At 46.8% G+C, this 1,072,524-nt stretch overlaps 1 protein-coding gene and 1 long non-coding RNA gene across 2 annotated transcripts; one reads left to right on the forward strand and one right to left on the reverse strand.

Annotated features, from left to right (window-relative positions):
• Positions 1-149,169: 149,169 nt before the first annotated feature.
• LOC138528305 (5-hydroxytryptamine receptor 3E-like) lies at positions 149,170-631,206 on the reverse strand. The gene is made up of 11 exons (XM_069639783.1): positions 631,106-631,206; positions 495,333-495,487; positions 451,533-451,577; positions 399,289-399,398; positions 369,477-369,646; positions 186,939-187,099; positions 166,153-166,360; positions 160,880-161,050; positions 159,672-159,833; positions 156,706-156,785; positions 149,170-151,775 (listed from the first exon to the last, which is right to left on the reverse strand). Exons 1-11 carry the CDS (start codon positions 631,149-631,151, stop codon positions 151,719-151,721), a joined length of 1,365 nt encoding a protein of 454 aa, XP_069495884.1. The 5' UTR covers positions 631,152-631,206; the 3' UTR covers positions 149,170-151,718.
• Positions 497,445-560,262, forward strand: LOC138528310 (uncharacterized). Its single transcript, XR_011284117.1, has 3 exons — positions 497,445-497,629; positions 558,934-558,993; positions 559,405-560,262. It is a non-coding gene; the product is annotated as an uncharacterized lncRNA (long non-coding RNA).
• Positions 631,207-1,072,524: the final 441,318 nt, after the last annotated feature.

Here is a 1,072,524-nt window from a genome sequence, read left to right on the forward strand (position 1 = left end):
GGGGCTGATTCATGGAATTATTTGTGCTGAAAAACAGTGATTTTTGTGCCATTCTGCCCGCAAATCCCCATTTGTTAAACACGGATTTGCAGGCAGAATGGCGCACAAATCCCCATTTTTCGGCGCAAATAATTCCATAAATCAGCCCCATAGTGTCATTAACTAATGTATGTACATCGCATCAACCAATCAAAACCAAGTACTTAAGTGCAATTAAACCTGTGGAATAATCAAGTCATCATTATACCAGATGGTACGATTAGTCCCCCCCACTCTAATCTGTCATTAAGTCCGATCTCTGAACTTTTAGTAAGGAATATTAGGCGTTGTTCCTTCTGTAAGAGCTTTATCTTATCTCGGTTTCTATCACCGGATGGGCTAATTATCCCTATAACGATCCAGGTTAGATCCTCAATTTTGTGTATGAATTCAACCCAATGGTCAACCAAAGGGGTGTTCTGTGTTCTATTGCGAATGCAGCACTTATGTTCTCCAATTCGTACTTTCACCCTGCGTTCAGTTTTACCGATATATATAACCGGTTACACGGGCACCAAATTCCATAGACCAACATGTTGGAATTACAATTACTAAATTGTTGTTGCCGCCACATCGTATTTAGGCCCAGTTTTAATTCAGTGCTTCTGGATGTCGAACTACAGCACAAACAATGTCCACACGCAGATTGACCTATCAATTTGGGAAAACCCAATTTTTCAGAAATGGTACTTTGTTTGGTAGGTCTCAGACTCGCGTCATTGCATCTAATGAGTTCTTTCAAATTGCAATTTCTTTTAAATGCCACAATGGGTTTAACAAGTGGTTTGTCGCATTGTTCTAGGATATTCCAATTCTTGAGCATGATCTTTTTAATTTTATTAGAAATGTTGCTGAACGTATTGACAAACACCAACTTTTTCATCATCATTGGTCTTGGAGTCGGAGTGGGGTTTATACTCCAAAAGGGCCTGCCTGTTGTTTTTAAAGGCACGTTTCTTAGCCACGTGTGTTAATTTCTCCTGGTAGCCTCGCGCAAGCAACCTTTTGCTTAAGCCATCTGCTTCTTCTTTGAAATCTGTTGTAAAGGTGCTATTCCTTTTCAAACGCAAAAACTGACCCAATGGCAAGTTATCTCTTACGTGCCTGGGATGAAAACTCTGATAATGTAAAAGTGAGTTTTTATCAGTCTTTTTATGAAAGGGTTTCACACTTGGCACTTTACTGGTTGGGTTCGACAGAATCGTGATATCTAAGAAGTATAATTCTTGACAGCTCGGGATGTACGTAATCTTCAGGTAACGATCTTGCAAATTAAGCCAGCTGAAAAACCCATTCAATTCTTCTAGATTACCTTGCCATATGACGAAAATATCGTCTATATACCTTTTCCAGGTTCTGATGTTCTGTTTGTAAGGGTTGGACTCGGATAGAATTGTATTCTCTTCAAACTGCTCCATATAGAGATTGGCCACACTTGGTGCTAAAGTGGCCCCATCGCTGTACATTGTATCTGTTTGAAATAATCGCTGTTGAAATGAAAATAGCTCTTGCTGAGAGCCATTTCGGCACACCAGAGTACAAACGACATTGGTGTCGTAGAGCATAGATATTCATGAAGTAGTCGCTCTTCTAGCATATCTAGAGAAGCCCTTTGCGGTATGCTAGTATATAAGGAGACCACATCTAAGCCCACTAACAATTTGCAGCCTGGGTCAAAGTCCAGACCTTCCGCATCATTGATCATCTGGATCGTATCTTTTACGTATGATTTCATTTTACGTACCAGTGGTTGGAGGAAAAAAATCAGTGAACCTGGAAAGGGGTTCCAAGATTGAATTCACACCCGATACAATCGGTCTTCCTGGGGGTTGTACTGTACTTTTATGTATCTTGGGAAGGGTGTAGAACTGTGGGATTTGGGGTTTGGTAGGACAAAGGAAATATGCTTCTTTTTATTGAAATCCACCCTCGTTCTTTAGCCTTGATGACTTTGGCACAGATATGCTGTTGTAATACTGTGGTGGGGTCAGCTAGTAATGGTGTGTAGCACTCAAGGTCAAGAAGTTCCCTATTATATTCTAAAATGTAGGAATCGCGATTTTGAAGAACTATTGCGCCACCCTTATCGGCCTTGCGCTGATAATAGCTTTATTCTCAAGTAGTGGCTACTTTCTCACGATTGCTGGTATTGTGGAAAACGGTTTGTTTTTACTTTGAATCTCTAGTTTCTTCAAATCTTGGAGCACTCTTCTTTCAAATACTTGTGCCTCAGCTGTCCTCTCAGTAATCGGTACGCAGAAGGTGGACTTGTTATGTATTCCTGTGTCCACATTATCAATTTCCAATTCCTTGTCTTGAAAAAACAGTTTCAAATGAACCTTCCGCATAAAACTCTTGTCGGGATGGGAATTCATTGTGCTGGTTGGTAGAAACATACCCCATCCCCTTCTCCAAGACTGACGTCTCATCATCAGTAAGACTATGGGAAGAGAGATTCACCACAAGGCTTGCATGCTCCTTGTCACGCGTGCCTCGGATTCCCAATCCATTTGGTCCGGGTCTAAAAAAGGTTGCAGGGTATTGCCACCTCTATTACCATGGTTCCCCGATTACGAGAGTGTCATGATGCCTACCCCCGGGGACCCAGACCAAGTCCATCAACCCCGGAAGCAGGCATCAAGTTATTCTAAGCAAGCCCAACAACCCCTGCTAGGGGCTATTTGGGTGCAGTCCTGGCGCCTATGGCGCCAGGATCATATGGGGAGTCAGTCCTGGTGCCATAGACGCCAGGCTCATAGATTAAAACTTATCTGATGCAGACCATGCCCAAAAGAGGCTTGGAAGGGACTACTTTACCTAGGGACTATTTTTTTACTCGGGTGGGGCTGGGGAGGAATACTTACCTGGGACCACTTTGGAGGCTATTTAAACCACGCCCGAAGAGCAGCACACGCTTTGCGTTATTCTGCATCCAGCAGCGTAACGCTCACCGTGCCTGCAAGTCTGCATCCAGTCTTCTGCCACGCCCGCCTCGAGTCTGGAGCTCCTAGAAAAAGGGAGAAAGAAGGAGAAAAGGTTAGAACAAGAGCAATACCTTTGATCCTTACCTGAATTCCCGATCCATCGCGCCTTCGAGCTGGAAGAAAGAAGTTATTTTATGCGCGTCACCTCGCCTGCTGCAGCGCCGCGCTGAACTCACCGGCCTTCGCAGCATTTTCACATTCCACCGCATCCTTCTGCATGTTAACGCCACACTCCGGCACCTAAAGGGAAGACAATAACAGCAAGGTGAGCCAAGGGAATACACAGAGGCAATATTAGTTACCCCCCATAGACTTACCTGATTTTACCACCGGGGGTACTATTCCTCTTCACGGGTCGGCACAGCTTCCAATGCATCCTCGCCGAACCCCGGCCCCTAAGGGGAAACAAAAGGACAGCAAGGTGAAACAAAGGGACAAACAAGGGGAAACCTCCTCACCACAATAGACTTACCTGATTTTACCGCCGGAGGCATTATTCTCCGAGACTTCATACTTTCTCTCAGCGCCTGAATAAGGGAGAAAGCAACAGGTTACATATGGACATTATTTTATCGCACTGTGTTGGATAATACAAATCCTTACCTGAATATTACCGGTTGCCACAAGGAACTTTTCGCTAGGGTCAAGCTGCAACCTGCAAGGAATCGGACAGAGTGAAAGTCAGACATTTGAACTCTTAAGAACTACATACTTACGGCGTCTTGCCGTTACTCTCAGAGTCAATATTGTTCTGGAACTCACCAATTCCTTCGAGCCAGTGAGACAACTGGTTATCTACGCGCCCCTGCGCTCAATGCAGGATGGAGAGCTCATCTTTCCAAACCATCAGGTGAGACTCTAAGAGGGGACATCAAAGGTGATCAGTGGGGAGATCAGCGGAAGTGGGGGGGTTAACGCTCAACTCCACGGGTGGTTAATTCCCTTTCTCCATTTGCAGAAGAATATTCCTACGGGCCAAGCAAACCAAGCTAGGTGGGCCAGTCCAGTCCGTCATCTCGGCACTATGCGTCACATTGGTGGAGACTGCAGCTGTCCAGTTCAGATCGACACCCCTGTGGGAGCCAGGTGAGCGTAACAGAATGCGAAGCCTACCCACAAATTCCCACCCGGGCGTTATGGATACCTCAGAAACTGACCAATTGGCCCAATTACTAGGGGAACTGAGGGCCTGTAACTCATTCCACCGCAGAGATGACACTATTGGGTCAGGATGGGCATCGAGAGACTATTGTGTTTGATCTAATCAAAGCCCCACAGTTCCAAATAATACTGGCGATACCTTGGTTGGAAACACATAATCCTTGTATTGATTGGCGAGAGAAGAGAATAACCTTCCCGGATTGTGCACAAACCAGTTACCCAAAGAAAAATCTGAACGTAGGCCTGGCCACAGGAACCACAGCAGTCGTGCAACTACCTCCAGAATACCAAGAATTCCAGGATGTCTTCCAGAAAGAACAGGCAAACACCTTACCACCTCACAGATCGTACGATTGTCAGATCGATCGCATACCCGGTTCACAACCCCCTTGTAGCAGGATCTACGCCCTTACTGAACCTGAGAACCTTCACCTACGACAATACTTAGACCAGTACCTTGCTAATGGCTTCATTCGCCCATCCAAGTGCCCTGCATCTTCAGCTTTGTTCTTCGTGCCCAAAAAGGAAGGTGACCTCAGAACGTGCATAGAACCAGATAACTATTAAGAACTGATACCCATTGCCTCTGATCCCTGAACTACTAGACCAAGTGAAGGACGCTTGCATATACACTAAGTTGGATATCCGGGGGGCATACCATCTGGTATGTGTAAAAGAGGGCGACGAATGGAAGACTGCTTTTCGCACTAAATATGGGTTATTCGAATACCAGGTGATGCCTTTCGGGTTGTGCAATCCACCAGCAGCCTTCCAATACTTGCTGAACGACGTCCTTCGTGAACTCATTGACGTTTGTGTTGTTGTATATATCGATGATATTCTAGTATACTCCTTTTAAGAATCGACCATGTGAAGCACGTCTGAGCAGTCCTTGAGATATTGCGCCAGCACAAACTATATGCAAAACTGGAAAAATGTGTTTTTCATGCCACAGAAGTTGAATTCCTTGGGTTTATCCTGACCCCAAGAGGAGTCCGAATGGACTCACGAAAGGTAGACACAATTCTTAAGTGGCCATCACCAAGTTCAGTTAAAGGAGTACAAAGCATGCTCGGCTTTGCCAATTTCTACCGCAGATTCATCCCGGATTTTTCACATGTTGTACATCCCATCACAGCACTCTTGCGAAAAAATAAACGCTTTATGTGGACTGAAGAAGCTGAAAATGCCTTCCAAGAGCTGAAAGCGAAATTCACGTCTGTATTAAAGCACCCGCGCCTTGAACTTCCATACATAGTGGAAACTGATGCATCCAGTCTAGCCATGGGAGCTGTCCTGTCTCAAAAGGACCCTGAAACTGGCCAGCTTCACCCAGTAGCATTTTGGTCCAGAAAGTTCTCGGCACCTGCGTTAAACTATGCGGTTACCGACAAGGAGTTATTAGCCATTAAATCCGCCTTCAAGGCTTGGCGGCACTATCTTCTCGGTGCCAGGCATACCATTACTGTGATCACCGATCACCGGAACTTACAGTATTTAAAGACCGCCAAGGCCCAATCGTCATGCCAACTCCGATGGGCATTGTTCTTTGCCGAGTTCGATTTCGTGATAACCTATCGACCAGGTTGTAAGAATGGTAAAGCAGACGCCTTATCCCGAATAGGGATGGGAGAGGCAGAAGTAAACCCAGAACCAGCACCTATAATTTCCGAACAAAGGATTCTTGGCATGACTACTCTACAGACTCTAGAGGACATTCAAGTAAAGGTCCAGCAACTCTTTGATCCTACAGCCCTGCAGGACTGGGTAAAGAAAGGCCCAGACTACTCTGTCACCAATGACCTGCCTTATTACCAAGGGCAGCTATTTCTGCCACACAAGGAACTACAAGAGCTAGTCATTTCCCGTTATCATGATACCCTAATGGAGGGGCACCCAGGTATTGCAAACACTGAAGCTAAAATTAAGAGACAATTCTGGTGGCCCACCTGGCGAAAGGATATTAAATCATTTGTGATGTCTTGTGGCATTTGCGCCCAAATCAAAGGTCAAAAGAAAAAACCAGCTGGACTCTTACAACCTTTAGACATTCTGCCTACACCATGGCACACCTTATTGTTAGACTTTATTACTGATCTACCCCCATGCAATGGATTTAACACCATTCTAGTTATTGTGGATCTTTTTTCCAAAATGGCCCACTTTATTCCTTTAAAGGGATTACCTTCAGCTTCAATCCTGGCCAAGGAGTTCCTCGAAAACATTGTTTGCATACACAGATTTCCGTCCGTATTGGTCTCTGACCGGGGCAGTCAATTCATTTCACATTTTTGGAAAAAATGTTGGCAATTGGCGCAAATCGATGTGAGGTTATGGACCAGTCACCACCCCCAAACCAGCGGTCAAACGGAGAGGACCAACCAGACTCTAGAACAATACCTGCGTTGTATGTTACATCAGACTGAGAGTAATTGGAAAGACATTCTTTGGATCGCCGAATATGCATACAATAATTCAGTACATGCTGGAACTGGACAAAGCCCCTTTTATACCTTATATGGGCACCATCCTCGAACCTCAGACCTTGACTCACCCCAACACTTAGAAATGCCCGCTGTGGACCATCTGCACGCTACGATTACACAAGCCTTTAAGGAAGCAACTGCACATTTAAAACAGGCGAAAGAAAAATACAAGAAAGATGCTGATCGACATAGAAGTGATGCTCCACAATACCAGATAGGTGACCAAGTATGGTTAGCCACAAAATGTATACCTCTAAATGGAACACGGACCTTTAACCCCAGATATTTGGGACCTTACTCTATTAAGGCCATTATCAACCTGGTGGCTGTCAAGTTGGATTTACCTGCTAATATGCGAATTCACCCTGTCTTTCATGTGTCACTTTTGAAACCAGCGCAACCAGGGACAAGACTAACCAAGCCACCAGACCCCATCCTTGTAGACGGGGAACTCGAATTTGAAGTGAAGAACATCCTGGACTCCAAACTGATAAAGTCAAAACTTTTTTATTTAATCGACTGGAAAGGTTACGGACCACAGGAAAGGTCATGGGAACCTAGTGACCACGTTCATGCACCCCGATTGGTGAAAAAATTCCACCGAAATTTCCCAGACAAACCGAAATCACAGGGAAGAACGACTTTAGGAGGGGCCTTGGGAGGGAGTGCTGTCATGATGCCTACCCCCGGGGACCCAGACCAAGTCCAGCAACCCCGGAAGCAGGAATCAAGTTATTCTAAGCAAGCCCAACAACCCCTTCTAGGGGCTATTTGGGGGCCGTCCTGGCGCCTATGGCGCCAGGCTCATATGGACAGTCAGTCCTGGTGCTATAGGCGCCAGGCTCATAGATTAAAACTTACCTGATGCAGACCATGCTGCAAACTCACCTGATGCAGACCATGGTGCAAGAGCTCCAAGCCAAAAGAGGCTTGGAAGGGACTACTTTACCTAGGGACTATTTTTTTACTCGGGTGGGGCTGGGGAGGAATACTTACCTGGGACTACTTTGGAGGCTATTTAAACCACGCCCGAAGAGCAGCACACGCTTTGCGTTATTCTGCATCCAGCAGCGTAACGCTCACCGTGCCTGCAAGTCTGCATCCAGTCTTCTGCCACGCCCACCTCGAGTCTGGAGCTACTAGAAAAAGGGAGAAAGAAGGAGAAAAGGTTAGAACAAGAGCAATACCTTTGATCCTTACCTGAATTCCCAATCCATCGCGCCTTCGAGCTGGAAGAAAGAAGTTATTTTATGCACGTCGCCTCGCCTGGTGCAGCGCCGCGCTGAACTCACCGGCCTTCGCAGCAACTTCACATTCCACCGCATCCTTCTGCATGCTCACGCCGCACTCCGGCACCTAAGGGGAAGACAAGAACAGCAAGGTGAGCCAAGGGAATACACAGAGGCAATATTAGTTACCCCCCATAGACTTACCTGATTTTACCACCGGGCGTACTATTCCTCTTCACGGGTCGGCGCAGCTTCCACTGCATCCTCGCCGAAACCCGGCCCCTAAGGGGAAACAAAAGGACGGCAAGGTGAAACAAAGGGACAAACGAGGGGAAACCTCTTCACCACAATAGACTTACCTGATTTTACTGCCAGAGGCATTATTCCCCGAGACTTCATACTTTCTCTCAGCACCTGAATAAGGGAGAAAGCAACAGGTTACATATGGACATTATTTTATCGAACTGTGTTGGATAATACATATCCTTACCTGAATATTACCGGTTGCCACGAGGAACTCTTCGCTAGGGTCAAGCTGCAACCTGCAAGGAATCTGACAGAGTGAAAGTCAGACATTTGAACTCTTACGAACTACATACTTACGGCATCTTGCCGGGACTCTCAGAGTCCATATTGTTCTGGAACTCACCAATTGCTTCGAGCCAGTGAAGCAACTGGTTATCTACGCGCATCTGCGCTCAATGCAGGATGGAGAGCTCATCTTTCCAAACCATCAGGTGAGACTCTAAGAAGGGACATCAAAGGTGATCAGTGGGGAGATCAGTGGGAGTGGGGGAGGGGGGGTTAACGCTCAACTCCACGGGTGGTTAATTCCCTTTCTCCATTTGCAGAAGAATATTCCTACGGGCCAAGCAAACAAAGCTAGGTGGGCCAGTCCAGTCCGTCATCTCGGCACTACGCGTCACATTGGTGTAGACCTCAGCTGTCCAGTTCAGATCGACGCCCCTGTGGGAGCCAGATGAGCGTAACAGAGAGTTTCTCCCGCGATAGTTATGTCAGTTGCCTTGGCCTAGTTTCTGGCCACCTCTCTTCGTACTAGCGTCAACATAGTTGCTACCATCGCTTGAACTGAACGATGTGTCATGAAAGTTGATGCGGTTTTTGTTGCTAGATGCGGTCGGATTAGAGGGATCATCTGGTTTATAATAATCCCGCGTATAACAAAACGCCTTTTGATAGGTAAAATTCTGAATGTCCTTATTCAGTCTTCTAACTCGATCTTTGAGGGTATCTTCTTTAAAAGCGTTTATCTCCGCAACTAGATACTCAGCTTGTTTTTTGTACAGATCGAGAGGGATAGCCTTTTTCATTTCTTCTTCCAAAACTGAAAGCTCTATCAAGATTTTCTCGGACATTTCATTGGCGGTATTCTAGCATAATGGACCTGTGTAACTCGGTACGGATTAGTCTCTTTTTAATCTGGGATAGCTCATCCCACTTGGTGATATTAGCTGTGACTTCAGCTGTGCCTCCTAATAAGGAGGCTTTATTCAGTATTTCGGTGACATAATCGTCATCATAACTTCTACAACGTTCCAAAGCCATTGTGATTCCAAAGAGGCCCGTGAAGATCAAGCCGTGAAGCCCTCCCAGCACAAGCTGGGAGTCAAACAAACCTTTCCAAATATCAAACACACCCTTTGTGGTGTAGAACTAAGCCTCACAGCCACCGGGCTGTACTAGAACAATCCAACTAACAAGGAGGAAAAGGGGAACATACCTACTGCAATAATGTCATTTTTCTAATGTATAACTGTCTGTCCTATGTAACTGTTTAACTGTGTAACCAAGTGAACCACCTGTAACAGCGCCACGATGCCTCTGGGCCGCTGCATGCTTTACAAATTCAAATAAATAAAAATAAATAAATACAAATGAGCACCAATACAGCATTTTTGTGGACCGCTGAAGTAAGACATTAATGAGATGAGTGCCTGTAAAATGTAAAGGTGGGCTGCATGAATCAACACAAATAGATATGATTAAAAACTCTCAAATTTATTTTTCAGTGCAAGGATCTGTGCAGCTGCGTACAGTGTGTCTTGCATGGGGCAGTGTCTCGTATATATTGTGCTTGAGACATCATTTGCTGTTTAAGAAGTTCCGAAGTTTTATGAATTCAAAACAAAAATGTGAGAGGAAAGGTCATAGCCTAAGAATAAGGATGTAGTATGGTGTTGCAGCAGGGATGGTAATTGTCAGCTTCAAGGAGGACAAAATGTCTCTCATTGATATCAACTGTTTTCGTTATAGCGTTAAATAGCACTTTCTATGGAGGGCAGGGCATTTAACGCCCCTCAATCCCAAGCCAGACAAGCCCAAGTGCAGCATTCCAGCCCTGCATGGACATGAAAGCGGTATTTATTGCTTTGAGCACTTGGAGCCACCATCTGTGGTGCAGATAATTTTCTTGTTTGTTTTAAGGGAACCAGCATTTGCGAAATTCATGTTTCCCTTAAAAAGAAATTACACATATGTTTGCAATTGGAAATAACTATTTCCATGAACTGAAGGTGAGCTAGGAGGTGCACGGAGAGTGGGCAGGGAGAGTGGAGGTGGGGCACTCCATTGGAGATTTGGTCTGGTGCACTGCCTCCAGGGACAGGGTGAAGGCTGGGGAGAGGCCCAGCAGTCCGGCATTAAAGAAGGGCGGCTACTTGCAGATTCTGGATTGGCCAACGCTCTCCCGCAAGTGCTAATATGTAATGCAATCAATCGTAAAGCAAAGCAAGCTCTCGAGGCTAACTACAGTGTATGATATTGCAGTAGATCTATAGATGTACAGACTGATGAAAGTATTGATCACTACTCTGCGTAAACATCTAGTTATCTTTGTGTATTCATTATGCAAGATGAATGAAGAGACTAAGAGAGATAGCATAGCAGGCAGAGAACTGGCCAAACCAGATGGAATATTGTAATTTGCAGCCATCTCACTTTCAGGGTAGAATGTATAAAGCAAAAGGGTGATGAGATAAAATGTCCAGGAGTTTGGGTTCAGCTCCTGGGTTGAGCACCAGTTGTACAGATGCATGGAACCAGCAGGTCACAGAATTGGTTGCCATCAAAAGCATCTTGCAGTTCGGTCATGTACATTTTCAAAAGTGTTCACTCATCAATATGATGCATTTACTCCAACAAAATGAACTCTAGTTGACACCGAGATTTAGATGCACTAACCTAACTTTTACTGAAAAACATGGAGAAAATGCAGTGTTTTACATGAGAAGTAGTTTATTCATGCTTTTTGCAACAACTTGCATCGTTAAGAATGGAATTGCAGTACTGTATTTAAAAAAAAAAAAAAAGAAAGTTAACCCACACTGGTCTTTGCCAAAAAGGATATAGTTTGCTTAATAAAAGTATCATCCCAATTGCTTCTAGTTTGCAATTAGATGGTGAAAAAATAATAGACATCAAAGTCTTGCAAATAATAAGCCCAATCCGGGCTCGTCTATTTTGGGGCAGCAGATATTACACGCATAGGGCAGATAGTTTACTTTGGACCCACATACTCAAACCTCAGAGCTCCAGACTCGCCACAGTGGCCAGTATGCTAATCTCTTCAGTGAGCAGACCACACCAACCTGTCTTCCCCTGACGCCTTCAGCCTGCCTTCTCGCTCCCCCTAACCCCCCACGCGTAGCCCCCTCATTGCCCTCAGAAGCAAATACACTTAATGCATGGACCTCCAGAAGGGATCATGTTAGGGTGGCTAACCGTCCTGTTTTTGTGGCACTGTCCCGAAATGACAGCTCAGGTCCCGCGTTCTGCCACCCCCCTCTGCCGGACTGCAAAAATACCACTTTTGCTTCAGTGGACTGTGCCGTCTGCAGGAAGTGTAAACCCTCCTCCCCCATTTGTTTCGGATTTTCGTGTGACCGGTTGAACTCCAGCAGCAGCGCGGTTCTCCTAGGGACCTGAGCCGTCACTGAGCCTCAACAGAGACTTTCAATGGGAGCCCTTAGGCACTGCTGGCAGGGATGGGAACTATTAGCAGGGACATTTGTCCCTCAAGAAATGTGAATGGGAGGGAGTGATCAGAAGTCCGAAGGGTGCATAATGCTGCATGTTTCATGAAAAAATTATTATGGTTTTAAAACTCAAGGGCGGTTTGTTTAGGCTCACATTACTTTGCATGGTGCAACTGTGACATTCCGTGCAGTATGGGGAAAACAAACCTAAGCGATATTATTATTGTTCAATACCTTTCTATGACGAATTATATAGTGTTAGTTTCGTTTTTACGAAAGGCTAGTTTATTATATAATGTGAGTTAATTTCAAGGCCTTGCTAACAAAAAAGTATTCTTTAAGCACATGAAATCCAAAGCAAAACCTTAATAAATATTCATATCAGCTCAACCTAGGGAGATGTATGTTGAGTTGCTTGAAGTGTACGCATCTCGTGTTCACTGTTTCACCAAAGTGTGTCATTGTGACCAAATCATTCCCTCTAACTGTGTCTTATCTGAGGCCTCTAAGTGATTAGGTTAATAGCTTATGTTAATGGTATCATGCTATACTAAAAAGAAGCATAAAGAGCTTAGAGTTGCTTCACATTGAATAATAGTGCCATTCATGGGGTTTCACATCACCACTCGCCTTACTTGTGGCAACTTCTTGTAATGTAATTTCGTATGTTGCCTTGAAGTATTAATCCGTCTGCTCCATCCAATTTCCCTTTCTGTGAAGTCACTTATGTTCGTGCCACGGCATATGCAATTTAGGAGATGTGCATGTATTTTGACCGCACGGCCTGGACAGAGTACTAATTTGTACGTTTTCTGCAACTGTAGCGGTCCTATAGTTGTATTATTTATTTTGTTATGTGGATGTGTTAAAATGCTATATGCCACTAATGTTACCAAAGAAGCTAATTTGCACGAATGATACTATATATAAGCAGATGCCTGGTGATGGTAGTCCTGGGCAATCCCGAGCCAAACCATTCCCCTTCTCTGATGCTGTTTCCTTCTCCTGGACGCCAGCTCCGTCGGCCGCCATCTTGGACGTGGATCGCGAGACACTGCAGGAGCTGCACTGTGGTGCTGCATGCCGTCACTCCAGGCAGAGCGTGCATTGCGTTTCAGAGGGATACGGCCTGGGAGAGTATAAAACTCATTTAACCATTTTTTTCCTGAGAAAGTAACCTGCATGTGTTTCCCCTTGTTGCTGCTTCTTGCTGGCCTACATACATTGTGACTCTACAATTAAACAAGCAGCATTTACTCCCAGCCAATAAGACAATGGGCAGTGTGTGGGCACATGCAGACTCCAGGGTTTTCTATTTGGAATTTCGCCTCGCCCCTTAACCAGGAGACGAAGATGTGTTCCACATGATAAATGTAGCCCCACAGACAAAACCAATTGCGTAGGCTGCTATTTCTGGGATATGCTGTTGCCAATGACCAGCAAATCTCCAGACCTCTCCCTATGCCTTCCATGTGTGACCATTGAGAAACTCCAGTTATTGTTGGTTTTGTCATGGACGACTATTTTCCCTTGGCAGGCTCTTAAAGCCTGAGAAGTTCCCCCAATAACCGGCACTACCCGTGGCCGAGATCACCAGGGTTTTGTGGCGATCTTTAATGTGGTCTCGGAAATATAGCAAAATACGGTAAAGCTATTCGTCAATTTGTGCCTAATTCATAACAGCTTTGCATATTTTCAGAACCCTTAGAGGACAGCATGACGCACTAAATATATCTCCAAGGAACAAGGCCATCTTTATGGATTGGACTGGCGACTTTGGTCCCCCCCCATCGAACCACAGAAATGCAGAGACCCAAGACGTCCTGGTCACTCCCTCCACCCCCTCTGTCATGATTGCAATTCATAGCTTGATAGGTTTCCCTAAAAGCGATTAAAATAAGCATGGGACCTCCTTTAAAGCCCCATGGCCCTTCATCTGTACTGGAATGAGAATAATGCGTTTCATATGCTGTCTAATGAAGGTACTTGGGTCCTAGCATCGCCACAGAGCACATTCTAACAATATCAGATGCAATTAAATTATATTATATATGAAGGTCACAGATCAGCAGCCGGATGAGGAAGGTACACATTCCACAGGGTAGACACGGAGCGCAGATTACCAGCCTCGGAGAAGGTACACATGCTCAAGCATGGCTCAAGAGGACAGATATGAAGCAACTGGGAAGATGCACGTGCTGTAGCATGGACAGGCAACACCATTTAGAAATTACGAACAGGGTGTATATATCTGAACATAGACTGATATAAGAAGAGGACCATAGTTTTCAAGTGGTGTTGCCATGAGTAGGCCAAGAAATACCTGAGAGTGTGATGTGCAATATACCAGTGGACACTATAACTATATATCAGGAAACTCTGTGGCCAGTGAAACCAGGATTAATGATTTTTCGAAGAGAGAAGTAAATTCCATTTAGGGGCTGACCATTTAGAAATATTTAGGGCCTGGGAATTTAGACAGTTGGCACTATGAGATTTGATGTGTTCCCCAGGTTAAAATACTTTGGGGGTCATTACAACTTTGCCGGTATCCTGGCGATAAATTCGCCAGGATACCGGCAAATGGTAATCATTACCGCCACTCAGTCTGGCGGAATTACCGCTGGATTATGAGTGCTGGCAAGGGTGGTAAATCCCCATTCCATGGAGTCAACTAGTACTCCATGGGGGATTTGCTGGTATTACCGGCACTGGTTATACCGGTGCTGTTAAAACTAACTTTTTTTGCTGCTGGTACGGTGTGTCTGAATTACATCCAGCTATCAGCTGGAGGTAATTTCTTCACCCCACCAGCAAACTTGTACTTTGTCAGTGTGGAAACGTGCCGGTATACGATAATACCGGCACGTTAATTCTGCACCGGCAAATTTGTAATGACCCCCTTTATGTGTCGAAGCTGGAATTTGAACACAATCTGCACTTGAACGCATTGTTTCTGGGTTCTTGCCTTACAGCAGGGTGCAATTATTTGTGAATGACTCACTTTCGTGAACCAACATGAATTATCTGTTTTGTAGATCCTATTTAGAAAGTACACAAATCACATGATAAACCAATATGTCAGTATTAAAAAAGATCAGTATAAATAATGGTATGTAAAAGCAGAATACTTAAAAACTATTTTCAACATCGTAATTGGAGGTCTCCAAGTACCAGAGTACTAATTTACATGAGCTTAAAACATCCCATCTGGGTATTACTACTGTTCTTAATTAAACCCAATAAAATAAATTGAATGATGAGTTCACCTGTTTAGTTAGTTTTTGACACACGGTTCTAGATTATTATTGATAATGCGAAGACTTTGAAATTGTAGAAAGATGCCATCCTGTTTTGTGTCAAATAGGCAGAGCTGAAAATGAGTTTACCATGGTGTGTGTGCTACTTTTTAAGATAGCAAGGTGTCCTATCTCTGTGTGTGCTTGCACTGGGAACCAGCCCAAAACAAGCACACCACTTAGCAGGTTCGATTTTGCCGAAGCAATGAACTTACTCAGGACGAAAAGAAATGCTTGACACTTTGCATTTTATTCAGCAATAAGTAGATAACATAGCCAATAAGCACTACAAACTGCACAGAACACTATGTTAGCAAAATGGCAAAAATGCAAGTTACAAATGAGCACAGTGCTAACGTTTCTTCGGTATTTGACTACGCCAGGGACCCCCTTGATTTGGGCACTAGACTGGACTGGACTTTCTGCCACGTCCTCTGGTCCGCACCCCACGAGACGCAGCAAGACAGGAACAGCCGCAAGAGGTCTGTTTTCCAGGACACCCGCGTGCACGCCACGCTAGTTTGCTGGATGAATCCCCCTCCTCTGTGTAGGTGTACACCTTTCATCATGTGGGCCTGTCAATCAAACGTGGCACAACCCCTTCTAGAAACCTCAGCAACTTGTTGCGCTGGAAAAGTACTATCTTGCATCCTATGCCAACGCGCTCCTACCCCTCCCTTCTCCATTCTCGGAGCCAGGCCAGAGCTGCTGGGAAACACATCTGGTCGGTAGGCATCCTTATCAGTGGCCGAGGTCAAAGCTGCCCTGTCGATGCAACCTCGTAGGGGAAAGGGGGTGCTGCTATTAACCCTTAGCAGCAGTCAGGCAGGCTGCAGGCCTATGCACTGGCGGGTCATTCCATGACATACGATTCTAACTGTGAAGCAAACGAGTGATGTACAGGGGGATACAGTAAGAGGTACAATTATATAGATACACTTATAACGGGGCTCTGCAACCTGTTGCCCTCCAACTCCAATGACTGTTATCATGGACTATGCTGTCTAGGGATGAAGGGGATTGAAGTGTGAGAAATCTGGGGAGGCAGAAGATGCAGACCCCTGACTTAGAAGAATAGACTATTAAGGGTGCACTTGGTAGGACATTAAGAGTGAAGATACAGAAGGTGACAGGCTGAGGATACAGGTTAGGGGGGCAATGCCTGTGAAATTTAGCCGGCTGTCACCTGTCCCTTACATTCAAGTGGCCTACATGGAAAGCAAGGGCAAGCAATGGGCTAACAAGGCCACCATAATGCGAGGAAACCTTTTCGCTTAAGACAGCTTGGCACTATAGAGTGAATAAGGTGATCTGTCCAGGATCACAGTATTGTCTGTTGGCAAAGTCTTGACTCCTTGGCGCCACTGTCTTGAATTTGGCTTCCTAATCACCTCATCCTGCGAACACATTGTGTTATTCATTTTGAGGGTGTCTTCTTGGTTTTTACAACCTTTGTTTGGAGGGGCCGAGCTTTGGAGCTGCACCATGCTGATGCCATCTTAGGTTTTAGAGATTCCTGGGGCAAATATGTTGTTCTGTAGCACAGTACGCGTTACTATCACTAGTACACTCAAGTTTATTAACCACAGAGACACTACAGGTGAAATTTGCATTACCAAGATTTGGAACTGTGATCTGGCATATGAACACATATCTCTGCAACATGTACATAACACACTAAGCTATCTTCTGGATCATTGCGACACTCAAGCTTAGACATTTGAATTTCAAATTAGGTTACTGCACATGATCAATACATTCCCGAAAGAAATTTAAAACTGCTACACATGTTGTACTATAGTAAACCCACAAACTATAAGTGATGCTGTGAACACATAGTGCATTAAAGGGTTAATTGGTTAAATCAGACCTTAGATGTCTCAGCCAGGCAGCAGACTCCCATACCAGAAGCGCATTATAGAATATCAAGACGTGCTATTTATATTGTGTACAATATGTGCACTGCCTTCGTCGCATCCGTCAGCCAGGTGGGCCTTCCCATAAAGACGTCTCTGCCAGGGAATGGAGATTAAATGGGTCGTGACTTGCACAGGATGGCAGTGATCTCAGTAGAGTGGGTGCAGGTATTGGCATGTGAAGTGGCAGGCTGTTTTCATTTTGAACCTAGATGGGCTAGCATGCTTTTCGTACATTTGGTTACCAGAGTGTTGCTTGCTCATGCTCTGTTTCTGCTGTGATAATGTGCCCATTGCATTGCCCGGCATTACTTTGTTACCTCGCCTTCTCTTGCTGCTGTGATCTCTTGCTGCTCTGATAATGTGCCCATTGCCCGGCATTACTTTGTTACCTCGTCTTCTCTTGCTGCTGTGATAATGTGCCCATTGCCCTGCATTACTTTGTTACCTCGCCTTCTCTTGCTGCTGTGAGAATGTGCCCATTGCCCGGCATTACTTTGTTACCTCGCCTTCTCTTGCTGCTGTGATAATGTGCCCATTGCCCGGCATTACTTTGTTACCTCGCCTTCACTTGCTGCTGTGAGAATGTGCCCATTGCCCAGCATTACTTTGTTACCTCGCCTTCTCTTGCTGCTGTGAGAATGTGCCCATTGCCCGTCATTACTTTGTTACCACACCTTCTCTTCCTCACCTTCTCTTGCTGCTGTGGTAATGTGCCCATTTCCCGGCATTACTTTGTTACCTCGCCTTCTCTTGCTGCTGTGATAATGTGCCCATTGCCCGGCATTAATTTGTTACCTCGCCTTCTCTTGCTGCTGTGATAATGTGCCCATTACCCGGCATTACTTTGTTACCTCGCCTTCTCTTGCTGCTGTGAGAATGTGCCCATTGCCCGTCATTACTTTGTTACCTCACCTTCTCTTCCTCGCCTTCTCTTGCTGCTGTGGTAATGTGCCCATTGCCCGGCATTACTTTGTTACCTCACCTTCTCTTGCTGCTGTGAGAATGTGCCCATTGCCCATCATTACTTTGTTACCACACCTTCTCTTCCTCGCCTTCTCTTGCTGCTGTGGTAATGTGCCCATTGCCCGGCATTACTTTGTTACCTCACCTTCTCTTGCTGCTGTGAGAATGTGCCCATTGCCCATCATTACTTTGTTACCACACCTTCTCTTCCTCACCTTCTCTTGCTGCTGTGGTAATGTGCCCATTTCCCGGCATTACTTTGTTACCTCGCCTTCTCTTGCTGCTGTGATAATGTGCCCATTGCCCGGCATTAATTTGTTACCTCGCCTTCTCTTGCTGCTGTGGTAATGTGCCCATTACCCGGCATTACTTTGTTACCTCCCCTTCTCTTGCTGCCCTGCAGCTTGTGGGAGGCACCTCAAGATTATCTGTGTGTGTTCTTGCACAAAACAGCCCGTGTCCAGTCCTAGTACAAGATCAGTGTTTATGTATTCTTTCCGCAGGCGATCTAGGATTCAGACCTTTTGAGCCCTGGCAGACATTTCCATGCCTTGAATAGTCCAGTTAGTTGTGGAGGTTGACGTCCTACGGGCAATGATAATGCCCGCTTCTTTCTTAAAACCCAAACCTGCCTCTGCGTGAGACCTTGGAGAAGAGCCCCACTCATCTTTGTTAGAGTGAACTAACATTGCCCGGGTAGTGTGGAACCTGCATTGAGACATAGATGTTGATTAATTAGATCTCTACACTGGGCTGCTTTTGTCACAGAAATGACCTGTTGTAAGACACACTCTGGAGCTGTATTCTTATCAATTATTGTTTTCCCTTAACTGAGCTGGGGCTTTCCTCTATTGCCACAATGCACCAGTGCTTATTAAAGCATTACAGGAAGGGGGCCTCACGTGGTGGTGGGTTATTATCCCAAGTGATAATGACCCCTCCCAAGGTCTATTGTCACATTGTGGTGGTAGTAATATATGTGTTCAAGTTTTGGGGTGTAGTAAGTAATGTTAGATTGATAGTGAGTAAAGTAAAGAGAAAGAACCTAAGTTAGTAAATACATGTGCTTATATTTTCTAATATTTAAATAGCAAAATTGTCTTCACAATTTAAGCAATTTCATTACAAACGTGGTAAAACTGGAATGGGTTTAACATGGCCATTCATTAGTCATGGAAAAGTAAACCATTTCTCTAAAATAAAGTGAAAGCATGTTCCCATAGTTTAGCTTTCGCTTTGGTGTGTTGACGAATAAAAAGACTATTGACCAAGGATGTGTCCTGTCAAAGAAATATTTCCTGGAAAGGGCATTTTATTTGCCTGTCTGCTTTTGAAGACAGAATGTGCAGAATGCAGCCAACACCAATAGTTATTGACTGCTTTCTCAACATTCTGATTGGCTGAGACTGGGTCAGTTACGAGTTCCGTGTGCCAATACAAATTATTATTTTAAAAAAGACGAGAGCCTGGATGATTAGTGCACTCGGGCAATGAGGCCTTGCAGGGCTTTGTTGACAACGTTTTGACAGGAAGGTGTGCACATCTAATACCGGGTCCGAAGGATGAACCAATGGGAGTAAAGTTCCAGTGGCCATAGCATTGTCCGTTTATTGTTACGAGGGGATTAACCATGAAAACTAAAAAAACACATGTTCTGTTTAATTCGCAGCCCGCCCCACCTTGGAAATCACTTGTAACTTATACAATTGACTTTCAGCGGGCTGCCTGTGGGGGAAGAGAAATGTGGGATAGATTAGAAGAGCACTGTTGGAAGGCTTCCTGTGCCCCACAAGCTTGCCTGTTTTGCAGCCACTAAGTGGATACATTGTTTCATTATAACAAGCTGGTAGCCTATAAGACGCCAAGCCTGGAGTGTTCGAGAAGTGGGGTCTGGTTACGCAGCCCAGGTGAGGTGCATGCAAATGAGGGCCATTTTTAGTTCTGCGAGGGAGGTAAGAGAGAGAGAGAGAGACAAACACATATTTGATGGGTCCTAAGGTTCTCAAGTATGAGACAGAGCACAATCCCTGACACAAGGACTCTCTGACTTTGGGAGCATCCCTGCCCCCCCTTTCTTCTTGATGAAGAGGGAACCTCTCATTATGCTTTCTCAGCCAGCCATGGAGAACACAGGCCTGTCTTTTCAGTGGAGCCACCAGTTAGAATGAATTGCTACACTCTGGCCTGGTGGACAGTTATTTTGGAGGCCACCCTTATTGGATGAACAGGGAACAACTTCCGGGAGTATAGTTAGACCAATTCAAGGTAGCATGTAGAGCAGGCAATACTAAGTCTCTGGAGGGGTGAGAGTGGCCAAGGGTCATCAGTGAGTCTAATTTATTACAGGCCCAAAACAACACATTATGGAAAATGACTACAAGCAGATAATATTATCACAAACATATAACACCATATTATATATACAGTCACTTAATGCACATGAACAAATAACTTTCCCAATTTCTGTAGGAGAAAAGGTGAGTAAAGATGGGTAGCACTAACATTCCTCAGAAATTACAACCCTAATTTGGTAAGTCCAGCCCTAAAATGAATGGGGCCTTTTGCCCAATGTTCACAAAGTTCACAACTTTCCAATAGTTTTTAGAAGCAGGAAAAAGTTAAAATAAGGTTCTGAGGATGTGACAATGGGTCCAAAAGATAGGTTAGGATGTGCTCTAGTAAACAAAACTGTCCCCAGAATTCGGAAGACTAGGCGGCAAGTGCTACCCAAGCAACAATTACAAAATGTATCAAAACGTTAGCAAACTTTTTAAGCAGAGAAGGAGGTAGCGGTAAGTATCTTCAGTACTCGCACCCTTGCTCCGGTTTTGGTCCAGACTGGGCAAGTCTAGAAAGGATCACTAAAGGAACATGTTCCTGCTGTTTCTTCAGGTTACAGATGTTGCAGGACCCGGGTGCAGAGACCGGTCTGGTTTGTCACGGGAGCTGGTGCAATTGGTTGCGGAAGAAGAATGCAAGAAGCACCAATGCAGCCCTCTTCAAGGCAATGGACACGACGCAGAAAAACAGGTTTCAGTGATTGCCACTACTGCACAGCGAGACAAAGGGACACAACTGTCACGGTCACAAGCCACCTCCTACCTCGCGACCCATAGATGCTGGGAAGACGAAATGCAGCAAGAGGGCCTCTTGTTGGACTGTTGATCCCCGGAGTCCCAGCCTTTAACGCGACTCCTAGCACGTTAGCCCAAACTCGAGCTGGTCAGCCCACTGGATGGCCCAGGGATACTTCTGAGGAGACTCACTTGCCAGGCTACCAGGAGACATCGGGAATGGTTGGTCTCACCACTCCAAAAGGTAGAAAAAACAACAAGAGTCTTCTGGGATCAGTCGCCAATTAGGGCTTCTTCAAGTCATCAGCAGGATTCGGTTGCCCAGCCTCTTCACAGCTCTTCTTTGGATCTTCCTTCGTCTGCTTGGCTTCTCAGGATTCTTGGCTCCTTCTTCTGATCTATTGGAATGGCTGCAGGATCCCTCCTCTTATCCAAAGTCTGGTGAGTGCTCATACTCCGCTCTCCAATGGCAAGATCTGCCCCACTCATGCACACCAGCAGTGGTCCAATTGGGGACCACTGGGGTACTCATGCACGCATGCACACCAGCCATATAGGCACCAGTATGTGGATTGGCACCCGACTGTCCTAACCCACTTGCTCGAAGCCACCACACATGACATGCACTAGGCCACAAAAAAGGTAGCTTTCCCGGGGAAGTGCATGCCCTTAAAAGGAGTTTCCTGACTTGGAAGGGCAGGAAGAAAGCCAAACTACAAGAGGGCCAAAGGACAGACAAAAGACCTTGTGGCAGGGCCATGTTTGGACACTAGCCACAGTCTGTAGCCAAACGCGGTTAACACAAAATACTTTCTAAAATAGAGAATAAGCAACTGCTGAAACCAATCTGTTCCTTAGCGCATCTAAAATTTACCAAAAATTCCCTGGGGGTATGTCTAGGGCAAAACAAAAAGAGACCCCATTGCACTGCATTGGAAGATGCATTGTGCAATGATAAAACGTTACGAAAAGTGGCAACAAAGTAAAAAGACTGAGGTAAACTAAGTTTCCCCAGTACTGACAGCCTGAAGGACTAGTCCGTTTCCCCATAACAGGTGAGCAAAAGCCCAGCGGAGTGAAGCTGAAAGCTTCAATTCACTGTAAGACGTCAGGACAGGAGGAACAACCATAACAAAAGGTTTGGGGGTCCACAGAAAATGGAGGGAAAGTTTCTAAAAGAGAAAACATTCCTAGCAGCACCCGAGGCAGAAATGTACAGAAGCTTAGCCATGACAGGAGCCTTTGCAGGGAACTTGCTGCCTATGACCCAAGGGTAGTTGTAAGAATAATAGTGGCCTGCTATGCCCTGAATCAGGGGAGAAAGTTGAGAAGGGAGTGAAGGGACCCCTTAATACGTTTTGCTTAGGCCAGTGAGTTATCGATCGCCAACCATGATCTGAATGCAGCTGAGCCTGCTCCTTTCCCAAATAAACCAATGCTAGCTCGCTTTGGCCTTCCCCAGAGGTTTGTGTGGAGCTGGTTTTCATACCCTGACCAGAGGGTGTACCTCCCACAGAGTTTCAAAGAATCATTCAGGTTGGATGCAAGAATTACCACTGTGTGATGCATCCACATTGGTTTCCCCAGAGACCCTGGCCAGTCTAGTAAAGAGGGAAGAGTTGAGACGGGTAGTGGAAGACAATCTATGCTTCTAATGGATACGAGCTCCTCTGCAGATTCCTTGTATGTGTTTCCTTATCTTTGAAATCCCTACCCTGCATGTTTGAACGACAGAAATATCGACTCACTCTCAAATAGCGGCAGGTGTTGCCGCCAGGGCTTTAAGTGGGCTGGGGCTAGCTCGGCAGAGCGATGGCAGGCTCAGAAATGTGTTATAGAGACAGGGCCCCGCCAGGGCCCCCAATTGTCCCCTGGCAGCCCCGATTGCAAGAGGAGAAAAGGCTTTTTTTCTAAAGCCTGAAGCTCTCGCTCATGTGCTAGAGCTTCAGGCTTTAGGAAACAAAGGCCTTTTCTTCATAATGGTGGTGCCGGCACCTGCCAGGCCTCCCTTTAACCAAGAGATGCCTGTGGTCCGGTGCCACCATTATTGAAGAAAGGGTGAGGCTGCAGGCAACGCAGACCTTTTTATCTAAAGCCTGAAGCTCCCGCTCATTCGCAGGAGCTTCAGGCTTTAGGAAAAAATGCCTTGGCTTACCCCAGACTCACCTTTTCAGCCTTAATGGTGCTGCAGCCCCTCACCAGGCATCCCTTTAGCTCGGGCGATCGCTGCATCTCTTAGCTAAAGGAATGCCTGGCAAGGGGCAGTGCCACCATTAAGGCTGAAAACATGTGGCGCTTTCCCCCACCAGGCCTCCCTTTAGTTAATAGATACAGAGATCAGCACCCTCTCCCCTTTTGGGGAGAGGGTGCTGATCTCTGCAAAGGGCTACCTGGCGGGGTTCCTGTAGCACATGAATCCGGAACTCGTCAACGGAGCGAGGTTTAATGAGCCGTCGGGCAACCACCCTCTATTAGGCCACAGCCCCTTGATGAGCCCTGGCTCGTTTCCCTTGCCACTTAAGGCACTGGTTGCCGCCTTTACACTGGAAGTAATGGTTTCCAGCCTATACGTGGCCCGCACGTTTCCCATGGCTATGCAGAGAATGCCATCCAGTCCTGATTTTCCCTTGAATTCTAGGGCTTAAGGTTTTCCTAAATTTTAATACAGGTCGCAGATTCCAAATGGAAAAAAAACCAGGAACTTCATGGCCCTCTCACACGTGTCCCTGAGAAACGTCAGAGCTCAGATAGTTTACCCAAAACTCATATTATAACAGCAGTACAATAAATTAATATTTAGCGAGAGAAGCACAAGAACATAGTTGTTGCTTTATGTTCCACATCCTGAATGGAAAACTAGAAGGCCCACAATACAAAATATTACAACACGGAAATCCCCACCCCCTTTTTTTTTGTTGGTCCCCTACTTGCAAAAAGGTTACTTTTGCCACAAACTTCCGGCAGACTGTTGCGCAAAACGTTAAGAACATTTGCCTATCCATATAAAGCAACCTTTTCTTACATGTCAGACATCATGAAAACCTTTAAAAGGGAGCTTTATGTGAACACCTTCTTGCTATGGCATTGAGCCCATGAGAGACAAATAAAGAGAGATCTGGTGATAAGAGAAAGGGGCAACTGCAGGTCATTAAAAGACTGTGGACAGCCCAGCCCAGGAAGCTGTGTGTGGCCTTGCTTAAGAATGGCAATCAGAGAATTCCAAGATGGCCGCGTTCGAGTGAGGATGTCGCGTCCCGGCTCCCGACCTGCTAGCTTCGGCCATACTGCCCGCTTCAGCTATAGCCCTCACCGGCACCCTATTCAGGTGAAGTGAGGCCATCGAAGCGGGGAGCGACATCCGGGCCCCAGTGGCGGCGCAGCCGGTGACGTAGGGGCTGAGACGGCTTGGCCGCGCGCTGCTGAGGCCTCGTCCGGGCTTCCCTGAGGCTGGGCTTGGTGGGCGCTTCCTGGGATCGGCACGCAACAGCGAGGATCTCCTGTGCCGTGAACACACTCGGCTGGCCCCAGACTTCGGAATATTGCTTTGTCTGCGGGCCCCCCGCAGCCCAAAAAGGAGGGTGTGCGGTTCCGTCCCCGCCCACCATCGGATCCAATCCCAGCGGAGTGCGAGAGGAGAAGGTATGGAGGAGGCCCAAGTGGGGGCACAGGGGGAGGTGTGTCGCACCAGAATTTTCCCCAGCTCGCCCCGGGGAGGAGGGGTCCCTCAAGCCCCGGAACCACTTTGCCAGCTCCCCGGAGGCCGGTGGCGGGGGGCGGGCAGCGTGCCCGGCTTGGCCTGGGGAGTGCGTGCCGCTCCCGAGTGATTGGGCGTCCGCGCCGTAGCGGGACTTTGGACAGCCGGGGCGGACCCTCACTCTAGCATCGAGCTCCGGGGACCACCTAGTCAAGGAAGTGGTGCCAGTGATCACAAGGCTCTTGGGGGAGCACACGGTGCGCTTCTTGGGGGCCGGGAAGGAGGAGGTGCCTCGGAGACCGTTGTAAAGCAGATCTTGGGCCACAGCGAATTAGGGGGCCCACGCAACCAAGCGCACCCACGTGAGGGCTGCAGTCCGACCCATGCACCAGAACCGCCAGAGTGGTACGTGGCGACCAACAAAACAGTGAGAGAGAGCCTGGGTGCCCAGATTGGTACGCTGCTGACGCCCCGGGTCCCCGGGCCCCCCTGCGGCGGTGAGTTGGCTCCCTTTCTTCACTGGAAATCGCCTCACCAGTTAACTCGCCACACTACAACCCAGCTGGCACCACTCCTACGCTTCAGTGCAGGGATGTCCAGAAATAAAGGAAAAGATATGTTAGCTCCAGGGAAAGGCTCCAGAAAAGGGACAGACGGCCCCCTCACGAAATTTTGGCCAAAAGACTTTGACACCTCAGAGGCCCAAGGGATGTCCCAATGCTCGCAGGAAAATATGTATCTGTCTCCCAGGATAAACAGGACAGGCCGGTCTCCCAGGCTATGCTATCGCAGTTCATGGGCGAACTGGTGGAGAAGATCACGGCTGCAGGGCAGAAGCAGATGGAGAAGTTGCAAGTAGATCTGGCGGAAGGCATAAGGGAAATCAAAAGGGACATCAACAAAGTGGAAGAGAGAGTGGACATTAATGAGCACGCCATCCAAGAATTGATTGAAGATGCAAGGACGGTCGACAATTTGCTGGAAACCCTGGCTGTGGCTACACAAAACCTGGAGTTACAGGCTGAAGACTTGGAGAACAGATTGAGAAGGGCGAATATTAGAGTTAAATCCTTGGCTGAGGACATTCCAGATCAGGAGCTGTCCCAAACACTAAAGGCGATTTTTGCAGATCTACTAAACTCAGAGTTGGACCCAGAGATGCAATTTGATAGAGTCCACAGGGTGGGTCCGCGAAGGCCGGAACCGGGATCAAGGCTGCGGGATGTGTTGGTGGCCTTCCACAGTTACGCAGTAAAGGAGAACGTTCTGGAAAAGGCTAGAAGGGCCACACACATTACCTACAATGGCCACAAAATGTTCTTATTGTTATTGGACCTGGCGCAGATAACGCTCATCAAGAGGCAGCGGATGGGTCCAGTACTGTCCGCAAATCCGCTACAGAAGGTCCCACCCGTTCAGTCTGACCTTTGTCTGGCAGGGCTCCCGCCACAAGATCACAACCTGCGACCAGGGGATGGCCCTACTGGGTCTGGAGGAGCAGACCTCTAGCTCAGCCTGTTGGGCGCAAACCATGGGAATGGTCCACGATCAGGCCCAAGCGAGTGAGGAAGGGTGTTTTGGGTCCCGCCCCTAGGAAATCTACCAACAATGCAGACGTGGAATGCCCGGTGGAAGCGGGCAGACCCCCCAACGGATTTTGAGGAATTGAGCAGATGCATGTGGCCCATAACTGAGCCCGGTGAGGGCGCCAGCCACTGTTGAAGTGTAATTGGTCGCGGATGGTTCCTTAGAGGTTGTTACGGGCAGCAGGCAGGGGGGGAGGGCTGGGGTCTTGGAATGGGATTGGGAAATCCTGCGTGGGGTATCTCTGGGTCAGTTAGTGAGTCCGGCTCTCGTATAGGTATCACAAGGTGGGCTTGGTGCCAGCCGGATTCGCCTGGAAGTGGGGTGTGAGGGGGTTGGAGGGGAAGAGGGAGGCAAGACTTGGGGACCCAGCCAGCGGGCCACAGTTTGAGAGCCCACTTCATGGGGCAGAAGATGTGGGGGCTGGGGCATCCTGTTGGGCCAAAAGGACGTCTCACAATCTCTTCCTATGGCTAGTATAGAAGCTTTGAAGTTGCTTTCATTAAATGTGAACAGGCTCAACTCGCAGGTTAAGAGGAAGAAGGTGGAGTGGTTTCTCAGGAGGGAACAACCCAATGTGGTAACTCTGCAGGAGACCCATGTGCATACTAGGGACATGCATAGGATAACATTCTGGGGGTACTTGGGAGTACTTCAGGCCACACAAGCAAGCAAAAAGGGGGGAGTTTTGGTTGCGCTGCAGGATGGGCTCGACCTGGCCATTAAGGGCATGCAGAAAGAAACCAGGGAAGGTACCTGGCGGTGATCCTCGAGGGGAAGGCTGAGTCCTTCACAGTAGCAACCCTGTATGCACCCAATCAGACCTAGGACTCCTTTATACAAAACATTCTCACCTGTCTAGGGAAATTTGCTATGGCTAATATCCTGCTAATGGGAGACTTTAACTTAGCCTGGGACCCCTCGAAGGATAGGAGTTCTACCACATGGGGTGCGCAGGGGGGACCATCCGGGGATCTGGTGAAGAAGATGCAGGGTTTGGCCTTGGATGACGCATGGCGGAACTCCACGTCTATGTGGAGGGTTACACCTTCTATTCACATGCACACAGGTCACACTCACGTATCGATTAAGTCTGGCTTTCAAAACCAACCACTGGTGGGAAGAGCCATAGCCTTGGAGGTAGGGGCAATTACCCTTGCAGACCACGCTCCACTTATCCTTTCGATAGCTAGACCAAAGGGACCCCGTGGGGTATGGAAATGGAGATACCCGGCCTCGCTATTCAAAGATCCAACCCTGGTTAACGAGATGGAGGGGGAAGTAGTTGAGTTCACTAACCACAACAACTGGGAGGACACGGCCCCACAAATCTGGTGGGACGCCCTCAAGGTCACAATTAGAGGGAGGATCATAGCGATCAAGGCCAGAAGAGAACAGGAGTTGAGACTGGAGGAGCAACAACTAGAACTAGACTCAAAGACATCATGGCTCGCATGGGCAGCAAACTGTCAGCAGCCACTAAAAGGGAATATAGGGCAGTGAGAGGGCAGTTGAACCTTATTCAAACAAGGGCGGCCGAGCGTAATCTCCTCTGGCTGCGTCAAAGGTACTATATTAAAGCTAATAAAGCGGACCACCTTCTGGCCAGAAAGCTAAGGAAGGAGGCAGGCGACAAGACAATCTTAAAAATAAAGGGTGAGGGAGGGGTTCTCTACACCAAGAATCCGGATATAGAGGGAGAATTTTGCAAGTTTTACACGAACCTCTATAGGTCAGACGACCCCACTCTCGCGGAACAGGAGGCCTATCTAGATGAAACAGTCTGTCAACAGATCTCGCAGGACGAAAGGGAGGCGCTGGAAGTCGAGGTAACTACCGACGAACTTAGAAGGGTAATTAACAACCTACCGCCAGCAAAGCCCTATGCCCGGATGGGTTTGTATCCAAATTTTACAAGATACATAAAGACGTTTTAATCCCCATTCTTACCAAATTGTTTAATTGTATAGGGTCCACTAGGGTTCTCCATAACTATGAGCGAAGCCAAAGTGATCCTGATTCACAAGATGGGCAAAGACCCGACTGAGTGTGGGTCCTAGCGACCAATAGCTTTGCCAATCGTCTTGAAGCAATCCTTCCTAAATTAATACATCACGACCAGTCGGGCTTTATCAGAGGTAGGCAAACATCGGACAATGTTAGAAGACTGGCCCACCTGGTCAAAAAGACCCAGAAAAGGAATATCCCGGCCCTCCTGTTGGCGATCAATGCCGAGAAGGCCTTCGATCGGGTCGAGTGGGGGTACCTGTTTGCCGCTATGGGCAAGATGGGTTTTGGCCCGGGATTCATCACCCGAGTAAGGGCTAATTACCAAAATCCAGTAATTCGACTAGCAATAAATGGTCAAATTTCAGCCCCTGTTCAGGTAGGAAGAGGCACAAAACAGGGATGCCAATGTCACCATTCCTCTATGCTCTTCACCTAGAACCATTCCTGGCGGCAGTAAGAGCCATCGAAGATATAGAGGGAGTCCCGTTCTAAGGCAATGTCCACAAGGTAGCTGCCTTCGCAGACGACATGATTTTGTCATTGACTCAACCGGTCACCTACTTGCGAGCAGTAGCTAGGGAATTGGATAGGTTTGGCCAGGTTGCAGGGCTAAAAATCAATATTCACAAATCAGAAGTGCTCCCTCTTTCCTTGGCATCCAGCGCTGTGCACGACCTCAGGAGGGCTTATAAGTATAGATGGGTTGACACTTCGTTAAAGTATTTGGGGATTCATCTGACCAAGACCGTAGGGGATCTCTACAAGGCAAATTACCCTCCTCTCCTCCAGAAGGTTAAATCAAAATTGGTGGATTGGGGGCCCCTGGAGATTTTGTGGCTAGGTAGAATTAACGCCTTAAAGATGGCGATCCTGCCCCTGCTCCTGTATCATTTTTCAGCCCTCCCTGTCCCAGTCCCGGCGACCTTCTTCAGAGCCATCCAGAGAATAACCAATAATTTTGTCTGGAATCGAAAACGCCCCAGGGTAGCGGCCTCCCTCATGAAAGCTCTCCCAGACTGGGGAGGAGTGGGGGAACCGGACTTTAGGGTTTACTATCTGGTGGCTCAGATTTGTGTTATTAGAGATTGGCAAAGAAATGGCAGAGGGAAAGTGTGGGGGCCGATGGATAGGGCGGTGGTGGGAGGGAACCTAGAGGGAATTCTGTGGTTGCCGGGGCCCGATAGACCTTCCCAAATGTACTGCAGTGATATAACAGCGACTACGGGCGAGGCTTGGGACCAAGCCGTTAAAAGGGCACACATTACCTCTTTCCCATCTCCGTACACTCGCATATATGGTAATCCACAATTTACTACAGCAACTACCAATGCATTGGCTTTCGACCCCTGGTTCCATGGAGGCTGCCGGATGGTGCAGGGTATGTTTGTGGGTGTTGAGGTTAAACATTTTGAGCAATGTAAGAAAGACTTTGGCTTAGGGGAGAAGCAAAGGTTTTCCTATCTCCAAATTAGGCATTGGGTTTCCCAGCCATTGGTTAGGCAGGCGGGGTCTCGTTCCCTCACCCCCTTCGAAAAGTATTTAAGCACGGATGCGGGGGATAGGGGAGTTGTGGCATCCATCTATACATTTATTAAACTGGGAGAAACTCTGCAGTCCAGAAAATATATGGTCAAATGGGAGCAGGACCTGGGGTCGGGCATAGAGGAACCGGCATGGGCGAGTCTGTGGTCCGAGATCCCGAAACTTACAAGATCCATACAGATTCGGGAGATCTGGCTGAAACTGATGCTATGGTGGCACCTAACTCCAGTCAGGCAAAATAAAATATACCACAATGCCTCAGGGTTGAGCTGGAGGGAGTTCGGCACAGAGGGCTCTTGAGCTCATATCTGGTGGGAGTGTCCATAAATTGATCAGTTCTGGTCCCAGGTTCAGAGGGCGGTGGCCCAGGTGTTGGGAGTCAGAGTAGGCCAAAATAGAGGACTTGACATACTAGGCCTCAATGGGATTCTGGCAACCCTTGCTACTAAGGCTGATCGCAAGCTTTACGTGATGATGATGTTGTCGGCAGCCCTGGTCCTGGCCCGAAAATGGAAATCGAAGGTCCCCCCACAGGAACATGAATGGGTTGCTAACTCTGGTCGCTGGTGGCCTTGGAATGGCTCACCTAGTCTATCCAAGGGGACCACTTGCGGTTCACTTCAGATTGGTACTACTTACTAACATACTGTGACTATATTTGAGTATCACTTGCTGTGCCAACTCCTCTTTCTTCAACCCCAGCACTGCTCTTCAGGAGATAGTCCTGAAGATTGAACTTTTAAAATTGGAGCTACAACGGTAACAGTTAGCCTTTCAATACAAAAAGTTGGCAACAGAAGCTGAGTTGAAGAAAAAGGAGTTGGCACAGCAAGTGATACTCAAAAATAGGGACACTGAGCACCAAAGAATCCAGCTAGAGAAGCTAGAGTGGAGGCTTCAGCTAAACCAGTTGAGAGTGGCAGGTCCCCAGCCACCAAGTTTATGAAAGATTTGGTTGCTGTGTTTGTGGAGGGTTCTGATATCCTCCAATGGATTGAAGCGTTTGAAATGGCTTGTGCAATTCATGATGTTGACAAAAGCGATTGGGCTAAGTGTTTGTTAAGCAGAGTGCCTCAGACTGGGTATGACTGTATTCTGAAGCTGAGTGTGGAAGACAGGGGTCAGTATGAGTGTATGAAATCTGCTTTAATTGCCAAGTTTGGCAAGACACCTAACCAATACCTTAAAAGGTTCAGGGAATTTAAGAAAAGAGAGAATGTGTCTTGAGTTGACTGGGTGAGTGCTGCGCACATGAACATGATGGGGTGGATTGATGGTTACAAGGTGAAAACATTTGTTGAATTGTCCCACCTGTTGTTTTTTGAGCATTTTTCTGAAGTCTGTTCACCAGAGCTGCGTCAGTATGTTGCTGACCAGAACATTTTGGATCCCTTTAAGCTGGCTAGGCTGGCTGACAAGTGGGTCTCCCACCGGGTGTCCCCTATGGACTCCAGTGGGAAGGACAAGGACAAAGAAAAGGGGGCCTCTCAGAAAGCTGAGGAGTCCCAAAAGCAGTCACAGTCGGGTAAACCTAAACCCTCCTCTTCTAAGACCCAAAAATCTAGTGGGGATAAGTCATCTGTTGGTGGGAATAAGAGTAGTGGTCCACCTGCTGCAAAGCAGGCTCCCAGTGGTTCCAATACCATACCCCGCACTCCTGGCACTTGTTGGGATTGTGGGGCTCTGGATCACAAGAGGGGTGACTCCAAGTGTAAAGGTAAGGTACTTGGAGTACAGGCTGTCAGCCTGACCTACCCTTACCCCATGTCTGAGGTGGAGGCCACTGTCCTCCCCTCTTCTACAGGGATCACATTTGGTGCTCCTGTAGAGATTTCCTTAGTGTCCCTTGGGGCCTGGGACCAGTACGCAGAAGTACTGGCGACTATCCCACAGAACACCTGTAGATTTTTGAGAAGTGTCCTCTTGAATAGCCAGCCTTCTACTGGCTTGGGAGACACTGGGGCAAGCATGACAGTGGTGGACAGGACCCTGCTCAAGCCAGAGGACTATGTAGGTGCTCCTCTGCGAACCACCAGGTTAGCAGGTGGGCCTCCCAAATTATCGCATGTAGCCTTAGTCACACTCATAATTGGAGACAAGACAGCAAAGCTTCCTGTCTTGGTTCAGGACAATGTCCCTGCTAACATTCTGTTAGGTAATGATCCAGTAGAGTTGGGGTTGATCTCGGATGGTCTTCCCATGACTGCTGCTGCGGTCACTAGGTCACAGGTGACACCAGGTCTGGCTGTGAGTCAGGTACCCGAGCCAAAGGCGCGGCCTAAGGCAAGAAGAAGGAAGACCAAGAAGGCCACCTCTGTGGAGGGAGCTCCTTCTCTTCCTGCTGTTCGTACAGCACCCATTGGGATCCATGCTCTGGATAGGCTGGGTCCAGTGGTAAACCCCGTCTCAACTCCTGTGGGAGAAGAGCCAGAAGACTCTCCTGTGGGAGAGGTTCTCAACCCAGAGGATCATCCCGATCTTCAGTGCTTGTTATCTGAAGGGGGACCCTCCCGGGCAGACTTCTGTAAGGGACAGAGAGAGTGCAACTCTCTCGAGGGTCTGAGGAAACAGGCCCTGTCCCAGGCACAAGGAGAAGTGCCTAGGACCTTCCGGATTTATTTGGAGGGTGAGCTCCTTGTTAGTGAGCCCACTAAGCCTGAACCTGGTGCCCTCAAGAGGTTGGTGGTACCCCAGGTTTACTGGCCCTTCCTACTGCAGTTGGCGCATGAGGTGCCCTTGGCTGGTCATATCGGTACCAAGAAGACTAAGCAGATGCTCTTTGCCCATTTCTACTGGCCTCAGATGGGAGTAGAAGTGGAGTCCCACTGCAGGACCTGCCCAACTTGTCAGTTGTCTGGCAAGACTGGAGGCAGTGTCATTGCCCTACTGCAGCCATTGCCAGTGGTTGGCACACCATTTGAGAGGGTGAGCATCGACATTGTCGGTCCCCTGGACCCTCCCACTTCAAGTGGACATCGGTTCATCCTGGTTTTGGTAGATCATGCCACAAGGTACCCTGAGGCTATACCCCTTCGGACTGTAACTACCAAGGAGGTTGCTAAGGCTCTCCTGGGCATTTTCAGCCGTGTTGGATTCCCTAAGGAGGTTGTCTCTGACAGGGGATCCAACTTCATGTCAAGTTACATGAAGACCATGTGGAAAGAATGCGGAGTAACCTACAAGTTCTCCACCTCTTACCATCCCCAGACCAATGGTCTGGTTGAGAGATTTAATAAAACTCTCAAGGGCATGATAGGTGCTTTGGAAGAGCCCCTAAGGAGGAAATGGGATCTCCTCCTGCCATGCCTGCTGTTTGCTTACAGAGAGTTACCTCAAGAGGGTGTTGGTTTTGACCCCTTTGAGTTACTCTTTGGACATCCCGTGAGAGGGCCCCTTGCCTTGATCAGAGAAGGCTTGGAAGACTCCCCTCCAGGTCCCTCCAAGCAAGAGGGGAACTATGTGTTAGGCCTCAGACGGAGGATGACACAGATGATGGGTCAGGCAACAGCGAATATCAAGGCCAGCCAGGAAATTAATAAGTACTGGCATGACCTTAAAGCATCGCAAGTGGATTGGACTCCGGGACAGGAGGTCCTCGTGATGGAGCCCACCAAGCCTCGGGCATTGGCAGATAAATGGACTGGACCCTTCAGGATAATCTCCAAGATGGGCGAGGTCAATTATCTGGTTGACATGGGAATCCCAGGGGTAGCCCCTCAGGTATTCCATGTTAACAGGCTCAAGCCTTTCCATAGGCAAGCAGAAGTCTCATGTCTCTTGCTAGCTTCAGAGCAAGAAGAGGATGAGAATGAGCCCCTTCCTGATTTGCTATATAGCAACCCTCAGGATGGCTCAGTGGAGGGAGTACATCTCTCTCCAGATTTGACAACAGAGCAGCAGAGGGCCTGCAGGGCTTTGCTCCAGCAGTATGCCTCTCTATTTTCACTGACGCCAGGCCTTACACCGTGGTGTAAGCACGAGATTGACACTGGTGACAGTGTGCCTGTCAGAAGCAGGAGCTACCGTATTTCAGATACAGTTAAGAACCACATCCAGGCTGAGGTCGCCAAGATGTTGGATCTGGGTGTTATTGAACCCTCAACCAGTCCCTGGTCCAGTCCCGTGGTCCTTGTCCCCAAGGCAAGTTCCCAGGCAGGTACCAAGGATTGGAGGTTCTGTGTGGACTACAGAGGAGTCAATGCCGTCACCAAAACTGACGCGCACCCATTGCCCAGGGCTGATGAGCTCGTGGACACCATAGGTGCTGCCAAATTTGTGGGGACCTTTGACCTTACCTCAGGCTATTGGCAAATAGCTCTGACGGATCATGCCAAGGAAAAGACGGCGTTCTCAACACCAGAGGGACTCTACCAGTTTAGGGTCATGCCTTTTGGGTTGAAGAATGCCCCTGCCACCTTCCAGAGTTTGGTCAACCATGCGCTCAGTGGGCTGAAAGCCTTTTGTGTGGCTTATTTAGCCGACATTGCCATCTACAGTTCCACCTGGGAAGAAGTTCCACCTGGGAAGAGCATTTAACACATCTGGATAAGGTGTTGCAGGCCTTGAAAAGGGCTAACCTCACTATCAAGGCCACCAAGTGCCAGATAGCTCAGGGGAAAGTCACATATCTTGGTCATGAGGTAGGAGGGGGTCAAATCCAACCTCTCCCCAGTAAGGTACAGGATGTACAGGACTGGGAAACTCCCACTACTCAAACCCAGTTGAGAGCCTTTTTGGGCCTCACTGGGTATTATCACAATTTCATGGCGGACTATGGAACCATAGCTGCACCCCTGACAACTCTGACTTCACCCAAACAACCTAGGAAGGTTAATTGGACTGAAGACTGTCAGAGGGCCTTTGATGGCTTGAAAGAAAGTCTGTGTAGGGCACCTGTGTTGTGTGCGCCTGACTACAGCCGACCCTTTATCGTCCAGACGGATGCCTGCGACAAGGGAATTGGAGCTGTCTTGTCCCAATTAGATGACAAAGGGAGGGAACATCATATCATCTTCATCAGTAGACAACTCAAGGGTAGAGAACTTAGGTGGGCTACTGTTGAGAAGGAATGTTTCAGTATAGTTTGGAGCCTTAGGCGTTTTAGGCCCTACCTTATGGGGGTCTACCTTCAAGGTCCAAACAGATCATAAGCCCCTGAAGTGGCTTATGCAGATGAAGGGTGAAAACCCAAAACTGCTCAGGTGGTCCATTAGCCTGCAAGGGCTAGACTTCACCATAGAGCACAGACCAGGGAAGAGTCATGATAATGCAGATGGCCTTTCCAGAAGGTATGTTGACCGTCTGGATGAGAGTGTCTACCCCGTGTGAGATTAGGCACCCTCCACCTCAGTCTGGGGGGGGGCGACTGTGATGCTGGAAATGCATCAGAGGGACAGGGCCTCCATATCCTTGTCCTTTACTGCCTTTTTATTGTGTGTTCTGTTGTGTTTTCTGCGCAGGAGTTCATGTGGGACTCCTGGCGGTGCAGCTCTTTCTCTTTTGGTTTGGTGAACAGACCCATGGGATACCCTTATGGCACCCATGGGTGGGGGTACAACCCTGTGCCCCTAGTGTATGTTTTTGGGCGCCTGAGGGTGGCCCGCAGAGCAGGGTATGGGATGGTGGCAGCTCCATGCTGAATTTGAGAGGTGTGCTGAGTATCCTCCATTTTGGGATACCCAGGCCCTGCCATTGGAATCAGTTGATTCCTGATGGAAAACAAGATGGCCCCTGTGGCCTCTTGCTTTCTATTGCCTGTTACCTTGTTTTCCCAAAGTCCTGGGAAGCCCTGACTCTGTCCCTTCCCCCTGACTGGCTGTTGGGTGGAAGTTCCATATATGGTGTTGTTGTGAAGTCCAGTCCAGACTGGCTGGAGCCTTCCCAGTGACTGTATGTTGTGGGTACGCCCTGTGGGTGGGACCTGGGTGAATGGAGTGTGTGACCAATATGCACTTCTTGTTGTGGCTGTCTGGTTTCTGGTATGAAAGACAAACACTGAGACAGCCCTGCCCGAAACTGGCCTGAATGCAGTGTGTAGTGCTGAATGGCTGGGTACTTGTCCCAATCCACATTCCTTGTTGTGAGTGTCTGAGAGGGAGAAGGATGGCCTGAATGCACTGTGTGCCTGATTGGCTGACTGACTGCATGAATGCCCTTCTGTATGATTGGCTGCTGAGTGTGACCCAGCAGTGTGGATGAGAGGCAGAATAGTATATCTGGGGACCTCTCACCACTGGAAATTGTTCAGAAGTTGTGTCTACACTTGAAGAGTAACTGGAACTGCTGATCCTCGACGCCCAGCTGGAAGAAGACGACTTGCTTTTTCATTTGCTTCAACCTGATCTGAAAGCTGCCGAATTCGTCGAAGACTGATCCGAGAAAGGACCTGCTAAGGCACCCTCTTCCCGTGCTCCGAGGGACCATGCAGCACTGCTAACCTTCGTCGAAGCTCCCTGAAAGTCAGACCCTCGAAAGGCTGCCGACCGGAGATGGGGACTGCTGAGGAGAATGAAGTGAAGCACCAGGACTTCGCCGCTGTCGAAGTCCATTGCCGTCGACCAGGGTTTGCAGTTTGTGTAACCGCTGGAGGCCTGTCGAGGTCGTGTTGCCCCAGAAGAGGAGACCGCTTGACCCTGTGCCGCTGACGAGCGGAGCCGCCCGCTCCTTTGCCTAAGAACATTTGAATCAAAGGACTCCCTTGTCCGAAACGTCAACCGATTTGTCCCGCCGGAGAAAGTCAAGGCCGCCGACGCACCGAGGAGAATCCGCCGGTGGGTTCCCCGCCACCGAGAGACCACAAAGACTTCGACGACTCGACACCCTTGCTGGGCCACAGTCCTTCAGAAACTCTTTGCAGTCCTGAACAATCAATCGCCGAGGTGCCCCGCACACCTCATCCACGCAGGACGTCGCCGACGAGCACCGCCTGGATCGACGCCGTGGTCTTGGCACCCTCGAACTTCTCATTGACGCCGTCGACGCCAAGTTCACCTTCTTCGACGCCTCTCGACGATCCGTGACTCCTGCTTGAAAGGGGGTCACTCAAGAAGGATCTGTCAACGCTTCTTCGAAGAACTGGTACATTGGGGGGGTAAAAACATTATAGGAGAGAATAAGACTATTGATCAATATATGGACTGGGCTTGTGCTATATCTTTATTTTACAGGTTGCCCAGGTGGGGGGGATCTCCACCCAGAACTGTGCTTAACGGTAGAGGCCAGTATTCTGCCTGTTGTGTCAACCATCTTGCTTTCCTTCCTATCTCTATTGCTGGTTTCCTTGTTATTGATCTGTGTGACATTCTAACAGTATAGTTGATGCACTTTAATGAGATCTGATAATATTGGTGGTACCACTTTAGAATTGTATATATTTATCATTGTTGATTTCTGAGTACAAAGTGTGTTATTTTGATAGTGTACATACCTTTGAATATTAATTATATAAAGACTGTGTTTTCAGTAATACAGCGTGTGGACATTCCTTTGTGGGGGTTCGGGGACTACACTGTACTTAAGATCCAGCCTGCATCACCTCCTGAGTAGCTAGGCCTTGATTGCTCGACACGTTACCAATAATAGATAATCTTGGCTGGGGTCCTCTGTGCCTCTCCTCTACCATATAGAGAGCAGAAGTGCAGACACCCTCCTCCAGTCTTTACACATACCTAAGAGCGGGCGCCCGTCGAGCCTGGTGCCCCAAGGCTATGGAACTATTGGACATAATTCGCCCCTAGGATGAGTCGGATTTGTGAGAACTATCGCAACGAGTCTACCGACGGACCGGTTTGATAAACTGGCCCAACGGATTACCCTAGCTCCCTGGCCGGTCATACAGGCATTGGGTCGTTATTGCTTTTTTTTTTATCTTATCAAGGGTCCTCTTGGATCTGGGGGGGTGGGCAGGGAGGGGGGCGTTGGGAGGGTTGTTGGGGAAGGGGCATTGTATGTTTGTTTTACTGAAAAACTGTTAATAAAAACTTATTGGAAAAAAAAAGAAGGGCAATCAGCCTGAGCTTTGAAACTGCAATGGCTTAGATTGCTACACTTCTCCGCCCACCCTAGCTTCATTCACAATGGAATAACACATGAGAACGAAAGTCCTGCCCTCTTTTGATTTGTGTTTTCATCATGAAAGAAGCCAGGCCTGGCCGTTAAGGGTCCCTACTGCTCCCTCCAAGCCGTCCCTCTCCCAGGCACCAGGGGTGCCTGTGAACGCCTGCCATGATCTGCGCGTCGCCTTAACATCAGAGGTTACATCATTGCATAGGCCTTTAAACCCACCCAATACAGTGAGTCATTTTGGAGTTTGGATCGTAACCAGCGGCGTTAATGGGGGGGTGGGGCGTCCGAGGGGGCTATAGTCCCGGGTCTTTTGATTGTAGCCCCGGATAGAAGCTCAGGGGATACAACCAAAAGGCTAGCTGGCCCAGAGTCCTGACAGTCCCAACATTAACCTAGCCCCCGATCCTTTCCAGAGCTAGCAACACCCCGGATTGTAATGTGTGTTATTCGTAGTGCTAAGACATTGTGGCAGAAAACACTGTATAGTTAATCAGATAGCACTATGGAGAGAAGTGGGAGGCTGCAACAGCCGAGCTGAAGGAGGTGGATAACTCATTGTGGAGAATGACTCGTCACCTGACTGGGAAGAAGGAGCCAAGCCCACCAATCCAGGGAAGTACCCACCTTGCATGCAGCCACAAGGACAAGGCAGAGGTCTTCACTGACACACTGGCTGATTTGAACACCCTGAGCAAGGCAAGCAGGCTTTCAGACAGAGTGGAGGAAGAAGTGGACAAGCATCTCGCAGAAGACCAAACCAGCTTGGGAGCAGAAGATATTGAGGAGTGCACAAGCTCTGAGGAGGTAGGACTTGCAGAGAAGCTGGTGAATGGCAAGGGCCCCGGGAGTGACGGAATACCCAAAATGGCAATCAATCTTCCACCAGCATCAATGGAACACCTCACAGAGATCTTCAATGCATCCATGAGACTTCAGCACTTCCCGAGGTCATGGAAGGAAGCAAAGTTCATTGTATTCCCAAAGGACGGCAAACCCCTGAGGGATCCTAGGAACTACAGCCGCATCAGCCTGCTGTCTGGATTATTGAAGATCCTGGAAAAGGTTCTCCTCGCCCACATCAGCAACTTCGCATCCAAAAGAAATCTACTAGCAAAGGAACAGTTTGGATTTAAAAAGGAGCATGCAACACCCCACAGCTGCTAAGAGTGGTGGACACCATCAGCCATGAATTCAAAATCAAAAAGTCCACGGGAATGGTCTTCTTGGATGTCGTCAAAGCGTTCAACCGAGTCTGGCACAAGGGACTGCTGCACAAGATGATCAGCCTGGCATTTCTGAATTACCTGGTGAAGATGATTGCACGCTACCTGGGTGACCACACCTTCCATTTTGCCATGCGGTCTGAGATGTCCTCATCACATCCCATCCTAGCAGGCGTGCCATATGGATCACACTTCGGACCCTTCTTGTTCAACATCTTCACCAAAGAAATCCTGCCAGATCTCTACAAGACCGACCCTGCACTGTATGTGGACGCTGTTGCAGTCATCTCCCAGTCGTTCAGAGAAAAGCAAGTGGCGAAGAACCTGCAAGCTTCATTGGATGCCCTCTGGATGTGGTACAGCGATTGGCGGATACAACTCAACACCAGCAAGACAACTGCCACACTGTTCACCAGAAAGAAGATCAAGGAGCACCCACACATCAGCCTCAATGGGGAGACCAAGTGAGAGAGCATCAGCCGCTACCTGGGTGTGACCCTGGACAGCAAACTCAACTGGCGAAGCCATATCGAGAGCACTCAGCAGAAGGCATCAGGAAAGCTGGTGGTGCTGGATCCCACCCCTGAAGACCAAGTCCATTCCCCTCTGGACAAAGATCAACATCTATAAGGGGATCATCAGACATACCCTGACTTATCCCTCCCCAGGATGAATGTCCTGCCAGGAGCAACACTGGATGAGTCTGCAGATAGTGCAGAACAAGGCCCTGCGGTTAGCGGTCGGAGCTACACTATTCACAAGGACAGCTGCCCTTAACAGAGAACTGGACATTGAGATGTTGGACGAGCATCTAGCGAAGCTGAGCAAGAACGTTTGTCAAGGACTGGATCAGAACGTGAACCCTCTGATCAGGAGAATCACTGCCACCACTGCAAACCCTTTAAACCGCTACCCGTGGCCCATAACGGCGAAGACCCTGTGAAACCGACCTTACTGTGATAAGTCCACACAGAGCAAGAAGAAGTCCAACCCAGGACTAAACACTCAACCCGAGAGGATGGAGTAATGAAGCTCAAGCCTCGGTATCCAATAATCAATTTTGATGGATACAATCTCTCAGCAAGAAGAAGAAAGAACCCACCATGTAGGTATTAATAATAGTGATGCGAAGTCACCCTAATGAGAATCGTGCACTTATTCAACACCTTTTTGACATTGGCATTGACTATGCCACATGTTGGATATCTCGCCTTCCGCCACTTCTATTGCAAAGCTGACACCATGTCATTAATATAAAATTGCTACATTAACGCTAACACAACACAGAAGAGGCGACGCACCACCCTATGCGTTTCACCTCCCTTCGCTGCCCAGGCACATGCCCCAGGCGGTCCTGCTATTCTCTGTTTAGCTTCATGAGCTGCAGAGAGGCTTTTCATATATCAGGTTAAACTGGCACTTATTTAGAGAGTGGACCCACGTGTTCATGCAGGGCCGGCTTAAGGGGCAATGCGGTGCGCCCCTTATTTTGTGCGCCCCCGTGCGGAGGCACCTCTCAATCGTGCCTTAAGCTGGCCCTGCCGCCTGCCCTGCCCGAGTCAAACTGTTTCTTTTCCAACACCACAGGTTATGGGATTTGGGTGCACTCTTGGAGCCACTGGCTCCAACGGTCCCGCAAGTTAAATTTGTTGTTCTTTTTTTCACTTATTTGGACATTTGCAAGTTCCTTTACTAAAAAATGAGTGATAAACCCTCAGGGTTTAAGGCCTGCAGACACCCATGACCCGGCCGGTGCCTCTACATCTATCACGACAGCAAGCAGCGTGAGGCGTGCCGGGGCTATCACGACAGCAAGCAGCGTGAGGCGTGCCGGGGCATGACATCTATTCCAGATGGTCCAGGGAGCGTCATTTTCTGATGTCCCTGGAAAGAACCAAGGAATAGAGTTTGCTTCATTGGTGTGAGGTAGTGACCAGGCCTACTTCCGCCAGGTCGCTCCCTGCTAAATCATGCACGCGGTTAGAGGTGCATGCTGCACTGACCCCGTGTTTTGGGGCTCGTCAGAGGCATAGCCAGGATTGTCTAACAAGTGGAGCCTGAAGCTAATGTAGTTGGGCCACCGCAGGGGCATTAACATCTTAAATGCCCACACAGCGCTGCTGAGTGGGTTTTACAGATTTTGGGTGGATCGTGCCGTTCAGGCCCTACCTGGCCTGACTACGCCTCTGGGGCTCGTGCATTTTTATTCATAACACACGGCTCCTCTCCTCGCGTCATCCCTACGTCCTGCTAGCAGTCCCTTTCTCTGCACCACCCTTGGACCAGGCGCAATTGCACTCAGAGCACTTGTGATTGCGAGCCTCCAGCCGGAGTTTGTCCAAGGGTTCCAGAATGCGACATAAGAGGTTGCATTCGAGGAGAGTCTCTCATTCTTCCAAACATAAGCCCTCGGATAGAAGCGGGAATATTTACAGAAAGGCGGTTGGGTGCACTTACATGCGATGCCAATTAATCATTGAATAAGTACTATCGTGAACAAGTGAATTGTTCACAAAACAGAAAATGCCTTTCCCTCCGTTTCACTATCTATCTACAGCCCACCAGAAGCTGCTTATTCGTTCTGTTTTACCCAGACACAGTCAACTGTGATTTTATAAATCACCAAATGGAAGATGTCTTACATTATACTAATCAGAGTGAAGGTATTGAAGGGGTGACATTGTGTGTCAATGTATTATAATAAACAAAGTCCCCCAACCGTATGTAAAAGAGATTGCAAGTCACTGCCTCAGAGTTCAGTGGTCTTATAATATATATGTAATTGGTTATAATTGGTTATTTATAATGCGCTTGATACCAAGAGGTTTCTAAGCGCGGACCCGGGGATCGAACCTGTTGCTCTGCGTCGCCTTGCTTCTAATGCGAGCATGTTGCCCCTAAGCTATCCTCCTTATAAAGGAACTCGGCTCTATCTGGTCATGTGTCAGGTTGCCCACATCGTTGTGTGGGCGGACCCCTGTTGGGTCCTCAGGACATGACGTCCCAGACGTGACGTCAGGGGAAGGGGGAGGGACGGGGGAGGTTTCGGCAGTTCCGCCGGACCAGTTAATAAAGAAGGTTGTGCAGCAGATTTGGCTCCTGCGTATTATTCCGGCGTGCGCCGGATCAGCTGTTTGGGCCCGCGTCAGCGCGAAGCAGTGAGCGCGACCCCGGCTCCCGCGTAACATCACTTGCAAGCCGGGACACAGGCGCTCTGGCACCGCCGAACACTCGCCACGAGCGGCCCCGCCCCCGAGGCTAAGAGCGCCGTGTGAGCGCGGCCCCGGCCCCGCGTGACACTGCAAACACCCGCGCAGAGACGCCCACGGGACACGGGCGCTCTGAACCCGTGGAGGCACTTGCCACAGGCGGCCCCGCCCCCCACACGTGGGCGTCCAAGAAAAGACGTGCTAGTATCCAGCACCCAGCAGGAGCACAGGCCAAAGGCCACAGCACAGGCCAAAGGTCACACCACGAGGAAGCACCAACGTAGGTGCCCACAGTGCATCTCACATAGCACTAAAGTCAGCGCCGCCACACCTTCACGGCGGCGCAGTCATGTTGGACACCGCGACCACCCCGGCGTCCTCCTCAGGAGGAGCAGGACAGGCATCTGGAAGCGCCAACACTGCGCAGGACAACCACCTGCATGCACACCAGGAAGGTGCAGCCCAAGTCAGGCATATGCCCAACCCTTTTGAAATCAGAGACACCTCCAAACTAGGGCCCAGATGGAACATATGGTTACGAGACTTCAAGTTCTACGCAGGGGCCATAGGATTGACGGACGACACGAGGCTGAAAAACACACTGTTCATGGCAGTGGGACCGGCGGTAAGAGACATTGCGGGGGAGTTGCTGGATGTAGACACCGTCACATACGGGGAACTACATGCCAAACTGTCCGAATACTTCGCACCGCATACAAACGTGGACTATGAGCGCCACATGTTCCACACAACAAGACAGGAAAAAGGGGAGTCCATAGACAGTTTTGTGATGCGACTACGCATCAAACTGAAACATTGCGAATTCCACCGAAGAGGCGCTCAGGTCCCAAGTGATAGCTGGATGCCTCTCACAACCTTTCCGCAAACAACTGTTACAGAAACAACGGTCACTAGAAGAAATCCTGGCATTGGCCCGCATGGAAGCAGCGGTGGACTCGCAACTGGACAACCTCGGCAAGGTGTCCATTCACCAACCCAGCGACAACGCAGAAGTAATCAACAAGATATACACCCACCCAAGTCAGACCACCAAACACCCCGATGCCACGTGCTTCAAATGCGGCTACGAATATCCACACTCTGGCACATGCCCGGCCATTGGGCAGAAGTGCGCCGCGTGCGGGGGAATGGACCATTACAGGGCCATGTGCAAGAACGCCCCGACCCACTCAACGTCCAAACACCGATACCAGGAAAGGCGCAGGCCCACACCACAAAGCCCGCCCAGGCCACCAGCGGACAGCGAAAGGCAGCGTACCAGGAAAGAAGAAGGAGACCGCAGAAGTCGCTACACACGCGAAAACAAACGGTCATCCGAGGACACTAGAAGATCACACAGGCGGCGTTTCGTAAGGTACGTGGAGACCCGATCCCCCACCAGCACGGATACCCTCTCGTCAGAGGAGGATCAGAGAAGAAAAGGGTACGTGTGGGCCTTACAGGACAACACGACGGCCACCCAACACAGCCCCATCTTGACACTCCAAGTGAACGACACACTGCTGAAGTTTCTCGTGGACACCGGAGCGACGGTCAACATCATCAGCGAAAGCGCATATCAGTCCTTGACCGTCCCACCAAAGATCCGAAAAGCCACAGTGGACATATACCCCTACGGGTCCAGGACACCCCTGCCATGCAAAGGCATGATCACAGCCACATGCACACACAAAGGACACGCGGCGAAGATCCCGCTGTACATTCTAGACACAGAAGCAAACAGCGGGTGCATACTGAGTTTCCGGACAGCAGTCGACATGGGACTGGTACACATCTTATACCAGTTGATGGCCCACAAGTACTTCGCCAAACCGGACTCAATTGAACAATCATACCCCAGACTCTTCACAGGTCTAGGCAAACTACGCAACCGAAAAGTGCACCTCCACATCAACCCTCAGGTCAAACCGGTAGCCCAACACTACCGAGGCATCCCGTTCAACATCCAGAGACAAGTAGAAGAGGAATTGGACAAGCTCATCAAAATGAACGTTATAGAACCCGTTTCAGGCCCGACACCATGGGTTTCACCCATCGTCCCCGTCCCAAAAAAATCACCAGAAGGATCCATACGGCTATGCGTTGACATGCGCAGAGCCAACACAGCCATCGAAAGGGAGCGACATCAAGCGCCGAGAATCACGGACATGATACACCTCCTCCACGGGGCGAGGATATTCTCCAAATTAGACCTCACAAAAGGTTACCACCAGATCGAAATAGCACCGGAATCCCGTTACATCACCACGTTTGTCACTCATCTCGGCCTGTTTCAATACAAAAGGCTCAGTTTTGGCATATCCTCGGCCGCTGAGATCTTTCAGGAGGAGATCCACAAGGTGATTAGGCACGTTCCCAACTGTCTAAACTATTCGGACGACGTCCTGGTATACGGCAAATCACAGGAAGAACATGACCTGGCACTACATAGAGTATGTCAGGCGCTAGACGACGCAGGGCTCACCCTAAACAAAGCCAAGTGCGAATTGTCCAAAGGATCGCTGAGGTTTTTCGGGCACATCTTCTCAGATAAAGGCATGAGGCCAGACCCAGAGAAAGTGGAGGCCCTCAACTCAGCCCTGCCCCCCGCCAACACTACTGACCTCAGATCGTTCCTGGGACTGGCCAGCTACTGCTCCAGATACCTGAAAGACTATGCCACCGTCAGCAATCCCCTACGACTTCTCACCAGGAAGGACACGCCGTTCACGTGGTCAAAGGAGTGCCAAGCAGCATTCGAAGTGATACGGAAGGCCATCACACAGGCAGAGGACATGGCATATTTTGACGCCAGCCGTGATACCGAACTGATAGTGGACGCCAGCCCTGTGGGACTGGGCGCCATATTGACGCAAAAAGACCTCATGGAGCCACGGTCCACGCACGTGGTAGCATACGCCAGTAGGAGCCTGACGACCACAGAACAGGCATACTCTCAGGCGGAAAAAGAAAGCCTCGCGGTTGTCTGGGCCTGCAAGTACTTTCATCTATTCCTCTTTGGCAAGGAGTTCACTATCGTCACGGACCACCAGGCACTACTCACCATTTACGGCAGCCCGAAGGCCAGGATGCCACCAAGAATTGCCAGGTGGGGACTCCGCTTGCAGGACTACAAGTTTACCATACAACACCGGCCAGGAAAAGAGGAAAACCCTGCGGACTATCTCTCCCGACATCCTATGCCCACGACGGCGTCCCAACCGTCCATAGCGGACGCGTACATCAACTACATTATCCACCACCTACAACCATTTCTGGTAGGATGGCTGGAGCTGTCCGTCCAATCAGAAGCAGACCCAGCACTGCGAATCGCCCGACACTGCCTTCAGGTAGACAAGACGGCCCTCATGAGACAGCAGGCCAGAGATGAAGCGGAAACCACGAAAGAAGACATCAAGTGGCTAGATCAAGTCCGCGACGAGTTGACCGTGGTGGAGGACAACGTCATACTAAAAGGCTGCAAGGTCATCGTCCCGAGAACCCTCCGGGAAAGGATAATACACCTAGCCCATGAAGGACACAGGGGCGTAGTCGCCACAAAGCGCCTCCTGCGCCAGAAAGTCTGGTTCCCCCAACTCGATCGCCTGGTGGAAAACATAGTGGGCAACTGCCATGTCTGTGCACAAGTGGCACCCCCGCCACACCCGAACCCCCTACAATCCTCACCGCTGCCCAGCAAAGTGTGGGAAGAGCTGGCAATAGACCTATTCGGACCACTGAACAACGGGACACACGTGGTTGTACTCATGGACGAGCATTCAAGATACCCGGACGCCCAGATAGTAGAGAGCAGCGCCACGACGTGTGTCATCCCGGTTATAGACAGGATGCTCTCTGCCTATGGTATCCCCAAGATCATAAAGTCCGACAACGGTCCCACTTTCATCAGTCAAGACTTTCAACAATTTGCAAAATACATGGGGTTTCAACATCGACGCATAACCCCCCGGTGGCCACAGGCCAACGGCATGGTCGAGAGATTTATGGCCAACATAAAGAGGACCCTACAAATAGCACATGTGCAGAACAAGCCATTCGAACAGGCCCTCAATCAACTCCTACGAGAATACAGGCACACCCCCCACAGCACCACGGGTGTATGCCCGGCAGACCTAATGTTCCAAAGAGCGATCACCACACGACTACCCGAGGACCCGAGACCACAAAACCCAACACCGCTGGAACAAGAAGCGCAAGCAAACGACACCGCGAACAAAGCGAAAACAAAGGAGATCACGGACAGGAAAAGGAGGGCCCGGGAGAACACAATGCAACCAGGAGACGAAGTATGGCTAAGACAACCCAAGAACAGGAAAGAGGAAGCCACCTTCGCACCCACACTGCTGGTCGTGACACATAAGAAGGGCTCTATGGTCACCGCACAACGGAGTGATCACTCAACAATAACCCGGAACAGCTCGCACTTCAAACGAGTCAGACTGACTCCAGCAGGACAATGGACGTGGGACCGAGACAGTGATGAGGACAGACCACGCGAAGAAGCATATCAGGGAGACGGAGAAGAGTCAGAAGGCGAAGCGCCCCGCTCCCCACCCGCCAGGGAGGAACCGACCCCGAGCAAGACAACCCGACCGCAGAGGAGTCGCATGGAACCGATGCGACTCATCGAGGAGATGGGGTAAGAGAGGTGCCCGTCAACTAATGTGTTAAAAAGGGGGGAGATGTCAGGTTGCCCACATCGTTGTGTGGGCGGACCCCTGTTGGGTCCTCAGGACATGACGTCCCGGACGTGACGTCAGGGGAAGGGGGAGGGACGGGGGAGGTTTCGGCAGTTCCGCCGGACCAGTTAATAAAGAAGGTTGTGCAGCAGATTTGGCTCCTGCGTATTATTCCGGCGTGCGCCGGATCAGCTGTTTGGGCCCGCGTCAGCGCGATGCAGGGACCCAACATCATGGAACTCCTCTTTGGCTTCCAATATCCTGATAACAACTGGTGCAGGGTATTTTATACACAAATCACAGACCTCGTTATGTCCTGTTCCCGGGGCACCAGAGCAGGACATTTGGTTGCCGGGATCACTCGGATTACAAGGCATGCTGCGATCACGCAGCTGAGTGGACCATAGAGGACACCCTATGGTTTCCGGATTACTGGAATGACAGTAATGCTGGGAGCACCCAACAAGCAACGTCGGAGTTGCCCAGCAGGGGCATCGGCGCCATCCAGCCGAGTTGCCCAGCAGGGGCTCTGTTAATCCAGTTCCTCATGATGGCATCACCCAGCAGGGGCGCCGTCTCTTGGTGTGGCCTGACATGGGAGGTCATGCTGCGAAGGATGATACAACAGGCAGGAGTCTGTTACCTCGCCAGACTGGCAGGCGGGAGGCCGCTCGTTCTTTTTATTTAACACTGTCACGTGGTTACTGCCACAAGTCCCTGTGCGATACCACGCTCCCAGGAGGGGTGACCCATTACACTTGTGTATCTAGATAGAAACTGAACAAAATATTCAAGCCCTAACGGCTGCATAATGCCAGACGGCATGTCACGATATAAGGCATCCCAAAAGAGCACAGCGATACAATGACATCCTGCGTTACTATATAGAGCATATAAAACAAGCCCAATTGAATATATGCTAAGAAATATGTATTTTTTAACGAGCTCAGCTTTAGCAATACTTGTACTTTTACAAATAAAGTATTCGTGTATTGTGTTGTATTTTTTATCAAACGTTTGGAATATTCTTTATCCCACAGTGCCATCTTGTGGGTTAAATTGGCGCTGCTCCATTGAGCGAGTGCACTTTTCCTGGATCGCGTTCTTGTTAATTGGCACTTCCACTGAGGATTACTTAACAGAAACACATTCTTTAAAATCAGAGATAGGCTTTTAATTGCACTTTTAAGGTTTCTTGTGCATCAGGATACATCATGCGCTGGAGGAGGGATCATCTGCGACAAAACAGGGTCGCAACAAAACCTAAACTCGGGATCGAAACCTCAGTGCCAGTCAGAGTTCAATGACTCGATGAGGTTCCAATGTCAGCAACCTGTAAAGTTTGAGAGTCCCTCTATTTAGAACGAACAAGGTCCAAATAACCTGTTCTATCGGATGTATCCGACTCATGAGGGTCTACAGGTAGGGGCGTCGCCAGGAATCAAATTTGGGAGGGGCACAGAGGGGGCCATAGACACAAGTAGGGGGGCGGCGGAAGTACTCCTGTAAAGAATCTTTTGCGCACACCAACTACCACACATCTTTTGTGCACCTCCCATGCCATCAGAATGTAGGCACTAAACCATTGAGTCACCAATGACCCATAATTAGCTCTTTAGTGCGCTAGATTCTGATTGGAGGGGCTGCTCCTGGCTGCAGGGGCAACTTAACTGCTCTTCATTGTTCGGCAGCATGTTTTTTTTAATGCTGTTCCCCCCATCCCTCTCTAACCCACACCAACCACCCCCTCACCCCAAACACAGAACACATATTTATTTTAAACAAAAATGCTACAAAAACACGAGGGGGGAAATTACAATGTTTAAAAGCGCTGTATGCGTTGGAGACAAAGAATTGGGGCCCAGGATTTCAGAGGGGGGGCATGGCCCTCCAAAGCCCCCCTAGCGACACCACTGTCTACAGGCAAGGGCAATCCAGACGTGCACCCCTTGCCCACTGTGCCTTAGAAAGGCTCAGCTACATCTCACCGATGAGCTGGGCCAGCCTTAGCGCCCTGGTTGGCAAAATAATGTTTTAATAGATGCTGATCAGCTCCTCATTGTTATTAAATGCACTCCGCTCTATAGAGCGGAGTACATTTAATTTCAATACGGCGCCTGTCGTGCCTTCTCCCACCACCCCAGCTCGGGGGAGATCTTGTAAGACTCCCCCAAGCTGGCGTGGCCCCGCAAGGCTGAAACGCATGTCTGTGGTTGCTGTTGGTACTCATATTCAGAAAATTGCTTACAATTTCAGTGCTGAACTGCGTAGGTGGGTGGGACCAGACTGATATGGAAATGGATATGGATGTTTCTCCCCTGTGAAAAATACAGTGAGCTAAAACGTGGTTGTAGACACTCCCCCACCAGCCTACCCAAACAACAGATTACTTGGCCGTGTGCCTGTGCCGCATCTGGACAGATTCGTGAATGTTAGCATGTGCTGGTCTATGGTCTTTCCATCGATGGAAATGCATCGAAATTCAAATCCATCGATGGAAATCCATCCATCCATCCAAGGGGTCCAGAATAGAAAAGATGGCGAGACGTTAATTTTGGCGGTGAGTGGTTTCTGGATCGTATCTGTCACGGGAGAAGAGGGTAATCAAGACGGTAACTATGAATTCCTGGACGTCGATATTATGTGTTTGGAGGTCTGCAAGTTATCCCTCCTTAAATAGAATGTGAAAAAGGAAAAAGGAGCAACCTACTTAATTATACTAGGATCATCTCCTCATCAGATCCCTCACATAATCCAGTGCTCCAGACAGAACCTTAACCACAGCACACCACTTTAGCTGCAGCCCCTAACTCCATCTAGCCTTTCCGAAACAAAGCATGCAGAAGAACTTAATTTGGGTCTATGGAATAAGTGGAAACAATGTAGCCACATGACTGCAACACAGCAGCATGCCCATGCAACAAACAAGACGTGAGAGTGACAACATTAATTCTCAAGACAACAATTCTGGAGCACATTACATGCTTGGGAAACAGGGAACAAAATTCCCCTGTGATCCGAAACGTTATAATGGATGCTCTTACAGAACTGTGTATACAATCAACTCTACATTGTGATAAAGTCGCAATGTCTGGACTGTTGACTCACCACATCGTCACCTGTGCTACCAGAAATAGAGACTGACCGATAAGATCCAAGTGCTTTTTTACAACTGTGCCAGCAACCATACAATGTCAAGATATTAAGGCTGGGCAAACGTAAAGTATCCATTTCTAAAGTGAGGGTCAGTGCTAATTAGATCTGCCAAGGGCATCGACAGTAAAAGGGATGAAGTTCCAAAGTTAAATGCAAACCAAAATCTGTGATAACAAAAGACCAAAGTTCAAAAATGCTCACAACCAGTCTTTTCTCCAGAAGAAGGGCATGTTTCCTTCACCCAGTATCTCTTCGAGGAGCAGAATCTGACCTATCTGCTCTCTTGGCATTCTCGTGATGCCCTCTGCCACAGACCCACAGCTCCTGGGCAGATAGAAGATCTGTCAGAGCACCCAAAATATCTAAGGCTCTTGCTGGTGGTTTTCTTGGGGTGGCTGGTCTGGCATGTGCTTGTCGTTGAATGGTTAGGGTCTTGCTTGCCCGGGAGCATGACTGACCCTTTTAGGGTTGTCTTGAGAAGTGTAGCCTTACTCTCGTTCATGCCTTCTTCCCCTCTTGATAATCTTGATAATCTTTCCTGTGCTCTTCTCTCCCCTCCCCTATTCTTAGTTTAAAGGGATAGTGGGCTCAAAAATATTATTGGCTTAAAAGATGGGCAATAATCAAAAACATAGATTAAACATCTTTTTAAAGAAAGTTCCTATGTAAACTTTTCAGCAAACGAGGCTCAAAGCGTTTACATGGTGGCATCCATTTGTTGATTTGAAGCAGCCTCCTCTGCATGTTAAGCTCTGCTCTTGCAGCACTAATCAAGCAGAAAAAGTCCCCTACTGGGAGCTTTTGCTTACTGCAGCCAGAGCATAGCTGAACATGGAGAAGAGGCTGCCTTCACTTTCATTTTACGTTTTTGGTGCTCCCCATGCCAAGGGAAGCACAGAAAACGTAAAATGAAAGTCAGAGCAGTTATAAATACTTCACTGGCTTCCAGCTGAGTTTTCATAGTTGCTGCCACTTCCTTTTCTAGTTTCCTGTGCGTGGGAAACTAGAAAAGAAAGTTGCAGCAATTATGAAAACTCTGCCGGATGCCAGCAAAGTATTAATAATTGCCTGGACTTGCCTACAAGCAAAGGTGCAGCAATAATAAATTGCTGTGGTTAGAAAACCACAGAAATCATAAATACAACAACGTTGTTTTTATGATTGCGGTGGCTTCACCTTCACCGGGGGAGCCCGGGAGACTCAAAGCATTGTATTTATAAATTCTGTGGTTTTCTTTCTAAGTTTCCCAGGCTCCTCCGAGCTGGGGGAGCCCAGCAAACATAGAAAGAAAACCCTGGCATTTATAAATACAACAAAGTTGTATTTATGATTGTGGTGGCTTCAGGTTTGAGTCCCCTGGACTCCCCGGGCCAGGGGAGCCCAGGAGACTCAAAGCGAAAGCTGCTGCAGTCATAAATACAACCCAGTTGTATTATAATAGCCATGGTTTTCTTTTTAAGTTTCCCAGACGCCTCCGGCCCGGGGGAGCCCGGAAAACTTAGAAAGAAAACCACAGCAATCATAAATACAACCCAGCTGTATTTATAATTGCAGTGATTTGTTAAGAAAAAGAAAAATAAGCACTTACCCGCATGCAGCCTTCGTGCCTGCATTCTCTGCTCTCTGGCAATAATGAAGCAAAAGCCACCTAGTGGTAGCTTTTGTTTATTACAGCTGGCTGGCTTTTGTTTCATTAGTGTCACGAGGGCAGAGCTTAACAAGCTTAACAGAAGTACAGGAGGCTCATCCATTAGACAAAATGGTTGTCTCCTAGTGCTTGACATTTTCGAGTTTGAGCCTCATTTGCTCAAAACTTTACATAGGAACTTTGTTTAAAAATATTTTTATAAATATTTTTTATTATGGGCCATCTTTTTAGGCAATAATATTTTTGGGTGAACTATCCCTTTAAGCTGTCCCAAGTCTTCCCTTCTCTCTCACTTTTAATATCTTCCTTCTTTCTCCCGATGGTCCTTCCCGTGTCTACAGTGCTCCACCTTTAGATGGCCTCTCTTATTACATGTCTCCTCCTTGGTCTCTTTCTCTTCTCTCACACAATCCTTCCCCTTGTTATGGCCTCTTCCTATTCAAGTAATCCATCTCCATTCCTTTGTCTCTTCCTTCATCTTGACACTGCCCTCGTCTCTCACCTTCCCACTATTACTCCCCTTGAGAATAATCTCACTCTGTCGTACTGTCTTTTCCCAACAAAACACAATCCCACAACAACGGCTTCCTCCCACTCAGGCTATGAGTTTGTCTGTAGCATCTTCCCGCTATACACACAAGCTGCCCATTCAATATATAAGCAGACAGACAAGGCCTTTCAAAAAATAACACATATTTTAATGTCTATCACAATCATAAAAAGAGTAAAAAACACCAGTGATACATCTAAAACGAACCCTACAGGTTCACAGAAAAATACACCAATACATTAAGTGTGTATCTGAACAACAGCCATTAGATTTGTACAATCAAACATATGTGGACACACTTTTGTTGTATATTCTTATTACAATATTCTCCTCTTCTTTGGGAAAAAAACAACGTGCCAACACTAGACATGTGTTTCTAGAATCTGTACATTTCACAAGAATACAATCAAGTACATTTCCTTTGTATTTCTTCACAGATTCTGTCATCAGGACACTGTTTCTTTGTCACGTAGTCACATTTGAAACGTGTTGCATACCAGGGCTACCTTTGTACTCCCAAAAATAGATCTAAAAAAGATTTAAAACAAGACAGACATCTATATCAGATATCATGTGTGGTATCATGTAATGTGTAAGAAGGCAGAGCTACTACATACATAATCTCTTTTTACTTATTAGCCGGTGGGACAATTTTCACTCAAGCCCTGATCATCCCTAGATCTGGACAGTAACCAACCACGAAACATGAGTTGTGTGCTTCATCTGTAATCATATAAACATGCACATATCTATGTTACATACAATTTCTATATAATGATCCTACTTCTAATGTGTCACAAAAGAACATGGTCATGTATCTTCTATGGTGGTCATTATTATTTGCTCATCACAATTTCACTCACTTGTAAATGTGCTTCGATCTTATGCATGGATTATTCACTTCATTTCCTTGGTAATTTCATTCAAACACTTCTGTTACACGAAACACATGTTGCTGATTATCCGCGGTCTACCTAGTAATCAATCACAGTGAACAATTCTCTATGACTACACCGAATATCAACCTGTATCAAAACTACAGAACCACGTGCTACTATTTTACTGTGGTCTGCCCAGCAATTAATCACAAGGAACTGCACCGAGTGTGAACCCGTTAAACAACAATATCGTAGCTTCTTCTAATGCTTACCGCTAAATGGGAAAGCCAAACGCAACTTCCTTATTTCTTTCCCGTTGCTTGCAAGTTGTCTACTCGTAATCTTCAACGGTCCATATCAACCCGTCTATAAACACAGTAAAACACCATTAGCATTGCTCTTACTATCAATAGAGTCGTGCTCTATTCAATCAAATTCTCCCCTCGCATTACGTTAAAGAAGGAGTTTCACGCATCTGTCGTTCGTCCTCTTCCAAAGTTTCTCTACGGTGACGCACGGTCACGTGTGTTAATATACCACCTGACTGCCGGGAGGGAGGTTATGCACGATCACGTCACCACGTATTTTCGTCTTGTGACCGTAGGGCGTGATGACAGAGGGCTACTGTCAGCCCAAGTGTATATGGGCTGTGTAGTCTTTACCTCAAATCATGGTTTTATCCCTGACGTGACCGGCTGTAATGAATACTGTGTACGGCATAAGGGAAAACAAAGTGTGTCGAGTACACGAAAAACACATGTACCATATGTTCAATACGTGACAGATCTAAAGGCACCCAATTTTTGAGCATAGAAGAGTGTCAATGTATAAACAAACCCCATTCAATGGCCACATTTAAACCATCCTTGACCGTATTGAGGTCAAAAATCCACTTTTGTTCAATTTTTCTTAGCTTCAGGTCTCTATCCCCTCCTCTCGGATGGGGGCTAATTATCTGAATGATGGTCCAATGAATGTCATTGTGGGTGTATTTTGCTGCAATAAAGTGTGCTACTAACGGTTTGTCAGGGACCTTATTCTTGACACAGGATCTGTGTTCACAGATCCTTTGTCGTACGGGTCTCTTAGTCTTCCCGATGTATAGCAAACCACATGGGCAGCTGATAACATAAATTGCCCATTTCGTGTTACAGTTGGAGAAGTGTTTTAACATCCACTTTCTACCTTTTAATTCAATCTCTTTGATGTTCGAGGTGAGATTGCACACTGAACATTTACCACACTTGTAATGGCCCATCACTGGTTTTGTATTCCACAGAGTTGACTGTGTGGCAATTGTTGTTGGATCTTTGGCTTTGTATGTATGGACCAATTTGTCCCGTAGGTTCGTCATGCGTCTAAACGCAAAACGGGGTTTTCCTAATGAAAAATCTTCTGTGTTGATCATCCCCAAATTTTTCAATATACTGCGTCGCAGTGCATTGCTAAACAGTGAAAAAGTTGACACACAGGTGATTTTATCTTCTTTGGGCCGCACCTGTTTTTTCAAGCACTCCTGTCTGTTTGTGTTCCTGGCTCTCTTAAAGGACCTGCGTATTACATGCGGAGGATAACCTCTTGCTTTCAACCTTGGTTTTGTGGACATACGATAGAATCCAGACATGTTGAAAGGATGATGATGATAGTACACTTATACAGCACGCGCTCACCCAGAGGCATCTTGGCGCTAAAGCAGGAGCATTCAAAAAGCTGAGAAGAATGGGAGGAGCCTCAGTTTATAAAAAGAGATGTGTCTTTTGTAACTGGCAAAACGACAGGTGATCTGCTGTTAACCAAAGATGAAAAGGGGGTGAAATCCAACATTTGACAGCCATCACTGAAAAGGCGCAACCCCACCACATGGGAGAGCAGCACCCGAGGGAGAGAGAGTGCACAGCAAACGGGAACGAAGTGGCCGATTAGGGTCCTAGGAGCAAATTTTGCACTGCAGATATTTTTCCCCCTTGCAATAGAAGGCCCGGTGTACGATACACAAGGATTTGAACTGTACTCTCTGGGCTACAGGGAGCCAATGAAGCTGCCGTCGAACAGGGGAAAAGGACGCACATGGGAGATGTGATTCACCAACCTGGCGGCAGAATTCTGGAGCACTTGCAGATGACGAATCAAATAAAGGGGTTGTGCCAAATAAATAGAATTACAGTAATCAAGAGCACTCAAAACCAGTGCAGCAACAACCCGTGCATGAAGCTGGGAAGGACGAAAATCCAAAACCCTACGCAAGTCCCTCATTTTCTAATAGCCTGAGTGACAGACTGATGCCAGGAGGTACTGGCGTGGATCAGGGTCCTGGAGGGAATCTCCAGGGAAAAGGATTCTGCACTGATCCTTTTTGGTTTACAGAGGGGAGATGAAAATTAGAGAGGATTACCACATATGATCCCCCCTATTACTTCCTGCTAGAGCTTGCCTAGTGTTAAGACGGATTTCTGAACTCTGTCCTGGTGGCGCAGAAGTTCAGAAGGCCAACCTAATTACTTGGAACAGGGTAACCTCTGGACGAGCCAGACCAATCAAGGTACCAATCAAGGTAGCGATCGCGGCGGTCAAGACTAGGTCTCAAGAGGGGTGAGGGTGACTGAAAGCCCGCAATGAGCACACAAAGCAAGAGCGCTTACAAACTACTCCAAACAGTTGTTATATCAAAAATATATACACATTTATTTTAAGGCCTTTAAAACAATGACCGTAGCGAGAAAATCACAATATCACAATACTAAGCCAACACATACCATATCAACACAATATATATACAAATACAACAGTCGCTAGCGTTATAAGCACGAAATGTGTAGTCCACCTGAAAGGGAAGGAAAACAGGCAGTGCGATAACGCTTTAGACTCAGTTCGCCTTCAGAGGCACCTAACTAGATGGAAGTCCGAGCCCTGCGAAGAGTGGAGCCTTGTGCTCAAAGTACCTGCCACGCCGGTGCCAACGGGCAAAAGGGGAAGCTCTTCGGAGGAAGTCAGGCAGTTCGGGTTAGTGCCCAGCAGAAGGAGAACAGGTTCCGCAACTCAAGCGCAGCCTCCACAGCGAGCAGAAGCAGAGCGCGAGTACGGCCAAAAGGGTGCTGTTTTTACACAGCGGGGAAAAGCAATGGGCTACTGCAGGAGGGCGACCAGATCCTAGCTAAACTACTCACCGGTCCCCGAAGCAAGCAGACCCAGGCTTCTCCACGTTAGTTTTAGCAGCTGGCAGGTTCGGAAGAGCAGGGAACGCCTTGTAGTCGTGTAGAGCAAAAAGACGTCCCAATCGACGAATCCAGCACAGTTTGTTGCCGCAGCAGGACAACGGAGCGGCCGTGTGTATTCGAGCCAAATGTACACTCCTCCCTTCAGACTTGAGAACGCCAAGTGTACGAAGCGTGGGAGAGTGACAAGGACTCGAAATACAACACAACCTGGCGGCGGTTACAGAGCAGGACTCCCTTGTAAGCTGGTCAGTCAACTGGATGGCCCAGAGACACTTCCGAAGGCTTACTTGGCAGGAGATGATGAAGTCGCCGGGAATAGCTGTTCCTGCTATTCCAAAGGTCGAAGCACCAGTACAGGCCTTCTGGTTCGATCAAAGGAGGAAAGGGTTTCACAGGACGACAGCAGTGCAAAGGAGGATTCCTTCAGCGGGTCACCAGCGATTCCTCGGTCCAGCCTCGTGGTTGCAGGATACTTGGCTCCTGTATTCCTTCGTTCGTGAGAACTCAGGAGATCGACATGGTAGTGGTGTTTCCAGCCCCCTCTTATCCACGGTTCCCTTCGCGCCAAAACGGAGGGGAGCCAATGGGAGATCCGCTCATCAACACACATACCATACGTGGACCAATCACGGACCACGGTGGTCCCAGGCATTCACACCACCCTAGACTCTCTGGCACCCAGGATGTGTATTGGGACCAGACATCCCAGCCCACACCCTGGAGGCACACAAATGACATGTAGAAGCCCGCGAAAGCAACCACGTTTCGCGGGAAAGTACATGCCCAAATAAGGAAGGCCCCGGGTCGCCCGACCTGGGGAAGGTGAAGGGAGCAAGACGGTCAGTGGACAAGACAAAGGAGCCTCGTGGTCTGGCCATTTTGGGAGCCAGGCCACCATTTTGGGTTCAGTGCGAAAAACGTGCTCAGAACGCCAAAAGGAGCTCAAAATAAACAAAACGATCGCTGCCACCATTCCAGTCCCTGAATGACTTGCACCGATCAAAATACCATCCTAAAAGAGTATCTAGGGCCTGTAGAAGGCTAGAGACCCAAGAGAGCTGTAACTTAGCTTACAGTGCCCTCTTGTGTCATGTTGCACTAAAGCCGCAACATGATAAAAGAAACTACGGGAAACAGCGTTCCCCGGTACTGACTGTCTTAAGGGCATGTCAGTTTCCCCGTAAGAAAAGGAGCAAAAGCCCAGAGGAGTGCGGCAGAAGGCTGCACTTCTCTGGCAAAGTCAAGAACAAGGTGCAAAACAACAGCAAAAAGTTTAGGGGTTGCCACATGGAAGGAAAATTACCTACAATTATGAAATCTTTCCTAACACTCGCCCCTCCCAGACTATGGACAGGGGGAACTAATCCACCCCTGGATGAGTCTCTTGTTCAGGTCAGTTAAACATTCTGGACAACCCATCAGCATTGCTATGTTGGACACCTGGCCTATGCTCAATAGTGAAGTCGAAGCCTTGTAGACTTATGGACCACCTAAGCAACTTTGGATTCTCCCCCTTCATGTTCATTAGCCACTTTAACGGCTTATGGTCAGTCTGCACAGTGAAGTGGGTCCCATAGAGGTAGGGCCTCAGCTTCCTTAGGGCCCACACAACAGAGAAACATTCTTTCTCTACCGTGGACCATCTGAGCTCTCTGTCCTTAAGCTGGCGACTAATAAAACTGATAGGGTGTTCCTTACCCTTCTCATCTACTTGTGATAGTACAGCTCCTATCCCAGTGTCAGAGGCATCCGTCTGCACGATAAAAGGTCTTTGATAATCAGGGGCCCTAAGCACAGGGGCCTGGCACAAGGAGTCTTTTAAGCCATTGAAGGCCTTCTCACACTCGTCGGTCCAAGTTACCTTCTTGGGTTTCTTCGGAGTTGTGAGGGCAGTCAGAGGAGCAGCTATGGTGCCATAGTCTGCCACAAAATTGCGATAATACCCCGTGAGTCCTAAGAAGGCTCTCACTTGGGTTTGCGTAGTGGGGGTAGGCCAGTCTTGTACTGCTTGTACTTTACTGGGTAGAGGCTGTATCCTCCCTCCACCTACTTCATGTCCAAGGTAAACCACTGAGCCTTGTCCAATCTGGCATTTACTAGCCTTTATGGTCAAGTGGGCTTTCTGAAGAGCCTGGAGCACAATCCTGAGGTGTTTCACATGGTCTTCCCAGGTGGCACTGCTATATCGTCCAGATATGCAAGACAGAATTCGTCCAACCCATTCAACACATGATTCACAAGCCTCTGGAAAGTGGCAGGTGCATTCTTCAACCCGAACGGCATTACCCGGAATTGGTAAAGGCCGTCTGGAGTAGAAAATGCTGTCTTCTCCTTGGCATGTTCTGCTAAAGCTATTTGCCAATAGCCAGCAGTGAGGTCAAACGTGCTGAGGTACTTGGAGGCACCCAAAGTATCCACCAGCTCATCTGTTCGAGGCAAGGGGTGTGCATCTGTCTTGGTGACAGCATTCAGAGCCCTGTAATCCACGCAGAACCTCAATTCAGAAGTGCCTGCTTTTGGAACCAACACCACAGGGCTGGACCAAGGACTACTAGAGGGTTCAATCACCCCAAGGTCTAACATCTTGTTGACCACGGTCTTAATATAAGACCGTACTTTGTCTGACATCCTGTATCCCCTACTTTTGGTAGGTACACTGTCTCCTGTGTCAATGTTATGTTTGCATCAAGGTGTCAAACCAGGGGACTGTGAAAACAGGGGGGAAAACTGCCTAAGCAAACTTTTCACCTCAGCCTGCTGATCAGAAGTCAGGTGAGGGGCCACTCGGACACCCTCAAAGGAGCTATCTGAAGGACCGCTCTGGAACAGGTCGGGGAGAGGTTCAGACTCCTCTTCCTCAACATCTGAAGCCAGTAGCAGTGCTGCGATTTCGACTCTTGGGACGAAAGCCTTCAGCCTATTCACGTGAAACACTTTTGGAGCCTGTCCAGGCCTTCCAAGGTCCACTAAATAGTTCACCTCACCCAGGGGCTCCACCACTGTGTAAGGGCCTGACCATTTGTCCTGTAAAGCTCGAGGCCTTATTGGATTCATGATCAGGACTTGCTGACCAGGTGTAAAGTTGATGAGGGAAGCTTTCTGGTCGTACCAATGTTTCACCAGCGCTTGCCCTGCCTTCAATTTATCACTAGCCAAGCCCATCAGAAGTACCATCCGTTTTCTGAGCCCTAGCACATAATCAACTACATTGGTAGTAACAGGGGGAGTGGGCATCTCCCATCCCTCTTTGACGATGGCTAAGGGTCCCCGTACGGGATGACCGAACAGAAGTTCGAAGGGGCTGAAGCCAACACCCTCCTGTGGTACCTCTCTGTAGGCAAACAGTAAGCATGGTAAAAGAAGATCCCATTTTCTTCTCTGAGGCTCCTCCAGAGCCCCAATCATGCTCTTTAACGTTCTGTTGAAACGTTCCACCAGACCATTGGTCTGGGGGTGGTATGCAGAAGAGAACTTGTAGGTAACCCCACATTCTTTCCACATAGCCTGCATATACTTCGACATAAAGTTGCTGCCACGATCTGACACAACCTCTTTAGGGAAGCCAACCCTAGTAAATATGCCGAGTAAAGCTTTTGCAACTGACTTGGCAGTTACAGTTTTCAATGGGATGGCCTCAGGATACCTGGTTGCATGGTCGACCAGCACCAGGATAAACCTATTGCCCGAGGATGTTTGCGGGTCAAGGGGACCAACGATGTCGATCCCTACCCTTTCAAATGGTACCCCCACAACTGGGAGCGGTACCAACGGAGCTTGGATTGTCGCGCCAACCTTACCAGACAACTGGCAGGAGGCACAACTCCTGCAGTGACTTTCTACTTGCACCCCCATCTTGGGCCAGTAGAAGTGCATGGATAACCTTTGCTTGGTCCTCTTCATACCAAGGTGACCAGCAAGGGGAACTTCATGCGCCAACTGCAGGAGGAAGGGCCTAACAGCAAGGGGAACCACCAACCTCCTATGGTCTCCTTCTGTAGACTCTGTGGGCTCACTATACAGGAGTCCACCTTCCCAATAAATCCTATGCTTCCCAGGAGGTTCACCCTCAAGCTGGGAGCAGGCCTGTCTCCTTAGGCCTTCCAGAGATGGGCACTCACGTTGGCCTTTACTGAATTCGTCCCTATCAGGACCTCCTTCAACTAACAAGTCTTTTAGTTCAGGATGATCGTTGGGGTCGAATACTTCAGGCATCGCCACCTCCTCGTCAGGCCCGGGCGATTGACCAACTTCCTCCACTGCAGTGGTAGGCGAGCTCGGGGGAATATTCTCTTTCCCTCGTTTTGACTTGTAGACTCCTTTCGCCTTGGGTTTCCCCTTCGGCTGGGGCGGCGTATTGGACTTGGCCAATGCTGCCCATGCTTGAGACCGTGTGTAGGGTCTTTCGGCAGTGTCTCCTACGAGCCCTAAAGCTCTGAGATCATTACCCAACAAGACCTTTCCCGGGACGTTTCTCTGAATGCTCACTGGAATCCCACCGCTGCCACCAATTTGTTAAGACGGATTTCTGAACTCTGTCCTGGTGGCGCAGAAGTTCAGAAGGCCAACCTAATTACTTGGAACAGGGTAACCTCTGGACGAGCCAGACCAATCAAGGTAGCGATCGCGGCGGTCAAGACTAGGTCTCAAGAGGGGTGAGGGTGAATGAAAGCCCGCAATGAGCACACAAAGCAAGAGCGCTTACAAACTACTCCAAACAGTTGTTATATCAAAAATATATACACATTTATTTTAAGGCCTTTAAAACAATGACCGTAGCGAGAAAATCACAATATCACAATACTAAGCCAACACATACCATATCAACACAATATATATACAAATACAACAGTCGCTAGCGTTATAAGCACGAAATGTGTAGTCCACCTGAAAGGGAAGGAAAACAGGCAGTGCGATAACGCTTTAGACTCAGTTCGCCTTCAGAGGCACCTAACTAGATGGAAGTCCGAGCCCTGCGAAGAGTGGAGCCTTGTGCTCAAAGTACCTGCCACGCCGGTGCCAACGGGCAAAAGGGGAAGCTCTTCGGAGGAAGTCAGGCAGTTCGGGTTAGTGCCCAGCAGAAGGAGAACAGGTTCCGCAACTCAAGCGCAGCCTCCACAGCGAGCAGAAGCAGAGCGCGAGTACGGCCAAAAGGGTGCTGTTTTTACACAGCGGGGAAAAGCAATGGGCTACTGCAGGAGGGCGACCAGATCCTAGCTAAACTACTCACCGGTCCCCGAAGCAAGCAGACCCAGGCTTCTCCACGTTAGTTTTAGCAGCTGGCAGGTTCGGAAGAGCAGGGAACGCCTCGTAGTCGTGTAGAGCAAAAAGACGTCCCAATCGACGAATCCAGCACAGTTTGTTGCCGCAGCAGGACAACGGAGCGGCCGTGTGTATTCGAGCCAAATGTACACTCCTCCCTTCAGACTTGGGAACGCCAAGTGTACGAAGCGTGGGAGAGTGACAAGGACTCGAAATACAACACAACCTGGCGGCGGTTACAGAGCAGGACTCCCTTGTAAGCTGGTCAGTCAACTGGATGGCCCAGAGACACTTCTGAAGGCTTACTTGGCAGGAGATGATGAAGTCGCCGGGAATAGCTGTTCCTGCTATTCCAAAGGTCGAAGCACCAGTACAGGCCTTCTGGTTCGATCAAAGGAGGAAAGGGTTTCACAGGACGACAGTAGTGCAAAGGAGGATTCCTTCAGCGGGTCACCAGCGATTCCTCGGTCCAGCCTCGTGGTTGCAGGATACTTGGCTCCTGTATTCCTTCGTTCGTGAGAACTCAGGAGATCGACATGGTAGTGGTGTTTCCAGCCCCCTCTTATCCACGGTTCCCTTCGCGCCAAAACGGAGGGGAGCCAATGGGAGATCCGCTCATCAACACACATACCATACGTGGACCAATCACGGACCACGGTGGTCCCAGGCATTCACACCACCCTAGACTCTCTGGCACCCAGGATGTGTATTGGGACCAGACATCCCAGCCCACACCCTGGAGGCACACAAACGACATGTAGAAGCCCGCGAAAGCAACCACGTTTCGCGGGAAAGTACATGCCCAAATAAGGAAGGCCCCGGGTCGCCCGACCTGGGGAAGGTGAAGGGAGCAAGACGGTCAGTGGACAAGACAAAGGAGCCTCGTGGTCTGGCCATTTTGGGAGCCAGGCCACCATTTTGGGTTCAGTGCGAAAAACGTGCTCAGAACGCCAAAAGGAGCTCAAAATAAACAAAACGATCGCTGCCACCTTTCCAGTCCCTGAATGACTTGCACCGATCAAAATACCATCCTAAAAGAGTATCTAGGGCCTGTAGAAGGCTAGAGACCCAAGAGAGCTGTAACTTAGCTTACAGTGCCCTCTTGTGTCATGTTGCACTAAAGCCGCAACATGATAAAAGAAACTACGGGAAACAGCGTTCCCCGGTACTGACTGTCTTAAGGGCATGTCAGTTTCCCCGTAAGAAAAGGAGCGAAAGCCCAGAGGAGTGCGGCAGAAGGCTGCACTTCTCTGGCAAAGTCAAGAACAAGGTGCAAAACAACAGCAAAAAGTTTAGGGGTTGCCACATGGAAGGAAAATTACCTACAATTACGAAATCTTTCCTAACACCTAGTATTAAATTGGAAAGTAGAAAACCCTCCCACAGAGAAAGAGTGGGTCCTTAAAGCGTGGGAACTTTATGAAATGGAAAAACTGACGACCATGCTTTAGGTTTCACAAACTAACATTGAGATGGAATGGTGACCCTTTGTACAAGAAGATCGGGCGCCATGAAACTAATGTCTCCTACGCTGACATTAGTATGATCGATACATGGGGAAAATAGACGGATTCGGGAAATATATAGGAATGGGCCGCTTCTTCCCCCTGTCGGTGAAAGTCCTGTAAAATGTATGTGGATGTGAGAAGGTGGGAGCACACTGTGACACACTCGTGAGCGCCCCTGCGAGTGGTGGTTCGAGTACGCGTTTGGGGGAATTTTAAGACTAAGGTTTTGTGGTATGATTATGTGATGAATGTCATATATTTCTGTTTCTTAAAAAACACAATGAATACATATTGTGAAAACATAAATGCTATGCTCTACCTTATCCATCATTGATCCCTGTCCCTGAGACTGAGCATGAAAGACATTGGGCCTCATTATGAGTTCGGCGATAACCGAGGCGGTAAAACCACCTGGTTACCACCGGACTCGTATTACCATTCCGCCTCCGTGACTCCCGGAAATACCAGGGCATTACGACCCTGGTGTCCCGGGAATTCCGGAGGCGGAATTCGGTAAATCCCCATTCCCATGGAGTCCCATAGGACTCCATGGGAATGGGGAAGTGGAAACACCGGCACCATCTCGTGATGGCGCTGGTGTTCCATGTCTGCCTGCAGGTGGGAGGTGTTCAACCCGCCAGGTCAGACCTGCCGGGACCATCACCTCCCGCCTGCAGGAGTCGGGATCGGGCGGTCCGGAATTAACAGTGGCTGCGGGTTTACCACCACTGTTAATTCCGGACCGCCCGTGTTCCTATTAATTTCCTCTAGTGAATATGCTCCCCTGCTACTGAAATAACAAGAGTCTCTATAGAAATCCTGTGCATTATCTCCAGTCACTGTAGAACTTCGCCACTTGCAGATGCTCGTTTGAGGGGATAAATCAACTAAATGTCGCGACATTGCTCCGATCTGTTATTCCTTCCAAGCAGATATAGCACACTCTTTGCATCATTTAGAGGTCAGCATAATGCAGTGAAAATAAAAACAGGGAAACATTACAATTATACTCCATACCTCTTTCAGTAAATGAAGGGTGGGAAGGTGCTTTATTTTTGTTAATTCTGTGTCTGCATTTTTTAGCAGATTCTTATGATCTCGAAGTAGTTTAAACACTGTTGCATGTGGCCGGAGCCGCAACCCTCACCACCGCGTGCACGAGATGGCGGCCGCCTGCATGGACACTGCTGGCTCCGTGGCATGAAAACCAGGGAAACAATGCCTCTGTGTTTCTCACCGCCTGCACCCAGGTCCACTTCCTCCCGTGACCCGTCGCCACTGTTGCATGTGGCCAAGTATCCCTTCTGGCCCCTGTGAGCCCCCCTGTCATGGAGCACACACTGAGTCGGGCTTACAGTCCGGGCTCCACGGTCGCTCTGACGGTGCCCCGTTTTATTAAAGCACACGCCGCAGGGTTACGTCATTCCGCCGCATGTGTGTGCCTTTAAAGGGGCAGTCACCACAAACAGGATCTCTCTTTATTACATCATTTCTCTATGAACTCTTTGTCTTAGTTGCACATTTCTTGAGTTGCACTGCCTCATCAGGGGACTGTCCAGAGCAGCACCTCTCTGCGTAGTTGTGCACATCAGCTCAATCACCCAAAATGAAAAGGAGGAATACAATTCTCATCCCATAAATATAATTGGATTTATTGTAAAGCTAAAATTGAGAAGTAAATTCATCCTCTTTTACGGTTTTCAATGTGTAGGTCTGGCTAGAAAAAGCTTTAGCTACCTGCCAACGTGCTCGCAACAGTAGGTAGAGGGTGCCCTGGAGTCTGGAGCCAATCAGCTGCTCCATTATACATGCCGGAGTGCATCCTGGTGAAGGCTCTTTTATACTATCAGCCTTTTTGTAGACGCCATGCTACTATGTAAATTGTAAAGGAAGGGATGTAGAATGTTTCCTCTAAGAACATCAAAGGTGCAGATCAGACACAGTGAACTTGGCATCTATGATACATTAGGAAGTGAAAGCATTGGGCATTCTCTTTGTTTGGAAACCTAATTATCGAGCACTGTCAAGCCCAATAGGTATGGCATAGAAAATGCAGAGGATTAGCATCACTTGTTCTTGTGGGCTTTGCAAAAAAACTCACCCTCTACATTTACAAAGCCAGATCTATTGGCTCTGCCAATGCCTGTTTTGTGTAGTGGTGCCCATGTCTCCTACGCTATTTGACAGTATCATTCATGGATTCTGCGGACTGGGAATATTGAGGCAGTAAACTGTTCCTTGGAAGAGAGCAGGCCGCCATGACGTAGAAAACCCACATTTCCAAACAAATAAGAAGGGGGGCAGCACGGAGCGGAGAAATTCAGCCTAGAAAGAGGGCCTGGTGCAAACTTTTATAAGTAATCGGAAGGCAAACATAAAAATTAAAATCACTCAAAATGTGAAGTGCCACTGTTATTTTCCAAATTGGTGTCCACACAACAGAGGAGAAATGTAGAACTTAGCTCTCGAATCTGCCTCTAGACAGTACTTCAGAAGGAACAGAAGACTGTGCTCTTCCAGGAACACCTTCTCAGCATTGACCTCCTCCCTCTCTCTGTCCTTCTCCCAAGGACATCATTTGGGGTTTGCCGCGACCCCTGAGGTCTCCCTTGCTACCCCTGTGGTCACCCGTGCTACCTCTAAAAAAGAAGCAAAAAGAACACAACATTTTTTAAAATTTAATTGGAACATCTGGGCTGTGGCCAGCGTCATGTGGCTCTTTGTTTCTGGAGTGGCTGGTTTACTTGTTCAGGACTCTTTAATAAAAAAAGAACAGGGGTTCCACAAGTGTAAGACGTTGAGCAGTGACCCTAAATAAGGAAAATGGAAATAACAAATCATTTTGTCTTTCTAGAATTCTATGTAATAATTGCTAGACTCATTAAAGGTTTATTTCAGGCACACTTCAGGGGGTTGGTCACTGATTTAGTCTGTTCTTAAACACCTCAAATTCACAATGCAGACAAAAACTTCCAAAAAAGCACTTAGAGTAGAACAGGCATCCATTTCGGACTATGTATTTTGCTTTTCGTAAGTTGCAGTTATAGCATGATTTCTTTCGGCCGTCGTCTCTGTTACTATCATCACAAGCCATTCCATGTCGTTGTCCTCGTTCACTTGACAACATCCTTGTGCCTATAAGCTTGTGAACAGTGTAGAAAATGCTTGACCATAGCACATAAAGTGGCCCTTGATTTCATTGTGCCATAATAATGCTTTGTTGCAATGTGTCTATCTTACCTATCTGTATGGCATGCTGTTCAGGATGTTTGTTGGCAAGTATAAGGTAATGAGTGCCCAGAGCACGGGATGCTGTATGAGTGCGCTGCTCTCCCAGCGCTACTCTAAATTCTTTAATACACAGTTATGAACCCTCCCAAAGGTATGCCTTTTGCCAAACTCTGAAGCTTGAAAAGTAGATCCACGCAGGCTTGACATGTGGCCAACTTTGCACCAGACCTGCACATGACCTGGCCTGCTGTTAAATCACAGTTACCATGTTAATGGTATCCACTACAGAGTATAATTTGCTTTCTGACTTTGAGTTCTCTTACCGGCTATAGCTATCTCAACAGTTATATTAAAATGAGCAATTACATATCTGAATTTTCTCAGTCAGTTCAGTGTTAGCTCCTGCTGTGTGTGTGTGATCTGCACGTTCGCATCCCGGCAAGACCAACTCATCCTTCTGTGGTTGATAAATGAGCACCAACACATGCTGGGTGATATTGTATGCATATTCGTTCTATATAAAGCGCTTAAGCGTAAGTGCTATATAATAAAACATCATTATCATTTGGCCTTGGACGTCTGCTTGCGTTGATTGATTGTTTATTTATTATGCGCTTATACACATGTGTTTCAAAGCGCAACCATGCATGGGAGGGGAAGACATAAGGAAGACAAGACAAGCGATCTTGCTAGGTATGGTACATTCAGATTGTGCGGGCGCACAGAAAAGGAAGTGCGTGGGTGGGGGCAATAGGGACCAAGTGCGCCCAGTCCTACCAGAACATGGGTTAAGTGCAGAGAGATACCACTCTCATGGGTAGTAACCTAAGTGCAGTAGTGCTGCGGCAAGTGCAAGGCCCGGGGGGCAAGTGCAGGAGACTGGCGAGGAGATCTTGGTACCTGTGAGGCTCTGAAGGCACACCAGGCAGCCAGTCAGCAAAACTGAGCAGAAGTACAGGAGAGAGAGTGACAGAGCAGAAAGAGGTGGTTAGCAGGGAAAAGGGAGAGGCGAGGAGGAGGCAAAGAGGAAAGTCTTGAGGAGTTTTTGAAACTTAAGGAGATCCGGGTCAAGATGGAGAGAGGCTGTTCCAGAGGGAGGCACCTGCAGTGGATAAAGATCTCCCCCAAGTCTCTGCTTGGAGAAGCGACTCGCCCACATAGAGTTGGAGGAAGACAAGTGGAGGGCTCGGGAGGGAGAGTATTTAGGAAGAGAGTACTGCAGATAGAGTGGGCCTAGGCCCCAGAAAGCCTTGTGGACAATGCAAAGGCTCTTGAACTTAATCCTTGCAGCCACGGGGAGCCAGTGAAGGGATTTCAGCGCCAGAGAGCTACAGTCAACGGGGGTTGAGGCCAAGGATAAGTCTTGCGGGTCTAATAAACAAGCAAACAGACAGAAGAGGGAAGGTTTAGAAAGGGGTTGTTGCAGTAGTGTAGCCTAGAGAGGACCGGGGCTCTTGAGACGGTGAGCCTCTGCGGGAAAGTGAGAAAAGGAAGAATATCTCTTACAAAGTGCAGTGGTAGTGGGACTTTTTTGAGATGTCCCGATGTGAGACAAGAAGGAGAGAGTGGAGTCGAAGATGACCCCCAGATTTTTTGCCTGGTTGATAGGTGGAGGCACTGGACCAAGGGAGGGCGGCCTGAGAGAAAGAGGGAAGGTGGGAGCAGGGATCCCGATGAGGAAAATCTCTGTCTTACTGGCATTCACGCAGAGGTTGTTTGCAGCACACCACGACTGAATTGGGGACAGTCAGGTATGAGTGAGGAAGAGGAAGAGGCCGAGGGTAGACTGAAGGAGAGCTGCGTGTCATCCGCCTAACAATGAAAGTTGGAGGTGGCTATGATCTGAGCCATGGGCCATGTAGCAATGGAAAAACCAGGGGGATAGGTTAGATCCCTGGGGACACCGCACATAGAGAGAGTTAGAGAGAGTGATAGGGTAGAGAAAGGCCCCCAATTCCCCCTGAGATGGGCGGTAAGAGAGAAAGGAGGTTAGACACGCCAGGGCCTGATCAGTGATGCCCAGTGTATCATGGAGATGTGCGATCAGGGTGTTGTGATTCACTGTATCGAAGGCAGAGGAGAGGTCGAGTAGAATGAGGACAGAGGGAGAGTTAGAATCAAGATTTGAGAGCAGATCTTCACGGGTTTTCAGAAGAGCAGTTTCCATGCCTCTGGATGCTCTAATGCCAGACTGGTGGTCATTGAAGCAACCAACACATTCAGTTTTGAGGGTAAACTGAGAAATAGACAACTTTACCATGAGTTTGCCCAGGAAAGGAGTGATAGATTGGGCGATAGTTTGCCAGAATGGAAGGCTCAGCAGAAGGTTTTTTGAGGAGAGGGTGCACAAGGGAGTGATTAAGAGCAGTGGAGAAAACTCCAGTGGTGAAGGAGAAGTTGCAGTGGTTGACCAAGACTGGGGCGGGTGAGTCAATGTTGTCCTTGATGGTTTTGGAAGGACAGGGGTCCACCTGTTTGAACGAGGCTTTAATGGATGGGACCTGTCTAGTGACCTTCTCAGGTGAGACAGGGGAGAGAGAAGAGAGAAGAAGGGGAAGTGTGGGGGTGGCCATGGGCAGTACAGGAGATGTTGGTGCATGAGGTGGTAAGGAAGACAGTGTCACAAGTCTAGGCGGAGAGCACAGGGCAGAGGCTATCTCTCGCTGTATGCAAGTAGATTAAGGGAGATTCCAGAGACAATGCTAGCATATAACAGATTAAAGGTACATACCAAGCTGTTAGTTGAAACAGGTATTCAAGGAACTGCAGGAGCAGGCTGTAAACAAAGAGACAGAGAAAAGGCAAAGACAAGCAAGTACACTGGGCAACTTGGATTGATCAGAAATAAGGGTTTACTGGAATATGATAAGGGGTCTCCAGGGATTAAGGAAAACCCTTGGATAGGTACCCGCAGATTACTCTTAACAACAGTCATACAGCAACGTCATGACTTAGGCGTGCCGAGGAAACTGTTGTACTCAGTGCAAGGGTAAAACTGAAAGACCATATACTGAGGCAGGTACGACTTCAATGGACTAGGTGAAGGCAACAAAGTCTTCCCCTATCTGATCTGAACGGAGACCAACCCAGGGTCACACTGTAAAACGGATTCAAGTGGAGACACCACAGTGGACCAGGATGTATACAAGTAGAAAGCAGCGTTGAAAGAAATAACTAGGTACAGGACAGGATAGGATATCAGAAGCTAGAACAGGCAGGTTGCAAGGCAAGGAGCCCAGAGGAACAGGGCAGAAGGCAGAGGAGTGTGGCAAGGCTGCCAGGCAGGGAAGCCCAGAGGAGAAGGGCAGAAGGCAGCGGAGTGTGGCAAAGCCGTCAGGCGGGAGCCCAGAGGAGCAGGGCGGCAGCCAGCGGAGTGTGGCAGAGCCGCCAGGTGGGAGCCCAGAGGAGCAGGGTGGAAAGCAGCAGAGTGTGGCAGAGCCGCCAGGGCAGAAGGCTGCAGCAGACTGGAGAGGGATCTGCAAGCAACTACATCAACAGGAATTAAAGGGCAAAAGAGGATTTCCAGGAAAGGTCAAAAACTGGTAACAGGAGCACCAGCACGAACTCCAATGGAAGCAGTTGACTGACAAATGCTTCTGGTCAAAGTGAGCTTATAAAGGTCCTCCCAGCCAGCAGGCCAGCAGGGTGGTGGCAGCAAGGAAGCCGAGACGAGGGAAGAAGGGTGGTTAGAAGGTGGCAAGGGAGCCGGTGGGCACAGCTGATAAGGGAGCCAAGCATGCCAAAGGAGCTGGTGCGGAAGGAGAGGGAAGTTTGATAAGGCCTGGGAGGATCCTATCAAAGAGTAGAAAGTTGGGTTGAGGACCCTGTACCATGATGGTACCTGGCGGTAGACATTGATGATGACCCTGGAGGTGGAGAAGAGGGCACCATTAATGGGTGAGGAAGAGAAAGGAGAGAGAAGAGCGATCATATGGAGGGTCCATAGGTCGGGTGGGGGAACGACAAAGAGGATGTCGGTGAGAGTCTCTCTGGCAGAGGCAGTGATGTAGGTGTCTGCAATAGGAAGAGTGGGGGGGAGGTGATGTGCACAGACAACAGTGAACACACAGATGAAAGGGGGGGTAGCGGATGTAGTGTTGAAGGGACTAACAACACAGAGAGACAATGGGACATGAGGTGGGGGTGAGGGAGCAGGTTACAACCAGAGCAGAGGGCAGAGCGGGTAACCAAACACAGTATCTCAACAATGAACAATGTGAGCACAATGGGAGGTGACAAGGGTGAGGGGACAGATAGCAGACTAGAAAGAGAACAGAAGGGTTGACTTGTCAACACATTCTAATGAAAAACTGGTGTGCACACAGCTAAAAACGATTTTTAAACAGGAGCAAGAATAAGGATGTGCACACAGCCAAAAACGATTTTTAAACAGCAGCAAGAATCCGGACGTGCACACAGCTAAAACTGATTTTTTTTAAACAGCAGCAAGAAACAGGTTATGCACACAGCTAACAACGATTTCTAAACAGCATCAAGAATCAGGATGTGCACACAGCCAAGAACGATTTTTAAACAGCAGCAATAATCCAGATGTGCACACAGCTAAAACCGATTTTATTTCTATTTTTTCAAAGCCAAAAACTGGTAAAGCGCAGAACAGTACGAGGGTGTGGATGTGGAGGTGAAAGTCCAGGAAGTAAAGCTTGTTAAGGTTTGGCGATTGGAGACAAAAAAGAGAACAGTCAATGCATTCTGAGAATAGTTTAGAAATTGTCAGGAGAGGCAGAGACTCCAGAGGATGACGTGGGGAGCAAGATATAGGCCACACTAACTTGATGTCAAAGACTGCCTGGATAGGAGAATCGGCGCTCAGGTGCTTATTGAGGGTTTGTAAAGTGTTGGGGCCTGCAACGCCCAGTCAGGACTGGAAAGGGGCCTTATTGTGGGCCTTTGGTGGATGGACTGGCTGAAGCCTGCCGGCTTACGGATTGGCTCAGATCAGGAGCCACAAGCCAATCACTGCTGGAACTGCCAGCACATTGATGAGCACACCAGCCATATCATATCATATCATATCCCTGGGGCGGCCATGCTGGAAAGCCTATGAAAAGGTAGGAAGCGGATGCACACAAAGCAAAAAGCACACACTCCAGTACACTTTAACAATTACAAGGCTTGGATTAAATTTCAAACACCATGAGGCAGGATTGCAGGGATTATGATGCACCCAAGCACCCTCAGTTGGTGAAAGCCTGAAATGCCTACCTGTGCCTTTGCAATGTCGTGCTGCTCCCATGGAGCACACAGAGGCCTCATGGTGGTGAGATGCTTCCTCCCGTGTTGATGAAGATGTCGAGCGAAGTGCCAGCCTCAGTGACAGCCCTTCACAGTAATTTGAGCCTATACACACTGATATAAACTGGGAGATTGATCAGGGGCAACACGTTTGTCTTGGAAGCAAGACACCACATAGCAACACAGGTTTGAATCCTGGGCTTGCGCTTAGAAACTGGTCTCTGGTATTAAGCGGGTTCTAAAAGAATAATTATATTTATATTAACAATGCATATGGTGATCCAGTCTTGTATGAAATATCTATCACATTACACTGATATATCATAACCATATTTTTCGTAGTGTACTTAGGAACAATGCTATGTGATACCACTCCCTATTTTGTCATGGGGTGAAAGGTCGTGTTCCATCGCTTCCTGTGATGTCACTTCAGGGTCGGGCAATTTACATCCCTTTTGGTGATGTCAGAGGTCAAGGGTCATGCTATGTCACTTCCGCTACCCCTGGCATTTTGGTGAAATGACGTCCCTGCCTCCTGCCTCTGTATTCTCCCGTTTATTCGAACAACACTCCCTTGTTCGCTAGCTCAATTCAAAACATATATATACAATACATACATAGACCCTGACTGCCAAATCCCAAGCAAAAAAAATGAATCCCTGCAAAGACACATCAGTGGCCTGTGCTCCTAGCCTGATGGATGACTGGAAATCCCTCCGCATACTTCCCTGTCCCACTCCCAAAGTCAATAATAAAAATGAAGTAGAAGGTAACTCCATAGGCAGTTCATTATTTCTTAAAGGGCCCTCCTCATCCGAGGGGCTGCTTTTATTTCCTTGCCTAAACTAAAAGATCATAAGAAGGGGATCCACTGTTGGAGCTAAAAAGAAACATCTTATGTCCTTGATTTTTTTTCAATTTGTTTTATTTTTCTCAATATTAGATTTTTTTTTAATTCACTTTTTGAAGACATGACCCTATAGAGTTCTGTAGCACTTGAAGGCATTCCACAGAATTGGTCTCAGGCACTTGGACATCTTTAATTTCTATGATAACCATAGAGTTCTGACTTAAAGAGTCTGGGTGGACTGTTAAAGGCATAGGTTATTTTATCATTACAGAAGACTTTGCCAGTGTAGTAGGATCTTAAGAAGCTCTGATGATGTGTCTTAAAAATGTACGTGATCCAGTTCGACTCGTGGTAAAACAATTCTTCATCATTAAATGAGTGACAGGTTTCTAAGATTGTACATAATGAAACTTTAATTTCAGATTGTTCATGTGAATGGGACTTCACTTCATCACCAATAATGTTGTATAATCGTACAAGACCCTGTAATACCAAATTCAAGGCCGCCAACGAATGACCTCCCAAAGAAGAAGAATCCAGAATATGGGAGTCACCCCCTTTCTCATATTGAGAATGTTGATGTTTTTAGAGCGAAAGTCAATAGGGGAGGAACACCCTTGAGAGTTATTAAGTTGTTGGGGTGTGGGTTGCGTGGACCTAAATAAGCATGGTGAGATACTGAAGTTCATAATTGGGACATGCAAATCCTTATCTCCTCTTCTAGGCTGACAAAAGCATTGAATAGCGTGGTATTCAATTTATTGAGGTCAATGGGCCTCATTACGAGGTAGGAGGTAAGGGAAAAACGATGCTGGTAAAGGATTACCGGCATCGTTTACTTCTCGGGCCTATTACGACCCGCCAACCCGCTATTAGCGGCACCGTAAATAACAGTGACTCTAATAGCGGCATGGGCGCGGGCACGCGACCCTACATGCAGGAAATAGCGGCATGGCGTAAACAGGAGAACATCACAAGTCAGGCGGACATGCAAATAGCAGCATGAAGAAGGCGCTAAAAGTGGATACCGTCATGGTGGAAATACCGGCATCGCGAACCACCCGTAAATGGCCATGTGCAGTGTTCTCAACTGCCACAGGTGCACACAATCAGCACAGGTGGAGGCAATGTACACTGGGCCAGCACAAAAGGAGCACACCACACCCCTTCCCACACCCATTCACACACCAAAATGATTCCAATACTAGTAGCATTACTGGGGCTGGAGGACATGCTTGCATTGCTACACCAGCAACAACAACAACAACAACAACAACAACAGGCAGCACAGCGGAGACGCAGGAGGAGAAGGAGGGTGAGACAGGCACAGCATGCCCCACCAGTGCAGGCAGTTGTACCACTGAGGCAGTCCCCAATCCCTCGAATCAGAGCCAGTCCATTCAACCTAACCCCTGAGCAGATCCACACCCTGTACCGTCTGGACCGGGACACCATCACCACCATTGTGGACATGATACACAATGACATTGTCAGCCTCATAGACATCTGTACCGCCGTCCCCCCTCTACTTAAGGTGGTGTCTGTGCTCCACTTCCTGGCCACAGGCACCTACCAACACACGGTAGGGCAGATGCATGGCATATCACAACCATTATTCTCACGCACGCTGAACCAAGTGCTCGATGCCCCCCTGAAGCACATAAGCGACCACATATCCCTACCACAGACTGCCCAGGAGATCTCCAACACCAAAGTTGGCTTCCATTCACTGGCAGGCATCCCAAGTTGCATCAGTGCCCTCGACTGCACCCATGTGGAATTGGTGTTCCCACATGCCATGGAGGTAGTGGACCATTACCGCAAGCTATACCACTCCATCAACGTGCAAATGGTATGTGACTCAAACAAGATCATCACACATTGTGCCAGATTTCCCGGATCAACCCATGATTCAATGGTTCTACGATACCACGCTACATGGAGCGACATGCAGGACAACGTTCCTAGCTACTCGGTGAGTTGCATGGCAAGCACATGGCAGTGTGATGAGGGGAGATGATTGGGGGAGAGATGCATACTTCACCTGGGTGAGATGGGGGGGGAGAGATGCATACTTCACCTGGCCGAGATGGGAGGGGGAGAGATGAATACTTCATCTGGCTTAGATGGGGGTTAGGGGGAGAGATGCATACTTCACCTGGCTGAGATTAGGTGAGAGAACGAACAATGCACATACTCCAATACACTGTGCCCCAAAGCAGGCCAGACTGGACCCGACACCTGAAACCAAAATGCAAGACGTAAGCTGCACAACAATGACAACAAGCCAGTATTGCAACCATTCCATAGCCATCCACATGTACACTGCACATAATCAGACCGTAGCCTCTGCAACACAATGCAGCGACATGCTGTTAGTATGGCCAATGCAAATGACCGATGAACAGCATCACAACGGACATGCGTCCATTAGTGCGTACAAAGGAATCACATTAAGCCAATATACAGAATTTCACTCGTACACTACCACAGAAGTGCAGCATGCCAGCATGGGGACATCCCGCGTTGAATGGCATATCATCAAGAGTGTGGCTTCAACGGTGACAGGATCAAAGCATACGATTAACTACACATCACCTAGATCATGGCAACAACTGCCGTGGGCAACCACAGTGCATGAACACTCACAAGGAATAGGACATCCCTGCATCCACTAGACAATGCTACGCACACCTGTTGATCATGTGACTTCACACGTTGCAGTTACTTTGATTAGCTCAATTCATGCAGGGATATGTGGATGAGAACAGGAAATCAATGCATGCTTTTGTGTCATAAGTACAGGTTCCATTTGATGAAATCACTTACACATAACCATTGTTGCACCCATGCAGGTGATGCTGGCTATCCCTTGAAGAGGTTGCTCCTTACCCCTGTCCGGAACCCGCAGAACAGGCACGAAGAGGACTACAATCGTGCACATACCCGTATCCTTGTGGTGATCAAGCAGCCATTTGGCATTTTGAAGGCACGGTTTCGCTGCCTCAGCAGGTCAGGTGGGGCACTCCTGTACGGGCATGAGAAGGTGTCCAAGATCATCATTGCATGTGTCATGCTGCACAATATGTGCATCAGACGGAATGTGCCTCTGCCCCCTGACGTTGAACTGCAACCGCCTGATGAGGAGGATGAGGAGGGAGGAGATGGGGCTGCACGTCAGGCAGGTGGCGATGCACAGGAGGGACGTGCTGTGCGCCAGCATCTGCTAGACCAATATTTCTAATACACATGGATGAGGAAGGTGCAATGGATGTGGGACTCAGGGCACTGGGTGTTGGGGGGACATGAACTCTGTGCACTGTTCACCAATAAAGTACACATACACAATAACCAATGTCCAGTCATGTGATTGTACTTGACACAACGGGTGTATTAACCATTAAGTGATTAGGAAGTACATGACCCCTCCACCCCAAACACCCTCTCCCACCTCCCCCAACAACTCCCCCAAACATCCTCTCCCACCTCCCCCCGCAACTCCCCCAAACAACCTCTCCCACCTCCCCCCCTAACTCCCCCAAACATGGCGTGCACGTCAGTGCAGCATTAGTGTGCAAGAGTCACCAATAACAGGCTACCCCTACTTCCCACGTCCTCTGCCACCATTGGGTGGTTGCAAGTCTGGCCGATGCAAAGTCCGCGCGGACCTGCGCAGGGGGCTGGTCTGCTTGGAGCTGGCAGAGGAGGAGGTGCTTGGTTGCTGCAGTCCTTGTGCGGGACGCTGGCTCTCCATTGCATCCGCGATGCGGCTCAGGACCTGCCTCACAGCTGCCAACTCATCGCAAATGTGTGTTGTACTTGTTTCAATAGCGATTATTATGCCCTTAGCATATTCCTGACACTCCTCCCTCGCCAGGGCACCCTCGCTCACGTGCTGTCCAACCAGCGCAGTGAGCTCCTCCTGGCGCTGTTGAATGAGGCTGATTCCCTGGTCTCTGTCCCTACCTTTGGTTGGTCTTGGCACAGCTTGCGGCATGTGTCCGCCATCAGGTGAGCTGTCCATGGGACTTCCTCTCCCTGCCAATGATCCACCATCAGACAGCTCATGGCTGCTGGCATTGGATGTGGGGCATGGGCTGTGGTGGGCTGACAGCTGCGGGCTGGGTGTGAGCTGTCCTGCGGGTGTATGGCATGGTTCCTCTACATTCGACTGGGGTGCTGTGACAGCTGCTTCTCCAACTGAGCTGTTGGCAGCGGACAGTGAGCCTTCTGCCACTGGCTCCTGTGTGGTGGGACTGGCTGGTGTGGGTGCCATTACATTGTAGGTCGCCCTTTCACACCTTGGTGACTTATCAACATGAGTGGCTTTGGGCCTCTGCGACGGTCCAGGTTTGCCAGTGCCCCTTGATGTGATCGGCCTGGTGCCTCCTTCCATTCCCCTGGCCTTTTTCATCGGTGTTGGGGCCTGCGCTGCGGAGTCATGGTCCTCACTGTCAGATTGTGAGCCTGTGGGGGACCAAGAGAGGGACAGCATTGGTGATGGTTCAACACGCATCATGCATATGTTGTAATCGCTGCAGTTCTGTGCATTTGGACTTTGAGTTGTGACATACAGATTGCTTGCCATATGGGTCGGTCACGCAGGCATACGTCTGGGTGGCACATGTATGAGGGGATGCATGCATGGGGATGTGATGGGGATGTGCACAGCATATGGGCAGGGTTGTGTTCATGTGTGTGTGATGCCCCATGCATTGGCTGATTTCAGTGTCACATTTGGGGGACAACGTCATGCTTTTGTGTGGACACTCACCTCCATCTGCCGATGACGGCACACCACGCTCCATTTCCCCCACTCCCTCGATTGCCTCTATGCCAATGGTGCTGGCACATGTCTCCTCCCAGTGTGTCATCTTGATCGGGGAGCCTCCTCCGCCGCATGTCCCCATGCCCCTGCTCCTATTGGCTGCAAGTATGCTCTGGACACGCAGGCACAAGTCATCCCAGCGCTTGCGCACGTCCTTTACAGTGCGGGGGTGGAGCCCACTGCACTGACTCTGCGTGCCACCTCCTCCCAGATCTCCTTTTTTATCTGGGCGGGACACTGCATGTCTTGCGCAAACACAACCTCTGCATTTGCTGCTAGTGTGTCAGCAAGCATAGTTAGTTCCTCATTTGAGAAACATTCCTTGCGCTGGCACGCAGCACCTTGCTTCAGGGCCTTGGGCATTCTGATGTGGTGTTGGATGAAGTTGGGGTTGCTGTAGTGGTGATGCAAGTCCTGGGGGCTGAGGATGGCATTGGATTGTGTTTTTAAAGATGGCTGCCGTGCTCTTTCCCATTCCTGTGCGATGACGCTACTTCCAGTTCTGCTTATTTACGGTCACCGCTAATAGCGGTCACCGCTATTAACGGTAGTCGCTTTTAACGGTGACCGCTAATGCCAGATCCATGGATGCGGTAGTGCTATTAGTGCTTTCTTTGCTGCCGGTTAGGGCGCTTTTGGGGTCTTTAGCGGCATGGCGGTAATGTCCTTACCGGCATGGCGCAAAGCTTGTGCCGGTGTACTCGTAATGGCACGCAATTGGCGGGCTGGTTACTACACAGACATGTTAATTGCTCCATGCTGGTAAGGGCCGTTACTTACAGCCTACCGCGTAATGATGCCCAATGTCTTTCACCATTCCCATCGCTGAGAATCCCTTGGTGTACCAGGAGGAATAATGGGATGTGTAGTTAAGACAGAGGTTGCTCCCTGGGGAGTCATCATCTGCTCTGGATCAGCAATTGTTGAGAGTTGCTGAACAATATGGCTGTATGTGTTGGATGCAAAATGGACGGAAAAAGTGGTTATTTTTTCCATGGAGACACAGGCATGGGAACCAAAGTTGTCACAGCCTCCAAGACTCTGACAACCTCTTTGTCTAAGGGAGTAGGTTAGGCACTCCTAATGTTGTACCGCTTTCCCTTGCCAATCATGATTACAATTTTGGCACTACAAGATTAGTGCATTAAAATTAAGCAGAGTCAGTCTTGAGCCTCCTTGTGATGAGCGTAGTAAGAGCCCACAAGTCAAGCAGTCGCACATCCTTACACGGTCGTCTTTCCCTCTGACACACACAATTTCACTTTTACCTCTCCAATTAAAAATCACACCCCACGTAGTACAGAGTGTTTCCTACCTTCCTCACACTGTGGGAGAAGCTTTTGGAGACTGGATGGCAAGGACTAGTTGGAACTGGAACTTCACACTAGCAAAACACCCAGCAGAGTCAACTACAGGGCTAACTGCACTTGCGTCTGAACTTGCACTCCGGTGCTTTGCGCCTGGCTTCTCCTTTTAACTGTTCCCACTTGTGGTAGGAAATCTGCACCAACAACCAATTAGTAAGCAGCTCTGATTAGCACTGAACACACCAGCCCTCAGCTGGGCTAACTGCACATGTGTCTGCCCTTCTGTGCCGGCGCATCATGCCTGGTTGCTCCTTTTGGCTGCCCCCTCATGGTAGGAAATGGTAGGAAATCGCCAGCTTGCACCAACAACCAAAAAAGTAAGCTGCACTGATTAGCACTGATTAGCACTGATCACACCAGACCTCTGCAGGGCAAACTGCACTTGTGTCTGCACTTCCGCACCTAGTTGTTCTTTTTAACTGCTCCGCCTTGTGGTAGGAAATTGCAAGCCTGCACCAACAAAGAAGAAGTAAGCATCTCTGATTAGCACTGATCACACCAGACCTCAGCAGGGCTAACTGCACTTGTGTCCGTACTTCCGCGCCTGATTGCTTTTTTTAACTGCTCCCCATTGTGGTATGAAATCGCCAGCCTGCACCAACAACCAATAAGTAAGCAGCTCCGATTAGCACTGAACACACCACACCTCAGCAGGGCTAACTGCACTTGCATTCGCACTTCGGCCCATTTTCAGTATTGGAAACAAATCAAATGCTTTCTGCAAAGTTGTTATTCAAGGGCTAAATGAGTATACCGTTCATTACATCTGGGTTTCAAAACACTAATGTATATACAAGGGGGAAGCTTATTAATCGTCAGAATCCTGAGTCAAATACATCTGAGAAACAGACTAAGATGATCATTATAATGAAAACTTACTATAATTATAATCTTAGTCTGTACAATTGTGTGTACTTTCAAATCACCAAGTCACACACTAAAGCAACATGAAACAATATAAGAGAAGTAGTAATGCTGTGGACCGGGCTGCTGAAGTCCCAGATGTTTTTAATTGTCCCCGGGAAGCAGCTTTGTTGAAGTAAAAATAAAATAAAAAAATGAAGAGGGAAGTCCGAAACCTAAACATTGAGCTAGTGCTCCCGAATCTGTGTAGACTCTGCAGCACAAACAGATGATCTTCCTGTCTCTGTACTGACTGTGAATATATCCATCTTCTTAATTCCTGATTCTGTCCTACCTGCGGTACCTATACAGCAGTCAGAAGTCTCCTCTGGTACTGGATCCAACAGAAGTGTTGATCTGATAAATGATGCCTCTCCATCATCAGTGATTGCAGAAGAAGTGCCTTCTGTGAGTGTTGGGCCAGCTCCGGTAACCAACGATGGTGCATCTCTTCCCTTTGTGATTTCCAAAATTTGGTTAGAATCCAAAGGTACCAAACAGCCCAGGCAGGCTCTGAATAGGAGTTCCATCTTGGCTATCAAAAAAAAAACACGCTCTGTCTACTCTCTATGTATGACCTTGATTATGTGTGTTTTCCATATGACTCAAGAACTTATTTGGTGGAACTGGGTTTGAAATCCCGATTGGGGGTCAAAGCACTTTGGGCAGCAGCGGCTGATCTGGAAAAGCATGGCCTTGTCTTCAACTCTTTACCCTTAAACATCAAGACCACCATTGCAGCAACATATCTGGAGCAGTCGGGGACGGGGTGCAGAGAGGGTGGTTTTCCCGTTTCTAACAAGGAAGATATTTTGGCCTCTCTTCCAACTACTCTGGCCAAATTGTTTCACCGATTTGGGCTGACTGAGGAGCGGCTCTAGTTAAGAATCGAATGAAGATCTTGAGTTGGAATACGCAGTGTTCCAGTAGCTTTAAGAATTTTACTATGTTAAAATACATATTTGGAGGTTTTGACCTGATATTGTTTCAGGAGACCTGGCTACTGAATTCTATTAATCTTGATGGCTTCACCGTAGAACAGAAAGCAATCCATCGGAACTTGGGCCGCCCATTTGGTGGTCTGCTGATAGCCATTAGGAACTCAGTAGCATTGAGTGTAGAGGAAATCCAGGTCAAAAATATGTGTATCTGCGCTGCTTCTGCTAATATTAGGGTGAGCGGGCAGACGCTTTCTGTAATTGTGATCTACATCTACTGGAACCCCACAGTCTCAACTCTGTCTGACTTTTTTGCTGATCTTTCTTCTCTGTTTTCCTTGGTATGGAATGAAGGCCAGCCCACTGAAATAATACTGGGGGGACTTGAATTCATTTTGCCTCTCAGGTCAGATGAACGGAAATGTAAACAAGAACTCGATGCTGAATGGTGAGAGATGGGTGGAATGTGTGCCTGGCTGGAATCTGTACATAGTGAATGGAAGTATTGTGGAAGAGAAATCACTGAGGGCAATATGGTCGAATGTTCGTAATAGCTCTGCGATTGACTACCTCTTTTTGTCCAAATTTCAGTGGGATAGTTGTGATTAATTTTAAATTGTTGATTCATGTAGAAGTGATCACAATATACTGAAAAGTTGCCTTAGCCTGGGAACTAGTCTGGCCTGGGATAGGTATGAGACACCCCTGGAAGTTAATCAGAACGGAAATAGGGTGGTTAAATTCCAAAGAGGTGGAGAGTCCCTACATGTCAATCTAAATTGCTACTTAAATCAAACGGACTCACCTGATCTATTCAGGGCCTGTAACCCGTTTGACTATACTGACATCATTTGGGGGCTGCATGCTCCCAGATTGATGACCACAGAGGCTGGTGTTTGTCATCAGTACGATTTTGATGAAATGTCTCATCAGAAAAAAAAAAGAACTCAGAAGAAAAATTCAAGCACTAAAATATTACAGAGGAAATCTGGAGGCCATAGCTCTGAAACGTAAATCCATGCGGAATGATTATAAAAACGGGTCCAAATGCCAACAGGTTTTGAGACTACAGAGGGATGAGGAGTCTATGCTAAGTGCCCTGACTAAAAATAACTTGAGAAATGTCTGGGAGATAGTGAATTAAGGCAAGAAATCGCAGTTGAGTCTCCAGGGTAATGGGGTCTTGGAGGAGGTGTGGCGATCTCCTTTTGAGAAGTTATGTGGTTCTCTTCCAGAGGAAAGTACGTCAAGCCCAATAGCGTCCACGAGGAATGTGTCCTTCTCGAAGGAATGTATCAAAGACTTGATAGTGAGGGCTTTGTCCTCGAGAGCCTCTGGGCCAAATGGCCTTTCTAATTCGATTTTGAAATCCAATGCGCCAGCCTGGTCAGTTATATTGTATAACCTCTTTGAAAACCTCATAAAGTATTAGGAAACTCCCCCCTTGTGGAGCTCAGCGATCATCATTCTGAATTTTAAGGGGGGCCACTGGGCGCTAGCAGTTAACTAGCGCCCGATCCCGATAGCAAGATCTTTGCTTCATTGATCCTGGCGGAATTGGAAGCTTGGGCGGAGGGTTGTGGAATCCTACAGAAACAAAAAATGGGGTTCAGAAGAGGCCTGTCTACCTCAGTAAACAGGGTATTGGTTCACACTCTGATAGGCAACTCTTGTTCCAGGGGCAGGCTGGTCCTCTATGGATTTTGGATCGTCCTGGCCCTGGCTTTCGATACAATTAACAGAAACAGGTTGTGGGTCAAATTGGATGCATGGGGCATTCCTCCAGGGCTCTTGGCTATTATTAGGCACCTTCATGTTGCCACAAAGATTCAGGTGAGATTGGATGCCAATGGTAATCTTTCCGTTCCTATCGTCACCAGTAGAGGAGTTAGGCAGGGATGCATTTTGGCTCCCTACCTCTTTAACGTGTATATTTCAGATCTGGGTAAAGGTCTAATTCTCTGTGCCCTTGTATTCCCTAAGATCGGGAACACACCTTTGAATTGGCTGGCATATGCCGATGACGTGGTGCTTGTAGATCATTCAATAGGTCTGCAATAATAGAGGGGTTTGAGCGTTATGCAGCGATTCATGATTTAACATTCAGTCCCTCAGAGACTGGTGTCGTGTGCTTCTCAAATGCCGGAAAAAAAATTCCCAAGTACAAATGTATTTTAAACGGCCTTGTCATTACAGTAAAGATTGAGATTAAATATCTGGGTTTGATTCCCTTTGCTAACCCCTCAGTCTTGAAAGTAAGAGCATGCCTGGAATTAATGATTGAACAGCTGTTTTGTCGGATTAGAATACTCCTATCGAAATATTGTAAATTCTCTTTGATTCCCCTAATACGATACTGTAGGGGGAAGTGATCCCCAAACTGCTGTGTGGATTGGACTCGAATTTCCAGACATGGGAGGTTAACTGGGAAGAGACTGGAGGGGGGAATATGGAAGAAGGTGTTAAACTTACCACAGTCCCTCCCAGTTTCCAGTATAAGATATGAATTAGGCCTGTCATCCTTGGCGGCCCTCTTGGAGCAGAGTATTCTCTCACTCTTTCGCTCTATCATGGCACCCAAGAGAGGCTGGCTCTATGAAGACGTGGCAGTCCACATTAGGCAGGGAAAGTCTCTTGAATTGATGAAAATGAAAGAGATTGCTATGACCTGCTTGCATTAGCTGGGATAAACCCCTGAGGATCTGGTGGGAAACCTGGAGAATGTCAAAAGAGCACTCCTTGATTGGGATTGTATTAAAACAATTGATAAGGACCGAGACTTGAAATTGGCCAAGCCATTCTCGTTCCTTGATAAATTGCCAGGGTTCCACGGTCCATGGTTAGGTTTCCTCATTACAGTACTCACCTTAAAGACTCATTCAGGTTTCCACACTGCAGTATTTTATTTAAACATTATTACTGGAGGTGTAGGAGTTATAGGCAGTAGTTCTCTTGAGTCAGTGTTGGGGAATAAGTTGTAGTTTCTGATGTACAATGATTTAGTTTATGAGATTATATTCCTTAATGTGGGGGGTCAGGAAGCCTTTGTTTCCCCAGAGCGAGATAGAGGTCAGGCACAAAAGCAGTGATTGGCTGTGTCTTATTGTGAGGTAGTTTGGAATTCTTCAGGGAATTCTAAACTGCCTTTTATTCTAGTTTCCTTTGGATCAGGTTGCAGTATTGTTCGCTCTGTATATAAGTATATAAAAATGTCCTTTGAAAACTCAGTAATTTGGAAGAAGAGTCAGAGAGGAACCACAGAAAACCACAGTGAAGCATAAACAGCAAAAAGAAGTAAAGCTGAGACCACAGAAGAAGAAAGCTAAGTTTTATTTGGAACTAAACTAATTCTAAGAAAATTGCATTGAAGTTCTGAGTTTAAGTTTTCTTGAACTGTTTAATAGTAAAGTAATAAGTTTTAATGCGTGCATACTTGAAAGAACTGTATAGTTAAATGTTCAAGCAAGGATTATCAGCTGGAGTAACTGGAGTTACGTGCGCGTGCCGTGTGCGAGCATCTTTGAGTGTGAAGGGAGATTCAGTTCTTGTTCGCACTTCACACAGCGCTTAATACAATTAATCATAGCACGGTGAGAGACTTTTGCAACATAGCGGAACAAATTCTAGTTACTAATCCCTAACAATAATAATAGCTTGTTTGTTAAGAATCTCGTATGATTAACTCGTACGTGTATCTCTTCGGGCTACGTTAAAGGAAAAGACCTTAGAACGTGATGTACGTGCCGTACGAGCTGCGCAAGTCGTGTTGTTTCGTTTTCTGAGTGAAATTCCAATCTGAATCAGCCGTGTTTCTAGTGTTGCGGTGGATCAGCTGTTTGTAAAATTGAAGGTAGTCAAGTCAAAAAGGACTACAGTTTTCCGGAAGAGGCAAGAAAAGAGACACAGAAAAAGTGATAAGGTAGACGAGTCAATTTCAGAGAAGTAGTCAGAAGTTATTCATAAGAAGAAAAGTCATAGTGCAAGTAAAACTCAAATGAAAAGCCTAAGACGTTATAGTTTCCACAGCAGCCATTCTCAAGAAGCAGTGGGAACTTGAACTTTCAGTTAAGCAACCTAAGGAGTGTTTAAGAAGCAAGCAAAATTCAAAGAAGGAAATTCTAAAAAAAACTCAAGAAGAAGAAAAGTTCTTAAGGCAAAAGTCCTTCAAGTCAGCTATAGCAGATTAACAAAAGCCTATCAGCTCTAAGACATAGGCAGCAGGTATATTTATGTGAATAAGAGGAATTGTGTCAGTGCAGGTTAGTAACCAGTTATCATTATCTTTTAGATTCTCAGACACCGTCTTCCAGTCCTGTGCTTGAGGGGGTCAAGGGTGCCAAGAAGATCTGCATTTTTTTATTTTCTCCATGTTCCCCTTGGGTTTGCCAGTTAGGTAGTTTTATGAGTTCTGGGACTGTTTGGCAGGCAGACTTTGGGGGTCTGGTGGGCCAGCTTCACTCCTGCAGGAAGACTCAACTGGACCTGACAGAATGAAAGGCCCACAAATTTAATCCTGCCTGAGTGGGGATCGACCCATAGTCAGAGTTGAATTTGGGAGCTTTAGGAAAGGTGTTGATGGAGATAAAGGAGGAGTTAAAGGTGGCAAGGAAGGAGAACATTTCGTTGGGAGTTAGGATAGAGGAGTTAAGTAATTTTGTGCACAAGTCTGAGGTCTCAGGACCTTTTAAGTTGAGTAAGGAGTTGGAAAGTGATCTTGTTCCACCGGTATTGTATCCTGAGGGAGGTGTAGGATGGCAGAGGCAGACAACTGGACCTGACATAAATTCAGGGGATCTCTTCCAGGGTATTTGATAAAATTCCCAGATCCAAGGGACCGATCCAATTTTCTAAGGTTCTGCCTTAACGCCATCCAGACGGGCAAGGTGAAGGCTGCCAGAGATAATCCAGGCACAGAGGATGGTCTGTGTCCAAAGTGACGAGCTGGGAAGGTTCAAATTCTCAGGCATATCGTAATTGATTGCTCAGCACTGAAAGAACTGAGAGTTAGATTTCTCTCTGATTTTGTCTGTGGCGAACAATGGTTTCCGACTTCTGCTTTTTGGGAACGGGCCTCCTCTGGTCATAATAATACATTAACCATGGGGGTACTAAACCTGCTGGAATGTGCTTGCCTGCTTTAGTGGATGTGCATGGTAGAAGGACACCTGTTGCATCTTGGGGGCTTTTGTTCCTTTTTGTTTTCTGTTTTCCTTTTCCTTCATTTTTTATCTTCTGATTATGGAATATTGTGAGTTGTAATTTAATTCGTATGTAATGATGATTTTTTGTTTTAATTTGATATGTTTTTATTTTTGTAAAAAGCTAATAACTTTGCTAAATAAAATAAATAAGAGAAGTAGTAATTGAAACATATGTTCATAAAGCAAGTATGCATCAGTCAGAAAAAAAGAAAGGGGGTTAAGTCAGTCCCACGATCGAGTGCAGTGGGATGCAGGTCAAAAATAGATCTCAGTAACAGTCAACCCGCTGAACTACTGTTCCAGATGTGCACCTCCTTCTCATTTAGCCTATTTTTGTTACCCATTATCCTCTGGTGTCCTTCCCTTGCACCACATTGTCAATACCCCCTTGATTCTTACAATTAACTTTCAGACCTCATTTCCCCCTTTGCTCCATCCTTTAACTATTACCCCAATCCCCTTACCTTTCATGCCCCTCCTGTCCTTGCCCTCATTGCTCAGTCACCAATTCCTTGTCACTCATGCCCTTTACTACTGGTAATTATGGCTTTGGGTGGACAACGCAGAGCGAAAGACAGCGAGGGGACGTAGCTTTTTTTATGCTTCCAAGTTTCACTTTCTTGTAAAGTCGGCTGTATATTTCAACTCACAGAAGCAGGGAGAACCTCTAGGAGAATAAGCCTTGGACCGGGTGATGGGGATGGAGGAAAAGCGGCATATTATCATTGTGCGTGTTTTCAAATAAGGTGCAGTGTGTGTTTCAGTGTATTTGTGACAGTGTAAAGTATAGGTGGAAGGATGTATCTTTGTTAATGTAACTTTGTATCAACATATCTGAATCCAGTGTTGCTTTGTATGTGTGTCTTGTGTTGGTCCCATAAGCGAAGAGTGTTCTGGACAATGGAAAACGATTACAGACTTAGGGGGTCATTCAGAGTTGGGTGTTAACAGTAAAATAGTCAGTACTTGGCCAATACGGTTGATTTTACCGTCTGCCCGATTCAGGGTTTGATCAAATACCGTTGTGGTATACAATGGGTTTATTAGCAGTGGTATTTTAGGTAGATGTTTTGCAGAAAATCCACCTATTTTTACCTCCACCTTCAAGGTGGAGATAAAAAAATCCAAACTGGCACCAAATGTTTTCAATGTTTACTTTTACTATACAGAACGGAAGCAAAGGTTCTTCTCTTCAAAATGTTTTTTTTTTTTTTTTACAAAGGGCCATGTTGAGGGGTAAAACGGTGAACATCTCCGATTGCCTCCTCTGGCCACCTTACCTACTTACCCACATAATGCATAAAAGGCCCAGAATTGACAATTGTGCATAAAGAACATCGGCAGTAGTGATATGAGCCACTACTGTACAAAATCAATTTCTCCCTTCACATTGATGCTGAAAATGGCAGAAACAAATGTTACAAAACCTTTTTACATTACTGCCTTTAAGGTGGTATTTCCGAAATAGCACTGGAGGTATTCTAGAAATACAACCTCTGCTGGTGGCAAACTTTGGGTATGGCGGATTTTCAGAATACCAAAAGCGGAGCAGTGTTAAACGAATCTTCACGAGATCGTGAGTTACCTCTGCTTCCTGTAGACCGTGGAGTTGAGGTTGCCAGTATGTCGATGTATGATGGCCGATGAATGGGTAACGCGAGAAATTAGTCCAATCCCCTCCTGGTGAGTTAACACAGGACGGCACTGAACCAACTCCCAACGCCACGGGTGGCACTTCTCAGAATTTGCGTGACTTCGGGACAGTGTTTCCACTGGCTGAGAAGGCTTGATGAAATCACCGATGATAACAGGACTGAACTCAGGAACTCCCAAAAGGCAGTAAGGCACAGGTACCGGCAGGACACAAGACAGGCAAAGGGAGGCAAACTGTAAGAAGGCAGAACTGACAGGAGATTCCCCACTACAACTAGGAACCCAGAGATAACCTACTCTACCATAAACCAGGGAAGGACAAGGTATCAGAATGAAGGAGCAGAAAGAGTAGGAGGACCAGGAAGCAAGACTGGAATAAGGAAATGAGGTAGAATTGGGCAGAAAAGGATAGAACAGGAAACTGGAGGACTGGACAACAAGTGCCAGGACTCCAGCAGCGCATACACAGTAACAACCGCGTTGAGACGCGTCGTCCCTGTGTATGCGGTGCCCTTTTATGGCTCAGGGTCAAAGCGAGACTTGGAACGCATGTTCCGACACTGCGCATGCGCGGGATGTCGAAACACTGACGATCCGCGCATGCGCAGATCCTCGCAAGATGGCGGCGTCCACGGCGCCCATCCGAACCGCGGGTCGGCGTGAGGAGAGACGCCACCGCGGGTATAGTCTCCATGAAGGAGGAGACCGCTGCGGCCGTGGACCAGGGACCCCAGGACAAGTAAGTGGCGCACCCGAGCGAGCGTGCGGCGTGACACCATACCCCCTCCCGGACAACCCCCGAGCACCGGGTTTCCAAGGGTAGCGGAGATAGAAGTCCCGAACCAGGCGCGGTGCATGCACGAAGGAGCGCGGTTCCCAAGTACGGTCACAAGCAGGATAACCCTTCTAGCTGACCAGAAGCTGCAGAGCACCTCGCCAAATCCGTGAATCACATATCTCTTGCACCTCGAATTCAGGGACCCCCCGAACCAAGACCGGGGCAGGACGGGAACAGGTACGACCCATAACATCGGGCACGTAGGGCTTCAAAAGGGAAACATGAAAGACAGGATGGATCCTCCAAGAGCGGGGCAAAGATAAACGAAAGGCAACAGGTGAAATACGCCCTGTGATGCGAAAGGGACCAAAAAAGCGGGGGGCTAGTTTCACAGGTAAGTTGCGTACTGGTAGATTCTTGGAGGACAGCCAAACCATGTCCCCAACATGAAGGACAGGCTCAGGGCTCCGTCTCCTGTCAGCCTGCTCCTTCATATGTGCTTGTGCCGCTGCCAAGGTACCGGCCGCCAGACGATGTTGATCGCGAATCAGGGACACCAGGGCATCTGCAGATTGAACGGCGCTGGAAGATGTTGGATGAATAGGCAGCAGTCGAGGATGAAGACCGGTAGAGCAATAAAAAGGGCTGAGTCCGGTAGCGGAATGAACAGCGTTGTTGTAAGCTGCTTCCGCGGTGTCCAACCACTCCGACCAGTTGTCTTGGGTAGCATTGGCATAACAACGTAGGTATTGCTCAAGGGTCTGATTGGTACGTTCCGTCTGTCCATTAGTCTGCGGATGATAGCCGGAACTCAGGGCTCGCTGGATGTCCAAATGCCGACACAGTTGGCCCCAAAAGGAAGAGATGTATTGAGAGCCTCGGTCAGACAATATCTTCTCCGGAAGACCATGAAGGCGATACACCTCGTGTAGAAAACATCGTGCCATCTGGGATGCAGTGGGCAGCTTAGGAAAGGGCACGAAATGAGCTGTCTTGGTGAAACAATCCACCACCACCATTATACACGTGAAGCCACCAGACAGGGGCAGGTCAACGATGAAATCCGTGGCGATGGTATGCCAAGGGTACGGAGGCGTTGGCGTGGGTTTTAGAAGACCAATGGGTCTCTTGCGAGGAATCTTGGTCTGGGCACATACCGGGCAAGAGTCCACGTATTGCTTTACCATTGTAGCCCATCCAGGCCACCAGTACTGTCGTGCAACCAGTTCTTGTGTTGTACGGACTCCACGGTGACCGCAAACGACGGAATCATGACAATTCTGTAAAACGATTTTCTGGAGTTCCAATGTGGGAACGTACAGACGATCCTTGAAGAACAATAAGCCATCACGTTCCCTGATGTCAGCACGTTGTAGTATCTGTGTTCTTGAGGGATCCGTTCGTGTGGCCTCAGTCAACTGTTGGAGCTGGGGAGTCACCATCGATAGGAAATGTTTGGACGCTATCAAAGGTTCCGGTTCCTTGACACCTTCAACGTTGTTTTCCAGAGACCGAGACAAGGCATCAGCCTTAGTGTTCTGGGAACAAAGAATGTACGTGACGGTGAAATCGAACTGTGAAAAGAAGAAGGCCCAACGAGCATGACGGGAGGTTCTGCATTGTAAAGAGCGCAAGAACTGTAGATTACGGTGATCCGTGCGAACCACCACCGGGTACCTCCCACCCAGCAAGTGATGTCGCCATTCCTCGAAGGCAGCCTTTATCGCCAGTAATTCCTTTTCTATCACTGCGTAGTTTCTCTCACTCACTGACAACTTCCTCGAGTAATACGCCACCGGGTGCTCTATTCCCGTGACTGTATCTTGCTGTAGTAGGACCGCCCCAATTGCGTAGTCCGAGGCGTCTGTTTCAACCACAAACGGTTTTACATCATCTGGATGTCTAAGAACAGGAGCCGACATGAATGATCTTTTTAATTCCTGGAATGCCTCCTCGGCCTGCGTGTCCCAGAGAAACGGCACCTTGGTACTGGTCAGGTGGGTTAGACTGTTGGCCATTTGAGAGAAGCGTGGAATGAAACGCCGATAAAAGTTGGCAAAGCCCAAGAACCTTTGAAGTGACTTCACGCCATGTGGCGATTTCCATTCTTGAATAGCTTGCAGTTTTGCGGGATCCATCTGTACTCCTGTGTTGCTGATCACGTAACCCAGAAACTCCATGCTCTCCCTATGAAATTGGCACTTCTCGATTTTGGCATACAGACCGTTGTGTATCAATCTACGGAGGACTTCCTGTACATGCGCCACGTGTGCAGTATGAGTGTCAGAAAAAACCAGAATATCGTCAAGGTAAACCCAGACAGATATTCCGATAAGGTCAGAAAAGACATCGTCCATGAACCGTTGGAAGACTGCCGGGGCGTTGCAGAGGCCAAACGGCATCACCCTGTATTTGAAGTGACCAATAGGTGTTTTGAAGGCCGTCTTCCACTCATCTCCCTTCTTAATTCGCACCAAGTGATAGGCCCCTCTTAGATCCAGCTTGGTGAAGATCTGTGCTGATTTCAGGGATTCGATGATGTCCCGGATGAGTGGTAACGGGTACCTGTCCTTCCTCGTGATCTCGTTTAGTTGACGGTAGTCGATACAAGGACGCAAAGTGCCCTCTTTCTTCTTGACGAAGAACAACGGGAATCCTGCAGGGGATTTGGACGGCACTATATAGCCCTTGTTGAGGCAATCCGTAATATACTCCTGTAGTATGCCCTTCTCGAAGTGAGTCAACGAATAGATCTTGCCGTGGGGAATGATCGCACCAGGCAGGACGTCAATGGAACAATCAAAGTGCCGATGGGGTGGTAGTGGTATGTCCTCAGGCTTGGAGAACGCCTTGTGGTATCCGGCATATTCATGAGGAACCGATTGAGTGGCACATAAACGAGCAGATACATCAGCAGGATTGAGGGACTCCAAAATTGCAGGAAAGGTTTCGTGAATTACACAGTCACTAGGACAACGTGTCGAAGAGAACACCAAGGAGCGAGCGGTCCAGTCAACCTGGGGATTGTGATACAACAGCCATGGTAAACCCAACACCACCGGAAATGAAGGAGACTTGATGACGTCCAATGAGATACGTTCGAGATGCCCTTCCACAGAGAGCCACAAGGGATCGGAGTGTTGGCAAACCGGACCAGAAGACAAAGTAGAGCCATCGATTACCTCAACCACCGTTGGTCGTTCCTTGTTGTGTAAACGGATTCCATTGGTAGTTGCGAACGAAGCATCGATGTAGTTGCCAGATGCTCCGCAGTCCAAAAGGGCCCAGGTCTTCACACACTTTCCAAGCCAAGCAACACCGACTTTCAGGATCAACAAGGGTACTGAGTTCATGGGGGGAAGGACGGATTCAGAAGGGCGGCCCGCTGCTGCCTTCGCCTGAAACAACGGGCCTGTTAGTTTTCCTGTTTCTTCAGAGGACGTAACGGACAGGTACCTAGAAAATGGCCAGAACCACCGCAATACATGCACAAGTTCTTCTGTCGTCTTCTTTTCTTTTCAGTCTCGGATAACGGACCTCTGACGGCACCCAACTGCATGGGTTCTGGAGCTACATCGATAGAAAGAGCCGGTCCAGGGTTCTGTGCTGGAAGAATTGGTTGATACCTGTCAGATCTGCGGCGTTCACTCCGTCATTTGGTTAACCTGTGGTCAATGCGTAAGACTTGTTCCACCAATGCTGGCAGCGTTTCTGGCTCCGGAATGTGCAGCAATTCGTCTTTGTACTCCTCTCGTAGTCCCCGACGAAACAAGGTTTTTTGAGTGATTTCGGGCCATTGTGAATCAGTTGCTAGTTGTCGAAACCGACTGATGTAGTGGATTATGTCACCTGACCCTTGCTTGATCTCCATTAATTGATTCTGGGCCATGGCTGCCAAATTGGGCGGTTTGAAGACATCCAAAAAGGCTTTCTCGAAGGCAGCGAAATCGGCCAACAGAGGACTGTTGGTAGAGACCAAAGGTGCGGCCCAGGCGAGTGCATTGCCAGTTAGATTTCCAAGGATATACCCGATCTTAGCTTTGTCTTGAGAAAAATGTGTAGACCTGAATTGGAAATGGATCCGACAGTGAGTACAGAACTCAGCCACTCGACGCGGATCACCATCATACTTCATCGGAGTGGTGTAAGCCATGGAGTTCTCAGGCGGTGTGACAGGTTGTGCGGGATTAGCCAAACACCGATCCAATGCTTGTCTGAGAGTGTTGTTTTCCTGGCGAAGAGTGGTCATTTCCAGGCGCATGGCACGCATTTCTTCACGTAGTTCCTGCATGTCGTCCATGTCGGGACTGAGGGATAGGCGTCTCAATCTGTTAAACGAATCTTCACGAGATCGTGAGTTACCTCTGCTTCCTGTAGACCGTGGAGTTGAGGTTGCCAGTATGTCGATGTATGATGGCCGATGAATGGGTAACGCGAGAAATTAGTCCAATCCCCTCCTGGTGAGTTAACACAGGACGGCACTGAACCAACTCCCAATGCCACGGGTGACACTTCTCAGAATTTGCGTGACGTCGGGACAGTGTTTCCACTGGCTGAGAAGGCTTGATGAAATCACCGATGATAACAGGACTGAACTCAGGAACTCCCAAAAGGCAGTAAGGCACAGGTACCGGCAGGACACAAGACAGGCAAAGGGAGGCAAACTGTAAGAAGGCAGAACTGACAGGAGATTCCCCACTACAACTAGGAACCCAGAGATAACCTACTCTACCATAAACCAGGGAAGGACAAGGTATCAGAATGAAGGAGCAGAAAGAGTAGGAGGACCAGGAAGCAAGACTGGAATAAGGAAATGAGGCAGAATTGGGCAGAAAAGGATAGAACAGGAAACTGGAGGACTGGACAACAAGTGCCAGGACTCCAGCAGCGCATACACAGTAACAGCCGCGTTGAGACGCGCCGTCCCTGTGTATGCGGTGCCCTTTTATGGCTCAGGGTCAAAGCGAGGCTTGGAACGCATGTTCCGACACTGCGCATGCGCGGGACGTCGAAACACTGACGATCCGCGCATGCGCAGATCCTCGCAAGATGGCGGCGTCCACGGCGCCCATCCGAACCGCGGGTCGGCGTGAGGAGAGACGCCACCGCGGGTATAGTCTCCATGAAGGAGGAGACCGCTGCGGCCGTGGACCAGGGACCCCAGGACAAGTAAGTGGCGCCCGCGAGCGAGCGCGCGGCGTGACAAGCAGGTAACTTTATTCAGCGGTATTAAAAAATCCATCCCACTCTGAATGACCCCCTAAATTTGTAGTCTTTTAATACTGAACACCTAAATATCATATCTTTCTATGGGCCTCATTACACGTTGTGCGGTAAGGGAATACCGGTACCGGTAATGAATTACCGGTACCAGTAATTTCCCAAGCCAATCACGACCTGGACCCACCGCTATTAGCACACCCGTTAATTACGGTGCCACTAACAGCGGCAAGGCCGCGGGCGCGCGACCCCCATGCCGGAATTAGCGCCATGGCGCTAATACCAGGGCATCACGAGCCATGCGGACATGGCATTAGCGGCATGGAAAAACACCTAAAAACCCCTTACCGGCATGGCGCAAATAACGGCATTGAAAAGCACCCGTTAAGTGACCTAAGCAGTGTACCCATCTGCCACAGGTGGACACAATCAGCACAGGTGTATGCAATGGAGACAGGCAGCACAAAAGAGCACACCACACCCCTTCCCACACCAAGATGGTCCCACTAGCAGCAGCATGACATGATGGGCTGGAGTACATGATAGCAGTGCAGCACCAACAACAACAGCCAGCACCAGAGGTGAGCCGTAACAGGTACCCATTCCTCACACCATACAGGCAATGCCAGCTATCCACTGAGGAGGTGGCTCCTAACCCCTGTACGGAACCCACAGAACCATCAGGAAGAGGACAACAATATTGCACATCCTTCCAATGACAGTGCTACGCTGCCTAAGCGGCCTGGGTGTGGCACTCCTGTACGGCCGTGTCAAAGTGGCAAAGACAACCATGGCATGTGTAGAGCATCACAAAATGTGCATATGATGGAATGTGCCTATGCCACTTGAAATTGACATGCAACCACCAGAAGAGTATGATGTGGCTGGGGATGAGTGCGGGTGGAATGCCGTGGCAGGACATGAAAGAGGCAGTGCCAAGGAGGCACACGATGTGCATCAGCATCTGATTCTGGAATCTCATCAGGCACCAAGGTGAAATAGCATGGACGTAGACGGGTATTGTTGCCCTGGTGCATGTTTCGAGGCCCACAAAGGACCCTGTCCACAATGAATGACGCATACGCAATAATGGAGACCACGCTTGGGTTTCAAACTCAGAACAGTGTATATTGAACATAATGTAATAAAAAGTGCATTACCCCAACTCCACAAATACACCCTTACCCCCCTCCCCCCTCAACACACCCAAATACACCCTTACCCCCTCTCCCCCCTCAACACACCCAAATACACCCTTACCCCCCTCCCCCCTCAACACACCCAAATACACCCTTACCCCCTCCCCCTCAACACACCCAAATGCACCCTTACCCTCCTCCCCTCCACACACCCAAATACACCCTTACCCCCCTCCCCCCTCAACACACCCAAATACACCCTTACCCCCCTCCCCCCTCATCACTCCCATGTGAGTCTCATGGCGTGAATGTGTCCATCGCCACATGTGGCACCCGAATCTTGGTGGCCCTATTTGCCAGTGCCTGCATCGTCATCTGGTGGTTGTGAAGCGGTGCGCCGCAGGTTCCGCATAGACCGGCGTAGGGGACTAGTATGACGTGAACTCCCAGATGAGGAGGGGCCTGGTTCTTCCTGGGCCGTGAGTGGGCACTGACACTCAATTGCGTCTGCTATGCGGTTCATGGCCTGCCGCAGTTGGGCCATTTCATTGCAGATTCGGTTGGTGCATGCCTCCATGCCCTCCCTCGTCTGCTGTGCAAGTGTAGCAATGTCCTTCCTCAGGCGGGCTGTCCCAGCCACATATTGCCCTACTAGGCCAGTCATCTCGGTCTGCCTGTGAAAGATGGACGAGAGGTCATGTCGCATGGTGGGTGCTGGTGGGATGGCTGATGCACCTGGATCCATTGCACTTGCATCAGGAGAGAATACCTGGGGGCTCCATGGCCCTTCAGGGGTGGGTGATTCTCCATGACTACCGGATCTGAAGAGAACCTCGGGCTTGCCAGTAAGGGGCTTGTTGGTCTGGGGCTCTGGCTTTCATCATCAATGGCAGGTGTTTCCTCCTCATCTGAAGGTGGGGCAGTGGCTGCTGCCTCACCCGTTGAGCTGGTGGCAGCAGAGTGCATTCCCTCGATGCTGCCTTCACCTTCTGGGAGACACACTTCCGTGGGTGCCACGACGGGAGCAGGCATGGCCTGTGGATGCGTGCAACTGGTGTTCTGGCTGCCTTTGTCCCTCTGGTCATGGTCACTCGTCCTGGCTGCCCTTGCGGATGTGGCGGTGTCCCCTGTGGCATCCCTCCTGGCTTTTTTGCTGGATGTGGGAGCAGGTGTGGAAGTGCGTCCCTCCTCAGTGTCAGTGTGTGATCCTGTACGGGTGAGAAACGTGGTAAACCATCCGTCATGGGTCGACCTGCCTTGAGCTAAATGAATACGTCATGGCGTTCTATGCATTTAGGGCTCTTTAGTGTGGATGCAGGTAATGGGGATGTTGGGTGGGTCATGCATGAGTGGCTCTGTGTTGTACGGCTATGTGGTGATGCATGCATGTTTGTTTGTGGCTGAATCCACGGCATTCATATGGACACATGATTGGGGGGAACATCACACTTCACTGTGCATTGTTTGATGCATACACTCGCCTCCATCGGACGAAATGGCCAAGCCATGCTCCATTTGTCCAACTCCCTCGGTGGATTCCACCCCAATAGTTGATGCACACGTCTCCTCCCACTCAGTGAGCTTGATTGGCGATTCACTGCCTCTTCCTGTGTCCGTAGCCAGGTTGCGGTTAACGGATAGAATGTTCCGCACACGGAGCCGGAGGTCATCCCAACTCTTTCGGCAGTCTTTAACTGTGCGGGTTGTGGTGCCTACCGCGCTGACCTTGTGGGCTACCTCTTCCCAGATGGCCTTCTTCTTCACAATGGTCTCCCGACGCATGTCGTTATTGAAGTCCACCTGTGCATTTTCTGCTAGTGTCTGCGTGAGCATAAGGAGCTCCTCCTTGCTAAATTTCTCCATGCGTTGCCGCTCAGACGATTTTTTAACGGCCTAGGCCATCTTTACGGTGTCCTTGGTGTATTTTCCAACGTGGTTCCTGGAAAGGTGTCCTGGATAAAGAGGATGGCAATGGATTGTGTTTTTAAAGATGGCCGTCGTGCTCTTTCCCATTCCGGTGTGATGACGCTATTTCCGGTTCCGCAAAATTACGGTAACCGCTATTAGCGGTGACCGCTAATGGCGGTCATCGCTATTTGCGAAGGCCGCTATTTGCATGTGGCGGCAGGTCGGAAGTGCTAACAGCGCTTTCGACGATGCCGTTAAGGGACTTTTTGGGGACTTTTGGGGCATGGCAGTAGGCTCATTACCGGCATGGCGGTAGGCTCGTGCCCGCGATCTCGTAATAGCACGCAATTTGTGGCCTCTTGCGAGGGCAGACATGCTAATTACGCCATGCCGGTAATTGGCGATTTTTACCGCCTACCGTGTAATGAGGCCCTATGTGTGTTTTTAAACTGTGTCCAAAAGTAAGTACCAAAAACCGTCCAACAGCCATTTCTATAACCACTATAAAAGTAACATCCATGGATGCTATTCTGCATGATATTAAACTCTCTTTGTATGAACACATTGGTTATCAAGAAATTTGAGCGAACATTGGTACAGAATCAAACCAAGGACAAACTCTAATGAGATATGGACTCTTACTTCCTTGGCAAGTAGGCCTTTTCATAGGCTGCTATGGATTGTAGCAGACCAACTGTGTAAGGGGTGCAGCGGTGCAAACATTACCAGTGTCACAGAATTGCATGCATTGCCACTGGGCGGTATAAACATGACCCTGTAGCCTATCCTCCTCTCACTCTCACTGTGGAGGTGCATATGTGGAGGCCTCCCAGGCACATCTACAACATTGCTGAAATCAAGGTGTAAGCCTCGCCCCATTCACACAAATTCAGAGCAGGTTTGCAGCACTTAGGCCCTTTGTGGCAGAGTCTAGATTCTGGAGAATGTTGTCTTTTTCAAGTTTCCTTTTTTTTATTTTACATGTTGGAGCTCTGGCCCTTGGGGCAACAGCCCAGCCAGCCTTGGGGCAGTTGCACCTTTGCCCCTTAGCAGTCCGCCCCTGCATGTAGGCTTAGATTTGTTTTAATTAACCTTTTGAAAATCGTTGATAAGTTAAGGGCAAGCTGTGTTAAAAAATGTAAATATGTAACAAATCGAGGGAATCTGTCCCTTCTCTCCAAGGGGGAAACCCCACCCCCACCCGTGATGCTAGGGAGGTGAGCCCGCTCTGCAATACCCTCTATAGGGGTAGAGGCATGTGGGACATCACCGGGAGAGAAGCACCCTTTGGGGACAAGGACTCCCGTTCCCGTGAGGAACTCCCTCAAGCAATACATACCATGGCCCACATGGGGTGTTTTGATATGCCAGAAACTACTAAGTATCACAAATGGGATGAAGAAACTACTAATGGATATTGTGACTTTATACCAAAGGATCATGTTCCTTTAATTCAGAATGCCCCAGTCAATGGGACCCGGACATTAAAGAGTGTGCATCCAGGGGAAGGAGAACGAGAAGAGAACAAAGAGAGAGACGGCTGCAGATGTAAACTGGAGGATGCCCCAACATAAGTAATACCTGGAGACAAACGGTACCCGGAAGGGCGTGAACTTCAAACTTGCTGGTAACTGCAGAACGGGACGGCAGACTTGCGGCGAACCTGCAGCATGAGAACCTGATGAGGCAGAAGCCCAGGAAGAGGGGGTGGCAAGACTACGTGGGTAAGTACGCAGTGGACAGCGGATCTGCACAATGTTGTTGATACCATCAGCAAGAGAAGGTCACGTGTGTGCTGGCGAGCAACAAAGCACCTTCACACTGTAGCAAGACGGAAGAACAAGAAAAGATGGATGCCAGAGAAGAGAAGGCGCAGGCAGCAAAAGAACAGACAGAGATCTCACGTTCCCCTGCAGAATGGAAGGTAACAGGGAGAACGGGAAGCCCGGCAGGATTCAAGGGAATCATTATAACACAGAGTTAACTCGTCTACGTAGAGGGTATGAAACAAAGTTAATTTTGAAACAAAGTAACTACAAAGGTTACGAATCAAGAGAAAGGATTGTTGAAAAGTTGAAGAATGTGAAAGAAAACCAATGCATAAAAATACCACGGGAGAAGGGAAAAATAACTTTTCATCCTTTACAAGATCATTATTACACAGAGTTAACTCATCACAGTAGAAGCTATGAAACACAGTTAACTTTGGAACAAAGCAACTATAGCAGTTGTGAATCAATAGAAAGGACTGTTGAAAGACTGAACAAAGTGAGAGAAACCAATGCATACCCTGGGAAATGGAGGAAGTAACTTGTCATTGTGTACAAGAAAAACAATATTAATAAAGTGAATGGAAGAGATGAACCAGAGTTCAGAGGAACTAGGCAATTGTCAAGTTGACCAAGATAATTGGAACTGTTATTACCCAGGAGAGAAAGGATATCAAAGTAAGATTACTTGTCAAGAAGACACTGAGGGGGTCATCACCAGTTTGGTGGTAACCCTTAAATGCAGCGGTAACATTGTTACATATGCATTCAAGGGTCCGCCAAATCAAGGGTTTGGCAGGATTTACCCCCAGCTCTGAGCTGGGGGCAAATCCGCTGCGATTTTGCCGATTTTCTGGGCTATTACTGCACGCTAATACCGGTCAGTTCCTGAATGGGCTCAATGAGGAATGGGGGCTTACCGTTCCGCCAAACCCGTAATCCGGCGCTAATAGCGCCGGGGTGTTTGGCAGTAACGCTAATAGCCCCTGCTGTAATACCACCGGGGATACCGCCCAACTCGTGATGAGGCCCTGAGGTCCAGGCCCAAGAGCTAAAAAGGATACCCCAAAAGGGAATTCTCAATAACATAATTGAGGAACTTAAAAGACTAATAAAAGACGTCACAAGAGACTATTTGTGGATTGAATATTAAACACTGGTACTAGCAGTACCCTCAGGAGAAGGGAGTCATTCTCATGACCTAAGTTAATTTTCATAAGTGGTATGGTCAGTAGGACAGCAGACCTATTTCTTTGGGTCACTCACGACTGACAAACAAGCACCTTTGTTAGTAACCTAGATATGTACCACCCATAGAGATAGGGAAAGTTAGGCCTTCTAATATTACTTTAATACAATATTGTATATAATGCCATCTAAGAGTCCATCTCCTTCTGACTCGCCGCACATAATGTAGATTAAATACACGTGGTTGAAATGTGCTTTATGTAGCAGTGAAACACATTTAGGGGCCGATTCATGGAACAAACGTGCGCCGAAAATCTACGCGCAAGCAGGCGCAAGCAGGCGCAAGCGGAAAAAAACAGGCGCACGCGCGCGCGTGCGATACATGGAAGTCCCTGCGCGTGTCTTCCTCGGGATGTGCGCCAAACCCGTGCATGGCGCACACGTCACTGCAACATCCCGAAAGACGTGCGCGACGCGCACAGTGAAAGCGCACAACCTCGGCGCATACACTAGAAAGTGGGCGGAACACAGGGCGTAACGCGCGGAATGGGGAACAACTCGCGAAAATAAGGGCGTAACTGGGGATGTACTGCAGGGAAGCAGACGGAACGCCCACACGCACCCGAACCACACGTATTCATGGAATCGAATAGGGCAAAGCCATGCACAGCGAAAGACACGCACAAGCTGAAACACGTCCGCCACACGAAGGCAGGCGGTAGCGTCCCTGCGCATTACAAAAGTGGCAACATACAGCAATAGTGCCTGTGCGAGCGGGGCACGTGTATTTCGGGGTTGCGCGGGAAGTTACACACGAGATTGAGCGGGGTACGTGTATTCCAGGGGTGCGCGTGAACTTTCTCACGCTATCGGGCCTGGGGGAGCGGGCTACGTGTATTTCAGGGGTTCGCGTGAACATTCTCACGCGATCGGGCTTGGAGGAGCGGGCTACGTGTATCTCAGGGGTTCGCGTGAACTTTTTCACGCGATCGGGCCTGGGGGAGCGGGCTACGTGTATTTCAGGGGTTTGCGTGAACTTTTTCACGCGATCGGGCCTGGGGGAGCGGGCTACGTGTATCTCAGGGGTTCGCGTGAACTTTTTCACGCGATCGGGCCTGGGGGAGCGGGCTACGTGTATTTCAGGGGTTCGCATGAACTTTCTCATGCGATCGGGCCTGGGGGGCGGCACGCGATCGGGCCTGGGGAAGCGGGCTACGTGTATCTCAGGGGTTTGCGTGAACTTTTTCACGCGATCGGGCCTGGGGGAGCGGGCTACGTGTGATTCGGGGGCACGCGGGAAGTTACACACGCGACTGAGCGAGGTACGTGTATTTCGGGGGTGCGCGGGAAGTTACACACGCGATAGAGCGGGGTACGTGTATTTCGGGGGTGCGTGGGAAGTCAAATACGCGATTGAGCGGGGTACGTGTATTCCAGTGGTGCGCGGGAAGTCACACACGCGATTCCATCAGGGTACGTGTATTTCGGGGTGCGCGTGAAGTTCCACACGCGATATCAGCAGGGTACGTGTATTTCAGGGTGCAGGGGAAGTTACACATGCGATTTCCGCAGGGTACGTGTAGTTCAGGGGTGCGCGTGAAGTTCCACACGCGATATCAGCAGGGTATGTGTATTTCAGGGTGCAGGGGAAGTTACACACGCGGTTTCCGCAGGGTACGTGTATTTCAGGGTTGCGCGTGAAGTTCCACACGCGATATCAGCAGGGTACGTGTATTTCAGGGTGCAGGGGAAGTTACACACACGATTTCCGCAGGGTACGTGTATTTCAGGGGTGCGCGTGAAGATCCACACGCGATATCAGCAGGGTACGTGTATTTCAGGGTGCAGGGGAAGTTACACACGCGATTCCATAAGGGTACGTGTATTTCCGGGTGCTGGGGAAGTTCCACACGCGATTTCAGCAGGGTACGTGTATTTCAGGGGTGTGCGGGAATTTCCACACGCGATTGGGCCCGTGCGAGCAGGGTACGTGTATTCCAGGGGTGCGCGGGAAGTTCCACACGCGATTCCATCAGGGTACGTGTATTTCGGGGTGTGATTCCATCAGGGTACGTGTATTACAGGGGTGCGCGGGGAGCACCACACGTGAATTGCACGTGTGGGCCCTCCCAGGTGTTCCCTCTACACCCTCCACGGCCCCTGCAGGTGGCTCACACCACAGGGGCCTACCCTGCACATGTCCTGCAGGCACCCCATCCACCATGGCCATGCCCCCCAGCCAACCCACATGTCAACTTGCACTACTGCCCACCAACGCATGTCCCCCTGCACCCCCAGCCACCAGGGGCACCCTCCACAGGCCCCCACCCATGTCTCCCACCACCCCCACCCCCCAGCCACCAGGGCCAGCCTCCACCAGGCCCCCACGCATGTCTCCCAGCACCCCCACCCCCCAGCACTGTGGGGCACCTGCCAGCAGGCCCCCACCCATATCCAACTCATGTTCCCCACCACCCCCACCCCCCAGCACTGTGGGGCACCTGCCAGCAGGCCCCCACCCATGTCCAACTCATGTTCCCCACCACCCCCACCCCCCAGCACTGTGGGGCACCTGCCAGCAGGCCCCCACCCATGTCCAACTCATGTTCCCCACCGCCCCCACCCCCCAGCACTGTGGGGCACCATCCACCAGGCCCCCACCCATGTCTCCCACCACCCCCTCCCCCCAGCCACCATGGCCAGCCCCCACCAGGCCCCCACTCATGTCCCCTATCACCCCCACCCCCCAGCCACCTTGGGCAGCCTCCACCAGGTCCTCACAATCCCCAATCATGTGCGTTATGGTCAGCCTCCACAGCCAAAAAGCCCTACCAAGTAACCCATTCACCCACATGGAAATGGAAATTACATGTTACACCCCCAATGTTCATAAAGCAAATGAACCCATGTCCGTCACACACAATGGTTGCAATTCAATGGGAAAACACCCAACATGACATGCATGAAACCAATGAGATGATACCACACAGTGAAGTATGAAAACAAAATTGTATTAAAAAAAATTGAATGCAAATGAAATGAAACAAACTACAATGGCAATGAAAAAAAGATAAGCTGCATGTCTGTCTAAAAAAATCAAAACTACAAATCCAAATCCAAAAAAATGTTGTCCAAAGTCACATTAAAAATAAAATCAATCCAATGAAGAACTATGTACAAAACATCCAAGGTTCCATGAGCCCAACTGAACAAAGGAAACCTACAAAAAACCCTAACTAAAATGCAACTATATACAAAAAGTGGAGCAGTGTCCGTCGACTCCAAATCATAAGAAGAAACAAAGGAAACCTAAAACTAAAGAACTATATACAAAGGCGGCGGGCAAGTCCAGCGGCTCACTCCCTGGTGTCCGGGCCAGGGCATCATCGAACTCCTGTTCGATGTCCCGGAGGCGGTCCTATTCCATGGCCCCGAGGGTCCGCAGGGACGACGCCGTCTCCTCCTCCAACCCCCTGCGGATTGCCTCGAGGCACTCGACCCGCCTCAGGGCCCTCCGCATGGAGTTCTCCGCCCTGACCATTGTGAGCCGCGCCTCTTCCGCCCGCCGCCGCTCCGCACCTATCTGCTGGCCCAACCGCTGCCACACAGAAGACACACCCCGTCCTGGGTCAACCTGCCCTCCGGCCGATGCCTGCCCCTCCGATGTTGAAGGCCCCGAGCCTTCATGGCTCCCACCACGTTGCTGCTGCTGCTGTGCCTCTGCCCGTGCACTGCCTCCTGCTGCCTGCACATCCTCCGCCGGCTGGGGTGCAGTTGTTGATGTGGCCACCCCTGCTGGACGTCCGACTCCCGACTGTGGCAGGGATGCCTCCTCCACCAGCCTGGCCGCACCATCAGAGGCAGCTCCACAGGGCACCCAGGTGACAGATGGGTGGGAAGATGGCACAGAGGAGGACTGGCGCGTAGGGGGCCCAGTTGAGGAGGGGGTCAGAGCAAGCCCCATCAGACGGAGGAATCCGGCCTGGGTGACCTGTCCCAGCAGGCTGACGTGGTCAACGAGCCATTCGAGATGACGTGCAGTCTCTCCATGAAAAGACTGCAGGTCACCTCGCATGGCCCGTTGACGCAACGCCACACCAGCCAGGACAGGCTCAACCCGGACCTGGATAGCCACGTCCGCAGGCAGAGGAAGGCCAGTTGACATGAGCTCATCCCCTGCCTGAAAACGGGTCTGGACGTAGGCATCCCTGCTGGTGCAAGATGATGCAGGGACAGGATCGGGGACAGGATTTCACACAGGCACCTCCGCGGCGGCCTGTGCTGCCTCCTGTCCCTGGTCCTGCACTGCACCACTAGCACCAGTGGGATCCCCACCTCCAGACCCCGTCTCTGGTGCTTGCATGGCCTCCTCCTCCACCAAACCTCCCACCAACCTGGATGACTCCGTGCCATCTTCCCCCGTTGGGCCCTGTGGGGTCCCAGCTGCCCGTTCTGCTGCCGAGGAGTCAAACTCCAACCTCCGCCTCTTGGACCTCCCCCCGGCAGCTGCGGCCTGGGACGCGGCACCGGACTCCTCACTCCCCGACGAGATGACAACCTGGGAGGGGAGCCGGGCCTTGCGTCTCCGGCTGGCGGTGGGATCCCCGCCGCTGTGCTCCACAGCACCTTCTCCGCCCTCTTCATCAGTTGACGCTGCAGACAGGGAGAAACAAAACACAGGCATCAGGGCACTGTACAATGGACACATACACACATGACAGTTGTACATGAGTGGCATTGGCAAACCTCAGACATGTCATCACAATCCCCAACACACATGTCATTACAACTCGCACACATGAGCCATACCACAGCCATATCGCAACTGCCACCACCATCCATACACATACAACAGCATGAGCAGCCAAAGGTGAGCCAGACATCACATGCAACACATGAAGTGCACCACACATGTACACACACCACCACACTTGCATGCATGTGTACACCTCTGCCAAGTGTCGCACTGTTCAGACGGGCATCCATGTCACATCTGCCAATCAGGCTTCCACATACCGCTGTCACATGCATCCATGTTGCATCACTGTTGCACCCTTGTCAAATACACACACATGCACATGTACACAGTGCTGATACATGCAGCCGAAAACAACATACATGCGTGACATCACGGACATGTCTACTTACATACACATTCATCCAAACATGTGTGCCCACACAACTGCATTTGGCATGCAAGCCTACACACACAAGCACCATCCATGTCTCACACATTACAGCCCTCGCATGTGTCAGCCCCATGGCTCTGTACACCCCCACCCATACTCGACCCCATACAAACAGATGTGCAACCTGCACACTACTGAATAATCACCACACGCACTGCTCACAATCAGGATGCATGTACACTCACCGCTCGACTCCAGACGGGTCTGCTTCTCTAGGACCTGGACGTGGAGCGCTGGGGATATGCGTTCCAGGACCCTCATCTGTTCTTCCGACAAGTGGCCCCGGCGCCCCTTGGCATCCACTGCCTTCAAGAGGCGCCGGGCCTTGTTTAGGGTCCTGGACCTGAAGTCCTCCCAGCGCTTCCTGACATGTTGTAAGTCGCGGACTGCCACCCCCTTCGCGTTGATGGCAGTCACGATGTCAGTCCAGATCCGAGTCCGTCCTTCCTTGTCGGCGCGGGAACTTCCGAAGAGGGCATCAAACTGCCCCAGAACTTGCTTCACCAGGACACCAACTTCAGTGGCACTGAAGCTGGTGCCCCTCTGCCTCTCTGGCCGGGGGTTGTCAGTGGTCACAGATGGTGTTTGCCCCGACATGGAGTGGGTGGGTAACTGGGTCCTGGGGCTGGGCTGTGGAGCGATGGAATCCCAGTCGGGAGTCTTCGGTTCCAGCAGGGGTGGTCACAGCAACAGCACCCCTGGCTGATGTGCAGGCAGCAAATGGCAGGGCACGTGGGCAGCAGGCAGTCAGGCAGCAGCAGATGGCAGGTGGGAGCCTGCTCGGGGCTCTGGGGGGCAGTAGTTCGGCCTTCTGGGCAGGAGCGTGGTCTTCCGTGTGCTTCCGCGTGGCCAGCTTGATACGGAGTGATTTGGCACGTGAAAAATCTGCACGTCAGCGTGTAATTTGAGGAAAGGCCCTTACCGCGTAAGCGCGTCTGCACGCATACGCATTTTCATTGGACAGAAGGCCCCTCAAGCGCAAGCGCCCCTGTGACGTGACGCGTACAGACGTGCATGGCCATTTCAGCGCGCGTGAAAAACTGCACGTCCGCGTGTAATACGAGGAAACGGCCCATGCGCGTAAGTGCGCGTGGAAAACTGCACGTCCGCGTGTAATACGAGGAAAGGCCCTTAGCGCATATGCACGGCAGCACGCATATGCGATTTCATTGGACCAAAGGCCCTTAGCGCGTGAGCGCGTCTGTGACGTGACGCGCGCAGGTGTTTCCCTCATTGCACGTGATGACAGAACACACGTGGATTTCCACCAATCGCGTGTGAAAGTTCCCGGCACCCCGGAACACACGTACCCAGGCTAATCGCGTGTGGAACTTCCCGCGCACCCCGAAACACACGTACCCTGATGGAATTGCGTGTGGAACATCCCGCGCACCCCTGAGATACGCATACCCTGCTCGCACGGGCCCAATCGCGTGTGGAAATTCCCACGCACCCCTGAAAATACACGTACCCTGCTGTAATCGCGTGTGGAACTTCCCCCGCACCCTGAAATACACGTACCCTGATGGAATCGCTTGTGTTACTTCACGCGCACCCCTGAAATACACGTACCCTGCGGAAATCGCGTGTGTAACTTCCCCTGCACCCTGAAATACACGTACCCTGCTGATATTGCGTGTGGAACTTCACGCGTACCCCGAAATACACGTACCGTGATGGAATCGCGTATGGAACTTCCCGCGCACCCCTGAGATACGCGTACCCTGCTCGCACGGGCCCAATCGCGTGTTGAAATTCCCGCGCACCCCTGAAATACACGTACCATGATGAAATCGCGTGTGGAACTTCCCGCGCACCCCTGAAATATGCGTACCCTGCTCGCACGGGGCCAATCGCGTGATGTACTTCCCGCGCACTCCATTGATACACGTAGCCTGCTTGCTGTGCTGGTACAGGGTTAGCGCAGCCCTTTGCGCTGGATTGGGTATATTGATGGCTTTTCCCTGCGCAAGAGGCGTTCTTGGGGGCGTAACTGGCGCTGCTGCAGGGTCGCTGCGCCACTGTGCGCCACGGCTGGTTTTGGTGGCTGGAATCCATGAATACGCTGTGCGCGGAAATGGATTTTAGCGCACGCGGCTGGTGCAGGGATTCGCACGCGCACACTGTGCGCCAGCCGCGTGCGCCACTTGTGCGCTGAATTCTATGAATTACCCCCTTAGATTATTTGTCAAGCCTTTACTGCTCCCTTTCGCTGACGTTTTTCATATGATTTATACTTTTTTCTCCAAACTTAATGGCGCACATTAAGGGACCTGTGACTTGATGCTTTTCTTTTCTATTTTGATGAATGGCTTCATATTAAAATTAAAACCACAAATAGAAAATTTGGGATTAAACAAGTGAGCACGTGTGATTAAAAGCAAAACACAATGAAGGCCTTGCTTTGTTAGGGAATGCACAGCTATGCATCTATGATAAGACATGACATTTTAGAGAAAGGGGACGTTAGATAAGCCACAAGAAACAGTTGAAAGAAGGAGCTACACATGGCAAGCCAAACTTCAGCTGGAGAGTGAAAGCTGACTGCTTTTGAGGTGCTCAGCAAAACACACAGTTTAGCGGGCAGAATGGAACAGACGTGCGTGCAACAGGACATTCATTGAGTGAGTTCAATCTTTACTCACCTTGTTTGACATAGGCAAGTGGGTGCATTGTCACCGTTCTATTCTATAATCTGGTGCTGGCATTTGCATATTGATAACAATAATGATATTGATGCTTTTTAGGTTCATTAATTTAAATTAGTATATTAAATGGATATTTGAGTGTATGTAGAAGAAAATAGATCTTTAGTCAGACCACAAATAAAGTGTTGTTTTTGAGGTTAATGCTGAAAGGGGCTGGGCAGGATAGCTCGGTGGGTTGATGCCCCTGAGAAGATACACTAGTAATCTCTTTTTTACAAAGCCTTCCACACCCCCTAGATGGGGTAGCAGATGATCATCTGGGGTCGAAGGATGTTTTGGCGGGAGATGAAGATATTAACCTGTAATAATACAATCGCAAACATCGATCATGATGAAAATAGGCAAACCACAGCAGAAACATTTACAATAGCCAACTCAACGCGCAAAAGTAAACCTAAAGATGTAAACCTTCATGGACTGATGAGCACTCAATGATGTACCTACCACCTCCTATGAACAAGCCTTAAATACATCCTTTGATTATTTTACTCTCTCATGTCTGTTTTCAGACACCTGAGGATTAGTGACATCAGGGACTTCAGTACCCCATCGACCAGCTATTGCACAAATGCTGATAGATCAACACTTTTCTTTTTCAGGGTCATTGATTAAAAGCTTAATTTGAACAGGACAATTGAATAAGGTTTGCTATTCCATAGCTATAGGCACCTACGCAGGAGAGAACAGGTAAGACCCTACAGCAGATGTAGATTGGCATAGACGCGTGAGCGCGTCTGTGACGTGACGCGCGCAGGTGTTTCCCTCATTGCACGTGATGACAGAACACACGTGGATTTCCACCAATCGCGTGTGAAAGTTCCCGGCACCCCGGAACACACGTACCCAGGCTAATCGCGTGTGGAACTTCCCGCGCACCCCGAAACATACGTACCCTGATGGAATTGCGTGTGGAACATCCCGCGCACCCCTGAGATACGCATACCCTGCTCGCACGGGCCCAATCGCGTGTGGAAATTCCCACGCACCCCTGAAAATACACGTACCCTGCTGTAATCGCGTGTGGAACTTCCCCCGCACCCTGAAATACACGTACCCTGATGGAATCGCTTGATCGCAGGAGAGAACAGGTAAGACCCTACAGCAGATGTAGATTGGCATATACCAACAGCATTTGACAACTGGGCACTAGCCCTGTTGATAGCCTTTCAGAAAAGATCAGTGAATGTACTTCATCATCATCATAATGTTTATTTCAGAAATGTACAAAACATTCTATAAAAACAATGACTGTACTTATAAAACAGCCTGCTAAGTCACCAATGACACAGGCCCCATTTCCGATAAGAGACTAAGGGCCTCATCACGAGTGCGGGGGTAAGTCCTAAAAGTGGCGGTAACAGATTTAGCGCCACCAATACTGCTCGGCCAGATCATGAGCCGGTGCAAATACCGCCAACTGTAAAATCAGCTGGCGCTATTACAGCCGGTGCTATCACAGCTGGCAGTATATGTGCCGTCAACACGAAGCGCAATCACAGCTGCAACACAAGTCCATGTACGGCAGTATTAGCACTGATAACCGACGCCAATACCTCTGAAAACATGGCACAATTACCTCCTGCCACAAGCTGGAGGTAAATGAACACAGGTGTCAGAAATGAAGCCACAGGTGATCCCAATACACTCCACAGAGCTACATAAGGCACACCCCTACCTCGAACACTTTCAACATCATGCTGCCACTAACCACTATGAGCTGGGACAGGCAGATGCTCATGCTGTACCTGCAAGTAGAGCTGCAGGACAACCAGGCCAGGGCACATGGAGTACATGGGCGTGAGAGGGGGAGAAGGATGAGGAGTAGGAGAGCCCAAGCAAGGCATTCACCGATCCCCAGGGTCAGGCCCCTCACCTTGTGCCCTTACTGAAAGGCAGTTTGTCACCCTGTACCGCCTCAGCAGGGAGGCCATAACTGAACTGCTCACCACAATACAGGACAACATAGGGAGCAGGATCAACATCCAGAAGCTGTGCCCCCACTGCTGAAGCTAGTGTCTGTCCTACAATTTTTCAGAACTGGCATCTTACAGCACTCCGTGGCCATGATGCACGGCATTGCACAGCCCAAAATCTTTGCAGTGTTGGCCCAGGTGCTTGAAGCCCTTCTGCGGCAAGTGCAATGCCACATCTCACTGCCTACCACCCCAGGTCAATGGCATGAAGGAACAGTTCTATGCTGTTGCCCAAATGCCAAATGTGATTGCAGCCCTGGACTGTACACATGTTGCGTTGGTGGCTCCCCAGGCCCGTGAAACAGTGTACTGTAACCGGAAGCACTACCACTCCCTGAATGTGCAGGTGACCTGCAACCCTAACCTGTATGTCATCCACTGCTGTGCCTGCTACCCTGGTTTCACCCACAATTCCATGGTCCTATGGAACAGCACGCATATGAACACATACAGTAGCAACTCCCAACACAAACATGACTGCAGGAACCACAATGCAACATGCAAAATCCAAAGAAATGCTGACAAATGGCTACATCGCATCACACAGCAGCTAGCCTGCCAGTACCACAACCATGCACCCATGTGCGTCCAGCCAACAATGCTGACCCGGTAGCCCCAGAAGCCTAGTGAAGGCTAATGACAAACTCAGCATGCCACATTCAAGGGAGAAATACACTGCCACAAGACAACCACCATGTCAGCTGCACATGCCACCAACAGCCACCTTACTTAACAACTGTTGCAAGGCAATAGGGTGCATGTGAAGTCAAAACAATGCATGATACCCGTGATACAGCATGCACAGACATTGTACAGACACATGCCATGAAATGAAGCCCCATATGCGTGCACATGATGTCCATTGTTCTGATACTGTGTAAGGCCACACCCACACATTGCACTGAGACTGATGTCTGTGCCTCCCCATAATCAGGTGACTCCGGATACACACAGCTGCCCTAGCTAATGACGCCTGTGCATGATCCACAAACCACCTCACTGCAGAACCTGTGTGTGCATTGAGCGTACCTTCGGCCTCCTCAATGCACGGTTCTGCTGCCTCGACCGTACCGGTGGAGCCGATGTACGATCCAGAAAAAGTGGGTTCAACTGTGCTCGAGTGTGCCATGCTGCACAATATATGCCTGAAGAGAAATGTTCCGCTACCACCTGACGTGAAAATGTGCCCCCCCGCCTCCCCCCCCCCCCGAGAATGAGGATGCAGTGCCTGTGGCAGAGGCAAATAAACGCATTGCTAGAGATTACTAGAGTGATGGGAGACTGGCTCGCCAGGGACCGATAGACAGTTTCTTCTGACACATTCACATGCACAAGCCATGCACGACTGTGCGACACTCACTTCTATTGATAAACACCACAATGGCACAATCAGCAATGTCCTCGCATTGATGAAGTTCAAGAGTTTTAATTGAATGATGTACATCAACTATCCCCCTCCTACCAGCAACTCCCCAGCACACTATCCCTCCTCCCCTCCCACCACCAACTGCCCAGCTCACTATCTCCATCCCTCCTCGCACCACTAGCTCCCCAGCACACTATCCCTTCTTCCCCCTCCCACCACCAACTCACAGCACACTATCTCCCTTGCCCCCTTCCACCATCAACTTCCCAGCACGGCCACTCAGGCCAAGAAGTGTCACAATGTTATTTCCGTTGCCTCTTTCCCCCATGCCAGCCCCATGGGATCTGGGGCCCAATTGGTGCTGGGACCTGTACCTGGGTGTACTCTGCTGTGACTCTTCAGTGGGTGTCATAGAACTGGAGGCCGTTGAACCTGGCCCCCAGATGTGCTGGAGCATGTGACCTCTGTGCTCTGGCGAATGGCCTCTCGAAGGGCAGAGACCCCCTTCCGTCATCTCCCTGAACCTCTGCCCATACAGTCAGGGTGGCAGTACTAGCAGCTCCCTCAGCCCGTTTCCTTGACATGGCCTGCACAATCCTGTGGGTGGCTGGCTCCTTGCAGGCAGTTACGGATCGTCTGGAGGTGTTCCAAATGATTGTGCGCTATTGCTCCATCTACGTCTGTAGCGTCTTCATCTCCTACAGCCTCTGCAGCAGTGTTGCTTGGTGGTGTGTGCTGTATGGGAGGGGGGCTGTGCAGTGGCTCTGGGCTGTGTGCTGGGGAGCCATAGGATGGAGTGTCGATGTCCGGCTCAGGTGTCTGGGCACGCTGGCGGTGGTGAGGGCTCTCAGGGGTTTGTGGCCCTTCTGCAGGTGGTGACACTGGGCTGATGTCCCTCTGTGTCTCAACAGTTGCCCTGCCAGGAGGTGTGCCCTCTAGGTCAGTCACTGCAGCTGCGGGAGTGGGAGCAGTGGGCTTTAGGTGCTCCTGGGGGCTTGGGGTGATGCCGTAGGCTTGGCCTTGCTAGGTCATGGCGTTTCACGGCAGTCCATCTGTCTAGGTGCGCCTTTGTGGGGTGGTTGTGGTGGCTGACCTTGAGGGCCTGGAGGCGTCACTTCCAGATGGGCCTGCCCCCTCATCATTCTCCATTGCGTCTGGTGATGCAAGAGTGCCTGTAGGGGACATATGAATTTATTTCAGGCATGGTTCTTCCACATGTGTTGGCATGCAAGACACATTTGATATGGTACAGAGTGGTACCCCACACATTTGGGCATGGTTGGTCAGGGGATATTGCATGTGGGCACAGCATTGTGGGAATGGTTGCAGCAATGTGTGTGCGACACATGGGCAGTTGGCCTTTGGCCTGTGTGTGGGGAGCCCCCACGTCCCCTCCCCGGGTGGCATACACCTTGTGGGTGTGGTGGCTTCCTCTATGACACTGCCATGGCTCTATGAGGCGCTGCTGTGCATCCAGCAGTGTTGCACTGTGGTATACAGTGATTGGCCAGCTGCACCTATATCAGTGTAGGCGGTCATGTACTTTCATGTGGCTAGTCAACCATGCCAAAATAGGGAAGGCCAACTGGGCCCACAATATGTTGGGTTGACTGCTGCACAGTATCTTGGTTGCGCATGCACCACAATCCCGCTGGCTGAGGGTGCACCGCCAGGGGTGTGGCGTGGATGGCACTTGGATAGGTCACTTGCCACCCCTTCCCACTGCTGTTACGCTTAGGGGTGCCCTTGGTGCCCTGCCCCATGGCTGCTGAGGAGGGAGGCTGATGTGGCACCCCCATCACTACAGCCTGATTGGCCTGCCCAGCTTCTGGGCCTGCTGACATGTGTCCCTGTCCACTGGGGCATCTTTTGCTCGGCTGACATTTGTGCATGGACTTGTGCTGGGAGGATGGGGGGAGGTTTGACTCGCCTACTGGCTCCTGCAGGGGTGGACTGAAAACTAAAAGAGGCCCTGGAAATAATTTTCAAAGTGGCCTCATATGACACATTTTGATCAAGCCCAACACATTTCCTATGAGAAAATGTGGAAATACCACACAAAAGAGGCCCAGAGTGCAGAGGCCCACCAGGAAATCTCCAGATTTCCCATTAGGCCAGTCCACCCCTGGGCTCCTGGCACACGGGTCTGCACCTCCAACTCCTTCAATGCCCTCCATGTCCAGGACTGTGCTGCACTTCTCCCAGGCAGTGAGGACCAGTGGTTCTACGGTACCACCTTCAGTTGCCAGGAACTCCTGGTGATGTTGGGACAAGAGTCCATGCACCCTGACCCCGAGGTAATTCCATCGCTTTCTACAGTGCTCCCTGTCACGGGGTATGCTGGCCACGGAATTCACCTTCTGCCGGTTGGCATGCCAGATGGCAATCCTGCGCTGGCCTGAGGTTTTCCGGTGCCTACTGCCATACAGCTCCTCGCAGTGGGCCCCAACCTCATCAGAGAGGAACACCAGTTCTCCCTCACTGAACTTTGGTTTCCTTAAGCGATTTTCAGGCACCTTGCCTCAGTTCCTCTCCTATGACATTTTGGCTTGTTTCCAGGTCCTGATGGCTGCAGGAAGTGGGAGATTCTGGATGGATTGAGTTTTTCAAGATGGCTGCTGCCATGCTTCCCATTCCGGAAATTGCGCTGATAGTGGTATTAGTGCTGATGTTTCGCCGATAACTCTTATTTTGGAATAGTTTCCACCAGTTAATGCCAGAGTAGGTAGTGATGCAGCACTAAAACCACTACAACCACTACACGATCTGGCGGTAACGCTATTTACGCTCGATGGAAACTGCACAAAAATACTGCTGGACTCGTGAATAGGCCTTAAGGCATTGCAACCTAAGGAACGTAATAGGCACGTTTGATTTCACAATGTTTTGATGCTGTTTTTTGTCCGGAACAGCAACAATTCCAGTCATTTATTAACCACATTGAAACAAATTGAGTCATATGGCACCAGAGTCAAAAGAGAATAAACGGACAGCCTTTAATCTGTTGGAAAATATCAAAAGATAATGATTATTGAAGGTCATAGGTGCGGAGCAAGATTTTACATCTGAGCTTGAAATGGGTATGCCAGAGTAAGCACTGATCAAGGTACTTACCCTGGGTATGACCAGTAAGCAAAACAGAGGGCAAGAATAAAAGAGCAATGCTCTTCTTGTTTAATTTTGGGACAGGAACATAGAATATGGCAAAGCTTTCATGAGGGGTTTTGTGGTTAAATTGGGAAGTTCCTTCAAGCAAACATTTGCATCAGTACAGTCGTTGGTATGACGTTCCTTGATAAAGGCTGCAAGCATGTATGCAAAATAATCAGTGAGAAACATTTATTTGTATTCATACTCTGCAATGGGCAGTGTTTCTTCTTTTTACTTCACATTTACACCTTGAAAATGTACAAGGGCGTGGGGGTGTTTGGGGAGGAGCAGCAAACATAAATAACTGGTGCAAAGCATACGATAGAGGTGATGAAGGAGTCTCTGTTCACAACTAGACCAATGGCTGCATTCCTGCAGCCATGGAACATTTTCACAAGCATTCATAATTGTTTACATTCAACCAGAGCCACAAATGACCTAAGAGAACTATTATCTACAACTTGTATGGTTTATTCAGAGGGAAGGGACAGGAATCACAGCTCATTCAAGCATGTTACTAGATGGGGGAGGGAGGATTTAGGGTTTATAGAACCTAGATATTCCAAGCTGAAAACCTTATTGTGTAAATGCCTCACTGAATAGGAAAGTATTGAGCACTTTCCTGAAGCAGATGAGGTCTTCTGGGACTCTTAGATTCTCATGGAGGGTGATCCAAATCTTAGTCTCTACCTGGGCCACTACTCTTCCCCCAGATCACACCCTTTTAAATGTGACCCAGCAGAGCTGGCCTGATCTGAATGAGATATGGAAACCTGGTCGAAGTGCATCTAAGCCACGAAGTTGAAAGTTAACATAGGGCAGGAGCCCGATATTGCCCTTCTACTGACCACAAGATTTGTGACATTCCTCTATGTTCATTGGGGAGCCCGGAGAGGGATTTGATAGCAGGAGTATTGCAGTATTGTTTATTGAGGCTAAGCACCACATGTGCAGCCCGATTCTGGACCAGAAGAAGGTCTTTAGAAAACAACCATGGAACCTATTGCAGTAATTCACAAGAGACACAACTAACTCCCCTACTATTTTCACTATGGGGGGAAATCAAGAAAGGGAGAAGATCTTTTTTTAAAAGTGAAGTTGAAAATGGGTGGTTTTTGATACTGAAGTTACTTGATGGCAGAATGAGATGTTGGTATAAAAAAAGGGCACAGGTTAGTGGGGTGAAAGGTGGATTCTGTTAAACACGCCGGATAGTAAGATCTCGGATTTGTTGGGATATTAAGAACACAGATAAAACTGCAAGGATCTCAGATACATATATTATGATAATAAGGAACAAGGCGAGTTAATAGTGGCATATTGTACACAGAGAATGCAATTTAAGAACTGGTTAAGGAACCACTCAAAAATTTAAATTGAATGCTTAATAGGCTAAGATATGCTTTATACTTGCAAATCACAATTCACAAACCGTTTGAAAGCTGATGTGTAGAGCTGACCTATGAGTGTGCCCAAAATAATTGCCTGAGCACAGTCTACTGTGAGTGTGTATGGAAAGGTATTGCACCTTAGTAATATGAAAGAACTGACCAAGAATGCTATGGGGCGGTATAACGCTATCTATATGGACATGCATGCTTAAATCATCAAGGGCTGCTGGCCTAGATGGTATATGAAATTCTCTTCTCCAATTAGCGGCACACAACTGGGCAAAAGTACTGCATGCATTGTAATCTGCTCCTACTGATATAAGGGTACTCCTGATCACATGGACACACAGCATACTGGTCCCTGTTTATAAATAGGGAGTGCGGGCTGACTGTTAGGGAGAATTCTCCAGAACGGCTAATTTCCCTTACCTATTGAGTCCCTCAGCAGCTTTACTGGATTTCTAGGAGTTATTTTTTCACCTGTTAAGAGTGTGAGCCTTGTTTCCCACTCTTACATGTGTTTTGCTGTGTGTGTTTAACATTTTCTTGTGTTCATAGACTGTGGAGCCTCACCTACTCCATAGGCATCATCTTTTTATTGTGTGTTACACAGCACCTTCAGTGCAGTGACACAGGATTGTCTTTTTCAGACTTCCCAACTCAGACTCCATTTTCTGGGACTGACTACTGTCTCCCAGAAAATGTAAAGTTTCCATTGACTTTATTAGTCTTTTTAAACTCACAGACCCAGTACAAACTATCTTACATAGAGTTCTGGAAAGGGTTGATATGTATCCCCTTTTGTCTGTTTCTCATGGAACATTGTTTTGTTTCCTTTTCATTAAGATTTGGCTGGTGGCAGTGGTAACTACCCTATTTGTCGTACCGCGGTTATTTTATATAGCCCTGGTATTGTTTTAGGATATCTTGGTAGCCTCAAACTTAAACCCCGCTGTACCATATACATTTTTATATGGTTCCGGCTGGGTTTATTCGCCATTTCTTTTTGTAAAAGTCTTTCTCGTGTTTCACTCTGCGCGCCAAACCAGGTTTGGTTCCTTTGTTCGCCGTCCTTTCGCAGGCTTCTGCACAGAAGCCCTTCTTAGGCGCCTGAATGTCTGAGGGGGACAGGATGTGAGGGAGGGGTTTGAGACTCCCTGCACAGGGTCTCCTTGGAGACCCATGTCGCACTCTGGTATGATTGGCTGTGGTGACTGTCCCGGCGGGACAGCCATCCTCCTCTGTGATTGACAGCCTGGCTGCGTGAATGGGGGAAACTGCATAAAAAGCAGGTCTCTGGGACTGAGAAGGCAGAGTCGCCACTCGATCGAGAGAACCGAAGAGAAGCTGACAGAAGAGGACCTCTACCACGACTGAACCTGCCGGTGAAGCCCTGCTGTGGGTCCTAATCTCCAAACTTCAACAACAGAGAAGATCTGCAAGGAATCTTCTCCTCTTGAGCTGGTGGGAACAACCAGTTCGCCAAAACGCAAGCCAGGCCTCCCTCCTCTGGTCGAATTTGCTGTACAGAGCTACAGTGAACCGGATAGGTAGGAGGAATGGACCCTGCTTGGGTTTTAAGGAGCGCACCTTTTATTAGTCGCTTTGCTCCGCTGCTGGTTTCTTCCCTGGGCAGTGCAGGACCCTCCAGTCTTCCTCCTTCTTGTCAGTCCGACAGTCGCTTCAGGACCGTGAGCCTACAGGACCTGCCAGGAACATCTACCTCAGCTACAGCATTCTTCTGCTTTAAAGGTACTGTGCTAAACCGGTTGTTCGTTTCGTCCAGCCACAGTGAAAGTGTGTGAAATCTTTTGCCAATCCGAGGGCTTGTCCTTCTCTATTCTTTTAAGTAACTTTTCGCCCAACTGACTTTGTTCTGAACTCTTGGCAAAGACTTAACCGCAAACTACCCTTAACTGTGTGATCCTCTGCAAAGACAGTGGTCTATTGACTTTGGCCCCAGCCTCTTCATTTAATGTCCTCACTGTAGTTCCTTTTTCTAGATTGCCCTGCTTACTTACTTGTTGGTGCTGCTCAACTTTTATCTAACTTTGTCTTTCCCTATCTTTTAAATTGCTGGAGTGCCATTTTGCTCACACTTCATTTTGAGCCTAACTTGTCCACAATCTATTGGGTGCGGTGTAGTGTATTAGTAACGTGATTTTTCAACTGCTTGATAATAGTGAAATGTTTAATAACTGATGTGTAAATAAATGTATATTCTTTTACTCAGAAACCTTGAATGAGTGTTTGTTTGAACCATAGTAATTGCTGTCCTTTGTTTAACTATTGGTACTGCTCACTTTACTCTTGAGATAAGTCTGGCTGCTCAGCCATCGCTACCACTTTATTGTGTAGTACATGCTTGTACCAAATGTGAATTTGTACGGTCACTTGTATACCTAATTGAGTATGGTGTTCCCAAAGGGTACTGCATATAATTCTGCCTAACACTGGTGTACAGCGGTGAGGATCAAGTATAGTGATTACACTTAGAGTGCTGCTATTACCTTGGATCAACTAACCACAAGGCTAAACATCACAAAAAAGCAATATTAATCATGTCTGATATGGACAGCTACTTAGTTACACTGTGGATTATCTGACAAATCTGTGTAGAGAAAGGAATCTCTCTGTTAAAGGCAAAAAGTCTGAATTGATTGAAAGGTTGTTAGAGAAACAAATTCTGGAGGGTGGGTCTGAAATACCTACCCCCTCAGCAAATGTGGAAAATGAGGAGGATGATAATGCATCTATTATTGATGAGTTAGAAGAAACAGGTGTGTCCCACAATGTAGGCCTCACTGCTCCTTTACCTTCTAAGCAACCTCAACCTTTATCCACTGGGACCCCTACAGGTCCTACACTCAGTCCTGAATTCATTGCTCTAGAAAAGATGAGGCTTGAATTGGAATTTAAATGTTTAAATGCTCAAACTGAACAAAAGCATCAAGAACTTAAGCTCAGAGAAATGGAGATGAACCGTACCTTAGAAACGAAAAAGTTGTCTATTGAAAATGCTTCTCTCCCAGAGTCTTCTAGGTCTTCCAGTCCTAAGAGACCCTGTATGCCTAAAGAAATTGTGGGTATGTGTGAGGTTAAGCTTGATATTTTGGATTGGTTGCAATGTTTAACTATAACCATGGGATTCAAGACATTACAGGGAATCAGTTGCATCATTGGCTCTTCTCTGTAGGCTACCCACTGTTGCATCTGATGTTGTGATGGAGTTGGGGGAGTGGATAGGATGGATTATGAGTGTGTGAAGCGAGCTTTAATTGCTAGATTTGGGAAGACCCCTTCCCAGTACCTTAAGAGGTTTAGGACCCTCAAAAAGCATGAGGGTACCCCTTGGGCTACCTGGGTGTGTGACGGTTTGAAAAACGTAGATGGTTGGGTTAAGGGTTACAGAGTGAACACTTACGAAGGTATGAGAAATCTTGTTATGTTGGAGTCAATTTATGATGCCTGCTCTACAGAGCTCAGACAGCACTCGGCAAATTCTAAGGAGATAGATCCGAAGAAATTAGCTAAGGCTGCTGACTTGTGGGTTGCCAACAAGGCTACTACTCGCAAGAATTCTGGGGCAACTCAGAAAAAGGATGAGGGAAAGCAGACAAAGAAAGATAACAAGGAGAATTCAAATAACTCCAATCCAAAAGAGGGCCACAAACAGCAACATTAGGGTAAACCACAACGGAAACCGAATCAGGCTAGTGCACCATCTGGACCCAAACCAGATGGAGGTCAGAACAAACCCCCATTCATCAAAACATTTGGGAAATGTTATGTTTGTGGGTCAACTGACCATGTGAAAGGGGATCTCAGATGTAAGGGTAAACCTTCAGGGGTCCACACTGGCTCCTTAGCCTTCTCCCCAGAGGAAGAAGTACCTATGGCAAGTGGAAACTTTCACCTACTGGCTGATGAACCCATGAGAGTCTCAGCCAGTGTTTCATTAGTGTCCCTGGGCTTGTGGGAACAACATAATTTAGATGTCTATAATTCCATCCCAGATAATACTAAAGAGTATTATAAAGATAGTGTTCTTGTGAATGGCCAGGAGACCCCTGCCATCAGAGACACTGGAGCCAGCATTACTGTGGTGGATGAATACTTTTTCAAGGTGGAGGATGTTGCTAAGGCACCCAAACGCCTCACCAAGTTAGCTGGTGGCCCCCTGCAAATGCTTCCCCAGTTATCAGCTCTCATCCAGTGTAATGATATGACTGTCAAAATACCTGTTAGTGTGCAGAGTGAAGTGCCTGGGAGAGTCCTGTTGGGTAATGACCTGAAAACTCTTGGAGTTGTGTCTAGTACACCCAAGCCTCCCAGTAAAAGAAAACAGGAGCTCACTAGGTCTGCAAGGGAGAGGACCTTGAGAGGCTCTCCAGAGGAGTTGATGGAGCAAACTATCATTCCCACTCCACAGGAGTTGCTCACTTCTATTTCTGGAAAGAAAGAGGCAAAAGGGAAACCCAAGACCTCCAAGAAGACAGATGGCACCCCTGTGCTACCAGCAAGGACATCCCCAAGATTGTCCAAGGTCACACCTGTGACCCCTCCACCTGCTGATGCAGAGTGTGAGGTACAACCCTGTGTGGTTGATCCAGTTTCTGAAGAGTCACATCTGGAGGAAGACCCTGTTTTGGTTGGAGATCTTGACTCTGTTGACCATCCTGAGCTGCAATCTTTACTGGCAGAAGGTGGACCAAACAGGGCAGACTTCCGCAGAGGACAAAGAGAGTGTCCTACTCTCGAATGTCTTCGACAACAGGCTGCTTCTCAACTTGATGGGCAAGAAGTTGGAAAGCATAAGTTGAGCTGGGAAGATGGCCTCTTCTACAGTGAACCGACTGAGTCTATCCCTGGGGACTGCAAAAGAATAGTAGTGTCCCTAGCAAACAGACTCCAGTTCCTACAGTTGGCCCATGGGATACCTTTGGCTGGTCATTTGAGTTTCAAAAAGACCAAGAAAAGGCTCTCCTTATACTTCTACTGGCCTAAGATGGGTTCAGAAGTTGGCAAACTCTGTAGGAGCTGTCACACTTGCCAAACCTCTGGAGCCAAGAATGTGGCACCCCTGGTGCCTCTCCCAGTGGTGGGAGTTCCTTTTGAGAGGGTGGTCACCGACATTGTTGGTCCCCTTGACCCTCCCACATCTTCAGGAAACAGGGTTATCCTGGTTGTAGTAGATCATGCTACTAGGTATCCTAAAGCAATACCTATGAGGACTGTTACGGCTCAGGCTGTGGCTAAGGCTCTACTTGGTATTTTTACCAGAGTAGGGTTTCCTAAGGAAGTGATATCCGACAGGGGATGCAATTTTATGTCCCACTACATGCAAGCCATGTGGAAAAACTGTGGTGTCACTTACAAGTTCTCTACAGCCTACCATCCACAGACGAATGGACTGGTAGATAGGTCTAATTATACTATGAAGAGCATGATAGGTGCTTTAGAGGAAGCCCTTAAAAGAAAGTGAGACCTTCTATTGCCATGCCTTCTCTTTGCTTATAGAGAAGTCCCTCAGGAGGGAGTTGGTTACAGTCCCTTTGAACTTCTCTGTGGTCATCCAGTCAGAGGCCCTTTGGCCCCGATTAAGGAGGGGTTGGAGAGTGCTCCTTCCCCCAAGCCAGTCAGAGTGACTGACTATGTGATAGGTCTCTGGAGGAGAATGTCACACATGATGGCAGAAGCTAGTGATAACTTAAAAGCAGGTCAGGCTCTGGTCAAACATTGGCATGACCAGAAGGCCAACATGGTTGAGTTTCTCAAGACCAGCTGGTATTAGTTATGGTGACATGGCAGAGGGCCTTGCAGGACAAATGGATAGGACCCTTCAAGGTTGTGGGCAAACCTGGAGAGGTGAACTATTTGGTGGATTTAGGCAGACCTAAGGAGGCTCCCAGAGTCTTTCACACCAACCGTTTGAAGGCATATGTCACGAGACCAGAAGTGGGAGCTTTGCTTCTAGCTTCAGCTAAAGAGGAGGAGGAGAGTGAACCTCTACCTGACCTTCTCAGAGGCCAACCTTTGGATGAGAACATAGAAGGAGTCAATCCCTCTTCTCAACTGACATCTGAACAACAGGAGGAGTTCTATTAAATCAGTTTGGCTCCCTGTTTTCACTTTCACCAGGCTTAACCCCTTGGGGCCAGCATGATATTCTCACTGGTGACTGTTTACCTGTGAAAAGCAGAGGTTACAGAATGTCAGAACATGTAAGATCCCACATCAAAGGAGAGGTCAACAAGATTCTTAATCTCTGGGTTATAGAGCCCTCTATAAGTCCATGGTCTAGTCCAGTTGTTCTAGTACCAAAGGCAGGATCCAAGGAGTGGAGATTCTGTGTGGACTATAGAGCTCTAAATGCAATCATTAAGACTGATGCCCATCCTTTCCCAAGGACAGGTGAACTGGTGGATAGACTTGGTTCAGCCAAGTACCTCAGTACATTTGATCTGACGTCAGGCTATTGGCAAATAGCACTGACAGACCATGCCAAGGAGAAAACTGCATTCTCAACCCCAGCAGGCCACTACCAGTTTAAGGTTATGCCTTTTGGATTAAAGAATGCACCTGCTACATTCCAAAGGATGGTCAATCAAGTTCTGAATGGGATGGAGGACGTCAGCATGGCATACTTGGATGACATTGCAGTGTTTAGCCCTACTTGGAAAGAACATGCTGATCACTTAGGATATGTTTTGCAGGCTCTTGAGCAGGCCCATCTGACCATAAAGGCAAGCAAATGTCAAATTGGTCAGAGCATGGTACAAGCTGTACAAAACTGGGCCACCCCTACTACCCAAACCCAAGTAAGAGCCTTCTTAGGTCTCACTGAGTACTACAGGAATTTCATAGATAACTATGGAACCATAGCTTCTCCCTTGAATGTGATCTCCTCTCCAACAATCCCTAAAAAGGTTAAATGAAATGAGGAGTGCACTCAAGCCTTTGAAAGCCTGAAGAAAGCCCTTTGTCAAGCTCCAGTCCTAAGAGCTCCTGATTATCACCAGCCCTTCACTGTGCGGACAGATGCATCCAATACAGGTATAGGTGCAGTCCTTAGTCAACTGGATGAGAAAAGTAGGGAGCACCCCATTTGCTTCATCAGTAAGAAACTGAAGGAACCAGAAACAAGGTGGGCAACCATAGAGCGTGAGTGTTTTGCCATTGTGTGGTCTTTGCATAAGTTTCGACCATACTTGTATGAATCTACTTTTGAATCTACTTTTGTGATTCAAACTGACCACCAACCCTTGAGATGGTTAATGCAAATGAAAGGGGGAACCCAAAACTTCTAAGATGGTCAATCTGCCTGCAAGGGTTTGATTTCACCATTGAGCACAGAGCAGGATGTCACCACAAAATGCTGATGGTCTCTCTAGGATGTTTTAACCGACTAGAGTGAAGATATTCATCCAGGAGTGGATTCAATCCTCCTGTCCCTTAGTCTGTTAGGGAGAATTCTCCAGAATGGCTGCTGTGTGATTGGCAGCCAGGCAGTGTGAATGGGGGAAAACTGCATAAAAAGCAGGTCTCTGGGACTGAGAAGGCAGAGTCGCCACTGGATCGAGAGAACTGAAGAGAAACTGACGGAAGAGGACCTCTACCACGACTGAACCTCCCGGTGAAGCCCTGCTGCGGGTCCGAATCTCCAAACTTCGACGACAAGGAAGATCTGCAAGGAATCTTCTCCCCTTGAACTGGTGGGAACAACCAGTTCGCCAAACTGCAAGCTAGGCCTCCCGCCCCTGGTTGATTTTGCTGTACAGAGCTACAGTGAACCGGATAGGCAGGAGTAATGGACCCTGCTTGGGTTTTAAGGAGTGCACCTTTTATTTTCTGCTTTGCTCCGCTGCTGGTTTCTTCCCTGGGCAGTGCAGACCCTCCAGTCTTCCTCCTTCTTGTCAGTCCGACAGTCGCTCCAGGAACCGTGAGCCTGCAGGACCTGCCAGGAACGTCTGCCTCAGCTACAGCATTCTTCTGCTTTAAAGGTACTGTGCTAACCCAGTTGTTCTTTTCGTCCAGCCGCGGTGAAAGTTTGTGAAATCTTTCGTCAATCCAAGGGCTTGTCCTTTTCTATTCTTTAAAGTAACTTTTCGCCTGACCAACTTCGTTCTGAACTCTTAGCAAAGATTTAACCGCAAACTACCCTGGACTGTGTGATCCTCTGCAAAGACTTTTGTCCACTGACTTTGGCCCTGGCCTCTTGATTTGATTTCCTCACTGTAGTTCCTTTTTCTAGATTGCCCTGCTTACTTACTTGTTGGTGCTGCTCAACTTTTGTCTAACTTTGTCTTTCCCTCCCTTTTAAATTACTTTGTCTTTCCCTCCCTTTTAAATTGCTGGAGTGCCATTTTGCTCACACTTCATTTTGAGCCTAACTTGTCCACAATCTATTGGGTGCGGTGTAGTGTATTAGTATTGTGATTTTTCAACTGCTTGATGATATAAAAATGTTTAATAACGGATGTGTAAATAAATGTATATTCTTTTACTCAGAAACCTTGAGTCAGTGTTTGTTTGAATCATAGTAATTGCTGTCCTTTGTTTAACTATTGGTACTGCTCACTTTACTCTTGAGAGAAGTCTGGCTGCTCAGCCATTGCTACCACTTTAATGTGTAGTACAGGCTTGTACCAAAGGTGAATTTGTACTGTCACTTGTAGTCCTAATTGTGTGTGGTGTTCCCAAAGGGTACTGCATATAATTCTGCCTAACACTGACAAACAATGATTGTCTTTTTGCAATGCTGGACGCCCCTGCAAAACTTTATGCACACCTATTACTAATAGAGATCACTGAATGCATGACCTCACATAACCTCCTGTCTATCAATCAATTCAAACTGGGTTCAGAAAAGGCAATTGCACCAGTGTCAACTAATAGCATTGACCTTAATGATTGTATGTTGATTTTGCTTGTTCAATCAACCAGTTTACCCTGCTTTTATCGACTACGCTGCAGCATTTGATACCATGAAACGGCATCTCCTCTGGCAGAAGCTATATTACTGGGGCACCACCAACATGACTGGTGTGTAGGGTATGCAGATGATTTAGTGTATCTAGATTCCACCCCGACCAGACAACAATCAGTACTCAATGCCCTCTATGAATGTATAAATATGAATGGATTAAAGATAAATTTGGCAAAAACTACGATCATAGCATTTAATCTAAAAAAAGGTACTTTATATGCCGCACAATATCCGTATCTTGGAATTATTGACCTGGAATCAGTATTTTCAGTCACTAAATAGCAAATGCATGCAACTGTTGACAATTCGGAAACATCAATTATGGCAATATGGAGGGTATGCCATGAATAGAAATATACAAAGTTAAATTGACTGCTGTTATCCTATATGACTGCAAGATCTGGTCAATCAAACATTTGAAGTATTTAGATGGAATAGAGGGCAAATGCTTAAAATGACTCCTTGACATACTTTTGTGTTTGCCAGTGGAATACATAAGAGCTGAATTAGGATTGAAATCTATAAAATCAAGGAAGGGCAATGTAGCAAATACACTTGATTTACATAGCACATAACCTGGCACCTACTGGCTCACTTGGATTTTACAATAACAAATTATTGTCATCAATGTTTTATGAAAACATTTCTTACTGTGGATAAATACTGTACAATTAATTCCAAACTACTGTCAACACATCAGTTGAATATATCTGAAGATTCTACATTGTCAATCAAAACACTACTGAGGTCAAACCTACTAGTCCTTCACCATGAAATAAATATGATTGACCTAAGTGCTAGATTGTATGGTTGGAGCTATTTACCATTTGCGCCACAATTGGGGGTGATATCTCAATATTTATCAGAATTTCCTTGCCGTGATTGTAAGGCACAATGATTATTGAAATTCAGAGCTTAATCCACATTTAAAATGAGGGTACAGTCAAAACTAAGAAACATTTCATATTTTATTGCACAGGATTGATTTGTTTGAGGCATTGTTTTATGAGCATATATGACCACAAAAATTATGATGTAAGGAGTAATGGAATAATTTAATAAGGGGGAATATCAACTGATTATTTTCACAGTAATCAAAGTCTGGTATTTCATATTGGAAATACTGTAACTTTGAATGATAATCATATGTGATTTTTTTTTTTTACAAAAGATTTAAGGTTAAACCGACAAAACCTTAAAGTCTGCAAACATTAGAACTAATGTTAAGGTAACAACATAATACACTTCATCAATAAATGATAAATTATATTATATTACAATCATATACCATGGTAACTTAAGCTCACCCTGTCTTTTGTCTACAATATTTTGTTTTTGCTATGGAATGGTTTATAGTGAAAGTGTTGTAATGTGTTTTGTGAAAATCTGTATTTAATACAAATTTTAAACTGTTTATATTTATGTTTTGAATGTCTATTACATTCATGTTGCTGTCATTAGCATTTACATTTTGCCTTATTTACTCAATTTAATTTACAGCACTTATTATGTGTTTGCATATTTTTGTATGCGTAGTATCATTACTAATATAATTTAACTGTTACTAATATTGGAAATTATAAATGTGCATGTGTTTGTTAAAGTCAATCTTATTAGGTTTTTACTCTATATGGTATTTTAATAATTTTTTAGTTGTCTGGTGTATGCTTTTTTATTTTTATGTTTACTAAATTATATATTTGCAAGGATTGCATGTAGTTTGATATTAATCGATATTATTTTATATGTAAAGTATGATATTGAAATGTTCATTTTTTGTTATTGTACATTTTTGGATAATGTACTTCTATTTGTGTACAAATGTTCTGTATAGGTTTGTTATAATATAGTTATTTTGTATTATAAACCTGTTTATACTTTGTTTTAACATTTATTATGTGTGTACATTTAATGTAATTTTCAATAGTTTTACATTGTATTCAATTACTTGTTTGGATTCATTTCATTTGTATTAATTTATGAAATATTCTATGCTTTTAAGTTTGTGGATGAGTTAAGGTTACCATGAAACTTGATTTTAATACAATACATTTTGTAATTTATTGACCACGTGTATTATGTTGTTACCTTAATGTTACATTTTCTATTGTTCGTAGACTTTACGTTGTTATTGGTTTAACCTTAATTCGTTTGTAAAAGAAAATGGTTTCAAATAATGTCAATGTTTTCCTGGTTTCATGGTTGTTTTTGTTTTGTAGTGGTATGGAGAAAGTGTTTATACTCGTAGCTGTGTAATGTATATACTCTACATGTCATGTACATGTGGTAAATAAGCTATACATTCATTCTGAGCATGCATTATTTGCCTGAGTACATTTAATAAAGAGACTGTACATTTATTTTGATCATGGGTAATGTACATACTCTACATGTGGTAGGCTCAGGACACAAAGGTGGCATGTTTGTTGGTATACCTTTATGAAACAGAAAATAAGGAAAACCCCTACCTATCCCTATGACTAAAAGGGGTTTCCTTACCTCAAACAAAACTGAGGATAATGTCAAATGTGCATCAAAAGTATAAAGTCCACTGTCCTATGTCCTAAACATATTTCCATCCCTTACACTTCAACAGAAAACCTGCAACAAAACTACACCCTGCTAATAACAGGAATCCCCCTTCTTCTGCATGCTTCAAGCAGTTCAAAGTTCCAAGATCCAAAACAATATTGGGAAGGCGTCTTCCTTCCCCAAGTGTTCCTCAGGTTCTCTTTGTCAATAGTCTTGTTTATCACAGTTCTATCTTCTGCCAAAGGACATGACTCCCTTCCTCTGGTCTTCTCGTGATTTGTGACACAAGAATCTCCCCCGGCCCCCTTGGGCTTCTCGTGATTTGTGCCAAAGGGTCTCTTCCCTTGGACTTCTCACAAATTGTGCCAAAGGTTTTCTTCCCCTGGTTTTCTTGTGCTCGGTGCCAACGGTTCCCTTCACCTTGGACTTCTTGTCTCACTCTGTGGGTCGGTCCCAGACTCCTTGTTAAATTCTATAATGTTTTTTAGCTAGGCCGAATTCACTCTCTTTGCAGGCCTCTCTTTCACCCCCTTCACTCTCAACTGGTCTCTCTCGATGTTTGGGTCGTAGACCCTTCTTTCAGCTGTGAAATGTCTTAACTTTGGGGTGCTCTTTCACCCCCTGCATTCTCAAATTGTCTCCCTCTTTGGTCCCACTGGGACGAGGAAGATGGCTCTGCACTTCCTTTCGACCGCTGCCTCTGGGGTCTCTGTGTGCCTACCTGGCCCCCCTCTGCATACCTTTGTACTTGGTCTGCAAGGGATCCGGTCATCAGCAAGGTCTTGCAAGCGTGATGAATCCTGTGGCGTACTCACAAAAACCCTTCCTAAAGTCTTCTCCAAGGTGGCCAGTGGAAGGTAGCTGCTACCTAATCCCGACTCTGGGGGTGGTGTTAGCCGGGAGGATCACCTGGGAGAGAAGGTCCCTAAGGGAAAGGGAGGACTCCACTGGGAGGGATGCTGCATTTGTCTTCCTTCCTCAGAGGAGGAAGTGTCAGTGATACCGAAATCTGTAATGGCTTGTTCACAGAAGGAGCTTTTTTTCCCAAAGACAATTATCTTGCTAATGTTGAAAAATATTACAGGTCCTATGTTGGAAACAAAGAGTCCCCTTCTAAAACTATGCCCATTTATAAAAGGTAAAAACTCCTATGATCAACAGGAGAAGGATACAAGTGAATCTCTGTCTTGACGTTTTAAATTATTAAACTTATAAATTCCATTTCAAACAAAACCCTTCATTAGATCCTTATAGCAATCCTTTAGAAAAGTTAATTAAGGATAAAAGGGAATTTTGCAACCCTGTTTCTATTTATAAAAGTAAGTTGAACATTGGGGACTTCAAGTGCCCCAATGCCCAAAGTACTGGGATGAAGAAGAGGGAAGCAGAGACAGTTATCTGCAAGTTGCAGGTTAATGAGGTTAATGACGCACACCTGAGGGAAGCTGGGAGGCATTAAAGGGGCCCCCTCAGGTGCAGGCCACGAAGAATAGCAGAAGGAGCACCAGAGAGAGCTGTAACAGGACGTGCAGTGTATTTTGTAACTCCACACTGCAGATGAAGGAACCGGTTCTGAGAGGGTCTCTTCCTTCAGAGACATTGGTTGCAGAGATTGTGCAGCGGGAAGCTTTATCTGTGAGAGACTTCCCACTGAAGATCGCTGTTGCAGAGGTAGAACAGCGGGAAGTGTAAAAATGAAAAGCTTTCCCCACGTTAAGGCAGGCTCTGGTGGCAGGCAAGCACCAGAGAGCCTTTGGAGCAAGAAATGCTCCTTACCTGACCAGCGCAGGCCGGCGAAGACAGAGCGACGCAGTTTTCCATATTGTCTGGAGCAGGAGAAGCAGACAACCTGAAGGCAGCAGAGCGAGTGGACGTGCAAGCCTAACCTGGTTTACTAGCCCTACTGTGACCCCGGCACACTCCGTAACTGCCTGTTAGTTAAGCCCAGGAATATTTAATATCAAACAAATGAAAGCAGAGTAAAGTGGCAGACTTACAAGTGTTATGTAAATCGAAATTAAGTGAAGCAGAAAGACCATTATTCTGAATACCAAGCTGATACAAAGTGGAAAAAGTGACAATCTAAGAACGTAGTGAATAGGCTGACCAAGTGGCATTGTAATTTTGAAGGTCAGAATAACTACCAACAAAACAAGAGGACAATATTGTTAGAAGCCAATATAAACAACTGATGCTCAAGCCAAAAGAGTGAAATAATAACCAGCTTTGCCAAAGCCAAGAGGGGGAAATTAAGAAACCAGTTATTTATAGACCATATTGTCAGAGGGAGAAAGAAGCAGTATCGGGAACTGACCAAAATAAGCACTGCTTGAACCAAAGAAGAACAGAAGTGTGAAGAGACGGTTATCAGCATTTGATTAATGTGAGAGTGGGGAAACAAGAGTGGTAGGGAAGCTGCCCTTCTGATAGAAGGTATTCAGAAGGAGAGGAGTATAACCTGCATTCTATGTGGCAATCAAAAGCATAGAACAAACAGCATCAATGTGTCTCATATTTTCCCAAAGAAGTAGTCAAACCTGTTGATCAAATCAAAGTCTTTCTGAGTTGGGTGAAGAAAAATCTAAACCACAGAAGTACTTGCAGAAGTAGTAGTAGTTTCACTAATCCTGGCAGGAGAGTACACCATAATAAGGGACTTTGTGGTATAGAAAGAAAAGAAGTCCTTCCACTCTAACTCCTGGTTCCCAGAAGATCTGCAAACCCTACACAATAACAAGTGCCAGGCGCTCCAAAATTGGCAGGCAAACCCCTGTGACACCACTAAAGACAATTTTAAAGTTATGGCCAAAAAATACAAAGACACCATATTCAATGCCAAATCTGAAGCATATAATCACCGAATATCCGAAGCCTACTCTCAATACAAAGAACTCTTTTCCATCTTTAATGAACTTACGTATCCACCCATCTCCACTAACGAGATTGTTAAAGATGAAGCCTGCTGCAATAGCATTCAAGCTGCCATTCTCAATAAAATCTACCTCCTACAAAACAAAATCCGGGACCATTACAACGCCTTACTGAACCAAGACCAGCCTATACAGATCCGGCATATCGACAAAAATATCAACAGCCCCAAGTTCACCTTTAAAGACATCTCTGAATCAGAAGTCATAGACATCCTCAGACATCTGAAACATCGCAATGCAAGTGCGATATATGCCGCCCTAAGGTCATCAAGTAGTGTGCCGAGCCACTTGCTCCACTACTGACTGGCTTCATCAACTCTCCCTTTAAAACAGGCATTGTCCCAGTCAGCCTTAAAGAGGCCTGGGTGCGTCAGCTCCTAAAAAAGCCGACCCTAGACCCCTCCCAGCTAAACAACTACCGGCCCATAACAACCGTCCCGTTTCTTCTCAAATTACTGGACAAGGCTGCTCACTGCCAGATCCAACTCTACCTAGAAACCAACTCCATCCTAGGCAAAAGACAATTGAGATTCCGCAAAGGGCACAGAACTGAAACCGCTCTGCTCGATCTAAAAAAACAAATCACCAAAATCCTTGACAATGGCAAGTCTGCCCTCCTACTCCTCTAAGACCTCTCAGCGGCATTCGATCTTGTGGATCACAAAACTCTCACCATACACCTCACGCATGCAGTACACTTTTCCGACCAAGCAGCTTCCTGGATCACTTCCTTCCTTGAAGGAAGAGCAATGAAAGTCTTTTCTAATAACAGCCGACTCAGCTCCACCGTCATCCACTGTGGTGTCCCACAGGGATCCTGCACGGCTCCCATGCTATACAATCTCTTCACAAAGCCCCTATTTGATCAACTTGACGCACTTGGATACACAAATTATGCGGATGATACCCAAGTGCTCCTTCCTTTAACCGGTGAATATCAACAAGACGCTACAGCCTTAAGGCAAATTTACTCCACTATCCAAGCGCGGATGGCCACTAACGTCCTATGCCTTAATGGGGACAAGACAGAGATTCTCATTCTTGGTCAAAAGGCCACTCTACAATGCGCTCCTAGCCGGCACCTCCATGAAAAACTTGAACCGACTCCAAATCACCCACAATAACTCTCAAAGAGCTGCCTTAAGTATTCCCAAGAGAGACCATATATTCACAAGCTAGAACGTCGGTTCACTGGCTCCCAGTCAAAGACCGCATCACATTCAAAATCCTCACTACCACTCATAAATGCATTAATTACACAGCACCGCCCTAGCTCTTAAGACATGCTATCCAGATCTATCTCAAGCAGGCCTACTAGATCAAACTACACCAACCTACTTACTGTACCGTGCATTAACAGGGCAATAGCAGGAGGGATAGGCTTCCCATACAAAGCCCCAAAGCTCTGGAATGCACTACCCACTGCCCTCAGAGCAGAAACCTCCCTTCCTGCCTTTCGAAGAAACCTTAAGACTGTTCTTTTTAATTAACCTGCCTCTTCTTCCCACCCCTCACCCCTCTGCCCTTTCTACCTGCTCTCTTAAACTGTTCCATGCAAAGTTTGCATCAACTATGCCTGTTTGTTTTCTGATATGTAACTAAGTGATGTTCATGCTCTGTAACAAGCGCCACGATGCCTCTGGGCTGTTGTGCACTCTACAAATATGAATAAATAAATAAATAGGCCTGGCAGGTGAGTGGCCAGGCAGAAGTACAGTGGTGTGGTTAAGAGTGCTGAAGAAGAAGTGGCAAGACCACCAAAATACATTGTGAATAGTGGTGGAATCATCCTGACAAATCAATATTGCTGATGCAAGTATTTTGTGAACTATTACAGAATTATCCTAGAAGAAACCTTTTTGTTGCTCTTAATTGAACTGTGGAAGAATACTTATTTTCGCAAGAATGTTTGAGTAGAACTCTCTGCTCCAAGTCGAGATACCAAAGCATTGTTGAACATTTTTGAACTGTTGGTTAAATCCAATTGAGATACTTCCAATTGAGACACTTATTGGAACTATAATGGAACTTTGTTGCAAGAAAAGATTTCCTTATACTTTTGAACTGTTGATTGAAATCCTGACTGAATCTGGGGGACGGGAGACTCACCCAGGCTACAAGGAGAAACAAACAGTGACTTGGTCTTGAATATAATTGCTGATTTTGCTGTATCTGAATTGCCATATGTTATCTTATTGAGTGTATTGTATGTACAAGTGTGAGGGCCAGAATCTTTTTATTAGAGTGTTTATTTATTTTATTTTAGGCAGGAAAATTCTCATCACGATAGGGATAGTGAGGTGTTTATCAATGCTTTTTGGAGGTTAATATAATGGCATCTTTTAAAAAACCTTCCCAAAGTTGTCCACCTCACATTTCTGACCCTTCACACAAGGTTTTGTGGCTTCCCCTGGACCCTCGCAGTCTTTCTTCAGTTCTTGGTGGGTCCACAAGGCTGGTTTCTCTCAGCATGTCAGGTCTCGCCTGGACCGCACGAGTCACTTGGGTTCTGTCATTGGACGCTGGGTTCTCCCACAAGTAGGTAAGTCACGGTTCTGCCCGCCTTGTCGTCCTGCGCCTCTCTGCTCCAGGCATTCGGGTCTGTCACAGGACCTCTCCCTGGCGCTCCGCTCCCAGACGTGAAGCTGCTCTGGGGCAGGACAGACTCTGAGGAGAGTCCCTTGTCAGTTTATATTTCCTGGTTTCTTCCTAACTTCCAATAGGTTGCATCTGTTTACCTGTTTTATGGTAGGGCTCTGCATTGCCCTGCTCCTACTCGTGGCAGTGCTGTTGGAGTCCTCTATATTCACTCTTCCTCGTCATTGTCTCATCTGCCTGATATACATAATTACTAGTTATCAGGAAATTAGTAGAAGCAAGAGGAGTAAGGGAGGATGGGGCTATCTGAATCCTATATTTAGGGATGGATGACTCATTTCTGACAGCATGATGGTGTGTATACCACCTTCTCCCTCGACAGTCCTCACTTCTCCCATGGAGGGGGTCCCCACCCATAGGATCCTCCCACTGAGTACCACACCCAGGGGAACTATCGGGTAGCGGCTTCACCTCACTGGCCTGTGGGAAGGGTGTTCCTCCCAGGGAGAAGTGACGGCATTGAAGGGTTCATCACATACCCTTCCCCTAAAGTCGCTGGCTTCCTCTAAGGAAAATCAGGATAGGAAAATAGCATTTCCTTGATCCTTTCCCTTTCTGTGTTGAACAGAGAAATAAAAGGGTTGAAGATTGAGGAACCATTGCATCGTACAGGGGTTTCTGTCTTTTCGGATGCTCCACCAAGTGAGAGTGGCGTGATCATTGATAAATCTAAATCACCTTTCTGTGAGATAGTATTTTAGATATCCTACTGCCCACTTGATTGCCAAAGCCTCTAACACAATGGCAGTATAATTATGTTCCTGAGGGAACAGTTTTTGGGAGATATAAAGTTCATGATGCTCAATGAGAGAAAAGAGCACTAGGAGCTGGTGGTTGCCACGCCTTACTCAATATATTTCCGTCAGGTCTTGTTGCACCTGCAGCCGGTTGGTAGAAACCATAGAGCCCGCGCTCTTGGTGCCCAAAGTGTAGGTTAATGCAGTTTGGTTGGTGTTTCTACTCATATGGCGCTGGTGTATTGGATTGTATGCATTCACTTTGTTAAGCTTAATAAATATGGTCCACACAATTTTGCTTTATGTCTTATTTGTAATTTATTGAGGTTATGTTAATCTTCAGAGGGTGCCAACACGTGTTTGGATCATAAACAGGTCTGTGGGGTCCGGACGACATGTGTCAGCACCCTCTGAAGATTAACATAACCTCAATAAATCACAAATAAGCCATAAAGCAAAATTGTGTGGACTATATCTACTACGCTCAACAGAGTGAATAAATGAATGCATACAATCCAATGCACCAGCGCCATATGAGTAGAAACACCAACCAAACTACATGATGCTCAATGCCTTCATATTCCTGTGATAGTACTGCCCCAGTCCAACTTTCGAAGCATGGTCTGTAGAAATAACTCTTTTCCGAAATTAGGACCTTTATTATTGGTTCTTTACATAAAATGGCTTTTAGGGTGTTAAAACAGGCCTGATATTCCACTTGCCATTTTAGCTTTTGGGGTTCAGTGTTCTTTAACTTATCCATTAAAGGGGTCATAATGGTAGAATAGTTGGGGATTAATCTTCTGTATTACCCCACTCATCCTAAAAAGGCCCTTAAATCTCTTTGTTTTTGGTACTGGAATTTCTTGGATCGCCTATACCTTTTTTGTTTGCAGTTGGACTAAAGACTGCAGACTGTGCGAAATGGCACTTTTGGGGTTTTCTGTGAGGCCTGCTTGTCTCAATGCTTTGCATGAATTAATTCGTATAGATGGACGATATGCTCTCCCCAAGTTTTACTATGGATGACAATGTCGTCGAGGTAGGCACTGCAAAATTCAGAGAAAGAATAAAGGATTTGGTCCATAAGCCTCTAAAAGGTAGCCGGGGCTCTATGGAGTCCAAAAGGGAGGACTTTGAAATGAAAAACCACTAGAGGTGGGAAAAAGGATCTTCTCTTGGTCAGCTGGATGTAATGGCACCTGTCAACAGCCCTTAGTGAGATCAAACATGGACAAATAAACTGCATTTCCCAGCCAATCGATTAACTCATCTATCCTCGTCATGGGATGGTTGTCGATTGTGTTGAGCACTCTAGAGTCAATGCAGAATCTCCACGATTTATCAGGTTTAGCCACCAGGACTATTAGCGATGACCAGAGACTGTGAGAGGGTTCGATGATATCTGAAGACAACATCTTTAACACCTCCTGAAGGACTTCTTCTTTCTGGATTTCAGGAATCCTGTAGGGGTGTAAGATAATAACCGTACCGGGAGGAGTGTGTATTCTTCCTTTTCTCACATTCCCCCAGAAGCTCACTGTCTCCAAAGCCCTGGTTCTCTCTTGGCTGGACTACAGCAACAGCCTCTTTCTCATTCGTCCTTACTCTACTCTCTGCCCCATGCAACTAATCCAGGACAGGACCGCAAGAGTTGTCCTTGGCCTCAAGCCCAGGGACCGAATCGCTCCGGCCCTGAAATCTCTCCACTGGCTCCCGGTGGCTGCAAGGATCAAGTTCAAAACCCCCTGCATTGTCCACACGGATTTCTGGGGCTAGGGCCTGCACTACATCCAACTCTCTCTTCCAAAACACCTTCCTTCTCCAGCCCTTTGCTCAGCCACCTCCAAGGGTCAGACGCTCTCCAGGCAGAGAGTGGGGGCAGATCTGTCTCCTCTGTAGGTGCCTCCCTCTAGAATGGCCTCCCTGCCCCTCCCAAACTTGAACTGGACCACCTGAATTTCGGGAAGCAGTGGAAGACCTTTCTTTTCACCTCTGCTTTCTCTCTCTCGTTCCCCTGCTAACCTATCTATCTGCTGCACTGACTGGTGGCCTGGCTACACTCTGAATCTCCTGGGTAACAGGCTCCTCCATGACCCGTCACCCCTGCACTGCCTCTGGGCCTACCACGAACATAGGGGTGCTAACTGTAACCCTACAGTCACCAACCTCCTTGCACTTACCCAGAGCCGTGTTGCCCTGGCTGCACTTAGTCAGAGCAATGCTGCGCTGATTGCCCTTCCCCTCTCCCTGCACTTTGTGTACACAGTTGCACAATCTGAATGACACGAGGCCTAGTAAGATCATTTGTTTTGTCCTCCCTCTGTCTTCCCTCCCTTGTCGTGCCTAGAAACACTTGTGTAGAAGCACGTTATAAATGACTTATCATATCATATCATGAACGTTTATTTTCCTCTCTTCCTGGTCCCTCACTAAAGACATCAGGGAAACTTTTTATCAGATCCTGCATGGCTTTTTGTTGAAAAAAGGGAAGCTCTATTGGAGTAAGGCTGTAGTTCTCTGGTTCTTCAAATAGAAGGCTGGTCATTACAACAGAGGTTTGTTCCATGGGGTCCTTTCTCCACTGTTCCAACTGTACGTAATATATCTGGGTCTTATTTGTACGGTCAGGTGTGGCAATGCGGTAATTACATGGTCCCGTTTGTTCTACCACTTAATAGGGCCCATGTGAGCGAGATAGAATTGTATTATCTGAGGTGAAAAGCAATACAAGGACCTCTGTCCAACAGAAAAGGAGCAAGCTACCGCTTTTTATATCATAGTGAGTTTTTTGTTGTTCTTGTGCTGTAGACAAATGGGAATGGACAATCCCCCTCACTAGGGTCATATATTCTTTGATCCTGTGTGCTGTTTGGGACAATGGTACAATAGCGTCCACTCTCTTATTTATTTATCTATTTATTTATTGGGTATGTTAGAAACCTCAAGGTGTCTCCCTGTCTAAACCTTGAGGATCTGTCATCCAGGTGGCCAGGGCACGGCCATCGCTATTGGATCCAGTTCCTGTGGGTGGACCAGTGAGGGAGGATCACCTGGATGGGGGGTCCATGAGGAGTGGGAGTGGACACTGAAGGGTGAGACACAGTATCCCCCTTCCTTTAACACCTTTTCTCCACCCTCTTCTTCTGTGGGACATTCAAAAACACTGCCCCCCCCCTCCTTCCTGACACAAACTTTTTCGTATGACACACAAGAGAACGGACTAACACCAGAACCGTTTACCTGACATGTCCCAATACAAGGGTCATGAAAATTCAGACAATTGGGAGGAATCGCAAACACCCAACGGGCCTTTCCCTTCCCCACAGGGATAAAAGGTGGAGCCAGAGAGCACAGTACAAGCTAGGCAGACAGCACGACAAGAAGGCTAATCAGGTGCTGCAGTTCAATAGAAGGAGAAAGGCGTCAGGAATCGAGAGGGTAGCAAGGAGAGAAGTGACCTTGCTCTTTTCGTCCCAGACCTGAAGAACATTCATGGAAGAGAGCCTAAGACTGTGAACAATAGCACAAGTGTCTTGCAGCAGATTTCAACGGTACATGGGGCAAGCCTCCGCTGATAAGGAGGTCCGAGGTGAGCTCCCACGACCGTTGTACCGGCCTTGACTCCAATGAAGAAGAAAAGCCAAGTGGTTCATCACAGCCAGTGAGTCAAAAGGGAAAATGATGAGAACCGGGCAGTGTTGAGTGAGAATCGCAAAGTGGCAAGTTTTAGCGAAGTTCTATGAGCTGTGAAAGAACTGTAACAAAACAAGTTGCAGAGGGAAACCGGCACCACGTGTGTGCTAATGTCATGATGCCTGCCCCCGGGAAACCAGATCAGGCCCAGCAACCCCGGAAGCAGGCATCATGCCATTTTGAGCGCGCCCAAAGACCCCAGCTAGGGGCTGTTTGGGTGCAGTCCTGGCGCCTATGGCGCCAGGCTCATAAACATAGAGTCAGTCCTGGCGCCATGGGCGCCAGGCTCATAGTAGAAAACCCACCTGATGCAGACCATGCTGCATACTTACCTGATGCAGACCATGCGGCATACTTACCTGATGCAGACCATGCTGCATACTTACCTGATGCAGACCATGCTGCAAAAGGCCTCAAGCCAAATGAGGCTTAGGAGGGACTATTTTACCTGAGGGACTACTTTTTACTCGGGTGGGGCTATGGAAGGATACTTACCTGGGACTTCTTCCAAGGCTATTTAAACCACGCCCGAACAGCAGCACACGCTTCGCGTTATTCTGCATCCAGCAGCGTAACGCTCACTGTGCCTGCAGGCGCTTCCAGTCTTCTGCCACGTCCGCTTCAAGCCCCGAGCTCCTAGAAATAAGAAGAAAGAAGGAGAAGAGGTTAGAACAGGAGCATCACAGTAATCCTTACCTGAATCCTTGATCCATCACGCACTCGAGCTGGAAGCAAGAAGTCACACGTGCGTCGCCTCGCATCTCTCGGCGCCACGCTGAACTCACCGGCCTTCGCTGCATCTCCGCATTCCATCGCGATCATCAGCACCTCCTGGACGCTCGCCGACACCTATGGAGACAAGAACAACAAGGTGAGCTAAGGGAAAACAAAAGGACAAGTAAGCAAGCTACCCCCCAAAGACTTACCTGATTACCACAGGGGGTACTTAGCTCATCTAGGGTCGGAGCAGCTTATACAGCATCTTCGCCGTACCCCGGCCCCTAAGGGGAAACAAAAGGACAATAAGGCAAGCTACTCCCCCAAGACTTACCTGATTTACCACAGGGGGTAATTAGCTCATCTCGGGTCGGCGCAGCTTACACTGCATCTTCGCCGTACCCAGGCCCCTAAGGGGAAAACAAAGGACCATAGGGGAAAACCTATCTCCACAATAGACTTACCTAAATCTTACCGGTTGCCACGTGGAACTCTTCGTGACGGCAAACCGGCAACCTGCAAGGAATCGGACAGAGTGAAGATCAGACATTTTGAACTCTTTCTACCTACCGCCTCACGGCGCCTTGCCTGGATTCTTAGAGTCAATACCGTTCTGGAACTCGCCAATTCCTCCACACCAGTGAAGTAACTGGTCATCTACGCGCCCCTGCGTTCGATGCAGGATGGAGAGCTCATCCTTCCAAACCATCAGGTGAGACTAAAGAGGGGACACCAAGAGTGATCTGTGGGAAGACAACGGGGGTGGGGAAGGTGGGTTAACGCTCAATTCCACGGGTGGTTAATTCCCCTTCTCCATTGCAGAAGGATATTCCTGCGAGCCAGACAAACTAGGCTGAGTGGGCCAGTCCAGTCAGTTATCTCGGCGCTACGCGTCACGCTGGTGGAAACAACAGCGGCCCAGTTCCGATCGATGCCCCCGTGGGAGCCAGGTGAGCGTACCAGCTAACTCAGGAGACTCTGGTCAAGCCACATTTGAGAGAAACTACAGATACCAGAAGGCCGTAGGAGGGCCAGCGGAATAGGTCAAAGTGGTCATACTGAGGGTCAACTAAAATCCCCTTACAATCGAAAAACTTTGATCTGCAAACTAAGAGAAAATAAGGGTAGAGAAATCATGCTACAGAGAAGAGAGGGGTCCGAGCCAGACCGAAAGAGAGCCAGGTGTGACGCCTCATCCAAAAGTTAGTTGAGAAAAGAACTGTCATATAATTTGTGAAACGAGATATGCGAGAAGGGTCAGCACCCAGAAGAGGGGGACCCAGGGGTGAAGCCATCACCCTATGTGAACAGTGGCTGAAACTTGAGAAGGATCAGCACCCACAAGAGGGGGACCCAGGGGTGAACCATTAGCACCCTAATGCACTTTCATTTGTTAAAGGAACGTTTGTTTTGTTAGTTGAAGACATCAGGTCCTCGAAGGCAAGAGACTTTCAAGTGAAACGAGACTTGGCCATCGACGGTCCTGAAAGCCGCCATTAGAACTGTCGTCTCATGCTGGAGAAGCCCGAGACTGTGCTGTGCTCCAAGATCCCACCTTACCCCATGATCAAAATGTGGGGAAGGGAGACCCAGGCTACCACATCCTGACATATTATCTGAGAATACTTCTTTCTTTTCTTGAAAACTATCCCACACCCTTTTTTGTATTAGTTGTAAGGTTTGGCAATAGGTTTTTTAGTATAGGCCCTTAATTTGACACAATGCCACTAGGACTGCCTTATTTTTCATTTGATGATCGACGCTTGCTCCCATCTTAGATATAGGTTCAGAATAGGCATTTTTGCTACCTGCATACAGAATTGATTGTTCAAAATACACACTTGAAATGCGATCACTTGTGTCTGTCTTACTTGTTGCCACCATGAGTTCCTCACAGGTATTTATAATGCGCCTGTACACAATGTGCTTCAAGGTCAAACAAGACAAGGGGGGGAGGACAAGGATGACAAATCGAAAACAATCCTACTATACCATGTAACATTCTTATTGAGCAAGTGCAGTAACAAGATGTGCGAGGGAGAGGTGAGGGAGAAGTGCTGGTCGGGGCCGAAGGACCCATGTGTTAAGCGAGTGCCAGGAAAGGCCAGGGGGATAGTGCCAGGGGATGCCAAGAGTGCAGGGGAAGATGGTTCACATGCAAAGTGCAGGAATCAGGGCTGGAAGGGCTCACAGGTGCATGCCCAGCCAGGCAGGTGCAGGGGGGAGGAAGCCTGGAAGGGCTAGTGCAATTTGGGGTTGCATGTGACACCAGGTGCAGGGGGAGCCTGGTCGAGAAGTGCCTGGTGAACTGTTAGAATCTGAAGGACACAGGCAGCCAGTGAGGAGGCAGAGGGGACATTAGCAGGAGAGGTAGAGAGGGAAGGAGGAAGAGAAAAGGAGGGTATTGAAAATCTTCCAGAACTTAAGGAGATCCGGCTGAAGTCTGAGAGGGGCAGGGAGGCCATTCCAGAGGGAGGCTTCTGTGAAGGAGAGGGATCTACCCCCCCATGGTCTGCTTGGAAAAGCATCTGGTCTGCAGAGAGTTTGCAGCTAGAAGATTGAAGGGCTCTAGCAGGTAGGTATATAGGGAGAAAGAGTTGGGTGTAGTGGGGTCCAAGGCCCCAGAAAGCCTTGTGGATGATGCAGGGGGTCTTGAACTTGATCCTCACAACAACCGGGAGCCAGTGGAGAGATTTTAGGGCTGGAGAGATGCGGCCCCTTGGCTTGAGGACAAGGATAAGCCTTGCAATCCTATTCTGGATTAGATGAAGGGGGCGAGTTAGGCAGACTGAGGAAGAGGCTGTTGTAGTCGTCCAGCCTGGAGAGTACCAGAGCTCTGGAGACATTGAGTTTCCGAGGGAAGGTGAGGAAAGGGAGAATGCCTCTGAGGAGGTGCAGCTGAAAGTGGGCCTTTTTGGCAAGGTCTGTGATGTGAGGAGAGAAGGAGATCTCTCATGTTTCTCTTAACATGCCAAGTGTGTCCCATGGATCCCACCCATACAGAAGAACCCCAGGGATGTCTGTGGGGCCTTTCTTATTGCAGATTGTATCATCATGTCCCAATCCTTACCATGTGCCTCTATGGGTTTTCTCAGAACGCTCTTAAGGGTCTGATTAAAGCATTCTACTAAGCTATCCATCTGTGGATGATACACGGATGTTCATAGGGTTTGTTTTTGCAGACTTTGATTTACTTCGCCCATGATCTTGCTCATAAAGTAGAACTTTGATCTGTTAAAACTTCCTTGGGGAAACCTACTTGGGATAGGAAATGGAGGGATGAGATGTTTTAATATTTGTTGGAATGTGTTGTTGAGCATGGGGAAAACCTCAGGGTATCAGGTGACATAATCAAGGATGACTAGAATCTATTTATTCCCCAATCTAGAGGGTTCTAGTGGCCCTATGAGATCCATTTCTATCCTAGAGAAGGGCAATAGGTAGGTAATAGTTGTAAGGGAGACGGGGAAGGACGGTGTGGGGCAGTTTTTCTGACAGATGGCACAAGATGCAATAAACCCACCTGCATAAACCCCAGGCAAATAAAACATATTCACCACTTAACTGTGTCTTAGCGGTTTCCAGATGTCCAGAGGTGAGATGAGTGGGCAACCCCTAATACAACTCTTCAGTGATTTCTGGGAACAACAATTTGTGACTGAGGGACTCCTGAGTTGTTAGCTCCCCATTATAATATTCCTTGTTTAATGAAGATGGGACCTCCTTTTTCTCTAGCCTCATCTTCAAGGATCACCTATAGGAATGCCTCAGATAAAATTGGGTCATTCCTCTGTGCGAATGCTAGGTCTGGCATGACTTCGATATCTTCCAAGTTGGGTATTCTGGAAGTTTCAGGGTCTTGGTCAGCCTCTCCAAATCTCTTTCTTCCCAGTTCAGTGTGGTCTTCTTCCTCAACGTTAAAGAGTTTGGGAAAGAGGGCTTTCTCCAGGACCCCTTGGGCAATTTTCTCTCCTGCCTTTATGTGATGTGTGTTTGCTGTTCTTATGAATGATCACCTTTACATCCCCCCTATAATCCAAATCTACCACTCCAGCCATTACGTCTAACCCAAGCCTCCAGACCAATCCTGACTTGGCAACTAATGAAATGTATGTTCCTGAAGGGGCAATAAGTATTAGGTCGGTAGGGACAAGCTCTCTTTGTCCAGGATCTACCTTTACATCTCGGCTACTATAGATATCAAACCTTATAGACTCGGGAATAGCAATGTTGGGGATAGAGGCTCAGTCACAAAGTCTAGTGAACTTAAAGGTCCCCCAGTTTTTTTTTTTTATCAACGGGGCTGGATCCCATTTGTGACACCGTATGTAAGGGTGCAGAAGTATACACAGGGCACAAAGGTGGAATGCTTGTTGGTATAGACTTTTATTGAACTGAAAATAAGGAAGAACCCTACTTGTTGCTATGACGAAGAGGGGTTTCCCTACCTCAAACTAAACTAGGGATGTTGGAATGTCTGTCAAAAGTATAAAGTCCACTATCCTAAACCTATTTCCGTCCCCTACACTTCAACCTAAAACCTATAACTAAACTACACCCAGGATGATTCCCTTCTTCGGGGATGCTTAAAGCAGTTCAGAGTTCCAAGATCCAAAACAATATTGGGAAGGTGTCACTCTTCCCCAAGTGTTTACTAGGTTCTCTTTATCAATAGTCTTATTTATCACAGTTCTATCTCCTGCATAAGGATAGGATTCCCTTCTTCTGGTCTTCTTGTGATTTGTGCCAAAAGGATATTGGGAAGATGCCTCCCTTCCCCAATCCCTCCTCAGGTTCTCTTTGTCAATAGTCTTATTTATCACAGTTCTATCTTCTACCATAGGCTATGACTCCCTTCCTCTGTTCTTCTCGTGATTTGTGCCGATAAAGATCTTTCTCCCCCCTTGAGCTTCTCGTGATTTGTGCCAAAGGGTCTCTTTCCTTGGACTTCTTATGTTTGGTACCAATGGGTCTGTTCTCCGTGACCTCTCGTCTCATTATGTGGGTCACAGACCCCTTGTTCAACTCTACTATGTTTCTTAGCTAGGTTCATTCTCCTGCCAGGCCTCTCTTTGAGTCTCTTTGGACGCTCTTCCACCCCCTTCATTCTTAACTGGTCTCAACTGGTCTCTATTGATGTTTGGGTCCTTGGCCTCTCTTACAGCTGTGAAATATCTTTTATCTAGGCCGGTTCATTTTCCTTCCAGGCCTCTTTGAGTCTCTTTGGGGCACTCTTGCACCCTTCGGTTCTCAACTTGTCTCTCCACCACGCTGGTTTGTCTCTGTGGGCTGAGTCTCACCTGGATAACACATGTGGCTTGAGTTCTGCCACTGTATGCTGATTTCTTCCACACCCAAGTAAGTCAGGGTTCTTCCCGGCCTTTTCGTTGTCCCCCTCTGTGCTGCTCCAGGCATTCTGGTCAGCCGTGGGTCCTCTCCACGGCGATCTGCTCCCCTGCGTGAATTGTAATTGTAATTGGTTATTTATAACATGCTTAATACCCAGAGGTTTCTAAGCGTGGACCCGGGGATCAAAACTGTGTTGCTCCGCATTGTCTTGCTTTCAAGGTGAGTGCGTTGCCCCTGAGTTATCCTCCCGAGACAGGAAGCAACTCTGGGGCAGGTCAGACTCTGAGGAGAGTGACTTGTCAGTTTTTATGTCCCGGTTTCTTCCTAGCTTCCAATGGCTAGCATGTTTGGATCGGTTCCGCCTAGGGCTCTGCCTCGCCCGGCTCTTCCTTGTGCCATTGCTTTTGGAGTCATCCATATTCACACTTCCCTCATTATTCCTCGTCATAGTCTCATCTGCCTGATAGACATATTTACTATGTATGAGGACATTAGTAGAAGCAAGAGTAGAAAGGGAGGATGTGTCCTATATGTAGGGCTGGCTGATTCATGTCTGACAGCATAATGATGTGCATAAAGCGTTCTCCCTTGACAGTCCTCACTTCCCCCATATTATTATTATTGTTATAATTGGTTATTTATAACACGCTTAATACCGAAGAGGTTTCTAAGTGTGGACACAGGATTCGAACCTGTGTTGCTCTGCATGATCTTGCTTCCAAGACGAGCACGTTGCCACTGAGCTATACTACCTGTGTTCACCGAAGAGGTTTCTAAGCACGGCCATAGAGTGGGTCCCCACCTATGGGATCCTCCTACTGAGTACCACCCAGAGGGGGACTATCAGGTATCTGCCTCACCTCCCTGGCCCCATGGGAAGGTTCCCCCTCCCTGGGAGAAGTGACGACATCAAGGGATTTGTCACAATGTCCATGTGCATTTTGGATAGAAACAGTACATTCCTTCTGAACGTGAGTAATGTACATACTCTAGATGTCCATGTACATTTTGTATAGGAGTATTTTAAATCTGAGCATGCTTAATGTACACATTCTACATATCTGTATATGTTTGTACACAAGCTGTACATTTTAAAAAGAAGCTGTACATTAATTCTGAGCTTCTAGAATGTAGAAACTCTGCATCTATGTGCAGTGTGATGATTTGAGGGAATTCGTCCCTTCTGCCCAAGGTGGAGGCGCCCCCGTCCCCCTGTGAGGCTAGGGAGGTGAGCCTGATCCGCAATACCCTCTCTATGGGTAGAGGCAATTGGGACCTCACTGGGAGATACTCTCCCTTAGGGGACGAGCACTTCCGTTCCTGTGAGAAACTTTCTAGACCATGTCACATGATGGCATATATGTGTCTATTTAATATGCCAAATGGTTTCAAGTCCCGAGACTTGGCTAAAGAGAAAACTAGCTTACACCATGATAAGGAAGAAAAGGAAATTGCCTCTTTAAATGAGGACCGCCAATCAACTGGGACAAGTACGTTGAAGGAGTACACGCCGCACAAATGCGAGAGAGCGGAATGCATACGCAGTCAAGGGAGTCCACCTGGACGCTTAATGCCTGACAGAGCCGGAGCAAAAGAGAGACGCAGAGCCAGCAACGAGCAGACCGGCTCCGAATGGCAGAAGGAGACGCTGGAAGCCCAGCGTGTGCGAGAAAGGAAAAACAGGGGCGATGGAAGCCCAAACTTCAGTGGTGGTGTGGCCATGTGGAGTTCGTGGTGGGTAAACTGCCCCTCCAAATATGTCAAAACCACCAAGCACAAACTGCATCAAATGGTCCGGTTACCCATGGAGGTGCAGAGACCCTGTGAAGGCGAAAGAGAGCCGCATGAAGAGTACGGCATAGAAACCAAACCGACCGTGCATAGGAACAAAAGAGAAGGTCTAAAGCCAAGACAGGTCCTGGAGGCATTCCCCTGTAGCAGTGAAGGTAACGGGGGGAACAGGAAGACTTGGAGGCCAAAAGGGACTCGTTATGTAATCAGAGATACTCATCCCAGTATGAATGACGAACACTTGAAACAATAGCTAATGAACTAGAACCGTATTTTTGTGAGAAAGTGAATCACAGATGACCGTGCAATGGAATCCAATAGTGTTTGGGGATCACTACCCTGGGAAGAAGGGAAACGATCCCATTATTCCACAAAGAAAGAGTGGAGTATAAGTGAGAGAAAACGTTGTGAAATGAAAGACAGAGAAATCCCTAAGATAAATAAAAGACAAAAGAGAGCAGGCTGGAAAGAGCTGAACAATAATTGACCAGAGAGCAAGACCCACACAGGGATATATACATTCCAAGGTTACTCAAAGCCCATTAACCCAGATCCAAAGGTTTGACAAAGGTTAAAGAAATATATCTCTAAAGAGGAGACAAAAGCCAAAAATATCCTGAGAGAAGTACGTGTATTGATAAGGAAAGTAATGAGAGACTATACAAAAATGTCATATTAACAAGCGAAAGAAAGCAGATAACTGCAAGAAGCAATCATCGGGAGAAAGGAGTCATTCTCCTGACCTTAATTTGTTTAGAATAGTGCTGGGGCGAGTTAGGGCTGGTTTTGGACAGCAGACTCATTACTTTTGGACATTCACTGATGACTGATGAGCACTGCAGTAATATAGGTAGGAAACACCCCGTAGTCATAGAGAAAGATAGGCCTTATTCTTATTCTTTAATAAACACATGCTGGAAATTTCCTCAGAGTGTCTGCGTCCCTCTTTTGGCCTTCCACGGTACATTTTATATAGAAACAGGATTTTTATACTGACTGTCTGTAATGTACATACTCTAAATGATTGTACATTTTGTATAGAAGCTGTACACTCGTTCCTAATGTGCTTACTGTACATACTCGGTGTGTAATGTACATGCTCACGTGTTTGTGCACATTTTATATAGAAGATGTTAATTAATTATGTGCGTGCAGAATGTACATACTCTACATCTCCATGTACATTTTGTATAGAAACAGTATATTCAGTCTCAGTGTGTGTAATGTACATACTGTAAATAGAAGGGGGTTGGGCACCAGTTTTGACTCAACTTGTGCAGCACTGAGATAATTCTGTTGTGCTTTTATAGTTTTGCTGCAAGGTCACGGGAGGAGGAGGTGTTGCCCACACCTTGTGTGTTGACTTGAAGATAGTTTAGCTTGGATACCTTGCGCTCAAAGAAACGCTATTCAAATTCTGGCTTCCAGCGGGTTTTGTGTTCTTTATTTAGGTGGTCAGTCGACACGTTTTTCGACTTCTCTGTGTCTTTATCAAGGCTGATTGGTGGGTTTTCTTGGCCAGGTTGCAAATCTTTATAGGTTAGCATCCACCTGTTTAGGGTCTGGCCGGCGGGTTTGCTTCTGTTTCTACTGTTTTACTTGGATAATGGCCCGGGTGGGCAGTGGCTATGTGGCAGAGCCAACATGCCTGTTGAACCCTGAGGACACCAGCTACAGGCCAACAGGCTGACCACCTAAATAAAGAACACCAAACCCACTGGAAACCAGAATTGGAATAGCATTTCTTTGAGCACAAGGTATATAGGCTAAACTACATTTACATACTGCAAATGTCTGTGTACATTTTGGAAAGAAACAGTATATTGATTTTGAGTGTAAGAAATGTACATACTCTACAAGTCCATGTACATTTTGGATAGAAGCTGTACATTTATTCTGCATGCCTAATGTACATACTCTACCTGCCTGTGTACATTCTTTACAGAGGATGCACATTCATTAGAAGCATGCATAATGTACAAACTTTGCCTCTTCAGCTACATTTTGAATAGAAACCCTACATTCATTTTGAATGTGTATAATGTACATTTATTCTGACCACACAACACAGGATGTTTAATGGCGTAATATATGAACATTCATATGCCTCATAGTTGCGCATGTTGTACATGCAGGTGTTGTAGGTGCATGTGCCATAGCAGCATGTACCATAGAAGCTTGCGCAGTAACAGTGTGTGTTGTTGGAGCATGTGTCTAAGGAGGGTGTGTTGTAACAGTGTGTGCCTTAAGAGGGTGTCATAGGTGTACGTGTTATAGGTGAAAGTGTTGTAGGAGCACATGTCTTATGAGCGTGTGTCATGGGAGAGGGTGTCATGGGAGAGCATGTCATTGGAGAGCAAGTCGTTGGACAGCCAAGAGCTGGAGGTAAGTCAAGCACCCCACGGGCAAAAAACAGCCGGCACCTGGCAATACCGGCACTCCCTCCATTGGAGCGGAATGGGGATTAACATACTGTTTCCGGCACCAATTATAGCGGCATATTGGGTGCCAGTAACGGTATCCCTCCGGATTTACCAGCCGAAGTCCGGACAATTTATAATGACCTCCTTTGTCTTAACCTTGCCATATGCTAGCACAATGGCATGATATATATTCTGCATAAAGAACATGTTGATCATATCTACAAATAATTTCAAGAAAAGAAAAACATGAAAGTATTACTGCGAAATGGAAATGATTGATTTTCGCTCAGCACACAAAGCTATTCAGTTTTTTTAGAATCTCATCATTTAATTGACATTTTTCAAATACTTTAAAATTGTGGAAATCCTTCCGACAAGCGTCATTCCACATCACTCCACTATAACCTTACAACCATATAGCTTGGGGGTTACCAGTGTAGTTCCTATACTTCACCCAACAAGGTCCATGCTGGTAACCATTAGGGAAAAATCTACCCAGAATTGTAGAGTGACCAAGTCATGTGTCCTGTACATTGAAGTTGTGCTGAAAGCTACAGCAGGGCGTGCAAATGGTTTTAAAAGCGTAGAAAATGTACTTCAAAATTGTCAGAACAACTGTATGTAATGTTTTTTCTAAATAACGTGATCTTTGGTAACGCCTTTGTGCTGCTGAGATTATGCAATGATTTCAGTATTTTGCAAGCCTTTCATGTTTAGGTTGCCCTGAATCGTGAAACAATTCATAATATGTCATTGCTTTGCATTGAACATTAAAAAACATTTGAGGTCGTGCCACTGTATGAATGATTTCCTTACTTTATCCTGCTTGTCACCACAAACAGTCAGTAGACATGAAAGGCATTATTCATCCAGACACCAGACTTATCTCACTCAGAGCTTTCAGAAAAGGAAAAAGTGCTGCAAAATCATACCATTGCCAGCTAAGCGCTATACCAAGCACACATTGACACTGACAAGTGAAGTTTATTATTTAAACAATAATCTATGCAAATCCTCCTGTACATTTCAATCGTTCTCTTCTCGAGTTCCGTTTTCCGGTACTGATCTTGTCACTTGTTTTAAGGTAGGTGGTATGACCTCTGTGAGGATTTGGATCTGGTGCTATTGGTCACCTCTAGATCAGAAGGATTAAACACTTATTAACCAGTTGACATAAGCAATGCAGCATGTGGACACTTCTGTAGCGACATGTTCCGTTCCAGGATGTGCATCTTCTTTAGTATCATATTTGAAGCACATATTCAAACAAGCATTGCCAAAGGTTTTGGCTTTTTATATTGGCATGGATAGGCATTTTGCGAGGCATTGCCAAAATGGTACCTCTGGGCCATATCCTGGCAACAGCTGGCAAATAGTGTGTGCATCTGGCTTATGGTGGCAATGCCTGGCAAAAGCCTATGTAATCCCAATCCAAGAGCCAACATTGTTGGATGTTCAAATGCTTCTTACCAGGCGTACATTGCAAGGGACAGATGCAAGGTCACGCAAATGGTTTATGCATCGAGTGGCTTAAGCTACACTTGATTAAGAGATGTTTATTACACCTGGAACTGATTTACAGCTGCAGATGAGCCATTACCTTTCAGAACACTGCATAGAAATAACATGGAAGCCCTGATGCATATAGTTTAATGTTACTGTGCAGTAGAACTAGCTCAAAGAGATCCCAGGTGGGTGCGTTTTGGCCAGGGAAAGGCGGGTAGTGAAGTGCAATGGCCAGAGGTATTAGCATAGTGATAGGTGGTTAATGGGTGAATAAAAGCCTAACAACACCGTCAGGCTATTTGTACTTCCTCACATCCCATTATCATCCTATCTATACTCCTATGCCAATAGTTTTTGATAGCACCACCTAATAAGTAAAACTAAAGAGTGACACAACCAAAACTTTATTACAATATACTAATCAAGAAACACACTGAAAAAATTAGTGGATTTCATATCTTTATTCCAGTTTAAAATGTTATCAAATGTAGCATATGTATCGCATGCTAATATAAACATAAACATATAAACATGGCCAGACCTTTTTCCTCTGCAGATTCCATATCTGTTGAAATGCACTGCCCCAAAGCTGAGACCTCAGAACCGTATCCAGTGCCACATCACTGGGGAGTGAAGTGCATGTCCCATGGCATTACATGGGAGCTATATGGTGCTGTCTGGAAATGGTTGCAAACTAGGATATATGCAGCGGCACTGGGGATATGCCCTTACGTTCTTTTTTCCTCACCTGGAGTTTCACAGTTCCAGTGGTCATACAAGTAGTCTAATTTTAATTGCCACTTGCTTGTCTCAAATGTAACACAAAATGCTTTGGGTTTTAGGAAGTGTGCAACCATTTAATTTCTCAAACAGAGCCCCAAGACATCTCTTTGTGATGTTCGGGGTTCTGTCTACCCACCAGGCGGGGTGGCAGACCACATTGGGTGAAGAACACCTTATTCATTCCATTTGAGAGAAGCACGGATCAGAGTCCCTCAGCGAAGGAATAACTTTATAAGTTCTTTCCATCTAGTAATGAGTCATTGTCCCCAAGTGCAGCCATTCAAAAAAACATGAGGGCTACACTGCCTCCAGATTCTGTGTTCGCTCAAGAGTCAGTTCTGAAAAATTTCTCCCAAAAAGATCCAACAGGGAGAACAGGTAACCATAAGGGGGATCAAGTTAAAGACACAGCGTGACGCTTTGCCAGCATCAGAGCTGGATGATTTCAAGGAAGGAATGCTCTACCTACTTAGATAAGTAGTCTAATTTTAATTGCCACTTGCTTGTCTCAAAAGTAACCCAAAATGCTTTGGGTTTTAGGAAGTGCAGGATGTGCAACCAGTTCATTTCTAAAAACAGACCCCCCAAGACATCTATTTGTGATGTTTGGGGTTCTGTCTACCCACCAGGCTGGGTGACAGACCACATTGGGGGAGGAACGCCTTGTTCACTCCATTTCAGAGAAGCGCCCATTGGAGTCCCTCGGCGATTGAATAACTTTATAAGTTCTTTCCATCTAGTAATGAGTCATTGTCCCCAAGTGTAGCCATTCCAAAAAACACGAGGGCTACATTTATTTATTTATTTGCATTTATAAAGCGCACAGAACTGCTCTGAGGCATCGTGGCACTGTTACAGCAGGCTTAAGCGTAAACATAACATAGGTACAGAGTAACAGTGTAAACAGTTGGTTGTAATTGAACATTGAAATTAGAGGGTTATGCTTTGCTGTGGTTACAATGCAAGCATAACTGTGCATGTGGTACAGAGTAACAGAGCAAGCAGTTAGTTGCAATAGAACACTGCAATTAGAGGGTTATGCTTTGCTGTGGTTACAGTTCAGGCATAACTGTGCATGTGGATAAACTTTAACGGAATAGAAGGGTTTTTAGGTTTTTGCGGAAGGTGGAGTACAAGTTTTCATTCCTTAGTGAGGTTGGTAAGGAATTCCAGTTTTTGGGTGCGAGGTGTTGGAAGTGGGATCCTCCAGCCCTGGATCTTTGGAACGTCAGAACATGGATCATGTTGGTGCGGTGGGCTCTAGTGGGTCTGATGGAGGCCTTGGGGGTGATTCATTCTGCGAGATAGGGTGGAGCATCCAGTGTGAGGCATCTATGTTTGATGGCCATGGCTTTAAAGAGTATACGCTCCTTTACCGGTAGCCAGTGGGCATCTTTCCTTGCTTGAGAGATGTGTTTTCTTTTGGGAATGGTCAGCGCTGCCTCCAGATTCATTGCCTCCAGATTCTGTGTTCACTCAAGAGTCAGTTCTGAAAAAGTTCTCCCAAAAGATCCAACAGGGAGAACAGGTAACCATAAGGGGGATCAAGTTAGACACAGAGCGTGACGCTTCGCCAGCATCAGAGCTGGATGATTTCAAGGAAGGAATGCTCTACATACTTAGATATTTCACACAACAAATGGTTGCTTGCAATGGCAGTGCACCTGTGAAGGGCACATCCAGACTCAATGAAATGCTGTTCTTTCCATTGGTGTTGATGATGCCATCACAGGACGACCACCTATCTTTGGCAGAACTGATGGTATAATTGGCAGATTCCCCTTTGGTGATGGCACTGGGTTGGCACAAGGCTGCATACATTAGCCACACCTTAGATGTCACTGGGCACAGTGTCACCCTTTGTGCCACCTTTGCTTATTATGGAGGAGGCAGACATGGCAAGAGGAGTAATAGAAAGAGGTTTCTAATGTGCTAGAGACCAGGCAAAGTGAAAAGTCAACTACCTCAGCCCAATACTTGATCCACGGTCTGCTGTAACAAAGATCAAATGCAAATTATGAGGCCTTTGACACTATGCTGCTGCCTTCTTCCAGATGTAAATTCTCCCGTTGCATCTGACATGAAACCCTTGCATGCACAACATTTATTTGTGCCAAATTGCATACGCATCCAGCTCCCCTGATTAAAATAGGTCCTCCCTTGGCTGGTAGAAGGAGTAAAGGGCATACAGAGTGTTGTGATTGCCATGTAGTTAATGTTCTGCACCCGCACCACTGTAGCCATATCCTATCGTACAATCTTGGTACTGCTGTGTGAGAAAGAAAACTGTTATAAGGCTCAGTCCAGGCTGCTTTATGGTTACTTCTTAAGTTTACTTCAGTTCTTATGTTACAGTTACAGTTCCAAGATTAAGACATCAGCAATAAGGATAGGGAGACAGAGACACAAAGACACCGGCACCCATCACCCAGGGAGGGAGGGCTCAACTGACACAATATAGAACTCTCATCACAGCATTCTCCCACTCATGCCTCAGCATTCCACAGGCACTCTGGTGACATCATAAACCACATGACAAACCACATCAGACTAACCAAGCACATCACAACACATCTTCCCCCTTACAAAACACACTTGCAACACAAGCTTCACAACACATCTCCCTCCTATCAGACATTTTCACAAAGGCAACGCACATCTCATCCAACCCAAGAGCAATGGAGGTTTCACTAGAAAAACCCACAACTATGCAATTTCAGAACTACGCCTATCATCCTTAAACACCATCAATAACAGCACTAATCACCTCCCATCCACCCCTGCCACGAGCAGACTCTAGTCTCCCACACTAGACACAAACCAGCCCAGATCCAAGGCTATACCTAACCCACAATACCATAACCAACGCAAAACAACTTTGGTCCTCCCGCTCGCCCCTGCCACAGGCGAGCCTTCAGGCTGCCACCCTGAAGCACCTACTTGCCACCCCGACGCAATACTAGTCATCAGGATGACAACGAAATCACCATAGACAGATAAGAGGTTCAGTAAAATTCTACAGCTCACTGACACACAACCAGCAACAGGCATGCCTCAGAAACACACAAGCATATATATATATATATATATATATATATATATATATATATATATATATATATATATATATATATATATAGGTGGACCAAGCCCATCAAGCGAACCTGACCATACCATGATGTAAAGCTCCTCAAACAGCTTGGAGATGCTGGCCAGTCAACTCCAACCACCTACATAAACATATGGTTGACTCTAACACTCTTCTCAATGGCAGTACAATCCAGTCCCATAATCAAACCCTGACCAGGCAAAATAGCCAGGATCATCACATAACACACAAATATAAATAAATCACCCAGGGATTCTTCACCTCGAACAGCATCTTCAACTTTATCATAGCATTTGCTAGAGGGCGTCCCCTACCAGCCACCCGCTTCATCTGACTTCTACTAGCTGTCCCTTAGGATAAGAATCATATTCTCCAAAGAGTGCACTTCCGCCATAACATCAAGACACTAGACTACCGCTATAGCCAAGACACAGCAGAACCCTTCCTATTAGTGCAACTCTAACTAACCACTCATTAAAATTCCTGAAAAGGCGCTACCCCCAGGATTCACCTTACTCACACATAAAACCTACAGAGGCGCTACCTTACCTTAATCGCATCACATACGCAATCTCCATGACCTAAACAGTGCAACCAAAAGCACTAAAAGAGAGCACTGTCAAGTGGCGCTACCACCTGACCAAACTCATCTAAACAGCGAAAACACCTACTGTTAATACCAACGGAGGCGCTACTTCCCTAACATCTAAAACAAAAAATGAATGTTGCACTAGTGACATACTTCCATTCTTCTCAAGCGCATGGATATACATGACATTCTTACACTTTCATTTAACATTTTCTTTTTAAACTACTAAATTATATCTAGCATATGCATTTTTCCTTCACTTTTAGATTTGATTGTTACAATATGCCTAAAAGTCCATGTTGTTGTGTAACAACTTACTCCTAAAAATCCTCAAAAAGTTAAATAGGTAAATCCACTTATGCTTCACCTCACCTCACCATCTTCCTTTGCATTCAGATATGCAGACTTTAACTAACCAAAAGTCCAAATTCCTGCAAATCCTTGAAATATGTTAGGTCCCTAACATAATTGCTAATTTACTAACCACTCACACCGAAATGAGTTCCACAACTTACTTCTGCATTCACCTACGCATTTTCTCATGTGAGCATCAGTCCCTATTACTTCATACTTTTGCCAATGACCTATTAGCTCAACCATATCCAGCAAATACAGAGACCTCACGGAATAAAATACTGTCATACTAACATGCATTACAAGATTATTAAATACACAAAAATGGCAATGCATTACCAAACCTGGCGACTTTAGACTTCTAACATGTAGCAACAATGTTCATCCTTCTTTCACGACCTCTATCAGTCACCTTAAACGTTGGCCACGACCACGCCTCACTATTTGAAACGGAGCGGCATCAAATGGGCCATAGTTAATTCACCATCATTCCCATTTATGCTTTACTACTTCTCCATAATGGGTCATATTCCATGACGGAGCTTCATTTCAGCGACGAGGTGACATTTCTGTGCTTCGTTATACATCTTTGTGTGGGCCCCACTGCCTAAAAAAAACAAGAAAACGACGGTGTATTCTGTTTCCATGACAAACGTGGCAGACACTCTTTTGAGCACCCCCGCGAGGTCCTTTAGTTACTCTCATCTTCACGATCGCAACGTTGCAGCTAACCGGCTGGCTTCGCTGTGCCACGTGATTGATCACGTGGGGCATCGCACAAGGTCCTTTACATTGACTTTCATGAAATGAAAACTTTACTTCCCTTCCGCCTTACGTCGCACGCAGCCAGAGACATAACAGGTTCGTTTTCAAAACGTAATATGATGCACACGCTCAGCACAATGAAGTTCGTTCTTCGTCCAGATGAATCTAAGCGGTGGTAAGCTAGAGATTTACACGTCGGCATTCCAACCAATCGCCAATACTCTGCATCTATCTGTGACGTCACCATTCCTTGTTCCGGATCAGAGCACAACACATCTCTGCCTTCAACCGTCATCCAGGCGAGGGGAGGCTCACCTTACAGTGGCAAGACGGTTTGATTAAGCAATTTCGTGCAGAAAGCTCCACATTTGAAAGTCAGACAGTGGCAGTCGGACCGTAATCTGCTACCCTTGCAGACCTCTTCCCCTTCGCATGCCGTGCCGCATAAAATTACAAAGCCCTCGACCCAGCACTCCCCAGTGGATAGGGGCTGCTGAAAAGCTGCTTTTTACTGCTTTCCACTTCTCTCTCTCACCAAGAGGCTCTCCCTTTTTACATTGTCTTCCCTTAATTTAGCCTTCTAGAAAAAGTCTTTGAACCCCATAATATCACTCAGGGGTGCTTCTATTTCCATCAGCTGATGGGGCACTTCCCAGTCTGGGAGCCCTGACACATTTTTAGGGAACCTCTCTTCCACATTTAAGGCCTTAGTTAGCACTTTAACCCCCGGTCCCAGCACTCCCATCCGCTTGAGGGTTGCTATCTGCTATCTCAGTCCAAGCGGGGCTTTCTGATGTGGGCCTCCGACCCCCTCCCTTGTCCTGCCCTGGGTGATGGGTTAGCTTACTTGGTTGTTAGGGGCGGTGTCGTCTATGCTTCTATTTTCTGTTTCTTCCTGCACCCCCCGCAGCAGGCTACTTCAATCCTCAGCTTCTTCCTTAGTCCTTGGTTTCATCAGCTTCCTTTGCATATAGGTTCTTGATTTTAAGGAAATCCTTGTCGCCATTGTTATAAAGCTCAGTCCAGGCTGCTTTATGGTTACTTCTTAAGTTTACTTCAGTTCTTATGTTACAGTTACAGTTCCAAGATTAAGACATCAGCAATAAGGATAGGGAGACAGAGACACAAAGACACCGGCACCCATCACCCAGGGAGGGAGGGCTCAACTGACACAATATAGAACTCTCATCACAGCATTCTCCCACTCATGCCTCAGCATTCCACAGGCACTCTGGTGACATCATAAACCACATGACAAACCACATCAGACTAACCAAGCACATCACAACAAAAACATTGTACTAAAACTTCCCAGCAATGATCTGCTTTTCCCATGAGCCACCGGGATCCTGTTTCTTCCCAAAAAGAGTTGGACAAGAGTTCTTTGTACAAAATGATAGCCTGGTTAGCATGGAGCGGGCACTGTCTGCCAGGTGGCTTGCAATATTTTTGATCAATCTGAAGCCCTTCCACAGCTCTGGCCTGATGCTGTGGAGTATCACTTCTAGACACCACTGTAGTACAGGGGTAGGGCATGGTGTCCTACTCCTAAGCTGAAATCTGTGACCCCAAGTCACTGCCACCACTGAAACAGCCTCACAACCTGAAACCTATGACCCCAAGTCCCTCCACCAGTGAATTAACCAGTACACACTGCGCAGCAACACACCACACCCAAACCAAAAATCACCCCAACCGTGACTAAAGGTCGCCACACCACAACATGACCCGGCCAGTATCCCGCAGCGGACTACACAAAATGTGGTAGAGCTGCCAACCACTAAGTTGAACTACTGCCATTAAACACAAAACATTGACTGAACAGAACAACTAAACACAGACCTGTCAGGTCATCTGTGAACCCCTAACGTACCTGAAAGGCACTACCACAACACCAGAACACCAAGGCTAACGCACCACCTTGGACCAATAAATGTAACCTCGCCCTGACTGAACCCGCCCGGCATTCAGTACAGCGTAGCTTAAATCTCACAATTCACAACCATACATCTACACACACCACGCACTAGCCCTGACTGAACCCGCCCGGAATCCAGTACAGCGTAATTTAAACATCTCATAATAATAATCTCATAATACACAACCACACACCCACACGCACACATTCTACCCAACCGTAACCACAGGTCTAGTACCAGCGAAAAGAACACTAGCAACATACACCCACACACAAATACAATTTTACATTTCAGATTTGACTTGCAGGTTTACATGAGCATCACTTGAACTGCAATCCCAACGTGATCAAATACCTCAAAAAGTCCAACCCTGTCATAATCTGTAAACCCATGCCCCACACCTCCAAGTCCATTCGCACATGTAAAGGAAAGCACATTAAGAAATGAGAAACAAATCACACACCATTCCATCACCAAATGGGGAAACACCATAAGATCTTGGTGGCAACTGAAAGATCCCAAACCCACGAGTCCAAACCCCACCTGGAAAGGAAAAACAGGTTACAGTATAACATTAATCAATACTTGGAAAACTGAAAAAACAGGGCCACAACATGAACAGTCACAAAGAACAGGCCCAAACAACTACATCAACCCCAAACTCCACCGAAACGAGAAACTAACCCAGAGGCCACACATTGAAGCACATGACAACACACACACCGGCCTCACCCCACACCTACTGAGTTAGTCTTCTAAGCATGTGAGAGCAGTTATCCTCACGTAGAAATCCCAAATATCAGGATCCAATTCCCACAGTCTCTGGACCAAAACACCACAGCTGTCTCACCACTCCTATTGGGAACACCCATCCGGGGCGCAGATGAAACATGTATTCTGGCATGCCCTCTTTCCAAGTTCCTGCCGAAAGTCCGTACATGCACACTTCCTCTTTATTCCAGCTGCCATTTCATGTGCCTTGCAGAGGACACCTCCTCCTCTGCTGATGCCGCTTTGCGCTATTCCAGTAACCCTCGATTCTCGTGCTGGAACGAGAACGCACCTCTGCTCTCCCTCTTTGGAACTTGCGCTGCGTTCCATTGCAATGCTGCGTTCCAGCATACATTGCTGGAACGCACCCTCCGGAGCTGGCGACATCACCATTCCTGTCGCCGGCTCCACGGAGGAAACTGCTCCGTCATCACAACCACACTGACAGTCTCCCCCGTGCCTTGGGAACTGCTTGATCACTCCACCGGCACCATCCATAACCCTGAGGGCACAGTTACAAAACTTCAAACTGGTACCGCACAGCACCCGGACCTGTCACCAACCAGTCCGTGACCACTGTTCCCACTGTGTCCTCAAAGGTCGCCTTCACACCAGTGCCGCCCAGCCACTGGCCAAATGCCTTGCCTCCACACTGGGCTCACTGCCAAGACTGCCCGGTCACTGACACCAGATCCTGCACGCCTGATGTGACAAACGGGTCCACCACAAGTCTCCTGCTGGGAGCGCCACCACACTGCAGCTCCTTACTACCTGATGGCCTGCTGTACGAAACTTGGTCCTCTGGGTCCCATCAGGCCTGCTCTCTGTCCCGGTTCTTGCGGCTCCTCAGCAATGAGACCCCAGCTCCAGACGCGACTCCCGCACTTACCCCAAGCGCTCACCCTCAGCACCCGGCTTCAGTAACTTGGGCCCACTGTACTTCAGCATCGCCCGGCCTGCTGAAGTGCCCTGGACTCGCAACGTCTTGTCCAGGGTAGGCTTGCACTCCAGGATGAGATGTGAAGTACGGAGGGCAGTGTCCAGACACGTTTCTGCCGCCCCCTCGCAGCAGCTGCCAAATCCTCGTAGCCAGTGTAATAATGGTAGATAGATTGATCCCCACCTGAGCCAGCAGGTTAGAGTCCATTAATACTGCAGCACCTGCATCTGTGGTGTCATTCTCACCCTGCTCCTCCTCAGCATCGCTGCTTTCCAGCAGCAACACACATTCCCATCTGGACTCTTATGCATCACAATCTTTGGTCATCATCCATCTCATCATCATTATTGGGCCTCTCAGGCAAAGCACCACCTCAGAGTTCAAAAATGTCTCTCAGGTCAAGTGTCATTTCAGGATTCAAAGTGCCTTTCATTTTCAAAAGGCACACCAGGGTCCGAAGTGCCTACCAGTTTGAAGCACTACTTCCGGATTCAAAGCACCTCTGAAGCCAAGCACTACTTCACTGTACAAAAGTGCCTCACTGGGCAAGTGCCATTTCAAGGTTAAAAGTGCCTCTCATTTTCAAGAGCTACTTCAGTTTTCAAAGTGCTGCTCAGTTTTAAGCACCACTACAGCGTTCAAAGCGACTCTGAAGCCAAGCATTACTTCACGGTTCAAAAGTATCTTTCAGGTCAAGTGCCATTTCAGGGTTCAAAGTGCCTCTGATGGTTGAGCAATACTTCAGGGTTCAAAGAGCTTCATAGTTCCAAGTGCAACTTCAGAGTTTAAAGCAGCTCCCATGTCAAGTACTTCTTCAGGGTTCAAAGCATGTCTTTTTTTAAAGCACCGATTCCTGGTTCAAAGCACCTCTCAGATTCGTGGGTCACTTTAATGTTCGAACCCCATCTCAGGACAGGCACCACTTCAGGACTTTAAGTGTTGCTAAGAACAAGCGCCATTACAGGGATCAAAAGGAAGTGGAGGACACAGTGTCACCAGTGTGTCGTCAAAACAGCTTCCTGAGCACCTACATGATGTCTTGGGAGACATGGTGCACCCCAGTGGCGTGGGAATGGGAAAAGACATTCAGTCGCCTGCTACGTGTTCCTCTCCACAGCAATAAACGCGTCACTTGTGAGGACCCGAAACAGACATCTACAGTGTTCACTCCCTGTAGGGTTTGAAGCATGCCTTTGGGGGGATTAGGCATGACCCCGCAGAAAATACAAGCACACTAGTGATGTGGCGGTGTTGTGTTGGGTGGAGCCGCATAATGCTCTCTTGAATGAGTTGCCTAGGACAGCAGGTGCTGAAAGATATATACGCAAGGCAAGGAACCTGTGGGAAGAAGCAATCCATTGGAATTAATCTGCAGAGGAAAATCTGTACCCATGAAATGCATAAATACAGCAGGTCAGTAATAATTCGAGGTTCGTGCATTTGAGGTTCATTATAATGTGGGCTGCACTTGTACTTGTGGAAGGGCACAATTGCACTTCCCTGGAGGCATGACGCATTTTGAGCCCCGTTGTATTATGGATCCTTTTGCTGTTTTGCAGTTACACTTTGTTCCTTACTTTCATAAATTCATCATCTTCAACTAGTGCCCTTTTATGCTGACCAAACAAGCAGAACCACACAGAACATAGTCACCACTGTGATCAGGTACACAACAGAGAAGAACCTGTCCAGAACAAAAGCCACCATGTGCCATTCACTTTCGGTGTGATGGCCCTTGCTTGAGTTCACCAGTTGTCGTAGTTTTATCATTTCCAGCAGAACCCTCCTGAGTAGCTCTGCTTCAGTGCTGTCTCCTTCCTTGGGTGTGAATGTTGGGGCCTGCAACCCTGTCTCCTTCGTCAAGGTCATATCTTCGTCCTCTGCACAAACAATGGAGAGATAAATAAACGTGAAAAAGGGCTTTTTGGGTCAAGTGATTGGATTTTTTGATGTAGACTCTATTACACTAAAGTATGCATGGAAGGAGCTTGCGGGCCAAAGCCAAAATACTGCATTCAGTGCTAAACTGAAGCCTAGCTGTTAGGACACTGGCCTGCTGGAAGCCATGTGGTAAGTTGAGGCATTTTTCATATCCAAATGTTTGTTTCACACAGACTTGTTTTAGGGGGCACTGGGCTCAGTCCTACAACTATGCATGGAGCACCACTCCAGTGAATGCGTACAATATGCAGTGGAAGTTTAATTTTAAACGTCTTTAGTGAATGGTCCCGGGGAAAGGGGGAAGGTGTAACTCCCCCATTTAGCCACTACCCAGTTCTATCCCGCCTAGGGCTACCAATGATGGATGTTCAACTGGCAAAGTCCAGTAAAATACTCTCTCCACCTATCAAAATGCCCTGTTTCACCCTATATCCCCCCATAATGAATAATCATTACCACGTTCAGGGTCAAGTAAGGAGCTCCTTTGTGGCAGCCCCCATCGTTGTTGTCCATAAGGGACCCCAAAGGGACAACAAATATATGAGTCCAATGCTCAGTGAGATCTAGACTGAAGTCCCTGGGGTGGGCAGTGGTGGGGTCAGGGGGGGTAATGCCTGGGCATCACAAAGGCAAAGCAAGAAGTGAAGAAGACTTACAAAAGGGAGCAAAGGGGGACTTTCTTCCTTACACTCCTTAATCCTCGCTCCAGCATGCACGACTTGTGTATGAAAAAGCAAATGAGGGATTGCCCGTGTTATCCAATCTGCTTAGTACGAGCAACTGAACCATCATTTATCATGAATGATCTATATGCGTGTGTGGTAGGTTTCTTCAAATGCAGTATTTTGTAAGACGGCAAATAAATACATCAATAAATGATACGTTAACGTTAAAGTGGAAGCACACATTAGCAATAATAAGAAATGCCATTTATCATGCAAACCAAAGATGAGAAAATAAGCAAGTGCAGAGATAGTCCACTTACTGTCTTCTGTCTTTTGGTTGACGAAGAGCGCTCTTGCCATATGTTTCAAGACGAAGCTCCTCACCCACAGGGGAACAGGTCGCCTCTCTGACTGATGTAACAGGTACGAAATGAATATGGCAAGCAAGATGCTGTCTGTCATGACCATCAGGCATACCATGCAGAAAACATCTGGAGAAAAAAAAACATCTTTACCTCTTCTGAACCCAAATCAGACCACAGCAACAATCTTTCCATGCCCAATGTGAAGGGTAGTAGCACGCACAGTAGACAATGGAAGGTCATCATTGTGAGGCCAACTCTTGCATCACATACAATCATTGCATTAATTCCGGATTAGGGCACTTTGCTGGACTCCTTGAATCATGTAACACACAGGGCCCAATTCTGGTTTCCCGCTTTTGAAGAAGATACATTTATAACTAGTTTACAATTGTTGTCAAATGCATCATTAAAACGTGGAGCTTTCTGCTTCTGCCTTGCTCCTAACCAACACGCCACAGGGTTCTTTGGCCCTGACGGGCGCGGCTGCTCTGCCAGATTTATGCGTTATTTTAGAATTATTCTCACCAGCAGCAACACAAATCTGCCGCTATTCCAGCATTTTGGCACCTCGTCAAGGGCAGGGTTTGGTGAGGCACATTTGCTATTTTTTGCACTGTGCCAGCAGCACCGCGAATAGGACACCTAAACATTCTCCCTTTAACTTTCTGTGTGGAGGGTGTAAAGACTGGAGAGGGGTATCTGTACTCCTGCTCTCTATATGGCTGGGTAGAAGCACAGAGCACCCCAGCCAAGATTCTCTATTTGGTAACGTTGGACGAGCAATAAAGGCTTAAGCTCTCAGGAGGTGGTGCAGGCTGGTTCTCAAGTACAGTGTAGTCCCCAAGCACCCACAAAGGAATGTCCACACACTATGTTAGTGATAACACAGTCTTTGTATAAATAAGGTTCAAAGTTATATACACAATCACAATAACACACTTTGTACTCTGGCAATACTATAATGGCAAATATGAACAGGTCTACATGGTACCTCTCTTAACTATCGATTCCTTTGAAATGCATCAACTGCTAACAGCTCAAATGACATACAAATCAGATTGTAAGATGAATCAATGATAGACCACAGAAAGAAGGCAAGTTAAATCAAGCAGTGGCAGAACAGCCTCCCGTCTACCTAGAGACAATTCTGTGTGAGGATTTCCCCATCTGGGCAACCTGTAAATAAAGCGTATTGACAAGCCCAGTACAGAAATTCTTAATATAGTCTTGATTCCCTCTAAAGGTTCTACGACCCCGATGTACCTGGTTTCGTAGAGTTCTTTGGCGAGTCATCGACAGGCCCTTCTTGAGTGAACTCCCTTTAAGGCAGGAGACACGGGTCGTCGAGATTCCTTGGTGAAGAAAAGGTGAACGCTGTTGTCGAGGGAGCAGCTTCGATCTTCGCGGTGCTTGTTGACGAAGACTGGTGAACGTCCTGTGAAGATGAGGCATGCGGTGCACCTCGATGGCAAGAGATTTTTGCCACAAAGAGTCAATGAAGAACTTTGGCCCAGCAAGGCGTTGGCGATTGGGACGTGACCATGGCTGGCTCTCTGCACTTCGTTAGCGTCTTTGAGGTCTTCGGGTGGCAGGAAACCCACCAGCGGATTCTCCTCGGTAGTCGACGACCTTGACTTTCTCCAGCCGGACAAAGTGGTCGACGATGATGAGCAAGGGAGTCCTTGATTCAAATGTCTTAGGCAATGGAGCTGTGCGGCTCTGGTCATTCAGCAGCATGATGTAAAGTTGTCCCGGCGCCTGGGCATCACACTTCGACGGGCTTCCAGCGGTTATAACAAACCTGTGAACTCTGGTCAACGACGATGGACGGATGTCCGGGTGCTTCACTTCCGATTCCGCGACAGACCCCTTCGCCGGACAGCAGCCTTTGAGGGTCTGACTTCCAGGGAGCTTTGGCAAAGATCAGCTGGTGCACGATGGTACCTCGTAGCTCGGGAAGAGGTCTCCTAGCCAGGTCCTCTCTTGGAGCAGTGTCTTGAAGGCACAGCAGGTTTCAGATTGCGTTGAAGGGAAACAGCAGTTAACCTTCTTCTTCCGGCTCGGCTTCGAGAGTAAGCATCATGTTTCGACTTCAGCTTCTGAACGATTTCCATCAGTGAGAGGTCCCCAGATATACTGTTTGGTCTTTCTTTCATTTTGCTGGGTCACACTCAGGCAACCAATCATCCAGAAGGGCATTCATGGAGGCAGGCAGGCAGCCAATCGGGCTCACAGTGTATTCAGGCCATTCACTTCCCTCCAGATGCTCACAACAAGGAATGTGTATTGGGACACGTACCCAGCCATTCAGCACTTCACACTGCATTCATACCAGTTTCGGACAGGGCTGTCTCATTCATTGTGTTACATACCAGAAACCCGACACCCATAACATGAAGTGCATATTGGCCCCACACTCCGTTCACCCAGGTCCCACCCCAAGGGTGTACCCACAACATACAGTCATTGGGAAGGCTCCAGCCAATCTGGCCTGGACATCCCCACAATACCATATATGGAACTTCCACCCAACAGCCAGTCAGGGGGAAGGGACAGAGTCAGGGCTTCCCAGGACTTTGGGAGGTAACAGGCAAGAGGCCACGGGGGCTATCTTGTCTCCTATCAGGAATCAACTGATTCCAATGGTAAGGCCTTGGTATCCCAAAATGGAGGATACTCAGAGCACCTGTCAAATTCAGCATGGAGCTGCCACCAGCCCATTCCCTGCTCCGTGGGCCACGCACCGGTGCCCAAAAACATACACTAGGAGTACAGGGTTGTACCCCCACCCATGGGTGCCATAAGAGTATCCCAAGGGTCCGTTCTCCAAACCAAAAAGAGGAAGAGCTGCACTGCCAGGAGTCTCGCATGTACTCCTGTGCAGAAAATAACAGAACACATGATAAAAGGACTATAGGACAAGGAGACCCCGTCCCTCCAATGCATTTCCAAGGCATGGATATGTTGATGAGGCCCTCTAGATGCAGCTGGGCTAAACTAAAATGAATCTTGTTGGGTAAATCTGGAGACTGAACACAATGAAAATCTCACAAAGATCATGTCATGGTCACCCAGCCTATGCCAACTTCCACCAGTATAAAGAGTCATGAACCATGAGCCTATCTTGTACACTCTAGTCAAATGAAATGTGTGCACATAGCTGCTAATGTGAGCTAAAGTATGACACATCCTTCACAATACCACCTGCCAGAAGCCTTCCTTATTTCACGTGTGTTTTCACGTTTGTTTTGGCATTCTCTAATCTGCTATATTCGCAAAGGTACATCTGGAGAGTAACGGTTGTCTACATAGGCCAGGCAGACTGGATGCCCTGACTTAGAGTTTCTTATATAGAGTCAACTTGATTATTTTATTTTTCTGAGGCCCAGTGGCAGCTGGTGATTTTTTTATTTGGAGGGGTGTAAATGTTTCCCCTGAACAGCGGCTGAGTGCAGCGACAGAGCTGTAACCAAGTAAGTGGGGTTTGAGGGGCTTCTCATTGAGAACATGTTTAAAATATGACATTAAAAGTGTGCATTTCCAGCACATTTTCTGTACAAAATTGGGTAAAAAGCAACCGTTTGCAATGGTTGTGTAGGATAACACATGAACAAATCCAGTAGATGCAAGACATTAACATTGCACAGGAACATTTCCAGCTCATTTTCATGATGCCTTTGAACACCCTATAGGCATGTATAAAGAACATTTTTATGTTGTCTGTTCCCATACATGTCCATGGTGGAAACAGCAATATATGCTAGTATTACCATATAAGAACATACCCCTGCTGCCTTTACCTGTACCAAATGCCATGCCACAGCAAGAAAATATGTCCAAACTGGACCCATCAATGTGCGCTAGTACCATGAAGGACTTCATCCTTGATGCCGAGAAAAAATGCCACTCAATAGGGCCACACCTTACTGATGGTTTTTCACTGGTTAGTTGCTAAAGGGGATATTCCTAGAATTCAATGCCCAAAGGGAGAATTTCAATTGATGCCCTTTAGATATTCACTTCTTACATCAGCGTGCTTTCCTTCCACCTAGTGGAGGGATTATGTATTCAATTTGGTATCTCATAGCTTATCAAAGCCAGTGTTTGAATCTCCGGGGAATGCCGGGGAATGCATCTCCTCTGAAAACTCCTCTCACAATTTTTCCTGCCTGCTAGCCCACAGGAGAGGCAGAAAGAGATGGAGGAGGGACTCGTATTTGCATTTCCTGGAAACATGAAGGTGAATTTATGTAGCTTATGGGGGAATGGTGCCTGTGTAATTCAACCCTTTTCTGTTATCTGAATCTGCTGCCTAGCATTCAAGCTGCCACCCAAGGCTCGGTTCCCCACCTCCTCCTCCTCCCCATTTTTTCTCAGTGCTTCTGTTCCAAGCACAGAGACTTTTATGGCAGTCTCAGCATTGTTCTGGTTCGCAGCCAATCTGCTTCCCAGATTCTCCCTCTCTCCGCCCACTGCCCCTCATTCTTGGCCTGCCACCACAGCAAGAAATGAGGCGCCTTATCTGCGGTCCTAATAGCATTATTCTTCAACATTCTAAGGCCAGTTTTACAACTTGTATCCCATTGCTGCTACCTCACTCATCTTGTATTCCATTGTGACCCCCCACACCTCCTTGCCCACCACACCAGGGTCAGTGTGAAGGAGTGCAGATCAGTTCCTTTCCAAAGGATTTTGAAGCACTTAGTGGTTTCGGCTGGACCATTAGGCCTGGCAACCATTTTACACTGAGCCACGCCTTCTTCTCTAACAATCTTTGAAAGTTTTTTTTCTTTTAGCGTTATCTTTTAAAGTTGTATCAATTGTTTTTTTAAATACTCAAGCTAATGTCATTGTAGCTAAATTAACAGCGTCAATCCATTTAGTTCAGATCGTTTTACTTAGATTGTTAATTTGGGAACTATTCCCAACAGTTATAGAGAGTAGTGGCCTTTTTTAGAATGGGACATAGGTTTTGCATTTTAAATGGGTTTTGTGATAAATCATGCAGCCCCGGAACATTTGAAATGTATTTAGTGAAAATGATTCATTTTAAAGAAGCATTTCAGTGAAATGTTTAACTTGTTCATCCCTGCTATAGATTGTCTAGATATTTAAATGCCAAATATTTCCTTTTGTCCTTGATAATTACCCAGAAGCCAGCAGCTGACAACATGCAATCTTTGTAAATAAATAATAAACGAGGCAAAGGGTGCATTCCAAATATTTACCCAATATCGGCGTGCCTTGGGAACTTGGGAGTAAATCATTTAATATCAGCAGAAGAACAGAAAAGCCAAGGACGATAGTGATCTTGAAGCTGAGCCTCTCCCCGTCGTCCATGGAGATGAACATGCTGGCCAGATCGAGCAGCACCAGGAAGCAGGCAGGGATGATCAGGTTCACCACGTAATGGCTGGGGGTCCTCTGGATCACAATCTAGAACACAGATGCAAGGAGGTCTTCAGAGGAATGACCCCTTAACATTCAATCGGATTTCATTTGTGGCAACTCGGACCAGATTAAATAAAAACAATCAAGACATTGAGGGTAGCTTTAAACACACAGTAGCCGAGAAGGGATATTTCAAGTGAGGGGGCTGTGTCAAGGGATACAGTTATCATTCAGCATGGTGTGTCTTTTCTCTCTCTGCTCTAGTGTGGATGTGTCAGGTCAAACGAGATAGGATAAAGCAGGGACAGATGCATCATCAAAACGAGTTTAGGGTGTGGAAAAAGAATATCTCGGTGTTTAGTGGTAGAATCCCCCTGCAAATCCTTGCCCGTACTGCAGGGTGCTACCCCTGCGCCAACCCCGTCTTCGCTTATAGGTATGAATAGGGTATATCGTCGTGTGCATGTCATTGGCGGTGTCTATGCAAGCTGAAGCCCTGTGCAATGAAGCATCCTGTGGCTGGAACCTTTTAGTTAATTGCTCATGATGCAAGTTAAAGCCAGCTGGAACACCCCCCTGCCCACACTGCAGTCTGTGCTAGGCACTGACAAAAAGAAGCCACAGAACATACGAGGAAACACGGAGTTACAACACTTCTATTTTCTCACAACAAAAGGGGCTGGGCTGCATTCATACATCAATAGGGAATAGCATCCCAACTATAAATCATGAGGCATAACTATCTGAATGGTCAGGAAAGTAATATAGGATGTGGTGCATGGCCATTCTGAAGGACTACCTGAAGCTTCCATTAGGGCAGTTCCATAGTGGCAGCGGCATGGTGGTAACTGCCCCCATGGGCCCCTCCTTATTGCCTGGTGTGCCCCCCTCGCCAAAGCATTTTTATTGATTGTTTTAATTGGTTATTGATTTAGGGAGGAGCAGTTTCTCTGTGTACTGTTGATGGATCGGAGCCCTGACATGCATAGTGTCTGTATACTCGTGGGGAGGGGGCTTTGAAACGTGATTTCCAGGTTCTGGGTTGTGGCGTGTTTACCATAGCAGGAATCAGATGTATAGGCCATTGCCCCATTTTTACACAAAAGGTGTGCTGTAAATTGCATTATTTCAACTCCCATTACTTTAAATACATTCCTGGGAGGAGAGTATTTGGCGGGTGGGGGGCGGGGGAGAGGGTTGGGGGGGATTGGAACCACTTTATTGCAAGATCCATCACTCTGATATTGAATTGTTGGGTTGTTTCCTGTGACCCTAATCAGAGAAATCTAAATTTCTGGCTGTAGGTTTCCTGGTCTCTCCCAATTTGCTTCAGCATACATTTTTCAGGTCAGGATTGGTGGTACCGCTGGATGGATTTTCTGCTTGATATGCTTACTGTATGCATCCATTTAACAACAGTGTTGTATAATAGGTCCAACGCTCTTTGGGCCAGTTGGCATTGTGTGATGATCTCTCGGAATTTGAGAGCAAAATTAATGTGGCTCCTTCCCCTTGCTGGTATGTTTGTAACACAGAAGCAAGCACATTTGGACGTGCACGAGCTGAGGCTGTTAATTTTCATAATTGTGAATGGGCTTTTGATGTTTAGTTTCACAGGTTAACTTCCTCTCTCTTTGTGTCTCCATTGCTTCTTTAAAGGTTTGCAATCCTTTGGTCTGAAGGAGTCGGTTAGATTCACCTTGTTGGCTCTGAGTTACCTTAATTTAGAGTTGTCCGACAGCTTGCGTTTGAATAAGGGCTGAGGCTATTAATTCTCATAATTGTTAAAAGGCTTCTTGATGTTTAGTTTCCCAGGTTAACTGCCCCTCTACTTGTTTCTCTATTGCTTCTTTAAAGGCCTACATACCTTTGGTCTGTGTGAGTCGGTTAACTTCAGCCTGTTCACTTAGAGTCATCTGCAGTTAGATTTATTCGGCAGCTCGCATATATATTACATGCCTGCATAATTGATTCTTGAGAGGCCTAATCTTCTTGGGTTTAGAGGTTTCATGGAGCTGCAAAGAACTGGACCTCTTAGAACCGATCCCGTCACCCTGGAAGAATGTATAACTCCTTGTGATTCTGGGACACCTTAAATAAGGTTTGATGGAACCTCAGGTGCATCATTTCCTCACACCCTGTTCATCAGAGCAATCTACGTGGGTAAAGCTGCAAGCAGAGGTTGAGTTTCCTATTGGTTTGTAGGTCTTCTTCATGAATCTTCTCTTGGCCTGATCATATTGTTGACTCTATTTCATCCCACCTAGCCTTCCGCAAGGCGATAAAAATCATGCTCTTCGTATGAACTTGCCATCACCCGCGGTTACCGGGTGATCATTGTCCGCTCAATGTTTCCATAAATAACCCTTGTAACCAAAAGAAAATATTTTACTGTATGCTCTTAACGGCTATGCCTATTGTAACCCATAGCTTTTTATATACCATGTAACTACTACATTTCCTTGGACCAGCGCCTCGATGACCCTGGGCTGCTAATGCGCTTTATAAATAAATAAAAAAATAATAATAATTATATTATTGTGGGTATTTATTAGAACATCCTGCCTTGTTGTTGATGGACCAGAACTTCACGTTAAGTTCAGCTGATACCACCTCTGACAGCACGTGGCATATTCACCCAAATGACGACTAGGCCAGAGATCGGTTTCAATGTTTCATTAAATAAAACTAGACCAGGTCGTAGCTTAATCATAAATGAAAAGTCATTGCCTTGGTCCAAAAGGAAAATGCATTCAGAATTATGGCGAACAAAAATGTCTTTCTATTAGGTTAAATTAAACTTTAACGTTTATCACCAGAATCCAAGAGATAGACACAAACTCCTGTAGTCTCCGCTTCCATAGATTCTAATTTTGGTTTCTGTTCTACCTCTATTTCGGGGATCACCTCTGTTTCAGGGAGCACTCCAGTTTTTGGGTTCAAAACACTTCTTTGATGTTCAACTTTGTTTAGAGTTTACTTCTCCTTTCGGGATTTTGGGGTTTACCCCCCTCTCTGTCTTTACTTTTAATTTAGGATTTACTCTCCTTTTGGGCTTAACTCCGATTTTGGTGGTCACTACTCTCTCAGCCACACTTCATTTTCAGGGTTCACACCCTTTTCAGGCTTCACTTCAAATGTGGTCTTCTCCTCACTTGCAAGTGTCTTTTCAAGGTTAATGGGTTCAGAGGCTTCTTGTTCAGTCTTTTACTAAACAGTGATGAGGTCCACAGCTGATATCCGGTTGTTCAGCGGTGTTAGATTCCATATTCTTGCTGCTGGAAACTTACTGAACATTTGTTGGGCTTTGCCTTTACGTCCAACATGTGCCCCCTTCACCAAGACCTGTCAATTGTATGCACACTGCTGATGTTTCTGACTCACATCGACCTGCCTCCTGGAAGTCTCTGCTCCTGAAACAGTGACATTGGTCTTCTTGTGACAGATAGGCTTGTGGTCGGGCTCAAGAGAGGTCTAACACTCCTGACATCCTTGTCCAGTTAAGGTTGAAGTTGTGGCTCTTTCTCTCCATGTACTGAAAAAAGCGATTCTCTTCACCTACAGAATGCTCCATGGGTATGGAAATTGGACTATGATGGGAACTTCATCACAGAGGATAACAGGAGTTTTTGAAACCCTCTACATATTTGTAGCAGGATTGGAGTTTTTGCATTTTTACTTTTCATTGTTTAATTTACATGGGTGCGTTCAAAGCCAATATAGCATTAAAAAGAACATTTAATTGCTCGCAACTGACCGCAACACTCACGTTTTTTTGACTATTGTCAAGTTATGCAGAACTCAAATACTCAAATAGCAGTGACAAGTCAGCTGTCAATTTCTGAGCAAAACTTTTGAAAGAGACCTGAGGCAACTGTGGTGAACCAGAAGGAGGATGCAGACTCATATTCAGGCTGTTTTTAACTAAAAGAAAAATGCCTATCTGTCCCTATTGCTAAGAGGGATTTTCCTATCTCTGAACTAAAACTAAGGGTACTTGTCTACTGTCAAAATAAGAAAAGATAGTCCTCAGTCCAAAACCTATCCAATATCTGGCCCTACCACTTTAACAAAACAACAGAAAATTAGGACAGACTCATGGCCTCTCATGTCAAGCTTTATCCAGCCAATGTTGTTGGGATCACTCCCAGGGCAGTGTGCACAGTTCATCAAAGAAATATTCTTCACCATTCATCAAAACAAACTCCTTAGGTCTTTTTTTAGACTCCTCATTAACAGTTGCAAGTCCCTACATAAACCGCATGTCTCTTGTCATTTTAGAGAAGAGAGGATTCCCTTCCTGATTGTCCACTTAAGTGGCCCTTTTCTTTCCTCCCCTATGTCACAGTCTTGACCAGACTCATTGAACCCTCCAGGTTCTCTTCTCTTTATCAGTTGTATAAGATTGCTGGTTTACGCAGGCCTCTCCAGCCCCCTCTGGGTTTTTGGCTCTGTTAGTTTTTGTGGTACGATGTTTGCCCCTGTCAATATTCATAAATCCGGTTTCTCAGGCTCCCGTAACCCTCCTCATTAGGCTTCTACTTCGTGCTGCATCCCGATCGCCTCCCTCCTCCCTGGATAACCCTGGTACCTTCTTTGTTGTCGCGAGTTCTCCAGTGGGATGGTGATGCGACGTGGACGTTACTGTACAGTTTTTTATTTATTTCCATTCCAATTTTACAATAAGAAAAGGCACCAAAGAAAAGATATAGATATAAAATGAATGCATTAGCGCCATGCAGAGTACATGAGACATCTAATCATACATTATCATACATAACAGATTACAAATCAATCTCCAGAAAACGTGACCAGATTTCTTCAAACAATTTTATCTTCTTTCTACCGCCCCAAAATACTCTTTCAATTAGTGAGCTCCTCCGCATCTCTTGTACCCACTCTGTTTCAGTGGGAGGTTTAGTCGACTTCCAACCACGCTGTATTAACGTCTTGGCTGTCATTCTAGAGTGCCAGTAGACAGAGCAGCAGCCTGAGCTGTGAGCTCCTGCTGTCCTGGATATTAGAATGTCCAATGATATGATGAGCACCTCTACTAGAAAGAAGAAGATCGACCTAGCAGAAAATCCCATACCTAAAAAAGCAAAGAACATCAAGCCTCAGATGGATGACAGTGGTGAGATTTTGGTGATCCACATTTTTCTTCCCTAGTCAACGGTAACAGCAGGATTGGCTGCATGCGTATAGCAGATGAAAAGGCAGTTATTTCTTTCTACTTGTAATCCTTCTCTAGGTTTCGCAGTTTCTAAGAAAATCCTATGTCAGTGGATTGTTAGATATGGCTTGTTACAGTGGCAAACACCTTATCTACTCTCAGGGGCTTGTTGCTCATTCTGCTCCTGAAAGAGCGGCATCACTAGCATTTATTAGAGGTATTCTCATTTGAAAAAGGTGTAGGGAAGCCACCTGTATGAGAATCACCTAGACAATCACCCTAGATGCTGTGTACTCAACCAATAGGCCACAAAGACCTTCCAAATACATTTACAAATGAATGCTTACATAAGCATAGAATGCACTGTGTACAAGACACATACAGTGATCATATTACCAACATAGATGACATTAAAGAATTGTAATATACATAAATGAAGAAGCAACGTGAACAGATAACATAAAAGATACAATGGGCCTCATCACGGCCTCCCTGGTATCCTGGCGGTAAATCCACCACGATACTGGCAAATGCTAGTACCGTTTGCAGCACTCGGGCTAGCGCCATTACCCCCAGATTACGAGTGCCGGAGTGACAGTGTAAATCCCCATCCATGGAGACCTATAGGACTCCTTGGGGGGGATTTGCCATCATTACTGGCACCGGGAATACCAGTGCCAGTGATCATTGTTTTTTGCCGGTATGGCACCTGCCATACCTCCAGCTTTTTGCATTGTTTTCGTTTCTTTCATTATTTTTTTCATCTCATTTCTTTTTCCGTTTAGTCGTACAACTCTTCGGGCATCTTTCATTAGGGTGGAGTTCCCCTGCAGGCTATTTTCACCACCATTCCTATTATCTTATTTATCTTCCTTCCCTTTTTTGCACTTGCAAAAGCGCCATAATGCTGTGCATCACTCACTCTGCGACATCATGGCGGTCTGCAATATCATCACACCACGTGGGATGCCCATGGTTTTCAAGCTTTTTCAGCGAGCTTTTGCAGCTGGTTATAAGGTTGCGTTGCAGCAGATGTTATCTTTGCTGCTGGAGGAAAGCACTTACCTTTCCTTTCTGGAGGGACAGGAACTCAGGTACATAATCCCAATACTGTTGTTAACAGTTTCCTTTTTAAGGTTTACAGCCCCACATGGTAACTTTCCTCTGATTTTGTTGATTTTCAAGCTCCCAAAAACATTTGGGTTGCTCTGCAGTTTCTCTAATTATACAGGACCTGTACCACATGTATACCGTTTCAGGTATTTTGCTTTGCCAATATTTCGATTTTCATTTGTTTTATACATTTATGTGCTTGAACATGCATGTCTACATAATTTTTAGTTATTTTATCTGTACCTGCTTTCATCCTTTTATAGGATACAGAGTATATGGTTGTTATTTTGATGGCTCAACATACATACTATGTTGGTAATGGTTATAGGTCATAGTTTCAAATCCTTTTGGTCGAATGCCAAAAGCATCGAGTCAATAGGACTGAAAAAAAGGGTCGAAATTCTTTTTTTGGGGGGGGGTTCCCCCCAAAACCCCTGTTTTTCTTATTAAAAACAACCTTTTCTATGTATACGAAAGCCCAAAAAAATATATACTTGTAAAAAATTAAAAAAAATGTCAACCCTTTTGTTTTCGGGCCTATTGATTCGATCCTTTTGGCATTCGACCAAAAGGATTCGAAACTTTAACTGGACACCGTTGGTAATATGATCATTGAATGTGTCTTGTACACAGTACAGTCTATACTTATGTGGGCATTCATGTTTAAATGCATTTGTAAGGTCTTTGTGACCTATTGGTTGAGTACACAGCACCTACTGTGGTTCTTAGGCGATTCTCATACATATTTTCGGTGTCCTTTGACCACCAGGGACACATGCTCTGCAGTACTCCATATTGTTCTAAAAACCTTTTCTTAAAGTTTATATATTTGTTTAAATATTCATTCAGCAATTAGGGCCCATCCTAGCATTCACATTAGCCAGCCACCTGACCGTTTAGTCAAAATCTGAAAATATGAATGCCTTTTTTTATGATACTCAAGCAGAGGTATTTTTCTGCAGATAGCAGATCAGCACTTTCACATTATTTTGTAATAAAATATGAGAGGAATTCCCTTCCAAATTGTCTTGGCATTAATGGGGAAATATGTAACGCTTACCTGGGCTCTGCGAAAGCATCTGGACCCTCTGGCGAAATTTCCCCACCACTTACCACCCCAAGCGGGAGTTTAAAGGAGTACTAACACCTCACCGAGCTTAGGGAGGAAGAGATGGGGTTCATGCTGGCTTGGTACCCTTGTGGTTGGGTGCGCTGTGTTTGTCGACATGGCGTGTGCAGAGTTGTGGTGTCAGTATGGTTCTGCACCTGCAAGCGATACATAGGGTCAGGAGCTGCTTCACCTTTCCCTCGCCCCCTTGGATCCCCGATACTCCCAACCCAGGGAAGGCTGGACTCACCTGAGGGTATGAACAGTGGTAAGGCTCTTGTGAAACTGAAGCCGATAGCACCTTCTTGCCAGTTGCTTTTCTGGGGGTTGCAAGTCCAGGCCTGCTGTGACTGCCGGGTGCAATGGATTCCGCAATGTCTTACACCAAAAAGGTGTTTTACGAGCTCTTGGTGTTTTATAACTGTTCTCTATTCTTTTGCTTAACTCTGTGGCTGCTTTCCTTTTCTCCTTGCTTGCTGCAGTAGCTAGCATGCAAATGTTCCTTGGCTTCTTTGCCTTTCAGCTTGCTGCTACTTCCTTCCCTCTGATTTGCCTATACGGACTGCTTTGCTGCTATTGCTTTTCAGGGGTTAATGTAAACTGATATGGTGGAGGAGCAGCTTGCGTGCTTTATTCTGGCAGTTTGTTAAGCTGCAAGCTGACTTGCCTGGGTGGCCTTGTGACGCTCTCTTTCTCGTTCTTTTTGCAGCGCCAAACTCACCTGGCCATGGGCTCTGTTAGGAGGACCCGCTATGGATATCCAGTGGGCCCCCTGAGTGTCACATCCAATAACACTCTACAGGCCCAGTGCCTGTGGGTGTTTGGGCCTGCCCTGGGCATCCAGCAGGCCCCCTAGTGCTATGGGGCATCAGCACTGTCGGGAGTGGGGGCACAGCCTGCCAGGCCCCTGACCATGCAGACCTCTGCCACCGTCCTGGCACGAGGGTACCATTCCATCAGGGCGTGCAGGCCTGTACCTCCACGTGTAGGCCTGCAGCCTACATGATAATGAGACACAGACTCAGGAGTTCCTCTTATGGAGTCTGCAGCCGTTCTAATGCACTGCTTGCAGGGCTCCCTTTTATTAGCCTGGGCCATGACAAAGTAATGGCCCCTTCTTAAATGGGCAATACACGGGGGAGGGACACATCCCCTTAAAAGGGCAACACACACACACACAGAGGGTCCACTACACCACATCCCTCCTTTTTCATAATTAACAAAACAACTAATAATACAACAGAACTAATTTTCCTCTACCCGTTGCAGAATGACATTACTTCAGATTCGGGGGAACCAACTTCACACAGGATATGCTGTTGGCACACATATGGTCACACATTCTTATCTACATATCACCTATCAACCCATCACCCTCAGGTGACGGTCACAGGGGTACATACCACCGGTGGATGGTTAGCAGTTGTACTACACATTACAAACCCTTTATTAACCTGGGGTATGGAATTTCAACCATTGCATGATGCTTGTGGATGACCCCTGGTACCATATAGAGCACCCCTACCACTTGCCGGAACACAGTTTCACATCACTGTCCTTTACTGAGACCACTTTAAGCATATAAATCCTATGCAGGTTCACAGCTTCAAAACACATATTTACTGAGTCCTCTTAAAGCAAAGTGAGGACTGCAGGAAACCAGCTCGTTCTCCATGAGCGTCCATTCAAGAGCTACTTCCTGGGTCCAGGTCCATTGATGGTACAGTTCGCAGCCGGCAAAGCCGCACCTGGCAGGTGGTGCAAGGGGCCACATCGGCATAGGTCCTTGATGTGTGCAATCCGTGCAGGAGTCACTTCCCCCAAGGTTCACGTGCCTTGATGGTACAGTCCACAGCCGGCAAAGCCGCACCTGGCGGATGCCAGGGGCCACCTCGGCATAGTCCACTGCTGTTCAGAGCAGGGCAGGGCAGCGAGACGCAGGTCTCTGGGCGTCCAACTGCTCCATCGGCTGTGGGTATGGCACAGGGTGACAGGATATCACTCACCCTCTCTTCGCGGTGCTTCCCCAGTCAGGATTATCTCTTCCTCCAGGGCATAGGAGGGCGCACAAGCACTCATGGTGAGCTGCAACCCATACCTGCCCGCTGCACTTCTTCTAGGGGTCAGGTGGCAGGGTTGTATGGTTTGGTCCGCTACAAGGTATTGGCTGAACTCCGGGGGGTCGGTAGGTACCTCCCCCAGGTCCACGTTGGCATGGTCCTTTGATGGAATGGCATACAAAGTGGTCAAAGTGTACGAAAAGAAGTAGTGGAACTATGTACCCTGCTGGCCTGCACCCACTCCCCACAATCCCCATCACCACGTCCCCTCCCACACACAATACACACCCCAAAAACACTTGCACCGGCTGTTTAAGGGAACGTTTAGTACAGTGCACTCAAAGGGCAAGTTTCAACTTCTTCCTACACTTTTATTTTAAAACAAAACCATTCCAAAACGGTTTCTTTTTAAAATAAAAGTACAGGAGCTGTAAAAGGTAATTCAAAAAAGTAGAGGAGCACCGCTCCCGACCGCTTCTGCTCACTTCGACCACTGGGCATAACGGGTGTCATTAGTAGCAGGCAGTCAGGGCCACTTGTAGGGCAAACAGGTAGGGTGACTGCAGTTACTCGGTGTTGGGGCCACCTACATTAAGGCAGGGTAACATTACTGGCAGGCAGTCCAGGAACCTTTGTGGTTCAATGCTAGGCCCATTTCTGCCTAGTACCCTCCGTGGCAATTATCCTCGTCAGGTCCTTTTCGCGGAGCATGCCAGGTATGTTAGTGACAGGCCATCAGGGCCACGAGCTCCCTGGTCCTCCGACGATATGGTAGGGGATCTTCATGGCATGGTGGCGGGGCCACTCATAGTGGCTCGGTGTCGGTGCCACCCTCCAGACAGGCAGGGTGACACCGGTGTCACAGGGTGCACATAGGGCCGACAAGTTGTCTTTCATGGCAGGGTGTTCCTGATTTCTCCATGGCACTGTGCCGGGAGATGCCTGGCAGACAGTGCAGAAATTGATTGGTGTCCCTGGTGCATCATGGGTGCTACTGTCAAACTCTGCTACGTTGACACATGGCTACTTTGGTGTGCAGATCACTTATTCCACATGGAATACTTTACTGTTCACACTGGAGGGCTGCCGTTGGAATGACCACAGTTGCCCCCTCTGCTTTGCAAACACTCTGGGACTGCAGGGGGAGCTGCTCACCGCTGTGTGGGTACACGGCCCCAGGCACACACAGTTGCCCTACACCGCAACGCACTTCCACTCTGATGCTGGAGCAGTCCATACACTTTTCACCGCCTCCTGGCCTGGGTGCCCACTGGGGCTGTCCTTGTTATTGCTCTAGCCCGGAGCCTTCATCCTCATTGTCACCGCCGGGCCCGGGATCTCAATAAGTCTCTGGTGTGGGCGTGGCATTCCTCTGGCAGATGCTGCCGCCTATGGGGGTTCTGGCACACTGATGTTGGTGGGGATGCCGCCTTCCTACCTCTTCGTTGTGCTCCGACCGGAGTATCTCCATTCCCTTGCCGCGGGCCCCGGGCTCATTCCAGGGAGCTCTGGCAGCACCAAAACATGGGACAGCGCTCCTGCGTGCAGGGTGGCGACCCACCTCCCCACTTTGTTCCGCAGGTTTAGTGGGGTGTCCCAGTGGTTCTTCCTTCTGCCGGGGTGGGTGCCGGTGGGCGCTGAAGGCTGGATCCTGTGGATGGGCCGGGCTGCTGCTGTAGAATCCAAGGTCGAATGACTTTCCTCTGGATAGCTCCAGCAAGGAGCATACAGAACTCCAGCGCCAGCTGGCCCAGGATCACACTGCTGGTTGTTGCCATTTTGTTCTCACATGAGCCCACTCTGCTGACTGACCCTGGATCTTCATTGCAGCATGGGGGCTTTCTTTGCTTTTCTTTTCTTTCTTGCTCCTGTGGTGTGAGCACAGACCCAGCTCTGCCAGAGGGCTAGGTTCTGCCAGGGCCACTCCTATTTTCTTATGCACGTTCTGATGTGGAGCATGTTTCTCTTCAGCCTCCAACACCCCGGGATCACTATGGGGCTGGCTGGCACTACTGTGCAAGGATGTGCTCAATGCTCGCCATCATCGCCAGGCCCGGGAACTACAATGGGGCCCTTTTCGTTGCCCAGCGCTCCGACGGGGAACCTGCCTTTTCCTTTCCACTGCTCCCACCAGAGCACAGTGTCTTTCCTCATCTGCCGCTCATGACCTTCTTTGGGGTTTGTTCTGCGGCGCAGCACTCCATGTGTGCTACCTTTGTCGTTTTGGCTGCTGCTGCAGCAGGGGATGCCTGCTATTGTACTCCCCTGATTGCCGCAGCGGCTGTTCCATCTACACACGGGGCGGGAGGGGGATGGGGCAGCGCAGCTTTCTCTTCGCGGCGGATGCTGCTCATGACCTCTTTGCTAGGTGGGACGCACAATTCTTTATTTCGTGTAGGGCAGTGCCGCCGGGGATGACAGCATGACTTACCCCTGGCGGGGGGTGGGAGGTTGTGAGGGCCGCACCGCCGCCGCCTCCTCTTCTTGTTTGCTCCTGATTGGAGCAGTCTATCCTATCGTCGGGACTGGGACAACCATGGGGGCCCCAGCATGTCCCCTCTCCGCAGCCGCAGACGTGACGGGGCCGCCGGCACGACAAGGCGGCTCCACAGGGGATCGCTGTCTCCCTCTCTTCTATCACCGTGGATGCTACAGGGGGCAGGATGGCTATCTCCCCGGCCGCATGAGCACCCTCCTCGAGGGCCGCGGCCGGGAAGGACCTATCTGCAGGTCTCCGCCATCAGGCTCCTCCCAGTGGGCTGGAGAGCAGCGCAGTATACTGTCTCTCACGGCGACAGCTGTTTATCTTCTTCTTTGCGGCTGGGTGCCGCAGCACACACCTCACCGCAGGACGGCCCAGGCCTCTACCACGATGCAGGCGGCGGGATGCCGGCCACTCCTGGCTTGCAGTGGGGTCTGGTGCTCTTTTATCGTCTTCCTCTCTCAACACACACGAGAGATGGGCAGGGTTCTTCGACGTCTTCTCTTCCCTTTTTCCCCCGAAGAGGAGAGTCTGACTTCCTAGTCGCCATTGTTAGGAGGACCCGCTATGTACCACAACCAATAACACTCTACAGGCCCAGTGCCTGTGGGGGTTGGGGCCTGCCCTGGGCATCCGGCAGGCCCCCTATTGCTATGGGGCATCAGCACTGTCAGGGGTGGGGGCACAGCCTGCCAGGCCACCACCCTGGCATGAGGGTACCATGGCATCAGGGCCTGCAGGCCTGTACTTCCACGTGTAGGCCTGCAGCCTACATGATAATGAGACACAGACTCAGGAGTTCCTGTTATGGAGTCTGCAGCCGTTCTAATGCACGTGCCTGCAGGGCTCCCTTTTATTAGCTTGGGCCCATCTTAAAAGGGCAATACATGGGGGAGGGACACATACCCTTAAAGGGGCAACACACACACAGAGGGTCCACTACACCACAGGCTCGAGGATCCAGAGTCGGGAGCGGTCTGGATGATCCAGGTGAGGAGTGTGTCAGTGTGCTGGTGCTCTGTGTTGGCTTCGGGGAGTGATTAAGGTGCCCGGAGCTTGCAGTAAGCGTTATGCTGTGAATACAGTAAAGCGCAAAGTGAAGAAAAGCTCCCAGGGCGTTTTTTAAATAGGGAGGCTTCCTGCGAGACTATCGCGAGATGCCTGTTCAATGCCAATGGAGTATCCTGTGGCCATCTTGGGTAAGTAGGTGGTTTCGAATAGCGTGGCCATCTTGGAAGGGATTGCTGATAGGAAAGCATTCCTTAAATCACTGGATGCATGCTAGATGACAGCACCAACAGCGCATTAGGGCAGTCCAGCCTCCCCTTTCCTGCAAGGTAAATGAGGCCCCTATTCTAGCATGGCCCCTAGTATGGCCTGTAATCATGACAAAATATTTCACAGGATGAAGACTGAAGTCGAACAGTACCTTTTTAGAGCAGTATATATGTTGTCTGTGGTAATAATAGGGTTTAGGGAATCAGGGAAACTGTCTTTGCTGCGAATATTGTTCATCATCAGTCAGGTGTCTCGGTTAGCCCCAAAGGTTTCTGTTTTCATTGTAGTTTTTAGTGACCAGAGGCTGCACAGGGAGGTTGCCCTATAGAGCCTCCTTTGCTGTAACTGAGAATGAGCAGAAAGAACCATTGTCTATAATGTTCACAAAATGAGAAACTTATAGAGGAAACACAGTATCTACCCGTATGATCTTTACGGTATGCAGTGATTCTATGTCAAGACGGAGGCGAGCATTAAGCTTTCTCTTCTCTTTAATTCACGCTCCAGCAGTTTCAACAAATACATCATATTTCGTGAAAATATTAAAACTTTTTTCAAAACTTCCAAGTCCCATCATTCTCTGTAGTTCTAGTCTCTAGTCTCTGTGCCTTAGCCCTTCCTGTTCCTGTGTTCCTCCTCTTCTTTTCCTGCTCTCCAGATAAGTAACACGTTATTGTAGAGCTCCGTGAATTTGTTTATTTTATATGCATGAGTTTGTGTGTTAATGTTTATAATGAAGACAATGCTAGGGGATTAATTGTGAGACTCAGCGAAGCATAGCGCAGCGTAACAGTTTATATTTGCTGAGGAGATTCGGCGGCCCTGTGCCGCATTACCCGACACATTAGGGGCCTGCCGATCTCCTCAGTTAAGCCCGCAGCGCTCCATAGCGCGATCGAGGGCTAGCAGCCCCCACCCTTGGGTGGGCGGAGCAAGCGGCGCGAGCGGGAAGCTTTCCCTTCCCGCTCGCGCTAAGGAGTGAGTTTAGCCCCCACCCTCGTGGGGGCGGAGCAGGAGTACCCGGAAGCTCGCACTCTAAGAGAGGGAGAGCCCCCCTCCTTGTGAGAGTGAAGCGTGGCTCACAATCACGTGGGGCAATGAGAGCGAGAGCGCTCGGCTCCTGAGGGCCCCCACCCTTGGGGAGGAAGAGAAATATACACAACACAGAGAGATTCAGGATTTTGAAGGGATTTCACCGCGTTAAGTGTTTCGGAGCATTAATAAGCTCAGGAATTTAATGTGAAGTGATAATACTGGAAGATAGCTGCAAAGCATATACTTTCTTTCATAAATCAGAGAACCCATATCTGAAGAACCCTGCACAGCAGGAAAAAGGGCAGACAGGTGCAGCCTCAGAGTGGAGCAGTGGACGTGCACCTACACCTGGAAAGGTATTGGGAAGGCACCTAAACAGCACAATAATGTCTAACTTTGAGTGGAGTGATGAGGAGCAAGAGGCTACCTACCCAGAGGATTTAGCCTAAAGCTTTAAAGAAGTGCTGGGAGACTCACTCACAGAGGCAGTAGCACAGGGTGTGAAACCCCTGCAAGACAGGCTACATACCATAGAATTATACCTGAATACTCAAGGTAAATGAACCGTAGACAGCACGTCCACCAGGGTCACTGCAGAGGACCCCAAGGGGTGTATCAAGGCCCGGAAGAGCAAGGACTCTTCTGACCCCCGGGCCAAACTGAGGGGGCAAATACTGAGGCCCCGGAGGCTGTAGACGCTTTTAGTAAGCTAAGAGAAGCGTTCATAAAGGGAACACAGGTGCCGAGCCTCGAGACCCCCTACCTTGGGGATGATAATATGGGCAACATAGAGGGAAGTTTCCTCGAAGAGGAAATCCCAGAATCCCCTACCTCATCGCAAGAAGAGGCGGACAACGAGGGGGACGAGAGCAGCCAACCTCCGCCGAGGAAGAGGCTCAGAAAGCTCAACAATTTAGAGGAGGATGAGACCTCCGATATGTTTAACCCCGAGGATATCAGAAACCCAAGATCATCAGAATGGGTACTGTCGCCAAGAGTGGCGAAATACATGACGCAGAGATTGCGAAAGGCCTTAGAAAAAGAAGTCAGGCAAAGGATGAGGGCAGAGTGCCTGAAACCAGAGTTACCGGGGAAGGTAGCAGAGGCTCCGGAGCTGGACCCGAAAATGTTGTCATTTGTCTCAAAAGCAAACAAGGACCCAAGAAAAGGCATTGATCGCTCTTGGAAAAGCTGTCAGGAGAAGCTTCTTGACATAGCGGGACCATTAGCGAAGATCATGGATCTAGCCGAACGTGCGAAGGAAACGGGGGAAGAAGTGGACCCAGGAGTTCTGGCAAACTGGGCCTAGAGAGCAGTATGCCTGCTAGGCAATGAGAACTGCGCAATTTCTTCTGAGCGCAGGAAAGGGCTCCTGCTAAAAATTGATCAGACGTTAGGAGACCTGTCATCCTATGAAGCGGGCAAAGCCGCACAAGGCCTTCTATTCGGGGAAACCTTCGGAAAAGAAATGGGGAGGTTTGTTGGAACATACACATCCCTAGAAAAGGCCCAGGCGTCTATGAAAAAGATTTTCCTGACACAAATTTTTGGAGGGACCGGTCGGTCTAGAGGCCGAGCGGCCGGGCGCTACCAAGCATTCAGGAGGCCTCAAGGAAACAGAAGTAATTACTGGGAAAACAGACAGCCAGACATCTTCTTCCCACCAAGGGGTTGCTTCCCGAGAGGAAGACGTAGCAGAGGACAAGGGAGAGGACACAATTTTCCCACAGGTGAGAGTCCCAAATTATCCACCAGTTGGGGGGAGAACAGCAATACTCTGGGAGAACTGGCAAGCGCTTTCCAGCAATGCATGGGTGTTGCATACAGCAAAAGGCATGCTCATAGATTTTATAGAGACTCCCAATCAAAGTCAGGCGCCACGCCCTCTGGCGAAAACACGAAAAGAGATAGATCTTCTGCACGCAGAACTGCTGCAGTTAGCGAAAAAACAGGCGATAGAACCGTGCGTGACCCCTCCCAAAATTGTGAGCAACATGTTCTTAGTTCATCGAAAGGACAAAGTGAGACCCGTAATAAATCTAAAAGACATGAACAGATGGGTAACTTACAACCATTTCAAAATGGAAGGAACTCATCATCTCAGAGACACACTCCGACAAGACAATTGGTTAGTGAGGATAGACCTCAAAGATGCTTATTTGAAAATACCAGTTCGAAAACATTTCCGCCCATTCCTAGCATTCTACTGGGGCGAGCAATTATGGCAGTTTGCTACCATGCTGTTTGGCCTGGCATCAGCGCCTTGGGCCTTCACAAAAATTATGAAACCAGTTGCAGCAGCGATCAGGGAGAAGGGGATTCGTATGAGTATATACCTGGACGATATCCTACTGATGGCCAGCTGCAGGGAGACACTCCACTATCAGACCAACTGGGTAGTGAATCTCCTGAAGTCACTGGGATTCCTAGTGAACTGAGAAAAATCAGAAATTAAACCAGTCAAGAGAATAGAATTTCTAGATTTCGTTGTAGATACCAGATCAGCGACACAAGAACTTCCAAACAAAAAAATAAGAGACATAAAAAGAGAGCTAAAGACATGTCTCAGCAGAGCAGTTATATCACTACGCACAATAGCTCGACTGGTGGGCCTCCCAGCAGCCTCCATACAACAATATTCCCGGGGCCCCTACACTATCGAGCCCTTCAGAGACGAAAGATAAGACACCTGCAGCAGGGTCTGCAATATCATCAGCTGGTCCACATCGACCAGGATGCCAGAACAGAACTGGAGTGGTGGCTAAGAAATATGGACGCATGGAACGGGAGAGCCATTTTCGGCGATCGTCCAGACCTGATCATAGAGTCGGACGCCAGCAAAGCAGGCTGGGGAGCCCGTTGCGGAGACCTTCAGACAGGAGGGAAGTGGAGCTCGGAAGAACTCAAACTTCACATCAACTGTCTAGAATTACTAGCAGGTTCATTTGCGATCAAGGCGTTTACGAAAGGGAAAGTGAACTCCTGTATTCTGTTGAAAATGGACAACATTTCAGCAGTGAAATATATAAATCATCTAGGAGGAACGAGATCCAAACTTCTGGCGGAGATAGCCAAGGATTTCTGGCACTCCTGCCTGGAATCAGGGATTTTGGTTGTAGCAGAATACCTGCCAGGATCACAGAATGTGATAGCAGACTGGAACTCCAGGTACCTCTCGGACTCCAGCGACTGGAAGCTGGACCGAGTAGTCTTTCGACAGCTGGAAGAACATTGGGTGACGGGCCATACAGATCTGTTTGCGTCCAGACTGAACGCACAGACGAAGAGGTTCTTCAGTTGGAGATTAGACCCAGCAGCAGCTGGAGTAGATGCCTTCCTGCAAGACTGGAGGGAACAGATTCTATACGCCTTCTCACCGTTCTTAATGTTGAGCAGAGTGCTAGCGAAAGCTTGCAGAGAAGCGGCGAATCTGATACTGATAGCTCCAATATGGAAATCACAAGTTTGTTTCCCAGCACTCATAGAAATGCTAATAGACTATCCGAGGATGTTACCACAAGGAGTGAACCTGCTCACGGACCCAGTTGGGTCATTTCACCCTCTGAGAGTGAGGGGGACGCTGCCATTGATGGCGTGCAGGATAGCAGGAGACGCTGGAACCTCCCAGGCATTTCGGCACAGGCTGCAAGTCTCATCGCCGAATCTTGGGCACCCTCAACCAGAAGGAGCTACGACGCAGCTTGGAATAAGTGGTCGTCATGGTGCAGAAGGAGAGATCTTCATCCCGTTTCTGCACCTTTAGTCGAAATACTGAACTTTCTGGCAGAACTTCTGCAGGATGGCAAAGCATATAGAACCATAGGAGTCTACAGATCTGCAATTTCAGCAGGTCATATCCCACTTGATTGTACACCAGTAGGAGAGAACTTAGCAGTGATTAGACTCCTGAAGATTTAGATAGCCACCTCAAAGTATTATGGGATGTATCAGTGGTGCTGAAACTGCTATCAGACTGGCCTAGCAACAGATACCTATTGCTAGAACAACCATCAGGGAAACTAGCCATGTTACGGTGTATGGTATCGTGCAGGAGAGTGGCAGACGTGAGGGCACTAGAAATAGATAGGAAAACATAAGGACCGGAAGGAGTAACCTTTTATCTGGCGAAGAGAACTAAAACAGACTCATCTACAATCACATATCCATACATGCAGGACTATCCGAAACAGACTCATCTACAATTACATATCCATACATGCAGGACTATCCGAAATGGTGCGTGGCCTCATGTATTAAGGAATACGAGAGTAGGACAGCGGAAATGAGACCAGTAGGAACAACCCAACTACTTATAGCGCGCAGAAAACCACACAAAGGCGTAGCAGCAGCCACAATAGCGAGATGGGTCAGAGATATCATGAGCCTAGCGGGCATTGATGTATCTGCATTTGGAGCACACTCTGTCAGGGGAGCAATGGCATCTAAAGCATTAGGGCAAGGCGCAACCTTACAAGATATCATGAAGACAGCAGATTGGGCTACTGATAAAACATTTAGGACGTTTTATTTTAGACCAATCAACACGATAGCAGAAGCAGTAGCAAGAAGCTTTGAACAAGCTTAATGCTCGCCTCCGTCTTGACATAGAATGAAGATTCCCCCTGCTAATAGCGCAGGGAGCTCTTGATTCTATTAAAGACAAGGAGGCGAGCATTAAATTCCCGACCCAGATACACAGAAAACGGGAAGAGTATTTTAATGAAGGAAATGTGAATTGTGAATAACCATGATGACCGTTTTCCCCTCAAAATAGGGTGTGTATTCCCAGCCCTAACATATCTCTATTGTTTACTTTCTGACACTAGGAGTTGACCAAAAGAACGGGTGAATTCTATTCGAGGAGGTTGGACTGTTCTGATCAGATTGCAAGTTCCGAGGCAAGAGATCGAAATCTGCTGAAGCAGGAAAAGTGAATTTGTTGGGCCCGTTGGCAAGTTAATGTTACAGAGGATTACAGTTAAGCAGTCAAAGAAGAGGAGGAACACAGGAACAGGAAGGGCTAAGGCACAGAGACTAGAACTACAGAGAATGATGGGACTTGAAGTTTTGAAAAAAAAAAAGTTTTAATATTTTCACGAAATATGATGTATTTGTTGAAACTGCTGGAGAGTGAATTAAAGAGAAGAGAAAGCTTAATGCTCGCCTCCTTGTCTTTAATAGAATCAAGAGCTCCCTGCGCTATTAGCAGGAGGAATCTTCATTATATCGAATAGAAAATAACAAATGCAATTTTACTGAAGAAAATACTGAATGCTAAATATACAGGGCCTGGGTTAAGAGGTTAAAAGGTGTGGGGGTGGCTCGGGGGGGTTAGAAGCATCGGTAAACAGGGTGTTGGGGGGGACCCCAATTAAAACAAAAAGAAATGAGTATTTCTTTTCTCAGTAAAATTGCATTTGTTTTTTCTCAATTCGTTATAATCACATTACCTATGGCAAACAATCGATTCTTCTTCTTTCTTGCCCACCACCTTCATGTATAGATATTGTTCACATTATGATACAGATTTTTCTGTCTGCTTCTTGACGGGGTAACGTGGCACTTTTCAAAGCAGGGTTACTGTTCTGAGCCCTTTTAACCCCATATTAATCTCTCCAAAGGTAATGAGCTCATTGTTGGTTCAGGCCCTTACTGTCTTGTGGCAGAGGACAGATTAATGGATGAAGTTGAAGCTAGTGCCAGCACCACTCATTGAAAGCAAGGACTTTTTAGATTTTAGACTTTTCTGTTGGCAATACACAGCCTTCGCCCATCTACCTGATTGACCCTTCCCTATCAGCATCATTACACTCCCAGAACCCCCACGATCCTGTCACTTTCACTTTTGAGCAGTTAGGTAGAGCGGGGGAGCATGAGTGATGGGTCAGTGGGAGTGCTAATCAGCCTGCTTAAACCACGGAATGAATGTTCTTATGATGTGCAGTTGGCAGTTTTGAAGAACGTTGCACCCCTTTTTTAATAGTACACTACATTTTCCAAATAAGGGTTTTTTTTCTGTATAATTCCGTGCCTCAAAAGGATTGACTGTCACCTATGAGGGTACCTAGCTGAGAGCCATTCATGTCTGCAGAAGGCCATGCCAAGGAGAATGACCTGTCAAGCTCTCATTTCTCCTGCTCAATCCTAGTATCTCAAGGAGAAAGCCACATCAGGCACTGCTTGCCCCTATGAGGTTCTCGCGCTGGCCGAATCAATGTAATATTTCTAATTTGCATCAGAACATTCAAACTCAAAGATGTATTCTTCCTCACAACAGCACTGCGTTTCATTCTGTGAGAAAATGCATCATGTCTACACAATGACAATTCTTATTTTTGTTAAATGAGTTGCATATTAAACTTAACTTCTCCTACCTTATACACAATTAGGCTCCAAACAGATCCTGCATGACTGTAGTTGTTACTTTCAACATCTATTCGAAGGAGGCTCCAGTCACCTTTGCTTTGAAACACATCCTTGGAGCTTTCTGTTACTTCACTTGAGTTTGATATTGCGTGTATGACTATCTCATCGGCTGCGAGTGCAAAATATAAGTGAGAGATGTCAATTTAAGTTCCTTTAGTTGGCACCAAAAATCATCAGCCAGCATGTGACCATTACATTTTAGCAAAATACAACATAGAGTAAATTTAACATGAAAACAGAATAGAACTTTATATCAGCTATGATAGAAAATGAAAACCTTTTATTTAAAAAAATATCATTGTATTTTCCATTAAAGAATTCTTCCAAACAAACAATGGGTGATTGCAAACAACACCCGTTACATTCAACGGTAACCCAGAGAAAACACTGCACCTTTGTACAGTTCAGAGACTGTGCTTTTTTAAATGTGTTTCCATATACACCAGTTTAAAGTGTCAAGTTGTACAAGGTTGAAAGAAAGTGTAACTAGGATCGACATTTGGATGATACGACCACATTCTGGGGGGGGATTGCCTTTCTTTCCACCAAATATTTCATACATTTTCACAAATGGAAATTACAATCTGTAGCGCAGTTATGAACACACAGTGACAAATCAGAAGGGATGCTACTTGAAAACTGTTGAAGCTAAAAGTAACTTGTTGGTAAGGTCAAGATTATGGTAGAGAAAGTAACAGTAAGAAAACATTCACACTTGTTAAATTAAAAAGGCCTTAAAAAGGGGTGCAGATTATGGTATTTGGGCCAGATATTATTTGTATCGAGATAATGTCCAAGTCTGCCTATCTTCTACACAGAGAGCCAAGAAGAAGTTGGGCTTCTGTTAGAAACCTGCTTTGCTTCCTTGATTTCAGTCCAGGAGGAGAAACACTACTCACAGTTGCAATGCTTCAATTGCCTCAATGTGGACGTGAAAGATAGCATTCTGCAATGTTCAGGTTTTGGCTCATAGATGTTGCTTTGGCCATGTCCCCACCAGTGGGCATGGGCTATTAGGGAAGAGAGGTGGTCCCTCACTTGCTTTCAGCTGTCACTAAGGAAAAGAGACAACATCCATGAGTGACAGGAGGACGTACTAACACAGCATTTGCACTTGTGGACACTGCCTTTCTGTACTGTGGATGTGTGCTGGGGATGGCTGGATGATCCAACACAAGCACTGTACAGATTCACACGCTTGTGGAGAAACACTCTTAAACCCAGGGACAAATGATAGCTTGGGGTGCAACTACGAAACCACCCCCATTGTCAATTGAAGATCTTTCCTGACCCCAATTGGTTGTGAATGTATCTAAGTCTATTGATTGTGCATGTTTGTGAACACCTGCATACATTTGAGAGTGTGAGTGTATGAGTTTGTAACAGTGGGTGTTTGTATTTTAGAGTAGTAGCATGTGTTTGAAAATGAGCGTGTGCGTATGACAGTGTGTATATGCATAAGAACGGTTGTATGTGAGAGTGGTTGCATGTGTCTCTGGGTAGGTGTGTTGATGTATGTAAGGTTGTGCAAGGGGATGTTGAGGTCAGCCAGTGCCACAGGTACTGGGGGCCTGTGTTGCGCGATACCACTGACATATTTGGGCATTTTTGAGCATGTAAACGTATTTTACAGGGCAATGCTGCCATATATTATTGGCAAAGACATCATGATAGTGTGTTTTACAGCTGCAATTCTTGCATATACTGTGAGTAGAGGTAAAACGAATGTGTGTTTTACAGTGGCAATGATGGCATGTATTGTGCGAACAGGCAACATTAAAATATGGAGTGCAGTGGCAATGCTGCCATATGTTACAGGCACAGGCCTCATGAAAATGCTCCTGTGGACTGTTGCCAACTTCACATTTACTGGATTTTTTCATGTGTGACTCTACAGAACTGCTTATAAATTGTATTGCTTTTTAGTCAGTTTGTCAAAACTTTGTCCTGCAATATGCAGCATTTCGTTCATTGAAAAATGGGCTGGAGAAGGGATCGGCCACTCACACAAGCACCACTTGCTACTACTCTCTCATGTATGCTGTGCAGGCTGTATGCTGTTACACCGACTTCTTTTGAAAGGTTTAAATTTTGGTCGCCTCAACTTCATCGAGGCAACCAAATGCACATTCCACACTTTCAAACAAATATATAAGTGTGTGTGTACGTGGTAGGAGAGCAATGGGGTGGAGGGTGATTAGGTTAGAGAGGGGCAGGGTGGGGAGGGGAAGCATGGGGGTAGGACCCCATATTGAAAAAAGGTAAAGAAATAGGTCAACCAAATTGAGTCGACCAAATTGTAAACTTTAAAAAAGTGGTCCCTGTATCAATGTAAATCCATGCAGCCACTGGTGTCCCACTTCACAACAGCACAAGACATTGATCCATTCATGTGGTAATTCAAATTTAGAAAGTACGAGGTAGGAATACAAGAGAAGTTGAATTCCGGCTGTTATAACAACTTGCATTATAGCTTGATAATAGGTTATTGTTACAATTTGTTTTACTTACTAAAATAATCTACCTTTGTATTGCTTTTATGTAGAGGTTTACCTCTTTTGCCCTTTAAAATGTTCTTTAATGATAAAAAAAACATGCATACTGAGATAAATAGCATCTTTGCAACATGGGAGCAAGAAACCATGTTGCAGTGGCTTTTTGATGGTTGTCATGGCTGATGAATCGACAGACAACTCAAACTTGAAAGTAAGCAATTAGACTTAAAGGGCTTTATCACGAGATTGGTGGTATCCCAGTGGTAATTGCACCGGGATACTGCCAATGCAAATAGCGTTACTGCTACTCGGTCCGGCGCCATTAGCACCGGATCATGAGTAGCAGTAAGGTGGTAAATTCCAATTTCCCATTGGTTTCATCCGGCCCAATCGATATGTGGTGGCACTATTAGCATCAGCACAATTATCACTGCGCTAATAGTGCCAAAAACAGGCAGAAAGGGGCCTTTTTTACCTCCAGCAAAAAGCTGGAGGTAAAAGTCCCACTTTCCGCACAACTCATGATTGGGCCAACCCTTAAACCGGCGCTAATAGCCCGACATCCGCATTTAAGGGCTACCGCCCAACTTGTGATGAGGCCCACTCTGGCAGATAATCGGGTGTTAAATCTGCTAATTGACAGCCAAAATCGATTACAGTTAACCACCACTTATAATCCTGTGAATTTACCACACAATTACAAGTGGTGGCACAGTGGTTTTTAGACGCAATGGTGATTTCGGGTGGATTCCCCATGAGCAGTATGAATGGGTGATAAATCTGCCAATTTGTGGAGGAAAGGTGGATGATTTACTTCCAGCTTTTTGTTGCAGATGTGTAGCAGTGTGCTAATGCGGCAGTAAAGTGTGTAAGTATGTAAGGGTGCAGATGGAGGAGACTGACACGCAGGTGTCATGCTTGTTGACATAAACCTTTATTAATAATGAAAAGAAAAAGAAAACCTAACTTTCCCTAACTCTAAGAGGGGTTCCCTACCTCAACTAAAAGTGCAAATGGATCTGTCAGGAGGTCATTGTAACTAAAAAGAGTCCACCTCCTGTGTCAAAACCCTACTTTTGTCCCTCACATTTATAACTAAACTAAAGAGATAGTGGATCTTCTTGGACCAGAAGAATGGCTCCTTTATTCTGGACAGTGGATCACAGTTCCAGTTGTTAGGTGGGATCTTTACCTGAAGGAATGACTCCCTTCCCCATGTCTCAAACCCTTTCCAAGGCACAAAACAAAGTTCCAGTTTGTAATGCCAAAAAGCAGTAAAGTTCTCAATTCAAACTCAGAAGGTTCTAGTTTAAACGACAGGGTTGTTTGTATTACACCAATAGGAAATAGGCCATTAGTAGTGTGGCATATGAATCAGAGTGTGAGTTGTACACACATTGTAAGATCTTTAAACAACTGCAAACATTACTCACTTATGGTGTTTCTACTTGTGTGGTTTTAAGCATAATGTATATGTTTTATGTACTATGATCATTTTTATGATTGTTTTATGAAATCTAGAATCTTAATAAAATATTGTGATAATTGATACCACTTTTGTTGTGGGAAGAGTGTTTAAGTGACACCTATGTAAATTTCGGACTGTCTTTTTGTATAGAAAAGTGTATACTCACAGAGCAAGAGGTCTGTTTTATCCCTACCTGTGACTCAGAACCGTTTTGAGAATAGAGTCTAGTTTAAACGACAACATTCCTTATTGCCCATAGTTGCTTCTTCATTATTGGGTTCCTGGAGAATGGCTCCCTTCCCCAGGTATCTTGACGCAAAGCCACATGGCACGACTCCCTTCCCCAGGACTCTCTTTTCACTTGGTTCCACTCACAATGCCAGGGGCTTTGTTCTCACACTCTCTTGGCTTTTACTTTTCACAGTTCACAACACCAGGTATAATGACTCCCTTCCCCTGGAATTTCTTGCCTTTAGTTTCACAGTTCACAACACCAAGGGGAATGATTCCCTTCCCCAGGACTTTCCTGACTTTTCTTTCGCAATTCATAGCACCAAGGTGAATATCCCCATTCCCCTGGCCTTTCTCAGGCTTTTTATCACTGTTCACAATGCCATGGGCAATGTCTGTTGCCCTGGCCTTCTCAGGTTTTTATCACAGTTACAATGCCACTGGAATGTCTCCCTTCCCTTCTCATCTACTCTGGTCGATGTGGGTCCCAGACCTGTATCAGTTCCTTTAGTGATTAGTTTTGGCAGACTTGGTTCACTCCCCTACCAGGTACTGCCACAAAGAACATGACTAGTGATGGTCTCATCTACGGTTGTGGGTCCCAGACCCTGCTCTCTTCTTTGTATTTTACTCCTAATAGAACTGGTTCACTCTCCTGTCAGCTATGGTTTAACGTATTCCTCTGTTATATATGTGTGCCAGACCCTTGGTTTTGAGGTTTCGCTTGTCCCCTTTTCCAACCCTGACAGCCCATGTACCTTGTGGGTCTCTGCAAGTTCCTCATTCAGCGGTCTCGAGCACTTTTGACATCCTTGTTAGCTTCTCTCGCTCTCCTGCTGCTTCCACAGCACTTGTGGCAACGTTGCAGTGTTTTGTTCTGGGCAGGCTGCACGTCTCTCCAGGACTGCATGTTCAGCTGCTTCCGGCATCAGGACTCCCGTTTCCCCAGCTCTCCAGTCGGCCTGCGCACAGCGAACCGGGTAGGCATGCCTTGGTTGCCCTTTTAGCATCCCAGACAGCAACCTCGCCTTCTCTCCACACTGGATGTCCTCCAGCTTGCGGTTCCTCCTCGGAGGGTCTGACGACAAGGTAAGTCCTTCCGCAGCCTTTATTAAGAATGGGTGATGGCACGTAAACCGCTCATTCAGGTTCCAATGGGAATTTGTTATGGCAGCTCCGTCTTGACTCAGTACCTCTTAATGAAGGCATAGTTAAGTCATTCCTACTCTTCCTCGTCTAAGTGACTGCTGCCTCATCAACCTCGCAGACATGCATGGACAGTGTAAAATGGAGGTGTGTGGCATGGGACGAGGGTGTGTGAAGGACTTGGGTGAGGGGTGTTGTACCACTTTCTTCTGAGATCCCCAGAGGGGGAGTCTCTCCCCATGAGATCCTCACCCGAGTACCACCCCGAGGGGGACTGTTGGGTAGTGGCCTTACATCCCAGGCCTCGTGGGAAGGGGCTCCCCGTGGGGGGAGAAGTGACAACATCTCGGGATGTGTCACTAGTGGAAGTAACTGAATTATCACCACTTTACCAGCACTTTCCCCACACCCCCATACCTGCAATGAGGCCCTATGAGACCAACAAATATCTCTCTGTTCACAAAAATGCTCTCATTTTCAGACTCCTTAGTCCAATGATTCCTTTCCAGGATATCTGTTTTGTCTTTAAATGTAATTGTGTTTTTGGTATACATCATAGCATTCCCAAATAAAACATGTTTTCAACAGCACCAATTTCATTATTATATAAAACCAATTAATTAATAAACACTACATGCATAAATATTTATAACGCAAACATTATTGTACAGTACAATTCATCTTCATTATAAAAAGGACCCTACATACTTTTCCTACACACTTAAACCTCATTCAAATAACTTCATCCACTAATTTAAAAATCGCCATTAAAAACCTTATTAAAGCTATTATTAAGGATACATGTGCACCATTCGTAAGCTTTTCCCATAACAATTGTGATATGACATTTGAGGTAGAGGATACAAATGAACCAAGATACTTTATGCCCAATAAAATAAATACGGAGCATTCAATGATTACATGATACAAACCTTCAATGCACGGATTTTGACCTGCTCTACAAGATCTTAGTTCTCTCTGAATTTTGTATTTGGGTCCAATCACTTCTAAAGTAGGCAAACAGTTCAGACACAATTTCATATACCAAAATCTAAACACAGACGAGGGGAATCTCTGTAACATTTTCAGTTAGATACCAGACAGACTTTCCTATATACAATTTTAGTCTTTGTAAATAATCCGAGTCTGTTATTCTGTCCCAGTTTTACAACATTTGCTTTATTACACTATAAGAATCACAGCTGTTAAGACTCAACAAGTGTATAAACTTAACACATCTTCTAAAATGTAATAGATGTTTATTAAAGTCACCTTTAGGAGTCTCTCCCAATATACTAGCTATGCTCAAAGCCTCAGCGTTAGTAATTTTCTTATACAGATAGATGCACTTATTTACATACAACACCCACCAAGATTGCAAATTCATCTCTAAACGTATCACACTTATTTGAACTGATCTAGAAATTCTCTCCAAATACATCCTTCTAAAATGTAGAAAAAGTTCCTATTTGGGAAGTTAACTAATTCACTTTCAAATAGTATAATTGGGGTTACTTTCATGCAGTAGAATTCAATTAGCGACTTTAGTCAAAAGGAACATAGTCGAGATTTAATAGTTTTCATTTATGAAATACTCGCTCCAATTTTGTTTTGCATCTTATCTTTCTGCATATTTAGAGCTTTTTTGTTGGAAAAGATAAAGCCTAAATAACAAAATGAATCTACTTCTTTTATCAGGATTTCATTGATAGACCATAGCAAGTGCTTTTTCCGCTTTCTACTGGTTACTGTCATTATTACCTGGATTTATAACCAGTTTGTGTTTACTAAGAAAATCTGCTACCCCATTGAGTGAATGTTGCAAGCCAACTGGTGTAAGATCTAATAAAAGTAAGTTGTCTGCATATACTATACAATGGATGCCATTGCCAATTTGGGTGGATAGGTTCCCCATTTTCAAGTAAGTTCCTATCAATCCTCCATTTTCAGTCAAACCCTCACCTCATTTTTAGAATACAACAGTTCCAACATGTGAAGTAGGCCAGGATTTATGCCCTACTCCGCAACTTGGTCCACAAAATTGATCTATCAATGTTGTCGAAGGCAGAGGACAGATGCAGGTATGCCACATATAATATATGACCTGTCGCTCTCTCTGCCAGGGCCATGCATGAATGTAAAACCATCCCATTCATCACCGTTCCAATCCCTTTTCTATATCCAAGATTATATATGTTTACTCTCTCAGCCCACTTGCTAAGATCCTTCAAGATTATGTTGGCCAGGATCTTTGCGGTGCAATCTATGATGGCAATGGGACGGTAACCCATAGGAGAGTTTTGTCTTCCTTTTTTGAAGATAGCTACTATGATTGCATGGTGCCAAGACTCGGGGATCATCATTGTCTCTGTTATTTGTGTGAAGAGATTAAAGAGAATATCGGCCCAAAATCTACGTTATTCTTAAGTAGATTCATTGATGTTTCATCACGGCCACATGAACGTGAATTCTTAGATCTTTCAATGGTCAATTTAATGTCCTCGCGGTCAAATTCATACTTGCATGTCTCCCTCCTTGTTATACTTGAATGATCTACATCCACTTCCAGCCATTCATCTTGAAAATAGCGGGGAAATGATTGACCCACTCTACTTCAGTAACACATGTCAATTGCATTTTGGGTGAAATTTTACCTCTATTATTGAATTTCCACCAAATCACACGTGCATCTTTCTGGGCTACAATTATAAGGAACTCTTGATTTTCTTTGATATAATTTGTTATTTTATAATTCTCCACCCAGTTTTCATACTTCTGTTTTAATAATCATATTTTACTTTTCTTTTCATCCCACTCCATATGCAAAGCCTTCCTTACTTTTTTTAGATCCTTTCTTAATTTTTTCTATTGCAGTATTATGCGAGCATTAAAATGCTTCCCCTTACTCTCTACAAACATAGTTATTTATTTCCAATAAATTGCCGTTTTTAAGCTCTCTTTAAGGAAGGTCATAGTGCTAGTAAACTATTTAGGGGAGCAACAATGATCTTTCTCCTGTTGTGTTAAAGCATTCCAACATGCTCCTAAGTCTCGGTTGACTTTGGCCACATTCTTACTAAATTGAATTAGCCTATTTCCTGAGACATTCATAATTACATTTGTACATGCAGAATTGACACAGTATGTCAGAACCCTGGCAAGTGTTGGATTGGTGGCAGGGAAAAGAGCCCCTATGTTGGGTTATGGAGGGAGGAGGGGGCCTTTGCAGCGCCCAACGGGCTTCTCAAGACGTGTTCTCCACCCCTTTAGCAGGTCGTGTGGCCAGGGGTGGAGAACAGCCAAGAGACTACATTTCCCAGCGGCCCCGGTGGCAGGACACATGAGAACCGCGCCCACGCGAGGGCGCATGCGCGAGCCGTGCCCCACGAGCGCTGCTCGCAATCCTGCCCGGCAACCTCAGCTGACGTGCATCCGACGAGCTCCAGTCGGCAAGCATCTGCGGGGCACCAGCCCGCGTGAAAGCATACCCCAGGCCCCGCGTCACACACCTAAGATAAGTAGCGCAAGGTTCCACGCGCAGCGGCTAAATTGCATGGAAGAGATTTCTGATAAAACTAACCAGAAAACCACGAAAACCAAGTTGCGTGCAAAACGAAACTAACTCTTGGGGCACAAACTATTAACCCTGCATGGGTAGTGCTTGCATAACTACTGCATGCACCGTGGGGGGCATTGCATGGTCCAGACTACTAAGACCCGTATGGGGAAAACGAAAGACACAGGCCGCTCGATCTCAGAACAATTAACCCATTAAGGGTAGAACAAGCGCACACATCCGTTCTGACTTTCCTTGTTTGCTTTTAGAGAAAGACGACTCCGCGGAACGGTGCTGAGACAGGAAAGACGGCAGTCGCCGCCAGCAAAAACAAAGCTAAGTCCGAGTTTATGTTTCTTGTAGCTTTTAATGACGGAGTGGGCTTAGCACAGAATTGCCCCTCACATGAAGCAATGTGGGGAATGCTTATTTCTACATGATGTAATGTAGGGATTTTGCATGCAGTAACCTGGGATATGCTTAGTAGGTGTTTGTGAATAACATAGGCAATCACACAGGCTCTGCAGAAGCAGTTGGCCAAACTGGTTGGAGCTCCAGCACAAAGGCTCCCGAGTTTACCAGATGAGGTAAAGCGCATTGGAGTGACAAGTCACAACTCCACTGAAAGGAAACAGGAGCCAAGGAGCATGTTATCCTAATTCCCCCTTCCCTGTCCACAACTCTTTCCTCTACCTCTTTCCAGTGATCCTAAAACCCTCAGCCTATCCAATCCATGGACCCTAACCCTCTTTCCCCGAAGGGTCGCAGAAGCCTGCGATGGTGTAATCTCCAGGCCCCAAGACCTAACGGGAAGGGAGGCGTTTGTGCTGCCTCTGCGCCAGAAGAAGAAGACTGAAGGCTCTGACAGAATTGCGAGCCCACGTGTAAATCAGGCACCCAGGCAGTACAACCATGGCGGATGTGGTTACACTCCTTCAGGAATTGAAAGCGGAATTGTCCGCAACCAGACAGGATTACCAGAATCTGGCGGGTCAGGTCCATACTTTAACAATCCAAAGCCAAGCCCAAGCAACGCCACTTCCAACCCCTAGAGTGTCATCCCCAATTCCAGTACAGGTGCAGGTGTCCACAGAACCGCCAATAGCACTAGCGGCCCCAGAAAGGTACCATGGAGATCCTCAGACCTTCAACCAGTTTATAATGCAATGTCAACTGCATTTCTTAACCAAATCAGTGGTTTTTCGGACAGCCCAAGCGCGCACCGCATTTGTGATTTCCTACCTTACGGGCGATGCGGCCTCATGGGCCACCCCCTTGGTCCGAAAGGACGACGGATTGCTCTACGATTGGGATTTGTTCCTCGAGGAATTTGGCAAAATCTTCAATCGTAGGGCAGCAACGCTAGTGAAGGATCGTGAACTATTGACACTAAAACAAGGCAACAGAGAACTGGTTACTTATGTCACGGCCTTTAATCGACTGGCTATGGAAACCGATTGGCCTCAGGAAAAAAGGATGGCTTTGTTCTATCAGGGGCTAAGGGAAGATTTAAAAGACTTAGAAGCACAGGTTGACCCACAACCAGAGACCTGTTCTACAATGATCGATCTTGCTCTTAGATTGGACCAAAGACAAAATGAGCGGCGACAAGACCGGCGCAGGTGGGAGAACAAGCCTCTAGTTAGGCTAGATCAACAAAAGACCCCAAAGACATCGGAAAGAGGAACAGACGAACCAATGCAGATCGGAACTGTGCGTGGGCCCCTGTCTAAAGAGGAGAAAGAGAAGAGGCGAAGAGAGAAACTGTGTCTATATTGTGGCAAGGCCGGCCATTTTGTGCGGGAATGTACAAACAAGCCTGTGAAGGGAGGTCCTTCGGGAAACAAGACCGCTCGTCCATGAGGGTGGCAAGGACGAGCAAAGTTGAAGACTCCCCCGAAATTCTAGCGAACGTGCAACATAGCCAGGCAGGTCATGTTTTGATAGCAGGTCACCTCAGATGGGAAGAAAAGCGGACACCAGTGTCATTGATGGTGGATTCGGGGGCCACAGGGAATTTCGTGGATTGCCAGGTGGCCTTGAAAATGGGTATTCCATTGTGTGATAAATCCCGTCCAGAAGAAGTCAAATCGGTGGATGGTTCGCAGTTGGTTTCAGGACCAATTACACAGCAAACACTACCTTTACACTTGAGTTGTGGAGTAAAACATCAGGAAACAATCCGCTTTGACGTAATAGCAGCTCCTCAGTTCGGGTTAATTTTGGGGTTGACTTGGCTGCGGCAGCACAACCCAACCATAGATTGGAGTACCGGGATACTGACATTTAATTCCACTCACTGTCACGCGAACTGTGGAGCATCAGAGAAGGTAACTCATTGTGTTGGAGGAAGTTCTGAAACCGACCTGCCTATGGAGTATGAAGCATATCGGGACGTCTTTAGCAAAGCCGCGGCCGAGACCCTACCCCCACACCGGCCTTTTGACTGCCGAATCGATCTAGTGGAAGGAGCAGTATTGCCCGGTAGTCGAATATATGCGCTTACGGAAGCAGAAGAAAAACATCTGAAAGAATACATCGAAAAGAACTTGGCTAATGGGTTTATTAGACATTCCAAATCTCCGGTTTCCTCACCCCTGTTTTTCGTGCCAAAGAAAACAGGGGATCTAAGAACATGCATTGACTACAGGGCAATTAATAAGATAACCATAAAAAATCGTTACCCCCTGCCTTTGATACCAGTGTTACTAGATCAGGTACACGGATCCACAATTTACACCAAGCTAGATCTCCGTGGGGCATATCATCTGGTACGGGTAAAACAAGGCGACGAGTGGAAGACAGCATTCCGCACGAAGTTTGGCCTGTACGAATATCAGGTAATGCCCTTCGGGCTCTGCAATGCGCCAGCAGTGTTTCAACATTTTCTAGATGAGGTTTTGCATGATTACATCGATGTATTTGCAGTAGTGTACATCGACGATATACTAATCTACTCACGAGACCCAAAAGAACACCAGAGTCATGTCAAGGCCGTTCTGCAAAGGCTACGGGAATATCATTTGTACGCCAAACTAGAAAAATGTGAATTCCATCAAACAACAGTAGAATTCTTGGGGTTTATTCTGTCTCCTCACGGGGTCACTATGGACGAAAAGAAGGTGCAATCTATTCTAAACTGGCCCTCTCCTGGTTCAGTGAAAGACATTCAAACAGTCTTAGGATTTGCCAACTTCTATCGCCGTTTTATCGATGGTTTTGCTAAGAAGGTGCAAACGATGACACGACTATTACGGAAAGGAGTTCTGTTCCAGTGGGATAAGAAGGCAGAGGAAGGTTTCCAAGCTTGTGTTGCGGGATACCACTGACATATTTGGGCATTTTTGAGCATGTAAACGTATTTTACAGGACAATGCTGCCATATATTATTGGCAAAGACATCATGATAGTGTGTTTTACAGCTGCAATTCTTGCATATACTGCGAGTAGAGGTAAAACGAATGTGTGTTTTACAGTGGCAATGATGGCATGTATTGTGAGAACAGGCAACATTAAAATATGGAGTGCAGTGGCAATGCTGCCATATGTTACAGGCACAGGCCTCATGAAAATGCTCCTGTGGACTGTTGCCAACTTCACATTTACTGGATTTTTTCATGTGTGACTCTACAGAACTGCTTATAAATTGTATTGCTTTTTAGTCAGTTTGTCCAAACTTTGTCCTGCAATATGCAGCATTTCATTCATTGAAAAATGGGCTGGAGAAGGGATCGGCCACTCACACAAGCACCACTCGCTACTTCTCTCTCATGTATGCTGTGCAGGCTGTATGCTGTTACACCGACTTCTTTTAAAGGTTTAAATTTTGGTCGCCTCAACTTCATCGAGGCAACCAAATGCACATTCCACACTTTCATACAAATATATAAGTGCGTGTGTACGAGGTAGGAGAGTAATGGGGTGGAGGGTGATTAGGTTAGAGAGGGGCAGGGTGGGGAGGGGAAGCATGGGGGTAGGACCCCATATTGAAAAAAGGTAAAGAAATAGGTCAACCAAATTGAGTCGACCAAATTGTAAACTTTAAAAAAGTGGTCCCTGTATCAATGTAAATCCATGCAGCCACTGGTGTCCCACTTCACAAAAGCACAAGACATTGATCCATTCATGTGGTAATTCACATTTAGAAAGTACGAGGTAGGAATACAAGAGAAGTTGAATTCCGGCTGTTATAACAACTTGCATTATAGCTTGATAATAGGTTATTGTTACAATTTGTTTTACTTACTGAAATAATCTACCTTTGTATTGCTTTTATGTAGAGGTTTACCTCTTTTGCCCTTTAAAATGTTCTTTAATGATAAAAAAAAAACATGCATACTGAGATAAATAGCATCTTTGCAACATGGGAGCAAGAAACCATGTTGCAGTGGCTTTTTGATGGTTGTCATGGCTGATGAATCGACAGACAACTCAAACTTGAAAGTAAGCAATTAGACTTAAAGGGCTTTATCACGAGATTGGTGGTATCCCAGTGGTAATTGCACCGGGATACTGCCAATGCAAATATCGTTACTGCTACTCGGTCCGGCACCATTAGCACCGGATCATGAGTAGCAGTAAGGTGGTAAATTCCAATTTCCCATTGGGTTCATCCGACCCAATCGATATGTGGTGGCACTATTAGCGTCAGCACAATTATCACTGCGCTAATAGTGCCAAAAACAGGCAGAAAGGGGACTTTTTTACCTCCAGCAAAAAGCTGGAGGTAAAAGTCCCACTTTCCGCACAACTCATGATTGGGCCAACCCTTAAACCGGCGCTAATAGCCCGACATCCGCATTTAAGGGCTACCGCCCAACTTGTGATGAGGCCCACTCTGGCAGATAATCGGGTGTTAAATCTGCTAATTGACAGCCAAAATCGATTACAGTTAACCACCACTTATAATCCTGTGAATTTACCACACAATTACAAGTGGTGGCACAGTGGTTTTTAGACGCAATGGTGATTTCGGGTGGATTCCCCATGAGCGGTATGAATGGGTGATAAATCTGCCAATTTGTGGAGGAAAGGTGGATCATTTACTTCCAGCTTTTTGTTGCAGATGTGTAGCAGTGTGCTAATGCGGCAGTAAAGTGTGTAAGTATGTAAGGGTGCAGATGGAGGAGACTGACACGCAGGTGGCATGCTTGTTGGCATAAACCTTTATTAATAATGAAAAGAAAAAGAAAACCTAACTATCCCTAACTCTAAGAGGGGTTCCCTACCTCAACTAAAAGTGCAAATGGATCTGTCAGGAGGTCATTGTAACTAAAAAGAGTCCACCTCCTGTGTCAAAACCCTAATTTTGTCCCTCACATTTATAACTAAACTAAAGAGATAGTGGATCTTCTTGGACCAGAAGAATGGCTCCTTTATTCTGGACAGTGGATCACAGTTCCAGTTGTTAGGTGGGATCTTTACCTGAAGGATTGACTCCCTTCCCCAGGTCTCAAACCCTTTCCAAGGCACAAAACAAAGTTCCAGTTTGTAATGCCAAAAAGCAGTAAAGTTCTCAATTCAAACTCAGAAGGTTCTAGCTTAAACGACAGGGTTGTTTGTATTACACCAATAGGAAATAGGCCATTAGTAGTGTGGCATATGAATCAGAGTGTGAGTTGTACACACATTGTAAGATCTTTAAACAACAACTGCAAACATTACTCACTTATGGTGTTTCTACTTGTGTGGTTTTAAGCATAATGTATATGTTGTATGTACTATGATCATTTTTATGATTGTTTTATGAAATTTAGAATCTTAATAAAATATTGTGATAATTGATACCACTTTTGTTGTGGGAAGAGTGTTTAAGTGACACCTATGTAAATTTCGGACTGTCTTTTTGTATAGAAAAGTATATACTCACAGAGCAAGAGGTCTGTTTTATCCCTACCTGTGACTCAGAACCGTTTTGAGAATAGAGTCTAGTTTAAACGACAACATTCCTTATTGCCCATAGTTGCTTCTTCATTATTGGGTTCCTGGAGAACGGCTCCCTTCCCCAGGTATCTTGACGCAAAGCCACAGGGCACGACTCCCTTCCCCAGGACTCTCTTTTCACTTGGTTCCACTCACAATGCCAGGGGCTTTGTTCTCACACTCTCTTGGCTTTTACTTTTCACAGTTCACAACACCAGGTATAATGACTCCCTTCCCCTGGAATTTCTTGCCTTTAGTTTCACAGTTCACAACACCAAGGGGAATGATTCCCTTCCCCAGGCCTTTCCTGACTTTTCATTCGCAATTCATAGAACCAGGGTGAATATCCCCATTCCCCTGGCCTTTCTCAGGCTTTTTATCACTGTTCACAATGCCATGGGCAATGTCTGTTGCCCTGGCCTTCTCAGGTTTTTATCAGTTACAATGCCACTGGAATGTCTCCCTTCCCTTCTCATCTACTCTGGTCGATGTGGGTCCCAGACCTGTATCAGTTCCTTTAGTGATTAGTTTTGGCAGACCTGGTTCACTCCCCTACCAGGTACTGCCACAAAGAACATGACTAGTGATGGTCTCCCTCTACGGTTGTGGGTCCCAGACCCTGCTCCCTTCTTTGTATTTTACTCATAATAGAACTGGTTCACTCTCCTGTCAGCTATGGTTTAATGTATTCCTCTGTTATATATGTGTGCCAGACCCTTGCTTTTGAGGTTTCACTTGTCCCCTTTTCCAACCCTGACAGCCCATGTACCTTGTGGGTCTCTGCCGTTCCTCATTCAGCGGTCTCGAGCACTTTTGACATCCTCGTTAGCTTCTCTCGCTCTCCTGCTGCTTCCACAGCACTTGTGGCAACGTTGCAGTGTTTTGTTCTGGGCAGGCTGCACGTCTCTCCAGGACTGCATGTTCAGCTGCTTCCGGCATCAGGACTCCCGTTTCCCCAGCTCTCCAGTCGGCCTGCTCACAGCGAACCGGGTAGGCATGCCTTGGTTGCCCTTTTAGCATCCCAGACAGCAACCTCGCCTTCTCTCCACACTGGATGTCCTCCAGCTTGCGGTTCCTCCTCGGAGGGTCTGACGACAAGGTAAGTCCTTCCGCAGCCTTTATTAAGAATGGGTGATGGCACGTAAACCGCTCATTCAGGTTCCAATGGGAATTTGTTATGGCAGCTCCTTCTTGACTCAGTACCTCTTAATGAAGGCATAGTTAAGTCATTCCTACTCTTCCTCGTCTAAGTGACTGCTGCCTCATCAACCTCGCAGACATGCATGGAGAGTGTAAAATGGAGGTGTGTGGCATGGGACGAGGGTGTGTGAAGGACTTGGGTGAGGGGTGTTGTACCACTTTCTTCTGAGATCCCCAGAGGGGGAGCCTCTCCCCATGAGATCCTCACCCGAGTACCACCCCGAGGGGGACTGTTGGGTAGTGGCCTTACATCCCAGGCCTCGTGGGAAGTGGCTCCCCGGGGGGGGAGAAGTGACAACATCTCGGGATGTGTCACTAGTGGAAGTAACTGAATTATCACCACTTTACCAGCACTTTCCCCACACCCCCATACCTGCAATGAGGCCCTATGAGACCAACAAATATCTCTTGGTTTACAAAAATGCTCTCATTTTCAGACTCCTTAGTCCAATGATTCCTTTCCAGGATATCTGTTTTGTCTTTAAATGTAATTGTGTTTTTGGTATACATCATAACATTCCCAAATAAAACATGTTTTCAACAGCACCAATTTCATTATTATATAAAACCAATTAATTAATAAACACTACATGCATAAATATTTATAACGCAAACATTATTGTACAGTAAAATTCATCTTCATTATAAAAAGGACCCTACATACTTTGCCTACACACTTAAACCTCATTCAAATAACTTCATCCACTAATTTAAAAATCGCCATTAAAAACCTTACTAAAGCTATTATTAAGGATACATGTGCACCATTCATAAGCTTTTCCCATAACAATTGTGATATGACATTTGAGGTAGAGGATACAAATGAACCAAGATACTTTATGCCCAATAACATAAATACGGAGCATTCAATGATTACATGATACAAACCTTCAATGCACGGATTTTGACCTGCTCTACAAGATCTTAGTTCTCTCTGAATTTTGTATTTGGGTCCAATCACTTCTAAAGTAGGCAAACAGTTCAGACACAATTTCATATACCAAAATCTAAACACAGACGAGGGGAATCTCTGTAACATTTTCAGTTAGATACCAGACAGACTTTCCTATATACAATTTTAGTCTTTGTAAATAATCCGAGTCTGTTATTCTGTCCCAGTTTTACAACATTTGCTTTATTACACTATAAGAATCACAGCTGTTAAGACTCAACAAGTGTATAAACGTAACACATCTTCTAAAATGTAATAGATGTTTATTAAAGTCACCTTTAGGAGTCTCTCCCAATATACTAGCTATGCTCAAAGCCTCAGCGTTAGTAATTTTCTTATACAGATAGATGCACTTATTTACGTACAACACCCACCAAGATTGCAAATTCATCTCTAAACGTATCACACTTATTTGAACTGATCTAGAAATTCTCTCCAAATACATCCTTCTAAAATGTAGAAAAAGTTCCTATTTGGGAAGTTAACTAATTCACTTTCAAATAGTATAATTGGGGTTACTTTCATGCAGTAGAATTCAATTAGCGACTTTAGTCAAAAGGAACATAGTCGAGATTTAATAGTTTTCATTTATGAAATACTCGCTCCAATTTTGTTTTGCATCTTATCTTTCTGCATATTTAGAGCTTTTTTGTTGGTAAAGATAAAGCCTAAATAACAAAATTAATCTACTTCTTTTATCGGGATTTCATTGATAGACCATAGCAAGTGCTTTTTCCGCTTTCTACTGGTTACTGTCATTATTACCTGGATTTATAACCAGTTTCTGTTTACTATGAAAATCTGCTACCCCATTGAGTGAATGTTGCAAGCCAACTGGTGTAAGATCTAATAAAAGTAAGTTGTCTGCATATAGTATACAATGGATGCCATTGCCAATTTGGGTGGATAGGTTCCCCATTTTCAAGTAAGTTCCTATCAATCAGAAATGGATAAGTTGAACAACGATGATGGTATAACATAGCCCTGGTGGACTCCTCTACCAAATGTTATATTACACAACAGATTATCCTCCATTTTCAGTCAAACCCTCACCTCATTTTTAGAATACAACAGTTCCAACATGTGAAGTAGGCCAGGATTTATGCCCTACTCCGCAACTTGGTCCACAAAATTGATCTATCAATGTTGTCGAAGGCAGAGGACAGATGCAGGTATGCCACATATAATATATGACCTGTCGCTCTCTCTGCCAGGGCCATGCATGAATGTAAAACCATCCCATTCATCACCGTTCCAATCCCTTTTCTATATCCAGGATCAGGATCTTTGCGGTGCAATCTATGATGGCAATGGGACGGTAACCCATAGGAGAGTTTTGTCTTCCTTTTTTGAAGATAGCTACTATGATTGCATGGTGCCAAGACTCGGGGATCATCATTGTCTCTGTTATTTGTGTGAAGAGATTAAAGAGAATATCGGCCCAAAATCTACGTTATTCTTAAGTAGATTCATTGATGTTTCATCATGGCCACATGAACGTGAATTCTTAGATCTTTCAATGGTCAATTTAATGTCCTCGCGGTCAAATTCATACTTGCATGTCTCCCTCCTTGTTATACTTGAATGATCTACATCCACTTCCAGCCATTCATCTTGAAAATAGCGGGGAAATGATTGACCCACTCTACTTCAGTAACACATGTCAATTGCATTTTGGGTGAAATTTTACCTCTATTATTGAATTTCCACCAAATCACACGTGCATCTTTCTGGGCTACAATTATAAGGAACTCTTGATTTTCTTTGATATAATTTGTTATTTTATAATTCTCCACCCAGTTTTCATACTTCTGTTTTAATAATCATATTTTACTTTTCTTTTCATCCCACTCCATATGCAAAGCCTTCCTTACTTTTTTTAGATCCTTTCTTAAGTTTTTCTATTGCAGTATTATGCGAGCATTAAAATGCTTCCCCTTACTCTCTACAACATAGTTATTTATTTCCAATTAATTGCCGTTTTTAAGCACTCTTTAAGGAAGGTCATAGTGCTAGTAAACTATTTAGGGGAGCAACAATGATCTTTCTCCTGTTGTGTTAAAGCATTCCAACATGCTCCTAAGTCTCGGTTGACTTTGGCCACATTCTTACTAAATTGAATTAGCCTATTTTCTGCTGAGACATTCATAATTACATTTGTACATGCAGAAGTGACACAGTGTGTCAGAACCGTGGCAAGTGTTGGGGTGGTGGCAGGGAAAAGAGCCCCTATGTTGGGTTATGGAGGGAGGAGGGGGCCTTTGCAGCGCCCAACGTGCTTCTCAAGACGTGTTCTCCACCCTTTTAGCAGGTCGTGTGGCCACGGGTGGAGAACAGGCAAGAGACTACATTTCCCAGCGGCCCCGGCGGCAGGACACATGAGAACCGCGCCCACGCGAGCCGTGCCCCACGAGCGCTGCTCGCAATCCTGCCCGGCAACCTGAGCTGACGTGCATCCGACGAGCTCCGGTCGGCAAGCATCTGCGGGGCACCAGCCCGCCTGAAAGCATACCCCAGGTCCGCGTCACACTTAAGATAAGTAGCGCAAGGTTCCACGCGCAGCGGCTAAATTGCATGGAAGAGATTTCTGATAAAACTAACCAGAAAACCACGAAAACCAAGTCGCGTGCAAAACGAAACTAACTCTTGGGGCACAAATTATTAACCCTGCATGGTTAGTGCTTGCATAACTACCACATGCACCGTGGGGGGCATTGCATGGTCCAGACTACTAAGACCCGTATGGGGAAAACGAAAGACACGGGCCGCTCGATCTCAGAACAATTAACCCATTAAAGGTAGAACAAGCGCACACATCCGTTCTGACTTTCCTTGTTTGCTTTTAGAGAAAGACGACTCCGCGGAACTGTGCTGAGACAGGAAAGACGGCAGTCGCCGCCAGCAAAAACGAAGCTAAGTCCGAGTTTATGTTTCTTGTAGCTTTTAATGACGGAGTGGGCTTAGCACAGAAATGCCCCTCACATGAAGCAATGTGGGGAATGCTTATTTCTACATGATGTAATGTGGGGATTTTGCATGCAGTAACCTGGGATATGTTTAGTAGATGTTTGTGAATAACATAGGCAATCACACAGGCTCTGCAGAAGCAGTTGGCCAAACTGGTTAGAGCTCCAGCACAAAGGCTCCCGAGTTTACCAGATGAGGTAAAGCACATTGGAGTGACAAGTCACAACTCCACTGAAAGGAAGCAGGAGCCAAGGAGCATGTTATCCTAATTCCCCCTTCCCTGTCCACAACTCCTTCCTCTACCTCTTTCCGGTGATCCTAAAACCCTCAGCCTATCCAATCCACGGACCCTAACCCTCTTTCCCCGAAGGGTCGCGGAAGCCTGCGATGGTGTAATCTCCAGGCCCCAAGACCTAACGGGAAGGGAGGCGTTTGTGCTGCCTCTGCGCCAGAAGAAGAAGACTGAAGGCTCTGACACAGTGAGTAACATCTCCCGGTCTTGTGAAACTCGCTGTCAACACTGCGTGGTCGCTCAACAGGTTTGTTTTATCCCAAAAGAGGTGATGTCTTTTGTCTCAACATTTGTTAAAAAAATATAGTCAATTACTAACGACAAGGACATTCCAAACCAAGTGGCTTCCAGTGTTTGGCCTGGACGAGAGAGGGAGTTTAACTGAGTAAACTCCCATCTAGCCAGAAAACATGCCCATATACCTCCATCGAACATCCTTCTTCCTAACTGACCTAGATCAGAATTACTAACTTTCCATTCAGTTCATCAAAAGGTTTATCTACTCTCAGACAAATAATTAAAATCACCTGCAATTAATACAGGACCATTAGTATGGTTAGTAGCACAATCTATGAATACATTTTCTAGATCATTAATAACATCATCAATTTAATCTGTGGATTAAAATAAACATAAATTATGTATTTCCTCAGTAAATTCCCCCCAGTCTGTGTGAGAACACTTGTTACCAAAATAGCTTCAGATTTGGATATAATATGTTCAATAACTGTCCCTTGAGCATTCTTTAGCGCTGTTAGCATCCCTCCAAATGGTCGTCCTTTACTTTGCTTTCTTGCTAACTTTATGTCTGATCGCAACCCGTCAATGGTTGGAACAACATTCACCCAAGTTTCCTTTTTGAACACTATATCAAACTCATGGGCATTTTTTCTCATTTCAGTGTTCAAGAAGCTATTGTGGCCACAAGAGTTCCGACTAATTATGTTGACCTCATGTTTAACTGAACCCGCAACGACTTCCAATGTTGGTGGTGAGGGAGGAGGTGAGCCAGGCCCAATTAGCAGGTTCTTGATTGAGTGTGACCTGCCTCCGTCCTTGCCCATCAACATTACACCTTATATTCATTTTGGTTCGTCAAGTGTACTCAGATTGTCAGACTTGTCCCTTCCACCATCTTGCTCAGGTTTCAATATGTAAGAACTGTACCTTTGCCTAGCCAATAATCATCAAACAAATCTACCAATTTTAAGTGTGTTTTCAAAATCGTTTCTAGTTCGGAAATCGAGCTGAAGAGGGACAATATTCCGGATCTGTTTATAGGTATATCATAATCTTCTTCAAATACAGATTCAAATACTAGTGTCAAGGAATTAATATATGGCGTAATGAACTTAGTTTGGACTTTAGGTCTCTTGCGATTACTACTTTTGCAGTCTGTGAAACTCTTTCTTTATCAGCCACTTCTCCTGTTTCTGTCAATCTCTTTATTTGAGGTAGCACAAGGGAATCGGTTACCTCTTGTTCTTCTACATTAGGATCAATGGAAGAGCCAATGTCATTGTGTTCAGACTCGCCTTCTCTAGACACAGAAGAGACTGCTGTATCTATTGTTGAGAAGAATTTTCTAGTTTCTTTTTCCTTTTAGTAACTGATTTTTTATCTATTTTTGGTCGATCCTCAAGTTGTACTACTATATTTTTGTTTGACCCATTTGCCTGGGACAGCTCCCCCTCATTCTCTGGGACCGATCTCTCCAATGATTGTTGAGTTTCCTTGATTATTAACATTTCAGAATCTTGCATATATGTGTTTAACCGTTCTGATATTATTTGTTCACGAGAATGTGTTGCCCTCAAGATTGATCCTTTGTTACTGTATTTTGCAGTTCCTTTAATGCTTTTCGATTTTTTTTAGGTGGACACAGGTATTGGATTTCTTTTTTCGTTCAAGTTAATTTTTAACTGTGTAAGGGGGCTCATCTTCTATCTCATGTATGCTGTTATTAGATAAAATAGTCTCTTTAGATGATTGATCGTGCCTTATTTTAGTGGATTCAGAGTGAGTGTTGATTTTAACGTACTCTCGTAATTCCATCAAAATAGAGGTATTTGACCTGACTTCTGCAACCAAAGTATTGTATAGTCTTATAAAAGATTGCAAGACCACATTCAGTGCTACCAAAAAACTACCTCCCATTTGTGAGGACTCATAAGAAGGAGTCTCATCACCATGAAACGGTAGAGAAGAGCGATCTTCCATATGTATTTGATCCTGTATAGCTGATCCATTTCTCGTATATTGGGATGTTATTTCCCTACTCAACAGGGAATCAGACAACTTAGACATGTTGATGGAATATCTAAAGCGTGGATTTCATCTTTCAGGCTTAAGCATGCATTCATCAGTGATGTGTTAGCTCTCCTTTCCACATCACACAAAACAGGACCTGAGATATCAATGTCTTCTACCGTGTCATTTGCCATTTCCAGTATCTGGAAGCAATTGTGCAACTTGTCTGTAGATTTTGTATGTTACTGGTGGTACTAGTCAGTCTGTTTTCTTTTGGTGAAACGCTGCTCACTTCTTAACGTGGTCCTAGAGTTCTCCTGATGTAGCAAAAACAACTTCTTAGAGCGGCGCACCCTAACCAACAACTTACTACAACTGTAAATGATTCTTTCTTTAAACAGACTGCTTTCTTATTGTGAACACAAATCGGCTCCTAGGGATAACCCCACAGTCACTGATGATCATCAATAACAGCTGTGTGCACGTACCAACAACTTATAGCTAAAGTAGTAGTCTTTCTTGACCGCAGAATACTTAGTTAATTCACTCACAGTCCTCAGTCAGCTTAAAGGGATCAACCCTGCTGTCATCAACACTCTATTATGACAGCGTGCACACCTTAAGGAAACAGGGGGCCTGATTCAGAGGTCCGTGTAAAAATAGAAATGTGTTGTTCCAAGCCAGCACAACACATTTCTTAAATGCACCATATTCTGACAGGGAAGGAATGTGGTGCAGGGATATGAAAGCCTCAGCCTTTGCATGGACCTGATGTACGGCTTGACAAGGGCCTTTGCAACCATGAGGAATGCAAGGCAGCCACATGGAGGGGGGGATTCTCCTACCAGCAACACTGGTTTAGCATGTCAATAAAAGGAGTTAAAATACAACACCTCTGAGGTGCTGTTAAACTCCAATGCAGACTTTTCCACTTTATAAACATAACATTTCTTACACTGCAGCACCACTTTTCTAGTTTAATGAAAGTTTAAGAACATTTTCTTAAATTAGAAAGTGGCAGTCTTTAAAGAAATGTACGCAATATCACAAGAGCACATGTTTTCCCCCACAAAGAGAGATTTTAGCAGCTTTTGCTGCTGCAAATTACGACATCTCCCCTACAATACCTCCACTCACTTTAGAATGGTAATGCTGGAAACTGGGAGGGGAGAGTGTCGTATTTCCACATTCTTTTTATCTTGAGTTCAGAATTGTCCCAAGGGTGTGTTTGCCAGAGTGTTCGTAATCGCTAAATCAGCTGGCACTTAGCGTTATCCACATAATGCTTGCAGTCGCATTTTAAGTTCTTGCCAGTGCTGGCTTTCAACAAATAAATACACATGTCGTTTGAAAAGACAGATGCTTAGTCTTACTGCCACAGTGCGGTTTCCAGATTGCCGCTGATCTCCCAAACAACGGCAATAGATCTAAGGCACATTTCATTATGCTCAACACGCCTATTCACCTACAGTGTCATTTAGACAGTGCCATCGTATCTCAACAGTGTTAGTTTTGCTGCTGCACCACTTCGTTCCTCATTTGGGCTGGCGATTGTTATGCTGCAACTGTGTCAGTGAGCGAAGAGGACCAGTGCCAAAGCCCTCGCACTGAGCACCAAACACTCTGCAACATGCCACGCGCTCTTGGCTTGCTGCAGTAGTTAAATGTTAGAAGTGAATGACACGCTGCCAATTTTTTTTTTTAATTGTAAAAAATGACAGTTCAATAAATCAATATCAAACTTTTGTTACAATTATACATCGTCCACATAAACAGCACCTGAATCCATGTTCACAGTCATAGTTTATAGAATGTTAATGGTTCTTATGTGTCCTTACTGATTAAACTATTCATTTTATTCAGGTGACATTCATCAGGCATGAACTTTGTTGCAAAGAATCATGTCTAGGTAATCAATTAACCTGCATGATAACTTGATGTTTTGACCAGCACTTACATATGCCCACCATTCATTCATGTCATTGTTCTGAGGTTTGAAACTATTCAAGTGCAGAGTCCGCTGGCTGGTTGCGCCTGTACAGGCAATTATCAAGTGTTTTAAAGAATCTGTTTCTCCCGTTCCACAGAATCTGCATTTGTTATCCGTGATGTCTTTGTTCCGTCTTATCCAGAGCATTTCCTGATTGTTTAGAGCATTTAGCCTGAATTTTAGGAACCTGTTCCTGTGGTAATGTGAAGGGTAGTCTAATAGGTATTTCGGTGGCTTATGCAGTTTGATTTCTCCTGGGCCTAGTAGAAGAGCAGTTTTGAGTTCTGTGCTTTTTTCGATGTTTTGAATCCAATCCCATTTTTCTAGTTTTTTTTTTTAGCATGTTGGGGACGATTGATTAACTCTCATCGGCTTATGTTAGCGGCTTCCATAATGGCGTCAAGTTTTTGCTTCCAGATTTGAATTAATTTGGATAGCATATCGTCATTTTCGATCTTGAATATTTTATATACTGGTATCTTTTGGCCACAGTACATTTTCCTCAAGGTCATGAGAGATTTCCAAATGACTATCATATGGAGTGAATTGAGTGCCAATTCATATCTCAACGCCGATAAAGAAATATAGTGAGGAAGCCTCAGTGCGCGTTTCCAAAAGATGCCTTCCAGTCTTTGCCATAGACGATGATCAAGATTCCTGCCCGCTTCAGCACCAAACACAATGGTCGGAATGACCTTCTGGGGATAGAATGTCATTGTTGGCGCGATAGTAAATTTCCCATAGTCGTGATTGATCTTTGCTCCTTGTAGGCTGAGTTTGATTGTTCTATTGATCAAATCATTAGTCCATGCCGCTTCGCAGACAGAGTTGTTAAACGTCACGCCCAAGTATCTTATAGATGTTACAATGCTGAGTTTGTCATTTGCAATTTGCCATTTGAATATTTTATCTGCCCTACTGAGCATATGGCTAATACTCATAATTTTAGTTTTTTCGGTGTTTATCACAGCTCATTTGTTTCCATATACTCATTCAATCGTGTCAAAAGGCACTGTAAGCCAATCTGGGTGTAGTCAGTTAGTACTACATCACCTGCGTAGACAAGACATTTGATTGGGGTGTCATTGATCTTGGGCGAGAAACATGGTACCGAGTCTAGCCATTCCGGCAGGTCAGCTATGAAAATTTTGAATAATTCTGCTGCCAACGGGCATCGTTGCTTGACACCTTTATGGGTTATTACCGGTAAGCTCAACTCGCTTTGTTGATTAAGCCTGATCTGTATCGTAGTGTTAGAATGGAGTGCTTTTAATGGTTCCAAGATCGATGAAGGACATCCCCACTTTTTTAGCTTTGACCAGTTTCTCACGATTTATCGTATCGAAGACTTGCCTCAAATCTATGAATGCAAAGAAGATTTTCCTCTTTGCTCGAAGAGCCTGCAGTTTTAAGATGTTCAGTAGTCGATGTTCAGGTTCACATCGACTCCAACACACTCGGTTAAGCCTGTTTGTCGACTGTCATGTATCCCCGACGTGGAGGCCCATGAGGCAAGTCTCTTTCGGAGAAAGGAGCCGAAGATTTTCCCGATTGTATCGAGAAGGGCGATGGGACGATAATTCGCCGGATCGTTTCTATCGCCCTTCTTATAAATTGGGACCACAATAGTTTTTAACCATGACTCAGGAATTCTCTTACTTTCCGATACTCTTCCAAACAGAGATTCCATGAACTTGGCCCAATGTTCTTTATTTTCCTTCAGCATAATGTCTGAAATTTGGTCGGGACCTGCTGCTCTTGAATTTTTTAAATTCTGTATTGCTAGTTCTATTTCGTCACTTCGTGGTGTTACATCCCACACTGGTGTTGAGACGCTTGCTTGAGCTTGAATGTCTTCCTTGGGTTGTTTATACATTTTCTCAAAGTACTCTACCCATTTCGTACCATCAATTGGATTGAAGATTGTCGGCGCAGCTTTTGTGTTTCCTTTATTTAGGATCGCCCACATATCACGTGTGTTTTTTGTGATCAACAATTGAAGCATCAACTCTGCGCAATTTTGTTCTATCATCACTGAATGCGCCTTTAGCCAGTGTCGGTATACTTGACGTCTTGCTTTTACTTTGATAGCCATATTATCTGTTGGTATCTTCATTTTCTTGATCTGACGCAAATCTTTCCTTAGTTCCCTTTTAGCGTGTGCGATGACATTGCTGAACAGATGTTTATTTGAGTGGCTGATTACTCTAGAATCAACCGTTTCCAGCTTGAGGTCTAACAACAGGGGGACATAGTCCACATTGTTCTCTCTGGTTAGGTCAATGCGAAGTTTTCCAACTTGCGACCGATTGATCCTCAGACGATTTCCTGCTGCATTTGATGTGACTTGTACGTCATGTTTTTTGTCAGGAGATTCCACCCAGTCAGTCTCCCAAACTAGGCAAAGCAGGTCATGATCGCTGTTGGACATTGGGATTACATTTAGGGAAGCCACTCTGTCGAAAAGGTGTGAGGAAACCCAGATGTAATCCAGTGTATTTCGACTATATGGACCTTGCCATGTTGGATTACAAGGCTGATCACCTTTAGTTTCCCCATTGACCATGATGCAGTTTCTTATTGCTAGAGCATCAAACCAAAGATGTCCTCTATTCTCTACCGTGTCAGCCGGCTTCAGCGTGTTCGTCTTTGTTACATTTTCATAGTTGTACCAACTACAATTTAAGTCTCCACATACCATTATGGATAGATTGTTATATTTCAGTGATGTGTCATCAATTAGAGTTGTCACAGCACTGATGAAACTATTTGTGGAAATCATTCCGGGATGCCAATATCCATTTATTAAGAGTAGATGTTGTTTCACCGACGTTATTGTAGATGTTATTTGGACCAAAGTACCCTGGACTCGGATTTAGCAATTCCAGCGGCGTGATCCAATTGTGGATCTTCAATAGGGTAACCAGACCAGAGAATGGACGACCAGTAGGATTTTTCTCAGCAGGATTTAGGAATGTGGTGAAGCCGTCTCGGGTTGGTGACTCAAGTAGCCATGTTTCCTGTAGGCATACAGCGAAGATATTGTCCATTGGCACCTCAACGTTATTAAATAGGTGAATGAATCCTTGTGTGTTCCAAGATAGCACAGTTTGGGCAGAGTTGCTCTTCTTCAATCATTGTTATTGATGTTTGTCATTTGAAGGCAGGGTTCCTGTCCGTATTCGAGGGGGTAATCTTCGGGTCTGGCTCTCGTATTTTGCAGGAGAGTAAGCTAATGATTTCCGCAGTGTAGCTCGTTGACTGTCCATTCCTTCCGCATTTACACGGGCATCGCGCTCCCAGGTATCTTGTTGAGACTCATACTCATGTTCCAGAGTTAAGTCAAAACCAAATATGAGTAGGTCTTCTGTTGCTTGTAATAGCATGTTTTTCACCGCGGAGGAGCCAATGCGTAGTAATACTTGGTCAGAAAGTTAACTCAGTTGGGTATTCGACGATCTTTATGTCATCCGAAGATATTGTCCGCAGCACTGGAATACATGCGAATAGTTTCATGACATTTGCTCTGTTTAAGTTGACCTAATTGTCGTCAGTTTTGATGTTTTGAAGTCGTAGTTTCCAGAGCCGAATATTGGTTGTTTGATTTTTGTTTGGATGTGCCCTAGATGAATATTGGGTTTTGGTGTACCTCTGATTAGACGTCAATTTTGGGTTTAGCTTAGATGCTAGTATTGACGATGCTCTCAAGATTAATTTTGCCTTCTCTTTTTGAGGGCAAATCCCGATTGATTTTTTGCCAGGAAGTATCTTTAGTTGTTTCCAGTTTTCTGCAGATGATAACTTTTGGGAGCTCGAACTCTCAATCGGACGGCCATTATTTGTTGGCTCGTCTTGGTCGTCAACTTCTGCTGAATATGTTGAAAGATCACATAAATCTATTGCTGAGGTGCCAGCAGGACTGCCATTGCTCACTTCGTCTGATTCAAGACGGCAACGTTTTGCTGACTGTTTGTTGGTTTGATGATCGTTTCCTTTGTCTGGATCTCGGTCAAGCACAGCGTTTGTCGTCCACTTGCTTGTTCCTGTTGTACGATCAAACAAGCCAGATTTTGTTGGCGTAGTAAGATTCCTTATACATTTTTTCACATTTGGATGTTTGAGCTTTAATTGCTTTTTTTTGTTGTCTTGAATTGGGGGGTTATTTTCTTTCCTTGCCGTTCTGGAGGGCTTTTCGATCGCCAAAATGGTTTTGCCAGAACCGTTAAATATATCAAATGAACTTTTTGAGTTGTTGAAATGCACTATTGATGCCAAATTCTCCAAGTTATTCATTGAGGCCGGGTACATATGTGCCTGGGGTGGTGGCAGTGACTCTCCAGCATCGCTTTGCAAGATGTTATTTGCATTTGTAGTGTCCTCAATAGGTTGTTGGCTGTTTATTTCAATACTCCTGACATCAATTTTATCTGTATCAAGAGGTTGAGATTTTGCCTGAGACTCAGAATCATCCACAGTCGTCGTCAGGGGTTGGGTGTCGTAAGTTGGAATAACAAGAGGCTTTATGCCTTGGACTGTTTCTGGCGTGGTTGCCGGGCAATACCCCTGGTCCTTTGAAATCTTGTTTTCACTTTGTAGAGATGTCAGTTTTGGCAAATTAATTCGCGTCAGAGAGGAATCGCACATCTGGGTTTTCTTTTCTGCCTCTCTGGACTGGTGGCGCATCCATCTCACTGCTTCTAGCAAACTTTCGATTAGATTATCATTTTGACAGTGATGTCGTGCAGCTAAATCACTTAGACGTTCCTGCCATCGAACAGACAGATCTGCCTGTTGTTCTATTTGTTTCTGTAAGAAACCTGTAAAAAGATTGAGTTTTTCCATTTTATTTGTGAGATTTGAGAGCATTGCCCCTTGGTCACTAATTACCCCATTCAAGGATTCGTATAGTTTAGTAAATGGTAGTAGGACAATTGAAGAGGCAGCTACAACATTATTATGAAGCTGAGTTAGAGTGTCAGCAGATAGGCTCAGGTGTTGTGCGGCTTGCACGGATGAGTTGTTTCCATTCAATGATACCTGCGAATGTCCTATGTCAAACTGATCATCTGGGAGTGGAGAATTTTGTACTTTTTTTGCATACTCCTGACTGGAGCTGCTGTAATTTTTAGGACAGGGAGTACTCACGTTTGTTGCTAAAGGTGCAGGCTCATCAAGTGCCGACTGATTTAATTTTAATTTCAAGTCAATAATTCGCTGGAGACGTCGAGCTCTTGCCATGGAGCGTGAGTCCATGCTAGCCATTCTGGATGTTAAGCAAGATAATCCTTGGTCTGGGGCCAGAGCATCTGCTTTCGCTGAGTCCATGCCTAGTACAGGCCATATATTTCTTCCTAAGTCATCTGGTGCTTAGCATGCATAAGCACTATGGTTTGCACTTTCCTTTGCCTGATTGATTTTTCGTTTCTCCATGTTGTCATAGGTTGAGCTTACAGCAAAATTGATTATAGGTGCAGATGAATCGCTCCTATTATTTGGTAATTGGGCATCTTTAAATGCTTTGTCAACTTGTTCGTTGTGCACAGCCAGCACTTTGTTCATTTTGTTGTTAATGGTACCGTTTTTTCCTGCCGTGACTTTGAATTTATTAGTGGAGTCTCCGTAGGGACTCCATGACAAGAAGGCAGACACGGTTGTATTGGTGAGACAGCGGCATCATTAGTTAATATTCGTGCTGGCTGTTTCCCATTTTCATTAAGTGTGCTTTTTGGAAGAGCACCTTCCGCTAGATCTTGAATATCGTTGATAGCTAATTACTGGCCGACATTCAGAACGATTGCAACACTAATTAGCTCAGCGTCGGTGACCTCACTAGAGGACAATGGCGAATAAAGGTTGTCAGACAAATCGCCAAGGCTGCTAGTCATGATCATGGTCATCTTTGTATGTGATTGAGGCAAGTTTGACGCTACAGTCTGTGTAGTAGGTGTAAAGAATGAATTCAGTGACGGCGCCTGCGTGATCGCAGTTCCATTTATATTTACTGTAAATTCCTTCTGTATTGCACTAGCTTCGCCGGACAATTGTTGTCGAGCATGAAAAGCATGGATGCCGATGCTATGGGACTAATCGGCAATGTAAATAGATTGATCGTGGGTCTGAATGTCCATGCATTCGTCTATTACAGAATTTACGAAGTGATGCAACAAGTTTTGTGTGTTATTAGTAATATTAACACAATCATCACAGGCAATGGACAAGTTCGTTAACAAGTGTGTATTTGTCGTTGATGTGACGGGCGATACCGGAAGGGGTGGGGCAGAGGGTAGAGATGCGGGCCAAGGAGCACTCTTGCTTACCTTGCCGCCCCCGTCCGAGGTGGCTTTTAATGCAGTCCACGGATTTACCATTCTTCGATTGTGAAGCGTCTTCCTCCTGGTCTGAGGACCTTCGGCGGACCGCGTCATGAGACGTGTTTTGCAGTTTTTTAAACTCGAGTAGCCGTTAAGCGGCACTGACGAGTCCTCCAATCGGGCAACAAAGCAGCAAACAGCCAAACAGTCGCTGTAGAACGACGCTCGCCCTTCTCACGCTCGGGCTTTACCAGTACATTTGTAGGCCATAGGTGACACTATTTCTGTTTCAAATCAACAGGTAGACTATGGGCACTACGGCAGAACTGTGGCTAAGGCTGCGAGGCATGGGCGGGGCAACCAGGCAGCAATTTGCTTTTTCGAGCGCTCACCTTCCTTCACCAAACACTCTGCAATTTTAATTTTAATTACGAGTCACTGAGTCTGAGGTTTTGAATGTCCCTGCACTTCTTTCTTGGCACTTTGGTTTTCTCTTTGGTTTGTAGATCCAGGACATCTGCTTCTCATCCTTAACTCCAGAGATTCCACTTCATCTAAGTATCAGGTCCTGCGAGCACCTTGTGGTAAGGACTGGCTGTGGCGAAACCTAGGGATGGGCAATGTAAAAGTGAGTCCCTCAGCTTCCACCAAGATGTTTGCCACTTGAGCTTCTCTACAGATTGGGCCACATTACCTTCTTCACCTCCCCGCAATGAGATCCTGGTCTGTGTCCCTAACACCTCATCCTTATCTACCTCCTTGGTTAGGTACAATGCTCTCCTACCTAAGGTATCTTTCTTTCTCCTCCTGACTTATCCCCTCTTTTGCCTCCCTCGTTTGCCTCTCTCTTTCTCTACCTCGTCCTTGATGTCTTGCCACATACTTGTACCTCCAACCCAACTCCAAGCACACCTCCCAATGTTAGATGGCGTCACCTCCTCTTTCTCAATATTCTTCTGCACCACTTCTTGAATATACTCCTTTTTTCCTTACTTGGTGTTTCCAACAACCTGAATCTGTCTCTTCAACTTCTCACATGCTAATATTCCTCCTTGCTACATCCTTGTTCACCTTCACCTTCTCTTCACTCCTCCTGTTATTCCCCCCACTTCCTTGTTCACATACACCCCCTCCTTACTTATGATATTCCTCATCTCCTTTTACTTACTCTTCACTACCTTAAACCTTCTCTCCTGTCCTATGGCTACTTCGCTCCAGCCTCTTTCCACCTGCTCTGCCACAGCCTCCTTCCGCATGCCACCAACCTCCTCCAAGAATCCTTCATTGCCTCCAGCACCCTCACACTGCATATCTCCCCAACTACATTACTGAACTCCCTTCCACTGATGTTCTGGGAGCTAGTCCTTCAATATAGCTTGAGTTGAATGTACAGCGAAAAATAAGAAAATTTAGACATGACACCCTTGATTACGCCCGTGACATCGTCTACTCCTGGCAGGAATTTTATAGCAACAAACAAACTAACTTCGCATCAAGACAACCAAAACCACGACCAACTAATAATAACACAGACAGTAGCGAAGTTACCAGCGGTGAGCTCGAGCACCATCCGTCTACTAGTGGTACCACATTACCAACAGTAGGCGTCACTCCAAGTGGAGTCAATACTCCAGCAACTGGGACTGTACCAACACCAACACCTGAGATTTGTTTAGGAGGAGAAAAGCCAGACGAGGGAAAAAGAAAACCCTGCCAAAAGAACAAACACTGAAGGAAGATATAATAGTGAACATCTCTTCTAAATCACTCTCTCGGTCCCAAATAGATACTTTGAATTTAGGTATCTCATTCATACCGACCAACAATACAAGCTTATTCGAAGAAGAGGTCAACCTTTTTAAATTGATCCGGAAAATGGAGCTAAAGGTCTTTTTTGATAACCTTACGATGGAGACAAGTACAAAAGAAAAATGTCCATATCTTGAAATGAAAGACAAAAGTCATTTCCATCCGCAAATCGGCCATCCTTTGATAAATCTGTTTAAAACCAAGACTACTAGAGCACTGAAATGCTTAAAATATACCACCTCAAGCAAACAAAATATCAAAAAACACCATCTTAAAATTATTAAAGATCTCGCTGAGGACATTAGCATTACCATCAAAAAAGCGGACAAAGGGGGTGCTCTGGTTATTATGGATACTTCATTTTTATAATGAAGGTTGCCTCAAACTACCATCGGATCAAGATACCTATCTCAAATTGAACAGTGACCCTATTGACAAAATCAAAACCACCATCAAAAAATCCATTGAGAAAGCTGAGAACGCAGACTAGTCTTTACACCCCGATTCCACACAATCAGGGCATTGATGCTCTAGAGTGGTTTCTACTAAAACATGATGAAGCCAAAATTCACAAAGTTTTTGCCATAGAACTTATAAACATCATCCTTTTCAACGATTACTTCAGATTTAATGGACAATTCTATCTGCAAACCTCAGGCACATCAATGGGGTCTTCGGTGGCACCCTCATATGCTAATATATTTATGTATTTTTTTTAACATACTTATGTCCTTGACAATGTTATTTGGAAAGACAAGATTAAGAGTTGGTTTAGATACATTGATGATGTCTTTGGCATTTAGAAAGGAACGGAAGAAGAACTCCTTATATTTTGGGAATATCTCAACAAATGTAACGACAGAATCAAGCTGACGATTGATGTAGGCAAACCATCAGTGAATTTTTTAGATGTCACCATTGAAATTAACAATGAGGGTCTTAAGACACAAATCTACAGGAAACCGACAGATGTCAATAGCAGTCTCCATTTTCAAAGTTTCCATCCTAAAAATCTCAAGGAAAACTTATCTTACAGCCAACTCCTGAGGGTTAAAAGAATTACTTCAGAAGCAGACAAACTAGAGGAGGAATATACCATCATGAAATCAAGATTTAGAGACAGATGTTTCCCAGGGGATTTGATTGACAAAGCTATACTTAGAACAGAACTGCAAAGCCGTGAGGACCTCCTGGATCCAAGAGCAAAAGCTGAAAAAACAAACTTAATCCACTCTTTGAAATCTAGTCAAAGTTTTCAAATTAAGAGGATTATACACAAGAATTGGGAGAGCATCAAAACAGACCCACAATTGAACCAACTTTTTCCAGAACCTCCAATACTGGCCTATAAGAGGGGCAGAAATGTTTGCGATAAATTGATTAAAGCTGAAAAAAATAAAACTCTCAATCAAACTGTCCTATGCAAAACTAAGAATGGGACCTTTGCATGCCTTAATTGTACACACTGTTCAAATGTGATTAAAGGCGATCACATCCACACAGGAACACTGGGAAGAAGATACCATTGAAACAATATGCTACGTGTGATTCTAAAAATGTTGTCTATGCTCTACGCTGTCCATGTGGTAAATACGATGTTGGTAAATCCACCAGAAAAGCAAAAGAAAGATGGACAGAACATAAATCCAACATCCGCACCAAAAATATCAAGTCACCAGTATACAGACACTTTGAAGATCATCAGCACACAGTCGCACAAATGTGATTTGTAATACTCGAGGTTATACATCCACTCCCTAGAGGAAGTAACCTACAGAAATTACTTTCCCAGAGAGAACTTTTTTGGATTCACTGCCTTGACTCCCTCTCTCCCCTTGGGATGAACGAAGGCTATTACTTGGGTCCTTTTTTATAAAACACTCCCGATTACATTCTCATTCAAGGTGTTGGGATATTTATAATACTCCCCATTACATTCTCATCCAAGGTGTAGGGATGTTTAAATCTTTGTGAACTAACTACGTTTCTGATTACTTGGTTGTTTATTGTCTGGTCCTGTGTTTCAATTGTTCATGCCTACATATAAGACTGTACGTCCCTTGGTGGGCAGGAAATTATAAGTACTATTGTTATAAAGACACTTGTGATTTATATACCCTAGGACTTATACACCCTAGGGCTTCTAATTATTTCTCTCTACTTTCCTCGAGTATCTCATCTCTTGAGATACTCTACATGCTTCTACCTAACTATCCGACCTCCTTTTGCCTATAGGAGCCGAATATCAAGCTCACCGTTTTTCTTTATTTCACTTCAAATGTACACTTGGGAAATTAATATTACACAGGTTTACACTCACTCTTAGGGCTCAAGAGGCGGTTTTTTCATTATTTTCATTTATTTCTCACGCCAATTTGCTGTTACGCATATGGCATCATAACGATGACGATTCAGTCTTCACAATACATTTCTCTTTTCTATGCAAGCGCAGAAGCCGTTTTCAGCTCCGACGACACTGCGTAGTTGTTTGTTTAGTTCTTTTCTGATGACGCCGCGCATGCTTGCGTATTGCGTCAGACCTATGACGGTACTTTTTCCTCGGGCGCACGCGCACACTATCCCTTGCTGTTGCGCATGCACCCTATCACGCCTTAGGGTATTTAAGAGAGACTGCCATAGGAGCAACACATCCTCCTCTGGCAGGATGCACTCCTTAGGGTATTTAAGAGAGACTGCCATAGGAGCAACACATCCTCCTCTGGCAGGATGCACTCCTCCATGGCTCCTGTATGAACTGGTCTCTTGACAATTTGTAAGTACTCAATGATCCCTTTTCATGATTTTTGGCCGTAGAACGGAGTTTCGCTATAGAAACTCATACTCTGTTTTATACTCTGTTTCCACAGCTAGACGCTGATAGGAGATCCTTTTTGCAAACTTTTTTACTTTCCGGTGGACCCCATCTTTTGGTGGATGTAAATTGGGAACTTCTTACTTTTAATTACTTTTAATTATTTACTCACCTTGTAGCACTTCCCTCTGACTTCAATTATTATTGCTTGTTACGAATTAGGTATTGGTCCACTACCAGAAATTTTGGCCTATTGTGGAACTTCTTAGTCTCCATCTTTATCTTGACATCCACACATTGTGGTAAGTGATGTTCTTTTTCCTCTTACTGACTAAACTGATAGCGATCTTTTGACAATAATCTCTCTCTCTCATGCCTTGTTGGGTTACGGTGAATGTGATGACTTACTGACTAAACTGATAGCGATCTTTTGACAATAATCTCTCTCTCCCAGACCTTGTTGGGTTACAGTGAATGTGATGATTGCCTTAAATAGCTACTATGCTCCTTTGAGTTACGAGCTCAATGTTGCTCCCTTGTTCTAATGTTGAAATTAGACCACTAGGAGTGGTGAAAATTGAATGATTACTATGTGCATCCTGGTTGATTTCCTTAAGTAGGGTAGACTCCCACTCATTAGGAGAGTTTATAAACTTATTCTTCTCCTCTCAAAAAGTGACTGTATTTGTTATGAAATGTTATGCTTGCCCTCTTGAAAAGTGGTTGCATCTGTTATGAAATATCTTCATGATTATCAAATTGTAGCTATAAATTACATAGTAAGATGTGTTTCTTTCTATTTTTATTCTTTAGAAATTTGAAGAATTGTTGTATTGCCCCTGAAGAAGAGTTTTACTCGAAACGCGTTGGGCTTTTATGTATAATAAAATACTATGTTTTTCCAAAAAAAGAAAAGATTGCTTTGTTTATAGTGATCTCACTCATTGAACTGTTTCTTATTGATGAAACTATACTAAATGAATTATATGAACTTTGTTCTATACTACTAAATGTTTGTTCTGATTATTCAGATACTAGATAGTGTGCAGGGGACGGGAGTTCCTAATTTTCTTGTTGGGAACAACCATTTCTTGTTCGTGTATATCCAACCTAGATGCCAAGGTTAAGTCTTTACCCCCGCACCTCAAAAATTCCACATTTCATCCTCTAAAATGCTAAAAATACCTCTCTAGGTACTTACCAGAAAAGCAGTAATATAGGTGTGCCCTGGTGTTTTTCTGTTTTGTTAGGTGCTCAGGTCCTCCCCATAGTCTTTGTGCCCCCAAATTGGTAAGAGCATTTCCCTAGTCCAGTCTAGTTTTTCTCTACATAGACGAGTGGAATTGAGGGAGATGTAGTTGGTGTCTAGATGGTTTATTAGCTGGGCCTGGTAGTCTGGGCTTGAATCATGTACTCCCGTGTCCCTCCTAGCCTCAGGGACGTGACATATTCCTATTCATTCCAAACTCGGAATTGTCTCCCCTGTGTCCTTATCACATGTTCCCTCTGACACAAGGTGAATTCTTGGAGGGGTAGTCCCTAAATTATGGGTTTTTCAAAATAGCTGAGATGATGTAGCGGTTCTCTGAAGTATTGCTAACAATTTTTCGCAGACCCACACATTGGCTGAATTTGTTTTTGCTGACCTCTCTGCTATTTTCTATAGCAAAAATGCAGGGGGTGATTCCCCACCCCTTACTACCAACACCCCACCTCATATATACATTACCCCCACTTATCATCTGTATTTTGGCAGCAATAAACGTGGAGAAAATGAGCAAACAAATATGCAGTGAAAATTTAGGTTGTCAAGGTTGGCTAGATTGATTTAGCCTTGCGATTTGGCTCTATGGGCTATAGCTGGCTTCAAGAATATGGGGATATCATTCCAAGAGTCACGTGGTGAAGATTGCGAGGTCACTTCATCACAGATACTAAGGAAAACTAATGATGTTGGATCTTTAAAGAAATCAGTTTGTATCTAGATCTAGCTCCGAGACTGCATACCAAAAGACACAACACAAAAATCAATATAATAAAAGGTATGCATTTTGATATAAAGAAACATCTTTTAATCAGACTCAATATCGAGTCTCTTCATATAAGGATACCACAGGAAGCAGCTATCTGTTTTACATGGCATCATCTGGAAGACAATCACAGAGAAATGGATAATGGAACAAAAGATTTTCATTGAGTGGTATTACACCCAAGGAATAAAAAATCAAATGTATTATCAAGTGGCGGCCATGCAATGGGGGCTTTCAGAGCCCCTATGAAGCAAATGTACATTTAAATGACACAACACATATACCCCATAGACAATACATAACATAAAAATCAAAAAGTGTGGAAACTTTTTACAGATGATATACTGGATGTTGTGAAAAACCAGAGGGCGTTTCACAGGTTCCATGTCATTTCATCGCGGGATGTTTTATCGCAGGCTTTGTTACTGTAGTTTTTTTAATGAAAAAATTCATTGAATTTTTTTTTGGGGGGGGTTCCCCCAATCCCCCCATCCCCCATCCCCTTTCATTCAACACACCCAATATATATATATTTTTCCAACCCCCCCCCAAAAAATTTGCTGAGTTTTTTCGGCAAAAAAATCTCTGTAAAAAACCCAGCGATAAAACATCCTGCGATGAAAGGACGTTGTACAGTTTCACAGCATAGTCCCTGGGGGTCCTGTACTTAGGTGGCTAGGAAAAGTCCATCACTTTAGTATCTCGAACCTGGTGGCGGACAAGCGATGGAGGATCACCTGGTTAGGGGGTCCTCTGGGAGTGGGGGGGAAGCACCTGACGATGAGACATGATATCCCCCTTTTCCCACTGTCCATCTAACCTCTATCCCCACTTATTTTATGGGAAACTACAGCTCCCATAATTCCTCCCCACGTCACATTGACAACACTACTGAGCCAAGGAAGATGAGGAATGAGGCCAGGAAGATTACCTCTCATGACTTGCAATGGCTCTGTCCCTTTAATGAGATCAGGCAGAGTCAGGCATGTAATCCTAACTACAGACACCTGCCACTTATTAACACTTCCTGTCAGGATAAAAGGTGACACGCACAGGCACACTCTGAGCGAGGCAGCGTACGAGAAGGAGCAGTTCTTCGAGTACTGATGCAAACCAGGCTATCGAAGATGGACATGCAAGGGGCTGATCAGCATTTGCGGAGAATGTGAGAGTGCCAGGCGCGGATTCCATACTGTCGGAGTGCCGTAACCGCTCCAAGACTGGAAACGAGTGAATCGGAAGGAAAAATATTTAACATGCTTCAAGGCGGCCCGCTCCCTTCCGGGTGAATGACGAAGTTGGTGAGAAGCAAAGAAGGCCTTGGTGTCACCCTTCACTGCTACATGAAAGGCGGCGAAAAAAAATAATCCTAATAAACACAACCAATGAGTTATCGGAGGCAACAAAAGTAAAAAATAAGTGAAAATGTAGCAAAGTGACGACTGCACGTGTGCCGATAAAATGCATAATGGAAAGGACAATTGCTGAACTGTGGTGAGAGTATACAAAGTTACAGAATGGTCCTGCGAGGTGGAATCGCACATTCTAAAGTCTCTGTAAAGTGTTTTGAAGTTGTGATAAAGAAGGAAGCGAAGGCAAGAAATTAAATGCGAACCTGAATGGAAGTTGATTGAAAGGAAAAGGAAGCATAGGAACTTTAAATTGGTACGCCAAGAGGGCGAAGGAAGGAAAAGATGACGATTGTTAGAACTGCAAGTATCAAGGAGCATTGGTGTTAAGAGTTGATGAAATTGTTGAACTGTTTTGTTACCAGAGAGGTCGAAGTGGTTATGCAGAGGTCTATGCAAATTTCTTTCAGTTTCAAAAGTCTTCAACAGTGAAAGTGAAATAAGGTCAAAGTCGTATAGAACTGTCTTGGGGAAGAGAACCCCCACAAAGAGAAAGACTGTGTTGAACTAAGAGAAAGGAGGGTCTGATCCCGGGAGAGGGAAACACATGTGAGAAGAAAAAAAGGAAAGTGGGAAAAGAAAAACAGGCTTGAGCCCGGTGGACTGAAGCCTGTGTTGAACTGTGAGGGACAGGCTCGAGCCCAGCAGACGGAACCCTGTGGGGAACTGTGGTAAAGTACAAGTTAAAAGTAGAACTGTGCATTGGTGGCAAGGCGGGCAAAGCCTAAAGGATTTGTTGAATTGTCAAAAGCTTGAAGCCTAAGCCTGAACTGTTGAATTGTACCAGAAAGCCATAGTGTGCCAGATTGATGGAACTGTGCTATCCACCTATCCTTTTAAGAAACTCTTGAGACCCTGTGCTTTTGAACGTGGGGAAGGGAGTTGCTACCTAAGCCATTCTGACATTTTGTTTGAGACCCTAGTTTTCCTTTATACATTCCCTTTACACATTTGTTATTTAAGAAGGAGGGCAAGGTTAGTTTTTTTTAGTATAGGCCTTTTTTTATTTTGACCAGACTGACTTGGACGTGTTTGCTATTTGTTTAATGGTCGAGACTACGCTCATTCTCGAGTAAGGGCCAGTTAGGAATTCCTCCAACCTTATTAAAATAAAAAATAAAGGTTTTGAAACTTGCATCTATTGTGTCTGTGTCTGCTATTCATACCATGCCTTCCTTACATAGTATAGGAATGTACAGTTGATGAGGCAGAACAGTTTGTGAAATAGCTCATTACCAGCAACCTACAACTCTGTTTAACTCACACTATAAGCAACCATTAAATACACTTTTTAGACACCACAATACAGGAAGAAGGTTGACTGAAGGTTTAACAGTGCCCCTCCAAAATCTATCAGAGAGAACCTTCCATTTGGCCAATTCCTTTGACAGTAGGTCTTGGTCCTGATTTGAAACTGAAGCAGACAAACTGTCAGAAAAACTGAAACAGAAGGGTTATCCTAAGAGGGCTTTCAACAGCGCACAGAACAGAGCAAGGAAAAACCTTAGGGTCCTTATAGAAAGTAGACAAAGGTTCACAACAGAGGACAGATCTGATTGCATCTCAACCTTTTCTGATGTAGCCTTCCGATAAGAAAAAGAGATTAAGAAAAAGGGGCACCTTCTGGAAAATGGACCCAGTAATCACCAAATACTGTTGTTCACACGCAAGCAGAGTAACAGTATTAGAATTAGAAACAATATGTTCAGCACAGATTCACGCACAAAACCGATTGAGACACAACCCATTATCACAGAGATATGGGATTTTAAAGTACAGTTGCACCATCCATGCAGAGGGTATGCAGTTTTTTAATTCCCTCCACCCAAGTAGACATGGGGCTGACCACGCTGTGAAACAAAAACAATTTACCAATTGGAATGCATACATGTTTTTATATGTCCCTTCAAAAAACACTACATAGGTGAAACCCCTCGCCCGATCAGTACACGCATCATCGAACAAAGGAGCTGCGTATGAACAGGCTCCTCTGGTGTTCCATTTAGATAAGAAAGGACATGATGACAATGGCTTTCTGTGGGCTGTTCTAATGAGTTTAAAAAAGAAAATAATTCTCTAAGCAAACTCCAACTCATTTTCACAAAGGACATCAGTTAAAGAAAAGTGTTAATTACACATTGGGGACCACCAACCTTGCAAATGGCACTTCTGTGTAACCAGGTCTCCTCCTTGAAATGTTCAATATTTCCACCATGTAATGGGAAATGAAGTGCTGCAACAAACTAACTCCCCTTTTCTGCTACTTTTTGGGAAAAGTGTAAATGCCTCGATTACTATAGAATCCCCCTGCGTTCAACCAGTACTGAAAACGGAGGATTTCTTAAGAATCAGTGGTTTCATTTTTTTTTAAATAATAACAATTTGGCTGCAGAGACACGTTACGTTTACGCTTTAACGTAAGCAGGTCCCGACTGACACATTTTCATCATTTGCGCGAGGGGTGCAACTGTAAAGGGCAACATGCAGCATACAAACGTGAACGCCGTCTTTTGCGCTTGACATTTACATTCTGCAGTGCAAAGTGAGTACACACTGCCTGGCATGCTGGTAGTGTTTACTTTTGTTTGCGAGCGGGAAGGGGTTCATTGTAATTGTGCACGACTGTCCCTATGGGGTTCCGCCAGCTTTCGGTTTGTGCATAAAGCAGCCAGACCCCATAGCTACCACCAGCATTTGCCCCCGCATGAAAATCCATTCCGGCGCAGATGTATTGCAGAGAAATAGGGAGTGGTGGAAACGGAAGCTGTGTTCCACTCCTCTTCTCTGCCATAAAAATGCATAAAAATGTGGTGTGACGTGAATGAAAGGCGTTAAAGCCTTACTCAAAGCTTTTACGCCTTTCATTCATGTTACGCCCCCAACGAACATGAGCTCTTCAAAGTGTTAAAAAGGTGTTAAGAAAGGCGAAACATATGTATGCCCGTATGTTGCACCTCTAATTAAGCCCAAAGTTATTTAGTAGATCTAAATGAGGAAATAGAAGGGTCTAGGAAATACACAGATAGGGCGACATATTTGATCACTATTTTGTTGACTCCCCTTCCACTACACACCAACCGCCCCTTTTACAGTAATTGCCCCACTGTTTGGGCACAGACAGCGTCCACAGTTGTGATGTCAGCATTCCTTCTGGCATATGATGACTTGTTGCTTCAGGATGATTTTGATGGGTGACCAGATTTGACGTTTTTGAAAATTATTTCTTTTACTTTTCAATCTTTGTTATCGTCCGTCTGATAGCAACAACAGGCATGGACAGCTAGACAAATTGGAAAGTATAATTATGTCAAGAAAACTAAAAAGCGTTAAAAATATAGATGCTTTAATAATATTAAATGGTGATTTCAATGTTCAGTTGATGCCTCTGGAGGAGAGACTGAAGATATAACTTGAAACATCCCAGCACTAGCGGCTTAATTTCATTGCCCCTACACTCAGATGGCCTTCGAATGGCCTATGCCTTGTATAGGGAAGGTCTTAGAGCAGGGGTCTGCAACCTTTGTCTCTCCCGCTGTTTTGGACTACAACTTCCATAATACCTCTCTATTGACTAAGCTGGACAGTACCAAAAGGTGCAGACCCGAGCTTAGAGTCAATAACTGTTGCCTTACGAAAGAGGTCCAGGCCCCACCCAGATTTCGCTGAAGGAGCACTGGTTCCCATGTTATTTATGGAATGACAGCAGTCGCAGATTGGCAGAGAGAATAAAAGATGGAGGTTGAGCTGCATCCTGAAAGTAATCAAATGATCCGTTAATTTTGACTTTGAGATTACAGGTTTTGGAATCTGTATGATCTAGCCATCCAGCTGTGAATACTGAGGTCCAGTGACTAAAACGCCACAGGTTGAAGTGGGGTCGAGTAGACTTTTTAAGTAGCTTCTCCACGATATATCAACAAGTGGTACCCCTCTTTGAGACTTATTTCATTGACATTGAGGGAACTTAATAGAACCTGGCTAACATCATTGCACACTTTGTTACTCAACACTGTAAGTTAATTCTATGTCAAGACCGGAGGCTCACATTATGCTTCTCTTTATTAACACAGTAAAGAAAGGCTCAGCAGCAAGGTATTTTTGTGCACCAGGCATCATATGAGGAAAGCATAAAGACGAGGTGCACTAAACATACAACATAACAAGTATTACATAACACAATAATATGTCCATGGGTTTCTGAAAGAAGATAGACTCCATTTCCCAGAGTTCCTCAGAGTTCATTAATAAGTCACTAACATGTGACCCAGTCTTCCAATAGGTATCCAGATCCCTTCATAAACAGTCCTGAACATGATGTAACTTCCTCTTTCTCTGCTGCTCACAGCAAGAGATAAGTACATTTATGTTTAGAACTGTTTATGAAGTGTTTCTTCTAATTACCATAACACATGATTATATTTACTTAATTGCTTTAACAGGATTGGAATATCATTTTCCTTGACCACATGCTTTCGTGATTATATTTATATTTATTGTGTTTTGTTGTTGTTCGGTAGTATGCGCCTTGCACCGTGTTGCTTCCGACGCCACCTGCTTTTGCTGGCGTCGGACATAACACTGGAGGCGCAGCATGCGTTCGTTCTCATACGCGAGTGATCAGCCTCATAACAGCTGATTTGAAGCTCGCAGTAGCGGGCCCCTCTGCGGCTCACGCCCGCTTACCTGGTTCCAGATTTTATCTTGGTAAACCGTGTGAAGCCAGCGCGGCCTTGCAGAGGCCTTTCCGGGCCGCCGCTCACCGCCAGGGGAGCTTCTGCCTCCCGCAGTCCTTTTCTCAAAATTTTGGCGCTCGAGTGCGCATGACCGTTAGTATTATAACGGTTTATGCGAACTCGAGCGCCGGAATCTCTTCAGGCGGCAAAGCGGATTATTTATTTTCAAGAATACACTCGCAAAGACAAACTCTTACGGAAGGGATCCCTCATCAATATTTATACCTAATTTGCATTAAAAAAAAAGAAAAAGAGGGGAAAAAGGGGAGGAAGAAATCCTCCAGCTTCAGCTGATTTTTAGGATACAAATTGGCAGCTGAACTATTACTACTGGGCTAGAGAGAATGTGTCCAAGAGCCCAGAAGAAGCATATAAAAAAAAAATAATAAAAAGAAGTAAGGTGCCTTTTAATTCTATCATGGCAGCACAGTACTCACCTCAATCAGATCAGGCTTGGTCTGAGAATGAGGGAGATCACTGCTACATAGATGAGGTGGCAATGGCTAACAGCTTACAAAAGGTACTGGGATCTTCCGTGGAGACCAGTATTAAAAAAGCAGTAACAGATATGCTCATTTCCATTCAACAACGCCTAGACACTATGCAAGAGCATTTAAGAGGGACCTCCCCTCCTGGGAGGAAGAGAACAAAAAAAAAGAAAGCACCTTACCGAAGGGTGATGTATACCGGCTCGCAAGAGCAAGACCTCTCCGACCCCCCCCCCCCCCCCGAACCAGCCAAATAACGCCACAGCTGCTGTATCGGACGCCTTCTCCAGGCTAAAGCAGAAGACGATCAGAACAGGGGTGTCTACGACGCCGATCATTCCCACTCTTCATCTGAAGAGGAATTTCAAATAGAGGGTTCAAAACCCTCAAGTAGAGGGATTGTGGCAGACCCCATCCCCAAGAACACAACTGGGAACAAGTCTCCTGCAGAGGGGATGTTCACTCCGGAAGATCTTATGCACGCCAGATCCACTGACTGGGAACCGTCTTCAAAGACAGCAAAATATATTCACTTCAGACTGCGCAAGCCACTCGATAAGGAGGTCAGGGCCGGACTTCGAGCCGAATGTCCACGTCCAGATATTGCGGACAAGGTAGCTCTAACACCGGAGCTAGATTCGAAGATGATCACCTGAAAGACCCGAGGAAAGGCATAGACTGTGTCCTGTCAGAACAAAGTACTGGACGTGGCGGGTCCACTAGCCAAGAATTCAGATCTAGCGGAAACAGCCATCAGCTCATCTGACCCCATTGACCAGTGATCCTCTCTGGTTGGGTTCAGCGGGCTATTTGCCTGTTAGGAAACGGCAGTTTTGCTATTTCAACGGAACGTCGGAATGGCATTCTATATAAAATAGACGCCAAACTGAGCAAATTGGCAGACACAGAATCAGGTCCAATGGCACAAGGTCTGTTTTTCAGAGATCCTTTTATGAAGGAGATGGCTAAATTTGTCGGGACATTTACAGCATTGGATAAAGCGCACGCCTCCATCAAAAGAGTCTTCCATGGTTTTCTCCAGGGTTGGAAGAGGTAGAGGTCGCTCTTCCGGCCGTTACTTCTTCGACAAGAGACCTCAACACTCCAGAGGCCAGCATAACACTTGGCAAGAATGCTCCAACACATTCTTCCCCTCAAGAGGTCGTGGAAGAGGGCGTCCCTGGAGAAGAGCGGCTAGATACCCAGCCCAACAACAATCTACAGGTCAGTGTATTTTTAGCAGCGCCAGAGCCATTAACACCTATAGGAGGGAGGATAATGATGTTTGCAAATGCTTGGGATACCTTATCGGGAGACGCCTGGGTCAGGGACACAGCTCGGTGTCTGCGCCTAGAGTTTTTCAAGCAACCCATCCAGACATGTCGTTCTACTCCTACAGTAATGTCTCAGACAGATCAAATCGCCTTAGACAGCGAAATACACAGTCTTCATCAGAAGCAAGCGATTCACCCCTGCTCAAGTCAGGGAGGTTTCTTCAGTCCCATATTCCTGGTATGCAGGAAACAAAGTATGCCCAGTCATAAACCTCAGAACTCTCAACTTATTTATCATTTACCGCCATTTCAAAATGGAAGGTATACACATGCTCAGAGACCTCCTGAGACCGAACGATTGGCTCATGCGCCTAGACTTAAAAGGCGCCTACCTCGCAGTGCCGATTCATCAGGCACACATAAGTTACCTGAGATTTTCTTGGAAAAATCGAGATTGGGAGTTCACAAGCCTAACTTTCAGCTCTCTTCAACGCCTTGGGTTTTCACCAAGCTTCTAAGGCCTGTAGTAGCTCATCTAAGAGAACAAGGTGTCCGTCTTATAATTTACCTAGACAACATCATCTTCATGGCCCAGTCGCAAGAACTAGTTCAGAAACAGACCAAACTAGCCATAAACTTACTACATAGCCTCGGTTATCTTATAAACTGGGAAAAGTCAGTTCTTCTTCCATCCAAGAACATGGAATTTCTGGGGTTTGTAATGGACACTCAGAATTCTCAACTTTGAATCCCATCAGCCAAGATCCATTCTACCAAAAGGGAGATACGCAGGATCTTGCAGAAGGACCTGTTCTCTCTTCGAGAACTAGCAAGAGTGATAGGGTTACTATCCTCCTCCATTCAGGCAATATTTCCCGCCCCCCCCACACTATCGAGAATTACAAAGATTGAAGGGCCAGCACTTAAGACACAGTCTTTCTTACTCTCAACTCCTGAGATTATCTCCTCAAGCGAGGACAGAACTCAACTGGTGGCTCACTCACATGGAGGCCTGGAACGGCAGAGCCATTTTCGGATCTCCAGATATCATCATCGAGTCAGATGCCAGTCGCTCCGGATGGGGAGCGAGATGCGGCTCCATAGCCACAGGAGGAACTTGGTTTCATCAAGAGCTGGACCTACCAATCAACTGCCTAGAACTTCTGGCAGGCTCATTTGCAGTCCGCTCCTTTGCCAGAGGCAGAGCGAGTTGCTGTATCTTACTAAAAATTGACAACATTTCCGCAGTAAGGTACATCAACCATCTGGGTGGCACCAAATCGAGGCCTCTTGCAGAATTAGCCAAGGATTTCTGGCACTTCTGTCTAGAACATCGGATCTCAGTTACAGCGGAATATCTTCCCGGCCTCACAAACGTGGTAGCGGACTGGTACTCCCGTCACTCCACAGATTACAGCGACTGGAGGCTCGACAGAGGAGTCTTCCTCCGCCTCCAGGAGACTTGGGGCCCGATGTCTATAGATCTCTTTGCCTCCAGACTCGATACCCAGCTACCAATGTTTTACAGCTGGAGACCGGATCCAGCAGCAGCGGCAACAGACGCTTTTCTGCAACAATGGTCCCAGGGGATACTCTATGCCTTTCCCCCATTCACCATGATAGCGAGGACCCTGGCGAAGGCCCATCTGGAACATTCGGATTTAGTCCTCATAACACTGGTCTGGACCTCTCAGTTCTGGTATCAGTTCTTCTGGAACTTTCCTCGGATTCTCCAATCCTACTACCCCGATTTCCAGAATCCCTCGGGGCAGAGGCATCCCCTTCTTCTCAGCAGTTCTCTGACCCTAGCAGCATGGAGGATTTCAGGTCAAGATGGAGAACTCCAGGCATGTCCCGCAGGGCGATCAGTCTCATCGAGAAAAGCTGGGCTCCTACCACCCTTAAGGGCTATTCCAACTCTTGGGGCGCCTGAAGCTCTTGGGGCCGAAGAAAAGGATTACATCCAGTTTCAGCACCAGTAGAGGAGATCTTGAATTTCTTACCGTCTCTAGTAGAAAGAGGGCTTGCCTACAGGACAGTGAACACATATCGTTCAGCGATCTCTGCTGGCCACAACCTTGTTGAAGGAGTACTGGCAGGAGAACACCACCTCGTCTGCAGATTACTAAAGGGCGTCAGACTTACAGTCCCGCCCCATCCCGCTATGACAAACTTTGGGACGTTAACAAAGTATTGAATCTTTTCCCGTCATGGCCACATAATGAGGAGCTATCACGTACAGCCCTAGCTGGCAAACTTACTACCCTACTCTGCTTGGTCTCCTGCAGGAGAGTCTCCAACGTCACAGCCCTTAACCTAGCGGTTAGAATTTTTTTCTCCTGACGGCATCGTATTCCACATACGCAGAAGGACAAAATGTAACTCTAGGGTGATCTCTTACCCTGCCTTCAAGGACCAAACCAAGCTTTGCCTGGTTAAATGCCTGAAGGTTTACGAAGAAAAGACGGCCCCTCTTAGAGCCTCTCCCAACAGGCAACTACTGATAGCTCTGCGTAAACAGCACAAACCGGTTTCCGCACCAACTTTAGCACGCTGGGTGCGCTGGACTCTAACTCAAGCTGGGATAGATACCCAGCACTTCGGAGCTCACTCTGAGAGAGGAGCCATGGCCTTCAAAGCCTTTCAGGCCGGAGTTCGACTAGAAGACATCATGAGGATGGGAGACTGGGCAAGCGAATCAGTATTTAAACAATTCTACTTGAAACCAGTAGATCAGCCGGCATCTATTGTGATGAGTAAGCTTTAAACAAGCATAATGTGAGCCTCTGTTCTTGAAGATTTTCCATAATGACTTACTAGAAAGTCTTAATTTTATTAAAGACAAGGAGGCGAGCATTATCCCACCCAAAGAGAAAATAATTCTATGTATCACGCTGAATTGTGACTAAATGTATTAACATAAATTGTTGAAAACTTAAAGTATAGTTGTATTCTGCCAGAATAACTCAAACATTTTCTCCCACCCCGATAAGGGAACAAGGGTTGTAATACGCATGAAGTAATTTTTACTCTCTATCTTTTTTCGACATTGCCCGCTGACAAGTCTGCCTGATCAGCAGTTTGACAATTTCTACCGACTACAAGTTACTACCTTACCATGGACAGCCAAGTTTGCAGCCTCAAAAGAGGACGTTACATCATGTTCAGGACTGTTTATGAAGGGATCAGGATACCTATTGGAGGACTGGGTCACATGTTAGTGACTCATTAATGAACTCTGGGGAACTCTGGGAAATGGAGTCTGTCTTCTTTCAGAAACCCACAGACATATTATTGTGTTATGTTATACTTGTTATGTTGTATGTTTAGTGCACCTCTTTTTTATGCTTTACTCATATGATCCCTGGTGCACAAAAAGACCTTACTGCTGAGTCTTTCTTTACTGTGTTAATAAAGAAAGAGAAGCATAATGCTTGCCTACGTGTCTTTAATAGAATTAAGACTTTCTAGTAAGTTATTATGGAAAATCTTTATTAACGAGCGTAGCTGAACATGCTGTGTAAAGTTTGACATGGAGTGCAGACACACAAATAACTAATTGAAGTTATTAACTTTCATAAATCAACTAATCTAGAGGAAATGGAAAAAACACATTGCTATCCACTAGGCTATGCTTAATCAGAAACAGGCGGCCATATCCCACAACTAGGGTGCTTTAGTGTCAGCAGTTCAACAAAAAAAACAACAATCTTTTTCGAAAATCGTTGGTTAATGCAACCCCAATAGAAGGAGTTTGGAGGTGGAATTTTGTATAACGGAATAAGTTTAGGTAGATCATTTTAAATGTGTGTTTAAAAGAATTGCATTATGGGAAGAATCTACATATACTGGAGGCAATGGAGATACCAACATTTTAGATTGCTCTTATAAGAATGTGGATATGGCATGAGACAACATTGAGTAGGCTGCTGGTCACCAGGCCATGACACTCAGCTGCTCTGCCCACCACCAGTTCGTGCCTTTCAGGCCTCCATTTAGGGACACTTGGCCAGCTCCAGACAGACGGCTTTTAGTAGGCTACTACGCATATGACCAGGCCCTGCCAGCATTGAGTAAGCTGCCTGTCAAGTGACCAGTTCCTGACAGTCAGCTACTCTGCCCAACACCAGTGTTCGCACCTTCCAGGCCTCTACTTATGGACTTTAGACCAGCTCCAGGAGACAGTATTGAGTAGGCTGCTGGTCACGTGACCAGGCCCGGCCACTCAGCTGCTCCTCTCAACACCAGATTTCACACCTTCCAGACCTTCACTCAAGGACTCCATGCCAGCTTCAGGCAGACAGCATTGAGTATGCTGCTGGTCATGTCACCAGGACCTGCCACTCAGATGCTGTGCCTACCACCAGTTTTCACAACTTCTAGGCCTCTACTTCATGACTCTCAGGCAGCTCCAGGCAGACAGCATTGAGAAGGCTACTGGTCATGTGACCAGGCACTGCCACTCAGTTGCTCCACCCACTATCAGTTTTCCTGCCTTCCAGGACTCTACTTAAGGACTGCAGGATAGCTCCAAGCAGAGATCATTGAGTAGGCTGCTGGTCACATGACCAGACTCTGTCACTTAGCTGCTCTGCCCACCACCAGTATTCATGCCTTCCAGGCCACTTTTTAAGGACTCTTGGCCAGGACGAGGCAGACAACTTTGAGGAGGCCGTTGATCACATGACCATAACCTGCTACTCACCTGCTCCACCCACCACCAATATGTGTCCCCTTCAGGTAAGGACTGTAGGCTAGCACCCGGCAAACAGCTTTGAGTATACTGCTGGTCACCTGACCAGGTCATGCGACTCAGCTGCCCCTCCCACCACCAGTTTTCAAGACTTCCAGGCCTCTACTTAAGGACTCTAGGCCAGCTCTGGGCAGTCAGCATTGAGTAGATTGCTGGTAATGTGACCAGGCCTTGGCACTGACCTTGTCCGCCCACCACCAGTATTCATGCCTCTGAGGCCTCTACATAAGGACTCTAGGCCACCTCCAGCCAGATAGGTTTGTTTATGCTGCTGGTCAAATGAACAAGCCCTGCCACTCAGCTGCTCAGCCCACCATCAGTTTTCATGCCTCCCAGCCCTCTATATAAGGACTCTAAACTAGCACGAGGTAGACAGCTTTGAGTAGGCTGTTGGTCATGTGTCCATGCCCTGCCACTCAGCTGCTCCACCCACCACCAATATTTTCCCCCTGCCGGCCTTTACTTAAGGACTCTAGGTTAGCACCAGACAGATAGCATTGAGTAGGCTGCTGGTCACATGACCAGTCACTGCCAGCTTGGAGTAGATGGCTGGTCACGTTACCAGGTCCTACCACTCAGCTGTTCCACCCACCGCCATTATTTGCGCCTTCAAGACCTCTTCTTAAGGATTCTAGGCCATCTCCATTCAGACAGCATTGAGTATAGGCTGCTGGTAACGTGACCAGACCTGTCACTCAACTGCCCCTCCCACCACCAGTTTTGGTGCCTTCCAGACCTCTACTTAAGGACTCTAGGCCATCTCCAGGCAGACAGCATTGAGTAGGTTGCTGGTAACGTGACCAAGCCCTGCCACTCAGCTGCTCTGCCCACCACCAGTATTCGTGTCTCCCAGGCCTATACTTAAGGACTCTAGGCCAGCTCCAGGTAGACAGCATCGAGTAGGCTGCTGGCCATGTCACCAGGCCATGGCGCTCACCTTCTCCAACCACCACCAGGATTTGCGGTTTCCAAGATTCTACTTGAGGACTCTAGGTCAGCTCCAGGTAGACAGCATTGTGTAGGCTGCTGGTCATGGGACCAGGCCTACCTCTCAGCTACTGTGCCCACCACCTCTTTCACCAGTCCTCCTTAGGCATCCTCTTCGCTAGCGTCCTCAGCAAAGGACAGATGAAGACAAGGATCTCACCTGTTTGTATGTGTTCCGGCCTGATAGGGCCATGAGCAAGACCTGCTATACTGCATTTCACCTACAAAGAAGTTGCTGTGACTACTACTCACCAAAAACACAGCACCATGTCTCTCCTCCCTCCATAACATAACCTCACTCTCGATAGCGTTCGAATTGCCAAGCGCCCTGGGCAGCCCCAGCAAGCTATCCTAGTGAACCTCATGAAATTCTCCCTTGCCCCCATACAACACCCATGAAACACAGGCATGCGCTCTGTCCTGGTGATCAATGCTCACTCAGCAGTCACTCATGCTGCAGAGATCACAGACCTCATCTAGTACAACAACCTGTATTCCCTGTTCATCACTGAAAACATGGTTTACCCCATCCTCACCACATGTTTTCAACATCCTCCTACCACAAGGCTACTGCATCAAACATGGTGAATGGCCAGGAAGGGCAGGTGGAGGAGTGTCAATCATCAACAGGAGTGATTGGCCACGCTCTATCATCCCCTCTCCCATAACCAGCTTGTCTGTATTACTTGCCTGACGGTTCACTTTATCGCATAAGAATTCCATCACCTTCGACCTCATCTACAGATCACCTCACAGGAGTGACTCTTTCATTGCCGACATCTCCAATTTACTCTGCCCTGCTAATTTAACACACTCTAATAATGTCTTTCTCAAAGATTGTAATGTCCCCGAGTCACAAGCCGACAATCCCACGGGAAGCATGCTTTTCGCAATGACCAGTTCCATGGACCATATGTATATTGTATTCTCCTCCCACGCACAAAAAAGGCAATACCCTAGATGTAGTTTTCACATCCCCCCTCATTACCTGCACAGACCAAATCCCATTCGACTGGTCTGACCAAGCTGCCACTCTGCCATCGGTCACCCAGCCGAGTATGGAACACAAAGGTCAGACTAAATGCCCAGTCTCTCAACGCTGCTCATTCCGAGCCTACCTAGTCAATGAGCTAGAAGCAAACCTTGCAGACTAACCCACCAAAGGGAATGCCTCTGGTCTCCTAGAGTTATTTAGCAACTGTTATGAAACTGATGGACACTCCTGTCCCCCTATAAACCAGCCGCTCTGAGACCAAACCATCCGCCCCCTGGTACACCGCTGAGCCCGACTTCAACAAACGCTCAATCAGAGACCTAGAGAAACTGGTGCAAAAATTGAAACCCTGGAGTCCTCACCAAACTCAAATCTTTCGGTGCCAACCAAAAGATTCCGATTACCGAGGCCACAGATGCCTACTAATCCACAATAATTGCAAACAAAAACAATAGGTACTTCTGAGCACACCTATTTTATAATGAGATAATGAGGAGTAAAGGAACTTAGGGGTCTATACGTTTTTATATAATTTTGGGTGCTGGGGAGATAATGCAACCCTGGCACAAAGTTTGTGTGACAATTGTAAAAATAAAATAAGAATCCCACATTTAAGGGTACTCCCATCCCCTGAACTGCATTAAGCTGAAATAAGTCAAAAGTTAAAGAACTCAATGATTATATGAGTTGTATGTAATGTTAGTATTGAATACAAGGTACACAAGTAAATCAAAGATCATCTTGTAAGAAAAATGCTTTTCATGTAAGTATAAGTGAAAGTTGTTTTTTTTCTCCATTTTTGAGCGCCCCTGGTTCCTGCTTTGGGAACCAGGGGTGCTAATGGCCTTTATCCCACATCGCAGGGCCTCAAATGGAGGATAATGGTCCAGAGCCCTCGTTATATATTATTTATTCATTTATAACGCGCCGAAGCCCGCAGGCATCAAGGCGCACACAGACACACTTCGCTTCGGCCGATAACTTGGGCTGCCGGGCCGTTATCTCCCATTCCAGTACCTGGAACGGGGGATGAACGCCACATTATTCCCATTAGCGTAAGACAAAACGCTAATGAAAATGTTGGAAAATCGTATTGAGTCTATGTAGTTTACTGAGAAACGTAAAGTAGATGGAGTCTATAAGATTTCTTTTTAGTTCAATTTTTTAACTGTGAAAGGTGGTTCCTAAAGGAACCTTTCATTTGTTTTAAAAAAATAAACCTTTGCAGGAGAGGTTAGAATGTAAGGTGGGAAGGGAAATGAGGGAAATGAGGGAAAGGCACCCAGCACTAATATGGAGGGGCAGGTGGAAAGGGGAAGTTGTTGCGTGTGTTTTACTTCCAAGGTAATGGGCAGTCTCTCATGCTTCTTGATTACAGCTTCAAAAGCACTTCGAAATTGCTTCCCCCTGCAGAGTGGTGTGTTGCAGTATATACAGAGGACTGTTGTCTTCGAAAGATATGAATCAACAGCCTCTTTTATTGCTTGCAAGGTAGCTGGTGGGATTTTGTGTTTCACAGAAGTAGGCTGTGTGGTTACAGTATTGGTTGAGGAAGATGATGTGGAGGAAGACAGCCTACTACTTGCTAAGAAAGGAACAGTCTTTCTGAGAGCATTGCGGTGGTTGGATTTGGTGTGGCAGCGCATGGAGGTGGTCCCGTAGGAGTATTGTCCAGGTAGTTCACGACTGAGTACTCAGTGCATTTCATTTTTGTAGCTTTAGCCTTTGGTACATTCCGAACAGTGGTAGAGAACGGCCACACCCATGATTCTCTCTGGGTGCTAGAGGTAGGCACTTCCTTTACCTCATCTTCTTGGTTCTCTCCATTGTCTTTGGAAATACTGCACTTTTTTTGTTGCGTGGATCCTCAAGCTGGTGGTGGTCGTGGCTCTTGGGGAGGAGAGATGGCAATAGGTGGTGCCATTTTTAAGATAAATAACAGTTTTGCAACTATTCTTCCATGTTTGTGCTCTGTACTAGACTGTTAATGGATAATGAGTAAGAATAGGTGTAGGAGCTGTGCAAGAGTACATTTGAGCTTGAAAGTTGCTAGATCAGTAAAAATGCAGTTCCGAACTGTCCTCGAAGCAAGGGCCGGAACGTGAAGTGCAAACGCGTTCATGGACACATCATCATGCCACGTGCACGCGCATGGTCATGTGGCACTCTCCGGAAGGTCCACGATGATGTCAGATGTTCGCGGACGTCAACAGATGCAAAAACTGTGGAAAAAGTAGCAAAAAGTGTATAGAAGCGTTAAAAATTATGCTAGAAGGTGGCAAATGGCAGAGTTTTAAGGTGAAACTTTGTAAAGAGGACATAAATGTTGCTATATTGGGGTAAGTATGGTATTAGTAAGGAAAATAGCATGCACTGGTAAAAATCCATGAAATTCTCGGAAAAAACTTTGTTCAAGGGATGTTTTGGTTAAGTTGCACCAATAAAAACCTATAAAATTCACTGAAAAAACGTTCTTAAAGGGACGTTATGGTTACAAGTAAAACCGAAAAACCTCAGCAATTTACCAGTTATGGTAAGCTAAGCAACCATAACTCGCGCCACCACTTTGCACTGCTAAGACTAGCACCCAGCACATCAAAGATGAAATCACAAATGTCATTGATAACATCACTGATGGCATCACATATGAAATACATTTTGATGAAAAGTCCCTATGAGGGGTTGTATTTATAATGTTGGTAACAAGATGTCAGGGGTGATCGGGAGACTTATCATGAACTGCTTAATCTATTAAAGAATGCACTCATCTAAACAAAACATTATATTGGAGTGTTGTTGTTAATGCAGGAACCTAATCATATATAAACATAGGCAATGGCTGCAGCATGCACCATACAAGTACAATATTTATAATCGTGTAATTTTGGATAGTATAATAATGAATGCTACCTTATCAGAGGTTTGTGTAATGTTAAACATGTAATAACTAGCTAACCATTCAAGACTTACTACACACTTGTGCTAGTACAAACAATACATATGAAGACCCACAATGCATACAAATCAGAGGCACATACAGGGAAATTAATGTAAGGAAGAAAGAAACAGCATCATCAGAAAATAGCATTAAAGTTTATCTTCATGTATACAAATGAATTGTGTGTTTGAGGCCTGCCTATTGCCCCATGTATGTGCACCATGAGCTGAGACCAAACCCTAAAGAAAGTACTTTAAGAACATATGAAATGGTTAACGTCTAGATATACAGTACCTTATGAATTTTAACATTCTGACTATCAGTGAACAAAACCACCTGGCCTAGATATGTCAGTGAACAAAAACAAGTGGGCCAGATATGTGATGTCATCAGTGATGTCATCATGACATTTGTGATGTCATCTTTGATGTCCTGGGTGTTAGTTTTAGCAGTGCATGGTGGTGGCGCGAGATATGGTTGCTTAGTTTACCATAACTGGAGAATTTCTGAGGTTTTTCGGTTTTACTTGTGACCATAATGTCCCTTTAACAATGTTTTTTCATTGAATTTCATAGGTTTTTATTAGTGCAACTTAACCATAACGTCCCTTTAACAAAGATTTTTATTTGTTATGTATATGTATGTATATATATATATAACACACACGTATAAACGTTTAAACTTTCCCAAAAAATTAAGGGAACTAGAATCAGTGAAAATACTAGACACAGTAGAAATTGATATTGATATCTTATTTGTATCGCGCTCGTACACAAGTGTTTCAGAGCGCGACAAGGCAAGGGAAGGGAAGGGAACAAGGGAGAACAAAAACAACGATCTTACTAGGCCCAGTGACATTGAGAACGCACAAGTGCAAGGGAGAGTTAGAAGGGGAAAAGTGCATGAGAGGGGGAAGAGGAAAAGTGCTGAGCATGGAAAAAATAAATAAAACAATAAATAAATAAGAGCAACAAACAGCGGTAGTGCAGCCACCAAGTGGCAAGTGCTAGGTACACAAGGCAGCAGACAGGAATGTGCCAGATAAGTGCAGAAAAACAGGTGTGGAGGACTGTAGGGTTACAGGTACAGACCCCAGTGCAAGGGATTGCCAGGAGGCACTGCAGGTTGGTGGCAGGGTGAGCAGGTACCTGGGCCTGAAAGTCAGAGGGTGACCAAGTGCACAATGCCAAGACAGAAACAGATCAGCAGGGGAGAGGAAGAGAGAAGGCAGAAGCAAAGAGGAAGGTCTTGTGCTTCCGGAACCGGAGATGGTTCTCCTCAAGTTTAAGGGTGGCAGGGAGGCTGTTCCAGAGGGAGGCCCCAGCTGAAGATAGAGATCTACCGCCAGCTCGTTTCCTAGAAAAACAACTAACCCTGAGGGAGTTAGAGGTGGAGGAGCGAAGAGCTCGGGAGGGAAGGTATTTACAGGGGAAGAGCTGAAGGTATTTTGGGCCCAGGCCCCAGAAAGCCTTGCGGACAATGCAAAGGTTCTTTTTTAAAAAAAAACTTTATTTGTCTTGACAACCCACCAGAAACCAACAAGGTGCCACATGGCACCAGCAATGAGCCAAAGAAACCAACAACATACATAATTAGCAACACACCATGCGTCAATTACAGTATACAGAGAATGAGGCAGCAGACTGGACATTAACAACTGTATTAGGGGAAGACATCATTTATGGGGAGCCCTCAGGGGAGGACACGACAGAGTTTGGGGTGAGGCCATGGCAGCCATATAGTCCCGAAACTTCTGCCAGATGTCTCTTGGCCTCGAGTGTGAGTGTTGCATTGCATTCCAGGATTCCTCAGTATCATGAACCCATGTAATTGACCTGAGCCACTGTGCATAGGTAGGGGCCCTGGGACGGAGCCAACACAACAGTATACAGCGTACTGCCAACAGCATGCCTAGACCTGCAAGTTTCTTAGAGTCGCGGGGCAGCTGTGGGAGATCATGAAACAGGCAGTGTAATGGGGTGGGGGCTATAGTGTGTTCCAAGATTACTGATAGTGTGGAGCAGACGTCTAACCAGAATTGGGTGAGACGGGGGCAGTGTCATAACATATGAATGTAGGAAGCTCGATCCATGCCACACCTGGGGCAGCTGGGAGGAACGCTGCTGAACATGCGATGTAGCCTTACTGGTGTATGATGGTATCTGTGTAGCACCTTGAATTGTATTAATTTAAATTTAGTGTTATAGGATATATTTTGGGTGCGGGCACACATTCGGGACCATCTCTCATCAGTGAGCTCAACTCCAAGATCCTCCTCCCATGCGCGTCTCAGCCCTGTAAAGGAGAGGGCCGCCCCATTCTGCAGTAAAGAGTACAGTCTCAACATCTTGCCCCTAAAGGAGAGGTAGGAGCAAGGTTCTGCCACTATAGGCTTGTCAGGGGGTAAGGCGGGGAAATCAGGGAATTTGGATTTCAGATTCTTCCGTAGTGAGGAGTATTGTAGCCATACTGAAGGCCGGCGTCTAAGGGGTCAGGGAAGATCTAGCCACTCAATAAAGTTCTCCTGTGCGCTGGCATCTCGGAGTGCCAGGAAGCCAGCATCTGCCCAGTGAGATACGACTGATTGTGGGATATGCGGGAAGAAAATTCCATAATGGCAGGTCTCCGTGGAACGGGTGAAGTGTGCCGACCATTGTCCAAAGTTTGGACAATGCGAAGGACGTGGCAGCAACCGGGTCTGCGGAGTCTGGGGGTGCCGGTTTGAGGATCAGGGAACCTATCACGATGTCCGAGACTGCCAGTTTTTCCAGCCGAACGTGTGGGGGGGCATCAGTGGTATTAAACCAATATGACGCAAACTGCGATTGGGCTACTACCCAGTATCTAATGAAATCTGGAGCGTTAAACCCACCCAGTTCCTTGGGAGCGGTCAATGTGGACAGTTTAAGGCGGACAGCCCCCAAATGCCACAGAAAGGTGTTGCTTATCTGGCGCAGTGTTCTGAAAAAAACATCCCCAGGCCACACAGGGAGGTTAGTGAATCGGTACAGGAGTTGGGGTAATACCACCATTTTAAGTATTCCAATCCTGCCTGCTAGTGAAATGGGGAGTCTGCACCAGCTGGAAGCCCTCACCGCGAGGCTAGTTAAGTAAGTCTGATAATTATCCTCGCGCAGCTTGGCCACGTGGCGGGAAACCACCACCCGCAGGTAGGTGATGCTGGACCGCGACCAGTTGAATCCACATAAATCTGAGGGGGGGTGCGTGGAGTCCGTAAGTGGGAATAAGGTGGACTTAGAGCAATTTATTTTAAGGCCAGATATGTCCCCAAAGCGAGCCACATCCGCTAGTATGGGGGCGAGGTTAGAGTCGGGAGACCGGATGTACAGAAGAGCGACGTCTGCATATAGGGAAACTACATCGGATTGGTCGACTGTGCGCAGGCCCCTATGTGAATGTGATTGGTGTACCATGTCCGCAAAGGGTTCCATAGCAATAGCGAATATAAGGGGGGAGAAGGGGCAACCCTGTCGTGTGCCTCTGGATATCTGGAAGGGAGTGGAACATCTGTCCTCGGTACGAACTATGGCCGACGGGGCAGTGTAAAGCAGCCTAACCCAGGCACAGAAGTTGGGGCCGAACCCACACCTCTTGAGGACTCGCCATAGGTACCTCCACGAGACCGAGTCAAATGCCTTCTGCATGTCTAGGGTGCCTGCAACCGCCTGTGTGGTCGGACTGATTCTGCTGATTACATTGAAGAGCCTCCTCAAATACAGGGATGTAGACCTGCCCGGGACAAATCCCGCCTGGTCGAGGTGGATGATGTGCGGCATGTATGGGGCTAGGCGGTTGGCCAGCAGTTTAGCGTATATTTTAACATCGCTGTTAATCAATGACAGCGGTTGGTATGAGCCGCACTGAGTAGGGGGCTTACCCGGTTTGAGGAGCACTGTTATCAGTGCCTCCCGGAGAGATGGAGGGAGTATACCCTTTTCACACAACACCTCCCACAAGGCCAACAGTTGCATAATCAGGATTGACTTATATCGTTTATAGAAATCCATGGGGAGCCCGTCGGGGCCAGGAGCCTTACCTGATGCCAACGACGTAATGGCCTTGTCAAGTTCCTCGGAAGTAAACGGTCTCTCCAGGAGAAGGCTGGTTTCAGTGGACAGTACTGATAGGGGAAGGCCCTCTAAGTAGGAATCAATTTCCGGAACCTGGGGACCATCGGCAGCAGAGTACAAGGAGGTGTAGAACAGCTGAAACTGGGAGTTGATGTCCTGCGGGGAGGTGGCGAGTGAGCCATCAGGTCTCACTATCGCAGGGATATTGGGGGCACCAAACTCCCAGGCGCAATAGCCTAGCGAGCATACGACCTGGGCGTTCACCCTCTCCGTATTTCCTCACCGCCTGAGGGGAATCTAGGAATTTAAGCTCTCGCTGGGCAAGGTCACAAAACCTGTCCAGCTCGGAACCCAGTGCAGCCAGAGTGGTTGGGGAGTGGTCTTGGGCATATTGGGACTCAAGGATAGCCAGGGCCGATTCGCTAGCAGCAATGTCAGAAAGGATTCCTTTAAGGATGCCGCAGCACTTGGATATGGCCATCCCCCTCATATATGCTTTAAACGATTCCCACAGGACAGCGTGCGATGTTACTGAGTCTGTATTGATCTCAAAGAATTCCTCGATGGAGGATTCGAGTTCGGCTGCGAAGGCCTGGTCGAGAAGCGCATATGGTCCCAGCCTCCACTGCCTAGCCTTTCCGGCATCCTGACCCCTGTTTAGGGACATGAGTAACGGTGAATGGTCTGAAAGCGTCCTAGGGAGGATAGCCAAGTGAGACAAGGATCTAACCAGTGTGTCCGTTATAAGCCATCTGTCTATCCTGGAATGGGAATCGTGAACCGAAGAGTAGAAGGAGAATGTGCGGGAATCAGGGTTCATTAGGCGCCATACATCCATAAGTGCCAGACGGGGAAGGGATGTAAGGATAGTGTAGGCTGCTTGGAAAGTTGGCGAGGTCTGGTGCCTGACCTATCTAGGGTGACATCTAGTATGGTATTGAAATCGCCCCCCCATAATATTGGGAGCAGGGGGTAACTTTCAAGGAGGGCAGCTAAGTGTAGGTAGAATTCAGGGTTGTCGATATTAGGACCATATATATTCAGGATGGCTCTCTCTTGGTGGAGCAGTTAGCCTGTGATCAATACGTATCTGCCCAGAGGGTCGATATGCGAGTGGTGGCATGTGAATTTCAGGCTCTTGTGTATCAGAGTAAGGGTGCCACGGCTTTGCACAGAATAGTTAGTATAGTACCTCTGGGGCCCCCATTGCCTCACAAACCGCTCACACTGCTCCGATCGAGCATGGGTTTCCTGTAAACATAGGATTTTCACCCCATGACGTTCAGCATGTAGCTGTACCTGTCTCATCTTTCTGTGATTGCCTAAACCCCGGATATTCCAGCTCATGAAAGTCAGGTCAGTGTTAGCCATACTCGCGTGGGTACTGCTTGTATTCCTGCCACGGGGCCACAGGGAGCTAGTGGATCCGGCGGTGTGTGGAGCCCAGTCTGTGTACTCAAAATGCATTGCCTCGGCGCATGGGGCGCCTCTAGTGGCCGTCAAGACTTTAACCATAATGTCCCCTCCCACTCCTCCACCCACATCCCTCCCCCAATCGGAGGGACGAGACCCAAACTAACCCATATCAACCAGGAACTTCTAGGCATCAACGCCTGGGGGACTGTTAGCTGCCGGGCAGTGGTGCGCCGGACTGGGGAGAGCGTGAGGAGAGTATGCAATCTAATAGTTTTTACCATAGTGTTCGAGGCATGTACAGGTAATAGAGGGGCCATGGCCAATAGGAAGTGAAACCAGTAAAGCCGGAGGAAAGCAGCCATGGGTCTCGATATACCATCTGGGGAGCAAAATGTGGAGTCCGAGTGGTAAGGGCGGGACAGGGGTCCAAGGGCCCACCCTTGGGGGTCTGGTAGTAGTCATAGAATAGTCACCCGAGATGGGGTCTTGTCAGGGACTAATGCCTCTGGAAACAATGAGTCAGCGTGGCACACAAGGCCACTATTGCATAGGATAAAAGGAGCAACGTGAACAAACCAGCAACCAATAAACTTCAACAATAAGGCGCCATCATAGGGGGAGACGCCAACAGGGGTCTCCCGCGAGTCCTATGCACAGCAGTATGCAGAGTAGGTACACATCCCATCTAGACAGTAAGTGGCTCAGCCCGGGATGTGTTCGTCTATAAATTTGGAGGCCTCCTCTGGGATAGTGAAAAAGAACGTTTGGTTGGAGTGTTCGATTCTCAGCTTTGCAGGAAAAAGCATTCAGACATTCATTGATTGCATTCAGGCATCCATTGCTGGCATTCAGGCAGAGATCATTGGTGGCACACCAATCCTGAATGGCAGATAGGCAATCAGAGATGAGAGAAGGAGAAGGTGTGGCAGATGGAAGCCTGAAAATGAGTTGAGTGTCATCCGCATAGCACTTGAAATTGGAGCAGAAAATGGCATTGCGGTGGGCAAGAGTTGCCAGGTATTGGTTGAAAAGCCAGGGTGAGAGGTTAGACCCCTAGGGAACACTACAGGTAGAAAGAAAGACAGATGAAAGGAAGGACCCCAGTTGGACCTTGCAGGGTCGATCAGAGAGGAAAGTGGTCAGCCAGGCCACCCAGGTTGTCACAGAGACAGTTGAGCAGGATGGTATGGTTGACCATGTCAAAGGTAGAGGAGAGATCAAGTAGGATGAGGACAGAGGGGATGTTAGAGCCAAGGTTAAGGTCAAAGTCAAGGTTGGAGAGCAGATCTTCACGGATGCTCAGGAGAGCAGTTTCCGTGCTTCTGGCCGCTCTAAAGCCAGACCGATGGTCATGGAGAAAACCAACAGAGTCAGAGTGAAGGTTAAGCTGCGAGATGGCCAGCTGTTCTAGAAGTTGTCCCAGAAATGGAGTAATGGATATAGGGCGATAGTTAGCCAGGCAAGAAGAGGGTGCACACGAGAGTGCTTCAGAGGGGAGGGGAAGGCACCTGAGGCAAAGGAGTGGTTGCAGAAATCTGCCAGGGTAGGAGCAAGGGTGTCAATGTGGTCCTTGATGGTTTTGGAGGAACAGGGAAGAACCTGTTTTGACAAGACATTCTTAGATCGGACTTGTCTAGAGACCTTGTCAGGAGAAAAGAGAGGAAAGGATGAAAAAGTGGGAGGGTGGTGGCTGTAGGAGGGCCAGAGTTTACAGAAGGCGAGGGGATGAGAGAGGGAGGGGAAGAGAGTGTGGGCAGGATATCCTGGGTTTTTTAGACAAAGTGAGAGGCAAGGGCCGTGCAGAGGGCCTGGGAGGCGACAGGAGAGGTAGAGACTGCAGCAGGATTGGGCAGCTCCTTGCAGATTTTAAAGAGTTCGGCCAAGTTGTTAGATGCCGCAGAGACACGGGCTTGGGGAGGGGAAGAGAGTGTGGGCAGGATATCCTGGGTTTTTTTAGATGAAGTGAGAGGCAAGGGCCGTGCAGAAGGCCTGGGAGGCGACAGGAGAGGTAGAGACTGCAGCAGGATTGGGCAGCTCCTTGCAGATTTTAAAGAGTTCGGCCAAGTTGTTAGATGATGCAAAGACACAGGCTTGGATGTCGGCGCTCTTCTTAGTGTTGACGGGTTGTCAGTAATGCCTTTGGAGTAGGCGACAGGCCGGTTTGTCAGAGGATGAACATGAAGCCGTCCATTTCCTCTCAGCCACCCTACACTTACGTTTAAGTGTAGCTAGGTCAGAATCATGCCAAGAATATCACTTGGCTTTGGGTTTCAAGTGGATCCTCATGACAGGGGCAAAAACATCAAGAGTATCAGAAATGGAAGAGTAGAGCATAGACAGGGCTGTGTCAGGATGTGAGTCAGCCAGTGGTGATGGGATGGAGACAAGGTGGCGGCGAAAGCCTCAACTGACACACACTTCATGGGTCGGATGTCTGAAAAGGTAGGTGGCAGTGTTGGAGTCGGCTTGGCTGAGGCGGTAGAAAGGGAGAGATGGAAGGAGAGGAGGGAGTGATCCCTCCAGGAGAGAGGAGTGGCCAGAGGGATGGAGAGGGGGAGGTTAGAGGAGATCAAAACATCGAGAGTATGCCCTGCAGAGTGAGTCGGGCCAGAGGGGAGGGTAGAAAGGGAGAGGGAATCACAGAGGTCACGGCAGAGTACAGAGGAGGAACAAGGAGAGTCTAGATGGATATTGAGGTCACCAAGAAAGGTGAGTTGAGTGGTGGAGGCCAGAAAGGAGGAGGACAGGTCCGCCCATTCAGAGAGAAATGAGGTGATCTGACCAGGGGGCCGGTAGAGAAAAGGCACGGTAAGAGTGGCTAGGAGAGAGAAAGCCTGCAGACAAGGCATTCGAAAGAGGAGTAAGTCTGCATGGGAAAGTTAGAGACAGGAATCCATTCAGCAAAGATCAAGGCTAAACCCCCTCCAGACCAGGTGGATATGGGTACGGAGAGGATCTTGCAACCATCAGGGAGTAGAGTATCAAAGCTTGTGACAGAGCTGGCCGTGGACCATGTCTCCGTAAAACCAAGGACATCAAGGTCAAGTTCTTCCAGGAGGTGGCAGATGTCAGAGGAGTGTTTGACAGCAGAGCGAGAGTTGAGAGTGGAAAGATGAATAAGGAAACCAGCCTTACAGGCCTTCCGGGGAAGGGATGAGGTACAAATCAGAGGTACGCCCTGTGGAGGTGAGGAAGGAGCCCGAGGTGGGGAAAGAAATGAAGGAGGAGAGAGCAAAGTAGCCAAGTGAGGAGAGGAGGGGACAGCAGGAGAAGAAAGGAAATTGATGAGGCGAGGGAAACGCCTATGAAAGAGGAGGAGATTGGCCTGAGGGCCTTGGACCAGGACGGTACCATTTAGATAGACATTAATTATGACCTTAGAGGAGTCGAAGTGGGCCATAAGGGCTTCCCAACAGGTGCCACCATTAATGGGAGAGGAGGAGAGAGCACAGAGATCACATGAAGAGTCCATCGATATGGCGAAGGAACAACAAAGAGGATCTCAGTGAGGGTCTGTCTGGAGGAAGCGCTGGAATAGGTATCCGCAATGGGGAGACCAGAGTTGGCGGCCAAGATATCCTTTTTAAACTTCTTCCTACCAGACTTAGAAGGGAAGGATAGTTGATGGAGAAGCAGTTGGAGTAGATATGAGAAATAGAAAGCCCCATGGGTGCGTAGAGAGGGCAGGAAAGAATCGAACAGTCACAGTGGTATGGAACAGTCATTGGGCCAGCAGGTTACAGAGAAGCATGTAATTCAAGCATAAAAGGGCACAGCAAGTCTACACCAGAACACTGCTAGTTTCAAAAGCACAAGTACAGATATGATACGTTTTACTTTCAAATAGAATGCACACGCACAGCTAAGAAATGATGTTAAACTACAAACTCTCTATCACTACAAAATCCAATCTGAACGCTCACTTGTACTGTGGTATTGATGTAGTGAAGTTTGTATTGGCTAAGCGTATGGGTGTATTAATGTATGTGCGTATACCCTATGTGTATGTTGCATGAATGTATCACATGCGGGTGTATGACATATGAGTGTATGGTGTACGACTGAATTGCATAGGGCATATGAGTTTATGGCTTACCTCATCTGCTTGTATGTATTTATGTTGTATGTGTTTGGCATATGAGTGTATGCTGTATGCATGTATAGCATAGGACTGCATGCATACCTCTCCACATTATGTGTCCCCTGGGCAGGCGAAATCAGCAGATTTGATTTTGGATGGGTGAAAAACCACTGAAGTGTATGGGCGTGCAGTGGGCTTGGTGTGCGAGTTACCTAATTATTGTGGTGGTTGACACCCACCAAAAGTGTGTGAGTTAAGAGCTATGATGTATGGTATATGAATCTATGGTGTATGAGGAGAGAGAGAGAGAGAGAGCGAGAGAGAGAGAGAGAGAGGGAGAGCGAGAGAGCGAGCGAGAGAGAGAGAGAGAGAGAGAGAGAGAGAGAGAGAGAGAGAGAGAGAGAAAGAAAACAAAAACTGGGCCTTGTCCTTTAGAGAGAAGCCTAACCCAGAGGGAAAACATAAAGCTCCTCAAGCAATCCAACCTTTGGTACAGAAGCCAAAATATGCTAAATAGGCCTCAAACTTATAACCAATAGAGAAGTGTGGCTAGAAGAGTTTGTTTCCTGGAAAGCTACTGGAAAACCTATTATTGTTTTTTTTTCACCCTTGTTTATTACATCTCATGATACGAGCCTGTGTAATACTGAAATACAAGGACCCCCTGAGACTCAAGTGGAGAGGCAACAGACCTTTCTTGAAACTTGAAGAGAGCGTACTCCCGGATGGTTGGGCATGCACCCGAGAGTAAGAGAATCCTAAACCCTGAGAGAGAACCTTAAAGAAACCAGCCCACGGCCTAGGAGCTGAAAGCAAGGCAACAAAGCACCAGAGGGAGTTAAGCAGGAAGACTGGGAGATCCTGTGAAAGGCACCCAGACATTTGACGTTTGTTGGCAAACTTTGGAACTTTGTTTTGAGTCTAGCTTAGGGTCAGCCTGGGGGCAAAAATTATTTCAAGAGTAGCTTTCATGACTCTGTCTTTGGAACTTTGGTTTCTTAGCTAGGGTGTCCCAAAGGACATGGTCTTGGAAGTTAAGGCTAGCAGGAGCATTGGAGAAACTGTTCCATCTAGACCCCATCTTTTATGTTTTCAAATCCTTTTCTTCACTTTTATATTCAGCTGTTCCATTTTTATTTCTACTTTCATCCATAGTCACTGTAGGTGTGACCTAATCTTGCCGGAATACAACTCAATAAAGGTTTTCAAACGTACTCTTATTGAGGTCTATTGTGTCAAGTTTGAGTATCCCAACACTTGGACCATCACAGTACATGTACATGCACAATTCAAAATCTCTATCCGTCTCGTATCTATAGAAAAGCTCACAATCCTGTATGTTTTCATAGGTAGAGTAGTGTACATGTGCAAAGAACAAAGTTACTTCTTACCTTGTAACGTTTTTTCGATGGTATGTTTCTCCGACGTATTCCTTATCTTAGATATCTCTTTCCAGCTTTGCTGGCCTCGGAAATGTTTTCTCTCTAGAGGGCGCTGCGCGTCGACGTCCGCCGAGTCGATGTCCCTCGACAGCCGCCGTATCGACGGCAACGTCATCCTGCCTATAAAGGCTGCGCGCAGCGTCCGTTGCCCAGTTCCGTTTTGTAGCCCACAATAATTTTTTCTGGACTAGACTAATCACCCTGAAGGAGCGTAAGATGCAACAACAAGGGAAGTAGTACTGCAGGGATGGATGGGAGGGTCGATAAGGAATACGTTGGAGGAACATCCCATCGAAAGAACGTTACAAGGTAAGAAGTAACTTGTTCTTCGAAGGGATTGTGTCCTCCAACGTATTCCTTATCTTAGATAGGCGCCCATAGCAGTATTCTGTTATTGGAGGTGGGAGTACTGACTTCATGCTTCCTCTTATTGATGAATAGAGTGCAATACTGCCCTTCCAAACCTAGTTTCCTGACTGGAGGAGGAATCCAAGTTGTAAAACCGTGTAAAGGTATGGACGGACGACCATGTGGCAGCCGCACATATGTCTCGAAGCGGCACTCCTCTTTTGAGGGCCGATGAAGCTGCGATACCTCTGGTCGAATGAGCCCTAAGATTTTGAGGGGGCTCTTTTCCTGCCAGTTTATAACATTCCAAAATGGCTAAAATAATCCATCTGGAAATGGTCTGCTTAGTTATCGGTAGCCCCAGCTTGTGACCTGCGTAGCCTACAAACAGCTGGTCTGTGTCACGTCCCCGGTCCTGCCCTCCTCCCGTCACTCACCAGGCACCATTCGTTCCCATACCCACCACCCACACCAACGGGGAAGACACGGCAGGCGGGATGTCCGAGGGGGCAGAACCACCTCTTTCCGCCCATTTCCGTGCTGGCGCTTGCCATGGCGTCTCATACATGCCCGACGGCTCCGGCGTCGGCGGCTCCAGCTACCACGCACGGGGGAACCTGATCGCGTCTCGCTCAGACGATCACGTGACTGGTCACGGGATCGCCTGTAGCCGACGCTGGCGTCCACATCGGACGAACACCAATCACTGATGGCGTCCGTCCATCACGTGACGCTTCTGTGCGGTCACGTGCCCTGTCACGTGATCTACCTTTCCTTCAAAAAGAGCTGAGAGGAAACACTCAGTGCTTCACAGCTGTTTCCACCAGAGACCTGTTCGGCATTACCCTCGTTCTTCTTGTAACACTTTGGAACTCGACCACGGACCGCTACTTGGACTTGTCTTGGATTGCCCTTTTTGTTTCGACGCATCTTCTGGACCCTTGGAACTCTTGACCACCCTTTTTCTGGCCCTGGAATTGCTCTGGATTACCCTTCTGTTTTGGCGAACTTCTACCCACGCTCCTGGCGATCACGTTTTGTCTCCCGAGTCATTTGGGGTTCACCACCTGGACCTTGGATGGACTTGCTATCTGGTCACGCTCTGGCTATCGGTGTGAGTTGGAGGAAGTGCTGTACATCCCAGCCTGCTGTCGGTCTTCCCTCGTTGTCTATTCAGGCTTACTACCTGTCCTGTCATCCCCAGGGTAAGCTTTGCCATTTTTTCCTTGTTTGCTTGCACTGCCATTATTGTTCATAGTATACCTGATCCTAACCTTTGCCTTACAGCACTCAGGGGTCCTTCCGGTGTTCCGGGTATCCGATTGACGACGCCACTCATCACCTGTGGCCTCAAAGATTGCTAGGGCAGTATTCTTTACCTGCTCGAGCGGTACTTGGGGACGGAGGTAGTTTATAGCTGCACGACCATCAAGGCGGATCACCAAGATCAGAACAGACTGTGAAGCCTATTGGTCGTCCAGCTATGGACACCTCATCCGGGGACCCCGTGACGGCTCTAATGCAGGCAGTGACTGCACTCAGGGTCGACATGGCTACCGCTACTGCAACCCTACGCGCTGATATGACCGCCGCCACCACCGCATTACACCACCGCCTCGACACGGTACTAAGTACACGCCATCCCTTACCCGCAGAATCCAAATTTGACGAAACTATTCCTCCCCAAAACCCACCTCCTATCATACCCCCTTCCTTCCCGGCCGCTCCTGTGGTGATCCAAAACCCTTTCCCCTTGGCTACTCCCGAGCGATACCAGGGCGACCCAAAGAAATACTGTACTTTCATCAATCACTGTAAGCTCCATTTCATGTGTCGCCCTCAGGCTTTCCCCGATTCCGTATCAAAAGCAGCCTTTCTTCTCTCCCATCTATCAGGGGTAGCCGCCACGTGGGCCAATCCATTGCTGGAAAACAACCACCCTGCGTTGTACGATTTCGAATTGCTGACCCAAGAGATGGCAAAAGTATTTGACACCAGGCACAAAGCGCAGTCTAGGGACATGGAATTCCTAGATCTCACACAGGGTCGCTCAACCCTCATAGAGTACATCACCAGGTTCAATCAGCTGTCTGCGGAGACCTCCTGGCCAGAAAATAAAAAGGCTGTGGTGTATTACCGGGGTTTATCTGGGGCCATGAAAGATGCCTTGTCCGTGGTGCCTACGCTTCCCACAGTATATGCTGATTTGGTGGACTTAACATTGCAAGTCGATGCCAGACGATCGGAGCGACGCGGAGAAGGTTCATCCTCGTTTCCACTCCCATCCACGGCCGTTGCCACCCCCGAACCCATGCAGATAGGCGGGATCCGCAGCCCTATCTCTCACGTTGAACGAGAGCGCAGGAGAACGGACAATGCCTGTTTTTACTGCGGTCTTAACGGCCATTTCATAAAAGAGTGCCCTCGCCGTCCAAAAAACAGAAACCCGGGTTTTCAGAAGGCTCGCCCCTAAGATCAGAGGTGGGAGCGAGTACTATCCGGAATACCTCTGAACCTACCTTTGGTCCTGTGCGACCCATTATAGTACAGGCCTTTCTGAACCATGCTACTGGTTCTCACGCCGTGTCAATAGTGATAGACTCAGGTGCTACAGGCTGCTTCATCGACATAGCCTTGGCCGGTTCATTGAACCTGCCTTTGGTCACAAAGGATTGTCCCGAACCAGTCCAGGCGGTGGATGGTACGTCTCTTGCCTCTGGCCCGATCCGGCAACAGACCGCTCCCTTAGAGCTGGTTGTTCAGGAAAACCACAAAGAGACAATATCATTCGATCTCATCTCTACCCCTCAGTTCGGATAATATTAGGCATTCCTTGGCTAAGACTGCACAATCCCCTCATTAACTGGGGGACGGGTCAGATTTCATTCGAATCCGAAACATGCCAACACTACTGCCTCCTGGCAACACCTCAGTTCTCTAGTCCAGCAGGCATCCTGGGAAGCGTCACGTCCATGGCTATAGGGGACAATACAGACCACCATGATACGCACACGGTAGGGGCTGTCACGGGTGGGATACCTGCTGTTTACCGCGATTTCCAGGCGGTATTCGATAAGGGTTCAGCAGAAGGCCTACCCCCGCATCGACCTTACGACTGTCCTATCGACCTGATACCTGGCGCATCTATCCCGAAGGGTCGTATCTACTCCCTTACTCAGGTGGAAGAGCGGACCTTGCAGGAGTATGTCCAACAGGCTTTACGGCTGGGACATATTCGTCCATCGGCTTCTCCGGCTGCAAGCCCTATATTCTTCGTTCCAAAGAAGGAAGGGGACCTCCGTCCCTGTGTCGATTATAGCCGCTTGAACGCCGTCACAGTAAAGAACCGCTACCCCATTCCTCTGATCACTCCCTTGCTGGACAAACTCACCCATGCCACAATATACACCAAACTAGACCTCCGCGGGGCATACAATCTTATACGCATGCGTGACTGTGATGAATGGAAAACGGCCTTCTGCTCACGACAAGGCCTATTTGAGTATACTGTAATGCCTTTTGGCCTATGTAACGCCCCGGCTACCTTCCAACACTTTATGGACGATGTTTTTAACGACATCTTGAATACGTATGTGATTGTTTACCTAGATGACATTCTGGTGTTCTCCACTTCCCTTGATGAACACATAAAACATGTCAGAGAAGTACTGTCACGACTACAAAGCAACGCCCTTTACGCCAAACCCGAGAAATGTACGTTCCATGCAAATCAAATCGAATTCCTGGGGTTCCATATCACGCCCAAGGGACTCTCTGTGAATCAATCCAAGGTACGGGCGATCGACAAATGGCCCACTCCGACCAATCTCAAGCAGCTGCAGTCGTTCCTAGGATTCGCGAACTTCTATCGGAGATTCATATCAGGGTTTTCTTCGGTTGCGGCTCCGCTTACGGCACTCACTAGCCCTTCTGTCCCCTATGTATGGTCCACTGCGCAGCAATCTGCTTTCGACACACTGAAAACCCTGTTCACCTCCGCTCCGGTATTACAACACCCTGATCCCGACCTTCCATATATTCTGGAAGCAGATGCCTCGTCCTATGCATTAGGTGCGGTGTTATCCCAGACCTGTCCTACCACCAACCGTTTGCATCCGGTAGCAATCCACTCCCGCAAGTTCACGACTACCGAACTACACTACACGGTTACAGAAAAGGAACTACTGGCTATTAAGGATGCACTACAGGTCTGGAGACACCACCTTCTAGGTGCCAAACATCAAACCACGGTGTTCTCCGATCATAAAAATCTCCAGGACCTTGCTTCCTTGAAGTGCACCAACAGTCGCCAGGTTAGGTGGCATCTGTTCTTTGCCGCTTATGATTTTGTGGTCAAACACAGGCCCAGTGTTGGGCACGGTAAAGCCGATGCCCTGTCCCGTTCACCTGGGGGGGAGACCCTTCCCTCTTTCCCGGACACTCTGTTAGGAAAGAATCACGTTATCTGTCTATGCACACCAACACCCTCCTTGTTGTCCACTATCCGCCAATGGGCCTCTCGGTATCCGCAATCATTGGCGGAATGGGACCCAGTCATGCAAGATGGGTTGCCTTTCGTTCAGGGGGGTAAACTCCTTCTACCCACAAGTGAAACCCGGAACCAAGCGCTGACCTGGTCCCACGACGCTGCCGTCAACGGTCACCCCGGACAGCTTCGCACCTCAGATCTCCTTAAGCTTTGGTGCTGGTGGCCTACGATGAAGCGTGACGTACGGGACTATGTCAACACCTGTGCGGTGTGTGCCCAGGGCAAATCGCGCAGGGGTCGGCCTTTGGGTCTGCTCCTTCCTCTCCCAATCCCTCCACGACCTTGGCATACGATCTCCATGGATCTGGTCACTGATCTCCCCCGCACTCATGGGTTTGACACTATTTGGGTCATAGTCGACTCGTATACCAAGTTTGCCCGTTTTATACCCTGTAAGGGAATTCCCTCAGCCCCTGTCTTGGCCAAACATTTCTTCAAACATGTATTCTGCCTTTTCGGATTGCCCCATGTGTTGGTCTCTGACCGTGGTTCCCAGTTCACCTCCCGCTTTTGGCGGGCCCTAACCGCTCTGTTGGGCATAGATGCCCGGTTTTCCTCTTCGTATCACCCGGAGAGTGACGGTCAGACCGAAAGGGTCAACCAAACGATGGAACAGTATCTACGCTGCCTAACACTTCAATACCAGGACACATGGCTCAATCTGCTACAAACTGCGGAGTTTGCCTACAACAATGCTCTGCACTCGGCTACCGGTTACTCACCTTTCTTTTCACTCTACGGTCAGCATCCTCGTGCCCTCCCCATTCCAGACTATTCCTCTTCCGACACCCCAGCCGCATCGGCTTGTGCCCGAGACATTGTATCTGTACACGCTCAGACCTTGGTCCACTTCCGTGAGGCACAGGCTTCTATGAAGGCGGCTGCTGACAAAAAGAGGGTTGTTCCGCCCGTTTACGGGGTGGGGGATAGGGTTTGGCTGTCCACTCGTCATCTACATATCCCTGGCTGCCGCAAGCTGTTGCCTCGTTTTGTGGGTCCTTATGAAGTAGTCAAGGTTCTGAACCCGGTGGTGTTGCGGCTGGCGGTTTCCCCCGCCTGGCGGATCCACCCGGTATTCCACGTTTCTCTCCTTAAGCCTTGCCCTGGCCCTACCCGCTTGGTTTCTCCTCCTGCTCCCGTCTCTGTCTCTTCTCCCGATGTGTTTGAGGTCCGGGCTGTTTTGGGTTCTCGCGTTCATCGGGGTGTCCTGCAGTACTTGGTGGACTGGTTGGGTTATGGCCCGGAGGATCTTTCGTGGGTGGCTTCCCGGGATGTTCATGCCCCCCGTTTGTTGGCCCGTTTTCATCTTGATAATCCCACGAGCCCACGCGGTCGTGGGCCTTTGGGGGGGGGGCTCTGTCACGTCCCCGGTCCTGCCCTCCTCCCGTCACTCACCAGGCACCATTCGTTCCCATACCCACCACCCACACCAACGGGGAAGACACGGCAGGCGGGATGTCCGAGGGGGCAGAACCACCTCTTTCCGCCCATTTCCGTGCTGGCGCTTGCCATGGCGTCTCATACATGCCCGACGGCTCCGGCGTCGGCGGCTCCAGCTTCCACGCACGGGGGAACCTGATCGCGTCTCGCTCAGACGATCACGTGACTGGTCACGGGATCGCCTGTAGCCGACGCTGGCGTCCACATCGGACGAACACCAATCACTGATGGCGTCCGTCCATCACGTGACGCTTCTGTGCGGTCACGTGCCCTGTCACGTGATCTACCTTTCCTTCAAAAAGAGCTGAGAGGAAACACTCAGTGCTTCACAGCTGTTTCCACCAGAGACCTGTTCGGCATTACCCTCGTTCTTCTTGTAACACTTTGGAACTCGACCACGGACCGCTACTTGGACTTGTCTTGGATTGCCCTTTTTGTTTCGACGCATCTTCTGGACCCTTGGAACTCTTGACCACCCTTTTTCTGGCTCTGGAATTGCTCTGGATTACCCTTCTGTTTTGGCGAACTTCTACCCACGCTCCTGGCGATCACGTTTTGTCTCCTGAGTCATTTGGGGTTCACCACCTGGACCTTGGATGGACTTGCTATCTGGTCACGCTCTGGCTATCGGTGTGAGTTGGAGGAAGTGCTGTACATCCCAGCCTGCTGTCGGTCTTCCCTCGTTGTCTATTCAGGCTTACTACCTGTCCTGTCATCCCCAGGGTAAGCTTTGCCATTTTTTCCTTGTTTGCTTGCACTGCTATTATTGTTCATAGTATACCTGATCCCAACCTTTGCCTTACAGCACTCAGGGGTCCTTCCGGTGTTCCGGGTATCCGATTGACGACGCCACTCATCACCTGTGGCCTCAAAGATTTCTAGGGCAGTATTCTTTACCTGCTCGAGCGGTACTTGGGGACGGAGGTAGTTTATAGCTGCACGACCATCAAGGCGGATCACCAAGATCAGAACAGTCTGCTTGTCTTATCCTAGCCAGTCTACTAATGTAAAAACATAAAGCCCTTCTTGGGTCCAGCCTGTGTAACCTCTCTTCCTCTTTCCCCGAATGGGGAGGAGGATAGAAAGATGGAAGGGTAATCTTCTGTGTGATATGAAATTCAGAAACCACCTTTGGGAGGAAATTAGGCTTCACTTGCAGAACAACTTTGTCTTTGTGAAAGATTGTATGAGGGGGTTTACAAGAAAGAGCTTGTAACTCGCTCACCCTTCTAGCAGATGTAAGTGCTACTAATAAAACAGTCTTAAGGGTAAGAAACCTTAACGAACAAGAGTGGAGTGTTTCGAAAGGTGTGCCCATCAGGAAAGTTAGGACTAAATTTAAATCCCATAGGGGAACCTGGAATGGTCTTGGTGGATAAACGTTAGTTAACCCCTTTAGAAACTGTATTACCAAGGGTAACTTGAAATAGGATGGTTCTTCCGCCGTGCGCTTAAAGATGGATAGCGCTGCGAGATAGCCCTTGATAGTGCCAACTTGAAGGCCGGAATTTCCCAAGAAGAGTAGAAAGGATAACCCCGTTGGTGTACCACATGAAAAGGGGTCTATATTCTCTTCTCTACACCAGCTGCAAAATCTGTTCCAACGGCAGCGGTATAAAGATTTTGTTGCTGGCATTCTTGCCGAAAGCAACACCTCCATAACGTCATCAGGGAGGTCCCAGTCCTTGTACCTCAGCCTTTCAGAAGCCAAGCGTGAAGTTTGAGGGTTTTGATGTCTGGATGGAGAACCTGACCTCCCTTCTGTGAGAACAGATTCTCTCTGAGTGGAAGTCGAATTGGAGGGCAGATGGACAAGTCTAGAAGGTCCGGGTACCACGTTCTCCTGGCCCAATCTGGGGCAATTAGGATCATGGTTTTCCGGAATCTTCTCAACCTCCTGATCATTTGAGGAATGACAGGGACTGGTGGAAACGCGTACAGGAGTGGAAACTCCCAGTCCACTATGAACGCGTCTCCCAGAGCTCCTCTCGGGGGAAATTCCCTTTAACAGAAAAGATTGCACTTCCTGTTGACACTGGTGGCGAACAGATCCACCTGAGGGGTTCCCCAAAGGGCGAAGATCTCTTGAAGGACTTCTGAGCTAGTTCCCACTCGTGGGAGACTGTGCTCTGCCTGCTCAGAGCGTCCTCTGTCAAGTTCTTCTCTCCCCGGCTAGGTGAACTGCCGATAGAGAGATTCCTTCTTGGATTGCCCAAAGCCAGAGCTGCATCGCCTCTCTGCACAGTGGTAGTGATCCTACGCCTCCTCTTTTGTTGAGGTAATGCATGGCCACTGTGTTGTCCGTCATTATCAGGACATTCTTTCCTTGTACAGATGGCAGAAAAGCCTTCAGCGCCAGTCTGATGGCCCTCAGCTCTAACCGGTTGATATGTAGTCTGGACTCTGATGGAGACCAATGACCGCTGATCGTCAAGTCGTTGGCGTGGGCTCCCCACCCCGTAAGTGAGGCATCCGTGACTACTGTTATCTCCGGCCAAGGTTGCCAAAACTGCTCTCCTTTCAGAATGTTCTCCTGACAGGCCCACCACTGAAGGTCTCGAGCCACCCTGCTGGGAACCTGAAGAAGATCTGTCATTCTCCCTGAGAATTGTGACCACTGAGTTCTCAGTGCCCACTGGAGAGATCTCATTCTCAGGCGAGCCTCTGGCACTAGGAAAATGCAGGATGCCATGAGGCCTAGCAACCTCAAAAAGTCGAAGGCTGGGAGACGTTGGGCATTTTGAAACTTGGTGACCATCTGTAGAATATCTTGAGCCCTCACCTCTGGCGGCGAGGCTTTTCCCAGGGAAGTGTCCAGGATCGCTCCGATGAACTGGAGTCTCTGCCAAGGTATCATTTGTGACTTCTTTAAATTGAGGGAGAAGCCCAGTCTGTGAAGGGAGTGGCAAACATAATCTAGCTGGATCTGAGCTTGTTCCGAAGATACAGCTCTGATCAACCAATCGTCCAGGTAGGGGTAGACGTGAATCCCTTCCCTCCTTAGACTTGCAGCCACTACCGACATTAACTTGGTGAAGACCCTCGGGCGGAGGTCAGCCCAAATGGCAGAACTCGAAATTGATAATGAGAGTTGCTAATTGCGAACCTCAGGTATTTCCTGTGTTTGAGATGGATTGGCACATGGAAATAAGCGTCCTGAAGGTCCAGCGATACCAACCAGTCCTGGAACTGAAGGGCCTGAAGGATCTGAGAGAGAGTTACCATCTTGTATTTGTCTTTCCTGAGGAATTTGTTCAATTCCCGCAAGTCCAAGATGGGTCTCAGTCCTCCGTCTTTCTTTGGTATGAGAAAGTAAGGGGAGTACCAGCCCTTGTTCCTCTCCGCTACAGGTACTGGTTCTATGGCACCTTTCTCTAGCAGGTCTAAAATTTCCTGCAAGAGGAGCGGATCTGGAGCTTTTTGAGAGCTGATCCCCGGTGGATGACTCTGAGGTATGGGTAGGAGAGGCAGGCAGTAACCTTGTGCAACTGTCTCCAATGCCCAAGCATCTGACGTGATAGCCTGCCATTCCGCCAGATGTTGAGTTAGCCTGCCTCCTACAGGTGTCTTGTGAGGGAAGTCCTCAGAGTGGTTTAGGGGCGGCTGATGCAGATGCTGATGGTAAAGAGGCACCTGCTGTTGCTGCAGCTTTTGAATATCTACCCCGTCCACCTCGGGTAGTTCTTCTTTGTCCCCTTTGAGCCGGTCGTCCTCTACCTCTTCCGAATGCGGAGTAGAAGCGAAAAGACTTGCCTCTCGCAGAGGTTCCTGTGGGACGAAAAGGTGTCTGACGAATTGCAGCGCCTAGGGATTTTGCTGCTGCCTTTGATGTTTGCAGTTTTTCTAAACTGTCATCCGCCTTTTTCCCAAACAAAGAAGAGCCATCAAATGGCATGTTCAAGAGCCTGGCTTGCACATCTGGGGCAAAACCAGACTTTCTCAACCAAGCAAATCTCCTGGTTGTTGTACTTGCCGCCACTGCTCTGCTGATACTGTCAGCCGAGTCAATGCCCGTCTGGAGGGATTCGCACATAGCGTCTTTACCGTTCCTTATGATATTTAGGAACGCCTCCCTTTCTTCTCCTTCCGGGATGCAGTCAGCCGCTGTAGAAGCATACTCCCAAAGTGTATGGGTAAATCTAGCAAGGGTGCAAGTAGCATTAATAGATGCTACATGCTACATGTCGAAAAGACTTTCTTAGCCATAGCATCGTATTCCTTATGGTCCCTGTCCTGTGGGACGGTAGGGTAAGCAGTCTTGATGTCAGTAGAAGATGCTGCCTGTACCACCAGACTTTCTGGGGATGGGTGTTTGGACAAAAACTCTGGGTCTGCAGAAGATACCCTGTATTTAGCAGACAGTTTTTTTATTTACTGCCGGGACGACATCTGGGGTTTCCCAGTTCGTCATTATTTTTCTTTGAAGAGCTTTATGAAAAGGTACTACAGGATCCTCCTGTGGACCTTTATCAAGAATATCCGTGAGGTCATCCTGTTGGAAAGCCGGTGAAGGTGTTGACCACCCCATAAATTCTGTAATCCTGGCCATTAAGGCTCTATAAGGGGTTTCAGCATGCTCCCCCGGGTCTGGCCTAGCGAACTCCACCTCTGGGGAAGTGTCTAAACCACTTGCCTCATGTAAGGAATCATGGAGTTCCTTTAATCTGCGTTCCTCTGAGGATAACTCCTCTTGAACTGGGGTTGCAGATCCCTGCAACTCAAATGGCTCTTCTTGATCAGACAGTTCTCCCTCTTCCATAATTGAAGACATTGTTCTCAATTGGTCTGAGCTCACAAAGGGTGTGAAACCCATCTCCAAGGCAGAGGGTGCCAAACTTGTCGTAATCGGCCTTGAAAACGTCAATGTCATCAGGCTTCGAAAGTGGCGTCGAAAACAAAGGTGGAGGCCTCGAGGTCTTCGATAGAATCGGAATTCTGCTCGAGGATATCGACAATCTCGACGACATCGACATCGAAGACCTGGGAATAGCCACTGGGTGCGTCGCAACCGTGACATTCCTTGGCGTCGACGCCGGTGTTGAGGATGGGTCGAGTCGACAGACCCGTGTGTCGAAGGTCCCTTCGACAACGGCGTCGAAGACACCAACCTCAGCGTCAACGGAACCTTCGTCGACGGCGTCGGCGGAACCTTCGAAGAAGGATTCGAGGTCTTTGCTTTACTCGAGGGTTTGTGACGCGCTCGAGAAGCTTCCTTCGCCGGGTGCTGCGACTCGCTGCGTTTTGGACCTTCGGGTCTTTCGACCAGAGCATCGCTCTCGGCAGTCTTCGAGGGGGTCGAGGCCGCTTTCTCGAAGACGCTCATCATATTTTTTCGGAATTCCTCCCATTCAGCCCGGGAACTAAGCTTCGTGGGGCAAGGGATTCTCTTAGGTGAAACAGAGGAAGAGGAGGACGAAGAAGGGGATCTTCGGCGTCTCCTTTTCGAGTGCTACGATCTCGAAGAGTGATGGGACCCGCTTCGAGACCTGGAGCGCGAATGGTGACGAGGAGACGAATGTCTCGACTTTGTCGAGGAAGAAGAAGCTTTAGAAGTCTTACCTTTTTCCAGCTTCCCCCTATGCTCCTTCAGGGCTTTAGCTGTCATGGACATACAGTCCTCACATTCCGAACAATGGTGTTCATCTCCCAAACACCACAGACAGACCCTGTGAAGGTCCGTTAGCGACATCTTTTTTCCACAGTCTCTGCATTTTTTAAAGCCGGACCGAGAGGTTGTCGGTTCAGACGAGGAAGCCATTGAGTATGGATCGAATATCTCGAGGAAAATGGAATAATATATCTACGAAACTGAGCAACGATATTCCGAGGCACTGAGTAAGCGTGGAAAAACGGAACTGAGCAACGGACGCTGCGCGCGGCCTTTATAGGCAGGATGATGTCGATGTCGATACGGCGGCTGTCGAGGGACATCGACTCGGCGGACGTCGACGCGCAGCGCCCTCTAGAGAAAAAAATTCCAAGGCCAGCAAAGCTGGAAAGAGATATCTAAGATAAGGAATACGTCGGAGGGCACAATCCCTTCGAAATGTTAATCTGCTACACTTATGTTTACAGTTTGCATATAAGATGGACATTCCTTCTATACAGGCATGATACACCGATACATTTTAAAACTTGAACATCTCAGAATTTCATTTTTGTAATGTAGGTGCATGCTAAAATATATTGAAAATTGAAGTGGCCAATTCTGAGAATGTGGGCTGATTGTGTTTTCCCTATGTGAATACCCCCTGTTAAAAGCTGTTCAAACAGCAATGAAAACATGTGTATTCAGATATGAAATCGTTCTTTAAAAATCCTACAATTATCCATGTTCAGAAGGATAACTACAAAATGTATGGTGGCAATTTATCCGAATTTTTCATGGAAAGGTTCACAAGTTAATAGGAAATGTTATTTTCTGAAACTCCGTAGACAATTAGTCTTAACCTTAACTATACAATATGCTAGCACAATAGTATAATACATGGCACAATAGCTAATATATATTAGGCTTGGGGGTTGCTAACAAAGTCACAGTAGTAGCAACTTCCTCAACAACACCAGGACTCAAGGTCGCTAAAGGCATGTCCTGCACTACGGGACATTTTTGTCCGAGGAAGCACGATGAAGGTCGATGAGGAAGGTGGAGGTCCTGAAGCGATAAAGAATGTAGAAAGACACCCAAGTACTGCAGATGCAGAGAGGAGAATACGGGGGAAGAATCAGAACCAAAAAGGAAACCCACTCCTTGTAGCAGGCGGGATAGGTAGAAACGCTTCCTAGCCCTGTTCAGCCAAGAAATATTTTGACTTGGGAACGGCCTACTTAAGGCAGTAAAACCTAAATAAATAGAGTAACATTTACAGAAACTAAACAAGGTTTAGTTACAGACTTTGGTGAGATGACAACTCAGGCAAAGGCTACGGAAGATAAAGAGAGGGACATTAAAACAGGCATACACAATATCCTTGCTGAAATAAAAGCCCTGAGTTTAGATTTTCAGGCATTAATGTGGACATTTGGGTCAATATAGACAAATTTGAGGACAGGCTGGATTCCTTGGAAAGTAATCACTTATCAGCAGATGTCCTAGATGTGAAGTTGGAATGAAAAGGATCTACTGATTAAGGTAGATTAATTTGAAAATGGGAGCACTTAAACAACCTATGCATTTGAGGGGTCCCATAGCGAGGAGAATCGCTGATCCAACTGGAAAGAAAAGTGGGGGCATTGTGAGTTCCATTCTCGGAGCGAACATTGAGAACAAAATACCCTTCGATCAAATACAGAGAGGAGGAGGCCCACCAAACAGTCTGAGGACACTAGTGGCTAAGGAACAAGTTACTTACATGTAACTGTTTTTCTCCAGCATGGGTCTGGCATGGATTCACATGCTCATGAATATTCCCCGTCGTCAGGCTGGGAATACTCGGTAAAGAAAAATTCTGTTTCAGTTTCGTTTCTGAACTGTCTTTCTACTAATAACCAATTACTGGTCTCTGGGTCATACTGCCCCCAGCCAATGACTTCCCTCTACCTAAGCCCCTCCTCTGGCAGCCATCTTCAGATTTCGTAGCATGTAAAGTGGCAGTAGGACCAAGAGAAGAGCCGCAGAGGGGTTGGAGGGAGGGTTCCCATGTGAATCCATGCCAGACACATGCTGGAGAACAACAGTTACAGGTAAGTAACTTGTTCCTTCTCCAGCATGGGGTCTGGCATGGATTCACATGCTCATGAATAAATGAATACATAGCAGTACACACATGCACAACCACGGGAGGTGGCAAGACTCACCATTAAGCATTTCAACAACTGAACATCAAGCATCTCTTACCTCCTCACCAGGCACACCTTCAAGCAAACAGGTTGCGCAGCACTGCCTGGCCTACTCTGGACTCCTCCCTGGAATCCCGGTCGACGCAGTAGAATCTTGTGAAGGTGTGCGTCGACCTCCACGTTGCAGCCCTGCAGATGTCCAGCAAGGGCACACCAGATAGGAACGCCGTAGTAGCAGCAATCTCTCTGGTTGAATGGGCTCTCGGATGGCCGTGCAACGGTCAGTTTGCCAACCGGTGACAGTGCATGATGCAGCCGGAGAGCCATCTGCAAATGGAAGCCTTCGAGAGGGCCTTCCCTTGGTTCACAGGGCCAAAGTTCACAAACAGCTGGGATGTCTTCCGAAAACTCTTTGTGCGGTCCACGTAGAACTTCAGTGCTTTTGCCACATCCAGCGAGTGCAAAGTCCTCTCAGCCGGCGACGAAGGCAACGGGAAGAAAACAGGCAACACCAAGGGCTCGTTGAGATGGAAGTCCGACGGCACCTTGGGCATGAAGGAGGGGTGCGTCCTCAGCACTACCCTCGTCTCGTGGAATGTCAGATATGGAGGTTTAAAGGTTGTTCCCGTCGAAGGGCATGTCCAGTACCCTGGTCTGCACGTCCTGACGGAAATCAGTGGTCCTGAGGCAACCATGCCGGCGAAGACAAACGCTGTTGGCCATCTGGCAAAAACCAGTGTCTGCGATGTCCATGGCCACCGTGATAGCGTGGTCCGACGCCACCTCAACTTCCTGCCCTCTTGTCATCTGGGAGGAAGTCCAGGATGGGAGCTATCTTGAACCACAGCTCCCTGTCATAGCGTGCCACGATCGCAAGGGCATTGGCCGCCTTGATGGTTGTCACTGCCAACGAGATGACCCGTCGTCCCATGGCATCCAGCTTTTTCCCTTCAGCGTCCAGTAGGGAAGTGGAAGTTGATGCCGTCGCCCCTGCCGATTTCTTCTTGGCTGACGCAGAGACCACCGAATCCGGGAACGGCTGTGCCATGAGGCACATAGGAGTGGAGTCCAGGACCCGGTACTTCTTCTCATGCCAGTCCCTCTTCGCAGGGGCCGTGGACGGGTTCTTCAGAAGGGACAGTCCTTCATCCCAGGTGTCGTCGAGTATAGGGACTCAGAGGACGGCATTCCTCTTGGCCTCTCGTTGTTGGTAGAGGAACCCTTCCTTCTTCTGCTCTTCGGGGCATAGCTGAAAAAGCTCAGATGCCCTGGCGATCATGGCGTGAAAGAGCCAATTTCGTCAGGTGGGGAGGCCCTGGCAGGGGGTGATGGGAGATCTGTCCCGTCGTCACCACCGTCGTCCCCGTCTCATCCCTCGGAGGAGGGGATGGGGATGAAGGCTGAAAGAGAGGTGGAGGATGGACTCGCCTCCGCTTGTTCGGTGGGCATCTGACGGTCCAGGCGCCGCTGGATCATCTGCTGGTGGTTAAGGGCAACCTTGTCCTTATCGCCGTACAAAGGGCCTGCAAAGCCATCAAGATTGCTCCTGAATTGTCTTGTGGCATCGGTTGCGACGGGAGCGAAGGCTGTGGCGCGGGGTCCGCCACTTCCTCCACGGTCCGTGGTTCCTTGTCGGCCCCACCGTTGCTCTCTACGTCTGCCTCGTCGCGATCCCTCCCGTAGGCCCTGGCCTCCTCGAACTTCTTGTCCAGGATCTTTTTGAAGCCAGCCAGCTCATCCTCGGAGGTGGTATCTGTGTCAGTTAGGGCTACCGTGCCCACCCTCTTTCTCATCCCAGGGTTTCACAGGGGACTTCTCGACAGGCTGGAAAGATGTTTCCCTCCTGCGTGGCAGGGAAACTCTAGGCCCGTAGGTCATCTCCACTGAGGTAGGTTCCGCAGGCTTTGCCAGTGCTGCCACGACTCATTCAATCGAGGCCTTCGCCGGGTGAATCAGGGCCTTCACGACCTTGGGCGCGTCTGAGGCCTTCACCTTAGGGTGAGGGTCACCACCTCGCCCCCCCCCTCGGCTTTCTCTGTCGGGATCGACCGGGGCTTCTCCCGAAACTTACCCGGGTTCTCCGACTTCCTTTCCACTGAGCCAGAGCCTTGGCTCGTGGATGATGGTGTCGGTGACATGGCGCCCTGCCTGGCAGCCGAGGAGCCCGAACCAACGGCACTCCCGGTGCCCGCGGACTCGCGGTGCTTAGCCTTTTGTTGGGCCCCTGTCGCCAGAGCGCCCTCAAAGCTCTTAGAAGACCGTTTGGACTTCTTCTCACCTGCTGCTGGGCTCTTCCCCTCCAGCCAGTTAGTGAGCTGAGTACGACGGTCCTTGTTCTTACAGAGCGCACAATCCTTCTCCACGTGCGATTTGTCGTCGTGAAGGCAGTAGAGGCACTGGGAGTGCTCATCTTCCTTAAAGACATTCTGTAATCCACATTCAGGGCAGATCCTAAACAGCTTGGATCCAACAGGCGTTGTGTCTCCTTTGTCCTGGGCCATGACCACGCGGGGTAGGCCTCAAAGATCTTCCGGAATCCTCCAAGAAGTGAAAACTCAACGGAAATTCACCCTTGAAGGGTGTAGAAAATTCCGAAACTGGTCCCCGTTAATCAGAAGAAGAATTGGTGGAGCTTGAGGCCCGAACTAACCGAAACAATAAGAGTAAACTCTTAGGAAAAACACAAAATGCAGTAAAAGCTCGAGAGCTAAGCACGAGGACTCTCAACGCTTCAACGTGCGGTAAATATCTGAAGATGGCTGCCAGAGGAGGGGCTTAGGTAGAGGGCAGTCATTGCCTGGGGGCAGTAGGACCCAGAGACCAGTGATTGGTTATTACTACGAAAGACAGTTCAGAAACGAAACTGAAACCAATTTTTTCTTTACTGAGGATTCCCAGCCTTACGACAGGGAATATTCATGAGCATGTGAATACATGCCAGAGCCCATGCTGGAGAAATGCCATTACTTTTGGGATATAATGGACATCCTAGCAAAGGCATGGAGACAAAGCAACATACTGACATACAAATATTTCTAGATCTACCAGCGGTCATTGTGTAAATGCAAAGATTACATGGACTCCTGACTGGGTGGCTGATGGCAGAAGGAACCCAATACAAGTGGGGATACCCCTTTTTGTTGACTTTTGAATTTAAAGGGGAGCAGATTTTGTGAAAGATACTGATTTGATTACTCATATGATCAAAATGCTGTGAGAAAAATGTGATCTGACAAGCTTGAAGGACCAGCAAATAGCAGATGAAAAATTCCAAGGAGCCTTTTCAGAAGCCAGAGTGGAATGGGAACAATCTGAAAGATGAAGTCCTGATTTCCAAAGAGATGGCAAAAACTAGAAAGTTTAGATGAATAAAAAAGCAGAAATTGGGAGCGCCAGAAAGGAAGGGGTGGGGGAAGAAAACTAATAGAAAATGTTGAGAGTTGAATGGAGAAAAGGGCTAAGCAGAAGATGGGGAATCTGGTCACGGGGATAATTTTAAAGAGCGCTAGAAAAATATTTTAATTTAATTATAGACCCGGTCTTAGACTGGAAGAAATGTATATCCACTGTCCATAAAATGCAAGAAAATGAGAGTGTGGAATTTGATGAATGCTAAGAACGTTACTTTTGGTGTGGTGTGTGGTGGGAATTGCACCAAGAGGCTGGGGGCTACTCTTTTTTCACCCCACAGCATCAATTATATGCAAAGATCTAGTACCTTTTCTTGGAAAGAGGTAGCTAACACCAGGTATTTGTATCTAAAGTGGAGGTCATGGCATGGTCAGGCCACAACATGATAGTAATGGAATTGGAGATTGGTAATTCCTGTACAGATGGATCTAGATGGTATTGTAATGATACCTTATTAAAGAATAACATTTGTGGGGACTTTTTAAAAGAGATTTCCCACTGTGTGAAAACAAATGATGCTGGGGAACCCCCTATTAGCTATGTATGGGAGGTGGCTAAAGCTACTATTAGAGAGTGTTGCTCATAGCAGAAAACATGAGGAAGAGAAGAGTACAGGGCACATAGAAAAGAAATCGAAAGCAGAAAGTTGCATTATACCATAGGTGAGGCAGACCAATCAGTGATGCTGTCCATATGAGAGAAAAGACAACCATTTCCAGAATTATTATTAGAAGAAGTATACAAGATGATATTTATAATGCTGAGGTATTATGAAAAAGGGGGCAAAGTTGACACAATGCTAGCACATAGGTTGACGGAGTAGACAGTAAAAAGTACAGGTATTGGAGTTCAAGACAACAAAGGAAAGATGCAAACCAGTCCGGAAGAGAGCGCAGTGTAGAGAGGCAGCTGAATGTCTCTACAGGAAGTCCCACCCCTATTCCGCCTATATGGTGGAAACCGGAAATTGAGAAATGTGCAACGCCAGTAATGGAACCTATACCACGAAGAATCTTTGAGACAAGGTATCCGTTGAGAAGACCCTATGAGAAGTACCCCCGAAAGACTGATCGTCTCCTAAAAAGAGCACCAGAAGAAGTGCAAAGATGTGAAAAGGAGAAGCTGGTGAAGTCACGAGAAGTGAGTGATACGCACTGAAAAGGATGACTAAAGAAGAGAATGCATAGATGATATCGAATCTGATGGCGAAGTAAAGAATTGAGTAGACTTTCATGCATGGAACGAAGACTGCACAAGTGTGAAGAAGACTGAAGAAAATGCAGGCCGTTCAATAACTGTACCAATGCTGTAACGCAGGTAGACTAAGCATTCATAAGGTTGGCTATACGTAGTATATAGACTGCAGGCGGTGCCGCCAATATATATATATCTTCAAGGTGCTGATGAACATCAGGCAAGGCGAGTAGCACTCGCCACATCCAAAAATGACGAAATCCGGAGACCAGAAGATCGTTATTGTAAAGATTTACCGTCTTTATTGGTACCTTACAACTTGGCAAAAAAGTAAAAAGCCATCAAAATCTGGCACTCCCAAAGTGCATAGTAAATGTGCGCATTGAGGACGTTAACGTGTTTCGCGGCTCAGCTGGCCGCTTGATCACAACCATGCGTCCCCATTCAAACAGTGAATTTGTAACGTGGATTTGGAACTGTTGGTGGATGTTACCACCTAAATAGAAGGACTCCTGTGGTTAACACACTCTCTGTGCGGCACAAGCATGGTGGCCATCGTTACATGTTTAAATAACAATTATTGATGTGTGAGTTAAATGTTGCTGTTCAAAATATAATTCACGAACAGTCCCTTTCAGCGACCATAATTAGCAATCTAATTTGTTGTTAACCAATCTTTAGCCACTGCATCTATATGTATAACACAAATTAACCTCATTGGCCTCTGCTGCTGCCGAGTGTGTCGCCACTAGAGCCCTTGAAAACCATTTATGTACTTGGGAGCAATTTAAAGGTTTAAAATCACTGCATTTCCTTTCCCTATATTGTGGCAAATGCAACATCAATTGGCAATCCCACAGTACATGATTCGTAACGTGGGCCTAGTCACAAATGCTGCTTCCCTTTCTTTCATCGGGATTACAGCTTCCTATGCAATACAAGGGAAAGCAGTAAGCAGCATAGTGCTTTAAACTGCTACTTCATGTAAATTCCTATCCCAAAGATATCAAAGTGCTTCACGTGCATTGTGTAGGCCAATGAGCATAATCAGAAACATGCAGAATTGACAGCATAATAAGTATGTGCAAAATCGCAAATAGATCCTAAAGTGCATAGCTGTTGATGAAAGTGCATAGTGCAATAGCTGCGCTGCCGAATCAATTGCATGTCTATTAATGAGGGCATATGTTCTTGGTTGCCTAGTGCAATAGACCTATCAGACAAGATGCTGTTGCGTATAGAGTGCAATAAAGTGCATTGGTCGCCATAAAGTGCAAAGTGCAAGAATCATAAATGCAAAGCAATCATATGTTGGTTTAAGTACCGGCATATGTTTAAGATGCATAATGCATTTTGCCTCCCGTTCTTAGTGCACTTATCTGCCATAATGCGTCGCCATTTGTTTTTTACACCAAGTTGCTTTTAAAAAAACCTTGTAATTCAACTACTTCCAAGAATAATACACACCAAATGTTAAGAGTCAAATCACATATCACATGTATAAAAATCCTAAAAGCAAAAAGCAACCAACTGCTAAGTTAAAATTCGTACAAAAAGATTAAAAATTACTAAAATGAGAGATTAAACTGCTGTGCTCCTTTTGACCGGTTTCAAGTGAAAGAACGTGTACCAATGATTTCAAACTGGACATATAAAGATAAAGATGTGTCTTGCTGTATATGCTTATTTGAAACCTAAGAGGGGAAGGGGAAACAAGGGAAAACTGAAAGAAAGGAAAGTGACTAATCATCAATCATTGGCCTAAAAATGTATAGAGTTCTTTGTCTGTGTTGTGTCCATTTGGAAATTTGCTTTCGAAGTCCAATATGCAACAAGTCTCTTTTTGCCGCAAAATGTTCTCTTTGTCACTGTCTCGATTTTATGGATTCCAAAAAACTCAAAGCTCCCCATATTTTTCTCGTGGCAGTCTGCAAAGTGTTTGGCCATCGGGTAATTTACGTCATTGTTAATTATCGCCCGTGCATGCTGTTGAATGCATGTCTTTAATTTGCATTTAGTGCTGCCTATGTACCACTTATCACACGCACAAGTAAGCACATAGACAACAATTTCAGATTCACAGGTGATCTTGCCTGATATGAGGACCGTTTGGCCAGTAATGGGATGCTTGAAAGATCCCCGGTTCTTTGCATATTTACAGATACTGCAATGAGTACATTTGAAAAAACCCTCTTTTTTGTTAGATAATCAGTTTGTCTTGTTGCATCTTCCTCTTGAGTCATATAGCTTTGGACCAAGACATCCCTTATGGATCGGTTTCTTCTGAAGGTTATCTGAGGGCTGGTGTGGAGGTTTCTGCGGAGATCCTGGTCCACCATTAGGATTTTCCAATGATTGTTTAAAATGCGCCTCATGGAGGGTGCCCGAGTATCAAAAGTTAAAATCAGGAGAGTACTATAGTTTTCAATTTTCCTCTTGTCCTTGTGCTCGATTCCTGCTATTAGACTGGATCGTTCTTTGGTTCTGGCTTTGAGGTATGCTCTCTCAATGACTCTCTTTGGATATTCTTGTCTGGCGAAACCGTGGGCTGTGATTTTGCTCTCTTTATCATAGGTTTCCAGTGTACTGTTGTTCCTTCTCAACCATATAAATTCTCTGTACGGGACGCTCCATATTTGATTTTTGGGATGTCCACTATGTGCATGTAGTGGTGTGTTTGACACCGTAGCTTTCCTATGCTGCACGCATGTTAGCTTATTGTTCACAATTCTCACGTTGACATCGAGAAAAATAATCAAAGTGCGGCTGTGCATTTCCATAAATCGGAGATTACGGTTGACAAACTCCACCCATCCCTGCTTGGTTCCTTTGCAGATAATAAAGAGATTGTCTATGTATCTCAGCCATAGGATGACATTATATGTGGGGCCGATTCATGGAACAAATGTGTGCTGAAAATCCCAGCGCAAGCTGGCGCAAGCGTCAGAATGCAAGCGCATGCGCACGCGTGCGATTCAAGGAAGGCGCTGAGCGTGTTTTCCACTGGTTGTGCGCCAAATCCGTGCATGGCGCACGCGGGCGCACACGTCATCAAACGGCACGCGCTACACGAACAGGGAAAGCACACATAGTGCAGCGCACACAACAAAAGTGGGCGGAACAGAGGGCGGAACACGCGGAATGGGGAATAAGTGAAAAAGAAGGCGTAACTGGGGAAGTACTGCAGGGAACTACACGGAACGCCCACATGCATGCGGACAACCGGTATTCATGGATTTGAATACGGGAAACCCGCGCACGTCAAAAGACGCGCACTGGCGTCAATGCGTCTGCCACACGAAGGCAGGCGGAAGCATCCCGGGCACAGTATAAAAGTGCACGCAAACAACAAACACGTATATACAGCTACGATGAATGCCCCATTTGTCGCAGCACTGATTGTGGGACACCGCAGGAGGAGGAGAATAGCCAGGGCCCGCATTTTTTCACCCCGGACAAGCCTTTTTGGGATGCCTGACGACCAGGTCTACGGCAGGTATAGGTTTCCACCTCGTATCATCCTAGACCTGGTCAGGGTGTGGGAAGATGACCTTACATCCCCCACCCTCTGCTCCCAAGCATTGAGCCCCTTGGAGAAGGTGCTCAATGTCCTGCATTTTTTGGCCACTGGGTCATTTCAGCGGCCTACTGCCATAGTGGGGGGGGGTCTCACAGGCCACGCAATCACGCTGCCTACACCAGGTGTTGGCAATCATCACTGCACGCCCCTCAGTCCGCAGGCACATATACATGCCCAGAACACCCACAGAAAGGCAGGCCGTTGTCCAGGACTTTTACAGGGTGGTCCACTTCCCCAAAGTGCTTGGTGCCATCGATTGCACCCATGTGGCCCTACGTCCACCTCGGGCCACTGAGCAAATCTACCAAAACCGCAAGTACTGGCATTCCATCAACGTGCAGTAGGTATGCGATGCAAAGGGAATCATCACCTCTGTCTATGCAAACTAGCCTGGCTCCACCCTTTACAGTTTCATATACAGAATATCCGCCCTGAGCCGGGCCCTGGAAGCTGGGCAGCATGGTGACACATGGCTCCTAGGTGAGTACAAATGCCCGTGCATCATCACCATCATCACCTATCCAGGGGACAGTGCCTACCCTTTGAGCAACCACATGATGACGCCAATCCAGAACCCCACCACACCACCCCAGGTAAGATACAATGCGGCTCAAATTGCAACCAGAGCCATAGTGGAGCGCACATTCGGAGTGCTCAAGTCACGCTTTGGCTCCCTTGACCGCTCTGGCGGGCAACTACTCTATGCACCCCCAGTACTGTGCAGGATCATTGGGCAGCATGTGTCCTGCACAATGTTGCAACACGGCAGGATGTACTGGTGGACATGGTGGTGCCCCCACATCCCCAACCACAGGCACAGGCTGCACATGGGAGGGGATAGGGCACGTGGCGAGGAAGCCCGGACCCAGCCTGTGGCCACATTTTTCACCTAAACTCCCACCCCTGCGGAGTGCACACAGGCCTGGCACATACCATGTGACAATCGATGATGACAAAGAGACTGTCAAAGAGACTGTCAACTGTCACAACCTTACCATCCTGAGAATGTTGCAATGGAAGTGCCACACTGTGTGCATCTCTAGCTACTGAAACATAAGCAATCCTGTGTGACCACAAGGCACACATGCAAGTTGTGAATCACACAGACCTGCAAAACAGGCCATGACTATCACTGTTATGTCACCCAAACCCTCCCAAACCACAACAGGACATGGCAAGCCATAGCAATACACCAACACAGTACCAATAAGGTACTAATTGACATGTGAAAAATGTAAAGTGGCATCAGACAATGATGCCTGACAAGGAATCAGATGAAATGACGGACCAACAACCTCCCACACAAAAGAAGTCATACGCAAATGCATTCCAACAGTTCTAGTTGTAACATAATAATGAATGCCTGCCTACATGCACATTGTGCATAGCAAAATCAACACTGCACCTTCTGTGTGCCGTGTCCACCTCATGCAACACACTGCTCAGCGCACAGCATAGTGAACAGCCATTGTGTGCGACGCACACACTAAGCATCACATCTAAGCGACAAACTACATCAAAAAGCAAAATACGCATGTACAGGATCCACAATTGGTCATGGATCATGTGCTGCAGGGACACAGTGGGCACCAGAAGGCAAACAGAGTGTACATGTGGACATGGAAGGGTGGTTGTACATGTAGTGGATCATAGTACGAATGTGTGGGTCAGTAGGGACATGCACTCAATATATGCATGTGCAATCAAGTGACCATCAGTGTCCTCTACACATCACATGTGAACATTCACCATGTGTACACCCCAGCATGTCAAGCCACGACTTTTCCCTCACACCTGAAAGCTAAACACAACACATGAACATGCATTGATCAGCAGAATACATCATGTACATAGGATACCATAATTACAATGTCAGGGTGCGCATTACACTGTAGGGCAAGGCAACTGTCAACAACAAAACACCCCCCACGCCCACCAATCACCATGACCCACTGAACAACAGCACCTGGGTTATGTAGTCTTCATCCTTGAAGTTCACCTGGCCACAGGATCACCCTTCCCCTTTGTCAACATCTCCCACCTTGTGTGCAAAAAGTGTCCAGCACCCTCAGAGGCCACCTTGACTTGCAAAAACACCAAATCAAAGAGAACTGAAAGCAGGCCAACACAGAAGCCAAGCAAAAAGCCTGCAGGCAGCAAAACAAACCAGAAGAGCCTCCAGTAGAAGACTTGAAGTAGCAGTACGTCACAAAGCCCAAGTACTACCACAATGACGTAACAACCAAGGTAGCACAGCAAAACAATGTCACAACAGGATGTGTACCAGGTGTGGTACATAACACAGAATAAAGCACCACAAACTGATGTGTACTGTCACAGCTCCCGTGTACAGGTGCAGGAGTGGCACAACCAACCACCCACACCGTGGTCGGGGTGCCTGCAAGAGCAAACTCACACAGGCCTCTGAGACCCTGGTGGGGAAGGAGGGTCAGGGATATGCAGTCGGGACAGGAATTGCTATGCTGGATAACCGGAATGAGGGGCAGGAGAGGGGAGTAGGATTCACACGGAAAAGTAGGAAATGCACAGGAATGTACTCCTCACATTTACACATACACAAGTACACCAAACCTGATCATCATGCACATAGTAACAAATTACTCAAATGGAAGACAAAGAGAAACTTATCTCTAGGGTGAGTGCTGGCCTCCTGCCGGCGCACTCTCAGGTCCAGTAACAGAAGCAGTTTAATGCTGCAAAGAGAGCCACAGTTACTAATCTGTGCGTGCCCATAACACACAAACACACCACCATATATGCCCCAAAGTAACAAACTACTCTACAAACAAACAATCTGGTGTGGATTCTTCGTACCCATAAGTAACATTACCCCTGTGATGGTTCATACACAGTCAATGCAGTAAGTCATGCGCCGCTGGGTGCGTTGCAAATGGAAGACCAATGTGTCACGAATCACACAACATGCAATGTTCCCTGGTTAAGCAGCCAGACGCAAATAGCAAGGTATGACTTCAGAACAAGTCGTGTTCCACCATGACCCAAATAAAGTAGGTAGTGCATGTGTTAAATTGTACATGGTAATGAAATGCACTGCAAGTCTGTTCCTTGCTGTCTGTCCCTGTGAGCTGCTTCTTTCCATGTCTTGCAATGCTACATGGCTAATACAAGTGCCTCAATGGACCATGGTGGACCGGAAGGTATGTGCCACTGGCCCTGCAGGTGCCCCAGACAACTTTCCCATCAACTAGCCATTAGTCCACCAACGCATCTCAGCTGTATTGTGCGCTTAAACACCAATATTTGTCCAAGCCCACCGTCAGTGCTACTACTAAGCATGCATGTGCAACGGGCCAGGTGGGAGGTCGGCTGCGTTGTGGCCCCCCTGTGCTGCTCACCTTGCCTGGAGTTCCTTGAAACACGTCAGCTGTTTTCGGATGCATGAGCGCAATCCCTGTGCCTCTGCTTGCGCACACATGCGCATGTCGGCACCACCAAATGTGTCCAGCTTCCAGACGTCCAATGGCCCATGTCTTCTGGCAAAGGTGGTCTGGAGGCTCATCCCCCTGCAGAAAGTGCATGAAACACATGATTAATGCTTTAAAATCATCTGTGTGTGTCTCTTCATGACTGGACCATTTCAGAGACGTACATCACAAATCACACCATCAGTCCGTCTTTCACAGGCAAACTGTTGAACACACCATCTACGCCATGAATTGCAACAAGCACATGTACAGTATAGATAATAAACATACTACACAATGAATGGCAATGAATGTACACATCAATCATGAAAACCCCCATCTAGCGAATGAAGAACAGTGGTCAATAACACCCCTATCATCCCCACTAGGGGTGTTAACACACGTTTAACAGCAGCAGACATGCCACAGATATGACAGTCCAGAGCCCTTGTGTAATAGGCTGTTACACCGAACCATCCTTGCGAGCCCATGGATAAGGGAAGCAGGAGTGGCATATGTGAGTCAAGGAACCCAAGCTGCAAACACATACACAAGACAAGCTTGAAGGGCCCAGCTGGAACAGACAGTGGATGCTCTGAAAAGCCACAAAGCACCACACCGTCACATGAAAGCACAATTGACAAACAATTTTAAACTATATTAACTAATTACACTATGAAATACCTACATTACCTATTTAAGCTAACTATCAAATTGAAAGTAAACTAACTAAACTAAAAGAAAAATCTAAAATGTCCACATAAGACCCAGGGGGGTGGGGGGGCACCCAGGAGGGGGGAGGTACAGGGTGCTGCTCAACACCCACATGCGATGATGTTGAGGAAAAAAAAACCTCCATAGGCTCAACGCCTGCACAGCCCGACCTATGTGGGAGATAGACTGTCGTCCGAGTCTGGCTCTTCCTGGAAAGGAGGACGTGTCACAGGAGCCTGACCACGCCTAGCCGCCGCTTGCCCCTCATCGGCAGCAAATCTGCCAGACGGTGAGCCTGGTTCTGTACGGCGATCACATGTAGGTCTGCATGCAGAACCTCCCGTGATACACGTGCTTCCTCTTGCAAGGTAGCACGTTTAACACGGAGTTCCTCCTGCAAGCCCTGGCACGACAACTGCTACACCTCCAGGGAAGCATGTAGCTCAGCCGAGATGGTAGGCTCAAGCTGCGCAAACCTCTCCTCTGCCCGCTCATAAGAACACCCAGAGTGGATCTGAGGGAAGCATACTCTTGCCTCAGGGCCTCCATGTGTGCCTCTGCGTGAGCAGCAATTGCTTTACGCAGAGATGACATTTTAGCCTGGCGTGCGCTGTCTGAGGCCGCCATACTCAGCCTGAGCGAGCGTGCCGTGGACCGTGCCGCCTACTGTTGGAGAAGCACCTGCCTAGCAGGGGGGAGCACGGATTGGGCCACACGCTCCATGCTCTCAGCGATGTTCTCCATTGCGGTCTTGCTCCCACTCAGTATACTGCGGTTGCGTGCGGCGACCGCTTTGCTGGGCTTGACCCCTGCGGGACCAAGGACTGGGTGTCCTCGTTGTGTTGGCACCGCCCGTGGCTGCACGACTACATACCCCCGTCGACGTGATGGCCCAGGCACATCAGTGACTGGTGTGGAGGGTGACCCTGCGTCCCGATCCACCACAGGCGGAAGTTCCAAGACTGTCTGACCACTCAGTGCAGGTGTCGCAGACAGAGGAGTGTCCACATCAGAATCACTCACCCCTGACATATGGACCTGATGCTCATCCAACTCGACATGGACGTCAGAGTGGTCAACGGGGCTGGACTCATTGCCAGCCAGAAACAAGATGGACTGTAGCACATGTGGGTTTTCGTGGCCTACCACCCCACTACCCCCATTTGTGCCGGGTTGCTGTAGTGATAACAACCCTGTGCCTGGCATGACAACACCATACTCTGGCTCCATTGCGTCATCATCTGAAAAGTAGAGAGAAATAAGGTCACTACACATGTTAGAAGCACACAACACACACACACACACACAGACACCAAACAGGCATGTCACACACAAAATAGAACCTGCCATGCATGCTGGGTCAACTTGAAATTGCTTCTGTGATTAGGCATGTCAAAAGGTGTCAGTTTGCACTGAAGTGGGTCAATGCAGTGCAGCAAATATGTACGTTACTCACTATCTACATGTACAAGAACTTCATGATGTGTGTTATAAAATGTGAAGGCAGTGCAAGGTCAACTTCAGGCATCACGTGCAATGTGCATTCAATGGGTAGCATGTCTACAAGCAAAACACCCCCCCCCCCCAAGTGCAAATGCAGGGATGCCTAGCATGGTATCAAAAGGCCGAACATAGAACTGTGTATTGACAGACAGTGTTGACTAGCATCAACAGCATCACGTGAATCAAGTGACAACACAGCAACTGATGATGGGACAGTAAGCAGGACACATGATGAAACCTCTGGAGTACACCCACGTGTGAAGAAGACACTACACCAGTTGGACAGAGTCATTGGCCATTAAACAGGCTGAGGCCTGTGACACACACAGACTGTCAGGCCCTAAACATGTGTGCAACGCAGTACTGAGCCACAGTGGACATAGGAAGGCTGATGAAAATCCAAGCAATGTATGTCACCCAGGACTTGTATTACAGTGATCATCCAGTCAAGGACACATAGGGGCATGCGTGGAATGCACATGGAGCATGAATGGGCACTCATGTCCCTGCGGGGCATCTGACCTCTGCACAGTACAAGTGAGATACCCTGCATTAAGTACTAAGGATGTACCACACAGCATATGTCTGGCAGATTGGCTGCTGGAAGTTAGCATGTACACAGGACGCATGAACAGGGAAGTACCCAACGGCAATATTGAAGCAGACCAGTGCAAAGGTGGAATTGGGGTGCAGAGAGGGGGGGTGGAGGGGCAAGGGAGCATGCCTACATGGAGTACCCGCATGCAGGCAGAGGACACATGCACGTCACTCATGCTATGACAGTGTCCCTGGGCTGAGAGGAAGGTCACCCCACACTACATGCAGAAGGGCAAGTGAGAAGGAACATGGACCGGAGGGGCATACTGGTAACCAGCATGTGAGTAGGGTGCAATAGTGGTGATGCGGACAGTCCCCGTCTGCTCCACATGTCCACCATCTAGCAGAGCCGACATGCATCAGGGAAGCATTGCATTACTTGCACATCCGAACCATGTACACGTGACATGTAGTGGCAGTCATGCACAACACATCACACAAGTAAAACACACACGTCCTCAACCAACACGCATCAACACTCACTGGACTGGGCATCAAAGTCCTCCCACTCCTCCTGCCGATTCAGATGGTATGAACTCTGCAATGAGTGACTCATGCGGAGTGAGGTCTTCCTCCTCTGGTGCAGGCCCACTGCCAGTCACCAGAGTCAAGTTGTAATGTGAGGCACGCTTAGCCTTAGCACTGCGTTTGAGGTCATTCCAATGGTTTTTGCACTCTTGCGCCGTGCGCACCTCATGGCCGAATGCAGTCACATGTTCCGCAACTTGCTTCCAGTCGGTATCACGGTGGGCTGCCGTAGTCTGACAATTAGCACCCACTAGCATGTCACGGCTGTGGTCCCACACGTAGTCCACGAGGAAGTCCAGTTCCTGGTTGCAGAAAGGCTTCTTCCTCGACGTGCAGGAGGTTGTGGCTGTGTGTGGGGTCCCAGCCTGTGCTGCAGATGCAACCCTTCCTCCTCTTGGATTGTGGCGCAGACCCTGGCTGGCTAATGCCGCCCTGATCAGCATGGCCAGTGGGTTCGGTGGATTGAGCCAAGGGAGTGGCAGGTGGCGGGACGACCAAAGGCCTGACTTGTGTCAGTGGCAGCTGGGTGCCCTCTAATGCACCCTGCGCAGCAACATCCGCTGTGGCAGGGTCATTGACCACAACTGTCCTGGTTGGCAGACTCACAACCGGGGTGTTGTTGGGTGCATCTGCCCCTGCACTTGCCAACACCCGGCTGTTCGGGGCAGCAGATGACATAACTGCCCCAGGGACACGTGTCTTGGTCAGGGCAGCCCTGCGTGCCCCTACGGTTTCCCTCCTGGCCTGTTGGAAATCTTCCAAGGGCTCTTCAAGTGCCAACGCAGCCTGCACTGGCAGACCCTGAGCCTGGGTGGTGGTGTCCACAGATGCACCTGCAGCTACCACTACCCCTGGACCCGTGACAGTCGATGAAACGGACTGCCGGGTCACATGGGCGCCTGTGCCAGATGCAGAAGCTGCATCTCCAGGAACCACAGGGGGTGGTGGCATGACTGCACCGACACATGGCACAACATCATGCTCAAGTGGCGCACCCCTGCCACTTCCCCCTCTGTGGCCACCCTAGACACCCTGGAGTCCCCCTACTCCCTGGTCATCCCGGCCACATCCCTGACCATGCCCACCACGAGGAGGACGCCCTGCTGAGGCGCCCCTCACCTTTGGTGCCCTCCCAACCATGGCACAGATGTAGTGCCGGCACAGATGGAGTAGTGCCAATGGGAGGTGTACACCACAATTGACCTGGGCAATTGGGGTGAAGCGGGTGGGATGCAAGATGTTAACAGCCCCCCTGCACCTGCAAGGCTCTATGTGACCCCGGTGATGTAGTGACGGGTCACGCAATGCTCAGGCACCCCAAAACTGCAGTAAAACCATGCACGCAACCCTGCAGCCTACATGCGTGGAATCAACCTCCCGCAGTACGCAGTGGCACCCAGTAACACGAAATACGCGTATGCGTAGGACACGCAGGCTACTATGACCTCGTAAACAGGTGCGATACACAGGGGCACCCGCAGTGGGAAAAATAGCATGTGTGATTCACCGTCTGACTAGTGTGATGCAGAAAAACACGCGTAGCCAATACCCCCGCCAAAAGAAGAGATTCGTCCTTGATAGCTGTGAAGTTGAGATGGCATGCGAAAACACACGAAGCAGCAACACACGTCGGTCTCCACGAAAGGCACGTACAGTGAACTGCTGGCACCGCTCACCTTTAACCCGTGCTGAGGGAAACGCCTGCGCGCGTCACGTCACTTACACGAGTAGGCCCTTGCCTCGGATTACACGCATTCACACGCGGATGTGCAGTTTTTTCACGCGCGCTGAACCACTATGCCCACGTCACGAGGGAAACGCCTCCGGGTGTAATGTTGCAGACGCGCTTACGCGCTAAGGGCCTTTCCTCGAATTACACGCTGATGTGCAATTTTTTCACGTGCCAAATCACTCCGTATCAAGCTGGCCACGCGAAAACACACGGAAGACCACGCTCCTGCCAAGAAGGCCGAATTACTGAGCCCGAGAGCCCCGAGCACGCTCCAACCTGCCACCTGCTGCTGCCTGACTGCCTGCTGCCCACGTGCCCTGTTATTTGCTGCCTGCATGTCAGCCAGGGGTGCAGTTGCTGTGACCACCCCTGCTGGAACCGAAGACTCCCTACTGGAATACCATTGCTCAACAGCCCAGCTCCAGGACCCAGTTGCCCACCCACTCCTGCCTCTGGGGTTGCCATGTCAGGCACAACACCATCTGGCACCACTGGCAACCCCCCAGCCAGAGAGGCAGAGGGCCACCAGTTTCAGTGCCAGGGAAGTTGGTGTCCTGGTGGAGCAAGTCCTGAGGCAGTATGATGCCCTCTTTGGAAGTTTGCACGCCGACTATGAAGGACGGACCAGGATCTGGACGCACATTGTGACTGCCATCAACGCGGAGGGGGTGGCAGTCCGCGACTTACAACATGTCAAGAAGCGCTGGGAGGACTTCAGGTCCAGGACCCTCAACAAGGCCCGGCGCCTCTCGAAGGCAGTGGATGCCAAGGGGCGCCGGGGCCACCTGTCCGACCACCAAATGAGGGTCCTGGAACGCATATGCCCATCGCTCCACATCCAGGTCCTTGAGAGGCAGACCCGTCTGGAGTCGAGCGGTAAGTGTACATGCATACTGATTGGACGCTGTGCATGTCGTGGTGTGCCAGTAGTGTGCAGGTTGCACATGTGTTTTTGTAGGGCCATGTAGGGATGTGTATGAACATGGACATGAGGCTGCCACATGTGAGTCCTCTCAGGTGTGAGACACATCGATGGTGTATGTATTGGTAAGCATGCTTGGCAAATGCAGGTGTGGGAGCACACATGTTTGAATTTCTGTGTATGTACGTTGGCATGTACTGTGTACATGTGCATGTGTGTGTATTTGACAAGTGTGCAACTGTGATGCAACTTGGATGCATGTGACACTGACATGTAGAAGGCTGAATGCCAGATGTGACATGGATGGCGATCTCATCACTGTGACAGTTGGTGGACATGTTCACATGCATGTAATTGTCGTGGCGTGTGTGCACTCCCCGTGTTTCATGTGACGTCAGGCTCACCTTCGGATTCTCATGCTGTTGTATGTGTATGGATGGTTCTGGCTGGTGCAATATTGGTGTGGAATTGATCATGTGTGTGAGTACAAATGACATGTGTGTTGGGGAGTGTGATGCCATGTCTGAAGTATGACACTGCCACTCATGTACAACTGTCATGTGTGTATCAGTCCGTTGTACAGTGCTCTGATGCCTGTGTTTTATCTCTCCCTGTCTGCAGCGTCAACTGATGAAGAGGGCAGAGTGGGTGCTGTGGAGCACAGCAGCAGGGATCGCACCACCAGCCGGAGACGCAAGGCCCGGCTCCCCTCCCAGATTGTCATCTCGTCGGGGAGTGAGGAGTCTGGTGCCGTGTCCCAGGCCGCAGCTGCCGAGGGTAGGTCCAAGAGGCGACGGTCGGAGGTGGACTCCTCGGCAGCAGAAGGGGCAGCTGAGACCCCACAGGGTCCGACGGAGGAAGATGGCACGGAGTCATCCAGGTTGGTGGGGGGTTTGGTGGAGGAGGAGGCAGTGGAAGGGACACACACGGGGTCTGGAGGTGGGGATTCCACTGGTGCAGTGCAGGGGCAGGGACAGGAGGCAGCACAGGCAGCCGCGGAGGTGCCTGTGTGTAATCCTGTCCCTGATCCTGTCACTGCATCATCTGGCACCAGCAGGGATGCCTACGTCCATACCCGTTTTCAGGGAGGGGATGAGCGCACAACAACTGGCCTTCCTCTCCCTGCAGACGTGGCTATCCGGGACCGTGTTGAGCCTGTCCTGGCTAGGATAGCGTTGCATCAACGGGGCATGCGAGGTGACCTGCAGTATTTTCGTGGAGAGACTGCACGTCGTCCCGCATGCCTCTTTGACCACGTTGACCTACTGGGACACATCCCTGCCACAGTCGGGAGTCGGACGTCCAGCAGGAGTGGCCACCATGACAACTGCACCCCAGCCAGTGGAGGACGTGCAGGCAGCAAGAGCCAGGGCGTAGGCACAGGCAGAGCAGCAGCAACATGGTGGGAACAATGATGGCTCGGGGCCTTCAACATCGGAGGGGCAGGCATCGGCCATAGGGCAGGAGGACCCAGGATTTCAAGTGTCTTCCGTGTGGCAGCGGTTGGGCCACGCCATAGATGCAGAGCGGCAGCGGGCGGAAGAGGCACGGCTCACAATGGTCAGTGCGGAGAACTCCATGCGTAGGGCCCTGAGGCAGGCTGAGTGCCTCGAGGCAATTCACAAGCAGTTGGAGGTGAACATGTCATCGTCCCTGCAAACCCTCGGGGCCATGGAAGAGGACCGCCTCCAGGACATTGAGCGGGAGGTCGATGATGCCCTGGCCCGGGACATCCAAAAGTGAGCCGTTGGACTAGCCCGCTGCCATTGTAAATAGTTTTTAGAGTTAGGTTTCCTTTTCCTTTGATTTGTGGTGAATGGACTATGCCACACACATTTGTATATAGTTTTTTTATTAGGTAGTTTCTTAGGTAGGTTTAATTTCTTTCATTGGGCTCATAGACCCTTGACAATGGATTGTACATAGTTGGACAATGGATTTATTTGAACTTTTTCTTTTGATTTCACCATGGATCAATGGATTTTTCTTTTTACGTTTCCATTGGATTTGCGTTGGTGGAGGGAGAGTTTTGGCTATTTTTCTTTAGGATTACTTTGGATTGGTTATACTTTTCATTTACTCATCTTTTGCACATGGTTTATATTTCATGTTTGCTATTTTGTTATGCTTTCATTTTATTGCTTTATTTTTGTACAGAATACATTTTCATATTTTAGTTCCATGTGTGGGATTCGCTCATTGGGTTAATGCATGTGAAAATGTGGGTTTAAACAATCAATGACAACCAGTGTGTGTGTGATAGACATGTGTTGATGTACATAGTTGACTTTTGGTTTGTGTCTTGAGATAGGCATGTCAGTGTGGGGTGGATTGGGAAATCATTGCGTCTCAAGAATGGGGTGGCGTGCTATGGTATTTTGGTGTAGAAGTGGGCCATGATTGTGCATCTGTACTTCGTGTGGGGGGGCATGAGTGGGGGCCTGCTGGCAGGTGCCCCTCACTGCTGGGGGCTGGGGGTGCTGGGGGACATGGGTGGGGGCCTGCTGGCAGGTGCCCCTCACTGGTGGGGGTTGGGGGTGCTGGGGGACATGAGTGGGCGCCTGCTGGCAGGTGCCCCTCACTGCTGGGGGTTGGGGGGCTAGGGGACATGAGTCGGGGCCTGCTGGCAGGTGCCCCTCACTGCTGGGGGGTGGGGGTGCTGGGGGACTTGAGTGTGGGCCTGCTGGCAGGTGCCCCTCACTGCTGGGGGGTGGGGGTGCTGGGGGACATGAGTGGGGGCCTGCTGGCAGGTGCCCCTCACTGCTGGGGGGTGGGGTTGCTGAGGGACATGAGTGGGACATGAGTGGGGGCCTGCTGGCAGGTGCCCCTCACTGCTGGGGGTGGGGGTGCTGGGGGACGAGTGGGACATGAGTGGGCGCCTTCCGGCAGGTGCCCCTCACTACTGGTGGGTGGGGGTCCTGGGGGACATGAGTGGGGGCCTGCTGGTAGGTGCCCCTCACTGCTGGGGGTTGGGGGTGCTGGGGGACATGAGTGGGGGCCTGCTGGCAGGTGCCCCTCACTGCTGGGGGGTGGGGGTGCAGGGGGACATGAGTGGGGGCCTGCTGGCAGGTGCCCCTCACTGCTGGGGTTGGGGGTGCTGGGGGACATGAGTGGGGGCCTGCTGGCAGATGCCCCTCACTGCTGGGGTGTGGGGGTGCTGGGGGACATGAGTGGGGGCCTGCTGGCAGGTGCCCGTCAATGGTGGGTGGGTGGGGGTGCTGTACGACATGAGTTGGTGATCACTAGTGCAAGGTGACATGTGGCGTGGCTGGGGGGCATGCCCATGGTGGATGGGCTGCCTGCAGGACATGACCAGGGGTGCAGGGTAGTCCCCTGTGGTGTGGGCTGCCTGCAGGGGCCATGGAGGGGGTAGAGGGCACACCTGGGAGGACCCCACTGCCAATTCACGTGTAGGACTCCCCGCGCATCCCCGAATTACACGTACCCCGCTCTGACAGCAAAATCGCGTGTGAAACTTCCCGCGAACCCCCGAAATACACGTACCCTGCTCCAATCGCGTGTGAAACTTCCCGCGAACCCCAGTTATACACGTACCCCACTCGCACAGGGCCAAACGGTATGTGAAACTTCCCGCGAACCCCAGTTATACACGTACCCCACTCGCACAGGGCCAATCGCGTGTGAAACTTCCCGCAAACCCCAGTAATACACATACCCCACTCGCACAGGGCCTGCCACGTGTGAAACTCCCCGTGAACCCCAGAATTACACGTGCCCCACTTGCACAGGGCCTACCGCGTGTGAAAGTCCCCACGAACCCCAGAAATACACGTACCCCGCTCGCACAGGTCCTACCACGTGTGAAACTCCCCGCGAACACCAGAAATACATGTACCCCGCTTGCACAGGGCCTACCGCGTGTGAAAGTCCCCGCGAACCCCAGAAATACACGTACCCCGCTCGCACAGGTCCTACTGCGTGTGAAACTCCCCGCGAACCCCAGAAATACACGTACCCCGCCCGCACAGGTCCTACCACGTGTGAAACTCCCCGCGAACCCCATAAATACACGTACCCCGCTTGCACAGGGCCTACCGCGTGTGAAAGTCCCCGCGAACCCCAGAAATACATGTACCCCGCTCGCACAGGGCCTACCGCGTGTGAAACTTCCCGCGAATGAGCGGGGTACGTGTATTTTGAGGGGTGCACGGGGAGTTTTACACGCGATTGGCCTAGCGCAAGCGGGGTACGTGTATTCCGAGGGGTGCGCGGGGAGTTTTACACGCGTTTGTGGTTGGGGGGCTGTATGCTGGTCCACTGGCCTCTGCGCCATGTACTGGATTTGTGCGCTGTTCATGGAGCACGGGCGGGGTTGGGGGCGTAACTGGCGCTGCTGCAGAGTCGCTGCGCCACTCTGCACCACGGCTGCTTAGGGATGTTAAAATCCATAAATACACTGTGCGCCGAAATGGGTTTTGGCGCACACGGCTGGCGCAGACTGCCGCACGCGCACACTGTGCGCCAGCCGTGTGCACCACTTGTGTGCTGAATTCTATGAATTACCCCCTGCGTATTTACAGTTCGCATCTGTCCAGACTTCAAGGTCTTCCCATGCGCCCATTGTTAGATTTGCATAGGGCGGCGCAAACGTAGTGCCCATGGCAGTTCCCTGCAGTTGTTTAAAATACTCACTGTTGAAAAGAAAAATGATATATATATATACATTACTCACCGTAATCGTATTTCTGATGCTTTTATCTGCTTAGATTCACATGCGCCCACCCTTCCTCCCCTCTGAGAGAAGGCGCATGAATGCTTATGAGCTTGTCTGATACGTATCTGCTTGGATACAACTGTACTCACGGTACACTTCAAGCTACCTCATGTCAGAAAGATAACAATCTGAGGTGAGTAATGTATCCCTTCTGAGGCTTGTGGAATCTGCTTAGATCACATGCTGAGCATAGATTAGCGAGCAGTGTTAGGTGAAGGTGGTGGGATGTGAGAAGGTTCATGGGTGAACAGATGTCTTAGAACCACTTGTCCCACCTGTGTATCTGTCTTGGAATGAGTGCCAATGCAGTAATGCTGAGTGAAAGTGTGTATTGAGCTCCATGTAGATGCTTTGCAAATGCTGTCAAGAAGGAGATTTGCAATGAAAGCAAGAGTGGCTCCAGTGCTCCTTGTGGAGTGAGCTCTAGGCGTGAAAGGCAGTGTTTTGTTTGAAAATGAATAGCTCAATTGTATACATCTGACTATCCATCTGGAGATGGCATTTTTGGAAATGCGGTCCCCTTCTCTGCCTGCTGCTATGTAGACAAGAAGTTAGTCTGTTTTTATTAGTGGTCTGGTCTTGTTTACATAGTAAAGGACCACCCTCCTCACATCAAGTGTGTGGAGTTTTACCTCAGCTGAGCTGGTGGGGTTCTGAAAGAAAGCAGGTAGCTCAATAGATTGGTTTACGTGAAATTTAGAGATGAATTTAGGTGAGAACCTAGGGTGAGTATGTAAAACCAGCTTGTCTTTATGTATGATAAAGAAAGGATCCTGCACTGACAAAGCTTGAATTTCACTAACTCTTCTTATGGAAGTAATAGCCACTAAGAAGGCAGTCTTGTAAGTCAGGTATTTAAGACTTGTGCATCGGCTCGAAAGGGGGTCCCATGAGCTTAGCGAGTACAACATTGAGATCCCATCCTGGCCGCGGGTTTGAAATGCTGTCCTTATGAGAGAAAAGACAACCATTTCCAGAATTATTATTAGAAGAAGTATACAAGATGATATTTATAAGGCAGAGGTATTTTGAAAAAGGGGACAAAGTTGACACAATGCTAGCATATAGGTTGACGGAGTAGACAGTAAAACGTACAGTTATTGGAGTTCAAGACAACGAAGGAAAGATGCAAACCAGTCCGGAAGAGAGTGAATGCCTCTACAGGAAGTCCCACCCCTATTCTGCCTATATGTGGAAACAGGAAATTGCGACGTGTGCAACGCAAGAAACGGTACCTATACCACGAAGAATGTTTGAGACAAGGTATCCGTTGAGAAGACCCTATGAGAAGTACTTTGAAAGACAGATGGTCTCCTAAAAAGAGTGCCAGAAGAAGTGTGAAGATGTGAAAAGGAGAATCTGGTGTTGTCACGAGAAGTGAGTGTGATGCACTGAAAAGGATGACTAAAGAAGAGCATGCACAGATGATATAGAATCTGATGGCGAAGTAAAGAATTGAGAAGACTTTCATGCATAGAATTAAGACTGCACAAGTGTGAAGAAAACTAAAGAAAATTATGGCGTTCAATTAGTGTACAGACAGTGTAACGCAAGTAGACTTAGCATTCATAAGGTTGGCTATATATATATATTCAGTGACAAAACGTTGTTAAAAGGCACGTTATGCTTCAGTTGCCCTAAGAGAAACCTAGCACAATCAGTGCAAAAACTTTGGTAAAGGGATGGTATACTTACTTTGCACTAACAACAACCTATCCATATTATAGGTACACGTAAAACCGAAAACCCCACAAATTCGCCAGATATGGTAAGCTAAGCAACCATAACCCGCGCCACCACTGTGCTCTGCTAAGGACTAACAACCATGACATCAAAGATGACATCAAAAATGTACACTGAAGTTTCTCTGATAATTGGACAGCTTGTGCAGTGTAGAACAGTGGAAAACCATGATAGTTTTTTTGTACGCAGCAATGTGAAGCACCCCAGAATGGCTGGAAGAGAATTTCCCTCTTGAGGAAATGAGTAATGATAGTAACTCTACTGGTACGCATCACAGTGTAAAAAGTAAGATAGTTAATATGTATTGCTTCATATACACAACAGATATTTTTATCTTTAACAGGACAGACTGGAAATGAAAGGAATGCATCACAAGCGGGACCTCTTCTACAGCAGCATATGGCCACAGGAAATGAAGGAAACGCTGTAAAAAGCAACCTACACAGCCTGGACGTCAAAATGGAACAATTGCTAAAGAATTTAGCCCCCTTAAAAGATTTTGTAGAAGGACATATTATTGGAAACATGAAACACCACTGGGTCACCTTCACGTGTACCCCTTGCCCATTTCGCAGCCCACCATCCCCAACAAAATCCCTGTGAGCACAGTCGTTACGATGAGACCTCAATCCTTGGCTCCCCTCACAACGAACTTGTTGAAATCCCCAAATCCCCTGAGTATCTATCCATTTGTGCTACCCCTTCCCTTTCCTAATAGTGTCTATGTTTCTTAGAAATTAAAGGTGTACATGAAAAGTTGTGGTGAGTGTGTGAGTGGCTTTTCCTTTTGTGTTAAAATGGCATGATGAGTCTGTGACGCACAGTACTGTCCGAGATGGCTGCAGGTAAGCAAAATTGAGGTATCCTAGGAAGACTGCACCGGCGTATGTGCAATCCCAATGCAGGTATCCATAGGACTCGAGTACTGGCTGCATGGCTGCATCTTGTAATGCACTTTTAATTAGTAGTGGGAGCGCACGTCTCTCCGTTCCACAGCTATGCGCATGCAGATGTCATCCTCTGTGTCCTGGTAACACCGCCCCTGTCGCCAACCCTACCGATTCATGGGGTAGGTTACCGCATTTCAAGGAGTCCTACCGCCTACGGATTTTGGTGTCCAAACCTACTGATTTATGGCTGCAGCAGGCCTGGCTGCCTGAAGCCCAGTGGGAGCAAGGAACAGCATCATCCAGTGTACGATGGGCGTGTTAAATAGCCCATTAATTTGATTGATGTGCTGCTTGACCTTGTATGACACGTGAAACAGACATACGGTCTCTGCAATGAGCACCGTTTGTAGAGTTGGAAAAAGGATTTCAGTGCAAGTATGACAGTCTCTAGTCAGTCTGGAAAGTGGCATTGCTGTTGCTGCTTCGTTACTCCCATACAACTAAGTCTAAGGACAACTAAGTAAATAGCAGAATCTTCGGATCTCAAAGAATATCAATGGTGGTTTTAAAGGTACTAAGGCTGCGTGCAGCTGCCTGAATAATTATATTCTTGCTCCATGTAATGAAGCTGCGTTTCTCCTTGTTGAAAGCATTCTTGTATTTCAGAATTTACTAATCTCCGTGAATGCTAGTGCTACGGCTAATGCGGTGCCATCAAATGACCATACTTTGCCTTCGATCCACATATTGCTATATTTGAAGCCTTACAATTACCAGTTTTTTGGTGTGACAGATGTCATTAATTATGCAGCAGTTCAATATCTGCGAGAACCCGTTGCCCGTGTTGACAGATTCAGAGATATGGCAGCACCACTGCAAAACGTGTTTGTGATTAGGGCATCAGATGTTGGATATATACATTGGATTTACTATTGTACTGGTAAAAGCAACCTGTTTTCGGTCATTTTGTTGACAGGCAAGAAGGAGGCAACAGAGAGGGTATTGGGGGTGAGTGAAACTCATGGGCTTTCATTCCCAATGCGTGTTCAAATCTCTGCCCAAGCTTTGTAATAGCTATTGTAATTACCTGCAAGCAAGAATATATACACTGCTATAATGTTGGATTTTTGACAAAGTTTACATTCACAGTGGAATTTTTCAGAGCCGCCCAATAATGGAAAAGTGAATTAGCAATGCTTATGTTTTGGGACAGATTTGTTAACATGACATAGCTGTCTAAAATGCACTTGAAAAGTAGATTTGGCTTCAGATGTGGAAAGCGATAGAATGCTTGTACCACAAACTAATTTTTTAACAAGTCTAATAATATTCCAGATACCTGGTTACGTAATCTCAGACAGTATTTTTCTTTCAACTCCTGTTACTTTTTAATCAGAACTTGGAGCCCAATTCATTTATATTTTGCACGGTTCAAAGTGACTTTGCAGTGCTTAAAAATGACTTTGCACTGCCGACACAAACCCCGATTCATGGAACTGTGCAAAGTTTATTTTTGCTGTGTTAAGTCAGTGCAATCTCATTTAGTACTGCAAAAATAACCACGTACACTGACTTTCAACTGTGCAAATATTCCATGAATCGGGCCATTGGTGTGTTGTGTTGTGTTTTTTGTGCATTGTCACTCTCACTATTGTGAAGCTTTCTCTTACACTTTTCCCATGCTCTCTCCTTTTCAGTAGTTCAGCAGGTAAGGGTTTGTACATGAGGTGGACATGACAGGGCACATGTGTTTTTTTTCCCTTTAAAAAAACATAGACCAGAAAAGTTAAATGACATTGACAAACCAGAAAAGCACACCTTACTATTTGTTTTTAAACAATTTTCTAATGCAATGGCTCCCAGCTCCAGGGCACAGTAACAAAGATTCAGGTCTTTTAAAACGATTTTACGAAATTGGTTCATATATAAAACAATAACGTAGAAGTCTGCAACTTTTGGCGCTCCAAATGTTTTGGACTACACCTCCCTAGCTATCATTGTCAATGCATAGGGATATTGGGATTTGAAGTCCAAAACATCTGGAGATTCAAAAGTTGAAGCCTCATGTAGTAGCTCCGGCCACAAACATCATGTGCATCTCAGAGTTGCCTGTCTGCGCTCTTCCGTGCATACTCTTTGTCCAGTGCTCTGTCTCATTACAGCATCAGGGCCTTTCCACAGTTTTCAGTCGAAAGGAGGCCTGAGCCTGAGGGGGTCTGGAGGGCAGCAACTGTCCCATGTTCTCAGCCAGCAGTCTCAGAACACAGCATTATATTTCTCTCTATATTACTTTTGTTGTGGGGCTTTAAGTGTACGCTTTGCAGCACTCGTCTTACAAGATGCATTTGCTGAAGCCTTCACGGCTGTCACTTCCCTTTCGGTATAAAGAAGTTTTATCAGTTCTTTGCCGTTTCACACTGCCATACTTTCAAAAAAGTATTTGGCAATTCATGTGTCAAAAGTAGGGACAGCATCAGGGCCTTTCCACTATTTTAGTGGAAAGTGGCCATGAGGCGCAGGGAGGCCCTTAGCAACTACCTCATGTTGCAAGTCAGCAGTCTAAAAAAACCCTATATATTTCTCTCTATATTATTTTTGTTCTGGGGCTTTAACTGTGCGCTTTGCAGCGCTCACTGTACAATCTGCATTTGCCCATGTGGTCGTCACTTAACTTGGGGTACACAGATTTGTTATCACCTCATTGTCTTAATGAGGAAGAAGCAGGTCACAGTGCTCACAGATCAAACAGTTGGTGCATTTCTTTCTCATGTTGGGTCAGATGACAGGCAGTCCTTTCCGGCAATCTCTTCAAGGCCACATGTCAAGTGAAGTAATTTCCTTTGATGTTGTAAGTTCAAAGTTCTTGTGACATAATGTCCTGTCATGTCATCTCCTGTCATTTCATTGGGTCAAGCTGATGTGACATCATTTCCTGGGATCTTATCATTCTGCTAATTACTATTTTTGAAACGTTAAGATTCATACACATTTCTGGTCACAGAATGCTGGCATGCATGTGTCCAGCATGGTAAGAGAAAGTTGTAATGTACTTTCAGTAGGTCGAGGCGTCCACCCACATCCTACCGACAACTGTGCACACGACCATTGCACTTGCTGTAGCCTACAAACACCCAGCTTGTGTGATAATGATCGCTGCACATGTGTTACACTTTTAATGAGTCCGGGGAGGGCAACCCTGTTCGTAGCACACATATGCACAAGTGCACAAAGTATTCCGCCCAATATGCGTCCTGCGGACAGCCGTCCCATTTGAGAGCATTCGCAACATCACTAAGTGACCGCATCCACGCTGCGAGTGGGCCCCTATTTCCTGGACACGATCCTGACCCTCGGACATTGGGAAAGTACTGTGTTCTGCAATGTACAGAGTGTTATTGTGAAAGTACACGCTTACAAACATCCCATAGTGTGCCATTGCACATGTAACTATTTGTTTGAATGATTTAGGCCTCTTTTCCGGTTGCAAGGGCTCCACAGCATCCCTACAAAAGGACACACCCCAGAGCTGCTCCGCATTCTGTTTTTGGCTTTGCAGAGCAGAGTAGCGGGTGACATTGCTTTGTGCTGGAATTGCTTTTGGAGCAATTCTGCTGAGTTATATTATCTTTGCAACTAATGGCAACCATGACTGCTGCCTCTATGCCTCACCCTCACCACCAAAACCTCCTTCCAAAGGGCCTGTACAAGGGAACAGGCGTGCTGATGTAGATAGGGATCAAGAGGAGAACGAGGATGAAGTTGAGCAAATCCCCAATGTCTGCAGCCAGCGTGACTGCTGGGTGTGGAAACTGTTTACCAGAGTAGGAGACGTGCCAAATGTCATGCTAAGCAGGTGAGATGCACTTACTCTGGGGCAGAAAACCTGGCTTGTACAGCTACGGCATCACCTCCATGCGACAACACCTCAAATCTAAACACAAGGCAGCAGTGCGCAGGGTACTGCCTTTCCAACAATTCAGTAAGTTACTTTCCTCTACAGCATTCTCTGCATCTGCTCCTGCCTACACCAGGGACACTCCTGTAGGGCAGCGGATCCGTAAAGCATTCTTGCACACCATATGCTGCGCAGCAGACACTTACATGTCAAAGGTCATTGTATTGTGCATGTACTGTGACACAGTACTCTGCAGGGTGAGCAACTTCGAAGTGCTCGCAAAGGTTCGGTCCGGGAGTCTGACAATGGCTGCTGCCTTCTTAAATGAGGGCCACCCAACATCTTCCCCTCTGTGCACTTGCCCTATCTTATCCCTGTGGGGGTGCCCCTTCCGTTCCCTTCCTTGCCTTCTGTGTCGTGTGTTACAAGACCAAGAAAGACACAAAACAATGGAAAAAGGAAAAAAGGAAAAACAGACTAATTTCAGAGGTCAAAAATGGAATTGGCAATGAAAGGATGCAGGCCGCCGTTCAGCCTATGCGCTCCACATATTGTGTGGTAAATAATGGGAGGTGTGGCTCGGTGAAAAACATTTAAGTCGGTTCGGGTAGAAAGGGCTGGCTGTAAAAGGAGGCTTTTTTTCGTGTTTCTTTGCGTTTCGAAGGGTTGAAGTACACAACACCAACTAGAAAAATGCTTGCTGTATGCCAAAAAGGGCAGCAATGCATTTTGGATAGGTTGCAGAAAAGCCTGTGTTGCCAGGATCAGTAAGATGAACGCCATTTGTGGGAAAAATCTTTGTGATATTAAACGTAATATATCCATTGTGGAAGTAGGACATGACCACATGTCGGAAAAAAGCACAAATAGCCTTCTTGACAATGTGCCTCGCTTTCTCCATTTGCGGACCAAATCAAGAAGAATGCAGCCACATCTGTGTCTGCATAATGCGACAAAAAATTATGCAGGAGTTCGGAAACATATGCATGACCTGGCCAAGTGCCTCCTTCATCACAAACTGCAGACTAATTCCGGTAACATGTCCTAAACGTTTCCCTCCACAATGAAGAATAAGATTGTCTGGATGATCGTGCTTCACCAAAGCGGCACAAAGAGGAACCAAAATCAGCCACTTCATTGCACATAGTCCATACCAGTGCACATCCACATGATAGAATCCAAAATGACCAGCCACTGAACAGTGTTTGGCATTCACTTTCAACCAATGTAACTAGGACTCCCCCAAAATCCATACACTCTGCCTCCTGAAACAGACAGCCATAACAAAAGGATTCTGCATTCCTCTCTACAAATAGTCGTTCCACCACAGGCTCTGCGTACACACCACACACAGAAACCTTATTGAGCAATCCCTTAGCCTGCACAGTCCAATTTTTGTGCCCGCCATCCTCAAAAGGGCCGGATGTGGCACGTGTAATTCTGAAACTACCGCAGAGTCCGCTGACTTTTCGTGCGGTGTGGGCAGAAGTGGGGGAATACATTTCAACCAGGGTAGGGGATTTTGTCTTTAGTGGGGGCTCTGAAAAGAGCCTTTAAAAAAAAAAGTATTTTGGTAGGTGCTTGTAAACAAAGAGCTTTTTTCTGTTTTTTAAATGGGTTTTTGTTTTCTTCTCCTCCTCACATTCTTACAATAACCTCCTCAACGCATCCTGTAAATGGTAAAACAAAATACCATTTCCAATAGTGGACAAAAAAATGCCATTTGCATGGAAAAGGTACACATTTACAGAATCAATGATGTCAATGTTACAGAAGAACATCCCACCAGCACACAAAAAAAAATCACACATTCTTCTGTTGATAAGACACCTTCCGACCTCTGGCTGGGGACAAAGTACATTGGGATAGTCCCATACTCTTCTTGGTGGTATAGATAAGAAAACCGCCTTGGCAGTGGTAAAAATCTGCTTCACTGCTTTCATCAACTACTTTAGTTTAAATATCAAACATGAAAAAGGCATGTAACCCAAATGCAGGGCTCCATAATCCACCACAACAACATGAACAGTAGCGAAAGTGGCCACTTCTCTGCAAAGTGCAAGCACAACGCCAAAACTGCACACATCGACACTGCACCACAAAGCCTCCACTCCTTCCAAATCGCAATTGCCAGCAAAGTGTCTTTCTAGGGCATACCTGTGCAAATCTAGCACACTGTGCGTCTCTGCATCTCTGCCAGCCTCACTACACAGAGTAATGAAAAAAGTATTGCCAGCCCTTTCTGTGAAGCACACCCTGATTGGATAATCCACCCAGTCCCACTCCCATGCCCAGCATGCTGAGAAGGGCAGCATGTGGCACGTGCGCTTCCCCAATTACCGCGAGGGCCATCCGCCAATAAAACAGGAGCAGTTCTTCTTCCCTTTCCACTATTTATTTTCCAGCACTCCCTCATTGGATACTGTTAAATAGTCACAAACGCGTCCACCAATCACATTCAAGACCTCTGCATGTAACACTATCAGTTCTGTAAAACACTCCATATGTACCGTTAAACATTCAGAGTGCAAGTGTCGTGTGATTCGAAAGCACCTCCATTAGAAAGTTCTGTGAAACTATCCAAGATTTCTGCATCCAGATTCATCCACATCGGCACCCATCACCACAAAATACAGGTATAAATATTTTTTCTACAGTATTTTTACAACTCTGTCATAAGTGCCTCTGAGTAGGGTATCTGCCACTGATCCTCCATAACGTACTCAAAAAGCATACTGTAATTTCCCCCATCACCTACCATCAAGTGCCACTTCAATGGTATGTGCTTTGAATGTTTTCATTTATCCATATCAGCCATTGCAATATCCAAACAGGAACTCTTCTTTCCTTCCGACATGGTACTAATTTGTTTCCGCACTAACGCATCTCCTACAAAGTTCGTAAAATTATCGCACAAAAGCAGCACTGAATGTATGCTACCAACCTAAACCAAGTGCATACATTGCATGCATTAAAACAGGGTGCCTGCCACTTACCTTGCACACTTCACAGATTGTAACATTAGTTAGAAAGGCAGAAAAATGTATGTGTGCATTGACAACAGTACCAATCGTAAATGTGGACACATAAATCCAAGAAGTGTAATAATTGCTGTAGTCATGTAGGAAGCATATATGTGCAGAAAAGTTAATGGAATTTCACACACGAACACATGTTCCTTGCCAAGCTGTACACCTTTCCCAACCTTTTTCCCCATTCTTCCACTACTAGGACTAATCCATTTCCAAAGTAACTAGTCCTACTCCAATGCACACACTTGCGAAACTGCACTTCATACGGTACACGTACAAATCAGCCACGTACCTACCCCCTTACCAACAATGCTGATGCTCCCAAATCCCCAATCATACACAAAATCATCCAATTAAAAGACACACACTAAGTCTTCCTGCCAACACATCCCCCTACCCTTTTATGTAATGCATTCTCCAAATGCGTCTGTAACCATACAAATACATTTTCATATGGTCTTCTTCAACAGTTGCAGTAACCACCTAGCTCCTCAAAACCAATGGCTTGTCAACTTCAAAATGCAACCCAGAGGATGCCTACTCTCGACAGCCAACAAAGTGCAATGGTATCGTGGAGGTGCACCTCTTACTAACACAGTGCAGTGTTCTTGTATATTAAGATACACAATTGCATCAACCCACAGGTATTTGCTTCATGCTTACTACGTGCACCTCAGCAGTTGCTCACTTTCTGTTACCAGGTCGCAGACATTATAGTAACTCCCAAACAGCAATATAGTGTTCTCACTGTACACTAACACACCATTACACAATCACACACCTCTATCTGTATTCCTAAACTCATATTCATCCATTCATTCGCAAATGCACAAATATACATCACAAAATGTGCAGACCTACACTTTTATTTTTTTCTCCAGCAGCTGCTACAGAATGCCTATCAAAAAGAAACTACGTACAAAACAACGCAGAAATAGCCCAGCTGTACCTAAAAGAAGAAAGTAGCCATGCACCTCTAGCAGATTTTGTACATAAAGTTGAAAGAGAACACCTAATACAGGCACAAAGGAAAAACAAAAGCACCTACCAGTAGGAGAATGTAATACCTCTATCAAAATGTAAAAATGAAAATAAAGGTACTGAAAAGAGTGCAACTAGTCACTACTGGTAATGGAGTGTGTGCAAATGCTAATGACACCACAAGGAAGCATTCCAAAAAAGTATCTTTACAAAATATTTTCCACCACAGAGTCCTTCAGAACCTTATAAGTAGAGGGGAGAAATCACGCTCAACCCTTAAACCTTACCGCACAAAAGTAATCCTGGAAACTGTTGTACACAGTGCAATGCTCTTAAAATGAAAATTATTTCAATAAAATTTAATGAGAATGTAGCCACTAACAAAATTACTCTGTAAACTACCACCGCTAATTAGAAGCAAACGCAATATCAGCATAGATACCATTACAATATCAATACAGTTCAGTGGAGGCACACCACCAGCACGGAGGCATACCTGAATGACAAATCATACCAACAACAGCAAAGAAACCAATTTGCCATACCAAGCAATGTACGAGGGTATGAAAAGGTACACAATAGCATAATGGAATAAGAAACACTCCTTTCAGAAAAATCTGCAACAAACTTAAATGCCACTGTCTATGGTACCGAACCAATGTGGCACACCTATAAATCACCTTGCACATCAATCTGTAACGGTCGCCACAACTCTATGAAGTCGTTGGAGCAGTTCCTAAAAATCAGCAACAACGGAAAAAGTAAAATACTACAAACTGTGAACTCCCGTCCAGTGTGCAAATGCACAGGACAATGAGGACATTTGTTAGTCTCCATTTCTGGATCTGCTTGCAAAAGCACCTTCCACCATGTCCAAATGTTAGCAACACACCACTGTACTGTAAAAAATCTTGTTTACCAAGTGTAGTAAGCGAAAAGTACTCAGACACTAAACTGCCTGGTCAATTCAAATGTTCCCACACAAGTGGTGTAAATTAGTATGCAAATGTAGCAAGCAATGGTGTACTGCAAATGGCACGAATTGTTTAAAACATTTATTAAAACGGCTCACACCAGTTGTGTTTAGAAATAATAGGCCTGCACAGAAATGCTGCACACAATCCTGGAAACAGTTACAGGGGCTCAGGAATAAGGCACTAATTGCACTACTGTGCTTGAATGTAAATGCACGTTAAATAGACAAGTAAACCCACAGGAAGTGGTAATGTACTTACTGCACGTATTGGAAAGCAAAAACATACCCACAAATGAAATCTTTCAGATTTCCTACATGTGGAAACATGCACTCTCTGCAATCATGTAATTCAGGAAGAAGTCCCCAAACAAACACTTTTTCTATGTATGTATACCTAACTGTGATTGCATTCCATTTCAGCAGGTGGTACAAAATGCAAACCATAGCATATTGTGTATGCCTTCCAATTTCGATAATCCTTCCACCTTACATATACAATCCCATAGGCAATACATAATATGAATGCTTTCAATGTAAAATGAAGAGGGGAAAAAAAGTACCTTCACACACAGACAGGTGTCATTAGGCAACAAAACGTTCACACCAATAAGTGTAATGTACCACACAGGCTACACAAACCAGGTCAGATAGCTATGTTTCGTACATTAGAAAGCACATACAATCTTTAAAGAAGTTGTTAAGGAATTTGCTTCCTTTCATGAAGGAGAGGCCCAAAAATCTCCTTCCCCAATGGCCCTGCCACCCACGTATACGCAGCCATTGCACACAGTTTCTTCCAACATACACCGTTGATTCGTAACTCACTGCACATAAAAATAGTACATAGGGGCCGTAAATGTACATGTATATATTGTGTTAGCTGTTCATTCATTACACCCTGTATAAGGTACAAACATGTCTCCATGTACGTAAAAGGAAGTTCTAGGTAACCCGAGTACTTAGCATCTAAAATGGACGATGAAATGGTGGCCGGAAATGGAAACCTATCATACCTCTCTATCAACAGGGGAAAACCTCATTGTAAAATAGGCTTCACTGGTACGCATTAATTGCGCCAAATGTAGAGGTTCTATGCAATTGAAAAAGAAAATCCAATACCACTATCACAGTGTTGGCATGCATGGCTGCATAACGTTGCGGTGGGTGTGGCCAAGGCCTACCCTCTTCGGTCCATGGCCTACGGCCTATCCACAGGTCTTGGCCACACCCACCACAACGTCATGCAGGCATGCATGCGAACATGTGGCCAGGTACCAGAACCCACAAAAGTAATACAGCCACCGGCACTACTGCCCAACCCCTGCACCCATGCATGCAAACATGTAGGTAAGGAGCAAAATCCAAAAACATAACAACCTCCGGCACCTCTACCCACTTTCACTCACATAGTATTTTTGTACTGCCAACCAAACCACAACATCTTCAGAACATTGCCCCTGCTCCCAGCAGTCTATTAAGTACACAGAACCAATACATCATAGTATAGTACAGTAGTCAGTAATCTGTGCAATTGCGACAATCTTAAGAACATTGCCCCTGCTCCCAGCAGTCTATTAAGTACACAGACCCAATACATCATGCTACAGTGCAGTATGCTGTAATCTGCGCAGTGGCCACAACCCTACCACATCAAACATCCACTGGAACCCTATGCACTTCTATAAACACAGTATTTCGACACATCACCCAGTGCACACACTGCAGGACTGTTGACTCCATCATGTCCAGCCATGGACCCAAAACTGTAGGATGGAACAACAATCACCCTACCCATTCAACCAATAACATGTACAATGCTGACACACCGCACACACAAGCCAACAATGTGAAACCTACTTGCAAATAGTGGACATACTTTTTGATGCAAGGCCTCCAGCCATACCTCCAAGGCGCTAGGGGCTTACCACACACAACACAGCCTAGTACACCGTATGCGAAAATGCTCATGTCATGTGCAATCCACTCCCGATCTGCAATTCAGCCTGCCAGCACTCACCACAGAAAGAGGTCGCCTCAGGACCCATCGTGGCGTAACCAAGGCTGCCTGCAGTCACCATGCAACCTAGTCGCCTGAGGAGGTACCCGCAAATTGGTGAAGTACGCACGGATACACTCCCCCACCTTTTCCATCCCCTCTTCCCACCACCATATGCTGGAACGCATGTTTTCCAGCCCCTTTCCGGAATGCACTATCCTCAGCTACAGCATGCCGGCGTTATCCAAACTTATGACGTGCATCACGCTTCTGCTTCCCTCCAACCAACCACCTGGCACGTCCAATGTCCGCCGACATCACGCCACACTCCAGCCCCCATCACATACATTTTACCTGCTTATAAAAAAAGTACAGGACTAATGATTACAAAATTTACAAAAGCACGCTTTCGGGACCAAGCCGCCGTCCCTGCTGCAAATTTCATGAAAATCCGTCCAATGGGTTGGGCTGTACGCGTGCGCAAAGTTTTTGTCCATTCAGTCCTTGGAAACAAGTGTGGGACCCCCCTATATCTTTGGCCCCCCTGGAGGAAACCTCACCAAACTTCCCAGGAAAATTCAGAGCGGGCCATATACTTTTTCTGCAGAGATTGGTGAGGATTTGTCCACAGGGAGCAAAGTTATAAGATGTCCAAAAAGTGCTCTTCCTATGAGTTGAGCAACTTAACCATAACTACACGCCTGCTACCGCGAGCCGTGTAATATATATATATATGATACATTACTCACCATAATCGTATTTCTGATGCTTGTATCTGCTTACATTCAAATGCTGTGCATAGGCCAACATCTAGTGGAAGCTGCAGAGTATTACAGTTTGTTTTTCGAAACTCAAAAAGGGGCGTCGAACTAGGCCGTGCCAGTAATACTATCCCTAGTGTGACGTCCACTGTACCCATGATCCCTCACGCGTGAGGGAGAGGCTTTTCTTTGCCCCTATACTCCCTAGGAAGAAAAGTGGCATCCACTTCAGCTTACCAAGCTTGAATTGCTAACATCACCACTCTGCTGGCAAGCTACGACTGCCATCAATGGGAACAGGTAGCTTCCCTCATTGCCTCCGCACCAGAAGCTCTAAAGAGCCAGTTGGCCCAGATTGCGTCAGAAGAAAGATCAGTTTCTGGATGCATTCTCAAGGCTAACTTCGATGCAGCAGACAATGCAGGGAGGCTTATTGCAGAAAGCACAGTAATCAAGAGACACGCTTGGCTGAGGCAGACAGGGTTTAAACCCGAGACCCAAGCCACCCTCATTGATATGCCGGTGGAACCAAACGTCCGGTTTGGTTCCACAAGCCTCAGATATATATATATATATATATATATATATATATATATATATGCATATATATATATACACATATATATATATGATACATTACTCACCGTAATCGTATTTCTGATGCTTGTATCTGCTTAGATTCACATGCAGTGCATAGGCCGACATCTAGTGGAAGCTGCAGACTATTACAGTTGTTGTTTTTGAAACTCGAAAAAAAGGGACATCGACAGGGCGTGCCAGTAATACTATCCCGAGTGTGACGTCCACTGTACCCATCGTCCTTCACGCGTCGAGGTCCCTTAGATTGTTATTTTTCTTGCATGAGGGAGCATGAAGTGTAGCGTGAGTACAATGTATCCAAGCAGATACATATCAGACAAGCTCATAAGCATCAATGCGCCTTCTCTCCGAGGGGAGGAAGGGTGGACGTATGTGAATCTAAGCAGATACAAGTATCAGAAATACGATTACGGTGAGTAATGTATCCCTTCTGAGGCTTGTGGAATCTGTTTAGATCATATGCTGTGCATAGATTAGCGAGCAGTGTTAGGAGAAGGTGGTGGGATGTGAGAAGGTTCATGGGCGAACATATGTCTTAGAACCGCTTGTCCCACCTGTGTATCTGTCTTGGAATGAGTGTCAATGCAGTAATGCTGAGTGCCGGTGGAACCAAACGTCCGGTTTGGTTCCACAAGCCTCAGATATATATAAATATATATATATATATATATATATATATACATATATATATATGATACATTACTCACCGTAATCGTATTTGATGCTTGTATCTGCTTAGATTCACATGCAGTGCATAGGCCGACATCTAGTGGAAGCTGCAGACTATTACAGTTGTTGTTTTTGAAACTCGAAAAAAAGGGACATCGACAGGGCGTGCCAGTAATACTATCCCGAGTGTGACGTCCACTGTACCCATCGTCCTTCACGCGTCGAGGTCCCTTAGATTGTTATTTTTCTTGCATGAGGGAGCATGAAGTGTAGCGTGAGTACAATGTATCCAAGCAGATACATATCAGACAAGCTCATAAGCATCCATGCGCCTTCTCTCCGAGGGGAGGAAGGGTGGACGTATGTGAATCTAAGCAGATACAAGTATCAGAAATACGATTACGGTGAGTAATGTATCCCTTCTGAGGCTTGTGGAATCTGTTTAGATCATATGCTGTGCATAGATTAGCGAGCAGTGTTAGGAGAAGGTGGTGGGATGTGAGAAGGTTCATGGGCGAACATATGTCTTAGAACCGCTTGTCCCACCTGTGTATCTGTCTTGGAATGAGTGTCAATGCAGTAATGCTGAGTGAAAGTGTGCATTGAGCTCCATGTAGCTGCTTTGCAAATGCTGTCTAGAGGGACATTTGCAATGAAAACCAAAGTGGCTTCAGTGCTCCTTGTGAAGTGAGCTATAGGCGTGAAAGGCAGTGTTTTCTTTGATAATGAATAGCACAATCGTATGCATCTGCTATCCATCTGGAGATGGCATTTTTGGAAATGCAGTCTCCTCTGCCTGCTGCTACAGAGACAGTTTATCTGTTTTTCTTAGCGATATGGTCTTGTTTACATAGTAAAGGACCGCCCTCCTCACATCAAGTGTGTGGAGTGTTACCTCAGGTGAGCTGGTGGGGTTCTGAAAGAAAGCCGGTAGCTCAATAGATTGGTTTACGTGAAATTTAGAGATCAACTTAGGTGAGAACCTAGGGCGAGTATGTAAAACCAGTTTGTCTTTAAGTATGATAAAGAAAGGATCCTGCACTGACAAAGCTTGCATTTCACTAACTCTTCTTATGGAAGTAATAGCCCCTAAGAAGGCAGTCTTGTAAGTCAGGTGTTTAAGACTTGAATTGTGCATCGGCTCAAAAGAGGGTCCCATGAGTTTAGCGAGTATAACATTGAGATCCCATCCTGGCGGCGGGTTTCAAATGGGAGGGTGGAGTCTCTTTACTCCTGTGAAAAGTGCAAAAATTGGACCTAGGTGAATGAGGCTAGAGAGTTCACTTATATGTTCAATAAACAATTTTATATTCATATTGAAAAAGTTATTTTGTTATTTCTTCACAAAACAATTAGAGTACTGTTTGCTCATAAAGTACCTTAATTCACAACAGTTCAACATCTACTCATTCATCTCACCATCCATAAACATACTCATTCTGCACACTCAATGGTCACCATTTATACAAAACAGCAGGTTACATCTAAAGCAGTAGTTCGTATGTTCTTCATAGAATAGCAATGTAGCTTATTCCGAAGAGCTACATATGTTTCGGTCGTATTCTCATGGCCTATTTCTAATTGGCCCAGTGTTCTTCGACCTTCTTCAGGATCAAGGAGGACCTGCGTTGTGGTCTACCCTAATAACAATAGGTGAAAGATGTCTTCTGGAGCAAATCTACAAATGCAAACAAACAGTAACAAACCATTACTATCTAGCCTCTCATTTAATCACGACACAGATTACTTGTGTGTATACATCAACAATGATGATACTAATTGGCACTCACCTCCAACCTTCAGTGATGGGGGTAGTGTCAATGGAGGAACTTATCCTTCAGGCTTCTAGTGTAATCAGTCAAAGGAGCCTGAAACACTAGTGACAAACCATGGTCACCTAAAGTGCTCATCTCCCTAATTGTGAATGAGGTTCATCAGTAAAACACCACTGTTCAATGGCGCAAAGGATGTATAGTGCACTTACTCGTTGGATATGGTGTGGTCACCCAACAGAACATGGTTCCTTAATATTTAGATTGGATCCTATTGGAATCTCCCAGGACTTGTCATGGGCAACTGGTATGGAGCAGCACTTATGCAGAAAGCTTTGGAGATCGCTGATGGTATTGATATTGGGGAGGTGCCATCATATGAACTTGTACCTGGCACTACAGCCAGTAAAAGAACTAGCACTGCTGTTCCTGGTGAGCATTTAGGTTTGTCACAACTTTTAGTTGTAAAAAATGTAATTTAGTTATTCTAGTTCAAGTATAGCAAATTTCTGATCTCTATCTCACACACTGGTGTTGGATATCATGGTTTGCATGTTGGCTTATATGTCCTTGGCGTCATGGGGAATGGCAAAATTCAACCATAACTTTGTTTCTCTTAGACCACGGGCAAAGTATGACAAACCTGGTCCTAGTCTTAATCGGACTTCCCTATGTCAGCCACAATTGGGATTATAACTGGGCGCCTGGAAGTGGTGTATTTATGTGTGACCAACAGCAACATATTGCATTGTGGGGTGCTATTTTCCGCTTGCTTTTTTTGTTTGTTTTACTTTGCGATTTAACATGCTTTGTAAAATACAAATGTGTGATATTTTTCCCTATCTGTCTTCTATTTCAGTACCTTTTATGAAAATAGCATGCGACAGTTGTTGGCCAAATGTCTATGTATGTGGAGATAAAACTGCAATCTCAGGAGGAGGATGCAGTGTCTGTCTCGAGCTGAATGTGTGTATGCGGATGAGATGTAGTGACCAGTGGTTGCTGAGTGTGGATGATTAGCTCACTGAAATATATCCGTTTCTATTCAAGTGCTAGAGTCAGAGCCCACAGAGGTCGGATGTTGCAGCCGTTATGGGCCCGGAGTGTGACTTAATGGTCCAGAGCAAAGACCGGGCTATTATGAAGGGCTCAGAGGACCTAGTTTTCACAGTTGCCTGTTGCTGGTGGTGCAAATTCTTCAGCGTTCCTCAAGGTGCCAGGTGCTGCTCCAAAATAGAGCATGCAGGGTGGGTGTAGGAGGGGGTGGCGGCAAGGACAGCTCTTTCCCTGGTGTGCGCGAATATGGGCAAACGGTGGCAATGCAAGTAGTCCCTCTGACATGATTGAGCGAGGTAGGAACGGGCAGGGCATAGGAGGCAGCGGGGAGTGCAGGGAATACAAAGTAAGTTGAGGGTAGATGGCCCATTGTGATTGACTCATTTGCAGGGATAAGCAATTCTGGCTAATACTAGAGGTTAGTGCATGGAATTCTGCATCCTGATTGGTTGAGCTGTCAAATTCTGAAAGGGTGCTAGTAGTATGGCTGTCTTTTCACATCTTTGGATGGACACATGATCGCAGCTATACAATCATACCAACTACCCTTTCATTGGAAACTGAGGTTAGGGATGTTACTTGTAGTAGTGGGGACCCAAATTCGACTGGATATGCTAATGCTTAATCTGCATTGTTTTGTATCATTTGTATATCGCCTTTCACCACTGGTATGGTACCAATTTGAACGCCCTCAGGGGGCTGAAGTCCAGTGGGAACATTCGAGAAGTGCTAGTGTGCGTAATGGCCAGTACAAAGATATGAAGAGGTGGCCAAGTACCTGCTAACCATCCATGTCGAGCCGGCATGTCGATGGGCGTTGAGAGGCAGTCTAGAGGGCGTATGTGAGTGCAAGATAGTGGTGTGTGCAGCTACATATTGAATTTTTGTCATGAACAATAGCTGTATTTTTATGGCAGAGGTGTTGTGCGAAATGTTTTTGAGGGGTGTATGAGGGCAGCTGCATGCAGGTCTGCGGCTGTGCCTTCTGTTAAAGCTCCGTAAACATGAGTGTAGCCTTTTTAAAAAGCTTTGGATGTGACTTAATGAGTGCCCTAATGCTCTAGATACATTCAACGTTCACCTAGAATATTTTCAGTATCAACGTTCTACCCTCTCCTAGATACCATGCAGTGGATAGATTGTATATGCATCAAAATACATTTAAGTGCAGCACGTTGCCCACTTCCAAAATAAATCATAGGCTAGCCTTCACGTTTGTTCTAAATGCAATACAGCTGCAAATACAAAAGAATAGTGCAGGACAACATAATGTCAGGAGTAGGTGGTAGTAATGTAGAAGTGGTACGGTTTTACCAGAGCACAGTAATGGCTGTACGCCCCGCCTATACCACCTTAACTGGGCGTAGCTGTTGGCTGCCCCGTCAGGCATCCATGGGCAAAGAAGAGATGGGACCTGCCCACATATGAGCTGCCCTTTGCCTCTGGCCCTTTGCTGGCTGCTGAAATGCAGCTGTTCTGGTCACAATAGCACAGACCAATGAGAACTGAATGGGCGGGCAGTGGGGTGGGAGGGTCAAGAAGTGGACGAGGTGTGTTGGAGAGGACACAGTATACCAGAGGTCTGGGGGATACCACAAGCTCACTCGGCGAGTTCCCAAGGGCCCAACAACCTTTCTTCCCAGAATAAACTGAGGACTCAGCCAAGGGCAAGTTAGAACTGTCGTGTATTGCAAAAACCGACAGGGATCATACAGGACATTGGCAAATCTCCAAAGTCACAATTCCACCAAACGTGTTAGCCCTTTTTGATGCAGAATTGTTGCATCTGCCTGCGCAGGAGAACACACAAGAACCATCATAAAGGACTCCCTTTCCCGATGCATTCAAAACGGTTCATGTCAAACCTCTAATAAGAAAAACCTTCCCTCGACCCTCTCGAGCTCAAAAACTACCGCCCCATCTCAAACACCAGGTTCCTTGCCAAACTCCTCGACCGAACCACCTACTCCCAACTAAATGCCTTTGTCGAAGCCAACAATCGCCTAGACCCCGCTCAATCAGGTTTCAGAGCCTGACACAGAACCAAAACCACCATAACCTCAATCTGGGATGACATTTAAAACACGGCAGACTCTGCAGGATGCGCCGCATTAATCCTACTTGACCTATCCGCTGCCTTCGACACAATCAACCACTCAATCCTCCTTGACCGCCTCCACTCCCTAGAAATTCGTGGAACTGCTCTCAAATGGATAGCATCCTTCCTCAAAAATAGGAACCAAATAACCCTACTCTCTACCTATTCCTCCCAAGCCCGACCAGTCGACACGGGAGTTCCACAAGGAGCATGCCTATCAGCCCTCCTGTTCAATCTCTACATGGCCACCCTCCCACGAATAATTCATTCACACAACATCCTGTGCTACAACTACGTTGATGACACTCATTCTAAAACTCCTGAACTCAAAACCCAACTGCCGACCTGACCTCGCTTCCTGCCTCCTCGACATAGAGCTCTGGATGACCACAAACCACCTCTTGCTAAACCCCTCCAAAACTGAAATCATGGTATGTGGCAACACCGAACTTCTTCCACACCCACTACCCTGGCCATCTGCCATGGGCAACCCATCGACTCACTCTAATTCAGTAAAGAAAACTTGGATGCAACCTAGACTCAGACCTAACACTCTCGCGCCAAGTCAACAACGTCTCAAAGTCCTGCCACTACAACCTTAAAACCCTTAGGCGCATTTTTCCATACCTCTCCTTTCCCAACAGACTCTCAGCGGTCCAATCAATTGTTATAACAAGACTGAACTACGCTAAACCCCTCTACCTCAGAGTCCACACATACCAACTGACTAAACAACAAAGAGCACAAAACGTTGCAGCCAAACTGCTACTAGCGCTTGGCCCTAGAGACCACATCTCCCCAGCCCTCAAAACTCTGCACTGGCTCCCGGTTGCCCGAAGGGTGACCTTCAAAACCTTATGCATTTCTCACCGAGCACTGCATAAAACCGGACCTCAATATCTTCAAGGCAAAATAAAACCCTATCTCCCTGCACATCCTCTAAGATCAAGCTCAGCCGGCCACCTAGTCCTACCAAAAACAAACTCAGTCAGGTTAGGCAGATCATCATTCTCAGCCTTGGCCCCCACGCTGTGGAACGCACTCCCACCCCACATCGACTCACCAAAGACCTCATGTCTTTCTGCAAATTACGGAAAACTTCCCCTAAAACCGACCCCAAACTCAAACTAACTCAAACTGGATAACAGCATTTCACTGACTTTTGCTCAAAATGCTAGACATTAATAGCAATGCAGCATCATGATCCGAGCGACAAATCGAAAACTAATAACCTCTATTGGTTAGCTAAAAAGAACAAACAAAATAGAATGAGTAAAAAGGATCAAACCTGTAAAGTAAGAATAAGCTGTACGAGAGCAGTAAAGTGGCTGAAATTAATGAAATGGACGAAATAAATGTAATGGACAAAAGGATCAATGTGGACGTGAGGATTAAAGAGGATAACAATTCAACTAACCCAAACTACTAGATCATAAATAACAATAAAACAAATAACAATACAACCCCAAGATCCATGCGAGAAATCGAAAACTAATAACCTCCAATGTAAACTAAAAAGGACAAACAGAATAGAATGAGTAAAGAAGATTAAAGCAGTGAAGTGGATAAAAGAATAAATTGTACGAAAGCAGTAAAGCGGTCGAAATTAATGAAATGGATGAAATAATTGAAATGGACGAAAGGAACAAAATGGACGAAAGGAATAAAGTGAAGAGGATAGAAAGATGAATACAGGAGACGGATGAGTGCACAGACAGATGGCATGGAATGTAAGAGTACATGGTATAAATGGAAAGTACAGAATAGACGATTCGAGTACATGAGATGGGTGTAGTGCATAGGACAGATGGAGAGCACGGAACGGATTGAGTGCGTGCGACAAGTGACATGGGCTGAACCGATAATGCAGGATGAATGAACTAAGTGAGTGGAGCAGGTGAAGTCGGTGGAGTGGATGAAGCGCGTAGAGTGGGTGAGTGCGTAGAGGGGGTGAGTGAGTAGAATGAATCAGGGCATGAAGCGGATGAGAGCGTGGAGCAGATAAGAGCTTGTTTTGCGGATGTAGGTTGTGGTGCGGACGTAGGGTGTGAGTAGATAGTAGAGTGGAGCGAATGTAGGGTGTTGAGCAGATGTAGGGCGTGATGGTGTTGAGCAGAGGTAGGGTGCAGTGGTGTTGAGCCGATGTAGGGTGTTGAGCGGATGTAGGGTATGGTGTGGGTGCGGAGCAGGTTAAGAGTGCGGAGCGGGTATGGAATGCAGAGCGCGAAGCGGGTGTGGAACGCGGAGTGCGTAGTGGGTGTAGAACGCGGAGTGTGACGCGGGTGTAGAGTGCAGAGCGGGTGCTTAGCGGGTATCGAGTGTGGAGCAAACAGAAGATGTATGTGGACGGAACGGGTGAAATGGTTGGAAGGAACGGGTGAGGTGGTTGGAAGGAACGGGTGTAGTAGGGGGAAGAAACGGGTGAAGTGGGTAGCAGGAACGGAGGATGGATCTGAAGAACGGGTGATGTATAAGGACGAGACGGGTATAAGGAAGGAACGGGTGAAGTATGTGGACAAAATGGGTCAATATATTAAATAGAACGGGTGAAGTATGTGGATGGAACGGGTGAAGTAGATGGATCAAGTGAAAAATGTGGTTGGAAAGGAAGAAGTATGGGGTTGGAACCGATGAAGTATGTGAGTAGAACGGATGAACTGGGTGGAACAGATGAACTGGGTGGAACGGGTGAACTGGGTGGAACGGGTGAACTGGGTGGAACGGGTGAAATATGTGGACGGAAAGGGTGAAGTATGTAGATGGAACGGATGAAATTGTGTAGAATGGATGAAGTAGGTGGATGAACAGTTGATGTGTCTGGAACTGGTGAAGTGGGTGGAAGTGGGTGGAACTGGTGAAGTGGGTGGAACCGGTGAAGTGGATGGAACGTGTAAAATGGCTGGAACCAGTGAAGTGGATGGAACGTGTGAAGATGACGTACGTAGAAGGATGATGCGTGGAGAAAGGTAACGTGGGTAGAACGAATGGAAGAGCATTGCATAAAATGGTTGCGTGCATAAAATGGCTTGGAGTGCATAAGATGGCTTGGAGTGCATGGAACGGATTGGAATGCATGGAACGTTTGAAAGAGCATTGAAAGGAACGGTTCTGAGTGCTTGAAATGGTCGTAATACATGGAACAGTTCGGAGTACATGGAATGGATGGAGTACATGGAACGGATGGAGTGAGCTCGATCTCAAGCACCTAAGGTAAACCACCATATCACATCTCCACGCTTACTCCCTTCTTAACACCACCACTCAACTTGAACACATCGATACTATGACACCATTCAGTATAGCTGTTCTCATACCATCATTTGCCTCATACTCCCCATCACCTTAACTAAACACTGCTGGTTACACACCCTCCAGCCTAGGCGTTCTCCTCAGACCTAACGCAGCCAGAATCGGTCTGGATAACAACCTGCCAGAACGAACACATACTCCTGATCTCTCAACCACCACACCTACCGCTAAGAAGCAGCGGTCACACGAATGCCACACCAGCTGCACACATATCCGGTGCTCACACGCACCTTATGACTCTCTCTATTCTCTCTACTGACTTGAACTTCGGTTCCCGAGGGCGTTCAACCTACCAGCGCCTTGAGACCATACCAATGGTACATAAGGCGCTATATAAATGCAAAGTAACATAACATAACACAGTTGATCAATACCAGACGGAAGCCAACTGGGGGGGGAAGAAGAAAAGCAACAGTCGGCATACACAGGGTCAAACCTCCTACAGCAATTGGCTGACAACACAGTATAAAGTCCTCACGAATGCAGAAGCATGACGCCATGGACTGACCAAACAGGTTGGTCCGTATGTGTACCGGTCGGATCCTAATCAGGATACTGTGGCATATATCAGTCATCCAAAGTGTTGATTTCCATTGGATTCTGATCAGAAAAAAGGTAATATGCTAGTTAAAGCCTACCCAGGCAGTATTGCAAATCTAGTGCGCACAGTAAAACTATTCAGTGCATATCCGAATGCCTCAATGCAGAATTTACACGAAGAATGGAAAACAACCTCTCCATTCTCACAGACGCCGCAAATGACGTACTTCATACTGCTATTGCTCGTGGATGCGTGTATTTGCTATATCTTTAAAAATAATATACATGATGCCGCCATTGAGTCACTAGTACCATGCTATATGTGGATCAGTTCTAAACATAGCCTACATATCCATTCCTCTTCGCTGCCGGCAAACAAAAAACTGTCTCTCGGCAAGGAAATGCATCACATGCATCAAAACCTTCCGTCCGTCTACCTCAACTCATGCTGACATCCATTCATCTTCGCCGCCAATAGGCAGAACTTTCTCAAGGCACGGGCGTGCATCTCATAGCACTGTTAACCTTGCTGAGGCATTCGTCTCAGTAGCCACTTGCAGACGGATGCCACTAGTGAAAATGACAACACCTGTGCAGAGGTCAGGGCGATCCAATGGTCCCAGATCGCAACGCTCAGCTGATTATGCACAAGAGCTTCAACGTAGCTACTGCACAGTGCGGCGCCGAACTACACAACGCCCTCGATTCCGGCACATAAAAAAATGGGCATGGCCGTCATACTGTCTAAAAAGGCTCACTGAGGCTAGAAAGAGGACTCGTTTTTCATAACGAAAAACTCACAAGGTTCACTGGCACACCTAACACCTGAAATGGGTGTTTCTTGCATAGTGTTGAATCTTGATTCCCAGGCGGAAACATTGATCACAGCCACAATTTATGAAAAAATAGTCAAAGAATAGATTAGAACAAATACCCGGGTTACACTCAATGGCAACTGCCCATCCCATGGCGGGTGAATACTCCCGCACAATAGGTGGTTGCCAATGTCACCATTAGGTAGTCGTGAAGGGGTAGGGGAAGGTGTTACACATTGCTCCCTAGTGGATGCGGCTGAGTGGCTGGTTATATACTAACCTCAATCAGCACTTATGATTCACGACACTACCAATTTGTTCCATTCTATTGAAATAGAACAGATAGGTTGTTTTCCATTATGCGTGTAAATTCTGCATTGAGGCATTCGGATCTACACGGAATAGTTTTACTGTGTGCACTAGATTTGCAATACTGCCAGGGTAGGCTTTAACTAGCGTATTACCTTTTTTCTGATAAAAATTAAATGGAAATCAACACTTTGGAAGACTTATATATGCCACAGTATCCTGATTAGGAACCGACCGGTACACGTACGGACCAACCTGTTTGCTGAGTCAATGACGTCATGCTTCTGCATTCATGAGGACTTTATACTGTGTTGTCAGCCAATTAATCTGTGTCGTGATTAAATGAGAGGCTAGATAGTAATGGTTTGTTACTGTTTATTTTATTTTGTAGATTTGCTCCAGAAGACATCTTTCACCTTTTCTTATTAGGGTAGACCACAACGCAGGTTCTCCTTGATCCTGAAGAAGGTCGAAGAACACTCAGCCAATTCGAAATAGGCCATGAGAATACAACCGAAACATATGTAGATCTTGGGAATAAGCTACATTGCTATTCTATGAAGAACATACAAACTATTGCTTTAGGTGTAACAAAAATGCACATTGAGGTGCTAGTTTTATGTGCAAGTGCAATCAATCACCTGTTGTTTTGTATAAATAGTGACCATTGAGTGTGCAAAATGAATATGTGTATGGATGGTGAGATGAATGAGTAGATGTTGAAGTGTTGTGAATTAAGGTACTTTATGAGAAAACAGTACTGTCATTGTTTTGTGAAGAAATAACAAAATAACATTTTCAATATAAATACAAAATTGTTTATTGAACATATAAGTGATCTCTCTAGCCTCATTCGCCTTTGTCCGATTTTTGCACTTTTCACATATAACTTACCTGGAGGACCTACGGTGTGTTTAGGTACCCTTAAACTTAAACCCGTCTCTTTACTCCCTCCATAAAAGCCTTGATGACGGGCACCTTCCACCACAAGACCTTATTGTGGGAGGTGGTGTATGCTGACATGGGCTCCAGGTGGACCTTTAAAGAGTTAAATACTAACCCCGAGTCTAGCAAGTGGAGCAAATAATTTGGAATGTGGAATGGAGAACATTCTATGGGGTTAATTTGTTTAGACTGGTACCAAATTACAAATCTTCTCCACTTGACGAAATAACAGTGTCTCGTGTTAGGCTTTCGTGCTTCCTTCAGGATATCCATACACCTCTGTGGTAAGTTAAGATGTCCGAACTCTATGACTTCAGGAGCCATGCTGCCAAGTTCATTGAGTAAGGTTAAGGGTGCACTGTTAATCCACCGTGCTGAGTGAGCAGATCGGTCAGGCACGGGAGCTTGATAGGATCGCACATGTGGATACCAAGGTTATCTTGCCCACATAGGAGCAACTAGGATGAGCGTCATCCGTTCCTTGTGGATCTTGTTCACCACCTTCTTCATGAGAGGCATCGGGGGAAGAGCATAAGCAAATTTCCCTGACCAGTTCATCATAGGGCGTTCCCCTTGGAGCCTGGCTGGGGGAACCTGGGCGCGAAGTCTGGGCATTGACTGTTTTCGCTTGTAGCAAACAAGTCTATTGTGGGGAAACCCCATTGAGAGAAGAGGTGCTCTACGACCCCTGCGTGTAGTCGCCATTCGTTTCCTCTGGTAGGAGATCTCTGCTCAGTGTGTTTGCCAGAGAGTTTAGTTCCCCTGGAACGTACTGTGACGATAGGAATATTTTCCGTTTGAGTGCCCATCTCCAAATTTCTTACTCAATTCTGGACAGATTTGGAGAACATGTGCCCCCCTGTTTGTTGATGTAAAACATTGCCGTAGTGCTGTCTGTCAGGACTTGCACAGATTGGTGAAACTCGAATGCCTGTGTTAGGGAGAATTCTCATTCTATGGCTAATTCCGTTACCTATAGAGTCCCCCAGCAGCTTTGCTGGATTTGAAGGGTTTGTTTTTTTCTCCTGCTAAGAGTGAGACTTTCCCACTCTTAGGCATATTTGCTATGTGTGCTCTAGGCTATTTTTTCTGTTTAATGTCTATGGGGTTTATCTCACCCTCATAGGAACCATCTTTATACACATGTGTTACACAGCACCCTCCGTGCAGTAACACAGGGGTGCCATAGTGACCCCCAAACATAGACTCCATACCCTGGGGCTGACTACTGTCTCCCAGGGCATGTAAAGCCCCCATTGACTTTACTAGTCAATATTTATTAAGTAAACCAGTACAAACCATCTTACTATGGAGGTACTGGCAAGGGTTTATAGTTTTTCCCTTATGTTCATTTTCGAGAGGGTAACGTACAGTCCCTCACTCAAAAGTTTCTGGCTGGTGGCAGTGGTTACTACCAAAAATATTCGACTGCGAATATTTCCCTATGGGATTTTCCCATTGTTCAAGGCTACAACATTTACTGACAGCCTCTTACATACCGCTGGTTTATTTTGATATTAACTTTACTCCAGTAGGTTTTATTTGCCAGAATTCTTATATAAATTCTTTCTCGTGTCTTACTCTAAGATCCTAACACAGGTCAGGGATCCTTTGTTCGTCCTTTTGGCGGGCTTCTGCCAAGAAGCCCTCCTTTTGGCGCCACTGAGTCTGGGGTGGACCCATTGTGAGGGAGGGGGAGTAGGCCCCCTGGACAGGGTTGCCTCAGCAACCCTAGTCGCACTCTGCCCTGATAGGCTGGAGGGTCTCCCGCCAGGATGACCACTCCACTGTGTGAGTGACAGCTAGGCTGTATGAATGGGGGTCTTTCTGCATAAAAGCAGGGTCCTGAGGACTGGAAGAGCAAGACGTTGCCACTGGAACTAAGAAGCAGAAGAGGAGAGAAGCCAAAGACATCTGCAACAACTGCAGCAGCGTCTCACCACTTTTCTCCACATGACGAGAGAAGATCTTCATCTGCAAGAGCCTTCTTCCCTTGAGCTGGTCGGGCCAACCAGTTTGCCAATCGCCTTCTGGAACCTGCCTTGGTCGAATCGCCAGTGCCCTGCACTCGGAGTCCGGATAGCCAGGCACCCGTCCACTATGACCGTGATTTAAAGGAGCGTACCTTTTAATCCGTTTCGACATCACCGCGGCTGGCTTCTTCTCTGGGCAGTGCAGTAACTCGAACCTTCCTCTACGACGAGAGCCTCTCTTCCTCTGCTGGACAACACGAACTGTAGGAACCGCCAGGAACCACCGCCACCGCAGGAGCCGCTTCCACTTTTCAGGTACATTGTTCCGCCAGGCCTCCCATTTCGCGGGGTATTGCTAAAGGTGCTTGAAATCCTTTACCTACCTCCTGGGTTGTCCACCCCTATCGACTAAACTTGTCTTTCAATTTCTGCAACCGCCTTTTCGATTGTTTAACAAAGACACGACTGCAGCTACAAGAACATTTTGCTCCTAGGCACTTTGCCCTGTACCACTGACTCTGGCCCAAGCCTATTGACTCTGGCTAAATCTGTTAAAACTGCCTTCTCTAGATTGCTTCTCACCTAGAACTGTGTCGGTGCACCTAACTCTTATAACCACCTTTTCCTTCCCTCTTTTTAAACTTGTGAAGTGCCATTTTGCTCGGTTTTCACCTCAGTACTATACATGCTAAGGTACTGCCTTGCCTTACTTGTTCACAATCTTATAGGGAAGTGTTGCTAGGGTGTCTAAGAGTATATTCCTGTATAACTTGATCTTTCCCTCCCTTGTGAGAAATTGTTAGAGTGTTTGGTTTTCACTGTGCCATTTTGCTCAGTTTTCACTCTTGCTCAAACTTGTCTACAATTTAACCAGGGAGTTGTGTATACTTTTCTTGACTGATTTTAACTTGCTTTAATAACTGTGATTGATGTGTTGAGCTAGAAGTGTGTAAAATAAATATATATATTATTTTTAATACAAAGCTTTGGTCAGTGTTTCCTTGTACCATAGTATTGTAGTCCTATTGTGTAAACCCTGAATACTGCTCATCTCCCTCTTGAGATAAGTCTGACTGCTTAGCCACAGCTACCAACTAAATCTTTGTTGTACAGACTGATACCAAAGGGGATTTATTGCTCATACCTGTAGTCTTAATCTTCTGTAGTGCTCCCTAAGGGAACTGTCCAGGATTCTGCCTAACACTGGTGTACAGCAGTGAGGATAAAAGTATTGGACTTACATTTTAGAGTGCTGCTAGTACCTTGGTTCAATTAACCACAAGGCTAACAATCAAAAAGTTTATTTTAAACAAAGTCAAAGTCTGGAAAGTTACAGCCAGGAGACCCACCTTACTAATACTGCTGATTATTTAAGGGATCTGTGTAGACAGAAAGGTCTTTCTGTCAAAGGCAAGAAATCAGAAATGATTGATAGACTGTTAGAAAAACAAAGTCTGGATAGTGGGGCTGTAGTGCCTACTCCTCCAGAAAATGCAGCAAACTTTGAGGATGATAATGTTGATGATGTTATTGTTGAAGCAGATGAGGAAGAGGAGCATAACCATGTCACCCCCTCTGTCCATCTGCCTGCTCAAAGGCCTCAACCTGTGGCTACTGGACCTTTGTCAGGTCCCACATTAAGTCCTGAATTTATCACTCTAGAAAACATTTGACTTGAGCTAGAATTCAAAAGAATTAGTACCCACACTGAACAGAGACACCAAGAACTAAGGCTCATAGAATTGGAGCTCCATCATGAGCTAGAGATGAAGAAACTGTCTTTGGAAAATGCTTCTCTTCCCAAATCCTCTAGATCTTCCAGCCCAAAAAGACCCCGGATGCCTAAAGAGATTGTTGGTATGTATGAACCTACGTTGGATGTATTAGATTGGTTAGCTATGTTTGAATACAATCATGGGCTACAGGATATCACAGGGAATCAGTTGATACCCTGGTTATTCTCTAGGCTCCCCCCTGTTGCATCTGATGTGGTAATGGAGTTGGGGGAGGTGGATAGGATGGATTATGAATGTGTGAAGCTATCTTTAATTGCTAGATTTGGGAAGACTCCTTCCCAGTACCTTAAGAGGTTTAGGACCCTCAAAAAGCATGATAGTACCCCTTGGACTACTTGGGTGAATGTTTGTTTGAATAACTTAGAGGGATGGATTAAGGGTTACAGAGTGAACACTTATGAAGAAATGAGAAATCTTGTAATGATGGAGTCTATCTATGATGCCTGCTCTCCTGAGCTCAGACAGCACTTGGCTGATTCAAAACAACTAGATTCTAAGAAACTAGCTAAGGCTGCTTACTTGTGGTTTGCTGTGCTTTGCTACTCACAAGGATTCAGGGGTCACTCAGAAAAAGGATGAGGGAAAGCAGCCTAAGAAAGACAACAAAGAGAATTCAAATAATTCCAATTCCAAAGAGGGCCCCAAACAAAATTCTAAGGGTAAGCCACAAGGGAAACCTAATCAGGCTAGTGTGCCTTCTGGTCCCAGAGCAGAAGGAGGTCAGAAGAAGCCACCATTCATAAAGACATTTGGGAAATGTGGCTTTACTGATGATGTGAAAGGGGACCCCGGGTGTTAGGGTAAACCTTCAGGGGTCGACACTGTCTCCTTAGCCTTCGCTCCAGAGGAGGAAGTACATATGGGCAGTGGAAACTTCAAACTACTAGCTGAAGACCCCATCAGAGTCTCAGCTAGTGTATCTTTAGTATCCCTAGGGTTGTGGGAACAACAGAATTTAGAAGTGTATAATTCTATCCCTCCTAATACTAAAAGTATTATAAAGACAGTGTCCTAGTAAATGGTCAGGAGACCCCTGCGATTAGAGACACTGGGGCCAGCATAACTGTGGTGGATGAATCTTTTTTCAAGGTGGAGGATAATGCTAGGGCACCCACACGCCTCACCAAGTTAGCTGGAGGGCCTGTGCAGAAGCTTCCCCAATTACCAGCTCTCATCCAGTGCAAAGAAATGACTGTGAGGATACCTGTTAGTGTGCAATCTGAAGTGCCTGGAAGGGTTCTTCTAGGGAATGATCTTAAAGAGCTGGGAGTAGTGTCAAGTACTCCTAGACCTCCCAGAAAAAGATTGCAGGGGCTCACCAGACCTGCAAGGGAGAGGGCCTTGAGGGGCTCTCCTGAGGAGATGATGGACAAGGAAATCACTCATACTCCACTGGAGTTACTAACTACTATTTCAAAGCAACCAGAAGCAAAGGGGAAACCCAAGACTTCTAAGAAGAAACCTGCAGAAAGCAATCCAGTGCTTCCAACCAGCAAATCTCCTAGGTTGTCCAAAATGACACCTGTGATTACTCCTCCAGCTGAGGCTGAGAGTGAGGTACAGCCCTGTGTGGTTGAGCTAGAGCCTGAGGACTCAGATATAGTAGAAGGCCAGGAACGTATTGGAGATCTGGACCCTGTGGACCATCCTGAGCTGCAGTCTTTACTGGCAGAAGGTGGCCCCAACAGGGCAGACTTCAGTAGGGGACAAAGAGAATGTCCAACTCTGGAAGGTCTTCGCCACCAGGCAGCTTCTCAGCTTGAAGGGCAAGAACCTGGAAAGTATAGCTTACACTGGGAAGATGGCCTCTTCTATAGTGAACCGACAGAGACAATCCCTGGAGACTACAAGAGACTTGTAGTGCCCCAACAGAACAGACTACAATTCTTGCAACTCGCCCATGAGATACCTTTGGCTGGTCACTTGAGTTTCAAGAAGACCAAGGAAAGGCCTGCCTTCTCTCTACTTTTATTGGCCTAAAATGGGGGCTGAGGTAGATAAGTATTGCAAGAGTTGCCACACCTGCCATACTTCTGGTAAGAGTGGCTCCAAGAACATGGCACCTTTAGGGCCTCTCCCTGTGGTGGGAATACCATTTGAGAGGGTAGGGATCAACATTGTTGGTCCTCTTGACCCTCCAACCTCTTCAGGCAACATGTTTATACATGTTGTAGTAGACCATGCTACTAGGTACCCTGAAGCAATTCCTATGAGGACTGTTACAGCTCAGACTGTAGCTAAGCCCCTCCTTGGTATTTTTACCAGGGTTGGGTTTCCTAAGGCGGTTATATCCGACAGGGGGTCACATTTTATGTCCCACTGCATGAAGGCCATGTGGAAAAACTGTGAAGTTACCTACACGTTCTCAACAGCATACCACCCTCAGACAAATGGATTGGTAGAAAGGTTTAACAGAACCATGAAATGGATTGGTAGAAAGGTTTAACAGAACCATGAAGAGCATGATAGGAGCTTTAAAGGACCCCTTAAGGGAAAGTGGGATCTTCTACTGCCATGCCTTCTCTTTCAATATAGAGAAGTCCCTCAGGAGGGAGTGAGTTACAGTCCCTTCGAACTTCTCTATGGCCACCCGGTCAGAGGTCCATTGGCCCTGATCAAGGAGGGGTTGGAGAGTGCTCCTTCCCCCACACCAGTCAGAGTCACTGACTATGTGATAGGACTCCAGAGGAGAATGTCACACATGTTGGCTGAAGCAAGTGATAACTTGAAAGCAGGTCAGGCTCTGGTTAAGCATTGGCATGACCAGAAGGCCAACATGGTTGAGTTCGCTCAAGACCAGCTAGTTCTTGTTATGGTGCCAACAAGGCAGAGGGCCTTGCAGGACAAGTGGATGGGACCCTTCAAGATTGTGGGAAAACCTGGAGAGGTGAACTATCTTGTGGACTTAGGCAATTTTAAGGAGGCTCCTAGAGTCTTTCACACCAACCGTTTAAAGGCTTATGTCTCAAGACCAGAACTGGGAGCTTTACTTCTAGCTTCAGCTCAAGAGGAGGAGGAGAGTGAACCTGACCTTCTCAGAGGCAAACCTTTAGATGAGAAAGTAGAAGGAGTTAATCTTTCTTCTAATCTGGCATCTGAACAACAGGAGGAGTGCAAAGCTTTGTTAAATACATTTCCCCCTCTGTTTTCTCTAGCACCAGGCTTGACCCCTTGGGGCCAGCATGATATCAATACTGGTGACTGTTGTTTACCTGTCAAAAGCAGGGGTTACAGAATGTCAGAAAATGTAAGAACCCACATCAAAGGAGAGGTCAACAAGATGCTTGTTCTCGGGGTAATATAGCCCTCTACTAGTCTATGGTCTAGCCCAGTTGTGTTGGTACCAAAGGTAGGATCCTAGGCGTTGAGATTCTCTGTGGACTATAGAGCCCTAAATGCAGTCACTAAGACTGATGCCCATCCTATGCCAAGGACAGATGAGCTGGTGGATAGACTTGGTTCAGCCAAGTTCCTCAGCACTTTTGATCTCACGTCAGACTATTGGCAAATATCCCTGACTGACCATGCCAAGGAGAAAACTGCATTCTCCACCCCAGTTGGCTTATACCAGTTTAAGGTTTTTTTTTTTTTTTAACTTCTTTTTATTGTTTTACAACATCAGAAAAAAGGGATAGAAAAAAAAAAAAAAAAAAATGCATTCCCCAACTCCCCCTTCCCTCTCCCTCCCCCCTCCCTCCCTCAAAGGCCGCCGCGGTATGTTCATATTCCGTCGCCTCCTCGGGCGTGGCTCTAACAGTTGTCGCATTTATGGCAGAGGGACCAGTCCCTCTGCAACCTCCCTCCTCTCACTGGGAGTGTCCCCTACTCTCGTCTATGCATATATATGTTGGCCTTCCCAAGTAGGATTTGCACTGTTCATTGTCTGCGCAGGCCTCGGTCTGGCCTTCCTCTCCTCAGTCCTTCCTTTCTCTGAATTATGTGGTGCCTTCCGGCGTGGGCGGGCCAACGTCTTCGTTACCGGAGTTGCCCGGGTCGCTCGTGTCATCCCCGCTTCTGTTGCCGAGCAGGTCTTGTACTAAAGAGTTCCATGCGAATAATCTGGCCCCATTGTTACTTTCCCCCCTTTGAGTGGTTCTCGTCCAGACTGCCGTCTCTGCTATTGTCCATTTTTGTAGGTCGGCCCACCAGCCCTCCTTCGAGGGTCCTTCGCTCTTGTTCCATGCCATCGCTATGCGGCGCTTCGCCAATATTGTCATTAAGTCTTTCATTTTTGCTACATGTGACATCTGCCGGTGCCCCCTTGGGAACAGGCCCAATAAGTATGATGCTGGCGATCCCGCTGGCATGTGTATGTCTGCTGTCAACGCCTTCTCTTTCACCATGTTCCAGAAGTCTGTTATCTGCGGGCACGACCAGAACATGTGCACCATGTCGGCCTGTTAAACTCCGCAACACGGGCAGCACCGGGCCTGTCTATCTCCCATCCTCGACATTCTCTTGGGAGTTAAGTATGCTCTATGCACTATGTGCAGTTGCAGCTGCCTGAACCTGGCGTTCCTGGAGACCCTTTTCGTGTACCAGAGGACTTTGTTCCATTCCTCTTCCTCAAAGGGTTGTTGAAGTTCTTCTTCCCATTTCGTTTGTGCTTTTAGTGTCTTTTTGTTAGTGAATCCCAGCAATTGCTCGTAGAGTCTGGATATGGTGTGTCCCCCTTCGGAAACATCATACCATGCGTCCAATGCTCCGTCCGCGTCCTCGGGCTCTGGCATGGTGTTCCACCTTTTCTGTATTTGTATTGCGCAGACTAGGCTATTATGCAGGATAAATTGGCCCTTGTGCATATCCTGTTCGTCTACCAGAGTTTGGAATTCGACCCATTGTCCATCTCGCCACAGGTCCCCTATTTGGGCTACTCCTTTGTCTTCCCATTGTGTTTTGTACGTGGCCAGACTGGCCACTCGGGTGTCTACTAGCCCGGCTAGTGGAATATGCCTTGAGCAGGGGTCTTGTACGTCTTGTGATTTCCAGGCTCTTTTCCATAGTGTGAGGCCCAGCTGGATTATGTTGGGAAGGTCTTTGGCTTGGGCAGCCTTTATCCATAAGAGTTCTCTCAGGTGGTATCTCCGGAGTGTTGGCCCAAAAAGTATTGCGTTCATGGAGATCTCTTCCCCCAGCCATCGCACTACAAATTGGAGTTGTGCTGCCAAGTAGTAATACTCAAACTCTGGGAGTTTGATGCCCCCCCACTCGTAGCTCCTTTGTAGTGTGTTTAGTGCCACCCTGTTTCTCCCCTCTCCCCACAGGAAGGTTCTCGCCATGGTGTGTAGGTGTCTAAAGAAGGACTTTGGTATGTTGTATGGGATGTTTGTGAAGTAATATAGAAGTTGGGGTAGGACCGTCATTTTTAGCAGTGCCGCCCGGCCTATCATGCCCAACGGTAAGGTCTGCCAGAATTTCATGGCGTTTTCGTTTTTGTTTAGGGCTGCTTGCGTGTTACCTGCATGTGTTTCCGTGGTGTCGTGGTAAATGTCTACTCCCAGGTATTTAAAGGTGTTCGGGGTCCATGTAATACCTAGGTGCGGCAATTGATCTGTCGGTATTGCGCGTAGGCCTGCTAGGGGAAATAGTGAGGATTTTTCTCTGTTGACCACTATTCCGGATAACCTACCAAATGCGCTCAGCGCCTCCAGCAAGTCCTGCAGGTGGGTGCGTGGGTTCTGTATGTAGAGGAGTATATCGTCCGCATATATGGATATCTGGTGTGTTTCCCCGTCTATCTCTATGCCCGTGTCCTTGTAATCCGTTCTTAGGAATGCTGCGAACGGCTCCAGAGCCAGAATATATAACATTGGAGACAGGGGGCATCCCTGTTTTGTGCCTCGCTCTATGCCCGATTCCTTGGAAACTTGCCTACCCGTCTTGACCCTCGCTCTCGGGTCTTTATATAGTAGTTCTATCCATCGTACGAACCCCTGTCCTATCCCATAGTGAGCGAGCGTTCCCAGGAGCCAGTCCCATCCTACCGAATCGAATGCTTTGATTGCATCCAGTGAGGCTACAGCGCTCTCCCCTCCCTCTTGGTTTGTCCTTTCTATGACATAATAGAGTCTGCGTAGATTCCAGGACGAGTTTCGTCCCGGTACATACCCTGTCTGATCTGTATGGATCAGGGTGGGTAGCACTCTTTTAAGGCGGTTAGCTAATGTCGCCGTCAGGATCTTGGAGTCCTGATTTATCAGCGAGATCGGTCTATAGGAGCCGCATTCGAGAGGTGGCTTTCCTGGTTTAAGGATCGGGACTATTATAGATTCTGACATGCTACCCGGGAGTCTTCCTTTCTCGTATGCCTCCTCTAGTGTTTCCAGCAGTCTCGGGGCTAGGTCGTTTTTGTATTGTTTATAAAATTCGCCCGGCAACCTGTCTGGCCCCGGAGATTTCCCTGTCGGCAGCTGGGTGATCACATCCGTTAGTTCCTCTACAGTGAGAGGGGCGTCTAACATTCGGGCCTGTTCCTCCGTCAATTGTGGGAGGCTGATTTCCGCAAGGGCTTCCTCTAGGTCCCCCTCTTCCGCTTCCTGGACCCTGGAGTATAAGTCCTCGTAAAATTGCGAGAACACCTCATTTATGCCTTCCTGGGATCTTATTTCCTCTCCCTGTCTATTTTGGATTACATTGATCGGTTCCCGCTTAGTTTCTTGTTTGGTTAGCCAGGCCAGGAGTCTGCTGGGCTTGTCCCCTTCGGCGTGTAGTTTCTGTATATATTTCCCATAGTCTAGACGCCCTAGTCTCTCCCAGGTCTCCACGCACTGCTGTCGCAGGGTGGTGAGGTTCCCCCGTTCCGCTCCCTTCACCCCCGCCTGCCCTTCGGCCATCTCGATTTCCCTTTCCAGCTCATCTAGTTGCGCTAGGGTTTCTCGCCTAAGACCTCCCGTCTTCCCCATCGCCTCACCCCTGACCACCACCTTAAAGGCCTCCCATACCGTACTCGTGCTTCCCACACTACCCGCATTATGCTTGACATAATCGTCTATTACGTTCTGGATGTATTCTTGGAAACCTCCATCTAATAATGCCTCTGCCCTTAATCTCCACGTGGGTATAGGGGCTCTCCTGTGTGTGTGCTCCCATGTGATTCGCAGGGGGGCGTGGTCAGATAGGGTTTGCGCGTGTATATGTGCCTCAGTAACTTCCCCCAGTGTCTCCTTGCCCGTGAAAAGGTAATCTATCCGTGTAAATGTCTTATGTGGGGCACTATAGTGCGTGTATCCCCTCTATTCCCCATATACCTTCCTCCAGATGTCTTCAAGCTCGAGTTGGTCTAGCATCTGTCGTAGTGCTCTCGCTGGTGGCGCCGCTCTCTTGTGCTCATTGTCTGACCTGTCTAGCCGGGGGTCCAGTGTGCAGTTGTGATCGCCCGCCCAGATCATCGTTGCATTCCTGTACGGGGCCAGCCGGGGCGGGAGTGTCTTGAAGAAGGGCGTCGCGTCATGGTTGGGGGCATAGGTATTCACCAGGCATATTTCCCGATTCTCCAGCATCCCATGGACCAGCAGAACCCTGCCATCCGCGTCTTTTTCTTGGTTGATGAGCTGGAGTGGGATTCCAGGAGCGACCCAGGTCATTACTCCCCTTGCGTAATTGGAGTATGTTGCGCTATACATCTGGCCCCCCCATTTTTTCTCTATCTTAGCTTGTTTTGCGGCCGTCAGGTGTGTCTCCTGCAACATTGCAATGTGGTTCCTGGTTTTGTTCAACCAGGCGTATATCCTCAGCCTCTTGACATATGCGTTCATCCCTCTGACGTTCCACGTGACAATCCTCAGGTCATCCCGGTCCTTGTGAAGACTTGCGCTAGCGGCCTGTTTCTTCCCATGGGCCTGCTCAGTGTCTTACCCTCTCGGTTTGCTCCTGCCAGGGATTTGTTCCCCTTCTTCTGCCTGTTGAATTTTAAATAGTCCATTCGTCTGCCTTCGCGGGTCGGTTCTCCTGCTGTTCGCTGTATTTCGTTGTTGACAGTCTTACATCGTACTTCCCACCAGCTCTTTGCTCGTGGGTACTGCTCCCTGTGTCTGTCATCCATACTGATTCTTTGTGTGCGACAACTGTTATTTCTCCTTCTGATTTTCTTTTTTCCTTGCGGGCTTAGCCTTATCCCTCCAACTGCTATAACTATTAACCAAAAAAACAACAACAAACGCCCAGCCTCCCTCCCCCTGCTCGGGCCCCACCGCTCTCCAGGTGCCGCCCTCCTCTCCTCGGGCCAGCCTGTCGCGGCGTAGCGTCTCAAAACTGACACTATAAACATTGTCTTAACTGGGGTTCCTCTATGGGTCTTGGCGGTTCCACTTCCCTGAGTTTTGTGCTCCACTTGCAATTCTCTGTACCTTGGGCTTTTCAACTTGGAGGCTGTCGGTCGCCCTATTTCGATATTTCAATGTTTCGCGGCAGGGTGTCTCAACTGTCTTGTTGCCGTGGCGTTGGGTACGCACCTCGTGCCCAGCTTCACTCTCTGTTTCGCTGGGGGGGGTTTCTGTTTCGCTCGCCTCCCTCTGCCAACTGCGGAATCCCCTGTTGGTCCATCCACTCCTGGGCGTCCGCTGTTGTCTCGAAGATCTGCGTCCTCCCGTTATTTAGTACTTTAAGTTTGGCTGGGTACAGCAGCATGAATTTCACCCCTGCCGCTCGAAGGCGCTCTTTGGTCTGCCAGAACTGGGCTCTCTGTCTTTGCACGAGAACCGTATAGTCTGGATACATCGTTATCTTGGCCCCATTTCTTAGTATGTTCCCTCCTTCCCTCGAGAAAGTCAGGGTTTTTTCCCTATCCTTGAAGTTCATAATCTTTGCAATCATTGGTCTCGGTGGTGCTCCTGGGCGCGGTTTCCTGGCTAGCGCCCGATGTGCCCTCTCCACTGCGAAGCCCTGGGACAGGGTCTCAGCTCCTACTTCTTGGATCAGGAGGTTCTCTATGTAATTCGTGGGGTCTCTGCCCTCTTCCCCCTCCGGCAGCCCTACTATGCGTACGTTGTTGCGCCGGGCCCTGCTTTCTGCGTCTTCCGCTCTGCGTTCTAGTACATTGATTCTCTCTATTGCTTCTGACATTTGTGTTCGTGAGGTGGTTACGTCCGCTGAGTTACTGTGCACTTGTTGTTCTACTGTCGTCATCCTCTCCACCAGGTTCCTCGTGTCTTGTCTGAGGAGTCCCACATCCACCATCACCGCATCCAGCTTGCCTTCTATCGACGTCTTTAGCGCTCCTATGGCTTCCAATATGCTGCTTTCCACTTGCCTGATCTCTCCTTGCGTGACATATGGCTCTGGCGTGCCTTTCTCATCCGCCTCGGGCTGCTGGTCATCGCTCTTGCGGGCAAATGTCTCCATGACCGTCTGTCTCCCCTTGCCGCTCTTTGGCTTGTCTGGCATGTTGACGCCTGTTCGGCTCGGCCGGCCGTTGGGTCCCGCTTGGTCGGGGTCTGCGTTGCACCTCAGTGGTTTCGGCTCAATCCTCGCGCTCACTCCCGCACTTCCTGCGTGTGTTGACCTTTGAGGAGCCTCTTTCCCCTTTATTCGCACACCCACCGTGTCTCTTTGCGGTATCGTCCTCCCGCACACCCGTGGGTGCATGCAGTCTATATTACCGCGGGGCGGCTCTTTCGTGGGGCGGCTCTACCCCTAGTCACTGTCCTGGTGTCATGGCGGGTGGTCAGTTGTGCCAGCTGAATTTGTGGCTCGTAGCTTCTATCGAGGTGCCGCCGCTCCACTGAATGTCTCGAGGCGGCCGGCTGGGCTGGGGACTGCGTCTGTGTGTATCTCCTCTGGTTCGCTTCCTCGTCGCTATGCTGATGGCCGCCTCTCGTCCCTGTGCCGTCCCGGTGCCGTCCTGGTTCGGCCGCAGTTCCCCTCGCGGGCTCCGCAGTCTATCACTTAGTCCCCGATCTGGGTTTTGATGTCCCGGTCGCTGCCACACCTCTCTCCCCTGCCGTTGCTGTTGCTCACCTCCGCGTTAGCGGGGAAGGGCCCTACTTCGGTCCGGCCTGTGGGCCGCCTCTCTCTTCTCACGGCGTCTCTGCCCGCTCCAGCGCCTGCTGTGGATGGCTCTTCGCACCTATGCCGCTCGGGAGGTACTCCGGTTCTGCCTGAGCTGGGTGTTGGTCGGCTGTATCTCCGGGCACCGCCCTTCACCTCCGGTCCTTCCCCGTGTCGCAGGGCGCGGGTCGCGGTCTCAGTGTTGCGCGCCCGCCATTTTGTTGGTGGTGCCGTGCAGCTCTCCCTCTCCGTTTACACTCTTCCAACCTCCGATTTTTCTCGGGTCTTCTCCCGTATGTGCTCTGAGCCTTCCGATGCCTTTTCCTGGCGTTTGTTCGGTCTTCCGGTGTTTATTTTCGCCTTTTTTCAGGATCATTGGCCGGATCGTGTGGGAGCCTGTCAGAGTTAGCTCACGCTTGCATGGCCCCCAAGCCACGCCCCCCCTACCAGTTTAAGGTTATGCCTTTTGGACTAAAGAATGCACCTGCTACATTCCAAAGGATGGTTAATCAGGTTCTGAATGGGATGGATGACTTCTGCATGGCATACTTGGATGACATTGCAGTGTTCAACCCTTCTTGGAAAGAACATGTTGACCACCTAGGATATGTTTTGCAGGCTCTTGAACAGGCCCCTCTGACCATAAAGGCAAGCAAATGTCAAACTAGTCAGAGTAAAGTGGTCTACATTGGGCATGAGGTAGGAGGTGGTGAAATAAGGCCTTTGTTCAGCAAGATTGAAGCTGTGCAAAATTGGACAACCCCTTCTACACAAACCCAGGTGAGAGCCTTCTTACGCCTCACTGGGTATTACAGGAATTTCATTAAGAACTATGGGTCCATAGTGTCTCCACTGAATGTAATCTCCTCTCCAAAATTCCCTAAAAAGGTCAAATGGAATAAAGAGGGCAATCAGGCCTTTGAAAGCCTGAAGAAAGCCCTTTGTCAAGCTCCAGTTCACAGAGCTCCTGACTACCACCAACCCTTCATTGTGCAAACAGATGCTTCCAATATAGGTATAGGTGCAGTCCTCAGTCAACTGGATGAGAAAGGTAGGAGCACCCCATTTGCTTCATCAGTAGGAAACTGAAGGAACCTGAAACAAGGTGGGCAACTATTGAGAGAGAATGTTTTGCCATTGTGTGGTCTTTGAAGAAGTTTAGACCATACTTGTATGGATCTACTTTCATTATTCAAACAGACCACCAGCCCTTGAGATGGTTGATGCAAATGAAAGGGGAAAACCCAAAACTGCTAAAATGGTCAATCTGCCTCCAAGGGTTTGATTTCACCATTGAGCACAGGGAGGATGAAACCACCAACATGCTGATGGTCTCTCTAGAATGTTTATAACCGACTAGAGGTAAGAGACTCATCCAGGAGTGGATTAGATCCTCCTGTCCCTTAGTCTGGGGGAGGGGGTATCATGCTCACCTGAAAACTCAGCGGGAGTGATGGATTCTCTCGACCTCTGCTCTGCTATTCCCTGAATTCAACTTATCTCCCTCTCCTGGGGTTCTTCCTGTAAGGATAGGTAAGGGACGGGTTAGAACTGTGCCAGGCCCTGGTAAAACCCCCTCCCAAACACCCTGAGTTAAGCACTGTGTTTAGGGGCTCACCAACGGCCGGATGGAAGTTGTGCTGTAGGGAAGCTATCCCCACTTGTTTGTTGCGGCGGAGAGAAAACAAGGCCGCCTCTTAAATTTCAGAAAGTTCAGGAGATCCAAAATAAGTCCAGGGACAGTTACTTCACTGAACCCCTATGGTGTGGATCGAAGAGTTCAATGTCCAAGAGTTCTCGGTGGCCCAGTTACTTCATAGGCACAGGTAAGAGAAAACGTATGTCCTTAGGGTATTTGGACCCAGAACTGTCTTTAGCAATTAATCCCTCTTTCTCTTGTCTTTCTCCTAACAGGTCTAGTCAAGAAATACCTCTTCGAAAAAGAAAATCCAACGGACTGCAAAGGCCAGATGGTCCGCGAGGTGAAGATGAAGCTGAAGAGACGATTGGGTCCGCCGGAAGAAAACAGGTGAGTTGAAAAAATGAAGTTCGCTAATGCTTTCAGTTGTTCCCTTGCAGATGCAGTGCTCGAAGAAGCGAGGATGCCGTCCTGCCGGGGATCAGGTCTGCAGAAAACCATGGAAGAGCTCCGGAGACTGAACCAGGTAAGCGCATGCTCACTGCTACAGAAAACACACGAAGCAAGTCTTGTTCTTTTGAGCCTGGCTTTTATAGAGGGCCTCGCCCGAAAGACTAGAGCGTTGCATAAAGTCCAGATTGGAACAAAATGGGATCCATCTTAGTGGAACAGGAAGTCTATTGTTATCCTATGAAGGATAGGTGATTCCAAATGGAGACATGGATATTTACCCTGACCTTGCCCTCCAAGCTCTTACCCATAATGCTCCTGACTGATTTCTCCTACTGCTATCATGAACTGGGTATGTAATTGACTGAATAGTGCCACCTAACCTAGTACTTATGACAGGAGGGGCGAGTGTTAGGGAGAATTCTCATTGTATGGCTAATTTCTATTATTATCTATAGAGTCCCACAGCAGCTTTGCAGGATTTGGAGGGTTTGTTTTTTTCTCCTGCTAAGAGTGAGACTCTTTTCCCACTCTTAGGCATATTTGCTATGTGTGTTCTAGGCTATTTTTTGTGTTTAATGTCTATGGGTTTATCTCACCCTCATAGGAACCATCTTCATACACGTGTTGCACAGCATCCTCTGTGCAGTAACACAGGGGTGTCATAGTGACTCCCAAACATAGATTCCATACCCTGGGACTGACTACTGTCTCCCAGGGCATGTAAAGTCCCCATTGACTTTACTAGTCATCTTTATGAACTAAACCAGTACAAACCATCCTACTATGGAGGTACTGGCAAGGGTTAATAGTTTTTCCCTTATGTTAATTTTCGAGAGGGTACCGTACAGTCCCTCTCTCAATGGTTTCCAGCTGGTGGCAGTGGTTACTTCCAAAAATATTCGACCGCAAATATTTCCCTATTGGATTTTCCCATTGTTTGAGGCTACCACATTTACTGACAGCCTCTAACATACAGCCGGTTTATTTTTATATTAACTTTACTCCGGTAGGTTTTATTTGCCAGTACTTTTATATAAATTCTTTCTCGTGTCTTTCTCTAAGATCCTAACCCAGGTCGAGGATCCTTTGTTCGTCGTTTTAGCGGGCTTCTGCCAAGAAGCCACCCTTTCCGCGCCCCTGAGTCTGGTGTGGACCCATTGTGTGGGAGGGGGAGTAGGCAACCCAAGTCGCACTCTGCCCTGATAGGATGCAGGGTCTCCCGCCAGGATGACCACTCCACTGTGTGAGTGACAGCTAGGCTGTATGAATGGGGGTCTTTCTGCATAAAAGCAGGGTCCCGAGGACTGGAAGAGCAAGACGTCACCACTGGAACTAAGAAGCCGAAGAGGAGAGAAGAGGAGAGAAGCCAAAGACATCTGCAACAACTGAACCACCGGTGAAGCCCTGCTGCAGCGTCTCACCACTTTTCTCCACACAACGAGAGAAGATCTTCATCTGCAAGAGCCTTCTTCCCTTGAGCTGGTGGGGCCAACCAGTTTGCCAATCGCCTTCTAGGACCTGCCTTGGTCGAATCGCCAGTGCCCTGCACTCGGAGACCGGATAGGCAGGCACCCGTCCACCATCACCACGATTTAAATGAGCATTCCTTTTAAACCGTTTCTGACTCACCGCGGCTGGCTTCTTCGCTGGGCAGTGCAGTAGGTCGAACCTTCCTCCACGACGAGAGCCTCTCTTCCTCTGCTGGACAACACAAACTGCAGGAACTGCCAGGAACCACCGCCACCGCAGGAGCCGCTTCCACTTTTCAGGTACATTATTCCGCCAGGCCTCCCGTTTCGCGGGGTATTGCTAAAGGTGTTTGAAATCCTTTACCTAGCTCATGGGTTGGCCACCCCTATCGACTAAACTTGTCTTTCACTTTCTGCAACCGTCTTTTCGAATCGTTTAACAAAGACTTGACTGCAGCTACAAGAATATTTTGCTCCTAGGCACTTTGCCCTGTACCACTGACTGTGGCCCAGGCCTATGGACTCTGGCTAAATCTGTTATATCTGCCTTCTCTAGACTGCTTCTCACCTAGAACTGTGTCGGTGCACCTAACTCTTATAACCACCTTTTCCTTCCCTCTTTTTAAACTTGTGAAGTGCCATTTTGCTCTGTTTTCACCTCAGTATTATACATGCTAAAGTACCGTCTTGCCTAACCTGTTCACAATCTTATAGGGTAGAGTATATTCCTGTGTAACTTGATCTTTCCCTCCATTGTGAGAAATTGTTAGAGTGCCATTTGTGTTTGGTTTTCACTGTGCTATTTTGCTCAGTTTTCACTCTTGCTCAAACTTCCGGATCGCGAAAGGGTTTCCCCTTCAATAGATGTTCTCTTGTCCACCAGCGAAGGTTTTGTATTCGTGCTGGCGAAACGACCACTAGATCGTCCCACTGACCACTTGCCTGAGACCACTGTTTCGCCAAACACTCCTGCATGGGTTGCTTGCACAGGTGTGCGTGAGGTACCAGGTAAATGCAAAATGCCATCATGCCTATTACACGCATCGCTTTGTGTACGCTTATCTGGCGGTCGGCTTGATAATGCAGTATTTGCAGTAACATGTTTTGGACTCTTTCCTCTGACGGAACGACCAACCCCTCTTCTGTGTTTATAACAGCCCCTAGGAACTGTTTGGTTGTGCTTGGTAATAGGCTTGATTTTTTCTCGATGCAGAAGCCCAATTGAAAGAAAAGGTTGATAGTTCTTTGAATGTTTTGCCTGCAAATTAGGGGAGACTCCCCTGTAATAAGCCAGTCATCCAGGTAAGGGTACACTGGGATTGCCTCCCTGTGCAGATGTGCTGCCACCACCGCCAGTACCTTTGTGAATACCCTTGGAGCAGATGCTATTCCAAAGGGCAGCACCTTGAATTGGTAGTGCTGGTTCGCTATCTTAAAACGCAATAATCTTCGGTGCGCTGGAAACATGGACATATGAAAATAGGCATCTTTCATATTCAGTGTTGCCATGCAATCCCCCTTTTTTAGTAGAGGGATTATCTTGTGTAGCGTAGTCATGCAGAACTTTTGTGGCTTGACATATTTATTTTCAGGGCGTAAATCTAATACTGAGCGCATTGTTAGATCGTTCTTTGACACAAGGAAGTAAGTTGAATAAATACCCCTGTTTGCCTGGTTGGCCGGGCCGATTTCTATGGCGTCCTTTTGTAACAGCGCAGCGATTTCCTCGAGGAGGAGGTGTTGGTCTTCTTTGGAGTGGTTTTTCTGGCATGGGGGTGATTCCGGGGATGCTCGCGGAGCTCTATACAATATCCGCCCGCTACAGTGGACAGCACCCATCTGTCTGAGGTGATTCACTCCCATGTTTGGGTGAAGTTGGAAATGCGTCCTCCTACTGGAGCGGCATGGGAGGGCACCTGAAGTGGGATGTCACTGTTTCTGAGGTGGGGTAACATCTCTGGAGGAGGAACCCCTACCCCGACCGCATGATCTCGTGGTCCTCTCTGGTAATTCTGAGAGGCTTTACCTTCATTGTTCCACAAGGCTGTTCCCTGATTTTGATTATAGCTCGATCCCCTCTGGGAAAAGTGTCCGTGTGAGCGACAAAAATTGACCCAATGATTTTAGTGTATCATATTCTTCCTTGGCTGTTTTCAATGTGTCGACGGTCTTGCCAAAGAGTGCATTGGGCTCTGTGGGCATGTTAATGAGAGTGGCCTGCGTCTCTGGCTTGAACCCGGATTGGCGTAACAAAGCGTGATGCTTAATAATGGTTCCCTCAGCTATGATTCTGCCGGCGTTGTCTGCGGCGTCAAGACTGCTCTTTAGCAAGCAGCTTGAAACTGCCCTTCCTTCTGTAGCCACCAGTGCTAATTGAGTCTTGAGGGGCTCCGGGGCTGAGGAGTGTAAAGCCGAGACCTCATCCCATTTATGGCAGTTGTAACTAGCTAATAAAGTAGAGTTATTAGCTATCCTGGTCTGGAATGCAGCAGAAGAGGCCGCCTTCCTGCCCATTGTGTACTGCCTCTTACTTTCTTTGTCTGGAGGAGCCTCAGAGGAGGCTTTGGGAGTACATGCTCTTGTCCTTGTTTTAATAACAAAGAGCGAATCAAGCTTTAGCTGCCCCCTGATGCACAGCGGATCTGATGGTGAAGGTCTGAAAAGTTTTTCTATGCGGGGGTTCTCCGCCTGCGTCTGATTGGGTGTTTCCAGCGAGGGTTGTACCTTTCGCTGGACAGACTTTAGTGGGGAATAAATAGAGATACAGACTTTTTATCTCCCAAGATTTCGTCAACAAAACTTGTCCTGTGGATCCTCTTGGGTAGATATTTGGAAATACTCAGCCGCTTTGATGAGTACTTCATTCAAAAGAGGCCGATTATCTATGAGGGAGTCTACAACAGGGGGTCCTGATTAACTGGGGAGTCCATGTTGTACATATCTGTATCTGGATCACCATCATCATCCTCATTATCCCCATAATAAGGGTCTGCGGCTTCTTGGACATAGAGGTCTTTGTGATCAGTGTCCGGGTCATATAGGTCAATGATAGTGGGATGGTGCACTAGCTCACCGGGGCGAGACCTCTTAGCAGGGGGTTGAACAGGTTTCTGAGACCCAGAGGCCGCTGTTGTGGGGGGAGTGGAGTGAAAACTTGTGAAGTAGTCAGGGTCTTTCTCATCAAAATTTGCCTATCTATATCTTCAGCTGACCATTGGGCAGAGCAAGGAATGACCACTGGTTGAGGTGGGAGACCTAAATCCTCTGGAGTGGGTGGGACTACAGTAGAAGGCGTGGCCTTTTTCTTTAAGGCTGAAGACAGGGAATCCTGTACCTGAGGTTCCTTACTCTTGTGAGGGGACCTATCCTTCTGTGATTTATCTCTATGAGGGGTCTTAGAAGAGCTCTTCTTAGACTCTCTTGAGGCCTTCTGGGATGTGCTTCTTAACTAAATGGGCTAGTCCCGCCTGTATGTTTTTTTTACTGGTATCGAGGCAGAACGTCGAATCTCGGCTACGGGCAGTTCCGAAGTCTCGTCAGTTGACTCACGACCTTCAGTAATGTTTTTACCCACGACGTCTGTTCTGTCTTTCGACAGCCGGGGCCTGTCATGGGGCGATCTCGATCTGGAGTGCCCAGAGGACAGCGATTCAACTGATCTCTTCCTAAACCTTGGCATTTCCATTTGCTCGACATGTGTGTCGAGTCTCGGTTGTGGGTTGTGTGTTTGGTGGAGGGGGTTGTGAGAGCGCTTCCGCCACCGGGTGTCATCCCAGTAACAAGGCCGCCGGCCTGTCTGTTGGGGTCGGGTACTTGCGATTGGGAAACCGGAGTAACCCCGTCGCATTTGCCGTCGGATAGCGCAGTGTTGCTGCCATCGATGAAGATTCCCTCCACTTTCACTGTGGCCTCGACCTGCCTGGCGTGGTGGGCCCAGCGTTTAGTTAAGCAGTCCTTCAACGTCTTGGGTTTGAAGAGTCTACACGCTCGACAGATACCTCTGACGTGGTCCCGAGGGAGATAAAGGTTACACACAAGGTATTTGTCGACCCACAGGAACTTTTTGTTGCACTTAGGGCACAATTTTAAAGGGGGTCCTATCCATAACGGAATGACATGGCAGCTAGGCGAATGTACTGTACGAAAAGAGGTATGTACATTCTAAAATGTCCTCCCCCCTCTCTCCCTACTGTGTGGGCCGAAGACCGAAGTTGGCTTCCAAGGCCGGAATGGATCTGTCGACGGGAGTCTTCAACGGTCGTTTCTCTTCTTCACTGCTGTCGGATGGTCTCGATAGTCGGTGAATATAAAGGATAGTAAGAACAACTGTTGGTAATTGGTAATAATAAATGGTGATGAGCCGAAAGGAGAACTCTGCGAAATAGCGTCCGTCTACGATGGCGCAAAAAAACCATCTGAGGGACCTCGACGCATGAAGGACCATGGGTACAGTGGACGTCACACTAGCGATAGTATTACTGGTACGCCCTGTCGATGTCCCTTTTTGAGTTTCGAAAACAACAACTTTAATAAGATAGATTTGAAGCTAGGTGTGTCGCAGCAAAGAATAGGCTTGAATTCGAAGCAAGATCAGAGAGGCTGTCTGGCTTGATGTCAAAGACTGGAAGCAGCCAAGAACAGTACACTTGAGAAGCCAAGGCATCCCTTGTTAAAGTTGCAAAGAAGGAACACCAAGGCTGCCACGTTTCTTCATTAAAGACAAATAAATGCTATAATATAAGCAGATTCACGATCTCTGATTACGTGAGCTGAGAATGAAAATAGATGAAGATCATGGTGCACCGGACTGAAGATAGCAAGTGCTCATACTCCCATATATTCCCAGCGATGAGGAGCTACTGCAAGGCCAAGTTCAAAGACAATGTGAATGGCAGATGGCATGAGTGATGAGAGATGGCAGGCTAATTGGGTGGGAAGATAAGGGCAAGTCCACCCACCAGCACCTGGGGTACCAGCTTACGTGCTGCTAGAGCATCGAATGTTCCAGAAGGGTACAAGCATGCCAAGCAATTATAGAGGGCTGTATAACGAAGAGCCTTATAGTTTAACAGCCAATGAGGTGTTGTGTTTCTAATTATTGTTGAAGATGTCTTGCATGAAGGTAGGGCATGAATGGCCCACCTGACTATAGAGACCCAATCACAGCCCAGCCCCTATAGAAGTATACTTAGATGTTCCCCTTGAGCCAACCACAATCCCATGTAGGTTTTCTTAATTTGCCATGTAGTATAACGTTACGAACGACAAGTTTTTGCTATAATGGTTTGAGTTTTTGTAAGAATCGATGAGATCATGCTTTGCGACGTCCGTTGATGTCCGTTGTACTCCCCGTTTTAGATAATTGTTAATAAAAACAGTGTTATTTGCCAACTCCCAGAGTTGGTCTTTTTGCATAGTTTGCGAAGTTATTCTCTGTCCCATCAATAGTACAACATGTTACCTTGAGTAAAAGGGCCTAAGGGTTTGCGTGGTAGCATGTCGGATGGTTCCGAAGACCCATCGACCTAGTAAAATCCAGTTTTTTGGATGATTGAGTGCCCTTTGCCATCTAGCCGGAAGATCGCAAGATTTCCTGTGGAGAGCGGCCGATATAGAAAATCTTGCAAGAGACCTGCCAGGTTATTTACAAAATAGTCTTGTCATCGGCATAAAGAAGTGTCCTATATAATGTACCCTTCAGTGAGGGTGGATCTAAGAGAAGTACTAGGGTCAAAGTCTGAAAACAATAAATTGGGGCCAAGGGATATTCCTGCTTTTCACCTTTATTGGTGGGGACAAACAATGTATAATTCCCCGATCTTGTATATTGGACAGACGCTGAGGTGTCTGTATATCACAGTTGGACAAGGTTTAATAAACTATTTGGAACCTCAATAAAATGTAACTTATGCCACAAGATGTTTCTATCAATAAATTCAAATGCTTTCTACAAATCTGAAAAAAGCCAAAGATAATCTCCTTCCCTTAACCTTACCATATTTCGCCATGATGGTGCTCAGAGTAAAGCAGTGCTCCACTGTACTAAGCCCTGCCCTGAAAGATGCTTAACAGGGCATCAAGTTATTGTTACTTTGAGCGCACTCTTCCAGTCTGAGCAACAAACATTTGGAGAATTTCTTACTGGCAATGTCCAGTAAGGAAATTGGCCTATAACCAAGGGAAGCTTGGGCGTTTGGTGTTCCAAAGACTACTTGTCCAAGGAGATGGCATAATGCCTGTCTCGACAATTGCATTGAACATAAAACAATCGGTCTTTCCAAAAACGCAGCCCCTCTAAAAGCTCCCATTATTTCTCAAAACATTCTTTTTTTTATTTTAATCAATTTCTATATGCCCTTTTGAAACTATAAATCTGTCCAGCCGTGCTCACACCTCTCATTAAATCATGGTTCAATTTTTCATTTGAAATTCTACATTCTGCATCGAACCATGGGGCATCCATTTTTATAACCTGGACCTCCTAAACTGCGGGGTGCCATTTTCCAATAGCTGTATACTGGGTAGTTTCAACCAAAGACTCAAACTGACACTTTTCGTTGTGGCCTCTGAAATGTTTAACAGTTTTAAAAGAATAGCTTTTATTTATAGTTTTAAAAGGGCATATAAAACTTGCTAAAAGACAAAAAGAAATTGACCAACAATAGGAGCTTTTAGAGAGGGCCGCATTTTTTGATTTACACCAAATTGTTTCATGCATCTACTCTCTCAAACCTCATCCCGATGTCGGCTTGGAATGCTCCCACAATTCTCCAATTTTGCAAATCTCTCAAAACATGACTTTTTCAACAACACTTGACCAAGGGCTAATTCCAATGAAGGCACATACCGGTGCAGAGACCTCAACTCACAGTACTGCGCTACTGTTGAAAGGTGCCAGCCCAAATGCTGGCTACCCACACTCTGTACAGAGCTCCGCTGCTCTCAAGCTAGGTTTGTGCTTTAAACAGTACAATGCAAATACAAATCTTTCAATTTCCTGTGAATTAGTCATTCTTTCCAATGCCTCCCTGTCAAGCTGAGGCATTGCCAACAAGCCCCTTTCGCTGTCAGAAATCATCTTAGTGGTGCCGACCCCATGCCATTGGAAAATTAACTCAAGAGGATAGTGATCACTCTCTGTTTAATCAAAAATGCAAACATTCATAAAATTACAGAAAAAAACAGTGCACAATACAGTAATAAATGATTGAGGAACAGTATTACTAGTTTTGTATGCTTAGGAATGCATCATTTGCCACTAAATATCCCAGAAATTCCTCCGGCGGAACTCCAAAGTGCACCTAAAAACCAGTGCTCATTTGTCACAAATGTTAATGTCCAAACATTTGCACAAAATAAAAATGTCCTACTGACCACTCAATTTCCTCAACATTTCGTAAAACAACCACTTAATTTCAAATGAAGTTAAAGGCCATTGCACATTTCCTTTACTTTAGCATTGCACTGTGTCTAGATAACGATTAAGTACTGCAAATTAAAATGTTCAGTTAGAATTTTAAATTTATTACATTTATATTTTGTGTTGCAATAATGTTTCCACCAACTGAGCGCTGATATGTTCGTCCGAAGAATGGATGTTGCTCCCCATTTTATTTGATATGCAAATTCTGCTCATTGCTCACAGAAGGTTGGGAACCCCTGACTTAGAGGTTTTTGAGCAGCGAATTGTTGGAGCGTGCTCATTTGTTGTTTTATAACCGTATTTGTTATAAAGCACCGCTAAGTATTGACAGTCAATTGAGACTTGTCACAGTGGAAGATGTTACTCCCTTGATGCATCTGTGCAAAACCTTGCCAAAACACATGCCCAAGCTCAAACAGTGTAGTGCGGAATGGGTGAAAGGCACAGCACATAAGATGTTCATGCCATGGCCACAAGGGGATCTTTGGAAAAGGCTGTATTGCAACACATGACCACATACTTGCACACTGTGTACACAGGAAAAAAATTAGAAAAGAGTTTAGCTATTTTAGAGCTCTGGAAAATCTACCAGGAAGAGAAAGAGGATCCGTCACCTGATGATTGGATGCTTAATCAGTGTAAGGAGGAAGGTGTTGAGCCTTCTGCTCCCCTTGCCTCAACTGAGATAAAAGGCGTCAGTACAGAAAGCAAAGGATTGTATCCATTGAAAGAATTGAAATCAGCGACGGAGTATAGTATTCCGATATACGAACCGCCTGCTTATAGCAGTGACGATAATTCAGAGGACACTAGGAGGAAAGAAGAGACCTTCAAGGTCTTAAAAAACAGGGACGGGAAAAGTGAGCAACCGAATATATCAACAGAAATAGAAGGAGAAATTAAGAGATGGAAGGGAGAAAAGGATAAAGCTGACGAGGTAACGCTTGATATTGCTTAAACTAGATGGGAATAACATTGAGGAAGTTAGGCAAAGGGAAGATGAAGATGAGCAAGATAGGAAAGGCAAGGAACGAGAAAAGAGATTACAAGAAGATGAGGGAAAAAAGGAAAATCCAACAGCGGCGAGGACAGATCAGGAAGAGCAGCCAAGGAAAGAAGAAAGGGACGAAGAACAAAGGAAGTATGATAACAGACAGAGAGAAATAGAAGTACGGGATGGACAGGACAGAAAGAAGGAAGAAGAGGAAGTGCAGAAATTAAGAGATAAAAGGATAACGAGAAAAAAAGAAGAGGAAGAGAGAAGAGCGGAGGAAAGGAGAGAAGATATGAGAAAGAAAGAGGAAAGAGTTAGATGGGAAGCAAGGAGGCAGAGATAGGAATGCGAAGAATTAGGACAAAAAAGTAGACATTGAGAATGCAAGATTAATCACATCCAGAATGAATTAATGCAGCCAAGACCAGTGATACAATGGAGCGATATATAAGAGTTCCTCCATCTACAGCGAGCAACGCCAAGACCATCTAAATTTATATTAGATTCAATGAAGAAATGTTGTTAAAGGGATGTTGCGGTTACAAGTAAAACCGAAAAACCTCTGAAATTCACCAGTTATGGTAAGCTAAGCAACCTTAGCAAAAACGAGACATTGGCTGTGAAGCCAGCGGTGTGGCTGCACTCCCAAAACCACTGTCAGTGGTGTATTCTGTTCAATTCAGTAATCATTCAGATACCAATTGTAGTTTTCTTAATGAAATCTCAATGTAAGTGCAGCACCATCAAGCCTTTTTCTCACAACCAAACTTCTAATTTAAGTCACATATTACAAGTATGTTATATTTTCCACTAGATTCTCTTTGGAAGTAAGAGCTTCAAGTCAGTTTTCATATATGATGCACGGTACCAATTACAATAATGTTGCAGTAATTGACAGAAGTGGTGTTCTTTACTTTTTTCTTTCTTTTTGATTCTTTTTGGTTTATTTCATCAAAACACGTATGTATTAACTGTCATGTATCTCACATATATATATATACATATTTTCATTAATGAACTCGGCTGACATTTTAAACACTCATGGTAATACCCATGATGATTTAATGTTGACTGTACATTACTGCGAAATCTATGATGTGATATCTTGATTGGTCCACATGATTGTTCATTACTGATATGGGAATTACGTTGGCAAAACGAACCATGACTGCAATGTGGTATATTAATTTGGTGACACTATGTGATATCTAACTAAATGGCCACTTCCTGTAATTTGAACTGATCTGATATGTGAATTGTGTTGGTACGACAGCAAGTAGAGATACTGGCCAGATGAAGGACTGTTCAGTCCCAAATGCTTAGGCCATATTCTGAAGCATCTGCAACTATTATTTACTGAATATTGAAAAAACATTCTCAGAAAAAAATGAGATTTCATTAAGAAAACTACAATTGGTATCTGAATGATTACTGAATTGAACAGAATACACCACTGACAGTGGTTTTGGGAGTGCAACCCACACCGCTGGCTTCACAGCCAAGGTCTCTTTTTTGCTAAATTTGTAGTGCCAATTCACAGAGGCACCTCATCAGTGGGTTTGCACCCCAAGCAGTTTAACTAACAAAATAGAATTTCTAAAGTGAATTGAAATTTGTTTGTGCACGCTCAACTTCTTCTCAAGCTAAGCAACCTTGGCATCGTGCACCTAGTCACCCCCTGACCTTCGGGCCCTGCCACCAACCTGCACTGCTGCCCGGCAATCCCTTGCACTGGGGTCTGTACCTGTAACCCTACATTCCCCCCACCTGTTGTTCTGAACTTATCTAGCATATTCCTGTCTGCTGCCTTGTACCTAGCACTTGTCACTTACTGGCCGCACTACCTTGGTCAGCACTTTTCCTCCTCCACCTCTCATGCACTTTTCCCCTTCTACCTCTCCCTTGAACTTGCATGTTCTTAATGTCACTGGGCCTAGTAAGATCGTTGTTTGTGTTCTCTCTTGTTCCCTTCCCTTGCCTTGTTGCGCTCTGAAACACTTGTGTACGAGCGCAATACAAATAAAATAGTTTATCTTCATGTATACAAATGAATTGTGTGTTTGAGGCCTGTCTATTGCCCCATGAGCCGAGACCAGACCCTAAGGAAAGTACTTTAAGAACATATGAAATGGTTAACGTCTAGTTATACAGCACCTTTTGAATGTCAACATTCTGACTGTCAGTGAACAAAACCACCTGACCTAGATATGTCAGTGAACAAAAACAAGTGTGCCAGATATGTGATGTCATCACTGATGTCATCATTGACATTTGTGATGTCATCTTTGATGTCCTGGGTGTTAGTCTTAGCAGTGCACAGTGGTGGCACGAGTTATGGTTGCTTAGCTTACCATACTGGCGAATTTCGGTTTTACTTCTAACCATAACGTCCCTTTAACAATGTTTTTTCATGCAGTTTCATTGAGTAGCGCCAAAGTTATAAGCCATCCAAGTACTGCTTTTCACCAACCTTGTAATGCAGAAATAGGAGGCACTGATGCCCCCGAACATCTTAAGTGTTCGCGAACATCACACGACTGACCCCGAACATCCAAAGCGTTTGCGGACTTCGGGGATGAAAAACACCTGTTCTTTGGCAGAAGCCATATCCCATCCCATCCTCATCACCCCTCACATCTCCAGCAATTGTTTGATAAGTTTGACAAGTGCAATGTTGTGTTTTTTAATATGTTGTTACCGCAATGTCTGAAAATGCAACATGGTGGACGTTTCCAAAAATCTGACGCACTTCACGCTTTTCACCATCCAGCCAGTGGGCATACTGGACAGGGAAATGGGTCAACGGACCAAACCCAGATATCACACATTTTTTGGGACCTACTTTTTGGTATTTTTTTTAACAAACAACTGGATTCACACCAAATTTACAGAAGCAGGACCAAGCCACAGCTCCTGGTACAGATTTGGTTAAAATCCAGCCAGCGGTTTGGGCTGTAGGCGCGAGCAAAATTTGTTTCCATTATTTCTATGGAAAACAAAATAAATGTGGCACCCCCTATAACTTTGCACCCCCTTGACGAAACCTCACCAAACATGCCAGAAATTCAGACCGTGCTGTATACTTTTTGTGCAAAGTTTGGTAAGGATTCGTCCAGGGGGAGCAAAGTTATAAGCCGCCCAAAAAGTTTGCTTCCTATGAGTTGAGCAACTTAACCATAAACTACACAGCCGCTACGGCAGGCTGTGTTATGAGGATTTTGATATAAGGAGCATTGGAGATAGGATCGATAAAGCCTATCAGGATTTAAGAGAAAGAGGCGAATCAGGAAGCCGAGGAAAGGGAGATCGATCTATAATCTCCCAATCACGAGGTGAAGAGGGAAGCTCACTCAGTTTTGAGCATAGAGCCCTGTCTTTAAGCGGGCTAACTTTAGACAAGGGTGGAGGAGAAGAAAGCCATGCTAGTTGGGGACTAGACATGTCAGACGAAGTGAGAGACTCCTTCAGTGGGGAGGGAAGGAGTATGTGTGCCCCCGGAGGAGGCTTACAGGCAGATAAGGGAGTAAAATGGTCTGATTTAGAACAACCGAAGGATAAAACAACAAATCCTATCGCATGCTCAGAGCACCCTAAAGAATGATCGTATAGCGAAAGGGGAGAATCGCCACCTTATGTAAATCGGTTAAGGTCTCTGCCAGGAAGAAGGCGGTCAGGAACTATTGTTCCTACCATGGATAGACCGAGGATGGGAGCGGATTGCGAAATAGGATTTATGCAATTCCCCCTGTTAGAAATAGGAAGGGCGAGACCACAGTATATTCCATGGCCACAGATGGACAAGGATAATTTAAGGTGTAAACTTCCCAGCTTAATGGCGGGTGCAGGAAAATGGATTTACCAGTTAGAGAAAATAACCGGAGGAAACACCTTAGCAATAGGTGATATCAAGGATCTCCTAGCAGCTATTCCTGGGGAAAAAGCAAATGACATTTGGACAAGAGCAGGTTATAAAAGTGTTGCGGAACGAAACACGGCGCAAGATGGAGCACCATTTAATAACTGTAGGGCAGATGTCTGGAGACCCCTTAGAGTACAATATCATGATGTATTAGATATGGATGCGATTATGAAATGAAAGATGAAAGAAGATGAAGATCTGCTTGCTTACAGTCAAGAACACTGGTCACTTGAAACGCGCGAGCTGTGGAGTAAAACAGTGGCAGTATTTGACCACATTTTGTGTCAGGGACTGCCTGAGCCAGTACAAAGGCAGCTCAAGAAGTTAGTGGGAATGGAGGTAAAACCATGATCTGAAATACAATTGATTATAGTGCATCACAGTCGACTGTTACAAGAGAAGAATAAAAAGAAGGACGATGCTAGAAAAATTGAGGAAGCCAAGTTAGTCCAGAAAAAATTGTCAAAATACGTCATAGAAGGACTGACAAGCAGAAAAGAGCTAGAAGTACAGCAATCAGTGAATATGGTGCAGATGAAGAACCAGCGCTCGATGAATCAAGGAGGAAGTGGGTTTATACCACGATGTACAGGTATAGGTTACAGAGGAAGGGGTGGATTACAAAATACACAAGGTGGGTTTCAAAATGGGTAGAAGGAGAGTCAGAATATGCAAGGGGGATTTAACCAGGAAGGGCTAGTTAGATGAAACTCTCCTGTTATTTCGATGTGAAGTTTGACATGGCACATTGCACGCACATGTGGGAGCCAAGGGTATACACAAAATGGTCAGTACTCAAGAGGGGGGACAGCTTATCCTGCAGCATATAGCTCACAGGCTAGGGATGGGTTTGCCCAAGATCAGACAGTGTATCTGGCACAAGCACCACAAGTACAACAGATACAGCAGCCACAGCAATCACAGCAGGCACCATTGAATTTACGCAAGGGCAGTCGCAGCACGCCCCCATGCAAATGCAACAGAATATGAACACAGGACAGGTATTGACACCTAGAATGGGGGGTGTCGCCATAGTGGCAGGAAATCCTTTCACAGGAACAGGGGTATGTATGTTTCCACAATAGGACAGCTCACAGGGCGACTTGATGTTTTCAGTACTATCCGTGACACCAGACCCTCAAGAGGAACCAAGGGTTGATGTGACTATAGGAGGCAAATCCTTCTACTACAAAGGCCTATGACGAGGCCTCTTTCATTCATTTTCCTGCTTTTCTACAACTCCTGGGAAGGAGCTACGCCGCGTGTGCTGCAGGAACCCATCCCTGCCTGAAACTCCATCTCGAGGAGCGCACACTCTGAAAGGGTGAGGCCCTTCATATTGTTGTGTGCACAGCGCTCGTTGCGTGAACGTCTTATTCCCACGCAGACCTACTCCTCTTTCGAATGCCTTGTCTGCAGGCTCTCTCTCTCTCCTAGCCACTCTCTTACCGTGGCTACTATTTACTAGCCTCCTGTTCTGATCACCTCATTGCTCTCTTGAGATGGCAGACCTCTCCTCCTCCCTCCTGGCCCTAACCACTCAACTCCTCCTTCTTGGTGACCTCAATATCCATCTTGACTCTCCTTGTTCCTCCCCGGTACTCTCCTGTGACTTCTGTGATTCCATCTTCCTTTCTAGCCTCTCCTCTGGCCCGACTCACTCTGCAGGGTGCACACTTGATGTCTTGATCTCCTCTGACTTCCCCCTCTCCATCCCTCTGACCAGTCCTCTCTCCTGAGTGATCACTCCCTCCTCTCATCTCTCCCTTTCTTCCCCTCAAGCCAAGTCCACCCCAACAGGGCCACCTACCTTCTCGGACATTTGGCCCGTGGAGCGTGTGTCAGTACAGGCTTTTGCCGCCACCTTCTCTTCCTCCCTCCACCTCTGGCTGACGATCCGGAGTGCCGGCGAAAGTCACACTGAGTTGCAATCTTGGCTTTGTATGAAAGTATGAACTCATGCTCAATCCGTTCGAACAGAGCAAAGGAAGGATGCTACAGTGCCCCCAGGCACACACATTGATTTGCCCTAACAAACGGGACCTTAGGCAGCCATACAATGAAGAAATGGGCCAATTCATATAGAACCAATATCCGTCCTGAAAACAATACACACGATCATGTGCACATCGTGAGGTCGCCCTCAACATGAGGGTGGTGTGACAGTAAACTCATAGGGCATATTAGTTTAAAACAAAAACGGATGCTTAATCGGACACTTGGGCAGACCCTAGATGGGCATATTTGGAGACTAAAATACTCTTTTTCTCCACAGGAGTGGACCGTGAAAGAGGAAATTTGCCGCCTTAATCCACCCAGGCACACCTGCCCCTCCAAACCAAGATTCCGGCATAACTACATAATTGAATTATGGCACATAGAGAATAAGAGGTATTGGGCTAAATTTCATGTGATACTATGTCTATGGTGGACATTATTAAATAATTGATTGGGTAACAGAGGCATCAATTATGCCTTCATACACATTTAAATATATCATTGCCATGTGATTTAATCCACAAAAAGAAAATCAGCCTGATTTAGCGTCTCTGCAATAAGAAATCTGTCCCTGTTCTTTTGTCTACTTAACAAGGTCAATGGAATAGACCTATCAGCTAATAGAGGCTTATTAAATAAGAAAAGGAAAGACTGACTAAAAACAAGTTTCCCCCTGTTCTTCCAAAACCATCAAGGACCCCATTGACACCCTCGCTCCTGACCTGGCTGATTTCTGCAACCTCTCCTTCGCCTCAGGAAACTTTCCCTCCCTTCTGAAGTACCCTCTTCTCAAAAAACCCACAGCCGACTCTTCTTGCCCAGCTAACTATCACCCAATCTCCATCACTCCTTTTCTGGACCAAGTCCTGGAAAAGCTGGCCATCTTGCAGCTTAACCTTCACTCTGATTCTGTTGGTTGTCTCCATGACCATCAATCTGGCTCTATAGCTGCCAGAAGCACGGAAACTGCTCTCCTGAATATCCATGAAGATCTGCTCTCCAACCTTGACTCTAACATCCCGTCTGGATTGGTGTGCCGCCAACGATCTCTACCTGAATGCCAGCAAGATAGAGATCATCTTCATCGGCACACCTTCACCCTCCTTTCCTCTCACTCTCTGGCCGGCCTCCCTTGGCCCTCCTCCTACCCCCAACTGCAAGGCTAAGAACCGGGGCTACTTGTTCATGTATACGAGAGGGAAAATATCCAATGTCGGAAATGCTATGAATGCTCAGGGATTCTCTGGAGCTACAAGCTGAATTCCCTTTACTGAAGAATTGCCAGTCTCCATAGGAGAATGCAATATGTCTGTTCCATTATTGTATTCATGCAGAAACCAGTTAATATTCTGGAAAGAAACTTAATGAAAAAACTTAATATGACGATTTCTTTTACTGATGAAGGTGTAGTGTGCTCCACTCCTGGCATACACTATATGAATGTGGGTGAATTTATATTGGCATTTACAGGCTAAACGGCTCTGTGAGGTGTGCCAATAGAACCAGAGATTTTCCTTTATGGGGTGAGCATTCTGGTAACGTGGCTACCTGGTTTAGTGGGAAAAACTATGAGGATACCTGATGAATTTCTGTTTAGACCACAGGTACCTATGGATGAAGAGGGGGGACAGACAATCACCTTAGAATTAAATGCAGCCATAGTATGAGGGGAAATAGCAATGCTTGAAGGCACAGATGACGAGGGGAGACCAGGGAGAACTATCATTGCTATTGGGGAAGGGTGCAGATTGACTGACGTCACTGACGATGACATATTTAGAGATGATCCATTAGATGATGAAGTGGTGTTGTTCATGAGCATTACGTATTGGATCAGAATAGAGAAAAGGGAGATTCCACAGTGCATGGTAATAATGCGACAATGTCCAGCATTTTTTTATGAAGACTTGGAGAAAGTGGCAAGTGTTTTATCGACTACAGGCCCCTATGATTTAGACCTGTTAAAAGGAATAGGAGAGGACAAAATAAAAGCTGAAACCAGGAGCAATTTTACCTCAAGTGAGGCAATAACCAATGTAACCAATAACCAATAACCAATGTCTCGAGAGTCAGATGAGGGCATTTTTGAAACAGCATTGATGAAGCAAGGTATTTTGGTACCGTCAGAGTCATCATGTAATACTGCGGTGTGCCCTGTTAAGAAATTAAAGGGAGGGTCGTGGAGATTCATACAAGATATGAGACCGATTAACCAGATTGCAGAGACCGAGTTTCCTTTAATTCCAAACCTGGCCACGATACTACGCAGTATCCCAGTCATAGCCTATGTTATGGATAAACATGAACTTTCATTTCTAAAGAAACTCCGGAATATGATGATGTCTCGATCATCTTGCAGCATGCATGGCAAGAGGCCAATTTCAAGGAAGCTGTGCCACCTTGCGATGGAGGTCAAAATGGTAATTTCTGTTTCAGGATGTTTATATCAAGACTACATAGATGGAAAAGGAACCTGCGTGGAAAAGCAAGATGCTTACATATTCTGAGAAGAAGCATGAAAAGGTGGTATTTGCGGAAGTCAAGAGACTTAACTGCCATGATAAACCAGAAGTAGAGGGATGGCCTGGATGTTGGGAATAAACACAAGTTTTAGTTTATGGGCAAGTGAAATCTACAAAAGGATGGGAAGGAGGCCTAATGTCCTGCACAGCTCATCTATTGAAGTAAGAATATTTGCCAAAGTACAGAGAGTGAATGATGCTTGTTTAAAGTCCTGGGCCAATCACGGCAGACTGTTGACATGGTTTGTAGATGAATCAGGCCCGATAACAGTGGTTCGATTGATAAATGCGACATAGTGCTTCCAATAAATGCGACATAATGCTTCCAAAGAAAGGGGAAGAATTATGTGGGAAGAAATAAAGGCGGTTAGACTATAATCGACATTATGAGAATGGGAGCAGGACCAGCCGTCCTGATGGACTGATATTGGGCTTGTGGATCCAGAGCTTACATGAAGCTGCCCAAGGATTGGGGAGGGACGTGCTGCCTGGTACTTATTCACGTTTCAGCATTAGCGATTCCGAAAAGTGACCTGAATATTGGTGAATTTCCAAAGGCAGGTGCCCACTTGAGGAGAAGGCGATCACTCAAGATCCTCAATTGAACAAGGAGAGAGAATTACTTTTCAGCAAAATTGATAGACGCTTTTAATGCTATTCCTTATGAGCACAGGCTGTTTAGCAAGACTGCCTCGATATTCACGACTATATTTATGCCTGGGATCCCGACGATGGCCGACGCTAAATGGCTACAGATTACCAGATTGGAGCTCCTGCAGACAATCAACACCAATATAAAGGGGTACAATGCGATCAAGGAGGAATTTAGAGCCATAAGAATGATTACTCTCCAGAACAGATATGTCTTTATATGATCACAGCAATGGATGGAGGTGTTTGCACCAAAATCGGGCCATCATGTTGAAAGTTCATACCTTTTCATGATGACGAGAATGGGACCTTGACGGAGGCCATAACGCTGCTGACGAAGTTACCGAACAAAATGGATGATGATGAGACAGAAGATATTGCAGATGATAGCTGGTTTGTGTCTATCTTCTCATGGGTTCCACAATGGATGGCCAATATTTTCAAGCTCCTGGAAGCTACACTCGTGATTATAATGTTTGGATTCTGTGTAATCAGGATGATAATTACACAGTGCAAGAAGACAGCAAAGAAAGCAGTAGGAATAAAGGTCATAACATAAGGTCATAAATGCAAATAAAAATAAATAAATAACTGAGGTTGAATCATGGTTCGAATCCAAGGAATTAGCAGATGAAGAAATCAGCGACTACATAAAGGCCAGTATCTTAGCACCAGAGGGAACGAAGTTCCTGCATCCAAGAAACCACAATAAGTATGTGGCACAATGGATTTTTTGCAACCCAAATGGGTGATGCAGCCATATGACCTGGAGTGTTGATGAACACATAAAATCAGTGGGATCCTTGAAAGGAGTAATGAAAATGTGGACTCCGAAGAAGCACTTTTTCAAGAAAGGATATTGAGATGTGAAAGCTGATAAAGGAGTGGTCGATGAATCGACCAGAGGGGGGAGTGTAGAGGAGCAGCTGAAGGCCTCTACAGGAAGTCCAGCCCCTATTCTGCCTATATCTTAGAAACCAGAAATTGCGACATGTGAAACGCCAGTAATGGTACCTATACCACGAAGAATCTTATCTGTTGAGAAGACCCTATGAGAAGTACCCCAGAAAGACTGATGGTCTGCTGAAAAGAGTGCCAGAAGAAGTGTGAAGATGTGAAAAGGAGTAGCTGGTTGTGATGCTGGAAATGCATCGGAGGGACAGGGCCTCCGTCTCCTTGTCCTTTACTGCTTTTTATTGTGTGTTCTGTCATGTTTTCCGCACAGGAGTTCATGTGGGAATCCTGGCGGTGCAGCTCTCTCTCTTTTGGTTTGGTGAACAGACCCATGGGATACCCTTATGGCACCCATGGGTAGGGGTGCAACCCTGTGCCCCTAGTGTATGTTTTTGGGCACCTGTGTGTGGCCGACAGAGCAGGATACAGGCTGGTGGCAGCTCCGTGCTGAAATGACTGGTGCCCTGAGCGTCCTCCATTTTGGGATGCCCAGGCCCTCTCATTGGAATCGGTAGATTCCTGATGGAGACAAAATGGCCCCCAAGGCCTCTTGCCTTCCATCACCTGTTACCTTGATCTTCCCGAAGTCCGGGGAATCCCTGCCTCTGTCCCTTCCCCCTGACTGGCTGTTGGGTGGAAGTTCCATCTATGGTAGTGTGGGGAAGTGCCGACCAGACTGGCTGGAGCCTTCTCAACGACCGTATGTTGTGGGTACGCCTGTGGGTGGGACCTGGGTGAATGGAGTGTGTGACGAATACGCATTCTATGTTGTGGGTGTCTAGTATCTGGTGTTTGACACAAGGACTGAGACAGCCCTGCCCGAAACCGGTATGAATGCAGTATGGAGTGTTGAATGGCTCGGTACTTTTCCCAATACGCATAACTTGTTGTGAGTGTCTGGAGAGAAGTGATTGGCCTGAATGCACTGTGTGCCTGATTGGCTGCCTGCCTGCATGAATGCCCTTACTCGTGATTGGATGCTTGAGTGTGACCCAGTAGAATGAATGGGAGATCAATTGTATATCTGGGGACCTCCCACTGCTAGGAATTGTGTTCAGAAGCTGAAGTCCACTACGATGAGTAACTGGAGTAACTGAAGCTTGATCTTGAAGGCCTGCTGGACGAGAAGAATTGCTGTTGCTCTCCTTCACAATCTGAAAGCTGTTGGGCCTCCAGGAACTGATCCAGAGAGGACCTGGTAAGGCGCCCTCTTCCCGAGCTATAAGGGACCATCGTGCACCAGCTGATCATTGCCTAAGCTCCCAGGTAGACAGACATTCGACAGGCTGCCGACCCGATACAGGGACTGCTGTGGAACTCCAAGGAGAAGCGCCCGGACTGTTGTCCGCCACTGTCGACGACCGCTGTCGCCGACCGGAGCCGCCATGCTCCCATTTTCCTAAGAACTTGATTTGATCCAAGGACGCTCTCATCCGCATCGTCGCCGCTGTATCCTGCTGGGGAACGCCTGACTGTCGACGGGCCGAGGGGCATCTACCGGTGGGTTTCCCGCCACCCAAAGACCACAGAGACGCCGACAACTCGACGCCCTTGCTGTGCCACAGTTCTTCAAACTCTTTGCGGTCCAGAACTATCGACACCGAGGTGCCCCGCACGCCTCTTCCTTGCAGGACGTTTACGCTTCCCCATCAACGAGCACCGCTAGGAACGACGTGGCCACTTCACGGTCGTAGCTCCACCTGTTCTCCGTCGGACATTCGATGACCCGTGACTCCTGCCTGAAAGGGAGGACACTCAAGAAGGGCCGTCGATTCCCCGATGAGGAACGCTACAACGCCAGGTACTTTGGGGTTGCAGAACTATTGGGAAGTCTAGTGTGAACAATATATGGACTGGGCTTGTATCTTTCTTCTACAGGTTGCCCAGGTGGGGGACCTCCACACAGAACTGTGTTTAACAGTAGTTACCAGTATTCTGCTGATTGTTCAACCATCTTGCTTTCCTTCCTCTCTCTACTGCTGGTTTCCTCTTTATTTTGATCTGTGTGTCATTCTGACCATATGCACTTTAATGAGATCTGATAAAGTTAGTGGTACCACTTTAGAACTGTATATATTTACCATTATTGATTTCTGAGTACAAAGTGAGTTATCGTGATAGTGTACATCACTTCAAATATTAATTATATAAAGACTGTGTTTTAACCAAGCCAGTGTGCGGACATTCCTTTGTGGGGGCTTGGGGACTACACTGTACTTAAGAACCAGCCCGCATCACCTCCCGAGAAGCTAGGCCTTGATTGCTCGTCCATTGCTACCGTAATAGAGAATCTTGGCAGGGGTCCTCTGTGCCTCTCCTCTACCAAATAGAGAGTGGAAGTACAGACCCCCCCTCCGGTCTTTACACTGGTGACGTCACGAGAAGTGAGTGTGACACACTGAAAGGATGACTAAAGAAGAGGATGCATAGGTGATATAGAATCTGATGGCGATGTAAAGAATTCAGAAGACTTTCATGCTGGACATTCGATGACATATCTTAGTAAGCAAGTCTCCATGAAGGAAGATGGATTTGAAGCTACGTGTGTCGCAGCAAAAAATAGGCTTGAATTCAGAGCAAGATCAGAGAGGCTGTCGGGCTTGATGTCAAAGACTGGAAGCAGCCAAGAATTGGTTATCAGCGTGCAAAAGAACAGTACACGTGAGAAGCCAATCCCTTGTTAAAGTTGCAAAGAAGGAACACCGTGGGTTCCAAGTTCCTTCATTAAAGACGAATAAATGCTATAATATGAGCAGATTCACGGTCTCTGATCACATGAGCTGAGGATGAAAATAGATGAAGAGCATGGTGCACCGGACTGAAGATAGATGGTGCTCATACTCCCATATATTCCCAGAGTTAAGGAGCTACTTCAAGACCAAGTTCAAAGACAATGTGAATGGCAGACAGCATGAGTGATGAGAGATGGCAGGCTAATTGGGTGGGAAGATAAGGGCAAGTCCACCCACTGGCACCTGGGGTTCCAGCCGACGTGCTGCTAGAGCATCGAATGTTCTAGAAGGGTACAAGCGTGCCAACCACTTATAGAGGGCCATATAACGAAGAGCCTTATAGTTTAAGAGCCAATGAGGTGTTGTGTTTCTAATTATTTTTGCAAGACTTGCATGAATGGAGGGCATGAGTGGCCCACCTGACTATAGAGACCCAATTACAGTCCCAGCCTCTATAGAAGTAAACTTAGATGTTCCCCTTGAGCCAACCACAATCCCATGTAGGTTTTCTTAATTTGTTGCGCAGTATGACGTCAGGAATGACAAGTTTTTGCTATGAAGGTGTGTGATTTTTTGTAAGAATCGCTGAGATCATGCTTTGCGATGTCCGTTGATGTCCGTTGTACTCCCTGTTTTATATAATTATTAATAAAACAGTGTTATTTGCCAACTTTCGGAGTCAATCTTTTTGCATAGTTTGAGAAGTTATTCTGTCCCATCCATAGTATGACATGTTACCTTGAGTAAAAGGGCCTACGGGTTCAGCAGTATTATAGAACATTGTACCAGAAAGAGGATGGAGCAGGTACAGAGCATACGGATAACTATTTGAGAAACATAGACCCCACCATACTACCAGGTGTGGAGTTATTGAACCTAGAGGTTACAATTATGGCACGAGAAGTACAGGTAGCCATTCAGCAGTTAAAACTAGGGAAGTTTCCCATGGGAGGATGGATATAGAGCAGCTTTTTCTAAATGTTTTTCTGTGGTATTGTCACCCTTCTTGGCCAAAGTATACAATGGAATCCTGGTGGGGATCTCAGTCCCCTTTCTTAAAGCTCTAATAATGGTACTGCCGCAGGAGGAAAGGGATCTGAATCTGCATGCACATGTCTTTATGCTGGGAAGAGGAGACTACATGAGCTGTTACAGCTAGCATTCTACAAACCTAGACCCAGTTTACACAGTAGCCCAGGAATCTACAAAATATCTGATCCTATCCATGCCGATGCTGATTTGCTCAATTGATTGGGAGTTACATGCTTCTTCTTTGTCTTGTTGGCGTCTGCTTATTTGAATTCTGGAAGTTACTGCACTAACTCTGCATCTGATCGCACATTTCTCACTTGCATGAAGTTGTCATTGTGAAAGAATGATTTTCCCCAAGCATGAGAGAAACCATGGATGGTACCTTTCAACCGGTAGCATCACATTTCTTTCCTTCTTTATCAGATGAGATTTTAAGCTGCTGTGTTGCACATATGAATATCCTCTGTTACAAGCAAAGTGGAGATAAGTCGTGCTGCGTTAGGTGGGGGTGAGAGGGGTTAGGCATTTGCCTGTCTCCAAAAAATGTTTAAATCAAAATTCCACGAGTGACCCCTAAGTTTCTCCTGTGTTTGGTAAAAGACAGCCTTCTTTTCCTTTGTAGTGACTTTAGGTCAAAACAATCGACTGGCTTGCTATCATATTTCGAGGACCCGCTCTATCATCTGGTGGGTACAAACCATGAAATGTAATGGTCTTGTCCTGCTTCTCGATGGCATGATCTTCCCACTCATCACCTCCTCCTGTAGGAGTTCTCCCTGTTCAGGTGCAAATGGATCATCTTGATTATCGGGTCCTCATCATCCCCTGTCTGTATCTGTGTCTCATTGTCCTCCTTTTCTTTGACCTCTCACTCCTGGAGTATAAATCCTAATAGTCTTTGTAACCCACTTCTGTATTGAAGTTGTCAAGTCTTGTTTCAATCAGACCAAAAGATGGGCTCTACCCTTCCTTGGCTCTGTTGGAACTGTTCTGATATTTTGAGCACTCTTATCTCGGAAGAGAACTCTTCAACCAGATTCTGTGGAGTGGGTCTTGCCCACTTTCGTTGAATAGTACTCTATGTTACCTTTTTACCTTGATGTTGTGAATGGGTGACTTGGGCAACAGTTCTCTAAATAGATTCTAATAACTGTAAGACTGGTGGTTCTTCATTGTCTTCTTGTGATAAAGTATCCTGAATCTCTTTGAGCATACATGCTACCTCCACATCACATTCAAAGGTCTCATCATCCATAAATACCTCTGGCATTTCCTTGATAGAACTGATATGAGCCATTGCAGTTGGGTATGACATTATTGTTGTGTTAATCAGGGATTCTGTGACCTCAGAATGGCCTGCATTAAGGTTTATTGATGGAGCATATGACCTAGTTGGCGCAGAAACTGATTTTCTTTGTTCTTGATTGCCCTTTGATGAGACCATCAAAGAGCTCCTTGATGGGATCACCTCTGACAGTGATCTAACAGGGGATAGGGATCCTGTTGTTGATGTTTTGCTAGCTGATGAGAGCTTGCTGGGCAGAGCAAAGACTGTTTGCACTGACGGATCAGCCGTTGATGGTGCACCCTCCATGGATGTGCATCTGATTTGATTTAGATTTGTAAGGTGCCAAAGCCATAACCGTCCGCAGACTTGCCAGGAGACATTGCCATTAACTATGGTTGCTTGATGTGTGTGCCCCGCGAAGAGTCCTTCGATGACAAGCACTGTCCATCATGTTTTGCAATTGACAGCTTGACAGTGGAAATTGTGGCAGCGGGCCCTGTGTGTGGGGTGTCATTAGCGTTAGCCATGGACAGCTTAATTGCATTGGTTACCTTAAATGACTGTCTGTCTGAGTCTTATAAAGGGCGTCCGTTCTGGACCTTTTCTATTCATGTACAGTGCTTTGAGAAAAGCACTACATAAATAACAATAATTATCAATAGAAAATAGAAAAATAATTACAAGACGGGTGCAAATTTAAACTGAATGTAAAATGTAAAAATGTTCGCAAACCGAGTTAAAAATTATGAAAAATGTACAACCACAAGAGATGTTGTAGAGGATTTACTCCTTTAAATCTTCTAGAAATAAAATACAAAGATGTCCCTTTGGAGGAGGAGCTTAAGTTAGCCACCTCATTGGTGGGGCTCAAACTGACTAGGCAAGTGTACAGCCCAAACATTTTATATTCATGGCAATTTTCATGGCAACCGAAGATTCTCAGCCTGAACACAGGGAATTACTCTGAGCATGACAGTCTATTAAAGGGCTACAGCTGAAGAAGTGAAATCATTACTGCATAGCTGTGAGCTGGATCATTGCTTAGGACATCGGCCTCAGAAGGGGATGTACAAAAAGTAAAATTGAAGACATATTATAATGTTTTCCTCATTTTAGGAGCTAAAATCAGCAACACTATACCCAGAAAGAATACTGGCATTGATAATAAGCCCTACATTAAAAATAATAATGGTTTCAGCAACATGTTTTAATAGGCATTGAGCCCATTGTTTTTAATGGTCGGAGCCCAGCCGCTAACGTCAGCAGGGGAAGATATCCTGGAAAATCACTGTTGTAACTGGAGTCACAGGGCCCACAATGGCTAAAAGAGACCACAAGCTGCTTTCCACAACTAAGCTTTCTGCTCAGTGCAAGCCCAACACCCAATGCCCACATTGATATATATGACTCGTATTTTGCAGACATATTACTATTAGGGTGAGCATTGTGACAAATGAAAACAAAGCCCACTGCGCACTGTGTGCTCAATATATGCGCATGCTTACATCATTAACACATACATTTTAAACATAAAAATCTAGATCCATTTTTAGGTTCCCAGAATGCTCTTTGATTTTATGCAAAGCAGCCAGGACTGTTGTGTCATTTATCCCCATACCATTTCTCATACGAAATGTATTTAAGGAATAAGGGAGATTTACTCACTTATTGCATTGCTTACATACTGAGTGAGAGAATATTTTATTTACAAACAGTGATTTATTTGCAAACTGAGCCAGAGAAATGTATTTACAGTATACAGACTGAATGCAAACAAGAGCACCCAAGCTCATGCCGAGTGACCCAAAATACATGTTTGCTGTGCTTCATCCTTTTTATTTGTATAATTACCATTATTATTATATTCATTGAGCATGGACCTAGATTCAGGAAGCAGTGGAGCCCTTTACAAGTCATAGAGAGGTAGCAGGTCATAAGGGATAAATAGAAGGGAGCAGGGAGCTAACAACGGGTGGGGAGTGGGCATTTGGCACCAGGAGGGATCTACAAGTAACCAGGGAAGGAAACAGATGGGTGCAGATCACCCAATCTCCAGTTAGGTGGAAAATGGAGGGTATGTGGACATAGGTGTTTTGGAGAATCCATTCCTTGAAGGGAGGGAATGCTCTTAACCTCTGTCCTGAAATGTAAAAGCAACAGGGATGTCAGCTGCTGACAGACAGGAGGTTCCAGAGAATGGGGCCACAAACAGAGAAGGCCTGTCTTCTGGTATTGTATTTCCTGTGCCAGTACTATGGACTCAGTTTAATTAAATGATTTACACTGGCAAAGCTGGGATATTGTGGGTACAGCTGTATAAAAACTACTGACAATGGCAATGCTGGCATATGTTGTCAACTCCGGCATCATGAACATTTTATCAAATGCTGCTGTGTACTGTTGGTGACATGGCGTCTAGTAGATTTTTTCATGCATCATTACCATAGAGAACCAATTTTGAATTGTATAATTTTTTAACACATTTTTCGCAAACAATATGCTGTAAAATGCACAATTTGAACAGAATATATAAGAACTTTTCTCAGAAGACAACACGATTCCCCCTACATTACTGAGGGCTCTCTTGTTATGCATGCACGCTTGCGCTAATTTGTGAAAGATGTTAAGGCCCCTGCACTAAATATACGTGCCTGCTGGCATTAACCTTGAAATATTTATAATGCGACAGCCCCCTCATGAGGTGTCTGACCCTCCCTCCTCCCAACCCCGACTGGCCTCAAAAGCTGCCTCTGCTACTGCCATGTGCATAGCAATGTTACTGGCTCCGTACAAAGGTGACTGGAACATTTGGTTACGAAGGGCCAAGCACCACTCCCCTGTTTCTATGTAAGGTGTAAGATCCGTAATTTGCGCAAATTTACCCCGCCTGCTATGCTCCCGTTCTTTGAACCAATTCTTACTGATCTTGTTAGATTTGACTCATCTACTAAGCTGGCCTTAGCTTACGATGAAGCAATGTTGCGGGCTGTTAATACCCTTGCCACGCTTAAACAAAGAATAGTTAAATCTCAGTCTGTCTACAGTGCCTGCTTCTTCTAAACCAGCATTTCACACCGCGGAGCGGTGAGCTGAGGGTGTGCAGAGGGTTTGCAGTCATCTGCAGTCTGCTGCAGGAGCGGATGGAGCCTACCGAAGAGACCGAGGCTCCTATCCCCCTACCACCTACCTCCCCAACAGACCCAGCATCAGAAGCGTTCCTGCGAATTTTGCAGAGCTCCTCCAAAACTATGGAGGGCAATAAGCCCAAAGCTTCATCATGCATCAAAAAACCAAAGGAGGTAAGACTGCCCCCCAAGACAACCATTTCCATCCCTCCGCCTGTATTGAGCTCCGTAAGATCTTTAAATTCTATGACTCAAGGAACATAGCAGCAAAGTCTTTTAGCACGCGTAAGATGGATCTGAACACTGCGGAGCATGCTACAGCCGCAAAGTCAACTAATGGCCCCCCTTCCAGTTTGAGCACTTCAGCGAACTTTACGCCCATCAATCCTTTACACTCCAACACAGCTGCTCAGGCCATCTCGGGGCAAGCTAGTGCTAAAACAAATTCAACAAAAAACAGCAAGGTCACAGACTTATTGCCAGCTATTACGTCGAGTCTTCCACCTCTACCTGTGTCCCCGAAGCCCCGGTCTCCCGGCGTGCTGACTCCTGTGATCCCCGTAGTTCTGGAGAACTCAGTGGGCTTCTGCTCGCCCTCTCTGCCTTTGCGCCCGACTCCGGATCGCGGCCCTTCCCCCGCCCGGTTGCCTCTGCCTTCCCGTCTTCTATCGGAGGCGAGTGGAGCCCCGGCTTTGGTTGTCGGAGGACGACCAGCCGGGGCCCCTGAGCAGGGGGCTCTGGACGTGGGATTGAGTGCTGGCCCTCCGGGGGTGGAGGGGGTCGGGTGGGCGGCCTCTGGTCGCGGGCGGGGGGACGCCTCCGTGGGCTTCGGCGGGCACTCCAGAGAAGCAGGATGCCCATGCTTCTCCAGCGCCGCTCCTCGACGTGCAGCGGCCGGGATAGGGGGGCCCTTCGGAGGCCTCTCACACGGCGTCAGCACCCGGATCATCTGCAACGACAGTGGCGGTGGTAGCACAGATCCACGCTTCCACTGTCCCAAAGAAACAAGTCAGCACCCACACAAACTCCCGGGCTCTGCCCCTCGCAACCCAGAAAATCGACTCTGCCCTAACATATGAAGGTGAAATTCTGTCGATGCCCAGTGACTCCCTAAAGGGCCCCCACCTGAAATCAGGTCTTCCTAGCGACGGTTTTCAGCCAGAAAAAAGGCTAAACCCTCCCTTGTGTCATCCAGACCAAAGCCCTGATCCTCAATGTGAAATGTATGATTCTCTCGAGACCTCAGAGCAAAAAGTGAAAAAGAAAAAAAAGTCTATAATAAACATGAAACAAAAGCCACTTAGATCAAAAAAACCAGGGAAGCTAACACTACCTGCACCACTGCTTTCCAGCGCACTTAAAGATTTCATCAATAAGCAATACAAACGAAAGCTGGATCAGAAAAATGCCGAAATTTTGGAGGCCATCCATGATCTCCCGCCTGTAAGCAAATCAAGGAAATTAACGTCAGGGATACCTAACCAGGCTCAAATTCAATTGGCTATCCAAAATCAAATACTAGGTTCTAATAAGACCCAGAACGAGTCCGGCGCGGAGACACTATCAACAAGATCTGCGGTAAATACAAACAAAGAGCCGCAACGGGTAAAGGCACCCAATAAAGAAGTGGCAGCCTCGGCAGACCATTCAAACAAAGAAGAGCCTGTGGCTACTGACCTCCTAAACAAGCCACTGCCACCAGAAACTTCCCCGAAACCAAGTAATCAGACTAACAGCAAAGAACTGGGGCCAACACAGGGAAAACAAATGTCCTCGACACCGATCCGGGGCCAGGAACCTAGAAGGACCACACCTCTGATCGAACCTGAGCCTCGACCTCTTCCAGTTCGTCTACATTTTGATGATGGTCAAACCCAAACAGACGTGCTTTTGGAAACCCTTGACTCATCTAGTCAACACTCTTCGCGGCCCCAATCTCCTCCAAAAAATCACAGACTCAGCGAAATAACTAGCGCAGGATACAAGGATTCTCCATCTAAAAACACAGATCTCCCTATAATTATGTCTACAATTACAATAGCCTTAGCACCATTTGGAAAGCTATATGAAGCAATCAATGACACACTGAAAGACAACTCAGTATTAACTGCAATGATGCATTCCAAATTGATTTTTGTGGAAGGCTGTATTACAGCTTTAGATCAAAGAAACAAGATCCAGAACGAGCTGTGGGACGCGAAATTAAAGAAACTAGAAGGCCTTATTCAGCATTTCAAACAACAGTCGAAAACAACCTTGGAAAAAAATATGCAAACTGAAGTATGTTCCAGTCCACCTGTCGTCGCTCCAATTTTTAAAAAACAAACGGAACATCCCCTTCAGTATCCAGTGGTTTCCTCATTAGACCGGGATGGAGCAGAAACCTTACAACAACAAGCAACGACTGGACCAAAAAATAAGCTTATGTTGAAAATCGCCACGGTTAGTGACTCTAACTCTAACGGATCACAGAGTGTGTCGGCTTCGGATCCTCTGATGTCGACTAAAACCAATCAAAAAGACTCGACGAAAGAAAAATCGAAGTTGCTCTGCAAAAAACAAAACCTCAACAACTCAGTTATTTGCATTACTACTTCACCCAAAAACGCAGAGGACTTCATAGCACATAGCTCCCTGATGGAGCTAACTCAGCACTTAGATATAACAGAGGAAATATCAACGTCACCACTAAGAGCTAACGATCAGCCTCCTGAAATTTTGAAAAGCCCAAACCAGGCATCAGTCCGGGTTAGTACCAGCCCTACAGCAAAGAAACAAGAAGTAAAAATTATTAAATCAAAAGTCAACGGGACAGAATTGACACAGCAAAGAGATCTACTATCTTCAAGAGATCGACTAAACCGAAGAACCTCTCCTGTGAGACATCTAAGGAAGGGCCATACAAGTATCAGTGGCCGGCGGCTAGAACCGACCCGGCTCTTCAAAATTGAGCAAAAAAGTACTACATGATTTTGAACAGAAATACAGTCCTTAGAACTTTAAAAAAGGTGAAACTCTTGAGGAATCTAAAATCAGATGACTTTATCCTTATTGAGACATATAATAGAAAGAATCAAGCAAAAGCCTTTCTACACATAAAAACCACTGCGCTCGAAGAAATCTCCCAAGAAATATACGTGGAGCTGGCCCATTTGGGTTTCAACCTTTACGAGATGACATCTCTCAATCAAAAAGCAGCAGAAAGAGATAACGACATAAAATCTCCAAGAAAAAACTACAGGTATAAATCCCGAACAGAAGATCTTTATGGACCAACAAGAAGGGAAAGAAGCCCACGTTGGAAAACTAACAAAACTCAAAAAACCAATGGTTCCATGCCATATGGTTCTACTCCAAACGTTTGCCCAAGATACCCCAAAATGAGTGACGAGAGAACAGCCTATAGAGAGGACTATAGACACAAGCAAGAGTACGAACAGAACCAATCCTACCCGTCAAGCCATCGACTCCATACTCAAGAGGAGAGATCGTCGACAACTACCAACAAATTTACAGAGAAAAATGCAGATCGGTCGCCGATCCACTCTGAAAAAATTACTGAGAAGGGTAAATGGAACTGGTTCCGCTCTATCTTAACACCAGGAGACAAAAGATAGCAACCACCTGGGGGCATACTGCCGGAACAACTCGCCCCTCACCATGTACAGTCAACGGACGCGAATGAAATCATAAGCATCGCATCATGGAACACCAGAGGCCATGTCCATCTCACCAGGCCAGACTCTCACGACTTAGGCTTACATGACATCATCTGCCTACAGGAAACGTGGCTGTAGGAAAAAACAGATTTAGATGGCTACTGTATTGAAACCTCACCAGCATTTAAAGGACCCCTGGGCCGACCCTCTTCGGGCTTACTGATAGCGATCAAAACAGGATCTGGCATATATTTCACAGAAGTCATAACCTGCAGCTACGGAATTCTGGCAGTGATGACGACTTGGAACTCTGTATCAAACTCTCTCAAGCGCTGCACTTCAGACTTGGTAGCCATCATAAACATTACTGGAATCCGCAAAAGATTTCCAGAGTGAATATGTGCGACAAAGTGGCCCATACAATCGACGAGATCGCTATCAAATACAAATCCCCCAACATTTTGATTTGTGGCGATCTGAACGCTAATTGCACACCACACAGTACACCAGAGGGACCAGATGAAGACAAATCGTCTGCTATAACTAAGGGTCGGGTGTGGAATTCGATTATGAAATCTAGAAATCTTCTGAACATGGCCACTGTCACGCAGCAAGTTTCACTGATACCGACATGGGAGCATGGCGGGTCTTCCACCACTCTCGATTACATCTTTGCCTCCAAATCGGTTTTTCATAACATAATTGCCTTTGAAGTTATCAAAACCAAGTACAGCGACCACAATCTACTAAATCTCACTTGCAGAAGTAAACGGCCCATACCTCAGTATTACGACACCGTCATTGAGACTAACTCTCAAAACACCCGGCTGCGCATGATCGCCTCTGATGTCCATAAACCTGCTGATCAATTCTGCATCTTAACGTCTGATACAGCATCGAGAACGGTAATGGCAAGATCGAGTTATATCCCTCTCCTTCTTCCTTTCAAAAAACCAAGGAAAATCTGTAATCACCTTCCCATTCAGCACACTCATGAATACAACACAGCCTTAGCCAGCAAACGCCGATCGTTGAGAAAACTAAAGAGAGAGGCAGCGAATATGAATCAACCAATACTTTGGGAAAAACTTTTGGTAGAAACAAGACTCTATAAACAATGGCTGAGAAACTCAAGAGATGCATTATACCAGTTGGACGCCGAGGAGATGTTGAAGGCTCTGGCAAACAAAAAATCTCGAGACTTCTGGTCTTTAATCAACAAATCAAACAAACTCCAAAACTCACAGATGATAAATCCAGTACCTGAAGGAAAATGGACCGCACATTTTCTGAAACTGTTTGAGCCAATAAATGGAATTAACAACGAACCCGAAAAACCACAGGACTCAGTCTGGGTGGATCTGACAGAGATTGACGAGATCAAATCAATCATTTTGAAACTGAAATCGTCTAGAGCCCCAGGCCCTGATGGGCTCGTGAACTGCGACCTCACACAACATCCGGACGAATGAGCCAATCTTATTAGTTCAATCTTCGAAGTTTGTCGAGAAACCCAAACCATTCCAGACTCATGGAAAAAAGCTCTGATCGTCTGATCTTTAAAAAGGGAGCCAGAGACGACCCTCTGAACTATAGGCCAATACCCTTGCTGGACGTCATTGGAAAGGTTTTCGCCACAATCCTGCTAAGCCATTTTCGTAATTGGGCTGCTACTGCTGGATGTTTAGATTTCCTGCAAACAGGATTACATAAAAACGCAAGTACGAGTGCGAATATACTATGTCTGAACTTACTCAAAGACAGAGTTTTGACCGGATCCCCTCGGATGTTCCTGGCGTTTGTTGATCTGTCCGCAGCATTCGATAGAGTGAACAGACACAAACTATGGTCCAAACTCAAGTCCTGGAAATGTCCTGCGGGTATTTTGCACCCGATAATCAACCTCCACTCAAACACCAGTATAAAAGTCCGCTTAAACAACCAAGGTTTAACGTCCACCAGTATACCGACTTCGTGTGGGGTAAAACAGGGATGCCCTCTGGCTCCCGCCTTGTTCATATCTTTCCTCAGAGATTTTAAAGAGACTCAATCTACCATAAGATCTTTTCCACCCAAAATAGGCACTACTCAGGTCCCGAGACTTTTATACGCAGACAACCTGATATTGCTTGACCAGACCCAGGTCGGGTTGCAACGACAATTGGACAACCTGTCAGCCTATACCACCAAAAACAACTTGGATATCAACAAAACAAAAACCAAGATAATGATTTCTCAAAAACCAGGGACAAAAAAGAAAGAGGCTTTCAACTGGTTCCTCAACGACACCAAAATAGAACTGGTTGAGTCTTTCAAGTATCTTGGTGTACAACTCGACAGTACGAAGTGGGCCAGGAATCTGCAAAACGACCTATGGGCGAAGGCAAAGAATATAGCTGCTCAACTGAGAGCAGTTGATCGAAAATTCGGCAAATTCTCTCTACAACCAGCCATCACCTTTTACAAGTCCAAGATTATTCCCTCGCTGACATATGGCATGGATGCTACCCCGTCTATTCCTCCGGGCATTTGGCTTAAACTCGAAGGATTTATCTGGAGATCCGTCCTGGGCTTACCCAATTCCACCGCCATAGCTCCGATACGACGGGAACTTGGCCTTGTCTCCCTAAAAGCTGTGGTGGATATCTCCTCATTACAACTTTACAGGAAAGTCATTCATCCAGAGAGCCTTGAAATCTATCGCATGATCGGGGAAGAGATTCAAAAGGGCAATAACCGGACCATGACCAAATGGGCTATGGATCAAAACCTGAAACTACAGGAAATTGCATGCAGCAAGGAAGATCTAAAGAATAATCCTGCTAGGATCAAATCCAAAATGCAACATTCAGATTGGATCCTGACTACGGAAAAAACAGCACGCAACAAACTCCTAGCCCATCTTCCAATGACCATTAACAAACTAAAAGAACCTATGACATATTGTAAGAGATATCCTAATAAATCATTGATGAGAATCTTCTTAAAAGCCCGCCTCAACACTCAGGCGACGCAGGAAATTATTGCGATCAGAACAGGATCTATGGTAAAAGCCTGTAGACTGTGTAAAAACCCTGAAGAAACAGAATCCATTAGACATCTGCTAATGCGCTGTCCTGCCCTGCAACAAGCAAGGATCGCCTTTTTCAGCCCTCTGACTGTAAATTCGTTTGCAGGTAATGAAGAAATCTGGTGGAATCGTTTAATCACTGGGGACAAGACACAATGGCACATGGCGTCTGCTAAACTTTTGAATTTAGCGATCGAAAAAATTTAATCGAACATTACCATCCGACTTTCGTACATCCCTTTTGGTGGAAGCACTGTTTTGTTCTTGTCCCCTTGGTGATGTCTATCATGAACTTTTCTTTCGTGCTACCGAAATGTTTTTGAGTTCTTGTAAAAATCTTATTTTGATTATATACAAGTAATAAAATAAATAAATAAATAAATATCAGCCATCAAGAAAATTGTATACACTGGAAATTCAGACCCCCAAATGCCCAAAAAATGAAGCTCCTAAAACATGGAGGAGATTGTCATCCCCAGAGGAGAAAGTCAGCTATTCTAGAGCAGCCAGGGCATATACATTTGCCATCTCTGAGGCTAAGAAAACAGCCCACAAAGAATTAAAGGGGCGTCATTGAGCAGAAAGGAACTTTTTAAGATTGTGAGCAAACCTGAGAAGCCATGCCCCTCCACCTCAGTAGTTGTTAAAGATATTGCATGGTGTACGGATGCCCAGAACTTCATGAGCCAGAAAATTGAAAGGATTAAGAAGGACCCTAGAATAATCTGTCTCCCCCTGTGATTTCCCCCTTTTCTAGGCAAAACCAGCCAGCCACTTGTCACCAGGCCTCTCTTTGTGTTCTCTGATTTGTCAGAAGCCGATAAGCTCGACTTGCTGCAAAAGATCAAGCCGACAACCTGCAAGGGTGATAGCTTCCCTGCGCCTATTGTAAAGATCTGTGCATCTTTTCTTACACCTCTGATAACTAAATTTGTCAACCTCTCATTTAGCGAGAATATGGTTCCCATCTCGATCAAACTAGCGAGTGTCTCACCACTTCTAAAAAAAACTATTGCCCTATAACAAACTCCCCGTTTCTCTTGAAGATTCTGGGTGAATTGGCATGCCATCAAATTCAGAACTTTCTAGAACGACATAATATCCTTGGTGTTAAACAATCGGGTTTCAGAAGCAATCATAGCACTGAATCCAGACTTCTTGACTTAAAAACAACTATTCTTCAGTGCTTTGATAAGGGTAAAGCCTCTCTCTTGATGCTGCTTGATCTCACGGTGGCCTTTGATCTTGTGGATCACTCTTTCTTAATCGCCAGACTACAAGTCTCTGATTTCTTCTCCAAATGGGCGTCCTGCTGGGTTCTGTCATTACTATCCAACCGAAAGGCCAGGAGTCTTTCATGAGGACGTCATGGCAGTGGGTTATGATTTGGATTGTGGGATCCTGTTTATCCCCTACACTGTTCAACATCTTTACTCTTCCGCTTTTCAGTCTTTTGGACACAGAAGGCATTGTGTACGCAAAATATGCTAATGACACTCAGTGCCTTATTCCTCTTACTGGTGATTATGTGCACGACTCACTGACTTTTAACAACACTTATGACCTAATTCAAGAGTGGACGATGCTTAATGGGCTAGTTCTCAATAATGCAAAAACTGAAATTATGATGGTCGGAACTGCTGCAATACTGTGTAAAATGGACCCTGTATATTCCACCTTCCAAGTTGCTGACTTTCAGCTTGCAACTCTACCCAAGGTTAAGACGCTGGGTATGGTACTGGATCCAGAACTTTCCATGAAAGCGCATGTCAGCAGTCTTGTGTCTCGCTCATCATACTATATTAAATTGCTGGTACAAATGAGGCCTTTTTTAGACTCAGCATATAGCACGACACTTGCGCGTGCAATAATTGGCTCTCGCCTGGACTACTGCGCCAGCCTGCTGCAGGGCATCAGTAAGGGAGAGATTAACTGTTTACAAGTGGTTTAAAATAATGCTGCTAGAGCAGTCTCTGGCCTTCGGAGAATGGACCATATCTCTGGAGGTCTCCCTCCATTGGCTGTCTGTGCAGAAACGATCTCATTCAGGACATTTGGCAAACCAGCTATCTTGGCTCCCTGTTAGGCGCACATTACGGTCCAACAACTCGGGACTTATGGAAGTACCCTCAGCCAAACTGTCACAGGTGCTGGAGGGTTGCTCTGTGGCAGCCCCTCGGCTCTGGAATGCCCTACCGCTCGATCTGAAAAATTGCAGCACTCTATCAGCTTTCAAACACAGACTGAAGACGCTTCTTTTTTAATAACTTTCCTTGGACCAGCCTGTTGTATGCATCTGATTAGCATGTTTCCTTTTTGTTTGCTGTTGTGTTTGTGTTGTCCCTGTGCCTCTATGCCTACGGGCGTTGTTCAGGCGTGTTATGAATAAATAAAATAAATAAATACATTTGATTCAAAACCTTATTTCTTTCACATAGTGCAGTCCGCATCACAATTCTGAGGCAGCACAGTCATCATAATCATGAGTGGTGGCACAGGCTGGCCCGAGAGTCTGTGGCACAGAATACGCTTCTTCCAGGAGCTTGGTGATGGAGGGCCCTCAGCATGGCATGCAGAGAGGCCCCCTCCTTTTGCTTTACGCCATCCTGAAAATGCTAATCTATCATGGATATCGGCCGGAAAGATGCACATACGCTAGAGAGAGTATTGTATCCTAAATGCTGCAGATTCTGTTGCTGCAATCTGGGTTCTCCGTTGACATTGCTTCAAGCCACGATAAAAGCGTCAAAAGTCCTTTGCCTTTTGAAATATGTTTCCTTTTTCCATGAATTCAACCAAGAGATTTTGAGAAAAAAAGATGCTGAGAACGTCCATTGATGCTGCTCATCATTGAAACCTTTCCTGCACCTGCATTATTAAAACATTTAAAAGGTTTAATTTACCTGAATGCATGAACGAACCAACTGTTAATTTGCAGGTCTGGATGTCAAAAGGAAATTTATAGGTGTCAATTGCACAAGTGCTTGAAATCATCATTGGCTCGAGCCTGTTCATTTCCCCATCATTCGATAAGTATAAGAATTGAACTGCTGGCGATTTGTCTTCATCCGTCCTAAAGAAAACCAAACAAACATCATTGTAAACCCTTTTTACAGGAGTACTAGTCTGGCCCTACACTGTTAACAGGAGAGGCGCACCATGGGCCTGAATTCTCTATTGCAGGTCAAAAGCAAGGAAAATACATGCCATGAAATCTAAGGTGCTCTAATGTGCAACACAATGGCATTCATATGTTAGAACAAAAACCACATGCCTCCATCTGCCAGAGCTCAAGGAGGCGTCAGGGGGCTTGATCACTTAACACGCAGGAGTCACATGCTCCGGTCATTCATATATTCCACGTGAAGTAGTCCACAATGCTTGAAACGCAAGCCTTAACTTTACTTGACGTGAAATCCCAAGTGCCTGCCTGGCAGAAAAGAGATAAGAACTCTTTATAAACTCATTGCTGGTGCACCTAACTATTTACACAATTCCCCAACCAAAACAATGTACCCTTTCCCATAGCTAGTTAAAATAAGGGGTGATCTTATTTAATATTTAGGAAGGTATGCGTGCCATCAGAAGTGCACCATTGCAGAGAATAAAACCAACCCCTTGAATTGAGAAATTCCAAGGCAGCTAGTTGGGATTTATACTCTACTCATGCTTCTGCTATTTTCAACACCTGAAAACAGGGTGCCAAAAACCCTGAGTAGTTACACCCTTTCATTTGTGCAGAGCGATTGTATTGCTTCAAAGGTAAGCGGCATTACCTCCACGTCCCTCTTCCTCGTCAGAGTACTCACCTATGGGCAGGGGTGTTGCTAGGTCTAGAAAAGATCTCAGGCTATGTTAATGTCGGGACTGTTGGGACTCGGGGCTAGCTAGCATTTTGGTTGTAGCCCCTGAGCTTCTATCCGGGGGCTTTACCCCCCCACATGCCCCACTAGCAACTCCTCTGCCTATGAGACTCAGCATCCCATACGGAAACTTTTCTTTTTTTCTTTCGGAGGTATAAACCTCTTGCTTACCCACAATATACCAGTTCTTTTTCCTCCTGTCTCTGACAGGGACTGGATCGTCCTGGAGCAGGGCTCCGGGACACATCATTGCAGAGTCTTCCATGGTGGCGTCTCCTGTGGGGGAGACTCCTGGTAAGATGTGGGCTCCCTGCAGGGCTTGGGGCACGGTTGAGCGGGCATTGCTGGCTAGGGGATGCTGTGGGGCTTGCGCTTCTGTTGCGTGGCAAGTTTTATGTGTGCTTTTTCCCATGCTCAGCGGCAGCCATTATTACGGCAGTGCTGAGCGACATGCATTGTGGTACCCCAAACCTCCCACCCCCTTCCTGCTGGGTCCTGGTTGCGGGCAGGGCTTTCCCTATGTATCAGCTGACCTGGGAGTTCTCGTTTCCTCCCGGAAGGCCTGACTGGGGGTGGGGCTGGCAGTATATCTGTGCATGTTTGTGCTTTCTCCACTGCATCCTGTTTACTTCCTGTTGCCTGGAGACAGATTCTTCTGCCACGTGCTGAGGGCAGTAAGGTTCGGCTTTGCTTCTCTGATGGGTAAACATTCGGCTAAGTGCAGGCATGTAGACTCTCCTGCAGGTTCTCTGAGTCCTGACTGGCATCACACCAGGAAGAAACACAAAATGCCCATGGCGGTGAAGTTCTCTTTATCCCAGAAGGAGATCAAAACCCTTATGAAGCAGGCCATTGAAGAGCATGATGGTTCCAGGGGCCAGCCCAAGCTCCTCTTCAGCTTCATTTTCATCATCGTCCCCCTCACGTTCTTCTGCTTCTATACATTCATCAGTGGGCTCAGATTCAGATGAAGCGGCTGATGGAAAATATCTATCCAGGGATGAAGTAGCGATTGTGATATCCCAGGTTTGGGACGCTGTGGGGTTTTCTGACCCTGTGGAGGGGGAGTGCTCGTCTGAGTCTAAGAAAGGAAGTATAAACACACTCCGAAGCTGGGCCTGCCCCTGATATCAGATATCTGAATCAAGGTGTTGTGTGAATGGAAAGACCCCAAGTACATCTCCATTGCTACTTGCCTGGACTTGTGTTCTTTTTGGGATTGGGAGGGCGTTAGGCCTTCCATGAGTTTGATGTTCATGAAATCCTAGCATCACGCCCTGCTAGCCTGGGAGTTATCCCTAACAAGTTGGTAGCAGAGCGATGGTTGTAGCGTGAGCCCAGCCAGAAGCTGCCTTCTTCGCCGCCGGACCTGAAAGGTCTGTGGGACCTTCACAGGAAGCCGCTTTTGGAAAATTATCCCGCCCGCGATCGGTGAAGAGTCCAAGGCAGACAAGGAGGGTGAGGCGAGCGGTTCACGGGGAGCCAGCGGACGAGCAGAGTCCACAACACGGAACAAAGTATTGGTCCAGGCAACCACCAACGAAATGTGTGAGGGTGGATATTATATGTGTGGGAGGCGGGAGGTAATGTAATGTTTTAAGTATCTTGAAGAGTGGCAGTAACAGATGCGTGTTGAGTAGGGAACTTGGAGCAGAGGTAGAATCCCTTTTGTATGTCTAGGGTTCATTTGGTCTTCGAGGTAAAAAGGCTAGGTTTAACATTCCGGAGCGGGAACGATATCACTTTCAGCTTATGCATTGGGTCTCAAACGCAAGGGTGAAGGAAGGGGCAACCAGAAGCCCAATAGGAGTGGAGCTAACAGCACAAGAAGGCCAACCAGACAAGGGAATAACCAGATTATATCGTCTAATGGGGGTGATGGATCCTGAAGAGAGCCTCACATATATGCAAAGGTGGGAGACAGATCTAGGGAGACCAATCTCTGGGGAAACCTGGGGCCGCAAGTGGCATAGAACTGTCAAGAACTCTAACTGTACCTCAATTAAGGAAGCAGCATACAAACTCTGCCTCCGATGGTATATGACGCCTGTACGTATGCATTCAATCAACCCAGAATACCCTGCAGCCTGCTGGAGAAATTGCAGACAGCCCAGGGATTTTATTCACATGTGGTGGTCCTGTCCACTAGCCGAGACCTATTGGAAGGAGATTTTAAGTCATATTAAAGAAATAACTGGTATAGTGCTTCCCTTCGATCCGCTACTGGTGCTCTTGGGAGAGGCGGTCGAGGGATGCTATGTGAACTCAGGACCTACAGCCACGCTTATCACCCACATGCTGAGTGCGGCCAGAATTGCGATAGCTCAAGCATGGAAGACTAAGGAAGGACCAATATTAGCCATGTGGTGGGTGAGGTTGTGGGGAGTGATGGCCATGGAAAAGGTCACGGCAATAGCCCATGGCTCTTACTCAAAATATCTGAACACTTGGCTACCACTACACGAGTTTACAGACGATAAAGAGCAGATGTACTTTAAGCCTAGGTTTCTCTGTGCAATATTTATTATTTGATAAACACAAACTTTAAACTGGAAAAGCGATCCAGCCTGTTGAACTCTTAAAATAAGAACAGAACACTTCTTCACCCATAGGTTGGGGATATGTTTGGGAGGAGGGTGGGGAATAGTTTGATGGTTATTATTTATGATTACTACATATGAGCAAAGGAATTGAACTGCACTGAAACCCCAAGATGGGGCCGGAAGAGTTGGCATGAACAAAACAATGTATGTTTGTCATCAACTGTTTATTGATATATACATGTCTATAATGCTCTAAAACTTTAATAAAGTTGGTTAAAAAAAAAGGTCCTGGTGATGCACCAGGACTATTGACTAGGTAGGCTTGGACTTTAGAAGTATGTAAATAAGGCATAACCATGAGTTAGGCATTTTAGGTATAACTACCAGGCAAGCAGAGCGGGTTGCTAGAAGTCCATGATCTCAAACTCATGGAAGGCCTAACTCCTTCCCAATCCCAAACGGCACGCAAGTACAGACAAGTAGCAAGGTTCAACTGAGGTTTATTACAACCAACAACCCACAGGGATCATGTGCGCGGAGGCGATTCCAAGCACAGCTCAACTAACTCTGGCTCGCATGCCAGCTTACATTGCACGTGACGTCACAAAAGCATAATTCCTCGGGCCCATCCCCAAAAATCTATCTTCATTCCTGATAGGCTGCTGAGTTGTAGTTCCCTTATGGCAGACCCTATAGAGATTAATTAATTGTCTCAAACCATGTCAGGTGTTAGAGCTGGACCGTGTCCGAAAATTGCTACTCACTAAATGTTACAGTATGTGGACCCACTGATTGGTCGGTAGCTCCAACTACCCACGCCTAGGGCCATAAACTGTGATTGGCTGAGCTGCGAGCCCCCACGCCTGGGAAAAAAATCAATTCCCAGCTAGGACTGCACCTGTTCACAGTGCTATGTGCAACTAAGTGTCTGCAATGTAACAGTGTATAGACTATTGTAGCCGTACAAATGCTCCTTTCCCATCGCAGAACTGTAGCTTGCATGTAACAATTATGGTGCGATCGTTGTCTGGCCCGTGAGACGGCTGTGTTTCTCAGCCGACAGGTCTTGGCTCGCTCTCAACGTGGCTGGGTCATATGTCCAGAGACCGTGCTCATGGTTCTTGGAGCTCTGAATTATTCTGAATTTAAGGAGAATTATGCTTGTCCACTGCCAGTGTTACTTCAGTTCAGGATACAGAATGTCACTTTACAACAGTGCAACCTTGGCAGTGGCCTTGTTCCCCACTGCAGTACTTCTGCTTGCACGGCGCTCCACAGGCTTCTAGTTCTCTGAGACGATTATGGCCTACTGATTTCCGAAACCATGGCCAGGTTTCCCCTGTTTCTCTTCCATATAGCATCAATAGGTTAGTGCACCATTGTTCTGTCAGGTCCCGTGGGTGCTCCTGTCATTCCATGGGGTTAGTTGCATTTAAGCATCTGCAAGCCTGTAACGTGATCTTCTTGCTTCCGGCGTTTCTGCGTTGCTGCGATAAGCTAGTGGCAAAATAATAAATGTGCAGACTGTATGTAAATTTCACCGCCCTCTACCTCATAGAACTGTAGCATGTGTTCTTTGTGTATTTGTGTGTGTGTGCGGATTACATGTGTGCTTCATGTCTTGACACAACTAGGTTGTGTAGCCTCTAGCATCTCAGCGCTTTAGTCGACTCTGTCCATGTAGCTGTCTCCGGTTACGTCTCGTGACTCTTCATCCACTCTGGGTAATGTTCATGCAGCTTCAGGGGTTATAAGGACGACTGAGAGGATACTTTTCATAATACTTGTCCATTGTGGGTGCAGTGGGGGTTGGTGCAAGCTTGTGCAATCGACAACCATATTGTCTTTGGTTCTTCTTCCGGTTGGGGTGTCTGTCAGGGCGGGGGGGGGGGTAATTTGACCTCCTCTCTTCAGTCCCCCCTTGGTCCACCACACCACCATTATCTCCTCTATCATCCATCAACCGCCACACCTTTGTTATTCCTGCGAGATGTCCACAGTAGTTGACATCTTCAAAGGACCAGTACATGTAGACACACCCACCTTCGGGTTTGCACCACACCCATTTCCCTACATACTTCTTGGGATTGCATGGATTGCCTACCTGTACTCCAGGCCGAAACGGGTCAGATTCTGCCCTCTTCTGCCTGAGTCGTTCTATCTCCTTTACTATGCGTCCATTGCTTCTCATGTCTCCATTTCCATCAGGACTTACATCCCTACCACTTCTTCTGCTGTCTTCTTGCACCTGCCAATGCATATCTTTATTCCACACAGAGATGCTGTCCCCAATACTAGTGCTCCTGCAATCACCTTTAGCCGTCCGCCAGCCAGGATGGCATCCATGACCAGAGATATGCAAACCAGCATATCAATATGTATTGATGTGAGAAACCCATTTGCTGCTTTTCTAACTTCTATATTTTTTATAAAATTGTGTATGTGTTTTGTCTTTATATGTATCAAATTTTTTAGAATGTTATGATGATTACAAAGAATATGAAGATTTTCTCTATTTTTAAGAGATTTTTTATGCTGAAATTATTAAAATAAAATAGATATTTTTGTGTAAAATGCATGTAGTTTCTACATATGGAAAATAACTGTTGACTAAACCACTTTCCTACCTTCCTTTATGTCAAATGCGCATAACCTGGGTGTGCGAAAGAAGAGAAAATTAAATCGTGTTACTGCTGTTGAATGTGCACTCATAGCCAGGTTGTAGCGTTGGCGTTGGGCATAAGTTGGGTAGGGAGTGGGCAGTGTTCTTTTAGGGGTCAAGTTCTATCAATGTTGCTTTGTGTATTTCGGTAGTTTGGGAATGCCTGACCATAGGATGGCCAGTAGTCTCTAGTTCAGGGGTAATCGGGGCGGTTGAGGTTTCTTGAGGATTGCTGGTAGCTGTAGCATTGGCCCTCTCGGTAGCTGCAGTGGAGCCCTCGGGCAAGACCAATGCTTTGTAGGGCTTGACGTCATTTTGATGGTGCCACATGGTTTTCCCCTGCAGTGTAAGGCTTTGCCGGTTACCGCCTCAACAATGTGAGGTTCGGTGAACCGCGGCACGTTTCAGCGCCACGAAAAATTACGCAGGAGGACGTGGTCGCCGACTTGCAGAAATGGTTCTGTAGGAGGTTGTTGCTCCGGGTTGTCTCCTGTACGTTGTCTTCTGGCCTGCCCTGGATTCGTTGTATCTGGTGAGAGATGAAAGAAGCACTAGAGACCAGTGAAGTTACATAATGATACATCTCCTGTCTTTGGCCTGCCCTGGATTCGTTGTATCTGGTGAGAGATGAAAGAAGCACTAGAGACCAGTGAAGTTACGTAATGATACATCTCCTGTCTTAAGACTTCGGCCGCACTCTGACAGTCTCTCAGGGTCCTAGTGGGAGGAGCCAGTGGGAGGTGCACGCGCCGTCCCGTCACCACCTCGTGGGGCGTTAAATTGCGGTCAGACCCTGGCTCGTTGCGCAATTCGAATAGTGCCAGTGGCAAACAATGGAGCCAGTTTTTCTTGGTGCTTTGCTGAGTTTTGGCAATGCGCTCCTTCAGAAGACAGTCGAGGCGTTCACTCACCCCATTTGCTTGTGTGTGGTACGCACAGGCAAATTTGTGTTTTATTTCCAGTAAGGACGTGATATGTTGGAACACCACATTGGCGGAGTGAGGGTCGTTGTCAGACCAGAAGACCTCACAAACACCCCACCTCAGGAATACTTCCAGGACCAGAAATTTGGCAGCTCGGACAACGTCAGAATGGGAGCAGGGTCCGGCTTCTATCCCTCTTGAAAATGGAAAGACAACTACAATCATGTATCAGTACCCTTGACATACTTGGATCCTGTCCACGTAGTCCACATGGATGTGTAGGAATGGGCCCTCGGGTTTGGGTATGGCTCCTCTCACAACTCTCATGGTGTGTCCAGCTGTGAACTGCTGACACGTCAAACAATTACTGATAAAGTTTGCCACATGTTCACTCAAATTAGGACAGAACCAATACTCTCCAATGCGTGTTGCAATGACTTCCTTCCCTGTGTGTGTTGGATGGTATAACTGCATCAATGCTGTTTTCAGCAATGCAAGTGGCATGACCACTTTCCCTGTGTTGTTTTGTCGCCATTAGGCGTTGTTAGGGGACATCGCGCATCCCCTCTGTATCCAGAGTTCCTTTTCTTCCCTTGTAACGCCATGATTTGTGTCTCTGGTAAGTCGTTGTAACCTTTATTCAACAACATTTGCCTTACTGCTCCTGATCCTCGCGCTCTCTCCTTCAACTCCTACAACTCTCCAAAATAAGATGCACATTTTGCCTCATAGTCTGCTGCCTCCTTCCCCCTGGATATTGCATCTTCCCCTTTGGTGTCTGCTTGGCACTTCACCAATGCTACCTCCTGTGGGTATGAAATCACTTCAATCAGCTCTCCAAACAGTAGTGCATGCTGTACTGGGGTTCCATCTGTCCTCCTGTACCCTCTCCAAAGCCACTGTGCCAAACCAGAATGGACTGTGGACGTGACATAGGCACTGTCCAGTATATTGTCACACTTTTATTTGCACTGTTCTGCAGAGCCTATATGAGAGCCACCAGTTCTGCTGCTTGGGCTGAATAATGGGGTGGTAGCTTAGCACTCACCACTCTCTCACTTGTCCCATTTTCTCTTAGTCTTATCACTGCAGCCCCTGTCCTCCTGATCCCATGACTTGGATCGATTGTTGATGAACCATCAATATAAAGGACATCTCCCCCCTCAAGTGCATCTTCCTCCACCGTGCGTGTGTTGCGGAACAGTTCTATATTTTTGGTGAAATCATGCACCCAATCTCCTGGTTGGCAGACAGATGCCATGAATAATGCTGGGTTTACAGTTTTGCATCTCACTATCTTCAATTCTGGCTTTGACAGTATGATATTATGACCTGATGCTCTTTGAATTGTCAATGTGCTCTTTGGCTTGTGTAGTATTGCAAACAGTGCATGCTCCACGTAAAGGGTGGTGGAGCACCCCATTGTTATTGTTGTTGCTCGCTCTACCACGAAAGCTGCGGCAGCCAATGATTGCTCACAATGATAATGTCCTCTCATTACTGCATCAAGCTGTCCACTGTAGTAAGCAATCGGTTTATGGCCCATGCACGTTTTCTATATCAGTACTGCTCTCACAACTACACTGTCGGTGTGCGAAAACAGGAAGAATTCTCTTTTGTAATCTGGGGTCCCTAACACTGGAGCCGTGCATATTGATTCCTGTAGCTAATTGAATGCTTCTGTCATTTCCTGTGTCCAGGCCAGTGGGTTTGCTCCTCTTTGAGCCTCTTTTAATGCACTTAGCAGCGGACTGGTGTACATGCTATAATCAAAGACCCATGCTCTGCAGTAATTGCACAACCCGAGGAACTGTTGCATTTCCCTTACTGTTTTGGGCTGTGGTGTGTTCTGTATGGTTTGTGCTCTCTTGGAGGCAATGTGCCTTCCATCTTTAGATATCAACTGTCCAATGTACAGCACCTCCTTTTGACAGTACTGGAGTTTGGTCTTGTCTGCCTTGTACCCCTTGCCTGATGGTACTGTAAGCATGTGTACAGAATCTGTTCTACACTGGCCCTCTGTCTTGTTGCAGATCAAAATGTCAACTACCGCTTGTAGCACTGTGCTCTCTGTTTCAATGTTGATTAGATCAATTTGGATCACTCTGTTGAAGATGGATGCTGACTCGCAGTGCCCTTGTGGCAGCAGAGTGTGATTCCACTTCCGGTTGTGATACAAAAAGCTGGTCAAGTCTTGTAAGTCTGGGTGCAAGGGTACTGAAAATAAGGCGTTCTTTAAATCGATCACAGTAAAACAGGTGACTACCAGGATGTCACATAGAAACGTTGCTGGGTTCACTTCCACTGGATATTCTGCTTCTACAATGGCGTCAACAGGGTGCAAATCTTGGATAAAATGCCATGACCCTGAAGGTACCACAATGCCTCTCTCAATGAGGGCGCTGATTGTTTCATAGAGGCCCTCATCTGCTTCCTTGGTTAAGGGGTACTGCTTTGCTCGTTGTAATATAGCTCCAGGTTTTAGCTTTATCTTCACTCCTCCTATGCTCTTGATGCACCCCACATCATAGGGACTCGTGGTCCATAAACTGTCGGGTACCTTTGCCAGATCCTCTTCCCAGAAGGATGGTGGTGCTTCTAACGTCATTGCCATTCACTGTGCCACCTCTCTGCACGTAATCTGCAACCAGAACTTCACACTCACTTCCAACACCATCTCTGTCTCCACTCTTTCGTCTGAAAGCAGCTCCTCATCTGTGAATGTAGTGAGCCTACATCCTTCTGCCACTGCAATTATTGCCCTCCATGCTCTCCCTTGGTCATCTGTTGCGTGTACTACAACCCAATCCACCCTTGCCACAACTGCCTCGATGTCTATATGCACAACTTTTCCTTCTTTCTCATCTAGTGGTTTCTCTGGTCTGAACAGTTACTCTCCTGGCATCCTCCATACCTTCCCTGACTATTCCTGTTATCCAAGCAAGTGCCATGTCTGTCCCATACTGGAATTTCTCTGGGTCTACTGGCACCCCCCTTTGTACCGTGTTTCCACAATATGCTTGGACAATCGTCTTGCTGTTAACATGTGTATTCCTGGAGTAGAACATATTATGCCCTTGTCTGTGAATGAAATAGTCAGGTTCACTCTGCACATTATGTCCCGTCCCACAATGTTTACAGGTGCTTGTCGGGAATAGAGTAAAGGTAAAGATAAGTTGTGATCCCCAATAGATAAGGAGATGTTATCAGTAAATGGAATCACTTCTCGAGCCCTAGAGAATGCTTGAGTATTCATGGCATCGCCTGACAACGTAAATGTCCCTTCCCAGATGCATGACCTAGTCGCCCCAGTGTCAACAATAAAGGAAAACGTTTTGTCACCTATCGCCACTCTTATGCGACGTTCCCTGCAGGATTAGGTTTGACTGACAGGATGGGACACAACAAGTTTGTCTGTGGGCTGTCCTATTGCGGATACATGGATAGTCCATTCCCAGTGTAGGGATTGTTCCCAACACTGGTGACCCCACCCAACTTCCTCACTGGTACTGTCGCCACTGTGTCCATGGGTTCTGGGGAGTGGCGGTCCTGTGCCTGGGTTAACTGTTGTGTTGCTTGCAGATATTGGGGTAGTGGTGCTGCCATTTGGGGTGGTGTCGCCTGGGGTGCTGTCGGTTATGCAGTCTGAGGTTTCATCTGCATTGGATGCGGTACCTGTTGTTGGGTGTTGGATGTTTGTGGCCGTGTGTTTTGTGTATAATAATCGTCTTGTCCTTCTTGGTAGCCCTGTTTTCCCTGATCTCCCCACCCTTGTTGCGTTCCCCTACTGAGGCCCGAAGCCACGCCCTTGTTGGAATCCTCCCCTCCCGTGGTAACCCTGTTGGTATCCACCCCAAACCAGGTACAATCCTCCCATTGGGCGGGGCATATTGTTGCATGGGGTGATACGGCAGCTGTGGTGTCGGTGCTTGTGTCTGTTGTGTGGGTGCCGTTATCATCACCCCTTCCATCGCATATTTTGCCATTTTCTTTTGTACTAACTTCGCCTCATCTGCCTTCCTCTCTTTGGCCTTCTGTTTAACCTTCTCTTGCCACAACCTGCAATGATACACAATGGTGAGCTGTATCTCTGGCCAGCCTTTAGTTTCCATCCCCACCAGTTTCTTCAAGCTTTTCGGCACAGGTTCTGGTAACCCTTGAACCAAGATGTGATAAAAGATTGCTATCATTTTGTCCCATGGCTCTCGAGTTTCAAGGCGCCAAAGCTCTTGAATCTCTTGAATATAGTTAATGGGATCCTCGTTGTCACGCATCTTACATTACGTAATGGCCCCTATGTCTGACGTGTCTGGGTACTGTGTTCGTAGTGCCTGCCATACAGCTCCTCTGCAATTTGTGCTCTGTCATGGGCCGGGTTATGGATAGTCACCCCGGGGAACCCTGTCCTTTTCCAAATGTCATCAGCTGCGTCACCCAGTATGGACACCAGTAGGCCCTTGACATCCCCTACTGCCGGCCTGTGTCGCGCTGTCAACTTCTCCATATCATATATTTATTTCCCCACTCCTGCACTTAACAAGGGTAATCTGTATTTAACAATGTTCTTGTCTGTGTGTTTCCATGGTACGTATTGAGGTTGTGTCCCACCCCTCTCCAATAAGGGCATCTGTGAGTATGCTTCCCTCTCTTCTGTTGTTCTTCTGTACTGCTTGATTTGAATGAGTCCCCATTCATCCTCTATGTCTGTGCATATGTCAGTGGGTTCTAACCTCGGGATGTGTGTGGTTTTGTCATGTACTCTAGACAGTCGCCCTCTGGAGTCAGCCAACGTGGCCTCCGCCCCCCCTAGGACCTGGGAGATCCGTTAATCTATAAATGTATGGAGTCTGTGCAGTGCAGTCATCGGTTGTCTAGTGCGTGTGTTCACCCCGTTCAGGCCCACCTTCCCCTTTGCCCTGGGACCTACACTCCCATGATGCCCCGTCTCCTGTCCTAGTGAGGTAGAGTTTTCTGTGCCTCCCTCTGTCACCGCAATGGTGTTCAATGTTGTCGTCAGACCATTCGTCCATGTCGCTGCAGAACCCTTCGGAAGAAGTCAGCTATCGTGTGGTAGGGTTTGAGTTGCGGTCTACATTAAGGTTGATATTTGCAAATTTGCATGTGTTCTCCTCCTGTTCCCCCAAACACGTGGTGCCTCTTTCTACTGAACCTCACCCAGGTGTATCTGTGGCATTCCTTTCCCTCTCCCTTTCCTCATCTTGTTTTTTCCTCTCTAACCCTAGTGCAATCTGGTCTTTCACTACCCTTATTGCTCGCGCATCCGCATCCTCCCGTTCTCGTTCCCTTATCAGTCTTTCTAGCTGTAACTTCCTCAACCTTCTCTCCTCATACTTACATGTCTCCTGCATTAATACCTTTCCCCTCCATTCTGCCATCTCCACTTCCTTCTCCTTCCTCTCCTTATTTTCCCGCTCTTCCCTGTCTCCGCCTTTCTTTTCATTTCTATTACGCCGCCTCTTTCTCCCTTCTCTGTTCCTCCTCTTCACGTGCTAACTATTCTTCCTTATCCCCCTGTCGCTGCTCCTACTCCACTGCGCTGCCCAATCACTCCTCCACTGTTCCAATTCCAAATTTTCTATTGCTTGTGTTGACCCTTCCGCTACCCCTGTCGTCTTCCCTTTTAATTTCAGGAGTATCTGTGCGGCTATCCATTCCTCTGCCCCTATTCCCTCGAACTCTGCTTTCAAATGCCGCAGCCCCTCCTCATCGGGGTCGGTGCTGCTGGCGGCATTCCCTAGGCCTCGCCGGTGTTCGTCTTTGGTATATGGTGGTGGTTTGTATGTTGGGTTTGAATATCCCGCTGCTGCTCTCAGCTCCCTCACTGGGTATATCCCCTGTTTGTCATCTGCATCATCAGATAGCAAACTAAGGGCGGATGGTGGAGGTGCAGAAGTGTCCGAGCCCTCCTCCTTCACCTCGTGTTGGTTCATAATCCATACCTTTTCTCCGTGCCCCTCCTGGAACATGCACCACAACTGATTTATGGCCATGGTGTTTTCTAACTTCTTCCCTTTGTATGTGCCCTGTGTTTGAGTCAGCATCGATTGCAGCACGTCTTTGGAAAAAGTGCTGTTAGGCAGCCATGGGTTCAGGCTCTTCCCCTCTGAGTCTTTTGATCATTGTATGCTATACTGCACAATTTTGTTTTTGTAAGGGGGCAGTGTCCAGATGTTGTATGGATATTACTCCCCCCACCATCCCCTGATACATGGGGTACGTTATTACCTTTTACCTGACCTCTACTCAAGGGTTTTGATAGTCCGCTGTCAAATGGAAAAGGTTTTAATACAGTGGTTCTCATGTTTCAATTGCTACGAGCCCCTGCGGCTCTTTACCTTATACGGCATACTCCAAGAATAGCCCCACCTTCCCCCAGCCTCGCTGCGTTATCGCACACCACCACAATCTTGCGCATGCACCTTCCATGCACTGCCACTCGTTCACCTCTCTACCAACCCCAAGTCCACAATGCTAGCTCCTCGCCATCACGCCACTCCATCCTATGCACCAACCTAAGGGTGACGTCACCAAGCTAAAGTTCAAACCGGTGGATAGACAGTTTGCACACACAGAGAACAATAACCCGTTAGTTCAATTCCGCAAATAACCCCACGAGATCCCACAAACCCCACAACCCCTACAGCTGTTTTCCCACCTCTCCAGAGCAGAGTATACCATTATTTCTTGTGGCTAACTGCACCTGTTACCTTGCCTAACGTGTGAAATGCCTCTCTCCAGGAGACTTAACCAGATAGCTCACCTTCCGTACACTAGGATAGCTCCAGGTAAGTCCCTACGGGAATACCATCATCGATGCTACAAGCTAAAACGCTTAACTCATAGGAATACCTTTATTTACATACTTCTAAAGTCCAAGCATATCAAGTCGATAGTCCCGGTTCATCACCAGGACCTTTTACCTCGAAGACCAAATGAAACCTAGACATAAAAAAGGAACTTCTGTCTCTGCTCCGAGTTCCCTACCAAACACGAACCTGCTACTGGTACACTTCAAGTACAAAACATTGCAACAATACCTCCCGCCTCGCGCTCATATAATACCCACCCTCACACCTTTCGTTGCCAGTTGCCTTGACCAATACTTACGTTTCGTGTTATGGATGTTGTGCGGCCGCTGGCTCCATGTGAACCGCTCACCTTTCCCTCCTTGTTTGCCATGGACTGGTCAGTGATCGCGGGCGGAATAATTATCTAAAAGTGGCTCCCAACAGCCCATCTCCGGTTATCTCTATTCCTGTTTACTCGCAATTCCCGTGAAGGTCCCACAGACTTTTCAGGTACGGCGGCGAAGGAGGCATCTTCTGGCCAGGCTCATGCCACAACCATCACTCTGATACCAACTTGTTAAGGATAACTCCCAGGCAAGCAGGGCGGGTTGCTAGAAGTTCATGAACATCAAACTCATGGAAGGCCTAACTCCTTCCCACCCCCAAAAGGAACGCAAGTCCAGACAAGTAGCAAGGTTCAACTGGGGTTTATTACAACAAATAACCCACAGGGATCAAGTGTGCAGAGGCGATTCGAAGCACAACTCAACAAACTCTGGCTCGCAGGTCAGTTTTCATGGCAAGTGATGTCACAAAAGCATAATTCCCAGGGCCCGTCTCCAAAAACCTATCATTCCAGGGAGGCTGCTGATTGGTAGTTCCCTTATGGCAGACCCTATAGAGATGAATTAATTGTCTCGAAGCATGTTAAGTGTCAGATATGGACCTTCCCTGAAAACTGCCACTCACTACATGTTACAGTATGTGGACCCATTTATGGGTCGGCGTCTCCAGCTTCCCACCCCTAGTGCCATAAAGTGTGATTGGCTGAGCCGTGAGCCCCCAGGCCTGAGACAAAATCAATTCCCAGCTCGGACTGCACCTGTTCACGGTGCTATGTGCAACTATGTGTCTGCGATGTAATTGTATATAGAGTATTGTCGCCGTACTAGTGCTCCTTTCCTATTGCAGAACTGTAGGCTGCATGTAACAATTATGGTGTGATCGCCGTCTGGTCCGAGACGGCTGTGTTTCTCAACCGCAAGGTCTTGGCTCGCTCTCAGCTTGGCTGGGTCACGTGTCCAGGGACTATGCTTGTGGGTTTTGAAGCTCTGAATTATTCTGAATTTGAGGAGTATTATGCTTGTCCACTGCCGGTGTCACTTCAGTTCAGGATAAAGAATGTCACTTTGTAACAGTGCAACCTTGGTGTTGGCCTTGTTCCCCACTGCGGTAGTTCTGCTTGCACAGTGCTCCTCAGGCTTCAGGTTCTCTGATACGATTATGGCCTACTATGATTTCCTAAGTCATGGTCTGGTTCCCCCTGTGTCTCTTCCATAAAGCATCCATAGGTTAGTGCATCATGGTTCCGTCAGGTCCCGTGGGTGCTCCTGCCAGTCCATGGGATTAGTTGCATGTAAGCATCTGCAAGCCTGTAACGTAATCTTCTTGCTTTTGGATTTTCTGTGTTGCTGCGATAAGCTAGTGGCAAAATATTAAATGTGCAGACTGTATTTAAATGTCACCGTACTATAGCTCATAGAACTGTACGCATGTGTTCTTCATGTATTTGGGGGTGTGTGTGTCCCAGATGTGCGGATGGCACGTTTGTTTGTTTATTATTTGTAGTGCGCACCTAACCCAAGGATAACAGGTGTGCTTCATGTCTGACGCAACTAGGTCGTGTCGCCTCTAACGGCTCAGCATGGCGTCGCAGCGCTTTAGTCGACTCTGTCCATGTAGCTGTCTCCGGTTCCGTCTCGTGACTCTTCATCCACTCTTGGTAATGTTCGTGCGGCTGCGGGTTTATAAGGACTACTGAGAAGATACTTATCATGATACCTGTCCATTGTGGGTGCAGTGGGGGTTGGTGCGAGCTTGTGCAATCGGCAGCCATATTGTCTTTGGTCCTTCTTCTGGTTGGTGTGTCTGTCAGAGCAGGGGATGGGGTAATTCGACCTCCCCTCTTCAACACAGTCTGAAGGTGGATCTGGATTGGTGATTAGGAAAGTCCTCTCTGCAGAGGGGGGTGGAATAGGACCATCCTCCTCAGGTGGTGTTGACCACTGACATCAGCGGCTCTGGCTGGGGGGCCTACCTGGCGTATCTGTCTACACAGGGGCAGTGGGACTTTGTGGGGCGCCATCGATCCTTGAATTGTGAGGGAGCTGGTGGCCATTGATTGGGCTCTCCTGTGGTTTGTTCCCTTCTTACAGGGACGGGATGTGTTGGATCGGACCGACTATTCCTCTGCCATGGCCCATGTCAATAATCAGGGTGGTTCAGGGTCGAGGGCCCTGAATTCTATGGCAGGGTGCATTAGGGTTTGGACCGAGAGGCATTTGCTGTCCGTGGGGTTGGTACACCATTGGGGAGGGTGGAGAATGTGGTAGCGGATAGTCTCAGCAGGGTTTTCCCCAACTACCCAGAGTTGGTGTTCTCCGATCAGGTGTTTGTGGGGGTTTGTCGCCGGTTCTGGACTCCAGTGTTGGGACCCCGGTGTTGAATCCATTTGCCAAGGTTCCCAGGTTTTGCTCCCAGTTCCCGCCAGCGAGTGCATGGGGAGTGGATGCATTGAATTCCAAGTGGCCTCGGGGTCTCCTGTATACTTTCCCTCCTCTCACTCTCGTTCCTAGGGTGGTACAGATGATCTGCCAGTGCTCTTCTCTGGTGCTCTTGGTGCTTCCCTTTTGGCCTTGCAGGGGGTTGTTCCTCTTGCTCATGGATCTCCATGTTCGGGAAGTTTGAGGATTCCCAGCTGGCCTTGCCCTCTTCGAGTGGGGTCAGGTGTTGGGGTTAGCTGTGATCCGCTGGTCTGCTTAGCTCCTAAGAGAGCAGGGTTGTTGACTTTGGGTTTCTCGGTACATGTGGTGGAAACCATTCTGCATTCCAGGCGGCCTAGTACCGTGAAGGCCTATGATAGGCATTGGCACCATTTTCTCTGTTGTTGTGTGGGTGCCAGGCTTTCCCCCAAAGGTTGTGGTGTCCCGGGGTTGTTACAGTTTTTGCAAGATGGTTTTGCATGCTCAGTGGGCTGCATTGAAGACCCTGTTGGAGGATTCCGAAAGTGCCCCCTCTGGATCTGGTCTGGTGGACCGGTTCCCTAGGAGTCTGGCTTCTTCTCGGCTGCCTTTGTGTTCTGGAGCCCCCCTCTGGGATCTGCCCTTGGTTTTGTGTTTTCTTCATTCGGCTCCTTTTGAGCTGATTGAAATTGTTGATGTTAAGCACCTCACGTGCAAGACGGCTTTCCTGGTTGCCATCCCCTCTGTACGTCATCTGGGGCTTTACTTTGCCGTCAACCGTTTCTACAAATCTTGCCTGGCTGTTTAGTGTTAAGATGTGATCCCTGCTTCTTGCCTAAGGTGGCCTCTAAGTTTCATTTGGCCCAGGAAGTGGTCCCCCCGATCTTTTTTCCTGACTCCCTTTCCCCAGAGGAAGTGGCCTGCCACTCCCTGGATTTAGGACGGTCGGTCCTGGAGTATCTGACCAGGGCGACTCCAGTTTGGCGGTTCAACAGTCTTCTGGTGACTTTTGGGGCGGATGGAGCATGGAAGGAAGGCGTCAGTGATTTCCATCAGTTGCTGGATTAAGATGGTGATCTCTATGGCGCATGTGGCCGCTGGTCTTTCTGTCCCTTTGGGTGTGCAAGGTTGTTGTACCAGGGGTATGGCGGCTTCCAGGGACGATGCTCAGGGTCTTCTGGTGCATGAGATTTGCAGGGCTGCTACATGGGCAGACCCCAATACCTTTATTACGTATTACAGCCTGAATGTGGGCAATTCTAGGGATGGCTCATTTGGGTTGGGGTTCTGTCTGTGGCCCAGCTGTGATGTTCCGATTTTCAATTGCACAATAAACGTTTTTTCGTTGATTCCTGGGTGTCCTCTTGCTTTCCTGCTTCCTTTGGGGCCCTTCCACTCGTGGCTTGGGTATGCCTCATAGGTGAGTACCGGGATGATGAAGAGGGACGCAGAGGGAATGGTCAGATTACTTACTGGCAATCTTCTTTACTCCTAGTCCTACTCTTCCTCGCCCAGATACTGCTGGCCCTCCCAACCTCCTATGGTGTGGAAGGGCATAGGATCTGTCCAGGCTTGCTATGCACTGGTGTCTTGTGGGTATGTAGGTTGTTTATAACTTCGAAAGAAAAAGAAAAAAGTTCCTGTATGGGAGGTGGAGCATCATTGGGGAATTCTGTGATGAGGAAGAGTAGGACTAGGAGTAATGAAGATTACTGGTAAGTAATCTGAACACTACTCCTCCTGTACCCTCCAAACAAAAGAAGGGACATTGTGTGAGGAGGAGTAGGGAAGAACCATAATATCAAGCAGCGCGGACCAGGAGGGTTTGGCTGACGCACATGGAGGGTTTGCCTGAAGAACAGAGGAAATGTCAGGGGGAAGGGCAGCCATTTTGAGGAAGGCAGAGGAAAACAAGCAGCAATGACCAATCCACCTGAAATATACATGTGTTTGGCGGGGTAAGAAGTGTTGATTGTATAACGTGGTAAATTGTCAGGACAGCAAGGTTCCGGGACAGAAAAACACAAGGGAAGAAATGAGAGGAAAACTGTTGTCAAACTTTGATTTTAAAAGGTTAAAAAGTTAATAATTGGTTTGGTTTAACAAAGAGAAACGAGAATAACAGTACTTAATCTTGAAGTGGGCAAGTACTGTGGAGAAAATAAATTAATGGAAAGGGGAGAGCAGAGGAAAGGCAAAAGGACAGGAGGGACTAGACTGGTGTACACATGAAGGGAAGGCAACACGCACAGAGGGGTACGAAAAGAGGTTAAAGAAGAGAGGAGGCAGGATAAGAAAGAGAATTTGAGCAAAATGCGAGAGGATAAAGGAAAAAGAGTTTGATACTAAATGTAAAAGCAGACCTGCCTTGAATAAAGCAGCATTTTATATTTCATGAACAAACATGAGCCAGAGAGTTTATTTGGAGCACTTCCCAACAATACATTCGGTGAAAGGGAATAGGGATTGTATCATCAGTGCTGCAATAAATGTATTGACGTTAACATTATTTAATGCAATGCAATTAAGGTAAATCGACAAAGATAATTATCTGACAATCAGGTTACAGTGCAAGTTCACTTACGATTGCGTATTTGAGTGATACATACAACTACACATGACTAAAGCTCAATGTCAGGACACAGTGGACGATCAATGTTTTGTGTTGTCTACAGTAAAACATCTTGCATTTGCCTGGATGAAAAGAAGATAAGGTCATGCAACATTTACAGCAGTTTACAATACTGTAATAAAAACGTAACAAATTCAAAAGTTAGGGCTAGCTTGGTGTGCAGTTAACAATCATAATCAAGCAATAATACCACGTTCTGTGGGCTTCTCTGTCCAGTAACGGCCGGGGGCCCAAGTTACAGGTCTGAGAAAGGCAAATCCTTGAGGTGCTAATAGCATTTGGGTGGAGAAAAAAAACAACTGACCTGCTTCGTTCGTAGCAGCGACCAGGGAGAGTCAAGATTGGCATGGAAATGCAAGGCAAGGCTCCGCTCTGAGCCCCTCTTCCATGTCCATGGCTTACCAGTGTAACCCCGGCCCGTATGGGCCCTGTTAGCTAGGGAGTTATTCATATATGAGAAGTATCCAAATAAATAAAGACAAGACACCATAGGAGTTTGTTTAAAGCTTTTATTAGATGTGTATGTGTTTTACATAGACGGATTTACCTGACTGTACCATGTTCCCCACCCAGGGGGATACATGGAACCTTGAGGCTTAAGGGACAATGGCAGGTCTCCACTACCAACCAAGAGCGACATGGACTGGGCTCAGAAGGGAGAAAAGAAGAACTGTTGGAAGTGACAGTTGAAAGGCATTGATAAAGACAGAAAGACAGAAAGAAAAAGAAAAGGCTGTGTTGCATGGGGGGGTAGCAGCCTCGAGCGTGAAGAAAAGTCCCGGGCCGCATGTGCAGTATGGCCCGGGTGAAGACAAACGCCTGCAACCAGGGGTGCGTATGCGGGGCAGACCCCGAGCGAGAGCGTGGCCTGAGAGGCATTGACACGCCCGGTGGCCAATCCGGATGTGCCAGAAGATGTGAAAAGACCTGGGGAGCATGCACAGTGCGGCCCAGGTGAGGATAATGCCCAGGGCAGCGTGTTGCCATGACCCGAACTGGAGCGTGGTCTGATGGCTACAGGCCACCCATGGGCCCAGTCCGGGCAGCCCGTATGCATGAAAAGTCCCGGGACACATGTGCGGTGCAGCCCAGGGCTCCCAAAGCCCAATATGACTGCAAGGGCTCCCAAAGCCCTAGGGGAGGAATGTGCACGTGCGCACCACCATGAAGGAAATTAGGCTTTCAATAGCCCATGTGCATACCAGGGCACACTAGCCCTACCAGGACACAGGCCTGCCAAAGCCCCCCATATGCCCTGTGAACGCCACCCACAGAGTGGGGTTTGTGGTCATGTGGTCATGTGTGCAGAAGGACAGGAACAGCACCAGCAGAAGCTACTGTGTGTCATTTATTGACTTTGTTTTGGGACTGAATGAGGAATGTGGGTTAAGTTAATAAGGGCAGACTGCAGGTGCTAAGGTTATTTAAAGTGTTGCAATGGAAAAGTACATGTAGAAAGTATTGGGGGATGTAATAAGATGGATGTCTAGGGTGAAGTAATGGATAACCTGCTTAAGGTTAATATGTGTAGGGGTTTGAGCAATGGGTGTCTACTACCTATATTACTGCATCATCAAACTTGGAATGAGTAAATAGATGAGGGCAGGTTGTATCCAAGGAATTTGATATGTCTAAGGATTGCACTTTCTTTTATAGAAAAGCTCATGTGGTCATTAAAACTCTCCTCCGGTGTACTGTGCCTTATTAAGAGCAAGGAACTCAGCATTGTGGCCCATCTTCTGAACTAACATCAGTTTTATTCGTAGGTTGCTCGTCGCCCCACTAGAGCAGCTGGTCTGGGATGGCGGGGTGGTGTCAGTAGGTCTGTTCCTGGCCTGGATTAAGTGCTCACCCCGGCCAGGGAAAAGAAATCGGGCTACACCAGGAAGCCAATCTCACAGAGCAGAGCAGGCTGAGAAATTGGGAATTGGGCAAGTCTTGCATCGCTAGATTAGATTCAGCTTGGATTTGGAGCAACCTGATTGGCTCCTTCACCTGCCAAGGGTGCTTAAGGCCAATTAAAGGAATTAGAGGGCAGTGGGAGAAAACACCTTTCTGAATGTGCATGTAACATCAAAGTATGTATTGTTGTTTACAGGCGGAGTGGTGTGGTGGAAATAGACGTAACTGGTAAGTATGACAAGCTGGAGATACGCTTGATGGTCTCCAAATTTCCAAGAGTGTTAATTCCGCTTCTTGGAGTATATAAGCTGCTCAGAAGAGGCTAACGTTACATACTATTTGGCTACCATGAGCACTGTTGCTAATCATCTCCTGCTGTGCCTTGTTAAATCTCATATTTTTCTGACAGCTAATGCAATACGACCGCTCAAGGTGTGTGAGGGAGTGGTGTAGAATTGCGATAAAATGTCAATAGAAGGCAGCAGTTTAAGGCAGGACTATTCTGTGCAGAATATGTAACGTTGCGTACCCACTGATCCCATCTCCTGCTGTCTCCCTCGGGAACTCTGATTGCTGCGCGCCCTTGGAGTTCAAGAACACCAGCCGTGCATGGAGAAAGGCAGAGGCCAGGACACAGCACCGCCCCTCCTTTGTTGTGACAGGAAAGAGAAATGGCTTATAAATTGTTAAAGCAAGAATAAGGAAAGCTTGAATCTTACAGGAATTCTAAAGGGCTCCCTCTGGCATTAACTCTCAGCACCAGCCCATTGTGTGGCTTTCTATGGACATGTGGACCCTGCAAGGAGGGACTAACTTTAGGTGAGAAACTGACAGCACTGCAGACAGTTGGCTCCAGGCTTCCGTGAGGCAAATGTATTGGGAATTTACAGGTACCCAGAAGCATACTCTGTGGCTTTAGGGCCCATGGAAATGGAAATATGCATCACCAAGCAGGGATTACCAAGCGCCCCAGGACACGGGTGCCAGAGGGCTTCGGGGACAAGGGGAATCATCCTTGCAGCATTCAACAAGTGCCCATCAACCGTTTTGACCAACCCGTGGGGATGTGTTGGAATGTGTGGTCACTGTGGGGCAGTCAACCCTGTCGGACGCAGCAGAGAGACTGAGGAGAACCAGCAGACAGGAGTCGCCTTTGATTTGAATATCACATCTATTATCTGGACGGTGGTTGTTCCTTTGCTACATTTACATCTGAACCCAGGCTGGTAATAGCAGAGAAGGCTTCACTTGCTAATAATAATCATGAAGTTGCTCGACAACTGCTTTCACAATTATGTTGCCAATGAATGGGAGGCTGGTGATCATTTGCTAGTTTGCAGGTTTGTCTGGATCCAAGGTGGGTTTTATTTTAAGAGAAAGTGGATTAATCCTGATTTTGGGGTGCTTGGGACGTTGTCTTGTGTGAGAGAGGCATTTACTTTTTTGTGTGGGTGGTCACCTTGATCTTTGTATATGGTTGGTGGAAGTGACACAATGTTTTCAGCAAGATCCTTGTGTTATGTGTTGTGGGATCGAGAGTGGGGAAATGACCCATTTTATGGTATTGATTGGTTGTCGTATGTAATCTGTCTTGTTGATGAAAAAGTTAATAGCAGTTTAGTATGTTTTTACAATGGAATATCAAATCCAAGTGGAGTTGTGCCTAATCCACCAAATGGGAACATGAAAGACATTTCTATGAAATGATAATTGCAAGCAGGGCCCAGCCAGCATTAGCACTAACTTGCTGTTGTGACCCATGCGAGCATTTTTAAACATTTGGAAGGCAGAGTGTAAAGGTGAGGAGTAAAACCAAGCGAAATCACCATTGCGCCTCACTTTTACTCACTGTCTTGTCAAAAAATAAACACTGGGCCTCATTACGAGTATGGCGGTAAGGCGACAACGGCGCCGGTATCGCTACCAGCACCGTTGGTACCGTACTGCCATACTAGGGGATTTGCTCACGGGTGACCTTGCAGCCACCAGGTCTGACCTGGTGGACGTACCGGCACCCGCGAGCATAATGGATGGTAGCAACAGTACCGTTATTGCCGCGCAAGGGGAATTACCAGGTCCGCCGAGGTCGGAATGACCCACTGATTCCCGTTTTGCGGGTGCCGGACCCGGATGTGAGTTTGGAGGTAGCCTTGCCGGTGTAACTGGCAAGGCTACCTCCAACCTCGTAATGAGGCCCACTGTCTGTAAACTAGTCTTTGCAAGCATCCTTTACCAACTCGACCTGTTGTAAGCTTCAAGCAGGTGATAAATGGAGCCGGCCTCCATAGGAATCCATCAATTTTGTGCCTGCATGAAAATCACATACAGACGTGAAACGAAGAGCATTTACAAGACGGATGATGAAACCATTGTAGAGACTTTAATCGCTGCTCTGTATCCCTTCTCCAACATGTTATATATGATAATAGGCTGGAGCTGGAAAAGAAGGCATACAAGCACAGAAAAGCATTATGCCTTTCTGTAGCAGGTGGATCGCACCACGCACCTTATAGGGAGACAGGTGTAGGCGGGGACACAATATAATGTTAAATACCTTCACTGAATACATGACTCGTCTCTTACCTGTCTCCAACCCTGCTTACCTGGGCCCAAGATCACCCTGGTGAGCCCAGCTGTGATGTGGGGAAAGGATGAAAAGGCAAAGATTTGGGCAAGATTTTCCCCAAATACCACTAAGGAAAAAAGACACTGGCACACAAAAGGAAAGGCTGACAAAGGAATGCTGCCGTGAAGTTCTTTTAGTTATTTGCTTATATATATTTTTCTCTTCACCAGCAGGGTTTTTAGGAGTTTTGTTAAAAAAGGGACAATCACAAGACCCTATATACAATTAACTTGACCCTTAGCAGCTGCATATCTAAAAATATGTTCACAAATTAAAAGAGTCCTTTAAAATAGTTCTTTAGAAAGGTTAAAAAAAGTCTTTAAAAAGTATATACTGGGGGGCGGGGGTGGTCGTGTCACCACAGATGATGGCTTCTTCTCTGGGCCTTGAGGGAGGGTTACCCGTGCTGACGCTGCTCCCGCTTAAAAGAGGAAGCGACTGAATGAGTTTGTGGGCATCGGAAGCCCCTGGGAATACATGGTGAGGTCCTGAATGTTGCCAGACATCTGAGAGCCAAGAAATCGGTCCTGTGCCTGTGCCGCTACAAGAGTGCACGTTTGGTGTGCGCTGGAGGCGCCCGGATGGACTGATGGCAGGGATACAGGGAGTCCGCTGGAGGTGGGGATCAGCACTTTTGGCAGCAATGGTTTCCCTGCAACAACTTCTGCTGGGTCCCTGGACACACTTACCGGAGCATGGTGGTGGGCCGCGGTAGCTGCACTTACTGTGCGGTCTTGGTCTGCGCAAGTTGCTGGGCTGCACTCAAGGCTGGATTGTGGATGAGGAGAGCGGCCACTGTAGTGGAGCCCTTGGTGTGGTAGCAAGTCCTGCATGGAGATGTAGGCCCCTGAGACTGAGGAGTGTGAGGTCTGGGACAGTCCCATAGCTCGCACCTGCATAGTCTGCATAATGGAGATGTGGACTGGAGGTGGACATGATCTGCGTGGTCCCAGGGCCCTGACCTGCTGCATGTTGGGGGTGGCCTTTCTTTTAAAGTGGCATCTGGCTCAAGAGCTAGGGGCCTGCCTGCTTGGGTGGACTGGCTGGGGGTGGGGGCCTGGATGTACCTACCCCTTTGTGCACGTTTTGCTGTTCGGGTTGCCACACTTTGCTGTAGGTCACAATGGCAGAGGATGCAGACTTTTTCCCTCAGCAGGGCAAACAACAGAGTCAGGAGAGGAACGAGGCACAGGACCCTGTGATGATGGCTCTGGGACAGATTGAGCAGTACATGGCCCGGCTGCAGGGCGAATGTAATGAGCTGAGTGCGAAAGTGGCCCAATTGGAGACGAGAGCCGCCACTCTTAAGCAGGAAACCTCTGAAATGGACCAGCAGTGTGCCCAACCGTTCACCTTGGTTCAGCAAATGAGGCGGGAGGTAGAAGTGGTGGTTAAGGGGAACCTAGCAATGGAGAACAGCTTGGAATATCTGGAGAATGAGGCGCGGGCTCAACAACTGCGAATTATTGGTCTTCCAGTCGGTGCAAGGCGATTACCCCATTGACGTTGCTTCCACCTGGTTCCTCGAATTGCTGCAGCTGGAAGTGGAAGAGGACCCCATGTATGTGGACAAGTGCTATAGAATTAAGCCACCCTCCCCTCCACCAAGAGATTGCTCCTTGAGGTCATTGGTCAGACGCTTATAGTCAAGCTTGGCATTGCCTGGGATAGGGACAGGCTCTTGAAGGCGGCTGTGGCACACAAATCTTTGAAGTTCCAGGAACACGCAATTCACATCTTCCCTGACTTAGCACCGGCAACTGAACAGAAGAGGCAGAGGCTTAATTCCATTAAGAAGTCCTTCTTGGATCGTGGGGTGAAGGCGGGGTTGCTCCGGCCTGCCAAACTCAGGGTGTCCTGGAATGGCAGGGAGTATCTCATCTTTGACCTGCAGAGTGCGGAAAAGTTGCTGACAACCATAACTGTAAAGGGAAGGCCTAGTCCTGACAACCATACCTGTAAAGGGAAGGCCTAGTCAAGACTAGGCCTTCCCTTTACAGTTATGGTTGTCAGCAACTTTTCCGCACTCTGCAGGTCAAAAATGAGCTACCCCCTTGACAAAGGTTAAGGTGTCTGGGTCATTTGGGAGGCCTCCTCCTCCTATATTGAGGACATTTCTCTTGCTGTTGGAGTGTGCCTCTTTCTTTCTCCATCCTGTTTGTTTCTCGACATGATGTTTACCTTTCCAATTTTAGTAGGAATGTTAATGACTGAGAAAATGCTGATTTGCTTACTGTGTATAAGAGCTGTGTAGAGCTGTTTGGTAGCTGCCTGGTTGTCCAGCTGCTTGGGGGTTAGGTGCCAGGGGCATGTAAATTAGGTGTCTGGTTTCTTATTAGGGCCCGGGGCTGGTAGGAGGCTGGCACAAGGAGACTTTGACATCTGCTCCAACATTGAAGACATTTCCCCCTATTTAAATGAGGACCTCCAGGGTGACCCACTGTCAAGATGGGTTGGGGCGTGTTTACAATGTTTCATGAGGGGTGTGAGTTGCCCAACTGAAGGGTTCCCCTCTGGCTTTGTTGTGTTTTGGCTGTACGTAAACTACAATAAAATACACATTAAAAAAAAAAGTAAATACATTGTTCACACAGTGCCCTGTACAACAACTGTATGTAAAACAGCTTCTTTCAGAGACAGCCTGGCCAGATCTGTCACAAGGTCCTTGCTTCTGCTCTTTCTTGATGTTCTTTTGTGTCTTGAGCTCTCTTGTGATGATACTGGCAAGCAGTTGTTATTTATGGGCTGGCAGCAGGCAGCAGTGTGGGAGGGGCCCAAAGTCTTTGCCTTGGCTGGGATACTTATGCAAGATGCAGCCCAGCAATCAGATGCAGCTTGGGGTGCCCCACACAACTCACCTCCACCTGGGCCACGTCTGCCAGGTGTGGCTCAGGGAGTACTTATGGGCCACCTGTCAGGGTCGGCCCCTTTAAATATAGGCAGGAGGTCTGAAAACATTGGGCACCCCAATGTGGGGAGCGCCAGTAATTACTAGTGCCCCAGGGGCAAGGCGGTGAGAGGGAGGCTGCTGGGGTGGCAGCTGTGATCACAAGCACTCACCTGCATGTTAGGGGAGTGCCTCAAGCAAGCCTGGGCAGCGGCTCCGCAGTATGGAGCATGTCTTCAACCCTTAGGGGATTTGAATGGTTGTTCACGTCACTCCGCTCGCGCCGGCTCAACGTTGGAAAGTTTATGTCAGGGTAAAGGATTCCTCGTGCGATTACACATGAGCGTCCTTTACTCTAATTTTGTTTCTTTTGTTTTTTTGGTTGGTCTTGGTGGATGGGTCGATATTTTAACCAAGGTGATCCTGGGTTCAAACTCAGTGAGGGTCATTTAAAAAAATGCCAATTGCAGGCAAATGTTCAATAAATGAAAAAAGGTATAGCGGATCACCAATGTTTGCACTTCCATGCTGTTGGATCCCCTGCATTCAAATGTTTTGCAAGGTGATGCTCAAAAGTAAAGAGTAAAACAAGGCAATATCACCTATGCTCTTTGCTTTTACTCTCTATTTTGCAAACAAGTAAACACTGCCTATACATTACGCTTTGCAGGTATGTAGCATTTACAAATAGTTTCCTATTGAGTCATCTTCTTGCTCATTAGCAGGTGACAACTGAGGTGGATTCCATAGGAATGAATTAGTTTCACGCCTGCATGAAAATCCCTTGCAGACATAAAACAGATTGTTCACATAAGACCGAGGAGGAAAGTACGACAGAGATGTTAACGTCTGTGTGCCCCTCCTCCGCCTTTTGTCTGCACGAAAATAGATCAGATTGGAAAATGGACGCATACAAGCAATACGGCTTTTACGCCTCTGTTTCCTGCACCGCCCAGTGCAAAATGAGCTACAGTATGTGCGTGTTTCAGTGGGATTTAATTTTCTCTTGCCAAAAAAATAAAACGGCAACCCAGTCACAAGAAATGTCTGGGGCTCGTGTGCGATCCGCAGTTAATTGCACAGAGGAGAACGCCTGTGTGTGCCCTTTTGTGCAAAAGGTCCCCTCTGTACAATTTACCTAATTTCCACAATGTGGTGGAAAAGTGGAAATGTCACCTGCAAAGCACATTTTGCAAGCTGCATTTACAATGGGTTCCCATGGAATCTTTCTCCCTTTACCAGGTTTTAATTTCAGACAGATTTCATGGGAATCCATAGCATTGCCACCAGCATGAAAATCCATGCTGGCGTTAATGCACCCGCTGGAGCAGGAATTGGTGACAGACTTTATTTCCGCGCCATTCCCCAACTCCGACTTGCAAATGTACAAAAATGAGGCTGCTCAGTAAAAGTGGAGGAAACAGTGTTTTCTGACTCACCTGGAAAATGCACCCTTCTATTATTTATGTACAAAACAAAATGCATTGCAGATTCAACAAACCATAGAGGAGCTCTTGTATGAGCTCTACGTACATTACACGGAGGGGACCCTTTACGTTTACAGGTGCAGTGCATGTAATTTTCTACTTTTGCATAGCAGAGTCCAAAAGTGGAGTGTAAAATATCCTAGGCGCCTGTACACCACTCTTTTGCACTCCGCCATGGAAAATGAGTAAACGCCAACTGGCATTTGTGCATGGCAGTCAGTTTTTACAATGGATTCTTGCAGCGGCCACCTACTTTTGCTGACGGAAAAAGCAAGCAGATTTCATAGGAACCCATAGGGGCTCATGTTTCATTAAAACATAATTTGGCAACATAGAGCCATTACGTTTACACTATAAGAAATGTCTCCTTGCTGACAAATGTTCATCATTTGCACTGCACAGTGCAAATGTACGGGGCAAAAGGCGGTGTACAAGTGTGTATGCCGCCATTTTCCTTTCACATTATCACTCCCCAGTGGAAAGTGAGTAAACGCTGCCTGGCATGCTGCCATGGCAGGCAGCGTTTATTTTTGATTGTGAGCGTTGCTTGTTGTGCTCAACACTTGAGTGTGCAATTTTCATTTGTGAACACTGCTTACAATACAATTAAACTCTCCCTCACTCTGGTAGTGTACAATGGATCCGTATGGGGTTTGCCTGCAAAACCCCTCAGGATCTCCAGCATTTGCCCCAGCGTGAATGCCAGCTCAGATGCTGGAGCATTTGTATGGCGGAGAGGAAGGGAAGTAGTGGAAACGCATGTTGCATTCCTCCCCTCCTCTCCACCATACAAATAACTGAAAAAGTGTGGTTGCATGAAACCTTACTGAAGCCTTTTACGCTTTGCATTCACGTGATGGCTCTACTGAACATGAGCCCCATGGCATTTGAGCCAGCAGGAAAATACATGCTAGCTCAAATGCTGGAGTATTTGTATGGTGGAGAGGAAGGGGAGGCCTAATCGTAACTTATGATCCGCACCTCCTCGCTGCCATACAAATGAATGAAAATGAGCAGTGACGTAAATTTAATGCGTAAAAAGTCTTATGAAAGACTTCTGCGCAATAGATTTACCTTACGGCTCATGGAACAGGAGCCCCGTAGTAGCTGTTGCATTCTTTTTTCTTCATTTCAATGTGGCTGGAATACAAGAGGCTGAAGGGAGGCTTATTCCAAAGTAAGCCTCTGAAATGAAGTATCTCAGCCCTGAAGATGCTGTTGATCTCACAGCGTTCATTTATTAATGATAAAAATGTAAAGAGCATGTGTTGCCTGGGGAAGCGTTAGCACTTCTTGCAATTACCAGCGCCACAATGATGGACCACAAGCACAGGTAATGGGGATTGCTTTGGAGAAGGAGAAGCTTTCTGATACAGTGTTCCTTTATGATAGCCAATCCACGCACCGGCTGCATGTTCTAATAAAGCGAGTGGCGGCCATCTTGTACATGCTCACAGCAAATTCCTCCCCTCCAGAAGCACATTCGGTCATGATTAGTAAACATACGAGGGCACTGGCATTGCATGTAAGATGGGCACATCAAAGGGACTCAGGCATTGCTCCACACAAACAATGTCCAACAGATGTTAAGGTTTTATTATAATGCGATTCACAAAAGAAAATCCATGCTAAACACTTACATTTCATAGACAAAGAGATCCGGGTTCCACACCGAGTCCACGTGGGCAGTGATTCTAGAAATGCCGCAAAACTGGGCAGGATCCCAAGTCAAATACTCATTTGTCCATGTCTGAAATTAGACAAGTACATATTTCTCTGTCATACACGTGTGCATTTATCCGTGCTTAAATGACTTTTTGCAGGGTTGACTTTAGCAGGGTTGAAAAACGTGCATAGTCTGTGCCAGCATATGCAAATAACGTAAGGGTACCCATGTGAACCCACCATCTGGGAATCACTAATTATGTCCTGTGTTAAACCTGCTAGATGCTCATAGGACTGTGACAGAGAGCAGGGTGAAGACTGCTTGATTTTTCTCAATGGGTTCTGTTCAGTCTGCCTCAGGCGGCATGGCTGGTAACATCATTTCACAAGCAGCAACCAGCAGACTGGGTCAGATGGATAGCAGGAGAACCCTGCGTGTTATTGAAGCTGTGTGTGGTCAGACCAGAGAAGGGACACGCAGATGAGTCATCCGTTTGCTGACGCTGGAGATTCCTCCAGAGAGTCCTTGATAACCCTGAACAGATTCACTGCTTTGGAAGGTAAGGAGATTTCCACCTCCCTCTCACCCGCTGACTACTTATACCTAGTCTTCCTCCCTCTAACTCTTGCTTTAACTTCTGCAGCCCTCAAACCCCTCGCAACAACTCTCTGTACTACTTCCCCGTGGCTCGCGGCAATTGACCTCTTCATCTTTCACGCCGCTGCCCACTGTAACCGCAGCCCGTCTGTTCTATAGCCTAGTAGCCGGTGCAATGGGTCCAGTACATCCACCACAACTATTGGTGGCCTACCATTCCAGGCTCCAATCTTGCAATGCTGCTTCCCTTCAATACATGTCATATCATATGGACATTAAATCACCTAAACGTTTACCACTATCGCTTGCCTCTACCGCCATCACTCTTTAAGCACTACATCTGCAAATGTAACCCTATTGATCAATTGACAATTCACTGTAACCTAATGTTCATGCCTGGCAATACGAGGTAGCCCCCTGCTTGCGGGGTGTGGCTGTTCCGATTTGTACTGGCAATTCTCTGCTATGCTGCTCAACTCCTGCCTGGTCTAACATGGGCCTAGCAAGATGGTTTTATCATATAGTTCTGTTCACCTGCAAACCGATTCCAATCACGTGCTCTCTACAATGTAAATAACCTACATACCTCTGTCACTTTCTTTACCAACGTAATTGATTTAACTACCTCTTTTACTTTCTTTATCAATGTAACGGGGTAACCTGCAACTACTCTGCAATTCATCTGCTCCGTACCATGAGGCTAGGCTCTGCCAGGTTGTGTTCCCACACCAATTGTGACCTTTGCTTACCTGTACTAAGTTGCATTTTACCTACCTGCAACAGCATATTTGATGTAGCCCCCCGTACCATGAGGCGAGGCTTTGCTTCCATACCAATGTTGCTTTTTACCTACCTGTAATGACTGATGTAGCCCCCATACCATGAGGTGAGGCTTTTCCAGTCAATATACACACACCAATTCTCTCTGTAACCATATGCGTATTTCTTGCAGTTCTCTAATGTGCCATGCACTTTCTGTAACTAACGCCTAAATGCCTCAGGGCTTGGTGCCCTGAAATAAATGCTAAAATAAATAAATAAGGCAAAGGCAACCCTGCACAGCCACTGGCAGATCGGCCACTGTGTAAGGGACACACAGGGCATCCTCTCTGCAATAGGAGGGAGACATCCCTAATCCATGCTGGAACTGCAGACAAAAGGCATGTCTCTGGGACTGCCAGTGCTCGAGTTAGAACAGGTAGAGGCTATGGAAGGTACCTCACTCCCGGGGGCATCAGGGGACTGGCACATGGACAGTACTTAAGACCCAGACCAAAATGCCAGGAAGGCAAACTGTTAGACCCAAAGCCCTATACTCCTGCTCCCACGCCCGTCCCCTCAAAACCTATCTAGCAGCTAAATATCAACTAGCCCCTTTTACCGTCCTTATTTCATAGGCCATTCAGCCTGCATCATTCCTCCCAGGTAGGTCAGATCATCATCTTGGCTACACTTTTCTTGGTTCAGAGGAATCAACTCCCATAAAGGTTCAGTATCACCTTTAGCAAAACACATACCTATGTATCGATGTTAATGATTGTAATTTTAGTGTAGATCTGCCACAGAGATCCAAGTGGTATATTCATGCTATGCAAAGAGAGAGAACATAAATTGAAAAGAATGGAGTGGGATGACAGATGTTGACTGTGTAATGGAAGAAAAACAAAAGTTGACAGATGGATGGTTTTGAATAAATCATAACCACTACCACAGCTCTGGGCAACCCTCCGGACCATCTTTTTTCAACCTGCTAATCCATTACAGAAGGGGAACGACCATATGCAAATCAGGCTTGGTTCCAGCCCAAAGGGGTAGTCCAGCCCGAACTGCTAGGTCACATCCCCTCTGTACAAGACCAGAAGCATCCTCAAACATATTTTGGCCTCATTGGGCATCATCAGTGAAGAGTAGCTTGGGTCTCTAGGCCCAGCAGGCTTGGGACCCAAGTCTGGGCATATCCGTCCAACTCAGGGCATGGCGGGGAAACTAAGGCAAAACCAAAGGTTGATGGCTGGAAGGTTTTGAATAAATCATAACCACGGTCACAGCTCTTGGCAACCCTCCAGACCATCTTTTTTCAGCCTGCCAAGCCATGACAGAAAGGCAACGACCATATGCAAATCGTACTTGGTTCAACCCCAAGTAAGGAAAGGAACACGTATAGCTCTACTGTGGCAATGGAGAAAACAAATAAATAAATGGAAAGGAGAAGCGTACAGTTCTACTTCAGGTATTACTTTATCCAGATGGAGGGCTTTCGGCTAGAATAATAATGTTTCTGTTTGGGCAAGTGAAATCAATTGAAAACAACTTTTTTTAAAGAAACGTAGGCTTTGGCAATGGCAATTAGATTATGAGAACCTGGCACTTTTGAAGAGCCATAAAGAGTTTTGTAGCCTGTCACATACGTTGTTTAAAACGCAAGACTATACATGCATACGCCCCCGCCAGCTGTAAGAAGATTTGTTTAATTGCTCAGACTGAATCAATCACCATCATTGTCTGTGAGTGAACCTCGCTTAAAAATGCCAGAAAATGAAAGGATATGTAAGATGTGTAAGTCGATGCGCGAAACTAAGAGACATGGCCTAACAACTGGGAACTATTTAAACGACGAACTTGGAGCACTTTGTTCATAGTTATGATGCCATTAGGACAGCTGCATTTTTGGCTGCATTGTCTTAATTCAAACAGGTTTGCAGTCAAGATAGCCCTGTATAGAATATGGAAGTTGAGTGAAAAACAGCGTATTGTGCTTGAGCGACGTTGTGGTAGTGTATGTGTATGTGTTTCGACGATCTGCTGTACTTTGGTGTATTTAACTTTTTATCTTGGAAAAAGGGAATTTGTATTCGTTTTTAGTTTTAGGAAATGGATCTTTGATATTGTATTTGTATATTGAATTTGTAATATCATGAATTGCATATATGTGAAAAGTTCTAAGGAACTGATACACATTATTACACACATTATAATAATAATTACTTTATACTTCCCAATGGCGCTACTAATAAATATCTTTTGAATTCCAGCCTACAGTGTGACTTTAATTACAATTACAAAATTACAATTACAATTGAGTCAACCAACATTGATTGTTAAAAGTGATGCTGCTATGCGTTTTACTGCACCAAATCACCAACGTAGTGATATCAGAAGCTCTAGGCCTGGCCGTGGAGTGGCTTACTGTGACCTTTCCAGCGCACAAGGGGAAGTGGCTGGGAGAACAGGAAATAGACTGGGAGAACAGGAAATAGACGCTGCAAGCACAGGGAGGTAGGGATGCTGTGGGGAAAGAATGTTTTGTGATAGCATGGGTGCGTGTCTGACCTGTTATGTGGACCATGGTTCTGCAAAGGTGAGGCGGCAGATATGCCCTAAAGTATTTTGATAATTGGGTTATTTTTCCAAGGCAGATTTGGAGATTTGTAACTAAGTACACAATGTACAATTACACAAGAACAGATAACCTGGGCCCTGTGACCTGTGCCTCACACTATGCTTAACGTGCAATCAGTCTTCGAGAATGAATGGTCTTCACTAAAGTAATAATACTTACACTTACATGGAACATATATTGAATTTTAGTGCTTGTACATGAAGCACTCTTCTAATAAACTCTGATGTTAATGTTATATCTTTCTGTGTAACGGATCCTTCTGTTCCTGGACTGATTTCAAGTATGCATGTCTGTGTTATGCTTGGACCTTTTCTGGTTCTCCCATTGAAGTCTTTATATATCATGCTTTCCCTTCCAAGGAACTTGATACATAAATTAATGGTCACCCCTGCATATTTTCTCCAAGAATCATCGGTACACCTGCTCAACACCTCATATTGATGCATTACAAGTGTGTTTTGCATGGATCATCACTTATATTTCGATGCACTTATCACTGCGACCCATGTGTGTGCGTCACAGCCATCTTGTGTTCATGGACACATGGGCGTGCTGATCTGGCCCACCTCGTCTTGGTTCCCTTTATTGCTACTTTTTTTAATGGGGGCAAGCCAGCCATGCTCCCCTCCCACAACCTGCCCCCAACCCCTCAAATGCCCACTCCTCTAAAAATCATAAATATATTACCCCTTTGCCCACCGCTTCAAATAAATTGCAGCAGGACATGCAGCAAAATGTCTATTTCACCAAATGGGGTGAAACGGCTGTGATGAGGTGGGTTGGTGCAGCCCTAGCATTGGGGCTCATCACAAACATGCCGGTCTGGAAACAATGATGCCGGTAATCTTACCAGCACCGTTGTTTCCGGACCAGCATATTACTGGTCTGCCTGCCGGAGCCGCTGTACCCGGCAGGTCTGACCCTGCCGGGCACAGCGGCCACAGTAGGCAGACCCGTCATGGACGCACCGGCACCGTTAACAACAGTGCCGGTGCTTCCATGTACCCGTTCCCATGGAGTCCTACGGGACTCCACGGGAATGGGGAAGAACATTTTACCGGCACCTAGCTCCCAGTACGCCGGGACTTGGAAAGTCCAAGTGTCACCCGGAAGCTAGGTGCCGGTAAATATTTACAGGTCTGGCGGCAACCAGACTCGTAATGAGGCCTATTGTCTGCTTTGGCAACACAACACTGGAGATAACACCCCTGTTGCTGATGTTTGCAGCTGCTGAAGAAGAGTGTACTCTAAACATATTTATACAATCAAGTGTTGCCACACATATGCAGATGTAGCTCTGGCTATCATCGCATAGCAACATGCATATCTCGGTCAATCGCTGAATCTTTTTATTTCAATAATATGATTTACATAATAAGAAAAGCAGACGACATACATTTACTTGTAGATAAACACAATTGTTACTAAAAAGTCATCCATACAGTGTTCAGTCTGCACAATAATAAAATAACATCATTTGTACGTCATCCTTTCTATTCTGCAACCACTTTGCTGTTAAAAACAAAGTCTAACTGAAAAAAAGGATTTGGTGTGTTTGTGGCAGTGTCTCAGAATCAGCTAAAGTTGTTTTATATTTCACATGTTGATCATGGTGGTATGCCTCATGGTATTTCATATAGCAAGATCAAAAGTCGGTTATCTGCACAATGGAGGGATGAGAACACATGTTCATTCTTTGATACTTCAACTTTGACAGTAGTGTATGATTTTGTTTCCAAATGTTTTCTTCTGATGAGGGCCAACTCTTCATCTGAATTTAATGGAGGATTGAGTATTGCATTGCTGTAAATACTGAATATTGATAATTGATGGCAAACGGGCGTTTGCGGTTAGATGGTTATCACTAACATTATTTGGCCATTAAGTAACAATGTTACTGAATGGTTCCTGAATAACCTGTTGGGCGCAGAGCAAAACTTGGCACTTGCACCTCTGCAGGCACTATCTGTCGAAGATAATAAGATAACAATATTGAGATCATGTGACCTGTCCTTCCTTCACCGCCTGTTAACAAATCACACATCCCTTGTCACTGTTTAGTAGCAGCATAAGTAGTCCTGTGTCAACTAGAAACAGTCTTGGATTTACCATTCCATGCTGGGACTTTTAGGCCAATATTTGCAATAGGAAAAACGCCTCCCCCATGTAAAAGGAAAGATCAGGACTGGCTTGCGGTGTCAAACACTTTAAAGGGCTATTTGGCTGCTAGGTTTGCAATGACTAATGAGGTGGCCTATGCTAAATATTTTTCTACCTATTCTTATTTTAAAAAGGCCCTTCAGCATGTTGTAAATTGACACACAACAGAGAACACTTTCTGTACTTCCACAATAGTCATTCAGTCCACTTTGTACAGTTTATTTCTGGCACTCACTGTCTCTCAAGACTTTCTGAATTGAAATTTAAAAAAAATCACAAAAATTCTCATACACTGTGTCTAAAAAAGGCATTGTGAATCGCACTAGTTGTTAGATTTATTTTGTATTATCAATGCTTTCTACACTCCCTCAAACCTTTCCTATGTTGTTATTTTATCCTTCTGTATGCCAAGGACACTGCTGATATAAAGAGGGCCCCTTCTTTTCGAATGTAACATCTTTCTCACAAACCATGAATGTCAGCACCTGCTACAACAGTGACAGATTCGAGGAACACACTGTATTTTTCAATTTTGTAATTTGGATTGGAATTTTATTACCAGTGTGAAGAAGAACATTAGACATTGTACACAATGCATACTGTTTCTAAGGTTACATTGATACAAATACAAGAGGCCTGTTACAAGGTGTTGGTTCACCCCTAACCAAAATACCTTCTGCTCCAAAGGCCTAGGCGAAAAAAAATAACAGGCACTGTGCTTTGAAATGGAATGAAAAAGTAAGGGACACACCTTTTCACAGAAGACGCACAGTACTAAACTTTGTGATTAGACAATGTGCCTCACTGTTTCCGCCGCCTGATATCCCAGTGTCACCAGGATATTACAAGTCCTGGCAGCCCGAGATATCAGGCGGCGAAAAGTGTAAATCGGACTCCATGGGACTGGTGACATGGAAGCACCGGCACCGTTGTTGATGGTGCCGGTGCTTCCATGACAACTCCACCTACCGGGGCCATTGCGCCCGTCAGGTCGGACCTGCCGGGCGCAATGGCACAGGAAGGCAGAGTTGGAGTGTGGCGGTCCGGAAATAAGGGCGCTGGTCGCACCGTACCGCTACCCTTTCCAGACCGCCGCGCTCGGAATGAGACCCACTGTAATCATGTTCACTATATCTTCTACTACCTCCCTGACTGTCTTCCTCTTCACAGTACTTAGTCTCAGGTGAGCCATCGCCCTGGAGAAAGGTACCTCACAATCCCCATAAAACTAGCTTTTCTATTTCAATTTTTGTATATATCTCCACTACGCTGTGTATAAAAGCACTTCTGACTCGCCAAGAAGTCCTGTTAAATTACCAAGTGGTTTAAGCCCAAAGTTGCTCCTTGACTGCTATGATGTCTTTGACTGTGACAAGGAAGTCACGGAATTGGATTCTTGAAGATTACCAGTAATTAATTTGGCCATTAGCAAAGATTGCCTATTTGTCTGAACATGTTTGGGACAGTCTCACATTTATCCACATGATTTCAAGTATATAATAGCATTTCATGCTCTTTACTGGGAGAGTGAATGCAACTTTGAACAACAATCCAATGGAGTAGCAAAGCTCTCCACCTTCAATATACTTATATTATTTTACATTCTAAAACTTGCGCTAAATCTTGCAGGCAACGGTGGATAGTGAGCCAAAGGTTTGCCCAGAAATGTTTTCAAAGAGGTCCTCCATTAAACTGTGTCAGTAAATGACTATACAAATCATGTAGCACATTGTCAGTCAAGTCATTCAAGGTTTTCTGATCCCATAAGCGTTTGCTGTAATATTGCTTGCACCGATATTTTGTCTGTTTTGGTCAAGTATCAATATTCTGCATTAATTCATAGGATTGCCAACTACAATTTCAAATGGGTCTATGAGCCCCTAAATAATAATCTGCCCACTTAGACTAAGGTCCTCATTACAAGTTTGGTGGTGCAAGAAAAACGTATTCCATTATCGCCACTTTTCCCACATGGCCAAATTATAGCTTTTGTCAGATTTATCACAGGCAGAAATACTGCACCATAAATTCCGCCGATTTTCAAAGGTAAAGTGGCGGATTCATCGCAAGCTTGTTGCTGTAAACCCTCTACTTTACCTCAAAAAATTCATTGGTGGATTTATTACGTGGTAATTCTGCCACCAGTTAATAGGTGAAAAATCCCCATGGAGCCCTATTTTATTTTTGTTTTTTTTAATTGTATTTGGTTTAAAGTTAAACCTTTACAAAACAAGCAAGCATATCATAATAATAAAAACAAGCATAAACACATTAAAATAGAGGTTAAAAAAAATGTTCATACCATTTCAACCAAATATAGTCAAACTTCAGACAAACAGGGCGGAATACCAAGCACAAGATAAAATGCACAAAAAAGATAAAATAAACAAAGACAGACAAGCACTAGAATTACATCAGATTTAGGCCATTAATGAATCCAGAGACTGCTAAACCTTCATGTACATTCTGGATAGTTAGACAGCTTTTCCATACATCTGTAAATCCTATGCGATACACCAGAAGAGGCCCTATATATTTTGTCCTGCTAGCTGTTAATGCCTTATAGTCAAGTACCAAGTATTTGAATGATTCAGCTACTGAGTTACAAAATCTGCATTCACTATTAACCTTGGTTATTATGCTTCTCCTAAGCAAGATCTCCTTTGTGGGAAGAAAATTCCAACGTAGCCGGAGAAGCATAGCCCTGTGCTGTTGGTCAGGGAATTGAGAGAGCAATATAGCCAGATTCCCTCAGCGTTTATGCTCATGGGATAGATGGCTCATAGAAGAATATTAATGAAATTGGGTGATTGTGGAAGCCCAGTTAAGGTCAAAGATGTCCTTTTTCACCTTAATCGGGTTATAGTATTACTTATAGTATCCAGATCCAAGGAAGTTCTTAAAATAATTGCTTCATATTTCTGGCCAAACTGAGCCATAAAGTGAGAATTCACTTGGGTGCATTGTGACATTTAAGGGCACCACCCAAAGTCTCAAAGGAAATCTGCTAGTGGAGAGGTCAATTTGGAATGTAGTGACAACAGGTACCTCTCAACACAAGCTTTTAAGTCAGATATACCCAATTCAAACCTGATTGCCACAAGGGGAAATTCATTGGCGACACCCAAAATCTTGCCCCACAGCTTAGCCTCAAACCGGTCCAAAAGTTTGAAAGTAACATCACCATATATAGTTCAAGGCCATATATAATTTTCAGAACGATTTTCCCCTCATACAACATAAGAGCTGGTTTTAGAGAAAATCTTCTGAATTTGCGATCGATTTTAATGATCTGGCTCTGAAGCTGGGCTGCTTTTTGCAGAAGGATCTCTGAGATGTTTTTCAAGCCCGTTTGGGCCCCGAAATGGAACCCCAAATAGACAAGGCTAAGGCTGGTCCTGCTATTTACTTTTTCCACAGACCAAGAGAAATTGCATTTTTGTTGCTTTTTCTTTGAGAAGGCTAAGATTCTGGTCTTTCTGGGGTTAATAAGGAGCCCATTCTCATTACCATATTTTGAAAAGATGTTCAAGAGCCTTTGAAGACTGACCTTGGATTTGTCAAACATCAGAAAATCATTGGCGTAAACTAGCCATGATATTTTGCAGTGGCCTACCTTCAGTGTAATAAGGCCACCTTTGGCACGGCAGTCAACCACACCAGACAGATATTGATTAAATAACCAGGGGACCAAGACACAACCCTGCCATAAGCCCCTATATGAATGTATTCTCTGCGAGAGATGGCCCTTTTGATTCATCCGAATCTGTATTCCAGGATTATCATAAACACCATTGACTAAACGCAGTAGACCATGCGGCACACCCCAGCCAGCCAACTTAGACCACAACTGATTCCGATTGACATGGTGAAACGTCACCAAAAGATCGATTGAGGGCATATGTCATGATCACTGCGTTTCCCTTCAGAGATTTTCTTTGGTTCCAGTGCAGCAGGGTATTTGTGGGGAAATGCTGAAATAGTCCTTGGTAGTTACTTGTAGAACACTTATTGGATTTCAACATGGCTGCCAACGAAATTCCTCTAAATAGAATTCGCAGTCTAGTTGCGATCACTCTCACCTTACTGGGTATTTAAGCCCCTCCCCTTTTTCATTCCATGCTTCGCATCTGATTTTCCTTCAGAGACGTTTACCGTGGTTCGGAATTCCTGCAGCGTTCCCTCAGCATTTTTCCCTTCTTTGCCCGTAATTCCTTTCCCTCCCTTGTCCGCCCTTTGTTCTGCCCACGTCATTGTTTTTCCTGGTATTTTCCTGTTCGAGTTTTCACAGAGAGCAAGTTAGTCAAATTCCGTCGAACCCGGAGTACGGAGGGTTACACAATCTCCGCAAGTATTGTTTCCCTTATTGGGAGTTGTTCAAGACTCAGTTTTCTTGCTATTCAATCACTGAATTTCAAGGTAACCTAGGTTTTGAGTAGTTTTGGAACGTTGTGGTGCACCAGTGAATCTTATGCGTTTCGCCATGAATAGTGCCATTATGGTTAATTTATGACAAGTCGTTGAGTTTCTCAGTGAATTCGCTCTCCTCAGCAGGCACTCGTATTCTAGTATTTAGTTACTCTTCACAGGCTAGAGTTCATTCTGCACCATACGCACATCTTTGTTTTTCTCGTCAGCTGACACACGTATTCTAGGAATTAGCCACGCGTCGCTGGCTAGTGTTCCTTCAGCACCATGCGCACATGTTTTTTCATGACTAGTCTAGATGCAGAATTATTTTCCTGCTGTACATTAGGCGCGCATTTTTCTGTGAAGAAATTTTGAAACATTATTTCGCATTTCCCCGTAGTTGTGTGTCACTAATGTTAATTGAAAACATTCATTGTCCACACAGCAGTTCAGCAAAATTAATGGTGTGAGTCCTTCTGGCTGTTTCTGTGTTCACTCAGACCCCTGTCAGTTTTCTAGTCAGCAATTTCCAGTCAGCGATATCATTAGCCTCTCGTTTCCTCAGTCTTCAGAACAAGCGCCCCTTCCAGTTGCAGGATGGAGAGGTGACCAAAAAAGAACCTAAGGTAATATAAAGAACAATGGGAATGAATAGTTACATCCAGTTATAAGAATAGGTTTTCTAATAGTTGTCCCTGGTTTTCTCACTAGACAAAAGGTTCAAGAAGAAGAGTAGCGACATAGAGATAGTTGAATACAATGCACCCAGAGAAGAAGGTTGTCCGCATTTTAGTGGTGTCCCCGCAGAGTCTAAGGTAAGCGTTACAGAACGCGAAGCCGTGCAGAAAAATACTCTGCCTGGACATCATGGGATCCCCTGAGATAGATCAGCTCACCCAATTATTGGGCGAATTGATGTCTGAGGTACTTGCAGCCAGGTCTGAAACCAGTGCCCTAAGAAGGGAACTAGGAATGAATAGGGAACAAACTGACGAATTAGCTCATCAATTGTTAACGAATCAAGTAGGACAGGTGCCTTTACCCCAAGACCATGCCCAGGCTTCATCCTCTTCATCGCCCCCTGTTCCTGTTCAGGTGGTCATTCCTGGGAACATCCCATTGGCACCTCCAGAACGCTTCACCGGAGACCGCAAAAAATATGCAGTATTCCTTAATCAGTGCAGACTCCATTTTTTGTGTCGACCGGGAGTCTTTCCCAATGATCAATCTAAGGTGGCCTTTGTGTTATCTTACTTGGGGGGGTGCGCGGCAGATTGGTCCATTCCCCTGGTAAATAAGGATGATCCTCTGTTACAAAATTTTGCAGAATTTCAACACGAATTGGAAAAACTGTTATCTCACCACACGCAAGGACAAGCATTGGATAATGAATTGCTGTAATTAAAGCAGGGCAATCAGGAACTGTTGGCATATGTTGCAACTTTTAATAGACTGGTAGCCGAAAGTAATTGGCCCATTGAAAAGAGAACAACATTGTTCTATCGTGGTCTTCGCAATGAATTGAAGGAACTTCTGGCTCAAGTTGTGAACCCGCCGGAATGAATTGCAGATTTCATAGATTTAACTATTCAATTGGATCATCGTCTCCAGGACAGAAGACTAGATCGGGCTCGTCAAGACTATCGGCCCTTCGTAGTCCGTTCCAGAGAACCAGTGGGGAAGTCCGGAGTGGAAGCTCGTCCAGAACCTATGCAGTTAGGGGGAATCCGAGGCCCAATATCCCAAGCAGAGCGAGACAAGAGACGGCAAATGCAGTTGTGTTTATATTGTGGCAAGGCTGGTCACTTTTTGAAAGAATGCCCGGTAAAATTGGTTCGGAAACCTTTGGGAGGAGTTAATCAAGAGAAAAAAGAGCAGGTGGCGGAAAACTCCAGTGCCCGACAAGTTTAGAGGTCCGCTTGTCGAGGATGGAAAAGGTTGCAGCGACCTCACACTTCGTGTTTCCTATAGTCCTTTTTCATCCAGAAAACCCCTCAGACAGGCATGCTTTAATAGCATACATTGACTGTGCGGCCATTGGTAATTACATGGATCAACAGCTGGCAAGCACTCTGGGATTCTCTTTGAGGAATAATTTGGAAGCCGAAAATGTTTCAGGGGTAGATGGCACTTCATTAGTGTCAGGTCCAGTTACACAGTGCACCAACCCACTCATTATGCTTTGTCAGGAGGGACACAAAGAGAGGATTTCTTTTGACCTGATTCGAGCCCCGCAATTTCAGATCATCTTGGGCATACCCTGGTTGGAAAAGCATAACCCCTTAATTGATTGGTGTGCCCGAACCTTAATTTTTTCCCCCAAGTGTCAGGAAGAATGCTTTTCAGTAGAAGGTTTGAAAGAAACTCGACAGCCTTGTGCAACTCCCCAATCTACTCTAGGTTTAATAGGTTCATTGCCAAAGGAATATCAAAGATTCCAGGATCTATTTCAAGAAGAAAAACAAGCAGAAGTATTACCTCCACACAGACCGTATGACTGCCAAATTGACCTCATTCCAGGAGCACAGCTTCCATGCAGTCAAATCTATGCCCTCACCGAAAAGGAAAATTTACACTTGAAGTCATACCTGGATCAATACTTAGCCAACGGATTCATCAGGCCATCTAAGTCTCCGGTGGCTTTGCCTCTCTTTTTCGTGCCCAAAAAAGAAGGTGATTTAAGGACATGTATTGACTACAGAGCCTTGAACCAGATTACTGTGAAAAACCGGTATCCTCTCCAATTGATTTCAACTTTGCTGGACCAGGTTAAACAGGCACGAGTATTCACCAAATTAGACCTGCGTGGTGCCTATCATCTCATCCGCATTAAGGAGGGAGAGGAGTGGAAGACTGCCTTTCGGACACGGTTCGGGCTTTTCGAGTATCAAGTCATGCCCTTTGGGCTTTGCAACGCACCCGCAGCTTTTCAGTCCTTCATGAATGACATCTTTCGAGAACTGTTGGACATCTGTGTGGTTGTCTATGTGGACGACATTCTCATTTTCTCTACAACTATTTCGGATCACGTGAAACATGTGACATCAGTGCTGCAAACACTTAAGGAGAATTCTCTGTATGTTAAATTAGAGAAATGTCATTTCCCTGTTCCTGAAGTGGAATTCTTGGGATTCATCCTGTCGGCACAAGGAATCAAAATGGACAACCGAAAAGTTGAAACAATTCTGTCTTGGCCCGCCCCTAATTCTATCAAAGGGATTCAGAGTTTTCTCGGATTCGCCAATTTTTCCCGGCGATTTGTTTCTGATTTTTCCCGCCTGGTTCATCCTATCACTTCGTTACTGAGAAAATATAGAAAATTTGAATGGACAAAAGAAGCTGACGAAGCATTTAAAAACTTCAAGGATCGATTCACAGCAGCACCAGTCCATCATCATCCAAGACCCGACCTCCCGTATGTGGTTGAGACGGATGCATCAAATGTCGCCATGGGAGCTGTTTTGTCCCAGCGTGATCCGGATACTCACGAGTTGCACCCAGTAGCCTTTTGGTCTAAGAAGTTCTCTGCTGCAGAATTGAACTATACCATTACTGATAAAGAACTGCTAGCAATAAAATGTGCACTGAAAGAATGGAGGCATCACCTGCTTGGAGCAAGACACACTGTGACAATTTTTACCGACCATCGTAATTTGCAATATTTACGCTCTGCAAAAGCGCAATCCTCTAGGCAGCTGCGATGGGCCCTCTTTTTTGCCGAATATGATTTCATCATTACCTTTAGACCTGGGGTTCGAAACGGTAAGGCTGATGCCCTGTCACGCATTGGAAAAGGCGAAGAAGCTTATGTGCCTGTGAATCCCGTGGAGATCATTTCTGGGGAGAAGGTACTTGGGGTTCTAAATAGCGTTGATTCGACACTTGAAGATCTACACAATGAGATCAGAAACAGTATTGATCAGGATGAATTGAGGAAGTGGGAGTCAAGGGGAGAACTTTTTGCTGTACTGGATGGGTTACCTTTTTATCAGGAACGTCTGTACTTACCCACGCCAAAACTACAAGAGCAAGTGATTGCTAGTTATCATAGAGCGCTGCTGGAAGGTCATCCTGGAGTCACCAAGACCTTGGAGAAGGTAAAAAGGTTGTATTGGTAGCCTACTTGGAGAAAGGATGTCATTCAATATTTGAAAACCTGTGGTACCTGTGCACAAAACAAAACTCTAAAACAAAAACCTGCTGGGTTGCTTCAGCCATTGAGTGTTCCTCCTGCCCCCTGGCACATGATATCGATGGATTTCATCATAGATTTGCCAAATTGCGAAGGGTACAATACCATTTTAGTGGTAGTGGACTTATTCTCAAAAATGGCACATTTTATCGCATTAAAAGGATTACCTTCAGCTTCTGAATTGGCAAAAACCTTTCTAGAAAATATTGTAGGTTACATGGCTTCCCTACAATAGTGATTTCAGATCGAGGAAGCCAATTTGTCTCTAAGTTTTGGAAGAAGTGTTGTGAATTAGCAAAGATAGATGTACGCCTGTCAACTAGTCATCACCCCCAAACTGATGGCCAAACTAAACGAACCAATCAAACTCTGGAACAGTACCTTCGATGCATGCTACATCAACTCGAAGAAACCTGGCTGAATGTTCTATGGATTGCAGAATATGCATATAACAACTCAGTGCATGCCTCTACTGGACTAAGTCCTTTTTATACTTTACATGGCAGATATCCACGTACTTCGGTCTATGATCCACCGGAATCTCTGGAAATGCCTGCAGTGAAATCTCTGCATGAAAAAATCACCACAGCTGTAAACCAGGCAAAAGAACATCTGACCTTGGCTAAGGAATCCCAGAAAAAGTTTGCGGATGCAAAGAGATGTGATGCTCCTGAGTATGAAGTGGGGAATTTGGTGTGGTTATCCACTCGGAATTTGGCCCTGAAAGGATCCCAAAAGTTCCTTCCACGATTCTATGGAACTTTTGCTATTGAGAAAGTGATCAACCCAGTAGCCATGAAATTGATCCTTCCGAGAACCATGAAAATCCATCCTGTGTTTCATGTTTCTCTTTTGAAACCAGTTCATCCAAACACTCGAATCCAAGAGGCTCCAGCCCCTGTGGAAGTGGAGAATGATCAGCTGGAGTACGAAGTCAAGGCCATCTTGGACTCCAAAATTGTGCGCAACAAACTGTACTACGTGGTGGATTGGAAGGGGTACGGCCCACAGGACAGAACTTGGGAGCCCCTTGAAAACCTGCATGCCCCTAGATTGTTAAAAAGTTTTCACCGTAATAACCCAAGCAAACCAGGGAAGGGGAGATCTTTTTAGGAGGGGCTTTGGGGGGGTATACTGTCATGATCACTGGGTTTCCCTTCAGAGATTTTCTTTGGTTCCATTGCAGCAGGGTATTTGTGGGGTAATGCTGAAATAGTCCTTGGTAGTTACTTGTAGAACACTTATTGGATTTCAACATGGCTGCCAACGAAATTCCTCTAAATAGAATTCGCAGTCTAGTTGCGATCGCTCTCACCTCACTGGGTATTTAAGCCCCTCCCCTTTTTCGTTCCGCGCTTCGCGTCTGATTTTCCTTCAGAGACGCTTACCGCGGTTCGGAATTCCTGCAGCGTTCCCTCAGCATTTTTCCCTTCTTTGCCCGTAATTCCTTTCCCTCCCTTGTCCGCCCTTTGTTCTGCCCACGTCATTGTTTTTGCTGGTATTTTCCTGTTCGAGTTTTCACAGAGAGCAAGTTAGTCAAATTCCATCGAACCCAGAGTACAGAGGGTTACACAATCTCTGCAAGTATTGTTTCCCTTATTGGGAGTTGTTCAAGATTCAGTTTTCTTGCTATTCAATCACTGAATTTCAAGGTAACCTAGGTTTTGAGTAGTTTTGGAACGTTGTGGTGCACCGGTGAATCTTATGCGTTTCGCCATGAATAGTGCCATTATGGTTAATTTATGACAAGTCGTTGAGTTTCTCAGTGAATTTGCTCTCCTCAGCAGGCACTCATATTCTAGTATTTAGTTACTCTTCACAGGCTAGAGTTCATTCAGCACCATACGCACATGTTTGTTTTTCTCCTCAGCGGACACACGTATTCTAGGAATTAGTCACGCGTCGCTGGCTAGTGTTCCTTCAGCACCATGCGCACATGTTTTTTCATGACTAGTCTAGGTGCAGAATTATTTTCCTTCTGTACATTAGGTGCGCATTTTTCTGTGAAGAAATTTTGAAACATTATTTCGCATTTCCCCGCAGTTGTGTGTCACTAATGTTAATTGAAAACATTCATTGTCCACACAGCAGTTCAGCAGAATTAATGGTGTGAGTCCTTCTGGCTGTTTCTGTGTTCTCTCAGACCCCTGTCAGTTTTCTAGTCAGCAATTTCCAGTCAGCGATATCATTAGCCTCTCGTTTCCTCAGTCTTCAGAACAAGCGCCCCTGCCAGTTGCAGGATGGAGAGCTCACCAAAAAAGAACCTAAGGTAATATAAAGAACAGTGGGAATTAATAGTTACATCCAGTTATAAGAATAGGTTTTCTAATAGTTGTCCCTGGTTTTCTCACTAGACAAAAGGTTCAAGAAGAAGAGTAGCGACATAGAGATAGTTGAATACAACGCACCCAGAGAAGAAGGTTGTCCACATTTTAGTGGTGTCCCGCAGAGTCTAAGGTAAGCGTTACAGCATATAACTACGGCCTTTAGGTGTAGCCCATCCCAATTCCTGTATCAACTTCACAGCAAGACCATTAATGTTGGTTGAATGTCCCTTGCGGAAACCCATCTGAAATCCATTCAATCCATGAACAGAGGAAGCCCATTGCTCCAAATGAGTCAGAAGAAAAGCTGAAAAGTTAGTCTCAATTAAGGAAATTGGCTGATCATTTTTAGGTTTTGACCTACTGCCTGCCACATTTGAAGATAGGAACAACGTGCACTGTGCTCCAAGAGACTGGCAATATTCCTGTGCGGAGAATACTTCAGAATTGTAGGAAAAGTATGTCAGCCCAATTAATTGGGTGTGCCTTAAAAGTGTTATTAGTTAGGCCATTTGGGGACAGGGCACGAGACTTCTTACATTTCTTTAATAGATGGAAAAAAGCTTCAATATTTTGCTACGGCTGCCAAGAGTAGTCATGTATGGGAAAGCTAGGGAATAAATCAATACCATAATTGCCAGCAGATATTCTATATAGAGTCTTGAAAAAAAAGACCCATTCTGGCTCCAGAAAGGCATTTTGTTGGGGATAGCTAGATTAGAGTCTTGGTAATTAATTAATGACCAGAACGACCCCACACAGGGGTTTATCAGAGCTTTGAGCATGGTCTCAGTGTCGCACTGTAACATTGCTGCTCACATAAACTTGCAAAAATGTTTATATTTTTGCCTGATCTTCTTTGTAAGTTTAGCTATAATGGCAGCATCATCAGCAGTAGGCTTACGTTTCCTAATCTCCCTCCTCATATGGGATTTAGCTACAGCCAGCTCTTCATTTTAGAGCTGGATAAGTCTGTACACACTCATTGGCCTAAATCTAGGGTTACTGTTACACAAGTCGCCAGATCTGTAATAAGATCCTGGAACTCTTTCACATTAAAATTCTGCATTTTCCACTCAAGTGTAGCTGTCGACAAAATCTAGCGGAGAACCTGATTTAGGATAGCAATATTGGAGTTAGACCACAGAATTGCATTACCTGAATGGGTCATTCTTAAATGTGACACATTTGTATACTCTCTAGTAATCAGCTTACTATCAAATTCCGCTTTTAGAATTGCATGGTCGCCCAGAAAATGAGATACAACAATGTAGCAAATAATGATCAGTAAAGACATAATACAAAATTGAATTAGTAGCCCCTCTGTACCATGTGTGCATCTCTCCACCATTTGCTTAATGAATGGGCTTCCCCGTAAGAGGCTGAGGCCCTAGCGCCCCAAAGCAAGGCACCAGCCTCTTCCGGCTTGGGATTTTAAGTTCTACAAGATCATATCTTGGAGACAGATCACACAGATCACAGTCCAAGTTCTGGAGGAGGCAGTTGGCATTAGATGCCCAGCTAATATAACCCTTTCATAATTATTCCATGATTTAAGACACAGGGGTATGTCTCTCTTCGCAGGTGGCACTATTCCAAGACAATTATGGGACTGGTTTCCACCATAACGTTGACATAAATGCCACCCAGTCGATGTACATATCATCAGATTGTTCATCGGCCTTTGCCACTGATCTGAATCCGTGACTAGTAGGGTGAACCGCAATACGCAACTCCCCCGGTTCACCCGGGAGACCGCACTCCTGCGGCACATGACGCAGGTCTCAAAACCCAAAGCCTGTAGGCTGGTTCTTTGAGAGAGGACAAGCTCCTTAACCAGATTCAAGTTAAAGTGGACAATAGAGGTGTTGGGGTGATTTCTGTCAGCGAAGGCAATTCGATCAATATGGGACGAACACAGTAAACCTAAAGCTTGGATTTCAGCAAAAATCAATAAAATGTTAGACCAGTTCAAACAGACTGGAATGTTAACACCCAGTAGGCTGCTAATTTTTAATTGAAGCTCAGTTTTCCCCATGCAGAGGTCATTCCTCCAGCCCCCCTTGTTACAATCGTTCTTATCCCATAGAGCATCATTACCTCTTGCTTGTTGCAATATGCTATACGATTTAGGCCTATTCGGCTCAACACAGCTTAATTGGGGCTCCATTGATTGTTGTACATTAGACATGCGTAATTGCCTCAATAGTTGACCCACGGATTGACTTAAGCCTGCAGTCAAAGAAGGGTAGAGGTTTGATGGTAAGTTCCCCATTATAGGGGCTGCCTCGGCCCATGGTTCATACTGCTTATCAGGGCACCTAATACGAGGGTTACCAAATTGAGGAGTGGCCTGTGTAACCACCTGATGCTGGTTCCTGCCATCCGGCATCTGCTGCAAGCCCAGTAGACTAGGAACCGGATTTGGGCAGTTAAATATGCCTCCCGTAGCAAGAGCCGTAGGTTGGTCACAGACTATGTTAACTGGGTGGCATAGCGACTGGTGCAGGGAATCACATTTTCCCATAGATGTCCTTTCACCTTCAACTGTTTTAATATGCCATAGAAACAAGATTTGGCAGCATTATTCCCATGGGTGAGGGGACAAAGATTTGAGTTACTGATGCCACAGGAGGGATAGATATAACATCACTCATGACACATGTACTTGGGGCCCTTTCCCCTTCAACTGTTTTGATGTCATACAAACAAGAATTGGCAGCATTATTCCCATAGGTGGATGACAAACGTTTGAGTTACCAATCCCACAGGAGGCATAGATGTAACATCATTCATAACACATGTGCTTGGTGTCATATTGGAGAGAGGTATACATAAAGACGTAAGATTATTCTGGGGAGCAGGGTCAGTCTGTGAGATAGAGTCAACCCTGGACGGCTTCACCAATACCAGTTCCGATGGCGTTCCTTCCTCCAGCAATGGGGACATGCTTGAACGGAAAAGTGGCTTAGAAGTAAGTCTTAATGTACTTTGCCTCATTCTCCGAAAGGGTAACTTTTTCTTCACATTTTTGATCAACTTTGCCTTGGGCGGTTTGATTACTGGAGGGACCCCTCAGAGCACAGGTGACCGACCCTAGACATGTGCTGGAGCTAGTCGGTTGCTCCTCAGTCAATTCTATCGTGGTAACACCCTTAACAAAAGGGCGAAGTGACAGGGGAGGGTCAACCAAGCTTTGATATTGGGATGTGAAGGGAGCAGTGGAGGTGGTAGGGACCAATTCATCATAATGGTCAATGCACAGATTAGATGTATCAGTGATTTCGATTATTTCACCAATTTGTGCAATTTTTCTAATGCATGAGAGGATGTCAACACCAAGAGATCCCAAGCCATTAACAGTTGGGTGAAGATACAGCTCCGATCCAATAGTGTCCAATTTACCATTTACCTCGGTTAACATGGAATTAGTAGATTTCAGCTCATTCCAAATGTTATCATAAAGCGCCACAAAAGAACTTAGAACCATGTTTAAAGCAGAGACTGTAGGATGAGTGAGGCAAATTCTCTCATCGACTTCACCAAGGGTGTGGTGCATTGCAGCATTTTCGCTGAAGTCGGCTGCCACAGAAGAAGATTCCACTCTGACACGACCATGACCATCAGGTTAATTGGTTATTGAATATTTATCGATGATATTTGTAATATCTGATGGAGAACCTGGTATTGATGCATCAGAGGTAACAAAGCCCCAAAGAGAGAATTATTTCCCAAGGCCTGATCGGTGAATTCAATAATAGTAAGGTCTGTGAGATCTTTATGCCCAACAGGGATGTTATGTTCCTTCATGACCAGTGGTCAAGCATCACCGCACCTCTTATTGGAGCCACAGATTTAAGTTCTGTGCTAGTAGCAGCGTTCTTCACAAAGTAGTGGTCAAGAAATCGTTGGCCAGCAACGGGGGAATAAACAGAGTTGGTTTGTGGGGTTTTGAAAACAGCTGGTGTTTCTGTAAGTTTTTTGGGACACGCCCCAGAATTTAGAACTTGTGAGTTAGCCATGTTTGCATTTATCAGCCTTGCCGGATTAAATTGGTCATCAGGATTTAGAATTAAGTGGGGTACTCCCTTCGCCTCAGGGTTACTGGGAAGTTCCTGGCAAAGATCCCCAACACTGGAGGAGAGAGGCGAGAACTTTCATATTGGAGCATGGATGACGCATCATAAAATCCCCCATAGTCTCTAGGTCGCTTTGAGTCTCTCAGTGTTGTCAGTCAACCAATTCATAAAACAATGTTATAAATATCAATGGGGCGGAGCCACGTAGGCTATGTGCCTCCGAATTAGAGAAAGAGAAGACAAGAAATCCCCACAGCCTCCGGGCCACACAATTCAGCAGTCAAGATAGAATTATGGCAAAGTTCTGCTCCAGTGCACACACTCACCCATAAAATGTCTGTCGCGCAGCTTCAACACAACTCAGCACCAACGGGAGTGCCCTAGCCCTCGGTCTGTGGACTGCTTTCACTTGCCCTATAGAGTCCAAAAATGGGGAGTTACCGCCGTGGTAACACCATGGGACTAAGTGGCAGTAATGGTAATCGAATTTCACAGTCATTTGGTGGAATAACCGCCAAATTCATAATGATGCCATATATCTTGACCGTTAGCAAGTTAAATCCATGCTAGTGCAATAATAACATTTCCCTCTGCCTAGAATAATCTGATCTCACATTGGGGAAGTATACAGAACACAGCAGTAGCATATACTTTTCATATACATGCATTTCTGTTCATGTGTGTTGTGCTTGTTCTTTTGTTAGCAAAGTGATTGGTCTTGTGGTATGCATTGCAACTGTGAGCAAAGAACACAATACAGGCCAAATGGATCATATCAAATTGTATTAGTCAAAACTAAAAACAGATGCAAAATGTGTGGCACTCATTGCTTAGAATCAGGCAGCACTGTGGAGGACCCTCCTAGGGGACTGTGACCAGGGCATGTGTCACTATTTCACTCACACAAAGGCTTGAATGCAGCTTCAGCAAGCCACTACTACTCAAGTACATGATTCACCATCTGGAGAGAAGCTGAACACAAAACAGTAGGTTTGCACATGAACACCGATCACCTTAGAAAGTATTGCTGTTTAATCGCAGAGCAATTTTTTCCAACATATTTTCATTCACTTATCGTGAATATGCAGAAAAAGTGCATTATAGTATAGTCTCAATATGTTAGCCAATGCTATGACAAATAAATACAATGATTCTTTTCATTGAATGAACAAACTTTATTTTATACAGTAAACACATAAACCATTGGGGGATTTGATAATGAAATCGACAACAGCACATTCAAAAAGTTACTGAAGACCACAGGAAATGTCCATTTAATTAGGATGCTAACTTGAGTGACAATGGTTGGGCAATAGTTCCACACATGGTCTAAATCCAGATTACGGCCATGCCTTTCCTTTGCCATGATCATTAAAACCAAATCATACACAAACTTAAATTGCATTTGTCCATAAATTGACTTGGCTATCGACTCCTTGTATCTTTTGGTGAAGGCCAACCCATAACACAATTCTCCACTACCTTCCTTTCTGATTGCACCACCAGTTCTTTTCTGTTGCCTTTCTACATTTTCATTGTGTGGCAACACTGCTAAGCATGTCCTCGCTGCCATGCCATTGATTCTGAAATGCAATCTTTTGGGATGGTATTTGGGGCATATATTATAGAACACCTCTTAATCCACTGAGTGGTAAAATTATGTGGGGGATTTGATAATGAAATCGACAACAGCACATTCAAAAAGTTACTGAAGACCACAGGAAATGTCCATTTAATTAGGATGCTAACTTGAGTGACAATGGTTGGGCAATAGTTCCACACATGGTCTAAATCCAGATTACGGCCATGCCTTTCCTTTGCCATGATCATTAAAACCAAATCATACACAAACTTAAATTGCATTTGTCCATAAATTGACTTGGCTATCGACTCCTTGTATCTTTTGGTGAAGGCCAATCCATAACAGAATTCTCCACTACCTTCCTTTCTGATTGCACCACCAGTTCTTTTCTGTTGCCTTTCTACATTTTCATTGTGTGGCAACACTGCTAAGCATGTCCTCGCTGCCATGCCATTGATTCTGAAATGCAATCTTTTGTGATGGTATTTGGGGCATATATTATAGAACACCTCTTAATCCACTGAGTGGTACAATTATGTAAGAACCTTCAAATCTCTAGTCAGACCCTTGTTGCATACAATCTTCACAAGGGATGTATATGGCGGTGACCCAGGCTCCCGCCATTTCTTCCCCCTTTCATGTTCATCACTCATGTGCACAGCCATCATAGTGTGAGTTGACCACATCCCATGCACGTTTGTTGTGAGTATAGTGTGGAAGTGATTTCCACCTTTTGACCTGTATGTCTTCTGATTGTTCACAATAGCGAGAACTCCACCAGAGGTAATTACCTATTGATTAAGACCAAGGTATTTGTTCTTAAGAACCTTTTTTTCTCCTGCAATATTTATTTTCTTGCCAACCACTGAATTGATGCCTGATCTGTGGGAACCTCTCTTGTATGACTTTGGCAATGCTTAGAAGTATATGGGTGGCCATCAGTTTGACGTCTAAACCTCTGAATTGAAGAATTTCAATCATTTTTACAAAACCATGCTTCTCCAGCACAGCATAGGAAGTACATTCTTTAACCTGGACCACCACAGATGTTCACATTTTTTTACTTCCCAGTCCTGGAAATCATGTCTTGAATATTTCGCTCTAAACCCAAGGCTGTATCACTGGCAATTACCTGCCATACAAAGCCTTTTGCCTGCAAAAGCATTGTCCAGTGCTGCTTGCTTTTGTCAGATGCTATTCCTCATCTATTGTATTTTCTCTGGTTCTTTGACATGAACCAGTGCTTAAAAAAGTCAGAGAAAGTAGAGATTTTAGAGAATGTTAAAGGGCTAAACAAAAGTCACATTAATTTAGCAGATTTGCCACTGCAACATTTCCAGGGAGTGGTTAAGTAGACCAAGAAAGGCTGTACTGTTCATCATTGGTATAGCTGGAGCAAGTAATCCTCTAGTCAATCTCGGAAAGCCCTTCTCTGCGCTGCAGTGTTGACTGCTCATGTGGAATCGATTTATCCTTGATGCCCTAACAACTCATTGACAGGTGCTCCCCTGCTCTTCTAGAACCATAAAGGACAACATCTCCTCTCTTGCCCCGGCTCTCGCTGACTTCTGCAACCACTTCTTCACCACTGGCTCTTTCCCTCTATCCCTCAAGCACTCCCTTGTGCGCCCTCTCTTATAAAATCTGTCTGCTGACCCCACCTGCCGGGCTAACTATCGCCCTATTTACAGTACCCCCTTCCCGGGTAAACTCTTGGAGAAGCTGGTCCTGCCCAAACTGACCCTCCATGCCGAGCTTGTCGGTTGGCTGCATGACCATCAATCTAGATTCAGGGCATCCTGAGGCACAGAAACTGCTCCCCTGAGGACCTGTGAAGTCATGCTCACAAACCTCGTCTCTAACTCTCCCGCTGTTCTCATTCTCCTTGACCTTTCCTCTGCCTTTGCAGAGGCATAGATAGGGTAGGGCTTGTGCGGGCAGGGCCCAAATAAAATATGTAAATGCCCACTCAGCAGCACTGTGTGGGCATTTACAAATGCTAATGTCATCAAGGTGGGCCCAAATATATTAACTTTAGGCCCCACTTGTTATACAATCCTGGCTATGCCTCTGTGCCTTTGACAGGGTCATCCATTTTATCCTCATAAAATGACTTTGTGATACCATCTGCATCACTGACTGGGCACTGGATTGTCTGACCTCTTTCCTCACTTACCACCCTTCCCAGTTGCAACTAGGCCCTTTCTCCTCCACCACCACTTGTTCTACCTGTGGGGTCTCCCAGGGCTCTATCCAGCTTTCCTTCAAACTTCCCTTTACTACCTTCTCTTCCTCCTCTCGCATCCCCGATATTCTGTCCACCATTCAGGTATGGAGCGCAGCTAATGATCTCTGTCTTAATGCCAGTAAGACAGGAATCCCTCTCATTGGGATACCTTGACCCTCCTTTCCTCCTACCCTCTGGCCATCCTGTCTGGGCCCTCTACCCCCCATCCTGTGAAGCCAAAAACATTGGGGTCATCTCGACTTCGCTCTCTCCTTTACTCCTCACATCATGGACCTTACCAAGAAGGTCCACTTCCAGCTCCACCTCCTCAGAGGCATTCTCCCTATCCTCACCTTGCCCCAGAAGCTCAATGTATCCAGAGCTCTGGTCCTCTCTAGGCTGAACTACTGCAGCAGCCTCTTTCTCAATCTCCCTCTATCCTCCCTACTCCCCGTCCAGATAATCCCAAATAGGACTGCAAGACTTATCCTTGGCCTCAAGCCCAGGGGCTGTATCTCTCCAGCCCTAAAATCTCTCCTCTGGTTCCTGGTGTCTGCAAGGATCAAATTCAAGACCCTCAGCATCACCCACAAGGTTCTCTGGGGCATGGGACCACGCTATATCAAACTTTCCCTCCTCAAGTACACCCCTGCTAGAGCCCTCTGCTCATCTAACTCTAACTCTTTTATTGTCTAACGCTTCTCCAAGCAGACATTGGGGGGCAGGTCTCTCTCCTTGGCTGGTGCCTCCCTTTGGAACAGCCTTCCTGCCCCTCTCAGACTGGACCGGACCTCTTCAAGTTCTGGAAACTGCTCCAACCCCTGCTTTTCTCTACCTCTTTCCCTTCCTTGCTAATTGCCCCACTGCCGCTGAGACAGGTGGCCTTATCCTCATGAATCTGACAGGATACCAGGCCCTTCTACCCAGTCGATACCAGCCCCTCCCACTGCACTTCCCTTGCAAGCCCGTGCCTGGAGACTCTACATCCCACCTTGGGAGTCGCCCGCCCCAGCACATAGTCCTCCTTGACTCCCCTTGGCACTTCCCTCCCGGGCCCCCCATCAGTACTTGTCCATCCCTTGCCCCCCATCCTCCCATCTCCTGCACTTTTCTTCACTGCACTTGCACATCCAAATACCACAAGGCCTATTAGGACTTATTCTGTATATTTACTCTTTTTGCCAATGTTTTTCGCTGCCCTGTTCCCTTCCCATTTAGCCTTATGGGGCTTTGAAACACAATTCTGTTGTATAAGCGCCTAAAAAATAATAATACATTGATTTACCTTTCAACGTCATCTGGTTGTGTGACAGTGTTGAGTAGCCATTGTCATATCGGCAGACTATCTTTGGGAAAAAAGTGCAGTACTGTTTGTGAATCATGGGAACTGTAGTGATGGGACATCCAATGAAGATTCAATATGACATTTAATTAGCAAGAGCAAGTTCTGGAATGAAATAATGGTCCTACTATTTTAACATCTTTGTGAATTGCAAAATAACAATGTCATAAATTGTAAACCCAAGGTAAAACATACTTCAGAATCATTTTGGGAATTTGTTTTGTACTAAAAAGACTGAAGAGGAGGAATTGTATACTATAGAACCATTGCTAAAACAGAAATAAATCAGAAAAATACCGAGCTTTCCTTTGGTGCTAAACATCGACAAACACTGAAGGCATGGATAGCAGTGCGCGACCTAAAGATTATCCAGTAATAATAATATATTTTTGAGTGAAATGTTACTTTATGCCCTTAGCTCAGATTGTGCATATGGGAACTGCGGGTGAACATCAAATAGATAGTCCTTTGTTTCGACCTGCCAGGCACATTATCTGACAAGTTGACGATGGCTTTTAGTGGGGCTGGACTGTGGAATGTCTGAAGCTATTATAACAAATAGATCCATGAGTTCAAAAGCATTAAAAAGTCACATGACATGATCAAGAGTACACAGTGACCAAAGGGGTGATGTGTTTACTTCAAACACTTGATGGGGCACCCTGCAGAATTCACTTATCAACTGCTATTGTTTACAGTGGTCTCTTGATGTTATTTTGTAACTTTTGGGCAGAAACAAGGGGGGGGGTTGTTCATTTGTTTTGTGAATTATGAACATCTGGCTTTGACAAGTAAGACACACCATGTCTGTTGGGGAAGATATTTGCATGTCTGTTGGGGAAGATATTTGCATGTCGTAGGAGCTTTTCTCCTATCAGAGAAGGAAACTGACTGTGAATCGAGGACTCTTGTTCCATCTTTTAAGAATTTTAACCCACTAGAGTGTGACATCTTACCGAATTCAATCAGCTAGTGCTAGTGTTTCCTGTGGTCTCTTGATGTAGTCAAGCAACCTTCAAGTGGAGTCAGGAAGTTCTCTTTATTTATGTTTGTATATTTTGACTGTCTTGTTTCCAACTGTAAGACATGCTATGTGTAAAGATGTCTTGGGTGTGGTTGGGCAGATAGTGGCATGACAATTAACCATGTATCCTATCCCTTTGACAAGTAAATTGTACAGTGAAAAGAGGGCTCCTGTGGCATCTTCTAAGACGTGTATCACATGCTGGTAGGACCACCTTCTGAATTCAATCAGCTAGTGTTATTGTTTATGGTGGTCTCTTGATGTATTTAGGCAACCTTTTTGGCATAGACAGATGGTTCCACTCATTTCTGTTTATGTATTTTGACCACTTGGTTTTGACAAGTAAGTCACACCGGGTATAAAGATGTCTCGGGTATAGGTGGGCAGATAGGGTATCATAGAAGAATACAGAGGGAAATAATTCCGAGGCAGAAATCTCGAGGGATACATTTTTCTGCATATACATTTGGGGGGAAGGGTAAGGGTAATAATACATGTAGGGGGAAATAGGGAGGGCTGCAGGGGTGTCCCCCACATATACATGCAGCGAAATGCATTAAAACATTTATTTGGCAACTTCGGCCTCAGAATGTTTTTCACATAATCACATAGATCCAGCAGATAGCATGTCATAGAAACTTGCATTCCTTTAAGACATCCATTGACAGTGAAAAGAGAACTGTTGATTCATCTTGCAAGACTTGTACTATACCACATTGGGACAGCCAGCTGAATTCAATTAGCAAGTGCTATTGTGCTGAGTAGTCTCTTGACATAGTTAGGTGACATGTTGGCAGAGGCTGTAATTTTTTATTTTTACTGTTTGCGTTTGCCGACATTGACACACCTTTTGTCAAGATACTGGTGATATTGGTGGGCACACTTTATAATAGCTCCAAAGACTGTATATCTTTGATAAGCAAACAGAAACAAGAGCACAATGTACATAAAATATGAAATCACCAGATTGAGCTAAAATGGTGCACAAAGAGGTGTAGTGCCGTCTGTGAAAAGATGTCTCACATCCCGGTTTGAGATCCTGGACAACTTTCATTTTTGAATGCAATACCTTGTTAAATACTAGCACTATCCGATAAGAGAAGATAATAGTCCAAGGCATCTACTACAAGTAAATGATTTTTGTGTATTCTAAAAAGTGTCAGACACACTGGCACCTGATACATCACAGTAAAAGGGAGTGAACTCACTAGTGCATAAGCTACTGGATTAATGTAAAAGTCACGTACATCATGGTATGGTTCGCTCAACTGAAAAACTGTCATGTGTAACATTTTGCATCTACTATCCAATGTTCTAGTGCCTTGATTTCTCGGTGCAGTGAATTGTGTTTTGAATAGATGTGAAATGTTGAGAAGATGGTCCCTGGTGATGCTCAATGTGAGTTTGTGACATAACACACACTGGTCCTATTGCACACCATGATCTGAAGACCCAAATCCTTGCATATCTACATTCTATGCTTACTATTGCATTTATTAAGGGTGAGGATAGTTGGGTGGATGGATGAATAGATGTCAAGAACTAGTACATCCAATGGAAAATACATCCAGTCGGGCTGGTGAAGGTGCAGTAATGCTTGGTAGAATCATTTTTGCCAAATATGTTTAATAATGCACTGCTACACTCACCTCATTACTGGAGACATGAGGACGATCAGCGCTTCACAGTTCATGCATCATTGTCATCAGCACACGTAGAACCAAACGGTTAAGACAGGCTGCCTGAAATTCCCTTTCATGTATAATGCACTGTTGAGGGTGATCGTCTTCGTATAGCTCAGTTGATGTGGGCATCTGTTCACAACAATGGCATTGACACCAAGTGGAGACATTATGGGGCTCATTGCGAGTATGGCGTGCGGGTGAAAAGTGGCGGTAACGGAATTACCACCACTTTTCCCGCTCTGCCATACTAAGAGTTTGGCCCTGGAGTGGGTAATTTATGCCAGTATCATGCTGGAGGCAAATGCTCCCACTTTCCAGTCAACAACTGGCAAAATTGGCAGAATTACCATAGTGGCAATTCCGCCAGCGGTAATTCCACCAAAATCGCCCATGGAGTCCTATGGACTCCAAATTAATAGGGACTAACACCGCTACCAGCACTTGTAATCCAGCAGTAAATCCCACAGACCAAGTGGTGGTAACAGCAATTCCATTGGGCTGTATTCCAGCAGATATACCACTGGAATACTGCCTATCTTGTAATGAGGCCCATAATATTGTCTATTCTAATTGGGTACGGTTCAGGAAATTTGTCATCAGTGTCCCTGCCTTGGTCTTGGGGTTCCTGATTTTCTCTTGCTTCTATTTCTTCATTGGTATTCTCTAGTTTAAAAATGAATGTGTGAGAACTGGCCATTGTCAATTGAAAAGAGACTTGGAAGATACAAGATGCAACAGAGGTAAAAGCAAGAAGAAGAGACCGGCTGCAAAAGTATAGATAAAGCATGCATTTGCTTCACAATTATAGTAAAAATGTGTATTTGCCAAAGTTTTTATAAGTGGTGGAACAATGGTAATCAAATGGTTTGTTAATCTCTGAAGTTAAGACCGACATGTACAGAAAATGTGTAACACAATCTGCACGAAATCCTAAACCTTCAAGAGACAGAGGGAGAAAAGGAAAGAGTAAAAGCGCTTTGCAGGCAGTATTTACTAATGGATTGCTATGGAATCTGCCTGGTCTTGACCGGGTGCAAAACCAAGGCGGATTCCATAGGAATCCAATCATTGTACCCCTGCATGAAAATCTTATGCAGGTGTGCAACGAAATGCACTGACAGGACAGAGGAGGAAAGAACGGCAGAAATCTTATCTCCACCCTGCGCCCCATCTCCATTAATGCGTTGAGACTAGGGGGCTGATTCATGGAATTTGTGCGCCGGAAAACAGGGATTTGTGCGCCATTCTGCCCGCAAATCCCTGTTTAACAAATGGGGATTTGCGAGCAAAATGGCGCTCAAATCCCCGTTTTTCGGAGGCACAAATTCCACGAACAGCCCCTAAATCTGGCTCTAGCGGCCACATGCAACACGATCATGGGTGTTTGCTCTAGTTTGTGCAGTCAGAGCATTTATACGCAATGCGTCCATGTTGGACGCTTTGTTAACAGAAGATGGGCACGCCACACATGGGTGGGTAGCAGTGATAAGTGCATGTACATGTAGGTGATGCTCCATTGAAAACACAGGTATAATACATCTGTATGAGGTGCAGAGCTGGTGTACTGATGGTTGATGGAGAAAAGGCATGGCGTACTTTTCGTGGTGGACACAGATGTTTGTCCCCTCCAACTTTTGTGGCACACCATTTTGTCCCACTCATTTGGCAAAGGCCCCTTTCATTTAGATGTCATGTCCCCCCAACATTTTCAGCAAAGTTACTCCACTGAGAAAAGGAACGGGGGTGAACCTTCCTTTAAAATGGATACTTGCTTAAACGGTATTTTCATTTCCTCTATTGTTTTGTACTGCTAATGACACCTGTTGTTATTCACTTCTGCTGAGCCTGATTTAATGTAGACAATCCCTGTGTGGTGTTTTTTTTAGCTTTTGATCATTGCATACTGATGCCTTGATGCCAGAGTTCACCCCCACCTTGTTTGCAAATGTACTGCACAATGTAATGTTCGATACATGAGGTGTTTGAGTGTGTACTTGGGAAATCTTGGAAGTTTGGTAGCTTATGTGCTCCCCGGATCTCTATACAGTGTACCTCATGTGAAACAATAGAACAATAGAATTTTAATTAGTGGACTCCCAGCCTAAGCCAAGAGTGATTTAGTCAAGAATAGACTGTGCATAAAGCTGAATGTAATTGTTAACAAAAGCTAAGTGAACGGAGTGGGAAGACTAGTACTGTTTGCTCTGTGTCATGTCATGATATATTTCATTTGGTTCGCAGTGAGACAGGGTGTCACCTTACCTGGAAGTAGGCTATCAAAGTATAATAGGTAGGGAGGGAATCTTTCAAGCTGCAAGCTGACAACATGAACGCTGTTGTGCACAAAGAGCAGCAGTGTAGGGCCCTTTAGCAAGGCCAGACAGTCAATGTGGAGAAAAGGGACCTTGCAACAGTGAATAGGATCTACATCATGCTCACAGGCAAGTGATAGCATGAACAGGGAAGTTCATACACCTGGAATCCCTTTAATTACAACAGTTGGGAGAGGTTGTATGTCAGAAATGTGAATTTGTGGGTGCATGTCCAACAGCCAATGGAGGGAGTTGCAGCTTGATGGAGCTCCCAGTCCCAACCATATTGATTCAGAAGATATCCATCTTTGATCCCCAACTCCAGTGTCAGGGTGTGGTGCGCTACCAGCAGAGTTCTTTATGGTGCAGGGGACAAGTAAAAGCAGCAGGGACCTACCCAGAGGCTCCTTTGGCCCAGGTGACCTCCTGCACTGACCTATACCAGCATAAAGATAGCCGCCGCAAGTCCAAGTTTGAGATGTCTGCTGGAGGGAGTGGCTGATTGAAGATTATGGGGGTCATTATGACCCAGGCATTAACCATGGCACGATTAGCGCCATGGTTGACGCCAGTATTTTACCTATTGCGCCATGGTGGATGGCGGAATTACCGCCCCATTTCAAGTTTTGCGGGGGCGGTAATTCCCCATTCACCATTGGCCCTTCCCCATTCCCATTTTTACCCCCATAGGGCTCAATGGGAATGGGGAAGGCGGTAATTACGGTTCTGCAAATTGCGGTACCGTAATTACCTCGAAAGTCCCTTTGCGGGTTCCTTCCTTAACGGCTGGTAAAACCAGCCGTTAAGGTGGGGGACCCTCTTAGGGAACTCGTAATTAGGCAGTAAGGGGTTAACGGCGCCGCCACCTTTTACGGCGCTGTTAACCCCTTACCCCCTGGGTCGTAATGAGGCCCTATGTATTGAAGGGTGTATTTGTGACCCCTACCACTTCCCCTGGTTCCTTTAGTCGAGCTGGAAGACTGACTGCTGGGGTGGGGGGGAAAGACCCTCACCTGGGAGGGAGATACTGATCTAATCAACAGAGCAGGAGTGCCTTGCATGAAGAGGGAAGAATAAATGCTGCAGAAGTGCTGAAGTTCAGGAGCTTGGAGCACCACCTGTTAGTCCAATGAACTGCATGCTAAAGGGGACTGCTGTGTGGTCTTCCTGTGCTTTGGATGACTCCAGTAGAACCATAGAAAGATGCATGCCCATAATATATATTAACAGTGATCCTGGCCAGAGGAAGAAGGGGTGCAAATGTTTGGGGGATCGGTGAAGGGGGTGTACTCCTTCCACCTACCTCCCCTGTTGTCAGCTGAAAACACAAAAGGGCATACTGAGAATTTGCCTTAATGATCCCACACACAAATTCATAGAGCTTGTGGAATATAACTAGGTTCCTGAAAGGGAGACGTACCTACAATTATAGCAACATAATTGACTAGTGGGACTGAGATATATACAGTAACTCGAGGAAAACACACACCCAGATAAGAAGTCAGTGGCAGCACAATCGTAAGCATTGAGAACAAAGTCTCTTCGAACCATGGCCAGGGGTAAAGATAAGAACATGTAAACAAACATTTTCCAATTCACTACAGAGGCATGTGGAACAAGGGGAGTCAAAGATGTGATTCATTCGCTCAGGGAGATACCTGAGGTGGGAAACCAATTGAATGGCATTGAAGCATCCTCAATGGCAGCCATTCTAAGGGTAGTGCAAACTCAAACTGGCCCACGAAGAAAGGATTAGCAGAATGGTAGAGTATATATACTTCATCAGGAAGGACCCATGATCATTAGCAGCCAAAGTAACAATGGCGGAAAGCCCTCTATCTGAGTTACATAAGATAGTGAATGTGATGGGATATTTAATTGAGGAGCTCCTTGAATTCATAAGAATGAGGGAAGATGCACAGGGCAGATATAGAAGAAGCAACATCCACAATGTGTGCGTGCTGAAGAGAGTTGAAAGCCGGGCAGCAGACCTCTTTTTAGAGAACTGGATCCCGGTGATACTCCGAATGGGTCCACAACATTATTTTCTATCAAGGGGGTGCAGACCCCTCCTCTGCAAGGGATCCCGCCTACGGCAATGATTGCAAAGCAGTTTATAGAAACAGTGCGTGATACTTCAGAGGGCCATACAAGCAGGTGTGCATCTCTATGGGCTACTCCACAGAAGTGCAACGTTTCAGATGCTCCTATGAGCAGGAAAAACAGCAAATTAGAGCAGCAAATAATAAATATATGCATCTCTTCCCTACAAAAATGAGGGTGATGCATGAGGGGAAGATGTTTATTTTCACAGACCTGCAGAAGGTCTATGAATGGCCGGAGAGAAGGGGGAAGAAGGTGACAATCCCCACATCTGGAAGTAACCGGTGAAAAGATCTGAAACAGTACCCAAAGGTTTCAGAGAGAAGAAGAACAGCCTTGACCAAGACAAGAACATCATCAAGGTTTGACAACAGAAGAATAACTGTTTCTGAATATGGTACAATCGAGGTAATGGATCAAATTCCTCATGCAAGCTCTTAGGGATTGGAAGGGAATTCATGATCAGAGTGCACAGAAAGAAGAACTATGGATGCCAAGGTGTCAGAAAGTGTGGAAGAATCGTGCAAAGATGTACATGTTTGAAGCATGAGGGGTGGGAATTGATAGCAGCTTTTACATAACTCCTCCTCACAACCCTTCATCCTTTTTGGTGGTATAAGGGCTATGTCTTATTTTTCTTATGCTTACATTTGTGTTTGGTTGTTTTGACATCTGGTGAGGGAACCATGCTGGGTTTCACCCAAATTCATGACATGGTCATTGGTTTGGTGTAGATCGAGGGGTATTGCAAGATATAAGACTCTACATCTGGGGGGATTGAGGAACAGGGTGCTGCTCCAGGGTTGGCTGTGAAGCCAAACTGAGACAAGTTACTGGCCAAGAAGGGATGCTAGCACTAATTACACGGACGGGTAGAAGCAGGATGCAAACTTGCATTTGGGTTAGCAGATTTGTTTTTGGTAAATTGTAATGCTTTGATATTGTTACTTACTCTTGTTGGGCTCAATTGAATGTGGTGACATATACTCCTGATTCTGTGGACGTGTAAGGTGAGGGAGGAGGGCAGCGTGGTATTAGTCATACACATAGGCTTTCTTAATGGAATAACTTAAAGGGGATGGGATTAATAATAGGTCAATGATGAGGATGAATGGTTGGTGGCACAGATCTGAGTAAGGCTCAAGTTCACAGCATAAAATTTATTTTATGGGATGCCAACAGATTGCTTAATAGAGGGAGTGGTACCCCCGAAGTATATTAGAAAGCACAGACCAGATACAGTCCTGCTTCAAGAGACCCCCCTAGTAGATACATGTAGGTTTGTAGGTCGGGTACCCTATGGCACAGTTTGGCATTCTGGGTTTGCACAGGTGTCTAGGGAAGTCAAACCTTTAGTAAAAAAATAATTGATCTCATTTAAAGTTATAGGTGAGAAAATAGTCCTTTGAGTGTGATTAGTGTGACTCTCAGGATCAATTGGAGTAGAGAAATACACTTTTATAAATGTGTATTCACTTCCCACTTTGTTAAAAGGCACCCTACAGGAGGTGAGGCATTTGGTGCTGATGCCCTCCCCAGGCTTAGTAGTTGTATAAGGGGAACTTTATGCAGTATGAGGAGCCAAGATTGAGACACAGACACAGAGGACCCATGGTGATTGGCATAAATATTTATTAAATAATAAAGGGGTTAGAAAATGCCTCACTATCCCTAATGTAGGAGGTATTTCCCTACCTCAAGCAGAACTAAGAGTCGGTCAGATGTCAAGACGTCCAAAACAAATTGTTGTGTGTAAGAAATGTTATCCTAGCCCTCTCATTCTAAACACTAACTCTAAGGTGTTAATGGTATTGACTTTGGCTTTGAAAGTGCGCAAATGTTCAAGTTCAACAAAAGGTATAACTCCAAAAATGTTCCAAATAGATAATGTTCACAGGCCTGGGGAATGACTCCCTTGCCCATGTTTCTTTCCAGCAAAAACAAAAGTTCAAAAGAATAATCAAGTCTTTATAGCACAAGAGGATAAATCCCTCCTCTTGGTGCTGCAAAGCACCCCAGGGGAAATGGCTCCCTTCTCCAGGCTTTTTATCACATTCAACACAGTGCAGATCCTAAGGGCATGGGGCTTCCTTTGGATTCTGTTTCCAAGGCAACACAACTTGAGTGCGGGTCCCAGACACGCAAAAGCACCTGGTGTATTCCACAGTCAGGTTCTTTTATTCATCACATTCAATACAGTTCAGATCCTAAGAGCATGGGTCTTCCTCAGGATTCTGTTTCCAAGACAACACAACTTGGGTGTGGGTCCCAGACTCGCAAGTCACCTGGTATTCTCCCCTGCCAGGTTCTCTCATACAGTTCTTTACACAATTTGGGTGCGGGTCCCAGACTCGCAAAGCACCTGGTACACTATCCTGCCAGTATCTCTTATTCAGCCCTCTTTCAGGAGGGTTATGCTTCTTCCCTTTTGTTCTATCATTCCATTTCAACTTGCCTGGTATACTCTCCTGACAGTACTTTCTTCTAGTTCTATCTCTCTTTTTTCAGGACCTAACGGGTTATCCAACTTATCCAAGTTCCTTTTCTCACCGGGGTACTTGCATTCTTCCTACTACCCAAGTACTGGGATTTGAAAGATCAACCACAGTTGCGAGCCATAGGGATTTGACTCCCATTTCTGTTAGCAAATATCATCTCCAGCTCCCTCCCAGTGCCCTCTCCTTCCACTGTGGGCTCACTGGTATCAGGACGGCTACCTTTGCTTCTCTGACCCTTGTTCGGATTCTGCTTTGTATAAGCTCTATTTCATTACAGTGGTTTGGGCGGCTCTGCGCTGCGGTAAATGGCAGTCTGTGGGTCGCTGTGGCTTTCCTTGTCAGTGTGAGGGTTCCTTCCGGCCTCACGTCCCTCCTTGGCATCTACACCTCCTTGGACTGCACCTCCCACATGGATGCCGCCTTCTCTTTTCTTCGCACCGCTTCCTGGCTCTGCCTGATACCACCTGGATTCCCAGCCCGAACTGGGAAGGGCTCTTCACGGTCCTCCTGCACCTCCCTGCTTGCCTGTCTTCCTGACAGCTTCGCTTCCCCGGCTGCTGCTAGACTGTAGGATTTCTCTGCATTTCTCCACGGCTTCATCTTTGAACTTGCACGTTACTAAAGGGAGCCATTCTGAGCCAAATGAATTTCACCTGCAGCTAGACCGCTCACTTCGGTCTAGCGGAGCAATCTCCATTCCGTTTGCTCTCTTCTTCGTTTCAGTCTTTGTTACTGCTGTAACTACAGGATTAAAAGTTCTTTGACTAAGTGGTGGAGAATATTGAGGTTATTGCCACAATATGACATGAGAGCCTGGGGTATTAAAGGGGTGTCCCTAGAAGGGATTGGGGGATAGCATGTCTCACTTAATGATGTTGATCCACCCCAAGGGCTTGTGAAAATATATTCAGTTCAGTGCCTCATAATGTATTCATGTTGGCCTAAGCACATTTGCATCACACCACAATTTCCGCAATAACAATGGTCACGTTGCCATTTTGTTTTATTTGCCATCTTGGCTATATTATTCAGTTCTTTACTCCTTCTGCATTTTCTCTGTGGACGCAGTAGGAGACTGCTGTATGAACTTTCGGACACTTACAGACAGGAATGCACTTTCTGCTGAGCGTGACTAAATTGTCTATGTGAAGAAGGGGAAATATGCAAGTATGTTGTCATGGTAATGCCATCTAAGAGGATAGGTCAAGAACCCTGTGGTCCCTCTCACATGAAGGGGCTAGACAAGCGCATCATATGTTATTCAAAAATGTATATATGTATGCTGTTTCTGTGACTCTCGCGCTCTCTCCCTCCATGGTGTTTGTGCGCATGCTGAGACCCTTTCACGTGATTGTAAGAAACGTTGTCTTTGACCTTGTGACTGGAGTATTTCCATTTCTTTGTAGTAAGCCTCATTTTGTTCTTTCACGCTGCCCCTAAGGGCTGCCTCCCCCATTGGGTGCTCCCTCAAATAGCCACCCCCCAGGGTCAGGATCAGGCAGAGGCTGCCATCCCCTGGCCACATGAGGAGAGACTATGCTGGTGGCATTCTTCTATGCCTTAGGCATGAGGGACATCTGCCGGGTTCTTCATCCCAGGAGGTGGGAATTCTCATTCTACTCAGTGGTCCAGTGTCTGCAAGATCATTCTCCAGAATAAACCATTTATTTCTCCTGGGGGTTGACTTATTCCGAAACATTTCCCCCTGAAATTTCAGTTGCAACGTTTAACTCTGAGGCAGGAAGTCATATAGTGACTAAATGCTTTTCACTCTTAAGATATGCAAGTGGCTGACACTATTAACACTGAAGTGGAAGAGTACTTCCAGCTCAACAGACACTCAGTTCATATTAAACAAACCCTATAGTAAGAGTAAAAGGTGGTTCTTAAATACCTAAAGCATGCTGGTTTTGGTACGTGTTACCTTTTTCTTTTTTTAAACAAAAGTCACCCTAAAAATAAAGCTCTGCAAATATGAAGCATACATACAAGTTTGACCATCAAAGACTTTAGCTGTCAGAGTGAAATGACTAACAACTCAAAATTACTCGCGGTGTTGTGGATCAGCCAGACTCGGAGAAACAAAATTGGCTTTATGTTTAGAAAATGACTAGTAACTCACACTGTGGCACTAGGGGCCCTGTACTAATAACCCAATGAGGAGAAGAACCTGAGAAACAAGCGACCTGCGTGGCTCAGCTGGTCCGGAATCGCGCACCTTCAGTGGAGGAGGAACCCCACACCCAGAGACGCACACCGAACTTCTAGGGCAATGTTTTCCGTAATACAGGCGGTCCAGTCACACCTCCACAAGCAAGTCGTAAGTGATCAGCCCTGGCCACCACTTGACTTCAATAACGCCTGGCTGACACAGAACCGGCTCACTTTACAGGGACCACCGTTAATCAGACAGGAGGCCCTGTGCTGGCAGACGGAGCCACCCACAGGAAAGAAGAGATGCCTCTAAATTGTCCCAACACACAGGGAACACATAGTGCTGCAAATTGAGAGTCATGCCCTGTGCTTGCATTACACGTTCCATTCCCATGACTTTTAGATGCCATTGAACGTCTTTCAGAGGTGGCGCGCAAAACAAAAGGTCTGATCCAAAGACCGCTGCACCTCAAGGAGTCATGAGACCACATCTCCTGTAACGAAGAGGAATTCCCTCGACCCCCAGCAGGACGAGAACACGTGGTGGGGGACTACAGCAAAGAGAAACACAACAGTAATCCCGCACTGTCTGTGAAGTGGGGGTTGTGCAAAGTGAATCGAAGAAACCTATATACTGTTAACCGGCCCTTGGCTCCATATAGACACTTTGAACACCTAATCACTCCTGGAATCATTCTGGGGCCAAAAGTCCCGATTATTGATGCAGAGTGTAGGGCCCCCGGCACCGGGGCATGTGCCTCCTCCAGTGCCGCAGGCACTACATGGACATTAAGCTAAAATTAGCCAAATACGCCTGCTCCTCACCATTACTTGCCGCAGACAGTGCAAATACAGTGATACCTCCGGAACGGAAGCAGCAGCGAAAAAAGGAGACATTGCCGCCCTCCTGAATGAGATAAAGACCATGCAAGCCAACATAGGTGGAAAAATAGATAAGATAACACAGCAAATGGACAAGATTGAAGAGAGAGTTGAAGGTGTTGAAAACAGTCAAGCCTCCATAGACACCCTCAAATCCCAGATGGACTTACGAATAAGGGAGATTGAGCAAAGGGAGGAGGAATTCCGACAAAAAATGGACGATTTGGAAAATCGAGAGAGAAGAAATAACCTATGCTTTTTTGGGGTCCCCGAACACGTAGGCGAAACAGAAGGAGACCTCAGGAAAACGATCCATGATATTATCAAAATATTGGTAGCGGACAAAGAGATCAATGAGCCCAAAACGGAGCGGATACACAGGGCCGGAGGTCCTACGGGTGGTCCGAGATCCGTCCTCGCCAGGTTTCACAGGTAACAGGATAAAGCTAGGATTCTCAAGAAAGGCAGGACCGGAGGCCCACTCACCCTTGGAGGGGCACAGATCACTATCTTCTAGGACCTATCGTCATTGACCTTGGCCCTAAGGTGAATGTGCAGCCCCCTTACGAAATGGCTCAATGAACGAATAACTAGATACAGGTGGGGCTACCCTTTCTCCCTCTCTTTTGAATATGGAAGCAGGAAAATACAACTGAAATCGGAAAGGGAGATTCGCGACTGCACCGCAGAACTTTTGGAAATGCGTCCAGAAGGTGGAGACGAGAAGGAAGCAGGACAGAATGGTAGACATTGGGAACTCCAAGGACCACGAAGGAAAAGAGTTAAGGGATCGAGGAAATACAGGTGAGGCAATGTCATACCCGAAGGAGTAAATGAAGAAGGCGATCAGCTGGAGCGAACTCTGCACATCGTTTACCAAGAAACAAAGACGGACGGCTCGAGAAGCCATGAGTGATGCAACCGCTCGAGGTTCGAATACAGAGAGAACACATCTTGTCGGGATGCTCCTCTCAAAAGAGAGAATGGGCGACCTGTTGACAATAGGCGGCGATATGGCATGAGACACCATATATCCTTTCAAAGAGATTATGTTTTTTTCTAGGGGATCGGAGGGGGGGAAACAGGAAGGGCGCTCAAATGTTATTTAGAATGCTTTTTGAAGATGGACCGTGAGGTAACGGTTCCCACTGGTAGTCCAACGTCAGATCAATATTTCCAACCGATCCAGATCAGACGCCATCAACCAGGGATGAAGGATGTAGAGGGGGGCAAGGGGTGAAGGGGGGTGGGTTCTGGACAGAATCTTCACTGAGACTTGTAAGAGTGCACGCACAGAGATCCTTAGTACACCGGCATTTCTGCAGGGGAAAACTGGACATCCTCTCCCTACAGGAAACAAAATATGCTAAAGGAGAGGAACGGAAGCTCCTAGGGGCACGAACAGGGATAGAATTCTGGGGATCTGGACCTCTGAGACGAGGAGGAGTTGGGATACTCATCAGAAAGAGACTAGGCTTCACAATCTCCAAGACATGGGGGGATGTTGAAGGGCGGGCCTTACTTGTTGCAGGACCTGTGGAAAAGGTAAGCATCACGGTTGCTACCATATACGCCCCCAATACGGGTCAAGCTAGATTCCTAGACAAGACAGTCTCTAAAATTATGTTAGAAGCCACTGGACACGTCCTCCTCGGGAGCGACTTCATTCTGTGAGCGGACCCCAACTTGGATAGGAAAGCGGGTAAAATTGAAAGGAGGGACCGCACCGAAGGAGGGCGCGGTGAGGTTGCAAATATGTTTGATATATATGGCATGAGAGACACATGGTGGCAAATCCACCTGGAAGATCGGTGGTATACCTTCTACTCCGCCCCACACAATACCTTTACTAGGATTGATTGCATATACTTAACAGAGGAAATGCATAACGCTACTATAAGGTCGGATATCGTCCCGATCACCTGGTCGGATCACGATATGGTCAAGACTGACATTGACTGGTATATCTTGCCTACGAAACGAGGCTGCTGGCGGTGTAATGAGACACTCTGGAAAGATCCAGTCTTTAAAACGAAGATGGAAACTGAGATCACTGAACATATTAAGACCAATAACAGTGGAGAAGTCTCCAAGCTAGAGTGGAAAGCGACCTGGCGAAGAGTCCTGATTAGAGAGGGGGCTAGCAACAAAAGGGAAAGAAACTTGGTCAAAAACAAACTCAGGAATGAGATTTGTCGCCTAGACGGGGAAGCGAGGAAAGATGAAACTGGGAAAGCAGAAAATATTTTGGAGGCAAAGAAAAAGAGGGAAGAACTTCGCCTTGTAGAACACAGACTGATAGCCCGTAAACTACAGCTCCTAAAACAGAAGTTCTATGAGAAAGGGGACAAGGCGGATTCTTTACTGGCTGCCAGGTTACGTGCCCAAACGATAGAGCAGAAGGTACTGGAAATAGAAAACCAGGACACCTCATGCATCGCAACCAATGCAGACATCCCCAAGCCCTTTGCCACATTTTACGAGGCCCTATACAGATCGGAACCCCTACTCGGGGAGTCGGATACTGATCGATACTTGTCCTCTGTGAAAATCCAGCAGATAACTTATGATGAAAGCCGTGCATTAGAGGGTCCGATAACGGAAGAAGAGGTTAAGAATGCGATCAAGAGATTGTCATTAGGCAAATCCCCCAGGGAAGACGGCTTCACCGCTGGATTCTATAAATCCTTTCTCTCCTCCATCCTCCCTCTTATGGTAGAACTCTTTAATGAGATCCTAGACCAGGGGTCCCCAACCTTTTGTGTGCAATGAGCAAAATTGGCATATCAAATTAACTGGTGAGCAACATCAATTTTTCGACGGAACATATCGGCGCACAGTTGTTTGCAACACAAATTAGAAATGTAACAAAGTTAAAACTGTGTATAGAACATTTAATTTGCAGTACTTAATAGTTATCTAGACCATGTGTTATTCTAGTCAAGGAAATGTGGAAGGCCTTTAACTTCATTTGACGTTTAGTGATTTACAAGAAATGTTGAGGAGATTGAGTGGTCAGTAGTACATTTTTAGACATATAGAACCAGTCCAGCTGTTCAAAAATAGAGTAGGAGTAAGTAAACATTACCAGGGGTTTCAGGTTCCTGAGCAAAATATTAGTGCAAATGTATGGACAGTAAAAAGGGCCACAAACGGGGCACTGATTTTTCAGGTCTACTGAGATTCTGTCTAGGAATTTATGGGATCTTTAATGGCAAATTGTCCATTCCTAAGCATACGAGATCAGCAATACTGTTCCACAGTCATTGATGACTGTATTGTGGATGTTTTTTTTCTTCAGGAATGTTATGAAATGTTACATTTCTTATTGAACAAAGAGTAAACACAATCCTATGGAGTTCATTTTCCAATGGCCAGGGTAGGCACCACAAAGAAGATATCTGACAGCCAGAGCGGCTGGTTGGCGATGCCTACGCTCAAAAAGGAGGCATTGGAAAGAATTACTAATTCACAAGAAATAAAGATATTCTCTTAAAACTGTTGAACAGTTCAGAGGCCACAAAGGAAAGCGTGAGTTTGTTTGAGTCTTTAGGAGAAACTATCCAGGACAGAGCTATTGGCAAACCATGCCCCCAAGTTTAGGAGCTCCAGGTTATAGAAAGGGATGCACCATGGTTCGATACAGAATGTAGAATCTCAAAAAGAAAACTGAACCATGATTTAATGAGGGGTGTGTACACTGCTGGTCAGATTTATAGTTTCAAAATGGCATAAAAAATTGCCTTAAGTTAACAATAACTTAATTGGATTGGAATACAGGGAAAATTAATTATGAAAAATGTGGGCATGCATTTACCGTATCTGCCCATTAACCATGTGCCAGATGGGCACAGTATCAAACGATTACCATTTTCCCACTAGAACACTATGTAATATAAATACAGGTGACACCAAAATGAATGTTGTCGATAAATATGGTGGCATCAAACACAAACCTCACTTGTACAGAAAGTGTGCTTGCACATTATTTAATAAAGGAAAGTTGGGTATGCATACCACCTCCTTGTCCCCTATGCTCATACTAGCTGTACCAAGGAACGGAATAGGCCAATTTTCTCCATGATACAAACATGGTTCAAATAATGTACTCATTAATACATTTATCAGCTGGGCAAAGTAACTGGAGATGACAGGGTTTTAGCAATGAGACTACCATAACTAGTAAGGACATTTACTGTAAAATTATGTGCATGGTGGCACCAAACACAAATCTTGCATGTATAAAAATAAGCCAGCTGGAAACACACCGGCTCATTGGCCAACATTCTTGCACAGTCCGGGACTCTGTACTGACTACAGTGCTACTGAGGTCTCATCCATTCAGCACCTCCTTCTAGGCCTCCACACAATGGCCCAGAGCAACTGGCGAGCAACAATTTAGGGTGCCGCGAGCAACATGTTGCTCCCGAGCTACACGTTGGGGATCCCTGTCCTAGACACTGGAAGAGCCCTGGACTCTTTTGCCCAAGCCCTTGTCTCAGTAATCCCCAAAGAAGGTTGGGATCCTAAGCAATGCAGCTTGTATCGCCCCATATCCCTACTAAACATTGATGCAAAAATATATACTAGAATCCTGGCAGCCCAACTGGAGACGTATATGCCATGTCTAATACATTCTGATCAGGTCTGCTTCATACTGGGTAGACAAGGAGCGGACACCATGAGGAAGACCCTACACTTAATTAATGCACCCCGAACCATGAGGAATGACCCAGCTCTCCTCTCGGTCGACGCAGAGGTGGCCTTCGACAGGGTCGAACGGGGCTTTTTGAAGGCAGTCCTCCGCAAAGTGGGAATAGGTCCAAAATTTAGGGGAGGGGTACAGGCAGTATACACATCACCCAAGGCCTCAGTCTTTGTCAACAGTGAATATTCCCACTGGTAGGAACTAGGTAGAGGAACACGACAGGGATGCCCTCTCTCTGCAATACTCTTTGCGCTCTCTGTGGAACCCCTAGCCCAGAAACTGAGAGACGACCCTCAGGTCGAAGGACTCAGACTGGGAGCCATGGATTATAAAGTAGCTTTGTACGCGGATGATCTACTCTTGCACATTTCAAACCCCATGTCCTCCATCCCCAGAGCAATCCAGCTAATTAAAGAGTATGGTACCCTCTCAGGTTTCAAAATCAATAAGGCCAAATCAATCTTATTTCCCCTGTACGAGACCACACAAGTAGATGTCGATAGACTCTCCTCTCTGGGCCTTATCCTGGAAAATGTCAAGTTTAAATACCTAGGCATACAGATCATGAGAGAGATTACACAACTCTATGAAGCCAATTTCCCACCCCTCCTCCTAAAGTTCCATGCAGACCTAGCCAAATGGAAGAAACTCACGATATTATGGATGGGTAGACTTAATGCGATCAAAATGGTATGTCTCCCCCGCTTTCTTTATTCCTTCCAAATGCTCCCCATTCAAATACCAAAGACCTTCTTTGATGAGGCCAAAAGGGCCATCGTAAAGTTCCTATGGGATGGTAAAAGAGCGAGATTAGTATAACGTTGCCTAAAGATAAGGGAGGAACGGGACTACAAGACCTGAAGAAATATTATGAAGCTGCCCAGCTTCGAATTGTGATTCCCCACGTCAGAAATTGTAAAGAACTTCAATGGGTCGCAATGGACAATCACTACCTGTCCCCGGCAATGGTCTCAGAGTGGTTATGGGTCCCGAGAAACAAAATAGTGCGGAGATTAAGGGACCACACGATACTGGGAACCATATGGGAAATATGGAGAGAGAGAAGGGATATGCAGGGAATACTTCATGGCCGTCCCCCCTGAGTCATCTATGAGCTCCTGGCATTTGAGAGAATTTTCCTAATTTAGACAGATTTCAATCCTGGTTTGAAGCAGGCCTGGAGAGGGTGTGTCAGCTCTGAAAGAAGAGGTCCTTTATTACGATTTTGGAACTGGGGGAGAACCTCGAGCTGGGTCCCCTCCCTGTCTTCCACTTCCTGCAGATCAAGGGAGCTCTGACCAGGGTCGAATGGAAAAATAAAGTGGATAGAGAACTCATTCCCTTTGAGAAAGTGCTGAACTCCAGAACAGAAATGAAAGGGTTAATATCCGCCATGTACAGAGAATTGGTTGAGGCAGGGAGGGGTTCCAACGTCAGCAGATCCCTTTTTGGTTCTCTTTGGATTAGAGCAATGCGAAGACGAAAGAGAGAAAATCAAGGGCCTAGTAGCCCACCTTTTATTAGCGGCCCGCGCCACTTTAGTCATCAAATGGAAGTCCAAACAAACACCAGGCAAGGGTGAATGGAATAATGTAGCATCAAACATATATGTTATGGAAAAAATCACTGCAACCCTGCATGGAAAATCACCCCAATGTGACATGTTGTGGGGAGACTTCGTCTGTAAGTACATGCCAGGAACTAATGTAAACTGTGCAGTGAAACTGAAAGGTTGTAGCGTTCCCCCTGGGGAGAACACTCTAATCTGTTTTGTTGGAAAAGACATAGATTATGACCCAAGGATTCTATGTACGAACAACCCATGTCAGTGTACTTACCGGATATGTTATGTGCACTAAACAAGTCTCTACTCTCTATTTCTTGAAGATATATTTCAATAAATTAAGAAAGGGGGGGGTGTGTTTTGGGGAGGAGGAGAGCGGGTGGGAGAAAAAGTTATTTTGAATAAAGTACATGTTTTCCTATTTGGGGGGCGAAAATGTTTCACATGGATATGACGAAAAACACGCAGGGAAACAATTTAGGTTTACTTTGTAGTTTGGCCTGAAGTGTTGATTTTGGGTATGTTTTTAACACACAAGAACACTTCGTGGGGTCCACTCTTTTAGCTTGCAGACTAGTGATTATTCATATACCAATTAATGTGTGGCCTCAGAATATCTTTTCTTCTGGAATGTTCCTCATAGTATATGTGGACTGCTATCCTTAGTAGTAGGGTGCACGGATCTTCTGCCCATAGGGATTAGGGGCCGAGATTCATGTCTTGGTGGGGTTTGAGGCCACATTTCAGAGAGGAACTGTTTCACAGGTCATGGGACCTTTTTGGTTTTATTGACCTTCATAAGAAGTGTGTGGTCCCCAAGTATTGGATCACTTTTGTGATTGCTAAAATAAATTGAAGGTTAAAAATGGGATTTTGTGTAGGCCCATCCGTTGTGACGTTCTCCTTTCAAGTGGACTTTTTGTTTTTTGTCTGGCTTCTTTCAGGGTTGTGGTCCAGTATTGCCTCTGTGATGTATTTCACTTGGTGCTTTTCCACTTGGATTTGGTACAGGGGTGCATGATACAACGTTTTTTTGGTTGAATACTTCCTCCGCAACACAATGTTGTTTTGGTCTTTTTTCAGAGGGGTATCCCGATTAGTTTCTTGGGATATCCTTGGTTTTAAAAAGAGGTTGACCGGTTTCGATGACTATTATTTATCATCTTCTTCAGGACCGTGATTTGTGAACCTTTCTTAATAAGATCAGGACAAGAATGGGGCCTGTGGAACCGTCATCCCAACTGCCTAAAGAGAGAAGAGAAAACCAGAAAAGGTTTTTCTGTTCATGAGGTCATGTTATTTAAAGATCATCGTATGATAAGCTAGCTAATGAACAAATTAGGGTTAATTCAAATGTTAAAAGATTATTAAATGTACAGTCTTTTTTATTGGCAGAGGGGGACAAAAAAACCTGCTTTTACCCAGGGCAAGATATTATCCCCACAGTTGATTGTTACCTTTCATGCAGCTCTGCTGATCAGATGCTGTGAGCCGTGTTGTTGTTATTGACGGCTGGAAGGTTGCATCTTCGTATCCTGTGAGACAAAATACGGTGGTGTGTCAATATGTGTGTTTAACCAATTGCATAGTACATGAGTGGTGCTGTTTTATAAGATCTACTTGACGCCTGCTGGTCCGCATCTGTGCGCCCTCTGGTGGAGAGGTGGCGCCAAAGGGGCCGTGCAGCGCGAGGCATATTCTGATGAGGGGGTCTCTGGGTCCCTGCTGCGAGCAGGGCAGCCCGGACCATCGCATGGCATGCAGAGTGCTCTCAATCGCGAGCGCTGCAGGCAGCTGTGCTTGCCTCGGCTCGCAATCGTGAGAATGTCATATTTACATAATACCGCAGGAGACGTGGATGTTTTCTGAGGGAGGGCAGAGCTGCCCATGTCAGTTGCTTTTGGTGTACTTTCGCTATTGCGCGCAAGGCCGACTGTTATGCCTGCCGCAGCCCGCGATTGCGGGTACATTTAATTTATACAGCCTCTTGGTTTCAGAAATTGAATTTTAAATTGCTTCGCTTACCGAGTTGTTTGTGTGGCCTCCGCTTGTCGTCAAGCCGTGGGACGCCAGAGTTCTCGCTCTCAGTATCAACCAACGGTTGCTCGGCAACAGAGCCGGCTATTTATAGTCCGTTTTCGATGCCGGCATCCCCGGTCGTGTGGGGCGGCCATCTTGGTGCGTTTTTGCTCCTATGGGATACCTCATTCGTCTAGTGCCTTACACAGTGTGTGAATGAGTGACAGACCCCCAGGGGTTGGTGCTTTTCAGATTCAATGGCACCATTTATAAACACTTAAGATGTTATACTGCTCTTTTCAGTGTAGTCACTCTCCCATGATGAAAAACCTTACATGGAGATTCATAATATTTTGCAACCGTATCATGGCACCTTTTTCAATGTGTGCCATGAGAACGTGGCAGAGCGTATATACACCATTGCGCAGTTAACATTTTGACAATCATTGTTGAAGTGTCACCACACTAAAAAATATAATTTGTTTTGCGTTTCCCTCTAGGGCCCATCATCACTGCAAGTAAACCTATTGACCTCCGATTTGTATGTAGGTGGTTAGCCCCAGCAATCATCCACTTGGGGTCACCTAGCCTTTACATATATATGTGATGGGAACACACCTACAACTGAGATGTGCATGGGGTGGCTGGCTATTCAACTTAACTGCTGTCCCAGAGAGGGGAGGGTCTCTTTGTGCTTCACATTCTGCCCAACCTTGCTTTGTGAATGATTATATTAAGGTATATGTAATATAATTTGTCATTTGTATAGTGTCTTTATCCCATTGGTATGGCCTCAAAATGCTCTAGGTGAACACTCTCGGCGGGGCCGTAGTTCAAGGTTTGGAAAATTTAATCAGTCGGGTTTAGAATGTGTGTGCATTTTGGCCTAAGCACAGTTGGGTAGGGGTGGCTAGGTCACTACTAGCTACCCATATCGAGCTGGCAAGTGGATGGGTGCTTTGAAGTTGACAAAGAGTATGCAAGAGTAGTAGAACTCTTTATGTGTCCAGCTAGATCGAATTTCTGTCATGGGGGATAGCTGCATTCTAATGGCAGAGGTGTTGTGCAATGTGTTATTGGCAGTGGTGTATGGTTGCAGATGTGTTCAGGTGGGTGGCCTTGCCTCTGGCTATCCTACATAAGCATGGAGTGCGATACGTACCAGTGTTCTCTGGCTGGCTTCTTGGTTTCGTAGGTGTGGCATGGACTCTTTCCTGTGTTCTGATGGAGATTGTTCAATTATACTTACTGCCATTCGGTGCTTCATGGAAGTCCTTTGCTGCCCCGGCCTAACTGAAATGGTTGACTAGCTCAAGAGTTTGTCAGGGTGGTAGGGGGGAAAGCCATGTCTTGAGGGCTATCCATGCATCTGATGTTAAGTGCCTTTGAATTCCAGATAGTTGGGGCTTGGACGGAGACGTAGGATTCTCCTTTTCGAGTCGATTTGAAGGTGGGGATTACTAGGAGGAGTCCAGTGCCTGAATGCAGATTTCTGCTGGGTTGGTAGCGGGTGATTTTCTGTTGAAGGTATTCTGGGCCTGTCTTGTGGAGGGAGTGGTGAGTGATGCACATGGCTTTGAAAGCGGCCCGCCGTCTGACCGGGAGCCAGTGGAGGAAACCGAAGGCAGGGGTGACGGGCTCTCTGGGGGCTGAGAGCAAGGAGGAGCCCAGCTGCAGAGTTCTGGACCCTTTAGAGCTTTTTGAGTTGATAAGCAGGGGCGCCCAGGTAGAGGGAGTTGGTGTAGTATAGATAGGAGAGGACAATTGCCAAGATTGCAATGACTCTGTGGGGGGCGGGGAGGAGAGGTAAGAAAAGATGCGTCTGTTAGTGTAGCGGTGTAGGTAGCAAGATTTAGACACAGTGCTAATGTGGTGTGAGAGAGTGTCAGTTCAGTGTCCATGGTGCATCCCAGGTTTTTTACTTCTGTGGTGCAGGGGTGGGGGACCTAAGGAAGAAGGCCAGAGGGTGGGTTGGGGGAAGAGAGCTGTTTTCCCACAGATCATGATTTCTGTTTTTCCGGGACTGAGGAGGAGGATGTTGGCCATCGCCCAGTGATCGAAGTCTGTGAGGTAGAATTCGAGGTCAGTGTGGGGGAGGAGACAGACTTGGGGATCTTAAAGATGATTTGGTTGTTGTCTACATAGTTGCAGCAGGTGATGCTGTGTGAGCGGATACGTGCAGGGAGAGGGCTCATGGAGAGGGTGAAGAGAAGAGGTGATAGGCAAGTACCTTGTGGGACGCCATTGTTGACGGGGTGGGCAGTCGAGGTGAAGGGAGGGAGGTGGGTGATTTAGCATCAGTTGGCGAGAAATGAAGAGATCCATATTGCCAACTCTTCCAATTGACAACCACTGTTTGCTTTAAATGGTGGTTCTTGTACACTGCTACAGGGCCAAACTCATTTAAATATTTTGTTTTCAAGAGGCCATGCTTCTGCAAGGATATAATATCAATTTTCAATATAAATTCTCTAAACTGTGAGTTCTGCCGATTAATATTTCAAGCCCTGTATATTCCAAGAACATATTTTTTTTATTGGAAATTCTGCACACCTGCTTGTTTCCTTATCCTGGTCCTACAAACTAAACTCCCTGTGTACACTTTTCTTCATATAACTTATATCTTGCAGATTGAGGTAAGGTTTTTTTGAGGAATTCTTCTCACCTTGATTGTAAATTCCAGACTTTGGGCCTCATTACGACCTCGGCGGTAGCCATGCCGCTATTGGCGGCATGGCTGCCGCCGGAATCGCGTCCGGGTCCTCAGAATGAGTTATTACCAGGCCATTCCGAGTTCGGAAGGCCCGGTAATTCCTCCCTCCAAGGACCAGGACCCGGTCCTTCCCCATTCCCATTTCAGCCCCCATAAGGCTGAATGGGAATGGGAGAGGGAGCAAACAATGGGCCATTACGAGTTGGCCCGTTGTTTGCTCTGTCTTCCCCTCGCGGGACCCGGTAAGCACGCCTGGTTTGACCAAGCGTTGCTTCCTGGTCCCGCGAGGGAACCTCGTAATGAGGCGGTACGGGGTAAACGGCGCCGGCACCTTTTACGGCGCGGTTTACCCCGTACCGCCAGGGTCGTAATGAGGCCCTTTCTCTTTTGTCCATCTGTCTTCTCTGTCTCCACCTTAACTTTCTTATTCCCTTCAGGGTTGACATTTATTAGCCAACACCATTTGGCTAATAAATATGTTAGTGAATGTATATTTATTACATGTTACATATGGAAGAGTCAGTCCTTCACGATTGTTGTCAACCATTAAGAAGATAGGTTCCTTGTAAGAATGTCATTCTGCATGTCGACACACAGGCAATGTGTTCTTTGAGCATGAGATGGCTGTCACCACATGCCCATTATATGTCTATCTTCCTATAGTCTCTTTAAGCAGGCAATGGATCTATATTCTGTTTCCAGTGTTAGAGTGGGCATTTCTTTCTCAATTTTGAAACTCCCCATTCAATAGCAAATCGTCTCTTGACTTGCCATTACAGACCCAGCCAGGAGATGCCTTCTATTGGCTATAGCGTACAAGCAAGAATGGGGGGCAGGTGCACTAGGTCTGCACAAGTCCAGAGCGTCCCAGTATTGCTTGTGCATGCGGCTTGAAACAAGAATTGTGTACTCTTGCTCAGTGTACCTTGGCATATCATATTCTTTGACAAAGTCAACTAAAAAGCCTGTGCTCCGATATCTCAGCAGAACTTTTAATATTCGAAATTCAAACAACCTTCACATTTGTTTGTTTTATTTTATGAGTATTGTGTGCGTTCCAGTGTCCATAATATCATTGCTGGATGAATTCAACACATTTTAAGATGCCTTGCATTTTTAAGCGAACTCGAATTTTTTGATGGTTCATTAAACTGGTTTGACAAGCATCTAGTTCGAACTTCTGGCTTCTTTTAAGATTGTTTAACACATATTCTATTCATAGGTATCAATGTGAAACTTATAGCGGTGGACGTGTGTTTTGCACTGCATGTGCTTTCTGAAGTCCAGTTTTTTAGTTTGTAAGAGTATTGTTTCTGTGCGAAAATAAAATAAAAGGAAACATAAATAAGGCGTGTTAAAGAAAAGGGCTGATGGTTTCAGTATCATGTGTTAGTATCACAAGACCATTCTTACAAACTAAACTACTGGCTTAAAGAAAGTACGGCCAGATGTGACTAGTTCAATGCACCAAAAATATGTAATATCTGCCTGACTGATCCAACAATCATATTGAAGACACAGATAAAATCACACGAACAAATATGAAGCCAGCTTGAGTTACTCATATTACACATATTACTGTCATCTACCTAAACCAATGGATGTGATGACCAGCTCTTGACCCAAGGCCCCGGATCACTCTAAGAAAGGAGATCCCTTGTGCTTAGATTAGGGGCTAATGGTACATGTGGTAAGTGCATGAGGCAGAGATGCACTCTTCCTATGTTGAACATGTACATCAATGTAAACAGACAGAAGTGCACTGTTCGTAGATTCGACCTATACATCCATGTAACTAGGTCAATGAGCAAGATATTCATTACTGGTAAGATGGGTAAAATGGCTCAGCGGGTTAAATGCTCATTCCTGTGATCTGTCTTTGATCTGCAGGTCGCAGGTTCGATATCCCGGCAAAGCTAACTCAGCCTTTCATCCTTACGAGGTCGATAAACGAGGACCAATTTTGGTTGGATAATAATATTAATGTGTGTAAATATGTCAAGTGCTTGAGATTAAAGCACTGTATAAAAAAACAAATTGGTATTACTACTTTTGGATCCTCTCACGGAAAACGAGAAAGACATGGAATCATCGCCAATGCCCAGACATGCCAGTTTGTCAATTGCCCTCTTTGCAAATAGCACACATTCACAGTGTCAGTGACTGATTCACTTCCAATTTCTCTTATGCCAGAGATCACATGACTCCAAATAGTTGCTCATATTAGAAAGTGCAGCACTTACTATGTTAAGCCAGGCGAAAGTTTTCAGGGTTTGAAATTTCATTTCCTGAAAAGAGAGAGAAGATTTTTTTAAGTCCACGCCCAAGACAGTTATGACAAAAATATAAATGTATTTGCCTTCAGTTTTAAGTGCACGCACTTGGTGGGGAAATGATTTCACGTTTCATCAATATTCAACATGGTGGCACTGTGTGATTCTTCAGGACTTACTGGACGAAATATCCTCTACACAAAACCATTATTGTATGCAGTGATAGCGCATATGGTCATTTGCACTTGCCATGGGGTCCAACGGGTCTCCAAAATGGGGATCAACTGAAGGGTCTGCAAGACTCTAAATCATGCGGACCCTTCCCGTTACCCCATGCTTACTGCATGGAGTCTGGTATTTGCAGTAATATTTGGTGGAACTACCACCGAACTCTAAATGAGCCCCTAAATTCACTAAGTATGTTCATGAATTTGTAGGAACCCTAGCATCGGTAATGCTAAGATTCGTATTTGCTTTAATGAAGCGTTGCTATTGTCAATTTTTGATATGCTTTCAATAATATGTCAACTATTTTATGAAAAACAGAACATTTTGTTGAACCTTATCAACTAATAAAACCAAAAATCTAAAATGCCCCTATTCACTTGCCAGTGGAATAACATTGAATGCTAATTTCTAGGGCTAGTGTATATGCTATTCATTTTTGTTTTTAATTGTAACACTGTTAAGTAGTAAGTAGCTGTCAGTATGCAACAGCGGGTGTCTGGAATTCGGGAATCCATGACATCATTAATGTTTTTAATATGGCTTCAAATGATTTGAGGCACAGTGCTTCTGCCTTAACATTACAGTTGTTTACACAAAGAGCACCAAGCATTTGCCACAAATGTAAGCCTCTTGCCACAGACATATACGTAATTAATTGTGTCAGGGTCTCAGTCGTTGCTAGCAGGGACACAATCAACTCTACTAGCCTAAAAGCCTCAATGGTCATTTTAGGGATTATTTAGATGTGTTTCTTACAATAAAAAACCAATGAAGACAAAAGCACAAATGTCCGATAGAAAAGCTTTGTTTGCCCGCCTTATCGGATCACATGGAGAATGAGCATTGTTTAGGCAACTCAAACAGGGAATTATTTGGAATATTTCAAGAGCTCATATTCATGCTAGAAAAGGAATGGTTGTTTCGTGCAGAGGGGACCTGGCCTAGCAATTCGGGCACAGCTGCTCCCATTGGTGGCAGTACTTAACTGATTTGCATATGGCTGGATCGCTTTGGAAATGGCACAGTTGGGCTAAAAGATGGTGGTGTGGAAGGTTACCCAGAGCAGCACCAGTGGTTAAGATTAGTTCAAAACCTTCCACTGATCATGTTTTTGGTTATAGTTTGTCTCCCTATGTGAGAGAGAGTATGCCCAGACATGGGTCCCTTCCTCGCTGCCATAGGTAACCCAGCTGCACCTCACTGATGAGGCCCAACAAGGCTGAAACATGTTTGGGGTTGCTTGTGAACTGAAAGAGTCGCTTCAGCCCTTTAAGACAAGGTAGCAATACAGTGAGATGAATGGGGATGCAGAAGTTACTCAACATAAATGATCAAAACGACTAAGGTAGTTGGCAAAAAGGTTAACTGTTTTAATATCAATTATCTAAAACAAGTAGTTACAATGCACATCATCCTACATCGCGCAGCAATCTCTCAATTTACTTTAGAAAAAACAAACATTATATATCAAAAACTCGTCATGAATGACGTGAACCTATGTATTTACTAACGTCACCCTACGTGGCAAGCTACTAAAACCTAGTGGTAAATGTGATAGGCTTAAGGGGAACATCTACATATACTTTCTATGGGATACCAGGATGTGATTGGATCTCTAAGGTCAGATGGGCAACTAAGCCCCACCCTAAAACAAGTCACTACGAGCGTCACTAAATACACAACGTCCCATTGGATCTATAACTATAGGGTTCTTAATCATGCAGCCCCCTACAATTGGTTGGCACTCTTGCATTCGTCAGTACTTTTCCACCCACGTTAACAGCACGCAGGCTGGACTTCCAGGTGCTGGTGGGCTGGTCATAACCATAGCTTCCCACCAATTTAGCATATCGTCCATCATCACCTCAGTGGTCTGCTGTTAATTAAGGCTTTGAACTTGGCCATGGAAATGTTCCTTGCTCTGGAGAATACAGGGGTGGGAAGGCACGCTCCGCTGTCATGCGTAGGTGTGACCGTCGTGTTCGTCCAACTTCATCCATTCATGTGAATGAAGACCACAAAATCGAGCTCTAGTGCATTTAAAATACTATTTTTTAATAGACCTCTGACATCTTCCTTGTTTTGTCCGTGCCCTCTGAACAGGATTTTTGTTCTTTCACACGATTTGTAACTACTTTCTGCTCATCCACATCTGATAAGACCTCGGCTTCTTGGTATCCATCCGAACTCGCCTTTCTGAGATCTGCTTCTGTAATTCAATTGCTTTTTCAGATGCGACACACTGGAAAAAGAGGCCTTCCCTAATTAAGTCTAGCTCTGCTATAAAACATCGTGGAAAACATCCATACATTACTTGATTCCTATATGTATACGTTGGTGCTTGCCGCAATCTATTCACTACATAGCCAGCCTTAAGAATACTTTGTCTGCTTGTGTTTCGTTTGCGTATTTACACATATAAAATGACTTAATATCTTCATCATTTCTGTAGCATATGTTTCTGCATCTTGAGCCCAAGATGTCACTTATATTTTGATACCTTTTTGATGCCTTACAGAATGTTTTCATTCCCTTGTCTTTGCATCTCTTCCATGTATGCCAATTCAGTTTAATTTTTTTATTTATTAAAATTTGTAAAGCGCCAAACTGCCCTGGGGCATCGTGGCGCTGTGAAGAAGGCTTACTTGGTTACATAAGAGCTCTACATGACGTGCATACATGAATGTTACATAATATATATGCAGTTACAGTAAGTGCTTAGTAGTAGTTACATAGGTTGGTGGGCAAGTAAATGCTGCCAGCCACATCATACATGGCGGCAGCTACAAAGAGTTGTGTGGTCAGTATAGGTAGGCAAGAGCATGGTGCCCGCCACATCTTGCTTGACGGCAACTACAAGCATTTGCAAAAGTCATAATGGCTGGGCATATACATGGTGCCAGCACAAGGTGCATGGCGTCAACAACATATAGATGCGAGGTATGAGTCGATAGGTAGGATTGAGGAGCCAGGCACTAATATAGAAGAAGCAAGCTACACATAGATGCAAGGTTAATGCCAGCAATGAGTGGTAGGGGCCAGGGCCATGTAGCAGGCACATACTACTATGGAGGCAAATCAACGAGCAGTAATGTGGAGCGAGGTTCAAGGTATGGCTGGCACGCACTTCACACACTAACTGGGTGGGGGTCATACAGGAATACACAGACAATCAACTCGGGGGAGGGAGGAGATGTACAGGCAACAACAGGGGGTGGGAGGGTTACATGCATACAGGCAACAACAGAGGGTGTGGGGGGCATACATGCATGCAGGCAACAACGGGAAGTGGGGGGAGAGTTACATGTATACAGGCAACAACGGGGGGAGGGTTACATGCATACAGGCAACAACAGGGGGTTGGGGAAGGTTACATGCATACAGACAACAATGGGGGAGGGTTACATGCATACAGGCAACAGCAGGGGTGTGGGGGGAGGGCTATATGCATACAGGCAACAACGGGGGTGGGGGAAGGGGTACATGCATACAGGCAACAATGGGGGGGCTCACCTTACGAACCGAGCAACGAACAGGGTGACAAACAGGGCCTTACAAAGGTGGGCCTTTGGGAGGAGGGCCAGCGTCCACCTGCCGGCATCGGGATAGGCCCTTAACAGCAGGCCACAGACCAATCACGTTGCAGCAGGAGCTGTGGTGGGTAGGCACAAAGGAAAAGAAGATTTGTGTCACCATCTTGGAAGGTGGTGGGAAGCATATGGCCCTGGTGAGGCAGTGCACAATAACACAGTGAAAGTCCCATAAATCCATAGTGCGCACTCATCGCGAACGTTGTAATATGCTGATCGTAATGCAGTTCTGCAAATAAGCGATTTTCAAGTGAATACTGGCATCCTGCTCCAAGCGGAGCATGCTAGTGTCCATTTTAGCAGCATGAGTCCCCCATGCCCAACGCAGCTTCATCTGATGGTGGAGTCCCCAGGAAAGAGGGTGAAGGAAATGCAGAGAAGGTGGAAAGAGGAATGGAATCACAGGGTGACAAACAGGGCCTTACAAAGGTGGGCCTTGGGGAGGAGGGCCGGCGTCCACCCGGCTTCATGTGTGTCATCACAAATCTGCTTTTTCACTCATTGATTCTGCTTCTTCTGGGATTTCATTAAAGTGGCCATCATACGGTATGGTTTACTTTTTTTTCTGTTTTTCTTAATGGGAACCTTGCCTCCAAGATTCTCCTTGGTATTGGTATTTTCACTGGGACTGTACGTGTCTCACATTCTGGTTCCCAACATATAGGCAATGTGGGCGAGATGGTTGCGGTGGGGGTTCTTGGCTCCTCCTCCACACTCCCCCCTCTGGGCGATTCATCGACCACACTCCCATCCTTTTTTACATCCAAACATCCCCGCCTGAAGAAATGCTTTCCCGGAACCCATATCTTTACACCTCCTTTCAGGCATCCGGCTGATTTCACATGCTCATCTTTGTTCCATGTTATGAGCATGACCTGTCCACTTGGACTGCAATTGATCCATGTTCCCACATACTTCTTATGGTTCTTTGGGTATAAGAACTTCGTTCCTTGAAGTGCATGGATATGTAACGCTCACCTGATTCCCACGGAGGCGCAGGTCTGGCTTCGAGTGCTGATGCTTCTTCAATGGTGAAGCGCAGGACTCTGAAGACGGACAGGAAGGGCCCCTCTCCTCTGGCTTCTCTGGCTCGCAGGAATATTCCCCTGTACGTGAAAAGGGAATATTACCTACTGATAGAGTTATGCTCAAGCCTCCCACTCTCTTCCAACCCTCCACGATAACCTTCCACGATTCCCCGTGAAGTCTCACCTTAGGGTCAGGAAGGATGAACTCTCCATCCTGCTTCTGATGCAGGGGCGCGTTGAAACCCAGTTACTTCACTGGATTGAGGATTGATGGGAGTTCAGGTACGCTTGACTATTCAGGTAAGGCGCTGTAAAAGTTCTGTTGCAAGTTCAAAAGTCCAAGCTTAATAATAATGTTCATTGTCTTGTTGCAGCAAGCGCTAATGCTTATGTCTTTTTCCCCTTAGGGGCTGGATTTCGGAATGCCGGAGATATGGCGCCGACCCGAAGTGAAACGTGCAGTTCCAGTAAATGACAGGTAAGTTCTGGATGAGCGCTCGGGTAATGTCTTTGCATTCGCTCATTCAATGTTTTTGTCTTTTTTCCCCATAGGGGCCGGGGTCCGGAAAATGCCTGGAAGCGGCAAGACCCGAAAGGAAATGGGAATGACCCAACAGGTAAGTCTTAGAAGGAAACTGAGCTTTTCCTATTTCCTTCCTTCTCTCACCTTGTTCTTGTCTTTTTCTCTCTAGGCTCTGGGAAGTGGCTGTGGATCCGGATGATCGCTGCTGAAGATGGAGGCGTCCAGGATAGGTGAGTGAAATGCAGCGCTGCAGCGATCGTAACAAAATGCTTTTAAAAATGATGTCTTCCTTTTCAGGATCGTCGGTGTGATGTCTCCGTGGTGCTGATTTAGCAGGTAAGGTCTTTTGTCTCCCTTTGCAGGTGACCCAGGATACTGACAGGCGTGGCTGAGGTCCAGATGCAGGAGCTGACACGGTGAGCGTCCAGCTGCGAGGAGCAGAACAACGCAAGGCGTGAGTTGCTGATCGGGCATGGTTTAAATAGCCTTGGAAGAAGTTCCAAGTGTGTATCCTTCCACTGTTCAGGTATGTATCCTTCCCCGACCACACCCGGGTGGAAAGTAGTCCCACAAGTAAAGTAGTTCCATTCAGGCCTCAAGAGGGCCTGGATGTAGCAGAATGGTCTGCATCAGGTAAGTGCACATTAAAACACTTGAACACATGTCTAGCATTATGAGCCAGGCGCCTAAGGCGCCAGGACAGGGGTCCAACATGAGCCTGGCGCCTAAGGCGCCAGGACTGCGTCCAAAGGGCTCCAGCTTGGGCCCGCTGGCACTCCCCTGGGGGAAATGATGCCTGCCTCTGGGGTTGCTGGGTCGGACCTGGCTCCTTGGAGGTAGGCATCATGACAGTACCCCCCCTCAAGGCCCCTCCCAAGGTTCTTTCCTCCAGGGGATTTGGCTTGTTCGGAAATCTCCGGTGAAACCTTTGTACTAATAGAGGTGCGTGGACATGGTTACTAGGCTCCCACGATCTCTCCTGAGGTCCATATCCCTTCCAGTCAACAAGATAGAAGAGTTTTGACTTTACCACCTTGGAGTCTAAAATGTCTTTGACTTCGAATTCTAATTCCCCTTCAATTTGAACTGGATCTGGAGGCTTGGACAATCGGGTTCCTGGTTGTACTGGCTTCAAAAGTGATGCATGAAAAACTGGATGAATATGCATGTTGGATGGTAGATCCAGTTTAAAGGCCACTGGGTTGATTATAGCCTTGATGGGATAAGGTCCTATGAATCTGGGATTGAAGGTTTGCGGGCCCTTGAGGGGTAAATGTTTAGTTGCTAGCCATACCTGGTCTCCTACTTGGTAAGGAGGAGTTTTACTTCGGTGCAAATCAGCGTTTTCTTTATACTTTTTCTTGGCTTGCTGTAAATGAATTGCAGCTTCTTTGAAGGCTCGGGTTATTGTGGAATACAGATGATTTACTGCGGGCATTTCCAGGGTCAGAGGTGGATCTAGGTCAGAGGTCCGAGGATGGTGACCATACAAAGTATAAAAAGGGGTTTGTCCGGTTCCAGAATGCACTGAGTTGTTGTATGCATATTCTGCGATCCAAAGAATGTCTTTCCAATTCACCTCAGATTGGTGTAACATGCAACGAAGATATTGCTCGAGAGTCTGATTGGTTCTCTCGGTTTGTCCGTCGGTCTGGGTGTGGTGGCTGGTGGATAACCGCACATCTATTTGTGCTAATTGGCAACACTTCTTCCAAAAATGGGAGATAAATTGACTTCCAGGATCCGAGACTAATACGGAAGGGAAACCATGTATGCGAACTATATTCTCCAGGAATTCCTTGGCCAAGGTGGAAGCTGAAGGCAAACCTTTTAAAGGGATAAAGTGGGCCATTTTGGAGAATAGGTCCACAATTACAAGGATTGTGTTGTAACCAGCACAAGGAGGCAGGTCGGTTATAAAGTCCATTGACAGGGTGTGCCATGGTGCCGGTGGAATATCCAAGGGTTGAAGTAGGCCGGCTGGCCTTTTCTTTTGAGCTTTGTTTTGGGCGCAAATTCCGCAAGACAGAACAAAAGACTTTGGCCCTCATTACGACCCTGGCGGAAAGTAGCTGACCTGATCGCCATAGCGTAAATAGCGTTTCCGCCATTGCACGACGGAGTAAAGTGCGGCTAATTCTGACCCATCGGTCACGAGCACTACGCCATGGCGGAAGTGCAAAGTCCGCGATGGCGGAAATGTCCCCAAAACGCCCCTCACCGCCGTCGTACGGCGCCCTAGGTGCAATTCCGCCACCCATCATAGCGGTCACCGTAATGAGCGGCAATCGGAAAATACGGTGACCGTAAATATACGGAAACGGAACTAAAAACATGGACCCGGAACGGGAAACAGCACACCGTACACCTATAAAATCAGAATTCCCACACAACCGTTAAAAATACTACCCTGAGACACATCCCAACCCGTCATCCACCCTAGTGAAAACAATAAAAATGGGAAAAGTAGCGAAAAAAGCGTGCGACCGCAAGCGGCAGGTCCTCTTCTCCCGTGAGGATCTCACCGTGCTCACAGAGACCCTCCAGGAGAATGCTGCCGTCGTCTTCTCGACGCAAATGACCAGGACGGCACCTGCGAACAAGAAGGCCATATGGGCCCTGGTGGCACAGCGGGTAAGTGCGGTGGGGACCGCACCCCGCAACCCACAGCAATGCAGAAAGCGATGGGACGACTTGCGGATACGCGTACGGAGCATACTATCCGCCAACCGTAACATTGCCACAGCTACCGGGGGAGGATCGGAATCACCCATCAAGTTGACCCCCTGGGAAGAAATCTGTGCCTCCACCATTGGAATGGAGAGCATAGAGGGAGTCGGAGGGATGGAGAAAGGAGTGCAGACATCCGAAGAATCAGGTAGGTGGGCCAAATAAAACAATGCAAAATCCACAATGTCCAATCATGTGAAGTACCATGTGTCCACATAGTGCATCAGAAACACATGTCCAGGAGAACGTCCACATACATTGGCCTGATAGCGCACTTTAAAAGTCACATTAAATACATAAATAATTAAAAATCTCAAAAACACCCTCTACACGTGCAGCAGGCACACCCTAACTGCAGGCTGCAAAACAACTGCATCCTCAATCCACACAAAAATGAAACCACCTCCAAGGCCCTGGCCCAAATCACCCTCAGGTACCACCCCAATGCATGTGATACATTGCCATTCCAATTTCCACAGACCCATTAATAACGCTCGCCCTCCTTTACTCCACCACAGGGTCCGATTCAAACGACGAGCTCCAGGACACCCCTACCAGCACACCTGCAAAGAGGGCTAAGACCAACGGCCAAAGACCCTCCACCTCTGCTGCACGGATCAAGACACGGCAGCAGCACAAATCAAGTGGCAGCACACAGGAGGGGACTTCAACAGGCACCCCAGCAGCCAGCATGCCCACAACAGCACCACCACAGGTCCCCCCAATGGATGCCACAGAAAGCACTGCTTCTGGTGGCAGCAGCACCATAGGTGACACTGCATTAATGGCAGCATGCTCCGACACAGAAAACGGTGATGTCGATGTAGGATCCATCCATGACCTGTCTCAATCCCCCTGTTTGTTCCATCCCGTACACCATGAGGATACCACGCAGGGGCACCCACAAGACGACGACTGGCCATCCCCCACAAGCCCTGTGTCAAGGCAACATGAGGTGATCAGCCCCTCTGTGACACCACCGCAAATGGCCATGGCCCAGCAGAGGCAACAGTCCCTCGACCAGGTGATCGTGCAACAGCAGCAACTGGCCACGCTCCTCAAGGACCATGCTGATGAATGTGGGGGTACTAAGGCAGCCATAGAAACATCTACTGAGACACTTAGGGCAGAAATGGAGAGAAGTACAGAGACACTAAGGGCACAAATGGAGATAAGCACCGAGAGCCTGAGAGTACAAATGGAGAGAAGCACCGAGAGCCTGAGGGGGGAACTGCATGCGACGTCCAAAGACGTATGTGCTGAACTTGCCGCTGTGCGCCGTGTGCTCACTGAGCTCTCACAAACCCTTAGGGACATGCATGGACGTGAGCAGGCAGAGACATCATCCGTTGCAAGTTCCGTCCAGGGCAGCCCCCAACGTAGATCTGGGAGGAACCTGCGCTCCACAGGCAGGGGTGCCCCTGATACCCGGAGAGGGGGCTTGCAATAGCGTCTGCCCACTGACAATGAGCATCTTTGGACACTGGTGTTCGGGGGGGGGTAGGAGGGTGGAGGGGGTGTGTTGGGCTTACTTGGGTGGCGGGTCGATGGGGTGTGTAACATAATTTCACATATGCTATAAACATTTCACAATCATCCAATGAGATGTGTGGACATTGATCTTTGTGTACGAGGCCTTTATAGGCGTACAGTCCATATTGTGCATGTTCCAGACACACACAGTGCCACAAGTCCCGTGTCCATGTATCAGCCACCAGGCGTGAGTGCTAGAAGCATGAATCTATAATAATCTGACGAATTTCACGGCCCTCCTGTGCCTCGCGGACTCCTTGAGGTGCTGCCACATCCCCACCCTCATCATGACCATCTTCAGGTGCTTGCAGTTCTGCGTCAGGGGGCATGGGCACATTTCTACGTACGCACATGTTGTGTAGCATGACACATGCCATGACCATCTTTGCAACCTTCTCATGGCGGTACAAGAGTGCCCCGCCAGACCTGCTGATGCAGCGGAAACGACCCTTCAGTAGGCCGAATGCCTGTTCTATGACTACACGGGTACGTGAGTGGGCATGGTTGTAGTCCTCCTCATGCTGGTTCTGTGGGTTCCGGAGTGGTGTAAGGAGCCATCTCTTCAGTGGATACCCGGCATCACCTGTATGTGGACAATAAAGGATGTTTGTGGAATGACATTGCTACGTACGCATCCCCCCCCCTTCCTGCCAGGTCATTGCCGCATCACATACCCCACATTATCATGCATGAAATGAGACTCACCGAGTAGCCAGGATCTGTTCCCTGCGTGTCGCTCCATGTAGCGTGGTATTGTAGAGTTCCTCAAGACCATAGAATCATGGGTTGATCCAGGAAATCGGGCACAACAATGTGTAATGATCCTGTTGGAGTCACACACCATTTGTACATTAAGAGAATGATATTGTTTTCGGTTGCGGTACTGGGCCTCCATGGCATGTGGGACAACCAATTCCACATGGGTGCAGTCGATGGCACCAATGCAACCCGGTATGCCGGCAAGTGCATGGAATCCCACTTTTGTGTTCGTAATTTCCTGCTCCGAGCGTGGTAGAGAGATGTAGTCGTCTGCGTGCTTCAGGAGGGCATCGAGCACTTGCAATAGTGTCCGCGACAACAGTGGCTGTGAAATGCCATGCAACTGTCCGACTGTGTGCTGGTAGGTGCCTGTGGCCAGGAAGTGGAGTACAGACACCACCTTCAGTAGGGGTGGGATGGCGGTTGGGCTATCTATCATGCTGACAAGGTCAGCGTGTGTCATGTGCACAATGGCGGTTATGGTGTCCCGGTCCAAACGGTAGAGGGTGTGGATCTGCTCATCAGTGAGGTTGAACGGATGTGCTCGGTGGCGTGGGATTGCGGGCTGCCTGCGTGGTGGTAGTGGCTGTGCTGGTGGGCCTTGCTGCCCCTGCCTTGCCCTCCTCCTCCTCCTGCGTCTCCTCTGTGCGGCCGGTTGTTGTAGTAGTTGGTGTTCGTCTTCTTCTTGAAGTTGGAGTACTTGCAGTGCTATCAGGTCCCCCAGGGCCAACATCGCTAGTCCTGCCGGTAGCATTTTGGAGTGGGTGTGGTTGTGGGAGGGGGTTCGGTGTGCAATTTATGTGTTTTCAGGCTGTATAGCCTCCACCTGTGGTGATTCATTCCACCTGTGCAAGCTGCAATCCCCTTTGGGCGAGCACGTCCCGCACACAACGCTGCAATTCGACGCATGCCATCTTGCTATTACAATCATGTATTTAATCCCGATGGCAGTGAAATATTGGTTCATATGTTCATTCTGCTATGGTCCCATTGTTTCACATACTATCTTTGCAGTCGCGAACAAACTTGTGAAGGGTCAGTGGAATGTAGTACTCGATTAACGGTGGACCCTCATGCAGCACTGTACCGCGGTTCACCGACGGGCGGGGCGTACCATTTGTGAGTGAAGCCAGTTGCCATTTTCACACACTGACGCACTACATGGATGGATTTGTGATTTCAAGCGGTCACAGATGCCTTTTCGACGTGATGTTGCAAATGAGGAATTCGAAGGACAGCGCTTTCGGTTTTCAGCTAGCGGCGAGGAGACGCCCACAGGTCTGACTGCAGATATAAAGTTCTATTGTTTAATGTCCTTGGGACGGGGGCCATGGCGAGAATGCAATGATTGATATGAATAGTATGGGATGCGCAATAGCGTAGTGGACGATAAGGCCGGACGTTCCCAAATACATGTTACTTCACAACACTGGATTTCCGGGCTGGAGCACAGTGGATTTTGCAGATTGCATTACGCACAGACTCAATGGAAATTTCACATGTTATGTGAGTAAATAATCAGGCGTTTTCATACCGGGATGAGGGAATGATGTATGGATGCATGGACAGATGATTTAATAGAGAGTTTGCCATGTACATGGCTTTTTGGAATCTATCCACTTCCCCTGCGCTATGTGATGCAGGGCTGCCATAGTGGGACCATCGTCTATCAGCCCTTGTTGAACCCTCCCTGTCTCGACGCGCCTTCAAACACTTGTGTCTATGCACGTTACTAATCCCATCTAATGGATTCTGTTTTAACAGACACATGCACACAAACACTCGTTTGTAATAGTGTTTTCACCTCGATTTATATAGTTATGATTCGCAAGTGATTTTTGGGTGGGAATAATCCTTTTGAGTGGGCTAGCATGCATATGGCTGTGGATTTAGTGTGATCATTGAAGTGAGTAATTCAAATGAAGTTCTGATGCCCATACTATTCTTTTTCATTTCATTTGGGTGACAGGTATCTCCTCCCCTTTTGCCGCTGCCATCTGTATGCCACTCCTGCAGATGGCTTTTACTCCCGACACCTGCTGCTTCGTGTTAATCAGTGGAGCACCATTACGATCTTATGGGACGATCGCCAATGGGCCACATGCCCTTACGCAGTACTAGTGGCTAGGAGCAACATATCGACCTTTCAGCTGCACTAGTGCCTACCTAATGGGACGGCCCTGCGGTTCTAGGGGCTTCCATGTTGCCTTTTTGAACGTGAATGTAGCCCCTGTGTACCATGAAGGAACAGGGCGTCACACAAGAAGAAGCTGGTCATTTATTGCGGATGCAGCCCACAATAATGAAATATATTTTGGAGTTCATGACCTAATAGCTGTATGGGCTTGGTGATTTTGTTGTGCATTAAATTTTGATTATGATATTGACCGTGTAGCGTTATTCTTTGCAAGTAATGTAGCATATTCCTATATGTGGAGCGATGTATTGTGAGAAGATCTGCATTGGGTTCCGGCTTCTGAGTATAGTTGCGTGGTACTGTACTGGGCGCGTTTGCCTACGAAGCCCAGTGAGGTCAGGGATAGGGGCTGCCATTATGACTGTTTTAATGATGTCATGCTCAGGGGCGGGGGATTAGCTTTTGTGTAACAGATGCCGGTCAGCCAGGTGGATTGGTGGAATGATGTGATTATCAGAATATGGCTGGTCACAGGTGCCTGTGTTTGCGTGCGTTTCTTGGAGGGAGACTGAGGTCATGTCCATTGGAATAGCTTCTGTATTCGTGCCATCTGTGCCCTGCAGCTCCCATTGGCCCCTCTTGAGATGAGCCTGGCTGCTCAGTCACTCTGCCAACTTGTGTGGTACATGCTTATGCTGATGGTTGGTTTGTTTACTGGCAGGAGTACAGGGCTGGTGCAGTCTCACTCAGGATACTGCTTTGAATGTTGCCTTACACTGGTGTCAAGCGATGGGGGGCCTGTTTTTGTTTGTCTCATATTTCAGTTCATGTTGCTGTACTTGAACCTTCACATGCCTGTGCTGCATCAGTACGGCAATGGTGCCATGGCAAATATGGATGGCCACTCACAAGGCACTTGGAGCACCTACATTCATTTGTTCGTTGGCATGCATGGGTGACTTGTACATTTCACTGGTTGCATTGTGTGACTTCATTGCACCTACGAGGAGTTGTGCAATGTGGCCAGGGAGTGGTGTACAGGCACTCAGTAGGGCCTTTTACGGTTGGTTCGCGATGCCGTACTTCTCACCATGGCGGAATGGTACTTTCCGCCATGCTTGATGGCGTTAGGTAAATGTCCGCTAGGGTCAGAATTCGCGTACCGTTGCGCCATGGTGGTAATTACGGTTTCGCATGGCGCGCGTGCGCGTACTTGGTGCAGTTAGCGTTGGCGTTCACTACGGTGTCGCTAATGGCATCGTACTTTACGGTGACGGGTCATAATCGCACCGAGCGCTATTCGTTGGCGGTATTGCATTTCCGCCATCGTTTTTCGATTTCCGCCAGGGTCGTAATGAGGGCCTTTATGTCTTTTCTCCAAGAAGGCCACCAGAAGTGGCATTTGTTTTTTTCCTCCGTTTTAGCGATACCAGGGTGTCCTTCCATTAAAGATTCATGATGATGGGCAATAACAAGTTCTTGCAATTCTTTACTTGGCAGAAACAACCGCTCCTGGAAGTAGGGTACGTCATCCTTAACGGTGTAATGAGGACCCTTTTGACTCCATTCCAGTAAGGTTGAAGAGTCTAGAAGTTGTTTTACTTGCGTTTGGATGTCCTCAATAGTTTGCAATGAAGTTAAGTCTAAGATTCTTTGCTCAGGTATGATGGGCACAGGTTCTAAGCTCGAATTAGGTTCTTCCATGCCAATCCGGGATAAGGCGTCCGCTTTACCATTCTTGCAGCCAGGGCGATAGGTAATTACAAAATCAAATTCCGCAAAGAATAGAGCCCATCGGAGTTGTCGTGAAGATTGAGCTTTGGCCGTCTTTAAATACTGTAAGTTTCTATGGTCCGTAATTTCGGTTATGGTGTGTCTTGCCCCGAGAAGGTAGTGACGCCAAGCCTTGAAAGCAGATTTGATGGCCAGTAACTCTTTATCGGTAATTGCGTAGTTGATTTCAGGAGGAGAACATTTTCTGGACCAAAAGGCCACTGGGTGTAGTTGGTTAGTTTTTGGGTCTCTTTGCGACAGGACGGCTCCCATGGCCGAACTGGATGCGTCGGTTTCCACAATGTACGGGAGATCTGGGTGCGGGTGCTTCAATACAGTTGCAGAGGTGAATTTGGTTTTCAGGTCCTGAAAGGCTTGTTCGGCCTCACAAGTCTATTCGAAGCGTTTGTTTTTCTTTAGGAGAGCTGTGATGGGTTGGACTGTTCGGGAAAATTCCGGGATGAATCTTCGATAGAAATTGGCAAAGCCGAGCATGCTCTGAACTCCCTTCACTGAGCTAGGAGATGGCCATTTGAGGATGGCGTCCACCTTTCGCGAGTCCATTCGGACTCCTTGAGGTGTCAGGATGAATCCGAGAAACTCAACTTCTGTGGTATGAAAAACGCATTTTTCGAGTTTTGCAAATAGTCTGTGCTGGCGCAATTTCTCAAGGACTGCCCTAACATGTTTTCTGTGATCAGATTCTGAAGAAGAGTACACCAGGATGTCGTCAATGTAAACAATGACACAGACATCAATAAGTTCCTGAAGAACATCATTCATAAAGTACTGAAAGGCGGCAGGTGCATTGCACAAACCGAAGGGCATCACCCGATATTCGAAGAGCCCAAATTTGGTGCGGAATGCAGTCTTCCATTCGTCGCCTTCTTTTATACGCACCAGGTGATAAGCTCCTTGGAGATCTAACTTGGTGTACACACAAGCGTCTTTCACCTGGTCGATAAGCTCAGGGATCAGGGGCAGAGGATAACGATTCTTAATCGTTATTTGATTTAGGGCGCGATAGTCTATACACGTTCTAAGGTCGCCCTCTTTTTTCGGCACGAAGAACAGAGCTGAAGAGACAGGAGACTTGGACGGGCGAATAAAAAACCATTGGCTAGGTACTGATCTAAATACTGACGCAAATGCAGGTTCTCAGGTTCCGTAAGAGCATAAATCCTACTACAAGGTAGTTGAGCATTGGGTACCAGATCGATTTGGCAATCATAAGACCGATGGGGAGGTAACGTGTTAGCCTGTTCTTTCTGAAAAACGTTTTGGAATTCTTGGTATTCTGACGGTAGCTGTACAGGGGTGGAAGTTGCTGAGGCTAGACCCATAGCTGGATTTCTTGGATAACAAGTTGGTTCACAATCAGGAAAACTTATCTTCTTTGCTCGCCAGTCAATTCTGGGATTATGTGTTTCTAACCAAGGAATTCCAAGAATTACTTGAAATTGTGGGGCCTTGATCACATCAAACACGATTGCTTCCCGATGTCCATCCTGACCCACCAGTGTCACTCCAACAGTGGAATGCGTTACAGGCCCTGAGGCTATTTCGGTTCCATCTACTGTAGTAATGACATCTTGGGTTACTTTCGGGCGGAGAGGAAGCTTAATCCTGGAAGCCAATTCACGGTCTATATAATTTCCAATAGCTCCACTGTCGATGTATGCTTTTATAGCATGCAACTGCTGAGGCTGTTTTGGGTCCACGAGCACCATTGGCATGACAAAATGCGAGGTCAAAGACTTAGTTTTCAAGCTCGGCAAGCGGACCCCTACGCTTGTCGGGCTAGGTCGTTTCCCGAATCAGGTGTCAATAAATCGAAGAAAGTGACCGGTGGTCCCGCAATACAGACAAAGTTGCATTTGCCGCCTTCTCTCCCGTTCTTTCTGCGTTAATGGTCCTTTAACACCACCGATTTGCATAGGTTCGGAAGCGTCGGTACTCTTGGAGTTAGCGTGGGTTTTGATCGGTACTCGGGTTTCGTACTTGAACCGATCTGCTTTTCTATTTTGAAGTCTGTGATCGAGTTGAACCACCAAGTCTATGTAGTCTGCGCAGACCTGGGGTGGGTTTACTATCTGAGCTAGAACATCCTTAAGCTCTCCGCGCAGGCCTCGATGAAACAATGTGATCCTTTTGTTTTCTGGCCATCCAGTTTCCACAACCAGTCTGTTAAAGGTGGCAATGTAGGGCAGAAGATCCTGATTACCTTGTCGTAAGGATAGCAGTTCGTTATCAAGGGCCTGTCCTTGAGAGTGTCGAGCGAACAATCTTTCCATGCTGGCCTGGAAGCCCTGAACATTCTGGAGAATGGGATCATCCTGATTTACCAATGGAATAGACCAATCGGCAGCACTGCCACTGAGGTAAGATAGTATAAAGGCTACCTTGGTCTGGTCGTTAGGGAAGGCTCCGGGTCTGCATAGAAAGTGTAAACGACATTGGTTCATAAAGACGGCATATTGCTTGGGATCCCCCGCAAAACGTTCAGGCGGGGCCAAAGGCATGTGTCCAGGTAGATTGATTTGTACCAGGTTATTCAAACCTATTGATGTGGAAATGTCTCCGGAATTAGGTAAAGGAGTGTGCCCTGCCTGGGCCTGTAATAACCTTTTGGCTAGGTCATCTGTTCTTTCCTTGGATAGGATCAGTTCTCTTTTGAGAGCGTTAGTCTCCTGGCGGGCTGAGTGCACCTCTGCCCGTAATTCCCCCAAAAGCTGGGCCAGCTGGTCAGCCTCGGAAGTCTCCATAGCGCCCGGGTGGGAAATTGTCGGTAGGCTTCGCGTTCTGTAACGCTCACCTGATTCCCACAGAGGCGCAGGTCTGGCTTCGAGTGCTGATGCTTCTTCAATGGTGAAGCGCAGGACTCTGAAGACGGACAGGAAGGGCCCCTCTCCTCTGGCTTCTCTGGCTCGCAGGAATATTCCCCTGTGCGTGAAAAGGGAGTATTACCTACTGACAGAGTTATGCTCAAGCCTCCCACTCTCTTCCAACCCTCCACGATAACCTTCCACGATTCCCCGTGAAGTCTCACCTTAGGGTCAGGAAGGATGAACTCTCCATCCTGCTTCTGATGCAGGGGCGCGTTGAAACCCAGTTACTTCACTGGATTGAGGATTGATGGGAGTTCAGGTACGCTTGACTATTCAGGTAAGGCGCTGTAAAAGTTCTGTTGCAAGTTCAAAAGTCCAAGCTTAATAATAATGTTCATTGTCTTGTTGCAGCAAGTGCTAATGCTTATGTCTTTTTCCCCTTAGGGGCCGGGGTTCGGAATGCCGGAGATATGGCGCCGACCCGAAGTGAAACGTGCAGTTCCAGTAAATGACAGGTAAGTTCTGGATGAGCGCTCGGGTAATGTCTTTGCATTCGCTCATTCAATGTTTTTGTCTTTTTTCCCCATAGGGGCCGGGGTCCGGAAAATGCCTGGAAGCGGCAAGACCCGAAATGAAATGGGAATGACCCAACAGGTAAGTCTTAGAAGGAAACTGAGCTTTTCCTATTCCCTTCCTTCTCTCACCTTGTTCTTGTCTTTTTCTCTCTAGGCTCTGGGAAGTGGCTGTGGATCCGGATGATCGCTGCTGAAGATGGAGGCGTCCAGGATAGGTGAGTGAAATGCAGCGCTGCAGCGATCGTAACGAAATGCTTTTAAAAATGATGTCTTCCTTTTCAGGATCGTCGGTGTGATGTCTCCGTGGTGCTGATTTAGCAGGTAAGGTCTTTGGTCTCCCTTTGCAGGTGACCCAGGATACTGACAGGCGTGGCTGAGGTCCAGATGCAGGAGCTGACACGGTGAGCGTCCAGCTGCGAGGAGCAGAACAACGCGAAGCGTGAGTTGCTGATCGGGCGTGGTTTAAATAGCCTTGGAAGAAGTTCCAAGTGTGTATCCTTCCACCGTTCAGGTATGTATCCTTCCCCGACCACACCCGGGTGGAAAGTAGTCCTACAGGTAAAGTAGTTCCATTCAGGCCTCAAGAGGGCCTGGATGTAGCAGCATGGTCTGCATCAGGTAAGTGCACATTAAAACACTTGAACACATGTCTAGCTTTATGAGCCGGGCGCCTAAGGCGCCAGGACAGGGGTCCAACATGAGCCTGGCGCCTAAGGCGCCAGGACTGCGTCCAAAGGGCCCCAGCTTGGGCCCACTGGCACTCCCCTGGGGGAAATGATGCCTGCCTCTGGGGTTGCTGGGTCGGACCTGCCTCCTTGGAGGTAGGCATCATGACAGGATACTGGCCTTCACAAAGTCTCTGATTTCTTCATCTGTCAGGTCTCTAGGCATCCATCCTGATTCAACTGCAATCATAATCTTCATCCCTATGGCTTTCTTTGCTGTCTTCTTGCATTGAGCAATGATTATTCTATTCACACAAAACCCATGCAACAGCATCACGACCAGGGCTCCAAGAAACTTGAAGATGTCTGCTATCCATTGTGGAACCCAGGAAAAGAGTGATCCAAACCAGCTATCATCAGCAATGTCTTCTACTTCGTCTATCATCTGGACGTGTAGCTTTGTCAGCATCTCTATGGCCTCCCTCAAGGTGCCATTCTCGTATTCATGAGAAGGTATGAACGTGCAACATGATTCTCCAATTTTAGCACAAACACATCCATCCATGGCTGTAATCATGTCCAGGAAGTATCTATTCTGAAGAGTCATCAGTCATATGGCTCTCAGCTCTTCTCTGATAGCATTGAATCCCTTAATAGTCGTGTTGATTGTCTGCAACAACTCCCATCTGGTAATCTGCAGCCATTTGGTATTTGCTCCAACTTGAACACTTGGCATAAAGATCAGCGTGAACACTGGCGAAGTTTGACTGAACAATCTGTGCTCATAAGGGATGGCATCAAAAGCTTCTATTGACTTGGCTGAGAATTAGTTCTCTCTCTTCATTCGATTTATCAGCTCCACAGATCTCTTCTTCCTCAGGTGAGCATCTCCTTTTGGAAAGCTGTTGAGACTTAAGTCACTTTTCAGAATCACCAACGATGGAACATGAACATTCACCAATGAACACTTCCCTCCCCAGTCTTTGGGCAATCTCATATAAGCTCTGGATCCACGCGCCCAATAATGATCCATAATTACTGCCGTTCCAAATTTCATTCCTAGTACATCAAAGATTCGACCACAATTCTGGTTCTCTCCAACTTTTCTTGTGCCATTGTTTCTGAAGCACAGCTTTGCACTTTCCAGAGGTACTATCTGCAAAGGTCCTCCTTTGTCATCAACCCAAGTCAGTAGTTTAGCGAGTCACGGCCTAGAGGCTTGCATCCATTTTTCACTATGTCAATGGCTGGTTTATAACAACCAATGACCACCCGGGCTGTGCGGATGAGCACTCCTTCTTCCCATCCATCTGGAGATAATACTGATCCCCAAATCTGCATCTGGCATCTGGTTTTGCATCTCTGAATTTCTTCTGTAGATTTTCCTGGAATTCCAAGTCTCCTGTTTACCTCCCATCTGATTCCAGCTCCTTTTACTCCAGGCTTTTCATATCTGATCACCTGATTCTTGGTATGCGGCCGGTTTCTTGTCTTTGTGTCTTGCATATAATAATCTTCATCTGGATCTGTCCATTCAGTTGCCCATTTGAGATAGGCATCTCGACCCATGAACTGGCCTCTTGTCTAACAGAGGGCTATGTGTGATAGCAAATGTGCTGCCTGGATGTCTGTTTCAATAGCTATGAAGATTTTAGACTTCAATGCTATAAGGTAGAAGTGCACATACAAAACCTTCCTCCTTCGAGGTCCTCCTTCCCACTTCCCTCATATGCTGATACTATATGTTATTGCCCAAATATGCTGTACTGTCAGGTAATCATTTAACTCCTGATCATCCTCCTAAGCACTTTGTTTAGGCCTCATCCTCTTTCTTTGAGCTTCCACATACAATCATCTCATAAAGTATGTCAGCATAATTCCTTCAGACTGGACCAATCATAGAAACATTTGTCAGAGGACTCAGTGCTTTTACGTGTACTACCTGTGTGGGAGAATGGTCTAAAAGCCTCATCCTGTCAACATAATGTGTGGGTGCTTAAAGATGTCCCACAAAATCTCCATATGTGATTTCTTTTTCATAGGAAGTCTTGCTATACCTATTTCTGGACTAGGTGTCTTTGAATGTACTCCTAGAGTAGGAAAAATTACATAAGATCTCAGCTGCAGAAAGACTCAGGACTAAGCGTGATGGCAACCAAACAAAGCAAGTTGACAATGGACATAATGATACAAGGAAAACCTATCTCACTTCATAAAGGCTCATTATATCTAGACAAATAAAATTACCTTCTTAATAAGTATACGTGATCGCTATTCATAATCTCCCAACCGAGTCAAGTTCCCCTGTCAACACTAGTATCTGGGAGTCCTGTTAAACACTGATTGCCATTCCTCCTGAGCGTTTAATCCGGATATATGACTTTGAGTATTATAAATCCACCAGTGTTCACGTGAGGCAAGTCTATTGGCCGTAGTATATAGGTCAGGCCCTGAGACACGTTCTAGGCACCACCATTGTAAGTCCTTGCAACTGTGTTGGTACTCAATAAAATGGTGAGTTTAATATTCGGATTAACATGCATTCTTTAAATATGGCATTCTAATTGGGAGGGGCCTCTTTTCCCACTGAGCCTTTAGAACAAAATGGTTCTACACAAAATCCCTTCCCTCTTTCTCTTTCTTCCTTTTCCCTTCTTTTTTTGCTTCTTTGAATCCATTTTTCTTATATATCCATTTTTATATGTAGCTGAATTGACCATTTTGGATACTTCTGCTTCATTGTATATAAACCATTGGAGATATTCTCATGTGTGATTTTACACCCTTGCATCTAGGTCTAATTTACAGAGATCTAATCTTTGGCACGGCCCGATTAATACTTCCTGGACTTATCGACAGGATCCCGGGCCAAGCCTAACTGGTTGAGAGTATGGTAAATACATTTTCTCTCCATATTATTGTTTAGACCTCATAACGCATTTGAGCTACAGGGAACGGGTTAGGCCCTTTGGGTTTCATTCACAGATCATCCACTTTTATATGCTTACTTCCTATATTGTTGATGCAACTGTTCTAATTTTCTGACTTTTTCTTTTTCCTTTTGTGTTTACATTTTAGGTGTATTTTATACATTGCTAAGTGTTTAGTCTTGTTCCTTAGATATATTGTGTAAATAAAGACACAGATGAACTTCAAAGAATTATGACGCCTATGGGAATGCCACGTCCTGATGAAGATGGATATCATCTGCTTTCTAGTTAGATGTGTTTTCTCCATCGAAACTACCACCTTTAATTGTGCCAGGTCTATTTTATTGTATGTTACATTGTTCCTGTCCTGACACAAGAGTAGTCGACGCACAGCATCCCTCGGCTAGTTTTAGCGTTTTTTTTAATGATGATGTGTTCATTATATTGTGCAGTGGTGTAACTAATTATTGCGGTTGGCTGCATGATCTATTAGTGACCAGATTGCCCTCTGCTGATTTACTGTTTGGCCCTTTTGCCTTTAAATCTGAACAGGCAATTGTTGTTTCCCTTATTGAGTGATTTTCCTCGCTCGGACGGGAAACCCCCTTTTTGGGACCAACTTAGTAGCATCTGGGTCTACTGTGATTTATTTTGCTGACTTTTTCACTTACAGCCAACAGTGAAATTAGTATTTAGTCACTTTACACGATGCACTTTAATATTGATATATTAATGTTGTTATCTTGCGCATTTTGTATAGAATTTCAGATGATTTAATACTTATTTTAACAAGTACAAATTCTAATAAATACAGTATTTTTAATGACTGTTTTGTTCTTAGTGGATTGATCTGCGTTGTCATTCTTGGGGGTCTTTCCCCATTTTGGTGGTCTGATTGCGACCTTTTGAGTGTCTATAATTTGTTCCACTGGCCTGACCTTCGTTTATATTGATTGCTGCTTCCCCTCTGCCAGCGGAGTAGCGGAAACCCACCCTTTTGTTCTGCTGATCCTTCTCCACACATTCCTTGACCAGCTTCAACTGGTTGACTATCCAATGGTGAACAAAAGCTCCCAGCGAAGACCACAAATTGGCCTTTTACCAGAAGACATGACGATTCTCCTCCAGCATGAAACAAAAGTACTTTAATCAGTATATTCTCTAATCTTCTCTTTCGATAGTCTAAATTCAGTTCTCAATGTTCTCTCAGAGTAAAGGTTCCCCTGTGTGATTAAGTCTTTTAGAATTTCATTAATTTGTGCATTATTCCTCGGATCCCCCAGGAACTATCGGACATCAGTTTGTCTCCCAACAAGAACTGGGCATTCCTCAATCAGATAGTAGAACAACAAGCTGACCAATCTATGTGCATTATCTGCTGACAAGGGCATTTGTGTTTTCCCCACTGTGCTCAGGAAGCTGAAGGATTTGCTCAATAACAGATGTGAGCAATCTCCTCATGACTGGACCATTCTTAGGATCGTGCAGGAAATTATGAATGTCAGTAGTTCTCCCCCCCAATGCACAGTATGCACGAAGAATGTAGAAAAAAACAACAAAGATGATCTGATGAACACTGTCATTAGGCACCACCAGAGACGCTTCCAAAAAGAAACCCGGTGAGAAAGGAATCAGGTATTGTCCCCTCTTCCAGTGGTCAAAAAGGAACTCCAAATTTGGCATGCTTTCCTTCTCGATCAAATCTTAGACATGTCTAATGTCAACAAACTCCTGTGGCTTAAGAACAGATAGCTTCCCATGACTCCTTTTTAATAGCTGAAAAGAGTGTCCCAAGACAAGCCACAGTTCAATATATTATTTATTTATTTATTTATTCAACAGCTTCTGCGTCCTTCTTCCTTGTCATAGACCGAGTCTGCACGTGCTTTGGTTCTTCCCCGATGCTTGTTTCCGATAGGGGTGCGGGTCAAGAGGGTTCTCCAGCATAAATCTTCCCCTCACCAAGAAATATCCAGGCTCGTCTTCCAATTACCTTCACTGCTGATGGCGTTAGGGTAAAGTTCCTGATTAAGATTTGGTCACCAGGGAAAAGTTTGGGAAGACCTAATTTTTCAGTTCCTGTTGTTGTAGCATCTACTTCTGTATTCTGTGTCCCACACCCCTTTTGTTTGAGCTGTTCTGAAATGACAGAGATACTTGAGGTCATACAGGTTAAGTGAACATGTAACTCCTTTCCTAACAATTCTGGGGTCATCTGGGCATCACTTCTAGCTCTAGATGGAGGTGTGAAAGGTGTCCTCATTAGCCTCCCTGTCACTATTTCGTGTGGCATACAATGGTGCTCGGAACCTGGTTGGTTTCTGAATGCATACAATGCCAGTGGTAGGCAATGCAACCATCCTTTCATCACGGTAAGTTTTAATTGGGCTATTCTTTCCTTAAGCAAGCCGTTGAGTCTCTCACAGACACTGTTCACTTGCGGGTGATGCGCTGATGAAAACTTGAGCTTTATACTAAGCAACAAGCTTATTTGCTCAAAGACTTCGTTAACAAAATGAGGGCCATTATCTGATGTTTATACTTTACATATTCCCCATCTAGGAAATACTTCTCAAATAAAGCTTCAATCCACCTAGAAAAGGGACATACCACTACAATCATATATTTGTATCCATTACAGAGTTGTAGCATGTCGACATAGTCAATATGCAAATGCTGGAAATGACTATTAGGTCTCGGGATAACTCATCTAACAATACGCAACATGTGCCCAGCAGTAAACTTTTGACATACGATACAATTTACTACATAAAGTGAAACATTTCCTACCAAATTTGAAATTAACCAATCCTCAGCAATTGTTGCAGCGAGGCTCTCTCTAGTGACATGCGCAGGGTACTGTAGCTGCTCCAGCGTCACCCTTAATAAGGCTATAGGCATCACAGGTTTACCTGTCTTGTCGCTAAAATGCTTCGGAAGGAGTTAAAGAACATCCCCTCTGCGTCCACAGGTCTTTTTCATCCTGAGGCGCTTCCCCTTGGATCTCTATCAGCTGTGTCCTAGACAAATTACTATAACAATCAGACACAGTCATCATCACCACCATACTTTAATTCACCTCAGGTGCATCAAACGTCATAATATTCTCTGAATATGCAACACGTTTAACTTCCTCGTCTGCTGCTTGATTTCCACGTGTGATCAATCTGCCCTTTTAGTGTGAGCTGCACATTTAACGACTGCGATGGCTACTGGGAGTTGTAGTGCTTTAATGAGTCTGTCCAATAAGGCTGCTTGTTGCACTGGAGTGCCATCCTGTCTGAAGTAACCCCTCCTCTTCCAACGTGCTAGCCCTGCGTGTACCATCTACGTCACATAGGCGGAGTAACTGTACACGGTTACTTCCTGGTCTGCATGATTTTCGAGCATGACTATCAGCACCACTAGCTCTGCAGCCTGTGCGGAAAAGTGAGACGTAGCCGTGCACTTGTCAATACTGCAAATTCCCCATTTGCCCTGTGCTTTACCACAACAGCACCTGTATACCTTTGCCCATCATTTTGATTGATTCTAGATGAACCGTCAATAAAAAGAATTTCCCCAGCTGCCAATGCATTTTCCTTAACTCTTGGGATCTCGTCATTAAATTCTTCATAGTTCAAACAATTGTGCGCTTGCTTACCTTCTGCCAGTGGTTCTGCTACAAACATGGCAGGATTCACTATTCTGCAACAAACTATTTTAATTGCTGCATTTGATATACCCACCTCACAGGCAGAAGCCCTTTGATAAGTTAAAGTGCATTTAGGTTTTTCCAAAATGGCAAACAAAGCATGTTCAACAAATAATGTCATGGAACACCCCATAACTATGCTTGCAGCCTTCTCAAAAGCGAACGCGCCGGCCGCCAAAGATTGTTTGCAGGGAAAGTGACTCCTCATTACTGGGTACAAAATCCCACTGTAATATGCCAGGAGCTTGTTCCCCAACGTGGTCCTCTGTGTAAGTACTGCCATCATAACATTGCCATTCGTATGTGAAAACAAAAAGAATTCCTCTGCATAATTGGGAATCCCTAAAACTGGAGCTGCGCATATTGCTTTTTTCAACTCATCAAATCCTTCTTCCATTTCCTCAGTCCAGACAATTTTTTCTCGTTTTGCCTGTGCTTTTTTCAGAGCTTGTTTTATCGTGTGCGGTTTTTCTGTTTTCAAAATAGCCTCAGTTCTCTCTGGAGTAACCTTTTTTCCTTCAAATGATATTAACTGGCCTATGTACAACACTTCCTCTTGCCAATACTGCAATTTCTCTTTATCTACTTTGTATCCTGTGTCTGCTAGAATGATCATCAGTTGTACTGAATCACGTCTGCACTCTTCTTCAGAGGTGCTGCAGATTAATATGTCATATACGTATTGCAACACAACACTTTCCAAATTAATACGGCTTAAGTCCATTTGTAGGACTCTGTTAACAATCGACGGAGACTCACAGTACCCTTGAGGCAATGTCGTGCTTTTTAACGTCTATTGTCTGAACGTAAATGACGTCAGATCTTGAGAATCCTTATGCAACGGGATTGAGAGAAACACATTTTTTAAATCAACCACTGTGAAATATTGCGCCTCAACAGGGATACTACATAAGGATGTTGCCGGATTAGGGACTAGAGGGAACTCGGCCACTACAATCTGGTTAATCGGCCTCATATCTTTAATTAAGTGCCACGACTCCCCTTTCTTCACAGGATAAATTGCAGTATTACACAGTGACTCTGACGACACTAAGATACCCTGATCCATCATGGCGGATATCGTCTTAAAAATACCTTCATCTGCCTCTCGAGACATAGTATAATGTCGTGCTCGAGATAAAATTGCTCCTGGTTTCAATTTAATCTTTACTTCTCCAACTCCTTTTAATGGGCCTACGTCATAGGGGCATGTTATCCACAATGAAGCTGGCACTTTTGCCATATTTTCATCAAAATACTCAGGACGTTTCAATGTTAACATCATTTTTTGAGGAACCTCACGTCTGATTGCTCATACCCAATAAGTAATACTCATTTCAAATACTACTTCGTCATCCGAACGGATGGTCTTTGAATATATCCTTGTCAGTGACGTCAGTCAATCTGTAACCTCCTCCAATGGCAATCACTGTGCACCATCGTCTGTCTTCATAATCGGTTCCGTCAAGCAAAGCCATTATTCCCCACACTATGGCTGCTTGTAATTCTAAAGGGAAGACTTGTCCTTCCTCTTCATCCATAGGTATCTTTGTCTAAACAAAAATTCATCAGGTATTCTCATAGTTTTTCCCACTAAACCTGGTAGCCATGTTAACAAGATGCATACTCCATAGTAAAAAACTTCTGGTTCTAACAATACTCCTTACATGGTCATTTGTCCTGCAAATGCCATAATAAATACACTTACGTTTAAATAATGCATTCCTGGTGTTGAACACACTATGCCTTCATCAATAAATTAAATTCTCATATTCAACTTTGTACATTGACAGGTGTCTGCCTTGAATATAATAATGGCACAGACATGTCATACTCTCCTATAGAGACTGGCAATTTCTCAGTAAAAGAAACTCTACTTGTAGCTCCTGTGAAGCCTTGAGTATTCATGGCATTTCCTGACATCGCAAATGTTCCATCTCGTATACACGAGCGTGTGGCCCGTGTCTACTAAAAAAGAAAAAGATTTGCCCCCTATATTAACGTCAACCCTTGGTTCCTTTTGAGGATTAGGCGTTATAGATGGTACTGAACATATCACGTCTCCTAGTGAGCTGTCCTATTGTGGGTACATTCTCATTCCTGTACCTGTAAAAGGATTTCCGCTTCAACAGTGACACCCCCTATCCTAGGAGTCATCAATTGTCCTGTGCTTGTGCTTTGCAGTATCTGCATAGGCGACTGCTGTGATTGCCCCGGATTCATTACTATTTGCTGCAGGTGTAAATTTTGTTGTGTTCTCAGCACTTGTGTTTGCTGCGCTGTCTGATTTTGAACAAACCCAAGTTCATTCTGTTGCGTGTATACAGTTGGATATGCGTTCCCCCTTCTTGAAAATTGCCCGTTTTGTACAAATCCTTGACTTCGAAACACACGTGAAATGTGTCCTGTCATACCACATGTCCAACATACAGGAGGTCTCCTAATTTGCCATTCCTGCATGCCTTGATTATCGATCTGTGTGTTCTGAAGCCCACCTTGGTTATTCTGAAAATTCCCTTGATTATTCGGAAAGCCTCTACCTCAGAAATTTCCCCGACCCCGTGGTATGGATCCACTATTTCCTTGACCGTACGGCCTTTGGTTATTCACATATGGCCTGCCTGCTGTTTTCTGCGAGCTTGCCTTCTCCGCTAGTTAAAATTGCCCCTTCAATGGCATATTTTAATAATTTCATCTGTACTAACTTCGCCTCTTCACCTTTCCTAGTATCATCTTTCTTTCTGTTTTTTTCTTGTAAAAGTCTACAATAATGAGCAATGGTCAACTGAATTTCTTACCATGGCTTTGCCTCCATGCCCACCAAATTCTTGACCTGCTTTTGCACTGGCTCTGGCAGCCCTTGGCATAATATATGATAAAATACAAGCATAGATTTCCCCCACGGCTCGTGAGTTTCCAAGCTCCAGTGCTCCTGAAAATTCTGAATATAAACAAGAGGATCATCTCCTTCCTGCATCTTTTTTGTCATTATAGCTCCCATGTCGGACGTGTCCGGGTACAGCACCTTAAGCGCTTTCCAGACTGCTGCCCTACAGTTATTGAACAGTGCTCCATCATGAGCGGTCCTCAACGCGGTAATACTTGAATATCCTACTCTTGACCAAAGGTCATCAGCTCTCTCCCCAAGGATAGCAACTAGGAGAACTTTAATGTCCCCTTCAGCTAACGTATTTCCTCCTGTCATTTTTTCTAATTCATGTATCCATTTCCCAGCGCCAGAGGTTAAACTCGGGAGTTTACACCTTAAAGTGTCCTTATCCATTTGCGGCCAAGGTATATACAGTGGTCTGGCCCCTCCTTTTTCTAGCAAAGGAACTGTGAAATCCCAAACTCACATTTGTCCCCCATCACGTGTCTATTCATTGTAGGAACAATAGTTCTACTCCGCCTCTTCCCTGGCAATTACCTTAACCTGCTCACATACGATGTTAAGTCCCCCCTCTCAGCATGGGATCGTCCTTTGGGTGGATCTAGCCGCGTCAGAGATGTCGACGTCCAGGATTTGGGCATCTCTAAATCAGACCAGCTTACTTCTCGATTTCTTAGAGAGCATCCCTCTGCACTACACACATTATCCCCCTCTTCCCCTTGGAAGGTTTCTCTGTCCTCGTCTGACATATTCTGTCCTCAACTTGTGTGACTTCTCTCTTCTTCATCTCTATTCAGAGTTAGTCTATCCGAAGACAGCTCCTTAGGCTGAAAACTTCATGAACCTCCCTCTCTATCATAGAGCTGTGTACTCTCAAGACGATCATCCTTGCCCTTCCCTGACAGTTCTTTTCTGGTCCTCATATCATGATCGACGTTATAGATTGCTTCCCCAATGCTTCTAGAGTCAAACTCATCCTATAGATTTACTCCAGACAGACCTTCTATGGGCTCTTCTCCTGGGAAGAATTGCTCTATATCCTCCCATGCCACTACTGGATTAGGATCCATTTATTATTTTTCCATACGTTCAAGATCGCGTGCTCTCTGGCTTCTCTTTCGTTCTATGTCATCATCAAGCTCTCTTCGTTTCCTTGCTTCTTCTCTCACCCTGTCTTCTTTTCTTTTCCTATCCCTCCTTTCACTTGCCCTTTGTATTTCCTCGTCTCTTTGTCTCTGTATTCTTGTATCCCTTCATTTCTGTTCCTCCTCTTCCTCTCTTTTTCTTTCTAGTCTCTCTCGTTCTTCAACTGCCCTCTGTCTATTGTCATATTTTCTTTGCTCCTCTGTTCTGTCCTGCTTTCTCCGTTGTTCATCTTGATACAACTGTTCCTGTCTTTGTCTATCCTTTCTTTTCGCCCCATCTTCTTTCAATCGTTCTTCTCTTTCTCTATCCTTTTTGTCCTTTTTGTCGCAATCTTCCTTTTGCCTTACGTCCTCGATGCTCTTACCATTGATTTTGAGCAAAATCTGCCACCCATTCATTTGTTCTGTATAAGCGCTAACTCATCAGTCTTAGCTCTTTCTCCTTTCCATCTCTTTATTTCTCGTCCTATATCTAAGGATGTGTTCACTCGATCGCTTCTTTTTTATCGCGTCTCTCCTTGTCCCTCGGGACTTTAGAGATTACATCTTTCCCAGGAACTTTCTCTGCAGTTTCATTGCTGCTTTGCGCAGTCGACTCATATGCCGGATTACTCTACCCTGTCGCTGCCTTAAGCTATCTTAATGGGTACAAACCATCCTCTTTTTTACTATTGCTGTCTATTTCAGGAGCGGCAGGGGGAGCAGAAGGCTCTTCACCCCCCTATTTGCATATATTAAGTATCCAGTCTTCAAAAGGCGGCTCTTCCCTTTCCTCCTGGTACATCTTCCAGAGCTCTAAGCTCGCTAACCCTTTTCCTAAATTTTTGTCCTGTGTATGCTGCGGGTAAATATGTCGTCATGTGCTGCAAAACTGTCTTTGATAGCGATCCCCCTTGTGGCCACAGCACAAACATCTTATCTGCGGTGCCCTTAACCCATTCCGTTCTGTACTGCTTAAGCTTAGGTGCGTGTTTTGGCAACTGTTTACAGAGATGTGTAAGTGGAGTAATATCCTCCATTTTGACTCGTCACACTTGATTGTCAATACTCACATTTACACTTTGCACTGTTTTTTTTAATTTTACAGTTCAAGAAAAATAATACAATATGAGTGTGCACCAATCGTTGCAGGCTCCAAACCCTTTATATCACATTTTCACTTTAAACTACTTTATTCATTAAAAAACACTATCAATTCAATGTGCCTCATTATAAGTTTGGCAGCCCGGCAAAATGATGCTGGTACGGTAATAACGGCATCATTTACGGGAACGGCGTATTACAACTCGCAATGACGGTATTACCGGCATTGTCAGGGACCCGCTGTGACCAGGCACCACTCTACCGGAATGTGCACGGACACACGTCAGCCGTGCCAGTAACACCGGGATCCCGCAATGTAGGGCACATTATGAGGTGCACAGACATGCACTTACCGGCATCCAGATGCCGGTAAGAAGGGTCACCATGATGCCGCTAACACCAGCTTCGCGGGGCAGTCGTTAATATGCTGTGTCCAGACCTGCCACAGATGCACACCATCAGCACAGGTGGAGGCAATGGAGTTTGGCCCAGCACAAAAGGAGCACACCCACACACCACACCCCTTCCAAGTCCAAAATGATACCACTAGCAGTCGCCATACTGGAGCTGGAGGACATGCCTGCATTGCTACTCCTTGAGCAGGCAGTAAACCAGGGAATGCAGAGGAGGTGCAGGAGGAGAAGGAGGGTGAGACCGGGCCAGCACATACCACCAGTGCAGGCAGTGGCACCACGCAGGCAGCCACCAATCCCTCAAATAAGGGCCAATACATTTGACTTAACCCCTGCACCGATCCACACCCTGTACTGCCTGGACAGGGACACCATCACCACCATAGTGGACCTAATTCATGATGACCTGGTCAGCCTGATCAACTTCCACACCACCATCCTCCGCTGCTGAATGTAGTGTCTGTGCTCCACTTCCTGGCCACAGGGACCTACCAGCACACAGTGGGGCAGGTGCATGGCATCTCACAACCATGTGTTTCCCGTGTGCTGAACCAGGTGCTGAATATACTCCTGAAGCAGGCAAGGGCCCGCATATCCCTACCACGAATAGCAGAGAAGGAGAATGCTACCAAAATTGCATTCTATGCATTGGCAGGCATGCCAAACGTCATTGGTGTCCTCGACTGCACCCATGTGGAGCTGGTAGTCCGACATGTCGTGGAGGTGGTGTACGGCAACCAGAAGCTATACCACTCCCTCAATGTCCAGATGGTGTGTGATGCAAACAAGATAATTACGCATTGCTGTGCTAGATACCCTGGATCCACACATGATGCAATGGTGCTGCGGAACTTGATGCTTCCCCGCTACATGGAAAGACACGCTGCACAGCGTGCCTGACTCCTGGGTAAGTCGGACCAAAGGGCCATGGGGGATGTTGTTGGGGGGAACCACAGGCATATGCAACCTGTCTGCTGTCTGGGCCATGGGGGGTGTTGTTGGGGGGGGACCACAGGCATATGCAACCTGTCTGCTGTCTGGGCCATGGGGGGTGCCGTTGGGGGTTTGGACACCGTCCTGGGTACCAAACACTGTGACCCAAATGATCTCAACAGAATGCATGAGACTGACAATGGATGAAGACGTACCATGGCTGTACAGTAATGTGTAAATGGTAGCAAACAACACAGCGCCCACTCCTGCACAAGCACATGGTACATCATCAGACCGGAGCCACAGGTACCACAGTGCACCATTCTGCCATCACAAAGCAGAATTCACATGACCGCAGCAAAACACATCACAGGCCATGCAGCCATGACTGCGAAAATCAAAAGCCACTCAGGGAATCCCCTGTCACTGCCCCTGCCCGACAGGAGCACCACAGACCACCATGCAATTCTATTGTGCCATGGTCACATGGGTAAAGTTGTTGACGGACATGAGCATGGTGGGAAAACCTACATGTATCATGTTGGACATCAGGCAAATGCATCATACAGTGCTGCACATGCAGTCTGATCCTTCCTCTGCCACACACCCATCACATGTGACTACATCATGGACCTTCTGACCTCATCTGTGTGAGTGCTGTATCGGATGTCAAGGCCCCTAAGTTGTGAACATTACCCATGCTACCCCACCATGGATCAACACCAAGTACACCAACCTGATTTTTACTCTAATGAAATGGCAATAGCTAGCAGTAAAAACGCTTGCATTTGACCATGAACAATGTACAGCCCGTGCACACAAGGAATGCCAAAAATACTCACAATCAAAATTTCTTTTGCTCCCATGCAGGTGATGCTGGGTATCCCCTGAAGCCATGCTGCACAACATCTGCATCCGGCGCAACGTACCCCTTCCCCCTGACATGGACCAAATTCCATCAGATGATGAGGAGGATGATGGAGAAGATGCTGCACATCGGCCACGTCAAAATGTGCGTGAAGGACGTGCTGTGTACCAATCTTTGATGGCACAATATTTTTGATGGACTGGGTTACACAAGGCGCTGGGAACGGGGAGACTGGGCACTGATGAAAAATATATTGACACACACTCAAGAAGCAATGTCCAGTCATGTGTTTTTCATAAGCACACCAGGTGTATTAATGACAACTATGTACAGGAATCAACGTTGACCTCTACCCTCGACATACTCCAAACTACCCCTCCCGGCCCGCATGGCCCAACACCCCCACACACCCACGCCCTCATCCCCTGCTCCCCATGGCCCAACACCCCCACACACCCACGCCCCCACCCCAAACCCCATTGCCCAACACCCCTACACACCCATGCCCCCCTGCACCCAATTCGAATTCTACTGGACCACCTCCTGACATGTCCAGGTGTCTCAGGCAACTGACGCCCCCTTTTTGGTGGAAGGGGTTGTTCCACAGGCCGACACATACTGCACATGGACCTGCGCACAGGGCTTGTCTGTGTTGAGCTTGCCGGGGTTGTGCTTGACGATGGTGGGGGTTGTGGGTCGGCTGGGGCAGGATGAGATTGGGCCTTGGTGGCAGCCAACTGGTTGACAGCCTGCGTCATGGCTGCCATGCCCTGACACACCCGCCTGGCCACACGGTATACAGCACGGGTAACTGTCTGGGTGTTTTCCTGATTGGCCTGGCGTGTGGCTTCCCCTTCGGCAAGGTATTGTTTCACCATGTCATGCATGGCCTGCTGGCACCCCTCCATGCGGCTCAGCCACCCCTCAAGGTCCTGTATGGATGTTGCAGATGGTGGTTGCACGGGAGGTGGCGAGTTACTTCCTGCAGGGCTGAACTCAACCTCGGTCATCTCCTCCGCAGTATTGCGTCCAACAGAGCCATGTCCTATAGAGCACTGTGGGGTGTCCTGCATGGGCGATGTGAGTTGCATGTCTTCGGATATGCAATGGCCTGCTGTGTCTGCATTTTCCTACTCCTCGTCCTCCTGTGCGCTATGCTGTGTGGATTGTGCCACCTCACCTATGTCACTTGTGGCCTTTGACTGCAGCCCCTCGACATCACTGGCCACTAGTAATGCATCCTCCTGCACATGAGGTGTCTGCTGGGGGGCCAGACTTTTCTTGGGTGTGACCTGTGGGGCCGGTGTGTCTTTTGGCATGCGTGCCTTGAAGGCACTAACGTGTCCGGCCTGGGGCTCCTGACTCTGTGTCGTGGCTAGCTGCTCCTCTTGCTCTACGGCCTGTTTGCCCTGTTTTGCCCTGTTGGCTGTGGCTTGGGAGCAGTGGTTTTCCTTGTCCTGGCCCTTGAGGTTGATGGCCTGGTGGCGTCATCGTCCCATCTGCCCATGCGTGCAGGTGTTTACTGGAGGTTGCGGTGTGATCTGCATCGCTGTCTGATCCGGAGCGTCAGTGTGGTTTGTTGTGTGTTTGCGTGGCCGGGATGCAGGATTTGTGTTAGGGCTGACTTTAGGTGGGAGGTGATGGGCCATGTATTTGCTCTCATCTACTTGTCATTTGGACTCTAACTTCGTACTTAGGGTATTAGGTGTGTGTGGTGACTTTTGTATTACACTAAGGGTCACTCACCGTCATCGCCCGATGATGGAACACCCATCTCTGAATGCCCGATTCCCTCTATGGATTCCATGTCAATCACAGAGCTACAGATTTCCTCCCACCGTGCCAGCTTGATGGGTGATGTGGAACCACCACCTGTTCCCTGGGCCTGGCTGCCGTTGGCGGACAAGATGTTGCGTACACGCAGCCGCAGATTGTTCCACCTTTTTCGGCAGTCTTTGACACTGCATGGGGTTCTCCCCCACTGCAGAGACCTTCTGGGCCACCTCCTCCCAGATAGTTTTCTGCCTTAAATGCGCAGCACGGCGCAGGTCTTGGCAAAAAATGACATCTGCATGCTCCACAAGGCTGTCGGCAAGCATATTTAGCTCCTTGTTGAAAAAACGGGGCTTACGCAGCCAAGGTGTGCCTTTTCATGTGGCCTTGGTTATGTTCTTGCTGACAGGTTACACAGTTCTGGAATCCAGGTCCTGTATGCAGAGGATTGCAATGGATTGTGTTTTTAAAGATGGCTGCTGGCGCATTTGCTTTTCTGGCGCAATGACGTTATTTCTGGTGCAGTTGTTAGCGGTGTCGGTATTAGCAGTACCGGAATCAATGGTGCCGTTCTTAGCGGGTCCTGCAATGCCGGTGGCGCTGTCTGCGGATTTGATGAAGCCGCTATCGGGGGGTTTAAAGGCCTTACCGGCATGCCTGTACTGCCGTTACCAGCATGCCAGAATGCGCATGCACGCAGACTCGGAATCAACCGTTGATTCCGGCAGCAGTGCAACACGGACACGGTAGCAGCGGCATGCCGGTAATGGCTATTTCTTACTGCCAAACTCGTAATAAGGCCCAATGCCATCAAATAAATAATTAATTCTCAGACCTCACGTTTTCCTTTTTTCTCGTGTCTTTATTTCTCTATTTTTTTTCCACATATTAAGCTCTATAGTCACATAAAACTAAGAGACAAACTGACATACTCGACCGGCCACATATATCTAAGTCTGCGATCCTCGAGACTTAACCTGCCCCTATTTAAATATCCTAATTGGGATTTAAACCTCTCTCTTTGGATTATCTTTGAACATATCTGTAGTCTATGTCTCCCATAAATGAGCTTTAGATGCAGTTTCTTCTGTTACGTTCTTTGAAATGCAGGACACTGGCCTTACTCTATCGTGGCTCCTCTCCTCACAATTTACTCAATTGCTTGGCTCCTCTCCTCAAGTCAATTTCTTAATAACTCGACGCTCATCGTCTCAAGTTGATTTTTACCCTAAACCTCCCTATGTTACTTGTTTCCCCTTATCACTTTTCCTTACACACTCTGCCCATGCACAACTTTGCCACTTCACTCAGTTTTACTCACCATTCGCTTTTCGGCTTCCGCCTTTCGGGATCGATGCCTCGGTATCGGCCTCTTCAACCTTTCGTTCGTTCAGCTTCTTGTAGAAGTCGGGAGGGGTTTCTGCCTGAAAACAAGGGACCCGTCTAAGCTGCGCTTGCGAGACTTATGTCTTTAGACTAATACCTTTATCTACAGGGAGCATCACGTCCTTTCACTTAAATGGTAGAGGACGCTCAATATTGCCGGAAACGCAAAGCTTACTATCTCAATGGACTTTCAACCATCATCACTCTGCTGCCACATGAACTGAAGGAGTTGCTTCAGCCCTTTAAGACAAGGTAGCAATACAGTGAGATGAATTGGGATGCAGAAGTTACTCAACATCAATGATCAAACCGACTCAGGTAGTTGGCAAAAAGGTTAACTGTTTTAATATCAATTATCTAAAACAGGGAGTTACAACAGACATCATCCAACGTTGCACAGCAATCTCTCAATTTACTTTAGAAAAAACAAACATTATATGGCAAAAACACATCATGAATGACGTGAACCTACGTATTTACTAACGTCATCCAATGTGGCAAGCTACTAAAACCTAGTGGCACATGTGATAGGCTTAAGGGGAACATCTACATATACTTTCTATGGGATACAGGGATGTGATTGGATCTCTAAGGTCAGGTGGGCAACTAAGACCCACCCTAAAACAAGTCACTACGAATATCACTAAATACACAACGTCCCATTGGATCTATTACTATAGGGTTCTTAATCATGTGGCCCCCTACAATTGGTTGGCACTATTGCATTTGTCAGTACTTTTCCACCCGCGTTAGCAGCATGCAGGCTGGACTTCCAGGTGCTGGTGGGCTAGTCATAACCATAGCTTCCCACCAATTTAGTATATCGTCCATCATCACATCAGTGGTCTGCTGTCAATTAAGGCTTTGAACTTGGCCATGGAAATGTTCCTTGCTCTGGAGAATACTGGGGAGTGAAGGCACGCTCTGCCCTCATGCGTAGATGTGACCGTCGTGTTCGTCCAACTTCATCCATTTACGTGACTGAAGACCACAAAATCGAGCTCTAGTGCATTTAAAATACTATTTTTTTATAGACCTCTGATGTCTTCCTTGTTTTGTCCATGCCCTCTCAAAAGGACTTTTGTTCTTTCATACGATTTGTAACTACGTTCTGCTCATCCACGTCTGATAAGGCCTCGGCTTCTTGGTATCCACCCAAACTCGCCTTTCTGAGATCTGCTTCTGTAATTCAATTGCTTTTTCAGCTGCGACACACTGGAAAAGAGGCCTTCCCTCTTTAAGTCTAGCTATGCTATAAAAAGTCATGGAAAACATCCATACTTTGCTGCTTGCCCGCAATGTATTCACTACGTAGCCAGCCTTGCGAATACTTTGTCTGCTTGCACTTCGTTTGCGTATTTACACATATAAAATGACTTCATATCTTCATGGTTTCTGTAGCATAGATTTCTGCATTTTGAGCCCAAGATGTCACTTATCTTTTGATATTGGGCCTCATTACAACCTGCCAGTCCGGGACCGTGCAAAATCCGTGACGGCGGTAAAAACGTTTCCGTGTCCGCAAGGTTGCGGAAAAACCGTCCGATTACACGCTGTCGGTCGCGCGCACCACACGGACTCGGAAACGTTGTTACCGCCGTCACGGAAAACCCCACGGAAATGGAAATAACGGAGCCACAAGTGGCACTAAACCTGTTTCCGCCTCTGCCACCACGGACACGGAACCGGAAATACCATGATCGCCAAAACAGGAAACAGAGAGGCGGCCATCATATAAAAGCACAATCCATTGCCATCCAGAGCCAGCACAAGCACAATCCTAACTCTGAGAAGCCAAAAGGGACCACCAGCATGTCTGCCAGGATTCCTGCTCAGAGGCAGCGCAAACAGCGCTTCAGCGAGGCGGAGCTAACCGTCTTGGTGGAGCACATTGTGGACAATGCTGAGATGCTGTTCAGCGCCGACCAACGGCGTGCCACACAGCAGCGGAGGAAGGAGGTGTGGGCCGAAGCTGCACGCAAGTGCACCGCCGTGGGCGTGGCAGTGATGAGCGTGAAGGACTGCCACAAGCGTTGGGACGACCTGAGGCTGAGGGTACGCAACCTCATTTCCACGCACCGCCAACGCAGCAGTGGGACAGGCGGAGGACCCCCTTCCCCACTGAGGCTGCAAGCATGGGAGGAGCGTTGCAGCAGCGTCTTCCACCTAGAGGGAATCCATGGGATCGGGCAGGCTGAGGCAGGAGTGAGCCCAGCTGCAGATGCCGGTAAGTGCCCAAACATGAATGCCACATGTAAATATGCAGTTGTGAGTACTGGGCCAAAGGACCCATTAACACCCCCCCCCAGGCAGTGCATGTGTGGGCCAAAGGACCCATGAACAACCCCCCCCCCAGGCAGTGCATGTGTGGGCCAAAGGACCCATGAACAACCCCCCCCCCCCCCAGGCAGTGCATGTGTGGGCCAAAGGACCCATTAACAACCCCCCCCAGGCAGTGCATGTGTGGGCCAAAGGACCCATGAACAACCCCCCCCCCCCAGGCAGTGCATGTGTGGGCCAAAGGACCCATCATGATCCGTATGGCAACCAATATCACTGAATGCAGACACCAGCAATCAGATGCATGTGACTAACACTATTCAATGTACAATCTTAATGACGCATGTGATGCACCCATCTGCCACCACAACAACACTTATTCATGCCCTTTGTGTCCCCACAGCCGTTTCAAGTGACAGTGATACTGCACAGCAGGCCAGCCAATCTGCATCGGCAAGTACACTAGCCACCGCCACCACACAGGAGGATGCTGCCGGCAGTTCTGCACCTCTGGCCACATTACCAGCCACTACAGATGTGCGGCACACCACCACCACTGACATCCCCACCGTCTCCACACTGGCCGAGTCTAGACAGGTGCCACGGGAACCTATCATGGACACCCAACACAACACCGAAGGCAGCAGCACTGCAGAGGGGGCGGCCTGCAGTGATAACAGTGCCCCGCAAGAGCACTCGGAAACGGGGCCACAGGGGGAGATGCCCACATTGGAAGACCTGGGCTCCTTCCATGAGCTGGGGTTCAGCCCCACTTCACTGGGGAGTCCCATGAGGTCGCCCACCCCATCCATGGCCGAACTGAATGCCCGCATGCAGCGGATGGAGGACCAGCAGGCTACCCTCACCCAGCTGGTGGAGAGGCAGCTAGAGGAATCCAGGCTGCAGAGGGAGAGCTACAGCGCCTCAGTGCGTCGCCTGTCGAGGTCCATTGGACGCTTTGCGAGCACCATAGTGACCCTTGCACGCCATGTGCGGGAGGGCAACGACCACACCTCCAGGCTTGTAGAGGCCATGTTGGTTGGCCAACAGGCAAATCTGGCACGGATGCCCTCAATCCCAGATTCTGGGCCATCAAACACTACCACCCCATCCAGCTCCACTACTGCCAGTCCAAGGAGGCGCTCGAGTAGGCTAACAGGTCCTTTGGGCAAGGTTGCACAGGCACAGAAGCGCACGCCGAAGTGATGGCATGTGTGTGGGGCAGTGCAGGACACATGTGGACTACAAGGGTGTGAGAGGGGTGGGCACGTTTGGGTGGTGGGGTAGGTAGTTTTGGGGGTTTGGACAATGGGCTCTGGGCGGGGGTGGGCACGTTTGGGTGGTGGGGTAGGTAGTTTTGGGGGTTTGGACAATGGGCTCTGGGTGGGGGTGGGCACGTTTGGGTGGTGGGGTAGGTAGTTTTGGGGGTTTGGACAATGGGCTCTGGGTGGGGGTGGGCACGTTTGGGTGGTGGGTGGCCCCGGGTGTACAGCTTCTCTAACCAATGCACCTTCTTCCCTGTTGTTATCACATCAATACATCACCATTTCAAATCAAGACATACATGTGTGGACATTGATCATTTATTTTGCAGTGCAACTATTAATTCATTGTCGTCACCATGTTTGTGCATTTCTGTGAATGTGCTGTGACTCAAAAGTAAATGCCAATCAGGGCATCCCGTGCTCTCTGGCCATCATGTGGACCCCCAGGGGGAGGCGGTGCCATCCCATCCCCATCTCCATCCCCATCCCCATCCCCATCCCCCTCATCTGCGTCTGGTGGCATTGGGATGTTCCTGCGCAGGCATATATTGTGCAGCATGGCACATACGAGCGTGATTTTGCCCGTCTTCACTGGGCTGTACAGCAGTGATCCGCCAGATCTGCTAAGACAGCGGAAACGGGCCTTCAGCAGTCCAAATGTCCTCTCAATCATTCCACGTGTGCGGATATGTGCCCTATTGTATGCCTCTTCATGCCTGTTCCTTGGTCTCCGTACAGGTGTCATCATCCATGGCGTGAGTGCATATCCCGCATCACCTACATGGGATGTAGATGGGGGAACATGTCAGTGTTTGTGGCATCATGTCCTCATCTGCTGCTGTGCATTCTTGTATCATCATTCATTCATGCATATGTACCATGCAGTGTCTGGAGGTATGTTTCGGCCATCACGAGGTATGTCGCTGACTGCATATGGGCCTACACATTAACTTGCATGTTTACTGTGCCCTGCGGGTGAAATTTGATTGTGTGCATGTCATGGTGCAGTGCTGTCCACACATGGCAGAGTGACTCCACTGTACGGAAGTAGTAAATACACGTCGTCTCATTTACACGCCTCCCGTGCTTTTTGGGGCAGTGTTTCAATTGAGGGTGGGTGTCTGCAGTGGCACAGGGTTAATGGGACAGTGACGGGATTGGCTGTGGCAGCGTGTGCACGGGCACATTGTGGTGCCCTGTCATGTCTTCCTTCATGATGTTTGCCATCCGCTGTGTATTTGGTAGATGGAAGGGGGGTGATGCATGTGCGGTCACAGCGGCACACTCACAATGCTCATTGGCCTGGACACACACACACCACTCCGACAGGGTTGTAGCATCGTCAGCTGTACTCACCCAATAGCCACGTGCTTTGTCCGGCATAGCGTTCCATGTACCGTGGCAACGTGGAATTCCGCAGTACCATTGAGTCATGTGATGAGCCTGGGAAACGTGCACAGCAGTGTGTAATCAGTTGCATGGCATCACAAACCATCTGGACATTCAAAGAGTGATACTGTTTCCTATTGCGGAACACCGCCTCAATTGCATGTGGTACTGTCAGCTCGACGTGGGTGCAGTCAACTGCGCCTATGCAATTTGGCATGCCTGCTATGGCATGGAAGGCCAACTTGGTGGCAATGACCTTGGGGAGGGTGCGGGGTAGGGCTATGTGTTCCGACACATGGCGCAACAGGGCATCCAGTACCTGAACCAGGATTTTTGAGAAACACGGTTGTGATATGCCGTGCAGCTCACCAACCGTGTGTTGATAGGTGCCAGTGCCAAGGAAATGCAGAACTGAGACAACCTTCAAGAGGGGGGGGGATGGCGGTGGGGGTGTCAATTAGGCTGCTGATGTTGTCCTCAATCATGGCGGTGATGTGCAGGATTGTTGCACGGTCCAGCCGGTATAGGGTGTGGATCTGTCCTGGGGTGAGGTTCCAGGGTGAGGCCCTGATGCGTGGTATTGGTGGCTGGCGGCGGGGTCGGGCTGGCTGGGCAATGGGGTTTGCCATAGCTGCAGGGTTGGCTGGTTGCCGCCTGCGCCTCCTCCGCCTACGCCTCCTCCTCTGCGCCATTACTGCCACCATGTGCAGTACTGCCTGTTGGTTGAGTAGGCCCAGTCCCAGTGCTACTAGACCTGCTGCCTGCATGGTTCTGTGTTGTGTTGGGCTGGGTGTGGCCCTTTTGTAGGCTCCCAGTGCCCTGCTAGGTCCAGCTGGGCTGATTTGGTGCACCTGTGCCCTGATTCAGTTCAGCAGGCAGTGTATAACGCCATGTTCGCGGTGGCGGCGGTTCCGCCACCGTGATCACGGTATTTCCGCCATTTTTTTCCCGGTATTTCCGTGTCCGCGCTAGTTGTGATGCTCACGGTGTTTAGTGTTGCCGGTAACGGAGGGTTTTCCGTGCAGACGGACTTAAGGGGAACCCTATTTCCGCGGTGGCGGTTTAGGGTGGTGCTATTACCGGGGCCGCAGGTCATGATTGCGCGGACATGGAAACGGTGACGGTTTGGTTTTACCGGCAGTGTTCATTCCGGACCGGAGTACTTGTAATGAGGCCCATTGTCTTGATGCCTCACAGAATGTTTTCATTCTCTTGTCTCTGCATCTCTTCCATGTATGTCAGTTCAGCTTCATGTCTGTCGTCACCAATCTGCTCTTTCACTCATTGATTCTGCTTCTTCCAGGATTTCATTTAAGTGGCCATCATACTGTCTTGTATGCAGGTATGTTTTATTCTTAATGCGAACCTCGCCTCCAAGATTCTCCTTGGTCTTGGTATTTTCACTGGGACTGCACGTGTCTCACATTCTGGTTCCCAACATATAGGCAATGTGGGAAAGATGGTTGCGGTGGGGGTACGTGGCTCCTCCTCTACACTTGTGTTTCTGTGCAGAGAGGACCTGACCTAGCAGTTTGTGCTCGGCTGCTCCCGTTGGTGGCAGTACCTGACAGATTTGCATATGGCTGGACCCCGTTTGAAATGGCGCAGACAAGGACAGGCTAAAAAAACGGTGATGTGGAAGGTTGCCAGAGCAGTGCCAGTGGTTCAGATTCGTTCAAAACCTTCCATCCATCACTTTTTTGGTTATATGACCTTGAGGGGACTGCTCATTCATTCCAGAAAACATGTGAGCGTGTGATAAGAATTTAGAATTCAATTTCTAAAGCCACTACATGAATCACCCCACTCCTTCGACATATATCAGCGAAGGCGTTTGTGTTGTCCTCTTGGAAGTCTTACTACTAGAACCATTGGAATCAGGGATGCATTCTGTCATTGATAATTCGGCCATTGCAAAGGGCGAGTAGCAGACTATACAAGTACCTTGTTCCTAAATTGTCACTATAAAACAAACACATGGGCAGAAAAACTCTACTAAAGAAGTCGCACTGTATGCATCTACACATATACAACTAGAGTCCACTTGGATATTTCTAATTATTCAAACCCAGCAGCAAATCTGCCCACTTAATCCCTCCACATGAGCCCACGGGTGGCATTGAGCGGGTTGCAAGGGTTAAAGGGAATATATAAATAAATGAGTCAATTCATTAATCGCAGGGTTACATGGGAATGGGGAGCAAGTGCGATCTTCAGATGAGATAAGTGGCACATATAATTAAAAGCAAAGGCTTTTTGGCGCATATATTAGCCTCCCCCTTATTGTTTCAGCAAGAGAAACCAAAAGACCAAAAGGAGTGTCTGATCTTGGGCATAACACTTGTCAAAGTGTTTACAATATCAGCATGCAGAGTACCAGAAAGTTCTTCATGGGACCTGCTGCTGAAAAAAGCAAAGGACCATTGCCCCAGTAATCTTAAGGTACAATTAGTCATGGTTTGTAAATCACTTTCACGTTTAGCAATGTGAAATCTATTTTCTCTCTCGGCACCGTGTACCTGTCCACCCTCTGTCCTTCGGGCCCAGGTACCTGCTCACCCTGCCACCCTCCTGCAGTGCGTCCGGGCCACCCCTTGCACTGGGGTCTGTATCTGTACCCATACAGTACCCCACCTACTTTTGTTCTGCACTTATAAGATATATCCTATCTGCTTAACCTAGCACTTGCCACTTGCTGGCTGCACTACCGTTGTTTATCACCTTTATTTACTGATTTTATTATTATTATTTATTCTGTCTCTACTCTGTTCCTCACTTTCCACTTCTCCCCCCTTCCATGCACTTGCACGTTCTCAATGTTACTGGGCCTAGTAAGATCGTTGTTTTTTTCTCCCCTGTTCCCCTCCCTTTGCCTGGTCGTGCTCTGAAACACTTGTGTATGAGCGCAATAGAAATAAAATATCATTTAATTTTATTGAAAATGATAGAGTGAGTGACATTTTCGAATAATCAGAATTGCATGAGTTTTTATGGTACCTGGATTCATTCGACTTTTGCCAAAAGTTTGTGATTGACAGTCGTTCCCTTGAAATGATCAAAGCATCAGTATGGTCGAAGTGTACGAAAATAAGTAGTGAAACCTAATTAATAAAAGCAGAGGAGCGCTGCTCCTAATCGCTCCCGCTCACTTTGAACAGGAAACAGTAACGTGTGACATCCATTCAGGGTACATCTGCTTCACTTCACATGCTTGGGACAACAGCCTGCGGCATTTCCAGAATCAAAATGATGACCTCCCAAGAAACGCATTTGGGGGGGTTCACCAACACAAACATGAACACAGAGGCCCATTGACTTCCAACTCATGGCATTTCGAAGGACGTGCTCTTACCAGATCTAGAATAGCGTACAGAGTGAAATCCAGCTTGACAACAGTTGTCTGTTTTGCGTCTTTCACAGGACGTACATTATTGAACAACGGATCTGTCAGAATGGTCAAATTTGTTATCACATCATAGAATCCACAATCTTCAGAGTATGTCACAGCTGCAATGACAAAATAAGACACGTCATGTCAAATTATCATATAAAGTCAATTCTTAAAATCAATAATTGATGCGTGAACACAATACTTTTATTTGTTGTCATAGTTATAGGTTATACACAGTGTCCTCCATAGGCAACTAATCAAGTGTGCCATGTAAGTCACACTGTCCAGTCCTTCATGCCCATGACTAATAGGGTCAGTATTTGTACAGGGAAGAGGCCCTTATTACACCCCCGCTCAAGTGCTCAGGTCATCCTAGATGGAAGCTGGTGGTTTTTCGCTTTAAACGTAGATCATTTTTTCGACTGTAAATCTAGGTTCCTCGTTTCCACTATCGGTCGAGGTTGATTTTAGCACCAGGGTACCTTTTGGGGTATTAGCATGCTTTGCATATCTGCACACCATGCTATACTGTGCCAAGTAGCCACAATCACAACAAGCATGCACAATGCCAAAGGTTTTGAATTTTATGAGGGCACTGTTGTAATGGTACTAACTGGCCATCAATGGAAGCAGCTGCAAACTGGTGTGTTTACCTCGCAATATAATAGCAGTGCCTGGCAAATGCCCATCTAATAAAATATACATTGGCCAAAACTGTTGGATTTGCAATGCTTTTTCTTAAAATAACTATAGTGAAAAGCACACATACTGCTTATTAACAAATTGGCTGAAAGCACAATTGGTTACGTCATTTTTATTGCACCAGCAGTGCATTTACAGTTACGCTCCAACTAAGCCATGAACTCTCAGAAAACTGCTTTGAAATAACACTGGCAGGCACTTCAAGCACACCGTTTGATGTTACTGCTTGATACACCTAGCTCAAAGAGATCCTAGGAGAATTTGTTTTGGGCGGGAAGGGGCAGAAAGTGGGTGTGAATGGCCATAGCGATTAGCATGGCCATGGGCAGTCAATGGATGGGAAAATAACTAAACAACACCTAAAAGCTTTTATGTCCCTCCTTACATCCCATCTCCCTCCAAGCTGTACTTCAATACAATAGTTGTGGCTTATAAATGGTGCTTTAGCACCACCAAAAGGGCCAAAACTAAAAAACAAACAAAATTAAAGGAATCAACACCACTGTACCTTTTCTCCATGGATTGTCATTACATCTGCTCTGTCCCTCATAATGATACAGTATATGTTTTATTGTGTGCAGAATTACATACAATGTGATCTCATTAAGTGAGAAAGCCCTGGTGGCAATAAACCAGAGCAAATTCTCCCACAGGTGATGTATGGGGCTGTCGGAGCAAAACATACTCTCAAGGTGTGACGCCCCCAAAACAGGGGCTGGCACTAAGTCTGCTACCTGGTCTTTAGGCTAGTGGTCTGTGGGCCCTCAGACTCTGCAAGAGGATTTTTGGGCAGTCACCCATTTGCACTGGGTAACTTATAAAGCCTGTACCATGTGCAGTTAAACCCTTAGAACATAAATTATTGAGAAATTGTGCATGTAAAATGCTTTTAAATGTGGTTGATTCCAATCGACAGCCGTTATCTGCTATCAAGCCTCATTCTGTTGTATGAACTGCATTAATTTCAATGGGTTCGAATTTTCCAGTGCTCCAATTTTGCTGCTTAGTCCATCCCTAAGATCCTGTTGACCAGACTTATCAGTTTGTGACAGTGGGGACATCTTACATTGTTTTGCCCAGTCTCCTTATCTCTGTAATGGGGGCAAGATCCAGGCTTCCTTCCCCTCCCCCCAGGAAGAGACAGCCCAGCCCCATGTGACTAACTGCAGGATGTCAGACCCTTTCTGGATCTGCACTTATTTCTTTAATTGTTCACTCTATTGTTTTATGTTAGTATTAGGAGTATTGTAATTTGTGCGGTGTGGTTGCTGAGTGGTGCAGTCCTGCAGTCACTCCTTACCTCGCTGTTCCTGTGCAGAGTCTCTCTACTCTGCCTATCCTGCTGGCTGACTGGGAGGTGCAAGTGATAAAAACCCAGTTTGACCGCGGAGCGGTTGCTGAGTGGTGCAGTCCTGCAGTTATGACAGGATGGGCGGCAGCGGAGGAGCCCGAGGAGCGCCGCTTGAGAAGTACCTGACTTCGTCCAGATGGAGGTTTCCCACAGGAAAAAGAGAATGAGGCCCCGGTTGGAACAGAAGAGCTGACTGAGCTAAGAGGTAAGAGGAAGACAGGCGTAGGACCGCACCCTCCTCCTTAACATCAAGAAGCAGATTACTGTGTGTGCTGGTACTAAAGCCCCTAAATAACAACTCAAACAATCCCACGCACTCTCCCAACAAGTCAGTTGTCAGTGCCCCCGTGACCTTTTCAAACACTCCACTTCAGGGCTCTGCATTTGACTTTGGAGGGGTTCTTATGTCGCCATTGCAGAGGGGGCTGAAGGAGGTGATGGTGAAAGGGGGGCAGGAGGATCGCTGTGTCATAGAAGTGGATATCGAACCAGAGTTGCGGCCTGCGCAACTGCGCTGAAGGACTTGACAGCAACACACTTTGAAAAGGCCAACAGACTCGTAGAAAGTACGGGACAATACACACCAGCCGGTGTTGTATGCTATCCTGCAGGCCATGATAGATTGTGGGAGGCAGTGTTCGGCAATCTTCGGAGTCACGCCCACTTGATGGCTACAGCCATACATGCAGCCCGAAATGAAAAGCTAATGTCATAGCCCGCCTACAGCCCGCCCTCCAACATCTCTATTGAGGGATTGGCCAGAGCTACCAGGTGGGCGTTGTTTCAGGGCCTTCACTCTGTCATGGGAAGCCGAATATCATACAGTATGGTATAATATACGGCTTCCCATGGTGTTTTTTTTTTTAATACTGTGCAAAGTCTGGGAGCCTAGCATTCACTCAGTTGTACATTTGCGCACATGTTATTATTTTAAATGGTATCATAAGAAAGGTTGTACTGTTACAGTAGATGGGGCACTTAAACATGTTTTATGGCATAATTAACCTTTCTATATTTTATTCCAACATCACACTACAGCCAAAATAAGAAAGGTTGTACTGTGACAGCAGATAGGGCGCACATGTTATTATTTTAAATGGTATAATAATAAGAAAGTTTGTACTGTTACAGTAGATGGGGCGCTTAAACATTTTTTATGGCATCATTAACCTTTCTATATTTGATTCCAACATCAAAGCACGAGGAATCACTGCAGGAGTCTCTCTTAAGGATAAAGGGGGAGGGGAGGTCTGTCATAATGCAGGGGGGTGCACGGTAGGGTCTCCCTTCAGCATGTGTTATTGGGAAGGGAAGTCAACAGTATTTTACATAATTGGTGTTAAGCTCCCTGTTCACCCGCGGCTTGGTAAACTGTGCACATTATCACACACTGCTGCAAGTGACTGGTATGGGCTGCGCTATGTCATGGATACAACGCCACTGGGTTAATGAGGCTCAAGCCCCCTACCTAAAGTTTGGGCTGTTTGTATGGGGATGAAATGCAGACTAGTGAGAGTCTGTGTAATTCCTTTCCTTTTGTCCTCAGCAGCGCTGTTCTTCGGCATTCATGCATTCAGCCATCACACACTACAATGGGGCATTTCCAACCAAAAGATCCCCTTCCCCTTACAGCTACAACTATCAATTCTGTGTCTGCTTCCAAGACGGATCTATCTGATTACTGTGCCCCAATTACTATGACCCCCAAAATGTTGACTTCTTTATTTCAACCCCATTTTCACCTCATATATATGCTGGGAGAGACACCATCAGCCCCCCTGCATGTATTATGGTAATTCGCATCCCCTGTCTCCCTGGGGTTAACTCACAATGACACAAGTCGTCATCCTGTTTAACGTTTAATCTGGTCCCTACCAATTTATCGGCACCACCTACCTCCTCCCTTGACACCCCCATACCTTTTCATTGTTGCGGTGCATGATATCATGGCCTGAACGCAACTATGGTAATTCACAAAACCTGTAACACACATCCTGTTTTATGTTTACTCTGGTCCCAAATCATGTAGAGGCACCACCTAACCCTTCCCTGGATACCTCCATACCCTTTGATTGTGGGGGTGCAAGATATCATGGCCTGAATGCACTTATGGTCATTTTGCATCCCCTGCCTCCCTGGGGTTAGCTCACACTAACAAAAGCGGTCATCCTGTTTTATGTTTAATCTGGTCCCAAACGAAGTAGAGGCACCATCTAACCTCGCCTTGGACACCCCCATACCTTTTGATTGTGGGGGGTGCAAGATGTCATGGCCTGAACACACCTATGGTAATTCGCATCCCCTACCTCCATGGGGTTAACTCACACTGACGCAAGTGGTCATCCTGCTGTATGTTTAATCTGGTCCCAACCAATGTAGAGGCACCATCTACCCCCTCCCGGAACACCCCCATACCTTTCGATTGTGGGGGGTGCAAGATATCATGGCCTGTATACACCTATGGTAGTTCGCATCCCCTACCTCCCTGGGGTTAACTCACACTAGCGCACGTGGTCATCCTGCTGTATGTTTAATCTGGTCCTAACCAATATAGAGGCGTCCCCTAGCCCCTCCCTGGAGACCCCTATGCCTTTTGATTGTGGGGGGTGCAAGATGTCATGGCCTGAATGCACCTATGGTAATTTGCATCCCCTATTTCTCTTGGGGCTATTGACACTAGCGCAAGTGGTCATCCTGGTTTATGTTTACTCTGGTCCTAACCAATGTAGAGGTGTCCCCTAACCCCTCCCGGAACACCCCCATACCTTTCGATTGTGGGGGGTGCAAGATATCATGGCCTGAATGCACCTATGGTAGTTTGCATCCCCTACCTCCCTGGGGTTAACTCACACTGACGCAAGTGGTCATCCTGTTTTATGTTTAATCTGGTCCCAACCAATGTAGATGCACGATCTAACCCCTCCCTGGAGACCACCATCCCTTTTGATTGTGGGGGGTGCAAGATATCATGGCCTGAATGCACCTATGGTAATTTGCATCCCCTATTTCTCTTGAGGCTATTCACACTAGCGCAAGTGGTGATCCTGTTTTATGTCTAATCTGGTCCCAACAAATGTAGAGGCACCATCTACCCCCTCCCGGAACACCCCCATACCTTTTGATTGTGGGGGGTGCAAGCTATCATGGCCTGAATGCACCTATGGTAATTTGCATCCCCTATTTCTCTTGGGGTAATTCACGCTAGCGCAAGTGGTCATCCTGTTTTATGTTTACTCTGGTCCTAACCAATATAGAGGCATCCGCTTAGCCCCTCCCGGAACACCCCCATACCTTTTGATTGTGGGGGGTGCAAGATATCATGGCCTGAATGCACCTATGGTAATTTGCATCCCCTATTTCTCTTGGGGCTATTCACACTAGCGCATGTGGTCATCCTGCTGTATGATTAATCTGGTCCTAACCAACATAGAGGCGTCTCCTAGCCCCTCCCTGGAGACCCCTATGCCTTTTGATTGTGGGGGTGCAAGATATCATGGCCTGAATGCACCTATTGTAATTTGCATCCCCTACCTCCCTGGGGTTAACTCACACTAGCGCACGTGGTCATCCTGTTTTATGTTTAATGTGGTTCCAATCAATGTAGATGCACAGTCTAACCCCTCCCTGGAGACCCCCATGCCTTTTGATTGTGCGGGGTGCAAGATATCATGGCCTGAATGCACCTGTGGTAATTTGCATCCCCTATTTCTCTTGGGGCTATTCACACTAGTGCAAATGGTCATCCTGTTTTATGTTTACTCTGGTCCCAATCAATGTAGATGCACCAGCCAACCCCTCCCTGGAGACCCCCATGCCGTTTGATTGTGGGGGGTGCAAGATATCATGGCCTGAACACAACTATGGTAATTCGCATTCCCTACCTCCCTGGGGTTAAATCACAGTAGCGCACGTGGTCATCCTGCTGTATGTTTAATCTGGTCCCAATCAATGTAGAGGCATCACCTAGCCCCTCCCTGGACACCCCCATACCTTTTGATTGTGGGGGTGCAAGATGTCATGGCCTGAACACACCTATGGTAGTTCGCATCCCCTACCTCCCTGGGGTAAACTCACACTAGCGCATTTGGTCATCCTGTTTTATGTTTAATCTGGTCCCAATCAATGTAGATGCACCATCTAACCCCTCCCTGGAGACCCCCATGCCTTTTGATTGTGGGGGGTGCAAGGTATCATGGCCTGAATGCACCTATGGTAATTTGCACCCCCTATTTCTCTTGGGGCTATTCACACTAGTGCAAGTGGTCATCCTGTTTTATGTTTAATCTGGTCCCAATCAATGTAGATGCACCATCTAACCCCTCCCTGGACACCCCCATACCTTTTGATTGTGGGGGGTGCAAGATGTCATGGCCTGAATGCACCTATGGTAGTTCGCTTCCCCTACCTCCCTGGGGTTAACTCACACTAGCGCACGGGGTCATCTGGCTGTATGTTTAATCTGGTCCCAATCAATGTAGAGGCATCACCTAGCCCCTCCCTGGACACCCCCATACCTTTTGATTGTGGGGGGTGCAAGATGTCATGGCCTGAACACACCTATGGTAGTTCGCATCCCCCACCTCCCTGGGGTAAACTCACACTAGCGCATGTGGTCATCCTGTTTTATGTTTAATCTGGTCCCAATCAATGTAGATGCACCATCTAACCCCTCCCTGGAGACCCCCATGCCTTTTGATTGTGGGCGGTGCAAGATATCATGGCCTGAATGCACCTATGGTAATTTGCACCCCCTATTTCTCTTGGGGCTATTCACACTAGTGCAAGTGGTCATCCTGTTTTATGTTTACTCTGGTCCCAATCAATGTAGATGCACCATCTAACCCCTTCCTGGAGATCCCCAGGCCTTTTGATTGTGGGGGGTGCAAGATATCATGGCCTGAACACACCTATGGTAATTCGCATCCCCTACCTCCCTGGGGTTAACTCACACTAGCGCACGTGGTCATCCTGCTGTATGATTAATCTGGTCCTAACCAACATAGAGGCGTCTCCTAGCCCCTCCCTGGAGACCCCTATGCCTTTTGATTGTGGGGGGTGCAAGATATCATGGCCTGAATGCACCTATGGTAATTTGCATCCCCTACCTCCCTGGGGTTAACTCACACTAGCGCACGTGGTCATCCTGTTTTATGTTTAATCTGGTTCCAATCAATGTAGATGCACAGTCTAACCCCTCCCTGGAGACCCCCATGCCTTTTGATTGTGCGGGGTGCAAGATATCATGGCCTGAATGCACTTGTGGTAATTTGCATCCCCTATTTCTCTTGGGGCTATTCACACTAGTGCAAATGGTCATCCTGTTTTATGTTTACTCTGGTCCCAATCAATGTAGATGCACCAGCCAACCCCTCCCTGGAGACCCCCATGCCTTTTGATTGTGGGGAGTGCAAGATATCATGGCCTGAACACAACTATGGTAATTCGCATCCCCTACCTCCCTGGGGTAAACTCACACTAGCGCATTTGGTCATCCTGTTTTATGTTTAATCTGGTCCCAATCAATGTAGATGCACCATCTAACCCCTCCCTGGAGACCCCCATGCCTTTTGATTGTGGGGGGTGCAAGATATCATGGCCTGAACACAACTATGGTAATTCGCATTCCCTACCTCCCTGGGGTTAAATCACAGTAGCGCACGTGGTCATCCTGCTGTATGTTTAATCTGGTCCCAATCAATGTAGAGGCATCACCTAGCCCCTCCCTGGACACCCACATACCTTTTGATTGTGGGGGTGCAAGATGTCATGGCCTGAACACACCTATGGTAGTTTGCATCCCCTACCTCCCTGGGGTAAACTCACACTAGCGCATTTGGTCATCCTGTTTTATGTTTAATCTGGTCCCAATCAATGTAGATGCACCATCTAACCCCTCCCTGGAGACCCCATGCCTTTTGATTGTGGGGGGTGCAAGATATCATGGCCTGAATGCACCTATGGTAATTTGCACCCCCTATTTCTCTTGGGGCTAGTCACACTAGTGCAAGTGGTCATCCTGCTGTATGATTAATCTGGTCCTAACCAATATAGAGGCGTCTCCTAGCCCCTCCCTGGAGACCCCTATGCCTTTTGATTGTGGGGGGTGCAAGATATCATGGCCTGAATGCACCTATGGTAATTTGCATCCCCTATTTCTCTTGGGGCTATTGACAGTAGCGCAAGTGGTCATCCTGGTTTATGTTTACTCTGGTCCTAACCAATGTAGAGGCATCCTCTAACCCCTCCCGGAACACCCCCATACCTTTCGATTGTAGGGGGTGCAAGATATCATGGCCTGAATGCACCTATGGTAGTTTGCATCCCCTACCTCCGTGGGGTTAACTCACACTGACGCAAGTGGTCATCCTGTTTTTTGTTTAATCTGGTCCCAACCAATGTAGAGGCACCATCTACCCCCTCCCGGAACACCCCCATACCTTTTGATTGTGGGGGGTGCAAGATATCATGGCCTGAATGCACCTGTGGTAATTTGCATCCCCTATTTCTCTTGGGGCTATTCACACTAGTGCAAATGGTCATCCTGTTTTATGTTTACTCTGGTCCCAATCAATGTAGATGCACCATCCAACCCCTCCCTGGAGACCCCCATGCCTTTTGATTGTGGGGGGGTGCAAGATATCATGGCCTGAACACAACTATGGTAATTCGCATTCCCTACCTCCCTGGGGTTAACTCACAGTAGCGCACGTGGTCATCCTGCTGTATGTTTAATCTGGTCCCAACCAATGTAGATACACCATCTAACCCATCACTGGACATCCACATGTCTTTTGATTGTGGGGGTGTAAGATATCATGGTCTGAGCACACCTATGGTAATTCGCATCCCCTGCCTTCCTGTGGTTAATTTACACTGACACAAGTGGCCGTCCTGTTTTGTGTTTACTCTGGTCCTAACCAATGTAGATGCACCATCTAACCCCTCCCGGAACACCCCCATACCTTTTCACTGTGGGGGGTGCAAGATGTCATGGCCTGAATGCACCTATGGTAATTCGCATCCCCTACCTCCCTGGGGTTAACTCACACTAGCGCACGTGGTCATCCTGTTTTATGTTTAATCTGGTCCCAACCAATGTAGAGGCACCATCTACCCCCTCCCGGAACACCCCCATACCTTTTGATTGTGGGGGGTGCACAATATCATGGCCTGAACACACCTATGGTAATTCGCATCCCCTATTTCTCTTGGAGTATTTCACACTAGCGCAAGTGGTCATCCTGTTTTATGTTTACTCTGGTCCTAACCAATGTAGAGGCGTCCCCTTGCCCCTCCCGGAACACCCCCATACCTTTTGATTGTGGGGGGTGCAAGATATCATGGCCTGAATGCACCTATGGTAATTCGCATCCCCTACCTCGCTGGGGTTAACTCACACTGACGCAAGTGGTCATACTGTTTTATGTTTAATGTGGTCCCAACCAATGTAGAGGCACCATCTACCCCCTCCCGGGACACCCCCATACCTTTTGATTGTGGGGGGTGCAATATATCATGGCCTGAACACACCTATGGTAATTTGCATCCCCTACCTCCCTGGGGTAAACTCACACTGACACAAGTGGTCATCCTGTTTTATGTTTAATCTGTTCCCAATCAATGTAGATGCACAATCTAACCCCTCCCTGGACGCCCGGATACCTTTTGATAGTGGGGGTGCAAGATATCATGGCCCAAACACACCTATTGCAAATTTAATTCTATCCGCCGCTCCCCACAGGAAACCCTGTGATCTTCCGGCTAATGGCGGACGATGCCGGATCATCCGAAACACTGGAGACAAACTAGTTTGGATCTTTTTCAACCATCCGCACCGCTACCACGTGAGCATATGGCTCTTTAGTAACGTGCATGCAATGGATGGGGTTGCAGAATAATTCTGAGTCCAAATAATGGAACCAGCTCGGGAAGATGGCAAAGGTACTGTTTTATTAACAATTATCCAAAACAGGGAGGTTACAACGGACATCAACGGACGTTCGCTCAGGCTCTTGACGATTTTCTCAAAATAACATCCTTATATGCAAAGAATACGTCAGACGTGATGTCATACTGCATGGGAAATAATAGGAAACCTATCAAAGGCTGTGATAGGCTTAAGGGGAACAAGTAAGTATACATTGCATAGGGACTAGGATTGGGATTTGCTGCCCACTGTCAGGTGGAAAACTTATGCCTACCTCTTAAAACTTGTAAAGTACACAGTTTATCATTGGTCTTCAAACTATAAGGCCCTTCACTATATGGCCCTCTACAATTGGTTGGCACGCTCGTGCCCTGTCTGTAACATTCGATTCACTCATCAGCACGTAAACTCAAACCCAGGTGCCAGGAGGTGGACTGGACATTACCTCCCCACCCAATTAGCCCAGCATCTCTCATCAACCATGGCTTCTGCCATGAAGATTGTTTTAGAAATTGGCCTTGCAAAGTATCCTTGTCTGTGGGAATATATGGGAGTGCAGGCTCTCACTATCGTTGTTCTAGGACTCCAAGCTGAACTCTATTTCCATCCTAGGCTCACATGACAGGAGACCATGGATTGGCCCATTTTGCAGCAGCCAACATGACCTCTGACCCTTTCAGTACAACTCACACAAAGGGAACTGATGTATGTGTTATAATTGTGTTACAATGCAATAATACTATTATGTCCGTGGCACTAAATCATAGATATGTACTGTGAATCATTTAAAATTCCAATCCAAAGCATATGTGATTGTGCACTTCTAACAGGCAGGGGACCTGGGTAATTGGCGTGCAGGCCAATGGTGGTATGTGGGTGGGAGCATATCTATTCTCTGTCTTTGCATCAGGTGGTGTGGGTTTTCTTGACTGTGTTTGTGCTTCTTTTTTGTCACTTTGGTTGGGTGAGTTCTGGTACATGTAGTGATTTTCGTATTGGGGTACGCAATGGATGTTGTTACGCATGCACTGGATCGTTTTCTTCAATTGAGACACACCTGTCAAGCCCTTGCACTCACGCATGCTATTACTGTGTTGCACCTTGATTTCCCCCTCTACACTTGCACGTTCAATGCACTCACTAGCAATAGTAGGTTTGCCTCCCCTTACCTTTTTTATCATTACTTGTTGCACTATTGTAGCAATTATTGATCCTTGCTCTAATTCATGGTCTACCTTCCCCTTTACCCATCCTGTCTGCCCTCTGTGCGCTTTCAGGGTGTTTTGCTAATTGCATGAGCGCAGAATATTTGAACAACAAATAAAGGAATGCATACACTGCGCACAGCCACTGCTGATCGGTGTCATACATGCCCATAATTCAACAGTGCACATGCCCTTGTAGTTACATTAACCCAGCATCCAGTTACACAGTCCACTGTGACGTGCCATGTACCCAGGCAGCGTGGAGTTGGGCAGCACCGTGGAGTCATGGGTTGAACCAGGAAATCTGGCACAGCAGTGGGTGATAAGGTGGCGGGCATCACACACCATCTGCATGTTCAGTGAGTGATAGTTTTCTGTTCCTGTAGACTGCCTCCACAGCATGCCTGGCCACCAGCTCCACATGTATTCCGTCCAATACACCTATGATATAATATGGGATTTATAACGCGCCTATACACAAGTGTTTCAAGGCGCGATGAGGCAAGGGAGGGGAAACAAAGGGAAAACAAAGACAATGGTCTTACTAAGCCAGGTGACATTGAGATCGCGCAAGTGCAGGGGAGGTGGGAAAGGGAAAAGTGCGGGGGAGGAGGTGGCTGTGCAATACATAGGATCAACAGTAAAAAATAAATTAAATTTAAAAAAAAGGTAAAAGTGCAGCCAGCTTGTGGCAAGTGCAGGGGTAAGTGCAGACATCAAGTGTCAAGAGCTTTTAGGGGACTGTAGGGATACAGAAACAGCCACCCAAGTGCAGCTGTTGCCTGGGAGGCAGTGCAGGTGTGCAACTGGCGGCGGAGGGTACCTGGGCCCGAGATCAGAGGGTAGCCAGGTGACCAATGCAGTTTCAGTCAGGAGTTCAGCAGGGGAAAGGGGGAGAAAGGAATCAAAGAGGAAGGTCTTGAGGTCCTTCCGGAACTGGAGCTCATTCTCCTCAAGTTTCAGGGAGGCTGTTCCAGAGGGAGGCCCCAGCCGAAGAAAGAGATTTACCACAAACTCGTTGCTTGGAGAAGCGACTGACCCTGAGGGAGTTCGAGGCGGGTGAGCGAAGAGCTCGACAAGGAAGATATTTAGGAAGAGAGAGTTGAAGGTATTGAGGCCCCAAGCCTCAGAATGCCTTGTGGACAATGCAGAGGGTTTTCAACTTAATCCTCGCAGCCACTGGGAGCCATTGCAGAGATTTCAGTCCTGGAGAGATACGATCCCTGGGCTTGAGGCCAAAGACAAGCCTTGCAGTCCTGTTCTGGATGAGTTGCAGAGGGCGCAGAGTAGAAGCAGGCAGATTAAGAAAGAGGCAGTAGTGCAGCCTAGAGAGAACCAGAGCTCTAGAGACAGTGAATGTCTGGAGGAAGGAGAGGAAAGGAAGAATACCTCTGAGGAGGTGCAGCTGGTAGTGTGACTTCTTAGAGATGTCAGAGATGTCAGGAGAGGAGGAGAGTGGGAGTCGAAGATGACCCCGAGGTTTTTAGCCTCACAGGTGGGAGCAGAAAGAGGTCCAAGAGAGGCTGGCCAGAGAGCGACAGTAAAGGAGGGAGCAGGTGTGCCGATGAGGAGAATCTCCGTTTTACTGGCATTAAGTCAGATGTCGTTGGCGCCGCACCACACCTGGATAGCGGCCAGACAGTCAGAGATGAGACAGGGAGAAGAGGTGGCAGAAGGGAGCCTGAAATGAGTGTCATCCACATAGCACTGAAAGTTCGGGCAGAGAGCAGCAATGCGGTGGGCAAGAAGTGCCAGGTATTAATTGAACAGCCAGGGAGAGAGGTTAGACCCCTGGGGAACACAACAGGTAGAGATAGAGGAGAGCAAGGATCCTAGTTAGACCTGGGAGTGTCGATCGGAGAGGAGAGAGGTCAGCCAAGCCAGGGCCTGATCAGTGATCACGGAGACAGCTGAGCAGGATGGCATGGTTGACCATGTCAAAGGCAGAAGAGAGATCCAGTCATGCCTGCAAGGGCATGGAAGGCAATTTTAGTGGCATTGACCTGGTCAGCAGTCCTGAGTAGGATGATGTGGTCTCCAACCTGAAACAGGACAGGCAAAAAACAGGGTTGCAATATCCCATGCAGTTCACCCACAGTGTGTTGGTATGTGCCCGTGGCTATGAAGTGTAGCACAGACACTAACTTGAGCAAGTGGGGGGTATGGCTGTACGGATATGTTTATGTTCCTGTTCTTTTTGTTGTTCCTCTTCTTCCAGGAAAGGTTTAAGTGCCTTGCCTTTTTTTTCCTTCATAACACTATCCAAAATAAAAAAAAGATGCGTATTGGTACAAATCTACAACCATTTGCTTCTTAAATATCCATTGTGAAACATGTTTAAAAGTTATCGAGGGGGGTGTGGTTTAGGAGGCCCACACACGGATGCCTCCTTAACAGTCTCCGGACATCGCCGGGCCTTCAGTGTTAATGGCGCCGTCATAAGTGTCGCCAAAGCCTAGAAATCCTCACTCTGGCTAGGTGAAGCCTCGAGGCATGCAGGGACCGAGTTTCGACACCCGCAGCCCTCGCTGGACAGGGTTGGGAATCCTGGAATCAGCGGAGCGGGGACCACACCAACTCCAACATGGCGCCTGCAACCCTTGCTCGCCATAAACTGAGCAGCTGAACCTCTTCTCCAGGGTAGAGATGCGTGGGTCTGGGACTGTAACTTGCACTAAGCTGTCTGACCCAAGCTTTTCCTTTGGGGTACCTGTTGTTTTTTCTCTGCATCTTTCTCCGCTCTTCCTTTGGGAGCTGCCTTGAATTACATGCTTTCTGCCCAGCTGGTGAGTGCTCTGGCAGTTGGAGGCTTCCCGTGAGGACTTGCCAGATGCCTGACTCATTGCTTGATGCATACGGAGCATCTCCTTGAGGGCTTTGGTTGGTCCTAGGTGTGTGGTGCCTGGGTGTGCGTTGACTCTTACTACATGGGTGATAGTGGTATCTGTTGGAGTCCCTGTGCATGGATTACATGCTGCCTTATCTCTCTTCACGAGCATTGTAGTTAAGACCCCTCAGTCCCTGTGCACAGATCACATACTGCCTGATCTTTCTTTATTGGTGCTTGGGCTACCTGTGGTCCCTGTATTTGTTACCTGGAGGCTGTGATGGCAAAGAGGGGAAATACCCCTACAGATGGTGATATTGCATGCTTGGTACATGCCTGTGAAGGACCTAAGAAGATTGACAACGCTGTCCTGCTGGTGCAGTGTCCCCAGGAGAGGGGAGAGGACATGGCTCTACCAGCTACCAAACCGGATCTGGCTAACCTGCTGAGGGAACTGAAGCGGGCACTCCAAAACAGTGTTGCCGAGCTCTCCTCTAAAGTTGTGACAATTGACAAACGCGTGACGGAGGCAGAACAGTGTATTAGGGACATTGAGGACTCTTTCTGAGCAAACCTTGGAGTCTTGCAATGCTTACCAATGCCTTCCGAGGTGTGAGGCCCTGGAACACAAGCAGGAGGACATCGACAATCATTCACGACGTAACAATGTCAGGCTACGCAGCATACCTAGATCTGTAAGTGACTCAGATTTGCTGAATTAGGGCTGCACCCTCTTCCGGTCTCCTCTCTGACTGTCTGAGGATGCCAAGGTGGAACTGAACCATACCCATAGTCTTTGAGGGTCTCTCTGGGATGGATCAAGCCAGCCACCTGATGTTCTCAGTAGTGTCAATTTCCTCACGTTTAAGCAGCGCATCATGGAAGCAGCACGTGCAGACCAGCCTTCACTTTTCGGGGTGCCGACCTTCAGATATCCCAGGATCTGGCGACTTTCACAATCCAGAGGCGCAGGATGCTTTGTCCACTTACTGTGTGGCTCAGGGAGAATGGTATTCATTTCAGATGGGGCTTCTCCACTGCTCTGTTCTTCACTATGGAGGGGAAACATTGGTCAATAACATCACATCAGGATGCTTAGGATTTACTGTCATCATGGCCATCTGGCCCTCATGAGGTTGGGTCCCTAAGCCACAGAGGGGATTGTGGTCAAGAGCTGGTAAGGCACGAAACCCTGGGGGCCACTCGGGAGTAAAATGAAGGTGATTGGCCCCACGCAGATGAAGTAGTTCTGGATGCTTTTTTTTTTTACTTATCTCTACAGGTTCTGGTTGAAATTGAAATTGATATTTTATTTCTATCACGCTCATACACAAGTGTTTCAGAGCGTGACAAGGCAAGGGAAGGGGAACAGAGGAGAAACAAAAACAACGATCTTACTAGGCCCAGTGACATTGAGAACGAGCAAGTGCATGGTAGAGGGCGAGAGGGAGAAGTGCATGGAAGGGGGATCAAAAGGAGAGTGCGGAGCAAGGAGGAAAAAAAAACAAATAATAATAAATAAATTAATAAATAAAAAGGCAACAAACAGAGGGAGTGCAGCCAGCAAGTGGCAGTGCTGGGTTTAAGGCAGCAGGCTGGGTAGGTCTGATAAGTGCAGGAAGAACAAAACAAAGGGGTAGGGGCTGTATGGGTACAGATACAGACCCCAGTGCAAGGGGTGGCTCGGAGGCAGTGCATGCGGGTGGCAAGAGGAGCAGGTACTTGGGCCCGGAGGAAAGAGGGTGGCCAGGTGCATGGTGCTGAGGGAATGTAGAATCAGCAGGGGAGAGGGGGGGCAAAGGCAGAAGCAAAGAGGAAGGTCTTGAGGTGCTTCCGGAACCGGAGATGGTTCTCCACAGGTTTCCTCAAGATGGTTCTCCTCACTTTAACTGTTTGGACGATCTAGACTCTGTGAGCGGATGGACTTGGCGATGGTATGAATATTCTCTCTATTGATTTGTAACTGTGTTTTGGTCTGGCGAGAGCAGGCAATAGCCCCGGTCTGTGATAATAGCTCCTTTTCTGAACCGTTTTTATTTTTATACAAGTCTTTCTTGTTGGTGGGTGTGGGATGGGCTTTTTTGGAAGGGTTCTCGTAAATGTTGAGGTAAAATTGGATGCGGGATGGTAAGAGTCATGATCAGTTCGCTACTTGTAGAGTGTGACACTTGCTTAGTTTAAGCTTATCTCTTATTTCCACTTAGCACTGAGGTCGTGTTAGCAGACTCCCCGTTGGGCCAGAGTTAAAGAACTTGCTCTTAATGTGCACGGATTGAACTCCCCCTTAAATCTGTGTTGCAGAGATTGAGGGACCAGGAATGTTCCATAGCCTTGTTACAGGAGACGCACCTGTGTCACACTGATTTTCGTAGACTGCGCAATAGACACTTTGCTAAACAATATCTTGTCTATTTCAGTACTAATAAAGGTGGAATAGGGATCTTTGTTGAGTTGGGACAGAAGAATGACCGGGGGGGTCGGTTTATAGGGGTCAAGGGCTTGTTAGGCGGTCATCTGTTTACTGTCATATCTCTTTATTCCGCCAGTGAGAAGCAGGGTGGATTCCTGGTGGACTTTCTGTCGAAAAGGACTTCTTTTGCAGATGGACAAGTGATCTTGGTGGTGGGGGTAGGGTGATTATAATGTAGTACCTGACCCCATGATTAATCACACCCACCCTCTGCTACAGACTTTAAACTGGCCCAGTCTTTAATTAAAGTTCTGAGGGAAATGAATCTGGTTTACTTGTGGAGGCTATTGCACAAGGGAGAACTTGACAACACACATTTTACACGCATATAGGACTTTCTCAAGGATCAATCTCTGGCTCATATCTCCCTTTCTCCAGCATGGGGTCTGGCATGGATTCACATGCTCGTGAATATTCCCCGTTGTCAGTCCGGGAATCCTCGGTAAAAGAATAAACTGTTTGACTTGCACTTACAAACTGTCTTTCTTCTATATACCAAACACTGAGCTCTGGGTCATACTGTCCCCAGCTAATGACTGCCCTCTCCCTAAGCCCCTCCACTGGCAGCCATCTTCACATTTTTACTGCACGTTCAAGTGTTGGGAGTCCTCGTGTTGTGCTCAGAGAGCTTTTCTACGTTTTTGCGCTTTTTCGATAAAAAGTTTCTATTTTTGTCAAATAGAGCCTGTGTGTTCTTTCGTTCCTTTGACCAGCAAGCAGGGATCTGTTTGTCGGCGTCTTTCAACGCCCCTTAAGGGCAAGAATTTCATGAAAGAGTTTCATGGAAGATTCCAGAATGCCATTGGGCCTACATCGCACTCCAGACCATGTCGGAGGAGAAGAATGAGGGAGGCTCCCTCTTCAAGCTCTGCTCCAGCTGCGGATTGAGGAACTTGTTTGTGGAGGACAAACACTCTCAGTGCCTCTACTGTCTCCATCCGGACCACAGCGAAGCATATTGTGAAATCTGCCTTGGGTTCTCCAAGCGAACCATCAAGGACAGTCACAGTAGGTTGGTGGCATGGCTTAACGCCAAGGCCTCTACCCTGTGCGGCAAGCAGGGGCATGCCTTACCCAGGACCGGCCGGTCCAAAGAGCTGGCTTCTAAGTCCTTTGAGGGTGCTCGATCCGCGGGGGCCCAAGACAAGGCCAAGTACCGCAAGTTTGTTTCCGTCTGGGTTTCCGCACAAGTGGGTACCACGATACGCAGCGCACGTTCATCTTCGCCATCTGCCTCCATCGCTAGTCATCGCTCCAGCTCCTCCTCAAAGAGGAAATCGGTTAACCCAGGGAAGCTGCGGGAAAAGCCAGAGAAGACCAAGGCGCATGCAAAGGTGTCCAACCTGCCCCTGAAGGCCCAGGTGTTCCAGACTAAGTCATCCTTGAGGATCGAGCTGGTGGCGGCCGCCCTTTCGAAGGCAAAAGGGGTTGACCTGGTCCAGCGAGTGGGAAAAGATCTCCACCGACCGATGGGTGCTGGACGCTCCCACCCACGGACACTCTCTAGAGTTCCAGCAGAAGTGTCCCCGGATACCACTGGTGGCCCGGCAGGAGCAGCACATCCCTCCGCTCCTGCGGGAAGTACGGGCCATATTAAAAAAGGGGGCTATAGAGCTGGTTCCGATGTGACTGCGGGCTCCCCAGTCTACTGCAGATACTTCTTGGTGAAGAAGACTGGGGGCTGGAGGCCCATTCTAGACTTGCGGCGCCTTAACAAATACCTCAAGTCCCAAAAGTTCATGATGGTCATGTTGCAGCACGTGCTTGGCCAACTGGAGGAAGAGGACTTCTTGTCGTCGCTGGATCTGGAGGATCCATACTTCCACATCCCCATTCACGAGAAGCATCGGAAGGTCCTGTGCTTCGTAGTACAGGGAAGGCACTACCAGTTCAAGGCCCTTCCCTTCAGACTGAATTCGGCACCCAGGGTGTTCACAAAAGTGCATGGCACCAGTGGCGGCCCATCTGCGGCTACAAGGGATACATGTGTACACGTACCTTGATGACTGACTCATCCGCGCCAAGTCCAGGGAAGTAGCAGTTCAACACACGGAGAGGACCGTCCAGCTGCTGACAGATCTGGGGTTCTCCGTCAACTATCCAAATTCCTGCTTGATACTATCGCAGAACGTGCTATTTCTGGGGGCCAGGCTCAACTTGGTCTCCTGCCTGACCGCCCCCTTGGAAGAGAGGATAGTGGCCATGCTGGGCAAGGTGCAATGGCTGTTGACACTGAAGACTGCCACGGTGCGGACCATCAAGTCAGATGGGGCATGCTTCTATTCAGTGTTCTCCAAATAAAACTATAAAAATTCTCTTTGGTTATCGACCTCCTGGCCCAGCACAGGCTTTCCTGGAGAAATTAGAATTCTTTCTGGCAGACACAGGGAATAAGCATGACAAGCTGTTATGTTTGGGGGACTTCAATATATGGGCTGAGGAGGTGACATCTGGGGATGGGAGAGAATTAAAGGAGACCCTGGAAGCCCATGCTTTGGAACTTTTAGCATCATCGCCCTCACATTGCCAGGACCATTGTCTTGATGTCCTGCTATATCAAGGGAAGATAATTTGTTATGTTGAGACAATCGCAATATCATGGACAGACCACTATGGCATAGTATTTGAACTGAGAATGCATAAGAAAACTCTGGAAGTGCACACGGAAAATTGGATGGGGGAGTTCCGCAAGCTGAAAGATTTATTGAAAATCTCGGGGGAAACTCTGAAACATGCTTTGGCACAGATTGAAGAGGCTCTTCCATGTGAGGAGTTCTTCAATAAAGGCATGTAAATCATGGCTATGCTATTTAATGTACAGGCCCCTCTCCAACAAAACAAAGCCATGTAACCCCTGGTTTTCGCCAGATTTGGCCAAGAAAAGGGTACAGGTGAGATCTTTCGAGAAAAAAATGGAGAAGACATCGTACAGAGAGCATTTTAGAACAGGTCAAGAGCGCCTGAAGAGAATATGGAAAAGCCATTTTTGATGCCAAAGCTAAATTTATAACAGGGAAAATTGACAAAGTCATGAACAGGCCACGGGAATTGTACGCTGCTATTTCCCAGTTAGCAAATCCTGGGTGTGCGTCAGCAGCACCTGAATCATCACAAGCACAGGCGGATGCTTTTAATAATTACTTTATAAATAAAATAGAGCCAATACAAGGAAAGATTATGGAAATTAAACCATTACATCCCCAAGAGGATCTGGAAGTAACAGAGGAGATTAGCCCAGAATGCATATCTCATGATGAAGACACTGGGGCGGATCAGAAGCTATTTATGTTTACGAAAGTATCTGAGGAAAGGGTCTGCACCTTGCTCTCTGCGTTGAAGGCTACTAATGATGTACTCTTTGTTATTCTATCTTCAGTAGCTAAACTAATAGCTCCAGATATTACCCCATTTATCACAAAATTTGTTAACAAATCTCTTACATCAGGGGTAGTACCGACGATTCTGAAGAAATCTGTGGTCACGCCACTGCTAAAAAAAACAAATTTAGACCCTAAGAATTTCCAGAATTACAAGCCAATGGCAGGATTGTCATGGCCATCGAAAATTCTGGAAAACATTGTTACAGCTCAGCTTCAGGAACATCTGGATCAGGAGAATCTGCAATCCACTGCAATCCGACTTCCGACCAGGTTTTGGGATGGAGATGGCGTTGCTGACGGTCTGGGATTATCTATTGGAGACGGCGGATCAGGGGGGCGTGTCCCTGTTGGTCATGTTGGACCTGTCCGCCGTCTTTGATACGGTTGTCCATGGGACCCTGCTGAAACGTCTGAGAGAAGTGGGTGGAGTAGGGAAACAAGCTCTTCAATGGTTTGAATCTTTTCTCTCTAGAAGAGAACAAAGAGTAGGATTTGGAGATTTCTTGTTAGATTCAGGATTACAAAGCTGTGGAGTCCTGCAGGGATCGTCCCTTGTCACAGGTTTCCCCCTTTCTCACCTGCTTTCACTGTTTGATGGAATCCAGAGGAGTTTTCTTCCGTACGGATCGGGTCTTGTACAAGCCTGCTCTGCCGTCTTCGGCTTCCAGTGTTCGTTCAGCTTTAACGTCCAGGAAAAAATGAGGAAACTCCAGGAAGACCAGGAAAGGAGAAGTGCACTCGGAGGCGGGTGCACGGAATCCGGGAAGAAGGCTAAATAGGAGGAGGGAGGATAGAAGGGAAAGCGGAGGGTCTAGGAATCAGGAAACTACAGAATTCCGCATGGCGAACTTCAGAGCACACGTCTAGCCACAGCAACAGTAGCGTTGAGACGCGCGGGCCGCGGGGGCATGGCCATTTTATAGAACATGCTGCCTCGGACATAAAGACTGGTAGGCAGCGTTCTGTGTGTACGGCTATGTTGGAAGTAATACAGAGTGTAAGCCCCGACGCGTCAAGGACCAGGAGGTCCAGAAGGGGCATGTCTGATGGTTCATGACATCCCTCTCCCCACTGCTTTTTAATTTATATGTTAAACTACTCATGGACATTCTGAGGAAGCACGGCATACAGTTTCACTCATACGCAGGTGTTCTTGAGGATACAGAATCTAGAGGAGAAGTACGAAATAGTTGACCGGTGCCTACAAGAAATACAGGCTTGGATGTGTGCGATCCAGCTACTGCTGAATGTCAGCAAAACAGAAAAGACTCTATTCGCTTCAAAGCACAATCTGCAGAGGGAGCATTTACACTCCCTATGTTTCCTGGGGACACAGCTGAATTTCTCCAAGAAAATAAAAAATGTAGGCTGTGTCTGGGAGGATAACATGGGAAGTGGAGCTCAAGTTAGTGCGAAGGTACAAGCAGCTTTCCACTCACTACGCCTATTGAAACATATCCTACCATTCATTGCGAATGAGGACAGAGCGGTAGTCATTGGCACGCTGGTCAACTCGAGGTTAGACTATGGAAATGTATTGCTGTCGGGTATACCAGCCTATCAGTTGCGAAGACTGCAGGTGGCCCAAAATGCAGCGGTTAGGCTGGCGTATAGGTAAAAAATCAGCTCCAACCTCTAACTTAAGAAGAGCCCTACATTGGCTGGCAGTAAAGGAGATAATTGAGTTTAAGGTACTCTGCTTGGTTTATAGGTGTGTTAACAAGACAGGAACAAGATATCTATCAGATAAAATCAGGAGACATGTTCCTACCTGACAACTGCGCTCAGCAGATCAAAATCTGCTTCATATACACCACACCAGGTATATGAGCAAAGGGGACCGCAGATTCGGCGTCTATGGTCCAAGAGCATGGAATAAACTACCCAGAGAAATCTGTGAGATTAAAACCTTTCCGGCATTCCAGAAGGCCGTGAAGATCTATCTGTTTTGTTAGAACTCTCCTAGACCTTAACTGGTGTATTTCAATCTCATATGATTAAGTGGATTAAGACATGGGCCTCATTACGAGTATGGAGGTAGCCATACCGGGTACCGGATCCGGGTTCCTGGAATGGGGAAATACCGGGCCATTCCGACCTTGGAGGGCCCGGTATTCCCCCATTCCAGGAACCCGGACCCGGTACATCCCCATTCCCATTTGAGCCCCCATAGGGCTCAATGGGAATAGGGAGTATGCTAACCACGGGCCCGTTAATGACGGGCCTGTTGTAAGCATCCTGGTCTGCTAGCGGGTCCCAATAAGGACGCCTGGTTTTACCAGACGTCCTTAGAGGGACTCACGAGCAGACCTCGTAATGAGGCGGTAGAGGGTTAACGGCGCCGGCAGCTCTACCAGCGCCGTTAACCTGATCCGGCTCTGCAGGTTGCGGATAGGACCCCTTCAGGAATTCCTGGACGCTTCGTGGATCCAGGTGTCTGGAAGCTTTGCAGACAAGATTGTTCTCGACGAGGAGTTCCGTCGAGCGATAAGGTGGTGGGGCGTGCGCTCCAGCATTGCCGGGGGCACGGATTTCCAGAGCCCCCCATACCAAGAGACAGTCACCACAGACGCGTCCCTGGAGGGCTGGGGAGCCCACACCGGACGTCTCCACGCCAGCGGCCTGTGGCTACCATAGGAGAGGGCTCTCCACATCAATGTCCTGGAGCTGTGGGCAGTGTTCTGGGTCCTCTAGTCGTTCCTTCTGTCACTCAAGGGCAAGGTGGTGAGGGTCTTCACGCACAATACCACCACGATGTTCTACATCAGGAAGCAAGGAGGTACCAGATACCCGGCGCTCTCCAGAGAGGCGCAGGACTTGTGGCACTGGGCCGTCAGCCAAGAGATGTTCCTCATTCCTTTTCACCTGGCTGGAGACAAGAACACCATCACCGACTCCCTCAGCAGGGAGCTGCGCTCTTGCCACGAGTGGGAACTTCGACATGATCAAGTGAACAACCTCTTCCTCAAATGAGGCAGACACCAGATCGATCTGTTTGTGACAGCGATGAATTCCAAATGACAGAGATTCGCCAGAAGGTTCCACCAGCCAAGGAGCATGGGGGATGCGTTTTCCTTTCTGTGGGAAGGCCTGTTCTGCCGGAATTCCCCTTCCCCGTTGCCTCTCTGGCTGCGAGTCATCAATCAACTCAAACGGTGGCGATGCAAGATGATCCTCATCGCCCCGGCGTGGCCGAGTCAGATTTGGTAACCGGATCTTCTCAGCCTGTCAGTGTTACCCCCGGTCAAGCTGCAGGTGGCTTGGATCTGCTCACCAGAGAAGGAAGCGCAATCCTACATCACGACACAGGATCGCTGAACCTGAAGGCTTGGCTCCTGCAGCCTTAGGGTTTGGAGTGCACGAGCTGCCGGCAGACTGCAGGGAGGTCCTTACCAGGGCCAGAGCATCGTCGACTCTTCATTGCTAAGGGCACAAGTGCAAACATTTTGCAACGTGGTGCCGGACGCAGAAGACCAACCCTCTGAATATCTCAGCTCTGCAGATTCTTCCGTACTTGTACTTGGTCAAGGCAGGGCAGACGCACGCCTCTATCAAGGTGCTTCTGGCGGCTATCTCCCGCTACACCAGGTCTCCAGGACGGTCTTCTCTTTGGTCCCACCGTCTAGTCAAGGAGTTCCTCAAATGACTGTTTCGATCATTACCACCGGAGAAGGCCCCTACCCCGGCGTGTGAACTCAACGTGGTGCTGATGAGGATCATGGGGGCTCCCTTCAAGCATATGCATCAGGCCCCTCTCAAGTTCCTTTCGTGGAAGACAGCTTTTCTCGTGGCCATCACCTCTGCCAGGAGGGTAAGTGAGGTCCAGGTCCTTTCCTGCGAACAGCCTTAGCTGACTTTTCACAACACAACGGTGGTGCTGCGGATGCACCCCTCCTTCATGCCAAAGGTTCTGTTGGAATTCCACCTCAACAAGCCTTTGGTGTTGCCTGTGTTTTTTCCAAAACCTTTGTCGCCGGCTAAAAGGACTTTGCACTGGCTGGATGTGGCTTGTGCGCTGAAGTTCTATGTGGTACGCACAAAGTGTTTCCGGAAGACATCTCAACCATTCATGAACTTTGGTCCTGTGAACCATGGGAAGGCCTTGTCCAAGGCTTCCATCTCCAGGTGTCTCTCCGGCTGCATCACACACTGTCACTGGTTGTCAAACCAACCGCTGCCCGGCCGTCCGAGAGCCCATTCTACCAGAGCGATCGCTGCGACAACGGCGTTCCTGTCTGGTGTGCCCCTGCTGGACATCTGCAGGGCTGCTACGTGGAGGTCCACGCACACCTTTACAAGATTCTACTGCGTCCACAGGGATTCCAGAGAGGAGTCCAGGGTTGGCCAAGCAGTGCTACGCAACCTGTTCGCTTGAAGGTGAGCCTGTTCCGGAGGGAAGAGTATTTGCTTCTGTTGAGCCTTGCCACCTCCTGTGGTTGTGTAATGTTGTACTGCTATGTATTCTTTATTCATGAGCATGTGAATCCATGCCAGACCCCCATGCTGGAGAAGGAACAAGTTGCTTACCTGCAACTATTGTTCTCCAGCATGGGTCTGGCATGGATTCACATGCAAACCCTCCCTCCTGCCCCTCTGTGGCTCTTCTTGGTCATACTGCCACTTTATGGGCTATTAAATCTGAAGATGGCTGCCAGAGGAGGGGCTTAGGGGGAAGGGCAGTCATTGGCTGGGGGCAGTATGACCCAGAGCTCAGTGATTGGTTTATCGGAGAAAGACAGTTTGTAAGTGAAAGTGAAACTGTTTTTTTCTTTTTGATTCCCGGCCTGACGACGGGGAGTATTCATGAGCATGTGAATCCATGCCAGACCCATTCTGGAGAACAATAGTTACAGGTAAGTAACTTGTTCCTTCTGATTCCGTTTGTATCAGAGGTACTCATTGCTACCCATGTACTCTCAGATCATGCAGCAGTTGAGTGTACACTTTCAGTTGATAGGTTGTCCCCCGTTAGCAGGCCCCCATGGAAGCTGCACGACCCGGCCCTCTAAGATTTGGTGTTCAAAGGACCCGAAACTAAAGCAATAACTGATTTCTTTAGGGAAAATAGCACTGCTACCGTTCCGACTGCCACGGTATGCGACCCTATGAAGGCAGTGATTAGATGGGAACTGATTGCTCACACGACTGCTTGCACTTATAGGAATAGAACCCTAAGGTAGGCACTTTAGGGGGAGATGCGCGCTTCAGAAATGCTTCATAAGCATTTCAATTCTGTCATGGCCAGGAAGGGCCTACGGGTAGCGCGAAATAAACTAGAAGCACACTTAGCAGGACATACGGCCAAATCGATTATTCGTGCTAAGCAATCTTATTATGCCATGGGTAATATGGTGAATACATTTCTGGTTCATAAATTGAAGGCCATACATACAACAAATACTGCAGCAGTGCTGGTAGACTCAGACATAAATATTCAGTACAAGGAATCGGCGAAAAGGAAGGTTTCTGAATGATATTTACCCACAGAATCTGCAGCAGGCCCGCCCCCCCCCATCTCTGCGACTTACGCCAGACTACCAAATCAGGCTCTCGTCTACTGGTCAGGAGACCTTAGACACTCCTGTAACCACGGAAGAGGTGGCAATAGCAATAGTTTCTCTTAAACACAGGACCCCTAGTCCGGATGGTTTCTCAGCATCGTTTATACGATTTTTCAACCACAACTACTCAAACCTTTGACTAACTTATTCAACTTGTTCCCGGAATTTAGGGAGGGTTACTCCTTCGATGGAGTCAAATACAATTTTAATACTTAAGCTGGGGAATCCCACACAGGATTGTCACCCGTACAGGCCAATTTCTTTGAACCTGGATGCCAAGTTGTACTCTAAGGTGTTGGCCTCGAGGTTGGGGACGGTTCTACCCCAACTGATAAATCCGGATCAGGCTGGGTTTATTCCAAAGCGAAGCACACAAGACAACATCAGATGAGGCTTGGATATCCTTGACCTAGCCAGGAGGGGATAGTCTTGCCTTGGGAGTACTCACACTGGATGCTACTAAAGCATTCGACAGAGTGCACTGGCCCTACCTTTGTGATGTTCTGCTTGCTTTTGGGTTTGGCCCGTTGGCTAACTACCATTGACCTTTTACTCGAATAAGGGTTAATTGCCCCTGTCCCTATCGCTCATGGAACTAAGCAGGGTTGTCCACTGTCTCCTTTGATTTTTGCTCTTGTAATGGAGCCATTTGCGCAAAGGATCAGAGACAACTTGGAAATCACAGGGACTGAGGTAGCTTGGGTGCAACACAAAATGCCTCTTTATGCCGATGATGTCCTGCTCATGTTAACTAATATACCAACCTCCCTTGAGGCTGTCATGTCTGAATTAAGATGATTTGAACTGGCTTCTCTGTCAATTACTAGAAATCCTTGCCATAAGTGTGCAATTGCCCAAGCAAGTCATTGCTGCTGCGAGATCCACCTGTCGAATTCCGTGGGCATCTGACACTATTGAGTACCTGGGGGTGAGGATTCCTGTTTTCCCACAGGATGTATATTGGGTCAACTTCCCAGGGTTGCTTAAGGATCTTGCCGAAGATCTTAAACGTTGGAGTAAGCAGAAAATATCACTGATGGGACGAATCGCTGCAGTAAAAATGAATCTTTTACCCAGATTCTTGTATCTTTGTCAAGCCTTGCTAGTTAAGATACCCAATCTTGAAGTACGTATGCTGCAGCGTAGCGTCCTACAATTTATCTGGGTGGGCAAAAAGCCTAGAGTTCCAAAAGCTGAGGTTTTAAGCGATGCCCGGAGGGGAGCAATGACGGCTCTGGGCCTCCTCAGGTATTATGTGGCTGCTCGGGTTACGCACATTTTGGCTTGGAGGTCCCCTCCCAGATGGGTAGCTCTTGAGAAAGCCAACTCCTCCTGCCGGTTATCTTTCTTACCCTTTATCGACAATACTAAACTCCCCGATCTGACAAACACTTGAGCTCGACAAAAATCTTGCTGTATTACTGGCACGTGGCTTTTATGAAGAAGTGGGTGAATCGGGTTTCAGACCGTACTCTCCAGTCTTTGGTAATGCAGAATTCTCCCCAGGATTCTTAGGGAATAGTTTTTCAAATTGGCATAATGGGGGTCTGCATAGCTTGCATCAGCTGTACCAGGAGGGCTCTCCTCTCTCGTGTCCAAATGTAAGGCTCAATTCTCACTAACCGAAGGCGAACGATTTAGATATGGTCATATTCAGCACTGGATTTCACAACTGTGAGGAGCCAGGTGACCTGCGAAGGTGAGAGTATTGGAATGTACCCAACAGTATGGCATAGATGGGGGTAGAATCTCATGCTTTTATACACTTTTGGGAGGCAACTTACTAACCGTCATATCCTCCTACATTGCCATTTGGAAAGCGGATGTGGGACCTCCTGTCGAGGATTTATGGGAAGAGATCTGGGCTAGAAACCACGCCTCCTCTAGATGTGTAACCAATAGAGAATGTATGCATAAACTTTGCTACAGATGGTACCGGCCTCTGCTAACTTTACATAAAATGAATGCTGCTTTGAATTCGGCTTGCTGGAGGGGGTGCGGCCTTGGGAAGCTACTTTCATATGTGGTGGTCCTGTCATGTGATCCACACTTTTTCGGTTGCTGTACTGTCTCACATTAAGGAGAGAACTGCAGTGGACTTACCCCTGGCTCCACTAGTTGGCCTATCGCGGCGCTCAGTGGAAGATGTGTACCCTTAATCGGGTTGCAGAGCACAATCTGCGACACACCAATTTTTAGCAACTAAAATATAAATAGCACGATCGTGGAAGGCTCTTATGGGGCCAGTATTGGCACAATGGTGGATGGAGGTATGGGACATCTTGGTCGACGAAAAAGTTACAGCATGTGTAAAACAATGCGCTGCCTTGGTATCTAGATTTCTGGCTCCCATTTGTTGACTATTACCAGAATTTTCCCTCCCTAACTTTTAAACCGTCTCTACTTTCAAACTATTCCTTGATGTGATGTCCTTGGTGTGGTACATTTTTTTATTTTAACAGGGTTATGCATTTTCGCATTAGCGCCTCGCCTCGGTGGTGGGATGGCTTGTTGGACCCGGGAATGTTGTGCATTATGCATTCAGCCATATTTTACTGTCTATGTATGTCTCGCATCCTTGTTTGAATAAAAGGTTTGGGAAAAAAGTTATAGAATTTTGCTTTTATACTTAACAGATACTTCATTGTTCTGATATTGTGAATTGTGTAGGCTTAATTGAGCTGCAACAAGAATGCTGTGTGACTTGACTAGTTTATATTTGTGTATGATTTTGTATTATCTGGGGAGATGGTTTGTATTTATGGCCTGTAGTGTTTGTCTAATTGTGCATAGGAGACTTTTAAATATTCATGTTCGTGTGCAAGGTTTGTTGGAAACCAAAGCACAAATGGAAAAATAAATAAAAAAGAATGCTAATCCATGCACTGGGAGAAATTGTTAACCCTGAGGTGCAGGCCCGTTTCTTGGCCCGGGCGAGGCGGGCAGCTGCCCGGGGCGCAACCGCCAGGGGGGTTCGCAATTACCCCGCTACACTGGAACCTCTGGAGGGGATAAAATTCCCCAGTTTGTGGGGCGGCGCATTGCCGTGGGGAAAGTTCTGTGGGTCAGGTACCGGCGCTGCGCCTCCGACTGTAATGTCACAAGTACTACGTAACATTACAGAAGTCAGAGGCTTCCTCTGACCACTTTTGCACCACTTGGGGTGGGGGCATAAGCACAACAATTAAAACACTTCAGGTCCCCCTGCAGCTAAAACCAGCTCCTCCCATCACAATGCAGGCAGGAAACTGCTAATGGTGGGCCATTAGTCACTGAATGGTTTCGTGCTGACATTGTGTTGGGAGGGGAGGTAGTGTGGGGCGTAGGCGTGCACTGTAGGCAGCTTTGCCTCTCCCAAAATAATAGTTTAAAGCAGCGCTATTTCTTTCATGCTGCTTCTTTTCAAAACTTGATATCAATTCCACTTTAAACCACTTCCATGGCACTGGTGATGAGTTACTTCATTATGCTTATAATAGTTTTGATCAGTGTTGCTGAGTAAATATTCTTTAAGCCATGACCCAGTTCATTTATTTATTCATGCAATGTTTGTCGGGTACATGGACACAGATTATTTATTTATGCAATGTTTGTCGGATACCTGTATCCGACAAACATTGCATAAATAAATAGGTACTCGACAAACATTGCATGAATAAATAAATAATCCGGTTCCATGTCTCCTTATAACAAGTCAACAGTCAGACTTTACTGTATCAAAGCATACACTTGATTCCCATTGAAAGAATTTTAAAGTGATTGTTTATTGTGTTCGGGTGTCTCCTTGTCATTGCCCTTTTGGCTTAGGTTGCCTCCAAACCCCCTTCAGCATCTTGTGTTCTTTGATGGTTGCATATACTGCATCCTGTGCCATATTCATGTTCTCTTGTTGTGCCCAGTCTTCATTATCTGCAGCCTAAGTGGGACTAGAGCATACAATTGTCTTGGGCACCAATGAAAAAGTGGCCCACTGTTGCAAATGGCAATTCATTCCTTGTGTAACGGTCTGTTTGACTTTGGGTAGGAGTCCCTTAATGGTTTAGTTTGGGAGTGGGGTGGGGTGCGATGCAGTGGGGCTGGGGCGCGGGGTGCGGTGGGGATGGCGCATTGGGTGCGGTGGGGCTGGGGTGCGGGATGGGATGTGGGGGGGCGTATTCCTAGTGTTTCGCTCTGGGCACCAAATGGATTAGAAACTGCCCTGCTGAAGTGCGTTATAATGGTTTTCAAACAGGCAACATAACTGTGGAAACCATGATGACCATTCTCCGTGATAAAGAGAGTGGAATTAACATGCAAGGAGGATTCATGACAAGTGGGAGTATGGCATCCATCCTGCCACAAGACTGCAGCCTACCTTGTGTTCACTTATTTACAGGCACGCCTGATGCAGACAGGTGTGAAACCATTGTTCGCTAAACACTCCTTTTGCTTGGTATAATATTTCTTTACATTAATGTTTTGGCTATAGAACAGTGATAAAACACACAAGTTATGAAATAGTTAAGTTGACATTCATCACACAATGTTGTCCATGTACGAAGCCCCCAAAACAGACCACCTTGAGTTAAGCATTTCCATAAAACATTCAGGTGCTTCGTTTCAGAAATATGGTGATTAGCCCTCTCTTAATATGGCATTCTTCCGTGTTAATGTGTCTACGTACATGGGGGAGTAAACAATGTTACGTTGGTGTCATGAAACAGAAAAGTCAAAATGTTTTTCATTTATGTGATTTTTATTATTTTTTGATCCCAGCAATTAAACCACTGTATAGGGCTTTTGTAATCCTTGGTGGCAGGGGCGTTGCTAGGGGGGGGCTAAGGGGGCTATAGCCCCTGGTCTTTTGGTTGTAGCCCCGGATAGAATCTCAGGAGCTACAGCCAAAAGACTAGCTAGCCCCCAGTCCCAACAGTTCCGACATCAGCTTAGCCCCGGGTCTTTTCCAGACCTAGCAACTCCCCTGCTCGGTAGCCTTTCAAATACTGTGCTTTCGTTGTGTCGGTGCAGAAGGGTCCCTCCTTTGTTCCTGCTCAGTCCCGTGTGTGCCTCGAGCTCCTGTATTCCCACCACAGCCCCGCAGTGTAGAGCTCGGTTCTACTCCATGCGACTTAATTTCTTCAAACCCCCTCTTTCCCAGTCTCCCCTTCCTCTCTCCACGGCCGCTCAGTGTTGCCAGGTCAGAAGGAAAAAATAAGCTGAATGTTCCTTTAAAACAAGCCCAAAACAAGCTGACTCCCAACCAAATAAGCTGCAAAAACAAGCGCACCTCTAAAATAAGGTGGAAAGGTCTCAGAAGTTGAAAAATAACTATAACGCAAAGAATACATACAGAGAGCTCAAACATATGTTAACAAAAAGCATTTATTAAAATTGTTATTTTTTAACAATTGGTGTCTATTTTAATTTGTTGTATGTGTGCGACTTATAAAAGCAACATTATTGGCTTTTTGGATCCTTGGCTGCTCTGGTCCTTGGTTCTTCGCTCACCTCTGGTCCTTGGCTCCATTGCAGGTACCTGCCAAGTAGCCCCATGTACTTCATGACACTGAGCCAGTCCAGGCATTTCCTATTAAATGCTAGGACTGGTATTTTATTTCTTCCCATTATAAGTATGGGCCTACAAGGACCAGTATGCAAAGGGTAAATCCAGGACTAGCTCATGGCGACAAGCGTGACATGGCCCCCCACTGTCGTCCTTCTGGTATTGGGAAACCTGGTTGATTGCTGTCATCTGGTCCTTGGTTCATATAGTCCATCACCCCTCTGGTCATTGGCTACCTCATGACTTACTCCTCTAGTAAATCACTAGCCCACCCATTGACTGTTCATTGCCATGCTAATCCCCAACCCTGTTCTTGCCCCTCCCCGCCCAAAACACCTTCTCATGGGAACTCTTTGAGCTCTTTAATCAAGCCTTAACATTAAACTTTGCACTCAATGCTGAATTAATTTGAGCTGTAAATGCTACTGGTGTAATAGAAATTTCTTAACCTGGTCTGCGTTCAGCCAATCAAGTTAAAAGCACTGTGTGTGTCCTTCAGTTAGTCATGTTAAAAGTTTTTGGCTTTTGCAAACTTATCAGGCATTTGCCAGGCACTGCCATTAGATGCCCTGGTATTTGCACCATTTTGCACCTGGTGCCATTCATACAACTAAAGATAGCAGTGCCTACCAAGGGCCTTTCCCATGCCTACACAAAACCCTAAACTATTGTCATTGTCTATGCTTGTTTCCATCATGACTAAAATACATGTTGCTGTAAATACCCCGTGTTTACCTCTTGGCTAGGTAATGCGTCTTCAAAGGGTCTCTCATATTGAAAGAGCCCATCAATGCAAAAGAAAGGAGTACTTGCAGGTTCACATCAGGAAGGCAATCAGCCCGAGCCTCACAGCGTGTGCATAACAGCTTAAGGCAAGACGGAAGTTCGCCTTTCATATTCATTTTTTTTTGTAAATGGGGCCAAGTCAGACAGACTGGCAAACAAGCGGAACAATAAGCACACAATTAAGGAAAAACGCGGACAAAAACCGCGACAAGCAACCTGCTAATATTATAAGCGACTTTGGGCAAAAACAAGCCCAAAGTCACTTATAATATAATAAGCGGACATGGCAACACTGCGGCCGCTACAAAAGAATAAAATATGAGAACTGCTTAAATGATGGACACGGGCACTCAAGGACAGGGGTGGAGCTATGCAGATCACTGGTCAATCCCAGGAACAGAAATGTAGGAGGGCGGGCTATGACATTAGCTTTTCATTTCGGGCTGCATGTATGGCTGTAGCCATCAAGTGGGCGTGACTCCAAAGATTGCCGAACACTGCCTCCCACAAGCTACCATGGGAGGCAGTATAGCATACAACACCGGCTTGGAAAACGAAATCACACACCACGGGGCTCTGCTTACCTTGCTGGGGGGGGGGCAATGATGGGGTTGCCCGAGGTGGCATTGCCTCAGAATCTGCTGACTGTCGAGGTTCTGGGACTGCTGGGGGAGCTGCCGGGGGTGGATGCACCTTCCCAGGGTTCACAGTGTGCCGCGGCACTGCAGCTCCTCCTGGGGATGGTGGCAGTGGAGGTCCACACACCTGGCGGCGGCGCAGAGCTGGGCGTGTCCGCTACGACGGTGAGGGGAGGGGAGCCCAGGCTGCCCTTGGAGGCCGGCTTGGGCGAGGAAGAGGAGCACTTGGGAGATGTCACTGCCGGCATGAGTGACGAGGTGCAGGAGGAGGAGGGGGAGTCAAGCTTTGCCCAGCCAGCTGCGAGTGAGGAGACAGCTGCAGAGGGGGTGAAAGGAAACGCTGCTTGCATGGCCATCGTGGGGAAGGAGGCGGTGGCTAAAGGGGCAGAACCCTTAAGCGAAGAGTCTGACACCTGCTGGCTGCACATTAACGCTGAGGGAAACAAAACTTTAAAAAGGAATGAACGTGCAACGACAGCCTCAAAGCAAAAGAAAATAAAAGCAGGTAAACACCCAACAAAACCTTATTATTGGGGCACAAGCCATAAGAATAAAGTAAATAAGTCAAACATCTACAACCATGTCACAGACTTTTTCAAGAAAAAGGGAGAAAGTATGGTCTTGCCTCTTAAAGAAATTTTGGATGTTGAGCTGCTGGAAGGTTGGGTGGCGGTAGAAGAATCCATCCTGCCAGAGACAACACCTAAAAGCCCTCGGGGGAGGGGCACCAAAACAGGCACCTCCGGACAAACCACCAGTATTAGAAATGCCAGTGAGATGGCATTTTGGGAAACCCCTCCTGACATGCCTCACCCACTTCCATGTACGCAGGTAACAGGACTGGAGGCAAGGGATCTTGATTTGAACGTTGGCAAATTGAAAGGGACAACCCCACCGGAGGGTGAGGGGGGGGGCTCGATTGTGGGCCAACGCCTGGCAACCCCCATGGTGAGGTGTCTGCCTACATTCACCATGACCACTGGAATGCTTATAGGAGCCCCCCCATGCGTGCGGAAGCCATGAATATCGCCAACAAAAATAATTATGACCAGTGAACTGTCACTTGAAAGCTACGGAAAACCAACATGTGTACTCGAGGCGTGTACCCCCCCGCCCGAATTGGTCTAGAAGAGGAAGAGACTCATTACAAAGGGGTGTAACGGACACACCACAAAATAAACCAGATCTAATGGGAATTATGTCAACAGTGACAATAGCACTCGCCCCATTTAGTAAACTATATGAAGCCTTGAATGAATCAGTGAGAGACCAAGCTGCAATCATGGCTTTAATGCACACCAAGTTAATATACCTAATATACCTAGAAAAACACATATTGATTAGAGAAGCGAGCCAAGAGAACACAAGGGAGCAAGGCACATCGTGTGCAATGGACATGGAGAGAAAAACACAAGGAACCCAGACGAGTGACAATCGCCCAAACAAAAGCAGCGAGTTGAAAATCTGTGAAAAAAATGTAAGTGTACAGGGCAATGGCTGTATCAACACAGACTGTCTAGGTATAACCCTGGTTACATCCATCAATGTGCCGGGTAATAAATCCCAAGAGAGACCCCCAAATATCAAACAGAAAGAACGTGTACGTTTTTTCACTACGAAACCTAAACTCTCGGATAAGCTAGTATCAAAAGCAGGGCAGAACCCTGATAAAGGAGAAATTAAGAGAGTGGTCTTAAAAACACTGACCTCACCTGTGTCGGCTAGACGCATTGCAGTAGCTTAGCGAATAATCAAGGACAGCAACACCGTTGAGGAAACATCATCGAATAAAAGAGCGTCGAGAAAAAGGAAATTCCCAGAGGAAGAGAAAGTGGAGCAAGAGGTAAATTCTATGGAGGACCTAATGAACCTAATTACAAACACGGTTGAAGACTCTCAATCAGACATACCTCGGCCCATGTTGAAAGCACGAAAGGACAGCGTGAAAAGACGTGCTAGAGTAATAGATTCAAATGTAAAGAACAAGAGATGACGGGAGAACAATGAGGACTCGTACAGAAACTTGGAAGAAAAACGGAAGGCACAGGAGCCCCGCCCTTCAAAGACCTTAAAGGAAAGAATAGAGAATAATCCTCCCCTAGACAAACGTGGAAACGAGCAAAGTCCTAGATGATCCAGACCTCTGCAGAGGAAGACCGAGGTCAAGAGGAAGCCTGTGAACCTTCCTAGTCACAGTCAGCGAAGTAAAGCTAGAGAACGGAGTAGGGGTCGAGCAATGCGCAACACAAGCGAGGACCGGACAAGGAGTTCTGTGAACAAACGCATTAAGAGCAATTGTTATATTTTCAAAATGGAGAGAACAAAAGAAAAATCAGATGGTTTCAGGCTAAGTAGGAACTCAACGCTGGACATTTTTAACCAAGTATCAAACTTACAGCAATTGACCTCACAAGACTTAAAAATCATCCAACCCTGTGAGAAATGTTGGAAAGACTGGGCTTCCTTACACATAGCATGTGCAACAGTGAGCAACATCTTAAAGAAAGAGACACATAACCTACGTTACTTGGGCTGTGATTTGAAGGAAATAGTGGAGAGCGGCCATCCGAGAGGTCGGGAGACGCAAAGAAGTTCAAAAAGGGGACTACCCTCAGACAACGGGATAGTGGTGTGCGGACAAAAAAGGTTTGCAAGAGACAAGGATAATCATCGGCAGAGCAGAAAAAACCTACCACTAGTATAACAGCATGACCATCGGTGGCAGCGCAAACAAAAGTCCTATAGAAAGGAGTCGGGGGGTGCATCCCACAGAAAAAATAAGACATTCCTTGAGGTAAAATCATCAAGTAAAACAGAAAGATTGCCTAAAGGTCCGGGGGAAAAAATAAGCATCACAATAGACCAAAGTCCACAAAGAAACATTAAGGGTGAGAGTGGCAAAGACGAAAGAAGTTTGGCCCCACAGGAGAAACGGATATGGGTATCTAAAACGCAAAAATACCCAAGCAAGATCTAGCAACTAGTGGATAGAAAACCCTTGATGAGCCAGTTGGAGGAGCCACGCCACCTGACCATGGGCTCATGGAACACACAAGGGTTTTCCCATCCGACGGCAAGATCAGACGTGAACCTGGGAATATACGACATCTTGTGTCTACAGGAGACAAGGCTGATGTCGAAGCCACACCTTGATGGTTACACTCTAACTTTTACCCCAGCGCAGAAGGGAAGTGCAGGACGGCCGAGGGCTGGCCTCCTGACAGCAGTAAGATCGGGAAGTGGATTAGAACGACAGGCAGAACTATATCTTTCTCCCTTTATCCAGGCCACCAGATTAGGGTGGCAAATCGACAGTGGAGCAAGGGAAAAGAAACTCCAAAAGAAATATTTGATTATTAATACGTACTGGAATCCAGCAGAGATCGCTACCGATCAATACCTGGAGTGCATTGATAACCTGCTGGAAGAAGAGTGTGAAAACCAACAAACAAACCACATTATAATAAATGGCAACCTAAACTGCACAGTGGAGCATGGTGACAACCCGCAAAACCGGTTATCTCCGGCTGCTGGGGAGAGAGGCAAGAGATGGGAAAACCTAATGGAGAAATGGGACCTACATAACCTTCACTGTCTGAGATCCAAGAAGAACAAGGAGATCCCCATGTGGCAAAGAAGTGACCAAAAAGGTACCAATGACCATACAATCGTATCTAGGGACCTCTTGAGCCTAATCAAATCTTTTAACATGGAGGAAACTGATAATAGTGACCATAACATCTTGATAATCACATGGCACCCACGAAGACCAGTGCAAGAACACATGACACAAGGGCTAGAAACAGGCTGTAGAGGAAATCGTCTAAAGTTAACGGCTAAAAGTATAAGCGAAATTGCGAAGGCTTACAAAAACAATCTCAAGAAATCTACAGGCAAAGCAAGTAAACCAATAACTGCTTACTATGTGCCGCTACTGGAAGCATATCGCACAGCAAAGCTACAAGGGGGTCTAAATCGCGAAGCACACAAACACAATTATAATAGAGAGCTGGGTGTGCAAAGAGCCATCCTGAGAAAATTCCAACGGATGGCAAAAAACTCTAATTTGACTAAGCTGAATAATAGATACCATCAAAGTCCAACAAGGAGCCCCCCGAATATTCATGGCCTTCGTAGACCTCGTGCAGGCCTTTGATCGAGTAAATCGAGAGCGGTTGTGGACTAAACTAATGCGCAAGAAATGCCCAGACAAAATACTAGCCCCAATCAGGGCCCTGTATGAGGATACCACCATGAGAGTTCGCCTGAATGGTGAAGGGGCCCTATCAAAGGAAATTTGTACTGCCCGGGGAGTAAAGCAGGACTGCCCCTTAGCTCTGGCCCAATATAATGCGCATATAGCAGATCTGCAAGAGGAGTTTGTCACCACCAGGTGTTACCCCCATCGTTAGGTGGAGCGAAAATCCAGAGACTCTTGTACGCGGATGACATCATCCTGCTAGATCAAACAGTGGTGGGGTTACAAAGACAACTGGGCAGCCTGCTTAAATACTTGAAAGAGAACCATCTCGAACTAAATAAGAGCAAAACTAAGATCATGGCGTTGGAAACAACAACCAGGACAGCAAATAAAGAGAAATGGAACGTGGAGAACTTGAAAATTGAAATTGTGAAGAGCTTCAAATATCTGGGAGTCACGTTAAGTAACAGCAGCATAGAACTACCAATGCAGGAGACACTTCTAGCCAAATAAAGACCTTGGCATCTCAAGCAAGGGGGATGGACAGGAAGTTTGGGAAATACTCCACAATCCCGGTCCTGTCCTTCTTTAAGGCCAAGGTAGTCCCGTGCATAACGTACGGAACAGAAGCTATGCCACAAATCTCGAGTCAGATTTGGGACAGACTGAAAGGTCTATTTTGAAAGATAGTGCTGGGGCTCCCATTGTCTGTTCCAATCTGCGTAATTAGACAAGAACTATGTTTATCCTCTCTGAAGGGGTCTGTAATGAGGAACACCATGATGCTCTTTAGAAAAGTGATCATAGAACCCACAGGGCCTTTCTTTGAGATCTTGAGCAACGAACTAGGGAGTGGAAAAAACAATATCCTAATAACTTGGGCTGAATGCTGTATAAACCTCCTTGACGAGGTAGCCCTGACGAGGCCCACATTAATACAAAACCCAACAAAGGTGGCGAAAAAACTGGTCGAATTGGACTGGATCAGAACAGAAAGATAAAGCAAAGTCCTACAAACTAACCAAGAACTTCCCTTGTGTCCCCAAAAGAATCAACGAGGTCAGAGGTTATCTTTCCCTGATAAACGTCTGTGCCACACCTTCCTTAGAATCAGACTAAATCTTTTGAAGACCAATGAGGTCCAGTCCAGAAGAGGTGTCTCCACATCGGACAAGTGCCGATACTGTAATACCTATCAGGTGGAATCAATTCGACACCTCTTGTTGGTGTGCAAGGGTACCCAAGAAGCAAGGGAAATGTATCTAATGAAATTCTTGGTTAACTCAACCGCAGTCGAGGAAGAAGAATAGTGGACACGATTGATGGGCGGGGAGAAAACAGAATGGGCAGTGGCTGTGGTTCTATTTTTCAAACAAATTGGACTTGTACAGGAGCATAAAATGGGCACTAGAGGCACTTGAGGACAAGCACAGACGTTAAGCACAGCTGAGCCCTAAAACATTTTTGGACACTAGAAGAAGTAATGAAAGAGAAATGTGATCTTTGAGGAGAGGATTTTTGTAAAAATTGTATTACAGTTAAATAAAAAAATAAAAAAAAAATAGTGTGTTATTCAGTTGGCTCTTTATGTGCAAATGTGTATGTGCAGATCTGATGGTGCTGCCCCATTTTAGTAAGTGGTGCTGTCCTGGTGGCCCCCCCCCCAGCACAACATCCACTTGGTCTATCGCTTTGGTTATTTCTGCCCAGGCCATGTGGTTGTTTCCCTGGAAAACATTTGGAGAGACTCTGCCAGCCTGTGTTCTGCTGTCAGGCCTACATGAAGCCTGTGCTCCTGCTGCTGGAGGCCTGTCCCCCTCAGAGGTCCTTAGGCACTGCCTTGCATGTAGGTGTGCAGGTGTGGTGATCCCTGGCCTTCATGCGAGGACTCAGCTCCATGTGGGGGGTGCGCCCATCTTTCAGAAAAATATAGATGTGAGTATTGTTACAGGCCTAGGGCAGATCCTCCTACTTTGCAGCCTTAAGGGTTGTCTGCCTGATGTATCCTGCATTTTCCCCTTTCTTTATGTGAATATGCCTATGCTTTGATTTATGGTGCAGTAACCCCAGCCATTAATAACTGTTGCTACACTCACTTTTCCATTGACTTCCATTGTCTGGTGTGTTTGAGAGATTTAGCTTAATTGCAGCACCTCTAATCACATATAGAGGCCTCTTCCTTTTTCCACTTAATGTATGTATTCTCTTTATTGCTAATGTTCTTAAAACAGTTTTGGGTGCTTTATACAGTTTCCCTGAGGTTCCGCCTGTTTTTAAGCCTGGTGTGACCCTCTGAAGTGTAAATATACTGGACTCATGAAGTGCATTAGTATTCACTGCTCTTGCACAGGATTCAAGGCCGGCTTGGCCTTAGTGGTTATGCGAGGTGGGAGGCTAGTGCAGGAGTGCAGTAAGTCTTGTATACAATGTCATTGTGTTAAAAACCTGATTTAACCCTAGAAAGGGGAACTTAAGTTGAAAGGCCCCCTAAGTGTGTCAGTGCCTTCTAGTCGTAGACCATGCATTGCGTTGCATTATTCCTTAAAGCTCTGGGCGCCACCTAGGTTAGCTCACAGGAAAAGAGTCCTGCTGCCACATGAACGACTGCACACCCAAGAGCTGTCTGGTTTGTAAAAAGAACGGAACTGTGTGTAGTAAAAGGAAACTCCTCAGTTAATTTCAAATCGTACATTTACATAGTGCTAATACTTACAGGAATTAAAAGGGTTGAATGTCGTATGCATTATAGCTGCAATTTACAGGATTGTGTATTTAAATGTAAATCTGCCCACTCTGTTCTAGTGATACCCCTTAAGGAGTTTTTTACTAATCTGTCACTAATGCGCTAATTTCTATTCAAGTGTCAAGTTTGTTATTTCTGGAGTCCAGTATACATTTTTGCATTCACTTTGATTTGCCTGGCTGACCAGAATTGCTACCATTCAGTATGTCCTTCCCCATTCTGTGTCTTTCTACACCAGGCTGGGCTTGACCTATTAATCCAAGAACTCATGTAGGGGATCTCCGTTAACCCATTTATCACTTTCCCCATGTGTAGGTTTGTGGACACACGCTATTATCGTTATCGCTGAACTCTCAGCGATCGATTATCGTCTTGGCACAGTGAGCGTGCTAAATAGCACAACTCACTGCGCCATTTCTTGACGCCCAGGCACCACTGCTATTCTCATGTGGGCCTGGGCGTCTTCGCAAAGCACGACAGTGCATTCGCTGTAATCCGCCTGTTTCTAATGGAAACAGGCGGATTGCAGAATCTCGTCAGCCTTTTCGTTAAATAACGAGGGAATCGTTATTTAACGAAAATGCTGCCGATACACCAAAGTGAGTAGCTTCAACATTGCAGGAATGAAAGTGTTCCTATACACCCGTGTGGTGTATATGAACACTTTCATTTAAAGCGAGCAGCTTCAATGCTGCATCCTTCAACGTTTAAGCTGCTTGCTTTGGTGTACATGAACGTGTTCATATACACCGCACGGGTGTATAGGAACACTTTCATTTACACCAAAGCCAGCAGCTTCAACGTTGCAGAATGTAACGTTGAAGCTGCTCGCATTGGTTTAAATAAAAGTGTTCCTATACACCCGTGCGGTGTATGGGAACACTTTCATTTAAAGCGAGAAGCTTCAACGTTGCATCCTGCAACATTGAAGCTGCTCGCTTTAGTGTAAATGAAAGTGTTCATATTCACCCGTGCGGTGTATGGGAACACGTTCATTTAAAGCGAGAAGCTTCAACGTTGCATCCTGCAACATTGAAGCCGCTCGCTTTAGTGTAACTGAAAGTGTTCATATACACCCGTGCAGTGTACATGAACACTTTAATTTACACCAAAGCGAGCAGCTTCAACGTTGCAAGATGCAACTTTGAAGCTGCTCGGTTTGGTCTAAATAAAAGTGTTCATATACACCTGTTTGTTTTATATGAACAATTTCATGTACACCAAAGCAAGCAGCTTCAACGTTGCAGCAACGTTGAAACTGCTTGCTTTGATGTACATGAAAGTGTCCATGAACAACACGGGTTTATATGGACACTTTCATTTACACCAAACAACGCTTCTTGTGGCATTCCTCCAGTTTAACGGCACCAAAAGGGTACCGCATATGTGCGCTAGTTTAGCGCACATATTTAGAGGCCGATTCATGGAATTATTGTGCGCCGCGCAGGTGTGCGAAAGCGTGCAAATCGCAGCGCCAGCGCGAAAATCGCAGCGCAAGCTTGCGAAAGCCGCACACATCGATTCATGGAAGTCCGTGCGCGTGTAAATCCTGGGATGTGCGTTAAAATCCTGCGTGGCGCACGCGGGCGCACACGTCATCAAACGGCGCGCGCTACATGCACAGCGAAAGCGCACATAGCGCGGCGCACACAACAAAAGTAGGCGGAACACGGGGCGTAACACGCGGAATGGGGAACAATGCGTGAAAATGTGGGCTTTACGGGGGAAGTACAGGAGGCAAATGCGTGGAACGCCCACACGCAAGCCTACAACACGTTTTCAAGGAATCGAACAGGGGAAACGCATGCGCCAAAAAAGACGCGCTAATCCGGAAACACATACGCCAGCAGGAAGCAGGATAAAAGCATAAAAGTGCAGCATAAAAGTGCGCACAAACAACAAACAAGCTCAGACGCTACGATGAATATACCAATCCTCGCAGCAGTGGTCGTGGGACACCGCAGGAGGAAGAGGATAGCCAGGCCCAGAATTTTTACACCCAGGACCAATCTTTTTGGGATGCCTGATGACCAGGTGTATGGGAGGTACAGGTTCCCACCACACATAATACTCGACCTGGTGAGTGAGTGGGAGGATGACCTCACATCGCCCACCCTGTGCTCCCAAGCACTGAGCCCCTTGGAAAAGGTGCTCAATGTACTGCACTTCTTGGCCACTGGTTTATTTTAGTGGACAAGTGCCATAGTGGGGGGGGGGGGTGTCACAGGCCACGCAGTCACGCTGCCTACACCAGGTGTTGGCCATCATGACTGCACGCTCTTCAGTCCGCAGGCACATATACATGCCCAGAACACCTGCAGAAAGGCAGGCTGCCGTACAGGACTTTTACGGGGTGGAACACTTCCCCAAAGTGCTAGGTGCCATTGATTGCACCCATGTGGCTCTACGTCCTCCCAGGGCAAGTGAGCACATCTATAGAAACCGCAAGCACTGGCATTCCATCAAAGTGCAGGTAGTATGTGATGCCAAGGGAATCATCACCTTAGTATATGCCAACTATCCAGGGTCCACCCATGACAGTTTCATTTTCAGAATGTCACCCCTAAACCGGGACCTAGAAGCTGGGCAGCATGGCGATAAATGGCTGCTTGGTGAGTATAAATGCCTCTGCATATGCATGCATGTCAGATACTGAGTAATGTCAGAACCCCACTAATGACACCCATCATCACCTCCCCAGGGGACAGTGCCTACCCTCTGAGCACTCACATGATGACGACAATTTGGAACCCCACCACACCACCCGAGGTAAGATACAACACAGCCCATATTGCAACCCGGGGCATAGTGGAGCGCACATTCGGAGTGCTCAAGTCACGCTTTCGCTCCCTTGACCGCTCTGGTGAGCAGCTGCTATACGCGCCCCCAGTAGTGTGCAGGATCATAGTGGCAGCATGTGTCCTGCACAAAGTTGCAACACGCCGGGGCCTGCGGGTGGACATGGTGGTGCCCCCACATCCCCAACCACATGCACGGCCGCTTCGCATGGGAGGGGAAAGGGCATGTGGTGAGGCAGCCCGTACGCAGCTGGTGGCTAATTACTTCACCTAAAATCACACCCCTGTGGAGTGCACACAGCCCTGGCACATACCAGCTGTCAATCAATGATGATGACATAAGGGACAGTCAACTGTCACAACCATACCAGCCTGAGATTGGCCACCTGGAAGTGTTACATTGTGTGCATCCCTACCTACTGAAAGACAACCAATGCTGTGTCACAAAAAGGCACACACATATGCTGCATGAATGACTACCCCCTTGCGAAATACAACATGAAAATAGTGCCATGTCACCCAACCGCCCTATCTCAGCTACCCAGCACACCCTGCCACGTCATGCAATGTGAAACCAAACAAATGAATGCACAACACATGACACAAGTGTCACAAAGTGCACTGTCCCAAATGGAAACAGGCCACAGACAATATGCTCCCAGTAATCAATAACAAACAGCACACATAAACAAATACTTACCAGCAACACAATACAGCAGCACAGGATGAAACAGGGCCAAAATATGACAGTACAAAATCAAAGTAGTGCAAGTCTTACAACCTGAATAAGCCAGCACATCGACCACTTCCAACTGCAGAGGGTTGCTATCAGGCAAATGTGTCAGCATACTGCATACAACATGAACTGCATCTGCAAAGGAGACGGCCTTCTGAAGACATGAAGAAGTTACCTGTGAATAAGGAGGAAGACATGGATGCACAAGCACATATCAATACACCATGCAGTGTTCAATACAACAACAATCCCCACTAGGGATGTCCACACAGTTTTGACCACAGACTGCCCACACAGCTCATGCGAGCCCAATGTCACTGTGTAAGTCACTGTCACTTGGTCACACCCTTTGCAAGCCCATGGAAAGGAGAAGCAGGAGGGGTGTGTGTGTCAGGAACCCAAGTATCTAACCCAAACAGAGGACAAGCCTGCATGTGCCCAGCTGGAATACACAGTGGATGCCCACGGGAGCCACACAAGGCAATACACTGTAAAAAAAAATATATCAAAAATGGCCATGTGTGGGACAAGGGGTGCGGGGGAGGCCACCCAGGAGGTTCGAGGACAGGGTGAACACCAACACCCACCTGCGTGGATGTTGCAAAAAAATAAAATACCTCCATGGGCTCATGGCCTGCACGGCTACGCCAATGTGGGAGAACTGCTGTCGCTCTCTTCACCCTCTGCTGCTACATCAGGAGGTGGCGGTGCTATGGGAGGCAGCCCACGCAAAGCCCTGTTATGGTCCTCCATGGCAACACGCATGCGGGTGTGGAAGGTCTCGTTCTGAAGGATGATAGTACAGAGATCCCCATGTAGCACTTCACGGGTTGCCTGCATTTCTGCACGCATGGCCTCGCGTGATGCCCGGATCTCCTCACGAGTTGCCTGCAGCTCAGCTGAGAGCGAACGTGTGAGCTGCTCCAGCTGCTGTTCTGCCCTAAAATTTCAGGAAGCCTCAAGTTCTACCAGATTCTCCCTGAGGAAATGGAGTTCTAACCTCAGAGCTTCCCTGTGGCCCTGGGACTCTACAGATATGGCTTTGCGCAGAGTCTCCAGTGCCGCCCGTCGGTCCCTGTTCGATGCCAACATGTCCTCTCTGTGTGATTGGCAAATGGACTCTGTTGCCTGCTGTTGGAGCTGCAACTGCCTTTAAGGGGGGAGAATGGAAGTGGCCACCCTCTCCGTTGCCTGAGCCATCATTTCAAACGATGCTCCCTGTTGTGCTGGTATACCGTACATGGAGTTTTCCCATACAGTATTGCCTGGTGGCGCACGGCCACCGCGTCAGCGGGCGCCACACCTGTTCGGGGCAAGGCGATCTGCACCTTTCTGTGCTGACACTGCCTGAGGCTGCAGGACTGCATTCCCCCTCTGATCTGCTGTCCCAGGAACAGGATCAGATGTTGTGGAGTGTGACACTGCATCCATAACCGCCAAAGGTGGAGTTACCAACACTGACATCCCCATAGAGGGGTCTACCCCTGGAGCACGTGGGTTGGATAGAACAGCATCCCTGCCAGAAACACTCACCTGAGACAGCACATAAGTCTCATCATCCGATTCAGCACCTGAATCATAGAGGTCTGGGGAGGTGCATCCAGAGACACCCCTGGACAGTATGGTCTGGCGGAGGATTGGGTTTTCACCCACCACCACACCACTTCCTCCAGTGGTGCCCAGTCGTGCCTGAGATTCCTCCTGGGTCTGCACCATCTCCTCCACCTCTACAGCATCAAGTGCGTCATCACCTGCAAAAACGTGAAAGACAACAAATGGAAACAGGCATGAGCACCATAGCACACACATAGTTCTGACAAGCCAGAGATCCAGTACATGAACAACACATGTCCCACATGACCATAGCCTTGGCATGCATGCACTGTCAATGATTTGGAAGGGGAGGCAAAAAGCAGACACTGAGGACTCCAAGATGGAAAATGAACACATGTGCTGCATGCTGGATAGCACTGTCATCACATATTAGCCTGTGAGTGGCATGGTCAATCCACATACATGGCACATGCCAGCACACAGATGGCATGTAGCATAGCCATGGTACATTTGACAAGTACAGCAATATGTCAGTGAATGAGTACTGTCACCCATCCATGTGTGATGGACATGATGAGAAGAAAAATGCAAAATAGTGTGCCAAAATATGCATGTGCCACACACTGCAACACATCCAGTGTGCAATAATACATTGATGGCAGGCAGATGGATACATCAATGGTTGGTCACTTCAACATGACAGAACACAACAGTCATGTTCAACATTCAAACAGGGACCAAAAATTAATGTGAGCAGGCCCTTACTCAATCAGCCTGAATGGTCAAATCATTCCCATAACAAGGTAATAAATGTGGGCCAATGTGGGTTGTAATCTATGACAGATGCATGTCACATATGTGGCATTATGGCAGAAAAATGTGTTGCAAAAATGGGAGGATTGAAACAATCAGGCTGAATGAACACTGAAAAATCAGAACAATGTTGTTGTAAGATGACAGTTCAAGGGCAACCGCAGTAATGAGGCGCTAATTGGCTACTGTGGTCAGAAGGGATACTGTCATACCCAAACCCAAGGCTGGTGAATGGTTTGGAGGAAGCACATGGGTGACCCATACCACTCAGGAGTACACACCCTCACCTGGCACTCAATCATTACACATAACCCAAGAAACATACACATGAATTACACATACTTGCATGGGCACTCACCGGTCAATGCATCATAATCTGGTAGGTCTCCCATGCCTTGGATCTGTTCCTCTGTAACGAAGGTTCCAGCAACAGACTCATGTTCAGTGACTTGGTCGTCCTCTGGTGGAGACCCACCGCCAGTCACCAGAGTAGGGGCATGATTTGAAGCCAGCTTGTTCTTTGCTCTGCATTTCAGGTCATTCCACCGCTTGTAGCAATCATCAGCTGTGCGCCTCACAAATCCAAGGGCACTAATGTGGTCCGCAATGGTCTGCCAGTGAGCCCTACGTTGAGCAGGCGTAGTCTTACAGCCTGCAGTCACCAACATTTCGAGGCTATGTGCCGACACATAGGCCACGAGTGCATCAAGTTCGGCGTCATTGAAGCTAGGCTAGCCTGTAGTGCAAGAGCACCCTTCTTCTTCCTCTTGTAAGGTGGGGCGGATCCTGACTGGTTTACACCGCTCTGGTCAGTAGGGGAAGAAGCGCAGGTGGACTGGGTACTAGAAGCCTGTAAAGGCACAATGACCATAGGTCTTGATGCAGGCATTGGCTGCAGGGTGATGTCAGCAGGGCCAACGTCGGTGCGATGGACCTGGACCGACACTGTCCTGGCTGGGAGACTCGGAGCTGGGGTGGATTGAGCTGCAGCTGCCCCTGCAGCCTCCCCACCCTGCCTACTTGGTGCAGCAGATGACATTGCTGCCCCAGATCCACATGGCCTGGTGACAGCAACTTTCACGGGCACACGTGGATTAGACTTGTTGACCTGGAAGTCAGCCTGGGAGTCATCCTGTGCCGGTTCAGGTGACAAAATGGGCCGGTCCAACAAGGGCTGAGCTGGGATGGTGTCAGCTACGTTTGCCACAACCATTGGGGGGGGCATAGGTGTCCCTGATTGGTCCTCCACACATGGAGCTCTAGGGGCACCCCGCAAATCCTGGCCACGTCCCCTACCACGCCCACCACGCCCACCTTTTGGAGGTCGGCCACCTTTGCCTCCGTTACTGCTTGGTCGCCTCCCAACCATGGCACTGATGTTGTTGTGCGTATGGGAGTTGCAGTAAACAATTGTCCTGGGCAATTGGGGTGAAAGGGGTAGGGTACTAGATGGAATTCGTACCCTAGTGCTCTAGCAAGGCTGGATGTGACCCCTCTGGGAAGATGACGGGTCACGCAACGCACAGGCACCCCAAGAACAAAAGTACACGTGCACGCAACCCCTGGTAGACCACGTGCGTGGAAAAATGAACCTGCGCTGCGCTGTGACACCCAGAAACACAAAAATAAGCATACGTGTGTTACACGCAGCTTGGGGTACGCAATACATGGGAGCAACCACAATTGGAAAATATGTGCGCGACTCACCGTCTGCCTTGAAAAAGAATGTGAAAAAGATGCGCACACCCCTGCCAAAAGAAGAAAAGAACACAGTCTGAGGAAACAGGGAGTACGAACTGGAAACGTTGTGAAGTAATCGCGTGTGAACCAACAAGAAGTACAAGAAACACCCGCTCGCTCTCCACAAAAAGCAGGTACAAGAAAATAGCGTGATACTTGTATCTTTTAAGCCAACCCACACGTGCAACGTCACTTACGCGCTTACACGCTAAGGCCCTTTCCTCCAATAGCATGGGTGACGTGCAGTTTTCTCACATGCTGAATCACAATGCATCCGTGTTGTGGGGAACGCCCACGCGCGTAACGTCACTTACGCGTTAAGGGCCTTTCCTCGGATTTCATGCTGCCGTGCACTTTTTTCACGTGCCAAATCACTCCGTATCAAGCTGGCCACGCGAAAACACACGGAAGACCACGCTCTTGCCCAAAAGGCCATTTTCCTGCCCCCAAGAGCCCTGAGCACGCCCCCACCAGCCATCTGCTGCTGCCTGCCTGCTGCCCACGTGCCCTGCTATTTGGTGCCTGCATGTCAGCCATCTGCAGGGGTCCAGTTGCTGTGTCCACCTCTGCTGGAACAGAAGACTCCTGACTGGGATACCATCGCTCCACAGCCCAGCCCCAGGACCCAGTTGCCCACCCACGTCTGCCTCGGGGTTCGCCATGTCGGGGCAAACACCATCTGAGACCACTGGCGACCCCCAGCCAGAGAGGCAGAGGGCCACCAGCTTCAGTGAGAAGGAAGTTGGTGTCCTGGTGGAGCATGTCCTGGGACATTATGATGCCCTCTTCGGAACATCACGCGCCAACAAGGAAGGACGGGAGAGGATCTGGGAGGACGCAGTGGTTGCCATCAACGCAGAGGGGGTGGCAACCCGCGACATCAAGCATGCCCGGAAGCGCTGGGAGGACTTCAGGTCCAGGACCCTCTACAAGGCCCAGCGCCTCGCGGAGGGGGACCGGGTCAGCATGAGCAACATCCAGATGAGGGCCCTGGAACGCGTAGGCCCAGCGCTCCACGCCCAGATCCTTCGGAGGCAGACCCGTCTGGAGTTGAGCGGTAAGTGGCCAAGCATTGCTGTGTGAGACAGGGCAAGTTGCAGTGTGCTGGTAGTCTGATACTTGACTGTATGTGTGACATAGGCCATGTATGGATGTGTGTGTGCAGGGACATCATGGTCATGCATGTGAGACCAGTAATGTGTGAACCACATGGATGGTGCATGTGTTCCAATGCAACATGGGGAGCTGTATGCGGAATGCACACATGAATGCATGCCAGTCTCTGTTCTTGGACATGGAGGGGGGGTGAGGGATGGGTGCTGCTCTCATGTACATGTATGGTGCACGTGTTTGTGTCTGAGAAGTGTGTGTGTGACTTTGAAACGCCATGGATGCTGGGCACATGTCCGTGATGATGTGTAGATTCACTCATGCAGTGCGGTCACCGCTGTATCCACTGTGTCTATCCACTGTGTCTGTGGTGTACAAGCCATGATGCATGACCCTCCGGTGATGTGTGTGCATGGGATCAGTGTGAGCCATGATGCATGTGAGTTTGAAGGCAACATTTTGGTTAAAAGAGGCCCTTGTACATGGATGCTGATGTTGATTGCAGGCACCGTGCCTGTTTCTGCATGTGTGTTGCGTGCATTCACCCATGTATTGTGGAGGGACAGGATGGAAGTGACATTTGACAGAGCCACTCATGTGTTATTGCTTCCTGTCTAGGGGAATATTGTACTGTACCCTGATGCTTGTGTTCTATGTCTCCCTCTACGCAGCGCCAAGTGAAGAAGAGGGCGGAGACGGTGCTGTGGAGCCAAGCGGCGGGGATGCCTCCACCGGGCAGTGACGCAAGGCCCAGCCACCCTCCCAGGAATTGCCATCATCCGGGAGCGAGGGGCCTTGTGCCGCGTCTGCCACTACGGCTGTAGCGGAAGGGCCGGGTGAGCACCCACAGGGGCTTGCAATGGCAGAAGACGGTGCGGAGACATCCAGGTTGGTGGTCTCCACAGAGGAGGAGGAGCCCGCTACTGAGCCGCACATGGGGCCTGGTGGGGGTAGTAACACTGGTGCAAGTGGTGCAGTCCAGGGCCAGGAGGCAGCACAGGTCACCGCGGAGGGGCCTGTGCATGTCGCTGTCCTTGACCCTGTGACTGCACCACCATGCACCAGCAGGGATGCCCCGTCCCAGGCCCGTCCGCAGGTAGGGGGGAGTGCCACGTCATCTGTCTCTCCACTACCTGCGGCCGAGGGGTGCCACCACTGTATGGGCTCCGTCCTGGTTGGTGTCGCGTTGCACACGCGTGACATTCGTGATGACGTGCATGCTTCCTGGGTGGAGCACACACGCCATCACGAACAGCAGCGTCGCGACGTGGCACTGTTGGGAGGGGCCCTGGTCGGTGGGTTCCTACATGTTTCGCGCACTCTGGCGGACCTCTCCTCCTCTGTGGAGATTATGCGCCAGTCGTTCTCCCTGCCGTCTTCTGGCCCAGATTCCACCAGGGCCCCCTGTGGATCTGGCCTGAACAACACAGCCAGCTTGGTGGAGATCCCATCCTTGCCACAGTAGGGAGTCGGCGGTCCAGCAGGGGTGTACACCACAACAACTGTAGACAAGCTGATGGAGGATGTGCAGGCATCATCAGACAGGGCACATGGACAGCAGCAGCAGCAGGCTCTAGGTGGGAGCAATGATGGCTCGGGGCCATCGACATCAGAGGGGCAGGCATCGGCCAGAGGGCAGGAGAACCTTGGAATGGGTGTGTCTTCCGTGTTGCTGCGGTTGGGCCGGCGTATAGATGCGGAGCGACGGCGGGCAGAAGAGGCACGGCTCACGATGGTTAGGGCGGAGAACTCCATGCGGAGGGCACTGAGGCAGGCCGACTGCCTCGAGGCCATTCGCAGGGAGTTGGAGTCCAACATGGCATTGTCCCTGCGAACAATCGGGGCCATGGAAGAGGACCGCCTCCAGGACATCGAGCAGGAGTTCGATGATGCCCTGGCCCAGGACATCGGAAAGTGAGCCGTGGGACTAGCCTGCTGCCATTGTAAATAGTTTTTAGTGTTAGGTTTCATTTTCGTTTTCATTTCTTTTGGGGTGATTGGACTATGCCCCACACTTTTGTATATAGTTCTTTTCTTAGGTAGTTTTTTAGATAGGTAACATTTATTTCGTTGGCTCATGGACCCTTTCAAAATTGATTGTACATAGTTGTACTTTGGATTTATGTGTGCATTTTATTTGGATTTCACCATGGGGCAATGGATTTTTGATTTTCCGTTTCCTTTGGATTTCTTTTTGTGGACAATGATTTTGGACCATTTTTCTTCAGGTTTTTTTTGGATTTCATCTACATTTCATTTTTCATATTTTTGGACATGCATTTCATTGCATGTTTGATTGATTCTTTGGCCTTTCATTTCATTACATTGATTTTGTTAATAATACATAGTGATATTTTAATTCCATATGTGGGATTCGCTCATTGGGTTCATGCATGTGAAATTGTGGTTTTACACAATCTATGGCAAACAGTGTGTGTGTGTGTGAGACGGACATGTGTTGATGTACATGGTTGACCTTTGATTTGTGTCCTGACATAGGCATGTCGGTGTGGGGTGGTTTGGTGAAATCATTGCATGTCAAGACTGGGGTGGCGTGCAGTGGTATTTTGGTGCACATGAGGGCCATGATTGTGCATCTTCCTTTAGTGTTGCAAGGGGCCATGAGTCGGGCCCTGCTGGCAGGTGACCCTCACTGATGGGAGTGGGGGTGCTGGGGGGACATGAGTCGGGCCCTGCTGGCAGGTGACCCTCACTGATGGGGGTTGGGGGTGCTGGGGGGACATGAGTCAGGCCCTGCTGGCAGGTGACCCTCACTGATGGGGGGTGGGGGTGCTGGGGGACATGAGTCGGGCCCTGCTGGCAGGTGCCCTTCAATGCTGGGTGGGTGGGGGTGCTGGGGGACATGAGTCGGGCCCTGACTCTCACTGATGGGGGATGGGGTGCTGCGGGACATGAGTTGGTAATCACTAGTGCATGGTGACATATGGGCTGGCCGGGGGGCATGCCCATGGTGGATGGGCTGCCTGCAGGACATGACCAGGGGTGCAGGGTAGTTCCCTGTGGTGTGGGCTGCCTGCAGGGGCCGTGGAGGGGGTAGAGGGCACACCTGGGAGGACCCACACTGCCAATTCACATGTAAAATTTCCCGCCCATCCCTGAAATACACGTACCCCGCTCGCACAGGACCAATCGCGTGTGAAACTTCCCACGTACCCCCGGAATCCACGTACCCCGCTCGCACAGGGCCAATCGCGTGTGAATCTTCCCGCGCACCCCCAAAATCTACGTACCCCGCTCGCACAGGGACAATCGCGTGTGAAACTTCCCGCGTACCCCCGAAATCCACGTACCCCGCTCGCACAGGGCCAATTGCGTGTGAATCTTCCCGCGCCCCCCAGTAATACACGTACCCCGCTCGCACAGGGCCAATGGCGTGTGAATCTTCCTGCGCACCCCAGAAATCCACATACCCCACTCGCACAGGGCCAATCGCGTGTGAAACTTCCCGCGCACCCCCGAAATACATGTACCCCGCTCGCACAGGGCCAATCGCGTGTGAAACTTCCCACAAACCCCAGGAATCCACGTACCCCGCTCACACAGGGCCAATCGCGTGTGAAACTTCCCGCGTACCCCCGGAATCCACGTACCCCGCTCGCACAGGGCCAATCGCGTGTGAATCTTCCCGCGCACCCCCAAAATCCATGTGCCCCGCTTGCACAGGGCCAATCGCGTGTGAAACCTTCGGCACACCCCCGAAATACACGTACCATGCTCACACAGGGCCAATCGCGTGTGAAACTTCCTGCGCACCCCCGGAATCCACGTACCCCGCTCACACAGGGCCAATCACGTGTGAAACTTCCCGAGTACCCCCAGAATCCATGTACCCCGCTCGCACAGGGCCAATCGCGTGTGAAACTTCCTGCGTAACCCAGTAATACACGTACCTCGCTCGCACAGGGCCAATTGCGTGTGAAACTTCCCGGGCACCCAGTAATATACATACCCCGCTTGCACAGGGCGAATTGCGTGTGAATCTTCCCGCGCACCCAGAAATCCACATACCCCACTCGCACAGGGCCAATCGCGTGTGAAACTTCCCGCGCACACTCGAAATACACGTACCCCGCTCGCACAGGGCAATCACGTGTGAAACTTCCCGCGCAACCCAGTAATACACGTACCCCGCTCGCACAGGGACAATCGCGAGTGAAACTTCCTGCGCACCCCAGAAATCCACATACCCCACTCGCACAGGGCCAATCGCGTGTGAAACTTCCCGCGCACCCCCGAAATACATGTACCCCGCTCGCACAGGGCCAATCGCGTGTGAAACTTCCCACAAACCCCAGGAATCCACGTACCCCGCTCACACAGGGCCAATCGCGTGTGAAACTTCCCGCGTACCCCCGGAATCCACGTACCCCGCTCGCACAGGGCCAATCGCGTGTGAATCTTCCCGCGCACCCCCAAAATCCATGTGCCCCGCTTGCACAGGGCCAATCGCGTGTGAAACCTCCGGCACACCCCCGAAATACACGTACCATGCTCACACAGGGCCAATCGCGTGTGAAACTTCCTGCGCACCCCCGGAATCCACGTACCCCGCTCACACAGGGCCAATCACGTGTGAAACTTCCCGAGTACCCCCAGAATCCATGTACCCCGCTCGCACAGGGCCAATCGCGTGTGAAACTTCCTGCGTAACCCAGTGTGAAGACCGGTGGGGGGGTCTGTACTTCCGCTCTCTATATGGTAGAGGAGAGGCACAGAGGACCCCAGCCAAGATTCTCTAATACGGTAGCGATGGACGAGCAATCAAGGCCTAGCTTCTCAGGAGGTGATGCAGGCTGGTTCTTAAGTACAGTGTATCCCCAAGCCCCCCACAAAGGAATGTCCACACACTGTATTACTGAAAACACAGTCTTTATATAATTAATATTCAAGGGTTATGTACACTTATCACAACAACGCACTTTGTGCTCAGGAAAACCAATAATGATAAATATCTACAATTCTAAAGTGGTACCACTAATATTAGACCTCATTAAAGTGCATTCACAATACTGTAAAAATGGCACACAGATCAATAAGAAGGAAACCAGCAATAGAGAGAGGAGAGATAAAAGATGGTTGAAACAATAGGCAGAATACTGGCCCTAGCTACTGGACACAGTTCTGTGTGGGGATCCCCCCACCTGGGCAACCTGTAAAATAAAGGGATATGACACAAGCCCAGTCCGTATATTGTTCAACAGTCTTATTCTCTCCTACAATGTTTTTACCCCCCCAATGTACCTGGTGGAGTCGAGTTCTTCGAAGAGGCGTCGACAGATCCTTCTTGAATGACCCCCTTTTAAGCAGGAGTCACGGATCGTCGAGAGGCGTCGAGAAACGTCGAAGACCTCGGGGTTCGGCGACGGGGAATCGACGGCCCTTCTTGAATGCCTTCCCTTTCAAGCGGGAGGCACGGGGCGTCGAACGTCCGTCGACAAACGAGGTAGAACGATGTCGAAGAGGCGGCAGCTTCGTCCGAGCGGTGCTCGTCGGCGTCGGGGCGTCGGCGTCCTGCAAGGCGGAGGTGTGCGGGGCACCTCGATGACAATAGTTCTGGACCGCAAAGATTGTAGAGACGGGAGCCCAGCAAGGGCGTCGAGTCGCTCGAGTCTTTGGGATCGTGAGGTGGCGGGAAACCCACCGACGGATTCTCCTCGGCGCGTTGGTCGTCCTCGACTTTCTCCGGCAGGGCAAAAGCGGTCGACGGTGCGGACGAGGGAGTCCTTCGAGTCAAATGTTCTTAGGCAAGGAGCGGACGGCTCCGGTCGTCGGCGGCTCGGCGTCAAGTGGTTCCCCCGGCTGGGCAACACAACTTCGACGGGCCTCCAGCGGTTGCACAGACCTGCGAACCCTGGTCGACGGCAATGGACTTCGACAGCGTCGATGTCCGGGTGCTTTACTTCGGTCTCCTCGGCAGTCCCCTTCTCCGGTTGGCAGCCTTTCGATGGTCTGCCGTCCAGGGAGCTTCGGCGAAGATTCAGCGGTGCTCGATGGTCCCTCGGAGCACGGGAAGAGGGCGCCTTACCAGGTCCTCTCTCGGGTCAGTCCTCGACGATTTCGACAACCTTCAGTTCCGTCGAAGCAAATGCCACAGCAAGTCTTCTTCTTCCAGCTGGACGTCGAGGATCAGCAAATCCAGTTACTCTTGAGTGGAGACTCAGCTTCTGAATGCTTCTGAACAATTTCCAGTGGTGAGAGGTCCCCAGATATACTATTCTGTCTCTCATCCACACTGCTGGCACACACACAGCAGCCAATCACACAGAAGGGCATTCATGCAGTCAGTCAGCCAATCAGGCACACAGTGCATTCAGGCCACACTCCTCCCTTTCAGACACTCACAACAAGGAATGTGGATTGGGACAAGTACCCAGCCATTCAACACTACACACTGCATTCAGGCCAGTTTCGGGCAGGGCTGTCTCAGTCTTTGTCTCTCATGCCAGAAACCAGACAACCACAACAAGGAGTGTATATTGGTCACACACTCCATTCACCCAGGTCCCACCCACAGGAGGTACCCACAACATACAGTCACTGGGAAGGCTCCAGTCAGTCTAGCTGGGCCTTCACAACAACACCATATATGGAACTTCCACCCAACAGCCAGTCAGGGGGACGGACAGAGTCAGGGCTTCCCAGGACTTTGGGAAAAACAAGATAACAGGCAATAGAAAGCAAGAGGCCACAGGGGCCATCTTGTTTCCTATCAGGAATCAACTGATTCCAATGGCAGGGCCTGGGTATCCCAAAATGGAGGACACCCAGAGCACCTGTCAAATTCAGCATGGAGCTGCCACCAGCCCATACCCTGCTCTGTGGGCCACCCACAGGTGCCCAAAAACATACACTAGGGGCACAGGGTTGTACCCCTACCCATGGGTGCCATAAGGGTATCCCATGGGTCTGTTCACCAAACCAAAAGAGAGCTGCACTGCCAGGAGTCCCTCATGGACTCCTGGGCAGAAAACATGACAGAACACACGGTAAAAACAGAAAAAGGACAAGGATTCAGAGTCCCTGTCCCTCAGATGCATTTCCGGCATCACAGTCGCCCCCCCCAGACTGAGGTGGAGGGTGCCTAATCTCCCACGGGATAGACACCCTCATCCAGACGGTCAACATACCTTCTGGAAAGGCCATCTGCATTATCGTGACTCTTCCCTGGTCTGTGCTCTATGGTGAAGTCTAGCCCTTGTAGGCTAATCGACCACCTGAGCAATTTCGGATTCTCACCCTTCATCTGCATAAGCCACTTCAGGGGCTTATGATCTGTTTGGACCTTGAAGGTGGACCCCGTAAGGTAGGGCCTAAAATGCCTAAGGCTCCAAACTATACTAAAACATTCCTTTTCAACAGTAGCCCACCTAAGTTCTCTACCCTTGAGTTGTCTACTGATGAATATGATAGGATGTTCTCTCCCTTTGTCATCTAACTGGGACAAGACAGCTCCAATTCCGGTGTCGCAGGCATCCGTCTGGACGATAAAGGGTCGGCTGTAGTCAGGCGCACTCAACACAGGTGCCCTACACAGACTTTCTTTCAAGCCATCAAAGGCCCTCTGACAGTCTTCAGTCCAATTAACCTTCCTAGGCTGTTTGGGTGAAGTTAGAGCTGTCAGGGGTGCAGCTATGGTTCCATAGTCTGCCATGAAATTGCGATAGTACCCAGTGAGGCCCAAAAAGGCTCTCACCTGGGTTTGAGTAGTGGGAGTCTCCCAGTTCTGTACGTCCTGTACTTTACTGGAGAGAGGTTGGATTTGACCCCCTCCTACCTCATGACCAAGATAGGTAACTTTCCCCTGAGCTATCTGGCACTTGGTGGCCTTGATAGTGAGGTTAGCCCTTTTCAAGGCCTGCAACACCTTATCCAGATGTGTCAAATGCTCTTCCCAGGTGGAACTGTAGACGGCAATGTCGTCTAAGTAAGCCACACAAAAGGCTTCCAGCCCACTGAGCGCATGGTTGACCAATCTCTGGAAGGTGGCAGGGGCATTCTTCAACCCAAAGGGCATGACCCTAAACTGGTAGAGTCCCTCAGGTGTGGAGAATGCCGTCTTTTCCTTGGCATGGTCCGTCAGAGCTATTTGCCAATAGCCTGAGGTAAGGTCAAAGGTGCTCACAAATTTGGCAGCACCTATAGTGTCCACGAGCTCATCAGCCCTGGGCAATGGGTGCGCGTCAGTTTTGGTGACGGCATTGACTCCTCGGTAGTCCACACAGAACCTCCAATCCTTGGTACCCGCCGGGGAACTTGCCTTGGGGACAAGGACCACTGGACTGGACCAGGGACTGGTGGAGGGTTCAATAACACCCAGATCCAACATCTTGGCGACCTCAGCCTGGATGTGGTTTTTGACGGTATCTGACATACGATAGCTCCTGCTTTTGACAGGCACACTGTCACCAGTGTCAATTTCGTGCTTACACCACGGTGTAAGGCCCGGTGTCAGTGAAAACAGAGGGGCATACTGCTGGAGCAAAGCCCGGCAGGCCCTCTGCTGCTCTGTTGTCAAATCGGGAGAGAGTTGTACTCCCTCCACTGAGCCATCCTGAGGGTTGCTATGCAGCAAATCAGGAAGGGGCTCACTCTCATCCTCTTCTTGCCCTGAAGCTAGCAAGAGACATGAGACCTCTGCTCGCCTGTGGAAAGGCTTGAGCCTGTTGACATGGAATACCTGGGGGGCTACCCCAGAGGCTCCCATGTCCACCAGATAATTGACTTCGCCCATCTTGGAGATGATCCTGAAGGGTCCAGTCCACTTGTCTGCCAAAGCTCTAGGCTTGGTAGGCTCCATCACAAGGATTTCCTGTCCCGGAGTCCAATCCACTTGCGAAGCTCTCAGGTCATGCCAGTACTTATTCAATTCCTGGCTGGCCTTGAGATTTGCTGTTGCCTGACCCATCATTTGTGTCATCCTCCGCCTGAGGCCTAACACATAGTCCCCCACTTGCTTGGCGGGACCTGGAGGGGTGGCTTCCAAGCCTTCTCGGATCAAGGCGAGGGGCCCCCTCACGGGATGTCCAAAGAGTAACTCAAAGGGGCTGAAACCAACACCCTCTTGAGGTACCTCTCTGTAAGCAAACAGCAGGCATGGCAGGAGGAGATCCCATTTCCTCCTTAGGGGCTCTTCCCAAGCACCTAGCATGCCCTTGAGAGTTTTGTTAAATCTCTCAACCAGACCATTGGTCTGGGGGTGGTAAGAGGTGGAGAACTTGTAGGTTACCCCGCACTCTTTCCACATGGTTTTCATGTAACTAGACATGAAGTTGGATCCTCGGTCAGAGACAACCTCCTTGGGGAATCCAACACGGGTGAAAATGCCCAGGAGAGCCCTGGCAACCACCTTGGCAGTAACAGTCCGAAGGGGTATTGCCTCAGGGTACCTGGTGGCATGATCTACCAAGACCAGGATGAACCGATGTCCACCTGAAGTGGGAGGGTCAAGGGGACCGACGATGTCGATGCCCACCCTCTCAAATGGTGTGCCAACCACTGGTAATGGCTGCAGTGGGGCAATGACCCTGCCTCCAGTCTTGCCAGACAACTGACAAGTTGGGCAGGTCCTGCAGTGGGACTCCACCTCTACTCCCATCCGTGGCCAGTAGAAATGGGCAGAGAGCCTCTGCTTAGTCTTCTTGGTCCCAAGATGACCAGCCAAGGGCACCTCATGCGCCAACTGCAGTAGGAAGGGCCTGTAAACCTGGGGTACCACCAACCTCTTGCGGGCACCAGGTTCGGGCTTAGTGGGCTCACTAACAAGGAGCTCACCCTCCCAATAAATCTTGAATGTCCTAGGCACTTCACCTTGTGCCTGGGACAGGGCCTGTTTCCTCAGGCCCTCGAGAGAGTGGCACTCTCTCTGTCCCTTACAGAAGTCTGCCCGGGAGGGTCCCCCTTCAGCTAACAAGCATTGAAGGTCGGGATGATCCTCCGGGTTGAGAACCTCTCCCACAGGAGAGTCTTCTGTCTCTTCTCCCACAGGAGTTGAGTTTGGGTTTTCCGCTGGACCCAGCCCGTCCGGAGCATGGATCCCAATGGGTGCTGTCGGAACAGCAGGAAGAGAAGGTGTTCCCTCCACAGAGGTGGCCTTCTTGGTCTTCCTTCTTCTTGCCTTAGGCCTCGCCTTTGGCTCGGGTACCTGACTCACAGCCAAACCCGGTGTCACCTGTGACCTAGTGACTGCAGCAGCAGTCATGGGAAGACCATCCGAGATCAACCCCAACTCTACTAGATCATTTCCTAACAGAATGTTAGCAGGGACATTGTCCTGAACCAGGACAGGAAGCTTTGCTGTCTTGTCTCCAATTATGAGTGTGACTAGGGCTACAGGCGATAATTTGGGAGGCCCACCAGCTAACCTGGTGGTTCTCAGAGGAGCACCTACATAGTCCTCTGGCTTGAGCAGGGTCCTGTCCACCACTGTCATGCTTGCCCCAGTGTCTCTCAAACCAGTAGAAGGCTGGCCATTCAAGAGGACACTTCTCAAAAACCTACGGGTGTTCTGCGGGATAGTTGCCAGTACTTCTGCGTACTGGTCCCAGGCCCCAAGGGACACTAAGGAAATCTCTACCGGAGCACCAAATGTGATTCCTGTAGAGGAGGGGAGGACAGTGGCCTCCACCTCAGCCACGGGGTAAGGGTAGGTCAGGCTGACAGCCTGTACTCCAAGTGCCTTACCTTTACACTTGGGGTCACCCCTTTTGTGATCCAGAGCCCCACAATCCCAACAAGTGCCAGGAGTGCGGGGTACGGTACTGGAACCACTGGGAACCTGCTTTGCAGCAGGTGGACCACTACTCTTATTCCCACCCACAGAGGACTTATCCCCACCAGATTTTTGGGTCTTAGGAGAGGAAGGTTTTGGTTTACCCGACTGTGATTGCTTTTGGGACTCCTCAGCTTTCTGAGAGGTCCCCTTTTCTTTGTCCTTGTCCTTCCCACTGGAGTCCTTAGGGGACACCCGGTGGGAGACCCACTTGTCAGCCAACCTAGCCAGCTTAAAGGGGTCCAAAATGTTCTGGTCAGCCACATACTGACGCAGCTCTGGTGAACAGGCTTCAGAAAAATGCTCAAAAAACAAGAGGTGGGACAACTCAACAAAAGTTTTCACCTTGTAACCGTCAATCCACCCCATCATGTTCATGTGCGCAGTACTCACCCAGTCAACCCAAGACACATTCTCTCTTTTCTTAAAATCCCTGAACCTTTTAAGGTATTGGGTAGGTGTCTTGCCAAACTTGGCAATCAAAGCAGACTTCATACACGCATACTGACCCCTTTCCTCCACACTCAGCTTCAGAATACAGTCATATCCAGTTTGAGGCACTCTGCTTAACAAACACTTAGCCCAATCTCTTTTATCTACATCATGAATTGCACAAGCCATTTCAAACGCTTCAATCCATTGGAGGATATCTGAACCCTCCACAAACACACCAACCAAATCTTTCATAAACTTGGTGGCTGGGGACCTGCCACTCTCAATTGGTCTAGCTGAAGTCTCCACTCTAGCTCTCTCTAGCTGGATTCTCTGACATTCAGTGTCCTTGTCTTTGAGCGCAAGATCCCTATTCTTGAGTTCCACTTGCTGTGCCAGCTCCTCTTTCTTAAGCTCAGCTTCTATTTCCAACTTGCGATATTCAAAGGCCAATTTCATCCTTAATAACTCAAGTTCCATGGAATTGCTGGGGTTTGGAACAGAGGCAGCAGGAATGGTGGCATTCCCAGAAACAGATTCAGCGACAACCCCAGGGGCAGAGTCCTCACGGGTTGCATCCCCCCCTTCGTCAAGGGTTTCACCATCAGTCTGGTAGTCCACCAGGGCAGCTATCAGCTCAGCCCTAGACTTATCCACAAAGTCCAACTCCCTGGCTTCACAAGCACTCTGGAGAGCCTCTAAGCTCATCCGAGTCAATTTACCATTTGCAATGGGCTCCATTGCCTGTAATGCAGTTATTTGGTACACACCCAAACCTTAATCTAATAAAGTGCGGATATTTTGTAAGTGGCACGGTTATACACTGAGTCTTAAAACCATAAGCATCCCACCGCTGCCACCAGCTTGTAAAGACCGGTGGGGGGGTCTGTACTTCCGCTCTCTATATGGTAGAGGAGAGGCACAGAGGACCCCAGCCAAGATTCTCTAATACGGTAGCGATGGACGAGCAATCAAGGCCTAGCTTCTCAGGAGGTGATGCAGGCTGGTTCTTAAGTACAGTGTATCCCCAAGCCCCCCACAAAGGAATGTCCACACACTGTATTACTGAAAACACAGTCTTTATATAATTAATATTCAAGGGTTATGTACACTTATCACAACAACGCACTTTGTGCTCAGGAAAACCAATAATGATAAATATCTACAATTCTAAAGTGGTACCACTAATATTAGACCTCATTAAAGTGCATTCACAATACTGTAAAAATGGCACACAGATCAATAAGAAGGGAACCAGCAATAGAGAGAGGAGAGATAAAAGATGGTTGAAACAATAGGCAGAATACTGGCCCTAGCTACTGGACACAGTTCTGTGTGGGGATCCCCCCACCTGGGCAACCTGTAAAATAAAGGGATATGACACAAGCCCAGTCCGTATATTGTTCAACAGTCTTATTCTCTCCTACAATGTTTTTACCCCCCCAATGTACCTGGTGGAGTCGAGTTCTTCGAAGAGGCGTCGACAGATCCTTCTTGAATGACCCCCTTTTAAGCAGGAGTCACGGATCGTCGAGAGGCGTCGAGAAACGTCGAAGACCTCGGGGTTCGGCGACGGGGAATCGACGGCCCTTCTTGAATGCCTTCCCTTTCAAGCGGGAGGCACGGGGCGTCGAACGTCCGTCGACAAACGAGGTAGAACGATGTCGAAGAGGCGGCAGCTTCGTCCGAGCGGTGCTCGTCGGCGTCGGCGTCCTGCAAGGCGGAGGTGTGCGGGGCACCTCGATGACAATAGTTCTGGACCGCAAAGATTGTAGAGACGGGAGCCCAGCAAGGGCGTCGAGTCGCTCGAGTCTTTGGGATCGTGAGGTGGCGGGAAACCCACCGGCGGATTCTCCTCGGCGCGTTGGTCGTCCTCGACTTTCTCCGGCAGGGCAAAAGCGGTCGACGGTGCGGACGAGGGAGTCCTTCGAGTCAAATGTTCTTAGGCAAGGAGCGGACGGCTCCGGTCGTCGGCGGCTCGGCGTCAAGTGGTTCCCCCGGCTGGGCAACACAACTTCGACGGGCCTCCAGCGGTTGCACAGACCTGCGAACCCTGGTCGACGGCAATGGACTTCGACAGCGTCGATGTCCGGGTGCTTTACTTCGGTCTCCTCGGCAGTCCCCTTCTCCGGTCGGCAGCCTTTCGATGGTCTGCCGTCCAGGGAGCTTCGGCGAAGATTCAGCGGTGCTCGATGGTCCCTCGGAGCACGGGAAGAGGGCGCCTTACCAGGTCCTCTCTCGGGTCAGTCCTCGACGATTTCGACAACCTTCAGTTCCGTCGAAGCAAATGCCACAGCAAGTCTTCTTCTTCCAGCTGGACGTCGAGGATCAGCAAATCCAGTTACTCTTGAGTGGAGACTCAGCTTCTGAATGCTTCTGAACAATTTCCAGTGGTGAGAGGTCCCCAGATATACTATTCTGTCTCTCATCCACACTGCTGGCACACACACAGCAGCCAATCACACAGAAGGGCATTCATGCAGTCAGTCAGCCAATCAGGCACACAGTGCATTCAGGCCACACTCCTCCCTTTCAGACACTCACAACAAGGAATGTGGATTGGGACAAGTACCCAGCCATTCAACACTACACACTGCATTCAGGCCAGTTTCGGGCAGGGCTGTCTCAGTCTTTGTCTCTCATGCCAGAAACCAGACAACCACAACAAGGAGTGTATATTGGTCACACACTCCATTCACCCAGGTCCCACCCACAGGAGGTACCCACAACATACAGTCACTGGGAAGGCTCCAGTCAGTCTAGCTGGGCCTTCACAACAACACCATATATGGAACTTCCACCCAACAGCCAGTCAGGGGGAAGGGACAGAGTCAGGGCTTCCCAGGACTTTGGGAAAAACAAGATAACAGGCAATAGAAAGCAAGAGGCCACAGGGGCCATCTTGTTTCCTATCAGGAATCAACTGATTCCAATGGCAGGGCCTGGGTATCCCAAAATGGAGGACACCCAGAGCACCTGTCAAATTCAGCATGGAGCTGCCACCAGCCCATACCCTGCTCTGTGGGCCACCCACAGGTGCCCAAAAACATACACTAGGGGCACAGGGTTGTACCCCTACCCATGGGTGCCATAAGGGTATCCCATGGGTCTGTTCACCAAACCAAAAGAGAGCTGCACTGCCAGGAGTCCCTCATGGACTCCTGGGCAGAAAACATGACAGAACACACGGTAAAAACAGAAAAAGGACAAGGATTCAGAGGCCCTGTCCCTCAGATGCATTTCCGGCATCACACCCAGTAATACACGTACCTCGCTCGCACAGGGCCAATTGCGTGTGAAACTTCCCGGGCACCCAGAAATCCACATACCCCACTCGCACAGGGCCAATCGCGTGTGAAACTTCCCGCGCACCCTCGAAATACACGTACCCCGCTCGCACAGGGCAATCACGTGTGAAACTTCCCGCTCAACCCAGTAATACACGTACCCCGCTCGCACAGGGACAATCGCGAGTGAAACTTCCCGCGCACCCCCGAAATACACGTACCCCGCTTGCACAGGGACAATCGCATGGGAAACTCCACGCGCAGGGGTGTACGTGTATTCGGAGGGGTGCGCGGGGAGTTTTACAGGCATTTTTGTGGTTGGGGGCCTGTATGCTGGTCCACTGGTCTGTGCGCCGTGTACGGGATTTGTGCGCTGTGCATGGCGCACAGGGAGGGGTTGGGGGCATAACTGGCGCTGCTGCAGGGTCGCTGCGCCACTCTGCACCACGGCTGGTAATGGATGTTAAAATCCATGCATACGCTGTGCGCGGAAATTGATTTTGGCGCACGCAGCTGGCGCAGACTGTCGCACACGCACATTGTGCGCCAGCCGGATGCGCCACTTGTGCGCTGAATTCTATGAATTACCCCCTTAACTGGAGGAGTGCCACAAGAATAGGCTTCCAAAAAGCCAGTTTACAAATGTGGCGGTTGCTAGGTTGGTTTCCAACCCATCCTAGCAACCGCCACATGTATTCTGAAAGTGGCGCATTACTTCCGATTTCGGAAGAATGCTCCACCTTCAGAATAGGTCTTAACAACCGTCCTTTTCGGTACTTAACACCTTGATGAGAATCGAGGCCTCAGACATGCTGCAAATGCATTTATGCAACCAGGTCGCCATGGAAATGTGGAAGACGCTTTTGCCTGCAGTACATACCAACAAAGTATTTCTCGGTTTTCACGTTATCATCCGCATGTGTGTTTCGTTGTTAGTTCTTTGTTTTCAACTATTTTTTCTCTTTGGTAGAGCAATTTCTGCAGCTCGTTGAAACTGCAACTTACTCGAACATCACCTACATGATTCAAAGTAAGTGTTTTACATTATTTATGTTATCAATGAACCATATTGTTTTTCAGTGGAATATATGTACGCATCCATAGATAATTATTTCAACAATTTTCGAAAATGAAAGGATCTTTTACTGTCATGTCCGCATTTATCCTACTATCTCTCCACTTATCTGTTTTTTATGCAACTGATTCAATGAGGTTTACTAACTTTAATATTTTGAAATGGTTTTGTATTAAGCATTTTCCCTACATATCCTTCGTGAATTGTTAGTTTAACAAACTGTGGGATAACCATTTTTACTTTGGAACCAGATTTCGCAAATACATTATTTGAATATTATTGTTATGCTAATACCAATTGTGTATATACTTTTTTCAACATGTCTCTTTTGTGGCTCATCTTTTATCTACTAAGCATATTTTAAAGTTTCAATGGCAGGGCTTCATGGTTTCATCTCTGAACCAGAAATCACAGATAAAGAAATTAAAGGCGAACAAAGTCAAGGATAAGCTGAGGAAGGCAGTGACATCGAGGATGATTTTCCTGATCTTGAACCAAGTCGAATGGAAAATGTTTCCTCTTTGTGCCAGCCACCTCTGCAAACTGAATCCCTCATAAGAAGAAAATGCCTGTTGTCAGGAGAAAAGAACTTATAGCGCCTGCCTATACAAAAACAACCTTCCTCCAAAGTGCATAAGGCAGCAAAGTCACTTTAGGGCAGTGCGTGTTAGCTGTTCAGTCTTTCAAATGCTGATGGTCTTGATGCATGAACTTGGTAGCACATTTCGATCACGTGTTCGCATTTATACGTGAGTACAGCATTAATTTATTGAAAATATTTGCCAAAAGTCACTGTTATGAATATTACTGTACTTTCACCAGCCTGACAGGAGGTATTCTTTTCAACGTGATGGCATTGCTAGTTGCCTTTTATTCATCCAGTAAACCATTCATACTTATCCTGTGATATAAATAATATGTTTTTAGCATGCGTATTTCTAAATGATTCTTTACTTTTTTATTATTTTCTGGGAATCTGTGAGGCTTTCACTATTAAAATGTAATGTGATCACTAGTCACTGCAAAAGTGTGACACGCTTTCTGTCAAATCATTATTTTTGCAAGATACTGTTTCAGGTTGTGGACATTTTTTAGTATCGTTTTTTGTGTTCAATGTTGATTTAGCTTAAAAATGTAACATCAACAGTTGTCAGAAGTGATCGTGAAACACTCCAACTTATTATGAAGGCACCCTTTAAACAAAAATAAGAAACTGCAATGTAACTATATTTTGTCTGTACTTCATTGCCATGTTGTCACGAATGCCTGCCTCATCCTGAATCCATCACGTGGTTGCACTCAGGCTATACGTGGTACATAGGCATGCCTGCTTGGCATTGATACTCGCAATGTTCCATAGCAAATCATTTTTAAATATTATCTTCAAGCAGTGTATATTGTACGTCTTTCAAACTGAAGATTTTACATTCTTTCATGAGATGGTACCCTCTTGTGGCACATAGAGTGTATACTTGGTGAAATCACGGAAGACTTGCAATCAAAATGCGTTGTTATGAGTTATTTCAGCGTGTGTTGAACGTGCCATCGGCTCATAATTTCCAAGTTCAACTGGCCATTATGTTGGCTTTAGGAGCATCCAAGATATTCATGGAGCTTTGAATGTGTAGTAATATATATATATATATATATATATATATATATATATATATATAATGAAAACACTTTGTTAAAGGGACGTTATGGTTAAGTTGCACTAAGAAAAAACCTATGACTTTCAATGAAAAAACATTGTTAAATGAACATTATGGTTGCAAGTAAAACCGAAAAACCTCGCCATTTATGGTAAGCTAAGCAACCATAACTTGCGTCACCACTGTGCACTGGTAAGACTAACACCCAGGACATGAAAGATGACATCACAAATGTCATTGATGACATCATTGATGACATCACATATCTGGACCATTTGCTTTTGTTTACTGACAGGATTAGGCTGGTTTTTGTTTTTACTGACAATGAGAATTTAGATAATTTAAAAGGTGCTAGATATCTACACATTAACCTTTTTATATGTTCTAAAAAGAGTTTATTCTGAGCTCATAGTGCACATACATGGGGCAATAAGCACGCCTCAAACACACAATTAATATGTGTACATGATGATTAACTCTAACGTTATTGTCATTTTTTGGTGCTGTTGTTTCTTTCTTCCTTACTTTAGTTTCCCTGTATGTGCCTCTAATTTGTATGCATTGTGCGTTTTTATATGTATGTTTTCTACTAACAGAAGTGTGTGGTAAGTTTTCAATTGTTACCTATTTATTCCATGTTTAACATTACTCACAACTCTCATAGGGTAGCAGTTATTATTTTACTATCGGAAATTACAACATTAAAAATATTGTACTTCTATGGCGCATGCTGCAACCATTGCTTATATGTATGTACGATACATATGACTCTAAGGTATCAAGACTAGTTAGAAATGACAAGAAACTAAAATTAGAAAATCTAAAACCATGGACCAGAGCCCTAACCTCAGAGATTCTCAACTCAGGAAGTCTACATGACATTACCAATACTCTCGTAGAATCCTTTAGTGAACTGATGGAGGAATTGGCACCACTGAAGAAAAAACTTTGTCATGACAAACCTAGATGCAACACCTGGTTCAATGCAAATCTCATGGAACTTAAAGCTAAAAAAATCAAATACTTTTATGCATGGAGAAAGAGCCGAGACTTGCTCAGCCTGGACACATAAAAAAAAGCAGCAAGGGTTAATAAAATAGCGCTCCTTTTGGCTAAGAAGGAATCTCTTAACGATAGAATTATAAATGCAACCTCAGACAGCAAGGAACTTTTCAAAACTCTAAAGGAACAGGAACAGCAAAAATGTCCAAACATAGATCCAATATAAAAAAATGACATTTGTTACACCAATGTCCAGTCAGCAATGACTGGTAAACTGGAAAAGATTAAAGATATCATCGCAGATAAAGAACTCTCCCTAAATAGCGATTCTGCGTCAGAACTCTGTGACACCCCAGTTAAGGCTAAGGCTCACCAGCCCTTTAATTTCTCACCCGTTTCTGGAGCAAAATGAACTAAGATTATCTCGCAGCTCAAAACCACTAGCTGCAAGGGGGATCCTTGCTCTGCCATGATAATCAATGAGTGTTCTCCTCTGCTCATTCCAGCTTTCACGAAAATTCTTTAACACCTCTTTTGCCCAAAATTGCACCCCAAAGCTCTTAAGAACGCTTGGATTACTCCCTCGCTTAAAAAAAAAAAACAATCTATGTGCTCTAACCCCAACAAATTATAGACCCATCACCAATACCCCATTAATTCTGAAAATACTGGATAGGGTTGCTTATAATCAGATATCACTCCATCTCAATAACTCGCAGATTTTGCACAAACACCGATCTGTTTTCAGGCAGAATCACTGGACGGAGACTGCTGTTCTTGTTCTAAAATCCCAGCTGCTCCAAACCATTGATAATGGTCAAACCTTTCTGCTTATGATTTTAGACCTCTCAGCAGCCTTTGACCTGGTGGATCATTCCATCTTGATCGCCAGGTTAAGGGACACCGCCCACTTCTCAGACCAAGCCACGCAATGGATCACTTCCTTTCTGAGCAGAAGACAGAGGAGGGTTGCTAGTGGGGTAGCAGAGGCAAAACCGGTCCCATTGCTGTACGGGGTTCCTCAGGGGGCGTGCATGTCACCCTGTCTATATAACATCTTTATGGTGCCATTCTTCAACATTCTGGAAAAAGAATACATCCTATTCACCAACAGGCCCGTTGTGCAATAGCTTTAATATTGATAACTGCAACATCGAGGTGAAGAAAAAAGTAAAAACACTGGGTATTACTTTGTACAAGAACTTGAACATGAAAGCCCAGGTGAGCACCCTGGTCTCCACATCCTCATACTATATTAAGCTTCTCAGCAACCTTTGTCCATTGATATCGGAAAAGAACACAGAGACTTTAGCTAAGGCCATTATTGGATCAAAAATGGATTATAGTTGCAGCCTTTTAGTTGGCATTGCACAAATAGACCTTAACCGCCTCCAGGTCATTCAGAATAGCGCATTGAGGGTTGCAAAGGGCCTGAGATGGAAGAACCACGTGTCTGAGGCAAGACAAAGCCTGCATTGGCTACCTGTCAAAGCCAGAGTACATTTCAGGATGTTACTCATCACACATAAATGTCTCATGGGCCACATGCCAGCCTATTTATCAGAAGCTATTGTGAAAAAACAGAGCCCCAGATCCCTAAAATCAAATAAAAACAGTACGCTGTAAAACAAATAAAGCCCAGAAGGAAGCTTTTATCATAGCCGCTCCACTAGCCTGGAAGGACCTGCCCCCTGACCTCAGGCGTACTGAGTCTACAGATATGTTTAAAAGGAAATTGAAAACACTCCTTTTCTACTAGTCTGATGGAACTTCCGACCGGCCCTGCCCTTAAGTATGAATCCTGCCCGCCAAGTGGCATACGTCTCGTATTGTCTGTCTTACGTTTTAATGCTTGCGCCCTTAAGCCTTCGGGTATCTGACCGCAGTAGAAATGTAAAGTAATGTAAATCATTAGGTTCCTCTTCACTAGAATATAATGATTTGTTTGCATGAGTACATTCTTTAATACATTAAGTAGTTCATGACAGCTCTCCCAATCACCCCTAACATCTTGTATCCAACATTAAAAACAATTCCTTCGAAGGGACTGTTTATTAAAATGTATTTAATATGTGATGTCAGCAGTGATGTCATCAATTACATTTGTGATGTCATCTTTCATGTCCTGGGTGTTAGTCTTAGCAGTGTACAGTGGTGGTGCAAGTTATGGTTTCTTAGCTTACATAACTGGGGAATTTCTGAGGTTTTTCGGTTTAACTTGTAACCATAACATCCCTTTAACAAAGTTTTTTCATTGAATTCCATCGTTTTTTATTAGGGTAACTTAACCATAACGTCCCTTTAACTAAGTTTTTTCAGTGAATTTCATAGGTTTTTAGCAGTGCACCCTTAATCTCCTGCAATTTACTAATACTTACCCCAATAGGCAACATTTGTGTCCAATTTACAAAGTTTCACCTTATAACACAGCTGTTCTCCAACTTATAACATCATTTTTAACACGTCTATACACTTTTTGCAATGTATTCTACTGTTTTTGTGTTCATCGATGTTCGCGAAAAGCTGACGTCATCACAGACTTTTCAGACAGTGTCAAGTAACCACATGCTTGTGCGCGGCTTGATGACTTCTTTGCAAACGCATCCGTGCTTTGCGAAAAGTTCAGAACAGCATTTTCCAACTCATCTAGGAACTTTGAAGCTCAATATTTACCCTTTCACAGCTCCTACACATATTTCTACTCATTATCCATTAACAATATAGCACACAGCACATATTTGGAAGAAAATTAGCAAAACTGATATTTATCTTTTATTTAAAAACACTTTTTATTTGCATTTTCATAGTAACAAATAGAAAATGACATCAGCTATTACCATCCCTCCTTCCAAGAGCCACCACCAGCTGGAGGACCTACACAACAAAAAAAGTGCAATACTTCAAAAGACAATGAAGAGGACCAAGAAGATGAGGTAGAGGAAATGCCTAGCTCTAGCACCCAGAGAGAATCATGGGTGTGACAGTTCTTTACCACTGTGGGGAATCAGACCTTCCAGGATTTTGCGGCATGAAATGGCATATTTTGCAGCATGAAATGGCAAATTTTGCAGCACAAACCTTTATTTATTGCAGCATTTTTGCGGGACATTTTGTATTAACTCGAGGGTGTAAGATTGCCACATTGCAGGAAATAGGCAGCGTGCAAGGCTACAAGAGAGCCAGGGTATCATTATTATGTATCTTTTGTATTAATTTAATAGCAAGAGTCCCAAATGTCTCTGGCTTGGCAGAACAGTGTTTGATTTGGCTACATTTCTGGTTTAATGTTCATGCCTATTTAATAGTATTAACTAAATTGATCATTATTAATTGTAATGCTGAAAATATTCCCCTTCTATGTTCTCCAATCCTCCAAACACCCACACACCTCTCTCACCAACACACATCTCACCAACTCTCCATCACAACTTGCATTCCTTAACCTCTCACTCTGTCATACAAATACTCACGTGCTATGTCACACTGTTAAGTCACAATTTGCACTGCCCAGCCCCTGCCACACTCCAAATCATACTCCCAACTCACATCTTACACTCTACAATTCCTCCCGCAATATACAGTCCCTCATTCTTTTGTGCTACTTCTGCATCTTGCATCCTTTCTCCCATTCTATCGCACTCTTCCCTCATCCTTTTTCCCAATATGCAGCTCACTGCCTCTTTCTGGCCAACCGCTTCCTCTCTGCTTTCTGGCTCACTGACCACACGCTCCCTCTACTTTCTGTACCTCTGCTTGCTCTCAGATTTCTGGCCCACCAAATCACTGCTTCCTCTGCTCTCTTGAGCAGCGCTTCCTCCTCTGACCCACTGCTCTCCCTCTGCTTTCTTGCCCATCACTTCACATCTCACTCATCACTCTCCCTCTCTCTCATAGTGTAACCATTTTTTTTTAAATGTACATTTTGACCCAGTTCCTCAAATAATGGGGCATTTAAAAAAGAACAGAGGATATGCTATTTTTAGACAACCCATTTTTGGAAATGAGCAGATCACCTTATTCTCAAAGGTGACTGGTGCATTTCCACAGGCTTGAACTGTAGCGCAAATTGTGCACTGGCTAGCTGCCTTGAATGGTGTTCTGGGTTGTTTGACCGAAGTGTAATTATTTGCGGCGGAATTGACCGTAGTCAATTTCGCTGCAAATTGATTTACACTTCAGCCAAACAAGGCAAAATGTACCTTTCACCACCACCACCCCCCCTCCCCTACTTAACTGCTTGGTCACTGCTGTTACGCTCACCTGACTCCCACGGAGGCGCTGGCCTGGTTCGCGCCACTGTGACCTCTTCTAAGGTGATGCGCAGGGTTCGGAAGACGGACTGGACCGGGCCCCCAAATCTGGCTTGTCTGGCTCGCAGAAGTATCCTTCTGTAGGCGAAAATAGGGGATTAACTGTCTGCGGGGTAATGCAATCGGCCTCCCACTTTCCCCTCTCACCCTCCTCGAAACCCTTCTGTGATTTCTCGTAGCGTCTCACCTTAGGGTCTGGAAGGACGAGCTCTCCATCCTGCCTCTGATGCAGGGGCGCGTTGGTATCAGTTACTTCACTGAATTTTCGGATTGGTGAGAACCAAACTTGCTTGGCTTCCAGGTAAGTTTTTTGATGAAAGGGTTCCCCTTGTGTCCATGCATTAATGTACTAATGCTAGTGTCTTTTACCCCACAGGGGCCGGGGTACGGAATGCCGGGGAACAGGCACCGACCCGAGATGAGAGGTGAAATCCTTGTAGAAATCAGGTAAGTCTTTAATGAGCGTTTTTTGGTAATGTCTTTTCATTCGCTCATTAACGCTGATGTCTCTTTTCCACTTAGGGGCCGGGGTCTGGAAATGCCAGGATGCGGCGCGGACCCGAAATGAAGAGGGAATGAATCAACAGGTAAGTCTTAACATGGAGATTTAGCTTTCCTTATTCCCTTCTCTCTCTCACCTTTTGTTCTGGTCTTTTTCTCCCTAGGCGCTGGGGCGTGACTGCGAATCCGGATGATCGCTGCTGAACATGGAGGCGCCCTGTAAAGGTGAGTGGAATGCGGCGTTGCAACGATCGACGCGATGAGCTTTTAAATAAAAGTCTTCCTTTTCAGGATTGTCGGCGAGATGTATCCGGGATGCGAATTTAGCAGGTAAGGACTTTTCCTTCTTCTGTTCTCTTCTTCTCTTCCTTTGCAGGTGATCCAGGATGCTGGCAGGCGTGGCAGAAGTCAGGATGCAGGAGCAGACACAGTGAGCGTGCAGCTGCTAGATGCAGAACAACGCGAAGCACGTGTGGCTGTTCGGGTGGGGTTTAAATAGCCTTGGAAGAAGGTCCAGGTATGTATCCTTCCTCCAATCAGGTATGTATCCTTCCCCGACCACGCCCAGATGGTAAATTAGTCCCAGAGGTAAAGTTGTTCCTTTCAGGCCTCAAGGAGGCCGGGATCCTGCAGCATGGTCTGCATCAAGTAAGTGCACCCAATCACTCCCATAATGAGCCTGGCGCCTATGGCGCCAGGACTGATGTCTTTTATGAGCCTGGCGCCATAGGCGCCAGGACACTGTCCAAAGGGCCCCTATATGGGGTTGCTGGTCCTTCCTTGGGGACTGGATGTCCGCTTTCGGGGACCCAGGGCTTGAACCGGCTCCCCGGGAGCGGGCATCATGACAGCTGCTGCTTCTCCTGCAACCCTGCGGTGCCAGATCCGTCCCTCTAACGTGGGTTGGATCCGACTCCGCAGGGTCCCTTTTTCGTTATTTTCTTTTTTTCTGTCCCCACCTCCAATTTTGAGGAAAAAGGGGAAAACACTTCTGTAACCACCCTAGACCAAAAACACTGAACATGGGGAGCGGGTGACACCCCCGCAACACATGTTCAGTATTCATAAAAATCGATCGAATAGTACTGGACGAAATAGCTCAAATTGTAACATTCGATAGATTTTTGTCATCAAAATGGGCAGTACTTTGAATAGAATCACTCTCCCGACAGTGTTCTGCAAGCTCCCAGCGCCTTTCACAGGGACAGGCCCTCCAGGTGCCTTCCGCTGTAAAATGTGACCCAAAAAATGCATTTTTATGCTGTTTGAGGAACAGAAATGCAAGCGACACAGCAGCGGTTCATACCTTAAAAGGAATGCATGGCAGGGTCATTGAAGACCCTGTCATGGAGTTGCAGCCCCACATCCCGTGCGCGTAGGGTTGCCTACAATTTCTACACATTTAAAAGTGAATCTTGCTTGGAAATGAGGGATGTGCTTTTAAATTGACAGAAACGCCACTTTATTTGATCAAGGAGGTGAAAAAGGCCATCTGAATGGGCGCGCATATAAAATGTGCCCATTCATGTGTCCCTTGTGGATTGGGCTGCACTTTTTTGGGTCGCAAGTGATGAGATGTGTTAGCGCATTTCATTTCTTGTGTAAAAAAAAATAAGTTGAGAGCCTGGCACCCTGAGTATAATTTTTCTTAAAACAGTAATTTTTGCAGATTACTTTTTAAAAAATCTTTTTTTTAAAGATGCTGTTTTTGCACAAACTGCCGTTTTTGTGGCATTTTGCGCAAAAACCGCCGTTTTCGCGTCATCTTGCGGGATCGCAAAATCGCTATAAGCTAGAGGGTCTGGGGAATGTACCAAAGGCTAAAGCAACCAAAGTGAAATGCACTTACTCAGTCACAAACTACCTGGACAGCACTCCTACGGGACCACTCCCATGCACCGCCACACACAATCCAACCACTGCAATGCTCTCAGAAAGGTTGTTCTTTTCTTAGCAGGCAGCAGGCTGTCTTCCTCCACCTATACTGTAACCACACAACCAACTTCTGTGGGACACAAAATCCCACCAGCTACCTAGCAAGTAATAAAAGAGGCTGTTGATCCATATCTTACGAAGACAACAGTACTCTGCACATACTGCAACACAGTACTCTGCATATACTGCAACACACCACTCTGCACGGGGGAGCACTTTCAAAGTGCTTTTGAAGCTGTATCAAGGAGCATGAGAAACATTGCCCCCTACATTAGATGTAACACAAACGCAACATCTTCCCCTGTCCACCTGCCCCTCGATATTTGTGGTTTGTGCTTCTTCCCTCATTTCCCTTTCCATCTTAATTTTTGACCTCTTCTGCAAAAAAAACAAAATAAAACCACCAAAAAAAAGATCCTTTAGGAACCACCTTTCACAGTTAAAAAACAGAACTAAAATAATAATCTTAAGCAGTTAGACTCAATAAGATTCTCCAACATTGGAATAATGGACAATTGTATACTAGAGAAAAATATGAAAGGACAGAAACAATGTTTCTCTAGCATACAATAAGGAACACAGTCGAAGGTCCTTTTATAACTATCAGCAGTCTCCACAGTTCCCTTTCGAGGCCATGGATCATTAAAAGACCCGGATGGCACATGCACACCATTGCACAGGGCATCCCTTCTACCTTTTGTAATTTTAGATTTGTAACACTACCTCAATGCCTGCTTTCAAACAGTCACATATCCATCCACCAATCACTTCCAAAAACTGTACATATAACCCTATGACCATATTAAGCTTCCACACACCAACTGCCACTTCACAATCTTCTATAAATCTTTTACATCAGCATTTCAATTACTTAGAACCCTTTAACAACGTCTTTTCTATCAATTTAATAGATTTTTATAAGTGAAGATATTGCATGGTGTTACATCACTGTATATGATTAATTAATAATTAATCTTTTCATATATATAAAAGAACTATAAACCTGCTTTAAGAAACATATTTTTTGCAACACATACTTATGACTGTCGTTATCAGCAGCGCATGCTGGGGATGCAAATTATCGTTCAATTGCCTATGGGATAAGGCTCAACCATGACCCCAGCCCAACCAAACCACCCCTATTATTCACTGCACATACCCTGCATCCTAACTCAGTGTCCACTATACCCTAATAATGTAACCAATGGCCAGTGTCTTTGGTTGTAGCCATGGCCAGTCTCCAAATCCATTGGGCATGGGCTTCGGGCATGCCACATTCCCCAATAAGCAAATCAGAGTATACATTTGCATTTGCCGAGTGCCAGACCCACTATCCAGACACCAAATATATATCACTAGTTTTTCTACTTGCATTCTTACACTTCGGAAAAATAAAACACAAGACATAGGGCCTCATTACACGGAAGGCGGTGAGCCATGGCTCATGCCGGTAAAATACCGGCACCGCCTTGGCGGAAAGGGGATTTACCGCCCCATTCCAAGGTTGGAGGGGTGGTAAATCCCCCTTCCGCCATTGCCCTTCCCCATTCCCATTTCTGCCCCATAGGGCTCTATGGGAATGGGGAAGGCGCTAATTACGGCACCGCAATTTTGCGGTGCCGTAATTAGCTCCGAGGTCCCTTAGCGGGTTGGTTTTTAACGCCTGCAAAAAGCAGGCGTTAAAGCACCAACCCGCTAAGGGACCTCGTAGTAAGGCAGTAATGGTTAACGGCCACCGGTACCATTAACAGTGGCCGTTAACCATTACCGCCTTCGTGTAATGAGGCCCATATTTCCAAAAACATGCATTCAGGTCCTTGCTTATGCTCGTCGCGCACGTTTGTTGTAATCTAGTCCACCACTTCAGGCTGTAACCGCAAGCAAAATATTTTTCACATTCAAACCTACCACTTCCGCCATGCTTTATGCCCCAACCAAATTACAGTGCACATTTCTCCTTGCTGACGGACAGGACCATTGCCCAGGCGCCAATGTTATATCACTGTGTTGTGAAATTACATTTTCACACTTTCAGAAATAACAAAGTTACTCACCGTAGTGACTACCTTACTCCTAGTCCGTAGTCCCCTTTCCTCCATACTTGTGGGACATTCCGTCCTTTGGGACGGGACCGGAGCACTTTTTTCCAAAAAGCATAAAAATGTCTAAATGTTTGTCCTTCTTCTCTTTTCACGCGGGGTACCGCACATGGTCATAACCCGGCCCTCCCGAACATCGCCCTTCGGTCCTTTTCTATCGCCAGGTCTGTGACCAATTAAGCAATAAAAGAGGATACTTATTTGAGGGGACGGCGGGCGGGCATATGGAGGAAAGGGGACTATGGACTAAGGTTAAGGTAGTCACTACTGTGAGTAACTTTGTTATACTCATACGTCCCGTCCCCTTTCCTCCATACTTGTGGGAGATTCCAAAGCACTCCTCACAGGAAATACGGGTGGATGGAAACTCATTGCTGAAAAAGATTTTTAAGAACAGCCTGACCAAATTGAGCATTGGCCCTGGAGCTCAGGCTCAAGCAGTAATGCTTACAAAAAGCTGATGGGGAGACCCACGTAGTCGCCTTGGCAATGGTCTGCCAGGGAACATACTTTTGGAAGGCAACAGCAGCCGCTTTGCCACATACAAGATGGGCATGAATGCCCTTTGGAGGTTGAAGGCCCTGAATGGTATAGGCCTCTGAGATACAGGAGGCAATCCATCGGGAGATAGTAGCTTTTGAAGCGGGTTTCCCTTTTCGGGTCTCCGAACGTAACAAAGAGTTTGGAGGAGCCCCTGAGTTCAGTTGTTCTGTCCAGATAGAACTTCAAAGCTCATCTGACATCTAGATTGTGTAATACTCTCTCAGCATCTGAGGCTGGGTTCGGGAAAAACTGATTCAAATGAAAATCTGTCACTACCTTAGGAAGGAAAGAAGGATGAGTGTGGAGCACAACCTTATCCTTATGAAAGGTAAGGAACGGATGTTCCACGGACAAGGCTTGAAGCTCGCTTACACGCCTTGCTGAAGTCACTGCAATCAAAAAGGCAACCTTCCAAGAAAGGTACTTCAGATCTGTCGTGGCCATAGGCTCAAATGGCTTACGGCATAAGGCGGCCAAAACCACATTTAAATCCCACTTTGGGTGAGGATTGCGTACAGGTGGAAAAAGATGTAATAAACCTGCAAAATGCCTTTTAATGACTGAATTCGTCAAAGAAAAGGAACAGGCATTAGTGGATAGGTAGGCGGCAATAGCTGACAAGTAAGTCCTACATGATAGGACATGGATGCCCGAAGCAGCCAGATGTGAAACGATCGAACGGACAGTGTCACTTGTAGCATGTCTGGGGTCTAACTGTTTAGCTAAACACCAGTGACAAAACCGTTGCCACTTGCTCCTATACTGAGACCTCGAAGAATGCTTCCTGGATGCTTGGATAATGCGCATATTGTCTTCAGACAGGTTAAATTGCGCTTGGGATTTGAATTCAGGCACCAAGCCGCCAAGCTGAATGATTGTGGGGAGGGGTGTCACATCTGCTGATCGCACTGGTGAAGCAGGTTGGGAATCAGCAGCAGTCTGATTGGATGGTAGATCGACAGATGCTGAAGTTCCGAAAACCAGAATCTGGCTGGCCACCAAGGAGCTATGAACAGGAGAGTGCAATTCGAAGCATTCCTGAGCTTGCAGAGTGACCGAGGAATCAGATGAAGAGGCGGGAAGGCATATGCCTTCATGTTGTGCCATGGGATCTCGAGAACATCTCCTACAGAAGAGGCCCCAAGACTGTTCCTGGATGAATAAAAATGAAGTTTCCTGTTTGTGGCAATCGCAAAAAGGTCCACTTCTGCAGTGCCCTATTGATGAAAGATGTTGGAGAGGACTTCCGAGTTCAGTTCCCACTCATAGCTGGCTGCTGTCTGCCGGCTGAGTGAGTCTGCCGTCACATTGAGTTGCCCCGGAATGTGTACCGCCAGCAGCCAAATGCTGTGCTGAATGGCCCATTCCCAAATCTGAATGGCAAGGTCCACAAGATGTGGCAACTTGGTACCACCATGCGTGTTGATGTAAAACATGGATACTGAGTTGTCCATGCGGACGCGGACCACCCGGTTTGTGATGGATGGTTGGAATGCTTTCAGTGCCAGAAAAACAGCCAGGAGTTCCAAATCATTTATATGAAACTGCCTGTCTTGCGGTGTCTATAGATCGAAAACCTGGAGATGATCCAGAGTTGCTCCCTGCCCTAGGAGGGAGGAGTCTGTGGTAATCGCCACTTGTGGGCAGGCTGCTGAAAGGAGGCCCCCACCGTGAGATTGCTGGTCGAGGACCACCATAGAAGGTCCGCCATCATGCATGAAGGAACTGGGATAATCTTGGAATCTGTGTCCGAAGCCTGCGACCAAGCGCTCCGAAGAGCCAGCTGAGTATGCCTCATTTTGAGACGCGCAAGAGAAAGAGCAAGTACGGACAAAGCCATGAGGCCCAGAAGTCTCTGGAACCACCAAGCCGTCATGTCCTCTGACTCGATGAGCTGACACATGGCGAATAGATCCACAATCCTGTCTGCCGTCAAATACACCCTGGAGTCGATCGTGTTCCAACGAAAACCCAGAAAGATCTGGTCTTGGGAGACCATCATGGAAGATTTCCGCCAGTTCACTGAAAGCCTGAAGTGGAACATGAGCTGAAGGAGAGACTGGAGATTGCTCAATGCCATCTGTGGACAAGGACTGCGTAGGAGCCAATTATCCAAATACGCATATGCATGAACAACCTGTAGCCGAAAGTAAGCTGCAATGACCAACATCATCTTCGTAAAGACACGCGGCGCCGAGCTGAGACCAAACGGGAGCACACAGAACTGGAAATGATCCACTCCCAGGGAGAACCGCAGATTCTTTCGATGCGGCCCCCAAATCAGGATGTGCATATACGCGTCCTGAAGGTCCACAGCACTGAGCCAGTCGCCCTTCCGTGTGATCATCTTGAATTTCTCTTGGGGAAGAGAAAGATTGAACTGGGAAAGGTCGAGGGTGGTGTGCAGGCCAGCCTGGTTGGGTTTGGGCACTGTGAACAGTCGACAGTAGAAGCCTTCCCCTTGCTCCCTGAGGGGAACAGGTTCCACCGCCCTGAGGTCTAGAAGCTTCTGAACCTCGGCTCTGAGGGAGGGTATCCCAATCTGTTGGAAGGGAGGATTGAAGGGTGGGTAGGGGTAGGGGCAAGCGAAAGCCCGCCCAAGCGATGGACAAAACCCACCGATCGTCAGTCATGGTCTGCCACGCCTCCAGATGAGATGAGATTCATCCTCCCGCCGGGAGACTACCTGCTCCTGGAGGGGAGGCTGAAGGGCGAGAGAAAAACCATCCACGTTGTTGTTTTCGATGGGTGCCACCAACCAGAGGGTCAGTTCTGCACGCGCGTCGGTCCTGAAACCCTTTGAAGCCAGAAAAAGATTGAGACTGAGACCCCGACCTCTGGGTATAAGGGGCCTTAGCTGGGACCTTTGCCAGGACCTACAAGGATTTGGTGGTTTGGGTACTTGCCTTGGTCTTTGTGAGTTTGTCATCCATAGAAGAATGAAACAACTCCTTTCCATCGAAGGGAGGGTCAATTCCCAACATCAGGCCTGGAGCTAAAGTATCCACATGGTGTGCCACAGCTTCCAGGATATCCTGTGCCAACACCCTAGAATCCAACAAATTGGCCTTGAATTCGTCTAGCCTACCCGAAGGAATGCACTCCTAGAAATCAGCCAACTCCCTCCACAGCTTCATATTAGCTGCCGCCAGAATCAGCTCGGTATTTGCTTGACGAAGTTGCAGTGCTGAGTTAGCAAAGACTTTCTTGCCCAAGGAGTCCAGAATTTTGTCTTCCTTGGACAGAATCTGAGCAGCAGCTGCAGAGGTCGCAGAGGCTGGCTGGATTAAAGCGTGGCCGCAGCTACCACTGTCGAGGAAGGGAGTGGAGAAGACGCCAAATCTATCTCCTCGGAGGTGTGAAACCTGTTACAGACAACGATTTTCTTATTAATATGCAGCCCGGTGGGGTTTATCCCAGACCTTACAGGCCTCAGCCAAAACGTCCTTCTGTAGGAACGGGCTGGTGCGCTCTTGTGAATGCTCCCGAAAGCACACCTTCCTGCGGAGCAGGGGCCTCGGGTACTGGAATGTCGAGGAGGGCCATCATATCCAGAACCCGGTCATGGAATGCTCTCACAGGCCGGGGCTGCTCTTCGCTATCCTGATCTGCCTGAGGGTCATCCAACTGATTGGTGGCAGACGGCTGGGCTGGCACAGGTTTTAAAGTGCTATCCAGCTCTGCCGGTGTCTTCTCTATGGGGGACAACAGGGTTAGGGGAGGAAGAGCTGGAGGTGGACCGATAGAGAGAGGTGGTACAACCGGCAGAGTCAGTGGAGCCACTGGAGTGGAAGGTGGCGCCAGAGGTTCAGGATAGATTTCCTTGAAAAGACCCTTAAAGTACTCATTCATAGGGTCAGAATGCATGAGCCTCTGAAATGTAACAAAAAACACATCCTCTGATGATGGCTTAGGTGCTGGGGTAGGCAGAAGCCTCACAAAAGGGGTGTACCCCCACAAAAACAATGAGGATGTTGCCAGGCGGGCCCACCACCAATCGGGTCTGCATAGATCAGCGGAGTAGAAGTAGGAGGAAGCGAGGCGGTATGTGGCAGCGGCATCCAAGCACGCCAGTCATAAGAAGGGTAGGACAGATTTTTACATTCCAGCTGAGGTGAAACAGGCTGCTCAGCCCCAAAAATAAGATTCACAGCACCCACCGTCGAGAACGTAGGTGTAAGGGAAGGATCCAAAATGGCAGCCGTGGACTGATGAGGGGTGGGCCGCCATTTTGTGGAGAACTGCGTCACATGTATAGCTGAGGCAATCGTCTTGGGGGTCTCGGGTGTTTGCTTGATATCTTAGAGGTGGCCCCAACATTAGCCTCCAAGCGAGGAACCTTGGCAGAGCCGGTAACAGAGGAGTTACAGTGCATGACTACCCTCTTTGCCCCCTCGACAGAACCGGTATCACTGCGATGAGTGTGGGAAAACTGAGGAATGACCCTTACAGACAAGACCTTAGGGGCAGGTCTCTCTGTTTTGTCGGTACAACCTTAGCCTCAAGATGAGGAACCTCTAGATTCGTCCCGGTATGTATAGCTCCCTCATGAGGCGCCTCAAGCCGTGGCTTGGTACAGAAAGCTCCAGAAATGGAGGCCTCAGGGCCTACCCCGGTGTCTGTGTGGAAAGCTCCAGAAACTGAGAACTCGGAGCAAACCCCAGTGTCCAAAGCCTCAGACAAACTGGGCCAACGCTTAGCACCCAAAAGGTGAACCTCGGAACGTGTTCCGGTCTTGGCAGGTCTGTCACGGGAACCCTCTGAGAAAACTCTGGTACGCCTATTAGGCCTGTGGGGCACGGCAAGAGAAATCCCGGTGATAGAGCTACTAGAGCCCCACCCAGACCGAGAAGACCCCGGAAAGGAGTCCCCCAGCCGGGGTGCCCTAAAAAATAAGTAACTTATCGGGCGTCTCTTCTTTTTGTGGATAAAAAGCTGAAGATGAGGCGGAGGAACGTGCGGAAAAACGTCCTCCCACCGAAGAAGACGGCACTGGAGTGCCCGGCCGGAGAGGGAATCGCAGTAGAAGCACAAATCCAGGCGGTGGTCCGGCCTGAGACACTCCAAGCAAAGAGAATTGGGATCCACTCTAGCGAAGCAACGTTCACACGAAGAACAGGACGCAAATCCCAGACGCTCTGGCATAGATGGAGTACTATGCGACTGTAGAACCGGAGCAGAAGAGAAGGACAACGGCAACAAAAATCTCCCGAAGATGCAAGTGCGTCCATTCCCGACCGCGCGGAGAAAATAAATGAAGGGCGATGCGCTGGGCAGAGCTCTGGAGGGTGGGGTTTACGGCCATGTGCGGCGGTACCCTGCGTGAAAAAAGAAGGATAAACATTTTCAATTTTTGATGCTTTTTGGAAAAAAGTGCTCTGGTCCCGTTCCAAAGGACGGAATGTCACACCAGTATGGAGGAAAGGGGATGGGACGTAGGAGTAAATAAAACACAGGACAGATTTGCAAAACCATGCTTTGAAGTTTTTGCTGACCCTCCTCGTGCATATTTGCTGCAATCCCATCCAGCACTTCAACCTGTACCCACAAGCAGATTTTTTTCCCCAATCAAACCTATCCCAATTTCCAAAAACTTTACCACATAGCCGGTCCCTGGTGTGCATGCCCCCTTTAACCCCATTGCTGGTCGCTCGCGGTCATGGCCAGTAGCCAGATTGTCCGGCTCATGGCTTTAGGCCGTGACCCTCAGTCACCAAAGGTATATCACTATTTTCTGTACCTACATTATGCCCTTTTTAAAAAAATAAAACACAGACACATTTGCAAAACCATGCTTTCAGGTCCTTGCCAATGCTCCTTACACAAGTTTTCTGCAAATCCGCCGAGGTTTAATTTTTTAAAAACTGTCAAAATATACATACATAAAATAGTCATATAATTTAGCCCCCACTTGACAAAATCCACCCAGACTTTGCACAGACATTCAAGGTTGGGTCTAAAATCTTCCTGAAAACATGTTTACACATTCGTCAAACGGCAACAAAGTTATAAGCCATCTAAAAATGTTGAGAACCCCTCTCTAGTTTTGCCCCCCTCTTGACAAAATCCCACCAAACTATGCAGAAACATTCATATCTAAGTCTAAAATCATTTTGCAAACTTTTGTGCAGATTCGTCAAATGGAACCACATTTATAAGGATTTACAATATTTTGGGACACCCCCTCTAATTTTGTTTCCTTTTGACAAAACATCACCACACTTTGCAGAACCATTCAGAGTCAAGTCTAGAATGGAATTCTGGAATGTCATGCGGTTTCATTGAGTGGCGCCAAAGCTATAAGCCATCCAAAAACTGATTTTCACCAACCTGTAAAGCATGTCCCCAAACATCTCAGATGTTCGCGAACATCACAGGACTGCCCCGGCATCCGGACTGTTCGGGGGCTTTTTGAGGCCATATCCCATCCCATCCTCATCACCTCTCCAGAGATTGTTTCATTAGTTTGACAAGTGCAATGTTGTGTTTTTTTTAACATGTTTTTTTACACGATGTCCGTGGACTACGAGCGCTGTTCACAAATCCAACATGGTGGGCATTCCCAAAAGTATGACGCACCACACGCTTTTCACCATCCAATCAGCGGGCGTGTCCGATTTCCCCAGCCATCACGCCACCCTCTGGCCCAATCGGAGGACCATTTGCGGACCGAACAGGGAAGTGAGTCGACGGACCAAACCCAGATATCACAAAAAAAATAAATGTACCTAGTTTTTGGCTGTTTTAAAAGAAACTTCTGGACGGATTTACACCATATTTACAAAAGCACGCTTTCGGCACCAAGCCTCTGCTCCTGCCGCAAATTTTGGGAAAATCCGTCCAGCGTTTTGGGCTGTAGGTGTGAGCACATTTTTTTTCCATTGTGTCTATGGAAAAAACCCACACATTTTGGGACCCCCTGTAACTGGAAATCTGACAGAACCATATACTTTTTTCTGGAAGGTTTCGTGGCGATTCGTCCAGAGGGGACAAAGTTATAAGATGCCCAAAAAGTTCTCTTCATACGGGTTGAGCAACTTAACCATAACTATACGGTCGCTACTGCCGGCTGTGTAATATATATATATATATTTTTTTAAGGATTTCAATCGGGCGACACACACCTGACCAGGACCTTTGCCCTTAGCCTTGGATGTAGCGCGTAATTGGAATGCTTTCTCTTTATTTTCTGCAAATTCAATTTCAGCTGGCACACAACCCATCTCAACCCCCCTTTTACAAATACTCCGGGTCACAATGGACTATGAACCAGGACGGATGGTGAGAATGCAATATTTAGTTATTTTAAAATTCAAAGAAATCACACAAATTTTAATATTGGGCAGTAATCACCAATGGGGTGACAATTACAACGAAAGCAACTGAAATACACTTGGTTAACCTTCTACAAGAACATATTCAAAGCACAAATGAATAGGAGCCGTATTTAAATACGGGTAGTTAGCACATGAGTTAAGATTCCCCCATGCAATGCTCTCCCAAACCCCAATGAATCGAATCTGGAGTGGATAGAAAGAAGCAGCAGGGAGTCAGGGATATCAGATAGCAAACAGAATCAAAATCCACCCTTGCCTTGCAAAATCAGAGGCAACATTTTAAAGCCCTTTGCAATGGCATGCAATGACACTCGGATTCTGACAAATAATTAATTAATGTATGGTTAAATCAATGAGGCAAATATGATTTCTCACCATAGCATGAATGTATAAACACTAGCAACCACAAGGCAAGGTATCAACAAAAGGCATACAGTTCAAAAGCAAGTTGAAAGTAAGAACACAATGCAGCCGAATCACACGTTGGAAAGGTGCATGTTTCTCAATTGCAGTTTTAAATGTCAAAAACGTTTTTTAAGAAAAACGGGTGAAATACTCGAAATCGAAATGCGGTTTTTGGGCTGGGGAATATATGCACATCATATCAACAATATAGAAGTGAAAGGATGGCTATAGCTGAAGAATTGGATGAGATTTGCAAGATAAAAGGAGGTTCGGTTTTGGAAAAATAAAGCTGTGAAAGAGAGAAAATTGGTTTGAAAAGAAAACATTTACTTATACTAGATTATCAAGAAGATAGCGCTGCCCATGAAAGAGGTTAAGTGGCTGGATTAACTCGCTCCACGCCGCGTTTCTCTTTATGTGGAAATTACTTAAATTATTCAAAATATTACTAAGGAGTTACACAATGGGGTGAATGAAAGAATGGTGCTAGCACTAGGAATCAAGGATGGGGTGCACAGAGAATTATGACAGTTGGACAATTTACCAAGGCATGGATAGGGTTGCCTAGAGAGTGGAACAAAGACAAAGGGTCAAGATGAGGTAGGCTATGTTGCTATGGAATGGGGAATATTCACAATCTGCTCTTGAATTTGAGATTAGGAACAGTCATCCGGGTTCTGGACTCTAAGGCTCGGGTCACCAGGTAGCGGCAGACTCTCCTAGCAGACCAACAGCTGGATGGCAGGGGTACAGCGGGCATGCAGTTAGTGGGCAAAAATCTGGTCTGGTCACGGGATGCTCCCCAAAAGCGTACCACAGCTTTCCCCCTTGGTTACTGGGGTTTTAGTGGGATTTCTGGATCCAGGCCTTGCTGCTATGCTTTGGCCTGGCAGTAGAATCTGGAATCTGGCAAGATGAATGTAGAATATCAGGATACGCAGGCGCTGGAAATTCTGGAGAGAGCATCTGTCCAGAGTTCTGTCAGCCTCCCTTATTTATAAGGCATGGTGACATCATAGGATTATATGGTGGGGCAGGCTTAGCTGGGCACGCCTCTAAACAACTGGATTGGTCAGGGGTGATTGTTACTGCCTTGCTATCAGCTGGCTGGATTTTTAGGGACATGACATCAGCTTTATGAGGTGAGCTTTACAATGCAAAGGATCATCCCACAGTTACTTTAGCTAAAACCATTCTTCACATAGATCACACATTTACGCAATTGTGCCATTTTAATAAATTACCTAGGTGGATTACATATGTCACGCAGATCCTGACAGTCCAACTCTCTAGTTTGTGAGAGTTTGTTTCGTCCGTCTAATAATTTTTCATCATTTTCATTGATAAATATTCCACCTAAAATTCTATAACTTTATACATGGGTATAGATTATCATAAGGCATAAGTGGCATCAAGTACAATTTTCTCAAAATCTCCAATTCTCTGCCATTTCTGTTCCCAATATGGCAGTGAAGGATTAAAAGCCACAAAAATTACATTTAAGCTGTTAACTTTTTACATTCCTGCAAAGTCCTGTCACAGAGATAAAAGTCTTAAAAGTTTATTAATAAAATAGTATTTTGAGACAAATGGTCAGCATTGTCTACCAAATAAGGGCATAGCTTACAAGGCTGCTCTTGAGTTGGCTTTGAAGCTTCCAGTAAAAGTTGCGAGGATGTGTGATTTCCTATTTTACACGTATGTGTCCCAGAATCTAATCTCTATTGTAATAGGCCTCTGCTCAGATGAAAGTCTGATGGGCATGGGGTGTTTAGTGCTTTTGGCCCATTCAAAGTTTTCAAAGGTAGCAATTAGCACGCATATGTCCCATATCTATTGTAGCTCCTTATGTTGCTAGCAACCCCCCCCCCCAACCAAAACCTGTTTGGCTTGTTTCAGAAGGCAGCACATGTCTTTATTTCTTTATTTTATTTTTGTTCTGAATCAGAAGCAAGCCTGTTGAATAAAACATCCCCTATATGTTTCCCTGCAAAACCTCCTTTACATTGCTAGGCAAGGACAAGTTTTTATTCAACTTTGTACTTTTAAAACAGGCATTTTGGTTTGCAAAAGCCCATTTTGACACATGGTGAATGCTGCTGGGATTTCTCTTTTAAAAGGTTTTCTCTTCCATCTGACTTCCCAATATTGTTTTGCAGCCCAAGCCATTTTTTTGTATGCAAAAGTTTGTTCAAGACACAGGTTCGCTGAAATTGACATAGCCCATAAAGCTAGGGTTTCTTTGAAGCATTGATTCTTGACATTTTGTAACCCCAAAAGACAAGCGTTTTCAGGGCGGCTGAAAGTAAAACATCTGTTAATTTCCCAGTTCAGGCCTGACACAGCCTATCATGCACGGATAATGCTCTCTTCTGCTAGAGCACAATCTGGATATGATGAGCATGGCAGGGCTTCATTGATAAAAGCAATGTGATGTTGAATAGATGAAAATAGTGTCAGGGCAGCATCCTTTTCCATGTAAAAAATATCCCTTTTCAATGGGAACTTTTTGCAAGCAGCAGATCAATGTTGCTTTTCAATTCGCTTCTTTTGGCGCACATAAAAGAAAATGCTGGAGGCCTTTCTCAGGGTGCTCTCTGTTCCAACCTGCCCAATAGTTGTTTGGCAAGATGGTGCAGCCATCATTCTGTAGCTGTAAAACGCAGTTTTGATGCAGGGCAATGGTGTACCAAAGATCCAGCGTAGCCTTTTTGCTGTTAACTGCTGAAGAGCAGCTTGATCATGGATGGGAATTCTGATGAGTGGGTCAATCTACCCCACAAATTCCCCCCCGACTCTTCTGAAACTTTCTGTCGAGGGAGAGTAGGGCAAAGTGGGGTTCATTGGTAGGGCAAAGCGGGGTTCATCAGGTGGAGTCCTTCCATCAGGGAGTGGTACGCCACAATCCTCCCGTTGTCTCTCGTTGGAATGTGGAGTGACACCTACAGCTTTCCCTTAGGTCTTTCTTTGTGATGCGGAGCGAGACCCCCTGAGTTTTCTTGGATCTCTTCTTCCAGGTCCCCGGGGAAGTCCTTGTTGGTCTATAAAGAGCGCAACGAATACGAATCTATTAAACAAATAAGAACTGGTTACTACATTTTCCAACTGACTGCCTTCCAGGAAGGTTGACAGCAGTGGAACACACATGCATTCAGTTATTACAGTACTTAGATAATAAAGACAAATGATCACTGACAAGACACAGATAACTATTGATTTGACTAGAATTTTTGGGAATCCCTTTCGTCCTGACAATGAAGAAAATACTCCCTGTTAAATAATTATACCTTTGAACCTACCTGTTCCCTTCTGGTTCTTCTTTCCCTGGTTCTCATTTTCCGGATGTCTCCTCTATTTAATTTTCTCTGGGCTCCCCAATTAGCTGCAACGTGTGCCTAGGGTGACAACTCTTTTGCTGATTAATATGGACCTGTTTCTCTTCTGTCAGTTCTCCTTTGGGGATGCGGATTCTATAGGCGACAGGTGAAATGTTATCTACAATTTCAAAAGGACCGCACCAGCTCGGTAAAAATGTCCGCTCCTTGGTCTGGTACAAGTAGACCCTGTCTCCTACTTGGTTTTCCGTTTTGGTTGTTTTTAAGTCATATTGAGTCTTCATCCCCTCTGCTGCTTTTTCCAGATTCCGCTGAGCGTACGCAAAAGCATGTTGAAGGTGTTTTCTTAGATTCTCAACATACTAATGAGTTGTGGAGGCGTTTATCAGTGTCTGCTCTTGTGTTGTATAGAGCAGATGCTGAGGTAGCACCATCCTTCGTCCAGTCATTAGCTCAAATGGAGGCATCATGGTCGCAGAAGAAGGTATAGATCTGATGGCCATCAGGACAAGCAGTAATCAGATGTCCCAACTTGGCCCAGAATCTGCCACAAACTTTTTTAGAATGCTCACAATGTTGTTGTACCTCTCAACGCCCCCACTAGAGGACATCCGGTATGCAATGTGAAGTTTCCTTTTTACCCCAAGTATCTCCCACATCTTTGGCATCACTTTGCTGGTGAAGTGACTACCTTGGTCTGTCTCAATCCTTTGGGGTAGGCCAAAACGTGAGAAGATGTGGTTGATCATCAGGGCAGCTGCTGTTTCTGCCTTGCAATTTGGGGCCAGGAGACATTCCACCCATTTGGTAAACACGCATTTTACGGTTAACATGTACTTGTTCCCTCTAGAGGAGTGAATGACGGGCCCGATGAAATCTACTCTTAAATCTGACCAAGGCAGTGTCATCCCCCTCTTCTGGAGGGGAGCTCAGTGTGTGAGTGATGTTGGCTGAAATTGTGCACACACAAGACACCCCTTCAAGTATTGGTCGAGGTCCTGCCCAATGTGTGGCCAGTATGCAACCTCCCGTAAGATTTCTAGAGTGGTATGAAACCCAGGATGACCGGCTGTGGACGTGTCATGGGCGTGCCTAAGCATCAGGCTTCGGAATGAGATAGGTACCACCCACTGGTCACAGCCAGCGATGGATCTCCTTACCAACAGTCTTGGATTCGGAACATGTTTGGACACTTCATCAACACTCTGAGGACCTCTTTCCCAATGTAATCAGTATCTGTCAGAGGAAAGTTCTCAGGCTCCTCAATGTGTTGATAAAATCTTCCAATAATCGGATCCCCTTTTTGTGCCAAGATTAAATCAGCATCTGGGGTCTCCTTACTCCACTGAGCAGTTGAGCGTTCATTGTGAGCATTTGTCTGGGACATAGTGGTAGCAGTGACCTGGATTTCCCCCAACAGGGACTCGATCTCAAGGAGTTCCCCCTGGATGGCTCTGGTTTCGGCCAACTGATCAGCTAGGTCGTTTCCAGTTTTGTCTGGCCCCTCTATTCTGGAATTACCCTTGATCTTCTTCCAATAGATGATCATCCCACTAGAGGTGACCAGATCATCAATATTTTGTATTAGCTTGCCATGTTTAAGTGGTTTGTTATTAGCACATATCATGCCTCTGGTTTTCCAATTAACCTGGTGCTCCACGAACCCCTTCCGGACTTAATCTGAATCAGTGATTATGACCAGTTCGTGGAGTTGGTGTTGGACGGCAGTGAGAATGGCCTGGTGAACTTCCATCAACTCCGCCATATGACTACTGCGGGGACCGATTTTGTACCCAGCGGAGGGTCCCGGGCCATCATTCACCCAGGCATTCCCAACACTGGCCACCAGTTCCTTTTCCCTGTTGTTATCAACATGGTAGGAGCACCCGTCCACATAAACTGTGGGCATTCTCTGACACTTGTCTTCTTCATAGACTTTGTGCGGGGAATTCAGATACGCCTCAATTTTGTCCTGGATTTTAAGACTTTCGTCATCGAGACAGTTTTCTCTGGCACAATCATGGAAGTCAGCCAGACCTTGCCGAGGGGACTCTTCTTTTTTGGCCATATCTAACTTCCACAGGAAAGCCTTGTATTGACAGAATCCAGGAAGTAATTCTGGAATTACTCTTTCCGGCCCGGATTCCTTCACTTTGGAGGTATTGCAGAGGCTGGTGTGGAGTCTCCACTATGGTGTGTTCCCCCTGGATGAACGGGCGGTCATTTTTCAATGCCCACACCGTTTCCAGGAGTGCCTTCTCACAATCGTTGAATTTTTCCTCCACAGAAGATAAAGTCTTACTTGCATAGGAGATGACTTTTTTGACCTTGTCGTGCTTTTGATATAATACTGCTGTCAAGCATGTATTTGAGAACCCTCCTTGTTTTTGACAGGGTTAGCTAGAGAATGCGCTTGTGAGAGGCTTCTTTTGAGTTGCTTTACTGCCGCGGCTTGTTCTGGACCCCACTCCCACTTGACCCCCCCCTTCAACAGATGGATCAGGGGTCTTGTGACCTCTGTGTAATCCTCAATGAACTGCCTACTGTAATTAGTCAGTTCAATGAGGCTTCTTAGCTCACGCAGAGTTGTGGGGTCTTTTAGTTTTAGGAGTGCTTCCACTTTCTTCTCCTGGGGACAAAGACCCTCAGGAGTTATCTTATGCCCCAAGAGGTTGACATGGGTCCTGCACCACTGTGCCTTTTGGAAGGACAGTTTTGCTCCGGCAACCCTCAACTGGGTCAGAACATAACGGATTTCCGCTATGTGTTCCTCCAGAGTTGAACTTTTTATCAGGACATCATCCACATAGGCCAAGTTACCCCTTCCACCCAAGTCGGGCATGGCCTTATGTAGAAAGATGTTGAATTTGTTGCCAGAGTTTATGTATCCGAAGGAGTCCGGGTCTACGTGTCTGCTGCCCCGCGAAGGTAAAGGCCCGCTTGTATTAGTCCTCCCTACTGACGGGCATGGTCCAGTACCCATTGGTCAGTTCAATGGCAGTGTTTAACTTTGACCCTTGGATCTGGGCCAGTCCTTGGTAAATGTAGGGGAGAGGCCATCGGGACATGTGGACCCGTTTATTTAGCTCTCTAAGGTCTGCACAGAGTCTCCATTGGCCATTTGGTTTTAAAATCCCCAGCACCGGATTGTTAAAGGTGCTGTGGACTGGGCGAATTATGATTTTCGTATATATGTTTTGGTTTATATTTTAAACCTTTCATTTATTTTTTAAAAATCATATTTCATCTCTATTACAAACACTAGCAATTGTCTTTAGAAAACTTATTTCGTAGCTCTGTTTTTCTTCAAAAACTGTCTTTAGAAAATATACAATGGTGAAAATCTCCTTTTTTGTTTCACCCCAGAGGAACTTTGCCCAACGGTCTTCTGGATTCAATTGAGCTGTTGCTGTTAGATACATATCTCTGATGCGGATTTTAGTGTCGGTCAGGGCCGAGCAAGATATGATAATGTGCTTCAAAGTGTCTGTTTCGTTTTCATTTCTACAGAATCTACAAAAAGCCATGTCCTTTGGTAGGAGTTTCCTCGATGCTAAAGATTCCCTTGTTGGCAACAGATTCAATTGAAACCGGAGAAAAAGGTCTCTGGCTTGGGTAGATGGGGCTTTTTGGAGGTAGGTCGACAGACGATTTATTGAATAAATATCGAATTTGCAATCTTGGTTAAGTTTGTATTTTCCTTTGGCTTCAATAGTCGTTATCCAATCGTTTTGGATGATTCTTTTTTTTGCTTTTTCTGGTCGTTGTGTTAGTAATTTGAATGAAATATTTGCTGCCTTTCTTATGACTTCCATATGATTTTTCCAAGCCTGCAGAGTGGTTGCTTGTGTTGCATTTTCTTTTGTTTGAAATATTTGTAATGCTGGAATGTGTTGGTCGGACTGGATCTTCCTATATAGCTCTAATTTTCTCCATGTATGTAATGATGATAGTGATTGGAGTGACAATTCATATCTGATTCGAACCACGGGAAGTGACTGTGGTAATGCTAACACTTTTCTCCAAAAAAAGGCTTCTAGACGTGCCCATATCCTGCCGTCCCGGTTGATGAATGTTTCACTGCCGTACAGGAGGATGGCCACCACCTTTTGTCTATAAAACGTAATAATCGGCTGTAAAGTAAATTTGCCATATTTACGGTGGAGAAGAAGACCTTGGCGTGCTAATGACAAAGTTTTGATTTTCAGAGAATAGGACCAGTTAACTTCTGTTGCAGATTGATTCACCCATATCCCTAAGTATTTTGCAGTTGAGACTTGGGCTAATGGTCGTTGATTTAGGTACATTGTTTTCATTTCCTGCTTATTTTTTTTAGTCAGAGCTAGCATCATGATTTGCGATTTTTGCGTGTTTATTTCTATGCCATTTACCTTCATGTAGATTTCTGGTTTAGACAAAGCTATTTGCAGTCCTCTCGTGTTTGAGAGCAGATGACAATGTCGTCAGCATACATCATACAGGGGATGGGTGTTCCATTTAGCTTTTGGGGGTTAGATGTCCCGATGTTTGTCTCAGATTCATAGTAAGCTGTAAATAAGTAGAATAATGTAGCTGATAGTGAGCAAACCTTGTTTGAGGCCATTAAAAGTTTGTATGACTTCCGAGACTGTGTCATCCTTTGAAAGTTTAATTCATATGGTCTAAGTTATATTTCATATAATAATTTCAAAGGTTCCAGTATATGATCTGGGCATCCCCATAGGTGTAATTTAGACAAAAGTTTCATTCTATTTACTAAGTCAAATGCCAATTTGAGGTCAAGGAATGCTGCATATAGTTGACGTTTGGTGTAGATACCTTCTTGTTTTAACAAATTTAGGAGACATAGGTTGATATTTGTTCCGACGTGCTTTACAAAACCTGTTTGTCTTTTTGCAAAAATTTTGTTTGTTTTTGCCCAGGTGTTTAGCTGTTCTAACAGTACATTTGCAAACATTTTTCCCAGTGGATCCAAAAGAGCGATTGGTCTATAATTGCCTGGATCTTTAGAGTCGCCTTTTTTATAAATTGGCAGTATTACTGCTTTTTGCCAAGATGGTGGTATGGCTTTGATTTTATCAATTGCGATGAAGATGAGAGAGCAGATCTGTGTCCAGGTTGTTCTGTTTGCTTTAATGATTTAATTTGAGAGTCCGTCGGGACCTGGTGCCCGTGACGGATTTAGTTTGGAAATGGCCCTATCAAGGTCTTCAGTCTCCCAACTGGACGAATTATCCAAAGAGACTCAAGGATTTTGATGATTTCGGCCTGGGACTCCATGGATGCGAGAGGCAAGCGATATTGCTTAACAAACACTGGAGTCATTCCAGGGTCCATGGCAATTGTTGTAGTATGGATTTCGGTGCGACCACAGTCGTACAAATCCACTGCAAAGAGATCTTTAAAATACATCTGTTTCAACTTTTGCTTTTGCTCCAGAGTCTCACAGGCATCAGCTAGGTTGATCCGCTCTTCAACCATTTGCCTGAAGCCTGGAAAGACTTCAGGTTTTTCTATCTCAGTGGCCTCCTCCAGGTGGGTGGAGAGGTCTCTGGTAAGAGTACTGACCTGGACAGAGGATTTCAGGTAGGAGAGGCAGTCATTGTGGACCTGGAATATAACCTCATCCTACCTGATGTCACAGGTCACCTCTTCCTCACCGTAAGGGCAGGAAGAGTACACCAGAAAACTCCACCCTTGCCGGGTAAAGATCCTGTCTGGTGGTAAGTCATTGTCACTGTCATTGTCAAAACAGTCACTGGGGATTGGTCCTATCAGTTCATTTCCTAGATCCATGTAAAAATGTCAGTCATCAACCGCCATTCCAATAATGGTGCCTGCGCCCAGAGTGATACTCCTACAGTCGCTTTTATCCATCACTATTGGAATGGTGTTGCGTTCTACATTGACTAATAGGGTTCGGTTTAACCCCAACCCCTGCTGTCGGAGATGGGCCTTGAGGTGTACATATGCATCAACATTTTGCAGTTTCTGTCCTCTTTTAATTTTTAATTCAAGTGGCAATTGTCAGGTCCGTCCTGGGATGGTGACCTCCTCTCCAATTTGAACTTCCACCGCATACGGCAGCAATTGAGCTGACCGAAATGCCTTTTCGGAATCATCAAAGCACATGGGATTTCCCCCCTAGACCAGGCTTTGTAATTTATCAGGTCCAAATGAATGGCAAATCGATTGAGAATGTCACTGCCTAAATAGAATGTAGCAGGTACATCTCGCACAATTTCATTCCCGTTGAAGTTATGGAGTTGTCTAGGAAGAGGGATTAGAGGGATCTGGTATCTCTCCCCCTTCCTGAATTTAGCTGCTCAAAGGCCCTTTTTGACAGAAGAGTGGCTTGGGATCCAGTGTCCACCAGTGCTGAAAATGTACGTTGCCCTTGCACTTGGACCGGGACATACATAAAATCTCCCCTCCTTCTCCTCAAGTGAACAAAGGTAATGTGATTTTGGGCAAGCTGGGTGGTAAATTTATTTATTTTGGACTCCGACACAGTGGAGTTTTGGACGATTTTCTGTGCCAGAGTGTGGTAATCTGTAATAAAAATGTGCCATTCTGAAATAATGGAGATTTTGGAATCCCCGGTTTCCCTTAGCTCTGTCTTGCTCTGCTTACCGGGTGGCAGTCACTACAACCAATTTGTGTGGAGGATGCCTCAGTTACTATTTTTTTATCAGGATGACAATTCGGGGGTTTAGGGATGGGCGATTCTGAATCAGTCCCCACATCCAATCAGTCTTCATTCGGATCTCTTGGGACCCATTTTTCTTTGGGAGGAATTCCCCCGTTCCTGAAGGAGAAGATTTTTTTCCCAGAATCCTCTAAGGATTCTCCCCCTTCAAACTGGAAGACATTAACTGCCTCCACAAAATGGTTCTTTTTACTGTCTTTATTTCTCCTACCAACCCTCTGTTTCCTGGGTTGCAGATTTTCAGGGGCGAGAGACTTTGTTCCGGTTCCTGGGTGTTGAGGGACTTTTCACGGGTGAGGAAGGAAGCTTCCTCTAGGGCTTTACACCCTCCTTCACTCTGTGCCTCCTCCTCTGGAACCAGTAAGTTGCCGGGGTTCTCTCCCCGTCATTGTTCTGGGGTGCCAGACCCTTGGTTTGAGGGGTTCTGAGCCGCCATGTTCATCTGAGAGTTCTGCTGAGCCCTCAACATGCGGCCCATATCCTGGGTGAGGTTCTGGACCTGGCACTCGAGTTGGGACCCCCGTATATGCTGGTATGGGGGTCTCTGTTCATATCTAGGTGGTTCTCGGGAAGGGTAACTATCCCTTCTCCGGCAGTAACCTAGGAATTGTGGATTTTGGTAACCCTTCACCCTTGACCTCCCTCTCCCGGATTGGGTTGTCTGGGCTCCTAAAAGCGGGGAAAGAAAGGAGGGTTGTCCTGCAGGTTGGGGTTTTGTGGATACCGGGGAAAGACGCTTAACCCAGTATTTGGGGGATTCCTGCCCTTCTGGGGCAAGTTTGGAGGGAAGTTTCCCGGGGCAATACTTACCTGATTGGATTCCCCTTTGGGCTGGGGGAGTCCATGCATACCCCAAGATCGGTCGGTTGCCTTTGTATCTGGGACTGATATCAACAGGAGAGTTAGATGTCCCATTGGTGGGATTGCCTCCCTGACTGCCATCTGTTTGTGATTGGCCTGACAGCCTTCTTGGCCTCTGGTTTTTCTGGTTTGGGATTGGTGCATTTGTAGGCTTCCCCATTGCTAGGTCCAAAATGGAGGCACTGGAAATTCAGCTAAAGCCACCTTTACTTCACGCCCCCTGTTGGGCAGACTATGACCACAATGATGACATCACAGATCACATCACTGATGACATCACTAATTACATTACAACAGTAACTGGCATTTAGTATGGCCTTCAGCCATGGTCAGTGTGCATGGCCAAATATATTTTAACACATGAATGGGTACTAGTCATGGCCTTCAGTCATGGACAGTGGTCACAACTTTCACCCATGTGCACTGTATATTTTAAAACACTAACAAGCTACCAACTATAGATTTTGGCCTTTACCAGTGGAAGCAGCTTTCAACAGTGTCCATTGTATATTACAAAAATACAAAAAAAGGTAGCAGGCGCCCCCCTCTCGAAAGAACACGGCATGATAACCTGTTCAGTGGTTTTTAACCACTTTGAGAGTTCGCAGCCATCTGCTTTTTGCTCACTGTACCTTTCACAGATGGGAAATATTCATTTGCATATTAGTCTTTGTCCCGTCCACATGGGCAGTCCAGCACCAAAATGCTATGATAATTCCCCTCTGAACAAGAGTACCAACAGCAACCCATACACATGTTTCAGCCTTGTTGGGCCTCATCAGTGAGGTGAAGCTGTGCCTCTCTGAGCACAGTAAACAGGGAGTCCAGGTCTGGTTGCCCCCAGGTAATTTAGGGTGACCAACCCCAAGTTCCTTCCAAAAATACAAAAAAGGTAGCATCTGTGAAAGGTACAGTGAGCAAAAAGCGTGTGCTGCAAACTCTCATCTCAGAACAGGTAATCATGCCATGTTCTTTCTGGAGAGGAGCGCCTGCTACCTTTTTTGAAATATTTACAAGGAACTTGGGGGTAACCAGACGTGGACTCCCTGCTCACTGTGCTCAGAGGCACAGCTTTGCCTCACTGATGAGGCCCAACAAGGCTGAAACACATGTATGGGGTTGCTGTTGGTACTCTTGTTCATTGGGAAGTTGCCATAACATTTCGGTGCTGGACTGCCCATGTGGGCAGGACAAAGACTGATATGCAAATGGATATTTCACATCTGCGAAAGGTACAGTGAGCAAAAAGTGTTTGCTGCAAACTCTCATCTCAGAACAGGTTATCATGCCATGTCTTTACTGGAGAGGAGCGCATGCTACTTTTTTTTAAATATTTGTAAGGAACTTGGGGTTAGTCACCCTGAGTTACCTGGGGGCAACCAGACGTGGACTCCCTGCTCACTGTGCTCAGAGAGGCACAGCTTTGCGTCACTGATGAGGCCCAACAAGGCTGAAACATGTGTATGGTGTTGCTGTTGGTATTCTTGTTCAGAGAGGAGTTGCCGTAGCGTTTTGGGGCTGGACTGCCCATGTGGGCGGGACAAAGACTGATATGCAAATGGATATTTCCCATCTGTGAAAGGTACAGTGAGCAAAAAGCGTGTGCTGTAAACTCTCATCTCAGAACAGGTTATCATGCCATGTCTTTTCTGGAGAGGAGCACCTGCTACTTTTTTTAAATATTTGCAAGGAACTTGGGGTTAGTCACCCTGAGTTACCTGGGGGCAACCAGACGTGGGCTCCCTGCTCACTGTGCTCAGAGAGGCACAGCTTTGCGTCACTGATGAGGCCCAACAAGGCTGAAACACGTGTATGGTGTTGCTGTTGGTACTCTTGTTCAGAGAGGAGTTGCCATATCGTTTCGGGGCTGGACTGCCCATGTGGGCGGGACAAAGACTGATATGCAAATGGATATTTCTCCTCTGTGAAAAGTACAGTGAGCAAAAAGCATGTGCTACAAACTCTCATCTCAGAACAGGTTATCATGCCATGTTCTTTCTGGAGAGGAGCGCCTGCTACCTTTTTTGAAATATTTGCAAGGAACTTGGGGTTGGTCACCCTGAGTTACCTGGGGGCAACCAGACGTGGACTCCCTGCTCACTGTGCTCAGAGGCACAGCTTCGCGTCACTGATGAGGCCCAACAAGGCTGAAACACGTGTATGGTGTTGCTGTTGGTACTCTTGTTCAGTGTTGTAAATAGCGTCACGAGAACGCTGCGTACCTGTTCGTCCGGTTGGGTTCCTTGATGATGAGGCCAGGCTGTCAGATGATCCGGATAGGCGTGACAGATGGCGCGGGGAACCAGCCCAACACCAGCCCAAATAGAACCGGATTGGAGGTGAGCCGGCTCCCAACGCCACGGGTAGGCTCACCCCTGATTGAGTGGCGTCAGGACAGTGCAAGCACTGGCAGGGGGAGCCTCTGAGTAGATAGTCCGGGTCCTTAGTGGGATTCCGATGGAAGGCAGGTCCGGGGACTGGAAGCAGCACGGTCCCTCCAGGGACGAAGGCAAGGAAGCAACAAGAGCAGGCTGGTAAGGAGAGGAGCACGGAACAAGTGGGGAAGGACTCAGAGCGAATAGAGACCAGGAAGGACAGAGCAGGGACCAGAACCAAGGAGGGAGAGCGGAACCACTGGAGCAGGAAGGACGGAGAGAGACGGAGAAGGAGGAAGGCAGGGGTCCCCCAGGCAGAACAAGGAAGGTGGAAGGCAGGGGTTCCCCAGGCAGGACAAGGAAGGTGGAAGGCAACAGGCAATGGGAATGCAAAGCAAGGCAGCAAAGACGCGATCCGAACAAACCGCGTTGAGACGCGGTTTGGAAAAGGATCAGGGCTCCTTAAATAAGCCCGCCAGGACCTGGGAGGCTTGCAACGCAAGCCGTGCCGTCTCCCAGGCATCGGGCACCCCACAACGAGGCTTGAGCCGCATACCCTCCGGAATCGAGCATCCTGCGCACTGCGCATGCGCGAAGGGCAGAGAGCGGGCGCCCGCGCATGCCCAATGTAGTGCGCGTAGGAGACCCGGAGGCGCCCGGGACCCAGGACGCCCCCGGACCCCGAAGCCGAAAACGAGGATACAGCCTCCAGGACGGGGAGCGCCGTAGCGGGTAAGGAGACCCCAGGACGGGCGGCGTGACACTATGCCCCCTCCCAGAAAGGCCCGGGGCCCCAGGTTTCCAGGGAAAACGAAGGAAGTATTCACGAATAAGCCGGGGAGCGTGCACATTATAGTGCGGCTCCCAAGTGCGATCACAAGCGGGATAATCCTTCCAATCGATCAAGAATTGGAGCACACCCCGACGAATCCGTGAATCACAGACCTCCCGAACCTCAAACTCAGGAACCCCCCGTACCAGAACAGAGGAGGGCCGAGGACCAGAGCGTCGAAAGACATCTTTCACATAGGGCTTCAGAAGGGAGACATGGAAGACAGGGTGTATCCTCCAAGTGAGGGGCAGCACCAATCGACAAGCCACTGAGGACAAACGCTTGGCAATCTTGAAAGGCCCATAGAACCTGGGTGCCAATTTAGTGGGTAGATTACGAATTGGTAGATTCTTGGAAGACAACCAAACCAGATCTCCCACCTGGAGATCGGGTTCCGTGGTTCGGCCCCTATCAGCCTGCTCCTTCATGCGCTCACGTGTCTCCGTAAGGGTTCTCCGGGCCAGGACATGTTGTTTCTGAATCTTGAAGATCAAGTGATCCGCAGACGGAACAGAGCTGGGCACCACAGGTGAGAAAGGAACCAGCTTGGGATGTTGTCCAGCTGAGCATAGAAAAGGACTGATGCCGGTGGCAGCATGGGCCGCATTGTTATAGGAAACTTCCGCCAAGTCCAGGTACTGAAGCCAGTTTGACTGAGTGGCATTGGCATAGCAACGTAAGTATTGCTCCAGGGTTTGATTCGTCCTTTCGGTCTGACCATTGGTGTGCGGGTGATAGCCAGAGCTCAAGGCTCTGTGGATACCTAAATGACTACACAACTGACGCCAGAAAGAAGAAAGGAACTGTGAACCACGATCAGAGATGATCTTCTCAGGGAGTCCATGTAACCGATAAATGTTGTGTAGAAATGCCAAAGCCATCTGGGAGGAAGTCGGGATCTTCATGAAGGGAATGAAATGTGCATATTTAGTGAAACAATCCACAACCACCATGACACAAGTGTGATCTGCAGAGGGCGGAAGCTCAACAATGAAGTCGGTGGCGATAGTATGCCAAGGGTAGGGAGGAGTTTCAGTAGGCTTAAGTAGTCCCAAAGGCTTTCTTCTGGGTGTCTTCGTCTGAGCACAGATAGGACAACTTTCCACATATGACTTTACATCATTGGCCCATCCAGGCCACCAGAATTGTCTGGAGATCAGCTCCTGGGTAGCCTTGATACCACGATGACCAGCTACTTGAGAATCGTGGAAACCATGGAGAATGTCCAAGCGAAGGGCAGTCGAAGGTATGTATAATCGGTTCAGGAAGAACAGAAAACCGTCGCGTTCGCAGATCTGGGGTTTCCTCAGCAGATCGACACGTTCAGGATCCCTCAACGTCTCTCGTATGATCTTCTGGAGATGCGGAGCTAAGGTTAGTAGAAAGTGTTTGGGCGATATCATAGGCGTGTCCAAACCGGCTCCCACTTCTTCCTTGTCCAAGGATCGAGATAAGGTATCAGCCTTCTGGTTCTGGGAGCTAGGGATGTATGTGATTTTGAAATCAAAGTGAGAGAAGAAGGCGGCCCATCAGGCTTGGCGAGCAGTGCGACACTGCAATGTTCGTAGGAACTGCAAGTTACGATGGTCGGTACGTACTTCAACAGGGAAACGACCACCAAGTAAATGATGCCTCCATTCTTCAAACGCCGTCTTGATGGCCAAAAGTTCCTTTTCGATGACTGCATAGTTCAGCTCACTAGAGGTGAGTTTCCGGGAGTAATAGGCCACAGGGTGTTCATCGCCAGATGTAGGATGTTTTTGCAGTAGGACCGCTCCAACAGCGAAGTTGGAGGCATCTGCTTCGATGACATATGGCATCTCATCGTTAGGATGACGCAAAACAGGAGCCGTACTAAACGCTGTCTTCAAGCACTCAAAAGCTGTCGATGCTTCTTGATCCCAAAGGAAAGGTATCTTAACACTGGTCAGACGTGTCAACGGGGCCGTGACCTGTGAAAACAGCGGGATAAAGCGCCGATAGAAATTGGCGAACCCCAAAAACCGCTGAAGGGATTTCAAATCATGTGGTTGTTTCCAGTTCTGAATAGCCTTCACTTTGCCCGAATCCATGTGTATACCTGCATTGCTGATTACGTATCCCAGGAACTCCATGCTATTCCGGTGAAACGAGCATTTTTCGGCTTTGGCGTACAGGTGATTACGTGACAAACGTAACAGTACTTCACGGACATGCGAGACATGTTCCTTCAGATCGTCTGAGAAGATCAGGATGTCGTCTAGGTAAACCCAGACCGAGATGCCAACCAAGTCGCCGAACACGTTGTCCATAAACCGTTGGAAGACGGCTGGGGCGTTACACAACCCGAAGGGCATTACCCTGTATTCGTAGTGCCCAAAGGGTGTTTTAAATGCCGTCTTCCACTCGTCGCCTTCTTTGATTCTAACCAGGTGGTAGGCTCCCCGGAGATCCAACTTAGTGAAGATATTGGCAGAACGTAGTGACTCCATGATGTTCCGAATCAAAGGTAATGGGTACCTGTCCTTGAGTGTTATGTCATTCAATTGACGGTAATCGATACAGGGCCGCAGGGTCCCCTCTTTCTTTTTGACAAAGAACAACGGGAAACCGGCGGAGGATTTGGAGGGTACGATGTAACCCTTCTTAGAACAATCATCCAGATACTCCCGGAGTACTTGTTTTTCAGACTGAGTCAGAGAGTATAACTTCCCATGAGGAATCACAGCACCAGGGATCAGGTCTATGGGACAGTCAAATGTCCAATGAGGAGGAAGAGGTATTTCACTGGGTTCCGAAAACACCGTACAAAGGTCGGCGTAAACATTCGGAATCTGGGACAGAGAACATACGGCAGATGAGTCCTCTCCCGGGATTAGAGGGATCAAGGTTGTAGACTTCAAGGAGGTGTTGTGGCAGCAACATTCACGGAGGCAAAAGGCAGAAACAAATCTCAAAGAACGGGACTCCCAATCGATCGTAGGATTGTGTCGCAAAAGCCAAGGCAGTCCCAAAACCACAGGATACGATGGTGACTTGATGACGTCGAGGGCAATCCTTTCTTCATGCCCCTTGACCTGTAACAGCATGCCTATGGTATGCAACCGAATGGGACCGGAAGCTAAGGGTGTACCATCGATGACCTCTACTGGTATAACCGTTCTTCTGGTAAATAAGGGCATACCAAGGTTGATGGCGAATGCCTCATCAATATAGTTTCCGGAGGCCCCGCAATCCAATAGACCATGGACATCAATCGTCTTATCAAGCCACTTCAAAGTGATCTCTAGAGTCATCAAGACGGCAGGCTGCATAGGGGGCAGTTGTAACCCAGGGCTGGAAAGGTCTGAAAGCAAGAAAGGACCTGTCGTAGCCTTTCCCTTAGACGACAGGTCTTCTAGTTTCCCCCTTTCTTGATAGGACGTAGAGGGCAGGTTCCCAGAAAATGTCCAGCGCCTCCGCAATATAAACACAGTCGCAGTCTTCTTCTGCGCTTCTTCTCCTCTTCCGATAATGGGCCCCTTACCGCTCCCAGTTGCATTGGTTCTTGGGTAGCATCCGAAGGTGCTGATATCCCAGTAGGAAGAGTCAGTGGTCTGAGGTTTCCCTTCTCAAACCGTCGTCTCTCTCCTTTTCTCTCGGTCAACCTCTGGTCTATCCTCAGAACTTGTTCGATAAGTTTCTGTAGATCATCTGGTTCTGGTATGTGCAACAATTCATCTTTGTATTCCTCCCTTAATCCCCGGCGAAACAAGGTCTTTTGTGTTACCTCTGGCCATAAGGATTCAGCTGCCAATTGACGGAAACGGCTGATGTAAGAGATGATGTCGGTATTGGCTTGTTGCAGATCCATCAGTTGGTTCTGCGCTGTTGAGGCCAGATTGGGGGATTGAAACACATCCAAGAATGCTTTCTCGAAGGCTAAAAAATCATCCAGGATTGGGTTATTAGTAACGACCAAAGGAGTTGCCCAGGCAAGCGCGTTACCAGATAAGTTACCCAATATGTATCCGATCTTGGCTTTGTCATTGGTAAAGTGAGATGAACGGAAGAGAAAGTGTATGCGGCAATGATTACAGAATTCACCCACACGACGGGGATCTCCATCGAACTTGATGGGAGCTGTGTGAGCCATGGGACCTTCAGGTTGTGGAATGGCACCAACGTTCTGTGTCACCATTTGGCGCAAGGCTACGTTTTCCTGACGGAGTGCCGCCATCTCGGCACGAAGCGCTTGAAGCTCGTTACGAAGACCCGTATCCTCTTCCATCGTAGAGTCCAAGGTGTCAGAAGACAGGCGTCTCAATCTGTTGTAAATAGCGTCACGAGAACGCTGCGTACCTGTTCGTCCGGTTGGGTTCCTTGATGATGAGGCCAGGCTGTCAGATGATCCGGATAGGCGTGACAGATGGCGCGGGGAACCAGCCCAACACCAGCCCAAATAGAACCGGATTGGAGGTGAGCCGGCTCCCAACGCCACGGGTAGGCTCACCCCTGATTGAGTGGCGTCAGGACAGTGCAAGCACTGGCAGGGGGAGCCTCTGAGTAGATAGTCCGGGTCCTTAGTGGGATTCCGATGGAAGGCAGGTCCGGGGACTGGAAGCAGCACGGTCCCTCCAGGGACGAAGGCAAGGAAGCAACAAGAGCAGGCTGGTAAGGAGAGGAGCACGGAACAAGTGGGGAAGGACTCAGAGCGAATAGAGACCAGGAAGGACAGAGCAGGGACCAGAACCAAGGAGGGAGAGCGGAACCACTGGAGCAGGAAGGACGGAGAGAGACGGAGAAGGAGGAAGGCAGGGGTCCCCCAGGCAGAACAAGGAAGGTGGAAGGCAGGGGTTCCCCAGGCAGGACAAGGAAGGTGGAAGGCAACAGGCAATGGGAATGCAAAGCAAGGCAGCAAAGACGCGATCCGAACAAACCGCGTTGAGACGCGGTTTGGAAAAGGATCAGGGCTCCTTAAATAAGCCCGCCATGACCTGGGAGGCTTGCAACGCAAGCCTTGCCGTCTCCCAGGCATCGGGCACCCCACAACGAGGCTTGAGCCGCATACCCTCCGGAATCGAGCATCCTGCGCACTGCGCATGCGCGAAGGGCAGAGAGCGGGCACCCGCGCATGCGCAATGTAGTGCGCGTAGGAGACCCGGAAGCGCCCGGGACCCAGGACGCCCCCGGACCCCGAAGCCGAAAACGAGGATACAGCCTCCAGGACGGGGAGCGCCGTAGCGGGTAAGGAGACCCCAGGACGGGCGGCGTGACATTCAGAGAGGAGTTGCCATAGCGTTTCGGTGCTGGACTGCCCATGTGGGCAGGACAAAGACTGATATGCAAATGGATATTTCCCATCTGTGAAAGGTACAGTGAGCAAAAAGCGTGTGCTGCAAACTCTCATCTCAGAACAGGTTATCATGCCATGTCTTTTCTGGAGAGGAGCGCCTGATACTTTTTTTGAAATATTTGTAAGGAAAATGGGGTTAGTCCCCCTGAGTTATCTGGGGGCAACCAGACGTGGACTCCCTGCTCACTGTGCTCAGAGAGGCACAGCTTTGCGTCACTGATGAGGCCCAACAAGGCTGAAACACGTGTATGGTGTTGCTGTTGGTACTCTTGTTCAGAGAGGAGTTGCCATAGCGTTTCGGGGCTGGACTGCCTATGTGGGCGGGACAAAGACTGATATGCAAATGGGTATTTCCCATCTGTGAAAGGTACAGTGAGCAAAAAGCATGTGCTACAAACTCTCATCTCAGAACAGGTTATCATGCCATGTTCTTTCTGGAGAGGAGCGCCTGCTACCTTTTTTGAAATATTTGCAAGGAACTTGGGGTTGGTCACCCTGAGTTACCTGGGGGCAACCAGACGTGGACTCCCTGCTCACTGTGCTCAGAGGCACAGCTTCGCGTCACTGATGAGGCCCAACAAGGCTGAAACACGTGTATGGTGTTGCTGTTGGTACTCTTGTTCAGAGAGGAGTTGCCATAGCGTTTCGTGCTGGACTGCCCATGTGGGCAGGACAAAGACTGATATGCAAATGGATATTTCCCATCTGTGAAAGGTACAGTGAGCAAAAAGCGTGTGCTGCAAACTCTCATCTCAGAACAGGTTATCATGCCATGTCTTTTCTGGAGAGGAGCGCCTGATACTTTTTTTGAAATATTTGTAAGGAACTTGGGGTTAGTCCCCCTGAGTTATCTGGGGGCAACCAGACGTGGACTCCCTGCTCACTGTGCTCAGAGAGGCACAGCTTTGCGTCACTGATGAGGCCCAACAAGGCTGAAACACATGTATGGTGTTGCTGTTGGTACTCTTGTTCAGAGAGGAGTTGCCATAGCGTTTCGGGGCTGGACTGCCCATGTGGGCGGGACAAAGACTGATATGCAAATGGGTATTTCCCATCTGTGAAAAGTACAGTGAGCAAAAAGTGTGTGCTGCAAACTCTCATCTCAGAACAGGTTATCATGCCATGTTCTTTCTGGAGAGGAGCGCCTGCTATCTTTTTTGAAATATTTGCAAGGAACTTGGGGTTGGTCACCCTGAGTTACCTGGGGGCAACCAGATGTGGACTCCCTGCTCACTGTGCTCAGAGGCACAGCTTCGCCTCACTGATGAGGCCCAACAAGGCTGAAACACGTGTATGGGGTTGCTTTTGGTACTCTTGTTCATTGAGGAGTTGCCATAGCATTTCGGTGCTGGACTGCCCATGTGGGCAGGACAATGACTGATATGCAAATGGATATTTCCCATCCGTGAAAGGTACAGTGAGCAAAAAGCGTGTCCTGCAAACTCTCATCTCAGAACAGGTTATCATGCCATGTTTTTCTGGAGTGGAGCACCTGCTACCTTTTTTGAAATATTTGCAAGGAACTTGGGGTTAGTCACCCTGAGTTACCTGGGGGCAACCAGACATGGACTCCCTGCTCACTGTGCTCAGAGAGGCACAGCTTTGCGTCACTTTTGAGGCCCAACAAGGCTGAAACACGTGTATGGGGTTGCTGGTGGTACTCTTGTTCAGAGAGGAGTTGCCATAGCGTTTCGGGGCTGGACTGCCCATGTGGGCGGGACAAAGACTAATGTGCAAATGGATATTTCCCATCTGTGAAAGGTACAGTGAGTAAAAAGCGTGTGCTGCAAACTCTCATCTCAGAACAGGTTATCATACCATGTTCTTTCTGGAGAGAAGCGCCTGCTACCTTTTTTGAAATATTTGCAAGGAACTTGGGGTTGGTCACCCTGAGTTACCTGGGGGCAACCAGACGTGGACTCCCTGCTCACTGTGCTCAGAGAGGCACAGATTTGCGTCACTGATGAGGCCCAACAAGGCTGAAACACATGTATGGTGTTGCTGTTGGTACTCTTGTTCAGAGAGGAGTTGCCATAGCGTTTCGGGGCTGGACTGCCCATGTGGGCGGGACAAAGACTGATATGCAAATGGGTATTTCCCATCTGTGAAAAGTACAGTGAGCAAAAAGTGTGTGCTGCAAACTCTCATCTCAGAACAGGTTATCATGCCATGTTCTTTCTGGAGAGGAGCGCCTGCTACCTTTTTTGAAATATTTGCAAGGAACTTGGGGTTGGTCACCCTGAGTTACCTGGGGGCAACCAGATGTGGACTCCCTGCTCACTGTGCTCAGAGGCACAGCTTCGCCTCACTGATGAGGCCCAACAAGGCTGAAACACGTGTATGGGGTTGCTGTTGGTACTCTTGTTCATTGAGGAGTTGCCATAGCATTTCGGTGCTGGACTGCCCATGTGGGCAGGACAAAGACTGATATGCAAATGGATATTTCCCATCCGTGAAAGGTACAGTGAGCAAAAAGCGTGTCCTGCAAACTCTCATCTCAGAACAGGTTATCATGCCATGTTTTTCTGGAGTGGAGCACCTGCTACCTTTTTTGAAATATTTGCAAGGAACTTGGGGTTAGTCACCCTGAGTTACCTGGGGGCAACCAGACATGGACTCCCTGCTCACTGTGCTCAGAGAGGCACAGCTTTGCGTCACTTTTGAGGCCCAACAAGGCTGAAATACGTGTATGGGGTTGCTGTTGGTACTCTTGTTCAGAGAGGAGTTGCCATAGCGTTTCGGGGCTGGACTGCCCATGTGGGCGGGACAAAGACTAATGTGCAAATGGATATTTCCCATCTGTGAAAGGTACAGTGAGTAAAAAGCGTGTGCTGCAAACTCTCATCTCAGAACAGGTTATCTACCATGTTCTTTCTGGAGAGAAGCGCCTGCTACCTTTTTTGAAATATTTGCAAGGAACTTGGGGTTGGTCACCCTGAGTTACCTGGGGGCAACCAGACGTGGACTCCCTGCTCACTGTGCTCAGAGAGGCACAGCTTCGCCTCACTGATGCGGCCCAACAAGGCTGAAACACGTGTACAGGGTTGCTGTTGGTACTCTTGTTCAGAGAGGAGTTGCCATAGCATTTCGGTGCTAGACTGCACATGTGGGCGGGACAAAGACTGATATGCAAATGGATATTTCCCATCTGTGAAAGGTACAGTGAGCAAAAAACGTGTGATGCAAACTCTCATCTCAGAACAGGTTATTATGCCATGTTCTTTCTGTAGAGGAGCACCTGCTACCTTTTTTGAAACCTTTTTTAAGGTAATCAATGTTTTCATGAGCTAACTTATAAATGATGTTATGTCTAATTTCATTATTGATGTAATCAGTTATATACAATGCAATTAGTGTTGGCATCAGTGATGTGATTTGTAATGTCATCAGTGCTCCCATACAACATGTAATTAGTGATATCATCAGTGATGTTATCTGTGATGTCATCATTGTGGTCATAGTCTGCGCAACAGGGGGCGGCAAGTTAAAGTGGCTTTAGCTGAATTTCCAGGGTTTTGTTGCATTAAGTTCTCAGTTGTCCCTGCAACTAAAGTTTTTTCCTTCAATATATATACACACACACAAATAAATTAGGCTACTTGGTACAGCATATTAATATGTTGATTTCTGTGGCACCATGTAGAGGTATGCCTATCACCACAGTCCATTAATTCCTCCACACCAACTCCAAATCACATAAGTGCAGAGAAATGCGTGGGCAATCTTGCCATCTCAAACAGAGCACCGGAAAAGAATGGGGCCCAGGGATGCCAATGGGTGCCTGGGGATATGTATTTCTTGTGTCAGGGTGGGATGTGTTATTTGTATTCTCTTCTCTTCAGTTACACTGCCACCTGCTCTATTTACCACACTACCATTTAGACCTTGAAGACTGCAATGTGTGGGGGAGTTCAACATCTAATGCATGCCTCTCTGAGTAAGACTACAAATCAGGTACACAGACAGGCACAGATAATGGGGTCTTTCCAGGAGGGGCTATTTAAGCTGTAACGGTGCCATGTTTTTCAAGTAAGTGACAAAACACCACGAAAGCTTGGATACAAGCAAAATAAGTGCGTTTGACCTCATCACAAGTTGGGCGGTAGCTCTTACATGCTATTACCGCTGCATTTAAGGGTTGGCCCAATCATGATTGGGCAGACAGTGGGACGTTTACCTCCAGCTTCTTGCTGGAGATAAGAATGTCCCCTTTCCGCCCATTTTTGGCGCTATTAGCACCAGCGCTATTTGCTCCACCCCACATGGACCCAGTAGGGAATGGGGATTTACTTCCTTACCGCTACCCGTGATCCGGTGCTAATAGCACCAGACCGAGTAGCAGTAACGCTATTTGCATTGGCGGTATACTGGCGCAATCACTGCTGGGATACCGCCAACCTTGTGATGGAGCCCTTTGATAGCCTAAATAAGGTTTTCCACTCACTGTTTTCTTTTGGATCAACTCTCTGTATATGATATGATATTTTATTTATATGTATATGGGATACATTACTCACCGTAATCCTATTTCTGATGATTGTATCTGCTTAGATTCACATGCTGTGCATAGGCCGACATCTAGTGGAAGCTGCAGAGTATTACAGTTTGTTTTTCGAAACTTGAAAAGGGGCGTCGAACTAGGGCGTGCCAGTAATGATCCCTCAAGCGTGTAAGACCCTCACATTGTATTTTTTTCTGACATGAGGTAGCATGAGGAGTAGCGTGAGTACAGAGTATCCATGCAGATAAGATAGATGAGACTACAAGCATCCATGCACCTTCTCTCAAAGGGGAGGAAGGGTGGGCACATGTGAATCTAAGCAGATACAAGCATCAGAAATACGATTACGGTGAGTAATGTATCCCTTCTGAGGCTTGTGGAATCTGCTTAGATCACATGCTGTGCATAGATTAGCGAGCAGTGTTAGAAGAAGGTGGTGGGATGTGAGAAGGGTCATGAGCGAACAAATGGCCTAGAACCCTTGTCCCACTTGAGTATTTGTCTTGGAATGAGTGTCAATGCAGTAGTGCTGAGTAAAGGTGTGAATAGAGCTCCATATAGCTGCTTTGCAAAAGGTGTCAAATGGTACATTTGCAATTAAAGCCCGAGTGGCCCCAGCACCTCTTGTAGAGTGGGCTCTTGGCGTAAAAGGCAGTGTTTTATCTGAAAGGGAGTAGCACAGTTGGATACATCTGACTATCCATTTAGAGATGGCACCTTTAGAGACGCGATCTCCCTCTCGGCCTAGAGCTACAGAGACGAACAGTTGATCTGTCTTTCTTAGCGGTCTGGTCTTGTCTACGTAGTAAAGGACCGCTCTCCTCACATCTAGTGTGTGGAGTTTCACCTCAGCAGAGTTTTTGGGTTCTTGGAAGAAGGCCAGTAGCTCAATGGACTGGTTAACATGGAATTTTGAAATTAACTTAGGTGACAACCTAGGGTGAGTGCGTAAAACCAGTTTCTCCTTATGAACAGTAAAGAAAGGATCCTGCACTGACAGAGCTTGAATTTCACTGACCCTTCTTATGGTTGTAATGACTACTAAGAAGGCAGTTTTGTAAGTCAGGTGTTTGAGACTAGCTTTATGCATGGGTTCAAAGGGAGGTCCCATGAGTTTAGCAAGCACCACATTAAGGTCCCAACCTGGTGGTGGGTTAGAAATTGGAGGGTGGAGTCTCTTTACCCCTTCCATAAAGGCCTTTACAACTGGCACTTTCCACCATGACACCTTGTTATGGGAGGTGGTGTAGGCTGACAGCGCCGCCAGGTGTACCATGAGTGAATTAAATACTAACCCTGCATCCAGTAGGTGGAGCATATAGATGACAATATTGGAAGGAGTACAATCAATTGGGTTGATACATTTATTCTGGCACCAAATAACAAATCTTTTCCACTTATCAAAGTAACAGTGCCTTGTGTTAGGTTTTCTTGACTCTTCTACATCTCTGGGGTAAATTGAGATGGCCGAACTCTATGACTTCAGGAGCCATGCTGCCAAGTTCATCGAGTTGGGTTGAGGATGGACTGTTTGTCCTTCGTGCTGGGAGAGTAGGTTGTACCAGCACGGGAGTCAGATGGGGTTGCACACTGCCAGTTTGCGCAGGTGTGGAAACCATGGTTGTCTCGCCCACATAGGAGCAACTAGGATGAGCGTCATCGATTCCCTGTGCATCTTGTTGACCCCCTTCCTCATCAAAGGGGTTGGTGGAAAAGTGTAGGCAAACATCCCTGACCAATTCATCCATAGAGCGTTCCCCTTGGAGCATGGCTGGGGGAACCTGGATGCGAAGTCTGGGCATTGTCTGTTTTCACCTGTGGCAAATAGGTCTATAGTGGGGAAACCCCACTGATAGAAGAGATCTTCTACGACTTCTTGGTGTAGTCGCCATTCGTGTTCCTCTGGGAGGGAATCTCTGCTCAGAGCGTCCGCTAAAGAATTGAGATCCCCTGGAACATGTTGGGATGACAGGTAAATCTGCTGTCTGAGTGCCCATTTCCAAATTTTCTGGGAAAGCTTGGACAGATTTGGCGAACAAGTGCCCCCTTGTTTGTTTAAAGGAATAGTTTGTTCAGAAATATTATTGGGCAAAAAGATGGCCAATAATAAAACAAATATCTAAAATATATAGTCCCTATGTAAAGTTTCGGGCACATGAAGCTCAAACTTTAAAATTGCAAGCACTAGGGGGCATCCATTTCTGTGCTTGTGTTTGCGGAACTATTGAAGCAAAAGCCAGCCAGCTGTAGTAAACAAAAGCTACCACTGGGTGGCTTCTGCTTCATTGGTGCCAGACGCGGAGGACGGGGACCAGAGACTACAGGCAGGAAAGCTGCAGCTGCATCTCGGTAAGTGCTATTCAAAAAAAAAAAAAAAAAAACATTAGCTGCGTTTTTTTTTCTAAGTTTTCCGGGCTGGAGGAGCCCGGAAAACTTAGAAATAAAATCGCAGCTTTTAAAACGTTGTATTTATGTTTGCGGTAGCTTCAGCTTGGAGCCGCATGGGCTCCAAGCTGAAGCTACCGCAAACATAAATACAACGTTGTTGTGTTTAAAAAACGCTGCGGTTTTTCTTTCGAAGTTTCTCAGGCTCCTCCTAGAAAGAAAAACCGAAGTGTTTTTGAAACACAACCGTGTTGTGTTTCTGCCTGCTGTGGCTATCAGTTTGGGTCTCCGGTGCTCCCCCGGAGGAGTACCGAAGACCCAAAGTGAAAGCCAAGGCAGGCAGAAACACAACACGGTTGTGTTTCCATGCCGCAGTGTTTCTGCAGTGTTTGGAGCCCGAGAGCTCCAAAGTGAAAGCCGCTGCAGGCAGAAACACAACGCGGGTGTTTAGAAATGCTACGGTGTTTCTGCTTACAGCAGCTTTCACTTTGGAGCTCTCGGGCTCCCCGTGGGGAGCCCGAGAGCTACAAAGTGAAAGACGCTGCCAGCAGAAACACAACGCGGGTGTTTAGAAATGCCGCAGTGCTTCTCACTGTGGCAGCTTTCGCGTGGAGTCTCCTGGACTCCCCCAACCCTGAGGGAGTGCAGGAGACTCCAAGAGAAAGCTGCCGCAGTGAGAAATACAACATTTTTGGATTTGTTAATGCTGCAGTATTTACAAATCCAAAAACGTTGTTATTCTGAAATCAGCAGCTTTCGCTGGAAGTCTCCTGCACTCCCTCAGGGTTGGTGGAGTCCAGGAGACTCCATGCAAAAGCTGCCGCTGTCAGAATAACAAGGTTGTTGTATTTGTGATTGCCGTGGTTTTTCAACCACGGCAATCACAAATACAACGTTATATTTTTAATTGGTGTGCCTCAGCTTTTTGCCTTCATTTTACATTTTCTGTGCTTCCCTCGGCTTGGGGAGCACAGAAAATGTAAAATGAAAGTGAAGGCAGCCTCCTCAGCTCTGCTCAGGCTGCAGTAAGCAAAAGCTCCCAGTAGGGGGCTTTTGCTGCTTGTTTAGTGCCGCAAATGCAGAGCCGAGGAGGCTGCCTGCAATCACAAAATGGATGCCCCCTAGTGATTGTAATTTTAAAGTTTGAGCTTCATTTGCTCGAAACTTTCCATAGGGACTTAGGGACTTAAAAAAAAATATGTTTTATATATTTGTTTTATTATTGGCCATCTTTTTGGCCAATAATATTTTCTGACCGAATTATTCCTTTAAGTAAAACATTGCTGTCATGCTGTCTGTTAGGATTTGGATTGGGTAAGGTTGGATAAGAGGGTTCGAATGCCCGAAGCGCTCTGAAGACTGCAAGAAGTTCTAGCAGATTGATATGTTTCTGAGCCACTGTGTGAGACCAGAGACCCTTAGCTGTGTGGTGAAGGTAGTAAGCTACCCACCCTGCCAGGGAGGCGTCTGTTGTGACGACGGCTTGTATCTCTGGATCGTAAAAGGGTTTCCCCTTTGTAAGATTCTCTCTTGTCCACCAGTGAAGACGTTGTACTAGTGTTGGCGAAACGACCACTCGATCGTCCCACTGACCACTTGCTTGAGACCACTGTTTTGCCAACCATTCCTGCATGGGTCGCATGCGCAGGCGCGCATGCGGAACCAGGTAAATGCAAGATGCCTTCATGCCTAGCAAACACATCGCTTTGCGCACCCTTATTTGGCGACCAGACTGATATTGAGGAATTTCCAGCAACAGATTTCAAATTCTTTCCTCTGATGGAAAGGCCAACCCTTTGGGTGTTTAGGACAGCTCCTAGGAACTGTTTTGAGGTGCTTGGAGCCAGGCTAGATTTTTTCTCGTTGATTGAAAAGCCCAATTGGAAGAGGGGGTCGATTGTTCTTTGAATGTTCAATCTGCAAATTACGGGGGTTTCCCCTGTGATGAGCCAGTCGTCCAGGTAAGGGTACACCGGGATTGCCTCCCTGCGTAGGTGTGCCGCCACCACCGCCAGAACCTTGGTGAATACCCTTGGAGCCGAGGCCATTCCTAAGGGCAGCACCTTGAACTGGTAGTGCTGGCTGTCAATCTTGAAACGCAAGAATTTTCTGTGCGCTGGGAACATGGAAGGATGAAAATCCAATGTTGCCATGTAATCCCCCTTTTTTAGTAGGGGGATTATCTCCTGGAGTGTAGTCATGCAGAATTTTTGTGGCTTGACATACTTGTTTGCAGGACGCAAGTCTAATACTGGGTGCATCATTAGATCAAGGAAGAAGGTTGAATAAATACCCTTGTTTACCTGGTTGCCCGGGACGAGTTCTATTGCGTCCTTTGCAAGAAGAATGGTGATCTCCTCGAGGAGGATTCTTTGGTGCTCCAAGGAGTGTACTTTCTGTCTTGGAGGATGGTTGCGGGGGCGTTCTAGTAGCTCTATACAGTATGCTGCAGACACTGTGGACAGCATCCATCTGTCCGAGGTGATCCCTTCCCATGCGTGGGTGAAGGTGGAAATGCACCCCCCTACTGGGGATGTATGGGAAGGGACCCGGAGCGGAATGTCACTGTTTATTGGGTGGCGTACCACCTCTACCGGGCTGCCTCTACCCCTAGTACGGCCCCTGCGCTGACCTCTGGTGAAACCCTGAGTAGCCTGAGATTGATTGCTACCCCATGAGGTTCCTTGATTTTGATAGTAGTTGGAACCCCTCAGGGAGCTTTGGCCGCAAAAGCGACGAAAATTGTTATTTCCCCTTTGACCTGAGGGCTTATTTGTTAGTTGGCCGAGGGATTTTAAGGTCTCGTATTCATCCTTAGCCGTCTTAAGTGCCTCCTCCACTGCTTTCCCAAATAGGACGCTCGGCCCTACCGGCATGCCTATGAGGGTGGCTTGGTTCTCGGGCTTGAACACGGATTGTCTCAGCCAAGCATGGCGTTTTATCACTGTGCCTTCTGCTATTAATCTCCCTGCATTATCTGCTGCATCGAAGTTTGCCTTAAGGATGCATCCAGACACAGATCTTCCGTCTGATGTAATTTGGGCCAACTGGCCCTTTAGTGGTTCAGGTGTAGGGGCTATTAGGGCAGCTACTTGTTCCCATTGGTGGCAATTGTAGCTAGCTAATAGAGTGGTGATGTTGGCAATACGTGCCTGATATGCTGACGTGGATGCCATCTTCCTCCCCAGAGCATATATTTTCTTGCTCTCTTTGTCAGGGGGTGCTTCTGAAGAAGCTAGTGGTGTGCCTGCCCTCTTTCTGGTGGTTGTTACTACCAATGAGTCAGGTTTTAACAGACCCCTTATGTATAAGTGATCGGAAGGAGCGGCTCGAAATAATGTTTCTACTCGTGGTTTAACTGCCGAGTAAGGTTACGGGTTACCAGAGAAGGATCAATTCTACGCTGGATTGATTTTAATATGGGGATAGCTTGGGCAATGGATTTCCTGTCTCCTAGGATTTCTTCTGCGAAATCTCTATCTTCTTGGACAACCTGTGTGTCTATGTGAAAATGGGCTGCAGCGTTAGCTAGTACCTCATTGAGTAAAGGTTATTATCAACCGGGGAGTCATTCACCGGGGGATCCTTCGGAATAGGGGAGTCAAGACTGTAGGCTTCCGCCTCATCTTCCTCTTCCTCTTCCTGGTCCTCATCATCCCCATAGTAATCAAACCCTGTCTGGTCTTCCAGCATCTGTATTTCTGGCTCCTCACCATATGGCTGGTAAGGCTGAATTATTGAAGGGTCTGAAACCAAATCCTGAACTGGAGTCTCAGAATGGAGCCTCTTAGTAGGGGATTGATGGTCTTTGGATCCCAAAGGGGCAGAGGTAGCTGGTGTATTTTGATAGCTATGGAAATAATTAGGGTCCTTTTCGTAGAAGTCTACAAAAAAGGACATCCTCCTCATTACCCTATCAATGTCCTCTGAGTTCCATTGCTTGGAACTGGGGATAACCCTCTCTTGCTCTGGTTCCTCATCCATGCCCATATCCTGAGGAGTGGGAGGAACAATCTTTTCCTTGGTGACAGGGTTAGGGACCTTGGATTTTTCTTTTTGTTTTTCCTTCTGAACTTGATGTTCTGAGGTTTTTTTATGTTAAGTAGCTGTCAAACGTGCTACTTGGGGGAAGAGGTCGGATTCGTCTTCTGACGACCGGGCCTCAATGACTTTTGGTAATGTGGCACCTTTTGCAACCATGGACGGTTGTTGTGTGTCGTGAGGCGTACGTGACCTGGAATGCCCAGAGGACACCGAATCAGCAGACCGCTCTCTTGATGCCTTCTTTTGCCAATCACTCGACATACGTGTCGAATCTCGGCTGGGGCTGATGTGTTTGGTGGAAGAGGTGTGTGTTGTGCTCTAGCCCCCCGGGTGTTGTCCCCATAACTGAACCACCGGTCAGTCCTCCGAGGTCGGGGGCTTGCACATGGGTGTCTGAAGTCACCCCTGTGCCCTCGCCGTCCGATAAGGCGGCGTCGCTGCCATTGCTGAAGGAACCCAAGGTGTCCATGGCCTCTAGCTGCTTGGCGTAGTGGGCCCAGTGCTTCGTCGAGAGGTCCTTGAGTGTTTTGGTCTTGAAGAGCTTACAAGCTCTACAATTAGCCTAGGGATGGTCTTGTGGGAGACATAAATTACACATATTGTGTTTGTCTACCCAGGGAAACTTACGGTTACACTTTGAGCAGAATTTAAAGAGAGTACTCTCTATATGTTACTAATTGGCAGCGGGCGGGTATATGTAGGAAACAAGTGTGTGTGAACACCCCCCACTCTCCCTACTTGCACAGGGCTGAGGCCAGAGGCCTTCCGAGGCCCAAAGTCCGACGTGTAGTCTTGACTGATTTCCTCAGTCTCAATTCACTGACGTCGATCTTCGGCGTAGGGTTGGAGAAAACGGGGACATTTTGTAATATTATAGATAAATGGCTAAAGCCAAGGGAACTCCGCGATATGCTTCTGACAAGTAATGCAGAAAAAGCAATCTGAGGGTCCTACATGCGTCAGGGATCATGGGTACAGTGGACGTCATACTAGGGATAGTATTACTGGCACGCCCTAGTTTGATGCCCCTTTTCGAGTTTAGAAACCCAAACTGTAATAATCTGCATCTTCCACTAGATGTCGGCCTATGCACAGCATTTGATCTAAGCAGATTCCACAAGCCTCAGAAATATATATATTTTTAAAGCTGAATTCTATCAAGTAGTAGACACTAGGGCAATATGGTTGTTGAGTCTAACAAACCAAACAAAGGGTTGATTTATTGATAATGTAACACAAGAAACGTTATTAACATTCACAAGTAGGTTATCCAAGAGACTAATCAAGCAATGCCAACACGAGACACTACGAAACATTAGCCCAATATGTCAAACCACACAGCACCCACTGCACCGCCGCCATCAGCCATTCATCACAGACCATCCAGCACACTCACTAGAACTGTCCCTACATGAACGGGAACCTGACTGGAACACGTGCAGTAGACTTGATATTCTCTGCATACAGGTTCTGGGAGTTTAGTCACGTCTGGATGGTAAGTGGGAAATAGGTAAAAAATGTCCTGCTATGCCAGTGTGCAAAATCAGGTTTTTAGCACTGGTCAAAGGGGGACCCTTTTAAGTAATGTTGGTTAAAGTCCACACTTCGGTTCCTGCATGAACTCTGGTACCTCTTTCCAAACGTCTCTGTCAGATTTGCGAACAATGAATCTGCCCATTTCCACAGCGCTGAGGCACAGACTCACAAAGTGCCTATCGAAGGAAATGTACTCCAGTTGTACTATGACTATTCAGGGCCACTTATGCATCTAAATCTAACAGACCTATACCATGTGCCTTATTTGTCCCAAGTAGGCAAACTTCGATCCAGGGCTTGCCCTTTGCATGGGCAGTCTGTGCCATCACCCAGGGCCCTGCATTCCTGGCCCGGCAGACCCACCGCCCACAACCCCCCTCGCAAGCACTAGCTGCCATTTTCTAGAAAGAGGCTATTTTTCCCCCTCTCCTTCAGGAGACAGTGCTGTTACCTCTGCACCCACCTGTGTGATCCTAGAGACAACTCCTCTCTGTCCGGCAAATCTTGTGGCCCAGCAGACAAGGCAGTGCACATGGGACTGACACAAGGTAGACATGTGTGTTAGCTGGCTCGTGCCCAGGCACGTGCCATTGTGGGATAGAATGTGTGAATGTGTAATGTTGTGGGTGAAGCGGTTGGGACTGATTTTTGTAGGGGTTGGTGAGTTGGTGCACCTTGTTGCTGCAGGGTTTATGTAATAAATTAACTAACCCTTTCGACTCTGCCTCAGTGTCCGCTGCTCCATTTTGGTGATGACTGATCCTGATGAGCCAAAGCAGGAAGAAGGTTGAACATGAAGCGTGTGGTGTCCGGAAAAAGGTGGAAACCACTGGTGTGTGGTGAGTGTCCTATGCATCTGGCAGGCTGCACATAAAGTTGAGGTGTGGCTGCAGAAAACCCAGTGGCAAGTCTGCAGCGGCTGTGGCGCTGTCGAATTGGACCCAGTGCAGGAACGTGTGAGGGCCTCACTCCAGCAGGAGTAGAGGAGCTTGTGGGTTGGAGTAAAGCACCTGCAAGCATTAAAAGATGTGGTCAGGGCAACAAGTGCGATAATAAAGGCAACACCGGAGCAAATAGCCGGATTTTCCTCGTCCCAGTACTTAAGAGGCCCCATGGTGTTGTGTGACTCCATTGTGTAGAGGAATCAAATGACACATTTCAGCACTGTTTTGAGAGTGTTTGTGGCAGGAGGAAGCAACTATATATATAATTTTCTTTGAAGGAGTTCAAGAATAAAAAGGAAATAATAATTAAGAAGGCAAAAATGTACACATTTTTACACCATTTTCGACTGAGTGTTTCCAGCTCAGTGTGTCCCAGTGAAGCAACCGTGGTATATTTACCCAGTGTGGCTCATCAAAGCAACTACAGTGTGCGTTTTATTTTCTGAACATATTTTGGAGTGTGTGTAGTATTGCTCAGCTGGATTGCAACAGAGATAGGGGAAGGGTGTCGGTGACAGTGCTTCCTCCAGAGAGTTTCCTGATAAACCCGGGGGCACCCACCAAACCATGATGTGATTGGAGGCAGTATTGGAATAATTACCTGGGTGCAGTTGAATATGAAGGTATGGCCCCTATCAAGAAAAATATGTTGCTGTTGACAAGATGGTCAAAATAAAAAAAATACAGTAAATTGCTGCTCAAGGAGGAGGAGGTGACCTGGATGAGTACCAGAGATCACTTCTTAAATTGGACACCTATTATGCACCCAAGACGAACATAGCAATTAACCCTTATAATTTCTATACTCATAAGCAAGAAGACAATGAATCGGCGGATGAGTAGGTACATGCTTTAAGGACACTTGCAAGTATTTCTAAATTCACTGTCAGGTTGGGAACAGATTAACTCATTAAGGTCCAAATTATCATAAACATGAATAACCCAGTAGTTCAAGAGAGGTTATGGATGTGTGGGAACCCTACCCTTAAAGAGGCAATTGCGATTGTGAAAAAGGTGGAGCAAACACAGCTGTGTTCCAAAACCATAAAGGAAAAGAAAAAGAGTGATGTAGCGGAGGCAAGCAAAGCTGTCCCAAGTAAAGAACAGAGTTAAGCGAATTTGGTCACGAAGAGGAACAAGAAATAAGAAATATAACGCAAAGAAGGAAGACCCAAAGAAAGATAGAGAGAGACCAAAGGGGAGAAGAAAACATCTTTGGTGTTCTTGGATGGCAAGAAAGGGAGGTGCTACAGGTGGGGTCAAGTAGGTCATTTCGCCAGCTCAAAAATGTGTGCTGCCATCAATCAGAAGTGCTTGAATTGCGGTCTAAGGGTGTCATGATGCCTACCCCCAGGCATCCAGACCAAGCCCATCAGCCCCGGGAGCAGGCATCTAGACATTTAGTAAAACCTCAGTAGCCCCGCCTAGGGGCTATCTGGGTTCAGTCCTGGCGCATTAGGTGCCAGGCTCATAGTAGAAATCCCAGGCTCATAGTCATTACTTACCTCAGGCAGACCATGCTGCAAATGACTCCAATCCAACATGAAGCCTGAAATGGACTATTTTTCTAAAGGGACTATTTTTTACTCGAGTGTGGTTCTAGGGACTTCTTACCTGGGACTACTTTTGAGGCTATTTAAACCACGCCCGACCAGCAACACACGCTTTGCGTTATTCTGCATCCAGCAGCGTAACGCTCACCATGCCTGCAGCCTGCATCCAGTCTTCTGCAACGCCCGCCTCGAATCCAGAGCTCCTAAAACTAAGAGGAAAGAAAGGGACAAGGTTAGAAAACTAACTTATTTCTATTCCACACCTGATTCTGCATCCATCTCGTCTCTGGACCTGTAAAGAACATCATTTCTGCACGCGGCGCACCTCCATCATTTCTTTGCCGAACTTCGGCACCTAGGAGACAAAAGAAAACCACAAGGGAACCAACAAATATAATTCTTACCAACAAGACTTACCTGATTTACCACCGGAGGCATCCTTTTGTGACTCTCCATATTTTCACGTGCCGCATCTGTAAAGAGAGACAAAACAACATGTTTTCCAAGTGCAACATTTACCGGACAGCGCCGGGTAATACACTCTTACCTGAGCGCCACCAGCTGCCACAAGAGCATCTTTTCACGAGCCAGCTGCAAGACAAGAAAGGAAGGGGGGAACAAGAGTGAACATCGGACATATTGAACTCTATGAACTTAATACTTACTGGTCCTCACCAGGAACCTCAGAGTCAATACTCTCCAGAACTCTCCCGAGCCTTCAAACCAGTGAAGTAACTGGACGATGCGACGCGCCCCTGCAAATCCACGCAGGATGGTGAGCTCATCTTTCAAGAATATAAGGTGAGATTGCTGTGAGGGCATTTCGGAGGTGATTAGTTGGGGAGGACTGTGGGGGTGCCATCACTTGAATCCACAAGTGGCTAAATCCATCTCTCCACTTGCAGGAGAATATTTCTACGGGTTAAGCAGACAAGATTAGGAGGGCAGATCCAGTCAGTCATCGCTGCACTACACATCACGTGGGTGGAGAACGCAGCGGTCCGGGTCCGACCGACGCCCCTGTGGGAGCCAGGTGAGCATAACAGAACGCAAAGCCTATCTACAAATCCCCACCCGGGCGTAATGGAAACCTCAGAAACCGACCAACTAGTTTATTGTTAGGGGAACTTAGGTCAGAAGTGTACTCCGCGCGCCAAGAGACTAATGCCCTCAGGAGAGAACTGATTGCGTCAAAGGAGCGCACTGATGATCTTGCTAGACAATTACTGCAAAACCAAGCTGGGCAAACACCATTACCTGGACTCGGGGGGAATCCAACTCCTGTTTCATCGAGCAATCCTGTGCAAGTGGTTCTACCAGGGAGCATTCCTTTAGCTCAACCCGAACGTTTTGCTGGGGACCCAAAAAAGTTTGCCGTGTTTATGAACCAATGCCGCTTGCACTTTTTATGCAGACCTGGAGCTTTTACGAACGACCAAACCAAAGTAGCCTTTGTACTATCATATCTTAGTGGCAGCGGAGTGGATTGGTCAATTCCATTAGTTAACCAGGATGACCCTCTTCTTCGGGATTTTCAAGGTTTTCAATTGAGCATGGAAAGACTATTTGCCAGACATTCACAGTGACAGGCCCTGGATAATGAACTTTTATCATTACAACAAGGTAACCAGGATCTACTAACCTATATCGCCACTTTCAATAGGTTAGTGGTGGAAACCGGATGGCCAGTGGTAAAACGAATTACATTATTTCATCGTGGACTTCGGGGTGAGCTCAAAGACGTTTTGGCCCAAGTTCTGAACCCACCTCAGGATTGTGCAGAATATATAGACTTAGTGGTCCAGTTAGACCACCGACTTCAGAATAGAAAGGCTGATCGAGCTAAGTTCGAGAATCGGGTATTGGTTAAACCCAATGTTTCCCTCAAAGGAACAGATGTATCAGAACCGATGCAGATCGGGGGGTCAAAGGACCCTTAACTCAAAAGGAAAGAGAAAGAAGACGGCAGATGCAATTGTGTCTGTACTGTGGGCCCTCAGGACATTTTCCAGGGGATTGCCCTATACAAACATCTAAAAAAGTAGTCGGAGTTGCTAATAAAAATCAAACAGAGCCTGATTCGGGAAACGACCACGCCCGACAAGCGTAGAGGTCGCCTTGCCGAGCTTGAAGAAGGATACTCAGACCTCGCACTTCATTATACCAATGGTCCTTATAGATCCAAGGCAGCCATCACGAATGCACGCAGTGAGGGCATGCATTGATAGCGGGGCCAAAGGAAACTATGTGGACCATGAGTTGGCTTCTAGGATGAATCTATCTCTCTGAAAAAAGACCACTTTGGATGTCATCACGACAGTCGATGGAACTGAAATTGCCTCTGGGCCTGTAACTCATTCCACCGCAGCGATGACACTATTGGGTCAGGATGGGCATCGAGAGACTATAGTGTTTAATTTAATCAAAGCCCCGCAGTTCCAAATAATACTGGGGATACCTTGGTTGGAAACACATAATCCTTGTATTGTTTGGCGAGAGAAGAGAATAACCTTCCCGGATTGTGCACATACTTGTTACCCGAAAAAACCCTTGAACCAAAGCCTGGCCACAGTCGCTACTCCAGTCGTGCAGTTACCTCAGGAATATCAAGAATTCCACGATGTTTTCCAAAAGGAACAGGCAAACACCATACCACCTCACAGATCATACGATTGTCAAATCGATCTCATACCCAGTGCACAACCTCCATGTAGTAGGATCTACGCCCTTACGGAACCCGAAAACCTTCACCTACAACAATACTTGGACCAATACCTTGCTAATGGCTTCATTCGTCCATCCAAGTCCCCTGCATCTTCAGCTTTGTTCTTCGTGCCTAAAAAGGAAGGTGACCTCAGAACGTGCATAGACTACCTCGCATTAAATCAGATCAAGGTTAAGAACTGATACCCATTGCCTCTGATCCCCGAATTACTAGACCAAGTAAAGGACGCTTGCAGCTACACTAAATTAGATCTCCGAGGGGCATATCATCTGGTACGTGTAAAGAAAGGCGACGAATGGAAGACTGCTTTTCGCACTAAGTACGGGTTATTCGAATACCAGGTGATGCCCTTCGGGTTGTGAATGCACCAGCAGCCTTCCAGTATTTTATGAACGATGTCCTTTGTGAACTCATTGATGTGTGTGTTGTTGTATACATAGACGATATTCTAGTGTACTCCTCTTCAGAATCAGACCATGTGAAGCACATCCGTGCAGTCCTTGAGAAACTACGCCAGCAAAAGTTATATGCAAAATTGGAAAAATGCATTTTTCATGCTACGGAAGTTGAATTCCTTGGATTTATCCTGACTCCAAAAGGAGTCCGAATGGACTCTAGAAAGGTGGACGCAATCCTCAAGTGGCCATCACCCAGTTCAGTTAAAGGGGTACAAAGCATGCTCGGATTTGCTAATTTCTGCCGCAGATTCATTCCGGATTTCTCACATATTGTACACCCTATCACAGCACGTTTGCGAAAAAACAAACGCTTCTTGTGGACCGAAGAAGCTGGAAAGGCCTTCCAAGAGCTGAAAGTGAAATTCACGTCTGCACCTGTCTTAAAGCATCCACGCCCCGAACTTCCATATATAGTTGAAACTGATGCATCCAGTTTAGCCATGGGAGCTGTCCTGTCCCAAAAGGATCCTGAAACCGGTCAACTTCACCCAGTAGCATTTTGGTCCAGAAAGTTCTCGGCACTCAAGTTAAACTATGTGGCTACCGATAAAGAATTATTAGCCATCAAATCCGCCTTCAAGGCTTGGCAGCATTATCTTCTCAGTGCCAGGCATACCATTACGGTAATCACCGATCACCGGAACTTACAGTATTTAAAAACAGCCAAGGCCCAATCGTCGCGTCAACTTCGATGGCCATTGTTCTTTGCCGAGTTCGATTTCGTGATCACTTATCGACCAGGTTGTAAAAATGGCAAGGCAGATGCCTTATCCTGAATAGGGATGGGAGAAGCATATGCGAACCCGGAACCGGTGCCTATAATTTCAGAACAAAGAATTCTTGGCATAACCACTCTACAGACACTAGAGGATATTCAAGTAAAGATCCAACAACTCTTCAATCCAACAGCCCTGCAGGACTGGATGAAGAAAGGCCCGGACTACTCAGTCATCAATGACCTACCTTATTATCAAAATATATTTCTACCACACAAGGAACTACAAGAACTAGTCATCTCCAATTATCATGACACCCTGATGGAAAGATACCCAGGTATCGCAAAAACTGAAGCTAAAATTAAGAGACAATTCTAGTGGCCCACCTGGCGAAAAGACATAAAGTCATTTGTAATGTCTTGTGGCATTTGCGCCCAAAACAAAAGTCAGAAGAAAAAACTAGCTGGCCTCTTACAACCTTTCGATATTCCACCTACACCATGGCACACCTTATCGTTAGACTTTATTACAGATCTACCTCCATGTAATGGATTTAACACCATTATAGTTATTGTGGATCTTTTTTCCAAGATGGCCCACTTTATTCCTCTAAATGGATTACCTTCTGCTTCAATTGTAGTCAAGGAGTTCCTCGAAAATATTGTTCGAATACACAGATTTCCTTCCGTATTTGTCTCTGACCGAGGTAGTCAATTCATTTCACATTTTTGGAAGAAATGTTGTCAATTGGCGCAAATTAACGTGAGGTTATCAACCAGTCACCATCCCCAGACCGATGGTCAGACGGAGAGGACCAATCAGACCCTTGAACAGTACCTACGTTGCATGCTACACCAGACCGAAAGTAATTGGAAAGATATTTTATGGATTTCCGAGTATGCATACAATAACTCTGTACATTCAGGAACCAGACAAAGAACCTTTTATACCATATATGGACATCACCCTCGAACCTCAGAACTAGATTTGCCTCAGCATTTAGAAATGCCTGCAGTTTTGCGTTCTACTATTACACAAGCCTTTAAAGAGGCAACAGAACATTTGAAACAAGCAAAAGAGAAATATAAGAAAAATGCTGATCAACATAGAAGTGAAACTCCACAATACCAGATTGGGAATCAAGTTTGGCTGGCTACAAAACACATACCTCTGAAGGGAACTCGGATTTTTAACCCTAGATATTTGGGACCTTACTCTATTAAGGCCATTATCAACCCGGTAGCCATCAAATTGGAATTACCCTCTAATATGCGCATTCATCCTGTCTTTCATGTTTCACTTTTAAAACCAGTTCAACCAGGAACAAGATTAACCAAACCACCCGACCCCATCTTCATAGATGGAGAACCTGAATTTGAGGTAAAAAATATCCTGGACTCCAAGATGGTTAAATCAAAACTTTTTTATTTAATCGATTGGAAGGGATACGGACCACAAGAAAGGTCATGGGAACCTAGTGACCACGTCCATGCACCTCGGTTGGTGAAAAGATTCCATCGGAACTTCCCAGACAAACCAGGGCCCAGGGGAAGAACAACTTTAGGAAGGGCCTTGGGGGGGGGAGTGCTGTCATGATGCCTACCCTCAGGCATCCGGACCAAGCCCATCAGCCCCGGGAGCAGGCATCTAGACATTTAGTAAAACCTCAGCAGCTCCGGCTAGGGGCTACCTAGGTTCAGTCCTGGTGCCTTAGGCGCCAGGCTCATAGTAGAAATCAGTCCTGGCGCCTAAGGCGCCAGGCTCATAGTCATTACTTACCTCAGGCAGACCATGCTGCAAATGACTCCAATCCAACATGAAGCCTGAAAGGGACTATTTTTCTACAGGGACTATTTTTTACTCGGGTGTGCTTCTAGGGACTTCTTACCTGGGACTACTTTTGAGGCTATTTAAACCACGCCCGACCAGCAACACACGCTTCGCGTTATTCTGCATCCAGCAGCGTAACGCTCACCGTGCCTGCAGCGTGCATCCAGTCTTCTGCAACGCCCGCTTCGAATCCGGAGCTCCTAAAACAAAGAGGAAAGAAAGGGACAAGGTTAGAAAACAAACTTATTTCTATTCCACGCCTGATTCTGCATCCATCTCGTCTCCAGACCTGTAAAGAACATCATTTCTGCACGCGGCGCACCTCCAGCTGCAGCGCCGCGCCATACTCACCAGTCTTCACAGCATCCTTCGGGTCGGTGCTGCCTCCATCATTTCTTCACCGAACTTCGCCACCTAGGAGACAAAAGAAAACCACAAGGTGAGCCGAGGGAACCAACAAATATAATTCTTACCACCATAGACTTACCTGATTTACCACCGGAGGCATCCTTTTGTGACTCTCCATATTTTCATGTGCCGCATATGTAAAGAGAGACAAAACAACACGTTTTCCAAGTGCAACATTTACCGGACAGCGCCGGGTAATACAGACTCTTACCTGAGCGCCACCAGCTGCCACAAGAGCATCTTTTCACGAGCCAGCTGCAAGACAAGAAAGGAAGGGGGAACAAGAGTGAACATCGGACATATTGAAGTCTATGAACTTAATACTTACTGATCCTCACCAGGAACCTCAGAGTCAATACTCTCCGGAACTCTCCCGAGCCTCCAAACCAGTGAAGTAACTGGAATCGACACGCCCCTGCAAATCCACGCAGGATGGAGAGCTCATCTTTCAAGAATATAAGGTGAGATTGCTGTGAGGGCATTTCAAAAGTGATTATTTGGGGAGGACTGTGGGGGTGCCATCACTTTAATCCACAAGTGGCTAAATCCATCTCTCCACTTGCAGGAGAATATTTCTACGGGTTAAGCAGACAAGATTAGGAGGGCAGATCCAGTCAGTCATCGCTTCACTACGCATCACGTGGGTGGAGACCGCATCTGTCTGGGTCCGACCGACGCCCCTGTGTGCCAGGTGAGCGTACCAAAGGGGTCATTTTGCAGTCACATGCCGCAGGAAGTAGAAAGCGTCATGCATTCAAGAAGGTGAAGAGGATGAGAGCTCAGATGACGAAGAACGTGTGGTGGTTGTGCAGGAAGCTAGAGAAGATTATTCGCACATGAAGTGTCCAAGCTGCAAGCTCAGAATTGACGACATTCAAGTGAAAGTTATGATGGACAGTTGCTCGCCTTATTCGATTTTGTCTGAGGACATGTGGAAGAAAGACCTGACCTTCAACATCATTTAATCTGTAGTTGGGCTAGACAGACAGTGGTCCAAAGTTGGAACCATTTCCTGCAGAGTCACAACTAATTGAAATTCCACATTAGTATCTAATATACAGTGTGTCTACTAAAACTTAACCCTTTTGATTTTCCATTAATTCTTTTGTTCTCACTGTATCCGTGTCACTGTTTTATCATGTTTTTCTCCACACAGTCGTGTGGTGCCATTATGTTATGTCATGTATTGATGTGTAAAAATATAATTAATAAATGCATATATTTTTTTTGATACGCACCCTAGTCCAGAAGGTTATATATTTCCTCAAGAACAAAATACACACAGGAGGGAATGCTAGATACAGGCATCTCCCTTCAAGAGTTTTTGGGTTCTTCATACACGTGTGTTACTGTCACCTTTTTATCTACACCTTGAACCAGTTGACAATATAACAACAAATGGTGGGAGCCCACCTTTGTATATTGGAAGAAACTACAAGAGGCCGGTCTGAAGGGTATGTTCAAACGGTCCAACATAAGGGATCCTGAAGGATATGAAGGGTCTAGGATTGCCATGGAAGGCATGTTTCAGGCTGTGGTTGAATATAAAGGAATGTTAGGAGTGATCAACATATATGTGGCAAAGAAAGCAGTGGAAATTTTAACGTGGCGGTATCGGGCAGTGTTGGGAATCAGGCTGGATCCCGGGAGTATTGAACCTGTGTTGTTTGAACACAACCATGCCACTGAGGAGGAACAATTTCCAGACGTATTCAACAATTAGGTGGGATGCTTTTGGGGATTTGCCCACAGGATTGTGTTGAAGTTGGAAGCCAAACCTATGTGCCACGAGCTAATACACATCCCGATATCGATCAGGAGAGAGGTGGGAACTGAACTCGAGAGACTTCTTGAAGAGGGCATAATTAAGAGGTCAGCCCCATCATGGTTGCATGCAAGAAAAATGGAAAGATCAGAATGTGTGTAGACATCAGGGATAACAAGAACATTGTATTTGACAAATGACCACTGCCTATGATTGCAGAGATGCTAAACAGTGTTAGAGATGCTGTAATGTTTACAAGCCTTGACTCATCAGCGACGTATCAACAGATACCTCTCACAGAGGATTGGCAATCTCTGATGATGTTCACCACGCCACTTGGTCTGTTCTGATTTCGCAGAATGCCGTTCTGCTTAGCATCCACAGCGGCAATATTTCAAAGGGTGATGAACAAGATTCAGATGACATTTTGGTGTACAGGAAGAATGTGTTAGAGCCTGCATGAGGTATTAAGCAAGTTGAGGGACGTGGGGCTGACAATTGAACCGTGTAAGTGCCTTTTCAGAGAGCAAGAGGTGGAATATATTGTTTATGTGGTGAGTGTTTTCGTCCCAAGGTGGATGCCATGAAAGCGGTGAGAGAAGCACCGGTACCGAGGAAAAGGGATGAAGTCAGAACGTTTTTAGGCTTTGCAGAGTTTTATAACAAGTTTGTCAAAGATTTTGCTGCATTGTCTGAACACATTTGCATATTGTTAAAGAAAGAGGTGAAATTTGAATGGGATGGGAATTGTCAAGAAGCTTTGGAGTTAATTAAATTAGGAATTTGTAATGCTAAGAATCTGAGTGGATTCAAGGTGGAAGAAGAGTGCATCATTACTGTGGATGTGAGTGTAAAAGGTTTCGAGCAGTACTCTCTCAAGGTTTTGGAAAGGAGGAGAAGACAATTTGTCATGCATCCAGACCTGTGACGGAATCCGAAAGCAGGTACTCCATAATTTAGAGGAAGTTGCTGGCCTGTGTGTGGGTCATTGAGTATTTTAGGAAGTATGTGTGGGGTAGGCATTTCCTGGTCAAAACAGATCACAAGCCATTGGTTGAGATGGTCTCTGTGAAAGGGGTGATGAGGGCTACACCGAGGAATGCCAGTATGACCTCAAGAGTGCATGAGTACGGTTTCAGGGTGGAGTATATACCTGGAATTTTGAACCGTGCTGCTGATTTTTGTCAAGGGCATCATTGGAGAAGAAAAGTGGGGAGGTAGCTGGGGAGGAGGAAGAGGAAATGGTGGCTTTCCTTGAGGAGGTGTTTGTGGATGAATATGCAGTAGTTAGGCAGGAGGAATGGAAGAGTGGCGTGGAGGGGTATGATGTTCTCAGTAAAGTAGTTGAGTGGACGAAGCATGGTTGGCCAAACAAGAAGGAGGTAACAGATGAGCTTAAGGGGTTCTGTGATATTAAAAATCAATTGCCGATAAAAGGATCTTTGAGTGGAAGAGTCTTGGTGGTGCCTATGTGTTACAGGGAGAAATTGGTTAATAAAGCCCATGAGGGGCATTCAGGAATTACGAGCACCAAAAGAGAGTTGAGAGAGAGGTATTGGTGGCCTGCACTGGACGTCATGGTAGAGAGAGTGATAAGAGAGTGTAGAGCGTGTTGCATTTTGTGACAAGGCATTGAAAACCCATAGACAAGAATGATCATTGGCTCCTTTGCCTGCCGGTGCATGGTCACGTGTGGCGATTGACATTTTGGGACCATATGACATTTTTGGAAAGGATTGTAGGTTTTTGATTGTTTTGATTGATCATTATTGTAGATGGCCAGAATTGACGTGGGTTAAGCAGATCTCAAGTGGTGAAGTCATCAAGTTTCTGGAGCAAGTGTTCAGGAGAGATGGTTATCCCTTGGAGGTAGTGAGTGACAACGGTAAATAGTTCAGGAGTACATAAATGGTGAATTATGCAGAGAAGAGAGGTATTTAGTGGAAATTCACATCTTTGTATAGGCTGCAGTCTAATGTTTTGGTTTTGCGTTTCAACAGTGTGTTGGTAGGTGCGATTGAACAAGCAGTGAGGAATAGTATTCAGGTGAAGGATGCAATCCGGAAACTGCTGTGGAATTTGAAGGTGTCTCCCAATGGGGTCACGCATGTGTTGCCATTTAAGATTATGAGGGGGAGGCCAACACTGATCTCAATCACGCCTAGGTCAACAGTGTGGCTAACGGCCATAGTGACATTGAGGAACAGAATGTAAGGGTGAGGAGGGAGATGAGTGAGGTGCAGTGGAAGAATAAAGTTAATTATGATGCCAGGTTGGGAAAGAGTACCAAACTGGGTATTAACGTGGCAGAAGCTTTATGGGTGAGTATCAGGAAGGGCACGCATGTGGCCAAAGGAAGGTCGAAGTGTTCAGAACCTAAGAAGGTCCTGGAATTGCTGGATAATGCAGTGAGAGTGGAGGATGGTTCCATTTGGAACATGGATAGGGAGGCTGAGTAGAAGGTGTGAAGGATGGTGGGTCAGAGTTGGAGTGTTCTAGGTTTGTGGTTGGCGATGACTGTGGGATGGGATGGCAGAGAGGCAGCTCTGTACGTAATGTGGGTAGCGTAAGTTCTGATACAACTGCTGGTACAAGTTAGGGGAGCAGTTTTTGTCGCGTTATGGGCGGCATGGGGAGAAGGAGGAGGGAGCCAGTGTGGTTAAAGGATTATGCCAAATAATGCGATTTATTTTGGTCTTATTAACAGCATAACCTTATAAACACTTATATACTAGCGTCTTTCATTTTGTTGTTCATACGTCCTATTTGCCTGTTTTCATGTGTTCCTTACCTTATCTTTCCTTTGGGCTTAGTGTGTGGGAATGTGGAATGTTGTGGGGGAGGCGATTAGGAGTGTGTTGTAGGGGTTGGTGAGTTGGTGCATCTTGTTGCTGTGGAGTTTATGTAATAAATGAAGGTACCCTTTCGACTCTGCCTCTGTGTCTGCTGCTTCAACATGGCACTGCAGCTCCCTGGGGCCCTGCAAATACTTTACTGCTTAACACTCTTTGCTGTGGCAGAGCATTTAAATGAAAAGTGATGTTTCATTTGAGTAACCTTTGTTTTAGACAAGTCCTTATGTTTGGTGATAAGAACTGTGCATTAATACATAAAAGGGCATTTTTATTCGGAAGCCCACACAAAATACCAGTTAGCTACCCAAATCTTTGCTGACAAAAAAGGATTTAAAACTATTTCCTGTTCCCATTTCACACACTAAAAAGCCTTTTTTTGTGAAATGTCATATTTTCTTCACCGGATATATATGAAACATGCCACAGTCAAACAATGGAACCATATCACACATTAGCTTTTGTTGTCTTACTCATCTCTATCGTATAAAACATTGCTATTTTCCTCTCTGCCTGCAGGGGCGTGTAAAGACAAACCACAGCTTCCCGCACTATGAATAACTGTGACTGAAAACAATGGGACAACCCAAACATATTCTGAGCGGCACAACGACTCTCTTATGCACCCTCCTTCGTGTTCAGTATACTTTGCAACATTAATACATTGTGGCGCGAAACGGCATTGTGATGCCTGACCGGAGGAAGGACCCCTTGCATGCTAGCTATGGGGTGCCGCAATGTCAGACCAACAACATCACCCCCTCCAGCGGCACGGCTTCTTCCAGCTGGACGACCACATTCAATCTCCTCGAAAATTCCTGAAGAGCAGTCACCTGCATAAATGCCACAGTTTACATCCCACAAAACCCACAAACCCGCGGCCTTGCCTTTCAGATAAATATTCCAAATCCAAAGTCCCATACAGCACAGCGACCGTTTGAGGCACATGATCATATGGCATCCCGTGGCAACAGTGGCGTCGCCAGGAATCAAATTTAGGGGGGCACAGAGGGGGCCAAAGACAAAAGTAGGGGGGCACAGACAAAAGTAGGGGGAAAACATGGTGACTGCTCGTCTTAGGTAGGGGGGGCAGAAGAGGGGACACAGGGTTTCACAGGGGGGGGCAGTCCCCCAGGCCCCTCCCTAGCGACGCCACTGCGCGGCAAGGTGGCCGACAAAGATGGACAATTGAATGTGACACAATCGGCAAATTCAAACAATCAAGAACACACAGCTCCCCCGCCCAATCTGATGGATGGTGTGTCGAGCGCCCAAGGCTCAGCAGCCCATCCGGGCCCAGAGCCCGGACCCAACGGCGCACAACAAGGGTACTGCCAGCACCCCCAGGGGACACTGACCAATAATTACCCGACACGTCCTCCTGCTTGTGATGCCGCAACGAAACGATCTGCTGTACTTCAGGCTGAGGGCTGCAACAAAGTGGACAAGCCCAGCAGCCCCCTGCCTTATAACTGCTCCCCAGAGCCCGAGCCGGATGTGGCTCGGCCCAGGGATGCCCTTTCCACCTGTGGGGGAGGAGGAGAGGTGCTAGGTATCCCCGGGGGGCAGAGCGGCAGCCCGCTATGCAAGCTGTCCCTCTAGCGCCCCCGCTGGGGTCTGGCCAGCTCCTCAGACTACCTAAGAAACAGACCGGCAGACTTCACCCAGGTATTTATGGGCTGCACGCGTCAACACAGAGGCAAAGCTTGCATTTTCCCTCGCACCCCACTAACTTAACTCACCCTCACTCTCGCCCACAGGGCCCTCATATGTACACAAATGCATCCAGACACAGACCACCTAAGAAACAGACAGCCAGACTTCACCCAGGTGTTTCTGGGCTGCACGCATCAACACAGAGACAAAGAATGCATTTTCCCTCTCACCCCATTAACCTAACTCGTCCTCCTCTCGTTGTTCAGATCCGCAAGAGCACCTGAAAAACTTAAAAATGGCCACTGTGGGCAGTGTAAATCCCAGTAAGATAACAAACTCTCAATGAGAAACAGTGTTTCTCAGGAAAAACAAACTGGCAGCAGGCAATCTTCAAATGATTTAGGCTTTATTGGGCTAATGCCAATTTCAACAATCACAACTCAGTGTTTGTGCCTCTGACTCGCCTACAAAACTGCTGCTGACTTACGTTATCTGCCAACACACATGCCTAACTAAATCCAGCCTCCAAAAACAAACTATCACTGCTGGTTGGGGTGATACATGCATTTTGGGGAGACACCCCCTCATTCTCAAGGTTCTTCTCGATGGAGCTGCCTCATTAAGCCCTTTGCCTCAAAGATCAAAGTCCTGAAAACAGACAGGGCCTCAGTGCAAGTTTGGCTCTGCAGTAAAACAATGGTGTTAATTCCGAATTCCTTATTAGGCAATGAAAGCAAGCAATAATGAAACTCAACATCTACAGCTTAGTTTACAGCTATGATATCTGCTAGTTTAAAACGCAAAACAGAGAGTCTAATTTTATATGGATATTCAAACTTTCTTAACACAATACATAACAACAAACTGGAAGTTTGAGTGAAAGGAACACAGATACACTGCTTTACCAAAGTGTGTGACCCTTGGCAGTACTGGATATGGAAAAAATGTACTGGGCATCCCTCTCATCCTTGTATAGGCAGGGCCCCGGGAAGGAAAGGGTGGGGCTGAGGGGTGTGGCCCCAGGCCAGGTCATGCAATACAGTGACTCTTCACAGAACCCATCCCTGGCGATTTGCATAAAAACAAAGAGCATTATGGAAACATAAGAATGTCCACAATTTTAAATTTTAACCAAGTTTTATAGTGATTCAGTAAGAAACATTTTGGAGCGAATATTGGAAGTCGGACTGGTTTGATTGATCATACTACTCATCCTAAGAAAAAAATGACGAGGCATTTCTAAATTCCTCCCCTACAAACAACAAACCTTATCATCCACCTGTGCCAGCTGTCACCCCAGCCCCACTTACCAGATCACAGAGTAGAACCGCTCCTCAATATGATAGAGTGATTCTCCCGTCATGTGCCCTCCAACCAATCATCACCACCTTCCCACCAAACACTTTTTGTAGAGGAAGACATGAAACTCCCATAAATAATGTGGAAGTCAATACATTTTTTGGGAAGTCAAAATACGTTCATGTGCAACATTCAATTTTGGGATTAAATAACTCAAAAATTGAAGGCACTAGTTATTTGAGAAGACTCCACCTTCTGCTTTTAAAGTCTGAAAAGAAAAGACGAACACCATAGCAATTGTAATCGTAAAAGTCCCAACGTGGCCTTAAGGATTGGAGGAAGGGACCTATTTTATTTGTTCATTTTAATTCTTATTACGGGCCACATGCCCGTGGGCCTCAGGGAGCACAAGAAACAAAGACAAGACACACAACAAAAGACCAGGAGGAAGGAGAGGTCATAGGAGAATTATTCCAGATTAAAAAGGTGAGTCTTTATGGCTTGCTTAAAAAGGGAATAATTTTGAATCTGTCGTAGCCCAGCCGGTAGGGCATTCCAGAGGAGGGGGCCCTGGACATCAAGAGTGGTGCCCCCAAATTTAGCTGTCTTAAATCTGGGGGAAGCAAGAATTGTAGCAGTGGAAGAGCAAATGTTTCTTCCGTTGGTGTTGATACTAATGTGTTCAGACAGATAGGTGGGATTGCTGAAGGACCAACACTTGTGTGTTGTCATTAACACTCTATGTGTATGCAATGTTTTACAGGAAGGCAATGTAGCTTCTTTCTGAAGGTGGAGATATGGGTGCGACGAGATGGATTGAAGATGGTACGCACAGCGTTATTCTGAGCCACCTGTATAGACTGAATGTTGGCGGCAGTAGTGCCAGACAATAGGCTGGTACAATAGTCAAGTCTGGAGTTTATCAACGCCGTATATAGGAGTGCACAGTTTTCAGCTGTTATGAATGGGTGAATGTAACCGATTCGCTTGTTCATCAATCCACAGCTTGACCTAATGTTAGAGACATGAGATTTCATAGATAGCTCCTCCTCTAGAGCAACTCCCAAAGTTTTTACTTTCCTTTGGACAGTAATGATATTGTCCGAAAGTAGGAAATTGGTATAGTCATAATCTAGTTTGTTCCGGGTGTTCTTAGAGGACACTATCATGAGCCCCGTTTTGTTGTTATTCAAAGTTAGGGAGTTGCAGGCCATCCAGCCAACCTGAGTGTCGTCTGTGTAGTTTGTATATTGAACTCCAAGCTTGTTAAGGAGATCGAGGAGAGGTTGAATGTACAAATTAAAAAGCAGCGGCAACAGACAAGAGCCTTGTGGGACACCACAAGTTTGAGAGATGGGATTGGATTGATTGCTACCGACGCAAACTGTGCCTCATTATGAGTTTGGTGGTTATTCAGTAGTAAATCCATCTAATTACCGCCAAACTTGATTACTGTTACCATCAATTGGTCCTGTGGAGTTAACATGGGATTACAAGTGGTGGTAATTCCCCATTTTTGGAGTCCATAGGAATTACTGTGCAGTAAATCCACCCATTTTAGGTGGTAAAGTAGCAAATTCATCTCCACCTTTTTGCTAGAGGAAAATCCTTCACTTCACATTCAAAGTTATAATTCAGTGGTAATTCTATAACTGCAAAAAACATGGCGGTATTGTCATTATTACCACTTTTTCCACATTTCTTTTCCACTTTTACCACTTTTGGCGAACCTATAAAGAGGCCCTCTGTCCTTAAGGAGCGACGGAAGGGGCTCTGGCTTTAAGGAGTTAGAGGAAAAGACAAATGGGCTCATTACGAGTTTGACAGTGCGGTCAAAAACAGTGATAATGCAGTGGTAACAGAGCTACCACTGCATTACCAAACTGCCGAACTACGGGTTTGGAGGTTATGCAGAGGAAAAACCTCTCGCATACTGTTTGAGGTAATTCTTCTGCTGTACAGCCAAAAAACAGCCAAATCGGCAGAACTACCGCTGGCGGAATAACTTTAATTCCCCGAACTCCCTGTGGAATCCCCAATAAATGGCAACAAACACCACCTACTACCACTTGTAATCCAGTGGTAATTCCGCCGGGACCAAGTGGTGGTAACAGTAAATCTGTTTGATAGTATCTCGGCAGATTTACCGCCGATATACCACCAAACTTGTAATGAGGCCCAGAGTGGAGGACTAGACTCTGACCTTAAGGAGCTGAGGAAGGCGTTCTGCCCATAGGGAATGATGGAAGAGACCCTGGCTTTAATCTGAGTGGGTGAAGGGACTCTATCCTTAACGAGCGACAGAAGAGTATGGTTTTAAGGAGTGGAGGAGGAGACCTTAAGGAGTGCAATAAATGTCTTTGTCCTTAAGGATTGGAGAAAGGGACTCTGGGCGAGTTTCAGGGAAAACAAAATACCATTAGAATGTTTATGTATTTCTGATGCTGCACAAATGAAGGGTCTACTTTAAACACATTTCAATCTCTGGAAGCTCCTAATCTTGTCTTTGTGTTGCTTTTTTTCTGGATTTAAAAACATCCAAACAGGACTTAATTGAAACACTGCCCCTACCCACAAAAGAATGACAGCCTACATGTTTAGCCAGTCTACATGTTTCGTAGGGTGAACTTTCTCTCTCAATATCTGTGTAGCTTTATTTTTAATGGTAGTCGATATTTTCACATGATCCTCCTCGACTGCTTCCCCCCGTAACTGAAGCTCCCAATTCGCCTCCCTGACCTTGCTTTATCTTGCTGATCCCTGATACCATACTCTAGTCTGCAGAATGATCGCTCTAACGCCACTGCCGGTATCTTCACCGCTATATAAAAACCACATAAAAAGGGAAATGTTTCGTTTGGCAATTTTAAGTCCGCTTAACGCGTGCAAAGCCTAATATTTCTTAGACTTATACATGTATTATACACTACCTGTTGCACTTTCCTTATTTTAGACACAAAGCATACTTTTCCCTTTGCTAACGTGATATTCCATCAACATTTGCAAAACAAATACAGTTACGGTGCATTTGTCGTTATGAAACTTGCAAAAAGGTTTTTATCCGTAATGGGTTCTCCAAGAATGTTCAAAGGCGCATTATGGGTTCAGGATTAATTCATTACCAGAGCACTTGCAATGGAACAGCCTTTGTGAAAGGAAGTTAACGGCAGCTAAAAGGTTCCAGAAGGAACCAGAGACTTCCACTTGCTGAAACGTTTTTTTTTTTTTTTTTTAATTAGCTGAAGAGATTTCTGTTGATCAATTTGGAGAGAAAATATGCTTCAGGCTGCCAGACCATTCTCGCGTCGCATATTTACCTTGGAATAAAATGCACGTTTAATATCGCTCTATTCAAATATCTCAGCTAGAAGGCGCACAAGTCGGTCAAATATGTGCATGTGTGAGTGAAGAATGACTCCAGCTGGCCCCCACATCCCTGCTCCCCCACCCCTCAGCGCCCTACCCCAGAAGCAGACCGTGCTGCAAGCTTTACCCTCTTAAAAGACAAGGAAGCGTACCCGGTGCCAGGCTGTTCATCACCAGGAATGCCAGGAGTTGGGGATGTTGCCGCAGCACCCCTGAAAGTAGTGGTCTCTCTGCTGATGCTGGATTGTGGTATGTATTCCACAGCAGTGGGAGTGCACTTACCGATAGCAAGCGAGAGGGCACCCCCGCACGCCATGCATAATTCCCTTGGAATAAAATGCACGTTTAATATCGCTCTATTCAAATATCTCTGCTAGAAGGCGCACAAGTCCGTCAAAGATTTGCATGTGTGAACTAACAATGACTCGAGCTGGCCCCCACGTCCCTGCTCCCCCACCCCTCAGCGCCCTACCCCAGAAGCAGACAATGCTGCAAGCTGTATCCTCTTAAAAGACAAGGTGCCATGCTGTTCATCACCAGGAATGCCAGGAGTTGGGCCATGTTGCCGTAGCACCCCTGAAAGTAGTGGTCTCTCTGCTGCTGCTGGATTGTGGTATGTATTCCACAGCAGTGGGAGTGCACCGACAGCAAGCGAGAGGGCTCCCCCACACGCCTGCATACTTCCCTTGGAATAAAATGCACGTTTAATATCGCTCTATTCAAATGTGTGAATTAAGAATGACTCGAGCTGGCTCCCACAGGCCTCCTCCCCCACCCCTCAGCGCCGTACCCAGCCTCTTAAAAGACAAAGAACCGTACCTGTTGCCAGGCTGTACATCACCAGGAATGCCAGGAGTTTGGACATGATGCCCGAGCACCCCCGAAAGCAGTGGTCTCTCTGCTGCTGCTGGATTGTGGTATTTATTCCACATCAGTGGGAGTGCACTTACCGGCAGGAAGCGAGAGGGCACCCTCCACACTGATGCATCTGATGGGATGTCAAATGCCTGTGCTTAAATGGGCATCACACTTATCGATTATAATCACACCCACAAGCTGCCACCGGGAAAGGAGGAGGGAAGGTCGAGGATGCTTGAAGTAGTATTCAACACAAAGAAAGAAAGAATGTTTTTACGATAATCTGGTGGAATGCTCTCTAAATCACACTTGGCTTTTTTTGCCCAAAGTACGATTTCCTTTATTCGCATTTCCCCTTTAGTTTCCGCAAATGAGTACACAACGGATATTTAAATAGGGCTCGTTAAAACACGTGAATATCGTGTATGAAACCATGACACTGAAGCCTCAGAGCCCCCTGATGTGCTCGTAGGTGATCGCCACCCAAGTTAGTTAGTAGTCCCGATTCAATGCAAGGGCATCCAATATATAATATAATAGATTCGGTTGCACCAGAAGTGTGACCGAAGTGCTGTTTGTGCTGGTCTCCCTGCTGGTTCCTGCCTGCAACACCTCCTATGCGTATGAGGAAGAAACTTTCTCCAATTCCACGGCAAAACAATTATTCTGCACCTGCCAATCACTGCCTGGTCCCACCCACCCCTTCTCAGCCTTCTTCAGCACTGGTCACGTACACCAGTCCGTGCGCACCAGAAGTGCGACCGAAGTGCTGTTTGTGCTGGTCTCCCTGCTGGTTCCTGCCTGCAACACCTCCAATGCATAGGAGGAAGAAACGTTCTGCAATTCCACCGAAACAATTACTCTGCACCTGCCAATCGTGGCCTGGCCCCGCCCACCCATTCCCAGCAGCCTACTTCAGCACTGGTCACGTGCACTAGTGCGCACGCACCAGAAGTGTGACCGAAGTGCTGTTTGTGCTGGTCTCCCTGCTGGTTCCTGCCTGCAACACCTCCTATGTGTATGAGAAAGAAACGTTCTCCAATTCCACGGCGAAACAATTACTCCGCACCTGCCAATCGCTGCCTGGCCCCGCCCACCCTTTCCCAGCAGCCTATTTCAGCACCGGTCACGCGAACCAGAAGTGCGACCGAAGTGCTGTTTGTGCTGATCTCCCCGCTGGTTCCTGCCTGCAACACCTCCTATGTGTATGCGTAAGAAACCTACAATTCCACGGCGAAACAATTACTCCACACCTGCCAATTGCTGCCTGTTAGGCAGAATCATATGCAGTGCCCTTAGGGACCACTGCACACAATTAAGACTACAAGTGGTAATACAATTTCACCTTTGGTACAAGCCTGTACCTCACAGAAAGAGTGGAAGTAATGGTTGAGCAGCCAGACTTATCTCAAGAGCAAATGAGCAGTAGTAGAGATTACACAAAGGACTACAATTACTGTGACTCAAGCAAACACTGACTCAAGGTTTCTTGTTAAGAAATTTAAGTACATTTATTTTTAAACCATCTGTTCACAAAACACTTCACTTCTATTAAAATAAAACCACACTTCAAATATACTACACACAACCAATTCCCCTTGTGCAGAACAATTCAAGGTAAGTACATTGGGATTTGACAGACCGATGTTGTGAAACAAAGATGTTACTGGGAGTACACACGCGATCACTTTTTGACAGTAATGACAGTTCGGTCTTACGAAAGATAAGCATACCCGCAGGAAGAAATGTAACCAAAGTCAAAGCACACTAAGCACATGAATTAACACAAGAGAATTGGGGATAAAAATCATAGGCGATACTTTTGTCAAGGCAGATAGAATCAGAGGGTACCTTCTAACCAGTAGATAAAAGTCAATAGGCCTGCGCCAGTGTCAACTGTAACAGGGGTCCTGTTGCCGAGGATCACACGGTTAGCACAGTTCACGATTTGAGATTGCCAGGAGTACTTAGATATTGTCACAAAGGGAAGCAAAAATTATAAGAGGGAAGGAAGTGAGGAAGAAGGGCTCACCCCAATTCCTCGAAGTCGGACACAGTACCTTATTTGGTTGAAGCAAGCTGGTGCCACGGCAGTTGTTCCTGGTAGTTCCTGCAGACTCACGGTTCCTGGAGCTTCAGTCATGGTGACAAGAAGGAGGCCATCTGGACCGATCTGCACTACGCAGGGATGAGACCAGCAGCAGCAAACCAACGGTGAATAAAAGGTGCGCTCCTTTAAAACAGGAGAGGCTCTTCAGATGGCTATCCGGACCACTGCAGCTGTGTGCAGCGATTTCGACCAAGAAGAGGATTTTCTGGCTGTTGAGGGTGAGCTGGTTGATCCCACCAGGCTCAAGGGAAGAAGACTCCGGACTGGATCTTCTCTGTCGTTGAAGGGTAGATAGCTCAGGACTGCAGCAGGGCTTCACCCGGACTCGGGAGTTGCAGCAGCCGTCTTCTTCTCCGCTTCGCTTCAGTTCTTGCAGTTCCAGTGGTGACTCTGACTTCCAGCCCAAGAGTCCTGCCTTTTATGCCAAAATCCCCCATTCACACAGCCTGGCTGTCAATCACTCAGCAGGGGGAGTTGTCCGGCCCGGACAACCACCTCAGCCAATCGCCACAAAGTTCGACTTGGGTGTCCAAGGAGACCGTGTGCAGGGGGTGACTAAACTCCTCCCTCACATTCAGCCCACCTAGACACCCAGACGCCAAAGGAGGGCTTCTGGACAGAAGCCCGCCAAAGTTCAGCGAACAAAGAAGGCAAACCTGGTTTGGCGCGAAAAGTTAAACACAAGAAGAACTTTAACAAAAAGAAATGGCGACTAAACCCGACCGGAGCCAAAATAAAAAGTATTTGGTCAAGCGGGTTTATGTTTGAGGCTAATACAATAGCCTAAAACAGTACCATGTTTATATAGTATAATTGCGGTAGAAAAGTTAGGGTAGATACCACTGCCACCAGCCAAGTCTAAATGTTAAGAGAGCAAAACAAAGCTGCAAGAGGCACAGATAAAAAGGGGTATGAATTAACCCTTTCCAATACTCCATGTAAGATGGGGTGTACTGGGTCTGTAGTTTAAATTGACTATATAAAGTTAATGGCAACTTTACATGTTTCTGGGGGACAGTAGTCAGCCGCAGAAAAACTGGAGTCAGTGGGAAGTCTCAAAGAGAACCCTGTGTCACTGCACTGAAGGTGCTGTGTAAAACACACAAAAAGTGGGGCTTATGGAGTGGTGTGGCCCCAAAGCCCAAGATCACACAAAAAGTAGAAATACACATGGCAAAACACATGTAAGAGTGGGAAAAAGGCTCACACTCTTACCTGGTGGAAAAAAATAATCCCCAGAAATCCAGCAAAGCTGCTGAGGGACTCACTAGGTGAGGGAAATTAGGCATAAAAGAGAATTCTCCCTAACACTGCCTGGCCCCGCCCACCCTTTTCTAGCGGCCTACTTCAGCACTGCTCACCAGTGCACGTGTACCAGAAGTGCGACCAAAGTGCTGTCTGTGCTGGTCTCCCTGCTGGCTCCTGCCTGCAACACCTCCTCATGTGCATGAGGAAGAAACGTTCTCGAATTCCAAGGCGAAACAATTACTCCCCACCCGCCAATCGCTGCCTGGCCAGGCCCACCTCTTCCCAGCAGCCTACTTTAGCACTGGTCATGCGCACCGCACACCTGAAGTGCGACCGAAGTGCTGTTTGGCTGTTCAGGTGAGCGGGACGCGGGTCGCAGTAAAAGTATTATTATTTTTTTTTATTGGCATCAATTGATTTAAAACAAAACCTCAGAAGCAAAATACAAAGTAATTATTATTTAATTTCTCCTGTGGTAACAGTAATACTTGTATAGATATGCCCGACGATCTTCGCATTGTATTTCATGTTTGTTACTTTGCTGTAATGTATTGACTTTGATGTAGTTTATGGGCTGTATCAAATACGCAATCTCTGCGAGCATTCGCTACTGTTGATTTCGCCTAAAAACGTTAACTCAGCTTTCGAGTTATGTTGCACATACCACTAGGTAAGCTCACCGCTTGAACATTGCTCGCGGTCTCCGACCAAGTATAAATGCAAGATTATGTTTAATTATGCATGACCTTCAGTGCGAGCTTCGCGGGTGCCGGCGCAACAAGCGATTTCGCGATCATGCATTGCCCTGCCGTTCCATCAGTTTCTCACATATCTTTCGCCCCAAACAATTAACATCCAAAGCTTGATCATTGTTATTACTGTTTATGCACGCCGCTGTTGCATGTTTTGTTTTGCATACGCGGCAACTGATCAAACTGCCTCCCGTTAAACTTAGTCAGTCCTTGAGGCACGAATTGTTACGCTTTAACCTCCTTCGTGCTCTTGAACTCTAAGTTCGGGCTTGAATGCCATCTGGCTCTGGTACTCAGGCCTCCTCATTAGTGCAACTCTTTCCGGGACATTGACATACTTGTCTCCATTACTGCTACTGATTCTTCTCTTTCAGCCATCTGCCTGGTTAGTTCAGCATGGTTGGAAGTCTCAGGAGTGGTAGAACTTGCAAAAAACCTACCCCAGAAGGGCTACAGCGTGACCACTCCCTCTCCACAATATTCTGCCACACCAACGGCCTCGGACAGTCTGTTGCCTGCTCCACCTCGTTGTCACTTTCCCACAACCAAGTTACAAGACTCTATTATTGCTAAAGATGTGCGGCAGGATAAGGAAGATGCTTCTTTCCATGATATAGCTTTTGCGCAAATGCATACACAAATTCACACCTCCCTAGATGTTCTGCGAAACCCGCACTCTCATAATCTCCAAAAGGCCTTTGACATGGATTGTTGTGATCGAAAGAACTTTCTCCGCATGCCTCAACACTCAAACATTTCTTCTGACGTTCCCTTAATTGATCCCTTTTATGCCCCTCCATCTGCCATCTCTATTCTTGCTCCTGCTGTAATGGCCGAATTGGAAAATAGAGTGCGCCTGTTGCTTGGCCCCTCCACTACAGTCGCGGCTGGGGCTGGTGGAATTGACAACGTGCACTTGCATAATCACAAATCCTACACCCCAGCGGGTACTGCAATCTCACATACAGACAATCCCTTGAAGGGTGCAATACCGTCAAGGCATATGGCAAGCTCTCCCAACTTAACTGCCTCCAACCATCCGTATCAGAAAGCAGACTACACTCAATCACAGCCTGCATACAATAAGTCTTTGCAATCTGAACATATATCTCTGAATATGCAGGAAGCTGCTATGACAACTCCGACCAATAATTCGGACCTAATGCAGGATTTGCACAATCTTAAAGCCTCCTTCCTGTACTTACACACATTTTAAATCTCTTAGACAAAGGCCACGATTTCACTCATTACGAATTAAGGGATTTAAAAACTTCTCTGTCAGACATCCTGGCTAAGCTAAATTAGGTAGAAGACTTTATCTGTGCTGAATCGACCATGATGGCCTTTAACTCTGCCAAACAGGACCTCAAACCACTAAGAGCTTATGTACCAGAAAAGTAACTCAAACAACTGATTTTGGCCATCACAAGAAGTCTCCTTCACGTTCCTATGCTCAAGCTCTTTGTAATACAGCTGACACCCAGGAAAGCATCCATCATGTCGAATATCTACAATTATGCCAGAATGTTCTTAATAATTTTGCAAAAATTGAACAACTGCAAATAATATGCAAAAGGCTTCCCTGACAATCTAACAGCGACGTCATAAATTGTTGTGCACAGCCCCAAGACATGTCTCTAGAACCGTTGCATACTTTCGACCATCCAGATAGTCCCTCTGCTTTGACCACATTATTTGAGAAGGACTTAGTTAGTCCCTGTATTGGTATAGACAATCATGAGACCTCCACAGAGCTGGTCAAAATGTGCGCGCCTCTAATCAATTTCTTTCACGTAGAGAGAAACGGCTGCATCTTAGGGCACACAAACGAAGGTCCTATAGAAAAAGTCAGCTAAACGTTGCAGACAAAAAACCTAAAACATCACTTCTGCAAAGATCAGAGGCCACAATTGACACATTAAAAATATCTTCTATTTATGGAATGAAGATGTGATTCTTGACCATAGCCAACTCAACTCAGAAAGTAAGGAAGCTCTGCAAATGAATCTTACACCCCCTAAATCCGGTGGTTCGCCAGACTTTAAGAACAAATCTAAGGAACTCTTGAGCAAAACCAATTCCTCAGGGACTGCACAAGTAGTTGCATTGAACCTAGACTCCAATCCTCACACTCCCAATAAACCCAACACTATCACTGTTACTGGCATTTCTCAGATTTCTCCTGCTGCACTGGCAGCATCCAGACAGACCCAACTCTCTACTTTTTTTCCCTCAGAATCCTAATAGAAAATCTAATGCTACTTCCCAATCCACTACGGCACACTGCCCCAGCTCAGTTTCTACCAAATACGACAGCTCCTTTACCAATTCTTCCACAACCTATTTCAGTTATCGAAACTTCACAATCTGCTAATTCTTTACCTTCCCTACCCATTGATAGTAATATTACAACGCCTTTGCAATGCGGAGAAACAGATAACATCTCCCAACTAGTGCCCCTGTTGAAGGCTGACCAGGGAATAATTGATTGTAATGCGCCTGCTGCCATTGAGTTTATTGCGGACACATCCAACATAATTGGTTGGTTAAGCAACTTCTCTATTAATGGGGTATATCGACTCAACCACTCCTTCATTTTACAGGCTTTTAAGAATATTCCAGCATTGAGAACCCTGACCACAAATGACATTAATTGGATAACTCTTACCATTACCAACAACCACTGTATGATCTGTGAGGTTCATTCTTCAATCATAACTAAATTGATATGGGTTCACAGATTAGACCATATACATATAGGTCTAATCCCGCACCTATTTAAGTCTAAACTTGAAGCAACCAGTTTTGTCGAAACCTACGACATCATTCGCACAGCTCCCAACAATCTACCTTTCCCATATCAATCGCAACTCTCTCTGACACTGCATTGATTGCACAACTGGCTGCCTTGTCGAATGTTATTAAAGACTGGTCATGGCTGGTACCCCTAGTCAACAGTCTCAATGTTGTAAAGGAACCCTTAGCCAACAGCCTCAATGCTGCCAAGGAACCTGCAGCTTAACCGTAAGCCGAACCGCTCTTGACAATTGCCTCATTGAACTTGTTAAGATGGATTTCTGAACTCTGACCTGGTGGGCAGAGGTTCAGAAGGCAAGCCTAGTTTCTGGGAACAGGGTAACCTCTGGACAAGCCAAACCAATCAAGGTAGCTATGGTAGGCTGTCAAGACTAAGTCTCAGGAGGGGTGAGGGTGACTGAAAGACCTCAATGAGCACACATAGCAAGGACACTTACAAATTACTCCAAGACAGGTGTTATATAAAAATATAGACACATTTGTTACAATGCCTTTGTAACTCAGACCATAGCAGAAGAATCACAGCAATACTAAGTAAACCAACACAACACTATCAATACAATATATACACAAGACCACTGGGGTACAAAGGGTTAAATGCAAGAAATATGTCCACGACCTAGATCGGGAGAAAACATGCAGTGCAGATAGTCTTTGGCCCTTTCGAAATCGACAACACACCGAACTAAGAGGCAGTCCAAGCCCTAAGAAGATAGGAGCCTTTTGCTCAATAGTACATGCAATGCAGGGCGTATGCGGTTGTTCCAATGGGCAAAACGTGGTCTCTTCAGGGGTCTCTAGCAGCTCAGGAAGGTGGATGAGGCGATGAAGAAAAAGTTCCCACTATTCAGGGAGGACCTCCACTTGAAGGCAGAGGCAGTTCCAGAGTGCGGGATGGTGTCGCTAGTTCTCCCTAGCAGTGGAAAGGAGAGGGATCCTAAGGGGTCACTCATGCGTAAAAAGGGGCCCTGGCACTGGGGGCCACCGGTTAGTGTTGGAAGTACTCACCGGTCCCAAGCGCACTTGGACCCAAGCTTCGCCAGTTCAGTCCACTTCGTTTGCAGGTTTCGAACACGACAAAAAGGACGTCTCTGCGGCTTTCAGTTCCAAAGATACAGTGATGATTCCCAAACGGGACAGTAGCGATTTCTCTGCTCTGGGTGGATGAATCGACCCAGTTTCACTGCAGCAGGCTTCAGGAACAAGAGGGTCACAAATGCAGCATACCTGCAAAGGTTGTTGTCGCGGCAGGGCAACACGGTAACCGCGTATGCTCCGGTCCTGGCACACTCGTCTCACTTCAGACCTGGGAATGCCAAGTGTACGAAATTCGGTGTGAGGGTGCCGCGGACACAGAGCTAGCAGTATACTAAGTTTCGAGGGCCTCCTCAAAACGGTGGTGTTGACAGAGCAAAGCAACTGGGTAAGCTGGTCAGAACACTGCTTGGCCCAGGGACTCTTCCGAGAAAGCTTACTTGGAGGTTTTGTTGAAGGTGCCGAGAATAGTTGGTCCCACTATTCTAATGGGTCGAAGCGTCTTTGCAGACCTTCTAGGACGACCAGGGCTCAGGGTGCAAAACCTTCCAGCAGTTCCTCGACTCGGCTTCTTAGTTTCAGGATACTTGGATCCTATCCTTTGTTCAGTGAGAACTCCACAGATCGACGTGGTATGGGTGTTTTTGGCCTTCTCTTATTCAAAGTTCCCTTCGCGCCAAAACAAAGAGGACCCAATGGGAGATTTGCTCACAAACACACACTCCATACGTGGACCAATCACGGACCACGGTGGTCCCAGTCATTCATGGCACTCCAGACTCTCTGGCACCCAGAATGTGTATTGGATTCAGACATTCCAGCCCACATCCTGGAGGCACACACACAAGGCATGTAGAAGCCAGCAAAAGCATTGTGTTTTGCGGGAAAATGCATGACCAAATAAGGACGGACCCGGGTCGACCCGACCAGGGGAAGGTGAAGGGGCAAGATGGCCAAAGGACAGGACAAAGAACCTCGTGGCATGGGCCATTTTGGAGCCAGGCCACCTATTTGTGTCAAACGCGGTTAACATGGCAGGAAAGGGTTAGAAATAATGCAAAAAGATAGCTGCCACCAGCCCTGTCCATATCAGATCTGCACATCTCACAAAAAGTCCATCGGGAGTATCTAGGGTCTTTGGAAAATGACTACAGACCCAAGTACACTGTACTGGAAGGTAAATTGTGCACTTGTTACAAGTTGCAGAAAAGTTGCAACATTGGAAAAGGACTAAGGGAAGGAACAAGTTACTTACCTGTAACTGTTGTTCTCCAGCATGGGTCTGGCATGGATTCACATGCTCATGAATATTCCCCGTCTTCAGGCTGGGAATCCTCGGTAAAGAAAAAATCAGTATCAGTTTCGTTTCTGATCTGTCATTCTTAGTAGTAACCAATCACTGATCTCTGGGTCATACTGCCCCCAGCCAATGACTGCCTTCTCCCTAAACCCCGCCTCTGGCAGCCATCCTCAGATTTGGTAGCACGGCAAGTGGCAGTATGACCAAGTGAAGAGCCGCAGAGGGGTAGGTGGGAGGGTTCGCATGTGAATCCATGCCAGACCCATGCTGGAGAACAACAGTTACAGGTAAGTAACGTGTTCCTTCTCCAACATGGGGTCTGGCATGGATTCACATGCTCATGAATAAAAGAATAAATAGCAGTATAAACATGCACAACCACGGGAGGTGGCAACAGGCTCAACATTAAGCAATACAACCACTCAACATTAAGCATCTCTTACCTCCTCACCAGGCTCACCTTAAGCGAACAGGTTGCGCAGCACTGCTTGGCCGACCCTGGACTCCTCCCTGGAGTCCCGATCGACGCAGTAGAATCTTGTGAAGGTGTGCGTCGACCTCCATGTAGCAGCCCTGCAGATGTCCAGCAGGGGCACACCAGACAGGAACGCCGTTGTTACGCCTCGGCAGGCACGGAGGAGGATTATTGCCCTTCGGAAGGCATGCGTCACATTGCAAATCCATGCTACGCCCACTGGCAACTGCCCTGGAAAATAGTGGCTTCGGCTCACTCCACAGCGCCCTGCGGCAAGTTGGACTACGATTCCCAGCCTTCCGCCTCCCGCTCTCAGCAGAGGGGCGATGATGCCTGAACCTCGGTTTCGTCCGGTTCCGCCTTTCTCCTTCCCGATTTAAACCTCAGAACCGGGAAAGAAGCTGCTTCTGATTAAAGTTGCATCCCCGTGTTTAGAAGTTCCGTCTTCGATCCTACTATACTTACCCGTGTACCAGACCTGTTTTCTCCTTCACGGACTGCCTTTGCCTGCCGCTTTTTGGAAAACTACTTACCCGTGTACCAGACCTGTTTTCTCCTTCACGGACTGCCTTTGCCTGCACCTTTTTGGAAAACTACTTACCCGTGTACCAGACCTGTTTTCTCCTTCACGGACTGCCTTTGCCTGCCGCTTTTTGGAAAACTACTTACCCGTGTACCAAACCTGTTTACTCCTTCACGGACTGCCTCTTCCTGCCACCAAACCATCACCTACAATTATCCAATTCAATTGTGTCTCTTATGGTTGCTGTTCCCATCATCTCCACAATCAGACTTCCGTTGGACATTCTTCAGTAGTGCACAGGGACGCCTTGCAGATAGTGCACCCACTCGACTCTAGCGCGGCCCTCGTTCCGCCCGGGTTTAGTTCCCTAACTAACCTACCCATTTCTTATTTTGCACCTCCGTTTTTGAACTCTTTGGGACAACTCAGACTCAACAGCAGAGCCGTGGTGGTTCCGGTTGCCTTAAAACAAGGGGAGGGCATAGCTCATGTACTACTAGAAAGAAGTATCAAGGGAAAGGATTCTTCTTACAGTTCCAATTGCTCACCTCTTGTTTTTTCCTTTACAGCTGGGTTCTTGGCGGCGTGTCCTCCCTGCCCTTTTGAGCGATCAGTCCATCTGCCTGGTCCTACCCAGCAGAGGGTCATATCGTTAAAAAGGTCTTGTGCCCTCACAGAGAGGAGGCTAGGTTGGAGGCCCCGACCTAGCTCTTCAATCAATAGTGCAGTCCTGTGTCTTCCGGCCACCGATTGGTTTACTTCCCGTCCGGTGTGTAACAGCCGTCGTAGCAGTGATCGCTCTGGTCGAATGGGCTCTCGGACGGCCAGGCAGCGGTCGGTTTGCCAACCGGTGACAATGCATGATGCAGCCGGAGAGCCATCTGGAAATGGAAGTCTTCAAGAGAGCCTTCCCTTGATTCACAGACCCAAAGTTCACAAATAGTTGTGACGTCTTCCGAAAACTCTTTGTGCGGTCCAAGTAGAACTTCAGCGCTCTAGCTACATCCAGCGAGTGCAAAGTCCTCTCGGCCGGTATCAAAGGCGACGGGAAGAAAACTGGTAACACCAAGGGCTCGTTGAGGTGGAAGTCCGACGGCACCTTGGGCATGAAGGAGGGGTGCGTCCTCAGCACCACCCTTGTGTCATGAAAAGTCAAGTATGGAGGCTTGCAAGATAGGGCCTGAATCTCTCCCACTCGTCGTGCAGAGGTGATGGCCACGAGGAACGCTGTCTTCCATGACAGGAACTTCAAAGGCGCCGAATGCATAGGCTCGAATGGGGCTCCCATGAGCCTGGTCAGCACCACATTAAGCTCCCACGACGGGGCAGGGGCCTTCACCGGTGGGAATGATCAGAATAGTCCCTTCATAAATTCCTTTTCCAGGCGATGAGACCACAAGGACGCCCGTCCCGTAGTCCTGGTATATCGGGAGATGGCAGCCAGATGTATTTTTATGGAGGCGTGAGCCAGTCCAGCTTTGGCCAGCGACAGTAGGTACGGCAGCACTTGAGGGGCCGTAATCCGCAGAGGGTTAATCTTCTGTGCACGGCACCAGACAGAGAACCTCTTCCATTTATGACCGTAATACTTGAGAGTTGAGGACGCCCCGGCCTTTGCAAGAACCTCTCTGCAATCAGCCGGGATATCGTACCCTCCAAACTCTAGTGCTGCAGGAGCCAGGCCTGCAAGTTCAGCGACTGTGGGTCGTGGTGTAGAATGGCGCCTCCTTCTCTGGAGAGAAGAACCGCGTCCGCCGGCAGCCTGACTGGCGGGGACGTTGACAATTCCAGAAGGTCTGGGAACCAGACCTGCCTCGGCCACGCCGGTGCGACGAGGACCATCCTGCACCTGGACTTCTTGAGCTGGCTGATGAGGCGGAGCAGCAACGGCAATGGAGGGAACGCGTATAGAAACAGGCCGTCCCAAGGGAACGAGAAAGCATCGCCCATGCTCCTCGGCTGTGGGAACCTGCTGGCGAACCTCTGGCACTTAGCTCGTCGCCGTCGCAAACAGGTCGATCTGGGGTTTGCCCCATCGTTGGAAGAGTCGATCTACTTGATCCTGGCGCAGTTCCCACTCGTGGACAAGTGCAGCTCCTTGCTGAGTGAGTCAGCGATGGTGTTTTTTATTCCTGCCAGGTGGAAGGGAACCAGAAACATCCCCTGGGCAACGGCCCAGTGCCACAGATCCTGGGCCTCCTTGGATAGGGCTGGGGATCTGGTGCCCCCCTGCTTCCGTATGTAGAATATCGTGGTGGTGTTGTCGGTGAAGACCCTCACCACTTTGTCCTTGAGGGACGGGAGGAACGACTTGAGCGCCCAGAACACGGCACGGAGCTCCAAGACATTGATATGAAGAGACCTCTCCTCCGGCCTCTTGCATGGAGATCTCCGGTGTGGGCCCCCCAACCCTCCAGAGAGGCGTCCGTAGTCACCGTCTCCTGAAACGCCGGGGTTTGAAAGCCCGTGCCCGTCGTGAAGTGAGCCCGGGGGCCCCACCATAGGATCGCCCGACGGAACTCCTCGTCGAGGGGGATCCTGTCCTCGAAGCAGCCCCTCGCCTGAAACCAGCAGGCGTCGAGGAACTCCTGTAGCGGACGCATCCGAAGTCTGCAAAGGGGTACAAGGTAGATGCATGAGGACATCATCCCGAGAAGGGACTTGATGGACCTCACCCTGGCCACATCCTTGGCTAACAGGCGCCGTACCTTGCCCAGGATGGTCTTGGTCCTCTCCTCTGAAGGGGAGGCCAATTACGCCACTGTATCGAGCTTTGCCCCCAAAAACAGTGCTACTTGCGATGGAACCAGGTGGGATTTGGGGTAGATGATGGAGAATCCCAGCTCCGTGAGCAACCGGACGGTCCTCGCCGTATGATCGATCATACAGCAAGTTCCCTTGACCTTGCCCGGATTAGCCAGTCGTCCAGGTAGGGGTAGACGTGGATCCCCTGCAGGCTCAGCCGCGCCGCCACTGGTGCCAGGCACTTGGTGAAAACCCTGGGTGCCGACTTTAATCCAAACGGTAGGGCTCTGAATTGGTAGTGGCATCCTTGAACCACGAACCTGAGGAACTTCCTGTGCCTTTTTAGAATGGGGATGTGGAAGTAAGCATCCTCCAGGTCCAACGACGATAGGAAGTCGCCTTCCTCCAGCTGTCCCAGCACGTGCTGGAGGGTGACCATCCTGAATTTCTGCGCCTTGATGTATTTGTTTAACCGACGCAGGTCTAGGATGGGGCGCCAACCGCCTGTCTTCTTTCTGATGAGGAAGTACCTTGAGTATACTCCAGAGCCCCGGAATCTCCTGGGGACGAGCTCGATGGCACCTTTCTTGAGCATCGCCTTTACTTCCAACAGCAGTTGAGGGACGTGATTCTCCTTTCTGGCCATGGGAGGAATGCGAGGGCACTTCTTTAGGAATTCCAGCGAGTGCCCGTTGGCCAGGTTGTCCAACATCCAACGATCGGTGGAGATGGACTCCCACACCCTGACGAACTTCGTCAGCCGGCCTCCCACTGGGGTGCTTCGGTGGGGGCCCGACAACCCAGCCGGGTCAGTCTTGCTTGGAAGCGGCCTTGCCGCCTTGGCCTCCTTGGCGACGACGGCGGGAACCCCCTTGCTTGCTGCAACCTCTGTAGGCCTCCTGGGAAGAGGAGCGGGCCGCCTGGCGGTTGGTGGAGGAGCCACCGCTGTATCCTTTGGAGGCACCCTGTCTGCCTCCAGGGCTCTGAAAGGGCCGTCGCTGCTGAAGCAGCCCAAGGGCCCGGGCCGTCTCCGAGTCAGTCTTGATGGCCTGTAGAGACTCATCCACCGCCTTACCAAAGAGGTTGTTGCCGTCGAACGGCATGTCCAACACTCTGATCTGGACGTCCTGGTGAAAGTCTGTCGCCTTGAGCCATCCTCGTCGTTGGAGGCAAACTCTGTTGCCCAGTTGGCGAAATCCGGTATCGGCAATGTCCGTTACCACCGTAACGGCGTGATCCGACGCCACCTCGCCCTCCTGCAGAATTTCTAGGGCCTCTGCCCTTTTGTCATCAGGCAGGAAATCTAGCGGGGGAGCTATCTTGAACCAGAGCTCCCTGTCGTAGCGGGCCAAGATCGCTAAGGCATTGCCCGCCTTAATCGTCGTCGCCGCCGACGAGATAACTCGTCGTCGCATAGAGTCCAGGTTCTTACCCTCGCTGTCCGACGGGGAAGTTGAAGCCGCCGCGCCCACTGCCTTCTTCTTAGCCGCTGCCGAGACGACCGAGTCCGGCGCGGGCTGGGCCCTGAGGCACAAGGGGGCGGCATCGGGGACTCGGTACTTCTTCTCGTACCTGTCCCTCTTGGCGGGTGTCGTGGCAGGGTTCTTGAGGACAGCAAGCCCCTCGTCCCAGATGTCATCGAGCAAAGGCACAGCGAGGACCGTCTTCCTCTTAGCCTCTCGTCGTTGGTACAGAAACCCCTCCTTTTTCTGTTCTTCAGGGCAGAGCTGGAAGAGCTCGGATGCCCTGGTTATCATGGCGTGGAAAGAGCCAACCTCGTCGGCTGGGGACGCCCGCGGGGGTGGGGGTGACGACGGGATGTCTGCTGTGTCATCGCTGCTGTCATCGTCCGTCCCCGTCGCCGTCCCCGTCGCCGTATCCTCTCCCGGCGAGGGGGTTGAGTGGTCCACCGGTCTCGCAGGCACGAAGGGCGGAGCGGGGTGGACTCTCCTCCGCTGGTTCGGAGGGCTTCCCAACGGGCCTGGTTCTGGCTCCTCCATCGGGATGCGTGGTAATCTCGTCCTTATCTCGGTACATAAGGATTGGATTGCCAACAAAATGGCCGCCGAGCTATCCTGGGGCTCGGGCAATGGCTGCGACAGACGGGATGGCCGCTCCAATGGGCCCTGTTCGTCGTCATCGTCGCTATCTTCGATCACGTCAGCAGGGACCGTCCCCTGGGATCGAACCTTCTCGAACCTCTCGTTGAGGTTTATGAACCTCTCGTTGAGGCCTATGGACCTTTCGTTGAGGCCCTTCTCGGTCTCCACCAGTTCCTCCTAAGAGGCTGATTCCGAGACTGTAACGGCCACCGGCACCCCGCCCCCTCTTTTTCAGCCGGGGGCTTCACGGGGGTCTTAGCGATGGGCTGGAAAGAGGATTCCCTCCACGGCAGACTCGCGGTGCTTGGCCTTCTGTTGGGCCCCCATCGCCGGGGCGCCCTCAAAGGACTTAGAAGCCCCCTCAGACTTCTTCTTCGCCCTTCTCACTTGCTGTGCCCTTCTCCAGCCAGGTGGCGAGGCGGGAAAGACGATCTTGTTTAGTCCGTTCAGAAAGGTTCTTGCAGAACTCGCAGTCCTTCTCCACGTGCGTCTTGTCCCCATGGAGGCAGTAGAGACATCGCGAATGCTCGTCCTCCTTGAAAACGTTATATAATCCGCATCCAGGGCAGTTCCTGAACAGCTTGGATCCGGGCGTCAAGCTCCCTTTGTCCTGGGCCATGTCCGTTGAGGTAGGCCGCAGATCTTCCGGAATCCTCCAAGAAGTGTAAACTCGACGAAAACTTCACCCTTGAGGGGCGTAGAAGAATTCCGAAACGCGTCCCCGTTGTCGGAAGTAGAAACGGTGGAGCTTCAGGCTCGATTAAACCGAAAAAAGAGAAATTCTCCTGAAAAAAGTGAAAACGCAGTACAAAAACTCAAGAGCTAAACACGAGGACTCACAACACTTGAGCGTGCGGTAAAAATCTGAGGATGGCTGCCAGAGGCGGGGCTTAGGGAGAGGGCAGTCATTGGCTGGGGGCAGTCTGACCCAGAGATCAGTGATTGGTTACTACTAAGAAAGACAGATCAGAAACAAAACTGATACTGATTTTTTCTTTACCTAGGATTCCCAGCCTGACGACGGGGAATATTCATGAGCATGTGAATCCATGCCAGACCCCATGCTGGAGAAACAAAGTCTCCCGGTAGTGACTTTCTTAAGGGCATGTCAGTTTCCCCATTAAAAGTGAGTGAAAGCCCAGAGGAGTGCAGCTGAAGGTTGTGCTTCTCTGGCAAAGTCTGTCTATGTGTCTAAACAGCAGCAAGAAATGTGGAGGTGTGGAGGGAAAATTACATACAATTATGAAATCTTTCCTAACAGAACTCATGCGGCTTCAACAATTTATTTTCCTGGCTAGCTTCTACATCTCATAATAAACACTTTTCCATCTTCCTATGCCAGGAAACTATGATGCTACAATACTTTCACATGGCTTTACTACATATTTTGCTAGGGCTGAAATAGGCCTGATGGGGCGGCCTTACAGAGGTTTAGCCATCTTAATGAATAATGGCCTTTGGGCCACGATAAAAACACTTGTGGTCTCCTCAGACATTCTTGCGATTGCAGACATCTTTGCTGACACACATCAGGTATCGTACTTAATCATTTCTCTACACTGGAATCCAGCGCGCAAATCACTTTCGCAAATATTTTCTCACCTCACTACGATACTGAAGGAGGCACTTTAATCCCAACTCCAGGATCATTTTGGGTGGTAATTCTAACGGCTGCTGCCGAAGCCCGTATTCTCCTTTGGATAATATGACACCATTTGAATATAAATCAACCCCTCTAAGTAAGGGTAGCCTATGGACTGGCATTTTAGATCAGTGGGATATTAGCATCTTAGGTTTTGATCCCCACGCCTCACACTTCACCTGGTGAAGTGGCACTAAATCTTTCTGTATCGACTATTTTGTAATATCCACAAATCTTCCTGGACTTTGCAAACCGGTAATGACCATTGACCCTGGCCTTGGTGATAATTTAATCATCTTTTCTGAGATGGATGATACTATTCCTCTCCTTCAAGTTGATTTCAATTTAACCTTTCTTGAAGGTGATCTTCCCTACTTATCTATACGCTGGAACTCATATCTATGCGTGAAATTAATCGCAATAATCGACAAACAGCTCCAAGCAGACCGCTATTCCGGCTTCCGCCAATGGTCCATGCAGCAAATTGAAGATAGGAATAATTGTATTATTAAATCCGCACTAAAGAAACTAATGCAGGTCCAAGCATCCTGCAAGACTTTACATCCTCATGCACACAGTGCTGAGATTTCCTCCCTTAAACGACAAAGAAATAAGGCAATAAGACATCTCAAATCTCTCAACATACCGTTTGCCTTTTTTTTTTCACACCAAAAAAGCTATGTACAATTTTTATAGAAATGCTTGTTTGATTATCAAACATCGCTTACATACTTATGGCAATCAAAGAGAGCACTAGAGGGCCAACCAAGATGGAGGCTCATCTGTGATCTGTGAAGGTGCTCCCAAATAAATCCTGGCAATCAAATGCTTTCCGGTGTGTGAAACAGCCCCAAACGGTGGGTTAAACTATACAGCTCCCTGGTGGTTGTGACACAAGAGCAGTGAACGCAAGGGAAGCCTCCCCGAGCCCAGCAGACGACAGTGGCACCAGACAGACAGGAGGCCCGACCATTGCTGCAGACCTGCGCCGTATCATGGACAGGGAGGGCGTGAAGCAGGAGCAGATTGCAGACTGCAGAAAACTCGAGCAGAAACTACAACATGGCTGACAGAGGCAGCGGCACGGGTGGACCGGCGACACCTGAGGCAGACACCGGTAGGAGAAGTCAAGCGGCCCTCGCGCTACACTGAGGACCAGTACCCAACGGATACCAGGTGTGCAGCAGTGGACCCCTCGCTGCTGCTCTGGTCTTTGAGGACCTGCGACATCGGGCAGTATCTTGCTCCGGCATCCGGACTGGGAGTGCGCTGCCTCGGAACTCACACGGCTCCCTCACGTGCGCCACGAGGCCCCGAGGGGCTGGACAGCTGCGAAGTATCGGAGGCGCAGACAGTGGAGGCGGCGGAAGCGAGACGCCCAGATCCCCGGCCCACGGTACTGTTGTGACCGCCAACGGGGGGACATCGACCAGCCACACACGGCCGTGGCCGGGAGTGAGGGGAGCCGAAAGACCAGCGTTCAAAGGACATCCTCCAAGACAGGTGAGCGGATCGGTCACGCCAGACCCCGGCCCCCCAGCCTCTCTCGACCCGGCAGGGGCGCCGGGGACTGGGCCACCAGACCAAGTGATCCTGGCAGAACGGGCCACCCATTGACGCCAGGGCTGCCGCCTTGGTTAAATCGCTGTGCCCCCTGCTGCCATCCGAGAACCCACTGCTGGGCACGGCGCTCGTGGACATTCTTGGCAACAAATAGACACGGAGACCCACAGCCCATCGTTCTCCCGAGAACAACCGGGCATTAAAACAAACATACTACTACCCCCAATCAGCAAGCTAACAAGCTGCAACTCTCAAAAAAACCTAATAGACAGCCAAACCGCCCGAGCCCCGGGGGTAGCAAACCTCTCACACAGTGAAGGGCTCCTACCTACCCTATGGCGAGGCCCTGGAATACCACTGCTCTGCCATAAAGATTGTCTAGGTCATTCTGAACCCCAACACAAACAGTGGTCCCTTAGTGATCAACATATTAAACAGCAAAGACTCCCGAGGACGCATCGCCCATAAAACTCGAGCCCTGCACGAATCCTGATCTCAGACATACCGCAGGAACAGCCGGTTGAACCTCAGGGGCACCAGTTACCAGTCAATAACCTTAACTCTCAAACTCCTAGTGGAAAATTGGTGCTCAACACAGCCTCCAACAAGTCGCCAACGGAAGAGAAATCGGCCAAATCACACACACAAGCAACCTAGCTGCAGCTCATCAACTCATTTGGAGACAGGCGGCACCCTCCCACAACCGGGGTCTTGATAGAGCCACCTCACCTCTACGGCCAAAGCACAAGCAGATGCTAACCCAGAAATACAGTCACTCGCTGACAACGAAGGCAGTCGAACCCCTGCCTCTGCTAAGGCACAACATCCTACAACAGCGGCTCTGACCCTGAGCGGACCACCGGTTCACTGCGTTCCCCCCACCAAAAGCGTCCCTCTCTGAGACCCTGATGTTCAGAGGCTAAACAATCTCCTCACCATCCGAAAGGCCATACGTCATTGCCCACAAAAAGTAATAGCACCGAAGTCACATCCAAAAACTCGACAACTAACAAGTTTCAGCACAGCTCGCCCCCCAACAGTCCTCAGCAACAAGCCGACCATCTGGGGCTGGACAATTCCGCAAACTCGCCCGCACTTCCCCAAAATCTTAGGAGACCACGCTCTCAGACCACACGCAGGCTGCTCAATATGGGTAAATCCGATAAATCCCAACTGAAATTGAACTTCGAACCGGACGCTGTGGTCAAAACCACTAAACCAAGCGACCAGTCAGAATCCCTGACGGGGGACATAGAACAGGAGGAGGAGGCTTCCCAGGCTATGGACATACGGGAGATTCTCCTGGAACCGAAAGCTGGCATTGGCAACTTGGATTGCAAACTCGACACATTATCATCAAAAGTCGACCAACTATAACATCGCCTAGATAAGCACAGAGACAGACTCGACACCGTAGAACAGAGGGTCTCTGATCTAGATGACAACACAGCCTCACTCACAGCGAGAATACTGCGATGGAAGGAAAAATAAAAGTGGTTGCCGCCAAGAACGAAGATCTCAAAGGACGTTTGCGCTGTAACAACATCAGGCTGGTGGGGGTGAGAGAGCAGCAACTCCTGATGAAAATGGAAGAACTTGTTGAAAACATCTGCAAAGAACTTTTCAGAGCGTCAGCACTATCAGAGCTGTTTGCAATAGAAAGAGCCCATAGAGTACCGACCAGCAAGCCCATACCGGGAGCCACACCGCGAACGATCATTGCCAAACTCCTTCATTTCAAAGATCGAGATACAATCCTATGCCTGGCTAGAGACAAGGGTGAACTTCAATATGACGGCGATAACATTCAATTCTATCCGGATTTCTCCCCAGCAGTACAGGAAAAGGTCTAGGATGGTGCGCAGGCCAGCCTGGTTGGGTTTGGGCACCGTAAACAGCCGGGAGTAGAAGCCCTCCCCTCGCTCCCCAAGAGGAACGGGTTCCACAGCTCTGAGGTCCTGCAGTTTCTGCACTTCGGCTTCTAGGGAGGGCGATCCCGACTGCTGGAAATGAGGGTTGAAGAGTGGGGTTGGGGTAAGAGGAAGCCCGCCCGAACGACTGACAAGACCCACCTGTCCTCAGTGATGGTCTGCCACGCCTCCCAATAAGACGCAATGCGTCCTCCCACCGGGGTCTCGTGCGAGCGAGGAAAACCCTCATTTGGCAGGCTTTTCAGTGGTGTTACTACCTGAACCTGAGGAGGAGGCTGAGGAGCGGTAGAAAAACCGAGTCCGTTGCTGCCTCCAATGGTTATTGCCCGAAGGAGTATCCACTCTGCAGGATTTCCGGTCTAGGAAGTGTGAGAGAACGGATCTCAACGACCGGTGGGGGGTGTCTGTACTTCTGCTCCCTATATGGTGGAGGAGAGGCACAGGAGACCCCAGCCAAGATTCTCTATTCGGTAGCAATGGTCGAGCAATCAAGGCCTAGCTTCTCAGGAGGTGATGCAGGCTGGTTCTTAAGTACAGTGTATCCCCAAGCCCCCACAAAGGAATATCCACACTCTGTATTGGTTAGGACACAGTCTTTATATAATCAATAGTTAAGGTTATGTACATTCATCATGATAACTCACTTTGTACTCTGGCAAAATCTACAATGACAAATATTTACAATCCTAAAGTGGTACCACCCTAGATCTCATTGAAGTGCATGAACAATACTGTACAATATCACACAGACCAATAGAGTGAAACCAGCAATAGAGAGAGGAGAGAAAATAAGATGGTTGAGCAGTAGGCAGAATACTGGCCCCTACCACTGGGCACAGTTCTGTGTGGAGATCCCCCCACCTGGGCAACCTGTAAAGAAAGATATAGTACCAGCCCAGTCCATATATTGCTCTGCAAGTCTTATCCTCTCCTATAATGTTTTTACCCCCCCAATGTACCTGGTGGAGTCGAGCTCCTCGAAGGCGTCGACAAAGGTCGAGGGACTCGCTGTTCGTCGACGGGGAATCGACGGTCCTTCTTGAATGCCTTCCCTTTCAAGCGGGAGGCACGGGGCGTCGAACGTCCGTCGACAAACGAGGTAGAACGATGTCGAAGAGGCGGCCGCTTCGTCCGAGCGGTGCTCGTCGGCGTCGAGACGTCGGCGTCCTGCAAGGCAGAGGTGTGCGGGGCACCTCGATGACAATAGTTCTGGACCACAAAGATTGTAGAGATGGAAACCCAGCAAGGGCGTCGAATCGTCCAAGTCTTTGAGGTTGTTGGGTGGCGGGAAACCCACCGGCAGGTTACTCCTCGGCGGGTTGGTCGTCCTCGACTTTCCCCGGCAGGATAAGCGGTCGACGACGCGGTCGAGAGAGTCCTTCGATTGAATGTTCTTAGGCAAAGGAGCAGACGGCTCCGGTCGTCGGCGGCACGGCGTCAAGTGGTTCCCACGGCTGGGCAACACAACTTCGACGGGCCTCCAGCGGTTCCACAACCCTGCGAACCCTGGTCGACGGCAATGGACTTCGACGGCGTCGATGTCCGGGTGCTTCACTTCGATCTCCTCAGCGGTCCCGTCTCGGGTCGACAGCCTTTCGAGGGCCTGCCTTCCAGGGCGCTTCGGTGAAGATGGAGCGGTGCTCGATGGTCCCTCGGAGCACGGGAAGAGGGCGCCTTACCAGGTCCTCTCTCGGGTCAGCCCTCGACGATCTCGTCAGCCTTCAGATCGGTCGAAGCAAATGCCACAGCAAGCCTTCTTCTTCCAGCTGGACGTCGAGGATCAGCAGTTCCAGTTACTCGTAGAGTGGAGACTCAGCTCCCTGGCTGCTTTAGGAGCACAAAGGTCCCTTCTGAACCAATGGTTCCTTCTGAACACTGAACACTGAACACTTTTCCAGTGGTGAGAGGTCCCCAGATATACTATCCTCACTCTCATCCACGCTGCTGGCACACACTCAGCAGCCAATCATACTGCAGGGCATTCATGCAGTCAGTCAGCCAATCAGGCACACAGTGCATTCAGGCCACACTCCTCCCTTCCAGACACTCACAACAAGAAATGTGGATTGGGACAAGTACCCAGCCATTCAACACTACACACTGCATTCAGGCCAGTTTCGGGCAGGGCTGTCTCAGTCTTTGTCTCTCATGCCAGAAACCAGACAACCACAACAAGAAGTGTATATTGGTCACACACTCCATTCACCCAGGTCCCACCCACAGGAGGTACCCACAACATACAGTCACTGGGAAGGCTCCAGCCAGTCTAGCTGGGCCTTCACAACAATACCATACATGGAACTTCCACCCAACTGCCAGTCAGGGGGAAGGGACAGAGACAGGGCTTCCCAGGACTTTGGGAAAACAAGATAACAGGCCATAGAAAGCAAGAGGCCACAGGGTCCATCTTGTTTCCTATCAGGAATCAACAGATCCCAATGGCAGGGCCGGGGTATCCCAAAATGGAGGACACCCGGAGCACCTGTCAAATTCAGCACGGAGCTGCCACCAGCCCATACCCTGCTCTGGGGTCACCCACAGGTTACCCAAAAACATACACTAGGGGCACAGGGTTGTACCCCTACCCATGGGTGCCATAAGGGTATCCCATGGGTCTGTTCACCAAACCAAAAGAGAGAGCTGCACTGCCAGGAGTCCCACATGGACTCCGGGGCAGAAAACATAACAGAACACACGGTAAAAACAGAAAAAGGACAAGGATTCAGAGGCCCTGTCCCTCAGATGCATTTCCAGCATCACAGTCGCCCCCCCCAGACTGAGGTGGAGGGTGTCTAATCTCCCACGGGATAGACACCCTCATCCAGACGGTCAACATACCTTCTGGAAAGGCCATCTGCATTATCGTGACTCTTCCCTGGTCTGTGCTCTATGGTGAAGTCTAGCCCTTGTAGGCTAATGGACCACCTGAGCAATTTCGGGTTCTCACCCTTCATCTGCATAAGCCACTTCAGGGGCTTATGATCTGTTTGGACCTTGAAGGTAGACCCCGTAAGGTAGGGCCTAAAACGCCTAAGGCTCCAAACTATACTAAAACACTCCTTTTCAACAGTAGCCCACCTAAGTTCTCTACCCTTGAGTTGTCTACTGATGAATATGATAGGGTGTTCTCTCCCTTTGTCATCTAACTGGGACAAGACAGCTCCAATTCCGGTGTCGCAGGCATCCGTCTGGACGATAAAGGGTCGGCTGTAGTCAGGCGCACTCAACACAGGTGCCCTACACAGACTTTCTTTCAAGCCATCAAAGGCCCTCTGACAGTCTTCGGTCCAATTAACCTTCCTAGGCTGCTTGGGTGACGTTAGAGCTGTCAGAGGTGCAGCTATGGTCCCATAGTCTGCCATGAAATTGCGATAGTACCCAGTGAGACCCAAAAAGGCCCTCACCTGGGTTTGAGTAGTGGGAGTCTCCCAGTTCTGTACATCCTGTACTTTACTGGAGAGAGGTTGGATTTGACCCCCTCCTACCTCATGACCAAGATAGGTAACTTTCCCCTGAGCTATCTGGCACTTGGTAGCCTTGATAGTGAGGTTAGCCCTTTTCAAGGCCTGCAACACCCTATCCAGATGTGTCAAATGCTCTTCCCAGGTGGAACTGTAGACGGCAATGTCGTCTAAGTAAGCCACACAAAAGGCTTCCAGCCCACTGAGCGCATGGTTGACCAATCTCTGGAAGGTGGCAGGGGCATTCTTCAACCCAAAAGGCATGACTCTAAACTGGTAGAGTCCCTCAGGTGTTGAGAAGGCCGTCTTTTCCTTGGCATGGTCCGTCAGAGCTATTTGCCAATAGCCTGAAGTGAGGTCAAAGGTGCTCATAAACTTGGCAGCACCGATGGTGTCCACGAGCTCATCAGCCCTGGGCAATGGGTGCGCGTCAGTCTTGGTAACGGCATTGACTCCTCGGTAGTCCACACAGAACCTCCAATCCTTGGTGCCCGCCTGGGAACTTGCCTTGGGGACAAGGACCACTGGACTGGACCAGGGACTGGTTAAGGGTTCAATAACACCCAGATCCAACATCTTGGCGACCTCAGCCTGGATGTGGTTCTTAACGGTATCTGACATACGGTAGCACCTGCTTCTGACAGGCACACTGTCACCAGTGTCAATCTCGTGCTTACACCACGGTGTAAGGCCTGGCTTCAGTGAAAACAGAGAGGCGTACTGTTGGAGCAAAGCCCTACAGGCCCTCTGTTGCTCTGTTGTCAAATCTGGAGAGAGATGTACTCCCTCCACTGAGCCATCCTGAGGGTTGCTATGCAGCAAATCAGGAAGGGGCTCACTCTCATCCTCTTCTTGCCCAGAAGCTAGCAAGAGACATGAGGGAGGGTCAAGGGGACCGACGATGTCGATGCCCACCCTCTCCGATGGTGTGCCAACCACTGGCAACAGCTGTAGTGGGGCAATGACACTGCCTCCAGTCTTGCCAGACAACTGACAAGTTGGGCAGATCCTGCAGTGGGACTCCACCTCTACTCCCATCCGTGGCCAGTAGAAATGGGCAGAGAGCCTCTGCTTAGTCTTCTTGGTCCCAAGATGACCAGCCAAGGGCACCTCATGCGCCAACTGCAGTAGGAAGGGCCTGTAAACCTGGGGTACCACCAACCTCTTGCGGGCACCAGGTTCAGGCTTAGTGGGCTCACTAACAAGGAGCTCACCCTCCCAATAAATCCGGAAATTCCTAGGCACCTCTCCTTGTGCCTGGGCCAGGGCCTGTTTCCTCAGTCCCTCGAGAGAGTGGCACTCTCTCTGTCCCTTACAGAAGTCCGCCCGGGAGGGTCCCCCTTCAGCTAACAAGCATTGAAGGTCGGGATGATCCTCCGGGTTGAGAACCTCTCCCACAGGAGAGTCTTCTGCCTCTTCTCCCAAAGGAGTTGAGTTTGGGTTTTCCACTGGACCCAGCCCGTCCGGAGCATGGATCCCAATGGGTGCAGCAGGAAGAGAAGGTGCTCCCTCCACAGAGGTGGCCTTCTTGGTCTTCCTCCTTCTTGCCTTAGGCCTCGCCTTTGGCTCGGGTAACTGACCCACAGCCAGACCCGGCGTCACCTGTGATCTAGTGACGGCAGCAGCAGTCATGGGAAGACCATCCGAGATCAACCCCAACTCTACTAGATCGTTTCCTAACAAAATGTTAGCAGGGACATTGTCCTGAACCAGGACAGGAAGCTTTGCTGTCTTGTCGCCAATCATGAGTGTGACTAGGGCTACAGGTGATAATTTCGGAGGCCCACCAGCTAACCTGGTGGTTTGCAGAGGAGCACCTTCATAGTCCTCTGGCCTGAGCAGGGTCCTGTCCACCACTGTCATGCTTGCCCCAGTATCTCTCAAACCAGTAGAAGGCTGGCCATTCAAGAGGACACTTCTCAAAAACCTACGGGTGTTCTGTGGGATAGTCGCCAGTACTTCCGCGTACTGGTCCCAGGCCCCAAGGGACACTAAGGAAATCTCCACCGGAGCACCAAATGTGATACCGGCAGAGGAGGGGAGGACAGTGGCCTCCACCTCAGACACGGGGTAAGGGTAGGTCAGGCTGACAGCCTGTACTCCAAGTGCCTTACCTTTACACTTGGGGTCACCCCTTTTGTGATCCAGAGCCCCACAGTCCCAATAAGCGCCAGGAGTGCGGGGTACGGTACTGGAACCACTGGGAGCCTGCTTTGCAGCAGGTGGACCACTACTCTTATTCCCACCCCCAGATGACTTATCCCCACTAGATTTTTGGGTCTTAGGAGAGGAAGGTTTTGGTTTACCCGACTGTGATTGCTTGGGGGACTCCTCAGCTTTCTGAGAGGCCCCCTTCTCTTTATCCTTGTCCTTCCCACTGGAGTCCTTAGGGGACACCCGGTGGGAGACCCACTTGTCAGCCAACCTAGCCAGCTTAAAGGGGTCCAAAATGTTCTGGTCAGCCACATACTGACGCAGCTCTGGTGAACAGGCTTCAGAGAAATGCTCAAAAAACAAGAGGTTGGACAATTCAACAAAAGTCTTAACCTTGTATCCATCGATCCACCCCATCATGTTCATGTGCGCAGCACTCACCCAGTCAACCCAAGACATATTCTCCTTTTTCTTAAAATCCCTGAACCTTCTAAGGTATTGGGTAGGTGTCTTGCCGAACTTGGCAATTAAAGCAGACTTCATACACTCGTACTGACCCCTTTCTTCCACACTCAGCTTCAGAATACAGTCATACCCGGTTTGAGGCACTCTGCTTAACAAACACTTCGCCCAATCTCTTTTATCCACATCATGAATCTCACAAGCCATTTCAAACGCTTCAATCCATTGGAGGATATCCGAACCCTCCACAAATACACCAACCAAATCTTTCATAAATTTGGTGGCTGGGGACCTGACACTCTCACTGGATCTAGCTGAAGTCTCCACTCTAGCTTTCTCTAGCTGGATCCTCTGACATTCAGTGTCCTGGCTCTTGAGTTCAAGGTCCTTATTTTTGAGTGCAACTTGTTGAGCCAACTCCTCTTTCTTAAGCTCAGCATCTATTTCCAACTTGCGGTATTCACATCCTTAATAACTCAAGCTCTAAGGAATTGCTGGAGTTTGGAACAGAGGCAGCAGGAATGGCGGCATTCCCAGAAACAGATTCAGCAGAAACCCCAGGGGCAGAGTCCTCATTGGTTGCATTCCCCCCCTCATCAAGAGTTTCACTATCAGTCTGGTAGTCCACCAGGGCAGCTATCAGCTCAGCCCTAGACTTATCCACAAAGTCTAACTCCCTAGCTTCACAAGCACTCTGGAGAGCCTCCAAGCTCATCCGAGTTAATTTGCCATTCACAATAGACTCCATTGTTTGTAATGCAGTTACCTTGTACACAACTAAACCTTAATTTAATAAAGGGCAAATATCCTTTGTAAGTGGCACGGTTATACACTGATTCTTAAAACCATAAGCATCCCACCGCTTGCCACCAGTGTGAGAGAACGGATGTCAACGACCGGTGGGGGGTGTCTGTACTTCTGCTCCCTATATGGTGGAGGAGAGGCACAGGAGACCCCAGCCAAGATTCTCTATTCGGTAGCAATGGTCGAGCAATCAAGGCCTAGCTTCTCAGGAGGTGATGCAGGCTGGTTCTTAAGTACAGTGTATCCCCAAGCCCCCACAAAGGAATATCCACACTCTGTATTGGTTAGAACACAGTCTTTATATAATCAATAGTTAAGGTTATGTACATTCATCATGATAACTCACTTTGTACTCTGGCAAAATCTACAATGACAAATATTTACAATCCTAAAGTGGTACCACCCTAGATCTCATTGAAGTGCATGAACAATACTGTACAATATCACACAGACCAATAGAGTGAAACCAGCAATAGAGAGAGGAGAGAAAATAAGATGGTTGAGCAGTAGGCAGAATACTGGCCCCTACCACTGGGCACAGTTCTGTGTGGAGATCCCCCCACCTGGGCAACCTGTAAAGAAAGATATAGTACCAGCCCAGTCCATATATTGCTCTGCAAGTCTTATTCTCTCCTATAACGTTTTTACCCCCCCAATGTACCTGGTGGAGTCGAGCTCCTCGAAGGCGTCGACAAATGTCGAGGGACTCGCTGTTCGTCGACGGGGAATCGACGGCCCTTCTTGAATGCCTTCCCTTTCAAGCGGGAGACACGGGGCGTCGAACGTCCGTCGACAAACGAGGTAGAACGATGTCGAAGAGGCGGCAGCTTCGTCCGAGCGGTGCTCGTCGGCGTCGAGACGTCGGCGTCCTGCAAGGCGGAGGTGTGCGGGGCACCTCGATGACAATAGTTCTGGACCGCAAAGATTGTAGAGATGGAAACCCAGCAAAGGCGTCGAATCGTCCAAGTCTTTGAGGTCGTTGGGTGGCGGGAAACCCACCGGCAGGTTACTCCTCGGCGCGTTCGTCGTCCTCGACTTTCCCCGGCAGGATAAGCGGTCGACGACGCGGTCGAGAGAGTCCTTCGATTGAATGTTCTTAGGCAAAGGAGCAGACGGCTCCGGTCGTCGGCGGCACGGCGTCAAGTGGTTCCCACGGCTGGGCAACACAACTTCGACGGGCCTCCAGCGGTTCCACAACCCTGCGAACCCTGGTCGACGGCAATGGACTTCGACGGCGTCGATGTCCGGGTGCTTCACTTCGATCTCCTCAGCGGTCCCGTCTCGGGTCGACAGCCTTTCGAGGGCCTGCCTTCCAGGGCGCTTCGGTGAAGATGGAGCGGTGCTCGATGGTCCCTCGGAGCACGGGAAGAGGGCGCCTTACCAGGTCCTCTCTCGGGTCAGCCCTCGACGATCTCGTCAGCCTTCAGATCGGTCGAAGCAAATGCCACAGCAAGCCTTCTTCTTCCAGCTGGACGTCGAGGATCAGCAGTTCCAGTTACTCGTAGAGTGGAGACTCAGCTCCCTGGCTGCTTTAGGAGCACAAAGGTCCCTTCTGAACCAATGGTTCCTTCTGAACACTGAACACTGAACACTTTTCCAGTGGTGAGAGGTCCCCAGATATACTATCCTCACTCTCATCCACGCTGCTGGCACACACTCAGCAGCCAATCATACTGCAGGGCATTCATGCAGTCAGTCAGCCAATCAGGCACACAGTGCATTCAGGCCACACTCCTCCCTTCCAGACACTCACAACAAGAAATGTGGATTGGGACAAGTACCCAGCCATTCAACACTACACACTGCATTCAGGCCAGTTTCGGGCAGGGCTGTCTCAGTCTTTGTCTCTCATGCCAGAAACCAGACAACCACAACAAGAAGTGTATATTGGTCACACACTCCATTCACCAAGGTCCCACCCACAGGAGGTACCCACAACATACAGTCACTGGGAAGGCTCCAGCCAGTCTAGCTGGGCCTTCACAACAATACCATACATGGAACTTCCACCCAACAGCCAGTCAGGGGGAAGGGACAGAGACAGGGCTTCCCAGGACTTTGGGAAAACAAGATAACAGGCCATAGAAAGCAAGAGGCCACAGGGTCCATCTTGTTTCCTATCAGGAATCAACAGATCCCAATGGCAGGGCCGGGGTATCCCAAAATGGAGGACACCCAGAGCACCTGTCAAATTCAGCACGGAGCTGCCACCAGCCCATACCCTGCTCTGGGGTCACCCACAGGCTACCCAAAAACATACACTAGGGGCACAGGGTTGTACCCCTACCCATGGGTGCCATAAGGGTATCCCATGGGTCTGTTCACCAAACCAAAAGAGAGAGCTGCACTGCCAGGAGTCCCACATGGACTCCAGGGCAGAAAACATAACAGAACACACGGTAAAAACAGAAAAAGGACAAGGATTCAGAGGCCCTGTCCCTCAGATGCATTTTCAGCATCACAGGAAGCCCCTGAAACCAGAGGAGGGCCGGCTCTGCGACAGCGGTCTCTGGGTCCTGAAAGGGGTTTTAACCAGGACTGACAAGGACTTAGCTGTCTGGGTGCTGTCCTTCGTTTTGGTGAGCTCCACATCCGTTGTGGAATGAAAAAGCTTCTTACCGTCAAACGGCAGGTCCAACACCTTGTCCTGTACCTCCTTCGAGAACTTGGTGGCATGCAACCACGCCTATCGAGAGGTGTCAACACCCAGCATAAGGCCCCAAGCCGATGTGTTGACGTGATGGGCCACGGCCTCCAACAGATCCTGGGCCAAGACTCTGGCGTCAGATAAACCCGCCTTAAAGTCTTCCAGCTTCTCGACCGGAATGAACTCCTCGAACTCTGACAGACCTTTCCACATCTTCATGTTCGCCCCTGCTAACACCAGTTCCGCGTTGGCCTGCCGGAGCTGTAAGGCCGAATTAGCGAAAATCTTCCGCCCAAGGGAGTCCACGAGTTTGTCCTCTTTCCTCAGAACCTGACTCGCTGTCGTAGAAGAGGACGCTGCAGGCCTGGACTGCAAAGTGGCCGCAGCCACCACTGTTGAGGAGGGGGGCGGACAAGATGACAGGGCCACCTCTTCCGAAGAATGCAGCCTGTAACGCGCGTCAATTTTCTTATTGACGAACAGTCCAGAGTGTGGCTTTTCCCAAACCCTGCGGACCTCAGCCAAAACGTCCTTCTGTAAGAACAGGCCGGTACGCTCCGAAGGAGACAAGGTGAACGCCCCCAAAAGCACACCCTGCTGCGGAGCGGGTGCCTCGGGCACTGGAACATCCAACAGGCACATCATGTCCAGTACCCGGTCGTGAAAAGCTCTAATAGAGCGGGGCTGGTCTTCGCTGTCCTGCTCGCCCTGCACATCATCCAACAGGTCAGGATCCTGCTGAACCGTGTCAGGCACCGTCTTGTCCATGGGGGACAATAAGGGCAAGGGCGGAAGGGTCGGTGGAGGCACCGTAGGCAAGGGCGGCACCGGCGGAACCACTGGTGGAACGGGTGGAGCCGGAGGCGCAGGCGGGCATATCTCCCTAAAAAGACCCTTGACATACTCTCTCATGGGGTCTGTACGCATGAGCGTCTGAAATTTGCCGAAAAAGGCATCCTCCGGAGACGGTTTCGGAACTGCCAGAGAAGGCCTCTCATGAGGAGGATAATTCCAGGGACGCAGAGGGGAGGGTTGCCACACAGGCCCATCCCTCGAAGTGTCCACAAAAATCAAAGGTGCCGAACTCACAGGCAACGAGACATTGTGCGGAAGGGGCATCCGGGCATTCCAATCGTAAACTGGACGAAACAAACGCACAAGGAATTTTATGTTCACCCGCGGAACCAACTCCTACACCTGAGGCCGATGGTGTAGTTGTAGGGCGAACGCCCAAAATGGGCACCGTGGTCGTGGCGGGAACGGCTGCGATTTTTCCATCACCTGAGGGGAACTGCGGCACCTGTGGAAGTGAGGCAGGGGTCCCTGTAGGTGGGTCAGGGGTCATAATTTTAGCCTTTACATAAGGAACCTTGGCCGAGCCGGTACTATGTGGCCTGGAATGTTTCTGCGACATACCTGTGGCCAAGCTAAATTCCACAGGAAGGACCTCGGCACTGCCGGTAAAGGAGGAACTTTCACTCCTTGCCCCCTCAACAGTTCTGGCGTCGCCACAAGAGCGGGTACGGTGAGGAAGAACTTTCACCGATAAGGCCTGGGCAGGCCTCTCAGAAATGTTGGTCGCTTTAGCCTCTGCACAAGGGACCTCAGAAACGGGTCCGGTAACAGCCTTACTTGCGCAGGTCTCGAACATCCATTCGGTAACACCAAGCCCAGCCGAGGCCTCGGGGCGCACCCCAGTACTTTTGAGGTAAGCCGATAACAAGGCCTCAGAGCGAGCTCCGGTAACCCATGACTCAGTAGAACAGGGTCTGCAGGCAGCCCCCACAGGAGGGGCCTCGGAGTGTGCTCTGATATCCACGGGTCCCTTACGGAGACCCTCGGAGAAAACTCTGGTACAATTATTAGGCGCGGAAGGCACCTCAGGGCAATCCCCGGTGACAGAACGATCAACGCTCCTCCAGGCTCAGGAAGAACCCGGAAAGGTATCTCCCGACCGGGGTGCTCTGAAAAGTAAAGAACTTACTGGGCGTTTCTTCTTTTCGTAGATAAACGCTTGATAATGCAAAGGAGGAGTACGTCAAAACAAGTCTTCCCACCGCTCCAACCGACGTTGAAGCGCCCAGACCGAAAGGGAGTCGCAATAAAAACAGGAGTCCCAACGGTGATCCGGACCCAAACACTCTAGTCAAAGAGGATGGGGATCCGCCCTTGCGAAACGTCGGTGACACAATGAACAATCTGGAAAGTCTAGTTTGAACGACATAGACAGACTAGTAAACGATCGCTAGCGAGAGCCCGAGAGGAGGAAAAAAGGGAAGATCTTCCGAGGATGCAAGCGTGTCCAGCCCAGAACAAGCGGAGAAAAGGACTGATAGGCGATGCGCGGGGCAGAGCCGAGATGGGTGGGGTTACAGCCGCGTGTCGGGCCCCGCATAGAAAGAGAGGAAGGACTAAAAAAAACAACATTTTTGGATGCTTTTACAAAGCGCTCTGGTCCCGTCCCACAGGACGGAGGGATGTCCCATAAGTATGGAGGAAAGGGGACGGGACGTAGGAGTAGATGTAAAAACGCAGGCTGCCACAAACGTCACTCCGAACTTGCAGGGCTCCAGGCAGCACATGCTTTTGTTTTGATCTCGGCAGCAGTTTCGTTAAACAACGATTTCCTTGTTATTTAACGAAAGTGCTGCCGAGAATCTTCATCCGCCTGTTTCCAATGGAAACAGGCGGATAACAATAAAAGCACTGTCGTGCTTTGCGATGACGCCCAGGCCCACTTCAGAATAGCAGTGGGCGTCAAGAAATGGCCCAGTGAATCTTGCTATTTAGCACGCTCACTACGCCATGATGAGAATCAGGCCCATAGAAACAAACTCTTCGGCCACAACCGACTTGGTTTCACCATTTTATCAAGAAACTGGTTATGGACAACATGCATGTGAGGCACCTCTACTAGCCTGGTTCTTTCTTTAATGCAACTTCTTGTTATTATTAATGAAGAGCTTGCAACTAAAGTTCGTGAACTCTTAGAGAAATCTGATTGCTGAGATAATTGCTTCAAACGCTAGACCCCTGCACCAGCCACTTTCTATTGATTGAAATCAATATATGCACGATCCACGTTTATATCATTGTCACTTTTGATGCTTTCTTCATTTATTTTATACTTCTTTTTACCACTTTTAAAGTGGAAATGGATTGCTTCTTAACGTTTGGATGTAGCACTCATTATTTAAGCATTGAATGTTTACAATACCTGCATCAAGCACTTTACAATATTGCTATTTTTTTATGTCCTTTTCATTTTTCTCTGATACTTTTATAGTTACTTAATTTTAAAATTCAAAAGCTGTTTGTCAAATGATGCTACATACTCACCCAGTAATGATACCTGTTTTTGCCTGCCAATGTGCTATTGACAGAACTGTTGACCAATTATTCTGCTATCATGAAAACGCTTTGCTGTAGTTAACTGGTCACATACTCTCACACATTGACTCATGTGAAACCCATTAGTATTTTACCTGCCCATATTGCACTTAGGTGAACTATATGTATTTAGAACAACAGTAATGGGTAACATTTTTTCTATTGATTTTAATTTAGCTATTTCTATCTTGTCTACATAACTGTCTTAGTACAAAAGCAGTGTTTATTGTTACATGAGCAATCAACTTTGTAAATTTTATGCATTTTTGTATTATCTAAGAAGTTTTAAATTGTTGTAAAAGTTTGTTTACAAACTAAAAACAACTTGAATAAATAAATATACATATATATAATAGATTATTTATAACAGTTTAATACCTAGAGATTTATAAGCACAGACTAGGGATCGAACCTGTGTTGCTCCACATCATTATGTTTTCAAGACAAGCACGTTGCTCCTGAGCTATGGACAAAGGTGGCAGACAAGGAAGCTGGAAGGCTATTAGAGCATATGCAGGACAAACGAAAGAAAGCCTCACTCTGAACTTGTTCAGGTCTCGTTACTCAGTGCCCTCTGTGCCCTCTGTGTACACGTCACAAAGGGAAGCTTGCAATGAAGGCGTTATAGGCAGTTTGAGCCTTCATTCCAAGCTTCCCTTTATCTTCGGTCAGGAGATTGCATCAATTGTAAACAAGCCTCCTCCCTTGTGGCTTTTAGCAATTGTGCATGCCACATGAGAATAGAAAGGTCTTCAACTCAAATCCAGGCAGACAATTGAGCCAACTGAGCTCAAGCACTGAAGTGAGCAAAGGGTGCTCTAGATTCCCCAACTCTTTTAACAAGTATTTATATATTTATTTGTTTTCTTGAGCACTAACCTCCACTTTTTGACATTTGTTACAGCTGTGATTATGAGAAGGGATTGACAGGATCCCGCTTTGAGGCGAACTTCCTTTGGGGTACCGGCAAACTGATTTGGGCAAGCTTGGAATAAAATTATATAACCACAGCGTGCATGGTTAGAGCTTGTGATCAGTTTTCTAAAGTGGCAAGACGTTACTAGAGCAGTTGAAGCCCTTGGTCTTCTAGCTCCAACTCTCTGCAGTTCGGACTCTTCTCTGAGCAGAGAGTGGGGGTAGATCTCCTCTGCCAGAGCCTCCTTCTGAAATGGTCTCCCTTATATTCCAGAAGCTCCTCAAGACCCTCCTTTTCTCTTCTTCCTTCCCTCTCTCCCTCCCTTTGCCAACAACCCCATCTGCTGCATTGACTGGCTACCTAGTTCCCCATGAGTTCTATTGGGCACCAGGCCCCACCGCCCAGTACCCCCTCTCAGAGCACCCCTGGCAATTATTTTCACTTGCCCTGCTGGTCTCCCCTTAGCATTTGCCAACCCCCTGTGGCTCTCTTCCCCACCCCCGCATCACCCACCCTTTCACTTGCACTCTCTCCTCTGCACCCTGCCCTTCCTTTCCCACCCTTGCACTATGAATTTCGTCCAGACAGGCACTTCCCCCACCCCACCCTATCCCTCGCACTTCTTGTTACTGCACTTGCACAATCAGCACTATTTAACTTCTGAGGAGGCTCAGAACGCTGGCAATACCATGAGGTATAGACCGCATTAAGAGTGTCCTAAATGGCTGGAAGATCCCCTGACTCCCCCCTCCTACTGGGTATTAACACTGAATAAAATAAATAGACAAAGTGAGTTTGTGGATTTATTTTGTAACGTTTCTGCATAATTTAGGAATTTTAATTGCAGTTTACCTACCATACCAATTTTAACAGAATATGAGCACCCATCAAACACAATAGACATGTTAACCATATCTTCCAATGTCAATGTAGTCCCATTAAAACATTCCAAAGAATCAATTTTACAAAAACTGTTTCATTGTCCTCATCACTCTCAAATAGAAATCTGTTAAGTCACTGTAATTATCACAGAAAACCGCCTTGAAGCAATAATTGACAGCATAGTCAAACTAAGAAGACATTATTTTTACTAATTTTAAACAAAATAATACCATTAGAAAAATTAGTTTACAAAATTGAAACAAAACGAAAAACCATGTGCAATATCAATGTAGATAACTTCTGCAACTTTTGTGCCAACTAATGGTGTCCCACTACCAGCATATACTACAAAGACGAAGTCTATTACCAAGAACAAATACATCCAATTGCCATGGATACATATGGTAGTGGGTATGAGTTAGTAGAAGAAAATATTGTGAAAAAAGAAACGTTATTTCAAAAACCAATATTGTGAAAAAAGAAACGTTATTTCAAAAACCTTCCCAAACAAATATTGAACAAAATCCTCCACATGTCCAGTTTGCCCAGTCTATAAATGGTCCTGCAGCTCAATCTGCAATGTGCACCAACAGTCTTTCAAATGTTTGCAACCATTTCTAAAACAATACATGGAAGTAAAAGACAAAAGTAGGATCAGAATTCTACAAAACGTGGACTTCTGTCCAGAGTGCATCCTGTAAAAGCACATTTCATTGCATAAACATGCTAGCAACACACCATTCTTTGATGCAAACTCTTGTGTATAAACTATATAGTGCTATATAGTGCTATAAATCCAGCTCTAGCATTACAAAAACGAAATGAAACTCTACTTAAAGCACAACACAAGGAGTCCTATGGCAAATAAACAACACAGAAAATAATACATATGTTGGTACTTTAGTAGAACAAGAAAGTACAACTAACTCAGAAAGAAACAATCAACAGTTACTAAACATGACCTAATCTTTGCAATACATATAAAAAAGAAATAGCACATTTTCAAACTATCTCTTTTAAAATCCCACAAAAACGATGTGTTTTCTGCTGAAAAACATTTTACAGGCTAAGTAAAAAACAGTAGACATGTGTGGCAAAATTGAGAACAGTGAGCAATCACAATGGTTTCAATTTGCCTTATATCTAACAGTAGAAATTAAATACAACAAAACAGATCCAGTATTATTATTGTCATATTGCAATAATAAACTTGAAGATGTTGGGAAGCAGACACATTGTTCCTGCATCCACAAGCGCTTCAGAATAAGGCAAAGGCCACCACAGGTACTGTGGGAGACCAGGGTGAAGGAGGTGCCCGTAGAGGCTTCTGCAATTACATTATTGCATACTTCATAGATGCAGTGCACATGCAGATATTAGCAGCCATATTGTACCACAATGCTTAACATAGCGCAACAGTCAGCACCCGAGGCCTCGACTGTGAACACCAGAAAAGGAATCGGTTGTATCCCAAACACTGATGAGAAAGTCCAGAGCTACACAGATCCATAAACCTTTCATTGTCCTAAAATGTTGCTAACCTTAATGCCCTAAGAGGAATATGTCCTGCAAGGCCATGGGAGGTGGGCTGAGCGTCTTTCTACGATACAATCAGACGAGAAGGAGAGCACGGTCCTCTGACCCCCACCAGTCCTAATTCTAAGTTATAGGACACACATGTCCTCATTTTAGAACCCCTGAATTCCAAGGCACCAGCCAGCCCCAGAGCCCTGACCACAAACCTGATGGACCCTCGGCCAATCAAAAAGATTAGAAAGAAAGTCAGTCCCACCTTCATTTTCAGGTCACGTGATTTGTGCTGCGAGGTACAGGGAGGGGTGAAACGAGGGTGGTAGACCTTGGCGAGATGCCAGCCTGTCTGGGAGCGAGTGAAGTGTGTGAGTTAGTATGACCTCGACTTTCCCCCTGGGCCCGTCTGCTTGTACAAGGTGCACTGTTGCAAAGATAGAGGGGTGATGTTTAGTTTGCAATATGATTGCCATTTGGCCGCCTTCTGACAGATGACGATTGCAGCATCACCCATGTGGAAGAAGATGGACGGACGGAGCTGGGGCCAATGACCTGGCATCCTCTATGGAGCAGGTGACCTATTTGCAGGGTCGCACCAACCAGCCACGCAGGTTTTTACTGTATGTAATGATGTCACTGATGACGTGCGTACCTTTATAATGTGCTGCTTTTGCAGATTTTGCCAGTCCGATACGTGGCAGCAGAGTTTGTTGTTGGCGCTTTTTCCTTGTGTATGGAAATAAACTTTGGTACCCTTGCAAGAGGTGTATGGGGTCTTTTTACCTAATGGGCTGTATACATTCTTACAATGACAACCAAATTATATCTCGAGCTATCATTAATAATTATGTATATATTCCCACGTCTCCAACAACTCAATCTACATGAGAGCATTATAATGCAAAGACTACACCCATTCCAAGCTATAACACAATTACAACCCAAGACTGCCAAATTGTCTCCATCAGAATTACTTAAAGGCATTCCTCTCACAGTAGTATATTTACTATTAGACCTAAAAAAACATTGAAATTCTAGTTGTAGGATGAACAGTACATCAATCTTTAATTTTACTGGTGAATGGTGTACCGACAAAAGACAAAACAATTAGGCAGGAACTAGTTAACATAAACTAAGTAAAATAAGCTGTAGTATATCTCAAAGAGCAGAATAAATACTACAAAGACTTAAAAATAGGAAATAATATGAAAGAACACCACAAACTGGTCACTTTGGACCTGTTGATCCTACCAGTATGGAGAACATGCTTGACCAATACACAGTCCGCCCACTACATTCAAGGGACTTCACAGAAGATGGTTTGGAAAAATATCAAATGCGTCAAGCCAAAGGGTCTCCAATGAATGTGTATCGGCAACGAGTTTAGAATAGTACTGTTGTCCACTGCTCTTCTCTACAGGAAGAGGAGGTAGTCATGATGGCAAACATTTGAAAATCAGCACATCAGAGTAATGTACTCTGAAGATCCATTGAAAACATTTTCCATCTTTTATTTGAAAGTGAACTAGCACTTTATACTGTGGAGTCAGTTCTCCAGATAAGATTTTGAGGTGGGAGTATTTTACTCCCTATTTTTAAACTTTGAGAGCAAATGTGATTTTAAGAGAGTAAAAGTGACTTTTCTCTGTTGCAAGAGAGTAAAATGTATGTGATATCCAGCCAATGTGCGCAAAAACTGTATGGAAATCATTACTATGCGGCAGCTTTCTGCATTGTGACAGAATACACCTTTCATTATTTCTCTAAGGTCTGGCCATTTGATCTCTCCTGTATATATTTAAATGTTGAAATTACAAAAACCTAGTCACTTACATAGTAAAGCAAACATGAATTGTATTGTGTGTTTTGAGGTAGATAGCAGAATTGTATTTGATGTTTAATGAAAGTCCTCATTTCCTGGAGCTATTACTACCTAGTGGTATGCCAATGTTATGATACAACAGTGCAGAGAGGCAAGGACTCCATGCTAAATTATATAGCTAATTTCATGGTCAAATGGTTATTTATGTAGCACTTTTGGCAAAGCGATATACATGGAACATATTTATCACAATTATCACCAAACCGAAGTCTGTACTCCTTCATCGACCTCAAAAGGATGATTCGAACCTGCAACCTACAGATCACGCACAGATTGCAGCAATGAGTGCTCAACCGGCTGAGCCATCTTATTGGCTAACATCCTTCAGAAGTTGGTTAACTGAATATCGACTGAGGTATAATAATCACAGTACCTAGATGTTGGACGAACCATTTATGAAGCGCTACATTAAGTTGACTATCTGGATTATCACAGGGACAGGTTTTGCTGAGTTTCTATTTCAATTACCAATGTAACTTCATTTGTTTGTTTTTTAACAATTCTTGCACTCCCTGGAGAGTCAGGTTTTTGATGTTTTAATTGTAGTCTTGAAGATTTGAGAGGCCAGAACACCTGTGATTGTCATTACACCAATCACTCACCCTTGAGCAAAGACTCTGCTGCCACTGACCATTTATAGTAATGTACCCCATTGACTGCAAGGTTGAATGGATGTAAACTGGACTGTGCATTGTCATCTTTTTACACAGTTTTTATAATTAGAGTGTAAATTAAATTATAAGTGTACAAAGTATGTTCCTCCGCATGATTATGCACACAGAACCGGAACTCTGAAAAATACAATTGTGCAATACTGGTTTGCTTTCACTGGGAAAAAAGCATAACTTGTTACAAAATATTAATTCTCAATTGGAACTTGGTTTTCCATCTTATTAATTATGCAATCCTACAATTCTAGGAAAATAAATATGCACAGTGCTTCTGTTTGCTCCATGAGCATCAACACAAGAGAAGCAGAATGGAAAGAAACCATTCCTTCTATCACTGTGTGCAGTTTCTTTTTTTGAAAGGCTTCAGAGAAACATTCTGTTTCAGTGGTAGCTTGCAATTACATCCATGTAGATAAAAATCAAAAGCAGTCTTCTGGTTTCTGTCAAGTAACCTGACCTTTGCACTGCCCTCTGCTCTAAACCTGTATGTAAATGTACACAGGAAAATAATAAAGCTGTCATATTTACAAGATTTTCATGCGTAAAAAGGCCTGGTACGCACCTTATCTGGAGGCCTCTATGGAGTTGCTCACATACTAAACATTTAAACCAATTGTATCAATATGTCAGCTAGGGAAATAGTTCAAAAGATAACGAGATGAAGTGTTGGGAGTCAAGTATTACCAATATCTTGGCAAATATGCATTGCACAAAAGAATATTGGTTCCAATGTCACGCTGACATTCGCTGCATCCTAAGGAATCTAGGTACCCCTACACAGTTTGTACACTTAGTTGTGCAAAATATGCATCAGGTGATTTACATGGCTTCCTTTGCACTGTGATCAAAGCACAGTAGAACTGTGTTCTCTAGATCCAGTAAATGTGGCATCTTACTTACACCATCATTGTATTGCCATGTTACATTTCATTTGCAGTAACATTATCCTTGGAGAAGTAGAACACTACCTTTGGAGAAAGGAATATCAATCTAGAGTAGCACCACAAATTCACATGTTTTTGTTGTTAAACAATGCTCCCAAACTCGGCAATGATATTGATGAGACTGTTTTACACTGTATTGAAAATACATTACCTATAAAATCCATACAGAGGCATAAATAAAGAGCTATGAAGTCAAATCTTGCACTTCAAATGACAAAAGTGTTGCAAATATTGCAGACATTGAAATAGAAACAAAGACAAATATTAACTCCTTATGTCCCTCATGTCCTCATGACCCTGTGGTGTGGAACAGCGAGTAGCACGGTGGACATTGTACATGCTAGCAACCTCTGAGATATTAAGGAGGCATTGATATTGAGACATTAAGAGACATACTGTTACTTGAACAATGCTATACTTCCGATAGTGGCCCAGGATTTTCTACTGAGATTGTAAAGTGTTTTCCCATTGTTTAAGGCTACTGTTTTGGCCGCCTGGGTTGAGGAGTGAGGGGCGCAAAGAGCAAAAGAGGTGAATCAAGAGGCGGTTTATGGTCTAATTTGAGCTGCCGATTGAAGAAACATGCCTCCAATGCTCTTGTGCACGAGACGGCAAGCCAAAAACAAAGAAGCAGGCGAAGACCCGGCCCCACAAAAGCCAACTGGAATGGAGAGATCCAACTGGAATGAAGAGGTGCCCTCCCCAAATAATGGACATAACATTAAGCCCTAATGCCAACTTGATGATATCGGCAGCTAAACCATTTTGTCTGCATCTGTGGCCCCCTCAAAAGCAGTTGTGGCCGCCAAAAGGTCAATTGAGTTGCTGGACGAGTCATTAATCCTGCAGGACAAGGGGTGGAGGAAATCCCCACTGAAGGCAGGGATGGATAAACTTCCCTCCATTTAAGTAGAAGCCGAGGAGGTGGCTATAATTGAGGTAGGAGGAAGACCCCTAAATGGGGAGGGTCCCAATGAAGACTGCTTCAAAAAGAGAGCTTTTTTGGCCTCTACACCTAAGGAGCTCACTCAAACTAGGAGTGTGACTGGTCGAAATAAGGAGATGATGAAGGAGATATCCCACTCCATGATGGAATTAGTGTGTATGGAGGACTGCTCCCTTGAAGAGGTCTTTAATAGACTGGACTCGTCAGATTATGAAACATGGAGAGGACTGGGTGTCTTTTCCTCCACGACTCCACGGTCCTCCAGGCGGACACTTTCAAATCTAGAACAGCAACACCTGGCCAATAGATTGGCAATGGATGCAGAGCAACTTAACATAATACGCTCTCTGCAAAGAAGATTGCGTGCATGTAAAGAGGTCGTAACATCTGTGCTGGGGGGGTCCGGAAAGATTTGCAAGGCCTGGTAATTCGCGGGAACCTCTGGCTAATACAGAAATTACCCTCTGATGGACGAAGGTAGGCGAGCCATGCCGGGGGTAGAAATAGGGGTGGAAGTAATAGAGCACTCTAAATTGCAGCCCATACTGTTGACCCCATGGGAAATGTCACGCTAGACCAGGGGATATCCCTCTCCTACTCCTCCTGGAAATCGTCATCAGAATATTCAACCTCCACTAGCTCGCAATCCAATCATTCGTTACCACTTTACAATCATGCAAGTAACGATCTTGAACCAACGGGGGGAAGTTTGAACGTGGCTCAGATACAAAACTTGATCATGGCATTCTTGCCGGTGTCCATGAATCCATTCATGAAACTCTTTGAAAATATGCAACAGACTATTAAAGACCAAGCAACTCTGATGGCACTGTCTCACACAAAGTTGATTTTCCTGCAGCCATTTGTAAACACTGTTCATCCAAGGTTCGATAAAGAAGCAGAATTGACTGCTTAATGGCAGCCGAGGCTATTCGATCTAGCTAGAGGAGAAAATAACGAAAAAAAACAACTATGATGACGACTATAATGGAAGTATTTCTCGGTTTTCACGTTATCATCCGCATGTGTGTTTCGTTGTTAGTTCTTTGTTTTCAACTATTTTTTCTCTTTGGTAGAGCAATTTCTGCAGCTCGTTGAAACTGCAACTTACTCGAACATCACCTACATGATTCAAAGTAAGTGTTTTACATTATTTATGTTATCAATGAACCATATTGTTTTTCAGTGGAATATATGTACGCATCCATAGATAATTATTTCAACAATTTTCGAAAATGAAAGGATCTTTTACTGTCATGTCCGCATTTATTCTACTATCTCTCCACTTATCTGTTTTTTATGCGACTGATTCAATGAGGTTTACTAACTTTAATATTTTGAAATGGTTTTGTATTAAGCATTTTCCCCACATATCCTTCGTGAATTGTTAGTTTAACAAACTGTGGGATAACCATTTTTACTTTGGAACCAGATTTCGCAAACACATTATTTGAATATTATTGTTATGCTAATACCAATTGTGTATATACTTTTTTCAACATGTCTCTTTTGTGGCTCATCTTTTATCTACTAAGCATATTTTAAAGTTTAAATGGCAGGGCTTCATGGTTTCATCTCTGAACCAGAAATCACAGATGAAGAAATTAAAGGCGAACAAAGTCAAGGATAAGCTGAGGAAGGCAGTGACATCGAGGATGATTTTCCTGATCTTGAACCAAGTCGAATGGAAAATGTTTCCTCTTTGTGCCAGCCACCTCTGCAAACTGAATCCCTCATAAGAAGAAAATGCCTGTTGTCAGGAGAAAAGAACTTATAGCGCCTGCCTATACAAAAACAACCTTCCTCCAAAGTGCATAAGGCAGCAAAGTCACTTTAGGGCAGTGCTTGTTAGCTGTTCAGTCTTTCAAATGCTGATGGTCTTGATGCATGAACTTGGTAGCACATTTCGATCACGTGTTCGCATTTATACGTGAGTACAGCATTAATTTATTGAAAATATTTGCCAAAAGTCACTGTTATGAATATTACTGTACTTTCACCAGCCTGACAGGAGGTATTCTTTTCAACGTGATGGCATTGCTAGTTGCCTTTTATTCATCCAGTAAACCATTCATACTTATCCTGTGATATAAATAATATGTTTTTAGCATGCGTATTTCTAAATGATTCTTTACTTTTTTATTATTTTCTGGGAATCTGTGAAGCTTTCACTATTAAAATGTAATGTGATCACTAGTCACTGCAAAAGTGTGACACGCTTTCTGTCAAATAATTATTTTTGCAAGATACTGTTTCAGGTTGTGGAAATTTTTTAGTATCGTTTTTTGTGTTCAATGTTGATTTAGCTTAAAAATGTAACATCAACAGTTGTCAGAAGTGATCGTGAAACACTCCAACTTATTATGAAGGCACCCTTTAAACAAAAATAAGAAACTGCAATGTAACTATATTTTGTCTGTACTTCATTGCCATGTTGTCACGAATGCCTGCCTCATCCTGAATCCATCACGTGGTTGCACTCAGGCTATACGTGGTACATAGGCATGCCTGCTTGGCATTGATACTCGCAATGTTCCATAGCAAATCATTTTTAAATATTATCTTCAAGCAGTGTATATTGTACGTCTTTCAAACTGAAGATTTTACATTCTTTCATGAGATGGTACCCTCTTGTGGCACATAGAGTGTATACTTGGTGAAATCACGGAAGACTCGCAATCAAAATGCGTTGTTATGAGTTATTTCAGCGTGTGTTGAACGTGCCATCGGCTCATAATTTCCAAGTTCAACTGGCCATTATGTTGGCTTTAGGAGCATCCAAGATATTCATGGAGCTTTGAATGTCTAGATATATATATATATATATGGGATACATTACTCACCGTAATCGTATTTCTGATGCTTGTATCTGCTTAGATTCACATGCTGTGCATAGGCCGACATCTAGTGGAAGCTGCGGAGTATTACAGTTTGTTTTTCGAAAATCGAAAAAGGGCGTCGACACAGGGCGTGCCAGTAATACTATCCCTAGTGTGACGTCCACTGTACCCATGATCCCTCACGCGTCTAGGATCCCCAGATTGTGTTTTTCCTGACATGAGGTAGCATGAGGAGTAGCGTGAGTACAGATAGTCCAAGCAGATAGACAGAAAGGTAAGACTACAAGCAACCATGCGCCTTCTCTCGGAGGGGAGGAAGGGTGGGTCGCATGTGAATCTAAGCAGATACAAGCATCAGAAATACGATTACGGTGAGTAATGTATCCCTTCTGAGGCTTGTGGAATCTGCTTAGATCACATGCTGTGCATAGATTAGCGAGCAGTACCAGAAGAAGGAGGTGGGATGTGAGAAGGGTCATGAGCAAACAGGTGTCTTAGAACCGCTTGTCCCACTTGTGTATCTGTCTTGGAATGAGTGTCAATGCAGTAATGCTGAGTAAAAGTGTGAATAGAGCTCCAAGTAGCTGCTTTGCAAATGGTGTTGAGGGGAACATTTGCAATGAAAGCCAGAGTGGCCCCAATGCCTCTAGTAGAGTGGGCCCTTGGTGTAAACGGCAGAGTCTTTTTAGAAAGAGAGTAACACAGCTGTATACAGTTGATAATCCACTTAGAGATAGCGCCCTTAGAGACGCGATCCCCCTCTCTGCCTGTAGCTACGGAGACAAACAGTTGATCTGTTTTCCTTAGCGGTCTGGTTTTATTTACATAGTATAAGACCGCCCTACGCACATCTAGGGTGTGTAGTTTCACCTCAGCCGAGCTTTGTGGGTTTTGGAAGAAAGCCGGAAGCTCGATGGACTGGTTTACATGGAACTTGGATATGAATTTTGGTGAGAACCTAGGGTGTGTGCGTAAAACCAGTTTGTCCTTGTGGATAGTAAAGAAAGGATCTTGCACTGACAGAGCCTGAATTTCACTGACCCTTCTTATGGAGGTAATGGCTACTAAGAAGGCCGTTTTATAAGTCAGGTGTTTGAGACTACTTTTATGCATGGGTTCGAAGGGGGGCCCCATGAGCTTAGCTGGCACCACGTTGAGGTCCCATCCTGGCGGTGGGTTCGAAATAGGAGGGTGAAGTCTCTTTACTCCTTCCATGAAGGCTTTAACCACTGGTACTTTCCACCACGAGACCCTGTTATGGGATGTGGTGTAAGCCGAGAGGGCTGCCAGGTGTACTTTCAGAGAGTTAAAAACCAACCCTGCATCCAGCAGGTGGAGCATGTATGTTACAACGTTGGAAGGAGTGCAATCAACCGGGTTGATTTGTTTATTCTGGCACCAGATAACGAATCTTTTCCACTTGTCAAAGTAACAGTGTCTTGTATTTGGTTTCCTGGACTCTTTTAGAATGTCCATACACCTCTGTGGTAATTTGAGATGTCCAAACTCTATGACTTCAGGAGCCATGCTGCTAGGTTCATAGAGTTGGGTTCCTGATGCAGTGTTTGACCTTGTTGCTGGGACAGAAGGTTGTACCAGGCTGGGAGTCTGATGGGCTCGCACACCGCCATCCTGCGTAGGTGTGGAAACCATGGTTGTCTCGCCCACATGGGAGCAACTAGGATGAGCGTCATTGATTCCTTGTTCATCTTGTACACCACCTTCCTGATGAGAGGAGTTGGTGGAAAAGCGTACGCAAACATCCCTGACCAGTTCATCCACAGGGCATTCCCCTGGGAGTCCGTTTGGGGGAACCTGGATGCAAATCCTGGGCATTGTTTGTTTTCACTTGTGGCGAATAGGTCTATAGTGGGGAAACCCCACTGAGAGAAGAGATCTTCTACTACGTCTCTGTGAAGGACCCATTCGTGTTCTTCTGGGAGGGGGTCTCTGCTTAGAGCATCCGCTAGGGAATTGAGCTCCCCTGGAACATGTTGCGATGACAGGAAGATGTTCCGTCTGAGTGCCCATATCCATATTTTCTGGGCAAGCTTGGACAGATTTGGCGAACGAGTCCCTCCTTGCTTGTTCAGATAGAACATGGCTGTCGTGCTGTCCGTCCTGATCTGCACCGACAAGTTCAGTAGATGGGGCTCGAACGCCTGCAGCGCACGGAATACTGCCAGAAGCTCTAGCAGATTGATGTGGTTCTTGGCTACTGAGTGAGACCAGAGACCCTGAGCTGTGTGGTGGAGATGGTGAGCTCCCCACCCAGTCAGGCATGCATCTGTAGTAACCACTGCCTGTACTTCGGGATCGTAAAAGGGTTTCCCCTTTGCGATATTCTCTCTTGTCCACCAGTGTAGGCTCTGTACGAGTGTTGGCGAAACGACCACTAGATCGTCCCACTGACCACTTGCCTGAGACCACTGTTTCGCCAACCATTCCTGCATGGGACGCATGCGCAGACGCGCGTGGGGGACCAGGTAAATGCATGACGCCATCATGCCCAGTAACCGCATAGCTTTGCGTACTGTTATCTGTTGACCTGACTGATAATGCGGAATTTGCAGAAGTATATTCCGAATTCTTTCTTCCGAAGGGAAGGTCAATTCTCTCTGAGTATCTAGGATAGCTCCTAGAAACTGTTTTGAGGTGCTTGGCACCAGACTTGACTTCTTCTCGTTGATAGAGAAGCCTAATTCGTGGAGGAGGTCGATAGTCCTCTGAATGTTTGATCTGCAGATTCCTGGGGTTTCCCCCGTTATGAGCCAGTCGTCTAGATAAGGGTACACTGGGATTGCCTCCCTGCGTAGGTGTGCAGCTGCCACCGCCAGTACCTTGGTGAATACCCTTGGTGCTGAAGCTATCCCGAAGGGCAGTACCTTGAATTGGTAGTGGCGACTGTCCACCTTGAAGCGCAAGTATTTTCTGTGCGCCGGGAGCATAGAAATATGAAAATAGGCATCTTTCATATCCAAGGTTGCCATGTAATCCCCCTTTTTTAGGAGTGGGATTACCTCTTGTAGCGTGGTCATACGGAATTTTTGGGGCTTGACATACTTGTTGGCAGGCCGTAAATCCAATACTGGGCGCATTGTTAAATCTTTCTTTGGCACAAGGAAGTAAGTTGAATAGATACCCTTGTTTACCTGGTGTCCTGGGACGAGTTCTATCGCGTCCTTTAGGAGCAGATTGTAGACTTCCTCGAGGAGGATCTTTTGATGTTCTAAAGAGTGGACTTTTTGTTTTGGAGGGTGGTTTCGGGGACGTTGCAGTAGTTCTATACAGTACCCCTTGGATACTGTCGACAGCACCCATCTGTCGGATGTTATCCCTTCCCATGCCTGGGTGAAGCTGGATATTCGTCCCCCTACTGGGGTTGCATGGGAAGGGACCCTGAAATGAGCGTCACTGCTTTGGTGGAGGCGTGCCGCCTCCTTTACTGGGGCTGCCTCTGCCTCTACCACGTCCTCTTCTACTAGCCCTACCATACCCCTGGGTAGACTGTTGTGAGTTGGTGTTCCACTGTGTACCCTGGGTGTGGGAATAGCTATTTCCTCTATTGGAATTTTGGCCGCGGGGGCGACGAAAATTGCCGTTCCCTCTTTGGTTAGGTGGTTTTGTAGTTAACTGGCCAAGGGATTTGAGGGTGTCGAATTCCTCCTTAGCGTTTTTTAGTGCGTCCTCGACTGCCTTTCCAAACAGGAGATCACTTTCCACTGGTTTGTCTAAGAGTGCAGCTTGTGTTTCTGCTCTGAATCCCGACTGCCTCAACCAAGCATGTCTTTTGATGACAGTCCCCTCTGCTATAATTCTACCCGCATTGTCTGCGGCGTCTAAAGTTGCTTTTAAAATGCAGCCTGAGACGTTTCATCCCTCTGCACAAATGCGAGATAGCTGGCTCTTAAGGGGTTTGGGAGCGGAATCTATTAGTGCTGCCACTTCTTCCCACTGATGGCAGTTGTAGCTGGCCAACAGTGTGGTGGAATTCGCGATTCTGGTTTGGTAGGCTGCCGTGGAAGCTACTTTTCTACCAAAACCATAGAGTTTCTTACTTTCTTTGTCGGGGGGAGCCTCCGAGGAAGATAATGGGGTTCCAGCTCTCTTGCGGGTGTTAGTTACGACTAGAGAGTCTGGCTTAAGTTGGCCTCTAATATATAGAGGGTCCGACTGGGCTGCTTTAAACAGCTTCTCTACTCTCGGGTTTACAGGTCTTGTCAAGTTTGGGTTGACAAGGGATGGTGCTATTCTGCGTTGAATAGATTTCAGGATGGGAATGGTCTGGGCTACTGTCTTCCTTTCCCCTATTAGTTCCTCCGCGAAGTCCCTCTCTTCTTGGACACCTTGTGTGTCTATGTGGAAGTGGTTAGCTGCCCGAGAGAGCAGTTCATTCAGGAGGGGCTGATTATCTATTGGGGAATCAGACACTGGGGCTTCCCTTTCGACTGGTGAGTCCATTCTGAAAATATCTGGGCTATATTCTGGCTCATCCTCGTCTTCGTCCTCCCCGTAATAATCTGACACTGCGAGATCTTCTGGTGTCTCAAAATCCTGGCCCTCTATAAGGGAAGAGTCTCCTTGGCCTGTAGGGAAAAGGCAAGAATAGGGTTGGACCTCGAAGGGTTCTGAAGCCTTTACTGGTGTCTCGACCCGGGGCCTTTTATTTGAAGGGATAGGGTCCCTTGAACCTGAGGGAGAAGATTCCTGAGGGTTTAAAGCTAGTAGTTGGTCAGGGTGTCTTTCGAAGAAATTTGCTAAGGAGGACATCCTTGACATTACTCTGTCAATGTCCTCGCATGACCAGAGTTTTGAGCTTGGGGTGACCCTCCTGGAACTCTCTATGGACTGTCCCTGAGAAGACTTGGACGGGGAAGTCAGTTCTATTGTAGTGGGGGATTGCAAGGGTTGTTTCCTTTGTTGCTTACCCCCTTCCCCGTGGGTAGAAGTGTGTTTACCCTTTCCCCTATCTTTCGACGCCTGGCGTCGAGGATCGGAGGTGGAATCCCTGTGTTTCGAACTAGGCTTCAAAACTGGGCCCTCCTCACTCCGAAGTGATGTACCCTTTCCCTGGGGTGCAGGCTGGGGATGGAAGCCGTGTTCGTCTCCGGACGAGTGATCTTCCGTGATGTCAATGGGCGAGGCACTATGTGCAAGTGTGGAGGCTTGCCTGACGTCGTGCGGCGACCTCGACCGGGACCGCCCAGAGGACGTCCTTTCGGACCGCTCCTTTTGTGCCTCTTTCCGAGGTTTCGACGACGTCGAATCTCGGGTGGGTTTTTTGTGTTTAGCGTGTGTATGTGTAACGCTCTTGTCGCCGGGGGACTTCCCCATAGTCGCCGGGACGGACGACCTTCCGAGGCCGGGGACGTGCGTTAGGCTGTCTTTCGACGCCTTGGTGCCCTCGCTGTCCGAAAGTCCGGCGTCTCTGCCGTCGCTGAAGGTACCCTCCGCCTCCATAGCTGCTAGCTTGGCGTGGTGGGCCCAACGCTTGGTGGAGCGGTCCTTAAGAGTTTTTGTCTTAAACCTGCTACAGGCCCTGCAACCCGCCTCGGGGTGGTCTCAGGGCAGGCAAAGGTTGCACGTAGCGTGCTTATCTACCCAAGGGTATTTTTTATTACACTTGGGGCAAAACTGAAAGGGCGTACCCTCCATACGCACCTGTGGGCAGCGGGCAAGTGTGTGTAGGTAAGAAGGTGTTTCTAACCGAGTGTGGAAGTGTACCACCCCCCACTCTCCCTACTGTAGGGCCGAGCCCCGGCCCAGGCCCGAGCCGAGGCGGAAGCCTCAAGGCCCAATCCGTCGGGTTTCGACGTTGATCTCCTCCCCGGTTCGGCGTCGAGATGCTGGTCGACGTAGGGGTGAGAAAATGGGGCAAATTAGAATTAGTTTTAAGTGTAAATATGGCAAAGCCAGGGAACTCCGATGAAGTGCTTCCGACCAGAATGGCGGAAAAAAACAATCTGGGGATCCTAGACGCGTGAGGGATCATGGGTACAGTGGACGTCACACTAGGGATAGTATTACTGGCACGCCCTGTGTCGACGCCCTTTTTGGATTTTCGAAAAACAAACTGTAATACTCCGCAGCTTCCACTAGATGTCGGCCTATGCACAGCATGTGATCTAAGCAGATTCCACAAGCCTCAGAAATATATATATAATGAAAACACTTTGTTAAAGGGACGTTATGGTTAAGTTGCACTAAGAAAAAACCTATGACTTTCAATGAAAAAACATTGTTAAAGGAACATTATGGTTGCAAGTAAAACCGAAAAACCTCCGAAATTCGCCATTTATGGTAAGCTAAGCAACCATAACTTGCGTCACCACTGTGCACTGGTAAGACTAACACCCAGGACATGAAAGATGACATCACAAATGTCATTGATGACATCATTGATGACATCACATATCTGGACCATTTGCTTTTGTTTACTGACAGGATTAGGCTGGTTTTTGTTTTTACTGACAATGAGAATTTCCATAATTTAAAAGGTGCTAGATATCTACACATTATCTACACATTAACCTTTTTATATGTTCTAAAAGTACTTTCGTTAGAGTTTATTCTGAGCTCATAGTGCACATACATGGGGCAATAAGCACGCCTCAAACACACAATTAATATGTGTACATGATGATTAACTCTAACGTTATTGTCATTTTTTGGTGCTGTTGTTTCTTTCTTCCTTACTTTAGTTTCCCTGTATGTGCCTCTAATTTGTATGCATTGTGCGTTTTTATATGTATGTTTTCTACTAACAGAAGTGTGTGGTAAGTTTTCAATTGTTACCTATTTATTCCATGTTTAACATTACTCACAACTCTCATAGGGTAGCAGTTATTATTTTACTATCGGAAATTACAACATTAAAAATATTGTACTTCTATGGCGCATGCTGCAACCATTGCTTATATGTATGTACGATACATATGACTCTAAGGTATCAAGACTAGTTAGAAATGACAAGAAACTAAAATTAGAAAATCTAAAACCATGGACCAGAGCCCTAACCTCAGAGATTCTCAACTCAGGAAGTCTACATGACATTACCAATACTCTCGTAGAATCCTTTAGTGAACTGATGGAGGAATTGGCACCACTGAAGAAAAAACTTTGTCATGACAAACCTAGATGCAACACCTGGTTCAATGCAAATCTCATGGAACTTAAAGCTAAAAAAATCAAATACTTTTATGCATGGAGAAAGAGCCGAGACTTGCTCAGCCTGGACACATAAAAAAAAGCAGCAAGGCTCTATAAAATAGCGCTCCTTTTGGCTAAGAAGGAATCTCTTAACAATAGAATTATAAATGCAACCTCAGACAGCAAGGAACTTTTCAAAACTCTAAAGGAACAGGAACAGCAAAAATGTCCAAACATAGATCCAATATAAAAAAATGACATTTGTTACACCAATGTCCAGTCAGCAATGACTGGTAAACTGGAAAAGATTAAAGATATCATCGCAGATAAAGAACTCTCCCTAAATAGCGATTCTGCGTCAGAACTCTGTGACCACCCCAGTTAAGGCTAAGGCTCACCAGCCCTTTAATTTCTCACCCGTTTCTGGAGCAAAATGAACTAAGATTATCTCGCAGCTCAAAACCACTAGCTGCAAGGGGGATCCTTGCTCTGCCATGATAATCAATGAGTGTTCTCCTCTGCTCATTCCAGCTTTCACGAAAATTCTTTAACACCTCTTTTGCCCAAAACTGCACCCCAAAGCTCTTAAGAACGCTTGGATTACTCCCTCGCTTAAAAAAAAAAACAATCTATGTGCTCTACCCCCAACAAATTATAGACCCATCACCAATACCCCATTAATTCTGAAAATACTGGATAGGGTTGCTTATAATCAGATATCACTCCATCTCAATAACTTGCAGATTTTGCACAAACACCGATCTGTTTTCAGGCAGAATCACGGGACGGAGACTGCTGTTCTTGTTCTAAAATCCCAGCTGCTCCAAACCATTGATAATGGTCAAACCTTTCTGCTTATGATTTTAGACCTCTCAGCAGCCTTTGACCTGGTGGATCATTCCATCTTGATCGCCAGGTTAAGGGACACCGCCCACTTCTCAGACCAAGCCACGCAATGGATCACTTCCTTTCTGAGCAGAAGACAGAGGAGGGTTGCTAGTGGGGTAGCAGAGGCAAAACCGGTCCCATTGCTGTACGGGGTTCCTCAGGGGGCGTGCATGTCACCCTGTCTATATAACTTCTTTATGGTGCCATTCTTCAACATTCTGGAAAAAGAATACATCCTATTCACCAACAGGCCCGTTGTGCAATAGCTTTAATATTGATAACTGCAACATCGAGGTGAAGAAAAAAGTAAAAACACTGGGTATTACTTTGTACAAGAACTTGAACATGAAAGCCCAGGTGAGCACCCTGGTCTCCACATCCTCATACTATATTAAGCTTCTCAGCAACCTTTGTCCATTGATATCGGAAAAGAACACAGAGACTTTAGCTAAGGCCATTATTGGATCAAAAATGGATTATAGTTGCAGCCTTTTAGTTGGCATTGCACAAATAGACCTTAACCGCCTCCAGGTCATTCAGAATGGCGCATTGAGGGTTGCAAAGGGCCTGAGATGGAAGAACCACGTGTCTGAAGCAAGACAAAGCCTGCATTGGCTACCTGTCAAAGCCAGAGTACATTTCAGGATGTTACTCATCACACATAAATGTCTCATGGGCCACATGCCAGCCTATTTATCAGAAGCTATTGTGAAAAAACAGAGCCCCAGATCCCTAAAATCAAATAAAAACAGTACGCTGTAAAACAAATAAAGCCCAGAAGGAAGCTTTTATCATAGCCGCTCCACTAGCCTGGAAGGACCTGCCCCCTGACCTCAGGCGTACTGAGTCTACAGATATGTTTAAAAGGAAATTGAAAACACTCCTTTTCTACTAGTCTGATGGAACTTCCGACCGGCCCTGCCCTTAAGTATGAATCCTGCCCGCCAAGTGGCATACGTCTCGTATTGTCTGTCTTACGTTTTAATGTTTGCGCCCTTAAGCCTTCGGGTATCTGACCGCAGTAGAAATGTAAAGTAATGTAAATCATTAGGTTCCTCTTCACTAGAATATAATGATTTGTTTGCATGAGTACATTCTTTAATACATTAAGTAGTTCATGACAGTTCTCCCAATCACCCCTAACATCTTGTATCCAACATTAAAAACAATTCCTTCGAAGGGACTGTTTATTAAAATGTATTTAATATGTGATGTCAGCAGTGATGTCATCAATTACATTTGTGATGTCATCTTTCATGTCCTGGGTGTTAGTCTTAGCAGTGTACAGTGGTGGTGCGAGTTATGGTTTCTTAGCTTACATAACTGGGGAATTTCTGAGGTTTTTCGGTTTTACTTGTAACCATAACATCCCTTTAACAAAGTTTTTTCATTGAATTCCATCGTTTTTTATTAGGGTAACTTAACCATAACGTCCCTTTAACTAAGTTTTTTCAGTGAATTTCATAGGTTTTTAGTAGTGCACCCTTAATCTCCTGCAATTTACTAATACTTACCCCAATAGGCAACATTTGTGTCCAATTTACAAAGTTTCACCTTATAACACAGCTGTTCTCCAACTTATAACATCATTTTTAACACGTCTATACACTTTTTGCAATGTATTCTACTGTTTTTGTGTTCATCGATGTTCGCGAAAAGCTGACGTCATCACAGACTTTTCAGACAGTGTCAAGTAACCACATGCTCGTGCGCGGCTTGATGACTTGTTTGCAAACGCATCCGTGCTTTGCGAAAAGTTCAGAACAGCATTTTCCAACTCATCTAGGAACTTTGAAGCTCAATATTTACCCTTTCACAGCTCCTACACATATTTCTACTCATTATCCATTAACAATATAGCACACAGCACATATTTGGAAGAAAATTAGCAAAACTGATATTTATCTTTTTTTTAAAAACACTTTTTATTTGCATTTTCATAGTAACAAATAGAAAATGGCATCAGCTATTACCATCCCTCCTTCCAAGAGCCACCACCAGCTGGAGGACCTACACAACAAAAAAAGTGCAATACTTCAAAAGACAATGAAGAGGACCAAGAAGATGAGGTAGAGGAAATGCCTAGCTCTAGCACCCAGAGAGAATCATGGGTGTGACAGTTCTTTACCACTGTGGGGAATCAGACCTTCCAGGATTTTGCGGCATGAAATGGCATATTTTGCAGCATGAAATGGCAAATTCTGCAGCACAAACCTTTATTTATTGCAGCATTTTTGCGGGACATTTTGTATTAACTCGAGGGTGTAAGATTGCCACATTGCAGGAAATAGGCAGCGTGCAAGGCTACAAGAGAGCCAGGGTATCATTATTATGTATCTTTTGTATTCATTTAATAGCAAGAGTCCCAAATGTCTCTGGCTTGGCAGAACAGTGTTTGATTTGGCTACATTTCTGGTTTAATGTTCATGCCTATTTAATAGTATTAACTAAATTGATCATTATTAATTGTAATGCTGAAAATATTCCCCTTCTATGTTCTCCAATCCTCCAAACACCCACACACCTCTCTCACCAACACACATCTCACCAACTCTCCATCACAACTTGCATTCCTTAACCTCTCACTCTGTCATACAAATACTCACGTGCTATGTCACACTGTTAAGTCACAATTTGCACTGCCCAGCCCCTGCCACACTCCAAATCATACTCCCAACTCACATCTTACACTCTACAATTCCTCCCGCAATATACAGTCCCTCATTCTTTTGTGCTACTTCTGCATCTTGCATCCTTTCTCCCATTCTATCGCACTCTTCCCTCATCCTTTTTCCCAATATGCAGCTCACTGCCTCTTTCTGGCCAACCGCTTCCTCTCTGCTTTCTGGCTCACTGACCACACGCTCCCTCTACTTTCTGTACCTCTGCTTGCTCTCAGATTTCTGGCCCACCAAATCACTGCTTCCTCTGCTCTTTTGAGCAGCGCTTCCTCCTCTGACCCACTGCTCTCCCTCTGCTTTCTTGCCCATCACTTCACATCTCACCCATCACTCTCCCTCTCTCTCATAGTGTAACCATTTTTTTTAAATGTACATTTTGACCCAGTTCCTCAAATAATGGGGCATTTAAAAAAGAACAGAGGATATGCTATTTTTAGACAACCCATTTTTGGAAATGAGCAGATCACCTTATTCTCAAAGGTGACCGGTGCATTTCCACAGGCTTGAAATGTAGCGCAAATTGTGCGCTGGCTAGCTGCCTTGAATGGTGTTCTGGGTTGTTTGACAGAAGTGTAATTATTTGCGGCGGAATTGACCGTAGTCAATTTCGCTGCAAATTGATTTACACTTCAGCCAAACAAGGCAAAATGTACCTTTCACCACCACCACCCCCCCTCCCCTACTTAACTGCTTGGTCACTGCTGTTACGCTCACCTGACTCCCACGGAGGCGCTGGCCTGGTTCGCACCGCTGTGACCTCTTCTAAGGTGATGCGCAGGGTTCGGAAGACGGACTGGACCGGGCCCCCAAATCTGGCTTGTCTGGCTCGCAGAAGTATCCATCTGTAGGCGAAAATAGGGGATTAACTGTCTGCGGGGTAATGCAATCGGCCTCCCACTTTCCCCTCTCACCCTCCTCGAAACCCTTCTGTGATTTCTCGTAGCGTCTCACCTTAGGGTCTGGAAGGACGAGCTCTCCATCCTGCTTCTGATGCAGGGGCGCGTTGGTATCAGTTACTTCACTGAATTTTCGGATTGGTGAGAACCAAACTTGCTTGGCTTCCAGGTAAGTTTTTTGATGAAAGGGTTCCCCTTGTGTCCATGCATTAATGTACTAATGCTAGTGTCTTTTACCCCACAGGGGCCGGGGTACGGAATGCCGGGGAACAGGCACCGACCCGAGATGAGAGGTGAAATCCTTGTAGAAATCAGGTAAGTCTTTAATGAGCGTTTTTTGGTAATGTCTTTTCATTCGCTCATTAACGCTGATGTCTCTTTTCCACTTAGGGGCCGGGGTCCGGAAATGCCAGGATGCGGCGCGGACCCGAAATGAAGAGGGAATGAATCAACAGATAAGTCTTAACATGGAGATTTAGCTTTCCTTATTCCCTTCTCTCTCTCACCTTTTGTTCTGGTCTTTTTCTCCTTAGGCGCTGGGGCGTGACTGCGAATCCGGATGATCGCTGCTGAACATGGAGGCGCCCTGTAAAGGTGAGTGGAATGCGGCGTTGCAGCGATCGACGCGATGAGCTTTTAAATAAAAGTCTTCCTTTTCAGGATTGTCGGCGAGATGTATCCGGGATGCGGATTTAGCAGGTAAGGACTTTTCCTTCTTCTGTTCTCTTCTTCTCTTCCTTTGCAGGTGATCCAGGATGCTGGCAGGCGTGGCAGAAGTCAGGATGCAGGAGCAGACACGGTGAGCGTGCAGCTGCTAGATGCAGAACAACGCGAAGCACGTGTGGCTGTTCGGGTGGGGTTTAAATAGCCTTGGAAGAAGTTCCAGGTATGTATCCTTCCTCCAATCAGGTATGTATCCTTCCCCGACAACGCCCGGATGGTAAATTAGTCCCAGAGGTAAAGTATTTCCTTTCAGGCCTCAAGGAGGCCGGGATCCTGCAGCATGGTCTGCATCAGGTAAGTGCACCCAATCACTCCCATAATGAGCCTGGCGCCTATGGCGCCAGGACTGATGTCTTTTATGAGCCTGGCGCCATAGGCGCCAGGACACTGTCCAAAGGGCCCCTATATGGGGTTGCTGGTCCTTCCTTGGGGACTGGATGTCCGCTTTCGGGGACCCAGGGCTTGAACCGGCTCCCCGGGAGCGGGCATCATGACAGCTGCTGCTTCTCCTGCAACCCTGCGGTGCCAGATCCGTCCCTCTAACGTGGGTTGGATCCGACTCCGCAGGGTCCCTTTTTCGTTATTTTCTTTTTTTCTGTCCCCACCTCCAATTTTGAGGAAAAAGGGGAAAACACTTCTGTAGCCACCCTAGACCAAAAATACTGAACATGGGGAGCGGGTGACACCCCCGCAACACATGTTCAGTATTCATAAAAATCGATCGAATAGTACTGGACGAAATAGCTCAAATTGTAACATTCGATAGATTTTTGTCATCAAAATGGGCAGTACTTTGAATAGAATCACTCTCCCGACAGTGTTCTGCAAGCTCCCAGCGCCTTTCACAGGGACAGGCCCTCCAGGTGCCTTCCGCTGTAAAATGTGACCCAAAAAATGCATTTTTATGCTGTTTGAGGAACAGAAATGCAAGCGACACAGCAGCGGTTCATACCTTAAAAGGAATGCATGACAGGGTCATTAAAGACCCTGTCATGGAGTTGCAGCCCCACATCCCGTGCGCGTAGGGTTGCCTACAATTTCTACACATTTAAAAGTGCATCTTGCTTGGAAATGAGGGATGTGCTTTTAAATTGACAGAAACGCCACTTTATTTGATCAAGGAGGTGAAAAAGTCCATCTGAATGGGCGCGCATATAAAATGTGCCCATTCATGTGTCCCTTGTGGATTGGGCTGCACTTTTTTGGGTCGCAAGTGATGAGATGTGTTAGCGCATTTCATTTCTTGTGTAAAAAAAAATAAGTTGAGAGCCTGGCACCCTGAGTATAATTTTTCTTAAAACAGTAATTTTTGCAGATTACTTTTTAAAAAATCTTTTTTTTTTAAAGATGCTGTTTTTGCACAAACTGCCGTTTTTGTGGCATTTTGCGCAAAAACCGCCGTTTTCGCGGCATCTTGCGGGATCGCAAAATCGCTATAAGCTAGAGGGTCTGGGGAATGTACCAAAGGCTAAAGCAACCAAAGTGAAATGCACTTACTCAGTCACAAACTACCTGGACAGCACTCCTACGGGACCACTCCCATGCACCGCCACACAAAATCCAACCACTGCAATGCTCTCAGAAAGGTTGTTCTTTTCTTAGCAGGCAGCAGGCTGTCTTCCTCCACCTATACTGTAACCACACAACCAATTTCTGTGGGACACAAAATCCCACCAGCTACCTAGCATGTAATAAAAGAGGCTGTTGATCCATATCTTACGAAGACAACAGTACTCTGCATATACTGCAACACAGTACTCTGCATATACTGCAACACACCACTCTGCACGGGGGAGCACTTTCAAAGTGCTTTTGAAGCTGTATCAAGGAGCATGAGAAACATTGCCCCCTACATTAGATGTAACACAAACGCAACATCTTCCCCTGTCCACCTGCCCCTCGATATTTGTGGTTTGTGCTTCTTCCCTCATTTCCCTTTCCATCTTAATTTTTGACCTCTTCTGCAAAAAAAACAAAATAAAACCACCAAAAAAAAGATCCTTTAGGAACCACCTTTCACAGTTAAAAAACAGAACTAAAATAATAATCTTAAGCAGTTAGACTCAATAAGATTCTCCAACATTGGAATAATGGACAATTGTATACTAGAGAAAAATATGAAAGGACAGAAACAATGTTTCTCTAGCATACAATAAGGAACGCAATCGAAGGTCCTTTTATAACTATCAGCAGTCTCCACAGTCCCATTTCGAGGCCATGGATCATTAAAAGACCCGGATGGCACATGCACACCATTGCACAGGGCATCCCTTCTACCTTTTGTAATTTTAGATTTGTAACACTACCTCAATGCCTGCTTTCAAACAGTCACATATCCATCCACCAATCACTTCCAAAAACTGTACATATAACCCTATGACCATATTAAGCTTCCACACACCAACTGCCACTTCACAATCTTCTATAAATCTTTTACATCAGCATTTCAATTACTTAGAACCCTTTAACAACGTCTTTTCTATCAATTTAATAGATTTTTATAAGTGAAGATATTGCATGGTGTTACATCACTGTATATGATTAATTAATAATTAATCTTTTCATATATATAAAAGAACTATAAACCTGCTTTAAGAAACATATTTTTTGCAACACATACTTATGACTGTCGTTATCAGCAGCGCATGCTGGGGATGCACATTATCGTTCAATTGCCTATGGGATAAGGCTCAACCATGACCCCAGCCCAACCAAACCACCCCTATTATTCACTGCACATACCCTGCATCCTAAATCAGTGTCCACTATACCCTAATAATGTAACCAATGGCCAGTGTCTTTGGTTGTAGCCATGGCCAGTCTCCAAATCCATTGGGCATGGGCTTCGGGCATGCCACATTCCCCAATAAGCAAATCAGAGTATACATTTGCATTTGCCGAGTGCCAGACCCACTACCCAGACACCAAATATATATCACTAGTTTTTCTACTTGCATTCTTACACTTCGGAAAAATAAAACACAAGACATAGGGCCTCATTACACGGAAGGCGGTGAGCCATGGCTCATGCCGGTAAAATACCGGCACCGCCTTGGCGGAAAGGGGATTTACCGCCCCATTCCAAGGGTGGAGGGGTGGTAAATCCCCCTTCCGCCATTGCCCTTCCCCATTCCCATTTCTGCCCCATAGGGCTCTATGGGAATGGGGAAGGCGCTAATTACGGCACCGCAATTTTGCGGTGCCGTAATTAGCTCCGAGGTCCCTTAGCGGGTTGGTTTTTAACGCCTGCAAAAAGCAGGCGTTAAAGCACCAACCCGCTAAGGGACCTCGTAGTAAGGCGGTAATGGTTAACGGCCACCGGTACCATTAACGGTGGCCGTTAACCATTACCGCCTTCGTGTAATGAGGCCCATATTTCCAAAAACATGCATTCAGGTCCTTGCTAATGCTCGTCGCGCACGTTTGTTGTAATCTAGTCCACCACTTCAGGCTGTAACCGCAAGCAGAATATTTTTCACATTCAAACCTACCACTTCCGCCATGCTTTATGCCCCAACCAAATTACAGTGCACATTTCTCCTTGCTGACGGACAGGACCATTGCCCAGGCGCCAATGTTATATCACTGTGTTGTGAAATTACATTTTCACACTTTCAGAAATAACAAAGTTACTCACCGTAGTGACTACATTACTCCTAGTCCATAGTCCCCTTTCCTCCATATTTGTGGGACATTCCGTCCTTTGGGACGGGACCGGAGCACTTTTTTCCAAAAAGCAGAAAAATGTCTAAATGTTTGTCCTTCTTCTCTTTTCACGCGGGGTACCGCACATGGTCATAACCCGGCCCTCCCGAACATCGCCCTTCGGTCCTTTTCTATCGCCAGGTCTGTGACCAATTAAGCAATAAAAGAGGATACTTATTTGAGGGGACGGCGGGCGGGCATATGGAGGAAAGGGGACTATGGACTAAGGTTAAGGTAGTCACTACTGTGAGTAACTTTGTTATACTCATACGTCCCGTCCCCTTTCCTCCATACTTGTGGGAGATTCCAAAGCACCCCTCACAGGAAATACGGGTGGATGGAAACTCATTGCTGAAAAAGATTTTTAAGAACAGCCTGACCAAATTGAGCATTGGCCCTGGAGCTCAGGCTCAAGCAGTAATGCTTACAAAAAGCTGATGGGGAGACCCACGTAGTCGCCTTGGCAATGGTCTGCCAGGGAACATACTTTTGGAAGGCAACAGCAGCCGCTTTGCCACATACAAGATGGGCATGAATGCCCTTTGGAGGTTGAAGGCCCTGAATGGTATAGGCCTCTGAGATACAGGAGGCAATCCATCGGGAGATAGTAGCTTTTGAAGCGGGTTTCCCTTTTCGGGTCTCCGAACGTAACAAAGAGTTTGGAGGAGCCCCTGAGTTCAGTTGTTCTGTCCAGATAGAACTTCAAAGCTCATCTGACATCTAGATTGTGTAATACTCTCTCAGCATCTGAGGCTGGGTTCGGGAAAAACTGATTCAAATGAAAATCTGTCACTACCGTAGGAAGGAAAGAAGGATGAGTGTGGAGCACAACCTTATCCTTATGAAAGGTAAGGAACGGATGTTCCACGGACAAGGCTTGAAGCTCGCTTACACGCCTTGCTGAAGTCACTGCAATCAAAAAGGCAACCTTCCAAGAAAGGTACTTCAGATCCGTCGTGGCCATAGGCTCAAATGGCTTATGGCATAAGGCGGCCAAAACCACATTTAAATCCCACTTTGGGTGAGGATTGCGTACAGGTGGAAAAAGATGTAATAAACCTGCAAAATGCCTTTTAATGACTGAATTCATCAAAGAAAAGGAACAGGCATTAGTGGATAGGTAGGCGGCAATAGCTGACAAGTAAGTCCTACATGATAGGACATGGATGCCCGAAGCAGCCAGATGTGAAACGATCGAACTGACAGTGTCACTTGTAGCATGTCTGGGGTCTAACTGTTTAGCTAAACACCAGTGACAAAACCGGTGCCACTTGCTCCTATACTGAGACCTCGAAGAATGCTTCCTGGATGCTTGGATAATGCGCATATTGTCTTCAGACAGGTTAAATTGCGTTTGGGATTTGAATTCAGGCACCAAGCCGCCAAGCTGAATGATTGTGGGGAGGGGTGTCACATCTGCTGATCGCACTGGTGAAGCAGGTTGGGAATCAGCAGCAGTCTGATTGGATGGTAGATCGACAGATGCTGAAGTTCCGAAAACCTGAATCTGGCTGGCTACCAAGGAGCTATGAACAGGAGAGTGCAATTCGAAGCATTCCTGAGCTTGCAGAGTGACCGAGGAATCAGATGAAGAGGCGGGAAGGCATATGCCTTCATGTTGTGCCATGGGATCTCGAGAACATCTCCTACAGAAGAGGCCCCAAGACCGTTCCTGGATGAATAAAAATGAAGTTTCCTGTTTGTGGCAATCGCAAAAAGGTCCACTTCTGCAGTGCCCTATTGATGAAAGATGTTGGAGAGGACTTCCGAGTTCAGTTCCCACTCATAGCTGGCTGCTGTCTGCCGGCTGAGTGAGTCTGCCGTCACATTGAGTTGCCCCGGAATGTGTACCGCCAGCAGCCAAATGCTGTGCTGAATGGCCCATTCCCAAATCTGAATGGCAAGGTCCACAAGATGTGGCAACTTGGTACCACCATGCGTGTTGATGTAAAACATGGATACTGAGTTGTCCATGCGGACGCGGACCACCCGGTTTGTGATGGATGGTTGGAATGCTTTCAGTGCCAGAAAAACAGCCAGGAGTTCCAAATCATTTATATGAAACTGCCTGTCTTGCGGTGTCTATAGATCGAAAACCTGGAGATGATCCAGAGTTGCTCCCTACCCTAGGAGGGAGGAGTCTGTGGTAATCGCCACTTGTGGGCGGGCTGCTGAAAGGAGGCCCCCACCGTGAGATTGCTGGTCAAGGACCACCATAGAAGGTCCGCCATCATGCATGAAGGAACTGGGATAATCTTGGAATCTGTGTCCGAAGCCTGCGACCAAGCGCTCCGAAGAGCCAGCTGAGTATGCCTCATTTTGAGACGCGCAAGAGAAAGAGCAAGTACGGACAAAGCCATGAGGCCCAGAAGTCTCTGGAACCACCAAGCCGTCATGTCCTCTGACTCGATGAGCTGACACATGGCGAATAGATCCACAATCCTGTCTGCCGTCAAATACACCCTGGAGTCGATCGTGTTCCAACGAAAACCCAGAAAGATCTGGTCTTGGGAGACCATCATGGAAGATTTCCGCCAGTTCACTGAAAGCCTGAAGTGGAACATGAGCTGAAGGAGAGACTGGAGATTGCTCAATGCCATCTGTGGACAAGGACTGCGTAGGAGCCAATTATCCAAATACGCATATGCATGAACAACCTGTAGCCGAAAGTAAGCTGCAATGACCAACATCATCTTCGTAAAGACACGCGGCGCCGAGCTGAGACCAAACGGGAGCACACAGAACTGGAAATGATCCACTCCCAGGGAGAACCGCAGATTCTTTCGATGCGGCCCCCAAATCAGGATGTGCATATACACGTCCTGAAGGTCCACAGCACTGAGCCAGTCGCCCTTCCGTGTGATCATCTTGAATTTCTCTTGGGGAAGAGAAAGATTGAACTGGGAAAGGTCGAGGGTGGTGTGCAGGCCAGCCTGGTTGGGTTTGGGCACTGTGAACAGTCGACAGTAGAAGCCTTCCCCTTGCTCCCTGAGGGGAACAGGTTCCACCGCCCTGAGGTCTAGAAGCTTCTGAACCTCGGCTCTGAGGGAGGGTATCCCAATCTGTTGGAAGGGAGGATTGAAGGGTGGGTAGGGGTAGGGGCAACCGAAAGCCCGCCCAAGCGATGGACAAAACCCACCGATCGTCAGTCATGGTCTGCCACGCCTCCAGATGAGATGAGATTCATCCTCCCGCCGGGAGACTACCTGCTCCTGGAGGGGAGGCTGAAGGGCGAGAGAAAAACCATCCACGTTGTTGTTTTCGATGGGTGCCACCAACCGGAGGGTCAGTTCTGCACGCGCGGCGGTCCTGAAACCCTTTGAAGCCAGAAAAAGATTGAGACTGAGACCCCGACCTCTGGGTATAAGGGGCCTTAGCTGGGACCTTTGCCAGGAACTACAAGGATTTGGTGGTTTGGGTACTCGCCTTGGTCTTTGTGAGTTTGTCATCCATAGAAAAATGAAACAACTCCTTTCCATCGAAGGGAGGGTCAATTCCCAACATCAGGCCTGGAGCTAAAGTATCCACATGGTGTGCCACAGCTTCCAGGATATCCTGTGCCAACACCCTAGTATCCAACAAACTGGCCTTGAATTCGTCTAGCCTACCCGAAGGAATGCACTCCTAGAAATCAGCCAACTCCCTCCACAGCTTCATATTAGCTGCCGCCAGAATCAGCTCGGTATTTGCTTGACGAAGTTGCAGTGCTGAGTTAGCAAAGACTTTCTTGCCCAAGGAGTCCAGAATTTTGTCTTCCTTGGACAGAATCTGAGCAGCAGCTGCAGAGGTCGCAGAGGCTGGCTGGACTGAAGCGTGGCCGCAGCTACCACTGTCGAGGAAGGGAGTGGAGAAGACGTCAAATCTATCTCCTCGGAGGTGTGAAACCTGTAACAGACAACGATTTTCTTATTAATATGCAGCCCGGTGGGGTTTATCCCAGACCTTACAGGCCTCAGCCAAAACGTCCTTCTGTAGGAACGGGCTGGTGCGCTCTTGTGAATGCTCCCGAAAGCACACCTTCCTGCGGAGCAGGGGCCTCGGGTACTGGAATGTCGAGGAGGGCCATCATATCCAGAACCCGGTCATGGAATGCTCTCACAGGCCGGGGCTGCTCTTCGCTATCCTGATCTGCCTGAGGGTCATCCAACTGATTGGTGGCAGACGGCACAGGTTTTAAAGTGCTATCCAGCTCTGCCGGTGTCTTCTCTATGGGGGACAACAGGGTTAGGGGAGGAAGAGCTGGAGGTGGACCGATAGAGAGAGGTGGTACAACCGGCAGAGTCAGTGGAGCCACTGGAGTGGAAGGTGGCGCCAGAGGTTCAGGATAGATTTCCTTGAAAAGACCCTTAAAGTACTCCTTCATAGGGTCAGAATGCATGAGCCTCTGAAATGTAACAAAAAACACATCCTCTGATGATGGCTTAGATGCTGGGGTAGGCAGAAGCCTCACAAAAGGGGTGTACCCCCACAAAAACAATGAGGATGTTGCCAGGCGAGCCCACCACCAATCGGTCTGCATAGATCAGCGGAGTAGAAGTAGGAGGAAGCGAGGCGGTATGTGGCAGCGGCATCCAAGCACGCCAGTCATAAGAAGGGTAGGACAGATTTTTACATTCCAGCTGAGGTGAAACAGGCTGCTCAGCCCCAAAAATAAGATTCACAGCACCCACCGTCGAGAACGTAGGTGTAAGGGAAGGATCCAAAATGGCAGCCGTGGACTGATGAGGGGTGGGCCGCCATTTTGTGGAGAACTGCGTCACATGTATAGCTGAGGCAATCGTCTTGGGGGTCTCGGATGTTTGCTTGACATCTTAGAGGTGGCCCCAACATTAGCCTCCAAGCGAGGAACCTTGGCAGAGCCGGTAACAGAGGAGTTACAGTGCATGACTACCCTCTTTGCCCCCTCGACAGAACCGGTATCACTGCGATGAGTGCGGGAAAACTGAGGAATGACCCTTACAGACAAGACCTTAGGGGCAGGTCTCTCTGTTTTGTCGGTACAACCTTAGCCTCAAGATGAGGAACCTCTAGATTCGTCCCGGTATGTATAGCTCCCTCATGAGGCGCCTCAAGCCTTGGCTTGGTACAGAAAGCTCCAGAAATGGAGGCCTCAGGGCCTACCCCAGTGTCTGTGTGGAAAGCTCCAGAAACGGAGGACTCGGAGCAAACCCCAGTGTCCAAAGCCTCAGACAAACTGGGCCAACGCTTAGCACCCAAAAGGTGAACCTCGGAACGTGTTCCGGTCTTGGCAGGTCTGTCACGGGAACCCTCTGAGAAAACTCTGGTACGCCTATTAGGCCTGTGGGGCACGGCAGGAGAAATCCCGGTGATAGAGCTACTAGAGCCCCTCCCAGACCGAGAAGACCCCGGAAAGGAGTCCCCCAGCCGGGGTGCCCTAAAAAATAAGTAACTTATCGGGCGTCTCTTCTTTTTGTGGATAAAAAGCTGAAGATGAGGCGGAGGAACGTGCGGAAAAACGTCCTCCCACCGAAGAAGACGGCAATGGAGTGCCCGGCCGGAGAGGGAATCGCAGTAGAAGCACAAATCCAGGCGGTGGTCTGGCCTGAGACACTCCAAGCAGAGAGAATTGGGATCCACTCTAGCGAAGCAACGTTCACACGAAGAACAGGACGCAAATTCCAGACGCTCTGGCATAGATGGAGTACTATGCGACTGTAGAACCGGAGCAGAAGAGAAGGACAACGGCAACAAAAAACTCCCGAAGATGCAAGTGCGTCCATTCCCGACCGCGCGGAGAAAATAAATGAAGGGCGATGCGCTGGGCAGAGCTCAGGAGGGTGGGGTTTACGGCCATGTGCGGTACCCTGCGTGAAAAAAGAAGGATAAACATTTTCAATTTTTGATGCTTTTTGGAAAAAAGTGCTCTGGTCCCGTTCCAAAGGACGGAATGTCACACCAGTATGGAGGAAAGGGGATGGGACGTAGGAGTAAATAAAACACAGGACAGATTTGCAAAACCATGCTTTGAAGTTTTTGCTGACCCTCCTCGTGCATATTTGCTGCAATCCCATCCAGCATTTCAACCTGTACCCACAAGCAGATTTTTTTCCCCAATCAAACCTATCCCAATTTCCAAAAACTTTACCACATAGCCGGTCCCTGGTGTGCATGCCCCCTTTAACCCCATTGCTGGTCGCTCGCGGTCATGGCCAGTAGCCAGATTGTCCGGCTCATGGCTTTAGGCCGTGACCCTCAGTCACCAAAGGTATATCACTATTTTCTGTACCCACATTATGCCCTTTTTAAAAAAATAAAACACAGACACATTTGCAAAACCATGCTTTCAGGTCCTTGCCAATGCTCCTTACACAAGTTTTCTGCAAATCCGCCGAGGTTTAATTTTTTAAAAACTGTCAAAATATACATACATAAAATAGTCATATAATTTAGCCCCCACTTGACAAAATCCATCCAGACTTTGCACAGACATTCAAGGTTGGGTCTAAAATCTTCCTGAAAACATGTTTACACATTCGTCAAACGGCAACAAAGTTATAAGCCATCTAAAAATGTTGAGAACCCCTCTCTAGTTTTGCCCCCCTCTTGACAAAATCCCACCAAACTATGCAGAAACATTCATATCTAAGTCTAAAATCATTTTGCAAACTTTTGTGCAGATTCGTCAAATGGAACCACATTTATAAGGATTTACAATATTTTGGGACACCCCCTCTAATTTTGTTTCCGTTTGACAAAACATCACCACACTTTGCAGAACCATTCAGATTCAAGTCTAGAATGGAATTCTGGAATGTCATGCGGTTTCATTGAGTGGCGCCAAAGCTATAAGCCATCCAAAAACTGATTTTCACCAACCTGTAAAGCATGTCCCCAAACATCTCAGATGTTCGCGAACATCACAGGACTGTCCCGGCATCCGGACTGTTCGGGGGCTTTTTGAGGCCATATCCCATCCCATCCTCATCACCTCTCCAGAGATTGTTTCATTAGTTTGACAAGTGCAATGTTGTGTTTTTTTTAACATGTTTTTTTACACGATGTCCGTGGACTACGAGCGCTGTTCACAAATCCAACATGGTGGGCATTCCCAAAAGTATGACGCACCACACGCTTTTCACCATCCAATCAGCGGGAGTGTCCGATTTCCCCAGCCATCACGCCACCCTCTGGCCCAATCGGAGGACCATCTGCGGACCGAACAGGGAAGTGAGTCGACGGACCAAACCCAGATATCACAAAAAAAATGTACCTAGTTTTTGGCTGTTTTAAAAGAAACTTCTGGACGGATTTACACCATATTTACAAAAGCACGCTTTCGGCACCAAGCCTCTGCTCCTGCCGCAAATTTTGGGAAAATCCGTCCAGCGTTTTGGGCTGTAGGTGTGAGCACATTTTTTTTCCATTGTGTCTATGGAAAAAACCCACACATTTTGGGACCCCCTGTAACTGGAAATCTGACAGAACCATATACTTTTTTCTGGAAGGTTTCGTGGCGATTCTTCCAGAGGGGACAAAGTTATAAGATGCCCAAAAAGTTCTCTTCATACGGGTTGAGCAACTTAACCATAACTATACGGTCGCTACAGCCGGCTGTGTAATATATATATATATATATTTTGTTAAGGATTTCAATCGGGCGACACACACCGGACCAGGACCTTTGCCCTTAGCCTTGGATGTAGCGCGTAATTGGAATGCTTTCTCTTTATTTTCTGCAAATTCAATTTGAGCTGGCACACAACCCATCTCAACCCCCCTTTTACAAATACTCCGGGTCACAATGGACTATGAACCAGGACGGATGGTGGGAATGCAATATTTAGTTATTTTAAAATTCAAAGAAATCACACAAATTTTAATATTGGGCAGTAATCACCAATGGGGTGACAATTACAACGAAAGCAACTGAAATACACTTGGTTAACCTTCTACAAGAACATATTCAAAGCACAAATGAATAGGAGCCGTATTTAAATACGGGTAGTTAGCACATGAGTTAAGATTCCCCCATGCAATGCTCTCCCAAACCCCAATGAATCGAATCTGGAGTGGATAGAAAGAAGCAGCAGGGAGTCAGGGATATCAGATAGCAAACAGAATCAAAATCCACCCTTGCCTTGCAAAATCAGAGGCAACATTTTAAAGCCCTTTGCAATGGCATGCAATGACACTCGGATTCTGACAAATAATTAATTAATGTATGGTTAAATCAATGAGGCAAATATGATTTCTCACCATAGCATGAATGTGTCATGCATCCTGGACGTGGTCCTACCTCCTACGCTCGTAGAACAGCTAGACCGTTCTATTCCAAATGGTGGTTGTTCGACACGTTGCCGGGAAAACGACGTTTGCACTTTTCACGTCGCTAACTTCACGTGTATTCTGCTTCGTCACGTGAACTACGGCATTACGTATTTAAGCAGCGTGGAAACTTCACTCGCTGCTTCTGATCGAATCATTTGGCGTTGTGTAGCTGAACCTCCGGTCTACATCCTTGCAGGTTACTACAGCTACTTTTTTGGCCTTAGCGTGTTTTCCGCCACACGCTGATTCCTGGAGCTGTTTGGTTGCGTGTAATTCCACACGCGCACGCTATCTTCAAACGCGGCTGGCCTGGGCTGCGTGAATCCTGTTCGCGTGTAATTCCACACGCGCACGCTATCTTCAAACGCGGCTGGCCTGGGCTGCGTGAATCCTGTTCGCGTGTAAATCCACACGCGCACGCTATCTTCAAGCGCTGCTGGCCTGGACTGCGTGAATCCTGCTCGCGTGTAAATCCACACGCGCACGCTATCTTCAAGCGCTGCTGGCCTGGACTGCGTGAATCCTGCTCGCGTGTAAATCCACACGCGCACGCTATCTTCAAGTACGGCTGGCCTGGACTGCGTGAATCCTGCTCGCGTGTAAATCCACACGCGTACGCTATCTTCAAGCGCTGCTGGCCTGGACTGCGTGAATCCTGCTCGCGTGTAAATCCACACGCGCACACTATCTTCAAGCGCTGCTGGCCTGGACTGCGTGAATCCTGCTCGCGTGTAAATCCACACGCGCACGCTATCTTCAAGCGCTGCTGGCCTGGACTGCGTGAATCCTGCTCACGTGTAAAATCCACACGCATATGTTGTCTTCAAGCGCTGCTGGCCTGGACTGCGTGAATCCTAATCGCGTGTAAATCCACACGCACACGCTCTTTTCTTCGCGGCTGTCCAGAACCGCGTGTACTTTGTTTATACCTTAAAAGGAGCGCTATTTCCAACTCCTGCACCTGTGTTATTAACAGGGGGATTGATTCATTTCTATACTTTACACTACGTGGGAAGGAAACTTTTCAAGGATAATTGGAAGGTGACAGTGAACAGTACTTTGGACGCTATCCTGTGGTGCATCAACCCGGTATCTAGCGTGAGCCTCGTTCCGTTCGGGATAAGTCTCCCTTACTAATCTTCCCTTCCTTGTCGTTTGTTCTACCTTGGATTCCTCAAGAGACTCTGCTGGATTCATCTGCCCTAGACTCAAGGTCAGTGTGTGCATTCATGACATTTCCTATTCCATCATACCCAGGTCGGGGCAGTTATTCATGATACTTTATTTTGTTCTAGGCTGACTTCTTGTACCTTACCCACGCCCTTTCCAGTGATCCATCGCTCTGCCTGTTTTACCAGTCAGAGAGTTGTATCATTTGGAAGGTCTTAACTTGACTTCACAACTATCAAAACGCGTGAACAGGGATCCGGAAGACCCTACCACCTGTATCCTTTTAAGTACCGTATCCTTTTCAGTTAATACTTTGGTGCTCTCTGACAGAATGCATAAACACTAGCAACCACAAGGCAAGGTATCAACAAAAGGCATACAGTTCAAAAGCAAGTTGAAAGTAAGAACACAATGCAGCCGAATCACACGTTGGAAAGTTGCATGTTTCTCAATTGCAGTTTTTAATGTCAAAAACGTTTTTTAAGAAAAACGGGTGAAATACTCGAAATCGAAATGCGGTTTTTGGGCTGGGGAATATATGCACATCATATCAACAATATAGAAGTGAAAGGATGGCTATAGCTGAAGAATTGGATGAGATTTGCTAGATAAAAGGAGGTTCGGTTTTGGAAAAATAAAGCTGTGAAAGAGAGAAAATTGGTTTGAAAAGAAAAAATGTACTTATACTAGGTTATCAAGAAGATAGCGCTGCCCATGAAAGAGGTTAAGTGGCTGGATTAACTCGCTCCACGCCGCGTTTCTCTTTATGTGGAAATTACTTAAATTATTCAAAATATTACTAAGGAGTTACACAATGGGGTGAATGAAAGAATGGTGCTAGCACTAGGAATCAAGGATGGGGTGCACAGAGAATTATGACAGTTGGACAATTTACCAAGGCATGGATAGGGTTGCCTAGAGAGTGGAACAAAGACAAAGGGTCAAGATGGGGTAGGCTATGTTGCTATGGAATGGGGAATACTCACAATCTGCTCTTGAATTTGAGATTAGGAACAGTCATCCGGGTTCTGGACTCTAAGGCTCGAGTCACCAGGTAGCGGCAGACTCTCCTAGCAGACCAACAGCTGGATGGCAGGGGTACAGCGGGCATGCAGTTAGTGGGCAAAAATCTGGTCTGGTCACGGGATGCTCCCCAAAAGCGTACCACAGCTTTCCCCCTTGGTTACTGGGGTTTTAGTGGGATTTCTGGATCCAGGCCTTGCTGGAATAGGGTCAGCTATGCTTTGGCCTGGCAGTAGAATCTGGAATCTGGCAAGATGAATGTAGAATATCAGGATACGCAGGCGCTGGAAATTCTGGAGAGAGCATCTGTCCAGAGTTCTGTCAGCCTCCCTTATTTATAAGGCATGGTGACATCATAGGATTATATGGTGGGGCAGGCTTAGCTGGGCACGCCTCTAAACAACTGGATTGGTCAGGGGTGATTGTTACTGCCTTGCTATCAGCTGGTTGGATTTTTAGGGACATGACATCAGCTTTATGAGGTGAGCTTTACAATGCAAAGGATCATCCCACAGTTACTTTAGCTAAAACCATTCTTCACATAGATCACACATTTACGCAATTGTGCCATTTTTATAAATTACCTAGGTGGATTACATATGTCACGCAGATCCTGACAGTCCAACTCTCTAGTTTGTGAGAGTTTGTTTCGTCCGTCTAATAATTTTTCATCATTTTCATTGATAAATATTCCACCTAAAATTCTATAACTTTATACATGGGTATAGATTATCATAAGGCATAAGTGGCATCAAGTACAATTTTCTCAAAATCTCCAATTCTCTGCCATTTCTGTTCCCAATATGGCAGTGAAGGATTAAAAGCCACAAAAATTACATTTAAGCTGTTAACTTTTTACATTCCTGCAAAGTCCTGTCACAGAGATAAAAGTCTTAAAAGTTTATTAATAAAATAGTATTTTGAGACAAATGGTCAGCATTGTCTACCAAATAAGGGCATAGCTTACAAGGCTGCTCTTGAGTTGGCTTTGAAGCTTCCAGTAAAAGTTACGAGGACGTATGATTTCCTATCTTACACGTATGTGTCCCAGAATCTAATCTCTATTGTAATAGGCCTCTGCTCAGATGAAAGTCTGATGGGCATGGGGTGTTTAGTGCTTTTGGCCCATTCAAAGTTTTCAAAGGTAGCAATTAGCACGCATATGTCCCATATCTATTGTAGCTCCTTATGTTGCTAGCAACCCCCCCCCCCCCAACCAAAACCTGTTTGGCTTGTTTCAGAAGGCAGCACATGTCTTTATTTCTTTATTTTATTTTTGTTCTGAATCAGAAGCAAGCCTGTTGAATAAAACATCCCCTATATGTTTCCCTGCAAAACCTCCTTTACATTGCTAGGCAAGGACAAGTTTTTATTCAACTTTGTACTTTTAAAACAGGCATTTTGGTTTGCAAAAGCCCATTTTGACACATGGTGAATGCTGCTGGGATTTCTCTTTTAAAAGGTTTTCTCTTCCATCTGACTTCCCAATATTGTTTTGCAGCCCAAGCCATTTTTTTGTATGCAAAAGTTTGTTCAAGACACAGGTTCGCTGAAATTGACATAGCCCATAAAGCTAGGGTTTCTTTGAAGCATTGATTCTTGACATTTTGTAACCCCAAAAGACAAGCGTTTTCAGGGCGGCTGAAAGTAAAACATCTGTTAATTTCCCAGTTCAGGCCTGACACAGCCTATCATGCACGGATAATGCTCTCTTCTGCTAGAGCACAATCTGGATATGATGAGCATGGCAGGGCTTCATTGATAAAAGCAATGTGATGTTGAATAGATGAAAATAGCGTCAGGGCAGCATCCTTTTCAATGTAAAAAATATCCCTTTTCAATGGGAACTTTTTGCAAGCAGCAGATCAATGTTGCTTTTCAATTCGCTTCTTTTGGCGCACATAAAAGAAAATGCTGGAGGCCTTTCTCAGGGTGCTCTCTGTTCCAACTTGCCCAATAGTTGTTTGGCAAGATGGTGCAGCCATCATTCTGTAGCTGTAAAACGCAGTTTTGATGCAGGGCAATGGTGTACCAAAGATCCAGCGTAGCCTTTTTGCTGTTAACTGCTGAAGAGTAGCTTGATCATGGATGGGAATTCTGATGAGTGGGTCAATCTAACCCACAAATTCCCCCCCCCCGACTCTTCTGAAACTTTCTGTCGAGGGAGAGTAGGGCAAAGTGGGGTTCATTGGTAGGGCAAAGCGGGGTTCATCAGGTGGAGTCCTTCCATCAGGGAGCGGTACGCCACAATCCTCCCGTTGTCTCTCGTTGGAATGTGGAGTGACACCTACAGCTTTCCCTTAGGTCTTTCTTTGTGATGCGGAGCGAGACCCCCTGAGTTTTCTTGGATCTCTTCTTCCAGGTCCCCGGGGAAGTCCTTGTTGGTCTATAAAGAGCGCAACGAATACGAATCTATTAAACAAATAAGAACTGGTTACTACATTTTCCAACTGACTGCCTTCCAGGAAGGTTGACAGCAGTGGAACACACATGCATTCAGTTATTACAGCACTTAGATAATAAAGACAAATGATCACTGACAAGACACAGATAACTATTGATTTGACTAGAATTTTTGGGAATCCCTTTCGTCCTGACAATGAAGAAAATACTCCCTGTTAAATAATTATACCTTTGAACCTACCTGTTCCCTTCTGGTTCTTCTTTTCCTGGTTCTCATTTTCCGGATGTCTCCTCTATTTAATTTTCTCTGGGCTCCTCAATTAGCTGCAACGTGTGCCTAGGGTGACAACTCTTTTGCTGATTAATATGGACCTGTTTCTCTTCTGTCAGTTCTCCTTTGGGGATGCGGATTCTATAGGCGACAGGTGAAATGTTATCTACAATTTCAAAAGGACCGCGCCAGCTCGGTAAAAATGTCCGCTCCTTGGTCTGGTACAAGTAGACCCTGTCTCCTACTTTGTTTTCTGTTTTGGTTGTTTTTAAGTCATATTGAGTCTTCATCCCCTCTGCTGCTTTTTCCAGATTCCGCTGAGCGTACGGAAAAGCATGTTGAAGGTGTTTTCTTAGATTCTCAACATACTAATGAGTTGTGGAGGCGTTTATCAGTGTCTGCTCTTGTGTTGTATAGAGCAGATGCTGAGGTAGCACCATCCTTCGTCCAGTCATTAGCTCAAATGGAGGCATCATGGTCGCAGAAGAAGGTATAGATCTGATGGCCATCAGGACAAGCAGTAATCAGATGTCCCAACTTGGCCCAGAATCTGCCACAAACTTTTTTAGAATGCTCACAATGTTGTTGTACCTCTCAACGCCCCCACTAGAGGACATCCGGTATGCAATGTGAAGTTTCCTTTTTACCCCAAGTATCTCCCACATCTTTGTCATCACTTTGCTGGTGAAGTGACTACCTTGGTCTGTCTCAATCCTTTGGGGTAGGCCAAAACGTGAGAAGATGTGGTTGATCATCAGGGCAGCTGCTGTTTCTGCCTTGCAATTTGGGGCCAGGAGACATTCCACCCATTTGGTAAACACGCATTTTACGGTTAACATGTACTTGTTCCCTCTAGAGGAGCGAATGACGGGCCCGATGAAATCTACTCTTAAATCTGACCAAGGCAGTGTCATCCCCCTCTTCTGGAGGGGAGCTCAGTGCGTGAGTGATGTTGGCTGAAATTGTGCACACACAAGACACCCCTTCAAGTATTGGTCGAGGTCCTGCCCAATGTGTGGCCAGTATGCAACCTCCCGTAAGATTTCTAGAGTGGTATGAAACCCAGGATGACCGGCTGTGGCCGTGTCATGGGCGTGCCTAAGCATCAGGCTTCGGAATGAGATAGGTACCACCCACTGGTCACAGCCAGCGATGGATCTCCTTACCAACAGTCTTGGATTCGGAACATGTTTGGACACTTCATCAACACTCTGAGGACCTCTTTCCCAATGTAAAGTTCTCAGGCTCCTCAATGTGTTGATAAAATCTTCCAATAATCGGATCCCCTTTTTGTGCCGAGATTAAATCAGCATTTGGGGTCTCCTTACTCCACTGAGCAGTTGAGCGTTCATTGTGAGCATTTGTCTGGGACATAGTGGTAGCAGTGACCTGGATTTCCCCCAACAGGGACTCGATCTCAAGGAGTTCCCCCTGGATGGCTCTGGTTTCGGCCAACTGATCAGCTAGGTTGTTTCCAGTTTTGTCTGGCCCCTCTATTCTGGAATTATCCTTGATCTTCTTCCAATAGTGATCATCCCACTAGAGGTGACCAGATCATCAATATTTTGTATTAGCTTGCCATGTTTAAGTGGTTTGTTATTAGCACATATCATGCCTCTGGTTTTCCACGAACCCCTTCCGGACTTAATCTGAATCAGTGATTATGACCAGTTCGTGGAGTTGGTGTTGGACGGCAGTGAGAATGGCCTGGTCAACTTCCATCAACTCCGCCATATGACTACTGCGGGGACCGATTTTGTACCCAGCGGAGGGTTCCGGGCCATCATTCACCCAGGCATTCCCAACACTGGCCACCAGTTCCTTTTCCCCGTTGTTATCAACATGGTAGGAGCACCCGTCCACATAAACTGTGGGCATTCCCTGACACTTGTCTTCTTCATAGACTTTGTGCGGGGAATTCAGATACGCCTCAATTTTGTCCTGGATTTTAAGACTTTCGTCCTCGAGACAGTTTTCTCTGGCACAATCATGGAAGTCAGCCAGACCTTGCCGAGGGGACTCTTCTTTTTTGGCCATATCTAACTTCCACAGGAAAGCCTTGTATTGACAGAATCCAGGAAGTAATTCTGGAATTACTCTTTCCGGCCCGGATTCTGTCACTTTGGAGGTATTACAGAGGCTGGTGTGGAGTCTCCACTATGGTGTGTTCCCCCTGGATGAACGGGCGGTCATTTTTCAATGCCCACACCGTTGCCAGGAGTGCCTTCTCACAATCGTTGAATTTTTCCTCCACAGAGGATAAAGTCTTACTTGCATAGGAGATGACTTTTTTGACCTTGTCGTGCTTTTGATATAATACTGCTGTCAAGCATGTATTTGAGAACCCTCCTTGTTTTTGACAGGGTTAGCTAGAGAAGGCGCTTGTGAGAGGCTTCTTTTGAGTTGCTTTACTGCCGCGGCTTGTTCTGGACCCCACTCCCACTTGACCCCCCCCTTCAACAGATGGATCAGGGGTCTTGTGACCTCTGTGTAATCCTCAATGAACTCCCTACTGTAATTAGTCAGTTCAATGAGGCTTCTTAGCTCACACAGAGTTCTGGGGTCTTTTAGTTTTAGGAGTGCTTCCACTTTCTTCTCCTAGGGACAAAGACCCTCAGGAGTTATCTTATGCCCCAAGAGGTTGACATGGTTCCTGCACCACTGTGCCTTTTGGAAGGACAGTTTTGCTCCGGCAACCCTCAACTGGGTCAGAACATAACGGATTTCCGCTATGTGTTCCTCCAGAGTTGAACTTTTTATCAGGACATCATCCACATAGGCCAAGTTACCCCTTCCACCCAAGTCGGGCATGGCCTTATGTAGAAAGATGTTGAATTTGTTGCCAGAGTTTATGTATCCGAAGGAGTCCGGGTCTACGTGTCTGCTGCCCCGCGAAGGTAAAGGCCCGCTTGTATTGGTCCTCCCTACTGACGGGCATGGTCCAGTACCCATTGGTCAGTTCAATGGCAGTGTATAACTTTGACCCCTGGATCTGGGCCAGTCCTTGGTAAATGTAGGGGAGAGGCCATCGGGACATGTGGACCCGTTTATTTAGCTCTCTAAGGTCTGCACAGAGTCTCCATTGGCCATTTGGTTTTAAAATCCCCAGCACCGGATTGTTAAAGGTGCTGTGGACTGGGCGAATTATGATTTTTGTATAAATGTTTTGGTTTATATTTTAAACCTTTCATTTTTTTTTAATAAATCATATTTCATCTCAATTACAAACACTAGCAATTGTCTTTAGAAAACTTATTTTGTAGCTCTGTTTTTCTTCAAAAACTGTCTTTAGAAAATATACAATGGTGAAAATCTCCTTTTTTGTTTCACCCCAGAGGAACTTTGCCCAACGGTCTTCTGGATTCAATTGAGCTGTTGCTGTTAGATACATATCTCTGATGCGGATTTTAGTGTTGGTCAGGGCCGAGCAAGATATGATAATGTGCTTCAAAGTTTCTGTTTCGTTTTCATTTCTACAGAATCTACAAAAAGCCATGTCCTTTGGTAGGAGTTTCCTCGATGCTAAAGATTCCCTTGTTGGCAACAGATTCAATTGAAACCGGAGAAAAAGGTCTCTGGCTTGGGTAGATGGGGCTTTTTGGAGGTAGGTCGACAGACGATTTATTGAATCTATATCGAATTTGCAATCTTGGTTAAGTTTGTATTTTCCTTTGGCTTCAATAGTCGTTATCCAATCGTTTTGGATGATTCTTTTTTTTGCTTTTTCTGGTCGTTGTTTTAGTAATTTGAATGAAATATTTGCTGCCTTTCTGATGACTTCCATATGATTTTTCCAAGCCTGCAGAGTGGTTGCTTGTGTTGCATTTTCTTTTGTTTGAAATATTTGTAATTCTGGAATGTGTTGGTCGGACTGGATCTTCCTATATAGCTCTAATTTTCTCCATGTATGTAATGATGATAGTGATTGGAGTGACAATTCATATCTGATTCGAACCACGGGAAGTGACTGTGGTAATGCTAACACTTTTCTCCAAAAAAAGGCTTCTAGACGTGCCCATATCCTGCCGTCCCGGTTGATGAATGTTTCACTGCCGTACAGGAGGATGGCCACCACCTTTTGTCTATAAAACGTAATAATCGGCTGTAAAGTAAATTTGCCATATTTACGGTGGAGAAAAAGACCTTGGCGTGCTAATGACAAAGTTTTGGTTTTCAGAGAATAGGACCAGTTAACTTCTGTTGCAGATTGATTCACCCATATCCCTAAGTATTTTGCAGTTGAGACTTGGGCTAATGGTCGTTGATTTAGGTACATTGTTTTCATTTCCTGCTTATTTTTTTTAGTCAGAGCTAGCATCATGATTTGCGATTTTTGCGTGTTTATTTCTATGCCATTTACCTTCATGTAGATTTCTGGTTTAGACAAAGCTATTTGCAGTCCTCTCGTGTTTGAGAGCAGATGACAATGTCGTCAGCATACATCATACAGGGGATGGGTGTTCCATTTAGCTTTGGGGGGTTAGATGTCCCGATGTTTGTCTCAGATTCATAGTAAGCTGTAAATAAGTAGAATAATGTAGCTGATAGTGAGCAAACCTTGTTTGAGGCCATTAAAAGTTTGTATGACTTCCGAGACTGTGTCATCCTTTGAAAGTTTAATTCATATGGTCTAAGTTATATTTCATATAATAATTTCAAAGGTTCCAGTATATGATCTGGGCATCCCCATAGGTGTAATTTAGACAAAAGTTTCATTCTATTTACTAAGTCAAATGCCAATTTGAGGTCAAGGAATGCTGCATATAGTTGACGTTTGGTGTAGATAGCTTCTTGTTTTAACAAATTTAGGAGACATAGGTTGATATTTGTTCCCACGTGCTTTACAAAACCCGTTTGTCTTTTTGCAAAAATTTTGTTTGTTTTTGCCCAGGTGTTTAGCTGTTCTAACAGTACATTTGCAAACATTTTTCCCAGTGGATCCAAAAGAGCGATTGGTCTATAATTGCCTGGATCTTTAGAGTCGCCTTTTTTATAAATTGGCAGTATTACTGCTTTTTGCCAAGATGGTGGTATGGCTTTGATTTTATCAATTGCGATGAAGATGAGAGAGCAGATCTGTGTCCAGGTTGTTTTGTTTGCTTTAATGATTTCATTTGAGAGTCCGTCGGGACCTGGTGCCCGTGACGGATTTAGTTTGGAAATTGCCCTATCAATGTCTTCAGTCTCCCAACTGGACGAATTATCCAAAGAGACTCAAGGATTTTGATGATTTCGGCCTGGGACTCCATGGATGCGAGAGGCAAGCGATATTGCTTAACAAACACTGGAGTCATTCCAGGGTCCATGGCAATTGTTGTAGTATGGATTTCGGTGCGACCACAGTCGTACAAATCCACTGCAAAGAGATCTTTAAAATCTAAGTACATCTGTTTCAACTTTTGCTTTTGCTCCAGAGTCTCACAGGCATCAGCTAGGTTGATCCGCTCTTCAACCATTTGCCTGAAGCCTGGAAAGACTTCAGGTTTTTCTATCTCAGTGGCCTCCTCCAGGTGGGTGGAGAGGTCTCTAGTAAGAGTACTGACCTGGACAGAGGATTTCAGGTAGGAGAGGCAGTCATTGTGGACCTGGAATATAACCTCATCCTACCTGAAGTCACAGGTCACCTCTTCCTCACCGTAAGGGCAGGAAGAGTACACCAGAAAACTCCACCCTTGCCGGGTAAAGATCCTGTCTGGTGGTAAGTCATTGTCACTGTCATTGTCAAAACAGTCATTGGGGATTGGTCCTATCAGTTCATTTCCTAGATCCATGTAAAAATGTCGGTCATCAACCGCCATTCCAATAATGGTGCCTGCGCCCAGAGTGATACTCCTACAGTCGCTTTTATCCATCACTATTGGAATGGTGTTGCCTTCTACATTGACTAATGGGGTTCGGTTTAACCCCAACCCCTGCTGTCGGAGATGGGCCTTGAGGTGTACATATGCATCAACATTTTGCAGTTTCTGTCCTCTTTTAATTTTTAATTCAAGTGGCAATTGTCAGGTCCGTCCTGGGATGGTGACCTCCTCTCCAATTTGAACTTCCATCGCATACGGCAGCAATTGAGCTGACCGAAATGCTTTTTCGGAATCATCAAAGCACATGGGATTTCCCCCCTAGACCAGGCTTTGTAATTTATCAGGTCCAAATGAATGGCAAATCGATTGAGAATGTCACTGCCTAAAAAGAATGTAGCAGGTACATCTCGCACAATTTCATTCCCGTTGAAGTTATGGAGTTGTCTAGGAAGAGGGATTAGAGGGATCTGGTATCTCTCCCCCTTCCTGAATTTAGCTGCTCAAAGGCCCTTTTTGACAGAAGAGTGGCTTGGGATCCAGTGTCCACCAGTGCTGAAAATGTACGTTGCCCTTGCACTTGGACCGGGACATAAAATCTCCCCTCCTTCTCCTCAAGTGAACAAAGGTAATGTGATTTTGGGCAAGCTGGGTGGTAAATTTATTTATTTTGGACTCCGACACAGTGGAGTTTTGGACGATTTTCTGTGCCAGAGTGTGGTAATCTGTAATAAAAATGTGCCATTCTGAAATAATGGAGATTTTGGAATCCCCGGTTTCCCTTAGCTCTGTCTTGCTGTGCTTACCGGGTGGCAGTCACTACAACCAATTTGTGTGGAGGATGCCTCCGTTACTATTTTTTTATCAGGATGACAATTCGGGGGTTTAGGGATGGGCGATTCTGAATCAGTCCCCACACCCAATCAGTCTTCATTCGGATCTCTTGGGACCCATTTTTCTTTGGGAGGAATTCCCCCGTTCCTGAAGGAGAAGATTTTTTTCCCAAAATCCTCTAAGGATTCTTCCCCTTCAAACTGGAAGACATTAACTGCCTCCACAAAATGGTTCTTTTTACTGTCTTTATTTCTCCTACCAACCCTCTGTTTCCTGGGTTGCAGATTTTCAGGGGCGAGAGACTTTTGTTCCGGTTCCTGGGTGTCGAGGGACTTTTCACGGGTGAGGAAGGAAGCTTCCTCTAGGGCTTTACACCCTCCTTCACTCTGTGCCTCCTCCTCTGGAACCAGTAAGTTGCCGGGGTTCTCTCCCCGTCATTGTTCTGGGGTGCCAGACCCTTGGTTTGAGGGGTTCTGAGCCGCCATGTTCATCTGAGAGTTCTGCTGAGCCCTCAACATGCGGCCCATATCCTGGGTGAGGTTCTGGACCTGGCACTCGAGTTGGGACCCCCGTATATGCTGGTATGGGGGTCTCTGTTCATAGCTAGGTGGTTCTCGGGAAGGGTAACTATCCCTTCTCCGGCAGTACCCTAGGAATTGTGGATTTTGGTAACCCTTCACCCTTGGCCTCCCTCTCCCGGATTGGGTTGTCTGGGCTCCTAAAAGCGGGGAAAGAAAGGAGGGTTGTCCTGCAGGTTGGGGTTTTGTGGATACCGGGGAAAGACGCTTAACCCAGTATTTGGGGGATTCCTGCCCTTCTGGGGCAAGTTTGGAGGGAAGTTTCCCGGGGCAATACTTACCTGATTGGATCCCCCTTTGGGCCTCATCAGTGAGGTGAAGCTGTGCCTCTCTGAGCACAGTAAACAGGGAGTCCAGGTCTGGTTGCCCCCAGGTAATTTAGGGTGACCAACCCCAAGTTCCTTCCAAAAATACAAAAAAGGTAGCATCTGTGAAAGGTACAGTGAGCAAAAAGCGTGTGCTGCAAAATCTCATCTCAGAACAGGTAATCATGCCATGTTCTTTCTGGAGAGGAGCGCCTGCTACCTTTTTTGAAATATTTACAAGGAACTTGGGGGTAACCAGACGTGGACTCCCTGCTCACTGTGCTCAGAGGCACAGCTTGCCTCACTGATGAGGCCCAACAAGGCTGAAACACATGTATGGGGTTGCTGTTGGTACTCTTGTTCATTGGGAAGTTGCCATAACATTTTGGTGCTGGACTGCCCATGTGGGCAGGACAAAGACTGATATGCAAATGGATATTTCCCATCTGCGAAAGGTACAGTGAGCAAAAAGTGTGTGCTGCAAACTCTCATCTCAGAACAGGTTATCATGCCATGTCTTTACTGGAGAGGAGCGCATGCTACTTTTTTTGAAATATTTGTAAGGAGCTTGGGGTTAGTCACCCTGAGTTACCTGGGGGCAACCAGACGTGGACTCCCTGCTCACTGTGCTCAGAGAGGCACAGCTTCGCGTCACTGATGAGGCCCAACAAGGCTGAAACATTTGTATGGTGTTGCTGTTGGTATTCTTGTTCAGAGAGGAGTTGCCGTAGCGTTTTGGGGCTGGACTGCCCATGTGGGCGGGACAAAGACTGATATGCAAATGGATATTTCCCATCTGTGAAAGGTACAGTGAGCAAAAAGCGTGTACTGTAAACTCTCATCTCAGAACAGGTTATCATGCCATGTCTTTTCTGGAAAGGAGCGCCTGCTACTTTTTTAAAATATTTGCAAGGAACTTGGGGTTAGTCACCCTGAGTTACCTGGGGGCAACCAGACGTGGACTCCCTGCTCACTGTGCTCAGAGAGGCACAGCTTTGCGTCACTGATGAGGCCCAACAAGGCTGAAACACGTGTATGGTGTTGCTGTTGGTACTCTTGTTCAGAGAGGAGTTGCCATAGCGTTTCGGGGCTGGACTGCCCATGTGGGCGGGACAAAGACTGATATGCAAATGAATATGTCCCCTCTGTGAAAAGGTACAGTGAGCAAAAAGCATGTGCTGTAAACTCTCATCTCAGAACAGGTTATCATGCCATGTCTTTTCTGGAGAGGAGCGCCTGCTACATTTTTTGAATTATTTGCAAGGAACTTGGGGTTAGTCACCCTGAGTTACCTGGGGGCAACCAGACGTGGACTCCCTGCTCACTGTGCTCAGAGAGGCACAGCTTTGCGTCACTGATGAGGCCCAACAAGGTTGAAACACGTGTATGGTGTTGCTGTTGGTACTCTTGTTCAGAGAGGAGTTGCCATAGCGTTTCGGGGCTGGACTGCCAATGTGGGCGGGACAAAGACTGATATGCAAATGGGTATTTCCCATCTGTGAAAAGTACAGTGAGCAAAAAGTGTGTGCTGCAAACTCTCATCTCAGAACAGGTTATCATGCCATGTTCTTTCTGGAGAGGAGCGCCTGCTACCTTTTTTGAAATATTTGCAAGGAACTTGGGGTTGGTCACCCTGAGTTACCTGGGGGCAACCAGATGTGGACTCCCTGCTCACTGTGCTCAGAGGCACAGCTTCGCCTCACTGATGAGGCCCAACAAGGCTGAAACACGTGTATGGGGTTGCTGTTGGTACTCTTGTTCATTGAGGAGTTGCCATAGCATTTCGGTGCTGGACTGCCCATGTGGGCAGGACAAAGACTGATATGCAAATGGATATTTCCCATCCGTGAAAGGTACAGTGAGCAAAAAGCGTGTCCTGCAAACTCTCATCTCAGAACAGGTTATCATGCCATGTTTTTCTGGAGTGGAGCACCTGCTACCTTTTTTGAAATATTTGCAAGGAACTTGGGGTTAGTCACCCTGAGTTACCTGGGGGCAACCAGACATGGACTCCCTGCTCACTGTGCTCAGAGAGGCACAGCTTTGCGTCACTTTTGAGGCCCAACAAGGCTGAAACACGTGTATGGGGTTGCTGTTGGTACTCTTGTTCAGAGAGGAGTTGCCATAGCGTTTCGGGGCTGGACTGCCCATGTGGGCGGGACAAAGACTGATGTGCAAATGTATATTTCCCATCTGTGAAAGGTACAGTGAGTAAAAAGCGTGTGCTGCAAACTCTCATCTCAGAACAGGTTATCATACCATGTTCTTTCTGGAGAGAAGCGCCTGCTACCTTTTTTGAAATATTTGCAAGGAACTTGGGGTTGGTCACCCTGAGTTACCTGGGGGCAACCAGACGTGGACTCCCTGCTCACTGTGCTCAGAGAGGCACAGCATCGCCTCACTGATGCGGCCCAACAAGGCTGAAACACGTGTACAGGGTTGCTGTTGGTACTCTTGTTCAGAGAGGAGTTGCCATAGCATTTCGGTGCTAGACTGCACATGTGGGCGGGACAAAGACTGATATGCAAATGGATATTTCCCATCTGTGAAAGGTACAGTGAGCAAAAAACGTGTGCTGCAAACTCTCATCTCAGAACAGGTTATTATGCCATGTTCTTTCTGTAGAGGAGCACCTGCTACCTTTTTTGAAACCTTTTTTAAGGTAATCAATGTTTTCATGAGCTAACTTATAAATGATGTTATGTCTAATTCCATTATTGATGTAATCAGTTATATACAATGCAATTAGTGTTGGCATCAGTGATGTGATTTGTAATGTCATCAGTGCTCCCAGACAACATGTAATTAGTGATATCATCAGTGATGTTATCTGTGATGTCATCATTGTGGTCATAGTCTGCGCAACAGGGGGCGGCAAGTTAAAGTGGCTTTAGCTGAATTTCCAGGGTTTTGTTGAATTAAGTTCTCAGTTGTCCCTGCAACTAAAGTTTTTTTCCTTCAATATATATACACACACACAAATAAATTAGGCTACTTGGTACAGCATATTAATATGTTGATTTCTGTGGCACCATGTAGAGGTATGCCTATCACCACAGTCCATTAATTCCTCCACACCAACTCCAAATCACATAAGTGCAGAGAAATGCGTGTGCAATCTTGCCATCTCAAACAGAGCACCGGAAAAGAATGGGGCCCAGGGATGCCAATGGGTGCCTGGGGATATGTATTTCTTGTGTCAGGGTGGGATGTGTTATTTGTATTCTCTTCTCTTCAGTTACACTGCCACCTGCTCTATTTACCACACTACCATTTAGACCTTGAAGACTGCAATGTGTGGGGGAGTTCAACATCTAATGCATGCCTCTCTGAGTAAGACTACAAATCAGGTACACAGACAGGCACAGATAATGGGGTCTTTCCAGGAGGGGCTATTTAAGCTGTAACGGTGCCATGTTTTTCAAGTAAGTGACAAAACACCACAAAAGCTTGGATACAAGCAAAATAAGTGCGTTTGACCTCATCACAAGTTGGGCGGTAGATCTTACATGCTATTACCGCTGCATTTAAGGGTTGGCCCAATCATGATTGGGCGGACAGTGGGACGTTTACCTCCAGCTTCTTGCTGGAGATAAGAATGTCCCCTTTCCGCCCATTTTTGGCGCTATTAGCACCAGCGCTATTTGCTCCACCCCACATGGACCCAGTAGGGAATGGGGATTTACTTCCTTACCGCTACCCGTGATCCGGTGCTAATAGCACCAGACCGAGTAGCAGTAACGCTATTTGCATTGGCGGTATACTGGCGCAATCACTGCTGGGATACCGCCAACCTTGTGATAGAGCCCTTTGATAGCCTAAATAAGGTTTTCCACTCACTGTTTTCTTTTGGATCAACTCTCTGTATATGATATGATATTTTATTTATATGTATATGGGATACATTACTCACCGTAATCCTATTTCTGATGATTGTATCTGCTTAGATTCACATGCTGTGCATAGGCCGACATCTAGTGGAAGCTGCAGAGTATTACAGTTTGTTTTTCGAAACTTGAAAAGGGGCGTCGAACTAGGGCGTGCCAGTAATGATCCCTCAAGCGTGTAAGACCCTCACATTGTATTTTTTTCTGACATGAGGTAGCATGAGGAGTAGCGTGAGTACAGAGTATCCATGCAGATAAGATAGATGAGACTACAAGCATCCATGCACCTTCTCTCAAAGGGGAGGAAGGGCGGGCACATGTGAATCTAAGCAGATACAAGCATCAGAAATACGATTACGGTGAGTAATGTATCCCTTCTGAGGCTTGTGGAATCTGCTTAGATCACATGCTGTGCATAGATTAGCGAGCAGTGTTAGAAGAAGGTGGTGGGATGTGAGAAGGGTCATGAGCGAACAAATGGCCTAGAACCCTTGTCACACTTGAGTATTTGTCTTGGAATGAGTGTCAATGCAGTAGTGCTGAGTAAAGGTGTGAATAGAGCTCCATATAGCTGCTTTGCAAAAGGTGTCAAATGGTACATTTGCAATGAAAGCCAGAGTGGCCCCAGCACCTCTTGTAGAGTGGGCTCTTGGCGTAAAAGGCAGTGTTTTATCTGAAAGGGAGTAGCACAGTTGGATACATCTGACTATCCATTTAGAGATGGCACCTTTAGAGACGCGATCTCCCTCTCGGCCTAGAGCTACAGAGACGAACAGTTGATCTGTCTTTCTTAGCGGTCTGGTCTTGTCTACGTAGTAAAGGACCGCTCTCCTCACATCTAGTGTGTGGAGTTTCACCTCAGCAGAGTTTTTGGGTTCTTGGAAGAAGGCCAGTAGCTCAATGGACTGGTTAACATGGAATTTTGAAATGAATTTAGGTGACAACCTAGGGTGAGTGCGTAAAACCAGTTTCTCCTTATGAACAGTAAAGAAAGGATCCTGCACTGACAGAGCTTGAATTTCACTGACCCTTCTTATGGTTGTAATGACTACTAAGAAGGCAGTTTTGTAAGTCAGGTGTTTGAGACTAGCTTTATGCATGGGTTCAAAGGGAGGTCCCATGAGTTTAGCAAGCACCACATTAAGGTCCCAACCTGGTGGTGGGTTAGAAATTGGAGGGTGGAGTCTCTTTACCCCTTCCATAAAGGCCTTTACAACTGGCACTTTCCACCATGACACCTTGTTATGGGAGGTGGTGTAGGCTGACAGCGCCGCCAGGTGTACCATGAGTGAATTAAATACTAACCCTGCATCCAGTAGGTGGAGCATATAGGTGACATTATTGGAAGGAGTACAATCAATTGGGTTGATACATTTATTCTGTCACCAAATAACAAATATTTTCCACTTATCAAAGTAACAGTGCCTTGTGTTAGGTTTTCTTGACTCTTCTACATCTCTGGGATAAATTGAGATGGCCGAACTCTATGACTTCAGGAGCCATGCTGCCAAGTTCATCGAGTTGGGTTGAGGATGGACTGTTTGTCCTTCGTGCTGGGAGAGTAGGTTGTACCAGCACGGGAGTCAGATGGGGTTGCACACTGCCAGTTTGCGCAGGTGTGGAAACCATGGTTGTCTCGCCCACATAGGAGCAACTAGGATGAGCGTCATCGATTCCCTGTGCATCTTGTTGACCCCCTTCCTCATCAAAGGGGTTGGTGGAAAAGTGTAGGCAAACATCCCTGACCAATTCATCCATAGAGCGTTCCCCTTGGAGCATGGCTGGGGGAACCTGGATGCGAAGTCTGGGCATTGTCTGTTTTCACCTGTGGCAAATAGGTCTATAGTGCGGAAACCCCACTGATAGAAGAGATCTTCTACGACTTCTTGGTGTAGTCGCCATTCATGTTCCTCTGGGAGGGAATCTCTGCTCAGAGCGTCCGCTAAAGAATTGAGATCCCCTGGAACATGTTGGGATGACAGGTAAATCTGCTGTCTGAGTGCCCATTTCCAAATTTTCTGGGAAAGCTTGGACAGATTTGGCGAACAAGTGCCCCCTTGTTTGTTTAAAGGAATAGTTTGTTCAGAAATATTATTGGGCAAAAAGATGGCCAATAATAAAACAAATATCTAAAATATATAGTCCCTATGTAAAGTTTCGGGCAAATGAAGCTCAAACTTTAAAATTGCAAGCACTAGGGGGCATCCATTTCTGTGCTTGTGTTTGCGGAACTATTGAAGCAAAAGCCAGCCAGCTGTAGTAAACAAAAGCTACCACTGGGTGGCTTCTGCTTCATTGGTGCCAGACGCGGAGGACGGGGACCAGAGACTACAGGCAGGGCTCCAAGCTGAAGCTACCGCAAACATAAATACAACGTTGTTGTGTTTAAAAAACGCTGCGGTTTTTCTTTCGAAGTTTCTCAGGCTCCTCCTAGAAAGAAAAACCGAAGTGTTTTTGAAACACAACCGTGTTGTGTTTCTGCCTGCTGTGGCTATCACTTTGGGTCTCCGGTGCTCCCCCGGAGGAGTACCGAAGACCCAAAGTGAAAGCCAAGGCAGGCAGAAACACAACACAGTTGTGTTTCCATGCCGCAGTGTTTCTGCAGTGTTTGGAGCCCGAGAGCTCCAAAGTGAAAGCCGCTGCAGGCAGAAACACAACGCGGGTGTTTAGAAATGCTACAGTGTTTCTGCTTACAGCAGCTTTCACTTTGGAGCTCTCGGGCTCCCCGTGGGGAGCCCGAGAGCTACAAAGTGAAAGACGCTGCCGGCAGAAACACAACGCGGGTGTTTAGAAATGCCGCAGTGCTTCTCACTGTGGCAGCTTTCGCGTGGAGTCTCCTGGACTCCCCCAACCCTGAGGGAGTGCAGGAGACTCCAAGAGAAAGCTGCCGCAGTGAGAAATACAACATTTTTGGATTTGTAAATGCTGCAGTATTTACAAATCCAAAAACGTTGTTATTCTGAAATCAGCAGCTTTCGCTGGAAGTCTCCTGCACTCCCTCAGGGTTGGTGGAGTCCAGGAGACTCCATGCAAAAGCTGCCGCTGTCAGAATAACAAGGTTGTTGTATTTGTGATTGCCGTGGTTTTTCAACCACGGCAATCACAAATACAACGTTATATTTTTAATTGGTGTGCCTCAGCTTTTTGCCTTCATTTTACATTTTCTGTGCTTCCCTCAGCTTGGGGAGCACAGAAAATGTAAAATGAAAGTGAAGGCAGCCTCCTCAGCTCTGCTCAGGCTGCAGTAAGCAAAAGCTCCCAGTAGGGGGCTTTTGCTGCTTGTTTAGTGCCGCAAATGCAGAGCCGAGGAGGCTGCCTGCAATCACAAAATGGATGCCCCCAAGTGATTGTAATTTTAAAGTTTGAGCTTCATTTGCTCGAAACTTTCCATAGGGACTTAGGGACTTAAAAAAATATATGTTTTATATATTTGTTTTATTATTGGCCATCTTTTTGGCGAATAATATTTTCTGACCGAATTATTCCTTTAAGTAAAACATTGCTGTCATGCTGTCTGTTAGGATTTGGATTGGGTAAGGTTGGATAAGAGGGGTTCGAATGCCTGAAGCGCTCTGAAGACTGCAAGAAGTTCTAGCAGATTGATATGTTTCTGAGCCACTGTGTGAGACCAGAGACCCTTAGCTGTGTGGTGAAGATAGTGAGCTACCCACCCTGCCAGGGAGGTGTCTGTTGTGACGACGGCTTGTATCTCTGGATCGTAAAAGGGTTTCCCCTTTGTAAGATTCTCTCTTGTCCACCAGTGAAGACGTTGTACTAGTGTTGGCGAAACGACCACTCGATCGTCCCACTGACCACTTGCTTGAGACCACTGTTTTGCCAACCATTCCTGCATGGGTCGCATGCGCAGGCGCGCATGCGGAACCAGGTAAATGCAAGATGCTTTCATTCCTAGCAAACACATCGCTTTGCGCACCCTTATTTGGCAACCAGACTGATATTGAGGAATTTCCAGCAACAGATTTCAAATTCTTTCCTCTGATGGAAAGGCCAACCCTTTGGGTGTTTAGGACAGCTCCTAGGAACTGTTTTGAGGTGCTTGGAGCCAGGCTAGATTTTTTCTCGTTGATTGAAAAGCCCAATTGGAAGAGGGGGTTGATTGTTCTTTGAATGTTCAATCTGCAAATTACGGGGGTTTCCCCTGTGATGAGCCAGTCGTCCAGGTAAGGGTACACCGGGATTGCCTCCCTGCGTAGGTGTGCCGCCACCACCGCCAGTACCTTGGTGAATACCCTTGGAGCCGAGGCCATTCCTAAGGGCAGCACCTTGAACTGGTAGTGCTGGCTGTCAATCTTGAAACGCAAGAATTTTCTGTGCGCTGGGAACATGGAAGGATGAAAATCCAATGTTGCCATGTAATCCCCCTTTTTTAGTAGGGGGATTATCTCCTGGAGTGTAGTCATGCAGAATTTTTGTGGCTTGACATACTTGTTTGCAGGACGCAAGTCTAATACTGGGCGCATCATTAGATCAAGGAAGAAGGTTGAATAAATACCCTTGTTTACCTGGTTGCCCGGGACGAGTTCTATTGCGTCCTTTGCAAGAAGAATGGTGATCTCCTCGAGGAGGATTCTTTGGTGCTCCAAGGAGTGTACTTTCTGTCTTGGAGGATGGTTGCGGGGGCGTTCTAGTAGCTCTATACAGTATGCTGCAGACACTGTGGACAGCATCCATCTGTCCGAGGTGATCCCTTCCCATGCGTGGGTGAAGGTGGAAATGCACCCCCCTACTGGGGATGCATGGGAAGGGACCCGGAGCGGAATGTCACTGTTTATTGGGTGGCGTACCACCTCTACCCCTAGTACGGCCCCTGCGCTGACCTCTGGTGAAACCCTGAGTAGCCTGGGATTGATTGCTACCCCATGAGGTTCCTTGATTTTGATAGTAGTTGGAACCCCTCAGGGAGCTTTGGCCGCAAAAGCGACGAAAATTGTTATTTCCCCTTTGACCTGAGGGCTTATTTGTTAGTTGGCCGAGGGATTTTAAGGTCTCGTATTCATCCTTAGCCGTCTTAAGTGCCTCCTCCACTGCTTTCCCAAATAGGACGTTCGGCTCTACCGGCATGCCTATGAGGGTGGCTTGGTTCTCGGGCTTGAACACGGATTGTCTCAGCCAAGCATGGCGTTTTATTACTGTGCCTTCTGCTATTAATCTCCCTGCATTATCTGCTGCATCGAAGTTTTCCTTAAGGATGCATCCAGACACAGATCTTCCGTCTGATGTAATTTGGGCCAACTGGCCCTTTAGTGGTTCAGGTGTAGAGGCTATTAGGGCAGCTACTTGTTCCCATTGGTGGCAATTGTAGCTTGCTAATAGAGTGGTGATGTTGGCAATACGTGCCTGATATGCTGACGTGGATGCCATCTTCCTCCCCAGAGCATATATTTTCTTGCTCTCTTTGTCAGGGGGTGCTTCTGAAGAAGCTAGTGGTGTGCCTGCCCTCTTTCTGGTGGTTGTTACTACCAATGAGTCAGGTTTTAACAGACCCCTTATGTATAAGTGATCGGAAGGAGCGGCTCGAAATAATGTTTCTACTCGTGGTTTAACTGCCGAGTAAGGTTACGGGTTACCAGAGAAGGATCAATTCTACGCTGGATTGATTTTAATATGGGGATAGCTTGGGCAATGGATTTCCTGTCTCCTAGGATTTCTTCTGCGAAATCTCTATCTTCTTGGACAACCTGTGTGTCTATGTGAAAATGGGCTGCAGCGTTAGCTAGTACCTCATTGAGTAAAGGTTGATTATCAACCGGGGAGTCATTCACCAGGGGATCCTTCGGAATAGGGGAGTCAAGACTGTAGGCTTCCGCCTCATCTTCCTCTTCCTCTTCCTGGTCCTCATCATCCCCATAGTAATAAATCATCCGGGGAGTCATTCACCAGGGGATCCTTCGGAATAGGGGAGTCAAGACTGTAGGCTTCCGCCTCATCTTCCTCTTCCTCTTCCTGGTCCTCATCATCCCCATAGTGGTCTTCCAGCATCTGTATTTCTGGCTCCTCACCATATGGCTGGTAAGGCTGAATTATTGAAGGGTCTGAAACCAAATCCTGAACTGGAGTCTCAGAATGGAGCCTCTTAGTAGGGGATTGATGGTCTTTGGATCCCGAAGGGGCAGAGGTAGCTGGTGTATTTTGATAGCTATGGAAATAATTAGGGTCCTTTTCGTAGAAGTCTACAAAAAAGGACATCCTCCTCATTACCCTATCAATGTCCTCTGAGTTCCATTGCTTGGAACTGGGGATAACCCTCTCTTGCTGTGGTTCCTCATCCATGCCCATATCCTGAGGAGTGGGAGGAACAATCTTTTCCTTGGTGACAGGGTTAGGGACCTTGGATTTTTCTTTTTGTTTTTCCTTCTGAACTTGATGTTCTGAGGTTTTTTTATGTTAAGTAGCTGTCAAACGTGCTACTTGGGGGAAGAGGTCGGATTCGTCTTCTGACGACCGGGCCTCAATGACTTTTGGTAATGTGGCACCTTTTGCAACCATGGACGGTTGTTGTGTGTCGTGAGGCGTACGTGACCTGGAACTCCCAGAGGACACCGAATCAGCAGACCGCTCTCTTGATGCCTTCTTTTGCCAATCGCTCGACATACGTGTCGAATCTCGGCTGGGGCTGATGTGTTTGGTGGAAGAGGTGTGTGTTGTGCTCTTGCCCCCCGGGTGTTGTCCCCATAACTGAACCACCGGTCAGCCCTCCGAGGTCGGGGGCTTGCACATGGGTGTCTGAAGTCACCCCTGTGCCCTCGCCGTCCGATAAGGCGGCGTCGCTGCCATTGCTGAAGGAACCCAAGGTGTCCATGGCCTCTAGCTGCTTGGCGTAGTGGGCCCAGTGCTTCGTCGAGCGGTCCTTGAGTGTTTTGGTCTTCAAGAGCTTACAAGCTCTACAATTAGCCTAGGGATGGTCTTGTGGGAGACATAAATTACACATATTGTGTTTGTCTACCCAGGGAAACTTACGGTTACACTTTGAGCAGAATTTAAAGGGAGTACTCTCCATATGTTACTAATTGGCAGCGGGCGGGTATATGTAGGAAACAAGTGTGTATGAACACCCCCCACTCTCCCTACTTGCACAGGGCTGAGGCCAGAGGCCTTCCGAGGCCCAAAGTCCGACGTGTAGTCTTGACTGATTTCCTCAGTCTCAATTCACTGACGTCGATCTTTGGCGTAGGGTTGGAGAAAACGGGGACATTTTGTAATATTATAGATAAATGGCTAAAGCCAAGGGAACTCCGCGATATGCTTCCGACAAGTAATGCAGAAAAAGCAATCTGAGGGTCCTACATGCGTCAGGGATCATGGGTACAGTGGACGTCACACTAGGGATAGTATTACTGGCACGCCCTAGTTTGATGCACCTTTTCGAGTTTAGAAACCCAAACTGTAATAATCTGCATCTTCCACTAGATGTCGGCCTATGCACAGCATTTGATCTAAGCAGATTCCACAAGCCTCAGAAATATATATATTTTTAAAGCTGAATTCTATCAAGTAGTAGACACTAGGGCAATATGGTTGTTGAGTCTAACAAACCAAACAAAGGGTTGATTTATTGATAATGTAAAACAAGAAACGTTATTAACATTCACAAGTAGGTTATCCAAGAGACTAATCAAGCAATGCCAACACGAGACACTACGAAACATTAGCCCAATATGTCAAACCACACAGCACCCACTGCACCGCCGCCATCAGCCATTCATCACAGACCATCCAGCACACTCACTAGAACTGTCCCTACATGAACGGGAACCTGACTGGAACACGTGCAGTAGACTTGATATTCTCTGCATACAGGTTCTGGGAGTTTAGTCACGTCTGGATGGTAAGTGGGAAATAGGTAAAAAATGTCCTGCTATGCCAGTGTGCAAAATCAGGTTTTTAGCACTGGTCAAAGGGGGACCCTTTTAAGTAATGTTGGTTAAAGTCCACACTTCGGTTCCTGCATGAACTCTGGTACCTCTTTCCAAACGTCTCTGTCAGATTTGCGAACAATGAATCTGCCCATTTCCACAGTGCTGAGGCACAGACTCACAAAGTGCCTATCGAAGGAAATGTATTCCAGTTGTACTATGACTATTCAGGGCCACATATGCATCTAAATCTAACAGACCTATACCATGTGCCTTATTTGTCCCAAGTAGGCAAACTTCGATCCAGGGCTTGCCCTTTGCATGGGCAGTCTGTGCCATCACCCAGGGCCCTGCATTCCTGGCCAGGCAGACCCACCGCCCACAACCCCCCTCGCAAGCACTAGCTGCCATTTTCTAGAAAGAGGCTATTTTTCCCCCTCTCCTTCAGGAGACAGTGCTGTTACCTCTGCACCCACCTGTGTGATCCTAGAGACAACTCCTCTCTGTCCGGCAAATCTTGTGGCCCAGCAGACAAGGCAGTGCACATGGGACTGACACAAGGTAGACATGTGTGTTAGCTGGCTCGTGCCCAGGCACGTGCCATTGTGGGATAGAATGTGTGAATGTGTAATGTTGTGGGTGAAGCGGTTGGGACTGATTTTTGTAGGGGTTGGTGAGTTGGTGCACCTTGTTGCTGCAGGGTTTATGTAATAAATTAACTAACCCTTTCGACTCTGCCTCAGTGTCCGCTGCTTCATTTTGGTGATGACTGATCCTGATGAGCCAAAGCAGGAAGAAGGTTGAACATGAAGCGTGTGGTGTCCGGAAAAAGGTGGAAACCACTGGTGTGTGGTGAGTGTCCTATGCATCTGGCAGGCTGCACATAAAGTTGAGGTGTGGCTGCAGAAAACCCAGTGGCAAGTCTGCAGCGGCTGTGGCGCTGTCGAATTGGACCCAGTGCAGGAACGTGTGAGGGCCTCACTCCAGCAGGAGTAGAGGAGCTTGTGGGTTGGAGTAAAGCACCTGCACGCATTAAAAGATGTGGTCAGGGCAACGAGTGCGATAATAAAGGCAACACCGGAGCGAATAGCCGGATTTTCCTCGTCCCAGTACTTAAGAGGCCCCATGGTGTTGTGTGACTCCATTGTGTAGAGGAATCAAATGACACCTTTCAGCACTGTTTTGAGAGTGTTTGTGGCAGGAGGAAGCAACTATATATATAATTTTCTTTGAAGGAGTTCAAGAATAAAAAGGAAATAATAATTAAGAAGGCAAAAATGTACACATTTTTACACCATTTTCGACTGAGTGTTTCCAGCTCAGTGTGTCCCAGTGAAGCAACCGTGGTATATTTACCCAGTGTGGCTCATCAAAGCAACTACAGTGTGCGTTTTATTTTCTGAACATATTTTGGAGTGTGTGTAGTATTGCTCAGCTGGATTGCAACAGAGAGAGGGGAAGGGTGTCGGTGACAGTGCTTCCTCCAGAGAGTTTCCTGATAAACCCGGGGGCACCCACCAAACCATGATGTGATTGGAGGCAGTATTGGAATAATTACCTGGGTGCAGTTGAATATGAAGGTATGGCCCGTATCAAGAAAAATATGTTGCTGTTGACAAGATGGTCAAAATAAAAAAAATACAGTAAATTGCTGCTCAAGGAGGAGGAGGTGACCTGGATGAGTACCAGAGATCACTTCTTAAATTGGACACCTATTATGCACCAAAGACGAACATAGCAATTAACCCTTATAATTTCTATACTCATAAGCAAGAAGACAATGAATCGGAGGATGAGTAGGTACATGCTTTAAGGACACTTGCAAGTATTTCTAAATTCACTGTCAGGTTGGGAACAGATTAACTCATTAAGGGCCAAATTATCATAAACATGAATAACCCAGTAGTTCAAGAGAGGTAATGGATGTGTGGGAACCCTACCCTTAAAGAGGCAATTGCGATTGTGAAAAAGGTGGAGCAAACACAGCTGTGTTCCAAAACCATAAAGGAAAAGAAAAAGAGTGATGTAGCGGAGGCAAGCAAAGCTGTCCCAAGTAAAGAACAGAGTCAAGCGAATTTGGTCACGAAGAGGAACAAGAAATTAGAAATATAACGCAAAGAAGGAAGACCCAAAGAAAGATAGAGAGAGACCAAAGGGGAGAAGAAAACATCTTTGGTGTTCTTGGATGGCAAGAAAGGGAGGTGCTACAGGTGGGGTCAAGTAGGTCATTTCGCCAGCTCAAAAATGTGTGCTGCCATCAATCAGAAGTGCTTGAATTGCGGTCTAAGGGTGTCATGATGCCTACCCCCAGGCATCCAGACCAAGCCCATCAGCCCCGGGAGCAGGCATCTAGACATTTAGTAAAACCTCAGTAGCCCCGCCTAGGGGCTATCTGGGTTCAGTCCTGGCGCATTAGGTGCCAGGCTCATAGTAGAAATCCCAGGCTCATAGTCATTACTTACCTCAGGCAGACCATGCTGCAAATGACTCCAATCCAACATGAAGCCTGAAATGGACTATTTTTCTAAAGGGACTATTTTTTACTCGAGTGTGGTTCTAGGGACTTCTTACCTGGGACTACTTTTGAGGCTATTTAAACCACGCCCGACCAGCAACACACGCTTCGTGTTATTCTGCATCCAGCAGCGTAACGCTCACCATGCCTGCAGCCTGCATCCAGTCTTCTGCAACGCCCGCCTCGAATCCAGAGCTCCAAAAACTAAGAGGAAAGAAAGGGACAAGATTAGAAAACTAACTTATTTCTATTCCACACCTGATTCTGCATCCATCTCGTCTCCGGACCTGTAAAGAACATCATTTCTGCACGCGCGCACCTCCAGCTGCAGCGCCGCGCCATACTCACCAGTCTTCACAGCATCCTTCGGATCGGCGCTGCCTCCATCATTTCTTCGCCGAACTTCGGCACCTAGGAGACAAAAGAAAACCACAAGGGAACCAACAAATATAATTCTTACCAACAAGACTTACCTGATTTACCACCGGAGGCATCCTTTTGTGACTCTCCATATTTTCACGTGCCGCATCTGTAAAGTGAGACAAAACAACATGTTTTCCAAGTGCAACATTTACCGGACAGCGCCGGGTAATACATTCTTACCTGAGCGCCACCAGCTGCCACAAGAGCATCTTTTCACGAGCCAGCTGCAAGACAAGAAAGGAAGGGGGGAACAAGAGTGAACATCGGACATATTGAACTCTATGAACTTAATACTTACTGGTCCTCACCAGGAACCTCAGAGTCAATACTCTCCAGAACTCTCCCGAGCCTTCAAACCAGTGAAGTAACTGGACGACGCGACGCGCCCCTGCAAATCCACACAGGATGGTGAGCTCATCTTTCAAGAATATAAGGTGAGATTGCTGTGAGGGCATTTCGGAGGTGATTAGTTGGGGAGGACTGTGGGGGTGCCATCACTTGAATCCACAAGTGGCTAAATCCATCTCTCCACTTGCAGGAGAATATTTCTACGGGTTAAGCAGACAAGATTAGGAGGGCAGATCCAGTCAGTCATCGCTGCACTACACATCACGTGGGTGGAGAACGCAGCGGTCCGGGTCCGACCGACGCCCCTGTGGGAGCCAGGTGAGCATAACAGAACGCAAAGCCTATCTACAAATCCCCACCCGGGCGTAATGGAAACCTCAGAAACCGACCAACTAGTTTATTGTTAGGGGAACTTAGGGCAGAAGTGTACTCCGCGCGCCAAGAGACTAATGCCCTCAGGAGAGAACTGATTGTGTCAAAGGAGCGCACTGATGATCTTGCTAGACAATTACTGCAAAACCAAGCTGGGCAAACACCATTACCTGGACTCGGGGGGAATCCAACTCCTGTTTCATCGAGCAATCCTGTGCAAGTGGTTCTACCATGGAGCATTCCTTTAGCTCCACCCGAACGTTTTGCTGGGGACCCAAAAAAGTTTGCCGTGTTTATGAACCAATGCCGCTTGCACTTTTTATGCAGACCTGGAGCTTTTACGAACGACCAAACCAAAGTAGCCTTTGTACTATCATATCTTAGTGGCAGCGGAGTGGATTGGTCAATTCCATTAGTTAACCAGGATGACCCTCTTCTTCGGGATTTTCAAGGTTTTCAATTGAGCATGGAAAGACTATTTGCCAGACATTCACAGGGACAGGCCCTGGATAATGAACTTTTATCATTACGACAAGGTAACCAGGATCTACTAACCTATATCGCCACTTTCAATAGGTTAGTGGTGGAAACCGGATGGCCAGAGGTAAAACGAATTACATTATTTCATCGTGGACTTCGGGGTGAGCTCAAAGACGTTTTGGCCCAAGTTCTGAACCCACCTCAGGATTGTGCAGAATATGAGAATGCATTACTTACCGTAAAAGCATTTCTGATGATTGTATCTGCTTAGATTCACATGCTGTGCATAGGTCCGACATCCAGTGGTCACTGCGGAGTATTGCATTTTGTTTTTCGTAGTCGAAAAGGGGACGTCGACAAGGCGTGTCTGAAACACTATCCCTATAGTGATGTGCGTTGTACCCACAATCCCTCACGCGTCGAGGTCCCTCTGTTTGTATTTTTCTGCCCTGAGGTAGCCTTCTAGACGTGAGTGAGTACAGAAAAGAGAGAGATATATAAAGGAAGTCTATGTTCCTTCCATCCGAGCGGGGAGGAAGGGCGGGCGCATGTGAATCTAAGCAGATACAATCATCAGAAATGCTTTTACGGTAAGTAATGCATTCTCTTCTGATGTTTGTTAATCTGCTTAGAATCACATGCTGTGCATAGACTAGCGAGCAGTACCCGGAGTTGGCGGTGGGTTATGAGAAGGAACAGTAGAGAAAAGGTGTCGTAATACTGCCTGTCCCACCTGGGAGTCAGATCTAGAGTGTGTATCTAGACAGTAGTGTTTTGTAAAGGTGTGCACAGAACTCCAGGTAGCCGCTTTGCAGATGGACTCAAGGGGAACATTTGCAATGAATGCTATGGATGCCCCCGTGCCTCGAGTAGAGTGTGCTCTTGGCCTAAAGGGCAGTTCTCTCTTAGCAAGAGTATAGCAGAGAGTGATGCATTGAACAATCCATCTAGAAATAGTGGATTTTGAAACTGCATCTCCTTCTCTTCCTGCTGCCACCGAGACGAAGAACTGATTAGTCTTCCTCAGTGGTCTGGTTCTTTCCATGTAGAACATGACCGCTCTGCGTACATCTAGTGTGTGCAGAGTCCTTTCTCCCAAATTGGAAGGATTTTGAAAAAACGTTGGTAGTTCTATAGATTGGTTTACGTGGAATTTAGAAATAAATTTCGGAGCAAACCTAGGGTGAGTGCGTAGAACCACTTTATCTTTGTGAACTGTAACGAAGGGGTCTAGAATAGAAAGAGCCTGAAGTTCACTTACTCTCCTGATGGAGGTGATAGCTATTAAAAAAGCAGTCTTAAGCGTGAGGTGTTTAAGAGATGCTTTGTGCATGGGTTCGAATGGAGAGCCCATGAGTCTGGTAAGTACCACATTAAGGTCCCATCCGGGAGCTGGGTCAGCTATCGGGGGGTGTATTCTCTTTACTCCCTCCATGAAGGCCTTTATAACAGGGATCCTCCACCACGACACTTTGAGTTGGGAAGTGGTGTATGCAGAAAGTGCAGCTAGGTGGACTTTAATGGAGTTAAACACTAGACCTGAATCCAATAGGTGGGTCAGGTATAGGACCACATGTGTGGGAGAGCAGTCAATAGGGTTGATGCTTTTACTCCTGCACCAGATGACAAATCTTTTCCACTTGCTAGAATAGCAGTGGCGAGTGTTCGGTTTTCGGGCTTCCCTGAGGATGTCCATGCATCTTTGCGGGAGTTGTAGATGTCCGAACTCTATGATCTCAGGAGCCAAGCTGCTAAGTTCATGTTCTGGGGGCATGGATGCAGAGTCCTGCCTTTGTCCTGAGACAGCATGTTGTACGGGCAGGGGAGTTTTACTGGGGGGGATAGAGACATCTCCATCAAGTGAGCGAACCATGGTTGTCGTGCCCACATTGGGGCCACTAGTATCATGGTCACTTGTTCCTGGTGCATCTTGTGCACCACTTTGTTGAGAAGGGGAGTCGGGGCAAAAGCGTAAACAAATTTCCCTGACCATTGCATCGACAGACCGTTCCCCTTGGATTGGTTCTGGGGGTACCTGGAGGCGTAGCTTAGGCATTGTGAGTTTTCCAGGGTTGCGAACAGGTCTATTTCTGGGAATCCCCATTGTGTGAAGACGTCGAAGACGATGTCTTCGTGCAGGCGCCATTCGTACTCCTTGGGCAGGGGGAAATCTCTGCTGAGACTGTCTGCTAGCAGATTGAGTTCCCCGGGTACATGTAGTGATGGTAGGAACATGTCCTGTTTGAGAGCCCACTTCCATATATTCTGGGCCAGCTTGGACAGGCCTGGAGAGTGGGTGCCCCCTTGCTTGTTGATGTAGTACATGGCTGTGGTGCTGTCTGTAAGGACCATTACTGTTTTGCCTTGTAGGTGTTCCTGGAAGGCTCTTAGCGCCTTGAACACAGCTAGTAGCTCCAGTAGATTTATGTGTTTGGATGCTACGTTCGGAGTCCACACTCCGTGAGCAGTCTGATGGGATAGGTGCGCCCCCCATCCTGTGAGGGATGCGTCTGTGGTTAGAGTGGCTTCCGCCGCGGGTGTGGCAAAGGGTTTCCCTTTTTCCATGTTTTCCTTTGTGCACCACCGTAGCGAGAGAACTAAGGCCTGCGAGACCACAACTAGATCCTCCCATAGTCCGCTGGCCTGACACCACTGGCTGTTGAGCCACTCTTGCATTGGGCGCATGCGCAGGCGCGCGTGAGGTACCAAATAAATACACGACGCCATCATTCCTAGCAAGCGCATTGCTTTGCGTACCGTCACCTCTCGACCGGTTACATATTGAGGGATTTGAAACAGCATGTTTTGGACCCTCTCTTTGGAGGGGAAGACGAGGCCGTCCTTTGTTTGAATTAGAGCCCCTAGGAATTGCTTGATTTGACTGGGGTCTAAACTGGACTTCTTTTCGTTGATGGAGAAGCCCAACTGGAACAAAAGGTCTACTGTCTTTTGGGTATTGGAGAAGCATGTTTCGTAAGAATCCCCTGTTATGAGCCAGTCGTCGAGGTAAGGGTAAACTGGGATGGACAACCTGCGCAGGTGGGCCGCTGCCACTGCCAGTACCTTGGTGAATACCCTTGGTGCTGATGCTATGCCGAAGGGTAGCACTTTGAACTGGTAGTGTTTGCCCTCTATCATGAACCTGAGGTATTTTCTGTGCGCTGGCAACATTAAAATATGAAAGTATGCATCTTTCATGTCCAATGTTGTCATGTAATCTCCCTGAGAAAGCAGTGGGATTACTTCCTGTAAGGTTACCATACGAAACTTTTGGGGTTTGATAAACTTGTTCGCTGGGCGCAGATCTAATACAGGGCGCATGGTTAGATCCTTTTTGGGTACAAGGAAGTACACTGAATAAATACCTTCCGTTACCTGAGATAGAGGCACGACCTCTATGGCTCCTTTTTCCAGCAGTTGTTGTACTTCTTGGAGAAGGATGGCAAGATGTTCCGGTGTCATGCGACGTCCCCTCGGGGGTCTGTAGGATGGGGAACTGTTGAATTCAATACAGTATCCGTGGGCTACGGTGGACAGTACCCAACGGTCTGACGTTATCTCCTCCCATGCAGGAAGAAAGGATGTTATCCGGCCCCCGACCGGTGTTGCATGGGAGGGGACGCGAATCTTCGCGTCACTTGGAGTTGTTGGGGGCTTGGGAGCCTCTGGGGGTGGATCCCCGACCCCTCCCTTTGCCCCGGCGTTGGCCTCTTTGGCTGTACTGCCCACTATTGGTTTGGTAATTGGTGGCAGGGTATTGCTGATGTTGATTTTGTTGTTGTTGTTGGCGTTGGCCACGAAAAAAGCGTTTGTTGCCATAGCCGCGCCTGGTAGTGGGCTTAGAGATTTGGTCAAGAGTCTTGATAGTGTCGAACTCTTTTTTAGCCATCTCTAGGGCTTCATCTACCGCTTTTCCGAAGAGGTTAGCGTCCTCGACAGGTTTATTTATCAAAGACGCCTGTGTCTCTGGTTTAAAGCCTGAGTTGCGCAGCCATACATGGCGCTTTAGGAGTATTCCTTGTACCAAGGAACGTCCTGCTGTTTCTGCCGCGTCCAGAGAGTTTTTAACAATGCTCTGGTTCACAATAGTTGACAGTAGGCGCGTACGTAAAGGCTCCGGTGCTTCCTCGGCGTCTTTTCGCAGTTTGGCCCACTGCGCGTCTGCGTAGCTTGCAAGCAAGGAATTGTTGTTGGCAATTCTTGCTGAGAAGGCAGCCGAGGAAGTAACTCTTTTTGCAAGGGCATATAGCCTCTTGCCCTCCTTGTCAGGGGGTGCCTCACTGGTGGAAAGTGGTACCCCTGCCCTCTTTCTAGTATTAGATACCACTAGGGAATCCGGAATGGAATGTCCCCTAATGTATAGGGGGTCTGAGGGTGAAGGAGTGAAAAGTTTTTCAATCCGTGGATTGACCCCTCTGATCATTGCGGGAGTGGACAGTGAAGGTATGATCCTTCTCTTCACTGAAGCGAGGAGTGGAATGGTCTGGCTGACCGGGGGTTTTTCTTTAATCACTCTTTCTACAAAGTCCAATTCTGGAGAGAGTTCCCCGGTGTCGAGTTTGAAATGCGCTGCTGCTTTGCGCAACAGTGCATTGAACGTGGGCTGATCGTCAATTGGAGACGTGTTCCTAACTGGAGAATTGTCCGGAGGAGTTAGGTTTAGGACATCAGTGTCGGAATACACTGATGGTGATTGCCAGGGGTGTGAAGGTCCCTCTTCTGGGTTAACCCCGAAGCCTTCTTCTATAATGTCTGTTCTGTCTTCCAGACATTCCTCCTGGTTCTGTTCTTCATTGTCCATGAAATCATCTTCTTCCTCGAAGTCTTGTTCCTCCCCAGTGAGGTCATATACATCTTGGAAGTCTGAGGCTGTGTCCTGCTGGGGATCGACTAGCCTCGGATTTTTGGCCCTGGGGTCCTCCTGAGGCCCTTCTCTGGTCCTCTTGTGAGTTTGAGAGGCCTGGGTGCTCATGAACCTTTCCATCCTCTCCATACAGAGGTGGAGTCTTTCCATTGTTTCATGGGGTACCCCAGAGCGGTCTGGCGGGGGAAACATAGGGTTATCTAACTCGAAATGGCTCGACCTCTCCCAAAGCGTCGAGGAAAGTGTCCCGTCGCCCTCCGAAAAACCTTCAGGTGTGTCGGGAGACTCCCTGACTGAAGGGGGTAGTCCCTGCTTCCCTTCGGGCTTTTTCGGCGTACCCTTTAACTTATGCGTAACGCTCGACGTAATCTTCGGCGTACGCTTTTGGGCGTCGGCTACAGCGATCCTTGCTAAGCTATCGGCGACTCGCTTGTCGGCGACTCGTTTGTCGGCGGAAGCTTGAGTTTTCGACGCTATGGGTATCGAACGCTCTACGGCGGTCTGCGCTTTCTGTTGATGCGCACCGGCCGATGGTTTGGTGGCAGCGCCCTTGTTTGCCGAAAGCCCAGTCGCAGGTCGCGGCTGCGAGAGGGGCTTCGAACCCGAACGGTCCGAGGAGGCCGCCGGTGGAACCTGCGTCTCCTTGGGCGCTGAAGGTCTTTTCGACTTAGTCGAAGAAGAGCCGTGGGTTGTGTGTTTATGTGGATCTTTGTGTGCGTCTGTGTCGCCGGGGTGTTCATCCCCATAAGCAGGGCGTGAGCCGAGCCCGTCGGGGCCGGGGACAGACGACGAAGCGCGTAAGCGCTCCTTAGAGGGGGTTTCGACTTCCGTAGCGGAGGTCGTGTTATCGCGTTCCTCGTCACTGTCGGTGGTAGCAGCGGCGGGTGAACCTTCGGCCTTCGACATGGCGTAGGCCGCCCACCTTTTAACCCTTCGGTCTTTTAGAGTTTTAGGCTTAAGAAGCCGACAAGCCGCGCACCTTTCCTCCTTGTGATCGAGGGGCAAGCAGCGGTTACACCGTGAGTGCTTGTCCTTCCAAGTGAATTTGCCTTTACAAAGTGGGCAAAACCTAAACGGTGTCCTCTCCATAGCCGAGGCAATAAATCGCGATAAACACCCCAAGGGAAAGGAAGGGGAAAGGGAAAGGCATTCTCAGAAAAGACCCAGAGATGTCCCATGACCCCACTCTCCCTACTGTATATGGCCTGCGAGGCCAGGCCACGTGTTCGGCAGCGCCGAAGGATTTCTTCCGCTCGACCCTCCGTCGAAGATTCTTTTCGGCGGAGAACAGCTTACAACTGCGTCGAGGGAGGGATTATTAATATTAGAGAAAAAACGACCAAAGGTCGAGGAGTTGCAATGTCTCTCGAGGAGCTCTGCGTGAAGGCGACCAGAAGCTGGGCGGAAAAAAACAATCTGAGGGACCTCGACGCGTGAGGGATTGTGGGTACAACGCACGTCACTATAGGGATAGTGTTTCAGACACGCCTTGTCGACGTCCCCTTTTCGACTACGAAAAACAAAATGCAATACTCCGCAGTGACCACTGGATGTCGGACCTATGCACGGCATGTGATTCTAAGCAGATTAACAAACATCAGAAATAGACTTAGTGGTCCAGTTAGACCACCGACTTCAGAATAGAAAGGCTGATCGAGCTAAGTTCGAGAATCGGGTATTGGTTAAACCCAATGTTTCCCTCAAAGGAACAGATGTATCAGAACCGATGCAGATCGGGGGGTCAAGGGACCCTTAACTCAAAAGGAAAGAGAAAGAAGACGGCAGATGCAATTGTGTCTGTACTGTGGGCCCTCAGGACATTTTCCAGGGGATTGCCCTATACAAACATCTAAAAAAGTAGTCGGAGTTGCTAATAAAAATCAAACAGAGCCTGATTCGGGAAACGACCACGCCCGACAAGCGTAGAGGTCGCCTTGCCGAGCTTGAAGAAGGATACTCAGACCTCGCACTTCATTATACCAATGGTCCTTATAGATCCAAGGCAGCCATCACGAATGCACGCAGTGAGGGCATGCATTGATAGCGGGGCCAAAGGAAACTATGTGGACCATGAGTTGGCTTCTAGGATAAATCTATTTCTCTGCAAAAAGACCACTTTGGATGTCATCACGACAGTCGATGGAACTGAAATTGCCTCTGGGCCTGTAACTCATTCCACCGCAGCGATGACACTATTGGGTCAGGATGGGCATCGAGAGACTATAGTGTTTAATTTAATCAAAGCCCCGCAGTTCCAAATAATACTGGGGATACCTTGGTTGGAAACACATAATCCTTGTATTGTTTGGCGAGAGAAGAGAATAACCTTCCCGGATTTTGCACATACTTGTTACCCGAAAAAACCCTTGAACCAAGGCCTGGCCACAGTCGCTACTCCAGTCGTGCAGTTACCTCAGGAATATCAAGAATTCCAGGATGTTTTCCAAAAGGAACAGGCAAACACCATACCACCTCACAGATCATACGATTGTCAAATCGATCTCATACCCGGTGCACAACCTCCATGTAGTAGGATCTACGCCCTTACGGAACCCGAAAACCTTCACCTACAACAATACTTGGACCAATACCTTGCTAATGGCTTCATTCGTCCATCCAAGTCCCCTGCATCTTCAGCTTTGTTCTTCTCGCCTAAAAAGGAAGGTGACCTCAGAACGTGCATAGACTACCTCGCATTAAATCAGATCACGGTTAAGAACTGATACCCATTGCCTCTGATCCCCGAATTACTAGACCAAGTAAAGGACGCTTGCAGCTACACTAAATTAGATCTCCGAGGGGCATATCATCTGGTACGTGTAAAGAAAGGCGACGAATGGAAGACTGTTTTTCGCACTAAGTACGGGTTATTCGAATACCAGGTGATGCCCTTCGGGTTGTGCAATGCACCAGCAGCCTTCCAGTATTTTATGAACGATGTCCTTTGTGAACTCATTGATGTGTGTGTTGTTGTATACATAGACGATATTCTAGTGTACTCCTCTTCAGAATCAGACCATGTGAAGCACGTTCGTGCAGTCCTTGAGAAACTACGCCAGCAAAAGTTATATGCAAAATTGGAAAAATGCATTTTTCATGCTACGGAAGTTGAATTCCTTGGATTTATCCTGACTCCAAAAGGAGTCCGAATGGACTCTAGAAAGGTGGACGCAATCCTCAAGTGGCCATCACCCAGTTCAGTTAAAGGGGTACAAAGCATGCTCGGATTTGCTAATTTCTGCCGCAGATTCATTCCGGATTTCTCACATGTTGTACACCCTATCACAGCACGTTTGCGAAAAAATAAACGCTTCTTGTGGACCGAAGAAGCTGGAAAGGCCTTCCAAGAGCTGAAAGTGAAATTCACGTCTGCACCTGTCTTAAAGCATCCACGCCCCGAACTTCCATATATAGTTGAAACTGATGCATCCAGTTTAGCCATGGGAGCTGTCCTGTCCCAAAAGGATCCTGAAACCGGTCAACTTCACCCAGTAGCATTTTGGTCCAGAAAGTTCTCGGCACTCAAGTTAAACTATGCGGCTACCGATAAAGAATTATTAGCCATCAAATCCGCCTTCAAGGCTTGGCAGCATTATCTTCTCAGTGCCAGGCATACCATTACGGTAATCACCGATCACCGGAACTTACAGTATTTAAAAACAGCCAAGGCCCAATCGTCGCGTCAACTTCGATGGCCATTGTTCTTTGCCGAGTTCGATTTCGTGATCACTTATCGACCAGGTTGTAAAAATGGCAAGGCACATGCCTTATCCTGAATAGGGATGGGAGAAGCATATGCGAACCCGGAACCGGTGCCTATGATTTCAGAACAAAGAATTCTTGGCATAACCACTCTACAGACACTAGAGGATATTCAAGTAAAGATCCAACAACTCTTCAATCCAACAGCCCTGCAGGACTGGATGAAGAAAGGCCCGGACTACTCAGTTATCAATGACCTACCTTATTATCAAAATATATTTCTACCACACAAGGAACTACAAGAACTAGTCATCTCCAATTATCATGACACCCTGATGGAAAGATACCCAGGTGTCGCAAAAACTGAAGCTAAAATTAAGAGACAATTCTAGTGGCCCACCTGGCGAAAAGACAAAGTCATTTGTAATGTCTTGTGGCATTTGCGCCCAAAACAAAAGTCAGAAGAAAAAACCAGCTGGCCTCTTACAACCTTTCGATATTCCACCTACACCATGGCACACCTTATCGTTAGACTTTATTACAGATCTACCTCCATGTAATGGATTTAACACCATTATAGTTATTGTGGATCTTTTTCCCAAGATGGCCCACTTTATTCCTCTAAATGGATTACCTTCTGCTTCAATTGTAGTCAAGGAGTTCCTCGAAAATATTGTTCGAATACACAGATTTCCTTCCGTATTTGTCTCTGACCGAGGTAGTCAATTCATTTCACATTTTTGGAAGAAATGTTGTCAATTGGCGCAAATTAACGTGAGGTTATCAACCAGTCACCATCCCCAGACCGACGGAGAGGACCAACCAGACCCTTGAACAGTACCTACGTTGCATGCTACACCAGACCGAAAGTAATTGGAAAGATATTTTATGGATTTCCGAGTATGCATACAATAACGCTGTACATTCAGGAACCAGACAAAGCCCCTTTTATACCATATATGGACATCACCCTCGAACCTCAGAACTAGATTTGCCTCAGCATTTAGAAATGCCTGAAGTTTTGCGTTCTACTATTACACAAGCCTTTAAAGAGGCAACAGAACATTTGTAACAAGCAAAAGAGAAATATAAGAAAAATGCTGATCAACATAGAAGTGAAACTCCACAATACCAGATTGGGAATCAAGTTTGGCTGGCTACAAAACACATACCTCTGAAGGGAACTCGGACTTTTAACCCTAGATATTTGGGACCTTACTCTATTAAGGCCATTATCAACCCGGTAGCCATCAAATTGGAATTACCCTCTAATATGCGCATTCATCCTGTCTTTCATGTTTCACTTTTAAAACCAGTTCAACCAGGAACAAGATTAACCAAACCACCCGACCCCATCTTCATAGATGGAGAACCTGAATTTGAGGTAAAAAATATCCTGGACTCCAATATGGTTAAATCAAAACTTTTTTATTTAATCGATTGGAAGGGATACGGACCACAAGAAAGGTCATGGGAACCTAGTGACCACGTCCATGCACCTCGGTTGGTGAAAAGATTCCATCGGAACTTCCCAGACAAACCAGGGCCCAGGGGAAGAACAACTTTAGGAGGGGCCTTGGGGGGGAGTGCTGTCATGCTGCCTACCCCCAGGCATCCGGACCAAGCCCATCAGCCCCAGGAGCAGGCATCTAGACATTTAGTAAAACCTCAGCAGCCCCGGCTAGGGGCTACCTAGGCTCAGTCCTGGTGCCTTAGGCGCCAGGCTCATAGTAGAAATCAGTCCTGGCGCCTAAGGCGCCAGGCTCATAGTCATTACTTACCTCAGGCAGACCATGCTGCAAATGACTCCAATCCAACATGAAGCCTGAAAGGGACTATTTTTCTACAGGGACTATTTTTTACTCGGGTGTGCTTCTAGGGACTTCTTACCTGGTACTACTTTTGAGGCTATTTAAACCACGCCCGACCAGCAACACACGCTTCGCGTTATTCTGCATCCAGCAGCGTAACGCTCACCGTGCCTGCAGCGTGCATCCAGTCTTCTGCAACGCCCGCCTCGAATCCGGAGCTCCTAAAACAAAGAGGAAAGAAAGGGACAAGGTTAGAAAACAAACTTATTTCTATTCCACGCCTGATTCTGCATCCATCTCGTCTCCGGACCTGTAAAGAACGTCATTTCTGCACGCGGCGCACCTCCAGCTGCAGCGCTGCGCCATACTCACCAGTCTTCACAGCATCCTTCGGGTCGGCGCTGCCTCCATCATTTCTTCACCGAACTTCGCCACCTAGGAGACAAAAGAAAACCACAAGGTGAGCCGAGGGAACCAACAAATATAATTCTTACCACCATAGACTTACCTGATTTACCACCGGAGGCATCCTTTTGTGACTCTCCATATTTTCATGTGCCGCATATGTAAAGAGAGACAAAACAACACGTTTTCCAAGTGCAACATTTACCGGACAGCGCCGGGTAATACAGACTCTTACCTGAGCGCCACCAGCTGCCACAAGAGCATCTTTTCACGAGCCAGCTGCAAGACAAGAAAGGAAGGGGGGAACAAGAGTGAACATCGGACATATTGAAGTCTATGAACTTAATACTTACTGATCCTCACCAGGAACCTCAGAGTCAATACTCTCCGGAACTCTCCCGAGCCTTCAAACCAGTGAAGTAACTGGAATCGACACGCCCCTGCAAATCCATGCAGGATGGAGAGCTCATCTTTCAAGAATATAAGGTGAGATTGCTGTGAGGGCATTTCAAAAGTGATTATTTGGGGAGGACTGTGGGGGTGCCATCACTTTAATCCACAAGTGGCTAAATCCATCTCTCCACTTGCAGGAGAATATTTCTACGGGTTAAGCAGACAAGATTAGGAGGGCAGATCCAGTCAGTCATCGCTTCACTACGCATCACGTGGGTGGAGACCGCATCTGTCTGGGTCCGACCGACGCCCCTGTGTGAGCCAGGTGAGCGTACCAAAGGGGTCATTTTGCAGTCACATGCCGCAGGAAGTAGAAAGCGTCATGCATTCAAGAAGGTGAAGAGGATGAGAGCTCAGATGACGAAGAACGTGTGGTGGTTGTGCAGGAAGCTAGAGAAGATTATTCGCACATGAAGTGACCAAGCTGCAAGCTCAGAATTGATGACATTCAAGTGAAAGTTATGATGGACAGTTGTTCGCCTTATTCGATTTTGTCTGAGGACATGTGGAAGAAAGACCTGACCTTCAACATCATTTAATCTGTAGTTGGGCTAGACAGACAGTGGTCCAAAGTTGGAACCATTTCCTGCATAGTCACAACTAATTGAAATTCCACATTAGTATCTAATATACAGTGTGTCTACTAAAACTTAACCCTTTTGATTTTCCATTAATTCTTTTGTTCTCACTGTATCCGTGTCACTGTTTTATCATGTTTTTCTCCACACAGTCGTGTGGTGCCATTATGTTATGTCATGTATTGATGTGTAAAAATATAATTAATAAATGCATATATTTTTTTTGATACGCACCCTAGTCCAGAAGGTTATATATTTCCTCAAGAACAAAATACACACAGGAGGGAATGCTAGATACAGGCATCTCCCTTCAAGAGTTTTTGGGTTCTTCATACACGTGTGTTACTGTCACCTTTTTATCTACACCTTGAACCAGTTGACAATATAACAACAAATGGTGGGAGCTCACCTTTGTATATTGGAAGAAACTACAAGAGGCCGGTCTGAAGGGTATGTTCAAACGGTCCAACATAAGGGATCCTGAAGGATATGAAGGGTCTAGGATTGCCATGGAAGGCATGTTTCAGGCTGTGGTTGAATATAAAGGAATGTTAGGAGTGATCAACATATATGTGGCAAAGAAAGCAGTGGAAATTTTAACGTGGCGGGATCGGGCAGTGTTGGGAATCAGGCTGGATCCCGGGAGTATTGAACCTGTGTTGTTTGAACACAACCATGCCACTGAGGAGGAACAATTTCCAGACGTATTCAACAATTAGGTGGGATGCTTTTGGGGATTTGCCCACAGGATTGTGTTGAAGTTGGAAGCCAAACCTATGTGCCACGAGCTAATACACATCCCGATATCGATCAGGAGAGAGGTGGGAACTGAACTCGAGAGACTTCTTGAAGAGGGCATAATTAAGAGGTCAGCCCCATCATGGTTGCATGCAAGAAAAATGGAAAGATCAGAATGTGTGTAGACATCAGGGATAACAAGAACATTGTATTTGACAAATGACCACTGCCTATGATTGCAGAGATGCTAAACAGTGTTAGAGATGCTGTAATGTTTACAAGCCTTGACTCATCAGCGACGTATCAACAGATACCTCTCACAGAGGATTGGCAATCTCTGATGATGTTCACCACGCCACTTGGTCTGTTCTGATTTCGCAGAATGCCGTTCTGCTTAGCATCCACAGCGGCAATATTTCAAAGGGTGATGAACAAGATTCAGATGATATTTTGGTGTACAGGAACAATGCGTTAGAGCCTGCATGAGGTATTAAGCAAGTTGAGGGACGTGGGGCTGACAATTGAACCGTGTAAGTGCCTTTTCAGAGAGCAAGAGGTGGAATATATTGTTTATGTGGTGAGTGTTTTCGTCCCAAGGTGGATGCCATGAAAGCGGTGAGAGAAGCACCGGTACCGAGGAAAAAGGATGAAGTCAGAACGTTTTTAGGCTTTGCAGAGTTTTATAACAAGTTTGTCAAAGATTTTGCTGCATTGTCTGAACCCATTTGCATATTGTTAAAGAAAGAGGTGAAATTTGAATGGGATGGGAATTGTCAAGAAGCTTTGGAGTTGATTAAATTAGGAATTTGTAATGCTAAGAATCTGAGTGGATTCAAGGTGGAAGAAGAGTGCATCATTACTGTGGATGTGAGTGTAAAAGGTTTCGAGCAGTACTCTCTCAAGGTTTTGGAAAGGAGGAGAAGACAATTTGTCATGCATCCAGACCTGTGACGGAATCCGAAAGCAGGTACTCCATAATTTAGAGGAAGTTGCTGGCCTGTGTGTGGGTCATTGAGTATTTTGGGAAGTATGTGTGGGGTAGGCATTTCCTGGTCAAAACAGATCACAAGCCATTGGTTGAGATGGTCTCTGTGAAAGGGGTGATGAGGGCTACACCGAGGAATGCCAGTATGACCTCAAGAGTGCATGAGTACGGTTTCAGGGTGGAGTATATACCTGGAATTTTGAACCGTGCTGCTGATTTTTGTCAAGGGCATCATTGGAGAAGAAAAATGGGGAGGTAGCTGGGGAGGAGGAAGAGGAAATGGTGGCTTTCCTTGAGGAGGTGTTTGTGGATGAATATGCAGTAGTTAGGCAGGAGGAATGGAAGAGTGGCGTGGAGGGGTATGCTGTTCTCAGTAAAGTAGTTGAGTGGACGAAGCATGGTTGGCCAAACAAGAAGGAGGTAACAGATGAGCTTAAGGGGTTCTGTGATATTAAAAATCAATTGCTGATAAAAGGATCTTTGAGTGGAAGAGTCTTGGTGGTGCCTATGTGTTACAGGGAGAAATTGGTTAATAAAGCCCATGAGGGGCATTCAGGAATTACGAGCACCAAAAGAGAGTTGAGAGAGAGGTATTGGTGGCCTGCACTGGACGTCATGGTAGAGAGAGTGATAAGAGAGTGTAGAGCGTGTTGCATTTTGTGACAAGGCATTGAAAACCCATAGACAAGAATGATCATTGGCTCCTTTGCCTGCCGGTGCATGGTCACGTGTGGCGATTGACATTTTGGGACCATATGACATTTTTGGAAAGGATTGTAGGTTTTTGATTGTTTTGATTGATCATTATTGTAGATGGCCAGAATTGACGTGGGTTAAGCAGATCTCAAGTGGTGAAGTCATCAAGTTTCTGGAGCAAGTGTTCAGGAGAGATGGTTATCCCTTGGAGGTAGTGAGTGACAACGGTAAATAGTTCAGGAGTACATAAATGGTGAATTATGCAGAGAAGAGAGGTATTTAGTGGAAATTCACATCTTTGTATAGGCTGCAGTCTAATGTTTTGGTTTTGCGTTTCAACAGTGTGTTGGTAGGTGCGATTGAACAAGCAGTGAGGAATGGTATTCAGGTGAAGGATGCAATCCGGAAACTGCTGTGGAATGTGAAGGTGTCTCCCAATGGGGTCACGCATGTGTTGCCATTTAAGATTATGAGGGGGAGGCCAACACTGATCTCAATCACGCCTAGGTCAACAGTGTGGCTAACGGCCATAGTGACATTGAGGAACAGAATGCAAGGGTGAGGAGGGAGATGAGTGAGGTGCAGTGGAAGAATAAAGTTAATTATGATGCCAGGTTGGGAAAGAGTACCAAACTGGGTATTAACGTGGCAGAAGCTTTATGGGTGAGTATCAGGAAGGGCACACATGTGGCCAAAGGAAGGTCGAAGTGTTCAGAACCTAAGAAGGTCCTGGAATTGCTGGATAATGCAGTGAGAGTGGAGGATGGTTCCATTTGGAACATGGATAGGGAGGCTGAGTAGAAGGTGTGAAGGATGGTGGGTCAGAGTTGGAGTGTTCTAGGTTTGTGGTTGGTGATGACTGTGGGATGGGATGGCAGAGAGGCAGCTCTGTACGTAATGTGGGTAGCGTAAGTTCTGATACAACTGCTGGTACAAGTTAGGGGAGCAGTTTTTGTCGCGTTATGGGCGGCATGGGGAGAAGGAGGAGGGAGCCAGTGTGGTTAAAGGATTATGCCAAATAATGCGATTTATTTTGGTCTTATTAACAGCATAACCTTATAAACACTTATATACTAGCGTCTTTCATTTTGTTGTTCATACGTCCTATTTGCCTGTTTTCATGTGTTCCTTACCTTATCTTTCCTTTGGGTTTAGTGTGTGGGAATGTGGAATGTTGTGGGGGAGGCGATTAGGATTGTGTTGTAGGGGTTGGTGAGTTGGTGCATCTTGTTGCTGTGGAGTTTATGTAATAAATGAAGGTACCCTTTCGACTCTGCCTCTGTGTCTGCTGCTTCAACATGGCACTGCAGCTCCCTGGGGCCCTGCAAATACTTTACTGCTTAACACTCTTTGCTGTGGCAGAGCATTTAAATGAAAAGTGATGTTTCATTTGAGTAACCTTTGTTTTAGACAAGTCCTTATGTTTGGTGATAAGAACTGTGCATTAATACATAAAAGGGCATTTTTATTCGGAAGCCCACACAAAATACCAGTTAGCTACCCAAATCTTTGCTGACAAAAAAGGATTTAAAACTATTTCCTGTTCCCATTTCACACACTAAAAAGCCTTTTTTTTGTGAAATGTCATATTTTCTTCACCGGATATATATGAAACATGCCACAGTCAAACAATGGAACCATATCACACATTAGCTTTTGTTGTCTTACATTCTGGAATTTTGTAAACTTCCATTCAAGATGGGGAAAATAATGCTACAACCACATTCTTTTATTGATAAATGTAGTTCTTTAAGGATATATATTGTTTCAGAGTGGTTTATGATAATTTGTGTACTTTTCTAACCTTCTCTATGAAGCACAGTGTTGTTGAAAACCAAACAGATATATCCACCAACTACAGCAGGGAAGATATGAATCACGTACTTGAGATGCAGACTGGTCTCAAATCACGGCTTCACCATTTAACTGAAGTGTGTGAACTTGAATAACTAATTTTATCTCATTGTTCCTTATCTGCCAAAACTAGAGGTCTCTATAAGTAATTCACTTCCCACTGTCTGCTACTCAAAGAAGCCTAACTCATCTCTATCGTATAAAACATTGCTATTTTCCTCTCTGCCTGCAGGGGCGTGTAAAGACAAACCACAGCTTCCCGCACTATGAATAACTGTGACTGAAAACAATGGGACAACCCAAACATATTCTGAGCGGCACAACGACTCTCTTATGCACCCTCCTTCGTGTTCAGTATACTTTGCAACATTAATACATTGTGGCGCGAAACGGCATTGTGATGCCTGACCGGAGGAAGGACCCCTTGCATGCTAGCTATGGGGTGCCGCAATGACAGACCAACAACATCACCCCCTCCCGCGGCACGGCTACTTCCAGCTGGACGACCACATTCAATCTCCTCAAAAATTCCTGAAGAGCAGTCACCTGCATAAATGCCACAGTTTACATCCCACAAAACCCACAAACCCGTGGCCTTGCCTTTCAGATAAATATTCCAAATCCAAAGTCCCATACAGCACAGCGACCGTTTGAGGCACATGATCATATGGCATCCCGTGGCAACAGTGGCGTCGCCAGGAATCAAATTTAGGGGGGCACAGAGGGCGCCAAAGACAAAAGTAGGGGGGCACAGACAAAAGTAGGGGGAGAACATGGTGACTGCTCGTCTTAGGTAGGGGGGGCAGAAGAGGGGACACAGGGTTTCACAGGGGGGGGCAGTCCCCCCAGGCCCCTCCCTAGGGACGCCACTGCGCGGCAAGGTGGCCGACAAAGATGGACAATTGAATGTGACACAATCGGCAAATTCAAACAATCAAGAACACACAGCTCCCCCGCCCAATCTGATGGATGGTGTGTCGAGCGCCCAAGGCTCAGCAGCCCATCCGGGCCCAGAGCCCGGACCCAACGGCGCACAACAAGGGTACTGCCAGCACCCCCAGGGGACACTGACCAATAATTACCCGACACGTCCTCCTGCTTGTGATGCCGCAACGAAACGATCTGCTGTACTTCAGGCTGAGGGCTGCAACAAAGTGGACAAGCCCAGCAGCCCCCTGCCTTATAACTGCTCCCCAGAGCCCGAGCCGGATGTGGCTCGGCCCAGGGATGCCCTTTCCACCTGTGGGGGAGGAGGAGAGGTGCTAGGTATCCCCGGGGGGCAGAGGGGCAGCCCGCTATGCAGGCTGTCCCTCTAGCGCCCCCGCTGGGGTCTGGCCAGCTCCTCAGACTACCTAAGAAACAGACCGGCAGACTTCACCCAGGTATTTATGGGCTGCACGCGTCAACACAGAGGCAAAGCTTGCATTTTCCCTCGCACCCCACTAACTTAACTCACCCTCACTCTCGCCCACAGGGCCCTCATATGTACACAAATGCATCCAGACACAGACCACCTAAGAAACAGACAGCCAGACTTCACCCAGGTGTTTCTGGGCTGCACGCATCAACACAGAGACAAAGAATGCATTTTCCCTCTCACCCCATTAACCTAACTCGTCCTCCTCTCGTTGTTCAGATCCGCAAGAGCACCTGAAAAACTTAAAAATGGCCACTGTGGGCAGTGTAAATCCCAGTAAGATAACAAACTCTCAATGAGAAACAGTGTTTCTCAGGAAAAACAAACTGGCAGCAGGCAATCTTCAAATGATTTAGGGTTTAATGGGCTAATGCCAATTTCAACAATCACAACTCAGTGTTTGTGCCTCTGACTCGCCTACAAAACTGCTGCTGACTTACGTTATCTGCCAACACACATGCCTAAATCTAGCCTCCAAAAACAAACTATTACTGCTGGTTGGGGTGATACATGCATTTTGGGGAGACACCCCCTCATTCTCAAGGTTCTTCTCGATGGAGCTGCCTCATTAAGCCCTTTGCCTCAAAGATCAAAGTCCTGAAAACAGACAGGGCCTCAGTGCAAGTTTGGCTCTGCAGTAAAACAATGGTGTTAATTCCGAATTCCTTATTAGGCAATGAAAGCAAGCAATAATGAAACTCAGCATCTACAGCTTAGTTTACAGCTATGATATCTGCTAGTTTAAAACGCAAAACAGAGAGTCTAATTTTATATGGATATTCAAACTTTCTTAACACAATACATAACAACAAACTGGAAGTTTGAGTGAAAGGAACACAGATACACTGCTTTACCAAAGTGTGTGACCCTTGGCAGTACTGGATATGGAAAAAATGTACTGGGCATCCCTCTCATCCTTGGATAGGCAGGGCCCCGGGAAGGAAAGGGTGGGGCTGAGGGGCGTGGCCCCAGGCCAGGTCATGCAATACAGTGACTCTTCACAGAACCCAACCCTGGCGATTTGCATAAAAACAAAGTTTTATAGTGATTCAGTAAGAAACATTTTGGAGCGAATATTGGAAGTCGTACTGGTTTGATTGATCATACTACTCATCCTAAGAAAAAAATGACGAGGCATTTCTAAATTCCTCCCCTACAAACAACAAACCTTATCATCCACCTGTGCCAGCTGTCACCCCAGCCCCACTTACCAGATCACAGAGTAGAACCGCTCCTCAATATGATAGATTGATTCTCCCGTCATGTGCCCTCCAACCAATCATCACCACCTTCCCACCAAACATTTTTTGTAGAGGAAGTCATGAAACTCCCATAAATAATGTGGAAGTCAATATATTTTTTGGGAAGTCAAAATACGTTCATGTGCAACATTCAATTTTGGGATAAAATAACTCAAAAATTGAAGGCACTAGTTATTTGAGAAGACTCCACCTTCTGCTTTTAAAGTCTGAAAAGAAAAGACGAACACCATAGCAATTGTAATCGTAAAAGTCCCAACGTGGCCTTAAGGATTGGAGGAAGGGACCTATTTTATTTGTTCATTTTAATTCTTATTACGGGCCACATGCCCGTGGGCCTCAGGGAGCACAAGAAACAAAGACAAGACACACAACAAAAGACCAGGAGGAAGGAGAGGTCATAGGAGAATTATTCCAGATTAAAAAGGTGAGTCTTTATGGCTTGCTTAAAAAGGGAATAATTTTGAATCTGTCGTAGCCCAGCCGGTAGGGCATTCCAGAGGAGGGGGCCCTGGACATCAACAGTGGTGCCCCCAAATTTAGCTGTCTTAAATCTGGGGGAAGCAAGAATTGTAGCAGTGGAAGAGCAAATGTTTCTTCCGTTGGTCTTGATACTAATGTGTTCAGACAGATAGGTGGGATTGCTGAAGGACCAACACTTGTGTGTTGTCATTAACACTCTATGTGTATGCAATGTTTTACAGGAAGGCAATGTAGCTTCTTTCTGAAGGTGGAGATATGGGTGCGACGAGATGGATTGAAGATGGTACGCACAGCGTTATTCTGAGCCACCTGTATAGACTGAATGTTGGCGGCAGTAGTGCCAGACAATAGGCTGGTACAATAGTCAAGTCTGGAGTTTATCAACGCCGTATATAGGAGTGCACAGTTTTCAGCTGTTATGAATGGGCGAATGTAACCGATTCGCTTGTTCATCAATCCACAGCTTGACCTAATGTTAGAGACATGAGATTTCATAGATAGCTCCTCCTCTAGAGCAACTCCCAAAGTTTTTACTTTCCTTTGGACAGTAATGATATTGTCCGAAAGTAGGAAATTGGTATAGTCATAATCTAGTTTGTTCCGGGTGTTCTTAGAGGACACTATCATGAGCCCCGTTTTGTTGTTATTCAAAGTTAGGGAGTTGCAGGCCATCCAGCCAACCTGAATGTCGTCTGTGTAGTTTGTATATTGAACTCCAAGCTTGTTAAGGAGATCGAGGAGAGGTTGAATGTACAAATTAAAAAGCAGCGGCAACAGACAAGAGCCTTGTGGGACACCACAAGTTTGAGAGATGGGATTGGATTGATTGCTACCCACGCAAACTGTGCCTCATTATGAGTTTGGTGGTTATTCAGTAGTAAATCCATCTAATTACCGCCAAACTTGATTACTGTTACCATCAATTGGTCCTGTGGAGTTAACATGGGATTACAAGTGGTGGTAATTCCCCATTTTTGGAGTCCATAGGAATTACTGTGCAGTAAATCCACCCATTTTAGGTGGTAAAGTAGCAAATTCATCTCCACCTTTTTGCTAGAGGAAAATCCTTCACTTCACATTCAAAGTTATAATTCAGTGGTAATTCTATAACTGCAAAAAACATGGCGGTATTGTCATTATTACCACTTTTTCCACATTTCTTTTCCACTTTTACCACTTTTGGCGAACCTATAAAGAGGCCCTCTGTCCTTAAGGAGCGACGGAAGGGGCTCTGGCTTTAAGGAGTTAGAGGAAAAGACAAATGGGCTCATTACGAGTTTGACAGTGCGGTCAAAAACAGTGACAATGCAGTGGTAACAGAGCTACCACTGCATTACCAAACTGCCGAACTACGGGTTTGGAGGTTATGCAGAGGAAAAACCTCTCGCATACTGTTTGAGGTAATTCTTCTGCTGTACAGCCAAATCGGCAGAACTACCGCTGGCGGAATAACTTTAATTCCCCGAACTCCCTGTGAAATCCCCAATAAATGGGAACAAACACCACCTACTACCACTTGTAATCCAGTGGTAATTCCGCCGGGACCAAGTGGTGGTAACAGTAAATCTGTTTGATAGTATCTCGGCAGATTTACCGCCGATATACCACCAAACTTGTAATGAGGCCCAGAGTGGAGGACTAGATTCTGACCTTAAGGGGCTGAGGAAGGCGTTCTGCCCTTAGGGAATGATGGAAGAGACCCTGGCTTTAATCTGAGTGGGTGAAGGGACTCTATCCTTAACGAGCGACAGAAGAGTATGGTTTTAAGGAGTGGAGGAGGAGACCTTAAGGAGTGCAATAAATGTCTTTGTCCTTAAGGATTGGAGAAAGGGACTCTGGGCGAGTTTCAGGGAAAACAAAATACCATTAGAATGTTTATGTATTTCTGATTCTGCACAAATGAAGGGTCTACTTTAAACACATTTCAATCTCTGGAAGCTCCTAATCTTGTCTTTTTGTTGCTTTTTTCTGGATTTAAAAACATCCAAACAGGACTTAATTGAAACACTGCCCCTACCCACAAAAGAATGACAGCCTACATGTTTAGCCAGTCTACATGTTTCGTAGGGTGGACTTTCTCTCTCAATATCTGTGTAGCTTTATTTTTAATGGTAGTCGATATTTTCACATGATCCTCCTCGACTGCTTCCCCCCGTAACTGAAGCTCCCAATTCGCCTCCCTGACCTTGCTTTATCTTGCTGATCCCTGATACCATACTCTAGTCTGCAGAATGATCGCTCTAACGCCACTGCCGGTATCTTCACCGCTATATAAAAACCACATAAAAAGGGAAATGTTTCGTTTGGCAATTTTAAGTCCGCTTAACGCGTGCAAAGCCTAATATTTCTTAGACTTATACATGTATTATACACTACCTGTTGCACTTTCCTTATTTTAGACACAAAGCATACTTTTCCCTTTGCTAACGTGATATTCCATCAACATTTGCAAAACAAATACAGTTACGGCGCATTTGTCGTTATGAAACTTGCAAAAAGGTTTTTATCCGTAATGGGTTCTCCAAGAATGTTCAAAGGCGCATTATGGGTTCAGGATTAATTCATTACCAGAGCACTTGCAATGGAACAGCCTTTGTGAAAGGAAGTTAACGGCAGCTAAAAGGTTCCAGAAGGAACCAGAGACTTCCACTTGCTGAAACGTTTTTTTTTTTTTTAATTAGCTGAAGAGATTTCTGTTGATCAATTTGGAGAGAAAATATGCTTCAGGCTGCCAGACCATTCTCGCGTCGCATATTTACCTTGGAATAAAATGCACGTTTAATATCGCTCTATTCAAATATCTCAGCTAGAAGGCGCACAAGTCGGTCAAATATGTGCATGTGTGAGCGAAGAATGACTCCAGCTGGCCCCCACATCCCTGCTCCCCCACCCCTCAGCGCCCTACCCCAGAAGCAGACCGTGCTGCAAGCTTTACCCTCTTAAAAGACAAGGAAGCGTACCCGGTGCCAGGCTGTTCATCACCAGGAATGCCAGGAGTTGGGGATGTTGCAGCAGCACCCCTGAAAGTAGTGGTCTCTCTGCTGATGCTGGATTGTGGTATGTATTCCACAGCAGTGGGAGTGCACTTACCGATAGCAAGCGAGAGGGCACCCCCGCACGCCATGCATAATTCCCTTGGAATAAAATGCACGTTTAATATCGCTCTATTCAAATATCTCTGCTAGAAGGCGCACAAGTCCGTCAAAGATTTGCATGTGTGAACTAACAATGACTCGAGCTGGCCCCCGCGTCCCTGCTCCCCCACCCCTCAGCGCCCTACCCCAGAAGCAGACAATGCTGCAAGCTGTATCCTCTTAAAAGACAAGGTGCCATGCTGTTCATCACCAGGAATGCCAGGAGTTGGGCCATGTTGCCGTAGCACCCCTGAAAGTAGTGGTCTCTCTGCTGCTGCTGGATTGTGGTATGTATTCCACAGCAGTGGGAGTGCACCGACAGCAAGCGAGAGGGCTCCCCCACACGCCTGCATACTTCCCTTGGAATAAAATGCACGTTTAATATCGCTCTATTCAAATGTGTGAATTAAGAATGACTCGAGCTGGCTCCCACAGGCCTCCTCCCCCACCCCTCAGCGCCGTACCCAGCCTCTTAAAAGACAAAGAACCGTACCTGTTGCCAGGCTGTACATCACCAGGAATGCCAGGAGTTTGGACATGATGCCCGAGCACCCCCGAAAGCAGTGGTCTCTCTGCTGCTGCTGGATTGTGGTATTTATTCCACATCAGTGGGAGTGCACTTACCGGCAGGAAGCGAGGGGGCACCCTCCACACTGATGCATCTGATGAGATGTCAAATGCCTGTGCTTAAATGGGCATCACACTTATCGATTATAATCACACCCACAAGCTGCCACCGGGAAAGGAGGAGGGAAGGTCGAGGATGCTTGAAGTAGTATTCAACACAAAGAAAGAAAGAATGTTTTTACGATAATCTGGTGGAATGCTCTCTAAATCACACTTGGCTTTTTTTGCCCAAAGTACGATTTCCTTTATTCGCATTTCCCCTTTAGTTTCCGCAAATGAGTACACAACGGATATTTAAATAGGGCTCGTTAAAACACGTGAATATCGTGCATGAAACCATGACACTGAAGCCTCAGAGCCCCCTGATGTGCTCGTAGGTGATCGCCACCCAAGTTAGTTAGTAGTCCCGATTCAATGCAAAGGCATCCAATATATAATATAATAGATTCGGTTGCACCAGAAGTGTGACCGAAGTGCTGTTTGTGCTGGTCTCCCTGCTGGTTCCTGCCTGCAACACCTCCTATGCGTATGAGGAAGAAACTTTCTCCAATTCCACGGCAAAACAATTATTCTGCACCTGCCAATCACTGCCTGGTCCCACCCACCCCTTCTCAGCCTTCTTCAGCACTGGTCACGTGCACCAGTCCGTGCGCACCAGAAGTGCGACCGAAGTGCTGTTTGTGCTGGTCTCCCTGCTGGTTCCTGCCTGCAACACCTCCAATGCATAGGAGGAAGAAACGTTCTGCAATTCCACCGAAACAATTACTCTGCACCTGCCAATCGTGGCCTGGCCCCGCCCACCCATTCCCAGCAGCCTACTTCAGCACTGGTCACGTGCACTAGTGCGCACGCACCAGAAGTGTGACCGAAGTGCTGTTTGTGCTGGTCTCCCTGCTGGTTCCTGCCTGCAACACCTCCTATGTGTATGAGAAAGAAACGTTCTCCAATTCCACGGCGAAACAATTACTCCGCACCTGCCAATCGCTGCCTGGCCCCGCCCACCCTTTCCCAGCAGCCTATTTCAGCACCGGTCACGCGAACCAGAAGTGCGACCGAAGTGCTGTTTGTGCTGATCTCCCCGCTGGTTCCTGCCTGCAACACCTCCTATGTGTATGCGTAAGAAACCTACAATTCCACGGCGAAACAATTACTCCACACCTGCCAATTGCTGCCTGTTAGGCAGAATCATATGCAGTGCCCTTAGGGACCACTGCACACAATTAAGACTACAAGTGGTAATACAATTTCACCTTTGGTACAAGCCTGTACCTCACAGAAAGAGTGGAAGTAATGGTTGAGCAGCCAGACTTATCTCAAGAGCAAATGAGCAGTAGTAGAGATTACACAAAGGACTACAATTACTGTGACTCAAGCAAACACTGACTCAAGGTTTCTTGTTAAGAAATTTAAGTACATTTATTTTTAAACCATCTGTTCACAAAAGACTTCACTTCTATTAAAATAAAACCACACTTCAAATATACTACACACAACCAATTCCCCTTGTGCAGAACAATTCAAGGTAAGTACATTGGGATTTGACAGACCGATGTTGTGAAACAAAGATGTTACTGGGAGTACACACGCAATCACTTTTTGACAGTAATGACAGTTCGGTCTTACGAAAGATAAGCATACCCGCAGGAAGAAATGTAACCAAAGTCAAAGCACACTAAGCACATGAATTAACACAAGAGAATTGGGGATAAAAATCATAGGCGATACTTTTGTCAAGGCAGATAGAATCAGAGGGTACCTTCTAACCAGTAGATAAAAGTCAATAGGCCTGCGCCAGTGTCAACTGTAACAGGGGTCCTGTTGCCGAGGATCACACGGTTAGCACAGTTCACGATTCGAGACTGCCAGGAGTACTTAGATATTGTCACAAAGGGAAGCAAAAATTATAAGAGGGAAGGAAGTGAGGAAGAAGGGCTCACCCCAATTCCTCGAAGTCGGACACAGTACCTTATTTGGTTGAAGCAAGCTGGTGCCACGGCAGTTGTTCCTGGTAGTTCCTGCAGACTCACGGTTCCTGGAGCTTCAGTCATGGTGACAAGAAGGAGGCCATCTGGACCGATCTGCACTACGCAGGGATGAGACCAGCAGCAGCAAACCAACGTTGAATAAAAGGTGCGCTCCTTTAAAACAGGAGAGGCTCTTCAGATGGCTATCCGGACCACTGCAGCTGTGTGCAGCGATTTCGACCAAGAAGAGGATTTTCTGGCTGTTGAGGGTGAGCTGGTTGATCCCACCAGGCTCAAGGGAAGAAGACTCCGGACTGGATCTTCTCTGTCGTTGAAGGGTAGATAGCTCAGGACTGCAGCAGGGCTTCACCCGGACTCGGGAGTTGCAGCAGCCGTCTTCTTCTCCGCTTCGCTTCAGTTCTTGCAGTTCCAGTGGTGACTCTGACTTCCAGCCCAAGAGTCCTGCCTTTTATGCCAAAATCCCCCATTCACACAGCCTGGCTGTCAATCACTCAGCAGGGGGAGTTGTCCGGCCCGGACAACCACCTCAGCCAATCGCCACAAAGTTCGACTTGGGTGTCCAAGGAGACCGTGTGCAGGGGGTGACTAAACTCCTCCCTCACATTCAGCCCACCTAGACACCCAGACGCCAAAGGAGGGCTTCTGGACAGAAGCCCGCCAAAGTTCAGCGAACAAAGAAGGCAAACCTGGTTTGGCGCGAAAAGTTAAACACAAGAAGAACTTTAACAAAAAGAAATGGCGACTAAACCCGACCGGAGCCAAAATAAAAAGTATTTGGTCAAGCGGGTTTATGTTTGAGGCTAATACAATAGCCTAAAACAGTACCATGTTTATATAGTATAATTGCGGTAGAAAAGTTAGGGTAGATACCACTGCCACCAGCCAAGTCTAAATGTTAAGAGAGCAAAACAAAGCTGCAAGAGGCACAGATAAAAAGGGGTATGAATTAACCCTTTCCAATACTCCATGTAAGATGGGGTGTACTGGGTCTGTAGTTTAAATTGACTATATAAAGTTAATGGCAACTTTACATGTTTCTGGGGGACAGTAGTCAGCCGCAGAAAAACTGGAGTCAGTGGGAAGTCTCAAAGAGAACCCTGTGTCACTGCACTGAAGGTGCTGTGTAAAACACACAAAAAGTGGGGCTTATGGAGTGGTGTGGCCCCAAAGCCCAAGATCACACAAAAAGTAGAAATACACATGGCAAAACACATGTAAGAGTGGGAAAAAGGCTCACACTCTTACCTGGTGGAAAAAAATAATCCCCAGAAATCCAGCAAAGCTGCTGAGGGACTCACTAGGTGAGGGAAATTAGGCATAAAAGAGAATTCTCCCTAACACTGCCTGGCCCCGCCCACCCTTTTCTAGCGGCCTACTTCAGCACTGCTCACCAGTGCACGTGTACCAGAAGTGCGACCAAAGTGCTGTCTGTGCTGGTCTCCCTGCTGGCTCCTGCCTGCAACACCTCCTCATGTGCATGAGGAAGAAACGTTCTCGAATTCCAAGGCGAAACAATTACTCCCCACCCGCCAATCGCTGCCTGGCCAGGCCCACCTCTTCCCAGCAGCCTACTTTAGCACTGGTCATGCGCACCGCACACCTGAAGTGCGACCGAAGTGCTGTTTGGCTGTTCAGGTGAGCGGGACGCGGGTCGCAGTAAAAGTATTATTATTTTTTTTTTATTGGCATCAATTGATTTAAAACAAAACCTCAGAAGCAAAATACAAAGTAATTATTATTTAATTTCTCCTGTGGAAACAGTAATACTTGTATAGATATGCCCGACGATCTTCGCATTGTATTTCATGTTTGTTACTTTGCTGTAATGTATTGACTTTGATGTAGTTTATGGGCTGTATCAAATACGCAATCTCTGCGAGCATTCGCTACTGTTGATTTCGCCTAAAAACGTTAACTCAGCTTTCGAGTTATGTTGCACATACCACTAGGTAAGCTCACCGCTTGAACATTGCTCGCGGTCTCCGACCAAGTATAAATGCAAGATTATGTTTAATTATGCATGACCTTCAGTGCGAGCTTCGCGGGTGCCGGCGCAACAAGCGATTTCGCGATCATGCATTGCCCTGCCGTTCCATCAGTTTCTCACATATCTTTCGCCCCAAACAATTAACATCCAAAGCTTGATCATTGTTATTACTGTTTATGCACGCCGCTGTTGCATGTTTTGTTTTGCATACGCGGCAACTGATCAAACTGCCTCCCGTTAAACTTAGTCAGTCCTTGAGGCACGAATTGTTACGCTTTAACCTCCTTCGTGCTCTTGAACTCTAAGTTCGGGCTTGAATGCCATCTGGCTCTGGTACTCAGGCCTCCTCATTAGTGCAACTCTTTCCGGGACATTGACATACTTGTCTCCATTACTGCTACTGATTCTTCTCTTTCAGCCATCTGCCTGGTTAGTTCAGCATGGTTGGAAGTCTCAGGAGTGGTAGAACTTGCAAAAAACCTACCCCAGAAGGGCTACAGCGTGACCACTCCCTCTCCACAATATTCTGCCACACCAACGGCCTCGGACAGTCTGTTGCCTGCTCCACCTCGTTGTCACTTTCCCACAACCAAGTTACAAGACTCTATTATTGCTAAAGATGTGCGGCAGGATAAGGAAGATGCTTCTTTCCATGATATAGCTTTTGCGCAAATGCATACACAAATTCACACCTCCCTAGATGTTCTGCGAAACCCGCACTCTCATAATCTCCAAAAGGCCTTTGACATGGATTGTTGTGATCGAAAGAACTTTCTCCGCATGCCTCAACACTCAAACATTTCTTCTGACGTTCCCTTAATTGATCCCTTTTATGCCCCTCCATCTGCCATCTCTATTCTTGCTCCTGCTGTAATGGCCGAATTGGAAAATAGAGTGCGCCTGTTGCTTGGCCCCTCCACTACAGTCGCGGCTGGGGCTGGTGGAATTGACAACGTGCACTTGCATAATCATAAATCCTACACCCCAGCGGGTACTGCAATCTCACATACAGACAATCCCTTGAAGGGTGCAATACCGTCAAGGCATATGGCAAGCTCTCCCAACTTAACTGCCTCCAACCATCCGTATCAGAAAGCAGACTACACTCAATCACAGCCTGCATACAATAAGTCTTTGCAATCTGAACATATATCTCTGAATATGCAGGAAGCTGCTATGACAACTCCGACCAATAATTCGGACCTAATGCAGGATTTGCACAATCTTAAAGCCTCCTTCCTGTACTTACACACATTTTAAATCTCTTAGACAAAGGCCACGATTTCACTCATTACGAATTAAGGGATTTAAAAACTTCTCTGTCAGACATCCTGGCTAAGCTAAATTAGGTAGAAGACTTTATCTGTGCTGAATCGACCATGATGGCCTTTAACTCTGCCAAACAGGACCTCAAACCACTAAGAGCTTATGTACCAGAAAAGTAACTCAAACAACTGATTTTGGCCATCACAAGAAGTCTCCTTCACGTTCCTATGCTCAAGCTCTTTGTAATACAGCTGACACTCAGGAAAGCATCCATCATGTCGAATATCTACAATTATGCCAGAATGTTCTTAATAATTTTGCAAAAATTGAACAACTGCAAATAATATGCAAAAGGCTTCCCTGACAATCTAACAGTGACGTCATAAATTGTTGTGCACAGCCCCAAGACATGTCTCTAGAACCGTTGCATACTTTCGACCATCCAGATAGTCCCTCTGCTTTGACCACATTATTTGAGAAGGACTTAGTTAGTCCCTGTATTGGTATAGACAATCATGAGACCTCCACAGAGCTGGTCAAAATGTGCGCGCCTCTAATCAATTTCTTTCACGTAGAGAGAAACGGCTGCATCTTAGGGCACACAAACGAAGGTCCTATAGAAAAAGTCAGCTAAACGTTGCAGACAAAAAACCTAAAAACATCACTTCTGCAAAGATCAGAGGCCACAATTGACACATTAAAAATATCTTCTATTTATGGAATGAAGATGTGATTCTTGACCATAGCCAACTCAACTCAGAAAGTAAGGAAGCTCTGCAAATGAATCTTACACCCCCTAAATCAGGTGGTTCGCCAGACTTTAAGAACAAATCTAAGGAACTCTTGAGCAAAACCAATTCCTCAGGGACTGCACAAGTAGTTGCATTGAACCTAGACTCCAATCCTCACACTCCCAATAAACCCAACACTATCACTGTTACTGGCATTTCTCAGATTTCTCCTGCTGCACTGGCAGCATCCAGACAGACCCAACTCTCTACTTTTTTCCCTCAGATTCCTAATAGAAAATCTAATGCTACTTCCCAATCCACTACGGCACACTGTCCCAGCTCAGTTTCTACCAAATACGACAGCTCCTTTACCAATTCTTCCACAACCTATTTCAGTTATCGAAACTTCACAATCTGCTAATTCTTTACCTTCCCTACCCATTGATAGTAATATTACAACGCCTTTGCAATGCGGAGAAACAGATAACATCTCCCAACTAGTGCCCCTGTTGAAGGCTGACCAGGGAATAATTGATTGTAATGCGCCTGCTGCCATTGAGTTTATTGCGGACACATCCAACATAATTGGTTGGTTAAGCAACTTCTCTATTAATGGGGTATACCGACTCAACCACTCCTTCATTTTACAGGCTTTTAAGAATATTCCAGCATTGAGAACCCTGACCACAAATGACATTAATTGGATAACTCTTACCATTACCAACAACCACTGTATGATCTGTGAGGTTCATTCTTCAATCATAACTAAATTGATATGGGTTCACAGATTAGACCATATACATATAGGTCTAATCCCGCACCTATTTAAGTCTAAACTTGAAGCAACCAGTTTTGTCGAAACCTACGACATCATTCGCACAGCTCCCAACAATCTACCTTTCCCATATCAATCGTAACTCTCCCTGACACTGCATTGATTGCACAACTGGCTGCCTTGTCGAATGTTATTAAAGACTGGTCATGGCTGGTACCCCTAGTCAACAGTCTCAATGTTGTAAAGGAACCCTTAGCCAACAGCCTCAATGCTGCCAAGGAACCTGCAGCTTAACCGTAAGCCGAACCGCTCTTGACAATTGCCTCATTGAACTTGTTAAGATGGATTTCTGAACTCTGACCTGGTGGGCAGAGGTTCAGAAGGCAAGCCTAGTTTCTGGGAACAGGGTAACCTCTGGACAAGCCAAACCAATCAAGGTAGCTATGGTAGGCTGTCAAGACTAAGTCTCAGGAGGGGTGAGGGTGACTGAAAGACCTCAATGAGCACACATAGCAAGGACACTTACAAATTACTCCAAGACAGGTGTTATATAAAAATATAGACACATTTGTTACAATGCCTTTGTAACTCAGACCATAGCAGAAGAATCACAGCAATACTAAGTAAACCAACGCAACACTATCAATACAATATATACACAAGACCACTGGGGTACAAAGGGTTAAATGCAAGAAATATGTCCACGACCTAGATCGGGAGAAAACAGGCAGTGCAGATAGTCTTTGGCCCTTTCGAAATCGACAACACACCGAACTAAGAGGCAGTCCAAGCCCTAAGAAGATAGGAGCCTTTTGCTCAATAGTACATGCAATGCAGGGCGTATGCGGTTGTTCCAATGGGCAAAACGTGGTCTCTTCAGGGGTCTCTAGCAGCTCAGGAAGGTGGATGAGGCGATGAAGAAAAAGTTCCCACTATTCAGGGAGGACCTCCACTTGAAGGCAGAGGCAGTTCCAGAGTGCGGGATGGTGTCGCTAGTTCTCCCTAGCAGTGGAAAGGAGAGGGATCCTAAGGGGTCACTCATGCGTAAAAAGGGGCCCTGGCACTGGGGGCCACCGGTTAGTGTTGGAAGTACTCACCGGTCCCAAGCGCACTTGGACCCAAGCTTCGCCAGTTCAGTCCACTTCGTTTGCAGGTTTCGAACACGACAAAAAGGACGTCTCTGCGGCTTTCAGTTCCAAAGATACAGTGATGATTCCCAAACGGGACAGTAGCGATTTCTCTGCTCTGGGTGGATGAATCGACCCAGTTTCACTGCAGCAGGCTTCAGGAACAAGAGGGTCACAAATGCAGCATACCTGCAAAGGTTGTTGTCGCGGCAGGGCAACACGGTAACCGCGTATGCTCCGGTCCTGGCACACTCGTCTCACTTCAGACCTGGGAATGCCAAGTGTACGAAATTCGGTGTGAGGGTGCCGCGAACACAGAGCTAGCAGTATACTAAGTTTCGAGGGCCTCCTCAAAACGGTGGTGTTGACAGAGCAAAGCAACTGGGTAAGCTGGTCAGAACACTGCTTGGCCCAGGGACTCTTCCGAGAAAGCTTACTTGGAGGTTTTGTTGAAGGTGCCGAGAATAGTTGGTCCCACTATTCTAATGGGTCGAAGCGTCTTTGCAGACCTTCTAGGACGACCAGGGCTCAGGGTGCCAAACCTTCCAGCAGTTCCTCGACTCGGCTTCTTAGTTTCAGGATACTTGGATCCTATCCTTTGTTCAGTGAGAACTCCAGAGATCGACGTGGTATGGGTGTTTTTGGCCTTCTCTTATTCAAAGTTCCCTTCGCGCCAAAACAAAGAGGACCCAATGGGAGATTTGCTCACAAACACACACTCCATACGTGGACCAATCACGGACCACGGTGGTCCCAGTCATTCATGGCACTCCAGACTCTCTGGCACCCAGAATGTGTATTGGATTCAGACATTCCAGCCCACATCCTGGAGGCACACACACAAGGCATGTAGAAGCCAGCAAAAGCATTGTGTTTTGCGGGAAAATGCATGACCAAATAAGGACGGACCCGGGTCGACCCGACCAGGGGAAGGTGAAGGGGCAAGATGGCCAAAGGACAGGACAAAGAACCTCGTGGCATGGGCCATTTTGGAGCCAGGCCACCTATTTGTGTCAAACGCGGTTAACATGGCAGGAAAGGGTTAGAAATAATGCAAAAAGATAGCTGCCACCAGCCCTGTCCATATCAGATCTGCACATCTCACAAAAAGTCCATCGGGAGTATCTAGGGTCTTTGGAAAATGACTACAGACCCAAGTACACTGTACTGGAAGGTAAATTGTGCACTTGTTACAAGTTGCAGAAAAGTTGCAACATTGGAAAAGGACTAAGGGAAGGAACAAGTTACTTACCTGTAACTGTTGTTCTCCAGCATGGGTCTGGCATGGATTCTCATGCTCATGAATATTCCCCGTCTTCAGGCTGGGAATCCTCGGTAAAGAAAAAATCAGTATCAGTTTCGTTTCTGATCTGTCATTCTTAGTAGTAACCAATCACTGATCTCTGGGTCATACTGCCCCCAGCCAATGACTGCCTTCTCCCTAAACCCCGCCTCTGGCAGCCATCCTCAGATTTGGTAGCACGGCAAGTGGCAGTATGACCAAGTGAAGAGCCGCAGGGGGGTAGGTGGGAGGGTTCGCATGTGAATCCATGCCAGACCCATGCTGGAGAACAACAGTTACAGCTAAGTAACGTGTTCCTTCTCCAGCATGGGGTCTGGCATGGATTCACATGCTCATGAATAAAAGAATAAATAGCAGTATAAACATGCACAACCACGGGAGGTGGCAACAGGCTCAACATTAAGCAATACAACCACTCAACATTAAGCATCTCTTACCTCCTCACCAGGCTCACCTTAAGCGAACAGGTTGCGCAGCACTGCTTGGCCGACCCTGGACTCCTCCCTGGAGTCCCGATCGACGCAGTAGAATCTTGTGAAGGTGTGCGTCGACCTCCATGTAGCAGCCCTGCAGATGTCCAGCAGGGGCACACCAGACAGGAACGCCGTTGTTACGCCTCGGCAGGCACGGAGGAGGATTATTGCCCTTCTGAAGGCATGCGTCACATTGCAAATCCATGCTACGCCCACTGGCAACTGCCCTGGAAAATAGTGGCTTCGGCTCACTCCGCAGCGCCCTGCGGCAAGTTGGACTACGATTCCCAGCCTTCCGCCTCCCGCTTTCAGCAGAGGGGCGATGATGCCTGAACCTCGGTTTCGTCCCGTTCCGCCTTTCTCCTTCCCGATTTAAACCTCAGAACCGGGAAAGAAGCTGCTTCTGATTAAAGTTGCATCCCCGTGTTTAGAAGTTCCGTCTTCGATCCTACTATACTTACCCGTGTACCAGACCTGTTTTCTCCTTCACGGACTGCCTTTGCCTGCCGCTTTTTGGAAAACTACTTACCCGTGTACCAGACCTGTTTTCTCCTTCACGGACTGCCTTTGCCTGCACCTTTTTGGAAAACTACTTACCCGTGTACCAGACCTGTTTTCTCCTTCACGGACTGCCTTTGCCTGCCGCTTTTTGGAAAACTACTTACCCGTGTACCAAACCTGTTTACTCCTTCACGGACTGCCTCTTCCTGCCACCAAACCATCACCTACAATTCTCCAATTCAATTGTGTCTCTTATGGTTGCTGTTCCCATCATCTCCACAATCAGACTTCCGTTGGACATTCTTCAGTAGTGCACAGGGACGCCTTGCAGATAGTGCACCCACTCGACTCTAGCGCGGCCCTCGTTCCGCCCGGGTTTAGTTCCCTAACTAACCTACCCATTTCTTATTTTGCACCTCCGTTTTTGAACTCTTTGGGACAACTCAGACTCAACAGCAGAGCCGTGGTGGTTCCGGTTGCCTTAAAACAAGGGGAGGGCATAGCTCAGGTACTACTAGAAAGAAGTATCAAGGGAAAGGATTCTTCTTACAGTTCCAATTGCTCACCTCTTGTTTTTTCCTTTACAGCTGGGTTCTTGGCGGCGTGTCCTCCCTGCCCTTTTGAGCGATCAGTCCATCTGCCTGGTCCTACCCAGCAGAGGGTCATATCGTTAAAAAGGTCTTGTGCCCTCACAGAGAGGAGGCTAGGTTGGAGGCCCCGACCTAGCTCTTAAATCAATAGTGCAGTCCTGTGTCTTCCGGCCACCGATTGGTTTACTTCCCGTCCGGTGTGTAACAGCCGTCGTAGCAGTGATCGCTCTGGTCGAATGGGCTCTCGGACGGCCAGGCAGCGGTCGGTTTGCCAACCGGTGACAATGCATGATGCAGCCGGAGAGCCATCTGGAAATGGAAGTCTTCAAGAGAGCCTTCCCTTGATTCACAGACCCAAAGTTCACAAATAGTTGTGACGTCTTCCGAAAACTCTTTGTGCGGTCCAAGTAGAACTTCAGCGCTCTAGCTACATCCAGCGAGTGCAAAGTCCTCTCGGCCGGTATCAAAGGCGACGGGAAGAAAACTGGTAACACCAAGGGCTCGTTGAGGTGGAAGTCCGACGGCACCTTGGGCATGAAGGAGGGGTGCGTCCTCAGCACCACCCTTGTGTCATGAAAAGTCAAGTATGGAGGCTTGCAAGATAGGGCCTGAATCTCTCCCACTCGTCGTGCAGAGGTGATGGCCACGAGGAACGCTGTCTTCCATGACAGGAACTTCAAAGGCGCCGAATGCATAGGCTGGAATGGGGCTCCCATGAGCCTGGTCAGCACCACATTAAGCTCCCACGACGGGGCAGGGGCCTTCACCGGTGGGAATGATCAGAATAGTCCCTTCATAAATTCCTTTTCCAGGCGATGAGACCACAAGGACGCCCGTCCCGTAGTCCTGGTATATCGGGAGATGGCATCCAGATGTATTTTTATGGAGGCGTGAGCCAGTCCAGCTTTGACCAGCGACAGTAGGTACGGCAGCACTTGAGGGGCCGTAATCCGCAGAGGGTTAATCTTCTGTGCACGGCACCAGACAGAGAACCTCTTCCATTTATGACCGTAACACTTGAGAGTTGAGGACGCCCCGGCCTTTGCAAGAACCTCTCTGCAATCAGCCGGGATATCGTACCCTCCAAACTCTAGTGCTGCAGGAGCCAGGCCTGCAAGTTCAGCGACTGTGGGTCGTGGTGTAGAATGGCGCCTCCTTCTCTGGAGAGAAGAACCGCGTCCGCCGGCAGCCTGACTGGCGGGGACGTTGACAATTCCAGAAGGTCTGGGAACCAGACCTGCCTCGGCCACGCCGGTGCGACGAGGACCATCCTGCACCTGGACTTCTTGAGCTGGCTGATGAGGCGGAGCAGCAACGGCAATGGAGGGAACGCGTATAGAAACAGGCCGTCCCAAGGGAACGAGAAAGCATCGCCCATGCTCCTCGGCTGTGGGAACCTGCTGGCGAACCTCTGGCACTTAGCTCGTCGCCGTCGCAAACAGGTCGATCTGGGGTTTGCCCCATCGTTGGAAGAGTCGATCTACTTGATCCTGGCGCAGTTCCCACTCGTGGACAAGTGCAGCTCCTTGCTGAGTGAGTCAGCGATGGTGTTTTTTTATTCCTGCCAGGTGGAAGGGAACCAGAAACATCCCCTGGGCAACGGCCCAGTGCCACAGATCCTGGGCCTCCTTGGATAGGGCTGGGGATCTGGTGCCCCCCTGCTTCCGTATGTAGAATATCGTGGTGGTGTTGTCGGTGAAGACCCTCACCACTTTGTCCTTGAGGGACGGGAGGAACGACTTGAGCGCCCAGAACACGGCACGGAGCTCCAAGACATTGATATGAAGAGACCTCTCCTCCGGCCTCTTGCATGGAGATCTCCGGTGTGGGCCCACCAACCCTCCAGAGAGGCGTCCGTAGTCACCGTCTCCTGAAACGCCGGGGTTTGAAAGCCCGTGCCCGTCGTGAAGTGAGCCCGGGGGCCCCACCATAGGATCGCCCGACGGAACTCCTCGTCGAGGGGGATCCTGTCCTCGAAGCAGCCCCTCGCCTGAAACCAGCAGGCGTCGAGGAACTCCTGTAGCGGACGCATCCGAAGTCTGCAAAGGGGTACAAGGTAGATGCATGAGGACATCATCCCGAGAAGGGACTTGATGGACCTCACCCTGGCCACATCCTTGGCTAACAGGCGCCGTACCTTGCCCAGGATGGTCTTGGTCCTCTCCTCTGAAGGGGAGGCCAATTACGCCACTGTATCGAGCTTTGCCCCCAAAAACAGTGCTACTTGCGATGGAACCAGGTGGGATTTGGGGTAGATGATGGAGAATCCCAGCTCCGTGAGCAACCGGACGGTCCTCGCCGTATGATCGATCATACAGCAAGTTCCCTTGACCTTGCCCGGATTAGCCAGTCGTCCAGGTAGGGGTAGACGTGGATCCCCTGCAGGCTCAGCCGCGCCGCCACTGGTGCCAGGCACTTGGTGAAAACCCTGGGTGCCGACTTTAATCCAAACGGTAGGGCTCTGAATTGGTAGTGGCATCCTTGAACCACGAACCTGAGGAACTTCCTGTGCCTTTTTAGAATGGGGATGTGGAAGTAAGCATCCTCCAGGTCCAACGATGATAGGAAGTCGCCTTCCTCCAGCTGTCCCAGCACGTGCTGGAGGGTGACCATCCTGAATTTCTGCGCCTTGATGTATTTGTTTAACCGACGCAGGTCTAGGATGGGGCGCCAACCGCCTGTCTTCTTTCTGATGAGGAAGTACCTTGAGTATACTCCAGAGCCCCGGAATCTCCTGGGGACGAGCTCGATGGCACCTTTCTTGAGCATCGCCTTTACTTCCAACAGCAGTTGAGGGACGTGATTCTCCTTTCTGGCCATGGGAGGAATGCGAGGGCACTTCTTTAGGAATTCCAGCGAGTGCCCGTTGGCCAGGTTGTCCAACATCCAACGATCGGTGGAGATGGACTCCCACACCCTGACGAACTTCGTCAGCCGGCCTCCCACTGGGGTGCTTCGGTGGGGGCCCGACAACCCAGCCGGGTCAGTCTTGCTTGGAAGCGGCCTTGCCGCCTTGGCCTCCTTGGCGACGACGGCGGGAACCCCCTTGCTTGCTGCAACCTCTGTAGGCCTCCTGGGAAGAGGAGCGGGCCGCCTGGCGGTTGGTGGAGGAGCCACCACTGTATCCTTTGGAGGCACCCTGTCTGCCTCCAGGGCTCTGAAAGGGCCGTCGCTGCTGAAGCAGCCCAAGGGCCCGGGCCGTCTCCGAGTCAGTCTTGATGGCCTGTAGAGACTCATCCACCGCCTTACCAAAGAGGTTGTTGCCGTCGAACGGCATGTCCAACACTCTGATCTGGACGTCCTGGTGAAAGTCTGTCGCCTTGAGCCATCCTCGTCGTCGGAGGCAAACTCTGTTGCCCAGTTGGCGAAATCCGGTATCGGCAATGTCCGTTACCACCGTAACGGCGTGATCCGACGCCACCTCGCCCTCCTGCAGAATTTCTAGGGCCTCTGCCCTTTTGTCATCAGGCAGGAAATCTAGCGGGGGAGCTATCTTGAACCAGAGCTCCCTGTCGTAGCGGGCCAAGATCGCTAAGGCATTGCCCGCCTTAATCGTCGTCGCCGCCGACGAGATAACTCGTCGTCGCATAGAGTCCAGGTTCTTACCCTCGCTGTCCGACGGGGAAGTTGAAGCCGCCGCGCCCACTGCCTTCTTCTTAGCCGCTGCCGAGACGACCGAGTCCGGCGCGGGCTGGGCCCTGAGGCACAAGGGGGCGGCATCGGGGACTCGGTACTTCTTCTCGTACCTGTCCCTCTTGGCGGGTGTCGTGGCAGGGTTCTTGAGGACAGCAAGCCCCTCGTCCCAGATGTCATCGAGCAAAGGCACAGCGAGGACCGTCTTCCTCTTAGCCTCTCGTCGTTGGTACAGAAACCCCTCCTTTTTCTGTTCTTCAGGGCAGAGCTGGAAGAGCTCGGATGCCCTGGTTATCATGGCGTGGAAAGAGCCAACCTCGTCGGCTGGGGACGCCCGCGGGGGTGGGGGTGACGACGGGATGTCTGCTGTGTCATCGCTGCTGTCATCGTCCGTCCCCGTCGCCGTCCCCGTCGCCGTATCCTCTCCCGGCGAGGGGGTTGAGTGGTCCACCGGTCTCGCAGGCACGAAGGGCGGAGCGGGGTGGACTCTCCTCCGCTGGTTCGGAGGGCTTCCCAACGGGCCTGGTTCTGGCTCCTCCATCGGGATGCGTGGTAATCTCGTCCTTATCTCGGTACATAAGGATTGGATTGCCAACAAAATGGCCGCCGAGCTATCCTGGGGCTCGGGCAATAGCTGCGACAGACGGGATGGCCGCTCCAATGGGCCCTGTTCGTCGTCATCGTCGCTATCTTCGATCACGTCAGCAGGGACCGTCCCCTGGGATCGAACCTTCTCGAACCTCTCGTTGAGGTTTATGAACCTCTCGTTGAGGCCTATGGACCTTTCGTTGAGGCCCTTCTCGGTCTCCACCAGTTCCTCCTAAGAGGCTGATTCCGAGACTGTAACGGCCACCGGCACCCCGCCCCCTCTTTTTCAGCCGGGGGCTTCACGGGGGTCTTAGCGATGGGCTGGAAAGAGGATTCCCTCCACGGCGGCAGGGATACTCTGGGCCCAGAGGCCGTTTCCATTGGCATAGTCTCAGCCGGCTCCGCCAGGGTCGCAGCGACCACTTCGGTAGATGCCTTAGCCGGGTGGATCAAGGCCCTCACCACCTTAGGTGCATCCTGGGCCTTCGCCTTGGGGGGAGGGTCAACGCCTCGGTCCCCCTTCGAGATCGACTGGGTCCGCTCCAGCGGCCTACCTGGGTTCTCGGACTTTCCTCTTCCCCGAACCAGAGCGCTGGCTCGTGGTCGAACGTGCCGGGGAAGTAGCGCCCTGCTTGGCAACCGAAGAGCCCGACCTTTCGGCGCTCCCGGAGCCCGCAGACTCGCGGTGCTTGGCCTTCTGTTGGGCCCCCATCGCCGGGGCGCCCTCAAAGGACTTAGAAGCCCCCTCAGGCTTCTTCTTCGCCCTTCTCACTTGCTGTGCCCTTCTCCAGCCAGGTGGCGAGGCGGGAAAGACGATCTTGTTTAGTCCGTTCCGAAAGGTTCTTGCAGAACGCACAGTCCTTCTCCACGTGCGTCTTGTCCCCATGGAGGCAGTAGAGACATCGCGAATGCTCGTCCTCCTTGAAAACGTTATATAATCCGCATCCAGGGCAGTTCCTGAACAGCTTGGATCCGGGCGTCAAGCTCCCTTTGTCCTGGGCCATGTCCGTTGAGGTAGGCCGCAGATCTTCCGGAATCCTCCAAGAAGTGTAAACTCGACGAAAACTTCACCCTTGAGGGGCGTAGAAGAATTCCGAAACGCGTCCCCGTTATCGGAAGTAGAAACGGTGGAGCTTCAGGCTCGATTAAACCGAAAAAAGAGAAATTCTCCTGAAAAAACGTGAAAACGCAGTACAAAAACTCGAGAGCTAAACACGAGGACTCACAACACTTGAGCGTGCGGTAAAAATCTGAGGATGGCTGCCAGAGGCGGAGCTTAGGGAGAGGGCAATCATTGGCTGGGGGCAGTATGACCCAGAGATCAGTGATTGGTTACTACTAAGAAAGACAGATCAGAAACAAAACTGATACTGATTTTTTCTTTACCTAGGATTCCCAGCCTGACGACGGGGAATATTCATGAGCATGTGAATCCATGCCAGACCCCAAGCTGGAGAAACAAAGTCTCCCAGTAGTGACTGTCTTAAGGGCAAGTCAGTTTCCCCATTAAAAGTGAGTGAAAGCCCAGAGGAGTGCAGCTGAAGGTTGTGCTTCTCTGGCAAAGTCTGTCTATGTGTCTAAACAGCAGCAAGAAATGTGGAGGTGTGGAGGGAAAATTACATACAATTATGAAATCTTTCCTAACAGAACTCATGCGGCTTCAACAATTTATTTTCCTGGCTAGCTTCTACATCTCATAATAAACACTTTTCCATCTTCCTATGCCAGGAAACTATGATGCTACAATACTTTCACATGGCTTTACTACATATTTTGCTAGGGCTGAAATAGGCCTTATGGGGCGGCCTTACAGAGGTTTAGCCATCTTAGTGAATAATGGCCTTTGGGCCACGATAAAAACACTTGTGGTCTCCTCAGACCTTCTTGCGATTGCAGACATCTTTGCTGACACACATCAGGTATCGTACTTAATAATTTCTCTACACTGGAATCCAGCGCGCAAATCACTTTCGCAAATATTTTCTCACCTCACTACGATACTGAAGGAGGCACTTTAATCCCAACTCCAGGATCATTTTGGGTGGTAATTCTAACGGCTGCTGCCGAAGCCCGTATTCTCCTTTGGATGATATGACACCATTTGAATATAAATCAACCCCTCTAAGTAAGGGTAGCCTATGGACTGGCATTTTAGATCAGTGGGATATTAGCATCTTAGGCTTTGATCCCCACGCCTCACACTTCACCTGGTGAAGTGGCACTAAATCTTTCTGTATCGACTATTTTGTAATATCCACAAATCTTCTTGGACTTTGCAAACCGGTAATGACCATTGACCCTGGCCTTGGTGATAATTTAATCATCTTTTCTGAGATGGATGATACTATTCCTCTCCTTCAAGTTGATTTCAATTTAACCTTTCTTGAAGGTGATCTTCCCTACTTATCTATACGCTGGAACTCATATCTATGCGTGAAATTAATCGCAATAATCGACAAACAGCTCCAAGCAGACCGCTATTCCGGCTTCCGCCAATGGTCCATGCAGCAAATTGAAGATAGGAATAATTGTATTATTAATTCCGCACTAAAGAAACTAATGCAGGTCCAAGCATCCTGCAAGACTTTACATCCTCATGCACACAGTGCTGAGATTTCCTCCCTTAAACGACAAAGAAATAAGGCAATAAGACATCTCAAATCTCTCAACATACCGTTTGCCTTTTTTTTTTTCACACCAAAAAAGCTATGTACAATTTTTATAGAAATGCTTGTTTGATTATCAAACATCGCTTACATACTTATGGCAATCAAAGAGAGCACTAGAGGGCCAACCAAGATGGAGGCTCCTCTGTGATCTGTGAAGGTGCTCCCAAATAAATCCTGGCAATCGAATGCTTTCCGGTGTGTGAAACAGCCCCAAACGGTGGGTTAAACTATACAGCTCCCTGGTGGTTGTGACACAAGAGCAGTGAACGCAAGGGAAGCCTCCCCGAGCCCAGCAGACGACAGTGGCACCAGACAGACAGGAGGCCCGACCATTGCTGCAGACCTGCGCCGCATCATGGACAGGGAGGGCGTGAAGCAGGAGAAGATTGCAGACTGCAGAAAACTCGAGCAGAAACTACAACATGGCTGACAGAGGCAGCGGCACGGGTGGACCGGCGACACCTGAGGCAGACACCGGTAGGAGAAGTCAAGCGGCCCTCGCGCTACACTGAGGACCAGTACCCAACGGATACCAGGTGTGCAGCAGTGGACCCCTCGCTGCTGCTCTGGTCTTTGAGGACCTGCGACATCGGGCAGTATCTTGCTCCGGCACCCGGACTGGGAGTGCGCTGCCTCGGAACTCACACGGCTCCCTCACGTGCGCCACGAGGCCCCGAGGGGCTGGACAGCTGCGAAGTATCGGAGGCGCAGACAGTGGAGGCGGCGGAAGCGAGACGCCCAGATCCCCAGCCCACGGTACTGTTGTGACCGCCAACGGGGGGACATCGACCAGCCACACACGGCCGTGGCCGGGAGTGAGGGGAGCCGAAAGACCAGCGTTCAAAGGACATCCTCCAAGACAGGTGAGCGGATCGGTCACGCCAGACCCCGGCCCCCCACCCTCTCTCGACCCGGCAGGGGCGCCGGGGACTGGGCCACCAGACCAAGTGATCCTGGCAGAACGGGCCACCCATTGACGCCAGGGCTGCCGCCTTGGTTAAATCGCTGTGCCCCCTGCTGCCATCCGAGAACCCACTGCTGGGCGCGGCGCTCGTGGACATTCTTGGCAACAAATAGACACGGAGACCCACAGCCCATCGTTCTCCCGAGAACAACCGGGCATTAAAACAAACATACTACTACCCCCAATCAGCAAGCTAACAAGCTGCAACTCTCAAAAAAACCTACTAGACAGCCAAACCGCCCGAGCCCCGGGGGTAGCAAACCTCTCACACAGTGAAGGGCTCCTACCTACCCTATGGCGAGGCCCTGGAATACCACTGCTCTGCCATAAAGATTGTCTAGGTCATTCTGAACCCCAACACAAACAGTGGTCCCTTAGTGATCAACATATTAAACAGCAAAGACTCCCGAGGACGCATCGCCCATAAAACTCGAGCCCTGCACGAATCCTGATCTCAGACATACCGCAGGAACAGCCGGTTGAACCTCAGGGGCACCAGTTACCAGTCAATAACCTTAACTCTCAAACTCCTAGTGGAAAATTGGTGCTCAACACAGCCTCAAACAAGTCGCCAACGGAAGAGAAATCGGCCAAATCACACACACAAGCAACCTAGCTGCGGCTCATCAACTCATTTGGAGACAGGCGGCACCCTCCCACAACCGGGGTCTTGATCGAGCCACCTCACCTCTACGGCCAAAGCACAAGCAGATGCTAACCCAGAAATACAGTCACTCGCTGACAACGAAGGCAGTCGAACCCCTGCCTCTGCTAAGGCACAACATCCTACAACAGCGGCTCTGACCCTGAGTGGACCACCGGTTCACTGCGTTCCCCCCACCAAAAGCGTCCCTCTCTGAGACCCTGATGTTCAGAGGCTAAACAATCTCCTCACCATCCGAAAGGCCATACGTCATTGCCCACAAAAAGTAATAGCACCGAAGTCACATCCAAAAACTCGACAACTAACAAGTTTCAGCACAGCTCGCCCCCCAACAGTCCTCAGCAACAAGCCGACCATCTGGAGCTGGACAATTCCGCAAACTCGCCCGCACTTCCCCAAAATCATAGGAGACCACGCTCTCAGACCACACGCAGGCTGCTCAATATGGGTAAATCCGATAAATCCCAACTGAAATTGAACTTCGAACCGGACGCTGTGGTCAAAACCACTAAACCAAGCGACCAGTCAGAATCCCTGACGGGGGACATAGAACAGGAGGAGGAGGCTTCCCAGGCTATGGACATACGGGAGATTCTCCTGGAACCGAAAGCTGGCATTGGCAACTTGGATTGCAAACTCGACACATTATCATCAAAAGTCGACCAACTATAACATCGCCTAGATAAGCACAGAGACAGACTCGACACCGTAGAAAAGAGGGTCTCTGATCTAGATGACAACACAGCCTCACTCACAGCGAGAATACTGCGATGGAAGGAAAAATAAAAGTGGTTGCCGCCAAGAACGAAGATCTCAAAGGACGTTTGCGCTGTAACAACATCAGGCTGGTGGGGGTGAGAGAGCAGCAACTCCTGATGAAAATGGAAGAACTTGTTGAAAACATCTGCAAAGAACTTTTCAGAGCGTCAGCACTATCAGAGCTGTTTGCAATAGAAAGAGCCCATAGAGTACCGACCAGCAAGCCCATACCGGGAGCCACACCGCGAACGATCATTGCCAAACTCCTTCATTTCAAAGATCGAGATACAATCCTATGCCTGGCTAGAGACAAGGGTGAACTTCAATATGACGGCGATAACATTCAATTCTATCCGGATTTCTCCCCAGCAGTACAGGAAAAGGTCTAGGATGGTGTGCAGGCCAGCCTGGTTGGGTTTGGGCACCGTAAACAGCCGGGAGTAGAAGCCCTCCCCTCGCTCCCCAAGAGGAACGGGTTCCACAGCTCTGAGGTCCTGCAGTTTCTGCACTTCGGCTTCTAGGGAGGGCGATCCCGACTGCTGGAAATGAGGGTTGAAGAGTGGGGTTGGGGTAAGAGGAAGCCTGCCCGAGCGAATGACAAGACCCACCTGTCCTCAGTGATGGTCTGCCACGCCTCCCAATAAGACGCAATGCGTCCTCCCACCGGGGTCTCGTGCGAGCGAGGAAAACCCTCATTTGGCAGGCTTTTCAGTGGTGTTACTACCTGAACCTGAGGAGGAGGCTGAGGAGCGGTAGAAAAACCGAGTCCGTTGCTGCCTCCAATGGTTATTGCCCGAAGGAGTATCCACTCTGCAGGATTTCCGGTCTAGGAAGCCCCTGAAACCAGAGGAGGGCCGGCTCTGCGACAGCTGTCTCTGGGTCCTGAAAGGGGTTTTAACCAGGACTGACAAGGACTTAGCTGTCTGGGTGCTGTCCTTCGTTTTGGTGAGCTCCACATCCGTTGTGGAATGAAAAAGCTTCTTACCGTCAAACGGCAGGTCCAACACCTTGTCCTGTACCTCCTTCGAGAACTTGGTGGCATGCAACCACGCCTATCGAGAGGTGTCAACACCCAGCATAAGGCCCCAAGCCGATGTGTTGACGTGATGGGCCACGGCCTCCAACAGATCCTGGGCCAAGACTCTGGCGTCAGATAAACCCGCCTTAAAGTCTTCCAGCTTCTCGACCGGAATGAACTCCTCGAACTCTGACAGACCTTTCCACATCTTCATGTTCGCCCCTGCTAACACCAGTTCCGCGTTGGCCTGCCGGAGCTGTAAGGCCGAATTAGCGAAAATCTTCCGCCCAAGGGAGTCCACGAGTTTGTCCTCTTTCCTCAGAACCTGACTCGCTGTCGTAGAAGAGGACGCTGCAGGCCTGGACTGCAAAGTGGCCGCAGCCACCACTGTTGAGGAGGGGGGCGGACAAGATGACAGGGCCACCTCTTCCGAAGAATGCAGCCTGTAACGCGCGTCAATTTTCTTATTGACGAACAGTCCAGAGTGTGGCTTTTCCCAAACCCTGCGGACCTCAGCCAAAACGTCCTTCTGTAAGAACAGGCCGGTACGCTCCGAAGGAGACAAGGTGAACGCCCCCAAAAGCACACCCTGCTGCGGAGCGGGTGCCTCGGGCACTGGAACATCCAAAAGGCACATCATGTCCAGTACCCGGTCGTGAAAAGCTCTAATAGAGCGGGGCTGGTCTTCGCTGTCCTGCTCGCCCTGCGCATCATCCAACAGGTCAGGATCCTGCTGAACCGTGTCAGGCACCGTCTTGTCCATGGGGGACAATAAGGGCAAGGGCGGAAGGGTCGGTGGAGGCACCGTAGGCAAGGGCGGCACCGGCGGAACCACTGGTGGAACGGGTGGAGCCGGAGGCGCAGGCGGGCATATCTCCCTAAAAAGACCCTTGACATACTCTCTCATGGGGTCTGTACGCATGAGCGTCTGAAATTTGCCGAAAAAGGCATCCTCCGGAGACGGTTTCGGAACTGCCAGAGAAGGCCTCTCATGAGGAGGATAATTCCAGGGACGCAGAGGGGAGGGTTGCCACACAGACCCATCCCCCGAAGTGTGCACAAAAATCAAAGGTGCCGAACTCACAGGCAACGAGACATTGTGCGGAAGGGGCATCCGGGCGTTCCAATCGTAAACTGGACGAAACAAACGCACAAGGAATTTTATGTTCACCCGCGGAACCAACTCCTACACCTGAGGCCGATGGTGTAGTTGTAGGGCGAACGCCCAAAATGGGCACCGTGGTCGTGGCGGGAACGGCTGCGATTTTTCCATCACCTGAGGGGAACTGCGGCACCTGTGGAAGTGAGGCAGGGGTCCCTGTAGGTGGGTCAGGGGTCTTAATTTTAGCCTTTACATAAGGAACCTTAGCCGAGCCGGTACTATGTGGCCTGGAATGTTTCTGCGACATACCTGTGGCCAAGCTAAATTCCACAGGAAGGACCTCGGCACTGCCGGTAAAGGAGGAACTTTCACTCCTTGCCCCCTCAAGAGTTCTGGCGTCGCCACAAGAGCGGGTACGGTGAGGAAGAACTTTCACCGATAAGGCCTGGGCAGGCCTCTCAGAAATGTTGGTCGCTTTAGCCTCTGCACAAGGGACCTCAGAAACGGGTCCGGTAACAGCCTTACCTGCGCAGGTCTCGAACATCCATTCGGTAACACCAAGCCCAGCCGAGGCCTCGGGGCGCACCCCAGTACTTTTGAGGTAAGCCGATAACAAGGCCTCAGAGCGAGCTCCGGTACCCCATGACTCAGTAGAACAGGGTCTGCAGGCAGCCCCCACAGGAGGGGCCTCGGAGTGTGCTCTGATATCCACGGGTCCCTTACGGAGACCCTCGGAGAAAACTCTGGTACAATTATTAGGCGCGGAGGGCACCTCAGGGCAATCCCCGGTGACAGAACGATCAACGCTCCTCCAGGCTCAGGAAGAACCCGGAAAGGTATCTCCCGACCGGGGTGCTCTGAAAAGTAAAGAACTTACTGGGCGTTTCTTCTTTTCGTAGATAAACGCTTGATAATGCAAAGGAGGAGTACGTCAAAACAAGTCTTCCCACCGCTCCAACTGACGTTGAAGCGCCCAGACCGAAAGGGAGTCGCAATAAAAACAGGAGTCCCAACGGTGATCCGGACCCAAACACTCTAGTCAAAGAGGATGGGGATCCGCCCTTGCGAAACGTCGGTGACACAATGAACAATCTGGAAAGTCTAGTTTGAACGACATAGACAGACTAGTAAACGATCGCTAGCGAGAGCCCGAGAGGAGGAAAAAAGGGAAGATCTTCCGAGGATGCAAGCGTGTCCAGCCCAGAACAAGCGGAGAAAAGGACTGATAGGCGATGCGCGGGGCAGAGCCGAGGTGGGTGGGGTTACGGCCGCGTGTCGGGCCCCGCATAGAAAGAGAGGAAGGACTAAAAAAAACAACATTTTTGGATGCTTTTACAAAGCGCTCTGGTCCCGTCCCACAGGACGGAGGGATGTCCCATAAGTATGGAGGAAAGGGGACGGGACGTAGGAGTAGATGTAAAAACGCAGGCTGCCACAAACGTCACTCCGAACTTGCAAGGCTCCAGGCAGCACATGCTTTTGTTTTGATCTCGGCAGCAGTTTCGTTAAACAACGATTTCCTTGTTATTTAACGAAAGTGCTGCCGAGAATCTTCATCCGCCTGTTTCCAATGGAAACAGGCGGATAACAATAAAAGCACTGTCGTGCTTTGCGATGACGCCCAGGCCCACTTCAGAATAGCAGTGGGCGTCAAGAAATGGCCCAGTGAATCTTGCTATTTAGCACGCTCACTACGCCATGATGAGAATCAGGCCCATAGAAACAAACTCTTCGGCCACAACCGACTTGGTTTCACCATTTTATCAAGAAACTGGTTATGGACAACATGCATGTGAGGCACCTGTACTAGCCTGGTTCTTTCTTTAATGCGACTTCTTGTTATTATTAATGAAGAGCTTACAACTAAAGTTCGTGAACTCTTAGAGAAATCTGATTGCTGAGATAATTGCTTCAAACGCTAGACCCCTGCACCAGCCACTTTCTATTGATTGAAATCAATATATGCACGATCCACGTTTATATCATTGTCACTTTTGATGCTTTCTTCATTTATTTTATACTTCTTTTTACTTCTTTTAAAGTGGAAATGGATTGCTTCTTAACGTTTGGATGTAGCACTCATTATTTAAGCATTGAATGTTTACAATACCTGCATCAAGCACTTTACAATATTGCTATTTTTTTATGTCCTTTTCATTTTTCTCTGATACTTTTATAGTTACTTAATTTTAAAATTGAAAAGCTGTTTGTCAAATGATGCTACATACTCACCCAGTAATGATACCTGTTTTTGCCTGCCAATGTGCTATTGACAGAACTGTTGACCAATTATTCTGCTATCATGAAAACGCTTTGCTGTAGTTAACTGGTCACATACTCTCACACATTGACTCATGTGAAACCCATTAGTATTTTACCTGCCCATATTGCACTTAGGTGAACTATATGTATTTAGAACAACAGTAATGGGTAACATTTTTTCTATTGATTTTAATTTAGCTATTTCTATCTTGTCTACATAACTGTCTTAGTACAAAAGCAGTGTTTATTGTTACATGAGCAATCAACTTTGTAAATTTTATGCATTTTTGTATTATCTAAGAAGTTTTAAATTGTTGTAAAAGTTTGTTTACAAACTAAAAACAGCTTGAATAAAAAAATATACATATATATAATAGATTATTCATAACAGTTTAATACCTAGAGATTTATAAGCACAGACTAGGGATCGAACCTGTGTTGCTCCACATCATTATGTTTTCAAGACAAGCAAGTTGCTCCTGAGCTATGGACAAAGGTGGCAGACAAGGAAGCTGGAAGGCTATTAGAGCATATGCAGGACAAACGAAAGAAAGCCTCACTCTGAACTTGTTCAGGTCTCGTTACTCAGTGCCCTCTGTGCCCTCTGTGTACACGTCACAAAGGGAAGCTTGCAATGAAGGCGTTATAGGCAGTTTGAGCCTTCATTCCAAGCTTCCCTTTATCTTCGGTCAGGAGATTGCATCAATTGTAAACAAGCCTCCTCCCTTGTGGCTTTTAGCAATTGTGCATGCCACATGAGAATAGAAAGGTCTTCAACTCAAATCCAGGCAGACAATTGAGCCAACTGAGCTCAAGCACTGAAGTGAGCAAAGGGTGCTCTAGATTCCCCAACTCTTTTAACAAGTATTTATATATTTATTTGTTTTCTTGAGCACTAACCTCCACTTTTTGACATTTGTTACAGCTGTGATTATGAGAAGGGATTGACAGGATCCCGCTTTGAGGCGAACTTCCTTTGGGGTACCGGCAAACTGATTTGGGCAAGCTTGGAATAAAATTATATAACCACAGCGTGCATGGTTAGAGCTTGTGATCAGTTTTCTAAAGTGGCAAGACGTTACTAGAGCAGTTGAAGCCCTTGGTCTTCTAGCTCCAACTCTCTGCAGTTCGGACTCTTCTCTGAGCAGAGAGTGGGGGTAGATCTCCTCTGCCAGAGCCTCCTTCTGAAATGGTCTCCCTTATATTCCAGAAGCTCCTCAAGACCCTCCTTTTCTCTTCTTCCTTCCCTCTCCCTCTCCCTTTGCCAACAACCCCATCTGCTGCACTGACTGGCTACCTAGTTCCCCATGAGTTCTATTGGGCACCAGGCCCCACCGCCCAGTACCCCCTCTCAGAGCACTTAACATGTGGACCCTTTCCCCCTGCACCCCTGGCAATTATTTTCACTTGCCCTGCTGGTCTCCCCTTAGCATTTGCCAACCCCCTGTGGCTCTCTTCCCCACCCCCGCATCACCCACCCTTTCACTTGCACTCTCTCCTCTGCACCCTGCCCTTCCTTTCCCACCCTTGCACTATGAATTTCGTCCAGACAGGCACTTCCCCCACCCCACCCTATCCCTCGCACTTCTTGTTACTGCACTTGCACAATCAGCACTATTTAACTTCTGAGGAGGCTCAGAACGCTGGCAATACCATGAGGTATAGACCGCATTAAGAGTGTCCTAAATGGCTGGAAGATCCCCTGACTCCCCCCTCCTACTGGGTATTAACACTGAATAAAATAAATAGACAAAGTGAGTTTGTGGATTTATTTTGTAACGTTTCTGCATAATTTAGGAATTTTAATTGCAGATTACCTACCATACCAATTTTAACAGAATATGAGCACCCATCAAACACAATAGACATGTTAACCATATCTTCCAATGTCAATGTAGTCCCATTAAAACATTCCAAAGAATCAATTTTACAAAAACTGTTTCATTGTCCTCATCACTCTCAAATAGAAATCTGTTAAGTCACTGTAATTATCACAGAAAACCGCCTTGAAGCAATAATTGACAGCATAGTCAAACTAAGAAGACATTATTTTTACTAATTTTAAACAAAATAATACCATTAGAAAAATTAGTTTACAAAATTGAAACAAAACGAAACACCATGTGCAATATCAATGTAGATAACTTCTGCAACTTTTGTGCCAACTAATGGTGTCCCACTACCAGCATATACTACAAAGACGAAGTCTATTACCAAGAACAAATACATCCAATTGCCATGGATACACATGGTAGTGGGCATTAGTAGAAGAAAATATTGTGAAAAAAGAAACGTTATTTCAAAAACCAATATTGTGAAAAAAGAAACGTTATTTCAAAAACCTTCCCAAACAAATATTGAACAAAATCCTCCACATGTCCAGTTTGCCCAGTCTATAAATGGTCCTGCAGCTCAATCTGCAATGTGCACCAACAGTCTTTCAAATGTTTGCAACCATTTCTAAAACAATACATGGAAGTAAAAGACAAAAGTAGGATCAGAATTCTACAAAACGTGGACTTCTGTCCAGAGTGCATCCTGTAAAAGCACATTTCATTGCATAAACATGCTAGCAACACACCATTCTTTGATGCAAACTCTTGTGTATAAACTATATAGTGCTATATAGTGCTATAAATCCAGCTCTAGCATTACAAAAACGAAATGAAACTCTACTTAAAGCACAACACAAGGAGTCCTATGCCAAATAAACAACACAGAAAATACATATGTTGGTACTTTAGTAGAACAAGAAAGTACAACTAACTCAGAAAGAAACAATCAACAGTTACTAAACATGACCTAATCTTTGCAATACATATAAAAAAGAAATAGCACATTTTCAAACTATCTCTTTTAAAATCCCACAAAAACGATGTGTTTTCTGCTGAAAAACATTTTACAGGCTAAGTAAAAAACAGTAGACATGTGTGGCAAAATTGAGAACAGTGAGCAATCACAATGGTTTCAATTTGCCTTATATCTAACAGTAGAAAATAAATACAACAAAACAGATCCAGTATTATTATTGTCATATTGCAATAATAAACTTGAAGATGTTGGGAAGCAGACACATTGTTCCTGCATCCACAAGCGCTTCAGAATAAGGCAAAGGCCACCACAGGTACTGTGGGAGACCAGGGTGAAGGAGGTGCCCGTAGAGGCTTCTGCAATTACATTATTGCATACTTCATAGATGCAGTGCACATGCAGATATTAGCAGCCATATTGTACCACAATGCTTAACATAGCGCAACAGTCAGCACCCGAGGCCTCGACTGTGAACACCAGAAAAGGAATCGGTTGTATCCCAAACACTGATGAGAAAGTCCAGAGCTACACAGATCCATAAACCTTTCATTGTCCTAAAATGTTGCTAACCTTAATGCCCTAAGAGGAATATGTCCTGCAAGGCCATGGGAGGTGGGCTGAGCGTCTTTCTACGATACAATCAGACGAGAAGGAGAGCACGGGCCTCTGACCCCCACCAGTCCTAATTCTAAGTTATAGGACACACATGTCCTCATTTTAGAACCCCTGAATTCCAAGGCACCAGCCAGCCCCAGAGCCCTGACCACAAACCTGATAGACCCTCGGCCAATCAAAAAGATTAGAAAGAAAGGCAGTCCCACCTTCATTTTCAGGTCACGTGATTTGTGCTGCGAGGTACAGGGAGGGATGAAACGAGGGTGGTAGACCTTGGCGAGATGCCAGCCTGTCTGGGAGCGAGTGAAGTGTGTGAGTTAGTATGACCTCGACTTTCCCCCTGGGCCCGTCTGCTTGTACAAGGTGCACTGTTGCAAAGATAGAGGGGTGTTGTTTAGTTTGCAATATGATTGCCATTTGGCCGCCTTCTGACAGATGACGATTGCAGCATCACCCATGTGGAAGAAGATGGACGGACGGAGCTGGGGCCAATGACCTGGCATCCTCTATGGAGCAGGTGACCTATTTGCAGGGTCGCACCAACCAGCCACGCAGGTTTTTACTGTATGTAATGATGTCACTGATGACGATGCATACCTTTATAATGTGCTGCTTTTGCAGATTTTGCCAGTCCGATACGTGGCAGCAGAGTTTGTTGTTGGCGCTTTTTCCTTGTGTATGGAAATAAACTTTGGTACCCTTGCAAGAGGTGTATGGGGTCTTTTTACCTAATGGGTTGTATACATTCCTACAATGACAACCAAATTATATCTCGAGCTATCATTAATAATTATGTATATATTCCCACATCTCCAACAACTCAATCTACATGAGAGCATTATAATGCAAAGACTACACCCATTCCAAGCTATAACACAATTACAACCCAAGACTGCCAAATTGTCTCCATCAGAATTACTTAAAGGCATTCCTCTCACAGTGGTATATTTACTATTAGACCTAAAAAAACATTGAAATTCTAGTTGTAGGATGAACAGTACATCAATCTTTAATTTTACTGGTGAATGGTGTACCGACAAAAGACAAAACAATTAGGCAGGAACTAGTTAACATAAACTAAGTAAAATAAGCTGTAGTATATCTCAAAGAGCAGAATAAATACTACAAAGACTTAAAAATAGGAAATAATATGAAAGAACACCACAAACTGGTCACTTTGGACCTGTTATTCCTACCAGTATGGAGAACATGCTTGACCAATACACAGTCCGCCCACTACATTCAAGGGACTTCACAGAAGATGGTTTGGAAAAATATCAAATGCGTCAAGCCAAAGGGTCTCCAATGAATGTGTATCGGCAAAGAGTTTAGAATAGTACTGTTGTCCACTGCTCTTCTCTACAGGAAGAGGAGGTAGTCATGATGGCAAACATTTGAAAATCAGCACATCAGAGTAATGTACTCTGAAGATCCATTAAAAACATTTTCCATCTTTTATTTGAAAGTGAACTAGCACTTTATGCTGTGGAGTCAGTTCTCCAGAGTATTTTACTCCCTATTTTTAAACTTTGAGAGCAAATGTGATTTTAAGAGAGTAAAAGTGACTTTTCTCTGTTGCAAGAGAGTAAAATGTATGTGATATCCAGCCAATGTGTGCAAAAACTGTATGGAAATCATTACTATGCGGCAGCTTTCTGCATTGTGACAGAATACACCTTTCATTATTTCTCTAAGGTCTGGCCATTTGATCTCTCCTGTATATATTTAAATGTTGAAATTACAAAAACCTAGTCACTTACATAGTAAAGCAAACATGAATTGTATTGTGTGTTTTGAGGTAGATAGCAGAATTGTATTTGATGTTTAATGAAAGTCCTCATTTCCTGGAGCTATTACTACCTAGTGGTATGCCAATGTTATGATACAACAGTGCAGAGAGGCAAGGACTCCATGCTAAATTATATAGCTAATTTCATGGTCAAATGGTTATTTATGTAGCACTTTTGGCAAAGCGATATACATGGAACATATGTATCACAATTATCACCAAACCGAAGTCTGTACTCCTTCATCGACCTCAAAAGGATGATTCGAACCTGCAACCTACAGATCACGCACAGATTGCAGCAATGAGTGCTCAACCGGCTGAGCTATCTTATTGGCTAACATCCTTCAGAAGTTGGTTAACTGAATATCGACTGAGGTATAATAATCACAGTACCTAGATGTTGGACGAACCATTTATGAAGCGCTACATTAAGTTGACTATCTGGATTATCACAGGGACAGGATTTGCTGAGTTTCTATTTCAATTACCAATGTAACTTCATTTGTTTGTTTTTTAACAATTCTTGCACTCCCTGGAGAGTCAGGTTTTTGATGTTTTAATTGTAGTCTTGAAGATTTGAGAGGCCAGAACACCTGTGATTGTCATTACACCAATCACTCACCCTTGAGCAAAGACTCTGCTGCCACTGACCATTTATAGTAATGTACCCCATTGACTGCAAGGTTGAATGGATGTAAACTGGACTGTGCATTGTCATCTTTTTACACAGTTTTTATAATTAGAGTGTAAATTAAATTATAAGTGTACAAAGTATGTTCCTCCGCATGATTATGCACACAGAACCGGAACTCTGAAAAATACAATTGTGCAATACTGGTTTGCTTTCACTGGGAAAAAAGCATAACTTGTTACAAAATATTAATTCTCAATTGGAACTTGGTTTTCCATCTTATTAATTATGCAATCCTACAATTCTAGGAAAATAAATATGCACAGTGCTTCTGTTTGCTCCATGAGCATCAACACAAGAGAAGCAGAATGGAAAGAAACCATTCCTTCTATCACTGTGTGCAGTTTCTTTTTTTGAAAGGCTTCAGAGAAACATATTCTGTTTCAGCGGTAGCTTGCAATTACATCCATGTAGATAAAAATCAAAAGCAGTCTTCTGGTTTCTGTCAAGTAACCTGACCTTTGCACTGCCCTCTGCTCTAAACCTGTATGTAAATGTACACAGGAAAATAATAAAGCTGTCATATTTACAAGATTTTCATGCGTAAAAAGGCCTAGTACGCACCTTATCTGGAGGCCTCTATGGAGTTGCTCACATACTAAACATTTAAACCAATTGTATCAATATGTCAGCTAGGGAAATAGTTCAAAAGATAACGAGATGAAGTGTTGGGAGTCAAGTATTACCAATATCTTGGCAAATATGCATTGCACAAAAGAATATTGGTTCCGATGTCACGCTGACATTCGCTGCATCCTAAGGAATCTAGGTACCCCTACACAGTTTGTACACTTAGTTGTGCAAAATATGCATCAGGTGATTTACATGACTTCCTTTGCACTGTAATCAAAGCACAGTAGAACTGTGTTCTCTAGATCCAGTAAATGTGGCATCTTACTTACACCATCATTGTATTGCCATGTTACATTTCATTTGCAGTAACATTGTCCTTGGAGAAGTAGAACACTACCTTTGGAGAAAGGAATATCAATCTAGAGTAGCACCACAAATTCACATGTTTTTGTTGTTAAACAATGCTCCCAAACTCGGCAATGATATTGATGAGACTGTCTTACACTGTATTGAAAATACATTACCTATAAAATCCATACAGAGGCATAAATAAAGAGCTATGAAGTCAAATCTTGCACTTCAAATGACAAAAGTGTTGCAAATATTGCAGACATCGAAATAGAAACAAAGACAAATATTAACTACTTATGTCCCTCATGTCCTCATGACCCTGTGGTGTGGAACAGCGAGTAGCACGGTGGACATTGTACATGCTAGCAACCTCTGAGATATTAAGGAGGCATTGATATTGAGACATTAAGAGACATACTGTTACTTGAACAATGCTATACTTCCGATAGTGGCCCAGGATTTTCTACTGAGATTGTAAAGTGTTTTCCCATTGTTTAAGGCTACTGTTTTGGCCGCCTGGGTTGAGGAGTGAGGGGCGCAAAGAGCAAAAGAGGTGAATCAAGAGGCGGTTTATGGTCTAATTTGAGCTGCCGATTGAAGAAACATGCCTCCAATGCTCTTGTGCACGAGACGGCAAGCCAAAAACAAAGAAGCAGGCAAAGACCTGGCCCCACAAAAGCCAACTGGAATGGAGAGATCCAACTGGAATGAAGAGGTTCCCTCCCCAAATAATGGACATAACATTAAGCCCTAATGCCAACTTGATGATATCGGCAGCTAAACCATTTTGTCTGCATCTGTGGCCCCCTCAAAAGCAGTTGTGGCCGCCAAAAGGTCAATTGAGTTGCTGGCCGAGTCATTAATCCTGCAGGACAAGGGGTGGAGGAAATCCCCACTGAAGGCAGGGATGGATAAACTTCCCTCCATTTAAGTAGAAGCCGAGGAGGTGGCTATAATTGAGGTAGGAGGAAGACCCCTAAATGGGGAGGCTCCCAATGAAGACTGCTTCAAAAAGAGAGCTTTTTTGTCCTCTACACCTAAGGAGCTCACTCAAACTAGGAGTGTGACTGGTCGAAATAAGGAGATGATGAAGGAGATATCCCACTCCATGATGGAATTAGTGTGTATGGAGGACTGCTCCCTTGAAGAGGTCTTTAATAGACTGGACTCGTCAGATTATGAAACATGGAGAGGACTGGGTGTCTTTTCCTCCACGACTCCACGGTCCTCCAGGCGGACACTTTCAAATCTAGAACAGCAACACCTGGCCAATAGATTGGCAATGGATGCAGAGCAGCTTAACATAATACGCTCTCTGCAAAGAAGATTGCGTGCATGTAAAGAGGTCGTAACATCTGTGCTGGGGGGTCCGGAAAGATTTGCAAGGCCTGGTAATTCGCGGGAACCTCTGGCTAATACAGAAAGTACCCTCTGATGGACGAAGGTAGGCGAGCCATGCCGGGGGTAGAAATAGGGGTGGAAGTAATAGAGCACTCTAAATTGCAGCCCGTACTGTTGACCCCATGGGAAATGTCACGCTAGACCAGGGGATATCCCTCTCCTACTCCTCCTGGGAATCGTCATCAGAATATTCAACCTCCACTAGCTCGCAATCCAATCATTCGTTACCACTTTACAATCATGCAAGTAACGATCTTGAACCAACGGGGGGAAGTCTGAACGTGGCTCAGATACAAAACTTGATCATGGCATTCTTGCCGGTGTCCATGAATCCATTCATGAAACTCTATGAAAATATGCAACAGACTATTAAAGACCAAGCAACTCTGATGGCACTGTCTCACACAAAGTTGATTTTGCTGCAGCCATTTGTAAACACTGTTCATCCAAGGTTCGATAAAGAAGCAGAATTGACTGCTTAATGGCAGCCGAGGCTATTCGATCTAGCTAGATGACGACTATATGATGACGGCTATGATGACGACTATAATGGAGCTAATGAAATGGCAGAGGCACCAGAAGGAAACACAAGAGAGACAGGCACAGCCCAACCAGCTGAAGTCTAATCAAGCCCCGGCAATTGCTAATCCAACACATTGGGAGAAAGTCACTGACCTGCAGAAGCCTAGGCCCGAGTCACGGAGGTCTCGGGCCAGAGAGACTCTGGAGGGATCTATAGTAGCAAGGAATGTGGGAGGCCAGAGGAGGTCTGAGGGGCAATTAAAGTCATCCTCGGACATTGACTCCACACAGATAATCTCAGGAATGGGGAATGGGAAAATTAGAGACAAGTGGCAAGACAAAGAGGCATGTGCAGGGGGCAAAACAGAAGGTTTTTCAGTGTTTGGAAACATGGAAAGCAGCTCGCAGGAGAAAGGTAACGTAGGAACTTCCCATCAGCAAAATACACCTAAAAATCAGGTGGCTAACAGAAGGGGACACCCACATGGCTCAAGAGCCTTCTTAAGAAACCTCTCACTCCCGAAACCTGGTAAAGAGGGGACACATTTTAAGAAGGTGGACAAGGATCTATGCCGAAGGAGCGTGGTGAGAAGGGAAATTTGGAAACTATTAAAGTCCTGTAGGAAGATATCCAGTAGTTACTGAATCTCTCAACTTATTGTGAGAACGCATTCATGGGGAAAATGGACGTGGTGAACATGACGTTTGATTTGGAGGCTAGTGTCCCTAAGATAATGACAACAAGAAAGGAACAACTAATAAGGCACTGCAGCGAAGAAGAGCAACGTAGCCCGAAGGGTAAAGTACAGTTGAGGTTGCCCATTTTTCGTACAATGGAACAAAAGAGAGGCTCAGTTTTTAAGAGTAAAAGCGACTCTAGGACGAGGTAGGAAGATCGGGTATGGTACCCCGGTAAATAGAAGGATCAATAAGTCCCCTTGCCAGCTGAAACAAAAACTGTGGGAAAGGCGTTCATAACCATTGAATGAATAATTCAGGAAAAGGATAGTCTAATACTGAATAGAGCTAACGTCCTAAAGCGCCTGCACTACTCACCAAAACTGAGATTTAGTACTCAGGAAGATATAAACATAGTACATTTTGTGGAGGAGGCTCGGCTGGATTGGGTGACGCTGCACTTGTCTTCATCTTTGATTTAAAACATTTTACTGGAAGTAGGAATGGATTTTCTGTCCCTAGGTTTTGCGTTATCAGAGGGGAGATATCATGACTTTCAACAGAGGAAAGGTGATCACTGGGGTAGGAGCGAGAAAGTTACATCGATCAGTCAGCCAAGACACATAATCCCCAGGGGGCTGAGGGGAAAGTTGAGTTGAGGGTTACTTTTGACTGTCTGAGAGAGAAGGACATTGCCCGCAAGCACTCAGGGAGAAAGGAAAGAAAATCAAATTTGGGAGACGATTGGAATTGGGTAGCCGCTTCCGTGGCTCGAAAGGGGACCTCTAGATCCCATAAAACAAGAAGATCCTCATCCTCATTGTTCTCCTGGAATACCAGGGGTTTGAGGCACCTATTCTATGAGGGGGGTTTAGAATTGGAACACTTGGACTTAATCTGTATGCAAGAAACTTGGCTGACCACTAAATCTCTGTGTGAGGGTTTTGATGTCTGCTTCTCTCCTGCACTGATGAAAGTCTGTGGAAGACCATCAGCGGGCTCGATAACCTTGGTGAGAAGGGGTGGTCAGTGGGAATTGCTCAAATTTAAACATGTTAATACCTTTGTACATCTAGTGGTCTTGTCTTGGGTAAGAGAGGGTAAGGAGACCCCGCAGACATTATTAGTATTTAATATCTACTGGAACCCAATCGGAATAGGAGATGAGGCCTTGGTTGACTCAGTGGTAAATGTATTAGACTCTGTTATGGAAGAACATACCAACGTTGCAGTAATTATATGAAGGGATCTTAATATTAAATGCCTTGTTTGTTTGTGAATTTATATAGCGCTACGAACCCTCAGGCATCTGAGCGCTACTTAGACCCACAGTGTGTGGTGCTCATTTATCTACCTCGGAAGGATGAAAGGCTAAGTTTGGCCCTGCAGGGATTGGAACCTGCGTCAGCAGGAGCTTGGATGTCAAAGCGAGCGCTCTACACGTTGTGCTATCGGACCAGCTGCCTTGATGTGAGGGGCCTTAAATTGCATAAGGATAAACTCTCCTTAAAGGCAAGGCTTTGGGTATCCGAATTGAAGGAGAGAAATATCATAATGGTGAACAGAGATTTGAAAGGAGGCGTCCAGGGAAGAGCAACATGGTCAAGGGATCCTCTAAGGGCTCACTTGTATTACATTTTTGTATCCAAGGATATCTTTGAGGAGTTGGATTCCCTTAGGGTGATACTAATGGCAAGTAGTGACCACGCTGTATTAAAACTGACCTTTAAGATTGAATTAGCAAGGGTAACTTCTCTTTCAGAAATGTCATTACAGGTTAACCACGGCTGTAATCGAATAAAAATCCCACAGGAAGAGGTCATTAAAATATCGGCCAGATTGCGAGGCATCATGCAGAATAACAGTTGGGGGGGGGTTGAATACACTGCGGTCCTTCTAGCTTTCCAGCAGAAAACCACAATGGGGTCTTAACAAGTTGAGAAGAGGCTACATGCTTCAAACTGGGAAGTAATCCAGAAGAAGAGAGAGTTAAGATCTGATCTGAGAGTGAGTGAACGTCAGAACTTAGCCGACAAAGCGACCGAGAAAAAGAAGAGAAAACAGTGTTACAGAAATTGGTTGCTGGACTCCAGAGCTCAGCGGTTTAAGGCGGATGCTGAAATCATGATGAAAGCACTGGCCAATTGAAACACATGGGATCTCTGGTCGCTTCTTAATAACAACGCCACCTTCCAACTAGCGGCTATGACATCAGGAGTGCCACAGAAGGTTTGGATTATGTTTTTCACAGACCTCTTTTTAACATCTGATAAATGTGATGCTGGAAATGCATCGGAGGGACAGGGCCTCCGTATCCTTGTCCTTTAATGCCTTTTATCGTGGGTTCTGTCGTGTTTTCTGCGCAGGAGTTCATGTGGGACTCCTGACAGTGCAGCTCTCTTTTGGTTTTGGTTAACAGACCCATGTGATACCCTAATGGCACCCATTGGTGGGGGGGTACAACCCTGTGCCGCTAGTGTATGTTTTTGGGCACCTGTGTGTGGCACACAGAGCAGGGTACGGGCTGGTGGCAGCTTTGTGCTGAATTGACTAGTGCCGTGAGGGTCCTCCATTTTGGGATGCCCAGGCCCTGTCATTGGAATCGATAGATTCCTGATGGAGACAAGATGGCCCCCGTGGCCTCTTGCCTTCTATCACCTGTTACCTTGATCTTCCCAAAGTCCCGGGAAGCCCTGACTCTGTCCCTTCCCCCTGACTGGCTGTTGGGTGGAAGTTCCATATATGGTAGTGTGGGGAAGTGCCGACCAGACTGGCTGGAGCCTTCCCCAACGACCGTATGTTGTGGGTACGCCTGTGGGTGGGACCTGGGTGAATGGAGTGTGTGACGAATACGCATTCTGTGTTGTGGATGTCTACTATCTCGTGTTTGACACAATGACTGAGACAGCCCTGCCAGAAACTGGTATGAATGCAGTGTGGAGTATTGAATGGCTGGGTACTTGTCCCAATACACATATCTTGTTGTGAGTGTCTGGAGAGAAGTGAATGGCCTGAATGCACTATGCACCTGATTGACTGCCTGCCTGCATGAATGCCCTTCTGACCGATTGGTTGCCCGAGTGTGATCCAGCAGAATGAATGTGAGATCAACTAGTATATCTGGGGGCCTCTCACTGCTAAAAATCATGTTCAAAAGCTGAAGCCCACTCAACGAGTAACTAGAGTAAACCTGAAGCTTAACCTTGAAGCCCTGCTAGAAGAGAAGAATTGCTGTTGCCCTTCTTAATCAATCTGAAAGCTGCTGTGTCTCCAAGGACTGACCCAGAGAGGACCTGGCAAGGCGCCCTCTTCCCGAGCTACGAGGGACCATCATGCACAGCTGATCTTTGCCAAAGCTCCCAGGTAGACAGACCTACGACAGGCTGCCGACCGGAGATGGGGACTGCCATAGAATCCCAAAGAGAAGGGCCTGGTTTGTTGTCCGCCACTGTCGACGTCCGCCATCGCCGACCGGAGCCGCAATGCTCCAGTTGCCTAAGAACATTTGATTCACGGACGCGCTCGTCCGCACCGCCGGCCGCCTTATCCCGCCGGAGAAGTCCAGGCCGTCGACGCACCGAGGAGCATCCACCAGTGGGTTTCCCGCCACCCAAAGAACACAAAGACGCCGGCGACTCGAGCCCTTAGTGGGCCACAGTTCTTCAAACTCCTTGTGGTCCTGAACTATTGACACTGAGGTGTCCTACACGCCTCTTCCTTGCAGGACGTTTCCGCTTCCCCGTCGATGAGCACGGCTAGGAAAGAAGCTGCCACTTCACCGTTGTAGCTTACCTTGTTCTCCGTCGGACGTTCGACAACCCGCGACTCCTACCTTAAAGGGAGGGCACTCAAGAAGGGCCGTTGATTCCCTGACGAGGAACGCTACAATGCCAGGTACGTTGGGGTTGCTGAACTATTGGAAAGTCTCTTGTGAACAATATATGGACTGAGCTTGTGATATATCTTTAGTCTACAGGTTGCCCAGGTGGGGGCTCTCCACACAGAGCTGTGTCTAGGTAGCAGGGCCAGTATTCTGCCTATTGTTCAAACCAACTGCTTTCCTCTTATATCTATTGTTGGTTTCCTTTACAAACTGATTTGTGTGACATTTAACCATACAGTTGATCCACTTTAATGAGATCTAATAGTAAGAGTGGTACCACGTAGAACTGTAGATTTGCCATTATAGATAACGGAGTACAAAGTGAGTTATCGTGATATTGTACATAACCTTGAATATTGATTATATAAAGACTGTGTTTTAACTAATACAGTGTGCAGACATTACTTGTGGGTGCTTGGGGACTACACTGTACTTAAGAGTCAGCCTGTATCACCTCCTGAGAAGCTAGGCCTTGATTGCTCGACCATGTACCAATAATAGAGGATCTTGGCTGGGGTCCTCTGTGCCTCTCCTCTACCATATAGAGAGCAGAGTAACAGACACCCCCTCCAGTCTTTACAATAAACAGCAACCTTCTGCCCCCAAAAAGGGCCTGCCACCCTGGGTAATAACTTTCGACAGGGAGGATATACTTAATCATAACATCTAAACCCGTCAAGGGCGACATGCCCGGATGGTTTAACTAATTGCATCATCAAGCAGAACCCGGAGGAATTGGCAGACTTTTGTATGGTACTGTTCACGCGAGTACTGGTTGCTAGAAAGGTGGCAGATTTCTGGAAGACAGCCATAGTGGTCCCCATTTATAAAAAAGGGGAAAGGGATGAACCACAGAATTACAGACCCATCGCTCTGCTAGACTCCTTGCGGAAAATCCTTGTGGCAATCTTATTAAAACATCTAAATATATGGGTCCAGGAGTCAGGACACTATGATCCTAGGCAAGCAGTGTTTGTGCCAGGGGTAGGTACTAGTTTGAACCTCTTTATCCTTAACATCTTGAAGACGAGAGCCATTAAGTCTCAGCGAAACATCTATATGGCGTTCATTGATCTGGCACAAGCCTTTGATAGTATCAATAGAGAGATACTATGGGGAAAGATGTCGAGATGAGATTGTCCACCAGATCTATTGGACGCCATAAAGAGTTTGTATTCAAGTACATCAAGTGAGACTGGCGGCCAGTGGATTCTCTTCAAAAGTAATCTTATTGACACATGCTATTTAAAGAGAAGTGCTTTTTTGAAAAGCATGTGTTTAAATGTAATTGCACAATACTACACATACAAAAACAATGTCATACTAAATGAAGAAGCTGGTGTATATACAGTCTTAAATTGTAAAGAGCGTCAAGTAAGACTTTCAAAACACACTTTAATTACTGTAAACTGTTTTTTAAATTTGCAAACCACAAATCATTTTGTTACATGACTCTACTACAGCTATTCAAACCTTGGAGAAAAGAGGAAGAATTATTAGGTGCCCACAATACATTTCAAGCTAGGTCTGAAGCAACTGAAAGAAGCTTACCAAATTACAAATTGTAACACTACAAAGAAATGTTAGAAGAGGAGTGTCATCAGGAAGAACTATAGAAATGTAAATTGGTAACGAAACTCCTAAAGGAAGTCAACCACCTCTTGCAGGTATCCAAGAACCACTCGTACAACCACGTATTCTAAATGAAGCAGAAATAACAATGATAGCAGTAGAAAACATGATGGTTCAATCCAAACCAATCTGAAAAAGCTTTATCAATGCTCATATCACCATTCAATGATGAACAACTCAGAAATTCCTGGAAGTCCCAGAAGAAATCAAGCATTGATTATACCATGAAAACAAAACTTGCAATTGCAATAATTACAAGCTTCTACCTTTGTATATCAGTGGTAAAGCTGGTTCCGGCAAAACATTTCTAATTGAAACAATTTGTACATGTTTTAAAGAAAAAACACACAACAACATTTTAGGTGTTGTTACAGACCCCACCTGTCTAGCTGTGTACAAAATAGAAGGTATAACTTTACACCAGCTACTACTCCTCCCATTTGAGCATCAAAACAAATGAGAGTATGAAAAGTTCTCTACAGAAGCTGAGTTTGTAATAGGCAGAATTTTACAACAAATTAAAGTTCTCCTAATAGATGAAGTAAGCATGGTTTCTAACTCAATGCTAGGTTTATTTCACCTCAGAATGCAAAATATTCTTAAAACTGTACATGAAGAATTGTTTGGGGGAAAGCATATTGTTTTTGGTGATCTCTTATAGTTAACACAAATCAAAGGCCAACCCATATTCAAAACATTAGATAACAAAGAATGCTGTACCACAGTCTGCATAGGGAATGTTAATGTCTGGCATCATTTTCGCTACAGAGATCTTATACAAAATGTGTGCCAACAGACCCAACATATGCTCAAATTCTAGCACAAGAAATGTTGTACTAACAGAACAGGTAAAACCATTCTTTAAAAAAAATACTTTTACATGAACTGTATGAACAAAACACATAAGGCCCTCAAGTGATGGGCAAATTAACAGAGCAAAATCAACAATGTGTGTGTTTAATGTGCACCCTTAAAGACTGTGCCCAATTTAATGTGACAGTGCTTCAAAATGAAAGGCATCCCATAGTCCACATCAACTGCATAGACAAATTATATGTCCATGGCATAACACTCACTAGGTCTCAACAAGCCACTGCACGACTAAGGGGCCGATTCATAGAATCCAGCGCAGAAAAGGCGCAAGCGCCGCGCGCCGAGAAGAAGTGTGTGCCAGCCGTTGCACAAAGAAACAATTGCGCTCACGCGTATTCATGGATTTCCGGAGGCATCACTAGCCGTGGAACAACGAACATCAAGCAGCGCCAGTAACATCCCCAACAAGCCCCCACGCACAGTAAAAAGCAAGTAAAATGCCTAACATGGCGCAAGGGCCTGCGCCATCCCTGGACCAGCATACAGCCCCCCCCAGGCAAATCGCATGAAAACTTGGTTTGGACGAGGTACGCGCTGAGCTTTCATGCGATTTGGCTGGGGCACGGACGGGGTACACGCTGAGTTCTCATGCGATTTGTCTGGGTTGCGGACGTGGTACACGCTGAGTTTTGACACAATTTGGCTGGGGTGTGGACGGGGTACATGCTGAGTTTACACATGATTTAGCTGGGATGCGGACGGGGTACGTGCTGGATTTTCACACAATTTGGCTGGGGTGTGGAGAAAAGGGGTTTGGAGGAGGATGCATTGCAGTACCAGTGCAGACAGCATGTGTGAAGTGCAGGTAGGTGGCTGTTCACATACATAAAAACAGTACAAGTCTAGGGGATGCTAGGGAGGCAGTGCGGGTGTGCAAGTGCTGTGAAAGTGAACGTTTGACCAAGTTCAGAGTCTAGGCAGTTGACCAATGCAGATTCAGACAGTTAATCATGGCAGAGGAGTACCAAAAGCATAATCAAAGAGGAATGACTCTAGTACTGAATGAGTACATGCCAACCAGACAGTGTGCTAACCACCAAGACTGCAGCATTGGTCTGCCAATGTGTACAAACAGATACATTACTAAAATGACTGCCAGTGCAAGATGCCCAACAACACCATAGACAAAGACAGCACAAACACATGTCTGTGAAGGGAAAAGCATGACTGCCAACACTGCATCAAGCAAATCCTGCATAAAATAACCTGACCATTCCTCACTCCATTCATTCACACAACCCACCCCCATCCCAAACACAGTGAGGACCAATACACATTGATATTGCACATGTGAAAGCCATCTGACCGTGCGCACACAAACTCGCCCATTTACACACATCTACTTGTCAACCCCTGTTAGGGAGAATTCTCATAATTGTGCTAATTCCCTTCACCTTAGAGACACCCAGCAACTTTGCTGGATTTTGAGGACTTGATTTATTTTACCTGGAGAGAGTGTGAGCCTTTTTTCCCACTCTCTCGTGTATTTTGAATGTGTTATACTCTTGTGTTCTTTGATTGTGGAGTTTTAGACAACTCCATAGGCATCATCTTTTCATGTGTGTCGCACAGCACCCTCAGTGCAGTGACACAGGGGAAGCCTTTAAGGCTGACCCATGGTTTAAATACCTTTAACTACTGTTTCCCAGAGAAAGTAAAGTGAAATTGACTTTACTGGTCTTTTCAAATAATTTCTAGACCCAACACACCCTATCTTACAATAGAGTGCTGGAGGGGTTACTTAATATCCCCAATGTCTAGAAACTCATGTAGCAGACAAATGCTACCCTTTCCTATCGAAATGGTTGGTGGCAGTGGTTTTACAATAAACTACCATGATTTTTCCCGACCGCGAACACCGGTAGCGTTAAATCTCGGGAGTCATGTTTTTCAAGATGGCGTCTGAGCCATGTTAGGCAGAATTATATGCAGTAAACTTTGGGAACACCACACACTGTTAAGACTACAAGTGACAGTACAATTTCAGCTTTGGTACAAGCCTGAACTACACAGTTAAAGTGATAGCAGTAGCAGAGCGGCCAGACTTATCTCGAGAGTAAGTGAGCAGTACAAGGAGTTACACAAAGGGACAGCAATTACTATGGTACAGGCAAACACTGACTCAAGGTTTCTAAGTAAAAGAATATATATTTATTTACTCAGCAGTTGTATAACATTTCACTAGTCTAAGCAAGTCAAAATTCACAATCATAAATACACCACACCACTTCCCATAAATTCCAGACAAGTTAAGCTCAGAAATTAAGTGGGAGCAAAATGGCACTCCAGCAATTTAAAAGGGAGGGAAAGACAAAGTTATTAGAAATTAGGCAACACCAACAGGTTAGTAATCAGGGCAGTAGAACAAGAGAGACTACAAGGTTAAAATCAGATAGAAAAGGCTTAGGGCCAAAGTCAATGGTTCAAAATCTTTTGCTCAAGATAATTGGTTCAATGTAGTTTGCGGTAAAGTTTGTGGTACAGATTCCGGACGAGGTTGGTTGGTAGAAAAGTTAGTCCAAAGAGAAGAGAAGGACAAGCTCTCGGATTGGAGAAAGATTTCAAACACTTTCACCGCGGCTGACCGAAACAGACAACCGGATTTGCACAGTACCTTAAAACGGAGAGGGAGCTGTAGCTGAGGCGGACGTTCTTGGTGGTTCCTGCAGGCTCACGGTTCCTGAAGCAACTATCGGACTGACACGAAGTAGGAAGACTGAAGGGTCCTGCACCACCCAGGGAAGAAACCAGCAGCGGAGCAAATCAACAAACAAAAGGTGCGCTCCTTAAAACCCAAGCAGGGTCCGACCTTCCTGGCTATCCGGCCCACTGTAGTTCTGTACAGCGAATTCGACCAGAGGAGGCGTCCTGGCTTGCAGTTTGGGCGAACTGGTTGGTCCCACCACCTCAAGGGAAGAAGTTTCCTGGAGGATCTTCTCTGTCGTCGGATTTGGAGATTGGGACCTGCAGCAGGGCTTCACCGGGCGGTTCAGTCCTTGGTAGGGGTCCTCTTCTTCCAGTTCCTTGTTGGTTCTTTCGTTCTAGTGGCGACTCTGCTCTTCCAGTCCCAGAGACCTGTTTTTTATGCAGTTTTCCCCCATTCATACAGACTGGCTGTCAATCACACAGCAGGGTGGCTGGCCTAGCAAGGCCAGTCCCCTTAGCCAATCAGACAAGAGTGCGACTTGGGTTGCTAAGGCAACCCATGGCAGGGGTCCGAAGATCCCTCCCTCACATCCTGCCCCTCTAGACTATCAGGCGCCTTAAGGAGGGCTTCTGTGCAGAAGCCCGCAAAAAGACAGCGAAAAAAGGAATCATCCCCAGTTCGGCGTGCAGAGTAAAACACGAGAAAGACTTTAACAGAAAGAAAAGGCGAAAAAACCCAGCTGGAGCCAAAATAAAATGTATTTGGTCAAGCGGGTTTATGTTCAAGGCTACTATAATAGCCTAAAACAATACCATGTTTATATAATATAATCGCGGTAGGAAAGTTAAGGTAGTTACGACTGCCACCAGCCAAGTCTTAGTGTTAGGGGAGCGAAACAAGGCTCCAAAAGGCACAGACAAACAGGGATAAGAATTAACCCTTTCCAGTACTCCATGTAAGATGGGGTGTACTGGGTCTGCAGTTTAAAGTGACTATATAAAGTTAATGGAAACTTTATTTGTTTCTGGGGGACAGGAGTCAGCCCCAGAAAAATGGAGTCAGTGGGAAGTCTCAAAGACAACCCTGTGTCACTGCCCTGAAGGTGCTGTGTAACACACACAAATAGTGGTGCACATGGAGTAGGTGAGGCTCCAGTGCCCAAGATCACACAAACAGTATAAATACACACAGCAAAAGACATGTAAGAGTGGGAAAAAGGCTCACACTCTTACCAGGTGAAAGAAAGAAATCCTACAAATCCAGCAAAGCTGCTGGGGGACTCAGTAGGTAAGGGAAATTAACCATTTATGAGAATTCTCCCTAACAAGCCCCCTTTGTTTAAACAGGTCCCGGTCTTTTTGTTTTGCCATTTCATTTTGGAAAGGTCCTTCTAGAGTTTGTCTATACGTGCCAAATCAGGTTTGGTCCCTTTGTTCCTAAGCCTTTGGCGGGCTTCAGGACTGAGGACCGCCTCTGCCGCCCGAGTGTCTGGGGTGGGCAGGAAGTGAGAGAGGTGCCCAAAACTCCCTGTGCTTAGTGTCCTAGGAGACCCAAATGCACTCTTGCATGATTTGCCGGCTGACTGTCCGGCAAGGAACGCCACCCTGCTGGGCGAGTGGCGGCTAGGCTGGAATGAATGCGAGAAAACTGGATAAAAGGCGAGTCTCTTGGCTTGGAAGGCAGAGTGGGCCACTGGAACGAAATAACCGAAGACGAGCTGGAAGAGGAGGGCTGCTGCAACTCCTGGACTGTTGGTATGCCCAGTGAAGCCCTGCTGTAGGTCCAAATCGCCAAGTTCATCTCGACAGAGAAGCCCTTCAAGGATGACTTCTTCCTTTGAGTTGGTGGGAACAATCAACTCGTAAGCCACCTAGATACCATTCTCGGAGCTGGTTGTGTTTTCCTTTGCAGGAAACCGAATAGCCAGGGAGAAGGACACCAGTTTGTGTGCTTGTCTACAGCTACTGAAATTGAAGATTTGCCTTTGCCAGCTTTGTGAACAGTCCCAGTGCAGTGCAGGAGTCTCCCGGCGTCCTCCCTCTTGTCCCCACGACTGAGGCTCAGGAACAGGGATATCTGCAGGTACTGCCAGGAACAGACGTCTTCAGCTGCATCTTTTTCTTCATTGTAAGGTACTGTGAAACCCGACGGAGAGAACGTACCTCTCACTGCGAAGGTGCTTGGAACTTTGGCAACTTGCAGGCCTAAGACATTAGCCCATTGACTTTGGCCTAACCTATTGGATTGAATTGACTCCTCTGGCGAACTCAAACTATTTGCACTGTCTAAAAGTAACAGTATTATTATTTTTTATTAACATATGCCTTTTTGCTCCTACTTCAAATGCTCTGAATGCCATTTTGATCCTCCTTCAAAGTAGTTTAAATGCCTCAGAAACTGATAGTGTGAAGTACTGAAGTATATTTTCGTGTGATATAGATTGCCTCCTTCTAGTGAATGTTTTATATCTGACTGTGAAATAAATTAATAAGTGTTTTACCAAGAAACCTTGAGTATAAGAGTCCATTTGAATACTTGTAATTATAGACCTCTGTGTAACACCCTTACAGCTCACATTCCCCTCTTGAGATAAGCCTGGCTGCTCAACAACGCTACCACAAGACTTATACCAAAGGTTGGTTTTGCTTACACCTGTAGTCCTAGTTGTGTGTAGTGGTCCCAAATTGTACTGCATACAAACCTTGCCTAACACTGGTGGCAAGCGGTGAAGATCAATTGTATAGTTGTTACATTGAGAGTTCTGCTTTACTTTTGTTCAAATAGTAACCTTCACAAGGCTAAGCACCACTAGAAAAGTCATTATATCATTCCTGATATGGGTAACCTCAGACAGGAAGCCCTGATCATTCTAACAGTAGATCAACTGAAAGATATGTGTAAGGTCAGGAATCGACCTGTTAAAGGAAAGAAAAATTAATTGATTGAAAGATTGTTGGATTTTCAAAGTCTGAGAAGTAGGTCTGTTACGCCTACTCCTTCAGCAAATGTGGGAAATGTTGACGAGCATGATGATGATTCAAAGTCTAACTCTAATGTTATTGATGAACAAGAATAGTTGTAGGAGTCTCAGGATGTGAGCCCCTCTGCACCTCAACAAGCATTTGGGCCTCAACCATTAGCCACAGGGACCCTACAAGGTCCAGTACTGAGTCCAGAATTTGTCTCTATGGAAAAAATGAGACTTGAGTTAGAGTTCAAAAGGATCCAAATGCAAACTGAAAGTAAACATCAAGAAATCAAACTCAGATGAATGGAAATGCATCATGCTCTTGAAATGAAGAAACTGTGTCTTGAAAATGGTTCTCTCCCAGAGTCTTCTAGGTCTTCCAGTCCCAAGAGACCTTGCATGCCTAAAGAAGCTGTGAGTATGTATGAGGTGAAACTTGATGTTTTGGATTGATTGGCTGCTTTTCAGTATAACTTTGGGATTCAGGGGTTTACAGGGAATCAGCTGATTCCTTGGCTTTTGTCTAGGCTCCTCCAGGTTGCAACTGATGCAGGTGGGGGAACTTGAAATATTGGAGTATGAAAATGTGAAGATAGCTTTGATAGCTAGATTTGGGAAAACTTCTTCCCAGTACCTTAAGAGGTTTAGGACCCTCAAAAAGCATGATGGTACCCCTTGGGCTACCTGGGCATGTGAATGTATGAAGAACTTAGATGGTTGGGTAAAGGGTTACAGAGTTAACACTTTTGAAGGAATGAGAAATTTATTTTTGTTAGAATCTATTTTTGAGGCCTGCTCTCCTGAGCTGAGACAGCACTTGGATGACTCTAATGAACTTGATCCAAAGAAGCTAGCAAAGGCTGCTGACTTGTGGGTTGCCAACAGGGCTACTCACAAGGATTCTGTGGCAACTCAGAAAAAGGATGATGAGAAGCAGCAAAAGAAAGATGGCAAAGAGAATACTAATACCTCCAATCCAAAAGAGGGCCCCAAACAGAAAAGGGTAAGCCACAAGAGAAACAGAATCAGGCTAGTGAAACCTCTGGGGGGGGGTCAGCAAAAGCCCCCATTTGTCAAAACATTTGGTAAATGTTATGCTTGTGGGTCAACTGACCATGTGAAAGGGGACACCAGATACCAGGGTAAACCTTCAGGGGTCCACACTGCCTCTTTAGCCTTCTCCCCAGAGGAAGAAGTACATATGACAAGTGTAAACGTTCAACTACTAGCTGAAGACCCCATTGGAGTCTCTGCCAGTGTTTCATTAGTGTCCCTGGGTCTGTGGGAACAGCAGAATTTAGATGTCTATACTTCAATTCCAGATAACACAAAATAATATTACAAGGACAGTGTACTTGTAAATGTTCAGGAGATCCCTGCTATTAGAGACCTTGGGCCAGCATTACAGTGGTGTATGAAACTTTTTTCAAACCTGAGGATGTTGCTAAGGCACCCAAATGCCTCACTAAGCTTGCTGGAGGCCGTGTCCAAATGCTTCCTAGACTAACAGCTCTCATCCAGTGATGTCCACTTGTCGTCCTAGTTGTGTGCAGTGGTCCCAAAGGGTACTGCATACAAACTCTGCCTAACAACCCTAATGCCCCACGCAAATGAATAGCAAACATGACACATGCATGCAAGTAAGCACACATATGACCAACAATGGTCATTACCACGGACACCAAAACAAGTAACAAATCTGCAAACTGGTAAAAAAAGAAGTGAGAGAAATGATGACTGTGAGTAAATGAAAACAAATAAATGGTGCAGTTGTATTATGTCCATACACACAGCAAATAATGTAAAATATGTACAATCCAAATGAAAAATAATGTCAAAATGTCCAAAGTAATCTTCATAAAATGCAAATGCAAACCAAAAAAAGATGAAAAAAAGTCCATGTCCATAAAACGGTCCATAAAATGTAATGCAAGTGAAAAAAAAACATTTACGCATGGTGAGCGTCAATCTGCAAAATAAAATACAAATATTTACAAATAAACATGGAGCAAAGTCCAAAATGCACTCCAAACAAATAACACAAATCAAACCTAATACTAACTAGAACAACTATGTACAAAAAATGAAGTAAAGTCCAAAAACTCCAAATCATAAAATAATTAAAGGAAACTTATTTCTAACGAACTATTTACAAAGGCAGCGGGCTAGTCCTTTTCCTCACCATGCTCCCTCAATGTTTCGGCCAGGGCATCATCGAACACTGCGTCCAATTCCCCTAGACGGGCCTCCGCTCTCTCCTCGTGGGCTTGCAGGGACTCCAACATGTTCCTCTCCATCCCCTTCCACTCCCTGCAAGTCTCCTCGAAGACCTCAGCCCGCCTCTCTGCCCAACGCAGTGAAATCTCAGCCGTGGCCATGGTGAGTCTTGCCTCCTGTGCCCGCTGCCGCTCTGCCCCGATCTGACACCCCAACCGCTCCAACACGGAAGGCATCATTTGCCGAAGGTCCACGTTTGCATCCTGCCTGATGCCCCATACCAGCCTCCCTAAATTGTCATGCCCCGAGGACTGAAGTCTCCTACGCCGAACCTGCTGCTGCCATATTGCCCGGTGCCTGCTCCAGTGTGTGGGATGATGATACCCCCCAGGGCTGTCGTGCACGTGCCCTGCTCCTTGGTGCCTGTTCTGCTGCCATTGCCACAACTCCCGTGGTCAACTGGATCAGCGTGGTGACCACCTATGATGATCCTACATCGACTCCCAACTCTGGCTGGGATGTGATCTCAACCAGACCGGCCGTGCTGAGTGGGACAGGTACACAGGGGGCCCTGGTGGTATCTTGGCCGGAAGGCGCCAGGGAGGACGACTGGCACACAGAGGAGGAGGAGGAGGGGGTCGCAGAAGTGGCCAGCCCACGCACCCAATTTGAGACCAGGAACTGAGCTAGCCAGTTAAGGAGACGCCAGACCTCATTGTGATGATGTGCAATCCCACCACCGTAAGCCTGCACATCATCACGAATGGAGCCTGTACGCCTCACGATACCGGCGCGCACCAGTTCCACACTGCCTCGAATGGCGACATCCGCAGGTATTGGTATTCCATTTGTGTGGAAACATCTGCCATCTGCGGATGGGTCTGGCCTGTGGCATGCCCGCTGCCGAGCAGTCGAGGTCCACCTTTGCCTTTATGGACCTCCCCTCAGCAGCTGCGACCGATGACTCTGATGGGGCACCAGTCTCCATGCTCCCCGAAGATGTTATTACCTGGGAGCATGACTGGGTCTTGCATCTAGGCCTGGTGAAGGCATCCCTGCTGCCTTGCTCCACAGCACCTTCTTCGCCCTCTTCTTCCAACGTCGCTGTGGATAAGGAGACATAGAAGACGAACATCAGGGTACTGTCCCTATGTGTGATTTGCACAATACATATGCACATGAAGTACACTGCAATAGGTCACAACCATCATCACCCTGCACAACACACATGTACAAGCAATGTACACAACAGACAATCTTGATCCTTGGACAAGGCACGGTCAGCACATACAAATTGTGCATGCTCCTCACATGCATCATGGGACTTACACATGTCATTCACACACATCACCTGACAGCCCAGAAGCAGTGCACAGAGCTATGACATCAGAGTCCCCTCAACGTCCATCAGCAGCAAGAGTACTGCACACATTCAAATGCTCCAGTTCCATCCATCCCAGGCTGGTGGCCAGTGGTCGAAGTGAGCGGGAGCGGTTGGGAGCGGTGCTCCTCTACTTTTTTTAATTAAGGTTTACTGTTCCTATACTTTTATTTTAAAAAGGAACCATTCCAGAATGGTAATTTAAAAGTGTAGGAAGAAGTTGAGACTTGCACTTTCAGCACACTGCACTGGACGTTCCCTTGAACAGCACCTGCATGTGTTTGGGGGTTTGTATTGTGTGTGGGTGGGGGCGTGGTGATGGGTTTGGGGGAATCACTGCAGGCCAACAGGGAACATAGTTCCACTACATCTTTTCGTACACTTCGACCTCTGCTGGTGGCCAGTCACAAAGTCACATCTCAGACCCATGCACATGTACACCATGCATGTCCAAGATGTTGACGACAGCACCAATGTGTCACACCTCTCACACGGCCATGTCTCAGACACATATAAGCAACCACATGTACATTGTTACATGCTGCATCACATCATACATAGCAACAGTAACACCGTTGGCAGCACACATGCAGCACTGTCTCGGACATGCACACAGACATCTGTACAAGAGGCATACCTGCAATATGGACAAGGTGCACACTCCTATCACACATCAACATGCACATGCACTGTTGAGGGCCCCAACAAATGGACACTTACCAGTCGACTCCAGACGGAGCTGCACATCCAAGACCTGGGCGTGCAGAGCTGGGTAAAACCGCTCCAGGACCCGCATGTCAGTGTTGTTCAACTGGCCTTGGTGCCCCCCTTGGTAAACATCAGCTGGGAGGAAGCACCGGGCCTTGTTGTGGGTCCTGGCCTTGACGTCCTCCCAGCGCTTGTGGACATGGTGGTAGTCCCGGGGTGCCACCCCTCTGCGCTGATGGCACCCGCGATGTCGGCCCAGATCTTCCTCTGTCCTTCCTTGCTGACTTGCGTTGGTTCGTGGAAGAGGGCATCATAATGCCCCAGGACTCTCTCCACCAGGATGTCAACTTCTCTTGCACTGAAGCTGACAGCCCTCTTCCTCGCTGCCGTGGGGGCAGCAGGCACACACAGTGGGGAGGCAGCATCAGATGGCTCGTAGGAGGCAGCTCAGGACAGTTTGGGGCAGGTAAATAGGCTGGTAGGCAGGAGCGTGGGTCTTCCATGTTACTCACATGGGCAGCTGAAAACCGAGTGACCCCGCATGTGGCGAAACAGCGCGTTAGCGTGAAATCAGAGGAAAGGGCCTAAGCACGTAAGTTACGTGACACGCGCTGAACGTTGGGTGTGGCGTTCAGGATCAGGATAAAGTAGTGCGTAGGAGACCATCACAAGCTTGTGCGAGTTATAGTGGACGGACGTGTGGACTTTGTTTCCACGCGATCTCTTCACTACTGCCACCGTGCAAGGTTTTTGTTTTGGTAGGGGATTTGCCTCGGCGCACACGCGTGTGTACTTTTGAGGTTGACGGTGAGTCGCATACGTATTTTTGCATTCTGTGGGTGCCCCTGTGCGTCACGTACCCCCTTTCTTGACATCACAGTACCTTACATGTCCTTCGCAAACGCATTTTTTGTGTTGCTGGGTGCCACAGTGTACTGTGTAACGTTTGTTTTTTTAACGTGGGCTACCGAGGGATCGCGTACACATTTATTTCATTTTTGTGCGTTACGCAGTCCGTTTATTTTCCCATGGGGTTACTTTGAGCCTTGCAGGAGCACACTGGTACATTTAACATCACGTACACTGCCCCCTCACTGAAGTTGCCCAGGACAGTTGATAGCTGCGCCTCCCATTGCACCATTCCATCAGTGCCATGGTTGGGAGGGCAACAAGTGGGAAGGGTGGCCAAGGTGGACAATGTGTCCGAGGTGTCTCAGGCCATGCAGGTAGAGCTATGCCCCCCACCCAACAGGGTCAGTTAGATGCAGTTGATGCTGACCTCCCCAGCAGTCGGGGTTCCCGGAGCAGCATTGTCATCTGCTGCCCACACTGGCCAGGGTCAGGAAGCTGCAGGGGGCAGCTGCTGCAACCACATCCAGGCTCAGGGTCACCCAGCCAGGCCTGTATTGGTCCCACCCCAGGCCCACAGAGACCCATTGGCAGATGTCCTTGTCTCTAAGGGCAAGAGACGTGGGGTGAAAGGTCCTGGCGAGCAGCATTGCCATCAGCTGTCCACACCGGCCAGGGTCAGGAAGCTGCAGGGGCAGCTGCAACAACACCCCCCAGGGTCAGGGTCACCCAGCCATGCCTGTAGTGGTCCCGGCCCAGGCTCAGAGACCCAGGGGCCGATGTCCTTGTCTCTAAGGACAAGAGACATGGGGTGAAAGGTCCTGGCACCAGCACCCAGGGTCCTGGGGCAGCATTGTCATCTGCTGTCCACACCAGCCAGGGTCAGGAAGCTGCAGGGGCAGCTGCAGCAACCACCACCCAGGCTCAGGGTCACCCAGCCAGGCATGTAGTGGTCCCGGCCCAAGCCCACAGAGACCCAGGGGCAGATGTCCTTGTCTCTAAGGGCAAGAGACGTGGGGTGAAAGGTCCTGGCACCAGCACCCAGGAGCCTGGAGCAGTATTGCCATCTGCTGTGCACACCAGCCAGGGTAGGGAAGCTGCAGGGCCAGCTGCAGCAACCGCATCCTGGCTCAGGGTCACCCAGCCAGGCCTGTATTGGTCCTGCCCCAGGCCCACAGAGACCCATTGGCAGATGTCCTTGTCTCTAAGGGCAAGAGACGTGGGGTGAAAGGTCCTGGCGAGCAGCATTGCCATCAGCTGTCCACACCGGCCAGGGTCAGGAAGCTGTAAGGGCAGCTGCAACAACACACCCCCAGGCTCAGGGTCACCCAGCCAGGCCTGTAGTGGTCCCGGCCCAGGCCCACAGAGACCCAGGGGCCGATGTCCTTGTCTCTAAGGACAAGAGACATGGGGTGAAAGGTCCTGGCACCAGCACCCAGGGTCCTGGGGCAGCATTGTCTTCTGCTGCCCACACTGGCCAGGGTCAGGAAGCTGCAGGGGCAGCTGCAGCAACCACATCCAGGCTCAGGGTCACCCAGCCAGGCCTGTATTGGTCCTGCCACAGGCCCACAGAGACCCATTGGCAGATGTCCTTGTCTCCGAGGGCAAGAGACGTGGGGTGAAAGGTCCTAGCGAGCAGAATTGCCATCAGCTGTCTACACCGGCCAGGGTCAGGAAGCTGCAGGGGCAGCTGCAACAACACCCCCCCAGGCTCAGGGTCACCCAGCCAGGCCTGTAGTGGTCCCGGCCCAGGCCCACAGAGACCCAGGGGCCGATGTCCTTGTCTCTAAGGACAAGAGACATGGGGTGAAAGGTCATGGCACCAGCACCCAGGGTCCTGGGGCAGCATTGTCATCTGCTGTCCACACCAGCCAGGGTCAGGAAGCTGCAGGGGCAGCTGCAGCAACCACCACCAAGGCTCAGGGTCACCCAGCCATGCCTGTAGTGGTCCCCGCCCACACCCAGAGAGACCCTGGGGCAGATGTCATTGTCTCTAAGGGCAAGAGACGTGCAGAGAAAGGCACTGGCACCAACACCCAGGTATGGATGCCTGCAAAGGCAAACTACTGTCCCAGCATCAGTGGGTGATGCCACAGCCCAGTCAACCAGTGCTCCAGCCCCTACTTACACAAGTGGGCCCAGCCACTCAGGGTCTGCACGACCTTGCAAGAAGGCAAAGCGTGCAGTAGGGGTACAGGCTCAAACCCAAGGCACGGCACAGGAGACCCACACGTTGAGGAAGAGGAGCTTCAATGATGAGGAACTCCAGATCCTCGTGGACTACGTGTGGGAACACAAACGTGACATGCTCGTGCGGGCAGGGAGCACACATACGCCTGCCCAGCATATGGCCCACTGGCAGCGCGTCACGTATCTAATCAATGCTTTAGACAATGAGAGGCGCACAGCTCCTGAGGCAGTGAAGCGTTGGAATGACCACCGGTACTGAGCCAAAGATAAGCTGGGTGCCGCCTACGCCTCTACTCTGGTGACTGGAGGTGGGTCACCACTAGAAGACAAGGAATTCACTCCACATGAAGAGATCATTAGTGATATGATTGATGTGGCGCTGATCCAAGGTGTGAGAGAACTGCCAATTGATGAGGGAATTTCCGGTGTGTGGTGATGCGTGTGCGTCCAGGGCATGTGTATGTTGCTTGGATGAAGTGTAATGATTGTCTGACAGTTCTGCCTGCATTTACATGACTGCCATGGGTGAACCATGTCATGGTGGACTGACACATGCTTGTTGTCCTGCAGACTGCATACGAACGATGTGCTGCACACCGTGAGAATCCTCATCACCACACCTGCTCACTCCTTCCATGTCACTCTCTGTTCAGCCTCTCTTGGCCCCCTTCCTGCTCCAACCTGTGACGGAGGATAGCCTGTGAGAATCTTCCACTCCACACTCGCCTTCTCTCCTCACATCTCTGACATCTCTCAGAGGTCACCCTACCAGCTGCACCTCCTCAGAGGTATTCTTCCTTTCCTCTCCTTCCCCCAGCAGCTCGCTGTCTCCAGAGGAATGGTCATTCCTATGATGGGCTACTGCAACGGCCTCCACCAATATATCTGTGCTTCTACTCTTCGCTCTGAAACTCATCCAGAACTGGACTGTGGGAATTGTCCTTTCGTCTTGGGGCCAGGTATTGTATCTCCCTAGGACTGTGATGATGGCACTGGCTCCCTGTGGCTATGACTGTTCATTTCCAAACCCTGTCCATTGTCCACAAGGTCTTATGGGAACTGGGTCTGCAATTCATTCAACCGCATCTTCCAAATTTGCTTCCTTCTCATGGTCTTTAATCATCCCTTTCCTACTCCCTCAGGGTCAGGAGCTTCTCATAGCAAGTAGTTGATCATTAATGTCTATCTTTGGCTGGGGCCTCCCTCTGGTACAGCCTCCCTGCCTCAATGGAACTGGAAGTGAACCTTCTCCGGGTCTGGAGGCACTTCTGATGCTTCCTCATGTGTTGTGCTTTCTCTCCTCCTCTCCCCTGCTGGATTCCTGGATGACTGAGAGAATGCACCAGTCACCTGCCCACACTCTGATCTCCGATACGGACTTCTGAGCCATCCCCCAGCACTCTGTGGCTGTTTCCTGACAACCCACTACCAGATATTGACACCTGATGTCTGCACTTACACTTCCACTGCCACCACCCCGCGGATTTTTCCTTAATGATTATGTAGTTGTATTTTATTTGGATGGCGTTCCCATGTACTGCACTGCCCACTCCCAGTTAGAACCCCAGGTCTCCCCTTCACCGACCCTATTCATTTACGTGATGTCAATGTGATCTGTCCTCATGGGATGTGTGTTTCTGGCTTCACTCTATTCCACCACCTTTGCATCATTGCAACTTGTGACATTTGTGTGTTTTGAGTTTGTGAATTACATATCATGTCATGTCACATCCACTGTACATGGCTCTGTGACGGTAGTCTGCAAGTTCCATCTCATGCAGTTTGACAGTTCAGGCATGGCTATGCTACGTGGCATTTGTGTATTTGCATCAGTGATATTGGTGACTGAACTATGCCAGTCAGGTGCTCGTGTGTACTATATTTGGTATTGAGCCCTTCCACACACGTCCATGGCCGCTTTCATGCTATGCTTCCCTGCCATTGACACTGCATACGTGCGGGAGTTTGTGACATGTCAGGTTAATGTGTTGCATGACAACATTGAGATGCCTATGTGTGTGGGCTATGCTATTTACATGGGTCTTTATGTATTTTTCTGTCCATGTGCAGGTGATGAGGCACTGAATGCTGAGGAGGAGGGGGAGGAGGAACAGGATACTGATCCGCAAACAGGCACCAGTGGAGGACGTGGTGTGGCAGCCCATGATGAACCACTGGTGCTACAGTCCATTCCGGGCCTGACTCAGTATGAGTCCGCCTCTGATGATACCTATGGCTCTGGTGGTGAACCCGGAATTTGATTCCTCTGTACTGTCGCATGTGAGTGCATCAAGTGTGGGTGCTGTTGTATCCCAAACGTCTGAAGGGGGGACGATGCTACACCAGAGGCGGGCGACAGGAGCGACAGGTCTTCAGAACCAAGCTAGCTGTGCGGCCCATTAACCCATGGAGGTTTTTTTTTCTTCTAAACATTCACACATGTGGGTGTTGAGGTGCACCCTGCACCTCCTCCCTCCTGGATGCCCTCCCCCCGCTCCCTCATGGGCATTTTAGATTTAACCTGTTTTTTATGTATTGTGCATTTATGTGACAGTGTGTTGCTTTGTGTGGCATCCGAGGGCATCCACTGTAGGTTCCAGCTGGGCCCATGCAGGCTTGTCTCGTGTTGGTACACTCCTTGCTTGTGCCTTAGGGTCCAGACACATATGCCACTCCTGCTTCCCCTATCCATAGGCTTGCAAGGAGTGCAGCGTGTAAAAGTAACTTACACAGAGGCATTGGGCTTCCATTATATCTGTGGGCAGTCTCAAGTCCGACCTGTGTATATACCCCTGGTGGGATTCATGATTGTTTGTCCAGTGCATGGTTAGCATGCCTTTTTGGTTGGAAATTGAGATCCATCCTTTGTTCATGTTTCATCTTCATGTATTAGCTTGACTATCTCCATTATTGTTCGCCTTCCTGCTGTATGTGCTTCCCTGCCTCCTTTAGTTAGCAGTGCCACACGAAAATACAAGAGTGCCATGTGCAAGTTACAACACATTGGGGGTCATTACGACCCAGGCGTTAACCATGGCGCTATTAGCGCCATGGTTGATGCCAGTATTTTAACAATTGCGGCATGGTGGATGGCGGAATTACCGCCCCATTCCAAGGTTGACGAGGCGGTAATTCCTGATTCACCATTGGCCCTTCCCCATTCCCATTTTTGCCCCATAGGGCTTAATGGGAATGGGGAAGGCGGTAATTATTGTACCGCAAATTGCGGTACCGTAATTACCTCCAAGGTCCCTTTGCGGGTCCAATCCTTAACGGCTGGTAAAAACCAGCCGCTAAGGTTGGGACCCGCAAAGGGACCTCGTAATTAGGCAGTAAGGGGTTAACGGCGCCGCAACCTTTTACAGCGCCGTTAACCCCTTAACGCCTGGGTCGTAATGAGGCCCATTGAGGCACATGTGCAATTATGATTGGTCACTGTTAGACAGATTCACTCTTGGGTATCGTGTTTCTGGTATGTTGTACTGGCTGACTGATGTTCCTGTGTACATTATTATTTTGTTGTGTGAGAGTGAGCTATTTCTGAACTTGTGCCGTTGAGTGATTTGTGACAGTAGTGTTATGTGTTGGCCATTTCTTTGTCTCTTTTGACATTAAATGCCATGGCATGGTGTGTCAACCAGGTGACATGAAGTGTGGGAGGGTTTAGGTGACATACTGGCATTTGGATGTATACTTTGGCATGGTGTTAGTAGCATACTCCATCTTCCATCTGTTCCTTTTGTGCACACCAGATTGAGTTAGTTTAAGTTTTAAGGGATGCACACAATGTACCACTTCGAAGGACAGATTTTCAGGGTGGTAAGGTTGGGACAGATGATTGTCTCTTTGTCATCATCAATTGTCACCTGGAATGTGCCAGGGCTGTGTGCACTCCGCAGGGGTCGGATTTTAGGTGAAAAATTGTGCCACAAGCTGGATACGGGCAGCCTTGCCACGTGCCCTTTCTTTTCACATGCGCACCCGCGGTGCATGTGGTTGCGGATGTGGGGGCACCACCATGTCCACCAGGACGTAACGCTGTGCTGCAACGTTGTGCAGGAACATGCTGTCACAGAGAACCTGCACACTACTGGTGGTGCATATAGTAGCTCACCACCAGAGTGGTCAAGAGAGCGGAAGCATGACTTTAGCACTCCAAATGTGTGCTCGACTATGGCCCTAGTTGCAATATGAGCTGCATTGTATCTTACCTGGGGTGGCGTGGCGGGGTTCCGTATTGGTGTCATCATGTAGGTGCTCATAGGCTATGCACTGTCCCCTGTGGAGGTGACATAGTTTGTCAGTGGTGTGGTTTTGTGTGTGTGAGGCATGCATGCATTTGCAGGGCCATTTGTACTCACCAATGAGCCATGTGTTGCCATGCCTCCCAGCTTCCAGGGCCCGGTGTATGGGTGACATTCTGAATATGAAACTATCATGGGTGGACCCTGGATAGTTGGCATATACAGAGGTAATGATTCCCTTGGCATCACATACAGCCTGCATTTTGATGGAATGCCAGTGCTTGCAATTGCGATAGATGTGCTCTGTGGCCCTAGGTGGACATAGGGCCACATGGGTGAAATCAATGGCACCAAGCACTTTAGGGAAGTGCGCCATCCCGTAAAAGTCCTGGACCATGGCCTGCCTTTTTGTGAGTGTTCTGGGCATGTATATGTGCCTGCGGACTGAGGGGCGTGCAGTCATGATTGCCAACACCTGGTGTTAGGCAGCGTGACTGCATGGGCTGTGAAATGCCCCCAACTATGGCAGTTGTCCACTGAAATTACCCAGTGGCCAAAAAATGCAGTACATTGAGCACCTTTTCCAAGGGGCTCAGTGCTTGGGAGCACAGGGTGGGTGATGTGAGGTAATCTTCCCACTCCGTGACCAGGTCTAATATGATATGAGGTAGAAACCTATACCTGCCATAAAGGCTGGCCCAGGGTAAAGAAATGTGTGCCCTGGCTATCCTCCTCCTGCGGTGTCCCACGATCAATGCTGCGAAAAATGGTATATTCATAGTAGCTGTATACACGTGTTGGTTTTTCACGCGCCCTTTTTATCCATTGTTTTTAGTGCGCGGTGACGCTTATGCCAGCTTTCGCATAGCGGATGGGTTTCCGGATTTGCGCGTCTTTTTCCGCACGCCCGTGAGCCCTGTTCGATTCCACAAATGTGTTGTTAGCACGTGTGTGGGCGTTGCAAGTATTTTACTGTGGTTCTTCCCACGTATCACCCACATTTACACTTGTTGTTCCCCATTGCACGTGTTCCGCCCCCTTTTTAGGTGACGGTATGCGCCTTCGCTGGAAGTCTCACGTATGCGTTCGTGATGTTGCAGTGACGTGTTGGAACCGCATGGATTCAGCGCAAGTCTCGGGTAAGCCCCTCACATTGTGCTCAATGAATCGATAAACGGGCGCTTGCGCATGTTTTGCACAAAAGGGCCCTTTTTCAGCGCAATTTAATAGCATTAATCGGGCCCTAAATCTCCTAGAGAAATCTCTATCTAATGCAACTGAATTAGAAAAAAGTATTAACTGTCTGACTCAACTGCAGAGTAATTCGAAGATACAACCTTGATGTAGATCAAGGTTAGGTTAATGGCGCAATGGGAACAGTTGTTGGTTTGCAATCATATCCAAATGAAAACTTGTCTTCATTAAGATTGACAAACTTGAAGAAACTAAAGAAATTCCCCACACTACAACAGGATTCCATCTTTTTAAAGAAATGTGTATATGCATACATCAATTCTGTCTGTTTCCTACATTGTAACATTTCACAAGATCTTACCCTTGAACATGCACTTTTAGTAATTGGCATTAACGTGTTAAAAGAAGGTGTGTTATATAGCACCATGTGTTTGTACACAGGTCTATTTTTTACTAAATGTCAATGAAAACAGTCAATGCAGACATCCCTTGCATCCTTGACAATAACTCATTATGGGCATTGTACACTCCACACTTGGATATGCACCCTGTACCTGAAAAAAGAAAACCTTCAAAAAGAGAATTACTACAAAATGAAACTCCATCAGTCCTCTTTATAATCCATTTGAAAAAAGCAAAACAAGCACACCGATCTCAAACCCATCACATTCTGCATCCTCTGGTTCTTTTAAATTTGCCATGCTACATGAAAACGTACCAATCAATTTGCTGTTCCAGTTGTCAACACTTGTGAACAATGTTTACTTGCATAGCTCAGAGTATCTATGTTTACAACTCCTTCTCCTGCGCAGGAATGCTAAAAGCAATCCTGAAACTATCAATATTGTATTAGGTGCAAGCAGTGCTCCAGATAAGATTTTGAGGTGGGAGTGTTTTACTCCTATTTTTAAACTTTGAGAGTAAATGTGATTTTAAGAGAGTAAAAGTGACTTTTCTCCGTTGCAAGAGAGTAAAATGTATGTGACATCCAGCCGACATGTGTAAAAACTGTATGTAAATCATTACTATGCGGCAGCTTTCTGCATTGTGACAGAATACACCTTTCATTATTTCTCTACGGTCTGGCCATTTGATCTCTCCTGTATGTATTTAAATGTTGAAATCACAAAAACCTAGCCAATTACATAGTAAAGCAAACATGAATTGTCCTCCTTCCTATGATTCTTCTTTCTGCAAGGAATTTCTAAATTTGGTGGCTGAACTGCAGCTCAAGTATAACAATTTGATAATAGTGGGGGATTTTAATTTAAAGATAAATTCTCCAGTGCACCAACCCCTTCTGTGGTTTTTGTACGGGATGAAGGATGTTGATCTATTCCAACTGGGGTTGGGTCTACTCATGTTTGGGCAACACATTTGATCTTATTTTTTAGCCGCCCACTTCAGTTTAAGTTTTCTTAGCCCTACAAGTGGTGTGGTCTGAACACTTTGCAATCCCTTTCTGCATAAAGGCAGAAACCCTCCTTTAGGTCAGGTCTAAGCCCAAAATTTGGAAGCGTAGCTGGAGATTTGTTGACGCAGCTACAGTGTCTCAGTCTGTAGTGTCAGGGTACTGAGCCTTGCCTGTGGTGGACTTGATGTCTCTGGCCCAGGTATTCAAAGAGACAGCTGACTTCCTTGCCCATGTCAGACTATCTAGACAGTGTTCTTGTCAATCTGAACCATGGTTAGACGATGCTTTAAAACTCCTCTCTCTGAAGCGGCGGCAGGCTGAATGTAAATGGAGAGGCTCCTACCTTCCGTCGGATCGAGCTCGTCTGCATCAGGTCACAACTGTATTTTATAATGCAGTTGTGGCTTCTAAAGGGGAAGTTCACTAAAAAATGTTATTGTCTCATAAGATGGGCCGTAATAAAAAATCAAGGCACAAACTATTTTTAAAGAAAGTTTCTACTTACAATATTGAGAAAATGAGGCTCAAAGTAAACAATTTCAAGCACATGGAGGCATCCATTTTGGGAAATGAATGAGCCTCCTGTGCTTGTGTTAAGCTCTGCTCCTGCGGCAATACTAAAGCAAAAGCCACCTACTGGTAGCTTTTGCTTATTACAGCCGGAGAGCAGAGAAGGCTGTCAGGCTCCTTCCTCCCTTGTGCTGCTGGTGAGTGCTTCATTGTGCTGATTTCCTGTTTTTCCCGGGCTCCCCTGAGCAGGGGGAGCTGGGGAAACTAAAAGCAAAAGTCCAGGCAATTAGAAATACAACCTTGTATTTATGATCACTGTGGCTTCCGTTTCAAGTCTCACAAGCTCTCCCGAGACGGGGGAGTCCAGGAGACTTAAAGTGAAAGTTCTGGCAGTTATAAATACAACCGCATTGTATTTATAATTGCTGGTATAGTCTTGTTAAGTCTCCCAGACTCACCCTGGAGACTTAAAAGAATGTACCAGCAATTATAAATATAACATTGTTGTATTTATGATTGCTGTGGCTTCCGTTTCAAGTCTACCGAGCCCCACCGAACCGTGGGAGCCGGGAGACTTAAAGCAAAAAAAACACAATGTACCAGCAATTATAAATACAATGTTGTTGTATTTATGATCGCTGTGGCTTACGTTTCAGGTCTCCCGGACTCCCCCGAGACTGGGGAAGCCCCAGAGACTTAAAAAGAAAGTCCAGGCTATTATGAGTACTTCGCCGGCCGCGGGTGGAGTTTTCATAACTGCCCCAACTTTAGTTTTCAGTTTCCGTGCTCCGGTAACTAGAAAAGAAAGACGTGGCAATTATGATAACTCAACAGCTGGCCGGCGAAGTATTTATAATTGCTGTGCCTTTAATTTTACATTTTCTGTGCTTCCCTGGGCTTGCGGAGCACAGAAGACGTACAATGCAAGTCAAGGCAGCCTCCTCTCTTCATGTTAAGCTATGCTCTGGTAGCATTAAGCAAAAGCTCCCAGTAGGGGGCTTTTGCTTGATTATTGCCGCCAGAGTAGAGCTTAACACAAGCACAGGAGGCCCATTCATTTCACAAAATGGATGCCTCCTAGTGCTTGACAGGGGTTGTTCCCTCACAGGGGCTCTGTGACTCTCTTCCGAGTTTCTTCACAGAGAAAATTGTGAATACTCACTATCTGTCCGCACTCTCACGTCCTGGCCCTGGGGGGTGCTCATTAGTTACATCTGACTGCCCTCCTTTGAGGTCGTGGTCCACGTTTCCTGTGTTTTCAGCAGAGAAGAACGTAAGGGCCACGTCCATGCTTAAATCCTCAACGGTCTAGAATCCTATTCCATTGGTGGTGTGCAAGGATATAATGCCAGTTATTGCTCCATGGGTGACCCAAGCCATTAACCACTCATGGCCAGTTGGGGTCTATTCCTTCACAGCTGAAACATGCACTGGCGATTCCTCTCCTGAGAAAACCTTCCCTGGATTCTGCCTGTCCTACTAATTTCCTTCCAATTTCATTACTCCCTTTCTTTATGAAGCTTCTGGAGTCTCTGATCTCTCATCTTCTTATCTCCTTTTGGGAATCTTCCATGTTTTTTTCAATCCTTTCCAGTCTGGTTTCCGTCCCGGTAGGGGCACTGAGAGTGTGCTGGTCTCAGAGGTGGATGACCTTGCACGGCTCTCGGATCAGGGTGGGGTGGGGCCCTGGTTTTATCAGATCATTCAGCAGCCTTCGACTGTAAACCACCCCATCCTGCTTACTCCCCTGGCCGGGGCAGGCATTACTGGACAGATATTATCTTTGTTCTCTGCTTTTCTTGCACAAACTCTTTCTCTTCCACATTTTTGCTTGGTGTCTGTTCCTTTGTCCTGTGGGGTCCCCCAGGGCTTGGCTTTGTCCCCTACGCTATTTAATGCTTACATCCAGCCTTTGGTCAAGCTCATCCACTTCCACTGCCTCCGATGCTACTCCTATGCTGATGACACCCAGATTATTCTCTGGCTTGATCTTTCCTACCCTGATCCAGCGTCTCAGCTGCAGAGTTGCTTAAGGGACGTCGGGTGTTGGATGGGCCACAATTGGCTGATGTTAAATGGAAAAAAACTGAGATCCTGGTGGTTGGCCCCCCCTCTGTTTCTTCAACCTGGACTTCTGCCTTTTGGCCTTCTTCTCTTAGCCCCTGCCCTAGGCCCGGTTTCTATTGCGAAGATTTTGGAGGTTAAGATCTCCTCCTCGCTCTCTTTAGAGACTCGGGTGACTTCTGTGTGTCAGTCTGGGCACTACAAGTTGAGAGTTCTGCGTAGGGTATTGGGGTTTCTCCCCTTGCAGTTTCATGCACCAGTGGTGGCTGCACTGGTGCTGAGTGTATTAGACTACAGTAACTCTCTTTATTTAGCCCAGCCACTGTATCAGATCCACTGTCTACAAGTGCTGCAGAATGTGGCAGCTAGGCTGGTGGTGCATACACCTTATCGAATGTCTAGCTCCCCAGTTCTACGGCAGCTCCATTGACTCCCTGTGTCCCAGTGGGTGTAGTTTAAATCAATGTGTATTGTGCGCCGGGCCTTCTATGGCCGTGGAGCAGAGTACCTACCATGCAAGTTTCGCCCTTATGTCCCCAATCACCCATTGCATTCTCTCGAGTCATGTACCATTTTTATTCCACATGTGCGGCTTTACGGAGTTGGCGGGCGTGCTTTCTCCATTGCTGCAGCTAGCTGCTGGAATTCCCTTCCATTCCGTCTTCGGCCAACAACATATTATTTATCTTTCTGCTGGCTACTGAAGATGTTTCTTTTCGTCTAAATCATTACAGAGGGTCGGAGCTGTTGAAAGTACTTTGCTTACCACCAAGATGCCCTTGGGTGGACGTGTACTTTGTAAGTACATATGAGATAAGATAAGATACCTTCAGCAGTGCAAAAACAATTATTTTGCGCCTACAAACCGAGCAGATGGATTGAAACCCAGGGCATTTCTTAGCATTGGCTAAGTGTGCAGTGATGCTGCAACTGTCAAATCTGCGAACAAACCTTCTTGCACCACTACCAGCTTCTTCTCCTTTCCACTGGTGGTTTCCCTACAAATGCCTTGTATTTTCCTGCCGTGACCCTGTTCATTTTGCTGAGTCTCTCACCTAACACTTTTTATCTTCCTTTTTACACACATTACTATCTTTCTTGAGAGCTTCACTACACTTAAATTAATGCTTAGAGCGATTTTCACTTTTAGGACTTCATCTAGTGAGGGACTGTCTGCCAGCCATAGTTCACCTGTAATAGGGAAATTACTGCATTTTATAAGGATGTAATCCTTAATACGCTCATCATGTTCTTCCTTTCTAAACCCACACGTGGCTGCCAATCCTTATAGTGTGGTAAAATTATTGCTTAATGGATTGTTCTTCCCTCTGCTCACAAGTTGCAAATTAATAATTCCCCAAGACTACATTGAGATTTGCATTGTAATTAAGATCCAATTTCTGGTGCACATTTCATAACAATTTAGAGTTTCGACATCTTGATCATCATCGTTCAATTCCTCTGCCAGGTGAGGTAGTCTTCTAAGGACTTGTTGGCCACCTGTATGAAGGCAGTGAAAGAGTAGTGTTTTCTTCTTCTCCTCACTATGGGAGGCCTATAGACAGCATGCATATTATTGTTGGAAGCCTTCTTTCTAATCAGGATACAGAGTTTTTGCCGCAGTAGATTTAATCAAGGTAGAAATCATCTCATTTTTTACAACAGATTTAGCCAGAATTATATTTGGGTTGTGGATTTAGGTGTATAATTAATGTAGGCAGATTAAGGATTGGGGGGGTAGTGCAGGGGTGTAACCACTCTGACAAGGAAGGTTAGGCTGAGGAGTACGGCGAGTGCATATCTTTGTGGCAAAATCTTCCTGTAAAAAAATAAAATCGATCATTTCTATCGAAGAAATCACACAGAACCTTTTTAATCGGCCCATTTCAAAAGTTGTTCTCCTAAAAACCCCAACAAATGATGGTTCCGGTATGTTTTTTAGTGCCATGAAGATAATATGATGCAAGGAGTGAAATGAAGCAGAACAAAGCGTGAACCAACTTTAGTGTGGTGCAATTCTAAGGATATGGAAGGATTTGTGTTAAATTATGATGTCAACTCTTCAGGTGGAGAAATGTAACATGGCATGCAACCGAGAAGTGCCCGGAAGTGCTGCTTAGCTGTGTTGCACCCTACCTCCTGTGAACACTCTTGAACTAATTTCACTGTTGGTATGTGAATATCTGCATAATATATCTTCACCAACTTGTATGGACCCCTAGTATATTCTGTTACTGTAACAGTATATTTCTCTTGTTATTTTTAGATTTTATGCAATATTGACCACGCTAAACTGCACTGAGCTGCAAGCTCCACCCCTAATTACCAGCATCACTATAACAACAGGAATGCGCGCATAACCGGGAAATGCCACGTAGGTGCTGCTTAACTACTTGTCTGTGCGGCGAGCAGCGCTCCCGAGACGTTGCAGTGACTGGCCCGGCAGGCTTTTCTTTGTTCCCTCTTAACAATCAAGTTGCAATCCTAATTCATTACGTGCCCGCATCCAATTGTTTTGTTTTCCCTCGTGACGAAGGTCTTTATACCCTAAAATCGGGGATGGCGTCCTGTGTAGAAACCTCTAGGGTTTCACTCCAACGTAGACGTACACCGCCAAGACATTCACCGGCAGCCCTGACAGCCAAGTGAACTACAATCGCGGTCGCCGACACCCATAAAAAGAAAAATCTAGCCAGAGACATATGAGAGTTCTGTCTTCCTCGTGGGGAAACAGCTCTCTCTGCGCTAGCTTGCGATTGCATTCTCGTGTCTCCGGGCTGTGACTGCACAGACCTCTAAATTGTCGGAATTGAACAATGCCCAAATTGATTGCGTCACCATTCCAGACTAGCTGATGGCTGCCGGATACAGTAATACAACCCTGCTAGCATTAGACATCACTCTGTCTGCTCTAACGCCATTATGCACAAACTTAAAAGACACACATTATCCTTGCAATAGTCCAAGCTCAGCCATAAGTGAAGCCATCTCTTTTCCGAGCAAGGATCTTTCTCCACAATTTGTGTCCGCTCAAGCACACAAGCCGACATTAGTGTCTGAATCGCTGCCTTAACTGATGTTGCAGCCCTGCAAGCAGAAAAAAACCACACCACCACGCGTCACACCGACAGAAACCTGTGTTCCCATGGGCAATCATAGTCTTTCCGAATCGCCTATCATGTTTGGACATTCCGTGCATGTATCTTCCATGCTCTCCATATCTTTTACTCGCCCCACTCCTCGGAAGGCATCTCCCTCTCCTCCTTCTCCTCAGTTGCCATCCACACACCAAGATACTGTCCTTCACCAGCTCACTCTACTTCGAAATCACAATGTCAGCTATGAACATGACAATCATTTCTCTCTCCAAATTGTATGAAACTTTAGAGGCTAAAATTTCACACCAGACGATATTAATAAATCGAATCTTAGATTGGATGACGAATGCACAAAAAGATAGCATGCTAAATACCAACAGGACATCGTCCTTAATGCACAACATGGCTCTTGAGAGCCACCAGATGACCTGACACATGGCTCGCTCAGTTCGGCCATTCATGCGCCTAATTCTGAGCGAACGGTCCTGCCGATATTCATTCATAAAATCCACCCTTGCGAAGTCGATTTAATGGAACAACCATTGCCCCCCTCTGATTTGTCACTACCTGCAATACCTGAGAAATCAGCAGAAATGTGCATCAACTCTGCCCAACCAACGTATGATATTTTTGCACAAAAACCAGAGAAATAGACAGAACTTGCCTAATAACCAACCTTTGAAAAAAAAAAAGTCAAGTTCAAAACAATTAATATGAGCCATTAACCTTCCCAAAAAACAAATCTCCAGTGCTAGTTCAGCTGTTGTCAGGAAATATAAAAACATAGCACACACGAAAAAGGCCCGTTCTGGTCAGAATGCAGACACCGTTCTCACTCACCCACTGCTAGACGGTGTAGTAATGGCCATGACTGCTCAACAGAGCGTGGATAACACACACAAAGCTGTTAAGGAAACAGCGCAACCCTCTTCATCAGGTATAACAGAACCCATGAAGCCTATGCAGCCAAATCAGAGCTACTTAACAAACGAACAAAGAAGAACAGAGATTCAAAATTCAGTGAAGCTATATCTGGCCTCGCAATACGATCAATCTCTCCAATTCAACAAACAAACCACTGCCACAAGTGAATGACTAGAAGGAAGATGACAACAGACAACTCAACCAGGAGCAAAACCATTTTTAACTTGTTTCTTCTTCCTACTTAGACAAAAAGCTGTCTGATAAAACATTTCAATCACATAATGGGATTAATGTCAGGAACAGTATTGGCTACAAGTCTAAAAATTTACAAAATCAGCACCATCGGTTGATTATGAAATGTTGTTCGTCCCGATACACAACCTATGATCTTAGTACGACAAGCATTCTTGCCATCTTTGGAGATATTCCCAACTTGGAAAACATCACATTATCTGACATTGAGCAGGATGAATTTCTGAATGAGATGGATTTATCTGTGGTGAGACTTTGGATAGCATCAGGGGTGGTTTTAAATGCCATATGGCAAGCAAAGATGGAACTCTTTGCACTGGGATTTGTTATTGCTCAAGACCCGACTGTGCATAACTATGTTAACAAGAAAGGACAACCCATCGAGACAGAATTGAACCCACCTCTCCAAGTTACATGCTCTAACACACATAATCAAACAAAGCAACATGTGCCATATAGTCAGGAGAACTTACTTCTCTCACAAGACTATTTCAGGATGCAGACATAACGATGCAAGCAAATCCAACAAGAGAATGTCAGTCTCGCAAGCTGGGACACACGTGGGTTTGTACACCTCTTGAACGCTTCCTCAATAAACACCTTTGATATCATAGCGTTTCAAGAAACATGGCTTTCAGAAGTTCCACTATGGGATGACCATTATATTATTTTGAACCCGGCAAAGATACCTCTAAAAGGTAGACCTACATCAGGCCTCATGGTAGCAGTCAAGATCAGTTCAGGCTTCACAATTCAACCGGGGGTGGCCCCAAACCAATTTTTACAATTGGTTAAATTAAAACATTCAGAGAGAGTGATAGCGTTTCTTAACGTCTACAGAAATCCAGCAGGTATTACAGACAGCAAATTCTTTATTGACCTGGAAAGAATTCTGGATATTATTGTCCAGTCCCCGGACATTATTAATACCATTCTGGTGGGAGATTTAAATGTACATTGTTTGCCCATCATGCTGTGTTTACAAACCGGACGTGCCTAAAATGGAAAACATTAATGAAAGAAAAGCAGCTGATAATGGCAAATGGTACTTTGTCAGGTGACTTGCCACCACAAAGCACTTGGCGAAGGGGCTCAATTGAAGGCATCATCGATTACATCTAAGTAGATGAAAATCTATTTACTAAAGTGACAAAGTTTGAAGTAATCAAGCAAACTTACAGTGACCATGAAATGATAACCCTTCACTGGATTCGAGAACAAGCCCTCATGAAAGCGGTCAGTTACAAATATGAAGAACTGCTAACTGTCAAAAGTGCAAGGACCCGCATTTCGATGGACAAATACCTCTTTGCAACGTTTCAACACAAACATCATAGGCGCTCAAGCACGTGCTGACGGCAACGCAAACTTTCCAGATGAAACATGCAGCCGCGTTACAGCTCTTTAAATTCATTCTACTACAGCTGTTAAAGCTAATTATAAAAACAAACACAGTTTTGATCCAGAACTCAAAACTAGAAAAGCAGCCTTTTGTCATGACAAGAAACTAGCTCAGTACCTGCCACCGATTGAAAGAACAATTTCTCTGAAAGGACTAAAATGCAAATATAGAAATTGGCCAAGAGCCAGAAAGGCACAGTTATTCCAACAAGATGGAGAACTCATGCTAAAAGTAATTATTTCCAAAAACGCAGCAAAAACATGTTTTTTGCTCAACCAGGCAAACCATTTAGACAAACTCCAGTTCAGATCAATGGAGTGACAGAACAGCAATGATTGTCCCACTATTCTGACATATTCCCGGCCCGATGCTCCCTCTAGTCGATGCTTCGATACGACGTCAACCAAATTACATCTGGATTTTTCTGAAGAGGACATTGAGTACTATATACATAGATCGAGTAACTCAAGAGCTCTGGGCCCGGATGGATTGAACAATGCTATGTTCAAGCAACATCTGAAAGCATGGGCAGTTATTCTTTACAACATCTTCACCAATATTCTAAAGACTAACATCATTCCCGACTCATGGCGTCAATCCATAATAGTGACTATCTTTAAGAAAGGTGAGCGGGTCCTTCCAACAATTCATAGGCCCATTGCGCTTCTTGATGCGCCTGGAAAAATCTTTGCCCGGTTCATCCTAAGAAATTATAATCAATGGTCCGCCAAACATCAGATTCGTAATCCATATCAAACTGGATTCATGACGGGCTTAGGGACAGCAATTCATTTACTCACCATTACCGCTATAAAAACCCACTTGTCCTCCATAAAACAGCCACTTTATCTGGCATTTGTTGACTTCCGTACGGCATTCGACTCTGTCTCGAAAGAGCTATTAATGGACAAACTGCGTAAAGCTCAATATCCAATGTCTGAAAGCTCCCTCATTGATGCACTGCATACTAACACCAAGATTCAGATAAGGCTGACACTCGAGGGAGTTCTTATCTGTGCCTATCCAAACATATCGAGGTCTAAAGCAAGGATGCATCCTTGCTTCAGCCCTCTTTAATTTTTTCATTTCTGACGTGATGGAACATTTTACAGACTTTATTACAGATGCACCAAAAATGGGACCACACCAGGTACTGGCACTATTATATGCTAACGACCTGGTTTTATTATCTAAAACCCCACAAGGGCTGCAGAGATTGCTCGATGCCCTTGCATCGTATGTACAGAAAAACCAACTAGCTATTAATCTTGAAAAAACCAAGGTCATGTGCTGTGGCAAACCGTGACAAATGAAGAAGGTGCTCAAGTGGACCCTACAAGACATTGAGCTTGAACGAGTCCATACGACAAGCCTTACTTATTCAGCTTAGAAATAACCTCTCCACAGCTATCTCCCAAACCATCACTATACTCGCCAAATACAGCACATTTTCTGTCACCCCGGCATTAACTTACTACAACTAGAAGATAACATGAACATTTTTGTATGGTTCGGAAACAAAGGGAATTTTTCCTGAAGTCTTTTGGCAAAGGTGTGAAGGGAAACTTTGGAGGCGTATTCTTAACCTTCTGCGTACCGGTCAGATAGCACAGCGGGTAGAGCACTCGCAATGACATCCATGCAGAGCCTGCCGACGCAGGTTCGAATCCCGGCAGGGACAAACTCAGCCTTTCATCCTTCCAAGGTCAATAATTGAGCACCACAAACCGTGAGTAATAATAAGCAGCGCTCAGATGACTGAGGGTTCGTAGCGCTATATAAATGCAAAATTATTATTAATGTGTACCAGTGGTCTGGATCAGATATGAATTGGGTCTAATCTCTTTGTATGGTATGTACTTATGGAGACTGCATGCTCTTTTTAGAAAGCGCATTTTAGCACCATGTCAGTTGAAATACGCATCCACCAAGAGGACGATGTGGGTTGGCCTTGTGCGGGCTCTCAGGTTTTACTTCTCATTATCATGGCCACACGCATTAAGATTGTAACCTGGAACATGAGGGGTCTGGGCACCTACCTTTGTCGCAATAGAATTAGATCCTATCTTCACAGGAAAAGCAGGAAACCCACCTAACAAAGCAGTCCATTGCAACGCTTCAAACTCACTGGGGAGGGAAGGGGTTTGGATCCTTCTACTCCAAATATGCCAGAGGGGTGTTCACATGGATCAGCCCCCACATCCCCTTTCGACTCAACAGAGCGTAACTGGACCCGGAAGGGAGGTATGTAATACAGTGGGGCAGCACTGAGCAGTCTGAAATCTGTATAGTAAACTCGTAACTCCCCAACAATAACATACCAGCACATTTAGAACGGATGTTTGCCAAGGTCACACAGTACAGAAACTGATTTTTTGTTTGGGGGGGCGATTTCAATTGCGTCTGCAACACAGACCTCGACAGGTCCACTCCTCTCCCCGGAGGCCCACCGGCATCCACCGCAGCACTGAATACCATGCTGGATCGCTTAGACTTGGTGGACGGCTGGCGCGAGCAACATCCGGAAGATCGGGGATACTCCTTCTACTCCTCCCCGCATAAACTCTACACCAGGATCGACCACATCTTCATTGGTAGAGAAAGCCTCCCTCAGATTGACGCAGCGCAATACTTAGGCCGGACCATTTTTGATCACTCTCCCTTAGCAATAGAGTGGTGCACTGCAGGGCCCAGACCTCCGATACCTACATGGAGAATGCCTACTGAAGCGCTATAAGACCCTGTATTCAGGGAGGATCTCCGGGAGTCCCTTGTGAACTATGTACTAGAAAACAAGAATAGCGTCAACCACTTAAGCACAGTATGGGAGGCCCTGATGGTAGTCATACGTGGAGAAATAATATCGAAGGCGGGCGGCATCAGGAAGCACCTGCGAATGGAACTGGAGCAACGCAAAGCCGAAATTGAACAGCTGGAATCCAGCACTCGAGATTCTCAACAGGCGGAGCTCAAGCAGTCTAGAATTGAATGCAAAAAGGCTTGGGACAGGCTAGCCAAGTTTGACTACACCACCAGGACCAACAGGGCCCACGCCCAGGCGGATAAGCCCGGCAGACTGTTAGCTTGGCTGTGCAGAAAAGAGCATCCTAGGAACCAGATCACATCCTTGAGAGGCTCTGACGGCACACTCCACCGGGCCCAACTGGGCATCAATAACTCTTTTAAACTATTCTACGCCCAGCTGTACTCCCACGTCACCCAGGTGTCTTCAGGCGAGATCTCAGACACCTTGGAAGAAATAGGTCTACCTAAACTACCGCTTGCACACAAAGAAGCCCTGGATGCTGACATTACCAAGGACGACATAACTGAGGCAATCAAGTCCCTGTCCACGGGTAAATCCCCGGGCAGTGACGGGTTCCCCACCGAATTTTATAAGACTTACGAGCATGAGTTAACCCCACTCTTGCATGAGGTCTTTCAAGAGGCCTATGAACTGGGGATCCTACCTGAGAGCATGCGTGAGACACTGGTGATTCCAATGCTCAAACCCAACAAACCGGCCGAGGATTGTGACTCTTACCGCCCACTCGCAATGCTCAATTACGATGTCAAGATCTTGACAACGGTCCTAGCCAAGCGACTTGCTAGGGTGATAGGAGAGGTGGTGCATCCTAACCAAAATGGATTTGTACCGGGTCGCAACACCACCGCCAACCTGCGTAGGGTCCAGCACGTTTTGGCTCAAACCAATCTAGACAGAGGTTCCTACGCTTTGCTTTCCCTGGATGCCATCAAGGCGTTTGATTCCATCTACTGGGAGTGGCTCCTGGCAGTGCTCCGGGAATTCGGCTTTGGTGAAAAATGTATCAGATGGGTCAAGGTCTTGTACACTAGACCAAGGGCAAGAGTGAAATCCGGACGGCTCATCTCTCCAGCATGGGACATACAAAGGGGCACTAGGCAGGGCTGCCCGCTTTCCCCCATGCTTTACATACTTGGGCTGGAGCCCATTGACATCTATTTCAGGAAGCAATTTTTCGATGCCAGCCTTTGACTGGATGGAACAGATCACATAATATCCTTGTACGCGGACAATGTCCTCCTCTACATAAGGGACCCACACCTGAATGTCCCGAACATGCTGGACGTCCTTAGCAACTTTGCCAGAGTATCGGGCATACTATTTAGCAGAAGTAAATCCTGCCTCTTCCCTCTAGGAGACCTCAGAAGTAAACACATGGATGACCTGCCATCACTAGAGGTGACCTGGCACCCCACTACATTCCGCTACCGGGAAGTCAATATTTACCACACGCCGGAACTCATGCATGAGAACAACACAGCGGCAGCAGTGCCTCCACTTCGCAAGTCAATAGGGTTCTGGTCACGACTCCCCCTGTCCATGATGGGAAGGGCTTCCATCATCAAAATGATTGTACTCCCCAGATTCCTCTATGCGTTTCAAAATGTGTTTTATCATATTAAGGCCCCTTTTTTCCAACTACTGGAGACGCTGCTTAAAGACTTTTTATGGGGGAAGGGCAGACATAAATTGGCATTATCCACGTTAGTCCTCCCGTACCGCCAGGGTGGCATCCAGCTCCCCGATCTTGAAAGGTACTATTTGGCAGCCCAGCTCAGCTTCATAGCCAAATGGTTGGCCGACAATGTCACTCCGGAAACGGACCTGCTGCAACACTCAATCGCCCCAATCCGGCTGAATTAACTCATTTGGGCTCCCCAGCGCCTCATGGCTGAGACCCCCTTTCTGGCCACCCTGGGAAGGCAGATATGGCACAGAACAAAGTTGCTCCTCCATTTGCAGTACGCATATACCCCAGACATTTCGCTCCTCTCAGACTTGTGCCAAAGCAGTGTTGATCTGGCAACCATTAGATATTGGGAACCGCTGGGAGTGTACACCTGGGGGGACTTGTATGATGAGGGCTCTTTCCGGGACTTCTCCTCCTTGCAATTGGAAGATGGTATACACGTTGGCCAATTCCTTTGGTACCTAAGGATCCGAAAACTAGTGCGAGGCAAGTGGGGCATTTGGCCTAAGGAGCCCGAGACTAACTCCTTCGTGACACTTCTATACAACTTGGGAGAGACCAGTGTCTCAAATGTACAATTACCTTATAGACAAGCCTAACCCCCGCAGTCCTGACCTAAGACTCAAATAGGACAAGGCCTGGGCCGAGAGATGTCGGATGGAGAATGGGAAAGGGCATTGGCGTTCCCTAAAGAGGTTTCCAGGAACTCCAGATTTAGACTGATTCAGCTCAATGTACTGTATCGCTCGTACCTAACACCGCACAGACTAGCACAGATCTACAATCAATCCCAACAAAACTGCCCTTGGTGCAAGAGAGATAAAGCAGATCTTATGCCCATGTTTTGGGAGTGCACCAAGGCCCGTCAAGTCTGGGCCGCGGTTGAGCAGACCTGCAGGAGAGCTGGCATGACCAGGTATGATTGGACACCCAGAGAATGCCTTTTAGGAACTTATCCCAGACTGGCTAAAATAAAGCACACTGTGAAGCTAATGGATCTGGCCTGCATCCTCACCAAAAGAACTATTGCCATGGCTTGGAGGCGACCTGATGGACCACGTTTTCATGTATGGCGCAATGAGCTGGAAGGCTGGGTAGGGGCAGAGACTTCGGCCTGGGAGGAAGGCATTGCCAATTCCCCTGATGACGCGAGCCATGCTCTTGAAGCTTGGAGGGCACTTACGTGGGAACTGTTCCACCCTTCCAATGATGACAAACCTCCTTGAACAATTCACCCCCGGTTTTATCAACTTATACATTGCAAGACTCTTGTATGTACCACCGACTTAAGGTACTTGGGCCCCCCTCCTTCTTCCTCCTTCTTGGCCCCCCTCTTTTCTTCTTCTTCTGCGCTCTTCCTTCCCTCCCCGTGTCTAACCTCTCAATAAGGTTTATTACCAGACCATTTGGAGACATTTATTGTTACTGTTAATAGGTTTATGTTGTAAATGTGTTTTTTTTTTTTCTTGTTCATAGAATAATCGGCATATTTAGACAATTTACCTTGTGCCGCAGTGGGCACTTCTCTGCCGCACTGCTGTTGTATCTATCATAAATGGCAATAAAAAGATTTAAAAATAAAAAATTAGCCCCATATCGAGGTACGTTTTTCCACAAGACACACATTTATAAATAAATGGAGAAACACTGTTATAAATACACTAGCGGCTGCTGACATTTCGTTGCAATTCTTATTAGAAAATCCTACTCGTGCCAAAGTAAAACTTTTTCAAAATGACTGGATCAAAAAACGTGCTCAATGTCAAGCCTACGACGACTTCCAGAATAACCGCTTCTATGATAACAAATATCGCACAGTAGAATTATATATGAGGAAAAATGCCCATGACAAGCACATAGATCCGTCTTCTTACGCATAAGATTTAACCTATGGCCCAAAGGGTGCTCGAGAGCCCAGCCAAAATGGCTGCGAGCCTGTAAGCTCTCCAATACCCTGATAAATCTGGCAAATATTAGGTGCTCCCCCGCAGCGTTTGGCCCTCATGTATGTCTACATGAAGGCACTGTCCTCAAGCTGATGAAGTTTCGGAGGCACCCGAGGCCGGGAAAGACCGCCTGTGGAGGACTGGGCCTCTCCCGCGGACTGCGGCTTTGAGCTGACACGGAGAGCCCTGGGTGCGATTCAGCCCCCCAACACACTAGCAGAGGATACGGGCGCACTGGAGCCTGGGAAGCGGCCCTCACCGCATGAATCCGGCCGGGAGACCGGTGCAGCATTTTTGGGAACCCTGCATCTGGAGGATATGCTGTGCGGAGAATGACGGGGGAAAACACAGATTTTTAACGGCCACCCGTGCGGGAGGGAGTGAGTGGAACTCCTCCTAAACATCTGAAAGGCACCTCTGAACTTTCCAGCGGGTGCGTCTGGGCTTGCCCTCGGACGGATGGGAAAGGAGATGGGTGTAATCCTCCCCTCTACACTAGGCGGCCTTACCCCAGCAGCGCACCCCCACAGACACTAAGGCCACAGTCAGGGATCGCCTGGGGATCCTTCAAGCACAGAGACCCGAGCCCCCCCCTGCCTTGGAACTCCTCCTAAACATCTGCCGTGGCCAGCGCACGACAAAACAGAAAGGCACCTCGGAACTTGCCAGCGGGCGCACTTGGGCTTGCCCCCAGACGGATGGGAAAAGAGGTGTGTGTAATCCTCTCCTCTACCCTACGCGGCCTTGCCCCATCAGCGCACACCCACAGACACTAAGGCCGCAGTCAGGGATTGCCTGAGGATCCTTTGAGCACGCAGACCCGACCCAGACCCCCCCTGCCTTGGGACTCACTGCTCGAGCTGGGGGATCGTGGAACCGCACGGGTGACAGGAGACCTGAGGCGGATGCGGCAGACAGCCGGAGGAGCCGCAGAATCTAGGTGATACGGTGGCGCTGCGAGGTGCGAAGATACACTATTCCGCACCAGTGAACACTCGCAAACTGCAGGGGGGATGCAGTGCCCCACGGGGTGCAGAGGAGCAACAGCGCGGCTTATGTAGTCGAGAGGGACGATACTGGTCATGGTCTGGGGGCACATCAGAGCAAGGGTGGGTCCATGTGTGCTCTAGCCTTGGCTGGAAGTAGGATCGCAATATTCGCCTCCAGATAGCGTCTGCCAGAAATCAGAGGGGGCCTCCATGAAAGACCGATTCAGGAATACTGCCTGGCTCCACAACTGAAGGACTGGGCGATACACTGGAATGTGGCCCTCTCGGCAGTGCGGCAACTGAGTGGGACCGGGCGCAGCCCAAGCAACATAGACCGACCCACTACATTAGGAGTAACATACAACACATTAGCCCAACTCACCATACGGCCCACTGCGGAGAAAAAGGTGCGGATTCAACACAACTGGCTGGCACATCCCCAACATCACAACACAGTCGACACGGGTCTGACACAGCAGTAATACCTGGCCTGCGTCACTTGGAGGTCAGACTCCTAGGGATCACCCATTGTGTAGTACCAGACAGAGACCCCCGTTCAGCAAAAAGGGGATGTCCAAATCTGGCAAAGGAGGCAGACAACAACAGTCTAAGCTGCGGTTTGACAATATGGCTCCGGCAAAGACCGCTGAACCTATGGAGCAGTCCCGGGGGAACGCAGTCCACGGCCACGGTTGTCCCTTCGGGAGCCTTTCAGGACAAAAATAATGTTCAACCAGCTACAGTCCAGTATACAGGCTCTGGATGGAAAAATTGACAAGCTAACTTGCAAGGTCGACCACATACAGGTCAGACTAGACAAACATGGTGAACGGCTGGACGAAGTGGAGGGCAGGGTGTCGACTGTCGAAGATGAGTCCAACTCCCTTCTTAGAGATATGACGTCGGTAAAAAGGGCACTGAACGAATTAACGGACAAGCAGGACGACTTGGAATCACGCTCCAGAAGGAACAATCTATGAATAGTCGGCGTACCTGAAACAGTAGAACAGAGAAACATGGAACCTCTGGTGGAGGTTATGCTCAAGGAGGCTCTCGGCCCAGTGGGCTCCTCAGATATGCATATAGTGGAGAGAGCGCACCGAGTGCCTTCGGGAAAGAAACCAATCCCTGGGGCGCCCCCTTTGCCGATCATAGCGTGGATGTTCAACTACCGGATCGGGATACTGCCCTCCGCAAAACACGTGAAAAGGGAACAGTGACTTACAGAGGGGATAACATCAGAATCTTCCCTGATTTCTCTGGCAAAGTCCAAGAATCTAGGAGAACATTTTTGGAAGTAAAGAAGCAACTACGCGATCGAGGGATTCGTTATGCTATGTTGTTCCCAGCAAGGCTTCGAATATAACATGACGGCAGAGCGGTGTTCTTCTATACACCGGAAGACGACTCCTTCTTGGAAATGCAACCAAGACAGCCCTGACAGCGAGGGAACAATGAATAATAAAGAAATTGTTGCACCATATCCTTTAAAGCTACCGCTGCTTACTTGTTATCCAGCGTTGGGGGAGCAACACTTCTCAGAGGTGTGGAGGGTTGGTTGGGCTCTGAGCGGCTCCTCAGGCGGAAGCTACAAGGAGGTCTGATGAGTAGATCTCAGTTTGGAAGTTGTGGGGTTCAGCAAGAGGGAGGGGGGACACATGTTCACTGACAAGTTGGGGTTGTTGGTGGGGGTGAAGGGCGGATTTGACACACTCAAATCGGACGCTTCTAAAGATGCTCAGCCAAACCGACTCTGAATAGTGGGTCGATATGCGGGCTGCAAAATCACTAGATTAATGTATGGTGTCACTTAAATTTTGCACTTGGAATGTTAGAGGGTTGAAATGCCCCATAAAGCGCTGCAAGATACTGCTATATATGCAGAGACACAAGGTTCAAATAGCATTTCTACAAGAGACACACTTAACAAGGGACAATGAAACTACCTTTGGAAATACAGGGGGCTGTCACAGATGTTTTTCGTCCTACTCCACATACGCCAGGGGAGTTAGCACGCTGATACACCACAAGGTTGGGTTCCATCAGACCACAGTGATAAAGGATGAAGGAGGTAGAGGCCTTATAGTGCAGGGCACCATACAGGAGAAACTATAGACATTAATTAACTACTATGGGCCCAATAAGGATACAGTAGATACCCTTGATTGGATAGATCGGCAGCTTGAAGGTTTATCAACTGGGGAGGTGATTTGGGCTGGGGATTTCAATGCTGTGATGCAACCCGAATTGGACAGATCCAGAGGTGTACAGGGGGAGGGAATAGAGGGACGAATCATCTGCAAGATGTAACACTCCTGTGGGACGTCGCCGATGTGTGGAGGGTGAGACACCCAGGGGCATGGCAGTACACTTGTCACTCTGACATCCATGGATCGGCATCGAGGCTAGATTTTTTTCTCATTTCGCAATCACTGTTGGGTAGGGTCAGGAAGGTCGAGATCCGTGCTCGCACCCTTTCGGACCAGGCACCGGTGTCTCTCGAGCTGGGATTAGAAGGTCGTGCTAAGGGGGAAATCCCATGGCGATTCAAGAGTGAAGACCTTTCGGACACAGTATTTATAGATGGCCTGACAGCAGCGCTCAATACCTTCCTCGACCTAAATGTGGGCTCAGTGCAGTCTCCAGGGATACTCTGGGAAAGCTTGAAATGCGTGATAAGGGGTGAATGCATATCTAAGGAAGCAGGCATTATTAAACTAATTAGGAAGGAACTAGCAGCCAAGGAGGATATCCTACAAAAGCTGAATGTGTCCAATCCAGCTCCCTCGAACCAAACTCGGGCTGAGATCCTTAAGCACCGAGAGGACTTCCAAAAACTAGCGCTAAGGGAAGTTAAGTTTATGAGAAATGTGACTAATATACGGCAATATGGGGAAGGCAATAAATCTGGCCGAATCCTGGCACGGGCGCCAAAAATGGATAATCTCACGGGAAGAATCCAAGCGATAGCGGATGAGCATGGGAATAATAGATTTGAGGACATGGAGATAGTTCAACAGTTCTTCCGGTTCTACAGCCGCCTATATTCCTCGAATCTACACGCATCCCGCGCGTATATCGAGGACTATTTAGATCGGGTTGTGTTACACTGGTGCACGGACGCCCAGAGGGAACACCTGAATCGCCCATTGTCGTTAGACGAAAAACTGAACACAATTAAATCTCTGCCAAACGGGAAATCACAGGGGCCCGACGGGTTCACGGTGGAATTTTATAAGTATTTTGCAAACTCTTTGGGACCTCACCTGCTAGAGATGTACTGGCACATTTTAGAAGCAGGAACCCTGCCGGACTCACTATGAGAGGCAATGGTGGTGGTGTTGTTGAAACCTGATAAGCCAGGTAATGAATAGCCAGCTAATGAATGCTCCTCATACTGCCCAATCTCATTAATCAATATTGACAATAAGATCCTAGCGAAAATCCTGGCCTCACGATTATCGTCCATTATGCCAGAGATGGTATTAGCGGACAAGGCGGGCTTCATCCCTGGCCGCTCTACCTCATATGGCCTCAGGAGAATGTTTGGGCTAATGGCAGCGGTACCCCCCGAGGACTCGCTGGTGGCGGCCATGCTAGACGCCACAAAAGCGTTTGACTCTGTTGAATGGCCATTTAGTTTTTCTGTACTTCGCCGTATGGGAATGGGGGCCCACTACATAAATATGATGAAATTGTTGTATACAAAGCCGACGGCTAGGGTGAGGGTGAATGGTCAACTAACGCCGACCATCCCACTAGAAAGGGGAACACGACAGGGATGCCCCCTGTCGCCCCTACTTTTTGCCGTGGTGATCGAGGCATTTGCTGAAAGTGTCAGGGACGTGCATTTACACCGGGGGTGTCCAACTATATTACCACTAATTAATAATCTCATTGTATGCCGGCGATATGGTACTGTTCATTAAAGACCCTGGGGTGAACCTGGATCCGGTGATGAGGGAGGATCAGGGATTCGGGGAAGTGTCAGGGCTACGGGTAAACATGTCAAAATCAGTGCTTTCCCCACTAACAGAAGCGATGGCCCAATTTCAAGATACATGGGGATTCCAATGGCACATGACTTACACACGCTACCTAGGCATTTCTATCGCAAGGGACCCGCTGGTGGTGTATCATAATAACTACCTCTGGGCTCTGAATAAAGCGAGGGAAGCCCTGTGTAGGTGGAAGAAGCTCCCATTACATCTATCTGGCCGGATATCCGTTAAGATGACGCTGCTTCCCAGGTTCCTCTATATCTTCCTGAACGTCTCAGTGGCGGTCCTCAGGGATTACTTTCGCAGGGTGTCGACTGTCAAAGATGAGTCCAACTTCCTTGTTAGAGATATGACGTCGGTAAAAAGGGACCTGAACGACCTAACAGACAAGCAGGACGACTTGGAATCATGCTCCAGAAGGAACAATCTATGAATAGTCGGCGTACCGGAAACAGTAGAACAGAGAAACATGGAACCTCTGGTGGAGGTTATGCTCAAGGAGGCTCTCAGCCCAGTTCGCTTCTCAGATATGTATATAGTGGAGAGAGCACACCGAGTGCCTTCGGGAAAGAAACCAATCCCTGGGGCGCCCCCTCGCCGATCATAGCAGTGGATGTTAAACTACCGGGATCGGGATACTGCCCTCCGCAAAGCACGTGACAAGGGAACAGTGACTTACAGAGGGGATAACATCAGAATCTTCCCTGATTTCTCTGACAAAGTCCAACCATCTAGGAGAACATTTTTGGAAGTAAAGAAGCAACTACGCGATCGAGGGATTTGTTATGCTATGTTGTTCCCAGCAAGGCTTCGAATAGAACATGGCAGCAGAGCGGGGTTCTTCTATACACCGGAAGAGGACTCCCACTTCTTGGAAATGCAGCCAAGACAGCCCTTACAGCGAGGGAACAATTAATAATAAAGAAATTGTTGCACCATATCCTTTAAAGCTACCGCTGCTTACTTGTGATCCAGCGTGGGGGGAGCAACACTTCTCGGGTGTGTGTGGGGTTGGTTGGGCTCTGAGCGGCTCCTCAGGCGGAAGCTACAAGGAGGTCTGATGAGCAGATCTCAGTTTGGAAGTTGTGGGGTTCAGCAAGAGGGAGGGGGGACACATGTTCACTGACAATTTGGGGTTGTTGGTGGGGGTGGAGGGCGGATTTGGCACACTCAAATCGGACGCTTCTAAAGATGCTCAGCCAAACCGACTCTGAATAGTGGGTCAATATGCGGGCTGCAAAATCACTAGATTAATGTATGGTGTCACTTAAATTTTGCATGTGGAATGTTAGAGGGTTGAAATGCCCCATAAAACGCTGCAAGATACTGCTGTATATGCAGAGACACAAAGTTGAAATAGCATTTCTACAAGAGACACACTTAACAAGGGATAATGAAACTACCTTCGGAAATACATGGGGCTGTCACAGATATTTTTCGTCCTACTCCACATACGCCAGGGGGGTTAGCATGCTGATACACCACAAGGTTGGGTTCCATCAGACCACAGTGATAAAGGATGAATGAGGTACAGGCCTTATAGTGCAGGGCACCATACAGGAGAAACTGTATACATTAATTAACTACTATGGGCCCAATAAAGATACAGTAGATACCCTTCATTGGATAGATCGGCAGCTTGAAGGTTTATCAACTGGGGAGGTGATTTGGGCTAGGGATTTCAACGCTGTGATGCAACCTGAATTGGACAGATCCAGAGGTGTACAGGGGGGAGGGAATAGAGGGACGAATCATCTGCAAGATGTAACACTCCTGTGGGACGTCGCCGATGTGTGGAGGGTGAGACACCCAGGTACATGGCAGTACGCTTATCACTCTGACACCCATGGATCGGCATTGAGGCTTGATTTTTTTCTCATTTCGCAATCACTGTTGGGTAGGGTCAGGAAGGTCGAGATCTGTGCTCGCACCCTTTCCGACCAGGCGCCGGTGTCTCTCGAGCTGGGATTAGAGGGTCGTGCTAGGGGGGAAATGCCATGGCGATTCAAGAGTGAAGACCTTTCGGACACAGTATTTATAGATGGCTTGACAGCAGCGCTCAATACCTTCCTCGACTTAAATGTGGGCTCAGTGCAATCTCAAGGGATACTCTGGGAAAGCTTGAAATGCGTGATAAGGGGTGAATGCATATCCAAGGAAGCAGGCATTCTTAAACTAATTAGGAAGGAACTAGCAGCCAAGGAGGATATCCTACAAAAGTTGCAGGTGTCCAATCCGGCTCCCTCAAACCAAACTCAGGCTAAAATCCTTAAGCACTGACAGGACTTCCAAACACTAGCGCTAAGGGAAGTTAAGTTTATGAGAAATCTGACTAATATACGGCAACATGGGGAAGGCAATAAATCTGGCCGAACCCTGGCACGGGCACCAAAAATGGATGATCTCAGGGGAAGAATCCAAGCAATAGCGGATGAGCATGGGAATAATAGATTTGAGGACATGGAGATAGTTCAGCAGTTCTTCCGGTTCTACAGCCGCTTATATTCCTCGGATCTACACGCATCCCGCGCGGATATCGAGGACTATTTAGATCAGGTTGCGTTACACTGGTGCACGGACGCCCAGAGGGAACACCTGAATCGCCCATTGTCGTTAGACGAAAAAACTGAACACAATTAAATCTCTGCCAAACGGGAAATCACCGGGGCCCGACGGGTTCACGGTGGAATTTTATAAGTATTTCGCGAACTCTTTGGGACCTCACCTGCTAGAGATGTACTGGCACAGTTTAGAAGCAGGAACCCTGCCGGACTCTCTACGAGAGGCAATGGTGGTGGTGTTGTTGAAACCTGATAAGCCAGGTAATGGATAGCCAGGTAATGAATGCTCCTCATGCCGCCTAATCTCATTAATCAATATTGACAATAAGAACCTAGCGAAAATCCTGGCCTCACGATTATCGTCCATTATGCCAGAGATGGTATTAGCGGACCACGCGGGCTTCATCCCGGGCCGCTCTACCTCATATGGCTTCAGGAGAATTTTTGGGCTAATGGCAGCGGTACCCCCCCGAGGACTCGCTGGTGGCTGCCATGCTAGACGCCACCAAAGCGTTTGACTCTGTTGGATGGTCATTTATGTTTTCTGTACTTCGCCGTATGAGAATGGGGGCCCACTACATAAATATGATGAAATTGTTGTGTACACAGCCGACGGCTAGGGTGAGGGTGAATGGTCAACTAATTCCGACCATCCCAATAGAAAGGGGAACACGACAGGGATGCCCCCTGTCGCCCCTACTTTTCGCCTTGGTGATCGAGGCATTTGCTGAAAGTGTCAGGGACGCGCATTTACACCGGGGGGTCCAACTATATAACCACTAATTAATAATTTCATTGTATGCCGACGATATGGTACTGTTCATTAAAGACCCTGGGGTGAACCTGGATCCGGTGATGAGGGAGGTTCAGGGATTCTGGGAAGTATCACGGCTACGGGTAAACACGTCAAAATCAGTGATTTTCCCGCTAACAGAAGCGACGGCCCAATTTCAAGATACATGGGGATTCCAATGGCACATGACTTACACACGCTACCTAGGCATATCTATTGCAATGGACCTGCTGGTGGTGTATCAAAATAACTACCTCTGGGCTCTGAATAAAGCGAGGGAAGCCCTGTGTAGGTGGAAGAAGCTCCCATTAAATCTATATGGCCGGATATCCGGTGTTAAGATGACGCTGCTTCCCAGGTTCCTCTATATCTTCCTGAATGCTCCAGTGGCGGTCCTCAGGGATTACTTTCGTAGCCTGAAAGTTGCAATAGTACAATTCATATGGGCAGGTAAGCCGGCCAGAGTCTCGTGGGATAAGTTTATGGCCTTTCTGACAGAAGGGGGTCTAGCTCTACCTGAGTTTGAGGCATACTATGATGTGGCGCAAGCCGGGTTTTTGGTATATTGGAACAGGCTGCAACATGGCAGGAGCCATGTAGAGGTGGAAAGAGCAGTAGCTGCACCCAACCTGCTTAGGTCGATCATCTTGCTGGCCCCGAGCTGCATACACTTCCCAAAGAACCTGGTGGAGGTAACGTGCAGTGCATGGATTAAATTAGAACAGAAGAGGAAGGGTGGAGTTCTCTACTCACCCCAACTCCCAGTTATACATACACCGGGAATACCTATTACTAGCGAAAAATGCTTTGTAGATATGACTAAACAATTGGGAATCACATGCTTTGGAGATCTTTTTCTCAAGGGAGGTTTGTGACCCTTGAGGAATTGAGGAGAAAGGGGACACTATCAGCCCTAGATGTATTTCCATACTTTAGGCTCAAGATGAGTCTACGCCTGGTGTTTGGCACCTTCCCCGAACAACCGCCGATATCCCCTATATTGGATAAGACACTTAAAGGCCTGATGGGACGACGTCTCACCACGGGGTTATATTCGATGTTTATCCAATCCAGGGGCATGGGAGCACCACACCCGCGGGAAAAATGGGAGAGAACATTGGGAAGGGAGATCCCGGGGGATACTTGGAAATACTGTTGTGAGGGAATAAGGAAGGGAGCTATCAATGCCAGATTTAAACTGATTCATTTTAAATATATTCACCAATTTTCTTACACACCTGCTAGAATCAGGGAAATTTTCCCGGGGGCCACAGGGAGTTGCAATAGGTGTCAATCAGAAATGGCTGATTTTCTTCATGTTGCTTGGAGTTGTCCAAACATACAACAGTTCTGGGAGGGAGTATTTGAAACGATTGGTGGGATTATAGGCCAAACAACGAGACCTGATCCAATGATGGGATTGTTGGGCTACACTAAGGAGGTTCCCAGTGGAATGCAGAAATTAGTCACCCTGCTCCTCATACTGGCTAAGCGGAGAGTGGCTATGCTGTTGGCAAGGGGGAGATCTCCCAAAATCTCACATTGGAAAGATGACATTATGTATTGTAATGACATGGAGAATGGGTGGGGATCGATGAATAGGCAACGGTGCAGCGATACTGGCATGTGGGATGCGTATACACATTATTTGCTCCAACAAACTGCCACTGAAGACAGAGGGGCATCAGTAGATGGCACTGAATTGGGGAATTAAATGGGAAAAGCAGGGGATGAGAATGCACCCACTTGAGATGCCATACATCAGCTGAACTTTACTGGAAGAAACTGAGAACCAACCAGCTGTAACAATGACAAATAATCGTCTATGCAAGCTATATTCATAGAGCTGATGGATAACGTCACAGTGTGTCGGGGGGAGGGTTTCAGGGGCTTGTTAGCACAATGTGCTGGTTGTATGTTGTTCCTTTAAGAAAACTAATAAAAACAAATTAAAAAAAAAGATTTAACCATTAACCAATGGCCCACAAATGATGTCCTAGCTAGATGAAAGATCATTAATAAAAAGGAAAACATATGTCGATTCTGAAAAAAAACCTGATCAGATAGAAAGTTTACGTCATTTACTAGTAGACTGTTCAATGTTAAATGAGAAGCGTTCCTTTTACTTAAATAAACAATTTAAGGATTTTAAAACTGTAACACCTGACATACTCTGGCAACTCATCTTCTGCACCAGTCGCACCTCAGTAAGAATTGCCGCTATTGGCTTATTGCATGCCTTACAGCTTTATTAAAAAATCAGAAATGACGTCTAACACATAACTGGTATTAAAGTTGGCATGCTATTCTATAGACTGAAGGTAAATTTGTTTAAATAGCTTCTAATTTAAGCTCTGACTGTTTTTTGACATCATAGTATGATAGCTCCCATGTTAAAAGCACTAACTACTGACAACCAATACCTGTACTCTGAGAAAAGAAACTAGTGGAGACCTCAAGCCTGTAAACCAAAAGTATAACAACAGGTTAGAGCGGATTATCTGTATATGAAAGAACTAAACTGTAAAAGCGAATCAAATTTTTTCATCCACTCAAAGCATTAATCTTCAAACCTTATCTTTGTGTAAACATCCTAACGATTAGATAGCATGATATACCCTTTATGTAAGTTTACCCTTTATTAAAATTTATCAAGATGAGTATCAGTTGTGTCAATTTTAAAATGGTGTTCTTATTGGTGTATTTTGCCAAAATATCATATTACTAATTTTATTCTGTATTTTTTCTTCACCTTTTACCGGATTATTCGATTTAACTAAGATTGTTTTATGAACAATACGTAATGTACCTCCGTTTTTATTTTTAATGATATTATTTTTGTATCATTGTCAATATATTATAAAGTTGATTGTATTAATCTAAATCAATAAAAAATACTAACATTAACTCTGAGGACATTAGTAGCTTGATACTGAGATCAACTGTTAACATGGCAAGGCACCCATGGACAGCCAAAGATTGCCGAGGGTATCCGCTCTCGTCAAGGTGAGGCCGCTTCTTGGCGAAATCCAGAAGTCAGCCCATCCTACCTGCTGTAGCTGCAGGGATGTGCAAATGTGAAACACACCACTCCAAAATCAAATGAGCTGAGCTTGCTGTCACTTTTGTAGTGACCTGGCAGCGCAAACATTCCCTTCAAGGGTGGTAAGCGCCAGTTCAACTCGCCATTAATACACTGGCGTAGCAATTTTCCAATGATAGTCTTTAAATATAATTGTTGCCGTAACACATGATGGATGATGGACAGACAATAAATGTCGATGGTCCCTCAATCCATTTATGGGTCCCCGCCTATTCCCTTCTTGCTACTGGGGAACATAGTGAGCTACGGCTATAAGGGTAGCAGACATGGGGGGCCACCCACGCCTCCTACACACGTATGTCAGGGCCCCATGGACGCTGGACCTGTCAAGCTACTAATTGCTACCGAGCTGCCATCACAGTACATGGTGTGCCAACTTGTAGACAAGTACGCCAGGCTCAACTCTTGAAGTTGTGCACATGGGATTTGTGCAGCCTTTACAACTCCTTGTCAACTTTTGTGGGGTTGACAACCCTGGCATGTTCACTTCACCAATAAGGCTCCAGGGTTTGATCTTTGTCAAACTTGAGTTTTATTTGCACTTTATGGCAAACATACAATATAAGGTAAAGATCCCACAGACGGAAGACCCAGTCCAAACTGATAGCCATACAAAATGACACTAACAACAATAAGGCTAAGGCCTCACTGGTGATGTAATGATAGAGGTAGAGGTTTTTCAACTTATATAGAACGCCAAGCTGGATTTTGATGTGTGGGAACAACCCAAAATGTATATTTTATATTTTTCAGGAACATAGTTGTGGTCATCCTATTCAAAAGAACATTCATAGTGAGGTAATCTATTTTGTTTCAGATTAATCGTCTCTTTATCTCTAATGAAATTGTGCAGCTGACTGAACATGCTCTCTGTGGTGTTAATGTCCTATTACGTAGGGTACTATTCATTATTCCTTAATCCTCCAGAATCACCACAGTCTTTACTTCATGAAGGGCTTGGCCCCTGAACAGCATTTTACCTTAGCCACGTGTAATCCTTCTTCTCTTTCTCTTATTATGTATATAAAATGCCTCCGTCCTTACTCACGTCCTGCCTCCTCAGCTAATGGAGAAACACCATTCTGGGGCCAGGTAGGTGGGGCCGAGGGGGGCAGGATTGCAGTGATTCAGGAGGATAAAGGAGCAATGAACATTACCGTACATAACAGGACATTTCCTCCAATCCCATCTCTCACAACAGTGCTTACTTCATGAAGACAAATGCAGCAGTAACCTGCATCAATCAAGAACTCATATCCAGGCAAGACTACTGCAAAATGTGTTTATTTACAAAAAAAACATACCAAACACAAAGTTCTAGCAAGCCAATGACAAAACACCAGCTCCAAAGGCTGTTGACAGGTTGTTGACAGGGATCCCCCCATATGAAGCTTGCAATGCCTTACAGCTCAAACCCTTCCTTTAGTAAGTCCAAAATATACCAATGATCTACTGAAATTGGGTTAATCTTCTTATCCTTACAGCAGGCAGAAGTGGTTTTCTAATGGTGCCCATAGGATGACAACATAGTCCGTCGACGGGGCTTCTGGACCAACTCGCCCACTGATTTACACATGCCTCTGCGGTGGAGGCCCTGCTGTTCAACATCCATCCTGACAGCTGTTTCACGGTATCTGTTGGTAAGCATAGATAGAGGAATAGGGAGGGTTTTGACAGAGAAAGAATCAGAGCCAGAAGGATAGACAGAGTAGGGCCTGAGCAGGCAAGGCCCATCCAAAATCTGTAAATTCCCACTCAGCAGCGCTGTGTGGGCATTTACAGATGTTAATGTCACTGCAGTGGGCCCTACTACATTAGCTTGAGGCCCCACGTGTTAGACAATCCTGGCTACGTCTCTGATCAGAGTGTAAATTGCCAGGTGCCACAGGAGTGGGAATCATGGCATTCTCATCCAAATGGGGGCTTCCAACAACACCTCCAACCCTTGCACCTGGATTATCCAGAGAACTGTTGACAATAAAGGAGATGGTGGGAAAGCACACAGCAGCCCCGCAATATGTCCAGGCTTCCACACCCCTGGACCCGGGGAAAGGGCTCTGTACCATGATACGTGGTTGTTCACTACTGTAGCAAAGAGGTCCAGCCATGGGTTGCCCCCATCATTGTACCAAGAGTTGAAAGATTCTGGGATCGAGATGATAATCCATTGATGGTGGAAAGTTGTGCCTCATGCAGTTTGCTACCACATTGTCCTTCCCGGGCAAGTACACAGCACTCATGGAATACCACTGTGACTTGATTGCCCCTAAGGGCGTGATTCCCTGCCCACCCCCCTCGACCCTAGGTAGGGGTCTGTGTGTGGGCACAGAATCAATCTTAAGTTATGATGAGAGGTGCCTCAGAGGTTCGGCCTAGCGCTTTTACAGTTCCCTGAGTGTTTGCACCCCTTGACATAATTGACAACAATACATCCAGAAAATGTTGTGTAGTTCGTTTTGACTCAAAGAGACCTCATTATGAAACATTACTCAAACATATGAAGCTGACACTTGAAGGTAGCAAGTCAATATATTTAATATCACTTCTGTTATCTACTAGTTCTAATCATCATTAAACCTGCTATGGTAGCAGCAACTATAACATAACATATTGCCATATATATATAGAGAGAGCGTTATTGCATGAGCTAAAAGCATAATTCACATTTAGCAAAGATCAAGTACAATTCATCATTTTAAGAAATCACCTTGAGCAACATGGGGCGTATCTTATGGTGGTCTATACTAAGCTATGTTATGATCAGGAGTGGAGTGACATAATAAAACACGCCTCTTCAGTCCCATCTATGCAAACAGTTCAACCTACACATTCAAACTCACGTTTGTCATGCCATGCCGGGCCGCATGCAAAGTTACCACGACTGCCTATTGATGAGGCCTGCTGCTCCGGCATCTGCAATGGAAGGCTCTTCTCAACCCCCCACGATCTCGTGGTCTGCTGCCTGCTGTTCCTGTGGCCTTAGTTTGGTGAGCTTTTTATTTCTTTCTGTTTTTTTTAATTTATATATATTTATTGATTACAGCAAGAGAAAAGTGAAGCTAACAAAACATCCATTGATAACATCAAAATTCCAACTCCCCCCCTTATCCTCCCCCGGTGGTAGCGTCCAATCCCCTCAAGCCTGAGACAGGTCCAAAATCCTGATCTTATGCGGGCACCATTGCGTCATGAAATCCGACTGAAGGAAGTTCAACACCGCCCCCCATCTCCTCGTGAAGGAGTCGGGTGACCCCTGCAAGTTGTGCAACAGTTTCTTCATTGTAATCAGGGACCAGATCCTCTGCAACCAGCTAAAGACCCCCGGAGGATCAGTTTGCTTCCAATGTTGAGCTATAACTGACAAGGCCGAAATGAGTAAGCCTGCAAAAGATCTCCATTGTGTCCTGGAGAGCTTCTCAGCAGCATGGTCTCTCAGTCCACAAAGCCAAACCTGGACCCCCATCTGGTCCACGTAGGGGAACATCTCCTTCATATGGGATTTCACCTCAGCCCAGAAAGCCTGTATCCCTTTACAATCCCACCATATGTGCCTCCAGGTGCCTTCCGCCCCACAACCCCTCCAGCAAAGTTTGGAGACCGACGGGAACATCCCATTCAGCTGCTCAGGCGTAGTTGAATGGAGCAGGTCAGGGAAAAAATGTCCCCCCATAGGTTTTTCCACTGCTGTTTAGCTATAGGTTTCCCCATTGTTCGTTCCCATTTTATCATATAGGTCCATTTGACCTCCTCAGACTGCACGTGTATGAATTTGTACAACATTGAGACAAATTTCTTCGACCCTGAGTTGGTTATGGTGTAATGTTCAAAGGGGGTGAGGTCCCTCGTGGCTGCTGCTTGATAACCGGCGAAGCTGTCCATACCTGACATGTCTGAGTCCCACAGCCCCAGAGATCCAGCGCAGTTCTCAAATGACTTCACCTCCCCATCCTGGAACATCTCACCAATCTTAGTCCACCCAGCATATTCCCATTTCTCGTAAGTTCCCCTCTCCAACCCGGGTGGAAAATCTGGGTTCCCAAACATGGGGGTGAACGGACCTGGCACTGTCGTCATAACCCCTCTCCTCGTTTGGGCATCCCACGCTTCTATTGTGGCCCCCAAGACTCTGCTTATTCGCAAATTTGAGCGTCTTGTCTGTGTACCCTTCCATAACAGTTCCCTCAACTGAGCTCTGGCTACAGCTCTGTCTTGATCAGCCCATTTTGTTCGCTCTTCGCCCCCCCATCCATTCCCTTAGGACCCATAATTGCGCTGCTTGATAATATCTGAGAAAATGTGGGAAAGCCAAACCTCCGTCCTGTTGGGATGCCGACATTACCCCTCTTGCGACCCTAGGCGGCTTCCTTCTCCGGACAAACAGGTATAGCATTTTAGTAAGGGCTCGAAAAAAGGTCTTGGGGATCGATATCGGTAAAGTCTGAAAAAGATAAAGCAACTTAGGTAGGACCGACATCTTAACCGAAAGCATACGTCCCCACCAGGAAATCGTCAGCGGATTCCAACAGCCAAGCTCACTTTTGAGTTTTGCCAAGAAACCTTTATAATTTTGTTCGTAAAGGGACTCCACCTTGTCCGGAAGTGTTACCCCAGATACTTAATCCCCTCATTCTGCACCTCAAAGTGTAAGGAAGACATCACCCGGGCTATTTCCGCACCCCCTAACCCCCAAAACCAGTGCTTCCGATTTATTTCTATTGATCTTCAGCCCCAAAATCTTACCAACCCTTTCCAGTTCTCGACATACCACTGGGAGAGAGTGGGCCGGATCCGTTAGTACAACTAACATATCGTCCGCGTAAGCCATTATCTTGTGCTGGGTGCCCGCCATGTCCACCCCCACGATCGTGGGAAGTTCTCTCACCTTTATAAGAAACGGCTCTAGGAAGAGGGTGTAGAGCAAAGGCGACAAAGGGCACCCTTGTCTTGTGCCGCTTGAAAGCTCTATTTTGTCCGTGATCCCCCCATTCAAAGCTACTCTAACTGAGGGGGTGCTATAATTAGCTCTAACAATTCTAATAAATTGGCCTCCGAAATCCATGCCCTCCATAGTCCTAAACAGCATTGACAACTCCACCCTATCGAATGCCTTTTTGGCGTCTAACGCTAACAGCACTGCCTGAGTTTGCTTAATCCCCAACTTTTCAATTAGATGTATGACCCGCCTAATATTATCATGGGTTTTCCGGCCCTGAATGAAGCCTGATTGGTCCTTATTGATCAATTTGGGGAGCACTAGGGCCAACCTAGTCGCTAGCACCTTTGTGTATATTTTGGAGTCCAAATTCATAAGAGCTATGGATCGGTATGATGACGGTAACAAGGGATCTTTGCCTGCCTTATGAAAGACCAACACTTTGGCTTCACTCATTGACGGGGTCACCGATCCAGATTCCCCAAAGGTATTGAAGAGTGCGGCCAAAAATGGGGACAGCAGCGCAGCGTATTTCTTATAAAAAGCCGCCGTAAAACCGTCAGGGCCCGGGGCTTTATCAGGGCGGAGTGTTCTGATAGCTGATCTCACCTCATCCTCCCTAATTTCTCCTTCCAATAACTCACTCTCTGTCTCCGAAAGCCTGGGCAATCTTATCCCTCCTAAGTAGGAGATCTGAGCCTCCGCACTAGGAGCATCCAAGGAGTATAGCTGTCGATAATATTCTCTGAAGACTTCCCCCATTTCCTGCGTGGTGGAGACCGTTTCCCCCCGCCCATTCATTAGTTTTTTGATGGCCATGTCTTGCTGCTTCGCCTTCAGCTGCATAGCTAAATACCTATCGGCTTTATTCGCCTTCATTAAGTAATAATGCCGAAGATAAAGGAGGTTTCTCTCCGCTTTTTTGTGCGGAGTGTATCTAATTGGGCCTCTGTTTGTCTCAGCTCTCTTTTCAGGCGAAGAGTTGGGGCACTAACTAAGTTTGCTCTAATGTCAGCCACTTTTGCCTCCAGATCCCTCTCCCATGCGAACCGCTGTCTGTCGTTGGCCACTTTCAAGGCTATAACATGCCCCCTAATCACAGCCTTAAAGGCTTCCCATACCATGCCTACACTCACTTCACCCGTGTCGTTAAGGGCCCAGTATTCCTCAATCTTTTCTCTGACCGATACCTCCATCACTGGGTCCTGAAGGACCCTGTGTGGGAACCTCCAGGTCCAAAGTCTTGACCTTTTCTCCAGTGTTTTCAACTCAATCCAAACCGGCGCATGATCTGAGAGAGAGATGGGCCCTATTTCCACTTCCCGAATATATCCCAACAGCCCCACCAAGGTCCAAAAGTAGTCAATCCTAGACATTAAACCATACACATGGGAATAACAGGTATACCCCTTCTGCTGAACCTTCATTTCCCTCCAGACATCACACAACGCATGATGGCTCATTATTTGGCGAAGCCACTTAGTAGGACCTCCCGGGCCAGAGTGGCTCCCCAAGCTCCGATCCAACGCTGGATCCCAAGCCAGATTCAGGTCTCCACCTAAAATTGTCTCCCCCTCCGCAAAGGCCTCCAATCGGTCCAGTACCTCTCTTAGGAAACCATCTTGCCCAGTATTTGGGGCATATACCAAAGCTAGAGTGAGCACCCTTCCCTCTATAGTGACATTCACAAATACAAATCTGCCATGTTTATCTGTCTGGGTATTGTGTATATTAATGTGTGCCCCATCACAGAAGGCAATCAGTACCCCAGCTTTTTTGTCAGATGGGTTTGCCTGTACTATCCACATGTAGCCCCACAGACGTAGCTTTGCCATGTCCCGCAGTCTTATATGTGTTTCTTGTAGAAACAATATGTCGCCCCTCTCCCTTCTCAGGAATTCCTCCACTTTCTTCCTCTTGACCGGGGCATTGAGTCCCCAGACATTAAATGTCAGTAGTTTCAGTTTACCCATCCTAATTCGCCCATATCCCTATATGTGCTCCCTTTGGACCTGGCTCGTTCCTTTCGCCACCACCCGCCCACCCCTCCCAACCCCATGTAACTCCCCCCCACCCCAATAACCCCCAACATCCCCAAACTGTCCCAAGGAGGGCCCGGGAACCTTTGGTTGCTAGGGCGCTCAGCCCTTCGCACCCGTCCCCCAAGTAACTCGGGAAAAAACATCTCGGGGAGTCCTAAACCCTGCATCTCCTTACCACCCTACCGAACAGATTCCACAATGCGTCTCCCACCGGGCCTATTTCAACTGACAAGTGAGGCGTATCGACCGCTATGTCACAAAATACTTTCATTCCCTTCATACCAGTGCCTGCCCCCCCTGACATACTTACTACTAGCACATCAGGACATTCTCTCTTCTATCTATTTCTTACTGCGCTGGACCTCCTTACATTCCTATGGCTTTTTACCTGGCGTCGTCCTGCTCTGCGGTCTTCTGCTGTCTACATCCTGCTCCTGGATGCCCAGTAGATGAAGAACCTCTTCACAGGAAGTCACCATCCGTGGCTTCCCTTCCCAGGAGAATAGTAACCCAAATGGAAAGGTCCACTTGTATCTGATCTTCTTATTCACTAGCTCCCTGACGACAGTCGCTGTAAAGTCGCTTGCGTCAGGTCCTGATACAGGTAAATTTCCACCCCTTTCATCTTTATATGATCCATTCCCCTGGCTTTTCTCAGAATCTCCTCCTTCTGGGGGTACGATGACATCACCACCAACACGTCCCTGGGGGACTCCCCCGGCTCTCCCGTCTTCTTAGGACCCACACAATGAACCCGATCCACCTTAATCAACTCTGCATCTTTCTCTGCCAGAATGTCCCGGAACACCTCTTGCACCGCCTTCTTCAAGTTTTTCTCTTCCACCGATTCCACCATGTTCTTGATGCAAATATTAGCCCTACGGGATCGGTTTTCAAGATCTTCACACTGCAACTCTAAATTGTGGGTTAGGCGGACTAGACGGGTTTCACTGTTTTGCAGGGTTTCTTCCTCCAAGTTTTTACAACCTTTTCCAGGGTGTCAGTGCGTTCTTAAAGTTTTGCGACATCTTGCCTGATGTCTTGGACTGCCTGCTTCATGTCCTCTCTCATGCTGGCAAACTGGTCTTGCACCGTAGACATAAAGGTATCCTGCAGGTCCTTAAACCAGAACTGCATATCTTCCCTCGAAATTTGATGACCCTGCGAGGGGTCCTGGTTCAAGGACTCAGGAGCGTCCCTCTGGGGCTTCCCACGTTGACCGCCCTCCATGTCGTTCGCCCAAAGCTGGATCACACTCGTGTCACGTTTGGCAGAGGTAGATGATGCCCCCGAGGGGCCCCTCCTTCCTTTCAGACCTTTGTTCTTGGACATCCGGCATCCCCAGGAAGGTCTCCGCCAGCTCCACCACTTCACTCCCGTGCCCTGCAGCGAGTTCGCAATGAGGGGGAGCACACCCCCTACAACCCTGGAAGGTGCCTTTCCCTCACACTCTACCAGGAGTAGTCCTTAGTCTCTGGCCCGGTCCTCCGGGAGGCCCCCCGATGAGCTACGTGCCTTTTCAGTCTATCCAGGGAGCACCCGCCCCACTCCGGTATCTGGCACCGCGCGGGCACCATCCAAAGCTCTTCTCTTGTTTAAAAACACCAGCTGTATGCTAGTGCTGCTGAGGCAGAGCCACACCTGGCCCCCACTCCCCAGACCAGACTTTTTGAGAGGTCCTCCGGAGTGTCCCAGGCAGCCCATCCTGTAGTCCCAACTGGGCGCCTTAAACCGCTACCAGCTGCGACCTTGAAAGGACCACCGACCCCCTCCACGGAACCAGGATCGCCGGCGCTTCGCCGCCTTCCCAGCCGGCGCCAAATTCTCCCCCCGCCGGAGGAGGAGCCCTTCGCCGTCCTCAGTTGCGGCGTCCCCGATGCTGCACAGACTTTCCAGCCAACCCTCACCCCCTCAGCCTAATCCACGAGGAGGCCGGGACAGGTAACCGAAGCTCCCACCGGGGAGAAAGCCACGGCCAGGCGCCTCCTCACCGCTGTGGTCTCCAACTGGCACTGAGCTCCTCCCCGCCTCCGCTCCGATCCCACGCTTCACAGGGCCAGCGGACTTCGCTCCCGCGGGCACACACCTCAACGGTGGTCGTCGCAGTCCCAACGCGACTCTCAGAGCCAGCACTCCACTATCGCCGGGGGGGGTCCTCCGGCGACAGGACACCGGCCACTTACGCGGTCGATGCGTTTAAGGAGCTATTTTTCACCCGGGCCGGCAGGAGCGTCCTTCACGCGCATCTCCTCGCCACGGCCACCATGTTGGAATCCTGGTGTGCTTTTTATATTAAAAGCGTGACTTAATCTGCATAAACTATGTGCTTCATTTCCTCAGCCTGGAAAGAACGTCTAGAGTCTGAACCTGCTTTTGTGCTTTGGCTCGTGTTGCTTATATGATGTATCTATGTATACAATTAAGCGACAGGTGCTGCTATTGACCCTTGGTTTGTTCCCATTAGAATTAATAGGCTTCTGCTTGGCGAACAAGCAAAGCGTGGGGTTCTCTCCTAGCCTACTTTAAAATGCCATTATATTGAGGCATTTCTGAAGAGGTTAAGCGCGACAATTGCTTTTGGACACTTTAACCGCATATGTGTATTCTGGTATCATGCTTCCTGTCCATGGCTGCTTATCAGCGCAGAAGCATCTCTTGACTCTGCTAGGAGCTCATCTAAAACAGGAAGTTGCCACTTGTGGTTGGCTTATGTGCAGCCGTGTACTTCTATTTTAGTATGGTGTTTCCTGCCTTTGGCCTCTTATCTGATCTGCCAGGTGCAAAACTTAGCCGTTGAAGACAAGAAGCTGCTATTCTGTGGTTAGACAGAGGAAATGATCGTATTGTATTCATTGCATTTGCTTAGAGCCAAGTAACAGATTATGCATTTGTTCTTTGTTGACTACGCTTTAGTTTGTGTTCAATGGAGCCTATGTTATGCAGAGCATGTGTCGATGCCTGTTCTTTGAAAGCAGCTCCTGTATTACAAGTGAACGTGTGCGTAGAATTGCCATGGGCTGGAAAGCACCTAATAGACCAAGAGTGGAAGTGTGGTGGCATGACCTTCAGAAATGGGTGGACGCGGAAACAGTGGTGTGTAGTGAAGCAGCCAATAGAGGGGGAGAAGAGGAAGCTGAGACATTGAGAGCCTGGAGGCACTTGATAGCTACTTTATCGGAGGCGACCCTGATCGACCTCAATGACGTGGATACATCGGAGGGTGAGGGGAGGGAGGCACCCCAAGATGTGACGGCCGAAGGTGGTGTTGGGGAGTAAGCTCGGGAGGGGGGGTAACGGAACAGAGGTGGATAGAACATGTTACAGTATATGACACTTGAATGTTATAACTATATTCACTGGTCTTGTTTTGGTTGTTGTATTTGTTGTTAAAATCAATAAAAATTGTTTTAAAAAAAACAAGTGAACGTGTGCTTTCTACTCCCCAACCACTTGTAGTCTCTTGCTAAATTCGCCTGGTCTGAGCCAACTTGTCTTAATATGACCATTAATCCGTGACAGCTGTTTCTCTGCCCAATTGCCAATTTCCTTTACAATCTTGTCCAGGGGATGAGAGTAAGTGCCCCCTTGCCTGTTCAAGTAAGTCCTTGTGACTTGGTTGTCCGTCCGGATCAGTATTAGCTGCCCGCGATGCCTGGAGTGAAGGCCCTCAGGGCCAAACATACAGCCTGCAGATCTCTCCAATTCGATGACTGATGCGTCTGAGGGTATGGCCATTTATCCTGTCTGGTTCTGTGCCTCAGTCGCTTCCCAGTCTTCTGGGTGGCATCCATCGTGATTACCACTGGAGACAGAACTTCCAGATCCACTCCAGTCATAAGATGTTTGTCTTCCAACCACCATTGCAGCTGTTGAACCAAGGTTGGGTTGGCGGGTATCACGTGGTTGTAATTTCCGCTGCGGGGACCAGCAGGAATGTATATGAGCTAGGAAGGGATGCAATGTGCAATGTGACCCAGAGCACCTGGCTTGTTATAGCTGCCATGTCTCCCTGATACCAGAGCCAGAGGCGCACTGATGCTTGGGTGTGACCTAACAGGTCTCGCAGGCGAGTCTGCAAGGAACGCACTCCCGGCAAAGGGCTTTGTTCCGAGTTGTCCTGAAGTGAACCCCAATGAAGATGACATCTTGGAGCAGTTGGGGATGGAATTTTCTAGTGTTGATCAGGAATCTGTGATGCCTCATAGTGTTGCATACCAGGGTGGAACTGGTCACTGCTTCTGTCCTCGAGGCTGCTTGTAACAGCAGGTCATCCAAATATGGGTAAAACCTCACAGATCTTTGGAAGATGCCCATAATGGGTGCCAGAACCTTGATAAAAACTTGTGGGATGTTAGAGAGTGCGACTGGAAGAACCCTGAATTGGTAGATGACTCCCACCAACCTGAATTGAAGAAATCAGTGATGGCTCCTGCAAATAGGGACATGGAGCAATCTATCCTCCAAATTCATTGATGTCAACCGATCATTGGGCTGAATTAAGGAGATAAACTGTTGGGGTTTCCATCTTGAAGTGCCTTGCCCTGATGAACTTTTTGAGGAACATGAGATCCTACACTGAACGAAAGTGCCCAGTCGGTTTCTTCTACAGAAACACAATAGAGAAACAACCCCTGTGTTCATCTGCCTTCTTAACACTGGTTATGCTCTTTTCTGCAGTACCTATTGGACACTCTCCATCAGTGCCCCTCTTTTGATGACGTCCACAGATAGGGGAGTGATTCGCATGCCGGTGTCCAGTGGAATTTGTGCAAATTCTATTGAGTATTGTGAGGACATGATGTCTCAAACCCATCTGTCCGGTATATGTTAATCTGGCTACCCACCACGATGTCATGTCTGTGATAAACAGGATTTAGGCTGAAGAGGGGTGGTTGGAGATGGGGGCGGGGGCTGTTCTCAGGTGAAATGAGGATGCCCTCTGTCTAAAAAACCTCATCCTCTGCCTCAAAAGGAATTCCCCCGAGCTGGCTGAGCAGGTACTGAAGCATTATGGCCGGTCAGACCCTTGTCCCCCTGCCGTTGGTCAACCCCAATTTGAAATAGCATGCTTTCGGTCATTTACGAATTTCTGCAGAAACGTGTTCAGTTGGGGACCAAACAGGCATGGTCCTAGGAACAGAAGCTTTGTCAGGGACGTATTCTTGGATGATTTCACCTTCCTTGATCGCAACCAAAGTTGAAGTCTGGCTGCCATGGAAAGTTTCTGCCTTTGTCGCGGCTCTGAGTATGTCATAATTTATGTCAGACAAATATTGGGCCTGATTATCCATGATGTCCACAGACTCTTGACACATCTTCCCAATATAGGTATGCTGCTTAGGAGTTCTGGAAGTCAATCATCAATGAATGGGCTGCATAGGCAGAGTATGATCCTGCCCGGACAATTACATTTATCGCCGAATAGGTAGGCTTCATAGCGTTGTCAATTTTTATATCAACTGGCTCAGCCACCATCATTTTTTATGGGGAGAAATCCTTTTGCCTGATGAGGTCCCCCAATTGGGGGTCCGATTTCACATTCCCTTGGTATCTATCATCAAACAACTCTAGCTGGTATTTCTTTCCACTCGTTTAGCAATAATTGCTTACATTTCTTGCATTATTTCATTTCATTTGCCACCAGGGGAGCAAGAAACTATGGATTCGCTCTCATGTGGTCCAGAATGATTTTCATGTCCTCTCATTTGATATATTTTCCTGAATAAATGGCTGCCGCTTCTGCAGCCTCATTAACCAGGATTTGATCTTCATCTCCCTGGTCATACATCCGAAAGACGTCCTCTTGATGCCCATCAAACATGGCCGTGGAGCTGAGGGATGACTTGGTGCCTCTGCACCTGAACTGGTGGTAGGAAGCGTGATTTTAATGGTATTGGGCAAGGATTTTTGCACCAAAGACACAACCTGCTCCAACTCTGACATGTCTCTTCTGGAGTGCTTAATATGTCTGTGCTGCCTTGCCCTTTTTGACAAACGGGACAAGGAGGCCAACCATGTATGATTGTATTTGAATGCGCACTTCCTGCTTTCCATTCTAACAGTCAGTGGTTTGTTCTTTCCCTGCCACCATGATATATTTTCTAGGATACTCCGGTTGACTCTAGCCCGCACCTGTTACCATGGCAATGTGAAGAAAAAGGCAATGCATAGGGTACACACACCTTTGATTTCCCCAACAAGGTCTGCCCGCAACAGTGGCATAGGTCCCTGTCTCGCTGGCAATCCTCCTTCCCTCCCACATCTGCAACGGCGTGACTTCGTGAGGGCAGGAGAGACATCAACATCCTCGAGGAACAGCCTGTAACTGCACAACTTCCCCTGGAACACTGGATGTGGTCCTGGGCGAGCTATAATTGCTTACATTTCTTGGGAACACACCAATCAGCTGCTGCAGAGCTCAGGACGTCCCGTGGGCCACAACAGATCCACCGATTATTGAACCCTGCTACCCCCGAGAGCCCCACTCACGTTTGTATGCAACAGTGCCAATTAAGAACCTGACTTCCTGGCACCATTGGACACATCCCTGTGGTGTTGACGACTATCAGGTACTACAGCTGAAAAGAACACAGGAAGTGGGTAAGGAGGGAGGGATCTCACATACATAATAAAGGAAAGAGAAGAATGATTAGAAGTGACTATGTTAAAAGGCTGTTCAGGGACAGAGGCCTTCATAGAGTAAGGACTGTGGGGGCAGGTTCGGAGGTGATGATTATTTTAGTAGCCTTTATCGTGGAATAATTAACTGCGGTTAAAGGACAAATACAATGCCAAAGATGAAGGTCTATAATCAAGCAAAAGGTCAATTAGCCCACAATAAGGGCAATGAACACTAACACTAATAAAACATTATGCCTTTCCCAGACCGAAACCACTCAGTAAAAGCTCTTTCCTAGTGGAAAGGGGTCCTAGGATCCACATACTCAAGGTGCTGTGAGTGACTTTATGTAAACTCTGCAGGAGAATATCATCCTGACTATGAACCACTGTAAAGTGGAACATTTGCAGTTATGATCAATGCACAAACAAAGGGGCTCATTATGAGTTCCTCGGTCTGGAAAAAATGGTGGTAATTACACACGCTTTTCCAGTTGGGGCAGTGAAAGTTCAGACCCTTACCAGCAAATACTTCGGGATACTGGCAAAACTGTAATGAGGGCTAAAGACTCAAGCTTTCTTTTCACCTGTCTATGGTCAATTTTGGACCATCTGTCAATCGGGATTGATTTTGTTTTTTTTAGCCTTACTCCCACCACAGTGTTGTGCATAATAAGTACACGTTGTACCTCATTCATCAGTGTGCAAGTCCTCTGTTGATCCCTTGGTCTGTGACAGATAGTGACATCAGTAGGATCAATGGGACCCAGCCCAGGGATCCCATTCAAGGTAGTGCGTCCTCTACTGAAGATTGTCATCAATGTAACAAGGCAAAGCTCCCATAAAAACACCACAGGGCTGTCAGGTTTTACATACATGGTGCTGAAGATAGTGCAGGCAGGACATAGGACATTGGTCTCTGCAGATCAAAGTTCCTCAAGGCATGGATGGCATGATAGACCCCAAGTTTGTGTTGGCTGCCAATCCTGATACTGTTGCGAGAGCAGGGATGGTTGATAGAGACTACTAGGGGGTTTCTTGGTGCTCCTAATTAATCACTCCACACACCTCTATCCAGGATAGCAGGTGGATACAATAGTGTGGCTCATTTTTAAACTCATATATATATCCCAGGCAGAGAGGAAGTGAAGGAAATGCTCCTGCGGGAGCCAGGTGACGGTGGGCTGGATCTATCCATTCTAAACTGAAAGTACCGCCTCATACTCCCACCAAGGTGGACCTCAGGCCTTCTCCTGACTTTGCCACTGCTCAGCAAAATTATACTACCCCTCTTGCCCGGCTAACTATCGTCTGATCTCCATCACTCCTTTCCTGGGCAAACTCTTGGAAAAGCTAGCCATCTCCCAGCTTAATCTTCACACTGAATCTGTTGGTTGTCTCCATGACCATCAGTCTGGCTTCAGGGCAGCCAGAAGCACGGAAACTGCTCACCTGAACATCCGTGAAGACCTGCTCTCTAACCTTGATGCTACTCACCCCTCTGTCCTCATCTTATTTGATCTCTCTTCTGCTTTTGACACGGTCAACCATGTCATCCTCCTCAACCGGTTCTGTGATAACCTGGGAATCACTGATCAGGCTCTGGCCTGGCTGACCACTTTCCACTCGGACCGACCCTCCAAGGTCCAACTTGGGTCCTTCCTCTCCTCTATCTCACGCTCTACCTGTGGTGTTCCCCAGGGGTCTAATCTTTCTCCTTGGCTGTTCAACCAATACCTGGCACCTCTCGCCCACCGCATTGCTGCTCTCTGCTCCAACTTTCATTGCTATGCGGATGACACTCAGCTCACTTTCAGGCTCCCCTCTGCCACCACTTCTCCCTCTCTCATCCCGGATTGTCTGTCTGCAATCCAGGAATGGTGTACCACCAATTATCTCTGCCTTAATGCCAGTAAGACTAAGATCGTCCTCATCGGCACACTTGCACCTTCCTTTCCTGTCACTCTCTGGCCGGCCTCCCTTGGCCCTCTTCCTGCTCCCACCTGTGAGGCTAAGAACCTCAGGGTCATCTTTGATTCCACACTCTCCTTCGCTCCTCACATCTCTGACATCTCTAAGAAGTCAAACTACCAGCTGCACCTCCTCAGAGGTTTTCTTCCCTTCCTCTCTTTCCCCCACAAGCTCACTGTCACCAGAGCTCTGGTTCTCTCTAGGCTTGACAACTGCAACTGCGAGACTTGTCCTTAGCCTCAAGTCCAGGGATCATATCTCTCCAGCCTGAAATCTCTCCATTGGCTCCCAGTGGCAGCAAGGATCAAGTTCAAGACCCTCTGAGGTGTCCACAAGGCTTTCTGGGGCCTAGGACCGCAATACCTCCAACTCTCTTTCGGAAATACTTTCCTTCTCAAGCACTTCGCTCCGCCACCTCCAACTCCTTGAGGGTCAGTCACTTCTCCAAGCAACGAGTTGGGGGCAGATCTCTTTCTTCGGCTGGCGCCTCCCTCTGGAACAGCCTGCCTGCCTCTCTGAAACTTGAGCAGAATCATCTCCAGTTCCGGAAGCACCTCAAGACCATCCTCTTTGCTTCTGTCTTCTCTCGTCCTCTCCCCTGCTGATCTCCTGTCTGATACTGCACTGGTCACCTGGCCATCCTCTGAACTCGGCACAGGACCCTGCCTGTCCAGCTGCAAACCTGCACTGCCTCTTGGCACATCCTGCACTTGTGATCTCTACCTGTAACCCTACAGTCCTCTCTCCCGCACTTACTAGACACTTGTTGCCTGCACTTCCGAACACCTGCACTTGCCACCCGTTGGGTGCACTACTTGTTGTTTCCTGTTCCTTGTCCTGCACTTGTCCAAACTCCCACTCCACCCTAGCACTTCTCCCCTCCCCGTTCCCCTGCACTTGTGTGATCTGAATGTCACTAGGCCTAGTAAGATCATTGTTTTTTGTACTCCCTCTGTTTCCCCCTATTGCCTCGTCGCACCTTGAAAAACTTATTTATAGGCGCGTTATAAATGCCATATCATATCATATACACCACAGGCCGCCTTTCAGCAGGTCATAACTTTTGAACAAGGGGCAGAGAAACAGATTCCCTTTTTCAAAGACAAAAATTGATTCATATACTGAAGGGGAAATAATGCAAAGTAGGCTGGAGCCACTCGGTTCCAATTCCAGTTCCCCTTCCATTCCAAGAAACAGTAATAGAGATGGTCCACTCCTTGGTAAAACACAAGGCAATGTGTTAACAATATTGTATTGGCCCATGATCTATCTGCAGGTCTGCCAGTATTGAGAAGCAAGCTCCATCTACCAGCCAACATCCTCAGCAGATGTAGGTAGCCCCCTTCCACATTCCCTTATTATAAAGTTGCCTTCTGCCGAATGAAAGGACATTATGGTGCTCTTAGAACTCTCAGGAGCAGGATAGTGATACATATTGGTGATCATGGATTATGCAACCCATTCACCAGATAATTTCCCTCTCTGGAACAATACAACCCAACAGATACTTACACATCTAGTACCCTTTTCACATGGATATGTTTCCCATCAGCTATGCTCACAGCTCAAGGGTTCACCTTGATGACCAAACTCCTGGTTTAAGTGAAGTTCCTTTTACAAATATATAAAGTATGCAGTTCTGTATACAAACCTCAAATTGGTGGCTTAGTGGAGTGATTCAACCAAACTGTAAAACATTTCTTCAGTGAGTTGGTGGCAGAGGAAAGAACTTGGATAACCTCCTACCATGGGCCCCGGGTGCAGTTCATAAAACCAGCAAGGATCAATTAGATGTTCACCCTTTGAGATGGCATTTAGCCGATCACACAGTGACTTGTTAGACATGCACAAGGAATACTGGGCGGCACAGGACAATCCCACAAAAAACACAACCAGATTTGCTCAACAAACCAAAGAATGAATGGCTATGTTCTCTGAGTTAGCTTATTGACACCTGAAACAGACCCTTCACAAACAGAAGAAAATATATGATCAGAAAACCAAGCTGCAGAAATTCAATGTGGGGATACTCCAGTTGCCGCCATCTAGGGACTGAGACTTTGTCAAAACCCATGCAGGAACAGTTCACCATGGACAGTGTCAAGGACAGCAGGTACTCTGCCAGACCAGTGCTTGTGGCAGAAACTGCACCCAACCTCCAGGGTTAGCCCATCCAGCTACCACATTCACCAGCTTACCGGTCAACAAAGTACCGTTATCCGAACTTGGCTCAAAGTAAGGGCCACAGTTGCCTCACACTGATTCCTGAGGGCCTGATCAGCCCACAAGCCACTGCGATTGTGATTCTGGATCTACCTCTACTGCGCAGCGGGTCTCAGGTAACAATATTCTCTGAGCCCTACTACCCGAGAAACCTGTGCCATATGCCGCAGGAGCCACTTTCATTATCATGCCTGGTTGACCTAGGGGACTGTGAGGGCCAGTACTCTGGGTACATTCCATATGAATTAGACTGCCACATGATGTTTCTGGTTTGGCGACAAACCTGGGAACGCTGGCCCTATCCTGCAAACATTGCAGCCATAATCCAGGCCCACCAGAAGGCATCAGCACAAATTCCTCCATGTTTGGAAATCTCCCCAACTGTGTCGCCAGTTGTATGGGCCCCGCTATTCCAGCCAGCTGCCCAAGCACCCACTGTGTAAAGGGTCCTACATCCATAAAGAACTGTGCTCCAGGTTTCGGGCTGATGGCCCAGCAAGGGTGGATCGCACCCCACAATAGGAAAACACGGCCATGCCCCCGGCAGCACTTTTTTCGTTTTTTTTCCTGTATTTTTCATATTCAATTGTCTTGCCATTTCCCTTGTTCCATTCCCCTGTGTCCTGTGGGCGCTTTTAAGCACAATATTCTTGATGTATAAGTACCTTACAAATGCCCAATAAATAAATATTATGTAGTTGGACATGTTCGGCTTACCATCAACCTCAAGGCCCGCAGGATTTTGTTGGAGGGTCCTGAAAAAGAGTCACTTCCAGAGGGACATCTCATCCATCCCATCCTCTCCAAATAAGACACTGACATGAAGAACCTAAGAGTACCTGTTAGCAGCATCACAGACAATAATATCAGCACTTCTGGGGTCACAGTCATAGGTCAGTTCCATCTGGTAGCCACTGCAGCTCAGGCTAGCACCACTAGGGAAGCTATCAGCGAGTGACACCCAGAAGATACACTTGTTTTTATGATTTGCATATAGTTTATACAAAACCTTTACAAACGAAATATATCAACTAAAAAGAAAACAGAACTATCATAAAACATTTACATATATACATATTTCTATAATATCAACATGTTAAAATGTATCTTATTTGTATTAAAACCAGCATATCGACCTAAATTACCATGATTCAGTTGTGCAAAACCACACATGTGTAAAGACGCTAGGAGATTTGTGCTTACACCCACATCACAATAATTAAGTGCAAAATGCAAGTAGACTTAATGCAGGGAATACACTTTTAGACACAGTCGTTCCCGTTTGATCACATTTAACATCAGTTCTTTACACTTCACAATGAATGCAGAGATGGAAGAGGTGTCAGAGAATCATGTTAAAATCCATTCCTAAATCAGCAGATCGATCACAATTTGACATAAAACAAAAGTCGAGGAAACATGTTAAAATTCAACTTGAGCCGAAACTCCCCCGCCCCCGCAGCACGAAAAGCACTTTTAGCCAAAACTTGCCGAATTGAAACAGCTGCTCTTTTGCGACATCAGTCTCACAACCCCACAAGAGCTCCGAAATTTAGAGAATTAACTGAACCATACATCTAGCGAAAAGAAAGGCTAATGAGGGAAACACCAGCAATTTGGGAAGGCATGGCCTATGAAGGACACATACGCAAACACTACGAACACTATCACTCAGCGGCTCCACACAACGGACAACTTGCCTGCCAGCGCCATATGGAAGCACCTCAGTTTGGGGGAGGAAGGGGGGTTAGTTATTGGGGAAACAATTTACGAGACTGTAGAGACGGAGCATGGTGAGATCAACCCGGAGGGAGGGTGGACGGAGGGGACCTCAGAAAGGTCAAGGTGCAAAAATTGATGGACTCTACCTATCCCGAACTAGAAACGTGTATTAAGTTCTTTTCTCATAACCATTCATGCATCTGTATTTGATTTTAAGCGACTGTTATTCTGTCTAACTAGAGCTAATAAAAAGATGTTACAAAACATTCAACTTGAGCCGACAGATTGAGCACAAGTCGCCATGAATCAATGTTTAAAACAGCATACGTGCAGAAGGCACTAAGAAATTTATGATGTAAGCGCACATCACAAAGTTTGAGCACAAAGTGCACTAAAACAATATGCAAAACAATACATGTGCAAAAACCCTAGATAAAGTGTGCTTGAGCTCTAGGCACATAGGTTGCAGACAATAGTGCAAATAATTTGATTGCTGAGGATACACATTTGAGTGTCATTGTCCCTATTCACTCACATTAGGCATCAGTTCCTTATTAATTACAGATAGCAGACGAGTGAGTGAAATGATCAAAGAAACGTGTTCACCCCACATGCAAGCCCATCCAGAGAAAGTTTCTTGAATAGCTGGTATCACCAACATTATCTTTGCCAGGAAACGTAATCCTTTCTGATTAAAAAAAAGAGCAGGTTATGACTAGATGTTGGGGCGCTTCTGTTGTATTTCCTTCAGAACAGAATCGACTTGTTGAGTCTACTCCCACAATCCCTGTTTTGTCCCAGTGTTTCATCCGCTCTCTCGTGCGAAACAGATTGAATTTGAATCTAATATAAAGATCCTGAGCTTTTTCACATGGAAAGCATTGCAGATATACACACCAAAATGATATTTTTCTAATAGAGTGGGCATATTCCTTGTGCAGACTATATTGGCTGAGTGCATCGATAGTGCAGGACCAGTCAAAGCAATAGAGCTTTTTTTTAACATTTTCAGGTTATGAAGTGAGATTGTGTTCTTCAGCGCCAATCAAAGCCAATATCTGTTTTATTCTTTCACGAAGTAGATTCAAGGAGGCAAGAGTAACATCACCTAGCATGCAACCTAAATTCTCATGTAGGAAATTACACGGAGGATTGATCAATTTAGAGTAGTTATTTAATAATCTCCAGTTGTGTTTAGAAGATAAAGAACATAGTCCCAGCTCATGCCTGACAATTGGGTTTGGCAATGGAGGATACACTTTGGAGTCTCACTGATCTTTGATTGGCGAAAGAACCAGTTGCGTGAACAGTTGTCACAGAAAGCTGATGTGCTCTTCATCTGCAACTGGAATCATGGAAAGGCCCATGGTGTACAGCATTGAATACGAGTGATGGACAACACACCTTTCCGAGAGCGGTCCTGCAGATTGGCACCCAGGGACATTGAAGCTGGCAGGGCCTATCTTTATTTATTTATTTATTGCATTTGATTACACGCCCAAACCCTCAGGTATCACGGCGTAAGTTACATATATCTTAGTTTTCATATACAGGTTACATACATCTTTGTTTTACAAAAGCAGGTACAGACATGGGTATACAATTTGGATATCATAGACAGTTGCAGTTATCTTATTGGACTTGGAAGGTTACATACTTCATGGGAAAACTTGTGCTTGAGTTTTAGTATATAATGAACAACCAAGTTTTTATTTGTTTCTTAAACTTTGGTAGGGAGGTTTTGTTGGACAGATGGGGCGGAAGCGAGTTCCAGATACGGGGGGCTGCTATAGGGAAACTGGCATTGCCTGCGCTTGTGGTGGTGAAGCGTGGGATGGCATTGGATCTGAGTGATCTGAGCGAGGCTCTGCGTGCAATGCTTTTATTGAGATAGGTGGGGGCGGTGTCAGATATGCATTGGTGGGTGATGGTTAGCATTTTATGTAGGATTCTCGCTTGCACTGGGAGCCAGTGAGCATCTCTTCTGTGTTGCGTGATATGTTATCTTCTGTTTATGCCCAGTGCTGCTCTAAGGGCTTTGTTTTGTAGGAGTTGGAGTTTAGTTAAATTATTTTTTAGGTACCTAACAGTAGAGTGTTACAATAGTCTATTTGGTTAGGATAAGGGCTCTAGCAAGTGTCAAGCAGTTATCAGAGGAGAGGAGAGGCCTACTTAATGTGATAAGTTTGGCACTATAAGCCGTGAGGAATCGAGGGCGCTGATGTGGTTGTTCATGGTGAGGTTGGAGTCAAGGTGTATTCCTAGTGTTTTGACTTTGTGGGAAATGGTAATGGGTGTGCCGTCTATCACTATGGCGGTGTAGTCTGGGTGGAGTTTGCTAAGTCTGGTTGGGGAACCAACTATGAGAATCTCTGTTTTTTCTCCGTTGAGGCAGAGGCTGTTAGCCATCCAGTTTTGGATGTGGGAATAGATTGTGTTTATGTGGGCCGTGTCCTGTTCAAGATTGCATGTGATGGGAAAAAGTATCTGAGTATCATCAGCAAAGTTTGTTTTGATTACTCCAATAGCATCTAGTGCTGCGAAGAGTAATTTAGAGTAGGCGTTATATAGAGTAGGAGAGAGACAGGATCCTTGTGGTACTCCCAAAGGTACCGGGATGGGGTCAGCTGCAACTTCACCTAGGGTAACTCTTGAGGTGCGATCAGAAAGGAAGGATTTTATCCAGGTGGTGGACTTCTTAGAGAAGTGGAAGTTAGTGGATAGGGTTTGGCATAGTTTGTCGTGGTCGACCAAGTCGAACGCAGCTGAGAGGTCTAGGAGTAATAAGATGCACAGTTTGCCAGAGTCCCTGATAGCGTCCATCTGTTTTTTTAAGTCCAGAAGGGCGATCTCAGTACTGTGATTGGGGCAGAATCCTGATTGTCTTTCCCCTGGTAGGTGATTTTCTTCAAGATGGGATTGTACTTGGGTGTAAGCTATTTTGTCGATGATTTTGACGAGGAATGGTACTGTTGTTATTGGCCTTTAGTTAGTGGGAATTATTGGGTCTAAAGATGGCTTTTTAAGTAGGGGTGTGACCCAAGCTACTTTGATGGATGCTGGTATTTCACTGGAGTTAAAAGACTCATTCACAAAACTAGTGCTGGTGGGTGCTAATGTGGTGGCGCAGTCTTTAACTACTTTAGCCGGAGTGCTGTCGCCTTTGCAATTAGACGGCGATGCTATTGTTTTGAGGACCTGATCAAGGGTGACTTGTGTGAAGTGGAATTCAGGTACGTTTGAGCTAGTGGTAGCAGTCGGAGGGTGGGGGGGCATGGAAGTAGGATCTAGAAGCTTTTTTTGTGAAGCTATTTTGTTTTGAAGTGTGGTCACTTTGAAAGATAGAGCGTCCTGAATGGGGGTACACCGGGCTTTGCTTGGGATTATGAGGCTGGTGGGAAAGATGGGGGATTCTAATTCTCTGATAATAGTAAATAGTTTGTTAGTGTTGGAGGCTGCGGCGGCAATACGGTCATTGAGAGATTCTGTTTTGTGAGAGAGTACACTGAGTTTATAGGCTTTAGATAGCTGTTGCAGTTTGGTTTGGAGTTCTGTCGAGTTGTTTTTTCTGGCTAGGTGTTCTAGAGCTCTTTTTTCTCTTCTGAGTTCTAGGAGTTCATTGTTGAACCAGGGGGCACTGCTTTTAGCTTGGGGCACTTTAGTTTTGAGGGGGGCTACTTCATCTATTGCTGATTTTAGGCATTGGTGGTAGTGCTTTGAGATACTTTCTGTGCTAGTACTGTCCAGAGGTTTGGTGTTGAATCTTGACAAATTGTTCCAGGAAAAGATCCTCCAAGATTCCAGGAGGCCCTATGCCTCCCTGTTCATGGTGGCACATAAAAAGAAGAGTGTAATCAGAATGTGCATTATCTTCAAAAAATACACCCAATGCACTATCCCCTGTGTGGCTGAGGCTCTTGGTTGTCTCACTGGAAGCCAGTGATTCTGTGTATTAGATCTCTGCAGCAGATACTACCAAATATGAATGCACCCCGATGACCGGGAGAAAATTGCCATAATCTGCCTGCTGGGGTTCTAAGACTTTGTCTCGATGGAACACAGCAGCTCAGGAGCCACCACCACCTTCCAGAAACAGATGGAAAACACTGCTGGGAAATACATCTTTCTCAGGGTTTTGGTGTACAAAGATGACATCATCACCTTTGGCCACATCTTCGAGAATCACAAGCAGCAGCTTTAAAAGTTCCTGTACCAGTTGCAGGAGCAAGGGTGAAAGATCTCCCTCATCAAATGCCATTTCTGCTGCAAGAGTGTGATGTATAGCAACCATATCGTCTCTGAGCATGGCATCCCAATTGATCCATTGAAGATTGAGGGTCTCTTCACTTGGCCACGTCCTTGACAACCTGAAAGACTTGCAGAACATTCTAAGCTTCTGCAATCACTACAGGCTTGTGATGATAGCCGGTCAAGTGGCACAGCGAGTAGAGCACTCGCTTTGACATCCGTGCAGAGCCTGCTAACGCAGGTTCGAATCCCAGGCGGGGCCAAACTCAGCCTTTCATCCTTCCGAGGTCGATAAATGAGCACCACAAATCGCGGGTAATAATAAGCACGCTCAGATACCTGAGGGTTTGTAGCGCTATATAAATGCCAAATTATTATTATTATTAGGAACTTTGAGAAGATCAGCAGGCCAATAGTACAGCTGATTAAGGGGTACCCCTCCATGCAGAAGAGGTTCTGCCAGAAACCACTGACCACAGAGCTGCTATACTTGGTTCCTGACACCTTATGAGTCCGCTGGATGGAGAATTGATAATAGGCATTTGAAACTCTAATCAGGACTCTGACTGAGGTGCCAGTACTGGAACATGCTGATCCACACAAGCCCTACACCCTTCATATAGATGCCAGTCTGGATGGCCTTAAACCTGTCCTCTACAAGTGGAGCAGGTGACCAATGACTAGTTGCCTATGCAATGTGAGCACTGAACCCATCAGAGCAGAATAACCTAGTCCAACCACTGGAATTTCTAACAATCAAATGGGTGGTGATCAAGAAAATGTACGACTCCCTGTATGGGGCTCAGCTCGCCGTAGTAAGGAACAACAACCCCCTTGCATATATGCTCAAATCTGCCATATTGGACGACATTGGCCACTGCATACAGGTCTCAGCACCAATACCAGCCTGGCTGAATGAAAATAGAAGCTGAAGCCTCGGCCGGCCTTTTCCTGGCTCTGCCAACCGATCTGGTGGGACAAAGTTCCCGAAGTCAAAATCAAAGCCATCTGCCAGAAGGCAAGCAACCGGGACCCTGGCGAGTTCTGTTGCTAGACTGCTGGCTATGGTAGAAGGACTCCCCATGATATTCTTCAATGGGACAAGCATAGGGGATTGTGAGCTGCCCCAAATGAACCATGAGAAATTTAGAATGGCCCTTGAGACTGATCCCAGTGAAGCTCTTCATCCAAGCCAAGACTGAAGGGCGTGGTAAACCGGTGAATCTCAAAGTGGATCTGCAGCATGCCCTCCTGCTCTGTGAATGGAAGACCCTTGTACCAAAGGGAGGGGTGCTATACAAGGAGATCCTCATAAGAGACCAGGTCCTCCACTGCCTGGTCCTGTACTGAAAATTCGAACACACTTGGGCAACCTTGGCAGCGACCAGACTTTTGAACTCATCCGAAACAGGTAATACTGGCCTCCCTTGGCAGTAGAAGACCGGAACTATTGCCAGCACTGCTCCCACTGCCTGGTCAGATAAACACCAGCTCAGCCCCTGCTTATCTGCAACAACTCCGGAGCTCTTGGCCTATGGTCCTGGTTTGCATTGACTTTTTGAGTCTTCAAATGGACTGTAGCGGGACATTGAACATCTTGGTCATGACTGACCACTTCACCTTCTATGTTCTGGCCTTTTCCACAAAAGATCAGAAGAATGTGACTGTTGTGAAGATTATGTGGGAGAAATTCTTTGCCCTATGTACGGCTAATTCACTCCAATCAGGGCCTTGTCTTTGAATTACACCTAATCAAGCAGATTTTATAGCTGAAGGGTGTAAAAAAAGGCCAGTGCCCCCAACCTCACGTAACATCCTCTGGGAGATGGGCAGGTTGAGAAGTTTAACATGACTCTGCTAGAACTGCTTGGCACCAAAACATCTGAACAGATATTCAACTGGAGCCAGCGAGGTGCTTCACTGACTCATGCCTACCATTGCACTCGCAATGATGCAACTAGCTACTCCCACTATTTTCTCATGTTTGGCAGAGGGGCCCCGTTACTGGTGTACCTGTGCTTCAGCGTCAGTTGAGTTTTTGTCATCTTTATCCCTGTGCCTGAAAACTGTTTCTTCAGTGTGCCTTGTTATGGCCAATACCTCTTTAAGTACTGGATTTTTCAGTTGATAATACGCCTACTTTTGATCCTGTCAACAGCAGTATTCCAAAATTCAAATGGGATCGCTATTTCTCAAAGTGTTACTGTGAAATCATCAGTTGATTCTGATGTCGTTTGCTGCCTTGTGAAAATGTTAAGTCTCTGATGCATTATGTTCTGTGTATTCCAAACCTTCTCTGCATGAAGTTTTGCCTCTGTGAAGCCATGTTGAGCTGCGTGTGCTGTAAGGGGTGGCTGAATGGATAGCCTTTCAAACATCCTGTTCCTGTGTGCCCCCCACTCCCGTTATTTAGTGGCCTGGCTCCCTTTCTCGTGTCTGCTTAGCTTGCACTTTCCAGTGCCTCTACATACGCGTCAACGAGCTTTATCCATATGCCGCATGATATGGGTTATTCCTCTGGGATTGTTTGGAAGCCTGGGGTGGGTGTGCTTGAAAACGTGACATATTTTCATGTACTTTGTGTCTTGGCTGAGAGTTTTTACTTCTTTATGATCGTCTGACACGCTGGTCCGTCTGTGTCTTCCCCTCTAGATCAAGGATCCCATCCTCAGTCACCAAGGTGGTTGCCAGCGCTGGGTCAAGGAGGTGCACTGTAGGGGTGGCAGCCCACCCGGCGCAGCAAATGAAGGGCGCTCAGTGTCATGTACACTTAATTATCGGTCTGAAGGTGACGAACGGAGACCCGAAGGGAAATGGAGGAGGCACCCCGATAACCGGGGCAGGGGCCTTCCTCCTTCCGCTCTCTCATCCCCCCCCCCCCCCCCCGGCAGGGGAGAGGGCGGCAAGAGACAGAAAAAGAGCGCCAAGCGGTGCCTCCTCCATTTCCCTTCGGGTCTCCGTTCTTCACCTTCATTACGGGTGCTGTCAAAATGTTGGAGAGGGTGTCGTAGCGGAAGTATGGGGGCCGCACCGAAAAATGTTCACAGAGGGCACTGGCAGACCTGAGGCCAGCATTGGTGCTTGTTTAGTAAGTGCCACAACAAGCAAGCAACACTCCAAATGCTGAAGATACGTCGGTAAAATATCATTGATTGTAAATAAAAGTAAGACCATTTATTGTACTAGCCTTGGAACAGCCGCTGCGCCCCCCCTTCTCCTCCGGCTCTGCACGCTTATGTCCACTTGCGCCGTCCGCAAGCTTCCACCTTCCGGCGCCTGCGCATTGTCCACCTCATGCAGGTAGAGAGAGGACTGCGTACCACAGAGCTGAGCCGCTGCCGAGCAAGTGTCTAGCAGAGCCGTGACACTGTAAAACGGCATGGCTCCAGGCCTGGGCGACGAATTTGCTGGAGGTCTGTAGTGTGAACAGCGTTCCTTTCTTTAGATGTTTCAGAAGTCTGATGGTTGTTTTGCTTAAGAATCAGGCGGCCTTGTATTCGATGTTTTTAGTTGTTCTAGTACGGCTGTAAGAGGCACAGTGCGATCAGAAATACATTTTGACCGTTTTTGACATCTTATTTTGTGTGAGTCAGTACTACTGGTGTGATTTCACGTTTTCTGCTAAACGATGGAGTTTAAAATTTCGAGGAGCAGCCTGCTGGGCTCTTTTCATTACGGCGAAGCAGACCCGCTTCTCAAGGTCATACAAGGCCCGAATGGCATAGCAGCTGGTCCTGGCAACCTAACTGCAAACGTGCTCTTTTATACGTGTCTTCCTGCTGCCAGTCCACGTGTTAGGCTTCCAGCCTTTAACACTTTCGACTTCCACCTTGCAGCATAAACGTTTTTTTTCAAAGTACAGGATACAACTTCAGCACAAACGAAAACGCTGGATCTGGGAAGAGTTTTAAATGATTGTGAGAATGTATTTATTTATTGTACATTTGTAAGACGCTTATACATCAAGTAAATTGTGTTTCAGAAAGTGCTGCAAACAGACTGATATTTAAACCTGTCACTCACTGTGTGTGTCTGTGTTCATGTATGTGTGTTTGTGTGCGTGTGTGATAATGTGTGTAAAAAATATGATGTATACGAGCAGATGGCCCTAATTAAAAACACATGTACATGTATTTGTACATTATGCACGTGTGTGTGCAAATGAAAACTACATTTTGATGAGAGACTGCGTGAAAATACTTACCACTGCAAAACAGGATGTCTCTGATATCAAAGAAACTGGCAGCCCACAATGCACTCTTTGTGATACCTGCTGCAAACACCAATGGCGTATCTATGTGTTGAGGTTTGTGGAATGACTAATCCCCCACACTAACGTGAGATGGGGGTTTAGATTCTATTAAAGACAAGGAGGCGATTATTAAGCATTACAATCTTTACTCTGAAACCACAGCAGCAAAGAAAATACTTTTACAAACAAAAAAGTTTCCACAACAGAACTAGATAGAGTTCAATGTCAATGTATGGGGAACTCCCCAAACCATCATGGAGGACAGGTCATGCCCTGCAGGGGACCAATGAGCAGGGACCCTCTTCTATATATGTCCATTACTCTAACCCCAACCCCTCTTTCTGCAGCTGTCTTGCACCAGAAGTCCAATGAAACGGTTGAACTGCGTAGCGCGGTGAAATAATCCATCGAAACTGGAGATCTCCACCTTCCCGCAGCCTGAATCTATGCCGAAGTTCTTCTGGATAGGACTTCTCATCCAAAATCACGCACTCCACAACTTGTAACTGCGAGCCACACTCCTGATGAGAACCTCAACTCGTGGCCGAAATCGCGCACTCCAGAACTTGTAACTGCGATCCACACTCCTGAGCAGAACCTCAACTCGTACCTGTAAGAACAACAAGCAAGAAGGGTGGGTGGTTGGGAAGAACAACAAACCAAAGAATGTTCTCACTTGAACCACCTGTGTACATGCGTATCACAATTGTCATATCATATCATATTCAGGGTGGGTGGGAGGGATAATAATCGCCTCCTTGTCTTTAATAGAATCTAAACCCCCATCTCACGTTAGTGTGGGGGATTAGTCATTCTATGACAAGACAGGAGGCTCATATTATGCAAGTTCAAAGCCCTTGCATCTCATTAGTACGTACAAAATGATCCAATATAATAGATAATATAATAAAATAATAGGAAAGGAAACATTTTTTAAATGCTTTCATTAAATCAATCTGTTGACCAATCAGAGAATTGCCCAAGACTAGATTGCCCAAAAAGCTGTCTTATAAGGCAAAGTCAAATCCACTGCAAGAAAAACAGGAATGTGCCAAATCCAGTGTTCCTTACAGGCCACCAAAACCAACTGGTTAAAAGAGGGGAAAACATTGAACAAAGTTTTCCTATACTAATAGGTTAGGACAAAACCATCTGAAATAAACACCTATGTTGTTCAATCAAATATTCAAAACACTTAAATTCGTACCATTTTTGGGGACCTAGAAAGCAAACCAATGAAAACAAACACCTAGCTCTCCTGGAGATAAAGAAAAGTACCCCATAGGGGTGAAAGTCTTATAGGTTCCATCCCATGCATTAAAGGAAGATATCGCATTAGAAACAGGGCATGTCACAGAACTACACTGGGGAACCAAGAGGGAAAGACAAATCTTCAAAAGGGTAAAATGGGAGTAAAAAATCATTTTTATAAATTTTGTAATAGGACAATCCATCCTGAGCGGAGCTGAAAAGCAATAGAATTAATCTACAATTGTCTTCAGACATATGTGTATACTAAGGAGGGAAGTCTTCTGGAGGCAGAAGCAGAATGGAAGAGAGGGCCCCACCTGAGAAGCTAACTAGTCAAACCGCCAACACGGAGACCCTCAGACCTCCCGAACTCTTGAAGAAGGACTCTGCTACCATGACAAAAGGCAGATATTATAAACCTGATCCTTAAGAGGCCAAACTTGGCAAGAAGAAAAAATGTATCCGACATCCAATCACTACCATTATAGTGATATCTAAACTCCTTTGTAGGTATGCCCGGTGCTTGAACCTTGATCCCTCCTCCCTGGTGATAAATCCCCTAGCGGATCAAAAGTAACCGAAGGAGGACACCAAATTTCCAAAATCTTAGCAAGACTCTAAACTGCAAAGAACTGATCACTAAATGGTTAAACTGAAGGTGTACACCAGAAGAGGTCCAACCTATATTTCAGCCAATTTGCAGATCTTTGAAGCTCACAGCACCCTGAGCTGGCACCTTACTGCAAACAAACTCTTGTGAAAACCCCAAAGGTCCACCTGCCATGCAGGTGACTATGATAATCAAGTCATCAACCAAATATATATCCCAGCACTCTGGTAATCGTAGCGGCAGACACCGTCTGAAAGTTAATGTATAGACTCTGGAACGCATCGTGATAGAGGGTCATAACGTGGATGGGGGATAGTATCACTCCCAGACCCCTCTATCCCACCAAGGGATATTGAGCCTTCCCAAAAGAGGAGAAACCTCCCCCACTTATCCAAAGGAAAAACCTTGCAATCCAGAAAGAAAACTACCCTGAGGACCACATTAAAGCCCCGCTTTACACCGTTAAGAGAAATAAATACCCACTAGCGCCTCTAACCAATCCCCTGACTGGACAGACTCCAGTTAACTTATTGAAATACCAGAGATTAGCACAAAGGAAATTAACAGACGGGAGGGAAATGCTCAGTGCGAGTCTGCACTGGTCACCCGCCAGAACTCCTGTAAAAAGGAAAAAACTGAAACCATTGGATACTCCCAGAGGTGTAATATTATGATGCAATCTCCCCCAAGGATGGCAGGAAGGGGAATGAGGGGGAAAGAACTCTGGATAATTACCAATGCCCTGTAAATGCAAGGTTGAGAAGAAATCTGGGACCACTGTCCCCTCCAACCCTGAGGTCTGAGTCACTGTATTCATGTGAGGCTGACTGGCCACTAAGGGAATCGGGAAGGAAAAACTAAGCACATTGTCCATAGCAAAACAGTACTTATACAGTACTACGAACCCTCAGGTATATGAGTGGTGCTTAACACTACTACGAGCGTTGTGTGGTGTGAGGTGTTCACTTATCGATCTCAGCAGGATAAAAGACTGATGTAGACCTTTCCAAAATTAGGAACCTGTATCAGAACGTTCAGCACGGATATGAAAACAGCACTCTAAAGAGGTTAAGCAATGCTCATGAGGGTACAGAAGCCTGCGTGTACTCCTCGAGCAGAGGAGAAGTTGCAACACACTGTTAGACGGTTAGCTGAACCATAGGCCAAGCTTTGGGAGGAAAAACATGAGGCAGGCGCCAGCAAGTTATTATTTGGCAACTCGTCTAACTGATACCATCAAGTGTTTCCAAACACTCCAACCAAGTAAAACATGGTTGCTCAACTTGTCATGTAAAAAACTGAACGGTTACCCTCGAGCTGACCCTGTCTCCACCAGAAACCAAAAGAATAAGGAATGTCCAATGGGACAAAAGTAGGGGAGAACAAACGTCCCCACTAAAGAGAGCCTTAAGCCCTACAGACCTCAATAGAGGCATAACGCATCATCTTTATTCTTCCTCATGTTGAGAGAAAATACTGTAGCTTAATCAGCACTGGTATTGGGTGGAGCAATTGAGGTCGGGAATCAAAACCTAAGGAAAGGACTGAGTTGTCCTGAAACTAACTAAGGTAAAGGGTGACAGAATTTTTAACTAAAAGATGAATGATAACACCAGAGAGATGGTTAGAGAGGAAGGTACAACCCCATATGGGTCTGTTTACAACCACTTCCACACTCTTTTCTTTAAAGCACTTAATAAATAAAGAATATATAATATATGAAATATATATAAAATATCCAAAGAAGAGGGGTTACGCCCTCACAGGGGACCGAATCCCCGGCCCTTATATAAGCTGATACACACTGAGCTTTCTGGGCCACTGACAATTCTGAAAAAACGCAAATGTGTTCCAGTCAACACTTAAACATATTGTTTATCAAAGCGTACACTGAGCAAGTGCACCTCAACTGCTCACCCCAGCAGGGTGAGGCAACCAATAGTACACGAGGGAGCACCTCGCAGTAGGAACAAGGCGAAGCCTGAAACCAAGCAGGTTACTGCACGCCTACAAGACCAAACAATGGCGTCAGCCATATGCAGCACCTAAACAAAGCTGCCGACCTTAAGGAAGGAATACACTGAGCAAGTGCACCTCCAACTGCTCGCCCGAGCAGGGTGTGATAATCAGCAGTACACGAGGGGGTAACCTCGCATTAGAACTCAGGCAGAGCCTGAAACCGAGCAGGTTATGGTGCATGCCAGTTAAGGTAATTACCCAAGTTGCCCACTTTAAGGGAGGAAACACTGAGCAAGTGTACCTCAACTGCTCACCCTAGCAGGGTGTGGACACAGCCGTATACAAGGGGACCCCTCGCAGAAACCCCAGGCAACCTTGCCACCGAGCAGGTGACTGCACCTTTCCAGGGAAGATAACCCAAACAAAAGAAAACTGTCAAGTTGAAGGTAGGATACACTGAGCAAGTGCACCTCCAACTGCTCGCCCGAGCAGGGTGTGATAATCAGCAGTACACGAGGGGGTAACCTCGCAATAGAATCAGGCTGAACCTGAAACCGAACTTATGGCACCTACAGTGAAGGCAAAGCACATAACTTAAGAAATAAGTAAATGAATAAATAAACAAAGAAAATAAAATAAAACTGCAGACTGGCAGTGCATCGGGCTCTTGCGCTGGATGGTCAGACTTTGACCTAACAAACCCACAGTCTATCAGTAAACATTCTTTCTTTCCAGCACTAAAGGTAAGGAAATGTGTTGTGTCACCAGGGATACGAAATTACAAACATTTAACAAAACCACATTTTTACTATTAAAATGTTTGTGCTATAATCTTTCTGAAGAAGTCATGAACCAACCAAATGCCCATTAGGAAATCCCTGCTCAACTGAGCAAAAAAGGTGACAATCAAATACCTCCACTGTAAAATACAATTATTTAAAATATAACAATTAAAATATCTAATCTTAAAATATACAAATAAACATGCGCTGGTCGGCCGGTCTTCCTGCATGGGAGACCTGCAGCTCTATATTTGAGCTAACTTGGCTCAGTACTGAAACAGAGGCTTTTGTTACAAACATAAGCCACAGGGGCAGGCCGAACCCAAAGCCTGCAGCACCTGGAATCCCCAGGTGACCATAAATCTGTCAAGGGGCACGAATTCAAACAGGCGAAATGAAGAGGGAACAGTGTAAACAACACTGCTCTCGCGCACGCCGGGAGCGAGTTGATTAATGCACTAGAAACACCTGAGTTTACAAGCGCGAGAAATTTTTAAAGAAGAAATAAATTAGAGAGCTCCCTCGAACTCACAACCTCATGGACTGTAGTCCGAAATTCAACCATTGCACCACTGCTTCAGCTGAAACAGAATGTATGAGCATAATACATATTTTCTTTTTGAAAGACACCAAAATGAAACCAACGGCCGCACGCGGCTATCCAGATACATTGTATCAAATACACAAATTCCTTTATAATAAAAGGTAATTAACACATATTTACCATATATGCCATATTCAAACTAATAAAGCCTACTACTGACAAACAATGTAAGACACAACTGAAAGGGGTGACTTAGCTCTGTGGTGTCAGCAGCAAAGAAAGAGGGGTTGGGGTTAGAGTAATGGACATATATAGAAGAGGGTCCCTGCTCATTGGTCCCCTGCAGGGCATGACCTGTCCTCCATGATGGTTTGGGGAGTTCCCCATACATTGACATTGAACTCTATCTAGTTCTGTTGTGGAAACTTTTTTGTTTGTAAAAGTATTTTCTTTGCTGCTGTGGTTTCAGAGTAAAGATTGTAATGCTTAATATGAGCCTCCTGTCTTGTCATAGAATTAGGTATAACCAATAAATCACATAAAATGGCATACAATAATAATACTTCTCGTGTTTTATATAGCGTCGCTACCACACGGAAATCTACTTCTAAGCACTTGGTAACAATAACCTGGCCATTGTCCATTAGATACGCCAACTTACATTACCCTTGCTCATTCTTTTGGCCCCTTCTTTTTCCCCTCCAGTAAGGTGCATAATGAGACATGTTTTCTTTTTGGCATAAAAAAAGGCAGCAGATTTATTTACACACATAATAACCACAGCAAAAAATAGCTCCGAAGGTGCGGCGACTGCTTCGTGTCCAAAACCTGCTTCCCCCTTTTTCCCAAAGTCCATAATAGGCCCAACTCCCCCAGCCTTTCGTGTCTGAGACCCGCCTGCCCCGCAGGTGTTCCTGAGCTCGAGAGCGCCGTTTGTTGGGGGAAGCTGAGCCCTCATTGCTACCACCAGACGCCCCCGCCGCTTAGGCTCCCAAGCGGCGCTGGTCCGAAAGAGCAAAGACCCTTCCGGCTTTGCAATGGCTCATTCGGAGTCTGTCATTTATCACTGGTCGCCAAAACACTTCCTTGCCGTCCCCCGACGTCAACGACCAGGCCCTGCCATAGCTGTTCCTCATGCAGGGTGGGTGGATGGGAAATTAAGCCCTCTTCCTCTGTGGCGGGCGTCCTGCTGTTGAAAACTGCAAGTCCTTTCTAGCAGGACGCACGCCGCTTATGTGGGGCTTGCCTCGCCCCTTTCTTTTGTTGCCCTTCTCAGGTTTTCTGCGCGCTTTGGTGCGCTCTGTGCATATTCCCCCCCTTGCCCAGAGTGGAGGGAAGAGGAGTGAGGCCCCCGCCCCGGTTATCGGGGTGCCTCCTCCATTTTGGCTGGCTTTTCCGTCGTCACCTTCATGTCATTTATTGCTGTCTCTGTGACCCACACTGTGGTACTCAATTGATCAACCTATGAGGTTTGGGGTGGGTGTTAGGGTAAGCTTACCAGCCTATAATACACAGCAACTTCCTGTTCTGAAGACGAACGCGTTGCGCTTTAGCTGCCCTCCTGACTCAGTCAGCCACAGCAACTGCATGGTTGCATCAAACATCGATGCATGTATGGCGTTAAATGTGGCTCTGCTGCCACACATATATCTCGTAAGTGGGACAGCATGGATGTTACACAAGGGACAGTCATGCATGGGTGCCAACTTTTCATCTTCACTACGGGGGCAGAAATCCCCTGATTGCATCCATCCGTGCATGGAGGCGAGCAAGAATTATTTTAAAGGAAGGGGTTGAAAGAGTGCATTTTACAGAAGATAGTGAACATTTTCGAAAACATGTCATAGGATTTACATGCAATTCTCAACACATGTGATCTCAGCAAAAGTCACTGAACCGGCAGAGCTGCTTTGTTCATCGCTCAGTTTTCAAAGATGTGAATTTGTTTCCATGTATTGAATGCATATAGCACCTTTGCCGAAGCGCTGAACAGAAATCAATGGCATAATAAAAAGTAATATGAAATGAACTACACAAATAATTTATAAAGACAGTAGATGAGTTTTTAGAGAAGAACGGAATAAGGATAGGGAAGAAGAAAAATTAACAGCAAGAGGCAAGGAATTCCAGAGCTTGGGGGCTAGCAAAGAGAAGGAACGAAAACGAGATGGCGCACACAGAGTTTAGGAGCTGCGAGAAGAAGAAGAGATTGGGAATGCAATAAGCGGATGGGGACATACAAAGAAACAAGGCAAGAAAGATAAGGAGGGGTGAGACCGTTTGCTTGCTGTAAAACAATGCACAATAAGTTAAAAATAAGACAGGATTCAAAGGGATGACAAGATGCCAAGAAATAGACCAAAGGGCCCTGGAGATAGCGGGCGAAGAAACAGGATGCGAATAAAAAGCTGAAAACGACAGCAACGGAGGGTCTCCGCAATGTGGCAAGAGAAACAGGGAGAAGAATCGAAAGTGGCGCCGAGATTCTGAGCAGAATGGGACGTAGGAAAGAGAGGGGAGAAAGGAATGGAAGATGGAAAGATAGAATTTCAGTTTTAGAGGGGTTCAGGTGGAGGAAGCAAGAGCGCAGGTGCAATTGTACGGAAATTAAGCCAGCAGAAATGTCAGCATGAACAGCGCCTTTAGGAGGGGAGAAAGATAAGAAGATCTGTGACTGGGCTGGCCCCCACCTAAGAATTTATTTTAAATAATGGGTTAAAAGTGTGCATTTTACAAAAGATAGTCAACCTATTCTGAACACATGGCATCGCAGTAAAAGTCACTCAACCGGCTGAGCTGCTTTCTGTCTCACAATTCATCACTCAGTATGATACCAATAATTGTCACTCAATTTCTAATGGTGTGGTTCTTGTAAATGACTGTTAGGCAGAAACCTGTGCAGTTCCCTCTGGGACCACTGCAAATGATTTAAGACTACAGGTGTTTGGCAGTAAACCCACTTGGTAGCAGTCTGTACCACACAGATTCACTTGGTAGCTGTGGCTGAGCAGTCAGACTTCCCTCAAGAAGAGTTAGGCAGTATACAGAGTATTCACAATAGGTCAAAAGAACATAGTAGTACAAGTAAACACTGACAAGAGCTTGGTGTAAAAGAGATATAATTATTTATTTAAAACCACATCTAGAAAAACACACAGGCACTAATAGTAAGCAATTCAAAAACATGGTCACTAAAAGATATACACTCCCTTAGAAGAATTTTAGACAAGTCTTAAGTAAAGCCCCACTTATTTTCAGACAGCGGTGAGCGCTTAACGCAGATGGCACTCTAAGAATTCATTTTAAAAGGGAGAGAAAAGCAGAGTATAATGTGAAACAAATCCCAACACTTTCATAAGAACAAAACAAGAGAGGAAGGCAAGTAAAACCGTGAAGTTAGAGTTCAGAAGGCCGGATCCACTTTAAGAGGATCAGAACGAAATGTGTCCAAGGTCACACGGTTGAAGTGCACAAGAGTCTTGCAAAGGTTCAAAAAGAGTTGGACCAAAAGAAAGGGATCAGTTCGAAGGTCAAGGCGGCCAGCCCAGTCCAGAAGGTTAAGGGATTATTATTACCTTGTAGCAATCTTTAGAAAGGGAGGCCTGGCGGACACGGTACCTTAAAGTGGTGAGAATACTCCAGCGGGGGCAGTAGTTCCTGGCAGCGGATGCAAGTCGGTGCTTCGTTCGGGGGAAGAGAGGATCTCGTCGGGGAGGAAGACAGCAGTCCGTTGCACTGCCAGGGAAGAAACCAGCCGCGGAGTTCTCAGGTAAAAGGAGCGGTCCTTTTATTCACGGTCCAGTGGTAAGTGGTTATCCGGTTGCCGGGGTGCTTGGCACGGGCAATTCGACCACAAGACGGCCTGGGATGCGAAAAGAAGAAGGTAAACTGGTTGTGCACACCAGTCAGGGGAAGAAGCCTCTCCAGCCGGGAGATCTTCTCTGTCGTCGGGAAGTGGTGAGTCGGTTCCGCAGGGCTCCACCAGTGGTGTCGTCGTGGTAGGTCAGCTCAGCTTCTCCCTCGACGGATTCTCAGGTTCTGTGGCGACTTCTGAAGTACCAGTCCCCAAAGCCCTGCTTTTATGCAGCACACCCCCATTCACTCAGCCTAGCTGTCAATCAAACATGCTAAGTGGTGAGCCGGCCGACTCACCACTTGGGCCAATCACACAAGAGTGCGAATTGAGTTAACAAGGTAACTCAGTCCAGGGTGCCTAAACCCCCTCCCACACCCCCTGTGGTGCCCAGACAGAGTGGCACCACTTTTGGAGGCTTCTGTGGAGAAGCCCGCCAAAAAGTGCAACAAAGGGCTCGACTTGGGTTGGAGTCACAGAAGAGAACACAAACGCCATTTTAGAATTGAGTCCTGGCAAAAAATACCAACAAGCGAATTAATATTAAATAAACCGGCGGTATGTTCGAGGCCATGAGAATTAAATAATTAAAGTTGGTAGCCTCGAACAATGGGAAAATCCCATAGGGATATATTCGCGGTCGAATATAAAAAGTAGTATCCACTGCCAGCAGCCAAAACTCGATCAGGGGGGACGGAGACGTGCCCCCTCGACTAACGGACCCCGGGGCAATCGAATTTCCCTGACCAGTACGTCCACAATATGGTGGTTTGTACTGGTTTCTGTTCATCATTTGGGACTAGTAAAGTCAATGGTGACTTTACATGCCCTGGGAGACAGTAGTCATTCCCAGGGTATGGAGTCTATGGTGGGGTGTCACTATGACACCCCTGTGTTACTGCACGGAGGGTGCTGTGTAACACACATAGTAAAAACACATGAGACCCTATGGAGTAAAGGACCCCATAGCCCATAAAACACATTAACAGTCAAAGGGACACCATAAATCATGTCCAAGAGTGGGAGAAAAAGAGTCTCACTCTTGGCAGGAGAAAAAAACAAACTCCAGAAATCCAGCAAAGCTGCTGGGGGACTCACTAGGTTAGGACATTTAGCCTAAAGAGAGAATTCTCTCTAACAATGACTTCAAAGTCAAAAGTGTTTAATCTCCGGCAAGTGAAAGGTTAAGGATGTGATGTGTGCCAGGGGATGCAGGGAAAGAGGACATGACGGTGCAGTGAAAATATCAAAAAAGGGCAGTGATGCATACATTAGATTCATTAATTGCACGGCAAGTTGCATATTTCAACAAGCAGGCAATGCACAGAACGGGTGCTTCTTGCCCTAGCATAATAAATGGACTCTGGTGTGTATGTGTTGTTAAGTGACTCCAATCAAGCACTCCCACTAAGTCAGTGCCTTGTCTGGGATTGCTCAAGGGAAGCCCTTATTTATATATTTTTATTTTTATGACAAGTTATACTCTGGATGATAAACCCTTATATAACGCCCCTCTCTTGTTTTGCAATTTAAAAGATTTATTAGAAAAATTAAACAATATATATATATATATATATATATATATATATATATATCACACTTTTATAATAAATGAATATTTGATATCACACTTAGGCATATGAATATAATGTTGATCGACAATAGATAATCTGACACTAGCACACTTCTTTACAATCAATGAGGAGTTAGTATAGGAAGGATAAGGTAGCAGAAAATACTTTTATGGTTTCAAGGAAAGCAATGAGGGAAAAATGCAGCACAGAAATAAACTTGATATGATTTCAACAAAAGATAATATGATCACTTTTTCTTTGACAATTCCCTCCCCCCCTATGCAAGATAAGGAGATGGAAGGAGAGCACACAATTCTCAGGAATACAAAATGCAATACAAATTTCCAGTTCCCCCCAGCGAGCTTAGAGGAAAACAGGTATGATTTTAAAGCAGGCAAGATCCTTTTAAAAGTGGTGGCAATGAAGTGAAAAATATGCTGAAAATGCTTTTATTTCCCTCTAGAGGTTCAGGGTGAGTGAGAGATACTTTAAATCAGTTCAGGTCAGCCCTAACAATGATTCAGGGATGGTTATCAGGTTGAAAACGGGATTCAGTAATGGAAGCAAAAGACAGATATTTTTACACGTGGTTGAAATGAAGCAAACTGTCAATTCGCGGCACTTTTTTCAGAGTACGTTGATCGCGATTGCGGAGGAACTATACGGAGTAGCAAGTCGGTTCTATGAAAGCTTAGAATCTTAGCTTTAAAATGAAAGTTAAAACTCGCTTCTAGCACAAACCTTTCCAAAGATACGGACAATTTTATGAAGGTAGTTTTTCAGAAATGAAATAATGATTCAAAATGGCAAAATGACACTTTTACAGGTTTAAAATCGGAGAATGAACACACGATTCCTATGATGCAGTTCTGGACAGGTTCAAATGTTTTGAATCAGATTATTTTAAGCTAAGAGATTGGTTTTGCACAGTGCTGGCTGATTACTCACACTATGAATTTGAAATAGGCCGTCAGGGTCTGGTCAGCAGGTTGGGACTGGACTCCTGGCGGGTGGTTCTGAAGTCACAGCTCTTTGGGTCAGCTCTGCTCTGCACTTCACAGCGGTCTGGTCTGGGTCTCTCTGGTTCTGGTCTCTCTGGATACAGCACTGCTTTCTGGGTCTGCTACCGGTTCTGGCAAAAGTTCTTGGCAAAGATTCCAACAGCCCGCCCGGCTGTAGAATAGTTTGGTTGGATTCCTGGATTCTGAAGGCCTGCTGAGAAGAGTTCTCAGCTTGTGGGTTAGGCCTTTGCTTTACGTTCTGTAGTCTATCTGGAGTCTAAGTTCTGGATGTTCCTTCTAGATGTTGTGTGGTCCGGCAAAATGCTCCACAAGAAAATGGAAAATGAATGTCTTGCCTGTCCAAGCAGTCTCTTTTTATGTGTTTTGAAAGTGGGTGGGTCGGCTCATTCTGCATGCCCAACCCTCTCATGATTTGATAGGTCAAGGATTCTCTGTGACCTGATTTGTGAAGGGATAGTGTGTCAGAGTGAGTCAGAGTCTTACAGTCTATTGAAGAAACAACCCTTTGCTTTTACTTAGAAAATGAATTGTTCTTAACTAACAGGTTTCCCAGATACACACGTCGTTGAAATTACATGCACATTTCACAGATAAATTTAAGATACACTCTCGCCCAACTCTGATCCCCCTCAGAGCCTGGGTTCAAAAATGGCAACATTTTGTGCATTTTAGTGACTTTCGCCATATTGGTTTTTCCTCAAAATTTACACAGACCTGCACCCCTTCCCTGAGCATATTACTGGAAATTACTATGTCTCTATCCTAAACACAATGTATGCAATATTAATAAATAGCGGGGTTCGGTCCCAGAACACCGCACAAAATGGAATTTGGGCTCAAATCGTGAGGGCATTTTTCATTTTCAAGATCCCCAAATTGTACATTTCTGTGAGCTTAATACAAGATTTTAGAAGCATTTAACTTAAACATATATTTGCTGCAATATGAATCCACAGTCCTGTCTGGCCCACCCCTAGGAACTGGGGGAGTCAGGGATCACATGTCTCTCCTTCCAGGCAGAAGGCAGAGCTCTGTTTACAGTCCACACCCAAAATCAGCATACCCCATTCAATTGAAAGGGTCTGTTGTGTTGGGTCCAGCAGGCTGCAGGGAAGTCCCCTCCCTCTCAATCAACAGGGCCATGTGATATCCTGCCTCCTGGTGGTGTGTCTCTGGGGTGTTAAGAGTTCTCAGGAAAGGCAAGTCTTTTGAACATTTAATTACATAAGACCCCCTTCTGTTCACTGCACAGTTCTGCAAGACAGCTCTCCTGTCAGGATTTATAGAGCGCCATCGCCGGTCAGTGTCCAATGCCGGTACTGCACCTATTTTTGACAGCTGTCTTGAATTAATACATTTAAAAAAGAAAGGATTTTACTTGATAGTATATGATCCTTGTTTGACATGGCATTGATGTGGATCTGCAGTAGAGTAAAGTAAAACACTCAACCATAGTTGGATTTTTGTTTGGTGGTTTCGGGCCCATGATCTTAGCAATTTTTGACATTAATAAAAACGGGTTTTGAACAGAACCATCTTTCTTTGCACTGGTGGGTGGCAGGTCAGGGGACCATTTTGGTGTGCGCAAAACTGCACGGTTCTCCTTGATTCTGGCGCAAATGTGGGCTTTTCTGCCATCTTGGATTTCCTAAGGCCACAGCACCAAATGTTGCAGCATAATAGTCCAAACGTGTTTCAGGACACCCAACAGTGTAGATATAAGCAATTTGCCAAGTACTAAATTCCGACAGTGCCACCAAGGTGCCCTTCACACCCTCACCACACTCTCAACCACACACCAAAAACTACCCCTGCCAATGTCAGGAGCAGGGCGGAAAGAGCAAGGAGAAGGGATAGAGATGCTTTGCAGGAGGCAAAAGAGGGGGGAGAAGGATGGAAGATGGAAGGAGTAGGAAAAGAAAGGCTGGAAAGAGGAGTGCAAGTCGGCGATCGGCAAAGAACTGGCAACAAAGGAAGGTGGAAGTCATCCGAGGTGGAGGAATGTGGAAGTCATCTGAGGGTGAGACAGGTGGAAGTCACCCGAGGTGGAGGAAGGTGGAAGTCCTCTGAGGTGGAAGAAGGCGGAAGTCACCCGAGGTGGAGGAAGGTGGAAGTCATCCAAATTGGAGGAAGGTGGAAGTCATCTGAGGTGGAGGAAGGTGGAAGTCATCCGAGGTGGAGGAAGGTGGAAGACATCCGAGATGGAGGCAGGTGGAAGTCATCCGAGGTGGAGGAAGGTGGAAGTCAAGAGGAAGGTGGGTCAATATTCAGGAAGGTTCTCAATTATTAGACCAGTATTGGTCAAGCCAAGAGGGCCAGAGGGTGGACGGGTGCTGAGAGGTTAACAGCAAGGCCAGTGGAGCCAGAACTGGGGTGCAGCCAAAGTATCAGGCCTTGTGAAGGACAAGGGCTTCTGAACGTAGGGACAGACACTTGTCGGGCTGAAGCCTAATGACCCGGGAGAACCCAAAATATAGAGGAGAAAAGAGAAAGACGAGCCAGGAGACATAACCAAGATTCTGGTGGAGGGCAGTAAGGCGACCAAATAACTTACATTAAGGTTAAACAAAGCAAGGAGGTTCATAGAGCAACCTAGCCAAGAGGGCTCATGCGCCATATCCTTTTTGGCTGAAGTGGGGCTTGTATAATGACTGCATCCTAACAACCCAGTACAGACGAGGAGGAAGTGATCAGAGCCCAAGTGGGCCAACGTGGGCAACTGTGAGCAATAATGGGGCTCAGGATCTACAAACAAATAGAACTGTGAGTGTCTTTATATCAACTGCACAAGAGAACTTCATCTTGACCATGACCTATAGAAGAGTGGAATAATGGGATTTAGGGCCAAGGTCCTCTTCTAGACAAGTACTCAAACTTTTGTTTCACCTGTCTGAGTTGCCCATGTACTCTCTGCACTGTCATTTCCGATCACTTTTGTGTTTGAAGCCTAAAACACACGCAAGTATTGTGCATGAGAAATACACTTAGCACCTTTTTGCCAAACTGAAAGTTGTGAATAAGGTTCTTCCCTTCTGCCCTCAGGAGGCCAGAGTCAAAATTGTAACTGCCTCTATTATGGGGTCGATAGACTACTGCAATGGTGTCTATCTTGGTCAGCCAGTGGCGCTACTCCAATGTCTGCAGATTCGGCAGAATGCAGTGGCCAGGCTTGCTCTTAACGCTCCCAGATTGTCTCACTCCTGCATTCTCCTTCAACGCCTTCACAGGTTACCTTTAAAAAGCCCGGTGAATTTTAAGATTCTGTGTATTGTTCACCTTGCTATTCACTCTGCTGGGGCTACATTTCTTCAAGCAAAACTTTCTCATTACCAACCTAGGAGATTTCTTCGCTCATCAAATCAGTTTTTGTTGTCTGTCCCCCGCTTTCAACGGGCACGCACAGGGGCCATATCTTTTTTCTGTGCTGGCTCCTTCCTTGTGGAATGCCCTCCCTTACAACTTGTTGGCTATCCATGTGTTAGCCATCTTTCGCAAACAGCTGAAAACATTGCTGTTTTAATGTCAAGTGCTTCCTTACTCTCTCTGTTTTTTTCTCCAGCGCCTTGATGCCACCAGGTCTTTGTTGCGCTTTATAAGTTCTTTTACATTACATTACCTTAGTCTTAAACGTGCAAGCCCCCTTTGTCACTGGCACCACCAATTAAACATTGGTATTCTTTTCATGACATTTTCAATATATGTATACTTTAGACATTTCCAGATTGCGTTGGGCCCTTGTGAAAGAGAAACAAATACATGCTCACCTTGATGCTCTCTTTTAAAGATCATACTTTGTTTCTAAGTGATGGTGCTTTGCTATATTTCTTTAACCACTGCACCTGTAACTTTGCAGCATTACATCACACGCTGTGTCATTGGCATTGTGGGTACAATGACTCTCAAATTCAATTTTCCTTTGCAGTCTTTAGGAAACCTGGGATTTCTCTTATGCACTCCTATTAAGAGCTAATTGTTATCTTCCCCTCCTCTTCCACAGAGCTTATGCCGTTGCAATGGTGGAAAGACACTTCCCACGGCATGGAAAATGACTTCCCAGATCAAACAAAGTCCCAATGACACCAATCTACTGCCTCCAGAAAGACCAATTAGTGCTAATTGTTTATTATGTACAAAAGGGAGCACATTATAAAAAGGAAAACGTGCGCCATTCTGCCCTCAAATCCCCATTTGCTAAACAGGGATTTATGGGAAGATTGGCACACAAATCCCCGTTTTTCGGTGCACAAATTCCATGAATCAGCCCCTCAATCTCTATCTTCCACATAGTCCTATGATTGGTTTCAACATGCATTTGAGAGGAATTTACAAACCGTATGTAAGTTTGCAATGCATACACTAGTCTTGAAACTTTCAATAAAGTCACACACAAGTGTTCAATAAATAAGGAGTCCTGACAAGCTCACAAGTGTGTTGATTTATACAGGAGCAGATTAATCAAGCAGACATAAACCGAGTCCCAGAGTGTGGAATGCTGTTAATTGAATGTGTGTTTTATAAGAATCCCCACACCGCAACGAGTGTTGTCACGATAATCAGGACTACACACATGTACAATATGAGGATTAACCGATCCAGGATGAAGGCCACCATTTGCCATTCTGATTTCGCCTCTTTCTCCGTCTTTGAAATAACCAGATGGCGATGGATCACTAACATTTCCACTAGAGCTTCTTCATCAATGTTATTTCCAAGCTGTCCTGCTGTTCTTTCAGAAGGTATCTCCTGTTCTGTGAATCTGTTTCTTTGCATGTTGGATCATCGGCAGACTCTACGCAGAGGACATGGAAAAAGGTAGATGGTTATAGGTTAGTGTGGGTAACCAAGAGAAGGTGAAAAGATAATCTTATTCAAAGCAGTGATTTTGTTGATAGTCAAAGAATATGGACATTGTCAAACTAAGCTGAAACTTGCTTCTTATTTGGAGGAAATGGAGATAGGAATACAAAAGTAACACAAGACATGGAAAGTTCGGAGTCGATGCTCGGTGGAACAAGCATCAAATGGGCATCCAGAAACTCTTCCTGTGAATTATCTTGTTATGAGACTTTTTGCTGACCTAGCAAGTGGACTATTCCTATAAGTGAAAGTATATAGACTAAAGTAAACATTCACCCAAAGCTCACTTAGTAATGCGGATGTAGCTGAATTGCCACATAATAACCAACACAGGTTATTTTAATGTTTCAAACAGTTCTTTGATGTATATTCTAAGTTTAATAAATAATACAACACCATATATACATATTTTTCATATATAATTACAACAGGGCAATTCTGCATCTAAAAACACATAATACAAAATCACAATGCATTAAACCCACACCTTACTGCACACCATCCAATTGATTGTATTACTGTATACCAGTATGTTAATCCACACATTGGACTCTCTCCATATAGTACATTGATCCCTCTACCTTACTGCACACTATTCATTTAATTGTGTCTATGTATATCAATTCCCTGATCAATGAATTAGACACTGCAAAAGATGTTTCGATGCCACATTTACATGGACATACTTCAGGGGCTAATAAGGGGTCATTATACGGCCATTCTAAATCAGATGTCTTCGACTAATCCCATGTCACATGCACACACTCTATTTTCACAACTGATCTAGCCAACAATTATATTAGTTATATACAACTATTGGTATATCCAAAAATGTATACTACCCAATTCATGTATTCTCTTCAACTAAAGATATATCAAATATTGCACATTGCTCCATTTGTATACTCTCAAAAGACTTGTTAATATAAAACCCATTTTGTGTGACTACCATTTTCGTTTGCCTTAACAAGACTAAAACACTGTTCATGGTACGTCTCCATTTTGCGCTGAAAACTGATGAGACCGCCAGCCTGTGTTCCAGCGGCAGCTCTTTAGCTGCAACCTGAACTCAGCTTGAACAAACATGAGCCATAGATCCAAGAATGTCTGCCCTTTGCACTTCCTCCCACAATGTATGCGAAGATAGTTACTGTGTTGGCATCATGTCCCTTCCTGAACATATGTGAAAACAGCCTGTGTGACCTTTTGTGCTCCTTCTTACAATGCATCTATAAACAGTCCATATCCGACATCTGTGCCCTTTACTGCAATGAATGCATCAACAGTCTTTGGTTGACATTTGGTTCTTCCTGAAATGCATACAAAAAGAGTCTTAATCCGGCATCTGTGCACCCTCCTGCAATGTATATTTAAACTGTCTTTGTTCCACATCTGTGCGCCTTATGTATAAACAATCTTTGCTTGACATCTGTGCGGCTTCCTAGAATATTTGTAAAGACAGCCCTGTTCGCCCTTTGTATTCTTTGCTGGGAAAACAGCCAAAGTATTTCTGGCAAGAAATTACAAATATGTATGTGTATCCTGTTTTGTCAGCCATAGGACCCCATGTTAGTTTGTGCTATAAAAGGCTCCGAGTTTGTAACATCAGGAGCTTACTTAGGCACTAGACCCCTGTGGTGGTGTGTTGTAGTCAGCCCTTTCGTGAAAGCCCTTGTCTTGACTGAATAAATGATTGTTGAACTCACTTACTAGTCAAATTGGACACTGTGAACTACAAGAATCTGGATCATCTGGATATCTGATGTTCTTTCCCATTAGTTAGGTATGACAGCATGCACATGGGCGGCAGTCTTGCCCACTATTCATGAACGTAAGCAGTAATAAGGGCAGTGATTTGAAATAGTCTTTTCTATTGTATTGTACATTTAAAATGAAAACAATTAACTTTTAATACAAAAACACCAAATGTTTCCAACAAACACAATCTTTTTTTTTTTAAACTTTCTTTATTTAGCAGTCAAAGACATCCAATTCAATGAATTTAAAACAAAGATGTTCGTCATTATGCTATTTGTCATCATTTTTACATAGTTTAACAATCAGATGTAACGGATACTCATATGTTAAAACAAATATAGTTAAACAGTGCTGGGCGATTGACTACGCAGATATTCTTGGAATGGACCCCAAATGTTTTTGGGTCTGCAGGCCGGTGTAATCAACGATATATATGTTTCTTCACAGTCATTGACATGAGCCATTTCCCTCAGCCACATTTCCATTTTCGGTGCATTCTTGGATTTCCACTTGAGCAGAATATATTTTTTCGCTATCAAACAGCCCAGATTGAATAGCCGTCTCTTTTTAGCAGGGATCGTCCGAATGTCACCAAACAGGTATTTAGGAAATGACAACGTCGAAGGAACATTGGTGCATACATTCAGAATCGCAACAACTTCTTCCCATAAACCAATAATCTTAGTGGAGGACCAGAACATATGGTAAGTGTCAGCAGTCTCAACACCACAGTTGGAACTCACCGAGGGGTCAAACCTGGAGACCATCTCAGGGGTGTAATGCAGACAATTAAGAAGTTTGAATTGAAGGAGTCAGTGTCTAGTATTTAATGAGACCTCCCTAGTGAGTCTACACCAGCGTGTCCACCTAGCATCTTCCAGAGGAATGCCCAGATGTCTCTCCTAGCTTAGTCTGGCAGGACGAGGCGGCAGTTGTATATCTTGGTATTTCTTATACAATGTGGAAATTAACCCTCGGGTGTATCCCGTAGACATTACCCATTTCAGGGGCTGACAGACATCTGGTTCCTTAGGGAACGAGGACCATTTTGATCTAACTGCCACTCTAATCCTGTAATATTGCAGAGTACAGGTGGGGTCATCACCAAGCTGTTCAGCAAAATCTTGTAGAGTAACAAAAGTGCCCTCTGGGAAGAGGTCTCAAAGAGTAATCACACCTCCAGGGTCCCAGCCCTCCTTAATGGATCTATCATACGCGGGATGAAGCCCGGAGCATCGCCATAGGGGAATAGAGCCTGCATATGGCTCAGTGCATTGCAACCTCTTGAATACCCTCGACCAGGCATTAACAGTGGTACGAACCGGATCAAATGTGCAGGTGTCGAGATGTTTGTTGGCAAGAACAATGGTGCGTAAATAAGTAGGAGTAGCGCTATATCTTCCAAGCCAGTATGTAGTGGGAGGGTCTGTGGAACATACAAGTGGCTGGCAAAGTGTGCCTGAGCTACCTCATAGTAGAGTTCAAAATCGGGCGCCTGCAGCCCACCTTGTTGATATGGCTTAGTCATGGCCACTCACTTCAAGCGAGGCGTGTCGCTCCCCCAGCAGAAACCTATCGCCAAAGACCTGAGTTTATCAAAATACTTTCTCCCAGACCACAAGGGTATATTGATAAAATAGTAAAGTAGCTTAGGGACAACGACCATTTTCATTAGGGAGATCCTGCCGTATAATGACAGTGGTAGTCTGGACCACAGGTTCAATTTGTCAGTGAGAGTTTGTATATATGCCCAATGATTCTCAAGGAACAGTGTTTGCTGTTGTCGCGTTACAATGATCCCCAAATATTTAATTTTATCCCGCGCCCATCTTAACCCAAAAGGTTCAGCGGGGGGACCGTTGCCTTGTTTAAAGGGAACAGTTCTGCCTTATCTTCCTTTATACGGTACCCAGAGAATATCGTGAAAGTGCACACTTCTTCCAGTATTGGGGAAAGGTTGACTGACAGGTTCCTGATAAATAGTAATGAGTCGTCCGCATATAACGAGACTATGTGGGTAGGGCTCGTCATGCAAAGACCAAAATGTATGTGCCTAAGATGCAGGATGCAGGCGAGAGGTTCTACAGAGAGAGCAAAAAGCAATGGGGATAGGGGGCAGCCTTGATGTGTACCTCGGGCGAGCAGGAATATAGGGGATATTGTGGATCCGGTCCTGACCCTCGCTCTCGGTGAGGATTAGTGCAGTTTCACACACTGCATAAAATACTCTCCAAGGCCCATACACCGGAGTACCGAAAACAGAAATTGCCATGATACTGAATCAAACGCCTTTTCGGCATCTAATGAAGCAGCCACAGCTTGCGAATTAGGGTCAAGTTGTGATAGTACCCCAAAGAGTCTCTGCAAGTTATATGCCGTCGTCCTCCCGGGGATGAACCCAGACTGGTCTGGGTGGACCAGTTCTGGCATGTGCAGGAAAAGCCTTTTCGCTAACAACTTAGCCAGGATTTTAGTATCAGAATTAATCAAAGATAACGGGCTGTAAGAGCCTACATTTTCGGGGGGGGGTCCGTTAGGCTTGAGAAGCACTGTGATTAGCGCCTCTGACATCGACGGAGGGAGAGTTCCACGGTGCAAAGCTTCCTCCCAAGTTGTGAGTAAGTGGGGGGTCAGGACCGAAGCAAGCTCTTTATATAATTCGATTCCGAGCCCATCTGGTCCAGGGGCCTTCCCAGATGGGAGCGATTTAATAGAGTTGATAATCTCATCAGTGGTTAGTGGGAGTCCTAGTGCCTGGGCAGCCTCCTCACCGAGACCTGGGAGAGGTATGGATTGATGGCAATGTGCCTGTTCCGAGGAGGAACACAGGTCTGAGTTGGAGTAAAGTGTTATAAATTCAGTGTGTATAGCTTCAGGAGAGTGAAGGAGATTCCCTGCCGCATCGAGAATTCTTGAGATATGTTGCGTGGGCGAGTCCCCTTTGGTCGCCCGCGCCAGATGTCGTCCCGGTCTGTCTGCCTCTCCATATCTCCTAGATTGAACAGGATGGTATAGTAGACGGAAATCTTGGTCCGCCAACTCTTGAAACTTCAGGAGGTTTCCCTTAATGCAGCGAAGTAACGCCTGGTCACACATGCGAGCATATTCGTCCTCCAGGTTTTTCAAGTCTGCCTTGGCTTCCGCGAGATTTTTCCTGGTCTTGCGTAGCATCCCAGAGGCCTTATCTTATTGATTATCTCTCCCCTAACCCACACCTTAAACGATTCCCAAACCGTACCAGCTAGGGAAACTGATGTTATGTTCCTTTGAAAGAACTCAACCGACTCAGTGTGTAAGCTCTCAGCTAGCCCTGTATCTAGCAGGCACCCCGGGGGCATGCGCCAAAGAGGGCGTAATGGGGCAGTGTCGTACCATTCAAGCGTCAGGGTGATGGGGGAATGGTCGGACAGGGTCCGTGGGTGAATTGCAGAGCCGACCACTCGCGGCGCCAGGGAGCTTGAAATCAGCCATAGGTCTATCCTAGAATGCGCATCGTGCACCGTGGAATAATATGTATATTCACGTCCGGGTGGGTTGCGACTCCGCCATGGATCCATAAGATCAAAATGTGTCATTACACTAATCACCATGCGGCCTGCTGCATTAAGCTCACTCTGCTTGTCCCTGGAGCGATCCAAGGTGCAGTAGAGTATAAGATTGAAGTCTCCCCCCCCCCATATAATTTGTGAAGTTGGGCCGCCAATGAGGAGGCGTAGGACTTCGGAATAAAATTGGGGATCATCAACGTTAGGGCCATATGTGTTCACAAGCACAACCCTAACACCAAGTAATGAGTTCCTTATCAGCACATACCTTCCCAGTGGATCAATGCTACGTTTATATTCTTGAAATTGTATCGAACGGTGTATTAGAGTGAGCACCCCGCGCAACTGGGATGAGTAGCTGGTGTAGTACGGCTGGGTACCCCAGGCTTTGGTAAATGTTTAATTAATGGGCCCTAGTGCATGTGTCTTCTGGAGCATTACTATTTTTAGGGGAACAACGGTTAATGTACGCAGACACTTTCTGGGCCTTAATGACAAAAAAGCTAGATTAACATTCACACTGCGCATGGTTAAAAGGGCATAGGTACCATAGTTGCCAGATTTCCAGCAGTAACGAGGCGCAAACATTGCTATTGGAGAGTCCTTCACCTATTTTAAACTTTTGATTGTGCAAACTTAACGTTAGGTCAGAACAGTCCACCAGATCCCCCCACCCAAACCGCCACCCCCCCACCCACTTCATCACCCCCAACTTGACGATGCAAACCCCTGTAACAAAGAGTATACCAAACCCTATGGGGTGCACTGTGAGCATGCCTCAGAACTCAGGCGGCAGACTGTACGTGTGACGCAGCCCCAGCAAAATATAAGGTCTTACCCAAATAGAATAACTGAGATATCACAATCTGAAATGCCAGTATCAGTCATTGTCCATAATTTCAGGTGCATCCTCAACCGGGGGGACCTCTCACGGCGTCCCAAGCCTCTCCGCGGGAGAAGAATGGAAATATTAGCGTCAACGTAGGCCGTCACTTCACTCGAGTCCTCAAAAAAATGAGCCCTGCCTCCGTGTTGTATTTGCAGTTTGGAAGGATACAGTAAGGCATATTGCAACTGGCGCATATGCAGCAATTTCTTAACAGGATTGCGCCTGGCTAGTACAGCCGTTGCAAAATCCGGATAAATGTGGATGACGGAGGATTCAAAGCGCAGCGCGCCACTCTCTCTAGCTAGACGGAGGATCAGGTCTCTGTTGAGGTAGTTGAGCAGTCTCACAACTGCAGTGTGGGGCGGGGCACCATGTCTGGGGATCGGGGCAAGGACTCGGGTTACCCTCTCAACCAAGAAATGCTGTGAGAATTTGGAGAGGTCAAAAAAGGATTTGAGCAGATTCTCAGTGAATTGTTCCATCGGACCCTTGCAGGCCACCTCCGGGATTCCAACAATGCAAATGTTGCGCCGTGAGCGTGATTCAAGGTCATCGCATTTACTGCGTACCCTGCTGAACTCCTGCTGAAGGTGTGCGATATTCCGGCCATGTTTTACAATCTGGTCCTCTGTTTCCCCAACCCTGGACTCCACCTCTGTGATACGAGCTCCCTCTTTTTCCAATTTGGCTTTCAGCGAGCCAATAGTAGATACGATATCATCTAACTTTACGTTCACAGCAAGAAAGCCATTTGTACCGTTGTTAGAAAGTGATCCTCCCTGGACATGGTGGCTGCAGGGATCGAATCCTCCACAGTGGGGCCTGAGTCACCGGCAGGGGACTTGGCAGGGGTTCTGGTGAACGTGTCCATTGGTCCCCTTTTCTTGGACAAAGCTCCTTTTGTCATGACTGCTATAACAGTGTCGCAGGCTGGACTGCAGAGTACAAGGATCAGGGGGCTCACTATTAGGCACAGGGGAGTCAGTGCCCTCCACACCTCTGTCAGCGACCCACTAGAATATCCAACCCAGGTTATAGGAGCACTGGAACCACCAGTGGTCAATCAGTTGGTGGATTGTCGTCTGTATCAACTCACCAATATTCTGGTATCCTGGGAAAATGGTGCGTCAAGATGGGGATCCCACAAGGGTCGGATCCACTGGGTGCAGGCGGCCGTGTGTTGACCAGCTATGCAGCTGTTGTTCAATAGGGTAGTGCTCAGGCATATGAGGTCAGCCAGGCAATAAGAAGGGCTGGACCCCTGGCAGCAGCGAGTCAGTGGCCGGATTGCGGGTCCTATCAGCAGTGCGGGTGTTTCAGGACCGAATGAAGCTTACCGCAGGGGCTATCAACATGGTTACAGTAGGGGGGCCAACCACTGGTTATTTTCTCCAGCTCCAATCACCAGCGCAGTCAGTGTTCCATTCCCTATGGGGTGCAGGTGTCGTAGTATCAGAGGCCCTCAAGGGGTGTGGTGGCAACCGTGGGGCTAGCCTGTCCGCCACAACCCAAGAAAATAATCACAGGCCACCAATGGGAGCTGGAAAAGGGAGCCCACAAGGCAGCACCCCAATAATACAGGAGGGGGAGGAGTGCAAATCACAGCCAGCTATAGCAGTCAACCCAAGATCAAGTCCACTCTACACTGGATGGGGGCCCAAATCAGCCGTGCACCTCTGTTATGGACAGGAAGAGTGGGGAGAACCATAGATCCACATGGGGCCCGCGGCAGAGATGCAATACATTCCGGAGCAGGCCAACCGGAGCTGTGTCCCAAGACGTCAGGCCTCCACAGCCATGCCACAGCGGCTGCAAAGGGCAGCCCAGGAATGCTCGACCGACCCGGGGGTCATCGATGGACGCCGGGAGCAGCCCAAGCAGGGACACCCCAGAAGAGCAGGATCAGGACGACAGAGACAGCACTGCCGGGGGCCGCACTGCTTCTTCCAGGCGAGGGAAGAGGCAGTCCGCCGACGCTGACAGCCAGGCAAGGTGGAGTCCAAGCAGCTCAGCGAGCCGCAGCCGTCACAGAGGTAGCCAGTAGGACGTTGCAGGGCACAGTCACTACCAGCCCGCCCCCCAGGTCCAGCAGCGCAAGGCAGCCCGGCACCCGCACGCCGAGCAGCACGGCACCCGCACGCCGCAGTCCAGCCGCAGGTGGCAACCAGGGGCACTCAGCCCAGTCGGATCCAGATGAATGGTAAGGATCACAGCGTTGTATGTCCCGGCAAGTGTCATGATATTGCGGCGCCGGCTCCCCTGTTGTGCAGGGATGTAAACCCAGCGCGGGAGGGCAGCTCGACCCCTCCGCTCCAACCGTCAGCTGGGGCAAAACAGCAGCGTGGTCCACTGAAACACTGCATTCTTGGCTCTGAGGCCTCGATTTTTCACAGGCTACCAGGTGTGGGCGCCCAAAGCTTCACAGAATGTGGGGATATCCGTTGGCAGCAGTAAAGATAGGGTAGAAGCGGATTAATTGGCAAGCCAGATTTATTAGGACAGGAGCTATGCACTCAGGCGGCCATATTGGTTGCCAGCTCAACAGCGCCCCCCAACAAACACAATCTTCAAATCTCACAAACATCAATCTAAAATCATTAGAATCGTTAGAATTTCAAAAAATCTTTTCCACAGCTTAAATAATGCATCCTTCAATTTCACCAGAAATAAACATTTCCCAAAGAATTTCAGGAGATATAGACAGTTCTAGGCCTGCCTCTTTGATGGCTAATTGTCTGAAGTCAAGTCACCTCATAAATCTGTTTCTTCAGATACTGGTGCTTCTGCCTGTGGGTCTTCCTTGGAGGTGTCTTGTTTATAACTATTTCGGGTGATTGGGGTCATAACTGGGTCATGGGTGCAACCTCCTTGCAGTCGGATGTTCCAATTGTGGCTAACCCGGCATAAATTCTGGTGCCTAAACAAACCTCTCTCCACCGTTCCTGGGCTGAATCATTACCATGCAGTGATATGAGTACTTCTCAGGAACTGCAGTCCTGGTGCATTCTTCAGTTTCTTCATCAGGGTTCCCCTGGCCCAGAAGTGTGTCGTAGTGTATTTTTGCTGGTCCTCCTATAACGTGTGTTGTTATTGACTTTCACTGAATTGAATCCTGCTCTCTGTCATACCTCTTCAGCTGGCTTGGTCTTGAAACTGGACTTCTTCCAGGGGGAACCTCTGTGGGTATGCTGTAGGTTGGCTACGTATTTGGTTGCATCTATTGGGTAAACTGCTATGCACTCCTGTCCATAGAAAGCAAAGGTGCTTCAACAACTTTGAATCTGCATCTAGGAATGAGTTGCGACCATTCCGGTGATGTTCTGTGAATCAAACCTGCGTTTGATCTTTGGCGGGGGCCCTGGGCATTGTTTTAACTTTGTTTAACCCCTTTGCTCCCTCTAGGTGCTACTATATATATACAATCATGACTAACCTGTGGGGGCTATCTATTTTACTGTGTACTAGAGGTTGTGGGGAACACTGTTCAATCCCATGAACTGACATGAGGACTCTTCATTATCTAAATGTAATTCATCTTTGTTTTGAATTCACACCCCCCACCCCCTTCTTAACATTCGTGGTGTAGGGATTACCAATAGATCTAGTCCTGACATTGGCTTTAGGAGTGGGAAGGGACTGACTTAAAGCCCTTACTTTTTTAAATAATACACTGTCTCACTATGTGTTGAACCAATAGTCCTAATTGAGCTCTACTGCTTTTTATGTAATTCTATAGTAAAGAGGACATATAATCAGAATATCTGTGTAATGAATTCCTTTGTGTAAACCATTAGGCCCTACTGTCCCTACCCACCGGCCTTCTTTCCTCCGCTGCGGGAATCCCAACTGCTTTGCTACACTACCCAATGGAGAGAGTTTGGATAAACTTTGGTGTAAGTCCTGCATTCACTAAGAATAAGTGTTCCTACGCTCGCCAGAAAGATGCGGAGACGTTACCTCGCACATGCCATTACAGTAGGTAAGAGGTAATAGAAAGAAGGCTCTTGTTAAGTCCATTTTGTGGATCAACTGCGGAAGGGGCAATAACTTTCTTGAAAATTTCAATTGGAAGAAGTCATTGCGACCAAGGTTATTTTGTTGCCCATTGAAGGCTGGAGTGGCAACCTTCATAATGACAATTTTCCTTTTATTTAAGCTTCAGTGAGATGTGGGTTTCCATGGAGGTTAGAGACAAGGAATGGGGTAGGAGATGAACTTTCAACAAAGAGCATCTTGGTCCTGCTGCAGTTAAAACATTTTTGTTAGAATCTATTTGGGAATGATGTTAAAGCAGGCTCAGATATTGGAATGTGCACTGTGTTGGTCTGACATGCATAATGCAAGATGTGTATTGTCCAATAAAGGTGAAATAAGGGAGTGAACCTCTCAATGAGAGAGACAAAATGCTTCATGTAACTTATAAACAGCCATGGCAGTACGATGGTTCTGTTGGTTGTAGAGGAAAAGTACAGCTGGATGAAATAAGGAGTCAAAAGTATGTTAAATTGTAATGTGTCTGCAACTGAATTCAGATGAATTATAGGCCCTATAATCCATAAATTGGACTCGTATACTTATAGCGAACACCATTTTAAAATATATATGTATATATATATAATATATATATATTCTTTTGTATTAGTGCATTTGGTAGAACATTGTCAACCTTTCACACTTCATAATACAATAACACATTAAAAACATAATCCAGTGACGCATTTGAAAATCGATTCTACATTTTTCTAATACACTTAATATTATACAATCATTGATTACTTCCTCAGACTGTGTTTTCTGTTAAGAAATGAAACATTGAATTCATCACTTCATTACATGGCATTTGCTTAAAATTATTAATTTAAAATCTAAAATATTATGCATTCCATTTCATTTAGTTAAGTCATTCATTTACAATATTCAACTTAGTTAATGCCTTTTGCCAAATGTGAAAAGCGGCCGAGGCTGTCACCAGGGATTCAGCTGCCACAATCAAGGCCCAAAATGTATCTGTTGCCACAAGCCTAAACTTCATATACCTTTTTTGTATTCCACTTCCAGTGCTGCACAGTTAGTAAGGATATGCCTTTGGGTCTATACATGATTCCAACACAGTCTGCACCGGGAGTATTCTGTGTAGCGACCGAGTTTAGCTTAGTGTTTAACAGCCTGTGACATGTCCAATTGTCTCATTTTCCGCTCCAACTTGAGAAGGTAGAACTCCTGCCAGGAGAGTGAAGGGGCATCTATACTGAGTTCACTGAAGTGGGAGATAATCTGCATTACCGGTTCTCTGTACCATCTACTTTTAGAGAAACAACCTGCATGTAGGGCTGAGAGATTCAATAAGGTCACCTCCTGCAGCCCATTAAACTGGATTTTTTCCCACAGCTTGCAAGCCGCCAGTCTCCAAAGTGACATCAGTGAGGGAAGCCCCAGCTGCTGTCATGTGGCCTCTACTGGTACCATTGATAGTAAGCCCCCTAAAGATCTCAAAATCTTTGCTTCCAGTTTTGGAAGCCATTTCACTAATCTCATGGGGAAAACCTCCTGTGCATACAGGATACTCGGGACGATAGAACACCTGTATGCACTGATCTTCTCCTCTGAAGTGCCTCATTGGCATAATGAGGGGGGAAATTATGTACGCCTCTAAGGGCCACCACTAACTCAGATGCATATAAATTGTACAGTAGGGGTGCCAGTGGCATCCCTGCTTAAGTCCTCTATTACATTTTTATTTGGGCATTTTCATCGTGCTGCCATTTGTTTGAGCTTTTTGATACCAGAAGCTGCCTTGCTATTTTGAAAGTACAAGTTTTCCCTCTATTGCCTGCCTATTTTGTTTTTTGGCCCTTCCAAGATGGCCGCCATGGTTTTCTTTGTTGTGTAGGCAGGCTGTGAGGGACCACCTCTCTGTGTGCAGCACTCCCATTGGTTGCTGAGTGTTTTCTTCCATCCAACCAGGGACCGGCAGGCTTTAGCCGGCCCTCTCAGCAAGGCCCACTTCTAAGGCCTCTGTCTGCTCCCTGTCTGCTTCCGGAACGCTAATTGGACTCCCCCCTGCTCCTTAACCACAATGATGTTGCCACCTCACTCCTCTAAGAAATCTGGACTGCCTTCACTTTGCCACCTCCAGAACTATAGGTTGGTTCCCTCCTTATGGACTCACTCCTACCCCTTTTGACTATCACTGTTCTTTCTGCTTGTTACTCCCATGTTGTCATCCTGATGTGCAGTGCTTCCTAAAACCCTTTGCTGACATCTGAATCCCTGATTGGAAAGTCAAATCTTGCTGTTTTTGCTTTTTGCTAAAAAGTCAAATCTTGCTGCCCATTGCGAAATTCTATGTATTTTCTTGTATACAGATGCTTCTCTGTAACTTGCCAGCCCAGTGACCTCGCCACTCTCTTTTGTCCCACACATACCTGCCTGAGCCCCCCCAGTTTCTCCATCCTCTCCTCACTTCTACCCCATGGTACTTTCTGTTCCTCCTATCTTTTCCAACTGCTTCTCCATTGACTATTCTTCCCTTCTCACTAAGTCTGGTAGGAAGAAGTTCAAAAAGGACATCTTGGCCTCTGACCCTGGTCTTCCTATCGCCGACACCTACTCCAATACTTCCTCCAGACAGACCCTCACCGACATCCTCTTTGTTGTTCCTGCGCCAGATCTATGGACTACTCATATGATCTCTTTGCTCTGTCCTATCTCCTCCTGTCCCATTAATGGTGGCACTCGCTGGGAAGTTCTCATGGCTTCCTTTGACTCCTCTAAAGTCATCATTAATTTCTACCTAAATGGAACTGTCATGGTCCAACGCCCTCAGGCCAATGTCCTCCTCTTTGATAGGCACTTCCCTCGCCTCATCAATTTCCTCTCATCTCCCGCTGTCCCCTCCTCTACCCCCTTGGCTACCTTTCCCTCTCTCTCCTCCTTCTCTGCCCCTCCTAGGGCTCTTTCTCCTCCTCAGGGCATACCTCTGATCTGTACCCCTCCCCGGAAGGTCTTTAAGGTTGGCAACCTTCTTCATATTGCCATTCTCAACTCTCGCTCCGCTGTCAAACACTCCTCTGACATCTGCCACCTCCTTGAAGAACTAGACCTTGATGTCCTTGGTCTTACTGAGTATATTTAAATCTTAGGGCACCTGGCTCGGTCCCGATTTACCCAGGTGGGTATACGTTTCATAAACAAAATAATCAGGATGGGGAGATCCTAAACAGAGGCACAGAAGTGCTAAATGTGAATGTTTATTATGTACTCACACAGGAAGAAGTAGGTAACTCCACAATTTACTTTACATTTCTTCCGATAAGCACGGAAGATAGTTGAAAGACACGAACAAGGTTGGTTATGCAGTGGTGACACGAATAGGTGTGGGCCTCTGGAATATAGAGGTCAGCACTACATTTAGATACATGTTTCTTCATATATTGAGGGGGTATAAGAACCCGCTGTTACACAAAACAGAAAGTGCACACAACATTCATTAGAGTTTGACAGGTGTGGGGTAGTGATGCAGTTGTGACACGTAATTCGACACAGGGTGTGACACAGGGTGTGTTTCGGCCAAAAAAGTGGCTTAGTTGTAGCCGTCTTTGTGCTGGCCTTCGTCAGGAAAAGGCACCAGTAGTGGTGCTGTTCGTGGTATCTGTGGGTAAAATAGAACTATTTAGGATCTCGGGTAGTTGTTCTTTAAGTACTAAATGTATTTAATACGGGCCAAACTAAAGCCCAGGCGATACATCATGTGGAGTATCTACATAACAGCTTACCTACTGCTAGGAGAGCAGGTGGGTGCTGTCGGGAAATCCACGAAGAGTGCGGGATAACCGGTGCTGGGTTAGCACTTGGTGGAAAGCTGTAGTTCCCTTAGGGGCGACGTGGTACACAGTCTCACGCTGCCGGAGTGGGATGTAAATGTACCCAAGTCTGGAATGAAAATAAAAACAGGTATAGGTGACCTGTGGGGGTCAAAAATGTCGGGAAACATAGACGGCAGACAACAAGCTAGACAGGGCTGTAAAGGCTCTGGGGAACCTGAGAGGCGAAGTCGGCAAAGCGACGGTGCCTAGGGCAAATATTGACCAAAATGACTCAAGTGTGATGCTGGAGTAATGCGTCTTCAATGGTGCCTTAGTGGTTAATGGTGCCTAGCGTGAGGGTGGAAACCGCTGAACGACAAGGGGGGGAAGGGAGGAAAAGCAGCGGTGCCCAAATGGAAAACACGTGTGATGGCGGCTGCTGATAGCTGAGCACAAAACCCTCGTGAACTGCTCGGTGGATAATTGCTACGTGGAAAAAGCAGAGTGTGTTGGTGAGGTCGTCCAAGGTGTGCTCTTCCGCGTGCGAATAAAGGGGACTTACTGTGGTCATGGTGGTAAGCTGACGTGCTGGACGTGGACTGCTAGGAGCCGGATAAGTAGGACATCATAGAATCCGTGTAAGACTGTATGATAAACAGCCGGTGGCTAAAGATAAGCCAATGGGATACAGCATTAGCAGGATGGCAACCTGCGGGAGCCAATCAGGTAGCTATGCGCCATGTACCAATGAAAGAGCGGTACAACGTGTGTGGTGTTGGGTAATGTGGTCCGGTGAGGTATAAACTGACCACTGCTATTGGTCGACGTGGGCTGCACAGAGCCAGATTGGTTAGACACTGTGAAAGCCGTGTAAGACTATTTTATGAACGGCCGGTAATAAAGGACAGGCAAAAGGGATCCCGTGTTGGCCGGACGGCAACCTGCGGGGGCCCAAACAGATGGCTGTACGCCATCGAAGCAAGAGCGGTACTACATGTGTGATGTTGGGTAATGTAGTCCGGTGAGGTGTACAAAGTCCACTGTTTATTGGTGGATAGCTCAGATAGAAAAGGCTGGCCATATGGTTACAATCATAGGTACTCCAAGGGTGGAAAGTATCCGGAGAACACTGCGGATAGTAAAACAAGGTGGACTTTTAGTGTATAATGTTGTTTACAAGGTGGAAAAACATCAATGTCCAATGTACACAAAAAAGAGGTGGTCCATTTAGGTTAATCGAGCGTGGTGGACACTGGTCTGTCGCCAGAGGGGTGTGACAGTGGCTGGTTGTTCTCTAGAAGTGTTTCCATTCAACGGTTACGTTTAGACCGTCTTGGACAGAGTTCAATTTGTGGACCCATTTTTGCTCGAGTTTAGTAAGGGCACTGTTGATATCACCTCCTCGTCTCTGCGGTAAAAGTTGTTGCACTACAGTCCATGTGAATTGTTCGTGGGTATGTTTCTTCTTGGTGAAGTGTTCAACTAAAGGTTTGTCCTCGATTTGGTTTTTAATACATGATCTGTGTTCATTGATTCTTTGTTTGACAGGTCTAATAGTTTTGCCGATGTAGATTAAGTCACAGGGACATTTGATTGCGTAAATCACATATTTGCTCTCGCAGTTGGTGTGGCTGTTCTGTTTCCATACCAGATTCTTGTGAGTGAAAATTTTGCTGTTAGTAGTATAACGGCAGGCGACGCATTGTCCGCAACTGAAGTGGCCGACTACCGGCGGCAGATTCCACAGCGTGGTGGCTGGTTTTGTGGGTTCTAGGAAGGTGTGGACCAGGGAGTCTCTTAAATTTCTATTCTTCTTGAAAGCGAACAGTGGCTTCTTTGCGAGGGTGCCTTCATTTTTGACCAAATACCAATATTTGTTGATGGTATTTTTAATGAGGTTGCTGACTGGATTATACGTGGTTACGCACACTGTTCTGTTGTTGGGGTCTTTTTCTTTGGTTGTTAAGCAGAGGGAGCGGTCGGTGTTGGCTGCTCTTTTTTTAGCTGTCTTGATGGACTTCCTGGGGTAGCCTCTCTCTCCAAGGCGTATCTGCAGTTGTTGTGCATGGTGGTTGAATTTCTCTCTGTCAGAGCAATTTCTCCGAATACGCAGAAATTGACCATAGGGGAGATTATATTTCAAACCTTGCGGATGGTAACTGGTGAAATGGAGTAAGGTGTTCCTATCGGTGGGTTTCCTAAAGAGTTCTGTCTTCAGCGTCACTCCGGACCGATAGATGTGTAAGTCAAGAAAATTGATATCTTGGTAGTCCCATTCAATGGTGAACTTGATGTATTCGTTCCTAGCATTGAGCCATTGGTGAAAGGCTAGTAATTCTTCCACGCTTCCTTCCCAAATGAGTAGTACGTCATCGATGTATCGACGCCACACCTTGATGTGTGTTCTGTGGGGGTTCGTATTATGGTAAATATGATCGTCTTCGTATTGTGCCATGTATAGGTTGGCGACATCTGGGGCAAATGTGGCACCCATACTCACGCCTTTGATTTGTTGGTACATCTGTTGGCCGAACAGAAAAAAATTCTCGCCCATAGCAATCCGGATGCACTCAACCAGGAAGTTGGTAGGTATGGTGGAGGTATCAGCTCTTTTATCGAGGCATGTTGCCAAAGCCTGTAGGCCCTCTGTTTGTGGGATGGAGGTGTATAGTGCCTCGACGTCCATAGTGACCAATATAGACTGGGCAGTCAAATGTATAGAGTCTAAAATCTTGATTGTTTCTGTGCTGTCTTTCAGGTAAGAGGCCATCTTGCCCACGAAAGGCTTCATGAAGAAATCTGTATATAAGAAGAGAGGTTCCAACAGTGAATCACAGGCAGAGACTATAGGTCTGCCCGGGGGTTTGGTGGGATGCTTGTGGATTTTGGGTATAATATAGAAAGCCGGGATTCTCGGGTGAGTTTTGTTGAGGAAAATCCTTTCTTCTTGACAAATCCACCCTTCTTGTTCGGCATGCTTAGTAAGGCTCATGATCTCTTCTTGCAAACGTGGTGTCGGGTCCCTGTTCAGCATTCTGTACGAGGTTTTGTCATTGAGGCGTCGTAGGCATTCCTGGTTGTAATCTGTGGTGTTCATGATCACAATGCCGCCTCCTTTGTCAGCTGGTTTTATGGTGATGGTAATGTCCTTGTTGAGGTCCTTCAGGGATTGTCTCTCTGTTGGTGACAAGTTGTCTTGGTAGTAGTTTTTTCGTTTTATTCCATCCGTGATCGTCTTCATCACGATTTTCTCAAACGTCTCAAATTCACTCGGGATAGTATGGTGAGGGGGTGAGAAGGTTGATTTGGGTTTAAAACCAGTGATGTTTTCTTTGCTCCTCTCTGATCCTTGGTTGATAGAATCTTCTTTGCTGGGTAAATACACCTCAAAAAAATACTTTAACCTCAGGGTACGGAAAAATCGTCTGAGTTCTGTTTCTGTGTTGAAGGGCCCCTATCCTCGAGGCCCCTAGCCCAAGCTGAACAGACACTCCTCGAGAGGGGTCTCTCTTTTGTCCCAGCCACCAAAGCGGACCCCTTCAACACAGAAACAGAACTCAGACGATTTTTCCGTACCCTGAGGTTAAAGTATTTTTTTGAGGTGTATTTACCCAGCAAAGAAGATTCTATCAACCAAGGATCAGAGAGGAGCAAAGAAAACATCACTGGTTTTAAACCCAAATCAACCTTCTCACCCCCTCACCATACTATCCCGAGTGAATTTGAGACGTTTGAGAAAATCGTGATGAAGACGATCACGGATGGAATAAAACGAAAAAAACTACTACCAAGACAACTTGTCACCAACAGAGAGACAATCCCTGAAGGACCTCAACAAGGACATTACCATCACCATAAAACCAGCTGACAAAGGAGGCGGCATTGTGATCATGAACACCACAGATTACAACCAGGAATGCCTACGACTCCTCAATGACAAAACCTTGTACAGAATGCTGAACAGGGACCCGACACCACGTTTGCAAGAAGAGATCATGAGCCTTACTAAGCATGCCGAACATGAAGGGTGGATTTGTCAAGAAGAAAGGATTTTCCTCAACAAAACTCACCCGAGAATCCCGGCTTTCTATATTCTACCCAAAATCCACAAGCATCCCACCAAACCCCCGGGCAGACCTATAGTCTCTGCCTGTGATTCACTGTTGGAACCTCTCTCCTTATATACAGATTTCTTCATGAAGCCTTTCGTGGGCAAGATGGCCTCTTACCTGAAAGACAGCACAGAAACAATCAAGATTTTAGACTCTATACATTTGACTGCCCAGTCTATATTGGTCACTATGGACGTCGAGGCACTATACACCTCCATCCCACAAACAGAGGGCCTACAGGCTTTGGCAACATGCCTCGATAAAAGAGCTGATACCTCCACCATACCTACCAACTTCCTGGTTGAGTGCATCCGGATTGCTATGGGCGAGAATTTTTTTCTGTTCGGCCAACAGATGTACCAACAAATCAAAGGCGTGAGTATGGGTGCCATATTTGCCCCAGATGTCGCCAACCTATACATGGCACAATACGAAGACGATCATATTTACCATAATACGAACCCCCACAGAACACACATCAAGGTGTGGCGTCGATACATCGATGACGTACTACTCATTTGGGAAGGAAGCGTGGAAGAATTACTAGCCTTTCACCAATGGCTCAATGCTAGGAACGAATACATCAAGTTCACCATTGAATGGGACTACCAAGATATCAATTTTCTTGACTTACACATCTATCGGTCCGGAGTGACGCTGAAGACAGAACTCTTTAGGAAACCCACCGATAGGAACACCTTACTCCATTTCACCAGTTACCATCCGCAAGGTTTGAAATATAATCTCCCCTATGGTCAATTTCTGCGTATTCGGAGAAATTGCTCTGACAGAGAGAAATTCAACCACCATGCACAACAACTGCAGATACGCCTTGGAGAGAGAGGCTACCCCAGGAAGTCCATCAAGACAGCTAAAAAAAGAGCAGCCAACACCGACCGCTCCCTCTGCTTAACAACCAAAGAAAAAGACCCCAACAACAGAACAGTGTGCGTAACCACGTATAATCCAGTCAGCAACCTCATTAAAAATACCATCAACAAATATTGGTATTTGGTCAAAAATGAAGGCACCCTCGCAAAGAAGCCACTGTTCGCTTTCAAGAAGAATAGAAATTTAAGAGACTCCCTGGTCCACACCTTCCTAGAACCCACAAAACCAGCCACCACGCTGTGGAATCTGCCGCCGGGAGTCGGCCACTTCAGTTGCGGACAATGCGTCGCCTGCCGTTATACTACTAACAGCAAAATTTTCACTCACAAGAATCTGGTATGGAAACAGAACAGCCACACCAACTGCGAGAGCAAATATGTGATTTACGCAATCAAATGTCCCTGTGACTTAATCTACATTGGCAAAACTATTAGACCTGTCAAACAAAGAATCAATGAACACAGATCATGTATTAAAAACCAAATCGAGGACAAACCTTTAGTTGAACACTTCACCAAGAAGAAACATACCCACGAACAATTCACATGGACTGTAGTGCAACAACTTTTACCGCAGAGACGAGGAGGTGATATCAACAGTGCCCTTACTAAACTCGAGCAAAAATGGGTCCACAAATTGAACTCTGTCCAAGACGGTCTAAACGTAACCGTTGAATGGAAACACTTCTAGAGAACAACCAGCCACTGTCACACCCCTCTGGCGACAGACCAGTGTCCACCACGCTCGATTAACCTAAATGGACCACCTCTTTTTTGTGTACATTGGACATTGATGTTTTTCCACCTTGTAAACAACATTATACACTAAAAGTCCACCTTGTTTTACTATCCGCAGTGTTCTCCGGATACTTTCCACCCTTGGAGTACCTATGATTGTAACCATATGGCCAGCCTTTTCTATCTGAGCTATCCACCAATAAACAGTGGACTTTGTACACCTCACCGGACTACATTACCCAACATCACACATGTAGTACCGCTCTTGCTTCGATGGCGTACAGCCATCTGTTTGGGCCCCCGCAGGTTGCCGTCCGGCCAACACGGGATCCCTTTTGCCTGTCCTTTATTACCGGCCGTTCATAAAATAGTCTTACACGGCTTTCACAGTGTCTAACCAATCTGGCTCTGTGCAGCCCACGTCGACCAATAGCAGTGGTCAGTTTATACCTCACCGGACCACATTACCCAACACCACACACGTTGTACCGCTCTTTCATTGGTACATGGCGCATAGCTACCTGATTGGCTCCCGCAGGTTGCCATCCTGCTAATGCTGTATCCCATTGGCTTATCTTTAGCCACCGGCTGTTTATCATACAGTCTTACACGGCTTCTATGATGTCCGACTTATCCGGCTCCTAGCAGTCCACGTCCAGCACGTCAGCTTACCACCATGACCACAGTAAGTCCCCTTTATTCGCACGCGGAAGAGCACACCTTGGACGACCTCACCAACACACTCTGCTTTTTCCACGTAGCAATTATCCACCGAGCAGTTCACGAGGGTTTTGTGCTCAGCTATCAGCAGCCGCCATCACACATGTTTTCCATTTGGGCACCGCTGCTTTTCCTCCCCCCCCCCCCCCTGTCGTTCAGCGGTTTCCACCCTCACGCTAGGCACCATTAACCACTAAGGCACCATTGAAGACGCATTACTCCAGCATCACACTTGAGTCATTTTGGTCAATATTTGCCCTAGGCACCGTCGCTTTGCCGACTTCGCCTCTCAGGTTCCCCAGAGCCTTTACAGCCCTGTCTAGCTTGTTGTCTGCCGTCTATGTTTCCCGACATTTTTGACCCCCACAGGTCACCTATACCTGTTTTTATTTTCATTCCAGACTTGGGTTCATTTACGTCCCACTCCGGCAGCGTGAGACTGTGTACCACGTCGCCCCTAAGGGAACTACAGCTTTCCACCAAGTGCTAACCCAGCACCGGTTATCCCGCACTCTTCGTGGATTTCCCGACAGCACCCACCTGCTCTCCTAGCAGTAGGTAAGCTGTTATGTAGATACTCCACATGATGTATCCCCTGGGCTTTAGTTTGGCCCGTATTAAATACATTTAGTACTTAAAGAACAACTACCCGAGATCCTAAATAGTTCTATTTTACCCACAGATACCACGAACAGCACCACTACTGGTGCCTTTTCCTGACGAAGGCCAGCACAAAGACGGCTACAACTAAGCCACTTTTTTGGCCGAAACACACCCTGTGTCACACCCTGTGTCGAATTACGTGTCACAACTGCATCACTACCCCACACCTGTCAAAATCTAATGAATGTTGTGTGCACTTTCTGTTTTGTGTAACAGCGGGTTCTTATACCCCCTCAATATATGAGGAAACATGTATCTAAATGTAGTGCTGACCTCTATATTCCAGAGGCCCACACCTATTCGTGTCACCACTGCATAACCAACCTTGTTCGTGTCTTTCAACTATCTTCCGTGCTTATCGGAAGAAATGTAAAGTAAATTGTGGAGTTACCTACTACTTCCTGTGTGAGTACATAATAAACATTCACATTTAGCACTTCTGTGCCTCTGTTTAGGATCTCCCCATCCTGATTATTTTGTTTATGAAACTTGGTCTTACTGAGACATGGTTCACGGCCATGTCTCTGTCACGAGCTTTGACCTTCTCCTCCCTGATGCCTACAAGATCCTTTCCGCACCCATATCCTCCCGGTCCGGTGGGGTGGGTAGCCCTGATCTTTCCTAAGTGGATTCCTGCCTCTATCATTCCCACTCAGACCTACTCTTTTGAATGCCTTGTCTGTAGGCTCTCTCTCTCTCGTCTACCCACTCTCACTGTGGCTACCATCTACCGGCATCCTGGTCAAATCACCTAATTTTTCTCGGAGTGGACGGACCTCTCCTCCTCCCTCCTGGCCTCTACCTCTCAACTCCTCCTCCTCTGGGACCTCAATATACATTTAGACTCTCCTTGTTCCTCCTCTGTACTTTTCTGTGACCTCTGCGACTACCTCTCCCTGTCTAACCTCCCCTCTGGCCCGACTCACTCTGCAGGGCACGCATTTGATGTCTTCATCTCCTCTGACTCCCCGTCTCCATCCCTCGGACCACTCCTCTCTCCTGGAGCGATCACTCCCTACTCTCCTCTCATCTCTCCCTCTCTTCCCCACAAGCCAAGCCTACCCCAAAACTGCCACCTACCTTCTTGGACATCCGGCCCATGAAGCGTGTGTCAGTTGAGGATTTTGCTGCCACTTTCTATCCCCCCTCCACCTCTGGCTGTCTCACATCCTGACACAGGCCTGTCTCTGCTCTACGCTTGAATTTCTGATACTCTTGATGAATTTGCCCCTCTCATGAGGATCAGTTTGAAGGTCCAAAGCCAAGTGCAATTTCTGGTATGACTCCGAACTAGCTACACTTAAATGTAACTGTAGGGCGGCTGAGAGGAAATGGAGGGCTTCTAGTTCATCCTCTGACAAACTGGCCTGTCGCCTGCTACAAAGGCAATACTGACTCTGTCCTCACCAAGAAGAGAGTCTACATTCAAGCTCCTGTCTCTGTGGCATCTAACAACTCAGCCGAATTCTTTAAAATCTGCAAGGAGCTGGCCAGCCCAGCTGCAGTCTCTATCCTCCTGTTGCCTCCCAGGCTCTTTGCAATACCCTTGCCTCTCACTTTATCTCAAAACCCAGGCCATCCTGTCCAGTCTCTTCACTGCCACCCCTCCAATCCCCTCTCCATCTGTGCTTGCTGACCCTCCTTTAGCCACACCCCACCATCCTTCACGTCCTTTCCTCTTTTCTCCCCTGACGAGGACGCTAGACAAGTCCAATCTATGAAAGCCTCGTCAAAACAGGTTCATCCCTGTTCCTCTAAAACCATCAAGGACCACATTGACAACCTCGCTCTGGCCCTTGCAGATTTTTGCAACCACTCCTTTGCCTCAGGATCCTTCCCCTCCCCTCTGAAGCACTCCCTTGTGCATCCTCTTCTCAAGAAACCCACAGCTGATCCTTCTTGTCCAGCTAACTATCGCGAATTTCAATTACTCCCTTTTTGGTCAAACTCCTGGAAAGGTTGACCATCTCTCAGCTTAACCCTCATTCCAATTCTGTTGGCTGTCTCCATGACCACCAGTCTGGCTTCAGAGCTCCCAGAAGCACGGAAACTGCTCTCCTGAACATCCGTGAAGATCTGCTCTCCAACCTTGACTAACATTCCCTCTGTCCTCATCCTCCTCGATCTCTCGTCTGCCTTCAGCACGGTCAACCATACCATCCTGCTCAACCATCTCCGCGATAACCTGGGTATCACTGATCAGGCTCTGGCCTGGCTGACCTCTTTCCTCTCTGATCGACCCTCCCAGGTCCAACTTGGGTCCTTCCTATCATCTATCTTCCTCTACCTGTGGTGTTCCCCACGGGTCTAATCTCTCGCCCTGACTTGTCAACCAATACCTGGCAACTCTCGCCCACTGCATTGCCATTTTCTGCTCAAATTACCAGTGCTACACTGACGACACTGAACTCATTTTCAGGCTGCCCTCGGCCACCTCCTCTCCCTCTCTCATCTCTCATTGCCTTACTGCCATTCAAGATTGGTGTGCCGCCAATGAACTTTGTCTGAATGCCAGCAAGACGAAGATCCTTCTCATTGGCACACCTTCACCATCCTTTCCCCTCATTCTCTGGGCGGCCTCCCTTGGCCCTCCTTCTACCCCCATCTGCGAGGCTAAGAACCTCGGGTGTCATCTTTGACGCCACACTTTCCTTCTCTGCCCACATCTTTATGTCTCTAAAAAGTCAAACTTCCTACTGCATCTCCTCAGAGGTACTCTGCCTTTCCTCTCCTTCCCCCAGAAGCTCATGGTCTCCCAAGCTCTGGTTCTCTCTAAGTTGGACTATTGTAACAGCCTCTTTCTAAATCTACCTGCCTGTACTCTCCGCCCTATGCAACTAATCCAGAACAGGACTGCAAGACTTGTCCTTGGCCTCAAGCCCTGGGATCGTATCTCTCCAGCTCTGAAATCCCTCCATTGGCTCCAGGTCGATGCAAGGATTAAATTCAAAACCCCCTGCATTCTCCACAAGGCTTTCTGGGGCCTGGGTCCAAAATACCTTCAGCTATCCCTCCGCAAATACCTCACGAGCTCTTCGCTCCTCTACCTCTAACTCCCTCAGGGTCAGTCGTTTTTCAAAGAAACAAGCTGGGGGTAGATCTCTGTCTTCGGCTTTGGCCTCCCTCTGGAGCAGCCTCCCTGCCACTCTAAAACCTGAGGAGAAGCATTTCCGGTTCCGGAAGTACCTTAAGACCTTCCTCTTTTCTTCTGCCTTTGTTCCCTCGCTCCCCTGCTGATCTGTTCTCTCTTGGCACTGTGCACCTGGCCACCCTCTATGCCCCAGGCCCAGGTACCTGCTCACCCTGCCACCCTCCCGCACTGGCAGCCTCCAGGCCACCGCTTGCACTGTGGTCTGTATCTGTACCCATACAGCCCCCTCTTTTTCTTCCTGCACTTAACAGACCTACCCTGTCTGCTGCCTTAAACCTAGCACTTGCCAATTGCTCCCTTTCCTTGTACGAGCGCGATAGAAATAAAATATCAATATCAATATCAATAGAAGGGGTACCATCCTGAGATAATCTTATCCTTATATATGCTTGCTGATAAGAAGAAGCGCTACTTTGGCACACAAAAGTGAAAAATATCAACACACCTGCCAGCGGCCACACAAGCCTTTGTTTATTTAAACTTGCAGATGCATCTAATTTTAGCTCAGACTAAGTTGACCTCGAATTACTGGTAAGTATTACTGTGTTGATATCTTTTGGGAGGCGTAGGACGTGTTTCCTGGATGTCTGGAGCCTAACAGCTTTCACTCAGATAATCACTGTGTTAATTGGAAGGTGTGGAAATTCTCTGTAATGAAGTCATTTATAAATTTGCAGTCAGTATTCATAGGCTGCAGTCTATTTCAAATTCAATATAAAACAAATATACTGGGGTAGGGGTCTGCAACCCATGCCTCCCCAGATGCTTTGAACTAGGACTTCCATGATCCCTCACCATTGACTATGCTGGCAGAAGCTGACGGGAGTCGTAGTCCCAAACATCTCGAGAGCCAAATGTTGCAGACCTCTGCACTGGGGAGAGGGGTTTGCAAAATTGGGGGTTGTTTAAAGTGTCACTTTGGTGTACACTCCTGTGTCCACCTTGCATCTGATGCTATTGATTATCTACTGAACTGCCCTCTGCCAAATTGGGAGTCTCCAGTCTGATTTGTCCTCGACATAGGGTAGGCGAAGTTGTGTGATATGAATTGGCCCAGTCTAACTTGGGCAGATCTATTCTCTCGGACACAGACCACCCAGTTGAGGTAGTGGCCTAGACAATTGAGTGTTATAGCTTGGTAAGGAGAATTGTATGCTTTACTGTCGGGTAGGCCACAGACAGATCTAGTTATATTTTAACCAATGTCATCCAGTGCCATAAGTGGTTTATTTCTATTGTCAATCAGGGACATTTCCTTGCTTCTGATTGGCCTGACCCCCCTCTGGCAGCTGTGGAAGCAATTGTGGTTCTCACTATATTGTTACAGTTGGAGGGTCTCAATTTGAGCTGGTATTTTTGCTAGGTTAGGGAAGTTAAACATGGGGTGATAGTTCATCAAGTTGGCAGGATCAGCATTTAGGATGTGTGTAGTATAATAGTGAGTTGACCCCAGAGAATAAAGAAGCATTGCAAAGGTTTGGCAGTCAGTGGCGATTTGCTCCTGTGTAGTGTTGGTTCAATGGGAGTAAGGCCCCGAGCTAGGGAGGCTGGAGGGGTGGGCAATGAGAACATTGAAGTAAACGGCTGGAGGTGTCCTTTCGGCTTGCATGTCAAGTTTAAAGTCTGGTACCTTTACTTTTAATTCGATTGCCAGGTTGTCAGACAGTTCCTAGGTGTCTACTGCATTTATTTGGATTGTTTTGATTAGGCTTTGAATAGCATTGTTGTTTAGAACCAGCAAATATATGTGTAGAAAGTGGAATTCTGTTTTTCTATGCTTGATGGCTTTTTGTAGTACATGGGTTGGATTTTGCATGCTGTTGAGTTATGAGTGGGATCTGATTGTTGCCATTTTTAGCTTGGACTATTTGGTGGCACTTTAACACCATCTATAAGCCAAAACTATTGCATTGGAGTACAGATTGGGAGAAATGTCATATGTGGAGGGACACAACGCCTGTAGGTGTTGTTTGGTTATTTGACCACCTATTGACTACACATGGCCATGCTGATCCATATGGCCATTTCCACCTAGTTCCTGCCCCTCTCCACCCAAAACACTTCATCATGGGAACTATTTGAGCCCACTTCATTCAAGCCTTACCATCAAACCTTGCACTCAAAGTGCCTGCCAGTGTTTTCTCAAAGCATTCCTCTGTCAGTTAATGACTTACTGGATTTGCAAATGTGCTACCAGTGTAATGAAAATGTCTTAACCAGGTCTGCATTCAGCCACTTAATTTATAAGCGCTATGCATGTCTTTTACTAAAGACCTGTTAAAAACAAGCATTGGCAAAGCCAACAGTTTTGGCTTATATATAAGTACTATGCATTTGCCATGCACTGCTATTGAATGGCCAGGTACTCCCACCATTTAGCAACTGCTAGCATCAAAAGCCAGTTATTACCACTATGGCATTGACTGGCAAGAACCATTCCCATGTGTGCACAAAAGCCCAAACTGTTGGCACTGGTCAATGCTTGTTTTTCTAGTTTCTGCTTAGCACTTTTCCTGGGGACTGTGTCCCTTTTAAACCATTTGTTCTTGGGTTTGTTTTCCATCTTTTTATTTTACAGCTTTTGAGCTATGATGTTCATTGGTTCTTGCAATTCTTGGTATATGATCGGAACGATATAGCCAGGGGGAGGCAAAAGGGTTGCTATGGTCATGGCTCCAAAATGGGCATGCAAAGATTTTTGGTGAGCCTTAAGGTTGGCATTTATGGTGAACATCACGCTCATTGTGGTCATAGTCTGCGCAACAGGGGGCACGAAGTTAAGGTGGCTTTAGCTGAATTTCCAGGGTTTTGTTGCATAAAGTTGTCACCTTGTCAGAAAGTGTGGGTATAAAGTGGTTACTGGCATGGTGGGGGCCACCTCATACAGTAAATGTCATCTTTGCCCCCATTGTAGGTGTGATTGGTGCAGCAGACTAACATCTTCAAAGAAAAAACAGAGCCAGGAAAAGACTACATTTCCCAGCATGCTTGGCCCACAAAACTACAGCCCCGGCAGCCCAGGAACCTCTACTAGAACAATTAGGCAAACGGAGCCTACAAAAGCACGGGCCGACGCCCAAACCAACGCCCAAGCCTACACGCATGCGCGCAGATGCTTCTGCGCATTCGCGAGCCTTACAAACCTTGTTTGCGCTCGTTCCTTCCTCCGAGCGGACGTGATACTGAGGAGCTCTAGCCTTTACATCTTTCGCGGGGCCAGACCTCGCCTGAAACGTCTTAGTTACTTACCTGTAACTGTATTTCTCCAGCATTGGTATCTTTCATAAATTCAGATGCTTCACTATTCCCCATCGTCAGACTGGGATTCCTCGGTGATAAAATCATTATTAAAACTTTTTTCAATATACACACATTGCTACAAAGAAATGCATGAACATAGTCCGTTATGGCCTACGAGCCATTCTATTGTGTAGTCCCTCCACCTCACTTTGGTCCATTATGACCCCAACCAATGAGGTGGCAGGGCTTAAGCTCTGCCCCCGGCAGCCATCTTCAGATTTTGAACCGTAGTAATTACAGTATGATGGGTGCTGAGCGTATGAGCATACCAATGCTGGAGAAATACAGTTACAGGTAAGTAACTAAGACTTCTCCAGCATTGGATCTTTCATAGATTCAGATGCTTGAATAGAATACCAAGCAGTTAAAAACATGCCACCATATACAGAAAACATAAATGTGATCAAAACCTTTACCATGTGGCAACACAACGGTTACATACTCAGGGAAAGGTGGGAAAAGGAGGCTGGTCCTACCTTATGCAGTTTCTTTGTTGGCATCTTCAGCCAGGCAGTAGTGTTTAGCGAACGTGTGCAGAGTGCTCCACGTGGCAGCTCTGCATATGTCCTTCAGGGCCACCCCGTGGATCGCTGTTGACGCCGCTCTCCCTCTGGTGGAGGGCGCAGAGGGTGGTTTGGGAAGGGGGTCGCCTTTCGCTTGATGGCTGTCGGTGATGCAAGAAGAAACACAGCGCGCCAGACCTTGTTTGGAAATATGCTGGCCCTTTGTGTGGCCAGAGAAGGCGATGAACAGTCTATTTGAAGAACGGAATTCCCTAGTTCTTTGCAAATAACACTTTAATACTCTTGCAATGTCCAGAGAATGCAATGTTCGTTCTGCTTCCGAAGAGTGATTCTGGAAGAAAGTTGGCAGGACAATGCGTTCTGTGAGCGTCATTTCCGATACTACCTTCGGAAGGAATTTAGGTTGTGGTCTTAAAATGACACAGTCCTTATGGAACAACATGATGGGGGGTTCAGAAGATAAGGCTTGTAACTCACTGATCCTCCTGGCCGAAGTGATGGCTATCAAGAAAGCCGTTTTCAATGACAAGAATTTTATGTCACACCTGTGGATGGGCTCGTAAGGAGGCTCCATGAGGGCTGTTAGCACAGTGTTCAAACTCCAGGTTGGAACCGGCGTGGGAGTAGGCAGGTATGTACGCAAAAGCCCTTTAAGAAAGGGAGAGTAAGGACTGCGTCTCCGGGGCCGTCGTGTATGCCGTAATGGCTGACAAGTGGACCTTGATCGAAGACAGTGAATGACCTGCTTTGGCTAAGTGTAATAAATAAGGAAGTACTTGCTCCACCAAAGCGGTGAGAGGATCAATAGCATACGTCTCACACCACTTGGAAAAGCGAGTCCATTTCCTAGTGTAGGTGATGCGTGTAGAAGGAGCCCATGAGGCCCTGATTATATCTCAGCATTCCTCAGGCAGATTGTGATTCATCAGCATACGCTGCTCAGGAACCAGGCCTTGAGAGATAGGCTTGCTGGATCGTGATGGAGGACTTTGCGGTTCTGTGGCGTCAATAGATACTGATGCATTTTGAGGCGAATCGGGGGCCATAGGGACAGGTGCTGTAGGGTCGAGTACTAGACCTGCCGCGCCCAGTCCGGTGCAATAAGGATCATAGAACACTTCTGCACTTTCAGGCTGCGTAGTATCCTGGAAATGAGGGGAAAGGGGGGAAAGGCATATAGGAATGTCCCCGTCCAATCCACAGAGAATGCGTATCCTACTGACTGACTCTCTGAGTACCTGGAGGCGAACATTTTGCATTTATTGTTGGCTCTGTTGGCAAAAAGATTGAGATGTGGATGGCCCCATAAGGTGAAGATTTGTTGGGCTTCCTTCTCGTCCAGCTCCCACTCGTGAGAAGACGTATAGTCCCTGCTCAGTTTGTCCGCTAGGACATTGTCCACTCCCGGAAGGTGTTCCGCCTTGATTTGGACTCCGTGATGCAAGGCCCAGGCCTATAGTAGTTGAGCTTCTTGAGATAAGATCTCTGACCTCGTGCCTCTTTGCTTGTTTGTGTAGTGCATGGAGGTTGTGTTGTCTGTCTGTACAGTGAGTACCTGCCCCACTACTACCGGAAGGAAAGCCTTCAGTGCCCACCTTATGGCCCTGAGTTCCAACACGTTGATGTGGAGTTGGGACTCCTGGGGTGACCAGGAGCCCTTGGTTTGTAGGTCTGCAAAGTGAGCCTCCCAGCCCGAAAGAGACGTCTCCATCCTTAAGAGAAGCGTCAACGTTGGTGCCTGAAACAGCATTTCTTGTAAGAGGTTCTGCGTAGCGTTCCACCATCGAAGAGCCTTTTGCAGCGTCATTGGGATCTGGACGATGTCCTCCCATGAGCCGAGAGCTTGTTTCCGTTGGTGGTCCAGTGCCTCCTGAACAGGCCTCATGGGAAGCCTGCAATTTGGTATGAGGAATATACATGAGGACATTATGCCCAGGAAGGATTTGTAAGAGCGCACCAATGTTGTTTCTCTCCCTAAGAACCACAAGGTCAAGCAGACAATTGCTGATGCTCTTTCTGGCGACGGCCTCACTCTGGGAATGTTGGTGTTGAGCTCAGCTCCCAGGAAAGAAACTGTCTTGCTGGGAACTGGGCAGGACTTCTCGTTGTTTATGGCGAAACCTAACCCTCTTAGAAGATTTGTTGTCTTTGAAACTGCCAAGCGTGTGCTTGAGGCGGAACTTGCTCTTATCAGACAGTCGTCCAGATACGGAAAGACTTCTGTTCTTGACCTCCTGTGTTTCGCAGCCTCGGGTGCTAGGCATTTTGTAAACACTCTCGGTGCTGATCTCAGACCAAACGTGAGCACTCGAAATTGAAATGAACATCGCCCACAGTGAACCTGAGGAATTTTCTGTGTGCTGGGTGGATTGGTACATGGAAGTATAAGTCTTCCAAGTCTAGAGAGGCCAATAAATCGTGCCTGTTTAGCCAAGGGAGCACGCCTTGCAAAGTTATCATCTTGAATTTGATGCGCTTGATATATTTGTTTAGCGCTCTCAGGTCCAAGATGGGTCGCCATTGACCATTTTTCTTTTGATGAGGAAGAAATGGGAGTAGAAACCCTTCCCCCTTAGAGAGTAAGCTACTGGCTCTATTGCTGCTTTGTGCAGCAGCTTCTGGGTTTCAGACATGACTTGTTTCAACATATGCACCTTACGTGGAGTCGGGGGGGCAAGGAAGGTGGCTGGTTTAGAAATTCTAATGTATGTCACTCGCAGACCACCTGTAACACCCATTTGTCTGATGTTATTAACTGCCAGTGTTGAAAGAACTGACTCACCCTTCCCCCCACCAGGGTGTGATGTTGCGGGGAGGAGCTGGACTGTCAGTTTATGTTTGCTCTGCGACTTCCCCTGAGAGGAGCCCCGCCTCCCTCTCTGGGCGTACTTGTTGGAAGATTGGTACTTGGTGTCCTGGTATGAACTACCTTGCGACTTCTGGCTGTAGGAAGGGCAGTTAAAACCTCTGTACTTCGATGTTGAACCTCGAAAAGGACGAAATGACTGGCGACCCTTGTCTTTGTCTTTCAAGGAGCTGATTGCACATGCCGTGTTCGTTTTGATTCCTTTGAGGTGGTCATCGATCTTTTTCCCGAAGAGTTCTTGACCATCAAAGGGCATGTCCAATATCTGCGCTTGGACCTCAGGCCTGAAATTGGTAGCCTTCATCCAGGCCTGTCTTCTCAGCACCGTGCCGTGGGCCATTTGCCGGAAATCTGACTCCGCCACATCAACTGCAGCATCAATCATGTGATCCGAAACAGCTTCCCCATCGGCAATAATCGATTTGGCTTCCTCCTGGAGTTCTACAAGTAGCTGTTTGGCCAGCTTGGACATGTGGAGCCAAAGCTCACAGTCGAATCTCGCCATCGTGGCCAGCACGTTGCCCTCTCTGATGGTAAGCGATGCTGATGCGGACACTTTCTTGCCCATAGCCTCTAGCTTGTGACCGTCCTTGTTCGGTGGGGCTGATAGAGGTGATGCTGGATAGGTCAACTTTTTCCTAGCTGCTACTGTGATGACCGAGTCCGGTTTTGTATGAACTCGTAGACAAAGAGGTACAGACTCCGGAGCCTTGTATTTTTTCTCTGGCCTGGAAACTAGGGCCGGTGTGGATAAAGGTGTGGCCAATATCTTGGAACCGGACTCCCAAATGGTGTTGAGGAGAGGAATGGTAGTAACAGTTCTCCTACATTTGTCCCTGTGCTCATAGAGCACCGACTTCTTCTCCTCCGATGTAACCTGTAACTGAAACAATTCTGCGGCTTTGCCGATGATAGTATGAAAGGAGACTAGAACATCCGGTGGTGAAGAGCCACCCAGAGAATCTTTCTTTCTGGGCTTTTCGACAATGTAATCGTCCCATTCACTAGTATGTGGCTCTTGCGTGATCTCGCCTTCTTCTGGTTCAGAAAATTCTCTGAAAGGATCTTCTTGCCAGTCTGAGACCGAAACAGAGGATGGTACAATCGTTGGATCTCTAGTTGGAGACCTAGTCCTGTGTGACGATGCTGGAGAAGGGACCCTTTTCGGTGAAGCACTGACTGTCCTGCTCCTAGACCTGCGCAGTGGCTCAGGTGAACGCACCCTTTTCTGTGACCTACTCCTGGAAGGAGAATGTCTTGGCGTGCTTTGTCAAGGTGAAAAATCTCTCTGCAGGAGGTTAGGCTCCCTCGGCACAACTGACTTGCTTTTTTCATTTTGACGTCTGTTGAACTCCTCAATGATCCTTTGCATTGATAACATGAGCACAGGGTCATAAGGATCCGCAGGCACCTCTGTAGTAGGTTGCCAAGGAGGGCTGTATTCCTTAGGTGTAAGACAATGCTGTTCCTCAACAAACTCAGTGTCTACAAACTCCTCCTGCAGGATGACGTCAGGTAGCTCTGGCATTTCTCCTAAGGGAGATAATTGTGTTCCCTGTGGTTCCAGAGCGTCCACAAACTGAGGCGGCGCTTCTATAGACTCAGGAAGACTGTCTTCATTGGATGGCATAACAGTGGCGTCAGCGAGGGGCGTTTTGGGCACTAATTCTTCAGTCGGTAAAGAAGCTTGCGGTGCCGTCAACCGAGCCATGGTTGAAGATTTCGTCGACGACTGCCTCGTCGACGGCGGGTTCGTGGACGAAGATTTCGTGGACGGTGGCTTGCCTTTATCCGTCGTCGAGTGCATGGAGCAAGATTTCGTGGACGGTAACTTATCCGTCGACGAGTGCTTCATGGACGAATGTCTCTTGGACGAGTGCTTTGTGGACGAATGATGTGCTTCCTTCGTCGACGATTGCTTCGTGGATGACAAACTCGCTGACGAGGACTTAGTCGTGGACGATGCAGTTTGTCACGTGGTGGTCGTTGATGAGGGTGTCGTCGACAGCTTGGTGGACGATGGGCCTCTACCTTTACTGCCTCCCGTAGACAGCCTCTTCGTGGACGACTGCCCCCACGGTTTTTTTCAAACTCCTCCTTACCTTTGGAGGTAGTTTTTGCCATATAATGCTTCATCTTATGGCTTTTAGACTCCAGGGGAGGTAGGAAAGGTATAATTTCCAGCGCCCTCTTGCTCTTGGGAGTGGGAGGGGAGCTCCTTTTCACTGAAGAAGCCCTTCTTTTAGAAGTTTGCTTCTCAGATGATTTGCTGGAGTGAACAGGGCCTGTCTTTGCAGATTCCTCGTCAGAAGAAAGCTCCTTGGCTTCCAAATGCAGGAAAAGTCTTCTATGCCTGTCATGTAGGGTCTTAGTTGAAAAAGACATGCAAATGTGACATTTCTGGATGTCATGAGGATAAAGACAGTATATACAGTGATCATGGGGATCTTTCATGTAAAGCACCTTTCTTCTGCACCTCATGCAATCCCTGAATAGGGAAGGATTCTTGGTAGTCTGAAGGTCAGCCATCTGAAGAGAAAGTTCACTCAACGAATTCAGGGTCAAAACAAAGATTTTGGAGCCCCGAAAACCAGTGGAGATAGCCCCTAGTCAGGGGAATGTGGTAGAGTATATTACAATATAAACTATTGTGAAAATTGAAGAAAAAAACTGGAAAAAGCTCAGAGAGCTTGAGGAATCCCTGTGTCAATTAGACTGCGGTGAAAAATCTGAAGTTGGCTGCCGGGGGCCGAGCTTAAGCCCTGCCACCTCATTGGTTGGGGTCATAAAGGACCAAAGTGAGGGGGAGGGACTACACAATAGAATGGCTCATAGGCCATAATGGACTATGTTTATGCATTTCTATGTAGCAATGTGTGTATATTAAAACATTTTTTAATAATTATTTTATCACTATTCAAGCATCTGAATCTATGAAAGATCCAATGCTGGAGAACTTCTGTTACGGCCCCACAAGACTAAAGATAAGTACTCTGTTGGCTCATTAGAGCGATCGGAGCCTACCATGCATGAACCCACGTGGGAGGGACCCTGGGTATTCCGCAGTGACAGTTCAGAGAGATCAAAGGGGATCACGTATGGGGATATCTGATCCCCAAAACTCAACCAGGATACGAACCGCATGTGGCGCAACGTTAACTTGTTCAGCATGCATCAGTGCTAACTCAACTTGTGTTTATGAGAGTGCAGATAACGAAAAGAATGCATACTAATTGTTTTGCTGTTCGCAGGCATTGACGCCGCATCAGCGCCCTGCGGCTGCAAGGCTCCGACTTCTGAACCATTTCGCAGACTGATATGGACACAAGCACAGAGAAAAAACCAGAGCTAAGTGCTACCTTTTGTTTATGTATTTGATTTTACTATTGACTGTGCAAGGGAATCACACGAGAGGCGCAACATAGTGCATTAATGCTGTTGCATACTCATGTTAATGCAAATGGTTTTACAGTAGCATTACTGGTGTGGGTTGGGTGGTAACCGCAACACTTTCGTTTTGTGGAACTTTCTATCAATCAAGGAAGGGGCAAACTCAGTGCTGATTTCTAACTGCGTGCAGTGCCTTGATCTGAACAAAGTGTGGTCTGCAGGTGTGAAAGAATGCATGAGCAAGACAAGGGTGTTACTGGCAATCCAAAGCAGCAGCCAGTACGAGAGGCTCACAGGACAAGAGCCCAGGAGCATGTTTTCCCTGTAATCCCCCTACCTATCCATTGCCTTTTTCCGAATCCTCTATCCGGTGTTCCCATCTACCCCAAACCTATCCAATCCAAGGACCCAACCCTCTTTCCCCGTGGGGGTCACGGTGGCCTGCGTTTTGTATAATCCAGGTGCCTAGACCGCCATGGGGAGGTTGGAGTTTGTGTTGCTTCTGCGCTGGAGAAAATGGAGTCTTGACACACCTTAACGTCCCTGCAACTAAAGATTTTCCTTGAATTTCAAGGGTTTTGTTACAATTGAAAAACAAGGGTTTTTCATTGCTCACCTCAACGTCACTGCAATTAAAGTTTTTTCATTCCTTGTGTAGTATAATGAATTAAATATTAAAAATACAAACAATTAGACTAAGCAAAACACTGTATTATGTCTACAAAGAAAAATAAAAGGCAATTTGACAAGGACCTTTATAAAATACTTATGTGTATGTGTACTGCTCATACATAGTTATTAAAATGTTACATTAACTGACACTATATTTAAAAATATATATTTACAACACAACTGCCCATATGGATGTAGATATATATATTTTTTAGTTAACAAAAAATTATATATGTGGCTGCATACAAGATTGGGCAAAGGAGGTAAACCCGTGTGTACAAAATGAGCCAATAGAACATCACAATCCTTCAACGCGGCTACACATCTTCGTGCATAATATATCAGCCAATCAAACCATACACTGCGGTTCCATGCTTACATGTCACTCCTATACGTGTCATCAAACTATCCAATCAGACACCAATGCATATCGACGCGAGTACGCTCATTCTGTTCGATGCAACCCGCGTAATGAATTAGCTAATCACAACACGCGCTGAGATTCTGCGTCCGCATGTGGGCTTTATACGCGTCAATGAACCAACCAATCACACGTTGAGCTCTATCGACGCGGCTATGCCCACGCCATATGACGACACCCGTGCATACAAGTCTGTCCAATCAGACGGCGCATCAGTCTGTAGCCGCGAGTAATCACCACACCCACAAAAAATCACTTTATATAAATAATTTCTTGTTGTACTTGCCAGTGAAAAGGTTTGTTGTTTCTACAACCTACTGTTTAATTGCTTCATATGTAAACGGTCATCAGCTTCTACACTCCCTCACACTCAAAATAATGTACATGGAACCATTTATGTAACATAGCACTTATAGGAAACACTTGTACATAATAAAATACACAGTTTTTTCCACAATAAACTAAAACTAGAAGGTAGCCGAATGCTATTTTCTCTTCTAAGATATATAATCTTCACAATATTACCTCTATATTTATTAAGAACTGTTTAAAAAAAATCATCCTAGTAACAATCCATATCCTACTTCACATAAAACACTTATTAGCCTATGTTTCTATTTCAAATTTTTATTTTGCATGTTTATATTCACAAAGAATATTACACATATATTTTAAAACTTTGCTTCTAACAACATTAAGTAAGCATTCTTTAAACCCTTTGGCAATCTATCTTGATGTGTGACTATTTAGTCATTACAAACAAGCTGGTCCACTTCTGTACACACCCATGTCGTGAAATGTCCAGATTCAATGGATGCCCCCTCATGAAAAATAATTGCACACATTTTAAAAGTTTTCTTATTAACAGAAGCTTGACTATTTACAAAATTCATTATTGACTTGTTAATTTTTCTACCACCTACATTGGATCTTTGAAACATAATCAATACATACTTATTATGTGTGAGCATGGTGACCCGTTGTATGGGTGATATGGGTAGGTAGAGTGACCCTTTGATGTTGTGAAGCAGTGAGTTGCATGTTTTTGGAGTTGCCAGTGTGGGTGAGTTTGACTACCCATTGATGTTGTGCGGCAGAGAGTCACATGTTTTTGAAGTTCTAGTATGGGTGAGAATAGTGACCTATTGATGTTATGTGGTAGATGATTTTTGGAGCATGGGTGACAAGAGTAACCCATTGATGTTGTTCGGTAGGTTCAACAGGTGTGGGGCAGTGCACTGTCCGCATGTTTTTCATAGTACTGGTGTGGTTGGGATGCCTTCACACTCAGCTGTCAGTTCTTCAGTGTCTTACAGTGTCCAATGCGGTGACAGTTAGGTTTGCTGGACGGGAGGGTTCTCATTCCCAAGAGTGGTATTAAGTTTAGATGTCCAGAATTAAGCAATCTGCATGGAGTAGATTTGGGGGGAACAGTTAGCCCCTCCATCCCTATGTAGGGTTTTCTGTTTACTTATTCTTTCAGCTTGTTCTCGCAGAGAATGGCAATACATTTGGGTATTTTATTGTGGGAATTGTGGCAACATCATTTTTCATCAGGTCGCCGGTAGTCCATTTTGGTATGTAATAGTGTGGGATTCTGTTGGGATCCAAGGCGTTTTGTGGGTTAGTTTGTGTGGCCAGCAAACCGGGGTTCATGAGGGTTTTTCTTCGATTGGAATTCTACTGCGCATGATTGTTGCCCAGGTGCGTGTGTGGTGCATTTGGATCTGTGGTTGGCTGCTGAGTGTGTGTGTGGGTTGTGTGTCCCAGTTGTTCCTGTCAGATCTTCTTGGATTGGTTGTATCTGGAAGTTACATAGATTTCTGGTTTTGGTGCAGTGGGACTACGTGCCAGTCCATATAGGGACCGTTTGTGTTTGGGGATGGCAGCTCCAATATCCATCAGTGGCAGCGGTGGATAGAAGGTGGTCAGTTTTTTTGGAAGGGCTTCTGGTTGTATGGTTAGTCGCCCAGAGGGGCAGGCAATGCTCAAACGTGGCAGGTTTGAAGCTCTCCAGTGGCAGAGGTGAGCGGAAGGTATTTTGTCTTGTTTTGTTGGTTTGGGATGGTAGTTGTGTTGGTGTGGTCCTTCTGCAAGTGGGTTAGTTATGCCTGTTTGAGTAACCATCCTTTGTATTTGGATTTGGAGTTGAGCGTGGGTTTGTGGTAGAAAGGGAGGTGTGTTTTGTTGTGTGATGGTTAGGTGGAAGGAAGGGAGGTATTAGGAATGGTATTCCTATCATATGTGTATTCCATGTTTTACCCTGCTTCCTGAATGCATGTTGTGTGCCTATATGTGTGAGATCATGAATGGAATGCCTGCAGTGTGACTGACTGGAATGCTGAGTGTATGAGATTCCACCCAGGGTAGTTGGTAATGATGAGTTAGTGGGTTTTCCCTAGCACTGTACTTCCTATCTACCTGTGATGAAACCTGATTAAAGTAACCTAAAGATCACAGCTGGCTACCAGAGTATCCTTTATAAGTACCCTGGCGACTGGTCATAACAATGTGTGACTATATAGTCATTACAAACAAGCCAATCTACTTCTGTACACACCCATGTTGTGAAATGTCCAGATTCAATGGATGCCCCCTCTTGAAAAATAATTGCAACAGAAACTTGACTATTTACAAAATTCATTATTGACTTGTTAAGTTTTCTACCATCTACATTGTGTCTTTGAAACATAATCAAAACATAATCAATGTCACCGCCAAGTGACACAGGATCCACGGCGTTCCTAAGCCGATGCAGCACTAGAATTGGCTATCCAGCCTTACTGGCACCCAGACCCGGGAGGACCAGCCTTCATCTCTATCAAGAGCCTAATCTCGACTCAATTGGCCCTGAAAAAGACTTAGGTCGAAACACGCGTCGGCTGTGTGCACTCAACTATGTTGAACAACTGGCATTATCTGCCACATGAATGTTTTTAGATGCTCTGGTATAATAAGAAAACAATAATAAAGCAACAATTTTTAGACACCAACATGACTTTTCTGACCTGATTTTGAACCGAAACCATTAGCAAATCAGCTTAATCCTTGGACTATTGAATCCTCCCAGGGCCTAACATCATCCACAGGTTTGGCATCCCACCTACATAATCAATACATACTTATTAAAAACTAGATTGTCCTGTGTTGATTGTAACTTACAACCATAGTCACTGCATTGCATGTCATGGAATGCTTTAGTTACAAGATCAGAAAATGTTACTTTTCTGATCAGGCACATGCAGATACACACATCTTTCACAGAGATCTGGAGTAGAATAACCTTTCGTACATTTTGGACACATACACTTGTAACTTATTCCTACACCTATCTACATTGACAGTTTCCTTCACTAATAACTGAAAGACAGTCATTACAAATTCTTGACTATCTTTCTGTTGATTTCCACTTTCAACAGCTACTACATTTCGGATTGACATTGCCAAATGTAAACTGTGTGGATTTTCATCTACAGATGTTTTAAGAGTTGAACGTTCCACACATAGCTGCTTCTCTGCTGTGGAAGCTATTTTTTGCGTCAATGGAGTCATTTCAAACAACATACACAAAGCTGCCTTACAATAGCATTTAACTCCTGTTTGATTACTAAACCTGCAATGAGAGCATGTTAGAGTTGAACAACTCTCCAACGCTGCTAAATTTGGTTGTTTTACAGCCTTACAAGAACTGATTTAATTTAAATGTGTTTTCACTGACTCCTTAGATTTCCTGGATGAGTGCTTCACATGTACAGCTATAAGGTTCAGCTGAGGACCATACATTGCACGCAACCTATTATATTCTTCAATGCAAGAAATGTCTGCTGTCACTTTCCTTTCATCAAAGTTCATTAAAAATAAACCTCCTAGATTTTTCACACATGACAACGCTACATATGACATTCCTTCTTTAAACACTGTATGACAAATGTCAGTAGGTGCTGCTTTAAAGTCAAACCTTGTGATTTATGAATACTTATTGCATAAGCAGAAGACAATGGAAACTGTGTTCTTTTTACGAAGGTATCCTTAAAAAGCATGAAATGTGCAGAGTTCCGACAAATGAAGTGAGTTCCTTCTACACTATCAAACTTAACTTCAACATGTTCAATATTTGTACTGTGAGGAAAACTGTGAAATGCAATCAGTCTTCCCATTGCTCGTTTCACTAGACCAATTTCTACATTCAAGTTCCTCTTTAACATAACTTGTGAATTAATGCATAGTTTAAAACTCCTTCCAGACCTGCTGTTTTAGAAATTGAATTCTCTAATTGAACTAATCAAGCTTTTGCTCTCTTATCCAAATCTAAAGGCAGAACATGACCATCTAAAAATCACATGATTTTATGTCCAGAATATTTTGATTCTCTGACAATAGCATTGTAGAGTTAAACTTCTTACCATCTGCATGTGTGAACATCAAAGCAACACAAGAAATGTTTTTTTTTTCTTTAAGAGTCAACAAACCTCAGATGGACTGCAATCTGCATGAAACATTAGAAATCAGTCTTCCTTTCAAAACTGCTTTTACATTTTCCTCAAGAACTCCTATACAGATCTTATTAATCAGTTACTCTTAGAGCCTGATCACGACTTTGGCGGTAACCCTTAAATCCGGCGGTAGCGCTATTACCGCCGGATTTAAGGGTCCGCCAAATCAGGACTTTAGCGGATTTCGTCCCAGCTCTGAGCTGGGGGGAAATCCGCTGAAAATTCACGCTATTACCGCCGGCTGGAAATCCGTGAACATTTTCCTCATTGAGCCCAATGGGGAATAGGGCATTCCCGAATGGGCTCAATGGGGAATGGGGAATTACATTACCGCCGAACTCGTGATCCGGCAATATTAACGCCGGGGAGTTCGCCGGTAGTGCTAATACCGCCGGCGGTAATACCGCCGGTGTTACCGCCAAAGTCGTGATCAGGCCCTAAGTCTCCAGATTGCCCCATATTAATGGTACATCCTTGAATTCAAAACAATTCCATAAGGCTAAAATGACCAATACTTCCTATGCTTTTTTGAGCATCCTTAGATTGCAACATTCTGAAAACTGGTTGACCTTTCACAGGAGTTAATTGTAACAAGTCTCCAAAAACAAGTACATGTTTACCTCCAAACAAAACATTGTAGTCAGTCTTCAAAACCTCTTGCATGCACAAGTAAATGAAAGCTAGCATCAAGTTAGATACCATACATCTTCATCTATAATCAAGGTATTTAATTTTCTAAAAACTTTTCCTACTTCTTGTGATGTACTTGATACAATTTTCCTATACTCCAGATTGTTGTCATGCTGTACTGGTAACATCAATAGTCAATGTAAAGTAACACCTACATTGAATGCTGCTAAACCTGTTGGAGCAGTTACAATACATGCTCCTGTTCAATCTTCCGCCCCACTAGGGACATTTGCTGGAGTCTTTTTTCTTATCTTTTGCTCTCAGTTGACCCTAGGTTTTGAAATGGTTTCCCCCTCGCGCTGTGCTAATGCTATCTGTCTTGGTTGTCTGTTTGTTGTGTTTTTCGTGCGGGCCCTGAGGCCTACAGGCGTGTGGCGCGATGATATAAGTATTTCTAATAAATAAATAAATGACAAAGAGCAATCCATTTAATTTTGGATCATAGCTCTTGTTGCATTAATTAAAAAAAGATGTACCTGTTCCTGCTTGTCCACTAACATACAACATTACAGGTTTGTATTGCACACAAGAGCATTCAAGCTTGTCATGCAGTAAACCATGTAAGAACCTATCTTTAATTTGATTATAAACTTCTTTTTGCTCTATATTAAGTTTACTAACCATTTCATCACAATTCACATCTGCAACTTTACTTTGTTACATTGCAATATCTACTCCCTCCATAGCAAGCTCAACATCAGTTTGAATAATTGTCTCACCAAGTACATTTTGACTTCCTGCTGCAGATTCTTGACTGCCTTCCGGAGTCTCTTTTGCCGATTCAGCTGCCAAAAATCCTTCTTGACGTAGTTCTTTTTCCAGTAACTCCAAGAACTGTTCACATTTTGGATATGTAATTAAACATTTTTTAGCAAAAAATGATTCTTCAAACGTTTCAAAACTTCCACGTAAATCACTCTCTACACGCCAAGTTAAAAACAACTACAAAAGACAAAAATAAAATAATTCCTTTTTCTCTGCAATTTGGCAAGAAAGTTTAATGTGGTTAATGAGACTTGGCTTTTCATGTCTCATTAGACAACCACTACATCCATGTACTTTAAACCGTCCTCTGTCACTGTTTGGTTCAATATTTTGATATGAGTAGCGTTGTACTACTTCATATAAACAAAGACCCTCCAACATTTCACATCGATTTGGATAATATGTATCAATCAAGTTGGTTTTCAAACTCTGTACTGTCAGGTGCTGCTTCAGCTAACTGCTCAATTTCAGTCAAAGGCTTCAATACCCAATTTTGACTATTAGCTGGTCCAAGACTTAACCAAACTACATTAATGCTATGGCCATACAGAGGTAAACTAGTACGCCGATCTACAGCTTCATCGCTACTGCACTCTCTATGTAAAAGCATCTTCAAACAAAGCTTAAAAGTTCTGACTGAGAATTCTATCTGATGATAAATCTGCCCATACTTCAGCTGCATTCCTCTTTTCTGCTTTTGTCATGTAGGCTGCAACATAATGAGCAACAACTGTTGAATCATCAGAAATACACTGTACATCAGTATTTGCATTCCACAGCTGGGCAATGACAGGATTGTAATCATTAATACATTTGCATTCCTTATTTATTTTCAAATGATAGGTATTTCTCTGCGACTTACAAAGTAACATTGGGGAGAACAGATGACATTAGACTATTCACTCAACCAACTGGAGTCACAGGCTTTGGAAAGCCAAATCTGCACGGAGTGTAGTACTTGTCTTTCCTTTTTTATTTTCGTTGACAGTAGTTCCCACATGAATGCTTTTGTAACCTTTCCACCTTGTTCTGTAGATCAGCATTGACATGCTGAGCAGGAATGGAACAAGTAACATATATTTTCAATGAACTCCAGCACACAGCTATCACTTTCCTTACCAAACTGAGGAGCATATTTAAACCACAACAGTAAATGTATATTTGGAGTGTCACATGCCTGATAAACTTTCCTCCTAAAGAAATGTTCAACAACGCCTAGTGAACCATTTCTTGATTACATATAAAGTGTAACATGGCTACAAATCTGTGATAAAAAAACGTGATACACGTACAGGGTGCATAGAACACAATTCTCCTGGTGTCATGCGTTCTGTGTTGTCTTTCTCTGCATTACTTTCACAAATCCACCCTGCAAGATCATCCCAACCATACAGAGCACAAGTTAAAGTCACTAACCAGTTTGGAGATCCGACGTTTCTGATCATAACTTCAGAGTGTCTTCTATACCAATAATCTTTAGCTCCTCTCAAGAAGCAAGAATATTCGTAAGTTTGCCCTAAAACTAAATTTGTTTCTTTCACCTGTTGCAGCATCTCACATGCAGAAAGATTTTTAAATCTAGTTCCAGTCCGAAGTGTCTGAGCAACAGCATAACATAATGTTCAAATTCACTTTCATACAATAACTGAAACATATATTCAACATTGGTGCAAAATCATGAATCTTCTGAATACATTCTTGTACAACGATATTCTGAAGCAGAGATTCACACCTTCCGACCATCCATTCTTCCTCCAGTACCAATTGGAAAAAGCATAGGGAAACAACGGGCTTCTAATGTCTTTTCCCCAGATACAAATCGGTGCACCTTTCGTTGCTTTAATTTGATGCAATTTTAAACTGTAACCCATAACTTCAAGTGAATGTATAGGATGAATAATGGAATGTTCATACAAAGTATTCCCTTCTGCAACAGATAGATGCTCAAACTGACCTGCTCTGCTTTTCGTTGTTGAGTCAACATCTAGCATAAACAAGTCTGGTACAGTCAGACTGCCTTTGTATAAATCATTGTGCTCCAATAGAAACGACAATGCGATTTTCACTTTTCCAATATCGATAAGCTGTTGCCAAATACTCGTATCTTTAGTGGCAACACCATTTACTAAAACAAACAAAGAATCTGCAATGTCAAGCTTCAATCCTAGAGTATTAACAATTTCATCCAAATTCAGGGGTAAATGCACAACTTTCCCTCTCACACCTTGCACTAATGACTTCTTAGGCAGAGTTGACATCTTTGTTTGCAGTCTAACAATAACTTGGAAAGGATGAACAGTTTGGATTGCAATAATTTCAAACATGTTCAATTTTTTAAGCACAACAGGAATTACAGGCACTACCATATCGATTAGAACACTTTTTGACAGAATACGTGTGTGATTATAAAATTCAACACAGTATCTACAAACACACAGTGCCTCACTTGTGTTAAATCGTTTTTCTACAAACAAATGCAGATACAGTTCTTTCCAAACATCTTCAACAGTGTGTTTAATTCTGTTCTCAACACACACCGGTTGCACTTGAGACTTATAAAAAGTGTGTCAACAAGATAAACAAACAATGTCAGGTCTTTCCATAGAAGAGAACTTAAACATTGCAATAGTTCTTTTCTACTGTTGAAAAATCTGATCCTTTGAAAGCATAGCATTATCATTTCCACTTCCTGTAAGTGTTTCATCTACGTACACATACTCTTTTAAATGCATCTTATTTTATCATATGCATTGTAGCAAGTAAACGTTCTACAGTTCCAGTCAAAAATATTTCATTTAAAACTCCAAGAGACATACTTGGTGTTTTGTACTCATAAAGTTTAACTGGAAGGTATCTTATTTTAGTATGATGTGCAGCCAGCATCCGTATATGATGAAACGGACTCTTACATCTACTTTTATCTCGACAAGCTAGAGAGTGACCCAAAAGTCCTGCTTTTTCACTAACTTCACACTCATCTATTTTTTGTAGCATCTTGATCTGTCTTTGAACGTTATTTTTGTGCAAAACGTGCACAAATCTCTTTAAAAATGTAGAAGAAAATGTATAAACACCACCTTATGGCCCTGAGTTCCAACACGTTGATGTGGAGTTGGGACTCCTGGGGTGACCAGGAGCCCTTGGTTTGTAGGTCTGCAAAGTGAGCCTCCCAGCCCGAAAGAGACGTCTCCATCCTTAAGAGAAGCGTCAACGTTGGTGCCTGAAACAGCATTTCTTGTAAGAGGTTCTGCGTAGCGTTCCACCATCGAAGAGCCTTTTGCAGCGTCATTGGGATCTGGACGATGTCCTCCCATGAGCCGAGAGCTTGTTTCCGTTGGTGGTCCAGTGCCTCCTGAACAGGCCTCATGGGAAGCCTGCAATTTGGTATGAGGAATATACATGAGGACATCATGCCCAGGAAGGATTTGTAAGAGCGCACCAATGTTGTTTCTCTCCCTAAGAACCACAAGGTCAAGCAGACAATTGCTGATGCTCTTTCTGGCGACGGCCTCACTCTGGGAATGTTGGTGTTGAGCTCAGCTCCCAGGAAAGAAACTGTCTTGCTGGGAACTGGGCAGGACTTCTCGTTGTTTATGGCGAAACCTAACCCTCTTAGAAGATTTGTTGTCTTTGAAACTGCCAAGCGTGTGCTTGAGGCGGAACTTGCTCTTATCAGACAGTCGTCCAGATACGGAAAGACTTCTGTTCTTGACCTCCTGTGTTTCGCAGCCTCTGGTGCTAGGCATTTTGTAAACACTCTCGGTGCTGATCTCAGACCAAACGGGAGCACTCGAAATTGAAATGAACATCGCCCACAGTGAACCTGAGGAATTTTCTGTGTGCTGGGTGGATTGGTACATGGAAGTAGAAGTCTTCCAAGTCTAGAGAGGCCAATAAATCGTCCCTGTTTAGCCAAGGGAGCACGCCTTGCAAAGTTATCATCTTGAATTTGATGCGCTTGATATATTTGTTTAGCGCTCTCAGGTCCAAGATGGGTCGCCATTGACCATTTTTCTTTTGATGAGGAAGAAATGGGAGTAGAAACCCTTCCCCCTTAGAGAGTAAGCTACTGGCTCTATTGCTGCTTTGTGCAGCAGCTTCTGGGTTTCAGACATGCCTTGTTTCAACATATGCACCTTACGCGGAGTCGGGGGCAAGGAAGGTGGCTGGTTTAGAAATTCTAATGTATGTCACTCGCAGACCACCTGTAACACCCATTTGTCTGATGTTATTAACTGCCAGTGTTGAAAGAACTGACTCACCCTTCCCCCCACCAGGGTGTGATGTTGCGGGGAGGAGCTGGACTGTCAGTTTTGTTTGCTCTGCGACTTCCCCTGAGAGGAGCCCCGCCTCCCTCTCTGGGCGTACTTGTTGGAAGATTGGTACTTGGTGTCCTGGTATGAACTACCTTGCGACTTCTGGCTGTAGGAAGGGCAGTTAAAACCTCTGTACTTCGATGTTGAACCTCGAAAAGGACGAAATGACTGGCGACCCTTGTCTTTGTCTTTCAAGGAGCTGATTGCACATGCCGTGTTCGTTTTGATTCCTTTGAGGTGGTCATCGATCTTTTTCCCGAAGAGTTCTTGACCATCAAAGGGCATGTCCAATATCTGCGCTTGGACCTCAGGCCTGAAATTGGTAGCCTTCATCCAGGCCTGTCTTCTCAGCACCGTGCCGTGGGCCATTTGCCGGAAATCTGACTCCGCCACATCAACTGCAGCATCAATCATGTGATCCGAAGCAGCTTCCCCATCGGCAATAATCGATTTGGCTTCCTCCTGGAGTTCTACAAGTAGCTGTTTGGCCAGCTTGGACATGTGGAGCCAAAGCTCACAGTCGAATCTCGCCATCGTGGCCAGCACGTTGCCCTCTCTGATGGTAAGCGATGCTGATGCGGACACTTTCTTGCCCATAGCCTCTAGCTTGTGACCGTCCTTGTTCGGTGGGGCTGATAGAGGTGATGCTGGATAGGTCAACTTTTTCCTAGCTGCTACTGTGATGACCGAGTCCGGTTTTGTATGAACGCGTAGACAAAGAGGTACAGACTCCGGAGCCTTGTATTTTTTCTCTGGCCTGGAAACTAGGGCCGGTGTGGATAAAGGTGTGGCCAATATCTTGGAACCGGACTCCCAAATGGTGTTGAGGAGAGGAATGGTAGTAACAGTTCTCCTACATTTGTCCCTGTGCTCATAGAGCACCGACTTCTTCTCCTCCGATGTAACCTGTAACTGAAACAATTCTGCGGCTTTGCCGATGATAGTATGAAAGGAGACTAGAACATCCGGTGGTGAAGAGCCACCCAGAGAATCTTTCTTTCTGGGCTTTTTGACAATGTAATCGTCCCATTCACTAGTATGTGGCTCTTGCGTGATCTCGCGTTCTTCTGGTTCAGAAAATTCTCTGAAAGGATCTTCTTGCCAGTCTGAGACCGAAACAGAGGATGGTACAATCGTTGGATCTCTAGTTGGAGACCTAGTCCTGTGTGACGATGCTGGAGAAGGGACCCTTTTCGGTGAAGCACTGACTGTCCTGCTCCTAGACCTGGGCAGTGGCTCAGGTGAACGCACCCTTTTCTGTGACCTACTCCTGGAAGGAGAATGTCTTGGCGTGCTTTGTCAAGGTGAAAAATCTCTCTGCAGGAGGTTAGGTTCCCTCGGCACAGCTGACTTGCTTTTTTCATTTTGACGTCTGTTGAACTCCTCAATGATCCTTTGCATTGATAACATGAGCACAGGGTCATAAGGATCCGCAGGCACCTCTGTAGTAGGTTGCCAAGGAGGGCTGTATTCCTTAGGTGTAAGACAATGCTGTTCCTCAACAAACTCAGTGTCTACAAACTCCTCCTGCAGGATGACGTCAGGCAGCTCTGGCATTTCTCCTAAGGGAGATAATTGTGTTCCCTCTGGTTCCAGAGCGTCCACAAACTGAGGCAGCGCTTCTATAGACTCAGGAAGACTGTCTTCATTGGATGGCATAACAGTGGCGTCAGCGAGGGGCGTTTTGGGCACTAATTCTTCAGTCGGTAAAGAAGCTTGCGGTGCCGTCAACCGAGCCATGGTTGAAGATTTCGTCGACGACTGCCTCGTCGACGGCGGGTTCGTGGACGAAGATTTCGTGGACGGTGGCTTGCCTTTATCCGTCGTCGAGTGCATGGAGCAAGATTTCGTGGACGGTAACTTATCCGTCGACGAGTGCTTCATGGACGAATGTCTCTTGGACGAGTGCTTTGTGGACGAATGATGTGCTTCCTTCGTCGACGATTGCTTCGTGGATGACAAACTCGCTGACGAGGACTTAGTCGTGGACGATGCAGTTTGTCACGTGGTGGTCGTTGATGAGGGTGTCGTCGACAGCTTGGTGGACGATGGGCCTCTACCTTTACTGCCTCCCGTAGACAGCCTCTTCGTGGACGACTGCCCCCACGGTTTTTTTCAAACTCCTCCTTACCTTTGGAGGTAGTTTTTGCCATATAATGCTTCATCTTATGGCTTGTAGACTCCAGGGGAGGTAGGAAAGGTATAATTTCCAGCGTCCTCTTGCTCTTGGGAGTGGGAGGGGAGCTCCTTTCCACTGAAGAAGCCCTTCTTTTAGAAGTTTGCTTCTCAGATGATTTGCTGGAGTGAACAGGGCCTGTCTTTGCAGATTCCTCGTCAGAAGAAAGCTCCTTGGCTTCCAAATGCAGGAAAAGTCTTCTATGCCTGTCATGTAGGGTCTTAGTTGAAAAAGACATGCAAATGTGACATTTCTGGATGTCATGAGGATAAAGACAGTATATACAGTGATCATGGGGATCTTTCATGTAAAGCACCTTTCTTCTGCACCTCATGCAATCCCTGAATAGGGAAGGATTCTTGGTAGTCTGAAGGTCAGCCATCTGAAGAGAAAGTTCACTCGACGAATTCAGGGTCAAAACAAAGATTTTGGAGCCCCGAAAACCAGTGGAGATAGCCCCTAGTCAGGGGAATGTGGTAGAGTATATTACAATATAGACTATTGTGAAAATTGAAGAAAAAAACTGGAAAAAGCTCAGAGAGCTTGAGGAATCCCTGTGTCAATTAGACTGCGGTGAAAAATCTGAAGTTGGCTGCCGGGGGCCGAGCTTAAGCCCTGCCACCTCATTGGTTGGGGTCATAAAGGACCAAAGTGAGGGGGAGGGACTACACAATAGAATGGCTCATAGGCCATAATGGACTATGTTTATGCATTTCTATGTAGCAATGTGTATATATTAAAACATTTTTAATAATTATTTTATCACTATTCAAGCATCTGAATCTATGAAAGATCCAATGCTGGAGAACTTCTGTTACGGCCCCACAAGACTAAAGATAAGTACTCTGTTGGCTCATTAGAGCGATCGAAGCCTACCATGCATGAACCCACGTGGGAGGGACCCTGGGTATTCCGCAGTGACAGTTCAGAGAGATTAAAGGGGATCACGCATGGGGATATCTGATGCCCAAAACTCAACCAGGATACTAACCGCATGTGGCGCAACGTTAACTTGTTCAGCATGCATCAGTGCTAACTCAACTTGTGTTTATGAGAGTGCAGATAACGAAAAGAATGCATACTAATTGTTTTGCTGTTCGCAGGCATTGACGCCGCATCAGCGCCCTGCGGCTGCAAGGCTCCGACTTCTGAACCATTTCGCAGACTGATATGGACACGAGCACAGAGAAAAAAACCAGAGCTAAGTGCTACCTTTTGTTTATGTATTTGATTTTACTATTGACTGTGCAAGGGAATCACACGAGAGGCGCAACATAGTGCATTAATGCTGTTGCATACTCATGTTAATGCAAATGGTTTTACAGTAGCATTACTGGTGTGGGTTGGGTGGTAACCGCAACACTTTCGTTTTGTGGAACTTTCTATCAATCAAGGAAGGGGCAAACTCAGTGCTGATTTCTAACTGCGTGCAGTGCCTTGATCTGAACAAAGTGTGGTCTGCAGGTGTGAAAGAATGCATGAGCAAGACAAGGGTGTTACTGGCAATCCAAAGCAGCAGCCAGTACGAGAGGCTCACAGGACAAGAGCCCAGGAGCATGTTTTCCCTGTAATCCCCCTACCTATCCATTGCCTTTTTCCGAATCCTCTATCCGGTGTTCCCATCTACCCCAAACCTATCCAATCCAAGGACCCTAACCCTCGTTCCCCGTGGGGGTCACGGTGGCCTGCGTTTTGTATAAGCCAGGTGCCTAGACCGCCATGGGGAGGTTGGAGTTTGTGTTGCTTCTGCGCTGGAGAAAATGGAGTCTTGACACACCTTAACGTCCCTGCAACTAAAGATTTTCCTTGAATTTCAAGGGTTTTGTTACAATTGAAAAACAAGGGTTTTTCATTGCTCACCTCAACGTCACTGCAATTAAAGTTTTTTCATTCCTTGTGTAGTATAATGAATTAAATATTAAAAATACAAAACAATTAGACTAAGCAAAACACTGTATTATGTCTACAAAGAAAAATAAAAGGCAATTTGACAAGGACCTTTATAAAATACTTATGTGTATGTGTACTGCTCATGCATAGTTATTAAAATGTTACATTAACTGACACTATTTTAAAAATATATATTTACAACACAACTGCCCATATGGATGTAGATATATATATTTTTTAGTTAACAAAAAATTATATATGTGGCTGCATACAAGATTGGGCAAAGGAGGTAAACCCGTGTGTACAAAATGAGCCAATAGAACATCACAATCCTTCAACGCGGCTACACATCTTCGTGCATAATATATCAGCCAATCAAACCATACACTGCGGTTCCATGCTTACATGTCACTCCTCTACGTGTCATCAAACTATCCAATCAGACACCAATGCATATCGACGCGAGTACGCTCATTCTGTTCGATGCAACCCGCGTAATGAATTAGCTAATCACAACACGCGCTGAGATTCTGCGTCCGCATGTGGGCTTTATACGCGTCAATGAACCAACCAATCACACGTTGAACTATTTAGTCATTACAAACAAGCTGGTCCACTTCTGTACACACCCATGTCGTGAAATGTCCAGATTCAATGGATGCCCCCTCATGAAAAATAATTGCACACATTTTAAAAGTTTTCTTATTAACAGAAGCTTGACTATTTACAAAATTCATTATTGACTTGTTAATTTTTCTACCACCTACATTGGATCTTTGAAACATAATCATACATACTTATTATGTGTGAGCATGGTGACCCGTTGTATGGGTGATATGGGTAAGTAGAGTGACCCTTTGATGTTGTGAAGCAGTGAGTTGCATGTTTTTGGAGTTGCCAGTGTGGGTGAGTTTGACTACCCATTGATGTTGTGCGGCAGAGAGTCACATGTTTTTGAAGTTCTAGTATGGGTGAGAATAGTGACCTATTGATGTTATATGGTAGATGATTTTTGGAGCATGGGTGACAAGAGTAACCCATTGATGTTGTTCGGTAGGTTCAACAGGTGTGGGGCAGTGCACTGTCCGCATGTTGTTCATAGTACTGGTGTGGTTGGGATGCCTTCACACTCAGCTGTCAGTTCTTCAGTGTCTTACAGTGTCCAATGCGGTGACAGTTAGGTTTGCTGGACGGGAGGGTTCTCATTCCCAAGAGTGGTATTAAGTTTAGATGTCCAGAATTAAGCAATCTGCATGGAGTAGATTTGGGGGGAACAGTTAGCCCCTCCGTCCCTATGTAGGGTTTTCTGTTTACTTATTCTTTCAGCTTGTTCTCGCAGAGAATGGCAATACATTTGGGTATTTTATTGTGGGAATTGTGGCACCATCATTTTTCATCAGGTCGCCGGTAGTCCATTTTGGTATGTAATAGTGTGGGATTCTGTTGGGATCCAAGGCGTTTTGTGGGTTAGTTTGTGTGGCCAGCAAACCGGGGTTCATGAGGGTTTTTCTTCGATTGGAATTCTACTGCGCATGATTGTTGCCCAGGTGCGTGTGTGGTGCATTTGGATCTGTGGTTGGCTGCTGAGTGTGTGTGTGGGTTGTGTGTCCCAGTTGTTCCTGTCAGATCTTCTTGGATTGGTTGTATCTGGAAGTTACATAGATTTCTGGTTTTGGTGCAGTGGGACTACGTGCCAGTCCATATAGGGACCGTTTGTGTTTGGGGATGGCAGCTCCAATATCCATCGGTGGATAGAAGGTGGTCAGTTTTTTTGGAAGGGCTTCTGGTTGTATGGTTAGTCGCCCAGAGGGGCAGGCAATGCTCAAACGTGGCAGGTTTGAAGCTCTCCAGTGGCAGAGGTGAGCGGAAGGTATTTTGTCTTGTTTTGTTGGTTTGGGATGGTAGTTGTGTTGGTGTGGTCCTTCTGCAAGTGGGTTAGTTATGCCTGTTTGAGTAACCATCCTTTGCATTTGGAATTGGAGTTGAGCGTGGGTTTGTGGTAGAAAGGGAGGTGTGTTTTGTTGTGTGATGGTTAGGTGGAAGGAAGGGAGGTATTAGGAATGGTATTCCTATCATATGTGTATTCCATGTTTTACCCTGCTTCCTGAATGCATGTTGTGTGCCTATATGTGTGAGAACATGAATGGAATGCCTGCAGTGTGACTGACTGGAATGCTGAGTGTATGAGATTCCACCCAGGGTAGTTGGTAATGATGAGTTAGTGGGTTTTCCCTAGCACTGTACTTCCTATCTACCTGTGATGAAACCTGATTAAAGTAACCTAAAGATCACAGCTGGCTACCAGAGTATCCTTTATAAGTACCCTGGCGACTGGTCATAACAATGTGTGACTATATAGTCATTACAAACAAGCCAATCTACTTCTGTACACACCCATGTTGTGAAATGTCCAGATTCAATGGATGCCCCCTCTTGAAAAATAATTGCAACAGAAACTTGACTATTTACAAAATTCATTATTGACTTGTTAATTTTTCTACCATCTACATTGTGTCTTTGAAACATAATCAAAACATAATCAATGTCACCGCCAAATGACATAGGATCCACGGCGTTCCTAAGCCGATGCAGCACTAGAATTGGCTATCCAGCCTTACTGGCACCCAGACCCGGGAGGACCAGCCTTCATCTCTATCAAGAGCCTAATCTCGACTCAATTGGCCCTGAAAAAGACTTAGGTCGAAACACGCGTCGGCTGTGTGCACTCAACTATGTTGAACAACTGGCATTATCTGCCACATGAATGTTTTTAGATGCTCTGGTGTAATAAGAAAACAATAATAAAGCAACAATTTTTAGACACCAACATGACTTTTCTGACCTGATTTTGAACCGAAACCATTAGCAAATCAGCTTAATCCTTGGACTATTGAATCCTCCCAGGGCCTAACATCATCCACAGGTTTGGCATCCCACCTACATAATCAATACATACTTATTAAAAACTAGATTGTCCTGTGTTGATTGTAACTTACAACCATAGTCACTGCATTGCATGTCATGGAATGCTTTAGTTACAAGATCAGAAAATGTTACTTTTCTGATCAGGCACATGCAGATACACACATCTTTCACAGAGATCTGGAGTAGAATAACCTTTCGTACATTTTGGACACATACACTTGTAACTAATTCCTACACCTATCTACATTGACAGTTTCCTTCACTAATAACTGAAAGACAGTCATTACAAATTCTTGACTATCTTTCTGTTGATTTCCACTTTCAACAGCTACTACATTTCGGATTGACATTGCCAAATGTAAACTGTGTGGATTTTCATCTACAGATGTTTTAAGAGTTGAACGTTCCACACATAGCTGCTTCTCTGCTGTGGAAGCTATTTTTTGCGTCAATGGAGTCATTTGAAACAACATACACAAAGCTGCATTACAATAGCATTTAACTCCTGTTTGATTACTAAACCTGCAATGAGAGCATGTTAGAGTTGAACAACTCTCCAACGCTGCTAAATTTGGTTGTTTTACAGCCTTACAAGAACTGATTTAATTTAAATGTGTTTTCACTGACTCCTTAGATTTCCTGGATGAGTGCTTCACATGTACAGCTATAAGGTTCAGCTGAGGACCATACATTGCACGCAACCTATTATATTCTTCAATGCAAGAAATGTCTGCTGTCACTTTCCTTTCATCAAAGTTCATTAAAAATAAACCTCCTAGATTTTTCACACATGACAACGCTACATATGACATTCCTTCTTTAAACACTGTCTGACAAATGTCAGTAGGTGCTGCTTCTAAAGTCAAACCTTGTGATTTATGAATACTTATTGCATAAGCAGAAGACAATGGAAACTGTGTTCTTTTTACGAAGGTATCCTTAAAAAGCATGAAATGTGCAGAGTTCCGACAAATGAAGTGAGTTCCTTCTACACTATCAAACTTAACTTCAACATGTTCAATATTTGTACTGTGAGGAAAACTGTGAAATGCAATCAGTCTTCCCATTGCTCGTTTCACTAGACCAATTTCTACATTCAAGTTCCTCTTTAACATAACTTGTGAATTAATGCATAGTTTAAAACTCCTTCCAGACCTGCTGTTTTAGAAATTGAATTCTCTAATTGAACTAATCAAGCTTTTGCTCTCTTATCCAAATCTAAAGGCAGAACATGACCATCTAAAAATCACATGATTTTATGTCCAGAATATTTTGATTCTCTGACAATAGCATTGTAGAGTTAAACTTCTTACCATCTGCATGTGTGCACATCAAAGCAACACAAGAAATGTTTTTTTTTCTTTAAGAGTCAACAAACCTCAGATGGACTGCAATCTGCATGAAACATTAGAAATCAGTCTTCCTTTCAAAACTGCTTTTACATTTTCCTCAAGAACTCCTATACAGATCTTATTAATCAGTTACTCTTAGAGCCTGATCACGACTTTGGCGGTAACCCTTAAATCCGGCGGTAGCGCTATTACCGCCGGATTTAAGGGTCCGCCAAATCAGGACTTTAGCGGATTTCGTCCCAGCTCTGAGCTGGGGGGAAATCCGCTGAAAATTCACGCTATTACCGCCGGCTGGCAATCCGCCGGCAGTAAGAGTGAACATTTTCCTCATTGAGCCCAATGGGGAATAGGGCATTCCCGAATGGGCTCAATGGGGAATGGGGAATTACATTACCGCCGAACTCGTGATCCGGCAATATTAACGCCGGGGAGTTCGCCGGTAGTGCTAATATCGCCGGCGGTAATACCGCCGGTGTTACCGCCAAAGTCGTGATCAGGCCCTAAGTCTCCAGATTGCCCCATATTAATGGTAAATCCTTGAATTCAAAACAATTCCATAAGGCTAAAATGACCAATACTTCCTATGCTTTTTTGAGCATCCTTAGATTGCAACATTCTGAAAACTGGTTGACCTTTCACAGGAGTTAATTGTAACAAGTCTCCAAAAACAAGTACATGTTTACCTCCAAACAAAACATTGTAGTCAGTCTTCAAAACCTCTTGCATGCACAAGTAAATGAAAGCTAGCATCAAGTTAGATACCATACATCTTCATCTATAATCAAGGTATTTAATTTTCTAAAAACCTTTCCTACTTCTTGTGATGTACTTGATACAATTTTCCTATACTCCAGATTGTTGTCATGCTGTACTGGTAACATCAATAGTCAATGTAAAGTAACACCTACATTGAATGCTGCTAAACCTGTTGGAGCAGTTACAATACATGCTCCTGTTCAATCTTCCGCCCCACTAGGGACATTTGCTGGAGTCTTTTTTCTTATCTTTTGCTCTCAGTTGACCCTAGGTTTTGAAATGGTTTCCCCCTCGCGCTGTGCTAATGCTATCTGTCTTGGTTGTCTGTTTGTTGTGTTTTTCGTGCGGGCCCTGAGGCCTACAGGCGTGTGGCGCGATGATATAAGTATTTCTAATAAATAAATAAATGACAAAGAGCAATCCATTTAATTTTGGATCATAGCTCTTGTTGCATTAATTAAAAAAAGATGTACCTGTTCCTGCTTGTCCACTAACATACAACATTACAGGTTTGTATTGCACACAAGAGCATTCAAGCTTGTCATGCAGTAAACCATGTAAGAACCTATCTTTAATTTGATTGTAAACTTCTTTTTGCTCTATATTAAGTTTACTAACCATTTCATCACAATTCACATCTGCAACTTTACTTTGTTACATTGCAATATCTACTTCCTCCATAGCAAGCTCAACATCAGTTTGAATAATTGTCTCACCAAGTACATTTTGACTTCCTGCTGCAGATTCTTGACTGCCTTCCGGAGTCTCTTTTGCCGATTCAGCTGCCAAAAATCCTTCTTGACGTAGTTCTTTTTCCAGTAACTCCAAGAACGGTTCACATTTTGGATATGTAATTAAACATTTTTTAGCAAAAAATGATTCTTCAAAAGTTTCAAAACTTCTACGTAAATCACTCTCTACACGCCAAGTTAAAAACAACTACAAAAGACAAAAATAAAATAATTCCTTTTTCTCTGCAATTTGGAAAGAAAGTTTAATGTGGTTAATGAGACTTGGCTTTTCATGTCTCATTAGACAACCACTACATCCATGTACTTTAAACCGTCCTCTGTCACTGTTTGGTTCAATATTTTGATATGAGTAGCGTTGTACTACTTCATATAAACAAAGACCCTCCAACATTTCACATCGATTTGGATAATATGTATCAATCAAGTTGGTTTTCAAACTCTGTACTGTCAGGTGCTGCTTCAGCTAACTGCTCAATTTCAGTCAAAGGCTTCAATACCCAATTTTGACTACTAGCTGGTCCAAGACTTAACCAAACTACATTAATGCTATGGCCATACAGAGGTAAACTAGTACGCCGATCTACAGCTTCATCGCTACTGCACTCTCTATGTAAAAGCATCTTCAAACAAAGCTTAAAAGTTCTGACTGAGAATTCTATCTGATGATAAATCTGCCCATACTTCAGCTGCATTCCTTTTTTCTGCTTTTGTCATGTAGGCTGCAACATAATGAGCAACAACTGTTGAATCATCAGGAATACACTGTACATCAGTATTTGCATTCCACAGCTGGGCAATGACAGGATTGTAATCATTAATACATTTGCATTCCTTATTTATTTTCAAATGATAGGTATTTCTCTGCGACTTACAAAGTAACATTGGGGAGAACAGATGACATTAGACTATTCACTCAACCAACTGGAGTCACAGGCTTTGGAAAGCCAAATCTGCACGGAGTGTAGTACTTGTCTTTCCTTTTTTATTTTCGTTGACAGTAGTTCCCACATGAATGCTTTTGTAACCTTTCCACCTTGTTCTGTAGATCAGCATTGACATGCTGAGCAGGAATGGAACAAGTAACATATATTTTCAATGAACTCCAGCACACAGCTATCACTTTCCTTACCAAACTGAGGAGCATATTTAAACCACAACAGTAAATGTATATTTGGAGTGTCACATGCCTGATACACTTTCCTCCTAAAGAAATGTTCAACAACGCCTAGTGAACCATTTCTTGATTACATATAAAGTGTAACATGGCTACAAATCTGTGATAAAAAAACATGATACACGTACAGGGTGCATAGAACACAATTCTCCTGGTGTCATGCGTTCTGTGTTGTCTTTCTCTGCATTACTTTCACAAATCCACCCTGCAAGATCATCCCAACCATACAGAGCACAAGTTAAAGTCACTAACCAGTTTGGAGATCCGACGTTTCTGATCATAACTTCAGAGTGTCTTCTATACCAATAATCTTTAGCTCCTCTCAAGAAGCAAGAATATTCGTAAGTTTGCCCTAAAACTAAATTTGTTTCTTTCACCTGTTGCAGCATCTCACATGCAGAAAGATTTTTAAATCTAGTTCCAGTCCGAAGTGTCTGAGCAACAGCATAACCTAATGTTCAAATTCACTTTCATACAATAACTGAAAAATATATTCAACATTGGTGCAAAATCATGAATCTTCTGAATACATTCTTGTACAACGATATTCTGAAGCAGAGATTCACACCTTCCGACCATCCATTCTTCCTCCAGTACCAATTGGAAAAAGCATAGGGAAACAACGGGCTTCTAATGTCTTTTCCCCAGATACAAATCGGTGCACCTTTCGTTGCTTTAATTTGATGCAATTTTAAACTGTAACCCATAACTTCAAGTGAATGTAGAGGATGAATAATGGAATGTTCATACAAAGTATTCCCTTCTGCAACAGATAGATGCTCAAACTGACCTGCTCTGCTTTTCGTTGTTGAGTCAACATCTAGCATAAACAAGTCTGGTACAGTCAGACTGCCTTTGTATAAATCATTGTGCTCCAATAGAAACGACAATGCGATTTTCACTTTTCCAATATCGATAAGCTGTTGCCAAATACTCGTATCTTTAGTGGCAACACCATTTACTAAAACAAACAAAGAATCTGCAATGTCAAGCTTCAATCCTAGAGTATTAACAATTTCATCCAAATTCAGGGGTAAATGCACAACTTTCCCTCTCACACCTTGCACTAATGACTTCTTAGGCAGAGTTGACATCTTTGTTTGCAGTCTAACAATAACTTGGAAAGGATGAACAGTTTGGATTGCAATAATTTCAAACATGTTCAATTTTTTAAGCACAACAGGAATTACAGGCACTACCATATCGATTAGAACACTTTTTGACAGAATACGTGTGTGATTATAAAATTCAACACAGTATCTACAAACACACAGTGCCTCACTTGTGTTAAATCGTTTTTCTACAAACAAATGCAGATACAGTTCTTTCCAAACATCTTCAACAGTGTGTTTAATTCTGTTCTCAACACACACCGGTTGCACTTGAGACTTATAAAAAGTGTGTCAACAAGATAAACAAACAATGTCAGGTCTTTCCATAGAAGAGAAGTTAAACATTGCAATATTTCTTTTCTACTGTTGAAAAATCTGATCCTTTGAAAGCATAGCATTATCATTTCCACTTCCTGTAAGTGTTTCATCTACGTACACATACTCTTTTAAATGCATCTTATTTTATCATATGCATTGTAGCAAGTAAACGTTCTACAGTTCCAGTCAAAAATATTTCATTTAAAACTCCAAGAGACATACTTGGTGTTTTGTACTCATAAAGTTTAACTAGAAGGTATCTTATTTTAGTATGATGTGCAGCCAGCATCCGTATATGATGAAACGGACTCTTACATCTACTTTTATCTCGACAAGCTAGAGAGTAACCCACAAGTCCTGTTTTTTCACTAACTTCACACTCATCTATTTTTTGTAGCATCTTGATCTGTCTTTGAACGTTATTTTTGTGCAAAACGTGCACAAATCTCTTTAAAAATGTAGAAGAAAATGTATCAACAAGTCCATACCTCACATCCTTCTTTCATTTCCTTTTTGACTGACCTACAGTTTCCATTTCCGTATTGTTACACTGCATAACTTCTTCTTTTTTAGAAACTACACCATTTCAGACTTCATAGGTACATCCACGTTCATCAATAGCTACATGAACATTCTTTCCATGAATTTAACTCTCCTCATTAAAAAATCTTTCAGTATGAGAAGTGTGTTTCCACTCCCCACCAAAGACGTCACAAAAGTTGTCACGTGTAAGCACATGAACTGTTTTCATATTTGTATAGAATGGTGTAGCAATTTCTTACGTTTATTTAATACGAAAATGAACACTTTTCTTTTCATATCAAAAGCTTACTTAATGAAAACGTCTGCTTTTTTCTTTTGCAAAAAACATTTTACCACATATTTAGATTTTGGTTTGACACTTTGCCAAAGATTTGTAAAAACTCGGGACTGATACATTTTCCTATACATATCTTTATTTCTCTGTTTGACATTGATAGCACATTTGCTACCTTTTTTTGTAAAAATCTTTCTTGTTTTTACTAGCTGGTAACATATTTGAAGCATTTTTTATTTTTTTATTTTCAATAAAAACACTATCAGTTCCAATAACAGTACATATTGGCATATCTGATACTTCTACTTCAATATTTTTAAAAGTATCCACAACTCTAGAAATTGTTACATTATCTATACGATTAGTATCTACAGATTTAAAAACACTACTTTTTAAAATATTTTTTCTACTATACTTCCCTGCCAAGGACCCTTCCTACTGGTTTATTGTTCTTGTTTCCTTGATGGCATCTTACAAAAAAAGTCTGTATAAAAATAATTATTAACTTCACACATTGTGTTTCTTTATGAAAATAAAATATAACTACTACTGCTAATCAACAAAAAGTCTGATTAAGAAGGGGAGAGTCAACATATGACCTACAATTACCAAATATACCCCCAAGAACATCCTAAATTATATGATATCATAGTTCATTTATAATGCACCTGTACAAAAGTGTTTCTGCACACAACAAGACAAGGAAGGAAAGACAGACTGAAGACAACACAAGTGATCTTACCAGGCCTTGTGTCATTCAGATCATACAAGCGCAAAAACAAAGAGTGCAAAGGGAAACACAGGAAGGAAGTGCAAGGGGGAGGGAAGAGGAAAACAGAACACAAACGCTCTACATAAATGCAACCAGTTGCTACAGCAGAAACCTAGGTCAGTTAGGTCAACCGGGGAAGGACAAAGACAAAGCACAAGAGAAAATTAATGTTTTCGTCTGCTTCCAAAATTTCAAGTGGTCTGGCTCAAGTTTGAAAGGGGCACAGATGCCCTAGCAGAAACATGATGTAACAGAGAAGAAAGATACACATGACTTTGATGGTTGGTTAGTTGCTGAGCAAACTTTTAAATTCATTACATATACAACAGGTTTACTGGCCCTTTTCACTATTCAATGATCCACACCAGCATCAAACTGTGTCTCCTTCGTAACCTAAACATGCAGAGTGACAAGGGAAGGACTGGGGTGTTCATCAATTAGAGCAGACTTGAAATGGACTGCTGAAGTTGCATTGCCTGCAACAGTGGGTGATGATTAATTAATTTCCCTTTCCCAAAGAGAAAAAACCTGTGCTCCTTATCAAAAATATTTATCCACAATGACAGCATATAACTCTCATTTCAAACACTCCATATAAAGCAATATTGTAAAACCAAACAAAACTTGTAAGCCAATGCTTTGACAACTCATCACCTATGTCCTCAACATTATTATGAACCCCATTCTCAAAAACATGTCCACAGTTTCTGAAGAAACAGATTTCTCTCCTTCTGAAATTGGCTCCATTTTCAAATATCAAATAAAACAATAAATATACCCACAAAACAGCACTATCTCCTGAAGGTACACCTCACCCGTAAGCAATGAAAACGTACTATGTAGAAACACTCAATATAATAATACTGTAACGCTCACCTGATTCCCACAGAGGCGCTGATCCCGGCTGGGCTGCTATCGTTTCTTCAATTGAGAAGCGTAGAGCTCGGACGACTCTCAGGACTGGGCTTCCTCTTATCGAATGTCTGACTTGCAGGGTAAGTTTTCTGCAGGTGGAAGAAAAAGGGTTAATCACCGTTTGATGGGATTCCTTCTCCCACCAATCGCCAGTTTCTCCCACAGCCTAGCTTTCTACTTGTCTCAGCGAGCTCTCACCTTAGGCGTATAAATGCTGAGCTCTCCATCCTGCGTCTGGTGCAGGGGTGCGTGGATTCCAGTTACGTCACTGGATGAGTTCAGTGTTGAGGCTCAAGTCTTTTGCGGCCTTAGTTGTGGCACTGGTGCTGGGATGCCGAAGAGCGATGCCGCCGTTACTGCACGAGCGGATGCCTGTAAGTATACTGTAGTCTTTAGGCTTTAAAAGATGGGCACCTCAATAATGTCCCTTTTCCTTTGTTTCAGGCCTCGGGATGCTGTGGGCGTAGTTTTCCGTTGCCGCTGCACGTGCCGATGCACGTAAGTATAATGTTCGTTGGCCGCTTTTAATGGCACCTCTAATAATGTCCTTTTTCTAGTTTTCAGGTGCCGGGATGCTGCGGGCTTTATATGAGTTGCCACTGCACGTGCCGATGCACGTAAGTATAATGATCGTTGGCCGCTTTTAATGGCACCTCTAATAATGTCCTTTTTCTAGTTTTCAGGTGCCGGGATGCTGCGGTTGATGCGCCGCTTCTGCGCGTGCAAAAACTGGTAAGTTAAGATGAATGCGACTGCCTTCACCCGAACCCCTTTTTAATTATGTCCTTTGCCTTTCAGGTGCAGAGAAGCTGCCGAAGAGAAGGCCGCGTTTAGCTCCGTTGCAATCACGGATGGATCAGGTAAGCGGGCGCGGCTGCGAGCGAGTTGCACTTTTCTAACCTTATGTTTATTCTTTGCAGGTTTTGCCGGTGACTGGATTCCGGGATCTGGTAAGTATTGTTCTGTGTCTTTCTTCATCCACAGGTTGCTGCGCGGAAGCTGAAGATGACTCTGGACCTGGAATGCAGGAGCCGACTCGGTGAGCGTCCTGCTGCTGCTGCAGAATAACGCGAAGCACGTGTTTTCCATCGGGCGTGGTTTAAATAGCAGAGAAGTGCTTCCTGTGTGTGTTCTTCCACCGGTTCCACCCAGGTAAGAAAAGAGTTCCTGAATGGAGGGAATAGTTCCTCCCAGCCCTGATGGCTGGGGACTTCAACCAGACTGGATTGTTCTGGGTAAATATGCAGCATGGTCTGCCTCAGGTAAGTCCACCCGAGCATTATTACACTGTTTATCAATATGAGCCCGGCGCCTATGGCGCCGGGACTGAAACCCTTCATGAGCCTGGCGCCAAAGGCGCCAGGACACGGTCCAAAGGGCCCCTGTAGGGGTCTGCTGGGTCCGGAGTAGTGGAAGACGGGTCTGCTTCCGAGGACGCTGGGCCAGTCCTGGCCCCTCTGGAGTAGCGCCCATGACAGCACCCCCCCTCAAGGCCCCTCCCAAAGTTGTCCCCCCCGGGGGTTTTGGTTTATCGGGAAAGGTTTGGTGAAATTTCTGGACTAGACGAGGAGCATGGGCGTGGTCATAGGGTTCCCATGACCTTTCCTGAGGTCCGTAGCCTTTCCAGTCGATTAGGTAGAATAGCTTCGATCTAATGATTTTAGAGTCCAAAATGTCTTTTACTTCAAATTCGGGCTCCCCATTCACTTGAATGGGCTCTGGAGGATTGGTCAATCTGGTTCCAGGTTGCATGGGTTTCAAAAGAGATACGTGAAATACAGGATGTATTCTCATATGGGTTGGCAATTCTAATTTAACAGCCACTGGATTAATTATGGCCGTAATTGGATATGGTCCCAGGTATTTGGGGTTGAAGGTGCGAGGCCCTTTAAGCGATAAATGTTTGGTGGACAGCCAGACTTGATCCCCAACCTGGTATTGAGGGGCATTGCTTCGGTGTTGATCTGCTCCTTTTTTGTACCTCTCTTTAGCTTGTTGTAGATGTGCAGTCGCTTCCTTAAAAGCTTGGGTAATAACGGTGTGCAATTGATCCACGGCGGGTGTTCCAAGATCTTGAGGTGGATCAAGGTTGGAGGCTCGAGGATGAATCCCATACAAGATGTAGAAGGGACTCAACCCGGTACCCGAATGAACTGAATTGTTGTAAGCATATTCAGCTATCCAAAGGATGTCCTTCCAGTTACTCTCTGACTGTTGTAGCATGCATCGTAAATATTGCTCGAGAGTCTGGTTTGTTCTCTCGGTTTGCCCGTCGGTTTGGGGATGATGGCTGGTCGAAAGTCTTACATCGATTTGAGCTAATCGACAACAGCTACGCCAAAAGTGGGAAATAAACTGGCTCCCCCTATCTGAGATTAGTACTGACGGGAAGCCGTGTAGCCGGACGATGTTTTCAAGAAATACTTTGGCTAGGACTGATGCTGAAGGTAAGCCTTTTAGCGGAATGAAGTGGGCCATTTTAGAAAACAGGTCCACAATAACAAGAATGGTGTTGTACCCAGAACAGGAGGGTAAGTCTGTGATGAAGTCCATGGAAAGGGTATGCCAGGGACACAGTGGGATGTCTAATGGTTGCAGAAGACCAGCCGGCCTCTTCTTCTGACCCTTGTTTTGAGCGCACACACCGCAGGACATCACAAATTCCTTTATGTCTTTTCTCCACAAAGGCCACCAGAAGTGTCTCTTCACCTTTTCTGTGGTTTTGGCAATGCCAGGGTGACCCTCAATTAATGAATCATGATAGCAGGAGATTACCTGTCTTTGTAAATCGGCGTGTGGTAGGAACAATCGTCCTTGGAAATAAGGCAAGTCATTGCTTACGGTGAAATCTTTTCCTTTTTGTAACCAGTTCAGTAAGTCTGGTGAGGTTACAAGTTGTTTAGTTTTTTCTTCAATATCCTCAATGGATTGTGAAGAAATCAGACCCACGATCCTTTGTTCAGGAATTATTGGTACAGGTTCTGGATTGGCAACGTTATCTCCCATTCCAATTCGGGAAAGATCATCCGCTTTGCCGTTCTTGTTGCCGGGGCGATAAGTGATCACAAAGTCAAATTCAGCAAAGAATAGAGCCCAGCGAATCTGTCTGGAGGATTGAGCCTTGGCGGTTTTCAGATACTGCAGATTTCGATGATCGGTGATCACTGTGACGGTGTGTGGTGATCACTGTGACGGTGTGTCTGGCCCCAAGGAGATAATGCCGCCATGCCTTAAAGGCTGATTTAATTGCTAGAAGCTCTTTGTCTGTGATGGTGTAGTTGATCTCAGGCGCCAAGAACTTCCGAGACCAGAATGCCACAGGATGCAGTTGGTTAGTCTCTGGATCTCTTTGTGATAGGACTGCTCCCATTGCTAAGCTGGAGGCGTCGGTTTCAACGATGTAAGGGAGGTCCGGGCGTGGGTGTTTCAGTATTGGCGCCGAGGTGAATTTAGCCTTTAGCTCTTGGAAGGCTTGTTCTGCTTCTGCGGACCATTCAAAGCGTTTATTTTTTCTTAAGAGGGCGGTGATGGGTTGTACCACTCGTGAAAACTCTGGAATAAATCTACGGTAAAAATTGGCAAAGCCTAGCATGCTTTGAACGCCTTTCACAGAAGTAGGAGACGGCCATTTGAGGATAGCGTCTACTTTTCTCGAGTCCATGTGGACTCCTTTGGGTGTCAGAATAAATCCCAAAAATTCGACCTCAGTGACATGAAAAACACATTTTTCGAGCTTGGCAAAAAGTTTATTTTGGCAAAGTTTTTCAAGGACCGCCCTAACATGATTTCGATGGTCAGCTTCTGAAGATGAGTACACAAGAATCTCATCTATGTAGACGACAACGCAGACATCAATGAGCTCTCTGAGGACATCATTCATAAAATATTGGAAGGCGGCCGGTGCATTGCATAGTCCAAAGGGCATCACTTGGTATTCAAATAGCTCATACTTAGTGCGAAAGGCCGTCTTCCATTCATCTCCTTCCTTGACCCGTACCAAGTGATAAGCTCCCCGGAGATCAAGCTTAGTACAAATACAGGCGTTTTTTACCTGGTCAAGGAGGTCCGGGATCAGAGGTAAGGGGTACCGGTTTTTTACTGTTATCTGGTTCAGAGCACGATAATCTATACAGGTTCTGAGGTCACCTTCTTTTTTTGGTACGAAGAACAGAGCCGAGGATGCAGGGGACTTCGACGGACGGATAAAGCCATTGGCCAGGTACTGGTCTAAATACTGTCGCAGATGAAGGTTCTCAGGCTCGGTAAGGGCGTAAATCCTACTGCAAGGGGGAGTTGCACCAGGTAGCAAATCTATCTGACAATCGTATGATCTTTGGGGTGGCAAGGTGTTAGCCTGTTCCTTTTGAAAAACATCTTGGAACTCTCGATACTCTAGAGGTAATTGTGGACCGTCAGCCGTTACTGACGCTAGGCCAATGTTGGGTCGTGGATAACAAGTTGGTGTGCACTCTGGGAACTTTATCGTCTTTGCTCGCCAATCAATCTGAGGATTGTGTTTCTCCAACCAAGGAATCCCTAGAATTACTGGGAATTGAGGAGCCTTGATCACGTCGAACACAATTACCTCCTGATGCCCGTCTTGGCCTAGTATCGTCACTTCAGTAGTGGTATGGGTCACTGGTCGGGAGGCGATTTCCGTCCCATCCACCGTGGTAATGACGTCTTTAACCACCTTTGGACAAAGAGGTAAGTTCATCCTGGAAGCCAATTCGCGGTCCACATAATTTCCAACTGCTCCGCTATCAATGTATGCCTTAATTGCATGCAAACGATACGGTTGCTCTGGGTTTACGAGGACCATTGGCATTATGAAGTGCGAGGTCAAAGAACTGGTTTTTACGCTCGCCAAGCGGACCTCTACACTTGTCGGGCGAGGTCGTTTCCCGGCTCAGGCTTTTCAGAACTCTTATCAGAAGCTCCCACTGTGTTCTTAGGTGGTTTCACCGGGCAATCTCGAGGAAAATGTCCTGAATTTCCACAATAGAGACATAGTTGCATTTGTGGTCTCCTGTCGCGTTCTTTCTGGGTTAGGGGACCCTTTACAACCCCGATTTGCATAGGTTCGACGGCTTCAACTCCTTTGGTGTGACTTTGAGGTTTAACGAACACTCGTGTTTCAAATCTGGATCGATCCGCCTTTCTGTTTTGTAGTCTGTGATCCAATTGGACCACCAAATCAAAGTACTCTGAACAATCCTGAGGAGGATTCACTACCTGGGCAAGGACATCTTTGAGTTCGCCACGCAAACCCCTGTGATAAAGCGTGATTCTTTTGTCCTCAGGCGATCTGGTTTCCACGATTAGCCTATTGAATGATGCAATGTAGGCCAAAAGATCTTGATTGCCCTGTCGTAGGGAAATGAGTTCGTTGTCCAGGGCCTGCCCCTGGGAATGCCTTGCAAAAAGTCTTTCCATATTTGCCTGGAAGGTCGGGAAATCACGAAGGATCGGGTCATCCTGTGTAACCAGAGGGATCGACCAATCAGCGGCACTGCCGCTAAGATACGAAAGCACAAAGGCTACCTTAGTCTGGTCAGTCGGAAAGGCTGCAGGTCTACAAAGAAAGTGCAATCGGCATTGATTTATAAACACCGCAAACCTTTTAGGGTCACCAGAGAAGCGTTCAGGCGGTGCCAATGGCACATTTCCGGGTAGGTTGATTTGAAAAGGATTGGCTGAAGCCGCTGGGATATAGCTCCCTCCTGAATTAGGTAGCGGGGTTTGCCCCGCTTGTGTCTGTAATAACTGTCTGGCGAGATCATCAGTTCGTTCTTTTGATATTATCAATTCCCTCCTAAGGGCATTCGTTTCCTGGCGGGCAGCATGAACTTCAGCTCTTAATTCCCCTAATAACTGGGCCAGTTCGTCTGTGTCAGAAGTTTCCATAGCGCCTGGGTAGGAGGTTATTGGTGGGCTTCGCGTTCTGTAACGCTCACCTGATTCCCACCGAGGCGCTGATCCCGGCTGGGCTGCTATCGTTTCTTCAATTGAGAAGCGTAGAGCTCGGATGACTCTCAGGACTGGGATTCCTCTTATCCAATGTCTGACTTGCAGGGTAAGTTTTCTGCAGGTGGAAGAAAAAGGGTTAATCACCGTTTGATGGGATTCCTTCTCCCACCAATCGCCAATTTCTCCCACAGCCTAGCTTTCTACTTGTCTCGGCGAGCTCTCACCTTAGGCGTATAAATGCTGAGCTCTCCATCCTGCGTCTGGTGCAGGGGTGCGTGGATTCCAGTTACATCACTGGATGAGTTTCAGTGTTGAGGCTCAAGTCTTTTGCGGCCTTAGTTGTGGCACTGGTGCTGGGATGCCGAAGAGCGATGCCGCCGTTACTGCACGAGCGGATGCCTGTAAGTATACTGTAGTCTTTAGGCTTTAAAAGATGGGCACCTCAATAATGTCCCTTTTCCTTTGTTTCAGGCCTCGGGATGGCGTAGTTTTCCGTTGCCGCTGCACGTGTCGATGCACGTAAGTATAATGTTCGTTGGCCGCTTTTAATGCCACCTCTAATAATGTCCTTTTTCTAGTTTTCAGGTGCCGGGATGCTGCGGGCTTTATATCCGTTGCCACTGCACGTGCCAATGCACGTAAGTATAATGATCGTTGGCCGCTTTTAATGGCACCTCTAATGATGTCCTCTTTCTAGTTTTCAGGTGCCGGGATGCTGCGGTTGATGCGGCCGCTTCTGCGCGTGCAAAAACTGGTAAGTTAAGATGAATGCGACTGCCTTCACCCAAACCCCTTTTTAATTATGTCCTTTGCCTTTCAGGTGCAGAGAAGCTGCCGAAGAGAAGGCCGCGTTTAGCTCCGTTGCAATCATGGATGGATCAGGTAAGCGGGCGCAGCTGCGAACGAGTTGCACTTTTCTAACCTTATGTTTATTCTTTGCAGGTTTTGCCGGTGACTGGATTCCGGGATCTGGTAAGTATTGTTCTGTGTCTTTCTTCATCCACAGGTTGCTGCGCGGAAGCTGAAGATGACTCTGGACCTGGAATGCAGGAGCCGACTCGGTGAGCGTCCTGCTGCTGCTGCAGAATAACGCGAAGCACGTGTTTTCCATCGGGCATGGTTTGAATAGCAGAGAAGTGCTTCCTGTTTGTGTTCTTCCACCGGTTCCACCCAGGTAAGAAAAGAGTTCCTGAATGGAGGGAATAGTTCCTCCCAGCCCTGATGGCTGGGGACTTCAACCAGACTGTATTGTTCTGGGTAAATATGCAGCATGGTCTGCCTCAGGTAAGTCCACCCAAGCATTATTACACTGTTTATCAATATGAGCCCGGCGCCTATGGCGCCGGGACTGAAACCCTTCATGAGCCTGACGCCAAAGGCGCCAGGACACGGTCCAAAGGGCCCCTGTAGGGGTCTGCTGGGTCCAGAGTAGTGGAAGACGGGTCTGCTTCTGAGGGCACTGGGCCAGTCCTGGCCCCTCGGGAGTAGCGCCCATGACAAATACCATATAATCTATAGGTCCAACATTCAACAGCATCTGAGGTACTTGACATCCTATTGGCAACCCCCACCACACAGACAAACAACCAATCAGAGAGTAAAAACAAGAAATTCCACCTTCTTTTCTCATGTAATCTTCCTCCATTGCTAATTCTAATATCTGAGGTGACAAACAGTATTTTTCTCTATCACAGTACAATGGATAATTACATGGAATGATTTGAGGAAAACTATCCAACAGAGGAAGAAATAAAAAAAGAAGATACTGAGGAAAAGAAAGCAGAAGAAAATGCATCAAATTCAGGATACTGTGAGTACATTCTTTACTGTTATGTAAAATTAGAGACGCAACACTATTTTGTTGACCAAACATCAGCCATCAAACATATAGTTCATCTAACTACTTTATAATATCTATGCAACCAACACAAATATGCTAAATTGCATTATATCTTCAATTGTTTACAAATATTGCAAATATTTTCAAACAGATGAAGACGTCATTCAAGTATCAAGAAGAATCAAGCAAGAAACAACACCATCAGTACCGACAAAAGTAATCATGGATTCATTGACAGAACAAAAAAATTCTTAATTAATTTTCAACAACAAATAGAACTAATAAAAAAGGACATTAAAAATTTAAAACAAGGGGGGGCTCTGTGGAGCAGCCCGCAAGATGGCTGCTTAGCTTTTAGCTCTGTGCCCAACTGCCGTTCATCGGTCAAGTTCAGCGGTCTCTCTTGTGATCCGGCGATTGGAAACGTTGTGCTGTGTGGGCGAATTCGCAGGCAGCATACAAACCCGCTCCCGAACGAGAACGAAGCACTGCAGCCGCGCGGCTCTTTCCTTTCTGCCTGGCTGCCCTGTCCTCTGCTGCGGCCTCTGGACTGTGCACTGCTGCCGTGGGCCCGGCTCTCTGTCGGGGCCGAGCCGAGTCCCCCCGGTGCTGATCCTGCACACCTCATGGCACGGTGCGCCTGAGCTCCTCCGCAGTGCTAGGCTTCTCTCATCTGCCTGGGTGCCCCGGGACTGTTTCTACGCGGCGGCTGGAGCCACCTGATCTGGTGCCTGCACGGCCCCCTGCCGCGGCGTGGGATCCACCGGAGCTGTGACCTCTGCGTTTGGGGAGAGCACGGCTTCTCATCATCTGCTCTGCTGGCTTGCCTCCCGCCCCGCGGGGTGCTGCCTGGCTGCTGGGTGGGGGAGGTCTGGACCGCGAGACCCTCTGTTATTCACCGCGGCCCCAGCCTTGAACGATCAGCGCAGTGTCCTTCACTGCACGGCTGCGGGGGAGGAGCTGTGGGTCTTCAGCAGCGCGCCCTGCGTCCCCTGGCTAGAGAGACGACTCTGGTGCACTTCGGCTCCGGTGGACCCTGAATATCCCGCACTGGGGGGCTGGCCTTCCTCCTTCCTTGGACGCGGGTGCCCTGGCGTGGCCTGCGCCCATCATGGACCCTCCTGCTGGCAGATATGAACCCAGAGCTATGCACATTTTCGGGCTGTGAGGTCTGAGTGGTGGTGCCCTCCCTCCATCGGGCCCCTCTACTTGAACATTCCTGCCGCATGAGGGGTGCGGACGGCCCGTCTCCAATGGACTGCGATTGCTCATCTGGGGCACACCAACTATTTCCACGGCCGGGGTGGGCGGAGGTGCGGTCCCCATTGTCTATTGTTGTGCCACTTGGACCTTGTTGATTTGATCCCCTCTCAATCGTGTGACCTGCTGGACTTTCTGGGGGCCTGGCGCTGCATCACTCTTCTCCCCTATCCAACTGGCTGGGTGTGGCTGCAATATCTAGCACTGTGCATACACACTGTCAGCGATTCCCCTTGTCCCTTGAAGGGGGTCCCCTGGAGGCTGTGGAGCACTTCACTTTGCATGGCGCCCCATCTGACCTGCTCTTCGGCTGGCCCATTATAGTTCCACAATATACCTGGCAGCATAATCCATTCTGAGCAGCACATTAGATATTTCGAAACAGGGCAGACCTGAAGGCTATCTGCTGCTGACCCTTTCCGCACCCGATTTGACCACTGGTGTTCCTCTTCAACTGCTTGGACACAGGCGCTGCTAAAAGACTTTGGGGCCTCTGACTGTACACCTCTCCGACCTTGATCCTGTTCTCCTCCATTGAACGTTGGCAGCATGTCGGGCAGGTCCTGCGGTGCTAATAAAATGGGAACAACGGATAAGTACGCCAAGTCAGTCCCTATGCAGGAGCAGGGCGAGTCTGCTTCGAACCATGACGACTCTAGACCGCCCTCTGATCCCCCTCAGCCCGATTTGGCAGCACAGCACCTATGGAGGCCATGGATAAAAACTTTGCTTCGCTGCATGAGAAGCTAGATGACATTAACGCAAGTGTGGCCTCCATGAGGGCCAAGCTAGAGCAACATGGGACTAGACTAACTGAAGCGGAGACTAGAATTGGTGTTAATGAAGACAAGGTTCATTCTCTCCAGAACACCGTCTCGGATTTGGTGCGGGATAGGAAGCAGGTCAGGGTGAAATGCGATGACTTGGAGTCTAGATCCCGAAGAAACAACATCCGCATTGTGGGGGTCCCAGAGTCGGCCCTTAAAGGGAAAATGGAGCAGGCTGTTGAAAATCTTCTCAGAGACCTCCTAGACAACCCCCAACTCTCGACGTTCTTCGTGATTGAGCGTGCTCACCGTGCACTTGCCCCTCGCCCCAAGCCGTGTGATTTTCCTAGACCTATCATTGCAAGGGTCCTCAGTTACAGGGACAGGGACCACATACTTCGCCTGGCTCGCGAGAAAGGTGAACTGCGACTGGAGTCGCAGATCATCCGAATCACATGTCCCACTTCCTGATCCTGTGGACGAACCAGTTGATAATGGCTGATGTGGCGAGTGATGGCTGCTGTGGGTGGGCCCCTTGGACGCCGCCACACATTTTGTCTAATCATCCCTCTTGTGTGAGGGGCTCCTAGTGGTGTGGGGGGGGGCGCGATCAGCGGCACAACAACAAGACAATTTTTTGTTGCTCCTAATCTGGTCCTCGTCATAATTCATGGCTTTGTGCATCTCAACACAATGCTCCCTTTGCAATAGAAATATTATCTACCGCTGTACGCTCTACGGTGCACTTGCACCATACTCTTAGCTCAGTTGGGTAAACGGCAGTGGCGACCCCCGCTGCAAATGCAATGCCAAGGTTGGCAGGTTGTTTTCCCTGGTTGTGCCCCTGTTGGGCAAACAGGCTGGTGTTGCCTTGTTTGGTCTGGCACGCCTGCGCCTGGTTCTTGGGTGGGTTCTATCGCACTGCTTGGTCGTGGTGGGCAGTGAGGGTGGTGGGGGGGCGAAAGGGAGGGATGTTTTACAAAAAATGGCAAGGAAACTATGGCTGATGAAACAAGGGGACACATCATAGCATTGGCAGCTCCTACATGGTCAAAGAACGATGCTGCGCGTTACTGGGATGCCCCATAAAACTGCAGTATGGCTTTCAAGTTAATGGCGTGGAACGTATGGGGGCTTAGTAACTTCACTAAGGCCCGTAGGATATTCGCGTAAGCCCAGAGGCATGGGATCAAAATACTTCTTCTGCAAGAAACTCATGCTCTTAGCCATCTCTCATCCTCTCTGGCACCGTCATGGGGCGCTAACACATTATATACTACCTACTCCTCTCAGTCCAGGGGGGTCTTAACCCTGATCCATAAATCTGTGGAATTCTCCTTGCGACAGTGATACTGCAGAACAGGCCAGGCAATCTGCACCGGCACATGTCCAAGCCACCACCCCTGCACAAGAGGATGCTGCCAGCAGTTCGGCATCTCTGCCCCCAGTACCAACAAATGTGTCGGCCACCACCACCCACATCCCCAGCGTCTCCACGCTGCCTGAGGCAACACAGGTGCCACGGGAACCCATCATGCCCACCCAAACCAATACAGAAGGCAGCTGCACTGCAGAGGAGGCGGCCTGTAGTGACAACAGTGCCCCGGCAGAGCACTCTGATACTGGCCCACAGGGGGAGATGCCCACATTTGATGACCTGGGATCCTTCCATCAGCCAGAGTTTAGCCCCACATCACTCCGAAGTCCCTGAGGTCACCCACCCCATCTATGGCAGAGTTTAATTCCCGCATGCAGCGGATGGAGGAGCAGCAGGCTACCCTCACCCAACTGGTGGAGAGGCAGCTCGAGGAATCTAGGCTGCAGAGGGAGTGCTACAGCACGTCAGTGCGTCGCCTATCAAGGTCCATTGGACGCTTTGCCAGCACTATTGTCACCCTGGCACGCCATGTGCGGGAGGGTAATGACAACACCTCCAGGCTCATAGAGTCCATGTTGATTGGGCAACAGGCAAATATTGAACGTATGCCATCTATACCTGATTCTGTGCCATCCAATACCACTACCCCTTCCAGCTCCACTACTGCCAGTCCAAGGAGGCGCTCGAATCGGCTAACGGGGCTCTCGGGCAAGGATGCACAGGCACAGAAGCGCACACGTAAGTGATGGTATGTGTGTGGGGCACTGCAGGACACATGTGGACTTGAAGGGTGTGAGGGGTGGGTACGTTTGGGTGGTGGGTGAGGTTGTTTTGGGTGTTTGAACATTGGGGCCTGGGTGAGGGTGGGTACGTTTGGGTGGTGGGGGAGGTTGTTTTGGGTGTTTGAACATTGGGGCCTGGGTGGGGGTGGGTACGTTTGGGTGGTGGGTGGGCACGGGTGTACAGCTTCCCTAACCATTGCACCTCCTTCCCTGTTGTTAATTCATCAATATATCATCATTTGAAATCAAAACATACATGTGTGGACATCTATCATTTCATTTTCAGTACAACAAATCATTTATTGTCATCACCATGTCCATGCATTGCTGTGAATGTGCTGTGTCTCAAAACTAAATGCGAATCAGTTCATCCCGTGCTCTTTGGCCATCAAGTGGACCCCCAGGGGGAGGTGGTGCCATCCCATCCCCATCTCCATCTCCATCCCCATCCCCATCCCCATCTCCATCCCCATCATCTTCATCTGCGTCTGGGGGCATTGGGATGTTCCTGCGCAGGCAGAGATTGTGCAGCATGGCACATACGAGCGTGATTTTACCCGTCTTCACTGGGCTGTACAGCAGTGATCCGCCAGATCTGCTCAAACAGCGGAACCGGGCCTTCAGCAGTCCGAATGTCCTCTCAATCATTCCACGTGTGCGGACATGTGCCCTATTGTATGCCTCTTCATGCCTGTTCCTTGGTCTCCGTACAGGTGTCATCATCCATGGCGTGAGTGCATATCCAGCATCACCTACATGGGATGTAAATGGGGGGACATGTCAGTGTTTGTGGTATCATGTCTTCATCTGATGCTGTGCTATCTTGTATCATTGTTCATTCATGCATGTGTGCCATGCAGTGGTTGGAAGTGTTTATTGGCCATCACAGTGGATGTAGCCAAATGGATATTGACCTACACATTTACGTGCATGTGTACTCTGCCCTGCGGGTGACATTTGATTGTGAGTATGGCATAGTGCAGTGATGTGCACACATGGCAGAGTCACTCCACTGTAATGAAGTAGTTAATGCAGGACTTCTCATTTACAGGCATCATGTGCATTGGGAGGGCAGTGTTCCATTTGTGGGTGGGTGTTTGCAGTGGCAGAAAGTGTATGGAACAGTGACAGTATCGGCTGTGTGTGTCATGTGGCAGGGTGTGTACGGGCACACTTTGTTGACCTGTCATGTCTTCTTTTGTGATGTTTGGGATCCGCTGTCTATTTGGTTGATGGCAGGGGGGGTGATGCATGTGCGGTCACAGCGGCACACTCACATTGCTCATTGGCCTGGATACACACACACCACTTCAACATGGTCGGAGCATTGTCAGCTGTACTCACCTAATAGCCATGTGGTTTGTCCAGCATAGCGTTCCATGTACCGTGGCAACGTCGAATTCCGCAGTACCATTGAGTCATGGGTTGAGCCTGGGAAACGTGCGCAGCAGTGTGTAATCAGTAGCGTGGCATCACATACCATCTGTACATTCAACGAGTGATACTGTTTCCTATTGTGGAACACCATCTCAATTGCACATGGTACTGTCAGCTCAATGTGGGTGCAGTCAACTGCACCTATGCAATTTGGCATGCCTGCTATGGCATGGAAGGCCAGCTTGGTGGCAATGACCTCGGGGAGGGTACGGGGTAGGGCTATGTGTTCCGACACATGGCGCAACAGGGCATCCAGTGCCTGTACCAGGATTTTTGAAAAACAGGGTTGTGATATGCCGTGCAGCTCACCGACCGTGTGTTGATAGGTGCCAGTGCCAAGGAAATGCAGCACAGACACAACCTTCAGGAGTGGGGGGATGGCGGTGGGGGTGTCTATGTGGCTGCTGATGTTGTCCTCAATCATGGCAGTGATGTACAGGATTGTTGGACGGTCCAGCCGGTATAGTGTGTGGATCTGTCCTGGGGTAAGGTTCCAGGGTGAGGCCCTGATGCGTGGTATTGCAGGCTGCCTGCAGGGTTGTGCTGGCTGTACAATGGGGTTTGCCATAGGTGCAGGGTTGGCTGGTTGGCGCCTGCCCCTCTTCTGCCTCCGCCTCCTCCTCTGCACCATTACTGCCATCATGTGCAGTGCTGCCTGTTGGTTGAGTAGGCCAAGTCCAAGTGCTACTAGAGCTGCTGCCTGAATGGTTCTGTGTTGTGTTGGGCTGGGTGTGGCCCTTTTGTAGGCTCCCAGTGTGCTGCTGGGTCCAGCTGGGCTGATTTGGTGCACCTGTGCCCTGATTCAGTTCAGCAGGCACTGTTTAACGTCATGTTCGGGGTGGCGGCGGTACCGCCACCGTGATCACGGTTTTAATGCCATTTTTCTGGCGGTGTTTCCGTGTCCGCGCTAGTTGTGATGCTCGCGGTGTTTCGTATTGCCGGTAACGGAGGGGTTTCCGTGCAGGTGGACTTTACGGGACCCTTAACTCTGCGGTGGCGGTTGGGGGAGGTGCTATTTCCGGGGCCGCGGGTCATGATTGGGTGGATGTGGAAACGGTGCTGGTATGGTTTTACCGGCGGCGTTAACTCCGGACCGGTGTACTTGTAATGAGGCCCAATGTGTTAGACAGATCGGGCATCGCAGCTAGAAATGTATCCAGAGCTGCCCATCGGCTCCATGCACATATGATTTCCGCTGGTCTGTGCGATGCCTGGAGAGTGCTTCAGCCACTCACTAGAGAATACACTTTCTACTCTTCTGTGCATGATAGCCACTCCAGAATTGACCTATTCCTCATATCAACTGGGTTAATGGGGAAAACCTCAGACATGCAGATACTACCACGCACGCTCTCTGATCACTCTCCGGTGATACTCGAGCTCACATTGCGGGCTGCCCGCCCCCTATATTCCAATTGGCGTTTCAAATCGGAGGCACTCCAGGACATAGTTTTTAAAGCCGTCATCCTTGCGGATATCAACTCATTTTTTGACAACAGCAAACGTCATGACACATCTGATGGGACCCGTTGGGAGGCGTTTGAGGTCTATATTAGAGGGATGTGCATTTCTAGGGAAGTAGGGGCTTTGAAGGACATTAGGAATTCCCTACAATGCTCTGAGACTAAACTCGAGGAACTTGAGCGTGAATACATCTCCATCCCTAACCCATCCAAATTGGCGCAGATTCGGCTGGAATCTTTTGAGTCGCTTGCACTTAAGGAGGTACGCTATTATGCCGTCCCATTGCGGCACAGAAATATGGCGAGGGGGAAAGACCGGGTTGCACCCTGGCCAGACTTGTCCGAATTGAGGGGGGAAGAGCCCGAATTGATAGTATCAGGGACGAGTCTGGTGTGCAGTTCTGGTCTGACCAGTCCATCTTGAGACCTTTGCGAAGTTCTTTACTACTCTTTATGGCCCACAATGTGAACATAATCCACAGGACCTCAATCTCCTACTGGACCAAACCCCCATGATCTACATATCTTGCTCCACCAAAGAACATCTAGATGCCCCCACCACCCCTGATGAAATTGCTGAGGCTATTTCGGCCCTAACTAGGGGCAAGGCGCCTGGCCCGGAGGGCCTAACTGCTGAATTTTATCAAGAACATGTAGCCCTAAGGTCATCGCTAATAGGTTTCTCCCAATTATGCCGTACCTAGTACACCCCGATCAAAGTGGCTTTGCCTCTGGCCGCTCCACGGCCTTAAATATCTGCCGACTATTTAACGTCATCTCTAGAATTGACCCTAAAGCTAACGCTGTGGCAGTCACACTTGATTCCCAAAAGGCATTTGATATGGTCTCCTGGCAATATATGTGGGCGGTACTGGAAAAAATGGGTATAGGCCCGCGCATGCTCTCCTACATCAAACTGCTATATATGAATCCGGTAGCCAGAGTTCTGGTTAATTCCCATACGTCAGCTCCCATCACTCCACATAGGGGAACGCGCCAAGGATGCCCTTTCTCTCTCTTATTATTTGCAATGGCCATTGAGCCTATGGCGGCAGCGTAAGAGGCAAGTTCACCCGCATGGGAATACGTTTGCGTGGCACACCTGGCACACCTGAAATGATATTGTTATATATGCTGACGATGTACTTCTGTATGTCAGAGACCCCTCCGCTCACCTAGACCCTATCATCCGTGAGATTACAAAGATTGTTATATTCTCGGGCTTCACTATAAATTACACCAAATCGAACATATTTCCTCTTAACACTGCAACTTCCCAACTGGCTTGCGAATTCCCACTCTTCTGGTCCCCTGGGGGCATTAGATATCTCAGGGTTCAAGTATCCCTTACGTAATCCTCTTTACTGGCTGACAACTATACCGCTGCCACGCAATATGTAAAATCCAAAATGTTGAGGTGGCGTGATCTTCCACTGTCCCTCTCGGGAAGACTGTCCCTGATCAAAATGATTATAGTTCCAAAGCTCCTATACATATTTGCTAATGTCCCGCTCTGGCCTGGGAAGCGATATTTTGCAAACTTACATGCTGAGTGTTCCCAGTTCCTGTGGCACCCTTGCGCCGTCTGTAAGAGGTGGCAACACATGACCCTACCCTACGAGAAAGGGGGATTCAATGCCCCGGATCTCGCTGGTTACTGGATCGCTGCGCAAGCCCAACACGCAACACATTGGTACAAATCTCTAGACCCTCCCCCCCATGTTAAACTTGAGATCCTAACAAGTGAGGAGGTGAATGTTATGTCTCTGATCCTCTACCAATCGTATCAAACAGACGCCCCGGCTGACCCACTAGCTATCACGATTAGGGCATGGAGTGCAATCTTAAAATCCCAACCTGCATGCTGCCCTTACTACAAGTGGCTGCCTATATGGTCATTCCAGGTCTTGCCCCCACACAGGATAATCTCCTCCTGCGACACTGGCTGGACCTAGGATATCAGGCGTTTTCAGACCTGTTCCCTGAAGGGAAATTCATCACCCCACAGACATGGCGACCAGGACACTCAAACTCACTACTGGAGCTACTTCAGTATTTTAGACTTAGAGCGGCGGTGCACGCAGTGTTGCCCTCATACCCAAATGAACCCCCGGAATCCCCTGAGATCTGCTTTATAGCTAACTCTGCAGGAGGCAGGGGCATAACGTCTGCTCTATATAAAATGTTTATAAGTCTGCAGAATCTTCCCACAAGCTTCGGGACTTCTGGAGCAAGGAACTGGGGCTGCCAATTACTGATACCATGTGGACAAGAATGTGCATACATACACGTAGGGTCTCCCTCAATTCCAGATTTAGGTGCATGCAATACAAGCTTCTCAACCGTCTGTACTACACCCCCCACAGAATTGGGAAATTCATGCGCAACCAACCCCTTGTTTGTCCAAAATGTAAATTTGGCGAAGCTGATCATACTCACATGTTCTGGTCCTGCAGAGCACTGGCTCCATTCTGGGAAGCTGTGCTTGAGGCTTTTTCGGAGATGGTGGGGTTCCAAATTGATCCTGATGCCCTTGCTGTATTGTTTGGGCTCTGGGAGGGTACAGAGGTGAAAGAATTCGCCAAGTCTTCGAATGTTGGGGCCATTGTGGCTAGAAGATGTATCTTACAATGCTGGAAACGCCGCTCTCCCCCTACATTTGGGATTGGTTGAGAGCCCTCACCTGGATGCAAAGGTGTGAGGAGGACTACATTAATTCTCTACCTATGAATGCTCGTCCTAAAATATATGGACAGAGTTGTGTAGCTACTTGAACAATAAAGATGATTTAGAGCTTATATCCTCGCCCTCGTTGCCACGCCAGGCGGATGCGCAGCCCGGACTCTGAGTTGCCATGTTACAACTGCTGTGCCCCTTGTCGGTATACCTATCTTCTGCCTATGCTCTGCTTATACCAAATGTTTCAACTGTAAAATGTTGATTGCTGATTTGATGTATTCTATACTGGCTGCTGTTTCTTGCCAATAAAGAAAAGTAAAAAAAAAAAAAATCAAACAAATCATGGACAGTAAAAATCCAGATAATTTGGGTTAAAGAAGATGTATCATGCGCTCCAAGTGAAAGAAAAAGAAAACCCTCAACCACACCCCCAATAAACCTGTTTTGTTTACTAAACCTGTTTTGTTTTCAACAAAGTTTGTTCCAATATTTATTTACCCTTTTGAACTATGAACATTTATATGCATTATTAATGATTACCAAGTATTGTAACTCTTACAAAAACTGTTTACGAATGTTACACTGAATACATGTTAAAAAAATCCAGTTAATTTCTTTTTTCAAAAATGAAGTATAGCTGCAGCGATCCGAAATCCCAATTACACCCCAATTCTTATAGCTGTGACTATACTATTGCCTTTGATTCTTCGCATTAATTTATTGCTAAATATTAATAACAAAAGACACTGCAAAAAATAAGTACGTAAAGAATGCACTTTCCAAATATTACACACATAGCCGCAGATGTATGTCATAGAATTTGTGCGTAGGACACCCCCAGTCATTGCTTCAGTTACCCGCGTCTCCAAATGTTGATGGCCCATTCAGCTAAATTATAGCCGCGGCTACACATCTATGTTTTAAAACAAATGGATACTTCTATCTGAAAAAAAGAAAAACAGAATCAGTTTAATGACACACATACTTTTATGAACACGATTTTATGCACAAGTTTTTATGACCCTCATATTTTATATGCAGTGCATCACATGTACTATATAACAGACAGAACATTAGTGCATAGTACACTGTTGTTGTCTTTGCACATACTAATCATTGGGTCATTGGGAAAAAAATCCAAACTGGATCAAAAAAACATACAATATAAAAAAACTACAAGAAAACACCACTACAAAAAACAAACGGATATATAAACTGGGTGAAAATAAACAAAGAACACTATACTGGTAGCACGCAGAACAAATTATGAGAAGGTTAAGAAAACTTGGAGAACAAGAAAAAATAGGGTGGGATAAGTAAACTTGGAGAACAAGCAAAAATAGGCTAGGTTAAATAAACTTGGAGAAACAATCATCAAACAGTCTATCAAACAACTTTTTTTTTACTTTTTCATTTTTGACAGCATTGTCTTTTTCATGTTGTCATTTTCATTGTTTTATATTTTGCTCCCTACTAAAACATTCCAACATGTCTGCACATGGGAGCACAAGTACTGACAACGCCATCATTTGGACCAACAATCCACATGAATGAAAAAAACAGCAGACAGTTGGCGCTTCTTCAAAGTCAAGAAACACTGTGCAAAAAAGAGGCATAGGGAGTATTCTTCACCTTCTACAAGACAACTGTGCGCCGTGGACCTTCTAATGTTCCATCGCAAAGTCTAGGAACATTGATAATGATTTAATCCACCATAAAAGAAAATGCATGGGTCCCAATCTTTACATAGACGGAGATCAGCACCGCCTGCATCACCTCCATCCACTAATCCAACAATGTCAACAGCAGTCTCAAATGCACAGCCTCCACTTTTACCGGCGTCCCTCATCACTGGACCTGCGAGCAGTGGCTGCACAAAATCAACCGCCACACATTGAATGAAGGTACTGCCACCAACAGCCAGAGTCTTAAAATACCTGAACCACTGCATATAAAGAATCATCCAAAATGCTAGAAAGGTCACAAAGGACGTTTTTCATGAACAGTCTACAGATGTGCTGCTCCCATCTCCGATAGTACCACTGTTTTAGGAACATAGGTTGATCTTTGACAGGAGTTAACTGTACAACATCTAGTGCAAATCCTCTGGGATGATAACAATGCAGCTACAAGAAAATACAAACATAAGCACATTCCAAAAATGAACTTGCACAACACCACCAATTGAATTACCTCACAAAACACTCGAAACACCTACAAGTAATGCATAGCTCAAAATACATTACAAGTACAAGAGGTACAATCAAAGAAACCATCAGCCTTAATAACAAATACAAAAGTTACATTTCCACTTTTTTCAAACACAGCAAATTAATAAAATAATAATGAACACTATCTGATAGCAATGGTCACTACAACTAACACACATAACACTGCAAATATACCTTCAAATCTGTAAATACAGAGTAACACTTACTTTCACATCAGCCACACTCCTGCCATGTGCACAATCAAAATTCAGGAATCAAAAGGACACAACTGCAGAAAAATTTAGCTTTTTTGTTACTTTCCGAAAGAGACACCAAATAAAGAGGACTATATATCAATAAAACTACTAACACGGCTGACACATTTTCAGCACAACTTATCACTAAGCCCTACACAAATGCAAAAGTAACAACAACCAATAGTAAACAATGAAACTGACAGAAATGTATTTTCTCCCCACCTACCCTCTTTCATAGCCGCAGCTATTCGATGTGGCTAAAGATCTTGGTTTGTACCCGCGGCTACACAAACATTTTTCTGCAAACCCAAAATCAAACAAATTGGCCTTCAAACCTTCAAATGAAATAAGTGAACAAATAAGTACATAAAATAACATCGATAAAGACAAATCTGTACTGTATCCTCCACAGGAACATATGACTATTGCACACAAAATGTATGTTTATAGACGCGGCCAGAAATAAAGCTGCGCTACTACACGTCCACAAACACACAATGTGTCATTTGTCCTAATATAGCCGTTGCTACAGAGGGGTTCTGTGGTTGTCTACCAGCGAATTGCAATGCAGAGAATAATAACAACAGCACCATCAGCCAATAAGTAGGAATCATTTTCCTGGAAACAGAGCAACACTGCAGATATCATCATGGCTGCAATCACAACTATGTGGCTGATGGGACACAGTTGGCTTTTTTGGTTGCTGGCTTTTTGTGAGAAACTAAATATTACCATGGACTTAGGTTTGAGACATTTCACCACAATTAAATGGCTTGGAATACGAGGAATGCATTGGTTTCAAATTCTTCCAAAATTGTTAAGTCTGATAAGTAGTACAGGGCACCCAGACGTCATACTCATTCGTTGTGGAGGCAATGATTTGGGGACTGCACGAGGGGTCTCCCTTACTTTAATGATGAAACAAGACATGGAAAAACTAATGGAACTATTTCCTCACACCATCTTCATCTTTTCTAATCTAAGTATGACATCTGTGTGCCCTGTACTTCTCAGACTTAACAAGTTTGGAAGAATTTGAAACCAATACATTCCTCGTATTCCAAGCCATTTAATTGTGGTGACATTTGTCAAACCTAGGTCCATGGTAATATTTAGTTGTCTCCAATCAGCCACACCGTTTTTGAAAGTAGCCATGATAGCTGCAGTATTCGTCTGTTTCCAGAAAAATGATTCCTTCTTTGGATTTCTAGTCGTTTGTATGAGTTGGGTATGTATGATGTGTGTGTGTGTACTTTGTAATTGGTGGATGGTGCTATTGTTAGTATTTACGGCTAACGAACAGCTGCCCAGCGTGTGGCATTGCTAGCCACGGGTAAACACCTCCCCCATTGCAGCCGCAGCTATATTAGAGCAAGTGACACGTTGTGTGTTTGTGGACGTGTGGAAGTCGTGACTATCCGAAATGTTGGGTGGGGGCATGTTGTAATCATTGAGTGTTTTAGGGGATTATTAGAGACTAGGGGGATTATTAGAGACTACGGGAGTGGAGGAGGATTATGAGGAGTGGAGGGGATGGTTAGCATGTTGGGGACAGTTTTGGGAGTTTGGTGTAGTGGAAATGCAATTTTGAATTCAATGTTTTTGCGGATAGCCGCGGCTATCAACAGACTCCTAAGAGGGGCTCTTGTACAGCCGTGTCTATAAAAAGGCACGTGCGTAGTCACGTCGATACTACTATGAGTTTCATTCTTTGGGGCTAGAGCCGCAGGTATATTTAAAGCCACGTCTATAAATATACATTTTCTGTGCAATAATCATACTTTTATGTGGATGATACAGTGCAGATTTTTATTTGTGTATGTTATTTCATGTACTTGGTTTTTCACTTATTTGAAGGTTTCAATGCCAATTTAGTTTGATTTGGGGCTTGCAGAAAAATGTACATGTACCTGCTGCTACAAGTGAGCTTTGTAGCCACGTTCACTATCCACGGCTACATTATTTATTTATTTGCATTTTTAAAGCGCGCACACAGCCTGCGGGCATCCAGGCGCTGTTACAGGAATTGTTTGTTTTTTAGAGGCGTAATTGTTTTTTTTTCGTAGTTGCGTATTTATATACCCAGAGGTTTCTAAGCGCGGACCCGGGGATCGAACCTGTGTTGCTTTGTGTCGTCTTGCTTCCAAGGCGAACACGTTGCCGCTGAGCTATCCTCCCGGGACGTTAGATGCTGAGCAGGGTTTGTATGTGTTTTGGTGTTTCTAATTGGGTAGTGTTACATTTGTTAAAGTGTACTCCATTGTGATAGGTTGCAGTGAACATGTCAGGATTTTTTATTAGCTTTCTTATAATATAGTCCTCTTTTTTTGGTTTTGATTTTGGAAAGTATGAAACTCCCCTTTTTGTCTACTTTTCACTTTTTCACTGTAGAACTCTCACTCTGCAGTTCATGTTACCTGTGATAAAATATGATTGGCATTTATCGGTTGATGGTGATTGTTATGTTGAAAGTTTGATTTGATAATATGTTCATAATGGGGCTCTGTGGTTTTCTTTGTTTTTTTTACAGTATTTGTTAACAATGAAGTGCTGCTGCTGTATATGTAGAAAATGGATGGGAATAATTATTGAAAGTTGTTTATTAGGAAAGAAATTGAATTTTAGTGAGGTGCATGCTATACAATCATGAAGTATGCTTGTTGTTTTCAAAATAAAAGATTTATCACAGACCAGTAGAAATGTGATTTTATCTACAATGCTTTTTAAATCACTTATGGTGTGTGTTAAAGTGATTTTTGGGGTGATATAAAAATGTGTTTGTTTTGAAAATATTTTATTTTTTTGCTGGTGTCGTGTGATGTTTAGTGTGCCCATAGTTGAAGTTTCTGATTACTGTGAGGGCTTCAATAAATACTTTGGGGCAGTATCAGACACAGCAATGCCCCCTTGGCTTTGGGGATATTGCTATGCAAACTCCTATTATGTAAAACACAGTGGGCCTCATTACACGGTAGGCGGTAACCATGGCGCTCTTAGCGCCATGGTTTCCGCCGGTATTTTATCGTGTCCGCGTTGGTGGATGGCGGAATTACCGCCCTGCTCCAAGGTGAGCGGGGGCGGTAATTCCCCATTCACCAAGGCACTTCCCCATTCCCATTTTTGCCCCCATAGGGCATAATGGGAATGGGGAAGGCGCTAATTACGGTACCGCAATTGTAATTAGCACCAAGGTCCCTTTGTGGCACCCTAAAACCAGCTGTTAAGGTCGGGTCCCGCAAAGGGAACTCGTAGTAAGGCAGTAAGTGTTTACCGGTACCGGTGCCCTTACCGGTACCGGTAACCCCTTACCGCCTACCGTGTATGTGTTAGGAAATGTTATTTTAGTACAGAAATTAGAGGTTGTAAAATGTTGGGATGGTTTATTTGAAGTTTACATGTGCAACAGTTTTAAATAGGAAACACTGTTTTTGTTTTAATATTCTTGTTCCTTTTACTACGGATATACTGGTAGCTGTCAATTGCAGTTTACTGGGCACACAGTTCCGGACAGTCCTGTGCTGTCCACGAACATCTTAGATGTTCGGGGGCATCTATGCTTATTTGTGTATTAGAGTGTTGGTGAAACAGTTTTTCGATGGTTTACAACTTTGGCACCACTCAATGAAACTGCATAAAATTCAGGAATTTTCATTCTAGAACTGATTCTGCAAAGTGTGGTGCTGTTTTGTCAAGAGGGAATAGAATTAGAGGGGGGTCCCAAAATATTGTAAAGGCTTATAAATGTGGAGCCATTTGACGAATCTGCAGAAAAGGTTGCAAAAAGATTTTAGATCTAGATATAAATGTGTTTGCAAAGTTTGGTGGGATTTTGTGAAGAGCAGGCAAAATTAGAAGGGGGTCTCAACATTTTTAAATGGTTTATAACTTTTTTGCTGTTAGACAAATGTCGACAAACGTTTTCAGAAAGATTATAGTCCCAACCTTGAATGTTTGTGCAAAGTCTGAATGGATTTTGTGAAGTGGGGGCTAAGTCATATGACTATTGTATGGACGTACATTTTGACAGTTTTGAAAAAATAAAACATGAGCGGATTTCCAGCAAAGTTCTGTAAGGAGCATTGGCAAGGACATGAAAGCATGATTATTTTTTGACAAGTGGCATAATTAGGTACAAAAAATAGTGATATATCTGTGGTGATTGGGGTATAGCCTGTGGCCATGGGCAGTGGCCAGATTGTCCCGGTCATGGCATAAAGCCATGACCGGGACAATCTGGATAATGGCCATGACCACGAGGAAATTGGGATAGGTTTGAAAGGGAAAACAAATGGGCTTGTGGGTACAGGTTGAAGTGCTGGATGGGATTGCAGCAAATATGTACAAGGGGGGGGTCAGCAAGAACTGGAAAGCATGGTTTTGTAAATATGTCCTGTGTTTTTAAAATAAAAATAGTAAGTACACAACACAGTGATATAACTCTGGTGACATGCAGACATGTTTTTGGGAATATGTGTTGTGTTTTATTTTTTCAAAGTTTAAGAATGTAAGTAGAAAAACTAGTGATATACATTTGGTGTCTGGGTAGTGGGCCTGACCCTCAGCAAATGCAAATGTGTACTCTGATTTGCTTATTGGGGAATGCGGCATGGCTGATGCCTATTCTCCATGGATTTGGAGACTTGCCATGGTTGCAAGCGATGAGCAGTGGCCATTGGGTACATTATACGGTATAGTGGAAATTGAATTAGAATGCAGGGTAGGTGCAGTGAATAATAGGGGTTGTTTGGTTCGGCTGGGGTCCTGGTAGGCAATTGAATGATGATTTCCATCCCCGGCATGCATTGCTGATAACAACAGACATAAGTATGTGTTGCAAAAATATGTTTCTTAAAGGAGCTTTATAGTTCTTTGATGTATGTGAAGAGTGGCCCCTCTAATGTTGTTTTAAAGTGTGGGAACATTAATTATGATCAGTTATGTGAGCCAAGTTTCCTGAAATTATGTGGATGATGTGTATAGGAAATTGCATAAGCACTACAAAAAATAAAATGCTTGGGACTTAATGGTAATTTGTGAAGAGCAGGCAAAATTAGAGGGGGGTCTCACCAGGTGTAGCTGGTGTATAACTTTTTTGCTGTTTGACGAATGTGGAGTAATGTTTTCAGAAAGATTGTAGGCCCAACCATGAATGTTTGTGCAAAGTCTGAATGGATTTTGTGAAATGGGGGCTAGGTCATATGACTATTACATGTACGGACATTTTAACAGTTGATGATGTTTATTGGAAATTGGACAATATGGTCTGGCCCAAACTGGGCTGCAGTCTTTTTTGACTTACATGTGGTCTTATATTTTTACTGTAGCTGTGAGCTGTGGTTGTGCATAATCAACCTCCACCTATTAAAGGTGCTCGTAGCAACAGCTAGAGTTTTCAAACATCTGCAGCATTGACACACTCTATTTGAAGAGTTATTAGAAATTCTAGAAAGGTGGCTTTATTTTTTGTGGCATTCTCTTTTTAGAGTTGTCATTTTTGATATTTTATATTTTTGTCACGAGTTGGACATTTGAATATGTGTAACATTGATCATGAAAACACTAAGAAGTGGCCCTTCTAGTGTTTTGTCAGAAAGCTTTGGAACAACAATCATAATAAATCATGTGGGGTGAGTCTCCTAGGATTATGTGTATTGGAAATTGCATGAGATGGCCTGGCCCATACTGGAGGGCAGTCTTTTTTGGCTTATATGTGATGTTATATCTTTACTGTAGCTGTGACCAGTGGTTGTGCAGAATCAACCTCCCCATTAAAGGTGTTGCAAAGAAGCCTCTGTTGTTTATAAATGCCAATAAAATGTTATATTGAAAAAAAGGTGCTACAAGCAATAGGCAGGGTCTTCAAACACTGGCAGCACTGGAAAACTCTATTTGAAGAGTTATTAGAAATGCTAGAGTGGTTCAGAGAGGAGGCTTTTCATGAAGTGTCTTTAGATGTGGTATTCTTATCTGCAGTAGTTGCACTTGGATGAGTGAGAGGTCTTCCTAGGATCTTTATATTCTTATGCATCTGTCGGAAGTTTTCATTCACTTCATTGTGTGGTACTTATACTGTATTTATTTGGTTGAAGACACACCAGCATTTCAGAACTGAAAAAAGAAAAAAAAGATGTGGGAAGAAGCTTGGGAACATCATTTATGATAAAGCATTTGGTGTGAGTCTCTTGGGATGATGTGTATTGGGAATTCCATGAGGTGGTCTGGACCATACTGGGCTGCAGTGATTTTTAGCTTATATGTGGTCTTCTATATTTACTGTAGCTGTGGGTGGTGGTTGTGCATAATCAACCTCCACCCATTAAAGGTGCTGCTAGCAACAGCCAGAGTTTATAAACACTGGTAGCACTGGAGCACTCTATTTGAAGAGTTATTAGAAATGGTAGCGAGGTTCATAGAGGCGGCTTCCTTTTTGGTGGCATTGTCCAGCTGTGTGTATGGAAGGTGCAATTGCATGTTTGGATCTATTGACGCAGCCATATCATGACATCTGTACGTACGAAACCATCCAATCTGCGGGTGCCGAAGTCTGTAGGTGCAAGTAATCACCACAACCACAAAAAAAGAGGTTTACATGTATCATTGCTTTCTGCACTTGGTAATGAAAGGGTTTTTTAGTAACTGCAAGTACTTTTGGCACTATACCCCTAAAATTATTCATTGTTTTTACTCAGATTCCCCTAATACTATTTTTCTTTGTTTTGTCATCTGGAGAACTCGATTTGAAGAGTTAGTAGAAATGCTAGAGAGGTTCAGAGAGGTGGCTTCATTTTTTGTGACCTTGGGCCTCATTACGAGTATGGAGGTAGGCATGCCGCTTTTAGCGGCATGGCTACCCCCATACCGGGTAGAGGGTCTGGGTTCCTGAAATGGGGAAATAGCGGGCCATTCCGACCTTGAAGGAACCCATTCCAGGAACCCGGACACGGTACATCCCCATTCCCAATTGAGCCTCCTTAGGGCTCAATGGGAATGGGGAAGATGCTAACAACGGGCCCTCGTAATGAGGCGGTAGAGGGATAACGGCACCAGCAGCTCTACCGGCGCCGTTAACCCTCTACCGCCGTCCTCGTATTGAGGCCCATTGTCTTTTTAGGGTTGTTATTTTTGTTATTTTATATTTTCATCACTAGTTGGACATTTAACTATGTCTAACATTGTGCAAGAAAACAGTAAGATGTAGCCCTTCTAATATTCCCTTTTTCATGTTTTGAGGGATTGTCTTTTTCATGTTGTCATTTTTATTGCTTTACATATTCCTTCCTAGTTGGACATTTCCAACATGTCCAACCATAAGAGTACCAGCAGTGATGACATTATCATTTGGGTTCTGAATCCATCCCGAACCGAGCAAGAAGGCAACTGGGATGGAAATCACTGCTGACAGTTGGTGCTTGTTTAAAGTTAAACAAATACTGCTCTAGAAAAGAGGCAGAGGAAGTACTTTGCACATTCTGCAAAACAACTCTATGTTTTGGGCCTTCTAATGTTCCATCTGAAAGCCTGGGAATATCTATTATGATTAATCACGTAGTGTGGGTCCCCTGGGATAAGGTTGATAATGACAATCGGAAAGCGCACAAACATTATACAAGAAAAATGCATGGGTTCCGGTCTTTGCATAGACGGACATGAGCACCACTTGCAGCACTTCCATTCACCAGTGCAACAATATTACAAACTGCAAACTCCAAAACCTATGGTTGGTAGACTGTTAGTGTTTTAAAATATTTAGTGCACATGGGTTGTCACCACTGTCCATAACTAAAGGCCATGACTAGTACCCTTTCATGTGTTAAAATATATTTGGCCATGCACACTGACTATGGCTGAAGGCCATGCTTAAGGCCAGTTATTTTTGTAATGTAATTAGTGTTGTCATCAGTGATGAGATTTGTAATGTCATCGGTGTTCTCATACAACATGTAATTAGTGATGTCATCACTGATGTGATCTGTGATGTCATCATTGTGGTCATAGACTGCGCAACAGGGGGCGCGAAGTTAAGGAGGCTTTAGTTGAATTTTCTGCTTAGATTCACATGCTGTGCCTACGCCGACATCTAGTGGAATCTGCAGAGTATTACAGTTGTGTTTTTCAAAACTCGAAAAGGGACGTCGACAGGGCGTGCCATTAAAACTATCCCTAGTGTGACGTCCACTGTACCCATAGTCCTTCATGCGTCGAGGTCCCTCAGATTGTTATTTTTCTGACATGAGGTAGCATGAAGTGTAGCGTGAGTACAGTTGTATCCAAGCAGATACGTATCAGACAAGCTCATTAGCCTCCATGTGCCTTCTCTCTGAGGGGCGGACAGGTGGGCGCCTGTGAATCTAAGCAGATACAAGCATCAGAAATATGATTACGGTGAGTAATGTATCCCTTCTCAGGCTTGTGGAATCTGCTTAGTTCACAAGCTGTGCATAGATTAGCGAGCTGTGTTAGAAGAAGGTGGTGGGATGTGAGAAGTTTCATGGGCAAACAGAAGTCTTAGAACCTCTTGTCCCACCTGTTTATCTGTCTTGGAATGAGTGTCAATGCAGTAATGCTGAGTGAAAGTGTGTATTGAGCTCTATGTAGCTGCTTTGCAAATGCTGTCTAGAGGGACATTTGCAATGAAAGCGAGAGTGGCTCCTGTGCTCCTTGTGGAGTGAGTCCTGGGCATAAAAGGCAGTAGGCCTCTTTACGAGGTATGCAGTAGAGGGATAACAGGGCCGGTAGAGATGCCGGCCTCGTTATCCCTCTACCGCCCCATTACGAGTCTCCTCGCTAAGGACTTCTGGTAAAACCAGGCATCCTTGGCGGGTCCCGCGAGCAAACCAGGATACAAACAACGGGCCCGTCATTAACGGGTCTGTTGTTTGCATCCTCCCCATTCCTATTGAGCCCTATGGGGGCTTGAATGGGGATGTACTGGGTCCGGGTTCCCGGGAAGGGGAATTACCGGGCCCTCCAAGGTCGGAATGGCCCGGTAATTCCCCATTCCAGGAACCCGAACCCGGTACCCGGTATGGGGGTATGGCTACCTCCATACTTGTAATGAGGCCCAGTGTCTTGTTCGATAGGGAGTAGCCCAATTGTATACATCTGACTATCCACCTGGAGATGGCATTCTTTGAAATGTGGTCACCTTCTCTGCCTGGTGCTATGGAGACAGTTGATCTGTTTTTCTTAGCGTTCTGGTCTTCGCTACATAGTAGAGGACCGCCCTCCTCACATCTAGTGTGTGGGGTTTTACCTCAGCTGAGCTGGTGGGTTCCTGAAAGAAAGCCGGTAGCTCAATAGACTGGTTTACCTGAAATTTAGAGATGAACTTAGGGGAGAACCTAGAGTGAGTACGTAAAACCAGTTTGTCTTTGTGTACAACAAAGAAAGGATCTTGCACTGACAATGCTTGCATTTCACTAACTCTTCTTATGGAAGTGATAGCCACTAAGAAAGCAGTTTTGTAAGTCAGGTGTTTGAGACTAGACTTGTGCATTGGCTCAAAAGGGGGTCCCATGAGCTTAGCAAGTACAACATTGAGATCCCATCCTGGCAGTAGGTTTAAAATTGGAGGGTGTAATCACTTTACTCCCTCCATGAATGCTTTGATGACAGGTACCTTCCACCATGAAACTTTATTGTGGGAAGTGGTGCAGGCTGACAAAGCCACCAGGTGGACCTTTAAAGAGTTGAATACTAACCCTGCATCTAGCAAGTGGAGCATATAAGTTAGAATGTGGGAAGGAGTACATTCTGTGGGGTTAATTTGTTTAGACTGGCACCAAATTACAAATCTCCTCCACTTGTCAAAATAACAGTGCTATCCATACATCTCTGTGGCAGATTAAGATGTCTGAACTCTATGACTTCAGGAGCAACTAGGATGATCGTCAACTGGTCCATGTGGATCTTGTTTACCACCTTCCTCAAGAGAGGAGTTGGGGGAAAAGCCTAAGCAAATTTCCCTGACCAGTTCATCCATAGGGCGTTCCTCTTGGAGCCTGGCTGGGGGAACCTGGACGCAAAGTCTGGGCATTGACTGTTTTAGCTTGTAGCGAACAAGTCTATTGTGGGGAATCCCACATTGAAAGAAGAGGTGTTCTACGGCCCCTGCGTGTAGTTGCCACTCGTGCTCTTCTGGTAGGCGATCTCTGCTCAATTAGTCTGCCAGAGAGTTGAGTTCCCCTGGAACATGCTTTGATGATAAGAATATCTTCCGTTTGAGTGGCCATTTCCAAATTTGTTGCACAAGCCTGGACAGATTTGGAGAACGTGTGCCCCCCTGTTTGTTGATGTAAAACATTGCTGTAGTGTTGTCTTTCAGGACTTGCACAGATTTATTCGCTAGGTGAGACTCAAACGCCTGAAGGGCTTTGAATACTGCCAGTAGTTCTAGCAGATTGATGTGGTTCTGTGCTGCCGCATGAGACCACAGACCCTGAGCTGTGTGGTGAAGGTAATGAGCCCCCCACCCAGCAAGTGAGGCGTCCGTCGTGACAATCGCTTGTACTTCCAGATCGTAGAAGGGTTTTCCCTTGAACAGATTTTCTCTTGTCCAAAGATGTTGTACTAGTGTTGGCGAAACGACCACTAGATTGTCCCACTGATCACTTGCCTGAGACCACTGTTTTGCCAACCACTCCTGCATGGGTCGCATGCGCAGGCGTGCGTGAGGAACCAGGTAAATGCAAGATGCCATCATGCCTAGCAAACACATGGCTTTGCGCACCCTTATCTGGTGGCCGGCCTGATAATGTGGTATTTGCAGTAACATGTTTTGGACTCTTTCCTCTAACGGAAAGACCAACCCCTCTTGAGTGTTTATGACAGCTCCTAGGAACTGCTTGGTTGTGCTTGGTACTAGGTTTGATTTTTTCTCGTTGATGGAAAAGCCCAATTGGAAGAGTAAGTTGATAGTTCTCTGAATATTTAGCCTGCAAATTAGGGGAGACTCTCCTGTAATTAGCAAGTCGGCCAGGTAAGGGTGCACTGGGATTGCTTCCCTGCGCAGGTGTGCTGCCACCACCGCCAGTACCTTCGTGAATACCCATGGAGCAGATGCTATTCCGAAAGGGTAGCACTTTGAATTGGTAGTGCTGGTTCGCTCTCTTGAAACGCAAGAATCTTCTGTGCGCTGGGAACATTGAAATTGTGGGGAAACCCCATTGAAAGAAGAGGTGTTCTACGACCCTGCGTGTAGTTGCCACTTGTGCTCTTCTGGTATGGGATCTCTGCTCAATGAGTCTGCCAGAGAGTTGAGTCCCCCTGGAACGTGTTTTACGTTAGGAATATCTTCTGTTTGAGTGGCCATTTCAAAATTTCTTGCACAAGCCTGGACAGATTTGGAGAACATGTGCCCCCCTGTTTGTTGATGTAAAACATTGCTGTAGTGCTGTCTGTCAGGACTTGCACAGATTGGTTTGCTAGGTGAGACTCGAACACCTGAAGGGCTTTGAATACTGCCAGGAGTTCTAGCAGATTGATGTGGTTCTGTGCTGCCGCATGAGACCACAGACCCTGAGCTGTGTGGTGAAGATAATGAGCCTCCCACCCAGCGAGTGAGGCGTCCGTCGTGACAATCGCTTGTACTTCCGGATCGTAGAAGGGTTTTCCCTTCAAAAGATTTTCTCTTGTCCACCAGCAAAGATGTTGTACTAGTTTTGGCCAAACGACTACTAGATCGACTCACTGACCACTTGCCTGAGATCATTGTTTTGCCAACCACTCCTGCATGGATTGCATGCGCAGGCGTGCGTGAGGAACCAGGTAAATGCAAGATGCCATCATGCCTAGCAAACGCATAGCTTTGCGCACCCTTATCTGGTTGTCGGCTGGATAGTGTGGTATTTGCAGTAACATGTTTTGGACTCTTTCCTCTGACGGAAAGACCAACCCCTTTTGAGTGTTTATGACAGCTCCTAGGAACTGCTTGGTTGTGCTTGGCACTACGCTTGATTTTTTCTCATTGATGGAAAAGCCCAATTGGAAGAGTAGGTTGATAGTTCTCTGAATGTTTAGCCTGCAAATTAGGGGAGACTCTCCTGTAATCAGCCAGTCGTCCAGGTAAGAGTGCACTGGGATTGCCTCCCTGCGCAAGTGTGCTGCCGCCACCACCAGTACCTTCGTGAATACCCTTGGGAGCAGATACTATTCCGAAGTGTAGCACTTTGAATTGGTAGTGCTGGTTTGCTCTCTTGAAACGCAAGAATCTTCTGTGCGCTGGGAACATTGAAATATGAAAATAGGCATCTTTCATATTCAGTGTTGCCATGTAATCCCCCTTTTTTAGTAGAGGGATTACCTCTTGTAGCATAGTCATGCAGAACTTTTGTGGCTTGACATATTTATTTGCAGGGCGCAAATCTAATACTATGCGCATTGTTAGATCTTTCTTTGGCACAATGAAGTAAGTTGAATAAATACCCTTGTTTACCTGGTTGGCCGGGACGACTTTGATGGCATCCTTTAGTAGAAGCATGGCGATTTCCTCAAGAAGGATGCGCTGGTGTTCCTTGGAATGGGTCTTTTGTCATGGGGGGTGGTTCTGGGGTTGTTCGAGGCGCTCTATTCAATATCCACCTGTTACGGAGGACAGCACCCATCTGTCTGTGCTGATTTCCTCCCATGCGTGGGTGAAGCTGGATGTGCGCCCTCCTACTGGAGAGGCATGGGACGGCATCTAAAGCCGATAGTCACTGCTTTTGAGGTGGGGTGCCACCTCAGGAGGAGTTGACCCTACCACAACCGCAGGATCTGCGCAGTCCTCTAGGGTAATACTGGGAGGACTGACCCTGATTGTTTCCGCAGGCAGTACCTTGGCTCTGGTTATAGGTGGAACCCCTGTGAATTTTGGCTGCGTGAGCGCCGAAAATTCCCGTTTCCCCTCTGGCCAGTAGGTTTATTGGTCAGTTGGCCCAATGACTTGAGAGTATGGTATTCTTCTTTGGCTGTCTTTAAAATGTCCTTGACAGCCTTGCCAAAGAGCACATCGGGCTCAACGGGCATGCTAATAAGGGTGGCTTGTGTTACTGGTTTAAAACCTGATTGGCGCAACCAAGCGTGACGCTTGATAATTGTCCCTTTGCAGTTATCCTGCATGCGTTGTCCGCAGCGTCAAGAATGGTTTTTAATAAGCAGCTTGACACTACCCTGCCTTCAGGGGCCACCTGGGCAAGCTGAGACTTAAGTTGTTCCGGGACCAATGATAGTAAGGCCGAGACCTCATCCCATTTGTGGCAGTTGTATTTAGCCAACAAGGTGGAATTGTTAGCAATCCTGGTCTGGAATGCCACGGAGGAAGCCACCTTTCTGCCCATTGTGTAAAGTCTCTTGCTTTCCTTGTCAGGCGGGGCCTTACAGGAAGCTAGGGGAGTACCCGTCCTTTTCCTTGTTGCAGTAACAACTAATGAGGCTTCAATGTCCCTCTGATATACAGCAAGTCAGAAGGGGCAGGTCTAAACAGTTTGTCTATGCCAGGGTTAACTCCCCGCATGAGATTAGGGTTGTCGAGCGATGGCTGTTTTTTTCGCTGAATGTACTTGAGGAGAGGGGTAAACTGAGTAACAGCCTTCTTATTTCCTAAGATTTCGTCTATGAAATCTTTATCTTGTTCTTCCTGAGTAGCTATCTGAAAATGCTCTGCCGCCTTCACAAGCACTTCATTTAGCAGTGGTTGATTGTCAATGGGTGAATCCATGACCGGGGGGTCCTGATTAACAGAAAAGTCCATGACATACATATTTGTCTCAGGGTCGACCTCAGGGTCCTCATCATCCCCGTAATAAGGGTCTGCTGCATCCTCCCCGTAATAAGGGTCTGCTGCCTCTTGAATAAAGAGGTATTCATGATCGGAGTCCGGGTCATAAAGGTCAATGACTGTGCCTTGCACTGGATTCTCAGGGTAAGACCTCTTAGCAGGGTGTTGAGCAGGGATCTGCGACCCAGAGGGTGCTGTGTGTGGGGGGGGCAGGGGAGGGAGTGGAAGCTTGTGAAATAGCTAGGGTCCTTTTCATAGATACAGGTTATTTAATCTTCCTAGTGGGCCTAACATCCTGAGATTTCTCCCTATGAGGGAACTTAGAGGACTTTTTCTTGGACTCCCTCTCTTTACCTTGGCCCCCTGAACTGTGTTTCTTGACTAAGTGGGCCAGACCCGACTGTGTGGGGTTTTGTACCTGAGACGCCGCAGAAAGTCAAATTTCGGATGCGGGCTGAACAGAAGCCTTGTCTGCAGACGATCGGCCCCCAGTAGGAGTTTTTCACGCGACATCTTTACCTTCCTTCGACGGCCAGGGTCTGTCATGTGGCGATCTCGATCGAGAGTGCCCAGAGGACAGAGATTCAACAGACCTCTCCCTAGACATCGTGCGCTGCCGTCTGCTCAACAAGTTCGTCGGGTCTCGGCCGTCGGTTGTGTGTTCAGTGGAGGATGAAGTGATATCACTTCCGCCACCGGGTGTTGTCCCCATAACAAGGCCGCCGGCCTGTCCTCCAGGGTCAGGGGCCTGCACTTGGGTGACCAAAGAAACCCTATCACCTTTGCCGTCGGATACAGCGGCATTGCTGCCGTCGCTGAAGGCATTCTCTTCTTCCATGGCCTCAAGTTGCCTGGCGTAGTGGGCCCAGCGTTTAGTAGATCGGTTCTTCAAAGTCTTGGGCTTGAAGAGTCTGGACGCTCGACAAGAACCCTCGATATGGTCTTGCGGGAGACACAGGTTACACACAAGGTGTGTATCAACCCACAGAAATTTCCTATTGCACTTGGGGCAAAATGTAAAGGGGGTCTTGTCCATAACAGAATTACACGACAGCTAGGCGAATGTAGTGTAAGAAAAGGGGCATATACATTCTAAAATGACCTCCCCCTCTCTCCCTACTGTATGGGCGGATGCCCGTAGCGGCCTTCCAAGGCCGAAACTGATCCGTCGCGGGAGTCTTTCGACTCTCGTTTTTTCCTTCACCGGCGTCTGGTGTTTCGATAGTCGGTGATATAAAGGATAGTAAAAAGAAACTATCAGTAATTTGATAATAGTAAATGGCTATAAGCCAAAAGAGGAACTCCGCTATAAGCGTCAGTCTAAGATGGCGGATAAAACTATCTGAGGCACCTCGACGCATGAAGGATCATGGGTAAAGTGGACGTCACACTAGGGATAGTATTACTGGCACGCCCTGTTGACATCCCTTTTCGAGTTTCGAAAACAACTGTAATACTCTGCAGCTTCCGCTAGATGTCTGCCAATGCACAGCATGTGATCTAAGCAGATTCCACAAGCCTCAGAAATATATATATATAAATAACGTTTAAAATCACAAACACAACTTATTCCCCAACTCTGTTGCAACCTGAAATCCATGGTATAAACATCAGTCAATGCGGAAGCACAGCAGGTTGAGCTTGTTAAGTACGCAAGTCAATAGATCCATGCTGGTGCACAGAGACCAGGTAGACGTAGTCTGAAAAAATGCCAAGTACACACGGAATCTGGAGCCGGAGCAACGACATGAAGCGAAATGCGTCTGAATGTCAGGCCAAGTGTCCTTGGGTCTACAGCGAGAACTGTGTAAATTGCAGAAATCACAATCCAGAATGTTGATAAGCACCATATCGTACAGTCAATTGGTATACATGGGGTGGTCCCATGCATCCAATTCATGGGCTCCCGTCTCCTTGTTACCAGTAGTGATGGTTGGATACATTCAGAATTGAGGGAGTTACTCTCAGTGGATAGGCCTAACAGACAGCTCAGAGTACACCTGACCAATATAGCAGAATAGGCGCGCAGGACTAAGCTTGGGGTAGAAAAGCTGCATGGTCTCCATATATGTGGGACACCTCCCTGGCCTAGATGAGGCCTTTATTTGTATTTTTTTTTTTTTGCTTTAATTGAAACAATTTTTAGCAAAGTTATAAAAAAGGAAAATCCAAACACTATATTACACTATCATCCAGGAAAATAATAAGAAAAAAACAATATCATCATTCTTTCATGAAAGAAATAAAAGTTCTAAAATTGTCATCATAGCAATCGTATGGCATGGTTTATGCCCCGTTATTAACGATGACCACCAAGTGTCGTGGGCTTTGCTCTGCATATCTGATATTAAATGTCTGAAATGTTTGGTTTGACTTTCCACTAATGCCGAGCAAGAAGTAACTAAATGTTTTATTGTTTCCCCAGCTGAGACATCTTTGCAGAACCAACGTTTATTAGACTCTGATTGTTTTTGAATGAATTGGATCTCTTGTGTCTGCAGTAGATTAAACCGAATACGAAGGAAATTATCTTGATCTGGGGACAATCTTAAATAGTCACACAAAGTATTAAGTTTCCTTGGTTCGGGAGGAATGTGGGCCATAAGTTTGTATGTTGCTGCGGCATCAAACATATGGATCCAATCCATTTCAAGCATCTTACATTTGACCAACATGAGGTTATTAATAAGGTCTTTGAGTGAGCTTCCAATCTCTTCCAGTAAGACACAGGATTTCTTTCGCCAGTTCTGTAACATCGGAATGTTAGAGGCAACAATCTCTTTAAACAGCATCTCAAAGATAGCTGGACGATTTGGTGAAAAGCATTTTCGCAGAAAGGCTAAAGTCAACTATTGCTTGTAAAGATGATAGGCCCAATTCGCACCATATTGATTGGATTGGTGTGGCTGGTGGAAGATTCAACACCTTTTTCCAAAATAGCCCTTCAAGTTGTGGCCAGACCATTGATGGAATATTCGGCATAGCTTTAGCACCACAAGCGATCGCTGGGATGACCTTCGATTTATAGAATAAAAGTACTGGGAGAATGGAGAAGCGACCATATTAGTTATTTAGGGCACGTGCTTGACTAGACAATGCCTTAGCCTTAGCTCTCAAATGACATGTCATGGGAGCTTCAGTTGTAGTGTCGCTAAGCCAGACGCCCAAGTACTTAAAGGTGGATACTTGGTCAATGGTACATCCTTCAAGGGACCACGTGAAGTTGTGTTTTCTTTTATGTAAATTGCCCAGACTAAGAATTTTTGTTTTCAATGTGTTTATTTCCAAGTCATTTGTTTTGGTGTAAGTCAACAAGCTGTTCAATTGCCTTTGTAGGCCGACGGGCGTCTGATCTAATAAGACTATGTCATCGGCGTAAAGTAGGCGCGGGAGGGCAATCCATCAACTGATGGAGGGAAGATTCTGAGTTTGGGATTAGTGTTTTTAATGTCTGCTAAAAAGAAGTTAAATAGTGCAGCTGCCATTGGGCAACCCTGCTTAACACCTTTAGCAGTGGAGATTTCATGAGAGAGAAGACCGGCTTTATTTAAGCGTACTCTCAAAGTTGGCGCAGAATGAAGGGCTTTTATTAGGTCGGACAACATGCTGCTTCCAATTTGTTCCATAGCCTATCACGGTTGATCTGGTCAAAGGCTTGTACCAGATCGACAAAGGCTATGTACATTTTTGATCTCCCTTGCTTCGCTCTATTTTTCAGCATATTGAGAATGAACATATTTGGAATAGTCCCAACTCCCTTTACGAATCTAGTTTGTAATGGATCGTTTAGACTTGCAGTTGTGGACCAAATGCTGAAATGATCTAACAAAATTGAGCTGTATAGTTTCCCTGTAACGTCCAGAAGGGCGATCAGGCGATAGTTCTTCTGGTTATTGCGGTCCCCATTTTTAAAGATGGGTCCACAATCTCCTTTCTCCAGGAACAAGGGATGGACCAAGTAGAGAAAATCTGTGACAGCAGTGCGTGTATTAGAGAGGCCCATGTGGCCTGATGTTCTTTAAGCATCAAATTCGTCAGTCCGTCGGGACCCGGTGCTTGTGAGTTGTTTAATTTTGCAATGCAGTTTTTGGATATCTTCCGTAGAGGTCGAAGCCACCCATGGGGCGTTATTGGCCATGATGTGGTCCATTGCAATATTTGTAGTAGTGCTAGCATAAAGAGTTTTAAAATATTCAATCCACACAGATTCCAAAATCGGGTTTGCCTGGTCATCATATGTCTGGGGCCCCACAGATTTGATTAGGGTCGAGAACTCTGGTGTTTTTTTCTCCCAGTTAGGGTTTTCGGCATAATTTCTGCATCTTGTTGGTAAAGGGCTGATTTGAATTGAACCAGGCAATTCTTGTAGTTCATCTTTCCAATGCGGAATGATTCAAAATCGGTTGCAGTTTTCAATTTTTTATCCGCTCTAGAAAGTCTGCGCACCTCTTTGCGACGTTCGACTGAAGCCGAATTAAAGACATGTGCATGGGTAAAGCGTAATTGAGGTTTTGGTTTGGAATTGATTGTGTAAATTTCTAGAAGCGGCGTGTATTCAACTGGTGATCCAATTGTATGGTAAGTCGCTGCTAAATTGATCATGCTTGCATTAGACAATTTCAGCCGTGTGCCACCACTAGTAACAGCATTATGTACCGAGACTTAGTCGGGAATCCAAACCATTTCATGTGTAAGATATGGTGATGGCTATTCTTTGTTTGAATGATCTTAAATAACACCACCTGAGGCAAGAAGTGGACTGAAACAAATGAATGACCCATGTCGGACCAGGTTGCGTTAGGCAGCAAATCATCTTAAGTTGCCATTGATCATATGCATGTCCTTAGCAATCACCAAAGAGTTCCACATAATTGTCCTGGAAGTGTAGAAAGCTTGGCGTCTGTTAGTTTCCTCAGGTCTATTTGAGGGGAGGCAAAGGATGTTTAAGTCGCCGCAGAGGATTATATTTTTTATTTGTTGGGCAATATAAACATCGTCCAACAGATCGGAAATATGATCAATGAAATCCTCATTTGATATTACAGTTGGGTTCCAATAAACATTGATGATGGCTACTTTGACATTAGATGAATCAGCCAATCCATTGTGACCAGTTTCCCATAGACTTCATGGCACTCAGGGGGCTGCCAGATTTAATGGCAGTCAACAGTAGCGATGTTGGGCGGCCTTTTTTGCCTTTGTGGCCGGACTCAAAGATTATATAAAGCCGTCGGTTTTGTCCGCAGCCATGTTTCTTGAAAACATAGGCGGTCATATTGCCCTAAGTTTATTTTGTTTGATTTGGTCAAGTGATTGAAGCCCCAGGTGTTCCATGAAGCTAGTAATAATAGGGGGTCCAGTCGAGCTGCAAGATCTTAAGGCAGGGGCCGGGCTCAGCTCTTTAGTTTCAAATGGCTACAGGCGGTCATTGGATGTCAGCGCCCTTGACAACCAGGACCAGTCTTGATGTATAAGTTGAACTTTTGGTTCAGTCAGTATTTGAGAAATACTTCTTACTTGTTGCTCGGTTTTTGAAGATTTGAATGTCACTTTTAACTCTGCCCCTAGACCAGTAGGGACACGACACGTTTGAAGGGGGTCTAGGTACTTTGGTTCTCGATTAACAAGTTTAAGGTCCTTGGTGATTAGTAAGGACTCACAGCTTTTAGATTCAATATTTGAGCTCAGTTGCATTGGTTGACACAGATATCTTGACTTTCTCTCAGATTCACTAAGGGTCATAAGGTCAAATCCTAACATCAACATGCTTTCTACAGCTTCTAGTAGCATGTTTTTGATCACCGGTGGTGTTAGATGTAAGTAGATTTGATCGGTACGCTCTTCATCCACAAATTCAATTATCTTGATATCTTCGGATTGAAGATGATGCAGATTTGGAATACATTGGAAGAGATTGAACACTGTTTTTCGATTGAGAACTAGATTATTTTTCTTGTCCCAAATCCATTCAAGCTTTAAAGTGCGCTATTTCGGATCTTGTAAAGGTGGACCTGCACTTTATTTTATTTGTGTAGCCATTAGATTGACATTTGAATGATCTGTTATTAGGAGGTCTTTCTTGGTCTTTGGTGCTTTGCTGAAGCGAAGTAGCTACATGACTTGCTGGTTGTACCACAGCAGACTTTGTTGTGTTCTGCTGAGTTGGTAGACACTGATCTCTTGGTTGTATAAATGTGGCTCTCTGAACACTAGGTTGAATTGATCGTAGAGGTGACTTTGAACAAAGGTTTTTCTTGATGTATTCAGAGAGCTGCACATCTTGAATTGTGTCATGAAGACAAATATACCTTTTTTCAGCTAAAGTCAGAAATGGGGGAGAGGCCGGATTAGGTTGCAACAAGCTTTGGCCAACTTCAGGGTCCTCTTCAGCAAGAAGTGGTGCAGATGAATATTGTAGGTCTTCAATATCTGTGCGCAATTCATCAATGAAATGAGTGGATGGAGTGATCTATCAAACTTTGAGACTGCAAACTCAAAAGATCAGTCACATTTTTAGTCCTAATTGTGGCCTCTTCACAAGTAGGACCAGCTATTGCTGTTTTAGGTGGTGCCACACCTATTCTTTCTGGAGGATTAGACTTCCTGGGTGCCGGTTGTGGGGCAGCTTTCTTATATTTCAGTTGTGTCGTAGGTGGGACATTTCCTTTGATAGTTACTGTTTTATTTTCTGAAATTCTGAAAGGTTATGCGTGGTAAGTTTTCCTGGTCGATTCGTTTTTTGTGTAGAAAAAATGGCAAAAGCTGAGTTTGCTGAACCATCAGGCAAAACTTCTTCTGTCGTGATTATCTTAGCATCACAAGCGGTACTCGAGGTTGCACTGGTTGTTGTACGACTGGGGGTGGATTTAAGCGAAGAGTGCTCAGAGATTGCAAGGGTTCAGGTTCTTTTGTCAAGTCCACGGGCTGGTTCAAGATCAAGATCATGGTCTGTGTTCCTTGATTAGACCTTAAGCACATATTGAGATGTGGACTTGTGTCAGTCAACCAGAACCTCAGCTGATCAACAGACCTACCAGTGCCTTTGGCTGTCACATACCCGCTAGGAAAACTAATTTGGAATGCGTCATAGCAAGTAAAGTCGTGTGGTCTTTGAGAGTCTCATTCAGATGTTCATGTAGCTTCATGAAGGGGGCAAGGGCAATGGTGACTGTTGGCATCAATGTCATAAGATCTGGCTTATTTTTTAATAGGTTGTTGTTAGGGAGAATTCTCAAGAATGTGCTAATTTCCCTTACCTTTTGAGACCCTCAGCAACTTTGCTGGATTTCTAGGATTTGATTTTTTACCTGGGAAGAGTGTGAGCCTTTTTTCCCACTCTCATGTATTTTGATGTGTGTTTTACTTCTGTGTTCTTTGCTTATGGAGTTTTAAAACGACTCCATAGGCATCATCTTTTTCTGTGTGTCACACAGCACCTTCAGTGCAGTGGCACAGGGATGTCCTTCATACTTCCCAAGGTTTAAATACCTTCTCTGGGACTGACTACTGTCTCCCAGAGCATGTAAAGTTAAATTGACTTTACTAGTCTCTTTACATTTACAGACCCAGCACACACTATCTTCCTATAGAGTGCTAGAGGGGTTGTGTAGCACCCCCTGAGTCAAAACACTCATGTAACAGTCAAATGTTACCCTTTCCTACTTGAAATGACTGGTGGCAGTGGTTTAGATCAAACTACCATGATTTTTCCCGACCGCGAACAACGGTAGCTAAAAATCAGGTCAGCCATGTTTTTCAATATGGTGCCCAAGACCTATCTGTAAAAACAGACTTTGGTCAACTTTTTTTGCAATTTCATTTATGAAAGGTCCTTCTTGTGTTTGTCTCTGCGCGCCAAACCAGGTTTGGTCCCTTTGTTCGTTGGCCTTTGGCGGGCTTCAGGGCTGAAGCAAGAGGACTGCTGCAACTCCTGTACGACCGGTGAAGCCCTGCTGCGGGTCCGAATTGCTTGAAACTCCATCAACAGAGATGCCTTTCAAGGTTAACTTCTTCCCTTGAGTTTGGTGGGAACAACCAACTGGCAAGCCACCTGGACACCGTCCCCATCATGGTCGAATTTTCTTCAGAGTGCTGTTGAAAACCGGATAGCCAGGGGGAAGGAAACCAGTTTGTGGACTTTAAGGCACTCACACCTTAAACCAACATTTTGCCAAGCTTGTGGCCTCTTCCATGAGCAGTGCAGGAACCTCCCGACGTCCTCCTTCTTGTCCCCACGACTGAAGCTTAGGAACAGCGAGATCTGCTCGAACTGCCAGGAACAACTGCCTCAGCTACAACTCTTCTTCTGTTACGCTCACCTGGTATCCACGGGGACGCCACCCAGCCGTAGGGACTCTGGTATCCTTCTCTGCGGTTCCCAGGTGTGACCAGCGGGGAAGTTCTGCCTGGAATACAGGTGGGCAATGTTCAAGACTGGGCAACTGGGGTAAGCAACCCCCCACCACCCCGTATGCCTGCAGCCCCTCTGGACCTCTCCTCACCTTGTTGTTAATTCAGGTGTGCTCTCCGTCCTGCCTTCTTGGCAGGGGCACGTTGTCCTTTGTGGGCGAATGCGATCTAGTTACTTCACTGATGCCGGCCTGTTTTGACTCTTTCAGGTAGGTCTTATTGCTGTTGTATATTGTTGTTATTCTTGCATGCCTTTCTTGGTTTAAATAATGTCTTTTTCTCTTCCTTAGGTGCGCAGAAATCCAATGTGATGCATTGGCTGAATTGGGTCTCGCCGGTAAATGATGGCGTATTAAGAGCGCCTTGATGCGGTAAGTAGGCGCTCTGCGCAGCGCTATGATGCCTTGCCTTTGCTAACCTGTTGTCTTTTCTTTCCCATAGATTGCGGTGCTCACCCAGTGTATGAAATCCCGAGGCGATGCTGGTCGAGGGGCGACTTGCGAGGTAAGCTTTTCGGCACAATTCGTTATGTTGTAAAAGTGTCTAATGTCTTGTTTCTTCCTTTTTTGCAGATCTGCCGGTCCGGGAGATGCGCTGATCCTAGGATGCTGTTTGCAGGAGCTGTGGGCAGCTAACGATGAAATTACAAGTAAGCTGCTGCTGTTAACAATGTCCTTTTGTCTCTTTACAGATGCTGTTCTTCCGAGGTTCGCGGGTACAGCTGAACATGATGAGCGTCACGTTGCAGGATTGCAAAGTAACGCGAAGCGTGTTATCCAAGTCGGGTGTGGTTTAAATAGCTTCAAGAAAGTAGTCCAGGTAAAGTAGTTCCTAGGCTACCACACCCAAAAAACTATACCGCATAGCTTGGTTCCAAGGAGCCAAGCTATGCGGATGCCTGGCACTTGAAATAAAGTAGTTCCCTAAACACAAGTCTTTATTAAGTATGAGCCTGGCGCCAAATGCACCAGGACTAGCCCCAGGAGGGCCTAGGCAAAGGATGCCTAAGTTTGTTGGAGACCCGAGCCAAGACCCCTCCTGGCCCATGGGTTTGCTAGGGGGGTTTCTGGATGTGGGTCGTGAAACTTTCCCTACTTCAAAGGCTTCTCCGTCCCTAAACATTCGTCTAACTATTCGCCTGACCAAATTCTTCTAAGATCCATGGCAAAGACTTAACCATTTATTACCGGAACTGTGCTATCATATACAAAGACTCTGAACCATTGACTTTGGCCCAGGCCTATGAACTGAATTCCTGGTTGTAGTTTAATGAAACCCTTTGCCCTGCCTATGACAGTATTTGTGCTGTTGATTCTTATAACCTTGTCTTTTTACCCCTTTTTATAGTGTCGGAAGTGCCATTTTGCTCCCACTTCAGGGGAGCTGAACTTGTTCAGTAACTTATTGGTTGTGTATTTGTAGTATATTAGTATATGATATTGAGCTGCTCTTGCTAGTGTAATGTTTTCAAACTGACTGTGTAAATAAATGTATATTCTTTTACCAAGAAACCGTGAGTAAGGTGAAATTGTACTGACACTTGTAGTCTTAATTGCATGTAGTGTTCCCCAAGGGTACTGCATGTGATTCTGCCTAACAATTGTTTAGTACAGAGATTTTGGACGTGGTCAAGGGAAGCTCCCTGTGTGGCCCCTGAACATGATCCTTGATGAGCAGGAGATGTGTTTGAATTTTCTATCAGACCAGAAGACACTAGATCGGCAGCCCACTAGTCCAGATCCATCCTAATTCTCTGGTGATCAGACAAAGGAGATAGTTCTGGAACAGTATTTAAGCACGACAGGTTATCATTCAAGGATAAAGAATCATTAGTTGGTGCAATGTGTTGCACATGTACGTTCAAGACCGCAGAGGAAACTGTCTCTTGATTTGCCAGCACAACTGGGGCGGGTATGCGATCTACAATCACGGTTTTCATTGGTTCAAGTTGTGACAACTTTCCTTCGATCACACTAGGCCAAGATTCTAGAGGGGTTATATGAGAGCCTGGTGATTGAGATGCCAAGATGTTGCTCTCATGAACATCAGATATTTTATTTTCCACATTCAAAGTCGATGAAAAAAATGACAAAGCATTCACTTTAGGTGCAGTGCTAAAGGGGGCAAAGTCATAAGGAGTTATAGACGGATTGATATCCACTGTCACAGATCCTTTGAATAAGCAGGCAATGTAACAGCTCTCTCAGAGCCCAAGCTTTCCAGAATCTCTGCGTCAGAAAGGTCATTCACAAGTCGAGGTTTAGAGGTGTGAAATAAAGAGGACGGTTTGAGACTGGAGAGCGGGATGCCTGGAACACGACCTCCCACCGCTGCTTTTTTATATGTTCTATTTTGGAATTGTTTGTTTATATGGTCTTTGTTATGGTTTATTGCTGAAAACATGCTTCGATTCTGGGTAAAGCATGGAAATTGGGGAACGACTGATTCCTGCTTGTTTATTCTGACCTCCTTTCAAATATGTTAACGGCCCCTGTGTCGAAGGCACACGTTCATTACCATGTGACACCTCGGCGATAGAAACTTTGTCAGACAGCAGAGTTTGGCTATCCTCAGTCCATGGTTTCTCTGGTTGAATTGGCGGTTGAGCAGCATTGTGCTACGTTAAAGTTTGTCTCATTGGACTGAGGTGTGTATGCGACACAACAGGAGGACCATGGGCTTTTATAATCAAAGCTTCAATGTCAGAAGATGTGTGTGATTCGACTTGAACACTGGTTGATGACGAAGTAATTTCAGAAAAAGCTACGGGTTGCTACGCAGTTTCGCCAGTCTCTCCTGCACATCGTTCATGAAAGTGACGACGAATGTGCCACAAAATGGAGGAGGCACCCACGATAACCCGGGCAGTGTCCCCTCTTGGCCTGCCCCTCTCTGCGAAAGGGGGAGGTGCCGTGCCCAGCGCGGCAAAACCCAGGCAAAAGCCTGCGAAGCAAGAAAGCGTGGCGAAATCCAAAGAAAGCCCGCGAAGGGCTGACAAAGGAAAGGGGAGGGGTCTCTCCCTTTATAAACGGGCAGGAGCTGCGAGGAAACCAGCATCCAGCCTCCTGAAGGACACCTGCCCAGGAGCCGCGGGCGGAACATTTCATTTGACTCGGCGCCATTAAGAAGGAGGACAGCTGGTCGGAGGATTGGACGGAAGGGCAGCGTGTTGCAGGTAGAAGAGGAGACCGAAGCAAGCAACGTTGCGCCGGAAGGAGAGGAGGACGCCCAGGAGGCTGGCTGCAGGGGAGCGGTCAGGGGCAATCCACTTGAACATATAGCGCTGGAAGCGCTTCGGCAGGAGTGAGGAGCCACGGAGCACCAGCCGTAAGCGGGGCGAGAGGGAGAATCTCGCCATCAACAGCGGAGCTCGAAGCTCTGAACCGCACTGCGAGGCCGCCGCGGCCCGCAGCAAGGAAGCGGTAACGCCCGACCCCCGACGCAGAAACTTGGGCACTGCAAGGGGAGCCAGCAACATCAGAGGGCGGCGAATCCATTCTCAGCAGAACCGCGCCGTGCACCCGCGGTGGTCCGCAGCAAGGCAGCACCCGGCCCCGGCGCAAAACGTGACTGACACTGGGCTGGAAGGGCAGGGGGCGGAACGGGGCTGCGAGCGAAGCACCGGCAAAAATAGGAACATTGGGCCATACAATTTGGTCAGGACACGCAGCACTACGCGAGGAGCGGCTACCGCTGTGTCATGATCTCTGCTTCCAAAAGGTCAGGGTTTTCCCAACTCCCTTGGAAGCAGATCCATAACCCAGGTTCCGAGTGCCAACCAGTCCCAATTGGGACCTTTTGGACCCAGTCCTGGCGCCAGTGGCACCAGGCTCATAAATATGCCCAGTCCCAGCGCTGGAAGCGCCGGGCTCATAATGCTTGGGTGGACTTACCTGCAGCAGACCATGCTGCTTACTTGCCTGCCAGTTGAGTCTCTGATCCTCTTCTGTTTGGAACTACTTTTCCTGTTGGGTGGGGCAGGAGCCACTCCCTAGATTCAGAACACTGGAACTCTTCTGGAAAGCAGGAACTCTTTTCTTACCTAGGCGTGGCTGTGGAAGGAGACACCTAAGCACTACAGGAGGCTATTTAAACCACACCCGATGGATGAATCTTGCTTTGCGTTATTCTGCATTCTCAGCAGCAGAACGCTCATCGTGTCTTCTGCATCTGATCCTGGGCCTAAGGAAAAAGGCTTACCATTCTGAATCCAGTCTTCAGCAACACCTATAAAGACAAGAAAGAACAGGTTAGCATTACGGTCTTCAGTGACAGCTCTTCACTTACCTGGTCCATCGGCTGCCACCAACGCCTCGCGCTGCATTCCGGCATCTGAAAGACAAAGGCTTACCTACTCTTCGTGCGCTCCGGAGGTCTTCACACTGCATTCCGGCATCTGAAAGACAAAAGCTTACCAACTCTTCGCACGCTCCGGAGGCCTTCGGCGCTGCATCCCGCATCTGAAAGACAAAACAAGGTGCGTTTAAAGACATTGGGGAACTTTAATACTCACGTGCCATTACTCCTTTCCACATCTAACCCAGTGGGTATTCCGGCACCCTGCAGCCGCCCCGAACTTGTACCTGCAAAATAAAAAGACAGTTAGAGCGCATCGTGAAGCAGGCAACAAGCGCTTACTTACGTGCTTCCAGGCGCTTCTATTCATCACACGGGCTCCATCTTCAACTCCCTTCAGCCCGCCATCCGCCATCGCCGGAACCCTGCAAAACAAGAGACATCATTACTAAAGACTTTAAAGACATTAGAATTACTCGAAACTTACCGTTCGTGCAGTAAACGACGGACAGCAGTCCTCTGAAGTCAAGAGGCCTGCTCCCCTTATCCAGTGAAGAAACTGGTTACAGCACCCTGCCTCGAGGCAGATGGAGAGCACAGCGTTCACTTACCTAAGGTGAGAGCGTTAACCTTTGGGGTTCTACAGGAGAAGAGAAAGGGAAGAAGAGAGAGACATTCAATAACCCAGTTCATTAATCCCACATTTTCTATCTGCAGACATCTTACCCTTCGAGCCAGTCATACAGTGCACAGAGGTCCAGCCCAAAGATCCAGCCGTGTGTTACACATCACCTTTGAAGATACGGTATACGCCCAGTCAAGACCGGCGCCTCTACGGGAATCAGGTGAGCGTTACAGAACGCAAAGCCTACCACAAAACTCCCGTCCAGGCGCTATGGAAACCTCGGATACCGACCAGCTAGCCCAGTTACTTGGGGAACTAAGGGCAGAAGTGCATGCAGCCCGTCAGGAAACGAACGCTCTACGAAGGGAACTGATTATTTCCAAGGAGCGAACAGATGATCTCGCTAGACAATTGCTACAGTCACAAGCCGGACAGACCCCGTTACCCGCATCTGGGGGAAATCTTCCTTCTACATCCTCTATGAATCCAGTGCAGATCAACCTACCTGGGAATGTACCTCTGGCTCCGCCCGAACAATTTTCTGGTGACCCAAAGAGGTTTGCAGTATTTATCAATCAGTGCCGGTTGCATTTCTTATGCCGGCCAGCAGCCTTTCCAACTGATCAAGCTAAAGTAGCTTTCGTACCTTAGTGGCAATGCGGCAGACTGGTCGAACCCTCTAGTAAATCAAGATGATCTGGTCCTCCATGATTTTCAAGCTTTTCAGCTCAGTATGGAAAAACTGTTCGCAAGACATTCACAGGGGCAGGCCTTGGACAATGAGCTTCTTTCGTTGCGACAAGGTAATCAAGACCTTTTGGCTTATATTGCGTCTTTCAACAGACTGATAGTGGAAACTCACTGGCCTGAGGACAAAAGGATTACGCTGTTTTATAGAGGTCTACGCGGAGAGCTCAAAGATGTGTTAGCCCAAGTAGTGAATCCCCCACAAGATTGCTCGGACTATATAGACTTAGTCGTTCAAATAGATCACAGACTGCAGAACAGGAAGGCCGATCGTTCCAAGTTTGATGCTCGAGTATTTTCCAAACCGCCAACTCCTTCCAAAGGAGTAGACTCCGGGGAACCCATGCAAATAGGGGGTCTGAAAGGTCCTCTAACACAAAAGGAGCGGGAAAGGAGAAAACAATTGCAATTATGCCTCTATTGCGGAAACTCAGGGCACTTTCTTCGAGACTGTCCGGTGAAACCTGCCAAGAAGGCAGTAGGAGCTGCAGTTACCAAAGTTACAAACTCTGAGCAGGGAAACGACCTCGCCCGACAAGAATAGAGGTCCTCTTGCCGAGCGTGAAAACCAGTTCCGTGACCTCGCATTTCGTGATACCTATGGTCCTCATCAGCCCTGATAATCCGGATCGATTACATGCAATTGAAGCTTACGTCGACAGCGGTGCCATCGGCAATTATATGGATCATGAAATGGTTTTGAGGATGAATCTAACTCTTTGTCCCAAGGCTGTAAAGGACGTCATTACTACGGTGGATGGTACGGAGATAGCCTCCGGGCCAGTAACGCATACCACTCAAGAAGTGACGCTAGTAAGTCAAGATGGACACCATGAGAAGATCGTGTTCGATGTGATCAAGGCCCCTCAGTTTCAGATTATTCTAGGAATACCTTGGTTAGAGAAACACAATCCTCTGATCGATTGGCGAGCAAGAACGGCCCAGTTTCCAGAATGTGTCTCTACTTGTCACCCTCCACCTGGTGTTGCACTGGCAGCAATTTCTTCAGAGACTCCCCAGTTACCTCCCGAATACCTAGACTACCAAGATGTTTTCCGGAAGGATCAGGCTAACTCTCTACCTCCTCATAGGTCTTATGACTGCCAGATCGACCTGATACCTGGATCTACTCCTCCTTGTAGTAGAATTTATGCCCTCACCGAGCCTGAGAACCTTCACCTTCGACAATACCTGGATCAATACCTGGCAAATGGGTTTATTCGTCCTTCCAAGTCCCCTGCTTCTTCAGCTTTGTTCTTCGTTCCAAAAAAGGAAGGAGACCTTAGAACTTGTATAGATTATCGCTCCCTGAACCAGATCACCGTTAAGAATAGATATCCGTTACCTTTGATCCCTGAACTCCTGGACCAAGTCAGAAAAGCATGCATATATACAAAGCTGGATCTTAGAGGAGCTTACCACTTGGTACGAGTAAAAGAGGGCGATGAATGGAAGACAGCCTTCCGCACCAAGTATGGGCTATTTGAATATCAGGTCATGCCCTTCGGACTTTGTAATGCCCCGGCCGCCTTTCAATATTTTATGAACGATGTCCTCAGAGAGCTCATAGATGTGTGTGTTGTTGTTTACATTGACGACATCCTCGTTTATTCTTCATCGGAATCTGAACATCGGAAACACGTGAAAATGGTCCTCGAAAGATTGCGTCAACACAAACTTTTCGCTAAGTTGGAAAAATGTGTTTTCAACGTGACTGAAGTTGAATTCTTGTGATTCATATTATCACCTGGCGGAGTGCGTATGGATTCAAAGATGGTCGATGCAGTTCTCAAATGGCCATCACCATCCTCCGTAAAAGGTGTGCAAAGCATGTTAGGCTTCGCTAACTTTTACCGCAGGTTTATTCCCGAATTCTCTCGAATAGTCCAGCCCATCACGTTTTGAATGGTCTACCGAGGCGGAACAAGCTTTCAAGGATTTGAAGACTAAATTTATCTCGGCACCAATCTTAAAACACCCTCGCCCCGAACTCCCCTACATCGTGGAAACTGATGCTTCAAGCCTTGCCATGGGGGCAGTTCTATCACAAAAGGACCCGGTAACCAATCAGTTGCATCCCGTGGCATTTTGGTCCCGCAAATTCTCGCCTCCTGAAATCAATTTCACGATTACTGACAAGGAACTTCTGGCTATCAAGTCTGCCTTTAGGGCTTGGCAGCATTATCTGCTGGGGGCCCGACACACCGTTACTGTGATTACGGATCACCGAAACCTGCAATATTTGAAAACCGCAAAAGCCCAATCCTCTAGACAACTCCGTTGGGCATTATTCTTTGCCGAGTTTGACTTCATAATTACCTATCGACCTGGTACAAAAAACGGTAAAGCTGATGCCCTTTCTCGGATGGGAGTGGAAGAACACTTGATCAACCCTAAACCTGTACCAATCATTCCCGAACAAATAATTCTGGGTGTAATCGCCACAGAATCCATAGAGGAAGTTAAGGATAAAGCCAGGCAACTTGTAACTCCAGCAGACATACAGAATTGGCATCTGCAGGGAAAGGACTTTGCAGTAAAGGACAACTTATTGTATTTCCAAGAACGATTATACCTACCCAGCACAGATTTACAGAAAAAAGTAATCTCTTGTTATCACGATTCTTTAATGGAAGGACATCCCGGTATGGCCAAGATCTCAGAAAAGATCAAGCGCTACTTCTGGTGGCCGTCTTGGAAAAAAGATATCAGAGACTTTATAATGTCCTGTGGAGTATGCGCCCAAAACAAGAGTCAAAAGGAAAGACCAGCAGGCCTCTTTCGCCCTATTGACATCCCACCTCGCCCTTGCCATACGCTTTCTATGGACTTCATCACCGATCTACCTCCATGCTCCGGATACAATACGATTCTAGTAATCGTGGACTTATTCTCCAAGATGGCGCATTTCATTCCGCTCAAAGGCTTGCCAACAGCAGCAACTCTGGCCCGAGAATTTCTCGAAAACATCGTCCGACTGCACGGTTTTCCTTCGGTTCTAATTTCGGATCGAGGTAGTCAATTTATTTCTCATTTTTGGCGAAGTTGCTGTCGGTCGGCTCAAATTGATGTGAGACTATCGACCAGTCACCACCCTCAGACCGACGGACAAACCGAGAGGACCAATCAAACTCTGGAACAGTATTTACGCTGCATGCTGCAACAAACTGAAAAAACTTGGAAAGACATCCTTTGGATAGCCGAATATGCCTACAATAACTCTGTCCATTCGGGAACTGGGAAAACCCCGTTTTTTCTTTTGTACGGCAGTCACCCTCGAACCTCGGAGTTGGATCCCCTCCAAGATCTTGAAACACCAGCAGTAGACTACCTGCATTCTACAATCACCCAAGCCTTTAAGGAAGCTGTTTCTCACCTTCAAAGGGCTAAAGAACAATACAAGAAAGGAGCAGATCAACATCGGAAGGAAGCCCCTCAATATCAAGCAGGGGATCAAGTCTGGTTATCCACCAAATATCTACCTCTAAAAGGGCCACGCACATTCAACCCAAGATACCTTGGTCCCTATTCCATCACTACCATAGTAAACCCAGTAGCGGTCAAGTTGGACTTGCCCCCGCACATGAAGATACATCCGGTCTTCCACGTCTCTCTATTAAAACCCGTGCAACCTCAAACCCGACTAACCAAATCTCCAAAACCTATCCTAGTTGATGGAGAACTCGAGTTTGAAGTCAAAAGCATTCTGGACTCCAAGATCTCCAAATCTCAACTATTCTACCTAATTGACTGGAAAGGCTACGGCCCCCAAGAGAGATCCTGGGAACCTGCTGATTATGTCCACGCTCCTCGCCTAATCAAAAGATTTCACCGAACATTTCCTGACAAGCCAAAACCCCCGGAGAAGCCCGGTTTGGGAGGGGCCTTGAGGGGGGGTACTGTCATGATCTCTGCTTCCAAAAGGTCAGGGTTTTCCCAACTCCCTTGGAAGCAGATCCATAACCCAGGTTCCGAGTGCCAACCAGTCCCAATTGGGACCTTTTGGACCCAGTCCTGGCGCCAGTGGCACCAGGCTCATAAATATGCCCAGTCCCAGCGCTGGAAGCGCCGGGCTCATAATGCTTGGGTGGACTTACCTGCAGCAGACCATGCTGCTTACTTGCCTGCCAGTTGAGTCTCTGATCCTCTTCTGTTTGGAACTACTTTTCCTGTTGGGTGGGGCAGGAGCCACTCCCTAGATTCAGAACACTGGAACTCTTCTGGAAAGCAGGAACTCTTTTCTTACCTAGGCGTGGCTGTGGAAGGAGACACCTAAGCACTACAGGAGGCTATTTAAACCACACCCGATGGATGAATCTTGCTTTGCGTTATTCTGCATTCTCAGCAGCAGAACGCTCATCGTGTCTTCTGCATCTGATCCTGGGCCTAAGGAAAAAGGCTTACCATTCTGAATCCAGTCTTCAGCAACACCTATAAAGACAAGAAAGAACAGGTTAGCATTACGGTCTTCAGTGACAGCTCTTCACTTACCTGGTCCATCGGCTGCCACCAATGCCTCGCGCTGCATTCCGGCATCTGAAAGACAAAGGCTTACCTACTCTTCGTGCGCTCCGGAGGTCTTCACACTGCATTCCGGCATCTGAAAGACAAAAGCTTACCAACTCTTCGCACGCTCCGGAGGCCTTCGGCGCTGCATCCCGCATCTGAAAGACAAAACAAGGTGCGTTTAAAGACATTGGGGAACTTTAATACTCACGTGCCATTACTCCTTTCCACATCTAACCCAGTGGGTATTCCGGCACCCTGCAGCCGCCCCGAACTTGTACCTGCAAAATAAAAAGACAGTTAGAGCGCATCGTGAAGCAGGCAACAAGCGCTTACTTACGTGCTTCCAGGCGCTTCTATTCATCACACGGGCTCCATCTTCAACTCCCTTCAGCCCGCCATCGCCGGAACCCTGCAAAACAAGAGACATCATTACTAAAGACTTTAAAGACATTAGAATTACTCGAAACTTACCGTTCGTGCAGTAAACGACGGACAGCAGTCCTCTGAAGTCAAGAGGCCTGCTCCCCTTATCCAGTGAAGAAACTGGTTACAGCACCCTGCCTCGAGGCAGATGGAGAGCACGGCGTTCACTTACCTAAGGTGAGAGCGTTAACCTTTGGGGTTCTACAGGAGAAGAGAAAGGGAAGAAGAGAGAGACATTCAATAACCCAGTTCATTAATCCCACATTTTCTATCTGCAGACATCTTACCCTTCGAGCCAGTCATACAGTGCACAGAGGTCCAGCCCAAAGAGCCAGCCGTGTGTTACACATCACCTTTGAAGATACGGTATACGCCCAGTCAAGACCGGCGCCTCTACGGGAATCAGGTGAGCGTTACACGCTGATGCCGACAAACTGGGAATTCATTTTAATATAAAGGTGACATTTGCACAGCCACCAGGGGCTCAACGGCTAAGTACTTGGTCTTGGAAGACTGGGGACCTGAGTTCTAATCCAGTGTCCGGAACATCGGGGGCATTATAAAAATATTCACCAGTCATTTGGCCGTGCACAGCAAACAACATTACGCAGGCACTCCCGCCTCCTCGATATCAGGAAGTGTGGGTGGACTAAATGCTTAGCCGGGCAAACAGGAGTAGCAGGAAAGCAGTGCCTGGACAGCAGCTGGGGGCAAAACTCCCAGCTACAAACATGGATCTGGAGGCGTTTGCTGCAATGGCCAAGCTGGTTGTGGCCAAACATGGCTGCAGTTGGATGGAGGCTTTGGGAACACTTCCTGATGGAGAACAGCCAGGGACAAGCAAGTGCCCGGAATCCCCTTTGATGTTCCACAATGAGGAGGACATTCAAGACCAGGAAGAAGAGGGGCACGCAGAGGAAGAGGAGGAGCCAACTGGAAAACGAAGGAGAATGATGACACAAAAAGCCCTGGCAAGCAAAAAACAGGCAGCCAAGAGCAAGAAAATTAGAGTGACCGGGGCAAGAGGAAAAGGAAGGACACAGGAAGTTGTGGCCATACCGGCGCTAGATCCTGTGGAAACACCAAGGAGAGAGGGGACACCCAGCACATCTGCAACCAGATCGGTGGCGGCAAGGGAAGAAGGACCCACATCCTTGGAGGTGGTGAAAGGTATGATTATGCAATGTATGCAAGCTTGGGGTAACGGGGGCAATGGTCAATTGTTGTGTGAGAACACCAATGCATTTAACCAAATGGGCAATGGGGCAGCAGTATTAAAACAGAGGGGGCTGGATCCGGGTCTGGGAGTGGGGGGCCCAGGGGGCTACCAGCAAGCAGGGAGCCTCCCCAGCACGGGGGTTCCAGGGTCAGGGAACCAGGGGCTGGGAGGATGGTCCTCTTTATCAAGTGTGAATGGGGGAGTGCAGCAGCCACCGAGTCAAGGGGTCAGCTCGGGAGCTGGGGCCGATACTGGTGGCAGCAATGCTGTTCAAGCCCCTCAAGGGCAGCATCCCATTCCAGTGACCAGCACGGGTTCGAAAGTCGGCATGGCCTTGGTAGCCAGTTGGGTTTAACTGCAGGGGCTGCAACACCACCACTCACATGGTGGGGGCTAGGGGTGACTAATACAGGGATGCCCCTAGGGCCTAGTCCCATTGTCGGACAGGACGGGGTGTGGGGTACAATGACGCAATATGGGAGAACAATGCCGGGTTTTGCTCCTGCCAGGGTGGAAGTCAATTCTTTATCTTGGCACATACCTCTATCAGTCAAAGAAAGGGTGTGGGGGGCGTGGCTAACCGCGGGATGGAGTAGACGTGCATCTGCTCGGCTCCCGTGGCCGCAGTAACATCCTGATATAAAAAAGCCTGCTTTCAGGGGTAATAAGAGCTGGAAATACTCTGATACGATAGCGAACATCCCTGGGCATTCCTGGAGCGAAGATCGAAGAGAACCGCGGTCGGATTCCCCGGAGACGACCGTGTGAAGTCCTCTAGCGATAGCAGCCGGCCCGCTTTCAAAATGGCCGCGGGCGCACGCAGCTGAACCTCCGGTGCACACCCAGCGAGGCCGCACTGAGACAGTGGCCGAACCGCAACGGATTGATCGATCACAGCGGGAGAAAGGTGCGGCCGGAGACACCCTCCCTGGAGGACAGCACAGACAAGAAGGTAGCGGGAGAGTCTGCCAAAGAGTGGACCTTAGGCCTCCTGCGCCGGCTCCCCGCCCCCCTCGGGGGTCTGGTCAGGGCACCATCGCTGGCCGGGAAAGTTAAGAAGGCCTGCAGGGGGAGAGAAGACCGGTGAGCCCTGCCTTCTGAGACCCCGGCATCATACGGTGTGAGAGCGAAGAGCACGCCTTGCCCCGGGAGGCACGCTACTTCCGTCAGCCCTGGAGGGAGGACATATCCCCGGAGCACAGCAGCTACGAAGGGTGCGACCCGCCGGCAAGGTAAAAGAGGCAAGGGGCACCTGGCAGTGAGGTGCTCGGGCGAGGCCGACCACATCGGCCCACATAGCGTACGCGGAGGACCGGGCGCTATGGGGAAAGACAGGCCGAGGAAGCTTCACGCCCAAAGCAAAATGGATCAATACACCATTCCTCCTCCCCAACCCGCTGAACTCTCAGTCGACATGGAGACGGACCAAGGAATATCGCTCAAAGACATCATGGCCGCCATTACCGACTCCCGCACGTCCATGGAGCAGAAAATGGATGGAATTAGCATGGACGTCTCCCTCCTTAGGCACGACCTCCAAAAACTAACGGCACGCACCGGGGAAGCCGAGCAGCGCATTTCTAATACGGAGGACAGAATGAACACCGTGCAACAACAACTCCATAACACAATGTCCAAACTAAAGGCGCTGGAAGACAGAATCGAGGAAGGAGAGGGCATGTCCAGGCGCAATAGTGTACGCATCCTGGGCATACCCGAAAAGGCAGAGGGCCCCTGCATGGAACTCTTTCTAGAACAATGGCTCTCTGAACTATACGAGCCCGATGCCTTTTCCAAGTTCTTTTGCATAGAAAGGGCACACAGGGTGCCCACAAGCAGACCACCGCCTGGAGCCCCTTCCAGAACTGTGATAGCACGATTCATAAATTACTGAGACCGCGATGCCCATCTGCAACATGCACGCGCCAAAGGAGCGGTCACTTTCAATGGCTCCAAAATCGCCTTTTTTCCGGACTACACGAGGGAAGTGCAGAGGGCAAGGCAATGCTTTGTCTCCCTGAAACGACAGCTACACACGATGGGCGTGAAATACGGCCTGCTCTTCCCTGCACTACTTAAGATTTATCATAAAGGCACAACAATCCATTTTAGTGACCCTAAGGAGGCTTGGCGTTGGGCCGAGCAAAACATAGAAGGAGACTGGTCCGCCCCCCGCGAAAACGGGGAGAAACCGAAGACCTCCGCCAGACCAGCGGCGAGAACCCCACCGACCACCACTGCAAGACCCACCGGAAGACCTAGGGGGGTGATAACCCCCTCAACAATCCTGTGTCCATACGGAAATACGCAAGTCAGACCATAGATCTTCTCATAATACACGCACACACACAATGATAGGCAGCACACATCCACCTGTAGCGGCCGCGGTACGCCCTAGGCACTACGATAGGAAAAGAGCCCCCCCCCCACCCCCCTGACAGCGCAATAAATCCCAGGTGTAGTTTACGCAGGGATTGCCCTTGGGGATCTCCCCCCTTTTTTTTCAGAGGAGTACTACCTCCCCCCCGGGCTCTCCCTAGAGGGAGACCACTTTTGTTTGATATCAAGTTTGGTGCATGTTAGGTGTCCAGTTGACACCACAGAGCTTTTGTTTGGGCGACTGATGCTTCTAGTTGGGAGGAGTATGGGGTGGGGGGTTTCGGGCTTGTTAAGCACAGCTATATCAGGGTCCTATCAAGCTAATGGAGGAACATGGGCAGGAAGTTCTCCAGCACACCACTGGCATGTCTCCAACAGGCGCATAACGCTGCCGGTGACAAGCAGGGCGGCCACGACACACACTCACATGGCAGAGTTCGTAATAGGGTCGACACTCTCAGAACACTGAGGCTCATGTCGTGGAACGTCAATGGCCTAGGCAATGCAATCAAGCGCCGCTTGGTGTGTCAATTTTTGAACAGACGGGGGGCTGATATAGTGTTCCTATCCGAGACACATCTTGCAGGCACAGAATGCACCCTATTTAAGCGTACAAATTATAAGCTGACATTTCACTCAGGCTTTACGATGGGCTCGAGGGGCGTTATAATCTTGATACACAAAACCTGCCCCTCCACCTCTACACAGTGACCCATGATACAGGAGGCAGATACATATATGTGACGGGCGATATATGGGGGCAGTCCATTGCACTGATAGCCATCTATGCACCACCAACCTTTCTGGAATCGCTGCTCACTGACATTACCCCGCTAATTGCTAATGACACCTCCTACTGCCTGATACTTGGCGGTGACTTCAACGAAGTCATGAATGTCACCCTGGATAGATCCCATATACGTAATAGGAACACCAAAGTCCCCACTAGGCTTGCTACGTTCGCCAACGCACTTGGCCTGTGCGATGTGTGGAGGGAACTGCACCCAGATGCTAAAGCGTATTCTTTCCACTCAGGGGCCCATGCCTCGCTCTCTAGACTGGACTATTTCGTCACTCCCGCAACTGATCTACACAGGGCACAGGAAATAAACATACTACCTAGAGGCATCTCTGATCACTCTCCGCTAGAAATGCTACTAATAACGTCCCGGAGGGTCCCACCGCCATGTTGGCGCCTGAACAGTTACTATCTGGGGGACCCAGAGCTGATAGATAAACCACAGGAGACCACCACCTCATACTTTGAGTTAAACACACAAACCGCAACGAACCCTGAAATGCTTTGGGAAGCCTATAAAACAGTGCTGAGGGGCGAACTAATATCCTGGACGGCGGCCAAAAAGCGTCTACATATGAGTAAGATCCGTGAAGCAGAGCTCCAAGTCAAACAGGCAGAGGAGAGGCACGTAGATGAAAACACGCCAGCCTCTAATCGGATGTTGCTACTTTCACAAAAAAGACTGCAAAGCATAGCGATGGACAATGCGCGCCAAGCGCACACTGCAATGAGAGCAAGGGTCTACGAAACTGGTGACAAGGCGGGTAAGATGCTGGCATGGCTGGAAAGGAAGGAGCAGGGACGCAGCCATGTCCGGAGACTCAAAGCGGATGGTCCGAACGCAAGGGTGACGGACCAGGAAATAACCCAGGGCTTTGCTGAATACTATGCAGAGCTATACAGTGAATCCACAATCCCAATGGACACCACGAATATGGATCGAATTGAAACCCCTACCCTGAATGAGGAGCAAAGGCAACGACTGGAGCAGGAGATCACGGAGGATGAGATCCTAGTCGCCATTTCTGGACTCCAGACCGGTAAGACTCCTGGTCCAAACGGCTTCCCGGTAGAGCTATGGCGAAGGGTGGGCACTAACGTGATAGCCCCCCAGCTCCTGCAAATGTACCTCCATGCTCGTAAGAAGGGCATTCTCCCCCCAGATCTCTGAGAAGCAACAATCATAGTGATCCCTAAGCCGGACAAGCCCCCAGACAGATGTAGCTCGTACAGGCCCATCTCACTCATCAACTCTGAAACTAAAATACTGGCGAAGCTTCTAGCAGACCGTTTAGCAGAGGTAATTCCCTCCCTGATCCACCCGGACCAGTGCGGTTTCATGCCACAGAGATCAACTCGCATGAACCTCTGCAGACTATTCACGGCTTTGGAAAGAGCCGGCAGCATACAAGGACCACTGGCCCTGTTGGCAATTGACTTTGAAAAAGCCTTCGATTCGGTGAGATAGGAGGCTGTCTGGACCATCATGCGCCGCATGGGCTTTGGTGAGAACTTCATGACTTGGGTGAAGCTACTATACGAATCCCCGGTTGCCAGGACCAGGGTCAACGGTTGGCGATCAGAACTCTTTGATCTGGGAAGGGGTACAAGGCAGGGCTGCCCACTATCCGCCATGATCTTTGCTATTGCGATCGAACCCCTGGCGATCCTGTTACGAAACGACCCAACATGGGAGGGTTTCCGATGGTCCAATACCTAGGAAGACAGAATATCCCTCTACTCAGATGACCTACTCATCTACCTGAAGGACCCAAGTACCTCCTGCCCCAGAGTCGTGCAGCTGCTCGGCCAATATGAGGCATTCTGTGGACTACGCGTGAACTGGTCCGAGTCCATCCTTTTTCCTATAGGGAACACTCCATCGTCGTGTCTGGCGACCGGCCCCTACCAAATTGAGAAGGAACGATTTAAATATCTGGGGATACACATTACAATGCACCTTACTGAATAAACTACCCTGAATCTGTCCCCCTTGATGGCAAAATTTGCAGACGACACTCACCACTGGATCTCCTTGCCGCTGACACTGATCGGTAGGGCGGCATTGTTTAAAATGATCGCCCTCCCGAAATTTCTATAAGTCCTGCAAAATGCGCCATTACATATCGACCACCGGGAATTCCACAAAATCGAATGCACCCTGCGAAAGCTGCTCTGGAAACGTGGCCACCCGAGAATTGCCCTTGCGACCCTTCAGAGGTCTGTTTGGGAGGGGGGGATCGGGCTGCCCAGGATGCAATCATACTACTGGGCCAGTCAGATGGATGTAATAAACGACATGCTTCACGGTGACAGGAGTCTCCCACATATCAGGAGCTTCCAATACAACACTACAATCAAACCAATAGAGCACCTCTACAGAGACTTGGACCGCCCTCCGAAATCTGACATGGCATCACACATAACGAGAATTTGGAAGGAAGCGCTTCGATTCTTGGGCTGGGGCGGGAAAACAACACTGGTCCAGCCATTGTGGAACAATTGCAACCTCCCCGAAGTACGGAACTGCCGAAATGGTCCGAATGGACCCAGCGTGGAATCTCCACTGTTGGAGATGTGGTACAGGAAGACAACCTGGCAACATTTGAAATGATGCACGAAAGGTTCTCCCTGCCTGACACGGAAAGGTTCCATGCAGCTAAATCATGCCTGGACAGCCCAACGACGGACCATACAAGATCTGCCCGAAAGCTCCCCGCTTGAACGAAACATAGTTCTGGATCGGGTGGAGCGGAAGGTCACCTCCACCATGTACACTGTAATAACCTCCTTCGCAACTTCAGAGCTATCCGACCTGAAAACAAAATGGGAACGAGATGTAGGTCCCCTCCTTCCGGAAGACTGGACGAAAGCCCTGATGTACCCGTGTGAAACCAACATCTCCTCGAGACTCCGACTCGTCCAGCTGAAGATCCTGCACCGCACCTACTACCCGAGAGCAGCACTCTTCCGATGGGGCAGGACCGTTGACACAAAGTGCCTACGCTGCAAGCGAGAGGAAGGTACCTTTTTTCATATTCTGTGGGAGTGTAGCAGTATTCAGTTGCTCTGGCAGAAATGCTGCGATAAGCTGTCTAACATCCTGGGAAAGACGATACAGAGGTGCCCGAAACAATTGCTTCTGGGGGTGTCCGGGGACACTGACTTATCTCGATATGAGAAACTGCTGTGGTCAACCGCTCTCACAGTCCTTAGGCGGAACATTGCACAACTGTGGGGTTCGGAGCACACACCCAGCTATGACCAGTGGGTCACGGACGTGGACATATGTACGGTAATGGAGCACCGGGTGTATAAAGTAAGAGGGTGCCCCCATAAAGCAGAGAAAATATGGAGAAGATGGGAGGAGGACAGCTGATGGCCGAGGCCGACCCTGCATCCACTGCGACTGTGTGAGACCCATTGAAAGGGAAGTACTAACTCTGTTAAGACCACCCTTTGCCATGAAATCATCCTATGAAAAACCGATGGTCTGTCGGACCAAGGTCCCTGAAGCTGAGTTTGAAACGGTTAATGCTGTTTTCTTTTGATTACATTGCTCTCTCCCCGCACACCCCTGCCTTGACATTTCCCCCCTTCTCTCCCCTTCTTCCACCCCTTCCTTCCCCCCTCCGCCCTCCCTCACCCACTATGCCCCCTCCCTGAAATGTTGAGAGATGTTTGTAATGATGTTTAACTTTGAAAATCAATAAAATCTTTGATAAAAAAAAAGAGAGGGTGTGGAGGAAGGAATTCATAGAAATTCTGGAACTAGTGGGGATGGAGCCACTGGGAAATGGTTTAAAAGAACTCTCTGAGAAGAGGGATAGGGAAACACCCAAAACAGAGGCTACCATACATAATTGGTTAAAGGCATTTTTTGTTTATACTTCCATAATGATAGAAAAGTTCCCCCAGGACGCTATAGCAATGCTGGCATATGGCCATTACATTCAAGATATGTATTTGAAGCGGGGTGGCGAAGGGTGGCTACAGTATGATCGCGCATTCCGTTTGAAAATGCAGGTATGGCCAGCGCTATCTTGGGATGAGATGGATGTGGGCGGCATTATGGATAAGTTGGTGCTCACAGGAGAGGGAAGTGAAAAGGCCACAGTAGAGAAACCCCAGGTTTGGAGGGGTAGGGGCGGTTTCACACGCCGGGGGAGGGCGTCCTTTCGCGGGCACTCCTGGAACAACAGACTCAACTACCAGGGGGAGCAAGCGGACTGCTGGAGGGTTAATTCAGAGGAAGGTTGCCCCTTTGGTAAATCATGCCGATTTAGGCATCCTCGCGGAGGCAGCAGAAAAAAACGCAGCGCCACTGCTAGTGAAGGGAGGTGTAAGAGTAGCCCAAAAGGAAAGGATAAAGTCAATAAGGAATGAATATGAAAACATGTCGGCAAAAACGGATCAAATACAAAAGTGTAAGGCTTTGATTAAAATTGGTCTGCCAACCCCAATTAATTTACAAGCAATGACTTCTTGGTTAAATATTTATCAGAACAGTAATGATGCCAAATTGTTGTGGGAAGGTTTCAGGTGGGGGTTCAGGATCCCATGTTTGGAAGTAAGAAAGGGCGCAGAAGCACGCAACCTGCAGTCAGCACTGGGGATGCCAGAGGTAGTGGCTCAGAAAGTGGCCAAAGAAGTACCCCTGGGCAGGGTGGCGGGTCCCTTCAGGCAGCCTCCTATGCCTGACTTAGTGGTATCTCCTTTGGGGCTGATGCCCAAAAAGGAGGAGGGGCAATATAGGTTGATCCATCACCTCTCATTTCAGTCAATGATGGGATTAGCGAAGACATGTCCAGGGTGCAATATACTTCTTTTGAGGATGCAGTACAAGTGGTGAAGGCAGCTGTAAAGGGTGCTCTTATGGGAAAATCGGACATTGAATCAGCTTTCAGGTTATTTTCAATCCATGCAGACAGCCAGCGTTTATTGGGGTTTAAGGTGGTCTATTACCTTGATGATTTTGTTTATCAGGGTGGAGGGGTCTAAAGAGTGTGAAAACCTCATGCCTACATTTGAAAGACTGATGAAGGTAATGGGGGTTCCGCTAGCCAAAGAAAAAACAGTGGGCCCAGTGACTTGTCTTACCTTTTTGGGGCTAGAGATTGATTCAGTGAAAGGGGAATGCAGGCTGCCACGGGACAAGGTGACAAAGCTGAAAGCAATCATCAGGGATCTAAGAGGCAGAAAGAAGGCAACTCTAAGGGAACTGCAGATCCTAGCAGGCTCTCTCAACTTTGCAGGGAAAGTCATCCCGGTGGGCAAAACATTTGCAAGGAGTGTGGAACTGAAAAAAATCGGCCTGCAGCATACGGGTCAGCACGTCAGGCTGGGGTCAGAAGTGCAGGAGGATCTGGCTATGTGGGACACATTTTTGGAAGTCTTTAACAGGGTTTTAATTTGGCGCAGCATGGGGAACAGGGAGGACAGCCACAGATTGTTCAGACTCCTCTGGAGCGCTGGGGTTCGGGGCTATCCTTGACAACAAGTGGTGTGGTGTGGCATGGACTAAGGAGTGGCATCATAAAGGGATCACTAGGGACATCACGCTGTTGGAGCTTTTCCCCATTGTTGTAGCGTTTAAACTATGGGGGGAACAACTGGCGAACAGTAAAATCATGCTTTGGTCCGACAATTTAGCTGTGGTGCAAATAATTAACCAAGGTTCCGCCAATGGCAAACGGGTTTTACGTTTACTAAGGAAGCTCCAGTGATGCATGCTGATGAGGAATTTAGAGGTACGGGCCAGGCATATCCCGGGGGTGCAGAACACAGCAGCTGATGCTCTCTCTCGTTTGCAGTGGGAGAAATTCCGAGAGAGCTGACCAGGAGCAGAGAAGACGATGTCTCCATTCAAAACTCAGTGGTGGGGCATGATTGGGGTAATCTGAATGCTCTCATCCAGACGGCTCTGGCGCCAGGCACCACAAGAAGGTATAAGGCTTGCTGGGAGCTGTACCTGAGTTTCAAACGAGAGGTACTGGGGGACAGACAGCAAGAATCGCCGGTAAGGGCCTTTGTAGGCTGGGGCTGGCGTGAGAGGAAAACCAGGTCCTGGATGGCGCATCATCTAGCAGCTATCGCCCACTTTTGTAAACTGAGGGGGGAGATCAACCCTACGAAGGAGCACTATATTGGCATGGCAATGAAAGGAGGGGCTAGGCAAGTAAAACCTGGAAGGGATGACAGGAGGCCCATTGACGTAGTCAAGTTCCAGAAGTTGGTGCAATGTCTAGGGCATATTTGCCACTGGGATTACGAAGCGACTTTATTCAGAGCTGCTTTTATCTTAGCCTTCTTTGGAGCATTCAGGGTCAGTGAATTAGTACCAGAGAACAAAGGTGCAAATGTTTACATATACAGGATGTGCACTGTTCGGAGCTTCAAGTGACTTCATGGCTAAGAAGCTCAAAAACTGACCAAGAAGGCAATGGGTGCATGGTGTCATTACAGCTCATCACAGGGAGCACGATATGCCCAGTGAAGGCGATGTCGGTTTATCTCGAGCGCAGACCTCCGTCAGTAAAGGAGGCTCCGCTTTTCATCCAACAGGATGGTTCAGCGCTAAGTCGCTTCCAATTTAAAAGATTGATGGAGCTGGCCTTAGAAGGAATTGGGGAAGCTGAAGGGGTTTTTGGGACACACTCTTTCCGGATAGGGGCTGCTACATCCGCATCAGCATTTGGCATGGGGGAAGTGGCAATCAAGCAGATCGGGATGTGGAAATCTGGCTGCTTCAAGAGATATATCAGGCCTGAGAAAACGTGAGTTTAAGTATTGTTGTTCTTCTTTTCCACCAGCACCTGTTCAAAGAAGGAGGAGATCGGTATGGGTGGTAGGACACTCTTTTGTGTCTAGAGCAGGGGCAAGTTGGTCTAACGAACAAGAAAAGCTGACGGCGGGTGAATTCAGGATAGGTTGGCACGGGGTACCAGGTATGAAATGGGCACAATTGCAGGAGCAGGTGCACAGATTATTGAGTGTTAAACAAAAGCCGGACATACTGGTGATTCATCTGGGGGCTAACGATTTGACAAGCTTTCTATCAGACCAGAAGACGCTAGATCGGCAGCCCACTAGTCCAGATCCATCCTAATTCTCTGGTGATCAGACAAAGGAGATAGTTCTGGAACAGTATTTAAGCACGACAGGTTATCATTCAAGGATAAAGAATCATTAGTTGGTGCAATGTGTTGCAGATGTACGTTCAAGCCCGCAGAGGAAACTGTCACTTGATTTGCCAGCACAACTGGGGCGGATACGCGAGCCACAATCACGGTTTTCATTGGTTCAAGTTGTGACAACTCTCCTTCGATCGCACTAGGCCAAGGTTCTAGAGAGGTTATATGAGAGCCTGGTGATTGAGATGCCAAGATGTTGCTCTCATGAACATCAGATATTTTATTTTCCACATTCCAAGTCAATGAAAAAAATGACAAAGCATTCACTTTAGGTGCAGTGGTAAAGGGGGCAAAGTCATAAGGAGTTATAGACGGATTGATATCCACTGTCACGGATTCTTTGAATAAGCAGGCAATGTAACAGCTCTCTCAGAGCCCAAGCTTTCCGGAATTTCTGCGTCAGAAAGGTCATTCGCAAGTCGAGGTTTAGATGTGTGAAATAAAGAGGACGGTTTGAGACTGGAGAGCGGGATGCCTGGAACACGACCTCCCACCGCTGCTTTTTTATATGTTCTATTTTGGAATTGTTTGTTTATATGGTCTTTGTTATGGTTTATTGCTGAAAATATGCTTTGATTCTGGGTAAAGCATGGAAATTGGGGAACGACTGATTCCTGCTTGTTTATTCTGACCTCCTTTCAAATATGTAAATGGCCCCTGTATCGAAGGCACACGTTCATTACCAAGTGACACCTCGGCGATAGAAACTTTGTCAGGCAGCAGAGTTTGGCTATCCTCAGTCCATGGTTTCTCTGGTTGAATTGGCGGTTGAGCAGCATTGTGCTACGTTAAAGTTTGTCTCATTGGACTGAGGTGTGTATGCGACACAACAGGAGGACCCTTACCTGTACGACTGGTTAATCAGGGCGGGTTCACCCGAACGAGCCCAGGAACATTTGACCATGACCTGCCACTTCTTACACAGACTGGGCTTTTCCCTCACTTTCAAAAAGTCACAAATGGACCCCTCCAGAAGCTCCAATTCATCGTAGCAGTCCTGGATACTTCCTCGGGCAAAGCCTCGCCTCCTGAGGAGAGAACTCACCACATTCTGCAGATGGTAACAAATTTCCAGAACGCCTAGCGTCTACCGGCCTTCGATTTCCTCAGGTTGCTCGGTCTCATGGCATCCTGCATTTTTCTGGTGCGAAAGGTCAGATTGAGGATGAGATCCCTTCAATGGGCCCTCAGAACTCAATGGTCTCAATTTTCGGGGAATATGTCAGATTTCCTGCAAGTTCTGACCAGAGTGGCTCAAGATCTACTATGGTGGGCTTGCAAGGACAATATCCTCAAAGGAGAATGTTTTTGGCAACCATGGCCGGAGATAATAGTAGTGACGGACGCCTCACTCACGGGGTGGAGGGCCCACACTAACGATCTGACAATCAGCAGTCATTGGTCTCCATCAGAGCTCAAACTGCACATCAACCTTTTGGAGCTGAGGGCAATCAGACTAGATCTGAAAACCTTTCTGACCTCTGTACAGGGAAAGGATGTCCTGATAATGACGGACAACACAGTGGCCATGTACTACCTCAACAAGAGAGGAGGCGTAGGATCACTTCCACTGTGCAGTGAAACAATGCAGCTCTGGTTCTGGGCAATACAAGAAGGAATCTCTCTGTCGGCAGTTCACCTAGCCGGAGAGCAGAACACAGCGGCGGACGCTCTGAGCAGGCAGAGCACAATGTCCCACGAGTGGGAACTAGCTCAGGAAGTCCTTCTGGAGATCTTCGCCCTTTGGGGAACCTCTCAAGTGGTTCTTTTCACGACCAGGATCAACCGACAGTGCGTTTGGTACTGCTCAAGGGAATTTCGCCCAAGAGGAGCTCTAGGAGACGTGTTTGTGGTGGACTCGGAGTTTCCGCTGCTGTACGCGTTTTCTCCAGTCCCTGTGATTCCTCAAGTAATTAGGAGGTTGAAAAAGTTCAGGAAAACCATGATCCTAATTGCCCTGGATTGGGCCAGGAGGACGTGGTACCCGGATCTTCTAGACATGTTCATCTGCCCTCCAATAAGTCTTCCACAGAGAGAGGATCTTCTCTCGCAAGAGGAAGGTCAGGTTCTCCATCCAGAGGTAAACACACTCAGCCTTCATGCTCGGCTTCTGAGAGGTTGAGATATAAGGATTGGGACCTCTTGGACGTCGTAATGGAAATTTTGCTTTTGGCCAGAAAAATCCTTGTACCGGTGTCATTGGCACAAGTTCAGTAACTGGTGCAGACACAAGAATGTGGATCCATTCCTTTGTAACACTCCTATGGTACTCTCTTTCCTGTTACATGTGGCCAATTTGGGGCTCAAAGTTGGTACTATAAAGGGGTACTTAGCGGCGCTTTCTATTTTTAAGCGCACCTCAGAAGACGTTTCCTATTTTAAAATGTCCTTGGTTATCCAATCCCTGAAAGGGCTGACAAATGTGTACGCTCCGACACCTTTTCAGGTACCCGTCTGGGATCTAAACTTAGTCTTAAAGTTTCGTACATGTATACCTTTTGAACCACTACATTCTTGCCCGTTAAGGCTTCTTACTTTGAAAACAATTCTGCTAGTGACAATTACATCAGCCGGCAGGGTAAGTGAGTTGCAGGCACTCTCTTGTAAGCCTCCTCACACCATTTTCCATAAGGACAAGGTTATCCTTAGAGTCAAACCCTCTTTCTTACCAATAATAGTCTCTGACTTCCACCTGTCACAGAAAATTACTTTACCTTCTTTCTACCCTTCTCCGCATGCAAGTAAGGAGGAAGAAAGTTTACACAGTCTGGACCCAAAAAGCGGTCTCAGTTTCTATATCGCCAGATTGGCTAAATTCGACTATCTGACCAACTTTTTGTCGGATATACCGGGCACAAATTTGGCCTAGCGGTATCAAAACAAACACTATCCAGGTGGATAATCCTAGCTATCTCTGAATGTTATAAATTGGCTGGAAAAGAGCACCCAGATGGATGAAGGGCTCATTCTACTAGGGGCTCTTCAGTGGGGTATCCCAGTGCAGGACATTTGTGCAGCGGCCACTCGGTCATCCATGCATACCTTCGTGAAACATTATTGCCTGGATTCAACATTATTTCAAGGGGGTCTTTTTGCTAAAGCAGTCCTACACACTGTGCATGACTAACTTTTTCTATCTAATACTCCTTCCTCCAAATTCATACTGCTATGGTAGCCTATCTCAGATGAGGAATATGTGGGAGGACACAATCCATTCAAAGAACAAGTTACTTACCAACTGTAACGTTCTTTCGATTGGATGTTCCTCCCACGTAGTCCTTATCGACCCTCCCAGCCTACCCCACCATATAGTTTACGCCAGTTGCACTCAAAACTTCTTCAGAGCCAAAGGCCAATAGAGCCTGGTCATCTGATGCGTTAATAATAAATTGTAAAAACAAAACTGAGGCTAACGTGCGCGGCTCGAGCCCTTTATACTACAGATGGCGTTGATGGTCGACGGCTGCCCTCGAGGGACATTCGGCGCCTCGGCCTCGAGCACAGCGCCCTTTAGTGAAAGATATCCGAAGCAGCAAGCTGGAAGATACGAATATCTAAGATGAGGTATACGTGGGAGGTACATCCAATCGAAAGAATGTTACAGTTGGTAAGTAACTTTTCTCAATTACCTCAACTTACTTTTCGGTCGGCGCTGCCAATGACTAAAAATAAGTAATAACTTTTTATCTCTATTGGACTTTACACAGCTTATTCTTGTCGCTCTTCGACACCTTTTTATTTACAAAATACACTACATACAAACAGACAGACTAGTCGACCTATATATAAATATATACCATGGTACTCCTTTTCTACTAGCCCCTAGCAAACTCTGATTGGAGTTTGAGTAATTCCTGTCATAAACTTGTTTATGTGTTGCCTATTTATACCCCGATTGGGGATTGAAATGACTCCTTCTAGACCTGCCTTGAGGTAGGAAACTGGGCTCTATAAATGCTCCTTCTTTTCTTTTAACGCTCCTCGTTATTTTAAACAACCCTGGTTACTTTTCTTCATTACCACAATCCCACCCCTTATTTTGCCAGTCCCCTGAATCTACTCACCATTCGCTCTTCAGCTCAAGGCTCAATGGACAATAACGGACGTTGGCTCAAGTCTCTCAACGTTTCACATAAAAACACATATTTATAACAAAAACTCATAATCAGTGATGTCATACTACGTGGTAAAATAAGAAAACCTACTTGGTGTTGTGATAAGCTTAAGGGGAACATCTAGGTATACTTTCTATGAGGGATAGGATCGTGATTGCATCTATAGCATCAGGTGGACAACTTATGCCCACCCCTAGTGCAAGTCATTTTCACTATCACAAAATACATGACGTTTCATTGGTTCTCAAACTATATGGCTCTTTTCTACGTGGCCCTCTATAATTAGTTGGCAGACTTGTACCCTTCTGGAATATTCCACTCGCTAGCAGCACGCAAGCTGGTACCCCAGGTGCTTGTGGGTGGACTTGACCATGCCTTCCCTCCTAAATAGCCCTTCATCCATCATCACTGCTGCTGTTTGCCATTCAAATTGTCTTTGAACTCGTCCTTGAAAAGTATCACTGCGCCTGAGAAAAAAGGGGAGTCTGAGCACAGTCTTATCTCCAGTCTCGATGTGGCTTGCCCAAACTCTATTTCCATCCACACCATGTGACTCGTATCAAAATAAGTACAATTCACCCCAATGGTAAGGTATGGAATGGACTCACCAGTCTTATCTCCAGTCTCGATGTGGCTTGCCCAAACTCTATTTCCATCCACACCATGTGACTCGTATCAAAATAAGTACAATTCACCCCAATGGTAAGGTATGGAATGGACTCACCAGGAAGGAGAAGCGATGCTCAAGGCACTTCACCAGGAAGGGAGAGTATGTTGACTGGCCACGACACCTCCCCTAAACTCTGCCTTGCTTTTCTTATAATAGTAAATTAGACCTTCCAATTGATGTACCTCGCTAGTTAATATGAAGAATAAAGCTAGAGGAGTCAATCAATGGAAAGGGCAAGGAATCCGCCAACTGGAAACACCAGGCTGCAAGAAAAGAGTACCTTTCAGTTTTGCACTCTATTTTAAGAGCCATGGTTTAGTAAGACAGGAAGGTGCACTAACCTTTTTTTTTTAAACTTTATTTTTGGTTTTTCAATATTCTCACCATACAAAGGCACCTCTAGGGTGCTTAATCAGAGTGAGACACACACAGCACAGTTAGAAAAAAAAACAAACCCCCAACTTCAAACAACCCTGCCGAACCACCCCCAGCCCTACCCTAAGTTCACCCTTTCAGGATCCCGTGGGTTCCTTCCTTATTTTCAGTTCAAGATTGTCAAGTGCCCTCTTGCGGGTCTGGACTTCACCACACATCTTCTAGTTCACAGATATATCAGAGTCTGAGGGATCAACATTTCTTAGCAAATAATTTATGTATGGACCCCAGATATCCGGGGGGCGAGCATGCAGCGGTAGGCGTCTTATAAATTCACATTCAGTGTTTTGACAATAAACAATGTCTTTTTTCCAGTCTTCAATATTGGGGAGCGGGCCTCGACCCCATGACATCGCGATTCTCCTGCGGGCCAGCACCAGGAGCAGGGCCGCAAGTTTTCGAGAAGCCGGCTGCAAGTATTTCATAAGGCAGAGCAGGGCTCCGAGGGGTGTTGGGGACACTTGTTCGCCAATGATGTCTTCGGTAACTTGTAGAACGGAGGCCCAGAAGTTGTGGATTCCCGGACAATTCCAGGCTAGGTGGAGGAAGTCAGCGTTAGCTGCCGCACACCTGTCACATCGGGGTGACAGTTCTGGGTGATGCTTGTTCCCCTTAACTGGGGTGTAGTACGTCTGATGCACAAAGTTAAAGTGAATCAATTTATGCCGAGTGTTTATTGCCACTTTTTGCGTCTGGCGGAGGATACAAGACCAGTCTTCATCAGATATCGCTTCTTGAATGGCTGCTTCCCATTTTTGCTGCGCCTTGGATTTGGGAGGCGCATTGCCTACTATGAGGGATTTATATAACAACAACACTAATCTTCCCTCCCCCTGTGCTTGAATCGTATTGTGTAATAAATCCCATGTGGGAGGTTGTTTGGGAAAGGACGGAAACAGCTTTTGAAGGGTGTGGCGTAGTCTAAAGTAGATGAACACGTCTAACGAGGAGTTGCCGTCTCTATCTTTGGCCATTTGTGGGGTCAGGAAAGTGCCCCCGGGGAAGAGGTCACCGAAGGAGTGAATGTTGACCTTGTCCGTCCATATTAGGAACACCTTCTCATTAGTAATGGGAATACCGGGAACGAATTTAATGGGCAATAATGGGGAAAATCTTATTGTCACCCCGTATTTATTAGCTATTTTTTTCCAAATTGCGTAGGTGGATAGGACCGTGTTTAGCGTGTTATATGGGACCAGAATATGACTGATAATGACAGCCCTCAGGAGGTTGGGGGAGGCTAGGGCACGTTCCACTTGCACATGGGGCCGAACAGAGTGGACCGTATACCAGTGACTGAGAAATTGGGCCTGGGCTGCTCAATAGTACTTTTCAATATCGGGGAGCGCAAGTCCCCCGTTCGCCACCGGCAACGTAAGTGTGTTGTACGCAACGCGCGCTGGTTTCCCAGCCCACACCGATTCTAGTATTAGGCTCCTGACCGTTTGGAAGAAAGACCTGGGGACCAGTAACGGAATGTTTGTAAACAAATAGAGGAGTTTGGGTAAGATTACCATTTTCGTTAAGGAGGGTCTTCCCCATATCGTTAAAGGTAGAGTTTTCCACCTGTGACTTTCGTTCCTGCAAAGAATTTAATGCACAGACATAGTTATCCCTATAAATTTCATGATGATTTCGAGACATATAGATACCCAGATAGCGAACCTTTGAGGTTTCCCATTTAAAACCGTAATCGTCTGGGAATTCAGCTGTGGTCGGGCTCAGGGGGAAGATTACGGATTTTGAATGATTGGTTTTGAGACCTGACATTCGACCAAATTTTATGACTTCTCGCATTACAGGGTTGAGATTGGCCTGGGGGTCGCTGACAAATAACATAACATCATCAGCGTAGAGGGAGACAATTAATCTATGGGGACCCAGTTTGAGACCTCGTGTCAGATGGTTGGCGCGAAGCCTGAATGCCAGGGGTTCCATAATGAGGGCAAAGATAAGGGCGGAGAGCGGGCAGCCCTGTCTTGTACCGGGTTCTAGTGTTATGCCTGCGGATCTGGAGTTTCCGAGAGTAATATATGAGCTGGGGGCACTATAAAGCAGGGACACTAATTTGATGAAGAATTTGCCTAGGCCCATTTGTGTAAGCGTTGCAATCATGAACGGCCATTCAACCGAGTCAAATGCCTTCTCGGCATCGAGAAGGACTGCTATAGCCCGTTGTGTTGGATTTAGGGCCTCTATGACACCAAACAGTCTCCTGATCCCGTAGGTTGTGCTTCGCCCCGGGATAAACCCAGCTTGGTCTCCGATTACAAGTGTCGGCATAAGAGGCAGTAACCTTGCAGCGAGGATTTTAGCTAGAATTTTATTGTCCAGATTAATCAAGGAGATTGGCCTATAGGAAGCACAATTGTCTGGGGGTTTACCGGCTTTGTGTAGCACCATTACTTTGGCTTCACGTGATGTGGGGGGGAGGAAGCCAAGCTGCGAAGATTCTTCAAAAACTCGGAGCAGAAGAGGGGCTAGGATGGATGCATAAGCCTTGTAAAACTCTCCGATGAGCCTGTCAGGCCCAGGCGCCTTAGCATTTGGGAGGGATTTTATTGCCTCCAGAACTTCTTCAACTGTTATCGGAGCATTTAGGGGTTCACGTAGCTCCAATTCAACCCAGTACAGCTCTGTGTCATCAAGGAACTGTTGTATGGTTTCTGGATCGGAGGCCCCTTTAGAACTATAAAGATCTTGGTAGAAGTCTCGAAATACCTTGACAATGTTTTCTTCAGAATATACCAGTCTACCCTGGTCATCTTTGATACACTCGACTTGAGTCTGGGTTTTATCTATAGATAGGAGACGGGCTAACAAGGCACCTGGTTTCTGGCCTTCCCCATATTGGCGGACCTGATGCTTGCGGCTCGTGAACTTTATTTCTCTTTCAGCTGTTTCTTTAAACTTCAGCAGTTCTTTCTTTATTTCGGCATAAACATGTAGGTTTTGAGTAGTGGAGGCTCTCATCTCTAGTTCTTTCAAGCGTTGTTCGCCACTGGCCAAGTCCTTCTGGATCAGTTTTAGCATGCCATTTTCTTTGGCCAGGCAGACTCCGCGTACAAAGCATTTTAGTTTTTCCCACATGGTGCTGGTCGAGGCGACCGAGTCTTCATTTATTTCGATAAAGGATGTTATTTCCTTGCGAAGTTCATCCGCAAAGACGGTGTCGGTGAGTGCTCCAGGCTTGAATCTCCACCGGAGTCCAGGATTGGTGGTGCCTGGAAGAGTGGCTTCTAGTGTGACCATGGAATGGTCAGAGAAGGAACGCGGTAGGATTTGACTTTCTCTCCAGTTAAAAGGGCAGTGGGTAGATGCTAGAATGCAATCGATCCGGGAACTAGTGTTGTGAACAGCAGAATGAAAGGTGTACTCTCTGGCGTCTCGATTGTGGCGCCTCCAAGTATCGGATAACTCAAACGTGTGGCAAATCTCACGGACATGGGCACTGGATTTAGAGGGGTGTCCTGTTGTATTATGGGACTTGTCGAGAATGGGGTCAATTGGCGTGTTAAGGTCCGCTCCCCAGATAATGGTTGTTGCGTTGAACTTCCCCAGCTGAGTCATGACCCAGTTAAAGTTGTTGGGTCCATCGGTATTTGGTGCGTATGAGTTTACTATTACTACCTATTTCCCTGAGATCAACCCTCTCACCAATAGAGCTTCCCTCTGAGTCCTTCACTGAGTTGATGAGACTAAAGTTCGATTTCCTGTCTATCGAGATTGCAACACCTCTGGCGTACGAAGAATATGATGAGAAATACCTGTGACAGCCCCATGATTTAGCCCAGAGTTGTTCCGATGAAGGCAGGAGATGCGTTTCCTGTAATATAGCTATAATGATTTTGTGGCGTCGGAGATAATGGAGGATTCTCCTAGTCTTCGCTGGATGGTTACTCCCACGGATGTTCCAGGTGGCGACTTTAAGTGTTGTTCCCGCCATCTGGGTGGTCAGTTAAGCTCCGGTTTATCAGGACTGGAGGTGTTGACTGGATTCTCGCGATCTGAAGGTGGCCGGAGGGCCCGGCTTGTATTGGAGTAGCGAGGAACCTGATGGTTGTTGTAGAATGAGGGTGAGAGGTAGGTAGCGGCCCGGCTGAACTGGAATCCCACCCTTGAGTGGGCAACCCCCAACTGGCCCACAGAGAACAATCCCTTACAAACAGAACAGACAACATAGCAGCGCTAGGGGCGCCGGTGGCCCTCCAAGAGGCGGTTGGCTCCCAACTCTCGTTGCAAATTACGGTCCGTGGTGATAGAGCTGCTGTATGAGTGTTGTTGAGGCGTCATACCTAGTGCGACAATTATGAAGCTGATGTTTATGGTCGATCTCTCCTCGGTCTGTTACCCCTCCGGGGGATATGGTTGTTTGGGGCGGGCCGGCAGCCGGCTCGGTCTAGGTATTTGTTGATCTCATCTGGAGTGTTGAAGAACTGCGTTTTGCCTTCGTGCTGAAGGCGAAGTTTCGCCGGGAAAAGCATGGAATATTGGATCTGGTTTTTTTGCAGTCTTCGTTTCACGGCTGTGAAAGTACGTCTTTGCGCCTGGACGGCTCGGGAGAAATCCGGGAAAAACGTAATCTTATCACCATCGTATTGGAGCTCTCCTTTGATTCTGGCTGCTCTGAGAATGGCGTCCCGGTCCTTATAATTGAGTAGCTTCGCAATGATAGGTCGGGGGTTTGCTCCGTTTTGCAATAGGAACCCTATGGACTGTTTCGACAACAAAACACTTAGACAAGATTTCTGAACCAGACAGGTCCGTGCAAATTTTCCCCACGTATTCCTCCATTTTCAGGGCGAGTTGGTGTTTTCTGATTCCGACTATCCTTATGTTATTACGGCATGAGCGGGCTTCCAAGTCCTCGTTTTTGGCGTTTACGGCCTTCATTTGGGCCTCCAGTTGGGATACTCTGGAGGATAAGGCCGACGTCCCATCATCAAGGTCGGAAACCCTCTGTTCAACAGTGTCAAGTCTGTCAGTTTATCCAACCGATGTTGGAGCAGGTCTACTTTGGAGGAAAGCGAGTCTAGCTTGCTCCCCAGGCTCCCTATCCCCGCCTTGAGATCTCACAGAATTTCTCTGATGTCGAAGTCTTGTGTCACCTCATCTTCGTTGGGCGGACTTGAGTTGGGCGATTGTGGTCTGCTGTTGGAAGAGGACGCTTTGACTGAGGAGCAGCTCTCAAAGTTCAGTTTTCTTTGCGATCTATCAGTTTTCCCCATGATCTCGATGGAAGAGGGTGATAAAGTGCCGAGAAGGCGACACGGAGTGAGCTTGGATGGGCCAGTCAAGAATCTGCTGGGTGTGTTTGTAGCAAGCTTGCCGGGGATCTCTTACGGCTTGCTTCGGCGCGCACACTACAAATTTTGGTTTCACCTCTGTCTCCTCTATTGTCTCTGAGAGGCGTTGGTGAGGGATTTCGTGTCGCGGCTTTGGATGAAACGCCGCGACAAGCGGGGACAAGCTCAGTGTTCGACGCCGTTTATGGCCTAGTACTGATGCAGTGACCTCGCGTGGGCTCCAGGGCGGTTTCACCGCCAGCGGCCGGTGGTGGGGTGTTTCTGCTGTGATCCAGGGCACTGTTTAATTAACTGGTAATCCGCCGTGGAGTGACACACATATCCGTAGAGACCTTCTCATTCGCGGGGTTCCCAGTGCTTGCCCCGTACCCTCTAGTCTATGGATCTCAGTTGGCCTCTTCCACTGTTGATGTTGTCTCAGGGCTTGTCTATACTCGTTTTATGTATGTGGCCACTAGGCCTCACCGCACCGTTGCGGCCGCAGGCTATGTTGACGCGCGGAAGAGCCGGGAGACCAATCCTGCTTATCGTGGGTGCTGACAATTAAGGGGGTGCACATGGCGCTCGTACCTGGCTTTCCGCTGGCGTTTGGTCATCGGCCTCTGTCGTTCTAGCTCTTCCGCGCCTGTCCTCTGGGCCTTCTCCGAGCTCCGGGGCCTCTCAGCGATCGCCCCTTACCCCGTCTCCCAGGAGTCTCAGCGCAGGGCTCGGGGGGGCCTCCGCCGCACACCACTGCCCTGTGACTTCTCCGCTCGGTCTAACACCTCTGTGGTACGGTCGGTGCCTTTTGGTGTTACAGCCGGGCACTGCCGCCTCCCTTACGACCGCCCTGCCTCAGCTCCGCCGAGGTCGCGCCGCCACCAAGATGGCTCCTTTCTCGGGCCGTCAATCGTGGGCAAAAACTCATGCGACAGCCGAGCTCGTTCCAGAGTTGTGCACAGAAACGCCTTAGCTCTCGCTGGGTGTTCACAGCAGCTCGACTAGTGGAGCTACACGGAGCTCACAGGAAAGCCGCCATCTTGGACGGCTCTCTAAGGTGCACTAACCTTACTGTATACTGGAATGTTGACAGTTTAGATCTTGGTTAACTGGAATACATCTCATGGGCTTCTCCGTATGGAGGCTGTGCTTTAGTCCGAGAGGATCCAGGAGAGAGGAGCAAAAACGAGGGAAGGGAAGGTTAGTCAGGTACTTATCCCGTGTGGCATGAAGGACGGACTAGTGTCAGGCTGGTGCACAAGCATTTCTACTGGAGAGCGTCCAACATGTTCAGTGCACTTCACTGTCATAAATGAGGAAGAGTATAAGCCAAGCTGAAGTCGGAGGAAAACGTGAATTCAAGTTGCCATGAGCAGAGAACAGAAATAGTCCTTTATAGTAAGCCAGGGTCGGATGAAGCCGTCAGGTCGAGTTGCTGTGGGCGGCGACCAGAAGCAGGCCGGAGTCAGATGACACTGTAAAGTTAATTTGCCGTGGACGGAGAACAGAAGCAATCCTTTTAGCAAGCCGGAGTCGGAAGGAGCCATGAGTCGGATTTGCTGTGGGCGGAGTCCGTTAGCAATGCCAGAGTCAAAAAACCAAGTAACCTGAAAAACATGGAAACAAGGAAACAGCTTCGAGACGTGAAACAATCAGAAGCACCGTCTGCTATTTGCCAAAGGTTTAAATATGTCTAAGCCGACGTACTCGGGTAATGTGAAGCGGGACCAGCAAGGGAATTATGACGCCCTACGCAGCGTCTCTGGAACACACAGTGGGCCTCATTACACGGATGGTGGTAAGGGATTACCGGCACCAGTAAGGGCACCGGTGCCGGTAATCCCTTACCGCCCTATTACGAGGTCCCTTTGTGGGTCCCTACCTTAATGGCTGGTTTTACCAGCCGTTAAAGATGGGACCCACAAAGGGACCTTGGAGGCAATTATGGTACCGCAATTTGTGTAATGAGGCCAAGTGTCTCCATGGAGACTTCCCTGCCAGTCTCCATCGTGAAAAGACCGGTCTGGCAGCCATCCTACAAGCAAAATGCTGTCGCTCACGGTGTGAAACAGCAGACAGCTTGATCTTGGTTTTAAACGGGTTATGCACCGAGGAAAAGTCAGCAGATATGACAACTGGATACTGTGTTTGAGCTACTTCCTTGCATTTAATACTATTAAATGAATAAGACTTGGCACTCATAAGGTTTTTCCATTGCACCTCAACAGGAGTTCGCCTCACTTCTCACATTCATTGTATCTTCTCGAATAGATAACCAGTTTCTTGGCTGCCTTAACCCTTGACACTGGGCCAGACAAGCCTTCTCGAATCTTCCTTCATCGTCAGCCGTATTTCTTTGCTGTACCACACTTTTAACCCTTTCTGTTCATGGGGTCCTAGTTTGCTAAAATAAGACGTGGAACATCCAGATTCTATACATATATATATATATATATATATATATATATATATATATATATATATATATATATATATATATATATTGGTGGCACCGCCTGCAGTCTATTTACTACACATAGCCAGCCTTATGATTACTTAGTCTACTTGCGTTAGAGCATCTGTACAGTTATAAAGCGATTTGCATTTTCTTTAGTGCTCTTCGCACATGCAATCTTCATTCCCGCACATGTAATGTTACTCGACTCTTCACTTGCCATCAGATTCTATAAGGTCCATATACATTCTTCCTTGGAATCTCTTCTTGGTGCGTCATCCGTGCTTCATGTGACCTCATGAGTCTCTTGCCTTTGTCACTTCATACTTCTTCAGGAACCTCCTTTAGAAGACTGTCATTTCTCCACAGGTACATCATGAACATGTGCTTTCTGAACAGATACCTAGCTTCGAGGATTCTTCGTGGGATAGGTACCATTATAGGCGTTGTGCATGTCGCAATTTCCGGCTTACAGCGTATAGGAAGAATGGGGGTGAGACTTCCGGTAGAGGCATTTGGCTCCTCCTCTACAACACCATCAGATTCATCACAGTGCCTTACCACCCTCCCCTTAAAATGTCCAAGACATCCCTGTTATTTTGTCTTTACACCAGCTTAAACAGGGAGAATCCAGTGGAGTATTTTAGGGTCTTTTGGATAGCGATCAAGGCCCAAGGTACCCACGTGTTCCAGTTCTTTCTGTATTCCAAAACTAACTTCTGCAGCATCTGCCTCAGGTTTTTGTTGAAACTTTCTAACAGATCATTCACCTGTGCGTGATAGATAGATGTACATAGCATTTGGCTCTTCATTATTTTCTTAATTTTAACTATTCACCAGTACATGAAGTTGCTCCTCTGGTCTGTCAATATCTCTGTTGGAAGCCCACTTGTGTAAAGAATAGCACCAAGACTTTCAGACTGTGATGTTGCTTTGCATATGGAAGGCCACTCGTTATCTGGTTGAGTAGTTGACGAAGACTAAGGTGTACTTTTTTCCTGATTTTGAGGGTTCAAGTGGTCTAACTACACCTATGTCAATACTGTCAGAAAAAGGTACTTTGATGATAGGTAGAGGTTGCAGTGGGGCCCTGGGTACATTGTGGGAAAAGTTTTCTGACAGATGGGATAGCATGCACAGAACTGTTCCACCTCTGCGTATGCCCCAGGCCAGTAACATCAGGTTACAAATGTGTTTTTAGTCTTCAAGGCACAGGTGCTCAGTGGGCCGTTTCAAGTGTTTGAGTTCCATCTCTGCCTTCCTGAATTGTTTGGCCACCAGTAATTGTTTTTTTTAAAACTTTTTTTTATTAACTTTTACAATACAAAAACCATGTAATTCAATACAACCCTCTTATGGCGCCCAACATCCCCTACCCCAACCCCCCCTCCCTGCCCCTTCTGAGTCATGCATGCAAATCACCATGAAGCATCAGCATATTTATGTCACAATTCCAAAACCCCCGAGAAGAAAAAAAACGAAGTGTTCAGTTGCCAGTAGAGGGCGTAACCTTCGAATAGCTCCACACCAAAATAAAACACCAAAAAAAAACAGGGGAACCCAGTGGATGTTCCAACATAGTGGTTGTGGCCTTTCAAGGCAATTCCGGAGCGTTCTCCAGAGCCCCTTTGGATGAGGAGAGGCTCACACAGTTCTGTTCATCCGATATATAGCTCCTGAAAGACATCCAATAGTCTCTGGGTCTACTATTAAAAGGAAGCGTCAGATTATATTGCGTCTCTCTCCGTTCACACATCGACATAAAGTTCAGCCAGTGTTGCATGGTGGGAGCTGTGGTTGCCCCCCACGAGCGCGCAACCAGGGACCTTGCGACCACCGAGGCCATGCCGAGCAAACGTTTATCACTGCCAGACTACATGTCCACCAACGCCAACAACCAAGTTTCAGGAGTGAAAGGGTTCGGGAAATCTACTAACTTCTCCATGACCTCTGCGACGGCCAACCAGAAGATTTGAATATGAGGGCAAAGCTAAGCCACATGAAAGAAGTTGGCCGGGGTCTGCTGACATCTCCTGCAGTTCGGGGACCTGTGTGGGAATAGCTTATGCAGCGAGAGTGGGGAGTAGTACGCCTTATATAGGAACTTATAATGGGTCAAGCGATGCCTATTGTTGGCGGAGATTGCTTTGGATTGAGTAAGTACAAAACCCCACTGTGCCTCTGTCAGAGGACATGTTAAGCTGCCTGCCCATTTAGCTTTATATTGGGAAGCTGAGGGACACACCAATGATCGAGCCAACCCATACAAGAGAGCAACCACTCTTCTAGTGGATATCGGATTAGTAACATACTCTAGAATTGGGGAGATCGCAGGAGCCACGGGAAAATCAGGCCATCTAGATCTCAATACTTCCCGAAGGCGGAAGTACAATAGCGTAGTGATCGGAGACCAATCGCCCCTAGACTTAAGTTCCTCCCAGGTTATGAATTTGCCATGCGGCGCAACATCACCCAACGTATGGATCTGCAGGGCCCGAAAGTGCTGAATGCAAATGTGTTCAAAAGTAAGGGATATCCCTCGGACTCTGAATATGGCCATCATGGGGGAGTACCATGGTCCCAATCCTGCCCCCCTCGCTAGCCGATCCCAAGCCTTCAACGTGGTCTCTAAGGGTTGAACCTCTGCCCTCACATGATGCTCCCGGGCAGCCCAGATGAACACCCTCAGATCGTCAGTCTGGACGATTGCCCTCTCTAATTGAGAATGGGGACAGCTATTCATAGGGGACCACCACCAAGTTGAGTACTGGATCTGGGCAATAAGATAATAGAGAAAGAGATTGGGAACCTCTGGCCCACCCTGCGCATAAGAACAACACAATGTGCGTAGTGATATACAGGGACGCTTTCCTGCCCATATCAACCTGGACATCAGTGCCCTTACACGCTTCCAAAAGTAGTCATACCGGGACGTTATTAAAAATATAAAGTAGTTTTGGTAGGATGACCATTTTAGATAAAGAGATGCGGGCCGCCTGAGACAGGGGGAGTCGGATCCAAGCATCCACCCTATGCTCCAGGTGGTGCAGGGCCGAGGCGTAGTTCTCCGTAAAGAGAGTAGTAGGGGACGTGGACACTATGACACCCAAATACTGAATTCCCCATGGGCACCAAGCAAAGGCCTCCAACAACATCTTGAGGTCAGACCACTGCTGTGAGTGGAAGGACCTCAGATTTAGACCAATTAATTTGTAGACCAGAGAGGGTACCAAAAGCGGATATTTCCTCCATCACCGGCTGCAAATTAGACAGAGGATGTTTTATGCATAACAACATGTCATCCGCGTAGAGGGAGACAATGGATACACAGGAACGGATAGTCACGCCCTGATGGGAATGAAACTCCCTCAGAATGCAAGCCACCAGCTCGCTCGAAAGCCTTCGAACAGAAAAGGCTGCTCAGCAGAGTCGAACGACCTTCTCCGCGTCCAGGGCTACCATAGAGATAGGGACTTCCGGGTTCACATTATGCATTAAAGTGAATAGTCTACGCAGATTGTTCTGCGTCGATCGACCAGGGATAAATCCCCCTTGATCTGGGAGGATTAAGGCGGGCATGTGAGGGAGAAGTCGGTCTGCAAGTAGTTTGGCCAACATTTTATTGTCTGTGTTTATCAAGGGCAATGGGTGATAGGATGAGCATTGCCTAGAGTCCTTGTTGGGTTTAAGCAGTACTGTAAAAAAGGCTGTCCGAGTAGACTGCGGAAGAACCCCGGAGGAGGCCACCTTTTCAAACATGTGACATAAATGGGGGACAAGCAAATCCGGGAAAGATTTGTATAACTCGGCTGTAATCCCGTCTGGGGGCCTTACCATTTGGAAGCGACTGTATCACTCGGTGGAGTTCCTCTGCTGTGGGGGGTTCATTAAGAAGCATCCCAACCTCCGAGTCAAGCCAGCCCAGGGCAACCTTATCTAGGTACTGGGTGATGGCGTCGTGTCCGGCTGAACTATGGGCAGTGTAAAGCTTCTCGTAAAACTGACGAAAAACCTCATTTATCCCCACCACATCCCTGATTGCATTTCGCCCAGGAGATTCTACTTCTAATATGGGTTCCAGGCGACTCTCCTGCCTTATGGCCCAGGGGAGGGTTCTGTTTGGACGATCTCCCTCCCCATACCTTGCCGCCAGCACCGGGTCCCCCAATAACCTCTCCTTGCTATCCATTAATGAGCGAATTTCTCGTCTTTTCGTCATCAGCTCAGACTGTAGCGAGGGGGAGCTCCAAACATTTTATATCTTTTTCCATGTGGGCAATCGCCCCACGAATGCTCCTCAAGACCCCTCCCTCTTGAGGCATGCACCATCCCCGTAAATAGACCTTGAAAGTTTCCCATATGATACCGGGGCTAGATACCGATCCCACATTCAGCTGGAAGAATTCTGCAATGGCCTGGCGCAAGTCCTCTCTGAATGCGCCGTCCTCAGGGACAGATAGATATAATCAATTCTAGAGGAGCTCCCATAGTGGTATGTGAATTCCCGCGTGTTAGGGTGAAGCCAGTGCCAAATGTCAACCAAAGAGTAGTCTGTTGCGATGGAGTGCCACTTCTGAGCAGCTCTAGGAAGTGGCCTAGAGGCCGTAGTAGACCTGTCCAATGTAGCAGAAAGAGCTAAATTAAAGTCTCCCACCCAAACCACCTCAGACCCCGGAAAAGACCTGAGGTGTTCCGAGCATGTCTGGAAGAACTCGGGGGAGTCATAATTTGGACCATACGCGTTTATGAATAGAACGGACCAGGCCGCAATCTCCCCAGCCATCAAAATAAATCGGCCTTCACAGTCCACCACTTGCCTGTGCAATCTGAACTCCAATGATCGATGTATATAAATTGCCACTCCCCGAGAATGCGTGGAATAAGAAGAGCCATATCTATGGACCCCCCACCCTGCCAGGGCCGGGAGTTTTTGCTCCTTTCCTAAATGGGTCTCCTGCCTGTATAAAACGTTGAAATGGTGATTTCGGACATAGTTGGAGATAATGCGTGTTTATTTTGCATTAGTAAAGCCCCAAATGTTCCAAGTGAGAAGAACAATCTCAGTATCAGTAGAAGCACGAGGCTCCTGCGGGGTAGTCAGGTTAAGAGTAGGTTGGGAGGGATTGGAAAAACCAGATACCCACTCCAGAAACCCCAACCTACCGGGCAACAATACCCACCCCCCACCCAGCTAACAACAACCACACAACTTCAAGACACTCAGGTGCCTCTGGCCATGGGGGGTGCCAGCGGCTGTAGTGCCTCCCAGTAGCAGAGGCTCATTTACCATATTAAACTGGTCCTACCTGGTCCTGGTAATAGCAAGCTTATTAACTGGTTCTTATAGCTGCAATGCGAGACCCCAGAGCACGCCAAGGCGCACCCGAGCTGAGTCTGGCACCGCGAGGCCTGCCTCCGAAAACAGGCAAACTAAGATGACTGACCGGGGAGGCCCCTGCAGTCGGAAGTTCAGAGGCAAATCGCTCAGCCGACTTCGGAGTTGTAAAGAATAATGTTTTCCCTTGGTAGACGACCCTAAGTTTGGCAGGGTACATCATAGAGCAGCGGATGTCTTTCTTACGCAAAATGTTTTTCACCGCCTGGAAGGGCTTCCTCAAGTCCTGTACTTGTTGACTGAAATCCAGGAAAAGTCTAATTGTAGCGGAGCCCCATCGAAGAGATTTTTTTTCCCTAACAGTGCGAAGCAAAATTTCTCGGTCGCGATAGTTGAATATACGGGCACTGATGTCTCTCTCCGGTGCTCCCACGGGGGGCCTGGCCGCCAGGGAGCGGTGAGCCCGCTCCACCATAAACATGTTCGAGATGGGAGGGTTGTCAAAAATCTCCCTAAGAAGTTTCTCCACAAATACTTCCATATTGTCAATGGAGGTGGATTCCGCCACGCCTGTGATCCTTATATTGTTTCTTCTGGACCAACCCTCCAAGTCATCGTTCTTGGCGACCACTCTTTTTACCATCTGCTGTAGGGATGCCACCTCTCGCTGAAGTACTGCAATCTTGTCCTCTCCCTCTCCAATTCGGTGCTCCACTTCAGACATTCTGCCACATAGTATTTCGATTTATACAGCTGGAACATCCACTTTGCACATAAGCGCGTCAATTTTTGCGCCCAAATTGTCTGTACTGCCTTTCAGCGCTAACAGGGTCTGGTTGAGAGCCATGAAATCAAATTGGGATGAGCTAGGTTCAGGTTCCGACTGCGAGGCCTCCGACCTGGCATATTGGTCCATCTTTGCCTGTTTCTTCTGTTTCCCAATGCCAAGAGGTGGGTTGCGAACTCAGATTGCGCGTAACTGGAGCCCAGGGTTATAGGACATAACGCAACATGGCCAGGAGGGAGGCAGGGGAGGGGACAGCCAAGGCAGGGGTCCCGATGACTCCGGCCGAGGACCACCTAGTAGTGAGAACCAAGAGGCAGGATAATAAATCCCTGTCGACCAGGTACTGCCCCCAGGGTCCCAGAATAGTAGCCCAGGATGCTGATGGTCGCAGAAGAGAGCCAATTAATGATAAAATGGGTGACCCCCACCTCTGGTGATCGCCAGCAGTTCCAGGTTGTGGTGCCTCCAGGTCCGAGTGGGGCTCGAGTCCCCCCGCGCCCTCCAGACAGATGCAGCGGTCCGATAGACCTCCCGCCAGGCAGGGAGCATAAGGCCGATGGGACCAGGACATGCAGCTCCAACAGGGTCCTCCAATCAAGTGCAGCGAAAAAAAAGGGGGGGGGGCGGGACCAAGATAATGCACCAACAGACTATGCAGGTAAGGACCAAACCAAGTCCTTAGTCCCCACTGACCCCCACCCCGCAACTGGAGCAGCCGCCGCACCCTCCTCCCCCAGCCACCCGACACACCGCTTATAAACTGTCAAGCCAGCGGGGCCGGGCGGGGGAAGGAGGACACAACAAGCCCCGCAAGCGATGGGGGCAATTCTGGCAGATTCCACACAGGCCACACCCCCGGCCAGGCCCGATCACTCCAGCGCCGTATGTTCCCCGGCAAAAGTGGACCCAGTCCATGCCTCGCGTTGGGAGAGGGGGGCCGCCCCTCCAGGCAGCCGCAATCCGCCGGCGGGGGACCGCCTCCACGGCACAGCAAAGGCTCGCACGCCAGAGGTGCTGCCTGCGGGACTTGCCGCACTGCCCCCCTCCGTCATAGGCAGCAGACCACTCCAAGGAGCGCGAGGAAGCTTTGCGTCACCGCAGCCAATGGCGCCAGGCCACGCCGCCTTACAGTGCCACAGGGGCCGGAGGAGTGGGAGGGGCGGCCCACCGATGCCAGCCATACCGCCGCGGCCCCTGGAGAGACCCCACAACTCACGCTCCACGGGTCCACAGATGCAGGGAGCGGCAGCTCTCAACTCCCCATGGGCACCACAGCTTCAGTAGGGGGAATCACACCGCAGTATGCCACAGAACCACCGGATTATGGACATATGCTGGAGCCTCTGCTGGAGCACTCTCAGTCAGCGGCCATTTTACAGCCCGTGCAACAGCGCCCCCCTTCGCCGCCAGTAATTGTTGATAAATAACACAGCCACCTCTTGGATTGACACTGATTTAGAACAGCAATCCTCCTTTCTGTGCTTCCATCATCTCTCCAAACCCCGAGTCTTCTCTGTTTGTTGCATTCACCATTTGTACTTATTTAATAGTCAGAATTAGAATCTTCTTGCATATCTGCTGGGCCACCACTTGCGCCTTTTTCAGAACAAATGGCCGATGTACAATGTTTAGCGGGAGTACCTTGACCTCCCCATACAAGTCTTGGTCAATCACTCACGCTCGAACCTTGAAGGAATGTTTTAAAGTTAATTCTGACTTTGGAGCCACTCTCCCATAGGTCCTCTCTAGTACTTGGGGCAGGATGATGGTTTGGTCATCAGCCTACAGGTAACACCCAGAAGCTCCTGGAGAGATGCAGGTAGGAAGACAGGCAGTGCTCATTAGCCTCACCACTTTCACCATCTTGGGGCTGTGGGAGACCTCTATATTAGCGTCTGACTGGATCCCACCTTTGACACCACATGTCGCAGATTGCACATAAAACACACTGAATCTCAAGGATAGTTTAAGGGTATTTGTTTAATTCTTTGGGGGGCATATGGCCGTCTCTCTCTGTCTTGCCTTCCCACAAACCTCCTCCCTACTCAGGCATACATAATCTCAGTAAGTGCTGTTGATTGATGATCCCCACTGTCAAGGTTCTGGCCTGTTCTAAAGATGTTTTCCCTAAAAGCAAGCTTACTGGTTCCCTCAGGGACTTCCTAACTTTCCCTACTCTCGCCACAGAATAGTGTTCTAGTTGGGAATGGGGTTGTGCCTTTCTATTGCTCTGAAATATTTACCTGGTTCCACTCACGATAACCGTTATCCTACCCTTCTACTTTACCTGTCTCAACTCCTTGACTCCTTCCCACCAACGTTTTGTCTCTCTGATGTTTCACTCCTCCTTTTTCCTGCATCCACCTACCTCTCTCTCTCTGCTACTACCACTCTTCTTCCCACTACTACTACTCCTCCTCCTCATCTACTACTACTCCTGCTCCCATGATACTTCTCTTTCTCCTACACTGCTGGTTCTCCTCCCACACTACTATTACTCCCACTCCTCTACTACTACTGTTCTTCCTCTCAAACTACTACTACACCAGCACTCAACCATCCTCCTTTCATTCTGTACCAGCCTTCTCCCATTCACACCTTACACTACACATTCTACATACTCATCTCACACACATGCACACTCAGACTGCAGAGCCACTATCACTCCCAAGCCAATACCTCACCAGATCCAAAACCCTTCTCTGCCAGCCACTGGTTCCTCCTTCCTTCTGCTGGTCTCTTGGTCATAGTCCAGCTCCTCTGACCTCTAATACACCAACACCTCATGCTTCCTGACCCCTGTTTATGTATCCCACCCCTGGTGCTGGTTGGCTAGTTGTAATGTAACATCTAGGTATACTTTCTATGGAGGGTAAGGTTCGTGATTGGATCTATAGCATCAAGTGGACCACCCCTAGTGCAAGTTATTTTAGCTGTCACAAAATACACGATGTTTCATTGGTTCTCAAACTATATGATTCTTTGCTACGTGGCCCTCTATAATTAGTTGACACGCTTGTGCCCTTCTGGAATATTCCACTCGCTAGCAGCATGCAAGCTGGTACCTCAGGTGCGTGTGGGTGGACTTGACCATGCCTTCCCACCTAATTAGCCCATGATCACTCCTGCTATTTGCCATTCAAATTGTCTTTGAACTCGGCCCTGTGCCTGAAAAAAAAGGGGAATGTGAGCGCAGTCTTATCTCCCGTCTCGATGTGGCTTGCCCCAATTCTATTTCCATCTACACCATGTGACTGGTATCAAAATAAGTACAATTCACCCCAATGGTAAGGTATGGAATGGACTCACCAGGAAGGAGAAGCGATGCTCAAGGCACTTCATCAGGAAGGGAGAGTATGTTGACTGGCCACGACACCCACCCAAGCTCTGCCTTGCTTTTCTTATAATAGTAAATTAGACCTTCCAAATGATACCTCAAGAGCTAATATGAAGAACAAAGCTAGAGGAGTCTTTCAATGGAAAGGGCAAGGAATCCGCCAACCGGAAACACCAGGCTGCAAGAAAAGAGTACCTTTCAGTTTTGCACTCTATTTTAAGAGTCAAGGTTTAGTAAGACAGGAAGGTGCATTAACCTTACTGAATACTGGAATGTTGACAGCATAGATCTTGCTTAACTGGAATACATCTCATGCGTTCTCCGTATGGAGGCTGTGCTCTATTCCGAGAGGATCCAGGAGAGAGGAGCAAAAACGAGGGAAGGGAAGGTTAGTCCGGTACTTATCCCGTGCAGCACGAAGGACGGGCTAGTGTCGGGCTGGTGCACAAGTATTTCTAACGGAGGGCGTCCAACATGTTCGGTGCACTGCACGTCACTGTCGTAAATGAGGAAGAGGATAAGCCAAGCCGAAGTCAGAGGAAAATGTGAAATCAGTTTGCCGTGGGCGGAGAACAGAAGCAGTCCTTTTGCAAGCTGGGGTTGGATGAAGCCGTCAGGTCGAGTTGCTGAGGGCGGAGACCAGAAGCAGGCCGGAGTCAGATGAAGCTGTGAAGTCAATTTGCCATGGACGGAGAACAGAAGCAGTCCTTTTAGCAAGCCAGAGTCGGAAGGAGCCATGAGTCGGATTTGCTGTGGGCAGAGTTCAGAGCGAGTCCGTTAGCAATGCCAGAGTCAAAAAACCAAGTAACCAGTAAAATGTGGAAACAAGGAAACAGCTTCGAGACGTGAAACAATCAGAAGCACTGTCTCCTATTTGCCAAAGGTTTAAATATCTCTAAGCCGACGTACTCGGGTTATGTGAAGCGGGAACAGCAAGGGAATTATGACGCCCTACGCAGTGTCTCTGGAACACACAGTGTCTCCATAGAGACTTCCCTGCCAGTCTCCATCGTGAGAAGAACAGCCTGGCAGCAATCCTATAAGCAAAATGCAGTTGCTCACGGTGTGAAACAGCAGACAGATTGATCTTGGTTTTAAACGGGTTATGCACCGAGAAAAAGTCAGCAGGCATGACAACTGGAGACTGTTTGAGCTACTTCCTTGCATTTAATACTATTAAATGAATAAGACCTGGCACTCATAAGGTTTTACCATTGCACCTCAACAGGAGTTCATCTCACTTCTCACGTTAATTGTATCTTCTCGAATAGATAACCAGTTTCTTGGCTGCCTCAACCCTTGACACTGGGCCAGACAAGCCTTCTCGAATCTTCCTTCATCTCACACACATGCACACTCACACTGCAGAGCCACTATCACTCCCAAGCCAATACCTCACCAGATCCAAAACCATTCTCTGCCAGCCACTGGTTCCTCCTTCCTTCTGCTGGTCTCTTGGTCATAGTGCAGCTCCTCTGGCCTCTCCCAATACACCAACACCTCATGCTTCCTGACCCCTGCTTATGTATCCCACCCCTGGTGCTGGTTGGCCAGTTGCAATGTAACATCTAGGTATAATTTCTATGGGGGATAGGATCCTGATTGGATCTATAGCATCAGGTGGACAACTTATGACCACCCCTAGTGCAAGTTATTTTCGCTGTCACAAAATACATGATGTTTCATTGGTTCTCAAACTATATGGCTCTTTGCTACGTGGCCCTCTATAATTAGTTGGAATGCTTGTACCCTTCTGGAATATTCCAATCGCTAGCAGCACGCAAGCTGGTACCCCAGGTGCTTGTGGGTGGACTTGACCATGCCTTCCCACCTCATTAGCCCATCATCCATCATCACTCCTGCTGTTTGCCATTCAAATTGTCTTTGAACTCGGCCTTGAAAAGTATCACTGCGCTTGAGAAAAAAGGGGAGTTTGAGCACAGTCATATCTCCAGTCTCGATGTGGCTTGCCCAAACTCTATTTCCATCCACACCATGTGACTGGTATCAAAATAAGTACAATTCACCCCAATGGTAAGGTATGGAATGGACTCGCCAGAAAGGAGAAGTGATGCTCAAGGCACTTCACCAGGAAGGGAGAGTATGTTGACTGGCCACGACACCCCCCCAAGCTCTGCCTTGCTTTTCTTATAATAGTAAATTAGACCTTCCAAATGATGTACCTCACTAGCTAATATGAAGAATAAACCTAGAGGAGTCAATCAATGGAAAGGGCAAGGAATCTGCCAACCGGAAACACCAGGCTGCAAGAAAAGAGTACCTTTCAGTTTTGCACTCTATTTTAAGAGCCAAGGCTTAGTAAGACAGGACGGTGCACTAACCTTACTGAATACTGGAATGTTGACAGTTTAGATCTTGTTTAACTGGAATACATCTCATGGGCTTCTCCGTATGGAGGCTGCGCTCTAGTCCGAGAGGATCCAGGAGAGAGGAGCAAAAACGAGGGAACGGAAGGTTAGTCAGGTACTTATCCCGTGCAGCACGAAGGACGGGCTAGTGTCGGGCTGCTGCACAAGTATTTCTACCGGAGAGCGTCCAACATGTTCGGTGCACTTCACTGTCGTAAATGAGGAAGAGGGTAAGCCAAGCTGAAGTCAGAGGAAAACGTGAAATCAAGTTGCTGTGGGCGGAGAACAGAAGCAGTCCTTTAGCAAGCTGGGGTTGGATGAAGCCGTCAGGTCGAGTTGCTGTGGGCGGAGACCAGAAGCAAGCCGGAGTCAGATGAAGCTGTAAAGTCAATTTGCTGTGGACAGAGAGCAGAAACAATCCTTTTAGCAAGCCGGAGTCGGAAGGAGCCATGAGTCGGATTTGCTGTGGGCGGAGTTCAGAGCGAGTCCATTAGCAATGCCAGAGTCAAAAAACCAAGTAACCAGAAAAATGTAGAAACAAGGGAACAGCTTCGAGACATGAAACAATCAGAAGCACCGTCTCCTATTTGCCAAAGGTTTAAATATGTCTAAGGCGACGTACTCGGGTGTCATGATGCCTGCCCCCGGGAAACCAGACCAGGCCCAGCAGCCCCGGAAGCAGGCATCACGCCATTTGGAGCTTGCCCAAAAGCCCCAGTTAGGGGCTGTTTCGGTGCAGTCCTGGCGCCTTTGGCGCCAAGCTCATAAGGACAAAGTCAGTCCTGGCGCCATAGGTGCCAGGCTCATTAATGATAACTGACCTAAAGCAGACCATGCTGCTTACTCACCTGATGCAGACCATGCTGCATGAAGACCGAAGCCAAATGAGGCTTAGGAGGGACTATTTTAATGCAGGGACTATTTTCTTACCTGGGTGGGGCAGTGGAAGAATACTTACCTGGGACTTCTTCCAAAGCTATTTAAGCCACGCCCGGACAGCCACACGTGCTTCGCGTTATTCTGCAGTAGCAGCGTAACGCTCACCGTGCCTGCAGCAGCTTCCAGTCTTCAGCCACGCCCGTCTACACTCCGGAGCTCCTGAACCTGCAAGGAAAGCAGAAGGAAAGGTTAGAGCAAGAGTTTTATTCATACTCACCTGAATCCTGCATCTTCCCGACTTGGACCTGGAAGAAAGATTCCATTAGACGCTCTTGCCGCGCCTCCTGCAACGCCGCGCTGAACTCACCTGTTGCCATTTTCAGCATTCCTTCACGCGCATCTTCAGTTCGCGGCCGCTCTTCATCACCTATGGACATAATAACAATAAGGTGTGCAACAGAGAGTTATCTAAGACAACAAAGGCAAATATTAAGACTTACTTGAGATCACCGGGGATACTCACCTAATCTCGGGTCGGCGCAACCTCTTCCGCATCTCTGCCGCACCCCGGCCCCTATGGGGAAACATTCCGCTACAGACTTACCCGGTTGCGGTAAACGCTTCAATCCACGGATCTTCCTCCGAATGGATGCCTGAAAAGGAAAAGACCACAGGTTAGAGCAAGCTTCCCTCTTTATTCCGAAACAGCTTTTATAAACACTTACCTGCGCATCTCTGGTTGCCACGTGAACTCTTTCCAGATCCATAAGGGCAACCTAGGGGAATTGGACAGAGTGAATTCCAGACATTTTGAACTCTTTATAACTATTACCTCTACGGAGTCAACACCGTCTGCAACTCGCCAACTTCCCACACCAGTGAGGCAACTGGTCATCTACGCGCCCCTGCACTTGAAGCAGGATGGAGAGTTCATCTTTCCAGATTATCAGGTGAGAATCTAAAGAAGTCCCAAAGTAATTCATGGGGAGAAGGTGGGGTTAAGCTTAAACCTCACAGGTGGTTAATTCCCCCTTTCTGCATTACAGAAGAGTATTCATACGAGCCACACAGACCAAGCTGGGTGGCCCGGTCCACTCCATCATCTCGGCGCTCCGTGTATCACTGGAAGAAGTAACATCAGGCCAGTCCAGATCAACGCCCCCGTGGACACCAGGTGAGCGTAACAGAACGCGAAGCCTACCCACAACAAGCCACCTGGGTGTTATGGAGACCTCGGAGACGGATCAATTAGCCCAATTATTAGGGGAGCCAAGGGCTGAAGTGCATGCCGCCCGCCAGGAAACTAATGCCCTTAGGAGGGAACTGATAGTTTTGAAAGAACGAATGGATGATCTAGCCAGACAGTTATTGCAAAACCAAGCTGGGCAAACGCCACTGCCTGGCCTCGGGGCAGGTCCAGCTCCTGTGTCATCGAGCAACCCTGTTCAAATACACTTACCAGGGGCTGTTCCATTGGCTCCACCCGAACGTTTTACCGGAGACCCAAAAAGGTTTGCCGTATTCATGAATCAGTGCCGCTTACACTGCTTATGCAGACCTGCAGCCTTTCCGAATGATCAAGCCAGGGTAGCCTTTGTGCTGTCATACCTCAGCGGCAGCGCAGCAGACTGGTCCATTCCTCTAGTTAATCAAGATGACCCCATTCTTCGGGATTTCCAGGGATTTCAAACAAGCATGGAAAGACTATTTGCTCGACACTCCCAGTGTCAGGCCCTGGATAACGAACTCTTATCCCTACGACAGGGGAATCAGGATCTTCTGTCCTACATTGCAACCTTTAACAGATTAATAGTGGAAACTGAATGGCGAGAAGTAAAAAGAATCACATTGTTCCATCGAGGGCTTCGAGGAGAACTCAAAGATGTCTTGGCCCAGATCATGAACCCGCCTCAAGATTGTACCGAATATATAAATTTGGTGGTCCAACTTGATCATAGACTTCAAAATAGGAAGTTTGATAAAGCCAGGTTTGAAAACAGAGTCTTGGTCAGAACTCATACCAGCCCCAAGGGGGCAGAGACTTCAGAACCCATGCAAATCGGAGGGGTGAGAGGACCCTTAACTCAGAAAGAAAGAGATAGAAGGCGACAAATGTAGATATGCCTATATTGCAGGAATTCCGGTCATTTTTTGCTGAACTGCCCCATAAAACCGCCCAAAAAGGTGGTGGGGGCTGCGGATAAAAACTCTGACTCGGGAAATGATCCCGCCCGACAAGCGTAGAGGTCCGCTTGCCAAGCTCCAAGAAGGACACTCAGACCTCGCATTTCACCATTCCAATGATCCTCGTAGATCCGGAACAGCCATCTCGGATGCACGCGGTAAAAGCGTACGTAGATAGCGGAGCCATAGGAAACTACGTGGACAGTGAACTGGCTTCCAGGATGAACCTGCCTCTCGCCCAGAAACCCACTCTAGATGTCATTACCACAGTTGATGGAACGGAAATTGCCTCAGGCCCCGTAACTCACTCCACCACAGAAATGACATTGCTGGTGCAGGATGGGCACCGAGAGACTTTGGTGTTTGATTTAATCAAGGCTCCGCAGTTTCAAGTAATACTGGGGATACCTTGGTTGGAAAAACATAATCCTAGTATCGATTGGCGAGAGAAGAGAATTACCTTCCCAGAATGTGCGCACACCTTTTACCCAAGAAAATCTCAGAACACGGTCCTGGCTTCAGTAACTCCAGCTACCATACAACTACCTACAGAGTATGTAGAGTTTCAAGACGTCTTCCAAAAAGAACAGGCAAATACCTTGCCCCCACACAGATCATATGATGTCAAATAGACCTCATACCAGGCGCACAACCTCCCTGCAGCAGGATCTATGCCCTTACGGAGCCCGAAAATCTTCATTTACGTCAATACCTGGACCAATACCTTGCTAACGGTTTTATTCGCCCATCTAAATCCCCAGCATCTTCTGCTTTGTTCTTCGTGCCAAAAAAGGAAGGCGACCTCAGAACGTGCATAGACTATCGCGCACTGAACCAAATAACCATTAAGAATCGGTATCCGTTGCCTTTAATTCCGGAATTACTTGACCAAGTAAAAGAAGCCCGCATATATACAAAACTAGACCTCCGGGGGGCCTATCATTTGGTACGTGTCAAAGAAGGCGACGAGTGGAAAACTGCTTTTCGCACGAAGTATGGATTATTTGAGTACCAAGTGATGCCTTTTGGATTATGCAACGCGCCGGCAGCCTTCCAGTTCTTCATGAACGATGTCCTCAGAGAACTTATCGATGTTTGTGTCGTCGTTTATATTGATGACATCTTAGTATACTCCTCATCAGAATCTGATCATATCAAGCACGTCCGAGCAGTGTTAGAAAAGCTACGCCAGTACAAACTACATGCCAAATTGGAGAAATGCGTTTTCCACACCACTGAAGTGGAATTTCTAGGATTCATTTTAACCCCGGGAGGAATCAGGATGGATAGACGAAAAATGGACGCAATTCTCAAATGGCCTTCGCCAAGCTCTGTCAAAGGGGTACAGAGCATGCTTGGTTTTGCCAACTTCTACCGCAGGTTTATTCCAGACTTTTCGCAGATTGTTCATCCCATCACAGCACTCTTGAGAAAAAACAAACACTTTATATGGACAGACGAAGCTGAAAGCGCCTTTCAAGAATTAAAGGCCAAATTCACATCTGCACCGATCCTAAGACACCCACGTCCTGAACTCCCGTACATAGTGGAGACTGATGCATCCAGTTTAGCAATGGGAGCCGTCCTCTCTCAAAAAGATCCCGAAACAAACCAGATTCACCCAGTGGCCTTTTGGTCAAAAAAGTTCTCGGCTCCTGAATTAAACTATGCCATTACTGATAAGGAGCTGTTAGCTATCAAGTCCGCCTTCAAAGCTTGACAACACTATCTACTCGGAGCCAGGCACACACGGTTATCACTGATCATCGAAATTTACAATATCTAAAAACAGCCAAAGCCCAGTCTTCACGTCAACTCCGTTGGGCATTGTTTTTTGCCGAATTTGATTTTGTAATAACTTATCGGCCCTGTTGTAAAAATGGGAAAGCGGACGCCTTATCCCGAATAGGAATGGGAGAGACTGAAGTGACCCTGGAACCTGTACCCATAATCCCTGACCAGAGAATTCTTGGTATAACTTCAGTACAGACACTGGAAGACATTCAAGGGATTGTCTGGCAGCTCTTTGATCCTCAAGCCTTACAAGATTGGGCCAAGAAAGGCCCAGATTTCTGCATCACCAATGAACTACCATATTACCGAGGATGTCTATTTCTGCCACAAAAAGAACTACAAGAACTAGCCATCTCTCATTATCACGATACGTTACTAGAGGGACACCCCGGTATTACAAAGACCGAAGCTAAAATCAAGAAACAATTCTGGTGGCCCACCTGGCGAAAAGATATTAAGACATTTGTCCTATCTTGTGGCATCTGCGCCCAAAACAAAAGTCAAAAAAGAAAACCAGCTGGGCTATTACAGCCTATGGACATCCCACCGATTCCTTGGCACACCTTGTCATTAGACTTTATCACGGATCTACCCCCGTGTAACGGTTTCAATACTATCCTAGTAATAGTGGACCTTTTTTCTAAAATGGCCCACTTTATTCCCTTAAAAGGGATACCCTCAGCCTCAACCCTGGCCAAGGAATTCCTTGAAAACATTGTTCGTCTACACGGTTTTCCATCTGTGTTAATTTCAGACCGAGGAAGTCAATTCATCTCGCATTTCTGGAAAAAATGCTGCCAACTGGCACAAATAGATGTCAGGCTTTCCACTAGCCACCACCCCCAGACCGACGGCCAAACAGAGAGAACCAATCAGACTCTCGAACAATATTTACGCTGCATGCTACATCAGTCTGAAGGCAATTGGAAGGACACCCTATGGATCGCTGAATATGCGTACAATAATTCAGTACACTCAGGAATTTGGCACAGTCCCTTTTTTACCATATACGGACATCATCCTCGAACCTCGGATTTGGATTCACCACAGCATTTAGAGATGCCCGCAGTAGATCATCTTCACACAGTCATTACTCAAACCTTTAAGGAAGCAACAGAACATTTACGAAAAGCCAAGGAAAAATACAAGAAAAACGCTGATCAGCTTAGAAGAGAAGCACCACACTACCAGATAGGGGACCAAGTGTGGTTATCTACTAAGCACATTCCTCTCAAAGGAAAACGAATCTTTAATCCCAGGTATTTGGGGCCTTACTCTATCAAGGCCATTATTAACCCGGTGGCTGTCGAGTTGGAACTACCTGCTCATATGCAAATCCATTCCGTCTTCCACGTGTCTCTTTTGAAACCAGTGCAACCGGGAACCGACCCACCTGAACCTATCCTCATAGACGGAGAACCCGAATACGAAAACAAGAATATTTTGGACTCAAAAAGAGTGAGATCTAAACTCTTTTACCTAATTGACTGGAAAGGTTATGGTCCGCAGGAAAGGTCTTGGGAACCTAGTGACCACGTGCATGCACCTCGTTTGGTGAAGAGGTTCCACCGGGAATTTCCAGACAAACCACGGCCAAGGAGAGGAACGACTTTGGGAGGGGCCTTGAGGGGGAGTGCTGTCATGATGCCTGCCCCCAGGAAACCAGACCAGGCCCAGCAGCCCCGGAAGCAGGTATCACGCCATTTGGAGCATGCCCAAAAGCCCCAGTTAGGGGCTGTTTGGGTGCAGTCCTGGCGCCTTTGGCGCCAGGCTCATAAGGACAAAGTCAGTCCTGGCGCCATAGGCGCCAGGCTCATTAATGATAACTTACCAAAAGCAGACCATGCTGCTTACTCACCCGATGCAGACCATGCTGCATGAAGACCTAAGCCAAATGAGGCTTAGGAGGGACTATTTTAATGCAGGGACTAGTTTCTTACCTGGGTGGGGCAGTGGAAGAATACTTACCTGGGATTTCTACCAAAGCTATTTAAGCCACGCCCGGACAGCCACACGTGCTTCGCGTTATTCTGCAGTAGCAGCGTAGCGCTCACCGTGCCTGCAGCAGCTTCCAGTCTTCAGCCTCGCCCGTCTACACTCCGGAGCTCCTGAACCTGCAAGGAAAGCAGAAGGAAAGGTTAGAGCAAGAGTTTTATTCATACTCACCTGAATCCTGCATCTTCCTGACTTGGACCTGGAAGAAAGAATCCATTAGGCGCTCTTGCCGCACCTCCTGCAACGCCGCGCTGAACTCACCTGTTGCCATTTTCAGCATTCCTTCACGCGCATCTTCAGTTCGCGGCCGCTCTTCATCACCTATGGACATAATAACAATAAGGTGAGCAACAGAGAGTTATCTAAGACAACAAAGGCAAATATTAATACTTACTTGAGATCACCGGGGATACTCACCTAATCTCGGGTCGGCGCAACCTCTTCCGCATCTCTGCCGCACCCCGGCCCCTATGGGGAAACATTCCGCTACAGATTTACCCGGTTGCGGTAAACGCTTCAATCCACGGATCTTCCTCCGAATGGATGCCTGAAAAGGAAAGGACCACAGGTTAGATCAAGCTTCCCTCTTTATTCCGAAACAGCTTTTATAAACACTTACCCGCGCATCTCTGGTTGCCACGTGAACTCTTTCCAGATCCATAAGGGCAACCTAGGGGAATTGGACAGAGTGAATTCCAGACGTTTTGAACTCTTTATAACTATTACCTCTACGGAGTCAACACTGTCTGCAACTCGCCAACTTCCCACACCAGTGAGGCAACTGGTCATCTACGCGTCCCTGCACTTGAAGCAGGATGGAGAGTTCATCTTTCCAGATTATCAGGTGAGAATCTAAAGGAGTCCCAAAGTAATTCATGGGGAGAAGGTGGGGTTAAGCTTAAACCTCACAGGTGGTTAATTCCCCCTTTCTGCATTACAGAAGAGTATTCATACGAGCCACACAGATCAAGCTGGGTGGCCCGGTCCACTCCATCATCTCGGCGCTCCGTGTATCACTGGAAGAAGTAACATCAGGCCAGTCCAGATCAACGCCCCCGTGGACACCAGGTGAGCGTAACAGAACGCGAAGCCTACCCACAACAAGCCACCTGGGCGTTATGGAGACCTCGGAGACTGATCAATTAGCCCAATTATTAGGGGAGCTAAGGGCTGAAGTGCATGCCGCCCGCCAGGAAACTAATGCCCTTAGGAGAGAACTGATAGTTTTGAAAGAACGAATGGATGATCTAGCCAGACAGTTATTGCAAAACCAAGCTGGGCAAACGCCACTGCCTGGCCTCGGGGCAGGTCCAGCTCCTGTGTCATCGAGCAACCCTGTTCAAATACACTTACCAGGGGCTGTTCCATTGGCTCCACCCGAACGTTTTACCGAAGACCCAAAAAGGTTTGCCGTATTCATGAATCAGTGTCGCTTACACTTCTTATGCAGACCTGCAGCCTTTCCGAATGATCAAGCCAAGGTAGCCTTTGTGCTGTCATACCTCAGCGGCAGCGCAGCAGACTGGTCCATTCCTCTAGTTAATCAAGATGACCCCATTCTTCGGGATTTCCAGGGATTTCAAACAAGCATGGAAAGACTATTTGCTCGACACTCCCAGTGTCAGGCCCTTGATAACGAACTCTTATCCCTACGACAGGGGAATCAGGATCCTCTTTCCCACATTGCAACCTTTAACAGATTAATAGTGGAAACTGAATGGCCAGAAGTAAAAAGAATCACATTGTTCCATCGAGGGCTTCGAGGAGAACTCAAAGATATCTTGGCCCAGATCATGAACCCGCCTCAAGATTGTACCGAATATATAAATTTGGTGGTCCAACTTGATCATAGACTTCAAAATAGGAAGGCCGATAAAGCCAGGTTTGAAAACAGAGTCTTGGTCAGAACTCATACCAGCCCCAAGGGGGTAGAGACTTCAGAACCCATGCAAATCGGAGGGGTGAGAGGACCCTTAACTCAGAAAGAAAGAGATAGAAGGCGACAAATGCAGCTATGCCTATATTGCGGGAATTCCGGTCATTTTTTGCTGAACTGCCCCATAAAACCGCCCAAAAAGGTGGTGGGGGCTGCGGATAAAAACTCTGACTCGGGAAAAGGTCCCGCCCGACAAGCGTAGAGGTCCGCTTGCCGAGCTCGAAGAAGGACACTCAGACCTCGCATTTCACCATTCCAATGATCCTCGTAGATCCGGAACAGCCATCTCGGATGCACGCGGTAAAAGCGTACGTAGATAGCGGAGCCATAGGAAACTACGTGGACAGTGAACTGGCTTCCAGGATGAACCTGCCTCTCGCCCAGAAACCCACTCTAGATGTCATTACCACAGTTATGGAACGGAAATTGCCTCAGGCCCCGTAACTCACTCCACCACAGAAATGACATTGCTGGTGCAGGATGGGCACCGCGAGACTTTGGTGTTTGATTTAATCAAGGCTTCGCAGTTTCAAGTAATACTGGGGACACCTTGGTTGGAAAAACATAATCCTAGTATCGATTGGCGAGAGAAGAGAATTACCTTCCCAGAATGTGCGCACACCTGTTACCCAAGAAAATCTCAGAACACGGTCCTGGCTTCAGTAACTCCAGCTACCATACAACTACCTACAGAGTATCTAGAGTTTCAAGACGTCTTCCAAAAAGAACAGGCAAATACCTTGCCCCCACACAGATCATATGATGTCAAATAGACCTCATACTAGGCACACAACCTCCCTGCAGCAGGATCTATGCCCTTACGGAGCCCGAAAATCTTCATTTACGTCAATACCTGGACCAATACCTTGCTAACGGTTTTATTCGCCCATCTAAATCCCCAGCATCTTCTGCTTTGTTCTTCGTGCCAAAAAAGGAAGGCGACCTCAGAATGTGCATAGACTATCGCGCACTGAACCAAATAACCATTAAGAATCGGTATCCGTTGCCTTTAATTCCGGAATTACTTGACCAAGTAAAAGAAGCCCGCATATATACAAAACTAGACCTCCGGGGAGCCTATCATTTGGTACGTGTCAAAGAAGGCGACGAGTGGAAAACTGCTTTTCGCACAAAGTATGGATTATTTGAGTACCAAGTGATGCCTTTTGGTTATGCAACGCGCCGGCAGCCTTCCAGTTCTTCATGAACGATATCCTCAGAGAACTTATCAATGTTTGTGTCGTCGTTTATATTGATGACATATTAGTATACTCCTCATCAGAATCTGATCATATCCAGCACGTCCGAGCAGTGTTAGAAAAGCTACGCCAGTACAAACTATATGCCAAATTGGAGAAATGCGTTTTCCACACCACTGAAGTGGAATTTCTAGGATTCATTTTAACCCCGGGAGGAATCAGGATGGATACACGAAAAGTGGACGCAATTCTCAAATGGCCTTCGCCAAGCTCTGTCAAAGGGGTACAGAGCATGCTTGGTGTTGCCAACTTCTACCGCAGGTTTATTCCAGACTTTTCGCAGATTGTTCATCCCATTACAGCACTCTTGAGAAAAAACAAACGCTTTATATGGACAGACGAAGCTGAAAGCGCCTTTCAAGAATTAAAGGCCAAATTCACATCTGCAGCGATCCTAAGACACCCACGTCCTGAACTCCAGTACATAGTGGAGACTGATGCATCCAGTTTAGCAATGGGAGCCGTCCTCTCTCAAAAAGATCCCGAAACAAACCAGATTCACCCAGTGGCCTTTTGGTCAAAAAAGTTCTCGGCTCCTGAATTAAACTATGCCATTACTGATAAGGAGCTGTTAGCTATCAAGTCCGCCTTCAAAGCTTGACGACACTATCTACTCGGAGCCAGGCACACCATCACGCTTATCACTGATCATCGAAATTTACAATATCTAAAAACAGCCAAAGCCCAGTCTTCACGTCAACTCCGTTGGGCATTGTTTTTTGCCGAATTTGATTTTGTAATAACTTATCGGCCCTGTTGTAAAAATGGGAAAGCGGACGCCTTATCCCGAATAGGAATGGGAGAGACTGAAGTGACCCTGGAACCTGTACCCATAATCCCTGACCAGAGAATTCTTGGTATAACTTCAGTACAGACACTGGAAGACATTCAAGGGATTGTCTGGCAGCTCTTTGATCCTCAAGCCTTACAAGATTGGGCCAAGAAAGGCCCAGATTTCTGCTTCACCAATGAACTACCATATTACCGAGGATGTCTATTTCTGCCACAAAAAGAACTACAAGAACTAGTCATCTCTCATTATCACGATACGTTACTAGAGGGACACCCCGGTATTACAAAGACCGAAGCTAAAATCAAGAAACAATTCTGGTGGCCCACCTGGCGAAAAGATATTAAGTCATTTGTCCTATCTTGTGGCATCTGCGCCCAAAACAAAAGTCAAAAAAGAAAACCAGCTGGGCTACTACAGCCTATGGACATCCCACCGATTCCTTGGCACACCTTGTCATTAGACTTTATCACGGATCTACCCCCGTGTAACGGTTTCAATACTATCCTAGTAATAGTGGACCTTTTTTCTAAAATGGCCCACTTTATTCCCTTAAAAGGGATACCCTCAGCCTCAACCCTGGCCAAGGAATTCCTTGAAAACATTGTTCGTCTACACGGTTTTCCATCTGTGTTAATTTCAGACCGAGGAAGTCAATTCATCTCGCATTTCTGGAAAAAATGCTGCCAACTGGCACAAATAGATGTCAGGCTTTCCACTAGCCACCACCCCCAGACCGACGGCCAAACAGAGAGAACCAATCAGACTCTCGAACAATATTTACGCTGTATGCTACATCAGTCTGAAGGCAATTGGAAGGACACCCTATGGATCGCTGAATATGCGTACAATAATTCAGTACACTCAGGAATTGGGCACAGTCCCTTTTTTACCATATACGGACATCATCCTCGAACCTCGGATTTGGATTCACCCCAGCATTTAGAGATGCCCGCAGTAGATCATCTTCACACAGTCATTACTCAAACCTTTAAGGAAGCAACAGAACATTTACGAAAAGCCAAGGAAAAATACAAGAAAAACGCTGATCAGCTTAGAAGAGAAGCACCACACTGCCAGATAGGGGACAAAGTGTGGTTATCTACTAAGCACATTCCTCTCAAAGGAAAACAAACCTTTAATCCCAGGTATTTGGGGCCTTACTCTATCAAGGCCATTATTTACCCGGTGGCTGTCGAGTTGGAACTACCTGCTCATATGCAAATCCATCCCGTCTTCCACGTGTCTCTTTTGAAACCAGTGCAACCGGGAACCGACCCACCTGAACCTATCCTCATAGACGGAGAACCCGAATACGAAATCAAGAATATTTTGGACTCAAAAAGAGTGAGATCTAACTCTTTTACCTAATTGACTGGAAAGGTTATGGTCCGCAGGAAAGGTCTTGGGAACCTAGTGACCACGTGCATGCACCTCGTTTGGTGAAGAGGTTCCACCGGGAATTTCCAGACAAACCACGGCCAAGGAGAGGAACGACTTTGGGAGGGGCCTTGAGGGGGAGTGCTGTCATGATGCCTGCCCCCAGGAAACCAGACCAGGCCCAGCAGCCCCGGAAGCAGGCATCACGCCATTTGGAGCATGCCCAAAAGCCCCAGTTAGGGGCTGTTTGGGTGCAGTCCTGGCGCCTTTGGCGCCAGGCTCATAAGGACAAAGTCAGTCCTGGCGCCATAGGCGCCAGGCTCATTAATGATAATTTACCAAAAGCAGACCATGCTGCTTACTCACCTGATGCAGACCATGCTGCATGAAGACCTAAGCCAAATGAGGCTTAGGAGGGACTATTTTAATGCAGGGACTAGTTTCTTACCTGGGTGGGGCAGTGGAAGAATACTTACCTGGGATTTCTACCAAAGCTATTTAAGCCACGCCCGGACAGCCACACGTGCTTCGCGTTATTCTGCAGTAGCAGCGTAACGCTCACCGTGCCTGCAGCAGCTTCCAGTCTTCAGCCACGCCCATCTACACACCGGAGCTCCTGAACCTGCAAGGAAAGCAGAAGGAAAGGTTAGAGCAAGAGTTTTATTCATACTCACCTGAATCCTGCATCTTTCCGACTTGGACCTGGAAGAAAGAATCCATTAGACGCTCTTGCCGCGCCTCCTGCAACGCCGCGCTGAACTCACCTGTTGCCATTTTCAGCATTCCTTCACGCGCATTTTCAGTTCGCGGCCGCTCTTCATCACCTATGGACATAATAACAATAAGGTGAGCAACAGAGATTTATCTAAGACAACAAAGGCAAATATTAAGACTTACTTGAGATCACCGGGGATACTCACCTAATCTCGGGTCGGCGCAACCTCTTCCGCATTTCTGCCGCACCCCGGCCCCTATGGGGAAACATTCCGCTACAGACTTACCCGGTTGCAGTAAACGCTTCAATCCACGGATCTTCCTCCGAATGGATGCCTGAAAAGGAAAAAACCACAGGTTAGATCAAGCTTCCCTCTTTATTCCGAAACAGCTTTTATAAACACTTACCTGCGCATCTCTGGTTGCCACGTGAACTCTTTCCAGATCCATAAGGGCAACCTATGGGAATTGGACAGAGTGAATTCCAGACGTTTTGAACTCTTTATAACTATTACCTCTACGGAGTCAACATCGTCTGCAACTCGCCAACTTCCCACACCAGTGAGGCAACTGGTCATCTACGCGCCCCTGCACTTGAAGCAGGATGGAGAGTTCATCTTTCCAGATTATCAGGTGAGAATCTAAAGGAGTCCCAAAGTAATTCATGGGGAGAAGGTGGGGTTAACCTTAAACCTCACAGGTGGTTAATTCCCCCTTTCTGCATTACAGAAGAGTATTTATACGAGCCACACAGACCAAGCTGGGTGGCCCGGTCCACTCCATCATCTCGGCGCTCCGTGTATCACTGGAAGAAGTAACATCAGGCCAGTCCAGATCAACGCCCCAGTGGACACCAGGTGAGCGTAACATCGGGTAATGTGAAGCAGGACCAGCAAGGGAATTAGGACGCCCTACGCAGCGTCTCTGGAACACACAGTGTCACCATGGAGACTTCCCTGCCAGTCTCCATCTAGAGAAGAATGGCCTGGCAGCCGTCCTATAAGCAAAATGCTGTCGCTCACAGTTGAAACAGCAGACAGCTTGATCTTGGCTTTAAACGTTTATGCGCCGAGGAAAAGGCAGCAGGCATGACAACTGGAGACTGTGTTTGAGCTACTTGCTTGCATTTAATACTGTTAAATGAAGAAGACTTGGCACTCATAATATTTTACCATTGCACCTCAACAGGAGTTCGCCTCACTTCTCACGTTCATTGTATTTTCTCGAATAGATAACCAGTTTCTTGGCTGCCTCAACCCTTGACACTGGGCCAGACAAGCCTTCTTAAATCTTCCTTCATCTCACACACATGCACACTCACACTGCAGAGCCATTATCACTCCCAAGTCAATACCTCACCAGATCCAAAACCATTCTCTGCCAGCCACTGGTTCCTCCTTCCTTCTGCTGGTCTCTTAGTCATCGTCCAGCTCCTCTGGCCTCTCCCAATACACCAACACCTCATGCATCCTGACCCCTGCTTATGTATCCCACCCCTGGTGCTGGTTGGCCAGTTGTAATGTAACATCTAGGTATAATTTCTATGGGGGATAGGATCCTGATTGGATCTATAGCATCAGGTGGACAATTTATGACCACCCCTAGTGCAAGTTATTTTCGCTGTAACAAAATACATGATGTTTCATTGGTTCTCAAACTATATGGCTCTTTGCTACGTGGCCCTCTATAATTAGTTGGAACGCTTGTACCCTTCTGGAATATTCCACTCGCTAGCAGCACGCAAGCTGTTACCCCAGGTGCTTGTGGGTGGACTTGACCATGCCTTCCCACCTCATTAGCCCATCATCCATCATCACTCCTGCTGTTTGCTATTCAAATTGTCTTTGAACTCGGCCTTGAAAAGTATCACTGCGCTTGAGAAAAAAGGGGAGTGTGAGCACAGTCTTATCTCCAGTCTCGATGTGGCTTGCCCAAACTCTATTTCCATCCACACCATGTGACTGGTATCAAAATAAGTACAATTCACCCCAATGGTAAGGTATGGAATGGACTCCCCAGGAAGGGGAAGTGATGCTCAAGGCACTTCACCAGGAAGGGAGAGTATGTTGACTGGCCACGACACCCCCCAAGCTCTGCCTTGCTTTTCTTATAATAGTAAATTAGACCTTCCAAATGATGTACCTCACTAGCTAATATGAAGAATAAACCTAGAGGAGTCAATCAATGGAAAGGGCAAGGAATCTGCCAACCAGAAACACCAGGCTGCAAGAAAAGAGTACCTTTCAGTTTTGCACTCTATTTTAAGAGCCATGGCTTAGTAAGACAGGAAGGTGAACTAACCTTACTGAATACTGGAATGTTGACAGTTTAGATCTTGGTTAACTGGAATACATCTCATGGGCTTCTCTGTATTGAGGCTGTGCTCTAGTCCGAGAGGATCCAGGAGAGAGGAGCAAAAACGAGGGAACGGAAGGTTAGTCAGGTACTTATCCTGTGCAGCACGAAGGACGGGCTAGTGTCGGGCTGGTGCACAAGTATTTCTACCGGAGAGCGTCCAACATGTTTGGTGCACTTCACTGTCGTAAATGAGGAAGAGGGTAAGCCAAGCCGAAGTCGGAGGAAAACGTGAAATGAAGTTGCTGTGGGCGGAGAACAGAAGCAGTCCTTTACCAAGCTGGGGTCGGATGAAGCCGTGAGGACGAGTTGCTGTGGGCGGAGACCAGAAGCAGTCCTTTAGCAAGCTGGGGTTGGATGAAGCCGTCAGGTCGAGTTGCTGTGGGCGGAGACCAGAAGCAGGCCGGAGTCAGATGAAGCTGAAAAGTCAATTTGCCGTGGACGGAGAACAGAAGCAGTCCTTTTAGCAAGCCGGAGTCGGAAGTAGCCATGAGTCGGATTTGCTGTGGGCGGAGTTCAGAGCGAGTCCATTAGCAATGCCAGAGTCAAAAAACCAAGTAACCAGAAAAACGTAGAAACAAGGGAACAGCTTCGAGACGTGAAACAATCAGAAGCACCGTCTCCTATTTGCCAAAGGTTTAAATATGTCTAAGCCGACGTACTCGGGTAATGTGAAGCGGGACCAGCAAGGGAATTATGATGCCCTACGCAGCGTCTCTGGAACACACAGTGTCTCCATGGAGACTTCCCTGCCAGTCTCCATCTAGAGAAGAATGGCCTGGCAGCCGTCCTATAAGCAAAATGCTGTCGCTCACAGTGTGAAACAGCAGACAGCTTGATCTTGGTTTTAAACGTTTATGCGCTGAGGAAAAGGCAGCAGTCATGACAACTGGAGACTGCGTTTGAGCTACTTGCTTGCATTTAATACTATTAAATGAAGAAGACTTGGCACTCATAATATTTTACCATTGCACCTCAACAGGAGTTCGCCTCACTTCACACGTTCATTGTATTTTCTCGAATAGATAACCAGTTTCTTGGCTGCCTCAACCCTTGACACTGGGCCAGACAAGCCTTCTTAAATCTTCCTTCATCGCACACACATGCACACTCACACTGCAGAGCCATTATCACTCCCAAGCCAATACCTCACCAGATCCAAAACCATTCTCTGCCAGCCACTGGTTCCTCCTTCCTTCTGCTGGTCTCTTAGTCATCGTCCAGCTCCTCTGGCCTCTCCCAATACACCAACACCTCATGCTTCCTGACCTTTGCTTATGTATCCCACCCCTGGTGCTGGTTGGTCAGTTGTAATGTAACATCTAGGTATAATTTCTATGGGGGATAGGATCCTGATTGGATCTATAGCATCAGGTGGACAATTTATGGCCACCCCTAGTGCAAGTTATTTTCGCTGTAACAAAATACATGATGTTTCATTGGTTCTCAAACTATATGGCTCTTTGCTACGTGGCCCTCTATAATTAGTTGGAACGCTTGTACCCTTCTGGAATATTCCACTCGCTAGCAGCACGCAAGCTGGTACCCCAGGTACTTGTGGGTGGACTTGACCATGCCTTCCCACCTCATTAGCCCATCATCCATCATCACTCCTGCTGTTTACTATTCAAATTGTCTTTGAACTCGGCCTTGAAAAGTATCACTGCGCTTGAGAAAAAAGGGGAGTGTGAGCACATTCTTATCTCCAGTCTCGATGTGGCTTGGCCAAACTCTATTTCCATCCACACCATGTGACTGGTATCAAAATAAGTACAATTCACCCCAATGGTAAGGTATGGAATGGACTCGCCAGGAAGGAGAAGTGATGCTCAAGGCACTTCACCAGGAAGGGAGAGTATGTTGACTGGCCACGACAACCCCCCCAAGCTCTACCTTGATTTTCTTATAATAGTAAATTAGACCTTCCAAATGATGTACCTCACTAGCTAATATGAAGAATAAACCTAGAGGAGTCAATAAATGGAAAGGGCAAGGAATCTGCCAACCGGAAACACCAGGCTGCAAGAAAAGAGTACCTTTCAGTTTTGCACTCTATTTTAAGAGCCAAGGCTTAGTAAGACAGGAAGGTGAACTAACCTTACTGAATACTGGAATGTTGACAGTTTAGATCTTGGTTAACTGGAATAGATCTCATGGGCTTCTCCGTATGGAGGCTGTGCTCTAGTCCGAGAGGATCCAGGAGAGAGGAGCAAAAACGAGGGAACGGAAGGTTAGTCAGGTACTTATCCCATGCGGCACGAAGGACGGGCTAGTGTCAGGCTGGTGCACAAGTATTTCTACCGTAGAGCGTCCAACATGTTTGGTGCACTTCACTGTCGTAGATGAGGAAGAGGGTAAGCCAAGCCGAAGTCGGAGGAAAACGTGAAATCAAGTTGCTGTGGGCGGAGAACAGAAGCAGTCCTTTAGCAAGCTGGGGTCGGATGAAGCCGTGAGGACGAGTTGCTGTGGGCGGAGACCAGAAGCAGTCCTTTAGCAAGCTGGGGTTGGATGAAGCCGTCAGGTCGAATTGCTGTGGGCGGAGACCAGAAGCAGGCCGGAGTCAGATGAAGCTGTAAAGTCAATTTGCCGTGGACGGAGAACAGAAGCAGTCCTTTTAGCAAGCCAGAGTCGGAAGGAGCCATGAGTCGGATTTGCTGTGGGCGGAGTTCAGAGCGAGTCCGTTAGCAATGCCAGAGTCAAAAAACCAAGTAACCAGAAAAACGTAGAAACAAGGGAACAGCTTTGAGACGTGAAACAATCAGAAGCACCGTCTCCTATTTGCCAAAGGTTTAAATATGTATAAGCCGACGTACTCGGGTAATGTGAAGCGGGACCAGCAAGGGAATTATGACGCCCTACGCAGCGTCTCTGGAACACACAGTGTCCCCATGGAGACTTCCCTGCCAGTCTCCATCTAGAGAAGAATGGCCTGGCAGCCGTCCTATAAGCAAAATGCTGTCGCTCACAGTGTGAAAAAGCAGACAGCTTGATCTTGGTTTTAAACGTTTATGCGCCGAGGAAAAGGCAGCAGTCATGACAACTGGAGACTGTGTTTGAGCTACTTCCTTGCAATTAATACTATTAAATGAATAAGACTTGGCACTCATAATATATTACCATTGCACCTCAACAGGAGTTCGCCTCACTTCTCACGTTCATTGTATTTTCTCGAATAGATAACCAGTTTCTTGGCTGCCTCAACCCTCGACACTGGGTCAGACAAGCCTTCTCGAATCTTCCTTCATCCTCAGCCGTCTTTCTTTGCTGCACCACACTTTTAACCCTTTCTGTTCATGGGGTCCTAGTTTGCTAAAATAAGACGTGGAACATCCAGATTCTATACATATATATATATATATATATATATATATATATATATTTTGGTGGCACCGCCTGCAGTCTATTTACTACACATAGCCAGCCTTATGTTTACTGTCTACTTGCGTTACAGCATCTGTACAGTTATAAAGCGATTTGCATTTTCTTCAGTGCTCTTTGCACGTGCAATCTTCATTCCCGCACATGAAATGTCACTCGACTCTTCACTTTGTCATCAGATTCTATAAGGTCCATATACATTCTTCCTTGGAATCTCTTCTTTGTGCGTCATCCCTGCTTCATGTGATGTCACCAGTCTCTTTCCTTTGTCACTTCATACTTCTTCAGGAACCTCCTTTAGAAGATTGTCATTTCTCCACAGGTACATCATGTAGGGCTTTCTGAACAGATAACTAGCTTCGAGGATTCTTCGTGGGATATGTACCATTATTGGCGCTGTGCATGTCGCAATTTCCGGCTTACAGCGTATAGGAAGAATAGGGTTGGGACTTCCAGTAGAGGCATTTGGCTCCTCCTCTACAACACCATCAGATTCATCACAGTGCCTTACCACCTTCCCCTTAAAATGTCCAAGACATCCCTGTTATTTTGTCTGTAAACCAGCTTAAACTTGGAGAATCCAGAAGAGTATTTTAGTGTCTTTTTGGATAGCGATCAAGACCCAAGGTACCCACGTGTTCCAGTTCTTTCTGTATTCCAAAACTAACTTCTGCAGCATCTGCCTCAGGTTTTTGTTGAAACTTTCTAACAGATCATCCACTGGTGGGTGATAAATAGATGTACATATCATTTGCCTCTTCATTATTTTCTTAATTTTAATTGGTTTCTTAATTTTAACTATTCACCAGTACATGAAGTTGCTCCTCTGGTCTGTCAATATCTCTGTTGGAAGCTCACTTTTGGAAAGAATAGCACCAAGACTCTCAGACTGCCCTTTGTGATGTTGCTTTGCATAAGGAAGTCCACTCGTTATCGGGTTGAGTAGTTGACGTAGACTAAGGTGTACTTGTTTCCTGATTTTGGGGGTTCAAGTGGTCTAACTACGCCTATGTCAATCCTGTCGGAAAAAGGTACTTTGATGATAGTTAGAGGTTGCAGTGGGGCCCTGGGTACATTGTGGGCAAAGTTTTCTGACAGATGGGCTAGCATGCACAGAACTGTTTCACCTCTGCGTATTCCCCAGGCCAGTAACATCAGGTTACACATTTTTTGTAGTCTTCAAGGCACAGGTTCTCAGTGGGCCGTTTCAAGTGTTTGAGTTCCATCTCTGCCTTCCTGAATTGTTTGGCCACCAGTAATTGTTGATAATTAACACAGCCACTTCTTGGATTGACACTGATTTAGTACAGCAGTCCTCCTTTCTGTGCTTCCATCATCTCTCCAAACCCTGAGTCTTCTCTGTTCATTGCATTCACCATTTCTACTTATTTAATAGTCAGAATTAGAATCTTCTTCCATATCTGTTGGGCCACCACTTGCCCCTGTTTCAGAACAAATGGCAATTGTACAATGTTTAGCGGGAGTACCTTGACCTCCCCTCAAAAGTCTTGGTCAATCACTCATGCTCCAACCTTGAAGGAATGTTTTAAAGTTAATTCTGACTTTGGAGCCACTCTCCCATAGGTCCTCTCTAGTACTTGTGGCAGGATGATCGGTGGTCAACAGCCTACAGGTAACACCCAGAAGCTCCTGGAAGAGATGCAGGTAGGAAGACTGGCAGTGCTCATTATCCTCACCACTTTCACCATCTTGGGGCTGTGGGAGATCTCTATATCAGGGTCTCACTGGATCCAACCTTTGACACCAAATTTTGCAGATTGCACATAAAACACACTGAATCTCAAGGATAGTTTAAGGGTATTTGTTTAATTCTTTGGGGGGGGGCATATGGCCGTCTCTCTCTGTCTTGCCTTCCTGCGAACCTCCTCCCTACCCAAGCATCCATAACCTCATTTAGTGCTGTTGATTGATGATCCCCACTGTCAAGGTTCTGGCTTATTCTAAAGATGTTTTCCCTAAAAGCAAGCTTACTGGTTCCCTCAGGGACTTCCTAACTTTCCCTACTCTCGCCACAGAATAGTGTTCTAGTTGGGAATGGGGTTGTGCCTTTCTATTGCTCTGAAATATTTACCTGGTTCCACTCACGATAACCGTTATCCTACCCTTCTACTTTACCTGTCTCATCTCCTTGACTCCTTCCCACCAACGTTATGTCTCTCCAATGTTTCCCTCCTCCTTTTTCCTGCCTCCACACAGTGATGTTAACTCTTCTACCTCTCTCTGCTACTACCACTCTTCCTCCCACTAATACTACTCTTCCTCCTCATCTACCACTACTCCTGCTCCCATGCTACTTCTCTTTCTCCTACACTGCAGGTTCTCCTCCCACACTACTATTACTCCTACTCCTCCGCTACTACTGTTCTTCCTCTCAAACTACTACTACACCACCACTCAACCATCCTCCTGTCACTCTGTACCAGCCTTCTCCCATTCACACCTTACACTACACATTGTACATACTCATCTCACACACATGCACACTCACACTGCAGAGCCACTATCACCCCCAAGCCAATACCTCACCAGATCCAAAACCCTTCTCTGCCAGTCACTGGTTCCTCCTTCCTTCTGCTGGTCTCTTTGTCATAGTCCAGCTTCTCTGACATCTCCCAATACACCAATATGTCATGCTTCCTGACCCCTGCTTATGTATCCCACCCCTGGTGCTGGTTGGCCAGTTGTAATGGAACATAATGCAATGTAATGCATCATTTGTATAGCGCCTTTCACCATTGGTATGGTCCCAACATACTTTAGGGTGAACGCCCTTAGAGGGACCCACGTCCAAGTATGGAAAATTCGAGGAAGTGCTAGTATGCATGTGTGCATATTGGTCAATACGAGGATATGAAGGGGTGGCCAAGTCCCTTCTAGCCAACCGTGTATAGATGGCATGTGGGTGGGTTTTTGAGAGGTTGTATAGAGGGGGTATGTAAGAGCAGGATAGTCATTATGTGTGTAGCGACCTATCACATCATTGTTTGTCATGATGGGTAGCAGCATTCTCAAGGCAGAGGTGTTATGCAAAGTGTCTTAGGGTATTGTATGATATCAGATGCATCCGAGTTGGTGGTCACATGCCTTCGGCTACATTTCATAAGCATGGAGTGTGGTAGGTTCAATACATTGGCTACACTCTAGAAATTGCCTAGATTTAATGCATTAGCCACATTCTAGAATCACTTAGAAATAATGTAATGGCTACATTCTACATGCACACAGCTTCAATACAAATGCTACATTCTACATGCACCTGGCTTGAATACAATAGATACTTTCTGCATTCACCTAGATTCAGTACATTTGCCACGTTCTACCTTCGCTAGATCGTGTAAAAACGAACACAGTCCCTAGACAATCTTTTTTCCTCTTTCCCTTCCAAGGGTGTGTATGTGCAGGTAAAAGTTTGAAAAGGAGGCTTGGCTCTGCCCACTTTCTCCACGCATGCGTGCTACTTGGCATTATTGATGGTGTTAGAAAATCCATATGACAGTTTATGGTTTGGAGCCTGTACTCTACGACTCCTTTGGTAAGTTCAGGGAACCTTCCCATTTTGAGTGCATTGTGGTCTAGTGAATTGTCTTTGGTTGTGGTGGGTTTAATAGCGAGCTTTGCCAGTCCTGCTTTGTGAGCTTCTGCTTTGTGGGCTTCTGCTTTGGGCTGCTACATGGCATCTGTCGGCATCTCTCTACTTCGCCGATTCGCAGAAGTGATCGGGTCTTTGTGCACTGGAGCTTTCTTCATGTGGGTTTATGAGCGAGCTCTGGTTTCTGTGTTTCTACTTTGGGATGTTGCACAACATACATCAGCGTCTCTGTCTCAGTGATTGGACATCTGAGGTGCTGGAGTTTTTTTAATACGTCTGGTTATTCTTGGGATTACCGGTTTCTCTTCTCCGTTCAGTGCCAGCATCTGAAATGGGAAAAGAACACTGTCGGGTATACGCATTCAGAGGCTAGGCTGGAGACATGTATCTGCACAGATACGGGTTGGCGCAAAAGCATTGGGGGCAGGAATTGTGATCCTCTCTGCTGCCACCGTCCACCTCCGGAGTAGGACTGGCTCTGGATCCCTTCCTGGTAGGGCTCCCACCCCTGCTTGAGCGGAGTCCCCCTCCTCACTTTGGCAAGGCCAGATTATTGTCTTAGTCACTCTTCCTAATTTGGTTGATTGCCTGTGTCTTAACTGCATAGTACCCTCAGTTTCGATACACTTGAGGTTGTTTTTAACGCAGCCTCCATATGTTATGTTATTTTATGTTACTTTGCATTTATATAGCGCCTTATGTACCATTGGTAGGATCTCAAGGCGCTGGTAGGTTGAACGGCCTTGGGAACCGTAGTTCAAGTCAGTAGAGAGAGAGAGGGTCATAAGGTGTGTGTGTACACCGGATATGTGTGCAGCAGGTGTGGCACTCGTATGATAGCTGCTTCTTAGCGGTAGGTGATGTGGTTGGGAGATCAGGCGTATGTGTTCGTTCTGGCAGGTTGATACCAGTCTGATTCTGGCTGTGTTAGGCCTGAGGAGAACGCTTAGGTTGGCCGGTGGGCAACCATCTGTGTTTATTTAGGATGATGTGGATTATGTGGCAGGTGTTGGTATGAGAACAGCTATACTGAATGTGTCATAGTATTGCTGTGTTCTAGTTAAGTGGTGGTGTATAGAAGAAAGTTAGTGTGGTGATGTGATATGGTGGTTTTCAGTAGGTGCTTGTGGTCGAGCGCCTTCATGCTCCATGCATTCATGCACTCCAATCATTCCGTGCATTCCAACCGTTCCATGTACTCCAACCAATTCCATGCACTCCAACCATTCTTGTACAATGTGCATTCCATGCCCTCTATCTGTTCCATGCATTCCATCCGTTGCATGTACTCCCTCAGTTCTGTGCATTCCATCCGTCGCAAGTGCTCCCTCAGTTCTATGCATTCCGTCCATCACATGTACTCCCTTAGTTCTATGCACTCCATCTGTTCAATCAGTTCCGTGCACTTTGACCGATCCGTGCACTCCATCGTTCGCACTTTTCATCCGCTCCACATTCTTTGTCCGCTCCACACTCTTCAACCGCTCCACACCCTTCATCCGCTCCACACCCTTCATCTGCTACCACGCACCCCATCCATCCCACGCACCCCATCCGTCCCACGCACTTCATCCGCTCCACGCACTTCATCCGCTCCATGCACTTCATCCATCCCACGCACCCAATCCGTCCCACGCCCCCATCCGTCCCACGCACTCCATCCGTCCCACGCACCCCATCCATCCCACACACTCCATCCGTCCCACGGACACATCTGTCCCACGCACTCCATCCGTCCCACGCACCCCATCCGTCCCACGCACCCCATCCGTCCCATGCACCCCATCCGTCCCATGCACCCCATGCGTCCCATGCATTCCATCCGTCCCATGTATTCCATCCGTCCCATGCATTCTATCCACCCTATGCACTCCATCTATGTCATGCACTCGATTCGTCTATTCCATTCATTCCTTTAATTCCATGCACTTTGTCATTTCATGCCATCTATCCGTTCCATGCACCCTAACTAGTCTCTACACCTCCACCTGTATCCAAGTACTTCTCCTTTCCATCCTCTCATCCACTTTATTCCACTAGTCTACTTTGTTCCTCTCGTCTATTTCATTTATTTCATCCATTTCCTTAATTTTATCAGCTTCATAGTTTTCGTCCACTTCACTCGTTCTATTCAGATTATCCGTTTTAGTTTACATTAGCGGTTATTAGTTTTCGATTACTCCCTCGAATCATGCTGCTGGATTGTTATTTATGATCATGCAGCTTTGGGCTAAGGTCATTGATTGCTGTTATCGACTTTGAGTTAAGAGTCTATTTTAGGGGAAATCCATGTTTTCAGTAATTTGCGGAAAGACATGAGGTCCTCAGTGAGTCGGATTTGAGGTGGAAGTACGTTTCACAGTGTGGGGGCCAGGGCTGAGAATGATGATCCACGTAACCTGGCTGAGTTAGTTTTTGGTATGACTAGGAGGCCGGCAGAGCTTGATTTTAGAGTGCGTTTAGGATGGTAGGGTTTTAGTTTGTCTTGAAGATATTGCAGTCCAGTTTTATGCATTGCTCGGTGAGAGATACATAAGGTTTTGAAGGTCACCCTTCGGGCAACCGGAAGCCAGTGCAGAGTTCTGAGCGCTGGGGAGATGTGATCTCTTGGGCCAAGCGCTAGTAGCAGTTTGGCAGCAGCGTTTTGTGCTCTTTGTAGTTTATTCAGTTGGTATGCGTGGACTCCGAGGTAGAGGGGGTTAGCATAGTCTACTCTTGACATAACAATTGATTGGACCGCAGAGAGCCTATTGGGAAAGGAGAGGTATGAAAAAATGTGCCTAAGGATTTTTAGGTGGCAGTGGCAGGACTTGGAGACGTTGTTGACTTGGAGCGAGAGGGTTAGGTCTGAGTCTAGGGTGCATCCAAGGTTTTTTACTGAGTTTGAGGGTGTCGGAGAGTTGCCCATGGCAGATGGCGAGGGTAGCGGGTGCGGAAGAAGTTCAGTGTTGCTGCATACCATGATTTCAGTTTTGGAGGGGTTTAGCAAGAGGTGGTTTGTGGTCATCCAGTGATCTATGTCGAGGAGGCAGGAAGCAAGGTCGTGTTGGCAGTTGGGTATTGAATACAGGAGTTTTAGGATTAATTGTGTGTCATCGGCGTAGTTGTAGCACAGGATATTGTGCGAGTGGATTATCGTGGGAGGGTGGACATATAGAGGTTAAACAGGAGGGCTGATAGGCATGCTCCTTTGGGAACTCCAGTGTTGACTGGTCGGGCGTGGTAAGCATAGGTGGAGAGTAGGGTTATTTGGTTCCTATTGTCAAGGAAGGATGCTATCCATTTGAGAGCGATTCCACGGATTCCCAGGAAGCGGAGGTGGTCAAGGAGGATTGTGTGGTTGATTGTGTCGAAGGCGGCGGAGAGGTCAAGAAGGATCAGTGCGGTGCATCCTGCAGAATCAGCAGTGTTTTTAAGGTAATCCCAGATTGAGTTTAGGGTGGTTTCGTTCCGTGTTGGGCTCTGAAACCTGATTGAGCGGGGTCTACGAGATTGTTGGCTTCGACAAAGGCATTTAGTTAAGAGTAGGCGGTTTGGTAAATGAGTGTGGCAGGGAACCTGGTGTTTGAGATGGGGCGGTAGTTTTTGGGCACGAGAGGGTCGAGGGAAGGTTTTTTAGAAGAGGCTTGACATGAGCAGTTTTGAACGCGTCAGGAAAAATTTCTGAGGAGAGGGAGTCGTTTATGATGGTTCTTGCGTGCTCTCCTGCACAGGTAGATGCAAACATTTCTTTGAGTGTTGTGGCTGGGCAGGGATCCAGCGGGGAGCCGGATGGTTTGCGGGCAGAGAGAAGTTTGAGAAATTGGTGAGTTGATATTGGAATGAAGGAGTCGAAAGTCGGTTGGGTAGGGGTCGCAGGCGGTGGGATGGCAGGAAGGGTGGGTGGATTGCCTGGTGGGAGTAAGAGAGCTAGTTTGTTGGTTAGAGAGTTTGTTCTTTTGAGAGCTGTGGTGTAAAAGTGTAGAGAGAGTGAGTCACACAGTGATTGTGAGGGGGTGGGAAGGGTGGTGGTTCATGATGGTTTGGTGACTTCGGCGATGATTTTGTGAAGTTCTTTGCTGGGGTTTTTACAGTTTAGGATTCGGGAGTTGTAATGGGCTTTTTTAGCTTTCTGGATTTCGGCCTTGTAATGGTGAAGGTGCCGGGCCAGGGTGGATCTGCTCAGGGCTATTTTGTCTGTCCACCATTTCTGTTCTAGGGATTTATATACCTGTTTAGTGGTCTTCAGTTCTGGTGTGAAACATCTAGGAAAATGGCCATGGCGAGGTGATGGTGTGCAAGAGGGGGGTGAGCGGGATTAGTGGGGTGTTGAGCCATGGGTTAAAGGTGTCGGAGGTTAGGAGTTCATTGGGTAGGCGGGTGGGGGGAGGAGCTTGAAGGAGTGCATCCGCTAGGTCGGAAAGAATTTTTAGTTTCTTCCAGCATTTGCAAATTTCTGGCTGCATTACCACTGTTTGTTGCCTTTATTATTTATTTATTGTTATTTATCTGTTTCTCCTCTGCTTCGCACTTTCCACCTCTCCCCCCTTGCATGCACTTGCGCGTTCTCAATGTCACTGGGCCTAGTAAGATCGCTGTTTCGTTCTCCCCTGTTCCCCTCCCTTGCCTTGTCGCGTTCTGAAACACTTGTGTACGAGCGCGATAGAAATAAAATATCAATCAATCAATCAATTTGCCTAGATTCTGAGGTTCTGGTTCGGGTAAGGGGAGCGGGTTGGGTAAGTGAATGGCGAAAGAGACAATGAAGTGATCTGACCAGATGATCGGGGTGGAAGGATTTAGATGTATCAGGTTCTGGGAGCTGAAGATGGCATCAAGGGTGTGTCCTTTGTAGTGAGTCGGCCCGTTTATGTGGGTATGGAGGTTAATCGGGTCTAGGCCATCAACCCGAGAGTTGCTCATAGGGTTGGTGGGGATGTCCAGCCATATGTTTAAGTCCCCTAGCAGAGCCAGGTTGGGATGGTTTAGTTGGACAGTAGCAATAGAGTCGCAGAGGTTGTTTGAGAATTGTTTATCGTAGCCGGGGGGTCTGTAGATGATTAGGAATCTGTGGGAGAATGAAGGGGGGAGGGATAATTTTATGAGGCGAGATTCGCAGGAGGGAATCGATGGCTGGTTGTCGATGATTGAGGCGTTGAAGTGAGACTTGAAAGCGATGGCTATTCCTCCTCCTCTAGAGGGACGGTTCAGAGGGATGAGGGAATAGTCCGGTGGGAAGGCTTCATTGGCGATAGGGGCAAAGTGACATGTTGATTGGATTTAGTTAGGAGGATTTGAAGGTGGGGTGTGGGGGGTTAGGAGTTTCAGTTGTGGTCAGTGAGAATTCGAGGAAGAGGAGTTTAAGGTAGGGTGAGGCGGGGGGGAGAATGGTGATGACTGAGTTTGGGAGGATGAGGAGGTGGGGCGAGACAGGAGTGGTGATGAGTACTGAAAGATTGAGGGAGACCAAGTACGTTTTCTCTTCAGTGATTTTGTTGTGATTGGTGTGTGAGAGAGGGCAGGGGGGTTGGAGGGGGAAAGGGAGGCGGCTACTGTTCTTGCTAGGGCGAGGCATGCAATTTTTAGGGAGGGGAAGGAGTGGGGTCGGGGGGATGATGGTGGGAGTTGATGAGGGGAGTGGGGGTGGATGGTAGCGGGACTAGGTGTGCTTGGGAGGTTACGCGGGCCGTTAGATAGGGGAGCGGGTATGATGATAGTAGACGGGTGGGAGGAGCAGTGGTCCTAGGATGGTTGGCTCGCCATCGTGCCCCTCTGGCATGGTGTTTGGATAGGGGATGTGGAGGAGGGCAGTATGGTTTGGGGAGGGGGGATGGGATGGAGGGTGGACCGGACGGGAGGGGGGCACGAGGGGATCATTTTTCGGCAGACCATGGTGGGTTGGGAGGACTCATGGTTTGGATTAGTTTGAACTGTGTTATAGTTGGCGTTCGATGATTTCGTTCACACCTTCGCACTTCAACTATACTGCCGGATGTTAGTTGTATACCCTCTCTATGGTTAACTGTACTATCGTTACTGATAATTTGCGCTTTCTAAATTCAACTATACCACCGGGTGAGATTATTCACAGTTTCTATATTCGACTATACCATCGGGTGAGATTATTCTCAGTTTCCAAGTTTAGCTGAACCACAGGGTGATATTTTTCACAAATTCTAATTTCAACTATACCACCGGGTGAGATTATTCACAGGTTCTAAGTTTAACTAAACCATAGGGTGATATTATTCACATATTCCAAGTACAACTGTACCGCAGGGTGATATTATTCACAGTTTCTGAGTTTCCGAGTTCAATTATACCACCTGGTGAGATTATTCACAGGTTCTGGGTTTAACTAAACCATAGGGTGATATTATCCACATATTCCAAGTACAACTATACCACAAGGTGAGATTATTCACAGTTTTAGGTTTAACTAAGCTACAGGGTGATATTTATTCACATATTCTAAGTTCAATTACACCACTGGGTGATATTATTCACACTTTCTAAGTTTCGACTATACCAAAGGGTGAGATTAGTCCCAGTTTTAAAATTCAACTATACTATAGGGTCAGATTGTTCACAGTTTCTGAATTCATCTATAACACAGGGTGAGATTATTCACAGTTTAAAAGTTCAACTATATCACAGGGTTATATTATTCGTAGTTTCTAAGTACAATTATACCACAGGGTGAGATTTATTTACCGTTTTCATGTTCACTATACCACAGGGTGGAGAATATTCAACAGTTTCTAAGATCAACTATATCGCAGTTACTGTTTATACTTTCGGAATGCAACTAGACCATGGATATGTTATTTAGGCAGCCTTTCTAAAAGCAACTATACCAATGTTAAGGTATTGGGTGGACTGTGTGAATGCAATTACACCACAGATATGTTATTGGGCGGATTCTCTAAATGCAGCTACACCACAGATATGCCATTAGGTGGTCTTTCTAGATGCAATTACACCACAGATATGCTATTAGGCAGACTTTCTAAATGCAACTGCACCACAGATATGCTATTAGGCACACTTTATAAATGCAATTAAACCATAGCTATGTTATTAGGCAGATTTTCTTAATGCAAACTAGACCACAGATGTGCTATTAGGCAGGCTTTCTGGGTGCAACTACGCCACAGAAAGGCTATTTAGGCAGACTTTCTAAATGCAACTACAGCGCAGTTATGCTATTAGGCAGACTTTCTAAATGCTATTGGGCGGAGTTTCTAGATGCAATTACACCACAGATATGCTATTAGGCGGACTTTCTAAATGGAAAATAGACCACAGATATGCTATTAGGCGGACTTTCTAAATGCAAACTAGACCACAGATATACTGTTGGGCAGGTTTTCTAAATTCAAACTAGACCACAGATATGCTATTCGGCAGACTTTCCAAATGCAACTGCACCACAGATATGCTGTTAGGTGGACTTTCTAAATGCAATTAAACCATAGATATGCTATTAGGCAGATTTTATTAATGCAAACTAGACCACAGATGTGCTATTGGGCAGATTTTCTAAATGCAAAGTAGACCACAGATATGTTAGTAGCCGAACTTTCTAAATGCAGCTACACCACAGATATGCTGTAAGGCGGACTTTCTAAATGAAACTAGACCACAGATGTGCTATTAAGCAGATTTTCTAAATGCAAACTAGACCACAGATATGCTATTAGGCGGACTTTCTAAATGCAGCTACACCACAGATTTTAGGTGGACCAGAGATATGCTATTAGGCGGACTTTCTAAATGCAAACTAGACCACAGATATGCTATTAGGTGGACTTTCAAAGTCAGCTGCACCACAGATATGGTATTGGCGGACTTTCTAAATGCAAACAATACCACAGATTTGCGATTAGGCAGACTTTCTAAATACAGCTGCACCACAGATATGCTATTAGGTGAACTTTCTAAATGCAGCTACACCACAGATATGCTATTAGGCGGCCTTTCTAAATGCAATTGAACCACAGATATGTTATTAGGCAGACTTTCTAATTGCAGCTGCACCACAGATATGCTATTAGGTGGACTTTTTAAATGCAGCTACACCACAGATATGCTATTAGGCCGACTTTCTAAATGCAATTGAACCACAGATATGTTATTAGGCAGACTTTCTAATTGCAGCTACACCACAGATATGCTATTAGGTGGACTTTTTAAATGCAGCTACACCACAGATATGCTATTAGGCAGACTTCCTAATTGCAGCTACGCCATCGAAGGGTATTATCTATCTCTAATGCACAATGAGCTTGGAAACCATTTATTTTTCACATGTAAATGTCCATACTTTCAAGCAATGTACTCTTCCAGAACCCAATTGTGGAAGCGTATTACCTACTGAGATTTCATGTGAATGATTTACAATGTATTGAGAAGAAAGTATATTTTTCTGTTCCTAACCAAGGGATGTTTTATGGTCTACATTAAATGAACATTTCTTTTAACTCTGAAGGTTATTATGTTGTGTGGGCAGTCTGGGATTCGAGCAAGCTCTGGCAGTGAAAAGAGCAGGTGGAAACTGCATTTATCAGAGCAGAGAGGCATCTTTGAGGTCTTTGGCATGATGGGAGGAAGGCATTTGTATACCTCTGTTTGAGTTCTACTGTCATGAACCAGAGCAAAGGAATGTTGTTATCACCTAGACTCGGGTGGGGACTACAAAGCAATATCATAAACCCTTGTGCAACCCCCTGCAATCTCATGAATAGCAGACAAAAACAGCAACATGGGCTAAGAGTGCCACCCCTGAAGAAATTCCACAATGCCTCTGCAGCTTAGAGCCAGGGATATGATCCCCTTTTAATCTTTAGATTGCATGAAACCAGTGTGAATGGGACCTTACTACCCGTGAAAGCTTCAGTGACTTGAGAGCATGAGTGACCTCTTTAGTCTACCTCCCATAGATTGCAGGCATCGCACTCTGAACCTATCTACCCTCTAGAGGCTATTCCTATAAGATGATACGGCCCAGTCCAAACCTCAGATCTCTTGCCAAGGACTGACATTGGGGCTGTGTGTTGACCTGGGTGCGCAGAAGATACCTGTCTGACTCCTGGTCAATGACTATTGAAGAGTGTAACGTATCATTCTCATCTCAAGCGCCAGGAAGCAGTACTCACTGTACAAGGCATGTCCGTAAAATAATTTAAAACATACATTTGAAGCACCATCCTGGAGGATGGGAACATGTACTTCAAAGTTTGTGTAAATCCACCCCTAATGCTATTCAGCTTTAAAGACTGTGAGGCTGGGGATGCCCACAGTGATAAAGAAACTGTGGCCTGGATGTCTTTTCGGTGTAATTTAGCTGCACTTCTCTCCATTTTGGAGAGACTGCTTTTTAAAATGGGAGTCTTCAACTTTGCAAGTCAAATGGAATAACTTTGGCTATTTTAAATTTTTCAGGGATTTCTCTGTGCATAATATGTCTCTTGACAAACTGCAGGTGGGCATGCACATTGGTTTTTGCCAGAGACACTGTCCGCACAGCATGGCTGCTATGGTATTATTAGTACTAAACAACTTAATGATATTCTAAAGAGAGTTTGGAAGGGTAAATTGCTGAGTGAACATGTTGCGTTTGAAGATGGTTATCCCAACGTACAGTGATATCACTGAGAAGGTGTATAAAACCTCTGCATAGGCACCCAACTCAGTAGAGATGCGAACAAATGAGTACCAGTCCCGTGGCTGATAATTTGTGTATAATATTCTCCACATAGCATATCAATTTACATAAATAAAGAGTCCTTCTTACCTAATATTGGAGGGATTTCGGAATTCGGGAGAAAATCGTTCAATATCAGCAGGCATACAGAGAAGCCCAGGACAACAGTGATCTTGAAGCCCAGCCTCTCGCCTCTTTCCATGGGTATGAACATGCTGGCAACGTCAACCAGGACCAAGAAACAGGCTGGGACGATCAAATTGATGATGTATAAAACAGGTGTCCTCTTAAGGGTTATATCCAAAAGAAGAGCCAACCTCATTTCAATCGAATAGTTAGCAGAGACATTTCAAGCGAAACACTCAGAATGTGATAGACAAACATCAGTTTCATGAGGAAAAGGGCCAATTAGAAATTATTTCATTCTGACTAGTGAATAGTGGTTGGCAAAATTACCACAGACAAAAAAGAAAAAGGTGAAATCCGCCTTCTGTCATTGGAGTAGCTGATTTTTTCGCGTTCCGCCACTCCTGTGTGAATATCTTTTTCTGCCCAAAATTCGAGTTTTTTGGGCAGTTTTCCTCCAATGAGGGGGCTGTGAAATGTTTTACAGCCCCCTAATTGGCTAAAATGTTAGGCAAAAATCTCCCAGAAATAAAATTTCAGGTTGGAAATTAACTGAATTTGGTGAAGCAAGTTGGTTTTGCACAGAATTGGCCAATTTCACTGCAGAGCGAATTTCGTCCATTCCTCCCACCCCTACTCATAAACATTTGCATTCAGATGTCAACATTCACTTCAGCCTTGGGTATGGAAAGAAGCAAGCAAAGCAATCCCTATTTTATGACACATGGGTTTTTAATGTTACTCTTAATTTCGAATTCTCCATTCCCACAACAATCTGGGTATGCTTTGGTATTGTAAGCCTTCTAACACATCCATTACTTATTTCTCCTGGTGTTAGATTAATGGTCTAAAACAATAGGGTATTTTCAATGCAAATGTCACCCTCTCCTGCACTGTAATCATTTTGCTGAATTTATAAGGATTGTGAGTGTCCCATAGTCACTAAGTGAGCCAGCTAATCATTTCCACCATTGCTTTCCTTGAACCCACCAGTCGAGAAAATATGAAGAAATCAAGCAAAGGTTTGGTAAAATATATTGCCATAGAAGAGCAATAGGTTTTAGAGAAGTAGTGGAGCAAAGCTCTTAAAATTATATAATACTCAAGTTTGTACCACAGTACCCATCAGTTTTATTGTGACACCTCAAATATGGCAGGGTCCAACAGAACATGTTGGTCCTGATAGTAACTTTAATTTGTATAGTTAGCAATTTGACTCAGTCTTGGAAATATTAAATATATCAAACAGACCTTTTAAAGACCTGAAATCACTGTAGCGGATTTCTTTTTTTGAATTTTTTTTATTTGGTTTATACAAACCTTTAAAAGAGGGACTACAAAGATACACAAAGAACATGAAACATAAATGTAAATACCAGCATGTGTTTTTTAGTTGCGATTTTACTCCGTCACATCTCCAGTTCGTGATTCATCAAGTTCCAAGAAACGCAAAAAAAAATAAACAACATAATCCGAAACCTCCTTCGAGTTTTTGTTCCAAGAAAGCTAGTGCCAAGTGAGTTCTTCAGTCAAGTCCGCTGCATGTAATGGACAGTAATGGTCCTCTAGAAAGAACATTCAGGCATAATTTAGCTTTTTATTGTGCCCACTAAACATCAATTGCCACCATTCATCACTGCTAAGAGTTTGTTGGCTTTCAATGATAGAGACCAGTCGTTTTGTCCTTTGTGATTAAGCAGTGCAAAACAGGACCAAATGTTTTAGAGTTTCCTCATGTTTGCTACAAAATATACATTTTAGGTCTTGGTTACTATTTTTGGACCAAGTGCTAAATCTTTCCTTGGTTTTGAAAGTATTTAGTTGAAATCGCAGAAATGTAGTTCTGTGATGAGGAGTTGGAAAGTATTCTACAATACTTGCACATACATTGAACCTTCTTGCTTCACATGGGACATCCTTCATTAGTCTTTGGCTTGCCCTTTGCTCTTCAGTTGTGATCCAGTCAAGCCTCCAAAGTTTGTTTTTGACTGAGTCAGGATTGTTTTGTAAGGTTAGGCAATCGGTTCCCAAGTTGTTTAATATGCTTTCACAACGTTTTGACCACAAATATAGTAGAGATCCAATGTTGCCGTTTTCCGGTTGGTGCAAGATTGCAAATTGGGGAGTAGACTCCTGCATTGTGATTTTACGATGTAGGGCTAATGTGTTCCAGCAAATGCGTGCATTGAGGGATAAACGCCCTAGTTCGTATCGAATGCACACAGTTGCCGTTCCCTTTGTAATTTGCAGAACTTTTGACCAAAATATATTTTCTAATGTCGGCCAAAGTTCATGTGCACAGCCCAATGCACACTCAGCTCCAAATATTAGGGCCGGGACTGCTTTTTGACTGTAGAAGTTTAGTACTGGTCGCAATGAAAATTTGCCATATTTTTGGTTGATAATGGAGGCTTGACATGCTAGCTGTCGGCACTTAGTTTTTGCTTTTTCAGACCAAGGACTGTCGCCAATGTGAGCGCTGATCTGCATCCCCAAATATCTAGTGTTGGTCACAATGTTGAGAGTTTCAGTTCCTAGTCGCCATTTAAACTGTTTCCCTTTAGTTCTGGATTTGGATCTCAGATTCTGTAAAACCAGAATTTCACATTTGTTTTTGTTGAAGCAGAGACCATTAACTTTTGCATATGTTTCTACAGCTTCCAGCTTTCGTTGAAGCCCAATCGGAGTGGCAGCCAAAAGAATGAGGTCATCAGCATATAGCAACCAGGTCATGTGGCTTCCATGTATTTTCGGTGGAAATAAGCACACATGCTCAAAGATCTGACCGATGTCGGATATGAACATGTTGAAAATAACGGATGCCAATGGACAACCCTGCTTGACGCCGCAGAATGTAAGAATTGTGGCAGAGAGGGTGCCAGTTTGATCCAGGCGAATCTTGATGTTGGTGCCAGTGTGTAGCTCTTTAATGGCAGCCAGGAGGTCCGGGGGGCAGTGCCAGTTCTTCATTTTGGACCAAAGGATTTCCCTGTCGATGCTGTCAAAAGCATGGGAGAAATCAATCAGTGCCAAGTGAACTTTGCCCTCTGATCTTATAGCCTCCATTTTCATTAGATTTAAGATCAATAGATTTAGCCCACACCCGACGCCCTTCACAAAGCCTGACTGTCGCAAATGTATGTGCTTGGACTCAGAGATCCATTTTGATAGTTTTTGTTGTAGCATTATGGCATACACCTTTCCAAGTATATCCAAATATGCTATTGGCCTGTAGTCGTGAGGGTTTGCCCTGTTCCCTTTTTTGAATACCGGCACTATCACGCACTTTTCCATGACATTGGTGATTCGCACTTTATGTTGATTCTGTGAAATAGTGTAAAACATATTTCAGACCATTTATCAGGGTTTTGTTTAATGGTATAGTTTGTGATCCCATCAGGCCCCGGTGCCCTAGAAGAGCTCACCTCATTTATAATGTCTAGAATATCACATTTCTTGAATTCTAGATTCCAGCGTGGCAGAGTTGGTAATTCAGGCGACCTCGATCATAGATGGCAACTGCTGTGTGTTGTATTAACTCTTTTGGGAGTATCTGAATTCACACTTTCCTGGTATTTCCTCCGGAATGGCTGATTGTCATTGTTATTGTTCTTTTCTTATGTGCTGGTGGACTAATAGCTGGATTGGAGCAGTTGTAGCGTATGCGATTGGCATATTTTATAAACGGAGACCCACACCATCTGACCTACATACTTTAAATGTGATATGTATGGTAGTGTGTTATATACAGATTTTGCCATGTGATACTTGTTAAAGCATTCATTTTAACACTGAGGGATGGTGAAAGATTGATGAGTGTGCAAGGAAGGGCTATGAAACTATCGGTGCCTACTGTACAAGAATGAACATGCAGTTCTGTATGCTTGAGTGTCAAGGCTTTTGATCTTGCTGTGGGTATTTTGAATTAATATCGAATTTTAGCACAGAGGTTTGCAAGAGGATGTTACTGTGTTTCGCTCACAATATATATGGATGGCTCTTATTTGTTGAAGCTATTCCATTTTGGACGGGATTGGCTGTTAATAGGTTTGCAGATTTCTGCTTACTTTACAGTACGTGATGTTATAATTGTATGAGAAATGGGGATTGTTTGGGTGGTTTAGATCTTGTGGGCATTTCTGTACATTTGGTTGGATACTATTGAGGTAAGGGAATATGTTGTGGGCTTGATAGTACTAATATAGATTTTCTTAGTTAGGGGTCTCAGGCCTAGTTGGTGTTTTAGGTGTAGAATAGGGAAGAATGATTGTAGAATTATATTGTTTTTTCTGTTGTTTCCTAAATGTGCTGGTGTGTTTTGAATTCTGAATGAATTCTATAGATGGATGGTAAGTGTTTAGTTCTGTATTATAATGGAGGTTGAGAAAAGTAAAAATAAAAAAGGGATTTCAAATTGGTCGTATTTAAGGATCACTTGGGTGGGAGGGGTTCATATTACTTAATAACAGCTCGCAGGGGATATATGTATGATTTGGGTCAGAGTATGGTTAGGTGATGGTTGATGGGATATGTAGCAAGTTTTGTTAGATGTTTTATGGATAGGGTTTTGTTTCTTTTTCTCTTTATTGCTGTATTTCTTCAAAGGGAGTATTGTAATGTAACGATTATATATAGATTTGGCATAAGTTCTGGGGGTTGTAGTCTAGCAATGTTTTCTTTTCTCTTTTGCCTTTGTTAGTCTGTCTGGGTTCCAGTCAGTTTTCAAGATGATTTGGTTGATGTTTGTTGTTCTGTGTGTGTGTTTGTGTGTCTGTTGGGTGGGGAGAGATTTTTTCTACTCTACATCATTTTACCAGTGTTATAGTCATGACTTTGCTTTTTGTATTCGGCCCATTGTATGTTTGCAATTTCCATTGATATGAATTATTGATTTGCGGATGGCGGGTGCATTAAGTTTTGTTAGGTGGAATGTCAAGGGGATGAATTGTCCTAAGAAGGGGAAAAATATAATGACAAAGTTGAGAAGAGAAAAAGCGGATGTACTCTTTTTGCAGGAAACTCATTTGACTGAACAAACTGGAAACATTTATGGGGCTTCAAAATATATAAAGGTCCTGTTGAACTTTTATTCGGGCAGGTCAAGGGGAGTAGGTTTGTTAGTCCGAAAATCCTTGGGTATGAAAGTTGAGAATGTTGTTATGGATGATGAAGGACGATTTATTTTTGTAGATGTTATATATGAAGGGAAACCTTTGACGTTGGGATCAGTATATAGCCCTTGTACTAATGATATTCATTTCTTTAGAACGCTAACTGACTGTTTGAAATCAATGAGGGGTGATATGATAGTTTTGGGTGGTGACTTTAATTGTGTTTTAAACGCTTCTTTGGATAGGTTATCTAAGTGCAGGTTTTCGGGTTCGACGCTGAGTGGTGTTTTTAGTGATTTCCTTGTGACATTTGATTTAGTGGATAGTTGGAGGTTACTGCATCCTGTTGATAAGGAATTTTCATTCTATTTTCCGGTTCATGATTCTTACTCAAGATTGGATTATTTGTTGGTGACTGATGTGATGGTTGATGATATTGTGAGTGTAGACATTGGAGAAAGATGTCTATCGGGTCACGCATTACTGAAGTTGAGACTTGAACGGGGGATAGTTAAGTTAGGTATGGATACGTGGAGATTGAAAATGTTCATTCTAAAGGATGAGAAAGATTGTGACGACATACGTAATTTAGTTGATCCTTTCTTTGTGGATAATTTGGGTTCTGCGGATAATCTAGTGGTACGGGATGCTTTTAAAGCTACATTTCGGGGAATGTTGATTGATTGGACTTCCAGGAAAAGAAAAGAGGGGGGAAAACGGATCAGCGATCTTGAATTGAAATTGAAGTCTATGCAACAAAAATATGCTCTGTCTGGTAATGAGGTGGATAGGTTAAAATTGGAAGAGGCTAGGGGCAAACTGAAAAAGACTTTAGATGAACAAATTGAAAAAGGCATGTATTGTATGTGAGAGAGGTTTTGGGAGGAAGGGGATAAGAGTGGTCGTTTATTGGCTAATAAACGGAAGAGTTTAATGGAGAGGTTGTTTATTCATAAGATTTTAGATGACACTGGAAATATAAAGGTTAAGCGTAGGGATATTTGTGATTGCTTTCAGGCTTTTTATGCATCCTAGTATTGGGACAATTCGCAACCTGATAAAATGGTGTTGCAAGGCATAAAATGAGCAGTGTCGCATAGCAATTTGTTACACAATTCTGTAGGTTTGCTAATCAAATGAACACTTGTGTAGAAAAGTTAGCTATTTAAGTTGCCCTCTTCAATTGAAGCACAGCTCACGCTGCATTCCTCTGTTACCCTCGGTGCTCTCTTCACCCTCTTTTCTCTGTTCAATTCAAGTGCTAATGGAGAGAAAGTGCAGCAGTACTCATCTCCTCCACTAAAGGCATGTTTAGGAGTGCTAGGCAAGAATTTCTTTTTCAAATAATTGCAAACCAGAAATAATCTGGATGATACTTTTATTAAGCTTTCTATATTCTGTCTGGCAAAGAACAGTATATGTGAACTTTATATCTTTTAAAAAGACAGTCATTCAATTCCACTCCTAAAGTGCTAGTGTTTACATAATGCATAATTACAGTATTGATACTATAAAACACTGCATCCTCTCCATGCTTTACAATAGGTTAGTGTATCAGAATTTCATAGTGTCAAATATTTCATTTTGTTTGTTAAGATGCATCATGTTGACTAGGGAACTTTTGAAAATGTACATGATCAAATGCTTTTGATGGCAAACCTAGTTCTGTAACCTGCAGTTTGCATACATCTTGCAACTGGTGCTCATCCCTTGATCGAACCCTACTCCTTGACATTCTATATTATCACCATGTTGCTTTATATCACATACCCTGAAAGTGAGATGACCACAAACTACAATATTCCACCTAGTTTGGCCAGTTATCTGCCTGCTATGCTACAGACTCTGCTTAGTCTTTCTTTCCTCTTACATATTGAATACACAAAGGGAATTAAATGCTTATGCAAAGTAGTGTTCAATAGTTCCATCCAGTCTGTAACTCTACAGATCTACTGCAATACCAAACACTGCAGTTAGCCTCTAGAGCTTGCTTTGCTTTGCTTTATGATTGTATTAGATATTACCACCTGCAGGAGACAGCTGGCCAAACTGTTTTCACAGCCTTTTATCATATCTATTTGTGTCCATTCATGCTGCAAACCTTTTACATTTTACAGACACTCATCTATGTCTCGCAAAGTCTTTTCACCCACTTGAGTAGATTTTATGAAGGGCGAGTAGCATTTACTAGAGATGTTGGAAACTTTTATTTAACATTTACTTTGCAGTATATGTCAAATAAACATTTCACTGTGCATGGCTGGCCTCTGGGTGGCACACAAGCCTGTTTGTAGTGACATGCACCATTCTACAGAAAACACTTTTTAAATGTGTTGTCCACCGTTGCTATGGGTCAAGTGCATTTCTCTTAGGTTGGATAAGTAAACTTAAGTTACCGACCTACAGGTCTAGCTGAAGTTTAAAGAATTTGCAAGGCCCGACTCCTCTCAATAATGTCTCAGGGGTACGCAAAACTGCTGTATTGTTGGTCATTTCATGTGTTTAGTACAAATAATCTCTGGTGACATTAACAATATTAGTTCAAAATTGCTAATGAAATGGGTCTGTTTACTAATCAAAAATATTTTTATGAGCAAACTCTGCTAATCATTTTTGTAAACTAATTTATGCCTTGGTGCTGAATGAATTTTTTGCAAAAATAGAAATGGCTATTTTATCTGTAGAGGGGAGAGAGGCTCTTGATGCTCCAATAAGTGAAAATGAGGTCGGTGGGGCTATTTGTCAACTTAAATTGGGTAAGTCGCCTGGTCTAGACGGGTTACCAGTTGAGTTTTATAAAACCTTTAGTTCGGCCTTGGTTCCAAAGTTATGTATACTTTATAATCAATTCTTTTCAGAAAGGAGAGTTTGTCCCTCTATGCGCGAGGCGGTTATTACGCTAATTCCAAAGGAAGGAAAAGATTCGGCTAAATGCAGTAATTATAGACCCATCTCTCTCTTAAATGTAGATTTGAACATTTTTTTACGAAGATTTTGGCTATTAGGCAGCAGAAGTTTATAGGGCAATTGATAGATTATTCACAGGTTGGTTTTATGGAAAATAAGTATGGATATGATAATATTAGAACCTTATTGAATATAATTGGCTTATCGAATACAGATTTTGATTGTTTTGTTTATGCTGAAAAAGCGTTTAACTTTGTTAATTGGTCTTTTTTTAAATTACACGTTAATTAGAATGGGGTTTGGTGCACATTTATTTTCTGAACATGCTTGGTGCCTTACAATATGATATCTCGGCTAAAATATGGGTTAATGAGGTGATGTCCAAGTCCTTTAAGATGTTTAGGGGAACTGGACAAGGTTGTCCACTTTCCCCCTTTTAACGCTTGAACCATTGTTGTCATATATTAGACAAGAGAGGGATATTCGTGGATGGAAATTGAAGGATGGTGAGATAAAGGTATTAGCGTATGCTGATGATTTGACGGTGGTGTTGTTGAATCCAATTGAAAGAGGGACACTGCTTTGGAATATGTTACAAGAGGTCGAAAAGTTGTTAGGTTATAAAGTAAATTGGGGAAAAACAGTTGTCTTTCCATTGAAAATGGATCCGATTAATAGAAGATTATTGGATTGGGATTATCAATGGGCGGAAGTGTCAGTTAAATATTTAGGTGTACATCTGGTTCGGGATATAAGAAGGACAGTGGATTTTAATGTAGACAAATTGAAAGAAATGTTATTGAGAGATATACGTAGGTGGAATAGATTGACTTTGAGTCTGTGGGCTAAAATAAATGCAATCAAAATGGTGCTGCTTCCAAAAGTGTTGTATTACATACAATCTCTTCCTCTAAAGTTTACTAAAAAGGTGTTGAAACTTATTGGTAGGATTGTTATGCACTTTTTATGGGGGATAGGTAAACAGCCAGGTATATTTCGGTGCGTAGTGTTAGAGATGGGGGCTTCGGTTACCCATTATCGGAAAATTACTACAAGGGGTTTCTTATAAAGAAAGCTTCCCATTACTTTAGAGATGTTGTGTGTCCTGATCCATTTTGGCTTTGGATGGAAAAAGAGAAGTTGAACCCGCTTCCTATTGATTGTTTATATTCTTATGGGAAGTTTCCGAAACCCAAATAGAAATTGGAGGCATTGGAAGCTTCAAAAACTGCTTTTGGGTTCGTTTATTCAGGGATGTGATCAAACGTTAGTTTTTTACAAGAACGCCTCCATTTGGTTAAATTTGGGTTTACAGATAGAGAACAAAATGTTGTATTGGAGGGGTTGGGCTAACAAAGGAATCCTGAAAATTGAGGATGTTTGGA

The sequence above is a fragment of the Ambystoma mexicanum genome, chromosome 1q (assembly GCF_040938575.1).
Source record: "Ambystoma mexicanum isolate Mex_15411 chromosome 1q, UKY_AmexF1_1, whole genome shotgun sequence".
NCBI lineage: Eukaryota > Metazoa > Chordata > Amphibia > Caudata > Ambystomatidae > Ambystoma > Ambystoma mexicanum.

Coding starts and splice junctions, on each gene's coding strand:
- LOC138528305 (XM_069639783.1), bottom strand. CDS start 631,151: ATGTCCAAACTCCTGGCATTCCTGGTGATGTACAGCCTGGCAACAG. Junction 495,488..631,105: donor GATGTACAGCCTGGCAACAG/GTACGGTTCTTT, acceptor TTGTCATTGCAG/CTGTGACATACTCTGAAGAT. Junction 369,647..399,288: donor GATCTCTTTGTCTATGAAAT/GTAAGTGTTTAG, acceptor GGTTTTCTTTAG/GACGGATGAAGACAAATCGC.